Here is a 1,090,879-nt window from a genome sequence, read left to right on the forward strand (position 1 = left end):
AGGATATAAAAGTGTATAAAGTGAATTATAACAAGCATCTGAACCATTTAACAACCTGCATATCGCAATTCCTGATTTATCATGTGAATCATGTCAGTTTTTATTGTTCCTATCTTTTCAGGCATCTGGCAGGCTGAGATTCCGATTTGTGTTCACATATGTTGTGATAGAGAAGACTCAGGATGTATAGTGTTTTAGCATCAGGCTTTATGCGCTTTAATTCTCACTTCCAGTGGTAAAATATTCTGTCACATTTGTAAAGCATTGGACTTCTTATTCTAATGTACGTTACATGATTTTCTATTTCTGTACTTTTCTTTCTGCATTCTCTTCTCTACTACCTACTTTTCCAATTGTGAATACCAATATTCTACAAATATGATCATTAATTTTTATTTTTAGCATGTTCCAGATATTTAATTAAATGGATCATTATGTAAATACAGTGTTTATAGGGGTTACTTGAACCATTTATAATTCAAGTATACATTCATTTAACTCTTTTCCTAAATATAAAAATGATTATATGTAGTTTATTTAGAACTATACATTCTTATCTTTAATTGGATGTGGTTTGTTTAAGCTGTCTTAAGCTTTTCCTCAGTTTGTTAATTTGTCTTGTGAAATTGAGACTTTATTTGTTTTAAATATTTCTGATTCTCATATTTTATACTACATTATTTAGTTCTTATGGCATCATTTCTAAATTTTGTTGCATATATACATAATGGAGAAAATATTTCAAATGAAATATACAGAAAATAAAATATTATTGGTCTTAGAAAGTTGATTATTTGATTGATTTAATAAAAATAATCACAAAAATCTTTTATAAGAAGTATTTTGATTTTTATAAATTGACTAATATGGATGTATCAGAAACATCTTTGCTCCTGGTTTTCTTTCCTATAGCTTTTGCTTTTCTTTTCCATCCCTTCTTTCTTAGTAAACCTTTTGCTTCTTCCTCCTCATCAGTCTGATCCTTTTCATTGTAACTATTGGTTAGAACTTGATTCACATCTCTCCACCCACACTTTGCTGACATCATAAATTATGCAGATCCAAATGGACAATATTCATTACCTGTGCACTTTACTGAAAAAGCCTTACACAAGAGTCCTGTACTCTCCCATTCTATTAAAAGTTAAAATGTTTTGCTGTTGAGGGGTTGGGGTGAGTGAGCAACGATAGAGGACAAGGCTATAGTGCTAATAAATAAAAATAATAGCTATTAGTGTTGGTTGAGTGGCCCTGGGAAAAGAGCACTACAAAGCTATTTGTTGCTCCCTTTGACTTGTCAACAGCACTGGCTTTTTAAAAGCTTTAGATATCATTGAAGATCTAATAGAACCTTTGGAAAGATAGAAAGACAACTGAAAAAACCCCATAAAAACAGAGATTAGTTGAGTCTGTCTATAGACAGACTCTTGTCCTTGGTTGAAGCTTTTGATTTCTGGGTAATTTAAATGAAGGTGAGGCAAAACAGACATATTTGAAATAGTTTTCTTGAATTATTTTATACTGAATTGAAGGTCTAATGCTAGTTAATATTTTTAAGTATAACTGTGTGCCCTGCACTGTTTTAAGTGTTTTGCATAAATTAATTATCTTGGTAAACATGGAATAAGTGCAGTTATTATCCTCTTTTCAGGTGACTAAATTGAGGCATAGAGAGGTTAAATTACTTGCCAAACATCACAAAAAAGTAAGTGATGGAGTGAGGCTTTATGATATTAAATTATTATTTTTTATGTTTAATAGTAAAACACAAAGGAGATTTTGTACATGAGGAATAACTCCTTGCAATTACTAATGTTTAAGAGCTGCCCACAAATAGCTTGTGGTATTTTGCTGGGATCTAATATTTGAAACAAAAACAAAACAGAGTTCTGGTCTATTAAAGAAAATACAGTTATATTCTGAGAGATGGAGTGGATAAAGTCGTAATTTATCACGCATAAATTATCTTTTAATGCAGATTTCTATGAAAAAAGATAGAGCTGTCTTGTAAAAAGTATGTATAAAGTGTACTGTACTAATTATGCCATATTAATCATGTGCAAAAAATATTCTAAAACATGATACAGTGTTGGATGTAATTGAACAGGTGTTTTAATTATATCATCTGGTACAATGAGAAAGTTTAAGCTTGTGACTAATGACTTAGGTATAGCTCATTCCAAAAACTGATTGTACCTTAAACATTTCAAAACTTGAGTCAGCCAGAAATGTTTTTTTTTCTGTTAGCAATCTCTTATTAACTTTCAAGTGGAAACAAGAAGTATTTTGGCAATACTAATAGTATTTCTGGAGCTTAATTCACTTCAGGATAATTACATATAAAACTAAGGCTTACTAAAATCCTAATGGTTTGGAATCTCACATGTGTTTCTATTGTGTGTTGTGGTATGTATAATTTTTTTTAACATTTCCTGGAAAAACTTAATATTTCCAGCAACAGGCTAGCTGCAGGGCTTGGGTAGGGGGATTGTTTCAGGGCCTCCTGGTCTTTAGTGACAGATAACTTTCTAGATATGTAAAAGTCGATTATTTCCTGTGTATTCCCTGAACTCTGCGATACTGAGGGAGGAGGATCATAACTGGGGCCTAGTTTCAGCAACTTAGTGCCTTAGCAAGACCCTGTCTCAAAATTAAAAAGGGTGGAGATCCATCTTAGTGTGAAGGCCCTAGATTAACTCTCTAGTACCACAGGAAAGAAAAAGTCCCACATAATGTCTGTACCTGTAGCTGTTGTCAGCAAGAATTGATTTCTTACTGATGTGATTTCCAGACTTATCCCACTTGTCTCTTTAAAAATAAGCGTATTTTCCTTAATTCAGTAATTAAATAACAACATATTAAATTTTGAATTATAATTACCTGTCTCATGCATAATGCACTAACTTGTTTTTTGTTCGTTAGTTTCATGGGCTATCAGATGAAAGTTTTCAAGAGTAGAATATTGAGTTAATAGTACCTAATTTTAACAGGATTACTGTCATATAATTAGCAAGTAAAACTAGATGAGGTGAAGAAAATGGTGCCAAAATTTTATTTTTCAAATATTTGGCTCTTTAATGAATCAAAAGGAAAAACAAACAACAAAATTATACCACAGGCATGTGGTACTGTATTGAAGAGAACACTGAACTGCAAATTACACTCAGTCCTGCCTATATCCTTAATTAGATTTGTGATTTTAGGCAAGTTATTTAAACTAATTTATGATTTTCAGTCTGTAAAATGAAGAGGTCTACTTAGGCCAGATATTACTCAAATTGAGCAAAATAATCATCTTCAAACACTAATTTCCTGGATAAAATATTTGAAGAATATTGTATAATCCATAACTCCCTTAAAGACTGGCAATCTTTGAACAGCTAAAAAGATCTAATTCCTGAAGAAATGAAATTCAAAATTTGTTTAATGTAAATTAGATTTACATGATAATGGAATGCTATTTTGTTTTAGTTTTGTTTCAAGTAGACAAACCATTTATGTTCCATTGATGTCCAATAAATGTTTTTGGTAAATTACATTTATGAAATGCTTATCTAAATAATATCCAAGGATCTTTTTTTAGCTTTAAAAATATGATTCTATGACACTCATAATTTACATATGCTAGTATTTCCTGACTTTAGAGAAAGTATTGGTATATTTTGAAATTCAACTATATTATTGTTTCTTCCAAAAAAAAAAAAACCTCCTATTCGTAAATGTGTATACTACCCCATGTCTAGACTAACTCAACTTAGTTTCAGCTACAAAATTAAAGTATAAACAGTGGTAGATTTGGTATGACCTAACTCTTGGCACTTTGTTTTAGAAAGTCAAATATTATACATACGTTTTTTTTGCTTGTTCAATTTTTCAGTGAGCTCTGCCACAGCAGCTCAAGGGAGATTAAGAAGAAAAAAAAACACATAGAAACAAAGCAAAAAAACCTGAGTTTGTGTGTAAAGCTACTGCACTGGAGCGAATGTGGTTTAATTCTTGGCACTGGCAGCTTGTTGGAGAATTACAATATGTTGGCGTGAGTCTCTAGGTCTCATTGTTCCAGATGAGGGAGTCGATCTTAAGAGTATTTGGCACTGAAGGGAAAATGGAGTGCGAGTTATAGGGAATGAACAGGCCCTAAAGAGTCAGGATGCTGTTGTAACAATGGCTGCCACAGTTGGGGGGGCCATTCATTGGTGGGGATTGCCATAGGCACTGATGTGAAGAAGCATATGTGAGCCAAAGAAGTAGGATGGGAGGGGGGGAACAAGCAAATATATCAGAAGAGTTGAATGGCAGAAAGAAACAGAAGTAACTAATTAGATTCATCTTAATGTTAACATGTGGGCTAGTGAAGATTATCTTTCATTTTTTGCTAACTTATCTTGTTAACATCTATTTTATTTTCTCTTATAAAATATGTGATTTAAGTTTTCCATGAAGATACAGATCCTTGAATTAAGAGTACTTGGTTTTGTATTCTATCTGCTCTATGTTCTAGATAAATGACATTGTGTAAAGCATGTTTCTAAACCTTAGTTTCCTCATCCACAAAATATATGTAATAGCTATATACACTACTGACACTTGTGATGTTGAGCAACATTCCGTAAACTGAAATACTTTGCAAAAACAGTAATTAATTGACTTGTATACTTATTTTAATATCAAAAGTCCTACCTAGTTCCCATTTTGAAGGTAATCATGATATTCTGTTGCTTGAGAGAAAGACATCTCAGGAGAAAGAATGCTCAGGAGAATCTTTAGAAGTGTTTACCCTAAGAACACTGCTTAAACCAGGTGTGATGGTACACCTGAGACCCCAGCACTCTGGGAGACTGAGGAAGGAGGAGTGCAAGTTCTCCTCCAGCCTGGTCAGCTTATCCAATTAGAGAAACCCTGTCTCAAAATAAAAAGGGATTGGGATGCAGGTCAGTCCAAAAGACCTGGGATCAATTTGAATACAAACAAACAGTTAAAAAAAAAAACAAAAAAACAGAAACAAAACAGTGCAGCATATCTTAACATGAAAACAAAAGATCCAGAACTTGAACATTTGCAAATTACTATGCATGCAGTATGGTAACATATTCATAGTATAAAATACAATTATGTTTTTTAAAACATCCTTTTACAAAATTAATAGATAATTGTTATCTCTTTCACTCCGTAGTGAAGCAGCACTTACATAATTGTGATAAATTTCACACGTTAGTGAACAGGTGTATTTAAATATTGGGACTTTGCCAGTGGGTCTTTTACATTTCTAATTATAAATTTTCTTTGATACTCTACAGTTTTCAGAGAAGTTCAGTCACTGCTCATCCATTGTGATCATTATTATGAGATCATTTCTTACTATTTCTTTAGGGAACTACCAGTGTAAACAAACTGAAACTGCAGCAATTGATAGAATATGGGATGTAGACTGGTAAACACTCTTTACAGGAATTCAGATAGACAGGTCAAGTAGGTGAAATGATATACATACACCCTCCACCCTACCCCCCAGACCTTAGATATCAGTCTTAGTGATAATGCAGGTTGTTTGACTTACAACACAACATTCCATCCACATATAAGTAAAATGAAGCATTTTCTTGTGTCCCTCTGAACCTACTCATAGGTTTTCATTAAATTTTCCAGAGCTCTAAAATGCAGTGTCATTTTGTCATCTGATTGGACCACATTTTTAGGATCATGAGAACTATAAAAAATGCCTTTTGATATCATAATTGTTATATATATAACTTACCCTGGAAAATTCAAAAGTTTAGCCTTTACATATTTTCTTCATTCATCTGGTAGATTTAATAACAGTAGTTTTTCCTACTGTCCAGAATTCTTTTGCAGATGAAAATGTGTGTTTATGTGTGTGTGTGTGTGTGTGTGTGTAGAAAGACAGACTTTGAAATCCAATAAGTTGAATTTATTTCAATATTGGGCAGGTGATGATATCCCCCTAAGCATTGCTTCTTAAAATATGAATGGGTATATCAATATGTAATTTAGAATATTATTGTGAGGTGTTTGAGATACTATGTGTAAAGGACCTAGTATACTGCTTGATACTTGGCATTCAGACTGGTAGCTTTTATTATGATTTCTTTGTGTATACATGAGATGAATCTATAAGGAAAAATATTTAAGGCCTTAATTTTTCCATTTCATTTTGTGAAACATCAGACCAGTCCATTTTTCCTTATATATGTGTATATATGTGTTTTAACGTGAGGAACAGATGCAGTAACACACTCTTGAGTCTTCAGTTGGTTGCTGTGATTAAATGAGGGAAAATACAGGCAAAAAGATCCAGTATAGTTCCTGACACATAGGCTGCTCAATAAATGTATTTGAATCTGAATTTAATGTATAGCCCTCATCCAGACTTAAGTATTAGTATGTTTACTCATCCACAGATATGACAAACCTGAGTTAGACAAACCTCTGATTTTACGTTTTCCAAATAACTTGGTCTTAAAGAAGTTATTCATTTTTCTTTAACATATCCTAAAAGTCGAGTACTTGAAAAAAGTGACTCTATACAGTACTTACACTACTTAATGAAGAGGCCAGGAATGTTCTGCAGGTTTCAGATATCTAGTGGCTGTTTCTTTAACTCTGCAACTTGGACAGAAAACTTCTGTTTCTTTATAAGCACACTACAGTGAATATTTTGTCTAGCTGCAGGGGAAAAGCTCTGTCATGGACTTGGCAGACAATAGCTTTAAAAGTAAAATGGTCTGCTTTTGGTGCAGGGAGGTTCAGGGTCCTATTGTTGGTGCACAATGGATTTCTATTGCTGCATTCCTGCTTTGCAAAGGTTTGTTAGCTTTTAATGACTGACAGTACTCTATTGCAAATACCACATTGGCTGTGCTCTGTTTACGTCCTACTCAAGAATTTTTGTAGAGTGCTGTAAAGAAGAAACAGTGGTGTTTGTTTGACCTACTCTGATAAGGTTTAAGAAATGCTTTTGCTCACAGAGTGTTTACTGGAAATGTAGAAACATTGGAAATCCATGCAGTAGCATTTTAAAGTTAGCTTTAAAGCCTAGGCAAACAAATATTGGTTACAATATGAAGATACGTACTGTTTTGCAACTCAGACTTGCCATTGTCATTTTACAAACAATATGGTAAAAATGGGGATATTTTAAGAAAACGTAACAGTAAATTTTTTAGTATCTTTTTATTCCTTAAATCTGAGAAATCAGCGTATATATTTTTGTGACAAAGGAAAAATATACTTTTTACACATTCCATAGGTAAAGCTGTACATAGTAGTGACGATATGCATTTGTGTATTTGCCTCATATATGTTTCTGTGTGAGGTGTGTAAAACAGAATTAAGAGCTTTTCACCATCTTAATTTTCTCAAGTTTTTGACATCTGAAAACAAAATATTCAATGCATTGTGTCTTTGTTTTGCCGAAAACTCTACACAGGCTTTGTGACTCTGATAACTGATGAATGTAACATGGGGCCCTAAAAAAGGTCCATGGCATTAACCAAAGATGATGATGAAGACTCTTTAAAATGCATGTTACTGTGGGAAAATTAACCAGTTTCTAATAATCTTATGGTCTCTGGGACAGACGGTCCCTTTGATAAGTTAACATGTACTCCCTTTATGCTCCTAGTAGGGGGTAAACAAATGCCTGAACAAACACAAATACACATAAACACCAATGTGGAGAATGGCTGTGCATGTCTTAGATCCAGATAATAAGTGTGAGTATTGTTATTTAGATGGTGCATACTGGGACACTTATCTTTTAGTACACTCCATTTTCTAACTGAATGCAGTGCTAATAGTGGGTTTGAAAGCCATTGTAATTGTGTACCCATCTAAATGCTGACAAGAATATACAATTACATTGTTTGGAACTGAGTTTAATGTTTGGGAGTTTTATTAGTATTTATATTTACTTATACATTAAAATTTAGCACAAAAGAAGAGGTCAAAGCCATGTTGTATATAAAAAACAAATACCAGACTAAAACATAGCCTTGGTCTCTAAAATGTGTGTGTCCTGACCAAGTACGGGGCATTTGAAGAGTATGATACAAATCTGAAATAAGCAAATAATAGGTTTCCGTTATAGACATGAATCACCTCTCTAGATTTTGCAATCTTTTTAAACCTTTCTTTTATATCAACTTTTTTTTAAATGTTCACGGTACTGGCAAATCTTGCCACAATGTGCTTACCACCAGACGATGTTAAACACATATTATAAAGTGGATGTAATTGTAAACACACAGAGGGATATAATTACATGTAGCAGATTTAAGAGCTAATTCTTTGCCTTTTTTTACTCTGCATTTTATCAACATAATTATTTTTTGACTGCAGACTAACACCCTGAAATTGACAAGCATCCATTATAGCAAGAATTTGTTCTCCAAATTGAAAAACAATGAACTGCAGGTTTATATGTACCCATTGTCATAAAGAATTAGTATGGCTTTGTTCCACAAGAGGAGAAAGCTAATGATTTTGAAACAGCAGGTGACAAAACACATTCTTTTCCCCTCCCCTGTTATCAGTTTGTTGATGAAGTCATTATGAATGAGGACCAGGATAGGGATAGCCTTATTTTTAGCAGATAGACTTTTAATGAGCCCTATTGTAAAAACAGTCATGTTGATTTGCTTATATTTTTTTCTTTACTTAGAAACCCCCAGCATTGAAAAACTACTCTCAAAGGACTGGAAAGACAAGCTTCTTGCAATGGGATCAGGGAACTTTGGCGAAATAAAAGGTAATATGCATGTAATTATTTTGATCCAAATGTACAGAAATGAAGTTGATATTAGAAATATTAATGGTGATGAAGTATTTGTGCTCCCCCCTTCTGCTTCATGAATTGTCTGTATTACATCTTCCTAGCTTGAAAGGCAGTGTTACCAGTGTTCTTGTTTTCTGTTTGTGCCTTGTGAAGAGTATACTGTTTCTAGCAGAATACCCCACTATATTTTTAACATGCTTTGATTTTTCCCATTTTTAACTTAAGTGATTTACTTCATGTATAGAAATATACCCACAGGAACTTTAAAAGTTGAATCTTAAAAAAATAATTGTATATATTCTACGTATTGGAAACATAAATGTACACACTCTACAATTGAAACCAGAAATGATTAATGAGGAAGGCATAATACAAGGTTGTTTACTATCAACAAGGGCGATGTGTTTGCTTTGGTTTTATTTGAATGAGCAATTATGCACAACCAGGAGAAATTTTATAAAGACTGAAGAAAATACTGAATATTTATATCTTAACAAACTTCTACTAATAGCAAAGGGAGAAGATTTAATTTTCTTACCTAGAAATAGAGGCAAATGAACCTTTCAATTAATTTAAAAGTGAGTTTTCTCAGGGCTTGATAGACAGCATACACTTTCCTGTTTGTTGCCAATGCACCCTATGACTCTTAAGTCCTAAAGTAAGATTCATTGTGAGAAAGCCAAGATGCTTGGTCATTCATATTAAGATTTTTAGTTGTATGTTATTGTATTTCTTTTTTGGCAGATGCTAAACATATTTAAAACATTGCCAGATTTATATTAATGTACATGTAGAAATGTGTATAAATAACTTTTTGAATATGTATGTCTGTAAATGCTGTTCCAGTGAGAGAGGCAGTTGTCTCTTAAAAGTTCTTCCACATCTCAGTATCCTGGACAAAAGCAAATCATTCATCTTCTCAAAAGTTTGGTCTGTGAGACATTCACATCTTGCTATATGGAAACTTTCAGAAAATGTTACAATAATTCATCCAAATTGTTTAGAATTACATATATTCAGAATGTGATTAATGGTGAAAGAGTGGTGAATAAATGAGTTCTAAACAGTAAATTCGCTGACCAAAATCTATCATGGAATAATTTAAATGACTGATAATTAACAAGCCTTAAAGAGATTTTAGATGAAGTTTAAGGAGAACCAGAAGTTTCATTGTAGAAGGTAGCAAGTGTTTCATCTTATTTTGATGGATTTTAACCCATTTGCACCTGAGGCGAAGCCTGTATCCTGTGATGCTCTTTATTCTCTGCTCACCTAGGTAATAACTGAGAGTGGAGCAAAGGACTGCCTTTCCAGGCCTTGTGATCTCATTCCATTGGAGGACAAACATTTTTTTCCCTCCCTAGTTTTCCTTCACAAGTCAAACTTAAAAGCAGCCACAACAGCAGCGATAAGCTCAGAGGAAAGAGGCTCAGCTGTCCTTTCAGGCTTGCCTGGGGGTTAGTTTAGGAAGCTACAGTAGGATCACAAAAGATGTTTCTGTCTTTAATTTTGAGTTTTTTGAGCTTCACATTCAGAGCACAAGTTTGGTTATTGTCCTCTGGTTCTGTTCAAAAAGCTGTTTTTAGATGCATTTTAAAAGCAACCGTAGGTCCTTCTTCTGTTTGGGGCATGGTTATTAGGTGTTTGGCTCAGGGTTGGCAGTAAACTGGGAAAAAGCGCTGGGTTACTTTTCCTGCCGACTGCCCGTGACAGTTGCAATTACCGTGCATTGTTAATAGGTGGCTGGAAAGTGGAGAAGATACGATAGTGGGTTGCCCTCTGGGGGTAAATGAATTTGACTTAAAGGTTCTTGGGGGGTCAGGCACAAAGATTATGCAATGCCCAGGAATGTGGTTTTCTTGCCACCTAAGAAGAATTTAGACAAGAACAATGGCCCCATTGTTTTGACAGCTATCTTTTATGAGGCAAATAAAGGTGTAAGTCTACCTTACTAGTCACTGGTTTTGTTTGGAGAGGTAAGGATAAGTGTGTGCTTTTTTAAAATAAAAAATGTGAACTTACTGAATTATCGATGATTGAGAATGATCATTTAAAATAACGTAGAACCTTTGCTTATGTTAGGAGGTTTATACCCTTTTCAGTATTTTCTTGGTATTCTTGTGGATTGAAACTTTTTGTCTCTTTTTACTGTGGTCATTTTTCATTTTCATTTTAATTATTTCCAGGAAATATGAGAGAAGGAGTGAGGGAGACAGGCAGACAGACACCTTTCCTGGATATTTAACATGATAGCCAAAAAGACTGAGCTCAATTTTAAGTCCTGGTTTTACATTGCTACATTCAGGACATTTGAATGAATATTGGAATCACAGCATAGAAAAGGTTTAGAGAGTGTTTCTCAGTAGCATTCAAAAAGTAAAAACAATACACTTTTAAAATTGAAGGAATCAATAGTATTTGATTTGAACAGTTTAGCTATCAATAAATAGTTGTGATACACACTTAACATCAATCTCACTTTTCAAGAAACAATGTGAATCACTAGAAAGTCACTTCTTCTAAGAGCATAAAATTATTGTTTCATGTTGGATTATTTTGCCTATTAAAATATATACTCTGGTATTTTGGAAATGTGAAGTAATTAGGTTTTAAAGTTACATTAAAAATAATCTTCTAAGGAACACACAAAAAGGACACTAGATCCAGTTCTGCAAAACAAAACAATTTGAGTACAAACCTCTGCCAACAGCAGACAGTCCATATATGCTATAAACTGATTAGCTGCTTGAAGGAATTATCTGTGTTTTTCTTTTCTAATCAGCCATATTGTGTAACTGGCCGCTTTACAGAGTTTTTTGCCCTTATCTTTGGAGAAGCATCCAGTAACGGTGGCATGAAAGGTGAAGAAATTCCATTTACAGTCTAATAGTTACTGAGAAGTGGTGAATACTGTGATTGCACTCCAGTTGGCAACCGGTAGTGCCACATACTGTGTCAGCTAGCATGAGATTCCATTACACTGAAGGTCACTGCATTGGCATTTCACCTGAGGATCCTATCTGGGGATCCACAGTGGCTTTGACTAGTTTAAACATTTCATTGTTTTTCAACAGAGCAATTCCAAAATTGTGTTTTGCAGATTTAATATTTTTTGTAGTATTATAACACAAGTATCTGCATACATACTCCTCTCAGTTATTTCTATCGTGGTAAGGTTATAAAAGCAGGGCACTGTTTGGGAATTCTCCTGCCAGTTTATTCTCAAATCTCTAGATGATGTTCTCAACCTGCCTCATTTGAAGAAATTTTTTAGAGGCTGGTTTGTTTTTTCTTTATCTCTGAGTGGATCCTTGTAACTCTGGTCACAGTCCATTAATTTAGGCCTGCAAAGCGCTGTGCTTATTGTTAAGGCAAATGCCAGCTGTTTTCTATACAGTGAGAAAAGTTGCTCTTCTAGAAGGCTGTAATTTGTTCTGTCTAGAAGATGGAACATAAAGGTGAACAGAAAACACCTTTAGAACTGTTGCTAATGGATTCAAGGAAATAATCCATTCAGCAATGCTATACTGTTGTAGTACTCATGAATTAAAGATATATGTAGATGCAACATGTGGATTAAAGTAGATAATCTCTCAGATAACATGTAGAATTTTGAGATAAAAGACATGTAGATTTAGTATGCACCTTGAAAGTGATAATTCTCTTTAAATATCATTAGATGATTTACAAATAAGCAGGCTTAGGATAGCAATCACATTCCAAAGTAAATTATATATATATATATATATATATAGTAAGAAATCCTTAGAGTTTAGTAAATTTAATACAGAGAAATTAAAATTTCCCCATTTCTATGTGTGACTTTGAAAGTTATTTTAAACTCATTTTTTTAAAATGAAATAACTATTATGAAGCACAGGGGTTGCTAGTAGTAATCTGTGATTATTACATTTGTACATTAACTGAGAGCATGTATAGCTGCACAGTTTAATAGAAGGGTTAGAAATGTTGATGATTTTCTGTTAATACTGCTGGATCTGGAATTGGTTCAATACAAGAGTCAACCCTAAGGAAGGTATACAAGATGTAGTCATTTACTTCTAAATAAAGTAAATGTTTATGTTTTTATCTACTAAGCTAGTTTTATAGCTCCTCTGTAGTTACTTATGAGTAATGTTTTCACTTTTTGTGAGAACTTCATAAGAACTAAAGAAACTGCTGGCTCACAAAATATAAGTTTTTAGAATAAGTTTGGCAATGTCTATAAAAGTAAGAAGTGGCTGTATTTTTATAAACTAGTAATTTGCCCTGTTGCTGGGTCCCAGCATTCTCATGGCAGAGTATAAGCAAGCACTACTCAAGACAGGAAGAGGAGGGTTGACCCCTGAATCTTATTTGATTTGTAGTGTACTGGGGTTCCACTGTGCTAATCAGGAAGTTTTAACTACTCTGTACTTACTAAGTACATGACAAGTTTTTAATAATGTATGCTTCAAATATGTTATGATACTCTACTCATATATTGAATCTGAACTTTATATTTTAAAATGCCATCCTCAAAATTTTTCACATTTAAAACTGCATTTGTTTAAAAAGTATTCATTTGAGAGGTGTAAAGATTCTAACATTAAAATAATTACAAAAACATTATTTGTTTTCTTGTAACTGTGTACTCCAAAGCTTGTTAAAACAGGATCCAGATCATTGGATAATGCAATTAAGCTAAAGCCTCTTGCAGTTTTATATTAAAATTTAGTAAAGAAAGCATAATGTCGCCAAACAATTCAGTGTCATGTGACCCTGAATCTTCCTAGTACTGTACTTATAGAAATCATTTACTACTTTTGGTTTATTTCCTCATCTGATAGTTTAAGAAAATTCAGAGATTGCTGCTTATCACATATCACTTGCAAGCACCTTTCTTATAAAATTATTGTGACAAAGTCATTTTACTTCAATTTAACATATGAACAAATTGAAACTCAGAGCATCAACACCATAATACTTTAGCTATGGCAGAAGCATATACTGCTTTTTACTCAATGCTTGAAAGTGTGTCTTCAATAAAATTGGAATGGGTATCTCTAAAACACTTTAAAACTTGAAAACACTGTAGTCTCACCACAGCTGGATAAAGAACCTCTTTCTTTGCACCAAAAATATTCTGTGCTTAGATCCCTCTCTGGGACACACACAATGCTTTTATTGTTAGCCTATTTACATTTCAACCTTCCCTCTATATACCACTTAATTTACTGTCAGCCCAAAGTTGGGAACCCAGTAACTAATTTGCTGAATAAATGACAAATGAAAAATGTCATATTTTGAGGTAACATTTTCCAACTACATTCAAATTGCAGCAAATGTAATATGATTTTTTTAATATTTTATGTAGAGTAAATATGTGGATGGAATAGTCTTGGAAGAAGTTCCTAAAATGACACTTTGCGTTAATAGGCAAAAATTTGTAAAACTGTTACATATTTTATAGAACTATACTTTGGAAGAGTAAGAAGAATGACTTTGATTGCATTGCAGAAGTTATAATTCATATACAGCTTTCATAAGATCCCAGAAACAAAATATTCAGCTATAGGGCAACAGTGGTAAGGATGATAGCTACTTGTCAAGGGCTTCATTTCTCTGTAATGGAAGCCACCCTTAAAACTGAAAAATTCCTATAGCAGATACATTTAAATCCATACCAGGATTTACCTTTTAGGATATTGAACCAAAAACCACAACACTATTTTGAAATTATAAATATCTAAAAAATAGATGAGAGTACTTAAGGTATTAGCAGTGTACAAAATAATATCAGTTAATTTATCTCAGGCATATAATATTCCTTCTATAATTTTAATTGATTCCAACTTCTGAGAAATATCAATAATGCAGCAAAGAATGCCTAGCTGGATTTTATTAGAGTTTAATTAAATTCTTAATGAAAAAGACTAATTCATACATGTGTGCAAGTTGGATAATCTAACAAATAGTCATTTGAAGAACTGGAATATTGCCATTTCCATTCATCCTTTTAGATAAAAGGTATGCTTTCTCTCTCATTGGATGAGTCACTGAAAGGAGTTTGAGTTGTACATGCGGAATAACTTAGGTTCTTTTTTGGTACCTGGGATTGAACTCAGGACCTTGCGCTTGCAAGGCAGGCGGTGGCACCATTGAGCTAAATTCCTGGCCCAACTTAGGTTTTTCTTCTTTTTTAATACTGGGGATTTCACCTTGGACATCCCTAGTCCTTTTTTTATTTTTATATTTAGTTTTTGTTTTTGAAACAGTGTCTCACTAAGTCTCTAAGTTGCCTATGCTGTGCTTGAATTTAGGATGCTGCTGCCTCAGCCTCATAAAATGCTAGTATTACAGGCATGTTACACCATGCCCAACACTAGTTTTTATTCATTATGCTTTCAGTTCTTTCATCAAATAGATTGAGTTTTCTATCTTGTCATGTCCTAGCTCTGAAGGTAAAGTGGTAGCCAATGTAGTTACCAGATTCTATTCTCTTGGAGGTTACTTCTAGTAGTAGCTTTGTATGCAGTATATTTTTATTGTATTTTTAACTGATACCTAAAAACATAAAAATTGTACATACTTATGGGATTTTGCAACACAGAATTTTTAAAGGCAGTGTTATCAGTGAGTTCTAGGTGATTCAAGTGGAACACCAGTTGAAAGCAACATTTCCGTAAAAATTAAACCAAGTAACATTTATCCAAATTTAACACTAATAGTCTAAGAAACACCAATAATAAACTTTTTACAAACCCCAGCAATTATTATTGTTAAAAAATCAAATTTCTAATAATATTTGAAGAAAGAAAGGTTACCTGTAATTCTAGCCCCCAAAATTTTAGGGCTTTTCCCCTTCCTTAATTAGTTTACTGTATTTTTATCTTTACTTGATGAGGACTGTAGTTTTCAGTGATTTTCTTTGATTTTAATGATTTGACTTAAGCTATATATCAAACTATACATCATTTTCATTTGTGTAAAATGTAACAATATTGGGGAAATATTAGCTTCCTTGTATTTTTTTATTTCACTGTGTTTGAAATCATCCTTAATTTAAATAATTCTAAAAAGGGTTATTCTTGTGTATAGAATTGTGCAGTCTCAACTAATGAAGGACTTTCTTCTATTTTTAACTTATTTCATTAATTCGACAAGTGGTTAGCAGCTTCCAAGATATATTAGGCATTATTCTGAAGATGTTGACAATACAGTGGTAAAACCAATTAGTGTCCTACTATCATAGAGCTTATACTATACTGGGAGATACAATCAATAATTATATCAATAAGAATATAAATGTAGTGCTACTTACTATAGTAAGATATGATGGCTTCTATAACTTTAGTGTACAGGGAAGGTAGCTGGCTTTTAGGTTACTGTCTTCATAGATCTGAGAGCATGTATTTAAATATTATTTCTTCCATTTAACTTAAGCTCTTGAGGGCAGAAATTCTTTTCTGTCTTACACAGTACACACAATACATTTAAGTGTTCCCAACGCATAGACACATGAGAGCTGTTCTATGAATTTATGCTGAATGAATGAAGGGAAAAGCCAGTCATTTGAAGTCCAGTCTTAGACATATACAATGGTGATCCCGTAAGATTATATCATCTAGTGATACTGTAGCCACCTTAGTTTCTGTAAGTATACTCTCTGATGTTCGCATGACACAAACTCTTTTTTTTGCTTTTTTGGTACCAGGGATCGAACTCAGGTCCTTGCGCTTGCGCAGCAGGTGGCGAAACCACTGAGCTAAATCCTCGGCCCATGACACAAACTCTTAATGAGACATTTCTCAATTATTTGCCCATTGACAAGTGTCATATAACTGTAGGTCTCAGGTAAATATGATTTTCCCCTACTAGAAGAAATTTGGAATGTCTGGAGACATTTTTGGGTGGTATAACTCAGGGGTGGGGGCTCTACCTACATTCAATGAATAGAGTCCACTGATACCACACAAGACAGCTCCTCATAAAGTCAGTGTCTGGTGCAGAATGTTAGAAGTGCCAAAGTTGAGAAACCCTGATCTAAGTAAACAAGTTTTCCACAGGGAAAATAGTTGGTATGCAAAGGCCCTATGATGGGAGCAGTTTTGCCTTTTGGGTTAGAGGAACTCAAGCAAGCATACCTGCAAAAGAGAAAATGGGAGAAACTGATGACAAGGAAGAAGACAATGGACGCCTCATTTAAGGCTTTGCACAGGAAGGGGTTGGGGTTTTATTCCATATGCTTTGAGGGCTTTAATGAAACCGAGAGGTGTGACATGTCTTGATTTACCTGTCTGAGCACATGACACTCTGAGTATTTGCTTTGAGAGTGGGTTTTAGTAGAATAGTTAGAGAAATGTAGTATCAGTCAAGTAGTCAAACCAGAAGATTATGGTGGTCTTGATTTAGGGCCAATAGTGCAATTGAAGATACATGGGCTGATTGCTACTATGTCTCAGAGTAAATAAGTTTTCTAATGAATTAAAAATGGAAGATAAGGCAGGGAACTCCTGGATTGGGCTAAGCAGTGTATAGGTAATGGTATGTCTTACTGAGATGGGGGTCAATGAAGCTCATTCCCTTCCCTCATGATCTCTGTCATACTGTATTGAGGAAAGTTCTCCCCTGCTCTGCTTCTGTGGAACCTTCAGAACTATAAGTGATTACCATGGCTTAGTTTTTAGACAGAGGATGAAATGAAACAATATTTGGCTCTTTCCCTGTTGGGTAATTCTTCATTCTAGGTGGATTTGAAGTAGTAGCATAGATTAAAATATATAAGAACCCAAATAACTGAAACACAAAAATAAATTACTATGAACAAACACACACAGCAGACTAGCCTGAGTCACAGCATAGCCTGAGTCAGATAGAAGTGGTCCGTACATACATTACATACGTACATAATTACACAGTGTAATGCACTTACATGATTCTTTAAATGTAAACATGATAATTTAGAGAAGACATTAGGCTTATTCCTTCATCTTACCTTGGTATTATTATAAAAATGGAGATTTCTTTTGCAAACACTTAAGTCCCTGGTTCAAATCTCTTAAGCCAAAACTGAATCCCCATGTAATTCATGTATGATAAAGGATCTCTCCTTTTGTTTTAGCTACATAATATCCCTAAATATGAGAGTGGTTGAAAAGGAAAGGGTTTTTTTCATGTCATTCATTAAACAATGTTAGGCAAGTTGTTATATGCCAGACATAACACTGTAGCAGATAATGAAGATATAAAAGTTGATAATTTACAGTTGTTGCTTTCACAGCTACCATTCCTGACTTTGTGAGAGAAAACGTGAAAATAAGATAATACAATACAATGATTAAGCACAACAATAAAGGCATATACTGAGATCTTCAAAGACTAGAACAGCTATCATCACTGATATCCACTGATCACTGATTTCCACTATTATCAGTGGAAATCAAGAAAAGAGTCACAAAAAGCAAGATACATGAGCTGGAACATAAAGAATGAATATTTAGGGAGGGAATAGCCTGGGTAAGGTGCTCCAAAAGAGTGGCACTTATGGGGGCTTGTCATGTGGAGCAGTAATATCAAACTTTCAGTATGGCAAGAATTTAGAATACACAGGGAAGTAGAAAGGATGGGTGATATTTTGAGGGGCCTTATTCATTCTAAGTGTAAATTGACATTTTATCTAAAGCCAATGGTGGATAAATGGAGGTATATAAACAGGAAAAGTGACATTACTAGATTTGTTTTCTAGGAAGATAATTTTGGTACCAGTTTAGAAGCTATACTTACAAAGCAAAAAATTGACAACAGGAAATTATTAAATGTGTGCTACAATTCATGGAAAAGACAATGAAGAATGGCTGTGGAGATGGATAAGAAGCTGAAACAAGGAATCCTTCCAAGTACTGTATTGCAATATCTATGTTATTATTTGTACAAAAGAACCCATTATGTGTTGAACTGTGTGCCTTCTGCTCCCCCAAAATTCATATGCTGAAGTCCTAATGCCTAGAGGCTCAAATGTGAACATACTTTCAAACAACATCTTAATAGCAGTAATTAAAGTAATTACAGTCACAATAGTGGACCTTAATCAAATAGAACTGGTATCCTTAAAAGAAGAAATTAGACAGACATACAGACAGAGAGGATATGAAGTCATGCAGAGAGGACAGCCATTTATAAGCCGCGCAGGGTAGCCTAGAACAGACCATTGTCTCATGGTCCTCAAAAGGACCAAACCCTGCTGACAACTTAATCTTCGACTTCAAAGCCTCAACAATAGTGACACAATAAATTTCTGTTGCTTAAAACACCTGGTCCTTGTTCCTTTGTTTCAGCAACTTTATTCAACTGTTACAGAAGTATTCTGGCATATGCTAAAACCTGCATTCACAAGGGAATGATACATAAGAAAATAATAACAGTGGTTACCTTGGTCTATTCCCTTTTTTTTTTTTTTTTTTGGTACCAGGGATCAAACTTGGGACCTTGAGCTTGCAAGGCAGGCAGCAGAACCACCGAGCTAAATCCCTGGCAACAGTGGTTACCTTGGAATGGATAGTGTTTGAAGACTTTTTACTTTGTTTTGTAATTTGTTTGTAATTAGTTATTACTCTTATTGCTCATGTTATAATGTTGAGAAAATAATGTTAAGTAATTAACATTAAACAAAAAGAAAACAAAGCTATTTTGAGAAAAAACAATATGGTTTTTTGGTATAGTGGATACAGGGATGGGTATTTAAGAAGGGAACTGAGGATGATGTTCATAAAATGTTAATTGAGTGATAATGCTTTAAAAGTTGAAGGAAAGTGGTATCAACTTGATACATATTGAATTTTACAGCTGAAGTATACATGCAAAGACATTCATTCTGTAATTAGAGGATACAAGGGCTAGGCAATAATCTTTGAGTTGGCACATTTATGATTATATCACTAACTTTGAGATGATATACATTTTTTTTTTTGGTACCAGGAATCGAACTAGGGTCCTTGGGCTTGTGAGGCAGACAGCAGAGCCACTGAGCTAAATCCCCAGCAAGATGATATACATTTTAATACTCAGGGAGATTAAAATGTCCCAAGTGTGCTTCTTAGAATTGTTGAAATGCAGAGTTTAGGAGGTGAAGCCTTTTAGCTAGATTAAAGCCAGAAAAACGTTATGTGAGAAGGCTCAAGATGCATTGAAGGTTTGGGGATGTAGCTCAGTGGTAGAATGCTTGCCTCCAGCACCACAAAGCAAAAAACAAAACAAAACAAAACAAAACAAAAACTCAAAGAAGTTGGCCAAAGGTTCAGAAGGTTAAATCAAATATGGAAAATAAAATTGGAAATTTTGTTTTAAACTTAAAGTAATCTTATATCTATATCTACATGTATCTACATTGCTTTTTAATATATTTAATATCAAAATATGTGTTGATACTCATCATTAAATAATGTTTTTTTATACATTGGTATTATAACAGCTATTGAAATGGATAATGCTTTCTTAAGGTTTTAGATTATATATATACATAGGTGAGATATATTTTTCTGAATATGTAAATTGTAACAATAATATTCATTGTAGAAAGGTTGCTAATTCAATAATATGAAAAAAAGTTAAAATGACTCATAATCTTCCCGCCTGAATAGTCACTAGTAATATATAAATTTGGTGTTTTTTCCTATAAATATGTATGTACATTGAGGTGAGTGCTAATAAAAATGTTGGATTTCTATGCAACTTTTTCACCTAATTTTATATTATGAACAAGATCTCATATCATTAAATATTCTTTTCCATGGAAGCAAAATGCCCTAACTATGAATGTCTAATAATTATTTGATTATTTCCACTTGTCATTTAGATTGTTTCTAATATTATACTTAAAACACTTATTAATATATCTATATGCATTTCTTTTTTCTTTTTTTTTTTTTTTTGGTACTGGGGATTGAACTCCGGACCTTGTGCTTGCGAGGCAGGCAGCAGAACCACTGAGCTAAATCCCCGGCCCTCTATATGCATTTCTTATAGTTTTCTTCTGGTAGAGTTCTAGAAGTGAAGTTACTACTCCTTGAAGGGTAATTAATGTGTACTGCTATTTCTAGTGTGTACTGCTTAAAATGTGGTAGCAATTTCTTTCTCTAATAACAGCATCTAAGAAGATGCTGATCTTGATGACATATAAATATTTTCATTAAGAAAATATTCCCAAGGTATATTTAGATTATTTAATATTACCATGCAATAATCATATAGCTATTATTCTTAGATAACACATTGTTCAGTTCTAATAGAATCCAAATATCTGAGGTATAATAAATACTTAGCACCAGTTTACTGACCAACTGCTCTAAACAAGGATAGGTATTGAAAATAAAAAATGGTATAAGTAATAGTCCTTGCCTTATATTGACCAGAATTTCCATGTGGATATTTGTTTATTAGAAACTTTTTTAGAAACTTTATTTTCATTCCTAATGGGCACATGAAAATTATAAGGCACTAACTATAGCTACTGCTTCCTTAAAAAGCACATGCCTTTTCACCATGAGCTGATATGGAGAAATGCAATGGGGTGGGAAAGGATGGCTGAGTTATAATCGACCCTTCTAAGTACATATACAGGCTGTGAGTTCACTATTAAAATAGTGTTAGGTGTCTGATGTTTGAAGTGAAAACTGTAATTAAAAAGTATGTTCTCTTCTACTGCTAGTACTTTACCATAGGGGTCTTGTCATGTGAGTTTTAAAAGAACAATTAAAAGTGATATTGCTTCTGTTTCATTGAACAGTGCACATTTCTGGTGTATTGAATAAATGTTTTAACCTGACTTAAGAAGATTCATTGATGTGTTTTAAGCATCTTGAGCATATCATTTGTTTTAAATGAGAACCACCACTTCTCCAAATCTTAGATTCATCTGAAATCTTATTTGATCATAATATGATATAAATTTGGTAGCCTCATTTCACTATTTCAAGAATTATTATGTTCTCAAACTTAAATATTTGCTTCGTTTACCATATTCAGTTTTTGAAGATCACCTCTGAGTGGCATATGGGGAAAAATGGTCTAAATCCTGGTTAGCTAAATAGATTTTTCCCTCATGTGTGTGCGTATGTAGGGGTGCTAGTGATTGAACCTAGGGTCTTGCACATGCTAAGTACATACTCTATCACTGAGCTGTACCCCTTCCCTCAAGATTTTTCCCCTCTCTTAACATAGGCTTTCTTAGTTCTGAATCTTTAAGATTCTGTTTTTATTTGTTTATTTTGCAGTACTGGGGATTGAATCCAGGGCCTCATGTATTTTAAGCAAGTCCTTTGCTACTGAGCTATTTCTCCAGCCTTTTTTATTTTGAGACAAGATCACTCTAAGCTCCCTAGACTGACCTTGATCTTGAGGTTCTCCTTCCTCAGCCTCCCAACTGATGAGGCCTAATACTCCCCTAATAGCCAATTTTTCATCTGTCTTGATTCTTCAATTATGTGAAAAACTAAAGGCTGAAAACTATGCATTAGACATTTTTAAATTTCCTGTAGGACCCAGCATAGAGCATTAGAAATAATAGATGGTTAGCCAACATTTTTTTTCAATTTTTTATAAAAGAAAAAAAGCCCTACATTATTGTCACTTAAAAAAGATTGAAATGTTTACTCATTCTGGTATTTTGTGTAAGTAAATAGCCACCACTCTTTATTTCTTAGTGTAAATCTAAAATAAGGTAGGTTTGTGTTTTTATGTATAAGGATTAAACCTTATGCTTGGACTAGTTTCCTATTCAACAGAACCATTGTCATTGTAATGTCACTGTCTTCTCATTTTTCTTGTATGTTTTATTGCCATGTCATTTTCAGGGACTCCCGAAAGCCTAGCTGAGAAAGAGAGGCAGCTCATGGGTATGATCAACCAGCTGACCAGTCTGCGGGAGCAGCTATTGGCTGCGCACGATGAGCAGAAGAAACTGGCTGCATCTCAGATTGAGAAACAGCGCCAGCAAATGGAGCTGGCCAAGCAGCAGCAAGAGCAGGTGAGTAATAAACAGAGATGCAATCAGGTTCTTGACCAAATTCCTTATACATTGTTTTGCGTGCTATTTATAGATTACTGCGCTAGTCATTCAAAGATGAATAGGAGTTCCCAGTTCCAGCCACAATTAAGTAAATGAAAAGACAAAAAACAATGCAAATGCAGATGCAAAAACAGATCTTAAAGCTTATTAACAAATTCAGAATCATAGATATACTGGTTGAATGTCCTAACCAAAACCTACAATCTGAAATTGTTGAAAATCCAGAGCTTTCTCGGTGAAAATATGATGCCACGTGTGGAATATTCCACATGTAACTTCACATAATAGGTTACAGAATGGTTCTGCCGCCTGCCCCGCAAGCGCAAGGACCCAAGTTCGATCTCCGGTACAAAAAAAAAAAATAGGTTACAGACAAAACACAGGTGAACTAAAAATATTTTTTAAAATTACCGTCACAGTATGTGTTTAAGAATCTGAAACTGAAAATGCTTCTGGTCCTAAACATTTCAGATGAAGTGTGCTCAACTGGTATATATAATCAAGGTAAATTCAGATAGGTCATGAAAGAAGTACCAAAAAAGACCCATGGAAGATAATGTTTTCAGTCAGGAACATATTGAAACATATTCCTTAGAAAGGTGACATTTGACATACGTTTTGAAAAATAGAACCAGAGCATCTCATGTAGAGGAATGGCAGATTTGTAGGCCTTCGAGTGGTGACATCATGCAAAAGTAGAAGGGAGATAAGGGTAGGTCCTTGGTAGACGCTAGCATAGAGGTGACAAAGAGAGGAAAATAAACATATCCAGAAGCAGTTAGATACAGAACGGCCAAGAGGGCCATGTCATAGAACCAAATGAACAAGAGAAAACTGAGATTCTGAGAAGCAGTAAGCTAAAGAAAAGGTTATTTGGACATCATATTGAAACTTCTATCTTTATCATTTAGGTTCTCATTATTAACTTGTAAGAATAAAGTTTCTGTGGTCTTTTAGCAGTGGAAATCAGACCCAAAAAATTGACAAATATGTTGCAGGAATATAGAAGCAGTGCCTACCAACTGTTTCTTTAAGAATTAGCACTAAGGAAAAGATAGGCTAGAGGATCTCACAAGGCCCGCTTATGCACAAGGATGATGCCCCTTTTCCATGGCTAAAACACTTTATCCCATGTTCAGGGCACAGTCTACTCTCTTTCCCATGTAGAGGGAGGCCACCATTTAACAAGGGTGTTTGCGTATTTACACATGGCTGCAAAACCCTTTAAACAGCTTCCAAAGTGTAAACTAGCAGGGTTGAAAAGAGGTGAAGAAATACTCAGATTACTACTTTTGAATAATTTGAAGTGCCTCCCCCCGCTGTTTTATTTTTTCATTTTACTCAGTGGTTCACCTCTTCTTGAAAGATATTTTTATTTTTAATAAAATGCCTCATCACTTTCTTTAAAGATTTCTTTGGCCTTGTATCGTATATGGTCCATATTCTTCTTGCTTTAGCCCTGTGATAAAAGCATTCAGAATGTGTGCCTATGATGTTGTAGAAAAATCTTGCTCTTTGCTTGTCCTTGACTGACAGTGTGTTCAGTCATCTGAATGCTGAAGACTCCTGGGAGCCTCTGAAAATGTAGCTTGGATAGGATATTTCTTTGTAGATAATTCCTACCTACTTGGTGGCTTGGAAGGTACATTTGTCCTGAAAAACTTAAAGCAGTTACTAATAGGAGATTTCTTTTGTTTTCTCCCTTTCATGTTCTGGCTAATCCCTGAGGACCACCAGAGGATTCTAGAATGCTTTATTTTCTTAAGACCTCTGAAATTCTCCGTGGAACATTAGAAACCCTTAGGTCTTTTCAGAATTCTTCTCAGTGTTGGAGAGATGCCCTGAGATGCTGTCTCCAAAGCCTGAGAGGAAGTCAGGTTTTTACAACCCACACTGCTCCCCAAGTTACTCCAACCAAAGAGAGCTGGCATCCATAGTCACCATTGTGGGGTTACAGATCTCGTCATGGAGGGCTTTCCTACTTTTCCTTAACATTCAGGTGGGATTCCCCTCTCATGACAACTCCTTTTTTAAAAAAATTTTATTTTATTGGTACATTTTAGGTATACAATATAGTGGCATTCATCATTGGAAATTTGCACCTTTACATAATCTCTCTTGGTTCTTATTTTTCCCCCTTCCCCTGCCCTCCCTTCAACCCCTCCATCCCTCCCTATTTACACAGACTTTGTTTCCATTTTTTTCATTTTCTCATATTAATTCCATTCCCTTCTATTCTTTTCCCTACCCCTCCCACTTCCCCTTCCCCTTTGCCCCTTTTCTTCCTGTTTCACATTATCTATTATACTTTTTAGTCCTTATTTACACTTTCAGTTTCTCATACTAGAGAAACTATCTGGTATTTACACATGTGTGTCCTGTTTATTTCACTTCAGAATATTGCCTCAGTGTGAATCCATTTAGCAATAAATGTCTCTAATTTCTCATTTTTTATGGCTGAGTAGTACTCCATTTTATAAAAAAGCCACATCTTCTTTATCCAGTCTCCAGTTGATGGGCAACTGGGCTGCTTCCAAGTTTTAGCTATTACAAATTGTACTGCTATGAACATGGGTGTACATATATGACTGTGGTATGATTCTTTTAATTCTTTGGAGAAAAGACCCAGCAGGGGAATAGCTGGGTCACATGGGACTTCCAGTCCTAGTTCGTTGAGGTATCTCTGTACTGATTTCCACAGTGGTTGCACCAGTCTACACTCCCACCAGCAGTGGAGCAGAGTTCCTCTTTCCCCACAGCCCCGCAAGCATTTGTTATTGGTTGATTTCATGATAGCAGCCATTCTTTCTGGGGTGAGGTGGAACCTCAGTATTGTTTTCATTTGTATCTCTTGAATGAACAGCGATGTTGAACACTTTTTCATATGTTTATTTGCTATTTCTACTTCTTTGTGTGAGAAATGTCTGTTCATTTCAGATGTCCACTTTTGGACTGGGTCTTTAAATTTGGGAGGTCTGATTTTTTTTAAGTTCTTTATAGATTTGAGATAGTAGACCTTTGTCTGAGGAACTGCAGGTGAAAATTTCTTCCCAGATTGTGGGTTGTCTTTTCACACTGTTGGTGGTTTCTCTTGATGTGCAGAAGCTTTTTTAATAAGAAGAGATCCCACTTGTTGATTGTTTGTGCTAGTTCACAGGCAACTGAGGTTTTGTTCCATAAAATCTTTTCCTACACCAATATTTTCAAGAGTTCTACCTAACCTCTGTTCCAGGCGATTCAACGTTTCTATTTTATTTTATTTTATTTTTTGATGAGTTTTGGTGATACAGTGCTTTATTTAGAAAAAGATAAACACCACTGATTCTAAGATATTTTTTTCATTCAAATGGCACACTAAGTAGACATAAAATAGTCCAGGATAATAGATGTATTTACACACTGAATACAAAATAAATATACAATATTTGTAAAACTTAGTTATCCATTGATTCATTTTGTATTTCCACTGTTCATCATCTGTTTCAATTTTCTTTGCCTTTTGTAAATCCTTTTTTTCCTTGCTTTCAAATCGACTTTTGGCTCTGGTTTTACCCACTGTATTTCTATCGGGTTTTCCTCAGCAGGTGTAACAAAAACATCTTCAGTGGGGTCATGTGGAAGAACAGTCTTTGGCTCTTTCTCAGTTTCAGCACATCTTTTACTTGCTCTTTGTCTTTGCATTTTGCAGCCATGGTGGATCTTATAACACGCCAATGCCTGTTTGGTGACTGGTAGTGAGAATTTTCATATAAAGTTGGTCCTCCAAAACTTCCCTGAAAAATCTGTATCAGATTTAAGACAAAATGAGGTCCTATTTCTACAAGTTGAGCATCTTCATCTATGACCTGAAAGTTTAGAAACCGTATCTTATTATCCAAAATGGTGAAAGTAAAGACATGGTCCACAAATGACTGGCTTTTGGGATGATATCATGGTGTACTAAATATCTGAATTAAGAGTTCTTTTAACAAAGCGTAATGTAGCAATTCATCAAAAGCAGGGTCAAAAGGCAAAATTGGCCAAGAGCCTTTCAAACAGTTTCCTGTCATTTTCAGTTCTGCTAGGGTATGAATATTTTGGACAAGGAATTTGGTAGAGGGCCCATGAGGTGAATTCGAAAGCCACATATAAAGATCTTGTTTTTTCTTAGCTTCAAAATAGATGAATTTATTGCAGTTTTTCATTTCACAAACCTCATTAATGACAAATAATTTATCTTTACCATCCATTTTAGTATCTGCTTTAGAATGAGGCATCAGTGTTCTCAAGTCTTGCATTAAATGACTTATTCTGAAATTTATTCCTCTGGAAGAAAAGATGAGAATCTGTTCCTTATTTTTCCACTTGCTCTTATTTAAGATGCTTTCATTGGATGAAGATTAACTTCAATAACTTGTGCTCAGTTTCTTTTTAATAAAATCTATCAATTTCAAGGAATTTTAGATTCCTTCTAAACTCCAAAATTCCTTGCAAGCAGAGCCTAGGATATGGTCCTTCTCTGTTTCCTTCATCTCTTCTGGCACAACCGATGACTTAGCTGGAGGGTTGGCATCTTTTTTGTTTCTTTTTGGCTTCTTTGCCTAAACCAGCAAGTCCCCATGCCACTTTGTCTTGGTTGCCGCCATCTTGCCTCACCGCCTTCCATTTTGACTGTCTCAAGCGTTTCTATTTTAATATTTACATCCTTAATCCATTTCAATTTTAGTTTAGTGCATGGTGAGAGACATAGGTCTAGTTTTAATGTTTGGCAAGTTGAAACCCAATTTTTCCAGCACCATTTATTAAAGAGGCTGTCTTTCCTCCAGTGAGGGTGTTTGGCTCCTTTGTCAAAGATGAGGTGGCTGAGTATGTCTGGAGTTGTTTCTGCATCTTCTAATCTGTTGCACTGGTCCTTGGCTCTGTTTCTTTGCCAGTACCGTGCTGTTTTTATCATAGTAGCTTTGTAGTATAGTTTCAAGTTGGGGATTGTGATGGCCCCTGCCATGTCTCTGTTACCTAGAATTGCTTTTGTTAATCTGGGTCTCCTCTTGTTCCAAATGAATTTTTGGATTGTTTTCTCAAGGTCCATGAAGTATGCTGCTGGGATTTCAATTGGGATGGCATTGAATCTATATAGCAGTTTTGGAAGTATGGCCATTTTCACTACATTGATCCTTCCTACCCAGGAGCAGGAGATTTCTTTCCATTTTCTCATATCATCTTCAATCTCTCCTTTCAGAGTGCTATAGTTTGGTCTTTGATTTCTTTCATTAGGTTGATTCCTAGGTATTTCAGTTTTTTGGATACTATTGTGAAAGGAATTGTTTGCCCTATTTCTGTCTCAGTGAGTGTATTTTTTGTGTAGAGGAAAGCTGTTGATTTTTGTGTGTTGACCTTGTATCCAGCTACTCTACTGAATTTGGGTATTAAGTCTAGAAGACTTTTGGTGGAGTTCTTGGGGTCTTCTATATAGAGTATCATGTCATCTGCAAATAATGACCATTTGACTTCTTCATTTCCTATCTTTATTCCTTTTATTTCTTTCTCTTGTCTAATTGCCATGGCTAGAGTTTTCAAAACTATATTGACAGGAATAGTGAGAGTGGACATCCTTGTCTTGTTCCTGATTTTAGTTAGAAAACGTTCAGTTTTTGACCATTTAATATGATATTGGCTGTTGGTTTTTCATAGATAGCTTTTATCAAATTGAGGTAGAGACCATATATTCCACTTTTTTTTAGGATTTTTATCATTAATGCATGTTGGAATTTTGTCAAATTCTTTTTCTGCATCTATGGAGATAATCATGTGGGTTTTGTCCTTGGCTCTATTGATATAGTGTATTACACTGATTGATTTGCATATGTTAAAACATCCCTGAATCCCTGAGATGAATCCCACTTGGTCAGAGTGTATGATCTCCTTGATGATCTTCTGCATTCTATTTGCCAGTATCTTAGTAAGAATTTTTGCATCTATGTTCATTAGTGAGATTGGCCTATAGTTCTCTTTTTCAGTTGGGTCTTTCTCTGCTTTGGGAATCAAGGTGATGCTTGCTTCCAGGAATGCATTTGGGAGTATTGCTTCCCTTTCAATTTCATTGAAGAGTTGAAAGAGTAGTAGCAGTAGTTCCTCTCTAAATGTCTTGTAGAATTCAGCAGTGAAGCCATCAGGACCTGGGCTTTTCTTGGTTGGTAAGTTTTTAATTATGTTTTCAATTTCATTGGTTGATATTGGGTTGTTTAGAATTTTTAGGTCTTCTTCTTTGGTAATCCATATGTATCTAGGAATCTGTCCATTTCTTCTGCATTTTCCAACTTACTGACGTATAGGTCCTGGAAGTAGGTATTGATGATCCTCTGGATTTCTGCTGAGTCTGTTGTAGTTTCACCCTTTTCATTCCTAATTGCGTGGATTTGGGCCTTTTCTTTCCTTTTTCTGATAAGGTTGGCTAAGGGTTTGTCAATTTTGTTGATTCTTTTGAAGAACCAACTCTTGGCTTCATTGATTTTGTGTATTGTTCTCTTAGTCTGCATTGCATTGATTTCTCCTCTGACCTTTATAATTTCCTCCCTTGTATGAGCTTTGGGTTTGTCCTGCTCTTCTTTTTCTAGAAGCTTGAGGTTCAGCATCAGGTTATTTAATTCGCTTGCTCTGTTTTCCTAATATGTATATCCACTGCAGTGAATTTCCCTCATAAGACTGCTTTCATTGTGTCCCATAGAGTCCGATATGTTGTATTGTCCTTGTCATTTATTTGAAGGAACTGTCTGATTTCTTCTTTAATTTCCTCTGTGAGCCATTGTTTATTCAGAAGTGTGTTGTTCACTTTCCATGAGTTTATGTAATTTTTGTGGTTTCTTTTGCTATTGATCTCCAATTTCATCACACTATGGTCTGATAATATACAGGGGATAACTTCAATTCCTTTGCACTTACTTAAACACATTCTATGAGTGAGTATGTGGTCTATTTTGGGGAATGACCACTGTGTGGGTGAAAAGAATATGTATTCTGATTTTGTGGGGCGGAACATTCTATAAACATCTGTTAAGTTCATTTGTTCAAGAGTTCGATTGAGTTCTAGTATTTCATTACTAATTTTTTTGTCTAGTTGATGAATCTATTTGTGACAGTGGGGTATTGAGGTCCCCCACTACTATTGTATTAATGCATATGACTTTTCATGTCTGTTAATATTTGTTTTATATAGTTGGACAAACTAGTGTTTGGTGCACAGATGTTTATGATTGTCATCTCTTCCTGTTGGATTGTTCCCTTTACCAAGATGCAGTGTCCTTCTTTGTCTCTCTTAATCAGTGTTAGTTTGAAATACACTTGATCTGCAAAAAGGATAGGTACTCCTGCTTTTCTTTGAGTTCCCATCACATGGAGTATTGTTTTCCACCCTTTAACTTTCATTCTATGAGTTTCATTTTGAATTAAATGTGTTTCTTGTATGCAGTATATTGTTGGATTTTGCTTCTTGACATATTCTGCCATTTTATTTCCTTTGATTGGTGAATTGAGGCCATTAACATTGATTGTTATAGCTGATACGTATTGACTTATCATTGTCATAACTTTTTCTTTTTGTTATATTCTCCCCCTTTACATTTAATTTCTTGTCACACCCAATGGATTCATTCTGCTGTGCTTCCTGAGTTTGTGATCCTCATGTCTGTTCCTAGGATAGTATCTAAAATTTTTTGCAGTGCTGGTTTGGTATTCATGAAGTTCCTAAGGTGCTCTTTGTCATGAAAGTATCTCATTTCTCCATCAATTTTGAAAGATACTTTTACAGGGTACATCAGTCTGGGTTGGAGGCCGTTTTCCTTTAGGGCTTAGAATACGTCATTCCAAGCTCTTCTTGCCTTGAGGGTTTGCGTTAAGAAGTCTGCTGTGATTCTGATGGGATTTCCTTTCTATGTGATTTGTTTATTTTCTCTTAACTGCTTGTAGAACGTTATTCTTCTGTTGGGTTTCTGGAATCTTATCTATTATATGCCTATGTGTAGATTTTTTTTGATTAAGGCTATTTGTAGTCCTATATGCCTCACTTATCTGTATGTCCAGTTCTTTTCCTCTGCTTGGGAAGTTTTCTTCCATTACTTCTGTGAACAGTTGTTTTTTTTTATGTCATCTGCACTCTTTCCTGTTTCTTCATTGACTCCAATCAGCCTTATGTTATTCTTCTTTGCATCATCTAACAGCTGCTGGATTGATTTCTCATGGTCCCTTACAATTTTGAAGCAATTTTTCTTTTCCTCCTCACTAATTGCAATCTTCTCTTTTATATCTGAAATTCTGTCCTCACGTTGGCTCATTCTGCTGTGTAGACTTTCAGTGGAGTTTTCAATCTCCTGGAGATCTGTTTGTATCTGTTTTATGGATTCCATTTGTTTCCTATGTTGGGATTCCATCATGTTCCTTGGCTCCTCTATTTTTTATCTGTGACCTCTCTTGATTTATTAATCATGTCTTGCACTATGGGCACAATCTCTGCTGTTATCTGAGAAATTATTTCTGATTTCATTTTTTCCAGATCCTCCTGTTGCCAGTTCAGGGAGTCCAGGCAGTTGAGTATCAGAGTGTTCCATCTCCTTTCCCTTTGAGGTTGCTGTAGGTGATCTGGAAGTCTGGTTTTGAGACTTGTTTATGTGTCTTCTCATTTTAATGGGGGGGGTGCTGTTGGTGGCCATGTGGCTCACCTCCTCTGCACTGGGAGCAGTGGAACAGCAGCTCAGAAGCCCCTACCTCTGGGCTGGGAGTGGTGGAACAGTGGCCCAGAAGCCCCTTCCTCTGGGCTGGAAGAGGTGGAACCGACAACTCCTTTTTTGAGCCTCCTTCCAGCACTTCTTAGTCAGTGCAGAATATCCCTGCTGTATGCACAATACTCTCATGCTGGCCCATGCAAACACAGATGGACCTACTTACCCATGAGCCTCTCCCCCAGAGTCTGAGCTCCTTTCCATTTCCATCTGCATAGCAAATACCATTTGAGCCCCAAGGTGATATCAGGTTCTGTTCTGTTATTGGAAGTATAGCAGGGAATAAAATGAATAAAAATCTCACCTGTATTTAATTCCAATTGAGAAGCCAGGCATTGAGTAAACCAGTAAACTAGCTTATTGTTGTGATGAAAAATAAAGCAGGGATTTGTGAATTAGGGTGCTAGCTGGAGTTGAGCCCTTTTAAAATGGTTGCTGAAGGAAGGCCTCATTGCATGGGTAGCATTTGAACAGAGTCTTATAGGAGGTGAGGAAGTGAGCCCTGTGGCTAATGTATTCAAGTTGGATGAGATAGCTAGTGCAAATGTCAAGGCAAGGGTATCCTTGAGAAATAGGAGCATTTTTGGTATGTTCAAGAGACATTTAGGAGAGAAGTATGCAAGCAAGGAGGAATGAGGGGGCAAGAAAGAGCACAGTGGTAATAAAAGGCCCAATTATATAGGCTTGCAGGCATTATATGGTCCCCGGCTCATATATCCAGAGACCTCTCTGGGTAATGTTTGATAACAGATTACAGGGAGCAAAGACAGAAGCAAAAGGAACAATTAGGAGACTGTTGAAATAATCCAGGCAAGAGACGAAGTGGTTTAGAACAAGAGGAAGTGTGGAGGAGTATGAGGTGATCAGATTCTTGATACTCTCATGGTACTGGTAAAAAGATTCAAATATAAATTCAAATATTGATATATTGGAGAAAGAAATTAAAGGAAAGGAGCAATATTCCTTTATTTTTCTTAACCATCTTCTCTCCTTTTTTCAGAAGAACATAGGTTTTTTTTTTACCATATTCCAAACACAAAGTGAAAGTATTAAGATATCATAAATGTACCAGTATCAAAAAAGGAAATACACAATGTGCAGCTTTGTAGACACATCCTCATCATGTGGCTTTCCTTTTATTCATAATAATGTATCAGTTTTTTCTGGATTTTTAACTTTCTGATACAGAAGTTAAGGAATATTTTTTATAATGGAAAGATATTGATAAGAATCTTAATGAGAATAAGATCTAAGATTTATTTCTAAGAGAGTGATAAGTTTCATGAGGTAAGAAGTTATGTCCTTATGAGAAAGTTTTCTATCTGGTATCATATAATAAAGGATTTAAAAATTTCTTCTTACCTATTCATTCTTATGTTCTTATCTTATTCATTCATTCAGTATCACTTTTACATCACACTCTGCAAATGGTGAACAAAATATGCATACTCCCTACCCTCTCTGAATTTATGGACCTCTCTTTAGGAAGGTGTTTTAAAAAATAAAATCATAGCATGAGACATTGAATTAAGTAAATGTGGAAGGTGATAGAAGTGCAAATGACAGGGCAATGATTGTGCTGTTCCCTGAGACAGAAAACACTTAATATGATGTTATGGAGGGCTAAATTTCTATTTTAGTTTTGGACCTGACTTTGAAGTACTTTTGAGTAAGTTTCTGGATAAATGGGTCTGAAATTTAGAACAAGGGTTTAGGCCAAAGAAAGCAGTTCAGAAGTACTTGGTACACAGATGTAAATGAAAGTAGTAGAGAGGAAAACGAAGAGAGCCTACAGTTGAATCTTAGATATTGCAAAATGTAATGTGCCTAGACAGACAGGTAGGAACAAGACCAAGAAATTATTATATTGAAGAATCCAAGGGACAAAGTTTAGGATCAAGGAGAAACATTTGAAGATTGCATGCTAATGAAATGTCTAAAGGTGAGGACTAAAATGTATTATAAAATTTGAGAAATAAAATTGATCAGTGACTTTCTTCAGAAGTCATTATTGGCAGAGAAATAAATACAAATACTACAATAAGACATGTTGAAGTGTTGGTGTTTAAGGATTTGTGAAAGTCCAAAATGAGAACAGTATTTACTGAAACTCAAACAAAACAAAAAGCTAAAACTTCACTGAGGAATACACTATTGCCAGTATTTACTGTGACTTTAAACTCTTTGGTTGCAAGCCCTCCCCCCATTAATACAACATTCTTATGTAGAAAAGGGCTGAAAATGTCATAGGAGTTCCTTTTTAATGTATCACCAGGAATAGGGATTTTTTGAAACTCTGCCATATTTAGTGAGATAGATCACTGATGTAGTATCCTGACCAACTTGATCAGTGTCAAATCAAACTTTGAGAAACAGAACATTGGTAATTCTCCACATGGTACCGAAAGATACTTTAAAATTTTTCATGTTCAATTTCTCCACAGATTGCAAGACAACAGCAGCAGCTTCTGCAGCAACAACACAAAATCAATTTGCTTCAGCAACAGATCCAGGTCAGAAATCATAATTTTAATATATTTCCACTTTAAAAGTATGTTTTATTTCTTATTCCTGTGTGACCTAAATCCAGTATTGAATCTACCATTAGACCAGTAGGGAGCATTTTATATGAAATAAAATGATCCCTTAACTAAAAATTAAATTAACTAAACTAAATTAAAATAAACTAAATTAACTAAAAATGATCCCTAACTGAAATGATCCCTTAACTAAAAATTATTTTCAACCTATTTCATGACATATTGCCTCTTGTGCCAAGCAGATGGTGACTCTCTGTCACAGGCCATATTGTATCAAGGATCTTCTACCTAAGCAAACTGTCAATCATTTTCATATTACCCTGAGAAAAAATTATTGTAGAGAAATATTTTATTTTCTCTATTGTCTGTAAATGTTCCTAATGAGGCAGGTGCAAGAAACTGAACCAGAAAGGTATAGCACATTTTCTATTAAGAAAAAGTGCAGGAGAATTTTTATTACTGTATGTTCATGAGCCTGATCAACATGAAACATGGTGAAGATAATGATTTGGTATGTCAGCTCTCATCCATGGTGTGGAAACCAAGGTGAAAATTCTACAACCTCCATATTTTTCATAAAAGGAAGTTTACAGTGATAAAGCACATTAATAAAGAAGGAAGAAGATGTATTGTTAACAATTGGAAATTTTAAGTTGCCAGGGATGTCCTGTTTTCCCTGTTACTGGCTTGAACTTTGAAAGAGTTCTTTGTTTCCTTTTCTGAAAGGTCCCTTGCTGAAAAGCACTTGTTTTGTAAGAGATTCTGTGAGGATTAAATGACATCATAGATTATAAGTCAGCTTCCCTGTTGCTAGAACCAAATACCTGACACCCACAGTTAAAGGAGGAAAGCTTTAAATTGGTTCACAGTGTCAAAGATTTCAGTCTGTACTCAGCTCACTCCAAGGCTGAAACATTGTGATGGGAGAGTGCGGGGAAGCAAAGCTACTCACTTCATGGAGACCAGAAAGTAGAGCAGGGGAACAGTACCAGAGGGGAAGGAGACAGGAACCAGATGTAGTCCCCAAGGTCATGCCTCTGAGATCCACCCAGAAGTATGCTTTGCTAATCCCCTAGGGGGTTTTCAAGCAAATTAAGGTGACAGTCCAGCTCAGCTGTCCAGAGAAGAAGGGCCTTAGCAGAGTGCTAAAGCACATAGTAAGTACTCAACACACAGTTTCTAAGAATATCAAGGAACATAATTCACAGATCTGTGACTCCAACTTTATGCAACATCATCTACATGGAGGCAACTGCTAAATTTGCATTGAACCTCTCCTATTTGGGTAGAAATTCATCATTTCCTTGAAGCTGTATCTTGAGTGTCTAACATTTTATTAGGCATAGTTATCATAAAAGAAGCAAGCATGTCAAAACTATTTCATTCATGTATTAATAATGTTTTAACATTTTTGCCAACAAAGTTTGTCCCATTTTATCTACTTAGGTCAGGTACACTTCATTTCTTTACCCTCATATAGATCAGTTTTTATTCTTTCTTGATCTACCCAGGAGTTTAGTGAGCTGACAATTTAAATGACACATTGGGACATCAGTTAGATGTTCCAGCCAGGGGTGTTTGCCTTGTAATTATGGGCAATATATTTTTAATACACTACTATTTGTTCCTACCTAGAGTATAGTTATTGAATTCTGTGGTTTAAAACTTCATGTTGTTTAATCAGAACATACCAATTTTGAATATAGTTTTATTAAATAGCACCAGGTTATCACATTTAAAGTGTTTTTAATAAGTGAAAACACAAGTTATTGAAGTTTTGGCAATTTCTCACTGTAAGATATGATTCCATAATCACTAATGTGGTAAGTCATGTATTTTGACTGCAATTTGATGAGAGTACTGGTAGTTTTAAATGTTGTATAATTTCCATGAATTGGGAAAAGTCCTTTGTTAAACAGAATTGCAAAAATATATCTAAATTTATGTTACAACTATGTAAAAAAACAAAAAATGATGCGTTTTGACCAATTAAATTAGCCAACATTTTCAATTTGGGGGGATTAGCCCACAATTATGACCACTACATTTATAATGTGCATTTTAAGCCTTCTCATAGTGACAGAATATTAAAATAAATAGTTTTCTTGCTCTGTAGCATAGAATATTGTAATCTATAAGTCATAGCAGTTTTAAAATGCAAAGCACTTTAAATATTCTCTGTCTTAGAAGTGGTGTGACTGTTAAAACTGTCTTCCAAAATAGGAACAAAATCTTTGTAAATAGGGAGGAATGAAGGGGTTGAAGGGAGGGCTGGGCAAGGGTGAAAAATAAGAACCAAGAGAGACTATGTAAAGGTGCAAATTTCCAATGATGAATGTCATTATACTGTATACCTAAAATGTGCCAATGATTAGAATGAATAATCGATAATGTAAAATAGGAAGAAAAGGTCCAAAGGGGTAGGGGTAGTAGGAGGGGCAGGGGAAAGGAAAGAAGGGAAAGGACAAATGATGAGAAATGGAAAAAATGGAAATAAAGTCTTTGTAAATAGGGAAGGGTGGAGGGCGTGAAGGGAGGGCTAGGAATGGAAAAAAAATAAGAACCAAGATGCATTATGTAAAGGTACAATTCCCAATGAGAAATGTAATTGTGTTGTATACCTACAATGTACCAATAAAATAATTTAATTAAAAAAAAACAAAAAAAACCCAAAAAAACAAACTGTCTTCCAGGCAGCTGAGTCCAAGGTTAATGACTTCTCCAAGGCCACCCAGTTAGTCACTAGTAGAACTAGAGTCAGAAGGAAAGTTTGCTGACAATTAATAGACATTTTTTGATTATGAGAATATTAAAAGCTTAGAGTTTGTATTTGATCAAAATATTATGTAATTCTTTCTACCTCTACTAATTCAGAACTATTTCTTTTAAAGTCCCTAAAGGAAATAATATCACACTGGAAGTAATTCTGGGGAAACAAACATTAAGAGATCTTGGGCTGTCATATACACATATTTGTCCTCTTTCTAGGGATAGTTTAGGTAAGTGAAACTTGTAGAGTCAAAACCCATTAAGCTGTTTGGTTTTTTTTCCAAATCCTGGAAAGCAAGGAAAGATTCAGGCAACAAATCATAAGAATGGAGCAAGACCAAAATTTGTAAAGGAATTAATTTCCACAGTGTCAAGTGTATTAACTAAATGCACAGTCCTAAAATATATTTTATAAGGTGTTAATTTGGGGCAGTCTTACCAATACTTCATGATTCTGAAAATCACAATATATTAAAATTATTAATTTTGGGGAGATTGTTCCTACAATTATGGGAAGTACTGATACACCAGCATAAGTGAAAACAAAATTAAAAATAAAGAACAGACCCATTTCACCTCTATACAAATTCTTACCATATTTCTTTTTAGAGTGCTTTTGCTCCCCTTTTCATTTTTTTCCACTTCCTCCTTTTCCTTTGAAGCATAGGACAAGGAGAAAAAGAGTAAATATTTAGCCTGCTATTTTACATAAATCAAATTTATAAAAAATAATTATTATAATTTTAAAGAAAAATGCATATATAACCACATACATAAATATTTGTCATAAATTTTGTTTTCTATTTGAAAATATTTATGTAGTATTTTGATCTATTTTTACTATGTTCTTAGTCTTCGTGCCTTTTGAAAATAAACATACCAACTTATATTATTCATTGTGTTTGCTTTTTCTTAGATATTTGAACTATTGTTGTTGCTCCTGACCTTAGAAAACAATGCCTCCCAGATTCTATATTGATAAAACAGTCAACTGTACTGTTTCATAGTCCACAATTAAGCTGCCACTAAAAGTTTTGTTCCAATTGAAAATACAAAGGACATTAACTTGTTCCAAATATTAGTAAAGCCATACAGTACATTACATGTGTGAGACAGATCTGCTAAGTGGATTAGATTGATTTGTTAAGAGTTGGAGAGGGACGGTTTTCACACTCGATGGATATGTTAAATTACAAGGAAGATATTTCCTAGCATCTTCCTCATTCTTTTATTCAGATCCATCTAAAGAAAAATTAATTTAGCCATCTTTATTTCATATATATCATTTGATTAAAAATATAAATAGGCTTGCACATTTGTCTATACACCCAAACATTCACATAGTCAAATAAACCAGGTTATTTAAAATTTCTCTTACCCTATTATTTCTGTTTTTTAACCCTTGATAAATAAAGAGATGATTGGTTTTATTTTGGTTATTTATTCAGGAAAAAGGCTATAAGAATTTGCAAGTGGATCAGTTTTATTTAATTGCTTAGGATCAATTCTTTATGAACTGTCTTTACTTCATTAAAAAAGCAACTTTAGCTGTAAAATTGCATTATTGTAATTAGGTGGAAAGTTCAATCTACATTTTTCTTTTTAAAACTTTATAGGGTAACCTGCTGAACAAGTGCAAGGGCCTGAGTTCGATCTCTGGTCCAAAAAAAAAAAAAACAACTTTATAGGGTAACCATGTTCTGTGGGACTTATTCATATAATTCATTACAATTAAAATAAGAATTCAGTTTCATAAATTGGCATCATAAATCAGTCCATTCTGCAAATAAAATGTCATAATACTAGAAGCATATATTTTTCCTCAAAAACAAGTTAGTTTCTTTGTGTGATTTTAGTTTTAGAAACATTAAATTTCAGTCTCCTTTTTTAATATTCAAAATTATTTTCCTCTCCCATTTTTGTTTCCTAACCTCAAATATAAAACACTTTTATTTCATTTTTCTTTCTAATTTTAATGCACATTAATACATTAAATGGATTAGATAAAATTTGTAAATATGTCAGAAAAAAATACCTTCCTTTTTTGAAGGAAAATCACCACCCTTACTCTGCGGAATACTCTGCAGTACCTTTTAGTTAATTTCTTTTTATATTAAATCTAACTATTTCTAATAGTGATAGTTAAATGGTTTATGTTTCAAATACTGAACCAAGGCTAGTGGTTCATCTTGACCTGATTTTCTATTATGAAAACCTTTCAAGGCAAGGAAATAAGTGACCTCTACTCAACTTCCATTATGACAACAAATTGAGCATTCCTGGGGACTCATGCTCCTTTTATTCTTGAAGCTTCTTACAAGGTAGAACTTCTATAGCTTTGGACATGTACATGAGAATCACATCCCAGTTAAAAATGTCTTCCCTTTTTCAGTAGTACTTAAGAGAATTTCAGGTTCTTGTCAGAAAACAATGAAGCTAATCCAACAGTGGATTACTGAAGGTATTTTAAGGACAAATTTTAAAATATGGTACTTCTTTTTAATTGCATATTTATCATGATTCCCATATGACATATTTATCATGATTCCCATATGAGATCAGTGTTTGAACTTTCAAAAGAAATTTCCAAAGATTTATTGCATTCCCCCCTTTGATAAACTTTTTTACATTATTGTTCATTGTGTTCTCCTGAGGGAAAATAATTGATAGCTAATAACTCTTTCTTATTGTTTCTGTTCATAAGATAAGCATTAGTAAGGATTAGTCATAGTCCTGGGTCACTGATTCTGTCTGGAGCTAAATATAGAGTGAAAAAAATATTTCTGTTCCCTTGTATTCTTAGTTGGGCAGTGTGCATTCCATAGCATACTCTAGGAAGAAATTTGATTCTTAGGTAGTATGACATTATGTTTAACTTTTTGAAATACACTTTCGCTTGTAATAAATAGTCTTTTTCAAAAAAGGCTGAGAGCAGTGTCTTGGAATTATATATATACTTGACGCCAATCTTTGCATTTGGAAAATTGCTACCTCTGTCTGAGTTTCATTGTTCTCATCCATAAAATGGAAATTATAATACCTAATTCATGCCTGGTACTCGAAGGACTAAGGGGCATCATACCTGGTATGTAGTTGGTGCACAATGCAAAAAGTTTTTACCTAAGTCATTAGGAAAAAAAGTTTGTGTTTCTGTATTTCCAATGATGAACAATTTAACAATTTGTAGCCAGATAAAACACCTAGTACACATTTCATATAAAATCTACATGGTGGTAGTCACTGAAAACTGTTCACTGTTCCAAATTTGCATGCTTTTAAAACTATGAAGGGTTTTAGAAAGCCTTTATTGAGACTTACCTCTTAGTCTTACATTTATAACTCTAACCAAGTGTAATTGGAAGTGTCCCAGTGTTTCATAGTTATTACTTGTGTAACAATGGCTGGATTCTAAGTGTCCTGATTTTTGGCTCCATTCATTTTTGCCCCATTCATTTTCATTTCAGTAATATCCTACCATTTAAGGCTTAATGGGTCAAGTCTAAAAATGAGTTTTCTTTCCCTGGGAACTTATTTCTACAAAGTGGAAAAAAAAACAAACTTGACTTATGTACAAATGAATGATTAAGTTGCAGTCGTGGGCTCAACCAATTTGTGATAAAGGTTTCATTTTATTGGAGCCAAAGTTCTGTGAGTTCATTAGAGTTTTGGTAATTCTAAATAAATTATTATGCAGAAAGAAATCCATTGAAATATTACATTGAAAATATAATGACGTTAAAGGTGAAATAATAGTACCTGACTGACCTGCTGATTTATGATTTCTTTCTCTGAATGTGGTAAGTTGGAAGCATTTTACTCCCCTGAACAAGACCCCACATATATACATGAGCACAAAGAGATTACAAGGTGACCTTGTCTCTTTGGAAGACTGGAAATGCCAAGAATAAACACTATGCAATTAAGGTAGCATTCAGCCTGGGAAGGAAATGCATTAACTCCTTGAGCTCTGGCTAATATTTTGCTGAATGAAAAAAAATATAGCACAACTAGACATTTTCTTGGAATTCAAATAGATTATTAGAAGAAGGAATATGGAGATACAAAGAAGTAATTTTAAGCAGAACTTTCCCTTCTTTCTTTTACTTTCTGGAAATAGATCTTCTGCTTGAGAATACAGGCAGCCTGTCCAGAAAGCACAGTGAGGATAACTGAATGGATAACAGTTATCCATTATTTCCAGGAGAAGTGAATGGATAACTGAGTAAGGATAACTCAGTCCTTTTCCTGAGTCCTTCTCCTGAGGAGTCTCACTTTGAAATTCTTCTGTTTAGTTTATTTTTTATTTGCTTCTTTATTTGTGGGGATTGAACCCAGAGCCTTGTGTATGCTAGATAAGTGCTCCACCACTGAGTTACATTCATCCTCGGCCCACTTCACTGTATTTTATGTTGAAATGGGGTCTCCCACTAGGTTACCCAGATGGGCCTCACACTCGTGATGCTCCTTCCTCAGCTTCCTGAGTGGCTGGGATTACAGGCCTGAGCTACCCACCCTGCTGTTTTTTATTTGTTTAATAGGTCTTGGGCTGGGGAATTAGCTCAGTGGTTCTGCCACCTGCCTCACAAGCGCAAGGTCCCGAGTTCGATCCCTGGTACCCAAAAAAAAGAAAGGAAAAAAAATCATAATAGGTCTCGTGAAGAAATTCCATTCACTCATATCATTTCTTTGCCTAGCTAAACCTTTCTCTGAATAAACAGATACAAATACATCAATATTCATGAATATTTTCATTTTTATTGGTATAACACATGCTATATGACTAAAAGAGTTTAAGAAAGTAATGAAACCAACTTTCCCAAGCTTAGTCTTTTTTTACTATGCCACTTCCTAAGGACCCATTTTCAAATCCTGAAGTTTCTATTTTGTAATAAGCCTCCTAGCATTTATTTCTATATAAAAGGTATGATTACCGCACTATGTCTGACTTTTCAACTTTAAGTATCATTAACTTGAAAATATGAAGATTTATTTAGATCATTCATTGCCCCTCTGATAATTTCTCGCCATTACCTTCCCTAACCTCATGTTATAGTAAAGTCATTTCAGTTCTTTTAGTGGGTACTTTTAAGCTTATACATCCTACTTATACATACAAGTATATACATGTATGTACTTATAAATCCTTTCTTGTTCAATCAAGTATAGTGTCTCTTGACACTTTGTCAGACAAGGATGATATCTTTCTTCACTCACTTTCAACTGTCCATTTCTACGCACACACACACACTTTACCTGTTGGTTAATTCGAAAAGTTGAAAATCAGTAAATGGTGTTTATATTTCAGTATAAATATAAATATTTCTGTGTGTTTATTTTCTAGAGACTCTAGTAGGGTATTCTACATTTCTATCTAGCTTTGTGATTTAGTACGGTTTCTGATTGCCTTTTCTATTATTTTTGTGTCGTATTTTTTTCTCTAGTATGTTTGGCCTCATTATCACTTTAAATTTCTCCAAACTCTTCAAAACAAATCAAATCACTAGAATTCTTTTTTCCTTAATATCAGTGTCGTAGCACTTTGATCTCTTGTTTTTTGATGAATTTATCAAACAATAATAGTTAATATTATATAGAATTGTAACTGCTTTATCTTATAGCTTAGATTGTTAAACTTTAAATGTCATTAGTTGAGACATTAGGTGAAAGAACAAAATCCAGACTGCTCTTAAATGAATGACTATATTGAAGTGGTGTTGATAAAAGTGTTTGGAAGTTATAATTCTGTTTTTGTGATTCATCCTGACATTAGCTCCTTCCTAGAAAGATACAAAACACATTCATAAGAGGCATTTTTTCATTTTTATGTGAGATATTAAATTTTCATATTGGTTTTTTTTGTTGTTTTTTTTTTTTTGGTTTTTTTGGTACCGGGGATCGAACTTGCGACCTTGCGCTTGCGAGGCAGGTGCTGGAACCACTGAGCTAAATCCCCAGTAAACTTTCATATTGTTTTCCTTCCCTGATATTGCACTTTCGAGCCATTTCAATGTTTCTTCTTTCTCCATTTGTTCTACTATGATTCCTGAAGTGAATACGGAATTCATTTGATCCATTTAGATAATTGTTTAGTCTTAGTGTTGCTATGGTACAGAGATGAGAGGTCTGCTTGTAAACTGAAATTACAGAGCCATAGAACTAGCTCGGGGAACATTTTCTGCAAATCTGCCATGTGTCTGGAGCAGATGCTTTTTCACAAGTTGCAAATATGGCCATTCTGGAATCACTGAGACTGGCCCGGAACGCAAGCTAATAGCAGCTTTCCCATGACTTTTCAACCTCTTCCCAAGCAGATTACCTGTGGACAAAGTGGAACAGTCTTTCTCACTGAGCCTATCAGTTAACAAAGTAGAGTCCATCAGTGCTTAGATAAGACTCTGGGAACATAATTATCAAGTAGTGGGAAACAAAGCAAAACAAAGCATGTCAACAACAACAGAAAGATTTGGAGAAGTTATGACAGAAGTCATTGTTGGCCTAAAATGAACTATTGCTTATATTACCCTAATTTACACATTAATGTACTGAAATAAATTCTACAGCTGAGGATACTCACAAACTCATTAAGAGTTTCTATTTCCGGTTTCTTTTTAAGAAAGAGTTAACAAGTACATAGACAATTAACTGCCAGTGAAATTAACAGAATGTTAATGTAAAATGAGTTATTCTGTAGGGGGAACAGTTATATCATGGTTCAGGACACATAGTCCAGGCATTCCTGACAATGGCAAATTTGCTTCTTTTCCCCAGACAGAGTACTAACTTCTGCTCTTTTACTGGTAAACTTTCATGTTATGTATAAACTATGAGAAACTAAGGTATGTTTTTTTTCTGTGTATGTGTGTGCATGCTTGTGTATTTTGTTACATTTTTCTTTAGAAAAGAAAGGCAAACAGGTGAACAAAATGGGAAACAAAAGATAAATGCAGGATTAAAAATAGCCTTATGAAACTAGAGTTGTCTCTACTTTTCCCTTGCAGGAGAAGCAAAAGGAAAGGAGATTCTTCTATAATAAATATTTTCGAAGTGGTAAATTCTATTTTCTTTATACTTGAGCTCACGGCAATGTTTGATAAAACTGATCACTTCTGCTTTCTTGTAACACTCTTCAGATGACCACCAAAGAAACCTGAATCTCAAACAAAGCAAAACATTTTGCTTCTTTTTTAAACTTTCTATTCCCCTTCTCAGTTTCATCTTATGAATTGTCTTTCCATCCATAAAAAGCTGAATTGCTATAATGCTCTATCATCTGATGTCTTTACCCACACTTACTTCTAAATAGTCTCTTTTAGTCTAATGGCTTTAGATACCACTCTGAAGGTAATACTTCAACAATTGTCTCTAGCTAACTTATATTTTTCTCCTAAAGTTCAGTCTAAAATACCCATGTGCTTATCAAAATTATTTAAATAGATATCTAATGAGCACCTGAGGTTTTCCATTTCCAAAATATATCCTTTAATTAACATTCCCAAACTCATTCTTTCCTAATTTATTCATCCCTGAATCTAATATCACTTTCCATTTGCTATGGCCAAAAACCTAGGAGCTTTTTTTGAATCCTTTCATTTTCTCACATTTTACAAATATACTCATGGGTTTTATCTTCAAAATCTACCAACCTACTAAATTTTCTACTGATGTTCTAGTGGAAGTCACCATCATTTCTCATTTAAACTACTTCAGTAAACTCCTAGGGATTTCTCACCCTACTTCTTCCCTTGATCCTGAAAACAGATATTTCACATAGCTGCTAGAGTGATCTTTTCTTTTTTTGGTACGGGAATCGACCTCAGGACCTTGTGCTTACAAGGCAGGTGCAGTGCCACTAAGGTAAATCCTGGCCCCATAGAGTGATCTTTTCAATATGGTTGCTCTATAAGCATGCTTAAAAACCATTTGATTTCATAGTCTTTATCCTAATCTGTAGGGCTCTATTTGATCCAGTCACTGTCAGCCTCTTATCTTCCAGGAATATGGGAGGATGTTCTAGCATCTAGCATTTACATTTGCCGTTCTCATGACCCGAAATGCTCATTTGCCAATTCATCCTATAACTATAGAATGTACTGTAACTCAGACTCTTAATTCAAATCTCTTCAGATGTCTTCTTTTCATAGAGTCTGGCCCTAAAAACCCAATCCAAATAATCTGTAATTTTTTATCCTGACTCTTTTGCATAGTTCTTCTTACCAAATAAGCAACTATATTTACCTGTTTTTTGCCGTATCCTCACTACCACTACAACACATACTTGGCAGTAACTTCTGTGGAGTAAAAGATTTCACATGTTTTGCTCATTACTGTAACCAAGTACACATAATCTCATAACTTATCTCATAACTTAAAAATACTTAGTGAATGAATTAGTTGATGAAAAATAGAGTAGGACACATTGGCCATTATGTACTCATAAAAATACTCAGTAAGTCAGTAATTCTGTATTCCTTAAGAAACTAAAATAATAAAGATGTTTGGGCTGGGGATTTAGCTCAGTGATTTCACCGCCTGCTGTGCAAGTGCAAGGACCCGAGTTTGATCCCCAGTACCCAAAAAAAAGATGTTTGATAGACATCAAAAAAATGAAGAATCAACACTTTTAGTGCCCTGTAAGGTTTATAACCCAATCAACCTGTTGAAGATGCATCAGTTTCCTATCACAAAGACTAGTAGTTCCAATACCAATTCTCTCCTTATTCTATTTCAGAAACTTTTAAATTAATAATCTTAGTCAAGATCTCCAGACCGTGAAATAGTTATATATATGATTTACACCACCTTTTCATTGTCATTCTGTTTCTATAAATTTTCAACGTGGCATTGGAAGTATTGAAAAATATCAGTATGATCGTTTCGTACCATCATGAGAAGAAAGAGCACTTAGGAAGTGCTTAGCACTTTCAGACATCCTCTCTCATGATGATCACAAGATCCCAAGCAAGTTATGACATTTTCTCCATTTTATAGACAGTAGGACTAAGGACTTTATTGTATGTATGATTCTGAGGCCCTGGCAGTTGAGTACTTTGTGAGCTGAAAGGTATCTTCTCCCCTCCCCCCACCCCAAGTGTAGTGATCTGCAATTTAATTCAGATAATCTCTAGAAAATAAGACTAATCAGTCTTATCAAACTAAATGGAACACACCAAATTGACAAATATGGCAGAATATTTTGAGTAATTAATTAATTTTGCTTTCTCCAGTAAACAGATGAAAGTTTGTTCTTTTATAAATGAAGAAAATAAATATTTATAAAAAAGGAAAAGATGTTTTCCACATAATATACATATAACTGACTCTTCCCTTACAAATGCTAAAAAAGTAGGATGCTGTGTTTATGAAAGATATGTCTCTTTAAAAAGCTTTACATTTAATACTCTTGCTATACCTACATAAGCCATTAGAAGAGGTGAACTGCTATAGAATATACATATGTGTAACTTAAGGAAGTAAACTAATGAGCTAGTAGTTTTCAACAACAATATAAATTGAATTACAGATTTATATTGATTTACATTTGTGTATAATGTATATACACACACACACGCATATTCTGGTTTGTATATCTTTTTTTATCATTTCTGGCATCTTCTCTGTTTATTCCCTAACTATATATTTTAAATATTTTGAATCCCATAACCACTGTTTAGTTTTGAATACATTTTATATTATCTTTGAACTTCTGTGTTCCTTGTCCCGGTCAGCAGTTCCTACACTCATACGTGCTTGCTGGATCTTCTGATGTGGCCAATTGTTACTTCCTTTACCTTTTGCATTTTATTTTCTACCTCCCATAATCCCTTTCTCTGGCCAGCTTGTCTCCTCTTGTTTCTCATTCTTCTCTTGGAATTTAGTGTTGCACTGAACAAAATGTTGGTCACTAATAAGCAAAGTGGGTCTCAAAGATGTTCTAATTTTAAAAGTAACTTATTTGATTTTCTATGGGGTAATGCGAGGGAGAGAGCAAAAGAAAACATAAACAGGCTCCAACAACAGAGCCCCAGAGTGTTAGCATAATATATTATCACAGTCTTTCCAGGACAGAGGATGTGTTGTCAGGAGTAGCTATGTCATGCAGCCAGAAAGAGAAGAGGGACGGGACTGCCGGAAGGTAAATCAAGAGATAACAATAAAATTTTTCTGTTGCCTGGTGGAGGTGTTTAGGATGTGTTTTCTTTATATCTTCATCCGCCCCTAATTGAGGATGCTTTAAAATTGAATGACTAGCAGTCAAAACGTGTTTGCTTCAAGCTGAGAAGAAAAATGCTGGTGTCTCCGCTTCCAAACTGATTGCACTTTGTACACAACTGACAGCTACAGTCACTTTGAGTGACTGATAAGTGGGAAGCTATGCCACTTATCAAGGAATGCGGGCTGAAAAGAAAAGACTGGAGCCCTTTAGATACTTTGGCATGTTCAAAATAACATCTTACATCAGTCAGACTCTGAAGCACTGAGAGACATTTTAAAATGAAGTAATGTATACAAAAATGTGGTATATGTGTACGTGTATATGGAGAGCTACAAAAATTATTCCATTAATAGTTGTAAGGGGGTAAAAGAAAATGCACTATTGTTAAGGCCGCAATTTGTGAAATGCATCGATGGTGACATCATTTGCAGACATTTGTGATGAAATTGCCTGTGCTTTGAAACATCCAAAATTTCATAGATCTCCAGCGAAAGGATCTAGCTTTGACCAAACAGATGCCACGAAGCACTTGAATAATAAAAAGTGTCATCCACTTACATAGACAGTTTCACCCAGAAGGAAAAATCTCAATACACGCTCTTCCTTCTTGTATAAATATTTAATATTTAAAAGATTCTGTCACGGGTAACTAAAACAACATAGATAATAAAAATAGGTAAGGGATATGTGTTTTCTTTTATTTTAAACAAAATTTTGAGACTGTTCTAAAGAATGATCCTGTAGATTCTCTGGCCTGTAAGTTCTACAAATAGGAAATGGCTAAAAATGATCATTTTTGTAGTCAGCAGTTAGGTTTATGTGTACAGTACATACATACTCTCTCTAAATTTCTAGGACTTTCATTTTTGAAGTATCTTGCCTGTGTTATTCACACACCTTATCCTTCTGTTACATAAAGTAGATTCCTGATAGGATAGACTTGGTATACCCCAGTATACTTCAGCCTTTCTCTGCATACCATGCTATCTCTTTAAGAACTGAAGTTTGATAACCCATACACATACTGGTTTCAGCCAGACCAATTTTCTCAATTGTAAGCTTGAAGTTATGGTCGCAGTAAACATCTCCATTAGTTAGTGTGTCAAGCTGCCTGGGCTTGGGCTTGTGTCCTGGTGGGTTAAACTGAGTGTATAGTATCTTAATTGTTTAATGAACAACTAACCATTGCTTGATGGGGTATAATTCTTGAACCTACAAATTTCATCCTTTTCAGTTTCTGTAGAAGACTACTAATAGTTATATTATTGTAAAGTTGGAGGGATACTTGAAGATAAATATTTGATTGGGCAGGAAGAAGAATGTATAAAGACAATGTGCACCTCATAGCAGTCTGTGAAAGGCTACAAGTTCTCAGTGAGATTAGAAGCTTGCTAAACTCAGCTTTACTTCAACTGACATGTCTTTTCACTGCCAGATTTTTTGTGAAGGTGACAGTTTTGGCGATTTGCGTTCTATTATAAACTGCTGACCTCATACCAGGCCAATATGTTGAGTAGTACTGAATTTAAAAGTTTCAGTCAATAAAATAACTAAACTAGAAAAATAAACTTTCAAATCTGGTTCAACTTTTTCTTCCTCTGTGTGTGAAGAAGATATTGTCCAGAAATGGTGAGGGCCATGCCCAATTCTGATAAATTATTAGGCATAAGTTGGGAGTAAAATTTAGAGTTCCAAGCAGTTTCTGCACAAATATATTTTAATGAAATCAGTTTATTTTGGGAAATAGTCTATTCTGTACCTACCCATGTGGAGAACAAAATACTTGTTTTTTTTTTAAGAATGAAGACCATGTAGTCTCCATTCTGTATTTCACATGGAGCAGGAATTATCTTCTCTAGAGATTTTTATGTATTCATAAGGAGATATTTGTATTATAAAATAATAATGGAGGAACTAAAAAGGCTTTTTAAACTAAAAACATAATAATAACAATTAGTTGTAGAATCTATTCCTCTGGGACTTACCTTAGTCCTGCTTAATTTTATCAAGTATAATGTAGTTTTAAGCTGGCTTTGAACTCACTGTGTAGCCCAGACTGGTCTTGAACTTTTGGCCAGCCTCCTGCCTCAGCCTCCTGAGTGCTACTATCACAGGTGTGCACCACCATAATGGACTATTCAAAACGTTCTTTAAAATATATATTTTATAGATTCAGGAAAATTCCTGTTTTTCTTTAAAAATAATTACTTTTACAGTGAGCTAGTGTCTGTATTTGATCCTTTTGGTATATCAGTGCCTAACGTCATATCTTTGGAATCTGTAAACTCAACAGATTAAAAAAAAAGAAAACAATGCCTTTTATGTTCATCCAAAACATTTTTTTCTGATAAACAATAGTTGAGGCTCTTTCAAAGGAAAATTCAAATATTTTAAAGGACTTTTTTGATTTCCTGGCAGGTTTCAAAAACCTAAATTAAAAAAAAAAACATTATTTTGGCTAGGGAAAATATTTTTCCATTATGTGAGTGATTTAACTTTTTCTATAAAACGATGCCTATTTCCAGGCCTTCCCCTGTATAGTATTTGATATGCTTTCAATGCTATCATTTATTGGAAGCTTTATCTCTTAGTGTACTATTGTTTGAGAACATCTTTGTTTTATAAAAGATACCTCATTCATAAAAAAAGACAGGAAAATAAGACCTCTCTAAATCTCTGACACTTGAGACAATGAATGAAGATTCTTTTGTGATTAAAAAAAGAGTACTGCTCTTAAATGCATTACAAGTATGATTTTGAGATGAGATGCACAAATACTTCCATAACACATCATAACTTTAACCTGTTGTCTTTTTGACTTCCACTACGTCATCCTTTTTCCTTCCCTTTTGCACTCTTAGCCAGTTGCACTCTACCCACTTATTCCCGTGCCTGTGACACAAAATTATTCCTGGACAAAAGATTATCTAGGAAAGAATTTAAAACAAAACTAACTACTAGATTTATTTTTCTGAATAGATGCTTTCATTTGAAAAATAGTATCCTTGTAGCACAAAATGCTAACAATCAAATAATAATGTGAAAGTTTGAAATCTTTGTGACTGTCGCTTCTGACAGTACTAGTATTTTATTTATAGTTCTCTCACAGGGCTACTCTAGGATACATGTAATGAAACCCCACTTATAGTATTGAAGCAGTTAGGTACAAATTCATCAATAAATATGTGCTCATCCATGCCTTGGCATAACTCTGATATTTGATAATTTTTCTTTTTGAAAGTCACAACCTAGGAATAATGTAAGGGAGCTGAACAGGGAAAAACGGTAAATACTGAAGCCAAGAAATGGAAATTCTTGATCATTTTTACATTACAGTATATCAAATCACAATATTTATGCAACTGGCTGAAATTCTAAAACAATGTAGCCTATCACTTTGCCCACTTTGAGAGTATTAATGCTTTCTGATGTTAAGATATAATACTCTCCTCGTTGTTCCTTTTCCTAGTCTAAGAATTCCATGTTTTATCTAAAAATTGGAGAGAAGTTTCTCTTTGCTAAGTTAAATTTCAATATCATATTCAGATGCAGGTGGAATTGATATTCTTTAATTTGTGTCTTCCATATAGCTTCATTAGCAGGTATTTCTTTTAAGTCTTCCTTATCCTTTTTCCTTCTATTTTTAAACATATTGGTTCATTGTCTTTAAGACTTGATAAGAGGAAATAGAAGAGAAATATGGAAAAATAAATTAACCCTAAATTGTGTTTTATAAGGTTTTTTATACAATAAATAAAATAAATAATAAATAGTGAAATAATCTCTGAAAATAGACACAGAAAGTCTTTGAAAAATCAAAATTATCTGACTCTTCACAGGAAAAGATGAAGAATTAAACACGGATTGTGAGAACATATTTTGAAATGAACCTAGTTCGATTTAGATTAGCCAGCAGTGATCAAATTCTGCCAAGTCCCTGAAATTATATACCTTAAGATGCTCAGTATATTTGGCCAATCTCTTTTTTCTAGATGGAAAGATTAGGATAGGAAGTTTGACCCTTATCTTTAAGAGTTTTCCATCCTCAGAATGAAACTGCAATGCCTTCATAATGGAATGATTTCTGAATTTAAAAAATTTATTTTCATCAAGAATATTTTAGAAATCTTGAGCAGTGTATATTTCATAATAATTACACCATGTCATTCTTTAATTTCCTCAAAATAGTGTCTTCTAATAGCATTGAGAAGTAATAATATACTCAAAATTTGAGGGTTTTTTCTAATTGAAATCTCTACCTCCTATACTCATATTCTGTTGATTCCTTTGCAGAAAGACTATGAACCATTGTTAAGTATCGTGAACTTAGAATGTTTTAAAATTTTAGGATATTTTAAGGAGACTATCAATCTATTGAAGAAATTGTGGTATTTTTCTTTAAAAGCAATCACCCAGGCAACAAAGGAAACATTATAATTTACCTTTAAAATCATTAAAAATAATTCATCAGTGTAAATACTTTTCACCAATGCCATGGACTCTTTAGGTAACTAGAATACCGTTACAAGAGTTTTTTCTTTGTAATGCAGCTTTATCTTGAAGAAAGAAAAGGAAATAACCTCAGGATGGGCTGCACTTATTTCATTACTGCCCATCCCTGCTCTCCACCTTGACCACTATTAAGTTTTATTCCGCTCTGGCTGTGTTAAGCCGCACTGAATGTCAGTGGGATATCTGCCCACATCATCTGTCATAATGATCTGCTCCAGCTCAGAGGGACTGTAGCACTGAGGCTCTCCTTTTACAATCCTACATACCCACCTGCTTGTATAGGAAATATAATTCTTCCCTTATGTCATCCTGAGCTGCTCTTAATAAACATGAGGGTGAGAAATGCTCCAGGCCTCCTTTCTGTTCATTTTTTAATAGCTTGCTAAAGTGACAGAGCAGTAATTAAGTAGAACACAAATGTTCTGTCATTGGTGGATAAGAGCAAATCATACTAAAGGTGAAAGACTCACTAACATATGAAATTCAGACTCTATTTGTTCAGTATTTTAATTTGTTACAGTACATACCATTATCACAACTAGAGTCTTTTTGGTTTTAAACCTCAGTTTAAGCGTTATGTTAACGCAAAGTATTAAGAACCTACAATTACCATAGACGTAGAGATCAAATATCCTGGGATATTCTGCTTGACCATCATAAGATTTTGTTGAAGAAATTTTAGGCTTTTTCCTTAACAGCAGCCACCTAGGCATTAAGGGAAACATTATAATTTACCTTTAAAAGCACTTTAAAAAGACTTTCTTGTCACCTTCAAAGCAAGGCTTACACATTACTACGATTATTAGTATCTTGTGGAAAATAGTTAATAATATAGTTTCACTAATGACAGAAGAAAACTGAGGCAGTAATGGCAGCTATTTCAAATTTGAAAGGGCAAAAGTAGACAAGGGTTAAGAAGTTCAAGGACTTAGAAGAGCCTGGGGAGGAAATGGGAAGGCATTTCTCTGGGTGTGGACAGTGACATTATCTTTACGTGTACTTTGTGAGGACATCTGGGGAAAGGACAATGGGAAGAATGATGGTATATTTCTTAACGGCTATTTGGGTTGTATATAGAACACAAGATTTGGAAACAGGAGAATTTGCTATTTTTACGTGTATGGGCAAGTAATTTAACATCTCAGCCTCTTCATATGTACTCTGGAAATGTTAATATCTTTTGCACAATTGACATAATGACTCAAATACAGTAATATAAGTGAACCTTTTATAAGTTACAGCACAGAAGAATAAATGTAAATTATTGTTAGTTATATTTTTTTCCTCCTGTTTCATCTAATTACTCTGCACTTGCAATTTTAGTAATCAACATCCTTAGAAAGGCTTTTGTTTGTTTTTTGGTGTGCTTTTTTTTTTTCCTGTAGGGAAAGCAGAGCGAAAAACAGCAGAAGAATTAAGAATTTACTTCATAATTGATATAATTAGTTTTAATTTGTTGCATACGTGTTAGTGTAATATTTAAAGGCATTTCCTTGATTACAACCTCATATCCTGAATTTGTGCCTTACATTTTCTCAGTATCATACATGTGAAATAATAAATGTATCTGTAAGAACAGTGGACAAAAGTATTGTCTGACAAAACATTTAATTATCTTAAGGTCCTGGTTTTTTTCCTTCATTAATAATAATGAATGCTCCCTTTAACTATCTTTGTTGATTTAACCTTCTCAAACTGAATTTAGGTATTAGTGTACTTTATAAACATTTACAGTATTTAAATTGTATATAAACTCGCTAAATTACATGATTTACCAAAATTTTATTTTTTTCATCATACCTTTGGTATGTTGTATAACTTATATGCCTCTATAACTTTAGATTCAAAATTTTAATAAATACTAAAAATAAATACTAAAACCATCTACATGAATTTAAATAAATTTTTGAATATGTAAATTTTTTCTGGAGACCAGAAAATATGTAAGCTAAGCCCAAATCTCTTAATATCCATTATTAATGATTATTATGTGTGGATAACACAGTGAAATTAAGGTTTTTTGTAGACTATATTGTTCACTGTTCCTTGAGGATCAGTATTTCTTTGGAGAAATGAGCAGTCTTTTCAGCATTGTTCATTGTACCCTGTCCACAGTTGTTGCATACTTTTACCACTGATATTTCTGTATAGAATTCATTCTTGAGAAGGAGCATATGGAAGCTGCTGATTGCCTCACCACAACTGGCGTCTTGCCTCCAGCTGTATCCAATAACCTGGCATAGCTGTATTTAGTGGATAACTACTAAAGTTGTTATTGGTCATAAAAGTTGTTAAGGCACTTAGAGTAATAATGGGCTCTCTGCAGAGTAGAAATAAGTCTGTAATTTCTATCTCACCTTTTAAATGTTACTGATCTGTCATATCCTATAAAATTAAAATAGGTGCAAATTGTAACTATTTTATTTCATTTTAAGCATTAATTTTCTCTATTGTTAGAGTTCATTATATCCTACATCAATAATCAAGAGGAACTAAATGAAAAGACTCATTCTTAGTTGTAAATTATAGAAAAATATGTTTACCAGGGCCATCATTGGATACAATTATTATTATTATTATTATTATTATTTTTTTTTTTTTTTTTTGTACCAGGGATCGAACTTAGGTCCTTGCACCTGCAAGGCAGACACCAGAACCACTGAGCTAAATATCTGGCCCCATTGGAAACAATTTTTAAAAAATAGGAAACCCTGTGATTCACAAAGAAAGTAAATGCATTATGTGTGAAATTGCAATGCATAATAATTTTTGGCGTACTGGGGTTTTTTTTGTTGTTGTTGTTTTTGTTTTTTGGTCCCTGGGATCGAACTCGGAACCTTGTGCTTGCGAGGCTGGGGGCGGAACCACTGAGCTAAATCTCCAGCCCTGGCATACTGTTAATACAGATTTCACTGTACTAGTGTTCCTGGCTATATGTATAGATATTTAATCAAACTTTAGTTTATTAATGAGCATAACACTATATAAAATTCAACAACTATATTTAAATTTTTTTCATTGATTTCTTTTAGGCAGTAAATAATTTTAAGTATAAATAATTTCTCAGATTTTTCAGCGTTTTGAATTTTGTTAAATTAATTCAAAGAAAGGCATCTTATGTAGAAAATGCAATGCATCCATAGACATACTGTCAAAAATTACTTTAAATATTTCTAATTCAAATATAAAAATTAAGTTAAGTCATAGACTAATTTGTCTAAATCATTTAGAAGATAAATTTCAGAGAAGTAGTTAGAAAATAAATACTTTTTGTGTATTTATACCATGGGATATTGTATAGATATCAGAAAGAATAAGAGCAGATATATCAATAGCAACATGACCATTAATAACCAGTTTAGATTATTGAGTGAATGCTGCTAGCCATGGAAATTTCAAATATACATATAGTTCCAAATAATTTAAAAATACACCTTCCTACACTCATACATACAAACTGAAGAACATATTTGCTCCCCATACAATTATTGATAGAATATGAAACTTTAAAAAGAACTGATAATTCTTTAAAATGAACCTTGAGTTTCCTGACCACCATGAGGTGAGCAGCTTTTCCTCCACCATGCTCCTGTACCATACCCTCCTGCCTTGGAAGCCTGCCAACTTTGGACTGAACCATGACCCCCCAAAAAATCTCTTTTCCATTAAGCTGTGGGTGTCAGGTATTTTGAGGAAAGTGACTAACACACCTGCCAAGGTTGTGGAGCTGTGTTTCGATCAGACACCACGCTGTCAGGTGCAGGCACCACCTGGAACATCATGGATCCACCTTGGTTTCAGAGAGGCTCCAACCCAGTGAGGGGACACACTCAGATAATCACATAACTGGAGTTATGTTTAAGAAATCTGTATGATTTTTATACATGACCAGGGCTGAAAACTAGTGCATCCTGAAGCTTTGGAATGAAAACATCTTGCAAGAGAAGTACTGCCAAAGCAAAAAAATAAAATAAAATAAAATAAAAAATAAAATGAATCTTGATGATTCAGATAATTCTAGCATAATGAACATCTAAAAAATCCTCTAGAGCTAAATCAGTGATGTAAATTCCCTAAATATCCATAATTTAGTACCATATATTGGAGGGACTTTCGTTCACTGGCCTTAGAGCTGTGACTGTAGTAGTATGGTAAGTCTGCCGTAACAGATTACTGCAAACTTGGTGGCATACATCTGTGGAAATATATTCTCTCACACATCTGGAAACCAGAGTTTGAAATCAAGGGGCCGATAGGGCAGGTGCCTTCTGGAAGTCTGAGAAAGAATTAATAATACCCTGTCTCTCCACTGGCTTCTGGTGGCTGCCTGTCCATCCTTGAGATTCTTGGCTTGTAAATGTATCACTAGTCTCTGCTACTGCTTCACAATATTTTTTTCCTTGGGTCTGTGTGTCTCAGGTATCCTTCTCTGTTCTCTTACAAGGATATCACTCTTGGAATTTAGCTTCCATCCTGACCAGGATCTCATCCTTAATTATATCTACAAAAGATCCCATTTCCAAATAAAGGCATATTTACAGGTACTAAGAGTTAGAATTTGTAAATACTTTTTTGGGACACATTTCAATCTGAAAACATTTCTGCATTGTACTGTAGTTATTTTAACTGTTGGGAATTTTGTTTCCTTCACAAAATAGTACACCTAAAAAGAATGTGTAGAGAAAAGAATGAGTACTTAGCTCCCAGAAATGTCTGTATACAGTGGTGCTGTGCTATTCTAGATATATTTCCTTTCTAACTTTTAATCAGACCTCACAGTTGCTGTTTTTCTGTATAGCTATGACTTGTAAAAAGATAGAACTTCTACTGAGTAATATAATCTATTACCATTCTGAAACAAGCTTCAAAGGCCTTGTTTAAATCTTCATACATTACCTAGTAGTTGCATACATTTAGAATATTATTTAATCTAAGTTCCAGTTTTTTCATCAATAAATTCCAGGTGATAATAGTAGCATGTAAAATGTTCATAGTCCTGGTTACTGCCACCATATATTTTCTCTAGATGTACCTATCTGCTTGGTTTGTCTTGAAACTATAGTCAGTTGAAGTCCCTTATAGCTCTGTTGCTATTTGGATACAGCCTAGAGGTTACATTGCTGCCACACTAATTCAGCTGATGGAATCTGTACATATTTCCTGTATCACTAAGAAATTTTAAAATGCCAATTTTACGTAGTTTTCATGATCTTACTTCTATGTATAGTAGACTCATGACCATCTGGATGGAGAATTATGGTCATTTTGGGACTGTGTCTAATAGGGTGCCAACATAGTTGATGAATTCAATCAAATTTTTAAACAAGTAATCTTGATTGACTGAGTTTTTCTGAGTTAAGAGTGGTGGCAGAGGTATTGGCATTGCTCTGACATGGTTATATCCTATGAAAAGTGTACTCAACATAACAGAGACAGCTCATTCAGATAAAACAAGGTTTAAATGGCTGCTCTGCTTTCACTAGCAGTAACCTGAGCTTTAATCACCCTCTTCATTTCTAAAATACACACAATATATCTTTGTTTCAGGTTTCTTGTGATCATTAGAAATACATTAAAGCATCAAGGCAATGTCCAGCTAACAGAAGGTTCTAGATAGATGGTAGCTAAAAAGAAAATATTAAGAGCATCTATACAGTGATGGTGATAATTCAGAAATAGAATTTACAATGAAATGATTTATTTTACTTCATTTTGAGGCACAGACCAGGATTTGTTATAGTGTATGTATTAGGATAATTACTTTATGAATATAGCATTTTAAGGCTTTCCAGTTTTATTTTTCCGTTTGCAATTGGCTTCAGGTCTTTTGTGTTAATACTTTTCTGTTTAGCTTCATTTACATATAACAAATATCTCATTTATATTTTAAAAGCCATATCTAGCTCATCAGCCTATCTTTTCATAAGATGCATATAAGTCAGAAAAATATAATACATCAAAAGATTGAAAAATGTTCTATTAATCTCAAGTTTTATTAATAAAATAATACACTTGCCTCACAATGAGTGACAGATATGTAGCAGTATTATTGAACTAGCTAGTCTATCTCTTTCTCTTTCTCTCTCTGTCTGTCTACATATATATAGTAAGATATGTATTTTCTTTCAATATAGACCCACCCAGTTCTTTGCCTATATTTTAAATTTTAATGTCATACTATAAACAGATTGTGTTTGATAAATATTATTTTACAGTGCTAAGAAGTAAAGACTATTCAACCTTATTGTGTCATATGGATTGTCTTCTATCATTATTTCTATTTGGGTGGTAATAAAGCTTCATTAAATAAGAGGACATGATGACACATGATGATATGTCACATTGTTGACTTAAACATGCAAGAAAAGACAAATAGAAATAGACTTTCTTTGAAAGTAAAGTACTTCTTGCCTTTAAGAGAAGACTAAATTCATAAAGAGAGAACTATATACTTTCTTCATTTCTAATTTCAAAATGAATTTCAAAATACTCCCTGCACTGTTGGTTCTGTATTGAAGGTAATGTTTTTAATATCAAATAATACACTGAATATACCAAGCAAAATTGCACGCCACATATAACAAGCTACCTATTTGATCCAATGAAGAATGTTCTCTCATCTTCCATATATGAATTTTTATGACCATGTGTGTGTGTGTGTGTGTGTGTGTGTATGTAACTTTTCCTATAATGAAGCCAGGTATTTTTTGAATAAGTGTTGTTATCTATTGGAATACAATACAAATAACAATTCTCAGAAAAGTAAGTCCTATTACAAGAGGAAAATGCTAGTACATTCCATTCTTTCTCAGCTTCAAGATGTTGAAATATTGGACTAGGCAAAAGTTCCATTTAAAATTAATTAGTACTAATAACAATACCATTAATTACTATTCTGAAATAAAATTTCTAAAATTCATTTCAATTCCCATGTCAGTATTCCATCCAAACTCCTATTATATGGCTACATCAATACTACTGTGATTTAATATTTTTTAGCCCAGGGGCTGAGGATTTAGCTCAGTGGTGCTGCCGCCTGCCCTGCAAGCACAAGGTCCCAAGTTTGATCCCCAGTACCAAAAAAAAAATTTCTTAACCTGATTTAGTCATTTACCTTACTGAGTTCATACAGCTATGCACAAGACTTCACAGATGACTATTCCCAACATCTAAAGCCGTTAGGAGAAATATCCTTATGTTAGGAATGCTGTTTAAAATGGTAGCAGAAGCAATCATGTCATTATTCTCTAATTTCTATCTGTATTTGCTCTTACTGAAGTAAAATTAAAGTGACTCCATTAGGATTTTGGTTTTTCTTTGGGTACTTGTTAGTACATCTGAACTGTAGGGTACTTCCTTTTGAGTACCTGTTTTCTTTTCTTTCTTTCTTTCTTTCTTTCTTTCTTTCTTTCTTTCTTTCTTTCTTTCTTTTTTTTTGTAAAATTTGAAGGCTCTAACAATTAGGCTTTCTAAATGTGTACCCAAACCCATTTTGTTTATCCTAGCCACATACTCTGTGGAAATGGTTCTGAACCTAGTGAGGAAATGGTCCTTAGTTTTAATCAATACTACAGTTTTGCAACTCTGTGAAATTACTTCCATGATGATGGCCTACATTTAAATGGGAGTGTGAAGCATACATGTTAGACACTCCACATATTAACATTCTGCTACGGAAATATCAGCTGTGAGTCCCATGGAAAAATCCTAATCATCCGAATTTGTGGTCTCTAAGTGCCCAAATGATATTATCACCAGTCTCTCACACACCCAATGCTGTCCACCTCACATCCATTTTCTGTAACATTGTGTGGCTGTTGATTTTCCGTCCATGACAGACCTTGACTCTTTTGCTGCTTCTGCCTCCTGGCCCCACTTGAGGCTCTCATTGCCACTCCTCTTTCCAATGGCTGCCTAAGAGTTCTGTCCCTCTCTGGTAGCTTCTCTCTGTCCTCAGTTGTGTGTATGACTGTCAGATGAGTCTTCTTACAGAGAAGTTCTCTTCATGTTTACCCTCCACTCAAACATCTTCACAGTTTCTAACTACAGAATTAAATACTTTGTGTTATTACCCTGTTTTTTGAAGACTCTTGATGCTAGCTTACTTTTCTAACTTTATTTTCTATTATTTCTTTTAATGACCTTGATGATCCAGCTGATCTTACCTTTTTCTGTTCTCCACACTTGTCATACTTTGTAGCCTCTCTTTTTCACTCATGTAGATTCCTTTTGCTGGAATAATTTTCCCTAATACAGCAGTTTTCTCTGCATGTGAAATAGTCACATTCACTAAGGCTAACTTGGCATATCCCTTTATCTATTGTTCTAAAATTTTATTAAGGGAAAAAAATTATTTTGATCTATACCACTCACAATTCTACAGCTTTTACATTTTTCTGTGTTCCACTTTGCAATACACTTATTTAAGCATCTATTTATCTTTTTCAACTAAAAAGAGAACATAGGTGGTATTAATGTTTGTATGTTTGTATTTTTACAGCATGTGTTTTTGAGTCTCTTGGGAAAAGTTTATTAATTGCTTTATAAAGATATCTGTTGAAAAGAACTAAAAGTCCTCACTACCTCATGTATAAAAGGATAATATTGGGCCAGGGTTTAGCTCAGTGGTTCTGCTGCCTGCCTTGCAAGCACAAGGTCCCGAGTTCAGTCCCCGGTACCAAAAAAAAAAAAAAAAAGGATAATATTGATAAAAAATTTTGCTTCCTGAAAATTAATGATATTTTAATCAAGACAGTCATGTTTCCAGCCACCAATATTTCACATATTTTGAAAATTTATGAAAGGACAGATTATTTTTAGTTATTTCCTGAAGAAATAAGGAAGAAGTGCCTATTTTGAAACACTAGTATCATAATAATAAAAAGACAAAACAAAGAAGCAAAAATAAAAATTAAAAAACAAAATTTAATCAGTACCTGAAAGGAAATGTAATCCTAAATGAATAAATATTTTATATTTAATTTTAGGTTTAAAAAGAAGTTCGAAGCTAACTCTATGCCAGTGAAATAGTCTCACAACTTACAAGATTTTAAACAATAGCTACATTATAGCACATAATCATGTCTTTCTGTATATTCTGCCCCTCTAGGATAGAAGTTCCTGCCCTGAAGTTCCTTTCATGGGATGGTATTCTCCCTGAAACCAGGCAGAAGCCCTGAACATTTAGTCTGAATCATGCTTCTGTGATCCTGACCACTCAGGGTGGCCAGGACTAAGGGACTTCACAGACAGGAATTTCCATAGTTTGTTTTGATTTAGAAGCAGTTGTACAAGTCTAGTTCTATGCTAGGCTTTTGTTGATGTCTAGTACCTGTTAAAGATTGGATGACCTGAAGTACTAATGTAGACGCAAAATAAATCTCTGAATCAGCTGTGAATGACAGTACAGCAAGCATACATTTCACTGGGACTGAGGAGAAAGCGTAAATTACTAAGACTACATATTTAATAGGAGGAAACTGAAGTCTGGCCTTGTAACTCACACAAGATAGTTATTCAATACTTCATTTCATATCTGCATGAAGAAGAAATTTGTTTATATCACTGGTCATTTGGGCATCATAGAGAAATTTTAAGCCTTTAGATAAATTAAAATGTTTAAAGTATGTATATTTTAGGAATAGATATATACAGTCTAAAGTGTGATTTGCAATCATATTATTTTTAGATTATATATTGTTACAGGCATATCCTGTATCTCTTTCTACAACAGTTCCAAATATATTTTTAATAACATTGGGTCTAGACATATAGCATCCACAGAGAAGTTAACAGTTTATATTGACAGAGAATGCTAATATAATGTTTTATTGATGTGAAAATTCTCAATTTTACAGTATTTTAAGGTTTATAATAGAGAAATTTCAACAAATAAGATAGTTTAAAATACTATTAGAACCTCTTTTTGTTGACCTTGTGTTAAAAAGTTAAAAGTTTCGCTTCCTTGAATACATGTATTTTTCTTTAGTACTTAATATGTTTAGTGATTTGTCACTTCACGTTTTCATTTTCATCACCTAGCCAGAGATATCATAAAGTATGATATATTATGTTTCTTTTTAGTTTGAGACTCTGACTTTTAATTACTGCTAGAAGTTTTGTTTTAAACTTCATGAGGCCATACATTTAACATGTTTTCATTTGGATTAGCCCATGCTACCTAATCTCCTAAGAATTTATCTGAATAACTAGATAGAATTTATCCAGGAATTGTCAAAATTTCATATTTGTGGTAATTATATGTATTCTAATAACACTTGGCCTTATTTTCAATAGTGTAAGTACTGTGTACAAGTACATAATATTCCATACCAAGACCAGTAATTGAGGAAGATCATCAAACATCTATAATTTGTACTCCTTTATCTATTTTTATGACTGACTCATATAGTTTTTCCCTCTTTGCCTTTTATTTATTATATTCCAAATTGTTTTTAAATGGTTACACAAGGGATTATGTCCCTTGGGAATGGCCCATTACATTTTGAATATCAGTGCCATTCCAAGTTATTTCAACCATGGCATTAATCTCACTTAAAGCAATAAAAAGCAAATAGTGGTAAAAGGCAAGATGCATAAAGCATTACTTTAAACAGTTAAAAAAAAAAAAAGAAAGATGTTAAATGTTCCCTCTCTAGGAGCTCCTGCAGCTCTTGATACATTTGTGTGCAACTGAGCAAGAGAAAAGTAGCAGTGGGATTATTAGTGGAGAGAGAAGCTTACAAGAAACATGAAAAGGGAACCGCTATGCTTTTTGGCTCCTTTCTTCCAGCATGCAGTTAAAAAGAGAGAATCATTTAAACGAGCTCCTGTAGAACTGCCTTTTATTGGTTTCTTTTCTTACGTAAAGTTACCAACAGGTTCATTCATAAGGTGATCTTGAAGGTTGTTTCACTGTCACTGAGCCACAGTTAAGGTGGTTTGTAAAGGGTACCACCCAAGTATAAAGATGCCTGGTAGGAAAATAAGGCCTTTATACAAAAAGAGCAGCAGCCCATCAGATCTTTCCTTTTCAACCAGGCAGGTCCGCCCCTCAGAAAAATTAATTACAGTCAGGTTGAGAAGACAGCCTTGCTGTGCATGTGTGTATGTGTGTGTGAGTGTGTCTGTGTGTTTTCCCCCTCGACATTAGAAAGATAAAGGGTGTGATTAGTGTGCACAAAGCATCTGATCAAACCAGCTCAGAGGTTTGTGACAGGAAGTTCAAACACTTTATGGATCATTGGTGCTGACAGGTAGATCACACAGGCCTTAAACAGATGTTTAGTGAGAAGATGAATGTGTGAGATCTCAAACATGCAGGGCTCTTTTTCTTGGCCACTTTAGTCTGTGAAGTATTAAACGTTGCTAAAGAAGCCTACTCCTCTAAAAAGAGTGAAAAAGTTACTAACAAGCTTCCATTAAATTTCAGCCTTCCTTTTTTATCAAGAGTAATACAGTTGAGGTTTGAAAGTTATCAAACTTTCTACAGGAACCGATGACTATGATCACACATTATTCTTAGTGTATGAACCATTTATTGATTAGCTTATGAGTATGTTTGCCTCGCAACCTGTATTTGGGAAGTTCAGATGAAATAGGTAAACTATTCAAGGAAAATTAAATTTAACCAAATCCCAGAAGTGTACAGGCAAAATATCAGTTATGTTTGTAATACTTAAGGTAATATTATCATTATGAAAATCTACTGGGCATTCATATATATCAATAACAATTCATTACAAATATGTATAACTAATAAGTGCTATGAATTCCTTCTATTTCCTTCCTTGACCAGAAGTGAAATGTATAAATTGTGTGAATGCACATGTGTGGATATATGGATATGTACGTGTATCCGCTCCAGAGTTAAATTGATAAGTCGTCAATTATTATCTCGTTACTATCACAGGGAAATGTGAATCTAAGATTCCTGTCAGTTGGGCTAATATGTTTTGCTGGTGGTACAGTGTTGCTAGGTGTCATTATAAATTGCTTAAACTTTGTTATTTGTAGAATCCTACAAACGGGCAGAGAGGACTTTCAATGCCATCATGACTATGAAAATGTCCTTGTCAAGTCTAAGGAAAATGTTTATATATAACTGAGAGTGTAAGAGAAAAGAATTGATTTTGCATATTTTGCACATTCTAATGACCATTTTTCAATTCTTTCAATATTAAATTTAAGTCAAGCAAAATATGGCATCAGCACATATAAGAAGGCCATTAACGAACTTGTATGCATAGATAAATATTATGAAATACTGAATATGAATGCATCCTTAAAATAATAAAAGTTTTACATAAATGCAAAAATATTAGAAGAGGAAGAGGTAGTATTGGAGAAAGTGGAAGAGGTAAACAGGAAGCAAAAGATAAGGTAAATAATGATCATTTAATGGAAAAAGCCATATAGTTTTCTCTCTTGCTATCTATTGCAGTATTGTCTAATACTTCCTTTTAGAAATCACATTATATAAATCTCCTTTGACTATGCTCCCAATCTGGTTTGTGCTACCAAAATCATTGAGAATTTAAGAATCTTAAATTTTATATTAATGCTTGCTGAAAGTAGTATATACAAGCTACTGTTAACATACACAGAGAATAAGAAGATTAATGAGGTAAAGTTCTTGTTTCTAAGGAGTTTAGATTTTGGGGAAGGGCAAAGGTGCTTCTGCAAGTGTGTGTGTGCGTGTGCATGAGTGTGTGTGTGATAAGAAATGAAAGGGAAGCCTTGGGTATAGCTTAGAAATTTCATATAAACATTACTTTATGTCTAATTTAGTCTGACCAAATACATTGTGAATTTCAGTCACCTTGAAGGATCTATTCCATGGGAGTTGACTTCTTAATATCTGAGATCTCAGGCAGGAAATAATTTTACCTCAACTCATTCTCTTTCACTCCTGAATTTTTTTCCTTTTAAAAAAAAAGAGGAAAAAAATATGAGTTGTTTGTAAGCAACTTTCACAATTATTTCTTACCCAGAGTGTGGGACTGCCTGTTTGAATGTTTCCAAGAAAGTATTGTTCTTATGTGACAACAGGTCAGAAAGACTCTGCATTAATTACACTAACATATGGTTATTAACAGATTCTAGCTCAGGGAGCAATACTTTACAATGTTATCTTCCACATAGTCAGATGTTAGCCATATTGTCAGTGCTGGCAGCTATTGTTTCACTCATTTACTTCACAGAGCTAATTACTCCCTAATAATAACTTTACCTTGGAGTTTTTCACTCGCTTGTGCCAGCAAACCTGTTCACACTACATATGCTAATTATTGGCACTTATTCATTATGTTAAGATAGCTTTAAGTTCAAGCTGTGCAGCCTGGCTTTCGGTATTGAGCCAGCTGGCTGCAAAGTTCCACCTTTTTTTGCTAAAGTCATTAAAAGTTTTAATATGGGCCCATCTTGTTCTCTTTACAAGATCAGTCTTTCAGGAATTCAAATGAATGTGCAGTTACCCATGGACAATTGCAAATTATAATAAGAAGGTCTTTGCTTTCTGTGAGAAACTCTGTAAGCTTACGCTCATTGTGAACCTTTCCTGTTAGTTTAGAAAAGATGTGTAGATTCTTTTACATTTAAACTATCTGGTCCTTTTATCTATTTGATTACTCTGTACACAGGCATATATGTGTGTGCATGTGTACACCCACACACACTCATGCACACATCCACCCTCTTCCCCATCCATTTCCCTGCAGAATAGGTCTCATTTACCACTGGTATTTCATTGTTGCATGTCGAAATGATAGAGAATCTGGAATGTCACCATTTGTATAACATCCTTTCTGATAACCTCTCTGAAATTCTTTCCTTGGTATTTTGTCTTATCATTTCTCATTTCAAGAGATTTAGGATTAATGCCAGGGCCAAAGACTGTGCTTGAACTCTATTCAGGATTCCCATTGATATCAGCAGGAGTTAATATTTAAGTGTTGTTTTCAGTCAAAGTAAAATATGGTTTCTCTAGTTTTAATGAACAAATAGCTTCATTTGGTTCACATCCAAATATAATTAGTAACTACTACCACTCAATTAAATATCCAACTTTGATGAGTACCAATCAAAATGGATTTGACCTTTTTAGGTGATAGATTTTAGGCGAAATCTTCTGAGAACTAGAAAGGGATATATACTCACACACAAACTCTGACTAAAATTACTTTTTATCTTAAAACAAGGTAATTTCACAACATTCAACCTTCTGATATTCACTTTTATATAATTAGTCTTTTAATATTTCAATACAGGCATTAAACATAGGAATCATAAAATAGGGAAATAGGTACAGTATTGAATAAAAAGTGGTAGGCATGCATTATTCTACTTTTAGAAGAGAAAATTAGGAGATACATGTTTATTTCAACCATAATCAAAAACAAGATATTTGAATTCTGCTTTCAATTGTATATTTCATGAGATAAATTTTTTTCCTTATCACCTGTATTTTGTTAAATTAGTAATTTGCTATGGGTATACTCATGGTGGTGTCTGCTTTAGCCTTTGGAATGCCATAAACAAAATTTTCCAATACTTTTGAGAACTAGCATACTGTAGTGTGTTTTGGGGTGTGCAGATGTGAAAGATGTGTGTCTATACATAGAATAAAAATAGAAATGGAAAAGAATGTAAAACTCTTTTCATTTCCATCTAACCAGAAACTCCCTATGAGTGGTGATAAAGGTTACAGGGAGACAGGAAACTAGTATGTGTCAGTAGAAATCCACCTTTGCCAGTGAGCCTAAGTGTTTTAACTGCAATAAGCCTATATAAAATCCCTCTATTTACATTTTAAATAATTATATAAGAATGTAGTTGGCCAATGTGAACTAGGTAGCCAACCAATGTTGAGAGAATTAATGAATTGCTAGTTTTAAATATTGACACAAATTGGGCTGTGAAGATTTTTATTGGACTTTAATGAAACATATAGAGATTAACCATTCACACATTCACTTAATGATTCAGTGTATGAGTTCTCTATTGCTATGTGGGTGACCAAAGAGGGATAACCAGTATTAATTTAAAAATAAAATTGCATTAGGCATGGTGAAACGTGCCTGTAATCCCAGCTACTTGGGAGATTGAGGCAGGATTGCAAAGCCAGGCGAGGCAATTTAGTGAGACCCTGTCTCAAAAAATAAAGAGCTGGGGAAGTAAGTCAGGGGCAGAGTATGCAACTAGCATGATTCAGGTCCTGGGTTATGAAGCTGTGAAAACAGTACAACAAAAAAACCCCACAAAATAAGCTGCAACTTAAATACAAGACTCTTTTTATTTAAAAAAAATTTCAGTAGATCCCAAAATTCCAATTATATTTTTCCAATTTCTGTTAATAAAGGCTGTTTTCTGTGGTTTTTTTTTTTTTTTTTTATTGTAGGTCTGTTTGTGGTTTTTAAAAGAATGTGGTTGCTGTTCCACAGGGATTGACACATGCTGAGCCTTACCATGGTTTCTTTTCAGAGTAGTTGGGAAGTTAAATCAAAACAAAATAAAATCATAATTTCAGTGATTAAGAACAGTAACTCTGGGCCAGGGATTTAGCTCAGTGGTTCCGCCGCCTACCCCGCAAGCTCAAGGACCCAAGTTCGAACCCCGGTACAAAAAACAAAACAAAAAAAAAGAACTGTAACTGAGAAATCTAAATAGGCCACTTCAAGTTCCTTGATATAACTTCAAAAATCTATTTGTTCAGAATGAAATTACAGATAAAATAATTACAACTGGTTCAATCAAAGTAGTAAATTTTAATTTTTAAACCTTTAAATACTCCATGGAAAATTATAAGATTTGAATATATGTACAAATGTTTCAACTTGAGGCTTTTGAAGTTTTTATTAGGTATCAACATAATAAAACATTTGATGATTTATTAGTGGCCACAGTAGACTAAGTAAGATCTCATTTGAGCTGTTCTTTTTCTCAGTAATCAAGTTTCATCCTTTTTTATTTGGCTTGAATAACTTCTGTCACCTTCTCTATTTGTTTATACAAACTATTAAACCATTTGCTACTTCATGAAGGGAGATAACTTCTTTTCCTCTCTGTACCCAGACTGTTATATCCCAGACCAGACCTGTTCCTTAAACCTTGATCTTAGAATGATGAGAACTCACGAAAGACTTAGTAAGAATGAAACTTGTATCTTAAAGAGGTTAGCTTTTGTGGTTGTGCTAGATCCCATAGCATAATTTAGCCTGAGCTTAATGAGGGAGTCTTAGGTTAAGTTCTGCGACCTGAACAGAGATCCAAAGCTTGTGCTCTGATGCTAATGTTGATGCTGGTATTTGACCCCATGTTAAGCCCAGCTCTTGTATTAGTTTTCAGTGCAGTACTTCATGTTCGAGTTTCATCTTAAATTTTTTTCATTCTTATTTTTATTTCTTGAGATTTTTCCTTTGGTTATCATAAGAACACAGATGTATTAAAAAGTTTTGTTTGGTTGTTTTGCCATACTTGGCAACTGAACCTAAGGACTTTGCACTGAGCTATAATCACAAGCCATTTTTTATTTTCCATTTTGAGACAGGGTCTCATTACTCACTAAGCTGCCCAGGCTGGTCTTGAATTTGCTAATTCTCTTGCCTCAGACTTTCAGAATCCTGAGATTCCTGGCAAAAACTAGTTGTTTGTAGCTTGAAGAGGCTTTAAGCACTGTTCCTTCAAACTGCCATGGATTAAAGCCCCCAAATTTCTGGTGGGTAGTGATAAAGCACACAAGTTGAACATACTCTGCTAGTAAAAAAGGAACCAGTATGTCATCACTTGGTGATAGCCACTACCATTTTAAATGTTAAGACATGGAAAAAGAGTGGCATATAAAAAATGTCAGAAATTATACTCATCTTTTCCTCTCATGTTTTATAAACCATTGTACATCATATGGTATTTTAATGAGCTGTGTGTCGCTGAGAGAAAATACCTGAGGAAAAGAACCTAAGGGAAGACAAGTTTATTTTGGCTCACAGTTTCAGAGGTTGCAGGTGTAGTTGGCTGGCTTCTTTGCATTTAGGCCTCTCGCAAGGCAGAAATATCATGGCAGAAGAGCGTGGTAGAAGAAGTTTGCTCACTTTATGGCACAAGGGTGGGAGGGGAGGGAACAGAGTAAAGCATTGGGCAAGACATACTACCGAAAGACATGTCCCCGTAGCCCACTCCTTTCAATTAGATTTCATCTCAGATTTCCATCATCTCCCAGTAATTTGTCAGATTATGAATCCATCAATGGATTAATCCAGAGATGAAGTCAGAGCCCTCCTGATCCTGTTGACTTTCCAAAGCTCTACCTCTTGAGCATTGCTACCTTCACCACATTAACCTTTAGAGGACATTCCAGATCCAAACTAGACTATATGGCCATGCTTGACATCAAAGATATGTGAAGCAAAATACTCCTATGGGACACTGCAGAGTAGGATGTCAGCTATTTTAAATATAAAATCTACCACAGTGCTTAAGGCATTCAAGTTCAGTAGTACTCCTGAAACCCTTATAGAATCAAATAAACCATCTCTAATTTGGTTCCCCAAGATTACCATAAAGTAAGATTAGAGAAACATATACTCGAAACTAAAAATTGCAAAACACACAGAGATTGTTAGATTAGGTTATTAAAACATTTAAAAGCAACTCCTACCTCCCACCTACCTATCATGTTATCTCTAGAAAACCACTTTGAATATGAAGACATGGGTAGCTTAAAGCAAAAGATTAGAAAAGATACACAAGTCAGTAATAGTCAGAAGAAAAGTAAAATGGCTTTACTAGTATCAAAATAGATTTCAAAGGAAAGATATCAGAAGTCATTGCATAATGAAAATAATTAGCTCATCAAAAGGCCATAAAGGTACTAAATGTATAAAACTAGCTACAGAGCTTAATGTGAAATAAAAACCAGCAGAATTAAAAGGATTAAAAAACAAGTTCACAGTTACAGTTGAATGTTTGAATAATTATAACTGATTGAATAAAAACTTAGAAAATTAATTCATAGTTAATTGACACTATGGACTATTGAATCTTTACTGACATTTATAGAACCCTACCTTAATCCAAAGCAGAATAATTACTATTTTTAATTACTCATAGAAAATTTAGAAAGATCATATTATAGACCATAATAGTAAAATAATAAATAACTTAAATAATTTAAAGTATGTCTTCTGGTAACAATGGTATTAAATTAGAAATCTGTGGGGCCAGGGATTTAGCTCAGTGGCACCGCACCTACCTTGCAAGTGCAAGGTCCTGAGTTCAACCCCTGGTACCAAAAAAAAAGAAATTTGTAAGCAAATAATATCTGGATTGTCCCAGTTTATATGGGAATTAAAAAGCAACTTCTGAATGACTCATGGATCAAAGAAGCAGCCATGAGGAAAATAAGAGACATGCTATGAACTAAACAAAAATGAAAATATAAACTAATAAAGCAATTTATCTGATTAATAAAATACCTTATAGTGCATTATTAATGCAATGATTATCTTAGTAAATACAGGAAAAGCACTTAACAAAATTCAGCACCTCATGATGAAAACAGCTGAGCAATCTAGGAATAGAAGGAAATTTTTTCAACTTGATGGAGACACTTAAAACAATCCTTACATTTAATGTTGAAATATTGCTTATTTTCTCCTAAAATTGCTTTCTTAAAATTTTTATTTTCAGTTATACTGGAGGCCTTTTCTTGGAGTCCAGTAAGTCAATAAAAATCAAAAGGCATTCAGATTAGAAAGGAAAAAAATGAGATACATTTATTCACAACAATATGATAATCTGTTAGGAAAATCCTAGGTAGTCTGTAAAAATCTACTAGTGACTTTTGCAGGGAAACAAGATATAAATTGAACATACAAAATAAAATTTCTGTATATTAGAAACAGTTCAAATTTGAAATGTTTAAAAAGTATTTAAAACTTCATAAAAAATACAAAATACTTCAGGATAAAGTTGCTTAAACATACAGTCGCAACATAGATAGGTAGGAGAATCACAGTGAATTTTTAGGAAAGGCACATTATGGCAGGTGTGTAACACCCACATTTATTTTTTAGAAGTATTTCTATTGATGAATTATTCATTTTAATGTTATGAGTTTTATTATAGTAAATAGTGTGTACTTAACAGGAAAATAAAATACCAATAGAATAAAATATTAAATTTTTAATATGTAATGAGAGCTTAGAATAAACATCAACATTTTCAACATCAATTGTTTACTTGCTTACAAGATCTAAAAAAATAACAGCAGAAATAAATTCTATGTGAAGTACAATGAAAATACAAACAAAATTCTACCACAGAAATAATTTTTGCTTCAATTATCACACCTGAACCAGTCTTCACACATGAGAGCAGCATGTTTCATACACAAGTTTTGCTTACACTGACAATATATATACATAGTTTTTCTTTTCTGTTTGGCAGGCCACACTTGTAAGCTTCCTATTATATTAAATATATTTTTGAGTATTATTATTGATGCATGTTTTACTTGGATTTCATTATTTGTGTATTTCAAAACATCCTGTAGCATATTGTCTGTTACAAACAATTTCCAACATCGAATTGCAGTGTTGAGATTCTGTCCACCAAGTTTAACCCCTGGCAAGAACCTAATAACATTTTCTGACTAAGTTCTAATGTTGGGTCATTCAGATATACGTGATCATTTTGTAACATTTTGACTAGTCAAATATTTATTTACACTACTGTTTGCTTCCTCATCTGAATCAATGTCTTCATTCTATACTTATCTGTCATATCTTGCTAACCTCTTCTGCTTCCATGATCCCAGTCATCACTTGATGAGTCACTTTCAACCTCCTCCCAAAATTGTAAAAGGAGATTTTCATGCAGTATTGTACTGAATTGGGCCAATTCTACAAGAAAAATCAAATGGAAACATTTTTAAAAATTATAAATACACAAAAATGTAACACAGCATATAACATGGGTAAAACTCACCTGTTTACACTTTGACACACATGCAAACACCTTGCTATTGTCAAAACAAGTGGGTGAACACAAAGATTGCTTTCTGTATTCCTCCAGCCCAGCTACTGAGATGCACAGCCAGCTACCGTTATGATAAAGTACATATTTTCATTAGAAAAATATGGTATGGGAATCTGTGTTCCAGTATAAGTAAGGAACCAAGTTAAATTTGACAAAACTTTTGCTGAGAGAATTTAAACTGAAGAAAAGGAGAGATACACCACTATGCTGTCAGTTTTCTGTTGCTGCAACAGATGCCTGAGATAAAGAATTTAAAGAAGGAAAGGTTTGTTTTGGCTTGCTGTTTCAGAGGTTTCGGTCCATGCTCTTTGGTCATGTTTTTTTGTGTCATAATGATGGGAGCCATGGTGGAGGAGGCTATTTACCTCATGGCTGCCAGGAAACAAAGACAAAAAGAGGAAGGGTCGAGGGTCCCAATATCCCCTTCAAGAGCACCCGCAAAATGACCTAACTCTCTCTACCTTGACCCTACCTCTTAAAGTTTCCACCACTTCCCAACAATACCCCAGGCTGGAGGCTAGGCCTTTAAATGTATCAGCCCTTTGGTAGAGACTATAGATCCAAGCCAAACAGCCACATTCTTGAATTGGAAAACTCAGTAGTTTTTAAGGTGTTATTTCACAAATTTATTGGTAGATTCGGTATCCTCTGAATCAAAATTTTAGCATGTGAAATTAAATAAAAATTTGTATAAAAGTTTGAAGCATTTTTGTAGAAATTAAATAAAATTTGTATAAAAATTAAAGCATTTTAAATAAAATGAGCAAATTTGAAGGGATATCACTTTTGATTTTAGCTTATTTTCAAGCTATTCTACCCAATAAAATATGGGTTTGACACAAAGCATTTATAGATGAGTGGAACAGAGAGGAGGGCCCAGAAATATCCACCTATAAATTTCTGTTCATTTAATTTTTTATAAAAGTGTTCACTCAATTCATTATGAAAAGATTATCTTTTCAACAAACGGTATAAGGATAATATCTACATCCAGACAAATGAAATTCAACTATTCTTTTACACCATACCCTAAACTTGGTTCCACTATATAAAGTAACTCTATACACATAAATATAAGATAAAACATGTTATCTACAAAAATATAGGAGAAATTTTTGACTTTGTGTTAGGTCAACAATATTAAATAAATTGAGAATGGTAGTGTATGCTTGTGATCTCAACATTTGAGACACAAGATTATCATGAGTTCAGGTCCAGCCTGGGCTACATAGTAAGTTCAAGACCAGCTTGGAATTACATAGGAAGACCCTGTCTCAAAAAACAAAAACAAAAAAACCTTTAAATTACACCCTCCAAAAAAAGGCAAAAAAATAACAAATAAAAATAAAGACAATAAATTTGGCTTCACCACTGTGAGAACTGATTTTTTTAACACCATAAAGAAAATGAAAAAGCAAGCCACAGACTGACAGAAGATATTTGCCAAACATATATTTGAGCAAACACTTGTAGTCAGAAAGTTTCCAAGATCTTCTTATATTCAAAAATCAAAAGAGAAGTAACTCAGTGAAAATGGCCAAAAGAATTGAACAAACTTTTAACCAAGAAAGAGATAAGGAATGGCAAACAAACATATGAAAAATATGATTACCAGTATTAATTAGAGATTAAAACTATACTCAGGCACCAAACACACACAAGAATGACCATACTACAGATAGAAAGATTGTGAAGCAACCAAAATTCTTAAAATATTGCTAGCAGGAATCCAAAATGGCACATTGACTTTGGAAAACATTTTGACAGTTTTCTGTTAAGTTTCACATATACTTATCATATAATCAACAATCCCACTGCTGTTTTTTTCCCAAAAGAAATGAAATTCTGTGTCTACAAGAAAATATGTACAAGGGTATTTGTAGAAGTTTAATCATAATATTCCCAAATGTGAAACAATTCAAATATTCACCAAACAGATGAATGGATAAATTATAGTGTGTGTGTGTGTATATATATATATATATATATATATACATACATATATATATATATATAATTTTCTTTTTTTGGTACTGGGGATTGAACTTGGGTCCTTGTGCTTGCGCAGCAGGCGGCGAAACCACTGAGCTAAATCCCCGGCCCTATAGTATATATTTATTGATAAATAGCATTTAAAAAGCTGGGAAAGTTGAAATCACAAAGTTGGTAAAAACAAAGTTCAAAATATGTATTTGTAGCTTGAAAGAATTTTATTAAAAAGAAAATTGTCCGTGTGGTATTATTGAGATAAACATAAAATGCACGTAAGCACAATGGAATAGAAAACTTGAAGGTCAAAGAATAGAAGATATAATAGGCACACACCAATCTAAAGTAAGCTAAGGAGCTGTATTAGTACCAGAAAAAGTAAATTTTAAGCCAAAAAGCATTACTAGGGACAAAGAGAGATACTACATAAAGATAAAAGGCTTAATTTAGTGAAAAGATATCATCATTGATGCAATACTTGAATGCAATATAGTATCCTCAGGTAAAAGGAGATGTAAAGTAAACTGAGAACTGCAGGGAGGAAAAAAAACTGAAACAAACCAACCATGTGAACGTTGTTACCATGCCCCTCAGCTCTTGGAAGGAATAAGATTAAATATTATTTAAATATTTAGAAAATTTGAGAAAATATTGAAAAGCTTGATCTAATAGGAAATTTCAATTTCTGCTTCCATTATTTAAAGGAAAAATATCCTTCTCAAACACACAATATTTTTAAAAGGGGTTATATATTAGGTCATAAATCATGTCTTATCAGTTATTGTAGAGTGAGGGATTCATATATTATTGACCAATAATACAATTTACTCTGAAATCAATCAAAATATAAACAGAAATTTCAAGTATTTGGAAAGTATAAACAATCATTTAAATAATTGATAAATAAGGAAAGAATTTTAAAGACAAGGAAATTATAAAAGGAAATTAAATTTGAACTTATTGGTAATAACTATAGTAGGTAAAATTTTGGCATACACCTGAAATAGAACTGCTTGTTTAATATCAAGTTCATTATTACATAAATGAAGAAATAAAATTAATCAGTTACTGTCCACTCAAAAAGTTGGGAAAATAGTAATAGACAAAATTTAAAAAATAGAAGAAAGGCATAATAGGCACTAGAAATATTAATGAACAACAACAAAAAAACCCAATATGTAATACAGCAGCTTATTGGAGCCAAAGTGTTTTTGTAACAGACCTGTGAACTAGACAAATCTTAGTTGTGATTTATCATTTATAAAAAGGAAGATACAAATAAATAATACAAAGTATAAATTTAGCTGTACACAAGATTTAAAAGGTAATAACTGAACTTTAAATTACCTTTTGCTAATAATTTAGATAAATTCGTAGAAAAAATAGAATTTATAGAAACTGTTCAGTTAGCAGTGAAGCCAGAATACTAGTCTTAATAAACATTGAATAAATTGGTGGAGTAGTTTAACATCTTCCCACAAAGAGCCGGACAGTTTTACAGATGGTTCTACTAAATATTCAAAGAATAGATCATTCTAATAATAAACTCTTTCAGGCAACAAAAAAAGAGACTAATTTGTTCTGTGAATTAATATAATCTTCACTAAAACTAGTTGAGGTTTCAAGGAAAATTGTACTTACCAATTTGGAGTCTAGAACTGTGACAATCTAAAAACAGAAAATAATAATGTATCTTCAAATGCAGGAATCTGCTGCACTCATTGCTTCTGCCTTGTTTCATGCCCATAACCTCCCTCACTTAGTCATTTTAATACTCTTCCAACTGGTGTCTTTGTCTTTGGCTTGGCTGCCTCTCCAAATTTCCCTTCATTGTTCCTAATTTGGTCTTTCTACCATGCTTAAAACTTTTTACCACCTCTCCATTTGTTCTGCATTTTAAGCTATGCCCTCAAGATATGTGGTCTGATTAGAAGACAGAAGAAAAAGAGTAAATGCAATTAACTGCGGTGTTGTAACTGTGCGTGTGCCCCCTTCCTCACTCTGGGATGTGAGAGAGGAAGGTAAAAATCTGAGTTCAGGAGATAAAGATGTTTTACCAGTGTAAGTAAGCCCAAGCTGAATGCTAAAAGATAAGTAGAAATGAGTTAAATGAGAAAGCCACTGATAGAGCGGCAAGCTGATATAAGACCTGTGAGCCTTTAAATGTTAGTAAAGCACAAAGTGGGGAGACAGAGTAGCCAAAGGTAAGACAGGAAGGAGTTAGGACAAGACCATTTAACAGACTGAGGAGATAATGCTGCATAGTTCAGAACAGAGTACTGCTGTAAATGCGGAGGTTTGCATTTCAGTGTTCTGGATTATAATCCAAAAAGGCAGAATACCAGGTGCCTTATCTCCTCATGCCATACTCTCCAGCGATGACATCTCAAAAGAACAAGATCCCAAAACTCTAACATCCTGAAAAATCACAACCCTAAAAGATGAAAATTTCAAATGAAATTGGGAAAGCCCCTGTACTCTGTCATGTGTTTCACCTTTGCATCATTCCCAGTACTGGAGGTATAAATTGGTGTAAATATTTCTAGAGAATATTTTTTTTGTATATTTGACTCTGCAAAAGTACATTATCATAGTGTTGACATTCTGCGTAACCATTATGTATGTGCATAAAAACATTAAAACCTCTTTAGTAGATGAACATACTCTTTTCATATACTTATATTTTTGAAAGGTAAAACTTGTGAAGATTTTGGCTCTTTGTGTGACTGTATATGTAGTGGTGACTTGTCCCAGGATTTGATCTGATCGTCAAAAACATGGGTTGTCTATCACACAAGGTGCAGGTATAAAACTGGGTGCACACATTGCCATCTGTGTGTTTATACATTTTACTTCATTAGCTATTTCTTTATAAATATGTTTAATCTGATCATAACTGTGTATCTGTGTGATTCTTGGTAATATACCTAAGTGATTGTGCTTGCAAAAAATGTATATGTTATTATCAACTATTGAATTGGGTAAAGTGGCCTGTGAAGGATTTTGTTATATTTTTAAAGATTTCTCAAATCTCCATTAAAGTATAAGTAAATGTCTTTTAAAGAATAATTTAATTTAAGGCCAGGGATTTAGTTCAGTGGTTCTGCTGCCTGCCTTGCAAGCACAAGGTCCTGAGTTCAATCCCTGGTACCAAAAAAAAAAAGAACAATTTAAAGTATTTTTTCCAGAATTATATTATCAGTATTTTGAGCTTTCATAATTTGAGACTTTAGGGATTTTAATGATTTAGGATTTCAACATCAGACATTATGATATTTGGAATCATGTCTTTCCACATTATATCCCAAACTCAGTTTTATATACACCTGTAGGTAGGAAACAAATTGTAAAGTCTGTGGATAGTGGCAGGAAAAGATGAGGAAGATTTAATTTACAATATTAAAAATACATAGGAACAATGAGTAGGGAATTTAGTCAATAAGTATCATTTGGTAATTGATTAAATGATGCCGTTGTAATCTCAGTGTCTAACAGTATCTGCCATATAAGAAATCACAAAGTAAATAATTGACTTTACAAGTGAGTGATTGAATGAATTTGTTTTCATATATGTTACATGGAAACTTGAAGGAATAGAATTTGACCATCACTGAAGTCCAGTTCTGGCATATATGTCAGCAATAGCACCTTTCTTTTAACCAGATCTTTTAATTGTAATTCAATATGGTGAATGAATGAAATAAAGCATATGTGTTTCCTCCTCCAAACTAGAAAGGGACAGCAGCATGAGCCTGACCCAGAGGTCCGGGAGTCTTCCTGGAGGAGGTGACCCCTGAGCTGAGTGTTAAATGAGGAACAGCAGTTAGTGACATGACTCAGCTGATGGAATGGCTCCTTTGGGACATGGTGACACAAGTGAGAGGCAAATTTGCTGTGGAAAATGGCTCGGTTTTTCCATTTAAGTGTGAGGTCCTTGTAAAATAAATGAAATCAACAAGAACTCAGAAGAATATGTATGACTCTTAAAAGCATTTCTTCCAGGTACCTAAAGTGAAGCCTTAAGCCATAAATATATCTTTCTTAATTGAACACACTTCTCTGTGTGGCAATTATTTATTCTAGAAAAGTATATCTCTAGGATATACTTCCAAATTCTTTATTCCTTCTCATTTTGTGTGTTTTTCCCCTCTCTGAATCTCTTCTTAGCGATGTCTTTGCCCTTTTCCAGACTTTCCTCATCTTCTCAGGACAATCTCAAATAGCATATGAGGTGATTTTTTGGGGGAGGTGGGTGGGAGACTTACAATCTAAATGACATGATGGAAACTGCATCAGTCAAGTTCTTTTCTGGCAATAGATAATAATGGAAACAGATGATAAGAAGGGATCAGAATTCCAGAAATTGAATTAGAATTTAAAATGACTTAGGTGAATTGAGAAATTACAGTCAATAAAATTGAAAGTTGTTAAGCAGTATGTTTTCTGGGGAAAAAATAAACAGTGTTTGAATGAGGACAGCAGAAGCAGCCTTGAGTTGCTGAAGATGAGCTCAGCAGTGAACAAATATTAGGCGTTCCAGTTTCTTCAAAACTTGGTTTTGAAAGCCTGTGCAACAGTAAACTCATAATTAAGAATATCCAGCTTGGGCCGGGGATTTAGCTCAGTGGTTCTGGCGCCTACCTTGCAAGCTGAGGACCCGAGTTCAATCCCCAGTACCAAAAAAAAAAAAAAAAAAAAAATGCAGCTTCTAATCTGAAAGGAATGTCTCCTATCAATTTAGTTGTACCTGCAAGAAAATTCTGTAGCCATGCTGGTCTAGGAGATGATAACCCTTGCACTAGAGGGAGGATACAGAGAGAAAGAGAAAGAACAGGAAACAGAACTTAGGTCCAAATACCCTGAAGAAAATTGAAATTGACTTGGTAGCAACCATAAAATACGTGAAAGAAAAAGCACAGAAAAGTTCATAAGAGCTTTCTGTCAGATAATTTTCTGAAAGAGAAGTTTAAAATGGGGGGAAAAAATGAGGAAAGTTGTGTACACTCTCCTATTGTTTATGTCTGTGTAAGCACTCAACACATATTTGCTTAACTTTTGCTCTTTCTCATACTCCTTGGGATGGAAAAGATAAAATTTTGAACAATAAATACACAGTCCCTGCCCTCATAAATCTTATGGTCTAATACATATACAGGAAACAGGTTGTAAAATTCTGACCTGAAAGTTCAAAATGCTAAAATGCTGCCCAATTACAAAACTTTTTGAGCATATATGCCCTATCACAAGTAGAAGACTCCATACCATGAAATTTTTTTGTCATGTTTAGAATTATTTAAAGTATTGTAAAGAAATTACCTCAGGCAGTCTGTAAACAGTTTGTTTAGACCTGAGTCCCATTCCCAATGTAATCTCTGTCTGTGTATGCAAAAAATAAAATCCAAAATCTGAAAGAATTCAAAATTCAAAACATTCTAGTCCCAATCATTTCAAATAAATGATACACACCTTATCTTTACATTATTGTGGATATATTGTGACATGCTTTCTAGTTAATGATCTAATTTTTCCTACAAAACTGGCAAGGGTAAGTTCTAGGTGATGGGAATCACCTGGACATTATTTAGCAAAGGATCTCTGATAACTTGCTGAACTATTGGAAAATAAATAAAAGAAAGAGAGAGGTACAGAATATAAGTGAAGTTTAAAAAACTATTTGCATATATTAGAGTCCATTCATATAACTTTATAGCCACTGTCATTCTATAATTTAAAATTTATTGTATTATTATATGGTCATGAATCTGTTGAAATTGCTTTACATTGGAAGGATAGGTTACTGTGCTGCTCACTGAAATTGCTTGAGTAAAATGTATAACTTGCAATGTTTCCAATAGTGAGAGTGTATCAAAACCATTTGATTAACTAGATATGTTACTTTTTGATTATTTAATGACAGTAGAGTTGGAAACTTGTCATTAATGCTGTCATATGTCTAAAAATAATTTTCTAAGTGCAGCTCCATATTAAAGGTGACTTACTATCACATTATAATTGAGATGTGAACCATATTATTGTATTGTTGAATTGGTGATGTCAGTCCATACTACTTCACAGACCCAAAGAACAACATAAAAGCATTTATTGGCAAGCAAGATATATGTACAGCATCACCAGAATTGTAGCCAGAGAAATCTACAGAGTTCATGAATGAGAACCAAAGGTCCAGCTGTTCTTAAAGGATTATCATGATTTAATAGAAAACACAGATGGAAACAATATTATCGTCTACAATATTCTAGGGCAGAGGCTAATATGTGAAAAGTGATCAGTGGTATACTGATTGAAATACAAAACAAAACTCTTTTTGTTAATATAAAAAAAGTGGACTGGCACAAACCAGAGGAAACAGTCCCTAGTTGTTTCATTTTAGCCATTGTAGAGATAGTCATGTATGGTGTACAGCTGTAAGTGGTTCTTTCAGAATTATTAGAGATTAAGCCATTATTTTGTGTGGTTCAGCAGTTTTACTGGATATGAACCATTGCAATCATATAAAGCTCTCTATTGTTGTCTACTAATTTAGAGTGTTACCATAATCCAGCCATAGGACCCCTGACTTTTGTGAATGAGTGACTTATGTTAAAAAACAGGTCTAGGGACAGGGATTTAGCTCAGTGCTTCTGCCGCCTTTCTCCCAAGTGCAAGGTCCAGAGTTCCATCCCCAGTACCAAAAAACAAACAAACAAAAAAACAAAAAAACAGGGTCTGAATATGCAGGCTGTAATTTATATTGTAAAGATTTGGATATATTTAAAATTTGATGAATTCCTTGTTTATTGAAAGGTTTTTTTTTTGTTCCTATGTCATTGAAAATAATTGTTCTCCTTTAGAGATCAGTTGGTCTAAAATAGTAAAATGATGCTGTCATTTCCATGCCAAGTATAATACCGTGTCTTTCTCTGTGTGTCTCTATATATTTACTTATATTTATATTTATGTAGTACGGTACACACACATACACAAACTTCCAAATGTTTTTGCATATCAGTATGCAGGTCAGGAGCTCCAGTAATTTTGATTTTAAATAATTTTGCCTTATGTTCACAAAATTTTGCCTTGAAATGCCAGTTGTATTCTTAATGACCACACATGTAGGATCAGACAATTTTTTGAGGTTAAATGGTATTACTCTGACTAGTGCATATTTACAGTAGATATAAAAATATTTAGTTGTCATGAAACTGTCTCAGTGAATCTCAGAACAAGAGATAATCTCTTTGCTCATACCCAATAAAAAACAACAAACTAAATCTTCACTATCAAACTGATTTACAGTTGTTTCTCAGTTACTTTGTGCTAACATCATATCAGAGACCACCTCCCTGTCTACAGAAACCAATTTTTAACTGTCTCTGGAATTTCTTCTAGTGGAAAAATACCTACACACAGTGAACTATGTTTTTAGTGCTATTGTTTCCTCCAGCTTTCAATCGCAAATATACATCTATATATGCATAGATGCATGTGTATTTTCTATTGTATGTATCAATAACTTTTGAGCAGAATAATACAATCTTGATGACTATAGAAGAGAAATCTCCTTTCTGCTACTGCTCATCTCAAAAGGACAACTGACCAGGTACTTACTGCAATATTATAGGATAAGGAAAAGATATGTCATGTGTTTCTCTTAAAACAGAATTTGTATTTTTGTGAAAGCAATTGATATTTGAACCATTTCCTAGTTTTCTTTTGAATAATTAAAATCCATTTGAGAGCCCAGTATTTGCGAAGTTTGAATGGCATTAGGGAGTCGCCAATTGGCATTGCCTGGTAGTTCTACTATTTGTTTCAGTTTTGAGTTGGGGAATATTTTTGTATTCCGGGAGAAGCTGTTCTAAAATATGTCATCCACTTCACATTTTCTGTTCTTAAGCTCATATTTTATGCAGCACAAAAATAAATAAATAAAACACTTTCCGGGGCTGCAGGATGGCCATAACACTGGAAACTGGCTCTCAGCCAGATTAACCAGGAAGTGGAAAGGACATAGCCAATTTTTTCATTCTGAATTTAATATCTGGCTCACTTTTTAGCATAAAATTTGCACTAAGTTGAGTTATTTTCATTCAAAAAATCATGATACTATTTTGGCACCCTCTTTTTATAGACTATACTCTGTTCTGCAAATGTTCACTCTCTAATTATAGCTCACTTAAATACCTGGATTGAAGAATTAGAAATCATGTCAGGGACTTATACTATGTGGTAAATGAATTTCATGCTTTAAAAGAAATTGATTCTCTAAGTATTGTGCGGAGGATTATTGTGCTTCATTTTATTTAGAAGATGTAAATACCCTTAAATTTGAATAAACTTGCGAATAATTCTAACTTATTGTCTGGGCGACACTATAGTAATTGTGTATGATTGTATTATGCATATTATTTTTAGCTACATCAACTCTATCATCAAATTTTGGTATTGAATAATAAGAATGGAGTAAGTAGGAAGTCAGTAGATTGAAATGGTTCTGACAAGGTCTCATGGGGTCCAAGAGGTAGCTGGGATTGAATCACGGTACCAGGAGGGAGGATTTGATCTTTGTAGGTGAACCTGACACTCCCAAGCCATGCTTTTATAATCAGTGTTCTCTTACATTAAATTTTTGGTTTGGAAAAAGACTTTGGGAGCTTGAAAGTGATTAGAAACCAGTACATTTAAAGCTTTCCTTATTAGACTAATATACTTCAGAAATTTAGTGATCTATGCATAACAAAGCTGTAGTGAATATATCTCACTACATTATACTCATTTACTTAATACATGAATAGACACATTAAAATTTTAAGGACCAGGGATGTCACTCAGTGGCACTGTGCCTGCCTGGCAAACACAAGGTCCTAAATTCAATCCCCAGTACCAAATAAATAAATAAATAAATAAATAGATAAATAAATAAATAAATAAATGAAATTTTAAGTTTCCAGAATTCTCAGGTTCTATTTTGCCCTCACTTCTTGATTAAGGAATTGTCTTTATGTTTTGGCCCTTTCCTAGTTCCCAGGATATCTTTGAATGGATAAACTGTTTTTACTGTTTACCATGTTGAGATTTCTCTACTCTTGTCCCTGCCTACTATTTAAAAGTAGAACAGAAGGAGGAAACAGAACAGCAGAAAACAAAGAAAAAGAATGAAGAGCAGAGGGAGAGGAAAGGAAGTCTTTAAATTTTGGTTTCCTGTTTTCATCCACTACTACCCTTGACAACTCATGGCTCCTTCACTTCATAGTAACTTCTTTGTTTCTCATTAGCTTCCAAACTTATGAAATATGAAACAGTGACAGTCTAAAAGTTGTCTGCACTTATGAGATATATATATATAGTCAAGGATGATGATAATTTCACCATGCATATGTTTTTACACAGGTACATGAATTATTTGAAACTATGTATTTGAATATTTTAAAATTAATCTGCTCAGCCCTATACTTTTCTGTTGTAATAAGTTAAAATTCATATTAAACAAAAGAACAATACAAAAAGAACTTTCATAGCCATTATTACGTTAATCACCACAATTTCTATTTTAAAAATTATAAATGTATAATGAAAGTTGATATCCACTGGGTTTCACTGTTAGAAGTCATGTAGTTTAAATGATAGATGTGAGACCCACAGTTCTAAAGCCACTACCATTGCTTTCAGCACCATAGGATACTTGTAAGGAAGAGTTTCAAACTTCTGAATTTGCAGTTCTTTGTATTAACCATCATTATTTTAAATGTCTTTAAACCCAATGTATATATAGGCCTACATTTCCAGACACAGCCACAATCTCATGTTCTTTTAAAAATATGCAAATGTATAATTAAAAGAACTGGACAAATAGCAAGTCCTTAAAGAAAGACCTGCAGCTTTTCATTTTCATTAGGAAAGATAATGTGAAAGATCTTGAAGAGACAGATGAACAGGGCAATGCCAGGAAGTTCCAGCAGATCTAGTAGCTGCCTTTATATAAGACAATAGATCTTGTGAATATTCCTCTTTCTCTCCAGGCAGCTAGCTAGTCTGGTTAACCGAAATTGTTGAGTAATTGTTCTGTGGTTGAGAACAAAATGCTGAATTAAACTGTTCCCAGCACAATAATTGTGTGATTATAGCATTTATGTTGCTGGCCAAAGGAACAGTCATTAGGTTTGGAAGACTTACCAAAACCACAAGTACAAAAAAAATGCAAATCACATGTAAATTGCTGTTTAATACCTATAGTGGTTTAGAAATGGAACTAAGAGTAGAGCACATTTCTAGTTAAAAGAGATGAACCTGGAAATCTTGATAATACATTTAGTATAATACTGAAATTAGGAAGATGCTGAAATACATTTTCTTTATGTTTTTCCTTTTTTTCTACACTACTTACATTTGCAGTCATATATTTAGTTTCTCACCATCTCCCTCTTTCCTTTCTTCCGTACTCAGGCCCTTCTTTCTTATCATCCTTTGTTAATTTAAATATTTTTAACTCTATTTGCTCATTTGAAAAGTATTTTTTTTCACTACTCAAAATTATGTGGTGAAAAGAACTTACCAACCAAAGGGATGTTTGTGCCGGTGCAGAGAAAGATTTAATAAGAAAACTGTCACCAAATACATAGAAAATGTCAAGTAAAAACCAGTTGCTAATAAGATTGAAATACTATTATTTCCTTGCATTTTGAAATATTATGCTTGCTATTGCTGATAAATGCACACACTGAAATACTTATTTTTTTTCACCTGTTTTAGTGTTTAAGTGAACCTTTTATAGACTAAAATCTCCCCGTGATGAGGATCAGGTTTTGCTAACTACATGTGTGGTGTTGAAAAATACATGTGACCTTTAAAAGTAGTAGCTGTATAAGAGGAATATTAATTGTGTTTTAAACTAATACATAAAAACAGTAGTTTTGAAAGATGAATGCTCCTAGAAGAGTGAGTGACACGCAGACATTTTTCCAGATCACTTATGAACTATGATAACAGCCTTAAACCTATAAGTGGAAGTTTTTTCAAAGGTTTTTTGGGGGGGTAGGATTCTGGTAAATTTCATTCCTACTTTATTTCATTTTAAAAAAACAATGAAATTTAGGGGAGAATAATTTCATTGGCTGTGTGGACAATCAAGCATAAGACAGAATAACTGAAAGCTTGAAAAAATCTTAATTATGCATCTCCTTCTATAATTAGAAATATGTTTAACACTGAAATTTACACCAACATTATGGCTTAGTTTCCTTAATTACTTGCATATCATATTGGAAAGTTTATTTCCTTTATAAATTTGTGTAAATGTTACCACAATAATTGATGAAAGTTAGTCATTATAAACTATTTCACAGATGCAAATAATTTTGATATATCAAAATATTACAGTTTTTATGATTACTATTCATCTTTGGCCTCATCTGAAAAGTATCTTGAATACAATTAGGTAGCAAATGACATTTACTGCAAATTTTTGTGATTTTAGCTTTAGCAAAGTTTGTATTCAAGTGGATAATGACTTTTTATTTTATAAGTTTAGATAATTTTCATGTTATTTATTGTTAATACCTCAGTTTTAATTCTGAGATTTGTCTTGCAATTATCCCAAAATATCTTCATACATTCATATATATATATATCTATATATCTATATATCTGTATGTATTTCAAACATAGTAAATGGTTTAGTCTTTCTTGTTTCAGGGAAGGAGATTAGATATACAAAACATAAAATATGTGTTTGAATTTTTTGTGGAATTTCAATTTTTCACAAAACACTGTGGCTTTCAGTTTTTTCTTCAAGATTGCTTTCCTCGATAGTGTAATCTTCAAACTGTACAGGTTTTGAATTGCTAACCGCCACATAATATTAAATAACCTGTAATTCCTGCCAACCACCCACACATTAATTAGAAAAAACATAGAGATTTTAATGATCCCACTTGTCAATGGCAAAGCACATTGAAAAAATAAGGATCAGATTTCAGTACTCAAATTGTATTTTTAATAGAATTTCAACTCAATTCCCAGGTAAATATTTCATATTATTCTAAAATGTACGTCATAGATGAAGTTAAAGACAAAACCACTCATTCAAAAAGTTGAATTGTTGTTTTTGGAGTCCATTTTTTAAAGACTAACTTTTTTTTCTCCATCTAAAAACCAAATGTTTTAAAATCATATTTATGCATAATACCAAGTCTCTGAAATCTGTTCATTCTTGCTTTATGGCCTAGTGTGTAAATAATTGGTGTAAATGATCTGTGTGTTTTGAAAAGTGTATGTATCATGGAATTTTCTGATGTAGAATTCTATACATAGCCATTAGATTAAGCTTGCTAATTGTATTGGCCAAATTGCCAATATCTGGGTTTTTGTTTTGTCTATGTGAGCCATCACTAATTAAGAAAATTGCGCTAACAATAAACTTAATGAAAAAAAGAAAGAAAAAAAAAAGAAAGTTATGCTAAAATGTCCCAGAATAATGGAAGTTTGCTATGTTCTTAAATTCCCTCAATTTTTGTTTTATAAATTGTGAGGATAGTCCATTAGATGCATATAACTTCACAATTATTGTATGTTTCTGTTCAATTTAGACTTTTAGTGTTATTTCTAAAAGCTCTCTATCCACAATTACACCTTTTGTATTAGAATCTGTTTTGTCTGATACTAGCATAGTACCATAGGCTCTTTTTCTTTACCATGTCTTTGGTTAAAATTTCTGTGATACATATTTCCTATCCTTTTCAACCTTTTTTGTTTGTCATCATGATTTTATTATAGCTCTTCTTAACAAAATAGATTGTCTTAAATTTTCAATCTATTGGTCTGTGTTTCTCAATTTATGAACTTGGTGCACTTATATTTATTGTAATTAAACTTAACTCCATGTCTTATTCATTTTGTATCACATTTTATATACATCTTTTTTACATTTTAATATTACACACTTTTAATTTGTTTTAATTATAATTAAAATTCATTGTAATAAGTAAGATTATGAATATATCCTTTGTTTCTGTAGACAAAGGACAGCAGGAAGCATAATGATTACAAGGCTTGAATATAGATCAGATTCCTGGATCTGAGTTCCAGTTACTTTACACATTATCTACCCAACTTTAAGTGTGACCCAATTTCATTATTTGTAATATGGGGTAATGCAAGCGTCTATCTAATGGCTTTTTTGTATTTAAATAAATAAAATTAAACCCTAATAATCAGCATAATGCAGTAACCTGAGGAAAATAAAATGAGTTTTAACACTAACAATTATCAAAATACCTTCGGTAAAGGACAGGTGGATGGAAAGCATTTGTGTAGTCAGTCTGTGTTCCCGTTTTTCCAAAAAAAAAAATCTACGTAAGATTAAAACCATCACAATATTAATTACTTAAAATTAATTTTAATCAAGAAAGCAATCTATAGATTTAGTAAAATACCCATGGTATTAAACAATTCATCTTTATTTAAATATTACCGTTACGTGTTGGCATCTTGCAGTTTTCTGTTCCAAAAAAAAAATCAAATAAATTTAGCAAAGTAGTAAAATTAGCCATACTTCACTTACATTGTTGCAAGTCAGGTAAAATTCCTTATTACGGAACATATTTGTGAGGTATATTGCAATAAATTTTTTTGAGTAGAAAATGCTAAACTTTTGATCATATAAGTGACACTGTGTTCATTGGGCTGTCCAATTATGAAAGTATTTCACATTTTCTGTTCAGGAAAGATCTATCAGGCTCTATCTGGTAATTTCACACATTTTATTTTCAGTGACAAATGTTCTGAGTGGTTCACTGCTGGAGCATCCTCAGTGTACAGTCAGACAAGCGTCTGAGTGCTGTGTTCCATCAGAGAGTGAGAGGCAACATGAATATTACTCCAGGAGCCTGATTTTCCCTCACTTCCTAAGGAGTGGAGCTAAACACTAACTGGCCCCTAATATGACTGCATTTGGGAAAGTTGTGTGAAATGTTTTGTTCTGGTTTGCAAGAATGCCTCTTCGGTGTCTTTTACCATGATTGCAACATTTTTCATCACTGACTCAGTGTAGTTTTTGCATGGTACAAATCAGCAGATATGCGAACATGAGTCCATGTACCCCAGCATAGCACCTGGTAGTGAAAAAAATTGAAATAAAACTGGAAAATATTGAACAAAAGAAATACAAATATATAATCACATGTATTTCCTCCAACATGGCAGTACACAGAGTTTAAGGATGTAGCTAGATATTTATTTGAATTTTTACTCAAAATATTTCATTTCAGTTTTATCATGAGGTTTTCTGGGGGAGGGTGGAGCATAAATAAGGTCATCTGTGCAAATAAGGTTTGTATTTCGTGTAATTCCATCCCTTCTAGATACATTGCTTTGTAGACTGTTGGCAACTGAGACAGCAGAAAGTTAAAGTGTCTTTACTGGCACACTATGTCTCACATTTGAGCTTATTTTCTAATTATTTTTACATTTGCATTCCTTCCATATAAGTAAAAAGATTTGCATTTTTATCACAAATAACATGTAACAGAAGTTCTTGGTTGGGCCGGGGATTTAGCTCAGTGGTTCCGCCGCCTGCCTCGAAAGCGGAAGGACCTGAGTTCGGTACCCACCCCCCAAAAAAGTTCTTGGTTTATTTCAGTAAGAACACTTCAAAGTTCTTATTTTGCTCCATCCAGTGAAATGCACAAAACCTAATGGTTAGGGTCATTAACCCTAAAACTAGGATCTGGGGAAGAAAATACCTTGGGTGACGGGGAATGGTTGGGGGGGGTGGTATGTGGATGGCTTCAGTTATCTGCCATAGTTCAGGGCATTACTTGGAAGAAAAATAATGAGTTCTGAGTGAAAATGAAATAAATCCTAAGATCCATTGTATGAAAGGAATGTTTTAATATTTTAATAAAGTCTTTACTATTATAAGAAGAGGGCCAGGGATTTAGCTCAGTGGTTCCGCCGCCTTCTTCACAAGCGCAAGGTCTGAAGTTCAATCCCTGGTACCAAAAAAAAAAAAGAAACAAAGTAGACTTTTTTTAGAGTGAATGAATATACCTTTGATTAATCAGTTTACTTAACAAATATTAGCATCTACTATGTATGAGGCATTTAGCTGGGTATTGTAGGTATTGTAGGTACCAATGAGTTAGCTTTGCTTCTGCCTTTAAGGTAGCTTAGTCATGGAGACAGACACAAATAATTTCAACTTCCTGGGATACTCAACCTAATGGGATAGTTATGTAACAAACAGATGAGGGAAGGAAACATCGCTTATTAAACACAGTAATTACATGCTTACTTTGGTTTTTAGCATCTCCTCTTCCATTTTCATCGAGGACTTTTTCTGGAAAACTGAGAGATTGATTGTGTTAACTCTTCCTGGTCTTTATATGTAACTGTATCATCAATTCATTGATTCTACCTGTAAATTTGTAGTCTCTCTGTCCCAGTATTCCTGTTCCTCTGGCCTTGCTTTAATTTTTCAATAACATTTGCCTATCTTATTTATTGCAATATCTGTAGTAACTGTAACAGTGCCTAGCACAAATAGGGGCTCAGTGGATTACTGAATGAATACATTTTACTTGGAGAATTTGGGTACTCTTCTTAAGGGCAGTGACACTTAAGCTGGGCTTTGACTAAAAAATTCCTCTTGAGTCTAAATCAGATGAAGTCTTTTGTTTGGAAAGGGAGGGAACATGGGTAAATAGTCCCTTTATTTATCATTGTCTATACTTGAAGCATTTAGAAATGATGTGATAGGGCCGGGGATTTGGCTCAGTGGTTCTGCCGCCTGCCTCGCAAGCTCAAGGACCCGAGTTCGATCTCCGGTACCAAAAAAAAAAAGAATCAGAAATGATGTGATATACATGTTCATACATATAGTGAAATGATTACTACAGTCAAGCAAATTAACATACCCATCAGCTTACCCAGTTGCCTTCTTGTGTGTGTTTTTGTGGTAAGACCTTGTAAAAACTACTGCCTTAGCAAATATCTAGTATATAATAAAATATTGTTAACAAAGGTCCTCATGATACACATTAGATCTCTAGACTTATTAATTCTCCATAATTGTAACATTCCACTGTACAACCAAAACTTTTGCATTTCCAATCCTCCCTCCCTCCCTAGTCCCTCGTAACCAATGGTCTATGTTTTGTTTCTACATATTTTACTTTTATTAGACTTTTTGTGTCAATATTTTTCTTTCTGTATCTAGTTTATTTCACTTAGTATAATGCTGTCCAGTTTCATCCATGTTGTTGGGAACGGCAAGATACCCGTATTTACTTTAAAGCTGAGTAACATTCCATTGTATATACACACGTATAGCACGGTTTTATCCATTCATCCATCTATGCACACCATTGAGGTTGTTTCCATATCATGGCTATCATGAATAACGCTGGAGTGGCCATGGGTGGGAGGGTGTGCAGGAACCTCTACAAGGTTTCCTTTGTGGCACACCCTTGCCACCATTATTTACCTCACATCTTTCTGATAACAGCCATTCTTACAGGTATGAAATGATATCTCATTGTGCTTTTGATTGGCATTTCCCCAGTGAAATGTTATATTACACACCATTTCATATACTTGTTAGGCATTTCTATGTCTTCTTTGGAAAAAAAGTGTGTATTCAAGTGTTTCACCCTTTTCAAAAACTGTTTTTGTTATTTTGTTTCATTTGTGTGGTTGAGTGTTAAGTTCCTTATATATTTTAGACATCAACCCCAATATTTTCTCCCTATCTATAGGCTGTTTTTTTCATTTTGTTGATTGCTTGGCTCTGCTAAGCTTCTTAATCTGATGTAGTACCACTTATTATTTTTCCTTTTGTTCCTTGAACTTTTGGGTTGATTTTTAAGTAATCGTCACCAGAGCCAATGTCAAGAAGATTTTCCATTATGTTTTCTTCTCAGAGTTTTAGGGTGACAAGGCTTACACCTAGGCATTTAATCTATTTTCAGTTAATTTTTGTATATGCTGCAAAATGATTCCAACTTCTGTCTTTCACACGTGTGTATCTCATTTTTCCAGCACCATTTATGGAAGAAATTACCCTTTCCCCATTATGTGTTCTTTGTGCCCTTGGTGAAAATTAGTTGACCATATATGCTTGGATTTATTTTTGGGCCAAGTCAATTGTAGTTTTCAGATGTACTATATAGCCTCCAATTTGAAAACAGGTAAAACAATAAAGGACCTCTTGGCTAGAAAGAATCTTAAATTTACTAGTAAATAGTAAACCACCATTGGCAGGAAATAGAAAATGTTAAAAGATTTCATAATTCACTGCTTGTTGAATGGAATAAATACTAGTGCTATAGGAATTATCACAAGAAAGAAACAAGAAAACTCAAAATAATTGGGAATGATTTCAAGAAACTTTGAAGTAAATAAAACTTTCAAGTAATAATACATACATTTTATGAAAATTATAATCCATTAGAATAAAAAATTACATTTTTTCTCTAGTGAGCTATCAGTGATTTTCTTTCTATTATCTACTGGAGGCAATAATGACTCACAAATTAAGATTTTTAGGAGAGGGTTTAAAAAGCACTTAACACGAGATGGCAAGTCCTGTGATAAGTATCCTTCTAGGATTTGCTAGGTGCTCAATTGAACCCATGTTTTTCTGAGCAGCTTTCAGATTATTATTAAAGTGATATATGGACATATAGAAAACTTTAAAAATGTTTTGTGCAGAAAACATAAGGCAAAATAAAATATAAAGATGAAAATTCAAGTCATTGAAAATGCCACCCTCGTTATAAAAAGCTCTTTAAACATAGAATTTTATCTTGGAAAGATTGCTTAAATATGCTCCTTTTTTTATCAGTGAGAAAATATGTGGGAATTAATTTTGTCATAATGTCTTGGTATCCCTAAAAATTAGCATTTTATTTCAGAGATTTATTTTTTTGTTTTAATTTTTAAGGAAGCATTAAAGAATTTATAGCTGTGTTATTATATGTAAGTCCCCAAAACTATTTGTTTTCCATCAGCTTTCCTCATTAATAAATTGGAAATAGCAACACCTGACTAATCTCCAAGAAGCTAAAGTATAAATGAACTAACATATGTGCAAATGCTTTGTAAAGGTGCAAAACATTACTGTATTCTAATATAAGACATGTCTATTTCAAGGCGCACTGAATCCTGTTTCAGATGGTAATAAAGGTACATATTTTTGTAAGATTTTTTGCTTTATATATTTTTATTTAAGATAGAATTAATATACATGAAAATCACCCTTACATACTATACAATTTAATAGTATTCATTATATTCACAGTGTTTTGCAACCACCAACCCTAATTCCATAATGTTTTCATCACTCCCAAAATAAACCCTGTACTCCATATCAGTCACTCCAGCTTTCTCTCCCCAAATTGATAATTTTCATATGTTATTTTTTAAAAGAACTTATGTTTAACTGAGATTAATATCACATAAAATCACTAACAATCTTCTATTATAAACCATTGAGCAAAACATTATAAATCAGAAATGCATAATAGTGAATTTTATTAATTTTTCTAATTGTGGACTACTCATAAATATAATTAGAAACTGTTATATTTCACATTGACCGTATTCTTGACAAGTAACACAGTGATGTATGATATAAAATGAGATTGTACTGGTATTTGCAAAGCCTGATTCCGTTCATGTGGACAGCTGTGCATGCTTACTTAGAAACCACGCCGTTTTGTTTTAACGAACCTTAAGTAGCACAAATACTTACATTTATGGAAACAGAGTTGTTGCCTAAAGAGAGAATTGGGTTCTATCAAGCAACAACTGTGGAATATATTGCTGTAAGAAATAACAGTGATATTAGGATGATATTAGAACCCACAATAATGCAGCATTTGAGATATTTTAATTACCTTTCTGAAATCTTTCTTACAGTTTAAAACTGTCCCTTGTGAATCACATAGCTGTGTTTCTCCCTTAACTCTTTCAGAGTTGCTTTCTGATTTTGCATCATGCTTTTTTTTGCCACCCTTAAGTTTCTATGATTATCAACTTTTAATATAGAGATTTCCCTTAAAGTAAGAAAATATACTTGAAACATCTATTTTATTTAAAATAAATGTCATTATTTCGGTTGACATTTGAGATGAATTTAATGTCTATTACAATGGTGCCTTATAGGAATACAATATTTAAGTTTTGAGTGTCAGTAGACTCTTAGACAATAAGAATGTTTAAATCAAACTTATATAGCATAGTGTATGAAATTTCATTGCCTTAAAGCAACAGAGGTCTTAATTCTGCATCATTTTAAAGTGTTTGTATCCTAGTAACAATGCCAACAATAAACACATCATGGAAAAGTAAAAATGCAGTAGTGAAATGAGCCATTGAAACGAAGAGTCAGTGACCATATAATATTTCAGTTTCTATTATATCTAGTAGCAATCTGGTTAAAAAGAAATGACAGTTGCCCTGAAGGAAATAAAGTGGAGGTATTATTGTAGTAGTAGTTTGGAAAGAAAATTGCGCTGTGTTTTGACTGGATTATTTCTCTATTCTTGCAAGCTCTCTTCACCTCTCTGTGGTGCTGCTTCTTGCCTTCTTTATACAAATTGAGTTTGTATCATCTAAACTCATAGGGCCCAGGGGCCCTTTGGTGAGAGGGAGGAGGAGGAAAAGGGGAATTAGAAAAAGAAAATGTGACAGGCAGTTTTGAAAAGAAAAGCAATTTTCCTTGTGGGTCTGTTCCTAAATAGGAGTTCTTCAATGCAATATTTTGCTTCTGCGGAGCAGTCAGTCAGAATCAAGAGCATGCTTGTGCTGTTTTGTAGGGCTTGGCACTGACAGGTTTTATTTAGGAGGGGTGGGAACACAGGCGGATTGGATGTGGGGAAGTTAGTAGTTTGGCTATATCAGCCCTGGAGGCAGAGTTAGCACTTGCAGTGGGACACAAGTATTTGTAGTCATCAAATAACTTTGCAGTCAGCTTCAATAGCATCACTCTTTTTTTTCCTACTATCTTTTTTTTTTCATGTTGGCAGCCAAGCTCTTAGTAGAACCATCTGTCTTTCTATTAGTATTTTTGAGGCCTGTTTTGAGCCACTTTGCTTGGCAAAGTCACTTTCATCCTTGGAAACGATTTTTAAAAAAAGTTCTGTGGCTTTTTGCCGAAGAAGAGTACTATGTAAAAAATCCACATGGCTGTTCATTTTTGTTCTAAAAGAATATGGCTACTTTGTCTTTGTCTTGAATCAAATGAAATTAGAAGTGACAAAACTCCAATGTGACTGTTGGGATGAGAGAGGCAGGGATTGCAATTCGCAGTGTTTTTATATTCCTGTATCCCTTGGTGAGGCTTTCTTTAGTCTTCCTAGTAGATTAATTGGCAGATAAATTGACCGTTTTATTTTTAATTTTTTCTAAAGACCATTGCGTTAAGATAAACTGACAAATCAACTTTCTTTTATGTGAAGTGAAAAATCACACACTATTAGTGGTCATTGAGCATCCCATGCCTCTTCTTGGTAATGGTGGAAAGTTAGCTTTGTTATCCTGGTGACTCCAGTTTGGGTAATTATATCCTGCCTACCTAAACCCCTCTTGTAATCTCATTTGGATATTATATTCCTCATTTTCTCTGAAACTGCTGTGTAATATTGCTATGTGTTTCTAAACAGCTGCTGTGCTCCCCACTGAAGGTGACTGAATTTCAGTTGTAGGTGAACTTATCCCTAAGGATGCTATGTGCTTGAACACAATAGTACTCATTGGACTAAACTCTTGAGGAACATTTGAAAAACTTTCAGATATTACAGCTCATTTGTAATTTTGCTGATTTAAACCATAGAACTCTCTTTCATCACAATTTTTGTTTATGTAGTTTAAACAAATCTCCTGCTGTCACATTGTGCCATTTGAGCTCCCACCCACACAAGCTCACCCTCTTAAGACCTGCTCCTTGAGACATGGAACCCGCCAGCATTGTGACCCCTGTATGGTCTCCATGCTCCTAATAATCAGCTGACCTCCCTTCCTGTTAAAAGCCTAAAGCCTGTGGTTGATCAGAAACAGTCATAACCCATTCTTGCAGAAGTCATCCGATCTTCTCCTCTTTTCTAACTTGAGTTCTAGAAATCACCTTTTATGATTCCACCAGAATGACTAGGAACTTTATGAGAAATATCAGAGAAACAGGGAATATAACAGATTAGAATTCATGTGCATTACCTAAGGCCTTGGTATTTTCTAATTATCTGATTTACTTTCTCTTTCATCTTGCACAATGGACACCCACAATTTCCTTACCTTTGCCCAACTGCCTTCCTCAATACCAGTCCCATTTTCAGGGTATGATCTTAGGATATTTCTCCATCATTTAGAGTTTTCTATACATTCTTATCTTCCTACCCATGAAATATGTCTGCTGTTGTTCAGTATTACTATAAGTAGCATACTACTGTTACTATTGTTCAGTATTACTATAAGTAGCATAAACTAGATATTATCTTTCATTCTATAGCTTTCTTCACTTATGATGTTTGCAGTTTTTTCCTAAATATTTCTTCACTTTTCTCCTCACTCTAACCATGTGACTACTTCAGAATCTACTGCCTGTTTGTTTTGTGTTAGCCTCCTGCCCAATCTCTGTGCTGGGTCTCTCAGCTCTCTTCTCTGAATACCCATCAGATTATTCTACCTGCCCTACTTAATCCCCTGTGGTTCTCTAGTGCCTATATGAGAAATCTCAACTTTCTTAATGTGATATCCAGACTTATAAAACAGGCAGACTTCTCACTTCTGGTTCTGTCTTAAATGATTTGCTTTTGCAGATTGCTGAGAGTGTCCTGTTAGTGGAATTCATGTTATGTTTTTCTTGCCCCTTTGCTTATCTCTCTCCCTGCTTAGAATTTTCACACACCCCATCCCTAGTCATTAGAATTTGCCCAGAAAAAACAGTATATTGTTTTGATCTAATGTGTCCTTTTCTCCCAAAGGTAGTAAAATTTTAGCAGCAGTAAGCTGAGTATTAGTTAAGATACAGTAATAATAGTCATTGCTCATTACTTACACTAGTTATAGTTATAATATTGCAGTGGACACTAAATTAGCTAAATACTGAACATCCCTTTGTCTGGCTCAGTTGCTTATCCATTCACTCCCCATACCTGTTGCGTCCACCTACATGAGGCCCTCGTTTACTTCTGTTAGAAATCTCTTTCCAGTGCGCCCACAGTGTCTTATGCAAATCTTCATTGTTGAATTAATGGTAATGTGCTGTTGAGATTATCTACATGAATGTGCATTCATCTTTAATCCCTAGCTACACAAAGTGCATACTCTGCCTAGTGAATGTTGATTAAATGAATAAATTGATAAATAGAGCCATGAATCTGGAAGCCAGATTAGTAATCTTAAGCATAGACATAATTTATTAATTTAAAGAAGCAACTAAGTAGTTTCATCATGAAGTATTTACATTAAATAAGAAATATTTAACAGAATAATTAATAAATATTTACTTTTTCTTTTTAAATATGATGATGTGGTTAATTTGTGTTAAATTCCTAACATTTTAGAGACCAAGACTATGTAGTATCATGTCATGAAGTATAAAAAGTATTAAGACATAATATTTCAAAGTCTAAAAATATAGAAAATAGCCTTGTAAATTTATTTGATGTATTCTAATTTGTGAATAACATGCCCACATTAAAGACTAAAATTTTGTGACAAAAGTATTTTTCAAACTTAATTAAAAAGTCACACATTTAAAACATTAATTAGGAGTGTAACATGAATTTTATTCATTAAGTAAAAGAAAAGAAAGTATTTACTACTGATTATGATTTAGAGATATTTAAAAGTTACCAAAGGTACAGAATGAATTCCTAAATCTGTGACCAATTAGTTTTAGAATTTGCCCGGAAAAACATTATATTGGTTTGATCTAATGTGTCCTTTTCTCCCAAATGGTAGTTAAATTTTAGCAACAGTAAGCTGAATATTAGTTAAGATATAGAAATAATAGTCATTGCTCATTACTTATACTAGTTATAGTCATAATATTGCCATGAACACTAAATTAGCTCATACTGAACATTTGTTCCTAGGTTAAACACAGTTAAGTTCCTATGAGTCTCTCGCCACTGTATTTTCTTCAACTCATAAATATATAACCTTGTTTAATGTGCATTTCTGTTTAAAGATACCTTGCTCAAAATTAATTATGAACTCAATAATATTGAACTCATACCCAATAGCACTCTAACTCATGTCTGAATGGAGTTTATCTAACGTATCTGTTTTCTGCATAATCTACATCATAAACTTCTGGCATTTAGGAACCCTAGACACCAGATATGGAAGCATTTCAAGCAGTAAAATTACCCAACACATCTTTTAGTGCTCCTGAGCAGATCCGTGAATGGCCGCAAGAGTTCCACTAGTACTGATTTTGGAATACAAGTAAATTTTATCAAGTAGGCAAATTTGCAAATGCAGAATCTGTAAACAGTGAGAATCTACTGTGTTTGGAGATGTTTTTAGTTATGTAGATGAATTAACCACAGATTTGAGATCGTATTTATTTTCCCATTTACTTTATTCTGAGTATTAGTGGTGTAGTACTTTACAATATGTCCTATGATATTGTAAAGAAATCCCATTGTTGGGAGCATGAAATTAGGTTAATTTTCTGTTTTAGCTTTTTCTTCTTTCCCTGGTAGTTCCTCTTTTAGTCCTTCATGCCCTCTTCCTATCCCCTGCATTTCCTACTGTGTAGGGGGAGAGAGCACTAGATTATAAATCAGGAGCTATAGTTCCAACATTAACTTTGCTTTTACCTACATGTAAGATTAGGAACAATTTATTTGGCCAAGTCACATCTTATTTCCTTATCACCACAGTGCCTATGTTGTCTCCGATTACTTATTTACTTTAGAATATATTATTCTTTACATGTCATTTTTGCAAAATTTAGACACTAAAACAAATTATAATACTAAAAATATCAATAATTTAATTGATAATATGAGTATAGAATCTACATATTTAATAGAAGCCCCAGAATTCAATGCTGTTTATTCCCTAAAATAGCAAAAATCTATCTGAAAAAGTATAAAGTATTAAAGTAACTGGACAAAACTGCAATTCACAAGGATGCCAATGTACAAACAACTAAGTAAGCAATAAAACCAAGAAAAACATCCCTATACAATGGCAATAAAATTTACAAAAGAAAACCTTAGAAATCCAATTACCAAGAAAGTTGCAAGAGTTGTTATGAAACTGTGCTGGGTAATCTTACTTGTCTATTGACTGGCTTGAGAGATGCTTAGAGGATGAGTAAAGCACACTTCTGGGAGTTCTGGGTGGGTCATGGAGGCATGATTGTTTCTTCATGGCCTCTAGGGTGTCATGAAGTGAATAGCTTCGCCCCTCCACACCCTTCCACCATGAGGTTTCTGTTTTGGAGCCAGCCCACCATGGACTGAAACCTCTCAAAATGTAAACTAAAAAATAAACTTCTCCTCCTTTAATTATGTGTGTGTTAGGTATTTTGTCATAGCAACAGGAAGCCTGACCAATACAGAAGGAAATGAAGACTAGAATAAATTGAAAGACATAACCTGCTTGACCATCAAGACATCAGGCTAATATATTCAAATATCTATTCCATATTTTAAAATTAATATGGAAAATAAATAAAAAATCCAGACAATATATGAAAAAGAAAATGATAATGATAGAGTACTAGCCTTATACGTTATTCAAATTTAGTGCAAAGATGTGGTAATTAAAACATCGCGATACCGGAACATGATGGCCTATCTGTCAGTTGCAGATATACAATAAATTTCTAATAGTTCTGAATTGTTTTCTATTTCTTTATGCATACATCATTCTAAAAAACCATAGATACATCATATTATATAAACACCATGGCATGGCTTAGGGGTAAAAACAGAAAGCACCTAGTACCCTATCCTCTATACTATTCTGGTGAAAGTGAATTGCTTAATTAGGTAACCTAGTTGCCCACAAGCCTTGTTTGGACTTTGGAGTCAGTGTGGTGCATGAGGTGTAACTAAATGGCTGACTATATAACGCATCCAGGCAACCAACCCACCCCCACACCTGCATAATGGGGATTGAATTTAGGGCCTTCATGAAGAGCTACATCCCCAACCTGTTCTTTAATTACTTTTAATTTCGAGACAGCGTTTTGCTAAGTTGCCAAGACTGGGCTCAAACTTGCACTGCTCTTGCCTCAGCCTCCCACATAGCTGAGATTGCAGGCGTGGGCCCCCACATCGCATCTGCCTTCAGCTTCTTTAGGGTTGCTGCATGTGAGTTCTAAACATGTAATAAGAAATAAGTTACAGCCATTTTCCTAAATAGGGTTATAGGTCATAGGGAAGACTCAATGTTATACAAGTAATTATCATTCAAAATAGTAGGTATTAGCTTTATTAAATTAAAAGAAGTAATAGTTCTTTCTGCCTGGAAATTGGACCCATGTAAGTGCTTCAGAGGCAAAGACATTTTCATGGGTCTCAAAAGTTTTTGGCAAATTAATACAATTTTTCAGGAAGAAAAGGAAAAGAGAAATCACGAGTTAAAACAGGGGGAAATATTATTGAATATATTTAGGAATGAAAGAACAAAGGCTATGCAAGGAGCTCTTCATGATCTATCGGGAGGACAGGACATGTGAAGGAAGCAGCAGAAAGGTCTGGAAAGATGGACTGGAAAGAAATTGTGAGGAATCGTGAATATAGTGCTGAGGGATTAGTCATTTTTCTCCATATGAAAACAGGCCATCAGAAGTTTTTAAACAAGAGTGGCATATGAAACACAGATACAAGACTCATTTAGAAAGAATTTTATGAAGAATGTAACAACATCTGTAACTATCCTTGTGGGAACCACAACCTATGATAGTCATGTAGAATCTTCCTTTTTACTACTTATATACCTAAAGGTGCTTTGTGAGGGACAAAAGATTTGCTGACATTAACTGAAAGCATTCTTTAAGAAAACTACTTTTCAAGCCAGGATGCACATTGGAATTATCAAAGGAGCTTTTAAAAAGACTGATGACTGGATCTCACCCCTGAAGATGCACATTTCATTGGTCTGAGAAGGAGTCTGGGCACAGGGATTTTTCAAAGGTTGCTACATGGTTCTAGTGTACTTTGAGAACTGCCCTGAAACAGGGAATTCTTGTCCCTGCAATTCTCCACATCATTTTTCTTAACTATTAACATATCTAAAATATGGTTGCCACTTATGAGCCCCATGTGTGTTTAGTTTGAAGATCCTTCTTCTCTTTCACTCCAAAATGCTCTTACTAAATTTGTCTACTTTAATAATACATTATATGAAATATACAGCTGGGAATAACTCTTAACCAATGTAGCTTGTTTGTTGTTTGTTTTTTTACTTGTTATCCTGGTCTGATCCTCTTCTCACACTGAACTAGCCCCCATGCTGTTTTGCCTTGGGACGGTTTGCCTCATGTTTTAAGCCACTTATTCCATACTTGCTCTATATGCATTCTCTTTTTGGGGGAGGGGGGGTTACCAGAGGTTGAACTCAGGACCTTGCGCTTGTGAGGCAGGCGCGGTGCCACTGAGCTAAATCCCTGGCCCTCCATATTCATTTTTCTAATCTTTCAGACTTCAGTCAATTGGCTTCTTCATAAGGTTTTTATTTCTTCAGTTGTACTCCAAAAATATTGGCTTTAGTGGTACATAACTCAGCTCTAACCTTAAGACACTGTCTTTTTGTTTCCTTGGTTGTCATTTCCTTTGTAGCTCCACTCTGATGATAAAGAAAGGTTTAAAACCCTCTTGACAAAAGGGTTTTATGAGCTTTCCAGTTTGAAATTATTGCTGAAAACAAATCTCTCACTCCTACAGTCTCTGTCTCTGTCCTTGTTCTTCTCTCCTTCCCCTCTACTTCATTCTCCCCTTCTCTCTTAGTCTTTCCACTTCCACAAATACCCTCACCAACTAAAATCGGGAAATAACTCAGAGGTTTATTGTGAAAAAGAAATGAAAGAAAAACAGGAGGTGGACATTTAAAGTGAGAACTGATGAGAACTATTAGAATTGGTAAGAGCCCTCAGAATGTGTGACACCAGTCTGAAAACCAGTCAGAGGCAATCCTAGGATCAGTGTCTGAGTGAATTTATTATTTTTCTATGTCTGTTTTACTTATTTTTAACTAATATTCCCCAGTAATCAAAGGTTCATGGATGTGGGATCTTGATGTTCTTGTTCACTGATGCCTAGGTCAGTTTCTTGTACAAAGTGTTTATAAACATTTTTCAAACAACTAAAGCAATGTGTGGAAGTGTTAGTGAAGGAAAATAAAATATCAAATATGTGATTTTTTTAATATGATCCAACATTTTCATCCGTAGTGACAGACACTAACCAATACTCATGTTCACCAGGGAGATTTAATCGAACACTTGTTTGAAAAAAGTCTTAGATATTTTAGTTAATGATAACTTCTAGATTAGCCAATAGTATGACATGGCTGCAGAAATGACTACATTAGGTGATGTAGCTAAAATTCTTATGTAGTTCAAAGAAGATAGTGATTTCTATTCTGCTGGTTTTATTATTAATCAATGTGAAGTCAGTACTCTTAGAATGATATCAGCAAATTAGAGCATATTTCAAAGATGCAACCCAGACAGAACCCATGAAGTTCAAGCAGGGTTCAATGTTTCAAAAAGATAGAAGTGTATCCCAGGGGTCTATCGTAGGATTCAAGGCCCTGGATTTAGATCTACTTATAATTCTATGGCTGTGGGAAAGCCAGTGCTTTTTGGTACCAGTTACTTCTTTTATAAAGAAAGTGGAGAGTTTTAGGTGTTTTCTAAGTTGTCTTCCAGGTCTGGTATTCAAGCATTTTAAAATTTCATGTGTGAATATGAGATTTTTTCTTCAAATAATGAGCTATTTATATGTAAAATGATGCATATTGGGTAGAAGGAAGACAATGTTCAATGGGAAGGGGAACGAGGGAAGGGAAGGGAAGGAAGGGAAAATGGATTTTAAAAAGACAATGGAAGGAAAGAAATGGAAACAAAGCTTTTGTAAATGGGGAGAGAAAGAAGGGTTGAAGGGGGGGAAATGGGGAAAGAAGAATTAAGATATATTATGTACAAGTACAGATTCTTTATGATGAAAGTGATCCTTGTGTATGACAAACATGTACTAACTAACTAGCTAACTAGCTAACCAACTAAATAAATAAATAAAACAGCAACAAAAAAATACATAGGTTTAGTTTGTATTTTATAAGATAGGGTTAGTCCTAACAAGTGTTGCCTTAGAAGGAGATTTCAGTTCATGCTATAAGGTAATAATTTTTTAACCATTCAATTAGTAAAATAACAGAAAGGCTTATACAAAATATTGTTTCTGTTCCTGTGAAGGCTATCATGTAGGGAAAAGATTCATCAGGCTAGAGGTTGAACCCCTTCCAGCTGTAGGATATTCTGGTTCTTCTGTCAACGGTAGTCTCAAGGTATTATCTCAAGCCCAGAGCTCTGGCAAGCCTGTATGTGCCAGTATTTTGAAGTGAATGAATGATTTTCTCTTATCATGAAATAAAGGAGGGTGGGAAACATGGAGCACCAAAACTTCTTCTCTTTGATTCGCTCTATCACGTTCAGCAGGTTCAAGGTCAGCTGCCGCCATTAATGATACCCGTATTCCCTCCTGATCAACGGACGCTGGCTGCAGCTGCCCAGCAAGGATTCCTCCTTCCTCCTGGCTTCAGCTATAAGGCTGGATGTAGTAAGTACCATTAACTTTTCATTTGGAAGTGGGAGGAGGGAGTGGCTTTAATTTGGGCAGTTTCATATGACAAGCCGCACCAAGAAATGAGATCCAATGTATAGCATTTCAGCATTGTTATTTCATTTTAAAGAGAAAACACACAGACCATGTGAAAAAAAAGATTTATGTTGGTATTTATAAGCGCTTAGGTTATTTTTGTGCTCCTAAGCCAATACTTGCACTTTATAATTCACTTTCATCTCTTCTATTTCCAGTGTATTCTTAAAATATGATTGTAATTGTGGAGTTTGTTTTACTGTTGCATAAACATGATGGTAATATTTTTCTCTAGTTTTTCATTGCCCACTAACATAAACTCAAATTCCTTATGTGAATTAGTTGGCCCTGTCCTTTGTCACCTCTGTATATTCACAGCCACATTTCTCACTAGTCTTTCAGCCCTTAGCTCAAGCCATGATCTCTCTGGACTTGCATCATCAGTGTTTACTTTCTCTTGCATCCTGAACCTCTTCCAAATCACATCAGAGAGTGGTTGCCTGGCCTATCCTAGGTCCCTTTCCAGTGATTCCTTTGGATCTTGTATGTTTCTCTTTCATTTTAATTGTAAGCCTTGCGAGTCATTTGTTGACTCTATCTTGTTCATTGCTATATTTCAGCTTATACCACAACAGTCTGCAATTCTTTAAATGAATGAGTGAATATTCTCTACGAGCAATATAAAGGCCATTTTAGCACTAAGTCATGGGTTACACCAGGATATCTTGTTTATATTGCTTATCAACTTTAGAAGCCTCTGATTTTATGCCTTTTCTTCTTTTTCTATCCAAATCCAAATTGCACATTGTTAGTTTCAGAAACAAAGTCCTCATTTAAAAAATTCTAAGTAGCCAAATTTCCACTGTATTCTGTTGTAACTGATACTCCAAAGAGGGGCTAGACTTCTACGCTAAATGTCTTAAAACATCATTACTTGGGCAAGAGGGAATATAGAAGAATATTTATTTAAGTATTTTCATTGATAAAGTAGAACATTGTTGAAAAAATTAGTGAAATATTACCATCTTAGATATTTATGTAGAATATTATTTTTAAATGTCATTGAAGTCCTGTTCCACATGTATGTTAATAAATTGCCTCATTAACATTGTGCTATACTATTACATTTGAGAAACTGTCCAACATTACCAGAAATTAATTCTCTCTCATGTGGTTTCTATTTGAATTTTTATATGTGGAATTTTAATACATAGTCCTAGTCTTTAAACCTTTCATAGTGAAGAAGTGGAGTGTTTTTTTTTAAGCATACACAGTCATTTGAGATGACTAAATTATAAAACTGGTGTTCAAATAAAAGTGATCAAAACACCAGTCTATAAAAATTTGTGCTTGTATGGTACTTTGTTGTTTATAATTTTTGTACTACTTTTGCAAATCTCTCTCTTGACGTTGGTTTCCTGTGTGTTAAAATGGTATTCTCACACTGAGCCCTTAATTTATTTATTTAGTATTATATGCGGCATCATTCTAACTTTGTAGATAATCATTCATCCAGACATAGCAACATTTTTTGTTTGGTTGGTTGGATTTTTTGATACCAGGGATCGAACTCAGGTCCTTGCACTTGTGAGGCAGGCGGCGGAACCACTGAGCTAAATCCCTACCCCATAGCAACATTTTTGAATAATTAAATACTGTTCTACATTTAATCTAAGTATTTTAAATTCGAAGTATATAATTCTAAAATATATTGCTACACAAGATTCTAAGTTTTTAGTCATAAAATAGTTTTTTCATTTTGTTTCCATTTTCCTAAGGAATTACTTTTCACATTAAACACATGTTTCCAGTGTGTTTTGGGTAACCTTGGTTACTAAAATGAAAAAGAAAAGACACTTTTAAAAATTATTAGTTGCCTTAGACTGCACCTGCAATGTATACATATAGACCATTTCTCTTTTCAAAAAAAAAAAAGTTTTTTTTAAGCAACTGCAGAAATAAGTCCCATTAGCAAATATTGTGCTGAGGAGAAAACCACACTGAGTGTGAACAATAGCGTAACTGTAGGTCTGGAAGGGGTCAAGAACACTGCTACCTCATTCCCGTTTGAGAGTTGGCTTACTAAATTTGTGCAGTGTTAATGTAATATGGCATGGAGATATTTTTCCCTTTCTAAAACTGTTAGTATATTAACCATTTGATATTTATACTGTCAATGCTTAAAGTTATAAATGACACCATTTTTTGTAACCTTGCAAATAAAATAGTCCTGCTGGTAAGCTTGGAACTGGAATCATGCCGTACTCTAGAACTAAGCAGAAGCCAGCAGCAACAGAAAGTGCTGCACTATGGCACTTTGAGTCAGTTTAAATGTGGATCTGGGTAGGTGTGATAAGCAGTCCAAACAGTCCTCTTCTAATCACACTACTGAAAAGGAATAGAGGTAGGCAAAGAAATCTTGCCATCTCTTCTCTTACACAGAACTTCCAGGCTGGCCTTGAACTCGCTGTGTAGTCCAGGCTGGCCTCAAACACTTGGGGGTCCTCCTGCCTTGGCCTCCCATATGCTGAAATTAGAGGCATGTGCCACCATGCCTGGCCAGTCAACACATCTTATTTTCAGAAAAAGACAGTTTAAATCGAACATAGAGATATTTTCCCTTTATAAAATGTAATGGTAGAAAACACCACATTGTACAACATCACAATGCAGTGGCAATGTCCAAAATATAGCTGTTAGATCTTTCCTCACTGCTAGAATGTGCACAGTTAAGCAATATGAGAATAAATTGACAGCAATACAGCTAGAGACTATAGAGCTCATGACTACCTACATAGAAAGAAGGCTTTAAATAATGTAGTCCACTCTTACCCAGGACCATTTTGACCAGTTTGTAAATATTGAGATATTAATACCAGAAATTCACATTTGGTTTGGACATTTGACATTAAAAGAATAAAGCATGAAACACTGATCTTTATGGATCTATATCTAGTTACTGCTTTTCCTACTTATTTCTTAAAAAATCTTAAAATATTACAGACTTCTGAGGAAGTGAACATTATTATTAATAAATTTAATACCCTCCATGTATATGTAGAGAACTTGAAAATAATTATGTAAAAGCACTGATTTGACTAGTCAACTGCATTCTAAGACCAAGTTATTCAAGGGAAAAAATTTGGCTAAATAATATGTATTTTTAACTTGTCAGTTTCTATTAAAACTATTAACTAGGTTGCTATACAGATACACATTTTCATAACACATAATTAAAAATTACAATTATAAATTATATTTGTGGATGGCTCGCTCATTTTAGTCAGAAAACAATCTTGACTGCCCTTCAAATAAGTTTGAGGCAAGGCTTCTGAATTATAAAATAACTAGAGGTGGAAATGAATTGCTTGAAATGTACTTCAAACGGTTGAAGAGTCCAAGGACATAATCCATTTGCCTCTGCCAGAGTAGAATCCTAACCAGTTAACCAAAGATTTCTATGTGAGCTGAGGAATTAGTGTTGCATACATATTTTGGAAACAAATCTTTAGTGCCTTTGACATATTCAGAATAATTGTATATTGTAGGAAATATACCACTTTTGTGTTTGTTTATCTTAGAAAAATTCTACTTTATAAGGAGAAAAACAATTTTGAATGTGCTTATTCATGGTAGCCTAATACTTCAGGCTTCAGAGAGGCTTTTGAGATAGTATGGTTGAAGAGCTTAAACTTGGTCAGTACCACTTCGTTGCCTCCCGGTATGGCCCTCTCTACAGCACACAGCTTCCTCAGAGTCCACGCTCAGGTCAACAGCTGGTCCTTCATAACACACATTTTAGAAAAGGAAATGAGAGGCATCAGTGCTTCTCTTACTGATGACTGCAGCCGTCTGCTCCTGTCTTTTCTGTTTGGCTGTAAAATCACCACTCATATAATTGTTATAGTTACTGTAGACACTTTAGGAATTTTGACAAGGAGACATTTCATGTGGAAATAAAAAATCTTTAGGAAAGTCAAGATCCAATAAAATAGTCCATTTTCTATATGTCGTATAAAATAAACAGTTCCAAAAGAGCTAATTTGATAGTTTAGCCCAAAGTGTCAAACTGAATGTGTCACATAGCTGTAGCTATTGTCTTTCCCAATAGGTGGGCAGTGTTTGGTGCCACAGTTCCCAGACTGTGCTGGAGTTTGCAGATTGGTGGTGCTAATTCTTAGAGGCACGTGGGATATTGTAAAATGTAAAAGAAAATACTGAGGAATTTATGGTGTAATATGTACATTATCATAGTTAAGTTGTTCGAAATGACCTACATAATAAATTTGAATGCTTGGATATTTCTTTTGTCCTATGGATGCCATAAAAAAAAATCATTGAGCCTCTGATAGTACCTTAGTCCAAGAAAATTTGAGAACTTTCAACTTACTCTAGTGTATATTTATCTTAAAAAATTATTGTGACATTTTTAACCTGGAAGTTACTGTCATTCACCTGTTGTATTGCCAACCACAGAACAGAATATTATAGCAGAATTTATTTTGGACTTATAGGACTATGTACAATATTAGAACTGATTCATTTTGTCAGTACTAATTGATTCTTCCACCTATGTAATTTCAAGCTTCGAGTTTTGTTGATTTTTTTGTTTCCATGTAATCAACCCAAACTTTTGAAATAGGCAACTACAAATTGAGTGATACTTCAGCTGAGAGTCTTGGAATCAGGCTTTGCCTCATTCTACTATTTTGATTATTCTTACAAAAGTTATGAGCATCAGTTGCTGCATAAATGAAATGGATTAAAGAAAACTCATTTTACTGAATAAGTGAAATTATCAACAGTATCTCTTATACGGTTATTTATAAGTGATAAATACTGAGATAACAAAATATAATGCCAGAAAAACACTGATCCTGTTTTTTTAAAACAGCATTATAAAACCACACCCAGAATTTAATTGCATTTCATATCTAGGATCAGATTCAGTCTGCACACCTAAATGAGGCTTCCTCTGACTAAGGAGAATAATAGCTGTTTACACAAAAAGCAGTATAGAGATGATGGAAACATTTGCTTGGTTTGATGGAACCTTAACCTTAGCCATTTTCATTGTAATCCCTAAATTTGGAACTTTTTCTGTTATTTTCCACTTGTCTGTTTATCAGAGCTCATGTTGAAAACATCACACAAATTTTAGAAAATGTATTTAGTCACTCCTTGGGCTGTATGAAATGAGAAATATATTCATATACTCATTCTGCATTTTAACACATTGATTAATTTTTCAGAAATGTGCTAAATAAAATAGCCATATAAATTTACTGATTGAAATATTTAATTGCCTCATGAGATTGAAATATTTAATTGCCTCATGAGATTACCTTAAATAAATAGAAGTCGATGAGCCAAGCTTAATAAACTTAAAATATGCTGTATGTACTCTTCATCAGTTTTCTCAACAGTGCTGTATTTCCGCTTCCAATAAAAAGGAAACTCAGTTAATTAGTTCCTCATACACCACAATAAAATTAATATTTAGGAGTTAAATACCATAAACTTTCTCAGGCATATTTGCTGATGTGTCCCTGTTTCTAGTCAGTGTCACATGTTTCATTGTTTAATCCTGTATCATGTGAGTTCCATTATATCTTTCTGGTATAAAGGTGCATGTGGCTGACATATTAGAAGACTGTATGTTAATTTCTGATTTAACTGAGTCAGCTTGTCAGCTGATGCAGGTCCCTGTCAATCAGTGCTCAATCACCAAATCACAAGCTAGAAGCCCTTGACATGATATGCTATCACCAAAGTGACAAAATCGGAATCAGGTGTCCTCAAGATCACATTGTAGATAAGCAGATGTAAGAGGCTGTAATCATATCTTCAAATGTGTGTGTTGTGTAAGAATTATTGAGACCAGCTCTTCACCCTACTTCTCTCCCCTCTCCAAATCTTGTAAACCAGTGACTCAGAGAGCATGACTTCACTGTAGAATTTTGTAAATGTTTATTCTTATTAAAAAAAATTGCTTTGGCTCCTGAACAATCAGTCATATAATTTCCAAATTTAGTGAGTTAGATTAGTGACTTAAAAGTATGAAATGATTATAAAATAAAGAGAAATAGATATGGTGATAACCATCATCCATTTCTCATGGGAGAAATATTTCTAGGTCAATAAAATATTTTTTCATTAAAGATGGAGTTAATAATATTTTCTCGAGACTCATTATAAAGGAGAGATACAGCTGTCACAGTATTATAACTCAGTACAAAGATAATAGCCTATACTATGTTTTACTCTTTATAAGGCATAGTTACATAATTTATTTTAAACCTCGTAACTCTGTGAGGTGAGAAATGATCTATGTCAGTGACCAGTGTCTAATCCAACACCCTCATACATAAAAACAAGAAAACAAAAAAGCAAAAAACCCTTTCTTTGATCCATTTCTTAGATATTATTAGACCATACTTACATCTAATATTTTAATTTGTCCTGTTTCCTTTTTAATAATTGAAAATATAAGAATGTCATTTATTTTAAATCAAAAGCCCATTCAGCTTAATATTCTCTTTCTGACATGATTCTCCTCCTGCTAATGTAGATGTGTCACAAGGAAAGAGTAGCTAATGGCACTGTGTGTAATCAGCCAAGGGCCTCAAAATGTGGTATCATCATATGCACTTGCCAGTCAAACCTAACCCTTGGACTTCTAGGGTCATGTTTTAGTTGCCACAGGAGGACGCAAACTTGTCTCAGTGGTAGACTCACACTAACTAAGCTCATCAAACTGAAGTATAAGCCTATTTGTTGAATAAATGTAACTGTTAATGATACTGACAGTGACAATTTCCAGTAAGCCTGTCACTGCAGACATCTCCATTAGAAAGTGAACTTTTTGTTATATGATTCATTGGAAAGTGTGGAAGAAGAAAAATATGTAATAAAGATCTGAAGCTAGTATTTTGCTTCAAACTCCAGTAGATACATTATTTTCCACAATGACTGAAAAAGTTATGATCTTGGAATATCATATAGAATAAGATAATGCATTTATTTGGATATTAATTCCACTGCTGTAAAAGACCAAAATAATGCAAACTTAAATATGATTGATGTATTATATTTTTCACTCACATAATATATTGCTCATGTGTGTGTTAGTTCCATGGTATCTCATCCTAGACTGGTTCTCTTGTTTGTTACACTGCTGCTCATAAATTGGGGATGGCATCTCATGTTCCTAGATAGCTTATCTAGCTACTATATCCCCATTCCAGCCACTGGAAAGAGATAAAGCAGGGAAAACCATAGCAGCCTTTTAAAGGATATCATTTCCCCAATAACTTATTATGGCTCTATTTTCAAAGTGTCACGTTTAAGCTTCTTGTAATCCTTTTTATATAGTCAGCTCATAACACTCTTCACTTTTTTAAAACATATTAAAATAGCTATTATAGATTGCATATGCCTCAAATCATACAGAAGTATAGAAAAAAATTGAAAGTTACATGCCTACACTTATAAGCTCCTATAACCCCGCATTCCAGACTTGACTACTGTGAACGATTTTGTGCATATTTTCCAGAACTGGATATGAATATGAATATGCATCATATATGTGTATATATGTATATATGTGTGTGTATATACATATATATATGGAGATATATATATCTCCAAACGTGGGTATACAGCATATAGAGTGTGTTGTATATTATAATAGGGATATGATACATAAATTATATAATGTGTGCTATATATGTGAGGATAAATGCTATATAGACTATTATATATTTATAAATATAAAAAATCATGGATATATTTCTTCCTCCATACATATCTAAATTTTCTTGCATCATGTTATTAAGCTGCCTGCACTGTATTTTAATGTTTCCCACTAATTAACACATGTTTGCCTACAAAATTTATACTTTCAAACACTGCTACAATGACCAAATAAATGGCTAGTATATAATATTTAAATTAGTTTTTATGTTCATCTTTAAACTTTTTACCTGAAAGACTGCTTCTTATTTCTCATGTGCTCTGAGTTGTGAATGGAGGGTTTTTAACTTTCAAAATTTTTCTGAGTTTAGCTATGAATAAGTGTCAAGCAGGCTTATAGTGGGAAACTATTAATAGCCTGGCTTTAATAAATTTTGTCAGAAAAAAATAAAACTTGGACAAGGGGGTTGAAAAGCCTTGATAGTCACAGTGCCTTTCAAATTATTCTGTGTTTTGGGTAAGTCATTTTTCTCTGTGCTCAGCTTTTCAACTTTCAAGTAGCCATTGTAATGTCTATCCTACCTACTTCACGAGGAGATTGTACAATTAAAATTCAATAAGTGCAGACATTTCTAAAGAATTTAAATTATTATGTAAATGTAACACATTATTAAATGTATAATGCTACTTTGAAAATTTGGAATATGTCACAGTTGAAAAGGATTTAAGAATTGATGTATTCTAAGTCACAATATTTCTGACCTTTCAAGATATTAGCATTGTTTGCATCCATTTGTGGAGTGAGATTCTACAACATCTTTTAATTTCCAGAGGTCTAAAATCTATCATTTTTTTAGAAACCTCTAGCCCAAGGAATCATCCCAAATGTTTATCCCACAGGCTTACTATTGCAGTGATTTACCAGCTTCCTGTTCCCTCACCTGGACTCCAAGTGGCAAGGTATCTATCAGAAGTCCTGACAAAAAAGTGGAATGGCTATAAGGAGTGTCAAAAATAAAATGCTTAAATTGATGATAAAAGAAAAAGCATTTAATTTGGTCTAGAGTAGCTTTTAAGTATGTCCCTCTTCTAGATTCCTACTTTATAATGCTTAAATCATTTTGATGCATTTTCTTTGTATCATTCATTTTCTCATAAGACACACAGGGAAAATATAGACATAATAATCTAATACAGATCTGGATGTAGAAGTAGTTTCTTAATAAATGATTCTCTTTGAGCCATTTTAAATGAGTTATTGTGTCATAGTTTAAATGATGCCTACTAGTAATGCTCAAGTGTAGATGGAAAGAGAAGTTTCTGAGACTCATTGTCATATTTTCAGGGACACTGAGATTTCTTTGATAATTGTTCCAGGAATTGTTATTGGTACTAGAATTCTCTAAGTAATGTACTAAGAGATGAGAAAAAAAGGCTGTATCATTGATATGTAGAAAGGTCTTGCCATTCTGAGAGGTGTTTCCTAAAGAGTTCATAAATTAATCTCTTTCTAAACTAGCCATCTAGCTAACTGTTAAATAGGATAAAGTTTTCATTCTCTATGCCACATTAAAAAGTCATAATAGAATATTTTATTTAAAAAGTCCCTTATTGAAAAACTGTTAGCCTGTGACAAAGCAGTTAAGAACTAACAATTACCTCAGAGTATCTTCTTTTAAAATAGTTGTAAAGTCAAACAAGAGCTTATTAATTTTACTTCCTCCAAAAAAATTCACTTAAAACATTTATATTCCTTATCATTCCATGTGAGTTAATACAAAATATTAGAAATTCTCATAAAAAGTTTCAAATGTTAAAGTCATATTATATTTTTCTAGCAAATCTAAAAAAGCTTTACAGATTTTCTTCATTTACAAAAACCCCTTGTCTATACCTTATCTATACGTATCCAATAATATGGGTTCCACAAGACAGTTTAGGAAAATTGTCATCAGTCTGTTTATAATAAAGTAGAGAGTATAGCTGTGCTTATTGTGTTAAGGATGAAAGTTTCAAATTTCTTGGATTTTAGAAAGCCTAAAATGAAATAAAATAAAGGATATTTTCTCATTTCTTCATATGAAACATCTTTTCTAGTAGGTTCCATTATCATGCTCAGGTGGTTTAATAACTTCATGTTAACAGATCCTGTAGGTGAACAGAAATGGTATTATTTACTGCAGAAATGCATATTATCTGCTTTTAATATTTGATGGATATGGCCTGCTTTTAAAATCAAAGTTTACAAATAAGATTATTGCTGAGTAGAAAATATGTGTGTAGTAGAAGTATCAGGGAAAGGTTCTTAGGGTAGGGACCCCTAAGTTAAATCCGAATAAATAAACACATAAACAATTGAAGAAGGAGTTGAGGGTGAAAGGATAAAGAACATTCCATGCAGTAAAAAACTCCCTGGATAAAGATTAGCTAAATAGTGCGGGGTATCCACAAACCTATAACCAGTTTGGTGTGGCGAGTAACCTGTAAGACAAGGAATGACAAGTGGATAATTTGAGGACACAAGGCCAATTGAAAGAAATACTATAAACTTTCTGTACCGGAAGAACTGAAATGCCTATCCTAGGGTTAAGATCACATGGGCATCCCTCCTTCTATTTCACTCTCCTTCCCTTCCTCCAAATGAAGACATGCATTTCTTGTTCACTGGTGTATTTTTCAGCCCCAACACATAGTGTATAATCAATAAATATTTATTACATTTTAAATACAACAAAAGAATATTTATTGAGTGCCTGTAATGAATGTCACTGGAAACTCAATAGAGAGTGAATTTCTTTTCCAGAGGATTGGAGTTTGGGAGAAGATTAGGAAGATCTTGTAGAGAGAAATGAAAGTCTAAAAGTTAAAAGGAACAGATCTTAGTGATTTATTGGCCATGAAGAGTGAAAGACAGAGAGAGAGAAACCAAAGATACTTGTGACTGGGTGTAACCAAGTGAGATCGAAATACCAGGAGTAGAGGAGGTTTTGGAAGAAAGATGATGAAATAAATTTTGCACATGTGAAAACTGAGCTTCCTATGGAAGGATTGTTCAAAGAATGCTAAGAAAGGTCTAGGCTGGAGTCAACTGAATTGGAATATATAAATTTGTATTCACTTGCTGAACCACAAGATCAGATAAAATCATTCAGATAAGATGAACAGAATGAGAAAAGCTAAGATTAAATCAGAAAAAAATTAAATCAGATTAAATCAGAAGGAATATCAATATTTAAGGGATACATAAAGACAGAGCACCTTATTTCACAAATAACAGTTAACTATGAACAAGATTTGAGGAGAATCAGTCGATCATATTTTAGAAAAAGCCAAGAGAATATAGATGTAATTAGAAGAGGGAATCAGTAACAGAATCAGATGTTGCAGAAAAATATTCATTAAAATTTGACAATTCAGAGGCTATTAGTAAATATATAAATTGCTTCCCAAAAGGTGTATGGATTGAACTAAAGCATAGGAGATAGATTCATGTTTGACTCTGAAGATTAGTTTCTAAGAATTTAAATGAGGAGAAAAAAAATAAGTGGAGGTGTTAGAGAGGTCTTTAAAGTCTAGATAATTTTTCTTAGGATACGATTTAAGGAAATATGTGCAAATCTCTTACCTTGATATATCTAACATCCTCAACAGGCTTTAATCAATCTTCTACATATTTCTTGCTACTATATGAAATGGGTACAACAGCAGGCTGGTTCACAAAGATATCTTGCTCGCTCATTTACCTGGTCCTGAAGCATTCCTGACTTTTAGTTCATTCATTAATTAATTTAACAAATTTTATTGACCATCTGTGTGTTCCAGGAGTTACAGCTTTGACTTCATTCATCTTTTTATGAAGGCCTAACTCAAGCCCAGCCCCTCTTTGGATTCTTTCCCCAATGATTCTGGTTTATACTGTATAAATTCCTCCTTTCTCTGGTGTTTGCAACTGTATTAATCCATTTCTGCTGCTAATAAAACAATAATCACAGACTCCGTAAATTACAAAGAAAAGAGGTTTATTTTAATGATGATTCTAAAAGTCCAAGGTCAAGGAGCCAAATCTGGTGGTTCAAATGTTATGACAAGAGAGTGGCAGTGTTCATGTGCACATGATTTCTCTCTGTCTTATAAAACCACCAATATGCAACCATCAGTATACAACCACCAATATTCAGTCGTGAGGATTGTGAGGGTTGACCTCATCCAATCCTAGTCACATCCCAAAAACACACCCTCTAAGCCCCTACTTGGACACCATGGTCCATCTTCTTAATACATGTGCCTCAAATGGGGAAGCAACACATCAATCTTCGGGGGACATACTAAACTACATTGAAATCATAATGCTACTTTTTATCATTGGGCTGTAGTTACATATAGCTGTGATTCATTTCACTTTCCACTTGTGTATGTATGCATGTATGTATGTATGTATGCAGTCCTGGGGACTGAACCCAGTGCCTTTGCATAGAGCTACATCCTCAGTCCTTTTTTATTTAAAAAATAAAACAATTTTTGAGACAGTGTCTCACTAAGTCACTGAGTTGCCCAGGCTGAGATCAAACTTGTGACCCTCCCACCTCAGCCTCCCAAGATGTTGGAATCATAGGCACACATTGCTACAGCCAGCTCACTTTCTGTATGCTTATTTTATACCCAGAAGTGTCCTGAAGGCCAGGGCTGTGCCTTATGTTTCTTTGTGTTATTTACATTAGTAACTACATTACTTATTAAATGTGAGATATTTCTGAACATCTTAAAAAATACTGCAGAATAGACTATCCATCCTACTGAGCACTTGTGAAGAGTAAATGAGATTTTATATACCCATATATTCATATCTGTATGGACATGTGGATGTTTATATGTATACATAAAATATTTTAATAGTTCTAGAAGTCAACAAATATTGGCTTCCTGTATTTCAAATCACTGGGAAAATAATGACTTGGAACAGTTAAATAACAATTTTGGGGAAAATGATTTTTTTCATAAACCATATCCCAAAATAAAACAGAAGGTCAAACTGAGGGATTTTTTTCCTTCTCATATTTTTCCTATATCTCTTCTATCTCATCTAACTGGTTCTCAAGCTGTCTCTTGCAGCTTCTCCTGCCTCTCCTTCTGTGGTGATTAGTTCAGACTATTATCATTTCTCACCTGATTTACTGCAGGAGTTTTTAACATGTCCCTTTGTCTCAAGTGTCTCTTTCTTCCAATCGATCTGTCACTTGCCACAAAATTGATCTATCTTAAACACAAATCAGGCTGTCACTTTCCTAGTTAATGTTTTTCAGGGACTTAACTTTGCTTTTAAAATGATGCACAAGACTCTGTAAGTTATGAGTCCTAACTACTTGTTAGCTGCTTCTGCACCAGGTTCGCTAAGAGAACTGTAAGTACCTATGAATATAAAGGACTAGTGCAGGATAATGGCTACTGTTAGCACTGCCCCATGAACATCAGGGAGCTGCTTCTAAGCAGAAGGCATCCAAATCATTTTCCCCATGAGATGAAAGAAAGCAACTTGAAATGAAGGAGAGCAGTTTCTTTCCAAACTTTCATTCAGTGTCCCTGGAAAGTTCATTTTTCCCTAGACTCCTACAGAGCTCACTCTACCTGGAAATCAGTGGTAAATGTAGGGTGGTGGAAGGGCTCACCTGAGAAGATGATTAACAAGTCTCCACTAAGCAACCAGAGCTTACTGTAAAAAGACAGGAAAAAAGGTTGCAGGAAGTGGCCACCTTTTAGTGACATTAACAAATAATCTTCCTTGACTATCTAGTCTCTTTCTGAGTTGATCTTTCCTTGATGTTTCCACAATACCTTCTATGCTTTTCTACTTTGCTCTTAGTATCTTTATGTTGATTTCCTTGGTTATCTCCTACATTTGATTGGAAACTCCTTCAGGGCAGGGAGTGTGTGTGAATGTGTGTAGGTTTTAGTTTTTGTATTTCCCTACACCTAGAGAAGGCAGTCTGGTTTTGTCAAAGAAACAAAAACAAAACAAACATGAAAGGCTGATAAAGGAATAAATATATTTCAGTAAAGTTAATGCTATAAAACTTTCCAGAATTGTTTTAGTTCAGTGCATGGTAGGGTGTGAGTCTTTGACTCTGGTTAAGACCATACCTGGTTTTCACAGATTGTCTCAGGGTAAATAACCCTGTGGGAAAATTGTTTTACTTGCCCTGAGTTATACAGTATACAAAGCAATCCTTTATAACATGATTGAAGATAATATCTAAATATTCATTGCTATGATATTGATTCAATTAACATGCTTTTGGAGGGGCTGCTATTAGCTATATCATCTGTATCCACATATACTCTGTTCATTTGTGTTCTGAGAACAGTTGACATCCCTTAGTTTATTTTTTTTTAATTTTTGAAAAATTTTAGTTTTGAACTAGAATTTTCCATGCTTGCCCTTGAAGTAAGCAGCTAATTAATTTGGAAAGGCTTAGGGAAAAACTGTTCAAATGGTTAAAACCTAGGGAGAAGTAAAAAGAAATTACTTTGAATAGTTGAAAGTCAATTTGAATAACTTACAGGATTGAACTTTAAAAGTCAGAATTTTCCATTATCTGATTTTTACTAACTCAGTACCTCATGAGTTATTTACAAAGTAAACCTGTTGTAATATTTTCTTAGAACAGTTAATTGAAGGATGGCATGAATAAATGACAGGATTTATTTCAATAAAATATCTTTTTTTTCCAGAAGCTTCTGAATTTTTCCTTTGCCATCAAAAACTACTCTGACCTTCTTTATGAAGTCTTAACAGATTTTGTGTTCACTTTAGAATGAATTGTTCATGAAATATATTTCATATTTCCTTAATTAGATTGAAAATTTTCAGGATTTAAAAAAAATTTACTTCAGAACTTGGGGCAGATTTCTGAATATTTTGGGTCTGAAAGATTAGTGATGAGGTAGACAGGCTTTAGGCTATATGTGTTTGTATGTTGGATGGAGATCATGTGGCTCCTTAGACATAAGCCTTTTTATATTTGTTGACATTTTGTTTGTGACTATACATTTATATTTTGGAAAACATATATGATTAGAGATAGGTAATAGTTGCTGTAGTCTTTCTAATTCCTGGTGCCAGTCTTTTGTTGTCTCTGATTCACATAAACATCAGATACATAGATTTATAGTTGTACATGGCAACTATATGAGTTTGTTGGGGCTGCTGTAAAAAATATCACAGACTCAGTGGCTCCAACAGATATTTTTCTCACAGTTCTGGAAGCTAGAAATGTGAGATCAAGGATTGGCAGGGTGGTTTCTTATGAGTCCTCTCTCTCTGACCTGTAGAAGGTTACATTCTGGTTTTCCTAGAATCTGTGTTGCTTGTGCCCTAGTCTATTCTGCTTATATGAACAGCAGTTGTATTGGACTAAGGACCCCATATGACCTCATTTTACCTGTTTACATAGTGAAAGGCCTGTCTCCAAATATGGTCACATTTTGAGTTACTAGGGGTTGGGACTTATATGTATCCATAGCATATATATTCAAGGGAGTGGACTAGTTGAACACATAACACACCTGTAAAATTATTTACCTCATATAAACGTTCCTCATATGTACATACATGTACAGTATGACATAAGGAGGACATAATAGTTATTCCCATACAAGTATATATCCAAAGAAATGATCATTATATTGATTTATTTAATATATATTCATAAATTTAGGAAATTAAAACATTTTAATATATTTGTTCCATATTATGAAGTACCTAGGTATTCATTGATGAGCTATAAATGTATATGTAATATTATTAACAATTAGATCCTAGTAATACAAAAATGTCCAAAACCCTTTCACAAGTGTTTGTCACTGATCCAAATTTAGGAGTAAGTCCTTTGTTCCTAGCATAGACATACAAGTCATCTTTAAGACGGCCTATTATTTAGACTCTTTCTCTCTCTCTCTCTCTCTCTCTCCCTCCCTTTCCTTCTCTCCCTCTCCCTCTCTCTCTCCCTCTCTCTCTCTCTCTCTCTCTCTGTCTCTTTTTTTCTCGATGCACTGGGGATTAAACCTAGGACTGGACTCAGGCAAGTTCTCTACCATTGTGCTACAACCCCAGCCCACTCACCATTACTCATTATTGCCTTTTCACATTCAGATAGACTCAAAACGTAGAGTATGAAAACTTTCCCAACTGTCTGCCTTCCATCTCTCTTCTCTCTTTATTCTATCATCTGCTAAAATATTTCTGTCTTTATTCCTGCAGAATGATTCATACTTTGATACATTTTGTATCACCTTGAATCTCTCTTCTGGCCTCTACCTGAAAATCTTCAAGGCCAAGCCCATTCTTATTGTTACCTTTAACTATTTTCTAAAGATTAAAGCATAAAAATCTTTCTCCCTTACCTCCTGAACCCTCACTGATGGTCAGTACAACACAAATAAGCACTTAATCAACAAAAGTAGACATGCAGTGAATAAAGATGAAGAATTTCTTTGTTATATGGTTTTGGTCTCCCATAGAACCTAGCAGAGTTCTAGTCATGTGGTATATGTTATGAGTGCTTATTAACTGATTAATTTACAACTGGGAAAGTGAGTTATATAAAATGAGTTATTACTGTGAAGGGCACCACAGCCTCTACATTTTTGCTTTAATTTTTAAGATTATGTTCATTAAATGAAGAATACAAATGAATACAAATCATTTTAAGCATTTAGTCGATTCTAATAATCATATAATAATATGTAGTATTTAATCTAATTTGCATAAATACAAATTTAGCTTTTAAAGATTAAAACTTTCCTTTATACGATAGCTTTACAGATTAATTAAAAACACCAAAATAGTAAACAAAGCCCTGTTGTGTAACATAATTTCTTCCCTCTCTCTCCTGTATCATGTTTTTCTTTTCCTTTTCCTGCTTACTGTGTCTTTCTCTACAAATTTGGATGCCATGATTTTTTTCACATATATACTTTTTTAAGTTTTATTGATCACCCATCTTTCACTACCGATTGCTTTGGAGTTGTATGTTCCAGCATTGCTCAAATGCTAAGGTACATGCAAGTCATCTGAGAATCTTGTTAAAATTTAAATTCTCATTCAGAAGTTACATGCTTCCTGGCCTAATAAATACCCTGAACCTCAGTGGCATAAAAAAATAAACATTCATTGGGACATAGCCATGCTGGGTACCTCTGACACAGGCTCTTTCACATAGCTGCCACAAGGTGTTGGCCTCCATTTCAGCCATCTCCAGGCTTGGCCTGGGAGCACCCACTTCCAACCCTCCTCTCTTGGCTGTTAGCAGGCCCAGTGTCTTTCCTTGGTTGTGTTTTGTGGGCCTCTCCAGAGAGCAACTTATAACCTAGCTGCTTGGTCCAGTAGGGGAGTGAGGAACAGACAATCAGAGCCATAGTCTTTTTGTAACCTAATCTCAAAAGCAAAATCTCATCAGATCTGCTTTATTCTGTGCATTGGAAGGCAGATACTAGATCCAGCCCACATTCAAAGAGAAGTTACATGGGACATAATACCAGTAAGGAGGCATCATTGGGTTTATGTGGGAGACCAGATAGGAAGATTGAGGCCTAATTGGCCCCCTTGGTGAGCCCTAAGAAGAAAGACGGCATGCAAGCATGTTGACACGCTGCAGGGAAAAGTAAAAACAGCTGAGATCCTGTTGTTTACCCCGACAAGTACCAGGGAGGTAGGAGACAGATGAGTCCTGTGTAACTCTAATTGTGGCCGTGTCTGAGTGAATAAAGCTAAGGTGCACCACTCAGTTGGGGCTCTCCGTTAAAGGAAGACAAGAACCCGCTGTCGCTCCACATTTTAACCTGATTCTGTGTCTCTACTTTTCATCCTCGTCGCCCCGGTCAGGTTTGAGCTCATAGGCTGGTTCCTACAGGTTTATATGAAAGGCTGTCTGTTACAGTAGATTTAGAGTTGACTCTGAAATTCCACATTTCCAGCAATTCCTAGGTAAGGTAAGTGAGGCCAATATGGTTCATCAAGAATTTTGCTGGAGTCTTTGCCTCCAGTCTCTTTCTGTCTGTCATCCTCTCAGACCACACTCCAACTAGGCTTCCTCATACTCTCCTCCTTGTTGAAGTTACCAATGTCCTTCCCTTTACTAAACCCAGCATTTAAAAAAAATGATCTCTCTCTCTCTCAAATTCTTTTCCTGTGTGATCACTTGGATATAGTATTTACCTTTCTTTTCAAGCTTTTCTGCTAGGTAAATCTCTGACTGCAAATGTTAATCCACAACCCAACCCTTGGACCACATTTTTAATCTACATTTAACTCCTAAATGGCTTCATTGGCTTTATAGCTTTGAATTTCAGATATATGCTAACCACTCTCCAAAGTAGGCTTCTCCTGAAAAATCTTAACATGTTATCGGGTGTCTAATGAACACCTCAATTTGGGCATCTAAAGTACTTTCAAATTTAATGTAGCTAAAACAGATTTCTTTATTCCTTCCCCCGTGACTCCCTTCACCCTCAAGCAGAACCTGGCATCTTGCTTCTTTCTCACCCATATTTATAAATCCAAGAGAGAGTATCAGTCTTCAGTCATTTAAAGTGGTAACCCTAGAAGTCACCCTGGAATCTTTTCTTGCTCTCCTAAGAGCCACTAAGTTTTCTCAGTTCTTCCCATTCAGTGTTACTCAGATTCCCCAACACTCCCCATCCCACGTCACCACCCTAAGCCAGCCTGTTGTTAACCTTCATACAGATTTCCGAATCTGTTCACGGTTGATTAGCGTCCCAACCTCCAACTCGAGAGATCTTACTCAAGCAAGCCTTCTTCCACATTTGTGATTTCCTTTATGCTATAGGATAAGGCTTATGCTCTTTAATTTTGTTCATATAATTGCACACAGCCACGTAACTAATTCCCTTCCCACCCCAGTCCTGCTCATCTCTACTTCCCAACCTGCTCTCTGTACTTGAGCAAACTGGGAACATGGTCTGATATAAATCTTCCTTTTGACTCTGAATCTTCATGAAAATTGTTTCTCCATGTGGAGAACTCTTTCTTCCTTTCTTTGCCTATTTAGCTTTCACCTAATTCAAGTTTCAACTTACACATGACTTTTTCCTGAGGCATCATTAACCTTGTAGGCCAGATTTGGGTCTCCACATAAAGTCCGTAATAATGTATGCTTTCCGATCTAAATGGTGCCATGTTTTTGACTAAATATTTGATTATCTTCTTTCCCCATCAACTGTGAGCTAGATCAAGGTGTTTTGAAACTTAAAATATATTTTCAGAGAACCTCTTTAAATAAAATTATGAAACATATACCCACAAACACACCCAGATAGAGAAGTAAATATTCATTTATAACAAATCCCAATAAAGTATAAAATTAAGAAAACTGACAAATATAAATATATATAATCCTATGAACATACTGCTAAGAGTTGTTTTCAGAAGCCCAAAGCTTAAGCTGCATTACATGTCCAGTAAATCGGCATTTGTGTGTTAATCTTTTTCCAAAGTTCAATCCTTAGTTCCAAGATCAGTGCTTAACACATAGCAGGTACTTAGTAAAATTCTTAAATGAATCTATTAACAGACTTAATGTTACATTTTTATGCATGTAACATTCAGCAATTTTTTCATAACAGTATTTTAAAAATATTTAATGCATTATAAAAATAGTTATTACTATTAATTGCTAAGGTCATTTCAAATGAGTAATATACATATTGTTAAGTTATACCATCAGCATTAGGATCTGAGCAAAACGTGTACCTCTTTACTGAATAAAAAGGCTTGATTTGCATAAAAAATATGAAGAATAGTCTCTGTGGATCTCTATATTTTATTGATCATGTAATAAAACATAATTAAGTTTTAATTAATGATTTTTAGATAAGGAGAAAGGTACCTTCTGTTGTCTTCATAGCATACTTCGGAAACATTTATCTCAGGAATAAAAGGATACCAATATTTTATACAACCTAAAAAGCACATAAAATGTTTTCTTTACTATGAAGTTGTCCTCAAAATACTATAAAGGTTATTTGAATCAAACCAATAACGTATCATTCAAAAGATAAGCTACTTGGCAGAACTCTTTGGTGCTTAGCTTGTTAAAAGTAAGTTTAGTTAAGTTCCTTTTATAATAACACTGTACATTTGCCAAGAATTTGCTGTGCTTATATCAAGATTGTCAGGTATGCACGCGCCCATGTGTGTGTGTGTGTGTGTGTGTGTGTGTGTGTTATAAAGTATGGCCTTCTGATCAATGTGCACTTTTCCCTCCATTTTCCTAAATACATCATGAAAAAAAGGATGAGGTTTCCGCCTTAATTGCTTGTGCCTTTTATTCACATTCCTCTCTCAGCCAGAATTGTGAAAAGAGTGTTAGTAAAAGGCTGCACAATAGAGCTTTTCATTAGGCCTCAGCAAGGCACACAAAAGAAGGCTTTTGGAAGGAGTGAATGCATGAGTTTAATTTGCAGGTGGAGAGTAGATAAAAGGTGCTGACGCCTCTATTATTCTCTTACTTAGGTGACCCTTACCCTGTTCAGCTGATCCCAACTACCATGGCAGCTGCTGCTGCAGCAACACCAGGCTTAGGCCCTCTCCAACTGCAGGTAAGTCAGGAAACAATGCAGAGGAGACAAAGGTTAAGTAAATATGGACAACTGCTATAACTGCTATTACCATGTTGAAGCAAAATACAACTGACTAGTGGTATTTGTGTAACACTCTTTTGTTTTTAAATTTATTTATACTGATCCTCAACCAAAAGTTGAGATGTTGATTCTTTTCATTTTAATCCTGTTTTCGGTACTAAAGATAGCTTCTTGAGTTTTTTATTGCCTAGTATGATTTAAGGGTGTGCTGTAGTTTTTCTATGATTTTTATATGCCATAATTTTGTCACAGAATGATCCGTATCAAGGTAAAAAGAACAAGAAAAAACTGTGAAAGAAATACAAACACTTATGGGTCAAGGCAACTTAATAGAAATTATATTTAACCACTTCCCAGTCCAATTCTTTAAATACAGGATGACCAAAAATGGCATTTTAAAATTAATTTTTATAAGATAATAGGAAATATAAAAATGACAATTGTATCAAATTTATACCATACAAGAATCGACTGGTTGAAATGACACCTTCCTTCCTGACAGATGCTCGGGATAGTCGGTATATAAACTACCGTGCTGCCTGAGTGCAAATGATACCTATTACTCCAAGAGCTGCAAATGATGCCATTACTTTCCTCTTGCTTTTAAACAGCATATGAACTATTTTCTTCACAGGCCTACCCAGATATGCCAGAGAAAAGCTGACTACCATAGCTAATCGTGAAGTCTTACCTTAACCCTTCAACAAAGTATTCTCCAATCTTAACCTGTTTTTGAGAAGTTTCATCTCAGTGGACTAGACTGTAGGAGACAGTTTAAATTTTCTCCAAACTCTGCTTTTAATTATATTCTATTAGATACTCATTTTCCATCCCCTAATAATATATTGAGTAGACTCTCCATCTCTTCCTAGTCCCATTTAGATATTAAGATTCAGTCCTGCTGAAATCTTCAGTCTCCTATCCAATTTACATCTCACTGCCTTCTTTTCCCTCACTAGGCAAAAATGCCAGCTCTAAAGACCAGAAGTGAGGAAGGGTGTGGCTTACTCTTTTCCTTCTTCAACTCCAAATTAGAGCCTGTGCAGGTATGGGTTGTGGAAGGAAGCTCCACCATTAAGACCCTGTGGAGAGTGTGTATGTGTAGTTTTCTTGAATATGAGTCCACTTTTCCTGATCTTCTAATAAAGAGGCAGGCAGAGCTGTTGATTTGTGCTCCCAAACCCCCTTGCATTTGATATAACACCACAGTTGTCCAACAGCTGCTTGAGTAGCAGGATGCCTGCCTCTTCCTTCATCCTCAGTGCTACTTTGTGGAGAATCTTGAGATCCTCTGTCCAGGTCCACTTCTGGGTCCTCTGGGAGCTCTGGTGATATTACACTATAGTCTTGGTCCCAGCCTGCAGTAAACCTCCACCCTTCTTCGCCAACCTATCCCTAGTTCTAGAAAACTCCAAAGAGAACACAGACAGGACTGTGTCTGTGACTGTGTCTGTAGTTACATACTCCTCCCAACCCCAAACTTTATGCTGCCAAGTTTTCTTAAGGATTATCTCACCTAGTAGGTGAGGTCTTAGATTTTCAGCTTAGCAAACAATGAATTGTGGGAAAACATGTAAGTGTCTCCTTTCTCTGACTTCTCATTTTTATGGATTTTGCCTCCTCACTGGAGTAGAGAGGGAAGAGCACCTTTCTTCAAGAACCTGAGCCCTCCATAGAGCATTAAAACCAGTCTTTTCTCTCTTCACCTTCCTTGCCACTGTGGGGTAGGAAGGTAGACCAGGAAGGATGAGATGGAAATAATAGGTAACATGAGTACTGCTGGAGGGAGGGCCAGTTTAGCCAGCTTTTAATATGGAAAGATGGTGGTACTGATGCTGCCTGGCACCAGTTGCTGATACCTTTCTTTAGAATCATTAAAGAATTTGTTGTTGTTGGCTTGTTTACTTGTTTTTGTTTTCTGTTACACTTTAATTTCTTCTTGTTTTTCCTAAGGAGTGGTGAAACCAGAAGTGTTGCTAAGGCAACAATAAAAATGATGAGTTGGGGTAACATCAGGAAGACCATCATGGTGGGGGATAATTAATATGAACCCTGGCAAAGAAAAAGTGATGATCTGAAGGAAGACTTATTTACTGGTAGAGAGGTTATATATTTTAAACAAAAACACAATGTTGTTTCCTTCTCCTTGGGTCTAAACACAATGAGTTGAATTTGTATACAGAATAATGCTATAACAACTAATATTACTAGCTACTGCTGGCCAGGGTCTATGGAATATATTTTTATGCTAGGTTCTCTGGTAAGGGTTTTAGGAGGATGACCTCATTTAATTCTTATCATAACACTTTGCATTATGTGGTATTATCTCCCTTTGACAAAGGAAGAAGCTTGAGCGGAGAGTCCAATTTTCATGGGTTTTTTTAACAGTTATATCTGCTTTTCCTAGTACAGGAAATTTTATTTTAAACTTTGGAGACATGGTTCCTCTTTTTGACATTTGCTAACTCAGTAACTGGCTAATCAAATTATAATGATAATGCTGATTAATTGGTACTAATACAAATATTTTATGTGCTTTGCAATATTAAAAGGCACAGCAGGAATTATAAGGACAGCTGTCTACTTCAAACTCTGAATTTTCCATTTCATGCCTCTTTACTGATATATATTAAGGCAAGCATTTCTTTTTGAACACCTAGATGTAGCAAATAGCACTACAGATACATTCCCATTCAAGGTTGACTTTGTTTACATACCATTTGTATTTTGTAAATAACCATTTGCATATGATTCTTCATACTTAAATGATGCCATAAGTAAAATCAGAATTTTTATCCTGATAAAATTCTTTGATAGAATTATTTTTATTCTGAGAGAATAGAAACAAGTGCAATTATTTTAAAAAACAAACAAAATGGCATACTTTAAATAAAACTACTGTTTATTACTAAACTATTATTTTGTCCCTGAAAATCCTTACTTTATAATCAAAAATACTTCAAATAAAATTTCACCTTATTGTGCACTCTTAAGAACATTTAAAATATATTAAACAGAGACTTATTTTTACTTTTTAGAGAAAAATGGATAATATATAAATAATACAAATTTACATGTTATGTCAAACACTATTTCTTTTATAACAAATCTATTATTTTCTCTTATACCTTTAAGTCTGTCCTGAGCTTTTGATCCACATGTTTTTAGAAAAACTTTTTTTTTTTTTTGGTACCAGAGATCAAACTCAGGTCCTTGCACTTACAAGGCAGGCAGTGGAATCACTGAGCTAAATCCCCAGCCCCTTGATCCACATGTTTATGGACCATGTAAACACAGTACTCATGGTCTTCCCTACCCTCAGACCTGTTCATTGTGTGGTCTTCCTGAAGGCTTCATTCCATCTGTTTCTCAACCTAGAAACTGGGGCTCTACCCTTAACTTCCGTTCCCTGCCTCCTCCTCCATACTTATTCATTCACTGTCTGTTCATCTCACCTACTAAAATATTTGGGGGATCCATTTATTTCAAAGATAACTGTCACTCTTCCAGGCCAAGATACCCTTATTACTTTCTTAATTCACCACAGCAGTCCCTGAATGGACCTTTCTTTCTTGTTCTTGACCCCTTTAGTACATTCCCTACTATATGTTAGAATGAGCCTTTTGATTTAAAAAAAAATATGGTCATGTCTTCCTTCTGCTTAAGCACCTGACCTGACTCTAGGGTTTGCAAGTTCTTTCTCCACTCTTGAATCTTTGCAAGTAGTGTTTCCTCTCCCCAAACACCATTACCATCTTTACCAAGCCAGCTTCTGCTAATGTCTAAGGTTTCATGTAAAAATATCCCTTTTTTCAGAGATTTTAATGATCCAAGTCTGGTTTAGAGCCTGCACTCCAAGAGCACATCATATTTCCATTCTCACAGCACTTGTAGAATATGTTTTAAACCCTACTTTCTGGTTTCTCCAAGGTAGCAAAATCCATGAAATTGTGGCTTCCTATCAATTGCACTTAACCAAGTGCTTGTAATATTTTATGGATTCAATAAATATATGTTAAATGAAAGGATGAAGAATGATTCTTAGCATTACACTTTCAATAAATTATGCATCAATTTTCTTAAATAGCCTTCTGTAATGATGAAATTAAACTCATTATTAATGATTAGTTTCCTATGTAAGTTAATCTTCATCATTTTAAAAAGAAAAGAGCAGAAATTCAAAAATCAAAGGGGTTATTAGCTCATGGATAAAGAAAAACAGTAATATAAATTCAATTCAGTAAGATAATACTGAAATTTTATAATGAAGTATTCTTATTTAATAAAGGAATCTTATGGAAGCACGCTGTGCCTAATAGCATGTTTGACACTGTAGTATTTACAACAACTTATTTTTATAACTATTTTGTATCACATTACTTTACTGAGTCTGCTGTGACTACACTGGGCTCTTCTGTCTCCTGACTTACCAAGAAATGCTCTTTCCTTAGACTTTCAAACCACTTGTTCCTTTTACATGAAAGGCTCCCCCACCCTGCCCGAACAGCTAACTCATTTCATTCAAGTATTTTCCTTGATGTCATCATTCTGAGACCTACCTAACCCAGCTATTTAAATCATGAAATAACTCTCCTAGAGATACCACACTTCCTTGCCAGCCTATTTTAAATTTCTTGTACAGCAGTAGCCATCGTCAAACATACTGTATAACTTACTTTTTATATTCTGTATATATTGTCTAATTCAAATGTACTGCTCCACCAGGGCAAGGGTTGTCATTTTTGTTGTTCATTAATGCATCTCATATATTCAGAAGAAAGCCTCACAAATAGCAAGTGCTCATTACATATTTGTAAAATGAAAGAAACTGTCATGAGCTTGTGGGCATAATAATTTTTAAATTAATTATTATAATAAACCAGTATATGATTAATTCCTGGAGCAAGTTATATTAATTTAACACCCTGAAGACTTTTTTGCCTCCAATGGAATATTCTTAGTGTATGAGAGATCTGTAGCTCTCTCCTTCGTGCTCTTTCCTCCCTTTATCTTACCGTAACTACAAACTGTTGCATGAGGGATGCATTTTAGAACTTATTACAATTTATCTAATTCCTTTAAATTCATTATAATTTTCAAATAAAAGACCAAGCTTGCAATATCCAATTATTCCCATATTATGTTAATGTATGTACAGACATGTATACAAATACACACTACTGGAAATACTTTTATTTGGCTCAGTATGTTCATCTTGCCATTATACTGAAGTTAATTATTTATAAACAGCGGAGGAACATATTTATCAAAATAGTAACTAGACAGTTTGAAACTTCATATACTGGCTTTTCCTTTTCTCTTCCTCTTTTCCTTTTTTTTTTTAATTCCTTTTCCACTTCTACTTGTTTTTTCTTGCAAGAGCAAATGATGGTTTTGATATTTGTTCTTCTCATGTCATTTCTTTCTAAAGAAGGGAAATTCCTTTATATATTTAAAAAAACTAGCCTAGCTTCATTTCCATATTAAAAAAGTATCACCATTTACACAAAATAAAGTTACTACACTTTTAAATTTTAGACATTTGTGACTAGATGAAATCAGCTAAGTGAATCATCTGTTTCTAATTAATAAAATCAAATGAATGCAGCAGCCTTCCATCTAACATTTATTTCTCATATTCATTGTTAATTTGCATTTTACTTAATGAACATCATGAGTCTTTTAATAGTAATAGTTGTGCTGTACTATCCTATTTCTGTTTGTTAGCTGGGCTTCTAAGATTTGAAATGAGAGAGAAATATTTACCCACTTACTTCTCACTTTATAAATACTGTATTTGTCTTGCCCAAAAGATGGTTGCCACCTGTTCTACCTATAGGAAGCCAAAAATGTCTGCTACAACCAGTGATTAATAATGATAAGCAGAAGGAAAAAAGATTGAAATTCTTCTGGGATGGTCATATTTTACTCAAAATAAGCAAGTAGCATTCAATCATGAATTTTTATTGAATTAATTAAACTTTAAAAATAATTTTAGAACAATTTGAAAATTTCAATAATAATATTTTGGGAATAAAGGCTCAAAATTCCAAGTTGACATAAATAAAATCACATAGTCTCCAGTAACGTGCATTTTTTTTTAATGAAGAAAATGGTAGGTGACGTGATCATATTGAGAGAATGAATCATACAAGATATCAACTGAAATCATTCTGTTTTTCATAGCTGTCAAAGGTCTATAGAAATCACAGTGGAAATGGCTTAAGCTTCTGAGTGAATAACATCAAGGTAGATATATGTAGATAAAAAACTGAGTTCATCTTTGTATCAGATTCCTTCCAGTCTGAAAAAGGTCAGTAATTATGACAGGACACAGATAAATACTTCATATCCTGAGCATGTGTTTCTGACCAAAGAAACACACAGAAAAATAATTTTTAAAATAACCTTATGGAAAGATCTAGAACCAATCTAGATCTTGTTAGATGTTATGGAAGGAATTATCTATAAGGAGCAATGCTTTTAAATGTTTCTCTTTGCCAAATATGCTACTACTCAGTTTACCTTTAGATCATAGCAATTTCCATACAGGGTGAAAATGATCAACTTCTTCGCATTTCAGTCACAACCCTGGTGGGCTGTTTGCTGTCAGACTTCTGTCTGCTTGAGTGAATTTTCTTGCAGGTTAAAAGACTTGAGTTCCTTCTCTCCCTCTCCCTTTAACCCTAAGCCTGCAGGGCAAACAGACAGAAGCACACATATGATTAATATAGTACAGCTGCAAGAGTGACTGATTTGCATATGTATTAATAGAGGCAAAAACCCCAACAACAATTAAATTATATACAGAGACATTCTGCATACTAAAGAACAAATGCAAATAGGCCTGAAAAAGTGCCGTCAGCATTTTTTCTGACTTTTCCAAGCCCATATGGGCTAGAATCAGAGCCTACCAATTTTCAAGAATCCCCTTTAAGGAAGAACCTGTTAGGGGCTGCTTCCATAGTTATTACCACCCCTATGTTCCCAGGAGATGTTTAATATTTGGACAATGGAGACAGTACAAACTGTCTTTTTTTCATGCTATTTCTGTATTTTCTTGCTTTCAGCAGCTTTATGATCTCTTTTTAGATGATAACAAAAATATGAGTACAGGTATTTTTCCATTGTAATGACCAATCATGTATATGGTGTACTTTAAAATTATATTCAAGGTTCTATTGTTGCCTATACTAAAATACTTCAACTATTAGTGCTAGATTTTTCTGGTCACGACTCCATTCCTGCTCCTTGATGCCATACTGTGTTCTCTTAATCAAAACATGTTTAAGTGACTCAAATGTTTCTGGGATAATTAATATACTTAAAAGGATTGCTAGGCTCAAGGCCAATAGTAGATATAATTCTAGGAACAACACCAATTTATTGTAATTTTAAAAGTATAGTTTTTTTCATTTTATCATGAAAAACAGAACTATTTGATTTTCTAATCTTGGCTATGTATAAGAAGAGAGAGCAATTAATATTTTTCACATTCACAGATTATGTTTATCTTAGGAACTTGCTTATTAGCCAAATTGTTGGTTTAGTTTATGTTAAGAGTATTTTTTAATTGAGTTGAGGACTATTTTATGAAGACAGATTCACTTTGGGAGTAAAATTCTACAGGAGTAAAAATTATCACCTTAATAGGACCAGTAACGCAAATGATGACAGATGCCCCTTAGGGAGAACAAATATTATTTTGTTGTTGTTGTTTTTGATCTCACAAAACTGTTGAATATTATCTATGCATATTTTCATTGTTTATATGGTTAAGTCAAAGCATGTAACTGGAAAGTGTAAATTGCATTACTTAGTACTTGTAAACACAGGATGGCAGTCTTCGTTATTAATTATATACAAAAAGTTCAGTCTCTTGGAGGATAATTAGAAGGAAGATAATACAGCCTAACACAAACTTTTTATTAAGACATCATATTTGTATTAATATTTTAAGAGATGCTATTACTTTCTGAGAGGTAAAATGCCATATTAGTTATAAGTGTGATACCTGCAGCAATCGATGCCTTAAATCATGATATTGTTCCTTACTAGCCCATACATATAACTTTGGGCAAGTTACCATGGAGAGACATGCCTCAGTTTTCGTGACTGTAAAATGTGAGTATAAATGATATCGTACTAGTAGGGTTAAATGACAAAATACATGTAAAGTGCTTTGCACAAATAAAGCATTAATTATCATTTATCAAATATGTGCTAGGTAAGAATCAATGCTTGGGGTTACTAGCAGGTTCATAAGTCTTGTTAGCTGGTATTAAAACTATTTTGTAATGCAAGCACCTTGTTTTTATTCATTGCCTCTAACTAAACCAAAATAAAGACTATACAAAGTCTAAAATAGGGCCTGGGTTTTAGCTCAGTGGTTCCACCCCCTGCCTCGGAAGCACAAGGTCCCAAGTTCGATCCCAGGTACCAAAAAGTCTAAAATATTTTGACATAGGTACTTTTAGCGCAGTATACACTTTTTAGATAAATAACATAAAATGTTTTCTGGTATTACTGTTTGAAATTCATTTATTTTCTAGATATATTGGTAGAATTATACATTGTGACACTTGTTTGTTATGTGTAACACAATTATTTCTCAAATTGAAAAACTTTAGAAAGTTGTCATTATTTGAGGAAGCCATTTTATTCCAAACTTTAATGTGGAAGTAAAGTATAGACCTGAAGAATCTTGGAAATTTTATTTATTCATCAGATATTTATAGTTTGTAATTTATTGGGCTAAGAATGATGAGGAGGGCAAAACTGAGTAAGTTGAAGCTTTTTAGTGGTGCTTGAAGTTTATGAAAATAATGAAGTGTAAGAGTGGAACAGTTTGGAGAAAGGCATAAAAACCTATTATCCCAATGACAAGTATATTTGAAATGGAAAAGTCCTCAGAGACCCTTGAAAACAGTTGTTTCAAGCTGTTCACTGGAGTCTGTCTTCCAAGGAGCCCACAATAACATGCACTTGTATGTGTTTTATTCATAAAGTTCTATGGGTTAAGATAGAATTAAAGATTCTGCTGCTTAACATACTTAAGATCAGTCTTCTATATGAACTTCTTAATTTTATAGAAGAGGCAGTTTAAGCTTTAAGTAGTGACCAGGCCAAAATAGGTATTAATAGAAGTGTGCCTAAAATCCTAGCAACTCAATGTTAAATCTAGCTTCTTCCCATTTTTCCATAAAATCCTTGAAAATAAATGCATACACTTGTATATGTTATGTTTAAGTTGTTTTGGGTAAAGGTGGGGGAGATAAATAGCTAATTTTTGCACTTAGACCATTAAAGAAGGATGAATAAAACAATGGTTAGGATTTGCATATTGGTAACAATGGCAACCTTCTGAATTGCTTAATTTTGCTGAGTTCAGTAATTGTGCTCTGTGAATTAATTCTTTTGTGGAAAGCTATTGAAAGATCAAGGGATTTAGAAAACAAAACAGAAGCATGCTGTTTCATATCTATTTGTACATAGAAGGTTCAAAGTGAGATTGTTTACATCACAAGTCTCGTTGATATTTTATTTGCTTCTCAGAAGAAAGGTAGTATTCAAAGATGGTTATATAATTATGGAGATATGATTTTCCAGTCATGAATGAACTATTCTGACAGGAGGATCCAGAAGAAAAACCACATTACAATTTTGAGCTATCTTTGGTTGGCAAGTGTCTTCATAAGACTTGAAAATAGAGCCCATTGAATTCCTCTTGGGAGGAAAAAACCTAAACCTAGCACATTTCAAATTTGTTGTTTCCTGTGGAAGGTTCTCAGTATTGTTCTGCCAAAAGGGTATGAAAAGAAAGTCGGGGTGGGGGAAGGAGTGAGCCCTAATTATTCCATCTTTCTTAACCTTGATCTTTTTCTTCCCTCTTTCTTTTCCAACCATTCTTCCAGTGAAAAAGTAGTTAGGAAGAAATACAGGAACAGTTGCAAAGTATGCTTTCAAATGATTTGCTGCAATGACCATTGAAGCAGCATAAATACTGTCTCTAATATAGAAATGGTAAAGATGGTAATGCTTTCCACACTACCTGAACTTACTTAACTTACTATTAAAAATACAAGAGTGATAATGGTACCATTACTTTTTTTGGAATGAGGTAAAACTGTAGAAAGTTTAGTATCTCCAATCTATAATAGTTCCTTTAAAATAACAGAAATTTCTCTTTGAATTTTGGCCATACAACTTGAGTGGTCCTTATCTGAAATATTTGGGATCAAAACAGTTTCAAATTTTATACTTTTGATAGCTTCTGGGATATTTGCATAGACATAATGAGATATATTTGGGTATGAGACCCAGGACTAAACGTGAAATACCATTATGTTCCGTGTTCATCTTATACACATAGCTAGAAGGTAATTTTATGTAAATACTTTAAGCAATTTTCTGCATAAAGCAGTTTCATGTATGGAATTTTCCACTGTGGTGTCATGTCAGTGCCAAGAAAGTTTTGGATTTTGAAGTATTTTGGATTTCAGATTTTCAAGTTAGGGATGCCCAACCTCTTCTATTCTTTGTAGCTCCTACTACTTTACTCATAAATACATGCTCTAAGTATTTTTCGTATGATTCATTTTACATGATGTCCTTTGGTTTTAAAAGGAATTTATTAGAATTCATACAAATAAAACATTTAGTTACTATACAGAAAAGAAGTGAAGACATTTAAATGATTTAAAAAATAAAGCAAAGGCCCTTACATGTTCCTCATTTTTATTCTCATCTTGGTTTGGTTCACTGTGCCTCTGATTCCCTTCCAGAGCAATTTTGAATTTGGATGCCATACTGTCACCTGAGATGGAAGTTGGCATTTAATACAGTGTGAAACCAGGAAATATCTTTCTTTCATAGATTCAGTATTTGCATTGTAACCAGTTAGTAGTATATTGATACATCAAGGCAGTAACCAACTAGATGACTTGGAGGACGTAAGATTTTTCCTTTAAATTCTATGTAAAAGTTACTGCTACAATAAATGGTATGTATCATATAATGGGTTATGGACTTGAGCTCTAGAATAAGAACTTATTTGTCTGGTCAAGATACCAAATACCTCCTATGACATAGAAAAATCTTATTCCTATATGATAAAGATATTGTGACAATTAAATGAGTACATAAAGAGTACTCAGCATGGCATAAGCATCATTAGCTGCCATTATTTTCATCCTGGATTAAGAGCTTTAAGCTCTCTGAAAGGAGCATAACAGATTCTTCAAAGTTATCAAGTGAGTTTCTTGGATTGCAGAAATTATGTTCTGTAGTAGAAAACAGTATAGCAAATGGAGAAATCCATCATCAAGTTTGTGCTGAACACCCTTGGAACCCAAGAGTCCTCATACTTAGTGGAAGCAGAAAGTCTTTATTAAAATAAAATCTCTTCAACATAAAAACTTTCTTCTACATGTCAGATTACAAAAACCTGTTTCAATTCTTACTAAAAATATAAACAACCTATTTTTCTGTTTGTTTCCTTCCATCCAAGTTACTAAAACTTTGCTTTTATGGCATTGACAGTTATTTGTGAAAGGAACAAACTTTTCCTTTTGAAGAGAAAGCCGTTGTGTTATTGTAAAGTTTGTAGCACTTTGTTATAATGAAGTGAGTTTTACAGGATAGATAAGACATTATAAAGGCAACCAAAGCAGTTGCCTAATTATAATGATCCCTTTCTAACTTCTTGTATTGCTCAGCAGATACAGCAGGCCCTTTTCTAGTCTCAAGTTGCCTCTAATGTAATGTATAAATCTGGTTTCAACTTATTTTTAATCTGCCCAAGATTCAAGTTTTCTTATTTTTAAAATGCATGTGTCTATAGCTGTCCTATCTGTAAACCATGGAGGAATGGATAAAATGGGGTAAAAGAAGGGCCAGGGATTTAGCTCAGTGACACCGTGCCTGCCTGGCAAGTGCAGATTCCTGAGTTTGATCCCTGGTACCAAAAAAAAATTTTTTTTAATTTTTAAATGGGGTAAAAGAAGCAGTAATGAAAGTAGCTAAGAGTTCATAAATCTTCAGAAGAAGCCTTTGCACTTTACAAGTGGACTCCCCTGACTCATGGATACACATTTATTCTTGGGCTGTCAAGGAAAATGTGGGAGAAGGGCAATGGGGCAATTGCTGATAAAAGGGGTTCAAAAGAAATTCTTCAAACCCTTAAAAATAATGAGACTAGCTCTGAAGATCCAATTTTGAAAAAGGTACAACTCCAGGGAATAAACAGGAAGATGAACAATCAGACCACAGCTAGATTACCCAAGGGATAACCTAAGAATATTAGGAACATGTTTACACACATGGAAGAAAGACCATCTAGAAATAGGCACATAACAGTTTGACATGAAATGGCTTCATAGTAGTAATCAGAGTGCCCTTTTATTTTGAATGGCACTGCCAACAGGGTGGGGACTATGTAAGTTTTTTTGTCCTTAAGGCCCCTAATGATTTCAAAATAGAACTTATTTCCACAAATCTACTCACATGATCCTATTTCTTAAATATCTCTGCATCTTTCGCTAGAAATATAAACACAATGCCTGTCTTCCTTTTTTTCTCTCTTCACTTAACTTCTGTTTTTAACTAGCTTCCTCTATCAATCCCTTTCTACCTTTCTTGTCATCTTGGCTCTTCAGTTCTTTCCTCTTTTCTGTAGTTCATCAAGTTCTGGAGTTCTGGTTTGCTAACTGCGTTTTTATTCTCCCACAATAGTAAAAACATGGAGAAACTATCCACATTAGAAATATTTCTAACAATTCTAATACTGATCCAAATAAGCACACATGAGTTAGGAGTTGGGATTAGTATTACCAAATGGCAAAGAGAAACTTTATCAGAGAAGAAGATGTCTAGGACTGTTTTTTTTGTTTGTTTGTTTTGGCCTAATAACAATTGGTAACATCCTAGGTATTAGAGGATATTAGATATGAGCTTAAAATTTTGTTCATCGAAAGTCATCTTTAGTAACAAAACCAAATTCCCTGAATGTATCAAGGAGACTTCTGTTTGGTTATATAACCTTTAGGCTTGCTGGCTCACATTAAGTGAAGAGGAATCGTCTTAGACCACATATAAAAATATGTAATATAATTAATGAGTATAAGTAACAAAGCTTCCTGTATATTGTATAAGTTTTATAAAATGAGGGCAAGCAGCCTGCTGGGTGCAGATTGAACATGGCTGCAGTGGGGACTATAACCCAACACCAGCTCTTCTTCACACTCTCACTCCCATTCGAATCAAATATTTTAAAACTAAGCTTCAGAGATTGGGATGTGTGAGTTCCCTTAGCAAGGAAACACGGGTGGAAGCACAGGTCATTGTTTTTACACCAAAAAAAAAAAAAAAAAAAAAAATACTGCACTGTTGGTTTCGTAGCGGGAGCCAGCCAAAATGGGAAGAACTGCTTTTCACCTTGTTTACTTAACAGTCTCCTATCAGTATTTTACACTCCTGTTATCTCAGATGGTGGGTGGAGACCGATGGCTCCCTTCTCTTCAGCACCCTCAAGCCTTATTATTCATTCTTTAAAGGCTTGTGGGCACATCTGATACATACAGAGATCAATCTGAAAGGCTCAGGCTTTTAAAAATGTTTATAATCTGCAGTGGAAGCAAATCCCTCTTTCTCTAATTCTGTCTTGGTTAAAAATGTCTAAAACATTTAAGAATTAAAACTCAGAGTTGTTATAATTTTTTACAAATCTCTTTTATTCATTTCCAAAGTTTCCATACATCTAAAATAATTATATTTCAAATGCACACTTCAGTGAATTTTAACTATCTCCACAATCAGAAGAAAGGAAAATTCTGTCAACCTCTCCCATTTCCCCAAAATTCACTTGCTGTCTTCCACCACCTTGGAAAGGAATTCTCCTATCTCCTGTCCAGGAAGTCTAACCCTGACTGATAGGATAGTTGAATTTGAGTGGAGGGAGGGAGAGGTATCTTATGTTTCAGTCCATATTCCTTCAGTCCTTCCATTTTTTTTTTTTTTTTTTTTTTTTGCTTAAATTCTTTCGTTGGCACATTTTAGGTATACAGTATGTTCACATTTATCATTGGATGCTTGTCCTTCCATTTTAATATGACTTTCAGATCTGTTTAGTGTCCTCAAAGCCAACATTTCTGTACTCTATTCTAGAGACTAAACATTTACTGTTCTCTTTATATTACTTTCTTACCTTATTGTGCTAGACGAATTACTGAAGTACTTAATTTCTACTTTCAGTTTTATTTTTTAACTTTTGATTGAGACCTCAAAGTTTATGTGCTTTTGTAAATTTTCCGTAAGGTTTGTTTTTACCTGGTAAACGTATGTAAAATAAAACTTGCCCTTTAAGTATACAGTTCAGTGACATTGAGTAGATTTCCATTGTTGTGCGACACTATGCATCTCCAGAAATTTTCCTCATCTGAGACTGAAACTACACAGGCACTAGACATTAACTTTTCATTCTCTTACTTTTAGTCCCTGGTAACACTTCTACTTTCTGGCTCTGAATTTAACTATCCTAGGTATGTCATATATGTGAAATCATATGTTTTTTGATCTTTCATATGTCTTATTTAATCTAATTTCTTCAATTCATGCACATTGGACATGTCAGAATTTCCTTCTTCAAGGCTGAATGTTATTCCATTATATGTATGTGTGACAGTTTATTCATTCATACATTGATAGACACTTGATTTGTGATGTTTCCACTTTTTGGCTATTGTGACTAATTCTTTTTTTTTTGTATGTAGGTGTACAAATGTCTCTTTGATTTAAATCTTGCTTTCAATTTGTTTAGATACATATCCAGAAGTAAGTGCTGAATTATTTGTTAATTTTATGGGGGTTTTTTCCTTTTCTTTCCTTTTTTTTTTTGGTACCCGGGATTGAACTTGGGTCCTTGAGCTTGCAAGGCAGATGCCAGAACCACTGAGCTAAATCCCCTGCCCCATTTTCTTTTCTTTTGTATTATTCCTTTTATAGATGCTATCCTCATGGATTTAAGGTAGCATCTCATGGTGGTTTTGGTTTGTGTTTCCCTATTTGTGATGTTGAGCATCTTTTCATGTGCTTACTGATCATCTGTACATCTTTTTTTTAGAGAAATAGAAGATTTTTTACTAGAATATTTAGAAATTCCTGGATAATTTGTACTTTTTAGTTTTCTCACTTTAGGCATATTTGTAAATTTTCTCATAAATGAATAAGCAAAAGAATAAGTTTTATGTCCAATTATCCTGGGCATTAGAGTTTTAGTAGCCTTAGATTTGCTTATTAGGTCCATTTCCCTAACCTTGCTAGTTTACATCTTCATAACCTAAAAAGCAGAATAGTGAGACTACTTGCCCAGTAGAATTACTGTGCAGGTTAAAAATACGCAAAGCATTCTTAACAGCATAACACATCAACATGAATTTAAAATTTGCTAATAAAATGTTAGTACTTATAATAATCTAATCTGCTTAAGTATTACAATAATACTTTAATGCTTTGTGTTTCTGAATCTACTATTCATATTAGCAGTACTCTCCTATAACTTTATAAAAAATAGAGAACATGTTTTAAAATATCAACTTCCCGGGAACTAGCACAGTAGTTTTAAAGAAATATTTGTTGTTGACTAAATGAAGGAATGAATAAATTAATGCATACATGTGTGCATGTTTGCACACATAGGCAATTTTGTGTTTGACCTGTATGGGTTGAGTTTCAGTATGTGGCTTTTCTCATCACTCCAAGTGAACCCAAAATATGTGTTGCCTCAAACTCTATTGGATTGATATTTAAAGAACTGTTAAGTCTACGGCCAAGTATTGAGTTAGAGGAGAAGGGCAAAAGTTAGTTTTTTGTTTATTTTTTGCCTTTTTTGATGGCTAGAGAATAAACTATAGGTGATGTTATCTGAATTTTGTTTCTGAGGGGCTTTTTTCTGATTTATTCAATGACTTTAGCTGTGCCATATTTCTTATTTACTGTCAATAAGATAATAGGAAATAATATTTACTAATTAAATTGATTCAGCTCTACCATAATATTTATAGAGGACTTTGTGAACCTTTTATTAAGTTTTGAAGAGGTGGGATATTCTAGAAAAATGCAAGATGAATAGAGTAAGTTGATACAGTGTTGATACTTTAATCAGTAAAATTTCTCAATTATAGAGAAAATGCTACTGCAAAAATATGTGTTTCCTGTACTAATATATTTTCACTTTAGATCAGATTGGCTTTATCCTCATTTTTTATCACTTTTTATTTTCGAACTGGCTGAGATCTGAGGTTAGTGTGCACATGCTGATTTCAACCAAATGTCCAAGTGATCAGAAGAGGAAAAGAGATGATCCAAATAAAAAAGAGAAATGTTAGATTTTTTTAAAAAAGCTAATTTGTCACTTCACTCATTGAGCATGAACTGAATAGACTTCTAACCCTTAAAATACTTTTTCCCCCACTTTTTATTGCTCAGAATCTTAAGAGCTTTATCATTTGCAGTCATAAAATGAAAATATACACCAAACCCTCAAAGGGCAAGTATGAAATTAAATTATATTTGGGCAGCTGTAACCTTTTAAAACGATCAGATTCCAGTTAATGTATTTCTTCCTGTTCCAAGTGCTGCCATGGTGTTTGATGGTGGGAAGCAGTCCAAAGGGCATTGGGAGATAATAAATTCACTGTAAATTTCACCCCAAGGCATGTCTCCATACACCAAGGCCTCCATTTAGCAAGGCTGACCTAAAACTCTTGTCACATACAAAGGTCATTTAGGTTGGGGTTGGTGTGTCCCATCTATCTTTCCTTGATGTAAAGAGTGACAGTTGGAGCAGGATTGAGCTCATAAACAGTCATCTGAATATAAAAAAAGAAGCTGTCTTTGGAGGAGGAGGGGAACTTGAAGAGAGAACTACCCTTTACAGTGGGAAGGCAAAGGCTGTGCTTTCTGCAAAGTCAATGAATGGTCGATACTGTTCATAGCTTCTGTTTCAGAAAAACCATTGACTTGGAAGGAGCGTTGCTAGGTTTGGTTGATTTCAAATTAAGTACTCTTTACTGTTGCTTTTATGTTTATCTTTATTTCCAAAGCTTGAGGTAATGTTTAGTATTTTTGAAAGAACCTAATATGATCAACTACCTTTTTCTTTAAAATAACAATACTCTGTCACCCTTCCACATCTTTTTAAATTAATGAAACAATGCATGTGAACAAAACAGGAGAAAATTCGATTTAAAGAAATAAAGCTTAGCGTGGTCCAGGAAGGCAGTGATTTTTTTTCTATTGCCCTCTTGATCTTTTACTGAATTATGGTAAAATATCTGTAACACAAAATTTACCATTTTAACCATGTTTAAGTGTACAGTTCAGTAGCATTGAGTTTGTAGTGTTGTCTATGTGTTACTGCTATGTCTAGGACAGTTTTCTCATCTTGAACAGAAACCCTGTACCCGCCAGTCATTCCCATTCCCTCCTTCCTCTTTTCCCCAGGTCCTTTGTGACCTCTGTCTCCTTTCTGTCTCTGTGGATTTACCAATTCTAAGCACCTTACACTGTAGATGATATCATACAATATCTGTCTTTTTATGTGTGGCTTATGGCAGTTAGTATACTGTTCTCAAGTTTCTTCCATGTTTTATCATTTATTTTTTAATCATACACTCTTAAGATTAACTTAAGGTTTTTAAAATCATGACTTCTATTTACAGATGGATGAGTCATAGATAAATAAATTCCCAATGAAAATAAGCAATATAGATTTTCAGAAAAATATTAGGCAATATTAAATGTAAATAATGAAAGTTAAATTATTGTGAATTTCCAGGAGAAAGACATTTTAAATCTTTTCAGGAAGGCAGAGGTAGCTAAGTGGCTGAAATAATGCCTAGTACATAGTAGATACCTAATAAATGCAGAGTCTGCCAAAAAAATATACATCAGAAAAGAAAAACTTGTATAAATATTTTAATATTAAATTTATTGAGACATCATGAGATTAATACAAGTTACCCATGGCCTCTACAATTATAAGAAGTGCTCAAAACAGTGGCCATTAGCTTCCAGACATTTATTAGTGTGACAAACCGCTGAAGTGTGTATACATTTTTTGCCAAACTCTGTATTTATTGAATGAATAAATGAATTGATGAATTAATTTAAGGCAGAAGAGTAGAGTTAAAATAGTTATCTCTGTACTGCTTAGATGATACATGAGAAGTATGTCCTGAACAACTGAAGGAAGTGTTGTGATCAAAGAGGTTAATGAAAGTAAAAATACATGAAAGCACAAGGTGCTGTTGCAGTGTGTATTTATTTTAATTGATTTGAGAATTATATGCATTTTGGATAGTGTAAATGGCTCACTTTTGCTGTACTTATCCTTTTTAATGTACCAGAAAAGTGGTTTGGTGACAATGCATAGAAGCAAGGAATAGAATTTCATATGATTAAATCCTTAGTATAAATTATACAAGAAAGATCAAATATTTGAATAAGGATGAGACTCAGAATGTTGAAAATTATGTGTCTACATTTATTGTATAATTGGTTTTGAATCAATTTTAAATAATGTAAGACAGTGATTAGGTAAATGTTGTTCCAGTTATAAGTGGGTTGGAGGTGAACCAAGCCCTCCCAGTTAATTCTCCCTATTAAATGTAAACTAATCTCATAGAGCTATAAATCTAATTATGCCATTTCTTTTCTTAAACTACTAGTGCTCCCCATCTATAATTCCAGACACCTCTGCCACCATAATAGAGCCTCGCTGGCTTTGTTCCAATACTGTGGACTTGTCATTCTCCCTCTCACCACAAGGTTGTTCTTCCCTACTCCAGGTATATAGTTCCATCAGCTTACTTGCAACTTCCGGGTATTAATGGTTTCAGGGAAGTCCTTCCTAACCTGGATACCAATAACATGCTCTTTTGCATGCTTTCATAATATCGTATGCATACTTCTTTTATTTGGTATTTACCACCTTTGAAATTTTATGTTTCATCTGAGTACTTATTTCATTGATAACCTTCATGTTTTATGTAAGATCTGTGGGGCTAAAATCATAGAATAAAACCAGGACTTTATAAATATTTTAAATCAATAACACATGAATGATAATAAGTATAATAGCTTTCTCCATGTTCCATTATATTGTCCCCTAAAATTCTTTTAAAATATTTTTAAAATAGCAAATGGAAAAGAAAACTAAACTGAAACATATTTTTACTGGCTGTAAAGAGGAAGAAGACAGACAAAAAAATGCTAGAAAAAATTTTCGCTTGGACAGTTCTCACTTTTCTCCTGCCTTACCTCCCCAGTACTGTAGTTCCTGTCAGAGGTACCTGTCACAACTTTTATCAGAAACCCTATCCAGTTACCCTCCAGAGTTTATCTAACTCTTTATATTTGTCTTAGTTACTTTTCTCTCATTGCTGAGGCAAAATGCCTGACACCCAAAGTTAAAGGGGGAAAGGTTTATTTTGCTCACAGTCTGTAGAGGTTTTAGTTCATAGTTGATTGGACACAGGGTGGCATGGCAGATAGATATGGCAGAGGAGAAACAGCTCATGGCAGACAGAAGGTAGCAGAGCAATCAAGAGATTTTAACAGCTTCTTTCTGCTCCTTTTATACTCTGTCTAGGCTACAGGGATTAGGGAGGTGCCAAACCAATCAGTGGACTGATTTAGTAGTTACACACCCTTAATCCCAGCATCACACCCTAGATCCAGCCACCTCTGAAAAAGGCCCATCTTTGATTGCCTGAGGCTTTGCGGGGACATCTAGACACAAGCAATAACATTGTCATGGTATAGTAGTTAGGAGTCATGAGCTCTGTAAAAAATCAGAAAGACTTGCATTCTAACCTCAGCATTGCCTCTTACCTTTGTGACTTTGGACAACTGACTTTCACTTTCTCTGGGACTCAGTGTCCCCCTCCATCAAATAATGATACCTATTTCCCAAGCTTCTGAAAGATAGTGTGAGAGTGTGCTCAGTGAGTGTTCTATATACACTTCCGTTATTACGATTTTTATTGCTGTTGTTCAACATCCTATTTCAGTTTCACCCAGAATTTAGATTCATTTATCTTAAATTGTGTACTGGAAGAGCCAACACTTAATATGAATATGCAATACATTATCTTAAATATAAAGGGAAAATAGGAAGGAAAAACTAAGAGGGAATCCACAGCAGGAAGTTTTTCTCTTTTCTTTTAACCTATTATATCTGTCACATATTTATGCTAACAGTGGAACAGAACAGCAACTAGAAAGTAAAAAAGTCTTTAAGTAGTTGTGTGCATTCTTCAGGAGAGTAGAGTCCTGTTAACCAGGATTCAAAAAGCCTTAGCCCTTGAATAAGCCTTCTACTGTGATTCTGGAAACTATCATTATTTACTCAAAATGTATAGGAAATCCCACTTTTTTTTTTTTTTTTTTTTTTTTGGTACCAGGGATCAGGTCCTTGTGCTTGCGAGGCTGGCAGCAGAACCACTGAGCTAAATCCCTGGCCCTGGAAATCCCACTTTCTACTGATCTGTAGGTAGGGGAATTCCACCTCTAGCCACTGCAGCAAAGGTAGATGAATTTGCATAGTGTTGATGTTTGGAAAGTGCTTTCCCACAGGGACATTGCTTACCAGATGATAAGTTTATATGGCACATGATACAAAGGAGAACTGTAAGGTCACTCCCACTTCTGACACTACACCTTGTTAAAGCCTTGGCAAATTACTGGGCCATCATTTCCACCACTGAATCCACAGAATTGTTGTAATATTCCCTGAAATGGCATGAAAAACTTCTAGCATAGTGATTAGCACATCACAGTCACGTCAAAGTTACGGTTTTTGTACTTCCTATCCCTGAGTGTGCCAACTTTTTCCAAGTATCCAGCAAGTATGTATTGTGGAAGTATGGTATTTTTTATAATATACAATGTAATACATTGTTTTTATATAATATGAACTGGTGCACAAGTTCTCTTCATATTGAGTTAGAATGATTTTTTTAGTGATTTGATTATTTTCATCCCCCCAACACACACACACACACACACACACACACACACAAAATCTATTGGGATAAAATGAATAATGATTTTATAATCATAAGCTTAGCCAAAGAGAAGCATTTGCTTTAAAAATCTTTCTGATAATAACCAGCTTTCCTATCCTAAAAATGCGTATTTGATAAGGACAGATTGTTTCCCCTATTAAACATTTCTCTTATTGTTGCTTTGAATGGAATTTCAGCAGCATTTTCCCCTGAATTAAACTAATTAAAGATATAAGTATAGTCACTGATATATAAAGAGATTTGAAGCGTCTTCCAGCCAGTGTCCTCCTTACCTTGCCAAATGGAGATGTATTTATTGGTTGGTGACCTCAGGGATAGATGCAGAGTGTTCGTCCTCCCTTCGTAATGAACAGCAAGTCTGGAGCGGCATAAAAAGGGTCAATCGAATAGGTCATACATCATATGGGGAGGCAGATGTTGGAACATATTGTAATGGATTACTGTGCAGTACATGAAGATGGCTTGTGGAGTAGAAAACCGGGGGGGAGGGAGGGAAAGAGAGATAAACTATCAGTTGGTGTTTTTTTTTTCTTATAACTCTCATGAAATGTATCTGGTTTTTTAAAGAAAATGCTTTAATTATCGGAGTAAAAATGTTTTTCCCTTAGCTGTTCAAGATTTATTAGTGTATAATAAAATGCAGAAAGCCTTTAAAAAGCCAGTGTATTTGAAGTGCTGCTTCTCTATATGCTTCAATTTCTGAAATGTGACAGAAACAGCATGAGAGCATCTTACCTGTGGAAAAGGTCGTAAGATTTAAGCAAATTCAGATGTATCTTGAGTTTTTAGCAAGATGCCATCTTAACACCCTCACAGCACTCCCCTCCTCATTTGTAGCTACTTATTCTGTCCAAGTATCACATTTACTGAAACTGAATTTGGAATAGAATAAAAAGATTGTCAATGTGCTCCTAATATTTAGAGATAGCAGCTTTACATAAACAACATTATAGGTTCCATATGTTTTTTTTCACGTTAGCATTTTAACAATGAAACTACACTATGATCATATACAACAACTTCCTTTGGTTTCCCAGCTTTTCTGAGACATATCACCCAGGAGTGATATTTTTAAGGATAGCCAGGTCATAATAATAGTAACTTCCACCTTAGAGGCCCTTGTTTCCCCAGGCAAGCCTGCTGGAGTGGCTCACTTGTTTCTCTGAAGGAAGGACCTTTCTTTTCTGAAGTTGAAACATTTCTTTTCCACTTGTGCCATGTCCTTCTGCTGAGATCACTGAAGGTCACTTTACAAGGGCTTTGTCAACTTATATCATGTCCTTGCACGGTCTGATATTGAAATTCCTATGCTTTGGCAGCTCAAACTTACTTGATTTTTAAATTATACTCCATTGACATACTGGGCATTAGCTGTCCTTTGTATGGATAAACCTCCTATGATAAATCTGAGTTTAGTTACTCTTTCATTAAAATGTGTTTCTTACTTGCCCTCAAGTCTCCTTAAGCATTGCATCCAAATACAGTAGACCCAGGATCTCCCATATATCTCCTGAGGTTGGTTCTCTCAGTGACTCCAGTCCCTAGTGTCCCCTGACAGTCACTGTCTTCACAATGCATTTTTCTACCTTTTCTGATTCACTTTCCCTCAGGATCTGTGCCAGAGCTGGTGAGGCAGCAGAGAAATAATCCACCTCTCATAACCTCCACCCATTTCTATGGCTTCTCCCCAAGTTAGAGAGAGTTTTTCCCTTCTCCTTTCTCTCTCCGTCCACTTTACCCTCACACAGGTTAGACCAAGAGTATCATTCCTGGGGGTGAGCTGGCAGCCCCGCTGTCTAGTTGAGTGTTCTGCAGGGACCATCTTAGAGGTTAATGATAGTCTTCATTGTTCACAGGCCTACAATGTATACAAAAGACATTGTGTCCTTTATAACCCACATTGCATTCTCCATTAGGATTTTTGAAAAGTAAAAAATAAAAAAATTACTTATTGTACAAGGATATATAAAAATTGGTTTGAAAGGAAACTGTTGATTTGTATTACTTTTCTGTTGTCATTATGATTGTGAATAATGAGTGCATCCTGATATTAAACCACACCCGTACAAGTCTTTTTGATAGGATTCACCCTTTAAAGTCAAATTCAAATACATGAAGAACTCTTATAACTCAATTTGTCAGCCCAACTTTGGAACAAAGAGCAAAAGATCTGAATACATGTATTACCAAAGGAAATGGCGGAATGGCTCATAGGCACATGAAATGATGCTCAGAGTCATTACAGAAACTACAACGAGATGCCATTTCACATCTACTAGAATAAAATAGACAATATCAAGTGTTGACAAGAATGCGCAGTAACTGGAACCCTCATAGATTGCAACAGGAATGTAAAAGAGTTTAGCAACTTTGAAAAAGTTTGGCAATTTCTTTAAAAAGTAAACATGAAATTCCTTATGACTCATATGTATGACTAAGTAAATCCAGTATTAGGAATTGGATAGCCAAAAGAAATGAAAATACATGAAGACTCATACTGGAATGGTCATAGCAGGATTAGTCATAGTAGCCTAAAATTGGAAAAAATCCAGGTGTTCATCAACTAGATAAATGGATAAACATGTGCTCTATACTACACAAAGGAATATTCTATTCAGTAATACAAAAGAATGGATAGATGACTGATACGTGCTACAACAGGGGAAGACTTCAAAAACATGGTAGTAAGTGACAAAAGCCAAAGCTATCTTTAGTTTCTTCTTGCTTTGTCCTAGTACTGGTGACTGGAACGCAGATTTACCTCACAGCTGGCCTGGAATAAGTAGAAGGAACAAGTTCTTTTATTTTAAAAAGAGAGAAGGACTCTTTTTTTAAAAAAAATTTTCTGTAGACACAGAAAATTTCTTAAATATTTTGTTGGTTGATTTGAAGGTTGACACTGTAACTTTCCATGTTGTGATCCTTCTGGCTGGAATATCCTTCATGCTAACATTATTTTTCACTTTCTGAAAGACTGTCTGTCTCTATGACTTTGACTGTCCTACATACTGTATAGAAGTGGAATTGTACAGTATTTGTCCTTTTACAACTGATTTATTTGCTTAGCATGGCTTAATATCTTCAAGGTTCCCCCAAGTGATAGCATATGTCAGAATTTCCTTCCTTTCTCAGGATGAATAATATGCCACATTATCTACATACCCTATTTTGTTTACTGTTTATCCATTAAGAAATATTTGGGTTGTTTCCACCATATCATGATTGTGATTAATGCTGCTATGAGCATGGGTATATAATATTCTTTTCAAGATCCTGCTCTTAGTCCTTTCTGGTATATAAGCAGAAGTAGGATTGCTAGGTCATATACTAATTTCATGCTTAGTTTTTCAAGGAACTTAGGATTTTCCACAGTGGAGACAGCATTTTACCTTCCTACCAGCAATGCACAGATTTTAATTTCTTCTGTATCCTTACCAACATTGGCTGTGTTCTGTTTTTTCCTAGTAGCCAGACTAATGGGTATGAAATGCTATCTCATGCTTTTCATTTGCATTCAGGTCATTTTGATGGTTTGTCAGCTAGGAGATAGAACATAATTTATTAGCCAGTTTATTAGCTTGACATATAATTTATGAGTTTTTATATATTTGACACATGATTTTCTATTTGCACTTTTACCCTAAAAGTCAGCATATTTAAGGCTTATGCTGCTTTTCATACAACTTGAAGAACATAGAAAAGGAAATGCTGACAATGTTATGGAAGGTACATGGTCAACAAAAGTTGTTCTGATAATTTTCTATGAAGAAACATTGTGAAAAATAATGTGCAAACCACATTTATTCACACTGAAACATGCTAATATGTTTTGAAAGATTTTCTCCAGTACATTAGTCTCTCTTTAAACTCCACATTTAAGTTACATTAAGAGGCTGAAATTAAACTATAAAGATAACACTTATGGAGCCTTGAAATTGCTTTCTGAATTTTTTTCCTCACAAATGCTATTCCCTGTCCCTTCTTCTAAAACAACCTAAGGGGGGAAAAAAAAAAGCCATTTTTCTACATACCAGATTTAACATATAACTTTTCAGGTTTTCTTCAAGCTGTAAAAGTATACACTCAAGTATTTTAAAAACAATAATGAATTACAGCATACCCATATTTTAAATCTGTATTTCAAGTATTAACATACTGTAAATATGGTAAATGTTACTGTCAAATTTCAGACTCTGGCTAAAAGACAACCCAAATTTTCCTTTTCTGCATATATAATTGACCTAGAAAATGCAATTAATCAAGAAGATTTTAGCTCTATAACTGTCCATAAAATTTAAATCTATATATTTTTATGTGAAATTTTAGAAGTAACTAGTATTTATTTTTGGGTAAGGACTTTCTTGGTCACCAAGGAGGATAAAAGACTTCGACTTTATCCTTGTACCTACTTAAGCTCTGGAGGAGAATTAAAACAACCTCATTGTTCTCATTTGAATAAATACTAAGAGGTATATAGTTCATTTGTATTTAGTTATTATATACTTTTTATATTTGTGTGTGCATGTGTGCCTATGGATATGTGTGTATTTGATAAGAAATTTCACTTGGAGAACAAGATACTCCTTCTAAAACACAATTTATTTACCCAAAACACTATTAAGTGTTTGTATATTCTCAGCACTTTACCTTCAGATAATGGCAGTGTAGTGGTTCACAAGTTGTTTTTAGAATCAGGTATTATTATCATATAGCATTTTAAAAAGACATTTTTCAGTCATCATCTTAGCTTTCATTTTTTTCCTCGTCAAATGGTTTTTGTACTCATCTCTCATATACTGTGAGGAAGTTTGTAATTTGAGGGAAAAAAAAAACTAGGTAGGAAGAAAAAGAGGAGGTGAAGATAAGAGGATGGGGAATCCACTTTTCACTGTCTTCACCAAGAGGTGGTCCTTTCTTATCTCCTACTCCATGCCAGAGCCAGAAGAACATGGCTGGATCAAACCAGGCATTGTCATTTGCTGAGATCCCGGGTAGGTGATTGTATAGAGGCCCACCACTGTCTCCTCTGCCCTTTTCCAAATTGCCTGGGTACACAGAAGGCACATCCCAGAATAGATCCTAGTTAAAATAGAACATTAAAGAGCTAGCATTCCCATTACTGGGTATATGGCTAAAGGAAATAAAATCTACTTGTGGAAAAGATATCCCCATGTTCATGTTCATTGCACCATTATTCACATAGCCAAGATACAGAATCGGCCTGACTTACCTATTGTTTATTGCCAGAGGAGTAGATAAAGAATATTTATACCTAATGGAATGTTATCCAGGCCTAACAAGGAAGGAAGTCTTGTCATTTGAGAATACATAGATCAATGGGGAGACATCATGTTAAGTGAAATGGGCCAGACACCGAAAGACAAGTACCATATGATTTTACTTATATATGGAATCTAAAAAAGTTGAACTGATAAAAGGAAAAAGTACAATGGTGGTTACCAGGGGATGGGGGAGAGTGGGGAAGTTGTTGGGCAATGAATAAGAAAATATATTTTTAAAAAGTAGAATTAACCTTTGAACTAAAAGAATCTCAAAGCACAGTTCATATATACTAACAATCATAGTTCCTAGTGAATACCTTGTATTATCCAATAATAAATATTTTAGATTCAGTGATTAAATGCACCTTCGTTTGACAGAAAGTAAGCATTTCTCATTTCTTTAAAAATACTTAAGAATGACTGTGTGCTTTAACTCTTTGTCCTGTTGTCTCTTGAAATGTTAGCATTTTTCAGATAATCTTCATTTTTTGTACATATTTTCAAAATGAATTACACAAATACTGTTAGATGTATGATTAAAGAATATATTCAAATTTGTATTTTATTATGTTAACATTTTTAAATTCATGTTTCTTTACCCTCTTTAGTTAATGAAATGAATGAATGTGAATTTTATCAGTAACATAGATGAGCTTTTCTAATTCTCAAATAGTAGAAATGTGCCAAATCCCTTCCAGATTTTTAATTTTATACACAATCACTATCCTTTCTGACTGCCTATATATTAAATATATACTAGTAATGTATATTTGTTAATAATACATGATATTATTTTACACCGCCCATTTTTACCTTTATCCAATTCTACTGTTCCTTGCAGCTACTATTTTCTGATGAAGCATTGAAAAATGGGACATAATTCCTGCCTTCAAGGAGTTTTCTAGTCAGTCAATGGTTTGAGGCAACAAATTATGATAGATATTTTTGTCAATGCTTCATATTTTGAATCCAAATACTCCAGCTGGCTGTTAGACACTAGGCTGGTAGCCAATGGGAGAAGCTGTGTTTTTAGCAATTTGGAGAAAATGTGCTATTAGGAAGTGGCAGGAATTTACTCTCTCTATGAATTAATGCAGTTGTTCAGCTTAGAATTTAAATAGGCTGTTTTGTAGAGTTTCTCCCCTCCTAGCACCGAATAGTAGTTGCTTAACATATCCAAGTAATGTCATTGTTTTCCTAAGATTGTATTTTAACTATTATATGTAACTATGCCATAAAAGCCAGGTTGTCCAAATATATTACTCTTTTTCCCCCCAAAAAGCAACAGTTAATTGGTTCAGATTAAAATATCCATTCTTTACCATGCCATCAAAGTGTTTTTCTCTTTTTTTGACCCTATACCAGACCATAACAACTTGGTAGAAAGAATGCAAAAAGACTGATGATGTCTGGCTAGGATAGATACAATTCAAGCTTATTAGTAGAGAACAGCATAGTCTTCGTACTTTAAAAACAATGTTTGGACCTGGGGATGTAGCTCAGTGGTAGTAGAATACTTATGTAGCATGCCTAAAGGCCTAGGGATCAAAATTTCTAGCACAGTAAAAAAGAGAAAAATAGGGCTGGGGATTTAGCTCAGTGGTTTTGCTGCCTGCTGCGCAAGCGCAAGGACCTGAGTTCGATCCCCAGTACCAAAAAAAAAAAAAAAAAGAGAGAGAAAAATAAATGAACGAAGGAAATGTGCAGTGAGCTACACTTTAAGGAAGTCCATGATGACATGGTTCCAGTGTTTTCACTATCACAGTGCAGGTTTATGGGAAAACCTCTCTGGATTAATTAGTTCTTCCTTTAAAAAAAAAAAAGTGTATTTTGGCTTCTTAAAATGATATTAGGATGACTCTATCCACAAAGGAGAACATATGATAGACAAATACATACCACATTTACAAAATCAAGACATGATATGAATTATATTTTTATCCCAATCTTCTGTTTCTTTTCCTCAGTTAATTGGCGACGTTATTTTCCCCTCTTCATTTTCACAATTACCTCAACTCAAACTCATGTGGAAATTATTACTCCTAAATTTTGATCACCTCATAGGTTATATTCTTGTTGTACCTTTTGTTATAAACACCATGTATGTTGCTTTCCTTCATTTATTTTCAGTTTAACTCTTTTGCCTCTTTCTTTAAAACTTCTGTATGTCAAGTTAGCCTAAAGCCAGTGCTGCTCTGCTCCCCATTGTGTTCCAGTCAGGCCACAGTCTTTCCTCCCATGCACTGCTCCACACGTCCGTCCTCTGTACCCCCTGCAGCAACTGGCTCCTTCCTGCTCCTGTGCCCTTCTTTCAATTGTACACATGAAGTTTTCAGAACAAAAACCTATCTAAGATCTTTCTTTTGATTTGTATTTTCATTCGTATATGTTTGCAATATGGGACAAATACATTCATCGTGGGGAAGTGGTACATACACATATTGTATCTTGATCCTTTTTCCTGCTGCTTCCCTTCTCCTCCCTCTCATTAAACCCATTTCCAGCTCTCCTTCCTTTCTCCACAAAGTCTGCCTTCCTGATCCCTAACATCTCTTTTACTTGGCTCTTTAAATTATTTATACTTTCAGCTCCTCATAGAAGAAAAACCATGGGATAGCTAATCTTCTGTGTCTGAATTATTTCCGTTAGCTTTACATTCTCAAGGTGCATCTACTTTCCTATAAATGATTCAAAATTTTCCTTTTGTGATTTAGCTCTTACAACTTGTGCTGCTATAAATTTGGCGGTATATGTATCACAGTAATAGTAGGCCTATAACTCTTTGGGGAAGATACTCACAAGTATACCTGAGTCAAATGAAATTTTTATTTTTAGTTTTTTGAGGAATCTTCATACTGATTTCCATAGTGGTTGTACTAGTTTACATTCCCACCAGCAATATAAAGGTTCTTTCCTCTACCCCCTGCAACCTAGCTGGAATTTAATGTTGAGTCCTGGATGATAACCATTAATTCTGTAGTAAGATAGAATCTCAGTATTATTTTAATTTGAGTTTCTGTAATGGTCAAAAATGCTAAAAAGTTTTTCCTGTAACTATTGGCCATTTGCACTTCTTCTACATGAAGTGTTTATTCATTTCAGTTCCTCATTTTATGACTGGGTCTTTTATTTGGGAGAGTTTAATTACCTTGAATCTTTTAAATATTCTAGATTTAGTCCTGTGTCCGAGGAGGAGTACCTGACAAAACACTTTTCCCATTTTGTACATTGGCTCTTCACTCTGTTGTTTGTTTCCTTTGTTATGCAGAAGTTTTTGGTTTTTGGGTTTCTTTGGTACCGGGGATCAAACTTGGGTCCTTGCGCTTGCAAGGCAGACAGCGGAACCACTGAGCTAAATCCCGGCCCAGAAGCTTTTAATTTGACATAATCCCAGTTGTCAATTGTTGGTGTTATTTCTTTTGTTATTGGTGTTCTGTGAAGAAAGTCCTTGCCTATGCCTATGTCTTCAGGAATTTTACATATTTTATCTTCCAGCAGATTCATTGTGTCTATTTTCATATCTAGATCTTTGACCCATGTTTATTTGACTTTAATGCAGGGTGAGACATATGGATCTCCATTCATTTTTCTGCCTGTGGAAAACCAGTTTTCCCAGCACTGTTTGGTAGAGGCTTTCTTCTCCAGCATATGCTTTTGGCCCCTTTGTCAAAGATAAGATAGCTGAAGGTGCCTGAGGTTGCTTCTGCATCCTTAGTTCTGTTCCATTGGTCACTGTATCTGTTTTTGTGCCAGGATCGCGCTGTTTTTATTATAACAGGTTCATAATATAACTTGAAACCTAAGATTGTGATGCCTCTTGCTTTGCTCTTGTTCATGGTTACTTTGACTATTCTGGGTTCTCTTCTGCTTCCATATGAATTTTAGGATTGTTTTCTCTAGTTCTGTGAGGAATGCTGTTGGTATTTTGATTGGAATTGCATTATTTCTATATCATTTTTGGTAGTATGATCAATTGGTTCTAGCTATCCACCACAGGGGATATCTTTCTATTTTCTGATGTCCTTGTCAGTCTCTTTTGAGTGTACCATAGTTTTAATTATATAGGTCTTTCACTTCCTTGGTCAGGTTAATTCCTAGATAGTTTTTTCTTTTTTTAACTACCCTGAATAGGATTGTTTTCCTGATTTTTTCTTCATGGGTTCATTATTGATGTACAGAAGTGCTATTGATTTTTTGGCATTATTTTGTGTCTTACTACTTTGCTGAATTTGTTTATTCTAAGAGTCTTTTGCTGGAGTGCTTTTGGGGTCTTCTTTTTAAAATTTCATGTCATCTGCACATAAAGATAGCATGACTTCTTCCTTTCCTATGTGAAGACCTAACTAACATCTTTCTTTAAAGCATAGAACATAAAACCAACAGGTAAATATAAGATATATTAGGATAAATGTACTCTTATGAAAATAGTTGATGTGTTTTAAACATCAGAGAAAAATTGAGACACTAAAGTTTAAAGACTGAAATTTAAAAAGGACACTTACTTTGTTGAATTAATCAGATTCACTTATGCTAGCCTTGCAGAATAACATGACTCTGACCTTGAAACTAATGTTAGGAATTTGTTGTGACTTCTAAACTTCTTCAGAGCATTATATTTTCTGAATTTTATATTAAAAATATAAATCATTAAAATATTAAATTTCTCCTTTCTCCACATTTTTTAATATTTTATTTGTCCTTCCTACTGTCCTCAGAAATGATCTTTTAAAAGAAACAATCACCAAAGATTAGATTGGAATCTATTAATTATTTGTTGTCTTTCTGGTGCTCATGTGTTGATAAGAATTTTGTGTCCTTCTATATATTCCTAAAGCAGCTCTCGTGTTTTCTCAAGTTGTTCTGCAGTCTACATTTTTGTGTCTCAATATTTTTAGCTCCTTCAAGAATCATTGTTTTTTCTTCTAGAGGAACAGTTAAAAAGCCAGAGCTTTGGACAAAAGCAGACCTAAATTCCACTCCAGCCCTAAGCTCTGTGACCTTGGGCAACTTTTTCCATTTCAGTTCAAAGGCACATTTTAGGACAGTTTAACTCAGATGAACCTTAATTTCATATGTGAAAGGGTAAAAGTAATGCATTTATTTGAGTAGGGCCAGAATGTGTATGATTTTTGTACTCAAAGTTTCTGTTATCTCCAACCTTTAAATTTACTACGTATACGTTCATATTTTTAGTAGTGGTTCATATACTTCTTTGAAAGTTGTGAATCTGTCTGTAGCGGTTGATATTTAGTTATTGAATCACCATTTATGGAAAACCGGTCAAAATATTTATCTAAATAACAGACAACAATTTTTCAATATTATGAAATCTTAAAGACTCAAACTAAAGTCATGAATAACTGTTTTGTTCACGTTTATTCTCACCTACAGATGTTTACTCCGTGTCCTCTCTGCTAAATTTAGTAATTTTAGTTAGGTAAAAGTAAAGTTATCTACATATTGTTATCCTAGGAGTAATAACCAGTAGAATCATTTTCCAAGACAAGGACACAATATAAAATACAATATTATAAAGGCCAATATAAAATATAATTTATAAAACATACTCTTAGTGACTAGTATGTTAAAATAGTTACATTTTTTAAATTCAATATGAGCATATATAGTCTACTGAACACATTTTCAATTTTCAAAGTGATATCACTAGGATATTTGGATATGTTCTAAGTGAGCTCAGAATAATGACAATAAAACTATTTTTTCTAATTATGGAAAATAAAGTCTAAGTTTTTAACATCGATGCAGGTGTATACCTCACTTCTAATAGTTTAAAAAAATAATAAACTCTGAAGTCTTCATATTTGAAGTTAATTATTCTTTTACTCTTTATGTAATCTAAGAATTAGGAATTAAATCTTTTTCTTCTTGCTGATTGAGTGTGATAAGATATGACACATGTAATTATTCTAATGATTCTTTTGCAGACAATCATTGTTGACAATCAGAAAACATTTCAGTAATGTATGATGTTCAGTATTTCTCCGGAATATATCTTATATTACTTTGCATAAAAATAAACCATAACTTTATCATTAATTTTAATGTCCTGATTTCATTTAGGTTATAGTGTCTGGAAACTGTGAACAATGCTGTGTATTTTTCTGTTTGCAGTTTTCATGTTTCATTTGTGGTGAAACCCCACTTAGGTTCTATGGCTTATCCTGAGCAATTTTATCCTTTGAAATTTCTCTTTCAGAAAAAAATCAAGACATTCCAAAGAACTATTTCACAGTAGAGAAGTTTCTATCTTGTGTAGTAAAAAACTATCCATGGAGTCTCAAGCCAAATTGAAAGTGGGAAATTGGGATATGTTGTATACACACACATTATAAAATTTAATAATATATTCTCAATCAGATTGTTAAACATTTTACATAATGCTAAATGAAGATGAAATGAGTATTAATCTTAATATTTGATGTGACTATTGTAATGCAAGCTCCTTGTTTTCGGATGCTATATCATGTAGCTATCATTATAAAAATAAAATTTTCCTTTTAGTTTAATAATTTGTTAACGATCATTTTCTTGGTTTTTAAATGAAAACTATTAAGTGATAGCTTAGTGGAAGAGTATGTGTTTTGGAAAGTCTTAAAACCCTAATCCTCAAGATAATTTGAGATTTGTCTGTTTATATACTATAATAAAGTGAACTTCTGACAGGCATCCAGTTAATATTTATCAATGTAGGTAGACTGACCAGATGATGCTCTTCAAATACTCCCCTTCTGGTCTCTCACAATGCTTTTTCTGTATTTCTGTACAGCTATTGCTCAGAAAAATTGTTACAGGTACTCATTTCAATAAGTGAAGCAACAAAGGCATACAGTAATTGAACCAATAAGGATAGTAAGAAAATGACTGTGTATACAAAGTTGCCTTCTTTTTTAACACACTGTGTAAATTTAATGTAGAGCAAAAAGAGCTCTTGACCAAATAATATGATATGAATGTTTTCCATAGACATTGGAAAGAGTAAATATGGATGGCTGTTATTTGCTGTGAGTTCCTGGACATCATGCTACTGAGAGTCCTTACATGAGGTATCTCTCATATCTCCCCTGAGAAACAAGTCGTTAAGTTGAGGTGACAGCTTCTTTCTTTAAATATTCCAGGGCATAAATGAAAATGCCCATAGCAAAATATACGTCTGAGCATTTATTTTGTTATTGATAGTCTTTTTTTTCTGTCTCCTTTTCTTCTGTAGCAGTTATATGCTGCCCAGCTAGCTGCAATGCAGGTATCTCCAGGAGGGAAGCTCCCAGGCATACCCCAAGGCAACCTTGGTGCTGCTGTATCTCCTACCAGCATTCACACAGACAAGAGCACAAACAGCCCACCACCCAAAAGCAAGGTACACTTTTGAAGAAGCTCCCTGTCTTGCCACTTAGAATTTTCCTTTTCATTTAATGGTATTTATTGAAGGTCCTTTACATGCCTGCAATGGGGCAAATCCCTGGCTGTACGTAGAGGTAGGAGTCCATTAGGAGCAATAGATGTGCATATAAATTTCCATACATATATCTATAATTTAATTCAAAAACATGTATTGATAGCTATTATAAAAAATCTGAGTGACACAGTGATTCATCAGGTGATTATACTGGACTAAGGAAGCTTACAAGTTTAAAAGTAGATATTTATAAAAATAGCCACGTAACCGTTCTCTGTGATGCAAAATAATAAATTTTACAGAGAAATGCACAGATAAGAGTACATTGGAAGTTATTAGGAGGAAGAGATTAGCTTCAGTTAGAGGGGAAAGTGTTTGCCAAAGAAGGAGCAACTGAAGTAGATCTTAAAGTATGAGTAGGATTAGCACATATGGGTTTTTTTTTAAATCAATAACTGCTATAATATGGTATGGTATAGATATAATTTTAGATATAGCAGCCATTTACTGAGATTATTGTGAAAAGAAATGAAGATAATAATAGTATTAGTTATAAGACTATTTAGGAACAGTTTTGGTTTTAGAGCTAAGGGAACATATCTTGAGAAAACACGAGAAAGTATTGGGGAAATTCACATAATGTATGTACCTTAGCTTAAAAGGAGAGAGAAACAGAAAAACCATTCTGCAGTGTTTATGTATTTGTATTTTGGGTTTGTTAAGGTCTTATTTACATGGCATTGTATTAGGATGTTTGTATACAAAGTGAGAAGAGTTGCCCCTACAATAGCATTCCCTGAGATTATTCAGGAAAATGCCTCAAATTTTTTACTAAATTAGAAAATTTTATGCAGAAAACTGACAGTTCATTACTCCCAAAATATACTTTTCTGAATTATCTAGAAAACTGCTTCTGTTTGTGACTCTATGAATGTCACATGGAAATGTCTAAAGAGTAACGGGGCAAGGGTAATCACCATAGTTAAAAGAAGCACAGAGAGAAGAGGATTAGAAAATATTGGAAGAGAAAAAGTAATTTTACAAACATCTTTCTCCATACCCTGGAGGCCCCACCAGGATGTCTTTCACAGTTCTTGTTTTACTCTAGAAACTGAATTGAGGAGAAGAGGTTATTCAGCTGAGAAAGGACACTCCAGCCTTTATCTTCCCAGAGTTTCCAAGTCCTTCACACGTTCTTACGAGTGAAATACATTTGGGAGTATAACTTAACGTGGACAAAGATGGGGCCTTGATTCATCACCAATATGTATAAATACACAGGAAGAAATATTGGGCACACTACAGTGACATTAGGGAATATACAGTGCTACTTTTTAAATCTGTTTCAGCTGTTTAATGGGCCTTACTTGTTTGCTTAATGTATGTCTAAGGCCTGTTTTGCTTTTCTTTGTAATCACAGCAGCATGTAAGGTTTTAAAATTCCGTAATAATTATAACATTTATTGAATACAATTTAATTTTAAAGCAGTGATATTTTGATGTCTGCATGGCCCAGCAGTTTTAATGTATTATATGTACAGGCTAACTTTGAGTAAAATAAATAGCTGTAGCAGCATAGTTCTGGTCTCACATAGATACCTCTGTTAGGTATTGTTCTATGATTTTTCCCTTGATTTATTAGTGATTTCACATCATGTTTCACAATAGTGCTTTTCATTGTTTAGTTTTGTTTTAAGATTTGATAGTATGTAATTCACTTTTGAATGACTTATGGATTTTTTTTTTACACCTGGAACATTTTATCATTAATATTTTATTACTAAAGTACTTGTACAAATAGTCATTATGCTTTTGATGCTAGATAGGCTCTTCCATTTATGTTTCTGTTCACTTATCCATTCATTCATCCATCCATCCATCCATTCATCCATTCAAATGTTTTTTTGTTTTTGTTTTTTGGTACTGGGAATCTAACTCAGGACCTTGCACTTGAGAGGCAGGCGGTGGCACCACTGAGCTAAATCCTGGCCCCATCCATTCAAATGTTTATTGAGCAGTTGCCATAATAATAATTTTTAAGTAACCATGAAAAGTACAAAAGTGACTGAAGGTTTTCTTTGCTTTGATTAGGAAACTTCTTCACTCGGTGAAGAAGACTCTGTGTAGTGTATTAAAATTATGCCATGTCTTATGGTTTTATATACTTTCACTTATTTAATACTAGTGAAAAAGTGGATTATTTCTTTTGCCATAATTATACACAATTTAAAAATATAACTGAGTCTGTCCTTGAAATTACTTTTTGAAAATTAGCTTTCATGAATTTTTTACATATAAGAAAGTTTTAAGAAAAAAATAAACTATTTTTCCCCATTAGCCACTGTAAAAATATACATAAAGTTTTAAGCAGGAATTAATGTTCTTTTTTTTTTTTTTTGGTACCGGGGATCGAACTCAGGACCTGGCACTGTCGAGGCAGGCGGCGGAACTACTGAGCTAAATCCCCGGCCCTAATGTTCTTTTTTTAAACAATGATTAATAAAAATATGTCCTTTCCTTGCTCAGTGTCATCTAGCATACTGTCTGTAACCTGCTTTATGTCAGAAAGATTTCTGAAATCTGGTTGTGTTAATTTAACTCAGTGGTAAAGTGTACTGAGTTAAAAAGAGCCATACCAGTAAGTGTCATCACTGTCATTTAATGAAGAACCTGCCTCCCAAAAAGTACAATCAACAGTAAATAGAGAGGACCAATTATAATACTTGAATTTATTTTCTTGCACCCTGAAATTTATATTTATACATAGCATAGTACACATTTTTTACTTCACAGAGCTATTTTCTTCATATATACTAGCTAGCATTTGTTGTCATATTTAGGTTTTTAAATAATCAATTATTAGTGTCTTGGTAATTTCTGAGTGTTTTATGGGCAAGATTTCATGTCTATCTCACTATAAAATAGAATTATTTTGTCTGAGGGCTTTGTGATATCTATGTACCTACCTGGAATTAGGGAAATTGATGGTTTAAGTTAAAAGTACATTTGCTGTTTAGAGCAATGGAATTGTAGGTCACATCTAGGTGATGATGTCAAGATAATGATCTTGTTGACAGTTGTCACAAATCAACCTTTTCTCAATCTTATTGCCTGCCCTTCTTGCTGGGTGTGCCTTTGCCTTTGCCTCACAACTCCAGATAGGGACAGAAACAAAACTTATTTGCAGTTTGTAAAAAATGGAAGAGAGGAATGAGAAGGAGGGGCTCCAAAAGACTGTAAAATTGTACAGCATGAGTCCTCTGATGCATGCTGTTTTCAATCTGCTGTGTGCCAGTTGGAGGCTTGGGGAGTGTGTGTGTGAGAGAGAAAGGATAATGCTGAGAAATGATAGAGTGGCTGTGACCTCCAAGCTCAGCCTGGAAATCCAAGACATTGATTTCACTTAGCATTCCTGCTGAGAAATCTGGCGGAGTTCAGTTGTAATAAAAGAACAAGATGCTGTTCTAATGGTAATGGCGTATGACAGACATATCACTTTGTCTGTCCTCAGCACCAGAGAGAGCAGCTTTGGAGAAAAGTCAGCTGACCTGCCTGTGGCATTGTAGGAGTGCTGTACTGAGCTTTGAACTGCCGCCTAGGAACATAATTATTTATAATATTAAATGATAAAGAAACCTTTAGAGGACTCACAGTGAACCTCTAAACACTGCACACACGAACTGTGTTCTGCAAATGTGAAAACAGGAAAAAAACCTGCTCTATTCAGAATCTATATTTGAGAACATGGATAAACTTGCTTAATGACTTACACATCCTTGAACTTTATGATTTGTGAACTGTTTGGATTAATACCTGACATACTGTCATTGGTTAATGTTTTTAATATCTAGGCTTTATTAGTCACAAGCCAAAAACCTATGTATATTTATATCACCTTTTTGCCAAAAACAATATGATAGAGTATTACGGCAGTCAGCGGATTTTAAAAAATTCCTCAGCAGTTATTATCTTTCTAAATACATGCACATTTGTTTCCGTAACAATCATTTAAAAATTTCCCCTCTGGATCCTACTCCAGAAATATTTTACTTTCATTGACTAACTAAAGCATAATATATTTAGCTCTTCACTGATGCTCACCTAGCTCAGATGTATCTCATAGCTGAGCTTATAGCTAAATATTGGTAAATAATGAACATGTTATTATAAAATCTTGAGCCTCTTTGCATAAGAGGTATTGTGTCATAGAAATTTTTAAAACAATTTTACTTTCTCATATTAAAGAAAATTATTTAACTGAAGCATTTTTGAGGGCTATTTTTGAATCTCATATGCAGTCATAATTGCTTTGAATCTGCTTATGTATCTTTAAAATGTTTACATTTTTTATAGTTTAGATTCTGCTCCAGAATGGGCTCATATACAGCATACTTAGCACCTCGTATATTTTTATGATATATTTATTTATTTAAATGATTTTCTAAGTATATTGTTGCAGTCATTTAAGAGCCTATGAATAGCCTGTGCTGTGTGATACTATGTGATCTTTTGACACATTTGTTTTCTAAGAATACATTATTTTAAAAATAATAGAAGCAATTTAGTACTTAAAATTGTTAACTCAGGAGGAAGAGTATTTATACTCACTTTCATAGACAGCTCACAACTGTTATGAAAAGCAACTGCATGTTATCAAGAAATCCTATGTCCTAAGTATACCAAACATGTGAACTTCCCATTATAAGCAATTTGCCATTGTAAAAGTAGCCACCCCTTGGGAAAATTCGAAGGACAACTTATAAATATGACTAGATGTCTCTTGGTATTTGATGGAAACTTATATATTGCCAGTAGCAACCTAAACCATTTAGTTCGAAAAGCTGATGACAAGAGAGAATTCCTGGGTGCTTTTCTTTTAACCTTGCAATGACCCTCGTCACACCCCTAGTCACCGTTGTGTCTCTATCAATAGGAACACACAGATTGTCCAAATCAATTTTTCTGTTCTTTTCAAATACTTCTGGCAGTGATGTTCCCATTTGCTCAGCAGTAGCAACCTGGGAGTTATGACAAGGAAAAGAAACAAGCCAGAAATGGCTCTAACCAGCTGACCAGACACAATCACATCCTTTTCACTCCAATTTCTTTATAAATATTGCTTCAGATTCAAAAACAGGAACTGGAATTTTATTGTTATTTGGTCCATTTTCATGGGCACAGCAGTGAAAATCTTTTTCAAGTTGGTGGCTGTGTGCTTGTGTTAGTAGTCACAGTAGTGCCAGTGACTCCTACTAGGCACCTTTTTTGCTGCAAAGCTACCAGTCACATAGTTCATGACTATGAAATGAACATATCTATAGACACTGATCTGCAGGGTCAGATTTTGGAGTTTAATACTAGTAAGTGTGACATACACAAAATTACTTTGTGATATACTTGGAGAATGAGAAGTCAGGATAATCAATATTCATCTTGACTGGGGACAAGTTCTAACAGATTGGGGAAATGAAGGCATTTTTAGTAATTTCAAACAATGTTTTATAATGCCTATGGGCAAGAAAGACAAAATACAAAAACGCATACATAGTGCAGTATAATCACAGCCAATTCCAAATAGCACCATTGCAAACTATACAAACATTATTTTTACTATTATGACAAAATATACTTTAAAGATGGAACACAAACATCAAGGAAATGTCATCATTTTAAAATGGACTGGGAAGTGTTAAGGTCACAACAAGATTATTTCCATGATGAAAAGTCCAAATACACTCCTCAAAACTGCTCAACACAAGTCCAAACTGCATTGCTCAGTATGTAAGTGTAATCTCATTTAATATTTCTCATATTTCCTCTGGCCATGAAATACTTTGGGTAGTAGTAGTTTCTGGCTACTACCAATATGTAAACACCCCTAGAATTCTGTTGCTTGACTTACACTTACAGTTTTTCAGATCAAAACTCAAATAATCATTATTCACTGCACAAGGTGAGAATTGGTCTCTGAATGCAGTATCCCTAAGTAATCCACGGTGCTGAAATAGTATTCATAAAAGAAGAGCAGCCATTAATTTCTATGTGTAAGCATCCAATAAAATCACTGATCTGTACTAAAACTGTTGGGCCTGGTACTTTTGCAGATTCCAGTTTTCCTACACCTTCAGAGCAGAAAGGGATATTAGTCTCAACTAATTATGACTACATTGAAATTGACCATTTCTATTCTTATGCTTTAAAAACACTGTCAGGCAAATCAATTAAACGCTCAAATCTCCCTAATACCTTGTTCTGTATAGCTGCTTTGTGCTTTACTGAATAGCTGCTGATCACCCCCTCTCCGTTTATTTCAATGTCTGTGAAATAACTATTTTGTGAGCCTTTGAAATGTGCTATGGATGAGTCAGTCTCAAGAGGTACATTCTTTTAAGAAGAATCACCCCATAGACTTAAACTGTAAATGTGGCCATTATCATTATCATCACTTCCTGGGTGGGACATATTTACAGTGGAAATAACACAGTCACCTTGTCATTTTAAATAGTTTTCTTTTTGTAGTCTCATGTTACTAAACAGCAATATATTAAATAAAGTGTTATCAACAGAACCCCTGTGATGAACCTCCTCCTTCCTTTTTCATTTCTGCTCAGTGGAAGGGAATTTCAGACAGCCAGAGACTTAAACAGAGCTTTTTCAAGCTCAAGGGCATTAAATAACCAAATAGATCTTTTGGCAATATATTGTGACTTGAAAGGGGAGCATTGGCTACATTTGCACCACAAAACAATAAAAATTGTAAAACAAAGAGAATAGTTATAATCTCAGCATTAAATAAAAAGGCAAAGTACACAGAGGGATTGAGGTGTTGTCCTTTGAATCCTACTAGCCTGGGCACTGCTTCCTGGTGTATTGATTTTGTTTTGACAGGAACCTGTCTTGAACGCAGCGTGATGAGATATGTCAGAGCTTTTTAATAATGCAAACCATGGGGAAAGAAGAGTATGTTGGACATGTGCAGACAAGAAGATCCATAGAATCATACTTTACAAATGCAAGCTGCCCTCTAAAATAGGTTTAACCTAAAGGAGATCCACTGTCTGAAAAGCTGTATGTTCAAAGCATTTTAATATAAAAATCAGGCAGTTTGGGCCTGGGATTTAGCTCAGTGGTTTCGCCGCCTGCTGCGCAAGAGCAAGGACCCGAGTTCGATGCCCGGTACCAAAAAAAAAAAATCAGGCAGTTAGAAATCGAAATCATTTAGAGAACCAAAAACAATATGAAAGTGTATCATGATTCAGGAGGGTAGTACAACCTCAGTGAAAACCACAGCTAAAAATGCCAAGTCATTACGGTATTTTGTCAGCAACTGCAAAGGGACACTAGTCTGTAGTTATCCTTTCTTTGGGAGAATTAATTATAAATTTGGCTTTCTAAAATACTTCAAACGGATTGAGATCCTTTATTTGCTCCCTGAATTATTAATCTGCCTGTCGTGAGGTGTTGCTAGTTAACCCCTCTTCACCACTTTAGCTCTCGCCTGTACTGGAAGTGTTTGAATTGAGTCACAGAGGATGCCTCTAAAGCTCAGTCGATTACTTCTCTGTATCAATTAAACATATACTGCTTACACATTATTTTTAACAAGGTAGAAAAAATCTTTTAGTGATCTTTCTCACCAAGATTCCCCAAAGAATAAATTTCTTTATAAAATGACAGTAAATACTGCCATACTTAGATTGATGGAAAATAGAATGCATACATATTTATTCATAAGATTTTATCTGAATTTTTCTTAGAACGAAGATTTCTACTAATGTTTTAAAATGTTAAAGAGTAGCACAAGGAAATCAATAGTTTAATTAACAGAGAGATGTGTGAGAGTAACAAAATGGAGATACAGTGTTCTAAAATGAAGATAGACAAGTTCAAAACCCAAAGTATTCAAAAAATTTTGTTTATTTAACATGTATAAGACATTTTATTTGTAGAATTGTGGAATATTAAGTCTGAAAGAAGCCCAGAAACTGTTCATCCAACACACAATAACCTAACAAAGAGGTCACTTTTTCTCTGCTTACCTTCCTACAATGAAAAGGAGCCCCCATTCCATTAGTGACATCATTTTATTCAGAGTAACTCAATATCACAGTGTTCTTATTTAAATAAAACTGTAACCACCTTCCCAGGACATTACCTTGTTTCACTGAATGAGGACGACAATTTTATTTGTTAGTACTTGTTCAGTTGCACATGACAGAAAACCCAACCCAAACTGGATTAAGCAAAAAGAAAGTATATTCATTCACATTTCAAAAGCAAAGTATTCTGACTTCAAGTGTGGCTTAATCACAAGCTTAAGCAATATCACATATAGTTGGCTTGCATCTCTTATGTTCTTTCCTTATTCTTTCAAAGGACAGTTTTCAGTATCCATAGCACCCTATGCTTACATCTATCATTCAACATATATTAATCAACATATATTCAACATATATTATGGCTTATCATATACCAAGTTTAGGTTAAGCCAGTAGAACTACAGCTGTGAACAAAGATCATTCTCTTCAGATTTTGTAGTTTAATGGGAAGAGACAAACTATGCAGTTTAACAAATCAATATCCTTCTGTGGAGTAGTGAAGAAAATAAAACAGTACAGGATAGAAAGAGCTAAGAGAGGAGATCCTGAGGAATAAAAATAAGGGAAGGCCTCTCTGACAAAACACCTACAAAGTTCTGAGAAAAGGATATTCCAAGCAGAGGGACTGGGAATCTCACAGACCCTAACCTATGAATAAGGTTGATGAAGTAAAGGTTAAGTGAAAGGGCCAGGATAGCTGGAGTGAAGTTTACATGAAGAACAGAATGAGGTTGCAAAGTGAGAAAAACCAGATCACACAGGACATTGTCATATAAAATATTTTGCATTATGTTCTAAACACACTTACTTTGAAAGAGAGATGGTGTAGTTTGCATTTGTCATCACACCATCTATCAGAATGTTGCAATTATGTACACACTCTCTTCCTTTCTTAGGGTGGGCAAAGAAAAAATTTGTGGCAAAGGCAATTATTGTTTCAGCTCTGAAGCCAATTAATTAATACTTTAAGCCTCTCTACAATACTTACTGTATTTTCTTAGGAACACTCTGGAATATGAGCCTTAATGATATTTGGACAATGCCATTTGCAAGAAAAGCTGGTTTACTTTGACGGATGTTTGTTAGTTGCTTGTTTATTGACACATCGGTGTCAGAGTTCCGGACTGGAGATAGTGGTGGGCAGTGTAGAGAGATGTCTGTGGTCATGTAGCACAGTGTACACAGGGAATGATATCATGAAGGCGAGAGACAGAAAGGGACAATCACATAGATCTCAAGAAGGGCAGCAAGTAAGGCCCAGGAGTGTGGATTTAACCTAGAATATTTCTAGATTTTTTTTTTCAGATTCACTTACTTTGTAAGTGGTTTTCCATTGGTCATCTAAGAAAATAGAATTTTTCGTACCTGCCTTCCCCTATCTAAAACAAAGTACAAGGTCTAGTGTTTTGAGTCATTAAATGTTTTTTTGGCTATATATTTGTGCTTAGTACAAGTACTTTGGAGTTTGGGAATTCTTATTTTACTTAGTGTCTTATGAACCAGTTCACAAGCCAAATAAGAAAACTGAACCTACTTTCTGATTCATCTGATTTTTGCTTTGGTACTTTTTTCCCCAGAACGTTATAGCGCAGTAAGATTTCGACAGATCTGCTAGGTTCAATGGACTTTAAAATCTTTAAAGATCTTTAAGATTTTTTTTAAATGGGTTAAAAAATATGCTACAATCTTAAAACAACTGAAACGGTAGTTTTTCCATTGTGAATAACATCACTTTTATCATTAGTATAAGCTTGCCAAGTACCAAATTGAATGTTTTAGAAATCAATTTTCATTCACAATTTTCCTCTCTCTGTCACTCCCTCTGTCTCTTTTCCCTCTACTTTCTTTTTCCCTCCCTCTAGTTATAAGCTTTTAAAAAGTTACACCTCCTGTCATTCAGTCACACAGTACAACTCACTTAGAAAAGCACAAAAATTTCTGTAAAGTTTCTGAAAAACGTCTATAAATAAGTTCGTCATTTTCTTGGTAAAAAAAATTCTCATATGATTTATTCAAACATACTTTCATGATGCATTTAATACTCAATTTATATTACTGATAAAGTTGATGTGTAAACATATAATATGTTTTACATTATTGTATTCCATAAAGTGAGATTCTTTTTAGTTATACCTGTTTTCACATTCACTCATGCACATACAATGTGGAACTGACATGGATTGCATAAAATTAATTTAAGGAGCAATACAGACTGTTTTAATCCAGAGCCTGTCTAAAATGGTCTGAAACAATGAAGTTCTTTATCATCATTCATATGTCTCTCATTAAGATTAATAATCAACTGAAGAACCCAGTCATTCCACATTATGTTTTTTTAAACAAAGACTAGAAATTGCATGACTTGTTTTGTATTAAATTTGAAAAAATATCTTCAGATGCACAGTGTGCAGTATAATTCACATTAGCTGAATTTATAATATGACAAATATGATCAGAGGAATCTGTAAGCACATATACCATATCTCATATTCCTAAAGTTTGAAAATATAGGAACATAAGACCTATTTGAAATATAGATAACTCCTTTATATTTTAGAAATGAGGAATAATTTCTAAACTAGTTTTTGTATTGATTAAGTTTATTGGTACATTTTAGGTATACATCATGATCACATTCATCATTGGGAATTTGCATTTGTACATGATATATCTTGGTTCTTATTTTTTTCCCATTCCCCTTCCTTCCCTTCAACCCCCCTCCCTCCACCCCTCCCTATTTACAAAAGTTTTGTTTCTGTTTTTTCCTTCATTTCTCATTTTTTCTTTCTCTTTCCTTTCCCCCACACCCCCTCCCTAGTTCCCCTTCCCCTTTGAACATTTTCTTCCTATTTCACGTTATCTGTTATACATTTTGGTTCTTATTTACACTTTCAGTTTCTCATACCAGAGAAACAATTTGGTATTTACACATGTGTGTCCTACTTATTTCACTTAAGAGTAGTTTTTAATTGAAAATATATTTGAAAGATTGTCTATACTGAAATAAGAATTTTACTTTTTCAAAAATTCAGCCTTATAGATATTGTTTGAAAGATGCATCTTTAATGGCTCATAATATTGACTGTTTCTAAAAACCTGATTATTAGAGTGCTGCTTGAAAAGTAGCGTGGATATGCGAAAACTTTTCTAAATATCAAGAGCAGCTAGAAATTTCCCTAACCCTGAATCATGTATTTAAGCAATCCTGAGAAGAAGCTGCCCCTTCCCCACCCTGAACCATCTTGCATGTGTAACGTAATCAGGGCGCATCTTAGAATTACACACTCTGCTTTATGAGCTGCGAAAGTCAAAACTGCAATATTCCACAGCTTTTAGCAGTTGTAGCATTCCCAGCTGTGGACTAGCTCATTTCACTGGGTGACTCTTTCAAAACCGAAATGTCTTTAGAAATATTCTTTATGATTTGGGTTTTTCAGTGGGATAACTATGGGATATCTAAATGTTGGATAAAGACCAAATTTTATTTTTCTTGCTTTACACTATCAAAATGATATGAAAGAAAATGTGTATACTCAAATAGATAAAAACTATTTTTTCCATAAGTACTTGCCAATACCAGAAAAGGGTAATAATATGACATTTTCGTAAAACTGCAAGTTCTGCTTTATTAAAGATTTGTTGTAGTGCTTTGCAAAAACCATTTAAGAGCATTGGAATTCTGTAGAAGACCTTGATTTAAACCGGGCCTTTAAAGAAACAAGGAATCTTATTTTCCTAGTTTACTATATAATTTAAGCTGCTGTTTGTTGTACATTTTTGATGACTTTTGGCAGTGTAGATATTTCATAAATAGGAGAAAAAGAAATTGAGACCAGAAATAGAAAGTATGAAATGCTGCAAAAATTCTTCTCTTCTAGTATTTCCAGTAGCACTTAAAATAACATAAGAAAAAATACTGTTGTGAAGTATGTTTTAAAAAGCATTATGACAGCAACAGGAATGTCCTTAGATAGGTACAGATTTGTGTTTTCTTTACTTCTCTATCCAACTCTTTTGAGGATCAAAGTATCATTTTAAGTCAGTGGGAGCTCTATTGTCAGGCCAGTCCTATATGGATACAGGGCAAGACGAGAATTTTGGGTCAAATGATGGAATTTTTAGTGCCAATTTTCATGCAAATAGTGCTGTCATTTATCTAAAAATGATGGTTATAATCCAATTTTAAGAGAACTTCTAAGTAATTTTGTTTTGTTTTTGCTTTTTTTTTCCATTAGCATTCCTTGAGTTGCAGTAAGCTAGGCTTATCTGTTATATCTGGGACTGTAATTTGTGGACTTGCAACAAAATAAGTAAAGGTGCGATCAATTCTGTAAGATGGATCATATTATAAACACTTCCTTTATCAATTGAATTTTAAGTGGCTGGCTCCTAATATGCTCTCAATAAATGTTTACTACATTAAATATTTGTGTTATAACAACTCAATAATATAAATCGAACACTTAATTATCACTGCTTGTGATTTAGTTTTAACCATATCAGTGTTTGCAAACTTACATTTACTAATACAATATGATCAAAGAGAATGTGTCTGTATAGGGATTTTTTAATAAACCATTAATATGTTTTTTAGCTATTTCAAGGTAAACTTTTGAAACATCTGTATAGCCATATTATATTGTAGAATTTCAGACATATAAAATATGGAGAAGTTAGACATAAATACTAAAGTATGTTTTTAAAAATATTCTTTCAAAATGTGATTGAATCTCATTTCAAAAACCAGATCCATTTAAAACACATAGTTAATAACATATAGCTTGTTGTAAATGACATATCTTCCAATGGGAAAGGAGAAAAGAGAATGTCTTTTGGGAAAGAGACACTGTTGATCTGTTCCAAGCAAAAGAGTTTGCATTTTGCTTAAAACAAAGTAATATGCTCATTCACTGATTGTGTGTGTGTATATATATATATATTTAAATCACATAATTATAAATAAATGAGGTTTCTAGAGTTAACTTGTAGAAGATGTCAGCACAACATATATTGAGATTTCATTAGCCTTTTGAGTGTCTATAATATGATGGGCACTGTGGGTAAATAAAGAATAATACATTATACAGTGTAATGGGGAAGACAGCTAAGTAAACCATCCCTTATAATATGGTGGCTAAGTTCTATTCAGTAATAATAGGGATATAAAGAAGAAAGTTTCTAATGTAACTTGGGAAAAATAGGATAAAGTAATTCCTTCCAGAAGATGAGATGTTTAGAATGTTTTTGAAAGACAGTGTAAAGACCAGGCTGTTGAATTTGATCTGAGTTGTGAAGAAACAAATATGCTCTGCTACAATGCATCTCTAGGACACTTTGCAAGTGAACTTAAGAAGAAAGAAAATGTAAAGATGAAAGTGTCTAAAAGATGTAGTCTAACTTCCTTTCCATGGCATCCTGTGATCTAGTCCCCCTATTTCACTAACCTACTTTCTTTTACCTTTTTTTCTGCTCCCGGAAGTATATGCTCCAAGTGAATTACTTTCTAATGCATCATGTTTTTTCACTTCTGTTTGCCTACTTTTATACCACTTTGCATCTCTAGCATACTTTTTTTTGGTCTCAGTTCCACTTTCTCCTCTTGTCTAGCACCTGCAGAATGTCTACCTCAACCATCACTTCTGTAAGGAATTGGTTACCCCATTCTATTCGATTCCACCTCACAGCCACATTCTCCTTGAATAGTATCAGTGCACCCCTTATTACACTTTACTGCCCTTGTCTACCCGTCTGATTCTATTTTATTCATCCTTAACACCAAGGGTGATACTCGGCGTATAGTTATTGCTCTATCTCTCTATCTCTGCTACAAAAATAGTAATCAGAAAGAATGGCTTGGACCATTAAAGGTTAAATTTAGGGCAATGTGAGCAGAATATGATTGCAATTAGGAAGAATGTAACAATACTACTGTACTACATAGAAGAGAGTATGTTCACAGAAAGTTTATGGAAACTGTACAGTGGACCCTCGAGTTACAACCAGCCAGACATACGATCAACGTGGGTTATGACCGGAAGTTTAGTTTTAACTTATGACCAAAGTCTTGAGTTATTACCAGAATGCCAGGCGCTTGTCCCTCCAGATGGTCTCAGACACAGATTTAACCTTAAAGAGTTCTGGAAGGAACATTACAACATCCTTTCCTGTGCAAGGTTAATTGAGAAATCCTGGGCCAATGTCTCTCTAAGGATACCAAAATCTGCCTGTGTACAGGAGAGAGACTTTGAAGGCTCTGAGAGGAACCTGAGCCTTCAATTGACCAACTTGAATTACAGCTGCCCTCAGGAACAAATTGAGTTTGTAAGTCAAGGGTCCACTGTATAAGGTTTGTCTTTGTTCATCCTGTTAGTCCAGGTGAGATAAACTGGGTTTAGGAAATCTGAACACTGTGATCATTGGAGAAATCTTACCTGTTGTGAAGCATGCATTGTTTACCAGCCCTTACTATGGTGTGAATGAAGTACTCGTGGTTCACTTTTTTTGTCCTGATTCTGATTCTGAAACTGGCTTTTTGAGTTATCTTGAAATTAAGAAAAGCATATGTGAAAACACTCAGAAAAGCCAGAAGTCATGGGAGCACAGGCATATAATCCCAGCACTCTGGGATGCTAAGGCAGGAGGATTGTAAGTTTGAGCCCAGTTTGAGCAATATAGTGACTTAGCAAGACATTGTCTCAAAAATAAGAAATAGAGAAAGGTCTGGGGGTGTAGTTCAGAGTGAAGCCTCTGGGTTCAAAACGTCCAGTAATAAATTTTAAAATAAACTAAAATAAAAATTTTGGTCAAGTATAAATTAATTAATGGGCATTCTGACTTTTACATCAGCCTTGTGAGTTTATTTACAGTGAACACATTTTTGAGTAGCACCCTTACATATGCTGATGAGTAAGGTGGGCACTGCGAGGAAAGGCATAGGGTTCACTAATATTCACTAGTTTTATTGTATTGTTTAATAATAATATTATAATATATATAATATATATAATCCAAGTAAAGTTTTAGAAAGTTTTGTTTTCCTGTTTTGATAATCTTTATAAAATTTCCTTTCTCTGCTTCTCTTTTATTTCAAACAACCTAGCTGAAGAATAGCAGAAAAATATGCCATCTATATACATATTTATGTCATATATACACATTTATATACATAATATATGTATATGTGGGTACTTATGTAGACACGTATATACATACATACACATTTTATGTACATATATATTCCACCATGTCCTACAGTGGCAATCTGGTGGATCTCAGGAACATTCAAAATTAAATCTCTGGTAAAATTCAGTCTAAACAATATTATCAAAAACTCTTTGGTAATGATGTCATTATTATTGCTGTATAAATTCTTTCATGCTGCTCAGACTGTGAAGTATATTATTGTCATAATGTTATGGGCTTGGAAAAATTAAACATGAGGAATTTCAGCTGAGTTTCAACACATATTAACTATTCTAATTGACTTTCTTAAATGAGTATCTGATAAATCAATCTTACAATTCCTCATGTTTCATGACACGTTTAACTCAGTACAGACACTTAAGAATCATTATGCTGTGAGAGCTTTAATACAGATTCAGGATCATCATAATTAAAATCATACTCTTACCTGATGCTGAATTTTAAGCCTTTTCATTTTTGTTGTAATTTTCTTTGGTCTATACTTTGAATTTAATACTATAACATTGATAGGCAGAATATATAATCAAGTTAAACACCTTGGATATGTTGAAAAGAAATATTTTGTCTTCAGGGTAAGACATAAAATCTGGCCTTAATTGACATTCTGTATAAATACTCATCACCTCGTGGAATTCTTTAAAGATATCCGTTCCCTCCTGGTCCTTGCCATGAAGATAAAGAATGCCTTAATGACTCTATTGAGGTTATCATTAAAATAAAGGAGATTTTCAGGCATCAGCTATAAATCACTATAAAATAGCCTGTGGGTAACCTTTGACACTACTTATTTGAAATAAACCTGGGCAGATTCCTAACTTTTGTCAGTAGGTGGGCTAAAAGTCTTTTCCTTTCTCTTCTTCATTTTTTGCAATATTGGTTCCTCCCTAAGTGACTGAAAAGAATTTGTATGTGTATAAATTGGTATGTGTTTTATATTGAAATAATGTAGGTCCATTAAAAGAGTAATGTTAAGTATGTTTGTGATGTTCATTTCAAATACTTATTTAGACTTAAACAGTATATGAATCCATTTGGCATTTAATTGTAATGATTTTATAAAATAGTTTATGACTTGATTGTCATAAAAATTTGCCAGGGACCAGGCCAATAGCACTTAAATTGGGTGTGTAGGCTCTGTCATATAGTGAATAAAAACTTCTTCAGAATTAAGAAAAAAAAAAAGCATGATTTCAGTGTTCAATCTTGTCTTTCAAAGAAATTGTTGCTTGCTGGTCCTTTCTTCTCTTGGCATTAAGGTTTACTAAAGACAAGATTATTGGAATATCTTTTAATATCTTTTTTTTTTTTTATTTTTTTGTACTGAGGATCCTACCCAAGAAATGTGTGAGTGATAAAAATGTCAACATGCTAATAATACCTTAGTAATCTAAAGGGTGAGAGTACTCAGGTTGTCAGTGAAGATTCTTTTAATGGGAAAAGTTTTCTTAAACAGTTTGTAATCTGATTACTTTGCCATCAAGAATTCAAGAAAACAACTAAAACAAGAAAGTGAAATATAGTGATATGATTGTTACAATCAGAAACATTAGGGGCTTCCTTGGTTTTGCATAACCTTTTCCAGCTTTATGTCTCATTCACCACCCATCTCACACATGTCCATTTTTACCCATGATTCCACACCTTAGAAAATCTGGCTGCCACTCAAGTCTCCTAAGTAAGATTGTCATTAAGCTTTAAATAGACTACTGAGAATCCTAGGACTCATACATGCACATATATGAGCTTTGGCAATAAGGCCTTGATTCTACTAATGGAGTTGGTATTCAATGATTTTAAATATGATTATGCCTTCTATTTCCTCTCCCCATCTCCCCAGGTTGCAATCTAAACATGGTCTGTCTCCGTTTTACCAGAAAATTATAAACCCAAATATGTGATTCAAAATATGTGATTTGGTTTTAAGATCATCAATATGTCATTAACATTTTCATCAGTATTGTTTTCCTGAATGATAAGCTGTCCATGGCACCATGGAATATTTTAACTCTCTTTGATATGACTCCGGTGCATTAGTTGGCAGCTAATTTCTTTTGAGGGTGTTTATTTTATTGTGCTATTTGATAGTAATTCCTTTTGTAGATTCAGTAGAGATGTTGTGCTCCTTTTCAGATACTGTCAGAGCCGTCTGCAATAGAGAGATGATGGTAGAATTTGATCAGTATGACGTCCATTTCTTTAGAGTTTGTTTTGTAAAGCTTTATTGCTCCGGAAGCTCATGTTTACTATGCCAGTCCATCCCACCATTTGACAATTTTGTAGTCCTTGTCTAATTTCTATATGTATCTTCAAGTAGAACTAATAGTAAAGTAACAGTGACAAATGCTTTGTAATTGTGAATTTAAGGACTGATCAGATGGTAGAAAGAATGCATTACAGTTTCCTGTATATTCAGTGACCAACTTCTCAATTTCTCTAAAGAATTTGTGAAAGCTTTTGGAGATTTACATTTAGAGGTTAATAAGATCTGGTATGATTATTAACATTAATTCTTACTGCTGTATGATTTCTTTTAGCCTCTTGGTTGAAGAACTATTAATCACTTTAAAAGATAATAGCAATCACCCGGATGTAATGAACGCCATAGGACAAAATAACCATCATAATTAGGATTTTGAAGTTGTCTGGGGATGAGAGGTTAAACAAAGTTGAACTGCAACACTGTAGATTTTAAACTGGTTCATAGCTGTTCTTGTCAAATATTATTGTTGACACTTATATTCGTCTTGTTCTTTTCAAATTAACTAGAAAAATTCTATAAGTAGCTTTCCTTCTGGTACTGTGGGCTAAAGGAATATGACATTCTTTAAATATATGGAAACTGTATTTATATAATATGTTTTTAGAATATTTTGGAAATAAAGAGTAGAGGTTAGATAAAAAATAATCTAAAATTGAAGTCTCAAAAGATAAATGAGAAATTTTAAGGGGAATGAAGAAGACAAAAGTAAAAGAGAAGGAAGAAAAGTTTAAAGAAGAATTGTACCTGTACGTTCACAGTACGATAAATAAAAATGATACAGTTTTATTACAAATGCAACTGTTCAAATGTCTTTACAACAGCACAGCTGGTTTCAACTCAGGGTGGTTTTGTCCCCCAGGAAACATCTGGCAATGTCCAGAGACATTTTTGGTTGTTGCAACTGGGACAAAGTGCTGCAAGTATCTAATTCCTCTAGGTGGAGGCCAGGCATACTGACAGACGTCCTACAACACACAGGACAGCCCCACAAAATAAAGAATTATTCAGCCCAAAGTGTCAATAGTGCTGAACTTGATCAAGTCGTCCCTCAAAGTGATCGAAGTTATCAAGTGGTCCATCAAACAGGAGGGTTGAAATTACACTGTCTTTTATGACCTAGTCAAATTGTGCCGTAACTGTCTATTTTGGGAGGAGACTGCCTGTACAGGGGCATAAAAACATTAGGAAGCAAGACCTTTTGGGAGCTATCATACAAGTATTCTGTGTAAAAAGAGTGGCATTCCTTTTTTGGTTTAGGTATTTCACAGCAATTTTTTAAATTTATGAATGTAAAAGATAAGTGATATTGCAGAAGCCACAGTCTTTACCCTTTCCTCTATTGTTTTCAAATTTTTGTGTGTTTGTATAATTTATGGTATTGAGACATTAATCAAAGAAAATGAGGAAAATATTAAGATGAAGACAGAGAAGGAACACAGGGCACTTTAAACAAGTTGAATGATGGGTATTATTTGAATTTTTTTAATTAATTAAGGGCCTACAGTACAAATGTAAAAGAAATGTGTAATTACCAAATTGAAGCCAGTGTCCCCCGACCAAAGTACTGGTATTCACTTTTAAAACACACAGGTACATACATTAAGCAAAAGTGTAAGATGGCAAAATAAGAAAGCCAAAGGAGGAACTGGAGCATATTACCCTCAGCTAAATAACTTAAGGCTTGCATTTAAATAGCAATTGGGTCTAATGGTACCATTAACACAGCAAAAGCATACCTATCAAAGAATTCCTGGAGCTCTTTCTTTTTGGTTAACAAGGCATTTTGCATTTTGTAGATCAAAAAGGAAGCATCTGTTCAGGAAAGGGGGCTTCAAGCCTATGTGCTTTGTAAGATGATAGACTTAATTTTTAGAGCCCTACCTCTAGAGTTAGGATCATCCACTTGAGTAAGATTTCTAATTCTTCAGGGGCCAAGAAACTAAAAAAAATTAAGACTGGTTTACAGTTTTCTATGTGTTAGTTTGATTGAATCTTGCGCATAAATGTAGACCTTTACTCCTCCAAGTTTTTCATAAAGTAAACATCAACACCAGTCTTGTTGGAGATCGTCATACCATTTCTATTTTGTCTTGTCTCCTCTAGAAAACCTCTTTATTTGGATGGGAAAGGTGAAAGGGGGCTCCCACCATGAACAACTGGGATAGAATAAGAGAGGGAAAGGTTGAAAGTAAGCACACACTTACAGGGAGGAGTGGTGCGCCAACAATGAACATTATATAATGCAGGCTGTCATGTAGCATTCCTAGTAAGATTATTTCATCGGGGAGAATAATAGCTGCAGCATGATTAATTGTGCAACATGTTTAATGAATGTCTTCACTCTTCCCCATATGTTGTTATAGCTACTTACTTAACATGAGTATTTGTGACAAATATGAGGAAATCAGTTTTCAAGCCATACCGAAGAAGCCTGAAGTTTATATATTTACACCACACACATAGATAGGCATGCACAGACACATGTATATACACACATGCATGTGTATTCAGTCTCATTATATGACGATTGAAAATTAAGGAGCTTTTATAAATGAAACAATATAGTAAATCTATAGACAAACTGTCCTCAAGGAATTCAATTTAAAGGAAAAATGTTCCACAGACATCTATACCTAGAATTTAAATAAAAAGTAAGTGTACTTCAAACTTTTCTTATTATTGACTGCAGAAAACAAATGCTTCTAAGCCACATGTCTAGATGTCTGCCGATTTCTGATTTTCCAGTCTCCAGTAGATAAAATCCATTAATAAATAGTGGAAGTACTGTGTGATAAATAATGAATGAGTAGATGTATGAATGGATGAGTGAATAAGTTTATATATTCTTGTCTTTTGGCATTAGTGTAATATAGATTTACCTGCCAAATACATGTTTGATATTTAATAATTAATGTAGGTAAATATTTAAGTGGAATTTCAAAGCAACTGTGGTGTGGCATGGAACCACACTAATATTTGAATAATGATAATGAATAAGGATGTAAAGTTGAACATTTTATTCTGAAGGATATCATCATTCGCACATCATAGGTGGGGCATCGTATGGGCCAACAACTCAGGAATAGGTCTATTTTCATATTGTGAAGGACAAGGATTAAAAATAGAAAGAAATGAGTAGACTTCCTTAGGGCACTGATATCCCTATCTTTTTAAAGTCTCTGTTAAAAATTTTTAGCAAAGAAATGAAAGGCCGAGGGAGACAGGGAGAAGAGAAATAATCCTCCAAGACTGTGAACATGCTTTTTGTTAAATTATATTTGTTTTTTCTGAGTCATTTGGTTGTTCTACATCATAAAATGATGAATATTAATACAATTTTGTTAGAAATATCCATTTTCTATAATTTATCTAAATGAAATGGGTTGTTTTCTGTATTTATTTTACACTGTTAAGATTATCTAGAATAATCTATATGTTCATGATGACAATTGGCATTTCTTCAGTACATTTAAGGTTACAAATTTGTGTCACATTCTTTTCTCTACATACTTTATCTCTGGGCCGGGAATTTAGCTCACTGGCGCTGTGCCTGCCTGGCAAGCATAAGGTCCTGAGTTTGATTCCCAACACAAAAAAAAAGAAAAAAAAAAATTTACCTCTAGGGTGGATTGTCACAACCTGAAATACAAATTAATTAACGACTCCATAATATTTCGAATACAGTGCACACAAGATCATGTTAATTGAGATGTTTGCTTTTGAGCAAGTTATAGTAGCTATAAGTAAGCAGAAAATGCATGGACAGTGTTTATTTGGATTTTATTTGCTTTGCATTCCTTTTCAGACAATATCAGCCAGTAGTTTATTAGAAGAAATTATATTCATGAGAAATTCCTAAACCTTACATTTTTAAATAAAAAATATTTACTCCTAGATATATATTTTATGTGAATTCTTATTATTTTTCTCAAAGAATAGTCTAAACAACTTTTTAGTATTGCCAAAAGAAATTTTTGATGCTGTGCATTGTAGAGAACAGAAAAGCACACAAAGTTACTAAAAATAAATCCACAGTTTGTCCCTTAACTTTGTAACTAATGTAGAAAATACCAAGTGCATTATTTTATCTTGTTTCATGTATATTAACCTTCATGTGGTTTATTGTATGATAGAATTACATGGTTAGGTTCAAATTTCAGAAATTACATTCAATCCATGTCTTTTTAAGTTTAGGGTGAAAGTTGTCACATATATGTAAAAGAGCATTGTGTGTTGAATCCAAAAACCTGAGCCTGAGTAGAACTTTCCCATCCTTAGTTTCTTCCATGAGATTATTAATTACTTCAGAGTGCTTAAGATTAAGCAATTGATTAAAAATATTTATAGTGAAATCTACAAATGAAATAATAGCTTCCAATTAGTAAAAACATATTTAATTTAACTTACGTGTTTAAGTTTAAATTCTTTATATGTTATCATATACAAGTTGGAGCTACTCAACAAATACATAAATTATTCATAACTATCTCTGTGTGTACATGAAATATGCCTTTTCAATAGTTTTAATTAGCAACAACATTTACTAATTGGGCATGGAATTAAAGGCAAATTGCTTTCCTCAATTTATGATGATATACTTCTAGAAATGCTATATTTTACAGTGCTTTCTTGACCTTGAAAATGATTTGTATTCTCTTATTTGTAACTTGTTTATATGTATTTTTAAGTTTATACTTTATTTGTAAGAATAGTAGTTATCATGCTAAGCTCTCCAGTTGTTCCTGAAGAAAGTAGAAAAATATATCTCTTCAATATCTGTTGCTAATAGTCATAATTGTGAGAATTCGTGCCAAGAATAAATAGTTCATGTCCATTTCATAGTTAAGGTTTTTAAATTTTCATCTTGTTGAATGAAAAATAATTAATAGAAAATGGGAAACTACTGTGATTTCTGTATTTTTCATGAATAATGAGCCCTTGGTGTAGTATCTCAGAAGTAAATTACTGATGAAACCAAATTTTGAAATAATATCATACAATAGATCAAAGTTATTTATTCAATGACCACTATAAGGATCAAGCATGTGAGTTCTTCCTAAATATACTATCTGCCCTGTCACAGGGTGGAAGAGAATAAAAGGGCAATTCTGACTGACATTTATATCAACTTTGGAACTGTCAGCCTCAGTTATGTCCTTGGGGCCTTGCACTTTTTGGCTTTCAGACATCTGTGCTGCCTTGAATTAGGAATATTAAGAGTTCCAGTGGGTCTCTTGCTTTAATAAATGCTTTGAATACTCATCTTTTAGCATGCACAGGTAATAGCTCTTAGTGTTTAAAGCTAAGACGTATGACATTTCACCCTATCAGCATCCACAGCCCTCTCCTCTTCATCAACACCGTCAGTCCCCTTGTGTATACACTAACACTGTATTTCCTCTGTGCTCATAAATCTCTCCTATTCCAAGGCTGGGAATACATTGACTTCTCGATTTTTCCTGCATAGGCAAGCTAAACAGCTACTTTTAATTTCTCGAAGCATTCCCCAAAACTTTTTCAAGAGTTGTTGATACTGTGAAAAGGAAATTCTAGGGCTGTCACAGAAGCCATTGCTTTCACACAGAGGGTAGTAAACAGGTACAGCATTTGGTGGAGGGGGAGAAATGCCTGGAATTTTCATAGCTGCATAGAAAATATTTAGCAAAGTCCATACGGGGCAATCAGGATATTTAGATTTAATTGGTGGGGACAAGATCTGAATTCTAATCCTTATTGACCCATTGAACCTCAGTGGCATTTAGTGTATTATGCACATGAAAGTTTCCATTGTTTATTGTTAGAATCCACCGTGTCCCAATCAGATGTTAAAGACTGAGGTAATATTGCATAATTTGTCGTGTTGCCTGCTCATATTGAGGAATTTTTTTTAAAAAGAACTTTTAAAATATGTTCCCTTTACATTGTGTAAGGCAGTGGTCCTCAAACATTTTAGCATACATCACAATCATCTGGGAATACTTATTAAAACACAGATTTCTGGGGCAAAGCCCCAAAGGAACTGTGATAGTTTGCCTTTCCACAAGCTCCACCATGGTGCTAAGGGTGCTAGACCAGGGAGCACATGTTGACAACTACTCATCCATCCCCAAATACATATGTAAAAGGGACACAGTACTTCTGTTTGAATTGCCCAAATGAGTGTTTCAAATTGAGCAATCTGGGGATAATTTTTCCCCTATAGTGTTTTAAATGCAATAGTAAATTTCTCAAAGTTATGTCTTGAATCATTCATGAAATTACCCTATTTTACTTCCTACCAAGATTCTATGAATGAATACAAATTTGAAGTAAGGATCATTAATTTATTATGTATCTCACAAAATACAAGATTGCCAGTTTGAATTATCTCATGGATTTTCAAATAATTATTCTTTTCTCTGAAAGAAACAAAAAATGAACTAGAAAATTCGGAGAGTAGTTTTTCCTAGGCAGTTCATGAGTTTTGTTAAGTACACCTAACCACAGTATCAAATCTAATAATAAACCTCTTTAGAAAATAAACTTGAAATAGATGTCATTTTATACAGTGATTAATTTCAGTGTTTTGGGGGTGAATATGTAAGTAAAAATTTTATTTGCATTAATTAACATGTTTCCAGGCCACCTAATTATCCTATTTGATTAAAAATTTTTCTTCTTTCAAGCATTTGGTCTTCTATTGGTAAATATTTTATATTCTTAACTCATGAAATATTACCTAAGGTGAAACTAAATTTTTATTCTACCATAATGTGCATGTGAAATTGGATGTAATATAAACAATGTTGTACAAACAGGTGGCAAAGTATTCTAATTTTAGCATACAAGAAAGAAATACAGTAACTGTCTTTTTTGGCAGTGTTAAAAAAGTGACATAATATTATCTGATACTTATATGATACAATAGAAATTTTAGTTATATGGTAGGATCCATAAATTTTATGTATGAAATTTCCTAGTGGCTAATATAGGAAGATATAAAATCAAGTTTTATTGAAACATAGAACAATTGGAAATTATCAACTATGCCTAGCTGATCTCATGCAGATCTTCATGCCACATATGTCATACAGTAAGGAAAATCTAGAAAACCAATCTGGATTTTAAAAACATGATGTGTGTGAAGTGTTTAGAACAGTGTCACATATAAATAAGTAGTACATATTAGGACAATGTTAAAGATATTTGTTTTAATTTTTAAATGAAATCCAAAAATGTTTCTTGGAAACCTAGATGAAATGGTTATTTTATAAGAAAGTTAGAAAATTTTCTTCTTTTTTGTGTTTAACTCAGACAGGAGTTCTGATCAGAGCTACACAACCATTTTAAGTCCTACATCACTGAAGTTCCAAGTGCTCTGCCTAAGCAGAAGGATACAAAGATGCTTGAGATTGAACTTCTGTTCTTTAGAGGTTTTAAAAATGAATATTATAAAGGAATATTTAAAAATATCTCTTACAGGTTACATTAATTGTGTGCTTTCTGTGGATAGCTGAGGGCATTTATACTTTGTCTTTTACAACAAAAGATTGCGGTATGTAGTTGAAAGTGACATTATGTTGACAGCTAATGAAACATTGTAATGTTCAGATTAAATGTTAAGATCATGGATTAGTAGAATAATTTAATGGGAAATGACAGGCTGTACACTTGTGTTTTTCTAGACATTTTAAATCACCCTTTCCTTATCACAGCTCATGTTCTGATGATCGTTGCAGGATGAAGTGGCACAGCCACTGAACCTATCAGCTAAACCCAAGACCTCTGATGGCAAATCACCCACATCACCCACCTCTCCCCATATGCCAGCTCTGAGAATAAACAGTGGGGCAGGCCCCCTCAAAGCCTCTGTCCCAGCAACGTTAGCTAGTCCTTCGGCCAGAGTTAGCACAATAGGTAAGTTCTGTTTCTTTGTTCTCTATGATTTTCTGTTTATAGCAATTGAATGAAACCTTCTCTGATGGCATATAACACATAACCCTGTGCATGGCTTCAGCTCAGTAGAGCTCAGTAGTGGAGTTTCAATTTAAATAACTGTTTTGGTCTGCTCTAAACATACAAGTGAAACTTCTAAATGAAGTCCAGGTTATAATGTCCCCTAAAATACAATAGCATGAGTTAAGTTTATATATGTAGCTACTTGTCCATAAGTTTATTTTTACAAAGAGCCTAAATGACTAACTGTAGTGAGCTGTGGTTCCAGAATGTCAGTAGGTAACTTGCCTTTTCCATCACTGAAATTTATTTCCATTTTTTTGATGTGTACAAAGTGTACCTAATGATGAAATATATTTTGCATAGCTTAGCAAAAAAAAACAAAACAACCCACAGGTTATGAAGTTCATTTCATTCCATTTTCTTTGAAAGTTTTTGATGTCTTCACTTCTCCATAACTATAATTTCAGTAAATAAACAACCAAGCAATCTTTCTATAATCTGACCAAAAAAAATCAGTGATTTTTAATTTATACATAAACTAGAATGTCAATACTTAATTCAGTCACTCAGCCATTCAACGCACAGTCATTGAAATGTGTATTACTTGAATACAGTGATGAGGCCAGCATACAGACTGGCCCCCAAGTAACTAGCTTAGTGTACTTGGGAAAAGTTATCTATCCTGTGGTCCCAGTCAGGTACAATAAGTGCTACTTCAGAGCACAGATACAATTCTGTAGTCAAAGAGAAGATTGGATTCTGTTTGGGAAGCATCAAGGAAAACTAAGTTCGAGATAACATAATAAAAACTGAGCTTTGCAGAAGAGATACACTCTTAGGCATTACAGTTTTAAGAAAAACCAAAATTTCAGTAGTATAGTATATTCTTTTAGAAATGCACTAATTTGCCCAGAGTATGGAATGAATATGTAGTAGAAAGTTATGAACACTAAAACTATAAGATGTAGATGGGATCAGATTGATAATATCCTACCTAATTTTGACATTTTCTCCAAAAAACAATGTGATCAGAACTTTCAGAAGAATATTAACAACTGAAAGATATTAGAATAAGAAAACTTTGTTTTAGTGTAGGGCAAGAATAAAAATAAGTATGCTAAAGCAAAGGGGAGAATAGATTGAGGAGATATTATTAAAAAAGAATTGACATCTCCACAACCAAATATATCTATCTGGTAAGGGTCAAATTGGAGACAGAGACATCTGGGATTTAGAATTTATGAACTAATAAAGATTTTGTGTCCATGAACTCTGAAAGAGAAGACTAAAGTGGGATCAAATTGGGAGGTGACCAAAATATAAAAGTTCAGTATGCATTGATTTTGAAACACACAGTGTTCAGGAGGTAGCTGCGAGCCTCACCATGATGTAAAGCAGGTGCTGGAATTTTAGATGTGGAAATAATTCCTTGTCAAGGCTGGTGAAGCCAGACAGCAAATAAGTTTAGCCAGAAAGACTGTGCCTAGTAAGAAGAAAAGTGGATGATGAATCATAGAAGTGCCTATTGTACTAGTTAGCTATTGGAATATTAAAAGTTAACTTAGAACTTCGCCCCTTTAAACAGCCAACGTTTATTATCTGAGTTTCTAAGCGTCAGCACAGCTGGTTAATTCTGGCTTAGGGTCTGTCATGTAATTGAAGCCAGAGCTGCAGTCATCTGTGGGCTCTACTTGGAATGAATGACCCATTTCCATGATGACTCGCTTCTGTGGCTGTTGGTTGGAGACCTCAGCTCTTTGCCACATGGGTCTGTCCCCAGGGCTGCTCATACCATGACAGAAAATCTTTCCAAGTGAGTGAACTGAGAGAATGTGTGTGGAAATGAAAGCCACAGTGCCTTTTATGACCGGTCCTTCAAAAATCACACATCCTCAGTTCTGTTTCAATCTTCTCATTACAAGAGGATCTCTAAGTCCACCCAACTCAAGGGAAAGGAGAATTGGGCTCTGACTTTTGAAGAAAATAGTTTCAAAGTATAGTATCTATGGATAGATAGATAGATATTTAAAACCACTATACACACTGTAGGTGAAACATTAATAAAGAGTATTTTGGGATAAGAATGTCACCTTAGCCTAGGAAGATCAAAAAGCTTTCTCCAAATTAGCAGTTATTCTTAATGGTGGTGCCTTCTTTAAAAAAGTTACAGAACATAAAAAAAAACTTTAGATTTAGCTGGTGCCCATAGATGGATAGATTCTGACAAAGAAATTTCAGTAGACTGGTTTGAGTAGACTTCTAGGTACAAAGATTTGAAGAACACGAGAAAAGACAGCACAGTTGATATGGAATATCTTTCTTAAACTTGGTATTGAAAGATGATTGTAGTTTGAGAAGGCTGAACAGACAAAGATTTAAGAATAGGTATACATTCCTCCCGGTGGTGGAAAGGAAAAAGAGTTGGGGAGACATATATATGTGCAAGAGTACAGGGTGATAATATAACAAGAAATGATGAGAAAGGACTAGGCTTAGGAAGGAGAAAAGCTCCATTGTTTGCCCGAGATTGAAGAAAATGAAGAGAAAATGGCCATAGTTCAAAGAAATTTTGGGCCAGACAGAAAACTGAAGGAGTGTATTTCAAATGTTTTAATCCCACAAACTAGAATCCAAAATTATTTGTTAAGGGGAATTCAGTCTGGGGCAACAGGGCAGCAACCAGAATAGAAACAGTGAGAACTGAAGTTTTGAGAAGCTTGAAGTTTAAGTATGAAATTCAGATGTGCTCTTTCACCATTATGGGCTAATGCTCAGTTACTTTGCTCAGTGTCCTAAATGTCAGTCAGACTAGATTTACATTTATGTACTAACCATGTAAGAAAAAAAAATTTATTTGGCAAGAATGATTCACTGCCATGCTATACATGAAGGCTCATAAATATCACAGTGTTGATATATGAACTACTTTTGTAATGTTCTTAGAACTAAAATATTTAACTAATAGAATAACTAAAATATATGTGTTTTATCATATATATACTTTTTACTTCAGCATTCTCAAGGATTAAGTTTGACAAAGTATTTTATAAAGGCAAGATTGTGTGTTAAACATTTATCATATGACTTTCTCTATTACTAAAATATCTTACTTTTTTTCCTGAAAAGTCCACTCAGCACATGCACATCCCTCATATTTTCCAAGAGTTTGAGGCCACTACAATTTACTTTTCTCTTTTCAACAAATGCAGATGTTGAAAGCTGAAAATGTAATGAGTAATAATGTAGTTGGATAAAAGCTGTGAGGATTAATGGTGTTGTAAAGGTCACTCTGAAAGAAGAATTAATGTGTTATGCCATTAATAAACTATGGAAAACTGTGGACCAGAAGATAACTTAAGCTATCATTAATGGCATGGGCCTCTTTGCTATGTATCTGTTAACTACAAATATAGAAAGTGACTTTTTGAAATTGGTGGCCAGTATTACAGTGTGTTCTATAAAAATGGTTTTGATTGGTACATGGATGATCTGCAGGGCCCAAGAAGGGGGATCCTTCAGAGGAATGAGGGATGAGTAGTTCAGAAGAATGATGGATGATTTTAGAGTCTTTCATCCAGGTGTTATCTTTCCTTCCTAGGCCCTTTTCACCGATGTTGCACATATGTATAACACTTTTAGCTTTTTTCAAAGCATGTTCTATTTTCTCATTGCAGTTATTTTAAAATTATAAACTTTTAACTAGATGGAGCAGATATCCATATCATCTAGCCAAAAGTTGTCATTTTACAAATAAGGAATAGAGAGCTCTTAAGGCTCTGTGCACACTCAGGCATTAAAAGCAAGTTCCTTTCAGAGTATAGACCATCCTATGACGCTATGTTTAAATTTTTGTTGTTTTGTTCTAGCACTGGTAACCAAACCCAGGGCTTCACACATGCCAAGCGTGCACCATACCACAGAGCTACACTCCTCGCCCCTGTGTTAATTTTAACATGTGTCCTAATATGTGGTCTACAGTAGCAGCCATTGGAGGTTGATGCTTAGAACCTTAATCTTCTTTCTTTCTAGTTGCTGTCTATTGGTGGTCACTCTGCATTGAATGGTGTTCTTAATTTTTTACCCGCTCACCTATCTGTCCAAGTGAGAATTAAATACCTTCTATGTGCCGAACATTTTGTAAAGGCAGGAGGACAAGCAGATCTGGGCTGAGGCTTCAGGTGCCCACAGCCTCTGTCCTGGTACATTTGTCCTGGTACACACTTGGAATGTGTAACCCTACTATTCACTCCTCAGAGGCACACGAAAAGTCTGCCTGTGCAAATGCAGTGGAGACATATTGACCACATAAAATGAAAGAAAATATGTCCATGTTTATTGCATAGATTATTTCTATAATTTCCTGATTTAAAATATAATGACATGAAGGTGAATGTTACCATAAAATTACATTAGTGTACCTTTTTTTTTGCTTAAATTCTTTTATTGGTACATTTTAGGTATACAATACGTTTACATTTATCATTGGGTGCTTCTACCTGTACATGATGTATCTTGGTTCTTATTTTTTCCCCATTACCTGTGCGCCCTTCACCCCTCCACGAGAAAACAATCCAAAAATTCATTTGGAACCAGAAGAGACCTAGACTAGTTTACCTTTTTAAGGAGAATAACTTAGATGAGGGTTTTACTGAGAAAACCTTTCATCAGAGTTAGTGATTAAGTGAGATTACTGTAATTCCTAGATTATGAGGAAATTAAGGGTATCATTGAATCACATATGATAATTATGTAGCACTTTACAATTTATAAATTGCTTTCACTTTTATTATATGATTCTGGTGCGCTTTCACAGATTAACAAATGGTTACATATCAAGGTACCAAAATTTTAATTATGATAAGTGACCTCAGAAATAGAAAGAAAATGGCATTTGTTGAAATCACTGGAAACAGTTATGCTCTTATACTTACTTACAGCTGAAAGGTTTTATGTAAAATACGTATGTAGTAAATGAAAATTTGTGTTGCCTTCATATCATTGGTTAAATCCATGAACTTTAATAAACCTGTACCCTGAGGTATAGGTTTCCATTGCTGGGAAGACAGAGACAATCAATGAATTTGGAATTACAAGGCCAGATACTTTCAATTTAAAAATGTTTTTATTCCTTCTAACCCTAATATAGGCCAAAATAATACAAGATTGAACAAAATAAATGCCCTCAAGTAATAGGCGGAAGCAGCAGACAACTTACAAAAACCTCAAGACTGTGGCATAAAGAGCATTCACAAGGTTTCGAAGGGAGATACACGGGCAGAACTAAACTTGCAAGGAACATGTGGGGGTGTGTCAGAGAAGTCCCCAGAGAAGGGATCAATTTTAAAGGCTGGGGATTTAGCTTAGTGGTTCCACCGCCTGCCTTGCAAGCCCAAGGAAACCTTCTGAACACGTCAGAAAGAGGGAGCACTTACACCAAAGGGAAATCTTGGGAGACAGAAATGGGGACAAGAGGACAAGGCCTGTCTTTGGAGCCAGAAAAAGGTCTCTGTAGCTTAAACACAGGACTCATGAGAAACTGGCCAGAGGGGACATGGGAAGGATGAGCAGAGTTGATGACATGAAGAAACTTTTAGACCATGACAAAATGTATGGAACTCATCCCACAATCGCATTTTTAGAGGGACATTAAAGAGTTTCAAAGATTTCATTGTATTTTGACTGCTCTCATCTCTTGAAGATTCACAGTGCACATTAACATCTTCAAGATTTTGAAAATTCACACAATGCAAACATCTTTTTAACATTAATATTTCCTACCCTTACTTAAGCATGGATTTTTTAACAGACTAGGACAGATCATCTTTTATGAAATACTCCTTTAAGCAGTAGGGTCCGTCCCAAGGGTTTTGTTATTAGTTGGCTCTCCCATTGCTAGCTATAAGACCCAGCCCCGCAGTTTAAAGGAGGAGAGGTTTACCTGGCTCATGTTTTCAGTCTAAAGTTTTCTCCTTTCTCAGTGGGTCACATCTTTCTCTCCCTTTCCTACAAGGACAACTGTCACGGGATTAGGAGTTACGTTAAATCCTGGATGATCTCAACTCAGGCACCTTAATTATATCTTTACAGACCTTATTTCCAAATAAGACCACACTAACAGATACTGGGGTTTTGGACTTGTACATATCTTTTGGGGGGACAAAATTCAAGACGTTACAGGTAATTTAGTTTCTTTTTTTTTCTTTACCGTGGGCATCCACTGTTACTAATTTTGTCCCTTTAGAGGTTATCACCTCTAAAATTGCTTTCCAATTCATTCCTTCTTTTCTGCCCCCAACAGTGTATATGATGGATGCTTTTTTAAAAAACAAAGAAATGGAGAATTTTAAAATAGTGGTTAAGAAGAAACATCAAGACATAAAAAAGCAAACTTTGAATTTAACAGTTATAGAACCTCACAAGTTTCTTGTGTGAACGATTCCTAACCAGTATTTTCCAAATTTCATTTGAAATATTAAGTAGCACTCATATTGTCCTGTGCCTGCTAAGTGGTTCACCAAACTTCTACACATGTACTCTCCCTTCTAGTCCTGTTTTTAGACAAAATTCCTGCATAAATTTATGATAAAGACAAAATCAAGTGTATCAAATGACAATTTTGGGACACTTTGAACTCTGATGGACTAACTTCTAATTCATTTGAACCTCGGTGCCAACCTAGAAATGACATCCCCTCACAGATTGAACTGTCATGGTCAAAACCATGTAAGAAGAATGTTAAAGGTACATAAATAATGAAAACAAAAGAAAAGAAAGGAGTTAACCTTATTTACTGCCTCCAGATTCTAAGTTCTACCTACTCTTTCATATGTGTTATTCCATCAGCATTACATTTATTTCACAGTTGAGAGAAATGGAAAAAGATTAAATGCTCATAATTTGTCAGATACTACACTTTCCAAGGAGTGGAAATCCAGATCCATTTGAATCTAGTCCCCAACTTCTGTTTATGTCACTATGCCACTTTGTAAATAAAGTGACAGTGAATTACTTTCATGGATCATTTATTCTGTCAAGAGACTATATCTACGGCCAAGGATTTAGCTCAGTGGTGCTGCTGCCTGCCTCACAAGCACAAGGTCCTGAGTTCAATCCCTAGTACAAAAAAAAAAGAGAGAGAGAGACTATATATAGTGAGCGTTATGCCCATTTAACATACGAAATAGTTGAGATTTAGAAAAATAAACCCAATTGTATAATTTATATAAGTGGCAAAGCTAGGGTTTAATTCAGGCTTGTCCAACTTTCAAACACTCACTTTTATTGATGGTTATAAATTTGGACCAAAATCATAGAGCAGGTGAAGAAAATATCACAGGCAAGAATACAAAGATGGAAGGAGATGAGAGATGAAAGTAGAACTGTGCTGTGATGAAAAGCAAGGAAGGAAGAAATTTCCATAAGGACAGGAGAGTTAATACTGTACTATCATTCCGCAAGGATGCAAAATGCCCTAAGATTTGGCAACTGAAACACTACAGGGGACAAGACATAAAGATTGTAGTGAGGAGAGAATGGGAGAGTGTGAGATAAAGCATCTTTGAGAAGCTTGATTGGAGAGAGAGAGAGAGAGAGAGAGAGAGATGGCAAAACAAAGTTAAAGGAGGAACCTTGCATGTAATAGGGGAAAAGTGTAGCTCAGATACTTACAGGTTGTGGAGTGGACATGGTAGAGATCAGGTGGATGATATGAGAACCAGCAATGAAAAGAAAGAGAAATTGAGAACATGTGTAGGGGATTTTCCTTGACTGAAAGTAGAGGACACCATTTTCTTTGAAACGCCAAGGGGAAATGGGCATAACAGAGATCTGTGGCTAGCAGAGTGTAGGATTTGGCATGGGGGCAGGAAGGGGAGCATTCAGCCTCACTGGTCTGACACAAGGCCATTGGCTGAGAAAGAGAGTGAGCAAGGCTGGAGATTTGTTGACTATGATGAGAACAATATGTCAGGAACCAACAAATGAAGCTATGAAGATTGAATCTGTAATATATAAATGGCCTTGATTTAACATACACATACAAATGATAGAATGTCATATAACGTTATAATGGAAACTGGAGAGTCTCTAAAAGCAACAATGTTTATTTTAAAGCAAACACCCTTTACCACCTGCAATCACTTCAATGTGGAACTAGCCATTACAGAACATATTTGTCAACTAACCACCTTCATGGTAATTTGTATTCCTCTTGCATCTATATTAATCATTTTCCTGCACAGTGCTATCATCTCAATCCATAAGAAGCCTAAAGAATCCATGGTTTTATACAATACATTTGTGGTTTGGAAATGTTAAATAGACTACGCAATGCATGAAACGAGGTAAAATATAAACAGAAGTTAGAGAACAGGAAAGTCGGGAGTAATCCTCTTAAGATTTTACTAAGTAAATATATCTGGGCCATCACTGTCATTTAAGAGTGTATTTCTTTTAGAATAATGAAAGAACAGAATAAGGTCAGGAATAACATATGACAACAATTGTTCGGAAGGACCAAATCAGTATGTTAAGGATAATATAAGGCTAACTACCCTTTACAGTAAATATTAACTCTAAAGATCAGTCCTTGGTTTGTTTTCCAGTTCATATTGTATTTATAAAGAGCAGAAGTGTTTTGGTCTGTGAATAAATACCAAAGATTAGCTCTGAAAGGCTTATAATAGTTCTTAAGGCACCTCTTTATCACCTACATGGAACTTATCTTCATCCTCAAGAAGATGAGAGAAGCAGGTGTAGTCTGTGCATAGTTAGGAGGAAAGGTGTGGACTACTTAGAAACCTTCCAAAGTGAAGCACTGCACCAATCTGACATCAGTTTCTTCAAGAGAAATGTTTAAGCAGCAAGAAAATATTTTATGTTTTTTGGCAATCAGCAGATCAGATAGAAGAGTCTAGCAATACAACCGGGATGTATAATCTGACATGATTAGACAAGGCTCTTTAGTACCAGAACATTCATAATTGAGACAAAGAAAGAGTATTAATAACACTTTCCTAACACGGCAGTTAGCCATTTTATATTTCCTTTCTTTAATCTTAGTGTTTTTCAACAAATCATGGGATTTAATAGCGTGTTTTGGCAGATTAGAGGATTTATGGCCCAGATGTTTTTTGTTCTAAAAATGGATTAGGGTGTAAAGTTTGCTGGAATCCATGGGACATGTTGAGGCAAGCCGGTCATTTTGTGTGTGATTAGCGCCTGCCTTCTGTCTCACAGTCCCTCCATCTGTCGCAATTCACCAATGGATCTGGTTAGATTTAGCCTCATGTCACAAACAAGTCCCTTTTCTGGGCAATTTCATAGTACAGATTCATTTTATGCCATTTTATGCCCCAGTTAAAAGATAGGGAGAGAGAAAGATGAGATATTAGCTTTTCTTTAAATATTTGTAAGAGCCATTGATTCCCATCAGTATGCTACGCTAATATCATGAGCTCATCATAATAATGTGCAGCAGATAAATGACCAGTATTAAAACAAAGTTAAAATTAGTTTAGCTCCCGATCCCTGTTACTCTTTAAAAGAAATATTTTGGTGGTGTTCCTTACTAACTCTGGACTGTGTAGCTGCAGACAAAAGCTAGCCATTTAACCATCTTAGGAAAAGTGTGAGTTAAGTGCTACTATAGTGAATAGTTGCCACAATTTTTTCTTAATTGCAGGTGCTTGGTTACATTCTGTGTTTGAAATTCAGACTCTTAAGTATTAAAAAACAAGTTTGAATCCACAGCAAAGCACTGCCACCTGTAGTTTACTTCACCATAAATAGATGTAAGGGAAAATGCTCTTCTTTCAGTCACTTAATGATTTATTCCTCTGTATCTAAGAAACATAATAGTGCTATTCATAAACTCCTCTAAGCTTCCTCATATTATGAGACATTCAATAATCATAGTAATAATTAATAACACCTATATCTTATGATGACATCCAAATGTTCCTTGCATTAAAATAAGCAGATAGGTTTTATTTTGCACTACAGAATATTTAGGTAATAACTAAAAAGTTCATTTTAAATTATATTTTAAACTTCTTTCCAAATATTTGGAAACAGCTTTCACTTAAATATGTTTTTACTACAGATGTTTGGCCACATGTTCATGTATGAATGTGCGAATCAATCAATTACTCATTCATTGATTAATTTTAGACAAATTCCATAAAGAAATTCTTACATGCCAGGCACTAGCCGTCACCCGACACAGAAGAGATTTGTGTGGTTAAAGGCAAACCTTGCCATGCCTTTGTACATTTGCTCTGTCTCATTTTCAGGTTATTTAAATGATCACGATGCTGTCAGCAAGGCAATCCAGGAAGCTCGACAGATGAAGGAGCAACTTCGGCGGGAACAACAGGTGCTTGATGGGAAGGTGGCTGTTGTGAATAGTCTAGGTCTCAATAACTGCCGGACAGAAAAGGTTAGTTCCTGAAATAATTTACTTTCCAGGAAGAGTTCATTAACATGCCTGGATGCTTTCTTTTTTATCTTTTCAATTTACCATGCTCTGAATGATGGTTCTCCCTTTTTCATTTCCCTCCATCAATGCAGTAGTCCCCATGCCCATCCTAATCAAAACCATCTGGAAGTGGGAAACATTTATAATTCTCTTTATCCATCTCCAATCCTTATTGACGATTAATATCCCCCTTTATGATGCCAGTTTGTATGAAAATGAAGTGGCCTTCGAAATATCTGAATCTGAGTGAAAGTTCTGCTTTACAGAGATACTTAACTTGTATTGGGGGATGAGCGGGATTTGAAAATACTAAATCTTCTTTAATCACCATAAGCTTGGATGATACCCATGCTCATATTCTAAATATGTAGGATCCTGTGCTGCTGATAATGTTTCCAGTGCAGAGCACTGTCAAGTGTTAAGTGGCTGTGAAATTGGAAATTTTTACTTTATCAGAAAACTTTGCTTTTTAAAACTTTGTTAGTTATTATACCTCAGTCTGGTGAAACTTCTGAATTTGTCTGGGATATAACAATTTCAAGCTATTTTGTTTAAGTACATATTGTGTTTTAATCAGAAAATATTATGTCATTATAGATGTTCAAAATGATAAGCCTCTTTTGGTAATATTTGCTATGTTTTGAAGGGAAATTTTAAAGTATCACCAAATCTCTTGTACACAATCCTATAGATAGAACAGATAAGGGGGAAATGATTGGCTACTTAGCAATAACTTCAAAGTTCATCATAATCAAAAGCACATGAGCCAAGAAAAATTGTCCAGAATGAGCAGATTGCTGATTTGGATAGCTCTCTGGTTTCCCAGGTTTCATGTAAAATTCAGTGTATAATCACTAAAAGCTCACAATCTGCATGGTCCAGGTGAAATGTAGGGATGATCCTGTCACAGCTGTTTTTTTCCTCTGGTCCTAGAATGCATAAAAATGTAGGATGGAGAAACAGTTCAATTCTTCTCTGTCTCTAGGGGACAGAACGTGGGTCAGGATACATCCTTGGAGTCTTATAACATAAGAAGGGTGACATTGTTGCAGTGGGAAGGACACAAAATTTTTACAGCTAAGCACCAGAAGGGAAGAGGAAAAGCAAAGTGACAGCTCTAAGAAGGAATGATTGCAAGCATAAAGGAATTTATATTCAAATATTTAAACATTCTTGAAAGGATGCTTGAACAGAAATTCCTTTTCTCTGCTCCCCATGTAGAAATGAGTTTAACACTCAGCCAGATGCTAATGCAAAGTGACTCAAGCTATTCCTCGCAAGCATAGCTAAATTGCCGTTATTTGTTAAGCGCATTGAATTCAGCTGTGGATACAGCAGTTGGTTGCATTCAGCAAGCATCTGTACCCTTTTTTTTAATCCTCCAAAGCAGAGACAACTCTACCTATCTCCCCCCCTCGCCTCCCCTGTGCTGGCTGGGAATTGTCAAGTGACAACCGACCAAATCCTTTTGGACAGGAAGCCTTCATCCTGAGTTCTGTGTACTTACAAAACGGGCCTTGTGGTTGGATCAGGGAGCCCATTAAAAGCACTTTGATGGTATGGAAATTCATCTTCATGAAGCTCCTAGGCCCCCAAGAAGCATGCTGTTTAGCTGTGGTTACAGATCAGTCATTCACATCGGAGGGCAATAATTGTGCCGACGGCTTGTAAGGCAATAGAAGTACATAAAATAATCCTGGGCCCTCCACCATGGCACTGAGTTAATCTTCTCTAATACAGATCAGCTGTTGTTCTAACACATGACTTTATACTGGTTCCAGTGGCTCTGCACAGTCTTTTGATTAAGTAACAGGAGTGGAACCATCTGTATTCACTTTACTCTATACTTGTCCATGGTTGGGGACCTTATTTCCACCTCTTGTCCCACCTCCACAACTGTGCTTTATTTTATTTCTCTAACACCTCATATTTGGGTTGTAGGAGTGAAAGTTGCCTTTGTTGAAAGCTACCACTTCAGTAGAATTATAACAACTTTTGTAAAATCTATTTTACAATACCTGCCAATAACTGTTGGCCAGATAAGATGTCTCTGTTCTCGAGGTTATTTTTCCTGAATTTCTTTACTATGCACTTGCAATGTAGTTGAGCTAAGTCTTGAACTCATTTTCATTGACTTTAAATGAAATTTTAATTTGTGAAAATGAAGCAGTCTAGTAATGTAGTAATGTAGTGACAAACTCTTGTATAAGGAAACCTTCTGAACCAGTGTCTGAATTAGCTCATCCTTTACGTTATGCTGATTCCTCCCAATAAAAGTGAGACTACTGAAGCTCTTTGAAATCGCTCCTAGTGTGGCTTATGTTTGCCTTTTCCTACTGAACTAGCTTGAGTATCATTTCTACAATGATTAATCTATGTCTGTGCAATTTATGGGAATGAGATAATAATATCAAATTGATATCTTTTCATTAGTAATTATTCACATCAGTACCTATTATGTATTTGGGGCTATGTGCTTGCAGTATTGTTTCATATAAAAACTACAGTCTCAGGCTTTATGGAGCTTACAATATGGATCAAAATAATATCTTGCTTGTTAAATCATTGCATATTTATGGGTGTGTCAACTCATCTATCAAGGCTGAATACTCCATATGTCCAATCAGTCATATATCTGAGATGACACAGGTGGATATTTGTCCTTCCACGTAAAGCAACATCACCATGCACAGTGTGCTGTTACTTTCCCACACTGACTTTTTGTTACATTTTTGTAATCATTCAGGTTTATTGATGGCCAGTATGTAGGTCAGTTTTGGTTTGGAATTTTTTCTCATCATTCTTAATAAAAAGTTTTAAAGGACTATAATGGTAAATTCCTTTTATAATTTGCACTGTCATTTTTCTCTTTTCACCTGAATCCCAAACAAATGTTTTACTATCTATCGTAATACTCATAATTCTCTAAATCCATGAAGTATGTGAACGTAAAAAGTGAGGGAGATAAAGGAGAAGGAAAGATGGAAAGGATCTGGGATAAAAGAAACAGGAAAGAAAAGAAATCCAGCCTGTGTTTTACACCAGTTTAAAGGGTGGTAGAGATCATGACCTGAGAACCAGAAAATTAATATCTTCTAGTGAAGATCTGTGTTTTTGAATATACAAACCTTATCTGCATGAACTTTGCTTCACATATCTAAAAGCCAACATGGTTGTCCCGACTAGGTCTTAATTCTGAAAAGCTGTAATTGGACAGTGCAAACAATTAGAGGTGTGAAGATAGGGATGACTGTTTTCCCAGCGATATGTACCGAAACATCATGAAAGTCATTTTCACTGAAACGCATTTTAATTGAAGACTTCTTAAAGATTTTTCACTCTTTACTTTTCTTGGAAGTGTTTCAGCATACCCAAGAACTATGTGTCAGGTTTCTTGGAAACTCTGGGACACAGTGTTATTTATAATTGTCATCTCGGGTTAATTATAGACTGATTGTATATTCAAGTAATTCTCTTACCACACAGCTCTGTTGCAGACAACCAGATAATACTAATCACACTGTTATGGAGGGAAAAGTAATCTCAGGTAGGAAGAAGCAAAACAAAAAAAAAACTTTCAGACATTTATTTTTTAAAAACACTCACTTTGCTTCATTTATATCCCAATGGCACAATTTTGACCATATGGTATCAGCTGTCTAGCAGGGTCTTGGTCTTGTCCTTGAAGGCATCTGTACCTAATAGGAGAGCATGCAAACCTGTTGGTATTGTCCTGATCCCAGCAGCAGTGTTAGTCGTGCATGCAGCTGAAAAGAGAAATAGACCAGAAGTTTCTCAGCTTATTTTCCTCAGTCCAAATGTTCTCTAGGAAGAATATTTCTATGCTGTAGTACCTATTAGAAATATATTTCTCACCACACGTGAGGAAATATCAGTAGCTGGAATAAGTACTGTTTAATTTTTATCCCACGATGAAGCTAGGGAGTAGGAGGTTGGATGCATTACTTCATCAACTCAATGATATAAGGCTTGAAGTCTCTGTGACTCTTTGGTTTGTCCCTTTGGGTCGCAAAATGGTTGTTGTCCCATGACTGTCCTGTCCACCTGCAGGCAGGCAGACTCGAGAAGGAGGAGTTTTCTCTGCTGAATTCAGTCTTCATTCATGTGGGGATGTTTTAGCCTCACCAGGCTCATTGGCTAGAACTGGGTCATATGCACATCTTTAAGGAAATTTCTGGCCAAAGGCAAAAAGACTGCTTTAAAATGATCATGAATTATATTCTGCAACTCAGAGAACTTCTTCCCTGAGATCAGCGGCCATCTTGGGATCAAAGGTGATATTAGTAGGGAAGAAAAGAACCAGAATGGCTTTTGGGTGGGACAAGGCAATGCTCAGCCTTAGCTACATTATAAAAATGATATCAAAGCTCTCAAATATTGGCTTCAGGAAACTGGTTTGTTTTGTGTTGTAATTATTGTCATCTGTCTACCTTTTGCTCTGTCACCATTACATGTTTAGGGCTTTCTATTTTGTCTGTGGTTCATAAAGAAGCAAATGACACACAAGCATGCGCACAAAACACTGCTTGGTAACAGGTTAAATGTAAGAATGTGTGTTCACACACATGCTCCATACATGTTAAGAGCAACTTCTGTTTTGTTTGTTTTATGTAAAACAAATGTCACTCACAGAAATAAGCATGCAAATGTATGCATATATTTTTTAAGGTGGAGAATTTATTCACCAAACATTAATTGTCTACAGTGTATCTAGAATATAAACATGCACGTAGGCTATGAACTCATCTATAATTGTACATAGTTGCTGGGAAAATGTCTTTTGCTTTTGCATTTCAGGGAAAATTCATTGCAAATTTCTATAGAATGAAGTGAAAATATGATGAATAACATGTATATTTTAAATAATAATTTACTCGATAGTGACATCGGTTTCTCTCTTTTTGGCTGTTTATCAGTCATATTCATAAGAAGCCCAATCATATATAGGGTAATTTGTAAACAAAGGTTAATTTTACTACTTTGGCACTTAGAATCTCTTTCATTAGAGCCTCCTCTTTTCTCCCATTGTCAACTCTTTTCTTTCCCTTTAACAGAGTGCCAGACATGAAATGACAGTGACCAATGTTGACTTAATGTGGATGTTTAATAATGAAAAAAAGTGTGTCATTCCCAGCATTAGTTACAAATGGCAGTAAGTGTATCGGATGGCAGCCCTGTAATAATTTTACATCCATCATTCCGTCCCAGTGCTTCCCTGGCCATCTGATAGATGGGCCCAGCAGTGTTAACTCTTCAGAAACTGACACCGTGCCTCTAGTTCAGTGTTGTCTAACACATGCTCTTTCCCTAGATAAGAAGACCTGAGAGAAATGCTGAATTTCAGGTTTTGCTCTGAAAAAACGCAGCATGAAGGAACTCATGCCTCTCTATTCAGTGGAAGAGTCTTCAATTAATGATTTGTAGACAACTTTTATAAATATTGCTGTTACCTCGAATTAGAGAAGTCAAATTCAAACTAATTTAGAACAAAGGAGGTAAATCATTTTGGAGGAAAATGCAACTGTGGTAAAGCAAATTTTACTAGGGGTGTGTGTGTGTGTGTGTTGAAAAAGAAGTGTTCTCAATCTTTTAAATCCACTGGCTAAAATTTGCATAGGAACAAATTAAAATAACACAAGTGATTAACATTTTTCTTTTTATAAACGTGGATGTATAAATTTTAATCTTTACATTTACATACAATTATTTATTTGGTGATTTTAATTAAAAGAAACACAAGTTGAATATTTGCTATTTTATTATTGGAGTCTTGCAACTCTGAAAATTTATATCAAATGGATAGAGAACTGCTTTCTACACAACTGATTATTAGAAAATCTAGACCAGCTTTTTATACCAGCAGTTTGTCATTTGATCCTTCGCTTTTCTTTCCTTTTGTTTTTCATTCATAAAACCTTCTTAATTCTTAGTGTCTTAGCTAGGGAACACTTCTTATGGGACAGGAGAGGAGAGGAAACCCCTTGGCGAATATTATCAGCACACAGCAGCCAGTTTTCTAAAACCATGACAAAAAGGCAAATAGGTATTATGTCATCACCCATCCCTCACTCTATGTCAGCCTTTCAATAATTCCAATCGACATTCTTGACTGCCTGGTGCAAGTTAAAGGAGCTGTTTGTTTCTCGAAATTGAGCATAGGCCATCTATAGCCTTTTGTTCCAGACTGTTTTCTTCTACGTCTTTTCATTTCTTTCTTTTTCTTTCTTTCCTTTTTGGGGGTATTTAATTGAAATACATGCCGAGTCTGCAGACTGCAAAGATCAGAGCTGTTTTCGTCCAGCAGTGGTAACTATGCATTAAACATTTTGATTTGTTTGAGCTTGAAGTTTAGTCCTTTTTTGCCATTTGCTTCGTGGAGTTTGTGTATATTTACAGCCTCTGCATTTAATGGCCACATGCCTTATTTTCACAGATGGCCAGTGGAAGGCTTTTTCTTTCTCTTAGTATAGCCCGCTTTCAGTTTTGCTACATTTGTCACAGTGCCACTACTTGCAGCTAGCAAGTGCCCACGCTTGGTGGGGAGCAATTATGGTGTGAGTTTTTAAGGAGCTTTTTAAAGGTTTTTTTTTTTTTTTTTTCAGTAAACTTTTTATGGTTTAATTTTCAAGCTTAGAAAAGCTGTGCATGTTTTCAAACAGAGAGTCTTGTGTTCTTTACATCATTCTGGTAGAGGGGTTAGTGCGGGATGGGCCAATAAAATGAGACTCATAGGCCATGCCAAATTGGACTTTCAGATAGACACCCACAGGCCTCCTGAGGATTGAAACTGTCTATTCATCTGAGGATATGAGTATGTGCTAACAATAGTATTCCCCGAAAAAAAGGAAGTTTAAAAACACTATGTAGAGAATGATCTAGACATTTTTAAAGTATATTTCCACAAGGAATAGATAAAACACCAGAAGACTATACGACAAATTATAAACAGTAGTTATGCCAAAGGTGATCAGGTTATAAACTTACACATGTATGCACACATTTGTAGGTTTTCTAAATTTTCTATAAATATGACTCACTTTTGTTGTTAGATTGGAAGTGTTACTTCTAAAAACCTGGCTACCAAAAAAATGGTCTTTTTTCCTCTCTCTATTGGTAACCTTCCTCTTCTTCAGCATCAAATTGCTTTTTCAAAACAGTTAGACCATAAAACACTCACATAATTGGAGAAATGTATTTCAATTGCCCCTTTATATTTAGTATGTCATTTCTCTCATCACTTATTTCAAGCTATTTTATTAATATGAATTAAAAGTTATGAGGAAAATATCCTGAATTTTGTAGTTGTTTCAGAGGTTCTTACTGAATCTTTCCAATCCCACCTTTTTTTCCTGTTTTACAATTGAAAAAGATTAGCGTATGCCTTTGAGCATAGGAACAATAATGGCTATTGATATTTATTTTCTGTCTTAAAATTTGCAGTGATTTCACATCATATTTCAGCCTTGGGCTGTAATATAAGTAGAATAGTATTCTTTTTATCTTTAAAAAAGTTAAGCTTTGAGAAGATTAGAGGTATTCAAATGGTGGATGAATGTTTGGACCTAGGTCCTCCAGCTCCAAGTCAAATCTCTTTTCTAATAGACCATTAATTTTCTTTGCATGGAAAAATAGCTATAAAATTGTCAGTTGGGCCTCTTGAGTTTGATCCCTGGTACCAAAAAAGAAAAAGAAAAAAAAATTGTCAGTATTCTTACACATGTAGCCTCTGTAGTGGTACTTGCTTCAAATCAAAAGGGACTCCTTCTGAGGAAGAAAGCCTTCAAGAAAATAACCCAGTGCCTGTTTGATTAGGCTGTGCCATAGGATTGGGCATGTGTATACTTTAGCACATTCTTGAGACTTCATCACAAAAATCTCATTCAAACAATTACTGTCTCCCCAATTTTTACATCTTTCCTCCAACTCTTTATTTTTCCTGGTTCTGTTCCCTTCATAGCTCCCTTCTTCACCATCTACCAACCACTTCACTAGAGAATGAACAAAGAAAATAAAAATAATATACTCAGTCTTATTTACTTTGCTTCTCTTAGCAGTTCTGATAAAACATGGGATGAAGTTTTAGCTGTTCATTAAAATATCTTCTAATCTATCTTTTTCTTTCTCTCTACGTAAAACTACCATGGATAATTGAAAAGTGAACTATAGCCCTGGTGTGCCCATTTCTATTTGTCAGACCAAGCATTTCTGAATCAAGCCATGACTCTTCAAAATAGTCTAATTCAACTTATTTAACTAAAGTAAGTACTGGGTACCATAGCTACATTTGTAAAAATACTGACAACTTTATAGCTTCTATTCCATGCAAAGGAAAAATTAAACAGAAAAATTTTATGTGTTTCTGTAGCTCAGTTACTGAGCTACAGAACATGGTTTATAGAACAATTATCATCTGACAATATTCCAGTTTTGTGTTTACATTTGTGCCCTGACCCAAGCACACACCTATTGGTCATCCTATGTAGATTATGAATTCTTTTATTTGTTTTTGCTGGCCTCCTATTTTTCCTCACATTGACTTTCTGAGTTGACTCAGTATGCAAATTGTCTATGTCTGTCCTGGTGTGAAAGAACAACAAAGGCTCTTTTAGAAGTCTTTAGAATCCTAACCACACATACAGACATTTGAAATCCCAGGTCTTAGTTTATTCTCTTCTTACTTCCCTCTTCCACATGTACACACTGTAAGTACTGTTTTGACAAATAAGCAATGGCTAGTATTTTACCATGACAGTGTGCATGTTTTATCTTCTCTGTGAATTGTTTTCTACACATTCCTTTGAGTGTCTTCTACTCTGTACATTACATACTTAGGCCATAGTAATTTCTTCTTTCTGCATGACAGTGAGTGACTCCTTGTTTCAAAGACTAAGTCAGTAATGTTGAATTTGGATAAATAGCTGTCTTTTACAGAGTACCTGAATCCATAGCCTGAATTTTATTACACAGTCTCTTTACAAAATGTATCTGGATAAGCATATTTTTTCTTAATTTCAAATGCCTTTTAAGAAAATGATTATGCAAATCTCAGCTGTAAATGGAGTACTAGCTTTAAGTATCAAAACATATGAAAAACTTTGGAGGAAATTGTCATGTACAGATAGAGAAAATATCAGTTCTGTACATTGGTCAGAATATTTTAACTCCATTATAGGGAGTTCAGTCAAGTAGGATGTGAAATGATAGAATTGCAGGTTTGAAACAAAAAAAAGTGCCATCATCCAACCTGTCATCTGACTTTGAATTGCTCCTTCAGTGTCTAGCAGCCAGGTAGTCATATGGCCAATACTTGAAAACCTCCAAACTGATGTGACCTCTAACATCCAGAGGCACAACATTCAACGGATAGACTGCTTGACTATTAGATAATTCTTCCTTCAATGGTTCATTATATTTCACTTGATAATTTATACCCTTTGATCAGCATCTTGTCTGTTGACTACATATTGTCAAATTCTCTTTCTATTCTTTACATAGCTAGTCTTAGTTTTTTTAAACATTGAGGATCTTAAGATATTTAAGACAAGTATTGGTGACTTCCTCTTCCCAATGCAAAACATTTTCTCAGGATTCCATGTAATTTCTCCGTCCTGACAACAAAGCTATTGACAGAATCATTCAAACCTAAACTAAATGCAAGGAAGTATTATCATTGAGCTAGGTTAGTCTGCATTCCAATTCCTATAGAAAAAGAAAACAATACTTTTATAACATGTTTTTCAGTGAACCCTTTCTGGCTTCTTGGCACTCTATTCTCTAGCACGTGCTTTTAACTAATCTTTGTGGCAGTCATTTCTGTCGTTGCTGGAATATACATTGACCATTAAGGTCATTGTTCCTTTAATATTGCTCTTTACGAAAATAAGAATTAGTTATTGGCATGAACTTTTGAATATTCCTCCCCTTTACAATCAGTTATTTAAAATCTTTAATTTGAGCTTACCAATTTATCTATAAGTAATTTTACTATCTTATTAAATTATTCACTTGTAATAAGACTCGAGCTCACAGGAACAGTGTTTCCATCTAAACTATCCCATCTGTCTTCATTGTCATAGCATTTCTTAAGAAAACCTGATCTGCCAGTGCATTTCACTTTGATCAGATTGCCCAGTAAACTATGCTCCTAAGAAGTGTAGCTACAATTACACTTCAAGAAGCTTCATATGAAGCTAGGTGCCAAATTTCATAGAAGGAAATTAGATTGTGGAACAAAATTGTGTGTTTAATTCATAGGGGAAATCTCTGAATTTAAAAGGGGGAAAAATCAGGCTTACCTACAGCCAATTTTGCAGATGACTAGACCAGAGGACATGTATGGATCTTTCCATTCCCTTAACTCATGTATCGCTGTGATTCTTTGATGGGGAAAATGAATGCAAAGTATCTCTCAAAGATACCAAATCCCAGAATTCCAAAATACGCACATGTCTGTGGATATTCTTATGGGTAAATTCCCATTTGACCAGAGTAACTTCATGATTTTCTGGCCTGACTTGTATTTTTGTTGTGTTAGGGGAACATGTGTGTTTCTGTATGTGAATGTACATTTGTGTGTGCATATATCTGGATATGTTTCTAGATAGTTATACATAATATATGAGAACTTCTCACCCGTTTGTCCTATTATGTGGGTGGGTAATTATTTTTTAAAATACAGAGATACCAGTAAGCACAGGCAAAATCAAGCGGTTGAGGGGGATAGACACATGCATTCTTTCTTTATATTTTACTTAAACTATGAAAACTTCAGCTGATAAATAGTTATAACATTGTAAATAATCTTTCATCTTCTTTGGTGGTCTGTGAGGTTCACATAATTCCAGAGTTAAAAACCATTTTTAACTTCTTTCCCATATCATTAGTGTAGTAGGAGACCATAAAAAAGTGCAGCCAGAAGGGGTTTAACTGTTACTGAGTCAACATTTGACAGTCACACTGTATTCTGTCATTTCATGCATGTGCTTTTTATGAGTTTTATAGCTTTGTGAGCTTTATTTCAGGGATGTCCATTGTAATAGCTGATCCACAGCCCGTCTCTCTCTGTGTATGTGTGGCTGGTGGAGAGCAAAACTTATCGCTTATACAAATCCCAATTGCAGGGAGTAATAGAAGAACCATCTATGCATGCACTGTTTAATTTAGGATTAGGTAATTAAGGAAATATCTGCTTCCTCCAAGGTACACTGTGTGTGTTCTTTTGTTTTGACTACTCTATGAAATATCAACATAGGATGTCCACTATAGCCTTTATAAGCACATTGAATCTTCAGTTGCCTTATTGTATAAATTGAAATAACAGAATTGGGAACTTTCTCATTTGAAATATATAATAGACTTACAGAATTGCATCTTATCATGCCTGAGTCTGGAAAATAAAAATAGAAATAAACAAAAACATTGCAGATGCTAAAAAAGAGAAAAACCCAACAATTTTTAAAGTTGTTACTAAAATTCTAGTTTTCAGTTCATATTTGTCTACTACAGAGAACAGAAGATCCTAACTATAGTAGGGAACTCAACATTCAAGCTGAATTTATTCCTGTAATTCCCACGTTAGGAAGAATCTTTATCTTTTCAATTTAGTTTTTCCTCTATTTTGAAGAGTATATCTTTCTTAAATGTTTGCACACTAATGGGAATCTATCACATATTTTAACCCATTTTATAATTTAGGATTCTGGGATTCAGAGAGGTTAACTGATTTGTGTAAAGTGATATTGGTAATATATATGGCAGTTTATTTAAAATATGTTCTGATGCCAAAGCCCATTATTTTCTAACTTCAAATATGTCATCTTCCTATTAATCCCTGTAGCCTTGACATTCAAAATAGTTTTTAACTTAGACATAGATCCATACTGACCACTTCAAATCAACTAATTACCCACAACTCTTTAGATTTTTTGGCTCTCCTTGTTGATTTCCACTAGAGCCTGATGTTACATACAAACAATACACATGCTCTTTTCCATTATGCAAGGCACTGGATTAGCCACAGAACCAAAGACCAGCTGCCAAATTCCCCAAGTGAATATTAACACATTAATCATAGATCTTTGGATGTTGAGTTTTAGAGTTCTTCATGTGTGCCCAAGAAGCTGTATGAGCTACAACTTTGTTTTCTTCTACAGATGAAATACAGTTCACTTGGATTTTTATTCAAGTCAACATAAGATCAGAATATTTTTTCAAGGAATAGTGGATTCACTCTAATATTTCACCTTGATCTTAGCAAAACTGCAGAGTTGTATAACATTTGGTTAACCAGATAAGACTCATCTTTCCAATAGAAATCTGGTTACTTTCCAATAGTTTGTTTTGTTTTTTTTTTTAATTCAAGAAAGAAAACATATGGGTCCTTCTCTTTGGTCTTTATTTATAAATTCCCTGGACATTCATTTTGATTACTTTGTGATAATCTCTTTGTACTCTGTACTCTGGGATTACTCAGAGCAGTTCAAAAGTGTTTCTTTAAATGTGTTTGTTTCTGTGATTTTTTTTCCTTGAGGTAGAGAGGAAACGACCAGCGGATCTTGTCAGTTTCACATGAGCATTTGAATAATAATGAAAATGCAGTAGAATCTAAGTGTTACTCTGGATTTGTATTTTAGAATATTGGTCATAAAGTGGTGCTATTTTTTCTGTGCAAATTCTTGACTAATGTGATTTTTATCCAAGCCATTTGGAGTCATGATTATGAAGTTGGTAAAAAAGTGTCACTTGTGCCAATCAATATTTGTTTCCTCAAACTCAGATGCTTTGATGTGGCCTATTTTCAACATCTTCCCTACTTGATATCCACTGCTCTCGTTTTCTTTCAGGTGCCTCTCTTTAGGAAGGATTTAATTAGAAGTACTGTGAGAATAAAATTATTCCCATTTTCAGTGGCAATTGTACATAGAAAATAGCCTATAGGAAAAGGAAATATTTGTGCCAAACCACTGAGTTTTAGAGATGATAGTATATTGGTAGATTCTTTGGGGGAGGAGATGATCAGAGTTTGAGGGCAAGTGAAATTAAAAGGAATAGGGTGGAATGAATCTTTCAAGTGTCCTAGCATTTGTGCTTTCCAACATTTGATTGGTTCTTTTCCTTTCTCCTACTCCTGGGTAGACTGAATTTAACTGATTTGACTATTGAGAACCACACTGAAATCCAACTCAATCTTTTGGTGGCTCAGTATATCTATACATCTATCAATATATCTGTGTATCCTATCTGTCTATGTGGTTTCTGGTCACATATAAATGTATATCTACCTCTATTCATAAGATTTATATATAAACTTTATAGAATCAATTTTAAAATGAAATTATATGGGCTTTATTTCCCACTTGGGTGGTTATTACCACTTCCTCCTTACATCAGTTTCTCTGTCTTCTCAATTTGTTGTCCACTACTAGGTTTTCTAAAATGTAGCAGTGTTACCATTTCAATTTATACACCATGTGTTTTAATTAAAGGAACACTACACATTCTCTGATTCCTCCAATTTTCTCTTCCTTTTCTTGTTCACATATCTAAGAATCATTATACAAAGAGTTGTAAAAGAGGTATAGCTTACCATGTTGATTTCTACTGTCTCCCCTGACATTCTCTTAAAAAGAATAATAAGCCCCACTTTTGGTTAGCTAATTAAATCATGTATTATGCTATATGCTTTAAAGGTGAGTACTTAGAGGTTACTTACGGTAAAAAGTGACTACAACTTCCCTACTGTCCATTTGCTAATTTTAGTCCCTAGTTAAGATGACGCATCAATAGAGCTACACTCAGAACCTTAGGAAATACTTAACATTTCATTCCTATTCTACTCTGATTGCCTTCATTTTGCTATTTCTTCTTGAAAAACTTTGCTTCAGAATGGAACACTCTCTAGAAAGTATATGGTACTGTTTCTCTCTACACCATTAAACCCAAACCTGAAAGGTGATCCATGCCCTGTGCATTCCCCAAAGAAAGTACAGTAAAATCTTCATGGATCCTGGAATGATCAGATCATATTGATAGAATGTGTCTTTAATGCAACTTTTATTTTAACAGCAACATTTACTGTAAAGAGAGCCTGTTAAGCTAGTACTCTTGGAGCTCCTGAGCTCTGCTGAGGAATATACAGCAGTCTCTCTCAGCAAAAGAAATATAGACCACATAAAGCAGCTAAAAACACCAATTTCACAGCCAAAACAAATTGTGTCAGATTCTACATTTTAAAAATGTATAACTTTTAGAGTTTAATACTACATAAGTCTATAAAACTAAAGTTAATATAAACTGTTTTCTGTTTCATTTCCCTACTGTATTATAAACTGATTGAAATTTTAAAAAATGTTTTCCATTAAATCATGCACAGACTTTGATGAATAGACTACAGGAGTTCCAAGGCCACTGACTTAAGAGAATTTTCAATCTAGTCGGTACAATTGTAGCATTGTGAGATTTTGTGGAGATAACCCATGTACTGTGTTAATAATTTCAATATACTATTAGTTATTGGTGAGAACGTTAGTTGGGATTTTTACATCCAATACAATAGTTGATTATTTTCTGTGAACATTTTATTGTGCCAATAACAGTTCTGCAGTATTTGTAGTTCATTAGTGCAATTCAGAACTATGTTCCTTAAAAAATAGGGTGAATAATTACAAAGAAACTTGAGCAAATGTTATGAGATCCAATAGACGTTTTTCTTAAAACTGTTTTGGAACCACATCATCCTCACAGCAATGCTGGAAAGTTTGAGAGAAAGTTGTCAACTTTTCCTTATATGCTTTTTCTGGTCTTAAGATCACCCAATTTCTTAATTTGGAAGCAATTTAATATCTTATGTGGTGTAGAGTAGGCATTATATTTTCCTTGAACATAATTCAGTTTGTAAGCCATGTTCTCCATGAATGCAAATCATGCACTGCCTGCTTCTAAATGACTTGATGTCTTTGCAGATCTAATTTTGTATATTTGTATCTCAAATAATTCGCCAACTCAATATTTTGGCTTAGCAATCCAAATCAAATTGTGGTCCAAGTAGCAGGCACTCACACTGGATGTACAGAGACTTGACAAGCAATTAGCAATGAATATTTAAATGTCTTCATTACCCTTGCATGAGAAATGCAGATGGCATTTAGGGAGATGGCAACCAGAGGGCACTACTGTGAATTCTGTTTCTGTCATTTGGTCACCTGACTACTGGAAGACTTTCTCTGGGCCCCATGCCATTCCTATACTTCTACTGTCTGGCTAAAAATAAAAGAGGCATTCCAAATGTAGAACAGGTTGCTTCTGTGAAATTTCAGTGCACATTTTGTGATCTGGGAAGGTTGTCTCTAAGTATCCCAGCATATCTCCTTCAGGCACACACAACCCAAACGCCAAGTCTATAGGGGTTTATAGGAATCAGAATTCCTTCAAAAACCCTGCTGTTCATTTCCTTTAATCAGCTTGGTATAATGTGATGAACATGCAAAGGTGAGTAAATCAATATCCCATCCCTCCCAGAAGCAAATGTATTGTATATGGCCTAGAGAAAGGAATATCTTTGAATAATTATAATTTCAAAATTCAGCTCTCACTTCAGATTTCTTTATTTAAGGAGAAAACAACACTGGAAAGTCTGACTCAGCAATTGGCAGTTAAACAGAATGAAGAAGGAAAATTTAGCCATGCAATGATGGATTTCAATATGAGTGGAGATTCCGATGGTTTGTAAAAATTATTTGTATCTGTTCAAATAAAGTACAAAAGTATGTATTTATGTCAATAATAACCATTTAAAAATAGGCAAGACAGTCACATCATACCTGAGCATTACAACAAGAGCTCACATATACTGAGCAGTCCCATGTGCTGAGCACTCCACTTTCTCACTTAATAAATCTCTCAATCCCAGACACAAACTGTAAGTACTATTGCAGGTGAAGAGACTGACCCTCAGAGTTTGGAACCAATTTTTTCAAGGTTAAAGAGCTCCAAGTGTAGGTGGCATGACTTGGATTCAAGGTGGCATGATTCTAAAGCAAATCCCTTTAATCACCATCTACCCTGTCTCTCACTTGCCTGTTCCTCACACCTTAAAGTTTTCAGAAACTCCTGTCTACCTGCTCGCTTTTCAATTCCAGTCTGTCAAACCATGACCAGAATACATCATCCACAGGACCTTCTTGAATAGCTTCTTGCATTTTGGAACCCTTGTCTCCTGTCTTCTCTCCCACACAAATCCCCTGCCTTCTCTCTCTAACGTGTCTAGAGCTCCAGCTGCACAACATTTTAATAGCATAGAAAAGAGAGAAACAGATGAAAGTGCTGTTATGTGGTGCTTCTCTATAACCAGGAACCTCTCTTTAGTGTTAGTCAGTGCATTTTAAGGTGGCATAGCCTCAACTTCACTACTATTACAGAGGAAGTCCCTTGCTTATGAAAAAGGCTGCACCCAGCCAAAGCAGTGAGAAGCATACTGTAACATAGAGAGGGTCCTTGACAATCCTGTAATGTATGCAGTGTGATCAAAATACATGGTGAATATTAAGTTTTTCTAGAAATATATTACATAAAGGACACATTGCCAGTAATCCCCCTCAAGATTCTCTCCTGGCTTTCAGGGCACTTACACCATTGTTCTTATCACTTTCTGAAGCAGTTTTAGAAGTCTTCTTTTGAGTGTCTTTATGACGGGTGATCAGGAAAATGGTGAATACTGCTGCAGGCTCATTAAAACATTGCTCCGTGTCCTCATCCACCTTATTCAATGGATCTGGCACTGTGTGACTTCTGGGTCTCCTACAAAGTACAAATGACCACAAGAGGTAAACATTTTTAATCAGCGCAGTACATTGAGGCAGATACAAGCGCACAATTGAAGCATTCATAAAAGAAGACTTGCTTTCATGGCAAGAATGATGGGATAAGCGTGTTCAAAGTGAAGGGGAATATCTTGAGGGAGATTAATGGCAATGTATCTTTTGGTGTAATACTTTCCTTTAAATCTAGATATTCACCGTATGTTTTGATCACCCCTCATACATAGCTGTCTAGTCTGTGCCTCAGGACAATTCTACTTCAATTGTCAAGGTCTGTACCAGCCAAGAACTTGCCATGCTTGAACATTTACCCTCATAATTCTGTCAAAACTAAACTTTATTCAGTTGGATAGCCAAGAAATATCTGTTTTCTTTCATCTAATGTACCTGAACATTTCATTCTATTTGCTATTTCATCAGCTAGGATAAACCTGTCTTAGTAAATGCAAAATGCTTTTTTTAGATTTGATGAAGTCACACGCTTCTTTTATTGCTCATGTTGCTGTAAGGTGTAGGAGCAAGAAAAAGCAGATGTGCAAATGATCATTTGCTAGTTACAGAGCCATTTTAGAAGGATGTTACCATATATTACCACTCATTTTTGTCAATAAAAAGACAATTACTGGTAGTAACACATTTCATAAATTTTAAGCTGTATTAGCATAATAAAATATGCCCAATGGTAATCAGCATCAAAACATCGAAGTTTTCTTGATGTTATTTGTTAAATTCAGTCATGCTTGTAGGCAAAATATTTTCCACTCCTCCAATGGGTATGTTAAGAATGAGAAATAATGAGACACTACCAACAGACGTGCTATTTTTTATTTGCTGCTATAGAGGGCTTCAAGTCTGGGTAATTTTGGTTGATTATGTGCCTTTAAGAAAAGAAAGAATATGAATGCAGAAAAGCAAAGCAATGCTTGTATTGATAATACAAGTTCTAGAAATCTCCACAATATTTTAAATTTTACTCCATATTTTATAATGGAAACTTAGTGTCAAAGTACCATGGTTTCTTCCAGTTCTCCTTATTGTCATTGCCTAAACTCAAGTACCTCGGAAGCTTTCTACTCTACCAAGGCCATGAGGCTCTCAGAGGAGTGCAGCTTTTACAGATTTCAATGTGATTCATGAGATAACTTTTATTTTTTTTATTCTGATTATTCTAACTATCAGTGGGTCTCTGGAAAGCTTTAGATGCTAAGAGAAAATTCAGGGGAATATGTTATATTTTTCACCTCATCCATGTGACTGTAGACTTCCTAAGAAACTATGGTGATATTATATTTAGTTTGCTCTTTCCTCTACAATTTTCAAATATCTTTTTGGGGGCAGACTATCATTGTTACATTAGCATATTCCATGCATATATTAGCATGTAATTTCAAAGAAAACCCAAGTACATTAGAGGAAAATCTCTATATTGTATTTTGACCTCAAAATTCTATCCAGCCTGTTTTTATTTGTGTAACCTAAAGGAGATAAAAAGGTAAGCGTACTTTAAGTTCTGATACTCTTTAAGTAGCAAAGACTTATCCTCACCTTTAACAATCCATCTGCCACACAGATTACTGTTTCACAGTTTTGTCAGCCTCTTATCATTTTTAATATTTCTACAGCACCGGAATGCTTATTGATCTAGTCTATTGTCTTTCCAAGTTACATCAAAAATCATATATTCCAGCTTCTTGTGAGCTCTTAAATGTAAATAGTGAATCAGTCTGTAGCCTGTTGAAAGAAAGGGAAGATAAATTAGAAATGGATTCAAAATACAAGTACAACATTTGCCACCACAAGGCTTATCATAAAAACTTCATAAACAAGCATCTGTCTTAAGAACTGGAAGTACCATGATCAGAAGTGCGTTTTTGTTTTTAGATATTTTAATAGACCAAAAAAGAGAGTTGCCAGAAGTTTTAACACTGACATGAATGATGTTCCTGTTTTTAGGAAGTGCTGGAGTTTCCGAGTCAAGAATTTATAGGGAATCCAGGGGGCGTGGTAGCAATGAACCCCACATAAAACGTCCAATGAATGCTTTCATGGTGTGGGCTAAAGATGAACGGAGGAAAATCCTTCAAGCCTTTCCTGACATGCACAACTCCAACATCAGCAAGATACTGGGTAAGAAAACACAGAGAATTAAGTGATATATGGACAAATGTACAGTTACTTTTTTGCAGTTGTGGAAAAATACTAGATTTGAAAACCAGGCACCTCATGTCATCTGCTTCTTTAAAAAACAAGCACCATCCTTGAGGATTCTGATGATGATGAAATAGTCTGTGTTCATCAAGAAATGGGCCCATTTTTTTTTTTCCAGTACCCAAGACCTCACGCTTGTGAGGCAGGCGCAGCACCACTGAGCTACATCCCTGGCCATGCCTAATTTTTGTAGCTAATTTAAGTCCATGTCTCCATGCTAATTATTGTCGTATTTTCTCTTCGTTAAAAATCTAGAAATATTTTAACTATACCTGTAAAAGAAAGTACTTTCAGCTGAGCCACTGGAGACTGGTATTGGTCATTTTCTTCCTTTTCTTTTGTGAACTATAGACAGGTTATTGTTCATCTTAAGGCTCCTTCCTCTTTCATCGTCCTTTATAACACAGGGAGAAGACATTTGACTTTGAATTTTGTTTAGAGTTCAATGTGTTGCGGGAGTCTGAGGTGGAGATGATATTTAAGTGTTATAATTGAGAGTCAGTTTAGAGTCTCAGAACATAGTAAGAACTAGTACTCATTCTGTAACTTATATTTTTAGTACCCATAGGTACTAAAGTTACTTTTAGTCATACTTTGTAACTTTAATTTTCTATATTATTAAAAAGAGACTTTTCCTGTCATTGCAGCTTTCAGCTTATCAAAAAACAAAGCACACAGAAAGGATAGGTGGGAAGAAAGAGTTCATATTGAAAAAAAAAAACTATTATAGACCAATTTAAGCCCCAAGGAAAAACCAAACAAAGGAACATTTCTTTTACTCCTGGGCCATTTTGTTGACATCATCGCCACTGTCCTAGTCATCACCTTTGTCACCTTTTTCACCTTCAGACAGCCTGGTGGCTAGGTAGTGAACCACAGAGGCATATTTTGATTATTCATTCTCTGACATTAAAAAACAAAACAATAAAAATAGAATTAAAACCTCTCCTCAGTAGATTTTGGCTCTATCAAATAAACAAAATGTGTCTAAATTATTAAGGTTGTATTAAAATCCATAACATATTTGGAATTACGCATAGTTTATGAAGATAGCATCCCTTTTGATCCTTTGCATTAAGAAACTACTCATGGAAAAGTAGTTACTAAACATATTCCCATGATTTTGTGATCATGTTTTCTGAACAGAGGTAAGTGATGCCACCCAACCCACAGTGTGCATTTGTAATGTGTGTGATCAAACAAAGCCATTAGCCATCTAAACCTGTGTCTCAACATTTTCATCTGAAGTAATTTTGAGAATTGGTAGATGAACATTATATCAAAAGACATGAACATATAAAGTCTTAGGTATGCATAGAAAACGTGAACATCTATATTTAAAAATATATATCTATAGAAAACCAAAAACTGGAACTAAATAGAAACACATATTTTTGGCATATCCACCAATCTCTGATCCATTTTTTCCTTGTTATGATATATATTCTTTCTTCCACATAAAACTCACTCTTTTTGGAATGCAGCACACCTTTTTCATTTGAAAAAACTCTAGAAAAGTGTGAAATATTTTGTGTAAGCATATTTCATGTTTTATCAATTACTCTGAAATTAGAAATCTAAAATTGTCAAAATAAAACAAGCTAAATACTAACACTTTTTTTAAACTGTCTTCATATCACTGAATTCATGTGTTTGGATATTAAAAAAGCAATAATCATGAGTGAAAACTTTATCTTGAGAGAAATATCAGTTTTGATGATGTGAAATGATACTTTAAAAATATTCCAAAATTGTGGAAAAGACATGACTAAGACAATTCCTTTCTGATCTAAAGGAGCAAATAGCATGACTATATGATTATATCAGCACAGTGTGCATGAAAGAGGGCTGCCTGATTTCAGTCTTCCGGATAACATTGTATTAATTAAAGATAGAGCATTTACATTTGGTCAAAAATTAAACTCTAAAGTATTTTGGGCCTCAATATTTAGTCATAGTTTTAAATAAATAAGTGATCTTCAAATATCCACAAGATCATTCTGAATGGCCTATTTCATATAAAAGTACAAAGAAAGCTTGATGTTTTCCTCTTTACTGATTGTTTTGGATAACAGCCTCCGACAGCATGCTGCTAATTCATTCTGCTTAAAACAGGCGCTTGAGCTGGGTTGACATTTTACGTAGTCTCTGGGGATCCTAGTTGACATTTTAAAGGGCTTCTAAGCATTTTATAATACCCTAAAATCTGGTTTTAATAAGCCATTCTGCTGAAATTGTTAACATAAGGAATCACCTTTTACTGTTTGGCGCTGGATCAGGGAATGGGGGACATCTTTTTCTGATTAGATATACAGTAGTTGGAGTAAAATGTGCAAATTCATTACATACCCCATGGAGATGACAATGTAGCTCGGCTCAGACACTCCACTTTGAGTGTACTGCCACTTTCAGAAAGGAAAAGAACAATTTCGAGGACCTTTTTTCCCCCCTTATTTTGAGCATCAAATATTTTTAATTGAAATTTACTGTTTTGTCATCAAGAAGAATACCCAGTTGTTTTTTCCTGCTTTCATTATGAAAGACTAGCCTTTTGAGAACAGTAGGGCACGTACTTCCTGTATATGAGTCCAGGTTAAGCAGACAGCCACATCCAAATCAAATGGACAATTTTTTTTTGTGATACCTAAAATGTATTCCCAACATTCTCATCTAGTGTGTTTCAGGGATTTACATCAAAGCTGTTTTCAATAGCTATTTTAGCCACAAAGCCATTAAAATCTAATCAATTCAGAGTAATTATTAAAACAGGAAAATGAGATTTGCCATCAAAATTAAGCACTGTTCAATATGGTCATAAAATGGTATATTGGGTATTTTGCCCCAGTTAGTTCTTAGGTATCTTAATTCTCAATTTTAAAAATATTATAATTAATATATGGCCTTATTTTAAAATATATTCTAGGATTTAGTGATACTCCCAGAGACACTATATACCAATAGTTAAAATATTCTGTAACCTCAGTTCATGCCAGATTTTGAACCCCACTTGCCTGAGAATTTACATCTCGTCTGTTATGCCATTTCTTTTTTTTTTCTAGTAGAGATTTTTTTTTCATTAAGTTTATTGATACATTTTAGGTATACAAAACAGTTACATTCATCATTGGGATCTTGTACCTTTACATGATCTCTCTTGGTTCTTATTTTTTCACCATTCCCCTGCCCTCCCTTCAACTCCTCCACCCCTCCCTATTTACAAAGAGTTTGTTTCCATTTTTTCCTTTTCTCATATTTTTTCTTTTCCCTTCTTTCCTTTTCCCTACCTCTCCCACTTCCCCTGCCCCTTTAGACATTTTCTTCCTATTTCACATTATCAGTTATACAGTTTGATCCTTATTTACACTTTTAGTTTTCACACCAGAGAAACTATTTGGTATTTACACGTGTGCCCTATTTATTTCACTTAAGGGTATAGCCTCAATGTGCATCCATTTAGCTATAAATGTCTCTAGTTTCTCATTCTTTATGGCTAAGTAGTATTCCATTTTATTAAACCCCACACCTTCTTTATCCAGTCAATAGTTGATGGGCAACTGGGCTGCTTCCAAGCTTTAGCTATTACAAACTGTGCTGCTATGAACAAGGGTGCACATATTTCACTGTGGTATGATTCTTTCAATTCTTTTGGGAAGATAACCAGGGGAACAGCTGGGTCAAATGGGACCTCTGATCCTAGTTCTTTGAGGTATCTCCACACTTATTTCCACAGTGGTTGCATCAGTCTGCACTCCCACCAACAGTGAAGAAGGGTTCCCTTCTCCCAACAGCCCCGCCAGCATTTGTTATTGGTTGATTTCTTGATAGCAGCCATTCTTTCTGGGGTGAGGTGAAATCTCAGTGTTGTTTTCATCTCCATCTCTTGATTGATGAGTGATATTGCACATTGTTCCATATTTTTATTTGCTGCTTTTACTTCTTCGAGAAATGTCTGTTCATTTCATATGCCCATTTTTGAATAGGGTCTTTATATTTGGGGGGTATGATTATTTTGAGTTATTTATATATTCTGAGTGGTAGACCTTTGTCTGAGGAACAGCTAGTAAAAATTTTTTCCAGGGCTGGGGATTTAGCTCAGTGGTTTCGCCACTTGCTGCGCAAGCCCAAGAACCTGAGTTCAATCCCCGGTACCAAAAAAAAAATTTTTTTTCCCACATTGCAGGCTGTCTCTTAGCTCTGTTGGTGGTTTCTCCTGTGGTGCAGAAGCTTTTTAATAGGATGAGATCCCAGTTGTTGATTCTTTGTGCTAGTTCCCGTTCTACTGAGGTTTTGTTCATAAAGTCTTTTCCTATGCCAGTGTCTTCAAGAGTTCTACCTAACTTATCTGCCAGCTAGCTTAGTGTTTCTGTTTTAATATTTAGATCTTGAATCCACTTTGATTTTAGTTTAGTGCATAGTGAAAGATAGGGGTCTAGCTTTAATCTTTGGCAGGTTGAAATCCAGTTTTTCCAATACCATTTGTTAAAGAGGCTATCTTTCCTCCAGTTATTATGCCATTTATGTATTCATCCCTTTACTTTGCATTTTTGTCAGGCCAGCTTTAAGTTCATAGTCCCACCAACAGGCTTTGACCACTTTGTTCTTCCTCCATAGGATGCTCTTGCCTTTCTGGTCTTTATAGAAGTCATTTCCTCTTATGCTCTCTTATTTTCCTGTACTGTACACATTGATAATTAATAAAATTTGTGCCAGGCATGGCAACACACACCTATAATCCCAGCACTCTGAGAGACTGAGGCAGAAGGGCTGAAAGTTCAGCCTAGGGAACTTAATGACTTAGCAAGACTTTGTCTCAAAATAAAAAATAAAAAAGGGCTGTAATTGTAGCTCAATACATAATCCCTGTGTTCAACCCCCAGGACTGCAAATATAACAACAATAGAAAAAATATTAGTGATGATAATAAAATTTGTATCAAGATGCATAACATTTTTTGTCATTAAATATAAAGTCCAGACAGACAGGAAACATAACTCTCTTGTTCATCACTGCATATTCAGCAATTAATATAGCAGTGTGCACATAATAGAAAATATGAAAATAATTCTCATGTCCTAAGATTCTTAGGTTACTTCAAGGCATAACCATTTCCCTTCCCTAGAGAAACACAATCATTTAGAGCTTATAGAACAGATACACTTAGGGAAGAATCTTTTGTAATTCCTATTCTAATTGGGCATACTGATTTCTTTGTTCAATTTTACCACAAAGATAGCTAGTGAGTTTTAGGTCAACTATCCATATCTATATCTCAATGTATTCCTGTTGCCAGTAAGTTATTTCTGATCAGCTCAGTTTTCCACTCTCTGATCTAAGGCTCACAAAGCTAATGTACATACACATACTGGGGAGAAGCTCCATGAAAAGAATTTATTTTGTTCAATAGTATTATACCTTACCTGAGAACAATATAATATTATCAGGTAGCTCTGCAGAATAATGTTGGGAAAATAAGGACCTTGAGATTGTATTCACAAATGATACAGCCTGACCAATTGACTTGATTTTGGACACTGCTTTTGAAAAGAAGTTTGAGAGAGGAATAGAAAAAGAAACTATTTTATTTGAACTATAACCTGAGCTTCTGTTATAAAAGGAATAAAATTATGTTAGTTGACTAGATTGGGGGAAAAAGATCTATGTTTATAAATCTCTGTAACTCCTACATGGATATCCCCACCTACGTAACATCTGTTCCAATAGAAAACAATTCTAAGCAAAGAAATAATGCCCCTTTCACTGCATGCTTTAATAAATAGAATAGTCCATGTCAAAGAATTCTTTACATTTGTAGGGAAGAACTGTTCAATAGTGATCTACTTCCATTTGCAGTATGGAGTTGTGGCTGAATAATAAACCACTTCTAAAGCTTCTGAGACCTTAGATGATTTTGGAAGGCAGGTGAAGAAAGCAGTATCAGTACATATTTCATAGGTGTATTACTCCATTTTTCATTACTATAATGAAATACTTGAGGCTACATAAATCTATAAGAAAAAGGCTTATTATTTGGGCTCAGAATCTCACACTTAGGTCAAGGAGCTATGCCTGGTGATGTTCATCTTGCTGGCAGAGTCTGAAGCACTTAGGGCATCACGTGACAAGGGCCTGGGAGGTCCTATGTGCTTATCTTCTTTGTTCTCTTCCTCTTTTTTCTTATAAAGCTACCAGTATGCAACCTAGCAGGAGAGCTCCATTGGTGATTTTATCCAACCCTAACCACTTCTCAAAGGCCCCACCTTTAAGCACCATGGTGGGGTTGGTTCCACCCTACTAATTCCTCACAGTGAGGATACACCCCAACCTGAGTTTTGGAGAGGACAAATCATGTTCAAACCATAGCTGCAAAGACCTCGTAGTTCCGGTTTTTCAGTCTTACACATGGGTCAGATTGAGTTGATTATGTGCACATAAATATATTTCTTCTGCTATAAGAGTTTTAAATCTGTCTTTAATAAGTGAACATTATTAGCACTACTTCTGTTACTTCTGTACGGAGCCACACTTATTTCAGTCGCATCTACAATGAGAGCATGAATTATTTTTAGTTTAGTTTAAAACTGAATTTTCTCAATCCTAATTGAATCTACACCAAAACTATTAGTGAAAAGATGGAGAAACAATTTGGTTTATCATTACTATTACATACTGTATCATGAGAAGTGACTTTTATTTTATTGAAAATGGGTTAAGATCAAAATATTAATACATACTGTTATATTTCTGATATCTGCTGGATCATATATAGTAGGTGGAAATATGTGTATAAGAGCATACATTGTAGAGCACTTTAAATTCTATCAAGCTTGGTTTTAAGTCCCACATCTGCAACTTAACAATCATGTGGTCTTGGGTAAGTTGTTTCCTTTATTTGAACCTCAGTTTTCTCATCTATGAAAACAGAATGCTATCAAGCAGGACTGTGATGAAAAGTAGAAATGAGATGACATATGTGAACTTCTTGCCACAGTGTCTGCCCATAGAAGTTGCCCAGTCCATACCTGGTAATAATATAATTCTAATTAAATTTTTAATGAAATGAGTTCTTAACTGTAATCACACTTAAACATTTTGAGTAGAGTGATGATATTTGGTATATTTGATATAGGAACTTCTGCAGTAAAGTGCCCCACATTAAAAAACTCAATAACTATATTCTCTGGTTCAAAATATGTTGAATTATTTTATATAATGTTCAGTCCGCAGCTGAATTACAGGATGATCTAACATAAAAATTTAAAAATATATATCCATGAATGTTTAAGCTCATAACGCACAATTTTGGTTAAATTGTTCGTTCAAGCCTGACAAATAATACATTGTCCAGTGCTCCTATTTGGGGGTACACAGGTTCTTGGTTTTGGGGTACATAGTGCCACCTCTGTTCTTGTGAGATTTTGCCTTCCGAGTCAAAGCTCACTAGTCACAAACATGTTTTACGTATTTCTGGGTGTTGGCCAACATCCCCTGAGATGCTCTTGTTCTCTGTCATGTCTCGTTTTAGGACGCTCAGCAGCTGTGCAAATTGGAACCCTAACCTTGTTTTCTCCACAGGATCTCGCTGGAAAGCTATGACAAACCTAGAGAAACAGCCATATTACGAGGAGCAAGCCCGTCTCAGCAAGCAGCACCTGGAAAAGTACCCTGACTACAAGTACAAGCCCAGGCCGAAGCGCACCTGCCTCGTGGACGGCAAAAAGCTGCGCATCGGCGAATACAAGGCAATCATGCGGAACAGGCGGCAGGAAATGCGGCAGTACTTCAACGTTGGGTATGAGCCCTCAGTCGTTTATTTCATGGGGGGAACTTGCCAGTGTGCACAGTGGGATATGAAACACTGTATCTGCCTAGAGGCAAAGCAGCATTTTGAAAAAGAACCTGAAACCAGTGTATTTTCAGACTGGGCTGTCTCCCACATCGTCCTGAAAACTAAGCCCAAATGAGACCACTGTGACTTGCCACGTCTACTCTGAGCTTTAACAGGTAGTTTGAAAATAAAATATCTTCACGTAAATAAGTTTGAAGGCTGCTGTGAGAAGCTCAGAAGTATTCTTGGTTCTCTTTGGTTCTCTTCCTCACGGGTTTCATTGCTTCCATGGTTTCACCAGGATAAACGTTACGACGTGCAATTTAGATGACACAAATACAACGTAAAGGTGATTGGGAAAGAGGGAAACACTGAAACACTTGCTGCTGAGCATCAAGGGACCACTGAGCTATCAAGGCACATGGGTGACCTTGCGTGACACTGTGGATCACACAGATAGGGCTTAGAATAATAAATATGTCCTGAATATGGCCAGCGGCTAACTCAGGATAAAACTTCTCAGTTTTGACCTGTTCCCTCCATTTCCCTAGAAGAATCTCTGTGCTGTCTCCAAGAGTCTATGACTCCTGTCCAGGGACATGACTCTTCTCTCGCCTGAATAGCAAATTAAATAGCAAATTTAGGGCTGACCAAAGAAAGCGTGAATGATCATCATCTCGTAATCCTCTCCTGCCACGATCAGCTACACATTCTACACAGCCCGATTCAAAAGTGAGGGCAGGCTCCCTCATTTAAACGTTACTACTAATTTCCAAATTAGGACAGCAGGACTAAGTATGGGACCAGAGTACAGTTGCACAGGTTGTATACTCCCGAGCCGGCCCGGCCTCCCTCTGGGGGGGCGCTGAAAGTGTGTCAGGGAGCAGGTGGACAGAGTGCTGTTGTTCATTCTGGGACCTTGTGAACGAACAGTAAAGCTATTTTGATAGCTCCAATACTTTAGGCTTTTTCCATTATAACTGAATTATATTTAGGCAAATTTATAGAAAAATACTCTCATTACATGCTATCCTAAAGGCAAAGTGAACTTGGAGTTAAGGACTTGGGTTCTTTAGCTTACTTAGTCTTTGTGTGCCTCAATTTATTTCATAGAGCAGTGATGGAACAGGTTATTTGAAGAGCCCAGTGGGCAATTCAGGTAAATGCCTTGTACTCCAAAAAGCACTATACAAAAGCAAGGGATTAGACTCAAAGCAGGATACAGTTTTTAAAACATTAGGCAGTTGGGTGAAACTTGGTACCTTAGGATTGGATACCACCGAGCACGTTAATTATTTACCAATACCAGTGTCTAACTTACACGGACTCATGACCTCTCTTTGGGAATTCCTCCCTGACAGGCAACAAGCACAGATCCCCATGGCCACCGCCGGCGTTGTGTACCCCGGAGCCATCGCCATGGCTGGGATGCCCTCGCCGCACCTGCCCTCCGAGCACTCGAGCGTGTCCAGCAGCCCAGAACCCGGGATGCCTGTCATTCAGAGCACTTACGGCGTCAAAGGAGAGGAGCCACACATTAAAGAAGAGATCCAGGCGGAGGACATCAATGGAGAAATCTATGATGAGTACGATGAGGAGGAGGATGATCCAGACGTAGATTATGGGAGTGACAGTGAAAACCATATCACAGGACAAGCCAACTGATAAGGGTCAAAGATTGTCGTGACCTTAGGACTTAAAGAAGCCCTAGCTGGTTCATCCTTACCAGTGGCCAAGCACATTAACTTTCTCATACACTGACTGTTACTTTAACTGTTAGTCTTAAATAGTTGGGACATCAGCTGACTAATAGACCTCAGCCTCAAAAGGCTTGAAAAGGAAAACAAAATATAACAAGCAAACAACAATATCAACAACAAGAGATTGAAATAAGCTATGGGTAAAATAATGCCAGTAATTCAGCTGCTACATCCAAGCACTGAAGTCTTACCCGTCAACTTTTTTTTTTTAAATAAACTTTATGGCTGTTTGTTCTACAATGTTCTAGAAATTCTCACTCAGGTACACAGTGCCAACAAGTGGCTTGTGAATGTGTTTTGTTGTTTTGTGCTACAATTTTTAAAAAGAAATAAGTTTTGTTTTGTTTTGGGGGGTTTCTGGGTTTTTGTCTTTTACTTTTTCTTTCCTTTCCCTTTTTTTTTGTTTTTGTTTTTGTAATGCACCTGACAGAAAAAGAAAGATGAATTTCTCTTTACTTCTCTCCACCTTCTCCATCTCTTTACTTTAAAGATGGAAGTCTGTGCATGGGGCAAAGAGGGAAAAAGAGCCTGTTTTTAACTTCCTTGCTATCCATCACAAAATACACAACTATTTTCTTTAGAGAATTTTCTGTATCTGTTGCACACCACACTACATCTTTGAGCAAGTGCCAAATTTGTACTGAAGTGTTGACCAAGTTCATGTTTTTTCCCCTTCCTTTCTCCTGTTCCTTCTTAAGTTAGGGCAGTGTTATATCTTAGACAATCCCTTGAAAAACCTGATATACCAGCAGCTGGTGAGATTTGACTTTTTTTTTTAAACGGAAACTGTAGGTGCTGTTCTCAGGTGAAAAGAGAGAGAGACATAAGAAATTTAGAGAAAAAAATATTTTCTGATCTTGGATTTTTGTGTGTATGTATGTGTGTGAATATGGTACTAATAGAAATAAAGTTGGACCATTGTGAGTTAAACCCACATCTGGGGATGAAATCCCACATCCTCCTAAGTGACTGGTCTAGAAGTAATCTTGACCTTGACTTTGCACTTCAAATGACAACCAAGTATAGGGCTCAGAAAGTCTATTTTTCAGTTTCTAATATGCTTATTGGATGGATCAGGTGGCCCTGTGTAATAGAGGTGTGCATGTATAACATGGAAGCTACTAGCAAACTGCTCCCAGATGTCCCTTTTCCCTGGACAGTTGGTTCTACTAACTTTTGCTACTTAAGTCATTTTGGTTTTTCCTGTTGATACTTCGAGCAAAACAATCATTATTTTCACTGACTATATTTGGCCATTTCCCAGAAATACAGAATTAGCTTATTTCTCAACATTCCATCCTTTCCTGACCAGGAAAAGGAACTGATGACAACTTTGTATTTCTCATCTCTCCATGAAATGAGGTGAAGGCCCTTTGCATTTCAGAAGTGTGGGCCATGTGCATTTCATGCCATAAAAATCAGGATTTGGTTCAAAGTCACTGCGGCCCAACAAGGTGGAGCCTGGCTGAACGTAGCGACCCTTGCCACTACTTTCCTTTGCTGTGAGGTGAATCTGCCTAAGTCTAACTCTTGGTGCCAGCAGAGCATGCGCATAGAGCAACAGCTGATGGTGATGGGATTCCTTTTTAGATTTTGCCAACCAGATGCCAAGGCAATGGTAGGACCTGTACAAATAAATTCTAAATCCTTTCAAGCCAATTGCCATTGTTTGTGTTGACACATCCAGCGGTAAATGCTCCAGCCAGTCGCTTGGATGTGCCATGGGGTTCATTCACTCCAGTCGTCATTTTCCTATCTCACCCCCCAAACACCTCCCTAAAGTTTGATTTTCACTTTTAAATAAGGAAAATAAATATTTTTTATTTTTCTCTCTCTCAAAAGACTTGCTCTCGGGTTTTGCTTGGAGGAGCTGATCATATCCTGCATGTCAGAGATTTTGTTTTGTTTGTTTTTCCGTTTTTGATGACTGTATTTTCATTTGAACTGCCTCTTTTTGCTAGTGTTGTAATAATGATGATAAAATAATAATAGTGATAATAATAATAATGGTCAGCTGTTCCCAGATTAGTAAGTTATGTATAATTTATTTTATTTCGCCCTTTCTACTTTATTCTGCTCTGATTTGGAAGGCAGCCAGTAAGATATTTAAAACTAATTGTTATCACCAACTCATATAGATATATATATATAATATACATATATATACACACACACATATATATTTACCAGTATATGTGTGTATATATGTATATGTACATACGGACTCGTGTTCACTCATACAATTTTACTTCTCCTTTCATAAATTTTCTCCTTCTAAAAATTTTGGCCCCAACAATGTCAGTTCTGGTGTTTCATACAAAGGAATGAATTAATAGGAGGGTCGTGTTCAATCTTAATTATCTTATACTCTCATCACTCATTTTAGTTATTTAATTGCCACAGTCATCTAGAGCCAATTTTTTGTTTTTGTTTGTTTTGTTTTTAAGCACTCTGAATAAGGAAAAAATAGACACTTGTTTTTATATCGTTATTATGTACAATGTGAAAACAGATTTTTAAAAAATTTGTTGTCTTTGTTAACAAATTTCTTCTGACTTATGTGGGTTCACCTCTCACGTTTGCTGGATACTTTACACCATGTTATAAAGATGCTTTGTTTTCATTTCATGACTCTGGGCTACAAGAATACTTTGTTTTAGCTCCAGGTAGATGCCACTGAGGGCATTCATGGCCAAAACAAATCCTAAATACCAGTGAATTGACAAAATGTTGCGTTTGATTTACATTTTTCTTATTTGAAGGATAAAATGAAATTCTTTTTTTTTTTTTTTTTTTTTTTTTTTTTGGTACCAGAGATGGAACTCGGGTCCAAAATGAAATTCTTAATAGAGACCTTTACCTGCTGGAACCCAGAATTTATTTAGTTAAGTTGATGTCCAAGTCTAAACTGTACATGGACTGAAATGAAAAGCAAGTCCATAGCGCTGCACTGAACACTCTTGTTAAGACATTTAATTCACTGGATGTCAGAATCTCTTTCCCCTGATTTTACCCAAAAGACAAGAAAAACAAAAATAATATTAATGTTTAAAATGCTTCAAGGTCACTTGATAAAAGGTGCTGTGAATAGCAACTTGCTGTGTTAACACAGTGCCTTTTTTGGCATTTGACTGGTTTATGATTTTTGTAAAGGATCTTAAAACTTTTTATTCTTTTTCTGTGCCCCATAATGACCAAAATAGATAAGGTGGAAGAAATGAGAGTAAAATCAAACTGAAACCGCCTCCCTTTCTCCTCACTGCTTGCCTACCTACCTGTTTATATTATATCCTCTCTCTCTCCCACTCTTTCTCTGAGGAATAATCTTGCCAGAATTCTGGTTTTTAGATTTGATGTGATCTGTCCCTCGAAATTAGTCATGCCCTTGTATGAATCTAAAAGAACATCACTGGAGAAAATAGTCAAAGTTGCTCATTGGTAAACTAATAACCATTTGGCTAGTTATTACAACTGGACAAAATAAAAGCTATTCTTCAGCATACTTATAGCTAAATTACCCAAGTCAAGTTTGAAGTTTATTTGGCATCTACAGTTAAGAATTACTCATGTCATCAGATCCTTCCTGAAGTACATAGTCATTGTTGAAACCAAATCTTCCTATAAGGAACAAATATGTAAAATGTTCTTTGATGAAACTGTCTCCTAGATTTGTATTCTGGAGTAGAATTTTACTTTAATTCATTTAAAGAAAATTATCTTTATTTCATGGTCCCATTTCAGATATTTTCTTAATCCAGAAGCTGTTACTATTCTCAGAAGAAACTTCTTATATCACACTTAAAACATCAAAAATAAATATACTTTCATTCATTCTTAAGAGTAAATTATTGAATTGTAATAAACAACTGTATATTTACAAACAGGTTTATAAAATATTTCTCTATCAAGTTAATAGTAAAATAAAACTTACGGGGTCTGCAAGGAAAATTATGAAGCCCACTGAAAGTGGTTCAGATATCTTTGTCGTGTAGGGCATAGGTGTTTGTTTTGCCAGGCTTATACAGTATTTAATTTTAAAATTTCCTATAACTATCGATTTACCAGGTGGAAGATGATTTGTTGAGTTTCCTACTGATCAATTTCTGTCCTCCCCAGTGTTTCTGTCACTGGTTCACTAAAACAGTATTTATATAGCTCCACTGGCTCTAAAGCTCTCAGTCTTTCTGATGTTTTGGATTTTACAAGTAAAAATTAAAAAAAAAAAAAAACAGAAAAGAGACAATCAAATGCCTGGAGCTTAAAACAAAGTATGTGCAACCTACCATCTCACTTGAAATTTAATAAAATAAATAATTATGTAAATATAACATAGAGTTATAGATTTATATTTTGTTCATAACACATAGTGTAATATAAGTTGTATATTTTCATGTTTTTGGTTTTATGTTATCATTCATGCCACAATAAAAATAGGAGTTTATGTACTCTTAAAAAAATAAGATGTGGGTTGCCACCAACCTGTTTTTTTGTTTTTTGTTTTTGTTTTTGCATTCTTTTTTCAGTATTATTGCCATGCAAGGCACCAATAAAAACAGCAAATGTGTTCTTTATCTATTTTACTGTGTTTCTTTTCACAATTCTTATTCTGAAACTATAGTCACTTTTATTATGAAAAGAAAAAAGTATGAAAAATAATTCACTCTTGTTTTTGATATCTATAGTTCCTCACACGGAAGTTGACTTAGGACAGGGGAACTAAGGGTTTAATCTTCAGTGCAGACATTCCCAGAAGGTCAGTCGGAATTCATGACAATGCCTCTGAGACGGCGACCCGGCTTCACTCTAGTGCCAAAAAGTACATGTCCCTGTCCTGTGTAATAGGGCCTAATACATGTGGAAACCCTAAGCCTGAAGTGCCGATGGTGTTTTCCTGGAAGGATACCGTCTCTGGGTATAGAATATGAATTCTACCCTTTAGAATTATGGTTCCTCTTTTGTTCATATGGCAACACTTCACAGTTTTAGATTATAAATAAATAATTTTCACCTTTGAGTAATGGATATCTCTGAATTGTTTAACACTGTGATATGAGCCTCTGGGTTATACCTCCAACTTCTTAAATGACAGAAACAAGAAGTCTCTTTTCCTTCCAGTGACCATTTTTGCCTGTCTTACCTACCACACTATGTATTTCTTTCTTGATAGTCCTGTGAGAGTTTTGGGTTGGTTGGTTGGATAGGTGGGTGGGTGTTTGGCCAGGATTTTTTTTGATGATTATCAAGACACTGGATCTGGTAACACCAGATGTATTATAACCCTCTGATATATTAAACACTGATAACACCAGATCAATATAAAGTATATAAAGTGGGTATATTCCACTAACAGTTTGTCCATTATATCTCCTACTACAAATATTTTAAAAATATTTTTAACAAGTCTGGTCAATGGAATTCAGAATTGACTGTTTCAAGTGTAGATGGAATTCAGAATTGACTGTTTCAAATGTAGATTTCTGAGCCGGATTCTGGATACAGTGCATCAGAATCTCAAGGCTTTTGCTATTTAACAACTCCAAACAATTCCTCTGTACCCGCTAATAATGTTTCAAAACAGCTAGAAAGTAGGTCTGTTTTCCTTGCTGCCTACCTTTTTTTTTCATGTCAAATTCCGCAGCTCCTATTGCCTGCCATACTTTTGCTGGAATCCTAGGCCTCTGTGAACACCTTGGGGTCAGAAAGTGGGCAATTTTTGTGAAGCTCTCAGTCTCTTCATACCTCCTTGGGGGCATTCTGGCTACCGGAACCTCGCTCCATTCCCCCTGCTTCTCTACTGCTTTCTGTTCATCATGACAAAGCAGGAGGCTAGAAGAAACTGGAACACTGAAAATATAAAAGAAACGCAAAACTACCACCCACTTAATATTTGTAAAACAAATTGGAGTTCTTTTCAGAAGAAAATGTCCATGGTAGGAGTTGGGAAGTAAACATTCCACTTAGTGTTCATAGACCACCCAGGCCCAGTCATTCCCTGTCTCACGGATGCTTCAGGAAACAGCTTTATCAGGAGATGCACATGGGGAGAGTGTCCTTATTTAATGACACTGCACCAACGCACAAACCCCACCCTTTCTCTTCTGCCAAATAAAGCTCACTTCATTTTGTCCCACAGTGCATCAATTCAGAAACATTAATTTCTTGGTCTTTCAGATATTTAGTTCCTTACAGAATATTTAGGACTAACATATAATAATAGTTTCCCTACTGCCGATGCCTTGAGAAACCAAAAAACCACTGGCAATTTTTTTTCAAAAATCTCAATTTTGCCAACTGTATTTGTTTAAAGTCCACATGTTTTTTAAAAACCAAGACACTCATTCTCACCATCTTTAAACTTTCAGAAGTCGTCTCTCTAATTTCACATCATTACCAAAATCTCACTTAAAATAATGGAGGTAAAGTTAAGCATGAATCAGTTCAATGTCTGAATTAAAGATTATTTATGAAAAAAATCCAATTTATTTTCTTGAGTTCCCAAAGCAATCAAATAGCTAGCAAAAACCTCTTTTAAAAGTAAGCATTGTAATTAGTATGTAAAGTGTATGCAATAGTATTGCTAAAAGTTCTTTACAATAGTCATGTTTACTTGAGCAGGCTAAACATCTGTCCTACAATTTTATTCTACCAATTTGGTTAGCAAACTATTTTTACCACAAAGAATGAACTAGTTCCACTCAACCATATATCATTTTTCAATAGTCTGGTCCAGGTATATGATATTTTATTTTCCATATGGCCAGTTTTTTAAAAATGCAAGCAAATATGGAATGGAATGGTTCTCTCTTGCTATTCAAAATATAATCAAAAGGATAAAAATTATGTTATCATTGATGTCTCTACTGATTCAATTTAAAAGGAAATAGAAAAACAAATTACCAGAATAATTGTAAGGATTCAGTAGACCTAAGTAAAACACCACTATTTTGTACATTGCCTGTTCAATTTATTATTAAATTTCAGAATCTGGAAAGCAATCTTAATTATACACAAACTGTAAAATATATTTGAAATAAAGTTTTTGTTTATAAAAATCACTGTTGTTGATAACTGTCTTAAAATAAATTCATGTGTCCCTGCTAGAAAGTAGAGGGACCCGTAAAACATAACAGGTTACATAATTATTAATACCCAAGACTGATTTTAGGGACTTGCTCCAACGTTGGCCTACTGTAAGCATTCAACTTGCTTCATATGACAAACTTACCAGAGTACAAGTTTACAAACTGTGATCTGCTGAACTTGAATATCTTCAGAACTACAATCTTTAGGAATAAACCCCAAATAATTAATAAAAATTGCACCTTTTATTTGGAAATGATCCTCTATAAAACATTGTCTTCTACTGAGTTAGCATACAGGAGTAGAATTAACAATCCAGGTTATTTGGGGGCAGATCTTTTAACATCTAAAAAATGGGCTCAAATTGATGTTGGTATAGGATTTGGGCATAGATTCTAACTACAGATTTTGAAGAGAAAATTTTAGATTGTTCTGATTAAAGAATTAATAATTTCCTCCAATCTACCAATTTCATAGATATTATATTACATCACCTATATCTTAAACTCTTGCTCCTAAAATCCTCTGCTGGACATTTCCCATTCTTTCCTATTGTCATAGTAAAAACTTAAATGTACACTTAATTTTTTAGATACTTCCAGATTCCCCACAGTTTATGTGGCAAACATTGAGAAAGCTTTGTAAATTTTACTTTTCTCTTATAAAATTTATACAAAAACTGACCTTGTACCATGGAAAGATATTCAGACATTTTTATAACTCAAAAATACGAGTCAGTAAAAATGACTAGTAAGAAAAAGAGAGCCTTAGGAGGCAGCATGGTTCGCCTTTCCCTATCTTAATGTCTCAATGTGTGACAAACATTACATGAGTGATACTAACCTGGGCTGCCTGGCAAGAAGAAGATTAACTCTCGCCAAGGTTCATGAGTCACTGGCACGCTGGCCGCCATCTTAGTCTTATGCTCTCACCCATTTTCAAAATTTACAAGTACACAAGCGCAATGATGCCAGCATAGTTAGCACATAGCAAATAGAGACAAAGGATAGAGTAAGAATAAAAGCATCTCACATAACACTACATGCTCTATAAACACTCATGAACACACATGTATTTGTTTATAAATAAATATATATACATATATATTCACACATCCACACACATATGCATATTTATTGTGTATACTGACTGAGGACAACTCCAATAACTAAACAAACAAACAAAAATCCCAGCTCTTAATTTTCACAGCAGTCAGGGCAAAGAAGACGGATTCATGGATTACAGACTTCTTATTGCTTAATTGAAAGAAGCATGCAAGTTTATCATGAGAAATAAACCTTTCATTGCCTTAAATTCTCAGATGGATTTCACACTTAAAGGATAAGAAACAATGCAAAAAGCCACTTTTTTGTAAGCAGATTTACCAAAGCGGTAGATGTATTTCATGTGTGCTTACTCTATCAGTCCTTGAAGAGAATTTCATAAAGACAACTTGCAGGGGTCAGACAGAGATGGTATACATATGAATAGATAATTGGATATATGGATTAGACAAGGATTTACAAGGATAAAGCTGGAAGAATTATGATTGTGATGAATATTTATCGTGTCCCATAGACTAGCTTTTTCAACTATCAGATGTTTTAAATTGGCTTTTAATTATATATGTTCAGTATTATGATAGGTTTGTACAAGCTATAAAACAGTACTTCCAAGTTTGTAATTCTTCAGGAAATAAGACCATTAAGCAACAAAGCAATTTATACTGTTTTGAATATGATTAAAAAGCCTGATTATAAGTGATACGGGATTTAATATGAAAATGAAAATGATGTTACTATTTACTGAAACTTCTGCATCTAAATAGTATATAATAGGTCATGAGTGGCCAAGCCTCCACTGGAATTAGAGAATGCTAGAAAATCCCAAAAATATTAGCATAAGATGAGGGATAGATGAGCCACAATTCCAGAAAAAGAAGAAACTCTCCAAGCCAAAGCAATGATTGCTGCATTTGTATTTAGTGAAACCACTGTTCTGAGTATTACTATAGAAAGCTCGACAGCTTTGGGGGAAGGGAAACCAGCAAATCAGTTATATAGATCTAAAGGGACAAATGGAAGAACCTCAAGTGTAAGATTAATTTTAATAATGGCATATTTGATGAGTTGTAAGGCTCTGAGGGATGCTGGCCATTTATGGCATCACTACTGTAAGACAGAGTCAAATGTGTTGTCATTTAGGGCTTACAAATCAAAGAGGAAACAGAGATACTGGATCTGCCTTAAGTGTACAGCTAGTCTTCCTCTTTATATTTGTCGGAGTTTACCTTCAAGGGGTAGGATGCTGAAAAGTTGGGCTGGAAACATTGAAAAGGCAGACAGGAATTCCCTGTGGTCTTTCATGTCTAAGGAGAGAAAGACTCACCATGCTCACAAGTAACGCTTGGGAATATCATACCCAAGATAAAATAGAGGGACACTGAGTCTTTCTGAGATATCAGTACAACAAAAGAAAGATAACATAGGAGATTAGTCTTGCAGTGTATTGTATAGATAAACAAAGTGGCAATCAGCCTTCACACAGCCAAATCTCTGATAAGATTAAAATGACTTCTTTACTCTTACTGTATAACACATTGTTAAAATACTACATAGTGGAAAACATCATTCTATTGGAAGTTTAAATTATATGAGTTCTTTATAGTTCTTTTGTGTAAAAAGGAATAATAAAAAAAAATCGAAATATATGAAAAGGCAGCTGGACATGGTGTGCATGCCTGCAATCCCAGCACTCTGGAAGGCTGAAGCAGGAGAATCACGAGTTCAAACCCAGCCTGGGCAACTCAGCAACTCAGTGAAACCCTGTCTAAAAAAAAGAATTTAAAGTCTGGGGGTGTATATAGCTCTGCACAGAAACTTTAGGTTCAATCTCCAACATGGGGTGGGGTGGGAGGTGGACAAAGAAAAAGGAAATAAGTGGCAAAAAATGACTGCTAATCATAGAGAAAACAAACAATAGGAATAGACCCACAAATGATATTAATGGTGAAGTTAGCAAACAAAGATTATAACATAACTATTTTTAACATGATCCAAAAAAATAGATGAATAGCCAAAATAGATAAAAGAAAAAATTTATAATCACTCGGACACAGAAAAACACAAAATTATTGAAAAATGAAACAGTAATTTTAAAAATACAGATTAAAAGAAGTATGTAGAGGGGTAACTTGAGAATTGATTGAAATTGATAAAAGATACTTCACAATTTCAAAAAACAAGTAGTCTAAATGGGATCAATAAAAAGAAACCCACATATATAAACATCATAGTGAAACAACTGAAAACGAAAAACAAAGATAAATTCTGAAAAGCAGCCAGAGGAAAAAAATACATCATCATTTAAAAAGTGACAATGAGATTAACCAATGACTTCTCAATAAAACAACTGAATCCTGGAAAAAAATGAAATTGTATTTTCATCTTGCTCCAAGAAAATTCATCTGACTAGAATTGTAAACATGATAAAAACTATTCTACAGGTAAGCATAGCATCATGTTCCTGTAATCCCAGCTACTCAGGAAGCTGAAGAAGGTGGATCAATTTACTATAGAGTTCAAAGATATCCCAGGCCACATAGTAAGGCCCTGTCTCAAAACAAAAACACTCCCACCATAAGGAAGACACAACAAGGAAATTTTAAAACAAAAATTTGTAGAATTTGTAGGATTCATCAGCAAATCCGAGTACAAAAATTATGTGAGGGATTTCTTTAGGCCTCACAAACACAAAATTGAACTGCAGATATAATCAAGATCATTGTTAAGAGTGACATGTGTATTAATATCAATTAGTTGGATCTGCACACAATGCCTTGTCAAGTTTTAAATAAATATAGAAGTGAGTATTTAACAATAATAATGAAAACAGAAAAGAATATAAAAGCATTTTAAAGATTCTAAATTTCTAGGACACTAGAAAATAGCAACTTGCCAAAGGGAAAAAGAGAAGTAGATCCTAGGAATCAGGAAGGAACTGACAGAAAAAATTAGAAGCTATAATGCAGAGAAAAGAAGCAAACAATACAGTCTTTCTCCCCAACTCTTGTGGCTTCTTGGGAGGGGATCCGGGCTCTCCAGAAGGAAGATAAGCACACAGGCATGGGAGATCCAGAGAAAAACAGCAATGGAGCCCACGGCCTTTGAGATCTACAAAAATATCACAGGGTTTTGCTCAGAGGGGACTCTTTCCACACAACCGAAATCAGCCAGAGAGGGATTCAAGCACATCCATATAGCCAGAGAGTGCTTCATCAGCACCATTTTGGGAAGGGATTATTTAAATCTGGAACTCAGAACAGCTAAAAGAACCCTTTGTTTCAGGGATTCCAGCGTTACCCTCTCACAATGCTTCGGTGAGAGACAGCCATGGGAGACATCCACAGAATGGGAGTGGGCTAGATAGAGATCCCCTGAGAAGTTTAAACTTGGGCCAGAAAGGGCATGGGCCTACCCCATGTGGTAGGAAGCCAGGCTTAGCTTGAGTTTCACTCAGAAATAGCTGGGTCTGAAAGTGTCAGCCAGCATTAAGTACTTGAACCCCTGCCCTGCTGCTTACATTCAGCACACGTCTGAGGTCTGACTGCCTTCCATATCCACCAATGGGAGCAAGGACACATCTTGGCCTGGACATTGCCACAGCCTGGAATAAACAAAGGGCCTCTGGAATTGGAAGTATATCTCACAAACCCACAGGCTGTAAGGCTAGGTGGAGAAAACCAAGAATTTCTGGATTCTAAAGCTGTGGATCCTTGAAGAAAACCACTCATTCAAAAATAGAGAAATTTTTTTTCTCTGTTTTCAGACCCCTTTTCTTTTTTCTTTTTTTGCTCCTTTTTTCCTTTTCCTTCTTAACTTTTTTCTATTTTTTATTCTCCATGTTATTTTCTTTTTTCCTCCCATTTTTCTTTTATCTTCCATTTCTTATTGGTTTTTATTCTGTTATATTTATCTAATCCTATAAATATTCCTTTACTCCATAATAGGATTCTTTGTTTCACTTTTTCTCTATTCCTTCTCATTTGCTATTAATTTTTGAAATTTTTCTTTTTGCATTCTCCCATTCCCAAACTCCTATATCTTTAATAATATAAATACCAAGCTTTATTAATCTTTAGATAATTCTGTTACTACTGTTGAGTTCTTTTCTAGCATTAGTGGAGGCATAGTTATCACATTTAGTAGATTTTTCTGTGTGTCAATATTTGGTTTGTCTTAGGGTTTACACTATAACTGTAGATTTCTTTTCCAAGGCTAAGGGCAGTACATTATTGGTTCGTAAGGTATGTCCATATCTAGTTTGTTTTGGATTATATGACTGTTGCTGATTTACTTGATACTGCCAGTGTCTTGCAGTTGTTGCTATTAAGAGGTTTTCTCTGTATTACCCAGATTGTCTTTGTGACATTAACAGTACTGTGGTCCACTTTCAGAGAACTGGGAGCTGGACCAATTACATTGTATACAACCTCCTATATTAACAGAGGTGACCGGATCTTGAGAAAGAGGCCAAGCACTATTGTTAGTCAAGCCCTGAGTGGGTCACTAAATATCAGACTAACTAAAGAGATCTCCATTCTAGCAAGAAAATCTGTCTGCTATAAGCAACCACATACCTAAACAGAAAACCGACCAAACAAAAAACAATAAAAACACAAGAAGATAAGGCAAAAAACCCTGCCTTCAAACACTCAACTCCCCCAAAACTGATCCATGGGGCATTGAGGAAGAGGAAAGCAAAAGCCTCACAGTCCAATTATTCAAAAGGATAACAGAGGAGATTAAAATACAGATCAGGGAGGTGCTTAGTGGGCTCAAAGAAAACACAATCAGATAAAGGAGTTAATAAAACAATCAGGGAGCTTATAGAAGACACTAATAAAAAGTTAGCTGAGCTAAACTAAATGTTACAAACATGAATGACTAGTTTAACAAAGAGCTAGAGTCTGTGAAAATTTTCCAAATAGAAACACAAGAGATTAAAAATTATATTGAAAGTAATGGCAACATAAGTGACCAACATGAGGACAGAATGTCAGAAATAGGAAATAGGGATGCTTTCAAAGCCCAATTACTCAGAGACTGCTTAAAAACAATAAGAGAACATGAGAAATGGAGTAAACAGCTGCTAGATGACCAAAGAAGTCTAATCAAAGATTAATTGGAATAAGTGAAAAATCAGAAAACAGCAGAAAGGCATAAAAATCTGTTTACAGAAATAAGAGCAGAAAATGTTCCAAATATTGGGAATGAATCAAACATACAGACAAGTGAGACATATAGAACCTCAAATAGAAACACTCCACACAGATGATATCATAGTCAAAATACCAGAAGTCCAACCCTAGGACAGAATCTTGACAGCTGTTAGAGGAAAGTAACAAATTACTTATAAAGGTAAACCCATCAGAATTAAAGCAGAATACTCAACACAAACCTCAAAAGCCAGGGGAGCTCAGAGTAAAGAATTTCAAGTGCTAAAAGATAACAACTTCCACCCACATTTACATATCCTCCAAAGTTTTCTCTTCAAAATTAATGGAGAAATAAAGTATCTCTATGACAAAGAGCACATCAAGAAATTCATGACTCCCAAATCGACACTCTAAAAATTCCCAAAGATATTCTACAGACAATGAAGCCAATAATGCCAAAAAATCTAATAGAATGAATACCCCAGGTGGGGTGAGCAGTTGGGTGGGGGTCAACCAACAGGAAAACAATGCTATGAGAGGAGTAAGCCATTATCTTTTAGTAATAACTCAATTTGAATGTACACAATTCCCCAATTAAGAAAAGAATTGGCAGAATAAATCAAGAAACAAAGCCCAACAGTTTGCAGTATATAGGAAACACATTTAATTGAAAATGAAATACTGATTAAAAATCAAAGAATGGAAAACAATATTTCATACAACTGGAACTTGAAAAAAAGCAGGGGTAGCTATTTTAGTTTCAGTCAAGGTGGGTTTAAAGCTAAAACTGGTTATATTATAAGAGGCAAAAAACATGAGTATGTATTACTTAAGGTAACAAATCAACAGGAAGAGATAACAATTATAAACATATTTGCATTGAACACTGACATGCCCAACATTACAAAACAAACACTAGTGGACATAAAAATACCAACCCAATTATAATAGGAGATCTTTTTTTTGTTTTGTTTTGTTTTTGGTACTGGGGATTGAACTCAGGTTCTTGCGCTTGCAAGGCAGGCTTCGGAACCACTGAGCTAAATCCCCAGCCCTATAATAGGAGATCTGAATACCCCATTGTCACAGACAGACAGTTAAACTAGACAAAAAATCAACAACAACAATAACAAAAATTGAGTTGAAACAAACATTCAAAAAATACTTAATATCTATAGAGTATTCCATGCAATGACAACAGAATACACATTCTTTTCAGCAGCATATAGAACATTCTCCAAAATAGACCACTACTAACCCATAAAGCATGCTTAAGTAAACGCAAAAGAATAAAAATTATATCATACATATTATCAGACCATAGTGCAATTGAAACTAGAAATCAATGACAAAAAATGCCTGAAATTATGCATAGTGTGTGTTACTTTTCTCGTTGTTGAGAGAAAATATCCAACACCCAAAGTTAAAGGAAGAAAGGTTATTTATCTAACAGTTTGTAGAGGTTTTAGTCCATAACTGGCTGGCTCCCAGACAGGATAGCATGACAGATAGGCATCACAGAAAAGAAACAGTTCATGGTGGGCAGAAGGTAGCAAAGCAACAAGGGATCTTAGTAGTTTCTTTCTTCCCCTTTTATACTCCAGGCTACCAGGATTAGGGCAGCACCAAACCAATCAGTGGACTGATTTAGTAACCACACACCCTTAATCCCAGCATCACACACTCTAGATCCAGCCACCTCTGAGAAAGCCCCACCTATGACTGCATGAGGCTTTGGAGGGACATCTAAAGACAAGCCATAACATTCTTCCACTGGCCCCCAAAAGAGTCATACATATCTCTTTATATAAAAAACTGAGTCCATCTCTAAGAGTTGCCAAAGTCCTAACAGTTTCAGCATTGCTGAAAAGTTCAAGTCCAAAATCTCCTCTGAGATTTAAGGCAAACTCTTAGCTTCAAGCCCCTGTACAAATGAAATGAAAGTTAAACACTTCCAACATTCAATGGCACGAGGTAGACATTTCCATTCCAAAAGATACATAGAGATGGATAGAAAGGAATGGGAACCAAAAAAGCCCAAAATCCAGCAGAGCAAACATTAAGTCCTGAAGTTCCAAGTCCAGCATCTGAGACAATCTGTGGTGAGATGTGAAATACAACAACAATGCTGGTGGTTGTAGCTCCCTAGGCTTCTCTCTTGGGCCAGCCCTGCTCCTTCCTTCAGTTTTTCACAGAAAAACCACACTCCTGGCTTCTCCCAACTTCTGTGGTCTCCACTGCATCTTTAGCTCCATACTCACAACTCTACACACTGCCCTTTCACAGGCACACTGCCTGGCCTCCCAGACCTTCTTCTACAATGTGAGTGGAATCCTTCCTGACCCCAAAACTCTTGCATTCTGCATGCACCTAAAACCAGCACCAGGTGGTTGATGATGCCAAGGTCTGCCACCAGCTGGAGCAGTAGCCAGGCTTCCTTATCTCTTGATTGTAGGGTTCCAAGGCCTAGGAACCAAATCCAAGGAACAACTTCCCTAGGCTGCTGCCATTTGGAACATGGTGCTCTGGGGCTCTCTTCTCAAAGTAAAGTCTTTCACATTTGCAACTCTGAGGCTGCAAAGGCTGGAGTTCTGTTGGTTCTTGTGATGTCTTCAGGCCATTTTGTCTGTTGTCTTTTTCTGAAATACTTGGGTTTTTCTTCCTAGTCTTTTCAGCAGCTGATTTCTCCTCTTTTCCATCTCTGCAGGCCCCAACTTAACTGGAGTTTTCTTTATGGCCAAACTCACACCATTTTAAATCATTATGCTGGGCTCTTTGCTCTTGATTCTCAACATAAATCTGGCTAAAAGCCCCCAGTAGTAGCTATGCCATGGCCCCAACATTAGACTGACTTGAAATTTCATTTGCAAGATTAATTAGTCCACCACCCTTAATCTCAGTCTGAGGCAAAGTCTCTAGACATGAGCAAAATGCAAACAAACTTTTTGTCAAGCCATAACTCACATCTTCTGGAGTCCAACAGCCAATGTAGTCCTTCTTCCCAGCAGAAACCTCCTGACCCTGATCTTTATTGGCATCATTTCTATCACCATTCTGGTCTTCTGAGCAGTGACCAGAATCTCCTATCAAATACAGCCTAAGGTATTCCAGCTCTACTTTTTTATCTGGCACCTCCAAACCTTTCCTACTCTTTGTTTTCCCACAATCCAGCTCCAAAGGTTCCTAAACTACATGGACAGGTACAGTCACAGCAATAAACCCACTTCTGTTACCAAATTCTGTATTAGTTACTTTTCTCATTGCTAAGACAAAATACTAAACACTCACAATTAAATGAGGAAAGATTTATTTAGCTCACAGTTTGTAGAGGTTTCACCTCATAATTGGCTGGCTCCCAGATAGGTTAGCATGGCAGACAGGCATCACAGAAGAGAAATAGTTCATGGTGGGCAGAAGGTAGCAAAGCAACAAGGGACCTTAGCAGTTTCTTTCTTCCCCTTTTATACTCTAGACTACCAGGATTAGGGCAGCACCAAACCAATCAGTGGATTGATTTAGTAACCACACACCCTTAATTCTAGCATCACACACTCTAGATCCAGCCACCTCTGAGAAAGCCCCACCTATGACTGCATGAGGTTTGGGGTAACATTTGAGCACAAGTCATAACACATAAGGAAATTAAACAATATATTCTTGAATAATCAATGAATCACAGGAATCAAAGAAGAAATTGGTTACTAGAATCAAATGATAATGCCAGTACAAAATACTGAAACTTATGGGACACTAAGACAGTAGTCCTAAGAGGTTAGTTTATGGCTGTGAATGTCCATGTTAGAAAAACAGAGAAGGCCAAAATAAACAGCTTTAGGACTTACTTCAAGGTTTTAAAAACAAGAACAACCTAAATCCAAAGCTTGTACAAGGAAATTAAAATTCTTTCAAGTGCCTGTGGAACATTTATTAAAATTAACATGCACTATACCAAAAAAACCTCATTTATAGGGGAACAGGAGAGTGAATAAAGGAAAAGCAGCTTGGGGAAAAGCAGCCCAGAGAGTCATGGCAAAAGATGTCATTGGGAACTTGAAGGAATGCCATAGAAACATGGAATGGCCTTGTTCTCTGTTGCTGCATAGCATGAAACTGGAATGGATGGAAAAGTCAAAAAAAGCAGGTATCCAGTCAGGATAAGAGACAAATGCTTAGAGGTGTCCAGTAAGGATGTATAGAAAGAATACCACTGTCTACTGAGCAAAGTCAGAGTTACCCTTTGCCAACAAACTGTTATTAGTCTTCCTGTCTGTAGAGATTGGACCTGATTATATTCTGATGCCAAAAGAGTAAAAAAAAATTTTCTCTCTGAGAAAAAGTCCCATATCAGAAGTTATGAAAGACCCTCAATGGTAAAATAAGTAAGAAATTAATGTCCCTCTGGTCAGTAAAGAATCAATATGATAAAATGAAATAGGCCAGTGCTATCTATTTCATTATCACTGAAATCTGCCCACATCTGAAGTTATTCTCCTAATTCATAGGGACAATTGGGAAAATGAGTGAGCTTTTTATTATCCCTTACTTATTGCAACAGTTGCTATATTAGTCTTCTAGGGCTGCCACTGTAAAATATCACAGACTGGTTGGCTTAAATGACAGAAATTTATTTGCCCAGAGTTCTGGATCCCAGACGTCCAATATTAGGTGTCAGTGGTATGGTTTTTTCCTAAGGGCTCATTCTTTAGCTTGAAGATTTTCTTCCATTCCATTTTCTTTCATTTCCTTCCTTTTCCTTCTCTTCCCTTTTCTTTCCTCATAAGAAAACAAAACAATGTCAAAACTTCTCTGGCTATAGAAGAAAACAGAGAATTCTGGGTACCTGGTCTGTCTCTCTCCCCAGGTACTTTACTAGGGACTTTGGAGAATTCTAGTCACTATTTTTAGAAAATGATTATATTTTTCCAAACTGAATTGGTATTTACAGTAATAATTTTTATGACTATTTGAACTCTGTGTTTCATTATAGTGCGACTGGTGTATCTGAGCAATTGACGAAAGCACATAGTTGCAGTGAATTTCATACAATCCATCGGAAGCATCTGTCCAGCATGAGAGACAAACTTTAGCTGCTACATCAGCTTGTTTTGAGTCAATAATAGAATTTTTATCTGGTCCTGTATTCGTCAGATTTCCCTTTCCTTTGACAAAATCATTGAGATGGCCTGCCATGGCAAGGAGCATATAGAGTGTGCCTCATGGTAAAGGACAGGAGAAAGGGGTCCCAATAACCCCTTTAAATGCTCATCCCCAGTGACCAAACTTCCTTCTACTAGGCCCACCCTCCTAAGGATTCCACCATCTCCCAGTAGTGCCACAGGCTGGGGACCAAAGCTTCAACACATAGAACTTTAGGGAACAATTTTTCAAATTGCAACAGGTTTAATGAGGGTAAGTTTCATAATTGTTTAGATTTTGATAAAGAAGAAGACATTGCTTCAATCATTCAGTTTTCAAGTAACGATGTTTCTGGCATTGAGAAAACCAATGAAGAGAGAGGACAAGATGTATACACTTAGAAGTTCCTACTCTAGCAGGCAGTAAGAAACACAGTGAGCTGACAATGTGAAGTTACAATTTGCGGTCTAGATCCCTCTAAGATTTCTTTGACTGGTCAACAATGTATTGACTTTAAAGCAAATGAAAATCCCTTTAGGCTGGGTCCACACTCTACAGAGGGCACTGGTATCTACCACTCCCAGTTATCACCCTTGGCTGCTCCACATATTTATATAACTGCTCCTAAAAGGAGAACCTCTAATTTGTGATTACGGAACTATTCGTTAAATACCATTTTAGACACATGTAAAATATAGTATGCTAGCTGTGGAAAAAATTTATTTATTATGATTAGAAAGGTAAAAGGAATATTTCAAGGAAATGAAACTTGACCCCAAAAGGTAAGCTTGAGTCAGTCAGGTAGAGAATGAAACCCTAGTATTGCCCTAACAGATGAGATATAAGATGAGAAAGCTCACAGTCTACTGCAAGTATATGCTGTTTTCAGAGAAGCAGACCCCTGGTACATAGGATGGGCAAGAAACTGTCAGAAGACAAGACCCGGAGACAGAAGTCAGAACCTAACTGATCAGATCCTTGAAAAAATCTCTTTTAAAGTCTACATTGTTCAAAGTATCTTATTAGCACTCATCATCATCATCATCATCATCATCATCATCATCATTATTGCTAATATTTTTTGAGCTGGGTTCTAGATTTTTGGAACTCTATTAGTTAGCTTTCCCATTACTGGATGCAATACTTGACACAACTTAAAGGAGGAAAAGTTTTGTTTAGCTATTGTCCAAGGCCCCCTTGGACAACAGCTGCAGTTTGGGGGAATTCAGCCCATAATCAGCCAGCTCCAAGGCAGAAACATCAAGGTGGAAGGGCATAGTGGAAAAGCTTCTTAGTTCATGGTGGCCAGAGAACAGAGCAGAGAAACATTGTCAGACAGGATAGGAGAGGAATATATAATACCCAAGGCTACACCTCCATGACCTACCTAGATATACCCTGGAGCATGCTCTACTAATCTGATAGACATTTCTTAATGCAATGAAGTTAATACATCAGGATTAATGGTCACAATCACCTGCTCTTAAATTTTCTCCCAAACATATTTCCTTAAACCACACTTAATCTCCAAATATAGACAACAGCAAGTTTGTAATTCCATCTAAAGTAATCCAATTATCCCACAAAAATCTTTTTTCAAAAGTCTCAACAGTTCCAGCATTTTTCCAAGTTCAACACCAAGTCTCTTCTGAAACTCAAGGGAAGCCTTTATCTGTGTATCTCTATAAAAACTAAAACCAAGTTATACAATCCCAAGGTACAATGGCACAGGATAAGCTTTCCCTTTCCAAAAGGGAAAAATATAGTAATAGAAAAGAATTAGACCATCTGAATTGAACAAAGGAACCCTAGGCTGATTGGTAATAGCTTTTTGTAGCCTTTTTTTTAATTACTCCCTATAAAAGAAAAGCCCATCTTACCTAACTTCAAAAACTAGCAGATTTGATTGTTAGAGTCCTCCCTATTATATAGTCTTCCCTGTCCTGAAAGTTCCTACCCCTTCTTCTCTTGCCATATCCTTTCAAAACAAGGCAGAATACCAGCAGGGCAAACATTACATCCTGTAGCTCCATACCTAGTATCTGGGACACATGGTGATAAAATGTGAATTTCAAATGGCATGGGCAGCTCCACCCCTAAGGCCTTGCCAATTGCAGCCTACAATTCCTCTCTCTCTTGGGCTGGCTCTTCTAATGGCCTACAGCTTTCCTTGGCTGACATTCTATATTCCTTGCATCTGTGACTTCTTGGGGTCTCCACTGTACTTTCTTCTTCATTCTCATGGCTTTCTGCACTGCCTTCTCAGGGGCTCCTTGCCTGGCCTCCCAGGCCATCCTCTGAAATCTGGGTAAAAGCTTCACTGACCTGACAACTCTTGTATTCTGTTTGCCAGTAAAACCAGCACTATGTGGATGATGCCAAGTTCTGGTGTCAGAAAAAGCAGTATCCAGGCCCCCTTGGACAATAGCTGCAGTGGCCTCTGAGTGCCTTAATGGATAAGCATAGTGAAATGAATCCCAGGGAACCAAATCCCTAGTCGGCCCTGCTCAAGTAGGCATCCTAAGGACCCTCTTATAAATAAAAGGTTGATACTTTTGCATCCTTGAGTATTCCTGGGGATCTTACTCCTGAGATGCCCGCAAGGCATCCTTCTTCTTGGTTCTGTACAAGGTATTTGGCCTTTTTTAATGACATTAATGTCTTTAACAGCCATACATCCTTTCACCTTAACTTTGGAACAAGAAGATACTCAGAATGGCCAATGCAATACTGGGCAGCAAAGCAAGTCAGGAAGCATTATAATGCCAGATTTCAGAATATATTGAAAGCTAATATTGCAAGTCTACACTGATAAAAAACATCATGCCACCAGCAGGAAGAACAGAGATGTAGATGAATGGAACAGAATAGAGGATGGAGAAAACAACCCCAGGCACCTTCAGCCAGCTGAGTTTTGGCAAAGGGGCCAATAATATATGCTAGAGGAAAGATAGCCTGTTTGATAAATTGTCCTGGGAGAACTGGTTATCCACATGCAGAAGAATGGATCTTGACCCATATCTCTCACCCTGTACTAAAATCAAATCAAAATGGATCAAAGACATATATAAAAACAGAAACACTGAATCTTCTGAAGAAAAACTGCTAAAACTCTTGAAGACATGGGCATAGGCAAAGACATCTTGAAAAAAATCTAATTCCACAAAAAATAATTCCAGAAATCAACAAACGAGATTACATTAAATTAAAAAGCTTCTGCACAGCAAAGAAAATAACCAACAGAGTGAAGAGACAACCTACAGAATGAGAAAATATTATCAGTTACTCCTCAGATAAAGGACTAATATCTAGAATATATAAAGAACTCAAAATAAATTAACCTGCCAAAAATAAAAGACACAGAAAAAAATTAGGCAATTGAAATGAATAGACACTTCACAGAAAAAGAAATATAAATTGTTGGGCCGGGGATTTAGCTCAGTGATTCTGCCCCCTGCCTTTCAAGCTCAAGGTCCTAAGTTTGATCCCTGGTACCAAAAAAAAGAAAGAAGAAGAAGAAGGAGAAGAAGGAGGAGGAGGAGGAGGAGGAGGAGGAGGAGGAGGAGGAGGAGGAGGGAGGAGGAGGAGGAGGAGGAGGAGGAGGAGGAGGAGGAGGAGGAGGAGGAGGAGGAGGAGGAGGAGGAGGAGGAGGAGGAGGAGGAGGAGGAGGAGGAGGAGGAGGAGGAGGAGGAGGAGGAGGAGGAGGAGGAGGAGAAGAAGAAGAAGAAGAAGAAGAAGAAGAAGAAGAAGAAGAAGAAGAAGAAGAAGAAGAAGAAGAAGAAGAAGAAGAAGAAATATAAATTGTCAATAAAAATGTTTTTTTAGAAGTGTTCAGCATGTCTAGCCATTAAAGAAATGCAAATCAAAATAACACTTATGTTCCATTTTACTCCAGTAAGAATGACCATTATCAAGGACTGAACAAACAACAAAGGCTGGCAAGGTTATGGGGAAGCAGTAACACTTCTACACTCTTGGTGGAAATGCAAACTAGTACAACCACTTTTGAAATTATTATGGAGATAATAATTTAGGTTTTTTTGTACAAAAAACTAAAAATAGAAGTTCCATTTGACCCAGCTATTCCTCTCCTGGGTATCTTCCCAGAAGAACTAAAGTCATTCTACTACAGTGACAGATGCATTGCGTCTATGTTTATAAAAGCACAATTCACAATAGCTAAATCACGGAACCAGGCCATGTGCCCATCTACAGATAAATGGACAAAGAAAATATGGTACTATATACAGTAGTATGTGGAGTACTACTCAGCCAGAAAGGAGGATAAATTTGAGTCTTCAGTAGGAAAATTGATGGATCTTGAGCCATAATGCTAAGTGAAATAAGTCTGCGGCAATAGGTTAAAAATCACAGTTTAATATGAATAAAATAAAAATAAAAATAAAATAACAAAGTTATATGCCCAACCCTTTGTGTCCTAGAAAAGGAATTAATGACAGAAACCATCTCTTCCCATATGGCTAAGATTAATCTCTTTTTTTTTTTGGTGCCAGGGATCAAACTTGGGTCCTTATGCTTACACAGCAGGTGGAGAAACCACTGAGCTAAATTCCCAGCCCGGCTAAGATTAATCTCAAGGCTGCCCCCCTCATTTAACTATAACAAAGCCAAACACAGAAAATCTAAATTCCATATTTTTCCTTAAAAATGATTACCTGAACTGTTTGTGCTCCCTGATCAACCAGAACAAACTGCTCTTTAGTTCACCTTTGTCATGGTTCTCTCCTTCTCTCTCTTTGTCTGGCGCCCCTGAACACTGATGCATGATCAGTTTGAGGCAGCATATAGCTCCTTTTAAGAAGAGCTTGCCCTTGGGTTTGAGAATTCCTTATCTACTAATCCCATCAGGGTATGCGGTATTGTTGGGATCTAGAATGTTCCCTGAAAGCCCAAATGTTAGTTTGTTCTCCAGGCTGTGACACTACTGGGAGGTGGTAGGAGAAAGGTAGGTCACTGGCAGCCTTGAAGGAGATATTGGAACTCCTGACACTTCTCTGTGTTCCCAACCACCATGGGGTGGGAAGCGTTGACCCACCATGGTGTTTGCCTCAATACAGACCCAAAAGGCAATGGGCTCAGTCAATAATGAACTGAAACCTCTGAAACCATGAGCCAAAATAAATCTTTCATCCTTGTTACCTGATTTGCTCAGATACAGTATCTTGTCATAGCAATGGAAAGCTGACTAACATAGTACCCTTTCAATGTACTGTCACACACCTTGTTCTGAGTCAGACTAGAAGCACCTGACTCAATTTTCCCTTGCTGGCTGGAGAGTGGGTGTGGCTTGGCCAGTAGCTGTCCACCCCTCTCCCTTGCTTTCCTTTGCTGCCCACCCTCCATGGACTGGAACAGTTTGCTTTGGTTATCAAACCCCCATTCTCCACTCCAACATGAGAGAAGCCAGGCAGTCATCATGGTGCCCTTTCCCCATTTCCACCACCTCCGAAGATACTGCTCCTTTTTTAAAAACTGAGGGGCATCCTGGATCAGGGTGAAATGTTAAGATCAGGAAGGGAAGGATGTGGGCTCCTTATTGCATACCCACTGTTCCCAGCAAGCTTTCAGCCTCGCCCCTCACTGAAACAGCGGCAATATATGCAGCACTCCTCAGTCACTTTTGGGGTGGGTTGTAGTCTGGAAGGGATCGCTCTTGTGACCTGACTCTGCTGAGTCACAGTACAGGCTCTGCCAAAATAAAGACTTACTTTGGTATTTCTATAAATCTGCTCATGGTTCAGTTCTCAGGTAGTGTGGGCTCCAGAAGTCCTGTCAATCCACTTGGGGTTTTTATCCTGAGTAGTGTGGACCGAGTTGTTGTTTCAAAAGAAAGAGTAATAAACTCTCCAAGCTGTTAGCACTGCAGAGCTCTAGAGACCAGCAGTAGAGACCAGCACTCAGTAAAGTTGGACTGTAGTGTCCAGCTGGAACCAGAAGGTGGTGGCGCGCAGCAGCATAGACCAGCACCCAGTAGAGACCATCAACCTATGATGCCTGGTACAAACCAGCATCGAACAGTGATAGCTGGCAGCACAAGTGGCCAGCAGCTGGCTGTGTCAACTGCTGGCATCCAGCATGGACTGGTATCATCTGGTGACATTAGGACTAGCAGATCTGTGCTTTGCCGAGTCACAATTTCCATCTAAACTGAGCAAAGAAACCCTAGGCTGATTGGCAATAGCTCTTTGTAGCCTTGTTTATCACTCCCTATAAAAGAAAAGCCCATCTTACTTAAACTTAAAAAACCAGCAGATCTGTTGGTCAGAGTCCTACCTATTGTGTAGCCCTCCCTGTCCTGAAAGTCTCTACCCTTTTCTCTTTTGCCATATCCTTTCAAATAATGTCTCCTTACTAAGTCTGCCTTTGCTTATTTCACAAAGCAAGTACAGAAATGAAACTTAATTGATTTTCATTCACTTTCATACTGCAATAAATTTATGTATATGTGGTAGTTTTTTACTGGAATTTTCAAAAGACAAAGAGCCATACACTTAATTTAAAATAGCTGGTTATGGCTCTAAAAATGCCCGTAACATAGATAATTTGGGGCTCCAGCTTGAATGTTTTGCTTTCTGGGTTCTCTCATTTGCTCACACCCAAATCCCTTTGCATTTCTTTTTTTTGGTACCGGGGATCGAACTCGGGACCTTGCGCTTGCAAGGCAGGCGCCGGAACCACTGAGCTAAATCCCTGGCCCAATTTTGCATTTCTTATGTCAAATAAATATTTCTTTGTGTTACTGTTTTGTATTTTCTGTCCTCAAAGCTCCACACCCCCACATACAGCATATATTTTAGAGGGAAAAAATGCTAGTTCTTTCCTTAAAACAAAGTATTCATCAGAAATAGGCAGTGAACATTATGGCCAAAGATGGGTCAGCTCAGGCACCAGGCAAGGTGTCTGCACTAAGTGGTTCTGGAATCACTCTACCTCTAACCAGCTTCATGACCTTGTTCAAGTCACTTCTTTGGTACCATTTTGTTCGTTTTCTGTTGAAAGTTGAATGAGATGGCTTCAAACATCCCTTCCTGTTCTAAGATGTTTATGGTTCATTTCATCTAAACTGAATGAGTGCCCAAACAAGGATCAGGCTCCTTGAATGACAATGATCTCTCTTAGGAATGGAGTTCAGAGAAATCTTTACAGCAGGCCTATAGACAGGGAGGATGGGGATGAATTGTGTGTGTAGGAGAAAGAGATAGTGTTTGAATGGCTTAGATTCAAAATCTGGCACTACTGCCTGTCACTAAGGAATTTCAAGTGATTTATTTGATTTTCTTGAGCTTTACTTCTTCAATTCTTTCCTTGAGCTTTAATGGTAATGCCCAACTTGTAAGTTTTTTGGAGAGAATTCAAAATAAGAGTAATGATATCATTTTATAATAATTTTGCCATTGTTTGCTGCTTCAGTGTCTTCTGTGAAATCTTTTCTGACTTTTCTTCTTTCTTGTAGAATGCATCATTCCTATTTTTGCTTCTGTTCATAAGCTGTAAACACTTTAAAATATTATTCAAATACAATATTGTGTGTAATGTTTGTAGATATGTTTTGCTAATCAGACTGCGAACTCTTTTGAATGAATATCAGCTATTTGGTAGTATATGCTTGGTGCCTAGGACAATGCTAGACACTGGACAATAATTTTGTAGAATAAATGAAACAATTAAATGGATGGATGGGTGATAGACACGAAAGCTTCACTAATATTTCTTGAGCATACTTTCATAGCAATGAATTTTCTATTTTTATTTACAATAATAATTTCATGAAAGTTTAATTTATAATAACTAAAGCATTTTAATGGTATCAGTAATGTTATGGTTTAGATCTTAAATGTCCTTCAAAATCTTTGGGTTTTTATTGGTACTGGGGATCAAACATTTTATTGGTACTTGTGCTTGCAGGGCAGGCATGGAGCCACTGATCTAAATCCCTGGCCTTGTCCTTCAAAATCTTATGTGTTGAAAGCTTGGCTTTCATTGCAACAGAATTCTTGGGGGGTGGTAGGGGGATGACTGGATCATGAAGTCTCTAACCACATGAATGAATTCATTAGTGAGTTAATTGCTTAATTGGCTATTGGGAACCAGTAGAAACTTGAGGAGGCAGGGATTAGTTGAAGTGAGATCATTGGGCCCATGCTGCCAGCTGCTATGAGCTGAGCAGCTTTCCTCTGCCGTGTGCTTCTGCCATGATGCACTGCCTTGCCACAGACATAAAAGTAAATGGACTAAGTGACCATGGACTGAAACCTCTGAAACTATGAGCCAAAATAAAAGTTTCCTTTTTTTAAAGTTGCACATCTCAGGTGTTTGATCACAGTGATAGCAAGCTGACTAACAAAATAGGATTGTTACTAAATTTTTTTTTTTTTTTTGGCACCGGGGATCAAACTCGGGACCTCGCGCTTGCTTGGCAGGTGCTGGAACCACTGAGCTAAATCCCTGGCCTACTAAATTTTAAAGTCATTGATATTGTACTTGGTAAAGGTGTCCCCAGACCTGGGCAAACTACATCTTTGCCTTCAGGTATTGAACCTATTCCTGTCTCAACCATCATTCTGATTAAGTTCTTTAACCTAAAATAAGTGAATAATTTGTCATAGATCCTTTATATTCCTAAATACATGAGTGAGCTCCAACTATTAACTTTTTTAAAAACTAAATTAAAAAATAAGACATAATTTAAACTATTTTAGCAAAATGCACACATAAGAAAACAAAAGCATACTTCCAGAAGCTAGGCTTTTCTGCCATTCGGTAATACATGTATGAGTATGTATCTATGTTTTCTTACAGAGCCGTCATAAAAGAGGCATGTTGGAACTGCCAGGTGTCCTGAGCATCTCTGTTGAACACATTCTGTCTCTGAGGTTTCAGATATGTTTTTGGCTTTCTCCTTTCTCTTTCACCAGTGAGTGGGACAACTTCTTGATGGGTTGATTTTGAGAAGAAGATTGGAAATTTTTAGACATTAGTTAATGCTCAACCTGGGTTAGTTTCCAAATTCTTCCTGAAAGAAACACTGAGGAAATGAAGTAGAAATGATTTTAATTCTCAAAGCTTCTTTTGTCTCTTTCCTGATAGAAAGTGGAGTTATATGTAGGAGGTGGGTAGTGCCATGATAACCTACTTTATTCTGCCTGAATAAGGAAGGTCAATATACTATCCTATCAGGGAGGAGGAAATTGCAGAGATGATTCCTCAAATGACAATAAAGACATCTTTGACAGCATGTTGAAAACAGTGGTAAAACTTTTTTCCTTGAACAAAATCAGTATTTGAATGACAGATGAAGGTAGTTGATGGACAAAAATGCATTATTCTTAAAGCATCTTCCAGTTTTTCTGAAAGAACTATTAAGTTTGAAGACTGAATTCAAATGGTTTTAATAATAATATATCAGTATATCAATAAGACTGTGGAGCTGTTCTTTGAAGCCATGTCTTTAAAATTTCTTGCAGCGTTAGCTTTGTCTCCGGGGATTTAAAGCCATAAAAACAACGGAGAACAAGAAACAACTCTTTGCTTTAGTTTAATATAGTATATTTTTAACAGTCTCCAGTTCATAGACTTTAACTTCTAGAACAACAAATGATGAAGGTTTTCAAAATATTAAGGACTATTCCCTTGAAAAATTAGGTGAATAGAAACGGCCTTCATTTGAGCCAATAATCTTTTTGGCAGTGTAGGAATTCAGTTCTATAATTTGTGGTAGTTCTGCAAATTGCCAAAATGACAGTAGAGCTAGGCTCATCCTGATTTAGACAAGCATGGTTGCACCTGATAAGGCACCATTCTACTTCTATTATATCATGATGGTCTTGACCCAGGATAGATATTCAGAAAATATTGGAGCACAATGTAAGATACCATGACCTTATAACTTCATCCTAAAAAAGAACTATATGGGGGAGTACCATTTAAAACAATATTTTTTCCTGTTTTAAAAGTAATGTGCTGAGAATGGTGAAAGTACAAAATAGGAAAAATTTTAAGATAGTCACTTTGGAGTTTTTAACCTCTGGGGATTTTCTTTAACCCATGACTTTTTTAAAAATTGGAATAAATTTTTATCCTTTTGGTTTATGATTATACTAATTAGATGTGTCAATTTTCAGGTTTCACATTATAAATAATTTTGTTTTGGATATACATTGTATATAAATATTAACAAGTCAAAATGTTAAAAAAATTTACAGGTTAAATTTCTCCGTAGAAATTATACAGATTTACAGACCTCTTGCTTCTAGTCTATTTTGTGTGATCTCCACTTTATGACAATTGGATCTATCTAATCCAAGCCTCTATTCCCTTTGCCTCAGAAAATTGTTCTTTTATTTTGAAGGTAAGAAGATTAATGTCTCCATCAAATTTATGATAAAGAACTCTTCCCCACAGCCTAAGTAATTACACAAGCAAAATTCTTCACTTATGCTTGGAAATCCCTAAAGATAGAAATAACAAAGAGAAATAATAAATAAAAATTTTAGATATATATTATTCTATTTTTATATCTAATTTTAAATTTCAGTGTGTGTGTGTTGTGTGTGTGTGTAAAAAAGAAATAACATGAAAGTGTAGAGTACACTTGAGGGTTGACTCTCAGCTTTACTACCTTGGGGTATGTATGTCAGTCTTTACATCTGATGTCATTGGGCCAGATGATCTTATAGTTTTCTTCAAGTTTCAAAAAATTTGCATGACTAGAAGACCACAATAATCTCTTCAGTCAGAATAAAATCCTACATTTTCCAATGGTAATTTGTTTATTGTCCATGTGATTTGTTTAGCATAGATGCTAGGGAAAGCAATTCCTATATTACTCATTAATGGGGCTTTAAAACTATTTAATCAATATTATCATCTTACTCATAAAATAATCAAAGCACATAATGTACCAGTCAGCTTTGTGTTACTGTAATGAAATACCTAGACAACTGACTTAAAATGCAAAAAGGTTTGGTTTGCCTCGTGGTTCTTGAGGTTCCAGTCCAACATCAGGCAGCTCCAATTACTTGGAACTCTGGAAAAACAGCACATCATAGCTAGCAAGAGTGTGTGACAGAGTAAACTGCCCCCATCAGAGTCAGGAAACAGAGAAAAGACTAGGGTCCCAGAATCCCCTGGAAGGGAAAACCCCAATGTCCTAAGGCCTTCCCATAAGGAAGGCCCCACATCTCAATGTCCCACCAGCTCCCAATAGCATCACTTTGGAGATGGGAATCTAACATAAGGCTTTTTAGGGGATTCTCATTCAAACTATGGCACTTTGCTTGAAAGGAATGGAACTGTTTATTTTGAAAACAACAAATATAAGCACAAAACTTTTTTAAAAACCCCCAAATAATGAAGTAATATATAGTAATCTGTTAATTTCAGAAAACTAATTAGTTGTTTTGAATACAAAATAGCTTTAGGTAAGCTCTTACACATTTAAAAATTGTTAGAATTATTATTTTTATTTATTATTTATTATTTTATTTTCCACTGGAAAATTCAGAAAAATATCTTATTTTTATTAAAAATATGCTATTGATAAGGATATTTAGAGCTTCAATCCAAGACATCCAGCAAATGTAAATATACCATTTTTTAATGAGCAATGAATTTGAACGGGCAACAACCCTATGCTAATGTTTGTATCTTCTGTAGATAGCATGGTTGGAGTTGCTGCTTATTGGTTTATTCAATTTCCTTTTGAAAGATCCTTGTAGCAGCAAAATATTTCTCAGCAGGAAGGCAAGTGCAGCTTCCTTCATTCTAAAGACCCTGCTGTGAATAACTCCAGCCCTTGTCAACTCTGACTTGATTTCTACAACATGTTCTAGGAATTTGCAAGGTAGGAAGAAACTTCTTAAATTACACCTGGAAGAAGGAGAAACTCACTGGTAAACAATAGATCAGAGGAAGCTGGTGGAGAAGAGCTACTCAGACTGAGCCTAGGTCTTCTACTCCTTGTCATATGATGTCATTGGAATGTTTATAATTATAAATATCCTTTTAGAAATGAAATTTGAAAAAGTTCTGAGATGAGAATACTTTTCTCAAAGAACCTACTCAGTGATTTCCTTTTTAATTTCTCTTACCATGAGCTGTTCATGTATGTGGTATAATCAAAAGATACTGTGAAGATTTAAATGTAATAGTAAAAAAATCATGACTGCTATACAATAAGACACATTGCCACCAATCCCCCTCCAAATATTCCCTCTTCCCTCAAACACACTTATCCCATATTCTTGCCACTTTCTGAAGCAGTTCAGACTTCTTTTGTGAGTGACTTTAGTTGTGCTGTCGTGGCCACCTTGATGTTTTCAATGGATTCAATATGTTTACCTTTCCTGGTCATTTTGACTTTGGAGAAGAGCCAGAAGATGCATGGTCTCAGATCTATGATGATCTAGAATGACGCTACATTGTAACATTTTAATTTGACAGAAATTGCTGTAAACACCCTGAATCAAAGCAGTCATGACAGAACAACTAAAGATGCTTACAAAAGAGGACTTCCAGACTGCTTCAGAAAGTGACAAGAAGATGGAATATGTGTGTTTGAATAGAGAGAGAGTATTTTGAAGGGGAATAATGGCAATGTGTCTTTTACTGTGATAAATTCAAAAAAATTAAACATTTACCTTATTTTGTAATTACACTTTTTGTTTAGGTTTATATACCTAGTGGAACTGAAATTTAGAAGTGTAATTACATTTAGAAAGAGCTAATGAATCACTCTGTGAGAGAACAGCAGTATTTTAACAGTGAAATATTTCATAACAACAATGCCCATTAGTTATTGGCATCTATTGTTTCATGTCCTAGATAAGTAAAAAGTAGCTGAAGAAAAACACTTTCTAAAAAGAAATAAAACTGTAATAAAAAAATAATAGTTTGCTTTGAAATAGAAAAACAAGTAAAACAATATAAATTGAGGAGATATATAAATGAATAAATATGTTACAGGTCCAGTACAGTAAAATGGAAAGGTAGAATCCAGTTGGTGGGAATACAGGTATTCAAATAATATCTTTTGATTTGGTTGTATGCTGAAAATTTTTTTATGATAACAGATTGGGGAAAAGGCTTGTATGGTGGCACACATCTGAAATTCCAGCACTCTGCGAGGTTGAGGCAGGAGAACTGGAAGTTTGAGGCCAGTGTGGGACAACTCAGTGACTTAGTGAGACCATGTTTCAAAAGTAAAAAGATTTGGCTAAGTGTGAAGGCCCTGGGTTCGATATCCAGTTAAAACAAAAAAGATCGGGCAAAAGAAGTTATGAAAGATGAAAAAAGTGATAAAAATACAACAGTTGTGAGGTATCTCATTAAACCTTTAGTGATAAACCTTTAATGATAAAAGAGAACAATTATTAAATGTAAAAATGAAAGATTAGTTCAGGAAGCAATTAAGGTTAAGAATATGCTCTGGAGCTGGGCAGTGATGGTATGAATATTATTTTTGCCACTGCCCTGTATGTCACTGGGTAAATTACTTAACCTGTATGCCTCAGCTTCCTCATCTGGAAGTGGGGACCATGAAAATTCTTACCCTACAGCATGCTGTTATGCCTTGTATCTGGATGTCCCCACAAAGCTGCATGAGGTCATAGGTGGGGATTTTCAGGGGTGGCTGGATCTAGAGTGTGTAATGCTGGGATTAAGGATGTGATACTGGGATTAAAGGCGTGATGCTGAGGTTACGGGTGCCCCACCTTGGGTGTGGGAGGCACTACACGAAAGGCAGGTACACTGGATGGAATATAAGGGACAGAAAGAAGCTGCTTTGTTGCCTTCTGCCTGTCATGCTTTGCCATGGACCGTTTCTCCTCTGCGATGCCCTCTGCCATGCCACCCTCCTTTGGAGTCAGCCAACAGTTTACTGAAACCTCTGCAAACTGTGAGTTGACATAAATCTTTCCTCTTTAACTTTGGGTATCAGGTATTTTGTCTGAGCATGGAGAAAAGTAAGCAAGACACATGCTGTGAATATTAAATAAGGCTTGGAACAGTTCTCGCATGTAGCAAGCAAACTCAAAAATAATCATTATGAAAGGTCATTATTAAAAGGTGTAGCATAGAAGATACTAATGCACAAGTTTAGTAATGAATGGTTCAAGACAGATTTATTCATTCATGTATTCTTACTATTAACATTCATAAGCCCTTCTAAGTTCTTGACTCCCAGTAATAAAAGAAGGTGGTGCTTCTGGCCTGAATGAACACACACTCTCGAAAGGAGAGGACCGCCATGAAAATGCCATGGCTCATTAGTACCACAGTAGAGATTTGTTCAGTTACCAAGGGGGACCCTAAAGAGAATGGGCAATGTTACTTTCTGGGAAGAGGAAAGTCTTCATGACCAGGTGATACATCTTACAACACTAAAGAACACAGAACTAAAAGAACAAGACAGTTAAAGCAATACAAATAAGGTATTATTGGCAACTCAAGTGACAATAATATGGAGAAATAAAACCAAATATAGGAGCAATATAAATTTGAAGAGGTCACAATTCAAACTCAAACCCTTGTGTGGTATTAAGATTAGGCTTAGGGACAGGGATTTAGCTCAGTGGTTTTACCACCTTCTGTGCAAGCCCAAGGACCCAACTTCGATCCCCAGTACCAAAAAAAAAAAAAAAGAAGAAATGAGGATTAGGCTTAGCTTTAGGCAAAAGTAATCAAGAATTAGAGAGAACTTGCTCATGTCCAGGAGGCATTATTTACAGGTACGTTTCCAGATTTCATAGCTCTATTCTCAGATATGATTGGGATCCCGATTCTTAATCTCCTTCATGATACCTCACACCATTGCCTTTCCCCACAGAAGGGTCCTTTGTGCTTGTGCCTGTGGTGGTGAAATTTTCAATCAATATCACTTCTTTCAGCCATTTTCTCAGCTGAGGCACCTTGCAGACATGCAAAATATAGAACTGTTTGCCTTAACTCAAGGGGCTCTTTCAGAATTTCTTATTATACACACCCTCATCTTTCACCTTTCTTACAATTTTATAAGTTAGGTAGTGCATATATTTTTAGTCCCAGTGTTTTTTAGATGAGTGTGACAGACACGTCGTCAGATAGGCCCCGTGATCTCTTTCCTCCTTGTGTTTACACCTCTGTCTGATTCTATCCCCCTCTTCCACATGGGCAGAAACTGTTACTTGATTCCAATCACAAGACTACTGCAAAAATGACAAGAATTACATTCACTGTACACATGATTTGTTACTTAAGATTGTACACTGTCCTTGTTAGACAATTCTCTCTCCTTTGATGGCTGTAAGGAAGCCAGCTGTGATTGAGGAGCAGGCAAGGCACTGTGGGCAGGCTCTAGTCAATGCCTCAAAAGAAACTGAGAACTTCAAGGCCCACAAGGAACTGAACTTCTCAACAACTACAAGAATTTTGGAAGTGAATCCTTCCCTTTTCAAGCCTCAGATGAGACCACAGGCCAAGGCAAGACCTTAACCACATCTTTGTGAGATCTGAAAGTGAAGAGTCCAATGGAGCTGAACCCTAACTCCCATCCAGAAGAACCAAGAGATAGTGTTCGTGGCTTCAAGTGCTAAATTGGTGGAAATACTCTTGCAGGACAATAGCTTACCGAAGTGTGGAAGTTGTGATTTAGCAGGTGGTCCTAGAATGGACTTCATTGAGCTGAAGAAAAACCTCAATGAACTGCTTTCTTCGGGTTCTCAGAATTTTCTACAATTCAAACAGATACTGGCCACTGTAATATCTAATTGAGAATGATGACATTTTCTATCACTGAATCTGCATCCAATGGTATTTATTAGCCATCAAAGAGGTTACAAGTCAAACCACTCTTCAGATAAAAAATACCACAAAAAAAGGAGCAAAGTCCAGTCAAGCATGGCAGCTTTCTTCCCTAGGCAATGAGCATTCATTAAACTGGAAAATGCTTTCTTTTAATTAATTTTATTGGTACATTTAAGGTATACAATATAATGACATTCATCATTGGAAAACTGCACCTTTACATAATCTCTCTTGGTTTTTATTTTTTCCCCATTCCCCTGCCCTTCCCTAAACCCCTCCACCCCTCCCTTTATACAAAGACTTTGTTTCCATTTTTTTTATATTAATTCCATTCCCTTCTTTCTTTTTCCTTACCCCTTCCACTTCCCCTTCTCCTTTGCACCTTCTTTTCCTATTTCACATTATATATTATATATTTTAGTCCTTATTTATACTTTTAGTTTCTCATACTAGAAGAACTATTCAGTATTTAGACGTGTGTCCTATTTATTTCACTTGAGAGTATGGCCTCAATGTGCATCCATTTAGCTATAAATGTCTCCAGTTTCTCACTCTTTGTGGCTGAGTAATACTCCCTTTTATTTAAAGAAACCCATTTTCTTTATCCAGTCTCCAGCTGATGGGCAATTGTGTTGCTTCCAAGTTTTAGCTATCAGGAATTGTGCTGCTAAGAACATGGGTGCACATATATCACTGTGGTATGATTCTTTGAATTCTTTGGGGAGGATACCTAGCAGGGGAAGAGCTGGGTCAAATGGGACTTCCAGTCCTAGTTCTTTGAGGAATCTCCATACTGATTTCCACAGTGGTTGCACCAGTCTACACTCCCACTAGCAGTGGACCAGGGTTCCTCTTTCCCCACAGTCCCACCAGCATTTGTTATTGATTGATTTGTTGATAGCAGCCATTCTTTCTGGCGTTAGGTGGAATCTCAGCATTGTTTTCATCTGCATCTCTCAAATGACCAGTGATGTTGAACATTTTTTCATATGTTTATTTGCTATTTCTACTTCTTTCTCTGAGAAATGTCTGTTCATTTCAGATGCCCATTTTTGGATTGAGTCTTTAAATTTGGGAGGTCTGAGTTTTTTAAGGTCTTTATAAATTCTAGAGAGAAGATCTTTGCCTGAGGAACAGCAGGTGAAAATTTTTTCCCACACTGTAGCTTGTCTCTTCACACTGTTGGTGGTTTCTCTTGCTGTGCAGAAGCTTTTTAATAGGATGAGATCCCACTTGTTGATTGTTTGTGCTAGTTCAATGGCAACTGATGTTTTGTTCATAAAATCTTTTCCTATATCAATGTCTTCAAGAGATGTACCTAACCTCTGTCCCAGCCGGCTCAGTGTTTCTGTTTTAATATTTAGATTTTTAATCCATTTTGATTTTATTTTAGTGCATGGTGAGAGATATAGGTCCAGTTTTTAATGTTTGGCAAGTTGAAACCCAATTTTTCCAGCACCATTTATTAAAGAGGCTATCTTTCTTCCAGTGATGGTGTTTGCCTCCTTTGTAGATGAGGTGACTGTGTCTGGAGTTGTTTCTGCATCTTCTAATCTGGTCCACTCGTCCTCGGGTCTGTTTGTCAGTACTATGCTGTTTTTATCACAGAAGCTTTGTAGTATAGTTTCTAGTTAGGGGTTGTTATACCCCCGCCATGTCTCTGTTCCCTAGAATTGCTTTTGCTATTCTAGGTCTCTTCTTGTTCCAAATGAATTTTTGGATTTTTTTCTCAAGGTCTGTGAAGTATGCTACTGGAATTTTAATTGGGATTGCATTGAATCTATATAGCAGTTTTGGAAGTATGGCCATTTTCACTATGTTGATTCTTCCTACCTAGGAGCAAGGGATGTCTTTCCATTTTCTGATATCATCTTCAATCTCTCTTTTCAGAGTGCTACTGTTTTCAGAGAAGAGGTCTTTCATTTCTTTTGTTAGGTTGATTCCTAGGTATTCCAGCTTTTTGAATGCTATTTTGAAAGGAATTGTTTGTCTTATTTCTCTCTCAGTGAGTCTGTCATTCATGTACAGAAAAGCTATTGATTTTTGTGCATTGACCTTGTATCCGGCTACTTGACTGAATTTGGTTATTAAGTCTAGAAGTCTTTTGGTGGAGTTCTTGGGGTCTTCTATGTAGAGTATCATGTCATCTGCAAATAATGACAATTTGACTTCTTTGTTTCCTATCTTTGTTCCTTTTATTTCTTTCTTTTGTCTAATTGCCGAGACTAATGTTTCCAAGACTATACTGAACAGGAGTGGTGATAGTGGACATCCTTGTCTTGTTTCTGATTTTAGTGTGAAGGATTTCAGTTTTCAACCATTTATTATGATACTGGCTGTTGGTTTTTCATAGATGGCTTTTATCAGATCGTGGTAGAGATCGTCTATTCCAATTTTTTGTAGGGTTTTTGTCACAAATGCATGTTGGATTTTGTCAAATGCTTTTTCTGCACCTATTGAGATGATCATATGGTTTTTGTCCTTGGCTCTATTAATACAGTGTATTACATCACTCCACGCCCTTCTTGCCTTGTGGGTTTGTGTTGAGAAATCTGCTGTGATTCTGATGGGCTTTCTTTTGTATGTGATTTGTTTCTTTTTTCTAACTGCTGGTAGAATTGTGTTCTTCCATTGGGTTTCTGGAATCTTAACTGTCATATGCCTATAATATAGTAGTTGATCATGGCTAGTTGGAGTACTCTGTGCCTTACTTATCTCTATGTCAAGTTCTTTTCCCCTATTTGGGAAGTTTTCTGCCATTACTTCTGTGAACAGTTTTTTTTTTTTGTCATCTGCACTCTCTCCTGTTTCTTCATTGACTCTGATCAGTCTGATGTTATTCTTCTTTGAATCACCTAGAAGGTGCTGTATTGTTTTTTCGTGGTCCCTTACTATTTTTAAGAAATTTTTCTTTTCCTGGTCACTAATTGCAATCCTATCTTCTATATTTGAAGTTCTATCTTTGCATTGGCTCATTCTGCTGTGTAAACTTTCAATGGAGTTTTTCACTCCTGGTAATCTGTTTGCATCTGTTTTATGGATTCCATTTGTTTCCTATGTTGGGATTCCATCATCTTCCTCAGCTCCTACATTTTTTTATCTGTGTCCTCTCTATATTTATTAATCATGTCTTGCACTATGGGCACAATCTCTGTTGTGATCTCAGAAATTATTTCTGATTTCATTTTTTCCAGGTCCTCTTTCATTGCCAGTTCAGGGAGTCCAGGTGATTGAGTGAATATCAGATTGTTCCATCTCATTGCCCTTTGGGGTTGCCTTAGGTGATCTGGAAGTCTGGTTTTGAGGCTTATTTAAGTGTCTTCTCACTTCAACAGATGCAGCCTGCTGTGCCTTTGTTGAGGTGACTTTTTACTCACCCAGTGGTCTTGAATTCTCAGCAAGTCCCCGAGCAGCCTTTACTGTGCTGCTTGCCAGTACACCAGTTCCTGGGTTCTGAGTGGTGGCATTCTGGATCCCTGAGCTGACCTGTTGTCTGGGTGGGCTTCTGGCTGGGGCCTGTGCACACTTGGGATGGTATCTAGGCTTACTTCTCGCTTTGATCCCTGTGTAGCTGTTGTCTGGGAGGGCCTTTGGCTGTGTACCCCAGTTCCTGTTGACTGTGTAGGCTTTAGCTAGGGTCTCCACACTCTTACCAATGGTATCAGGGCAAGCCTCTGGATATTGCTTGTGTGTCTGTGCAGCTCTTTTCTTGGTAGCCCTTTGGCTTGCGTGGGTGTACAGGAGCCTCTGGGGTCAGGGTGGAGCCCTGGCTGGGATTCCCCTGCAGCTGCACTGGTCTGGGCCACACAGCTGCTCCCTGGGATCTGCACGAACTTATGGATGGAATGGCAAAGAAAATGCTTTCCATAAGATAAACAGAGTGGTTACAGGAAAGGTTCCTGTCAAATAGTTTGCTTGAATAATTACAAATTTTACAGCTAAGAAATCTGTTCCCCACCACACAAACCATTTTACTTCTTTTTCTAATGTATTTCACCCTGATACATGAATATAAGTTAAATCATTCTGAAAATCTTTTGAGTCTGCAGCTCTAGGTATTTGAAAATATTCAAAAGAAGGTTTCACAACTTTTAAAGGGCGTTATGGTCATTTTTGCTAAATAAAAATGAGCCCTCAAGAAAATACTATTTTTGGGTGACAAAGTGATAATGAAAGAAATGTGCTTAAAATGGACAACAAATATGCCTTTCAAAGTGAAATGATTAAATAAAGATATGTCTGTGGAAGTGATTGAAACTGGAAAAGTGCTGAAATTCAAGGCTGTGCTCAGAACATCTAAACTGGAATAGCTTAAGTAATGTCTGCCAGAAAAATCAAACTTCATTTAAAAATTTTTCTTAGAATTTCTTCATGTCGGTGACATTCTGTGTGTGAGGGCTACGTTAGCATACAATCTAACAGAAGCTGTGTGCAGCTGATTGGGGGAAAGAATACCATGGTTTACTCTGGTATTTTAAAATGTGCTATTCTCTCCTTGTGTTCTGAATATTTCTGTTCATGGAAATGTGTTTTTTAAAAGAAGAATATTTCTTTATGACATTTTAGATCTTAGACATTCAAGTTGCCCTGCTAAGTCCAAGCAAAGGGATTTTATAAGGATAAAGGGAAATTAAAGTATAGCTCCAGAGTCCTGTCACTGAAGTCATGGAAATGATATGACATTTATCTTTGACAATGGAGGAAAAGAATCAACTGTCACAGTTACTTTCTGAACTTAAAAGCAAAAGAAATGATGGAGGAAGAAACATGTTTATGTGTTAGACATTCACACTTGTGTCTCCTAAGAAAATAGATTTTTGGAATTACTTTTATATGGTTTTCAATCTATAGTTACTTTTTCATACATTTTTTCTATGAGGTCAAGTGATAAGTTTGCCCTTTGATCAGTTAAGTAAGGATCTCTCCTTTATAGTGTGATAGTGGGCGGTTATTTCCCTACAGAGTTTAAAGAGGCTTTTTATAGTGATCTCATTAACCTGTTTTCTCACACTCCAAGAAAACAATCAGAAAAATAACATGAACATTTTTATAACTGGTTAAAATATTTTTGAGAAACCAAAAACATAGAGGGTATACCTTTGTGATATATCTGGAAGAAAACAAAATTGAGTCCTATCTTACAAGTATAGTCTACCAAAAAGTTCCTTTGCATTAACTCAATTTTACTGTTATGGACTCACCTCTCCACTCACATCCACAGTTTTATTATCCACTGTTAACATAAATAAAATCCTGACAGATTAAAAATGTGAAACCTAGCAGTACAATAAAATTAAACATAAATATATGGGAGATTAAATACATAATCTGTGTGAGGAGAATTTTTTAGCCAAATGATATATCCAAAATCATTAGAGAAAAAGAAATATTTTAGTTAAAAGTGATATGTTTTACAGGAAACAACATCACATAATAAAGAAAAAAGTATAGATTTGGAAAAGATATTTGTCTTAGGTTAATAACTATAATAAAATTCTTATTAACTGATAAAAAGACAGCAAAAAATTTCATAAAAAGTCGGCAAAGATTATGGAGAAGCAATTCATAGAGAAGTAAATCTATGTGGCCAGCAAACATTTGAAAGATGTTCAAATTTGCTTTGTCAGTGAAACAAATGCAAATTAGACTTAAAAATGCGAGATATCACTTTCCAAACATCACTTTGCCTATGGTTAAAAAGACTTAGAACAATCATGTCCAGCCAGTGAAGAAATATGGAATTATAGGCTTTTTGGGAAGCAAACCAGCAAGGTTTATCCAGTAACCTCCTCTTCCCATTGATAGAGAATGCTTGCTGCCTTCCAAAATCTATTTTTCTCTTCTTCCCGGACAAGCAGTCTGATTACATTTTCTGGCCTCACTTGACCAAATTCCAGCTAATGTCCATAAGCAGTATTATATGTAAAACCTCCCGTTTCTCTCCCATATAAACCTCCCATTCTCTCATCTTTCCAGCTGACTTGGATGGTGACCTAGGGAGCACTGGAGATGGCAGAGCCTGAGTTACACTGCCTAGCCTGCTCTGATATGTGCTTTGACCTAGCAAGTCATCTGTTGGACATTTATTCTAAGAGGGTAGATTGAATAAATTATGGCAAATTGACACTTTACATTTCATAGTCACTAAAAAGGATAAATTAGGATCACTCCATTTTGTTTGAAAGGATTCCCAAGAACTTTTGTTGAAGGAGGTAAACGAAACATTAGAATTATACTTTCTGTCTGAATTGATCTGTTCATCCTGCCAAAGGAAAATATCATAGACTGAGCAACTTAAAAAAATAGAAATTTATTTTCTCATAGTTCTTGATGCTGGAAGTCTAATCAAGATGCCATTATCCTTCACAGGCTTACTTCCTGGCTTCTAAAGGGATGTCTTCTCACTGTGTCTTCATGTGCATGGAAAAAAGACAGAAAGATATCACCTGCTTCTGCTTCCTATAAGATCACAGTCTTCTAGGGTTGGGGCCCCATCCTATGATCTTATTTAATCTTACTTATCTCCTGAAGACCTCATCTCCAGATGTAGTCACATTGGGGTTAGGGCTGCAATATATGCATTTTTTTGATGGGGGCATAATTCAGACCATAATATGATCATCTGTGTTATAAAATCATCTAAACCCTAAATCTTACCTATTTGCCTATGCTTATATAGTCATGTGTGCATAAATTCATTTAATATAATTATAATTGTATAATTAAATGTAGCTATCTATACATTCAATCGTGAGATGCTATCTCTGGCTGATTGGGATATAAATAAAGGGGCAATATTACATATTAGAATAAGAGAGGTAGCTTTACTTAACTCACAGTAAACAAAATTTAAAACAAATTAAAAAGAGAACAAAAAGATAAATGTAGTATACATTCTTATATCATCATATGTGTGCCTGTATGTAAATTCATGATTGATGGATGTTTATATGTAAAATAAATCAATAATAAAGTTAGGTCTTACATGTGTGCATTTCAAAAGTAGTCCTGTATGCTTCCTAAGAACCCCTTGTCTTGTCTTCACTATCTCTTTAATTTTATTAAAATGAGATCTGTACAGGGAGCTACCCATTGGCATTAGAATTTTCTTTGCTTACTTAATTACTTGTAGAAGTTGCCCTTCTGCATAAATGAAAACAACCAGTAGAAGAAGAAACACAAGTATACAAGCATTAAATGTTTTTAAATCCTATAAAAATCTTAAGTTCTCACCTGAAAAAATTAAGAATATGAAGCTTCAGCTTTGCAGAGGACATTGTTTATCTTATAAGAAACCTGAATAAAAGTAAGCGAGCATTTGCCAAGAACAGATATAATTCTCCTATATCCATATTACTCACCAAGACAAAGTGTTTAGGGCAAGAAAATAGCAATTGGATTGAGATTTTTTTAATTTTAGTTTTCCACTTGGGCACATGCCCAGACAGTACAGGTCAAAGGTTTAATGGCTTCAGATACAACTTTGGTAGAACAGCTTCCTTGGGACACTAGAGTCTCCTTTATTTGAATTTGCCTGTGCTATTCCACAGCTAAATGAGATTCCTTTAACAAAGAGGAAAAAGATGACCTCCTTGACTTCATATTTCACTGACAACACCAAAGCCCCAAAGTAGTTTTATGCTAAGTCAAACCAAAGTATCAACTGAAGGTAAGGATGGGGGCGAATGTATCATCAATGGTCTACCTAATGTTTTCATTTCTATTAATATTTTCAGAATACTGCAAGATTAAAACAAAATCATAGACCTGTCCTAAGATTTTCTACCATCTACCTTGTTCTTCCCTTCTAAATCTTAGAGGGTGCTAGAAACATTGCAGGTTAATTGGGAACTTCAGGGTGAAGAAAACAAACTTTTCCTTGTTTATTTTCATCAGTAACTCTAGTGGTGACATTAACTTGATCACTGACCCCACTGAGGATGAATATATGATTATTAACCACTCTGCTATGATGAAAATAATTGCATGTTTGAGACTTACTTGTTAAAATATAGAGTTCATAGTATTTACTTCAGGGATGTTGAGAATTTGTGATTTTTGTAGTAATGTGCCTAGTACATGACATGGTGTCAAAAACTATTAGTAAAATGCCATTTGATAGCTGTACCATTTGGGCCAAATTATTTATTTTCTTTAGTTTCAATGTCCTCTTATATAAAGGGAGTCTTGATAAATCCCCCCTTGTTAGTTCATTGTAAAGAATCTATTAAGATACGTGAAAATATAAGTAATTGTGCATCTTAAGAATGAATGATAATGAAAACAACATTCTGGAGGGACTTTATCTCAGTTTTTTCTACTCTAAGTATCAGACTCTTGACTGAAATTTATTATCCACCTGTAAAGATATGTGCTACTCATTTTAGCACATTCCTGACTTAATACTCCTAACATCTTTTTTTCTCCTTCCATCATTTCACTTTTATTTTGCACTATAGTTGTGAATTATGTGTGTCCTTGTAAATCATTTTAAATTGGGTGAAGCTTTAATAAACAAACCTATATTTTCTCTATACATTCTCAAGTACCATATTAAGTCATAGACAGATTTGCATAGTCCACATAGCATCACTCCTCTACCAGTCTTGCCCAACATGTGTTTAGTAGGATGCTGACACAAAACATCTAATAAAGAGCTCCATATAAAAAATGGGAACATATCCGATGATTCAAATAATTCCTCTACTACAGTTCTTTTCAGAGCCTTAGTATGCTACTATGAAGTGTAATATGTAGTGGAGACACGGAGTACAATAGTTCTCAAACTTTGTTTCATTAAGTGAGAATCTTAATTGAAGAAAAAACACAAGGATTATTTGACAATAATTGAACCCACGTTTCCTACCAGATACTCTTATACATTATGAGGATGAGCAGCTGGACCACCGATCATCGGAGATTTGACGTAAAATAACGCACGATCTCACTGTGCTGCAGAAACGAAGCCCTGTGTGGGAAAGGACCTGCATCCAATCGTGGCCTTTTTATTCTCAAAACACTTGGTAGAGGGCTGAGGATTTAGCTTAGTGGTTCCGCTGCCTGCCTTGGAAGCTCAAGGACCCGAGTTAGATCCCCGGTACCGAAAAACAAAAAATCCCAACAAAACAACAACAACAACAACAAAACCTCTTCCCAGATTTTGAAGTTACAAAGAGAGTAATGCTAGGGAGTTTTTCTGGAAGCATTTCATACCTGATGAGACAAAGAACCATCAGACTCTAACTCAAAAGCCCAGGAAAGCCATACCCTTAAAAACAAGGGAAAAACAAAGGCAGAGTCAGTCTTACTAAAATTGAAATGCTTCTAGGTCCAACAGAATCCCTGATTGAGGTAATCAGCTGCTCAGGCTATTTGTTAAAAAGGAAAAAAAAAAAGGAAAATATCTCTGAAACAAAGCAGTTGTTTCTATGTTTCTTTTTATACACTATTCTAAAAATGAATAGAAAATTATTAAACATAAAAGGAGAAAGCAAAAATAACAACAATAGAATCTGCAAGGGAAAAAGAGACACCAAATAATTAAGTTATTAAAATTAGCATATCCAGATTTTAAATAACTATGATGATTATGTTCAAGAACGAAAAGAAAGATGAACAAAATAGATAAAAGTGTAGAGAAGTTTTATCACGTTTTAGCACCTATGAACATCATTGAATGAACAGTCTAGAACTGAACATTATATCTGAAATTTAGAATTCAAGTACACATACTTCATAATGTATCAGAATGATCCGGATCTGGGAGGCCGGGAACTAGGTACCACTCAAACTGAACGCAAGAGAAAAATGAATAATTAAAAACTCCGGAGTAACCCTTTCATTTATGGTGAATTTATTTCTGCAAGATGCCTAGACCATTACATGGAAAGGATGTTCTTATTTAAGTAAAAAGATGTTGGCACAACTGGATGGCTATATGCAAAGGAATAAAGGTGGACCCCCAACCTCATAGTATACATGAAAATCAACTGAAAAGACATAAAAAACCTAAATGTAAGATCTAAAACTATAAAACTCTTAGACGAAAAGAGGAATAATTTTTGTGACCGTGGTGGATTAGGCAATGGTTTCCTATTTATGACATCAAAAGCAAAGTGACAAAAGGCAAAAACAGATAACTAGGCCTTCATTAAAATAATAATAAAAAACTTTTGCACTTCAAAGAACTCCGTCAGAAAATTAAAAACAACCCACAAATGGGAAAAATATTTCAGATCTTATGTTTAATAAGCAATTTGTATGCAGAAAACATAAACCTTACAATTCAACAATAAAAAGAACGCCCAGTATAAAAAATAGAAAGTAGATCTCAATAGTGATTTCTCTAAAGATTTAAAAAATTGCCAACAAACTTTTAAGAAGATGCTCACCATTGTTAACAATCAGGAAAATACAAATTAAACCCATGATGAGTGAGTGAGATAAGCCTCTGTACCCCCTAGCATGGCTAAAATGAAAAAGATAGCCGATAATCATTATTGAGAGAATGTGCAAAATTTGAAGCCTTAAATGTTGGTAGAAAAATAAATAATGAAGCTACTTTGGAAAATGGGTTGATATTTTCTCAAATATTAATTATAGCATAACTATATGACCTAGAAATTCAACACTTAGGTACATAACAAAATTATTGAAAATATATGTCCCCACAGAATTTTGTATATGGATATTAATAGCAGCTTCATCCAGAATTGGCCCAACATGGAGATAACATAAATGATCACCAGTTGATGAACAGATAAACAAAGTATTAGAAATTCACACAATTGCATGTTTAATTGGCTATTAAAGAGAGTGAAATATTTATACATTGCACTAAGTGAAAGAAGTCAATCACAGGTGAGGACACATTGTATGATGATACTTACTTGAAATATACAGGATAAACAAATCTACAGGAACAAAATATAGATTAGTGAGTGTATGCCAGAGTTTAGTAGGACATAACAATGGCAAGAGATTGTGAATGGGTTTGTTCAGAGGTTCTTCTTGAGTTGGTAAAATTTTTATGAACCTAATGGTGATAGTTTTATAACTCTGAGAAGATGCTAACAAACCAATGAATTGTACCCTATTTGGTGGGGGGGAGCAGTGCTGGAAATTGAATCTAAAGTCTCATGTATGTCAGGCAAACACTCTACCACTGAGCTATATCAACATCTGAATTGTACACTGTAAAAGGGTGATTAATAGATATATAGAGCATTTCATCCAACAACAGCAGAATTCACATTCTCAGCAGCACATAGGACTTATTCCATTACTAACTCGTAGGACATGCTAACTCATAGGACATGCTTAAGTAAATACAAAGGAACTGAAATCATCCCATGCATATTTTCAGATCATGGTGCAATGAAATCAGAAATAAATAGCAAAAGAAAGCACAAAAACTACATAAATGGAATTTATATAGTACCCTCTTAACCAATGGGTCACAGAAGAAGTTAAGGAAGAAATTAGACACTTTCTACACTTAAACAATCATGCCAATAGGACATACTGGAACTTATGGGATGTGATGAAAGCAGTCCTATGAGAGAAATTTATAGCAGTGAATTCCCACATCAGAAAAGCAGAGTGAATGCAAATAAATCACCTAATGTTGAACTTCAAGGTTCCAGAAAAAGAAGAGCATGTTAAACCCAAAGTTTATATGAGGAAGGAAAAGAGCAAAAATTAATGCAATTGAGACTAATAAAAATACAAATCCATGCAATTAGGAATGAAAAGGGTGAAATCACATTGGATCCTTCAGAAATCCAGATCATTGGTATCTACTTTGAGAAACTGTATTCAAATAAGATGGAAAATTCAGAAGAAATGGCTAGATTTCTAGATGCATATGAATTACTAAAGCTGAATCAAGAAGATATAAAAGAAAACTACCAATCGAGAAAAGCTCGGGCCCTGACAGATTCACTGCTAAAATCTACAAGAACTTTAGAGAGCATCTAATCCCATTATTCCTCAAACTCTTTAATGAAATCAGAAGGGGATTAATACTCCCAAAGGCATTCCTAGAAGCAAGCATCAACCTGATACCGAAACCAGAGAAAACCCAGCCAAAAAAAGAGAACTACAGGCCAATTGCTTTAAATTCTCAGTAAGATACTGGCAAATAGAAGGCAGAAAATCATCAAAAAGCTTATACACCATGACCAAGTAGGCTTTATCCCAGGGATGCAGGGATAGTTGAACATATTCAAATCAGTAAGGGTAATACATCATATTAACAGAATGAAGGACAAAAAACACATAATTATCTCAATAGATGTGGAAAAAGCATTTTACAAGGTCCAACACCCATTCATGATAAAAATCCTAAAGAAAATTGAAATAAAAGATCTTTGTCTCAATCTGCTAAAAGCTATCTATGACAAACCAACAGCCAATGCCATACTAAATGCACAAAAACTGAAAACTTTCACTCTCAAATCAGGAACAAGACAAAAATGCCTACTATCATCACTCCTGTTCAATATAGTTTTGGTAGCAAAAACAATTAGACAAGAGAATGAAATAAAAGGAATATAGATAAGAAAGGAAAAATTTAAATTATAATTATTTGCTGATGACATGATACTCAACATAGAAGACCCCAAAAACTCCACCAAAAGGTTCCTAGAATGAGTAACCGATTTTGTAGCAGGATACAAAAATCAACACTCAAAAATCAAGTGTTCCTGTATAGGAATGACAAATTCACTGACAGAGAAATTAGGGAAACAACATCTTTCACAATAACATCCAGAAAAATTAAATACCTCTATATTGAGGTATTTTTTATCAGGAAAGGAAAGATCACCTTTTGTTGAACAGGGAAAACCAATATAGTGAAAATGGCATACTTCAAAAACATACATATTTATGCAATCCCAATCAAAATACCAATAGAATTCCTCATAGAACTAGAGAATATAATCCTAATATTCGTATGGAACCAGAAGACACTTAGAATAGCAAAAGCAATTCTGGATAACAAGGGCAAGGCAGGGAGCATCACAATCTCTGACTTAAAGTTATACTACAAAGCTACAGTGACAAAACAGCATGGTACTAGCAAAAAAACAGATGTGAGGATCAATGGAACAGAATAAAAAAATGCAGAAACAACTCCAAGCACACTCCGCTACCTTGTCTTTGACAAAGTGGTAAAACATCTTAACTGGAAAAAGCCTCTTTAATAAATGGTGCTAGGAAAATTGGCTTTCCACATGCTGAAGATTGAACATAGACTCACATTTCTCACCATGCACTAAACTAAAATCAAAATGGATCAAAGACCTAAATATTAAAACAGAAACACTTAATCTTTTGGAAGATAGAATAGGTGTAACTCTCAAAGGCATAGGCAGACTTTACGAACTAAACCCAGATTACACAGGCAATATTACAAAGAATCAACAACTGGGGATTGCAGAAAATTAAAAAGCTTTTGCGCAATAAAATAAACCACCAACAGAGTGAAGAGACAACCTACAGGATGGGAAAAATTTTTTTACAAGCTGTTCCTCAACAAAGGACTAATATCTAGAATAATAAAAAATTGAAAAAAAATCAGGCCTTCCAAATTTAAAGACCCAATCCAAAAATGGGCATCTGAAATGTATAGATACTTCAGATGAAGAAGTACAAACAGCAAATAAGCATATGAAAAAATGTTCAATATCACTGGCCATTCAAGAAATGCAAATTAAAACAACACTGTGATTACATCTCACTTCAGATAGAATGGCCACTGTCAAGGAAACAACCAATAACAAATGCTGGTGAGGCTGTGAGGAAAAAGGAATCCTTCTCCAATGCTGTTGGGAGTGTATGGAAATTAGTATGGAAATTCCTAAATAAATTAAAACTGGAGATTCCATTTGACCCAGCCATTCCTCTTCTAGGTATTTTTCCCAGGGATTTAGCTCAGCAGCACTGCACCTGCCTGGCAAATGCAAGCGCAAGGTCCTGAGTTTGATTCCTGGTACTGGAAAAAAAAAAAAGAGTTAAAAACATCATACCACAGTTTATATATGCATACCCATGTTTATTTTTATAGCACAGAATTTAAAATCATTAAATCTTGGAAATAGCCCATATGCCCACAACAGATAAATAAATAAATAAAATGTGATATTTAAATACAATGGAGTAGTAGTGTGCCATAAAGGATAGACTTGAGACATTGTTAGGTAAATGAATGCATCTTGAGATCATAATCTTAAGTGAAATAAATCAGACACACAATTTTAAATATCGCATTGTTTCACTTGTGTGAGAAATCCAAAGGGTAAAGAGCAACATGGAGGATAGATAGATATTGGGAAGTAGGAAGAACTTGTTCCAATGGGAAGGGAAACAAGGGAGAGGGAAAGGAGAAGGGACAGAAGGGAAAAGGCATTTTTAAAAAAGAAATAATGTCTTATGGCTTATGTTTAGATGTCCCCCCAAGCCTCATGTTTTTTCTGAGGTGGGTGAATTTAGAGTGTGTGATGCTCGGATTAAGGGTGTGTGATTACTAAACCACTACATGTGAGTGATTGGTTTGGCACCACCCTAATCCTGGTAGTCTGAATAAGATAATAATAGGAGCAGAAAGACACTGTTAAGGTCTCTTGCTGCTTTTGCTACCTTCTGGCCACCTTGCACTGTTTCTCTTCTGGAAGGCCTGTCTGCTATGCCACGCTGCCTTGGAGCCAGCCAGTTATGGACCTAAACCTCTATGAAGTGTGAGCTAAATAACCCTCTCCCCTTTAACTTTGGGGGTCAAGTATTTTGTCTCAGCGATGAGAGAAAAGTAATTAACACACAATGGAAAGAAAAAAATGGAAGCAGAGCTTTGTAAATGGGGAGGAGAAGAAGGGTTGAAGGGAGGGGAGGGGAATGGGAAAGAATTAAGATATATTATGAACAGGTACAAATTTCCCATGATAAATGTGGTCATTATGTATGGCAAACATCTACTAATAAAATTGTGCTAAAAATAACTTAATATTTACTATTTTAGCCATTTAATTTTACATTCCAGTGGCCTATGTTATTTACATATTTCTCAGCCACCATCATTATTTATCCCCAGAACTTTTTTCCTCTTGCAAAAGTGAAATTGTGCTCATGAAGCAATAACTCTTTATCTTCTTCACCCCTCACCTATTTTCTTACTATCCATATGAATATAACTACTCTAAGGCACCCTATAAGTGAAATCACACAATATTTGTCCTTTTGTGACTGGCTTATTTCACTTAACAGTGCTTTAAAGGGTGAATTTTATAGTATACTCATTATATTTCAATAAAGCTGTTATTACAAAACAAATAAGTATGAAAGGTACATTGGACATGGTTTAAACTTCTGGCATAAATAAAATTGATTCTGAAAGAAGACAATGAAGAAGAAACATAGTTTATGAGGATAAAAAGTACATCAACTGAGAGATTTAGAAATCTCAAAGAGCCCCATTCAACACAAAGAAAAACTTCCTTGGGTATTTTGGGGTAAAACTTCTGAAAACCAAAAACAAGGAGAAAAGCTAAACTTTTTGAAAAAATGTTTTTTTCTAACACCTTCAAAGTAGGAGTGATAAGACTGACAATTGACTTTTCAACAGAAATGATAAAATCAAAAGACAATAGGATGATACTTTTTAGAGCTGAAAGAGCTTTTCTATATCTACTTCAAAAATGAAAGTGAAAGAAAGACATTTTTAGACAAACAATTTTCAATAGCAGACCTACAACAGAACAAAACAAAACAAAATGAAAATAAAAACAAAAGCTAGACTCCTTCAGGAAGAATGAAATTGATTCCTGATAGATAAAATAAATTTCAGGAAGGAATGAAGCCCACCAATAAGGATAAATATGAGAGTAGTTAGAAGTGGACATTGACTGTTTTTAAAAAAATAATATTGCAGTGTGTTGAAATACACATTCTGCTAGTATGCAAGAGAATAATAATGCAAAAGATGGGAGAGGATAAATGGAAAAGAATTTTATAAGTATATGGAAAAGGCTCTATAAGTATGGTAAAAAAGTGGTAAAAGCAATAATTTGAGTTATTTTTATGTAAGCCATGGATATATGTTGAAATTTCTAGGACAAGACAGAAAAGAAATGCATAACTAACAATATATAGTCTAATGAATTAAAATGTATAACTCATAGGTTAATACATGGAAATAATGGATAAACATTTTTGTCGACTAATCCAGAAAAGGAATGAATAGAGAAGAAATAACACAAAATAGATCTAGGAAATGACATTCACTGTAAATAGAATGTACTGATCTGGTGACACCAGAGAGCAATGTACTCTTACCATGTCAGAGTATGGAAGGAAGTAGAAAAATTAGAGACATCCAGTCTCCAGTTGATGGGCAATTGGGCTGCTTCCAAGTTTTGGCTATTACAAGTCATGCTGCTATGAACATGGGTGCACATGTATCACTGTGGTATGATTCTTTTAATTCTTCGGGGAAGATACCCAGCAGGAGAATAGCTGGGTCAAATGGGACTTCCAGTCCTAGTTCTTTGAGGTATCTCCATACTGATTTCCACAGTGGTTGCACCAATCTACACTCCCACCAGCAGTGGAGCAGTGGATAAAGAAAATGTGGTTATTTTAATAAAATGGAGTACTACTCAGCCATAAAAAATGAGAAATTAGAGACATTTATAGCTAAATGGATGCACATTGAGGCAATACTCTTAAGTGAAATAAATAGGACAAATGTGTAAATACTGAATAGTTTCTCTGGTGTGAGAAAGTGAAAGTGTAAATAAGGACTAAAAGGTATAATAGATAATGTGAAATAGGAAGAAAAGGGGCAAAGGGGAAGGGGAAGTGTGAGAGGTAGAGAAAAGGAAAGAAAGGGAATGGAATCAGTATGAGAAAATGAAAAAATGGAAACAAAGTCTTTGTAAATAGGGAGGGATGAAGGGGTTGAAGGGAGGGCAGGAGAATGGGGAAAAAAATAAGATCCAAGAGAGATTATGTAAAGGTACGAATTTCCAATGATGAATGTAACTGTATTGTACACCTAAAATGTACCAATAAAATTAATTTTAAAAAAGAAAAATTAGAGATAGGAAGTCTGAGAGCTACTCTGAGGGACTGAGAGGTGTCAGGGCTCATAAATGATTACTTTTTTTTCAGTACTGAGGATCAAATCTAGGGTTACTCTACTACTGAGATATATCCACTGCCCTTTCTTTATTTTTTTATTTTGAGACAGTTACTCAGGCTGGCCTTGAACTTTTAATCTTCTTGCTTCAGCCTCTCAAGAAGCTGGGATTATGGGCATGAGCCAACATGGCCATCTAATTTATTTTTTAATGTGTTGCAATAAGAATATATGAATAGGCTTGTACTTATAAAATATATCAGGCCTTAATTAAAAATCAAAAAACAGTTTGCAAGGGAATTAGAGTATTTTTGGTCTCATAAATTATTGAAAATGACTTATATTTTGCATTAATTTTATATTAATGATCCTTTCTTTTAATATTTTATATACAATATGTTAATATCAGATACATGTAATTTCACAAATCATGGACATATGAATATGTTCATGTATGTTAGGTATTTATATGCATTCATTATATAATATATAATCTATAATAAGTATAAACATATAAAAATCTAGTTTAATAACAAAAATATTATCACAATAGTACATATTAATATACATAAGATACACTAGAATATATACTAGTTTACATGATGTTAGTATATAACTACATATTTACATAATACCAGAAATATTTATTGCAGCATATATTGTATGTAAACTTTTCTTATCTTTTTTCAACAGCTTGTAGATATAATTTGCAGGCCATAAAATTCAGCCTTTTAAAATGTGCAGTTTAGTGAATTTTAGTATATCCAGTCAGCAGTGTAAGTGCTTATACAACTCTTTTCCATTTTTAACATAATCAGTGTACCTAAAAAAAACATTGTAACTACCAAAATAATTTTTAAAAATCCCAAAACCCTGAAACGTTCAGTATAATCTTATCATAAAAATAATTTCCTCTTCATTGATATAATGATTCTATTATTTTATTTATTTAATTTATTTGTTTATGTTTTTAGTACCGGGGATTGAACTCGGGACCTTGCGCTTCCGAGGTAGGCGCTGGAACCACTGAGCTAAATCCCCGGCACTCTATTATTTTAATTAATATGTATGTAGAGTGTCATGAAACATAAGGAATTATTTGGGGAATTCCCATGATCATTCAGGAATTCCACGTTCTTGTTCCCAAATCCCAGACTATTGTACACTGGGAACAAGGAATTGGGACCCTACTGTAAAGAGACATGGAGCAGCGTCCAGCTGACCTGAGGGGGGCATGCAGCATGGCAGGGGGAGCTCTTTTTGAGCCATTATGATTTATGGTTCCCTCTTATCAGTAGTCATATACCATGCAAACAGAAAATAATAGTTCAATTAAAATAGGATGGAGAGAGGAAATAGGCAGATTTCAGCATCTGAGAAAGGAAGAAATAAAATCTGTTCAAAGATAAAATATTTAAAAATCTATATACTATTTAAAATACAATAATTAAAATGTCCTTAACTTTTAATAGTTTTTCATTTAAAATAATAACTATGTTAGTTCATTAAAGTAAGACAAACTGAATGGATGAAAAGGAAGAGACCAGAGTAGGTCACAAAAAAGGAGGAAGAGGAGGGGAAGGAGAGGGACTAGGTATAAGAGAAAGAGGAGGAGGAGGAGAAGGAGGAAAAAGAAAAGAAGGGTGAGTGAGAAGGAGGAAGAAGAGGAGAATCAGGCATTAGGAAAACAGAAATTGAACTATGCTAGGGGAACTAGAGATCCAGTATTGATGGAGAGTTTCTTGGGAGCACCATACTGATAATAAATCAGCTTGAACTATTTCCTGTATTAATGTTACTCTACTCAAGAGTTAAATATCTGAAAAAGCACGCTGATTTGTCTTGGGTGAATAGCATTTATCCCTTAGCTAAGATTTGTCAGAGTATCTTCACCAGCTGGTCTACCCTGAGTGCATGGAATGGGGCTAGATTGCACTCCAATTTCAACTCCAGCAAAAAGAGGAGCTAAATAATAGAAGCCCAGTACTATAACAAGAAAAAAACTTTTAAGAACCAATACTTTTCATATATAAAATTGTTCTATATAAAATATTTTTTTGGTTTCATGTCCACTAATTTCTTTGAAAAGCTTAAGTAATTTTCAGGGAAAGTTACTTGTGTGATATCATCTCATTATTAAAAAAAACACAAAACCTTGTTTACAGTGGAGTAACGCGATGAACACTGTCAGACTCATGAGCAAGGTCAAGGTCAACAGTGATATATTGGTAGTGTACACACTTGATAGGATGTAATAAAACTGGCCCTTACTTCCGTGGCCCTTTCTCCCCCAGCCTATAACTCCAGTCTAATAAGAAAAACAACAGACAAGAACGATAAAGGCACAGTCTACAATATACCTGATCAATATTTTGCAAAATTGTCAAGGCTGTCAAGAATAAAGAAAGTCTAAGAAACTTCCACGGCTAGGAGGAGCCTAAGGAGATAGAAAGTCTAAATGTGGTGTGGTGTCTTGGGTGGAATCCTGGAGCAGGAAAAGACATTAGGAAAGAAATTAAGTAGACACTAATAAAGTAATGACTTTGGTTAATAAAAACATATCAGTATTTACTGATTTTTAACACATATACAAGACATTAATAATGAAGGAAAAGGGGTACCATGACTATGACAACTCTCAGTTCTATCTTTACAATTTTTTGGTAAACCTAAAAATGTTCTAAAAATGAAAGCTATTTTAAAAAATAATTTCAATCACTCTGCCATTCTAACTATATTTGTCCATTGAGGATATCAGAAAATATCTTGACCACCTCCTTTATATTGACAACCCTCAAATCATTATTTTTAGCTCACACATACATAAATGTGTACATTATATAAGTAGTCATGTATGTTTCCAGACAATATATTTATTATTATTATTCTTTCTTTCTTTCTTTTTTTTTGGTTTCAGGATCTGGCGCTTGCAAGGCAGGTGGTGGCACCACTGAGCTAAATCCCTGGCCCCCACAATATATTTATGTAGCTATAGTTCAGTCATATAAAACTTAACATATCTTTTGGTAAGAAATAATTGACGGTGGTATGACAATGTGCTGTAGAAGCATGCTTTTAATGACTTTATTATAATCTACTTGATGAATGTTTTCAGGGTGACTACTGTCTTTCACCTACTGCGGTAGATACCGTAGACTTATAGGTGATTAAGACACAGAGAGGGATGGTGATGTCGCTCAGTGATAAAAGACTTGCCTGTATTTGCAAGGCTCTGGTTGTAAGCAAGCCCCAGCAGCGGGAGTGCACGTGTGCACACACACACACACACACACAGACACACAGACACACAGACCGTTGTCAGGAGTTTTACAATATACTAATAACACTATAAGTCTGAAATAAACTACCTTTGTCCACATCCCGTATTGTGTGCTTACCTTTACTATAGCACCAATCATGCTTTATCTTACTTAATGAAGTCACTTATTTATTCCAACTACAGTGTAGTTGGAATAAATCTTCAATAAATTTGTAGAAACATCTAGTTCATGTTTTGGTAATTTCCCTTCCTGAATGAATAAATGAAGGAGCAGACTGGAGTAATTTGCTGATTTGTGTTTATGCCACCAAGAAATATACAGTCAAATAAAAAGCATACATTTGGTTTTGGTTCTGTTCCAAGATCTCTCTACCTTTCAGCATAACTCTGATGACTATGGTCTTAGCTGCTCTTTAGAAATGACCAACTTTCCAAATCTGCCAGGAATTTCTCTTTTAGCAGTGAATACTCCACATTCTTTAGAAAACTAAACTACACCAAACCAAGTCAAACCAAAATCTAAGTCCTGGACAAACCCAGACAATTGTCTCTCTAGAAGCGTCCCTGTAAGATTTTGGAGCATATTCACCTGATTCTCATTCAAAAGACTGTGAGAATAAAGTGATTTAGTGGATGTTGATAACAGCACACGCTAAGCAAACCACCTTCCTCTCTTCGGACGGTTCACCTCCTCCAACCCTGACAGCAACTCTAAGAGGTGAGAAAAATTATTATTGCCACTTGACATATGAAGAAAGTAAGTACAGACTATGAAGCCATAGACCTGGACTTCAAACCCAGGCTGTCCAAAGCAGGAATTAAGTTCTTGGACATCAGTGAAATAAGTAACATTGTTACTCAGCTTCCTCCCAACTCTCAAAAACTTCCAGATCTACTCCAAGTTATCCATACTTTTTAATAACTACCCAACATGGTTCCCCTCTCGAAAGAAAGTTAGATCATGTGAACCCTGCAGATCTGCCTCAGCAAATTAGTTTTCTTGGAATAAATCTGTTCAAATCCTCTTCAGTTGTATTGAAAGTCAATCAGTTTGGAGAAATAATAACCACTATATCTTGCAAAGGACTATTTGTTTGTATTGTTAGGTTGCTCCTGTGTAATGATTTTGGCTATAGTTGCTTTCTCCATGCATCTGATTTAAACGTTTATAGTCCCTCAGGTTCCATAGGCTTAGGTGAGTTTTTCCAGACAGGTTAATGATTTGGAGTATGGCAAGTACTTTGGCTTTTCAGTCTTTTTTGAGTGAAAATTAATTTACACTCTTTGCAAACTTGTGACAGCATAAATCAGGCAACTGAGTCCACTCTTAAAACACAATAGGGGTCTGTTTCATTTTACTGAGGAGATGGACAAAACACTTTCTACTGGTTTCGGACATCTTCCTGTCATACCATGGCAATCTGACAGGCACACTGTTCCATCACTATTAAGTCAGTAAATGATAAAAACAGAAGAGAGAGAGGTTAGATTGTCTGTTGAGGGCAGCACACAGGACAGCAGAAATGGGGTCATATTCAGAATTCACAGGTCCTAAATTCAGATATTATTCTGAGCACTTGAATGTCAGTAGTGCCCCTGATATTTGATGTCCAGATTTGGCAGAATCCATTGTCCCAAGTTTCTTACCAAAAGTCTTTCCTTTCAGCTGTCTGTTAACTAAAGATGATCTAGAGAAAGTGGAGCCTGCAGTAAAATTCCAAAACTCATTTAACATGGAATAAAGTGCAAATATAAGAGGGGGTTACTACACCATTTAGGTTTTAAATGACCATTAATTCTAGTGGTTAAGAAACCACTGATACAACAAGGTTTTAAAATAAATAAAATAAAATCTACATACAGGAAAATGAAGTCAGATTGGAGAGGAGATAAATTCTCGCATCTGTCCTAGCAACACTAATGACTTAAAATAATATTTTGCTATAGAACATTATCACTTAAAATTAGACTTTATACTTTTAAATTTTGCTTGCAATTTCCAAGTTTATTTATGTCCCCTCTTTGTTAAATATATACATTATGAAACATTTTTCTACATACATCTTACTACCTAATTGATAAGATCACTTTTGACGGTATTTTCTCAGTTGTTTAGGAAGATTTTCTCAAAGAAGGTCTTGCAGTTTTCATGACAGTAGGCTTAGTTTCTTATAGTTTCTAATGATTTATCCTACCCCTAAATATCTGGGAAATCCTACATAAGTTTTACCTGAACTATGTGGTAGTCTGGATAAATTTCCCCCAAAGCCCTATGTGTTACCTGCTTGGTTACTCGCTTGTGGTACTATTGGGAGGCAGTGGAGCCTTTAAGACTGGAACCTAGTGGGAAGGAGTTAAGCCCCTAGGAAGTCACCCTTGAAGGGGACACTGGGACTCTCGCCCCTCTGTTTCTTTCTTTGCGTTCCAGCTGCCATGAGGGGTTCAGTTTTTCCAGTACATGTCCTTTACCATGATTATTTGCCTCACCATAGTCCCCAAAGACAGTGAGAAAAAGCAACTATGGACTGAAACCTCTGAAACTATGAGCCAAAATAATCCTTTCCTCCTTATAAGTTGATTATCCCAGGTATTTTGTTATAGTAACAGAAAGCTAACTACCACAGATTATGTTTTGGTCTATTTTATTTGTGTTTCAATCTGTCAGCACCCTCACTATGGACTAGAAAAACAATTAAATTTGAGCGAAACAAGAGGATGTCTTTGCTTAGAAGCAGGGTATTATTAGTTTAGTGTAGACACTTACTTATATTTGATACAATCACAAATCCCATGACCTTCTTCTCCAGAATAAAAGAGGGTCAATCTAATGTTCAGAATTAGACTATCTCTAGTTACTGGCTGGTACTGACTCTCCTGCCTGTCCAAATCATTTTAAGAAACTGTATCTTGAATTCATGTTACATCCTATTAGTCAATTCTGTGGCAGATACCGTGTGGTGACTCTTGGTAATTTAGTAGAAAACAAAAGAATTCTAAATTAATATTGGGGGCATGATGACCAATAAAACTTAAAAAAGTGAAAAGGCATTTAGTTTTTAGGGGAATGCTTTACTTAAGCAACCATACTGTCTTAGTTACTTTTCTCTCATTGCTGAGCGAAAATACCTGACACCAAGAGTTAAAGGGGAAAGGGTTTATTTACCTCACAGTTTGTAAAGATTTCAGTCCATAGTCAGCTGGTTCCAAGGCAGGGTTGGAAAACAGACATGGTAGAGGAGAAACAGTTCATGGTGCCCACCCACGAGGTAGCAAAAGCAACAAGAGACCTTACAGTGTCTTTCTGCTGCTATTATCTTATTCAGACTACAGAAATTAGGGTGGTGCCACACCAATCACTCACATGTAGTGGTTTAGTAATCATATGACCTTAATCCTAGAATCACACACTCGAGATTCACCTGCTTCAGAAAAACATGAGTCTTTGGAGGGACATCTAGACCCAAACCATAACACATGCAGATAACGATTCATTTGCATTCTCTTCTCTATCACCACAACCTCATTCTAAGAGGCAGAGTTACTGAAATAATAGGATAAACTCAAATGCATCCAAATGCCTTTGCAATTTAATAAAAGGATAAATTTTTAGTGGTATTGTTTTGGAAGAGTTTAAAACATTGCCATGTGTTTTCTAAATCTCATGTCCCAAAGAATATTTCCCATATGTGGAAGACATGTATAAAATTAGTGGTAGCCAAGAAATTTTGGAAAACTATCCCTATGTTTTAAGGTAACTTTCCACATTATGATTTCTTCAAGTTTCAGGTCAGGACCTCATCTTATGTCTCCCATGTAGGTGAGGCAAAGACATATGACCTAGGTTCCAATAAGCAGTTAAAGTAAAGCAATGGCTTCCCTGAAGCAGAGAGCAATATTTGCAGTGAGTCATGTTTCAGTGACAGTTTTCTGACTGTTAAGAGACATTGGCATAGGAACTTTGAGCTTTCAGATATAGCAAGGGCAAATGTCCTGGAAGTAACTTCTCATGGCTTTTTGCATATCTTACCAGGGAAGGGCTATACTATCCTCCATAAAGTGGTATCGTGCATGGAAGCAGCCCAGTGGCATTATTTGTGTTTGTTTTTTCCTGATAGAACTTAGTTTGTTGGTCCTCATGGTTAGTTAGGAAACTATAGAGTATAATTTAATATTTGTTAAAATAGATGGAATAGATGCTCTTCTTGTAATTAAGGATCCTTAAAAATTCAGAAGTTGAGATCAGAAGTGCTTCTAGGAAACACTTTCAAAGAAACAGCAATCTGTGGATGGATCAATTTTTATTGTTTTTGCAAACAAAGCATAAGTATAATCTATTATTAGTGAAGGACTCTTTGGAAGTCCATGGAAAAATATGACAAAATACTTAAAATTATCACTGTGGACACGTGGAATTAAGTGGTCATGAAGGGAAAATTACTGCGCCCTAAAGCATTATCAAGTTTATGAGGATCACTAAGGCTATAGAATGAGCAGGGTCTTTCGATTAATACTATAGAGCATGAGGAAGGAGGATGACTATCTTGATTGCTTAAATAATAACATATGAGACATTAGCAGATCAAATAAATACATGAAAAATGCATTAGTTAAAGCTCTTTGAAAATATATTAGGAAAATGTTATCTTTTCCCGATGTTGGATTCTCTTATATACAAGAAGACATCGTTCACTGATACTGCTATAAATAAACTAATTGAAGCCCAGGATTCCTTTCATCCTAACCTACAATTTTTCAGTAAGAGTTATTTTTAAGGTGTTTGTCTCAGTCTAACAAAACTGGAGATCATAAAATTAGGCTGTGGTTCAAGCTTGGGATTTTCTACTTTCCCTTTTCTTAAAATCTATTCCAATAGTCACAATGTAGATATGCAAAGTTATCTCTCCATGAACTCAAAATTTAATCTAATAAGAGATCAAATCTTTCAATTAAATAGTATTTCAATTAAATACTGCTCTGGGAAGCAGCAAAGAGTCGGATTTTTTTTTTTTTTTTTTTTGGTACCGGGGATCAAACTCGGATCCTTGCGCTTGTGAGGCAGGCAGCGGAACCACTGAGCTAAATCCCCGGCCCCTCCGTATTGCTTTTTAAGAAAATTTTAAAGTGTTCCATTATTTTCAATTGATAATATGAACTAAATATTGACTTTTCTTCCAAACATGTATGAAGTTATTTTTAAAAACTGCAAATGCTTATTTTTCGAGGCCCAAATACATTTTCTCTGTTTGTGTTTCTGCTTTATGTCTATGTCTCTGATTTTGAAGGGGAAATGCTTTACCCCAGTAAAATGGCATAGTCTCTTATTAAGGTTCAAAGGAAAAAAAATCCCAAAAAGTGGCAGTGATCTACTAATCTGAAACTGAGACCTTGTAGAGCTCTCAAGTTTCTATACTATTTATAAAAGAAATTAATCTACGTGATGCAATTTTACATTCTATTTATATCATTATTTATACAACATAAACAGAGAACTCTGTGATGTTATTACATGTCATAAATGTCATCATAATTTGTCTTTACACATCATAAATATCTTAGTTTGTGACATTATTACACCTTCGGGTGTCTCTTTCCATATTTATGGTAATTACATCAAAGTATTTACTATAATTATGTCATTTGATGAAATTACAGTAATTACTTAAAAAATGATAGCCCATGACTAATGAATTAAAATAGCATGGAAATTCACATTAAAAATGACATTAGAATAATGCTAAGGATCTGAGATAACCTACAAGAGCAAGAAGATTCATTACTGAGCTTTTAACCCCCAAACTTGGCTCCACAAATTTTCCCTTGTGGAAGAGTTTATCTTTACTGAGGATTGGGAAATGTCCTGTAATGGCTAAATAAAACATCAACACATTTTTAAAAAATGAAACCCATTTTCCGGCATTATTTTTGGTAAACTGACAAAAATCAAACTATGACTTAAATAACTTTTTAACTATAATAGAACATAATTCAAATATTCTTCAATCTGTATTCTCATTTATTTTTCTTTCTCTGTATTATTTACAGTTTTTCAAAACAGACATATAAGCTATGTTATATATATGTTAGGCAAGAGATTGGGTACACATTGGACTCATGAGGGACTTGTTTTTGAAGGTGAAATCCATTTCATATATCACATAGCATAGACCTGGAGAAGACTAAGAAAATATTTCATTCAACCTCTGCCTCCAGGCCGATTACATTTAACAATGATTCAGAACATTCTGCCTATTTTTGGCAGTTTCCACAGACTTCACAGCCTCTGCACAAAGCCAATTTTAAGGTTTACCTTTCATGATTGTCAAGAACACCTTCCTATCTAATGCTTGGCAGCATGAACACTCTTTTTCCATCAAGTATAGTTCCACTTACCTACTTTACTCCACTTTACATTTTTACCCTCACCGTGGACATTTTCTTCTCCTTCCTGATGCCACAGCTTTCAGATTTTGATATCAACATAAAGCAACTATTTATACATCAAGCAATCATCTGTATGCCTATGAGGTATCTTTCTGGAATCTACGAATACATAAATCAGTGAATAAAACAAAAATTCATCTCCTTCTGGAGCTTATATAGAAAGACAACAAATGATATTGAAGGTGAAGGGATAAAACCCCAGAAAAAAAGGTTATGCAAATCTTTATGTATGTAATATGTAATAGTCAGCTTTTCATCATTATAACAAAACACCTGAAATAGTTTACTTATGATGAAAAGAGATATTTACCCCCTAGTTCTGGAAGCTCAAAGTCCAAATGGCACAGCACTGGTTTCAGGGTATGGACCATTCCTGGGCTGCATCACCTGGATGATGAGTAAGCCTGTATGAGAGGAACCAGGCTTACTCTTTTTATCATAAATCTCTCAGAGAGGGCAAAGGATTCCATGAGAACTACCTCATGTTGCCAATGACTTAAAGACTTCGGTTATGCTCCACCTCTTAAAGGTTCTACCACTTCCTAATAGGTCCATAAAAATGGCCAAGTCTCTATTACTGTGGGTCCTTTGGGGAAACTGAGACAACATCCAAACCTAGCATAGAACATGTTATAAAAGGGGGATGTACTAAAAAATTGGGTAGAAAACTCCAGGAAAGGAAGTGTATTAGTTTTCTCATCCTTGACCTGGAGACTCAATATCCAACCTACAAAGGAGGAGAGGCTTAAAGGAGGAGGTTCATGTTTAGGGAGATTCAGTCTAAGATCAGCTGGCTCCTAGGCAGAGATACCATATTACAAGGGTGTGGTAGATCAACGCTGCTTAGTTAATGGTGGCCAGGAAGCAGAGCAGAGGAATAGTACTAGAGAGGAAGGAGTGAGGGTCCAGACAAAGACCTGAAGGCCACACCTCCATGATGCAAATTCTTAGCTGTAAACCTCTGTTAAAAATAAAAGTTACAGCAGGGGATTTAGCTCAGCAGTTCTGGTGCCTGCCTTGCAAGCGCAAGGTCCTGAGTTTGATCCCCGGTACCAACAAAAAAAAAGTTACATAATGCCACAGTACAATAGCACAAGGTAAACACTCCCATTTTAAACTGGAGGAATAGAAGGTATATAGAAAAGAATAGGATCAAGCAAAAATGAAAAATACAGCAGGGCAAACATTAAACCCTGCAGTTGGATAACTAAAATCTATGATACACAGTGGTAGAATGTAAATGCTAAAGGGATAGGATGGCCCTGTGGTTATTGTCTTATCAGTTACAGCCTACTTGGCCTCATTCCTACAGCTTCATGCACTGACCAAGTTCTTGCCTGACTTCCCAGTCTTCCTTTGACATCTGGATGGAAACCTTCCTTATCCAACAACCCTCACATTCTGCATGCCAGTAAAACAGACATCATGTGAATGATACCAAGGTCTGCTTTCAGTGGAAATAGTAGCTAAGCCCCCTGGGACGATGGGTGCAGTGGCCTTTGAGTGCCTGGATGGCTGAGCAGAGTGAAGTAAATCCCAGGGAACTGATACTCAAGGAGGCCCTTCTTGAGCAAGGGTTCCAGAGTTTGCCTTCTGCAATGAAAGTTTACACATTTACACCCTTGAGCCTGTAATGGGTGGAATCTTGTTGCTTTCTGAGATGGCTTCAAGGCATCTTCTTGTCCCTGTACAAAGTACTTGATTTCTTTTTAATGATACTAATCTCTTCAGTAGCCACACCTCTTTTGATCCCAAATTTACATGTCATTCCTTCTGCACCAAAATTTAAATTTTTCAATTTTTTTCTGTTCTGCTTTGTGTCCCCCAATTCTCACTATAAATCAGGCTAAAATCAGCCAGCAATACTCACACCATATCCTGAATATTGGGCTGCCTTGAAATTTCTTCTGCAAGATTAACAAGGCCGCCACTCTTAATCTCAGTTTCCTTCAACAACTCAGGACATGGGCAAAATGTAGATAAATTTTCTGTCAGAGTGTAACATACAGGGCCTCTAGTTGAAATGCCAATGAGGTCCTTGTTTCCACCTGAAACCTCCTGAGCCTGACATTTACTGTTTGCATTCCAATCAGCGTTGTAGTATTCTGAACTCTGGCCAAAATTATACATCAAATACTTCTCACAGCATTTTAGGGCTTCTCCAGTTTGGACTTCCAAATCTTTCCAAACTCCTCCCACAAGCCAGTTCTAAAGGCTTCTAAACCATGTGGTCAGGTATCTTCATAGTAACGACCTCACTTCTCTGGTACCAATATTTCATATTAGTCAGTTTTCATATTGCTGAGACACAGTACCCAATACCCACAACTTAAAGGATGAGAGGCTTAATTTGGCTTACATTTTAAGAGGATTCAGTACATGGTCAGCTGGCTCCAAGGCAGAAACATCATGGTGGAAAGATTTAACAAAGCAAATCTGCCTAGTTCGTGGTGGCTAGGAAGCAGAGCAGACAAACAGTGCCAGAGAGGACAGGGTAAAAGATCAGACGTGGGCCCTAAGACTATGTCTTCATGAGATATCCAGATACACTCAGGAGTGTACTCAACCCATGCCCCCTAGTCAGTCCCAAAGCCAATCATGTTTACACTCCAACCTAATTGCCTTAGGAGAAGAGTATGCATTACAAATTGTAATAAATTTGTGGCTTTTAAATAGGCCTGCCTGAGAAAGTGTCATCAGAGCAAAGACTAAATAGGTAGGGAGCCTTGGATATGTTTGCAGAAGAGCATTATAGATGAAAAGAAGCGCTATAAAATAGACTTGAGACATGAGGCTACCCAGTCTGCTGGATAGCCAAAGGAATCCTGTTCACTGGCATAGGAAAGAAGGAAGGAATAGGAGATGGAGTTAGTATGATGGAGAAAGTGTTTGCTTTTAGATTCCTACTAGATATCCAAGTAAATATGTAAAAAGGACACTTGCTTATTTGCAATTAGGGATGCATACATGAGATTTGTAATTATAGAGTTGCTATTTAAGGGCATGAGATGAGACAAGGTTGCTTAGAGAATGAGTGGACCGAATAAGAGGTCAAAGCTTGAATCCTGGGAAACTCCAATCACAACTGTTAAGAGAAAGAGCAACATCCAGCAAAGATGATTGAAGGAGTGGCCAAGTGAGAAAAATAGGAAATTGTCTAACTCATAGTTCAATAAAATATTTAAAGGAAGCATGACTGATACTTGGTGTGCAATATCCCAGTAGGGCAATGAAGACTCTGAAATAGAATACTTCCATTCTGTATGATCAAGATCTCCATATGCCAATTATCCATCTTTTGAATCCCTAGTCATGGTCCCACTAAACAAAAATAATAGTAGGTATAAAAAGCTGTATTTTTTAGGAAACCTTTGTATATATATTAGTTCATCACATATTCAAGCAACTTTGGGGAGTTCAGACAATGAAACAAAAATGCAGAAAGATTTAAATGAGTCAGGAAGTCTAAGTCTTTGAACTAGAATTTTTCCATTGTAGATGCTACAGAACACATCCTACTGAAGTTCTCCTACTGTACCAGACTCATCCCGCTTCCTCCTGTCTCTGATTTCCTGTACCACAGATTCCCGAAGTGCGATCCTGGGGGTCCCAAATCCTCTTAGAAAGATCAAAACTATTTTCAAAACCATGGTAAGAAATTATTTGCTTTTTTCCTCTCTCATCCTTTAATGAATATAGTGAGTTTTCCAGATGCTGCATAATGTATTGCAACAGAATTAACACAGAAACAAATATGGGAGTCCAACTTCTTGCAAGCTGGGCATTAAAGAGATTTTTAAAAATTTCAGGCACTATGACTCTTCATGCTTTTTTACTGTTTTGATACGTAGATTGTTCCACCTTAAAATAAAATGCTACTATTAACATGTAATTTTAAATTACCTTTAAATGAATTAATTCTCTTAAAGTTTTAATTTAGCTTTTAATATGAGAAATCATTATATATATCTACATAAAACAGCTGTACGGGATCTTCATTGATTTTAATAATACTATCTATATCTCTTGAGTCTATGACATTCTACTTTGTACTTGCTTACATAATAGTTGGAATTTATTTTAGTTTCTTTTTATACAACTTAATGCATTCCAGATTATTAGTTCTTTAGTTTTTTGGGGGTATCCTTTTTATTTTTTGACTTCCCTTATGAATATTCCTACTTGTGGGTAGTTAGGGATTTTCAACTAATACTTATGACTTTCATAGGTTGGGTTAATTTTTATAAGTCCCTTTCCTATTTTTTTTTAAAGAAAATATTTTTTGTTGCAGTGACAATGTTTTTGGAGATACCTTCTTAGATTTTCAGTTATTTAGCAAATATTTGGGTAAATGTTGCATACAAGACTCTTTGGAAAACACCACCAAGATAGCAGAGACCACAGTTCCTGCCTTCCAGGCATTTGTAACTTGGTAGGAAAGATAGGATGAGGCAGCTCATAAAATCTGGGATGTTCTTGATTCTAAAATCACACTTCTCCCTGCTCCAAATATTCTAACATCTCTCTAATCAAAATGAGTCTTAAAACTTGTGGCATTTTTCAATAATTTAAGTGGTAAAATGTTTATTTTCTTTCAGAGAATTATATAAAACAGGGTAGATCTTACAGTTGATTTTTTAGACTTGAGGAATATATAAACAGCCAAACACAAAAGTTTAATATGAGAAATATCAAAACAAAATGAATAACTAAAAAAAGTGATAAAGAAGATCTATACATCCAGATAATTGTACAAGTATTTTCTCTACACTATTTTTTCACAAATTTATTTTTTTATTTCATGTAATTTTATTTTACCTCTCTATATTGTTCCTAAAATATGAGACCTTCAAACCAACATTTCACACTGAGCTTTGACCAAAACTTCTCATAACTGAACACTGAGAAAGGATTGCTTGTCATAAGCCCTCCATGTTGGTCTGGAAATGGTCCCATCATAGCTTCACTTGGTATATGGATCTTCATGTTTTCCTATGTTAACAGAAAAGTGACTGAGAACTGGATCACTTTATAGTTTGCCTACCATATCCACTCTGTATACCTCCTACCAAGATCCCATATAATTTACCGTATGTATTTATGCCCAGAAAGTGAATTCAGAGACCAGAAACTTACTGTTACAATAACTTTCCATTCAAGAATTAGTTATGTTACCAGGATCAAATGTTCAGGTCAACTCTGGTCAAGTAAGTCCCAATAACCAGGAGATAAGTATTGGTTGGGAGGAATCAGGCTTACTCAAGGCCAAGCCTGAGGAAGATGGAGTGGTATCTCCTTCAAGGTCTGTCTTTCTGGACCAGGGGACAGAAGAGTTTTTACATGGAAGGAAGGAAGCAGTGAAGCTGCAGACTGCCCGGGGGTCCTCAAGTGTCCCCTGTGCTTATGACAATAGATGTGGACCTTCTGTGTCTAGTTACTAAGAAGGGCATTAGGAAGGCCATTTAAAACAAAAGGAAAAAAGATTGAGGCAGGAGGATTGCCTTAGGATTGCAAATTCAAGGCTAGCTTGGGCAGCTGAGGAAAACCCTGTCTCAAAATAAAATGTAAATAGTGGGCTGGGGATGTAGTTCAGTGGTAGAGTACTTGGCTAACATGTATGAGGCCCTGGGTTCAATCCACTGTTCCTAACACGTGTCAGGCCCTGGGTTCAATCCCTAGTACTCCAGAAAAATAAAATAAAAACGGTTTCAGGTGAGGCCCATCCTCAGAATTTAGATTACTCAGGTGAGACCTTCCTTTGGGATTTGGAATGCCAGGTAAATGAGAGGATGTGAAAGAACTAGGAAGGAAAGGTGAAAATAATCTTGCTAGACAATTTTCAAATGTGGCAGGCAGTTGTCAGAGTTGGAGCGAATTAGTTGCAAGGCCAATTAATCATAATTATAAGTGAAGTAATACTTTTCCTTGGTTGTTTTTGGGAGAAAGGGAAAAAAATATAGGAATTCATCTCATATTGGTGAGAGCTCATATCTGTGAACAAAACAAGGCCATAGTAAGTATAAGCCCAGCCTAATCTCTTTTACCTTCCAAACGCAGATCCATTGCTATAAACATGAAGCCTTGTAAAAAATTTGATAATCATTCTCATTTGCTATATTATCAGAATATGTAATACATTTGGAAAAATTAGTAACACTTGACACAAAAACAAAATAAACAACATTCTGCTTATTGGAAAATTAAATTTGTTGGAACAAAATATTCTATCCTTTGGCTATAATTCTGGTTTCTAAGATGTGTCACTTTTTTTCAATGCATTTCTTTGTGAATGTTGTGAGGCAATAATTGTAAAAACTTTTTTTATTTGAAGGTTAACAAAACAGGAAAACAATTGTGGCAAGTTTTCATTATTACTATTTCTGGCCCTTTCAAAAGTGGGAAAGAAATATAAAGGTTTACAAACAAAACAAAATACCCATAATATTTTGAGTTCAATATCTGCCTGAATTTTTCATTCTGTGTTATTCAGATTACTTACCTTGATGCTACTCCATGGCTTCAGCTTTGGTTCTGTATGAATGCTGCGTTTATAATCATGTCTTGGAAGGAGTGGTTAGCTTGGAAGGATCAGAAGTGAGATACAGAATCTGGCCCCTTAGGTCATTTATTTGTATCCAGCTGAAGTCAGCAGTGGCTAAAATTCATTACCATCTGGCAGTTTTTCCATGGCCTCTGTGACAGAACTTGTGGTCCTAGTCTAGTACACACTAGACAGATGTCCAGGTCATAAAAATCACAACGATACTTGGCATTGTGTCACCCCCTTGTTGACAGTACCATCAGACAGGCCAGAGATCGAAGTGGAATAAAGAATGAGCTGTCTTCATCACATCCAGTGGTCCATTGGCAAAGAGATACTCAGTCCTTATGTACATAGTGGGGGGAAAACTCCCCTTGGATGGACGCAAAGGACGTGGAAATAATGCTAATAAATGGAGCTACTCACAGCACAATCTAAACGGGCATTATTGGATGAAATGGTTACAATTTCAAATCTTTCCTTTTTGATGGGAAATAAGATTTCATACACTCATACTGTCTTAAGGCTTTCAAATTATTCTATGAAGTGTGGAAGACCAGCTCCATCCGTGACTGTGAGCACAGCTTGTAACTTTGAGTTAGGCATGAAAGGAATCCCTTCCCTTCCCTCCTTTTCTGGCCCCTCCTGTCCCCTGCTTCTCCCTTTTGCCTTCCCTCCCTCCTATTCTTCCATCCTTTTTTCAACCCAGGGCTTTCAAACTGAGCTACATATCAGCACTTTTATTTTTACTTTTTTTTTTTGAGGCAGGGTCTTGCTAAGTCACTAAGATACCCAGGCTAAGATCAAACTTACAATACTCCTGCCTCAGCCTCCCAGAATGCTGAGATCACAGGGAGGTGACATCATGCCCCATGCAAAGAACTTCTCTCAATGATCTGTTTGTACTTTTCTGATCTTACCTCCTACCTCTCCCAGGAACCCAAACATTTTCTCATGACAGACATAGGTTCTTCCATAGACTTCAAAAAAAAGTTTTATATCCTCAACCTGTCTCTTAATAATTCCCTTGTCTTCTTGCTATAAGTGAAATCTTAGTTTTTCCTTCCAGCAGCCATTTTCAGATTATTACTCTTCTTGCCTTTGTGCTTTCATTTTTCCACAAATGAGTCATTTAAGAGTCCTTGCCCGTGACTGGCTGACTCACATTCACAGATCTTGCGCCCCAATAGCCTCAGCCACCCACTTGCAAGGTTTTACCTTTGTTCCCACCATCACCAGAAATTACAGAATTTCAGCTGCTCAGTTTAAATCACTATACTCTCAGACTGTTACCAACTATAATTCTATTTTACATTCCCTTAGCTTCTTAATTTTTTTTTTATCAAAACAATACCTCTAATTCACAGACTCTACTGCTTTACCAATGTCCTTCCTAGCTAAATTCAGATTATGTGGTCCATCCTTATCCATTATTATTACATTCCTTGCATAAATTTCCACTTTCCTGTCTTTACCCTCTGTATTATATCCATGGTTAAAACTTTTGTGAAATTATAACTCCACTCCTGCTATATGTTCATACTCAAGGGGTGAATGTGAGAACCATAGTCTAATAACTATAACATCTGATCTCAAATTGAATCTAGGACCATAAACTGAAAAGGGGCCCAGGATGGTACCTGAAGATCTTGTCATTTTTTCTTAGTCATTTTCCTGTTCAGTTCACTCTTTCACTGTCCAAAAGACTATTTCACACCTACATATTCCAATAGTCCTTCTGTCCCCTCACTTCCATCTCAGAAGCGTATTCCAATGGTAAGAACAGGAAAATAAAAACAGAAGTGAAGCTCTGTATCCTCTCCTTACCTGATTTATCCACTGATCTGCTTCTCTCCTACAGTATCAGCATCTCCATCTTCACTCACTTGTTCCATTAGTGTCCACGCCATACTATTGCCTGTCTTTAAGACACAAAAAAATAACCAGACTTGATCACATATCTCTCCAACTTCTGTAGGATTTCTCTCCCTCTGTTTATGACAAATTTTAGAAGATTGGGCAATTTTAAAAATCTGTTTTCTATAACCTCCCCTCTTCTCTCATGAACCTTGTTTGACTCCTTTCCTCAATGAACTCCGGTAAGGCCAACCTTTCCAGTGGTCAATTTTCAATCCTAATTTTACTGAACTTGTCAGCATCATTTTATAGGCTTGGTCATCTCCTCATTCTCAAAACTCATTCCTCACTTGGCTATCAATCTGCTTTCTCATAGCTATTTTACTTGACTGGCTGCTTCCTTTAGATTTCTACACATTGGAATATTACTCATCCATGACAAATAATAAAGTACAGATACATGCTATGGCATTGTCGAACCCTGCAAATGTACTGAACAAAAGAACTCACATATCAGTTACTGCATGTTTGGATTATTTCCAATTTTTGGCAACATAAGTAAGGCTACTCTGAACGTCACATACAAGTTTTTGTGTGTATGCATGTTTCAATTTTTTGAGTATATACTTAGGAATTTAAATGCTAGAACATACGGTATCTCTATGTTTAACATTTTGATGAACTGCTGCTTTGTTTTCTAATGTTTACAGTCATGCCAGCAGTGCAGGAGAGTTTGAATTCTCCACATCCCCAACAACATCTGTTATCATCTCTTTTTTTGAGTATAGCCATCTCATTGAGTGTGAAGTAGAATCTCATTACAGTTTTGACTTGCATTTCTTTGTGGCTAATGATGTTGTACCGGCTGCTTATGTACTTTGAAGAAAGATCTATTCAGATTACCCGGCCCTTTAAAACATTGGGTTTAGTTATCATTTTATTATTGAGTTGTGCTAATCCTTCTTCTATTCTAGATATAAGGCTCTTATGATATATGATTAACAAATATTTTCTTACATTCTGTGCACTGTCACTTTAATTTTGTAACACTGTCTTTGGATATATAAAAGTTTGAAATTTTTAAGATGTTCAGTTTAAACATGTTTTTTTCCTGTTGGTTTTGCTTTTGGTGTCACAACGCATCATTCCTTATGAAGATTTACTGCAAAAGTATCTTCAAGGCAGACCACAGCATCACCCACAATGACCCTGCATCAGGGTAGCACCAGGGATCAAGGGCCACTCTAGCACCCCTAAAGGCAGTGGGTTGAGGTAGCAGTACAGAGATCCTGAGCTGCCCAGCAAAGGGGCAGCCTGTGAGCAGCCAGCAAGAAGGAAGGCTGCGGTAGTGCCTGAAAGACCTCATACTGGAAATTTTCATGGAGGCCAAAGGATCTTCAGGCAAAAAAAGATGATCTTAATGAAGCACAAGAAAGACAATGTGGAAGATGGAAAGCAAGACCTCCACACCGATTTACAAAGGATGAATTACAGATTCTGAAACAAGCCTTTGAACAGAATCCTTACCCTACTTTCAGGACCAAACAAGAACTTGCCAAGCAACTGCACTGCCATTTGTATGTCATTCAGAATTGGTTCCAAGACAGAAGATACAGACTACCACCTAGAGAGAAAAAGACACTCTGCCATCTGTAAACTAAATGGGTTTTGTGTCAAAAGGTCTCAGCCCCTGGGGTCCCCAAATAGCCAGGTACAATCTGACAACTCTTCCATGAATCAGACTTCCTTGCATGACCAGGAGACCCTACTATATAGAGCTGGCTACTCTTCACTGGAAACCCAGATGATTCCCAGTGGTCATGTTGGCTCAGGTGACTCTTTGGTCACAGGCATTAACAGGGAGCCAAGATGTCCCCTGGAGTATCAAGGTGCCCCAGCAAGTGGCTCTTCTTGCACCTACACACCATACTCATTTATTTATCCTAACACATCTATGCAGTGTTTTGAAAGTGCCAGGTATGAGGCAGGGCAAAGCCAGAATGCTCTACCTTTTTTCCCCCATTATGCTTTCACTGGGCAGGAAACAGATCATCAACAAGAGGAGTACAAGGCCCCTGATCAGTATTCGGTATTTGAAGGACAGCAGCCAAACCACTGGGGATACCATATGCAGCAGCTGTCACAGCCTCAGTATTACCAGGAGAATTACCAGCTGCCATTCCAGGGCCAATTTTTCCCATACCAGAATCCAAGTGATTTAGAGCAACAGGAGCACAGTCTTCCATCAGAGCAGCAAAGTAATGGAGGTGCCCTGAGCTCTCTGCTGCAGCAGGCACCTGTGCAAAGAGCAGATGAGTCTCCACAACCTCTTGGGAAAGGAAGCAGCAAGTTCATGAAGAGCATTCCAGGTTTCAGGTTTGAAATCCAGCACTTTCAGAATGGGGTTTTTCCAGATGTCCACTTCTGAGCCCCTAAGTGTGGCTCCAGGAAATGGAAGCACTGAGAAACAGTTGTACATCACCCTGTCTCCACACAGGGAAAGGAAGAGAAAGGTCTTTTCCTTTGGAGACACTCTCGTTGTTTTTTACATGAACCCTTCCAGGCTGACTAATACACAGAGCCTGTAAATATGTATGAAACAGTACTGAGTCTTGAGTCACTGAATTGCATATGTATGCCATTACCACAATGGTAAACAATGGTGCTTTTACTTCTAACAGTTGCATTTATTTTTATTTATTGCATGGGTTAGAACTGCCATAGGATATGGAATCAAAACAGTGAGAGGACACTGGAGAGTCTGCATTTCCTCACGTCAAGTTCCTCTTAGCTTGTGTATTACCCATATCTGCCAAAGGACCCCTTTGGTTCCTCTTTCAAGTTTTTAGTGCCCTCCATTTGTATAATGGGTTTTAAAATGCCTTCTAACTTGTATTGCAAGAACTGTGATTTTTGTTCCTTAAAGTTTTTGTAGTAATTTAAATAGATTTTTCTTACAATAAATAAATACTTTTTGGAAGTAGGTATTGCACTCTAGGGAATTCTACCTATGTCATATTAACAGGGCCTTTTCAAAATGAACCATTTGTGTCTGAATAATTTTCTCAGGCTGCCTGTGAACTTATCCTTTTCCCTCAGTTGCCCAAGTAGCTGGACCTATAGCCATGTACCTCCATGCCAGCCTAATGAACATTCTGTTCTGCCATAACTCAACTAATGTACTTTTGTATTGCTGGATTACTTTTCCTAATATTTTGTTTCAAAATTTTCTGTTATGTTCATAAATATGTTACACTTATTTTTTTTCTACTGAGATTATCTTAAGGTTTTTGTTAGTCTTAATATGAATTTTGTGCTTTTCTATATTCTTAAATTCTTTTACAAAATGGTATTTCTTCATTAAATTTTTAAAATTTTCAAAAAAAAAAGTTTCTTCAAAGAATTTTATAATTCATCTTTTACCTTCAGAATTTTTTTTTTTTTTTTTTTTTTTTGGTACCGGGGATTGAACTCGGGTCCTTTTTTGCAAGGCAGGCAGCGAAACCACTGAGCTAAATCTCCGGCCCTACCTTCAGAATTTTATTCTGAGTTAATTTTTATAGGTGGAGGAAGGTCTGGGGTCCAAAAATTTTCATTTTCATGTGGATAGCCAATTGTCTGACACCTTTTGGTGAGAACACTATCTTTTCTATTTAATTATCTTGATACTTTTATAAAAAAGCAATTCATACTAAAGATGACAGTTTATAGATGGACTATCAATATTATTCCATTTATTTATATGTTTATTCCCATGTCAGCCTTAATCCACGTAGCTTTGTAGTAAATTTTAAAACTGGGAATTTTGAGACTTCCATTTTTTTCTATTGATTTCAAGATTTTTGGCTACTTTAGGTCCCTTGAATATCCATATGAATTTTAAGATCAGCTTTTTTTTTTTTTTGCAAAGAATTAAGATTGAAAAACTAGAATAGCTTTCTGAGAGGAGAGAAAAATAAGGTGAGACAAATAATGGAATCTGCTTTTTCTGATTCATTTTATTCATGCTACCTGGAAAGCAATGAAGGCATCATCATTCATATACACAAATAAAAACAGGATGAACTATTTGTTACCATGCTATGGATGGTTTAAAAAAAATGGAGCATCCTAGTTGAACTGTAAGTGGATTAATTTGTTTAAGGCTCAAGATTATTAATTTTATCAAGGGATAATTTGTATAAAGGATGCAAAACCACAGTAGTACAAGAAATAAAGTATTTTAAATGAGGAAAGGCATGGCAGGAAAAGAGATGTCTTATAGATATTAGCAAGATTTTTGGGATAAGTAAAAGAGAAGATATGGAAATCCAACCTTCCCATTACCTTTGCCATCAGCCCTGTAATGAGCCCTTGCATAATCTTGTATTTCATTGCACTTAGTCACAATAATATTATTCAGAGGCCAGACAACTTGATTGAAAAGTTTTTACAAACTGTAAATAGATGCATTTTTAGCGCTAAAAGTTTGGAGAACTATTGCTGCAGTTTGTTTATGATCTTTCTCCTTGATCTCTAATGTGTTCATTTCCATCCTTGGTTAAGGTGCTGGTTGGTATGAAATCTCTCTTTCATCTTGGATCACCAGTACATAACCCAGTGCCGGGTAAGTAACCAGATAAAGTGGTCAATAAATGCTTATTGATTATTTGAATGAAACTTAAGACATTCCTATAAATAAGAGAGGCAAAGATGTAACTGGCTGGGCTTCATAAATTTTACTTTGAACTTGGTAAGGTGAAATGAACAAGTTAAATATAATTTGGGTAGCTGAAGAAAAAGATCATAGCTTCATTTTATTCTCACTGATCTTGCTGTATGTTTCAGAGTCTGAGGATGAAATGGCAAGAAATGAGAGGCTGGGGTGACATGAGCCAGTTACACCGCATTCAGTAAAATGTTTTCTATTATAGATCTTACTGATTTCACTCCTCTCACATTTCAATTTCCAAACTCTAATAAGGTTACAAATATGTAATCTTCTCATTCAGATGAAGCTGAGATTTTATTCCTGTAATCACAATACAAGTTATCATGAATGAAGTCATGTGCCATTCAAGAATGTGATGTTCACGTTTTTGAAAGAATTAACATGTGCAGCTACATTGCCTTTAACAAATTATTATTAGGCAGGGTATGAAATGCATTGGTAAGAAATACTTAACAGATGATACTATGACAATGTGCTATTAGGCACGTTACTGTAATGTCAATATTATTAAACCTGTGTACCCAGCTAATCCATGAATATAAATTACTTTTGCATCAGCCACACTTTATTATTTATTAAGATCAGTGTAATAGCTAAAACGATTCCATTGAGGCAATCTAAGGGCATCAACACTGGAGCCCAGAAAACCACTGAATTCAGCTCTTATCTAATGGAGAGTCCCTTAGGCGCTGTTTCTCCAAACCATTTTGTTGAATCAGATGTGACTAAAACATGGGATTGTTTTCCAGTGCAAATTAAGATAGCCACAATAATCTTTACCACAATTTGTTGAGGCTTAAATGCTACCTTCCACTACAGTAAAGTGCTTTCCAGACATTGTTGCAAATTACTTTCTAAATTCTGTAATATATTATCCTCAAATAAAGGAGGACGAAACTGTAGTTAGGAGAGATTAGAAAATGAATGCCAAAAGTGTCAGTGCTTTAGTGCAAATACTTGAAACCCATATCATTTGTCTTTATTACCAATATCAGATTTTTACATAGGACTGAATTGTGTGATAAACTATTAAAATTTGGAATAACTGAAGCTCTCTTATTTGAGTCCACTGTCAGTTGATGATATGTGTTTTTTTTTTTCCTCAGTTTTTCTCTTTGCAAATAGTGATGGCACTTTATTATAAAAGTAGTGGTCTACCATAAGTGTAAAATTATTCTAAAAGGTTTCCCACAAAACTACTGCTATTTCTACCATACAGTTGGGTGTTTGGTTTTATTATTTCCATTAGAAAGGATCTAGTGAAATACACAAGATTATGTCCTTACTTTCAGCCCTAGTTATACCGGTGTAATGTTTAGGTCATGTTTTGAGATTTGAGGATCATTCTTTACTTCGACTGTCTTCTATTTCCCAATATTACCTTTGCCAATAATTTATGCCCATTTTTAGGTACTTTAGCCAATTAAATAAACTTGCATATGTATACACATCAAACTTCCATTGTATTTGCACCACTGTTAAATACCGAGGGGAGGTACAATCAGTAGAGGGTGTAGCAATGCATGGGTCCAGCAGAGAGAGCATTTGCTTAGATGAGGGAGAAGTGGCCAGTCTGCAGATGGACTGGCCTTTCCTATTGTGCTGAACCAATGCTGCAGATGCTGCAGCTAAAACTGATTCCTTCTTCACAAGTGTGCTGTCTTTTTGAAAACAAGCACTGAGTGTAGACTCATTAGCAGCCACACACCACACATCCAAAATACCACCACAGTCCCGTAGTATTTGGACCATTTATACAGATATGTCAAATAGCATGCAAATGGCAGCTTTCTTAGAAAGGATGTCAACCACTGGCCATTGTTTTTCTTCCTCTTCCTACTTATTTCTCATGCAAATCTGCATGTCGTATGCACCATTCTGTTCTAAAGATACATCCGGACACTATTTTACAGATGATTAATGTCTACTCAATAGCCCCTCCCTGGTCTTCACTAATATATTTTTTAGCGTAGCTCCTTACTTATTTAAGGAGCTAAACTAAGCAGGAGTGCAGGGAATGCAATGACTGCATTGGCGTGCCATGGAGGAGGTGGCCATTGGAGCTGAAGTTTAAATTAAACAAGTGTTTTTGCTTTATTTATGTAAGGGACAGATAGCCAAATGCCTATGCTACACCTCAGGAATCATGCAAAAGGACACCCTTCTATGATAGGTGCCAAATAACTGTTGCTAGAAACCACTGGTTCAGTTTTGCAGTTTTCATTCATTATTCTCAGGTTGCCTAATTTTTTTTTTGGTTGAAAAAATATGGTTGAATGTTATAGAATATAGAATATCTCTATGACAGGGTTAAAAATTCAATCAGATTTTAATAGATACCAAATTAACCTCAATTAGGACATCATCATTGTCAAGATTTTAATATACTCAATTGCTGAGCTGAATGTTTATCACTTTTAACAGTACATAAATAATGCCTAAATGAATGGGATAAAATATTGGATATAAATTGATATTCTCCTGAGATATGCATAAGTTTGGGAATTTGAATTCTATTTTATATTGTTTAATCTCTAGTATAAAGGATAAAATATTCAGACTTCTAGAGATTCATCCAACATTTATTCATTATTAACTCAACAAACACATGTCGAACGGCAACTTCATTTTGGTTACTTCGTATACTCTCCTGGGTGCAGCCTCACTGAGACCTGCTTTGGCTATAAACTAATGATCTACAGCTTATAACTGTTCATTTTTCTTTTTCTTGGGTCTTAATTTTAAAGCCATATGCACTTGTCTTGAAATTGAAATATACTTCTAGTATCTCTTAGGAATCTTGAAATTTTAGAAGCTATCACATACAAAATGTGTAGCAGTGTCATAAAATACCTAGCAATTTAAAAATTATTATTACTATTGCTGCTACTATATTTATTACCACTCCATTATCACCAGTAGTACAATATCTAAGCCACATATATGATGCTTGAATTTCCTAGATCTGAGTCCTGAAAAATTAAAACCATATGAGAGGGGAGAGGGTGACATACAAGAAAATCCAAAAGTAGAGTTTGCAACAATTTTTTTTAAGTGCTACAAGCTTTGCTCTAAGCTCGACCAGAATCCTGGAATTACTTGGGTAATATTTAGAAAATTTCTCTCAATCTAAATACAATTTTTATTTGCATAAGACTTTGGCCAATAGGTTAGTAGGGACCTTAATTTAATTAACATGGGTATATTTGCCATCTGGAAGCATACAGCTTTATTCAAGAAAAGAGAGAAATTTGAGTTGTTTCCCCTGTCACATTCACTTTCTCTTAGTTTTAGTACTGATGAGTTTACTTAATAAACTGAATTAAATAGAGGCCAACCGAAAAGCAACTTCATCCTTACCTATTACTGGATTGCCTTAAAAATCTTTGTTCAGCTCTGTGATATTTTGGATTTCTACCAGTTTATTCCTTGACATTTTCAAAAGGAAACTAATTATTTCATTTTCTATTAATATGGAAAAGTACAGTCCCATCTAACATTAAATCTTCAATGTCTCATCCAATTCAAACATTGTTTACTCTTGAAGCTCAGTTGAGCGAAGTCTTATCCTCCCCACCTTTCCTTCCCAATCTCCACCTTCATCCACACACCCTGCAGTCTCAGGTATCTTCTAGGGGATGGAATGATGGCTCAGTCTTGGCTTCTCTAATAAAATATCACAAAATGAATGGATTATAAATGACAGAAATCTATTTCTCACAGTCCTAGGGACTGGGAAGTCCAAGATCAAGGTAGATTGGGTATCTTGTGGGGATCAACTCTCTGGCTCATAAATGGTACCTTCTTGTTACATCCTCACACGGTAAAAGGGACTAGCTAGTGCTCTGGGATCTCTTTCTATAAGGGCACTAATTCTAATGATGAGAGAAGACACCTCCCAAAGGTCACACTTACTAAAACCCTTGGGAATTAGACTTTCAACTTGAATTTTGGAGAGAAATAAACATTCAGTCCATTGCAAATGGAAAGAGGGAATAGAGACAAAGGTTACAAAAGTCCAGCTTGGCTGGGTACATATGCAATCTGGCTCAGGAGCAGCTATCCAAACATTGCCCCTTACTCCCGGGGTTTCTTGAAGATTACTCAGTTCCCAGTCTATGGCTCCTTGCGCTTTCCACCAAATCTTTGAATTCCTCAAATCTTTGCCTGTTTAAGGTTCTTCATGGTGTTGTTTTTTTCAAGACAATTCAGGGTCATATCTCTTTGTTAGAATCCACGTTTGGTCCTAGGAAAACATATCTTTGCTCCATCATTGGTCAAATTTTGGTACTTTAAAAATATTCTAAAAGAAAGACCCACCAAATTTGACATTTAGAATGTTTTCAGAGATAAGTTAGATACTAGTTACTGAATATCTCAAATTTACGAAGACATCAGAGTAGGTCCCAATACCCTTCTCTTGACATCTTCCACTTCTATCTTCATTGAGTAGAGAGACCAGAGATAGTGAAATATTGCCTGATTGTTGGGGGATCATCTCTCAGATAGTTCTGGGATGGTAGTCTGACATATCACTTCTTAGCTATGAAATATATATGCTTTGTTCTCTTAGCCAAAATAAAGAAAAAAATTGCCCCTGTTAACACCTGGACACACAAAATAATTATTATTTCACCTTTGTTTGAGAAGAATGATTGTGTTTTATGTATTTTTTTAATGATTCCACCAAGAAGTACAATGTATTGCATGTCTTATGTGCTCAGTACATCGTAACTAAATGATTATGTGGTTAGGAATAGCTTTACCATTTCTCTCTTTCGCGAAAACAGTCAGGGTCCTCCCTGGTTGAAAAGATATAGGATACTCTAAGGGTTTAACTAAAGCAAGGTGAGAGAACTAAATATACTCCTTGGGTAGAGTTAAAAAGGTAAACACATTGGCATTAACAACAGTGAGAAGCCATGGGGGAATTTTATGTTCCTAAAGCATGAAGGATCCTGGAGTAGAGGAAGACAGTGGTCTGACAACATCCAAGGTCATAGCAGAACATATTTGTTTTCAGACCAATAGCAAGACAGAAAAGAAATATGGTCATGGATCTAAGTGAAAAATATTCATTCTCTTTCTCCTCCCACTCTCCATTCTGTCAGTGCCTTCCCCTGGCTGAACGCAACTGGAAGCCAGATGCAAGAAGATCTGAGCCACACCACCCTGAAAGCTACAGAGCAGGGCAGAGAAATGCAGGTAGAATCACAGGAAGAGGTAAGTGGCAGAGAACAACAGCATGCTGCTACAATTTCTAAAAATCAAAGTAGTAAAAATAATCCATTAAGAAAAATATTATGTATAGTAGTCATATGTGGTAAAAAATACTCATTAAGTGGTATACTCCAGGTTCATTATAAATACATTGGAGGGAAATTTGGGGTGTTTAAACTTTGATTTTTGTTTTATTGCATATATATTGTCTTATAACTTTCAAGTATGTGTATAACAGGATGAGACAAAAGAAGATAATACTAAAAAAATAAAAATAAAGGCAGAAATGTTGGATGAATTGAAGTTAGTTTGTAAAATATGGGTCATATTGTGGGCCATAAACTTGGTTCTAAGATTTCTTGCAGTCAGTTCCAAAAATACTTCTCTCATATAATATTTATTGAGTCTCTAAGATGTTTTCTAGGTGTTAGAGATACTGCAGGGAGCAGGAAAAGAAGGTCACATAGAATTTCTATTTCAGTGGGAGATACAAAAGTGAAAAAGAAGACAAATATGTAAGGTAAAATTAGGTTGAAACAAACACTGTGAAGGAAATACAATATGGTAATGGGACAGTGTGAACTGGAGAGCTTAAGTTATCATGATGAGGGAACAAAACCTTCTTTAGGAATATTATTTGCACTGAATCTTCAATGATAAGAACAGTTGCCCAGGCTGGGCATGACATGGTGATACTCTTGCCTCAGCCTCCCAGAGTGCTAATATTACAGGTGTGTGACACCATGCCTGGCTTCTTTTTCTTCTTATAAGGATGCTAATATTATTGCGTTAAGGTGCAACCCTAATAATCTCATTTAACCTTACTTAGCTCACTAAAGACCTTATATCCAAACACAGTCACATTGTGGCTTCAACATATGAATTTTGGGGGTACATAATTCAGTCCAAAACAATCACAAGTCTCTTGCATGTAAGAACTTAACATAATTTTAAAAGAAACTATAAAAACATCAGGTTCCAGATGGTTTGACACAAATCAAAGCTCCTAAAGAAAGATTATAGAAGGCTCATGTTGTTAAAGAGACTTCCACAGAGAAAATGCAACATGATCTGAAAGCCTATGTGTCTCCTACTCTAGAAATTCTGAATCTGAAGATTTGAATCTGTTGACCAAGTAAAAGTAAATATCAAAACTGTTTTCTTCATTTTACTTCCATTTCTTATTATGATGAAACAAATTCTTTGGAAAGTTGCAAAGAAAGTAGGCATATGATCCTTCTACATGATAAAATGTCCAATAAATAAATATATCTAATAGAAAGAAAAATGTTACAATTTTATCATCAGATTGTTGCCAAAATCTAATCTCTTTTTACCACCTGCATGGGTTCTGAGTTGCTCAAATTATCTTCATTTTTTCCCCAGATCACTGCATAGGTCACTCACCTGGTCATTCTTGCTGTGCACTTGCCTCATTTTATAGAGAGTGGCTCTGTACAACACGAGTCAGGAAATATTATTTTTTCAAAACTTTTTAACGGCTTTCAACTTCACTCAGAAAGGGCTTTGCAAAGATTCCAAAACCCTGTGTCATCTATCCCTCATTATATGCCTGATGTCATCTTAAAGAAAAGAGTCTTAGCCCATGGGGTATCATTTCTAAATTGGCATCTTAGCTGTACTTTTAATTAGATCATGGTTTCTGGTGATGAGTTTATTTTAGGACAAGTAGACCCAAACTTGTGTTATCCATTGTTATGCCTCTTTCAATGTCAAGTGTGTCTCTTGGTCAAAGGACATGCTATGAAAAAAACTTGTAATGAAAAAATCTTGTAATGATAAACCACAATTTGTGAGTCCTTTCATAATGCTACTGGCGGTGATGGTGCTAGTGGTAGGTAGGAAGAACAAACCCACAAAAAGATCTCATTGGTATCATTATTAGTATTGGTATTGGTATCATTATGTCTTACAGAATAGAAGGTCTGATAGAATTGACTTTCTACTAAGTGACTGGTTGGTATAATCAAGTGATATCAATATGTCAGGTCAGATAGTCATAAAAAGCAGTATATTCCTCAGCTTTGATGAATGGAAAGTTTGTGCTGTTGAACACATGCTTAGCCCCTCTCCTTACCACCATGGCTTTTTGGTTCTTAGGACCTTTGCATCTGTACAGGAGTGACCAAGCACAGGCTCCTTGGATCATCTTATCTACCTGGTTATTCAATAGCTTCGATGCAACTTATGCTGCCTGGGATATCTTGAAATCTATACAGGTTGGATTCATTCCTATATGTCTACCACCATAATTTTTCAGCAGAGTTCTTTTCTTCTAGTCTTCAAATTTAGTCTCTTCTGAACTGAAAAATAAGCCAAGACATTTGACCATCTAGAAGCCTATTAATATTTTTACCGCAGGTCATTTCCATCCCCATATATAGGTGGTAACCAGATGTGTTCCTTGAATCTCTACCATTGGGAGAATTTCACCTCATCACTGCTTTTCAGGAACACCCATCACTGGGACCCTGATGAGTTAGCAGTCTAGTTTGGCTTGCAACAACATATTGAGCTGAATTATCCACGAATTAAGACTGGACTGCTTTTCTTTCCTGTCAGTTTATCACAAAGCCACAAATGTAAGCAAATGAAGAGGGAGAAGCCTAACATAGATATAAGACATGAAATCAGATCATGTAATTTATATCAATTCTAATGGACCCTTTGTTCCATACAAATGTATGATTTCTGTTTGACAATGGTCTTGATAAGGATACCTGGTTATGTAGCCATTTGATGTCCCACTGATGTCCTATTGTCATGTTCCTTGTCTTTGTCGGGACCCAGTGGCTTCCAGAAGTTATATTTTGAATTGCTACCTTGCTACATGATGGCTTCAGGAATCCACTGGTCTTAGCATGGGATAAATCTGAGCTGTAACTCCATTTATTATTTGACCTCCATAACTCCCCACTCTGGTAGGATAGTAAACCACAGCAGTATTTGGAGTTCCAAAGGTTTAATATTGTTCAGATTCATTGACAATAGTCTTTGAAAATTCAGATATTTCCCTTGTTTTGTCTAGCACATGAATGCCCTAGTAAATGACAATTGATCCCTTTGGGTAGGCTTGGAGGAATGCTTACATATACATTTCTGGCAGTAAAGCAGGGTCTTTCCTCAGGGAGATCTGGCTTCTCTTTTTATCCTATCTGTGGGTTGACTTTGGCTGGGAATAGTGTTAGGGGCTCTGACTAACTTAATTTGTTCTGAGAGATCAACTAAGGCTTCAGTAGAATGCTCACTTATAGAACTCTAGAGACACCACAATCATGCAGCAGTCTAAGCATCCAGTTTATTACTCTGGCCCAGTGCACCCACACATCCTGGAATAATTGGCAAATCTTGAAATTCTCTTTCTCTTTGTGGTACTTTTTTCTAACTATAATCCTCCTTCTTGTTGTTTGCTTAGATTTGAATCTAGAGATAATGAGAAGCAGTAAATATGGATGATGGGAAGGATTAGTAGCTCTCAAGACCACAACTGCATGGGTAAGTACTACAGGTTCTTTAGGCAAAGGTAAGTTGAATTTAGATTGCCGAGGATGGGCTGCTTTTGCAAGGAAGGGAGGCTTAGAGGAATGTGAACTTCATTGAAAACTCTCAAAATGTCACCATCCCAATTTTAAGGGCCTCTTTGTCTAGCTAAATGTTAGCTGAGATTGGTCCTCTCAGTTCACAACCCCAAAAGGAAGAGGGAAAACTGATAGGCAAAGTTCACACCTGGCTTCATACATCATATACAGTCCAGTCCTCTCCCTGACACTCAGCGATTATATCAACCTAACACTCAGTGGTAGATAACGATCTAATAATGCATCCTTGAATCTTTGACATATTCATTTGTATACACATACATATACGTGATATATATTATATACATATAATCACATGAAAACATGAAGCATCAGCTCAACATTTCATTATTTTCTCTTCCTGTTTGAGAAAGGAAAAGGAATAAAATAATCTCAATTTAAAAATTTTACTGGTAAAACAGATGCTTTTCCAAATTAAAATTTATTATTCTTGCTTTTGAAACAATGGGGCTTCTAAGAGATATTAACTGGATTATTCTTTAGTTATTTGTGCTACGACTTTACCTTACCTCTCTCTTCACCAATATACTCTATTATTTATAGGTTATTTTTTGTTTTTTTTTTGTATCAAGGATCAAACTCTGGTCCTTTTGCTTCCACAGCAGGCGGCAAAACCGCTGAGCTAAATCCCTGGCCCTGTATTATAGTTTTTGAAGTATGCCTTCCTCCCATTTGACAAATTCCATTACATCACCTATTAAATTTTTTTGTAAATCTGTAATTATCCCTTGTCATCTTTCCTGTTAACTATGATATTGTTTGATGCGAGGATGGTTCTGGTGATGAGTTGCATAAAAGGCCCTAATTAAACGCCCTTCCCATATCTACACCATTTGTCCTGTGGCTCTGATGTCATGTATCTCTCCTGTTTTATTCCGGTGGCCAATAGAATAAGGTAGCATTGAGGGTGTGCCAACTCCAGGAGAGGCCTTGGTTATTTCTACTTGCCCTCTTGTGCTTTCTGCCATTACCATGAGAAGGGTTACTCCTTGCTAGCCAGCATTCTTTCAACAGGGCTGCCCAAGAATAAATACACATGAAGTAAAACCTCCTGTGCATGTGTTAGTAGAAACCTCAACAGCTAACCAAGCCAAATTTGAAGCAGAAGCACCAGCTGAACCTAGCCTAGACCAGTGAACTTCCCATCCACCCAGAGACATATGTAAACAAATACTTTTATTAGTGTGCCACTGTTCACGTATTTATGTAATTTGTTGTAGCAATACCTAGATGACACAATGGTGAATACTTAAAGATTTTCGACCAACTCATGTCCCACCTCACCTCTTGCATTATTATACATGAAATGACTTCACCATAAATTTAGTAATACAGATATTGCAGAACATTATGTGGCATCTAACATTTAAATTTTTTTTCTTGAGACCAATTTTTGAGAGTGAAAAATCTTGCCTACAGTAGTGTTCAATAATTTTAGTCTTAGATTAAATTATACCACCAATATTGATTTAGTTTTTTATTGTTTCAACTGAAAAGTGGGTTCTTGCTTTAGAAATTTTTCTTCTTCATTTACCCCCCAATTTTTTAGATCATTGATATTTTGAATGCTTTAGTCAGTGTAACCATTGGATTGTGTTGATAGAGTTCATACAGTTTTTACTATTTAAATCAATATGAACAAATAAAACAGCTTTAGGACTCACATGTAACTATGCCCATCTATCTTTCAAATATCCTTGTTACTTATGGTAGAGTCTGAGTTATTCAATAATAAATGGGCGATTTTCTAATACAATAAAGACATCTTGGATGCAGTGCAGTTGGTGGTGAGCAGTGTGTGATACTATAAGGAACTTGTTTTGTCAACAGTGTACTAGATTCTAGGAGTGTGAAATTGTGGTTTCTACAGCATATAAACAAGTCTTGTAGCTTTAAAGTCAAGTAAACTAATTTCAGTTCTTGACTTAAAGTACTGCTGAGACATACTGCATTTCTCAAATCCTCTTCTCTAAATAGATTAAAGGTTACATGAAAGTCAGGTTTTGCTCATTTGTCCTCCCTCTGGAGATAATCACCTGACTGCTTATTTATCAGTTCCTTGCAATTGGGGTCTGAAATTTCTCTCTTTTATTTTTTTCTTTCCCAGCCTCCTTGTTGTCATCCTTCATTTTTTCCCCCTCCTGTCAGTTTTTTGATTGACCAACATTCACAACAAAGAATTTTAATAATCTTGATCCTTTATAAAATGAAATAAAATAACTCTTCAGAATAAAATAATGTAATAACTACCTCATGGAATTATTATAAAATTAAGGCATGAATCTTTCTGTGCTCCTCCAGATTCAACTCATGGTGCCTATGTTCTGCTAACCACTCAATTTGTTTTCTGCTCAAGCAGCCCTTATTGGTCAATAAATTATATGTTTTGGGATGAATCTTTGTGGAAAAGAAGCTTGGTAATGTAGAGAAGAATGACTGTCTTGGATGGTGTTTATGGAATATCTTTATGATTATGACCTTCAAATTGGCTTTACTAAATATGAAAAAATTGTCTTCAAGAATGGCTCAGATTCATTGATCAGTTCTGTTGTATCAAATTCTGAACATCTATACAAACATTATTACTCTTATTTAGTCAATGAGGAACCTTAGAGACAAAAAGTTCAGTCATCTTGTTAAAGAAATGAGAAAGATGAATTCCAAACCTCAGTCTCCATGACTCTGGAGTCTACATCTTTATATTTCCTTCCCAAACTGTTTAAATCTCTTGCACTGAAAGTAGCAAAAAAATTCCACTCAAATCAAAAGAATCTTCACTAAAACCATCTAACCAGTACCATAAGTAAGGCAGCAGAGACACATACAGGAAGACCCAGAAAGTTTAGCAGGCTGAAATACTCAAGAAGGATTATCAGAACAACTTGTTCCCAAGCCATACCAAGAATATCTGGGGGGGGGGGGATGTATAGTATTTTGTGAATAACTTGTTCTGCAAGTGTTCCACAAGGTGAGCAAACATTTCTAATAAATTTTAAGTTGATAAACAAGTGATGTCTTGAAATACAAGTAGTATGTGATGCTGAACATCATGTGATTCCCCCCACCCCCCGTGTGCACCTGCAGGATTGTGGGTGATCATCTCCCAACACCAAGAGGTTATGGAAGAGATCTCATCTGCAGAGGAGGAGGAGGAAGAGGAAAGGTATCAGAATCTCTCACTTCAAATGAGATTAGAAAAATGTGCAAAATGTGGGAAACAGTTCAAAATTTTGTAAAAAATCACCACTGGAATAACACTGTAGTAGTGTGAGTGACAAATCTGTTTAATGACAATGCAACATCACATGTCTGCAAAATCCTCAAAAGAGGCAAAATCAAGCATCATTGGATAGGTGCCTTGTTAAAGTTGCAAGAAAAGAGAAAGATTCCATGGATCCATAGATAGCAGTGATCCTGTTAGTGACAGTGAAAGTCATTCTACATGATAACCCTCCTCTCTCTTGTCTCCCTCACACTAGCCGTGAAGGCTTTCAAAGGTCAGTGCAGATTAATTTATTTTTCTTTATAGTTTGTATTTTCTTTATTATTTTGAATTATATTACATACAGTATTGCAATCATCTTTACATGAATATTTTTTGGGTTGTGGAATCCATCATCTGAGTTTTCATGATTTCTTATAGGGAAATTCCCTTTAATGTACAAGTGCTTTGGATTACAAGCATAATTCTGGAACAAATTATGTTTGCAAAGCAAGATTTTATTGTATAATATTTTTAATATTTAACTCTCCATTGAAAGAGAATGAGACTAACACAGTAGAAAGAAGTGATACCTGGTCATTTTGCAAAGGGTTAATTGAAAATATGTTCTATAATAATTGAGAAAAATAAAGACTTCTTTAGGAAGTGGTAGAGAAAAAGAAGGCTCAGAAAAGAGAGACAAAACAACTTAGCCAGGGTCAAGTAAGGCAGGCAAGCAAAGGAAAAAATAAAGTGCTCTTGAAGATATTATCTGCTGCATAATATATGTAGCATGTGGTATTCATACAGGGAAGAGCTATATTAAGCCACCATTCTCCAGTGGATGATGTAGAATAACAATAACACTTCATTTAACCCTTACTACTTGCCAGGCCCTTTTATGAAACTTGTGCTACTTTAAGTGTGATTCAGAGATCAGTACCTACAGCACTATCTAGAACTAAACAAGAAGACTTACAGCCTTCATGCCATACTTACGGAAAGCGAATTTGCATTTAAAAAAAGAATCTCAGATGATTCAAAAACTACACCAAGGTTTGAGAAGCAGAGTTTCAGAATATTTTACTTGGTTAACCCTCACCACACCAACATAGGAAGATAGTGTTATCAACTTCATTTGTGCATGAGAGAACTGAGACACAGAGATAATAATTTGCATTAACCCTTTGCTGGTAGCTAGTCAGGGGCAAAGTGGGGTTCAAACTCATGCATCCTGAGCTGCTCCCCTGACCAACCACATTATTAAGTTCCCACGATGGGCTCACAGTGGGCGCAGAAACTCAACAGCAGTTGCCAGTTGGACACCACCAGATTATCATCCTTCTGTAGCAATTAGATTTCTTAATTCAGGACTGAGGAAAAACTTCAGGGTCTTCACCCAGAAGAGAGGTAGACAGTATCTGAGATGAGAACTAAATTCTGGTTATTATGCAGGACATTAAAGGGAGGTAAATATACAGCTGCTTACAAATTACAAAGGGCATGGTTCTGCGGAACTTCCCCACCCTGGGAAAGGGTGAATATAGTTCTCAGGTGAGTGTCCCTAAAAAAAATATCTTCCCAGGAAGTAAGATTGGCATTTTCCTCTGGACTTCTTCTCTGTCTCCCATGTCAGTTTGTGTAGCAGCGATCCTTATTTCTTTTAAATTACACAGTCTTGAATTCTGATTGCAGAGAACTCTCAGTCTCTCCATCTGCAGTTGCTCAGAATTCAAACTCTGAATTGAGATTCTATATTTTTAATGACACCTAAACTTAAGTGACAGACTTCTGTGTTCAGTACACCCTATGAATCCCTGGTGCCCGTTTTTCCTGAGAACCAGCCCCTCCTTTGTATGACACCACAGCTTTCTTTGCCATCTCTTTAAGAACTCTTGCTGATTTGCCTGGTACAGTCATGTTATTTATCCCAGTTCTGAATCTTTGGGTGATGAAAAACTTCCATGTTGAAATGTAACTGGAAAAACTCCCCAATAGGGTAGAGAAACTTGGAGTAAATGATAATTTGGGGATATTTCAATTTATTGTCCATCTTGCCTTTTTGCAGCTCCCTGGAAACTTAATCATTTTGCCAGCTGTCACACATCCTGCACATGCTGGAAGGGCCTTTAGCAAACAATGAGATAAGAAATCACTTAAGCATGTATGTAGATACTATTAAGTTTGCCAAACTATTCAGGACTCTTTCACTGTCTATCCTGAAAATAATCTTGTGAAACTAAGATTTATGAGAAATCAAAATCAACCAACTTCATACTCAAAATTGGGATGGCTTAGTGTACATGTAAGCCTATGTAAATTTTTAGATAAATTAATTCAGGAAAATCAGATAAATTTTTTTTGGTAAGCACATATGTTTTGTTCAACATTGTGAAATAAAAAATTTTCAAATTAACAGAATTACCACAGTATTGTGGATATAGATGTCACTATTTTAATTATTTATAGAAGATAGCTCTTGTACTGAGTGCTCTAGTGGGAAGCTAAAGATTTTCAGTTATGTTTTTGAGTCTAAGGAATACAACATTTGCACAATGTGGGAAGAAAAGATGAGGCAACCCTGTTTATCCTGCTGCACAGTAGAAGTACATAGCTGTTGAAGGAGATAGATATAGCCAAATTATGAAAATGTGACTATGATATGTTTCTATGACGTTTGTGTTCAGAGATCAATTCCCTACTCAGCTGTACCCCAGGAGGCTAGATCTGCAAACTACAGTCCTTCTAAGATTGACTGTGGTAAAAATTGGAGAGTACCAGGGTATCTCTTTCCCTTTCTGATGGCTCATCAAAGGGGTTGTATTTTTCCCAGAATCCCAGGTCTCTGCACAATCCTTTCTAATGTGCCCATGTTGGACAGCTCCTGGGATCTACTAATGCCACCCCTTCCTTCTACATAATACCAACTTCCTTCTGTTGCTATCTTAGGGCTGTCTCACCATACCCTGTTTGACTTCTTAGCACTTCTGACACAGTATAAATTAGTTCTCTTCATCAAATTCCTTTGATTGAATTACTGGTGGTCAGTTCTGCTTTCCGCATTAGTCCCAGTTTCCTCATCTATAGAATAACTTTAACAATCCCTTTCTTTGCTGTTTGTTCTCATGGCTATAGATAATGTATGTAGCATTTAGATGGGGCCAGCAAACTATGGCTTGCAAGCCAAATGCTCGCCACTATTGGGCTGAGTTTTATAACAAAAATGTTATTGGAGCACAGCTATGCCTACTCATTTATGTGTTTTGTATGAATCCTGCTCATGTTATAATGGCAAGGTTGAGTAGTTGCTAAAGAGACCATATAGCTTGCAATGCCTAAAATAATTTGCTTTATAGAAAAAGTTTGATGACCCCTGGCAGACACCATAGTTCTTGTCTCAGAGTAGGTGTTCCATAATTGGTAGTTTTTCTTTTCCTCTTACGTTGTAAAGTCACATTTCTAGTTAAATAGTCCTAATTATAATTTTGATGGTGTATAGCGAATTATCCTGGAGGTGGCATTAAGGAATTCCTGTCTCTTAAAATTGGTAGGAAATTTTATAGATGATCTATTTCTTCCCTCTTATTTTCCATTGATTCTTGTGGTCCATTTCCACACTCAAGGTCTTTGACAATAGATCAAATCCAATAAACAGAGCAATAGCTTCACATGGGTGTTTTAGCCAGAATTGTGTTACTAATCAAACATATGTGATAATCAACTTATTAAGAAAAGAGGTTTATTTTGGCTCGCCATTTTGGAGGTTTCAGCCCCTAATTAGTTGGCCCCATTCCTTTTAGGCCTGTGATAGAGAAGAACATTTCCACAGGAGCAAATGTTAGAGAAAAAATAGCTACTCCTATGGCCAGAAAGCAAGAGAGAAAGTAGAACAGGTGGGGTTCAAACTGTCCCCTTCAAAGCTATGCTCTTGATGATCCAAAGACCTCCCACTTGGTTCTGCCTCACAGTGTTTCCACCCAATGACATCAAGCTGGGGACCACGCTTCTGACACTTGTCCTTTGGGAGACACTCAAGATCAAACCACGGCAATGGGCAATCCATGTAATGCACACAGAAAGCCTGCATTATCAAGTTAAATATCTTAATTGCATATTGAAGGGATAAAGTTACCTAAAAAAGTACTTTCCATGTTCTCACTCGTTTGTGTGACGTGGTACTCACTAGAAGGCTATGTGCACCTGCAATACAGTCAATAAAATGTCAATGACAGAAAAGGTGTTTCACCTATTGTCCTTTATAAAGCAGAAATGAACTCTAGTTTGAGAGAATTTTAGGCTAATTAAAAAGTCTGCTGATGATTATATTAAGAACATTGACTCATTTTTCCTTATGTTTGATGTTGTTTGACATAGAGATTTAAATAATGTTTGTGTGAAAAGTTGAAAATTAGGTATGTGGGAAATTTGTTATACACCTTTGAACTGACTTTTCCCCGAAAGCTGAATGTGATCTCTCATAATTGAGAGATGTTTGCATAAATTCAACTCCAAGCAAGTTCATAAGTATGTGCATTTTTAAAAAGCATGAAAAGTTGCCCCAACTCTAAAGTTTATCTTTCTTAATTAAAAATGGTAATTATATGATATTATATATGATTTGCTTGAGTAAAAATGTGTAAAATGTTTAGCTGAATATCTAGAATATTTTAGCTGCTCAAAAATGATAAGCTCCTTCCCCATTTTTCAGGACACAAATTAGAGTCTATTGATACTCATTTAAACCATATTTATCTTATTCTAATTGATTTATATCATACATAATGCTCCAAATTTGAGAGAATCACATTCATATTTTTCAGAACATTTGATTGATGAAAATAAAACATTAAAGCAAAGGACAGTGGGTTGGCATTATGACAAAACAGCAATCTAATCATGGTTTTTGCATATTTATATATGATACCACCTTTTGAATGAAGAAAGATCATTATAAGAGATATGACCTCATAAACTATTTGTATTTTAAGTCTTGTTCCATTTTTTTTTTTTTTTTTGGTACCGGGGATCGAACTCAGGCCCTTGTGCAAAATAAAAAAGTGAATATTTTGAATTCATCTTACTTTAAACTTCATTAGAGAAGCAGAATTGTTTTAATATATAAATGAGGTTATAAGGAAATTATTTTAGTAGACTTAGTTCACTTGTATTATAATTTATATAGTTAGACATTTTTCCATAAAGAAGTTTAGTGTCTGAACACAGGTTCAGGGTTATTCACACACACACACACACACACACACACACACACACACACACACACGAATATAAAATTGTTAAATGTTTTCTTGAGTCTCAGGACAAGAATACCACTTAAAAGTGATGGCAGAGAAATAATACAGTCAGTATCAGTCTAGTGGATGACTTCAGATCAGTCCAAATATTGCATGTTGAATCAAGTGGTTTTAAAGGTACCCTTGTGTGTGAAAAAGCCCTTATTATATGGACAAGCTTAGAAATCAATATCATAAACCTGTAAAACTGAGGATGCGGATTTTTAATTCAAAGTTAGCAGAAAATGCAGAGGCTAATCAGCAGCCTAGCCCATAGACCTATTACAAATACTTTCACATCTTGATACCTACATCACATTTTGATCAAAGGAATCTGTAGGTTAGGTCAAAATGAACAACTGGCCGGATGAAGAATGACTACACAATGGTTTTTATTTTAGCAGCTAAAGAGACAGTATGCTGACCCAGATGAGGTCAACCTTGTATTAGTTTGGCAATCATGTTTAGGTTACCTGGAAAACCTAATATGCTGAGTATTATGAATCTAGACAACATTAGAATAGTAATTAAAACTTATCTGAATTTGTAAAATCTGATCATCTAATAACCAGAACTTTCCAGCTAGAAGATAGCATTTAAAATTTCTCAGTTCTTACCACAATGACAGCAAATGACTATAGTAGAAAGGGAACAGGTCATATATTCACATACTGTATCTCAGTGTTGAAAATTTTTAAAAATCAAATGTTAAATGTTACTTATGCAAATATTTAATATTGTCAATTTAAAATCCATACTTGCTCTATGATAATATTTCTGAGTTCATCTGATCAAACTTCTATACTTTAATGTGTTAATATTTTATTTTTATCTTACAAGCAGGTTGAATTTGAAAGATGTTTTACAACTTCAGCTGTCTCAAAACTAGACTTGAAGTGTGAACACTGAAGAGTAATGTTCTGGAATTTTTATTCAACAAACTTGAAAAATTGCCACGATAATAATTCAATTTTGTACTTCTGCTTCATGAAAGAAAAGGAATTCTCCTTCCCAGAGAGAGGTATAGAAATGCTGTTCGTCATAATTATGACTGTGTAACTAGAAATATGAGGCATAAACATATTTAGTGAAAAATGTAAACATTGCAACAAAGTGGGTTGGGCACCTGGGTCTCATCTGGATTTCCTTAGAATTATAGTACCTAGGTAAACACAGGTGTAGATCTTTTTAAATTTGCAGTATGTTATTCTAAAATTATAAGTGAAATCATCTTGTAATGGCCACTTTAATTAACAGCTGCACAAGCTTCCAAAAATTAACTAAAATGCAGTAACTTTTGGCAGCAAACGAGGAAGTTTGTATACACACACATACAAACGTACGTGTAAAAGACAAATGTATACCTGAAGAGAAAATTTTTTTTTTAAATTATGGTAATAGAGATCTGGAAGCAACTAACCCTACATGGAATGGAAATGTTGTAGAGTATATTTGGAAGGAAAATAAGCTCTAGGTAATGATACAAAGACGTGGTGAAAATAGAAGTAGAAAGTGGCCCCTTAACTTTGTTTCCTGAGTCAGATGCCTGTCTAAAATTAAGATGTTCGTTGGAAACTAAGAGGAGAGTTGGGCATAAGTTTAAGTTTCTTATTCTATCTGTCTGCCTCTCTCTCTCTCCCCTACCCCTTATCCATCCTTTCTGCAATGAACTTAACCTGTGGCCTACTGCATAGAAGAATGCTTAACAATTTAAAAAGTCACCATGAAGTAGACCAGGGACTTTCGCCTATGAGGCTTCTAACTAACCTCTTAATATATAGTTTACCACTCAAGACATGCTATAGAAACATCACAGGTAGGATAACATTTTAATACTCATTATTGCAGATAAGGGCAATGCAAATTTGGGGATGATGTTGAAATTCCACAAGAAATACTGAAAATTTACAACAGAACTTCACACAAATTTTTGCAGGTGGATGCCTTTTTTTTTTTTTTTTTTGCTATTAAGTCCTTTTATTGGTACATTTTAGGTATACAATACATTTACATTTATCATTGGGTGCTTGTACCTGTACATGATGTATTTTGGTTCTTATTTTTTCCCCTTCCCCTGCCCTCCCTTCTCCTGCCCTCCCTTCTCCCCCTCCACCCTTTCCCATTTACAAAGGCTTTGTTTCCATTTTTTCCTTTTCTCATAATTTTTCCTTCCCCTTTCCCCTCCCACTTCCCCTGCCATTTTGGACCTTTTCTTCCTATTTCAAAAATGATTATTTTTATTTTTTGTTTGTTTTGTTCCAGGGATCAAACTCGGGACCTTGTGCTTGCGAGGCAGGTGGCAGCAGCACTGTGCTAAATCCCCGGCCCTCAGTGGATACCTTTTGAAGAAATAACTACTAATGTTCCTTATGCAAGCAGTAGAAAGGGTCTGAAAGAAAGAGGCTGAACAGAATGAAGATGGAGCTCCAAAAGGACATTTCCGTTAGGTCAGCACTCCTTAGCAACTCCACGCCTTCTCAGGCAGGCCTCTCTACAACATTGTGCACACAGCCTTATGGTTAGTAACAAAAGTTGGCCATTTTAATGGGCTGGGCTTCCTATGACCCTTGGTAGGGTGCAAAGGGTTAGGGTGATCACTGCCTTAAGAATGTTGTATATTTAAAAGACATTCCCAGAGCATCCCAGTCTATGAATTTTATAACACAGAACTCGAACTTCTGTTTTTAGTCAAAGAAAATGAGCAAGCTCTCACTCTTGAAATTCTTATTCCACAAAATAAGACAAAACTTCAAGGTATCTTAGTTATGCTCAGGAACAATCCTGTAATGTTTGCAGAATCTAGGCTTTCTCCTGATATCTTTTACTCAATCTTTAATCCAGAAGCGGGAGGACTTGCTCCCCTACACACCAAAGAAATACTGCTTGTGATACTGAGATTAATAAACATTCATTATAAAGAATGACTCCTTGGGCTTCTGCTGGTGGCCTTTCTCCTGGGGCCCAGCTAAAGCCCTGGGTAGGGCAAGGGTTAGACACCCTGAGGCCTTCTCCAGGTGTTACCTTGGTTTATCATCGGAATCCTTTGTTCCAATGCAGGTCTACTTCTGGAAATGAAATCAGTGAGTCCACCATCCCTTCATTTTATCAAACATACCCAGCTCACTGGCATCTAGCTTCCTGTATTTTAAGTAAATTGATGTTTTGTGGCAGAGCCCTTTGCTTTTTTCACTTACATTGCAATGAAATTGTCTTTCATTCCCTCCATGACTTCCTCCAGCTTCTATTTTTATTCTAGTAAGATTACTAAAATGAACTCTTCTCATGATTTAATGCTCCCTCTACCCTGATCCAAGGCTAATTACAATAGTCTTCTACTCACACACTCATCCACCACTCCTCTTACTGGAAAGGTAGTCTGTTTCTTGTTGAAACATGAAGGCATTGTTTTACTTAATAGGCTATACAATGTCTCTTAAAATACTTTCAACTGATAAATAAATATTTGTATTCTAGTCATTCCTCCATCCACGAAGGGTCCTGTGACCTTTGGAAAATTAGTCAATTATCATCTGATTTGATTCTATAATGTTCACATTGTGATAAATATTATTTCATGATATCATAGAAAGTTATAAGAATGATACTCATATATATACATATATGTGATGACATCTTACTTTTTAGATTTAGTAATTTAAATTAAATGATTACCTTTCAACTTGCAAGCCCACCAAACCACCAAAAGCTTCCTTTTTTGAAAAGAATGCCTTGATTTTAGTTGAAAATACAGATTTTATCTAACTTATCTTAAGTATGTCAAAGTTTATTTATAAATAGATAAGTCTTAGGAGCCCCAAAGACATAATAAAAGAAAAAAACCACTTGCAGTAGGTTGGTATTGAAACCTGCTGTTCTCTTTTCCAGTTTTTCATATTTAGTTCAAATGTTCAACTGTTTAGCAGGCTCAGATAACTTAATCAGTGAAGCTCTTAGTTTTGGCATTCTCACATTCCAAATTAAAATTACATTATATTTTTTTGGGAAAACCCCCCACCAGTACCATCTGTGAATTGAATGGTGTCATTACATCGAAGTACTGCAATTAGAACAATAGGGTAAAATTAATGCCAATGTTAAGTACAGATGTGCCAAATATGATGGGTAGTTGATACACAATTCAAATTGACAACCACGTGCAATGTGGAAAGTATCCAGGCATAACCCTGGATCCAGTTGGCCAATGGATGTCATGATTGCCTTACAGAGAACATATTTAAAAGAGATTTATTTGGCAGTAAGAAAAAGTTAGTTTGAAAAGACTATAGTCTATCCCAGGTTACTCATGCAAAGCTTTCATTATCTCAGGATAAAAATGGGCCCAAAGAAGATCCATATAACTTTTCATAGCCATGGAACAAAATTCCCATTTTTTTCTGTTCAGGGATAGAACATTTGGTATTTATAATATCTGGTATATTGTATGGCATTATTAGTCTAATATTGCTTTTCCCCCATTTTTAAAACTCAGACAACTATTAATGTTAGCATGCAATGGGAGTTTCTTAGTGTAAGCTGATAGAGTACTATATTTTGTTATTTAGGCTCACCATGTATAAAATGAAATTTTTGGCATTCATGATCATGGATTAGAGTTCCTTTCAGTTTAGGATATTTTAATGTTTGGTTCTAATGTTAATACTGAAGGGAGAACTTTATTTTGATAATCAAAGGCTCTTCATTTAATGCCATGTTGTGTCAAATACAGAATAAATGTGATTCAAGGTGGAACAGTATAGGCAAGTCAGCGAGGCATTAGTATCTGTATCAGCCCTTAAGCTACAAATGGTAAATAGCATGTCCATGTTAAAATAATTTTGCTAAACCCAGAAATTTTTAGCAACAAATTTAAAACAAACATTTTTTTATGAATAGGCATAATTAACCTATAAACCTCCTAGCAGCAGCTTTTATTTAAGCAAATAAGTTTCAAAAATGAGACAATATTTATTAAAGCAAGAACAGCAGTTGCTAGGTCAACAATTATATGGAGATATCAGCTGACGCATTTTTGTTCCCGAAGGCTATCTTGAACTGAGGTTATGATGATATTTTTCTATAGAACAAAAAATCGCAGCCCAAGAATAATGTCATATCCACGTTCTTTTCTAAAATGCCACATTTCCACATTCTTTCCCTTCATTATTGCTCTATTTTCTCAGAAGTGTAGAGAGGAATATAAAGTAATATGAACACAGGATGTCAAGAGAAATAGATTCTCATCATTTTTGCCACCCATCATTACAAATCCCCAAATTTAGTATAAGTAAAGAGGAATTTAGCATTACTTGATGCCTGTTAATATCCTCACTCCTATCTAAAGAATAATCTCTCTACTAGATCTCATTTTCACTCATGCTCTTGTGTACACGGCTCTAGAAGTTCTCTCTCTTCTGCTCCATCAATTTCTCCCTCACTATGGGTTCTTTCCCAACAGCATGCACACATGCTATTTTTCTACAGAGACAACCTTTTCTTCAACCCATAGGCCTCATAAGCTGTTATTTTTTTCTCAGCTTCTCCTTCAGACAAAATTTCTTGAAACAACCATCTTTATTGTGACTGCAATTTCTTTTATTTTGTTCTCTTCAGCACACTCCACTCATGTCTTAGACCTGTACCACTTCACCAGTTTCACCAGTGACGCTCACAGTGACAAACTCAGTGATCAGTTCTTAGACCTCATTTTATTTGACCTACCCACAACACTTGCTAAGAAATCCATTCCCTCTTTGCTATTTTTTTTCATCTAGCATTTTGCATTTTCTTCTCTTCCTCATAATCTTTCTTCAGTTCTCTTAGAGCATTCCTGCTTAACATTGGTGATTTTCTGTTAGGGTCAACCTTGGGCCTTCGTTTCTTTTCTACCTATATGCATTTCTCTGATGGTCATAGCGAGTCTCATGGTTCTAAAGTTCCTCTGCTGTGTACACTAAAATTTGGATCATGAGTTACTATGTCTTCCCTGAAATCTAGACCTAAGTGTCATACTGGCTACTCAAAAATCTCTACATGGATCTCCAAGATACATCAATCTAACATGTATGAAACTAAACTCCTTATTCTTCCACCCCCAAACCTACTTATCCCTTGATAAGAGCTGAACTGTACCTGGGTGTGCTGGTGCATGCTTGAAAATCTGGCACTCTGAGAGACTGATGCAGGAGGACTGCAGGTTTGAACACAGTCTGGACAACTTAGAGAGACCTTGTCTCAAACAGGACTTGTGATGTGAGAAGGCTGTGGTGTCGATCTCCAGTACTGGAAAAAAAATTTTAATTGTGCCTCCCCAGTTATATGTTTAAGGCCTAAGCCTAATACCTCAGGGTATGACCATATTTACAAATAAGAACCAACCACAGAAGAAAAATTTAAGGTAAAATGAGATTGCATGGCTGAGGCCTGATTCCATCTGGGTGGTGTCTTTACACGAGGACGTAGTCAGTAGACATTAATGCACACAGAGAAATGACCCTGAGAGGACTCAGCAGAAGACAGCAGCAGAGAGCTCTGCAAAAAAACTAAACCTACCAGCACCTTGATCTTGGACTTCTCACCCCAAGAACGCTAAGAAAACACATTTCTATTGTTTAAGGGCATGGTGTTTATTTATGGCAGCTCTAGCAGACTGATACATTCAGTCTTGCCCAAGTCAGTTCACGACAAATGTACCCTTCTTTTGCCCATGCCAAAATGTTGGCATTATCCTGAATTCTTCTTCCTCTCAGATCTTGTGTGTTGTCTGTGCAGAAATCCTGCTGTCCCTAAGTGTAGAATAGAATCTGACTACTCCTCACCACCTCTCATCGGATAGCCTTGGTCCAGATTGTCATCGTCTCTTGCCTGGTTTACTGCAGAAGCCTTTTGCCTGGCAATCCTGCAATGAGCTTTGTGCCTGCATTTTGTTCTTCACAACTCAGTTGGGTGGGTACTTTACAAAGAAAGTTTAAAATTGTCAGTTCTCTGCTTTAAAGCTCTCCATTTTACTCTAAGTAAAAGCCAAGAGCCTTACAACTTGCCTTCAGGGCTCTAGAATGACTCTTGTCACCTCCCTTGACATTTTTGGCTTCACTTTTTGCTACTTTCTCCTTCACTCACTCTGTACCAGTTAACCCATCAACATTCCATTCCAGGAATGCTCCAGCTTTAGGGCTTGGCATTGCTATTGCACCTGTTAAATTGTCTTCCCTTCCAAATGTTTTATACTTCCTATTTCCCTTAAGTTTTTGCTCAAATGCTGCCTCAGGGAGCCTTCCCAGCCTATATTATTTGAAATGAGCATGCCCTTTACTTCCTTTATTACCAATCCTCCTTACACTGCTGGAACTTCCTCAGCACCCTTATAACTAGTTAATATTCTGTTAATTTTGTTACTTGCTGATAATATTTAAAACATTCAAAATTATCCCTTTAGAACATAAGATATACAAAGGCAGCCATTCTTTATCTTTTTTTGTTCAGTGATGTACCAATTGCTTTGAATGATACCTGCCATGTAGAAGGTAGTCAACTCTTTGTAGAGTTAATAAATGAACTGAACATAAGTACCAACAAATGTTAATAAAACAACACTCAGCTTAAGAAAAAAAATACTATTAAAACTTTTAAAAGTTCAGATACTTCTCAATTTCACCTTTCCCCTCCACTTTCAGAGTAAAACACAAGGAGTTTTCTATTTATAATTCCTTAGAACATTCTCATAATTACACTATCTAGGTAGATATTTCTGTGTATTTTAAATAAAAAACATGTATCTGTATGTGCTTTTTTGCTTGTCTTTATGTTTGAGAGGTTTTTTCATGTTGATAACGATAATGCTGTTTATGTCTAATGCTGAAGAGAAGCTATTAAATTAGTTCACCACAGTTTTTAAAATATATATAAGAAATTTGGCTTATTTTCACATGTTCTTTGAACTAGATATGCTATTCAAGCATTTCTGTACTGTAAGGACTGAGATTGGCTGGCCCCAGAGAGATTGATAGTTCCCAATGAGTTCCATTTGCCAAAAGATAATTTTTCAAAATTTTACTCTTCCATTGAAGGTACATAGAATTGAGGGAGGGTGTTTTGGGGGATCGAGGTTGAGCTTCCACTGTCTTGCAAGAGCCAAGGTCTCTGGCATTTGGTTTCCTGATATTGGCAAATGTCTCCATTTCTGTTTCCTGTCTTTTTTCTCAATTCAGTCTCATTTTGGCTTCAGTGGATTTAGCTTATTTTCTTTTAAGCTTAGCAATGTATTATCAGTGCTGCTTGTTGAATCTTATCCAGAATTTCTACATGTTTTAAATTCAGTGTTTTTTTCAGAATACCTGTTTGCCATATTGCAAGAAGCAGCAGGAAGCTTAAACTTTATAGTTAATTTTAAAACTGTCACATATTGATGAGTTTGGTGTTGTTATTTGGATTAAGGTAAATGTTCTATAATAACAACTGTGTTTTTGGAATATTAATATAACAATAGCAGCAGGCATTGAGGAGTTATTGCTAGTAAAATGTGATTTAATTTATATATCTAGTACCATATTAAAAACTGTCAGGTCATCTAGGACCGATGTGGGTGTTTTAATAAAAAGAATGACAACTAGACATCAATTTGCATAAAGTTGGGTTCATGCCTCACACCATATATAAACACAAACTCTAAATGCATGAGAGATCTAAATATACAAAGTAAAACTACATAAGCTGAGTAGGTGGGTAAATCCCTTTAGAATCTGATGCAAGAAAGGCAGATTTCAAACTACATCTCAAAATCCAGTTGATCTATAAACAGTGATAAATTTAAATATCTAAAAATACAATTTGCATGAAAAAGCAAATGACAAACTAGGAGAAAACATTTGCAAGGTATGTCATAAATGACAGGTTAGTATTGATCATATCTAGAGAACTCTTTAAACATTGAGAAAGAGATGTCCTCTAAACATATGGAAAGATTTTCCATCTCATTCAACAGTTTGGCAAAAATTCAAGTTTGATCATATACTCCTGTTGTTGAGGCTGTGAGAATCTAATACAATACTAGGGAAAATATAAAGTGATATAACTATGGAGTGGAATTTGGTCATATCTAATAAAACTACACTTGCATTTACCTTTTGTCTAGAATATTCTAACTACTTACCATGAAGAAAACATGTCATTATTTAAAAAATATGCAGGTCATTGTACTATTGTATTAAATGTTATTACAAATTTTCAGAAACAGTGCAAAGGGCCAAACATGAGAAATCTCATGTTTGAAAAAATGATTGTTTAAAGAAATGATGGTACATTTATCCCAAAGCAAGCATCTGCTCAGTAGTAGAAGGAGGAAGGATGCTAGAAACTAATACAGTGATTTCCAGGATATATCTTGAAAAGCAACAAGCAAAAGAATATGTGCAATATGCTATCTTTTATATAGATAAGGAGAAAGAAGATTTTGCATGCTTGTTTGTACATATGCATGTGTGCATACACGTGCCAGTGTATGATTACAAAAAGAGACATACGGTAAGAAGGATAAACCAAGAGCTATGAAACAGGTTATCTATGGGGTTATCTACAGGTGTATCTTTTACTACAAGTTTTACATTTGAAGCCCGACTGTTTCACAGATTTAAAAAGCTTAACTCAACAAAGACCAAACCTCCTAAACATAAACACAAAAAGAAACAAAGGAGCCTAACATATAAAATAAACATAAGCACAATGAAGAAAAAATTCACTGAAGTAAGTTCAAAACTTTGAATCTTGTAAAGACTCAAAAAAGCTGTGACTTTCTTAGTAGGTTAGTGGCTATTAATGGTACTGTGTAGTAAGTCCGAAATTATTTTTTGTGTGTTGTGGGAATCGGGAAATTAGTAAATATTTTGATATTGTAAACAACCAGAGTTGTGGATGAAGGGAGATAACACTAAAGAACTGGGGAACATACGGAAGAATCCTGTGGTGTCGGATTGTAATTCTAGTTAGGAATATGAACTCATGCTATTTCCACGATACATGTTATGTATTTGTGCTTTATGATCTATATGATATATATATATATATGTACACTCATTATTATATTAGTTCACATATAATGCAACCACACACACTTTTTGTTCATTGAAAGCATCTTGGAACAAAGACATCTCAGTAGCAATGAGCATCTAAATTTCGGTTTCTAACTACCCTTCCCCACTAAAACCAATGAGGGCATCTTACAAACATGGCTCATTACAAGGCTGAGTAAAAGAAAAGGTTGAGGAAACACTTGACCCTGTCAGAAAGAAAGAAGATGCTCAGAAACTAAAGAACATATGAAATGAACAACAAAAGCCAGCTTGAGAGACAGATCTGGCCAAATATTGGTACATTTGGGTGGCAAAATGAATAAAACCAGTAATGGATTCAACACGTCGAACCTCAAACAAATGAGTAAAATCTGTTATATGTGGGAAGGAGGGAGAAAGGTGAGTGGGATCTCCTTTATCATAGAATGTCAATCAATACATGCTGGAGGAATAGAGTTAGGAAATCACGATTCACAAACTTTACAAGCATAATATAACTCATTAAGGAGGAATCATAACTGCATGCTAAAACAATGAAAGAATTTTGGGGGGAAGGGGAATATTTTTATAGTCAGAGGTGTCTATCAACTATTATTTATTAATTACAAATAGAAATAAATATATCTTTATGATGGAGGAATATGATGGATTCTTCCTTAAATCATGTAATGGAGTTTAAATCAACAGTAATGGCACAAAGGAGCATTTTTATCACCGTTATGGTCATACCTTGAGAAGGTAAAACAGTAGAGAAGGCACAAATGGAATTTATTCCCCAAATGTATAATCTAAACCTTCTCTGGAGCAACTAGATGAACCCAAATTGTTTGACAGTGTATATAATGTCACTGTAATGTCATAAAGGAAAAGGGAAGGAATGGGAGTTCGTGGAAGATTTATTCTTGAATTAAAACATACTGGGACTGGGGCTAGGGATTTAGCTCAGTGGTGCTGCTGCCTGCCTCGCAAGCGCAAGGTCCTGAGTTCGATCCCCAGTACCAAAACAAAACAAAACATTGGGACTTCATTCAAACTTCAATTCAAATGGATTCAGCTCTTCGGAGACTATAACTACGGAAATTAAGGCATGGTAATGGCATCCAGATCAGGGACTTGACTCTGGAATTCCTTGATGTTCTTCTTTCTCTTCTTTTCTCCTTTCTATTCTTATCTTTTGTTTGCTATGTTTCAGCAATCACCCTCAATGCTGCCAAAATACATAGTTGGTTAAGACTATGTTAATACATAGACAGTTAAGCCAATTTTTGCATTCAAATCTCCAGGATACAGTACTTCATTTCTATGTACATTAATATTTTATTTTAAAATAAAATAGTGATAATATCTACCTTGTAAGAGTTGTAAAGATAGAATCAGTTAATAGTACTTGAATGTAGCAATGGCACATTTTAGTATTCAATAAATAATAGCTATAATAAAAGAACCAAATAATTTATTGTTCAAACTAGGATACTTTTGGCAGTGAAACAGAGCAACAAGAACAATTATACCGGTATAACAGGTATAAATTAGAGTGCTCTAGGAAAACCAGGATGTAAGATACTTATTATGTCTATTTGATTATAATTTTTATAATGCTGAATAAAAAGATTACCATTATAATTGTATTTAATTCAGTCCAAATACATAGGAAGAAATGCTTAATATCCATATAATACAGACAGGAAAATTAAAAGAAATTTTAATTGACTTCCATGGCCACACATCTAGAAAAGACTACCTTGAGATTGAAAGAGGCTGTTTCTGATTTCAAGATCTGTGTTCTTCATAAATGTTCTGTGTTCTTTCTCTACTCTCATGAATCCATAATCTCTCATCACAGTAGTACATCAAACGGATGGAAGTCTCCAAGCTCTGGATCGTCATTTGTGTCTGACCTTAATATTTATTCTTATTGTACAGGAATATACATTGTTGTGTTTTTAAAATGTTTTTAATGTTGTTTTCTGTTTGTCTTGAAGCAACATTCCCTGCTTCCATCATTCATGTATCCCCTAAGGACTAATGACATTTAATTGGCACAGAGTGATACATTGTGGTATGTTTTTAAATGTTATGAGAAGGAAGAAGTGTAACATAGTAGCTGTGGGTGCAAATCCTCACTCCAGTACTTATTACCATAGGATCTTGGCTCAGCACCTTCTCAGTCCCTAAGTTCATGTTGTCACATCTGGGGTGATGAAGGGAAGATGGAAAATGGAGGAAGGTCAAGTTTAAGGTATAAAGTTCTCATCGCTCAAGCCACCATGACCTCTGAATGTATCTATTCAGTGGAGCAACCTGCAAGTGACCCTGGCAAGTCAAGAATCTACGTTTCACCTCCTCATATCATTTCAGTTTTCTGTAGCTGAATGTCCTGTTTGGATTACTGTGCCCTCTCTCTGTCCTTTCCTAAGTTTTAACCTATTTTACAAGCCCTGTCTTTCTTCTGCACCCTGTTTTATTCCTCACATCTCTCATACTATGCTGTGCATTCTTCCACTATGAGGAACACATCAAATACAGAAATAATGGGTGATTTAACTAATATCCTATAATGCAATACCCATTAGTGCAATACAAAATAATATTATGAGACTTTATTAGCTCATATTAGTAAACACAGATTGCATTAAAAGCTGTTCCTGTTTTATTTTTGAAATGCTTTGATATGATAGACTCATACAAAATACCCAAATTATGCTGTTTTGAAACTGTAAAGTTGAGTTTCCTGCTGAGCAGGTTATGTTAAATCTTTTTCTCTTTCTTTATTCTTACCAAGGATCAGGAAATGGTGGCTACAGGGTTTCTCTTTGTTCACCTTCCCTGCTGCATAGGGAACACTTTAAGAGCACTTCCCAGGAAACTGGCTCTGACCCCTGTCCCTTGCTTTCTACCAGATATTCGTAACTACATCAAATGCCACTTCTTAACATTAAAAATTAGATATTATCTAACATTAGACTCTATGTAGCACAAGGTAAAGGGGCTTTTTGGCAGATAGCCAGGTAATTAGCTCAATGCAGACAAAACAAGACCATTCGAAGCCTCATTGGAGAGTCCCGGCGATGCCTCTAAAGTCTCCCTCTCATCCTTGCTATAGGGTAACCTGTCAAAGGATGAATTTAATATTTCCATTTTAAGTATTTCTCTTTTGAATTTTTCCCACCCCCTACGAGTATGCCAGCTTTTTCACTTAACAAAGCCATTATCACACCAAGGTGAAGGCTAAGGAAAAAAAAAATCCCACTCAAGATAATATCACATCTATGTTTTCCTATGCTAATACTTTTGAGGATTAGAATAGAGTGACACCAAATGACCATTTTGAAGTCTATTAGTTAATATGCTTGTCTTCTATTAAGCAATGGAAAGGATCAGGTATTGGTAATAGAATCAAGTGTGGTAAACTTAGCTAGAATATTACATTTTGTCCTTTCTGTGTAATGGACTTTTAATATCTGTAAATAGGGAATAAAACGTTTTAAAGGTTTGTTTGCTCAATCATGAATATGTCAGAGACACTCATAGATTACAGATCATAGAATAACATTTTAAAACAATGGCAGACTACTTCTAGAGCATATGCATTTAGAATTATTATCAGAAGCGTTAATTGGTAAATTAAAAGGAAATTGCTGACCGATCACACACAAGCCATGCAAATTGTCTAGCAAGCATCTCTGGTTATCCTGTCTGCTTGCTATGCTAACCTATAAACCCTTCACACTGCTGCTCTCTCTCTTTAGCAATAACACTCACTTAAAAACTCATAGTTATTCTTTCTGCTGACTCACCATCCCATTTCTTCAGTCTGTTGATATCTAAATTTTACCCACAACCTTTCCAAGACTGTTCTCCTGAAGAGTGCTTATGACCACTAATACAGGCAAATACTTTGCAAGGCTTTAACGGGGGCTAAGAAGTAGAAGAATCATAGGGTGTTTTCCTGGTCAATGGCTCATCCTTGGCCAATGTGCTAGATGGGCCGGGGATTCCCCATCTATCCTCTTTTGAGAATTCCTAACCAGGTGGAAGATAGTTAGACATACCTAACCAGGTAAGAGAGCTGAGAAAGGAGATGCAACCCCTATGGACTCACAAGCAAAAAGAAAAGTTTCTATATAGTGTTCAGTAGTCCAAATTGAAAGGGGGAAACCAGACAGATTACATAGATGACTTGTGATGCTTTTTTCTTTAAATTGAAAGATTTTAATAGACTTTTTATTTATAATTCTTACATTGGTGACACTTCATGTCATGAAATAAAATGAGTAACTTGAGAAGCCAGGTAGGGGATCCAAGTAGTACTCAGAGTGGATGCTGTTTAAGCTTTTATCATTTTTCCAAAAGTTTCCCTTCCAAAAATTTGGAGGCACGGTTTATTCCCCACCATCATGATTATGATTCCTAATAACCTTTAAATGTAATTCTTTTCCCTGGCAACATCTTCATTAGCTACTTTTTATCTATTAACATTATTGACTTTTTCCCCCTTTGAATTACTTTCCTTTGTTCTACGTTTTCTGGTATAGTAAACTTATTTCTCTTCTTTCTCTTTGCATATCTTCCTCTTTTTCAAATTGTGATTTTATAGCTTCTTTTGACTCATGGGAAAATATAACTTTGAATTTGAGTACAGCATAAAAACCAATATTTATTAAATCTCAAACACATTTCATATCACGTGATTCATTCTCTCTCCTATTTGAGTAGCAATTCATTTTACTTTTAACATTTCATGTCCACACTACTTGGACTATTCAAAGTGAAAGAAGTCACAGAGAGAGGACAACACTATTAGACAACTCATTTTGCACGCTACTTTATATCCAAATAAAACATATCAGGTCATATTTCCCAGTATTTGCAGAGCTCCAGCTTTACATAAAGAGTTATCAGTGAGCAGTAAAAAATCTTCGTATTTGTAAAGATAATAAAGAGATGTATAAATAAGTACTCATTGCTATACATATGACTGATTTAATTATGTGAGAACACAGTTCTAATTTTTAAGGATGACATCATTGGTGGCAATCTTTAGGTAGCTTGTGGTGTAACGGTACTTAGAATCTTGAGCTTGCTAGAGCATGCTTTTGATCCAGCGTCATCTTTTTGTTTATTTTCTTGTAAACTTCAATATCCCTTTTAATTTGTTACCTTCTCTCAGAAATTCTATTTATGCATGAAATAATTGAGAGAAAAATCTTTAGATTTGGTAACATTTTTCATTTACTTACTTGTGTTAATCAGCTTTTTGTGGCTCTGACCAAAATACCTGACATAAACTGATTAAAGGAAGAAAGGATTTATTTTGGCTCATAGTTTCAGATGTTTCAGTCCATGGGTGGCTGGTACTAAGGCAGAATATCATGCTGAAAGGGCAGGAAGAGGAATGCTGCTAACCTTATGGTAGGCAGGAAGCAGAGAGAGCAGAAAGACAGCCAGAGAGAGGGGAAGGGGCTTTGGATAGCATACATTGTACAAAGACAATCCCCCAGTGACCTACTCCCTACAACTGGGCCCCACCTCCTAATAGGTCCATTTAGCTATGAACTAATCAATGGATCAATTTGATGAGGTTAGTTCCCCCAATACATGAGTCTTTGGGGATACTTCGTAGTTAAACCACAACATTATTTCACCATTATATTAAATGATTAAAACAAATTTTTGTAAATGCCTTTTGTTTGAAGGGGAAAAAAACCCTAAGAAATTATTATGTGTAACAAATGACCTGAGGATTCACATGACCCTAAAAAAAATCTCTGAAATATGCTGACCTTATTACTCAGCAATCATGCCTTCCTATAGAATCATATTTCAATAGCTAATAACTAACTCATTTTGGTGTGCTCATTTTACAGTGGTGTAGATGACAAGCTTTCACTTGGCTGCAGTTGATCATACTGCTTCAAACTGTGTTTCATTTTATGGGAACTTACTTGTATGAGTGGAATGCTTTTGATTCTACAGACTGTGGAATGGGATAGCCAGCATTCAGTCATGCAATTTTTTAAAACATGGTCATTCTTAATCCTGAAACCTTACATTTATAGCATCTTAACAACATAGAAGGTAATTTTTTTCTTTGCAGGAACTTCAATCACAGATAATTTTTAAAAAGTCAGTTAGTATATGGTACTTGATAAAGCCTGTGGTGTTATTAGCTGCAAAAGTAGAAGCGAAAAGCTCTCTCTCTGAAGGAACACTACAGTGTTGAATAGCAAAGCATAAATAACGGCACTGGCATTGTGCATGTCTTTCTCATTTTTTCTGTAATATTTTCCTGAACTGTTCACTTGTTATTATTTTAATTGAAGCAATTCTTTTTCAGAGCTGAGGTTGTTTCAAATGAATCAGAGCAGCTTAGCTTGTCAAAACATTTAGGGATCTGGATAAAATAATTAAAAATTGTATGGAAAACTACTACATGAGCCAATGCCAAACAATGTCACATAGAGATATTATGATCAAAAAGCAGTTAAAATAAAGGCCTAACGTGTCAACAAAATTCTGTAACTGATGTTATGATTCCAGAAGAGGGAAATGCTGTACAGACACAAAAACACAGCATTATCATGGGGATTTGTAAGAAAAAAAATTATTGTAATCCATAGAAAGCTGTAGTCAGATTATTTGCCTAAAGAGATGACTAGTCTAAGGTGTAGGGATTTCATAACCCATCCATACTTAATCTTTTCCTTGATGAATATGTCTTGTCTGTTTTTCCAACCTGAACTAGCCAATAAAAGTACAACATTAAGGATGAAAATATTTGGCATGTGTTATGGTTTGGATGTGAAATGGCTCCCAAAACTCATATGCTAAAAGCTTGGTTGCCAGCTGATGGGCTTTGGGGAAGTCATTGGATCATGGGGGCTCAAACTACATCAAGTGGATTAAATCCAGTAATTTTATGGCTTTATTGAGAGCTGATGGAGACAGGAAGTAGAGCCTAGTTTGAGGAAATGGGTAACAGAGGTGTGGCCATGGGAACAATGTCTGATGTCTCTCCCTCTCTGGGGTGGAATAAGGTCAGTCAGGTTCCTCTGCCATACCCTTCCATGATGTTTCTGCCTCCTCACAAGCAATGGAAATAGGTGACCATGGGCTGGAAGTTCTGAAGTCATAAGCCAAAATAAACTTTTCCTCCTTGAAGTTGTTAATGTTAAGTATTTTGTCACAGCAACAAAATGCTGACTGGCATAGCAGGTAAATTGGCCCTTCACGTAGGTCATAATAGAAATATTTTCACCATTGGTGTCCTTAAAAGAATTGAAGGTGGGGTCCTCACGATATCTAGAGCATTAAGGAATGAAACTAGTAAGTTTCTCCTTCAGTGGTGACTCTACTCCTTAGATTGGTCCAAATCTCATTTCATTCTGCTCAATCATGAAAATAATAATAAAAATAATTTTAAAACTTTTACTCAGACTGAAAACAAAACAAAATAAAACAAGAAAGCCCCTGAACACAATCTTCAATAACCATGGATTCCTACATCTAATTTTTGGCAGATAAATCACACAAATAGTGCAAAGTGAGTCAGAAATCATGAATCTTGAATCTCAGAAAAAAAGCAAATGAATGCATCATTTTGACCCTGAGGTTGTTTTCAGTTACACATTCAGTAACTCCCATAGTTGCAGAGTTTAGAATCGATGTCAAGATCTTGATCTTTCAACCTCTCACAATTGGCTTAATCTTACCTATCTATAAGAGATGAATAAAAATTAATTCTCTTTTATTCAAGATTTGGACAGTTTTCATTGCTACCACCTGGAGAGATGACTTTTGAAGTAGAAACAGGCAAACAGGTCTGCTTTCAGTTAAGATTAGAATGTCAACCTCTGAACTCCCTCTAAAACATGGAACAGATTCCTTGACATTTTGATCCAACTTTTTCACAAAGCCAATGCTTACAATTTGAAATATATATTCTATATCTTAATTTAACACAGTGACCCCATCTATACAAGAGACTGTAAATTTTTCAGGCAGCTAACATCTGATTTAAACATTTAGAAATATTTATGGACTATTTCATAAAATACAAGAAATAATTCATAATGTATTGAAGAATTTTGTGGACTCCAAGCTTGACACCAGGTACAGAGTTGAAGCACTTGGGTACTCTTTCCTAGTGACTTTCAGTGCTATACCCCAAGGAACCCACAGCCTTGACTTTTGTTTCATCAGTCTCATATATTTTATTCTTTTATTATATATATATATTCTTAAAGCATAAAGTTTTGCACAATTTTTCGTTTGCATGGTAAGTGGTCTCAATTTCTGTAGTCTGTCATAAATCCAGTTCTGGTTTTTCTACTGGCACAAATTTCACATTATTTGATTTCCACAATATATTCAGCTGTTTGACTCTTGGTAGATTTGAGTTGTTTCTAGGTTTTTGCTATTTCTCCCAGTGCTATAATATTCTTCTACATGACTCCTGGTGTGTCCATATTTAAGAGTTTCTTCAGGGCATGAAACCAGTAGTAAGATTGCTGTACCACCCTTAATTTGACTCACTCACTCTCCAAAATTGTGTGACTTTGTATTCCTATACTCAGTGCACTGATATTCAAGTTGCTTCATGTCTTTGACAAACCTTTCTTTATTGGAATTTTGAGTGTTTGGCCAGTTTGGTAGATGAGAAATGTTTGCTGGTTGTGATTTTAAATTGTGTTTATAAGATTAATTATAAGGTTCAGCATTTTTACATATTTTAATTTTGGTTTATTTATTGAAGTATAATATTCATATAGTGAAGTTCACCCTTTGTCTTGGAACTTTACGATTTGAATGGTGATTTGAGTAGCCTCTTTTATGATATGTGAGGCCATAGTTTTTATCCAGTTTTCTATGGAGTTGCTTTTTTCTTAGGAATTCATAAAAGTTCTTAATAAATTGAGGAATTCTTAATATATTATTATAAAGAGTTTTGCCTATAATTTCTTGTAAATGTTTACAGTTTTATCGTTTATATTTAAGCCTTTACTCCACCTGGAACTAATGATTGTATATGGTGTAAAGTACGGGCCAAGTATTCCCTTTCCAATATGGAAAACCAATGGTCAGAAGCATTTATTGAACATGCTGCTCTTTCTCCACCCATCAGCCGTGTGATCAAGATCATATTAAACATTTTCTTATTTGTGAAATTCTGATTCCAGCTTTTTATTATTTTTCTTGGTAAATTTGTTAATCCTTGCTCAAATACTCCACTTTTATGGATGTATGAAATATAGAAATGATATGCAGCAAAATTCAAAATGTTTTCCATAGAGATTACCTAGCTATCCATTTGCTAATAGACCCCAAAACAACAAAAATAATCTCATTGCCTGCTGCAGTTTCTGTAGTTAGGGTTGGGAAGGGAAGGGCTCACCTGGGGACTTCTGGCTCAAAATCTTTCCTATGTTTGCAGGGTTGCAGTGAGATGCTGACTAAAGCTGGAATGATGGGGGCATGATGGGGAAGGGGGAGTTTGAGCAGCAGGAAAAGAGAGCCCAGCATTTTCTTCATGTAGTTCCAGGGCCTCTCACTGTGGTCTTTCCACATGGGGTGGGAGGAAGGGGTTTACTAATAGCAAGATGAACTGAATTTATTCCCTGCCATACAGGAAGTGGAAGTGCCAATTTCTGAGACTTGTGCCTGGAAACTGGCACAATATGACTCCTATCAGATGTGTCAGCCGTGCAATTACAGAGGCTAGATTCCAGGTGCTATGATTTAGGTCTAACCAATGCTTCATGTGTTTGGAAGGTGATTGGATTGTGGGGTCATGCAGCTGATTTTCTTAGGTAGGGTCTGGCTGCAAGAGGCAGGTCACTGGGGTTAAGACCTAGAAGGGTCTATCTCCTTCCCTGGCTCCTCCATTCACTCTCTCTACTCTTTTCCCTAAGTTTGAAAGAAATGATTTTATTCTTTTGATATGGCTTGTGAGGAGTGTTCTATGTTATTTTTAGATATTACTTTTCAGGTTAAGACATTACTTTTAATTTCTAATTTGCTAAGATTTAAATAATAAACTACATGGATGTTGAATTTTGTCATTTGATCATTTCATTTTTCTCTTTTAATCTGGTGATCTGGTGATGTCTAATGTTAAATCAGGGTTACATCCTGAGGATATGGCTGGATGATCATGATGCATCTTTTTTTACACACTGCTATATGTATTTGATTTACTGATATTTTCTGTAGCATTTTCATCTATAATTGCATGTCAAATAGGCCCATAATTTTTCTTTTTCATGATGTCTTTGTTAAAGTTTGTTATCAAGCTTATGCTGGAATCCATAAACAAGATGAAAATTGTGCTGTTTTTCTATATTCTAGTATAGTTTATAGTATACATTGGAATCATTTTCCTCGATGTTTTAGTAGAACTCATAAAAATCCTGGGCCTGATATGTTTTTCTTTGTGTGTCAAAATATTTTAGTTTTGGCTCATTTGACTTCACGTTTGTGAAATTATTCAGGTTTTCTAGCTTTTCTTCAAATAATTTTGATGAATTATGCTCTTTTGTTCATCCATTTCCTTCAACTTAAGGCTAAAAAAAAGCAAATGATCAAAAAATTTATGGATTCCTCTTAAATAATTGTTATTCTTTTAAAATATTCCAAATCATATTGGGCTTTCTTTTGCATACTATTTTACTTCTAGAAAGAAAGTGATTTCAGGAATTCTGTTATGCATGATCACTATTAGTTCCTTTTTAATCTTAATATTATGTAAGTTTAAATTAAGGAGTAGTTTAGATGGCAGAAGATCTCTTTACTCTCAATATGAACAGTTTTGATTCATTAGAAAAGGAAATGTGAAACTGAGGGAAGGAGGTTATGCATAGGGGTGGGGGGATTGAAATGACCAAAGTGTGGTGTGCGCATGTAAGAATCTGCCAAATAAAACTCATTGAATGATATAATCAATTTAAAAAGATTTTTGAAAGGAAAGGTAAGGTCTGATGGTGAGGGAAAACCCCCAGATAATTCTAAGATTAAGAAAAGATAATTCAACCTGCCACAGATTAAATCTAGACCCATATCCTTCACCATGCACTAAACTAAAATCAAAGTGGATCAAAGATCTAAATATTAAAACAGAAACACTAAACTTGATGGAAGTTAGGTAGAACTCTTGAAGACATTGGCATAGGAAAGACTATTAACAAAACTTCAGTAGTATGGGAACTAGCACAAAGAATCAACAACGGGGATCTCAACCTATTAAAAAGATTCTGCACGACAAAAACCACCAACAGAGCTAGGAGACAACCTACAATGTGGGAAAAAATTTTTAGCAGCTCTTCCTCTACTACTATCTAGAATATATAAAGAACTTAAAAAAAATCAGACCCCCCCCCAATTAAAAGACCCAATTCAAAACTGGACGTCTGAAATGAACAGACTTCTTTTAGACAAAGAAGTAAAAGCAGCAAATAAACATATGGAAAAACTTTCAACATCACTGGTCATTTGAGAGATGCAGATGAAAACAACACTGAGATTCCACCTCACCCCTGAAAGAATGGCTGCTATCATGAAATCAACCAATAACAAATGCTGGTGGGGATGTGGGGAAAGAGGAACCCTTATCCACTGCTGGTGGGAGTGCAGACTGGTGCAACCACTATGGAAATCAGTATGGAGATCCCTCAAAAAACTAGGACTAGAGGTCCCATTTGACCCAGCTATTCCCTTACTGGGTATCTTTCTAAAAGAATTAAAAGAATCATACCACAGCAATATATGCACACCCATGTTTATAGCGGCACAGTTTGTAATAGCTAAAGCTTGGAAGCAGCCCAATTGCCCATCAACTGGAGACTGGATAAAGAAAATGTGGTTCTTAAAAACTAAAATGGAGTACTAATAACCCATTAAGAATGAGAAACTAGAGTCATTTATAGCTAAATGAATGCACATCGAGGCCATACTCTTAAGTGAAATAAATAGGACACGTGTAAAACTGGATAGTTTCTCTAGCGTGAGAAACTGAAAGTATAAATAAGGATCGAATGTATAATAGATAATGTGAAACAGGAAGAAAAGATCTAAAGGGGAAGGGGAAGTGGAAGGAGCAGGGGAAAGGAAGAAGGGAAAGGGAAAAATATGGGAAAAGGAAAAAATGGAAACAAAGTCTTTGTAAATAGGGAGGGGTGGAGGGGTTGAAGGGAGGGCAGGGGAATGGAGAAAAAATAAGAACCAAGATATATCATGTAAAGGCACAAATACCCAAAAATGAATGTCATCATATTGTATACCTAAAATGTACCAATAAATTTAACGAAAAAAGATAATTCTGATTTAAGCCCATGCATAACTGTAGAGACATTCCAGCTGTATCAAAATCATCTGAGATTTTTTGACTAACTACACATTATGCAGACTCCTCACATTGTGAGAGATGCTGATGCACTCTTTTAGACTGAAAACCTTTCTACAATGATTCTGTTTTGTTGAGTTTGTTTATTCCTCTGCTTTGTAGAAACAAAAAAAAAAGTAATGAGATAAGCAACTGTAAACCTTTAATACTATTTCATAGCTGTCTTTATTCATGAAATCAGAGGGGTGGAGTTATTCAAATGGTTCATTCCATTGCAAATTAAATGGAAGAATCCTTGGACAACTTTCAAACTTGTTACATCATGTGGATATCTCTTGCTCCATTCCTAATGATTACAGAGCCAGCCTGGTTCACAATGGAACATACTATATTGCACTCGATTTTATTGTCCTAATATCGATAGCACCTCCTTTTAGAATTTCCTTTAGAATGCATTTATTGGTTCATGTTTGCAGTACGTAATGTTTTCATTCCTCGTGCGAAGTTGGTACATGTACATAACACATCTTCATTCCTTTTTTTATTTATATATTTATTGGTATTGATTCCTTTTTTTTTAATCCCCTTTCACTCCCTTCTCTCCTCCTTCCCTCAATCTCTTGATCCCCTTCCAATTTGAGAAAGATCTCTTTACTTCCTTTATCTATCTTTCATTTTGCTCTTTATTTATTGAGACCATAATGGTAAGTGAAATTAATCAGAGACACAAGCTTAAATATCACATGGTTTCTTTTATATGAGAAACCCAAATTATAAATGAGCAAAATAAAAGGTAGAATGTACTTTTAAAAAATGTTTTTTAATTGATGTGATTGAAAACTGTAAACAAGTAATTTCATATTATGGCAAATTATAAATGCTATGGAATAAAAGCAAAGTGAAGCTGATAAGTGTTTGATATGTGCATTAGTTTCCTATAGCTGCTTAACAAGTCAAATAAACTTCACATTTTAAAACAACAGAAACAATCTTATTCATTATTTTAGTGCAGGAATTACAAATCTTAGTATTTCATGGTTTCTCAATAAATAATAGTTGAGAAATGTGTTGAACAAATGCAAACCTATAACAATATTAAAATTAATATTTCTAGAATGGGTGGTTGAATATAATGGTCTCTAAGCTGGAGGACTGTGTGAGATACAGTGCACTGAATTAGACCCCTAGTACTTGAGGATATATCAGCTCATTTTAGTCACATTATAGGGATAAAGTTGTAAACAGATGAAAAATAAGGTTACCATTTTGCAATACTTACATGAGAACTTAGAGCAAATGAAATATATTTGGGAGTAAGCCCATCTCCCAATTTCAAAGCTTAACAGGTTATAAGACAAGCTGAACTTCATATAAAATTTCCAGGATTTTTGTGTTTCACATGTCAACTTTTATATGGTTTAAAATATTTTTTTCATGCTTAATGTGCTTCTTCACTTGGATAATGCTAATGGGTTGTTATTGACTAGTGTCTCCAGTTCAGTTCATCACACACTGGGCAGTATTCATAAAATGCTCCTTATATGCCAGCTGAAATTGGTAGTGGTTCGAAGGCAGAGAGCCAAATTCATCAAAAGGATAATGGCTAAATATATTTTGTTTTGTTTTCTGAATTTTAATGACTGAATGGAAGACTTATTCATTATTTATCTATTTTTGAATTTTATCAAATAGTTCTAGTGGTAATTACCCTATCTCTATATTTATAGAAAAGTGGCACATTATCAAGATAATAGCCTGATTCCATATTTATGAAGTATCTGTTAAAATTATAAATATAGATACATGGAACTATGTGATTAATGCCAGGGAAAGCCACTTATAGGTTAAAAATGGGGGAAAAACTACAACTAGCTAGCACCTTTAGTGAAATTAGTATTCTGTATTTGAGTTCCATTTGGGGGAAAAAAGCATTACTCCCTTTTTAAAATATGCACTTTATTTTAAAGGGAAATGTGCACTTATTAATCAACAATACAAAAGTAAATACAATAAGTATTTCATTGTACTCTACCTTGCTAATTGAATTACAGAGAACAACATAATTTTCTTTTCCTTTGGTATGAAAAACTTTAAATATGGGTATAGATGTCAGTTATTTACTATGCACCACCTTTTGTTTTATTTCTGAAATTCTTATTATCTTTATCACTTTAAAGAGAAACACCAAGTGAATCATATTTTTATACAGAAGGGACTTGAAAAATAAGAAAATGAAGGTGAATCAGCTTTTAGGGGATATTTAGAAAAATGGAGAATTAAGAAACCAAACAAAAAAGAAATCTAGAATAATACATTTCTAACATCTGAACTTTTTGCACCAGAAATAAAATTATATTATGAAAAATTTGTGAATGGAAATTGGAAATTGAGATGTTTGGAAAGTGCCTATATTTTTACTTAAATTTGACATATTTGGGCAACACAAGAGTCTCTCAATTCAATTTTTCTTCAATGTCTCTATGTGTGTGTATGCGCATTTTCCACTGATTAAAAGTAGGTCTGCTGGAAATGAATTGTCTCCCCTCAAAAAAAATAAAAGAATGGAATTGCACTTTACTTAAGTTCTTTTCTCAAGTTTTTCATACAGGTTTTTGTATAAGCCAGACTGAGTTTCTATCATGTTCAAAGCCTTGAGCCTCTGACAGCAATTTTTGCTACTCATGGATTGTTCTGTGAAAGCAGATCCTCTGTTGTTCACCACAAGCACAAGAATCATTTTGACCTCTTCTAGATAGGAGACAATATAAACACAACAAAAGGACTAAGTTGAGATAGACTGAACTCTAAATAATGAACAAGCTTCGACCAGTTTACTATATTCTTACAGGATAAATACTGGTAACTATCAATCCCTAGCCACTACGGTATTAGCAGAAAGACTCTCCATTCAGGGCATCCTGGGATCCTAGTATGGACATTCTTTCTTTTTTTCTGCTTGGTTTACCTTCATTTTCTAATCTGTTTCTGGGTTCCATGGTATTCATATCCAGGGCTGCTGATAACCCCATGTCAGGACTGATGTACTCCATGAAGAGGTGCTTGTTATGAAAGCTTTGTTTTAAAACGTTTAATTTTTTTTATGGCTTATACACTTACAGAAATGTTGTAAATATAGTGTAGAGATCATTGTTTTCTCAGAACTATTGAAAAGTAAACTGTTGACCTAGGCCCCATTACTCTTGAAAAATTAGTGTACATTTCCTACAAATAAGGACTTTCTCTTACATAACCACAATACAACCATCAAAATCAGGAAATTAACATTGATGAACTATGCTCCTGTCATTTCATCTGCAGGCCTCATTCAAAATTCAGCAATTACCCTGATGTCCTTAGGATTCAATTCAGATTATGAGTTGGATTTATCTGTCATATCTCTTTGTCCCCTCTATTCTGGATAGTTCTTCACATTTGACTTTCATGGTCTTTACACTTTTGAAGAGGACATGGTGGTTACTAGGTAGAATTTCTCTCAAGGTGGATTCTTCACGATTAGAAATGGATTATGCATCTTTGCCAAGAAAATCACAAAGCTGATGTTATGCTCTTATTCTACCTAATTGCTCTTGATTTAGGTAGGCCTTCTATAAATGACATTAATTTAGATCACTGATATAAATGACATTAATTTAGGCTTAAGGTGATGCCTGCTAGATTTCTACATTTTGAATTTACTATTTTCTTTTTTTAATAAGTGTTTTGTAAGGATATTTTGAAAGTATTAAGTTTATTCCTAATTAAACTTTAAAATTGTTCATGCATGCCATTTCAATTTATTCATTTATAACTTATTTGGAATCATGGTTTCCAGTTTTCTTCAATGGGTCATAATTTGTTACAGGAGTTATTTATGTTGATGACAATTTGTCCTGAATTTATTTGATGAATGCTTGCCACTTCAAGTTGCCCTCTATGTTGTTTTGAAATAGTTCTCTCATTCTTAGAGCATTTCCTCGATTTCTAGCACAAAAAGATGATCCTGACTAATCTTGTACTTCCTCTGTCATGGTCCTGAACTACACCATTTCTCCAGATATCCTTGATCTTCTGAGTAGAGAATGCTATTTACAAGTCAAGCATTGGAAGACAAGTGTGTTAATCACTATTGAGATATGCTGCTCTCAAATCCTTTCAGTGGATAAAGCTAAAGAAATATAATGTATATGTATTTGTAGATATCAGTATAAACACAAACATACACTTACATTTGTATCACCACCAACTTCCTATCCCAATGCATCCACACAGATAACTCTAATCCTAATCCTGCTTTGAATACATATAGCACCCTTTTCCAATGGTGAGAAACTTGATCACATCATCGCACACATATTTACTACTGTCAGAGAATCCCCCTGTGTGAAACTTGTCTCCCCTCTCTGTTGTCAGTCCCACACATGCTTGCATACCTCCTCCCTGTGTACAAGTCCAGTATGTGTGGTGACTTTTTCACCCCACTTGCTCTCTGAAGCATCATGCCAGGTCACCCCCAGGCACAGATGGTATCATACTGCGTGGTGCATAACACACTGCATTACCCACTCCCCAAGACAAGGCTGGCCCTTTTATTTCATTTAGCTTCCAACACTCCATTTTGGGCTACAGTGGCCCCCCGTGTACCTATAGCCCAAGGTATCTACATTATTCTAGTATACCTAATAGCTTTAGGATTGACCTGTTTGGGAAGAGAAGGAAAGGGAAGGAGAGAGAACATAAATCTTTAAAAAGCAGAGACCTGCTTTGGAACGATGTAAAGTTCTTTAAGGTTGTTCCAAATTTTATGTGATCTGATGTGAACCTGAAGGAAGACTTGTGGATGCAGGTCACTGTGGTAAAATTCATTTTCTCTGATGTAACATGATCACAGAATGGATTCTGTAAACTATTTAACTATCAAATTAAATATTCCTCCCAAGCATGTTCCTCCTAAGAATCAAATCAAAATCACGTTAAACTTTACTCTTGGGTCTGCATGTTATATGAGGAAGTTATATATGGGCAAGTTATACGAGAAAGACATGATCCTACACTAACCCATTACTGACTGAGAGTGGCCTAAAAAGTGGCTCGCAATTATTCAAATGTTCTTCCCTTTAGTCTACTTCATTTCTTTGCCTGTAGAGCTTGGTTCAATAGCTGAGCTTACAAAGGAATTTCTGTGGCTTTATTGACATTTTTCTGCTTATCTATTTGTAGCTTTAAAGAGGTTCAGTCCTTTCTAACAGACACTTGTATCTACTACTCGTCTCCATTTCCCACAGCTCTGACACTGCTCGTGGCTCAACTTGTCCCTGGCAGGTCAGTCATGTACAGAGTGGGTATCCTAAACCAAGGAACAGGGTATATTTTTGGGTCTGCATAAGATGGAAGGATGTCCAAGGACATGGGGATTTCAGTGATGGAACCAAGATGCGCTCACACACTGGGAAAGCTGGATCAGTAGTAGAGCTATCATGAAGGACTGGTCTTACTGTGTCTCGAGTGGATGGAGGGCATTGTGTGCCATTCTATGCTTCTTTACTCCAGACTTCAGGCCTATACAATATAACCTATTGGATATTACAGAGTTTTTAATAAAAGTTCTTTTGCTGGAATGAGTAGCCAGGAAATGTCATTAAGGAAAATTTGAAAGCAACATCTACCTGACAATAGACATCATATTAATGATAAGTACTATAGTTTCTTAATATCCAACAACGATATTAATCATTCTCCAGTTACTTGAGGGTATTAGCACAGTTTGGAATCTCCAGAGCCTGAAGTGTCATCTGCAGACCGTTCCCAGCTTGTCTCTGATAGACTGGCTTTGTTTCAGAGGCATTTTCTCTCCTCTCTGGAATATACTGGCCACTTGGGTTTGCATTTTCTTTTGAAAACTGTGTGCTCTTCTCCAAACACACTTTGATACCCTTGACTTTAATAAGGTACACCTCAGAATTTATTTTTTCACCCCATCATTTGTTCATTCGTTACTTACTTAATAAATATTTATTAAGCATCTACTGTGTGTTAATCAGCATGAAGAGTATTGAGGATATAACTACAGTTTGCTGGGCAGAATCTCCACTGTCACTGAGTTTTCAGCCTAATGATGGATACAAACAATCAATGGCCTGAACATAGTGGTCCCAGGTAGCATCAGACTGTGAGGACAAATGTGATCATGGTTGCATTGCATAGCCAGATTTCCCACTGCCCCGGCAGACCCCTCTCCATCTTTGCCCTCACTGCTCTCTGTGCTAAAGTCTGACCCTCATGGAATAAGGTTGGATTCTCCATGTCCTCTGCTTTCTGCTTCCCTTATACCCACACCTTTGGGACTGCTACCTTTATAAATAAATCTTCCATGCCCTGTTCTATTTGAATATGTTGTCTCCTTCCTGTTGGGATCCTGATGATTGCACAAAGGAACCCATTTCCATTTCTGCATCTCACTCATAAGGGTCCGTTTCATAGCCTTCTAGATTATATTCGTGCCCCTGGGGTTGCCAGGCTCCCTTTGGTGTTTCTAGTGTCTCCTGAGGATTTGGAACATCTGCTTTCCCTCCTTGATGTTCAACTACTTCCACAGCCTGCACTCCACCCAGGCATCCGAGAGCTGCCAAACACACCAGGTGCCAAACCAGCATTGTAGGACCCAGGGCTGGGGTTCACTCACCCAGCAGGTGCAGTGCCTCGGGGCCTATGAAAATCCTTTTAGAGTCCTACAAATATCTTGTCATTTCTTTTAAAATTGGAACAGAAGTGAATATTTAGTTTGAAGAAAATTCTTCTTTTCCTTAAATTCTTTTATTGGAACATTTTAGGTATACAATACATTTACATTTATCACTGGGTACTTGTGCCTGCACATGATATATCTTGGTTATTATTTCCCATTCCCTATTTACAAAGATTTTGTTTAAATTTTCTCCTTTTCTCATAATTTTTCCTTTCCCTTCTTTCCTTTCCGCTACCCCTCCCACTTCCCCTACACCTTTGGACCTTTCCTGCCTATTTCAAATGAACAATTATTCATTTTAATCATTATTTACACTTTGAGTTTTTCTTTTCTTTTCTCTTTCTTTCTTTCTTTTTCTTTCTTTCTTTCTTTTTTTTTTCTTTCTTTGAGGCAGGGTCTCCTTTGTACTTCAGGCTGGCCCTGAACTCACTATATAGCCCAGGCTGGCCTCCAACTCACAGCGATCCTCCTGCCTCAGCCTCCCAAGTGCAGGGATTACAGGCGTGTGCCACCACACCGGATAACACTTTGTTTCTCACACCAGAGAAATGATTTGGTATTTACACGTGTGTCCTATTTATTTAAGAGTATAGCCTCAATATGCATCCATTTAGCTGTAAATGTCTCTAGTGTGTCATTCTTTATGGCTGAGTAGTGCTTTATTTTATTAAAAAATCACATCTTCTTTATTGAGTTTCCAGTTGATGGGCACTTGGGCTGTTTTCAAGCTTTATTATGAACTGTGCCACTATAAACATGGGTGCACATGTATCGCTGTGGTATGATTCTTTTAATTCTTTTGGGAAGATACCCACTAAGGGAATAGCTGGGTCAAATGGGACCTCTAATCCTAGTTCTTTGAGGTATCTCCATACTGATTTCCACAGTGGTTGCACCAGTCTGCACTCCCACCAACAATGGAGAAGAGTTCCTTTTTCCCCACACCCCCACCAGCATTTGTTATTGGTCGATTTTATGATAGCAACCATTCTTTCTGGGGTGAGGTGGAATCTCAGTGTCGTTTTCATTTGCATCTCTCGAATGACCAGTGATGTTGAACATTTTTTCATATGATTATTTGCTTCTTTTGCTTCTTTGTCTGAGAAATGTCTGTTCATTTCAGATGTCCATTTTTGAATTGGGTCTTTTAATGAGGGGGGTCTGATTTTTTTAAGTTCTTTATATATTCTAGATACTAGACCTTTGTCTAAGGAAGAGCTGCTAAAATTTTTTTCCCACATTGTAGGTTGTCTCTTATCTCTGTTGGTGGTTTCTCTTGCAGTGCAGAATCTTTTCAATAGGTCGAGATCCCCATTTTTGATTCTCTGTGCTAGTTCCCATACTACTGAAGTTTTGTTCATGAAGTCTTTTCCTATGGCAAAGACTTCAAGAGTTCTACCTAACCTATCTTCCAGCAAGTTTAGTGTTTCTGTTTTAATATTTAGATCTTTAATCCACTTCAATCTTAGTTTAGTGCATGGCTATAGATATGGGTCTAGTTTTAATCTTTGGCAGCTTGAAATCTAGTTTTTCTAACACTATTTATTAAAGATGCTATTTTTCCTCCAGTGAGTGTGATTGGCTCCTTTGTCAAAGATGAGGTGGTTGAGTATGTCTGGAGTTGTTTCTGCGTCTTCTATTCCATGAATCCTCAGGTCTATTTCTTTGCCAGTACCATGCAGTTTTTATTATAGTAGCTTTGTAGTATAGTTTCATGTTGGGGAGTGCAATATCCCCTGCTATGTCTATGTTGCCTAGAATTGCTTTTGCTATTCTAGATCTCTTCTTGTCCCAAATAAATTTTTGGATTATTTTCTCTAGTTCTGTGAAATATATTATTGGAATTTCAATTGGCATTGCATTAAATCTATATTGTAGTTTTGGAGGTATGGCCACTTTTACTCTATTGGTTCTTCCTATCCAGGAACAAGGGATGTCTTTCCAATTTCTCATAAGCTCTTTGATCTCTTTTTTCAGAGTGCTGTAGTTTTCAGTGTAGAGGTCTTTTGCTTCCTTTGTGAGATTGATTCCTAGATATTTCATTTTTTTGGATGCTATTGTGAAAGGAATTGTTTCCCTAATTTCTCTCTCAGTGAGTCTGTTATTTGTGTACAAGAAGGCTATTGCTTTTTGAGTGTTTACCTTGTGTCCAGGTACTCTACTGAATCTGTCAATTAAGTCTAGAAGTCTTCTGGCCGAGTTTTTTGGGTCCTCTATGTAAAGTATCATATCATCAGCAAATAATGACAGTTTAACTTCTTCCTTTCCTACCTTTATTGCTTTTATTTCTTTCTCTTTTCTAATTGCTGTGGCTAATGTTTCCAGAACTATATTGAACAGGAATGTTGATGGTGGGCATCCTTGTCTTGTTCCTGATTTCAGCATGAAAGTTTTCAGTTTTTGACCATTTAGTGTGATGTTGGCTGTTGGTTTTTCATAGATAGCCTTAATCGGGTTGAGATAAAGACCTTCTATTCCAATTTTCTGTAGCATTTTTATCATGAATGGGTGTTGGATTTTGTTGAATGCCTTTTCTTCATCTATTAAGATAATCATATGGTTTTTGTCCTTGACTCTGTTAATATAGTGTATTACATTTATTGATTTTGGAATGTTGACTCATCCTTGCATCAATGGGATAAATCCGACTTGATTAGCATGTATGATCTTCTTGATGACCCTCTGTATTCTGTTTGCCAGTATCTTGTTGAGGATTTTTGCATCTATGTTCTTTAGGGAGATTGGCTTGTAGTTTTCTTTTGGGGTTGGGTCTTTCCCTGGTTTTGGAATCAAAATAACACTTGCTTCCAGGAATGAATTTGGAAGCCTTGCTTCCCTTTCAATTTCCTTGATGAATTTAAAGAGTAATGGCAATAGTTATTCTTTAAATGTCTTGTAGAATTCAGCAGTGAAGCCATCAGGACCTGGGCTTTTCTTTGTTGGTAAATTTTTTATTACATTTTCAATTTCACTCATTGTAATTGGGGTGTTTAGAATTTCTATATCTTTGTCATTAACTTTGGCAATTCATATGTATCTAGGAATCTGTCCATTTCTTCTGTGTTTTCCATTTTATTAGAGTACAGGTTCTCAAAATAGGTATTGATGATCCTCTAGATTTCTGCTGGGTCTGTTGTGTCTTCACCTTTTTTGTTCTTAATTACATGGATTTGAGCCTTTTCTTTCCTTTTTTTGATAAAGTTGGCTAAAGGTATATCAAGTTTATTTATTCTTGAAAAATCAACTCTTTGATTCATTAATTTTTTGTATCATTCTCTTAGTTTCTATTGCATTAATTTCTGCTCTAATCTTTATAATTTCCTCTCTTGTATGAACTTTGGGTTTGTTATGCTCTTCTTTGTCTAGAAGCTTGAGGTTATTTATCTGCATTAGGTTATTTATCTGAGTTCTCTCTGTTTTCCTAATATGGGCATTCACTGCTATGAATTTGCCGTGTAGGACTGCTTTCATTGTGTCTCATAGATTCCTGTATGTTGTACTGGCACTGTCATTTACTTGTAGAAACTGTCTAATTTCTTCTACAACCCATTTGTTGTTCAGGAGGGTGTTATTCAATTTCCATGTGTTTGTGGGTGTTTTGCGGTTTCTTATGTTATTGATCTCCAATTTTGTTACACTATGGTCTGATAATATACAGTGGGTAACTTCAGTTCTTTTACATTTACTTAGACATGTCCTATGAGCTAACATGTGGTCTATTTTGGAGAATAACCCATGTGCAGCTAAAAAGAATGTGTATTCTGATTTTGTGGGGTGGAACACTCTGTAAACATCTATTAAGTCCATTTGTTCAGTGGTTTGGTTCAGTTCTAGAATTTCGTTGTTGATATTTTGTCTAGATGATCTGTCTATTTGTGATAGTGGGGTATTGAGGTCCCCCATTACAATTGCATTAGTGCTTATTTGGTTTTTCATGTCCATTAATGTTTGTTTTGTATAGTTGGGGGTATTCATATTTGGTGCATATGTATTTATGATTGTTATCTCTTCCTCTTGGATTGTTCCCTTCACAAGGATGTAGTAATCATCTTTATCTCTCTTAAATAATTTTGGTTTGAAATCTACTTTGTCTGTAAATAAGATTGCTACCCCTGCTTTTTTCCGGGTTTCTGTGGTGTGGACAACTGTTTTCTATCCTTTTACTTTGAGTCTATGAATTTTTTTTGATTAGGTGTGTTTCTTGTATACAGCATATTGCTGGATTTTGCCTCTTAATCCATTCTGCCAGTCTATTTCTTCTGAGTGGTGAATTGAGGCCATTAACATTGATGGTTATAATTGATAGATATTGGCTCATTCTTGTCATGATGTTTTACTGTTGTTGGCCCTTTTATTTTTTATTTTTCTCCCCTTCCCTCTAGTTTCTTGCCTTGCCTGGTGGCTTCACTCTGTTGAGCCTCATGGAGTTGTGACCTTCATTGTCTTTTTCTAGGATATTGCTTAGAATTGTTTGGAGTGCTGGTTTGGTGTTCATGACATTTCTCAGGTGTTCTTTGTCATGGAAGTATCTAATTTCCCTATTGATTTCAAAAGATCTTTTTCAGGATACAACGTTCTAGATTGGAAGTTATTTTCTTTCAGGGCTTGAAATACTTCACTCTAGTGTCTCCTTGACTTGAGGGTTTGTGTTGAGAAGTCTGCTGTGATTCTGATGGGCTTTCCTTTGTAGGTGATTTGTTTCTTTTCTCTAACCGCCTATAGGATTTTGTTCTTCTGTTGGGTTTCTGGGATCTTGATTATTATAAGTCTTGGTGTAGATTTTTTTTTATTATGGCTAGTTGGAGTTCTATCTGCCTCACTTATCTGTATGTCCAATTCTCTACCTCTGCCTGGGAAGTTTTCTACTAATACTTCTGTGTACAGTTCTTTAGGTCATTTGTACTTTCTCCTGTTTTTTGTAGATTCCTATCAGTCTTATGTTATTCTTCTTTGCATCATCTAGCAGCTGCTGGATTGAGTTCTCTTGATCCCTTATTATTTTGAAGAAATCTCTGTTTTCATGGTCACTAACTGCAATCCTGTCTTGTATGTCTGATATTCTATCTTCACATTTGCTCAATCTGTTGTGAATACTTTCAATGGAGTTTTTAATCTCCTGGATATCTGTTTGAATCTGTTTCATGGATTCCATTTCTTTCCTACATTGGGAGATTGTGGTTTCTATTTTGTTTCATATGCTGGACATTTATAGCTTCCAGCATGGTTCTGAGCTCATTTATTTTTTTATTTGTTTCTGTTCTAGAGCCTCTAATTATGTCTTTCACTCTGCTCACCCCCTCTGTAGTTATCTGGGAAATTATTTCTGTTTTGAATTTTTCTGGAGCCTCATTCATCTGTTTTGTTACTTCCTGTGCTATCAGTTCAGGGTGTCCATGTGGTTGATTATCAGACTTTTCCACCTTGTTTACCCCAGAATTTGCCTTTTGTGGGGTGGAAGTCTGGGTTTGTGCCTTGCTTAAATGTCTTCTCATTTTCGATTTTTGTACTGCCCTTGATTTAATTCCTGGGTTGATACTTCAAAATTGCTTATTGTAAGTATCTTTGTTGCTTGTATTTAGAACACTTATGGAATGATTACTTCTCAGAGGTGTGTTCCAATTTCTGGTAGTTATTAATCTATCACCTTTAACTGTGTGAATTAAATCAAAATTGAAGACCAGCCCAACATATGTTTATAGTGAATAGGCTCTTCAATATAGCAAATTTACCCTTTGGGATGGGGGTTAGAAGGAGATGGTGAGGTAGGGATAGATAGGTAGAACGATAGGGAAAGGTTAGTAGTGAGGTCAGGGAACACAGGAAAATCACACAAAGTCTAAGAAACTATGGAAGACAGAGGAAAAGACAGAATGAAAGAACAAAGACAAGAAGAGAACAACCTAATAGCAATAGGGAGGCTAGATACTGTATTTACTTTCCTTTAAAATTACTGACAGTTGAGAGAAGGAAAAGGAGAATAGAAGAAAAATAAAGAAGAAAATCCAAGTTAGGGCCAGAACAGGAACAAAAAGGGAGATGAAGAACAATGTGGGATAGCAAGAGAATGAGAGAGAGCGAGAGAGAGAGAGAGAGAGAGAGAGAGAGAGAGAGAGAGAGAGAGAGAGAGAGAGAGAGAGAGAGAGGAGAAAAGAAAAAAAGAAGAAAAAGAAAAATTTGAAAAGAGTAGAAAAAAATTAAAAATTAAAAATAAGAGCAAAAAAAGAATAATTTTGAAAATAACAAAAAATAAAAATGAAGGGCTTCCTTCAGGGTATGTCTCTGCTGTCACAATAGACAACTTGGGCAGCCATGTGCAGATATGTCAATGAGTCTCAGCAAGCCAGTACAGACCAGTGAGATTCAGGCAGATTTCTTGCTTCAAGTCCCACGTTGAGCTCCCTGTCCTCCTGCAGGCTTGAATTTTGCAAGGTTCTACTGCAGGTTCCAGCTGTCCTTCCCCTGAAGATAGTCCAGGTTCTGATGGGAGGTGATGATCCCTCCAACTTACCAAGTACAGTGGTCTGGTGTGCCTTTATTGCAGAGATTCTCTTCACTTTTCCAGTGGGCTACAATTTTCATCATGGAGCCTGAGAGAGGCCCTTTCTGTTGTTCACTTCTGCTATATCTTCTGGATCTCAGGACAATGGCCTTTATTACCCCCTATGCCTCTGTAGTATGGAACTACCACATGGTACCACCACAGCCAGGAGGCCAGAGGCTGGGGTGGAGGGCACCCACAACCTCACAGCAGGCTCTAGCATGGCTAAGCTGATTGCTGGGAGGTGGGGTCTGGATGGGTCGGAGCTCTGCTCCACGCAGCCAAGGTCCTCACTGTCTGCTCACTGGTTGCTGCAGGGTAGGCCATGGGCAGGACCAGAAAATTCTTCATTATATAATATTGATATATTTACATTTGTGCCACCTCAATCAAATATATATATTTCTTAATCTCTCTACCTCTTCTCTCTCTCCCTCCATAAAAAGAATCCCTGAAAACAAAAGTGCCTATAGCCACACTATATAAGTCATAATGCAGCCTGAGATTCAGTTCTCAAAATGACTGTGTGAATCTTGTACATAACTGAATGCCATAATACCCATTTCCTGAATATCCTGCTTTTATTCAGGCATCCATGCATCCTTCTTTTCTTATTCTTCAGCAGAAAATGACTCATGCTTAACTCATACATAATGATGTCTTATAGAGCACCATTGATATTACTTCACTCCATTTACCAAGCCAAGTCTGAATGATTGCAGGCTCCAGCTCAGACCACCTCTGCCACATAGGAACTGGAAGAGCATACAAAAGGAGCTGGATGATTGGAGATGTTCACAGGTTTTTTGGGATCATGTACCCAAAGTAGGGGGTGGATCAGGCAGGGCTCACAGTGGTAGCTTCTAAGTTGTGACCTGCGATATGGATACGATTGGGTCAGAGAAGGCAGCTCAGGAGGAGGACAGGAGAGAAGGGATTATTTAAATTCCCACAGTGAGCAAGGACAAGTGGATTGGGGATCTGTATAGGAGGGAGGTTTGTGGAGAGTCGGGGTTGAATAGCTGGGCCAGCTTATAAGAGTCATTAACATTAATGAGAAGCTAGGTGGTTTTGCATTATAGAAAGATGCCTGGTATTTAATAAAGATAATCATATAAATTTGTTAATGGGGCAAAAGGAAAATTAGGGAGAATGACATTTTAATTCCTCCCAGAATTAATGGCTGAAGAGTTGATGGGATAACCGACAGTACGTGCCAGAAGTGGTCCAGGGAAGAGGTGATAGTAGCTTGAACCACATGATGGTGGCAGAGGTGAAGGAATGTTGACACATCTGAGGATATCTAGGGAGTGAGTTAACCATGCCGTGGTGATGGGTTGGTGCTGGGTGGAGAGGAGAGCGGAAGAGCAGGGTCAATGCTGGAGCCATTGGTTTATGGGAGTGCCATAAATTGACATATGGGGAACTAAGAGAGGGGTTCAGATGGGCAGAGGTGGGGACAAAGGGGTGGTGAACTAGGGAAGGTGAGTTCAGTTTTTGGCAAGTCAAGTTTAGGGTGTCTTTCAGAATCCAAATGTAGATGTCTAGTGCAGTTTATTCGTGCTTGTTTATGGCACTTGTGACCTGGTCCTTAATCAGAACATTATTCCTTTGAGGGCACATTCCATGTTTTTCTCAGTCATAAGGGAGTGATTTCATAGCTTCTCAAATGGTTAAAACTATAATTCTGGGTTACAAATATAGTTGGCTTGCCACAGGAGGGACCGCCAATAATTCTACCCTGTAAGGAAGAGTGACAAACTCTTCTCTGCTCTGGGCCTCCATCCTAGCATCAGCTCAGGTAATCTCTCATTCAGGATAATGTGCCTTCTGTTTCTAGAACTTACTTTCAACATTATTAACCCTTGGCTTACAATGCACTGTTGACAAAATCCAAACTCTGTGATTCTACCCAGCCTTGCTCTCAGATCTCTTCTCAATATACTTTCCTTACTCACCAATTTTAGCTGCACTGACCTGTTTTTTATTCCCTCTACAAGCTTCTTCCTGCTTTGAGACCTTCACACAGACTTTTTCTCACTCTTTTCTTGGCTATGCTCTGCCCATCCTATAGATCCAACTTAAATGCCACATTCGCAGAAATGTCATCGCTGCTATCCCTCTTCCTCTAGTTAGCTCTTTTATCTATTTTTTCCTCTGTCTTCACTCTGTTCTTTTCTATAGAAGCAGAGATTAAAAAACAGTAATTGTCTATTCATTTGTGTATTTGTCTAGAGTCCATCTCTCCAACTTATAATCTATATGACACCTGGGCCATATCTAATAAATTCTCCAGCAATAATACCATCTTTATTCAATGAATGAATGAACGAACAAATGAATAACTAAAATGCCTTTCCTGAGCAGAAAGATGTGGGAAACCTGACCTCTATACTGAATGTCCAGCAGGAAGAGATAAACTCAATTCCAATGCAGTGTGACATCTCTTCCAGTAAATTCATTCACAAAATGGTAATGAGACGTAATGTAACTATACACCCACCTGGCCTGTTAGTGTTGGGAAAGAATCTAAACAAAGGCAACATTTAATTTTGTTCTCAATGATAAGCAAGAGTTCACTGGGAAGAGTATTGTGGGGGTCACATCTTGTGTAAAGGTGTGTGAAAGAACATGGTGCTTTCTGGGTATCAGGGAAATGCAGTTTGTCTGAACATGACACTGAAGAGAATGGATGGAGGTAAGGCTGGTAAGAGATGTTGGAACAGCCTGAAAAGCCCTTGCTGTTTTGTTTAGGTTTCATCCAACAGGGGATGGCAAGTCATCATAGATTTCTAAACCAGGGAATAATGTGGTCAGGTTATGTGTCAGTAAGATTACCCTGGCAGCCAGTGTGTGTGTGTGTGTGTGTGTGTGTGGCCTTCTGAATAATTTGAACCTGTACATGTTCAGTTCCTGTGGCTATTTAATGATTAGCCACTCATCACTCTGAAATAATTTCCAGCCCTAAATTTCTATGACTCATATATTCATTCTTATTTGGGCCTCAGGATCTGGGTAAAAAATCCTCCTAAAATGTTTCTGTTCTTCTAAAAGTAAATTCAGGCAACTTGTCTCTCTTATACTGAAACACTAATGACTATGCATTATGCAAAAGTATGGTTCATACAGTTTCCAAGAGTGGGACCTAAAGTATCATGAGAAAAGTTCTTTGACAGGTCACTTGGAATAGGATAGAAAAGTGAACAAATTATGTTTTCAGTCAAATAATCAAATAATCCTAATAATGCTGTTCCACTACTTCCTACGAGTTTGCCTTAGGTGAATGTATTGCAAAGAAAAATAAACATTCTGTACTTACTTTGTGTCAATGAATGGAATGGACAGTTTTATATCCCTTATTTTTCATTGCTACTAGTGTGTATTTTTGTCATTTAAATTTGCTTGAATTTAATAGCAACCAATAGGCAAATTTAGATGTATTTTACTTATAAATTAGTAGAAGACTAAGATGGAGTAGGAGATCATATAAACAGAGTAGTAGTTTACATTAAAATTGAATGAAATTGGGACCCATGGAAAAAGAGAGAGCATATAGCTGAGGAACATGTGAAAAAATGAACCAACCTTTGAGTGAAATGAATATATGTGAATTTGGGAACAACTTTTATGTATTTAATGGGCCTTTGTGAAGTCTTTTCCTAGTTGCCTTTAATATATAGATTTTAAGTCACTTTCTTGTCACCGAGACACAATACCTGATACCTGCAATTTAAAGGAGGAGAAGTTTACTTGTGCTCATGTCTTCATTCCATGGTCAGTTGGATCCAAGGCAAGATGTAGATGGGAGAAGGACCTGGGTGGAAGACAGCTTCTCATGTCATGACCATTGAAAGGAGAGAGAAGGGCAGAGTTGGGAAGGGAGATACTTTTCTAAATTATGGCCCTAGTGACCCACCTCTTTTAACCAGACCCCAACTCCCAACAGCAAACTGGCTACACAGCATGTCATTTTTTAAATTCATTGAGAACACCAAAGATGGAAGAAATCCCTTACTTGTTCCAAGGAACAGTCCCTCTAAAGTACTGTTAAACAGCAGCCAAGGACAGAAAAGGCTAGTGTGTAACCAGCCAAACTGTAACTCTTGAGAAGCTTCTGAAATTTCCTTCTCCTTGCCAATGTGGTATTTTTCTTTTTGCAGTGAAAATTCATGGAAAAAAAATATGTGAAGCCCTAATAAGTAATTTGAAAAAGTTGGGGAAAGGAGATTATCCACATGCTTTAAATGGTAACTTGTTTTATTTCACTCTCAGGAGAAGAAATATTTCCAAGAATAGTTTCCTTTATTTCCAGAAAAGCCTTTATATCTACTTCAAGTGTCTCAAGAACCTTATCAGTACCCCCAAAACAAACATTGCATTAAAAATAGTTTCAAAACGATTTAGTCAAAGTTTGCAGCACATGATCCTCCCTTAACGTTCCTCATTTCTCTAAAATGGATTTAACTAAAATAGATAGAAAATAACAGATTAATTGTGTTACTGAGTGTCTGACCTCAGAATCATGGCCTTCTGAATAATTTTGACCTATGCCATATGTCCAGATCCTGCACTAATTAATTATTAGCCAAATCATTGCTAGCAGCTTCTACTGTTGATTCTAATGCCAGCTCCCATGAGCTGAGTCATTTAATATGAACATTTTAGTCTTTCCTTCTATAAAACAGAATTTATTTTACAATACTCTATATAATTTATACTATAAGAGTAAACTAAAAACAAAAACAAAAAGGGTTTTCATTTTGTGTGTATGTGCATGCCTGTGATGACATAACAACAAATTATTTTTAGATAGCTATCTTATTCTTTTCCAAACATACTCCTAGACTGGACTATTAGTGAAAAATTTATAAATTATCTAATTATAATAATATATAATTATATGATAAATATTAATATACTTTTTGAAAAGCTCTGAATTTTTGCAATCATGAAATCTAACTTTTAATCTTCTACTCGTGTGAGCCAGAAGTCATTATTTTTAGTACACCACAGTGATTAATCCCTCCCTCCACATATTAGGTCTGTGACATCAGGGAGGTTATAGTCTCTTTGTGTCTTATTTTTCTCATTTTAAAAATGGAAGTAATAAAAGGATTTTCCTCACAATATTATTACTACTGATGGGTGGAGGTTGTCGACAAAAGGAGCCAAGAATGATTTTCAGATTTCTGGAAATATGGACTCCAGGATAAGAACGATATAAGGGAAAGGTCAGAATTAGGATGTGCTCATTTGAGCTGCCTGTCAACTTTATTAGGCATGAAGGATGTTCAGAGTAGATTTGAAAATAAAGCTAAAACTTTATGGGCTTGGAGTCCATTCTCTTTAGAAATACTGTATTACATGGTTTAGGTAATACTGAACTATTAAAGGTAGATTTTTAACTAGTCCAAGCTTTTACATTGACAGGTGAAGAAATAATATATTAGGTTTTACAATTGGTGATAAAGTAGCTGTTACGTTGGTGGTCCCAGATGAATCAAATGTTCTGGTAGGCCTACAACTGTATGGTTCCTTCCTCTTGGGTCTCTGATTCACTGCATTGAATAGCAATTGGCAGAAGTGACCCTATGCTACTTGCAGGCCTAAACCTTAAGATGACTCAGCAACTTCTGCTTTATGCACATGCAACTCCCTTAAGAAATCTGGCTCTGGTGCAGGAGAGACAAAGTGAAGAGGCCACGTGGTGAGGAAGATGCCTTGAGACAAGGAAAGAGGGAAAGACCAGCTGTTCTCTGTTCCAACCCCTGGTGACCAGTGCAGTGAGTATATGGGTGTTCGCCCTCAAGACTGGGCACAGTTGAGTGTCCTCAGTCCAAAGAATTATAAAAGAGATAATTTTAAAAAGAGAGAGGGAAGATTTTTTTAAGTCACTAGGTGTTAAGGTTATTTGTTACATATAAATGGGTAATCAAAACAGTGGTAGAGCCAAGACAAGAATCTAAGTCTTCTGAGTGTTAGAGTAATGTTCTTCTAGGGCAAGGGGTTCATACTGTTAGATTGTGCTCTTGCCTTTTAGAAGATTATAGAATGCAGTTAATAATCTATTTTTTCAGTTTTATTGTATAATTTGCATAAGAATGAACATATTGACTAAAACATACTGTATCTGTGATTTTAACAATAGATCTCTTTTTATTTAGCCATGAGATTGAGCTACCCAGTCATCCATCCATCCATCCATCCATCCACTAATCTATTATCTATCACTTTAGAGCTTGCTACCAAAGAACTAGACTACAATTCTATACCAAACGTCTGTTTCACTCTGTGATTTTCTAGGCCACTGAGGAAGTTCAGGGAAGATGGAATGAAAAATCAAAGTTTTACACTTGTTATGATCTTAATTTTAAGCCTTTGTAATTCTCATAAGGGGACTTTTCAATGTAATTGCTACTTTGTTGAATGTCTCAAACTTTTCTTGAGTTTGATAAACTTCAAGACAATAGTCACACTCTTCTGTAAATAAAGTAAGTGGAGTTCGGACTGTGACAACATGTCATCTCTCAAACAAGTTATATTTCTCTGACACATGTCTTCGAGGTAAATCATTTTTATTTTTCTTTCTTGGGTGTGAAATCCTATATGTTTGTGGGTTTAATTTTAGGCATCATTGTAGAACAACAGGAATCTTACTCATTTCTACATTAGAATTATATTTGTTTGGGAAGTGCTCAGAAGTCTGTCTCATGGCATCTGACAGCTTGACAAGGCTTGTTGCCATGGAAAACGTTTGTGATGTTATATAAATATATTCCTAGGTCATGAGTTACCATGTATTTTTTGGACATTGATGCTAAGAGGGAAATGACTAAACATATTTTTTAGAAAAGAAGAATAACATAGTAAACAAACAATAATAACAAATAATAAATATGTGTATTGAGTAAACTGGTGCTCTATTTTCTTAAGCATTAGACTTATGTGCTAACAAGCCTTTTAGCTATAAAAGTTCATTTATTGCAAAGGCTTCCCCTCCCTTAAAATATTATTACTAGCCATTTTGCAATATTAATGGTTCCACTATTAATAGACTGAGAGACAAGGGAGCTGTTATTCTTGCTCTCTATCTGTTATTCCATTAAGTAAGACTGCCAGCAGCTCTATAATGGACCATGTGCTCGAGCCACAGGGTATATCCTAAGCAAAAGTTGTCCTCACATGTTTTTTTTGGTGCACATTATGACTAGACAGGAAAAAGGTATAATAACAAGATGCAAAGGGGGGCACTCGATTCTGGTTAGGATCTAAAATAGTCATTTTCATTGGATATGAGGGGAGGTGAAGAAGTGTTAGGGAAATGATGTGGAAAGTCATGGGTGACTGTGTATTTTGTCCCCTTCTTATGACTGATGCCCTTTGTGAGTGTTCCAATAGTACCTACAATGAGAAATACACAAGCTTGTTATCCATCCTTGTTTTTCTCTAACACACTATCATTTATTCAACCTATAATGTGACCTGCCACCTTCTTATGCTCAGGCAAACACTCCTGACTTCAGGAGTCGGTGGGAGCTGCTGGTTGAGATGCGGTCATTGCCATGACCGCATTGAAGACCTCTGCTGTTGTCCTTCCTTGAGTCAGTAATGGATATTACAAACACCACCTTCTAATGCCAGCACAGGGAGAGTGCATAACTGTGATTTGTAAGAATGTCATCTTTCTCCAAGTGAATGCAAAGAGGCTTTCTACCACAGTCTGCATTCACTGATGGGCTGTGATCCATTGTGAGGTAAGCCACAAACGTCTTACTAGACAAAAATACATTCATCCTTACAAAAGGTACACTTTCAAAAATGAATTTGCAAATATCTACTTCATTTTCATAATATCACTCCTATTCACTTGAATTATGCTGAGCTTTCTTGAATGGGAAGAAAAGATTGGAGTTCAGCTATCTCTTACTCTGAGCCACACAAAACAACATCTTCTGGTGTGTGTATAAAAAAAAGGATTGAGGGCAGATTGGTAGAGAGGATATGGTCTCACTTGATAGCTTTGAATATTTTGATTTTTATCATTGCAAGTTGCTTTTAAAAACATCCCGTTCTTTGATTCTTATTCAGTACGGGTATAGTTAAATAACATTTTACCAATTTTCCAGAAGAGATAATGGAGACTTAAAGATATTTAATGATTGTCTCAAATCACACTTTGCATGTGACAAAGGTATGCTTTCCACTAAATAACTGTAGAGCCTTGCTAGCCACATGCACAAGCCTTAATATCCACCAAATTGGCTTTGATGTACTGTCACCACACTCTGCTGAGGACTCATTTTCACTAATATCCACAAAAAGGATGGCGCCAGAAGAAGCCAGAAGAACTGGGTAGGAAGTAACTTCTCCATGGTTTCTTTGGCTCTGGGGAGGTTGATCTGGATAAAGAGTTGGCTTCTTTGGCAACTTTGCCTGCTCCAGCTTCATCTCTTTGTGTGAGACGCCCTGTTTGTTTTTTGTTTTTTTTCTTTCTACATGCTTGTAGCTTTCTTTGTACTCAAAATTGAAGGACAGAAATAGGAGGGATTTGAGGACTTTCAAACTAAGCAAAAACAAACTCAGTTTCTTTTTTAAACATAGCACCTCTGACTAATTTTTGCTGTAATTTATCCTGGTAATTTTGACTGCGGAAAAATGAATCAAAAATAACTTTGCTTGAATTACCTCTATTTTCTAATTTACTTCACAGACACAAACATAAATCAAGAGGAGGTCATAAAGTAGGTCCTTATGTGGACAAGCAAATTTAAGGAAAATAAGGTTTGTGTTCCTTCACCTCACTTCTACATTTAACATTTATTTTTTGTGAACTTAAAAAACTTCTTATATTTAAATTATCTTAATTTTTAAAAGAAGCTGTTTCATACTTTTACACAGCCTCAAGCATCCTTTAATCTTCGTGGTTAAGAATGATGTGAAAGTATAATAAAATCTGAACTTAAAGTGTGACTAAATACGCTTTGACATTCTACTTGATATGAAGCATTCTTCTGATACTGTTTTCCTTTGCTTTAAAAATACAGACAAAATATAGTAATTTGTTAAGCATATTGTATTGCAGGCATTTTCAAACAATTCCACTTATTCCAGAAAGCTGATTGTTAGAAAGTCCATAGGACTATGTATAAAATATATATATAATCTAATTTTTCTGCACTCAGACGTATGGTATGATTGCACGCATCCTCTCTTTTAAGGTGAGAGGTAGTCATTTGACTTGCTTTAGTCATTTAAATAAGAGCAAAAGTGACATAAAATATCTGGGCAGAAATATTTAGTTGGCTAAACAAATTTTCTTCTCTCACAGGGATCATGAAGATGAGGAAATACAGCTTTCATAAGCCTGGGTCCTTCCTTGAGTGAATTCCACCGTCATTAGGTTTTGATAATTATTTGTTACCATAGCATAGCTTAACCTGACCTGACTGAAACAGCATTTTAATAAGGAAATAAAGACGAAGAGGAATTAAGTGATTCATTCAAATTGGCATGGCAAAGTTGCAAACCAAATTTTCTGGTTCTTCTGTCCTAGGTTAACAAGCTCAATTCAGGATAATATGTCCTCTAGGAACTTCAAAATTAAACAACATCCAGGATAATATATCCCTCAAGAACCTCAAAATTAAACAACATCCGATTTAGTGCACATGTAATGTATTCATTCACATACAAAATAATTGGTTATCATGATTGAATTGAAAACTTAGAGTCCATAATTATCGTCAAGTTGGATGTTAAAATAAGCAAAGAGTAAATCCACTAACACAAGCCATTTCGTGGATAAGCAAAATTGTAATGTTGCAGCTTTCTAAATATCTGGAATGGTGTAGTCTCTGAGTTAAAGCTAGCTTTTTCATCAGACAAGGAATACTTGACTACAAAGGAGTACTTCTACCTACATTCTTATGGGAGATTGAGAAGGGAAATATCAGCCAAGAAGACAGTTCCTGGAACATCCGTCGCTAGATGAGGCGTCTAACGTAATTGTAAGAAGCTTAGACACTTCACTTGCCGTTTACGTTAATACCCATGGATCCCTGACATCTGGACATGCTAATCCATGCTTGAGTGAAAATGTACTTTGCACACAGCCTTTTAGTTGCAATATATTTTTGTAAGATTTCATGACTGTGTAGCCCAGTTTCTTCTTTTGTGCTAAAGAGACTTCTAAAAAAAATGAATTTAATATTTTGGCTACTTCAAAGCCACATCCATTTCACACTCAGTCTTCATTTTGTGTTCATTCTTACTGGTGATATTTTAATATTCCCTGTTTAACTACCTTTTGTGTAATTTAATTTTTGTATTTTTGGCAGCCTGTGTCTTATTTCTCTTAAGCTTTAATCAATGCCAACTACTTTATTTCTTTACCTGATGTTTTGCTCATTTCCTCCACAGACTAATCTTTCAGGATTTATGGGATATATGTAATTTCTTATTCAAAATAGTCTTAGGAGCAATATACTTAAACTCCACAGGAAACAAGAAACACTTTTGTAATACTTGTTATACCTTTAAGTAACAAGGTGGTTACAACTCACTTAGATCTTTAATTCTTCAGTTTCCCCACCAACTAAATATAAATAATGACTATCTTCCTCATTTAAATTCAAGGATTATTTTGGAAAAAAATGAAATTATGTGTCTAAATTTCCTGTAGTCTTGTAAAAAGAGCCATACTGCATATATTTAGGCTATAATAATCACACCCATATATATTTGGGACATGGCATTTAAAACAATTATGCTATATAGCATTTGGAATGAGCTATCATGTTCAATGTTTAACAGAGTTTTCAAGTGTTAAAGTAAATTACAAGTTTATTTCACAAAGAACTCATCAGTCATGTATGGGTTTAAAGATTATGTCTGAAAAAGGATATTCTGGTTTTAAAAAATCAAAGTAAAAAAGAAATTTGATTATCTGAATTAGGTATCAGATTATTTACCATTTCTGGAAGAATCTTTGGTATTAATAAAAATAGCTAACTGTTCTTACAGTGTTTTGATTCTTATATGAATGTCTATTCCCTTATTTCATTTATTGTGATATCATTCACAGCAGCCCCATGAGCTACATATTTTACTTTATGCAGAAATAGAACAATAAGAAGTTAACCGATTGGTTCAAAGTAAGCAGAGCTCAAATTTTAACTCCAGAGTCCACATTGTTTGCCACTACCATATAATCTTTTGTGATTATTGGTCAAATTATTATAGGAAACTCATTGAAGGATTTCAGGTCAATGGTCAATATCAAAGGCAATATGGCAAATTCTTTACCATGGATATTTCATTAACAACACTCTGCCACTCTGCCAGAGTAGAGGAATATGAAAGTAGTTCAGTTGGATCAGAGAGAAAAGGGTGACTGTATTGTTCGGAAGTCTCTCAGGCACGTCAAATGATGTGTGTTTGCTTAAAACTCCATGCATTGCATCTCACAGAAGGATTAGGAGGAACATTGTAGTTGAGCTAAAACTTCTTAAAACCCATTATGAGTCTGTGTTCACCCAAAGACACAAATAAGAGCATTTTAATAAAAGTTACAGTGGGGAGACAGATTGGGATAAACTTGTTTGTCTAATATCATTCTATGAACATCCATTTCATACATAACTTTTATGAAGTGCTGTTCACAAACAGTTCACCAGATGAAAACATATATTAGAAGTCTTTCTGACTTATTTTTGATAGATAACTATTTGTCTTTGTAATGGGTTGGGAGCAACTTTAAAAAAGGTAAGAACAATCCTGGAAATGGGAGAAATCACAGCTTCTGAAATTTGTCAGGTAAACTTCCATAGAACTTGAGTCCATCTAGCATCCTTAGTATGAGTACATAGAAAAAATATTTAATGAAATTATGCTGTCTCTAATTCAAATGGCTTAGTGTGAAGGTCTCAAAATTAAAAGTGTGGGAGGCAGTTTGATTAATGGTATAAAGTAAGGAAGCACATGCCAGCCATGTCAACCCAATTTACTGACATAAAACTACATTGAAGATATCTACATCTATTCATTTATATCTATATCATCTTTTCTCCCCCAATCATCTGGATGTCCAATCATCTGGACACTGAAAGTGCATAGACTAGAAGTCACAGGCAGCCAGAAATTCTGTGTTCATGTTGAATTTCCAAAGGCTAGCACGGAACCTCACACCTAGTAGGTCTCAGAAAAGAATTGTAGGATGAATCACAGTAAATGCAATAGATAATCATTCATAAGAATTGCAAAAAAAAAAAAAAAAAAAAAAAAAAAAAAGGTGATCCAGAATGAATTGAGATTATTCAAGTTACAACACTTCTTTTCCTGTCATTTATACTTTGACTCCAAAGACTTGTTTTTACAATGTAAGAAAATGAGATAAATGGCCTAGACATTTCTGGTTAAAACAGCATGGCTACTCATCTATTCTAAGGGAAGAGCCTTTTGCAGTCAGATCTGAGCTATGTTGCATTTCTGCAGTGCCCCATTTTCATAAAAAGAGGTCTGCATTGTAACTTAAACAGAGTATGGCAACACTGGTGAACAGACTTCTGAATTTAACAGCTTTCTTAAAAATTAAGAACACAGAACCAGACGTTCTGCAGGATACCACGGAGAGAATATTCATAATATCTAAACAATTGAATGTCAAGGCTAATAACTGATTCTCTCTGGGATTCATTCTTTCTCACCAAAAAGAAACCCTTTGTTCATAATATAATGTGTCCTTCTTGTGCAACAGTCCAAGTTGTATTAATGTGGCTTGGATGACGTTGTCAAGAAAGGTTTCGGACCCTGGAATAACTACTGAACGCTTGGGAATTGGTTCCTTCACATTTATTCTATTCCTTCCCATCCCCAACGCTCTATGTGTTCCTAGCCCAGAGTAAAGTACGTAACCACGGAATCAAACCAAGTGCAGGAAAGGGAGGAGAAAGGCTGCCAGGATGGCACAACTAATAATGGTACAAGTGGCCTGTTGTCAGTAAGTTCTGTTCTCCCTACTGTCTCACCTCCATTTGACTTTTGAACATGTGAAGTTGCAGAGGAGAAAACATTACATGTCTCATTCTTGTGCAAGCAGGTTAACTGTAAATAAAATAGAATATTCTTCAATGTATAGTATCTCTGCTTTAAATGTTATAAATTAGAAAATGCTAAGGGGAAATCAAACCAAAATAAAAATTTAAAAACCCAGGACATTAGATATTAAGTGCATAACTATGTTGATTGTAAACTGACCACTAACTGGTGATATCTTTGCTGAACAAATATTCAGGACTGGGGAGCAATCCCCCAGCAATGTTTCATTAATGCAACACTGTTAAAAACATAAAGAGAAATTCGAGTAAAGCAACTTGATCAATCTAACCTCCTGTGACACACCTCCCATATTGTGAATGGGACAGAATATCCTCATGAAATCCCAAGGATCCCACTTCATTTCCTTCAGAATAAACAGATTAATCAGTCAACAACTAATTATTGAATTATCTATCAGACATATAGATACACAGCACTCTACTAACTCTAGGCAAGCCATGCCAAGATAAATGCCTTTATTTGCCCTTAAAATCAACCCCCCTTGCTCTACTAATGTAATTTTACAGAATACATAAACTCAGATCAGTGATTGATTTTCAGTCATATGAATTTGAAAGCTATGATTGAAAATGTTTTAAACATGTTTAATCCTTCTTTCTTCCTATCCATAACAGTAAAACTGAAAATAAGCACTTACACAACCTGGCCAAATATTTAGATAAAGAATGAGTTCGTAACCAGCAATATCTTAAAATGTGTTTGAGTTATTCTATATGCTATTTAAATAGTTAAACTGTCAGCCTGGGATTTTGTATATATTCCTCATTAGGTTGCCTCAAAGGCCCCAGGATAGGTATATCTGCATTTTAAGATTTTGTATTTTTCCCTGGTTTATATACCCCATAAAATACCTTGAGAACTTTATGAGGGATGTTACATTAATATGTGTTATTATAAATATGATTTAAATATCTAAAGTATTACAGAGTGATTACTGTTCAATAAGGCAGCGTGCATAAAAGGGTTATCTTCATGCTGTGCTTAGGTTTCTACAATATAATATAATGAATTGTTCAATATAGTTTGCCTGCTATTTGTCTCTGTTTCTTCCTAGGCTCGGAGGAAGCTGATGTGCAATCCTCTAACAAGGAGATCATAAATTGCAGAACAATAAACAGCCCTTGAGATTTTTAGATAGTATGTGGTTAGCATGCAATCCATCTTGGGAAACTTGATTTAATACCTCAAAGGAGCATTTCTGACAATGCTCAGCATTGTTTTAAACTGCTGTTAAATCAATTAGTGCATTGGAGAACTCGCACGTCTGTGCCTCTTTCACAGTCCATCCCAAGTATTCTGGCTGTTTTTTTTTTTTTTTTGCAAAGACAAAGATGGAAGCCCCACTGTGTGAGTGTACTTGCATTCCCTGGAAAACATTAAAAATAATCCTGCATGAAAGGAGAGAGAAGTCAGCTTCCCCAGATCATCAAGAGCTATGTGGGTGTCATCTCCAAAATTTACTTCAATTTTTCTGAATTACCCTTACTGTGACCAAGAAGGATACATTAGATTAAAGGTTAACTATTATTTTAATGTCAGAATCAAGAGGATAAATACCAAAAAAAAGAAGTTTTTTTTTTTTACTTTGTTGTGCATATTTCCTTTGGTATATATAATGTGTCTTTTAAGTACACTGATGTTATATTAGAGAAACTCAAAATATTTATAGATATTATTTTACCCTCATATATTTATACTTGAAGGGCAGAAGCAAAACTTAAAAACCAACAATATGCTCCTAATGGATATGCTCCTAATGAAGATAGCATCAAAAACTTCTTGCCAGGGATTTAGCTCAGTGGCACTGCGCTTGCCTTGCAAGCACAAGGTCCTGAGTTGGATCCCTGGTAACAAACAAAAGTTTTTCTTAGTTCGTGATCAATAATTCAGTCTTTTTTGTGATTCATAATTCAATCTTTTTTTTAACTCCACTAAATGTAACAATTAATGTAAAAATCAGTATGCAAAGAGGAGGAGCAGGACTTCTTCCCGAATCCTGTGGTCCCTCCGCATCCTTTTTTTTCCCCTCCTTAATTCAGTGAAGATAATTCTCAAGCAATTCTTTCAATGTTTTGTTATGGTTCAGTGTTTTGCTATGGTGCAGTACTCTTGCTTTTTCAGCCTCTCGCAGACCTAGTTAGTTCCTGTTCCCTGCAGAGTTAAATCACTGATTGACCTTGCTGTGGATTCAGCCTCCTGCCAGAGGCCTCAACCATTCTGCTTCTTTCCTTTTAGGGCAAATTCACTCAATTTAGGTAACCACAGCTAACTGACTGGATTAAGAAAAGAATCAAAGTGTAAGAAAGTGGTTATTAGCCCAACCCACTGAATATCTTTAGTTTTTTATAAAAACAATGTTAACTTTTTCATCTAATTAAAAAAAAAAAAAACAGTACCCTCTTTGGTGATATGTAAACACAAACCCATGCTTTCCTCTGCCCAAGGTTAGTTTCCTCTAGAAAAACAAAAACAAACACAGGAAACTCTTGGTTTTATGTCTATTATTTCCTTCAAAGATGCAGGGGGTATGATTTTTGTGGAACTAATCTGAGCCCCACATGTATTTGGAAGCCCAGCCACATTAGCTTCTATGTGTAATGGGAGCCCATAGGAAAAAGACTTTCCTCTCTACAAACAATTGAATGAGTATTTAAATAGCCTGATTCATAATTCAGAGCTGGGTTGAAGCTCATTTTTCTGACCCATAAGTGCTATGGATAATGTTATATTACACTTTATAATGTTATTTCTAGACAAAGTGAAATACAATTAAATATTTCTAAATTTTTTTCATCTCTTGCTTCATTCTATTACTTCTTTTTGGATCCTTAGTATCCTTGAATAATAAATTACAATATAATTGAAAATAATTGCCCATATATTTAAAAAGTTAAATATATATGCTTGGTCCTTACCACAATGCTAATAGTGCAACTCAGGGCATGATAGCCCAAAGTACAGCACCTCGGCATCTGAGAAAACCACAGGGTCAGGAAGGTCACTCTTAGATTCCCTTTACCCTTCTTCCTCAAACCATGACAGAAAACCTGGGAAAGTCACTCTCTGATCTTCTCTTGTCCTCTTTCTTGAAGCAGGCCATGAGACCCTCATCTGAGAGCTACACTCCCTTTCCCTGAAGGAAAGAGTATTCTTATGTCTGAAGACACAAGGACGCACACAGAGAAGAATCTAAACAAATAGGCCTTGTTAAATTCCCTAAAGTTTATTGGCATTAGGTCATACTCTCCACTCGAACTTCGTCATGACTAATGTGTTGGTCAGCTTTCCATCACTGTGACAAAATAGCCAAGATAAACAACTTAAAGGCAATTTAAAGGAGGAAAGGTTTTTATTTTGGTCCACAGTTTCAGAGGTATTAGTCCATGATCGCTTGACGCTATTGATTCTGGGCCTGTAGTGGGGCAGAACGTCATGATAGGGAGTATATAGTGAAGCAAAGCAGCTCACTTTATGGTATACAGGAAGGAGGAGGGATGGAGGAAGGAAGCGAGTAACAAAGGCATGGACAGAGGGAGGGATGGAAGGAGAGAGACAGACAGAGAGCAGGCAGACAGAGAAGGATCTCAACATACCCTTATACCCTTCAAAGGTGTATTAGTCAAGTTTTTATCACTGGAACTAAACACCTGGCAAACAGAACTTAAAAGAGGAAGGTTTTACTTTTGCTCATGGTTTTAGCAGCTTCAGTTCATGGTCATCTAGCTCCAAGATAGAAACAGCAAGGCAAAATTGGCAGAGCAAAGCTGCTCAGTTCATAGTGATAAGAAAGCAGAGCAGGGGAAGAGCTCCAGAAAGGAAGGGGCTAAGGGCCAAATATAGTACCCAAGGCCACATCTCTGTGACCCACCCAGACACACCCAGAAGCGTGATTTTACCAATCCCTGGGTGGCTTGCAAGCCAAACAGACAACCTAGTTTAACTGCTAGAAAAGGCATGCCCAAGTCATGTTCTTCCTCCAGCTAGTAAGCCCCACCTCCTAACATTTCCACTGCTTCCCAGTAACACCACTGGCTGGGGCCTAGGGCTTTAATGCAGGAGCCCTTGGGAATCATAAATATATACACACTTCCTTGTTTTTTTGGGTCTTCATTTCTTTTGACCCTTACATCACATAAAACTTGTATTAAGTAATAGCATATACTTCTTTCTTCTTTTTCAGGATTTTTAGTTTTGGGTTTTTTTAATTTTATGAAAAAAAAATTTTCATAACCAAATGATAAGAGAATAACAATAGTTATTACACTGTGTATCATTATCTTCAAAGTAGTACAAAACATAAACCAGAAAGATTGCTAATCTATCTTCTTCTGCATGTGATAGTTTGGCAGATATTATTCTCATTTTCTGTAAGTAAAAATGGAGTCACAGAGTGGAAAATTATTCAAAAGTACTGGGAAAATCCAGTGCCAATTAAATATTTTAATAACTTTTGTAGTGTTTTGATTGGAAACGGGGCATATGGTAAAATTTAAGAAAATGTTTTGGTATTAGTGATCCTTTAAAAAATATCCAAGAGTTCATTCTCACACTTTCTCTCTTTGTCCTCCTAGGTGTCAATGAAACTTTATTATATACTGGTACTTGCCAAAGGCAGCTGTAGTTTAGTTTAGTAGTTCTTAAGATAAGAAGAGATTCTGATAACAAAACTGGCTTCAGTAAACCCCATTCCCATGTTATCTTTCACAGAACCAAAATAACTCCTTCCTTGCAGCCAAACCTTTCGGTGATTTTAAAATCTTAAGAGGAGTCACACAGCAGGGTTTCAATAGTTAGTAACTGTTTCATTGATTATTATAGAAACCACTCTTGTTCAAAACATGAACTCTCAAAATATAAGGGGGAAAATGATACGGCAGAGCTTCCTTCCTGTTATTTCCTTTCTGCAATGATCTTATCCAAGTGTGTTTTCTTCAATTTTCTCCTTTCACCTCATTCAGATGTTTCTTCTATGGCCTGTCCACATTTTTAGGTAATCAGAGCTTAGGGCTCAGTTTGTAGGTTATTCTGGTCCACTATCATTATTATTATTATTTCTTAAAGCTTTTCCCAGCTTCATGACCATGTCTTTTCTTGTTAGTATCTTTGTCAGAAAGTGAAAACAAAAGGGGTTGAACTGAAGTCAGTTCAGTTTGTCATCTAGCGACCACATTGTTCCAGATATTTAGAAAGCTGCAACATTAAAATTTTGCTTATCTTGGAAATGACTTGTGTTAGTAGATTTAATCTTTGTGAGTATCTAAAGATCCCTTCCCAAAAGAAAATTTGAAAGATGTATTCTCTTCAATGGAGTAATGTCAATTTCATATTCCATTGAAACAGACAATTGAAAATACCACTCACAGCTTTAAAAATGTATCTATTCACTTCCAAATTGCTGTTATTCAAAAAACATTTCTTAGTCATTTTGTGTTAATTACTACACATAGAACTAAAAGTGGAAACAACCCGCAATTCACTAATTCTAGCAAGAGGATTATATTACTTACGTATTGCAAGAATGTATTACTCAAACAGAAGCAGCTATACCAAGGAAGACAGAGAAAAGTAACTCAGAGAAGCTAGGAAGGCTTTACAAGACAGGTGGTTTTGAGTTTGGTGTACAGTGATGATATCAGATTGTAAAGGCACTCAAGTGCTAAAGCACTGATTCTATTCTTTTTTTTAGTACCGGGGATCGAACTTGGAACCTTGCACTTGCGAGGCAGGCAGAGGAACCACTGAGCTAAATCCCCAGCCCAGCACTGATTCTATTCTATGAGAGCAAAGATTTATTAGACATTTTAAAGACCTAGAATAATGAAATCGAAAAGTTTAACTCATAATTTTGGGGTCATTCTCTAATTATTTGCTATTCAGAAACTTCTAACAATCTGATATTTTATAATCCTGTAACAGAAAATTTCTGGCTCTTTCAGCTTTCTCTCAAACAGAAAATGAAACTTAAAATCCAAAGGAACCTCATAATGCATTAAAAAACCAATGTCAGCTGGGAATGTAGCTCAGTTGTACAGATTATAGTGTTGGATCCTGGCACTGTAAAAACAAAACAAAACCAAACAAACATAGGTGTACAATTTTATCAAAAAGCATTTTAAGTTATTCTTTAATAGATGCTGTTTTAAAAAATGAACTTTAATAGCTAGGCATGGTAGTACACGTCTGTAATTCCAGCGTTTGAGAGGCTGAGGAGGGAGGATCACCATGAGTTTGAGGCCAGCCTGGGCTATACAGGGAATTCAAGACCAGCCTGGAATATATAACTATATAACTAGACCCTATATAATGGCTAGACTATATAACGAGAACTTATCTCAAAAAAAACAAAAATAAATCTTAATAAATAATTTGAAGATAGATTTAAATAAAGATGAATCCTAGCCATCATCATCTGCCTCACACCAAGACTCTTTACCACTTTACATGTCTTTCTGGGGAGCTTGACAGACGATATCAGTGTCAAAATGAGTTACTATAAAAATTATTTAATTATGAACCCCAATATTTTCTTTTTGGTACTGGTGATTGAACTTGGGACCTTGCACTTGTGAGTCAGGCAGCAGAACCACTGAGCTAAATCACCGGCCCCCAATATTTTCTTTTTTTTTTTTTTTTTTTGCTGGGGATCGAACTCGGGTCCTTGCGCTTGGGAAGCAGGCGGTGGAACCACTGAGCTAAATCCCCAGCCCTTATTATTATAAGAAATAATATTTTCTTATGAGTTTAGTGCCATGTACTGCCCTGTGTTGGAGGACAGAATACAGAATGTGCCTAAATTCTGTCTTCGATGATTGTAATATTCAACTGCATCCAAAATAAAAAATTCTTCATGAAACACCTTCTGCATCAGTATATCCCAAGTAGTTAATAGTAAGGTACATAAATTGTCTGGGTCTTATGCTGATTTCATGGAGTTATTTTGGGAATTAAATGAGTTAGACCTAAAATGTATTATAAACATTCCAGTGTTATAGTTTTGCAGGCATGCAAAACTGTTCCATAGATATTTAGTGAGTGAATGACTGATTTAATTGGATCTTTTCTTTTTTATGCTTTTCAGATTGAGAAAGAATCCCTACTTGTTAATTTTATTTAAAATAAAAGGCAGCTTGATACTCTCACCTCTTAAGAACACTGAGTGCTGACATGCTGTATCCATTGCAGAAGTTGACTTACGTTGCAATAGATTTGTAGTCTTCATGGAACCGTACTTTGTGGTTTATCTCCACATGCCACTTCTAAACTTCAGCAAGAAAATAATGACAAGTAATGCTGCTGTAAAGGTGACTGTCTCTTCTCTTCCTTGTTTGCTAGAATTCTGCTTGCAGCAGGGGAGTGATACCATATGGAGGTCTGTTTCTTTGCTGTGAGTATATGAACCTGTGGTGCTCTACAAAACTCTTTTCCTCATTAAAGGCATACCAAAAAAAAATCTAAAAATAAATCCTCTGCTCCTTCATCCTCCACTTTTTAACAAACCTCTGGGGACAATTGCCAGCCAGCCAGCTTCTCATGGTCAGGTGAAGATGGTGAAGCTAAAGTTCTCAGAGGGGAAAGCTGGGTGCAGCCACTGAAGATTAAGGACTTGCTAGTAAGGTTTTTATCTGAATGTCTTCCATTATAGGTTAGTCATGAAGGGACTCCCACCTGAAAACTTCAAGATCAGTAAGAGAGCTGGTCAAATCAACTGGGCTGATTGGAATTGTGTAAGAAACCAGGAACAGCAGCGAAAGCAATAGGCAAGAAGTAGTGAGAATGGGCAAGTCTTACTCTTCTTTGAGTCTCAGCATCCCTGTAAAAAGTTTGAGTCCTTGGAGGAATAGCCCCCTTCAAGGCACTGATTTCCTAAGCCCTGAAACTCTGATCCCTAAATACCCCCTCACCCGTCATCTGCCTAAAACCTTCATGTTACTTTTTCTACTATGAATAGGAAGTTCATCTGGGAGGAAGGGCATCAGATAAAACCATTTTGAGCTATTCTCATTTTAAAGTCAGTTAATTTATCGGTTTATTTCAATTTTCTAGTAGAAATTGAAAGGATTTAGACATAAAACTTCCAAGCTTTGATGATGGTATCTGTCACTGAGAAAGATGAGAGTAAAATCTGGGTCACTGGTCCCAGGAAGAGTAGCAGAGGACACAGAGGACCAATACCACCAGTTCACTAAAATGCCTAGAGGTGTCCTCTCCTCTACAGCTCACTGACCAACACTGGCTCAGAACACTTAGTGGTGAGTGTCTTAGTTTATTTAGGCTGCTATAACAAAATACTTTACATAGAGTAATTTATAAGTAGTAAGAATTGTTTCTCGCAGTTCTGAAGGCTGAGATGTCAAAGATGAAGGCACCAGCAGATGTGGGGTCTGGAGAAGGCTCACCCTTTCATAGATGGCACTTTTTGCTGCTTCCTCACATGGCAGAAGGGCCATTCCCATGAGTCATTTAATGAGAGAAACAATCCCATCTGTAAGGGGAATTCCTTATGATACAATTACTTCCAAAAGGCCACATTTCTTAATACCATGAACCTGGAGTTAAGTTGCAAGGCATGAATTTTGTAAGGACACTAATATTTGGGCAATATATCAGGCAGCAAATAGATTGTGGGATTCCTAAGTCATATGGCTTTGTTGTCACCCAAATAAAAAGTATATTCTAAACCAGAAATATTGAACATATTTTGTTCATATTATAATTATATGCATTTGAACATATTATGTATTATAACTAATAAAAACTTTAGTTTTTTCCTTCAGTATCCAAGTCCTGGTTATTTTTTTCACTAGAAAATAATGGGAAAATCTGGAACTGATGAGACTTCATAGAGAATCCATTTCAGTCTGTATTAGGCTGTGATAGATGGACAAAAGTCAGTGTTGTACGGGAGAAGAAATGTATGTTTAACCTTGGAAGATAGAAAACTTACCATCCATTTGAACCAAGCTTTATCAAATGAAGAGCTGACCCATAAGTTCACTTGAGAATGATATTTATGTTTTAAGCTTTTTTAAAAGAAGTGGATCAACACATACTGTTAGTTGAATCAAATAATATATTTATATCTAGTCTGAATATTCAATTCTCCAGGATTCTACAAAGTGTTTTTTCTGTATTCTCCAATTCCTTTTAAAAATCCACATGGTCATGATCTTAAAGGAAAATCCATATTTACATCTATATCATCTATATCTATATCTATATTGCCTATTGCTTGACTTGATTGAACTACTTTTGGGACAGAGGGCTGAGATCTGAGATGCCTGGACTGATGTGGGGTATTATTTTTAATATTTGGTTAATTTGAAATTTTTTGTGTGTTTTAACTCTTTCAGACTGTCAACTCTATAACATTTTGTTGGAATTAAGAATTTACAAAACACCTCCTCATTCCAGTTTTAAACTAACATGAATCCATTTAACCAAAGGACTGTTTTGAACAAAGAAGTTGAAAAGAATTCTTATAAAATAAATTATGAAATAAGAGAAAGGTGATTAAACTGTTAATTTTATTGATTGACTTTGTAAAGCATTCTAAGCTTACCAAGAGGAACACTAAAAGGTTAAGTTCATTGCAGGGCAATTAAACAGAATTGTCACGCAATGTGAACTCAGCTTTCAACACGGAATTAAGGGGCTTCAGGAATCAGACACTGCATACTCTACCAAGTACCTAAAAGACGTACATATATGCCTTTGCAATGATAAAAAAGCAATATTTTCTCATTGAACCTGATATTTTATTTAGAATTTCTTGTTCCAGGTCTCAAGAAGGAGCTAAGATATTCACAAATATAAAATATAGATAGATGTAATCATCACTGTATGAATTCCTGTTTTCAGATATATTGTCACAGGTAGTCATTATCAAAATTTATTTAAATACTTTGTTGGTAAGAAATAAGTTGCTAACAAATCTATAAAAAATGAAGTGCAGGGTCCTGAGTTCAATCCCCAGCACCAAAACAAAAACAAAAACAAAAACAAAAACTGATAAGAAACAATCGACACCCAAGTTCTTACACACTAATACCTCATTGTAGGCACAAGAGGAATCTAACAACACAACATAGAGCACATAAATATAATCAGACTGTCACCTTGATAAGAAACTTGAGATAGTGTTACAAAGACAAGAGAAATCCATGAAACATCGAGGTAACTTGTTTAAGATTTAAATTAAGTACTAAGTGCATGCATAGCATGGAAATGTGCATCCCAAAAATAATTATTCTATTTTCCTTCTTTCATTCTGCCTTTATACCATGGTGCATATCTAGCTGTTGCAGGGTTTTCTGCATTTTCTTTGCCCTGTAGCTTTTCTCATTTTACGTACTTGGGAGTTTACAGTCTCCCTCCCGCTTCCTCCCGGTTAGTTCAGTTACGTGTGGTATCTGCAGATGCAGCCCACATTGCTCTCTCTGTGAACAGCCACTGATAGACAGGCGCAGAGATTGATCACGGCTGGCTCCGTAACAGTGCTGGGAACGGCCACCAGTTGTGAAGAAGAATAACAACTGGCAGCCATTCTGATTGGTGCTGGCGCCGGATCTTTCTTCTGAGATCCAAATGCCTTGAGAACCAAATGTTCCTGGGATTCAGGCTTTCTGCAGCCAACAAAGCTTAGGTCAAAAAGCTAATTGGCTACTTGAAACTTTACTTAGATATCTTTAAGTGAAACAAAAAGGGTTATTTCTGTTAACTCACATATGCACATACCAAGGAGCTGATGGCTAAACTGATAGATGCTGAAAAGCCAAATGCTTCTTTAAAAGAGCTTTTCTCTCAGGATAGGGTGAAGAAAGGTATTTGAAATAACAATGCAAAGCACATTTTCTATAGAAACTTGTACCAAACTGTTATTTCTTACATTCACCATGTAATTATGTGTTTGGTAATATAAAGTCCCCTCCATTGTAATTGTTCAATGCTGAATAGATCTGGAGAAAGGAAAAAGACAAAAGAAAGAAAAAGAAAGAAAGAGCCCTTTAAAAGAGGAGCATTTGGTATAATTCAAATAGAATCTTAACCAACACCATGTCTGTAACCTTGCCCAATATGCAGGATTGGCCTTCTCTCTCCTTTGCCCTTTGCTCAAATGCCACAGCCACTGTAGGGCATGGCACAAAGAGGGAAATAGCACTATGGCGTTCTGATTAGACTCTAACAATTTTCTTTCCTGAATGCTTTTTCACCAGTGGACAGTTCAATAGGAGAGAGAGCTGGGAAAGCAGAACCTCCTGGACGTGTCATTAATGACCATCCCGTCAACACTGACCTCTGTGTGGTGCGGTGCTCGGTACCATATAGAGCAGCTCACACACACACTCCCTGCTGCTCTTTAAAGTTTACGATTGAAAACATGTGACAATAGGCTGACAAAACTGAGACTAAGCCACTGCAAGATTATATGCTGAAATTAAAGCATAAAGTAAAGAGAAAGGAAAAATTAAGGGTTACAATATAGAATAAATTCAGATATAACTGCTCTCTGTATTTAACTGAGAATGGAGGTAAAGCTTGAGGAAGTCTTTATGTAAAGGTATCAAATGAATGATATTGGTGACTGGGGGCTGGAGAATACACCACGTGAAGGGGTCATAGACCCACAAGGCCAGGCATTAGATGAAAGGGCAGTGGGCAAATTGACATTGGCCAGGTGCAGGCAGACATGGAAGCCCGGGCTCAGAAGAGAAACGGTCGCTAAAAACACTTCATATAAAATTAAAGCTCTGTTTGTGTTTTTGCCCTACATTTTTGTTATATGGGGCATGGATGAATATATCTGTAGCATATGCATATTTCCTATCTTGAAGCTAGAAGGTAGATGGTCTAGTGTTGGTTTGCTATCCTGCTTCAGGTAAGGGGGAAAACTAGGTATTGTGGGTGAGTTCTACACTAAATTTGACCACTTTCTTTGTTGATGCTTCAGTGGTAGTGTTACCAGATATAGGTCTGAGGAAATTCCTTCTAATTTCATTTTTTTTCTTTTAATTTCTTGAAAAAGGATTGGCCAAGACACACAGAAAGGGCAGGAAAGGTGTACATTTATTGAATGTGGGAAAGAAGGATGCTCAATAGGGCAAGAGTGGGCCACTGAACAGATTCACAGCAGCCAAGAGAATAATGGCAGAGCTCTTTTGTGTCTGGAATTCCTAGATTGCTTCTCCCTCATCCAAATAAACCATTTGGGACTGTTGTCCTATCAGAAACCCACTTGGCCTGGAGTCAGATTTAAGCTACCCTATGGAAGGCTCAGGCTCACTCAGGTTTCCACCCAACATAAATGAAAAAGTGAAAGTACCACTGTGGTTGGTTCTATGTACAATGCTCAGGAACTGCGGTCATCTTTGGTCCTGAGTTCTATGCATGTCCCTGGGTCTCCGCAACTAACGGATTTTTCACAGTTGTTTAACTGGCTTGCCCCAAACCTAATCCCCCACCTCAGTAGGCCACAGAATTTGAGGAGAGCGTTGTCTGGAGAAGGAAATGATTTGAAAACCACAAGGGGAAGAAAGGAGAACATTGAAGTGTGTTTCTTGTACTTTTATTATGACAGTTAACAATTGGTGGCTTTAATAAATGTTTTGTTTCTGCAGATAAATATAAGAAAGTATCTCATGAACTCATTACTATGCATGTTTTCAGTTTAACTTGATTTGAGCGAATGAAGATTTTTATTTTTAAAAATGATCTTCTTAACCAGGTAACCTGATCTACTAACTAATCATCATGGACATTATCAGTTCAATTTGACTAGCATGGGGGTAGGCTTCATAAGCAAACTCAAAGACATCATAGTGGGACATTATTTACCCTATTAATAATTTAACAGTGCAGTATCATAGTTTTGCAAAAGCCTAAGTCTCCTCAAATTCCAGAAGATCCTGTGAATCTGACCAAGACAAGAATAAGTAAAGAAAGGTTAAGTGAATTGTCACAATTTTGTCCGGGAAAGAGAAAATTAAAGAGCAACTTCAAAGACCAGCCCATTAATCTAAACAAGAGAACATGGCTGATTTGTGCATGTAAACACTTCACTTACAGTAAAGGGAGAACATTTAGAAGAGAAACAATGGAGATCTTTAAAATGGGGTTGAACAAAGTTGGCTAATTGCAGAATTTCACCTATCTGAGAAAACAAGGACCATTCCAAACCTGTCATTTGTGTTTATTCTTTATTTAATGCAATGAATAAGATGACATGAAATGATGTGGTGTTTTTATAAATCTTTATTAGTGAACTTGCATTCATGGTTATTAAGAATGAAGAGAATAAATAGGTTATCCCCTTCTGACTTAAACCTGATATTATCTCTTATCTTTTATTGCATATTCAAATACACTTTCTTTGTATCAGAACTTTCCTTGGGAAAATTCAAAGATAATAAAGAACTGTGTATTTGGTTCACTGCTCATATATTTTCTCATTATTGTGCGCCTTTCACTTGGTTAGTAGAGGTTTTTTTATCAATATAAACAGGACCTTTTTTCCCTAAGATTTCCATTTTCACAGTGTCATTATTGACACTGACAGCTGCCTAACAGTCATGTGAAATATATAATTGCCTAAGGAAGAACATTCCATGACCAATTCCTTCTCTTTTATATTAAAAAGAAGTTAGACAGGCTTGCTAAGCCCCAGGCTTCTGAACTTTATGTCAGTTCAGAAATTCTTTTTATTTTCCAGATATTGTATTCATATATTTTTCTACATATATGTAATGATTTTTTCCCTGGGATAAATTTAGTAGTATATTTCTTCCCTGCTTTGTCCCAAAGATTGCATTTTGTATTTATTCTAGATCTTTCTCTAGAGCACCTTTCCAGTTCCAAAGACAAATGATCCCATATAATTTAATGTCTCTAGTAATAGTAAAACACTTTCAAGTTTCAAATATTATCTAATCTGTTTTCAAAATTCTGAGTTTGAATTTAATGTAGAGTCTTAATTTTTTTAAAATAGAAGATGAATGTTAGCAAATATACTTCTTTTGGTTTTGTTATCTGTACTTTGATAATTTGTTTCACTCTTTGCTGGAAAGAGCTGCCCACGGCACACGTGTCCCCTTCTCCATTAACATCCCTCCACACTCAGGCTCTGCACCCCTTTTATCTCATCAAAAACTCTCCACCAGGACCAGAAAGGAAATGTCTGAACATATTATGAAAGCATCTTTACTTTTCTTTTCCCAAGGACACATCACTCTGATTCCTTTAACATTTTCTAATTGCTCATTTTAACAGCCTTGTTCATTTTTGTTATGCTCTTTTGGACCCTCTCCAAGTTATCTGTAAGGATGACATTCCTTTTTCTCCCGCACTGGTAGGGAAAAGATGATATTATATCATGGCAGAGCATGATTCCTTGAGGAATAAAAGCTTAAGGAGAGTTAGAGAACTGAGGACTGAGAAATTAATAGAGGATGTTCAATTTATATCAGACTTCATTTCAATTGTAGACTTCAGGCTACTGTCATTTTAAGTTACCTTCTTTATGCCTTGTACATTTTTCCTAGCCATGCAAACTTTGAGTAAAAATAAGATAGAGAAGTGCATTCTGCTGACTTAAAAAGAATCCTCCAATTATTAGAGGTCTTCAAGACCCTGCATTCTATACTCCCTCATTTATTACTTGAGGCCCTAAAAATTTATCTCACAAATACTCATGGACAGATTTATGTGGCTATTCTTCACTTTCTCCAACAAGTAGCAACATGTAAACATGCACATTGTCATTGTGTTGTTGCTGGGTCCTGTTGTCAAGAGAATGAGGTTGAGGTTGCTTCAGAGTAAGGAAGCTACTACTCTTTTCTAGCCTCAGATGGCACCGCTGTGCTGAGGGTCCTCTGATATGTTCACAATGCTGCCACCATGCGCCTTACAGTGCCTCTCTCACTGCTTCAGTGGAGCTGGAATTGCTGTATGTACTGAAGATATCTGAACACAGAAAAGGAGAAGAAAGCACCCAGAACTATGTTCTGAGACTTTTCTTGTTTCTTTAAATGTGATTGAGGGGAAGATGGAATGAATTTATGGCTGCACTCACTCCACAGTAGTGTTTTCAGGTTTTGAGATTAGCCTGCACACTAGCTCATTCTCTTCAGGGCTCCTTGGAAGCCCTGGAAACACACCCCAGGAAACTCACCACAGCCCTAGAAACTCAAAATGGTGAAAGCAGATGGGGCATAGGAGGTGTGGCAGTGGCATTCTTAGGGGCAAGTTCTCCTTGTCAGTGACACAGTTTGTCTCCCAAGGTTACCTTTTATGTTACCTTCTTTTGCCACAGAAGTTGAAGGTTGGTGGAATGGAGAGAGGGAACAAAGCAGGCTGTGGAGTTCAAGTGGAACAAAACTGTGTTCTTTCAAATATGCAAACTCTACAGCTCTCTGGTAGGTCTAGTCCTGATGAGGCTCCTGATAGAATGCTTAGCACATATAGTAAAGTGAAACACATTGGCCTTTCTCCTAAGACATTTCCTGCCAAGCAGAAAACATTACTGAGGAGATCGAGAGCAAGCGAGGACTTACTTCAAGGGACTCGAAGTGACAGGCTGAGAACAAACTTTTGCTTCTTAAAATATTATTTATGCTTTGCTTTCATTTTTAGCTTATAATTTCATTTTCCTGTTATGTTTTCAAATCAATTTTAAGTGATCATTAATGTGTGTTCCTTTATACTTATTTTTCAAAGCTTTGTAGTTTAATTTTGCTCTAGAATGAAGTTGCATATTTTTATAATTATACAAATTTTTTAGTTTATTTTATCCTTCAACTTTAAAAAATGTTCACTCTTTATTATTTTATTCCTTTAACCTACATCCTCACCTTTTATTTTCTGATGTCAATTTTGTTTTAATCACTTGCCTAGTATGTACTTTTTACATTTAGATACTATCTTCTTTTTAAAAATTATTTTTACATCTGCTTTATAGAAGTTAGGAAGGAGATGCCATCAGGAGGCAAAGAGAAAAGTCCCCCAAACAGGAAGGCCCCGAGAACAGTGGTATTTCTGTACACCCTTAATAGTCCCCAAATCCTTTTTAATGTTGAATCTGCAAAACATTTTATCTGAGAGACTCAGGAGACCAACAGGTTTCAAATTTCCTCTCAAGATAATGCTAGTATTACCTGTACCAACAGCATATTGGAACTGCTGGAATGGCATTATTTTTTCAGTTCCCTTATGATGGGAAGCATTATTTAAAATCCACAGTCTCTGCCATATATGATTGTAGATAGTGGGCAAACCTCCAGGTCAGAGCTGGGCAAAGTCACACAAAACAGAGGGAGGTAAGTTAGAGATTCCTTTCAGGCAAAGAACATCAACAGAATGTATCTTGTTTGACTTTACCAAGGTTTTCTTTCCACTTTTATAAGACACTTAGAAAGGTGACATTATGGAGCCTTCTTGAAGAGTATGTCACAAAGAATTATGAAGCATAAACGAGAAGCTGACATGCACTTTGGGGTTGTTTGGCTTCCAAGGACTATAAAGGAAGAATAAAAGCATCTTCTCCAAAACAAGAGAACTACTTTGCTTTGATTTCTGTAAAGATTTGAACATTAAAATAAATAAGTAAATAAAATCTAAACAAGCTTAAAAAATGATATCCCCAAGCAGGGAAGTGGAAAACAGGAAATATATGCATGGGACAGAAAGGTTTTACTCTACCAGCCCTTGAAAAGGGCAAAAGCTGAAGAGGTTTCCATTGGTGGCCAAATCCTTGCCTCTCATGTCCCCTACTCCCTGGAGAGCCCTGATTCATGAGTTCTTGACGTTTTGGATGAGATGGTAATGCTTAGATAAAGGAGCCCATGGGCTGTGGGCTTGAGACACCAGCCAGCTATCATTCAAGTCTCTGTTGAAAGTTCAAGAGAGACTAGAAGGTGACATTTCATAGGTATGGCAGCCATGAATAGTATTGTGTAATAAGGTGTCTGGTATTTCAAAGAATATCTTGATTTGTCTTCATAGCTTAAGTCATCAGTATGACCTACTAAATTTAATGAAGCTCATCCATACTTAATTCCCTGAAATTCCTCTTGACGGCTAAACTTATTCCTTGCGTGGTGTTGACAGCATTCTTCATCCACAGTTAATTCAGTTGTCCTAAATCTCTTTCCCACTGAAGCCCTGGATCCCCAAGTCTCCCTTGTCAGTATCTAATTCTGCTCTCTCCAAAATGGAAAAATGGGGAAAAAGCATTATCCATAAAGTTACAACAGTAACTTTAACAAAAAACAAAAAGGGACCCAAAAGGTGAATGCTAGCAATGTAATAATATAAATTATGGACCATTGACATTATGGAATATTGTACCATTAAATTATGTTTACCAATTGTTTAATAAAAGGAAACATTATTATTTGGATAAAAAAATACCATGTACAACCAATTTCCTTTTTTTTTTTTCAGAAAACCATTAACTAACCAGCAACACACCCCAACTGGATACTAAAAAACATACTTATATATAATTTGACTATTAAAAATAAAACCTAAATAGATATTGTGAACATTTCCAAATAATGGCCGAGGAAACACCACATATCAAAGTTCTTAATAAATTAACAGCTCAAAAATAAGTAAGAATTCAACTCAAGAACCTGCAAGAAGGAAAATAAGTTCAAATAAAGTGGAAGGAGGTAAATTTAAAACAGAAATAATGGACCATACTCAAGCTTAGCTGTGCGTGCGGCCAGAGCACGCGTGGGCTGAGTGTGCCCTGCTCAGTCTGGCTCATTCAGCCCACTTGTGACCAGGAGACCAAACCGGTGAGGACCCCCTGGGCACATCCATCAGCCTCCAGCTTAGCTGCCCAGGTGTCTGCAACAACAGCCCCCTACTCCCACCTCTTGGCTGTACAGCTGCTTGGATCCACACTACAGAGGCACAGGGGGGCACTACTGTCCTGAGCTGCAGAAGTGAACAAGAGAAAGGGGGCCTCTCTCAGGCTCCCCAGTGATAACTGAAGCCCACTGGAAAAGTGAAGAGAATCTCTGCAATAAAGGAACACCAGACCACTGTGCTTGGTAAGTTGGAGGGATCATCACCTCCCATCAGAACCTGGACTATCTTCAGGGGAAAGGTAGGTGAAACCTGCAGTAGAACCTTGCAGAGTTCAACCCTGCAGGAGGACAGGGAGCTCAACTTTGGACTTGCAGCTAGAAATCTGCTGGAATCTCATGGGTCTGGGACTAGCTTAATGAGACTCATTGACTTATAACTGCACACTGCTGCCCACACTGACTATTGTGACAGCAGAGACACACCCTGAAGGAGGCTGTTCATTTGTATCTTTTATTTGTTGTTTTCAAAATTACCACTATTTTTTTGCTCCTATATTAAATTTTGTTCTTATTTGCTACTCTTTTATAATTTTTATTTTTCTCTTTTTTCTTCTCTTTTCTTTCTCTCTCTCTCTCTCTGCCTCACTCCCTTTCTGTCCCACATTATTCTTCATCTCCCTTTGCATTCCTGTTCTGCCTCTAATTGGTATTTCTTCTTTATCTTTCTTTTCGTCTCTTTCCTTCCCTTGCCTGGGTCCTCTGGCATCACTGATAACCTTCCCCTATCCTCCCTATCCTTCTACTTACCTATTCCTCCCTCCTAAAGCCTTCTAACTCCCCATCCCAAAGGGTAAAGTTGCTATATTGAAGAGTTTATATACTACAAACATATGTTGGGTTGGTCCTTGATTTTGACTTAATTCACACAGTAAAAGGTGATAGATTAATAGCTACCACAAATTGTCATTTTCTAAGAGGTACTTGATGCTATTGTGTTACTGATTGTATCACTTGGGCTAAGGTGTTGTGATTGATCTAATCAGTTGTCCTTCCTGGTATAATGAAAATGAGACAGACTCAGAGCCATTAGAGACTCAAAACCTAAAGACTAGCTATATCTAGAAGACACCTCAGAGAAACAACCATTCCATAAGTGTTCTAAATACATCAGCAAAGATACTTACAATAAGTATCAACCCAGGAACTAAACCAAGGACAGTACAAAAACAAAAGACATTTAAGTAAGGTGCAAACTCAGACTTCCACAACACCAAAGACAAATTCTGGGGGAAACAAGGTGGAAAAGTCTGATAATCAACCACCTGGACACCCTGAACTGATAGCACAAGAAGTAACAAAGCAGATGAATGAGGCTCTAGAAAAATTCAAAACAGAAATAATTTCCCAGATAACTACAGAGATGGTAAGCAGAGTGAAAGACATGATTAGAGGTTCTAGAATAGAAACAGATAAAAAAAATAGATGAGATCAGAACCATGCTGGAAGCCATGAATGCCCAGCATAAGAAAGAAATGGAAACCATGATTGCCCAACATAAGAAAAAAATGGAATCCATGAAACAGATTTAAAGAGATATTCAGGAGATTAAAAACTCCATTGAAAGCATGTAGAGCAGATTAAAAGAATCTGAAGATAGAATATTGGATATAGAAGACAGGATTGTGGTTAAGGACCATGAAAACAGAGATCTCTTAAAAACAGTAAAGGACCACAAGAAATCAATCCAACAGCTGCTTGATGATACAAAGAAGAATAACATAAGGCTGATAGGAGTCCATGAAAAAACAGGAGAAAGTACAATTGAAGTAAAAAAACTGTTCACAGAAGTAATAGTAGAAAACTTCCCAGTCAGAAGTAGAGAACTGGACGTACAGATAAGTGAGGCATATAGAACACCAACTAGCCATGATGAAAAAAAATCTACACATAGACATATAATAGTCAAGATCCCAGAAACCCAACAGAAGAACAAAGTTCTGCAGGCAGTTAGAGAAAAGAAATAAATCACCTACAAAGGAAAGCCCAACAAAATCATGGCAGACTTCTCAACACAAACCCTCAAATCAAGGAGAGCCCAGAGTGAAGTATTTCAAGCCCTAAAAGAAAATAACTTCCAACCTAGACCGTTGTATCCTGCAAAATTATCTTTCAAAATCAATGGGGAAATTAGATACTTCCACGACAAAGAACACCTGAGAAATTCCATGAACACCAAACCAGTACTCCAAACAATTCTAAGAAATATCCTAGAAAAAGACAATGAAGGTCACAACTCCATGAGGCCCAGCAGAGCGAAGCCACCAAACAAGGTAAGAAACTAAAGGGAAAGGGGAAAAAATAAGAAATAAAATAGCCAACAACAGCAAAACATCATGAAAAGGATGAGGCAATATCTATCAATTATAATTCTCAATGTTAATGGCCTCAATTCATCAATCAAAAGAAATACACTGACAGAATGGATTAAGAAGCAAAATCCAGCAATATGCTGTATACAAGAAACACACCTAACTCAAAAAGAAATTCATAGACTGAAAGTAAAAGGGTGGAAAACAGTTGTCCATGCCATAGGAACATGGAAAAAAGCAGGGGTAGCAATTTTATTTGCACGCAAAGTAGATTTCAAACCAAAACTAATTAAGAGAGACAAAGATAGTCACCATATCCTTGTGAAGGGAACAATCCAAGAGGAAGAGATGACAATCCTAACTATATATGTACCAAAAAGAATGCCCCCAACTATACAAAACAAACATTAATGGACATGAAAAACCAAATAAGCACTAATACAATTGCAATGGGGGACCTCAATACCCCACTATCACAAATAGACAGATCATCTAGAGAAAATATCAACAACAAAATCCTAGAACTGAACCAAAGCACTGAACAAATGAACTTAATAGATGTTTACAGAGTGTTCCACCCCACAAAATCAGAATACACATTGTTTTCGGCTGCACACAGATCATTCTCCAAAATAGACCACATGCTAGATTATAGGACATGTCTAAGTATATGTAAAAGAATTGAAGTTATCCCCTGTATATTATCAGACCATAGTGCAATAAAATTGGAGATCAATAGCATAAGAAACTGCAAAACACCCACAAACACATGGAAATTGAATAACACCCTCCTGAACAACCAATGGGTCACACAGGAAATTAAAGAAGAAATTAAACAGGTTCTACAAGTAAATGACAATGCCAATACAACATACAGGAATCTATGGGACACAATGAAAGCAGTTCTACCTGGGAAATTCATAACAGTTAATGCTCATATTAGGAAAACAGAGAGAACTCAGATAAGTAACCTAATGTAAAACCTCAAGCTCCTAGAAAAAGAAGAGCATAACAAACCCAAAGTTCCTACAAGAGAGGAAATTATAAAGATCAGAGCAGAAATCAATGCAATGGAGACTAAGAGAACAATACAAAAAATTAATGAATCAAAGAGTTGGTTTTTTAAGAGAATAAATAAACTCAATACACCTTTGGCCAACCTTATGAAAAAAAGGAAAGAAAAGGCTCAAATCCATGCAATTAAGAATGAAAAAGGTGAAGTCACAACAGACCCAGCAGAAATCCAGAGGATCATCAATACCTACTTTGAGAACCTGTATTCTAATAAAATGGAAAACACAGAAGAAATGGACAGATTCCTAGATACATATGAATTGCCAAAGTTAAATGAAGAAGATATAGAAATTCTAAACACCCCAATTACAATGAGTGAAATTGAAAATGTAAAAAATTTACCAACAAAGAACAGCCCAAGTCCTGATGGCTTCACTGCTGAATTGTACAAGACAGTTAAAGAAGAACTATTACCATTACTCTTTAAACTCATCAAGGAAATTGAAAGGGAAGCAAGGCTTCCAAATTCATTCCTGGAAGTAAGTTTTGATTCCAAAACCAGGGAAAGACCCAACCCCAAAAGAAAACTACAAGCCAATCTCCCTAAAGAACATAGATGCAAAAATCCTCAACAAGATGCTGGCAAACAGGATACAGAGGTCATCAAGAAGATCATACACCATGACCAAGTCAGATTTATCCCAGGGATGCGAGGATGGTTCAACATACGTAAATCAATAAATGTAATACACTATATTGAGAGTCAAGGACAAAACCATATGATCATCTCAATAGATGCAGAAAAAGCATCTGACAAAATCCAGTACCCATTCATGATAAAAACCCTACAGAAAATTGGAATGGAAGGTCTTTATCTTAATCTGATTAAGGCTATCTATGAAAAATCAACCACCAACATCATACGAAATGGTCAAAAAGTGAAAACTTTTACACTAAAATCAGGAACAAGACAAGGATGCCCACTATTACAACTCCTGTTCAATACAATTCTGGAAACATTAGCCACAGCAATTAGAAAAGAAAAAGAAATAAAAGGAATAAAGATAGGAAAGGAAGAAGTTAAACTGTCATTATTTTCTGATGATATGATACTTTCCATAGAAGACCCAAAAAACTCTGCCAAAAGACTTCTAGACTTAATCGACAGATTCAGTAGAGTAGCTGGATATAAGGGCAACACTCAAAAAACAATAGTCTTCTCATACACAAATAGCAGACTCACTGAGAGAGAAATTAGGGAAACAATTCCTTTTACAATAGCATCCAAAAAAATGAAATATCTAGGAATCAATCTAACAAAGGAAGCAAAAGACCTCTGCATTGAAAAAGTACAGCGCTCTGAAAAAGGAGATTAAGGAGGATATAAGAAAATGGAAAGACATCCCTTGTTCCTGAGTAGGAAGAACCAATATAGTGAAAATGGCCATACTTTCAAAACTACAATATAGATTTAATGCAATTCCAATTGAAATTCCAACAATATACTTCACAGAACTAGAGCAAACAATCCAAAAATTCATTTGGAAGCAGAAGAAACCTAGAATACCAAAAGCAATTCTAGGCAACAGAAACTTGAAACTATACTACAAAGCTACTGTGATAAAAACAGCATGGTACTGGCAAAGAAACAGACCCGAGGATCAGTGGAATAGATTAGAAAATCCAGAAACAACTTCAGATATACTCAGCCACCTCATCTTTGACAAAGGAGCCAACCACCCTCATTGGAGGAAAGATAGCCTATTTAATAAATGGTGTTGGAAAAACTGTACTCCAACCTGCCAAAGATTAAAACTAGACCCATATCTATCACCATGCACTAAATTAAGATCAAAGCGGATTAGAGATCTAAATATTAAGGCAGAAACACTAAACTTGCTGGAAGATAAGTTAGGCAGAACTCTTGAAGACATTGGCATAGGAAAAGACTTTATGAACAAAACCTTAGAAGCATGGGAACTAGCAGAAGGAATCAACAACTGGGATCTCATCTTATTAAAAAGCTTCTGCACTGCAAGAGAAACAACCAACAGAGCTAAGAGACAACCTACAATGTGGGGAAAAATTTTTAGCAGCTGTACCTCAGACAAAGGTCTACTATCTAGAACATACAAAGAATTGAAAAAAATCAGACCCCCCAAATTCAAAGACCCAATTCAAAAATGGACATCTGAAATGAACAGACATTTCTCAGACAATGAAGAAAAAGCAGCAAATACACATGAAAAGATACTCAACGTCATTGGTCATTTGAGAGATGCAGATGAAAACAACACTGAGATTCCACCTCACTCCAGAAAGAATGGCTGCTATCAAGAAATCAACTAATAACAAAGGCTAGCAGAGGTGTGGGGAGAAAGGAACCCTTCTCCATTGTTGGTGGGAGTGCAGACTGGTGCAACCACTGTGGAAATCCATATGGAGATACCTCAAAGAACTAGGACTGGAGGTACCATTTGACCCAGCTATTCCTCTGCTGGGTATCTTCCCCAAAGAATTAAAAGAATCATACCACAGCGATACATGTGCACCCATGTTTATAGTGGTACAGTTTGTAATAGCTAAAGCTTGGAAATAGCCAGAGTGCCCCTCGACTGGAAACTGGATAAAGAAGATGTGGGTTTTTAAAAATAAAATGGAGTACTACTCAGCCATAAAGAACAAGAAACTAGAGACATTTATAGATAAATGGATGCATATTGAGGCCATACTCTTACAAGAAATAAATAGGACACATGTGTAAATACCGAATAGTTTCTCTGGTGTGAGAAACTGAAAGTGTAAACAAGGATTAAAAAGATTAAAATGAATAATTGATAATTTGAAATATTAAAAGGTACAAACATGTAGGAGTGGTGGGAGGAGAAGGGGAAAGGAAAGAAGGGAAAGGAAAAATTATGAGAAAAAAATGGAAATGAAATCTATGTAGGGAAGGGTGGAGGGGATGAAGGGTGCACAGATAATGGGGAAAAAATAAGAACTAAGATTCATCATGTACAGGTATAAGCACCCAATGATAAATGTAAATGTATTGTATACCTAAAATGTACCAATAAAAGAATTTAAAAAAATAAAATGGAAATAATGAAATTGAATGCAAAAGCTAATGGTGATAATCAAGAAATCCAAAATATTGTTAGAGAATTTAATAAAGAGCGGAAAATAATAATAACATTAGAAGTGGAAAGTGAAAATAATTACAAAAGTAGAGATATGAGATTATCCTAATTAAACGTACTTACAAAATCAATGGATATATATATATATATATAGGGTCAAGTACCACGTTGGGGTATAATTTGCCATGAAATAAGTGAACATTTCCCACAATTGTTCTAGAACAAAACCTGCAATGAACCTCTACTTTCTAGGGCCAGAAGAGAATGGCATCTGCAGTTCACAGTGGGGAGGTACCTTGGAGTCTTATTTGTGGGAGGGAGCTGACTTGTAAAGACTGCCAGTGTAACACACAAGGTCTGGATTTTGATTTCAATATGAGAGTCCTAGGAAGAGTCACTGCTTCTAACAGGTATAAGCTATTTGGTGTGTCATTCGTTTACTCAAGTCTTCACCCAGCCTTGGTTACACTGTCTCTTAGATCTGAGTTATATTATGTGAAATGTTAACACCATTTCCTTTTTTCCATAGCCAGAATGGGGCCATCACACCAATAGGGGTCCAGCTGCCATGGGATGATCATCACCTTGTGAAGGTCCGTGACAATGTGGCCATCATAGGATACTGTGACCAGTGTGGAGTGGGATAGGCTGAGGGGGACAATGTGAAAGTGATGACTATAACAAATAGAGTGGAATTGCAACATGTATAAAAGAAGAAAGATAGAGTTTTAGTATAGTTTAGAAAGTCCAGAAAATACAAATTTCTTATTTTCTCTGAAGTTTGATATTTCCCGAGTTTTTTATATTTTCTAAAATTTTTTTCCTTTTACTTATATTTTGCAGTTTCATTTAGTAGAATTATAATTTATCATTTATTGAGTGTCAGATTCAATAAATAACATTCACTATTGGATTTAATTCTTACACTATAGATAGGTATTATTTTCCACGTGTTAGAGCTGAGGACAGTGAAGTTTGGGTAAAGGGACTTACCAAGGTAAGTAGGAGACCATAATTTAACCATGTTTTCCTGGAGCTAAACAATGCCCTTGGTTACTAAGTGATATTCTTTGCTCCCTAGCTGCTTGATATTAACAATTACAACTGTTAGCTTTCACATTCACCATAATTTCTAGCTCCTTTTGTCTGTGGGAGGATCATGAAGGGGGCATTATTTTAGTTACCATTTATCTGTTGTATCAATCAATGTTCAGTGTGGGGGGTGGTATGGAGAAAGACTTCCTAGGTATATTGAGCAGGAAGAGATTCAAGACAGAAATTGGGAGCTTGAGAAAGGTTTGGAAGAGTTGAGATAGAAGCCATTCTGGAGTAAAGCCAGTATGGTAGAACTATGTTTCCAGAGGAATGACCTGTTCTACTTTTGCCGGTAAGGTCTGGTTTCCTTCTGTCATGTGTGCCTACAAGCACAGCTGACATTGCACAAGGCAAAAGAGCCTCCTCTGCTTTTTGAATCCCCCTCAGGTACATCTGACGTGGAGGTCCCAATTTGCATTTGGAGTCCTCACAGACAGAGAGTCTAAGGATCCATTTTAGCTTTCTCCCCTCTCCAAACAGGAACGAAATGATGCAGATAGAATGAGATGTTCTGCAGCACCTTTCCGCGTGGTGAATGCTCAAATTGGTTGAGCCAACCAACTCATGTTGTTTGGGCCCATGGAGTTTTTTTCTCCTGTGAATCACATGCTCAAATCTTTTGTCAAATTTTCCTTTGGCTGCCTGCTTTCTCTTTATGGCTGATAGACATTTATTCCTTTATCCTTTATCCTGAACCCTAATCTTTGTTGGTTATATGGACTATAGCTATCTTCCTTCAGTCTGTGTGTGTTTGTGTGTGTGTGTGTGTGTGTGTGTGTGTGTGATAAAGTAATTTTTTTTTCTTTTTTTGGTACTGGGGATCAAACTCAGTACCTTGTGCTTGCAGTGCAGGCTCGGCGCCACTGAGCTACATCCCTGGCCCTATAAAGTAATTTTCATAGTAATGTCATCAATTCATTAGTATTTTCTTTTTTAATGTGTATTTTATAGGTCATTTAAAAACTTACTCTTTCTTCTGAAGATATAAACTAAATTTGTACAATTTTTTCTAAATGTTTAAAACTTTACTTTTTTCATTTAGATATTCATGCATGTGGAAAACATTTTGAGAATTGGAAGAAAGAAATATTATTTTTCTACAATAACAGACAATTGACTGTATAAAATTTCACCACATACAATACTGTGCATTTCAGTCCTTTCTCTCACTGATATATAATACCCTTCCTATCATGAACTACATACCCGTTTTATGCTTAGAGCTCTTTAATTTGGTTCAATTATCTTTTTGTCTATCTCTAGTACAATAATACACAATTTAATTACCATAGTTTCATAATATATTTTATGACTCAAAGTTTGTGCCAATTTCTCATTCCTTTTCTTCTAAACTGCTGGCTTTTCTTGAACTTTTATTAACCCCTAAGAGTTTTAGAATTAGCACATTTCTATTTAAAAAGTTAGGGTTTTCTTTAACATTGCATTACATTTAGAGATTATTAGGCAATGTACACTGTTAAAATGTTGCTTATTCATATCCTCAAAATGACCATTTTATTTAGATAAAACATATATCTATTAACAAATTTTCTAAATTCCTCACTAAATTTCATATATATATATATATATATATATATCTATATATAAATATAGATATATATTTGTTGTTGTTATATTCATCCCTAGGTGCATTAAAGCTTTGGTGTGGTTCTGAATGCAAAAATTCTTTTATTATTATTATTTTGCTGTTAGTTGGTAGTGTATCGAGAACACAATCCTATTAAATTCCTAATCTCTGTATTATGGATTCACATAGACATTTGTTTCTAGCTAATCATAGCATCTGAGAACACTGACAGTTTAGGTTTTTCCTTTCCAATCCTTACACCTTCTATTTTTCGTCTAGTGTGCTAACACGTCCAGCACAATGTTGAATCGCAAATGCTCTCTGAGTGAGGGACATACTGGATTAAGGGCCAGCTGGTTCTCACCGGGGGTGCTAATCTGCAAGGGGGGTTAAAACTTCAGTTGAATAAATCAAATATATGGTTCCAAAATACTCAGGTTTCCACAAGCAATTCCTTATATTATTGGCACAGTGAATACTGGTCTTGCTCCCACCAAAGTGGTGATGCACTGAAAGGAAATTAAAAAACAAAAACTCCTTGTGAGCCAACTTTGACGCTACCTCATGCACAGTCACCTGGACTTGGCAATCTCTAACAGTTCTGAAACAAAATGATGATGGCACAGTGACGTTTACTGAGAACAAATGATTTTCCTTAGTATCCAATTTTACTCATTGTATTTTGCCATTTCCCCAAAACATACTTGGTTTAGAAAAGAAAATTGGTGGCAGGTAAAGTTCAAGAATTCGAAAGCATCTTGCCTTTTTGACATCAGTCATTGGAAGTAAATTAGTAAGCAAATCTATACAAGATACAATATTCATTACTAGACAATTGTTTCTTCACTGAATCAATGTGAATGAATATTGCTTAAAGATTATTTTGCAAGGGCAGCATGTTATTGACTAGCTTAATTTTGATCCCAATGAGGACCTAATAATTGCCCTATGAAAAAGTATTTAAGGACAACACTTCTTTGGGAATGTTTTCATTGCCTAAATTCACTATTTTTCAAATAGTACAAATTGTCAGAAAGTTCAGCATAGTTGTGTACACACATTTATACACACTGATGAACTCATATAAACTTGGAGCAGAGGTTATGGACATCGTCCATCTGTCTTCTATGGAGAGGGGACATTTTGATATATTTTGCCACATCCTTGATTTTTCCTTCCTACTTTAAATCACAGCCAAACATATATATTATTTTAGTCCTTGTTTTGAACAGTTTTTAGGATCTATGACAATATCTCATACTTCAGTCCTGCCACTCACTTGTATTTTATTTTTGTTTAAAGTTTTTCTTTTTTATCACCATGTCATACTTTCTGGTCGCTGTTAGTTTTTCTCTTCTCTTTTTGTTTTCTTTTTTCTGTCACTTACTTTGTGGCAGTTTAGAAGCATTGCAACAGAGTAAAGAGAGTAATACTAATCAAGATTGTGTATAGATGGGGAGAGGAAAGCAAAAGTTGCCACAAAAAGAGACTTTCTTGAGGGTAAACAAAGCTTGTGTAGATCAGCTACCTAGTAGTCAGGGATTTAGAGTTTTTCTTAGTAGATTGTGAAATAAGTACTTTTTTTTCAGTTATAAACACAAAGGCTTTTAAAACACACCGTGTGTTTATTGAAGATGAAAATAAAGTAATAATTAGAATAAGTATGAATATGTTAAGTAAACAAATAGCAGGTGAAATCCCAAGTTGAGCATAATGTATACAAAGAATAATTTTATTCCCTGGAGAGCAAATATTTATCATCTGACTCCAGGGAAAGCTTGTTTGAGTACCTGGCAGCCCCTGTCTACTGTGAGGTTTAGAGGGACATATTTGCTCAGAGGACCTTGCTGGAACACTCACAGCTGTTTTCCAATCTTCCCCCCAAAAATGCTCACTTTCCAGCTGCTTGGCATTTTGTCACTGCCAGAGTCCCAAGGATAGAATCAGAAGTGGGGAAAGAATTGCTCCCAGCTTTGCTCCTTTTCCACAAGAGCTGGTTCTCCAGCAGTGAGATGAGGACCCGGAAGCAACCAGTGCAATGCAGTTACAGAGCAGTGAAGAAGAGATGAGATCCGGTGATGTAGCAACAGTGGGTCCACAGTAAGCCCCTGGACAAGCAAGAGGAAGAAGCACTGCTTGTGGAGGCGTCCCCTGTGCTGGAGACCTGGGAGTCCTTAGAGACTTGAAAAGCCATGAGACAGAGTGATTCTGCAAACTGCAATGCGGGCACAACAGAAGGTGAGATGGCCCACAGAGATTCCTTAAACTTGTGGAGCAATTTGGAAACTTTCTGTGGATAAAACTGGAAGTTCTTGGGAGCTGATAGAGGGAGTTAGGAGGCCTACTTTCCAGTACTGACTTATCTCTGGGCTGGATGAACTACCTTTGTGGGGGTTCAGTTTCTCACATATCAGAAGAGAGGAGGCACAGAGAATCTATGGCATCTTTACTGATTTTGACTCACACTATTGATAAAGCTATTATGTATTGTATGTTTATGGTGTATCAGATACTTCATTTGCTTTGTCTTATTTGAACCCTTCAATGAGCCTATGAAATGGATATGATTACCCCTATTAGGACCAAGAGGTTGAGTACTACTAATACATCCAGTTAGTAAAGAACCTGGATTTGAAAACTACTACACAGTGATTTTTTCAAAGCCAATGAGATTTTTTTTTTGATTATGATTTTATTTTATTTTTATTTTTTTTGTATTAAATTCTTTTATTGGTACATTGTAGGTATACAACAATTACATTTCTCATTGGGTATTGTACCTTTACATAATGCATCTTGGTTCTTATTTTTTCCCCATTCCTAGCCCTCCCTTCACGCCCTCCACCCTTCCCTATTTACAAAGACTTTATTTCCATTTTTTCCATTTCTCATCATTTTTCCTTTCCCTTCTTTCCTTTCCCCTGCCCCTCCCACTACCCCTACCCCTTTGGACCTTTTCAAAGCCAATGAGATTTTAATGACTTTAGGGGTGGGGACATTTTCTTAAATAGAAAAATTTAAATAAAACGTGAGATGGAATACAAATACTATTTCAAAGATGGTGACTGATTAACAAAGTCTCTTTTAGGAGAGGAGAATAAAAAAGAAATGGTTTGCAAGTGCCCTATATCCACACCGATTCCATTTCAGCATAAGGAAAATTTTTAGATAGCAGAGGTTGCCAGTTACGAAGTTAAAAGTCTATTTTTTCCTAGAGTTTCTTTGCCAAGTAGAGTCTTACCTGCCCAAATGACCTCAGGGTTTGTCCTGACAGGATCTAAGCTATTTACAAACCAAACACAAATTTCTGGGTGATTCATGTTCCAGTCTGGTAATATCCCCTAGGAACCCGACATGTTTCCTCAATGAAAGGAACAGGAATTATTTGTTTAAAATGTGCTTGAATCATCATGATATCAGAGTATATACTATAACAAATAGTTTGAAAAAATGGAGAAGGCAGGTGTTTTGAATTGAAAATTCTCAGCTAAATTAAGTATATGACTAAAATGCACATACACATCTATTCAATATGTGTATGGTTGAAGGAGAACAAAAAGACCTCTGAAAATTCAAACTTACTATATTGATAACCTGAGAGGTGATTTTTTTTTTAAACTGAACTTGTTTCTGAACTTTAAAGACATTTGCCTCTTTGGATACAACAGAATTCTACACGTACCTCTGAATATTACAATCTAAGAATACTTCCTTTGCTTCAAAGTCCAAATATACTTCCTGGCAGCAAGATATTGATAAGATTCATCCTCTTCTACATTATTCCTCTAACAAATCATTCTCTTTCCCTCCTTCAATATAAAATTATGCAACGTGCTTTGAAAATTATACATTTTCAGTCTAACTTTTCTAAAACGGGTGATATGCTATCACAGTGCTATCACAGTATCACTTCTTTGTAAACTTCAGCTTTAAATATATACCGGAGTGCTTTCACATCATTTCTGCCCATTTTTGAGGCTGCTGGGAAACAGGTAAACAAAGCATTAAGCTGGAATGGGAAGGAAAACTCTCTAGTAACCAGGCATGGAGATTTATTTGGAATCGATGCAGTTCACCATAATGCAGTTGGTGAACTGCATTAAGCACTGGTGAATGCTTTAGCTGCCCTAAGTGAAATTCACCTGTCCCCAATCTTGATGATTTCCCCTTTGTGATTACTGTCTGCTCTTCTAAACATACACTGAAACAACTCTGCTAGCCTCCATTTGAATTACACTTAGACAAGGTAATTAAAACACAGTTGAGATTCTATTAGAAAGGTCTTAGCATTTGCACTTAGAGGGAAGCATCCCTACGAGGACCTTCTGCCCTGCTACTCAGCTGGCAGTTCAGATGCATCCGTTGCTCTTGAAACATGTCCTTGAGGAAACAGTATTCCGGAAATGAATGAGAAAATCAGTTCCCCCATTATTATAAAAATCAAATTTACTTAATGTCTAATTATCCTCTTAGTTACAGACACACATTTGTAAACAGTTGAAAATGAAAAAGAACAATGATAATGTTTGAAATTTACTCACTGAAGTTACTAGTGGTTTAGTTGATTCCATTTTTTCCCATGCCCCAGCATCAACTGCCAAATGTCTTACTCATTGGGTGGTTGCCAAAGCATAGAAAAATCCCAATAAAGAATGTTAGCAGAGTTATTAAGTTATTACTATTCCTATTACTCCCTCTCTTGTGTTTTTCTTTCCTCTACTCCTCAAATAGGCACATTATCTGCAAATGGGCTAATAGTTCTGCCCAGCTTTATAATCCCATTAAGACACTTTCAGAGCCAACTGAAATAGCAGAGCCCACAGAAAAGTGAGCTATTAACAATGCCCATGTAATAGCAACTCTGATTGTGATAAATACAATGAAAATGTACTCATTAAAAGGTATTGAGTAAGATATTCAAGATTTTTTTCTTAAAAAAGAAAGCTCACTTTGATGAATTTGCAAAGTGAAGGAAGTCAACTAAGCCCTTTTCCTGACCTCCTTGCTACTATCTGCTGGCTTCTGTCACTTTTATTATGTGCAAATGCCCATCAGATTAATATTTTCAGTGAGAAACTTTGCATTTGCCTTTGGATGTCAAAGAAATCTCTACTCTTTCAATATTTTTTAGCACCTTTGCTGAGATATAATTCACAAGTTATACAAAGCATCCACTTAAAGAGTACAACTCATTGTTCTTTAGTAAGTTCACAGAGTGAACTCCCTCCCTGCTAACTTTCCCAGCACTGGACAACACTAATCTACTTCCAGTCTTCATATGTATTTGTCTATTCTGGTCATTTCAGATAAGTGGAATCATACAATATATGCTCCTTCTTAAGTTGCTTCTTTCACTTAAGATAATATTTTAAAGATTTATCCATGTCATAGCATGTATCAAAATAAGCATGTAGCTTATTTATTTTTCTGGCTAAGTAATATTCCATTATATGCATACAGACCACTTTTGTTTAATCTGTTCATTAGTTGATAGACATTGAGTTATTTCTACCTTTTGGATATAATTAATAATACCGGTGTGCACAATAATGTACAAGTTTTTGTGTGGATGTTTTTATTTTTCTTAGGAAGATACATGGAAAAGGACTCATTAGATGGTATTGAGTAAGACATTCAAGTCTGTTCATATTTTTCTCCCACCAGTAATGTACAAGGGTTACAATTTCTTTACATCATTGACAAACCTTGCTATTGCTTGCATTTTTGACTATTCCAGTGATTATAAAGTAGAATCTTGCTGTTATTTTGATTTGTATTTTCCTTTCATGTGCATGTTGGCCATTTGTATATATGCTGTGGAAATACATTTATTCCAATCTTGGGCCTTTTTAAATTTTAAAATATAATGTATTAATGGGGGATTTGGGGCATAGTAATGCTCATAGATCAGGAGATGATTGCTATTGAAAAGATACTTTACTGTTCACAGTTTGAAAAGATAGTTTACTGCCCACAGTTGAGGTGCATGTCATATCACATGGGGTCACATGGGGAAGCCCAGGGTCAGATATGAGATAGGGAACAGGGACAACTGTGGTTACAGCCTCCATTATTGCTTTTGAAAGATGGTAGAGCTGAGGTAGGGCAAGCAGATTAGTTTGCCTTATTTGCAGAATGTTAAAGGGCTTTAGGGTATAAGGGCTGTCCTCACGGTCTGATCCTTCAGCTCTGGGATAATTAGGGCAGGTGTCTAGTGACCCAGATATGGATAAAGGAAGTGTTTGGGATGTGGACTCTAGACGGTTGTGTTTTAAAAGGCCAACTCGTGTGAGGAGGAGTCTTCTTGGAGGGAAGAGAGAGCAATGCAAGAGGCAAGTGATTCAGTCATAAGTTGTCCAGAATGTGTATCTACAGCCAGTCTCTAAGCATCAAATTTATTGAACCAGACACATTAAAATTAGGCTATCTTTTGATTTGGGAATTGTATGTTCAGGGTATAAGTCTCTTATCACACATATGATTTGCAAATTTTTTCCCATTCTGTAAGTCATTTTAAAACTTTTTCATTATTGTATAGTTTTCCATTTTAATTTTAATTTTGATGTACACACTTTTCATGTGAAAATATTTTCTAAAGGACTTTTAAATTTGTGCTTATAATTAAGGAGTATTGGTCTGTAGTTTTCTTGTGATATTTGTTTGGTGTTGGTTTCATGTTAATACTACTTTCAGTGAAAGAGTTGAGAAATATTCCTTGCTCTCTTTTTTGTAGAACAGTTTAGGAAGAATTCATGTTAATTTCTGTTTATGTGTTTGGGAGAATTCATCAGCAAAACATCTGGGTTGGGACTTTTGTTTGGTGGGAAGTTGTCTTTTTAAAATTACTAATTCAATCTGTTTACATGTTATAGGTATATTCAGGGTTTTTTGTTCCTTAATTTAGTATTAGTGTTTGTCTTTCTAGAAATTTATCTATTTCACCCAAGTTACTTGTTGGTTTGGCTTATAGTTGTTCATAGAATTCCCTTTAATTTATTTTTATAGGGATTATAGTGATAGCTCTGTCATTCTTGGTTTGAGTATTCTCTCTTTTTCCCTTGATCAATATACAGTGGGCCCTTGACTTATGAACTTGATCGGTTCCCAAAGGCTGGTTGTAACTCAAGTTGGTTGTAAGTCAATACAGCTGAGATCTGGATGTTTACCTGGGTACATGCTGTAGATAACAAGAGGCAGATGAATCTTCCATTAACCTAATTAAACCAAGTTGTTCATATGGCAGGCCAGTCATAACTCGAGGGTCCACTGTACCTAACCACTTTTCAGAGTTTTTTAATCTTTCCAAATAACCAGCTTTCTGCTTTTGATATTCAGTATTCATTTTCTCCTATTTACTTTAACTGTATTATGGTTATATCTTTCTTCTCTTTTCACTCTACCTGCTGGTCTAGCTGGCTTCCATGGACTTTAATATATTACATTGTCATTTTTATTCATATCCCTGTATTTACTAATTTCTTTGTCTTTGACCCATATACTATTTAGGATTGTGTTGTTTAATTTCCACATATTTGTGAATTTCCCAAATTTCCTTCTGTTACTCTGTCTAATTTTATTCTATTTTGGTTAGAGAATATCTTGTGAATGATTTTAATCCTTCTAAATTTATTGAGACTCATTCTGCTACCTAAAATAGTGTGTCATGTGCAATTAAGAAGAATGTGTGCTCTGCTCTTGTTAAGTGGAAAGTTCAGTACATGTCTGGTATATCTAGTAGGTTTATGGCTGTTCAAGTCTTCTATTTTCTAGCTTATCTTCTGCTTAGCTGTATTGAATCCCTGCTGTTGAGCTCTCTGCTTCTTCAATTCTGTTAAGCTTTTGATTTATGGATTTTGGGGCTTTGTTGTTAAATTCATGTATGTTTATATAATCACTATATCTTTCCAAGGGATTAATTCTATAATCATTATAAAATGACTATGGCTCTAGTAACATTTTTGTTGTTATTCCAAATCTAATGTTGTCTTGGTGACAACATATGTTAAAAATTGTGCCTAAGTCCCCTTTGACAGTCAGCATTTAATCTCATACTGTGAATATATATAATTCTTGGAGGATGCCAGTGAGTCAGTATTTGGTTAGAGATTATGCTTAAGCCCCTTGTGCTGGTGTGGTGTCTGCTGTGTGTTGAAGGGGCTGTGTATGCCATGGGGAAAACATACAAATCTGTCGTATGTCCTGCTTTGATCCATTCTGAGAGGAAGCAAGTGTGCATTTGCACAATCTTTCCAATGCCTAGAGTTGACTGTGACCCTCCAACACCTCTTCTTGGTTGTCTCTTTCTCTGGTTCTTGCTATTAACTTTTTGATTACTCTGTTCTTTTTCTAGTAACATGGAGGTAATGGCCTATTCTTAAAGATGTTTGTTTTTTGGCAATACAGTTCTCCTTGTTTTGTTCCAAGTAAAGTTGATTGTCTCCAGCAGCCCTCTTAATCCTATGGCCTCTTCCACTATGCAGGACCCGTGAACTATTGCTCCAGGGCTGGAAGAGGATGCATGCTCTTACTGAAGTGACATTGCCACTCTGTGAATTGGCCCCAAGGTGGCAGATGTCCCTAGTTTTCTTGGCTTCCCTTTCCTGGCATGGAACCTAAGCAAGCTAGGAGAGGAGCAAATGTGGAACCAGTATTCTTGGCCTGTCACACCTATAGGAAGACTTGTATTCTTCAAGTGGGGACTGAAAAGGCAAAGGGAGACAGTCCTCCTCTATACTTGCCTGGAATAGAGCTTCCACAGCACAGAGCCGGGGTCGGGGAGCATGACAAGTGTAGTTAAAACTGAGGGAGTACAAGGAGCCTTATATATTCATGACCGCACATTTCTGGAGAGTTCCAGGGGTAAAGCTTTCCTACTTGAGAACTCAAGGAGTGTTAAGGGAGTGGCCATGCCTGAGACACCAGAGACTTTCTTTGTTAATTGAGAGCTGTTAAGATTTTCTTGAATGATTCTTTCTCTATTTTTTGTATGCTTTTATGAAAATTCCCAGGAGGTCCTTTTTGGTAATTTTTTTTACCAGTTAAATTATTATCTAGGGGGAGAAGTTCTGGAGAGGTTTTGTGTTCTGCATTCTAAATGTCTTGCCTCCTCTCCCAATATTTCAGATCTCATTAATGACTCCCTGACTATTTAGAGGTAGACTCTAATCTCCACCACCCTCTTCCCCTACTGTAACTCATCATCAGTTCTTTCCTTAAATATTGCAACAGCCTCTTCATTAATGATACAAAAGATTAAAACCCACAACAAAGAAAGCCCCAAGATAAATAAGTAAATAGCTTAGGTGTTCCAGGTAAGTAAATAGCTCCAACTGCATGCAGTCATTAATCCAGAGGTCAAAATTGGCAGATGCTGTGCCACATTTAGCATGTGGTTTCTAAGATTGCTTTGATTATCATCATCACAGCATGGGGATAAGGGAAAGATTACAGAGGAACGTGTACATAATCACTGATAAGGTGTTTATTGGTAGTCACTTTTTCACACGCAAATGTTACCATCATATGGTGGTCATCATATTCAGGTTATGCTACCCCATATACAGTCATATAGGGGTTCACACTGAAAGCAGCTTTTCCCTCTTCAAAATAGGGTTTCCAAATTTGCTCTAATTGTCAACATTTCAGACACTGGGGAGAAGAAAGAATGTGAAGGAGTATAAAATTCAAGTTTCTCAGGACAAACTGGAAGAGACACAAGTACCATGCCTGCTGATTTTCCATTCAAAATCACTTAGTCACATAGACACACCAAGGGGCAAGATATACAGATTAAAGCAATTCATGGATGGTCAGCTAAGTCCTAGGTAAAATTCTGTTAACATGAAAGAGGAAGGCTTTACTGGATAAAAAGTAGAAACTACACTTTCTATGTTTAATCCATTCTCCAAAAAGGTTTCAGAACAATATTTTTAAAAAACAAAAGGGGTTATAAAAACATTCTACTTAAAGCCATATTTGTATATGGCTCTACATAAACATACATGTGTATATTTCTCTTTGATAAATCTAAAACCCTAAATATGGCATCATCTTGCCTACTTTCCATTCTCATTACTGATTAGCTCATTAATGTGAAAGGACAGAAGACATTTGTCAAAAGAAGACATATGGACAATGGATATATTAAAATATGCTCAACATTACTAATTATCAGAGAATTGCAAATAAAAATCACAGTAAAATATCACCTCACACTTGTTAGAATGGATATTATTGCAAAGACAAAAGAGAAGAATTGACAAGTATGTAGAGAATAGCCCCCTCTTTGCATATCATTGGTAATGTAAAATCATTGGAATGGAAAACATTACAGCAATTATGAAAAAAAGGATGGTGGTTCCTCAAAAAATTAAATTTACAACTACAACATGATCCAGCCAACCCACTTCTCAGTATATACCCAAAGGAAATGAAATCTGTATATTGAAGAGATTTCTGTACTCTCATATTCACTACAGGTATTCACAAGTGTCCACTGACAAATGAATGGATAACAAATATGGTATATACATATATTATTTATATATATATTCAATTGTGTAGATACACAATTGTTTATATCTACGCAATTAAATACTATTTAGCCTTAAAAAGGGGGAAATCCTATTATTTGCAACAACATGGATAAACTTGTAAGATAAGTAAACCAAACCAGGGAGAGAAAGACAAATATCTCATGATCTTATTTACATTTGGAATATAAGAATTCAAACCTATAGAAACACAGAATAGAATGGTGGTTACTATAGCTGGGATAACTCGAGATCGGGGAGATGTTTGTCAAAGAAAACAAAATTACAGTTAGGGGAATAAATTCAAGAGATCTATCAGATGACACAATGATTATAATTAATAAAAATGTATTGTGTGCTTGAAAATTGCTAAGAGAATGGTTTTTGAATATCATAAAAATAATACATGTGTGGGGTATTAGATATATTAATTAGCTTGATCTAACCATTCCAGTATATATATATAAAGTATGTACACATTACAACATTATGTTGTATCATATATATATATATATATATGTTTATTTGTTAGGGAAAATTTAAAATTTAAAAGTATTCATTTGTTCTTTAGGTCAATTAAAATATTTCCTTTCTATTATACACCATGTACTGTACTTCTCTTTCTTCTCCTGTGATTTCAATTTGATTTTGTTCCAAAGGTGTTATATGTCCCATATGTTTTTTTCTCCCCTCACCCTTCATTCTCTTTGTGTTTAACACTGGATTAATTCTATTAACTTATCTTTGAGGGCTCTGCTTCCTTCTTTGTGTTATCAATTTATAAACTCATTGAAAAATTCTTTATTTCTGTTGTGTTTTTCATGTATGGCATTTTCATTGGATTCTTTCTTATGCTTTCTATCTCTATGCTCAAATGATTTATCTCTTCTTGTTTTCTACCAGTTCCATTAGAGCACTTAAAATACTAATGATAGTTACTTTAAATTTCCTTTCTGAGTAGTTTCAACATCTGTCATTCTTGAGTCTGCTTCAAATGAAAAAGATTGTTTCATCTTTGGACATTGTGTTGCTTTTCCTTGAGTTTTTGTACAACTCACAGTCTTTAGCTGAAATTTGAACATCACAGTTAGAAGAGCAGAAGCTGAAACTTTATGGCTGGAACAAAGCATACTTTTCTTACAGGTTTTTAGTGTGAGATTTTGAGCGTATTTTTTTCAGAGTTGAATAGGATTAGCATTTATCGCTGCTACCAGTAATATAAGTGCACCATACCCTTCAAATTCCTCTAGCATTACTTTGTGTTTAAGATGGGAGCTCCTTGGCAGAGTTTTTCTCAATACCTGCCGTGACTTTTGTTGTGGATTTCTATTTTTCTATACCTTCAGGAGTCTCTCTTCATGTTCTTGTCCCTCTTATACTAATATACTACTGTTACTTGTTTGCTATTTATCCTAATCCCATTAATCTCCTGCAGGGCATTATTCTGTTAAACCTTGGTTTTAGAAAGCACTTCCTCCCTGGGCTTAAGTTTCATTCCTTCTCAGTGCAAATGCCCCCATGCTTCTCGGCACAGCATATATTCCTGCCATTAGGCCAGGGGTAAAAGGTTTTCTTTTCCCTTACTATCCTCCAGCTTCAGTGAGTTTACTTTTTAAGGTTATGAATAGTTAGCTTATATATTTAGATCATCATTCTACATCACAGAAATAGTGCATTTTAACTAAAAGTCCATTACTACCACATATTTGGTCTCTCACTTTCCTACCAAGAATAAAAATCCTACCTAGCCAATTCATTCTTGGAAAGAAGTTTTAATAGTTCCTTAAGGGGATTATTATGTCTTCCAATAGATTAAGATTTTTGTTCAGTAAAGATGATAGGGTGTTATTTCTTGTGCAACTGGGTTCAGTTCTGAAATTTCTGGTTGATGCCTATGTATTCAAGAGTTTTACCTATTTTATCTTCCAGAAGTTTCACTGTTTTTGTTTTTATAGCTAGGTTTTTTATTCATTGTGATTTGATTTTAGAACAAGGTGAGGGATGGGGGTCTAGATTCATTCTACTGCATATGGATAACCAGTTTCTTCAGCACCATTAGATAAGGAGGCTAAGTGAAATAAATCAGACAGAAGGTTAAATACCGCATAATTTCTCTTACATGAGAAACCCAAAGTATAAATAATTTAAAGAGCAAAATGCAAGGTAGATAATAGGAAACAAGGAGATAGACTCTGGGGAGTGGGAAGGAGACCTGGCCATGGGGAAAACGGGAGGGAGGAAAGGGGAAAGTAGAAGTAAAATGGGTCAAGACTCCACATGTATAGGTACCAATTCCCCATGATGAACGTATTTATTATGTATTGTAAACAAATAATAATATAAAAAATTAATTGAAAAAGATAGTAGGGAAGAAGGGTCCGGGCATGTCTATGTGTATGGGAATGAATGATGGTAGTGTTCGTGTCTCTTTGACTGCACAGTGCCTGCTGTTTTCCATAGTACAAGTGATGCATTCTGTGGACTCATTTTGTGAATATTCTGAGAGGACCAGCAGATGAGCCTTCCAATAAGAATGAATCCCTGCATCTGAAATGAACAGGCATTTCTCAGACAAAGAAGTAAAAGCAGCAAATAAACATATGAAAAAAAAAAGTTCAACACCACTGGTCATTCGAGAGATGCAGATGAAAACAACACTGAGATTCCACCTCACCCCAGAAAGAATGGTTGCTATCAAGAAATCAACCAATAACAAATGCTGCCGGGGCTGTGGGGAGAAAGGAACCCTGCTCCACTGCTGGTGGGAGTGCAGACTGGTGCAACCACTGTGGAAATCAGTATGGAGATACCTCAAAGAACTAGGACTGGAAGTCCCATTTGACCCAGCTATTCCCTTGCTGGGTATCTTCCCCAAAGAATTAAAAGAATCATACCACAGCGATTCATGTGCACCCATGTTTATAGTGGCACAATTTGTAATAGCTAAAGCTTGGAAACAGCCCAAGTGCCCATCAATTGGAAGCTGGATAAAGAAGATGTGTTGTTTTTTAATAAAATGGAGTACTACTCACCATAATGAATGAGAAACTAGAGACATTTATAGCTAAATGGATGCTCATTGAGGCCATACTCTTAAGTGAAATAAATAGGACACAAATGTGTAAATACCGAATAGTTTCTCTGGTGTGAGAAACCGAAAGTGTAAATAAGGATTAAAATGATTAAAATGAATAATTGATAATTTGAAATAGGAAGAAAAGGTCCAAAGGGGTAGGGGTGGTGGGAGGGGAAGGGGAAAGGAAAGAAGGGAAAGGAAAAATTATGAGAACAGGAAAAAATGGAAACAAAGTCTTTGTAAATAGGGAAGGGAGCACGGGGAAGGGGGAAAACTAAGAACCAAGATACATCATGTGCAGGTACAAGATCCCAATGATAAATGTAAACGTATTGTATACCTAAAATGTACCAATAAAAGAATTTAAGGAAAAAAAAAAAGAAAAAGAATGTATCCCTGTGTCTGTGTATCCCTCAGGCACTCTCTCCATTTGCTAGCCCACAATCAGCTTTCAGCAATCTCTTAAAATCTTAGCTGAATTACTCTTACCATTGCTTTGTGGAACCTGTGTTGGGTAAGACAGCGTTAGCATCTGATCTGTCCCTAAAAGTACTGTATTCCTTGGATTTCAATAATGTGCTTGTCCTGTTAACCCTAGAAGAGGTCAAGAAAACATGCGAATTTGCAGATTATCTTCTGGTGGTGTTGTTTTATAAGGATGGGAATGATTTTATTTCTAACATTCTCTATTTTAAACAGAAGTCTTCAGCACCATGAACCCTTTTTCTTTAATAATCACACAGTCTCGGGTGTTCTGTTCTAACAACAGGAAATAGAGTAAGACATCCTTTTTCAGTTCATAGGCTACATCATATTCTCTTTCACCTCTGGTTGTTTGCACTAGTTGCCTGGATTGTCTGATCTTTGTCAGTGTTCCTTTCCCACCGCGAACATTCTCATTAACTTCTACATCAGCTCAGTAATTAAAGATTTTTTTTTTTAACCAGGGTAATATTGTTCATTTTTGTTAATCAATGTGTCCCACTCCAAAGTAGTTTAGGTCTCCATTACTATCCTCTAGCCTATATTTTTTTCTTTATATCACACTTGAACCTTAATTTCTTGATCAGCATTTAACTCTACAGGACCATGGACTTCTTGATTGCATGGATTATATTTATATTTCTTACCAATTAATTCATAGTCCTGGATCAGGGTCTGGTTCATAACGACCATTTGATTTATTGGAATAAGCGAGTTGCTATTTGCCCAGATTTTGTTCTGCTTATTGGTTACGGGAACTAGTGTGTCAGGAGTCACTTGAAACTGCCATGATAATAAGAGTACTGTATTTCTGAGGTAATTATTGTGGAGTTTGACATGACATCCTTCAGCTATTGGTCTTAAACTTCCTGAAGTGAGGAAGAAAGAAGAAATAAAAATTGGGAGATAAGGAAGATAACAGATGATGTATGTTAATTTTATGATCTTCTAGGATGAGACTCAGAATTTGGATAGTGAGAATATTCAGTATGGAGTGAGAAAGGAAGTCTTTTTATTTGTCTGCCCTTCACATTTATCTTTTCAATTTTTTCTTATTGAAAGTATGTCTATGCTAGAAAAGCAGAAAAAAGAAATCTCAAGAGACTTGGGTATATTACCTGTATTTTTCGTTAATTTAATTATATTAATCATAATTGGTGCTTCTGATCAGAGCCTGTCAATGTTTGCTGTTGGCCCTGTGTCACATCCAGTCCTCTTTGCTAACAGAGAAGAGTATATAATACTAAAGTAATAGGGTATAAATAACATGATGTGTAGTTATTATACAATAACCTTCTCTCAAGGAGCCAAGAAAGATATTGAACAAAGGGCAGGATACTTGGAAATCCTTGCTGTGCAGTTATTATAACCTAGCTGTGCAGCAGTTATATCACTTTTGTGAAGATTAAAAAAATATAACATAAATTGTTAAAAAAATAAAGAAAAACATTGGGAGGAATTATAAAGAAAATGTCAATTTATGAAATAATTTTACTATTTTTAACTACATTCTAGTTAATGTTGCAGTAGATGATAATTTCCTTGCCTGTTGGGGATTAGTTTTATTTTTTAAATGTCTTCCAAAATTAGGTGAAATGTTTTAAGGGAACTTACTTTTCTTGAACTAATAGTTGAAATAATTGTTGATGGAAAGTGCTTATTAAACAAAATAGAAATACAAAGTTAGAAATTTCAAGCTCTTAGAGACACCACCATTTAAACTTTTCAAAGTAGAAACTGAACAACCCATAAGGCTGTCAGTAAAACACATAAAGAACCCCAAATTAAACTAAATATGACTTTCTGGCTTAATATCTGTATTTAACTGCATGTAGGTGGTTCTGTGGGGGACACAGTCTATTGGGTTAGTGTATCTTTAGGCCAATGTTGGTTTTTTTCTGCAGTAAAAAATGTTACTCCAGCTATGAGTCTTTCAGAAATTCCTTCAGACTTAAACATTTTTAAGGTATGAGAGAATTCTTTCTTGAATGAGTGATGAAGCTTCCTATAATTGCTTATGTTCTAAGAATAGGACTTGTCTTATGCATCTTCCCATTCCCTAAATCCTAAAGCAATATTGTATAAATTGTTAGAGCTTAAAAATACTTATGGAATCAATTAAGTATCCTGAGATAAAATTATTAGGGGTAGTTGGTATTTAATGTATTATGATACAACAAAAGAACAAGTTTGCTAAGGTACCTGCGTAAAACTAGGATAAGACAGACAAATATGAGACATGATCTTGAGAATTATTCTGAAGTTAAGTCTATTAGGAGCTTCTATAAAACATATAGTCTATGTTTACTTGTTGAATTGCTATTTTCATCACAAATTGGCTGTAAAAATTACCCAACTACGAAATGCAGATTCTTGAATGGTACAAAATTCAAATATATAAAGAAAATGTTATGAAAAATGGCATAATTATAGATCTAATAATGGGGAATTATAGGGATGGGATAATTTTTGATAAAATATAAACATTTCATCCTGAATATATTATAAGGCCAGGACAACCTTGGGGTGGCTTTCATGATAATAGTAGTAAGGCTCACAGGTATCAGGCATTAATTGACTTGAAGCTGCATTGTGCTGTTTATCACAATAGTGTAAAATGCTTTCAGTACACCTGTGGAAGATAGTAATAGCAGATATCTAGCAAGCAAGAATGTAAAACCAAAATCCTGAGTTTCTAATCCAATGAGTACAAGTCACTTCCTCTTTTATGATGTTCAATATAAATTGTATCTGTCATCTCGTAACTACTTGTTCCTTACAATATAGTTCCATAATTTGGGAAAAGCAAGCATTCAGGTTTTTCATGGTTAGGGAGATGTAGGCTGTGTGTCGTAGGCTGTGTGTCATAGACTCTATTTCTCTCACTGTGGCCATGATCATTAACCCATGATCAAGCATGTGGCTAACCAGATCATCATGCAGAGTGCATCATCTATCTGCCTGCTCATTAAGAATTTCTTCTGTAATAGATGTTTTTTGTTCAGTAGTCACATGAGATAGGAATATTCTCATGCTCTGCTTCTATTTCTAGAAGACTGATTTTTAGAATTTTAGACCAAAGATTCTGCCAGATTATTGTCTTTGTCCAGGAATTACTCCAGACTTTGACCTCAGTCTATTTTCCAGGAAATGTTTCAGGATCCTGATGAACAGGGTTGTAATACCATAGTTGTCTACTGCAACTTGTATCAGGATATTAAAAAAAATCAACAAACAATGCTCCAGATTTTCTGCATCCCAGCCACCTCATCACAGGAAACTCCATAGAGCCATAGGAATTAAGGAAGAGTAAGCAACACAGCATTAGAAAAGCTGAGGGTGTGAATCTTTGTCTTATGAAACTAATTTTTGCATTCCAGTCCAGTTTATGACTTTCCATAGATGTTGTTTCTCTTAAACCCTTCAACTTTATAGTCAAAAGGAATGATAATGCTTAGTTCATGAGGGCAGCTTGTCAAAAAGTAGAAAAGATCTAAGACTTTATCCTGGTTTCCAAGATCAGCAGTTAGCTTGACACGATTTCATAGATGCTAGTGGAAGACACAAGACTCCTGTACCTGAGACTAAGGACTTGTTAATCATGGCATGCCAAGTTGCCTGAGCTTCACACTGGCCTCATTTCTTTTGGCCCCAAAGTCCCATGGGAACAACGATATAGAGGTAGACTCAGATGGATAGGGCAGCCTCAGTGGGATAAGCAGATTAATGCCTGGTTTCCACAAAATAGTACAAGACACAGTATTCTCTGTACTGTTCAAGATAGACTCCTGAATTTTCAACACAAGTCTTTATAATCTGCAACTAAATATTCTCTTACACAAAAGTCCCTTAACTGGTTCTCTTCCACAGAGCCATTTCTCTGTCAGAGTCCCATCATTATCACCAAAACTGTCAAGAATGTCTAAGAATCTAAGTGTTTCCTCAGACAAGCTAAAAAGTTAGTCTGACACGATTTCATAGATGCTGGCAGAAGACAGACAATTCCTGGGGGAGAGGGAAAGGACTTTATTACTCATGGAAGAGTAGGTGGACAAAATTTTCTATGTGGTATAACAGAAAAACACAGTACTGTGAATTCTTAAATTTAAAAAATCACTACAATAAAAGACATATTGCCATTAAGCCCCCTCCAAATACTCCTCCTCACTTTACACAAACTTACCCCTTAGTTCTTGTCACTTTCTAAAGCAGTTTTGCAAGTCCTCTTTCATGTCTTTATGAAGTGTGGTCAAAAATACAGTGAATGCTGCTGCCCAGTGCCATTCAACAGAAAGGCAGCCTCATAAAAACATCATGATGTATCCTTGTCCAACTAATTCACAGATCTGACACTGTGCATCTTCTGGATCTTCCCCAAAGTCAAAATGACCATGAAAGGTAAGGGTTTTGAATTAATTTAGTGCATGGAGGCAGCCACAACAGCACAACTAAAGACACTTATGAAATAGGACTTCCAGAACCACTTCAAAAAGTGGCAAGAATGATGGGATAAGTGTGTTTGAAGCAAGGGTCAAGTATTTAGAGAGGAATTAATGGTAATATACCATGATAATTATTTTTGATTTAAACATTCACATATATATATATATATATTCACTTATATATCTTTTGATCACACCTTGTACTGTATTTGTGTTGGTTCCTTTTGTCTAAAAAGTTCCATAAGACCCAGGTAAATACTGTAAGCAGAGGGTGTGTATGTCAGCTGAGGAGTCCTGTGGTTATTAGGAAACTAATTACTTAAAAGAATTGCTAACAAACCTGCAGGGTTTTTGTATCACAGGGACAAATTATTTGTTTTCCAAGACAGTTTGCTATGCAAACATCCTTTAAAATATAGTCCAAGACATAGACCTGAAACTCACATGTACAGAAACATGAGATACTCAGGGACAGTTGTCTTCCAACACATTTTCACCTGATGTTTTGTGGTGAAGTTTTGAGGGTTTATCAGCGTTCAGTGGCAAACCAAACCATCAGCTGCTTCTCTAAAAGAAAATAAGCTCTTGACAAAGATGAAATGCATTTGTTCCATAACCTGCCTTACATCCTGAGTAGGCAGGAAAAATGTCTCCTGCCTTGCCAGTAATGTCCAAACCCTAATCCCTGAGAATATGTAACCTTACATGGCAAAGGGGGATTATAGTGGCAGATATCACTAAGCTTGCTAATTGGCTGTCCTCTCATACTTCCATTCCACAACTCCTCAGTATTCGACACTCTGATATGGGGGAAAAAAGCATGGGTTTTGATGGGTTAAACAAAGGTTTGACAAGTTTGGACAAGTTTATGTAAACTGAGTCTTAATTTATTCATGTGTGTTATGGGTGGGTAGACCTATATGATAGAAATGTGTGACTTAAATGAGGTAATTTTATCAAGATAGGTGTTCAAGAGATGTCAATTTCCAACTTCCTACCTGTATATTTAGGGAGGACTTGATGGTCTTTAACGAACTTTCTAACTTTAACCTAAGACTTGTTTTAGATTGCTAGGGCTGATGTAATAAATACCACAAACTTAAGAGGTTTGAGCAACAGATATCTATTGTCTCCGAGTTCTAGACAGCAGGAGTCTGAGGTCAAACAGAATTGGTTCCTTTTGAAGACTCTGCAGGAGAAATTTGTTCCATGCTTTTCACTTATCTTCTGGCAGTTTCCTGGAAATCTGTGATGTTCCATGGCTTATAAAAGTATTCCTGTGATTTCTGCCTTAATAGCCACATGACATTTTTCCTAGTGCATATATATGTCCAGATTTCCTTTTTCACAAATAAAGATACCAGCTATGTTGGAGTAGGGGCTCACCCTAAGCCAATATGGCTCCATATAACTAACTGCATCTTCAACAACTCTATTTCCAAATAAGTCACATTCTGAGGTGCTGCAGATTGAGACACCAATGTCTGAATTTTGAGAGAATGCAATCCAACTCATGACATTTTAAGCCATGTCCACTATGGATATCTTTTTGTAAAATGAGGGATTTACTGTTAATATTTGTTAATTTGATATCATTTTCTTCCACTACAGAGTACAGGTTTGTTGGATTGTCAGGTAATAATGTCTGGTATAATAACCTATATGAGATGTTTAATGAAAGCAATTACTGAAACATTTCTTTAGTGAAACATCATATAATTGTCTTCCCACAACAAGGCAGTATAACCAGAGAAGGTCAAGTCATTATCAGTGAAAGAAACTATAATTCAAAGTGCTTCAATACTTATTATTATTAGACTAAGTCACACTACAATGTTTGATTTTCATATTATAATACCATATTTTTGTGGGCTCTGATTAATAGTGATAAATAGTACATGTGCTGTGTATTTTCATTGAAGTGGTTCTATAGGTAGCCTTGTCTTATGGTTAACTTTGTGTGTGAAGAGGCCTCTGGTGATAACTGTGTTTTACAGATCTCTATACTAGATTTAAGATCTATTTAATTGATTCTCTCTTTGTCTTTCTCTCTGTCTCTTTCTCCTTTCCTCTTTCTCTTTTCCATTTTTCTTTTGATGTAGTCACTTGTTTAAAAAATTTAGTAGTCTATTATGTGTACAACACAACACTGCACCAGGCCTACTAGTAAGGCTCCCTGAGTTTAGTAAGGGAAGTAGAGTATGTTTTGAGCTATTTAAGATGCTGTAACAGAATGACTACTATTTTATGAACAACAGAAATTTATTTCTCACAGTTATAGAGTCTAGGAAATTCATGATCAGGGCTCTAGCAGATTCAATGACTGGTGAAGACCTGTTTTCTTGCTCATAGATGGTCATAGTTTTGCTGTGTCCTCAGCTGAGAGAAGGGACAAGAAATCTTTCTGGGGCCTCTTTTATAAGACCACTGCTCTAACTCATGAGATTACTCTATCATGACATAAAGTTCCACCTCCTACTGTTAACCAGGAGGTTAGGATTTCAACATATGAGTTTTGAAGGAACACAAACATGTAGACCATAGCACAGCTGTTAATCAATTATTATAAAGCACTTCTGCTTCACCTCAAATTGAGGCAACAGAAATTTACCCTGTGATAAAACAACTAAAATACATTACATAATAATGCTTAATATATTGGGCACATACCAACAAAGGCAATGATTTCTGAAACACAATAAATGAATGAGGCAAACTGAATGAATGACTGCCTTACCTTACTGCCTAGGGAGAGTTTCCTGGCCAAAGCCTTGTGGACTCCTTGAGTTTAGGAGTTGGAGCTAAGAGTTGTGGGAGAACAAGTTGCTAGAGCTCCTCTGGTAGACTTAGGGAAGAAAAGCACTGCACAGAGATAAGGTCCTGGGGAACCAAGAAAGTGCCCCTCCAGACTTCACTGAGAACTTATCAGCACATGTATATGACGGAACCATCCAAGATCAAAGGAAGAACTATCTGAAAAGATTACAAAAATAATGCTTGGAGCTCACATTGGGAAGATAATTATTTGTTTTCTTACCAGCCAGAGTGGGAAAATTCATAATTCACAGAGCACTAGGCAGATTTCTCAATAGTGAGTCAAAATAAAGACAAAAGACTGCTCTGGTCCAGTTTCACAGAGTTAACTCCAAGAATTGAAAGGCTCAAACTCTTTCCAAGTAATATAAATGTGTGTCAGAACAAAGCCCAAGAATATTTATACAAATACAGAAATAACCATATGCAACAAGGTTAAATTCACAATACCTGGCATCAAATATTGTCAGGCACACAAAGAAGCTGGAAAGTATGATCTACAGAGATAAAAATAATATAATGTGATTTACTGTAATATTAAGAATTGCCATGGTTTGAATATTTGTGTCTTCCCCAATCAAATTCATATATTGAAACCTAATCCCCAATAGGATGGTATTAGGAGGTATGGCCTTTGGAAGTTGATTAGTGCTCCTATAAAAGAGACTAAAGAGAGCCACCTTGCCCTTTCCACCATGTGACAACAGTTAGAAGACAGTATCTATGAGGGATATCTTTTCATCACACATCCAACTGGGCAGTGCTTCCTGCACAGGCATGAAGAATTGCAGGAGCCATGAAGACTCTGCTTAAATTTCACAGGGTGACCCAAAGAGACTTGGGGCCCAGGTAGAGAACTCTTCAGAGGTGGTACCACACCAGAGAGTCCCCTAGGGCAATTCCTAGTGGAGCCATGGGACAGGGCCAGCTGTGCTACCTTGGACTGGTAGAGGCTTCATGTAGAACTAGCAAATAACTCCAGGACACTAGTGCTGATCCCAAAAAAGCCTTGAGGGTAGGACTTCCCAGAGTTTTGGGGGACCAACCTCTCCCCCAGTATCTGAAAAGCAGGACATTTAGTTAAAGATATTAGTTTTTATGTTTTAAGGTTAAATGTTGTTTGCTTATTTGGGTTTTAGCTTTATTTGAAACCCATTATTCCTTTCTTCTTTTGTATTTCTCCATTTTGCAGTGGTAATATTTATCCTATGCCTGTTCCACCACTGAAATTTTAAAGCACATAAAATGATTTATTCCACAGGTTCACAGCTGTAGAACAATTTTATCCAGGATAAACTCTACCTTGAATCCCACTTATATCTGATTTAGATGATATTTAGGTGATACTCTGGACTTTTGGGTTGTTGCTGGAATGAATTAATATTTTGGGAGATACTGGGTTGGAAAAAATGATTTTACATGTGAGAAAGATGTGAATGGTGGGAGCAGGGTGGAATGCCATAGTCTAAATGATTATGTTCTTTAAAAATGTGTATGTTGAAGCTTGACCTCTAAAGCAATAGTGCAGTGATGTCAAACCTATGGCATGTGTGCTGCAGTGGGCTGTTTGTATCATTGAAAGCTCTATTGTGTTAAGGGATAGGACCTTTGGGGAGTGATTGGGTCATCAGGGTGGAGTCCTCATGAATAGAATCAATGCCCTTACACAAAAAGGCCCAAAGGATTTTGTTTGTCCTTCCTGCTACATGAGGACACAGATAGAAGATTCCATCTATGAGGAAGTGTTACCTTACCAGACACCAAATCTGTTGGTATCTTGATTTTAAACTTCCCAGATTCTACAATAATAGGAACTAAAATTATTGCTTATAAGCTACTAATTTTATAATACTTTGGTTTTAGTAGCCTGAAAGGATGAAAGAATTCACTACGGATTATGGGTTTGCACAAGGAAAGAATTAACTCTGTGGGTAAGACAGGTATTTAAGAAAGGATTCCTGAAACATGTGAGGCATGATGTGAAAATGGAAGAATGCGTAGGTAGGTATTGGTCAGGTGAAGATAAAAGACGTTTGTGACAGAACCCACTGGATGTACCATAACATAAAGACATGAACTTACCAATTCTGTATGGTTAAACAATATATTTGTGGTTCAGTGTGGCTGAAAGTATGGAAAAACAATGGCATGATGAGGAGACCCATGTGGGAATCTGAATTTGGAGTATGCCATGTTGGCAAATTGTTTTGGAAGGTCCAGATTAAAAAGTGAATATAGGGTACATACAATTTAGTTACATCATCTATTTTGTAGCCCTTAGATCAAAGACAGCAGATCCATACTGTAGGTGATGGGGCCTGACTGTAGGCTTTTCAAAAAGGATAGGACCATCTAGGTTTGGATTTTAGATAGACTGCTTTGCCAAATGTATTGGAGAATACTGGGATAAAATGCATGACACTGCAACTTAAAGAAGCAGAGGTTTAATTTGGCTCATGGTTTCAGAGAGTTCAGTCTATTGCCATCTGGCTCCAAGGCAGAAACATCGTGACAGAAGGGCATGGTAGAACAAAATTGTTCACCACATGCTGGCCAGAAAACAGAAAGAATGAACTGGGGACAAGAATGCACCCTTCCAGGTCATGCTCCCAGTGACTTACCTCTACAAATGAGGTCTTAACTCCTAACAGCATATTTAGCGATGAACTCATCAATGGATTAATCCACTGTTTAATACAGCACCCTCATGATCCAATTACCTTTCAAAAGTCACACCCTTGATCACATGAAACTTTTGACAAATGTTTTAGATCTAAACCATAGCAAATGGAGATGTCAGGGAGATTGTGTGAGTCCCGTTGAGAGACAAGGGGGACTGTATGAGCCTGAAATATGGCAGCGATGTCTAGGTTAGTATTATAGATTTGGTAGTTATCAGTATATATCTTAGTTTAAACCTTGAGCATGGACAAAATCATGCAAGAAAATATGCAAAGGGAGAAGTGTTTTTATTGAAAAAGTAGCACAGTATGTGCTAGATACATATACTTGTTAGCTCATTCATCCTTTCCATGGCTTTATAGGTAGATTTTATTAACTTTGTGTTATAGATGATGAACCTAAAGATCTGAGAGGCTAAGCAGCTTACCCAGCACTACCAATTACAAAGAGACAGATTTATGATGTAAAAGTAACTGATTTGGCTCTGAAGATCTTATGGGGCGCTGCACAGCTCTCGACTCTGTATCATGCAGAGGTGCCAATTTTCAGCTGCCCCTTTGGTGTGCTCTCTCCCTCATTGGATGTGTCTTCTAGAACCGTGCCTTTACTCATCTTGCAGTGGTCCAGACACAGAAGAACTGTGGCAGCTGTTAACGAAGGAGGGTGTCTCTGTGCCCCTGCTCAATGTCTATGACATTGCCATTTCCATTGCTCTTTGCAATCAATTTTGCCTCTTAGTCCTTATATTTAAACTGACCCCCCTGCCCTGCTACTAATCCTTCAAAACTTAAAAAAACATGTAGTTCATACACACAGAATTCAAATGATCCTCGACACACTATCCTGAGGTGAGGAATTTCTAAAAGTCAGTTCTCACACTGCAACTGTTCGCAAAGAGAAACTGGCCAATATTCACAATTCTTCAAACATATGGTAAGGCAGAGCATATTTTAAATATCAAGAACATTTACTCAAGACCTTCCCAAATGGTTTCCAAATTGTATTGGGGGGTTGGGCATGCATCAAAATATGTATTTACCTGACAGATCGTAGCCTGGCTAATCCTTTGCAGTGCATACATTTTACATGCTATGATATCGAATATACATTTAATTAAATTTTACATTTATGTTTGCACCAAAACTGAGAATGACTTTGATAGACATTTAGTACCTCACTAACTCTAACATGCTTCTCTTAACACAAGCTCCCCCTTTTTATTTGTTCAGCACAAAAAACAAACACTGAACATATGGAGGGATAACAGGGAGTGCTGAAAACGTTGAAAAATATTTTGTGTAGGTTTAATTTTGGTTACACAGGACTTAATGTTGTGAAGGATTTAGTGCAAATTTTTCTTCATCCCTAGGGAATTTGCCGATATGAGAAAAGTAGAATTGCGTTGGTCCTTGGGCAAACACGGTATTGGGAAAAAAGCGGCACCATACATCCGAAGCCCATTTTACTAACAGGAAGCCCCCAGACCGGAAGCTCAAGGACGGAGTTCACCATTACGCTCGGAAAACTTGAAAAGATTCCTAATCTTTAACTTTCTTAACATTTTATTCTACTTCTAGGATATCTGTTCTCTTAAGACTAAAAGTTTTAAAAGTGTTACAGAGAAATGCTTTGGGGGGGGTTATTAGAATTGAATCTCTAGATCAGAAATCTTCAGTAACATGAATCATGGGAGCAGTGAAATGGTATAAATGTGATAGGAATATGATATCAGTTTAATAACAAAATATTTTTAATGCTATAGACTGCTCTAGGAGTACTTAATTTTAATTTTCTGAATTCTTGGCTTTTTTCATCCCCATTTCACTGTCTGATACAATTTCTTTCATTCCATTCTTTTTTGTTTCCATAGAGCCACATTTCTCTGTCCAGAGTATCTAAAATTTCATTTTTTAAAAAGAAATATACTTTGATTACAGGGCAGGAGGGGGTAAATGAAAATATTATTTTTTTGCTAGCAGAATCACAAACATCTGACCACTTTTTGGTTTTAATTTCAAATAAAACAAAATTGTAAAGCATCCTTAGCAAACACCTTGTGCCTGATTATACCTCTTATACTTCTCTAGAGATGTAGCTTATTCATACATATTCCCATATTAAACACATAAGCAAATTTATTCCTTTTCATTAAAATATCTAAAAGGTGATCTTTCATATAAAATTACTTTTGTTATATGTGGATAACTACACACTTATTATCTCATTTTTAATGTTGAGTTTAAAAATTCCTTTTTTAACAGCCAACATTATAGTATATATTACCTTTAGAAAATGTTTCTGAGAAACATGAGATCTCTTATAGATTTATAAGCTCTGAGAAATATGAATATAGTAAAAGGGACCAGTGTCCCTGACATTTCATGAACACCTACTACTTATTTTTAAATAGTAAATGCAAAACACATTCTAATTAATAACTATAATCCTGTTACTTGAAAGATTTATCATGATGACTCTTTTGCAAGTGTACCACCTTATAGATCAGAAATTACCAGTGAAGTGAAGATTTGCTGTACAAATAAAAGAAGATATGGCTGCATATAAATCTGGATTTGTGCATAATTGAAAGAGCTATAGAACCCAAAATGGGGAGGGAATGAGCAATTCCTGGAATCGATGCCCATTGAATCTCTGCCCATTTCTAAAAAAGAACCTTGAAAAAAATACCCTGGCAATTGGTTTCCATTACTGTTCATTTTCTCATGCCAGAATCAGAACCAGATGTTCTGTAATATAGCAAAGTCTGTTCTATTGGCATTTTTGGTTGTATTAACTTCAAAAACTACTGGAAATTTTATGTGAGAGGATTCACAGGTGATTATCATCCAAATTTCCCAGGACTTCAAGGGTTTTGATGGGGTTGGAGAAGAGAGGGCAACAGTGAAAGTATCCAAATATCTTATTCTCTTCTTGATGTGCTTCTGTTCATAATGAAACACATATGCTCGTATAACTTATCTTATAACATATGGGACAATGTAATTGAAGAAAGTCTTTGCAATTATTTCACCCTCTTCCAGAAGAAAACAGTTCTGCATTATTAATAAAAACTAGTCAAGAGTTAGAGCTGGAGATATTTGTATTTTGAATATTGCCTATCAAAATATCCTACAAGTACAAATGTAAGTAAGGATAAAACACTGTACAATGGTGTTATTTCCTTTTTTTCCCCCTCTTAGTCTAAGAGAATGGCCATAAACTAAGACAAATCCAAAAACTGAAAGCTCAAGCATGTAGTACTTGCACTTACGTGGATACACATATGAATATACATACCTTAAGGTATCAGACAACTTATATTCAGTGGGTTTAAAGGACAGTCAGCTCAGTCGCTGCTGATTTGATGTGAACCCTGCAAAAATAAGAGGTTCTGTTTCAGAACAGTAGAAAATACTGGAAAAAAATCACGTCATCATGGCAAGTAGGTTTGGGATTCAAAGAGTTGAGCATGATTGTGTAAATGAATAGCTACTCAAGCTGACTCAAGTGAATATAATTACTTGCTCTCCCTGTAGAACCGTGGCAAGAGGCCCTGCTCAGTGGCCCAGAGGGAATTATCACCAGGTGGACTGCTATCATCTGTCGAAAGTGTCATTTAGCACATGGCAGCACAGAGCAATAGCAATGACCAATGATTGTGGCTCTGATGTTCTTCCTATTTTATACTTCATACGCTCTGAGCTTAACAGAAATTCAGGAAGGAAAAGCAGCAGATATTCTGACTAATATAATACATAGGGTATCAGAATAATTAATTGGGAAAAATTAAGTACTGACAACTATATTTACTACTTGAATTTATGACAAAGTTTATACTGATTATACTCATTAAAAAAGCCTCTTAGCACTCAGATTACAGATAGGACAGGGTAGGTTAGGAGAAACCTCATAGTCGGGGATAAAGTTGTAGATTAAACATTACACAGCAATTAAGCCTCATCCCAAAAAGAATCCAATTATGAAGTCCCTTTCAATTCTGTATTCACACCAGTCTGCATATCCCAAAGTCCAGTAGCCTTAATACTACCCTTTGATGCTGACTTTATTAATTTATCATCCATTTATTGATTTATTGAATCAACAAATATTTACTGAGCAATTATTATTTGCCAAATACTTTCCTGACTGAGAAGAATGCAGAAAGAAAAAATACAAATTTTCTGTCCTTGTACTTTTGGACTTAACAAGAATTTTTTTTCCTCTATAGACCTTCAAAAAATTTTTTCATTTGCAGATTAAGGTTCAGAGAAATTTTTTTAAAAATTTAAGAAAGAAAGCTAAAATTTTAAAAAGAAAGCTAAAATGAGCTGGGCCTGATGCTGCACACTTGCAATTCTAGCACTCTAAGAGGCTGAGGAAAGAGGATCAGAAGTTCAACCCCAGTCTGGGCAACTTAAAGAGACTCTCTTTTAATAAAAAATCCAAAAAGGCTGGGATGTAGCTCAGGGAAAAAGCCCTGGGTTCAATCCCCAGTACTGCAAACAAACAAACAAAAAACCAAACAAACAAGAAAGCTAAATGCATGTTGAAGGCTGTGACTAGTAGAACATTTAAAAATCTCAAAATTGTATTTTATAATTGGGCATGGTCACTATATTCTACTTTCCAGATATGGTTTGATCAAACCCTGTATCTCCACATTGGGCATTATTAATAGAATAATATCATGATTTATAGTGGATAAGAGATCATATAAGAAACAATGGGTATGTGCGTATATATATATGTGTTTATAGTTATGCATATAGTTATTATATATATAAAGAGAGAGAGTAAAATAGAAGAGATAAATAGGAAGTAGGGAGAAGTTCAAATACTTTCTCAAATTAAATATTTGATTGTTTTAGAAATATTTCAATATACAGTACATGCTAATTTATTCATTTTAGTAGTTTATCTTAGTTTCTTGAAAAGAAAGTTTTATATTATGATCTATTTTTTTGTAAGAATCTTTTTGGTTTATCTCTTATATGCTGAGTAACTACTTGGAAGAAATGAATAAATGTTGTTATTCTCTTATTTGGTTATGAAACTTTGTTTTACTTTTTCATAAAATAGATAATTTGGCAACTAATGTGTAGTCAAGTAAGGGTTAGCTAGGTGCAAAACTGTGATGCAGGCAAAGCTTATTTTCAGGATTTATCTTTGTCTTCCTGTTTGCTGAATTTTCTGCCTAAATAGTATCATCCTTTCATCTTGGTGGTAGAACCTCACCCCTTAATCCTTCTGCTCTTTCCCAGCTCTCAAATCTTTATTCCCCTCAGCTGAAGATATAAATGCATGGTGAGAGGTTTAAGTGTTTTAACCCGAGTTCTTTGGCAGGAATCAAAGTTTTAGAATGAAGGAATCTGTTATGGCTGTGTCTAGATGGCCCCCCGAAAGCCTCATGCAGTCATAGGTGGGACTTTTTCAGAGGTGGCTGGATTTAGAGTGTGTGATGCTGGGGTTGATTCATGGTGCAATATGAGGACCAAGGGCACTAGGATTAAAGGTGTAAGTGCTACCTTTTCTAAGTATAAGGGGTAGAAAGCCTGGATAAGATATAAGGGATAAAAAAGCTGTGGCCCTCACTTGTTGCTTTGCTACCTTCTGCACATCATGAGCTCTTTCTCCTCTGTGATGCCACCCTGCCTTAGATACATCCAATTATGGGCTGAAACTTCTATGAACAACAAAAAAATGCAACTAACACAAAATTCTAGAAAAATGTAAACCCAACTAGTACTATAGCTGGAATGTCAGAGAAGGAATATGAGCATAGGGAAGCACTGGGATGGTATTTAGGAATCTCTGAGTCTTGAACTTGTGACCCTACTTATCAGTGCCATTTTGGATGTTATGTTAGTGATTTTTATAACACTAATACTAAGTTACAAAACATAAATTTATACTAAGAAACTAGAAATATTTAAAAGTTCACTTTTGTAAGATTACTAGTAAAGTATTAGTTGATATGGCTCACAGATTTAGTAATTATCAATAGAGCCAAGTACATTTTGGGTCATGTAATTTTGCATAGCTTCAGTACGTACTTCATAGGCATGTTTTTCTAAAAATATCAAAATATAAATTTATTTAAATTAACCTCAACTTTAGAACTAGATGTAGTCTCATGAAGTCCAACTTAAGAAAACCTATAGAGACAAGTAAAAGAATAAAAACTCACTAACAAACACTGATGCCTAAGAGAAAAACACAAGCATTCTACTAGAATCTTTGAGGAATCCCACAAAATGTAAGACCAATAAAATTTGATTTGGAAAAATTTTACTTGGGCTTTGCTGTTGAGTGAATCCTCCCTATAAGAAAAAAAAGCCTGTTGTATATTTCATTAACCCAGAGACCCATAGCATATGCCAACTAAATTCTGCTCATACGGTGCTGCTTTGGGGAGGATACTGAAGGCAGTTCCTGTCTTGGTTTTTCTTTTTTAATTAATTAATTTTTTGTCAGTACACATTTGCAGTACATAATGATTACATTCCCTGTGGGGAGTTGGTACATGTATATAACACATTTTAATTCTTTTTATTTCCCCTTCCTTTCCCCACCCTTTACCCTTCTTCCATTTCTTGGTCCTCTTCCTATTTATTCATACCCACTCAGATTTAGCAAATTAAAAAGCCAAGAAAGCAGTAAATTGGAAATGTTTGCATTGCAGGATGAGAAGTGTGGTTTCTACAATTAAAGTGCATTAGGTCAAACAGACATATAAAGTAGTACCAGATTAGTAGCATTTTATATGCTCCACTAGTTAGTGAATGATATACTAATACCTGCCCAAAGTACAAATCACGTGGGTTCTATACAAGTCAACTTGAATCTCAGGTACACAAACAACAGAGCAGTGATTACTTCCAGCTTCTGATAACTCAGAATTATGTTCATTAGTAAATACTAAGTCTGGAGATGGAATCTTGCCTCATTTGAGTAAAATCATAGTTTAAGTAAATATATATTTGGCTTTTAAAAACAGTGTTTATAAACCTTGGAGTAAGAAACCCTAAAAAGAAAATTCTAAAAATGATCTATTTCAGACATTAGAAAAATTTTCCGGAACCAAAGTGGGTAAAAAGTAAGAAGATAACTGTAATATTATTAAATTATTAAGAGACTAAAACTAAAAATTAAAAAAAGAAAAATTCAGCAAGGTGAATCACAAATGATATATAAATAAAAATGCATAATTTCAGGAAGCAAATATGTAACAATTACAGACAGTAAAATACAGAAATGACAAAGCAGGAAATTTAGCTATTTGCTGTACAGAATTACACATTGCTTCAGAGCTTAGAGTGAAAAGATAAAGACATTTTAAAATGCACTGAGAAACTAAAAGATTTGGACAGAGAATAAAAATGAAAATTTAAGTATAAGAAATGCCCTGAAGAAGTAAATTCATAAGATCTTTTGGTCACAATCAAAGACTATAGCAGAAAATATTCTGGACTAAAAATGATTCATGTTAGCAAATGTATAGGTTTCTCATATTTTATACTAAATATCTGGGAGAACATACTCTTATGTATTTACAGAAGAAATAGAAATACGAAGATTATGAAAATTCCTCCAGGCATTGAGAACATATGACAATAGTATGTGAATTTCTTTCAGAGTATATTACATGTGTGAATATACATGCAGAGACCTGAGAAGAAACATGTAGTAGATGATAGAAAAATTTCCTTTAATATGTGAAGAAAGTATATTTTTCAGATATGTAAGAACATCAAAAATAGCATTCTTGCTATATAACTTGAAATTAAAGACCTATAAAATCTGGAAATAGATAAAAGAAAAACCAAAAAAGCAAGTAAATAAGCTAAACATTAATTTATTTTAAGCAATTATATTATAGATGACTTTAAAATTAAATGTTATAATGGAAAATTAATCTGAAAAAAATAAGCAAAATGTATAAATTTTAATGAATGACAATCTGATTGTAACAATGTTATACATAAGAAGAATTGTATGTCTCTAACTCAGATAAGCTAGTAATGGATCTTAAAGAGAAATTAGAAGGTATAATTCATTTTATATTTAGACAAAGAATTATTTAATTTTTAAATAAACATAAGCTATTAATAATGCACAATTTTTTAATCTTAAAACAAACTTTTAAATAAATGTAGAGAAAATTATCTATTGACACAAATAGAAATGGATTAAATAAATTAGTAAATAAAGATAAGAAATATAATGTATAAGGTAATATGACCAGAGTAAGATAACTATGTCAAGAAAAACAATAAATACAATTGGATCATATTTATTTATGAAAGGAAAAGATGATTCTTAAATGGTTGGTTTAATACATGATAATTTGAAGAGATGCACCTCTATTTAATGAAATAAAAAGATTGAAAGTTAAAAGATCAACAAGACTTACACAAATATAAATATAAAATAAAATATAGTCAAAGAATAATTCAAATGCTGAAACAAGTATTTCATATTGATTAAAGTGCACAATGAAGTCTCGGCAAAAAACTCATAGGTTGGGCCGGGGATTTAGCTCAGTGGTTTCACCACCTGTTGCGCAAGCTCAAGGACCCGAGTTCAATCCCCGGTACCAAAAAAAAAAACCTCATAGGTATATGAAAAATTATAAAATTACTAAAGGTCATGAAAAAATTACTAAATGTCATTGGAAACCTCCACTATATTCCTGGGAGGAAGACTCAGCAATGAATAAAGTGTCAAATCTTTCAATATTAATTTATATGTCATAAATCACCAATTTAAATTCTCAATTTTAAAACTTAAAATATGCAATCTTTCATCAATAAACTGAAAAGAATATTCAAAAAATATATTTAGAAAACATCAGCAATGAAGCAAGATTTACTTTCCCAAATATTAAAATGTACTACAAACAATTACTGTACATTGAAAATAGGATAAAAATAAAACAAACTATCCAGATCAGTGGAAATGAAGAGAAAGTCCATACTACATCAAAGGCCTAATATACAAATAGATAGATTGATAGGCAGATAGATAGTAAAATAGAGTAGGATTTTTAATCAGAAGATAACAAGTGGATTATTTGATGATGAATCTAATATAATTAGTATTGTTACAAACCATGTATTAGACTCATCTCATGTCACAAACAAAAACAAATCTCAGATTAATTATAGTTAAATGATAAAGTAGGTGAACATATCAGCTGTAAATGGATCTAATTATGGCAAGAGAACGCATAAAAACATAGAAATAAACAAAATTAAAGGAAATGGGGAATGAAAAGACTGTTAACATGTTGCTATGTCAAATATGAAAATGTACTAAACAAAACAATGATGTAAACTAAAAGATACAAAGAAGTATCTACTGCATGAGAAAACCAATGGGTTTCACTAATATAGAGAAAATTATAAAAATTAATACAAAAATAGTTCAACCCACACAAATGCGAGAAAGGATGTAAAAAAATTGTTCACAAATACCTCATACGAATACTAAAATTTGTCAAACTCACAGATAATTAAATAAATATTTAAAATGACCAAAAGATATAATTTTTACCCATTCAATCCATAACTTTTTAAAATTAAAATTGTTCAATTGTTCAGGGTTGGAGATAAATTCTAATAGACCACTGATGTAAGTAGATATGACTATTTGGGGCTGTTTGAAATATGTGACAAGATATATGACAATATTCATACCTATTGATTAACATTTCACTTGTAAAAATTCAATAAATCTGAAGGATATAATTAGAAATTTGTGTATACATCTATCTATAAGAAAGTTAAGGTAGTAATATTGTACAAGTTAAGCAAATTGTTATAAATCCATAAAATGAATTTAATGTAGCCATTAAAAATATTTACTAGCACATGACTTCATAGTATAAGAAAAAATGGGGATAGAAGGTAATACATTTAAATATATCATAATTTTAATTTTATAATTATGTGTATACTTAGGTAAACAAATATTTGCTGATTATCTATCATGAAGAAGACAGTGATGTAGGCACTAAATATGCAACAGTAAACAATAGTAAACCAGATAAAAATCCCTGCTGTCCTGGAACACATGCTGAATTTGCTATCATACATAAAACTAGAAGGAGTATAGGCAATTCTGTGTTCATGATGCATTCATGGATGATTTCAAAAATATGTTTATCCTTGACTTTTCTCCCATTGTTCTATAAGCATACATTACTTTTTAAATGAAGAAATACATTTAAAAATGACTTCTGCCTGGTGTGGTGGGGCATACCTATAATCCCAGCACATTAGAGGCTGAGACAGGAGGATCTCAGCTAGCTGGAGGCTGGCCTGACCTACATAGTAAGTTCAAGGTCAACCTGAACTATATAGCAAAACTCTGTCTCAAAAAATCAATCTTTTTTTAACTTAAATTTAAAAAGACTTCTCAATCAGATTTCTTATTAAAGATGCACTTCAATAGAACTTTTAAATGTTGACATACTATTCAATTTTTGATAATGTTGGAAACACATCTTGTATTCATGATTCAAAATTAAAATTAGAAGCATTATTTTAATTCTGCTTTATCTATTAAAATTCCACAAAGAGGCATTTTTCTAGTCCACTATTCCTAGAAATAATGACTTTGTGTGCCCCAGTGGAATTCATCAGCATTCTAGGTATTTCCAAGACACTCTTGATACCCTAATTCCAATTATCTATTTTAAATAACTTTATTTTGTTTGTATTGCATCCTTTTCCTTTTGCATTGAAGTTCTGTCTGACACTACAGAAACAAATTGCAAAACAACACAACAAAGGTTTTCCTCACAGCTGCTTCAGCCAGATGGTAGATTTGAGCTTCTGGAAACATATTAGAAAAGCTTATTCCCATATAAAGTCTACCTCGGGCTTAGGCATCCCTAAGTCCCTTGCAAGACACAGAACCATTAAATTGGAGGTGTTTTTCTATCCTGTTGTTTCAATATTTTTTCTATCAACTTTTATAAACTCATAGGTTATGTCCAGCTTCCTCACTAACATAAATGTACTGCATAACATCATTAACTGAATATACTTTCTAGGTTATTCTCTTTTGCCCCCTTTCACACCCAGGCTCCTTATATTTTAGGATGCCTTTTCAGAGAAGCATTATAATCTCTGATAGGACTTTTCCTCAATAAGATGATCCTTTTGAAAGAAGTATGAATATTCTATTGAAAACAGTTGAAGTCTAAATGTTGCTGTAAGCATTCTTGGGAACAATCATGAAGGACTATATACCTCTCTTCTGGACACTCATCATTTGATTTTCTTCCTTATAGACATTAAGAAAGAGAATACATCAATCCCTTGAAAATAGAGTGATATTTATCACTGTAATGTGCCAGTGGCTGATACAAACCTTTAAACATCTTTTAATTTGAACACATCTAATTTTTGTTCCTCAGTTGTCAACTGAACATACTGAATCCTGTGAGGTGAAGCACTGCTGTCTTTTTCTTAAATATTCAACAACAATTCCAGAAACTTTTACATCCTCTAGATAAGAATCTGAATTAAGTTACTGTTATGGTTTAGACTAAAAATGTCCACCCAAAGGCTCATGTGTTGGGGGGTGTTGGGAAGGTGATGGGATTAGGCTGGTACAATACCTAACAGTGGATTAACCCATTGATGAAATCAGAGTTAAATGTACTATTAGGAGGCAGGGCCTAGAAGGACTAGTTTGGGTCACTGCGGGTGTGACCAGACAGGGTGTATTCTTATCCTGGGCCCCTTTCCACCATGAAATTTCTATCTTGTAGCCACTGACTATGGACTGAAACTTCTGAAACCATGAGCCTAAGTAAACCTCTTCTCCTTTAAACTGTGTATGTTACATACTTTGTGCAATGAAAAAGTGACTAATGCAGTTACTGTCTCAATTGTCACCCTAAAGAACAACTTTAACCATGTAAAATTTCATTGCACTAAGATTTTTATGATTCTCTACTGCCTACACAGTGAGGCCAAAAGTCTTTGGTCTCACATTTAGGGAACTATAAAACACAGTCAATCTATTTACTAGTTTTATTTTCTTTTGATCTATGTACTCCTGGGGTCCCCTCAAATATGTGTGGTGTACACTTTGAGAATGACATAAGTATCTTGAATTAAAACTGAGTAGAATATGTGATTACCACTTACATTCTCAGTTTCCAAACTTTAGCTGATATTTTTCCTTTCTTCATCTTTCTTCAAGATCCAGCACTAATGCTCATTACTTATTGAAATTTTTCTAATTGAAGTTAGGAAGTATTCTTGCCCAGCTCTGATTTTTCATGGATAGACTGTGAAGGTTACTGGGTTTGGAAACTGGAAAATATTAGCATAATTTGGCCAACTTTCTTCTTTACTTTCTCTACCTGTGAAATGGCCCATTCATCCATTCAGCAAGGCTTTACTGAATATTTAAATACATTAAGCAATTTAAAAAAGAGGTGAACAGACATAAACAGCTTTCCTAGTCTGCACAATACTGTGTGCTCCAAGCTAGCATCAGCATGGTGCAAGCTTCCTCGTTTCTAGGTATTGCATCAGAATATGTCAGAGATGAACACTCATGTTTCACACCAGATCTTCTGAGTCAGAAACTCCGGAGGTGGGTGCTAACAAGCTTTCCAGGTGATTCTGATTCAGATAAAATTTGACAATTACTGTACAGTATTAGAGGAAAAAAGACTAAAATAAAATGCTCATTCATTTCTTAAAATACTATCAGAATGGCTCCCAGCACAGAGGATGCTTCCGGGTAGGCATGCTGCAGCTCCCAGCATGGAGGAGGCTTCCAGGTAGGTATGCTACAGCTTCCAGCACAGAGGAGGCTTCCAGGTCAGTGTGCCATGGCACCCAGCCCAGAGGAGGCTTCCAGGTAGGCATGTTGTAGCTCCCAGAGGGAGGAGGCTTCCTGGTAGGCATGCCACAGCTCCCAGCACAGAGCGGGTGAGCCATATGGGTGCTAGCAACACCCCCCCACACACCTCTGTTGAAATGAGAAGACATGTAAACAAGCCTCAGAACCAGACTTCCAGATCATCTACAGCAACCCTAAAGGAAAATGAGATGGAACACTCTGATACTCAACAACCTGGACTCCCTGAACTACCAACAAAAGAGGATCTGGAAAAAATGAAATCAGAAATAATTTCTCACATAACAGCAGATATTGTGCCCATAGTGCAAGACATGATTAATAAATCTAGAGAGCACACAGATAAAAAAAATAGAGGAGCTGAGGAATGTGATGGAATCCCAACATAGGAAACAAATGGAATCCATAAAACAGATGCAAATAGATTTCCAGGAGATTAAAAACTCAATTGAAAGTCTATGCAGCAGAATGAGCCAATGTGAAGACAGAATTTCAGATATAGAAGATAAGATTGCAATTAGTGACCAGGAAAAGAAAAATTGCTACAAAATTGTAAGGGACCATGAGAAATCAATCCAGCAGCTGCTAGATGATGCAAAGAAGAATAACATAAGACTGATTGGAGCCAATGAAGAAACAGGAGAGAGTGCAGATGACATAAAAAAAACTGTTCACAGAAGTAATGGCCGAAAAATTCCCAAGCAGGGGAAAAAAACTTGACATACAGATAAACGAGGAACACAGGACACCAACTAGCCTTGATAAAAAAAAAAAAAATCTACACATAAGCATATAATTGTTAAGATTCCACAAACCAAACAGAAGAACAAAATTCTACAAGCAGTTAGAGAAAAGAAACAAATCACATACAAAGAAAAGCCCATCAGAATCACAGCAGACTTCTCAGTGCAAACCCTCAAGGCAAGAAGAGCTTGGAGTGATGTATTTCAAGCCCTAAAGGAAAACAACCTCCAACCCAGATTGATGTACCCTGCAAAACTGTCTTTCAAAACTGATGGTGAAATAAGATACTTTCATGACAAAGAGCACCTTAAGAACTTCATGAATACCAAGCCAGCACTCCAAAAAATTTTAGACAAAATCCTAGGAAAAGACAATGAGGATCACAACCCCAGGAAGCCCAGCAGAATGAATCCACTGGGCACAACAGGAAATTAAAAGCAAAGAGGGAGAATCAAACAAAAAGAAAAAGTCATGACAATGATAAGTCAGTACATATCAGTTATACCCATCAATGTTAATGGTCTCAACTCACCAATCAAAAGAAATAGACTGGCAAAATGGGTCAAGAAGCAAGATCCAATAATATGCTGCATACAAGAAACACACTTAATTCCAAAAGAAACTCATAGACTGAAAGTTAAAAGGTGGAAAACAATACTCCATGCCAGAGGATCCTGAAAAAAAGCAGGAGTAGCTATCCTCCTGCAGACAAACATCAAGCAATGACATACTACAATTCAATCGAACTCTTGAACAAATGAATTTAACAGATGTTTACAGAGTGTTCCACCCCACAAAATCAGAATACACATTCTTTTCAGCTGCACACGGGTTGTTCTCCAAAATAGACCACATACTTGCTCACAGAACATATTTAGGTAAGAGCAAAGGAATTGAAGTTATCCCCTATATATTATCAGACGATAGTGTGATGAAATTGGACATCAATAGCAAAAGAAATTGCAAAAACTTCATAACCACATGGAAATTGAACAACACACTTCTGAATAACCAATGAGTCACAGAGGAATTTAAGAAGAAATTAGACAGTTCCTTCAATTAAATGACAATGACAATACAACATATTGGTATCTATGGGACACAATGAAAGCAGTCTTTCAAGGGAAATTCATAGCAGTGAATACTCATATTAGGAAAACAGAGCAAACCCAATTACACAACCTGATGCTGAACCTCAAGCTTCTAGAAAAAGAAGAGCAGGACAAACCCAAAGCTCATACAAGGGAGGAAATTATAAATGTCAGAGCAGATATCAATGCAATGGAGACAAAGACAACAATACAAAAAATTAATGAAGCCAAGAGTTGGTTCTTCAAAAGAATCAACAAAATTGATAAACCCTTAGCCAACCTTATCAGACAAAGGAAAGAAAAGGCCCAAATCCATGCAATTAGGAATGAAAAGGGTGAAATTACAACAGACTCAGCAGAAATCCAGAGGATCATCAATACCTACTTCCAGAACCTATATGCCAATAAGATGGAAAACACAGAAGAAATGGACAGATTCCTAGCTACGTATGAATTACCAAAGTTGAATGAAGAAGACCTGAAAATTCTAAATGACCCAATATCAATCAATGAAATTGAAAATGTAATTAAAAACTTACCAACCAAGAAAACCCCAGGTCCTGATGGCTTCACTGCTGAATTCTACAAGACATTTAGAGAGGAACTGCTGCCACTACTGTTTAAACTCTTCAATGAAATTGAAAGGGAAGCAATACTCCCAAATTCATTCCTGGAAGCAAGCATCACTTTGATCCCCAAAGCAGAGAGAGACCCAACTGAAAAAGAGAACTATAGGCCAATCTCACTAATGAACATAGATGCAACAATCCTTAATAAGATAATGGCAAACAGAATGCAGAAGATCATCAAGAAGATCATACACCCTGACCAACTGGGATTCATCCCAGGGATGCAGGGATGATTCAACATACGCAAATCAATCAATGCAATACACTGTATCAATAGAGCCAAGGATAAAAATCATATGATCATCTCAATAGATGGAGAAAAAGCATTTGACAAAATCCAACATGCATTTATGATAAAAATCCTGCAAAAAATCAGAATAGATGGTCTCTACCTCAATCTGATAAAAGCCATCTATGAAAAACCAACAGCAAATATTATATGAAAAACCAACAGCCAATATCATATGAAACGGTCAAAAACTGAAAGTTTTCTCACTAAAATCAGGAACAAGACAAGGATGTCCACTATCACCATTCCTGTTCAATATTTTTTTGGAAACATTAGCCATGGCAATTAGACAAGAGAAAGAAATAAAAGGAATAAAGATAGGAAATGAAGAATTCAAATTTTCATTATTTGCAGATGACATGATACTCTATATAGAAGACCCCAAGAACTCCACCAAAAGTCTTCTAGACTTAATACCCAAATTCAGTAAAGTAGCTGGATACAAGGTCAACACACAAAAATCAATAGCGTTTCTCTGCATGAACAACAGAATCACTGAGAGAGAAATAGGGCAAACAATTCCTTTCACAATAGCACCCAAAAAACTGAAATATCTAGGAATCAATCTAACAAAAGAAATCAAAGACCTCTTCTCTAAAAACTATAGCACTTTGAAAAAAGAGATTGAAGAGGATATCACAAAATGGAAATACATGGGTAGGAAGGGTCAACATATTGAAAATGGCCATACTTCCAAAATTGCTATAGAGATTCAATGCATTCCCAATTGAAATCCCAGCAGCATAATTCATGGACCTTGAGAAAACAATCCAAAAATTCATTTGGAACAAGAAGAGACCTAGAATAGCAAAAGCAATTCTAGGCAATAAAGACAAGGTAGGGGGTATCACAATCCCCAACTTGAAACTATACTACAAAGCAACTGTGATAAAACAGCATGGTACTGGCAAAGAAACCGATCTGAGGACCAGTGTAACAGATTAGAAGATGCAGAAACAACTCCAGACACACTCAGCCACCTCATCTTTGACAAAGGAGCCAAACACCCTCACTGGAGGAAAGATAGCCTCTTTAATAAATGATGCTGGAAAAATTGGGCTTCAACTTGCCAAAGACTAAATCTAGACCTATATTTCTCACCGTGCACTAAACTAAAATCAAAATGGATTAAAGACCTAAATATAAAAACAGAAACACTGAACTGGCTGGAACAGAGGTTAGGTAGAACGCTTGAAGACATTGGTGTAGGAGAAGACTTTATGAATAAAACCTCAGTTGCCCGTGAACTAGCACAAACAATCAACAAGTGGAATCTCTTATTAAAAAGCTTCTGCACTGCAAGAGAAACCACCAGCAGTGTGAAGAGAAAACTCACAATGTGGGAAAAAAATTTCACCAGCGGTCCCTCAGACAAAGGTCCACTATCTCGAATCTATAAAGAATTTAAAAAATCAGACCTCTCAAATTTAAAGACCCAATCCAAAAATGGGCATCTGAAATGAACAGGCATTTCTCAGACAAAAAAGTGGAAATGGCAAATAAACATATGAAAAAAATGTTCAACATTACTGGTCTTTTGAGAGATGCAAATGAAAACAACTCTGAGATTCCACCTCACTCCAGAAAGAATGGCTGCTAACAGGAAATCAACCAATAACAAATGCTGGCGGGGCTGTGGGGAAAGAGGAACCCTGCTCCACGGCTGGTGGGAGTGTAGACTGATGAAACCACTGTGGAAATCAGTATGGAGATACCTCAAAGAACTAGGACTGGAAGTCCCATTGGACCCAGCTATTCCCCTGCTGGGTATCTTCCCCAAAGAATTAAAAGAATCATACCACAGTGATACATGTGCACCCATGTTCATAGCAGCATGGTTTGTAATAGCTAAAACTTGGAAACAGCCCAAATGCCCATCAGCTGGAGACTGGATAAAGAAAATGTGGGTTTTTAAATAAACTGAGCCATCAAAAATGAGAAATTAGAGGCATTTATAGCTAAATGGATGCACATTGAGGTGATATTCTTAAGAGAAATAAATAGAACACATATGTATAAATACCGAATAGTTTCTCTAGTGTGAGAAACTGAAAGTGTAAATAAGGACTAAAAGGTATAATAGATAATGTGAAATAGGAAGAAAAGGGGCAAAGGGGAAGGGGAAGGGGGGGAAGGAAAGAAGGGATTGGAATTAATATGGGAAAATGAAAAAAAAGGAAACAAAGTCTCTGTAAATAGGGAGGGATGGAGGGGCTGAAGGGAGGGCAGGGGAATGGGGAAAAAATAAGAACCAAGAGAGTATGTAAAGGTGCATATCTCCAATGATGAATGTTAGTACATTGTACACCTAAAATGTGCCAATAAAAGGATATTTTTAAAAATACTGTCAGGAGCTCCACACCGCAGTCGAATTATGGCTCCATATTTACCATCATTCTGGCGCTCTCCTCCCTTGGACATCCACTGTCTCCTAAACCTTAGACTCACCACTCCATCTAAGCTTCAGCCCCTTCACTACGGTGTTATTATGGTTTAGATCAAAATTGTCCAGCAAAAAGCTGTGTGTGGAGGAGGGGCTTTTGGAAGGTGACTGGATCATGGGAGAACCATACTTATCAGCGGATTAATCAGATGATGAGTTCATAACTACAAGTGCTGTTCAGAGGTGGAGCCTGGCTGAAGGGAGCAGGTCATTGGGGTATGACACAGAGGAAGCATTTTTGTCCTGGGCCCCTTATTCCCCTTCTGGGTTCTTTCCTTGTTTTCTGTTTGACAGATCCCTTAAGGTGGGAATCTTTCCTCTCAACCAGGCCCATTCTGCCTATCCAACCATGAACAGAAACCTCTGAAACTGTGATCCAAAATAAAATTCTCCTTCTTTAAGTTGTGGATAACAGGTACTTTTCTCCAGAAACAAAAAGCTGACAATTCTCATATATTTTCTTCTAGAATTTTTGTAGTTTTAACACTTGCAATAAATTATATATATATATCATATATTATGAAATGTCATAATTACTATATTGTTATTAATTCATGGCATTAAGGAGTAAACTCAGGCCCTCTGCACTGACCTACAACCCCAATCATTTTTTATTTTTTATTTTTTATTTGGAGACAGAGTTTGACTAAGTTGCTAAATTTCCTTAGCTGAGTTTGACCTTGAATCTTCCTGCCTCAGTGTCCCCAAGTGCTGGGATTACAGATGTGGAATCCACTCTTTTGAAGTGTACAGTTCAGGAGTTGTCTATTTTCCCACAGTATTTTCATCACTCCCAAAGAAACTAAAAGCTGCATTTGGTGTCACAGCCTCTAATTCCGGCACTCTGGGGAGCTGAGGCAGAAGGATCACAAGTTTAAGCCCAGCCTGAGCAGTTTAGTGACTTAGCAAGATCTAACCCAAATGTAAAAGGGGGGAGGGGATGTAGTTCTGTGCGCGGCCCTAGGTTCACTCCTAGTATCACACACACACACACAAAACTTACCCAAGAGCAGTCATTTCTCATTCTTACTTTCTTTATGCCTCTGGCAATCTCTAATCTATTTTTTGTGTTTATAGGCTTTCTTTTAATTTATTTTTCATTTTTATTAGTATATGTTTGCGGTACATAGTTATTATATTGTTTGTGGGGAGTTGGTACATGAAGGTAACAGATCTTAGTTCTTTTTTCATCCCCTCCCTCTCCATCTCTCGATCCTCTCTCCAATTCAAAAAGATCTATCTTTCTCCTTCCTATTATCCAAGTTTTATTTTGCTTTTCATGTTTTAGGTTTCTCATATAAGAGAAACCATGTGATATTTAAGCTTATTTCAAGGTGCATACATTTTCCTGCAAATGACTCAAGTTTATCCCTCTTTATGACAGAGTCATACTCTATTATGTATACATACCACATTTTCTTTATTTACTCACCTGTTGATAGACATACAGGCCATTTCCAAGATTTAGCTATTATGAACTGTGCTGCTATAAACATGAGTATGTATGTATCACTATAGTATGAATATAGGGAAATAGAAAGGAATTTGACCAAAGCAAGATGAAAATCCAGCAGGGCAAACATTGAGTCCTGTAGCTCAATATTTAGCACCCAGTCCAAGTTGTGGTGAGATATGAGCTCCAGAGGACTTAGACAGCATTGCTGGTTGCAATCCATATGGCCTCTTTTGGGCTCATTTTGCTCTCTGACTGTAATTTTCCTCAGCAGATATTCCACATTCCTGGCATCTCCTACTTCCTGTGGTCTCTCCTGCACCTTTAGCTTTAAACATCACCCTATCCTGGCTCCTGGCAGGTACTATGACTGTATCTCAAATATTTGCCTAGGCTCCTGGGCCTTCTGAAATCTGGATAGAGGCCTCCAGGAGCTCATCATTCTTTCAGTCTGTTTGCCTGAAAAATCAGCACCCGATGGATGATGCCATTGTCTGCCAGCAGCTTAAGAAGTAGCCTGGCTTCTTTGGACCATTGCAACAGTGACCCTGATTCTCCAGATAGCTCAATTCTGGGAAACATTATCCTAGGTGGTCCTGAATTAACAGGATGTCCTGAGGCCCTCTTCTTAAAGCAAAAATGTTTCAAAGGAGTTTACCCTTTTATTCCCTTGAGTCTCTGATGTGTGAGGTCTGGCCATTTTCTGAGATGCCCTGAAGGCATCTTTCCTGTTGTAACATCAATGAAGTATTTCTTTTTAATGTCAATCAGCAAGGATGCTCTACTTGGCTGCAGCTTTACATGCACTCCTTTGTAGCCAAGCTGCACAATTTACACATCTTTAGGTCCCACATTTTGCTCCTGATTTTCATTGTAAATCTGCCTGAAAGCTGTCAGAAGTACTCATGCCACAGCTTGGACACTGGGCTGTCTTGAAATTTCCACAACCAGATTAATTAATCCACCTTCTTTAAATTCAGTCTCACAAAAAAGTAGTTTTAGAACATAAACAAAATGCACAGAAATTAATTCCACAATGAAACATGCATAGCCTCTAGTCCAGTTTGTCAGAGGTCTCATTATCAACTGAAACCTCATGAGCCTTGCCTTTACTGCCTGCATTGCTATAATTTTTCTGCTCTTCTGAACTCCAAATAGAACTGCTCATCAAGCTCTGCTTATAGCATTCTAAGGCTTCTCTAGTTGGAATCTACAAACCTTTCCCAAATTCTCCTGCAAACTGGGCTTCAAACCAAAGGCTTCTAATCCACATGGGCAGATACAGTTGCAACAATTACCTCTCTTTACCAATTTTCTGTATTTGTCATTGTCCTGTCACTGTAACACAATATTCAACACCCACAAATGAAAAGAGGTTTATTTGGTTCATGCTTTCAGAGGGTTCAAGCCATGATTGACTTGCTCCAAGGCAGAAATAGCATGGTGGAAGGGCATGGTAAAGGAAAGTTGTTTGACCTATGGCAGACAGGAAGAAGCAGAGAGGGGAAGAGAAAGGGACAAGAATACACATATCCTGGCCACATGATATCTTCCACAAATTACATGCTTTATTCTTCTTTATGGTGGAATTTCATTCCATTGTATTCATATACCATATTATACTTATCTATTTATCTGTTTATAGGCTTAGAGGCTGATTCTATATCTTGGCTATTGTGAATAGTACCACAATAAACATGGGTATATTGTCTTCATTTCTTTTTGATTTATACTGAGGCATAATATAGCTGGGTCACATGGTAGATCTATTTTTAGTTTTTGGAAAAACTTCTGTACTATTTTCCATAGTTGCTAAACTGATTTGCATTCTCACCAATCATGTCTATTTCACTTAATAGTGTTTAAGGGCTCCTTTTGCTTTTCAGTCTTACCAGTATTTGGGGTGGGGGGGTGGGGGATTGTTATAGACATTCTGAATAGGATGAGATGGAATCTCAATGTAATTTTCATTTGTGTTTCTCTAATGGCTAAATATTTTGAACATTTTTTTTCATATATTTCCTGAACTTCTTTTGAGAAGTGTCCATTTGGATCATTTGCCCATTTATTAGATTCTCCTTTGGTTGTTTATAAGTTCGTTATATACTCTGGATATTAATCCTCTGTCAGATGAATACATACCAAAATTTTCTCCCATTCAGCGGGATGTCTCTTCACTCTGTTGATTGTTTCTTAGCTATGTAGGAGCTATTTAATTGGATGTGATCCTATCTGTCAATTTTTGCTTTGGTTCCCTGAGGTATTGGATTTCTATCTAGGAAATCACTGCCTGTGCCAATATCTTGAAGTGTTTTCCCCATGATTTATTCTAGTTGTTTTCAATGTTTCAGGTCTTCTACTAAGGTCTTTGGTCCATTTTGAGTTGATTTGTGCACAGGGTGAGAAACAGTCTAGTTTGAATCTTCTATATTTGGATACTCATTTTCCTAGCACCATTTTTTGAAAAGGCTATCTTTTCTTTAGTGTATGCTTTTGGCATGTTTTTAGAGAATCAGTTGGCTGTAGATGTGTCAGTTTATTTCTAGGTCCTCTATTCTATTCCATTAGTTTACTTGTCTGATTTTATGCCAATAATCTGCTGTTTTGTTACTATGGCTCTGTAGTTTATTTTGAAATTTAGTATCATGATACCTCTGACATTTCTCTTTTTGGTTAGGATTGCTTTGGCTATTCAGTGGCTTTTGGTTTCCATATACATTTTAGGATTGATTTTTCTAATTCTGTGATGAATACATATAACTTTTGATAGTATGACCATCTCAAAATATAAATTTTCCCAATCCATGAACACAGAAGAACTTTCCATCTTCTATTGGTTTTTTTCTATTTCTTTCTTTATTAGTTTGTAATATTCATTGTGGAAGTCTCACTTCCTAGGCTAGGTTTACTGCTATATTTTTGAAACTATTGTAAATGTGATTGTTTTCCTGATTTTTCCCTCTGAAATTTTATAGAAAAACTACAAATTTTTGTTGATTTTTCTATCTTGTTGCTTTGCTGAATTTGCTTATTAGTTTTTTTACCCCCCATTAAGTTTATTGGTACATTTTCAGTATAAAATACAGTTACATTCATCATTGGGATCTTGTACCTTTTACATGAGTATCTTGGTTCTTATTTTTTCCCCTTCCTTTGCCTTCCCTTCACCCCCTCCACCCTTCCCTATTTGCAAAGACCTTGTTTCCATTTTTTTCCTCTTCTCATATTTTTTCCTTTCCCTTTTTTCCCTTCCCCTACCCCTCCCACTTCCCCTGCACCTTTAGACCTTTTCTTCCTGTTACACAATATCAATTATACATTTTTAAAATTACAGTATCAAGATCTAGGAGACAATACCACAGATTTTACAGGATTTAAAAGAATATAGAGAGCATATTTCAAAAATCTGTTTTGAAATAAATTTGACAACTTCTAAGAAGTACCTTGGAAGACAGATTAATGAAACTAACTCTGGAGGAAATATAAAATTTGAATAGCACCTAGTAAAGAATTTTCTAGCTTGAAAACCTACCTATATGACAACAGCAGGCTCATATACATTTTAACTGAAAAATTATATCAAACAATTAAAGCAGAAAAAAGAAGGAACACTTCTACCCTCATTTTAGGAACTCAACATTGTGCTAATCCTAAAACTGGATAAAGATAATAGAAGAAAAAAGTATGAACACAGATATAAAAGTCTTTTGGAAGACTTAGGATTTTCTAAGTACGTACACATACGCAGATGCATATAATCCACAAAGATAATTTGACTTCCTTTTTTCCTAGCTGCATCCCTTTAATTTTTTCACTTTCCTAAATGCTCTGGCTAAAATTTCAAGTACTATACTGCGTAAGAGTGATGAGGGTGGATACCCTTGTGTTACTCCTGATTTTAGAGGAAATGCTTTTAGTTTTTCTCCATTCAGTGTGATGTTGATGATGGGTTTGTAATATAAAGTCTTTACTATGTTGAGGTGTGATTCTTCCATACCTAATTTTTTTGGGCCATTATCATGGATATTGAATTTCGTCAATAGCTTTTTCTGCCTTTACTGAGATGATCATGCAATTTTCATCCTTGATTCTGTTTACATGTAGCATTACATTTGTTAATTTTCATATATTAAAACATCCTCCCCTTCCATAAATAAAGCTGTCTTGACCATGGTGTATGGCATTTTTAATATGCTATTGAATTTGATTTGTAAGCATTTTATTGAGGATTTTTGCATGTCTTTTCATAGAAGATATAGTTTTCTACTTAATTTGGAAAAGTTCCTTCCACTTTAAAATTCAGCAGTGATTGCATTTACTTTTCCTTGCTGAGAGATATTTTATTACTGCAAAAAAACCCACCAGAAATATATGACCTATAATCAGGACAAAAACTCCATGAGTAGAAACAGACCCAGATAAGCTAGTAGTAGTTGAAGAGATGAATACAAGTATTATTAATACATTCCATATGTTCAAGAATATATGACAAATCATAATTAGGTAAACATAAGAATAGAAAATATATAATTTTAAGTGTGTAATTGAATAAAAAGCAAAGAAGACAAAGTAGAAAAAGAAAAAAATCATTGAGCTTGAATATAAAGCAGTGGATATTAGCAAAAATAAGACACATAGAGAAAAGAAGGCTTAAAATATTATCAGTGACCTGAAGGAAAATATCAAGCAATGTCAAGAAAATTAGCATACATGCAATTGAGCTCCTAAAAAGGATGTGAAAAAAAGAAAAAATATCACTAGAATAGTGTTCATTTGATAATAACTATAACCAACAGATCCAAGAAATTCAGTGAGCCACAAATAAAATATATTAATGTACACTCATGCAAGCACACACATTCTGGTTATGGGTCATATATTACTGCTTTTTTTCTATCCATGGTAATTTTGCTATAAATTTTACAGTGCTGGTGGCTAGATACTGTGTTCTTTTAGGGTTGGTGGACTGTATTTCCAGATTAGCTATTTCCAGATTAGCTTTCAGAAACATCAATGATTCCAGCCCTATCTTGATCGTAAGTCTTATTTAGTCTATTGTTTTTGGTAGATCTTTTTCAAGTTTTGTGAAGTTCTTCCTTTTGTATGTTCAGGGGATTATTAAGGAAAGTATTTAAAGATATACTTATCTGCATCTCTAGATCTCTCTTGGTGCAGTTTTCTTCTTTCTGACCTACTGCACTCATTCAAGCAACATCAGCCTTCCTGAGTGTTGATCTCTATCTTTGCAGCACAAGGGGTCTACGAGGCTCTGACTGTGGTTTCCCTTCTTCGGTGCAGCCAGGAAACTTCCTTCAGGAAGTAACCTGTCCATCTCACTTATTTCATTCTTCTTGGTGACCACATTCCTGGACTGTTTGCTGTTTAATGTTTGAAAAATATTGTATCAAGTATGTTCCTGTTTTGTTTTCTGGGGGAGGTAAGGCAAATCTTGTACCTTTTATACCATATGATTAGAAGCAGAAATATTTTTGCTCTTTACTTTTTTCCTATTCAAGTTAGTTTTATGGACTCATTATAGTTTCTTTTAAGTTCATTTATATCTACTACAATCATCTAGCATAGTCTCAGCTTCACTCTGAGCTAGACCTACGCCATTTATTAGGGTACTTTAGCTAGAGGAACATATTTCAGTCAGTACTCATACTGTCTTTTATCATGATCTTCAGCAGTCCTCTAGTCTTTAAACAATGGCCTTCTTTCTTTATTTGGAAAAGCTCTTCTCCACTTAAGCATCTCTTTATATGCTCAATGGTCTGTCTGCACATCCTTCTCTTCTCCTCGCAGTTCACACAGTTGGCTCCTTCTCAGGGTGCTAATCATGTCAGTTCTTCCAGATGGTTCCCCTCTCTCATCTGTCCACACTGATCCCACTTACTATGGTTTGGATGTTGAATGCCCACCAAAGGCATTGTAGGAACATGTGTAGGAACGACTTGATCCCTAGGGTAATGCTATTGGGAGAAGGTGGAAGGTGCAGCCTTCCTAGAAGGCCTTGGATCATTGAAGGTAGATCCTAAAACTGATTGTGATGCCTGGCCCACCCCTTCCTCTCTCCACTTCCTAACTCAGATGTGACTACATGTGCTCTCTGCGATTGCCATTTGCCCTTCTCACCAGAGCTCAAGGAGAAGGGGTATGCTAATCTTAGACTCTGAATCATCCCAAGTGTGAGCTAAATAAACATATGGTCTTTATAAGTTAATTGCCTTGGGTGTTTCATTAAAGCAATAGAAAGCTCATGAATACATCACCTCATTGTTATTTTCAATCCGTTTTCCATTTATTTCTTTTACAGAATCTATTTCCATATACAACTTTATTTTCAGTTTTTGCTTTTCATTCCTTTCCCCTTGCCCGTATTGTATTTTCTTTGAGGGCAGGGACAGTGTTTTAGTGAAGTTCCTAGCCTATATCTATACATGAAATGTAAGTTTGATTACTGAATTGAAGACCTTGCCAGGTACCAGTCAAAAGTATTTTATAAGATTGTTGTGGAAGAGCTTCATAAGATACAAAGGGGGAAGCAAAGAGACAAAAATTTTTGAGCAGCCACTCTGTGTGAGAAAAAATATTGAACATGACCCATCTACCACCTTATTTAATTTTATCCCTGTTACTACCATTATGCATTATTATCCTATTTATCTTACATATTCTTATCCCATTTTCAGATGAATCCAAAGCTTAGATGAGTTAATTGTCTTGTCCATTTTCATAAAGTAAGTGACCAAAGATGGATTTGACTACACAGCCTATGGGTTTTAACTACTTTAGTCATCAGGAACACTTTGTAATTAGTTATTATTTCCTGTCTGATCTTAGTGTACTTTAATAGTCTATAAATTTGGGCAAATTATTATTTCTCCAAAATTATAAGCTAAATAGTGGTTTACAGTGTCTCCTCTTTAATTCTATAGTTTTAGCACATTTTGGTATACAGAAAATCGTCTATAACATTTTGTGATCTTCAGCGCACTGAGGGCTGAATTTTTCTGTTAACCTTTTTGACAAAGTGCCTACACAATTTTTTTAGTCTGGTGTTTGCCTAAGGGTAATGTTCTTGTTAAGAAACTGACCAAATATAAAGGATTGATGTATTTTACTGTTGTATTTATTACACTTCTCAGGTCTGGAGATCATCTAAGTGAAATTACTTAAACAATTCACTTCAAAAGGAATTCCACACTTAGATGTGATTCACAGGAGACCCACAAAAATAAAGTTTGGTCTCTCAAATCATGGAGAAAGTCAAGAAGTTTTTGGCTCTATGGTAAGCAGGGTCAGGTGAAAAATGAAGTGTCTATGCCCGCATTTTTGAAAAGCAGTAGGCAGATTTTTAAAAAAAACATTCTGTTTCTGTGGCTGATATGCCCAATGCAAAAGAAAATGTGAGTATCTTTTAGAACAATGAGACCTAGTTTTTAGCTGTGGCCTGTGATTTGGTGGCACAAGTTCTGATTCCACACTTTAACCTAGCAATAATTTTCTATTTTTCTTTAGGAAAACTGGAACTCAAAAGGATTAACATTCCTATAATACATTAAAATTCTCCTAATACTATATAAATTTTATTTAAACTCTTGCTAAAAGCCTTAATAATGTCAAATCTATACAACTACAAAAAAATTTCAAAAGTGAACTCCTAGTCTCCAATCTGTTTCTTGCCTGTCCAGAATGGATAGCTCCCCCACATTGTTCCCATTGTATGATTCTGTCACTGGGATTCTACATGTTCTGTTACATTACTTCATTGCAGGGATGTACCAAGTGCATTAAATGTTTGAAAAGTGTGAGAACATTAAATAAGTCTGACTGAACAATTTACATCTTTTGAGACTGGATGAAATGAATTATCTTGTGGAAATATTGCAATTTGTTTCACAATTTAAGCATTTTTACAGATCTTTTCCCCGGGATGAACTTTCTACCTCAACATTCAATATAATTTATGATCAACTTCAAAAGTATCATGACAAAAATAACATTAAATATAAACACATTATCTTTTATGTAATTTATAACTTCTGCTATGTCACCAAACCGTTTTGTTCAATTTTTTTTTTTTTTTTGGTACCGGGGATCGAACTCAGGACCTTGCACTTGCAAGGCAGGCACCAGAACCACTGAGCTAAATCCCCAGCCCCTCAATTGAATTTTTTCTTTTTGGGAGGGGAAGCCTGACTTTCTCAGTGAAGGAAGCACTACGTTGATTCACGAGGGATGCAAGTTTCTTAATATGCTAAATACCTGAAAGATACTGTTCTGTCCTTACACTTGTGCCCCAGAACGTATTTCTACACAGAAAATTAAACTCCAAACCACATTTGTTGCTAATGCAAACCTTAAAAGTATGAGGCAGCTCAAAGACTGTTGTTGATTTATAATTGACAAAATATTCATCCTTTGTCATCATATTCAAACTGCACACATACTAAAAAATTATGTTAGAAATACATGTCCATTTGTAAAGTCATGAGAAAAATACTTTTGCTTTATAGTGTAAATACTGCTTATGTTATGTGATCCTTATGATAGTCCCATTATTTCAGTAGCCCATATTCTTCTGCAAATAACACACTAGGTTTCAGAACTTTCATATCATAATGGGGTGCAAAATCAAACTCAGCCCATGACTATCTGTATTTCTAAGGGTTTTTCTTGTATTTGAAATCACTTCCATAATTATCATTGGGTTTATCACTACTAATACAATAAAAAGTATCTTTATTCTTTTACAAGAGATTTCCAGTGATGCCTATTTGCCATCTATAAATGATGATTAAAAATAAATAATATAAATTATACTTTCATAATTTTATACATGATGCTAGACTACAAATTGAAAGACTTAGCTAAAAATTAAAATAATTGCTGAAAGAGCAAGTTACAAGAATAAATGAATACTTGTTAAGCAAAAACTTGTTACATTTAATGACTACACTTGTAAAACTGACCTTAATTCCTTTGAGTTGTAATATGATGCTACTGTGTATGACCGGATATATCTTATTTCACAGGTGACTTGCTATGTGAGTCCAACAATGTACAAACAACCCATTCTATGTCCTGCACAATAAAGCAGCATGTACAACCTGTTCTATGTCTTGTACCATGAAATAAGCTCACTAATCAGTTACTTAAACATCATGAAAAAGTCACATTAATATGAAAATTCTAAACATTCTAAATTTCTGTGCTTATCAAAGACTGGTAACAAATAGTTTCCAAATCAATACCAAGGAACCTAAATAGTTTTTGCTTTGGGGCCACGAGTTTAGGGACGGCCTTTGAAGGTGCTGTCAAAGGCTGCTTCTACTGCCAACACAAATCATTAGCTTCAGACATGCCAAAGTGTTTGTAATTCTCTAATGATGTTATACAGTCATCTTCTGTATAATGACATTTTGATTAATAGAGGGACACATATATGACAGTGATCACATAACTGTAGCACCTAATGACATTGTAGTCATCTTGGTTTTTCTAAGAACATTCTATGATGACAAGTTTGCCTAACAAAGCATTTCATTTTTTAAAATTCTTTAAGTTTATTGGTACATTTTAGGTATACATTATGGTCACATTCATCATTGGGAATTCGTACCCATACATGGTATATCTTGATTCTTCTTTTTGCCCCTTGTCCCTTCCCTCCCTTTCACCCCCCCCAACCCTCCCTATTTACAACAAAACACTTTGTTTCTATTATAACAAAGCATTTCTGAGAATGCATCCCCATCATTAATGATACATTGCTGGGATTGAAAAGAATTTCATATGTTTCTTTTTTCTGTAATGTGGTTTTTGTAACTAATCACACTTCCATTTTTTGGAGTAAAATTTCCCTTTCACATCTGCTCTTCTACAATGGTTTATACCAATGGCTATCAATTGTGTGCACACATTAAAAGTAACTGGATAGTTTTCTAAAATATTGGTGGCTAGGGCTCAACCAAAGCTAATTATTTCAGATGAGAATTCAGACCAGGTGATGAGTATATTTTAAATTCCATAGATAGTTCTAATTTTAGCTGATATTGAAAACTTTACACTAACATACACTGATCTTCTTGGGGAAAATATAGGGTTACTTACCAACTGTTTTTAGAACTTATTTTTTTTTCTAATAACTTTACTTAAATTATAGAACTTAAGACGTAGGTTTGAAAAAATATTTAAAGAAAAAACAGACTATTTTAACCATAGTAAATGCCTATCAAAAATACCTAGGATACATATGTGAATATTAGAGAAAGAAGGAACCCCAAATTTTCTGGGGATAAGTAGAAGTAATGTGCCTATCGAGTATGGGGTAAATAATTAAGGAATTAGGAAAAACCAAGGGTATAAATGGGTTGCCAAACACCTTATTGTATACAATAATACTCTTCTTTTCAAAGTTTTATCTTCCTTTCAATTTGCTGTCCCTTAACGTGCTCAGAAGCTTTTGATGGAAGTATTATTAACACTGCATCCATTATCTGTTCTGTTTTAATATAACATGCACCATATTATCAAAACAAAAGCAGAACCTTCTTTGGTGGCATTTGTAGAAAGGACAAGGCATCAATCCTGGATGTTCTCTAGATCAAGGTGACAAGTTCAAAGCAGCTATGGCATGTGATTTCCATCACGCTGTCATCAGCAGCTGAGAATCAGTGAGCTGGAAGAAAGGCCCTAAACTAAGATCTACACTGAGATTGTCTCTGTTTGATTAGGTTAGTCAACCTGTTTATTACTTTTAATTAACCTAAAAAAGAACTGAAATATATGAATGCTCAGTGCTTTGTTATCCAGCGACTTGTTTCCAGAATAACGATATTTTTCTCTTAAAATAACTTCTAAAACCTAAGCTATGTTTAAAACTTTCTTTCAGTTTCTAAAAGACCACTGAATAATCAGTCAAACAGAATTTTCCTATTAGCAAATCTAGATATTGTTTCTGAAAGTTTGGCTTGGGTATGATGAGTACTTTGAGAGCACACTGTTGTGGAAAATACAGCGGTGCTAAGTGAGTGTGACTATAAATTCGGATCAATATGTGACTGTGACAGAAGATGCAGAGCATACCTAACCCAGCTAACTATGCCCCTGACAAATGCAGTGTGAGCACTGTGTCATCGGTGCCTTTCCTTTCTTTATTTGCATTATCCATCAGGACAGCCCATGAGGGAATGCCGGGGAGCCGTGGAGCTCTCTGTAATAAGCCACAACACTAATGAGGCATAACAAATTTAGCAAGTATCATGTATAATCTTGATCTCTCATTGACACTATTACCCATATAGCTTACACGTTGCCACTTGTTATCTGCCTAATGCAGATGAAACAGAAGGGTGTAGCTGAGTTACCCCTTCCATAGTTAAACATTTTTTAACAAATTGTCATCCTCCAAGACAAAAACTCCATAGTCCTGCCCTGTGTTTTTGCTGCTGCTGCCTCTCAGCAGGGTTGCCTGGCTGTTTTTGCAGAAGGTCAGCCAGATTTTGTCTTTCTCACAGTTTCGACTTCCTCTTGAGATTGAGGATCGAATACATTTCTATAACACACCAAGTGAACCCAAGATAAACAAGTGCCCAGGGGAACACGGCCCTAGTATATGCCTCTCTTCAGTCTAACAGTTTAGAAATCAGATGTCTGCAGTGATCCTTGCCTGTAGGAATTGTGGAGCCTCAGCCAAGAGAAGGAGGTTGTGGCGAGGCCATGTGTCAATGATGGGGCTTTGGAGATCAGACTGATAATTATAATTTATAAAAATCCATGCCTGTGACTATTTCACAGGAGTTTTAAAGAGGTAAATTCATTATCCTTCGGATGACCTCTTGGGAGGAGCCAAAGGTTAGTTCAATTTTACAGATGAAAGCATTTTCTAGACAGGATCATCATTACAGGAACAGAAGGGAAATTTGTACATCCTGATGTTTAGCTCTGAAATTTTCTGTAAAGGTGAGACATGCGAACAAAAGGGATTGTGAAAATGTACAAGTCCTTATTTCTCTTATTTTAATAAAGTCTTTGAAATAAATTTGACATTTACTCTACTAAATTCTTTACAAAGAAATCCGCATGGTTAAAGTGTTTCATGCAAATTCAGACTCAAGAATGACAACATTGCAACTGATGTATCCTCATTTTCTCCACATCTTAAAATTTACAATTAAAAATTAAGTATTTTAATGAATTGCAAATTAGTTCCACTTGATCATATTAAATGAAACAAACTGAGAGGAATTAAACTAGGATAGCGTACCAAAGGGAAGAAACAGAAAGTAATACTCACATTTGTTATAATTAAACATTTATGAAGTTTCCATGATGGGCACTGGCTGTATATGCATAAAAAAAGTCTGATAATGCACAACATTTGTTCCCTTTTCACTTGTTAAATCCTGCCTGAAAAATTTTACTTGAAATTACTGGGTGTTTGGAGGTAGGGTGAGAGGAAGAAAAAAAGACAGAATGTTTATATATTGTCCACTTCCCAGTTTTACCTGCTACTCGTCTCAATTTCATTGCTAAAAAATTTGTTCCTTTTATGTTACTGGTATAAACTTTGTACGTATTTTTCTCCTTCTTAACACATTTCCATTATTTTACACTTTATCTCTTTTCTATAACCTCTTTCTATGCTTGTTTTTCTTTAAAATCTACAGTATGGTATGCAGTAATATTTGGGATTACAAATCTTGTTCTCCTAGGAAAATTATGTTGAAAACTAGCATTCATACGTGTTTTTTTATCTTAGTTTATAAATTAGGAGTCTTGTCAGTTTCCTGAAACTCTGCAATGCAACTTATTAAAATAGGAACATTCAGTTGAAATAAGGCGCCTTGTCAAATGTTGCACTATGTACAGAGTCCACAAAAAAAAGTGTATGCACACTTCAGAAAAAGAAAATCTTGTATGAGTATTTTAATCCTAAATTTATGGAGAAATCATGAGATTCATACAAGTTACCTTTGGCCTCTACAATTACAAGAGGTGCTCAAAGTGGTGGCCATCAGCTTCCAGACGTTTATTTTAGTATGGTGAACTGCTGCTTGGGTAACCTAGGTCACTGAGATTGCTGCATATGCATTTTCAATTTCTTCTCTAAGGGCCAGCAGTGTAGTGAGTTTTCTGCGATATACGACATCCTTTAAGGTCCCCCATATGAGGGTAACACCATCTGTTGAAGAAACCTCACACTATTTTTCTTTTCCTGAAGTGTGTATACTTTTTTGGCAGACTCTGTCATCTAGGTAACTGGAGAATGAGTCTGAGAGCTCATCTGGAGTTTTGGTATAGAATGGTTAGAATGATTTTATTTTGAAGTCAAAATGGTTCTTAGATAATATCCAATCTATTTTATAGATTTTTTAAATAGATTTTATAGATCCAGAAGTATAAAGAAAGGAAACAAAAATTGCCTATAGTATTTTTGCAATAAGCTGGATATTGGAGTTACTTGTGTAGAAACAAAGATTCAGCGGGAGTAACTGCAGATTCTTTGAGAGGAGCAGGCTTCTTATCCTTTGATCAATAAAGTGGCCAATAACTGTTGGGGCCCTGCAAAGTTAAAAGGTGCGCAATAGTGACTCCAGGGAGTTCGGAAAGGACGATGAGAAGCATGAGCAACTTGTGACAGAGGCTGGAGTAGGTAGGAGTTTTTTAAATAAGTTTGAGAAAAAGATGTAAGTCTTAGCTGAACAAGTGAGGTCATGCTCTGTTTTTCTCCGTCCTGAAGCATTTTGTGATTCTAGTAGTTTGCTAAGTAGCACTTGTGTGCAGGTTATGTGTGTAGGCTTAGACAGAAAGCAGACTAAATTAATAAAGCCAACAAACATAAGCAGGAAATTTTTATAAACAGAAAGTGTGAAAGCCTCAAATATGTAAACCAAGTCTGACTGAAGTTCATCACTTAGGTCCTATTCGTTTTCATATGTTAATTAGCAATGTTTCTTTAATATTTTATCATTGAGACATGTTGGAATTTCTCTGCTAGCTGCAAGTGGACAAACGAAGAGCTAATTGTTTGCTTTTTGCTATTAGAAACATTATTATAACTTACTGAGAAAAATATTCACTCCATTAATTTGACTGTGTAATAGGCTTCTACATTCAAAACTGTTAGGCTTAAGTTGGTTTTTTTTTTTTCCTGTTAGGTAGGCTAACTGAAATTCAGTTAAAGTTGTTCTAGTAAGCATAAATTCTTTTAAAATTTCAAATGTTTATCAAGACCTCATTAAATCTTAATTAGAATCATAAAGCTTCTATTTTTTGAAATGGAGTATATTTTTCATGAAACAAATAACCATATCTTTCAAAATGTAGCAGCATACTATAATTGAATATATTAATTCTTTTGAAAAGAAGATACTATTTTTTTAAAAAGAAGCTGAACTATTCTCTGAAAAAGAACTATTAAAATATATAGCTAATTTATTCCTTTTTGAAGTAGACATTAACAGAAGTAATAACTATTATTTAGTAACAGGTATTTCTCAGGTTTTGGATTTAAATTCAGTAGATACCAGTTTAATGTTATTTTTTTGTGAACTAAGTACACTACTCTGAAGGACTGTCTGAAAAACTACTAGAGAATTTACTTAAAATAGATTTGAATTTTTCTAAAATCCAGAATTTAAAAGATACACAACAGTTTGAACACATTGAAACCAGTCAGCTTATAGTCTAAAAATGCAGCATGATTTATTTCAGCTCAATTCCACAAGCAACCCCTGACTATGAATAACTTTATGATATGTTACAAAAGGGCTCACTTTAGAACTTTAAAAATATTTCACATTCTTTGTATTAATTAGGGAAAAGTCTGTTTATTCATGTCTGGGAATCCAAGAACAACAGAGATATTGCTAAAAGTAATATCTCCATATATTCAATAGATTTATAATTCCCAGCTCACTTATTTCAAACAGTATCCAGTTAAATAAAAATTCTAGTATACTTATAAAATTTTTTCACTCTTTTGTGCTTTAGTGGAAGAAAGCATTTGACTTGGTATTAGAAATGCTGCAATATTGACCAGATTCTATATCTAAGCAATTCTTTAATCACAAGGAGGGCCCTTTAGCTGGTCTAAGAGCCTGTGAGGACTGAGGGGTGGGGTTATAACTCAGGTCTATATTCATGCCTGAGTGTTCTATACTCTTTGATCTCCATAAGCATACTGGATGCTGGATAATTCCACTACTGAGATACACCTACTTAGAGGAAGGGTCCCTAGCACATTTTCAGATGATGCTAAGTGAAGGAATAGTAGCACCCCATGAATATAAAGTGCAGAAGTAGTAGAGTCCCGCGAATATAAAGTTGGGCTTGGAGGGGAAATGTTCAGGTTCCAGATGCCTGATGTGACTTCCATTCATGCTGACTTAGCATCCTCAGTGTGGTCCCCTGGGAAGGATGGTTTGAAAAGAACACTAATGTTCCTCATCCCATTGTCATTGAAGACTGTCACTGAACTCTCTATCATAACCATGCTGACTTCTTTCTCTGTTCCTTAAGGAAGGAAAAATTGTTGGAGTCATCCTACTGCTGTTATGTATCTAATTTCTTTATTAGGCTGAAGTTGCTGGTATTGAAGGTTATGAAAACAATGGTTGTATATGACCATCGAATTTTTCTTTTACTTCCTATAAGGTTTTGATTTGGCCTCACCCCCTTTATAAATGAAGATAATTTGAAGTTATGACTTCTGGATTGCCTTTGGATTCTAATATTCTATTTTTCTCTAAGTAAAAAGTCATTTATCTACTTCTAGAATGCATTTTTAAATATCTTAACTAAGGTTTTATGCTATATCTCTCTTGAGATGGAAAGATCCATGATTTCTAGAAAAGTCTGAGTGTTTTGTTTTGTCCCTAAGTGTCATGCTGGGATCTGACAGCACCCTGGCCAACTATCAAACTCCCATATCTGGGCTGAACCTACAAGCTGACCTCTGTTTCCTCTCACAGTTCATGTTTCAGGTATATATTGATGCTGCAGAGAGTGATATTAGCTTCTAGGTGCCTTTCAAATTTAGGAATATCCATGTTGAAAAATGTCATTATTTTTAGCGTAGAGGGGTTTCTGACCCGGTACACAAAAGATGCCATGGCCCACATGCCCTCTGTGTTTTTCACTCTGATCACTGGCCAGGGGAATTGTTCTGAAGAACAGGAACGGTATCATTGTGAACAAAGTTGAATGAGGAGGACACACAGAATCAGTCTGGGTCTAGGAGAAAAAAGAATAGAAAGCATGCTGGTGTTTAAACTGAAGAGGTTTAGCACAGGAAATTGGTTACATAGGTGTTGTAATAATGAGAGCAAAACATGAAATATGAGGTAACCCAGAAATCAGTAACTTCTGGGTGAGCAAGGGCAAAGAAGAGGTGGTGTTACCGAAGCCAGGGGTGTGGAAAAGGGGCCACGACCCTGCTGGAAGGGCACAGGGAGCAGTGCTGGGAAATGGAGGAGAAGCCTCAGGCTCTGGAACAGTGGATGGAACTTAACCATTTCCAGGGACTGCAGAAGAAGAGAGACACAGAGGTAAGAATTCGGGAAAACAATGGCTCTCTCACAACTTCTGATTTCCCACCAGTGGCTTCTGTTCGGAAATCTCAGCAGATAGTGACTTAGCAACGGAGCCTGGACTGCGTTTTTTCAGCTCCAGCATTACGAAGTATGGAAGAGTGAATAGAAAATCAAGAGAAAAACATAAATAATGAAACCTCATGGAATATTTATAGTATCATGTGCTGTATATTATCTTATCATTTTCTTGGGGGTGTTTAAAGTGACCTTAAGTGAGATAAGAAAAAAATGAAGCAAAAGAAAAAATAAATGTGATTGTGAGAATCTTTGCAGTGTCGTATTGACAAGAAGGAGGGATTAAAGTGAAAGGCCAGGATTCTTTCCATACACTTATTGGGACTGACTCTGGAAGTCTGTGTGAAGTGATTCCATAGAGTTTTGAATTCACATTTTCTATCTGTGAATTGTTTATAAAGTAACCTCTAATGAGAGATCTAGAAGATTATACTCAACATTTATTAATCAAATTTATAAACAAAGAAGTCAGGAGTTATCCTCTACTTTGTCACTATAGTTTATGTTTAATAAATATACAATGTTTTATTTTAAAAACTCTTTTTTATAGTTATTCTTTATAATTAGTATTTTACAGTCTGAAAAGACGTTAAACTTTCATGGTGTCTTGAATCTAAACTCGTACAAATCCTTATATAATGATACAGAGTGACCTACATCATCTCAGTATAATGACAGTTGAGATATGATTTTAAAATGTTTTTGAAATAAATGTATCCTCTGAATTTAGAGAATAATAAATATAGCTATAGAAGACCTAGGCAATTTACCTATTGAAGAATGTGCCACTTCCTTCTTCTATAAAATGAGAGTAATAATGGCATCAACCTTATTAAGATGCTATGAACTTTAAATAGGTTTATATATAGAAAGTATTTGTAACAAAAATCTTAGTCCAGATTGGATATATCTCCAATTCAAAAATCAGAACTGATCTTAACTGCTTGTCTATATTTGCGTTCATAGAATTGCTTAAGCATGATCTAGATGTGCCATGAGGATTTCAGACATTTTCTGGGACTATCAGACACATTGGCCCATGTCCCTTCCCTGTTCTCAGGGAGTAAGTCTTCAATATTCTGCTTTTCATTGTCTTACATGACAGTGACTTATGATTGATCTGCTCCTTACCTGAGTCATGTGTGAAGTGGGAAACATGGTCAGTCACATTAATAAACTGACTCATTAGAACAATTCTTTCACCCCTTACCACCTTTCTTCGTCTTCCCAGCATAAATCTTTGTATGCATGTATATTCCTGTGTCCTCCTTCATTTCCACCCATCACTGACTCCTGAGCATCTCCATACAGTGTTTGGAGCATCTCTGTCCTCCTGTCACACACATTCACTAGGCATAGATTTCCAATGCCTCATTAGGCAGTGGTTTCTTAATGTCCCATGAACTCTGTCCAGGATGTTTATATTTATGTAACTTGTAATTGCAATTAACACCAGTTGTTAATACAATACAGGTCAATACAATACAATAAAATACAAACGAGTACAGGTCACCAAGCACCTGGAGATACGAGTTCCCTTGGATCACTTCATCCCTTTGCAGGAACAAGTTCAATTAATCCATTAATTCCCTCGAAAATTTGGCTCTTTCTTGTATTTTAACCAGAGGAAAAGGTCAAAAGTACCTTACTAAAGGAGAAAAACAGTTAAACACAATTACTTCCAGAAAATACTATAGGCATATGTAAGTTAATATTACGTCCTTATTCCTTTGTGGTTATTAAAGAGACTAGTATTTGTAGCACTTAGTTTCTCCATTTTGTAGTCACATTTGCGTTAGTTTTGAATAGAAAGGCAGAACCTTTCAATCCAGATACAATCATCAGATACTAGTTTTATTCATGGTAATTCATCCATGGGAGGGAAACAGCTGTGTACCCTTAAAGTAAGAACCTTTCTGGAATCTCATTTGCTTCACTGCTGCTCCTTGGGAGCTGGCACCCGGTCGGTTCCTCACTCTCGCCTGCTGAAGCCATCAGTGGACAAACACTTCCTGCCCAGGCATTAGATTCACTTGGAGTTTTTGCTCCATGGTGACTCTGACTCAATCTGACCTTCTAGATTCCTGGCCCCGATTCCCTTGACCTCAAGGACCTACTCATTCACTCCCACCTCGAGCAACTGCTTGGCTTTTAGACCCTCACCTTGCCCTGACTCACTTCTAGCTGTGAAATCCCTAGAGCTCAGCCAGGTTTCCAGGCACTGACCTTTGGCAGATCTGGGTGTTTAACCAGCAGCCTGTCTCACTCTGCCTTAAATTCCTGCTCATTCCAATTCAACAAAGCTGTTCCGATCTGGTATACAAGTTTTTAAAAATGGAATGGAACAAACACATGTGATTGACCAGTGTCAGTGTTGGCTGGCTGGTCAGGGACCAAAGAGCTGACAGGTTGGCTTTCCTGTGTGACTTCACTGAGGTCCAGGGAGTATTGCAGTTTGGAGTATGAACTAGGAAATGTGTCATTTTCCATATGAAGTTCCATTTTTATTCTTATTTATATCAGCACATCTCTCTTTCATTGATAGCTTTATTTTTTCTCTCTACTTTCCTTATTTTAATTACTCATCTCTTTTATTGGTCTTCCAATAACCTATTGTAGTATTTACTTATCTTGTTTTCTTCTATTACACTTTGTTATTGACTAATTTTACATTTTTCATTGAGTTGTTTTGTGCCTTATTTCTCCTCATAACTAGAACACAGACTTTGTAGCCAGACTGCCCAGCTAAAACAGAAGCTCCACTGGCTACTAGGCATGTAACTTTGAATAAGTTTTTAATTCCTTGTAATTAGTTTTCTCACCTATAAAATAGAAAAATGATAGACTTACCTCATGAAGTTGTTGTTTGTACTCATCACTACTTAGAAATTATGGTAATAATTAGTCCCACTGTGAAATTTATTTAATGTTCTCATACATCACTTTATCACAAATTTGTTTTACAAATGTGTTGATAATCATAATTCAATCTAATTGGTTTTATAGCCTTTTGTAATATATTTTATGCATCCAAAACCTTTAGTTTGAAATAGACTTGATTCCACAGCCCAAACACAGGGTATCAAGCACTCCTTCCCTTACAGAACAATAGAGCAGCAGGTTGGGAGAAACCTATAAGGTGTGCTTGCAAAGTACACTACGTGTTTAAATTTTAAAAATATTACAATAAAAAACACTTTGCCATTAATCCCATCCAAATAAAATACTCCCCCTCATTTGGAACACTTATCCATCACTCTTTTCACTTTCTTTCTTTTTTTTCTTTCTTTTTTTTTTTTTTTTTTTTGGTTGTTTGAGACAAAGTTTCATTATGTAGTTCAGGCTGGCCTTGAGCTCACTACGTAGCCCAGGCTGCCCTCAAACTTGTGCCATCACTCTTTCCACTTTCTAAGCAACTCTGGAAGCCCTTTCATGAATGTCTTTAATTCTTTTGGGGGGGGGGGTAGCAGGGATCGAACTCAGGTCCTTGTGCTTGTAAGGCAGGTGGCAGAACCACTGAGCTAAATCCCTAGCCCCTTTCATGAATGTCTTTAGGTATGCTGTTGTGGCTTCCTGAATTGATTCAAAACATTTAACTTTCATGGTCATTTTGACTTTGGGGAAGAGCAAGAAATCACATAGTGTCAGATCTGGTAAGTAGGATAGATAAGAATACACCACAATATTTTTATATTAAGTTTATTTATTGGTACATTTTAGGTATATAATATAGTTACACTCATCATTGAGATCTTGTACCTTTACATGATGTGTCTTGGTTCTTATTTTTCCCCCATTCCCCAGCCCTCCCTCACCACAATATTTTTATGAGCCAGCATTTCTGTTAGATGGCACTCAGCAATAGCATTTACTGTGTTTTTTATCACATTTCATAAAGATACTCATGAAAGAAGACTTTCACAACTGCTTCAGAAAGTGGAAGGAATGATGAGAGAAGGGTATTTGAAGTGAGCTTGAGTGTCGTGAGGGAGATTAATGGCAATGTGTCTTTTACTGTAATAATTTTTAAAATTTAAGCATTCACCATATATTTTGATCACATCCCATAGATAGTTGGATAAAATATCTTTAATCACTCTCTTTCCTCTGGAGTGCTACCTGAGAGAAATATATTTCCCTCTTTTGGTTACTGCATTTTATAGAACAATATCAAAACATATAATTTAACTATCACTAGTACTCTAACTCTAAAGCATTCCCTGAATAAATATATCTTACTTTACTCTGAAAGTAAATGTGGTTTAAGCTAGTGTAGTATTCTTGGGATGCATTCCTCACTGACTCTCATGCCCACAAACAGGTAATTTTCTCAACTTTGGATAGTCAGTAATTCAGATGCAAAGTATGTCAGTCTGATATTTTTTCTTTTGTAAGTAATTTTTCATTTTGTCCAGAACCTTACAACCATTTTCTCTTAGTTTTTAGATTCTTCAAATTTTTCAATTGAATGCGTTTTTATATATTCAACTTTGTATCTCTGATATTGAATTTTCTACTTCTAGAGTAGAAAGAGCCTTTTCTGCAAATGTTTTTCATCTGTTATGGATAATTCTAAAGTTATTTTTATTAATTACTGACTCTCCATTTTCAGAAATTCAATCATTTTCATGTTTAAATTTCCTTAATCTATCTTTTTGGTTTTTATATAATAAGGCTTAATGCTTTCTATTTTTTGCTATGTATTGAGATATCTGTGCACTTATTTGAGTCTAAAACTACTACAATTAATCTATAGATCTTTTTAGCTTGAACATCATATTTCTTTCCTTCTTTTCTGTACTTGCTATGTTAAAGTATATAGTAAAAAAATGGAAAATATGCTACAAGATGAGAGATTTTTGTAGAAAGATGGAAACTGTTTTTAAAAAGACAGATGGACATGCTAGGAAGAAAAATACAATATCAGAGATACAAAGCTCCATCCATCAGACCAATAGACTGACCACAACAAAGAAAAGGAGTAGGCTAAAATTAGGTTAATAGAAATTTTCCACACTGAAATACAATGAAGACAAATAAGTGAAAAGGAAAAAAAGTCCCCTCTAGACCATCCAAGATCTGTGGGAAAATATCAAATGTTTAACTCCCATGAAATGGAAGTGTCAGATATAAAGAGGGTGACTAGGGTAAGAAAAAATATGTAAAGAGATAATGGCTAAGAGTTTCCAAGATTAAATATAACAAATCATAGATCCAAGAATCACAGAGAACAAAAGCAGAAAGATATAAAGGAAAACACACATATACTTTACTAAAGCAAATTACTAAAGTTTGAACATTAAAAAAAAACTTGAAGGAAACAGGGAAAGAAAAGTTACTTGGAGAGCAGTAGCCATAAAATTACAACTAAATTGTCTTTGAAAAGTAATGATGGGCCAGGGATTTAGCTCAGTGGTTCTGCTGCCTGCCTCACAAGTGCAAGGTCCCGAGTTCAAACCCCGGTAACAAAAACAATAAAGTAATGAAAGCTAGGAGGCAATAAAAAGTGTTTTAGCTCAGTCGCGTGAAACACAGGCCGAATCAGCCTGCTGCAGACATACAGGTCCTGAGTCACACAGAACATGCTGAATCACCCCACTGCAGACAGGCAGCCACCTGATTCCACACTACAAAGACGCAGAGGACACCAGACCACCAGACCAAGGTACTGAGTCCCACTGTTCCCGGCCCAGAGGTAGGGGCTTCTGAGCTGTCATCCCACAGCTCCTGGTCCAGAGGAAGGGGCTTCCCGGTCACCATCCCTCCCGCTGTTGCCAGCCCAGAGGAAAGGGCTTTTGGGCCACCTTCTGTCCCACTGCTCCTGGCCCAGAGGAAGGGGCTTCCAGGCCACCATCCCTCTGGCTGCTCCCAGCCCACAGGAAAGGGCTTTTAGGTCACCATCCTTACTGCTGCTTCCAGCCCCTGCCCCACCTCACCCAGCTCAGAGGAGGTAATCCGTGCAGGCGCTAACAGACCCCGGCCCCAGTCGAAATGAGAAAATACATAAATAAGTCTCAAAATCAGACTTCCAGATCACCTACAGCAGCCCCAAAGGGAAATGAGATGGAATGCTCTGATACTCAACCACCTGGACCCACTGAACTGGCAACAAAAGGGGATCTGGAAAAAATGAAATCAGAAATAATTTCTCAGATAACAGGAGAAATTGTGCCCTTAGTGCAACGCATGATTATTAAGTCTAGAGAGGAGCTCAGGAACATGATGGAATCCCAACATAAGAAACAAATGGAATCCATAAAACAGATGCAAATAGATTTCCAGGACATGAAAAACTCCATTGAAAGTCTACACAGCAGAATGAGACAATGTGAGGACAGAATTTCAGATAGAGAAGATAAGATTGCAATTAGTGACCAGGAAAAGAAAAATTGCTTCAAAATTATAAGGGAACATGAGAAATCAATCCAGCAGCTGCTAGATGATGCAAAAAAGAATAACATAAGACTGATTGGGCTCAATGAAGAAACAGGAGAGAGTGCAGATGACATAAAAAAATCTCTTCACAGAAATAATGGCAGAAAACTTCCCAAGCAGGGGAAAAGAGCTTGACATACAGATAAGTGAGGCATATAGGACTCCAAATAGCCTTGATCAAAAAAAATCTACACATAGGCATAAAATTGTTAAGATTCCAGAAACACAACAGAAGAACAAAGTTCTCCAAGCAGTGAGAGAAAAGAAACAAATCACATACAAAGGAAAGCCCATCAGAATCACAGCAGACTTCTCAACACAAACCATCAAGGCAAGAAGAGCTTGGAGTGACATATTCCAAGCCCTAAAAGAAAACAGCCTCCAACCCAGATTGATGTACCCGGCAAAACTATCTTTCAAAATGGATGGAGAAATAAGATACTTTCATCACAAAGAGCACCTTAGGAACTTCGTGAATACCAAACCAGCACTCCAAAGAATTTTACACAATATCCTAGGAACAGACATTGAGGATCACAACCCCAGGAAGCAAAGCAGAATGTACCCATCTGGCATGACAAGAAATTAAATGGAAAGGGGGAGAACCCAACAAAAAGAAAAAGTCATGGCAATGACAAGTCAATACGATTCAGTTATAACCATCAATGTTAATGGTCTCAATTCACCAATCAAAAGAAATAGACTGGCAGAATGGGTCAAGAAGCAAAATCCAACAATATGCTGCATACAAGAAACACACTTAATTCAAAAGGAAACTCATACACTGAAAGTTAAAGGGTGGAAAACAATACTGCATGTGACAGGAACCTGAAAAAAAGCAGGAGTAGCTATCCTCTTTGCAGATCAAGTAGATTTCAAACCAACACTGATTAAGAGAGACAAAGAAGGACACTACATCCTTGGAAAGGAAAGAATCCAAGAGGAAGAGATGACAATCATAAATATCTATGCACCAAACACTAGTGCACCCAACTATATAAAACAAATACTAACGGACATGAAAAGTCATATATGCACTAATACAATTGTAGTGGGGGACCTCAACACCCCACTGTCACAAATAGATAGATCAACTAGACTAAAAATAAGTAATGAAATACTAGAACTCAATCGAACTCTTGAACAAATGAACTTAACAGATGTTTACAGAGTCTTCTACCCCACAAAATCAGAATACACATTCTTCTCAGTTGCACATGGCTCATTCTCAAAAATAGACCACATACTCACACATAGAACGTGTTTAAGTAAGTGCAAAGGAATTGAAGTTGTCCCCTGTATATTATCAGACCATAGTGCGGTGAAATTGGAGATCCACAGCAAAAGAAACTCAAAAAATTTCATAAACATGTGGAAATTGAACAACACACTTCTGAATAACCAGCGGATCACAGAGGAAATTAAAGAAGAAATCAGGCAGTTCCTTCAATTAAATGACAATGACAATACAACATATCGGAATCTATGGGACACAATGAAAGCAGTCTTATGAGGAAAATTCATAGCAGTGAATACGCATATTAGGAAAACAGAATGAGCCCAATTAAACAACCTGATGCTGAACCTCAAGCTTCTAGAAAAAGAAGAGCAGGACAACCCCAAAGCTCATACAAGGGAGGAAATTATAAAGATCAGAGGAGAAATCAATGCAATGGAGACTAAAAGAACGATACAAAAAAATCAATGAAACCAACAGTTGGTTCTTCAAAAGAATCAACAAAATTGATAAACCTTTAGCCAACCTGGTCAGAAAAAGGAAAGAAATGGCCCAAATCCATGCAATTAGGAATGAAAAGGGTGAAATTACAACAGATCCAGCAGAAATTCAGAGGATCATCAATACCTACTTCAAGAACCTATACGCCAATAAGATGGACAACACAGAAGAAATGGACAGATTCCTAGATACATATGAATTACCAAAGTTGAATGAAGAAGACCTAAAAATTCTGAACAATCCAATATCAACCAATGAAATTGAAAATGTAATTAAAAACTTACCAACTAAGAAAATCCCAGGCCCTGATGGCTTCACTGCTGAATTCTACAAGACATTTAGAGAGGAACTACTGCCACTACTGTTTAAACTCTTCAATGAAATTGAAAGGGAAGCAATACTCCCAAATTCATTCCTGGAAGCAAGCATCACCTTGATCCCCAAAGCAGAGAAAGACCCAACTGAAAAAGAGAACTATAGGCCAATCTCACTAATGAACATAGATGCAACAATCCTTAATAAGATACTGGCAAATAGAATGCAGAAGATCATCAAGAAGATCATACACCCTGATCAAGTGGGATTCATCCCAGGGATGCAGGGATGGTTCAATATACGAAAATCAATTAACATAATACACTATATCAATAGAGCCAAGGACAAAAACCATATGATTATCTCCATAGATGCAGAAAAAGCATTTGACAAAATCCAACACGCATTTATGATAAAAACCCTACAAAAATTGGAATAGATGGTCTCTACCTCAAACTGATAAAAGCCATCTATGAAAAACCAACAGCCAATATCATACTAAATGGTCAAAAACTGAAAGTTTTCTCACTAAAATCAGGAACAAGACAAGGATGTCCACTATCACCACTCTTGTTTAATATAGTTCTGGAAACATTAGCCATGGCAATTAGACAAGAGAAAGAAATAAAAGGAATAAAGATAGGTAATGAAGAAGTCAAATTGTCATTATTGGCAGATGACATGATACTCTATATAGAAGACCCCAAGAACTCCACCAAAAGCCTTCTAGACTTAATAACCAAATTCAGTCAAGTAGCTGGTTACAAGGTCAACACACAAAAATCAATAGCTTTCCTCTACACCAATGACAGACTCACTGAGAGAGAAATAGTGCAAATAATTCCTTTCACAATAGCATCCAAAAAACTGAAATACCTAGGAATCATCCTAACAAAAGAAATCAAAGACCTCTTCTCTGAAAACTATGGCACTCTGAAAAGAGAGATGGAAGATGATATCAGAAAATGTGCAGACATCCCCTGCTCCTGAGTAGGAAGGATTAATATAGTGAAAATGGCCATACTTCCAAAACTGCTATATAGATTTAATGCAATTCCAATTGAGATCCCAGTGGCATACTTCATAGACCTCGAGAAAACAATCCAAAAATTCATTTGGAACAAGAAGAGACCTAGAATAGCAAAAGCAATTCTAGGTAACAAAGACATGGCAGGGGGTATTACAATCCCCAACCTGCAACTATACTACAAAGCTACTGCAATAAAAACAGCATAGTACTGGCAAAGAAACAGATTTGAGGACCAGTGGAACAGATTAGAAGATGCAGAAACCACACCAGACACACTCAGCCATCTCATCTTCGATTAAGGAGCCAAACACCCTCACTGGAGGAAAGATAGCCTCTTTAATAAATGGTACTGGAAAAATTGGGCTTCAACTTGCCAAAGATTAAAACTAGACCTATATCTCTCACCATGCACTAAACTACAATCAAAATGAATTAAAGATCTAAATATTAAAATAGAAACTCTGAACCAGTTGGAACAGAGGTTAGGTAGAACCCTTGAAGACATCAGTGTAGGAAAAGATTTTATGAACAAAACCTCAGTTGTTCGTGAACTAGCACAAATAATCAACAAATGGAATCTCTTATTAAAAAGCTTCTGCACTGCAAGAGAAACCGCCAGCAGTGTGAAGAGAAAACTCACAATGTGGGAAAAAAATTTCACCAGCGGTCCTCAGACAAAGGTCTACTATCTCGAATCTATAAAGAACTAAAAAATCAGACTTCTCAAATTTAAAGACCCAATCCAAAAATGGGCATCTGAAATGAACAGGTATTTCTCAGACAAAGAAGTGGAAATAGCAAATAAATACATGAAAAAATGTTCAACGTCACTGGTCATTCAAGAGATGCAAATGAAAACAACACTGAGATTCCACTTCACTTAGTGACAGTCCTGACCATTAGTGTGTGTGTGTGTCTGCCATCAGTACGTGACAGTCGACCACTAACCCTTGTTTCTTTTCTCTTAAAATCTACATGTTAACCTCCCCCTCAACCCCCTATAAAAACAGCCCCGGACTCTGAGCCAGTTGCGTCTCTAAGCTACTTTGCTTTGGGAGTGCCGTCTGGCCAGACTAATAAAGGTCTGTTTTACTTTCCAGTTTGTCCGGTGTGTTCCCTCCCGGGTGTTCTTCGCAGCAGTCAGCTCCTCGGAGCGTTTGGTAAGGCCCACGGTCTTACATTTATAGCTAAGTGGATGCACATTGAGGCAATACTCTTAAGTGAAATAAATAGGACACACATGTGTAAATACCAAATAGTTTCTCTGGTGTGAGAAACTGAAAGTGTAAATAAGGACTAAATGTATAATAGGTAATGTGAAATAGGAAGAAAAGGGGCAAAGGGGAAGGAAGTGGGAGGGCTAGGGGAAAGGATAGAAGGGAATGGGATTAATATGAGAAAATGGAAAAATAGGAACAAAATCTTTGTAAATAGGGAGGACTGGAGGGGTTGAAGGGAGGGCTGGGCAAGGGTGAAAAATAAGAACCAAGAGAGACTATGTAAAGGTGCAAATTTCCAATGATGAGTGTCATTATATTGTATACCTAAAATGTACCAATGATTAGAATGACTAATCGATAATGTAAAATAGGAAGAAAAGGTCCAAAAGCGTAGGGGTAGTGGGAGGGGCAGGGGAAAGGAAAAAAGGGAAAGGAAAAAATGATGAGAAATGGAAATAAAGTCTTTGTAAATAGGGAAGGGTGGAGGGAGTGAAGGGAGGGCTAGGAATGGGGAAAAAATAAGAACCAAGATGCATTATATAAAGGTACAATTCCCAGTGAGAAATGTAATTGTGTTGTATACCTACAATGTACCAATAAAAGAATTTAATACAAAAAAAAGTGTTTTAAATGCCTGACACATACACATAGGAACAACAAGTAACATATTATTCAGAATTCTATCATGTAAAATATCCTTTAATAAACAGACAAAAACTAACAGAATTATTGGGGAAAAAAAGCCTGAAAAAAGGAAAAAAGGATAATGAACAATGGTATAAATAGAAAGCAAATAAGATGATATATTTATACCAATAAATATTATTAAGCAAATTATACTTTAATATTTAACCATTCTACCAAAACAGTATAGATTATCAATTTGAACACAAAAGCAAGACTCATTTATATGCTGTCCACAAGAAATTAAGAAATCAATTGTAAATTTGAAATATAAGATAGGTAAGAAGTAAAAAGGTGGAAAAATATATACTATGCTAACATTAATAAAAACGAAGTTGGAATAGTTAAATTAATACCAAAGTAAATTGAAGGACAAACAATATATTCAAGAATAAAGAGGAACATTTTGTTATGTTAAAGAAGATCTTCACAAAGAGAACAAAACTATCTTAAATACTTATTCACCAAATAACAGCTTGAACATATAATAAATAAAATTAATAGGATAAAAAGAAAAATAACAAAATCCAAGATTATAATTGGTGATCTCAAAATTTTCCTCTCAGTATGTGATTACACAGATAATATAGTAATAATAATATAGCTTGTATAACATTTTAAACTACCCAAACCAATTCATATTTATAGAATACACTCAACACTAGCAGCATGCACACTATTTTCAAGTCCATGTGCACTATTCCCTAAAATTGACAACATTAAAACATTGAAAGACACCAACATGGCATGTGGCCTGAGCCCCTACCTGAGGAGCCCACCATCACCATCTGGCAGACCAGATGGTGGTATGTGGCCTGAGCCCCTACCTGAGGAGTCCTCCATTGCTGGCCAGGAGACCAATGCAATGTGACCTGAGATCTACCCCAGGAGCCTGCCACTGCTGGGGTCCAGACCTCACATGACAAAAAGTAAAAGCCATCATTCTGAGCCCAGGAAGATGGCTCAGTGGTGAGTATCAGAGAGAGAGCCCCTCATAGACTTGTTGAGAATTGAAGCCCACAGAGAGCAGAGAATCACTCCAATAAAGAGTCAGTTGTTGGGGCAGTACTTCCTGCTGCAACCTGAACTCCCTCAGGAGGAAGGGCAGTTCTAATGTGCAAAAAAACTGTGCAGAGTTCAAACCTGAAGGTCAGGGAGCTCAATTCCAGCCTTGCAGCCAGAAATCAGCCTGAAATTCAGTATACTACTCCACACAGATGTGTACACCCCTACGTTATTCACAGGTGACACCAGAGGCTCACCTTGAGGGGAACATTTTTACTCCTTTTCTTTTTTTGTCTTCTTCTTTTGTTTTTCATTTCTCCCCTTTTCTTGTTCCTGCTTTTGCCCTGTTTTGTGTTTTCTCAATTGTTTCCATGTTTATGAGTGTGAATATGCTTTCTAGTTTCCCTGTTTTTGTTAATTTGTTCTACTCTTGTTTTTGTTCCTTCCCTCTCTCTTTTTCTTTTGCCCTCACCAGTTTCCCAAAGTTTGCATGCTCTACCTACATCCTCTAGCTTTACTCCTAACCGTTCCCTCTCCTTCTACTTCTCTATTCACCTCCTAACTCCTTCTAAGTCATCTCCCCAGGGGGCAAATTCACTATTTTGAAAAGCTAATTTACTGCAAACATTTCTGGTTGGTTCTAGATTTTGATACATAACCACAAGTCTAGTTCACGGGGCTAAAGGTAACAGATTAATAATTACTACATTTTGTTGTTTTTTAAGCTGTGCTTGATGTTATTATTGATGCTGATTAGACTACTCTGGGGAAGGTGACACGATTGTTCTAGTTAGTGATTCTTCTGGATATACCAAAACTGAGATTACCTAAGGATCACTACAGACTCAAAACCCAAAGATCAACCCAAGAATTAAACAAAAAACATCAACAACAAAAAATAAAAATGAGAAAACACCTAAACAAGACCCAAACCCAAACTGCCAGCTCACCAAAGGCAAATCTAGGGGGCAATGAGGTAGAACAACCTGAATGAGAAAGACCTAGTCTCCCTGAACCGATAACAAGGGAAATAACAAAACAAATAAATGAGGCTCTAGAAAAATTCAAAGGAGAATTAATTACCCTGATAACTACGGAGATGGAAACCAAAATGAAAGTCATGCTTACAGACTCTAGAACAGAAACAGACAAAAAAAATAGAGGAGCTCAGGAGCATGATGCAAAATATAAATGCCCAGCATAGGAAAGAAATGTAATCCATGAGACAAATTCAAACAGATATCCAGGATATTAAAAACTCTATTGAAAGTATACACAGCAGAATGAGCCAGTGTGAAGCCAATATATCAGATATAGAAGACAAGATTGCAGATAGTGACCATGAAAGGAGAAATTTCTTAAAAATAGCAAGAGATCATGAGAAATCAATACAGCAGCTGCTAGATAATGCAAAGAACAATAACCTAAGATTGATTGGAATCAATGAAAACACAGGAGATAGTGCAAATGACATAAAAAAGTTGTTCACAGAGGTAATGGCAGAAAACTTCCCAAGCAGGGGAAAAGAATTCAACATACAAATAAGTGAGATATATAGGACTCCAACTAGCCATGAGCAAAAAATCTATACCTATGCATATAATAGTCAAGATTTCAGAAATCTGACAGAATAATAAAACATTAAAAGCAATTAGAGAAAAGAAACAAATCACATACAAAGAAAGCCCATCAGAATCACAGCAGACTTCTTAACACAAACCCTCAAGTCAAGAAGACCCTAGAGTGAAGTATTTCAAGCCCTAAAACAATCTCCAACCCAGATTAATGTATCCTCAAAACTATCTTTCAAAATCAATGGACAAATAAGATACTTTCATGACATAGACCACCTAATGAATAGAACACTACATGAATACCAAACCAGTGCTCCAAAAAGCTCTAAACAATATCCTAAAAAAAGACAAGGAGGATTATAACTCCATGAACCCCAATAGAATGAAGTCAAATACTAGTGCACCCAACTATATAAAACAAATATTAACAGACATGGAAAATCAAATAAGTACTAATACAATAGTAGTAGGGAACCTCAATACCCCACTGTCACAAATAGACTGATAAACTAGACAAAAAAATCAACAACGAAATACTTGAACTGAAGCAAACTTTTGGACAAATGGACTTGATAGATATCTACAGAGTGTTCCTCCCCGCAAAATCAGAATACACATACTTTTCAACTGCACACAGGTCATTGTCCAAAATAGACCACATGCTAGCTCATATAATTTGCTTAAGTAAATGCAAAAGAATTAAAATGATACCCTGCATATTGCCAGACCACAGTGCAATGAAATTGGAGATCAATAGCAAAAGAAACCACAAGAGCTCCATAAACACATGAAAATTAAATAACACCCTCCTGAACAATAAATGGGTCACAAGAAATTAAAGAAGAAATTAGATAGTTTCTACAATCTAATGATAATGTCAGTACAACATACTGGAACCATGAGACACAATGAAAGCAGTCCTATGAGGGAAATTCATAACAGTGAGTGCTCATATTAGGAACACAGAGCAAGCTCAAATAAACAACCTAATGTTGAACCTCAAGCTTCTAGAAAAAGAAGAGTAAGAGAAACCTAAAGCTCATACAAGGGAGGAAACTACAAAGATCAGAGCAGAAATCAACGCAATGAAGACTAAGAGAATAATACAAAAAAATCAATGAAGCAAAGAGTTGGTTCTTTAAAAGAATAAATAAAATTGACAAACCCTTAGCCAACCTTAACAAGGAAAAGAAAAAGAAAAAGGCCCAAATCCATGCAATTAGGAATGAAAAGGGTGAAATTACAACAACCCAGCAGAAATCCGGAGGTAGTCAATGCCTACTTTGAGAACCTGTACTCAATAAGATAGAAAACACAAAAGAAATAGATTTCTAGATACATATGAATTACCAAAGTTGAACCAAGAAGGTACAAAAATTCTAAACAACCAAATATCAATCAATGAAATTAAAAAAGTAATTAAAAATTTACAAACAAAGAAAGTCTGGCTGTTATGGCTTCACTGCTGAATTCTATAAGACATTTAGAGAAGAGTTATTGCCATTACTGTATAAACTTGTCAATGAAATTGAAAGGGCAACAATACTCCCACATTAATTCCTGAAAGCAAGCATCACCTTAGCCTCAAAAGCAGAGAAAGACACAACCAAAACAGATAGCTATAGGCTAATCTCTCTAATGAACATAGACAAAAAAATCCTCAAAAAAATGCTGAATACAGAATAAAAAACAGAATACAGAAGATCATCAAGAAGATCATACACCCTGACCAAGTAGGGTATATTCCAGGGACACAGGGATGGTTCAACATATGCAAATCAATAAATGTAACATACTATATTAATAGAGCCAAGGACAAAAACCATATCATCATCTCAGTAGATAGAGAAAAGGCATTTGACAAAATCCAACACCCATTTTGATAAAACCCTACAGAAAATTGGAATAGATGGTCTTTAGCTCAACCTGATAAAAGCCATATATGAAAAACCAGCAGCGAACATCATACCAAATGGTCAAAAACTGAAATCTTTCACACTAAAATCAGGAACAAGACAAGGATATCCACTATCACTACTCCAGTTCAATAGAGTTCTGGAAACATTAGCCATACCAAGATAAACTGAAGAAGTTAAATTGTCACTATTTGAGGATGACATGATACTCTATGTAGAAGACCCCAAGAACTCTACCGAAAGTCTTCTAGACTTAATAGCTAAATTCAGTACAGTAGCTGGATACAAGGTCAACATTAAAAAATCAGTAGCCTTCCTGTACATGAACTAGAGACTCACTGAGAGAGAAATGGGAGAAACAACTCCTTTCACAATAGCATCCCAAAAGACAAAATACCTAGGAATCAATCTAAGGAAGGAAGTAAAAACTTCTTTTCAGAAAGCTACAGCACTCAGAAAAAAGAGATTGAAGAGGACATCAGAAAATGGAAACACATCCCTTGTTCTTGTATAGGAAGAACCAGTGTAGTGAAAATGGCCATACTTCCAAAACTGCTACATACATTCAAGGCAATCCTGATTGAAATTCCAACAGCATATTTCACAGAACTAGAGAAAACAGTCCAAACATTCATTTGAAATAAGAAGAGACCTAGAATAGCAAAAACAATTCTAGGCAACAAAGACAAGGCAGGGGGTGTCACAATCCCAAACTAGAAAATATACTACAAAGCTACTGTGATAAAAACACCATGGCACTGGCAAAGAAACAGACTTGAGGACCAGTGGAACAGATTAGAAGATGCAGAAACAACTCCAGACACACTCAGCCATTGCATCTTCAACAAAGGAACCAAATACCTTCACTAGAGGAAAGATAGCCTCTTTAATAAATGGTGCTGGAAAAACTGGATTTCCATTTGCCAAATATTAAAACTAGACCCATATCTCTCACCATGCACTAAACTAAAATCAAAATGGATCAAAGATGTAAATATTAAAACAGAAATGCTAATCCTGCTAGAAGATTGGTTAGGTAGAACTCTTGAAGACACTGGCATAGGAAAAGACTTCCTGAACAAAACTTCAGTTGAACATGAACTAACACAAAGAATCAACACCTGGGACCTCATCTTACTAAAAAGGCTTTGCAAAGCAAGGGAAACCACCAACAGAGTGAATAGATATCCCATAGTGTAGGAAAAAAATTTTCACCAGCTGTTCTTCAGACAAGCGTCTATTATCTAGAATAGATAAAGAAATTTTTAAAAATCAGACCTCCCAAATTTAAAGACCCAATCCAAAAATGGGCATCTGAAATGAACAGACATTTCTCACACAAAGAAGTAGTAACAGCAAATAACATATGAAAAAATGTTCAACATCACTGGTCATTTGTGAGATGCAGATGAAAATAACACTGAGATTCCACCTCACTCCAGAAAGAATGGCTGCTATCAAGAAATCAACCAATAACAAATGCAGGCGGGGGTGTGGGGAGAAAGGAACCCTTCTCCATTGTTGGTGGGAGTGCAGGCTGGTGCAGCCACTGTGGAAATCAGTATGGAGATTCCTCAAAGAACTAGGATTAGAGTTCCCATTTGACCCAGCTATTCCCTTACTGGGTATCCTTCCAAAAGAATTAAAAGAATCAGACCATAGCAATATATGCACAACCACATTTATAGTGGTATAGTTTGTAATAGTTAAATCTTGGATGTGGCCCAAATGCCCATCAACTGGTGACTGGATAAAGAAGATGTGTTTTTTAAATAAAATGGAGTACTACTCAGCCATAAAGAATGATAAACTAGAGACATTTATAGCTAAATGGATGCACATTGAGGTCATACTCTTAAGTGAAATAAATAGGACACATATATGTAAATATTGAATAGTTATATGTAATATATGTACACACATATGTAAATACCAAATCTCATACCAGAGAGTGTGAGAAACTGAAAGTGTAAATGAGGACCAAAATGGATAATAGATAATGTGAAGTAAGAAGTTTCAAAGGGGAAGAGGAAGTAGGGAGAGGGAGTAGGGGAAAGGAAATAAGGGTAAGAAAAAAATATGAGAAAAGAAGGAAAAAATGGAAACAAAGTTTTCTGTAAATAGGGAGGGGTGGAGGGGTGGAAGGGAAAGAAGGGGTAAGGAGAAAAAAGAAGAACCAATATACATCATGTACAGACAGACAAATTCCCAATGATGAATGTGATCATAATGTATACCTAAAATGTCCTGATAAACTTAAGAAAAAAAACATTGAAAGTTATGTACAACGGCCACAACAGAATGAAATAAGAACTCAATAAGAGAATAATTGTTAAATCTCCAAGTATTTGAAATGTTTTTAAAGCATTTTAAAACAACTCCAAGTTTAAATCATAAGAAAAACCAGCTATCATGATACTTAATTAGGAAAGATTGAATATTATCCTCTTATGATTGAAAAAATGGCAAGAAAAATTGTTTACCACCTAGAGAGCCTGGAAATGAGAAAATAGTTTTATTTTTCAATCCAGCAAGTTGTGGCTCTTTCGTATTGTATTTAACAGTAGGTATTTCTGTTTGCTTTTTCTTTTGTTTTTGTATTTGTCAACTCATCTCCTCCTCATTTTATTATAGGTAGGTAGAACAGCTAAGAGCTATCTTCAGCCTTTTTTGCCTGGAACATTTTTTTTAGTGAAATCACATACCTCATTGGGTATATTTTTATTTTTCACATCAGTGCATCAAAAGTGTTGCTGATTTTCTGCCACTGCAGAGCAAATTTCTTTCTTTTAGCTTCCTATAACCTTCTCACTTTAACTCCCCTCCCAACAACCTCCTACTCACCCTTGTAGCATCTGCCTGCAGATTAGTCCCAAAGCCAATTCTGTATGTTTAATGTTGCAATAGCACCTTACTTCCAGGTACCAAAATCCTTTTAGTTATCTACTACTATGAAATGAGTTGCCCAAACTGTTGTATACAACAACAGTTATTTATCATCATCATTTTATGGTTTGGGGATTGACTTTAGCTAGGAAGGTCTTACTAGGATATCGCATGTGACAGAAATCGGATGGTAGCAGGGTCTGGAATCATCTCACACACTTCTTGCTGATGCTAGCTGTCAGCCTGGACCATGGTGAACTACACATAACTTACTCCATGTTACCTGGCCTTAATAGATGGAGGAAAGTTTTCAAGAGGAGTCCCAGGGAAGAGCTAGAGGAGCCTATATCCCCTTTTCTTTTGTAATCCAGAGAATAACCATTTTCTTCATTCCATTCCTAAAAGGCACATCTCTAAGCCATCCATATTCATGGGAAAAGGAATTAGGCTTCCTTTCGTAGTAGAAGGAACATGAAAGTATTTGAGAATATGTTTTAAAACAACCACTCTCCAGCATGAATTAGAAAGGTAACAAATCGAAACTGTACTAGGAACCTAAACATAAAGCACACATTCCTGCAAATTCCTGAGCACCTCACTGCATCTACTGCCACGTGTCTGGGGCCCGAAAGCACTGAGAACATCTATAGAGGAGTTCCTGTGAAGACTTCTTCAGGGCTGTAGTTTCTATCCCAACTGCAGTTGAGAGTGCTCCCTACCTGCTGGGATTTCCAGCACTATGCCTGGGGTCGCTTTGAAGTTTTTTCCCATCCTATCTTCACAGCCATAAACTCATACAACCAGAAGATCCTCTGGATCCTTACATATGAGAAACCTATGCATCACCGAGGCTGAAGCTTTCCAACAAGGTTGCCTTCTTTCTGGCTCAACTCTGATCCTGAATGTGAATTTGCCTTGTCTCCTAGGGTCTAGGCCCAGTTTCAGGACTTGGCTACAGGAAGCAGGTCTTTGCCTTTCCTCTCATTTCTTGCCTGTTTGCCTGCCTGCTGGCCCCAACTGTTTTAAAGACAGAAGTCTACATCTGAGTCCTGTTCCTCATGGCTGGGGTTTGCTGCTGCCAACATCCTCATCTCGGGCTCTGCCTCCCTGCCAGGGACCTACCTATTGCTCACCTCAGGCCCTTTTATGCCAACCACCTGCCTGCCTGGACCTCCAGCTTCGACCTGTTGCCAAAGCCCCTGGACAGTCTGGATTCTGCCATCTTTTTGGATTTTCTCAGCTCCTGGGACCTTCTCCAAAAGACTGTTCATTCTCCAGGTCTGGCCCTCTCCTGCTATATCTAGTTTAGTTCTGATGTGTACTGAAGAACATTTGACTTTGTCTCTGGCTGTCGCTGTCTCCTGATGATACATGCCAGTGAGAACCATAGGCTCAATTACAAGAGGAAAAAAACGAGAGAGAGAGAGAAACATTCACTATTCTAGGATCAGTCTGGCACTGCTACTTTGATTAAAAACTTACAGGGCAGGGCTGGGGATTTAGCTCAGTGGTTCTGCCACCTGCCTCACAAGCACAAGGTCCTGAGTTCAATCCCCAGTACCAAACAAAACAAAACAAAAAAAACCTTACAGGGCAGTTTGCTTGATTTTTGCCAGAGAAGTCTATGCGTATTTCAAAATATCATGTTATACACAATGAATACATACAATTTTAATTTGTCGATTAAAATTGATTGATTTAAAAAAAAACTTATATGACCCCTAAATTCTGCCATTTTTCTGTTTCTTAACTTCTAGGAAACCACTTGCTCTACCCTTCCCTGACAGGTTCCCAGTGTTCTCTCCTTTGGCTTTCTCTTGGCTATCAAGACCTGCTAAAGCCACGAGTATGGCCTACTGCCCTGGATTTCAAACCCTAGCTTTTCTCACCATTCAGCAGTTATCTGGCCCTCAACACTCAGACTTCATCTTGCACACGTAGCTTTCTGGCCCCTTCAAACTGATCTTACAAGCTGCCACCCACATCTGGCTGTTTTTGTAACTACGTTTCAAGAAGTGGTGGCGGGGGGAGCTAAATTAATCTGCTTCTTATATTCTACTTCTTATTCTGTAATCTGCTTCCACTTCTTCCATGTTTATGCTACTTTTACATAACATAGATTTTTAAGTGGAAAGCAGACAATAAAACATTTGCTAAATTTTCTCTTGACCTCCACTCAGTGGAAGCTTGTGAATTTTATTCTAGATTTGTGATACGTTGTTTTTTATCCCTATGACTGCCCAAAATTGGCATGAATTTTTGATGGGGAGAATAACATGGTTAGCATGTTTATAAATTAACAGTCAAGGAGGTGCACAAACCCAGAATTATTCCCACAGGAAGCGAGTTACTGGCTCTGACATCCCTTCCCTTCCTTAGCTTGCCAGAAACAGATGTTGACAGTTCTCTCATTTGGAGAATATATCCAGAAGGATGAATATTACCCTTGAGAAACACAATATACTATACATGACTTCTTATAAGCAAAGAAGTAGTTTATTTAAGCTGAGAGAAAGTACATACTGACAACCTGTACAAAGAAAGGAAAGAATGCCATAAAGCAATGCAAAAGCTCAGGCAGGCCTCAGCTTCATGGAAGTCTTCTAGGCTAGTTGAAAGGGGCAATTGATACAGTGCATAGAGGGCTGCAGATGGAATCCGACCTGAGACCAAAGTCCCCTCCACACAAAGCTAGCACTTTCTGAAAAGTCAAAAATATCAGTCACCCACCTGGCTGTTTTGCCCACATTTCACAAAGGTATCCAATTTCTTTTAGCACATAAAAAACTGTAATTAATCCCTTTTCACCTAAATCAAAAGGTATTTACAAGGAACTTCTCGTAAACCGGACACTTTCTATGCTATGTTTATATGTGTACATAAAAAAATGATATCTGACAGCTTTTATTTTCAAAGTCTTCAAAATATAAATTGTCACATTCTGAAAAAATAGGAAGTAGGGTGGAAAATGACTGTAAAATAGTTTGCCGAATTTGGCTACCGGCACCTAGAAAATCTAGCATTTTAATTACAAGGCATTCTTAGAATAGATAGCCTTTTGTTTTTGTTTTTCTTTTTAATGCAGCATTCCTGATCTTTCTGGGGCTAGCATATTTGATGTGCAACTCACATAAATGTGTCTGTATTGTTGAATGAGTGGAGCCAGACATTGGGAAAGAAATGGGAACAGCTTAGAGATTCCAATAGATGGAGAAAGGGCTGGAGCCATCAGAGCCCAGTGGTATGCAGCAATCACAGCTGAGATGACTCCCTTTGAACAAAAATGTCACGCTGACCTGGTGGAGAAGATGGCAGGATGTAAACCCTGCAAGTGGGATTTGGCAGCCTCTAACAAAAGGACAGAGCTAATATATAATCAGGGTGACCTGAAACCGCCAATCACACACCACTGTCTTCAGGGACACAGGACTTCAGCATTTTTCAAGTATGCAGATATCCTCTGTTCCTCACAAAGGAGATCCTTGAGCTCCTGGGTTCAGTAGGCCCCTCACATAACCAGTTCTGGGACGCTGAGCTGCTACCCTGGGTGGCTTTGCTGACTGTGGACAGAGCCCTACCTGGCATTTGGTCTCGACGTTTGATGGTCGTTAAGACATGTGTCATATTTGTTCCAAATATATCATATATTGAAAGTTCAAGGCCTATTTTGACCAGAAGTTGTGACAACTTTATTATTTTACAAGAATTGACTAAATATGATCTGCTAATATTTTTTGCTGCCAGTGACTTAGCTCAGGGTCACCCTAGAATGAATATTGTTGATTATACTTGTCAAAATATCTGCAAAAAGGAAAGCCTTATTTTATGAAATAATGCACATAATTTAACCCAGTAATCCTATTTTTGTGAATCTCTTCTGAGGAAATAATCACAATGTAGCAACATTTTATGTAAAAAGAAGTTTGAAAAAACATAATACTGAAAAAATTGCATAAAGTATAAATGGTTATGTAAATGAGGAGAAAGGAAATTTTTAAAGAATTTTATTTTCAGTAAAGATTCTCACAATATAGTTAAATGATAAAAGCAGATCTTGAAGTCTAATTCATTCAACAAATATTTATTGTGTACCTACCACGTAAGATTGTTCTAGAATACTATGAGAGACCAAAAAAAATCACAAAATTTCTTCCCTCATACAGCTTACATTCGGGTGTATTTTATAATGTCTCTTCATTATTTAAACAAATAAACAAAAAGCAAACAAACAGGCATTGAAAAGAAAGCAGTGGGGAGCTGAGTGGACACTCAATGCCTATTCTCTGATCCTTTTCCCAGTTTTGTGCACACCAGCCCCAGGTGCTCTCCTTCTTGAAGGCAGCATCTTGGGGCTCTCTGGATGGCTGCAGATCCTGCCTGGTCAGAAGTGCCTGGAATGTAAGTGCTCCAGGGGCAGCGTCAGCCAATGACTGATGGAGGTGTGCTATAAATACTCACCTCTCCTGACCTCTCCTGTGGATTCAGAGTTACCTCCACATGACTATAATACCTTTGTTTCGGGGGAGCCAAACTAAGGCTAACATATGAATAGGAAAGACACACTACATAGTAGAGCTTACATGTTTGGAGTGCCTCTTATGTTTCAGACTTTTAAAATTTTTAGTTTTTTGCAGTACTGGGAATCTAACCCAGAACCTTGCACATGGATAAGCACTCTACCTCTGAGCCATGTCCAGTCTTATGTTTCAGATTTTAACAAGAATTGTCTCTCCTGGGAGGGGGCAGAGAGTAGGGAGAGGGAAACAGATCAAAAATGTTTGATTATATATCTATTTTCCCAAAATGAGTGTAAATATTATGTATCACAAACATATACCAATCAGAAAAAAAAGAATAATCTCCCTCTTTTTTCACAGAACCTCTTTGAGTTAAGTACTATTATCTTTATAGTATAGATGAGTATAAGGCTGTGGGATTTATGTTTCTTCCTTATAGTTCTAATGTGATCTCCAATTTTTTGCCAGGATACGTGTTACTTTGTACACACATGCATGCTCATGTAAGTACATTTTTCAAGAGTTATGCAATAGTGGTGTGCTCCTAGAAGCTGTAGATCATTCACTACTGAAGTTGAACCACTTATGTGTTAATATATACAGTTTTATTGTACTTAGATAAAAACACACTCAACCAAAAAGTAGTTTTCTTCAATATTTCACAGCAGATGTGATGAAGTTGACCAGAAGCAATTCTCTCTGTTAGTACTATCACCTGATACTCCTAAAGATCTATATTACTTGGACTTTGGTCTCATTTTTATAGAAACCTAATTTGAAACACCTTAGGCAAAAGAAAACTTAAAGACTGGTGAAATCTAAGAAAGTTTCAAATGACCAAGCCAAAAGGCTAGAAGGATGTGCCTGGGCCTCCGTATTGCACCTTGTTCCGAAGTGAAAACTACGCACTAGGATGCAGCATTTCTAATAATAGTGTTTCCTTGGTATATTGTATTTTCTTTTAACATATCTATTTTTAAATAAAATATATTTCTTATAGGTAGTTTGTAGGTTGGCCTTGCTTCATTTTTCAGGAAAATAATTTCTTTTCATTTGTAGAGCTTACAACCCTTATATTAAACCTAATATCTAATTTTGGTTTTAAATCTTCCATTCTGCTATTATTTTCTATTTTCTGAATCTGTTCTATATTGCTTTTACCTCTTTTACTGTCCATCACTTTAAAATTATTTTTAGCATTTGGTTAAATATTATCTTTATAGTCATGGTATTTTATTTTTAGCATTTTCTTCTTACAGTATGTATCTGTAACTTATCACAGTATAACTTTGAAGAATATTATACAATATCATAGATAATCTTACTGTTTTCTTTCATCTTTTATGCTATTGTAATCACATAGTTGACAACTATGAGTGTCACAGTCCCTAAAATAAATTATTTTTATATAATTATCTTCTAAAGAAATTTAAACAGAAAATTTCTTTTATATTTACCAGTATATTTATCAGTTCTAGCCCTCTTCATATCTTTCAGTTTATTTAAATTTCCATCTGGTTTCATTTTCCTTCAGCATAAAGAATTTCCTTTAACATTTCTTCTAGTGAAAATCTGCTGGCAATGGATTCTCTCAGCTTTTTTCAAGTGAAAATCTATGTATTTTACTTTCCCTTTTGAATAATATTTTTCACTGGAGATGTAATTTCAGGTTGATGGTTATTTCTCTCTAAACACCACAATTGTCATTCTATTGTACTCTGGCTTGCATTGTTTTCAAGATTATATCAATAATTCTTATCTTTGTCATCCTGTATGTAGTGTATCTCTTTTTTTTTTTTCACTTTTGTCACATATTTCCCATCATAATTGATTTATACCAGTTTGATTCTGATATGCCTTGGTATGCTTTTCTTCGTGTTTATCTTCTTTGATATGTTTGTTGAACATTCAGAATCTACTTACAGTCTTCTTTAATAGTGGAAATTTCCAGCTATTATTTCTTCAACTATTTTACAGCTTTTAACCATCCCTTTTGAGGATACAGTTCCACATACCATAGGCTATTTACTATTGTCCCACAGGTGTGTGTCTGTGTGTGTGTGTGCATGTGTTTGTGCATGGATGTGAGGATGCCTACCTTTTCTTTCTATGCTTCAGTTTCATAGTTTCTAATGCTATGTGTTTAAGTTCATTGTTCTTCTTTGTTCCGTCTGCTAAATCTATCCAGGAATCTTGAACCCCCAGTATTATATATTTCAACTTTAGAATTCCAATTCAGCAATTTTTATTGCCTTTATTTAGCCATTCATTTATGTTTTTATTTAAATCAATAAACATATTTATACTGGCTGTTTTAAAGTTCATGTTTCATGATCCCATTATTTCTGTCTCATCTCTGACATTTCTGTATCTGTTTCTGTTGATTGATTTTTTTTTGTTAACAGTCACATTTTCCTACTTCCTCATATAGCTAGAAATTTAAAATTATTGTTTAGCATCTGAACTTTTTACTGTTTAAAAAAGATATGGGAATTTACCTTGGCAAACAGTTATTTTCAATCATCTTAATCCTCTGAGGCTCATGTGTAAGGTTGGCTAGGATGCACACAAAATGGTTGTTATTGCTACTTTACAAAATAGTTCAGCCATGTGAGTGAGGAGTGATGCTCCCACGTCTCTGCAGAAGGCCTCTCAGGTTTTCCAAGGGTCTCTTGACTCTGGCTTGTCAGGTTGAGCTGCCTTTCTCTGCTTAGCTTCTTCCTCTTGTCACTGAGGTCTGCATCTGGAAAGTTCTTCCAAGTAAAAGTTGATTACCTTCTTTGTTTTACTACTCTCAAGTATCAGAATCTTCTTCTGTCTATTTTCTCTTTCTTGCTAATTGGTGTTTTTAAAATATTGTTCAGTTTTGTAGCTGTGCAGGATGGGGAGAATGTCTAGTGTTAGTTTCTCCAATGTGGACTGAAGCTAAAATCCCCCAGCAAGACTTTTAGCAAGGGAAGAATATAAATAGTACAGTAATGTTATTTAGGAAGATCATGAGAGCAGAAATTTAGGTTGCAGATTGAAATGGGTGATATGATAAAGGGAGGAACAGTAATTAAGAAATAGTATTAATCAGGGAAAAAGATGAAAATAGAAGGCATCATAACAGGAAAAAATTGAAAATCAGGAATTAAAAGTTATTGCTGTTCTCGTTCAGTGGCGAACCTATGGCATGCATGCCACAGTGGGCTGTTTTTGTCATGGAGAGCTCTGGTATTGTGTTTTTCTTTTAATGTATGAGTTGTTTAATTTTTTTTTCCTAAACTAAAACCTCAGTATTCAGGTTTATTTGCAGTGTTGGAACTTTGTGATAAATGAGTTTTGGGTTCCAGTAGTCCATCCAATTCATCTATTGAAAATGTTTACTGATTGTCTGCTATTAAAATGCATTTGTGTATCATCAAATCAACCACCACTTATTGACTACTTTTTTTTGGTACCGGGGATCAAACTTGGTACCTTGCCCTTGTGAGGCAGGCAGTGGAACCACAGAGCTAAATCCCTGGCCCAACTACTTCCTATATACTAAGCACCTTTAAGTGCATGAGACCTTCTGTCTGCCCCAGTGCTACTATTTAGAGCAGTGCTGCCCAACAGAACTTCATTCGTTTGTGCAAAGAGTAATTACTATCCATAGTAGTTAGGGTAACTGAGGAAATATATTTTTAATTCGACTTAACTTAACAAATTAAATTTTAATTTCAAATAAAAGCCTAATATGGTAACCACATTGAACACTGTGGCTCTAGAGAGATACTAACACACACACACACACACACACACACACACACACAATTACAAGTACATCTATTAGTACTAAATGTAGGGCGCTTTTTTCCCCATTTAGTTTATTGGTACATTTCAGGTATACAATACGGTTACATTCATCATTGGGATCTTGTACCTTTAGATGATGTATCTTGGTTCTTATTCTTTTCCTCATTCCCCTGCCCCCTCCACTCTTCCCTATTTACAAAGACATTGTTTACATGTTTAAATGTAGGGCTTTTTTTCTCTTAAATTCTTTTATTGGTACATTTTAGGTATACAGTATGTTTACATTTATCACTGGGTGCTTGTACCTGTCCATGATGTATCTTGGTTCTTATTTTTTCCCCATTATCTGTGTGCCCTTCACCCCCTCCACCCTTTCCTATTTACATAGATTTCGTTTCCATTTTTTTCTTTTCTCATAATTTTTCCTTTCCCTTCTTCCCTTTCCCCTTCCCCTTTGACCACCCCTACACCTCTGGACCTCTTCCTATTTCAAATTATCAATTATTCGTTTTAATCATTTTAATCCTTGTTTACAGTTTAAGTTTCTCACACCAGAGAAACTATTCGGTATTTACATGTGTGTCCCATTTATTTCACTTGAGAGTATGGCCTCAATGTGCATCCATTTAGCTATAAGTGTCTCTAATTTGTCATTCCTTATGGCTGAGTAGTACTCCATTTTATAGAAAAATCACATCTTTATCCAGTTCCCAGTTGATGGGCACTTGGGCTGTTTCCAAGCTTTAGCTATTACAAACTGTGCCACTATAAATATGGGTGCACATATGTTGCTGTGGTATGATTCTTTTAATTCTTTGGGGAAGATACCCAGCAAGGGAATAGCTGGGTCAAATGGGACTTCCAGTCCTAGTTCTTTGAGGTATCTCCATACTGATTTCCACAGTGGTGGCACCAGTCTGCACTCCCACCAACAATGGAGAAGGGTTCCTTTCTCCCCACATCCCCAGCAGCATTTGTTATTGGTTGGTTTCTTGATAGCAGCCATTCTTTCTGGGGTGAGGTGGAATCTCTGTTGTTTTCATCTACATCTCTCAAATGACCAGTGCTGTTGAATATCTTTTCATATGTTTATTTGCTGCTTTTACTTCTTTGAGAAATATCTGTTCATTTCAGATGTCCATTTTTGAATTGGGTCTTTTAATTTGGGGGTCGAGTTTTTTTCAGTTCTTTATATATTCTAGATAGTATTACTTTGAGGTACAGCTGCTAAAAATTTTTCCCATAAATGTAGGGCTTTTTATGTTCCCATCAGAATCCAACAAAGTGCACCTAACCCTTCTGACACTAAGAAGGGAGAGACACACAGAAGTTATTTACATTTTAGCTGAATTTTGTAGGAAAACAATAATACAGAACATAAATGGAGAAAGTGTTCTTGGTGTAGGGAAAGGGTTTGGAAAACTGGAAGTAGATTTTTCAGACCAAAGCATAAGGAATTTATGGTGATGTAAAAAATAGAAAATAAAGGTTTATAGGAAGGCTATACAATGTTGGTTATGATAAAATGTTTGCACTATTTGAAGGGTGCTATTAATCAGAGTGCTAAATCCATTTTTAAAATATTTTCTACTTAGCTTGTAGATAGGGATTTTCAAGTGAATATCAAAATAATTTATCTGGAGTTTAGAAAGGGGATGGGCAGAAATACTATAACTTTAAGGAGACTATAACTTTAAAGGTACAAAAATAAGAAAAAGGGCCAGGAAAATATATCTGGATTGGTTTTACTATCAAGTGCCCTCAAAAATTATTTTCTTCAACAAGAATCTTTTAAAGATCTAGACCTTTTATGCCATGGCTCAGAAACATTAAGTACAAGTTTCTGAAACCTAGAAGGCTTAACTCAACAGTAATCTCATAGGTCAAACTTCAGGTTCCCTGGCCCATGGGAAGGTGGGGAGAGCTGATGAGAATGGACCCTTGTTGGAGTTTGATTCCTTCTGTCCATGCTCCAGCTACTCTGTTAGCTGCCTGACTGGTGTATGGAGCTGTAAACATCACAGGTCCTTGGCCTAGGTTTACAGATAACGTATTTATCATGGACTATAGCAGAGGCAATATGCTGTAAGTGGGGATCCAGATTAAACGCCCTTGTCTTAATGGTGGATTCTCCTTGCCTTTGTTACTATTACTAGGTTACTTTCATTGGGATTGTAAAATAACTTTATATAGGTCATCTAGGAGAGCAGAGTTTTCAGGGTGTTGTCTTAGAAGCTAAAAATAAAATTAGATTAGCAATAATTAGTGAGGTGGGTGTAATTTCATACCTTTGGCTGTAATCATTTCCTGAAGTGGTTTTTCTCTTGATTTGACTTTCCAGTGCATTATATTGTTGAAAGAAAATATGCATTCTGTACCCCCTACAAGGGCAATTTTAAGGGAAGTACAGTAAACATAAACTAATGTAATGATGGGCTACATAGAACTCTCTGTTTTCATGAAATAAACCACTAAAAATACTCTTCACAGTAACAATGTGAAAGTAGTAATATTGTAGTTCTAAACAATCCCAAGCTATTATTTTATTTTGCAAGATGCTGTTGGCAGAATCTAGTCTCAATAATTACTTTTTTAAGAAGAAAGAGAAACAATTTAATACACTCCAATGCAGGCTCTAAAAATATCAGAGAACCAAGTATACAGGGATCAAACTATTAATAGTTTAAAACACTGTCAGTTGGTGGGATGGGACACATTTTTTTAGATTGTGAGCCAAAATCTAGATTTTTACTGCTGAGCTATATATACTTTGGATCTATTGCACATTTAAAGGTGAGAAAAGGCTGTAAGTGATTAAAACCCCTTCTTTCTCAATATCCCACAGGAGACATTAATTCTCCTGAGAGTGGTTGAAAATATTTCCAGAAATCTTCAGATGCTGATTGACTCAATTATAATTAAAGATGAGACATAACATAGCCCTTTTATATGATTGGTAAGAATCACATGCAAATTAAATTATGATTTGCTGTTACAGTGACAAAAAAACCTGTGAACCCTTGAACTAAGCATGAGAATCTGGTTTGGTGTGGTAGGAAATGGGATTCACGTTCAGCAAATATGCCTCAATTCTGAGACCCTCCCACAGCTGCTGTAGCACCTTTTATATTTACTGAGACCTAATATACATTCTGGGTAACCACTTAACAATTAGCATTTTTTGGACATTGGTTTATATTGTAATATTGAAACATTCCAAACCCTTTGCATCTGACATTATGAGTAAGGTGGTTAGAAAATGTGGATTTAGGTTTATAAAGACAAGACAGGTGTCTTAATGGAATAGGAGAGTCAGTTTTTAGCTCCAGAAAAAGAGGCCACCTTGCAGCAATTCACTTTCAAATTCTCCCTACTCATCCAGAGTAGCTGTATCCTCTCTCTTTCTCCTTCCCCATCTTCAAATACGTTGTCTTATTTTTTTAAAAAGAAGCCTACTGTCAATTCACTCATGAATGATTTGGGGAAAAGGAACTGAAATATGTACTATCTCAGTAAGTCTCTATAAAATAGTCCTGAAGCAACTGTAAATTCATATGCTCACTTTGTTTAACTGATAAGAGCATATATTTTATTTCTTTTTCTTATGATATAACTTACATATAGTATATACACCTTAATTGTACAGCTTAATAAAATTTTACATATACATATATCCATCACTTAAAGTACACAACGTATCTAGAATCTTAGGTAACTTCCATACATCTTTTGTTATTCAGATAACTCCCTATTCATATTTCTAGAATGCTGGATTTGTTTAATCTTCTTTTCAATTTTTATAAATGAAATAAAGCATATTATAGTGTTCAGTGTCCTGATTTTTTCACTCTATATAAGGCCTATTGTGATTCATCTTATTGTGGCATGTATTCATTTTCACTGTTTTATATGTATGAATATAATCTCATTTACCTTTTTAATGCACATTTTGGATTTTTTTCCAGATTTTTGATATCATTAATAACGATGCTATAAATGTTCTTCTATATATCTTTTGGTGAATGTTATGTCTTGTGTCTAGATGTCCTCCCAAAGCCTCATGCAGTCATGGGTGGGGCCTTTTCAGAGGTGGCTGGATCTAGAGTGTGTGATAGTGGGATTGACTCATAGTACAATACTAAGATCAAAGGCACTAGGATTAAGTGTGTGGGTGTTACCCACCCTAAGTAGCCTGGATAAAATATAAAGGATAAAAAGAGCTGTGGTCGTCCTCCTTGTCCCCCTTGTTGTTTTGCTATCTTCTGCCCTCCATGAACTGTTTCCCCTCTGCCATGCCCCCATGACTCAGAGCCAGCCAATTATGGACTGAAACCTCCACAAACTGTGAGCTAAATAAACCTTTCCTCCTTTAACTTTGGGTGTTGGGTATTTTGTCTCAGCAACAAGAAAAGTAACTAAGGCAGTGAAGATAAACATTTTTCAGGGGAGTACATGTCTAAGAGTGGAATTGCTGGGATAGAGGGAACCATATATCTACATTTAGTAGGTGCTCTCAGACCAGTTTTTTAAAAAGTTACCATATCATTTTGAAACATTCTACTATTTCAAAGTGGCTTAAACTCCCACCAATAACGTGCTAGGATCATAGGTACTTTACGGTCTCACCAATATTTGGTTTTATTGGTTGTCATTCTTAAATTTTAGTTGTTTTGGCTGACATATAGTGAATCTAAATATAATTTTAATTTATACTTCTACTAATGGTGGATCATCTTTATGAAGGCATAGTGCAGGTCTTGGGAGACTGGCTTAGTTCCTGGCTAATAATGCTATCCATTTTTATGGGTGTCTTTGTATAGTTAGGTATCTCCTTTCATAAAGTCCCTGTTTACAACTTTTGCCCAATTTTAAAAATAAGCAATAATTTAAAAAATCAGTGACCATAAGAGAACAGATTGATAATTTATGTTCACTAAAATTTTGAACTTCTCTCCATTAAAGATAACGCCAGGGAAATGGTATGTCAGGTAACAGAAAAAGTATATATTTAAATTCAATTTAAATTAAACACACTTTCATTTTCTATCCACGGCAGTGACAAGGGTTTTGTGTGTTACTTTCCCAGGGACACACATGACGGTGGTTGGCAAATGTGCTGAATGAGTATCTGTGAATGAATGAATAAAAGAGTAGACTGTAATTAAAGGTACATAGATTAACAGCTTCCATGCATTGTGTTTTCCCTAAGTGCTATGGTTTGGATATGATTTGAGTGTTCCCTCCAAAAGTTCATTTGCTGGAAGCTTGGGGCCCAGGAGGGGGCATTAAGAGGGTGGAGCCTTGGGCTGGGGATTTAGCTCAGTGGTTCCACCACCTGCCTTGCAAGCACAAAGACCCGAGTTCGATCCCCGGTACCAAAAAAAAAAAAAAAAAGATGGTGGAGCCTTCAAGAGGTGAGGCCTTGTGGAAGGTGACTAAACCATGGCAGATCTGTCTTTGCAAAAGGATAGTATGGGTCTGATGGGGCTGGATTAGGTCCTGTGAAAATGTGTTGGTGTGAAGTGAGTTTGGCCCAGTCTCTTGGTTCTTGTTACACCACATGATCTCCCCATCACATTAGTTCCCACCATGATGTCATCGGAGACAAATAGATGGGGGCAACTGATCTTGAACTTTCAGCCTCCAAAACTGTAAGCTGAAAAGCTTCTTTTTTTAATAAAGTACCACGCCATAGGCATTCTGTTAGAGCAACACAAAATGGACTAAGGTTCAGAGTATGTTCGATATTAACAAGAACAAGAGCTCAGAATGTAAAGCAATACCAGTAGGAGAGCTGGCTAAAATGAAAGCCAGTCCCTGCAGCTGATGTGCAAATTCCTATTCACTGATGTCTGCCTCTCCAGTTATCCTTTACTGATGTCTTGTGTCACATTAGATACCCAACAAAAGAGATACCCTCCGCATTGAAGCAGTGGGTGGAGACTGCTAGAGGACTCCCTCATCTTCTAGAAAAGGAATAATACTGAAGTCTGAATATGTGGATAGGACTACAAATGGGACGTGAACAAATAACTTTCCTTTCTAAAATTTTGTTTCAGTCTTTCCAGTTGTAAGGTAAGACAGATCATCTCTGGGCTTTCTAGATCCTGCCTGCTCTGACATTTAGTCAATGGAGAGCCCAGGGGAAACAGCTTTTATGGGAGACATAGTCTACCCATCACCAGAGGGCAACCTGACCTGTGCTATGTACTGTGCTCAGGTCTCAGAAGCTTACATCTTCTTTACACTTGATCCAAACAGCCTGTCTTTTAGTTATCCCAGCACCAAATACTCTTCTGTAGCTGAGATGAAAAATCTCCAGGCTTCTTTGGAGAGGAAGCTCAAATCTGAAACAACAATGCTCCTTGGATACAAGTAGCATTTTATTCTAGAAATAGAAAATGTCCTCTAGCTTAGTTATAATTTCTACAATCTGTTCTGCCAATTTTTTTGTTTGTAGAACTGCTATTCAGAGTTCTTTTTGCCAAAATGAAAATCTAGCTATTTCTAATAGCCTGATAATTTTCATGGGACGTCCCATTTAAGAACTGTTGAAAATGTTACCACAGAAATCTTATTATAAAGGAACTACCCTGAATTATTTACTTATTGAAAAACTATTGTACTTAACAGAAAAAATATTAAAATAGTTCATCTTTCCAAAAACCGTATTTTTTCTCAATGGAAAATAAGCCTCTATTTTCATCTTCTACTACGAAAAGATATTCTAAACACACGATGCTTAATAGAGCATATCAATTAATTTACTTCTTAAAAAATTCACTCTTTTAATATCAATCTCCAAAATTAGTAGTAGAAGAGATCCACTGGCCTATAATGTGAGCTCCCTGGAGGACAGAAAAGATATATGAATGACATGTCAGTTACCAATCAAAAGCACGATAGTAACATCCTGGCCTATGGAAGAAGCATTTCTGTAATTGACTTGAGATGTAACTGATAACAATCCAAGCAGGTCCACCCCTAGAGAGAAGTGAAGCGATTAATATTCAGTTCTTAAATTGAAAAAAAATGTAATGTGTGTCATTACACTGCTCATAGTCTTACATTAAAAAACAAAAACAACCAACAAAACCATTTTAATTGCTGTGTAAGCTACAAGGAAAAACTGCCACACATACACTTGTTTTACATTATCCCTAATCCCAGATAATAATAATGAAGGGTAGTATTTGCTAGGAACTGAACTAAGTACTCTTCAATGTACTACTCATTATTTTCAAACCATCCTATAATAAGCCAAGTACTGTATGTCAGGTCAAGCATTACTAATCTGAACATCCAGAGTGCTCCAAAATTCAGAACTTTTCAGTGCCAATATGACGCTACAAGTGAAAATTTCACCTCAGACTTTATGTGACAGGTCAGAGACAAAATGTAGGTGCACTAAAAATACCGCATAAAATTACCTCCAGTCTCTATGAACAGGGCATATAGGAAGCATAAACACATTTCATGTTTAAATTTGGGTTCTATCCACGAGACACTGCATTTTGTACATGCAAATATTCTAAAATCTGTAAAAAAAAAAGAAAAATCCAAAATTGGAAACATTTCTGGTTCCAACAATTTCAGATGTGGGATACTAACCCTTTTATAAATGAAGGTGCCAAAGCACAGAAAGGTTAAATGGCTTACTGAGGATCAGCAGGGACAAAAAGTCTGGATATGAGCTCAGACAGTCATGCCCTTGGCCACGTAACCTGTTCTAGTTCTGCAGAGGCACCTATAGCTCCACACACACTCAAAGCACTGCAGTCTTTGCTACACTTACACTTGTGAGGTGGGGTCTCATTTCCCTCCTCTAAAATTTGGTTGGGCTTTGGTGACTGTTTTGACCAAAAGAATGCAATGGAAATGACATTCAGAAACTTCTGAGGCCTGAAAATAGGAAGCTGAATGGTTTCCACCCGGGCCTCTTTCATGTCCTGCTCTCTGGCTTCTACCTGTCATAACCCAGCTGCCACACTCAGAAAGTCCAAGCCATGTTGGGCAGCCATGGGATGGTGCTTTATCACCAGCCCCAGCTCAGCCACCAGATGACAGGCAGTGCCCACTGTCAACACTGTGAGCGAGCTTTCTGCTGACTGCATTCCCGGGTGCCACCACGGAGACAGCCCCAAGCCAGAACCAGCAAACTGAGCAGCCACTCACAGAATCATGAGGCAGAAGAATGGTGCACAAAGTACTGAGGGGTGGGGCGCAAGTTACATAGCAAACATAAACAAAGAGTCCCCCATTTGCAAATAAATTGTTTTAAAAGAATGCATATAAATGGGCTATTTGAAACTCAGAACATAACTCCCTATGGTAACAGTGTTTTAAATAGTTTAAGGTTCACAGACCAGTTCACATAAGTCTATTTAACTCACAGTGCTGTTTAAATTTGCAATGAAAATAAAACAATAGTGCTACAAAACTAGTAATTAAACAAAACATACTTAAAATACGAGAAAAATGACGTTTTTACAAAATGTATTAGACATATTTTTGAGAGAAAGAGTAATTATAAAAAGAAGATGATACCCTTTGGATCTTCTGATGATGGGTCTGTTTCAAAACCTCTACAAATTGATGACCTCTTGGTGGGCACTGGAGTGCACGCTTCTAATCCCAGCAATCGGGGGCTGAGGCAGGAAGATCTCTGAGTTCTGAGCCAGCCTGTGCTACATAGTGAGTTCAAGGCCACCCTGATCTACATAGCAAGACCCTGTCTCAAAAAACCAAACCAAAACAAAAAATTGATGACCTCTCATTTCATTAAGCCCAAACTAAGTACAAAATTCATGATTTTTCTCAAACCCACATAACCCATAATTATTGGTATAAAAATGGGCTGTGTAGTAAAAATAAGATACCAGAGGATATGTTGTTGTTTAATAACAATGGTAGACAAAAAAGAAGAATGGGCATAAAAAACCTATAGTGGGTGTTTGCAGCTTTTGTCACATAGCATCAGTTACCTTTTCCCAAAAAGTGAGAACAGTATCTGGTTTTCCTTTGGGAACCATCTTATTTACACTTTCAGTTTCTCAAACTAGAGAAACTATTCGGTATTTACACATGCATGTCCAATTTATTTCACTTAAGAGTATGGCCTCAGTATGCATCCATTTAGCTGTAAATGTCTCTTGTTTCGCATCCTTTATGGCTGAGTAGTACTCCATTTTATAAAAAAACCCACATCTTCTTTATCCAGTTTCCAGTTGATGGGCACTTGAGCTGTTTCCAAGCTTTAGCTATTACAAACTGTGACACTATAAACATGGGTGCACATATGTTGCTGTGGTATGATTCTTTTAATTCTTTGGGGAAGATACCCAGCAAGGGAATAGCTGGGTCAAATGGGACCTCTAGCCCTAGTTCTTTGAGGTATCTCCATACTGATTTCCATAGAGATTTCACCAGTCTGCATTCCCACCAGCAGTGGATAAGGGTTCCTTTCTCCCCACACTCCCGCCAGCATTTGTTGTTGGTTGATTTTTTGATAGCAGCCATTCTTTCTGGGGTGAGATGGAATCTCAGTGTTGTTTTCATCTGCATCTCTCGAATGACCAGTGATGTTGAACATCTTTTCATGTGTTTATTTGTTGCTTTTACTTCTTTATCTGAGAAATGTCTGTTCATTTCAGATGTCCATTTTTGAATTGGGTCTTTGAATTTGGGGGGGTCTGATTTTTTTTCAGTTCTTTATATATTCTAGATGGTAGTCCTTTGTCTGAGATACAGCTGCTAAAATTTTTTTCCCAGATTGTAGGTTGTCTCTTAGCTCTGTTGGTGGTTTCTCTTGCAGTGCAGAAGCTTTTTAGTAAGATGAGATCCCAATTGTTGATTCTTTTTGCTAGTTCTCATGCTTCTGAGGTTTTGTTCATAAAGTCTTTCCCTATGCCAATGTCTTCAAGCGTTCTCCCTAACTTATCTTCCAGCAAGTTTAGTGTTTCTGTCTTAATATTTAGATCTTTAATCCACTTCAATCTTAGCTTAGTGCATGGTGATAGGTAGGGGTCTAGTTTTAATCTTTGGCAGGTTGAAACCCGGTTTTTCCAACACCATTTATTAAATAGGCTATCTTTCCTCCAATGAGGGTGGTTGGCTCCTTTGTCAAAGATGAAGTGACTGAATATATCTGGAGTTGTTTCTGTATCTTCTAATCTATTCCACTGATCCTCCGGTCTGTTTCTTTGCCAGTACCATACTGTTTTTAATCACAGTAGCTTTGTAGAATAGTTTCAAGTTGGGGATTGTGATGCCCCCAGCCATGTCTCTGTTGCCCAGAATTGCTTTTGCAAGTCTAGGTCTCTTCTGGTTTCAAATGAATTTTTGGATTGTTTTCTCTAGCTCTGTGAAGCACATTGTTGGAATTTCAATTGGCATTGCATTAAATCTATATCATAGTTTTGGAAGTATGGCCATTTTCACTATATTGGTTCTTTCTATCCAGGAACAAGGAATGTCTTTCCATTTTCTTATAAGCTCTTTGATCTCTTCTTTTCAGAGTGCGGTAGTTTTCAGTGTAGAGGTCTTTTGCTTCCTTTGTTAGATTGATTCTTAGATATTTCATTTTTTCGATGCTATTGTAAAAGGAATTGTTTCCCTAATTTCTCTCTCAGTCTGCTCTTTGTGTATAAGAAGGCTATTGTTTTTTGAGTGTTGACATATATCCAGCTACTCTACTGAATCTGTAAATTAAGTCTAGAAGTCTTTTGGTGGAGTTTTTTGGGTCTTCTATGTAAAGTATCATATCATCAGCAAATGACAGTTTAACTTCTTCCTTTCCTATCTTTATTCCTTTTGTTTCTTTCTCTTTTCTAATTGCTGTGGCTAATGTTTCCAGAACTATATTGAACAGGAGTTGTGATAGTGGGCATCCTTGTCTTGTTGGGAACCATCTTTTTCTGCACTCTAAGCCTGCAGCATTTGGTTGCTCTAAGATGAACATCTTATTTGCCTTCACAAGGACTTGATCAGACCAAGAAATTCAGTCTGTCCCCTGTTTGTGACCAGCAAAAGTGGTTGAGTCAAAGTCAAGCCAGTTTAGTCTAGTGAAGCCATGCCCAGCATGACCAGAAAGCACCAAGCTTGTAAACTCTGAAGCTGCTATATCTGCCATATAGGGGGGAAGGAAAATCTGTCAAGAAAGCAAACAGTACAAAAGGAGAACAGAACCTCATGAGGATGAGATGCAGAAAGAAATCATGCCTTGGTGACTGGAAGATTCTACATCAAGAAGTACATGAAAGATTGTCCTACTTTTTGGTATAGTTTGGATTGGGAATGCACCCCCCAAAGCTCATGTATTAAAGGTTGGTTACCAGCCTGTACTGCCTTTGGGAGGTAGTGGAACCTTTAGGAGGGGGCGTTTCCTAAGAGGAAGTCAGTGTGTTCTTGAAGGGGCAATTGGGACCCCAGCCGCTTCCTGTCTCTGTTCTCCGCCGCCTTGAGGTGAATAGGACCCTTTTGCCACAGGCTCCACTAGGATATGCTGTGTGGCCTTCTGTTAAAAAGCCAAAGGACCAAGTAAGCGTGGTCTCGAACCAGGAGCCAAATCAATCTTTCCTCCTTCTAAGCTGATTATCACAGGCATTTTACCATAGCAACGGTAAGCTGACTGACACACTTCCCATTAGATCAGTTCATAGATTCCATTTTGGCTTGAGCCAGTTGAGGTTGGGTTGCCTGACATTTGCACCTGAACATGTTTTAACTGATGAAATCACTTCAGGTAAATAATGCCACCTGATTTAAGAGACAATCCTGCCGAATTCTTTGGCCTAACACTAAACACTTCTCATTCATGTCTCAGGGTAGGGCCAGAGGGTGGGAGGGCTCTCCTCCATGAAGGCCTTCGGGGATTTGGTTTCTCATCTTGTGCAGAGCCTCTTCCAGGTCCTTGTAGTCTTCTCCACTCAGGGAGTAGATGAATAAAAAAGAGTAAGGTTGGACTCTGTGTGTGTGTGTGTGTGTGTGTATGTGTGTACACAAGTATGGGTCTTGATAGGCCAGGCCTAGGAGTGTTGCATCTCAGTGTTTCTCATAATCCACTGGTCAGAACTTTCCACCAAACTGCAGGAAAAGTCTAGAAGCCACAATCTAGGAGACAAATAGTCTGTGCCACAGTCTGCCCTCCTCCTCACTAAATTCCTGCTAACTTCTTTCTGCTTGTGCGCTTAACACAGGCCCCTACTGTAGAAAGCATCTCCTGTATCCACTTTGGCACCTGCTGGGGGCAGTGAGTGACTTCTGTCAAGCCTGATTATGGCTGGCTACTTTGGTCCAATCGCCTGACAGCTAGAAAGATAAGTAAACTAGATTTCTCTCCTCCATACAAACTCAGTCTACACTGGAAAGGCAGGGCAGCAGGAAAACAACAACAACTCGTTCAGAGAGTGAAACAGTGAGGGAACATCTTAAGATCTTCTCAGGCAGACATTTGAAGGTCTCAGGCCCAATCTTACAGGAAGGGAAATTTCTTTAATTAGTCCTTGATCCTGTTCTCTGTGAACAACTTAATATCCTTCCCCCACCATGGCCTCTAGATCAACCCTTTGTGAAGTAGTTTCCTGTCTACTCTCCTCCATGGTCACATCTAAAGAATATTGAGGTGTATACTCTAGGGAGCATGGACCAGTCACTACTGCTCCAGAAAACTGAAAGCATGCTCAAATTAAGATAACTTAAGCAGGATTTACTTATAAAAGGACTACGCGCAAGGGTATGGGAAGAGGAAGAGAAGCAACAATGAAAATGTAGTGACCCAGGCTACGTATAACCCTAAGCCCTATGGCATGAAAGAAGACAGTGGTTAAAAGAATTGTAGGAAAAGCATTCTGAAAGAAATGGTAGCCTTCGGACAACTTTGGACAAGCGTACAGTTGAGACAGGGGAATAAGCACCTGACCTCTCAGCCTTCCCTCTGAGACCCTGCTGGCAGGGCGTTTAGTCTCAGCTCACTGTACTCCCCTTCTGCTCTCTTCTATCTCTTGCTTTTCTCCCCCTAGATTGTTCTAAGAGGCATGGAAGAAGCAGAAAAGAAGCCCAGGGTGGTGATGCACACTGTAATCCCAGCATGCTGGGAGGCTGAAGCAGGAGGATGGCAATTTCGAGCCTGACCTGGGCTTAGTGACTTAGCAAAACCTTGTCTCAAAATTTTAAAAAAATTAAAAGAGCTAGAGATACATAGTTCAGGACTAAGGCCCTGGGTTCAATCCTGAGTGCCACCAAAAAAAATAAAAAATAAAAAATAAAAGCAGAAAAGAGGCATGTAATGTAATGTGAAGACAAAGTACATAGTGTTTTTATTTTTCATTCTAATAATATTACAGATTACTTTTAGAATAAAGAGATTGGCCCAATTTCAAATGTAAAGAAATAAGAATTAGGACCGGGGATTTAGCTCAGTGGTTCCAGTGCCTGCCTCGCCAGCACAAGGTCCCGAGTTCGATCCCCGGTACTAAAAAATAAAAAATAAAAACAGGAAATAAGAAATAAAAAGGAAAAACCCATGAAATACTCCAGAATTTACTATGTGATGAAAATAGAGTATGCACCTAGGTGTTCAAAGAGAGAAGCTGGGTATCTTTTGGAGAGTCATTGAATGGACCATCAACTTATTGTTTCAATCATGCTTTGCTCTTGTTAGCTCTGTATAGTTTAGGTCACACCTAAATGCTCACAAAAAAGACACAGATTCTGATTCATCTACTTCCAATTAGCATATTTATTCCTGCTAGCTGAAACACTTCTGACACTCTGTGAAAAGGAGATTCTTGAAAAACCTTTGCACATAGCAAGTCTGTCCACTTGGAAACACATTTGTGTACTTTTTATTTTTATGTGCTTTTCAATTTAAAGTGCTTTACACATACAATTTCAATTAATTTTCCCAACACAATAATGTTATCATTATTTTTATTTTTACTAAAATGAAAGTTGAAGCTCAGTGGATAAATTACCAATCCAAGGATTGGAGAAGAGAGTTGCAGAACCAGGCCTTCAATGCATTTATTTCATGGTGTCAGACTTCGCTTAGAAGCAGTACATGCCTCAGTCTTATCCAAAATGTGTGATACCTCATAAAGTCCAGATGTGTCTCTGGATTTAAGAAGCTATCAGCATTAGGTTTGCTCACATTTGCTTGTCTTAATTCTTACTTCTACAGATACTTGCTTCTAGGCAGCCCTGTGTGCCAGAATAGAAACAAATCACATTGTCTCTCCTTTGGTGTCTTTGCCAGGGTTTTCTGTAGTATATGCCATTAAATTGAACTGAAAAATTCATGGAAAAATTAGCATGGTGCAAAACTTTTGTGCTCTCTCTCTCTCTCCCCCCCTCCTTCCCTCCCTCCCTCCCTCCTTGTGTCTGTGTCCCTTCCTCCCTCTCTCTCCCTCTCTCTCTCTCTCTCTCCCTGGGTCTGTGTGTGTCTCTCTCTCTCTCCCTAATCACTGAACTCCTTAAAAAGCCCCTATTATATTCTTCTATTGTATAAAGTATAGTTCAAAAATTTTACCTTTATTCAATGCTCTGCAAAATACCAGTCAAACTTTTCTTCTCATTTTTAATTTTCATCACATCCAACAACATCTTCTAATCTAGCCAAATGTTCCCCAGTAGTGCCATATACACCCTTGACTCTAGGACTTTGCCCTCTGCAGAAATGTGCCCCCTTCTACCATCTCCCAAGATGTTTCAGTCTCTGCACAGAAATCATCCCAGGTACTTCTAGTAGAAATGGATTCAATCTAGGGGAATAGTTGAAAGAACTGAAAGCTTAGGAAGTTGCTACTCATCTATTGATTGCAAGATCACATGGACTTAGCAGCAATGAGGAAGTTGTGCTGTAATAGCCCCCCACGGCCATCAAGCTGATGAGGACGACACATTCAAATGCAAAGTCCAGCCATCACAGAACTCATATCTCTATAAACTTGCTTGGCAGCATGAGAAACATAATCCCCTTCCCATTTCTGGCATTCAGATCACAGAAGTGTGCCCAACTTGGCACAATCTAATTTGAATCTATGATTATACCTGCAAAGATGTCTGGTATGGCATTTAAAAAATCCTATCTTGTCAAATTAAAGAGGGTAAAATAAGAGGTAAAAATAGATCCTTGTCCCAAACATCTATTGTACTTTTTTCCTCCTGGTAATTAATATACCTTTGATCTGTTCTATGTTGTGTTCTTTCACTTATGAGAATCTAAGTTTCCTGTGACTAAATACATTTTATATATTTATTTTATCTAAAGTATACTCATATAGTATTTTATGTTCCAAGTATTTTACAAATCTTAATCAATTTAATGTTAGTAGCAGCCTCAGGGAGTAGGTAGTTGTTTTTTGGTTTTTGGTGTCTTTTGGTACCGGTGATCAAACTCGGGAGTAGGTAGTTTTATCATTCCCATAATAAATATAATAAACCTAGTTTGGAGAGGTAAAGTAACTTCCTAGGTCACACAGCTGGAAAGTGGAGGCTTTCAGCAATTTCTCAAGATTCCATCTTCTTGTCCATAATATTTTTATTCCCTAACTCAGGAGTGAACTGCATCATTGTGGGTGAATCCACTTCTACTAGAAGTACCTACAGAGATGGTAGAAGGGCTCTTTTGATTTAGTCAATGATTGAATACTATAACCTCTTATAGATCAGTTATGCACCAGCAGATTTGAGGGAACAACTTTAATTTGGTTCTTCTTATTCTAAAATATTTTAAGGACAAAAGAATGCATTCTAAATGGAGAAAATGTTCAATGTAGAATTTTATAAGTTAAGATCCTACTTCTCCAAAGCTCACACTCTAGTTAGAGATAACTACTATGCACAGCTGGTATCCAACTTTGAAGACTTTTAATGGAAACACACACACACACCCCTTACATATATAAAGTACTTTTACCTAAAATGGGATCATATTAAAATATAATATTGACAATGGCTATTTCACTTAATTCCATGACCTCTGTCTCAGTATATATCCTAAAAGCAATGTAGTCTTACATTCTATATGGTACTTTCTATTCCATTTCTCATTTCTGCATCATAATTTAGAGTTTTCAAAGCATCTTCATATTCATCACCTCATGGACAAAACAAGATCCTTGGCTAATCAGATCTATTTAATAAAAAAGGAGGTCTCAACAGTCACTTTTCACATTAGTGCTCCATATGCACATGACCTAAGAACATAGGGGGGACTTACTAGTGTGGCCTGATTTGGTTGGCATTTTAAAAACATTTTTATGAGTGACTCCACCAGCGAGCGAGCAAATGGAAACCAGGATTTAATTTGGTTTTGTTTCTGCGCTGATCCCAGTGAGGTCCTGAGCACCGCTGATGAGGGGTAGATTGAATTAGCCAGCCCAGGTTTGACCAGAGGACTAAATTTCCCCGGGTGACTTCATCTGAGTGCTGACACTTTCCCTGATTTCATAGGGAACTCCTTGGGGGATGAGGGTGAGTTGAAAAGCCAGCTCAGTGTTCGCAGAAAGTAAATCTGCTTTATGAGGCAGCCGTCTGGGGGAGGGGAATGTTATTTTAACACCTCTCCTACTCGGTGCTCCAGCGAAACACTTGAGGTCCCTGCCTATTTTTGTGCTATTTAAGCTGCAAACTTATTTCACATTAGAAGGATATATCTCCTGTAGAAAAGAATCCTCCTTGGGTTTCTGTATCCTTTACTAGAGGACTTTAAGTCTCTTTCATTATTCAGATAAAAAAGAACATTGTTGTCTGCCAAATATTATTTGACCCTGTATTAAATATCACAAAATTTAATACTAGCTTGTACCACTGGTATAGGCAAAGTAAGTTCTTTGTCAGGTTCTTAAAACCCACATAGGATTCTTACAACAGCTCTCTTTAAGGCCTCTACCTTTCTCCCATTGGTTCAATAGTAGGTTGAGTGATACAAAACTCAACAGCCAGCATGAGGATTCGACTCTCCCCAGCCCATGGCTCTCAGTGAAGTTTTAATGAGAGCAGTAATCTAAGAGCTCCATCTGGCTCCCTTGCAGGTAATACTTGCAGCCACCATGTGCATTGTAGTGAATTCCCCCACCCAAATCTTGGAGGCCCCATAGAGCCACAGGACAAATGGGCACACAAACTACTCTGCTCTCTGCAGGACCACAGACGCCCCGCAGTGCTCCCCCAGCTCCCATTGCCTTACCTGCTGTCCACTTGAAGCTACATGGTAGTGTCCTCTGCCAAAGCTATGGAGAGAGAGAACTGTCCCTGACATGAGGCTAATTCTTGATGACCCAACACTGACAAGAAGATACATAGTGTTCTCAACAACGTTGGGCCTGCCATGTTAAGGAAAATTGTGTCTACAATTACAGCAAGAATTTCAGGACAAACACCCATTACTTTTTCTGTACCTATCTCTTTCCTGTCCCCGTATTTCTTACCTTCTCTCTAAGGACTACAACCCAGTCCAAAGGGCTAAAATGGAAACACATCACATCTTCTCCTCCATCCTCTTAATCTAGTGTCTTGCTCTAGCCCTTCACCTAAAATCAGAATGAAACAACAAAGCTTCTATTTTCCATCTTAGCAACTAATGAAAGCCCCCATGCCTTTAAAATTATGCATTTGTTCCTCTATTGAACTAATAAGGCAGCAAACCAGACCAAAATCTGTCCCTTTGCCTTAGATATGGATGCATATTTAAATGGGTGAATTTCTGTTTCCCAATCCTACATATGAAAACTTTTAAGCCCAGACTATGACTCAGCCAAGACATTCTTTTTATACCAGCTTTTCAGAACACGTAATTTTCCCTAAAGAGAACAGAGCCTGACCTAATAAGATGTGCTTCCACTCAGACATTGGTTCGAGGAATTGAAAGGGAAGCAGAAAATCCAGGGTGGCCCAAAGATCATCAGAGACTGTTGCAGGCCTTCCCAGTGGCAGGAAGGGCCAGACAACTGAAATGGATGGATAACCAAAGAAGAAGGGTGGAGAAAAGAGAAAATAAACCATGGGCGGGTGGTAGCTTTGTGATGACCTTATAATCCTCAAGATTGTGTGTGTGTGTGGCGGGGGGTGATCTAAGTTGGAAATGGCAGAATCATCCATGAAACACTCTCCTTTCTAGTAATGTTGCAGAGTCTCAGGTTGACAGGGCTTGAACTGTTTCCCTTTGACTAAATGAGAAGAGGGGAAGCTGCCTGGTGAATATTGTATTACACACAGCACCGCGGATGGGCTGTGCAGGAAGGTAGCAAGTGTGATAGATGGGCTAAAGCACTGGTGGCATTTTGCCAGCTCACAATGAGTATCTGGCACATCTGCAATATCACCAAGCGGTCTCTGATTTAGCAAAAGCATCATAAAGATATTCGGTGTCATAAAAGTAACACTTTATTTAACCTTCCTGTACAAACTTAGGGGCATTAATCTGTCACAGTAGGCTCTATCTTGTACATGTAAATGGATGAAACTCTGTAATCAAATCCTAAATGTGTATTTGTAGCAATATGGCTTTTCAAGAGAATGTATGATGGAAAGCAACAGAAGGAGCAGGGGACAATTAAAGAGATAGCACCATGCTCGGGGAGACCTTTTACTCCCTGAATGGATTTTCCTAGGACTGCGTTGATTTCTGAATTTTCCTGTTTATTTACCAGACAGCACAACTTTATTGGGCCCCCACAAGGCCGCTCCTACTCTATCATCTGCAATGGAGACTCATTTAGGCAGAGAGAAACCTTGCAAAGACGTGATTCTAGGAGCATTCTAATTTCCTTTCAACACCAACTCCAATTATGGCTTGCAGCTCTATGTTCAAAATAGTTTGCGTCTGAGAACAGTCCGAAAGCGAAAACATCTTGTGATTCTGAGACTTGAAAAGGGCAGGCTGCAGCTTCAGGTCTTGGGATTTTCACTCAGTGCTGTTCCCACCCAGAATGTGCCCGAGAGGCATGTGCAGATGCTGCCAGGCCCACTGGACATTTGCCAGCCCTTTTGGAACTTCTGATTTATTGAGACTTAAATTTCAGTGACTAGAAACAAATTCCTCTCGACCCAAAACAAAAAATCTTAGATTACTTTTGTGTAAAATCGTCATCATCAAGGGTTGGGGCAGAGGAGGAAGAAAAAGATTTGGATTTGACTTCGGATCAAAGAATAAGGACACATTAAATGATACTGATGTGAATAATATCAACACATTTTCTCCTTGAAAATCTTTGCAAGATTTGCATACATGTTTATTTTGCAAAGCATATGCATCTTGCCTGGAATATATTTCATTGTGTAGCATATGGTTCCTTTCAGCGGAGGATCCTAAATGACTTTAACAGAAAGAGCCCCTCCTTTCATTCATTCCCAGAGAGTAAGGTGCTATTTAAGAGGCAATAACTCTTTCCGAAAGTTCCACTCCAACCCTTAGTAAATGCCTTGCAAGTTGCACGCCCATCAGTATTTTCTCCATCATTTTCTTTTGGCAGAGCAGGCTGGGCTTAACTGCCCTAGGCAACCCAGGCTCTGAAAACCCATAATAGAAAGCAGGAGCATCTTTTCCTCTCAGTAGATGTGGATTTCCTGCAGAGAAATCCAAAGAGTTTGTAATCTAGGGCAGCCCTGTCTAATAGAATGAGAATTCAGGCAATGAATGCAAACTACATTCATCATTTCTAGTAGTTGCATTGAAAAAAAGTAGACTAAAAACCAGGAGAAATTTAGTTTTTAATGTTTTATGTAATCCACTCAATTAAAGATAATATAATTTCAAGATATAATCAATATAAAATTATTCATGAGCGATTTTACATACTTTCTTGGGTACTAAGTCTTCTAAATCTAGCACATATTTATTTTTAGAGCACATCTCAGTTTAGACTAGCTACATTTCAAGTTCTCTTTGGCCACATGTGACAAGTGGCTACCATATTGTGTAGCACAGTTCTACGGAGGATGCTGGGAAGGAGCCAAAGGATCATATCTAAGTGAATGTGATTCTGTAGGACAAGAGGCAAATATTAGGGGCTGAGATGATTATGATGATGATGATGATGACGATGATTTCCACTTAATATTATTTTTCACTATTTACCACTTCTATTACACTTATTCTGGACAGTTTAAGTGTTTTTATGTATTCATTCAATTCTAAAAACTGATCAATCCTAAAACGTAGATACCACTATTGTTCCTACTTTTAGCTGAAGAAGCTGAGGCACAGACACAGATGCTGACAGAAGGTGAAAACTGTAATGAATGACAGCAAAGGGTAGCAGGTGACAACAGGTGAACATGGGGACAGTCCAAGTTCCAGAGAGTAGGCCCAGGATCTTTGTCTTTCTGGATCCCCATTTCTGAATTGGCTGAAGGTTAAGTTCACTGCATCACTAAATGGGTCCCACACCATATAAAATTAATTCATTTCTCTAGGCAGCTAATTGGCTATCACAAAAGGCAGGTTGGGAGAGAAACTGAAGGTAAAAAGTTTTAAGAGTAAGTTCACACAAATGGAGAGAAAATTAGGACACTATGTTCCATCCTTGCTCTACCCTTGCTATGGCCACCAGTGGGCAACATTCTCCCACAGAGTTTGATGGACATAATGACTGTTGGAGTTGTGTCCCAGGACATCTCTGGGCTGTGCCAGTCACGAAAATAAGAATTACCAAAATGAGTGAGGCATAGACCAGAAGTGGCCCCACTAAGTGGGAAGTTAGAATTTGCATGATAAAACTCTAATACAGTGTGAGAGAAGCTCTGTTGCCGCCCTCCCAGTATGCATGGGGAGTTTGATGCTAGGGTCCCAAAAGATAGCAGAGTCCATAGGTTTCAAAACTGTTATACAAAATGGCATAATATTTTCAAAGACCTACACAATTCTCCCATATACTTTAAATCATCACTAGATTAGTTGTAACACAAAGTAAATACAATGTAAATAGTTGCTATACTGAATTCTTTAGGGAATAAACACAAGAAAAGTCAGTACATTTTTAGTACAGATGCCATTCTTTTTCCTAGATATTTATCATCCAAATTGGTCCAATCCTTGGTGGTAGAACTGGAGGATTCAGAGAGTTAGTTGTATATGTAAGACCCACAAGCAGTCAAAAAAAGAAAGTCAGGGAGAATGATGAGGGGAAGAATCTGTTTGTGTGTGTGTGTGTGTGTGTGTAGGGGCAGGCAAGGCAGGAGCTAGGAAAGAAAAGGATTTCAAAGAGGGTTAAGGATTTCTCCCAGGGACAAAGTGGGAGAGGCATCCAGAGAGAGTCCTCCTCTGTATTCACCTTGCAAATGGTGCTGAGAGCATACCAGGGCTTTTTAATTGAGCAACATGAATGCACATCAGTCAAAAACTGAGTTATTTGGCATCAACAACACGTTCCGATGCCAAGACATGGCCTGACCTACATCACTCTTCATACAAAATATAATGTATGTTCACTCTGTGGCACAATGAGCAGCAGTAAAGTTGTCCACCCCTGCACACTTTTCATGGCAGCACCCTGCACACCCCCAATGTTCTGTGCAGTTTACACACGGAAAGGACTGAAAAGGTCACATGACATCAGCCCAGCCCACGTGTTGGAAGGAGAGGCTGCTGGCAAATTGCAGACTGTTGATCCTGCAAAATTAATTGAGATGGGAACCTTGACCTCCGAGAATGTGTCTTTGTTTTTACGATGCCATTCAGGGATACAATGTGAATATGTGAAAGAAAGCACACACTTAAGAATGTGAATTTCAGGTTCAATAAAGAAGGGAGAAAAAGAAGGTATTGGAGGAAAGAGAAAGACAGCATGCCATTTTAAAAGATATGATTCTGAATACCTCTACAGTATTTCTTTTTCAGGAAATACTGAGTATTGATAAAAATTGTGAAGACTTTGAGGACTTTCAGTGTTTTGGAGACTATTTCACAAAGCAAACTTTAGTCATGTAAAATGGGTAAACATGATGTGAAATGTATTAACACATTTGGTGGATTCTGCAAATATATTTTTACACAATTAGCTTAATTATTTAGATACATATTAAACCTTGCTTGCCTCAAGCAATTTAACATGGAATGTAATTGCACATATTATCACGAGAAAAAACACATTTGCAGAAAATCTGTGGCTCCCCTTTCAGAAGAACACTTCAACCCATCATCATTTGCAATATAGTTTATACTTCAAGGATGACGAACACTTTGTCTCCAGAGACAGTGTCTCCCAACCTAATGAATAAGCGGTCCCTTAAACCCTGATCCGTTTATCTGTTGTGTTGCAAGAGACCTTGGTGCAGCTCTATCCGTAACTGTATATCAATACACAAAATAGGGTCCCTCCATCTCGTGGTGAGGTGAAAAGAATGGTCTTATTTTCAAAGTGAAGCACATACAAAACTAATTCAAAACAGAGTTGTGAAGGAGACAGGGGTGATTGTGTTTCTGCAACTTCCCATGCCTGAGAGGCACCAGTGGCCAACTTCTTTGAAAATCCTGCTCCGTAGCCATTGTGTTTGGGCATTGCATTAATATTTGAAACGGACTGTGTGTAGCATTAACATCTGTGAGTGCAAATTATTTTACTTTCCAGTTTTTAGTTTTTATTAGTACATGTTTGCAGTATGTAACAGTTTTCCTCCCGGGGAGTTGGTGGATGGACAGAACACATCTTAATTCTTTCTTCATCTGTTCTTTTCCCTTCCCTCTCACCTCCCTCCATCTTCTGGCCCCCCTTTTGTAAAAGATCCATCTCCCTATTTCCTACTACCCATCTTTTATTTTGCTCCTTATTTATATTTTGCTTTCTTATATGAGAAAGCATGTGATAATTAAGCTTGTGTGCCTGATTTATTTATTTCACTTAACATTATGCTCTCAAGGTGCATTCAATTTTCCTACAAAGCAAATTATTTTTAAAAAGACTCTTGTTTCAGTCATCTTCCCAACAGTGGAAGGGGGTGCTTAATGATACTTTGTTTGATAGTGATTAAAAGATTTTATAAGAGCATCCATGTACATTATTTTATTATGAAACAACTCAGTAATGTAGGCTGTGTTTAGTATTGGCAATTTGCATTTGGGAAAAAAAATCCCCTTTACAAAGAGAGAAAATAAACCAGAGAGAAGTAACTTGCCATAGTCACTTAAGCTGTGACCACACAGACTGAAGTATTTTTATCAAATATGTTTGTGGCATTTTACTATATGACAAGCAATAGCATTTTTAAGTGGAGAGGAATACACACACTCACACATACACATCTTCCAAAAATTATCTTTTTCATCCCCAGTTATGTAGATTTGATCTCAAAAGCAATCATTTTTCTATATTATGTAACTCCGGAGCTTCTGGGGTAGTAATTTGAAGAAATCCTCTGCCTGGGGAAAGGATGGTCAAAGGTCACAGTGGAAAGGCAGGGTCCCAGACTGAGACAACTGGGAACCTAAATAGCACCCTGCTATTCTGGAAGGAGTTTCTGTTGGTGAGAAACCAGTCACACGGGAAGAAAGACCCCGTCACTCCACCAGTGTTACTTTTCATTTAGAACCAGCTAAGGAGAAAGGATGACAGTGCCCCTCCAGCTACTCTGAGTCTGCAGCCAGTAATGTCTCAAGGAAGCAAAGCTTGTAGACTCGTTCAGAAGGAGGCCCCGGGATGCCAGGATGGAGGCCTTTACCTCAGACTGTGCACTGCTCCGGTTGCTTTTCCTGTCAGCTGAATCTTTGTTTCATACTGGAGAAGGGGCTTCAGCTGCCAGGTTGACTGGCAGTGTTGTTGCCTCAGTTAGAAAAACCTCAGAGGTTGAGGAAGGAAGAAGCCACCGATCCTCATTTACCCAGAAATGGGAGAGCAGCATTCTCTGGAGGACAAGTCAGTGCAGCAGATACCTTACATCTCTCTCCCTCCATTTTTGGATCATGTTTTTTAAAAAACTGAATTATTATTATTTTATACGGATATATATATATGGGTCACAGTGTGACAGTTTGACATATGTGTACAGTGTTTAATGATCAAATTATCACAGTGAGCATTTCCAACTCTTTAAACAGATTTTAAGAGATTTTTTTATTGATACCCAACAGAGGTACATATTTATGAGGAACAATGATATTTCAATACATGTATACAGTGTGCACTGCTCTACAGCCCTGAGTGTTCATGACTGATGCTGTCTGTAATATTGTTAAAGCCCAACTTTAAGTCCTGTTTATTGGAACCCAAAACTCTCTTAACCAGTGAGGGAGCCAATTTGACAACCCAAGATTCATCTCTCAGCGTGGGCTAGTCATTCTTTCCTCCTCATCCAGGTGCATTATCTCAGAGGAAGAATTTTTTAATGTTTCTTTGAGGAATATGGCCAATGTGTGTGTGGTGAAGACTGGAATTCTTCTCCCTAGTCCAAGTACTGTCTTCCAGTTAGATGACACCATGAACTGATCCAATGACATGCGTATGGAAATGTTAGGTCATTTCTGGGATGCAGGGCGAAAAGCTGCAGGGGGACTCTCAGGTCCCTCTTCCCCTGCAGTGCCACCCGAGGAGGGCTTCTATTCCGGAAGTGTAACTAAAGGATGCTTGAGCTCCTCTCAGGCTGGTTCCCCCAGTGACCATGTGGAGCTGAGGTGTCTCTTAATAACTCACAATGAATGTGTCCCAGAGTGTGAATAAGACGGTGCAGTGATAAGTCAGTGTGATTTTATCACTATTGGTTTCCTCAACATAGCCTTGCTTTCCTAAGGGATGTGATAGGGAGGTAAAACCTTGGCAGTAGTCTAAAGCAGTTAAAGCATAGTGAAGACCCACACTGGGAGCTTATAAAAATCCATGTGTGACTGCATGTTTGAAGGTTGGGTTTCTCTTACAGCTCTTGATGTGAGGGCTTAGCAATGAAGACACACGTTGACATTAAAAAGTAGCAGCACCTTTGAGAAAATGCACAATTTCTTAATACGTTGCCATATTTGGTATTCCACCCATGAAACCCACCACAGAGCTGTCTATTCTCTTGAGTTCTATTGGCATTAGGCAGAAACAACCTTGTTCCATGTAGGCCATGGGATTCACTCTAGCTAGTCTCTAAATCTTTGACCTCATTCCAGCCCAAGTTCTTTTCACATGCCTGCTATAACTCTTTAATGAGGCCTATTACTCTTCATGTAAAGTCCATAAATACTAAGCACGGCCCCAAAGGCTTATGTAATAGGATGACAGGAATGACAGGCATGGCAGGCCATTCCATCTAACTTACCACAAGGTCTCAAATGGATTCCCAGGGCAAATTTGCCTATGGCCCTGTCAGCTCTGGATGAATAAACTGAGTTCCAAACAGAATGTCTACAAAAGTCTATGTAGTTGTGTAAATACCAAATAGTTTCTCTGGTGTGAAAAACTAAAGGTGTAAATAAGGATCAAAATGTGTAATTGATATTGTGTAATAGGAAGAAAAAGTGTAAAGGAGTAGGGGAAGTGGGATGGGTAGGGGAAAGGGAAGAAGGGAAAAAAATGTGAGAAAAGGAAAAAAATGGAAAAAAACTCTTTGTAAATAGGGAAGGGTGGAGGGGGTGAAGGGAGGGCAGAGGAATGGGGAAAAAATAAGAACTGTCATGTAAAGGTACAAGATCCCGATGATGAATGTAACTGTATTGCATACCTAAAATGTACCAATAAACTTAATCACATCAGAAGAAATAAAAAGGAAAGTCTATGCAGTGTCTGTCATTATCCATTTCCAAAACGGAGGATGGAGGAAGTGGGAGGAAATAAAGGTATGACCACAATGAAGTGGATTGGCATTCATTAGGTCTAGTGGCTCCATAAAGTTTAGTCTTTTGAGTCAAAGTTATTTTCCCAAGCCTAACTTGGATCTTGTAACCTCATAATACTCCACTGGTTCTTACATTATTCATGTCCCTGCAGAGCTGGCCCAGGCATTTCTCTGCGTCTCCCAAGTGCTCCATTCCCTTTCAAAGCTCCATGCCTTTCTTTGTGGCTTGGATGTGGGGGACCCTCAGTGCCATTTGCTCCCTTTGACTTTCTACTTTCTTCATTTTCTTCAAGGTCTAACACTCATGTCACCCTTTGAATGATTTCCTTACTTTCTGGAGAGTTAATTGAGCTCTCATAGCAATTGATGAATGACTCTGCCTTGATTATGCGGTATTGTCATTGATGTCATTATCAATCATGTCATTATTATATATTATATTCTATCATTATATGCTATTTCATGTCATTATACATATATATCATATTTTATGTTTTTTTGAGACTATAAGCTTCATGAAGATAGGAACTCTGTATCGTCTAGTTCAATGTTTCTTCCTCAGACATGTGGATCGGTTCTGACATTGAATATACATCATAAATTTTTTAAAAAGTGATTTTACATACATTCTTTTTGGATATTTTTAGGAGAGAAAATATAAAATATTTTATATATTTTTTTCTTTAAAATGATCCTGAATTATTATACCAAAAATCTTACTAATGGATATTACTTACAATTAAGAGATATAACTACTCCACTGAAAATGCTCTTTCTGAGGGGCTCCAAATCCTTGAATGCCAGGAAGAATCGGAAGACAAAGTGCTGCTGGGTACCAATCTGAGCAATGAAAATGATGCATCTGCCATCTAGTGGTCATGTTCTGTAAATGCACCTGGACTCGAGTCTCAAGGGCCATCCTACAGTGAACACAGTTAAAGTAATACCTTATGAAGATGTATTGTGCCCCTACTGTGTTGCAAGCACTGTACTAAGTGTTTTCATTGAATACCTTATTTAATGTCCAAGGCAATGATATGAAGTAGACCCTATCTTTAAACCCATTGTAGAGATGAAAAGTTTGAGGTACTGAAAATTGAAGGTTTCTAAGCTCTCATAGCAGTTGATTGATGGCTCTATCTGACATTAGAGTCTGAATCTTTAAAATATACACTGTAATAAATGCTGGGCAACTGAGCTAAGCTCAGCACAGAAATGTCAATTTCTGTGTTAATAAATTTAGTAATTATTAAAATGTTTACAATTTAGAATTGCAGGAATGCACTCACAAATTTTTATTTTTATAATTATTAGTACATGATGAAGAAACCGCATTTCAAGAGAAAGACAAGAATTACTTAAGGCACCAAAGGCAGTAGCTGATGGACTTGGATTCAAACTTGGGTTTTTGTCTAACCTCCACATTGCACCCACTGCACTGTATTTCAAGTAATAATATGACCCCAAAAGGGTTTTATGTACTTATTTTTTACAGTAAGTTTTCATCCTTCAATTGTTCAGTGGTCCCAGTTTCCTGGAAGAAGAGTTGTGTAGAGTTGGGGCTTGAAGAAGAGCTGCAGATTATCAGCACAAGCCATATCGACTCATCAGCTCTGGTCTCTTCCAGGACACATCCTGTGCTAAGTGCTCCACTTGCCAGAACATTCATTCTATCTACCCAGAAAGCAAATAGCTAGCTCCAGATTTCAGACTCGAGGTGAAAACATTCTCATTTTCTCATTTTCTAAGTATGGATGGCTTTCCAAGTTTAAAATATTTTAGCAGTCCTGATTACCAAGACACTGATTACCTCTTTTTCCCCAACATACCAAGGTTCTTAGATGATCTGATTGGACACTGTTCCACCCAATCAGTGGAGAAGCTTTAAATAGCTCCTTTGTCTGTTGGTGTTCGGCACAGATTAGAACTCTCATAATGCAAATCTCAGCTTCTAGTTATAGGATGTGTTCTTTCCCTTCATTGACATACTCTTTCTATTCATTTTGTTCATACTTCAAGCTTTCCTGGCTTTTATCCATACAGTACACCATTTTATTCCCTTTTAGAATATTTACTAAGATCTCAGTATGTCATCCCTAAAAGAGCTTGCAATTTTTACAAGGATATGTACAAATTAAGCTTTTAGACAAGATAATTATGGGTTAAGTCACAGTAGGAAAAAAGCACAGGTGTGATGGACAGTAACAGTGCAATGGAGAACCTGTATTTCTGGACAGTCAAACTGAGATCAAGGTAAGAGAGGGGAAGGAGAAAGGTAAGTTACAGTTGGTGGGACTGGTTGCCAGAGCCATTTCTAACTCAGTTCCATAGTCTATTTTCAGTGCTCCCTGTCTGTAATCTTCCTTCTGCCTTCCCCTCTTCCTAGCCTCTGACCCCTGGGCATTTGTGTCTGTCCTGACACATCCTTACAAGACTGACACTTCCCTGCCACACCTGCTCTGTGCAGCACTTACATGTATCTTCATTAAGCCCTATTTTTGATATTATGCCTTCATATCTATTCCCTTCCTGATGGTGTGGCAGGGTGAGTAAAAGAAAAAGCAACAGGCAGATTTCTGCGACAACAGAAAGAAACACAAAATGAGTGAAAAATCGAAAAGAAATGGTTCTGGACAGACAATGGGTATGAATCTAGAAGGCTCAAAGCAACTAAAAATGACACGATCACAGCACCGGCAGGTAAAATGCCATAAACAGTAACAATTGCAAATGCTACAAAACTCCCTGTTCTCTTAGCACACAGATGATTTTGAATTGCTTGCATTTTGTGACATCAGCTGAAAATTAAACTATTAAATATTTTGCTGCCCACAAAAACCATCCTTTCTCACAGCAGTGACAAGTGTGTGGGTTGTTCTTTGGTGAGGTACATAGAGCCTCAATTATCATCCCCGGATAGAGCATGGATTATGTAGAGAATGATTCAAGTGTCTCTATAAAGGTAGGATTGTCCTACTCAGTAATTTCATGCTCTGTGTGTTTTCAAGTCCTTTTCTAATACTTTACAAAATATATAAACAAACATTTCAAAAAGATTTTTTAAAAGCCCTCATTTTTCTTTCTTCTTTTTAGATCAGCAGGGTCAGAAAATCCTTCATGGAAGAGACGAGCTTGATTATATCCAACCTCACGTACCGTCAACACAGTTGTCAGCCACGTAGCGCGTCCATTACGGGGGCGGTGTAAGAAGCAAAGTGAACACAGCTGGATTTCCAGATCCCAGGTTGAGTCTGCAGAGCTGACTGTTCGAAACATCATCTTTTCACTTATACGCAGAGAAAATTTGATCTGGCAGTCATTGAGGAAGAATATGGAAGCCCCATGATGTCACTCTGATTGAGTGACTTTTCCATTTCTGAGCTTTAGTTCTACACAAACTACTAGCAACACAAGCAAAATGATCATTAAGATGGTGTTTATGGACATATAACTATGTAATTTTACAAATTTTAGAAGCAATACTGCTTTCAGATAATTCATAGTCGAATTACTCTTCAAAATAATTAATTGTGCACTTTAAAATTTTATATATTCTTTCCTCTTCATTAGCACCCCCCCCAAAAGCCAATGTTTTTCTTTTATGAAAAACCACTGTAGCTAAACAAGACTCACCATGAAGGAAATGCATTTAATAGTTATAATTAAGAATTAAAAGAATTACTCTAATTGTCTTTTATGGATCTTTGGTTAAGGATTGAATTTTATTGTGTTTGTTTTCAAATGCCATATTTAGAAGTATTTTGTTTGAGACCTTAAACAAGTGGACCATTGTTTCTATTCCAGAAGTTACTGAAATGCAAGCCAAGCTATTCCATATGCTTCCTTTTTACCTGTTTAATCAAATGATTGTGCAGAAGGAAAGAAGACAGCTTCATTCATTCTTTACTGCTCACTTACTTAATTGAGTCTCTTCATAAAGAACATGAAAGCCATGTTTGGGAGCTAGTTTCCAGGAAAAAAAATGAATATGGTACTACATACATGTGTCTTAACTGTCACTTCCACATTCTTCATTCTCTCCTGTAATTTAATAATATAAATAGTTGGCATTGACCTGGCAGCATCACAAAACACGTTTGTTATACTCTGGTCTCTCAGATCAAAGGACAGTGTCTCTGGATTGTTTCTTGGATTCTCTAAATGTTTCAAGATCCAATTTGAAGGTGTAGCCTTTTCATCTCATCCAACTCCCAGTTCTTCACAATGGAAATATTCCTAGAGAAACATATTCTAAAACATGTTTATTTCTCAGACAACAAGAGAGATAACTGAAGTTTTCACCTTGGGCTGCTATATTTAATTTGGATATTTTCCTTTTATGAAGAGGGAAATTTTCTTTAACATATTCTCAATCCCCTGACCCAGTCAATTGCATTTTTTCTTCATTGAGCTCCTGTATTTGTGCAAATCATTATAGACCTTCATTAGGACATTAAAATGCTCCACAATGACTCTCTTTTGTCACTGGAACAGAAGAGCTATCTCTTGTCACTTCCCCCACACTGTCCTTTAAGATTCTTAAAGGGAAAAAATCCCATGCTCAATTTATGCAATGTTCTTTAACTTTGCTGAATCATTATGTAAGGGGCCAAATCTTCATGTACTGTAAACTGTAAAAAAAAAGGCTACAATATCTGGTAGATTAACTTGAATCAGTTGTCTCTTTTAGAAGTTTGAAATGAAGATCTTTTAAGGTACTCTGCCATGTACTGTCAAAAAAGTAAGAAAACAGACTCAGAGAAAAAATGCATCTAGCACAAAATAAGATGGAGGGCTCTTTTGATTTTAATCGGGCCTAGCCAGTCTGCTCTGCCCATGTTGTTTTACTGCCTGGAGTCAGCCAGTCATTTACCCTGGAAGTGCTTGATTATCTTCTCTCTCTTTCCCTCTCCCTCTCCTTCACAAAGTCCATCCAATAAGCTTCACGCTCAGAGTTTCCAGCTACCCAATCAATTCTGGGTTGCATGGAGTCTGTGCACTAGATAGTCACAATGGTCCAGATGGTGGTTTGCAAGCAACAGTTTCTGCAGGACAATGCTTCACATGTAACCTATGGCCTATAAAGTTCAGAAGCTTGGTAGCTATTCTCCATCTGGGCTGTCATGCAGTCTGACCAGAGCGTCCTACCTGCTGCTGAGCAGATCACGGGCCCAGTGACCTTCTGGGTATTCGAAGCTCATCATGAAGCAGAGCTGAGCAGTAATCTACCATATCGCAATACTTCCAGTCCTTTCTGCCTCCCTACCTCTTCTCTTCCTCACTTTCTTTTCTTAGGTTTGTACCTCCTTGTTATGAAGTAGCACTTATCCTCAGGTTTTGCCTTCTAAGGAGCTTAGGCAAAAGCAAATCCAATACAAAACAATAGAAATTCTCTTTGTCAATTTGAGAGCCTGTGAAACTTATTACTAAGAAACTTTAGTTTTAATATCAGATCTCTAAAGGCATCTTGAACTTTATGAGCTTCAAAGTTCGACGTAACATGCTCACTGATCTCAGCAGGTCCTAATGTAGATTACCCAGAATTTGACTTCATTTCACATCCATATTTGGAATGGTAAAAGGTCGGTGCTTTTGCTTATCATTCCACACAAATAAATTGTTTTAAATATATATTTTTTAACTTACATCACATAAAAAATGGTAACTTCACAGCAGAGAACCCTGACAGACATCAGCTGAACTGACCAATGAAACGCCACATCATTGACATTAAAGGAACCCAGGGTCCTGTCCTTCATACTATGGATAAGAGCCACATATCACTATTTTCAGGTTCCTGACCAAAAGATATTACATGAATCCAATCACTAGGAAAAACAGACAAGCCCAGATGGATGGACATATTCTCAGAAGCAACTGGACTGCACTTTTCAAAAATACCAGCCAAGAAAAATTTGAAAGGGCTGAGAAGCTATTCCTAATTTAAGGATGCAAGAAAGAAATGACGACTAATGCAACACATGCTCTGTGATTGGGTCCTGGACCAGGAAAAAGTACTAAGAAGGATAACATTGGGATAGCTGATAAAATTTTAATGTCAACTCTGTATTCTATAATAAAATTGCATTGCATGAAGTGACATTGAAGAGGGAACTGATAGGAAGAGCAAGTCTCAGAGAGACAAAGAGTAGAAGAAAGAACAGAGCGTTTGTGTGTTTATATCCACACTAACACCAAGTATTACAACAAACCCAAAATTTTTGGTCTTCCAAAACAATGTTTTTTTGTTTTTTCTTGTTCATATAACAATCTATGTAGCTGCTGCTGGTTGATTGGCAGCTTTCCTCCATGTGGTGATTCAGGTTTGCATCCTTGTCTATTTGTGGCTACACTGTTCCCAAGCATCTCACACGTCTCCATATTCAGTAAGGGACTTGGGAGAAGGGTCTAAGGCACAATTTCTTCCAAATGCAACAACTTCCTAACGCACATAACTTCTACTCACATTGCATTGACCATATGTAGCACAAGGCCATACCTCGATACAAGTGGAACTGAGAAAAATAGTTATTGGCTGGGAAGCTACCTTCTCCCAGTAACAAAAATCTGTGGAAGGTGGAGTACAGATTTTTCGTGGATGGAGTAGGAGAGGAAAAAATTTTTTGTGTCATATAATTTGCAATAAAATAACTATTATTTATTGAGAGATTTTTATGTGCCAAATGTAATGCTAAAATTTGTATATCATTCACACAAAGTACTACAAAAAGAGAATTACTATCTCCATTCTACAAAGAAAATCTCTAAGTTTTGAAATGAAAAGCACCAAGCCCAAAGGCAAGTTGATAGTAGTTTGAGGTCCACCTTATTCCCAAGCCCCTGTAGTGACTGCACACAGGAATTTGGGACTGGTAGACTATTGTTAAAATGTTGGCTCTGATTTTTTCAATTTCATGACCTTTGTCAAGTTACTTCATCTTTGTAAGATGAAAATTTCCCATCTATAAATGGGAATAATGGGGGTCTCATAGTAGGTTTTTATAAAGAATAATACTTATAAAGTTCTTTTTTGGGTATTTCACTAAGTGAAATACAGGAGATACAAAGATTAAGCAAAACATAATATCATTAGTTCAAATAGCAATACTTATTAGCCCTGGAATTCTTAATCTCTCTCATCCTCAACTTCCTTACTTATGAAAATCAAAGAGTGTCTGTTAAAATTAAATATCTTCATGTATATAATGATTAGCTCAGTGTGTATTACAGAGTAAGAATTTAAAAGTGTATTAGTTCCCTATTTCTGCTATAACAAATTACCACTAATTTAATGATTTAAAAAATACAAATGTATTCCTTTACAGTTCTGGATGGCAGAAGCCCACCTCAGTGCCACTGAGCTAAAATCCAAATTATCAGCAAGTGGTTCCTCTTGAAGGTTTACAGGGAGAATTTGGTTCCTTTCTTTTTCCAAGTTCTAGAGGTGGCCTGCATTCCTTGGCTTGTGGTCTCTCCTTCCATCCTCAAAGTCTTCAGCACACTTCTCTCCCTGCTCCCCTTTGCTTTTATCCTTACATCTTTTCTCTGACTCTGGCTTGCCTGCCTTCTTCTTCTTATATGGACCATTGAGACTCTATTAGGCCTACCCAGATATTATCCAGCTCAATCTTCCCATTTCAGGGTCCTTAACTTGAACCATATTTGCAAAGCCTTTCTGCCATGTCAGATGTTACCATATCCACATATTCTGAGGACTGGGATATAAACATCTGAGGGCCATTATTCAATCTAACAGTGTTAGTAGTAGTTGTGTAATCAGAAGTTGTTGTAAATTACATGACATAACACATATATTTGATGAGTACAGTGTCTAGCAGTTAGTAAGAACTTGATAAGGTTTAGGTTCTTAATCTCTAAAAAAAAAATAAATCCTTAATAACCTCAGGTACTTAAAGTGGTTATTTTTTATCCCCCAGATCAAATAAGAGGAATCCAGCCATTTCAATTCAAGAGAATAAAAAAACATTAAGAAACCAGCAATACACAAAGCTGATGCCTGTGTTGGTATAAAAATTCTGGAAGAAATTGAGATTTAAAATTTTTTTGTTTGGTTATTTGTTGAGAACTCTGAGTATCAGGATAGGATTTAATCTATTTTACAGAAAAAGCCTGGCTCAAGTCTCTCTTTTTTTTCCACTCATAGGTTAGCAAGAACTATTGCTTCCATAGCTTGTCCTGTTAAGCAGTGAGTCTGGTCCAAGATGTTAGACGATCACGGACCTAATGGGTCTTAGAGAGAGTTCACCTGGAGTTTCTAACGGGAGCAGTCATTCATGGTCCTACATAGCAGGGCTGGATATTTTTAGAAACTTCCATATACGTGGGAGAGTCCTATCTTAAAGAAAAATAGTTTGCTTTTGTATTTTTTAAGAGCCAAATTGCTCAGCTGAACTTGTAAGTGATCTGATTTTCAGTTACTTTAAGGTACATTTTATGACATTAGAAACACGACAACATGTGTTATCTAGCCTGGGGGGTAAAAGCAGCACCCCTAAATTCTAATCATTTCTTTCACCAATCCAAAGGAAATCTCTTAGGGCTTTAAAAGGTTGGGTTAACAACATTGAAAATATTTTTATTTTTCACACTCCTCTGCTTTTCTTGGTTCCATCTGGGACCAGAAGCCAGCATGCTGAAATACCAGGAGAAAGGCAGTCTTCAAACATTTCCAGCATGACAAGAGGCAGGAAAGAGCAGGAAGCTCAGAAGGGCAGATTTTCTCCTCTGACTGCAAGAATTCCAGGCTAATTTCACATGTGAGCAAGTTTGCATAGGTATTACTTGATGTGACGTGGGAATGCCCTGGTTTTAAAGCCTATTAGGATTGTTCATCTATAAAATGAATATTCATGCTTATTGTTATGTCATTAATTCTTAAATTGTTACATCATTTGAATTTATGGAAAAACTTTTGTGTGGGAATCCAGACATCTTTAAATAACATAATGGTGGTAATTATTTGTTCTCAAAAGTTCCATTCAGAAATCAGGGTAGAGACGGAAAGTTTAAAAAGAAAGACAAGGATGAGGTTGGTTTCAGTTCGCTGACAAATGTGGCAAAGTTTTTATTTAGTTATATGAATAAATGCAAGACAAAGTAGGAGGAATATCAGTTGTTTTAAGAAAACCAAAATGATGTAGCAATGAATATAAAAAAAACCTCAATATTTTCTGCACATAAGTAAACTCACCAACTCTGAGTTCTCCAAATATGGCTTGGGAATGCTTTAAAGAAGCAAGAGCCAAATCTCATGAGTCAACAAAATAAAAATACCTTAAGGGAATGATTTAATAGCTACTTCCCATTTCTGGTTGTAATAGAATGGGCCTAATTTTTTATTTTTTAAAAATCCTCTATAAAACATTGTGAAATTGGGCTGTGTGACACTTGGGACCTTTTCATAAACTCCTACTGAAAAACATGAGAGACTCTAGGGGAAAGAATAATTTGCAGCAGCAGCTCTGAGTCACAAAGAATTTAGAGAACATGGTGGTCAATGGGACTAAACTTCACGCTTTTCCAAAATGGTCCAGACACAATGGATTTAATTCATACCAAGCATGCATTCATGCAAAATTTGTTTTACTGCCTTTTAAAGATCATAAACATGCTGAGGTTTGGGCTTGTGCCTCTAATGTGTCATACATAGCATCTCAGTAGGTTCTAGTCATCATTTCTAGGTACTTTTGCTGGTACCGGTCCTACTACCAGACTACTACCTACTGGGCTCTGTTAGATTAGGACAATGGCTTCCTGGCCATTTTTTTTTTTTTTTATGAAATCATGGATTTGATGTATTTCATCATCAAACATTTACTGACTTTCTGCTATAGAAAGTAGTACTACACTGGACTACACTGTTTTTTAGATATGCAGTGATCTCTATAGAGCCTACAGTGCCATGAAAATATGCAGATAATAAATGGATTAATAAATAAATGTGAAATCACAAATTTAGAAAAGTGGTGAAGAAGAAAGGAACAGGACATAAGGCATGAGAGGAGAACTCAGGAAAAGCCTATGTAAACATAATAATTAATGTGTAATTGAATTTATTCAAAGAACTAAGGGAGAACATTCCAAGGAGGCTCGTGCCACACCCACATTAAAGGGTAGGGAAGGACCTGGCCAGTTCAGCCTTTGGTCCATTGATCAAAGGAACAGTAAAAGTGTGTTACTCATTCTCACAAACGCACCTAATTGGCTTCTTCAACTTCTCCAAGAGCACTGTTTGGGATCCTTGATTCAGCCTCATGATTGTCTTGTCTACTCTCTCCCTTCTCTCCCTTCAGCACTCCTGTCCTGTGCTAAAGTCCAGCTAAGTGTGTCAGGCAGCATGAAGTGCCTTCCCCACTGTCCCAATAATATGACCTCTCAAGTCCAAACTGTTAAATCTAAATCTCCTCTAATTTCAAAAGATATAAATGCCCTTTTCCTAAAAATATAACTCTTGAAAATCTAAGGGTCATAGAATCTTCATGTTCAGCACCCCTTTGTTCACCCTAAGCCCTGTGTTCCCAACGAATTTATGGCTTAACTCTCTTCTCTTTGAAATTATGTTGGTTGAACCCAGGCAAGACAGTGGTAAAGGAGCTGACAATGGGATCTTTGGAAAGAATAGGACTACGCTCCCAAACTACAAGGTTGTGGGGTCCAGGTAGAGGATGAAGAGAAGATAAGATGGAATTGTGCTGAGAATGAGATCGTGTTTATAGTCAGATGACAAAATTAAATATGACTTTTGAGCTTCTAATTCTACTTGGAATTTATTATTCTCTGTAAAACTGCTTCAGTTATCTAGTCTAAGATTTCAAGATAAAGACTCTTCATATAACTAACTCTGGAATCAAATTTTTAATATTATTAAATCAATAATTTAAAACAACATTTGTGATCAACTTTGAATTTTCACCTTCCATACTAATTTTAAGGCAAAGTTTTACTTTTAAGGAAATAGGTTGGTTTAGAATTAATATGCAATATTAGGAAACCACCTGCCTTGTTAAGACAGGGGAAACAAGCAATTCTAACTTAATTATAATGCATCTCTAAAACGTTGGCATCAAAGAGAAAGAGTGACATATCTTGAAGAAACTGTGCCTATCCAATTATCTGATCACAATCTGGTTCCTTTTTCATTGACCCCCCCCCCAATACTAACATGTTTCTCAAAAGAGGGCAGCTGAGCTAGTTAGTGACCTCACCCATCCACCAGGGCTGGCAAAATTCTTTCCCTTGCATATAGTTCTTTTGTGAAAAACATTTACAGTTGTGCCTTTTAAGGTTTAGAACTACCCAGCTGTTTCTGCCTTTTTAGCAGGACTCTTATAAATATTTATATGCTCTGATATAATGGTTTAAGCCCTAAATTTTTGGTACAAGGGCTCTAAAAATACAGATTATGTAGTTTTAGGTGACTGATCATGATCATTCTATAACCATAAGAAAAGGATGCAGAATCTTATCCAACAAGCCAGATTTCCCTCCAAGAAATAAGTTTAATCTTATTATCTTCTAGTTCTATTGTGTGTGTGTGCGCGCGTGTGTGTGTGTGTGTGTGTGTGTGTGTGATTGAAGGTTGTTATATTTAGTTTTGTTTTGTGGGCAGAGTTACTGAGGCCACATTACTAAAGGTAAAATTTGTCTGCTCAGAGGTGGAGATACTGAGTAAATCACAGACAAGCCCTGCCCCTAACACACTCATGACTAGTGAGAAGGTGAGGAAACTCAGATGCTAGGAGTGAAATGGAGGGTGACAGAGAAAGTTTCCCAGACTACATGGTCCTTGGCCAGAGTTCCAATGGATGAATGGGGATTTAACAGGCAGAACAAAAGGGAAAGTCATTTCAAGAAGAAGAAACAGCACCATGAAAGGATGGAGGGACAAAAGAACATGGCACATTAAGAGAAATGAAAGAGCTGTATGGAAATGAAGGGTGGGGCTCCCATGGGGAAAGAGCCAGAGGGAAGTGAGCAGGCCACAGAATTTGCAGGACTGGGCTAAGGAGCTTAGATGTTTTCTTGAAGCCACTGGTGAGTCAGAAGGCCCTCAGGTGGGGAGTAATACAGCCAGATTTCTATTGCAGAACAAGCTCTCCAGGGGCAACATGGAGGAGGGCTTGGGGCAAGTAATTCGACACGGATTTTTCAGGCACATAGTACAATAATGCTGGAACAAAGTGATTCGAGCTGAAACCAAAGCCCATGCAGCTGGAACAGCAAGGAGCTGGGCTATGGATCTGCCTGACCTAGTCAGTGGGCCTGAGACATCCAGGGTAACTCTCAGAAGCTCGCGAGTGGCCTGGGATGGAGAAGAGTGTAGAACAATTTGTCAGTGGGAGCAATGTGGGTAATTAGAGCAGTGCTCAGATTCCTCTCTGCCTGTTTACAGTAAAAGCTAACAGGCAGTGTGGGCTGGCACTGTGCCAGGCACCAGGCTTGGTGCCCTGTGTGTGTGGGATAAAGATGGGGGACATGCACTCAGGATCCAGACTGTCTGAATTCTAATCTTGCTGTGCCACTTGCTGACTCAAGCAAGGTACATCCTCCATCTATACCTCAGTTTGTCATCCATGAAATGGGGATGATAGTAATATAACCAATCCCACAATGTGACGGTAAGCATTACATAATTTAATATAAATAATTCACTTAGATGGGTGAAAATTTTCCTTGAATGTGATTTTTTATTGGTGTTAATGTGTGTATTATTTAAATCTCAAGATATAGAGATAGATCCTATTAGCTCCATTTTTCAGAGAAAAAACCTGGGACACAGAGAAATAATAGTGCTAGAAGTAGTCAGACACAGCAGCTTTTCCTCTTAACTATTATAGTCTCCTGGGTAGTGACTGGGGGTGAAATTCAAAGGTATTGACCCGCAAGGACACCCGCAGGTAGAGGCAGGTAGAGGTCTGAGTTGCACAGGGACAGAGGTTCTGGCACTTGCTACTCCAGGCAAAGGCCTCCTTGAATTTGGTCCTCTAAAAGCGCTGACAGCCATCGTCATCTTATCACTGTGCTGTCTCCATGACAAGCTCTCTGTCCTTCTTAGTGGAGAGGCAAACAGCTCCGCACTTTGCTCTCAGATTCTGCCTCATTCCCTCTTCCCAACACCTTGTTCCACGCTGCTTGGACAAAAGAAATACTTGTCTGAACATTGCTAGAAACTAGCTTAATGTGTTCTACTTTTGGTGCCGTTCTCTGTCTAAATAAGTAATTACTTTTGCTAAACTTGGAGTTTTCAAACTATTTTTATGGTAAGAGGTAGTTTAGTGTAGATGTTAGGAGTTTAGTTGGGAATGAGAAAAAACTTTGGGTCTGCCAACAAAGAGCTAAATTTTGCAAATCAGAACATGAGACAATCAGTTAAATTTGAATTACGGATAAATAATGGATCAATTTTTAGCATATTAGTATATTTGATGTATTTTCTGGGATATATCTGTACCCTGCAAAAGTCTTATTAATAAAAAATTCAAATTTAATTGGGTATCTTGTAATTTATTTGGCAATTCTGTGTGGGATTTAACTTCCTGGTTCCTCTGTTTTATCTGTAATATAGGGACAAGGAAATAAAAAGCAATAGTGATCAAGACTGAAATTGCTGCAAGGTTCAATGAGATTAACATGTTTTATGTACAAAGGAAATGTTCACTATGTACTAATTGTTGTTATTGCTGTACTGGGAATGCCACATCCTGGAAAAGTCTGAGAAACTATTCTAGGCCTGACTCTTTCAATAACATTTTATAAAAAGCTTTAGAATTGGGAGTAAAATACATTTGCCCCCAGACACCTTTGTACATCTGAAAAATGGAAATATAAATCCAACTTGATTTTTCTGGTTTTCTTTTTCCAGAAGAAACTGGGTGAAGAGCTCTTATTTCCCAGCATAATTTTCATATTTTCTCCTAACTCTTCTGCTTATAAGCTACCTGCCAAGCTAACTTTATAAAGGAGAAGAGGTTCCAGACACCGAGGCCTTCATCATTAAAAATAAAGTGGAAGCAAGATAAGGTAGTGCTCATTAATTTCCCTTGGTTTCCTTGGGAAGGATTTGGCAAAAACAGATTCTACAAACCCAGCCAGCCATCTTTGAAGGCTATTTGCCCTGGGCCAATTATATATTACACACTAAGTATACTCAATAATTAACTAATGAATTGGTTTCTTTGGGAAACGATCAGAAGTCTCGGGGATTGAAGAATGTTTAGATTGCCTCTGTGAGTCTTGCTGAAGAAACATCTGGCTCTTTTTTCTTCAATCAGCATGCACCCTGAAGGGTCCCAAATTCAAAAATGATTATATTTCATGTCATTTATGTGCCTTACAGTTTGACAAATTTAACTTGTAAGAATAAGTGATTCCGTGTTCAATTTACGTTGATCCCATTTTCATCCAAACATCCAAAGAGAGAGAACCATTATAGATTGATAAAAGCTACTGATTGATCTATTGATTTCTCGACCTTAAATCTCCCAGGGAAGTCTTTGTAAAGTTCGTGTTCATGAAATTCTTGTTCTGTCACAAAAGCTCCCAGTGGATTGTGTTTCTCAACTACAAGGAAAATCATCAGGGACAAACCCAGAAAATGTTTCTTTAGTATACACTAGGCAGGAGGGCCTTCCAAATTCAGTCTCAATCTGGTTTCTTCAAAGGTTTATTTTTATTTCATTTTTGAAAACTTTTAATTTGAAGAGGGGGGAAAAAACCCTTTAAAGCATAACAACCTGCGGTGATGTAAGTGCCTTTCTGTCTCATATATAATCATGTCTGTTTGGGCGTGCTGGGTGTCATGTCCAGGGCGATGGTGCCACATGGAGAACAATATTGAACTAAATAGTTTTGACAGAACAGCCAGACCTTGTCTTGGGGCTCCTGCTATATTGCATATCTGTTTCTTTGTACACAACAGGGTGAGCGGGTGATGGAAAGCAGAGAGCTCAATTGTGGTTAGAGTCCGCAAAAGAGCTGTCAATGGAACCTCTTTATTGATTTGCACTATTGCTTGAGAACCCAGTAAAGATGAGTAGATTTTCCAGGTTATCAGCTGTAAGAAAAGGCAAAATCCTTTTTCTAAAGTATTTCCTCTAACACAAAAATGCTGTGAATTTTGTCCATGCAGATTAATGTCCGTCTACATGGATGAGGCTGAAAGCACTTTGCTATCTCAGTCCCTCTTTTCCATTGCCTCATGGAGAGTAGTTTGTGGGGATGGGGTTGTGTGAGTGACCCCTGGATGTATCTGTCTCCAAGCAGAGTGTCGTATGTATTTATTGACAAGGAGCTCATCTTTCTGATTGTGTAATTTACTGAGATAATTTAGTGAGGTTTTTAACTCAATAACATAAAATGTTAGTGCTACCATTCTTCCAGACCTTCACTCCCATCCCAGCGGGTACACAGTTTGTAGTTCTGTGTGTCCCAGAGTAGATGGCAGCTGCTTTGTTTTCCAAAGGAACTGAATTAACCAAAGGAAAAGAGAGACTCAGGGAACGGAGTAGTAAAATCTGCTCAAATGGGTGGATATTTTCCTGAAGGAAGAGAGGGAGGGAGGGAGAGAGAGATAGAGAGACACAGAGGAAGAGAGAGAGAGAGAGAGAGAGAGAGAGAGAGAGAGAGAGGGAGAGGGAGACGGAGATGGAGATGGAGACAGAGACAGAGATAGAAAGAATGGGACCTGAGATATTCTTGAGTGACAGAAGACCTGAATCAGGGTCGCAAACAGCACTGAGATAAATAACAAATGTTTAACAGGGCTGCAAGTGAAAACAAATGGGACCTCACTCGAAGAACAATGCCCTTTGAGTCTCACTGTGGGATGATGGTGGCCACTCTCGGCACAGTGGGAAGAATCTCTTTACCATGTATTGGCCATATGGACTCAGTGGCCACATGGGCTTACCCAGTTACTACTATAGAATCTCAATCCAGTGATAGTAGCAATTTTCTCCCCCTGCCACAGTTTGTAGAGGTTTCAGTCCATAGTTGGCTAGCTCAAGGCAGGGAAGCATGGCAGAGGAGCATACAGAGGAGAAACAGTCCTTAGCAGAGCCAGCAGTAAGCAGCCCTTTTTCTGTCCCTTTCATATTCCATGCAGGCTACAACCCTACTGATTGGTACCATTCACACCCAGGGTGGGGCTTTTATTATCCACACCCAGAACTATGCTAGACCAATTTAGTTACCACATACCATTTATCCCAGTATCACACACCATGGTCCAGCCAGCTCTGAAAAGGCCCACCTATGAGCACATGAAGCTTTGGGAGGAGATTTAGATACAGGCTGTAACAACCCTAAATATTATTTTTCTTCTTTTACCTTGTTGAGAAATCTTGTCCTCACTAGGAAAATTGGAATTTCCTCATTCTGGGTTTGAGGTCTTCCTGGCATGTACAGTCACTAAAATCTTTTAAATCAGAGGTTGCAAATTGGTGGTTCAAGGCTCCATTTGGCCAGTAGATATATTTTGTTTAATTAGCATGGTGTGATTTAAATTGAAGTAGCATATTGTTTTTCAAGTCAGAAGATTTCTTATACGTCTGGATTTCTGGCTTGTTTTGAAAAAAAATCAAACAATCTGGCTTTATGAGGCCCATACTACCACTGTATGCATCCTCAAGACTTAGATAATGAATATGTCTTGAGCTGTCCAACTTACCATGATTCTTTCCACTCCCTGTGCTCTCTACCTAGACTTGTGCTCATAGGCAGAGCTTGTGGAAGGTGGGACCTAGTGGGAACAGGCAGGTCACTGGGGACATGATAAGGATAGTTTATCTCCCTTACCTCCTTCTCACATGGCTCTCGGCCTCCTGACCACCATGAAGTGAGCAGTTGTCCTTCACCCAAGCCCCCGCACCACACAATTTCAGCTTGCCAAATGTGGACTGAAACTTCTAAAATATGAACCAACATAAACCTCTCTTCTTTTAACTTGCAAGTGTCAGGTATTTTATTGCAGAGATGAGGAAAGTGACTAAGACAATCTGCTTCTCTTGTACGCATTTGTTGCCTGGTCCTTGTAGCTATATTTGATTACAATCTCTTCCAAACCAACAAAAACAGATGGGTTGACTGGAATCAGGGGTAAAATTTCAAGGACAGAAATGTGAAAAATTTTTCTTGGAAGTAAAGGCTGGGACAAGAAAAGTTCGGCTTACTAACTGGTGCTAGAAACATCAAGATCAGAATCTAAGTAAAAGGAGACACAGAAATATATTAACATATTAGTTTGCTGTTACTCAACAAATTACCCCAACATTTAGTGACCAAAATCAACAATGATCATGTATTGGTCATCTTTTTGCTGCTGGGACACAATACCCAACACCTACAACTCAAAGGAGGAGAAGTTTATTTAGCTCATGGTTTCAGAAGTTTCAGTCCATTACTAGCTAAATCAAAACCAAGAACGTCATAGCAGAAGGGCATGGTGGAAGAAAGCTCTTCACTTAATGGTATCCAGGAAGTATGGTATCTCCTCAGTGACCCATTTCATGGTTTAGATCTAAAATGTTCCTGAAAATCTCATGTTAGAGTAGGGCTTTTGGAAGATCATAGAAGCACTGTACTCATTAGTGGGTTAATCCATAGAACAGTGCAGAGCTAAATGTGCTGGTTAGAAGAAGTATACCACTAGAGCCATGCCTTGGAGGGTATATCTTCTTCTCTGTCTCCTGCCTGGTCTTGGCCTCCTGCCCACCATGAGTTGAGCAGCTTTCTTACTCCATGCCCTTCTACCATTCTCTTTTTGCCTGGGAGCAAGTCAACCATTCACTGAATTCCTCTAAACCATGAACCAAAATAAACCTTTCCTCCCTTAAGTTCTGGGTGTGGGTTAGTGTGTCTCAAGGAGGAGAAAATGATGAATGTACCCATCTCCTCCAACTGGGCCCCACTCCTAACAAGGCACTCAGCCAATTCACTTATGAGTATAGCAATCCCATGATCCACCCACCTCTTCAGGAGTCTCTTGATATAGTCAGGTGGACAATTAAGAGTAAATGGCACCTGGGTCTTTTCTTTATTGCCAACAGTTTGTGTGTGGGGACAGGACAGTAGCTTGACTGGTCAGCTCTAGCTTGAGGTCTCACATAGGTTACAATCAGAAAGTAGCTGAGGATGGGGCATCTCAAAGGCTTCTTCACTCACTGGTCTGTAACATGGAATGGTTCTTTCTGCTAGGAGAGTAAGAAGGACTCCTGAGGCACAGACCTCTATCTCTATGTGATCTTTGCAAGTGGCCAACCCAGCAGCTGGTAAGAGCACTAAAGCCAAGTGTCCCAAGGGACACAGCCCGGGTAGAAGTTGCATTATTCATTTTATAGTGGGCTCAGAAATCCAGAAGCTTCACTCTGCCCTACCTTGTGAGTTGCGGCCATGGAAAAGCCTCACCCTAATTTGAGGAAAGGGAACACAGTCTTTGCCTCTTGGTGAAAGGGAGTCAATTATATTACAAATAATTCATGTAGGCTAAGAGCTACATATTGATATGTCCATCTATGGAAATCCAATTGTCCACAAACCAAAATGAGATCAGGGCCCCAGATAGTCTGAATAATAGAAAAGCGAATTAAGACCTCAGTTCTCATGAAAAGAATAGGCAATAGAAGAGAATCTCGGAGACTAAAATTCCAGCTTGCAAGTGATGGTTTGATTTTCTTCCACCTGACCCATAATCCAGAATTGACCTTGAGCATTCCCAGGGCACTTAATGTTCACTCGCTTATGTTCTAGCCTGGACAGGATCATTTGCTATTAACCAGTTTTCCACTTCAACTAAACAAATGGCCTCATGGTCATCTCCTTATGGGCCCCTCTGGCTCTGGCCATGTCCTCTGATCTGGGTTGTTCTCTCCTTTTTATTCATTCTGTGCTCCTTTCTACCCATAGAGACCAGACAGGCTCTACAGAGAAACTCAGGACCAAATTTTCCTCTGGCAACTTTTTCAGCTTCTGTCAGTGCCACCTTTCAGAAACCATTGCATATCGTACAGCTTCTCAAATGTAGTAACCGGCCCTTTACTATTATACACCTTGTAAAAACTGTGAAAAGATCTCAAAAATCATTATTCCTCCTTTCTCTCCATTTAAATAGAATCTCCGACATAGAAGCAACCTCCATTTTCTCATTTTGCTTCTCCCTAGAAACAAAAGCCCAGACAGGTAAGAAGCCTACCCAGACTCACACAGCTAGGAGCTGGCAGAGAGGCACAGCCTGCTTCTCTTGACTTCTCATTTGGACCTCTTTTTGCTACTCAGGGATCAAAATTGGTGAGCAATTCACAGGCCCAGCCAAGCCTGGCCAATAAACATAATCTTGTTTGGCTAGAACATAGTGTTTTGTTTTGAAGCCTGTAAGCAGGGCCCATACTTTGTAGTTCTCTGAAGATGGAACTAAATTCTACCAACAAATCACTTCACCTATTTCATTACCTGTCTGGTTTCTGAAGGCATTTGAGTTGTGTAATCTCATCCCCATCCCCACTACAACTTCTAAAAGGAAGGATTTTACTCAGTAATAAGAGCTGTCCCGTGTTGATTTTCAGTTTATTGATCTTCTAATTCACATGTGTTAACCCATTTAATACTCACAAAAATCTCAGTTGTTATCCCCATTTTATAGATGGGAAAACAGAGACACAGAGAAGTTAGGTAATTGTTAATATTCTAACATGTAATAAAGATAGTAAAGTCTAGTATTTGATCTTAAGGACTTTGAAAACAGAGCCCAAAAGATCTCAACCACTCTACAGAAGAAAGTCTAGAGAAAGACATAATATAGCAATAGGTTTAAATGGATCCAATTTTGTTTGTTTGTTTGTTTTTTGAGACAGGGTTTCACTGTGTAGCTCAGGTTGGCCTTGAACTCACTATATAGTCCAGGCTGGCCTTGAATTCATGGTAATACTCCTGCCTCAGCCTCTCAACTACTGTGAATCTAATTTCATAAAGCAGTCATTATGTTCTCATATTTATAAAATCTATCTACAGGTTTTATATTTGAAAGAGTAGATGCCCTAATGTCACACATCTTCAAAAGGAAATGTCATCTGGGTATCACAAATGGTAAATTTTACTACCTGTAAAGTCCTACCATCTGGGTTTGATTTTTCAGTCCAAAACTTAAAATTTTAAGTATTTTATCCAAATCACTGTCTTAATCTTTATTTTAGTCTCCAAATGCTTTTGTGGCTCGTGTAAAGATGAATGGAATTCAAAAGTGGCCATTAAGATTACTACCGCATGATGGAAACTAGAGTCTACTATATAAATCTAAATCCTTCCATAAATTTACAAAAGAATTTACTGCTGAAAAATAAAAATATAAATCATTCTCAATTTCTAAATCATTGCTTGGTGATGATCATACCCAGCATGGTGAGAGATCACTATATTATTCTAGATATAGCATAATGTTTAAATTTTCCAAGTAGTCTTAACTGCCCACGGGATTTACTACTTCATGTACTTCCCAAGATGGAAGGTATTTCTGCATGACTCCTATGGCTGAATATTATTGATGCCCTGAATGCATGAAACATTTAATATCTGTGATGAGTCCAGCAGGGTAAGTTATAGAAATGAGTTACACTTTTTTTTTTTTTTACAGCAAGCCATTGAAGGTCCAGTTAGAAAACTAACCAGTTTTGTAGAGACTGTCTCCTTAATCTCACCTACTGACATCACAGGATTCAGCAGCAAGAGCAATTCACAGCAGGGTCAGCTTGTAGTAGACCTTGAAAAGCAAGCTGAAGCATTTGAACCCTTGCAGATAACAGGGTCATTCAAGATTTTCTTTTTTTTAAACAAAGTGAATGACATGATCAAAGAAGTGATTGGGGAAGGTTAATCTAATGGTGATGGATAGAATGTCACCAACACATGGTGACAAGAAAATGGGCAGATGGACAGAAAATACTGAATTAACTCATGTCTGCACCTGAAGAACAAATCAAGTTCAACAGCTATCAATTCAGACTGACATTTAGGTCCATTACCTGGAATGCTCTGATCACTTCCAGATAATAAGCTTTAAAATTCTGGATCATTACTCACTGATGGACCTACAGACTATGTATTTCAAGATCCTGGGGAACAGAGGGGAGGAAAGAAACCTGAGAAGCTGCGGGGCAGTGCAGAACATTTTATGTGTCACTGGAACCTACACTGAAGAGGACTAGTGATCCAGACTAAGTCCAGTTTCATTGATAACATTACTCTGGGTCCTCGGGTCATTCCTTTCCCTGAACTACTCCCTTCTTTCTCCAGATTCAACATTTTGCAAGAGGAGACATTCAGCCATCCAGGCAGTTTTGATTGCTTTACATGTTGGGACAGCCTGGGGAGGCTTCTGATCCATCTAGAGCTGAGTGAGAGGCAGGCATGCCTCAATATAAGCCATCACCTGTACCCTAAGACATAAGAGTAGCCATCCTCTGTGATGCCAATGTACAACTGTTGACAAATCATATCTAAAATATACTTCTATTAGTCTGCATAATAATGCTTATCATCCTTAATGAAAATATTTATTTTAAAATTTATTTTAGTAATAATGTTTTGTTATTTCAGAAAACTCAGCATAACTGAGAACTGCTCCTATATTAAAATCCGTGCTTTGTTATTTATTTTGTGACATAGATGCAAATATGTCTTATAGAAGGAATAAAGAAGTATTTGTCATTAGGAGAGTTCCACTGGAAGATGTCTACTATACTTGAGCTTTCCCAGATCAGTCTACAGACTTGAATAAATTGGCTGGAAAATAAAGGAGCTTGGCAGTAGAGAAACTTCTCAGCAAATGCTTCTCTCAAAATATGAGTATGTCTCCTTCTCTCATTCCACATTTTCACTCTGAACTTTCCCTCTCTTGATTATTTCTTTGACAAGTAGTCATCAAGCATCCATGGAAAGTTAGACACTGTATTACACTTTTAGGGTGCGGAGGTAACAAAGACAGTAAAGTATCTGTCTCATGTGGTATATAGTCCAGAAGGGAGGCAGATACTCAACAGATAAACCCTGAATACAGAATTAGAAATTACCTCTCCAAGTGTCATAAAGGAAAAGAGTGGGAAGGGATATGAGAGAGATCTTCATGGACCACTTACTTGAGATCAACTGCTCTGAGAAAACATCTCTGAAGAAATAAATTAACATAAAACCTAAAGGATTAATAAGGATTAATAATCCTAAAGGACTAATAAAGTTAAAGGATTGGGGTGGGAGAGACATTATGAGAAGAAGAAATAGAAGGCACAAAGATCCTGAGGGGGGAAAGAGAGGAATTCAGTCTCTCTCCTGGGCCTCTATGATTTATTTTGCCAGTGTTACCTCATATTTATCACACTCTTCTCTTATTGTCTTTTTGTTACTACTATATCTCAATAATTATACTAATATAAAACAAAAATACACTTTCAAGGAAATGGCAGAATTGGCTTTTGCATTTGCCATTTAGAAATTAGGCAGTGTTTCTTGCAGGTCAGGTGTATGATTTCAGCTTTTACATATCATTGAGTGTTGCTCTCTTGATTGTAAGTATTTCAACATCATAGGAAAAGACATAAATCCATTTGCTAATGAGCACAGAGGCAGGTTGATGCATCTGCTGAGTAGAGGCTCTTAATCTAAGCTACATTGTATGGAGGAACAAGGGCGCCTCTGAGAGAACCACCAAGGGAGTGGGTGCAGTGGGCAACTAAATGTAGAATCCAGGCACTAGGGAAAATAGTGGTTTGTGTAAAGTATGAGGCCCTAGGTAGGAGAATTTTTTCTAAAGCAGGTCTCAGTGATGCTTCTCTGCCCTTGGCGACCATATGGGGTTGGCCTCAGAGACTACTTTTTTTCCATACAATATCCATTTTATCTTTCTACATTTGTATAAAAGCCCAATTTTGTTTGGAGTGGTGTCATGCGCAGATAAAGGGCTGAATTTCCCAGCCTCCTTTGCAGCCAGTAGGGCCATGTGACTAAATTCTAGCCTCACTGGAGCCTTGTATGGGCTTTCCAGAATGACTCCTTAAAGCAGTGATCCCCAATTTTTTGGTACCAGAGAATGGTTTTGTGGAAGACAATTTTTCCACAGATTTGGAGGCTGGGTGTGGGTGAGATGGGGAAGTGGTTTGGGGATAATTCAAAGGAGCAAGGAACCTAGATCCCCAGAATGCATAGTCCACAGTAGGGTTCGTGATCCTATGAGACTCTAATGTTCCTCTCTGATCTGGCAGGAGGCAGAGCTCAGGCTAGAAATACAGATAAAGCTTTCCTGGCTCACCCACTGCTTACCTCCTACTGTGTGGTCCAGTTCCTAACAGGCCACGGACTTGACCAATGCTGATCTTTGGCCTGGGGTTTGGGGGTCTCTGCTTTAAAGGGAGCTGATTCAGCTAGGCAGGATGCTTTCTTTGCCCTTTGCTCAACTTCCTTTCTGCTGGGTGGAATGTAGCTACAATAGCCGGACCTCCAGTAGCTAACTTGGGTGATAAAATGGCCTTAGAATGAAAACCTCATGTTACGAGAGTGAAGCAGAAAGAAGCAGTTTTGGAACCTGATGACATCACAACCTCTCTACAGCCTTGAGCTACTGATCTTACCATTTCTATTATGTGAATAAGAAATATACTTCTATCTTATGGAAAGTAGTATTGTTTTCTCTTCTTTTAGGGATGACAGTCAGTTTCTGAAATGCACGACCAAACTTAACCTTGATTCAGGGTTGTAGGATTGTTTCAGTTACCTATTGCAGACAACCATAATTTTATTTTTCAAGATTCTGTAGGTCAGGAACTTGGGCAGGATACAGTCAGGCAATTCTTTGGCTCCATTCTGTTATCAGCCAGAATCACTCCTGTAGCTACATTCCTTTGAGAGCTTGACATGAGCTGGGGTGTCCAAGATAGCTTTTCAATGGCCAATACCTCTCTCCAAGTGGCCTCTAACCACTCAGTGGTTTTCCTTGGACTTATTTCCAGTATGTCATGTGGGTCCTGCCCCAAAAGTAAGAGAGCCACTAGGTGTTTTAAACCTCTTCTCAGAGGTCCTGGAACATCAGTTCTACTGTATGCTATTTGTCAAAAGAGTCACAAGCTGGGCTCAGATTCAAGAGAAAGATTCAAAAGAAATTCAAATGATGTTCATCTCCATGCTAGGAATAGCATGTATGCAAGAGTGAATTTCAGCCACATCTGAGGACTGTGCACTAATTATTTAAGACAAAAGAACTCTTTATCCCCAGTCTGAACTCCTCTGCTACAAAACTTCCCATAGAGGGCTGAATTGAAAAGGTGAGACCCTGTCAAGAAGATACTGCAAGGCAGGTGATAGCAAAGCTACAATATACGACACAGAAGTTCCTAGGGAAAGATGGAAGACAGGTCACTACCCTCAACAATGAGATCCAGGTTACTGCAGGTGACATCAATATGGGACAAAAGGTGGTAGCAGGTGATGAGAACATAAGCTAGAGCAGAAAGATTGCAGTCAGAGAGACATTGGTTCAAATTATACAAGAGAGAGGGCTCTTCAGTTCCTCTCTTACCTCCATCTCTACAGCCTTACTAGAGACTTCAGGGTTTGACCCTCTATTTGGAAGATGGGAAAATTCATCAGGTTTATCCAGTGATACAAACTGTTAAAATGACCTTCCTAGGACGCGAGAGCTGGTCTATCCAAGGGATATTTAAGTTATATAAGGATACAATATTTCCACATACTTCCTTAATTTAAATGTAACTTTATTCATGTATTTTCCTATATGTAGATATTCCTACACATAGGAAGCAATCAAAAAGAGTACATACGAAATTTAATAGTTACTATCTCCAAGTCATGAAATTGCTGGGTGAATTTATTCTTTGCTCATCTATACATTCTTTGTTGTTCCACAATAAATACTTATTATTGGCATAATGTTTATTTTTGCTAAAGATATGTAATTAACTATCTCACATTTTTCTGAGGGGAAAAAAGGAAGTTATTTCTCACTTGTAAGTGGCCTTTAATTGATTGGTTTTACAGCAGATTAGCAATCATCATTGTTAGAATGGCCCCAGTCCCACCTCAGAGCTGCTCAGTGCCATGGTAACACTTTTTGCATAAAGATCCACAATTCCACCATGTACATCTTAGGTGTTCCACTGCCAAAGATTAAAGGAATTTCAAAGAAACAAGGAGAAGTTTGAATTATTGAAATGCTAATGAAGACATGCCCTGGGAGAAAATTGCAGGGAATCTTCACAGTTTTTAAGGCTTCATCTAAAAGATCTTTGCAGAATAAACATGGTGTTCAATTTATGTTTCTCAAAAGGGGTACTGGAATGTGAACTGGTGGTCCCTGGGAGTATTTTAAAAGCATGAGTTAGGATACTAATCGTCATAATTTCCACTTAGCATCCACCTGATCCCTGGGTCCAAAATAAGAATTTGTATTTAATTTTGAAATAAATTAATTCACCTGATCAATCTATAAATGTATCTGATACCAAGTAGAGTGGCTTGGCTTGAGCAAAAGGAATAATATACCACTAGGAGGTATTGCAACATATTTACATACAAAGATAACATTCCTATATTTATGATGACAGTCATTTTAAAAGATGTCTTCTCCCTAGGATGTTAAGGTTCTGTATGTCTATTATCCACCTCTTCAGTGTCTCTGTGGTAAAGGTGATTTTTATCTCCTCTTACAAAAGCCTTCAGAGAACAACCAGATGTACATATCCTCATTGACTGTAAAGTTACCTCTAGATATATTTGAACAGTGTATGTGTGCACGTGTGTGTGTGTGTGTGTACAGACAGATGGCAGGAAGGATGAATGGATGGATAGGTAGATTGTTATAAATACAGATAATCCATATGCAATAGGCATAAATATATACTAGCTTTTGAGAAACATATTTTCAGGCAAGAAAATACCGCCTTGAAGCTTAATTAAAATGTTTCCTTATAGATTAAAAATTATGCAAATTTTTATGTTCTCCTATTAGATTGACCTCTAAAATTGTTTGAATGCCATAATGTAACAATCAGAGAAAAATGCAACCTTTTGTGTGACTTTGTCACTCCTGGAACACCAGAGAAGAGAGATCAAATACTTTGACCTTCATTACTGATAGTTTTCATGTATAATTAAATGATTTTTTAAAAAGTCATCCTGATTAGAACATGAGCATGGCAGCTAAGTTCACATGCAGCATGCTTGGGCACTCATATAATTCAACTATATCCACACTGTAAGCTACAATCAATTCTATGATGGTAAATTCTTGAAATATTTGAAAAGGAGAAAAGTAAGAAATGAAGATGTGCTATCTATATGTACTATCTTCCCATTATGAATACATATAATCATTATGATTTGCAAACATGTACTAATAAAAAAGAAATGCTAGAAAAGAAAGGAGATTTCTATTAGCCACACAAGGAAAAAATGACTAGTCTGTAAATGCTCTTATGGCTTGCTATGTTTTTGTGCCATTTTAATGACCATATGTCATAAAATTGATTCCGAACCAGTCTATCACTTACTTGGTGCTGAGTCCATATTTGCTCAAACTTTCTGACTAAAGAGTATCCCCAAGGAATACTTAAATGACACTGATTTCTTTACAACATGATTTACCCAATGGAGACTAAAAATCTCATTCCTAATCTTGCTGAATGAGTACGGTAGTTCCTATTATTTTGTTCATTCTCTCATGATTAGATTATTGTGATAAATAACTATTAGAAACTGATAATAGAATATATGCAAAACTCTGTTAATAAGGATAATTGATCTAAAGTTATAAATCTAATATAAATTTCCAGAAAAAAACTAAAGTTTAATGTTACAATGGATGGACATAACAGCAAGGCTCCACTGGATTGATGTTTTATGTTTCAAGGCATTGTATTTCAGAGGATTGAAGAAAATGTTATTTCAGCATAATGAAACAATAAGATCATAAGTCCTATCCAAAGACTCACGCAGATATAATTCATAAGAAGTTTCTCCTGCTCTCTGTTCATTCATTTATTTATTCATCCACCAGAAAAGACATTCTGAGTTTTGAGCTAGGCAGGAACTACAGGAAGCTTGGTAAAGCATACAATGATACAGGGAGCACAGCCCCTACTCTATGCCCATGCAGGCAACTATGTAGTAATTACTGAGATATACATTTATATATGCTATCGCAGTCTGAGAAGACAAGAACCTAAATTTGCCTGGAAGATCTGGGAACAGCCTCAAGATAGTGATATCTGAAAAAGGCCTAACAGGATGAGTAGGAATTCGATTTAAAAAAAAGTGCAAGGAGGCCATTTGAGGGGAGACAAACAGCAAGACCATGGTTTGAAAGAGAACTGAATATGGAGAATGAATTAGCAAAAAAATACCTGGTGAGAAAGTAAAGAATATCAATTTAAGGAAAAGATACCCTAATTTCTTTGAAACAAGAAGTATGGAGTAAAGATGATGGCAATGTGTGATTTTATGCATCATTGTAAAGACTACTGAACATCACAGAGTTTTTCACTCCTCATGAAGTAGGTAGGTAGGTTACAGTTGTGCTGAGATACTGATCTTCTCAGAACTCCTTGCATTATCCAGTAGAGCCTGGTTCCTCAGAGATCCTAGGTCCACCACCTCTGGCAGGAACATTTACCTCCATTTTTCAAAATGCAATCTGTAGATATTATCATCTTCTGTATCTGTCATGACATGGGGAAGGTTGGGAATCCCTGGCACATTAAGCTAAGGAGTATGCATCCCACAGCAATAGGAACCCCCTGAAAAATGTTAAGCTGGAAAGTGGTGGCAGGAGGATTCATTAGAGATCAGATGCTAACCTCAAAGTCTATTGCATTAACCAAGAAAAGAGAGGGTGAAGACCTTGGCCATGGCTCAGTAGTTGCCTTTGAGCTGTCTTCATGTTGTACTGCTAATGGAACTCACGAGTGGCAAGGCTTAGAGACAAAAGACCCTGGAATGTCAGAGAGGACCACAGAACTAACTTTTGTAAAGAGGCCTCCAGTTTGGATAAAAATTATCTTTTAATTTATCACTATGCTTTGAATGTTTTCTCCAAAACTCACATTGATATTTAATTGCCATTGGAAGAGTATTAAGAGGTGGGACCTTTCACTTGACCCAGCTATTCCCCTGCTGGGTATCTTCCCAAAAGAATTAAAAGAATCATACCACAGTGATATATGTACACCCATGTTCACAGCAGCACAGTTTGTAATAGCTAAAGCTCGAAAACAGCCCAAGTGCCCATTAACTGGAAACTGAATAAAGAAGATGGGTTTTTTCTATAAAATGGAGTACTACTCAGCCATAAAGAACGAGAAACTAGAGACATTTATAGCTAAGTGAATGCACATTGAGGCCATACTCTTAAGTGAAATAAACAGGACACATGTGTGTAAGTACTGAATAGTTTCTCTGGTGTGAGAAACTGAAAGTATAAATAAGGATTAAAATGATTAAAATGAATAATTGATAATTTGAAATAGGCAAAGGTTCAAAGGTATAGAGGTGGTGAGAGGGGAAGGGGAAAGGGAAGAAGGGAAAGGAAAAATTATGAGAAAAGAAAAAAAATGGAAACGAAATCTATGTAAATAGGGAAGGGTGGAGGGGGTGAAGGGCGCTCAGGTAATGCGGAAAAAAATAAGAACCAAGATACATCATGTACAGGTACAAGCACCCAATGATAAATGGAAACATATTGTATACCTAAAATGTACCAATAAAAGAATTTAAGGAAAAAAAGAAGAGGTGGGATCTTAAAGGATTAGGTCATGAGGTGAGTAGGCCATGAGGGGACTGCCCTTATGGCTATTATCAGAGGTTGGGCCAATAATCATGGGAGTGGGCTCCTAACAAAAGAATGAGTTCAGCTTGATTTTTCTCTGTCTTGCACATGCACTTCCTCACCATGTGATGCCTTCTGCCTGTTATGACACAGCAACAAGGCCTTTGTCAAATGCTGACACCTTGTTCTCAGACTTCTCAGTCTCCAGAAATGTAAAAAATTAATGTCTGTTCTTCATAAATTACCCAGTCTTGGGTGATCTTTAATAGCTGCATAACATAGACTAAGACAATTTATTTAGGTCTCAACAATCAGACTGGGTGGTTGCTGACATTACTACTTTAACCAAAAATGGTGAAGTTAATTCTCTTTCCAACTTTGTAGTGCTAGAGCACATTCAGAGTCAGTGTCCTAGCTGGGCATGGTGGTACACGCCTGCAATCACAGCATTCTGGAGGCTGGAGCAAAGGGATTGTGATCCTGACCTCAACCTCAACAACTTGGTGACTTAGTGAGACCTTGTCTCAAAATAAAGATGTCTAGGAATGTGGCTCAGTGCGAAGGCCCTGGGTTCAGTTTCTAGTATTGCAAAGAAAAAAATCCGTCTCCTAAGGATTAGGAGCCCCACAGGCATATGGCTCAGCCCGTGATCCAACTGACTGCCCACATAAAGAAACAGTTTTGACAGAGACTAGAATCCCAGGATGGCAGGAAATCTGTCTGACCCACTGGTCTCCATTACTAAAACCAGTACCTGAAAATTTTAGCATTAGATAGATATATGTTGAAAGAAAGAAAGACAGACAGAATGATGTTGGAGGTTTGACGTATGACTACCCTACAGTTCCTGGAGAATTGTTCATTTTCCTACAGAAAAGATTATAAATTCAAATGATAGGGAACCTGGAATAAATTTGGACAGTTCTATTTAATATGCATTCAAAGGGAAAGAGAAAAGAGAAGACAGAGAGAGAGAGAAAGAGAGAGAGAGACAGACAGACAGACAGAGAGGGAGACAGATGCAGGAAGAAAGAGAGAAGGGAGATTCTTATTTAATTTTTACTTAACTGAAATCACCTAAAGAATGAAATGAACAACAGAACTCATTCCCCCTTCAGTCTACTTGGCACAGATGGCAGAATGGCCAAGAATGAAAGCAGCAGCAAAGGAATGACTAAGTGACAAGCAGAAATGATGAAACTCAGGAGGCATAGCACCAGAAGCATCTTTGGCAGCAGTCAACCCATACAACAAACTCTCAGAGTAGATTTTAAGCCATTGGCATCAAGTTGGGAGAAGACTTGAGGATGTGGGAGGAGGAGGTAGGATCCAGGACTAACAATGCAATAATGGGTAAGGACTCGGAAAATTGTTATCATCCTTTATACACACGGGTGTTCTCTGAGACTGCTGGCATGGTTCAGGGCCACGGAGGTTACACGTGCACTCACAGTGCTCTGAATCGGCTACTCTCCAGCTGTACCAACACAGAGCCAGTGAAATGGACCATAGTATGGAAAATATAGTGTGTGATTTACTTCTGTCAACTTGTAAAGCTGAGAACGATTTCTGCAGCTGCATTGGACAAGCTGAAACTCATTGAGCTCATTAAGATGTCAGTGACCAATTGTGTGGACTGCTTTTCTAGGTCCACAACTCTGAAATCCAGAAACTTCTACAAACCCATCAATTCTCTAACCTTTTTTTTTTAATAAAACAAACTTAATGATTGAATAGATGTAAGGCTGCTTTATCTCATTTAATATGAATAGCCATACATTTTGATGCTAAAATTTAACGGCTGGGGCTGCTGGAAATGTTGTATAACATATGATACATGTGATAAATTACCTTTCTAAAACCCTAGACTGAATTCTAAAACCCAGCTAGCCTTGGGAGCTTCGGATAAGAGAATATATGCTTTTACGCCACTTTTTTTCTTTCATAGATTCAGTCTTATTTGGGGTTTAGAAACATTTTGTAGTGATTATTCCTTTTATTGACCCTTTCCAAAAATAGATGATGTTTCTGTTTTTAAAGTTGCTCATAATTGCACATTTCCATGTCATTCTAAAATAAGAAAATAACAGCAGTAAGAGCTGACACGAAGTGCTTGCTTACTATGTACTAGACCCTGTGCTAAAAGCTTTAGCTTTGTTTACTCTTGGTGACAATATGACTTAATGACCTGGCTTTGGCTTCTCATGAGAAATACCAGTGACACAGGTCATCTTCTTGGTTCCTTCATGACCACTGAATCTTCTCCACACCTTTGCCTCAGCGTAGCTGAATATCTTTAACAGCTCCTTCAGAGGGTCAAAGCTGACTCTGTGTGATTCCTCACAGCACCTTGTCCTTTCCCTTCATAGCAGTTATCACATTTATAACTGCACTTTTGTGGCTCTATTTAATCCCACCCACTCCACCATATTAAAACCCCCATGAGGTGAGGGCCATGTCTATTTCAGTCACCATGGCGTCTGGTGCAGTTTCAATTAATTATTGCTAATAACACACTCATTCAACACTTAGTTGTTTAAAAATATATTATTTTCTCCTTTCTGTGGGTTTCTGGGCAGCACTTCTGTTGGCTTCACTTGAGCTCACTTATTCTGCCAGACGGTTGTTTGGGCTGGAAAGTCCAAGACAGTCTCACATACATGTAAGGCATTCAGTGCATTGCAGATGCTTCTGACCTTAGGGGATTGATGGCCCACAGCCTCCTTGAGCTGCAGTTCCTTTTAGATTCAAGTCAGTATAGTCCTTTTAATTTCTTTATGGGGTATCTATGGATCCGATTAAAGTCTATTCTATTGGACACCAGCCAGGCTCACTATTTTTGTCATTACAGACCTCTCTAAGTTTGATGATGAGTTAACTTTGGATAATATATGCTTGGATTTAGGTAAGGGATCAATGGGACAGTATCTTAAATAATCCAGAGGTCTTATGACAGGGTATGGAGCTGTATCTTTTATTTGATCTTGTCCCTGACATCACATTTCATGGAATGTATCCTGCAATTAATTTTTACCCATATTATAATTTTATTTGATTATCTTTTCCAACCTAGCACATCTTGACCCTCCTACACTTGCTCTAAATTCTGCTTGCAAACTGAAAAGTTGTTTCTTTAATTGCTTTCTTCTTGAACTTTATTATACACAGGTTAAAAAAAGCCAATTCATATTTATAGCATTCTTTCTGGAAACCTCCTAGCCAGATCCATGAGTTCACTAGTAAGACATTTCACCTTCCAAACTGTAAATGGCAGATGTTTTGCCTTTTATTGTTATAACAAGGGTGGGGCTTTCTCTGGCCCCCAATAGCAAATTGCTCGTTACTCTCCCAGAATCTACTGATCATCTCTCTTCACTGCCCCTCCAGCAACCATTCCCTCCCAGCACCAAAGCCAATACTGGAGGTTTCAGATTTCCCTGACATGACACCCCCACCCCCATGTACCAATCTCTGTTTTAGATAACTATCTGTGGAACAAATCACCCCAAACATACTGGCTTAGACAATAGTGGTTTCTTGTTTTATAGTTCTGTAGGTTGGCTGATATGTTCCTTTTATGGATTCATCTACTTCTCATGCTGCAGAGTTATCGGACTTGAGAGATTCAAAACACCTCACTCCCGTGTCTGACCATTGGTACTATCATCTGGGAAGTTCTTATTTTCTTCTAAGTAGTCCCTCATCCTCTTTAGGCAAGACTGGCTTTCTTTAATGATGGTCTCAGTGCATCATTCCAGGAGAGCAAGAACACAATCTCCAAGACACTTTGATGCACAGTTTCTGGAAGCTGTACACTGACACTTCTATATTCTGCCACTCAAAGAGAGTCCCAAGCCCAGTCTATATTTAGGGGAAAGGAGAAACACATATTACTCTAGATTGGAATAATACCAATGTCACAATGCAAAAGAATATGTATATAGTAATAGGAGAAATTTGTGCCAATTAAGAAACTATCAGAGTAAATATCTATGGAGTGAATTTTTTAATTTGGGTATGAACATCACTTTAGTCTACTTCTTAACTCTGACTATAACTCCATAGTATTATACAAGTGTTGAGCTCTGATATCAAAATCACAATATGAGATTTCCCAAATGGTTTATTCTCTAATATCCCCACTTTCTTAAATCTTTTTTCACATGAGTATCTCATGCCCTTCTATATCGTACCCTAGCTCAATGTGATTGGCAGATAGACCCAGTTTTGAATCTTAGCTTTATCCTTTAGTCAAGCTACAGATTTTTAAAATTATTTAAATATCTGCTTTGTTGTATTTATAAGGTTGAGTGATACGTTAAAGTTCTTTGCACGTAGTAGGGAAATTAATGTTTTTTTTCTTCATCAGTGTCACTAACTAGGAAAGAATAGATAATATGAGATTAGAACTATGGATATATGTACACTGGTTGTCTGCTGAAAGTTTATAAACTAGGGAGTTATAAAAGCAGAAGAGGTTGAAGAATTTAATTATCAATTATGTGTGACTTCAACATTATATAAATTTCTGAGTTTGTGAAGAAGTACATTAGTATAATACCCATCCAGTGATATTTGATGTTTTATATTTGACATTTTAAGGAGGCATTAATATAGTCACTAAGGGAAAACTGAAAACTTTGTCAGATTTACCCACACATATTTCTTTAAATTTTGTGTTGCTTTTTAAATACATAGTACAGAAGGTGCTATCATCTTCTCAGTGCTTTGTGCCTCTGATCCAGCCTTTCCCTCATGTACCATATAAAATCTGAGGCTCAGAGTTGCACTACTAGAAATTAAATGAAGACTAAAATTGAAATGCATTTTATAATGAGAATAAATGATTGGTTAGTGGTGGATTGTAAAGACTGATGGCAAGAGAAAAGTCAAAGATCTCACTACAACCATCATTCAACACCTACTTCATATCACCCAAATCATGTATGCTTGGTCACATAAATTAAATAGTTTGACCTATCTTTATATATTCCATCTTATGACATATTATATATTAAGTCTTTTCTTCTTTAAATATATCACATTTCAAGCACTAAGACCATTTTAAACATTGTATCCTGTCTCATCCACATTTGAAGAAAATACCAAATAATAATAATGATGATAATAATGTCAACAACTCCCATGGATGATGCAGAATTTCTTCATCAATCTGTCACATTTTTCCACCTCACTACTTGCCCTCATCACACTCTGTTCCCAGCCCTCCATGAGGGGAGAAAAGACTGAGTAGCTGGGAGCTGCTCAGGAATTGAGTTCTATATAATCAGAATCAGGAAGGACCTAAAAGGTAGTGATTGCGATAACAGAAACAAGGTGCAGTGAAGGAAAAGCCCTGGGGAAACGACAAAGTCTGAGGTGAGCATATAGAAATAATGGGTCCCAAAGGTTGCAGTAGGAATGACACTGAGATCACAGAGTTAGTAGACAGGTGGAAGCATGATGGAAGCCAAAGCAGGACTAAGAAGCAAGGTCTGCCTGGGATATTTTAGGTTAATATAAGTAGCTCCCTTTCATACCAAAGGAGTGAAGCACGGTGCTGCAGACCTTCAAAAAGCTCGGGATGAACCCAGAATAGAAATGCATTGGATACATTTTTCTTCTACCACATTTGATGTTGTGTGGTTTTGAGGACTTGCGAAAATTTTTCTGTCACCCTGTAAGACGCTTTTACATTAGTAAGACTCAGGGTCAGCACTGAGCTCAGAGCATAATTAGAAGCCTGTCCATTTACTTTTCTGATAGTTTAGATGCATGTCCATCAAGGCACTACGAAGAAGTTAGTCCTTTGGAAAGTCATGACCAAAGGATTTACTATATGGTGCAAGTAAGATTCAAGTTGTAAGATTTTGCAATGAAGCACATGAGAAAATTCTCAATTTTATCAATTCAAAATTCTCAAAAATTATCAATTATGACCTGGGTGCATCTAGAATTCTATAGATAACATATTCAGATTGAGTTTCTGTAAAGTACTTTACCAAGTGAAATATGTCAGCTTGTTCCCCCAGTTTGAGTTGAATATGTTCAGTTAAATAGTAGCCTACTCATCTAAGAGTAATATCATCAAAGTAGTATTTTTCTTTTACACATTTTTGAGGCCAGGAAACCTTTCGACAATGTTTTTAATGCCCCAGAACTCCAATACCTGAGGGAGCTGAAAGTAATGGAGCGGATACAAATGAAACATGTCCTCTGTGACCATACTTTTCTTCCAAAACCCCCCAGAGATTTGAAACACAGTTTGAAAACCAGTAGACTAAGACAATGAATTAAAACATCTTTTCTTTTCTCTTGAGATGTGGGTTTAACTCTGGTAGAGGAATCCCATGGAGACAGTGTCAACTGGTCTTTAGATGTTTCCTGCAAGTTTTCTATTTTTCCAAAGGGCAGATGAGTTTATTGAAAAGGCATGAAGTCATAGTATCTAAACTCTGTCAAGGTGCTTATTTTTTCTGGGCCTTCCTCTGATAAATGATCCACTATTGAAATAAAAAGTACGATGTGAGCTGAAGCTGTATGATATAAATGCACACATTTGTCCCAGGAATGACAAACTTTTATGTTCCCTGTCTTTTAAAATAAAAAATCTTATCATTATCTCATTCTTCAAGTAATTCATCTACAAATACATCTTTTGGGCTGCAGGTGACATTCTGAGACATATCAGAAATAATTCAAGTAACAAAGACAAATTTCTTTTCTGGCATGAAGCTCAGCCTTGGATTCCAACAGTAATTTTAGCAGTAAGAACCCAGTATAAGAGTTATTAAGTGGGCCACACAAACCTCCTCTCAGTAATTGCTACCTCTTCTTCCTCTGTGACTTGAATAGAAGTATACTTTGTCATTTCCGACCATCAATGTGTATGTTATTTATTTAACTACAAACTTAAGAAACTATTACTTATTGTTTTCTTGGGGCTTCACTTCCAGATTTATTAGCACTTTTTAATTGACCTTATGAAATTCAACAAAAGCTATTATGCTTGTTAAAAAAAAAAAAGAAAATCCTCTAGTGAACATGTAATAGTGAGTTCTAGAAAGCCAGATAATTTCTTTGCTTAATAATAGTTTTCTTTCCTCTTGGCTGCAGATTCTCATAACTAGCACCATGCCAAACATTCGAAGATTGGATTATGGCCTGTCGTACTTGATTATTTTTGTCAGCATGCTGACCCAGGGTGCCCTTTTCTTGTGTTGTTCCTTCTGTTTCCATTTTTCATGTCATCCAGCTTTTCATCTTGTCAATCAGCTTTTGACTTCCTGATTAAAGTGTCTGTCACAGGAGCAGCCTGGTCTCCAGTCAGTTGTTTAATTTGTTCCTCATGGCATCCAATTGAGTTATTCATCTGGCCCAGCTGTTCCCAAGTGCTTCCAGCATCACTTTTTCATGTGTTTGGGTTTAACCTCTAGATCTATGTACAACAGTGTGAATTGTTCCATTCATACTGTTGACTGTGGCTTGCTTTGCCTTCCTAATGCCTTGACGCTACTAGGCTGGCTGCTACACTGTGGCCAAACCAACTGAAAGAAGCAATATTTCCATCTGATGTTATGGTAACAGGCACAACTACACAGACTAGTTTTCAAGAATTATTGCAGGCCCCCCTTTTAACCATTAGGACGATGTAATGGAAACTTTGTGCTGCTCAAATTCAGATACACCCAAAAATAATGCTGATGGTGCTTGGCAGAGCAAAGGAAACATTTGTCTGCCAACATTGTGGATATCTCCATGAATACTCCAGGATCTATTTGTTGCATTAGGTGACATGAGATACTCTCTTGGCCTGAATTGATGCAGATACCCAACTGGAAAAATGAAATTAAGTAAGTGTGCTGAGTTTGCAATGCTAAAACTTGTCTTCTAGTGGTAAAATGATTTATATTGTGCAACATTCAAGAAGCCACATAATGCAACAGGAAACTGGACCAAAAGAAAACTAGGGTACATTTCCCCATTCTTCTCTTTTAGCCATTCAAACCTAATCAGTTCAAAATTTCAGTAGATTGTTTATGAGTAAGCCATTCCTTCCTGCTGCTCCTATCATGTTTCTCTTGAACCCCCTATAAATTTAAAATGGTAATTCCATTACAGCATCAATGAAAATAACCAGAGACCATGTGCCTAGGACTCAAAGGAATGTAAGACGTGTCTAAATGAGAATCAGGCAGCAAACTTAACATGATTTCACAATTTACCTCCAATTTTGGTTTGGTTCCATTAAAATATATCCAAAGAATTTGATTGTTTCTATAAGAATATGTGATTTCCTAGGTTAATAATATGAGATATAATAAAAATGATTTAGAAATCCTAAAGAGGATAAAAAGCTGTTAATATGATTTCTGGGAAAGGCTACTGATAAACAGAGGAAATACATAGGTTTTCCGACTATGAATTTCAATAAAAGATCTTGAATTTTCTCTGTGAAAATCTTACATGTACTATTTCATATTAGTAACAATACTATTGATAGTTACAGAAGATTGATATGTTTCATTTTAATTGGGAAAAATACTACGAGTAAATTTTTACTTCAACTGGAAAAATAATAAAATCTTTAAAATTTTTCAAAATAATGAAAAATAATATAGCTTGACATATTTCTAGTTTTTTATGTGTGGTCAAATGAGCCCCATACCTACTCCACCTCACTATGATGGAAGTTTTCCATGAAGTATTTCTCAGGAAAATAGTTTGTTTGATCTCTTTACTCTCATTATTTTTAAGGAGTATTCCCAACAAAAATGGGTAAGGATAGAATAGCAGGACAGGAAGGAATGGGTGCCAAAGAGTTCCTCTTAAAAATCTCCCTTACTGTCTTGAGTGAATACACTTTTCCAGTTTTCTCCAAATTCATATCTCTGGAGGAATATCTCATAAGAGTCTTTTCATTACCATCCACAGTGAGAAGACAATAAATTTTTACCAGTATTCACTGCATACTTCTTCCAGTGTGTCTTTCTGTGTTGGAGAAGCTACAAAGTTAAAAAATAATATTTGCTAGGCTCCTTTGCAGCTAGGGCTCTAGGTACGCTTCAGGTTTATCATATTAGATGGACTTGCAAAAAATTTGGAAAATGCAAATGGGAAAAAGGTTAATATTTTACCATTTTTATTGGCTATGTTAGCAAGCACAGTCCTGGAAGTACTATCTTTTGCTGTAATAGTGTTGGCAGATGCCCCTGGTGTCAAGAGGAGGAGTGATGGACAATCATTGTTTGCTGTGAGAGCATGATTATGAAACCAACAACTGTAGTTACAACTCCCCAACCTGAATCATATCAAAACATGTGCTGCTGGACCTTTAGCCCTGGTGGTGGATTCCTGGTTCCATACTTTTCTGACTGGGCAACATCGTGAGCCAGTCTGTGTTTCTGCTTTGTGAGTGGTTCTGGAGCTTTAACACAGAAATTGCATTTCTCCTTCTCCCACTGGGTGACAAACTTCTAATTCCTTGCAATAAATTCTATTCTGATTTAAAGAGTTACTCGAACTGAAAATTCATCCCGATTGATACAATTTCTTTTCCCTTCTTCAGAAGTCTATTGCTTATCACTGGCACAGTGTAAACAGTGGATGGTTTGGAGTAGTGCACATCATTATGAGTTATGTGATCTTGGACATATTTATGAACTTATCAGAGTCACAGTTCCCTGTTCTTACAAAATGACAAAGAATACCTAAATACACAGTTGAAGGATAAAATAAGATAATATATGTCTAGTGCCTAGAATACTGATGGAAGCAGTCAACAATTATCAGTTGTCTTCCTCAATGTTTAAATTTGAACAATCAGTTCCTGGCATGATATTTACCAGTAAGCTGATCAAGGAACTCATTTAGTGAGGAAAATGAAGGCTCCAGGACAACATGGTATTTTTTTTCAGAAGTGGATCCCTGTGTCAATCTGAAGCCCATGAACCAACTAGATAATAGTACTTTCATATAGGGAACGCAAACCACTGAGATTCTCTACTTATACTCTACTTTTAGGGGAGATTTTATACGTGTGTGTGTGTGTGTGTGTGTGTGTGTGTGTATTTGTAGAGAGAAAAGAGTAATGGATGCTACATATAAACATACATATCACCACCAGAAAAAAAAAGATTAGGTTAAATATGATGGTAGAATTTTTAATCTTACTTTAACTAGATATTGGGATATTTTTCAACCAGTAACATAATAAAACATTGTTCCACTATTTCAGACAAAATAACTTTGGATTTTCAGCTCCCATTTCCGTTCCGAAGGACTCCAACCTAGCTGCATGATGCATTAAGCTATTCTGGATCCTTCTCAATCCTCTCACATAAGAATAGTAAGAAAAAATATACAGTTGTACTTGCAAGGAAACAAGAAAGTCTCAGATGCTAGAAGTAAAAATGGACCTGAACTCTAGCAGAAGCATGTGTTAGAAGACAGTTTTGTTAACCCAGAATTTGGGTTTAATTCCTAGAGGATAAAGTTTAAGACTCAATAAATGTCACAAAAAGAGATGACGCTTTGGGCATATGTGATTAGGGAGATAGAAATGATGATACAACAAGTCAAATCATTAAAGGGTTTGTCCTCAGTGAAAAGAGGTCTGGAAAGGTATGCCCACTGGCCCAGGGAAATGTTTGAAGATCTGGGATAAGGAAAAATGCTACCTTGGAAAATTGATATGGTGAAAAATAGCAAATAGTGCTTGATTTTGCACATTTTGGAGAGGTACAGGAACTATTAAACCAGGAAATAACACACCAAAAAAATTGACTCCTGAAATCTTGCATAAGCAAATGCAAATTCAGAACTCCATTGGAGAAACTGTCTCTCTGTCTCTCTGTCTGTCTGTCTGTCTCTCTCTCTCTCTCTCTCTCTCACACACACACACACACACACACACACACACAAAATCCCACTCCTGATGGCCACATTAGCAGGAATAAATACATACAATCCCCAAATTTGAGACTCCCTAAAAATAAATATGCTTAAATTTATAGCAAAATGAATAGAAACCACAGAGCACAACTAAGACACTCTCACAAAAGTAAATTGAAAAGAACCAAATACATCAAGAAATAATATATACAGTTATTAAAATTAAATCTCAATAGACAGAGTAAAGAGCAGATCAGATATAAGTCAAAAAATTAGTAAGATGAAAAACAGACCTGAAGATCCATGGAGAATATACAAATAGGAATCATAAAATGTTAATTGATGTTGAGAACAGATTAAGTTAAAATTAAAAGGCATCTAGTAGATGTTCTAGAACAGATTAGAAACAATGACACAAGAATAATTTTCAAAATATAAACAGTAATTGGTTAGGACCTTTCCTAATTGACATATGTCTCAGACTCAATAATTATGATATCTAAAGTGAAGGCCAATCAGCAAGAATAACTCACCTGTGTGCAAGACACTATGTGCTCTGCTTGTATTCCCTTGATCCTTTCTTTTTCTCTCCTATGTCGACCCCATGTGTATCTCCATTTCCAATTCCAATGCCTGCATCTTTTTGGTACAGGGCTGGCCTTAAGTTATGGGAACCTAATTGCCTTTGATCATGAAGAACCAGACTACCTGAAAATTCACATCTGATCCCTTTAAGGACAGTCATTATCTCAAATCTGATGGTTGGACATGTATAAATATGACCTCCACCTTGCACTTTGATTGGAACAATACTAAGGCTTGACCCAAACTGATTGCAGTGGAAAAAATTTAGTCCTGAATGGTTGAGTCTAAATTACCCTCCCTGAATCTTTGCTAGAAGTCACATCTTTGTTCAGCATTCATTCCTTTTTGTTCTGCACTGAGTTACATCCTCAGGACAACCCCCCCACCCCCCATTTTTCTCACTTTTTATTTTGAGACAGGATCTTACTAAGTTGCCTAGGATAGGTTAGAATTTATGATCTTCCTGCCTCAGCCTCCCAGATTACTGGGATTACAAACTCCCACACCTGCAGCTGACACATGGTAATCAAACTGCAAAATTTTGAAGACAAAGAGAGCATCATAAAAAATAATGATAATTATTATCCCCAAATATCTAAATAAAGGAATGATTTGCCAATAGAAAATACTTCTCAGCCTAGGATTTAATACTTAGCTAAACTAAGAGTAGGGGTAAAATAGTTATTTTCATAAGAATGATGGAGTTGTAATCATAATTCATTATGGAAATAAATGTTAACTATATTCTTAGAAAGGGAATTAAAATGAGGAAAAGAAGGTGATAAGATACAATAAAAAGCAAAAGGAAATAGGGAGCATATAGGTAAAACTAAACAAGTTAGCTATATAAAACAAAAAATATAAGAATTATTTGAACACATAACAATATGGAGCTAAACTTCTCTAGAAGACTGTAGTTTAAGATCTCTGTGTGGGGATTAATTTGTGATGATTGTGAAGCAGTTAAAACATTCTAAAATTCTTGTAGTGATTGGAAAGATAAGGCTATTGATTAAATTTAGGCTTCCTAGGTCAACTTTGAAAATTAAAATTTGGAAACTGCTATGAGAATAGAAAATAGAATAGGTATTTAACATATAAATCAATAGAAAATCAATAAAATGCATGAAAAGAATTCAATAAATGTGCAAAAAATTGTAGGAAATCAGAAACTAAATATGATTATTAATTGTATTTAGCTGTATCAGAAATTAAATAAATTATTTCAAAAATCATAGAAAAAATTAAGTTACATGCATAGTTACATACATTCTATTTTAACATACCACTCTCATTAATAAATCAGGAAGATGAGAAATTGATAAGAAAATAAAATACATAGACAACCCAACCAAAACTCCTCATCTAAAGAACATTTATATAATTCTAACAAAAATTAGAGAGTAGCATTAAAAATATATGAACATTACATAATATTCTTTGTTTTTAAGTATACATAGGCTATAAGAAAACCAGACACAAGATACAGAAAAAATATATTTTATGAAATAACTCATCAGAAAACTGTAGACCACATTCTTTTAGTGCAATTAAGATAAGTTGAGGATGTTTTTTAAAAGACTGGAGGGAGCATTACTACTAATCTTTTAATAAAAAAGAAGTATCATGAGCAATCATATACCAACAAACTAGATGATACAAATGAAATGGACAAATTCTTAGAAAGACATAAATTATTGAAATTGATTCATACAGAAATAAAAATCTGAATAGAACTATAACAAGAGATAAAGAAAAGAAATGATAAGCAAAAATTCCCCCAAGAAAATGTTCAAAACCAGATACTTTCATTGGTGAATTCTAACAAACACTGAAAAAATTAGCACTGATACTGCCCAAATTCTTCTAAAAAAGTACAAGACTAAGGACTGATTCCCAAATCATTCTATGAGGCCAATATTTACTTGATAAGAAAATCAGAGACCCCATAAAGCCATTATTAACTTTATAATAAAATCAAAGATAATATAAGAAAACTTCAGACAAATATTAGTATTTAACATGGTACTGTAGAATCAAGCCAGAGTGATAAGGTAAGAAAAATAAATAAAAGGAATCCTACTGAAAAGGAAGAAGTAAAACTATTTCTATCCATAAATGATGTGATACTGTATTTAGAAAATCCTAATGAATCCAGTAAAAAAATTTGGGGAATAAGAATGAGTTTAGCAAGCTTTCAGGATACAGGATTGATACCATAAATCAATTTTATTTTTATATGCTAGCAATGAATAAACTAAAAATGAAAGTTTAAAAATGATTGTATTAACACCCCAAAATAGGCACTCAGGAATAAATTGAAATTCAGTGCAAACCCTTACACTGAAAACTAAAAGACAAAGGAAATTAAAGAAGAACTAGGTAAGTACCAATATGTTCCACTCTGATGGATTGTCAAGACTTAATATTTCTAAAATGGCAAAAAATAATAACCAAGATACTCAAGTAATGGTACAGGATCCCAATGGTGTATGTAACTGTATTTTATACCTAAAATGTACCAATAAACTTAATGGGAAAAATATTTCTAAAATGGCAATATTATATAAAATGACACAGATTCAAAGGAAAGCATTATAATCTCTATTGCTTTTTTAATGAAGAACAGGAAAGAGTGAAATTGAAATTTACATGAACATGCAAGAGAGTCAGAATAATAAACAAATTTTAGAGAAATACAATTAGATGATTCACACTTTCTGATTTCAAAATTTCAAAATTTGCTACAAAAATCAAGATCATGTGGTACCTGTATTAGGATAGGCATTTAGACTGATGGAAAAAGATAGAAAGTCTAGAAAAAATCTTTTACATACATAGTTTATTCTTGACAAGGGTATAAAAATTATTTTAGATGGAAAAGGATAATCTTTTAACAAAGGATACAGAACAAATTGATATCCACATACAGAAGAATAAAGTTGAAGTCCCACCTCATATCTCATACAAAAATTAACTCAAAATGGATCAAATGGCTTAGTGGAAGAGCTAAAACTCTAAGTCATAGAGGAAAACATACCTGTAAATCTTCCTGAACTAGGATTAGGTAAATAAATTTTCAGATATGACATCTATAGCACAACATCCAAAGAGGGAATATAGATGTATTGGACTTTATCAAAATTGCCAAATTTCATGCTTCAAGGATAACATTGGGAAAATAAAGAAAAGAAAAAATGGAACAAGACATTTGCAAATCAGTCTGAAAACAGACGTATCCCAATGATGCAAAGAAATACATTTTAGCAATAAAAAGAAAAATAAACTAATTTGAAAGAGAACAAAAGATCAGAGTAAATATTTGTCCAATGATGATATACAAATTGCCAATAAACATATGAAAAAGTAAAAAACATCAATGGTCACTGAAGAAGTAAATACAAATTAAAATCACAATAAAATTCCTAGCCACAACCACTAGAATGGCTGTAATAAAAAATAAATAATAAAAAGTAAGGGATGTGGAGAAGCTGGAAATCCTATATGTTGCTAGTGGTAGTACATAATGGTGAAGCCACTTTGAAAAACAATGTGACAGCTCCTCAGAAATCTAAACATGTTATGATCCTATGCTAGCAATTCCACCCATCCTAAGAAATTGGGATCATATTTTCATGAAAAATCTACACATGAATGTCTATAGTGGCATCATACATAATAGCTCTAAAGTGGATATGACACAAATATCCATCGACTGATGAATATATAAACAAATATTTAAATCTGTATGGTGAAATAATATTCAGTCATGAAAAGGAACAAAGTACAGATACATGCTAAACTATAGATGAACCTTAAAACATTATGTTAACTAGAATTTAGACAAAAAAGCCCATATAAGGTATGACCCCATTTTTATAAAATGTCCAAGATAAGGCAATTCAATAGAAACAGAGTAGATCAGTGGCTTCCTAGGGCTGAGGGAAGGGGAAAATAAGTTTTATTTTGGGAGTGATGAAAATATTTTGGAATTAAGTGTATATTTAAAGTGTACCAAATTACACATTTTAAAACAATTAATTTTATTTTAAGAAGGTAATTTTAAAAGCCAGAAAATAATAATTAAAGAAACTGTATAATGTTAGAAAATTTGAAACATTTTAAAGATAATTTATGCATCAAAGTAAAATAATTATGGAAATTAGAACTTACTTAGAACTAAACAAGAATATTTTCACTTGAAGAACAGTTTCCTGTATTTGCAGGAAAGTATAGCCTTCAAGGTAAACATGAGAAAATACTGAAACTTAATGAGCTAACCATTCAGATATGAAATCGACAAATCAGTGACACTGCAAATCAAAAGACAATAATAAGAAAGAAATAGGAAAGACAAAAAAATGAAATGGAAAATGAAACCAAACCAAAAATAAGCTAAATAAAACTACAAAATAAACTGTAAACTAAATATAAAATTCCAAAGTTGCTTGCAAGAAAAATTAATAAATCATAGAATCTTTTTTTGCGAGACTTAGTTTAAAAATAAAAATATTAGTCCTAATAAAAGAGATAGACTTAAAAGATTTGAAATTTCCCAATATTTTTTAAAACCCAAGGGCATACCATAAATGTTGTCTTAGTCACTTTCCCTGTCACTAGGGCAAAATACCCGATATTCACAATTTAAAGGAGGACAGGTTGATTTTGGCTCATGTTTTCGACATTTCTATCCATGCATGGCCAGTGGCATGGTGGAAGGGTGCGGACCCAGGAAACCTGCTCACCTCATGGCAGCCAGTAAGCAAAGAGAAAAGGAGGAGCCACTGAAGGAGATACTACACTCTTCCAGTCCACACCTCCAGGGACAGCACTTCCAAGCAGACCCCACTTCCTAACAGCAAGCCAGCTATGTGGCCCTGTGGTCCAGACTCCTTCCAAAAGCCTGGCCTTGGAGCACATGAGCTTCTGGGGGCTCAACCAGACCACAACCATAGCAAATGTCTTTATGGAATAAATTTACAAATACTTCAGTTGGCAATTTCATAGAAAATTGTAATTTCTGATAACTGATTCAAGAATAAGAAAACTTGGGTGACCCTATAATTAAGAAATAAAATGGAATCATGAGATTTTTTTGTTTATTTTTACAATCTACTTAAAGAAAAAAGACAAAATGAGATTTTATCTTAGAACCACATTGAATTGCTCCTATTAGACTTTCTAACCTAGAAAACAACTAGAAAATTTCTTTCGGACATTGAGTAATGGGCAACGCAGGGCTGTGGTTTAGAAGAGGAAGGAAGCAAAGCCTAACTTTCTACCTAAAGGTGATCTCTCTACTGCTACGTAGAAGAGAAAATTAAACAGTGTGGCAGTCATAGTGAGATATCAAGCAGATAGCAACCAGAGCTAAAGAAGGCTGAATTGGCTGGAGTCTGGAGACAAACAGCATGAGAAGACTTCTTAGGGATCTCCTTGAGACTTTGCTGAATACTAAGCTGTAAATGGATATGAGAATGAAACTCCACAAACCCAGAAAATCTACAACTATTTGAAAGCAACTATGAAAAGGAAATCTTAAGACTGGTGTTCAAATGTCCAGCCAGAGTAAAGAAACTTTAACAAAACCCTGGAACATTAGATATAGGCCACAGAAAGGTCACAGGTTAGCAGTGACTAAAGGAATCCTAAATTAAAGGTTATCATACACCTATCCTAACGAAGTTTTATAAAGCACGCCTTGAAAGAGTCAAGCTGATTTGCAAGAAACACTAAAACACACGTATACACACACACACACAAACACATATACACACACACTTTAAAGACAATAAAATCCAGATGTTCATCAATGTAACCTTGACAATATCCATCATCCAAAAATATCAGAAGCCAAAAATAGTAATTAATAACTAAGTAAAATTTGGATCAATAGAAAAGACCCCCAAAATAATACAGATGATGAAATTCAAAGACAAAATGACTCTTAAAAGTATACTCAAAAATATAAACATAGCAAGCTTAGAAATTAGAATAAAATAACCAATGCTCATTTAGGACTGAAAAAGAAAATATCCAAAATCAAAACTCATTAAGAGTGAGTTATACACTGTGAAGGACAAGATCAATGAACTTGAAGACATAACAAAGAAACAGTCAGAATGGAACTATGAGATAACTTCAAATGATTTAACATATGTGTAAATGGAGTCAGGAAAAGTGTCAAGAGCATTTTATTTTATTTATTTATTTTTTTAATTTTCCAAAAAGTATAATATTCTAAATTAAAATTAGCATAGCTTATTGTTGACACAGTGTGATCAAGACTTCTGATCTTGAGGTGTTGGATTATCCTAGTGATTTTCTCATGACTTTTGATTTGCTTTAGGTGTGTTAATGTTCACCAGATGTACACCAAATTAAACTGACAGCTTCGAGATAGTAGACCTTTGCCTGAGGAAAAGCAGGTGAAGATTTTTTCCCACATTGTGGGTTGTCTCTTCACACTGCTGGTGGTTTCTCTTGCTGTGCAGAAGCCTTTTAGTAAGAAGAGATTCCACTTGTTGATTGTTTGTGCTAGTTCACGGGCAACTGAGGTTTTGTTCATAAAATCTTTTCCTACACCAATGTCTTCCAGGGTTCTACCTAACCTCTGTTCTAACTGGTTCAGCGTTTCTATTTTAATATTTATCCATTTCGATTTTAGTTTAGTGCATGGAGAGAGATATAGGTCTAGTTTTAATCTTTGGCAAGTTGAAACCCAATTTTTCCAGCACCATTTATTAAGGAGACTATCTTTCCTCCAGTGAGGGTGTTTGGCTCCTTTATCAAAGATGAGATGGCTGAGTGTGCCTGGCGTTGTTTCTGCATCTTCTAATCTGTTCCACTGGTCCTCAGGTCTGTTTCTTTGCCAGTACCATGCTGTTTTTATCACAGTAGCTTTGTAGTATAGTTGCAGGCTGGGGATTGTGATACTCCCTGCCATGTCTCTGTTACCTAGAATTGCCATGTCTGTTACCTAGAACTGCTTTTGCTAAGTGGATGTACATTGCTTTAGCTAAGTGGATGCACATTGAGGCGATACTCTTAAGTGAAATAAATAGGACATACATGTATAAATACCGAATAGTTTCTCAGGTGTGAGAAACTGAAAGTGTAAATAAGGACTAAAATGTATAATAGGTAATGTGAAACAGGAAGAAAAGGGGCAAAGGGGAAGGAAGTGGAAGGGCTGGGGAAAGGAAAGAAAATCTAATCAATATGAGAAAATGGAAAAATAGGAACAAAATCTTTGTAAATAGGGAGGAATGGAGGGGTTGAAGGGAGGGCTGGGCAAGGGTGAAAAATAAAAACCAAGAGAGATTATGTAAAGGTGCAAATTTCCAATGATGAATGTCATTATATTGTATACCTAAAATGTACCAATGATTAGAATGAATAATTGATAATGCAAAATAGGAAGAAAAGGTCCAAAGGGGTAGGGGTAGTGGGAGGGGCAGGGGAAAGGAAAGAAGGGAAAGGAAAAATGATGAGAAATGGGAAAAATGGAAATAAAGTCTTTGTAAATAGGGAAGGGTGGAGGGGGTGAAGGGAGGGCCAGGAATGGGGAAAAAATAAGAACCAAGATGCATCATGTAAAGGTACAAGTTCCCAATGAGAAATGTAAATGTGTTGTATACCTAAAATGTACCAATAAAAGAATTTAAGAAAAAAAACCCTGATAATGCAATTTCTGGCATCACTCGCTTTTTATACAGAGCTAAACAACTTGGTTCTGTACTTAGTTCAAATCCTATTTATTTACAGAGGCAAAGATGGCTTTGCAAAATTTAATATGTATTCAAGAAGCTAACAAAATTAATTTCTTGGACTATTAGGTTGGCTCTTTTCTATTTCTGGTGCAGTCATTATGGGAGCAACTATATTCTGAGTCTTACAGGTCTCTCTGTTGCTTAGCTTGCTCTCCCCACTGGTTCTCTTCCCTGTTTCCCACTGTCTCACAGCATTTTCTTTTTTCTCTTTTGCTCAGTTCCTTGTAGTCTTTAGCTGTGCATGGGGGATTTAAATTTCAACCTGGAACCTCAAGAGCATTTTAGAAACAATGCCTAAAATAGATTTCCAATTAGATGAAAACTATAATCTACATATGCAAGATATTCAAGAAGCTCAGAAATCACAAGTAGGGTAAATCCAAAGGAAATCACCCAAAACACAACTTACCAGTGTCCTAAAAGCAGTCAGAGAGAGAGAGAGAGAGAGAGAGAGAGAGAGAGAGAGAGAGAGAGAGAGAGAGAGGTCATATTAAGTACAGTGTATGAAAAGTAAGAATTACCACTGACTTATTGTCAGAAAACAATGCAAACCAAAGGATGTCTTTAAAGTTCTGGAAAGAAAAAAAAAATTAAATCAATCAAGCCAGAATTCAATCCCCAGTGAATAAGATTTTTCAGAAAGATAGATTAATTTTTTTCCATAAAAACAAAACCTGATAAAATTCATTTTCATCAGACTTCATTAAGGTCAGAGAATGACACTACAATCGCAGAATTACACATAGCAATAAAAATCCCTCAAAATGGTTAATTTAAAGTATATTTTCAATATCCCCCCCCCCTTTTTCTACATTTCTTAACAGATAGTTTGTTAAAGCAAAAGCAATAACATTGTGGAGAATTAAAATGTATGACAATAGTGCACAGAAGGAAGAAGGGGAACAGACATTCACTGTATGTTGCTTTAATTATGTGGTACAATATCATTTGAAGATAGGTTGGGATAATTTAAAGAACAACCACTAGGGTAGGAATGAAGAGGTATAGGTAACAGTGAAGATGAAATGAAATCCTGAAACTCTACTTAATAAACCAAAAGAATGCAAAAGAGAAAAAGAAAAAGAAACAGATGAAATGAGACAAATAGAAAATAAATAGCAACTTTGAATATTTAAAGTGACTATATTCATAATCATATTAAATTTAAATGTTCTAAACTAGTTCTTAAAGAACTCCAGAGTAAATAGGTTTTGTATGCCATACAAACTCCATCAACTACTGAACTCTGCAAATGTAGTGTAAAAAGGCCTTAGACCATATGTAAGTAAATAGGCAAGATTATTTTCCAATAACTTTTTAATTACAGAGATAAGAGACTCAGTCCATGGACAATAGTTTGATGATGCCTAATGTGAATGTTGGTCAATACAGATATTTATATAAGATGTATAATATTACAATACCAACATTAGAAAGTAAAAAGAAATAGGTAGAATTAATCTTATTTAGCCAGTGTATATTAGGCAACATTATTTCAAAATGTACTCAATATGAAAGTAATTAATAAGCTAATTTGCATTCTTTATACTAAATTTTTAAAATCTGGTGTTCACTTTACACTTATGGAGGCAGCAACTATGACCAATTTGCAAGCACAGGGTCAGTGCCTGAGAGTAAGCGCTATCATTTGTCTCTGAATATCCTCCGGAGGTCCATGAGTTAAAGGCTTGGTCTTCAGCTTGGAGCTACTCAGAAGTGGTGGAAATTTTAAAGGTAGGGCCTAGGTGGAGGTCTATAAATCAATGCAGTTGTGCTATTGAAGGGCCTTATGGGACTTTGCCCCCTCCTCTCACTTTCTTTTGTTTTCTGGCCTTGAGGTGAGTGATTTGTTCTTCCATGTGCTGCCACCATGATGTGCTACCTCGCAACAATGTACTACTCACCACAGGCCTAAAAGCAATGGGCCAACCATTCATGGGCTAGAACCATAAAAACTGTGAGTCAAAATAAACCTATTCTCTTTATAAGTTGATTTTCTCAAGTATTTATCATAGTGATGGATGGAAAGCTGACTAACATGGTGAGTGCCTCCTTAATTTTTACTATCTATTTGTTTCCATGCTGCATCCTAGTGCTGATTCTTAGTCATTGTTTGAGGATTATTCCTAGGGTGGGATGGTAATTCACAAGCATTTCTGGTCTGCCATGCATATAGGTAGAGCAGGCCTTCCATAGAAATCATATAACCAAATTATGTAGATACTGACACTTAGAATTCAAAGAGAATGTGAAGCATTAATGTGTAGAAGAACATTAATCTATAGTGTGTCTCTGTCATGCACAAGATACTGGGGAAATGATCATAGCATGTATCCATAGACACATTAGACCAGTGAGAGGTGGATGTGGGCCAGAATTTCATTTATCATTTAGCCTTTCAATCTATGCTAGTATATCAGCAACATTGGTGACATTTTGGGTCCCATGTATTAGCACGAGTTCATATGTATGTGACAGTTCATAATTTTCTAATACAACAGCTGACATCAGGACTTAGCCCATCAAATTTTTATTTTATTTTAATTTTCAACTTCTGTAAATGAAGATAACCTCTCATTTTGTGGCCATCTGTTTTGCCCCTGGGATCAACTGGGTGTGTTTGCCATCAGCACGAATCCCAAGGTGTCTAAATTATAATTATATTATGCCTTTTTTAGCCCATTACCTGTTATAGTAATTATGTCCTACTGCTCAAAGTTAAATGCCACCACCTGGCCTCTACAGCTACATACTGATTGCATCCCCTTAGAAATCAGAAATGAGTTTCACAGCTGCGTCTGCTATTACTAACTCTGACCTCAAAAAACAGTCATACCTAAGCTTTTCAACAATGTCTGTATCAGCCTTACTAACAGAGCAAGGATTTTCTGGCTCCTCTCTGGGGACATGTTGCTGGAAGTTTTTTCAGAGAATTATTAACCACATCTCAGAAAAGTCCTATCAAACACTATTTTTGTCCCAACTGTCTAACAATTTCCATTTTCCATTAGTTAAAAGCAGGGTCTCCAAGAGATATTTGTACTTCCGTACTCATAGTAGCAGTATTCACCTTAGCTAAAATATGGAAGAAAACCAAGTGTCCATGGATGGATGAACAGGTAAGCAAAATGTGGTATATCAATACAGTAGAATATTATTCAGCTTTAAAAAGGCAAGAAATTCTGCAACATGCTACAACATGTACAGCAAAGGATATGAGGCTAAATGATATAACCCAGTCACCAAAAAAGACAAATACCATATGATTCCATTTATGCGAGGTATTTAGAGTAGTCAAAATCACAGAGATAGAAAATAAAGTAGTGGTTCCTAGGGTGGAGTGGAAGGGGAAACAAGACATTATTGCTTCATGAATAAGGAGTTTCAATTTTACAAGATGAGAAGTGTGCTAGAGATGGGTGGTTGCAATGGTTGCACAAAATTGAGTACATTCATTTGTTTGTTTATTTATTTATTTGTTTTTTGAGACAGGGTCTTACTGTGTATTTCAGGCTGGCTTCCAACTTGTGGCAATCCTCCTGCCTCAGCCTCCCCGAGGGCTGGGACTACAGGCATGCGCCACCATGCCTGGCAAATTTAATACATTTAATACCCCTAAACTGTGCACTTATGAAGGGTTAAGATTGCAAATTTTGTGTTGCCATCTTAAATACCACAATGAAAAATGGAAAAATATGTATGCCCAAATAAAATCCAAGGAAAATCAGCTTCAATCAATCTGGGCAAGGTCCTAGAACTTTCAAAAGTTCTATAAGTGTTTTTGATACCGACTCAGCTTTGGTAGCCACTGATTTGAGATAAATTTATTTCTCTAGGAATTATAAGTTACATTCTAATTTTTGGTTCTATGATTAGAAGTTAAACAATTTATGTGCAAACATTTTTACTAAGCTATAGCACAATGGCATGCATTTTATTTTTATTAAAATAAAGAACTCTGAAAATTCTGTAAAAATGAACATATTGTTGGTTGTATTATCATTTATAACCATATCTTTTAAGAAATTACATTTATACCTTAGTGCCAAGAAAAAAATCTGTCTTTCTTAATAACTGATGTTTTTCTTTTATCAGTTAATAATTATTATATAAGTAATTATGCATAATTTTTTTTTGGTTTGGGCTGCCAAAAAGCTCAGAATGAAATTAAATAGTTCTGTTTTTTTAAGCCCATTATTTCTATTCCAATAGCTTTAATGTAGCTGAGTATCTTAATGAAAGCCACCTTAAATATTTTGTAAGCCTAGGTTTGGTATGAATAAATGATAATGATGATTGATGAAGATGATGATAATGGCAGCTGCCATTTTGCGGGACTTTCATTCACAGACTTAATCTTTTCTTAAAATTTAATCCTCAGCTCAACCTCATGAGGTAAGAATTGGTCTCATTTTACAGAAACTAAGTTAATTAACAATATAGCTTTTCTTCACTGATGAAGAAAATCATAATTACAAAAAAGGGAACTTGCAACTGTAGACATTAAATTACTTTCCCATGAATCCACCCAGCAGCTACCATTAATCTGCAGGATACAGGTTTTTACACCTGTAATCTTGGTTCTGCCTCTAAACAAAAGAGAAAGATAATGCCTTCAGCATTCTGACCCCTTGTGTGTGGGGTCTACCTTGGGTTAACTATATTTTGATTCTATGTTGCTTTTAATCTGCAAATGTAATAATTAAATACATAGTATATTTTTATTATTATTCATAATCCATTTCTGTTTAATTTGAAAAGAATGAGATGGGCAAGAAAAAGGAGGAGGAGGTATCCTGACTGAAAATATTCACATTGTTTAAAAACTAGAGATTATATTTATTACTGTTGGAACTTCAAAGTCCCTATGACTATACTCTGTCCACTCTTTTGGCTTCTGCTGTGGGAAGCAGAGCATGTAGGAAAAGTTTCCCTCCATATCAGTCACAATGCCCCTAGCTCACCCAACACCAGCAGCGAGCCTGAAAATCTCCTGACTTAGGCTACATTAAAGTGAAGGGAATCTGTGAAGGGCTGGGTCACTCATTCATTGGGGAGGTTACGCGTCCTTTGTCACTACTTCTCATTCATCTGCCTCTATTGACACATAGTTTCTGTTTCTTACTTTTCTTGAAGAGGAATAGTTTGGTTCAACCTCTCATTACCTAGTTTGAGGTCCCCTCTTGTGATTCTCAGAACCATCATGGCCTACCAATCTTTAGTGAGCCCTGGTCCAGCATGTCCAGGTTAGATTATGGTAGAGCAGGACCTGTGCAAAGTCCTCAGAAGAAAGCTCCATGTGCCATGAATGCAGTGAGCATCATGCATGTGATGATACCTCATGTGATTTCTCCTTATACATATCTCTGTATATACTTTAAACCAAACAAAGTTCCATGACAGTATCTTCTAACTTTCCCCAAATCTACACACTTATATCCAGGAAAAGCAAGAGGGAAAATCTGCAGAGTGCACTTTGGGCCTGCAAGGCCTAGGAATTAGCAGTCAGCAGTCACCCAAAGCAAGCATACCTTCCTTTCAAAGGTGTCCAGGATCCGGGAACTGTGGGAGCACTGAAAAGCACAGGGGTAGGGCCTGGTAGAACAAGGGCAGCTATGTGTCCTTGGCCAGAGCTGTGGTTAAATGCCCATTGGTGGTTATTCTGGGAATGCAGGCACCTACCTATATGCATGACTGATTTAACTAATATAAAAAGTTCTTTCTTATTTTTGCACCTTGAGGACTGTGAAGAAAGAGGCAAAAGAAATCCAAAATAAATTAATAAAATGAGTATTTTTTGCTGGAAAATACGAGTGAACTATACAGTAAACCCTCACAATATTTCCATGTGCTGAGTAGATGAATCAAGAATAGTTTTACATTTATAATTACGGGGGAGACGTGTGAAAGACCCTTATTCCTTTTTTTCCTTTTCTCTTAAAAAATGGTGAATAGGGCCTTTAATACTCAATCTTAAATGAATGTTGTATATTTTGGCATGGTGTCAAAGTGTTAACAGAACTTGTACTATGGTCTTTTAAGGGGAAAAAACAAATAGTTTAACACTGAGGTATTTTGAAGCAGGTGCCCCGGACAATTAAAGAACTTTGTGGCTTTTGAGGGCACCCTTCCAAGAACTAGAAATCTGAAAAATGAATACCACACTGTCACTTTGATAAAATATCTGGTTTTTGCTTCTATTGAGGAAAGAAACCAGAACTCAAAGAGCACAGAGAAAAGTTATGCTTAGTAAGGTGTAATATACAAGACACTTATTAAAAACTGCCAACTTCCCAAGGAAAAAAGTAGTATTCATTCCTTAGTTATTTAGGTACAAGAAGAAAACACCAATAGTTTAACTACTCTCCACTTTCAACTTTTCATTACATAGATAGGAATGTATAAAAATTAGAATTTGGTGTAGGTGAGGATATGATTGAAGCTGAAATTTTGTAACATAAAGCAAGGATAAAACAACAGTACAAAATAAGAAATGACACAGGATCAATAGAAAATAGGCAAGAAAAGAAGGAAAGAAGGTGGGCTGGGGAAGGGGAAACCAAGGACACTGTAGGGCAAAACGTAAGTAAAACAAAATGGAAAGGGATCACTTGAAGCACCGAACAAAAGCAAGGCTGTGGGTTTGGATATTTCTAGAGCATCACACAGGCATCAAGGGGAAATTGTTGTGAAGGTTCCGCAGAGTTCTGTGACGACAGCAAAGAATAGTCTGGAACAACAACATCGTAACTCTCTTGGCCTATGACACAAGGACAGGGAAATCATAGCAGCCAAACAAATAATGCACCATTGCCTCCGGTGAAGGCTCTGAGCTTCGCCTCTTGGAATGAAAGAAACGACGACCTCAGGCTGTGCATACTTCCTTACGCCTCGAGAACACGACACAGTTGCACTAGTATTTTCCACCGTCTGAAATGCCTTGGTGGACAGATAATTGGACAAATATCTATTTCTACTGCACTGCAGAAAAGGTCTTAAAAATAGGTCATTGACTCTGTTAAACTTTTAACAATTACTACCACCAGCAGTTCTGAAATTAGATTAGGAATTTTGGTATCTATGCTCATAATTGAAAAATGAGGGTAATAGGTACAAAATTCATTGCTATAATTCATCCGAAATTCAGAAAGTAAATGCGTATTCCCTTGTCATACATTCTATTATTTTTTCAATTCCTAAGAAACTTTCTTTAGGTTTATTTCATTTTGTATTCTATTCTCTATGTTTCAATTGGCTATTTGCATATTTGTCCTCATTATCATATAACATTTAGAAGTTTAAGTTTTCTCTAGGAAACTCAAAGTACTTAATGGCTTTTGTGCAATTTATCTTTCATACCATTGAACTGAGAATTAAGAAAGTATCATATCTCCCATTTTTACTAATCGGAGATCAGCTTACCTTTTATTTTCAATTGATGGTCGAACCTGGCTTCACTTAATTGCCTGGTGAATTTGGGAAGTTACTCATAAGCCATCTATTTGCCCTATCTCAGACCAATGGATTTAGAACCTCTACTGGCTGGGTCAGAACATTAGGACTTATTTAAAATTCCTAAGTGATCCTAACACACCCATATCGTCTAACTGACGCAGTCATTGTCATTTTCTTGTTTTCAGCCTGCTTTGAAGCTATCCCAGCCAGTGTTTTAGAAGTCATCCCCAGTCCTTAAAATAACTGTGGTTCTTTTCTCTGACTCTTTATTATTAACTGTATATTTTAATTCACTGAGTAGAACTGTATTTGTAACTCCTGGGGTTCCACATCACCCCCCACTCAAGTATCATCTACAGAAACCATCATCTACTCACTTCAAAATCCTGGGTCACAGTGATTCCTTTTCCTGTTTCACTTCCACAAACATTTCTAGAGTAACTAACTCATCCCTCCCATTTTCTCACCAGGACTGCTGATACAGCGTCTGTGTGTCCATGCCTTCATGAAGGAACCCATCCAGCCTATTCTCCACAGTGCTTCCCACTGTTGTTGGACCCCCCGCCCCCAGCAGGATACCTAAGCCTGAAGCTGCTTTATGTAATAAAGTGGTTCTCAACCAGGGGTTATGTTCCACCTGACAACATTTGATTATGTTGGGGGACATTTTTGGTTATTGAAATCTGGAGGATGTAACTGATATCTAATGAATGGGGACCAAGGATGATATAATATGTCCTATAGTGCATAAAACAACCCTCATATCAAAGAATATCTGGCTCAAAATGTCAGTAATGCTGAGGTTGAGAAACTCTGATTAGAATCCTCTTTAGCATAATGAGGCACAGCCACCACACCCAGGCCAAATGCTATGATCTTCATAAATATATGCCCTCCTGGCCATTGTATATCTCCAATGCCAGTTTTTTGAGCTGCCCTCCCTTTTCACTCTCATTTATATATTTGATTCTGATGTTCAACCTACAAACTTCTCAAGCATGAAGAGTACTTCTATATTTTACTTTACTCTCTGTAAGCAGGCTTTTAATAAGTGTTGATTCCTGAGAGGATTACAGTATAGAGAACTCACCCTAATTGTGTGGTGGAATACCAGGTGAACACCAACCTAGACAAAAAAAAAAAAATTGTGTCAGTAAGAGTAGGTGTTCCCACATCAATGATTCCATATCACAAATAAGGTCCACTTTTCCTTTTGCTAAACATAAAACTCATTGAAGACAGGACTTCATCTATGTTTTTGACACATGTACCTCCTAATAGGGCACAACTCATAGAATACACATTCCATATTTATTGTATGAATAAAACAGTGAAACAATAACACTGAGATAACACAGATATAGTGAGAAGCTCCCATATGCAACATTGAGGGATTCCATTGACAAATACATAATAATTAATATGAACTCTTACACACTTGCCATACTTATATTCTAATTACTAAACCAATTGAAATTCTTGCAAAATAAGAACCTTCACTCCGTGGTGAAAATAGTTACTGAGAAGTCCATTCAAACATTTTTTTCTCTGTATCTTAGTACAGAAATATAGAACAACTCTGGCATATAACAATCAACAGAAACAAATAATTTATTGGGATTACTTACAATAATCAATTTCAAACAAAGTTGTGAATAATATCTATTAAGAACCTTTTAGAAGATGCATTTTCACCCCTCTTCTACTTCTTGTGTTCACAAGGTATACACTGGTTGGATCTTAATGATTAATGACCTTAAACCAATTCCTACAGCATATTTTGTTGATTAAAATCTAGGTGAAATATTGGAAATAATTCCAAAAAATAAGATTTTTGAAAATGTTCACTTAAAAATAATACTGTACTTTTCTCTGAGCTCCAGTGTTTTTTAACAACAGTATTTTAAATGAATTATATTGGCTTGTTATGTGGCTGTTTAACGGCTGTCACAAAATCTTCATTTCAGGCATAACTATTTTAAATGATGAGTGATGTACACAAACACCCTAAGACAGAGTGTTGATAAGTTTGAAATGAAAGGCATACATAATCATTTATGTTTTGCAATTAGAAATTCCCTATTGAATTTTCATTTCAGATCATTTTAGTAAAACTTTATTTTTTAATCATATTAAATATTTCCTCTTCAGTATTTTTGAATCTCTAATATTTCCTACCCCTTAATGTCAGTGATGAATTTAAAAATTTTTATGCAAAGGATGAAGAAAATCCTGAAAATACCTCAATATTGCTTCCACAATTAAAGCTTGGTCCACCCTGACCAAAATTATTGACCTATCTTCTGCATGATAACCAATTCTTTACCTCGATCTTCTTCTCCTGTTGGGTTTATTGAGGGGAAAATGCACAAATAGTTATAAGTTATTTTGTTTAAGAAAAATTCATTTGACTTCTATGTGCCAGGATCCTTTCTAGATCCTGGGAATGCAGCAAGTATGAAAAACAAAATGGGCAAAATTGTTGCTTACATGAATCTTTATACATTTAGGAAAAATAAGCTGATACCAAAATATAGTCTCAGGTAATAAAATTGTCAAAAGGAAATAGAGCACAATGGAAAGTAATGGTGATGAAATTGCTGAGGGAATAAAATTTGATCAGGTACCTAAATGAATTTTTAAAAAGAAGATCTGCAGATATCTTGGAAAGAGAGTTTCAGCAGAGGGAAGCAATCTACAAAGGATTAAGGCTGGAACATGTTTGAGATATTCCAGGTAGAGCAAGAAATCCAACACAGCTGGATTAGTGTGAGTTGGGGAGCATAGTAAGATCAGGTCAGGGACAGCAGAGGACCAATAATGAAGGTCCTCACAGGCCACTGTGATAAAGACTTGCAGTTTTATTCTAACTGTGAGAGGTATTCATTGGAAGGTAGAAGAGTGACACGACATGATTTTGGTTGTAATCGGATCACTTTGACTGAACTACTGGGGTGGAAAGGAAGAGGAAGCAGAGACACTAGTCGGAAGGCCACTGCTGTAGTCCAGGTGGAAACAAGTACATCTTGGGTTAGGGCAGGTTGTAACCTACAGAAAGCATGGGGGATGAGTGGACAGATAGGTAAGGGGGAATCGACTCATACACTTAGGGAGGTGAAATCCCATGAGGTGCCTTCTGAAAACTAGAGAACCAGGGAAACTAGTGTCTGAAACTGAAAGCCTGAGAATCTACAGCTCTTATTTCAACATGAGAAGATGAAGGTTCCAGCTAAAGACAAGACAGCAAATTTGTCCTTTCTCCACCTTTATTTTCCTACCTGGACCCTCAATGGATTGGTGAGGGCAGATCTTCTGTGTACTTAGTTCACTGATTTAAATGCCAAAGACCTTCAGAAACACCTTCACAGATATACCGGAAATAAGGTTACCAGCTATGTGGATATTCTTTAACACAGTCAAGTTAAAAATCTAAAATTAACCATCAGAGTAAGAGAGATGTGAAGGGTTAGAGATGCTCTGGTTCCAAGTATATTTTTTAAATAGCATTGAAAAAAATATCCAATAGAATGAATATGGTGTGTGAAAGGGAGGAGTGAAGAATACTTTCAATGTAACACATCGTGGTTCTGTTAACCAAAGCAGGGTTTGAGATGAGAACAGAGTATGGTATGATTTGAAGACTTCCTTAGTGGCTGATACAAAACTGATGAGTGACATTGTGAGACAGATTTGAGAAGCACTATAAACCTTAAGCAAGACATATGCAAAGAGAATCACTTTCAGGTCGATCAGGAGCAAGAAAAAAAATCTTAAAATTAGGTAAAAGGCATAAAAGAGAATTATCTTTAAAATAACAATATTTAAACTGACTGCTGCCTTCTCAACTCAAACAAAGCCAGAGAGGAATATAGTAGTCTACTGTAAAGGCCAGAAAAAATAATACTTCCACCCTACAATTTTATACTGATCAAAAATATTCTTTCAGAACAAAGGTAAAATAAATAAACCTAAGTGAATTTGGCACCAGATGTACCTGACTAAATGGTATCTTCAGACAAAAAGAAAATGATCCCAGAAGAAAGTCTAAAAGGACTAAAAAGCAACAATAGAGCAAAGGTAAATGAAATTGATACTAATTGTAAAATAAACAGTAATTTTCTGGGCAATTTAATGTACATAGAATTTTTAAAGAAACATCATATAAGTCAGAAAAAGACTAATGAAGTTAATCTACTTAAAATTTTATGTTGACTGAAAAGAAGTTAAAAGTATCAAATAACAATATATTTTGATTTTTTTAAAAAGATGCACTTTCCAGCAAGCAAACCATATAGAAAGTAAAAGGGCACAATATAAGATGGAGAAAGAGGAATGGAATAATAAATTTTCATAATCATTCTAAATGTAGGCAAGCGAGGAGAGTAAAAAAGAAAAATATGAATTGATGAGAAGAATAGAAAACAAGATTACATGTATTTAAATTAAATGTAAATGAACAAAATACCCCAATAAAAAGACAAAAGTTTCTAACTAAATTTTTATAAACAAGTTTGAGAGAAACAAATCTAAAATATAAATGCTGTATACAAAAGAAGCCAAAAAATCAAACATTCCTATAATTACTAAGAAGATTGAATTCATAGTGTAAAACTGATCAGAAGGAAAATTCCAGACATAATGAAATCGCCTGTGAATTCTGCCAGATGTTTTAAGTGGAGGATAATATCAAGTGTATTCAAACACCTTCACTACGTAGAAAAAGAAGAAACACTTCTAATATTTTTGAAGCCAATATAAACTTGATACCAAATTCTAAGGTGGCTAGTATAAATAAGAAAAATAGCAGTCCGGTCTTCATCAGGAACATACATTTTAAATCCTAGCAAACAAATATAACAATACATAAATAGAAAAATAAAACTTGACAAACTGTTTACTCCAGTACTGAAAATTTCATTTAACATTTGAAATTCAGTATCACACCATATTAATAAAATAAAAAGATAAAATTCCATTCATGAGGAAACTCTTATAAGAGTAAAGAAAATTTTTCTTAACCTGATTAAAAAAAATAGCTACAAAATGCTATGAGCACATGTTATACAGTGGACCCTTGACTTACAAACTCGATCAGTTCCCAAGGACTGGTTGTAACTAAGTCAGTACAGCTGAGATCTGGATGTGGTACACACTATTAATAACAAGATGTAGATGAATCTTCCATTAACCTAACTAACCCACATTGTTCATATGTCAGCCCTGTTGTAACTTGAGGGTCCACTGTACTTGGTATTTGCTGAAAACTTTGCCTCTGAGCTTGAGCAAGTTGGCTTGATTGACATTTTGAAATTTTCCCTCTGAAATTAGGAAAAATAAAAAGGACTACTCATCACCCTTCCTATTTGGCACTTTTCATAGTCATAAGCTATCAGTAAAACATAAAATGTAAATAGATAGACAGACTATAATGCAAGAAACATTGATTTCAGATAGAATTACAATATACACAAAATTTAATAAATATACAGATAATTCTTTAGAAATAATGTTATCTTAATAAGATGATTGGACTGAAGGTAATTAGAAAATGATGCTTTGTAAAAATATAACTTGTAATAAAGCTCACAAAGTAAAATACCTAAGAATGAATGTAACAAGAGATGTGTAAAATTATGTAGAATTTTGACAAAATACTGCTGAGATGAACAAAACTTGAACAGATGTTTATGAACTGGAATACCTCAATTGATCTACGGTTTGTGCAATCAATCCTACTAAAAATCACCAGGGGTGTGTGTGTGTGTGTGTGTGTGTGTGTGTGTGTGTGTGTGTGTGTGTGTGTGTGTGTGTGTGTGTGTGTAGTTTGGTAAGTTGTTATACATGTATGTAAATTGAAAGAATATAATTAGACTCTATTGAAAAAGAAAAACATAATGGGAGAACTTACTTGAATAGTTGTCATTAAAAACTATAGTAATGAAGACAATTGGGTATTACTGGTACAAGAACAGACAGATCAATGAAACGTATCAGAGACCTATGCTTATATATTAGCTTTCTTGTCACTGGGACATAATACACCCACAACTTAAAGGAGGGAAGGTTTTTAGGGAATTCACTCCACGGCCAGCTAGCACCAAGGTAGAAAGGTCATGGCGGAAGAAAATGGTGCAAAGCTGCTCTGATCAGAAGAAAATTCCAGGAAATTGAGCGGGGGAGCAGGGCCAGAGTAGAAGGGGCCAGGGACTAAAGTCACCCAAAGTTGCATCTCCATGATTAATTCACACACACCCAAAGTGTGCTGTACTAGTCCTGTATGCAGCTCCCAAGCCAATCACGTTGACAAATTAAGCTCAACAACTGCACCCCAGCATATATAAACTGCAAATGTAAATAAAAGATAAAAGGACAGAATGGTGAGAGAAAGGTTTTAAAAATGACTTAGACAATAGGAAAGACAGATGAATAAAAGTTCTGAACATCAACTCCTACCCAAGTTATATGCAAAAATCAAATTTAGGTAGATTATACAAATGAATATGAAAGGAAGTCAGTAAAATTTCTCGAAGGTAATAAAGGCAAGTATTTCTATTCCCTCATTGTGACAAAATAATTCTTAAGCATGCTACACAAAAAGACACTAACAATTAAAGAAAAGATTATTAATTGGAGTATACTGAAAGTAGAACTTTTGGTCATTAAATGGTACCGAAAAGAGTGACAAAGTAAAGCCCAGAAAGGGAGAAAGCATTTATAACACATGTAATTTACATCAGGCTCAGGCTTAAGTCTAAAAGATATGAACCATTTTCATAAATTGATAAGACATGAAATCCAATAGAAAAATGAGCGAGAGGCTTGAAAAGTTCTTCACAAAAAGGATGTCAATATGGCCATAAAGATATAAAAAGGTGTTCATGAGTTGTCAGGAAACAAAACTAGAAATTAAAATCACAGTACAATATACTAAAAATGCCTAAGATTAAACAAACTAACAGTTTTGGAAAGAATTTACAGCAGACTATAATACTGTGATGTGTCTGATTTCCAACATAGAATTTCCAAAACCCTTGTAGATAGGGCTACTAAGAGAATCTTTTGTTCGAATATTTGATCTCTGACCCTGGTTCCTGACACAGAGATCCCAAGATAAGGCCTTTATGATCTCCTGGGTGATAGGAGCAACTGGCACAAAGTTCCTAACAACCTTTGAATTTGCTGAGTGTTTAGGGTATTTTTGTTTTAATGAAGTGGCTCTTCTTGGTCTCTTGGAAAGTCTCAGGATGGTGATTGGCTGCCAGGGGAACCAATTATGCTGATTAGAGGAAGTTTCAGCCCTACTCTCTGACCTCCAGAGGGGGAAGAAGTGGTAAAGATTGTCTTGACTCCCAAGGCCCATGTTGCAATCAGTCATGTCTACAAAATGAAGCCTCCATAAAAATCCAAAGGAATGGAGTTCGGATGAGATTCCTGATGGCTGAACAGGAATATAGAGGGTAGAGAAGCTCATATCCTCTCGCCCTCATACTATATTTCTTCACCTGGCTGTTCATCTGATTCCTCTGTAGTATATTATAATAAACTGGTGAACATTAGTGTTTCCCTGAGTCCTTTGAGCAATCTGAGTAAAACAATGGAGACCAAGAAGGGAATCATGGAACCCTTGGCCAGAGGTTTAAGTGACAACCTACTACTTTGGCATCTGAAGTTAAGGCATAGTCTTGTGGGATTAAGCCCTGAGCCTATGGAACCTGGCTTTAATTCAGAATTGAAATAAATTATAGAACATGCAGTGAATGTTCCTGGAGAATTAATTAGTTCCTGGGAAAAGAAATCCCCCCATACATTTATTTTGGTGGCCAGAGTAAAGTGCTGTATTTTATGGTGAGTGGTGTGAGAATGAGGGGAAAAAAATCACTTTGATTTTTCCTATCTGTTACAAGCACATTTATATATCACTGGGCAGAATGTAAATTATAGTATTTTATCAGTTATCGTCTTAGTCATTTTCCTCATTGCTAAGACAAAATACTCGGTGTCCACAACTGAAAGGAGGAGAGGTTTGTTTTGACTCACTTTTCAGTCTATAGTTGGCTGGCTCCAAGGCAGGATGGCATGGCACAAGGGCATGGCAGAGGAATCGCTGCCCACCTCATAGGAGACAGGAAGCAGACAGGGAGAGAGAGTGAAGGGATGTGCTGGGAGGGAGACATACTCTTCTAGGCCATGCCCCCAGGGACCACCTCTTCCAACCAGGCCTCGCCTCCTAACCACAAGCCAGCTATAATTTCCCTATAATCCAATCACCTCCCAAATGTTCTGCCTGGGATCACGTGAGGCTTCAGGGGAACACCTAGATTTAAAGCATAATAGTTATGTTAGGCCATAATAACGTTATGTATCAAACAAAAAAAATCTGAACAGAACATAGCAAAATGCACTGATTTAGCTCATGCATCTATCTAGTTGCTGGCCCCTGTGGGGCTGTGAATCAGTTGGTCTAAAGCTGGGCTTAGTTAGGACAGTCCATCCGTTTGGCTGGGGTTCTCTCTCCTTTGGGGAGTATTCTCTTTCCTCTTAGAATTACCTTTGTCCAGTGAGATCTATAATAAGGGAAGATGTAAATTTGACTGTACAATAAGCAACTGGCAATTTAAACTGGCTGAATATAGTTATTTGAAAAAAGCAAAATCTTTGTTCTTTAGAGTTGTTGTACAATATTTAAGAGATTTGCGAAAAAAATTGAAGATCAATTATTCTTATTTCAAGGAAAGAACACCAAATATTTGGCCCTTTGCTTTTTCCTTCAGAAAAGGAATAAATACTCCATCCTTTGGTTCTCCCAACCCTGTTCTTCTTCCTACCCTTTACCCGCTTCCAGAACTGCTTTCTGGGTTTTAGAAGCACTTTCTTGATATTTTGCACACATTCTATCCCTTATGCTAAGCCAGTACCCTTACTTATTTCACTGTAATTACCAAAATATACAACTGCCGCTGAAGCTTCTCAGTTAATTTTCTTCGGCATCTTTTTCTCAGTCTTGGGAAAGATGAAGAAAGTGGGAGGCTGGTGAGAGCTTGTTGATAAGCCTGATTCTTATTCTGTCCTAGTGATGTGTGAGGTGTTAATCTTGTCTTTTCTTTTAATCTAGGTAATGATAATGCGTTGTTTTCCAATATTATTTCAGCTTCATTAATATGTATGTTGTCTGCTGTAATTTCTTTTTCATTCAAACAGTACTTTGAAGCTAACTTTAGAAGCTTCTCTCCTGCTTTAGGCCTCACTTTGACTTGCTTTTTAACTCCCATACATTTTCTTTCCATTTGCCCCCTGTGCTTTGTTTTATATCACTTTGCAGCTCCTGTTTCTTCAATATGCCCTTCTAGCATTATTCTTCCTAATCACCCCATATGCTGCCCTTTAGGGTTGTCTTTCACCATCTTGTTGTCAATTTCATGTCTATGAAAATTCTGTGGTGGACTTTTAATAATGGTAAATCTCAGTATTTATTTGATTAATATCTCTCAGTGCCTACCCTGTAGGGCAGGCACCATACGACCATCTTGTTCAGCATGTGGATGACCTGGCACCCTGCCTCAAGTGAATGAAGGACTCAGTGGTACTGGGCCTGACGTGTTCCTTGGGTGATCTGGGACCCAAGCTCAGACTGTTCTTCCCTCTCCACATCTGTCTGGCCCTATGAGGCTGGGCTCACACCCACACAATTCCTATTGTCACACATTCTCTAAAAGGAGGGCAGCAGGGTCTTTGGACCACTCTTAGAATCCATCTAATGGCACACCCAGTTGTAGTCTATACCCTGTATCCTCTTGATGTAAAGCTGAAAACGTGAGGATTTCACATACTGTTCAGCCAATTGCCTGCCTTTACGTTTTCTTGGTAAAACTGGCTTTGTGCTCGCTTCACACATGACAGTCGATCACTTTCACCTGCAGCTCCACAGCATCAAACATAACAAGACACCAGGACTGGTGCCTGTCTTCATGAAACCTAGTGATGTAGAGATGCTGTGCAAATAGACACTGAGCTTATTTTAGTTCCTTGGGTATCATTTTGACATTTAATTTTTGTTTGGTAAAAATCCATTGCTTTAGACATTTTTACTTTACTTTATCCTTATCCCCTTAATAACTTGACTCCAATCCACGTCCACAGATGGTGCTGCCTGCTGAGTAGCCCACCTTGAGCACCTATAGCACTGAAAGCAGGAAGTCAAAAAATAAATAGATCAGTCCCAATTCACAAAACCACTGAACAACAAAATATCTTCAGTCACTAGGGAGTCAGTACCATCATCCCTTTATAGAAGCTAGTATTTGACTCACTGTGGTTTCTTTTTTTTTTCTTACCTAATTTACAGAAATTGTAAATGACAAGAGGCAAAACTTTGACCTAAAGAAACTGATAACTTATATTTGTGAGTACAGGTTGAGTACTCCTCATCTAAAATACTTGAAGTAGGAAGAGTTTCAGATATCAGATTTTTTCAAATTTTGGCATCTTTGCACATACATAATGAGATAGTTTGGGGATGGATCCAAAGACTAAACATAAAAATTTGTTTGTGTTTTATTTATACCTTATGTACATAGCCTGAAGGTGATTTTATATAATATCTTAATTTTCTACTCACAGTATCATTTCAATGCTCAGAAATTTTGTAATTGTGTAACCGTTCAGATTTTGGATTTTTGGATATATTTGTCACGTTTGCATTACTAAGACAAAAAAAAAAAAAGCAGATATCACAACTTAAAGGAGGAGAGGTTTATATGGCTCACAGTTTCAGAGGTTTCAGTCCATGGTTTCCTGGCTCCAAGGCAGGAACATCATAGCAAAAGGGCATGGTGGAAAAAAAGCCACCCAACTCTTAGCAACCAGGAATCAGAGAGCAGAGGAAGAATGCCCAAATGGAAGGGGCCAGGGGTCATTTCCTCATGACCCACCCAGACACCCACAGAAGTGCGCTTCATTAATCTCCTAGGCATTTCTCAAACAACTAAGCTGTCAATCAAGATTAATAGCCCCATTGGATTGGAATGGTCAATCTGTATTGAGTAGCAGGCCACAGTTTTCCAATATAATTTACTAGCTAAAATAGTAAGCTTGAAATAGTTGAGATTAACTACAAGCAAAAATCTTCTCAGGAGGAAGTAAAATATCTAATCGATTATTTATTCATTGTTTCACACATTAAACCCAAATTTCAAGCTACAAGCAATAGGTTAAGGGAAAATGAAATGGTTGTTGGGGAAGAACTCAAAGATTCAGGAGACATGTTTTCTGCTGTCACGGCTTAAACTGAGGTGCAGAAAGGAATCGTGTGTTATGTGAGAAATGCTATAACAAAACATAAGTACATTTTTCCAATTCTAGAACACATTTCATAGTTTGTGGCTATTCTCAGGTAACAGGACAGGCAAGCAACAACAAACCTCAGTATAGCTTGTAAGGTTTTATGGTAAAATATTGACTGTAACGTGTTCATCCACAACATGAGCTCTGAGTGCTATGTTTTGACACATTTGAGGTAAAGCTTATCCTTGGACTATATAATCTACTCCCAGTTTGACTAGCCCTATTCACATCATGGTAATAAGCTATAATCCAGAAAATAGCACTGATTTTTCTCTAGGTATCTTGTTTATAAAACATTAAACTATCAATCCTAGAAAACTCCCTATCTGGTAGTGGTTGGTCCTGCCATCCAGGCCTAAGAGACAATATGTTAGATTCACTCATGTCCATCTAATGCTTTCTCCACCACCAGATTTAAAACATCCCAAAGATTACATTTATAAGATTACATTGGAATCATGAGGAATATGAAGAATTCCAGCTCTGATTATCTAACTATACTTCAATCAAGAAAAGTGATCAATACATAATGCAGGATTTCAAGAGTATGGGTCTAATGACTGGCAAATGACAAAGGATACAAGAAAAAATTATTACTAATAGAGGCTAGTGTCCAAAGGAACATAAGAAAAAGATAAAAGTATACCTAACAAGAATTAGAGAAGCAGAAGTACCATGAAGCTAATGAATGCTTAGGTTCATGACTTTTTCTTTGTATTAGACCCTCTGGGGCCCTAAGAAGGGTGTGTTCATTTTATCATATATACATCTACCAGGATCCTGTAGAGGAACAGATAACTTGATAGCATTACTGGGAAGTGACTGAAACAGGAGGTGGGGCCTAATTGAAGGGTGTGGATCATGGAGGTATGACCTTGGGGACTACACATTCTTCTCTCTCTTTCTCTTTCCCCCTCCCCCTCCCCCCCTCCCTCTCCCTTTCCCTCTCCCTTTCCCTCTCCCTCTCCCTCTCCTTGCTGTTCACCATGAGGTGAGCCTCTTGGTTCTACCACATACCCCCACCATGATCTTCTGTCTCATCATGGGCCCAAGTACAGCCATGAGACCTTGGACTGAAATCCCTGAAACTGAGAAACAAAATAAATCTTTCCTACTTTAGTTTGGTCTTCTTGGGTATTTTGTCACAGTGATGAAAAGCTGACTAACACACAGTCTCTTTTCTGTTCCTCCATTTCCTTTATCTTATTACCTTGCTTTTCATTATACATACAATTTTCTAATGGAATATATAATTTACTTACTTTATTTGTAATCTCTTTCTTATTAAATACCAACACAAAGCAGAGACTCTTAATTCATTGTTTAGTGGTACACCTTGCATACAAACACTGATTGCTGAATTGTTGTTGAATAAATTGTTGAATGGCTAAACAATTCTAAGTATAGGGATCAGCATTTTACCTTGGAGTATATTATAAAGCATTGTCCTTTATGAGGCTGGGAAAAAGCTCAGCATGACTAAGGCATACTGAATGCAAAGGAGAGAAGTCAGGGGCCGTATAATTGTGGAGGTATCCATGGGGAATAAATTGAGTGCTAAGAATTTGTGGATGGATCAAGAGAGTATTACTCATTCTGTTGGAAGCTAGCATGGTACATGGATGGTCAATGAGACATAAAGGTGTAGGGATTGATGAATATCATGAAGTAGAGGTAAGCGGAATAGGGTACAGGTATAGGCAGGGACAAGATCACAAATGTGGGCCAGATGTAACTCAAGTCTATTGACTGAATAACTCAAATCACCAGCCATTGGGAAGATGATTTCATCAGAATCAATACGATAGCTCTAGCCTCTAACTTCCATATTGTGAGAAACTCAGAATTCCCTCAATCACTTGGGAGTCTGCAGTTTAGTCATGGTAGCTACTCCTGCTATTTTCTTGCCTCCCATGAACAGTTAGTTTTTATCTTACATTCGTTGCCATGGTCATCTTCTCCATGTTCCCATACTTTGAACTCATTTTCCCAAAGCATCCCTAACAGAAAAGCTGGTGAGCCAGCTAGTTACTGAAAGTTTGAGTATAACAAACATGGATTGCCATACATCTCACAGAGACAATTTAAAATTAATTATAAGATGCAATTGTTTTAGTAGATTCAAATCATCTTAGTCATCGGAAGTCTCTGAGTAATTGCATATCCACCTACCCTACACACCATTTCTTTCATAGAGCTCGGCTTATTGTCTGCTCCCTCTCTCTCCATGGTAGATTACTTTTTACTATTCCTATTCACCTTTGGCACCACTCTCTTTCCTCCAAGCTGCTCAAATTTATGAAAACTGAAAGCTCTTATGCATTGGGATTCATATTTGTTCCAATCCTTGCCTGTTCAGTTGTGTTGAATCTTTTCTGGGATATGAAGAATTAGGACTTCTCATCCTTCACAGTGAGAAAAATTTTAAAGGACTTAGAGAAGATGAAGACATGATCTTTTTTCTTTTTTTGCTTTGAGTGATTGAGATCACTGTGTAGAAGTTAGGAGAATGAATTTCAGGGAAATGAGATTGAAGGGGTCTATTTATTTTAGACCCGGTTACAAATCCAAAAGTCTATGGGTGTGGGAAGGTGATGTTGATGGATGAAAGAGACTAGAGGGGACTGTTGTATAGGAGAAAATACACATGCTTCATGTAGAAGGAGCAGCCATGGAGTCAATGATAGAATGGTGAACTTCCATACTTGATCCTATACTTACTGCAATATGAAGTATGAAGTATGTCACCTGGCTTGGAGGCTGAAATCCAGTTGATTGTTATCATATGGAAATACGAGTCCAGTATTTTCAGATCTTCCAAATTTTCAGTGTTTCAAGACAACTAAACATCTGCTATTATATTGCAATCTTCTTGTTTTTAAACAAAGGAAGGAAATTCTGCTTTTGTTAGGCTTGTGAATATTAGTTCCAAAACAAAACATTCCCATAGGCTGGATCTGACCTGCTGAGTAGTTTGCCATCCATGAGCTGAGACTTGAATGTAGCTGCCTGGGTGAGATGTGATGCTCTGACGTGAGCTTTAATGGTGGAACTATAGTTCAGGGCCACACTGAACCACTGAGGAGGACACAGTGGCTCCTATAATCCAGCATGGAACTGTGATTTCCCAAGAAGGTATTTTGTATTGTAACTACTGTGAAATGAATGTTAATAATGAACACTGTTGGGAGAACCAATGTTGCTGGGGTTGAAACTTTCACTGGCTGTGAGCAATGTCATTAGGCAGGGGTGCTAGGAATGTACCCTTGGTATGTTTTGCATTATCAAAGGGACTGAGCACATTAACTCACAGTCAAAGAAATGTGGGGTTCTTCAGATTTGCCATGTAGTCTTTTGTTAGGTATCATCTAAACACTCAGCTCTAGTCTCCTGGAATTCTACATTCACTAGGCAAGTTTATTATCTGACTTTGATTTCCCAAGGAGATTTTCATATGAAGAAGTTGCACTGAGCAATTCGCAAGGGAACTTCAAGATTGCAGTCTTTGTTAAATAAATTATCTCTTTGGTTTATGTGTTATTCTTTTTGAATAATGTGAAGGTTAAGATTGTCAACTTGATTGGCTTGGGAGCTACCTCGGTGACTAGTAGAACACCTTTCTGGACATGTCTGGACATGGGAGACATGACCTTGGATACTATACTGGGTTTCTGGCCCCTTCCTGGCACAGTTCTCCTGCTCCACCTCCTGACCAGCATGAAATGAGAAGTTTTGCTCTGCCACACCCTTCCCTAAAGATGTTCCTCCCTTTCAGCCATGGAAAAGCTGCTGAAACCATGAGCCAAGTTAAACCAGGCTTATAGCCTGGATGGGATAAAAGGGAAAGGGAAGATTGCTGCTGCTGCCTCACTGCTTCACTGCTCTGTTGCCTTCTGACTGCCTTGCCATGAACAGTTTCTCCTCTGTGATGCCCCTCTGCCATGCCACCCTGCCTTGGGGCCAGCCGACTACATACTGAAATCTCTGCAAACTGTGAGCTAAAATAAACCTTTTCTCCTTTAACTTGTGGGTGTCAGATATTTTGTCTCAGTAATGAGAAAAGTAACTAAGACACCTACACAGCCATATATAGTATTACTCACCTAACTAATAGGATGAAACATTATTTATTGAGACTTTTACATAAGCTTCCGTTGATCTGTGTTTCTTTTCCTTTTGTCTACTGAGATCTTGTAATCCAAGACCTAAGTCCAATGCACCTATGTATTTGCTGCTCTATTTTTAGGAAGCTCAAATATTAAATACAGCACAATGGAAAACATTTCCAGAACATCTTTCCTTTGTGTACATTTTACAATTGTCCTCATTTTTTTCCTTTTTCTGATTTTAATAAATTATTTCATATCTGTTTCATAGTTATCCAAAAACACAAAATTTACTGTTGAACAGTTTAAATAATCTATCTGGTGAAATGAAAGGAGGTTTTTCTAGATATTTAGTATGATTTCCACAATAAGACTAAATCATTTTAATTTTTACATACTGATGGGGATATTTATTGAGCATTGTAATGCACTGTTAAATGAACATTTCTACATGATTATTATTGTTAAATGGTGAGAAAGTTTCACTTGTAGTCCACAATTATTTTTGCTTATTAAAATTTGGTTTATAACTTCATTCCACTAATTTATTGGAAGATGATATTGTCTTTCATTTTTCCACGATAAAACTTTAGACAGAAATTTTTAAAAAATACAGCGATCTGAAAATTATGTCTCTTACTTTCTTGTTGCTAAGACACCATGCCAGGCACCAACAACTTACAGGAGGAAAGGTTTATTTTGGCTTACAGTTTGTAGAAGTCTCTGTTCATACTCAGCTGGCTGGCTCAAGGACAGGACAGCAGGGAAGAGGAGAATTGCTCATGGAATGGCAGCAGGAAGCAGGAAGCAATCAATGGAAGAGAGAGGGAGATAGACCCTGCCAGGCCACGCCCTCAGTGACCTACTTCCTCCCATCAGGCTCCACTTGCCAACATCACATTAGCTATAAATTCTTCAGTGGATTAATCAACTGATCGGTATCACCTCACCTCCCCAAAAGCCCATTTAAGTACTTTTTACTAATTGAAGAACTTGAATAAAACTATAGTTGAATGAATAATACCTTCCTACACTGTATTGAACACTGTTTATTACTTCAGCAAATATTATCCCAGTTTTACATGTAAGTTATTTACAACCTGAAAATTTAAGCTTTTAGTTATTAATATCACTGTGTATAGATGAGATAGCCAGGGGTTAAAAAAGTTTAGTGATTTTCTGAAGACAGTGTGGTCAGCTCAGAGTATCTCTAGATTCAAAGGGAGGAGGAGTTATCTGTACTTTGAGGTGGGACTCTAAGATTTTAATCTCTCACTAAGCAATCATTTCCTATGCACTTGCAGCTTTTGGAATCCCTGGTATCCCTGATTTTGTTTCCAAAAGAATTTCATTTATTGAAGGATTGGCAAATCTACTTATACTATAACAAACCAATACTCAGGAAAAAAGATTCCTTTTCCTGAACACACACACACACACACACACACACACACACACACATTCCCCTTCTAAACTCTTAAATCTACAACACATAAGAAAACTCAGCTCAATCTAAGGTTTTCTAGCCAAAACAAAGTTTAAATAGCATTTCTAGACTTTTGAGGTTAGCGATGATCTATGCTCCCATATCATTCTATTACCAGAAATGAGAGATGAGGTTATGATGTTAATTGGAATGTAGATGCTGGGTGGAAAGAATGTCTGCCGATATGGATTGGTTACAGATAAAGAAAAGTCTAGCTGTCCCTCACTCTCCTAATTAGTTCAAAGACCACTGAAAGTAGTGTGGCAAAGTCTACCCTGCTATTGGCTATATAGACTAATAAGAAACTTACTTAACAGGTTAATAAGAAGGTTAATAAAGAACCTAATAAAGGTCTTGGGTAGTTCAGAATAAAATCTTTAATATTAATTTTTCTAAATTTTTTTAGACTTTCTATTCTAGGTACACTTACATATAACACAGGCAAAAAAATCACAATCTAATAGCAAAAATAATTTTTTTGAAGCTCATGCTAAGTTATCACATTATATGTGGCTGTTTTAATTGTAGTCCCATTAAATATTTAAATGCTATTGAAATAATAAATTGTCTTCTCTTTAAAATGTGGGTTTTTAATTAAAAGAAAAATGTACAAAGGCATTGGAATATTTTATTAATGGCTATCCAATTTCACTGGAAGTGTAGAGCAGTTCTTATTTCCAACTTTCCTTAGCTCAGGAAGATGTAGATTTTCTTGGCAATAGTGGCTGTGTAAAATATTCTGAGATAGAATTTTTTATCATAATTAATAATAGATGAAAATTTCTGAGTTTTGAAGTTCTAAACTATATGCTGTTTGATTTACGGTGTCTTTATACTTGTTCTTCTAGTAATTCTCAGCCTCTTCCTGTTGGTATAAGGGTTAGTCATTTTTTTCTTCCAGATGGATTTGATATATTTTTCCTTTTTCCCCCATATCCTCATGTCTTACTTGTATATATATTTTAATAACACAACCATTCTACCATAATGAGATTGGACTACAAGTCTTCTAAGTTTCAAGTGGAATTTTAACATATCACTAGACAGCTACTAGAACATTCTTACTGTATGTATCCCTGTTATATAAACACTACATGGGACAATCACGACTGAAAAGTTGAGTTCCAAAACAGGCTCCCATTCTCGTGGCAAGTATCAAAGCTAATATATAAACTTTGTTATTTATGAAGCCTTCAGCACAAATGTTTACACCATATTATCATTACATTGCCTTTTTAATTTATTTTTGGACTAGTTATTTGGGACCCTTTAAAATGAAAAATTCAGACATACTTTTAATGTATGGAATGCAGACAGGAGATGAAAACACAAAAAAATGTTTTCCAGTGAGATCTCTAAAATGTCTTCTGTCTTTTCTATGATCTCTCTTTCTTGAAATACAAGCTCTCTAGCAGGCAGCAGTAGCGATGCAGGTTTTCATTGTGTGCTCCCTGCCTTGTGTCCTCTCCTCTGCTGATGTCTGCAATATGACTGCCAATTTGCACCTTTTCAATGGGATAACTACATTGTTTTGATGTCCAATTACCAATTTGCACCTACAAAAACATGCAATTCACGTCGTATTTCTGCGGAAACGGATAACTTTTTCTGCCTAAAGCATGTGGGATTGCAGTCAAGACAGAGCTCAGGTTTGTTTCAGCCTTCTATATCTCAACTTAGAACACTGCAAATTTTGTTAAATATTTTAGTTAGAAGGATCATGAGTCATAGCAAAGTGTAGTTATTCTAAGGAAACATAGCATGCCTGGCCAGTTACATTTTTCATCATTATAACTTAATAAATAGCCCCTTATTTTCCTTCTGATAACCTCAGGCAACAACATTCTTTTATAAATTTGGCCTTGTAAAAACTATGCTTGGGTGGTCTCTGATTACTGCTATAGAGTCAGGCAAATCTCACTTAGTAATTCTTTTTTAAGAATTAGAAAAATGGTTAGTGAGAAAATAGGTTCTTTGCAAACTGCTGCATTGCTGAATGTTTACTGGGAAATAAAAAATTATGTGCACTGTAAATTGAGGCATTTCCATTCTCAAAATGTGATAATCGTTTTCCTGGAAGCCTGAATTGGTAAAAAGTATTCACTACCGTTCCTAACACACAACTGTGCTTCTTTGTAATTGTTGCTTGTCCTACAAACAGCTATTTTCACATCCATATTTCTGGTTTGAGCACCTTTCAGGGAATGCTCTGTCAGTCTTGAAAATCAAAGTTACAGAGTTACAGGCTGCAAAGTGGAAAATGCAGTGTTTTTATCCTTCTAACTAGAGTTAGACTTGAAACAGTAACTGAGGGCAGAAAAATCTGAGTAAAGAACTAAAATTAATTTTAAGAAAAGCACTGGCCCAACTCTGAACAGCAAAAGCCTTTACAAAATATATGTAGTAATATGTATGTGTGTATATAGGTGCATGCTTAAATCCACAGAAATGAAGTAAAGCACAGATAAATTACAAAATACACTTGACAGTCTGAAGAAATAATAGACAATTTGCCTAAGATTTACCAGTAAGCCATAAATTGGTCAATGTTACAATTTTAAAATATAGTCCAATATATAGACTCTTAAAAGATTGCATTCAAGATTTAATTTTTACTTATTTTACTATACATTATTTCACTTATGTTTACCCTATACTTGTACCCTATCAGAAGCTTTTAGACATCAGATGCTTTTAGAACAAATATAAAGAAAAATATTAATGTCTTCAAATTTATAATATCTAAATATGCTGTAAATGCTTACCTGGAAGACTCTAGGTATGGTTAGAGATTAGGAATAATTTGATAAAAATATTTATGGTCTGGAGCATCTAAGGGGATACTGTAATGATTAGGAACTTCATCAGACTGCAAAGGGACACAAGTTTGTTTAAGGATTGGTGTCCTGGCTGCACCACTAACAGCATAATCTTGGTAACTTTCCTTCCAGCCCTGAGCCTCTAAACTGAAGCTAAACTTGAACACTAAATACTACCCTGTTGTATCACAGTATACCTGGAATAAAGGTGAACTGGTTAATGATCAAAGGCATACTTAACATCAAAAAATCACTTCAGCAAGTTAATGAATCTCTTTCCCAGCAGAACCCTCCTTAAATTTCTCAAGTCTCATGACTTTGGATGTTCCATTGCCTTAGTCAAGATCAGAGAAGACTTGTTTATCTACTATCTTTGTGATTCTACTTACACATTCCTCCACCTCCGGGGTAAGGGCTATCCCTTTGTAAGAAATCAGCTATAACTTCACCAAACCCAGGAAATGGGTGTATCAGGCCACTGAATACAACTCTTCTGCTTCTCAGGTTTTAGCCGAGACTTCAAAAGCCTTTGTCAAAGTCTGAGTTCCCCATAAAGCAGAACCACCACGGCTTAAGGATTTTTATTTCCTTATTAGGAAGAAGGCCAGGGAAGCAGGAAGGGAGAAAGAGCCAATATAAAGATGCAGGATTGGGTGGGCCACTGCTACATGCAACTGACTGCTTCCCCTGTCAAGTTCTGAAACTGCATCTTAGGATGATGCTTTGTCCTCAAGGGGAATAATAAAGAATAGAGAAATAATTTATTCACCTACTACTGGCAAATTTTTGCCGGGTCGGGCAACACATCCCTTGCACTTGTGGGTTACACATGCATGAGAATAGATGGGGTCCCACGGTTTCTCCCACCTCTGTGAACATATAGAAGGGTCAGTAGTTGGTATGAGTCTGAGCTTAGATGGCAGACTGCTTCTGCATAAGGATTCTGAGAACACATGCAACCTGCTCGTCCCAGTGTGCAAGTATAAGAAATAGTTGAGGCTACAGGATCTGAAGTTGTGTATAAGAGCTGTTGGGTATAATTATGAATGAAACAATAGGAGCCAAACAGACTTACATTCTAAACCTTTCTTGTAGGTCATGGAAAATTGAGTATAACATACCAAATGTTACCTAAAATTTATGTTTTAAGCATATACACACGATTTGCTTGCTTCAAATATGTTTTGTCACAATATTACCAAGCTACTTTTAAAAATATATGTGTGATTGTGAGTACAAATTTTATTACCTAATGATATTGAAACCAAAAGTGAAATAATTTGATTATTATAATACTTTCTAACTATTTTTTCACATCTGAACCTGTAAACTTCCTTGTGTTGTTTCTGTTTTGCGAGAAACTGGCAGAGATTTAATATATCAGAAACATTTAAATGTGCATATCTGGTAGATGCTCATATTTGAAATTTAATATACACAGTAGTTAGGAACAGGAAAATTGATCAATTGAAAAAGTAAATACTATTTGAAGTTCTTTTGTAAAACACATGATCACCATTTCTAAAGAATTTAACCTGAAGTTACCTTCATTAAGGCCAAAGACTTTCTTCCCAACGCCTAGTAAATTCTGATTTCCTCTAACACTTCAAAAAATATCCTGGAGAAAGGAGGGATGTCAGGAGCATGGGAAAGGACAGAAAACTTGGCAGAGAAGGAGCACACAGCCCACGGGAACAGCTTTGAGGAACATGTGGGCCGCAGAGAGGGAGGTAACTTATGGAAATTGTTTCATATATAAAGACAGCATGAGAGAAAGGTGACAGAGTAGAGGTGAGACCCAGCAAGCTTCAAAGAATACTCAAAGTCTTTTCTAAAATAAGACCCCCTCCCCCAGTCATTCACTCTTTATCAGGCTGTCTGCTACAGACAGAAAGCCCATCAGAATTTGAGAAGCAGTTCAGCAAATGTAACCCCCTGAAATTGAGGCAAAGAAGAATCATTATAAAAGGGACAAGCCTTGCTTTCTGCAGAAGTCACTCATCTTAAGTACAATGCTGATGACAAAATGGGATTCCCTGTTTCCATCTGTTAAAATTCGAGTTTCATCCATAGCCCATTGAGGTGACCAAGTCGGAAGGAAGACAGACTTCTGGCAGGGCAGGTGCCAGGTCAGAGTGAGCTAGTTTCAGCTGTGGCAGTGTGATGCTCCCAGCCTTCATCGCCAAGACCTGTCTGCTTCAACAACAGAGGCAGCTGTTGATCTCTTTAGTACCTACCAAGCTGTAGTTGGCCTGTATACGCAGACAGACTACAGTGTCTCTGGGATGTCATGGGATACTAATAGGGCAGCATCAGGGAGCTTAGTGGGACACTTGCAACATGAGCAAAGCACCATCCAGGGACCCGGAGAGGAACCCACATGGCCATTACCTCATCCCTGAGCCTGAAGACACTGAGTCACCATGGGGGTCTTCTTAAGGAGATGCTTCAAGTATTTTACAGGTTATAGCATTTTCCTTGGATAATCTTAGAACTCAACGAGGGGAAAAGTAATCACTCAGATACTAAAGACACCAAGAAAATATAGATCATAAACTTATTTTAAAACTCACTGTTCCCCATTAGTAGTGTGCTACCTACTAAAACCATTCACTCTAATAAAAATCAACTTAAAAATCGACTAGGTCAGAAAAAAATATTCCCCATCACAGATCATAATATTCACTAGAAAAAGAACAACTTGTTCTATCTCCTCTGAAATTGTTTCATGGGAACCATTGCAGTGTATATTTTTAAACTGTATATTGAATTGTTTATTGAATTAACACTTACGAAAGAACAATTTTGGGTCTTTAAGCAGAAATATTTTAAAAGTCAGAAAAATAACCTCCAGTACACTTCTTTCCCCAACCTCTAGTATGATTCTCTCATTTCAGTTCTCGATGATCTCAATCTTCGCAATTCCATTATATGTCCTAACATGACATGGACCATTGGCGGCATTCAACTTCCTTCCTGTGAAGCATTTTCTTTTCTGGGGCACCATGACACCTCACCTGTTAGGTTTCTTTCCACCTCACTGGCTGTTTCATCTCATTTTGCTTTGCTGACTTTACTGCTCAATCTCTGTACATCAGGATTCCCTGATGCTTTATTCTTTGTCCCCTTTTTCTACATCTACATAGTCTTTCCGAGGGATCTCAGTCACACCTATGGTTTTCAATACATCTATATTCAAATGACACTCAAAATTCCATTTTTAATCCTGAGTTAAAGATTTATATATTCAACTGTCCATTTGACACTTCCACTTAGGCAACATGCATTGCAAAGTTAATATAACTAGTGACAAACTTTTCATGTCCCAATTAGATTCCTCTCATCAAGTGGAATTCTCATTTGTTCAGATGACTGAGTCATAATGTCAAGTATACTCTTTCATTTCCATCCCTGTGTTACACAGATATGATCTGTCACTCTAATTCCAAAGCATATCCTTAATCTGTCTCCCATCACCTCAACCAGGATGCTATTCCAGGCTACCTGGACTACTGAACTAGCCTCCTTAATTAACCTCTACTTCCTCTGCCTCCCCCAAATTCTTTTTCCGAAATCTTTCAGATGTAAACCAGAAAACATTTCCTCCCTATTTAACTCTTCACTGTCTTTCCATTGTAGTTATAATGGAAATCCAGGGCTTAACCCGGCACACATAACTCTGGTCACAGCGAAACTCCAAGACTTTTTTCTGCAGTACTTTCCCCTCCCTCATTCAATGTGACCTTTCCTACTGAAATGAGAGTATTTCATATTGACTTTTAGACTTTGCACTTGGGGGCCTTCATACACCCAAGCTCTTTACAGCATTTAGATCTCTTTGACCCACTTCCTGCAGGAAGCCTTTCCTGACCGCTTGGTCTGACGGGGTCCATCCTCTATCTGAGTCTCTCCTACTACATTTCCAAGTTTTGCTCTCTGCACAATATTTATCACAATCTGAAGTCATCTTGTTCATTCATTTATTTGCTTATTTTCCATCTCTTTCTACATCATAAGCTCAGAAAAGTTAGGAGTTAGGCCCTTTCCTGTCTCATACATAGTTATCTTTCCATCGCTTAGGATATGATCTGACAGGGTAAGAAAACTTTGTAAATATTAATTGATTACTTAACTATCTGAACTACATATGCATATGAACAAAATACATATAATATTTAAGTATAGAACAAGCATGCATTTCTATGTATTTAACATATATAAACATAATTTTCAAAAATATATAAAATTATCTTCATATGGGGGATCAGAGCAATGAAGAATTTTGATGTTTGCTGATGAATGCATGTTGAAACTTGTATTTGTGAAAAAGATTACTATTGTGCAGTGTCGCTTTAGAAAGTTAAACAAATCTAGACATTTTTATTTCAGCTTAATATTAACTCAGTAAAATTTAATTTATGTGGCTTAAGGCCTCAGAGTGTCATAATCTCTGGGTGGTCAAATAACTGCATTTCTGGATGGGCAAAGTTGACTCTAGATGCCTTGTAATCCCCTCTTCAAAATGGGTGTTCCTGGAGGCGTGATCTTAAGAGTCAGCCAGGCTATCACACGTAATGTTCTCAGAATTTCATCAACTTTACCTCTGGTTGACTTTCTGTGGTGCAGACAACATGGTAAGTCCTGGCTACGGAATGAAGATTGGTCTGAACATATGAGAGATCCTCTACAACCACAGGAAAAAGACGTCAATATGAGAAAGTTTAATCCTTGGTAACAGTGAGCAGCAATGTGTCATACTGGTGGTCCTTTAAGCAGTGGTAAAGATTCAGAGATAGATAGATAGATATTCCAGTGTTGCTTCCCATTTAGAGAGTATCTAACCCGGCTCAGAGAGCAGGAAAAGGGAAATGAAGGGATTTTCCTCATTACAATACTGGGTACAGATTCCTTGTGAGCTATAGTTTCTGAAAAAGTGCTGAGAAGGTAATATTTGTAGTTTAAAGCTCTTGAGGTAAATAATTCCTTCAAATAAGTATATCTTTAGAACCATCTAATAGAGTGCTATGTTTACATGAAATGTTTAATTTGTGCTTTAGGAAAATATGGAAGAAATGGATTGGTTGTCTTAATTATGGATTAAAATGGATTGTATAATCTCATTTTTGGCTTGAAGTATAAACCAGGCAATATTATTGCTGTCTAGGATACAGGAGCAAAGAAGAAAGCAAAATGGAGAACCTCGTAGCCAAAAAATGTGGAATATGAGGCTCGTGCAAAGAATGATAAAAGTCAGCAGTGGTTTTTTAAAAGAAAATATTATAATGATAGAAACTCAAGTGTCTGTAAAAATGAATTAATAAGTTTCGATCTGGGTTTCTCATAGTGAAAGAATGTACATATATTATTTTCCAATAATAACAATGGCCTTGTTGTGGGAAATAAAGTTTTCAATGCTTGCTTATAGATTTGCAAGAATGCTATTATTAGGCTGACAAAATACTTCTTCATAAAAATAACAAAATTATATATAGCTGGAAAAGATATTTGCTTAGGAAGAAAATCCTAATGACATAATGATGAATCTCAATAGGAATGTATTATGTACTATTAAAAATTTACATCCATATAATCTGAATTATATTAATATGCTCTAAATGTGTAAGAAATCATGTGTTTAAGAACCGTAAGTGCGGGCTGGGGATTTAGCTCAGTGGTTTCACCTCCTGCTGCGCAAGAGCAAGGACCCAAGTTCGATTCCTGGTACCAAAAACAAAAAATCATAAGTTCTTTAGAAATAAAATTTTAATACACATACAACATATTCACATAGTATAATCAACTTTTATATTAAATATTTTACCAAGGACAATTCAATGAGCTCAACCTTGACACAAAAATGGAGGGACATCCATTAGTTTTTTTACTGTATTGTTAATTTATTTTAGTAAATCATGCCTTCTTAAAAATGTTCAGCATTGAATTAGCTCTTTCAGGGCACTCAAAGATGAAATAACAACTGAGGTAGAATCTGCAAATAATACCCCATGGGTGGGGGATGATTAATTATTATTGACTGTAATTACCAAAATATGACCCTGATTCACTTGGAAAATCAGACTCAGTGAGTTCTTAAGGAAAATACAATTCATTCATATCTCAGTTTCCGAGGACATTGATGTAGGAGCCCCATCTTTAGTGTTGTATGAAACTTGAGTTGGGATTAATCTAGATATGATGTTTCGTTTTCCAGTGCTGGGGATCAAGCCCAGGACCTCCTGCATGCTAGACAAGCACTCTACCACCGAGCTACCTACTCAGCTTAAATAAAAATAGAATCTTAACACGTGAATATATAGTCAAGTCATGCACATTATAGAAGAGAACACCTCGATAAGGCTCCCTTGATGAGTGAATTTCTTCCTTTTTGGTTTTGAATATTTCTGTGAGGAATGTCAGATCCATGAGCTTAATGAGCTGGAGAAGATAAAGTAAGTCACAATCAAAACAATGTGAATATAGTAAATCGAGCTTCATTCCTCTTTAAATTCCAGGGACTAGGGAGACAGAGCAGGGAGGAGGAGAATGGCTTATCCATCAGATGATAAGACTTGTGCAGTGCCCTTCATGTAGGATGATCACAAGGCACTTAACTCTAAGGCAACTTGCTTTTCTGACTACAACAGAAGGGCAGCAGAATAAAACAAATTAGTCTAGAAGTCAAAAATGCCAAGGGCCCTATTAAGTATAAAAAGCTAATAGGGTATGTGCTTATACCCACAAGTGTGTGCATGTGTCTAAGAAAGTGAAAGTGTAAAAAGAAATTAGCAGCACATGCCGCTTTAGCAAGACCATACAGAGCTTTCTTGATTCATAAAACCTGACTTACGAGCAAATCTCATACAGAACTAAGCAGCTTTAAAAGAGGAGCTCAGATGGAAAGACAACAGGGTTACTTAGAAACAATCATTACTTTTTTACATCACCGAAGCAATTCATGTTATGTTTTGATGCTGTATGAATGGGATACTAAAAATCCAGAAGAAAAACAAGCCTTCCATGTAGAAGTCTTTTATGTATATGGCAGACAAATTAGTCAGAAGAGGACAAATTAATTTAGTGGCAATATCAAGTGAAAACTTGGTGACTCTGGGCAACTTTACATCCTCCGTTATTTTCCTTTTATTACTACTTCATTAGTCTAGTCTCTTTTCTTTAAAAGAATACGCTGTAACAAATGCATCTCATGATTTCATGGATATGTAATTGAAATTACTATTAGTGACAGTTGCTAAAACTATATCTAAAAGACTGGCTTCCAGACACCTTATGATGTATTGAAACCATGTTAGTATACTCAAATCATAACCTGTAAAGGCCCTGGGAGGAAAGGGAGGAGGCTCGGTTCTTCTGCATGTGTTCCTTTTCTGTTAAATAAAATATGAACAATAAAAACATATTACCTTTTTTCTTCCAAATCATGTTTCAGAATTCCATTTTTAAAGAGAAAGAAAGTACAACATGAGAGGTGTTTGGGAGATCTGTTTGAGTTAATAAAGGAACCAGAGGTTGTAACCTCAAAGGCTCAAGATTCTAGGCCAATGTGACAAATACTCACTAGGAATTCAGCAGTGCTGTTCATGCCTCCGCAATTATAGAACTGATCTAGCATCATTCCACTCCCACACTTCGAGCCAAAATTGGCCCAGTCAAGGAAACATCCACAGTGTGAATGACACAAGGCTGAGGGCTCCCTCAGAACTCCCAGGCAAATTTTCCTTCCTAGAAAACCCTCCCCCACCTCGTACATTACAGTCGCCCAGTGATCACAGGGGCGAAAGTGTGCTCCATCCTACCACTCGAGGAAGTACTGCACGTCTTAATAAATGTCTCGGCAGTTTGTATCATGTGCCACCAATTGTGCAGATCCATCCGTGCATTATCATAGGGTTGATGAAATACACACTTCACCCAAATTATTCTTAATAGTCATTAATGATGGCTAAAGTACCCTGGGCATTTAGAATTAAGTAGGTACCACTACCTGCTCCATTTTGTAGACAAGGAGCCCAACCCTAGGAGGTTAAATAACATTCTAAGGTCATAACTTTTATGATGGGTGACCTGAAATTTAAACCCTCATATATTTCAATGCTAAAATTCCCACATATAACTTTTCTTCCAATTTAGGGTAATTAAATTACTAAATCAAGCATGACTCTTCCACATGATGACAAAAACAAAGTAAAGACAAATTTAAGAATAGACGAAATGAAAAGGAACTCCCTCATTTATAGGGCCGAGTGGTTATCTGGTACTCCTCTGATTGAACCCATCCTGAGTTGCATCTCCAGGTCAGAAACCTCTTGGCAGCTTACTTTCAACTTTCAAAAATGGATGCCTCTTTTAGCAATAATGCAATTGCTGAAATCTTCTAAAATGATCAAGGAAAAAGTTTTGTATTTAGCCTGTTCCGTTTTTGCTTCATAGTAATAATATCCAGGCCCTTTCTTCCATCTCCCTACTTCAGGCACTCAACTTCCATGAGGAAAACAGGACAGGGTCTTGAGCCTTCCAAAACTAACTCTTCATTTGAATTCCTCCAGCACAGCTACAATCTCCTTCCATTGTATCTGCCCAGTGTGAAAGTTTATTCTCCTATTCTCTAGGAATGAAGTACAGCAATTTGCTTCTCTCTGCAATTCCTAATACACATGATTTCTTCTTATTTTGCCTTAGAGGTACCTTAGGTTCCTATTTTTAAGGCATTATAAAAAAATAAGATTAAAACTTTGAACTGCAATTTGCCATGTTCCTAACTGTTGCATAACTGTGAACTTAAACTTTCCTCCTGAAGATTCCTCAAAAAACTAAAACTAGAAATTCTGTTTGACCCAGATATTCGTCTTCTATACATCTTCCTCCCAAAAGAGTTAAAGACATACTATTACAACGATACATGCATACCCATGTTTATAGTAGCACAACGCATAATAGCTGAATCTTGAAACCAGCCTATATGTCCACCAACAGAAAAATAGATAAAGAAAATGTGGTATTTATATACGATGGAGTATGACTCTCCCATAAAGAATGATAGACTTGAGTCATTTGTAGGAAATTGGGTGCACCTTGAGACAATATTCAGTGAAATAAAATAGACACACAAACTTAGATATCACATCTTTTCTCTTATATGAGAAACCCAGAATATAATGAGCAAAATAAAAGATAATAAGAAATAGGGAGATAGAGCTTTCTCAAATAGTAAGGAGATCAGAGATAGAGGGAGGAGGGAAGAAGGTGGGGAAAGTAGACGAGCAAAGGAATTAAGATGTGTTCTGTATGCGTGCTAACTCCACACCGGAATGTAAACATTAGTATTACAAACACGTATTAGTAAAAAGAACACTTTCCTCCTGAAGATCTTTTAAGACTTTTAACAAGCACCCAAACTACACACTTTCAAATACCTGGATATTTGGCACTGGTGAAGGTGATTTATTCTGCTCAAAAGAACTGTCATGAAGGTGATCTTCCAAGATGTGCAATTTGCTTTTAGGAATCTGACACTGGAATCACACACAGTGTATGTGAAGGCAGCTGCAGCTCTTTGGGAAAAAGTTTTTGTCGACATTTCCCGAAAGTAAGAACTTTAAATGCAGAGGATCCTTTGCATGTGGAGATTTCGTGTCCATGATTCTGAGTATTCATGAGAAATCCCAAAGGTCTCATAATATGTAACCATTCGTGCTTTTGGTTGAGGCCTGCATTTCAATTAGGGTGCCCTGGTTTGCCTAACTCATAACTAGTCCTGCCAACTGTCCAGAGACAGCATCTCATCATACTTGTCATATTCTCTACTTATTCCTGGGAACCATTACTGCAATTAAAGTAAAGTCCAAAGCTCTTAAGTGGTCTGCAAGTCTCTATATGATCTGCCCCTGTTCACCCCACCCAACTTTCTGGCCTCATTTCAAACTACTCAAGTCTTTCATTTTCCCCCAGCTACCATGGCCTCTGCACCAACACAGAATGTGCATTCAGCAGCAAGACCTCTGCTCCTGCAGTGTTCTTGTTATCCCTGGTGCCTGGCTGGTGTACGTCCTTGGCTAACGCAGGAGTTTGCTCTTAGCAGTTTTTCGGGGAGGTTTTTGTTTTTTAACCAAAGACCAGTCCCAACACTATAGCTTCCCTGAAGCAGTGAAATAAACATCACTGTTCTTCATGGTGCTTGTCAATGTGTCTAAAATACCACATTGACTTGTTTATTGGCTCATTGTCTTTTTTTGAGCCCTCCCTTCTCATACAACACTGTCTCTCCTTCTTCCTGCTTCGTTAGTATCTGAAACATCCTTACTTGCAGCTATTTGTCACAAACCCTCAAGATATTCTCCTAAGTTAGTCACAGTCAACAGGACACACATGTGTAAATACCAAATAGTTTCTCTGGTGTGAGAAACTTAAAGTGTAAATGAGGGTCAAAATGTACAATAGATAATGTGAAATAGGAAGAAAAGGTCCAAAGGAGAAGGGGAAGAGGGAAGGGTAGGGGAAAACAAAGAAGGGAAAGGAAAAAGAACATAAGAAAAGGAAATAACAGAAACAAAGTCTTTGTAAATAGCGAGGGATGGAGGGGTTGAAGGGAAGGCAGGGGAGTGGGGAAATAATAAAAACAAAGATATATCATGTAAAGGTACAAGATCCCAATGATGCATGTCATCATACTGTATACCTAAAATGTGCCAATAAACTTCATGAAAAAAAAGTTAGTCACAGTCTAACAACAATCATTTTATGTGAAGTATCTTTAGCTGACAGGCTAGACTTCTGTTTTCTCACCCCCAAAATAAAAGAGGATTGTTTACATTTCAAAGATCCTTTGGCAATAAGTTAATCTTTTTTTAAAGTGGGCTCTGCAGGAAAAAACTACAATTCCTTTGGCTAGTGTATTGAAATCATGTTCTAGTTACAATTAAATCTTGCAATTTGATTAAAAAATAGTGATAACCATAACAAGTGGCAAATCAATCACCTGACAACAGAATCCTACCCAAAGGTCACTCTTGAAGGAGAGTTGAGGTACCTCCGCAATCTCATCGCACCTCAGCCAGTGTGTTTATGGCATGTCCAGTACTGCACCTCGGAACTCCAACCTGGGCTGTTAAGGCTACTTTTGATAATCCTCCCCAGCTGCCTCCAGGCAGGAACATCAAAAGGGCACATCAAAGCTCCCAGTCACTGTAGAGGGGAGCCCTGAAAACCAGGTGACGCTTTTTTCTTCAGGCTCCATAACAAATCCAAGTCTTCGGGCCTTCCTCCAAGGAGGAGAGAGTAATTTTTTAAAATTCTAGTCTGCCTGGCCTGAGGGAGAAGAGAGACACCGTCCATCCAGGTAAAAGAACAAGTCACTTCTCCTAATCATGCATTTCTGAGAATCGAAGGGCTGCACTAGGAAAACAAGGGAAAAAAAAAGAAGAACAAGCAAAGTTTGATCCATGCCTCGCTGGTGTGTTTGAAAATGCAAATAAAAAAAGCTAAAAATGATGAAGCGAGCATGGGCTGTCTCACTGACATGCAAGACAGGCAATTAATGAAACTCTGGGCCACGATATCAGCTGCCTGCTGACTTCTGCAATTGAATTAAAACTATCATAAGAATAATACAAGGACTTGCCCTTGTCTTTCTTGTCTATGTGTTTATTTAATTTTCTGTCCAACTGACTCTCAAATAAATTGGAAACAGCTGCCATTTTTTGATTCAGTAGCTCCATTACCCCCTTGTGACATCATTCTGGGCACGAACACTAACAATAGGTCATTATGTAGCAATTACTTTATTGATTTATGGAAGTTTTAAGCTCCATCAGGAATATGCACATTCAAGAGGAAAAAAGACCACTTCTGTGTTCTTGTTAAGGAGAAAAAGCTGAACTGCAGAGGCTAGCATAACGTTGCTCATATGGGACCTTCTTTAGAAAGGAAACTACAGGGATAAGTCCTGTTTTGATTTTCTTTAAGTGAAAGAGAAATGGGGAAAGTCTATAAAATTTAAACATTATAGTACCCAGAATTTAATGAAGTAACTAAGTAAACAGATGACTCAAGTGCTGCTGTTATGCAATAGGAGGACTTCAGTGGTAGAATAGAAATTGCTCGAAACAAATTAACAGTGTTCAAACTTTATGACGAATGAACTTTCTGAGCCTACACATAACATTTCAAAAATATAACTGTGTGCAAAACATGGTTTATTTCTCAGTTCCAATGGACAGACCAGAGGACTTCACTTTTAGGTTAAAAGCCTGTTCCACATCCATTAGCAAACCATACTTTAACTGCCTGTCGGTTCTTAATCAGTTGTGTACTGGGCCCCTGTATAAATGAGCAAGCTCAACCTCTCTTGTAAACAACTGGTTTCATTTCCCAGTCCTCTGGTTTGGGGAACTTGGATCTACAGACAAAAAAATAAAAAGGAATAATGTGCTTTTGGACAGGAGCCTCACAGGAGATCCTAACCTGCTGAGGTGAGCAACAATCTTGGGTTCATTTGAAAGAAAATTGCTGTTTTCCTCAAATTCTCTTTAGTTCTCCCAACTCTTACTTTCAGGAATAGTAATTTATTTATACTTGCTTGCGATCTGTATCTGAGATGTTTTAGCTTCTATTAGGGATCTCAAGGGTTCTGGCTTTCCCATCAATCCCTGGTGGGGGAAACATCCTCAAACCAACAGTGGACCTGGCTCCTGACTGAAAGGACAGCAGTGGTACATAGGGCAGCCAGGGCTGTTCCACACCACTAGACCTGGATGAACAAGGATACTGCAACTGGTGATGATGACCTTGCACTTCACCCAGTGATGTGTCTACTGCTAACCAGATTCTGGAAAGAAGAGTTTAGAAAATAAAGTAGGAAGTAATTCTGCTTGGGAAATCTGTCTTCTTAATGAATGGCTGCAACAAATTTTAGGAGCCTCTGATAATTCAGAAGTGTTAAAGCCCAAATTCTGAAGATAAATGACTAAAAGAGAAGTAGGGAAAGTCTAAAAGCTACTTTAGGGTAGCAAGTCTCCCTTCTACTCTGAATCTACAAATAGTATTGAGAGTCTCCACTGGACTTTACATTGGGAGACCTAGGATATCCTCACAATTGTGCTATTAATTAGATGTGAGACCTTGAGTTACAACTTTCCTAGGACTTTCCACGGTGGCCTCAAACTTGCAATCCTCCTGCCTCAGCCTCCCAAAATGCTGGGATTCCAGGGATGTGACACCATGCCCAGCTATGAATACGTTATCTTGTTTGCAACAACACATCTTCCAGACATATGTATGTCACAATACTTACATTCTTCACAAAATAGCCAAAATCAATAAACTCTTGAGCTGAATAATATTTGTAATCATGGTAAAAAGCATATGCTAACCTAAAGACTTTTGTGTTGAAGCATTTGTGAATTATCCAACTTGTTTTCTTAATAATCGGTCTATAGAGTAATATTTCTAAACTATGACGATGAAGAGGATACAGAGTAAAGGGAACACTTTATATGAGATGACCCAATTCTTTGACATCTTTTGCAAAAAGTAAGTCTGGAGGTCACGTCTTGAAGACAGTTTTAGATATGGCATGATGAAAATGAAAAGACAGAGGACACCTACCAGACTGTATTAGCAATAATAAAGAACTGGGTAGAGTGGGGGACAGACTGAAGTTAGTGAAGTGGAATGGATAACTACATTAGAGATAAATAAGGCAGATGCATATGATAATTAATAAGCAAGAATTGAAATAAAATTAACAGATAAAAGGAACCCACAGTACCTTGCTTCTTGGAGGAGCTGCATGATTAAAATTATGTCTAAAGAAGACTACTTTGTTAGATATATAGCAAGTAGTTTGTGGAATAGAACTAGAAACATACAAACAAAATAGTTAACGTGGTCAAGGAATGGTGAGTTACAACTCTAGAATAGGACAATGACTAAGGAAATGGAAAGAAAGGCTCAGATCCAAGAAAAAAAAAAATCCAGCAAGAAAGAATAGTTCATAGGAGCTGATTTGATATGGGATACCAAAGAAAAAAAGAAGTGGTAAAAATTAACTACCAGATGAATATTTCTGAGAATTAATTGGACAGTTGAGTCATTGGAAAAAGAAAACAGAAGGAGAAAGGAAGTTTATTTCATTGGATTCAGGGCATTAGTGTCCCACTGGAAGTACAGCCAAGTGTAAACATCTAGTTAGTAACTAAATATAGAAAGCTCATGAAAGGTCAAGGTTTAAGCATCATGCTTTCATTCAGCAAACATCAAATATTCATCAAATATTTCTTATGAACCAGTCATTGTAATTAATGCTTGGAATAAAAAGGAAACATAATCTCGAATCTCTAGAAATTTTGTCTAATTTGAAAGCCAGAAAATAATATAGTTACTTATAGAATCTTATAATCAGAACTGTAAAAATGTAAGCAACAATATTCAAAATGGGTCAGGAGGAGACTTAACAGTCCCAATGCGATGTGAGTTTGGAGAGGTGATTCAAATTACTACCTGGGGCAGAAGATTCAAGTCAGGAGGGAGAAAGTTTAGAGAGCATAATACATACACAGCCAATACTTAAATAAAATAAAAAATAGTAGGAAAGAAGCGAGTCTATTATCATCCTTCCTACTCAGCAAGATACTAGAGAGCCTATCTTGTGAAATTAGGTAGGTAAAAGAAATGAAAGACAAAATAATCATTTTTTTGTTTTGTTTTGTTGTTTGTTTTTTTGAGACAGGGTCTCATTATGTAGTGCAGGCTGGCTTTGAACTCACCATGTAGCCCAGGCTGGCCTGGAACTTGGGGCAATCCTCCTGCCTAAGTCTCCTGAGTGCTAGGATTACAGGCATGTGCCATTACATCTGACTAAGACAAAATAATTGTGAAGGAAAAGTAAATCTATCATTACTCACAAGGGATATGATTCTGAATGTAGAATAAACTAAAAGACTATATTATAAAATATTAAAATTACTAAGCTATTCATCCATTTTTATTACTATAATGAAAGTTCTGCAGCAGGATAACTTTATAAAGAAAAGAGGCTTCTATTGCTCAATTTTGGAGAGTCAATCCCATTGGCTTGGCTTTCATAGGACATCATGGTCAATTGTGTCACAAAGGTGGGGTCCCTGGGGGAGGAATAGACCACATTGATGATGGGATCTTTTCCAATGGCATGCCTCCAGCTGACCTAAGGATTTCCTACCAGGCTCTACTTCTTAAAGGTCCTGCATCATCATATATAAGGCTAAGTTTCTAATACCTTTGGGAAGGACATATGGAAACATATCTAAACCATGACACTAAGTTAGCAAGGTATGTACTTGTAGGAAAAATTGAAAAATTTTTAAAAAGATGTTTAAAGTTGCAACAAAATGTATCACATAGATAGGAATACATGCAAAGGTAGATAAGACACTTACATTGAAAGCTACAAAACAATACTGAGATAAATTGGAAGTATGTACCAAAGCTAAACATTTTCATACCCTATGACTCAGAAATTCCACTCCTAAGAATATTCCTGACTGAAATGATTGTTTATATCACCAGAAGGCAAGAATGTTCATAATAGCATTTTTCCTAAGAACAAGAAACTGGAAACAACCTACAGATTCATCAACAATAGAACAGATGAATAGATGGTGACAGACTTAAGCAATGAAATAACATAAAGGGAACAAAATAAACTACCGACACATGCAAGAAAATCAATGAATTTCAAAGACAAAACTTAAAAGATAAAGTAAGCACATGTTGCATGATTCCATGTATAGGAAACTCAAAAATAAGCAAAACTAGTCTTTTTCAACAAGTGGTGCTAAGACAATCAGGTATCCAGATGAAAAAAAATTACTTGGATCCAAACTTTACACCACATTAAAAATTACCCCAAAGTACACCATGGACCTAAATATAAAATGGAAAACAATAAAAGTTCTAGAACAGAGAAGAAACTCAATGTGGCCTCAGGTTAGGCAAAGATATCACTATAAAAAAAATATATATGAGAAAAAAAATTGGTAAATTGGATTTCATAAAAAATCTGAGCTTCTGGACTTCAAAAGATATTTTTTAGAGAATAAAAGGGAAGCCACAGGTTGGAAGAAATCATGTATATTATGAAGCATTTGTGTCCAGTGTGCACAAGAAACTCTCAAAATTCAGTAATAAGAAAGCAGCTTCAAAATGAAAGATTTGATGACATTTCACTAAAGAAGATATATGGAAAGTAAATAAGTACAACAAAAGATGCTGTTACTAGGCATAAGGAAAAGCAGTACAATTAAAATCAGAATGAGATACAGCTTCCCACCTATTAAAATGGCTAAAATTAAAGACTAGCAACACTTAGAGTTGACAGGAATGTAGAGAAATAGAAGTTTTCCAATATTACAAGTACGACAGGAATGGTACAAACAGTTTGAAAAACAATTTTGCAGTTTCTTTAAAAAGTTAACATAAACATCTCATGTGATCAAGCCATTCTATTATAAGATATTTGCTGAAGAGAAGTGAAAGCACATATAATGTTCATAACAATTTTATTTTAATATCCAAAAGCCAGAAGTAATCCAAGTATCCCTTAACAAGTAAAGGTATTTTTAAAAATCATACAATGGAAATTACTCAGGAATAAAAGGAGTGATGTATTGATATATGCCATATCACAGATAACGAAGAGACAATAAGGAAAGTGATAGATATACTTCTTATCTTGATTAGGTTATTTTTATAGGTATATACCTGTTGAAACTTGGGTAACCGTACCCTTTGAAAATGTAATAGATTGAGTATCACCGATACCTTTTAAAATCATGGAAAATATAGGCAAAATTAATTTGGAGAGTAATAGTTTTTCAAAAGACACATGAAGAAGGAAGTGTTCTTGTTCAAGGAATCCTCTATCCAGCTTCATATAAGTGCATACACATACATAACTCTCTATAATTCAGTTTTGTTCATTTTACTATATTTAAGTTGCAACTCCATCAAAGTAATATTTTAAGGAGTAGTTAAAAGATCTAAAATAGTGAGCATGACATAGAAGCCCTAGTACCATGAATAATTTTCAAGAGATATTTATAAAGAACAAAAGAAATGACAGAGAAGAATATACAAAAAGAAAAAAAAGAGGAACACACCGAGACACTAGCAAATGGGATTCCAAGATTACATGACAAAGCTGGCCCTGTGGTCCACATTTCATGATTGAATGTGTACTGCAAGACACATTTGGCCATCCTTGTCTCTCACTCACTATTACTGTGCTTTTTTATTTGCTGGAATCTCTGGCTGGATAACTAGAATAAAAGAGTAGAAGCATTTGACCATGGGCCATTAAATTTGTTTTGGGATTTAAGTAATCTGGGAGAATCCAGAATCAGAAAAGAAAACATTATAGCCTATTATGGTGAGAGAGGATAAGAAGTAGAAATACTCAACATAAATACAAAGTAACATGTCAATTTTGGAAATACATATAGGGTGTGGGGGTTTATTTTAACACATGGATGTCTTTCCTTTGAGAAGGAGTTAACAGGCCTTTTCCTCTAAATCTCCAAGTAAGGAATGAGCAAGGAAAAGGGGTTTCCGCTTCATTTTAACCCACTCACTGTAACTTCCAGCATAAAATGAAGAGAAACAACTTTTATGACATCCAGCCTTGTATTTACTGTGCAGGTCTATAGTATGCACGTGTGCGTTGAGGGGTGTCCAGATAGGCACTGTTGTCAGGGAACTTGAAAGAGAAAGGAAGTGAAAGGACTACACTAAGCCACTTTGAGAGGCAAAGATCTTATAGCAGCTGGAGAGCAAGTCAATGCTCTGAGAATCAAATGTACAAATCAAATCACAGAGATTTTGTGGTTTAAAACAACTGACCTATCAATTGTGACAGAATGAGCCGAGAGCTCAAGGTACATAGTGCTGGAATTTTTAGAAGATCACCGAGAAAAGAATATGCAAAGTGAGCAATATTATGGTACCCAGATAACTTGCACTCTGATTTCTTTTCAACTTTGTGCTGAGTGGGTCTTGCAGAACCACAGGTGCATGGTGTGAAAAAGCTGCCAAAGGAAGAGTGAAGCAACATGGAAAGTTGTTACATTATTTCACATATTTCGTTCTTGGATACCTTCCAATCTAAACTATCCACTTGCCAATGATGAACAAAATGATATAATATGATTTGAAGGTTTTAAACTATTAAGGTGAAAGAGTCATCACACAATTTTAATTCAACCAGATGTGAAGTAGCCCTTTCCAAAGGTAAAAGATCTATGTATAAACTTTGCTCACCAACAAAGTCAACAAACCAACCCCAGATTCCAATCCAAGAATTGTAATTAAACTCACGTGTATAATATATATAATTTAATGTATATTTTACATATAATTATATACAATATATAATTTATAATATATAATTTAAAATACACACATTTAAAATATGTACATTCACATATATACATGTTTATGCATGCACATTTGTCAAGCATATTGGTGAATCTAATCCTATATCATAAAATGGAGACAAAAGAATAAAGCTGTGAGAGAGGGAAGAAGGGTAAAGCTATTTATTCTAGTTCAGATAAGTAGTTTCCAAAGATACTGTCTCAGCCCACAATAAACCTGAACACCCCATATTTTCTCCATTGTGTAGTCCCTCCTCATGAGTTAACCATGTGACACACTTCGGACCAATGGAATATGGGAACAGTGAGGATCTAATGCTGTTACAGGAGGATGTGTAGCTTTGCCTTGGGTCGCTTAAATTTCTCACCGGATGAGAGTTCCTCTTAGAACCCAGCCACCAAACCACATGCATGGTTAGTACAAAAGTTCCCCAGTCAAGAGCTTCAGCTAGTATCCCAGTACCAACTGGCAGCCACTTGAAGGAGCTACTCAGATATTCCAGCCCAGTTTTTCTTCCACACAACATAAACATCCAATCTCATGGAGAGCCAGAAAAGCTGCCCAGCTAAGCCCAGTCAACCCACAGGACTGTAAGAGATAACAAAATTACTGTTGTTTAAGCTAACAAATTTTTTAAAAAATGATTTATTTTGAAAGAAAAACAAACAAAATGATTTATTAACCTCTTAAAATGATAATATAGCAGTTAGATATTTCTGTGTAACAATTTACCCCAAAACTTAGTCACTTGAAACGGTGCTTAGGCAAACTTTTGTCTTAAAGGGTCAGTAAATATTTTAGCCTTTGTGGGCTATATAGTAGTTCAACTACTCAGTGCTGCCATGGCAGCAAGAAAATAGCCATAGATAATACAGAGACAAATGGTCATGGCTGTGTTCCAATAAAACTTTATTTACAAAAACTGGCAGTCATTCATGGGCCATAGTTTATCTAACCTCTTTAGAAAAAATAAACATATATTATTGCTCATGATTCTATATGTCTGGTAGATGATTCAGCTGATATAAGCCAGGCTTAGCTGACCTCAGCTTGGCTTATTCATGCACCTGCCATCGGCTAGCAGGTTAACAAGGGATTGACTGGCCTATGTGGCCTCACTTACATCTAGTGTGTATCTGGCTGCCAGCTGGAGTGATAGCAGTGAGTGGGCGTTTTATTGTGTCTTTTGTTATCCATCAGGCTAAGCTAGAGCTGTTCATACAGCAGTGGCAGAGCTCCAAGAGAATAAGCAAAATCACTCAGACCTTTTGAAGCTCAGACCAGAATTGGTGTGTTTTCGTTTCTTTTTCATTGTATTGACCAAATTAAGTCAAAAGATCAATCCAAATTCAAGAGGTGAAGAAATGAATTCAACTTGATGGAAGAACTGAAAAGTCATAATACAAAGGACATGGATGCAGGGAAGTGTGATGGCTTATTGTCATTTGGGTGAATCATGAGCTGAATATGTGTCTACAAGCTAGGATTCTAAATGGGGGTTGTTCTACTTCTTTTATTTTTTTCTATTTTCTTTATTTTAATGTAATACAAGTAGATATTAATAAGGATTACATAAAAGCCACCCTATGAAAAAATAATTTTTCATAACTAAAATAGAGAACAACAATGGTAAATACATGGTGTATCATGATCTTAAAAGAATGTTTTTATTTGCTAATCTCTCAACTCATTTCCTAATGATACTAAACCTTTTTTGCATAAAATATTTTAATTATTAACAAAGTATCTTATACCCGGTATAATTTTGAACAACTTCTTCCTATTTCATAATATCTATTATACTTTTTGGTCCTTACTTACACTTTCAATTTCTCACACCAGAGAGACAATGTGATATTTGTACATGTGTGTTTGATTTATTTCACTTAAGAGTATGGTTTCAAGCTGCACCCGTTCATCTAGAATGGAAACCAGGAAAAAGAACAGACTTGCTCAAGCCATTCTTGTTAGAAAGGACAGCCCTGGGGATCAAAGAAGTATTCACTAGGTGTGTCTGTTAACTATCAGTTGTGGTTTTTCTGATGCTCTAGAAAGTCCATATGGGACCATTAAGGATTCTTAACAGAACTGTGAAAAGTTTCTCTTCTACATGCAACTCCTTCCAGGCACCTTTCATTCAAATTTTCAATTTCAGTAAAGGAGCAGCTAGGATGAGAAATATTTGTCAAGATACTAAAAAGTTCCCTTCTATCCAGAAATCGCCTTCTCATTATTCTCTGAGAATCTTAATTCCTAATTTAGCATATCTTAAACCTAAAATGTCTCCAGACATCTGCATCACTTGGTCAAATGCCATAAATATGGAGTGGCCTGGTGATAATAGGTCCAGTGAGAATGACTCTTACCCAAAGAGTTGAGCCAAAGACTTGCTGTAAACACTTAGAATGAGGTGGCTACAGGCTACAAATTACTCACCAGCTGCCACAGTTACAGGCAACATCCCCCTAGTTAGTTCATAATCCACAGGGACTTGTGAGAATGTTCAGGCTAAAACCTTCCTATTCTCAATTGCGGTGCTGTTGGAAAAACAGTAGAATTATCTTTCCCACCCTGATTTAATGGCTTCTCATAATGATGCAGCCCTACATTAAGTTCAATCTCCTATTCACAGTTTAATAGCTTATAAAAATAAAAATTTCTACCCTGCTTTTCCCTATGGACCAAACTGACTTCAGCCAGAGCATATGTTAGAAGATGTTCATCTCTGACTTCATGGACTTATGATACAATTTGTCTTAGAATCTGGTCTATACTCAACTTGGTTGCATTTAATTAAGCTAAGTTGTTCTAATGCTTTATGTTTTTATGGCTCAGAAACTCCAACATGACTTTGTGGCTTACTTGTAAAGAAGAATTCTAGTATTTTCTTTTTTTGTCTCTACATCAAACACCTCTTATGCAATTCAAAACTTTCAGAAGTACCACCCTAAATCTAATACTAGGCACCAAACAATCTCCTAAACATAACCTGAAACTAATTCTCATTTTATGTAAACAAACTGAGCCATGAGGCTTTGATATATGTAATTTTCTAAAAGGAAACTCCACAAACTCATCATTCCTGTTCTGTTTTCTATGGCTCCAATGATTACCCTATAGCATGACCATTGATCTTCCATGCCCACTACCCGCACCCAAGTGGCCAGAGCCTTAGCTTCTTCACATCTTTTCCATGGTTGTTGCAGTACATAAGAGTCACATTCCTTGTGAGGACCTAGTATGTGTACATAATGCATCTTAATATTTTTCATCTTCCTTTCTTCCCTCCTTTCTCAGCTCCCCCCATTTCTTGGCCTCCTTCCCTTTTGCAGAGCAATTGACTTTTTCTCATTATTTTCACCCCTACTTGCATGAACCTCTTATTTAGCCAATCCTTGCACCCTGCCCATTCTGCTCCTTACAATCAAAGGTCTTCTTTTATCATCCATGTCTATCAAAGTCTCACACTACAGCAACACCTGCTTTTCCCTCATCAAATCTGAGCTTTCCATTTTATAAAATCTGGATCTTTTTATGACTCTACACTATTATGAGTACAATTATTATGTTATGTTTGACTGTTATTTATACGTTTTATGTATCATGGCTCCTTTCTCTACAGGAAGCTAATTTTCCTTTAACTTAAGTCATACCTTTATCATTTTTGACATTAACATTTAATTTTCTAAGGCATGATCTGCAAATGCCTAACATTTTCTGTTGATATAGCAGCAGTTGTACCAAACTTGGGAATAAAAGTCTCATGAGGAAGTAGAACCCACACTTCCACAGTCATGTAAGAAGTAGAAAGGCAAAATTGTTAGTAGCTTCCCTCGGGTTTTAGCTTTTGTTGTGAATGCTTCCATGATTTCATCATGGTTTCAGAGTAGTGAGATATTTCAACTCAGGTTTAAAAGCATGAAATTAAAACTAAGGGTGCTTTAGACATCTCTTCAAAAGTCTGGTTTTATTATTGAGATCTACAAATTTCTTTCCTAGGTAGCTCTAATTGCAAGACAGCTTAAAAATTCATTTCTAAGCTTGTCGATATTTCCATAAATTCTGTTACAGTGTTTTTAAAACAACTCTTTGCACGGAAAGTATCAAGTATAGATTGTTTTAAACCTCTTTTCTTCAGTGTTAGATAAGCTTCTTTCTTTTTCTTTTATTAAATTATATTGGTACATTTTAGGTACACAATATAATGACATTCATCATTGGAAATTTGCACCTTTACATAATCTCTCTTGGTTCTTATTTTTCCCCTTCCGCTGCCCTCCCTTCAACCCCTCCACCCCTCCCTATCTACAAAGACTTTGTTTCCATTTTTTCCTTTTCTCATATTAATTCCATTTGGGGAAAAGCTTCTTTCATTTTGAACCAGTTCACAAACTTCTTTAGTAAAGACATTTCATTTTTTACTATGAATTTCTCTAAGATTCTGAAACCTTTGTGTGTGCAGAAATGAGAGGAAAGACAAATCCATTGGCCCCAAGGGATTCTGAGAACAGATAAATTAAGCAATTTACTCCTGGATCTAGAGCAGTCATATCTAAACACAACCTGAACAAAATTTGTGCACTTACTTTCAGATACATAGTCATACGCTTTATTAATGCATGCATAATTTTTTTTCAAATAGTAACAAATTCTGGTTTACAGATTGAATGCCCATATGAGTTAACTAGCTTTGTACCATTCCACAGAAGCCTCCCTTTATGGAATACTGCTGTAGTTTAGATCTGAAATGCCTACCAAAGGCCCATGTGTTAAAACCCTGGTCTCCAGCTTGGTGCTTCTGGGAAGCAGTGAGAATTTTAAGAGGTAGAGCTCAGCGGGAGGTCTCTATGTCACTGCATGGATGCCCTCAAAGGCAACTGTCGGATCCTGGTCTCACCTTCTTGCTTTCTGATATAAGATGGGAAGTTTGCTCTGTTATGTGCTCCTCCCACGCTGTGCTAGCTCATCACAGTACTAAATGCAATAAGGACCTCAGACCTTGCACCGGAATCTCGGAAACCATGAGCCTTGATAAACCTTTCTCTGCAGAAGTTGATGATCTCAAGTACTTGTTTTAGTGACAGAAAGCTGATTGACACATATGCCTACTCTGGGCCAGTCATTATGATATTGCTTTTTCTATATTCATCTCAAAAATCACCAAAACTTGTCTTCCCCTAGTATTTCCTTTCTCAGTGAGAAGGTACCACCATCTGTCCAGTTGGCAGGCAAAAAACACCACTGATTCCTCCTAACTCTTTTATCAAAGTCACACCAAGTTCTTTGTGTTTTACCTTTTAAGTACTGCATATCTATAGTCAGTGCACATCTCCCTTGTTCCACTTGTTCTCCTATTTCAAATAGATTATCTTCACCTCACACTACTGAAAGAGCCTATATCTACTTTTCTTGCATTTACTGGGCCTCCATTTATACACACTCCATGCTACAGTGTCCACTCAAATCTTTGCCTTTTTTTAAGTAGGTAGTTTCAATCTTCTTCTTATTATTAGGTTGTAGGAGTGCTTTGCAGGTTCTGGATGGAAGTTCCCTTTTCTAAATGTCCATGCAGTCCTGGAAAACAATAGAAACTCAGACTCCATGTTAATGCATGAGTAAAGATTACTCTAGTGAATGGTTGAAGAAACATTCTCAGAGAAGTTGTCACACAACTAATAACTTGTAGAAACACAATTTAAAACTGGGTCTATCTGATTTAAAAGATGGAGTCCTTTCCACTGTGCTGTTTTGATTTCCAGTTCATTGTCTTAAAAACTGCCCTTAGGTTTGTTGAAACATCGCATAAATGTGTGTCATTGTTAACTCCTGGGTAGAGAAAGGGATGATCAGAGACTCGGATGCTTTCAGTAACAGAAAAACCACACAAAACTTATGCTTTCTTGGGATTTTATCAGTGGTCCTATCCATCTGTCTGTCTATCATCAATCATCCATATAGAGAGAGAGATTCTTTATTAATAAAGTGGGTATTGTCAAAGGCATGCCCTTTTTATCTCAGTAAAAAAAAGATCATGTTTCTTAAGCATAAGTATTAGCAATGGTTATTTTCTAGTTCTTTTTTGCTGTAATTTGCCTTCAGAAAAGGTATAATTTTTAAGTGTTCCATAAGATGAATTTGAGAAATACATGAAGATATCTAACACAATTATCAAGATGAAGAATATTTCCATCAGCCAGAAATTTCCTTCATGCTCTTACCGAGTAAGCTTTCACCCCAAAAGCAACAATTTTTTTAGTTTCTTTTTATTATCATAGATTAGTTTGTTCTAGAACTTCATACCAATGGGATCATAATACATACTCATTTGTGTCTGGCATCTTTCAGCCCATTGTCTTTTAGATACATCATATTGCTATATTTATCAGTAATTTATTCTTTTCATTGATGAGTAGTAGTCTGTTACATACAATGTTTCCATTCTGCTTAATTGACATTTGAGTTATTTATGTTTTGGATATATTAGGGAAAAAGCCTGCTGTGAATCACTTTGAACAAGTACATTTGTCCACAACTTTTTCATTTCTTCTGGCATAATGCCTACGAATAAAATTCTGGGTCTTATAGTGGGGTATACTGACTTTTGTTAAGAAATGGATAGAACTTCTTCCAGGGTGTTATTTCATTTTTTATTCCCATTAACAGTGTACAAGTATTTTGGTTGCTCCACACTCTAGTCAACACTTAGTTTTGTCAGTATCTTCAGTTTTAACCATTCTAGGGTGAATAATGGTGCCCTGCTGAGTTTTTAGTGTCATTTCTTTGGTGTTTCAGGATGCTAACAATTTTTCATGTGCTTATTGACTGTTACTAAAATATTTATCCAAGTCCTTGCGCATCTTTCAATAAGGTAATTTCCTTACTAGTGAGTTGTAGAAGTTCTCTTATAGAGTATAGATATAAGTCTTTGCCAGATATGGGTATCTTGTGGCTCACCTAATCTTATTTTTTAAGGAGACTTTGATGAACAGATTTTAACTTAAATTGTTTAATTTTCAATTTTTCTTCATGATGATTGCTTTATGTCTTTTCTAAGAAATCTCTGCTCATTACCAGCTTTCAAAAATATTCTTCTATGTTTTCTTCTAGGGCTTTTTAATTTTATCATGAACATTTAGTTCTGTGAGGCTTCTTGAGTTAACTTTGGTGTACTATGAGATAGAAATCAAATTTTTTTTTTATCTATTTAAGTTTTTGATTGGTTGAAATGACTTTTCTTTCCTATTTGGTTTATTGGCCATCTTTGGAAAAAGTGAATTGGATATCTTTCTGGACTCCTTAGTCTACTTTATAAACCTATTTTAACACCTTTATACCAGTACCATGCTTTTTTTTTTTTTTCTTTAACCAGGGATCAAACTCAGGACTTCATGCTTGCCAGGCAGGCACCATGCTGCTGAGCTACATCCCCTAGCACCATACATCTTAATTGATACAGCTTTATAGATATTCTTTAAATCAAATAATACAATTATTCCAAATCTATGAGAGCTTTTAAAATATTGCTTTAACTTTTCTGGGATGCTATATTTTCAAATTTTTTATAAATATCTTGCCAATTTTATCCTTATTGCACTTAATCTACAGTTCAAGGAACAATAGACAACTTACTATCATTAAATATTTAAATTAATGAAGATGGTATATAGCTCTCCATTTATTTAGGTTTCTAAAAATTTACATAGAAATTTTAGTATACTTAATTGTAAAGGTCTTACACATTTTAAATTTATTCCTGTCTTTTTTTGAACAGTATGATACATAGAAAACTTTTTAAAGCTTGTTTTCTCATTGTTTGCTGTTAATACTTCAAAAATATAATTTAAATTGGAATATCGATCATACATTTTGTAGCACTGGGTATTTATAGTAATTGCTTTGTACATTCTTGATTTTCTATGTAGACGGTTTTGTCATCTGCAAATAGGAAAAATTTCATTTCTTCCTTTCCAACACTTGTGGTATTCTTTCTTTCCCTTGCCCTATAGGACTAGCTATAACTTTTGGTACACTGCTGAATAGAAATTATGAAAATAGAAATCCTTGCAATTTTACCCAATTTAGGTGAAAAATCCAGTCTTTTAATAATTAAATATATTAGTTGTAGATTTTACATAGTTGCTTTTTATTCTTTTAGATTGAGGAAGTTCTGACTCAAGTTTTCTGGGTATTTTATCATGAATAGATACTTAATTTTGCCAAATGCTTTTCTTCAAAAATATTGAAATGATTATTTGATTTTATCATTTATTTTGTTAACATGGTGAAGCACATTTGTTGTTTTTCAATATTAAATTTTGCATTGACGGAATATATTCCATTTGGTCTTAATGTATTGTCTCTTCTATACATTACTAAATTCCATTTGCTATATTTTGAGAAGGAATTTTGTATGTATATTCATAAATAGTAGTGGTGTGTGGTTTTCTTCTCTGTTATATTTTTTAGATTCCTTGTAAAGATTATGCTGATCTAACTAAATAAAAAATTTGTATGACATTTATATTATTTCTTCTCTTAATGCTTGATAGAATTCACCCATGAAACCATCCTGGCCTGAAATTGTTTTCTTCATAGGAAATTTTAGATAACATATTGAGTTTCTTCAATGGATAGTATGTTAATTACATTTTTCTACTTCATCTTGTGTCATTATTGGTAAGGTGTATTTTTTAAGAAATACGCCCGCTCAATCCACATTGTCAAAATGGTTGGCATAAAGTTGTTTATAATGTTTCTATGATTGTTTATCTTTAAAAGCTGGAGTGAAATCCCTTCCTTCATTACAGATATTGGTTGTATTTGTGGGGTCCCCCCTCTTTTGTCTTGATCTGTCTTCTTGGTGTTTATCAATTAGGTCAATCTTTGGAAAAAAAACAAGTATAGCTCTTCTGTTGGTTTCTGCTAGTATTATTATTTTCTTATTTTTTCACTTTGGCTTTTTATTTCCTAAAGAAGAAACCTATGTTACTGCTTTTAAAATTCTATTATTTTCCAATGTAAGTGTTTAAAACCGTAATTGTCACTTTCTATACCACTTTAGTTGTGTACCACAAATTTTGATTTGTTTTCATGATTACACCATTTGTAATGTTTTCTAGTATCCCGTGATTTCTTCTTTGACCTATAAGTTATTTAGAAGTGTGTTAATTTCTAAGTACGTGGGACTTCCCTTGATACCTAATTACTGATGTCTAATTTTAACTCTGATGTTGCTCAAAGATTTCAGTCTGTTGAAATTTAATTGAGATTCCTTCTATAACCCAGTATGTAATCTACCTATTGAATGTTTATTGTGTACCAGGAAGGGATATGAATCTACTGTTCTGGGCTCAGCATTACATAAAAGTCAATTAAGTTAAGGTGATTGATAGTGTTATTCAGATCTGCCTCACTAATTTTTATGTGTGAGCACTTGGTCTGTCTAATTGAGAATGGGATGATGAAACTTCAAACTATGATTTTAATTTTTTCTATTTTTCCTTTTAATTTACTAAGTTCTTGCTTTATATTGTTTGATATTCTATTAACAACATAAAAGTTTATGATTGCTATGCCTTCATGATTGAATTGATTTTTTAATTATCATAAAATATTTTTAATGTTATTAAGACTATTCTTTTTTGGTCTTAGTTCTCTGGGTCCTTCAGATTTGACGATTTATAAGTCTATCTTCAGATTCATTGTCCTCTGCCATTTTGAATGTACTATTAAACCCATCCAGTGATTTTTAAATCTATTTTAGTGTACGTATTTAAAATGTACAGCATGATGTTTTGGCCTATGCAGTGAAAACCTTACGATGTTCAAGTAAATTAACATATACATCATCCCATGCTGTTGCCAAATTTTGGGTGTGACAAGAGAACACACAAAATCTCCCTTAGCAATAATCTCAATTACAGCAACAATTTATTCACTACAATCTTCACATTGTAATTATTCATTGTACTTATTGTACTTATTCATTCTAAATATCTAAAACTTTGTATCCTTGACTTACCTTTCTCCATTTCCTCTCCACACACCCTCCCTTGACCCTTGATTACCACCATTTTATTCTCTATTTCTGTATAGCCTATTTTTTTTTCAGATTCCACATACAGCTGAAATTATGCAGTATTTTTCTGTCTGTATCTGGTTTATTTCATTTAGCATCATATCCTCCATTATCCATGTGTGGCAAGTGGCAGGATTTCAATTTTTTTAAGATTGAATAATATTCCATTGCATATTTATGCCACAATTTCTTTATCTATTTATCTATTAATGGACTCTTCAACTTTTTCAACATTTTCTATTGCTAATAATCTTAACAATTAACATGGAACTTCAGATAACTTTATATGGTGATGCTTTCATTTACTTCAAATATATACCCAGAAGAGGGATTGCTGCTTCCAGTGATTTTTAGAATTTTGAAATATTATATTTTCCATTCTAGAATTTTCTTTTGGTTACTTTGTATAGTTTCCAATGGCCTGCTATGATTTCATTTCTGTTAATTCACTGTGGCCACATTTTATTATTTTTAGTATTCAAACATACTTACAATAGCTGTTTGAAAGAACTTATCTATTAATTCAAAGATCTAGATCATCTTGGGGTTTATAAAGAATGACTTTTCTTCTGACTTTGGACCACTATTTTATGTTTCACTGCATGTCTAGTAATTGTTTTATCACTGTTAATGACAGTCTAGATTGTATGATCTTCCTCTAAGTGATGTTGAATTTCTTCTGGAAAGCAACTGAATTACTAGTGGATCATTTTGGACCTCTTAAACTTTGTTTTAATTTTTGGTCAGGTGATTCTATTTCAGTTTCAAGCTTAGCCCTGGCACATACTCCTTACTTTGGAGCATGGAGTCTCAACTAACACCTGCATCTCAGCAATATCTCTCTATTCTGGGTGTGATGAAACAACAAAATGTCACATTATCACACCAGGAAATTTCTACTGGGCCCTTTCATATCTTGACTTGTGTATGGCCATTTCAACTACTTTCCAACAATATGCAGTAAACCTCTACATAGGCTTATAACTATCATAATCTGGAAAGATTTTTCTTTTCAGGTTTGTTGTCCACCAAATGCCAGGGATTAGGACAGCCTAGAACTCTAATATATTCCACAGCAAAGTGAGACTGCTGGTCTACATAAGTTGCCAAGATTGCTCTAGGGTAGGAAAGTGCCTGTAAAAAAGAAGTAGGGATAACTATGAACATTTATGGGGCTTACCTCCTGTGTTTTCCTTCTTTCAAGAATCACAATCGTCACCTGTTGTTCAATCCTTTAAAAATTTGCCTTATTTATTTTATGTAGTGGTATGATTTTTGTTGGTAGGAAGGCATTGGAAAAGGAAGATTCCAATATAACCCTCTAAAATATGTACAACTGATCTTTGCTATATCTTTCTTATAAGTGTACATTCTTATTTGCTATTTGCTATATTTTAGCAAATATATAATAAATTTATGACTGAATTACAGTTAGTATATGAACGCATTCTGTTGCTAATTTAATAAAAGTGTGCTTAATCTATTCTGATTCAAAATTTATGAGCTAGAGAAAAAATATATAAATTTAGACCATGGCAAACCCTGATGGTGGCTGGTGCAGGAAGAAACTCTATTATCACAGGTAGAAAAATTTAAGCCAGATTCTAGGACATTGCTCATATATTCCTAACACCTGGGTAACACAGTGTCCTGGGATAAATGAGCTTAAGGTTAATCGCAAGAATAATAACCCTCTAAAGGAGAAGAGTATGCCTCTTTTTATGTAGGTTAATTGAGAAGAATCAGACAACTTCCTATGTTCCCTCCAGATGAAATTTCAGGTTGCTTTCTCCATGAAAAGAAAAAAAAAACCCAAAGCACCATATAACAAAAGATTTTCCCTGATATATATATATATATATATATATATATATATATATATATATATATAGTGAGAAAAACACAAATGTGATATAAAATGGTAAGTGTGCATTAGGGGTCCACCTGCGTACAAAATACAAAACAAAAGAAAATAAGGGGTAGTTTTTCAAGACAGAAAAACATCCTAAGAAAAAGATAAATGATCACAAAGAAAAATTGCTGGGCTTCAAGTAGTAATACAACAATGACAACTGCAACATCTTATGGAAATGAGAAGGAAGAGAAAAATAAGAAAGAAGACGAGAAGAAAGAGAAAGAAGGAAAGGAGGAAGGGAGAAAGGAAAGGTTTCTCTATCCCTAGTTTCTATATGGTGGCTACTGTTTTAATCTTTTTACATGGATACGCTCATTTTTTAATTTTTTTCCCTTAAATTCTTTCATTGGTCTATTTTAGGTATACAGTACGTTTGCATTCATCATTGGGATCTTGTACCTGTACATGATGGATCTTGGTTCTTTTCTTTTCCCCCATTCCCTGTCCTCCCTTCACCCCCTCCACCCTTCCCTATTTACAAAGACTTTGTTTCCATATTTTTCCCTTTCTCATAATATATCCTTTCCCCAACCCCTCCCACTTCCCCTATCCCTTTGGACCTTTTCTTCCTATTTCACATTATCCATTATTCATTTTAATCATTTTAATCCTTATTTACACTTTCAGTTTCTCACACTAGAGAAACTATTCAGTATTTACACATGTGTGTCCTATTTATTTCACTTAAGAGTATGGCCTCAATATGCATCCATTTAGCTATAAATGTCTCTAGTTTCTCGTTCCATTTGACTCAGCTATTCCTCTGCTGGGTATCTTCCCAAAATAATTAAAAGAATCATACCACAGTGATATATGTGCACCCATGTTTATAGCAGCACAGTTTGTAATAGCTAAAGCTGGGAAACAGCCCAAGTGCCCATCAACTGGAGACTGGATAAAGATGTGGTTTTTTTATAAAATGGAGTGCTACTCAGCCATAAAGAACGATATGCTCATTTTATCCTTACTACAAGCCTACTTTGACAACAAAGCAGTTGAGCAAGAGAATCCCATTTCCCTTAGTAGTGGAGTGTTACTGCTGGTGAGCAGCTGCCCAGCCGGGACAATATTCTCCAGCTCCTTTCTGTCTAGGAGTGGGACGAGTAACTTTCTAATCCATGTGCTGTGAGTAGGAGTGATGTGTGGTATTCACAGGTTGAAGCGCTGTGTGTTAGCTCTTCCTTCCTCACAGTCTCTTTGCCCTTGCTCTGCAAACTCAGAGGCTACATACAAAGATGGCTGAGTCCACAAGACAGACACAGCCTGAATTCCGAATCACAGCTTAGAGGAGATACACCAACCAGGAGCACTCATGCTGGACAGGAGATGGGTTTTATTCTGTAGCACCGCTGAGAATGTGAGGTTTATCAGTTATAGCGACCACTGTTACCTTAACAAATACATTAATAAGGTAACATGTCAAATATGCTGTCTATATTTTACACACAAGAAAACTAAGTACAGGGAGAACAATCACCATAACCAGAATAAAAATAATTTCTATGTCATTCAGTTACTGTATTAATTATAATTTTCCAAAGTATATGCTTGTAGTCAAGAAAAATAACAAGCTCTACCCAGTGGCCTGATTTTGAATGAACATAGACGTTAATGAAGCATACTGTCCTCTGTATAAATTGTTGACAAACATGTTGGTTCCTTGGAACAATAACAACAAAAATAATTAGCACCATAATTGATCAGCAAGGACAGATACCATTTCAGAAGTAACATTTAAACCTATTTTTCAATCCATGTGAGGTCTGATGTGTGGGTGAGAACAATTCAGGTTGAGACAGAAAAGCTAAACTGGAGGCACAAAACGGACCTAACTTACTAGCTTGGGCCAAGAGTACACAAAGTTTTGCCTCAATTAGCTTTGAGACCACTGATACAACTTTGTCTAAGAGCCAAAAGCTGTGATTACAACCTACTCATGAATACATCTCCGTTAAAAAAAATTTTTATATTGTTCCTGCTCATATGTTAAGTATTAAACACACAAAACTTACAAAGATAAAGCTTTTGTGAAGAATCAATAAGCCAAGGACAATGAGTTCTAGTTTTACAATGAAGTTCAGATTTCCTATTAAAACACAAATATTTCACTTCCAAAGGTTAACTAGGTTAATACTTAAGAGAAACAATCCCACTGGAAACAAGAATCCAATCCAATCCAAACTATTCTTTGGCGCTGTGGTCCTTGGGCATTCATTTGATTATGTGTAGGGTACATTTTCATGTGCTTTAATTCTTCGCCACTCTGTAGTGTGCAAGTCTCTCAAAACAGGTATTTATACATCTAAACACTCCACTAACTCAATGGCTTGCTTTCTACAATATCTGTTTTAGTTATATTTATTTGTACTTTTAAATAGGTCAATGTTTGTAGACATGCTTTATTGAATGGTTGTGCCAGGAAAATTTACTAGGAGCTTGGTCATTTATGACCCTGGTATTATCTCACTTTTCTGTGCAGAGCATCTGTTATCTTTTAAGCTGATAGCTGAACAAAAATCTTTAAAGGAATTGAAGCATTTCTCTGGTCTTTACTATTCTTTTAGCATTTTTTTTCACTGTTTTGGAACTAGCATGGTTATAAATTCTCATTTTCCACTGAAGTCACTCCAGGCAAAATTCATTTTTTTGTTGTTTTTGTGTTTTTTTTAAGAATACTAATCACATAATTTGGAAAGAAAGACCAAATGCTGTTAAAAGATATACAACAAAAGAATATACAACATATCCCATGATTAAAGGATATACCATAGGTGTGTAATATCAAGTAATTCCCAGCTGTCATTTCTAAAATTTCCTTAACTAAAAAAACCTCCCCAAGGCCTTGAAACTTGAGAGTCTGAACTGGCAGGGAGAAAAGAACAGTAGCACCTCCTTATCTGTGGTTTTCCTTTCTGTGGTTTCAGTTACCTATCATCAACCACAGCCTGAAAATATTAAATGGAAGAAATTACAGAAATAAACAGTTCATAAGTTTTAAGCTGCATGCTGTTCGAATTAGAGTGGTGAAATGTCATGCCATTCGGTTACATCCTGCCAAGGATGTGAAACACTCCTGTGTCCGGATATCGATGCTACAAAAGCTGCCCACCTGACTGTCACTTAGAAGCCATCTGGGTTATCAGATCTGTTGGCCCTGTATCACAGTGTACCAAGTCATTTTATTTCACTTAATAACGGCCCCAAAGGGCAAGCATAGTGATGCTGGAAATTCAGGTACATGAAAGAGAAACTGTCAGATAATTTTTTGAAGTGAAAAAGTGAAAGTTCTTGACTTAATAAGAAAAGAAAAAAAAAGCGCGTGTTGCAGTTGCTAAGATTTACTTTAAGAATGAATCTTCTATCCCTGAAATTGTGAAAAAGAAATTAAGAAAATCTGTGCTGGTTTTGCTGTTGCACCTAAAATTGTAAAAGTTGCAGCCACATTCTGTGGTAAGGGCTGAGTTAAGATGGGAAAGGCATTACATTTTTGTATGAATGTATAGGATAAAACAGTGTACATAGGGTTCGGTACAATCCACAGTTTCAGGTGTCCATTGGTGATCTTGGAATATATCCCCTGTGGACAAAAGGGGGCTAATGTATTACAGAAGGGAAGAAAATTATATTTTATAAGTTCTTTCAATAAATAAGTTTTTTCCCTGAGGGGCGGTCAACAAAAATTCACAAGGAAATAATTTAAGATAAAAAGAAAACCTTTATTTAAAAAAAAAAAAAAAGAAATGAAAGAAAACAGTTTGAAAACCTGGGAGATGCAGCCTTTTATACAAAATGAAAGTGTGCTCTGATGGAACAAAGAGAGGGACTGCTTCATACAGAAAAAGTCTGCATTCCCACTCTGGTCTACTATGTAAATGAGGGTGAAAGGATGTGGGAGGGAAGTATCCAGTTATGATTGGTTGATTGCAGGTCGCAACTCATTGGTCAGGACTGGGTGACAAAATGGAACTTTCTGGAGGGTGATTATTAGGGGAGTTGAAATGGGAACATGCCCAGGCAAGAGCCATTAAATTCGGTCTATGCTTCCTAGTGGAGCACATGAGTATGTACATGACCCCTAGTAAGCAAACGGCTACGAGACTCCTTTCTGAATTTAGGCCCAGCTAGCTACTTGGAACTCTCTTTGGAGATTCAGTGTTTTCACAAGTTCACTGTGTCAAGTCTTGTCCTAAAATCTGGAGAAGTAGATTTTCCCCCTAAAATACATGCTCAGTGAAAGGATATGGGCCCACTTTAACATTCTTATCAAAGTTTCTTAGTGCTAGAAGCGTGTTAAAGCAGATATGGTTCTGTCCTCCAGTAAGGTGGAGTAGAGGAGACAGACAATAAATAATAAGTAAGCAAAACAATACAAAGGTACAAATTGTGGCGAGTGCTATGAAGGAAACAGAGTGCTAAGACAGAATAATAGGGACCAAGTGAAGTTCTCATAGTGCTTCTTGTCATCTTTCTGATGAAATGAAATGTAGGCTGAGAACCAGTGGATGGAAGGGAGTGTGGGCAACCCATGCAGAGGAAATGGTTTCTACTACCTCTCAACTCGCAAAGAACTCAGTGGAAAAAACAAGCAAACAAAAATCCCCCAAAGAAAATCAAAATGACCCAGTTTGTATTGGTTAGTCCAAGTACGGGAATAAAAACACATTATTAAGGGATGTCATTTTTCCATGTTTATAACAACTCTTCCAACTTTTTACTTTCTGTTAATTCTTTCATTACAGGTCACTCTTTTCTTGCAAGCATTTGGAAGCAAAGTGTTTTGGGAATCAGGACAACAGTTCACAGATTCTGTCTTACCAAGGATGTAAACCTTGTCTTACCAGGGATGCAAATTCAAGCATAGCAGAAGCCCCAGTCTGAGACCTAACCTTGAATACTCTACAGGCTCGCAATCTGCAAACCTGTAGTTCTGATGGGGGTCTGATTTGCAAGGGACAGGCCATTAGGAATGACCTTCCCTGCTAGTGATGGAGAAGAGTTAGGGACTACAGTTTTGGTCTACAGAGATTATAAGTCAGGAGTACTGTTGAAGTATAAGAAGTCAGGTCCTACTAACATTGTGCCCTAGCTCCATTTTTTTTCACTGGACACTGTGGAGAGGCCTGGTGTGCAGAGTGATTAAAATGAAATAAGCACAGTAGAGGAAAAAATCCATTTAAGGCATAATGTGAGTCACAAGAGAGATAAAGTTCCCCAATCCTCTCCTTTAATGTTATCACTGATATCATGGGCACGCGCACACACGCACACACACACACACACACACACACACACACACTAAAAATGAGGACATATACCAGCATGTTCACTTGGTCTGAAGTCAGCTACAGGCAGAGGGGAAAGGACAGGAAACTAGTATGCACCTGTAGTGTGGTAGGACTGTTCCCAGGCTCTGAGGTAAACCTGGTGGGGGTGGGGGGGTCCCTGCTTCCACAAACTAGAAGAGAGCCATTAATCGATAATTGCACCGATACATAACGACAAACTCAGATGGCTTTGAAAGGACTGTGATCTCTAGTTTGCAAGGCTGATTAATCGAGGTCTTATTTTCAGGGAAACAGGGTTTGCCAAGTGTCAGATAATCCTAGTCCTTGTGTGGATTTGGCCATGTTACTTGATCTCTTGGGGCTGCAAATTTCCTTATTCACTTTGTTGTTCTGTTGTTGTGATAAATAAGATAATGTATGTAAACCACCTAGCATGTACTTCTCTTTCAGCAGACCAAAGATACCTATTAATAATATTTGGAAAAAAATATGAATAGTCCACCATTATTCAGGCTGTGGCTGATTCAGAATGGTCTTTTGTACATTGTTACTTTGGTCCTGTGATAATGCATCCCTGATTCTGTTTGAGGACCTGTAGATTGCACCCATATCAAAAGATAAAGTCACATCTCAAATTTCCTTTTATGTCCCTCATCATTCCTCTTCCACAGAGCACGAAGAAATGAAACCCAGATCTGTGGCCAAGTGTAGTACTCCGTAGCTTTTCAAGGTAACAAACTAAAATTTAATAATACTTAGGTTATGTTCATAAATTACCATCAAATGGTCTGTTAGTAAATCACATAGTCACTTCCTGAAAGTGTTTAGGATTGCAAAACTAAGCTTACTGGAACAAGGTTTTTAAAAATGTTCTTGAACTGAACATTGAAGAGCTTTTAAACAGATCTAGTATGAAGTTTTACCACACCATTATTTGGTAAATGGCAAATTGTCAACACTTTTTATCCTGTCTTGTGGGAATTCCTCCAGCCTTGTACCATGCCTATCACTTCTCATTAAACAAATGAAATAAACTCTATACCTTTATAAATGTGCATTATACTTTAAAAGATGTCACTTTCATAACATAGCTTTAAGCTAGCTTCAAAATATAAATCACAAAAAGACTAATGTAAGTACAATATATCAATCACAACACATTGAATCTGAGAGCACCCCAGTCTCTAGAAGCCAAATAAAAACTGAAAGCACAAATATTTCCACAAAACGTTTTAATGGAAGAATCAAGCTATCTGACAAGCTAGTTTAGAAGAAGAAGGCAGCCTTAGTCATGAGTACTATGGCAAATGCCTATAATGGTGCCTGCCATATAGGGGATGCTCTGTTCATGGATTCCATTATTCTCGATACTCTGATCACAGGTTGAAATGTGTATACTGATTTTACATCTCTATTTGGCTCTGTTAAGTAACCATCTCTGTATCCCTGGATTTTCCAGACAACTGAACATATTCTCTTCAAAATAAATATTGGAGGGTAAGTTTTTAATGTAAAATCAAATTCTGTTTTTCTTATTAACAGCAATTTGAATGTAATTTGAACCTTTCTTTATGATCATGTTGTTTTTATAAACACCATGTTCTTAGCTAAAAAGCACTTCTTGGGAACTATTGATTTTTTCATCTGTGTTCCTAACCATGAAAACTGGAAATCTCTTCTATACAAAAAATTACTATTTCCCGGTAAACCAGTGTATTTTTATACATAAGCATATCAGTTTAGTTTATATGTATTTTACTCAAATGTTGTACCTATGTGTATTCATATTTTTTCTTCTGAAGTCTCTTCGGATGCAAACCTCCATATAATATATGACTAGAAAGAAATTGAGCCCATGATGGAATGTTTGGCTAAGCTAAGCTACCACATCACTAAGTGCTCTCTAAACCAATAGGGGGAAAATGCCTATCCTATTATTGGGTATAAATCCAAAGAACAATGTCTTCCCTTTTCCTACTTTCCTGATCATTAATCTCATTTGTATTCTTATTTCCAAAGTTAGCTCATTTAGGAATGCTCATTACATGGGCAATTTATCCAGACACTATATTTGAGCCAATAAATAAATAAAATAGTGCAGCCAGCAAGTACAAACTTTGTCATACAGTTGCTTTGTTACTTTCTATTTATACAAGCAATTCTTTTAGCAACACAGAAGGAAAGACAGCAAAAACCAAACCAAATCAAAACATTAAAATTCTCCCCTACAACGCATTGGTCTCAAGTACACAAGTTAAGTAGTTTTCAACACCACCAACGGTTTTGCTTTTCATTTTATTTTCTTTCATGTGTATATCTTTAGTAGTAAATATTGCTGTGAAAATCACATGAGCTATTTTTCCTCTCTTAGGATTTTTGGTTGCCTGAGACAACTCACAAGAGGGTTTTTGGTATTCAGTCATGTTGAGTGGCAGCAGAACTTTTTGTAAAAGCTGTGTTTTGCAGAGTGGCTGCAGAAAATAATTACCAGGTCGAGCAGACCCTGTGTTCGTAGTAGCCATCCATCCAAAATCCCACTGGAAGATCTAAATATCTTTAACTTTTCTTCAGATGAATCCCTTTAGATGCAAATCTCCTTAAACATACTAAGAAGGGTCATTTCTAAAAGGCCTTCCAGTTACAAAGCAAATGAGGCAAATTACGGTTCTTCAGCTTATATTTCTCTGTTCATTATCTCATATCTTTATATAAAGCCTGATTTATACAAATTGGCTCATGTTCTGAGGATTTGCTTTTATTTTTAATACAGCTTTTCAATCAAATTTCACTTTTGATGGAAACACATTTTTGATAGCCAGGGCTGAACATAAAACTCCATTCTGGAAGTGGCACAAAGTTGGTAAGTCAAGTCCACGAGGCCTGTGGCAGTAACTTACTCTGTTTGTGGTTTCTACTTTGTTAGACTCTATGGAGCCATGAATCTATCTTGTCCTTAAAAAACTGAAAGAGGGGGCTTTTAAAATGAATGTAATGCTAAATTTATGTGCCCCAGGAGCAGCATATCAAGGCCTCTGGACTGATTAGACCCAGATGTTGGTAACAATGTTAGTGTTATGGACCAACTGCAGGTGTGGGAATAGATCCCCTTCCCTGGGACCCTCAGCAATCAGCCCAGTGGTTTCTCCTGGCTCTCGGTTTGGAGTTTTCAATCAACACTACAATGGTATTGTTGTTCTCCTGTATTAGATCATATGTCATGTAAATGAAGCCGAATATACAGTTAAACTTGACAAGGTGATTTGGGCCAAGGATACATGTGTTCAGTATTATAACTTGATTGAGGTTAAATAATAATAATAATAAAGCCCTGAAATGCTATAAAGTTTTTACTATTTGGCTTATCAGTAGATTTTCACATTATACTTTCATAACACAGAATGTCACTTACAGCAGGGCAAGATGCTTATGAAAAAGGAGACACAAGCTTGCTTATAAATGACTGAAATGATTAATTCCAGATTGGACGCTTTTGTGTAGTCAGTATGGCAACTGGAAGTTCTCTGTGTGCTTTTTTCATTTTCTTATTTCCATTTTCCAAAATTCTGTCTTAGTGTTTTACCTTCTCCCTTAACATGAGTAAGCAGTGCCCACATAATCATCCCCATTGGCCAGAACAGCTGCGTGTTTGGGATCATTTGAAATATAAGTTGGCTTAAAGCAATGAATCCTGCTCATTAATGGTCAAGACCATATTCCCTCATCCTATAGGCATCACGATGCTTGGGAGAACAGCCCGGCACACTAACACACAGCGTGATGGCTCTCAACTCTTCGAATGAGACTGTAAGCTTCTCGGAGTAGGAACTTCATCTGTTCTGTGTTTGTGTCACAGACACTGATTGTCCCATGAGTAAATACCAATAAAAACAACTTTGGAGGTTTGTTTTGCACTTCACTCATAGAACATTTATAACTCTCATTAATGTTGATAGACCGTGCACTGTACAGAACTCTCCTGTTGTACTTATGCCTTCATCTGTTGTAACAATCGCTTAGAGACCAGACCACATTATAAGTCAGCTCGGTAAAGTGTACTCTGCTCTTCCAGCACCTAGAAAAAGCTTTATGCACCATAAGTGTGTGAATTACAAATGCAAAGAAAGATAGCCACATTTTTTCTGATACCATCAATAAGCTACATTTCAGGAACCAAATTCTTCCCAACCCAATGCTGTGATAACTCATAAATGACTTATTTCAGTAAATGAGAAATAACTGGGAAAATGAAGTTAGTCATGAGAATTACGCTCAACCTCTTAGTCAAAATCAGAGAAACTGCTGCTGGTATTCTTTTATTACAGTCCATATACATGTGCACACAATATTTCCACTTTAAATTAATGAATTGTTCCCTATACCTAAAAATAATGATCCTTAGCATAATTACAAATACCTTGGCAAATTACTAGTGAGTCTCCATGTACTTATCTGTAAAATAACTACAATGTGAGGTGGAATGAATGAGCTGATAATCTCTAAGGAATAAGGCCAGGGGTCAGGGTAGATGAAATGTTGGAGATACTGCATTGTAATTTAAAATACTCAAATTCATTCAAGAATTTATGAAGCAAAGTCTGAATGCCTGCGGCATGCAAGCCACTATTCAGGGTATGCAGATACCAGGATGAAACATGCACCACTCTGCTTCCAACAGAAGACAGATGCCTAAAGCTCACTGCCATAAAACAGTTCTGTAAATGCAGCAATAGAGATGCATAGGATATCATGGAAAATACATCAGCCACAAAGTAAAGGTAGTGAATTAAACAGCTGTATGTGTATAATTCCTAAGGCCGCCCTATTTGTTGTTAATATAAAGGAGACTGTAAACTACAGCATTTACTTGTGAAAAATGAGATTTGCATAATGCTGTGTGGGCTGCTGTCAGCACTAATTAAAATGAGTGAAAATGTATAACATAAAAAGCAAAACTATTAGGCCACTAACATGAAATAAATTCTTATTCTTTACTCTTCCTAGATATCCTAGGTATCTTTGTCATTAATTTTCAAACTTAATTTTCATCTAGATATTCCTCTCTATCTAGCTTTTCCTAGAACCTTATCAAATGTTTATAATCTATGGAATACTACGTAACTGTCCCCACATGCAGTGATAAAATGCTGCCATTGATTTTTCTGCCAAATAAGTAAGAGAGTTATGAATACAGTTATTCCATATTATATGACATCCACATTACAGTAATGTACTCTTCCCCCTCCTTCCAATGGTGACCAAAAGCATGAAGAAAATGAGAAGTAATGATGTTAGTGGCTGAAATTACCATTCCCAAAATAATTCATTGTGTCACTCAATTTTCCAGGGCAGTTTCTAGAAGCTAACATGTTTTGCTATATTGAAAAGTGGAGGCATCACAAGTGAAGTTTCTGCTATGAAGAAATCAATGAGTAAACTGGCCTGTGATAATTTCCATTCTTTTCAAATCACAGTGGCCCCTCAGTATTTGTGGGGTGAATGGGGGCTTGTTTCTAGGACTACTGTGGATACCAACATTCATGTATACACAAGTCTATTACATAAGACAGTATAATGTTGTCATATAATCTATTCATAGCCTCTAAATTTACTTTAAATGATATCTAAATGACTAATAATAGCTAATGTAATGTAAGTACCATATAAATAGTTCTATATTAGTGAATAACAAGAAAAATGTCTGTACAATTCAGTATAGATATAACATTTTTGCAAATAGTTTTGATCCACAATTGGTTGAATGTGCAGATGTAAACTCTCACTCTCGGATACAGAGAGCTACTTTCAAGTCAAAAAATAGTCAAAGAGCTTGTCTCTGAGGAACAATAGAAAATGAAGGAATAACTTGTGCAGCAGGCATGTCACTGGAATCTTAGATACATTTAGCAACACTTTACACAAACTATTCCACGATTATTCATGACTAAAAGGGAAGGTGCTACTCATACTACGTCATTGATGGGAAAATGAAGGACAAGTTGGAAGTGCAACTTGTCTATCGCCACATGAGCCTTAAAATAAGAAAGCACGACATTCAATATTTAATCCACTGCGGCAAATCCCTAGTGGGTCCACCAGAGTAAGCCACGGTGCCACATATGGAGTAGTACACAAAGGTCAATATGACATCTGCTTTAGGGAGCTCAAGGAAGACATTACTCTAGTTATTGAATGATAAGTGATTTGGAGGACTCTGCTAAGATGTACAACAAGGCAACATTCTTTCCTTGCACTCTTGGTTCTTTGTAATACAAATCTCTATCAAATGCCATACCCAAGGGCTATGCATGGATTACCCGGAGTGCTTCGAGCCCTCAGCCTAAGGTGAAACTCTTCGTCCATTCACACAGATGGTTGAGACAAGAGCAAGACACGTGCTGCCCTCCCTGTGCTTAGAAGAGAGCCCTTGTCTGTGACCACAGATCATCAGGTACCTGTTTTAAAAAAGCAAGGTAGCATTTTGGCTCTTTATTTCATGAACAGAAACTTGGGACCCATGGTAGAAAGAAGCACAAATACTTTGCCTTTCACTGAAAGATGAATAACAAGATATTTCATAATCCATAAATACCAAAATTTGCAAAGAAACAAGCATGGTTTCTTTAAAAGGATTTGCAGGTGTTATTTCTTCTTCCCCAGAATAGATACAGAAAGGATTGTGACAATACGTTAAATTTTTATAAAAGAAGAAAAAAAATGATCACATCTTACTAGTTGTGTTTTTCCCACAAGAAGAAAATCACTACGTGGTGAGATCAAAAGTCTCAAGCGCTATAAAGAGCCTTCTTGAAGATCTCCCAAGAATGCAAAAAAATTCTTTCTTAAAACTAAATTAGCAATCCATTTTTCTGCTTTCTAATGAAGGTGTCAAATTTCATATTATTGGTGAAAAAGTCTCTAAACCTTTCCTGCCTGGAAAGTTGCAAGGGAGGACAGGAAGAAGAGCGAGGTATCAGAGCCTATGGTAGGTAGAGGATAAAGAATGAAAAGAATGTCTACTGAGAAGCAGGGGTCACCTATATACTCCTGGATATGCCAAAAGGGGAATTAAGTACAAATAAAACTATGGGGCTAACAGTAAGGAAGAAGTAAGCGGCCCCGAGGAAAGCAATGTTGGGCTTCTGCCAAACATGATCTTCAGAGAGGTCAGTCTGGCACCAATAGACAGTGAGAAGGAGTCTTGTATTTGGGATCAGAAAAGTGCAATAGAGTTTTTGATCACTTGGGAGAACTCAGCAGTAAGGCTGTTGAAGTATTTTGTAGATCTATGAGAATTTCTTCTCTGTACACATACGTATGTATGAATCTAAAATTAAGACAAATTTTGGGGTGAGTCTACAAGAAATAACAGCCTCAGAATGTAAGGCTAAATGGGTTGGGGAAGAATAAAATAATTCTTATAAGAAACTCTTCTGTGCTGTTTGAATGTTTTAATAAGCATATTATATTTATAAATTTTAAAAAGGTAATAATTACAAAACTTGCTTGAAATTGTGTGCCTTAAGACAACAAAAATAATACAAGTAACACAAAGAAGTAATCTACCTTTGAAGCTTACAACTAGCAATGATTTGCCTGCACAATAAAAAGAGTATGTCTCTTTAAAATTGGTGAATAATAAATGCAGGATTTTCAGTTGTTACCTTTCATCATTTTGTATATGCAAAAAATTCAAATAAATATATGCATACAGTATTGTAAGTAGTTTAGATTAAATCAAAGACAGTTTGCAACAGAAGTTTCAATCAGAAATTATCTTTAAAATGTTTTGACTTCTCCTCTTTCGGTTGAATTCTCTTCCTTTGTCCCATCCCTGCTGGCAGTTGTTTGCATCCTTATAATGCTCATTTTCTCAGTACATACCTCCTCCCTGGGAAATCTGGCTTATTAAATGTCTAACAGTAACCTCACTATGCTAATGGCCTCAAATCTACAGCTCCAAGTTCTCTCCTGAACTCAGGATGTGATTCTGTTACTTAACTCTCTCAACTTTGATCTTTTACATCATATCTAGCACATACAAAACTAAACTAACTTTCCAAACATATTCCTTTTCTTTTTCTGCCAGATCCCTTAATCATATATGTGCTGGTCAAATGCCATCAAGTCATGAATTCTTCTCCTCTCTCATGCCCTTTACATGATTTTGTCAGTCAATACAATCTCAAAAATGTCTCGCAAGAAAAATAAAACCTCACCTTTGTGTGATTGCTGTAGTCCTACCTTGTCTAGCCTATTGCAACAGATTTTTGAACTATCTCTTAACTTTTTTTCTTTAGTGCCACAAGATACTGAAACTCTGCTAAAAGCGTCTTCAAAGCATCCCTACTTTTCTAGATTATCAGCATATATCCATCCTACCTCTGCTGGTTTATCTCCACTCTTCCGCATTTCAGCCAAATAGACATGATTGCTTTTCCTTTAGACTGTGTTACTCACTTTAATGCCCGCTCATCTTTCATCTTCAGCCTTCCTAGCCAGAAATCTGTCAAATCGCATGGGGTCACATAAGGTGGTGTTTTTTCCCAGGCTTCACCTTCCTTCTCCCACCTGGTGGCAGTGCTGTGTTGGAGGTGGGAGGAAGAGCCAAGAAGGGGGGAAAACTCATCTTGCCAACTTTTTCCCAAGAATTGCTTTGTCAAACAATGCCTAAAATGTCTTAGACACCATGAGAACTGTTAGTCAAAGAAGTTGAATAAAAGTCACAGGTGTTTCTGAGGATTATGCATCATAGAGGAGGAAAAGACATAAAGTTGGAAAATAAACTGTCATCTCTTTGCATCAGCATAGATGTGAAATAATTACTGTGGTCTCTGCTAACTCTGAGATGCCATCATTCTATATCCATCTTACTCACACAGAGAATCAAATGTATTTCTCTGATGAAAAGACCAATGTTCTTTGCAGTGAATGCATTTTTTTGGGGGGTACTGGGGATCGAACTCAGGACCTTGTGCTTTTGAGGCAGGTGGTGGAACCACTCAGCTAAATCCCTGGCCCTGTAGTGAATGCATTCTTACAAGGAAACAAAACACTAACAAATGCTAAAGTAAGTGTTCAGATAGGAAAATGACAAAGCAACATAAATGAACTGTGCCTGGGTGGCGTGAAATGAATAAATAGAATATTCCCACTATAAACTAACCCCAAAGAACACTGCGAAGTCAGGCCAGGCCCAGGTAATTTATCCTAAAACACATATGGTACAAATGCATATCACTCAACAATAATACTTTGAGACACTGAGCAAGTACATTTTGCTCTTCAGCAAAACCTTCCAGGATTAATGTTCTCTGGAATGAATCATGTCTCTTTTTAAAATACTAGAAAAAGAGAAAATACCGTTTGGCACATTATCTTTTCAATTAGTAGATAACAGTAATGAAAAAGATGAAAAAGAACAGAATAAAAGAACATTTTATTTCTGTGGACAAATTGAATAGGTGTGCTTGGTAAACAAGGAGCAATCACACCTTTAAATTTAAACTTATGAAACAGCCTTTATCAGGAACACTGCCCATGCATACACATACGTTACCACCATCGCCAGATCCTACATTTTGCTCTAGAAGCCTGAACATGGGGCCCCACCTGCAGAGGTCTATGATAAGAAACTAATTTTTTAACCAATATTCCTTCCATGGTTGCATCTACCATCCAGGTGGGAGGTTTCTGGAGGAAAGCTGCCCAGAATAGTCCTTATGATTTCTTCTTGCCCTTGGATAGCATGATAAGATGGGAGCAATTGGGATGATTCAGCTGAACATGCAGGAGGCCTTGGAGTCTACTTCACCTATGCTTCAACTCCTACTTTTCTTGTGCCACTCATTTGTCCTTCCTTCCCATGACACTTTCCACATCGCTCAAGGATGCTGAATGGTGTTGGAAAAAACACCACCTTCATCTTCCTTTTTTCTGCCACTCCTACCTAAATTCAAGCTCAAGACTGCAGAGAAACACTGTCTTTAATGGTTGAAAGCCAGTGCATTCTGGAAGACTGATTGCAAAAAGCTGGCCAATTTTCTACAGTCCTTTTAATTATGACCTTGTAGCTTGAGTGAGTGTGCTTTGTGCTTCTAACAGCTTCTCTTGGTCAGCATACACTCTTAGCAAATGAGGGTTATCTGTTATCTACTCATAATAACCAACCAAGCATACGATGCAACACAAATATAAAACAGTGAGCATTCACTTAGTTCATGAATCTATGTGGACAGAGCAGTTGTGTTGTTGGTTGGCAAATCATCTGCTGAGCAGGTTTATTGATTTTATGGGGGTTTTTTTCTTATCTCTGGGGCCTAATCTTGGGCCACTGGGCTGAGTCAACCCTACTCCATTCAGTTCCCCATCTTGCAGTGGGCCATCCCAGGTATAGTTTCATGATAGTTTTGAGAAAGACAGAAAGCACAAAAAGGCATTTGAGTTCTAGGCTCTGAATTGAACAATGTTAGTTTCACCTGCCTTTTGGACCATAATAAGTCATAAGTCATAAGGGCAGCACAGAGTCAAAGATGGGGAAATAGACTCTGCCCCTCTTTTTGAGGGGGGTGGGGGGTACCGGGGATTGAACTCAGATCCTTGCGCTTGCAAGGCAGGCAGCAGAACCACTGAGCTAAATCCCCCGCCCAACCCTGCCTCTCTTGAAGAAGGTTGTAACACCGCATATTATAACAATGCATATCATATAAAATCATCTGTTGAGAGAGTATGCCAGCCTTGAGCTATCTGCAGAAACTCACTAACACTGTCATTTACCACCTAAAGTGTCTGTGAGTGCAACTGCAGAGCCCGAGTAGCAATAGCTTTATGCAAATCAGAGATAAGCCAAGAACCCCCATGGAGGTGCTGGTGCAGAGACCAATAAGAGGTAGAGAGGTACCTCAGTTCATGAACATAATCATTTCCACTATTCTGGTCACAAACCAGATTGGATGAGAAGAAAATCAAATTTCCCCATAAGGTCAACATTGACCCTAACCACTGAAATTGATTCAGTTCTTGTCCAATTCAGTTTGGCACCAGAATCATGGAAAGAATTAATTTTGTGAACCGAGGTACTGCTATATCAGAGTCTAAGGCCAGGAGTTGGAGACAGGAAACACCAACAAAAGAGTAAGTGTAGTGAATTAACTATCCCAATTGAGAAGTCTGTAACTGGAATCAATAGAAGAGTCAGAGTTAAAACCCAGGACAGGGTTGGGGATTTAGCTCAGTGGTTCTGCTGCTTGCCTCACAAGCGCAAGGACCCGAGTTTGATCCCTGGTACCAAAAAAAAAAAAACCAAAACCCAGGACATAAGTCAATGAAAGGATTAGTCTAGGAAAGGTTGTTAGCAATAGGAATGAATCCCAGAAGAAAACAGATACTATAATAAAACAGATGAATCTTTGCCTTTTCATATGTGAATGTCTGAATACCAGTTAAGAATTACGATTATATGTTAACCAATTTCCATATTACTTTATAATCTCTAAATTTTATATTCCATAAGAAGCACAGGTTAGTTTGATACTAGTGTGAGTAGTCAGCCTCAGCAATTAGGAGTGTTCCTATACATAATAAATGGTTAACAAAGGTGTTCACTGACTGAATGAATACTTGCAATAAACCTAAAGCTTAAAGCCATGTCACTCAAGCCCTGGGAAAAGGCTATTCCACAAGGACAATTAATAGCATGGAGCATTTGGGTTCTTACTCTCATGATTAGAGTTCTTATGATCATTTATTTCATAAATCTCACTTTCAATCCCTGGCTATCTCATAAAACAGGTACTTAATAGTATTTATCGAATTGCATTTTCAAAAGGCCAAAATACTTAGTTCTCAACATAATTGAAATGTGGAGTTGAACCTGTGCATTGATTGGGATTTCATGAGCTACCATTATGGACATCTTGGAAGTTTCTTTAAACAATGGCCAGTGAGGGGCTCTTGTCTTTCTGCTGTCTTGTTGTATTGAGATAATCCAACTTCAATGAGAAATAATACAAAGAGGAAGGTCAATTAGTCTTGGTGTCACCAGATGCTGAACTTATGATGCTTCATCAATTGATTGACTTCTTTCATATACACAAGATTAGGGGAAGGCTTTTCACTGAGGTTTTTTATTAGCATTGTGTCTTTTTCAGCATCATAAAGTATAATTAAGATTTTGAAATAATAGGCTTCAAGTAAAATGATCAGCATTTCAGAACACATAATCATAATGCTGATAAACACTATCATTTTGCCTTACTTTCTGCCAACACACTACAGGTAACAACAAGCCCACCGAGCAGAACATTGGCAGGGTTAAGTAGACAGGTAAACTTCCACAATCATGCATCACTTAACAGGGATACACTTGGAGAATTGTCATTAGGTGATTTAATCATTGTGTGAAGGTAATGTACTTATGAAAACCTAGATGATTATATACATATACAGCATATATACGTATACATATGTATATGTGTGTATATACAGGTGTGTATGTATAAATATGTATACCCTATTGCTCAAACATCCATGATGAACAAAACAATACCAGAATAAATCAACGCAAGAGAAAATGTTGCCGATGAGGGACAAGGTACAAATGCAATGTATGATACTACTGCTGCACAATGTGGCAGGCTTCACAGTAAACCTTTCCATAAATAGAAATACTACATCAAAATAATGATACAATGTGTAGTAAATACATAAACCAGTAACATATTCATTACCATTGCTAAGTATTATGCATTGTACCTCATTGCTTGTGCTAGATTTTTACACACCTGACAGTGCAGAAACATTGTTTATACCAGCATCACCACAAGCCCTTGGGGAATGCATTGCACTGTGACACTGATGGCTATGATGTTCCAAGGAAATAAGGAAGTTTTCAGCTCCATTATGATTTTTTTAGACCTCCAGTGCATATGCAGCCTGTCATTGACCGAAATGTTATATGGCACTTGACTGGAATTACACATGACATCCTAAACATGAATTTCTAGAATATTTGGTATATAGAAATATGGTATAGACTTCATGTTTATTGGATAACACCAAAATGATCACTTACTATGAGTTGTCATTACGCTTCTCTTTTGGTTAGTTTTAGAACCACTTTATAAATATATTTTCCCGTATAATACCATTTGTATATGTATGCATCTGTGTATTTATATATGTTAAAAACTCACACATACAACACTGTAGCACTCTAGAAGGGTCTTACATCATGAAATTACTATCTTGTAGATATTAAGAAAAATCATTTTAATATTTTCTTTGTACTTTGCTATAATTCAGCAAAGATCAAATGTGTGAGCTAACCTGTTTTAATGAGTGAAGTTATATAAGAATGTCCTAACTTTTCAGAACTGGACTCAAAATTCTCTTTGAAGACTGATTCATGGTATAATTGGTTAATCTTCTCTCCCAACTCAAATTCCAGTGTAAAATCACTCAAAACGGGGGCCGTTAACAGGAACGCAGATATATATCTGAGCATTTTTCAAATTTTTGATTCATGTTGGGAAATCTGAAAATTGCTTCATCAGATTTTCATAAAAAGCAAATAATTCTGCCACAATTGCAGCATTATGATATAAATATGGGTATTGACAATTTGAGGGGGGCTCTTTGAACATCAATCTAATTAATTACTTCTCTCCTTGTCATAGTGATCATTCAATTTTAGGTGCCCTAAGACAGAGTTGCTGGGAGAGTTGGACAGTAAAGAAAGCTAATAGTCAAAAGAACAAATGTAGTGTGAATTTATGGAGACGAACTATAGCATTTAACAGTGCCTAACTCCAAAATATGAAATATTTGGAGCTTCTGATGACATTGAGGCATGTGAAGGAAGTCTGGTATAATACAGGGCTGACTTTGAACCTGTATAGACAGTGATACAGAGACAGTGATAGAATGATGTGGCAAGAGGTCATTGTGGGAGCTGGAGGGGAAGATACATGCAAACTTAAAGGTGGAAAAACAGACATGCATCCTTTTAAACCACTTTCATCGCAAATTTATAGCAAGAAATTACATTACCTGATTTTTAAATTTTACCAGTGTATTAATAAGATTTCTCCAGAGAAACAGAAAAAAAAAAACCCAGGAGATATAGATATAGACATATAAGAAGGAATTTATTAGAGAAATTTCTCATATGATTATGGAGGTTAAGAAGCCCCATGATAAATGACCTGCAAGCTGGGGAACCAAGGGAGCCAATGGTGTGATGCACTGAGTGCACAGGCCCAAGAACCAGGAGCCAACAGTAGCTCTCAGCCTGAGGCCAAAGGTCCAGCAGGCTCTGGGCTGCCCTATAACTCCCGAGCCTGAAGGCCCAACAACCTGAAGTCCTGATGTCTGAAGAAGGAGAAGACAGATGGCTCAGTCTGACATGAGGAGAAAAATGTTGCCCTTTTTCTTTCTTTTTTATTCTATCTGAGCCCTCAGTGGCTTGGATGACCCTACCACATTAGTGAGTGTGGATTGGTTTTTTACTGATTCTAATATTAATCTCTTTAGAAACTTCTTTACAGACAAAATAATATTTTACCAGCACCTTTGGTATCCTTCAGCCCAGTCCAGCTGACACCTAAAGTTAACCATGGCCCAGTTACCCCACCTCCTCCCAGAAGGATGACCAGTATTTTGTTATGATCAGTAAGAGTACACTGAATGTGCATACCATAAAAAGACAAAGCAGGAAGCTTTCATCCTTTCCATACTAGCTAAGAACATTCTGTTGAATTCAATTCAATAAAAACTTATTAGTGTTTTTATTGTGTCTGGTGCTTTGCTTTGGTACCCTAATGACAAAGGTGAACGTAACAAGGTCCTTGAACTTGAAAATTATAGCCGAGTGAGGGAGAGAAATATTTAAACAAACAAACAAGTGCCAATGTGGTTCAAACAATATCAGAATCACAGAAGTAAAACAGACGAAGGAATGAGTCATTCTGTCCAGGACAAAAAGCAAAGGGGAAGTGCATCTCGAGCAAGGGTGTGAAAGATAAATAAAGTTCAAGGCCTCAATGTGAAAGGATCTGCAAGGAGGTGGAATGATATATGTAAAAATGCAGAGACAGTGAGCAGCAGGTCATGTGAAACAGACTAGGTGTAAATTTTGAGTTAGCTGCCTATAGATAGGTAAGGATTGAGATGTGACTGGAATCACATGCCCCAGAACTAGTTTGAATTTATCCTCCAGATGATACCCACCATAGGGTGAGATAAAACCTGGAACCAAGTGGGTCAGATTTCCCTCATAGAAACTGTGCCCATGCCAGGGATAAATTTGGATGGAAATATTGTAAAAACAGAAGCATAGAGCCCAATAGGAGCTTCTAATACAGGAAAACCTCTTTAAATTTTAGAGTACTTTCTATTTTCTGTAAAACAAAGAGTAGTTTATCAATCAATTTATTTCAAGACCAAATTTTTAGGTATATAAGCATTTAAAAAATTTGGAACCTGTCAGAAGAGAAATGGTTATTTTTACAGATAAAACTGATATGACACTTAGAAGCATCATTTATTTTCAATGTTACCTGCCATAGAGTGGGCACTGCATATTTATTAAGTGAATGAATTAATAGATCTAATTGTCCTTCAGATTGAGTCTTTTTCATACTATTTACAAATCACTCTTAGTGGTTTATTACTTTCAATAGAAAATAGAGTTAGCTTAAAATACTTAAAAGTAATCAAACTGAATTTATTTAAATTTTTCCTATGAATCAGACTTTTATTTAGTCAGACTGCCCTCTACCCCAATTAATCCAAATCAGTGGGCTTTTACTGTAATTGAAAGTTGTGCATACTTGCCATTTCCACTGACCCTCTAAGAGTCTGTAATGACAACTGGAAATTTTCCAAGGTGCTAATACCTTTAGTATTATAGACAATAAAAGTTTGCATTGTCAAGTTCAAATCCTTTCTAAAATTGTTCCCAATATCATTGACATCACCTTTAGAAGTTTTGCTATTTCATAACAATGGCTTTGCCTAACAAATCCTTACATGGAAATGAAGTAAACTTTTCTTCACAATCCTTATTAATTTGGAACATATGCCTCAGACCTACACAGCTGAGTCAGCCTCAGTCTCCTCCTTCTTCTGCCCATCAGTTCTCAAGTTTTTTAAAATCTAGTATTGAAAAGCATTTAAAATCCACTATTTCTACTCTAATTCCACTGCTACTCCCAAACTTCAAGCCTACCTTCTCTTGCCCAAATTTGATGTAACGGATACTGCTCCCAAAGGTTTCCTATGTTTACCAGCATGGTGCTCTATTCCGCCTGGAACCACTGTCCACTGTACGGTACTGTATTTCTTTTCTCAAATGGAAACCTGATTGCATCACTCATCTCAGTGGCTTTGTTTTGAGGATTAAATGAGATAAAGTCTTTCAAGTGTGCTGTACAGCGCCTGGTAGTAACTGGGCTATAAACAGTGACTACTGTTTTTTAAAGGCCATCTATTCTGTGAGATTCTCTTTCATCCTGTACTAGTCATTTTCCCATCACTGGGACAAAATACCCCACACTTGCAGCTTATGCCATGCTTAGCTGGCTCCAAGAAATGGCATAGCTGAAGGGCTTTGTAAAGGAAAGCTGTTCAACCAGTGGCAGTCAGGAAGCAGAGGGGAAAAAGCGGAGCCAGGGAGAAGAATGCACCCTTTCAGGTCATGTCCCCAGGGACCACCTCTTCAGACCAGGTCCTGCCTCTTAACAGTACTGTCATCTATGAACTCATTAATGGATTAATCTGCTGGTTGGTATAGTGCTCCCATCATTCAATTACTTTCCAAAAGCCCCGCCTCTGAATACATGGGACTTCTGGGGGATATTTTAGATCTAAGCCATAACATATCCAATAAAAATGTTCTAAATCATAATGCATAGATTTTCATACAGTACTCACAGAATGTTTTGTATACATTTCCATTGCATTTACCTTATTGTAAGAGGTTTATTTCTTTAATAATAATCATAGGTAACTGTGCCTTTATAACTCTGTGTTACTTTTGTAAGCTCCCTATAGGTATTATCTAATTTAACACTAGGAAACTTCATGAGGAAGGAATGATGATAATCCCTATATTAGTGATAAAGAAACTGAAGCCAGCATCTAAGCAACCTGTCCAATGCTACTCTCCCAGGTAGTGGCAGAACCAGGCTTTTAAACCAAGTAGTTTTAACCACTGTTTAACCCATTGGAATGCAAGATCCTTGAGTACAGGAACTGCTTCTCTTTCATCTCTCTGTCATTGGTATATGCATAATTTCTACAGACTAGGGAGGTTTGTTATGAGCCTCTGAAGATGTTCTGGAACCCAAGGTCTGGGTTGCCACTGAATCCAGGACACACTGAAAATACAGGCACAAAAGTTATTCAACTAAACTCAGTTTGTTTTCTTCCTGTAATAGTTAACTGATTGTGTCAACTTGAGTAAGAAACACTCAACTAAATGGGATCAGCATAGTTCTGGCTGTGGCTGAGGGGATTTCCTGAAGACAGAAGCCCCACCCTAGGAGGACTTGTGCCCTGAATGGTATAAAAGGGAATGCAGAAGGAAGGATCCCTTCTGTTTCTTCGGAGGAGGAGCTCCAGTCTTCACCTTCACCTTGGAGGTCCTGTCCTGGCTTCCACCGCAGACTCTTCAGCCTCCAGCTCTTGATACAGGCCCTTTGGCCGCCTGAGACAGACTTGCAAGGGACACTACAGTGAGCGCCAGACCTTTGGATGGATGAGATCCTTCAGATCTCCAGCTAACAGATGGCCCTTTCGCACTCTTCCACACTTGACGCTGTGGGCAGCCACTGTAAGCCAATCTTGTAAATTCTTAAATCTATCTCTCTTGTAAGTATTGACAGAAACACTTTCCATTTGCAAACTTCGTTAGCTTGGTCCAAGGAAAGTGCAGGCAATCTTATGCTAATTGTGACTCAATGCCCTGTCCTGCTACAAGAGAAGCAGTGAAACGAGATTTCTGTGAGTGGAGAAGTTATCTGAAGGGTATGGATTGTACACAGTGTGCTTCAAGTTTGTATATGTCTTATCATGTGGAAGATACACCACTGCAATTGGTGAGCTAGTCTCAAAGACAGTCCTTTGTAAACATGGAGACTATTTTGCTAGTTTATAATTTGCCAAATTTAAGAAAAGAAAAATCTCAAGAAAGTATACCTCTACATTGACATTCAGAGAGATGGGTATAAAGAAGTAATATATTTTTTGAATTTGTTAGTGAGAAATAGCATACTTCAAACATGGTAAGTTTTTAGCAACTATAATTGCACTGCATTTGATATGAGAGTAGGGTTGTATATAAAATGACATTTACATTTCTTCATGTATTTCAGCTAGTTGTGCTCTTCTATTTATAAAGTAGGTGAATATGAAATTACTTAGTATTGCTCTGTCTAGTTTAAAATTTTGAGTCTGTATATTTTGGGTGAAAAATGTGTCTGTGTTGTGAGCATCACTCAATAAATCTCTGATTTAAAGACACAATGGCTTCATACTTGTCTGAGCTCTTGCTAGGTCTGAGGTCGTATCATCAGCACATGCACATTCAGAGCATTTCATGAACCATAAGATGTTGGCAGGTCATTAATAAAAACTGAAAAAGCAAAAAGCCCCATAATTACCTCCTAAGGTAACTTTGAATGTAACATTTTCACCTCAAATTCAAAACCATTAAACAAAATGACTGGGGTTTATTCACTAATGTAGCCTGAGAACGATTTCACTATAGTTAAACTTTGCCAAATTGAGGGACACTCAAATAGCAATATGTTGTGATTCATTGAATCAAAGGCCAGAGACAAATCAATAGAGATAGTTGCTACATAAAAAATGATAATGAGCAGATGTAACAATATCGCCAAGGTTACCTTGAGAAGAGCAAAGAAGTGGTTTAACACCATCACTAAAAATAAGGTCAATATATCAGCCTTGAGTTGAAAGCTCCTTAAGTCTTTAGCAGATTTAGAAAAAATAGAATAAGGGAAGTAAGTAATCATTGGGAGAAAATTGTTTCATAAGGTATAATGTAAGGGTCTGTCCTTTTAATATTTTAAGCAAGTTGAGATATGATAGATACACTAGCAATGGGTCAAGAAGGACTTACTATGGCTGTTCAGAAAGTAAATTCTAAGGAGGAACAGAATCCTGCATGCCAAGTTAGTGAGTCAATACCACATGCATTTCTTTAATAATCTTGAAAGAACACTTTAGACAAATGACAGATAATGGAATAAAGGAGGTGAAATAGTCTATTTCTTTCCTTATTTTAACTGTTTGGTTATTTATCTTGAAGAAACCCAATCCCTGCAAGAGATTATATGGTTTGCTTCAATTACTCAAGCGGCTGTTTGAATACTTTTGTAGCATAAAGAATGCAATAGCAAGTTATCAATAAGCAACAGATACAAAGCATTGCACAGATTTACACTTAAATTAGTGTTTTAGTCAGTATGAAAACATAGTCATATTTCTTCTGAAAAGGATAAAATCATAAAGATAGAAGCTTTCTGTTAAGATTAAACCAGCTCACCATCAGTCACTTCTTTCATAATACTCTCACCTTAATGTTTTAATGAATTAAAAAATCATTTCTTTTTTTGTAATGATTATTTCATGGGTGAGTTTCTGCAAGTATTTTTCAACATTATTTCAATAGTGACAACACTGGCAAACTTCAGCCAATACTTAACCTTCTTCTAAACTACAAAATCACCATATGAAAAGCAACTAAATCACAAACCAAATAAACCTCCTTTAAAAATCAAGACTGAAAAAAAATCAAGACTGAATTTAAGATTGTTCCTGAGTTTGAATGTTAAATGCTTTGGAAAGGGCCACAGACAAATTGACTCATAACTTCTCAAATGTGCGATTACTCCTTTTTCATATAGAATAAGAAATTTCAACAATTTGTTTTATATTTGAGCGATATAGGATAAAAATTTATTTTCTAATACAATACTTGTAGACTGCTTTGGTTGTGAGCTGCTAAATCAATATACACTATGATAGGTTTTAGAAATCAAGACCACCTGATGCTTTCTGAATTACCAGTTATTTTCAGTAAGGCCCAATTTAGAAGGGACATCCTTTCATTAGGATTGATTGATTGATATGTTTATATATTTATTTATGTTGCAGTACTGGGGATTGAACCCAGAATCTTTGCACTGAGCTATATTGCCAGCCCTTTTGAAAAAAAATTTTTTTTAATTTTGAGAAAGAGTCTGTGAGTCACTAGGTTGCCCAGGCTAGACTCAAACTTGGGATTCTCTTGCTTTAGCCACCCAGAGTACTGGGATTACAGGTTTGCCACCATTTCGTGTTTAGGATCATTTTATTTTCACCTCCCAGTGCAAATAGGATACAAGGACAAAAAGAGAAAAGCTCAATTTGTTACAATGTGAACAACAAAGATAATGCTCTAGCACGTTTATCTGAGTAGGACCACTTGAGCACAAAATTTATTTCATTTTTTGAATTTTTCCTTGGAAACTACTCTTTAAAAAAATGGCTCCTTAACCAATATTAAGGAACTTGGCAAGCTGAATGGGTGAAATTACTTGACAACAGTGATTCTTAGCCATTTGAAGGACACAGACCCCTTTGACTATCTCATAAAAGCATGAGACCCACTCTCCTAAACATAAATGTGAAAAATAAAAAGTTTTACACACTGTTTTAGAGATTAAGAACACTAGACTAAAGCCCATGTCCTGATCCTTGTGCTGCTGTAAGTAAATTTGCAAACTTTTTTTTTCAAAATAGCACATTATTTTAACTGCTATGACACTTGAATGAAATTTTAAATGTGCACTGGTTTTCATCAACACAGTTCCTTCATTCTACTTTATTTGCAAAACATGTAATGCAATGATGCCACTAGATGTTTTGATCAAGGATTTATGTACAATGATACAAAAGCACTGTTCTATAGATGTGACCCTTCTTTATAAACTTGCCCTGGCACCATAAATGCATAAGCTCACTGAAATATGGAGAATTAAGTGCAAAAAGAAAGTCAAATTCGATAGATTTCACTTAATATATCAGCATTTTGCAGAAATGAAAAAATCTGACATAAATTTTAGAGTATAAGCTACCTACTAAAATATATTTGTCTGGCTAAGCATAAAATAATTTAAATATTTTAAAGAAAATTCCTAGCATTACCTTAATGTTACAAAAAGGAAAACCCACTTCAATGCATTTCTGACTGTGCTAAAATAAATTATGCACATCAGTAAGGTAAACTATGGGTATGTCTTACTCTAATTTCTGAATTTAAATATCCAGAGGAAATGGCCAACCAAAGAGCTTTTCATATCCACTTCCATCTGACAGCATAGCAACATAGATAACCGGAAGTAGAATCTGTCAAAATCCCTGGATTAGACATTGTTGCCGTCATCATTCTAACACTTTCCTTCTGAACGGATGCATTAATTCAAAAAATTAACCAATAATTACCCATTGAGACTTTCTGTACCAGGTATCATGCTTAAGAAGGAGCTAGTACCAGTAATATAATTGGAATGGTGGTTAATCATTGAAAGCACTCAATAAATGTTAACTATTGTTATCATTATTAATATTTTTATAGTTCTAAACATTGTTACACAAATTCAAATAGATCATAACTTCTACACCCAAAGAGCTATGGTTTAGCAAGGCATAGAATGTGTTAAGATTATGGTGAAAGTATATGTGTAAATGCCACAGAAGCCAGGAGGAGGCCTCTGGAGTCCTTCTAGGGAACCTGAGGTGGTTCTGGAGGAAAGAAAGTATAGTGGTTAGCTAAGGGAATTCGGGTGGAGGTGTGGCCTTCCAGAAAGGCAGTTACATATTCAAACAAGATGTGTTACGTATTTGGTAACTAAATAATCTACCATGGTTGCAGCAAAGATGGCATGTGCAAGTTTTTTTGTTTTTTGTTTTTTGTTTTTTTGCAGATTGGGCCAGAAAGAAGTGAAGAGCCAATTAGGATAAGTGTTGGGCAAAGATGAGAAGTTTAAATGTTATTGTGAATGCCACAAAGAGTTACTTAGAAGACTTTCACATGACAAAGTTTTCCCACTATTAGTTGTGTAACTGATTCATTCACTAAACCTTTTGGAAATTGAGTGTGCAAAAGAATGAGAATGGAATCCATGGCTTTTCATGTATCTTCCAACCTCACATTTTCTTTCTTTTTTTTTCAAATGATTCCATTGTTCTTGGTCAAGAATTATCTAAATGCATGGAAGATTTAAAAGTTTTTATTTTGCAGGAGCTGCATATTACCACAGAGACACTTATGACTGTTGAACTTTATATGTAACTTATCTCTGAATGAAGTACGTATATCACTTTCTGGTTTGGGTTTATACCCTTTATTTTACAGACATTTAGAAAACAAAAACTGGCTTTCAAGAATTCCAGATATCTCCTTCAAAACAATGATCAAAAAGTTTTTGCAGGACCATGTAAAATTTGCAGAAGATATTTTTTTCTGTTTATAATTTGAAAAAATAGACAGAAAACCCTGCAAATTATTGCTTGCTCATTAACACAGTCAGGTACCACTTCGGTGGTTTATATTCAATCAGCCGATTAAAATCATCTAGTCAGTTACCTTATGATTTTCCAATTTTGCAGTCAGATCAGTTGGAGGTGTAAGTAATTAATACATATCTAAATTATCAACAGTTTTAGTTTTGCAGTGAGCCTCATGAAAATTTTAATTTTGATTGACAAGAATAACATTTTACTTTTTTTTCCAAGACTTGAATATTTCAATTGTTTGATTAAAATTAAAAGGGTTCCTTGTAAGCTGCATGTGTGCCTTAAGCACACACACATGAAATCTGATGAAATAGTTTTAGATAAATTCAGACTTCCTTTGACCATTTTTCTTACTTGAAAAATAGGACAATCAACTCAAACCAGAAAATGGTTAGGCTTTGTCACAGCAGAAAAAAAGCAAAAGATGTGAGTGAGGACATGGTAGTGTAAAGAAAGTTTAAAAAGTAAACTAACAGGGAATGAATGGCACTTTAGTAATTCTTCTTCATCACATAGCTGAAGTAAATCTCCTTGTCCTTCAAGGCTTTACTCTGCCCCAACCTCTTTCCTTCATTTCCCATTCCCTGCATTAACAATACACACCTCAAGGATCAAGGTTGAGTAGAGTTTGAACTGTCCTGGAATGCTTTCTCCTCTTCATCTACCTTTCAGTTAAAGTCAAAAGTTTTGAGAACAAACCAAGTATGTTTAGGTCTGCCATCCTCTTTTCATCCTACTGTTCCTGAATTCTAGCACATTCTTCCATGTCATCCTCTCTCCCACAATGCTATTTTCTTCACTTGGTTTTCTGCCAAGCTTTCCCACTAGAACTTGCTTAAAATTGTCTTTCTGCGAGACCGTTAGCACAACTTGAATACAAATATAAGAGCTACTCTTTTCCTTCATCTAGTAAATACCATCAATCTTTTCTCTGTTTGACTCTCCAGAATTTTGTCTTCATTTGCACTGAAGCATAAGTGGATAAAGACCAAGTCCATCTTGGCATATTTAGAAAGGCTGAGTGCTTGTGTTCACATAGTTTTCTACAATGCTGGTGTGTGTTCTAATCCTACAAGCAGATCAAAAGAAGACTGAGAGTCACACTCACTCCCATCCCCAGGCTGTCACATAGAGAAGGCTCTTAAGCTTACATCCAGATGTTCAAGTTTGCCTGCAAGCCTGCTCAGAACATGGCATCAGTAGCTGCACCTTGAACTGTGAGATGAGCAGTAAAATGGAGTACTTCTTCTACAGCTTGTTCTAGCACAAATGATGTTGTGGTTTGGAAATATGCTTTATGCAAAAATGTCTTCATGTCTTCTATATGATTTGTTGCCAAGATGATACAAATCTGTAAATGGAGTAGCCCAAATGGGATCACCTAGAAGCAGATTCTTGCTAGCTTCTCTTGGGTTTCCCATGGGAACACTTTCAGGATTATGCAGAGATGATACAAAAACAGCAACTTATTCTCTGATAGTTTTTGTGAGTCTATTAGTCTAGGAAGTAAGGACATAGCCCATAAAACACTTGTTGCCAACTTAGAATGACTTGTTTCTTTAGAGTCGCTGCTTCCTCAGAACTTACCTGCCTGATTATAGACTTGTGTAAATGTTTTTTCTCTCCTTGAGGCCAAGAATGCTGTCTTAGGCAGCTTTCTGTTCTCCATAGTCTCTTCCAATAGTACACCATATAGTTTAGCTGCTTGTTAAATGTGGTTAAAGTGAATACATAGGAAACTGAGAACTAAAAGTCATGCATTTCCTGTTCAAAATATGGGTCATCCATGGAAATATGAACCTTAAGAGAAATTCATTATATTTGGGATGTGTCTCAGCCATGAACAAGCCAAAAGAACTATCCCATCTTCCCAATACCTGCTACTCAAAGGAAAGAAGAAAAATGGCAGTGTGATGTCAAAACCATAAGATCCAAATATATCAGGCAATGATCAAAATAAATTAAGGGCCAATAAGCGAAAGACAAAGAGCAATAAGATATAATTAATTCTCATTAAATATTTTGAAAGAGGAAAATAACTCTTGTACAATCCTGGCTCAAGTGAGATATAAACACCAGTAGCTTAATAATACAATTTATAATATACAATTTCTTTTATACAATATCTTTCAGAGCCATATTTTATCATCCCTTAAAACAAAAATGGGTGATGAAGGTAATTGTAGATACAGAGTTAGGGGTTTAAATTGTCTGCTGTTTCTTTAACTTATTCTTTTTGCTCCAGAATCCCCATTCCTGCTCAGGTCAGGGTGAAGCGGAAATAATAGGTCCCTTAAATTTGGCAACTGAAGATATTTTAGTTTCTTTCCCAGTTCTCACCTGCTGTCCTTCAGCTCTTTCCTACCATCAAAAGCTCTCACGTTCACATTCTCAGGTGTAGGTTATAGTAGCTCTTTTCTTAACATAAAATGATGCTTTGTAAAAGAGTCCTCTTCCATTGCTTTGTGATCCCTACGTATAAGTCACACTTATCTCATATAGCTCACTTTTTAGAGAGAGAGAGAGAGAGAGGGAGAGAGAGAGAGAGGAGAGAGAAAGAACCATTAGATCATACTCAATAGTTAAAAAGGAGGAGGAGGAGGAGGAGGAGGAGGAGGAGGAGGAGGAAGAGAAGAGCATTTCAGAGTCCTACATTATACCAAAGGTTTTGCCATCTCTTTTAAATGGATGAAAGAGCTTTTCAAAACTTGTTCATCATTCTCAAATAGTCTGTCCTCTGCTGCTAAGTTTCCTACTCTGACATCAGCAAGTCACCTGTCTTCTGATCTTGGAGTTATACTCAATACATTAGAGGACGTCCTGTTATGTTTTAATTTTGGATAAACAGCTAGTGTTTATTTAGTATAAGTATATACTATGCAACATTTGGGAAACATTTGTATCTTCAAAATCAATTGTTTATCTGAAATTCAGATTTAACTGAGCATCTTGTGTTTTTATTTGCTAAATCTAGCAGCCCTACTCTAGACTAGGGATTTTGGATAGCCCAGCCAAACCATAGCTCAACATTTAGATATGGTGACAAAATTCACACCAGCTTTGATGTCTTCTGATATGCAAGTCCATTCTCTATTTGGCCACTAATCAAGATTTTGGCTTTTCTATGATAAATATGGTTCACTATTGTTCGTTCCAGAGAAAGCTACTGTCTAAATTGGTCTTTGATGTCTGCTTTACACCACTGGATGCTGCTTTTAATGATCCTTAGCACAAGGGAAATTCTGGGACAAGTTCTGCAGCAGAGATACAGGAATTGATGATTCCTATTCATAGGAACTGAGATTACACCAAAAAATAAAACAAAACCTCTGGATTTCTTAGCCAAGTCTTGTGCTTCCAAATACCTACCCAGCTAACTCAAAATCCAATGAATTTTGCACTTTGCCCTAGAAATGGCACTTTTTACCAAACAACAGCCAATGAGAAAGAGGGAGGGAGGGAGGGAGGGAGGGAGGGAGGGAGGAGGGAGGAGGAGAGACTTTGGGGCAGGGAAATGACTTAGCTTTCTGATTCTCCTTCTTCGGCAGGGTGGTGTGTGAGCAGAGGACACCTGCTTAAGCAGTAGGTTCTAGGGCCAAATGAAGAGATTCCTACCAGTCTTACTTTTGCTAGAGGCATTAAAAGGATGAAGAATGGAATTAAATGACAGAACAAGGGACTCAGAGAACCAAGAGGAGTGAAAAATTGGGGGTGATATGCTCGATGAGTAATCTCCCGTCTGTCGTCTCTGGATGGTCATCTCCAGCAAGACCTTCCCCACTGTGCCTTGGTGTCTTCTCAGCAAGGCAGTGAATGGTGGAAAGAGCTGAGGATCCCAGGATGGATTCTGTCATGCTTGATGTCACCAAATGTTTGCATTGTCATAGACCAATCCCAACTTTAAAGATACAGGAAGGGGCTCACTTCCATCTTCAGAAACAACCTTGTCAGGATTTTGTAAAGGAACACCTCACATATTTGAGACTGAGCGTAAACTCTCCCCTAAATTACCAATTCTTCAACTTCCCCTCACCTCCAAATAATTGTAGGTCTTAAGCCTCAGAGATTTTCATCACTCTCCTCTAGGCTCCTTCATTTCAACATGTACAGAAGCCTTACTGTGAAGAAAGCTCCGGGTTGACCATCACATACCTGGCTACCAACTAGGGAGGAGCAGAGTTTCTGATACCCAAGCTCTGCCCTGCCAATTACTTGCTCTATTACCCATCGTTTAAGCCATTTCAGCTTCAATTTCTCAATCACCACTAGTAATCAACATAATAGCAACTATAACAGATAGCAATATTAATATAATAATAATAATAACCTTGCCTCAATTTATAAAAATTCTGCCCTTGAAGGCAAATAGCTTCTAGTAGATGAAAAGAAAATGGCCTGTGTGCATGGCTTTTATCCTCAAACTATTGACCCAGTTCCCAACAAGGAATCCCAAGGGATTCCCAGCCTCAAGAAGATCACTGAATGGGAAGTCCTTATTTGAAGGACTCTGTAAGTTGCCCTATGGAGCTATATTTGCCCTTGATCTTTGATCCAGCATCATACATTCCATGAAGCTCTTTGGTCAACACCTTCTTAAAGTAAAGAAACATTCCACTTCCTTACATTTTAATAAAACTTTTTAAATTTTTATTTTGTTAGTATTTAGGTTGTTCTGCTATATATCCTCTGTTTTTTTTTTCTAATTTCCCCTACTCTAATGGCTAAAATTTTTCTCATTAAAAACTTATTGGGCCAGGGATTTAGCTCAGTGGTTTTGCCACCTGCTGCGCAAGCGCAAGGACCCAAGTTCAATCCTCAATACCAAAAAAAGAAAAGAAACTTATTATTATTTTGATGGTATTAAGGATTAAACCCAAGTCCTTCACACTGACATCCACCTGTCTGCTTTTTTTTGAGACAGGGTTTTGCTAAGTGACCAATTTCCCAAGTTGGGCTTGAACTTATGATACTTCTACCTCAGCCTCCTAGAGAGATGGGATTACAGGTATGGGCCATCATGCTCAGCTTAAAACTAGTGTTTTTATTCCTACTTTAACAACTGTATTTAACATTACTCATTTAACTGAACATGATTCTTTTACTTTCTTACATATTCCATTTTTATTTCAATTGAAATCTTCCCAGTTTTGTTACATTTCACTTTTATCTCGCTTTTGTTTTTGCTTTTCCTGGTGCTGGAGATCAAACTCAAGACTTCATTCCATGCTTACCATTCAGTTACACTCACCCTCAGCCCATTTTTATTTCTTTATATTATCTTATCTCCTTTATTTTTAGTTCCCAGAGGATTTCCACAAAATGTAATTTTTATTTTGCATTACTTTTATTCACCTAGCTTTTTAAAAAATGATGAGAAGGACACATAGCTGAGAAAAAGATGACAACTGTGAAGATAGTTCAAGTCCTAGCTAAAATAGAATGGATTTGTTCTTTTTTCCTGTTAAACTAATGTGGTACTTTTTAAGCACTGCATTATCATTCCTTCCAGAGTTCAACTTCTGATTTTAAAACCCTCAAGCTAAATAAACTAGTGGACCCATGGGCTGAAGTCTTCTGCATAACAGATCTTCCCCCAGGGCCAGCACAGCTGACCTGCTGAAATGGTACTGTCCTCTCATATTATGTTTTTAACGGACTCCTTGGGTAAATCTCTATGCAGGGACTAAATCTGCACACTCCTGACATGCAATTTTTTCTTCCTAAGGAAACACAGATTGTAGCCATTTTTCCAACTGAAGTCACTGTGTCCATCCTCATAAAATATCTGCACTGAGGGAGAATAAATAACATGTGAAAATCACCAGCTGAAATATAAATTTCTCTAATCTGCTGAAAAGGAACTTGGCCCTTTTGTTTGAGGTCAAATGAGACTTTGTCTAAGAGTAGGATTCGAAGGAGATGTTTTATTTTTAAAAGAACAAGTGGGAAAGACTAAAATCGAGTTACCATCTTTACTGAATGGTATTCCCAAATTTCCCCCCAAGGGCTGGGCTGTAGATTGAAAGCCCCACTGGTCTTCATTCAACCCCCATTATGGCTGAGGTGGGGCAGGCAGACAGGGAGGTACCCTTTTTCAGGCAGTAGAGTTTGAGCATGTCTATGGGTATATTACAGGGTGATAAATAAAACCAAGTGTAAAAGCGCACAATCTCTTTGACTGTCTCTTTCACTCTGGGTCTGAAAATAGCTTTTGAGTATATGCTTAAACTATTCTAATTATTATCTAGCTCAGAGAAAAAAAGTTCTTTAATTTTTAAAAACTGAAATCATTTTAATTCATTTATGAGGCTACAGCTAACCTCAGCACTATACACTCTTAACATGTGAGTCCAAAACACGCCAGATGAGTGAAGGAGGCAGAGAGTGGGAGACCCCATCACAGCAGGAACACTTGATGCTCTAATTCAGCTTAGTCTTAAATCGACCAAAAGATCATGAACCTTCCAATAATACCCATTCAAAGGAGCCATTTTAGAAAGTTTACAGTGGCGCTAACAAATTACTTTATACATACTGCTTCTAGCATAGTTTTAAAAATGATTAGCTTTTTATATCTTATAGATTTTTCTCATATAGGTAAGGAAAGCGCTCCTTATCATAAGAGACAGGAAAAATGTTAGAAAGACAGAGATTATCCTTAAGAAAACTTTTAGCTAGGTGTAGTGATGTATACCTCTAACCTCAGCTACTTTGGAGGCTGAAGCAGGAGACTAGGAATGTGTATAGAGTGCATGTCTAGCATGGCACGACAGTGGATTCAATCCCCAGTACTGAAGAAAGAAAAGAGGAGAGGAGAAGGAAGAGGGGAGAGGGGAGAGGGGAGGGGGGAGAGGGGAGAGAGGAGAGAGGAAGAAAGAAAATAGACTTTAGAAAAATACGTGTAAAGTCATTAAAACCATGATTTGATAATTCAGACACTAAATCTAATCTAGGAACTAAGAAGAATGAGAGCTTCAATCATATACATCTCAGAAAGAATCATATACATCCTACAGAAAGAATCCCCTAAATCTCTGGAAAACCGGCTCTTCCCTGTAATCCTCACTCCCCTACTGCTGTGAGTTGAATTGTGTCCACCAATAAGGTGAGCTCTAATTCCCAGAACCTCTCATTGTGACTAGATTTGGAAACAGGGTGTCTGCAGATATGATCAAAGTAAGATGAAGTCATTAGGGTGTACCCTAATACAGTATGACAGAGTTTGTTTGTTTTTTTGTTTTTTGGTACCGGGGATCGAACTCGGGTCCTTGCGCTTGCGAGGCAGGCGACAGAACCACTGGGCTAAATCCCCGGCCCAGAAGTTTTAGTAGAGAGAGAGACAGAAAGAATGACTGACAGATTACACTATGTGACACCCGGGCACAGACAATAGGACTAAAGCAGGAAGTCAAGGAAGATTAAGGGCTGACTATCAGGGAAAAGCAAGGATTCTACCCAGAGTCCCAATGGGCACATGACCATGCTGACACTTTGACTTTTGGGCTTCTAGGCTTTAGAACTGTGAGACAATATGCTTTTGTTGTTTGAGACCATACAGCCTATGGTACTTTGTTAATAGCTGTCCTAGGAAATGATTTTATCTGTCTGAGAGAAAACAAAATAAGCAGGTTTTAATTCTTAGTGAATGTGTTGACTATACATGGATTAAATCTTCACAAATACAACATTATCACCAAATGAAACTCTCATCCCTTCTTCCCCAAGGCCCACCATAGCCAGAATCTGCTCACCTTTCAGCTCTGATGTTTTCATGCTTACAGTCTGCAAGTCTCCACACTGAGCAGTCTACATGTATTGTTGTTTTATCCTTCTAGTATCACTCTGAGATGTGCACTATTTTTCCTGGAAAAAAAAATGAGAGTTGGAAAGGTTAAACAAGTACAGTGTCCTGGGTCACAAAGCCAGTAAGTAGAGAACTGTGATTTAAACCAGGTCTGTTTGATATTCATTTCCAGGCTCTTAACCATAATGCTTATTGATTTTACTTTGCACTTTGTCCAACAGTGTTTGACCTCTTCAAATGTCCTTTTCTGTTCACGATATAGATCATTATTTTAAAATGGGGATGAGGAGGAAACCACAATCATCTCATGGGGCACTGTCTCAGACCTTGCAACTTCCCGAAAAAAATGTAAGCATAAAATGTGGCACATTTTCCCATTTGCTCTCCTTCTATCTCCCTCCCCCTCTCTTTTCTTTCACGCATCCCATCTAACCCCATAACTGCTCTCTTCTCTCAGGTCCATCTTACTCGCTTGTCCTTCAAATGTCCTCCATCTCACACACTTGCCTTTCTAGTGTCATTTTAAATGTTACTTAATGACTTCCTTGATATCATAGTTTATTGGGCCCCCCCAGTGCCCTAGATTTTTCCCTGGTAAACACAGTGAGACACAATTATTTGGGTAGCAGGACAGACTCGATTCCAAGGACCTGTGAGCCTGATTTGTAATAGAGTTTAGGGAGCTTCCTCTTGTACCAGATCCATTCCTGCCTGGGAGCCTTCAGTGATAAGTAAGGACTGTATTGGTGTTTGAGTGTACTTTTCAGCGCTGCCCTCTGCCATAATGGCATACATTACTAACGATGAGATGGTTCAGTTGAAGAGCACTAGTCAGGTCCAGATTAGACACTGTGTACAGCTGCTCTTGTTTTAAGGCCAGAAGGCTTAGATTGGAGAGAGGAGACTGGTTCTAGATTTGTTGTGACATTCTCTCACTCAACTGAGACACCTGTGATAGTACAGCTCTGCGATTAGAGATTATAGACACTTTCTCTCTGCCTATATGTCTATGTATGCTAATTTGCTCCTGAGTGCTGGAGAAAAGAGTCATTTAATTCTCCAGATGACATTGCCCTGTAAAGTAAATAACTGTATTTCCTAAGACCTAGTAAGCATGAGATATTTCTTTTAATAATTAAGATTGCTCTTTTATAGTGAAGGAGGATGAAGTATTAAATATAAAGACAAATCTTTGAAATTTTCTCAAGGATGGAGTGGCAAAAATAAAACTCATCTTTTAAGTTTTTTTAGGAAATCTTGAAAAGTTTTGATTGTAACAAACATGAGTGATACAAAACAATTCCCTAAGGATTAGATCTGTCTGTATAGATAAGGAAAATTTTCATTTCCCTCCATCTTCAATTAGTTATGTTTGCCCCTTAGTTTATGTGTCTCTGCTGCCAAAGAACACACAGATTACATAGATGTCCTTAAAATCATAACCTATTTGCTCTAAATATCCTTTATATCCAACATTTGGCATAACTGTTTTCCAGAGGTCTGAATGGTAGAATTGGAAAAGACATTGCCAAAGATCCACTTCACAAATCCAAGATTTGTAACCTGCACGCTGTATCTGGTCTACATCTAGGCTACAATGGTTTTTAAAAAGGGGTAAAAGGGTTTTAAGTTGTCAAGCTTTGCTGTAATATTACTGGATAATAACCCTAAATCTCAATGACTTACACACACACACGCATGTATTCCTTATCCACAGTCTCCCGTTGGCTGAGACTGTGCTGGGCTCAGCCGGAATCCAGCAGCATCTGCTGGGACTGGCTGAGCTTGGATCCAAACTGCAGGCAGATTGTAGTCTGCTCCACCTGTTTCCTTGATCTGGGGCTACAAAATGAGCCTTTCCCCAGGTAAATTCAGGAGCACAGAGGAGTGAGCAATAAAAGGTACCTTTAAAATCACAGCTCACTTTTCCCATATTTCTTTGGGCAAACCATATCACATGGCCACATACAGAGCCAATTAGGTGTGTCATGTAAACTCTGCCTGTCCCATTGGAAGCCCTAAAAAGTTACATGGCAAAGTGTGTGAATGTATAATTCTACTACGCGGAGGAATGTAGAGTTGAGAACAATGACCCAAACTAATATAGTTGTTAACATCCAAGAATTATATGGTTTCTATCAATATGAGAATTTCCAGCTTTCCTTAAAAATTTAGAAGAATAAGTTGTATCAACTCAGAGAATTCCTCTGTGTTTTTCAGAGTTCTCCAGAGAAACAGAAACAACAGGATATATGGGGAGAGAAGGAGAGAGAGAGAGAGGGAGGGAGGGAGAGAGAGAGAGCGAGAGAGAGATTGATTATTGGCTTATGCTATTATGGAGATGAAAAAGTCCCATGAGTTAGATCTATAAGGTGGAGAATCAGGAAAGTCAGTGCTGTGATTCAGTTTGAGTCCAAAGGCATGAGAATTGGGGGTCGGTTATGCAGCTCTTGTCTGAACCCAAAGTCCCAAGAAACAAGTTTCAATGTCTGAGGGTAGGAGAGGACAGATATCCTATTACAAGAAGAGAAAGGAAATTCACATTTCCTCCACCTTTTTATTCTATCCAGGCCCTCAATGGATTGCATGATGTCCATTTACATTGGTAATAGTGATATTCCTACTCAAGGTAACAATTCAAATCCTAATTTCTTCCAGAAAGATCCTCACAAACATATCCAAAAATAATGATTTACCAGCTATCTGGGCATCCCTTAGCCCAGTAAAAATGACACATAAATTTAAAAGAAGGCCAAAATCTGTCAGCTAGGCACTCATATACATCTCTTCAAACTATGTTTAATCTCCAAGTAAAAAAAATTAGCAAGGTTATCAGTGCATCTAATATGATGGAACTTTTCTGTGTAAATCTAAAATACATGAACCCTCTACCTAGAAGAAGAAGTAAAATCCTTCAGTCATGTTCTCTCTTGTGATATCCCCTAGCTTAAATACGATGATATAAAATGAACAGTACTAAATACTGATATGAAATCAAACATTTTATATTACATGACAAGGTAATACTAAATCAAACAAAAACAGGAGGATATTCACTTAACATATTTAATATTTACTTAGCATATGTACACATACACATAAATATTTGCATTTAGAAATGAGAAACTATTCATGACAATTACAGTTCTCATTTCTGTGACTAGTCATGTTGGCACAGCAGGTATTAATAACTACCTTTTCCTACAACCAATTCTATATTCCCTTTGCCTTTGGTAAATTCTCCACTGGCCACATTATTCTACTTTCAAAAAGGGACCCACAGAAATAGGACCTCTGATAGAAGACAAAGCAGCTCTTGTTCTTTGACTCAAGATCTATGAATCAATAATCACCTGCACCAGCAGTCACTCCTAGTCTAATGGAAAGCCCACTGTGTCCCTACATCTGGGTTCAAATTCCGGCTCACCACTTGCTACCCGTGTAACCTGGAGCAAGTCACCTACTCTCTCTGAACTTTCATTTCTTCATCTCTTAGGGTTTTAGTGAAGACTAATTGAGATAATATACATAAAAGTTGTTCTGTGATTTGAAACATGCTACACAGGTGTTGGTTGTCATTATTAGCAGTACTCACCTATGAAACTCAAATTACTATTTAAGGAAATGACCAATTTGCATAGCCACCTGGATTTTTACTGTCAACGACTTTGACTGGGATTCAAATGCTTTAGCAGCAGGGTTATTTCATTCACTGAAAATCCAGCTGGTGTAGCAGTTTGGGATATGCACTAAAAGATGCTTGGAAATACCTGCTGGTCTTTTAGCTATTGTGCTATAAAACCAGGTAGGGGAATCCTTTTATCATTTCCACAGCTGAATATGCTTTAAACCCCCTAACGGAGCCAAAATTGTCAGACCAAATTCCACTTGTGATGAAATCCAACCAGGTTAACATGTTCTTTCCTTGTTAACTGCCTAGGCTTTTCTGGATGAAATCCTGCAGCCCTAAAACAGGCAAAACTTGACTTAACTTCAAGGAAAGTTTTGGATTTCAATGAACCTTTGAAGTCCCTTCAAAAGAGATCAGGACTTCAATGACAGGTTTGCCTATATAGAGGACCACAGAGGCAGGCCATTTGTAGAAATTCAGTTCATCTAGGAACAGGAGTCGTCTGGTGAAAATTGGTTCAGTAAGGAGGGGCTATGTGAGGCATGTAAGTTTAAACTCAGTAGAATGAAAATGAGTCAGTGTCAGATGATCAAACTTCGTTGTTTTGTATTTTGCTTCTTGAGCTTATAAAGGCATGCCTTTCACGTTTATTGCCATAAAGGACAATCAATTTAATAATTGTAGTAGATTAGAGCTGACATACACCATACTAAAAATTAGGAAATAGCTACCCCATCATAAGATGTATATATATATTCATATTCAATTATTTAATTAGCAAACAAGTTTTTTAAATTAAATATTTCCACAAAGACTGTCAGAGTTTTACCCACGAATGAAGACCTTCAGTTTGTTAAGTGCATTCTCTGACACTAGATAAACTAAAGTGGCTATTCTTCAAATAGTTTTTATCACACAGTATTTTCCAAATCAAGCTAATAATAATTGCATATTGGGAATCTTTATCTCAAAACATTTCTAGCAGGGCACATTATGCTGCCACTAAATCATTTTTACTGTGAAAGTTATTGTTTTCTAAGCTGCAAGAAGTGTCAAACGGTGCCACAGGAAGTTAATTATATCAAAGATATTTAACCAGAGCTCACTGCAGAAGAGATTCCATCAAGTAGCTGAAGGAAAAAAAAAAAACATATATATATATATAGAGAGAGAGAGAGAGAGAGAGAGAGAGAGAAGGGGTGGGGAGAATTGGTACTCCATTATAAGAAGTTTCTTTTTGATGTACAAAAAGTTTCTTTTTTAAATACATGTTGGAATTCCTGGAGTCCTTTTAACTGGGAAGACAGTGACTCCACTGAGATATACCAAAGACTTCTCTCCCTTGCTAAGGAAGTCATTCTTACACTAAATCATCTCTGTTAGAGACTATTAGAATGTTTTCTGGTGGAAACTGTAATCATTGGTCAGTACAGAAACTCTAAATCACAGTACTTTTTTTCTAGAAAAAAATAGAACACTGTGTTCCATACCAAATTCTAATAGTTCTTAGGAATATAAGGATTTTATTTAGTCCAGAGATTAAGATCTTAGAGTAAATATAATAAAAATACTTTAAAGGTTATGTATCAACAAGATGTCAGTGTGCATAAGGATGAAGTATTCTAGTCATAATTAAATTTCAAATCTAATTATAATTTGAGGCATCCTTTTAATTACATTGCAATATTTTCTTTTCCTAGGAAGATGAGTGGTATAGCATCTTTATCTGTAATTTTCATTTAATTAAAAATGTAAATAAATCAAAACTCCTTCTTGAAAATATTTACTTTGCACATTAAAAAGAGGATTTATAGAGTTGGGTTTATCTAGTTAATCACATTTACATTGAGCCATAAACAAATTATGTATGAATATATAGGAGTAGAGGTCTAAATTTTCCTAAATACTTTGAAGCAGAAAAAAGTTACTAATAATTATCTTTCTTGCCAGTGAGAATTCTTCTGTCACTTCTCGAAAAATCCTACTAATCCTTCAAAGCCAAGTTCAAATGTCACCGCTTTTGTGGAAAGACTTTCCTAACTCCCAAAGCAAAATTCAGGCAAAGGCAACTGAGCCACAGCCAAGAACTTAAATCCATAAGAAGCACTAAAATATCTATGGGATTTTTCATAATCCTTGAAGAAAAGAGTCTTCACCAGTTTCCTCAGAAAGGGGGTTACATGTCCTTCAAGAGAAACTTGAGCCCCTTGGGTAGGCTACCCATCCTGCTCCACCTCATCTGGTAGATAGCAGCATAAGGGATCATTAAATTAGATGCTAAGGGTCTCACTCCTTGGTGAGCTTGCCTCTCCCCTGTGGGATGGTACAAGCTCATAGAATGGGATTCTTGGACAATAGACAAGAGGAGGGAAATAGACTTGAGTGTTTTTCCTCTGCCCTGACCCCTACAGTGATAAATCTCATCGCTAAGTTAATGTTAAAACAGATAATTGTAAATGTCTCCTGGTCCCATGTCCTTATATTACATCTGATAACAGATCATAGAATGTAAACTAGGAGAAGGGGACATGAGGACTTGAAAGGGTGATAAGATGAATGGACGAAAGAACCTATAGGTGGGAGGAATTTGAGAATGGAAAAAAGGCTGGCAAATTTGGAGAGGATAAAGAGAGAGTGAGAACTGGAAATTGAGATTATAGAGAGGTTGTAGTTATTGGTAATGATGAGGTTTGGGCTGTGACAAAGGAACCAATGGCTGAGGCATGGTAGCAGAAGCAGGCAAGATCACTGGAGCAGAGGAGACCACTGGGAACAAGAGATTGGGACTTCTATCATAAGAATAACGAGAGCATCAAGAACTATGACAATGTTGGAAATAGTGAGAATCTGCCAGAAACTCAAACATTCAAGAAATTAGGGAGAGTGGCTGCAGCAGGGAGAAGTTAGTAGGTAGTTTATAGTTTGATGATGAATTAGTGTTCATGTCCTTTGGATAAAAATAATTGATACTATAAATTAAAGCAAGAACAGTTTATTTGGCTCATGGTTTCAGAGGGTTCAGTTCATGCTTAACTGATTCCAGAGCAGAAATGGTATTACGGGGCTGGGGATTTAGCCCAGTGGTTCCGTCGCCTGCCTTGCAAGCGCAAGGACCTGAGTTCGATCCCCAGTACCAAAAAAAAAAAAAAAAGAAATGGTATTACGAATGGACCAGAAGGAGGAAAATTGTTCACCACATGACAGCCAGAAAGCAGAGAGCAAAGAGAGGAGCCACGGAAAATAATACGCCTTTTCAGCTCATACTCATAGTGTCCCACCTCTTCCAACTGGGCTCTACCTCCCAAAAGCACAGTCAGCAATGAACTCAACAGATGAATCCACCCAGAGTTTGGTGCCCCCTCTGAAACACCACCTCTTGGGGGGATTTAGACAAAGCCCTAATTGATGGCCTAAGACTCCAAGCTGGGATTTATAATCATGAAGAAAGGAGTCTGGAATCTGTAATGAGAAGAATAAGGGCATCTAACCTCCATCCATGTGACAAAGAAAGAATTCAGGAATCAGTTGAAAAAGAAGCAGTACCTTGAGGGGAGGACCAGGTTTTTCAACTAGTGAAGGGAAATGACAGAAATCTGATCTTAAGTAAAAAGAATTCATTCACAAAAGAGATGGAGGATATAAGGATTGTTGCTGATGCCTGAGTATGAGTTCCAGGAAGCAGAGTAGAAATGATTACAGGTATTGGATAGAGATGGGAGACAAGGTCATAAAAGGAGCTATGCAGAACTGCATGGGCAAGATGACGGAAGTTATGGGATTATTTTGCCACATTGGACTTCTAAAACAAATAGCGTTAAAGAACAAAATTGGGTTAATCCTGATGTTCTCAAGATTGATGGTAGTGTTGAAGCTGCATGTGATGGGGGAAGAGGTGATATGGGCCTACCAGAATCTGTACAGGCCCTGAGGCTCTTTCTTTAGCCCAGCAGCTTGGAGTCAGAGCAAAGCAGTTTTGAGCCTGAGCTCTATGGTCTCCAAGGCACTATCTCTTGACTTTTGGAGCACTTATGACTTCTGAGATTCCTCTTAAGGGGATGTAGAAGGCAGGCATGTGGTGCATGGCTGAATCCCAGCATTCTGAGATTTACTGTGAGGCTGAGGCAGAGAGAGGCAAGTTTAAACCCAATTGGGTCAATGAATGACTCAGCAAGAGTAAAAAATTGCGCTGGGATTGTAGCTCAGAGAGAAGGCCCTGGGTTTGATCCCCAGTACCTAGAAAAAAAAAAGACACCTAGAGATTGGGGAAGGTGGGTCTTACCCTGAACAGCTGCAGTTCTTAACTCCTGCTATATTGTGACCCTTTTATCTTTAAAAAAAAAAAAAAGAAATCCATTTAATTTTTTAATTAATTAATGAATCAATTATTTTTATGGTACTGGGGATTGAACCTAAGGCCTTCACATCGAACTATATCCCCAGCCTTTTTAATTTTGAGAAAAGTCTCTAAGGTTGCTAAATTGTCCAAGTTAGGCTGAACTTGTGATCCTCCTGCCTTACTCTTGCAAAGTGCTGGGATTACAGGCATGTGCCACCATATCTGGCTATCACTAAATACGAATGATACAATTCAAGGTGTGTTTGGGAAAATCCAGTAACTTTTCGATATTGGTCTTTAAGAGCAATGGTGACAACCCAGATTTTTCTTCCACTGTGAAAGCTTGGGGTCACCAGATTTTCTTGTATTAAGAAGCCTTTATTTTTTGAAATGAGCCCTATTAATTAACCACTAGACTCACTGATTTCTCTGTGAGAATCCTCTTCTCCCCTGAAACATTTCTCACTTCCTTCAAGACCTTGATTTTAGGTTCCTTTCTCAGCAGGCCTCCCAGGCCACCTTTTGAGAGAATGTTACCCTGGTTTTATTTTCCTCCATAACATACATGTATTGTCATCTCATTTCTATGGTCGCAGTCCTGCCACACCCACCTCCAAATTGGAAGCTAAGCTCTGTGAGGACAGGGATGTCTCCTGAGTGGAATCACTACTGATACAGTTTAATAGCTTGATTTTTTTTCTTATTCCCCAGAAAATGACTTTCTATGGCAGGAAATATTGGAGTATAAAGAGTGGTCAAATAAAAATGTTAAATAAGCCAGGTCTGGTGGTACGTGCCTGTAATCCTAGCACTTGGGAGAGCAAGGCATGACAGTCACAAGATTGAGCCCATTCTGGGCAATTTAGCAACTTACAGAGACGCTGTCTCAAAATTTTAAAAAGAGATTTTAAGAAAAGCCTGGGGATGTAGTTCAGTGCAAAGGCCCTGAGTTGAATCTTTATTACAAAAAAAAAAAAAAAAATGTTAAATCCATCTGGCTTCATCTCTCTTTTTCCAGACTCATGTTCTTCCCACATCAAATGATTCTACCACAGCGGGCTAGTCAGGGCATCCTTAGTTGCTGTGCTTTTCTGCATCTTCATGCTTTTCAGCAAGTACAATACTTCCCTCCACCTATAATGCACTTTTCCACATTCTCCATTTATGGAATTTCTTTTCATCTCTCAAAGCACAACTTAAATATAACCTCCTTTATTGGAGTAACATTTGGTATCAGATTACTCTGATGTCGATATTGAGATCTTACGTCACCAACAAAAATGTATTTTTTTTCTCCCTTGTTGCTTCCAGAACACTTGATTTATATGTCTATTTATCATATTTTTATTCTGTTGGTTGTTTTTTTGTTTGTTTGTTTTTCGTACCGGGGATCGAACTCGGGTCCTTGCACTTGCGCAGCAGGCGGCGAAACCACTGAGCTAAATCCCTGGCCCCTCTGTTGGTTGTTATAGCTAGTCACTTGTGTGTCTGTATCGCTGACTAGAATTTATAAGCCGCTTGAAATCAAGGATTATATCCTAATAATGGTTAAATTCCCAAGGATTTATCACAATGCCTGGCACACAACACCATATGTACCAGATTGGATTACTTTTTCGCCTTGTTTTGCCTATGTAATCACCTCATCCATTTTCTTCACTCTTATTCCATGGTCAAGTTTCTGGCATTAACCAAACTCATCACTGGTACAGAGACTGTATTAAAGTTAAATGAGAACAATGGCGTAAAATCTCTTTCATATGCTTCTTGGCTTTAGCGTCTCCCCACTATCTGACTCTTCTGGGTATAACAATAGCTGGGTTATGCTATTGGATTCAAAAGGGAAGCTCGGGTTTCCTTAGGCTCCTCTGAGAGTAGGAAAATGTGAGAACCAAGCTATGCTATGGTCTGTGCAAAGAACTGGGTGGGAGGGAAGAGATCGTTTTACTAAAGTGTAAAATGGTTAAAAGTCTCACCACATTCTGGTTGGCCTCACTGTGGTTTTCTTCCTTTTATGAAACAGAACAAATAAAAAAGGTAGAGGTAGGGTTTGTGCTTTGAGTTCAAGTTGCTGAAGCTAGAGCAAACAAAAGAATTCATGCCCTCAGCCCAGAAATACCTATACCTCCTGAAGTTTCCTCTTAGAAGCCAATCTTGAGTAAAAAAAATTAAAAGCTGGAGGTTCTGAAAATAACTCCTTCCCCTTCTTTCCCTCTTTTATTAAATCAACATGCTTTTATTAAAAATACTATTCTCTAACTTTACACAGGAAGGCTCTGTGAATATAAAAGCAAGTAAAACAAGATCCCTTCTTTTAAAGAATAATAACATGTTTTGGGCCATGATTCAACGTGTAACATATATTTACTGACTATCTGGGGCCACTCATGAAGAAAACAGTGGCTGTCTGCCAGGAGTTTATAATTTAGTGGGGAAAATGATTTAATGAATTTTGTGTGGAATGACAAGGATATACTCTAGGTACATACTAGTCTGTATTTGAGGCAGAAAAAAATAGGATCAGCTTTACCCAATGTGGGAACAAAGAGAGGCATATGCTTTTAAAAGTTCAAAAGTGAATTGGTATTTAAGATCAGGTTGGAAAGTTGAGGGATTCACCTGTGTATTCCAGGAAAGTAAATCAGCTAAGCATGTAACAATGAGTCTGTTGAGGCCCCTGTAGCCTATGAAGCATCATAGATACATCCTTGGGGAAGGTTGTGAAGGTTTCTTGAAAGTGAAAGTCCCTAAAGGTAGAGAATACAGGTAGGAAGTGATAGAAATAATTTCTGAATGTCCCAAGACTTTGGATTTGGGTCCATGGAAAAATTTTTTTTTATCTGAGAGCTTGAAAAAGAACTGAGAAGTTTTATCATTCTAAATAAGGGCGTTTCAAAAGGCACTACCATCAGTGATCTTATAAAATGAAAGCTATTTTAAAAACTTTGTATTCATGTATAATGTACAAAGCAGAAAGATCATGACACATATATATCTTAAGTGAGAGCTCAATGAATTTTTATAAGTGAAACAATTTTATTTAAACAAATAAATTATTTGTATATCCAGCACTCAGATCAAGAACAGGAACATTACCAACAGTCCAGAAGCCTCTGCATTTTATTGGAGTTACCTCCCACCATTCCTTATCAATTTCTAACATTGAAGATTAGTTTTCTCTAATGAAAAATATTTTAGCACCAAAAATTAAGAATGTCATAATCACATATTTTGATGTTCTATATCATTTAGTTGGATACATTTACATTCACATAGATTCATAGAAAATTCAACTTTTTAAATATTATTGGTTTTTTTCTCATTTTACTTTAAATTGGTAAAAAAATTTGTCATGGACCTGCATTGCTCCATGGAACCATCATGAGAAAAATGGTGAAGGTGTAGATTTTGTTAGTGCAAGTGGGAACAAAGAGGAAAATGGGAGACTTGTAGGTGACTGGAAGCAGAGGACACCTGGCAGACTGGAGGGTAGGGAAGAGAGTGGAATACATACCAGGCTTTGGGTTTGATTATCTGAGAGGACAGTGCTTCCATGTGTAAGAAAGAGAACAAAGGAGAAAGAGTTTGGTAGGGATAAAATAAGATTTTAATCCAAGGCATCATGAATTTGAGGTTTCTAAAGAACATGTAGGTCTAGATGTCTGAAAGATTTTGCTTTTAAGCATAAAAACGGGCCTCTACTATTGGGAGACAAAGCTCCATGGTTCTCTCATGCTTTGGCATTTCTGATAAGCAAACTGGCTTCCCTTTGTTCCACTTTGTTTAAAAAGAAAATGTTTGTACAATAAATACCTTTGAAGAGACAGAATGCCCCCCTGCAAGCAAAGAGCCAGATTTAATAAAAGGCTCATTGTCCCTAAGCTGGACCTCCCTCCCACATCACAAAACCTGTTAGTTGTTCAGATGTCACCCAGCCCTCTTTCCATCAGTCTGGGGATTGAGGCTCAGAGAACCCAGCGGAAAAGTGCTGATAATGTGGCTATGACCATTGACTGTTGCTGTTCATAATAAATTATTATTGTCTCTGGCACTGAGACCCTCATTTCTTCTACCCGCAACCAGGAAACGGTGGCAGTCTAACCTGTTCACCTGCAAGTGCAGTGTAATCTCCAAGCCTTCACAGCTGTCATTTAACTTCTTTTCTTCTTCTTTCTACACTAGGAATTAAACCAGGGCACTTGCACTGAGCTACATACATCCACAGCCCTTTTAAAATTTCTTTTTTTAAAAAAAATTTTGAGACAGGATTTTCCTAAATTGCTAAGTTGACCAGGCTAGGCCTAAACTTGCAATTCTCCTGCCTCAGGCTCCTAGTGTGCTAGAATTATAGGCATGCACCACCATGCCTGGCTGACTTTTATCTTTAAAACATTGCAACATTTTAATTTATTTAAGTCATCTCATTTTTTTTTTAAGTTTCAGATCTCCTTTTAAGGTCTTAAATTTCTCATCTCTTATGTTAGGTTCTTAACAATTAACTGACAGTCTCAAACATTTTTCAGGATTCAAGCATTAATTCTGACAGGGGGATGATTGCCAGCATTGTGTTGAAGGAAAAATCATCATACCTCCCATGTTTACACAGTTCTTTTACTATCATAATTATTAGACATCTCAGACACTGTTTTATATTTAGGTTCAGCAAAATATGTATTGAAACTGGCTAAAATATGATCAAATATGAATCAATTAATCCTCCTCAGAATTCTAGGATCTATATTATAAGATAAATTAATGGCAAATAGAAGCCCAAAGAGAAAATATCACAAAGAATCTTTTCCCCTGAACTTAAAGTGTTGTTATGGTTTAAATGTTTGTATCCCCCAGAATCCATATTTTGAAATCTAATCCCTAATATGTTGGTAATAAAGGAAAGCCCTTTAGGAGTTGACTATAACGTAAGTATTGGAGCCTTCATGAATGGGATTAGTGCCCTTATAATAAAGGCTTATTTGCACTTTGCCCTTCTGCCTCATGTGGACACAGAAGCCACTGTCTATGAAGTAAAACCCTTACCAGACACCAAATCTACTGCCACCTGGACCTTGGACATTCCAGCCTCCAGAACTGTGAGCAATAAATTTTTTTATATGTAAATTATCTAGTCGAAGGTATTTTATTATAGTAGCTTGAGCTGACAAGAAAAATTGTCTATATCCTGATCCCAAGAATTTGTAAATATGCTACTCGGCATAGTGACAGAAACTTTAAAGATGGGATTACAGAGTTAAAGATAAAGAGATTATCTTGGATTATCTTGGTGATTCTAGTATAATCATAACAGTCCTTATGATGAAAAGAGGGAGAAAGGAGAATCAGAATCATAAGGAGGAGATGGATGATAGAAGCAATATTTGAGGACAGAGAGAGATTTGCTGGCTTTGAAAAATGGAGGAAGAGACCCAAAGCTGAAGAATACAGGCAGCTGCTAGATGTGGAGGATACAAAGGAGCAAGTTCTTCCTTGTAGTCTCCATCCAGAGGAATGTGGCCCTGCTGACACTGAATTTAGGAGTTCTGATCTTTAGTAATGTAAGAAAATAAATGTGTATTGTTAAGCTGCCACATTGGCTGTAATTTGTTGTAGCATCAATAGAAATGAAAACAGACCCATTTTGTTTGTACCAAACATTTATATACTAACCTAACTTCCCTTTTGTATGCTGCTTTCTATTCCTAATGTGTGCCCTTAGGGAAATGAATTCTTCTTCTCATACTTCCTCCTGTCCATTAAGAAGTAGCATTACTTCTAGGAAAGTGGGAGGAGTTTAAAGGGAGAGAGAAAAGTTCCCCTCAGTAGTAAGAAAAGCTATCCAGTCTCCTAGTTCCCCTAAATATCTGCTTCTCTTAGTTTCCAATCTAGGCTGTGACTCCATCCAATTTTTCTGGTCACTCTTTCCTTGGAAAGGGAGATTTTGATAAAGGAAATAGAAACTGAGGTCTAGCCAGGAAACACACTGGCATGACCATAGATGTGTCATTGTATCGTTGTTCATGGGCAGGAGATGACAAAGTTCTCTGGATGGAAATTCAGCCCACTTATCGGGATCAATCCAGCTCTCAACCCCAAGGAACTGGCTTTAGAAGGAGAGAGCAGAATGACTCACTTGGCAGAACTCAGAACAGTGGCTGAGTGGGGATTTGAAGAGGACGCTGGAGGGAAATCCTGAGGTAATTTTCATGCTGACAGAGTTTTGTGAGATTTCTGTGCTGTCAGATGGGCACTTAAGTAGAGGCAGAGCTGAGGTCACCATGGCTACATCTGAGTGGCAGATAGTGCATTCCCAGTAACACGCACTTTAGCAGGTGCTGCTTAGCATTCCTGAGCTACACAGGCCACCCTTGAACTGAAGCTCCTCCCACTTAGGCTGTGTGGGCAGTGCCCCCCCTCCGGAAGCCACTGTCCCTGCTGGCCAGTATCTACCAGCTCTATCTCAGGAGTGCCCTCCAGTTATTGTCACACCAGATCCTTTCTCTTTTTGGAAATGGTCAATACTCTTTATATAGTTTCTACTCATTTTGGTCTCAGTCACAGTGTGGAGCACATTTCTATGTCTGACACTCTCGGAGCCCAGAACATTAACCCAGTTCAGTTCAAAACACCCCTTGCTATGTGCCAGACACCACACTAGACATGGGGAATGCAAACACAAGAGCTTGTCCTTTTTTCTGAAGAAAGCATCATTTAAATTATATGTCAGCTCAAAAGGCATGCATGCCCTGCCCCATAACTTGGTGGGTGGGGTGACTCCCCTTTCTGGGCTCCTGCCCACAAGACAGCTCACCCTCCTTGAGCTGTGTGTTGGGGGATCTGCTCAGCCTTCCTAGGCATGCTTATTCCATGATTCCCCATCTCCCTAGCTCCTGTGGGGGCTGCTAGGCCTCCTGCTGTGAACACTCTTTTATTATAAAGTATTTGGATCGGAGAAGGCAGGAAGTATGATAGCATATTTTCCACTCTTCCTTAATCAAATTTTGCTCTTACCCTAGCTTTCTGTGTCCCATGGAGCAGTTATGCATTCTTGATTCTTCCTAAGGACAGTGGTACAAGAGCTTGTGACAAAGTCTCTCAGAGCTTTGTTTCTTAGCTTTGAGTTGAAAATCTGTCTACCACCATTGTCTTCCACCCTAGAAGCACGCATTGCTCATATTTGTCAGTGGCAGAGCTCACAGAGATTGCAAGTGCATTAAAAGCAAAACCACAAGCCTTGCCGCACACCTGAAGCAATTTCTCACCAAACAGCCCCAGTCATAGGTAAAAGCACTTATATCTTTGCCAGAATTGTTGCAAAATAAGATTCAAAACCTTGCCACCACAAATGGAAGAGTGTTTTCTTTTTTCCTGTCCTGGTTTGGTTTGTACTCACACAGCAGTTACACCTGTGCCTAAGGAGTCTGGTAGGCTTCATTTTTTAAAACCTTTGCCGTATTCTTTCTCCACATGGCACCTTCTTCTTCCTGCATGAGGGGTTTTGGATCCAAAGCGCTGTGATGGAAGTGCTCAGTGGTTGTGTTCTTTTTCTACCTTGGCTTGCATAGCTGCCATTCCTCTTAATTCTCATGAAAACACACACGATTCCCTGATACCTCCCCCTCTCCGCATGCAGTAGCATTCTCCAGGACTGTCTGAGAGGAGCCCAGGACTTTCCTACACTAATTGTCTCCCCGCCAGTTGCTGCCTTTCCTTCAGCAGCCTGAGCCAGAGTGTGTTGCAGCCTGTGAATACTTTCAACTCCGGCATGCGATGCCAAAATCATTCCACAAGGCCCGCTCCAAGTTTTCCTGTCAAGATAAGCTCTCAGCCTGATATATAGTGGATTCGCATAGAGCATCGAGACCAGACTCACAATCTTTTAAAACTGGTAGCGCAGCTTCCTAAGTGGAACAATGGAAAGAATGTGCACTTGCAAACGGAAAGGTACATTATATTTTCGAGGAGGGTACTGATTTCCACAAGACCACGATCTTTAAGGACTTAAAGAATGCAAGAGCAATTAAGTTTTTAAAGTGGTTATCATTTTATACCCACAAAGATAGAGTCATCTTTCATGAGATGAAGGTATTGAGTAGCAGCAGCAAATGTGCCTGCCACGTCTCTTTTATTTCTTCTGCTTCTTCACAGACACGTAGAAAATAGATGTCTATATGCCAAAGTCCTTCTGTTAATAGGCACGGTTTTAGAAACAAGCAAGGAGAGGAACATTGCTAGATCAGAGCAACTCCGGAATGGAGCCTAACTTTGACCAGAGTCCTGAGTGACCGCTGTGACCAGGGATAAGTATCTTTCCTCAAGGGCAAACTACAGATCAGCAAATGCTTATTATCCACCCGCTAAACAAATGTTTCAGTTCTGAATCCTTGATCCTACATGCCTGGCAGGCACGTATTTATTTATTGGATTAAAAAAAAGACTGAATAAATAATGAACACACCCACTTTCCTCTAAACTGTTCATTTGCCCATTTATCCTTCAGCACATTGATAGCTGAAGACATTCCAATTCCGTGAATCACAAGTTCTCGATGTTGACTACTCTTATGAAACCACTTCAAATCTTTGTTTAAAAACCTGTTGAGTTTTCTTTTTGCTTAAATTATATTGTTCTGTGTTTTTTTTAAAAAAAAAAAAAATAGATACACATAAAAGCTTTTGGAAAACAATGCTGGCAGAATTCTAGATATTAGAGTCCCCAAGCTACATCAAAGGAATTTTCGAGTCACTGTGGAAACTAGGAGCGGCTCTCCTGTCCACTTTTGTACCATGTTTTTTCAGGAAGCCTCTTTGAATATCTATTCCACTTGTCCCCTCCTTCCCACCCCAGCCTCAGTTCATTAATGCTTTCCCCCTCCTCTTCCTTCTCCTCCTTTTTCTTCTTTTTTCTCTCCTTGTGATACTGGGGATCATAGCCAAGGGTGGCCTGCTCTACTACTGAGCTACGTCCCCAGCACATTTATTTTTAATTTTGAAACAAGGTCATAAACACGGAGTTTACTAGGCTGGCCTCTAACTTGAATCCTCCTGCCTCAGTCTCTGGAGTAGCTGTGATTACAGCTGTCCTTTCTTAAAGCTCCCTGAATTCTTGTATACAAAAGCAGCATTTTATAATCATCTCTCACTTTGGGCTGCAGATTCACTCCTGGCAATGAATAGAAATTTTGAATGGGACTTCAGATTCTCACGTGAATCCTGGCACTTAGTGAAGGCTTAGTTCGTATTTGAATGAGTGAAAGAAGATGTGAACCACGGTATTAAATTTACCTGAGAAGTGTGTTCATCTAGAGGCAGGAATGCTTTAAGAGCGAGATGGGAGCTTTCTTCTGTCTGGAGAAAAGATCAAAGCATTTCAAGCTGTGAAGAGGCCTCCATATGATTTTTATTGTCAGCTTTCTTTTTTTTTTCCCTACTGATTGGGGGGGGGAGGGAGGGAGGGTGAGAGAGAGAGAGAGAGAGAGAGAGAGAGAGAGAGAGAGAGAATGAATCCAGCATAAACTAGAGAGTGGCAGAACTGTGAAAAGGCTGCAGAGCCCTGTTTTTGAAGGGCCTCCTGGCAATCCTTGTCAACCCAGGCAAAGCTGGCCCGGGGCCAGGGGCCATCGGTTCTGGGCTGCTTTGCTGGACAGCTCACCCCTTGAAGGACATTTTGAGGGCTCCTCAGAGGCTGCTCTCTCGACCCAGCTCTCTTTCTGTCAGTTCTACTCATCCAGCAAACAGCAGGGCCCGCTGTGTCCCAGCTCAGGTTCGCTTTACCACTCTCTCTGCTCTTCCTTGTTCTGGATGCTACCTGAGTTCCTGCCAATCTCCTTTCTGGCCTCTTCTTATTTTATCTGTCTACCTCGACCTTTTACTCTAATCCTTAAAGAGACCTTGACACATATTCTTATTTTGAACTGGATCCATCCACTTCTGGCCCATAGATTTCTTCTACCTGAACAATGTGACAGATGTAGCTATTAAAAGTAGAGAGTAAGTCATCAGACAAAGCCCTGTGCATTAAGCAGACACTGAAAACTATGAAGGCAACAAGCCCAGAAGCTAGACTTAGATTCAAGGAAACAGAGGATGTGAAAATCAGGAAGGAAGACTATGCTAAAGAAACTAAAAGCTCAAACAAAGAATGAGTGTCATAGAAGGCCAGAAAGCCAAAGAGCATGGTAAACAGCTACAGGGTTGCAGTACCAAGACCTTGCTTTTACATTAATTCTTTGCCTCTGTCAAATGAATTTGTATTTATGTCCCATTAATGAAATATAAAGAGTCCAAAATTGGACTGTGTTTGCTTTTGAATAGAGACTCTCTACACTTCGTCTTTGTGTTGGACTGTTCATCTAACATCCTGCATCAGTTTCCTCTTCTATTAAATGGAGCGAATAATAGTAGTGACACCAGGATGTTTTTCTGAGCATTACATGAGATAATATAGGTAAAGGATCAGCATAACCCTGCTCAACAGAAAATGTTCAATGAATATTGTCATTAAAATTATGGTGAAGAGTTTTTTAATGTGACTAGCATGGGTCTTGCTGCGAGAAGTTAAGGTTTTAGGATTCCTAGAGTAAAAATTAAAACACCCAGCAGAATAACTTTTGTGGATAAGAGGGTTTAAAATGAAGATTTTAAGTTATTTTTCTTAAGAATTTTCATAGCTTCACTGAGGCATAACTGGCCTATGATAAAATGTGCGTAAAGTGTACAATTTGGTAAGTATTGACATATGCACACACCTATAGGGTCATCACTACAGTTAAGACAATGGACATGTTCCTCTCTCCCAAAGTGTTCTCCTGTCCCTCTGTCTCTCCCTTAGCCCTCCCCACTCTACTTCCCTCCTCTCTTCATCCTCAGGCAACCAATGATTTGCTTCCTGTCACTATAGTTTAATTTACATTTTCTTAGACTACAAGAGAAATTACATGGTATTACTTTTGGGGGAAGGGGAAGAATCTGTCCTCTTTTCCTTGGTGCAATTATTTTGACATTAATCTATATTGTTATTTGTTGTCCATAGCTTGTTCTTTTTAGTTGCTGAGTAGTATTCGGTGATGCAATATGATTTGTTTATCTATTCATCACCTTATGGAGGTTTGCATTGTTTCCAGTTTGGAACTATTACAAATAAAGCAGCAGTATACATTCGTGACCAAGTCTTTTTATGGACCCTAGACTTTCATTTCTCTTGGATTAATATCTAGGACTAAAATGGCTAGGCCATAGGCTAAGTTTTTTAAAATTTCTAAAAGGTTTTTCAACATGGTCATACCATTTACATATTTAATTGTTAAAGATATCGAAAATATTTTTTCAAGTTTTTTTTTGTGAAAGTATGAAATAGCCTTAGATCTTATCTCTGTTTCTGAGATTTCTGGGTAGGCCCATGGGCCCTATTGCCCACATGCCTTGGAAATGTAAATAACTTTGTTTTTGTTCCTGTAAGTGAATGAATTTGTTAAAACATGAACCCACAAAATTAAACAAATCAAATAAGAGCAAAGATCATAACAACTATTGAATAAGGGAATTTATTGGTTTAACCTTCACCTCTTTTAAGACTCAATACGAAATATCTCGATCAAACAGTCCAGTGTGTGATGAACAAGTCACCTACAAACCTGCCTTCTGCAGCTTTTGAGGCACTGTAATCCTCTCAGACAGAGGAGTCGTGATATAGTGCTGAGTCCATCAAACTTGACTACAAAGTTTAAGAACACCCCACATGCTTATTTTCAACAGGGCCCACCTCTGCGGCTACCAGAAGCAACTGCCTGAAATGCTACTCAGGTACTAGAAATGGAAACAATTTTTATGTTTCAAAAACAAAAACAACTCAGATTGTAAATACACACTACTGTTCAAAATAATTGGTTATCTCAATTCCAAAAGGTCAGAAATATCTGCTTTAAGAATCTGGTTTAAAGAGAAAGGAAAACATATACAGTGCCAAGTAGATGTCCTTATAATAGAATCATCAATACTACTGCATTTTTGGCTGACAGCTGCTAGTGTAAATCACACTCTTCCCCCTCCACATCCTCCTTCACAATGAAACTCCAATTCCAGTTGCACAAATACACATTGGTAACCTGGAACGGCAGTAACCAGGCAAAGAAAGGACTGGAATTCTGAGTGCAAAGAGTTGACTCATTGCCAGGCATGGAGACAAACATGCTGGTACCTCAAGCTTTTACACAGGGATACTTTCAGGGGCTGTTCCCTGGACATGGGCATTGTCCTCCACAGGAAGAAAGGGACTTCACCAAGAAGACAGGTAGAGGGGCCGGGGATTTAGCTCAGTGGTTCTACCACCTGCCTCGCAAGCACAAGGTCCCAAGTTCGATCCCTGATACCAAAAAAAAGAAGAAGACAGGTTGTGGCAACAGTGTACTAACAGTGCTAGAGTAATGAATATCTGTTAAGCTCTACTGTGTATTAGGTATCCTACGAGTGTCCTACAGATATTATTTCACTGTATCTTCAAAATAAGAATAGCATCTCAGATTTCATAGATGGGGAAAGGAACCCTCCAGAAGGCTAAAAAAACTACCACAGACCATACAACTGTCTGTTTTAGGGCCAGTATTAGGTGTACTCAGTCTGTATCAAAAACCCACGCTACCAGAGAAGGGCCACAGAGTGGGGAGACAAGAAGACACAAGTGGCCCTGAAACTGGCAGGCTGTCCTGTGAAGACCTGCGAGGACTTCTTTGGACACTCCCAGGAAGAAGGAGCAGAATTTTCTGAAGAAAGAGTGGGAAGTTCCATTCTTGTACAGATGTGAGCTACCCAGAACAGACCTCTGGGCACCAAAAAGAGTGGGCAAGCAACCAAACACACCCACAAAATGCCTTAACCATATGCTATGGTCAGAGGGATTCTGTCCCCGCCAAATCAACATAAAGGTGTTCAAAGGCAGGACCTCTGGAAGGTGATCAGTTCATGAAGATGAGCCCTTGTGAATAGGATTAATGCCCTTATAAAAGAGAGCTTGCTAGCCCCTTCCACCACATGAGGGCACAGTGAGAACCAGAAAGCCTCCCTTGGCTAGCTATCGAGTCTCTGGCAGCCTTGATCTTAGGTTCCCAGCCTCTACAATGGCGAGAAATGAATTTCTGTCATTTGTAGGCCACCTGGTCTAAGATCTTTTGTTCTAACATCCCAAACCAAGTGAGAAACTACAGGGCCATGCCTGTTGGGAAGACACTCGATGAAACTATCTTATGATTTTTAAAGATGGTGTTTATGGTGGGAGGTTCAATTGAGTCAGTCACCAACGTCCCAGAGAACAGACATGCAAGAGCATTAATCTCAGGTAGGCAGGCAGCAAGAAGGAGCCCCGCTGAGCACACAGGGGCCGAGACAATGGCCAGGCGCAGTTGAAAGAGGCAAGCAGCTACCTGAGCAAGTCTGAACTGAAGGCAGGATAGGAGTCATCAAAAGCTCCTTTCCTGAAAGGCATTTCTTTAACCAGTGGAGTTGCTACCTCCTAGAGAGATTTGAAGGTGTGGGTGGCTGCGGCTTACTTTGAGACCTGCAAAGATATCTGCCTCCAGCCTGGGAGTTCTTCCAGCTTCGAGCCCTGACTTCAGGCTCAAGGAGGAAGCAGGCAATTAGGCTCTTCCAAGACCCAGGACTGAGCCCAGCTCCACGCCCCCAGTGTTTGCCCTAGCTGTTCCTGCTCTCGGCTAGGAATGCCCCTGTCCCCTTGTCTACCCAGCAGGTACCAAGTCATTCTTGCAGACACAATTAAGAACCACCTCAGAAAAGCCTGGCCAACACTCTCCTCTGTGCCCCATTATTCCCCGGCCTGTGGTTTCTCCCAGTTCCTCTAAGGAGGGGGGTATGAATTTGTTCTCAGGCCTGTCTCCCTACACTAGGCAGAAAGTTTCTCACAGGCAGGCAAGAACCCTGTATTATTCATCTCTTCTTCCCTACAGGACAGTAATTTTTAGAATGAAGGATGACCATGAGGAGTTAGTAAAATACTTCAGCAAAGGAAATCAGACTTGCTAGAAATCTTAGACTCTTCTGATTTTCTCTAACTTCCCTAAGCCAGAGTTGCTCCTCCCTCTCTACTGAGGGAAATTGGTAATAATATGTGACAGATGGACACTGTCCTCAGAACATCTTCTGTGAGCCCCAGGCCTCAAAAGCACCAAATTGACAGTTCCCATGATGGATGAGATTGCTCAAAAAGGAGGGGCTGGCCCGAGCTGGCAGTGTTGATGCAGAGGGACCAGGACAAATGGGAAATTTAGGGATATCAGAATGGGGATTGTCAATGTAATTCTCATCCTTGTCTAATATTTCACAAAGCAGGCAAGAGCCATGTTCAGACATGACTTAACATTTGAGATATAGAGACAAGACTCTCCTGAAAACAAAACCTGATACCACACATTGTAACCCTCACCATCAAAAGCTTGGTTGTTCTTTTGCCAGGAAGACATATGCTTTGAGAACAACATCCTCTATCTTTTTCTTAAGAATAGGATCAGGGAAAAGGGCAGGGGGAGGATCCATTCCAGATCATTTACCCTGGCATCTTTTTAGTCTATTCTCTCTACCTTTAACCAGAGCCCATGAAAGGAAGAGTTGTATCTTCCTAATCATTTAATTTATAGGTCCATCACAGCATGGTCTATTCCTATGCAGCTTTTAGCTATTAAAATTTTTTTTTTTTGTACCCGGGATCGAACTTGGGTTCTTGTGCTTGCACAGCAGGCAGTGAAACCACTGAGCTAAATCCCCGGCAGCTATTAAAAATATTTAATAAAATGTAACATACAGTAAAAAAATAAAAAAGAAAAAGAAAAATAATGCTAATTGTATGTAAGACTAAAACAAAAGAGATAGTGGCCTTTTTGAGCCTTAATTATACCTAAAATATTTTGTCGTTGGGTTTGGGAGAATGTTAATTTACCATATTGATTCCTCTGAGACATCCCGTGAGTTATAAATTGACATTAATTATTCATGGCCCAGAGAAATCCTATATTAGGAGAAAATTTTTCCATTAAGATTTAATTAACTGCCTCAACACTTTAAAAACTTGATGGCCAGGTTACCAGAGGTACAAATGTGTCGTAGTCGTGGCAGTGTTGGGGTGAGTCTGGCATGCCTGCCACAGCAATGATAGGAAATAGAGCACAATTGAGTAGGAAGAAAAAAGCAAACCAAGAAAAATCTCTCTTTGGCCAACATTATTTACAGAGAGAATCATTATCATTATCAACCGTCCAGATTAAAAGACTCTTGGCCAAGCCCCCCATATTATCTTCCTTAATAATAAAAAGGACTCTGTTCCCTCTCCTCAGACATCTTTTGTGACCACCCTTCCTGTTTTTATTATTTCCCTGTTGGGACAAATACACACAAAAAAATATCCCTCACTCCGGCTCCTCCATGGGGAATGGGCCACAGGTCATGGACCAGGCAATGACATACTACATTACCATCCAATCAAACAAAAAATAAACAGGAGGAACTAGCTACAAGGTCTTGAAAGCAGAGACCTCATAGCAAGCTCTGCCTTTGAAGTTTCACTTCTGTATTCAATACTGACGTGGTGTTGTTCTTAGCCTCTGACCTGAGTGCCGTCCCCTGCAGATGGTAGAGATCTGAGGGCCATTGTTGTGGAGCGTGTTCATTAGGTATGAAAAAAGGGGCTGTGAATGAATGAAACAAAATGTCAGGTCCCTTCAGATTCTTTAAGAATAAAAGCAAACAAACCAGATACTGAATACTACTCGGTTTTGTGTGTTGGGAAACTGAATTAATAGTATCTATTAAACGTGTTCTGTCAAAAGATAAACAACACCAGGTACTGATCTGCAAATTAGGATTTTTATGATGTTTGCCATGTCTAGGTGATACTGTTACATCCTTTTATAAAAAAAAATAAAAATACCATTTGTAACACGTGTAGAGTATATACCAAGGCCTCCTCATGTGACTTTGAAAAGAGATGAAATTCCTCAACAGATGGAGGAAGAATGGATGCCATAGACAGAGATAATCCATATGCTAGAGAATGTTGCTAAATAGCTCACTTCATGGAATGGAAAGGTCAGTTGTTTGGACGGAAATTCAAATTCAGCAGGCCCGTCTCTGTCTCTGAGTTTGTATCTTCCTTCATTTATTCTTTCAAATGTTTACAGTGTGCCCTGCGATCTGCCAGCACCGTTCGTGGCCCTGTAGACACTCCAGACAGGAAGTACAGAGCCCTGCCTTCAAGAAGGTGTCAGTCCTGTCTAGTTGTAATTGCTAATCACAACCTCGTCACCCTAATTATCCAGTTTGTCATAGAGTAAGAAGGATATCCTACAATTGAGTGTGCACAATGAATCCTGACCCTAAAAAAATCGGTAGCTTCCATTGTTTCACTGTGCCAAAATTAAGTAATCCAAGGTAATTTTATTACATGAGTTTTGCAGTTTTATATATATATATATATATATATACACACACACACACACACACACACACATACATACATACATACAATGTGGGATTGCAAAATGGTGCAGCCACTTTGGAAAGCAGTTTGGCAGTACCTCAAAATGTTAAACATAGAGTTACTATATAATCCAGAAATTCTACTCCTGGGTATATACCCAAGAAAATATAAAACAGAATTCCAAGCAAAATACACACATGAATAGTACTGCAAAAATAGAAATGACTTCCACTGTCCATCAACTGATAAATGAAGAAATGAAATGTAGTCTATGCAACAGAAGATTATTTGGCCATTAAGAAGAAAGTACTGATACATGTTAGCGTGCAGATGAAATACAAAAACTAAACTCAGAGAAAGAAACTTGACACAAAAGGCCACATATTATGTGATTTGACTTTATGAAGTGTCAAAATTAGGCAAATCCAAAGAAATAAAAACTTTAGAGTTTGCATGAGGTGGAGAAAATGAGACAGTGGAGGTGGAATTTTCAACATGCATGAAATTCTTTCATTCTTTTTGATGCAATGACATAAAATTATATTGTTGATCATTGCACAACTCTATGAAGACATTAAAAATCACTTCACTGTGCACTTGAAAAGGATTTTTTAAAAATGTGTGTGTAGTAGAGACATTGTATCTTAATATTCTTATACAGAAATAAATGATGATTGATATTTATTTTTCAGAGTGGATGCTCTTCGTTCTATTTCTTTCATCCCCACATGACTGTTCACCTCCATACCTGCCTGTTCGTTCTGTGAATTCAGCTTCTTCCCTTCTTCCGTCTATAATAATATTCTAGTATTTGTATGAAAACGAATTGCAGAGAGTAACTTGGGGTAAGGGGAAAGGTGAAAGGAAGAGGAATCCACTGGAGTTGGAGGGCATATTCCAGACAGAGTGAATGGATGTTCTCAAACACCAGCAGCAGGACAGTAGAGGGGTGATGGGAAGCTCAAGGAGAGATTTTGAAATATTGCTCTGTTAATGACTTAGATCCCACTTGACATTATTCAAGAGACACAAGTAACAATTGAAGTCACCTTCTAATACCTGTTGGGCTTTTTCTTTAATGTTTTTGTTTCTTTTACCATGCTATACCAGAGGTTTTTAACTTAATAGTTCTTATTCTCACTTTTCAGTTGAAATAATGAAGGCACAGAGAAATGGAAGAATATATATACAGCAATTGTCCAGATATTTCGACAAAGGGTTCAGAGTGGAATCTGGATTTCCAAATTCAAGGCTTTTGAACTTTTCCACAAAGAGCACAAATTCTGAAGTCAGACAGCTTGTATTTAATCTGATTTGAATCACTTACTAATGGTGCCTCAGTTTCCTCCAGTACTACTCATTTCATTTTGAAATATTTGCGAGATTCAAATGGATTAATAAATGAGAAAATTTTAGAACAGTCGTAGCATTCAATAAATATTAGGTAGCTAAAGCAGCAGCGGTAGCAGTAGTAATAGTAACAATAACAAGACAGTAATAGCAGCAGAAATTATGGTAGTAGCAATTTAGTAGAAACCATTTTGCCACTGGTCTTGTATTTGGTTCCGAAAATTTTACAAACTTGATTCTGGATTCTCACACAGGAAAATAGTCAATCGCACTTATGCTTTACTAGAGATATATTATACTTTTTAATAGCACAGTTTCCAGAGCTGGGAGTTTGAACTAGGGCTGGGCCTTTACAAAAGTCCAAAGAACCATTATCTCCTAAGCCATTGGAGCTACACTTCATTGCTGCTTACCCTTCATTAAATCAAGTCTTCACTCTAAACTTCAGGCCTAAAACATCTCTCATAGGCCAGCAACATTTTCTTGCTCTCAGCCTATTCTCTTACAAGCTATTTGATTAACTAATTTGAGTTTTACACCCTCCTCACCCTCCCATCTGGGTAGCATATGTTCATTCAGTTACTGAACATTTATTGAACAGTATCATGTGAAAACACCCTTGCTAGGTATCGATAGAATAGAGAAAAAGGCAGATAAAGCAAGGTCTCCAACTGAAAGGCGTTTACAATCTGGTAAGAAAGAAAAGATGAACACAAACGATTGCAGCCGAAACTCCAAAGTGCTGAGTACCTAAGGAACATGACAAACAAATATAAATGCATATACACAGTGCCCTTTCTGGAAAGAAAGCTTCCCTAACATTTTAAGTCTCAGATTCAGGGACATCTCACATCTAGTGAAAAGCAAGTCAATAAAAAGTCAATAAAAAAATCTGCAATTATGCAAAAAAGCATAGGACAGGCACAGAAAATCTACTGAATGTGTGCAAGGCACATTACTATGAGAGCCGAACTCTTTTCAGAGCTTTTACAAGGGCGGGGGGAAAAAAAAAGAAAACAAACACACACAAAAAAGAGCTTGATATTGATCCAGCAACACGACCATCCAACAACGGGTGGTCATTTTGTTCCAAAAATCTATAATGCAATCAATTCCTGATTAAGAATTTTTTATTATTCTTTATAGAGATAATTTAGCATTTCTACAGCATACTAACCAACTAATTTCTACTTATTCAGTTTTTTAAAAGGGATGTCATCTATAGACGCCTAAGAACAAAGACTCACACGGATGAGGTTGTTGTGGCTTCTGAGCTGGCATTGTGCTCTTTTGTTGTGAAAGCATATTGCTCTCGGTGACTAAATCCATTTTTCTTTTTTTTAACCTACCACACTTGGAAAAAAAGTCTACAGAAATGTAAATCTATTTCTGTGACTAGGATTTGTTTTCTTTGGTTTTTTTCTGATTTTTTGGTTTTCTTATGAAAGGCCAATTAGGAGAAACTGATGAAGGACATTAGATACAATGATATCTGTGTAATCGCTCATGCATGGATCCCCTCTTCTACCTGCTAATTCATTCCTGCTGATAGTCAGGGTTCTCTAGGTCTTAACTTTTTTTCAGCTCCCAATTACTCAATGTAAACAAATGAAGAGGAAGTATGGGTAGTCAATGTGATTCATCTGAACAGAAGGTAGGAAACATTAGCATCGATGTATTCCAGGACTTGCAAGCAAAGCACAACTAAATTTAGCAGCCAGTGATATTGATTTGATTAAAAATGGTTTAAGACTTGTAAATGTCACTGGAACTTAGCAAAATGAATATTATTAAATCCTTCTGGTGATGGGGAAAACTAACAAAGGGATTTGCAGTGGTTTCTGTAATTAATTGCTCTGTCATGATTTATATTAACTTACAGTACAACTCCATTAGCTCAGACCTGTCATCTCTGCTCAAGGAACCACCAAGTAATCACTAGCACATTAAAGAATAAATTAGTTTTTGGCTCGGAGCCTAGTTGTAGAATGTTTCATTTGTGTCTGCTGTAGACATATGTACCTAATAAAGTTGGGACGAATGAGTTAAAGTACATATATATCAATGTCAGCAGGTTGTATTTTAGAGACAATGCACTCAGCATTGTTCATTGGGTCTAATGAATCATGGTATTTCAGCCGCATCACTTTGTTTACCAAATGCCTTCAGGTAAGCTGAGATGGGAAGGATTCCTTGAAAATAGGTAGGTCTCCAGGGAGTTTACCCTCTTAGCAGTCTGTGGCCTGTGGTTGCCATAATAGCTTCATGTGGTTTTTGTTAACACTTCATTACCCTAAAGTTGGATAAATTATCCTCTTGCTTCTGCCCTATGCACAAACACAGAGCCAAAGCCTTAGCTACTACTACTTACCAGAGATTATGGGGATTTGTAAGGTTCTATCAAATCATCTTTGACTTTGATAGTTGGATGAAGCCCTAAGCAGGGCTTGATAGAGGACTGTTTTACATTTCAAAGAAAGCTCCAATTGCCTTGAGGGTTTGTAAGCTAAAACTTGAACTACTTCCTTTTCATTTCTGGCCAAGGAAAGCTAAATTGGCACTCTGCTGGCCAGGATGATAACTGACACAAGAGCAGAACCTGTGGGGCACCGTCCTATGGAGGCTGCCTAGGGAAAAGTTTGTGGCCCCAAGAAGTTCACCAAATCTGCAAGGCTCCAAGGGCAAATTCATTTCAGCTCAAATCTCTGGGCACTACCCAGACGTTCATAATTTGTCCTGGATCATTTCTGCAATTTGAATCATCAGATGTCAGCGACTCCTTCACAGATGCTCTGCCTGCAGTGCAAGGAGCCTGCTACACAGGGGCTTCTCCTGCCTGGCTGAATAGAATGACAAATGTCCAAATCGCAGAAAGATTGCAGCCTTAGCCAGCTGGAAAATGCATACATTATTGAGGATAAAATATGAAGAGCGTGAGTCAATTTATGAAATATGGGGAAGCTTATTTTTGCTCTTCTAATATGCTAAGTGATTAGATTTTATATTTGCAATGATTGCTGTTGATGGTGTGGAGGAAAATCCAGAAATACCCCTAAAAGTTTATTCAATTTGTGTCCTGCATCTTATTACACACCCCTGACTTCATTTTAAGTAACTAACAAAGTGAAAAGAAATATTTTCTCCTGAAATAAAAGTTTTTTAAAAAGAGTGATACCAGGAAAGAAAAGAAAGATATGATGTGAGCAACAGGGAGGACAGCATCTGGAGATACTGTAACCACAAATATGGTTCAAGGGGAATATATAAGGCTTTTTGTAGCATGGAAATTATTTCTAAGTATTGCTTTCAGCCAACCAACAAATGAAGAAGGTAATGCTCATTAAGCTAGGCTCTCTGTAAAATTTTCCACTTATTTATAGGATATCTTTACTAAAATCATCCAAAGTATGAAAATAGGATTTAATATAATGTTTGTGAAATAATTTCTCAACTAAATAGCCTCATATTTATTTTTATGGATTTTTATTATGATTTACATTTGATCTTATATCAGTAGCTAGATATAAGAAGTCTCGAACTAGACTATAATAGCTAGCATTTAACATTTAATAGTGAAACACTTCATCAAAATAATAAAGCAGAAAAAAGGAAGGCAAAGAAGAACAAAAATCAGTTAATTATTCAGCCCAAATTATTAGTTTGGCTGATTACTTTTTATGAAATTGCTCCCTGATTTTTCATCTCTTTTATTTCTAGTTAATCTTGGAAAAAAACTGGTGAGCTCAGAGAGAATTCGCAGACTTGTGGGTAGATAGAATTAAGAGGCACTACACAGAACACAAAGAGAATCCTTTCCTTAGGCAGTGCTTTGTGATTCCTGCCCTTTGTTTATGTTTTTCCCAAAGGGTTTGGAAATATCAAATATAGATTCTAAATCTATTACAACAGCAGATTCCCTTTGGACAAGAAAAAAGCACATGTAGATCAAACATCCAGATTTCATAATCTCTCCTTAATGAGTAAGATAGAAGCAACTAGATTATCCAAACAGTTACAGAAATCTAGATGATTCAGATGGCCCTGACAATGTCCTATTTTAGAGTCTTTTGTTTGAGTCAACTAATAATCTAGAAAGAGAAATTAAAATATCATTTTTCTTGTTTCTCACATCTCTTGGTCAGTGTGTGTGTGTGTGTGTGTGTGTGTGTGTGTGTGTATGCTTGATAACTTCAAACAAATTATATAGCTTGCTCCTTTTTTCCCCTTCACTTTGAGCTCTGGCAGAAGTTTCACATGCAGGGTTGAGCCCCAAGTCCTTCAGTAAAGCAAATGTTTCATTTTCAGCAGAGCCCACATATTCCATTCAGACTCGTTTCTTTCACTTCTAGATGTAAAGAGCAGCTGTGTCCCCCTAGTTGCTAAAGAAGATCCTATGTACAAAGTTAACAAAACACAGCTCGGACAATGGATTTGATCTCTACAGCAGGGAAGCTGTACTTTTCAAATTCATCTCTTTCTGGCTCCAACAAATTACAGGTCCCTGAAAAGATCTAGTGACCCTTTTAAAGTGTGCTCGTTGAACAAGCCCAGAGGTGACCATACGATTTAGTGCAGCGCGGTGACATTTTGCTAAGCACTGTGACCACCACAGACCATCGATGGAGTACAGGCTCCCTCAGTTGGTGGCATTTAGGGGATCCATAAACTATTTATTCAACCAACTGTTTACCTCTCCGCAGACAGGGCTGGATGCTGATATGTGTGTGCATTCGCCAACCCAAGATACTCTTTCATCGCCAGAAAAGGTGTTCTTTTTTTTTGGTACCGGGGATCGAACTCGGGACCTTGCACTTGCAAGGCAGGTGGCGCACAAAAGGTGTTCTTTAAAAATTTGAATTTCATTTATTTCATGACATTGGAAAAAAACATATTATTAGTAAACCTAAGTATTCCTGTATTTGCACACTTGGGAGACTTATGCAAAGATTTTAAATATAAACAATAAATAGTCCATTCCTCTGGAAAAGCATTGCCATCTATGAAATCTATTTCAGACCTTCCACTGACTTCAGAAGATGGGAAGCTTGTGGTTTTAGAGTTGGTGATGAGGTCTGGGCACATGTCTTGCAAAAGATATTCAGCACAAAGTTGGTCAAGGTTAGAGAAAGGTGCCATGTGGATATGTAGCAAACACAGTACTGATTCCCATTTCTTGGGCCAGGGATTTAGCTCAGTGGTTTCGACGCCTGCTGCGCAAGCACAAGAACCCAAGTTCAATCCCCGGTACCAAAAAAACCCAAAAAACAAAAAAAAAACACCTGTTTCTTTCCAATTAAGGAATGTGTGGGGAAACATAAGTAAGAGGCTGCTCTGTGTCTGACTGAGTGTAATGATTTTCTTTAACTGTCTCTTAGTCATTGGTGCTTTGGCCAGCTGGTTGGGCAACTCAGTCCTTCATCTGGCTCTGCCTTTCTGTCTTCAAATTCAAAGGATGCTGCTCATCATCTCCTGTGCTGGACCTCTCCAAACTAACAGAAAAAGCACAATCCTCCCTCTTGAAGGAATAACCCCTACTGAATATTTATTATTTCATCTTAACCATCAGTAGATACTAGATGGTGATCTTTCTCTCTGTACCCAGCATAGATTCCAGATCTTTAAGTAACAAGCCTCTCTGAATGCAATAAAGATTAAATAAAGTGTTGATTTAAGGAAGACTAAATTTGAATATTTCAACAAGCAAATGTCTCTCCTGTATTTTCAACATCTCTTGTCTAAACCCATATCCCACGTGTTCTACAAATACATGTTTGCTTGCATGATAACTATATGCTAATAAAATAATTGGCCTAAAAAGACACTCAATTGGCATCAAGCATGACTCAGGTGGTGTTATACTAGAAAAAGTGTTTAATGTCTTTTGGAGTTAAAATTTAAAAAAAATCTATTCATGAAGCTTATTTATGTTCAGCACAAATGGAAAATTAGTTCACTTTGTCTAGAGTTAATAGTGATTTGGTGGCATGAGATTCAGAAAATGTCACAGGAGCTATTTCAAAATACTGATTCACAAGGGAGGGTAATAAACTTACTTATATAATGACAGAAAAAATTCAGAAAAGACTTTAAAATGTCTATCTTTAATTAATTAATCCTACAGAGAGCTTGACATGAATCAAAAAAGAAAAAGTGAACGAGTGGTATGTTTTTATTTAATAGGCACATGAAAACACTCGCTCTCATTTTCTGCTCTGTACAGAACCTATATCGAGTAAATATAAAAGACTCATTACTGGTATTCATTTAGACAAGGTGCTGAAAAAATATTCATGAGCTTAAAATTTATGCAGGTCAATCAGCTTCATCACTTCCAGTGACTCTTTAGACGCAATGGGCCCAGTGGATGGAGATGTGAACTGCTGGTCAGATGAGTATGTGAATAGAAAAATACTAGTGAATCAGTACAACATTTATACCCTCATTTTACCTTGAACACATACATTAATTCTTCTTAGGAGCTCATGACTAGAAGGAAAAAAACATGGCAAAGCCCATACATTCTAACGAGGAGAAGTCCTATTAAATACAAAGGTGACCAACATAACATAAGCAGGGATGTGTTCTATCCAGCATGGCAGGGATGCTGGAGTCCAGCAATGTGACTAGGTAAGTTACAATCTCCCAAAATTTTGTTTTGTTTTGTTTGAGGCAAAACATTTGTTGGTCCATTTTAGATATACATAATGATCACATTCATCATAGGGAATTTGTACCTGGACATGATCTATCTTGCTCCTTTTTTTCCCATTCCCCTCCCCTCCCTTCGACACTTCTTCCCTTCCTTATTTACAAAATCTTTATTTCCATTTTTCCCTTCTATTTTCTTCTTTTTCTTGTCCCTTCTTTCCTTTTCCCCTCCTGGGGGGTCTATTTTTTTTTATTTTGAGTTTTTGTATATTCTAGATATTAGTCCTCTGTCTGAGGAATAGTTGACATAATTTTTCCCATTCTTTAGGTTGTCTTTTCATGGGGTTGGTTGTTTGTTTTGCTGTGCAGATTTTAATTTGATACTGAAAGGGAATTTCTAGGCAGATGGATATATTTCTAACAAAAAATAACTAAATTGAACAACCATGAGTTAACTGTACTATTAAGCATCTATAGGTTAACTAGATAACTATGCTCTTTGTAGAATATACCTGAGAAGCCATGACAACTTCTGTAATTTGTCACCATAGGAGTGTAACGAACTCAGAAAGTCCTGCTAGAACTCTTTGCTCTGCCTCTTCCACTGCTCTGCTTTGTGTAAACTCTACTTCTGCTTCTGTACCTCCTGCTTGCAACCCTATAAAACTGCCATTCTGCTGATATTCTGGGCCTGACTTCTTTGGGAAAGATCCCAGTCAGGTCCATTGACATTGTAAAAGACAATCTCCCAAAATTAACAGAGATTATAGCACCTCCTGGTGTTCTTTTAAGAAGCTTTGTATAAGTATTACTTATAGATATAAATTTAAATTCTCATTAAAGTTTTAAAAACTACATAATAGGTGCTCCTGGTACAGATGTCTAGCTTCCTTATTTTTCATGTAGGTAGTTCTCTACATAAAGAGACATTAAGCTGATTCTTGCCAATCAGCTATTTCGTGCCTTAGTGTTTGGGAGAGTAATTTTGTTATACACAATTTCAAAGATTTAAGATATTAGTTATAGGATTATCACAGCAAGTATATACCTTCCTGCTGTGATGCATGTCTTTTATTTGTGGCTTGGGATAATGGTCTACCCAGGGTCACTTTTGGACCCTTGATTAAAAAATGGTTTCCCCCAACTTTAGAGGGTGGATTTTGAGACAGGTTCTAGCTATGGAGCTCAAGCTGGCCTTGAGCTTGCAGCCGTCCTCTTCCCTCCGCCTCCCAAGTGCCAGGATTACAGGTGTGCACCACCACACCTGGCTTCCCCAAAATTTTATTAGAGTAACTAAAGCCTTCAGAATCATGCCATTCACTTATGTAACCAAAGTTTTCTTAAGCAGCTATTATGTCCCAAGGACTAAGAATTTGATAATAAGTGACAATCCTGTTCTTAGAGTTGTACAGTCTAACAAGGAAATAGACATAAATCTCACTGCACTGGGGAGGCAGGATGAACACAGCTTATGATAGAAAAATAAACTAAGTGCTATTGAGTCAGAGATGGTAAAAATGTGAATTATAGAAGGAAGTTCCAGACAGGTTTCACAAAAAAAGGCAAAATGTGAGCTGGGCTTCAATAATGAATAGAACTTTAAAAGGCAGAGCAAGGGACTTCTACAATGAATAAAGACCTGAAGCATCAGTAACAGCAAGTATCTTGGCATGATGAGAACATAACTGAAGGTTATGCCAGGGTCAACAAGACAGGTCATTAGGGTATTAAAGGCAGGTGCTGGGTCTCAGACTAAGGAATCAGAAATTATCTAAGGAGTAGAAATAATGAAGGGTTGTGGGTGTAGAGAAGTCATAAAAACAAATCTATGTTTTAAAAAAAACCTCTTTAGTGTTGAGCTGGATTGGAAACACAAGAGTTTAGAAGAAGAGAAAATAACAGGAGTGAATCACTAGAAAAAGAGCCTAGGCAGTGAAGTAGGAAATATGACATGCATCGATAAAATTAAGAAATCTTTGCACTGGTTGACTAAGGGCAAGAGAAGCTCAGAACAGGATTGAGGCTCTGAGTCCAGCCTGGCCATGGGCACTGCCCGGGCAGACTGAAAAGGAAGTCTGGGGAAAAGGGAAAACAACGGACGCTGGTTTTGGACTCTGATGAAAAAAAGAGGAAGAAAAAAGGAAGACAATGAAAGAGAAAGGAGGAAAAAGGAAGAAAAATGTAACAAGAAAAGGAGGAAGACTCATTTCCTAAAATAGTTTTAGTCAAAGTAGTAGTTTTGAAATATACAATTTTTTGATGTCATATAAAAAACTCGTTGAATTTTTGTCTACTGTATTGCAATTTCTCACTATTTTCTTGCAATCTTATCTATCATTAAGACACCTAAATTTGAGATTATTCATTCAAACCTACAGTGAAAATGGATTAACCATTTGAAATGGATCAACTAGCATTTATTAAGTACCGACTGTATGTCCAGCGCTGCTGTCACAAGTGTCAGGCATACAACAGAGAATAAAACAGAAACCTCTGCCTTTGCTGATTCTATCAAATGAGATTTTGAGTCCTTTGAAAGGCATATTGAAGGGCAATGGAGCTGTCAAATGAAGGCCTTGTTTCTCATTTTCACATGAAAGGAAATTAGACACACTTATTCATATTGACAATGTAAGTGTGGGGACTTGAGTGAGATTTTATGGCTGCAGGAACCTTCAATTCTTTGAAAGGATATTGTCTTTTGTCAGTCCTGGCTCTGTGCCTTGCCTCCAGATCTCTGTACTCATGATAATGAGATAGTTCAGATTAAACCCAGTAATTCGAAACTGGCTGCTCATTAGGATCAACTAAGGGAGTTTAAAACCCAAACAGCTACTGGTCCCATCCCAGGCCAATTAAAGGAAAATTTCAGGAGTAGGGTTTTATTTTTAAAGCTCCCCCATGTGATGCTAGTGTACGTGTCCAATGTTGAGAACCACCAATCATATATCAATTCTTAGTTTCACAGTAAAGAAAACAGAAATCACTCCTACCTGCTACATTATACTGCATAACCCTATACTTCTCCATGACTAGATTTCAGGCTGTTGGGACTGGATACACTCTTTCTTTGAAGATACACTGCATTTTACATTTGCAAACTGTTCATCTCCAGAAAGCAAGCTATACACTACAGGCTAAAGTGGAGAGCTGGCTCCTCTCCAGGAATTTGAGATAATTATACAGCCAATCTGGATAAATCAGAAAAAAAATGTACATCACACACCTACCAACAATATTTTCCTTTGTTAACCCCTTACAAAATAGAAAATGGAGATTTTTTTCAGTCCTTCCACATCTGAAGAGTACATTTACATAAATATTTGTTCAACAGGAAGATATCCTTGAAGAAATACTATTGGTGACTTAGTACTTGTGTAATAGTTCTTAGCTGTCTATGTATGTAGTAGCATCCTGTATTTCCTTAATAATTTCTTTTCACTTAAGTTAATGCTGGATGGATCTTCCTCTTTTAGGTTTGGAAGCTTATAGAATCTAAGGTCATTCATATTACCTCACCTTTTAAAAACTATTTTAACAATTGTTCCTTAAAGGAAGGCCTTGATGATGGCCTTAGTAAATGTGGAATTCTGCAGATCCAAAGTAAAACTAAGTTTTCCTGCTCATAACTTCAAGTTGGTGTGTTACTTTGCAATTCATCTTAAAGTGTCTTCTTTTATTCTTTCAAATTGCCCTTACCATCATAGGGCCCTAAGAACTCTGTGCGTCAAACGGTTTGATTAAAATCGGTTGTTAAAAGTTGAGATCAGAGATTCCTCTTCACGAATCCACTCCCTGCTTCGGTGGCTTTCTTGGCTTTACAGGAGGCTCATTAATAGGCCAGCTTGCCCAGTTTGTCATCTGTTTCATTATGCAAAACATACACTTTTCAATTACTTTTCCTGTGTGAAAATCTCTTAACTCTAACCAGATATAATGATTTCTTTGGGTTTCTTCTCAACCTCTGAATGGCACAGCTTTCCTAAAATCTCAACTGGGGGTAGAATACTGGGAAACCCTGATGGGAATTAATTTTAATGTAATGATCTTTATGCGCCCATTAAAATAGGAGTGAAATAGCTTGCAAAGCTGACCACTGGGAAAACCTAGTATTGACCTCAAAGGAAGAAAAAAAAAACTAGTTCAAAGCTTTCTGATCATTTTGTTTAATCTATTTCACATGGAACGTAAAGAAGCTATCCCTAAAATAAAGCTTTGGTTGGCAACACTAATTTATTTCAGGTCTATGAATAAAGTGGAAAAAGTTAGAATGGGGATCCTCTTATCTTTTGATGGTCTTATCTAAAGTTAAAAGTCTTCTACAACAGTAGAAATTAGAGGTGCATACACACACACACTGAGCCATAACAGCTACTAGGATGACAAGTATTTGGTGATGAACTTTGCTCTTACATTCAAAGCATACTTTTTTTCATTTATCTTTATACTCCTAACCTGGACATAGCCTCATGATATAAACAAGAAACACAGAGGGGCTGGGGTGTATTTCAGTGCCTAGCATGCACAAGTCCCTGGCTTTGATCCCCAGGAGGGAGGGAGAGGGAGAGGGAGAGGGGGAGAGGGAGAGGGGGAGAGGGAGAGGGGGAGAGGGAGAGGGGGAGAGGGAGAGGGGGAGAGGGAGAGGGGGAGAGGGAGAGGGGGAGGGGGGAGAGACAGAGACAGAGACAGAGACAGACAGGCAGACAGGCAGACAGAGACAGACAGATCACATCCAGAGATTGACCTATCCAGGGGTGGTGAACCCAAGGCACTCATGCTGCAACAGGCTATTATCATTGAAAACTCTAAAAGGTTCACCATCACTGATCCTATATCATCTAGGTCTGCTTAAGTACATGCTATAATATTGACAAAACAAAACCATGTAACTGTGCATTTCTCAAAACATGTTTCTGTTGTTCAGTGATATCTTCATCAGGAAGAAATACTGCTTTGAGTTCCTTGGTTTGGCACTAAAGGCACAAAAAGACTTAGGTACATTTAAAGTTATTTCTTTCAAGCCAGGAGTAACCCAGAAAAAGAACCCACACTTACACTTCACCTTATCTGAACTAAAACTTGATGGAGAGAAAAACTGATTTAAAAAAAAGAAGGGCTTGAAAGGCAGGAAATAGATTCAAGGGGAAGGGAGTAAGGCTTGGAAGCCTCCTGAAGTAAGCACCTGAGAAACTCAAAGTCAGCAGTTGGTCAGGAGGTTTCTGGGGGGGGGGGGGGGGGGGTCCAGTCACACCACATGTGTTACACTAGGTGCTGGAAGTGTGATCTCCCAGACCTGGGGAACTGGGCCGGTGGTAGAGAGGCGTGAGGTAAAGAACTTTGACTCTACTCATATGTCAAATCCTGTAGCCTCCTCTTACTCACTGGGTGACTTAGAACAACTTAACTTCTCTGATCTCAGTCTCTTCTTTAAACAGGCATAAAAATACTTAATATTTCAGGGATACTCTAACTAGACAAGCAGCAACTTCCCCTGCCTTTCTGTTTTGCTATAATAATGAAATATAGCAGGCAATTAAACAGATCTAGTGTGTGTGTTTGTATATTTGGTGTCTATAATTAAGACACAAGGCAATATCATTTAAAATAAATGCTTGTCACTGAGCCAAATTCATAATTCTTATGCCTATTCTCACTTACAAAAAATTCACTTGACATGAGCTCTTTTTTGAGCACACAGAAGAGAGTATTTGATAAAACATAAAAGTATATTCACAATAGAAAATTTTCCAAGTCAGTTATCAATTATATTTAAAGTCGAATCACATCCATTTAGTTCTTTCCTGTCACCGCAGACCAGTGTGCACCGACAAATTTACTGACACAAAGTCACTGTGATCTTGCATAAAGAACCAAGGATGTCAAAAAATATCCTACAATTGCAAATGATAAAATAGGCAGTGTCTGGAAATGAGAACGCTATTACCAAAAGTGTCTCGTCAGTTACCAGAGGAGGCTGGCAGTGTGCAGGATGCAAGGACTTCACTGTGATTGACTATGACACACAGATGCTGCCAGAACCAGAACCCACCTACGGATTCACCCTTCATTTTCCCAGCAGATTCCTGATGGCATGGCCTGCCAGAAGGAAAGTTTGTCTGGCTTCCATTGGTCTAGGTTACTCCAGAAGATCCCAGCTGGGACAAATCTGGAGGAAGAGGGATAAAATAATGTCTTATCAAAACTGTGCTACATTTTTCCTGGATAATTGGCAGAGAGCAATTGTAATTCAGTTTGCCAGATCTATCTGAAATCAGCAAAATTTGTTCAAGTGAGACAGACACTTTAATACTCTGAGATAAATAACAATGTTCCTAAATGTACAGATGTGGAGAAGGATAAGTAAGTAACAAACATTAATTAAAACTCCAGTACATTACAGGCATTTTGTTAAGATTTGTTTGGGATTTAAAGAAGCATATTCAATGTGTTGCCCTCAGACACTTAAGTTTTATAGAGGGCAAATCAACCCTTAGCGTAGACCCAAGGAAAGATTACCATCAGTCACCTCAGGCTTAACTATGCAGCCTGTACTCTTCAGTTGACCTTTTATAAAATCCCCTAAAGAAACTGTTCTTTCTAACCAACAAGTAAGAAGGTAGAGTATATCCATTAGCTGTTGCTGTATAACTCCTCCAGCCTTGGTAGCTTAGAACAAGAGTTATTAATTTTTTCCTAAAGTCTATGGGTTGATCAGATGTTTTGCACAAGCATCCAGGCCAGACTTGGATTATCTTTTCTGGGTTTGCTTATATGTATGAGTTGACAGATACATCAGTCACTTTCCCTTCCCTGGGAAAAAATTCTCAATACCCAGAAAGCTTTATTTTGGTTCATGGTTTCAGACGTTTCAGTCCATGGTTGGCTGGCTCCAACACAGACACAGCATAGTAAAAGAGCATGGCAGAGGACAGCTGCACAACTCATAGCAGCCAGGAAGCAGAGAAGGAGAGAAAAGGAAGAGGGGACAAGAATATACCCTTCTAGGTCATGCTCCCAGTGACCCATGTCTTCTGACCAAGCCCCACCTTTTAACGCACATTTAGCCATGAACTCATCAATGGATGAATCCACTAATGAGTATAGTGCCTACATGATCTAATCACCTTCCAAAAGTCCCACTTCTGAACTCATGAGATATGTAGGGGACATTTTAAGTCTAAATCACAACAATAGGTCAGTTAAGGACTAAAAGGTCTAGGCCAACTCTTTTAGCCAGGATAACTCAGTTTTATCTCTTGTGGCCTATCATTACTTGGGAGGTCATTCCACATTTGTCCCCATACAGAAGCAGCACTCAACAGAAAGAGAATGTGTGCAAGGTCCTTGAAACTTATGTTGGTACTGCCATAGAGACAGAGTCACTGCATTCCTTTGCCAAAGCAAGACATAGCCAGTCTGTATTTAAAAGGAGGGGAAAGTGGCTCTACCTCTTGCTGAAAACACCTGCAAAGTCACATTGAAAGGTGGAAGGAAACAGAAGATGTTAAGAATCAGAGCCATTTTCACAATCACACCCTGCTCCCTGGACACAATTCTTCATGCTCTTCTTATATGTTAAATATACTGTCTCCCTCATATCAATGAAACACCTGCTCACTGAACTATTAACTTATGCTAAGATCACTTTTTAAGTTTACCTTTCAAGAAGCATAATAACATTTGGCACAACTAATAAGTTACTTTAGGAAGAACCCTGCATGCATATAAAACTGACTACTGGTAGCCCCTGAGATTGAGCTTTCAGTGAATAATGTTTGCCAAGAAAATATAAAGGGGAATCAACACAAACAATGGCTGATGGAGTTATAGTCCTGTTTCCACAAAGTACAAATCTTAGAAGATGATAGAAAATTTATTTATGTATTAGTTTTTAGTCTGCCTAGACCATGTTAAAATCACCAGGCTCCTGGGTAATCTGTTGGGAGTGGCTAAGGAACTAAACCATAAACAGTCTTTATAGATGTGTCCCATGTCACTTAAACACTTGGAAGATAAGAATATTATTTTATAACAGTATCTAAGCACAAATTGAAAGACCAGCTTTTGATCTGAGATGTGTATCTATGGCTAGAGTAAGCAAGTTTAATTTTCTGCCCAAGCATTTGGCCACTGAGGAGCATGTAATGAAAAGTAATTGAACTTCTTTCTGTAAGACTGTTTAGCCCCTTCAGTTTGTGGGTTTGTAAATCTATTGTTTAATAGCTCTCCTTTGGATTTCAACTCATACTTGATTGGTTGCTAAGCAAAACCATAAACAATGCCAAAAATGTAGTAGGTATTTGGACAGATTAGGTGATAAAGTACCATAATTACATAATCAACAATTAAAACGCCAAATTACAATTTTAAAAGGCTGGGAATTCCAAATTTTGTTTGTAGTTGACATCCAAGGAGATTCTTAGAAAAAAAAATGTGCACCATCTAGTGTGGCAGAGTGGGCAGATAATTAAAATCTTCAGTGTCACTACGGTATTTTCATAGTCTAGAATGCACTATAATGTAGTGAACCCAATTTAATCACATATATACACATAGAAGACAGCTGCCCCTTACTTCAGATTCACATGCAAATTGATAGCTGATAAAATTGAAGTTTCACAGTACAACTGGGAACACAGTTTGAAAGGGCTACTATGTAATGGACAATCCTTTGGGCTAGATTTTTAGCTGTTATTAATTCCAAGTCATAGCACTTCTCTGATGGGAAGTAGAAGCAGCACAACTGCTACCACACACACACAAGATAGCAGCTGTGCGATACTGGTATAGTAGTGGGCCCTAAAGAATCACGCCTCCTTTATGGAGATTCTTGGGTCATCCTCTCTTACGCTGATTCTGAGCTCAGCCATGGGACTTGCTTGGGCCAAAGGGGACATTAACCACTGATATAAAAACTTGAAAAGTAGTTGTGCACTAAGGCCTGTAGGCCTGTTCTCTTGAAATACAGGCACCATGTACAAAAGCCTGAATCAGCCCGCTAAAGACATACGGATCAGCCAAGAGGCAACAACTGCTAGACGTGGAGTGAAGCCACTTAGACCATCCAGCCCTCAAAGCTGCCAGATGACCACAGTCACATGGGTGAGCCCAGCCAGAGCTGCAAAAGTACTGTCCAGTTAAACTCAGCCAGTTATCAATCCATAAAACTATCAGCACATACAGTAGCTATTGTTTAAATTAATGCATTTTGGCATGGTTTTAAACATAGAAACAGAAAACTAACATAGCAGCAAAGCATTATCTCCTCCCTTTCTGCCCTGCTGGACTGACCGTGCCTTGCTCATATCCTGCCAGTTCTGTCAGCTCCCAGGGATGGTTTTTCCATAGTCTGCGAAGTTTGTCTTTAGCCTCTGAGATGCAACCAATACAACATGTTAAACACTAAAATTCATATTAAACACTAATTCTTTATTAAGCTTTCTATTAAGTTACAAATGATTATATCAGCTACACATTTACTAAAGGGACTCCTATTCTGGGCTAGACTCTTGTGTGACTATATATATGTTTGATGAAACATATATTGCAGTTAGGTTATATGGAAAACATAGTTGATTCTTAAGAGAAATTTATAGCCTATGAAGGGAGCTCAATGTGGAGATAAATTTGGAAATATAGAAAGTAAGGCAGGTCATGATGCATAATTATGGAGAGTGGAACCAAAGAAAGGACAGGTGGAAGGAATATGAAGAATCTGCAAAACAGCCATTGAAATCAGTATCAATAAATTTCATGCCTTTACTTTATGTTTCCAGACATCTTCTTTCCTGATTTGTTAAACTTACTGCTTCCTCTTCTAAGTCTATTCTAAATATTATCCCATTTCAATATAGATAGAAAACTTGGTAAAACACATTGATTTTTCTTCAAATCCTCACAGGGAAAAGCACATTAGTCCACTGGCATCTCCTCTACCACAGTGTTTATATCATTAGCCACAAAATCTGGTCGAGAGTGCAACAAAAATAAAGTGGTGGGTGAAGATGAACCACATGGCTGGACATGCTTTCAATAGCAGACATCTGGCCAGCCATGTCAACAAATGCGGTCCACATGGCACAGAGCTGAGGAGTAGAAACAGGCCACGCAGTATGGAGAGGGGAAGGAGCCAGCCCTCTTCTGATGTAGAAACTGCCCCAAAACACACACTACTGTGTTTGGTTTGCTCCACCACATTACCCAATTCTAGGCAGACTCAGCTGGAATCGTGTAGGATGGCAGCTCAAAAATGGAAATATAAACTTTTTTCTTATATTTTATGCCCATCTCTGTTTAACTGCCCATGCCTATCTCATAATAGTGCAGAGAGAGATGCTATTTCTAGGTAGAACCAAACTTACATTGACTCGTGGCTTCCAGTATAATAATTTAGAATGAAGTTTTATAGATGAGCAACTGAATAATTTCATGCTGCCAAATTGTATTGTCCTTTTATACGTCCACACAAGGATGGTCACAATTACCAAAGAACAATAAAGGGTATGGATGGACTGTCCCATCACATCAAAAGGAAGGACATTTAGTTTAGAAATCCTCAAGTGAGGCCACAAAGTTATGATTCAAACACACCATCTTAGTAATTATACCTCTATTTATCATGCTGATCATATATTTTCATTCTTTTTTCTTTGTAGAAAAGTATGGAAATATTTCCAGCTAGCTTATTTATGCAAGAGAAAATAAGTCATTCTACTCGAGGAAATTTATGGACTCAAACTATAAATCAAAATATGTGATGAGGTATGGTACTAGGCTGCTTCTAAAACAACAAAACTAAATGTTTATAAGTCAAATGACTTAGAAAATTACTTAAAATGTCTTATCTAATTTCATGCTTCATTTGTTTTTCTTTCCTTCATCTTCTTCTTTACTAGTAGTATTTTTCTAATAATATTTTTTATATTTTTTGTCCTTGAAAGTTATCCAAACAATTTCTACAGTATTTCTCATTACACAGACCTGATGATAGAGCATCTTCCAGAGGAGGAAACTAAGGTTTGGTCCATTTCCATAGGAAGAAGTGGTAGGCATGGGGAGCCCCGGCCAGGCTAGGTCCCTGTTGTTTCTTCTGCTCTGAGCTCTTCCTTCCTTTCTGAGGATTTCTGCCAACATGGTGGTAGAACCATTTCCTGTAACAGATCTGAGCAATGCGTGCTTGCCAGTATTTCCTGTCAAGGCTCTGTGCTCAGCTTCTACTCTTACATGTTCTTTTCTTTTCTTTATATTTTTAACTATCAATGTATATTTAGTACACTCTTTTTTTCTCTGCCCTTTTATAAATAAATTATATTTTGAATGCTCAGGTATGGGAAACTTTGTAAGAGAAAGAAATTTGTGATAAAGCAAATTTAAAATGTAAAACCATGTAAAATGTAAACCATGATAGAGTGATGTCTTGTCACTTTAGTATTTTATATAATTTTTCTGGAATCTAGGTAGGCCAGCAATTGTGGTGACTAAAAGAAATATGTGAAAAGAATGGATTCTTTATTGCTATAGCTATAAAAAACAAACAAAAAAATCCCAGAATTAAAACTTGAAAAATAACTATAAAAATGTGAGATTATATACTTTAATTGCTTTAGAAAAAAGCATTCTATTCCTAAAATTAATATGTAAAAAAGAAAAACATTTCTATAAAGTTCTCTTTATACATAATTCCCAAAACATTGTTCTTTCCATAAAATCAACAGTTTTTATAGGTCATCCTAAGACTGGGCCACAGTAAAAGTCTAAATAAGTCATCAGAAAATTAGATTAAAAGCTTGAGAAAAGCTTTCTATATTAAAAGATTTTTAAAAGTCCTTTTCTTTTGGAACATTTTTGTCTACCTATTCCTAAAATGGAATTAAAGTTTGTATTTCTTATCTAATATACTATAAGGTAGTTTGAATTATTAAATATGTTAGACCTAATATACACATCCTTAATCCTTTTATCTTTTATGGATATTGGAAATCATAGTATTATGTAGTTTAAGTTATTAAATATGTTAGATCTAACATACACATCTTCAATCTTTTTATCTTTTAGGGATATTTAAATTCCACAGTAATTTTAAATCATAAAAATTAAGCTAAACATATTATGGTTTGCTTTGTTCCATAAATAACATATTTAAAACTCACATATTTTTAAAACTCTAAATAGTAGCAAGAAGATATTTTCTTATACAAACTCAAGCTGAACTATGTTTTAAGACCTACTTAAATAATATGTGACATTCCCATAGTGATTGATCACTTGCAAAGTGCCAATATAAAATGACGTTTGTTTTTCTTCAATTTAAAATGACAGTACCTAACCCTAAATTTTTTTTTTATTCCTTTCTGACTGAAAACAACCGGGAATATTTGCTGTGATTTCAGCAGCTAAAGGGAAGCAACCAGGAAAAGAGAAATAGAAACAGAGACAGGGATCATAAAAGAGAGCAAGAAAGAATACTTTCTAAAGACAGGAATGTAAGAAAAGAGGCTTTAATGTAAATGTAATACAGTCATGATAATTTAACTACTACATAAGCATGTAGTGCAAAAAAATGGCCACATAAACGTGCTAGGTAAACTTTAAGGATACAGAAATGAGCCATTTATTGCTGTGATACCTCAGAGGTGAGCTAAAATTATTTCCTAAATAACAGATTTCTACTCTTGCTGAATTATTGTGCAGCCAAGGGGCAATAACTTCCACCTAATCTTTCCCTTGGCTATCTGTAAAATCAGAAACATGAACCAGATCCAGGTAATCTTCGGGTGCCACTTTCAGAGAGGAATCCTGGAAACTTTTCTGTGGAAAATCGAGCCACCAAACAGTTCACATACAGGTTAATTACCCAAGTGGTTAAAACCTACAGAATTGGAAAAACATAGATAATATCATGTCAACTGAAAAACGTGTGTGTGTGTGTGTGTGTGTGTGTGTGTGTGTGTGTGTGTGTATGTGTGGTACTGGGGATCAAACTCAGAACCTTGCGCTTGCCCGGCAGGGGCGGTGCCACTGAGCTACATCCCAGCCCAAAAAACTTTTGATAGTGTGCATGTTCTTTTGCTTTTTAGGCCCTAACATCATAAAAAAGTAAATCAAACTTGACCAGATATTTTTCAGAACCTCTATTGCAAGAAAAGTTTACTTAGATGTCATATAACATTTTCTCTCATAAAATACTGAGATTTCTAAGTAATACTTAAATCTCCCAACATTATTAAGTCAACTTTAAAATTTGTTTCTTTCAGTAATTTGAACAATGAGCAGAAATGACAAGTTTATATTAACTTTTATAGTATACATTCATATATCTATTTAATAATATTTCACCTGATTTAGATATGGAAGTTTGACCAATGGAGCCATTTTTTATTTTAATGCTTATTCAATTTTAAATTCAATGCAATATATCATTATGGCTTTACTGGTTGATGGTAATTTTATCAAGCATTGTAATTCTTATATGAAAATAAATTTTTTAGATACAGACTTAGGTAAGTGCAGATATATTCTAAATTAATGATACATAGGGCTGAAAATTTAATCTATGTATTTTCCTTGATAAGAATTTCAACTTATTTTATAGGTCCATAGTTATACATTGCACTTTTTAAACAATGCTTCTAAAAACTGGATAAAATATAGAGGGAAAAATAAGTTGACATTATATATTTGGTTAATAAAAGTTTAAAAATTAGTTTTTCAACCTTGGGAAAATTTTATACTTTAGGTAACTAAGTATTCATCCATCTCTTTAAAAACTGGATAAAAGTTAAAACCTTAAACTCCTAAGTCAGATGCTAGTATGAGGAGGTAAATTGGACATATACTGTAGCCAGCTGCACTCTCTCAAAAGCATTATAATCGAACATAGAAATGTAAAAAGGAATGAAATGGTAGGGGAAAACTACGGCCATAATTTATTATCTTTAGAATTGCAGAGAAGGTGGATGCAGACCTGACCATGAGAAGACCAGACAGATTGTAGGTTCAGAATTGAAAAGTCCTACGGAGCAAACAAGTTTAAAAGGAGACTCAAAACAGGCACTTAGGTGATGGTCTCTTCAAACATCAAGCATTCAGTACTTACCTCTAAGAAAAAAAGGAAAACAAATAGAAAGAAAAGGATGAAAGGAAGGAAGCGAGGAAGGGAGAAGGCAAGGAGGGAGGGAGGGAGGGAAAAAAGAAAATTAAAATAGGAAGAAAAAATAGAGTGGAAATGGGGAGTCTGTAGCGAATGGCAGAAGATGTGGGCAGAAAGGCAAGCAAGGATTCAAGAGAGGACACTAGTCCTCAGCTTACCAGGCCTTTTGGAGTTTAAAGAGCCCTTTATCTGCCCATAGGTTTTTTGGCCCCATGCTAAAGTGTTTCCTTCTAAGGACACATCTCACCTCCACTCTACTTCACACATTACTGCCTGTTATAAAGAGACCTCAAGGGAAAGGTCTCTCATATCTCATATATAGAACAGTAGAAAACACCCACACCATTCTATATATTGTCTTTCTTTTGAAAATATAAGTGTGCAAAACAAGACCTGTGAGGAGAGTCAGCATAGAAGAAAAAGACTAAGATGAACAGAACATCTCCATGAGATAATTTAGGTAATAGAAGAAAACTTTTAAAATCCAATAAATATTCAAGGATTTTGAACATTATGTCATATCCAAAAAAAAAAAAGAATTATTTGTAAGGAAAAACGCTCAGGCACAAAGCAAACCAGAGCTATTAAAAATGAAAACTAGTGGGTGAGGGATTTAGCTCAGTGGCACCACACCTGCCTTGCAAGTACAAGGTCCTGAATTCGATCCCTAGTACCCCCCCCACAAAAAAAAGGACAGAAAGAAAAGAAAACTAGTTATAAAAAATTTTTCAATTCTAAAAATCAAGAAAATATTACAGAATATGAACCAGAGACAAAGGGGGGAAATATACACATATACTCTTCAGTAATTGTAGTTCTTAGAGAGAAACAATGGAGAAAGTAGAGGGAAGTATTACCACAGAAATAATATGAGGTTTTCCTAGACTAATGATTGAGTTGCTTACTAAGTAACCACCACACTTGATGATAAAAGTTTTAGAGCTAAACACATTTTTGAGAAATATGAACACCAAATGAAGAAAGACAAAACCTTAAAAGCTTTCAGAAACAATACTAAGTGGCTGCAAAGGAAGAAAAATCACATGAATATTGGACTTTCCATCAGTGACACTGGAAGGTAGAAGATGAAAGGGGAATTCCTCAAAAGTTGCTCTGGCCTAGAATTCCACATGTAGTTAAACTATCAGTCAAGTATGATGGGAGTAAGACATAAATGTTACATAGATGCATGGGCTCAGAAAGTGTAAACCCTATCACCTTTCTTAGAAAGTTAGTTGAAGATGTATTCCAGTAAATTTAAAAAGTAAACTACAGATCCATCTCAGAAGAGTAGACAAGTCCTGAGGAATGGAAATACTGTAAAACCTAGAGAGAAACCAGGCCAGAGTAAGAGATATGTTGGGCTTAAAATGCAAAGCATAATTCTAGGACAAAAATAATAAAGAAGAGACAACAGCCTAAAATGTGGCCATTTATGGAATATAAGAAAAGAAAATCCACTTGATCTTGATGCTAGCAAAATTCTTGTTCTACTGATTTGAGACATTGGACCTGAAGAGATATAAATGTAACCTTAAGAAACTCGCCCAGAAAGGAACAATATTTACCTTGTCACAATAATATTTATAATTACTCTGCACACATGCACACATTCTAAAATTGTAATCCAACCCAGAAGATCCTAGAATTCTTGACTATTATTACAGGATAAAATGTAAATGTTATCAGCCCCAAGAATATAAAAATATTTATTTTATTTATTGATTTTGGTACCAGGGATCAAACTCAGGACCTTGCACTTGCAAGGCAGGCGGTGGAACCACTGAGCTAAATCCCAAGCCCCAAGAATATAAAAATAAAAATTGACAGAATGACAGAATGAGGAATATGGATGGTTAGAGCAAAATGACTCTCATCTTTCAGTTTAGGAATGAGGAAATATTGTCCAAAATTCATAAACCAAGAAACAGAAGCTTAGGTGTAAATTTAAATTATAAGTATCATCAATAAAAGAATATTTTATATAATATATAGTGAAAATATAATTCAATTAATTCAATATAATTCAATAAAATTACAGGAAGTGTTCAATTGATTCTATCAGAATGTTGATAAATCCAGAAATAGAGAAATGTAAAGAAATGTTATACAAAGATATGAAGATAATCAGTAAAAATTATAAAGAGAATGGATAATTTTGTCTCTGTGCATCAAGTCTGGGGAGAGCTGTGATTGTTGCTTTGAGTTATATAACCTCCAACAAATATATGCATTATTTAACAAATATGTATAGGTTACTTTGAGAAAAACTCTTCCTTCCAAAATTTAAAAAGTAATTTTAAATCATCAAGATTTTGCTTACTCACAATAAACACCTGTAAAGATAATACAATCTGGTATGGTTCATTTATGGAAGAAAATGATCACATATTCCATTTTCTGAGCACCTACTGTGTGTGAGGCCAGATGCTGAGAACTTTTGTACCCACTTTGTGAAGATCACAAAAAGGTGGGTATTATCCTGCTCATTTCACAAGCATGGAAACAGAGCTTCAAGGGATTTAAGTAACCAGTGCAAGATAACAAAGTGATTGAGTGGTGGAGGAAAATCTATTCTGAAGCCTAAAAAATGTTTAAAAACCAAATGAGAGAGGTTGCATTAAACGGCCCCTTGAGGTCTATTTCAAATCTGACACTTTCTGATTCCACCAGCAGCCGGAATATAAAGCCTACTTAATTTTCTGTGTCAATCTAAAAAACAGACATCAAAATCCATTAGGAGCTACTCAGTTTTATTTTCAGGGACTGGGGTTTGAGGACCAGAAAATTCGCTACCACAGACTGGGGAGTTGTCACTTGCAGGCCCTTTGTACATCTGGTACATCTGTGTCATATTTATAGGGACTTTATTCTATTAATGCTCTCTTGGGGCTACAATATTTCTGTATGCAAAAATATCACACTGTTATAGGATAACAGTGAATCAAACAAACAAACAAAAAAAAGGTCTTTTTATCAAAGCTTAGTTTATGTTTATTTTAAGAGTGTTCAAAAATCCACTCCATGCGGTTAGGTTTTACAGCTCATGAAAACAGGCTCCAGATTTACAGATATTTCATAACATTCCTATCAGCATACAAGAGCTTCTTTCACAGCTGGCACAGAGTGTCCTTTCTTCTGTCTCTTCTAAATTGGTGGGGAGCTCCTTAGATCTCCTTTTGCGAACATTTTCTCTCCTGGCAGTGGGGAATCACAAAGGGAACGCTATTGATCTGGTGCTGAAGTGAAAATTTCCACACGATGAGATCGCTAACATAAGTACAAGTTCAGGCAGGAAACCAAAGATTTTATTAATTATTGCTGGTCTTGTTGTTATTAAAAATATATTGAGGCTACTAGGAAAGGGGGGGGGGGAGGGAGAGAGAGAGAGAGAGAGAGAGAGAGAGAGAGAGAACACAGGGATGAGAGATGGGAATGAATGCCATTCTGCGGACACCCCACCAGCACTCACCAGAGGAAATCAGGTTGCTGCCAGTTTGGCTGGGGTTCAGCGCCATCTGCATAGTATTTAAAAGTGAGAGCCAAACTCTGAGCTATTTTATTGGAGTTAGTAAGGAAGCTCTCCAATCTATATCTGAAACTCAACTGTTCCAGCTTCTGAGCATCACTAAAAAGAGCTTATGGAGGTCAAGGAACTTAAAAACAGCATGAGAAGCCGCTTTACAGTCCATATTAAACTGGGAATCAGTAGCCTGTGCATTTGGGAAGACCACTTGGTCTCTAATCGATGGGGGGAAAATCCTGCAGTAGTTCTTGTGGAGAAAGATAAAGGGTAATAATAGTACTAATAGAATATACAGAGTACTTGCTGTTTCGTGATTTTAACATTCATTAATTCATTCAGTCCTCACATTAACCTTGTGCGGTAATATTATCCACATTTTGCAGGTGAAGAATCTCCCAGGATGAATCGCTGGATTAGGAATTCTAGCTCTAACATGATTTTTAATTTTTATTCTCTCAGAATCCAATACTTGTTTTGGCTCCCAAGTGACTCAGAAGTGTGCAAATGTGATTCTTAGTTGCTTTCAATATCCATGAAACAGTGAAGAAAAATAGATTTGAACTGGCTAATAAACTTACCCAGAAGCATAGTTAATAACAGTAACAGCTAACATTTATGGAATGCTTTCCACTGCCAAGCTCTGCTTTCCATGTAATAAATTAAATAAATTCCTGTAACAAACCTGTAAAGGAGGTGTCATGATGCCCACTGACAAATGAGGAAACTAAGTTACACAGTATTAGGTAACCTGTGGGGTGGAGATCACAAAGCTAGCAAAAGGTTGAGGCAGGATTTAATCCCAGGCAACAAGCTCTTGTTCAGGAATTTACCACTATCTCCAAAACTTAGTGGTTAAAACTAACAATTGATTACTTCTTTCAGCTCTGTGGGAAAAGAAAGCTCAGTGCGTGGTCTCACTTGGGGTCTCTAAAGCAGCTATAATGATCAGAAATGAGAGCTGAAGGCAAATTAAGATGTCTAGGTTCATATCTAAAATGGCCTCTCACTCAAATTGGGCACCTTTGATCAAAGATGGTTGGGGCCTGAGTGCCCTACCCCTCTCTCTACTGCTACTTATCTGTCCACCAACCCTATTTATCTGTCCACAGAGCTGTTACTTCCAAGCAGTATCACGATCGGAATGTAGTAGGTTTCTTATGTAGCACCTGGCCTCTCCCTTTGTGAACATCCAAGAGACCCAAGAAAAAGGTTTGAGCCTAGTTTCTATTTACCTAGCTCAAGGGGTCCTACAGCATTACTTTCAGTGCATTTTATTGGTCAAAAGCAAGTCACAGGGCCAGTACAGATCCAAAGGTGTAAATCCCAGGAAGCCTGATCCACTGGGGGCCCATCGCTGGAGACCAGTAGCATGGCTTTTAGCTCCATTTATTTGATGATTATCCTATTAACTCCAGTTTAACAAAGGCAAAACGATGCTACTGAAAATAAGTATATAGGCAATCCTTTCCAAAATAATAATCTTCTTCTACTAGAGAAATCTGTAGAGGTGGCTCTGATTCTGACTTGGGATGATGTTATCAGTGAGAGAAATTCCAAAAATGTCTGGAAAGACTCTAAGCCTCATTAGGTAAGGTAAAAGTTAACCTTTTTCTTATTGCTACACTTTGGAACAAAGTTGAAAGCCTCCCTAGAATGCAGACATTTTCCTGATTGAGTTCTTGTCCTGGGTTTAATGCTAATCAACCTTGAGACCAAGTCACTTAATTTCTCAACAACGGTTTCCTCTTCCTTTAAAAGACAATTACAGGGTTTTTTCCATTGTGGGATTGATGAGAGGATCAAATGAGATTATGCTCATGAAAGTATTTTGGAAACTAAAAGCAAAGCCCTTGTCACTATCAGATTTGGCTAAGGATGGATTATTGATTGGGTGGATGTCTCTTCCTAGGCTGTAAGCTCCATGACATCAGGGATTCTCATGTGCAAGGCAGCATTCTCATTGCCTGGAGCAGGGTTTAGCCCATGGTTAAGGAGATCACGTGCTCTGTCACCCAAGGAACACTTTTAAGTGTAAAGAGTCATCTGTAATGACTATGCTATAGAACAAAAGGTGCACAGCAGATGTGTGGAATCTTATTCTATTTGATAGTCAATAAACGTTTGTTAAATATACCTATTACTTATGTTATACATTATTTATTTTCCCTTTCTCATGAATTTCTTGTCCTTTTCTTCTCCCTCATCCTTCACCCCCTCTTATGTAATTTTATCTTTATCTCCAAAGCCCAAACTAGAATTCCATTCCTTACCTAACGATGAGTTGACCCTTTCATTAATAGATTTCCACTCCGCTATAGCATGTCCAGCTACCGCCCAGGAATTACAGTGACATTGTATCAATTCCTTGTGTTATTACTCAGTGCCTACAACACAGCAGACTCCACCTCAACTGGTGAGACAGCAGTGACCAAGACAAGCAAAACCCACACCTTCAGCAAACTTACATTCTTGGGAAGAAAGACAGACAATAAACTTACAAACGCAGCAATCTCAGATTGTAATAAGTGTTATGAAGAATACCAAACAAGAAAATCCAGTAGGCAACAGAAGGTTTTAGAACAGAGAGTCTAGAGAAAGGAGGCATTTAAGCTGAGATCTGAATGCGTGCAAGATCCAGGCTTAGGAAGGGCTAAGGAAAGTGCTCAAAGAACAAAAGGCTGAGGGAGGAGGGCCTTGGTTAGTCCATAGAGAGCGCCCATGGGCAGAGCCCAGGAATTATGCTTAGAGGGAGCTGGCTTCAAAGTCACTTCCGCCTATGTTAGGACGCTGACTCTCCTTATGCCAATCTGAGCTGACTTTTCATGGTTGATGTGAGAATTACACAAGATAAATGATTTTGAAGGGTCCTATACATAGTGCCAAAATTACTGGAGGGTCTCAAATAAATTCTCTTAATTCAGAAAGAGCTGTCTTGATAACCTAGTAGCCCAAGAATTAGACACAAAAAAAATTAAAATTAATGTCAGCTATAATGATCTTTGTTTTGCTTTATTTTACTTTGCCCTTGATGGTAACTGGAAATTCACAAATGTGGTCAATCTGAATATAGATTGGCAGGATTTAGGTTGGGATAAGCCCATTATCATTTCTGGAAACTCTGTTAGCACCCCAGGCTTGGTGCCCTTTTCCTGCGTCCTAATCTGCTGGTCTCAGAGTCACTCACACATCACTATTAATTCTCCATCGAATATAACCACTACCCAGGCACCAGGCTCCCTCTCTGCTTTTCAACCTTCACCGTATCCAACTCTGTCTCTTTCACAGAATGAAATGCTATTTCTAAAGAAAGCTCAAGCTAGTCAGTGCCTGCTGAAAGGGACTGAGCTTTCGAGTTAGACCTTGGCCTTTTTGTGCTTGTCCTGAGCTACACCTGTTGTGAGGTACCATACCAGCTGCTCTCCACGGAAATGGACAGCGTACGACGTCCTTTGTGCAGCTCTGCAGGTGCATTAATTATAGACTACCTGGATGCATCTAGAACACTTGGCAGTAGCAAGACTGCAGTTAATGTTCTGTTAAACAATGTCTCCAATGGTGTGTATTGTGAGAATTATAAGAGACATTCTGATAATGGTTGAGTATAATCCAGGAGTCATTTGATCACCTCAGTTGCATCCCCCACTCAATTTTATCACAAAATAAATCTTTTTGCTTTGATAATAATCTCTCCAAATTGATAATAAGTATCAGCTTTGGAATAAGGTAAGAGAGAATTATAGTCTTCCATGAAAATAATTTCTAGTCAGTGAAATTCATTAACATTACAGAAATGTTGGCTCTTGTGTGAATGTGCCCTAGTTCTCTCAGAAGCCGGGAATCCCAAAGGCATTTTCTTCCTTTGATTTCAAATGTGGAAAAATTCAGTTCTGCCAAAGATTGCATCTTTTAAAAAGGTGAATTTGATAAGATTTTTTTCACCAAATGCATAAGAAACCAAAGCAATTTGAAGGACCTGTGATGAAAATTAAAAAGTGCTCATGTGGAAGAATCAGCATGTGGATCTGTCATTTGAAAAATAATAAAGGTAATTAAACCATCCTTTTTGACTTAGTCCAAGGAAAACCCACTAAGATGAAACCAGTTTGCCAGCTCATTAGGTAAAGTACATAAAGACAGTGAGAATCATCTCAGTTCCCTTGAAGCTCAGAGAGCTTCAGAGAGTGAATCAACCAATAGTGAAAGATTGGCCAGAAGAGCATCTGTACCAGAGGGACAGCGCGTGCCCCTAGTCTTACTTTTGTTTAAGAAAATGTTTTCGAAGGCCATTCTTCAACTCGTACAGGGAGATGCAAGTGATGACAGGGGCTGGAAGGCTTCTTATTAGAAGGAAAGACTTAAGGAATCACACTGTTGGAACTGACCAGCTCCGGAGAAAGCAAGTTTCCAGTTACTCCAGTCCAGCCATCTTGTAATAAAAATGGAGAGATGTGAAAGAAGACTTTCCAGGGAAAGTTATTCATGGCCACTTTTTGGCAGCTCCTCCAGTTCCCTCAATGGCCCATTAGTGACTAACGAGAACAGCCATGTTGAGTACTGAAAAGGACAAAGCAGAGAAAACAGGAAAAGAATGCTTTGCCAAACAACTAGACATGTACTAGTACTTAAATTCAATGCCGGGAATTGGGCCCTCTGCTTTTGGAGACCTCTTCTGGGTGGCTAAATCAACTCCATTCATATCAATAAATACATAACGAACCCTACTAGGTGCATGAGACACAAAGCTAAATAAAAGAACAATCCTACCTTCCAGAGACTCAGTGTGTGGTGTGAAAGAGAGACACATAAGCAAGTGACTACAACACAAGTTGGACTAAGACCAGCTTGAGCGGAGACACGCAGAGTGAGATGACTGAGGAGCAGAGTTTCAACAGGCAGAATGTGAGGGAAAGCATTTGAAGCAACTGTGACAACATGAGCAGAGGCAGAGCTCGAGAGACGGGTGGAGTGAGTGTATTTAAGGAGGCGATGCGATCTGTTCCTGGTGTGCAGAGTGGAATTGGACAGAGCTGAAGCTGGAAAACTGACTTGTACCCTCTGCCCCTCACAACCGCTGAGGCTCTTTCTTTAGACTACACTCTTTAAATACATTTGTTCTTTTTGTGTTCTTCCCTCAGTTCATCTCTCCAGGTTTGATCTTCCTAATGCGATTATAAATCCTTACGGAAAGAAACCATGTTGTCTGGTCTTTTTGTGTACTCCAAACAAGAGCAAGTATTATACACAAAAAGCAGCCTCTATTTTTCAGTGATTCATATCCCTCCAGTGTCTTTGCTTTTAAGGTAATTTTCTTCACAAAGTAAGACTCCAATAGAGAAGATGAATACCTTCAGGAGCATCACTAGTTACCAAGGTGGGAACAGTGGGAGAATCCCAGTTTTTGCTAAATAGAAGGAAGCTCTGAAGTTTATAACATTTAGGATTCCCAGATTATTAGATAAGAGGAGAAATCATAAAATGCTAAGAAATTTCTACTGCCTGTTCTAACATCCATCACAAGTTAGAAACAATACATTATAAAAGTCCAATTTCAAGATTTACTAAAATCATCAGCCTGAGACATCTTGTTCTTTTTTTATCACCTATAACAATATTTCACAGTTCAAGTTTTGTCATCACTTGTCCTTTTTACAATCTTTTCCACAATTTTAAAGACTGCAACATGCATTCTGTGGAAGAAGAAAAAGAAAGACAGGATAGCACCAGATTTACTCTGACCTTTTTAAGATTCCAAATTTAGTTAGTTAGCCATTTCTATCCTCCTAGCTTTTCAGAAGCTCATGTGTTAGAACTAAAAATGGGAAACCTCTCCAAATTACCAGCATTTAAAAGGTTAAACAGTTTATTTTTATCCCACTAGCAGAGAATTAAAGCTTCAATGTTGCAGGCTTGCTGTGACAAAGATCACAGCAAGAATCTAGAAATTATCTGCTCTTAACCCTTTCCATTCACAATACTCAGTTCTCACCCTGGGGCTTTTCTCCCCAAATTTTGCGAGCTGCTAGACAGAATCAGTCAGTTAAAGTTGTGTGGCACCAGGCTACTCTCTCCCTCAGAGCTGAACATCTTGGTTCCTAGGAGCACAGAGTGCAGAATTCCAAATCCTCTAAGAATGGAACTCTTACTGGCAACAGACTGTACCCTCTTGGCTCCTTTCCGGAACATCTGATTTTTCTATGTAGAAAAATAGTTCCCTGTCAAATGCACATTTTAATTCAGGTTGATAGACTGCTTCTCTGTGGCCAGAAATAACTATTTCCAATGAGTAAAATAAGAAGTAGGCTCACATACCTTTTGTATAAAGAGGCACAATGGTATAAAAAGATAGTCAGAAACTCTGTAAATACCATTTACATTTATAAAATGTGTTTTCTCGCCTCTCTCTCTCTCTCTCTCTCTCCTCTGAAGATTAATCCTAGCAAACACTTTTCTAAATCCCCCATTTTGGAATATACATGCAAAAAGTGAGAGTCCCAACAGTAGATGGCAGAGGCCCTGTCTTAACACCCATGAATTAAGCTCCTAAACATCCCATTAAAGAGGAGTGGGGTCACCAAGAGGTATTTGGATTGGAAACATCCAAATACTTAGCAGCTCTCTTTATTCCCCTCCACCAGAATACTTTCAGTTTCCTGCCAAAATGGCCATGGCTTGTCTTTTCTTACCCATTTCAAAACCTGCTTTGAGAGCACATAAATGTCTGGCGTAATTTCTAAGCACAAGAAAACTGAACTACCCACTCTCACAAAACAATGCAAGCCTGCTGGGCTGTTAAAAAATGAAAGAATTAAAAACACAGGGTTTTTTTGTTTCTGATAGGAGAAAGCTTAGTTTGGCCTTTGGAGGCCTGGCTTGGTCTTTTGTGACCTACGCTCTGAGAGGCAACCTAGAAAGCACAGGTAGGAGGTGTGGTTAAAATACAGGTATTAGATAAAGAAATTCACTACTTATGCAAAACTGATTCTCTCTGGGGTCCTCAAACTGTACCTCTATTCTCAGAAAATGAAAATGTAAGTGATAATAAGGTGTTACATTCTTTGTATGTATCAGCTATTCAAAACTACTGCTAGCTTAGGTTTTTAAAAAAGTGTATTTACTCTCTTCAAGGAATTTTTTTGCATACTATAAAAGTTCTCCTTTTTTGTCACCTTTAAAGCACAGGGATGATGAGAACACAGGGGAGTAAGATCTTATGAGGAGTTAAGTTCTAAATTCAGCACATAAGGAGAAAATTACACAGTCGTAATTACCTTTGGAAATCTATCAAATTATCCATAGAGTATATGTATTTCTGTATATACAACATTATACAGCAATTTTTATGCTAAATTGTGGGAATTTCAACTCTGGATTAATGGAAGGAATAAAAGGAAAAAATCTATACAGCTCTCTGGGCATCCAAAATATTCTGTAGGAAAAGACAGAATTGTAAGTCTTCCTTTTACGTGCTTGGTGTGCTCTAGACCCTGCTAATATTTAACCTCTACAACCCTCATACATGTTAATCCATTTTGTGTGTTTGTGTGAACATTAAACCAAGTTAGTAGAGTAAAATAATACCCCAAATATGTGTATGCAGGTTTGATATGACTCTCCTGTGGTCAACTATGATTTTAAAATCCTAATAATTTTATAAAATACATTCAAATCTCTTATGTGATGTGATTATTAGGTAACAAGGACAGGTGTGAGCATTCACAAATGCAGATGAAGAGAAGATGACCTGGAGTTTAAATCGTTGGTTCAGAGTCACTCTGCTCACTAGGGACAGAAAGGGGGATTTAAACAGATTATCTTGTTCCTGGTTTAGTGCTTGTTTCCAAGGTTCCCACTATGCAGAAGAAAGTATTCCCACAGAAACTCCGTGTACCTTTATTTGGAGGGCAGTGGGATGTAAAAAAAACAGTGAAAAATAAAAGGAAGGAAGGAAGTCAGGCGGTGCAACCCTGTAATCCCAGCACGCTAAGGCAAGAGGATCACAAATCCAAGCCCATCCTGGAAAATTTAGCAGCTTACCAAGAACCTGTATCAAAATTAAAAAAAAAAATTAAGTGCTCAGTTCAAAGGTGAAAAAATCAGTTCAAAGGTCCTGAGTTCAATCTCCAGGACTGAGAAAGCAAGAGGAAGGGAAGAAGGAAGGAAAGAAGGGAGGAGGGCAGCCATGAAAGCAAAGCCTGTGTGCCCACTCACTGTAAGAACCACCTTGAGAAGAAAGACGTGTGAATTAACAAGGCGACAGGGTATTTGGAAATATGGACAGTTTCTGAGGATTCGAGGACCAGAAATACAATCCTTGTAACCTGGGGATAGTAGGAACTTTAGTTATCTAGATAGACATTCCCTGACAAGAATCGTCACTGAAATACTGTTTTGCACTCACCCTTAAAAACTTCACAAGACAAATCAAGGAAAACAGAATAGGAGGCGAATGAAGAAGAGGAGTAGAAGAAAAATGGAGGTACGTTCTCTGGGGTCATTTCCGGAGAACCTGTAGCCCCCTTAGAGCCCAACCGCTCTCTTGACTACCCTCTACCCCAACAGCCATGCACACATCCAAATATTCACTCACATCTATGTTTAAGAAAGTGTGGAGAAAAGGGAATTCTGCTTTTACATCAATGAATAATAAAACTGACACTATGACCTAAGGCCCAAGGATTTTGTGTGCTCTAGGATGCTTCTGTTTTAAAGCTGGAGAAGAGAAAGGGCTGCTTTTTGGGACTGACGAAATCCATTCAGATTTTATCCAGAACTTACTATTCTCCTTTATTCTACTAAGAAAATCGTCAATGTTGACAGTAACTAGAGGAAACTTTTTTCATATTGAGATTACTTTGCCGATTTTCCTAATTACCAGCATTCCCCTAGCAAAATTTATTTTCCCATACGAAAATAATTATACTCAAAAAAGCCTTGGAACAGAGATACAAAATTGTTTTAACAATTAGTAAGATAATTCTTTTATCATCTAGCAAAACAAATGAATTATACTCTGTATTAACCTGTAGTTTAGGCTATCTAGTAAACCTTTACAACTAAACGTTAACCATTTATATTTCTAAGAGGGTGGAAAATGTGTTGCTTTATCAGCTGCTAGAATTCCTGTTGATAAACAGCTTGGAAAGAAATGGATGAGAACTCTGAGGTCAGAGGGGGAAAAGTAAAGAATCAGTAAGAGGGAATTCACTCAGAGAGGAAGTAGCCAGTGAAAATTCTACTATAGTGGAGTTGATAAACAACAATTTAACTGTGGAATCATCTAATGTTCAAGTTTATTTACACTGTTTCTGTGATTTAAAGCTCTCTATTCTATCTCCCCATCCCTATATGTGTATGTCACTGTGTATGTGTGCATTACGTCACACAAAAGTTTAAATCCATTTTTTTCCTCCTTAAATTCTTTTATTGGTACATTTTAGATATACAATACATTTACATTCATCATTGGGAACTTGTACCTTTGTATGATGTATCTTGGCTCTTGTTTTTTCCCCATTCCCTGTCCTCCTTTCACCCCCTCCACCCTTCCCTATTTACAAAGACTTTGTTTCCATTTTTTTCCTTTTCTCATATTTTTCCCATTCCTTTCTTTCCTTTCCCCTTCCCCTCCTACTTCCCCTACCCCTTTGGACCTTTTCTTCCTATTTAAATCCATTATTGCTATAAATGTTTTGTGTGGAAGAGATTTGGTTGAAATCAATAATATCTGAATTTCTCATGTTTATTTTCTAAGAGTAAGAAAAAGAAAGCAAAAACTAAGAGGGCAAAACTGACACTCATTTTTTTCTTTTAATTAGGAATATTAATTAAATACCTACTATATACCTGATCTGTTCTAGGCAAGCAGGGTAGGGCATTGAACAAAATTATTGCCAGGTTGTACTAAGACAAAAAAGATACTTTGAACTAAACCAGAGGAAAAAATGACACATTATATACCATGGAACAGTAAGTATTTTCAGTGACTCATCTGAAAAAAGAAAATTCTAAAGGAAGTGGAATGATATTTCTAAAGTGCTAAAAGAAAGCAATTGTCAATTCAGAATACATAGAATAAAAATATCCTCCAAATAATGAGGGTGTAACAAACTTTTTATTTAAAGGAAAGGTGAGAAAATTTACTGCTAGGAGACCTACACTAAAGGACATTTTTCATACCTAAGGCAAAGGGCACCACTTATAAAATCAAATCTATAGAAAAGAATGAAAAGCACCAAAAATGGTAACTTAAGTACGTAAATTAAATTCTTTTTTATTTATTTTCTTCTTGAAATTTTCTTAAGGAACAATTGACTTTTTAAATAAAGCTATGGTGATAAACTGGTTGGAAAACAGTGATACCTTAAGGTTAAAGATAATGATACAAATGTTTCATATTTTGTTGTAGCAAGATTATGAAGAATACACGTAAGCTAAAATTCATAAAATGTATACAAGTTATACTTCATTTAGCATGTGTAATTCTACATTAACAAAGTGTCATTATAATAAAAACATAAAAACATGGAAAGGTTTAACCAAGGGTCAGAAATATACTAACTAGAAAACGAATGTAGATGCATTATTACTAGTCTAAATAGTCTTTAAAGAGAAATTATTTTAGCTAAGAAGCTGTTAGATAATAATTAAATGTTTAACATGCAGACATTTTAAAATGAAGCCACAAAATGTAAAGCAAAAATTTACAGAACTATAAGGAAAAATAAAAAAATCTACCTTCACATTAGAATGTTTCCACATGTCTTCCTCAGGAATTTACAGATCAAACAGGAAAAAATTCAGGATAGTTATATAAGATATGAATAGTAAAATTAATAACTTTGATCACATGGGTTTAAAAACACTTCTAACTACTCCCAGTTCAAAGAAAGACTAATAATGAAAATAAGAGAATCAGAAGTGAGAGTTTTGCTGTCAATCAAAGCACAGAAATAGTGAAGTTGTTGAAAAGAATATGGAGTTCATGGAGGCTTTGCTTATGCTTAAAATGGAGCACAAGACACTGTGTTTCTGTAATGATGGGGAAGGCCCTTGGGAGGCAGAAGAAAAGGTGTGCCTAGTAGAGGCACAGCGTGTATTAGAAGAGGCAAAGTCCATATGAAAGTGAGATGGGTTAGAATCTACTATGCAAGTGAAGAGGTCTTCCTTACTGCCCATTCCTTTTATCAGGAAGGAAGCCAGGGGCTACAGGATCACATGAGGGGAGATGGGAAAATTTGGGAGTGAAGAAATTAGAATTTATCCTCTGGCTGCTTACGTTTTCTCAGTAAAATAAGCAGCAAGGCAAGCAGCTTACAAAGAAGAGTAGTGGGTGGATGTTGGAGATTTGAGGAGAAAAGCTAATATGTGTTATGACTTGTGTCTGGATGTGCCCTCAAAGCCTCATGCAGTTATAGATGGGGCTTTTTCAGAGGTGGCTGGATCTAGACTGTGCGATGCTGGGATTGATTTATGGTGCAGGGCTAGGCTCAAGGGCACTAGGATTAAGGGTGCGAGTGCTACCTGTCCTAAGTAGCCTAGATAAGGTATAAGGGACAGAAATTGCTGTCGTGACCCTTGTTGCTTTGCAACCTTCTGCCCACCATGAACTGTTTCTCCTCTATGATGCCATTCTGCCTTGGAGCCAGCCAATTATGGACTGAAACTGCTACAAACTGGGAGCTAAATAAACCTTTCTCCCTTAACTTTGGGTGTCAGGTATTTTGTCTCAGCAAGAACAGTTCCAAAGACATGTGTGATCTTTATCTTGGAGAACCAGGTAAGAACTTGATAAGGAAAATACAGTGAGACCCTTGTCCAGCAATTTTCTACTCATAAATATAAAGGGAGCCCAGTTGGCCAGTCAATCTGTTTCTTTCTCTAGCCATCATACGTTATTCTGTTGCACTGCTAAGACTGCTACACTGCAGCAACCTGGATAATTACCCAAGGAATAGGATTTGTCAAAAGAGGAGGGAGGAGGAATAAGACAGAGGACAGAAGGGATCACAAGGATAGAAAAAAAGTACAAACAAATGAGGCAGGGGAAATGTGAAAGACTTGGGGAAGGAGATTCACTGTGCAAAGGAGCTTGGGTCAAATATGATCTGAAAATATAACAAACCCATCACTCCATTTCACACATCTAGGTGAGGGCTGTTTAATTTCCTGAGGTCATGACACTATTGGTTCTAGTTTATTTTCACTGTATCTCAAGAAGCAAGAGTATCACGCCGACATCTAAAAAATAAAAGTTTTAAGACACGTTATATATTTTACTTAATTTTATTTTCATGACAACCTCAACAAATTAGACTGAAAAATCCCTGGCAGAAGCAACCCTAGCTTTTCTTGATTGTTACCATATTCATGGCTCTTTGCAAAGTGACTGGCCCAAAGTACATGTTTTTAAGTTGGGCATGGTAGTACTTGAGTGCAATCCCAGCTCTCTGGGAAGCTGAGGAGGAGGATCGCAAATTTAAGCCTAGCCTCGGTGATGTAGGGAGACCTTGTATCAAAATAACAGAAATTTATGTATTTTTTTTTCATTAAGTTTATTGGTACATTTTAGGTATAAAATACAGTTACATTCCTCGTTGGGATCTTGTACCTTTAAAAGGGCCAGGATAAGGGTAAGTGCCGAGGCCCTTGTTCAACCTCCAGTATAAAGCCAAAAGTAAATTTTCTAAATGTTTGATATATTATTTAATCTCCAGTTTATGTAATAAGAGCTGAACATCAGAATGGTTAAGGAACTTTTTTAAGGTCCAGGAGGCAAAAATAAGTAAGGCCAATCTAGGACTCAGTGTTCTGATTCCTAGAACAGCTCCCTCTCCACTGGCCCCAGCTATTCAGGGAGTACAGGACTGACTTGTCCCAAAGAACCCAGACTACCCTCCTTGACTATCCCTACCAGATGAACAAAGGGAAAGTGTGAGGCATGTGAAGGACTGGGACAGGCTGGGAAGAGAAAGCACACAAGATAATCCAGTGCAGCCACCATAGAGCATCGGCTTTGTAAAACCTGATGATGCATTGATGAGACACATTACATCTAATATATAGGATGGGACTATTATCATTTCTAAGACACAGCCCTTTGAAATGCACATATATCACAGTGCAGCATGGCCATTTATACAAACACATAGACTCATACACACACTGCAAACAAGTTCCATGAAGCAGTACTCACCCTTACTTTCAGCTACCTATGTTTATTCACGAGAGATAAACTCTGATATTCTCTATCCTATTCAATATTTCTATTTGAATCTCTTTTCTTTTAAGAACAGCAACTAACTAGTATGATTTCATAATGCTAGCAATCATACATTTGAGAAATACTGCACAATATGACTTAAGTCATTGTTCCTTTGCCTCACTTCCTTTCCCAGTTGAAAGAGTGGCTTAAACCATGTCTTGCAGCCCATGAGATAGCTCATAAGCATCACCTACATATATCAATGTTTTGTAATCTTCCAAATTCTGACTTTTAACTTTTTTCCTATACAACATCCTTAGCGCTATAATCTAGGCACAGAAATGTATTACCTAGATTGCATAATTACAAAGTTAATGACATTAAATAACATAGTTCAAAGGCATTAAATAACTTCACTAAACTCACCATTCAACTACCAGCAGCCAGTAGCTACTAACTGGTTGGCCTCTAAGTCAATGTTCTTTAACTATGTCTCTCTTACCAAAAAACAAATGGCAAGATATGGATCATTGAATTTACTATTGTTCTGGGAGGCCCTGGATAAAATTAAAAGGTGGGCTAATAAAGAAAAACAGGATTCTGGCTAGCAGCAGCAGGAGTGGGGAGAAGAATTGGAGAAGAAAGTTAATGCTAATGGACTATGGACAAAGGGAGAATATTAATATACAGCTACATGCATACAAGCAAAGTAGAATAGCTTATAATCAAGGACATTTAAAACAATAGTGCTTATCCTTATCTGTTGCTTAATTTATGTGGGACTAGCATTCAGGCTTAAAAACTGATCTCTTTGTACTAATTGTCAAGTTAATAAAGGTTTTCAACAATAAAATATAAAGAAGAAAAAGACTATTCAAAAAATCTTGACTTTTTAAAACATCATCCCTTCATTCTCCTTGGCATCCTGAGAAATAGTCCCTCAAGAAATTAGAAGCTATCCACTATCATACGGCTATCTTGCAACCATGTTACAATAACAGAAGCACTGAAGATTAGAAGACAAAGGCTTCGCTGTTTTTAGAGACAAAGTTATTACCTGTAAGAACATAGACTATTGTCTGTATTCATGCACTCCTTTCAGATCCTAAATAAAATAGATGGTGATAACGAAATAAGCTTCAATTTAGATTGAATAATAGTAGGAAGACACCCACTGCTTCTAGATAAAGAACAAAGAGAAGTGCGTATGTTTTCCTTACACTACTTTCTGATGTTGCTGGAAAACTCATGCCCAACAGTGATACATCCTAGGAGCTTTGTGCATTGCCAAACTTGGCAAGGGAGCTTCTAAGATTTATAAAACATAAAGTTGGACCACTTCTATAAGGGATAAACAACTGTGGAAATTCAGTAATACTGATGAAAAAGTTGTTTCAAGGCAAGTTGTAAAAATGCTCATTGAAAACCAGTAAATGGGTCAGAATTTGGGAATTACATTGAAAGAATCTTGAATTAACTGTAGGAAACACTTGCAAGGTGATTTAAGGACAACCCTTTGGAACTGATTTTAAACAATGAAAAACGAGTTTTGTGTCTCCATATGGATAACCAAAGATTTAATTGGAAAAGCAGTTAACATTGTCTGCTACATTATAGGCGTTCTTTTGTTGCAGTGTTTTTATTATTTTTAACTACTCTCTTTGTATAATCTTGCCCTGTGTTTACCCTACAATTCCCTTTTGTTTCCTTGTCAACACACTGACTACAGACAAGAAGATTCTATTATTTTAGCTTATTCAGTGGCTCTTAGATTGTTCATTAAGAAGATCACATCACATCCCAACACAGATGTTGGCAACATGTCTTGCCTGAAATAAACAAACAGATTTCATCTCTTAACTATAGAGTTCAGTTCATTTATTTTACCAGTGAACACAAACATCCTTTTAAAAATCTGAAAGTTTTAAAATACAAGAGAAATGAATGTGCCAGTTTTAATGTGTTTTTTTAAAATTAGGAGTCTTTTCTAAGATTTAGGAAGGGAGCAAGAATATCCATATTATTATTTATATGTATCAGCCAGATTTTTGAAATTAGGGAATACTCTGCATTTTACTTCCTAGATTTCCACCACAGAAACTCCAAATGCAAACACAGAAGCGCTTTCTTTCTAAGCCACGTGCTTCAATTCTGCTTCCCTTCCCGTGTTTGAGGAGTGATTATAGTGTACTTCCTGCCTGATTGGTTCAAAGCTGCGTACTTGATTCAGCAAATGCCAATCTGAGAGATTATTTCTTCCAATAATTTTTGTAGGATGGTCAGGAAAAGAGCATTCTTTTGTTTCTCTGATTTGAAAGTTACCAAAGATCAGATCAAGCAATCTAGAGATGACAAGTACCATCTTTAGCAATGCTTGGAATGAGCCACATGGGAAGGAAGTCAACCTGGAAAAAAAACAAAGCCAGAGTTGACACTGCAGTGCCCAAATACAGCCTGGTGCCGTGCAGATCCAGCTATGCCTCAAGCTAGATGTGGACTCAGAATTCCCCTTTTTAGACTCTGATTCTTGACACAGAACAAAATGGTTCTGGTAAATATTATCAATTCCAAAGCAAGACTAAGTACTGCTTTTTACTTTGTGCCATCATCATAGAAAGTGACTTAAGACTAGTAAAGGGAAGTTGGTTTTTCTGCCCCACCTCCCTGTTGAGCCTGCTGCTCCCTAATCCCTGCCTCCTTGGGTCTCATGCCGACTGCCCTCCTGCAGCTCTCTGTGCTCCACTCCTCCATTCCCTAGTCCAAGCCTGCATACAAGTCCAGCTTTAGCAAATGTCATTTATATCTTAGTGTTCCAACTCTCTTAGAAGCATCTGCATGTTAGGTGCTAGAGTTCATCTCCATTTGAAAACTGGGGCCATATCAGAGTTTTGCACCTTGTTTTGTCTCATTTCTGCTGAGACAACTACCCCATGTCTAGGGTTGGAAATCTCAAGTTATACTTTACTCTATTATCTTCTTCATCTTCAACCAATTTCTTACAAAGTTGTAATTTTGACAATAATGTCTGATTACTTTTATCCTGCCATATCAACAGCATTTCATCTTTCCAGTTTTACAAGCTCCAACACTAGAATGAAGGATTCAGTCTTCTTTCTTCCTTCTTTGTATGAATCTAGACATCAAATAATCTGCCTCCATAATGACAGCTCTTAAATATCTTTATTGGGAATTAAAATATGAAGAGATAGTTTAAAATATATGCAAATGCTCCTTAGCCATACGAAATCATATGCAGACTAATTCATAATAAAACTACACATTAAAATTATGCCTCTTAAGATTTACTAAAAAGACTATATTAAAAAAAACAAAAATAAGCAGGATTGGCAAAGATACGGAGGAACTAGAACTCTCACATGTTGCTAGCAGAAATGCAAAATGATGAAGCTTCCACAGGAAACATTTTTTGACAGATCCACAGAAAGTTAAGTATAGAATCACCATATGACCTAGAAAATTTTCTTCCTTTAGATATGGTGTATACCCCCAAAATTGAAAATGGCTACCCAAATATTTATGCCAAAGTTCACTGCTGCATTAATCACAGTAGTGAAGAAATGAAAGAACCCACATGTTCATCAACAGATAAATAAGTACACAAACTGTGGTATGTGGGGGGTGTGTGTGTGTGTGTGTGTGTGAAGCATCTGTGGGAAACATTTTGGCATACATATACACATATATATATATACACATGTATATATATGGAGTGATTGAAGCATATGGTGAATTTTTAAATTTAAAAAAAATTAATTACAGTAAAGGACATATTGACATTAACCCCTCTCAAAATACTCTCTTTCTCTTTGAACTCACTGATCCCATCATCTTTCACACTTTCAGAAGCAGCTCTGGAAGGCCTCTTTCATGTCTGTGGTCACTGTTGTGGTTGCCTTGATGTCCTGAACCAATCCGAGATATTTACCTTTTGTGGTTTTCATGACTTCAGAGAAGAGCTAGAAGTTGCAAGGTGCCAGATCAAGGGAGTAAGGTAGATGAGGACACACTTTGCTCCTTTTACAAGCCTACCTTTCCATCAGATGGCACCCAGCAGGAGCATTCACTATTTTTGATCACACTTCATGAAGACACTCATGAAAGGACTTCAAGAACTGCTTCAGAAAGTGGCAAGAATGATGGGGTGGGTATGTTTGAAGCAATGGGGAGTATTCTGAGTGGGATTAATGGCAGTGTGTCTCTTACTATAATAATGTTTTAAAATTTAAGCATTCACCATATATTTTGATCATGATTTTCAATATATTATGGACAGAATGGAATATTCACTCTTAAAAGACACGACACATGCTACAATATAGATTAACCTTGAAAATATTAAGCTAAGTGAAATAAGTCACAAAAGGACAAAGGTTGCATGATTCCATTTATACGAAATATCTAGAGTAGGCAAATTCATAGAAACAGGTGGAATAGAAGCCAGATAGGTTGGCATACGGCTATAATCTAAGCACTCTGGGAGGCTGAGGCAGGAGGATCCCAAATTCAAGCCCAGTGTGGACAGTTTAGTGACTTAGCACGGCCCCATCTGAAATTTAAAAAATAAAATAAGAATGGGCTAGGGATGTAGCTCAATAAGAATCCCCTAGGTTCAATCCTCAGTACTAAAAAAAAGTGGAACAGAAATCACCAGGTGTGAGGTGTGCGGGAGAGGAGAGTGGTAAAGGCCTTGCGTAAGGATTGCAGAGCTTCTGTCGGCCGTGATGTGAGAGACTTGGAAACTGATCCTGAAAGTTGTTACCGGACACTGTGACCGTAACTAATGTTATCTAAATTGCACATTTTTCAGTGGCATGTTCTATGTAATATAGAGTTATAATAATTTTTAATTAAAAGGTGATACTTCTCTATTAGATTTGCAAAGAAAAGACAGCTTGACAATATTTCTGTTGTTGAAGCAACACAGAAATGTATAGTCTACACAAGGCTAGTAGGAATACAAAAATCCTACAACTCTTCTAGAGGAGAATTTGAGAATATCCAGCAAAATTACAAAGTGTCTTGTACCCAAAATGTTCATGTCATCGTTATTCATCAGAGCAAAAGACCGGAAACAAGCTGACTGTCCTTCGATTGGGGGCGTAGTTGACTCACAAGATCCTAGACTTTCATGGTATTCTTAATGAGTCCACAATTTTTCTTTTTCATGGCATACCAAAAGAAATATTTAAAAGTTCCAATTACTAAGTAGTTAGTTGTAAGTAGCTTAATGAATATTTATATCCTAACATTTTTGTGGCCTTCTGAAAAAATACACATAAATGGAAATAAAAGGTAATATTTCTATTTCATACTTAAATGATCACAATTACTTAGCAAGTGAATGTGTATGTCTGCTGGCCACTGCACAATCTCTCAAACCTTGAAATTAGACTGAACCCCACCTTTTACACCACAGTGATCTTCACATAGTATTTTTTTTCTATCACAACAAACACGAGACACCCAGCTTTGCAAAGATCTGAACTCCTCAAAAGGAATGTAGCAAAATCTAATGTTTTCGATAATTATATCATTGTCTTTCTCTAAAGAATTTTCAGTACCCTACAATGTCTCCTGAGAATTTGCTGTGGTTCCCTGGGGAGTGATGAGTCAGATATCCATCCAAAGGAGTCATCTACAACTTCAAACAGGTATGGGTTATATCTCTATGTCTTCCTAGGAGATGATCTTTAGTATGTTTTAGGGTAAGTAAGGTGGGAAGAAAAAGTGTATAAAGCATGTTAGAAAAAGGAGGTACAAATGTGAATATGAGTGCACCTTCCTTATATTTAAGAAATGGAAAGAGAAATGGAAATCTTCTTTATTATTTACCAAATGGCACAGGAAGGTAACAGAGGGAGGGGAGGGATTTGAAATAAAACCTAAACTTTTCTAAAATTACATTTTGCCCATTTGACTGAGAAAGGTTATATATGTTTTACGTAATTACAAAATAATTTTTGAAAGCAGCTGCTAGAAATAGAAAGTTGAATGAAATTAACTGCATCTTGATTTTGTGGAATATCCACAACAGAGTTGACTATTTCATGTGATTTTAAAATATAAGAATTGAGAACTAGTAGGAAATTCCTCAGAAATAATAAGAGCGGATAAAAACATATTAAACTGTCATTAGTAACCTTATTCTTGATGCTAGTGTTGGTATTGTTAATCTAAGATGATTTGGGGTGTACTATAGGTTAAAATAAATGTCCTATGTTGTTGTTAACAAGCGGGATTATTGACATGAAAGGAAACAGATCCAGATGTAAGCTGAGTGTAAATAAGAGGACATTTATTCTATATAATTGTAAGAATCAATGGGAAGGTGCCCTCACATCAAGGCACTACTTCACCCAGCTTTATATTTGGTTCCTCTGCTCTGGCACTTTGAAGTCCATTTCAAGACATTTTACCTTGATTTCTGCCAGGCCATATTAGCCAAGTCCTGCAGGTTTTTGAGCAACTAAGTCTTTTCCTCCCATAAAAAGGCAATAATTTCCAATTGGACCTTAGCTATTGACTTAGTATAATATGGGAATATAAGGGGAGATCCAGAGAGGCCAAGTGTACTCTCATAAGGCTGTGACCTCAAAAGAGGACTGGACATGACCTCCAGGAACAGAGCAGTGTCTTTCTTCTAGAAACAAGAAGTGGCTGAATGGGTCAGTTCTGTTGGCCCAAAGGATAGAAGTGGGTGTTCAAGCACATTCACCAGTACCACTCTATTACTTCTTAGGGTCTCACCTCTTCCCTAAGGATCCAGACCTCACTACGGAAAACTCTGTTGGGGCTGTAAATACAGCCTTCTTCCAAACTTCTTTAACTTAAGCACTAGGTCCTAGGGTTGATCTTCATACCTTTTTCCCCCCAGAACACGAGGTTCTCTTTGAATACTCTCCTAGAGACATGGCTTTCCTGCTGTGACTTTGTAAATAGGCAACTGATCTGAACCAGTCATTTTCATTTATTTATTTATTTATTTATTTATTTTTGGTACTTGGGTTACACTTAATAACAACCAGACAAACTCATAATTTTTATAGTTATTGTCCTATATTTTTACTAGTAGAAAAATTATATAAACAGTGTGTTTCTTTCCATTTATTCCAAGACAATCACAGCTAATTGTGATGCTACAATCTAGCAAGCTCTACCATTACCTCACTTCTATCAGAGATACAGGTTATTGTTGCAATCTGGTAAATAGTTATGCCTTCTAAACACCATGCTTAATATCAATTACCTTGGTTGGTATTTCCCCAGTAGTAAACTTTAAAACATAATTTTGTTTAATAAGCAATTATTAAATTTTCCCATTTAGGCATTCATTCAACAAATATTTATTTAGTGCCTTAAAAGTGCTGGCCCTAATACTTGGAATATATCCAACAGCCAGAAAGGCATGGAAACCACTCTCCTCCTTCAATTTTTTTCCTATTTACTATAGTAAGTCCAATTTTTCCACCCTCTATGATGTATATCATTTCTTTTCATTTTCATTCTTCCCTTGCCTCATTTTCTCCCACAAAATTATTGACAACAGCAGCTTGGCTGCGCGGGCAGAGCAGTTGCGCACTGACTGCGACCGGCTCGCTCCGCCCACTTGCAACCAGGACAGGGTGAGGACCCCCACCCCCACCCCCGCGCGCACACCCACCAGCCACCAGCTTGGTGCGTGGGGGCCTGCAACAACATTCCCCCTCCCCACCCCACCTTCTGGCCTCTTGGCTGTGCAGCTACTTGGTTCCACACTACAGAGGCACAGGGGGACATAAAAGCCATTGTCCTGAGCTGCAGAAGTGAACAAAAGAGAGAGGGCCTCTCTCGGGCCCCCTGATGAAAACTGAAGCCCACTGGAAAAGTGAAGAGCACCTCTGCAATAAAGACACACCAGACCACCGTGCTTGGTAAATTGGAGGGATCATCACTTCCCATCGGAACCTAGACCATCTCCAGGGGAAAGGGAGCTGGAACCTGCAATAGAACCTTGCAGAGTTCAACCCTGCAGGAGGACAGGGAGCTCAACTTGGGACTTGCAGCCAGAAATCTGCCTGAATCTCACGGGTCTGGGACGAGCTTACTGAGACTCATGGACTTATATCTGCACACTGCTGCCCACATTGTCTATTGTTACAGCAGAGACATACCCTGAAGGGGGTCCTTCATTTGTATCTTTTATTTGTTATTTTCAAGATTACCGCTAATTTTTTTTGGTCTTATTTTCAATTTTTTTCTCCTTTTCTGCTCTTTTAAAATTTTTATTTTTCTCTTTTTTCTTTCTCTTCTCTTTTCTTTCTCTTTTCTTTCTCTCTCTCCCTGCCTCACTCCCTTGCTGTCCCACATTGTTCTTCATCTCCCCTTTGTGTTCCTGTTCTGGCCCTAACTTGTATTTCATCTTTATTTGTCATTTCTTCTCTTTCCTTCTCTTGCCTGTGCCCTCTGGCCTCACTGCTAACCTTCCCCTATCCTTCTACCTATCCATTCCTCCCTCCCCAACTCCTTCTAACTCCCCATCCCGAAGGGTAAAGTTGCTATATTGAAGAGTTTATCCACTATAAACATACATTGGGTTGGTCCTCAATTTTGATTTAATTCACCCAGTTAAAGGTCATAGATTAATAACTACCACAAATTGTCATTTTCTAAGAGGTACTTGATGCTATGTGTTGTTGATTGTATCACTTGGGCTAAGGTGTTGTGATTGATCTAATCAGTTCTCCTTCCTGGTATAATGAAAATGAGCCTCAGAGCCATTAGAGACTCAAAACCTAAAGACCAGCTCTATCTGGAAGACACCTTTGAGAACCAATCATTCCATAAGGGTTCTAAATACATCAACAAAGATACTTACAATAAGCAACTTCAAAGTATCAACCCAGGAACTATACCAAGGACAGTATTAAAAAAAAAAAATGAGAAGACATTTAAGCACGGGACAAACTCAGACTTCCACCCCACAAAAGGCAAATTCTGGGAGAAATGAGGTAGAAAAGTCTGATAATCAACCACCTGTATACCCTGAACTGATAGCACAGGAAGTAACAAAACAGATGAATGAGACTCTAGAAAAAATCGAAGCAGAAATAATTTCCCAGAAAACTACAGAGATGGTGAGCAGAATGAAAGACATGATTAGAGGCTCTAGAACAGAAACAGATAAAAAAAAATAGATGAGCTCAGAAACATGCTAGAGGCCATGAGTGCTCAGCATAAGAAAGAAATGGAAACCATGATCACCCAACATAAGAAAGAAATAAAATCTATGAAACAAATTCAAACAGATATTCAGGAGACTAAAAACTCCACTGAAAACATGCACAGCAGATGAAGAGAATCTGAAGATAGAATATCAGATATAGAAGACAGGATTGCAGTTAAGGACCATGAAAACAGAGATTTCTTAAAAATAGAAGGGACCACGAGAAATCAATCCAGCAGCTGCTAGATGATTCAAAGAAAAATAGCATAAGACTGATTGGAGTCCACAAAAAAACAGGAGAAAGAACAACTGATATTAAAAAAACTGTTCACAGAAGTAATAATAGAAAACTTCCCAGACAGAGGTAGAGAATTGGACATACAGATAAGTGAGGAATATAGAACTCCAACTAGCCATGATGAAAAAACAATCTACACATAGACATATAATAGTCAAGATCCCAGAAACCCAACAGAAAAACAAATTCCTACAGGCAGTTAGAGAAAAGAAACAAATCACCTACAAAGGAAAGCCCAGCAGAATCACAGCAGACTTCTCAACACAAAGCCTCAAATCAAGGAGAGCCTGGAGTGAAGTAGTTTAAGCCCTAAAAGAAAATAACTTCCAACCTAGACTGTTGTATCCTGCAAAATTATCTTTCAAAAACAATGGGGAAATTAGATACTTCCACGACAAAGCACACCTGAGAAATTTCATGAACACCAAACCAGCATTCCAAACAATTCTAAGCAATATCCTAGAAAAAGATAATGAAGGCTACAACTCCATGAGGCCCAACAGAGGGAAGCCACCAAGCAATGTAAGAAACTAAAGGGAAAGGGTGTGTGTGTGGGGGGGGGGGGAATAAAAGAGCCAACAACAGTAAAACATCATGACAGGGATGAGTCAATATCTATCAATTATAACTATCAATGTTAATGGTCTCAATTCACCAATCAAAAAAAATAGCCTGACAGAATGGATTAAGAAGCAAAACTCAGCAATATGTTGTATACAAGAACCACACCCAACTCAAAAGAAAATCAATAGACTGAAAGTAAAAGGATGGAAAACAGTTCTCCACGCGACAGGAACCCAGAAAAAAGCAGAGGTAGCAATCTTATTTGCACACAAAGTAGATTTCAAACCAAAACTAATTAAGAGAGACAAAGATGGTCACTACATCCTTGTGAAGGGAACAATCCAAGAGGAAGAGATGACAGTCCTAAATATATATGCACCAAATATGAATGCCACCAACTATACAAAACAAACATTAATGGACATGAAAAACCAAATAAGCACTAATACAATTGTAGTGGGGTACCTCAGTACCCCACTATCACAAATAGACAGATCATCTAGACAAATAATTAACAACAAAATTCTAGAACTGAAACAAGCTATTGAACAAATGGACTTAATAGATGTTTACAGAGTGTTCCACCCCACAAAATCAGAATACACATTCTTTTCAACTGCACATGGGTCATTCTCCAAAATAGACCACATGTTAGCTTATAGAACATGTCTAAGTAAATGTAAAAGAATTGAAATTATCCCCTGTATATTATCAGACCATAGTGCAATAAAATTGGAGATCAATGGCATAAGAAACTGCAAAACTTCCACAAACACATGGAAATTAAATAACACCCTCCTGAACAACCAATGGGTCACAGAGGAAATTAAAGAAGAAATTAGACAGTTTCTACAAGTAAATGATAATACCAGTACAACATACAGGAATCTATGAGACACAATGAAGGCAGTTCTAGGTGGGAAATTCATAGCAGTGAATGCCTATATTAGGAAAACAGAGAGAACTCAGATAAATAACCTAATGAAGAACCTCAAGCTCCTAGACAAAGAAGAGCAAAACAAACCCAAAGCTTGTACAAGAGAGGAAATTATAAAGATCAGAGCAGAAATCAATGCAATGGAGACTAAGGAAATGATACAAAAAATTAATGAATCAGAGAGTTGGTTTTTTGCAAGGATACATAAAATTGATAAAGCTTTAGCCAACCTTACAAAAAAAGGAAAGAAAAGGCTCAAATCCATGCAATTAAGAATAAAAAAGGTGAAGTCACAATAGACCCAGCAGAAATCCAGAGGATCATCAATACCTACTTTAAGAATCTATACTCTAATAAAATGGAAAACACAGAAGAAATGGACAGATTCCTAGAACCATATGAATTGCCAAAGCTAAATGAAGAGGATATAGACATTCTAAACACCCCAATTACAATGAGTGAAATTGAAAATATAATAAAAAATTTACCAACAAAGAAAAGCCCAGGTCCTGATGGCTTCACTGCTGAATTCTACAAGACATTCAAAGAAGAAATATGGCCATTACTCTTTAAACTTATCAAGGAAATTGAAAGGGAAGCAAGGCTTCCAAATTCATTCCTGGAAGCAAGTGTTACTTTGATTACAAAACCAAGGAAAGACCCAACCCAAAAAGAGAACTACAAGCCAATCTCCCTAAAGAACATAGATGCAAAAATCCTCAACAAGATACTGGCAAACAGAATACAGAGGGTCATCAAGAAGATCGTACACCCTGACCAAGTGGGATTTATCCCAGGGATGCAAAGATGGTTCAATATTTGTAAATCAATAAATGTAATACACTATACTAACAGAGTCAAGGACAAAAACCATGCAATCATCTCAATAGATGCAGAAAAGGCATTCGACAAAATCCAACACCCATTCATGATAAAAACATGACAGAAAATAGGCATAGAAGGTCTTTATCTCAACCTGATTAAGGCAATCTATGAAAAACCAACAGTCAACATCATATAAGGTGGTCAAAACCTGACAACTTTCATGCTAAAATCAGGAACAAGACAAGGATGTCCATTATCACCACTCCTGTTCAATATTGTTCTGGAAACATTAGCCACAGCAATTAGACAAGAGAAAGAAATAAAAGGAATAAAAATAGGAAAGGAAGAAGTTAAACTGTCATTATTTGCTGATGATATGATACCTTACATAGAAGACCCAAAAACCTCAGCCAAAAGTGCTAGACTTAATTGACAGATTCAGTAGAGTAGCAGGACATAAAGTCAACACTCAAAAAACAATAGCTTTCTTATCCACAAAAAGCAGACTCACTGAGACAGAAATTAGGGAAACAATTCCTTTTACAATAGCATCCAAAAAAATGAAATATCTAGGAATCAATCTCACAAAGGAAGCAAAATCTACATTGAAAATTACAGCACTCTGAAAAAGGAGATCAATGAGGATATAAGAAAATGGAAAGACATCCCTTGTTCCTGGGTAGGAAGAACCAATAAAGTGAAATGGCCATACTTCCAAAACTACAATATAGATTTAATGCAAGGCCAATTGAAATTCCAACAATATACTTCACAGAACTAGACAAAACAATCCAAAAATTCATTTGGAAGCAGAAGAGACCTAGAATAGCAAAAGCAATTTTAAGCAACAGAGACATGCCTGGGGGCATCACAATACCCAACTTGAAACTATACTACAAGGCTACTGTGATAAAAACAGCATGGTACTGGCAAAGAAACAGACCTGAGGATCAATGGAATAAATTAGAAGATGCAGAAACAACTCCAGACATACTCAGCCACCTCATCTTTGACAAAGGAGCCAACCATCCCCATTGGAGGCAAGACAGCCTATTTAATAAATAGTGTTGGAAAAACTGGATTTCAACCTGCCAAAGATTAAAACTAGGCCCATACCTCTATCACCATGCACTAAGCTAAGATTGAAGTGGATTAAAGATCTAAATATTAAGACAGAAACACTAAACTTGCTGGAAGATAAGTTAGTTAGAACTCTTGAAGACATTGGCATAGGAAAAGACTTTATGAACGAAACTTCAGTAGCACAGGGAACTCGCACAAAGAATCAACAACTGGGATCTCATCTTATTAAAAAGCTTCTGCACTGCAAGAAGAACCACCAACAGAGCTAACAGACAACCTAGAATGTAGGAAAAAAATTTTAGCAGCTGTACCTCAGACAAAGGACTACTCTCTAGAATATATAAAGAACTGAAAAAAATCAGACCCCCCAAATTCAAAGACCTAATTCAAAAATGGGCATCTGAAATGAACAGACATTTCTCAGACAAAGAATTAAAAGCAGAAAATAAATATATGAAAAAATGGTGAACATCACTGGTCATTCAAGAGATGCAGATGGAAACAACACTGAGATTCCACCTCACTCCAGAAAGAATGGCTGCTATCAAGAAATCAACCAATAACAAATACTGGCGGGGGTGTGAGAAGAAAGGAACCCTTCTCCACTGCTGGTGGGAGTGTAGACTGGTGCAACCACTGTGGAAATCAGTATGGAGATACCTCAAAGAACTAGGACTGGAAGTCCCATTTGACCCAGCTATTCCCCTACTGGGTATCTTCCCCAAAGAATTAAAAGAATCATACCACAGCAATATATGTGCAACCATATTTATAGTGGCACAGTTTGTAGTAGCTAAAGCTTGGAGACAGCCCAAGTGTCCATCAACTGGAGACTGGATAAAGAAGATGTGTTTTCTTTTTTTATATAAAATGGAGTACTACTCAGCTATAAAGAACGAGAAACTATAGACATTTATAGCTAAATGGATGCATATTGAGGCCATCCTCTTAAGTGAAATAGATAGGACACACGTGTAAATACCGAATAGTTTCTCTAGTGTGAGAAACTGGGAGTGTAAACAAGGATTAAAAAGATTAATAATGAATAATTGATAATTTAAAATAGGAAAAGCTCCAAGGATTTGGGGTGGCAGGAGGGGAAGGGGAAAGGGAAGAAGGGAAAGGAAAAATTATGAGAAAGAAAAAACAAATGGAAATAAAGTCTATGTAAATAGGGAAGGGTGGAGGGGGTGAAGGGTGCACAGGTAATGGGGAAAAAATAAAAACCAAAATACATCATGTACAGGTACAAGCACCCAATGATAAATGTAAATGTATTGTATACCTAAAATGTACCAATAAAAGAATTTAAGGAAAAAAATTATTAATAACAATATACTGCATATATACTACATGCCAGATTGTGTTGCTTGTTTCAACTCCTTCAGTCTCCACAACAACCCAAAGAGGGATGAATTATTAATTCCAAATGTAATAACAGAGATTCCTGGAGGTACAGAGGAAGCAAGTGAAGTATGATGTGGACAGTCTGGATTAAAAGCATAATTTTATGTGTCCTATGTGAGCATACCTCTTAAAGTTCCTAAAATGTCCTCTCTATAAAACAAAAAAATACTCTGCTCTAATACTAACAGCTGCCCTTCTATCTCTGTCCATCTAAACCCTTTAACTATGTAATTGCTATAAATTGTATCCATCTCCAACTCTGTGCTTAGGATTTTCTATTGAGAGCCTATCAGACCTGGGCTTTTTCTGTTCTGTACTGTAGATAAGACTCTTACCAATGGTGAATTAATATATGAAGAAATTCATCCTCTTCATTATTTTTCTTTGATGTTCTTATGTCTATGCAAAAACATATAAACTTTCCTTTGAAAAATAGAAAAAGTTATTAGCAGAATCACAAGGAGTGACCACATTCTTCTTTCTCTTCAGATAAATTTGGTTTAAATTTTACTTTTTCCGTAAGTAATAGGGCCTAGGGTAGGATTATACTATTAGAGAAATAAAAATGTAAGTGTCTTCAGAAAAATAATTATTTTGACTTTAATGTAATGTAAGGGACAATGGGATAATCAAAAGGTGAAATAAATAAAAAATTTAACACTGAAGTTATTTTATTTAAAAACTTGAAATATATAGCCTAGCAAAAGTAGCTAATGATTTTAAAGCCCTTTCTAACATAATTTGTAATATTAATTTTCAAGTTTTAAATTGTCAGTTTTATGTTATACAAGTTTTAAATTATTCCACCACTATGTCATGCACGTATTGAACCTGTTTTTGAGATTCCCTTGCAATACTTAATATAGGATTGGCTGGATTCATATGATTTGGGCCAACACCTCATCATCCCCGGATATGCTTTCATTGAATCTGAAAAAAAAACGTTGGAGATGGATTCATATTGAGTGGGAAATATCCAGGAGAATGAGCTTTTGGGTGCTTTTAAGGAATGGTAATGGAACTTTCTCCTAAATCAGAAGTGAGGGGTGCAGCATATGGCATCTGCAAACACACACACAGGTTTTCGGTGGTGGGGGTGGGGGGTGGGAGGGAAGGACAGGAGGAGCAGGGGGAGGAAGAGGAGGAGGGAGGGAAGAAGAGAGGAAGAAAAGAAGGGAAGAGGGAAGGAGAGAGAGAGAGAGAGAGAGAGAGAGAGAGAGAGAGAGAGAAAGGCTTTTTATCATCTAAACTGCCAGAATGGAAATTATCCAACTGTTTCATCCATCCTCACCATAAAATTCATCTCTTCCTCTCAAGCCTCTGTGTACTATCACAAGTGCTACTGCAATATTTAGTATATCAGGTTGGAAATGTGAAGTGATGCACAGACACAGTGCTTAGTTTGAAATGATTACATAACACTGTGACTTGGGGAGGGGCCCTAGAAATAAATAAATCCATGAGTTAATGTGTGGCCTCAAAGTTAAAAAAAATGACAGTCAGTGGAATTGTCTACATTTTCTGAGGACGAGGATTTCTGGTGCAATAATACTGGAATCTGCAGGTGCTTTTATTCATGATGATGTATACTTGAACCTGACTTTAAAGATTCATTTGTAGGCTTAAAAATCTACCTGTAAGAAAAGTGGGACTGGCAGGTAACCTCGCATGGAAAGAAAGGAAAAAATATATATTTACTCTTCCAGTAGCAATTACTGGTCTAACAAGTGATATAAAAAGACAGTTTGCTTTCCTATTCTTCTTAAAATCACCATAAAGTGGTAATGACCTCAGGAGTTTGTGTGTGGCCCATTTGATGTGGTTTGGGCCTAAGGAAAAGCTAAAGGCTAAATGTATTTTAAGTGGGCTAAAACTAATATAAATACATCCCTGAGGTCATTATTTCCATTAGTTGACAGTGTGTATACAATATTAAAAGCACTGTAAAAACAATATACAGGTCTTCAGTGTTTTACTTTTGAAGCTCATTTATACACACCCAGTTTTTGAACACTGACTCCAAATAACTGTTTCATAGAAGAAGCAATGTTTAAACAAATAAACAACAAATAAGTTTAAAAAAAATGTCTTGCAGAATAATGTAGCTATAGTCTAGTAAATACCCCAAACGAGCAATGGAGACTATTTATAATGCATGTTACATGCCTCAAACATGCATAGAAGTTCTTTGGTTTTGCAGTTTTCAGCAGGTTGTATAGTTATTGATCTTTATAAAATATATCCCTCTTATTTCTAAAATTGATTTGAGAAGACAGACCCAATGTGAAGTAGGAAAAGAACCTCTAAGCTAATTTTTTTTTTTTTGGTACCAGGGATCAAACTCAGGATCCTGTGCTTGTGAGGCAGGCAGCAGAACGACTGGGCTATATCCCCGACCCTAAGCTAATTTTAATTTTACCCACATCTCAAGTTAGTTTGAGTCAAAGAGAATTTTCCATTATGATTTTAATGCAGTCTTCTAAAAATCATCAGCTATTGGTCAGTTGTGTGTAAATATAGTTGTGCAAGCTACTCTACAAGTCTAAAAGCTGTAATTCCATTGTACATATAAGATTTATTTGATATCCCTACGTCAATAATGAGAAAGAGGTCAAACATAACTATTCCTTTGCATGGATTTCCTGTGTCATGTTCATACAAAGGTTTAAATGATTCATAAGATGAACCTAATAATCTTTTCAACTTTTTTTTCTTTAGAGCATCTAGAAATCTGTTTAAACTTGTCTTTTTGGTATTTTCTGTTTGTGTTTTCTTACAAATTTATATTGATTTTTATAAATCAATATATATTGATTGTATGACATTTGTTTTATCTGTAAGACACTATACTAGTACTATTTGTGAACAAGCATGTCATTTTGCTGAAAATAAGGTGTAACTTTTTGCCTAAGTGCCTGTATGTACATCAGAGTGGCTAAAATGATAAATATTGAAGCACCAAATACTGGAGAGGATGAAGAACAACTGATATTTTTATACATTGCTAATAGGAGTAAAATGGTATCACCATTATGAACAAATACAGCAGTTTTTACTAAAGATAAGCATAAGCCTGTACTGTGATCCAGTAATTCTACTCCTGGGTTTATTTCCAAAAGAAATTAGTCCATATATCTACACAGACAAAAAGAAGAAGAGGAATAGAAAAGTTTATACCAGCACTCTACTTAATAACCTAAAGGTGGAAAACACCCAAATCACATAATATTAGAAAAGAGGTACTTAGGGCATCTGTTATCAGGCTCATTGACCTAAGTCCTACCTATAGACTCTCAATCAGCCTTCAGACTTGGTTCCAGCCTTGTTCTGTCTCGATCTTGGAGCAGTCCTGTCTGCCCAGGAAGCTAGTAAGACCTTACCCATGTACTCTGGAAGCCATACAAGTTTGTGCCTCTGGAAATAGGCCCACCGTATGCAGGCCTGACTATAGATCCATATGCAGCTTCATAACTCCGTGACTCCAGCCTTGCTCCACTATGGTTGCAGAGTCAGAGCCATTCACCTGAGAATTTGGCACATTTACTGCCAAATGTTCCTGGAGATAGTACCGTCAATCCATGGACCTGACAAGAGAAGGTCTTTACGTTCCAAAACCAGTCTGTAAAGTCTGGAGGAGAATTTTCTACCTACAAATGCACATACACCAACACAAGGCTAAATGCATCAGGAAGAAACAAGCAAATGTGACAACACTGAAGAAAACTAATAAAGGTCTAGTAACTTACACTAAAGAAAGAGACTGCTTGACAAAGTTCATGAACTGTTTGATAAAGAATTCAAAATAATCATCCTAAAGCAGGTCAATGAGCTTCAAGAAAACATTGACAAAGGAATCAGGAAAGCGATACAAGAACAAAATAGGAAATGTAGTAAGTAAATAGAAACCATAAAAACCGAACAGAAATCTTACAGGTGAAGAATACAATGACTGAAGTGAAAAATTCAGTACAGTTTCAAGAACAGACTTGATTATGTAGGAGAAAGATTTAGCAAACTCAAAGAAAGTCATTTGAAATTAGCCAGAACCAAAAGGAAAAAAAGAATGCAAGGGTAAATTTACAAAACATGAGCAAGCAAACCAATATGTGTGTTATGAAGTTCCAAGAAAAGAGAAAGAAGAAAACTTATGTTTTTTTTAAGTTGAAAAACCATTTATTTCACAGGAAAGAAAAAAGTGATCCATCTCTAGGTCTAGCCTTTGGGCCAAAAGAAACCCAAGAGCAATGACTCTCACCGAGGCCATTCCCAAATCCAACACACATTGGAGGCAGGAGGCAGGGAGGAGACAGCATGGCCCCCACCACAGCTTCTGCATATAATGAGGCCTGCTGGGAAAACAGAACATGAATGGGAAGCTACAGAAGTATTGAACAACAGCAACAACAGGATGATGGGCACGAAAGGAAAGGAAAGGAGGTCTGAACTTAGCAAAGTAAATTAAGGTCCACGGTTCCCGAGAAACTGAATGCACAGAGCTGAAAACTTCCCGGTGACAGGGTACCAAGGAAAGGTGTATTCTCATGGACAACCACTGCTTGGAATTTCAGCCCACACACAACCCACCTTGAAACTCAGTGTTATCAAGGCCCCTGATGGCCTCCACTGCATCTTCTGCCCGCTCCATGTATACAAAGGCATAGTCTTTCACGATGTCACATTCGATGACTGGACCATACTCCTCTAACTTGGCCCAAAGCTCTTCGTTGGTACACGTGGGACTGATATTACCCACATGCAACTTTGTTGAAGCTTTGCTCTTATTCTTGCTTGCTTCTACATTGATGTTTACTCCATGAAGCTTATAGTGATGTAGATTATGGATGGCATCCTCAGGTGCAGTTTTGTCTTCTATGAGCACAAATCCATAGTTCTTAATGATGTCACATTCCTGCACCTTCCCATACTGCTCAAAGAGTGAGCGGATCTCTTGCTCTGTGGCCTCCCGGGGCAGGTTTCCAATGAACAGCTTCACCATCTCGACCCAGCCGCACAGAAATCAGCAAATGGACGGGGGCTTAGCTCAGTGGTTTTGCTGCCTGCCTTGCAAGCGCAAGGACCTGAGTTTGATCCCCGGTACCAAAAATAAATAAATAAATAAATAAATAATAAAACTAATGGCTGAAATTTTCCAAATCTATTGAGAAAAATGGACATCTCAATTCAAGAAGCCGAGGGCTGGGAATTTAGCTCAGTGGTGCCGCCGCCTGGCTCGAAAGGTCCCGAGTTCAATCCCCATTACCAGAAAAAAAAAAGAAGCCTAAAAGCCCTCAGATACATTAAACTTGAATAAGTCTACAAAGAAACATAGAAGTTGTGCAAAGTCAAAGACAAAGAATATTCTGAAAGCCACAAAAGAAAAGGAAGCCTTTTCATATGCAAGAAACCTTCATAAGACTATCAATAGATTTCTCTGCAGAAACCTGACAATGAGAATGAAAAATCATATATTTAAAGTACTGAAAGAAAAAACAGCTAACAAAAATAGTTTATTTAGTAAAACCAATGTTTAAGAATGAAGAAAGTATAAAGACTTTTTCAGACCAACAAATGATAAGGGAACTTACCACCACCAAAATTGTGGTATAAGAACCAAAGGGAGTTCTTTAAGTAGAAACATAAGAGAAAATGTTCCTAACATTGTCCTGGGAAATGATCTTTTTAGACAGGACCCTAAAAGCACAGTAAGCAAAAGAAAAAAGTAGGCAAGTAGGATTTACCGAACTAAAAAGATTCTGTACAAAAAAAGGAAATATCATAGTGAAAAAGCAACCTGCAGAATAAGAGAAAATATTTGCAAACCATAACTGACAAAGTGTAAATATCCAAAACATATATGTAACTCAGACAAATAGCAAAAACATCACCAAAAATAACAACAAGAAACCTAATTTTAAAATGAGCTGAGAATCTGAATAAACTTCTCAAAAGAAGGCATACAAATGGCCAACAGGTATATGAAAAGGTTCCAATATCACTTATCTATCATCCAGGAATGCAAACACCTGTTAGAATTGCTATTATCAGAAAGATAAAGACAGCAAGTGCCGGTGAGGATGTGGATAAAAGGGAACCCTTGCCCAGTATTAGTGGGGATGTCAATTACTACAGCCATAATAACAAACAATATGGAGGATTTTCAAAAATTAAAAATAGAAGTATCATATGATCAAGCTATCTTGCTACTGGATATATAAAATTTTATATATAGACATATATATTACATATTATTATATATACTACATGGACATATATATGTCTACATATAAAATTTTCTTTGGATCATTTATCTCCAAAGGAAATTTAAACAGTATCTGGAAGAGATAGTTGTGTTTCCATGTTTAGTGCAGCATTATTCACAATAGTCAAAATATGGAAATTACTTAAAAATGTCCAATGATGAATAGAGAAAATATTGTATGTATGATATGATATGTATGCTGTAATATATAGATATAAATACATAAAAATATTATTCAGCCTTTAAAAAAGGAAATTCTGCTATTTGACAGTATGGATAAGCCTGGAAGACATAATGCTAAGAGAAATAAATAGACCAGACCAGAAAAACAAATATTACCTGATAGCCTTATATGGGGAATCCAAAGTAGTTGATTTTGAACTCATAGAAGGAAATGGGGGGGGGTTATAAGATACAATACAAAGTTAGCTGGGCATAGTGGTGTATGCCTAGAATCCCAATGCCCTGAGAGCCTGAGGCAGGGAGATTGTAAGTTTGATACCAGCCTGGGCAACTTCGTGACTCAGTGAGTCTCTATCTCAAAAATTAAAAAATGTTAAAAGGGCTGGGATTATAGCTCAGTGTGTGGGCCCTCAGGACTTGAAAAAAAGATACAAAGTTCTGCAAGATTAAGTTCTGGAGATCTAATAATGTACATTATGGCGACTATCATAATACTGAATAATATACTTAAAATTTTCTCAAAGGGTAGATTCTAAAAGTTCTCACTACAAAAACATTTTTAAAGCAACATGAGGTGATAGATATGTTAACTAGTTGGACTGTGGCAAAGACAATGTATATGAATATAAAAACATTAAGTTGTATACCTTTATATTCATACATAATTTCTGTTTGCAGATTATGGCCAATAAAGCTTAAAATTAAGTTCTAAAATTTTCAAAAAGGAGTAATGAAATGGAGAAGTTACAATGTATCAACCCAATGTCTACTACATAGCAATTAATAATGGATGAATCTCAGAGATATGTTTTGTAAAGCATTCTAGGCACAAAAGAACGTACTATATGATTTTATTCACATAAATGCTAACATACTATATGATTCAATTATATAAATTCTAAAACAAACAAAACTAAACAGTAACGATGAATGTTATAATAGTTGGAAATAGAACACAGGTTAGGTTGTATTGTGAGGCAATATTGTGTAGTGAATACAATGTGTATCTTTGTGTAGTAGTCACACAGGTACACACACAAGCAAAAAAATCACTGAGCTTTAGTAAAATTCTATTCTTGTGTATATGCTATGCTTTCACTTAAAGATTATGACAGAGTACACTTATGCATTAAACTTCTTTAGCTATGATGTCAATGAAGATGGCTGTTCATACACAGCCACTAGTTGTGCTGTGACTAGATCAAATTCCATTTAGCCTTGAGAGGATAGAAGAAGTGAGGCTAAGACAGCAAATAGTGCTATTGATAAAAAACATTTTAAGGAACTATGGAAATATAATGGGCAGTTGGAATACTTTGGACATCTGGAGTCTGCTGAGTGCTACTTTGGGATGTGAGCTTACATATCCAAGGACTCCGGCTGTTGGGATTTCCTCATAGAATGTTTGAAATGTGTTTCTCTGCAAAGTACCAAGGAAGAAGCTGGAAACCTTTGGATTTTCTTTGGATCATATATTTCCAAAGGAAATGTAAATAGTGTTTGGTAGAAATAGTTGTGCTTCCATGTTTAGTGCAGCATTATTCACAATAGTCAAGATATAGAAATAACATTAAAATGTCTAATGATGAATACAGGAAATATTGTATGTATGTTGTGATATATATGGTATAATAAATAGATATAAATGCATAAAATGGAATATTATTCAGCCTTTAAAAGGAGATCCTGCTATTTGACAGCAAGGATAAACTTGAAAGACATAATGCTAAGAGACCTCTCAGGAGAGGAAAGCAGAATTGGATATAATTGAATTCAAATTCCAGAATTAAGAAAAGAGCAAAGGCCAGAAACTAAAAAAGTTGTTTAGTTTTTCCAACAGTTTTAGAGTAATAAAAAAAATTCACTGACGTTAATACTCACATGCATAGGAAATACAGCTTCCTAATTTTCTATTTAACTCACATGGTCTTTCTCATGTTTCCCAACTAAATGAGAACACACATACACACACACACACACACACTTCTAATCCTGGTTATTTTGAAACTTAGTCTGAAATAATAATTTCAACCATATATATATATATATATATATATATATATATATATATTTTTTTTTTTTTTTTGTAACTGGGATTGAACTCCTGCCCTTGCGCTTGGGCAGCAGGCGACGAAATCACTGAGCTAAATCCCAGGCCTAGATATATATTTATATCTAAATAAAAGGATCAACATTTTATAATAATTGTATAATCTCTCTACATCTTATTTTTAATTCTTGTTTACAATATATGGTGAGAGCTGGGTGTACAGGGGAGAAAGAGTTCACATGGCCTCCTGACAGCTAGATGAGGCTCTCAGATCTTGGAGATGTCATTCTGGGCCCTTCTTGATCCCACTTATGGACAGAGTTGTAATATAACCCAGGTATTGGTTTCTACTGACCAATTCCCACTGACGGAGGTTTTGATGACAATTGTAACTCATGAATTTGCAGATATTCGTAATTGTCTTCATCAGTACTGAGTGGCTCCTCCTTAGCTCTTGTTGGTTACTTAACCTGCTCAGTCTGCCAGGCCTCCAGTCCAGGTCCTTAGTCAACTCCCAGGCTCATGGCAGGCTCCCTGGACCTTGAACAATGGCCATGTTATTGGAAAAACCAAATGAAGCTCCACTGCAAAAGCAGACTTTCTTACTGTTTCACCACGCTGCTCCACCATTCTACCTGTGTGTCCACCCCATGTCGTACAGTGATCTCTGAAACAGTCCCAGACTGGAAATGAATACAGCCTCCTCACATTCACCTAATATAGCTCTCTCTGTTTCTGTCTCTCCCCTGCTCAGAAGGCCTAGGAGATGTCAGAATTGTATGTACTTTCCATTCTGTTCCCATTTTTTCTTAAACCAGAAGCAATTGCCTTTTCATAAACTTTCTGTGCCATCCTATTTCTCCCAAATAACCACACTCTTTATGTCTTCAGCATTAAAAGTGAAAGAATATCTTCCCTCCACTTTGGTAAAAATGGTGAGATTTGGCCCACTTGACCTAGATTTTCTGATTGGGGTTAAAGGAAATTCTTTTTTTAATATCTTTTTGTTTTTCAACAAAGCATATGTTCTGAGTCTATTACCTTGGTACCACATCCTGTTTTGAATATCAGAAGACAGATTTCAAGTCTTCTCTTTTTATGCCTACAACTTAGTTCCTTACACTCCATTTGCTGTCACCTACCCTACACCCACTGTCACCCCAGGTAGATGAAGGGATGATTAGGACAAAAGTCTTATATGTACAACATTCTGATTTTTAAATAAAATATTAATTCTACTACATCTAAGACTTTTCTTGACAGGCTGTATGTCCGTGTGGTGGTTAGGAATGTGGGCTTCGAAATCAGATGGTCCTGGCTTTCAGATTTCAATCCATAATTTATTGGCTCTTTTCACTTCTAAGAACATGGGCTTTGAAATTAGATGGTCTTAGGTTTCAGGTTCTATTTTGTAACTTCTTGAGACTTTTCAGACTTTCTCAATGATTTACTTCTGCTAAAAAAAAAGACCAAAAAACTACAAGAGAAATGAAGAAAGTCCTATATTTGAATTCCTACGTGTTAGTTGCTTACTATAGAAAAACTGAAGCTCCACAATACGTAATTTGCAGAATTAACCCAGCCTGAAATTACTAAAGCCAAAATTTTAACCCAAGACCATCTAACACTAAAATCTACATTAAAGCCAATGTCCATTTCACAGACATGAAACTGGAAGATTTAAGTAACTTGTCCAGGACAACACCATCAGTAAACCTAAACTCAGCTTGTGCCCTGGGCACTGTGGAACATACACACCACAGGCATTCCTACACTGCCTATCCAACATGTGGTATTCTGAACACAGGAGAGCAACAAAGAATGTGTTCAGCTGACCAGAATGTTAGAGCTGACCGGGAATTGCAAAACTGAGTAGAAGCCTCTGGTTTCACAGATCTGCATACAAAGCAAGAGGACAGCAAGAGGCACCTGAAAAGCCTGTGTCTCCTGATTCCATGGTGTACATTCTTCCTCTTTCCTTCCTACACTCAATAGAGAGGTTTGTTTATTTCGTCCCATTGTAGAGCAGAAGAGAAACATGAGGGGAAGAACAGGTGGTGGCAGTGAGAGAGAGTGGGTGGACCAGTCCCAGTGACTTCTGAGAGAGAAGAAAGGAGCACTGGCCCAGGCCCAGGAAGTGTCCCTGGGGGCTTGTGTCGGCAGGAATCCCCGCATCTCCACATGCAGATCCGAGAGAAGTGCCTGGCAGATTCAATCACACAGTGACTCAAATGTCACAGCATGACTATAGAGAAAGAATAATAGTGGAAGCATCCCAGCCAATTTCCAACAGAAGGGCTCAGGATAAGGAAGCTTAAGGAAATTGCTGAAGAGAATGATAATGACAATAATAAAAACAAATAGCTACCCTTTATTGAGCACTTATGTGTCTGGCACTGTGCTGCACACTTTGCATATCAACCTGATGAAGTACAGTTATTATCCCCATTTTATGAGGAGGAGACTGAGGCGTGGCAGGGCCTAGGAAGTGGCCCAAGGATACGTAGCATATAAGGCTGAGTACATGTACCTATCATGTCTCCATACCAGCCCTGGGTGTAGGAAGTGCTCGGAGTATAGCATCTCCTTTCCTCCTCGTGAAAACCCTGCCAAGTACACATCAGTCTCTTCATTTTACAGCCGAAGTAAAAAAACTCATAGCAACTAATTGTTCAAGGTCTCATGGTGAGTTAGTGACAAGGACAAGATTCTAATTCCAGTTGGTTTTATTTTAAAGTCAATCATGAGCAGAGAAAAAAAAGCACAGCACACCCAGCTCCTAGAGTAACATTTTACTGGTAGTTGTCCATTTGATATATTAATCATAATTAACTCTTAGTGACTCTGATGAGCTGCCTGAAATCCAGGTCCAAAGACACTGAAACAAGAGAAACATGGTTTTATCTAGCCATTTTCCCTGTGCATGTCAAACCATTTTTCTCTACAACCCTCACCATCCAAGGTGAGAACTGCAGACACTTGTGCATTCATCAGCATGCTTGCAATTCATCCTTCACAGACTCTTGATCTAACTCAATATTCTTTCAATAAGGAATAAAAAGATAAAGTGAACTATAGAAGATACACACAGTGAGAACCCTTCTTAGCATTTATCTCTCCGGAAAATCATAGAAATTATCTCAATAAGGATCCAGGCCAATGATCCCCGAAAGACAGCTACTCTACTAGTATTTATACCTTTCATATATAAATGATTCAATAAAAAGGAAATAAACACAGCTCTACAACAGCTGAGCAAATGCTCCTTCTTGTGTGTAAAAAAGAAAAAGTCAAATTAAAAGCACATTACAGGGCTGGGGATTTAGCTCAGTGGTTCTGCTGCCTGCCTTGCAAGCGCAAGGTCCTGAGTTGGATGTCCAGTACCAAAAAAAAAAGCACATTGCAAGACCAATTTTAACCAGAATATTTGAAAACTTGATGAGGGTGGGAATTACTCTCATGCATGATGATAGGAGTATAAGTTTGTAGGAGCCCTGGGGAGAGTAATTTTATAACATCTGTCTAATTTATAATGCCCATGCCATTTGACCCACTAATCCACTCCTAAGAACTTATTCTATAGATTTACTGACATAAGTATAAAACGGCACATTTATAAAGTTATTTATTGCATTTATTTATTGTTATTTGTTTTTCATGTCTAAAAATGTTACTATGTGTCCATCATTGGGCACACACAGGGCAATGGCTCAGCATGCAGTGGAGCACCATGCACCAGAGAAAAAATGAGAAATTCTTCAGGACATGGTCCAGGTTCTGAGATCTGTTACTAAATTAAATAGTCCAGATGCAAGATCATAATTGCCGGATACTACAATGGGAATAAAAAATTAGGGAGAGAATTTTAAAAGCATATATATATATATGAATAAAATATACTTAAATATCTTTATTTTATAAAGATATATTAAAAGCATTCATTCATTAGGAAAGGAAAATGAGTATCTAGGAGATTGGAGATGTGAGGGAGGAGATTTATCTACCTTTTCATTTTTCTCCCAACTTTATCAAGGTATATCTGACGTATCAAAAATTGTATATATTTAAGAAGTACAGCTTGGTGTTTTGACATATTATATGCAAAAATATATGTGCATATATGGCATTATTTGAATTTTAGCCATGTGATTATATCTTCTACTCAAAATGTGCTTAAATAAAATATAAATGAATGATTTTTAATTACTTTCCTCACTATGGGTAAGGCAAAGAATAAACTAATGGTTGCAAAAGATAAATATAAATCTCTGATTTGTTATAAATATATATTTTTAATTTTTTAAAATTCCAACAAAGATTAAAATAAATTTTCTCTTATACTGCCTAAAATAAATTTTTGACTAATAAAAGAAAACATGGACTATTGTTCTACTGAATGTCCAAAAAAATGTAAGCTGCTTTCTGTTGTGTCCTCAAAGGATGGTGGAGTGCAAGGCTACCCTCTAGGGTCTCTTCCTTTTTTTGAAATTTATTAATTTTATTGGTACATTTTAGGTATACAATATGATGACATTCATCACTGGGGATTTGTACCTTTACATAATCTCTCCTGGTTCTTATTTTTCAGCATTCTCTTGCCTTCCCTTCAACCCTTCCACCCTTGCCTACTTGCAAAGACTTTGTTTCCATTTGTTCCTTTTCTCATATTTATTCCTTTCCCTTCTTTCCTTCTTTCCCTCTTCTGTAAAACATTAATCCCATGCATCAGGGCTCTGCCCTCATTATTTGATTACCTTCCGACGACTGCACTTCCTGACATCATCGCACTGGGAATTAGGTTTCAACAAATCAATTTTGGAGGGTTGGAGGGCCACAGACATTCTGACAAGGTACCAACAGTGAGTTAAAGATGCATCAGTTTCTATTGATGTAGAAGTTCATAAAACAGAACCAGACTTAACACGACCACAGTCTGGCCCCATACATAGACCATATAGTCTTTAAACAAAACCTTAAAGGGTAGATAATAGGACAGAAGCCCAGTTCCAAAAGCCTGTCGACAAATGGCTCTTCAACTTTTTTGTGTTGAAAGCTACTTAAAACTAAGGGTAACGAAAAGTAAAAACACTTCACAAGGGTAGTAGTAGAACTCCATCTGTTGCTAGAAGTACACCTGCTATCCTTGTGATCTTTGACACTGGTAATGTAACCCAACCCAAATTCCTAAGTGAGCTAGTAGAAACACAGATTAAAATTTTTTTAAACTAATATGCATTCTGTCAGTGTATTATACAGATTCTTGCTATCGAAAGTGTTGTCCATGGACCAGGAGTGTTAGCATTCCCAGATAGAGAGTAGAATTCTAGGCACCCAAAGAGTACTAGATTAGAATCTACATTGTAACAAGATAGGAGGCTGTGATTCACCACACATTAAAGTGTGTGGTACACTGGGACAGGGCAAGAACACAAATAGCAGTCAGATCTATGTTGAAATAATGGCTCTGGAACTTGGCACATTTTCTTTGTAAAGAAGAAAATTATGCAAACTCTTTAAGGTTCAATTTTCTTCTTTGACAAATGGAAATTAAAATAGCTGAATATAGTCAAGGGTGGCGGTGCCTGCCTATGAATCCCAGCATTCAGGAGGCTGAGGCAGAAGGATTACTATGAGTTCAAAGCCAGTTGGGCTACACCATGAGTTCAAGGCCAGCCAGAACTACATAACTACACAGTGAGGCCCCGTCTCAAAAATCCAAAAATAAAATAGCTATATATATATTTTTTTCACAGTGCTGGGTCTTGAATCCAAGACCTTGGGCATACTAGGCAAGAGCTCTACCACTGAGTTACAATCCCTGGCAATTAAATGAGCACATAATTAGAGAACATCAGGTAGAGTCCTAGACATCAAATAAGTGATCCTTGAATATTAACTTTTCCCTTTATTCCATTTCCCATTCCACTTCCCATTTTAACATGAAAAATAAATGAATAAGTAATAAAAAAGGAACCATAAACTTTAGAAAAATTTTAAACTAATAAATCAAGCTAAAGAAAATAACTGTGGCAGAGCAAAGCAATACTTTGCTCATGTTGAATTGACTGAAATATATGCATAACTTTATATCCCCAAAATAATACACATTCTTTTAAAGGACACAAGAATATTTACAAAATTAACTATGTACTAAATCACAAAAGAACTTTCGATATATTCCACAGAATCAGCAGCATGAAGACTGTTCTCCACTCACGAAGCAATAAAATTTAAAATCAATCTCAAATAGTAGCTATTTAAACCTCATATATCTAAAACACAAAATATCATTCAACTAAACAATCATCTCTATAAGGAAATTATAAGGAAAATTATGAAAGACGTTAAACTAAATAGCAATAAAGCATCAACAATTTGGTATGCAGTTAAAACAGTATTTGAAAGTTACATTTATCAGAAACCAAAAAAGCATGAAGAAATAAGCAAAGGTTTCAATCCAAAATAAAACTAGAAAAATAAAATAAATACAGATAAAAGATAAATACAGAGTCATATAGAAAGGAAATAATAAAGAGAAAGAAAAATCAATAAAATGGATAATTTTTGAAAACACAGTGAAGTTTAATAAAATCAAAATCTGGTTCTCTAATGGGATTAACAAGATAAATTTCTGATATAATTGGGAAAAAAAGGAGCAAAATTCACAATGAAAGAGGGAAATAATGCAGACATAATAGATACTTTCAAAAACACAATTACATTTATAATAACATGACAATGAATTAAGAAAAACTTAGAAAAAAGAAGTAATATCTGCGAAGCTATAAAATTTGGCAGAGCAAAAATGGCATAGCAACAGAAAATTTGAATTTAAGTTCAAAGGAGCATACTTTGGACAAAGCTTTTAAAAAGCAATAAATTAGAGAAGAAGAGAAGATATTTGCAAAGTCAAAATCAATAAGGAAATGCTGTTTAGTACACACAAAGAACTATAGCAAAGCAACAAGGTAAAGACAAGAAACCCAATAGAAAGATTGGCAGAGGGTATTGTTGATAATTCACAGGGGAAAAAACCCAACTAGCTAACAATGCTTAGTCTTACTAGAATTAAGAAAAATCAAATACATACAATATTTTATTGTTATACATTTTACACCTTTCAAATTGTTAAAAACAGAAAGTCAGAAATCATCAGATGGGAGAAGACTAGTGGGAAAAAGATTGGTACATCTTTTGGTAGATTGGTAGATTGGTGAAATTATTCTGGAAAAGAGTGGTCAGTACTTTCTGAAATGTATTACACGTACCCTAAGATCCAGAAATCCCATTGCCAAATATGGACAGGCCCAAAGACACCCAGGTACATTTCTACAAAGTAACACGGACAAAATTCACCACGCACCTCTGTAAGTGGGTGAACGTGTCCACTTCAGCACTATGAATAAGTAACCTACTGGATGCTTTACAATTGGCATCTCAATGGGGCAGTTGTGTATGACTAAGGGATCTGACACTAACTTCCAGCAGGCAGTTTCAGAATAGAATGGAGTTGTTGGACCCCCCCAGGTAGTATGGAAAAACTACATAAACAGTGTCAAAAGAATCTGGCTACATCAGTGATTGGTGACACAGGGAATGAAGGATATACCGACTTCCTATAATAGCCACAAGAAGTTCAATATTACTTTATCTTAAATGAATTAATAAAATGTTGGGCTTTAAAGATAAATATGGAAGGTGCCTGTTATGGTTTAGATCTAAAATGTCCCCTCAAATTCTCATGTGTTTGGAAGGTGATTGGATTATTGGCGTGCGTTATGTCTCAGTGGTTTCATCCATTGATTAGTTCAGTAGCTGACTTGGTGTGAAGGGGTGGGGCCAGGACAGAGGCTGGTCATTGGAGGTGTGAACTAGCAGGGTGTGTTCTTGTGCCCAGTCCCTCCCTTCGCTCTCATTTTCCCGGCTGCCGTGGGTTGAGCACCTTCTCCTCCACCACGCCTCTCTGCCATCCCGTTTCTTCCTTGAAGCCACACAAGGCTAAGGTTTCATAGACTGAAAACTTACACCAAAATAAACCTCCCTTCCTTTAAATTTGGGGTGTCAAGTGTTTTGTCCCAGTGATAGGAAAGTGACTAAGACAACTTTTATCAATCCCAAATTTGTATCACTATCAAGTATCACATCCTTAAAGTAGGATAACCCTAAAATTCTAATTCCCTTCTCTGTGTGGCAGCAACAAGTATGTGAATTATTTATTAAAATCTCTTCTCCAAACCAGTTTGTATTGTATTGGACAGGATATTCTTCTGATCAGAAAATTCACCAACACACTGTTTTGTCTGCATACTTTTCCACTGAATATAGAATTAGCAAATATTAACAGGGCTAATCCTGACAGAGTATTTTGTTTTTTCAATCAAGCTGTTTTCATAAGAGCAAAATGGCCTCTCCATATCTCTGTGTGGAAATCTACTCCAGGCCAAGATTTTTAGCATTTACTTAATGACCAGGTGGGCTGAAGCCTGCTTCTCAAACAATAAACATTTTGTGAGCTGCCATTATGCCTATAAAGAGTCTTTATCCACCTACAAGTTATGTCTTCTTGTAACTCCACGGGAATTCAGTCACGAGGAAAAGAAAATAAATATTTTATGCAAGGTATGAAATGCAGGCCACAAACACAGGTGTGCAGAATATAGTTTTATTATTCCATAATAATTTAATTTCTCATTTGGGATCCCAATTCTCCAGTGTCAACTTGGGGTTGTGTTGAAATTTTGGAGATCTGATACAAGCACTAGGCATGAAAAGAAGGTATAAGATTCTTGATGTTGCTTGACCTTAAATGCAACTTCTGAGACATTGTGGTCCTACTGGGTTGTTGGGGAGGTACCAGATCATCAGCCCATGTGGGTCAGTGCTGAGGAATCATTGTCCTGATCCATGTGGTTCCAGATCCAGCTGTGTTCACTGCCACTCCGGGACACTCTGGAAAGCATGGAATCATTCTGCTGGAGCCCAGGGGTCTCAGAGCTGCTGACTACGACATCATCTAATCTTGGGACTTTCCCTCCTCCACAGCACCCTAGGCCAGCAAATAGTCCACAGGGCTCCTATCTTTAGGACACTGCATAACTCCCTTCTGCTCACTTTCACTCATCGATCCTTTTCTTTTCGATCCCCATGATCCTAAGAAAATGCCTTTTGCATGAATGTCAAGGAACTCTGCTCTCCCTCAAGGTGCTTCTGATCAGTGCTTTATCTATGCCTGATGCTTCTGGTCTCTTCCATTGTGCTGAAAAGAAGTTAAGGAAAAACGGTTTTGCTCTGTTTGCAACTGACAAAAATTTCCCTGAGGAAATAAGCACAAAGAGGGATCTTTCTAGAAGGGAGAAGTTGAGCCAGAGAAAAGCCAAGGGGAGGGGGAAATTATGAACTTTCAGGAAAATAAACACAAGCGTCCCTCTGAAAAATTTTGTTCCACAACACTATTACCACTTCTCCATTGATAATTCATGATAGTCCAACCCTAGAATAGAACCCTGCTTAAATAAGCACTTAACAAACAGTAGTGGTCAAAAGAGGAGCAGGTATGTCACATAATATCAAATTTAAGCCACTGACAGAAAATTGCTAAGTATTAGACATAGAATTCTTTGGGTTCCAAGCCCCATCACCAGCAGATAATTCATATTAAAATGTACACTTGCTAGCACAAGAGTCAGCTTTCAGTATCCAAAATGAGACCACTGCTTTTCAAACTCTGGAAATGAAGGATTTACACAGAACCTTCTGGTTTATTTCTTATCAGTGGGATAGAAGCATGAAGGATCCTGGTGCTAAAAATGGTTGCAAGTTCACAAAGATGTATAGTCTTAAAGTGAGACGGTCGGGACTCAAGTACAACTGGCAGAACTTCACCTCAAATGGGCTTCTAGCTTGGGAAAATTTGACACTCGACGAAAACATGTTGAGATCATGCAATCCTCAGGAGAAGGTTGGTTGCTCCTCAAATCACATTATCAGCATAGCCGAGGTATTGGCTTCCCTGAGGTGTCTTGCCTCTGACCTCCTCTTGTCTCAGCTTCATCCTCCAAATTACTACCAGGGCTATATTCATTTATTCACCAATTATTTATTAACTGTCTTCTGTGGTGTGAATGTGTCTTCCCAAATGCACATGTTGAAACTTAGTCACCAGCATAATGGTATTATGAGGTAGAGCCCATAGAAAGTGATTTAAATTGTGAGGTACAGCCATCATGGGTGGGATTAGTACTTTATAAAGCTTGAGGGGGCCAGTCTGTGTCTTCTGTGCCTTCTACTATGTGAGGGCACAGTATTCGTTCCCTCTGAAACGCACAGCGACTCTGCCATCTTGAAGCTGAGAGAAGCCCTCACTGGATGCTGACTTTACCAGGGCCTTGATCTTGGACTTGTTCACAGTTCTACAGAACTGTGTGAAATAAATTTTGGTTCTTTATAAATTACTGAGTCTTGGGTATTTTTTCAAAACAGCACAAAAGAACTAAGATAATCTCTAAAGTGCTCGACATTATGCTATGTTCTGGGGATACAGAAGTGAACCGGTGAGATAAAGCAGTGTCACCCCTGTAGTAGAAGTGATATACAATATACACAGAGAAAACAGATATAAAATAAGGTGCAGTTTGATAAGCACTCGAAAAATGAAACAGAACAAAACACAGTAGTGGGAATAGTATTTTAGCCAAGCTATCCGGGAGCTCTCTCCAAAGAACAAACATTCCATGGGTGCCCTAATTAAAATTCGAGAGGCAGCTGTGATAAGAAAAATGTTCCTCAGCTTCCAATGAGGGTTCTACCCCAGAAAACTTATTGTAAGCTGAAAATACTACAAGTCAAAAATACATTTAATACACCTAACCTAATGAACATCATGGCTTAGCAATACAGTACACTGGGGGCTGCATGTGAGTCATTCTCCCTTGTGATTGCATGGCTAACTGGGAGTCATGGCTGCTGCTGCCACCCAGCATTTGAAGAGCATATCCTACTGCATATCATTAACCTGTGGCAATGATCGCAATTCAAAATGCAAAGTGTAGTCTCTATCGAATGCATATCACTCTGGCACTATCGGAAAGTTTGAAAATTCATAAGGCAAAACATCATAAGCCAGAAACTATCTGTACTTATAGGAAAAGAGCTCCCAGCTGCAGAAACATCAACTGCAAAGACTACGGGAGTCTGTGTGGCACGCTGGAGGAGCAGCAAGAGGATCCAGTGTAATTGGAGTCCTCTGAGCAAGAGATAGGTCATTGTGAGAGGAGGAAAGTGATGAAGCTGGAGCCTGACAGTGGGGAAGTGGTAGAGCATCGCAGAGATGTGGAACGTTAGTTCAGGGTGTCAGGAAGCCACTAGAGGATTTGAGCGCTGCAGTGCCTGACTTACATTTTTAAAGAACCACTACCCAGTGTGCAGAAAAGTCAGGGAGTACAAGTAGCAGGTGTGGTGCACTTGATATTGTTCCCCCAAAAAATATCTCTAGGTCTTCAATTCTGGAACCTGTAAATGTGACTTTATTTGGGAAACAAAAGGGGATCTTTAACAAATGTAATTACATTAAGGATCTCAAGACAAGACCGCCCTGGATTTAGTGTGGGCCTTAAATTCAATGAAAATGTGTCTTGTAAAGGAAAGGCAAGGGAGATTTGGCACCCAGAGACAAAGAGAAGAAGTTAGTGTGAAGATGGAAGCAGAGGTTAGGGCTACAATGCCAACAGCTAAGAAACATCTGGGCTCACTTAAAGCTGGAAGAGGCAACACAGGATTCTCTCTCAAGCTTCTGGAGAAAGCATAGCCCTGTTGACACTTGTATTTTATATTCCTGGGCTGTAGAACAGAGAAAGAATAAATTTCTGTTGTTTTAAGAAGCCAGATTCATAGTGATTTGTTACAGCAGCCCTAATTAGCACAGGAACCATGACAGAATCCAGACAAGAGAGGTCAGTAGCTCAGACCAGGATGGACATTAATGGTGCCAATGGTAAAATACAGTTGATTGGGCTTGCAGTTTGAGGATGAAGCTGAAAAAATAATAGTTTCCTAGAACTGAAGCTGAAGAAAAACTGAAATGAACCCTCTAGCTTCACTTGCTTTTAGTTACTTGCACTTGGTTGGCTTCAACCATCACTAATGTTAGAGGTCATGTAGCTGAGCAGGGTATCCTTTCCCTCCAGCTCCACTGTAGAGAACACCTCTAGCATGACAACAGTTGCCCAAGTTATTTTCCAGGGACTTGAGGACTGCTTTTGTCAAAAGCACTGACTTCACTTGGGCCTGTGCAGGTAGCCAATAGGTGACTAAAATAGGTGACTAAAACAGGGTGAAAATACTTGGTGCCTGCCTACATATTGTATTTGTCTCCTTAGCTACCCTCATCTTTGACCCGGCTGCTTCTCCTCAACTCTGCATGTAATCATTTAAGTAATGTCAGTCTGCAACTAATAGGACAAGGTGAATTTGCCCAAAATATTCCTATCTCTCTCCTCCCCATTCAAAGCTAATGCTGCCAGGATAAGAATAAAATAGTTTCAAGATTAACAGGAGCTTCACGATCTTGCAGTCACTTGCATACCAGCCACCTGTTGGTACCATTCCAACCCATGGAAGCAGCACCTAGAAGTCTCCAGTCTTGAATCCTCTCCAAAGCCAATCTCCCTGTTTGTCCCTGTACAAAGATAAAAGGAGCTTGAAAGTTATACTGGGCTAAGAGTTTGGTGAAAATAAACCATCATCTTCTCAGTTTTGCTAGCTTACTGAATAAATCATTTTCCTTGCCCCAGCACCTTATCCTCCACTCTCATTGGGCCCTTTTTGAGTGGCAAGTAAATGGATTTGGGTTCAGTAACATAAGTAACGGGATTTCTTATTCTATTGTTATCCAGAAGTAGGAGAGTCTCTTCCTGTAATCATTAAGCCACCAGCTACTCTTTTTATATTCAGTACTAGGGATTGAACCCAGGGCCTCACACGTGCTAGGCAAGTGCTCTATTGCTGAGCTAAACCTTCAGTATTATTTTTATTATTTTATTTTATTTTGAGACAGGGTTTTGATAAGTCACCCAGACTGGCCTCAAACTTGAAATCCTCCTCCCTCAGCCTTCTAAGCAGCTGAGATTAAAGGTATACACAACTGTACCCACCTATCTGCTCTTCTTACAGTCAGCTCACAATCCTGGAAAACTGACCCTTCACCAAGCCTGGGGTAGAAACAAGCCGCTCCTAGCCTAATGCTGCCATGAATGAAATGAATACCTGAAGTGCTAAGCTACTGACCTCCTCAGCCTTCATGGTAGCCAAGTGGACTCAAGTCAGTTTCAGACCTCAGGATCAGTCATAAGCCCCAGACTTTCTACCCTGTTCTTGTCCTACAGTGCTTTCGAATTTTCTCATTTTAAACATGTGACGTGATACAAAAAAGAGAATGGGATTGCTGACGATCACCCACTCTACCAATAATTGGCTTAAGAGTCCAAACCCAAGCCAGTGAGCTTAGAGCATTCCCTTGGTGACAGTCTGGTCTATGATGTGCTTGTCATGAAGAGTAAGAACTTATTTCATGGCTACAGACAGCTAATACTCTGGGGCCATTATGCATCTTCGTGACATTGGGAGACCTTTATTCTTACTGCCAGAGATCCTCCCACCTTTGCTCAATGTTGTTATGATCATAGTTATTTCATCTTTTCTCTCTTAACCTAGATGAACTGAGTGATTGCAACATGAAAGATTCTCAACTGCTACACTGAAGATTGGTCTGCTGAGCTTCTGAGAGGATCAGCATCAGAGATGAATCTGCCCCAAAATGATAAGGAAATCCATCCCTACCTCAATGGCAAGCTTGTGCCCAATCTCTCAACGTTATGCCCACAGCCTAGGATTAGGAGTATAGTTTTCTCCCTTATTCAATACAGATCCTAAGTTAGAAATTAGCATTGTTGACAAGAAGAAGCAGAGAACGAACTCAGAAGTAATAAAGTAGTTGTTCCAGTTTTCCATGACACTTTCTCTTCCCTGAAAAACAGAACTTCTCTCTGTAAGAGAACCAATCTTAAAACAGTAAATTTAATTTACCCTCTTTTCTATTGCCTATGCTATGTACTTCATAGGTACTCTTTTATTTGGTTTTGACACAAAATCCCACAAACAATGTCAGGCTGTCATTACCACTTCAAAAATTAGAACTTCGGAATGGAACAGTCGAGGCCCCATTTCAAAGCCAGGGAGGCTCTATTAGAATCCTACTCCATTGCTCTTTCCCCCTGAGTCATGCCAGGTTTACCTACTCCGGCCCCTTCCTTAAACAGTTCTGCCACTGTTGCTTTATATTGAAGCAGTTAAGGATAGAAAACATAATTTTTTGGAACAGAGTAATGAAAGCTTGCTTTTTTCCCAGAAGGTTTTTATGATGCCCATCATGGTTTATATCTGGAAGTCCTCCCAAAGCCCTCCTGTGCTCACAGGTGAAATTTTTGGGAAGGGGTTGCATCATGGGGTTGTGATAACCATCAGTGGATTAGTCCATTGTTGAGTTTATAGCTGATTTGCTGTTCAGAGGTGGGATCTGGTGTGAAGAGGTGGGTCACTGAGGGTGTGGTCTGGTAGGGTTTATCTCTTCCCTGCTCCTCTTTCACTCTCTAGCTCTCTCTTTCTCGCTCTCTCTCCTTCTGCTTTCTGCCATCCTACCATGAGCTGTTTCTCCTCTGCTGTGGCCCTCTGCCATGCTGCCCTGCTTGGAGACAATTGACTATGGACTGAAACCTCTACAAACTGTGAGCCAAAATAAACCCTTCCTCCCAAAAGTTGTGGGAGTCAGGTATTGTGCCTCAGTGATGAGAACGTAATTAAGACAATCCCGATTCTATAATAAAACACCAAAGTCAATGGACATGCCATCCTCAGTATATGAAAATACTCCTAAAACATAATTTTATGGGGATAGCTCTAAGTTACATTTTTATTCATGGTGGCAAATTTGCCTTGATATAGCCATTCTATTCATCTTATTAAGAACCAGTATCATAGCATAGTTTAAGGTGCAAACCGACAATACCAGCCCCTTTAACAGTTGAAGAGACTGAAGTGGGCACTCACCAATGTACCCTTGAGCAAAATTCTGAGCAAAGATGAGTTAGAATAAGGAGGAAAAATTAATAATATTAATGTAGGTCTAAGGCATGAAATGAGGGGGGGACACTACTCATGCCGACATGTACTCAGAGCTTTAATGCCACTAGTACCTGATCACTGGAAGAAGGTCTGCATGGACCACAGAAAGAAGAAAGGCCGCTGACAGAAGTCTGAATTGAGGTCTTAGATTTCCATTATGTCTCAGTAACACTGTCATTTTCTACCGAGTGGAGGGCATTGGCTAGAAAAGACTCCTGAGTTAAAGATTAATTCTAATTCAAAAAATTTTCCACAAAATTAACAAACGATCCAATTTTAGCTATGATTTCTAAGACAGTTTCCTTCTGTGACACCACATTCAAAGATCCATGAAGCAGCCTTTTTTGGATTTATTTCACATTCCTCTAGCAGATCCCACAGTGTTCAAAGGAGCGACAGCCAGAATTGGCACAGTGGTTTCCGGTATTTTTCCTTGTATCTGAGGAGAAACAGGTTGTGAAGAACTAATCAAATGCTGTCCTCACAAGAGCAGAGGGTAGAGGTACGGGAAGGAAGGCACTTCCTGCCAGTCTTCACTCCCCCTCTACTGGCCCTCGTCCACCTGCCGTCACCCTCAACCCCAGAGGCTGGAATCAACATGAAGAGAATCCAATTAATATTTGTGAGTAGATGAAGTAGAATCTTCATAAAATATAAGAGCAACCTGGATTCATGCTTTTTAGTGGGGAAAAAAATCATTAGGATAATTGACTAATATATGACAAGCTGCAGCTGGTTTGCCTCCTGCTGGATCCTGGGTTTGCCTCGTGCCGAGAAAACCCCAAGAACTCGTTCAAATATGTCACTCATCCCTTTTGTGACAGCTTTCACTAAATAGTCGGGGTAGAGAGGCTCTGAATAGTGCTCTTATTTTTTTCCCCCTCAAGTCATTCTCCATTTGCAAAACCAAGTTATTTTCAAATGAGTGGATTTTAACTTTTTACTAAAAGTTATATATGACTACAACCTGGAAGAAATGTAACTTCCCTGGAATTAGTCTGCTGACTCAAGGGGTGCAATTCAGTCCTTTTCACGCCTGTTTAGACACACCATGACACCCTCAGGGTGGAGGCCTGGGGAGGGGCAGGGGAGCCCAGGGTGTGCCCACGAACATGGATGAAAACCACAGAGAGGCAGAGGCCTAATGACGAACAGGAGACTATTACATCTTTGAGAGGCATAGGGTGACCACATGCATTGAGAGGATGAAGGAAAGAATAACATTGGGAATTGGGACTCAATGTGAGTGACTTCAGCTGAAATACTGAAGATTGCCTATGCTTCATTGAGGCACAAAATGTAGAAAAATAAATGCATTTATGGGGAAAGAGTAAAAATTTTTCATTGTGCACGACCAGTAGTAAAGGACTGAAGAATGAGACATAAACCCAAAGGGATTCAACGTGGTGTGTGCCTTCACATGCTGAAATGGAAAGACTGAGCTAGGAGTCTCAGTGATGAAAACTTTTTAACTCTTCCCTATCCATCACAGACTGATATTTGTGTAAAATAAATTAAAAATGAATTACAATAGTAACTCCATACTGATCATGTCTCAGCCCCATTCAAAACCAGACAAAGGTCTGTGAACCACACTGTGACTAGATTTGCCTTATGCTGTTAAGATTCTGACCACGGAATTACACACTCAAGGCATCCTTCAGTTTGGCAGGTGTGAGCGTCCACGGAATAATTGTGGAGCAGAGATTCCAGGTCTCAGTGCCCCCCCCAAAAAAGTCTGAGCACTGGCAATGGAGATAAATCTTTAAATTTGGGGGTGAGTAGTGGTGCAGAAAATATAACAGGTTAGGTCCGGGGATTTAGCTCAGTGGTTTCGCTGCCTGCTGCACAAGCGCAAGGACCCGCGTTCAATCCCCGGTACCAAAAAAAAAAGAAAATATAACAGGTTTGAAAAGGATACCATGAGAAATAGTCAAGTGACCCACAGATGCCTAGAAAGGGGCTAGAGAGAGCAAGAGAGAATGAACCAGAAGGGAATAAAGAGAAGAGTACCCACAACAGCTAGAGGCAGGAGGCAGACAGCCACTGAAACTGCCTCTGTGGTGGCTTTGGCTGGTGTCTACCCTACCCCACAGCCTGGTCCTCCCAGATTCAGAGAAGACAGTGCTTCTCAAGGCTCTGCAGAAGTAAGGAAGTCACCACCAATGCTTGGAGGCTGAAAAACAAAGGCTTTGCTCACCACATTTGCCCGAGAAGGTACCTGCTCTGAGTCTATTTATCTGGTATCTTCAGTCACATGTTGCCTCTTAATTTTACTTATGTGTTTTAGAAGCTTCACAGCTTCTCCGTTTATTAAATCTTCTTTCTGCTTCCTCCCAGAAGCTCTTTAAAAACACATAAACAGTTCAATGTGAAAATTAGCTGTGGTTGATTTATAATTCATTCTGGAAGAGCAGCTTTTAAAAAGACAGAGAGAATTAAGCTGAGAGTTAGGCTTGAGATGTAGATGCCTCCCTCTGCTTTGAATTAGATGTGTTTAATGGGAACATGGCCACTAGGCCCGTGAGGAGTGCAAAAATCTATTGGCCCTGCTGATACTAAACATTCCAGCTGTGAATGGAATTCATTTTCGAATACATAAAGTGAATGAGCCTGGACAGGCTTTGAAGCACTGTTAAAAAGACCTGGCCTCTCCCCACCTTCATCAGTCCACCAGGTAGCACTTCTATTGAAATACTGCTCTTTCTCAAAGAAAAGCTCAAATCCTAAAGCCCTTCATTGTGGCCATTGGTGGAAAGTAATTTTAAAATTTTCATCGCACTCCCTATTGAGGACCAGCACTCTCTCTAGACATGGACAGTTGGGGCTTGACACCAGCTTGGCAAGTGATGCTCCTGCAGCCCCAGGTGAGGACCCATTAGCCCCAGGTGAAGAACAAATACTCCTGCATAAAGACTCCCAGAATTCAAAGACAAGGGGGGCGGTGCTGACTGGCTCCTCCTCTGCATTGTTTTAAGTGGTATTAGCAGAACTACAAAGCAAACCAAGACATAGTTTTTGCAGAATTCTGTTAAGGGAATGGAAATTGGGCTGGAGACAAGAAGGTGAAAGGAATGTCAAAAGTATCTCTAAAGAAACTCTTCCAGCAATTCACCTTTGGTTAGAGTAAAACCACTTCCAACTGCTATGCGTGCGGCACTCTGCTACACATGCCCTCTGACAAGTTTATTTTATTTAAAAGAAATTCAATATGATTTTAGAAGACAAAATCAGTATCTAGAAGAAAAAGAACAATTTCTGTAATAGGGTCCTGCTTTCATACATTTCATTAGAAGAAATGCCCCAAAGGATGATGCCCCTGGTTCATGCAGCCCAGGATTCTATGCTTGCTAGTAGTCCCAGAAACATTCTTGGAAGAGCTTGGATTTGCTGTCTAAGGTCACACTACTGAGTAGACTCATCCTACCTTCAAGGGGTCTCAGTTATTAAGAAAAACATGCACAACCTATTAGAGTCCATGTATGTTCCTGCCCATTACTATCTCTTGTTGTTTTATATACTTAAAAAGATTGGTTTCTGCCCTGAGTAATAATTCTGGTCCTTATCTATTTACTTTTTTACTGTTTACAGATTTAGCGAACAGGCCAATTTTTCACCTCATATATCTCTTTCTGGAATCGATAGCTTTAAGTCATATCTCCTTAAAATCTTCAACTTTATTGGGAAGGGATATATATTTAATTTCTGTATGCATCTGTCTTCTCATTTTAGTTTCTGTGGAGCTTTCCTGGTAATGCTACTCAAAAATTAAATACAATAATCCTTCTGCATGCTTAAGTTCCGGGATCCCCATGGAAATTAAAATCTATGATGTTCAGATCCCTTATAGAAAATGGTAGAGTATTTGCACACAATCTATGCATATTCTCTTGAATCTTTCAAATAATGTCTGGATCACCAATACTAAATACCAGGTAAATTTTATATAATAGTTTCATACTGTATTGTTTAGGGAATAATGACAGGGAAAATGTCAATCCATGCTCAGTACAAAGGCAATTTTTTTCCCTAAATATTTTCAATCCACAGTTGGTTGAATCCATGGATATGGAACCCGCAGGTACAGAGCGCTGACACTATCATGGCCTCTTATTAGCTATACAGTATAGTCTTGGGCAGTTCTAATTTTGCAGAGTTAAAACTTCCTCACGCTACACTAAAACTCCATTTCCTGTAAGCAACCTACTCTCTTCCTGAGTATGCTACTCTGTGGCGTAGTGAGAGAAAACATACACTAGTGTCCCGTACTAGACTGTGTCACATAGAGTATCTTTTTTTATCCTGAAAACTTCACCCTGGGGCCCATTTTAACCATCTTCATTTTACAGTCAAAGAAACTGAAGTTCTAAGAGACATGGTAAATTGACCAGGACAATAGAGATATTAGGAATTATAGCCAAGGTGTTGAACTAGATCTTTTGGTCTCTTTATTTAATCTGCTTTCCTTTATTACATAAAAAAAGTACAGTTTTAGAAATAATTGTAGATGAACAAAATGACACAACTAGTCAGTGGTAAAAATAGAAAAATGCCAGAAACCCAGAAAAAGGACTCCATCTGCCTTTCCAATGATCACTATCTTTTCTTCTAAGAGGTTACCAACATCTTGAGTCTTATACTAATTGTGTTTCTTTATAGTTTTACCAGCAATGAATGCATTCATAAACAACATAGCACAAGTTTTCCTGTCTTTGAAATTTAAATGCACTGAATCTTGTAGTATGAACTTCATGTCTTAACTTTCTTTCTAAAGTTTTATATATGCTACTTATTGCTGTAGTTCATTCATTTCTATTGCTGACATTCCATTTTATGCAGGACTGATACTCAGGAACATGTCTGCCTACTGCAGCTATTCTCAATGTCATTTTGGTTGGGCCAGCTTCTAGTCTGATTGGTTAGTGGCCAAAGGCAAAGCTATTTAGATAACACTTTGACTGTATGTCTATATCACACTGCATTTATTCCATTTTTCCATTCTACAGTTGAGAGACATATATCCCTAAATTTTAAGTGAATATTCATCTTGTGTTTTATATATATATATAAAATTTATATGATCAAAAGCAGCTTAAAAGGACATTCTAATTGACCAGAGAACCTCCATTTCTACCACAAATATGGTGGATGTTTAATTACCAGTAATTCCTCCTCCTCAAAATACTCCCCCTTGGTTGAACACAGTTATACTATTAGTCTTTCCACTCTGTGAAACAGTTCTGAAAAACTTTTTTTTTTTTTTTTTTTTTTTTTTGCAGTACTGGGGATCGAACTCAGGACCTTGCGCTTGCGAGGCAGGCGAGGTGCCACTGAGCTAAATCCCTGCCCCTGAGAATCTTTTGTGTGTGTGTCTTTAGTAACACAACTAAACACAGCCCTGGCTGCCTCAATGTCCTGAATCAATTCAAAATGTTTAGCTTTCATGATCATTTTGACTTTGGGGAAGAGCCAAAAGTTGCACAGTGCCAAATCTGTGAATAAAGGGGATGAGGACACACTGTGACGATTTTATGAGCCTGCATTTCTGCTGGATGGTGCTTGACAACAGCATTTACTGTATTTTTAATTACTCTTAAATACATTCACGAAAGAGAATATCCAGAACTGCTTCTGAAAGAAGAACAATGGTATAAATGTGTTCAAAGCAAGGGGGAATATCTTGAGGGAGATTAATAGCAATGTGTTTTTTACTCTCATAGTATTTTTAAAATTTAAAAGTTCCCTATATAGTTTGATCCCACCTCATATACTTAAACTGCTTTATTGGTACATAATGTATATATCATAAAGTCTACCTGTTTGATGTGTATATTAGAGTTTTCCAAACATCACTATTATCTAATTCCAGCACATTTTTATTATCCCTCAAAAAGAAGCTCCTGCCCATCAGCATTTACTACCCAATTTTGCTTGCTCACCCTATATAACCCATGTAATTTATTTTATGTCTCTATGGATTTGCCTATCTGGACATTTTATATACATGGGAAAGTATGTGGATCTTTTTGACTAGCTTCTTTTATTTAGCATATTTTCAGTGTTATTCATGCTGTAGCTTCAATTTGTGCTTCATTCCTTTTTTCTTGACCGAATATTCCATTATATAGATACCCTACATTTTAAGCATTTAGAATTTGATAAATATTTAATGCATCAATAAACATTCATTTCTACTTTTTAACTTTGTTTTATACTTGGTGAATTCTTCTTTAGGTTGAATTTTCTCATAAACTTTTCTAGTTCCTATAGGTATATGTCATTATCTCTCCACAGATTTGAGGATTTTTCAGACATTTTTACCTCTAATATTCTTTCTGGTTCTCTTTCTCTCTTTCCCTTTCAGGAGCTCCCATTATGCAGAGATTAGTTCTTTTGATGATATCTTATAATTTGCATAGGCCTTCTTCATTCTTTTTCAATCTTGTTTTCTTTTTCTTCCTCTGGCTAAATAATTTCAAATGTCCTATCTTCAAGTAAACTAAATGTTTCTTCTACTTGAATTTTTCAGTTTAGTTAATTATATTCTTTACCCCTAAGAATTTTGGGTTTTTCTTCTATTTCTTTGTCAACCTTTTCATTTTGTTCATGAGTTGTTTCCCAAATTTAATTCTCCCTTTATACTTTCCTGTAACTCCTTGAACTTCTTGAAGAGGATTATTCTCAATCACTTTTCAGCCATCTCATTGATCTCCATTTCTTCTGGCTCCATTGTTAGAACTTCATTATTTTCTTCTGGTGAAGTAGTCTTTTCCTAATTTTTCATAATCTTTGTGTCCTTGTGTTGGTGCCAGTGCATCTGAGAAGTGGCCAAACTTCTACTCTTTGCCAGTGTTTTGGGGGAGTGGCTGACTTTCCACTATTCTAGTGCAGTTGATGGTGACCCCAAACAGGTGGATCCTGCTGTCATTTTTTTTTTTTTAGTTATGCTGGACTGTTAACTGAGATCAGGCAGAAATGTTGGCTGTGTTCTGCAATCGCATGAGCCTGCTGCAAAAAGGCAGCGCTGCTTGCTAAACTCTGCAATTGCCTGCACCCAAGCAGTGTCATGGGTTGTCTTTCCTGTCTGGCCAGTACTGCAGATAAGGATCTTCACTGACAGGGTTTCATCCTGGGACCCAGGGCTGAGTGAAGTCCCTGAGATCACTACTCAACCTCCTGGGGTAAGCACGACCACAGGATATGTTCCATAGACATGGATGGACACAGGCTCGTCTCCTCTCCTAGGGCAGTGCTAATCAGGACGTCAAGGCTTGCTGTTCTAACTCCTTGGCCATTGGCCCTGTGTGGGGCCATATGTTTCCTCTGCAGTTAATCTCTCCCCTGCCCCTGATTTCTGGCCTATGGAAGGCTTAAAGAGTGTGTGAGCTCTTGGCTGGGTCAAAGCTCAGCATCTGGGACTGCGCTGAGCCAGATGCTTCCTCTGTGGATAATCAGCAACCTGCCTCTATTTCTCAGCCCCAGAAGGTTTCAAGGTCAGTGGCTGGGCAGGAGGTCTGACAGACTCATCAGCCTTGCTTCAGACAGTGTGAGGTAGCCGGGCAGTCTCTCTGGTTGTGTGCCTCCCTGACCAGAACGCAGAGCACCCACAAGACCCCTGCACTGAGTGCTCTGAGCCTCGCTTCTGTTCTTTGTTTCTGACCTCAGGAAGTATAGCCATGTCAATACCCGCAGTGACCCCAGTGGGAGGGGACAAGACAGTGTCCTGTGAAAGATCTCAGAATGGTGGGGAAGTTAAATATTTGTGTCCAACTTTCTCTTTCCTCTGTAAAAACCACTGGTCCTGGGGATTCAGATATTCTGGTTTAAAGAAGGGAGGATCTGGTCAAAATAAGACCATTCCTCTTAAACTCTGGGTGTTCCTGTTCTCAGTCATATGGTCCAAGGTATCTCAGCCTTACTCCCAAGATCTGGGATACTCATGAGCGTATTCTTGTCTATAGGTAGTTGCTTCCTAGGTTTCTATGGAGGGAAGTGGAGCTGGAAAATTCCTGTTTATCTATCGTGCTAATATCACCGTTTTTGGGGGTTGTTGGGTTATAAGAATTCTTTAGACAGTACAGATAAATTTCCTTACTGGATACAGGATTTACAAATATTTTCCTTTTCTTTGTTTGTTTTTGTTTTTGAGGCAGGGTTTGCCATGCCGTTCAGGCTGGCCTTGAACTCACTATGTAGACCAGGTTGGCCTCAAATACGCAACCATCTTCTTGCCTCAACCTCCTGGGTGCTGGGATTATAGGATTATACCCAGCCTTTTCCATTTTATGGAATTCTGTTTCACTTTTTTGATGCTAGTCATAGGAGAAAAACTTTTTAATTTTGATGAAGTCCAAATTATCAATCTTCTCTTTTATCTCCTGGGGGTTTTATTATGATTTATTGTTTTGTGGTACTGAAATTCAAGGTCTCAATACTGCACCACATCCCAGTTCTTTTGTATTTTTTATTTTGAGACAGGGTCTTGATAAGATGCTAAATTGCCCAGGCTTGCCTCTTGTGATCTTCTCAGCCTCCGAGAGTACCGGGATGACAGTCATATACCACCACACTTTGCCTCTCCTGCTTTTGACATCATATCTAAGAAATCATTATCTAACCCAAGGTTATGAAGATTTTACTCCTGTGTTTCTATTGAGAATTTTTATCATTTTAGCTCTTTCACTTAAGTATATGACCCACATTGAATTAATTTCTATGAATGGTATAAGGTAGAGATCCAAATTCATTATTTTCCATGTAAATATCCAGTTACCCCACCATTTGTTGAAAAAATTATCTTTTTCCTCATTGAATCATATTGATCATTACCATTTACATTTTGCAATAACAAACTTAAAAATCCATAAAATAGTGCTTATGAGTGTGATGTACTGTTAGGGCAACAATAAAACATAAATTTATTTATATTAAGATATGTATGCACATATAATGTTTAAAGAGACAAGATAGATGGATGGATGGATGGACCATATGTAAGCCAAGACAATGTACGAAGAATGTTCATTGGACATGTCATTTTCTGTGGTTGGAGTAGGTGGAAGAGATACCAAGAAATCATCTGAAAAACCTAAAACAAAACTCTCTGTCACACAATGCAGTCCTATCGCAGAGAAAATGGAAGATTTACAAATTAGTAAGGGAAGACAAGATTCCTATCTTTAACGAGAATCTAACAGTGAGCCCTTTCACCTGATGAGTTAGGGTGCATCCAACTGAGAGAACACAAATCTTGAATAAGCCACACAAATAAATCAGTTTCACCTGTCTCATTACCACATTCTAACCAGTGTACACATTCACCTCTGAGCCCAGGAAAACTGCAAGTTTGTATGATTAGCTATCAGAAGCGACATCCTTCAAGCCAGGAACCAGCTAAAATATCCATAAATTCTCTCCTTTTGTACAGCATCTCTTTCTAGTTGATGTTCTGAACAAGTAGAGTTGAAAGGCAGAACGAGCAATCTCTTAAAAATTTCTTTTGTTTTTGTTCCTTAAGTAGCCTTGGTACAAAATTCTCTGTTAAAAATGAAAAAATTAAGAATTTTAATTAAGGCTTTTAAAATCCAAACACAAAACAGCCTCTGAGAGTATTATCTCACCCTTCTTTGCATTAAAACTCATCTGCCACTTGTTAGTCCACTTGAACAGCCTTTCAAGATCTCTCGGGTATCTATCTCCATCTGATTAGCTCTTCTAGTTTTAAAACTTCTGCAAACATAAAAACTTTATGACTCTGGGATCCCAGTAAAGTTTGTCATTAAATAGGATCCTAACCAATAATGAGACAAACTGATTGGTACCTGGATTGGGGGTGAGAATAGAGGCTATAAATTATTTTGGTGGGTGAAGGCAAATAGGAAAACCATTTTATATGGACTACTACGTGATTTTATTGTATCAATCTTAAATTTCTTGAGTGTAGTAATTATATTGTGCCTAAGTAATGTAGGAGAGTGTCTTTGTTTTTAGTGGATATTTGCTAAGGTCATCAAGAGTGAACTGCCTTTATGCCTATAACTTACTTTAAAATGGTTCAGGAAAAAATAGAGCTACAAAAACATGTAGCTGAAAATATTATTTAAAATTGACATTGTTGTAGATCTAAAATGGCTGATATTAACAATTTTATCTGATTTAACCAATAGGTGAAGATGATGGGAGTGAATATATATAAATATGTATTATATATCATAGATAAATATATATAAATCAAATTTCTCATCATTTTAATTCTTTCTTATGGAAAGAGGCTGCTTTGTAAATTATAGGATGTTTAGCAACATTCAAGGCCTCTGCCACCAGATGCAAGCAACACCCTCTATTGTAACCAACCCAAACCATCTCCAGACAAGACCACATGTTCCCAAGAACAAACAAGTCATCTCTAGTTAAGAACGATTGGTCTAGAAATCTAGAAAAATATACTCAAGTGTATATATGAAGGTACTTTTCTTGAAGCTTTTCTACAGAGTTATGATTTTTCAAAATAAAAGGGAAATAATATAGAATGTGATTTATATATTAATATTACAAATGGTGTTAATGATATAAAACTGTTTTCTGTCTGTCTCCTCTCTGTCTCTCTCTCCTCTCTCTCTCTCCCTCCTCCTCTTTGTCATCCTCCTTTTCTTTTTGTGGGCTGCACCCTTGAAGTGTTAACCTTCTATACTTCTATTCAAAATGTACAGCTAAAACTTAGTTGTCCTTAAGAGCCAAGCTTTTATTAGTTGCTATGATTTTTTTTTTTACTTACTACACCTGGACATTGCCTAACATCTTTTCTATCAAATCTTGTGTAACTTCAAAATTAAAAGCAAAAACATAATGCTTTGCACACAATAAGCACTTAATGAATGTTAGGTGCTACACTGTTGTTTTAGTTAACTAGAATTCTTATTAATTCTCTACCAGGAGCTTTTTTAAACATAAAGTAAGAACAAACAAACAAACAAAAACCAAAAGTAATACAGTTCTGGTAATTCTAAAATTAAATAAATATCTTTTGCTATTTGTTATGATAAATTTTCTATGCTGGCATGCCCTTTGGAAATTGGTTTATCTTTTAAAATCTGCTACCAGAAAATTAGGTGAGGGTTTTAAAAATATCTTTTCTTTGTAGCTAAAAGCCCATATTTTCAAAGATGCTTTTTTTCCTTTTTGCTATTTTTGAATCACTCATATCATCCAACCTGCCCCTTCTCCACCCCCTTTCCTTCTCACGCACTATTTTACTTACATTTACTAAGACATTAAAAAAATTGTGTTAGCTTTAAAAGCAGGCAGCAAAATGAGAAACAGAACAGAAGCTGGTTCCTTCCTTGCTTTGAACTTCAAGCAATGTGAGGCCCTCTGAAGAGGAAGAACTGAGCTCAGGAGGGAACTCTGGAGAGCTCTAACAGTAGTGCCGAGAGAAATCAGGAGTTCCATCTTTGAGTGAGAAACATATTTAACCCTGGATATCAAGTTTCTTTTCCAGGCAGTCTGAAATTTGTGCAAAATCTCATTGTTAAATTTGGATCTGACAAGGATGCACTAGAAGTCCAAAAAGGTAGTTGTTTCTAAGGATATATACACACAGATTAATGATTAGATCAGGAAAAAAAAACCCAGAAGAGTGTCTTAAAGGAAAAGATGGGGAGGGGCCAGAAAGGGAAAAGGAAGGACATTTCAAGAGAACTGAGTGCACAGGAGAAGCCAGAGAATGAAGTGAGGGGTCGGGGGTCGGGGGGGGGGGGTTGTCCAAAAGTATGATGTTATAGTTTGGGTCTAGATGTCTCCCCAGAGTCTCATCCGGTATAGGTGAGTGAATTTACAGTGTGTGATGCTAGAATTAAGGGCGTGTGATTACTGAACCACTACAGGTGAGTCATTGGTTTGGCAGGGCCCTCATCCCCCGTAGTCTGAAGAGGATAAAGAGGGTGGAAAGAAGCTGTTGGGGTTCCTTGTTGCTTCTGCTCCTTGCCACCCTGCCTCAGAGCCAACTGATTATGTACTGAAACCTATACAAACTGTAAGCCAAATAAATCTTTTCCTCTTTAACGTTGGGTGTCAGGTATTTTGTCTCACCAACAAGAGAAAAGTAACTAACGCACACGATAAAAACACATCCTACCTTAATCTTTGTCTCTGTCAGGAATGCTTTTTTAGATTTCCTTTATGTGTAAGACCCTACCTTAAACAGACCTCAAACAGACAAAAATGTTTTTAGTTTATCTATGATGTTGCACTGTGTTAGTGAGTACCAATTCCAGGTTCAAAGTGTCTTCCTACACTCTGATGAGTCAAAGCAATAACAGTTGGCATTTCTGTCAAACTGGCAGACTGGAGGGGAAATAAATTGGGGTCACGGAAATATCTTTGTTCCCTGGAAATCATTCATAGTTGAATGGAGAGAACACGGCAAACCTGGCTTCTCCCATCTTTACCATGTTCTCACTGGGTGCTCCTAGAGAATTCACTAAGCCTCAGATTCTTGGCTATCAAATGGAAATAATAACAAGAGTGTCCACACCAAGTGTTGTCATGATGCATAAATATAAGTATGCACATGCTTTGTGAGCTTTAAAATATTATATGCAGTAGATTATAGTTGAACATATATTACCCATTATGCCTTAGCACAAAGCATAATGCTCCATTTCTGCTCAGGCAAAATTCCTCTATGTCTCTGCCTGAGTGAAATTTTCATACTTCATAGTTTTTTGAATATCACCAAGAAAAAAAGTGAAAAAGAGTAAGAATAAAAACATAGCTGAATGCCAAGAACATCCCCAAAGTAAACAGCAATTTTCTTTAAATGAGAAGAAAACAGCATTTTACTGCTCAAAGCTCTAGGTAGCTTCTCTCTTTAGGGAAAGATATGAACGCTGTAAAATATCTACCCTGGCAACAAATTCATGAATCACAACAATTACCTGTTTCTTTTGGATATTGGATGTGCTAATTATCCACCAAAGTTTAGATTGGACAGCTGCTACCTGACTTCGTTTAGTATCCAATATGGAATGCTTTTGGCAGAGAATTGGTTTATCTTTTCCCACCAGGAAAATGGAAAATGAATTGGAAGACTTTACTAAGAATTAGTAAAACATTTAAAAAAAAAAAAAAAAACCTGTAGCTCTAGGTGTTTGAATCTTGGATTAGGTCTTAAAGTTTTAATCACTGGGTCAATAGGAAGTGCTGTGATTAGTGGATGATTACATGAAGGTGGATTGAAGATGGGCAAACTGATCAATGAGAATGAGACAGGCTAATAGGTTAAAAGAATAGTTGTGTGTTTTAACAAATCTGTATTGAAGTTTGGAATTATATGAGGGGAAAATATCTGGAACTTGGGTGTTGGTGTTAAAATTACCAGCAGCATCTGTTCATCCTTAATTTTAACCCTTAAGTTGGAAGAAAACTAAATCAAATTCCAGGTATCTGGGTAAAATAGGAGATTAAAATATGACATGCCACACCTAATATACAAGCTTAAAAGAATAATATAATACTTTTCTAATTTTCATTTTTTCTTCGATTTCTACCCAGTAACTAAAAGATGATTCATTAATAAATGCCTTCATTTTCTGTAGAACTTATCATTTGTGATTTATGGAAGTATCCAATATAAAAGCTAAGTTTTCTGTTTCTCTTTTCACTCAAGTAATTAACTAGAAAAAGTTATGTAACTTGGAGATTTGAGTCAGGAAATGCCCAATAGGCTTGTAGAAATTAGCCTATTTTTTTTAATCCTGAAAACACTTCTGTGTAATTGAAGTAGACAACATGATCTACAGGGAAAGTGGGGTAGGGGGAGCTTACAAAATAATTGTGAGAGAATAATTACTCTAGGGCATGTCAGTTATAAAATTTCACTCATCCTTAGTGGAAAAATAGCAACTACCCTAACTCTTAGCAGAAAAGAGGAGTCTTGTCCATGGATGCCCAAACAACCAACTGACTTGTCTCCTAAAAGTGAATCCTTACATGAAGAAAAAGAACAGAACAGAACAGAACAGAAAGAAGAAAAGAAACATGCCTTTTGTTACAATAGCTCTGTTACCTAAAGACAACTCAGCAAAAGCCAAGTAGAAGCTGCAACTGTGGTGGTGTTCCAGGGTCTCCACTGAAAGGTGGAGAACAGCGCTCGCCTGGGGTTGCCAAGCAGCCTGGCCTTCCCTCCCGCGCTGTCCTTTCTGCCTTTCTTCTTTCCTTCCTTTCCCCTTCCTGCTTCCTTTCTTCCTTCTTCCTTTCTATTATCTTCCCTCTTATTCTGCCTCCTTTCCTAACTTCTTCCTTTTTCCTTTCCTTTAACTACTTTCTTTCCTCCTTTTTTCTATGGTTGATACTTTGCGTTAATTTTATGATTTTATTAATTTCAAGGAACAATTTTCAGCAATTATAGAATTTTAGTACTTTAATGATAAAATAGAGTTCCTTCCCCATCCTTTCATAATTGAAGAAACTGAGAACCAGAGAGGTCTCCCTCTACTAGTTTGCTGCAGAGCAATAATGAGTCATATTATAATTACTACTAAGTTACTTTTCACTTTTAGAAACTTTTACATATACTCATGCATACATAACTTTCAAACTTTTATTTGACATATTCCACCAAGTTTACAATTTTTTCTAACAAGATCAACTATATGAAGCTGCTTAAAGAATATCTTTCTTTCTCCTCATCCCATACACCTCAAGTTTCCAGTACTAATAGACTAATGTGGACTCTCTGCATAACTTTCTCCTTGTTTATATATACACACACAATATAAATATACATGTATATTTGTTTATATTGTATCTGTTTGCCCCAATATTGTATCCTAATATATTCACTTTGTACTCTTGTATCTGCTGTTTGTCTTTATCATTAGACAAGATAACACATATATTTGGACTCATATACACCCATTTGACACCACAAATACACAAAAATGTGTGTATGTATCGATATGGTTTAAATATCTATGCATATGAATAAATACGCAACTTATATTAAAAGATAAAATCATTAGTCACGAAGTTTCGAAGCAGAATTTTCTTAGTTTGTTTCTGTTTCTGTCTGTTTCTTTATATTGTTGCTATTTGCCACCCATTGCTCACTCCCTCTCCAACCAGAGGTCACTGATGTTAATAAATATGCACAAGCATGTACATCTGTTTTGTTGATTCCTACATATATTCATATACATAAAATGATGTGCTCTCCTACCCTTGCAGCAACACACACACAGACACACAGACACACACACACACACACACACACACACACACACAGGTTTTCCAGAAAATCAGTGTTTTTGACTCCTCAGGGTGAAAGCACGATTTTCATAAAATTAAAAGCAGGGCTCTCATACAAATGAGCACAAATCAAAGATTAATTCATATATGACGAAAGCAGCAAGATGGTAAGGCTACTTTAAAAGCAGAATTCAGGAAATAGAGATGTACACAATCAGAAAAAGGATGCTAAATGAATTTACAAAGTGAGACAAAAGACCAGTTAGTGTCTCACCAGGTAATACCACCCTAACCTTCTCTACCTGGCAGAAATCATTTGCCTCTAATGAACCAAAATTTCCAAGTTAACAAGTAACTTCACAGTGTTTGTGTCTTAATCAATAGTAAATAGAAAGTAAACCAAGCATACATCTCCTTGCCTGGACCTATTAGGCAGTGCTCCAGGGATATTGGGAGGATGTGCAATCATCCTTTTGCCTCATTTCCTGGTTGTGGATAATTTTTCTGAACACTAGACTGACATCAGCAGACTACGGAGCTGTGCCAAGCCCGAGTCACACCCTAAGAAAACTGAAAGATTCTTAGGACGACCACTTCATTTTGTTCCCTGTTCTGTTAGCCATGATGACACCCCAGACCTGTCTTTTGAGCCACTTAATTATATAAAAACTGAAACCTTGCTGGTTCCCTTTAAGACTTCAGTCTCTTCTGTCATCTTTAGTGGACATGAAAAGTAATTGCTCGAAATCTTTCACAGAAAAAGCTTTCATATAACTGATGAATTTATTATTACTGCAAATAAATTTAATAGCTGTAATGATCTTAAAAATTAGTGTTAATTAGCACTTCTCACTGACCAACATGAAAGAACTTTCTGGTATGAGGTTTATATTTCAAAGTTACATTAACTACTTCATTTTTGTAGCAAGAAATGAATGTTCAGATTATTTTAATATGTAAATTTGATGGTTTTGCTCGTCTTTTCTTTCTTTCTTATTCTAGGGGATGAAATCGAATATTTCTTCTCCCTTCCCTGCTGGCGAAGAAAGAAAGATTTTGTTTGCTAATGATTTGGGCTTGGTGTTTAATGGACATTAGGAGATTAAAGATCTGGAGATTTAAAAATAAGGAGAGATGACATCTTAGAAAAGAGAGACCTCAGACTAGAAGGGAATGAAGAACAATAGCTCCCTTTACCTTGTCCCGTGGCTCCTCTGGGTAGAAACAACCAGCCCCACAAGTGGATAATAGCATGGTTTGTCTAGAAAGGTAAAACTCATGCACTGTGATTCCCAGCTTTGAGTTTCCCACGACTGCAAAGCTACAGAAGTAGACAGCACCCCAACTTCAAGAGACCCCTACTCATTTGAATAAAAATATCCGTACCTACTATGATAGACTAAAAATTAGAGACTCATCTCTCGGGTTCTAGGTACCGTACAAGTCTTCTGAATTCTCATGAAACTTTAGAAAGAAGAGGGAAAAGGGGTGGAAGGGCTAAGAGGAGGGAAAAGGAAAGGTAAAAAGTTGAAATAACAACCAAGATTGAATGTCCTGCCAACTTGTCAGGAAGGGGTATCAAATTCATCAATTAGGTTTAATTAAATGAAGAAAGTAATATATTTTACACTCCTGAGTTGATGAACTGAGATTCAAATCTGTCCTTTTTTTATCTGAGAGAGGATATTGGGTCTCAGTATTAAAACTCCATAGTCATCTATAACCAATCAAAACCAACCACAGCATTTGATTGTTTGGTCTCAAATCATATTTTCAAAAAATCTTTCTGTACCAAGAGAAATAAATGTTTCATTCCTCTAAGACTTATGAGGGGGCTGGGTGGGAGCTGAAACACTACCGTTCCATAATTTCCAAATACTCCAATATTAAAAGAAGATAATACTGTTTACATTCCTCAAAGCCTCTTTATTCATAATTGTAAGAGACTATAGTTAAGAAAGTTTCTGACAACTAGAAGAGAAAAAGAGATCAGAATAATATACCTGAAGATAATAACAAACATAATTTTTTAAAATTATGGAGGATTCAATAAACGCCCCTGATGTATTAAGAACCTATACCCATTGTTTTATTTGATTTTTAAAGAAACTCTATAAAGCACGTTCTTTTACCAGCTCTACTTTACAAAAGAGTAAATGAAAAGGAGGCAAATTCTCATAGATCATAGTTAGTCATTGTCAGAGCCAGCCTCAAACACAATTTCATCTTAAACCACAGCCCTTCCCACTTTCTGCTAAAGTATAGAGCTGAACAGGGTATTATTGATCTTAGAAGAGAATGTTAAAAAGGGTCTGAAAACACAGAATAGCTCAGTCAATAACTGGCAGCATAAATCACAAATGACAGGATAAAAACTGTAAATATTTATTATTTATAGAACTCTTGCCCTTAAAAGAAAATGGAGCTTTAAGAAGGCCTATTGTTTGTTTAAAACTAAGTCATTCTCTATAAAATGGTCATTACCAATACTGAAGGTAATATTCACTGATGAATATAACAAATTCATACTCGGAGAAACTAAGGCAACAAAATTACTCTGGCTAAGAAAGAAGCCATAACTTGCATGTGTAGAGAGGCAACCTTAGCTTATGCAATATGTGTAATTGACTTTACTAGCTCGATATTTTTATGGATGAGTTTTTTTATGTTATAAGAAATAACTAAATTTTGACTCAAAGGGGAAAGGAATAAAATCAGAGTTGTCTCCCACTACATTGGGATTAAAACGTAACAGGAACGCAGGAGATCAAAGATATGTTCGTACACATGAAGGCTGACACAAAACAATATCAAATACTTCTCAACAATGAGCTATCAAAGTTCACATATGATTCAAATAAATTGAGATATAACCCATGTTCATGAAATGATTTGACATAGTACACATTTCAACTCTCCTAAATAAATCTATCTAAAGTCATCCTTATGTGATGACTTTTAATAAAATTCTAACTTTTTAAAGAAGTCAACACATTTATATTGAAAATGTGAATTAAATTTTTAAGAATAGCTGGCTTAACAAAATGAAATGGTATAATAAGAAATGAAATTTTTATCTGCTGTATATTAAAACAAGTATGTCCACAGAAACAAAATCAAAGTGATAATTACAGCAATAGACAAATGCAACAATGAAAACAAATATAGAACGTAAAAATAGCCAGGGAAGTACATGAGAATTTGAAATATGATTAAGAGGATAAAACCACTTTAAGCTAGGTTGTTGACGGTATTGACAAACAGGCTCATTATGCAGAAAAAAATAAAGATAGACTACATCTTTATATCACATACAAAAGCAAGGCCAAATTAAAGATCTAAATGAGAAGTCGAAACAAGTTAAAAGAATAGTGTCAGAAGTATCTCTATGACATATTAGTTTTATCGTGCTGCTGTAATTAATTACAATAAACCCAGCGGCTTATTCAATGTAAACTTATTTTCTTATTATTGTATGGATCAGAATTTCATCGTGGGTCTTATCTTGTTAAGACCAAAGTTTTGGAAGGGTTGCATTTCTTTTTATTGGTATATGTTTGCAGTGTGTAAAGATTCCATTTATTGTGGGGAGTTGGTACATACACATAACACATCCAAATTTCTCTTCCATCCCCAATGCTTCCAGCCCCCTCCTGCTCCTTCCAACTCAGTCCCCTTTCCATTTTCAAAAGCTCTATTTCAATTCTTTTTTCAGTTCTTTTTCTTTTTTTACTAGCATTCCTTTCTGACAGTTGTATTCTCTTGCATTTTCCAGCTTCTAAAGTCTGCTCATTTCCATGGTTTGTGACACCTTTCTTCCATTTTCAAAGCCAAACGTGTAGTATTTCTCTGACTCTGCTTCTGGTTGTACAACTCTTGTTATCTGACGAATTATAGCTAAGAGAAGTTCTCCACTATGATGGATTCACATGATTAGATTAGACCCATCTGGATAAATTGTAATGTTCCCCATGTCAAGATTTAATCAAATCTGCAAAGTCTCTTTTGTCATACAAGGTAACGTATCACATATTCCATGGATTAAAATATGGACATTTTTGAAGGTCCATTATACAAAACCTACCACAATGATGTATAAGAATATTTTTATATTTAAGCAAAACTAGGAAGTGAATAAAGTAGGAAAACCTTAAAGCATAAAAATATAATGAAGATTCAATGGATTTAATGCATCAAAATTAAATATTTATTTTTAATGAAGAAGATTATAAATGAAGTTACCAGACAAATGACAAACTGAGAATGGATATTTTCAAAGTCAAAATCTATCAAAAATTTAGTAGAGAATAAAAAGGATCCTAACTTGTCAGCAGTTACTTGAAATTTAAATATAGTACATCAAGTCAGAGATTGGAAGAATGAATTTTGAAAGAATCAATTATATACTATTAACAAGGGACACATTTTAGATTCAAATATAAAGAAAAGGAAAATAAAATGAAACTCAAAAATGATGCTGTAAGAACAATAAACAAAGACAGCTATTGTGGCTATACTAAGATCAGAAAAAATAGATTTTAAGATAAAAATTGCTATTACAAAGATTCATTAAATGATAAAAATATTTATCTACCAGGAAGATGTGGAATTCATAAGCATAAATGTTCCTAACAAAAGGGCTTAACATACATGAAGTAAAATTTCAGAATTAAAGAAATAGATGTTTCAACAATAATAGTTGGAGAATTCAATGTCCATTATTCCATCCCAGATAGAACAATGAGTAAGAAGATCACCAAGGAAATATAGGACTTGAAACCACTATAGTCAACTAGGCCTAAAGAGATATTGGCAGCAGACTGAGTTAAGCAAAAGAAATAATCAGTGACCTTGGAGACAAATTATGTAAAATTTACTACTGGGAGAACTCCCCTTCCAAAAACCTGTAATGGAAAAGAGTGATGAAAGCTTATACCTACAGAATTTATGGAACACCATCAAGGCAATGCATATAAGCATTATGTTGGCTCAAGAGGAACAGAGGAAAAGGAAGGGGTAGAAAGCTTATCTAAATAAACACTGACAGAAAATTTCCTAACTATGGAGAGGAAAATGGATGTCTAGATCCACAGATCCAAAAGAACCCCTATTAGATTAAATATACCAAAAGAGACTTTGATCCACCTTCAAGGAAACATAAAGGGGGAATTTTGAAAGCAACAAGAAAAATGCAACTTGTCACATATGTGGGAATTTCCATAAGACTTGCCATATATAAAGGAGACTCTATAAGACTATTAGTGGAATTCTCAATGGAAAACTTGCAAGCTAAGAGAAAGTGGGATGGCACATTCATAGTTCTTGCCAACAAGAACACTGTAACCAATAGGACTATCTTTCTAGAATGAAGTAAAATACTTTCCCAGACAAATAAAGGCTCTGGAACATCATTACCACTAGAATTGTCATACAAGGTATAATAAAAGGAGTTCTTCAAGTTGAAATGGAAGATACTAACAAAATGAAAATATGTAAAAGTATAAAATTGTAAAAATATAGTCCAATTCATAATACTCATACTGTGACTATAGTACATAAGCCAATTTTAACTCTAGTATAAAAGTCAAATGAAAAAAGTATTTAAAATAATAATATATATAATAATTTTAATTGATACTTTATATATAAATGATATAAATTGTGACGGCAATAATACAAAATGTAGTAAAGAGAAGTCTTGGTGTTTGAGTCAAAGTTGTTATCAAGAGATGAAAAAAATATTCCATGTAATGAGAACCTGAAACAAAGCAGGTACAGCTAACCTATACTCAGACAAAGTGGGTTTCAAGCCAAAAACCAATCAAAGGAGGCAAAGAATCTCGTTGCATATTAGTTCATACAATAGTCCAACTGAACAACATAACAACATTAACATATATGCACCAAACAACAGTGCACCAAACTTCATAAAACAAACACTACTAGTCATAAAAGACCAAATAAATATAAATGCAATTACAGTGGGGAACCTCAATAACCAATGATCAAAAATAGACCAAAAAATAAAACAACATCACAGTTCAATGAAACCTTCAAATTGCCTTAATAGATATCTATAGAGTGCTCCATCTAACAGAATACACATTCTTCTCAGCAGTATGTATAAAATTCTCCAAAATAGACCACATAGTACTCAATAAAGCAAACTTAAGTAAATGTAAAAAAATTGAAATTATATCATGCATACTAAGAGACTATAGTGCAATGAAACTAGGTAGGAATCAATCACAAAAACAGAAATTAACAAATGCATGGAAACTAAACAATATACCCTGAAACAAACAGTAGGTTACAGAGAAAAACAAGGAAGAAATAAAATAATTTATAGAACTAAATGATAATGCCAGTACAACATATCAGAACTTACTGAGCACAATGAAAGCAGTCTTAAGAGGGAAGTTTATAGCTGTGAATGTGTATACACAATGGTACCTCAGTTCACAAACTTAATTTAGTCCATGATTTTGAAAAAGATGGCCAGGTTTGTGTTTGTGCGAGAAAGATGGCTGTGGTCATGTTTGTCACCTGACATAGAGTTTGCAAACAAAAACAAAATTTTGCCAAATGCTTTTGTTTGCAAACAATTATTCACAAACAAAAACATTTATGATCCAAAGTATCACTGTATTAAAACACAACAAGCCCAAATAAATAACCTAATGATTCACCTCAAGGTCTTAGAAAAACAAGAACGATCCAAACACAAAGCTAGTACAAGGAAGGAAATTATAAAGATTAGAGCAGAAATCAATGAAATTGAGATCAAAACAACCAATACAAAAATCAACGGATTGAAGAAGAAACAAAGTAGGCAAACCCTTAGCCAATCTAACCAAAAAAGGAAAGACCCAAATCAATACAATTAGAAATGAAACAGAAATCACGATGGACACTGCCAAAATCAAAAGGATACTAAAAACTACTTCACAAACATGTACACCAATACATTTGAGAATTCAGAAGAAATTGATAGACTCCTAGATATATATAAATTACCAAAAAATAGATTTCAAAACCCTTAATAATCATATAGCAGGCAATGAAATTGAAGCAGTAATAAAAAAGAATCTATCACTAAGAGAAGTCCAGATCTAGATGGGCTCACTGAGGAATTTTACAAGAACTTTGGGGAAGATCTAATACCAATACTGCTCAAGATCTTTAATGAAATTGAAAGAGAAGGAGTACTCCCAAAGTTATTACTGAAAACTACCATTATCCTGATTCCAAAACTAGACAAGGATCAACCAAAGAAGACAACTACAATGTTTCTCTGAAAATAAGCCCTAGCTAATCATCACCATGAGGATTTTCAGTGTCAGGCAGAAGATTCTACCTCGCTATTCTCTTGCTCAGTGGCTACTCTGTAAGGGCAGGTAATGCAAGGATGACTGGGGCTGGTATTTTTGATCTCTAGTTTTCAAGGCTGTTAGAAGTCCTGCCACTTTTAATAACTTAGATGAACACAGAGGACACTATGCTAAGTGAAAGAAGCCACACAAACAATCAACAAGTGGGATCTCTTTTTATTAAAAAGCTTCTGCACAGCAAGAGAAACCACCAGCAGCGTGAAGAGACAACCCACAATGTGGGAAAAAATTTTCACCAGCGGTCCTTCACACAAAGGTCTACTATTTCGAATCTATAAAGAACTTAAAAAAATTAGACTTCCCAAATTTAAAGACCCAATCCAAAAATGGGCATCTGAAATGAACACACATTTCTCACATAAAGAAGTAGATGTGGCTAATAAACATATGAAAAACTGTTCAACATCACTGGTCATTGGAGAAATCCAAATGAAAACAACTCTGAGATTCCACCCCACCCCAGAAAGAATGGCTGCTATCATGAAATCAACCAACAACAAATGCAAGCGGGTCTGTGGGGAAAGAGGAACCCTGCTCCACTGCTGGTGGGAGTGTAGACTGGTGCAACCACTGTGGAAATCAGTATGGAGATACCTCAAAGAACTGGGACTGGAAGTCCCATTTGACCCTGCTGTTCCCCTGCTGGGGATCTTCCCCAAAGAATTAAAAGAATCATACCACAGTGATATATGTGCACCCATGTTCACAGCAGCACAATTTGTAATAGCTAAAACTTGGAAACAGCCCAAATGCCCATCAACTGGAGACTGGATAAAGAAAATGTGGGGTTTTTTATAAAATGAAGTACTACTTAGCCATCAAAAATGAGAAATTAGAGACATTTATAGCTCAATGGATGCACATTGAGGTGATACTCTTAAGTGAAATAAATAGGACACACACGTGTAAATACCGAATAATTTCTCTAGTGTGAGAAACTGAAAGTGTAAATAAGGACTAAAAGGTATAATAGATAATGTGAAATAGGAAGAAAAGGGGAAAATGGGAGGGGGGAGTGGGAGGGGTAGGAGAAAGGAAAAAAGGGAATGGAATTAATATGAGAAAATGGAAAAATGGAAACAAAATCTTTGCAAATAGGGAAGGATGGAGGGGTTGAAGGGAGGGAAGGGGAAGGGGGAAAAATAAGAACCAAGAGAGTATGTAAAGGTGCATATCTCCAATGATGAATGTCAGTATATTTTACACCTAAAATGCACCAATAAAAGGATATACAAAAAATGTAAAAATAAAAAAATAAATGAAAGAAGCCAGGCACAGAGAGACTAACACTACATGATCTCCCCTACAGCTGGTGTCTTTAAAAAATTGAACTCATAGAAACAAAGCAGAGTAGTGGTTTCTAGAGGCTGGAGTGTGAGGAGGAGGAACAGGGTGATGTGAGTAATCAGGTGTAGAGATTCAGTTAGAGTGGATGAATAAGTTCTGAAGATCTATTTTAAAGCAGCATGACTGTAGTTCATAATAATGTGTTCTATATTTGAAAATTGCTACGCTAACTACTAGATCATAGTGTTCTTACTACACACTAAGAAAAAAACAATATGAGGTATTGGCTACAATATTAGCTTGATTGTGGTAATTATTTCAAATATATAAAATATTTTTACAAATACATCAGAACAAGCATTGTACTCTATAAAATATATACAAGTTTATGTGGTAATTATTTCAATATATAAAATATTTTCACAAATTCATCCAAACAAGCATTGTACTCTATAAAATATATACAAATTTATTAGTCAGTTATACTACAATAAAGCTGAAAAAGTTTTAAGAAGTTAAAAGGATTGAAAGTTTTTTCTTCTAAAATAAAAAAGGGCCGGGGATTTAGCTCAGTGGTTTCGCCACTGCGCTGTGCAAGCGCAAGGACCCAAGTTCAATCCCCAGTACCAAAAAAGAAATTATAAAATAAAATAAAAAAGTGAAAAATGCATAGAAGATACAAACTGTTTTGAAATCATATTTCTGTAGCAGGATTTATATACACAATATATAAGGAATTCTAAAACTGAATAATAAAAGACAAACCAATTTTAAACTGCAAACACAAAAAGGTTAATATCCCTCTTTCAAGAAGATATAAAAGCAACCAATAAGTACATGAAAATATGCTCAGTTTTATTATTCATTAAAGAATTCAAATCAAAATCACAGTGAGATAACACTTCACACCCACTAGGATAACTAAAATAAGATAGAGTTGACAAATATGTGGAAAAACTGTAACCCTCATACATTGCCGGTGGGAATGTAAAGTGGTGTAGCTGGTTTGGAAAGCAGTTTGGAAATTGCTCCAAAAGTTAAGCCTAGAGATTGTATTTCATGACCTAGCAATTTCATTCAAGTTTATCTGCCAGAGAATTGAAAATATATGTCCACACAAAAATTTATATATGAGGCTTCTTATTTCTTGCTCCACATGTAAGAAGCTAGGTATCTGCCACTCTATCCTAAAGATAAATAAAAAGCTGAACAAACTGAAAAACCAACAACTCTCAATCTGTAAGGGAAGGGAGCATACAAGGCAAAGTACAGACCCTATTATTGAAGAACCAGGTAGGCAAATAAAGGTAGGCAAACACAGGGTAGGCAAATACATGCTAAAAACATTAGTACTATTCAAAAGAAGCTAAGTACAGTACAATGGACATTGAGTTATGACCAGCCTGACATACGAACAACTTGGGTTATGGCCAGAATTTTAGTTTTAATTTATGAACAAAGTCTTGAGATACAATCCAAATGCTAGCCTCTTGTGCTTCCAAATGGTCTCAGACACAGATTTAACCCTTAAAGAGTTCCAGAAGGTACATTAAGACATCCTTTCCCATGTGGGGTTAATTGAGAAAGCCTGTATACAGAAGAGAGACTTTGAAGGCTGTGTAGAGGAGCTTGAGCCTTCAATTGACCAACTTGAGTTGCAGCCAGCCCTCGTGAACGAATTGAGTTTGTAAGTCAAGGGTCCACTGTACTTTATACCAGAACAATAGAAAATTTGCCTCAATGACATCTTATAAATTAGTAACACCTCATCCATCAAAGCTCAAGAGTGGAAAAGTGTAAGTCATTTAAAACACTTTGTTTGGAGCCGGGGAGAGGAGGGAGCCACAGGGTCCCCTGCTAACTCAGGATCATCTAAGGAAGTGTTTACCTGTGTCCAGCCATCCAGGGACACAGAGTCTGCTGCAGCTATAGCTCAAGAGACTCCAACTACTTTTCACACTGATGCCAGGCCCTGGCATCATCCACATAATGCTGGGCTTCAAGCATGCAAAACTCAAGAGTTAAAGGTCATAGAGGCTTCCACCCAGATTTCAAAGGAAGCCCTAGAAAACCAGGAAGTATGTGATAGTGTCAGAATCCGCACCAGGAATCCCTGAGAAGGTATTACATTAAGGCACCATTGTACAACATGCATGTGGTGGGGGAAATTGATAACAAGGGAAGCTACATATATTTAGGATCTGAGGCTATATGGAATATCTCCATACCCTCCTCTCAATTTTGTTGTGAACCTAAAACTCCTTTTAAAAAATACAGGCAAGGGAGCGAGAATATAGCTCAGCGGTAGAGTGCATATCTAGCATGTGTGAGGCCCTGGATTCAAGCCACACACCACAATCAATCAATCAATCAATCAATCGATCAATATGTGAAGTAATTCATTATAAAAATAAAAGCTTTATAGCAATTCTTCATAATAGCCAATTTTTAAACAACATAAATATCTATCAATTGATGAATGGGTAAATAAAAAGTACTTATAGCCATGCAGTGGAATATTATTTAACAATACAAATAAATTATTGGGCCAGGGATTTAGCTCAGTGGCACACCTGCCTCACAAGCACAAGGTCATGAGTTCGATCCCCAGTATCAAAAAAAGAGAGAAATGATTGAAATATGCTACAACATGAATGAATGAAACATTATGACAAGTAACACAAGTCAGAAACATTGGTCACAAACTTTGATTTTATTTATATTCAGAATAGGTCAATAAAGGAAATAAATTAGTCAATGACAGGATCTGCAAGGATGGAGGAATGGAAAGTGGCTCTTGGGGGTGCAGGATTGCTTTTTAGAGTGATAAAAGTGTTCTGAAAATTGATAGTTAATAGTTGCACAACTGTGCTAATATACTGAAAACTGGTGAATTTTATACTTTAAAATGTCGCTTTGTGGTATGTAAATTATACTTCCGTAAAGCTGCTTTTTTATAAAATCCACTAGACTAAGAATTATGGAATTTGGGTTCTAGTAAAGGCGCTGTCGTATTTTTGTATGACTTCAGACTAGGGTTTAATCTTCCCAGCTTTGGTCTCATCTGTGGAATGAAATTTCATTATTAAAGGTTCACGTACATTTCTAATAATTTAGGACTTTACACCCCATCATTTCTTTAGGAAATTGTCCCTTGTCCTACTACATAAATGTGACCTCTTCTTTCTTTGAACTGATCCCATCACCCACTTTATTTGGTAACTATTTGTGCTTTGTCTTAGCTGGCAGAAAAGTGAGCTATGAGAGAGAAAACCCAAGGCTGTCGTGTAAAGGACATTCATTTTTTATATGAGGTATTTTATATTAGGAAGACATTGTATGAAATGAAGTTGTTAGGTAAAAACAACAGTAACTCTTTTTAATTTAATGTCACCAAAATAAGGGATTCATAATTTTCTCCACATCTGATGCAGACTTGATGCTAATTTTTGGCTTAATAAATTACATACTTCACAGGGAGTTTGATACATCAAATCAAATCTTTTTTTATCACATACACATGAGCTTCTACCCTATTTTTCAATAGATTTCCCAGTATACTATGGCAGCTCCACTATTAATAGTCCACATGATGAAAATAACCCAAAATGAAAAGAAGTAAAATGTTTGAACCAGTGTTATTTAATTGTAATTAATCAAGTCTTTATTATTTCAGTAGGTGTCCTGAACTACATTTTTTTAAGCAATGAAATCTTTCAACAAGAGACCTCAGTAGTGTAAACTATTATTAAATCTGCATTGAGAGGTTAGGCCACTGTTTCCCTGCAATCATGGTTGAGTTGGCAAATTTTTAAAAACTAGAAAATTATACAGGCCTTGCTGTTGTACATAACTTTCCATAGTGTGTGTTTGACATGCTGGGATTTTTGGACAAAGACAGTTAAGTAAAAACATAACCAACTATTTTTCACTTCTTTTTTCCCATAATTACAAAAGATAATTGTTTGAAAACTAATATTTAGTTTTGAGTTCTTTCCTCTACTGATGAATTATATAATTCAACTCAAAAATATCCCTCATTAATAAATACACAAAAGGAAAAATTAGCCCTAACCTGCTAATATTTAACTATAACCTCATAATCCTACCACATTCCCTTTGTATTGTGCATAATTACCAGTTCAGAATACCTGAATTCACTCCTAAATGTAGAATTTAGAAAAATGATTTGTAATTGATAATAACAAACTAGAGCACTATCAACCATTTAAAATCTATGCGAAATTAATTTGAATAATTTGGATAATTAAAAATAAGTGATAACACTACAGAACATTCTTTATTATACACTTCATTTTGTATAAGATGAACCTGACAATTTAATTTTATATTATTAGAGGTGTCTTCAATTAAGTATCCATGTGTCTCAAATGTATTCAGCTGAAGCTTTCATATACAATTATTTTTTGCCTTGGAAATGATTTTTCTATGTTGTTTTATCATTGTAAATTTGAATTTAATGAATATTCATTGAGTACTAACTATTCTACTGGTGCTGATAATAATACTTACCTGGTTTGGTTAAAATAAGGTGTACTTTGTGCTTACTATAGTACTAAGCACTATACTAAATTTTTTGTAGCCTAGCTCACTCAACCATAAGAGCAATTCTGTGAAGTGTTAGTTTACTCTTTCTGTCCACATTTTATTATTAAGAAAATATAGGTTTAATGACATGAAGGAATATGACCAAAGTCATGTAACTAATAAGTAGTTCCACTGTATGATAGATATATTGGGATGGAAAATTTTTTTTTAAACATGCAGATGTTATCAAGAGCTCACAATCTAGTGTGGCTGTCAGAGAAAGGACCAAATAACATACATGAACTATCTTGTAAGTGATGATTCACAGTTAATATGGAACTAATGAACTTTACCATTTAAAACCAGTATTATGGTATGGAGTTTGCATTAGGTTTTGTCCAGTGAAATAGAACCGATTAAGGATAGATACATAGATAGATTTTTATAGATGTATTTACATAGATATAGATGGATGGATAGATAGATAATTATCTACATAGAGAGAGACAGAGGAGAAGTATGACAGAGATTGATTTCAAGGAGTTGGCTACAAGAATACAGCATTAGCTCTTCCCAGCGAGGAGCTGATGTTGCAGTTGAAATCAACGCTGAAGGCCTTCTGCGGGCAGAATTTGTTTCTGCGTAGGGGGAAGTAAGTTTGGTTCTATTACGGCTTTTAACTGATTGAATAAGAGCTACCACATTATGACAAAGTTTACTGGTTTAAATATTAATCTTATCCAAAAACAATCTCACAGAAACATCCAGAATAATGACCAACCAAATATCTGAGCACTATGGACTAAACAAGTTTGCACATAAACTTAGCCATTACAGGGTGTTTTTAAAAATATATAAAAACTCAAGTTCTAAACATCACGCCCTATGGTACAGAGTCATGCAGATTTCTCTTCCCTAACAGAGCTGACCTCCTTGAGTTGTAGATTATATTTATATTTATATTTATATTTTGAGGGTCTATCACAATGCAGGGGCACATAGCACATTTTTAAGAACTCTCATTAAATTGAATTAAATAAGCTTTGCTTAAGTTGAATTGAATTAAAATCTGTTTCTGGCCTTTGAAAACCTCTAAAAAGAAAAGTATGTCCAGAATAAATTAGTGCCATGGATAAGTCCAGAGTTGGGGGAACTCATAACTCCTCCAGCTTCATTGGTTGCCCAATTTATGGCAAAAATTATGTGTTTGCCATGTATTGCTACATAACAAATCACTACAAACATAGCAGCTTAAACCAACACACACTTGTCATCTCACAGTTTTTCCAAGTTAGAAATTCAAGTCATAGCCTAGCTGTGTGTTCTGCTTCAGGAACCCACATCAGGCTTCAGCAAGGGATCAGTCAGGGCTGGGCTCCTTCTAAGCTCCTGTAACTGTTGTCAGGATTTATGCAGTTAGACTGATGGTCTAAGCTCATTGCTGACTATTGGCTACAAGCCGCTCTCAGCTCCTTACCATGTGGGCTTCTTTACATGGCAACTACTTCTATCAAAACCAGCATGGGAGAGGGGCAATACTGAAAGTTCAGTAGCAATATAGATATTACAATTGTACATAATCATGGAGATGGCATTCCTCATCTTTGCTGCCTTCCATTGGTTAGTTGCAAGTCACAAGTTGTACTCGCATACAAGACAGCGGATGATACAGTAGTATGAATACAAAGAATTGGGGGTAACTGGGGGCTATTTGGGGGTTTGTTCACCACATATTCACTCTCATGATTAGAATCTGGGTTGGATTTTCAGGAAGCTCAGCCCTGCAGCTACAGACAATAAAAGTGACTTCAGGACAATCATAAAAGTTTCAGATCCTTCAGGGACACCTAACTGACTCACATGTCAGGGGGCATCAGTCCAGAGATGAGACCAGATGAGCCACCCTGCCTCAAAGAAAAAAATCCCATGAGCTGGCCACCTCCCTCCCATCTTCAGGAGAACTTCTGAACCTTCCTCTCCAGCCAGACATTATCTTAAAAGAGAGATGAGTCTCAAAAGAGAAACGGATATTCAATTTTCCAAAGATTTAACAAATGTTTAAACTGGACAAAATACGATTTTTTGTAAGTTAAAGATTTGCTAGATCAGTTGGAGTATGTGTGTGTGCACAGACACAGGTGTTGTTAGTCACTTGCTGGTTGCTGAGACACAATACCTGACCCACACAGCTTAAACGGGGAGAGCTTTATTTTGGCTCACAGTTGCAGTCCATGGTCGCTGGGCTACAAGTCAGAGACAGAATGGCAGAGTGGCAGAGCAGAGGAAAGCTGTTCATGTTATGGTGGCCTAGAAGTAGGGAGAGAAGGGAGGATTCAGGAGGGAGATATACCCTTCTGGGTCATGCCCATAGCAACCCACTCTCCTGGACCAGACCCCACTTCTAATATCAGTCAGCCATAGGACTCCTGTGGTCCAATCTTGTAAAAGCCCTATGTTTTTCTTTCTATGCTGGACAGTGAAATATTCGGGATGGAGATTAGCTTAGCTAAGGAAATGGATTATGAACATATAATGTAGTAGGAGTGAACTTTCAACTCTGTAAAATTAGAACTGCCTGTACCTATAATTAACTAACCAATCATCTATATATCTCATATGGTTTTCTAATCAGTAGACATCTACCATACAAACTCCTAATCACTTTTTACAAGAATAGGCAAAGAAGATTATGACTTTGTCTCTTGAAGGTCAGAGCCAAATGCTGGAATTGCCTAGGAGTGGGCTGTGAAGCTATTTCTCTCAGACATCAAGTGCAAGATTAATAAAAATAATAGCTAACATATATCGATCACTTATGAGGTTTTCCCCAACTTTTAGTTTAAAAATGTTCAAGTCTACATAACAGTGAAACAAATAGTACAATGAACTTACCTACACTGCTCACATCAATTCACCAGTTATGAACATCATCCTACATTTGCTTTTATCTATATATATATGTACACATATGCAAGTATATATGCATCATACAGTGTATGTGCAAATATATCTCTGTGTATGTGTACACATATAAACATATATATGCAGATGTACATATATAGATGTATATATATACGCAGATATGTCTGTACATATATCTGTATAGACATACACTTATAGATATATCTATATACACCTATATTTTAAAATACATATATGCATACACACAATGGCTGGGAATTCTGACAGCCTAACCTGGAGCCTATGGATTTAATAAATGTCTCACTCGAATTCAACGAGGGAAAAGTGAGAGCAGTGGGGATGGGATACACATGATTCCAGTCAACCAGAGTCAGGACGAAAGCACCAGAAAACAGCATAGGCTTTGGGTTGGGAAGAGGGCGGAAGAATTAAAGATCTTTCAAATGATCAGTGAGAGAGGAGAATATTTCATAAGGGGACTTGACTATCAAATGAATAGAACCACTAAGACAAAATCACCCGTATTATGTATTTTAGACTTGGTATCTCAAAACATAAGCCCCAACAGAGCGGAGAGTACAATCTGCTTTGATGTGAATCTGAAATTATATTGCATAATCAAGTTCTTAAATGCTTAGTCATTGCTTCTGATGCCAACATATTTCTGAATCAATGGGTTATCCATTCATTAGAATTATTTTTAACATTATAGGAACAATATGCCAATCCTCATAAAGGCTTTTTAAATTTATCTTTTTAACTGACATGAATATAGCCCTTGGGATCTGTAATGCAGGAACAGTTATAGAGGATCCATTTTACAACATGAATATGTATTTAAGCCTTGCTCATCATAGCTGAAAAAGGAGCCCTAATGAATTATTTTAAAAATCCTAAAATTCCCTAAAGATTATTTATACAAAATTATGTCAAAAGGTTATTATGTTTAAGATCAAGAAACCAAAGCTGTCACTGTAATCAACACTCACTGTAGTTTCATCTATATATAACATAATTGCTGAACTCAAACTACACTTGAGAAATCTTTAATAGGGGAATGAAACAAAGTAATCCTCTGAGTTTGTCTAATAAGTAATAAATTAAAAATAAATCTTGCTTCTATTCACAGCTTCCTTTCTCAAAGATGCCCATTCTTTTCACCCAATTCCCTCTAAAAGTGAGTCTCATTTCTCTCATTTGACCAGGCAGTGGCTTACAAACTTTTCTGAGTTTTCGCATGAGAAATACATTTCATATACACATGGATATATATTTATAGAAACACTTATTTTAATGCATTACATTTGTGTATATAATTTAGAAAGCTCTTTTTGTCCCCTCTCCATTATTACAGTATTTTTCAATCTGATTAGCAGCCTTTTAGAGAGTTACAGAATCAATTTAGTGAGTTTAATCAACATTAGAAAACAGAAAAGAAATAAAATGTCCAGAGTTCATTGCAGGGAATAGAAGTTAATAATTGTTTCATGAAAATTTTGTCTTGATTTTGCACATATGTAGGTGTATATGTTCTGGGCGTGAAATAAAATGTCTATGTCATTGTGGATTTTAGTCTGAAATGTTTGAAAGTACTGTTTTGTAGCAATCGTGGATTGAGAAATATTCAGTCTAAAGGGACAAAAGTAATTACCCTTATCATCAAAAATGCTTTGTGGTGGTGGTGTGGCTCATGTTTAGATGTCCCCCAGGCCTCATGCTTTCTCAGAGGTGGCTGCATCTAGAGTGTGTGATTGATTCTTGGTAGGGCTAGGCCGGAGGGCACTGGAATTAAGGCCCTAAGTAGTCTGAATGATATAAAAGGGACAGAAAGAAGATGTAAAGGTCTCTTGTTGCTTTTGCTGCCTTCCTCCACCACGAACTGTTGCCCCTCTGCCACCCTGCCTTGGAGCCAGCTGATGATGGACTGAAACCTCTACGAACTGTAAGCCAAATAAACCTTTCCCCCTTAACTTTGAGTGTTGGGTATTTTGTCTCAACTTCAAGAGGAAAGTAACTAAGACAGGTGGTATTCACACTATTGTAAATTTTCCTTATGTCACATCTTAAATTCTTGCTCTATAGCACATAGAAAATGAGTTTGAAAAATGTGACTCAGCAATGTATACTACACAACGGCCATTTTAAAATACTGAATTGTGGTTATCTGTGCAATAGCCCTGTAAGCATCATGGCGAATTTTTTGAAAGGTGCGTTATGGAGCCCCTATAATGCCCACGTTTAGTTTTTAGAAGCATTTATATTGATGAATTATTAATTGTAATTTTATGAGTTTTATTATATATACACAATGTCCACTTAGCAGAAAAATAAAATGCCAATGAGATAAAATATTAATTTTTTAATATGTAATGAGTGTTTAGAATAATCAACATTTTCAACATCAACTGTTTACCTGCTTACAAGATCTAAATCGTAACAGCAGAAATAAATTCCTAAATGAACTACAATGAAAATACAAATAAAACTCTACCACAAAAATAATATTTGCTTTAATTATCACACAGAAGGCAGCTTTCACAAATGAGAACACCATGTTCTATACACGAATATTGCTCACACTGTTAGCACATGTGTGTTGTTTTCCCGTCTTCTTTGGTAAAACACTTGACATCTTGCTGATCTTCCTGTTTTCTTAGGGTATTCTTGTGATGCTTCACCTGTCTGTTCACTGGCCTGCTCCAGAATTCTTTTGCAGAGTTCTTTGAGCAGATGCACATTGTTCTTCCTCTGTTTTAATTGATCCTTTAGCAATTCCAGAGCCAATCCTGTAAGAAAATTTCTCCGTGATATTTTGTGCTTGTTATATGCCTTGTAAACTATGAAACTATTTATGCCTAACATGTTTAGGAGCAAATAAAACACAACCATTGGCCAACGCTTTGTGTTTCGAGTGACATCATAGTTGCTGCATAACTCAACATCTACTCCACTTTTTGTTTTGTTGTAAAATGTGACCATTTCTTGCTCCATTTTTGTTGAGGATTCACTATCAATCTCGTTTTGTTTGTTAGTTTTGGGACAGGGTCTCCTTACATAGTCCAAGCTGGCCTTGAACTCACTATGTATGTAACACAGGCTGACCTTGAACTCACAGGCTCCTTTTGCCTCAGCCTCCTGAGTGCTGGCAGTACAGTTCTGTACTACCATGCCTGGATCACTATCAATCTCATCATCATGGTATAATGTTGACAGTATCAATATTATTTTGTTTTTCTTCCCCATAATGTAGTCCAGGCTAGCCTGGAATTCACTGTGCAACACAGGCTGACTTTGACCTCACAAGATCCTCCTGCCTTAGCCTCCTAAGGGCTGAGATTAAAAGCATGTACCACCATCCCAAGCTTCGTTATCAATCTTATCATCACAGTGTAATGTTGACAGTCATATAGGAGGCCAATGTTATGTCTTTCTAAAAATCCAAAGATTGTACTATACATTTCTGTACTGTGAACTTGCAACATTTTTTCAGGAATCTCAGCTTTGTTCTTGCCAACAGTTCCCACGCCGATCCTCTGGTGTTCTTTTAGCAAATGTAACATCAACAGGTAACTAGTGAATCAATTGTTGAATGTGACATTTGGGTTACTTTTTGAAATAGGTGTAACAAGTCTGTTCACAGCATCATATGGTTTATTACTTTATGAATAAAGACCTGGTGGCTGAGTTTCAGGATAAATTTCTAAATTCAAGGTGTAAAATGTCTTCACATCTACCAGGACATATAGTTTTATACCATATTTGGAAGGTTTATTTGGCATATATTGCCAAAAGCTTCAACAACCACAAAATGATGCAAGTTGTTCATCAATTGTCATGTGTAAATTGTTTGACAGTTAGAAACAAAGCTTTCAAAAAATGAGTGAATACCAGCCAAATTGTCAAATTTTTTTCTTTCTTGGCAGGTCTTCTTGTCATCAAAACACAGGCAATTTTGAAGGAAACCAAATCTCTTGAGTGTCATTATTGTTCTAAAAATCTCAACACCACATCTGTTTCTTCTCCATAAATCCTTTACATTCTGACCATTAGAATGATAAAGTCCTGCTATGAAGGCTTTTAGTTCAGATAGTGAGATATCATGATAAACATATTTTTGAGTATTACTACTGATGCATATAAATGTTTTCCTTGTATTTCATTATTAGTGTATTTCAAAACATCTTGTAGCATATTGTTCATTAAAAACAATTTCCAACATTGAATCACAGTGTTGGCATTCTGTCCAATAAGTTTCACCCTTGGCAAGAACCTAATAACATCTTCTGACTTAGTTCTAACGTTGGATCATTCGGGCATACATGACCATTTTGTAGCATTTTGACTAATCAAATATTTATTTACATTACTGTTCTCTTCCTCATTCTGTACTTCTCTCTCTCTCCCACCTTGCTAACTTCTTTGGCTTACATGATCTAAGTCATCATCAGTGGTTGAGGCACCTGTTGGCTCACTTTCAGCCCCCTCCCAAAGCTGTAATAGCAGATGGTCATGGAACATTGTACTGAATTGGGCTAATTCTACAAGAAAAATCAAAAGAAAACTTTTAATAAGAAAAATTATAAATACACAAAAATGTAATATGGCTCATAATGTGGGTAAAATTCACCTGTTTACACTTTGACATGTGTGTATACACCTTGCTGTTCATCATATCAAGTGAGTGAACACAAAGATTGCTTCCTGTATTTGCTCAGCACAGCTACTGAGTTGCACAGCTGGCTACTGTTATACTAAAGTACATATTTTCATTAGAAAAGTGTGGTATGGGCATCTGCAGCCCTGAGTGAGAAAGTGATTAAACTATGGTGCACAAAGAGACAAATCTAGAAAATATCAAAAAAGCAAAAATGGTCTATACACGTCAAAAAATGCACTTACATGAAACTACAATGTACTTATAGGTACTTAAAATTGGCGTCCTATTAAGAAAACTATAGCTAACTCTATATTTGAATGAAATTCCCTGATTAAACAATGTGAATTCTCTCAAATTTAATATCAGAAATGTACAGTTCTTTAAACAGGAAAAGCATTTCCTTTGTAGTTATAAGTTTGGCCTATGTTCACTAGCAGCATGTTTCCATGATGATAACACTTAGACAAGCAGAAAGGAAGACCTACAAATAAATGTGGGCTGAGAATATGGTCCAAGAGAGGATAGTGTGACAGTTGGAAAAACTTAACTCAAGGTAAATGAAACAGTTTAATCTTGCTACAAAAGACATTTTCATATGCCTGTTCCTTGAACAAGTCATTGCCCTGAGACAGAAGTTTAGAATAGAGGGATGAAGTGTTGAATAAAAAGAAAATTTGCATGACTCCTAAAGATCCTTGTTTATTTTTTAATAGTAAGAATTATTATGGTGGGGTAAATCACTAAAAATAAATAAACAACAGCAATTCAAATTAAAATAATTTACAGCAGCCAAACTAAAAGATGAACTAAGCAGTGACTGAACCAACCAGTTGGATTAGCTTACATAACAACTTTGTTCCTTTTCTATTAAGGATTTAAAAATAATCCTTGATAATTGACATGATACCTCTGTCAGCTGTTGCTAATAAGCAAAGCATGCATGAAAGAAGTCCCTGACTTTTGTTTTGAAAGTTACAGATTAATTCTGGCACTGAGTGGTAAACCTGCCTCCGGGTAGTACTGTAAGTCAGCTTTCTGGACAGCTTTTTCACTACCCGAATCATCGGATGGAATATGTATAAACTCTTGAAAGACATTCTCATTAGCATTCCTACCCAAAGTCACCTAACTTTGGACTATAACTCCACAGGAGAAGGGTGTAGACAAGGAAGAAAGAGGGGAAGAAGGAAGGCAAAAATTTCAAAGAACTAGCCAATGCCCTGAGACATAAGTTTCTTTGTACATGGTAAAATAAGAGATTAAACTCTCCTGGTGAGCTGTTGAGACACTATAATAAGGAGATCTATCACCTAAAATATTATTGCCAATTTTTGCTGTTTTAACTATAACTATAGAACAAGACATTGAGTTGCTAGGCCTTCTCCCTTAGTATTCATATAAAGAAACAATAAAAAAGAATAGGAATTCTAAAAATTTGTGTTCCTCATGATGAAAGCATATTCTATTTCATATTTCCCAAAATTCCACCTCTCATTAAGTTTGGTAATCAAGAAGAAAGATCCTCTTAGACTCTTCCATATACTTTCCAGTCATGCTTTAGCTATAGATGTTTTAATAATGTTTTACAGATGTTTTATAGATGTTTTAATAATTTTTAGTACAAATACGATGCTTTGTACATTAATGAGACTGAAAGTATAGCAATGGTGTGAGAATTTCTCTAAAATCTAAGGGAGGGACAAGGAGGAAAGTTATTACCAGTCCTTATTCCCTCCAAATGCCTTGTGCTTTGCAAATAGTATAATAGAAGAGGTAGAGACAGTTATACTGTAGTTGTTTTCTTTGGATGTAAATAACATATTATGCTCCTTATTAGGATTTAATTGATTAGGCATAAAGATATCAGCAAGTCACTTCTACTTTAATTAGATAGGTACTAAGCAGTTTGATAATTTTTATAGTGACAAGCTGTTACATTCACTCATCCATGAACAAAAATCATATTATAGTGCTTAACCTTCTTAAATGGGGGGGTGAGTATCATTTAAATATTCTACATGGAGAAAAAATATCTAACTACAGAATGATAATCTGCTAATAGGCTGTTTAAATTGTAAAGTAAAAACTGTAAATAAACATTAACTGTACACTTATTATCTGCCAGACAATGGGGATTTAAATATAGAGAAAAGCCACTGACCTCATATTTCATTGTGAAGCTCAGGGCCATGTAAACATATAATTTCAATAAAGTGAGGAAAATACTAATGTAAATATATACAAAGCACTGTGAGAACACAGACAAAGAATCTACTGAACACTCTCTGAGTTGTTTGCTTTAAAGGATGAGAATTTGCCTGGTAATTGTTCCTAGGGAAAGGGTATTTCTGATAGGGGTAAATTATGTACAAAAAAATCCAAAATACTCAGTATAATATGCCAGTATAATAAGTTGAAAGATATCAACTATAATATTAACAAATTTAAGCAAATCTATTGAGCCCAGAATGCACCAGGATAGGTGTCTGGTCACCAGTTTTAGGGATTCTTGGCCTATATGTCCTCTTTCCTAACTATACTAGCTCTCCCACACAGTGTGCATCTCAGTGCAGTGTTAACTCCAGGTTCTTATCCCTTACTAAGAACAGGCAAATTCTCCATATCTCTAAGACAGAAGAAGATGGGGAAAACATGACCTTTGCTTACCTAATCAGACTGCATTTCTGGGATCCTGATATGTGGTAGAACAGAAAAAGATGTTGAATCTTAATTCATCTCAAAAAGGCATCAAGCTAGACTATTCCTGAGGGTCATATGTCCTGGTACCCTTTTAGAGCCCATCACCAAGTGGAGTGTCAGGTGAGGAGAAACTGCAAGTCTACTCCACTTGCACATAGGGACATCTGGAAAGTGAAGAGAAAGAAACACCTCTATGGGAAGCCCTCAGCAATAAAGGACAGGAGCCCAAGACTCCCATCCTTCAGTGGGATAGTTACAGGATTCCTTCTGCTTGCTACTTTGAAGCCTTAGCAGAAAGAAGCCACAAATGCATACTGAAACAGCCATAGCCGTATGTTATGCCTCCTTCTTTGGTTCATTCCAACCATTATCTCACTCTTGCTTTTTGGGAGCATTTCCCAAACAAACTATCCTGTCTCAGCCTCTGCTGTGCAGGAAATATACACCAAGACACACTCATGGTTCATTTAATCATCACAACCATCTTATATTCCCCAATGAATAGGCTAACCGACAAAGGTTAATTTGTCCATCCAATTAGTGGAATAGATGGAAACTGAGCTCTAATATTTTGATTCTAAAATCTAATTATGATGCCAAACCACCCAAAAGTATTAGGCAGATGACTATAAGAGATTAACTAATACATTAGTTCATGTACTTATTAGTTTGTGTACTTTTAAAGTATGTGAATGATATTTAATGTATTTTGCTTACTACTAATACATGTCTCCTTTGGTGATGCTACAGAAAAAAAAAACTATGTTCATTAGGTTAGATAAGAGGGCAAAAGCCATGATTACACAAAATTAAGAAGGTAGTTCATTCAGATGTTCAGGTTTTTCATCTCTTCCAATTAAAATGTTTTCCAATTCACCAATAAAGACATATTCTTATACTACAAACTAAATCATTTTTATATTATATAGTACAGCAGACAATTGTTGCTTTTAATCTTTTGATCTTCGCTTCTATCTTCTTTTAGTAATATACACAACTTTTCCTTGGAAACCCCCTTCCTATTTCCCATCCGTGTGACTTAAGAGGACTTGTTTCCAACCTCAGATCCAGGATGACTGCGACTGATCCCAAGCTTGGCCAGGGAGAAAATTGAGACTCTGATTCTGATGTGTTAGTTTCCATTTTGGTTTTGTTTTCCTTTGGAAATATCAAGACACACTGGAATCCCCAAGGCTACCATGAGGGCCAGATCTAACTCCAAAGGTAGTCAAATATGAAGGAAAAGGATGGAGATGGAAGTAACTTCTCTGAATTCTAGAATGGGATAAGCAACCTCACACTTTGTTCCCCCTGACATCAGTTTAATTGAGTTTGTGGGTTTACATCACTTATTACAATTGTTTTATTCTCTGTAACCTTTATACAAAATCTGAGGCCTGTAAGTGCTTTTAAAGATCACTTAATAAGGTCATGTAGGTGAAATCTGGATGCTCATTTCTTGTTCCAGTGTCTCAACTCCAGTAATGAGGAGTTTGAAACCCACAAAGACAGATTATCTTTAAGGTACTTGAGATTTTAAAAAATCCTTAGTGAAATCTGTATTCCAGCCAAGAAAGGGCAAATAATAAATAACATAAATAATAAATCAGTTAATTATAGAGTATCTTAAATATTAGTGCTATAGAAATAAGAAAATACCAGTCCAAATAAGACACACTTAGAGAGACACAGGTTATCTTATTACCACATTGATATTATTCAGCTTTCTCATCTCTGAGGAACAATACCCAACATGAACAAATTAAAGGGGCAGAGATTTAATTTGCTTAGTTTCAGAGCTTTGTAGTTCATGGTTGGTCAGCTGGTTCCAAGACAGGAATATCATGGCAGAAGGAGGTAGTAGAGCAAACCTGCTTACCATAGTTCATGATGGCCAAGAAGCAGAGCACAGAGAAAGAGTGCTAGTGTGGAAGGAGCTAGGGCTATGGACTCCAAGGCCATGCTCCCTGGCCCACCCAGACACACCCCGAGAAGTGTACTCCACCAATCCCCAAGGTAGACCTCAACTGCAGTCAAGTTGAAACACTGCCCTAACCAACAAAGCCAGGGAGATTTAAAGAGAAACTTCAACGAGAATAAAAAACTGTCCAAGAAGATGCCTGGGAATTGAGTATTTCCGGCACAGAGCACCTAGAGCAAAGACCTGCATTGAGTGTGCACCTGGCATTTCTAGGAATTGGAAAAAAAAAAACCCTAGGGAATGAAGGTGAGTGGACCAAAGACAGTAATACATGAGGTCTGAGAGCCCAAGGAGAATATATGTAATATAAATTTATAAGTTGTACATTTATTATGCTGCTGTATAACAAACTGTCCCACACTTAGCAGCTTTAAATAGTAGTAAACATTTATCATCTCACGTAATTTCCGTGGCTTCAGGCTTTGAGAGTGGCCTATTGGCAGATGTGACTCTGGATCTCCCAGAAGGTTGCAGCTACACTTTCGAGTGGGCGTGCAGCCATCTGAAGGTCTGACTGGGACTGGATGATCCTCTTCCAAGATGGTTTATTTTCAAAGCTCCTGGCCCAAGGCCTCAGTTTCTGGCTATGTAGACACCTCACTGGGTTGCTTGAGTGTCCTCAGGAAATGTACCTGCCTTCCTCCAAACCACTGATCCATGAGAAAGAGGCCAAAGCTATAATGCCATTCATATCTAGCCTCCTCTGAAGGCACGCAGTATCCATTCTACAGCATCTGGTTACTCATATACACCAGGGATATTGGACATGAAAGGGAAGTACAACATTAAATTCCAGAAGGTTAGGATCATTTAGGGCTACCACAAGCCATAAGTAGTAATGTGGGTTTTGCCATGAAAAAAAATCAAGAGTCGTTATGAAATTTCAAATAGCACAGTATGCCAAGCACAGGAGCATATGTCTGTAATCCTAGCACTCAAGAGGCTGAGGCAGAAGGATCACCAAGAGTTTAAGGCCAGTCTGGGTTACATCGTGAGTTCAAGAATAGCTGGAACTACATACACAACAAGATCTTGACTAAAAAAAAAAGTTAAAGATATAAATAGTCAGTGATACAATTTTTATTTTAGCAGTATCTCCCTGAGTGCAGGGTTTTTTGGGGGGGAGGGTGTTTTGATTGGTTAGAGTGTTTTAAATTTCTTTTTTAAGCAATTAAATGAAGTTTATTTTCAAGGAACCAGTGGTACAAGAATTACAATGTTCTTGCTTAGGAAAGTAGTGAGTTGATACCGTCATTATTCTCACATAGGCAAGGAAGAAACAATAAAAGAGAAGAAAATAACCAAAAGGAAACTGAGAAAGAACTCTTAGTAAAGTAGGAGGAAAACCAAAAAAGTGTAATAACTATTATGGAAATGAATAAAATATATCAAGGAAGACTGGTGATTCAAAAGTTATCCATAGGCTAAAATTGAAGCAGAGATTTGATCATGAAACATGGAAATCAATGAACTTGAGGAAAGTAGTTTTGGTGGCTGTTGGTGGCAAAAGCCTGATTGAAGTGGGTTAAAAATAGAATGAGAAGAGGTCAAAGATGGAGATATGGCTATGGAAGCTTGTTTCAAGCAGTTTTGCTACAAATAGGAGCAATGAAATGGGGCAACAAGCTGTGGAAGCAAGATAGACCCAGAGAAAGTTTTCAGTTTGAGAGAAGTAACACTATTTTGTATGATGGCATAATGGGGGAGAGGAGGGAATCCTGCCAACAGTACAGTGAGAGAAGATAGGTTCAGGGCACAGCACAGGGCTGAACTGAGAGAAGAGGAGGGTGGCTCCCTGTTATCAGGACCTGCTTCCTGGCAGGGGCGGAGGTGGCAGATGAGCTGAAGTGATGACAAAAACCTCTGTGTGATCTATTACGAATGTCCCAAGTTTCTGTTTGGGGATTGAAAAGTGTGTTAGCCAGCTTTCCATCACTATAACAAACATAGAAGATAATTAACTTATAAGGAAAAAAATGTTTCTTTTGGCCCACAGTTTTTAAGATTTACAATCCATAATTTTTTGGCCCTGTGACTCTTGGGCCTGTGTTGAGGCAGCACACTAAGTGGCAGTGTGTGTAGAAGCAAAACCATTTGCCTTGTGGCAAGAAAATAAAAGAGAGAAAAAGGAAGAGGTTGGAATCAGTGGGGGGACTTGAAGACTTCCCCCTGGGTGCCACCTCTTAGAGACTCCGTCAACTTCTAGGAGTACCGTGGCCTTTAACATGCGGCCCTCTGTGTGACATCCATGGTCTAAACTACAGCAGAAAGAGAGAAAAGTATTTTAAATGTTTATTCAGAAAATGAGAGGATGAATTTTTAAGCATCTGATAGAATTTCCTCGAAGAATTAAGGGTCCACTTCTTACTTCCGGTCAGTGTGGCTGTACATTTTTCTCCAGACAATTTAGCCTCAGAGTTGCAGAAAATGTAGGCTAAGATTTAACTAGGGTTGTGGATTTATACAGCAAATAAGACAAAGAGAAGTAAGGGAATGGAGGGTGTTTGCAAGGAAGTGATAATTATTAACTATAAAATTGAAATGAGTAGGACAGGAAGTCAATATTAAAAAGGTAGGATCAAACTATCAAAGATCTCTTTGTGCTTAAAGAATTGTTGGAGCCCTAAGACTAAAGAGAATGAGGTGGAGAGGTAAACATGAAAGTCAGAGAACAGAATGTCTGAAATCTAGATTATGAAGAGATGTAGGGTATGGCCATGACAGAGTAGCTAAATAAGGTAGAAATCAGGAAGAGAGGTGGTTAAGGAACTGATAGGCCAAGATTATAAGGATCATCTATACATCTGTTGAAATCTACCATAATTAAGAGAGGGTGTTATTGGAGAGAGTGAGAGAAGAGCTTATATTCCAAGAAATTCATGGACTTAATCCATGAATTCATAAATGGCATTGACAATGAAGGGCAGAGTTCATATAGTCTGGTGGCACTAGGATTCACAGATGGTTGTTTTTAGGACAAAAATTAAGAATGAAGTCTTAAGACAGAAATGAGGATCTAAGAGAATACCTGTCTGACTTCCAGATCAATGATACTAGAATCGGGAGAGCCACCACTAGAGAGGCTGCTGGGGAAATGTGTCCTTAGGGAAGAGTCAAGTTGGCCTTAGACCAAGAAGGTGAAAGAAGACAGGGATATTATGGAATATGCCACCAACAAGACACTTAATTCAGAAAACACATTGGCTAAGTTTCAGGACTTGGGGAGGGTTTTGTGAAAGGGATAAGGTAGTGGGTTTACACTGGGGTCCCATGCACACCGTCACTTGGGAACTTCCTGAAAACTCAAGCTCTCAGGCCTGACTGCAGTGCGTACTGAATCAGAAACTAATTCATGCCCTGTCCTTTGAGTTTTAACAAAGCCTCCAGGTAAGAACCAGTGGAGGATTCTCTTTGGGCTTAAAGTTTTTGTAATGGCTGAAAAAAAACATGGAACAAGGACATGTGAAGCCTGGCATGGTGGCACATGCCTGTAATCCCAGCATTCCATGAGGCTGTGGCAGGAGGATCACAAGTTCAAGCCTAGGCTGGGCAACTCACTGACTTAGCAAGACCCTGCCTCAAAATTAAAGAGGAAAAAAATGGCTGGGAATGTAGGTCAGTGTGGATGCCCTGATTTCAATCTCTAGTACCACAAAAAGAACAACAACCAAAAAAGGACATGTGATATTATTCCTGGATTCAAAGCAAATAGCTGGGGCAAGTCCATGAATGTTGGTTTGGATAAGGAGGACAGTGGGAAGGAGTAGGTTTCTGGGGCTGTCTTCATCCATGTAGGCCTAGAGCAGCTATGGCGAGCCTTTCAGAGACAAGCGCCCAAACTGCAACCCCAAAGCCACTTATTTATTGCAAATTTCTAACACTGCCATTAAACCTGAATACTGAGGTTTTAGTTTAGAAAAAACAGCTGTTATCCAATGCTTAGATGCTAGGGTAATTTGGTTCACATGCTGACAGAGAGGGCTCTGTGGTTCACCACCACTGGCCTAGAGAGTCATAGGTACAAAATGTCCTAATGTTTTTGCTTAAAGGGTTACTGTGGGTGAATATTGTCACTATTCTTGCACTTAAAGTCACCAATATCTCTCTCGGTCTCTTTTTGTCATGCTCAAGGCTTTGAGTTGTTGTTGTTGTTGTTATGTTGTTATTGTTCGTAGCAGAAAGCCATTGTAAAAAATGTAAATGAATGAAACAGAATTTATTTTAAGGATATAAATATCCCAAAGCAGAAAGCCTAGAGCCTAGTAACAACTAGTAAGAAGGTGTGTGTGTGTGTGTGTGTGTGTGTGTGTGTGTGTGTGTGTGTGAAGGAGAGGGGGAGGGAGAGGGGAGGGGAGGACTCTGGTGGTGTGGGGGAGGGGCGGGAAGGGGAGAGAGAGAAAAGCAAAGCAGGAAGGAAAAAAGGAAAGGAGAAAGGGAGGGTCAGCTTGTAAACCTGTCTTCCAGGCTCTGACCGAGCAAAGTTAGGAAGGGGTCCTTTCTCAGAGGAGCACCCTGTGCTGGAATAGGCCTCAAAAACACCTGCTGCTGACATTTTGTTCCATATTAAGGACATAACATGATTTATGTGGATTAATACCCAGGAACTACCTTTCAAATCATAAGTGAGATAACACCCTAAGTTTCTTTCCCAATAGTCTTAAACACAGATTTTACAAGTTGAACGAAAGTTCCTTTTCCTAAGAAAAATAGTAGCATTTATCTGAAATTGTAACATATATACTGCCGCAGCATTCAGTGAACTAAAATATTTCTTCTCATTGACTTAAATGAGATAGACCGATCATTTAGTTACTTATAAGACTGGTTTGTGTACAAGTATATATTTTGTCTTGTACGTGTGTTCTTTACCAACTTTATCTGCATTGTAAGTGACTTGCATTTCACACTTACATCATTATCACACATATCTTTCCTAAGTAAACCCTTCAAAAATGGATTTTAATTGAGTAAGGCTTTCTACTTCTCAAGCTCCCAAAATATTTAATGGAATCAAATTGTTTCAGCTTCAGTAAGACTTTTCATAATTGAGCCAAGTTATTTCTATGTCTTTTATAAATATTCTTTCACAAATATTTTAAAGCAAGAATATAAAAACAGGGTCTTTATACAGCTAAAATCAAATAATGCAGACCCAAAACATGGTATGAAAACTAAGCTTCAAAAAGAATATCTACGACATCAATTGCCTACACTTCTAAGATCTTTTCCCCTCCTGTTGCCGCTCTCCACTCCCTTTTTCCTCCCTTACTTACTTTCATTACTTGTAATGATATTTTTTCTTTTATATCTCTGGCAAATATTTGAACAGCATTTGTAATGTGAGGCACATTCATGTTTTTCTGATGAAGACTCTGAAACAACTATCCAATATGTTTATGCAGAATAGATATTGAATATTCCCCAGATTTTAGAAAATACAGCTGTCATTTTTATCACAATTATCCTTTTCATGAAATAGTTAAAGAAAATTTCAAAACAGAAATAAAAACTTCAAAACATCCATCGAGTCATGGGGTTTTCTTTCTTTTATTTTATTCATTCTTGACACAAACTGATCATGGTTAATTGTCTTCATGATGCTAGGCAGAATGGAGAGTGTAGGTGTTTCTGATACTTTTATTATGTTCTAGATTTAGATAATATTTTTCATCCTATATACTGGAAAAATCACTTAGCCTTGGGCTATCTAAATTATTTTTGTAATAATTTTACCAAGTGTGTAGGAGGGAATGCCACAGGAAATATCTTAATTCATACTCATTTTCATTTGCAGTATATTTCCATTTTATTCACCATTTTATTGTACGAGAGCAGTGAGGTACAGAAGGACTGACTCTGAGTTGGGCAGAACTGAATTTTTCTAACATTTCTGCAAAAGGGGAAGAAGCTGACACTAAGCCCTTTAATCATTCTTTACAAACATTCAGAATTTTAATGCTTAAAATAAATGCTTCCTTCCTGTTTAAGTGAGTGTATTCCTTGGTAACTCTCTCTTCACATACACAATTAACACAGTAACTTTTCCTTCAAAATCCTGGCCTTATGACAATTTTATCACTTGAAGTCTCTCCATTCTGCACCTCACAGATCTGATACCACATGAGGTCAAAATCAATGAAGACTATTGTACTGCCGATTGATATTTTCTTTCTGCAAGATTTGTTTAAAACCACAGTACCAGGAATAAATGTTGAATTCAATGTATATATTTTATATAGCCACACTACTTGCTACCAACACAAGCTCTTCATCCAGAAGGAATTCATAAGATATGAGTGAGTCTCCCATACATTCAAGTGTATCTAAATTCATAAGAACAAATTTAGAAACAAACAGGAGGGGAGAGAGAGGAGCAAAAAGAGAGAAAGAGCAAAGGCAAGATGAAGAAAGAAGAAAAGAAATAGGTATCACTTTTTGGTGTAAATAACTTAGAGCAGTGCTTTAAGTAGGAGAAAGAGATTATCAATCCAGGTAGCATAATCAGAAAAGAAAGAAAGAAAGAAAGAAAGAAAAGAAAGAAAGAGAGAGAGAGGGAGAGAGAGAGAGAGAGAGGGAGAGAGGGAGGGAGGGAGGGAGGGAGGGAGGGAGGCAAAGACAGACAGACAGACAGACAAAAAGTCAGTGGATTAAAGTATTCTATTTTCCCAGGAGTTTAGAAAAAGAGGTGAAAAGAGGGAGCAAGAGGCAGTGGAATCTGGTAGAAAGAAGAGAAACAAAAAAATTATGGAGAAAAAGAAGGAAACAAGATGGTCCCTTCTCTCACTCAGCACATCCATCACCAGATCCCACCAAGTCCCTGGAGGGAAGTTGCTCATGACGGTCCCACTCACACTGCCAATTCTCCCTCAAACGGGGCAGTATCACCCCCAGCTCCTGTCCTTCGCCCTGGGCTACTGCACCCACCTCCCAGCCAGGCTCTCAGGCCCAGTCTGGCCCACTGCCCCATCTGTTCTTCCCCTAGAAGCAACAGTGGTTTTCCAAAAGCAATCATCTAGTCATCTAGACTAGTCATCTAGTCACTGCCTTTCTTCGCCTTCAAGATAAAATTCACAGATTTCAACAATCATATTCCTCATTCTAGCTTATAAAATCCTTTCCAGTGTCTTTGTTCCCTACCTCTCCAGCCTCACTTCTTGTGTTGGGTTGGGAGGAGTTCAGAAATAAATATGTCTTTGTCAGTAGTTCTGACACTACGGCCTCTCCCTGATCACAGCATGCACTCCTCACGTTTGTCTACCTCTCCACTCCCCTCTCCTATGGAGGGAATAGCTTCCAACTTTCCCTGTTCCCTACCTGCACCTGTCACATGGTTCTACAGCTCCCTAAAGTCTTCATCCCCAAATGCAATTCAACATGTCAGAGGAAGCTGAGACTCCATTGAAGGATTTCTTATGCACAGAATAAAAGTGAATAAATGAGTGGCTGAAGCCCGTTCATTTACAGAGGCATCGCCCTTGGCTGGCTTACTATTCTCCTCCTTTGCATTCATTCCATGTTCATCAGAAGGCATTTGATTAGATCCTACCCCATGGGATGCACATCTGGATGGCATTTCTGCCACGGCCACTACTAGAGCTCAGCCCATTACTCAGGTTCAGTTGTTGTTTCCCCATGAGCTGGGGCAGTTTACCTCACTGAGCCTCTTAGGTACTAAGTGCACAGGCCTCCACCCTCGGCCTGACAACTTGTCTTGGTGTTGAGAAACAGTTCAAGGCAGCACTTGAGACTAAACATGTCATTTTCCTTGTCAAAATGAAAGCTGTAAATTTTAAACCTAATGCTTAATGTATCCAGATATTGAACACAGGAACTTTTATCCTCAGCTTAATGGTCTGTCTAAAAACATCAAAAGAGATTACTTAAAAACTCTAGGCCTCAGAGGTCCTATAAAATTACATGAAGCACCCCCCCATCATCTCTTCCAAGTTTTAAAAAATTTATTGGAAAACACTTATGCAATATATGAACTCCTTTTTTCTTAGCCTTAGCTACTAAGACTATGTACTCGATTGCTGGGTTTGGGGGTGAGGCAAGAAAAGCAATAGGATAAGATGAAATTTTATTAGATTACAATCTAAAATTTTAATAGCGTTTCTGCTTCTGGGAATGGATGGCAACCCTTATTCAGCATCTTCTAGAATGGGGAAAATGTAAAAGCATGGCTTTCCCCTTTAATATAATATGACAATAAAGACTGGCAGAACTTTTTCAATATTTTTAATTCAGATATTTGTAGAGAACTGATTAAAACAAAGATGGAGAAAGTACACAAAAACAGTTAAAATGTAATTATTTTCTTCAGTAAGAGGAGTTCCAAAATAAAGGAGAATTGCTAAGATTTTAGGGATGGAGCAGCCATCCCTCTGGACCTTAGTCTTGTCAAAAACTCAACCACAGATCTAACCTGAGGCCTGTGAGGCCTGAAAAACCCACCCCACAACCACAGAGTCTGGCCAGTTACGAGACAAAGTTCACTTCCAAGCCGTTAGTGACATAACCCTAAAAATCTTCATCGACACCAACAGAAATTTCATGTTTGGTAGGCTATAAAGAAATAGATTTGTTTGTTATTTAGTCATTGTGTTGTTTTTACGTAAAATCATTATCTCATTCCCCAGAGAAAATTGTGAAACATTTAGAGGGATCAAGACTGCTTTCAACTGTTGTGCTACACTTAAGACTTGGTACTGTATGCTACTGCCTATTCCAGAGAACCAAGCTGCTAATTAGGAGGACACAATGTTTAAGAAAATGGCAAGTTTTCAAATTCTTCCTGAATTCCAAATTTCAATGTTTTTGAAGCACTATCTTGCTTCATCCACCCTAAGAGTACTCTCTTGAGTACGCTGTTTCTGACATTAAAAAATAGCTCCATTATAACCCCTCATTTAAGGGTTTTGAAGCATGGCTGGCTTACCTATGCTACAGCAGCCTCATTGCGAATTACTCTTGAACTAAAGCAGCATGCAGTGGGTTAATGAGGCTGGACAGTCTCAGCCTGTTAGCAGCTGCTTAAGCAGCAGGCCGGGGAAAGCTCTGTTGATTTTCATTCTTCACTGCTGAGTGAGGAAGGGCAACCTATATGCTAGATATCTAGTCAGGCCACAACCTGTACTATCATACAAAAAATGTAATTCAATCTATGACATCGTATCTGGTATAAGGGAAAATTTAGGAGTGGGAGTGTTAGCCATTATTTTGATTAGCCTCCACTGTGAAAAACTAAGACTGTATAGGAGCCGACCTAGAATCCAAATAGTTCTTTGATCAGTGAGTACATACGTCCTAATTACTGCTATTCATACTTTCAGCACCCAAATTGCTCTATTTCTAGTCACTTTGGATCTCTGATTTCATTTTGGGATACAGAGCACCAGCCTCTGCTATTAAACAAAGTACACTACTTTGCGACAACAACAACAAAAAATGCTACATTTTCAAAGACTGAATTACCTGAATATGAAAGATGAGTGCTTCAAATAATATGTGTTCATTTGCCATACCCAAAGCACTCCCTTTGACTTGATATTTAACTTGACACGTACTAATGCTTCTCCCCTCTTCTTTCTTCTCTCCCAAGGTAGGTTAAACAATCACTTGGAGAGCTTGTTAGACTACACATTCCTGAGGCTTACCTGCTGATTGCATTCAGCAAGGCTGGGTGGGGCCCGAGAATTTACATTTCTAAAAAGCTCCCAACCAGGCCAGGCCAAAGCAATCACTGTTTTGAGCCGGACTGTTCTAGGGTAGCACTTTCTTGATATTCTTTCTCTGTCTCCTTTGCTTGGTTTTCCTTTTCTCCATGATATTGAACTTGACATACGCCAGGGCTTTGCACTATTTCTTTCCTTCCCAGGGTGTCTCATTCAGTCCTAGGATATTCTGATGTCTCCAAGGTGATGAAACCTAATTTTGAACCACAATTCCCAATTGCAGATCCACTGGCCACTCAACATTTCCTGATTCTCCTTTTAGTCCTAAAACCTGATTCTCAGAGTTGTTCTCTAACCCATTAAGTGGCAACAACACTTACAGAGTAGAGTTGAGCCAATTTTTAAATCCAACCTTAAATATCCCTTTCCTAAATACCACTCCAACCCATTAGCAAATATTGTGTTCTCTCTTTTCAAGATGTATCCATATCTTTCTTAGCCAGGCCCTTATCATTTTTTTCCCCATGGTTTCCCACCTGATTATTTTACTCATCACTGGGTCTACCCCAATGTTTCACAGAGCAAACAGATCAGAAATTTAAAACACAAGTTTGTTTTCCTTGCTTTTCTACCATGAACTCTTTCCATGTAACTCAGAATAAAAGTCTGGGAGTTAGGCACAGTGGCTGAAATTCCAGCACTCTAGGAAACTGAGGCAGGAGGATCACAAGTTAAAGCACAGCCTGGACAACTTAGCGATTTAGCAAGATCTTGACTCAAAATTAAAGACTGGATATGTAACAAATCCCCTGATTTCAACCTTCAATACTACCAAAAACAAAATCTGGGGGACTTATACTATCCTGTAATGTTCTACATGCTATGACCATATTACCTGATATTTCTACACTTCACATGTCAGAAGTTTCTTCTTTATACACTTCTGCCACACTAGACTCTGCACTTCCTTTCATATACCGTGCCTGTTCCTGCCTGAGAGCCTTTCCTATGCTATTGCCTCTGCCCAGCAACCTCTTCCCCTAGGTATCCACAGGGCTCACAGCCTCGCTCTATCCAGGTCTCTGCTTATGCTTCTTACAAAGGACCATCTCTCTAAAATACCTCTCAACCTCGATCTGCATCATTCTCTAACCTCTTCACCTGTCTCACCTTTTCTGCCTTGGCACCTCTCACCCCTGATAACTTATTTTATATAAATATTAAGTCTATCTCCCTGCACTACAATGCAAGTTCCTTCTTCTCTCCATTGCTATTCCTAGTGCCAGAGATAGTACCTGACCTGTCATAGGAGCTTCAATGACCATGTGAATAAAAGTGAACATTTTAGTTTGTCAAGAAATGACCTATTTTTTCCTCTCTAGAACTGATGAGTTATTTTGCTTAGCATTAGTACCCTGTAAGATGCAGCAGTTTTGCAATATTTAAGAAAATTATGTGGACAAATTAAGTAAAAGTTTTTCAAATAACTAGCTACATGGTTTTTCAGTAAAATTCTGCAAAACTCTCATTCCATTCCATTCCATTTCCCTCACACCCATTTTTCTGTGAGCCCCTAGTCCCCAGAAACATTAGCCTGAGACTCGAAGCACAGAAAGAGCTGCTGAGTCTATATATCAAACTGATTGGTCACAGGTGGTCACAACGTTGGACAAAGAATGTAAATTTTTAAATACTGTGGTAACTGCATAGAGTAATGCTGCCTGTTTGAAATGCTACCACAGTTAATTAATGCAGCTCAAGGCTTCTCACAGTTGATAAATACAAGTGATGGCAAAACTCTAAGTGTTAGGTAAAGGAACCAGTATTAAAACAGCTTTGGAAAAATATACTGCAATACACAGCCACCATTCATTCCTTACACTGAAAAGTGTATTGGTGCTTAAAATGACTCTTCTCACTAACTTTCCACCCAACTCTTTAATTTAACTCAAGTCAGGTTTGAATACTTACATGCTGAACTCAACTGTCTTTGAGCTTTTTAAAGAAGAATGACACTGATAGTTGAACCTGTGGACCATGCTGCCTGTTTTCTAATATTATTTGTTGGACTGAAACTTGCAATGAAAAGCTACTATTAAAAAAATAAATGTGTGTGGAGATTAGAGTCCACATTTTGAAATGTCAGTAAATACAGTATTTATATGACAGATCACAATGACTTGTAAAAGGCAGCCATATGTGTATCAAGCTCGTAGTCTTCCTAATGTTTTTTCTTTTAAAAAAAAAAAAACCTTTCATTTGTAAATCTGAAGAAATTGGCACTAAATGAAAACTATCTTTCAAATACTTTCTGAGGAATTTGAGTAAAATCAGGGGTCCTCAGCCTGCGGATCTCTCTCTTTGAAAGAGAGATCACAGGGGCACATGTAGCTTGTGCACTAGAGTCATATCACAACATGTGGGGCAATAGAGAGATTTAAGACAAAGAAATCAAGGCGAGAACATTAGAGTCAGTTTCCCAGTATTTAATGTACTGTTTCACTACTTAACAGTGCCTCAAGGTAGTTTGCTGGTGTACTCTCACAAATAGCACCATTAACAGATTTTTACATGCCTAGGTCACCCTACTTTGATCCCGAAGAAGCCTTAAAACACTGTGCAAACAACAGACTTGAGGCGACATCCCTGAAAGACAGCCACTTCTGGAGAGCAGAGGTGGTCCTTGACATAGCAACAGAACCTGCAGGACAGTTTCACACAAAGAACAAAAGCAAATGATGGTCCTTCTGAAACGACCAAGGATGCTGAGTGTTCTGAGAGAGAAAAATCAAACACAGCCCTGCAAGGCCCGTGGAGAATTTTCCTAGGAGATAAAACCTCTGCTCTAAATGGTCATCACATTACGGGCCTCCAAATTTCGTGCTCCCCCATACATAAACTGCATCTCCAAATGCACTGAAATTATATCTCTGGCATAAGCTTTCTTTTGTTCAGATGCCAGTTTGTAAGAGATCTTTACATGAACAAAAGCTTCCGTCTTTACAATAACCATCTTTCTTCAGAAAAGGCACACGATACACTTTTGGGATGCCAAAGCACACAATAGAGAAAACCAAATAATTCCAGTGAGGTTTGAAGAGCCTTCAGCAAACCCTACAACAATTCTAGTCACCTGTCAATCAGGAAGTATCACATAAAGAATTGTGTGGCATTGCTACTGTCTATTACCTGCGATATTCCTTTTGGTTCACTTGAGATTTTTAAAAAATATATAATGAGTGCATTCAATAATTGTTTGAATTGCTGCTGTGCATTCTGTCATAAATGGTTTATGGATAACCATCAATTGGTTCCGCTCATCAGTCTAACAAGTTCAATGTACTACTCAGAGCAAAGGATGACTATTTATTTAACAGTTCTTGGCAGGAAAATTTGTTGCATGCCACAACTTTACAAAGAACATTAAAATCAATGACAATTTATAAACCAAAGGCTGGGAATTATGCTTTGGATTCCCATAATTCATCAGAATAAAGCTGTCAGATACCTTTTATTATAAATTAATAGCATGTTGTCTAAGAGCGCCCCAGTACAGATGTTTTGCTAGTTCAGTACTGACATCTAGTGGATAATCAAAAATATTCCCCCTTTTTTTTTTTTCCAAGTCTTGGATTTTTCCCTTTCCCAAATGATGTTTGTTGCTACTACATCAGTCAGATTTTTATCATGCAAAAAACCATATTTGAGTTTAAGTTTTGTGTATTTGTATTTAGCTAACAAACTTTTCACAAGTTTGAATTTTTAGTGTAAACATTGGCAATGTGTACTTACCATAATTTAAAACCTACATAGCTAACCATACCTTCTTTTGCTAAAAAATATCTTCCATATTTTAAATTTTTTAGTACATGCCATACTTAGGGACTCAATTCCTTCTAATTCTTTACTATTGAATTATACTATAGTAAAGCATCAAATTTCCAACTCTAGTGTTCTCTTAGAAATAATGTTCAAATAAGCATTTACTTACCCTGCATTTGATTAAAATTTAGGATACAAATTACTTATTGTGACCCTTTATTTCCAGTGTAATGTGATTTATGAGTGGTCAATACACTGGGGAGAAGAGGACTACTTAAATGCATTGTTTGTGGATATTGCTCCCCTAAACATTAGTTTTCGGACTGATCTACACAATAATCCATGCAATTAGTTCCATGGCCATTAACATTCAAACTGAAAAAAAATTCTAATGTGCACTGGTAACCTCTTGAGTACACAGTCTTGGCAAGGGGCCCCACCTAGAACAGGGTAGGATTTTTTTTAAGGGACAAAACTGGGCCTTTCCAAATGTTCCGGGACACCTGATCTGGCCCCGTGCTGGATGCAGTTTTTCTAGTGGGTCAAGGAGATTAAAAAGTGCATTTTCTTCAGAGCCTTTCAGAATTTAAAGTATTGGAAAGGCAAGGAAATAAATGAAACTAGCATTTACTGTGTCTCCTTTTGTGTCTGGCACTGCAATAAGACTTTTTATAACAAGCAGAGTAGGGTTAAGGATGAAAATTATTGCTCCAGTGTCATACACCTTCAAGGGGACAGTAATGGCGTGCTCTAGGGCAACAAGCTGAAGTTTCTAGGACAGAAGAAAAAGTACTTCTTCATAACTTGACCATTATTGGCAGACAATCTGTGAAACTCAAACAAAATCAGAATCTGTCTCACTCCTCTTTACAGAACTATAAAATGATAAGAATGATAAAAGAACCCACCTTATAAATTTTGTGACATTTTTAAAGTCTGTTTTAAGTTACTTTGGAGGCAATATGTTATAATTATTTCAGAAGGCCTATGGAGTTATTATGAAAGTGAATAAATTAAGCCAAACCTAGTATCTTCCCATAATAAAGAGAAATCAACAAGAGGAGTTCTTTCTATGAAAGTGGGAGGTGAACCTACTTAAAAAGTATAAACTCATAATTTTTATAAAGTAATAGATAAGAATTTTTCCTGGTTTTCTTACTTAAGGAATTCTATAGTTCAAGCCCCAACTTCCAAATCATTTGAACATCTTGCTAGATAAGCTTTTTGTAGGTCACTGAGATAAAGACAATGCATAAATAAAGGCAATTGAGTAGTATTTTCACAACTAACATGCCTTCCCCATGGAAGGTTTGGGGTTTTGGGGGGGTTTTTTGTTTTTTGTTTTGTATTAAACAGACTAGGCTGCCTACTCTATCATAGTTAACTAACTTCAGTTCTTTCAATAAAATAGTCATCACATTCACATTAGCCCTTCATACTCCCTCATTGTTTAAATATCTGAAACTCTCCAGTCCAAATCCTATAGTCCCATCTCAGCTATTGTTCTACAAAATCTCACTTCAGAGGGATATTTCAAAGATGCATGGGTGGGGAAATCCTCACCAGCTGCGATGCACCTGCTGCAGTCAGTCCTAGAAGCAGGGAAAACGCTGGGCTGTGGAAGCAAGGTCTGGGGTTCAGACAGGACAGTCCAGCACTGGGCAGGTGTCGAGTGCAGGTCGGGAAGTTTCGGGTGGGTGCTTAAAGTTAAGAAGAAAATGGTTTGAAATAAATTTTAGAAAGAGAAGAAGGAGTGGGAGAGGAGGACAAGGAAGGAGTGAGGGCCCTGTGAATGTGGCAAAGACAACAAGCAAAACAGACCCAAATGTCTCAAAGGAAACTCACAGGCATGAGCTCAAAATTGAACTCTAACCCAAGGACACACCATTGTCCTTCCATGTCCTCCCTGCTGCGCTCAGAAGAGCAGCTTCCTCCTGATTAACGCAGACAAGTTCTCGAAGTTACAATAACTCTTATTAAAGCATCCAGTACTACTTTAGACTGTGATTGAAGGAGACAAAATGATGATGCCTATTATGTTGAAGACACCTTAGAGAACACCTAATCCACCTCTTTAGTCATCAGCCAGGAAGAGCTGCAGAGGGGTTGGGGTGCTGGAGACTGTCAACGCTACTGAGTTGTGGTGCAGTGGGCCAGGAGGTCCTCAGGGTTGAGACTGAAGGGAAACATCAAGCCCAGGATGGATTTAGGGCCAGAAGATGAGTAGGATGAGGGAAAAAAATCCAAAAGAGTCAAAGAAGGCCTGCCCCAGGAGTGAGTGGTGGAGTAAAATTGAAATTCCTCAATAGGAGGAGCAACTAGGAGCAAGTACACAAATAAGGCCAAAGACCAGAATCAGGTCTTGCACCAGAATCAAGTGGGCTTGTGAGAAATCGAGGCAAGCATTAAAAAAGGACAGCAGAGCAAAGCAGATGGATGAGAGCCCAGAGACCCACAAAGGAAAAAGGACAGTCAAGCTCAAGACTTCAGCCCTGTGTGCACTACCCAAATAGACTTCAGGATCTAAGGTCATTCTGACCCCAACTTAGAGATTTTATATGGTTTTGTGAAGAAATACACCAATCCTGGCCCTGCTAAATTCACAGGCATGAGTGGTCATAGGATCACCTGGAGAAAGCAACGAGTCCATGGGCAGTAGGAACCAGGGTACCAAGAAGACAGATCTTCATAGAACCCAGGTTAATAGGACGTACACAGTGTAAACAAAAAACACAGTAATATTTAGATATTTTTAAATATTACAGTAAAAGAAACATTGCCATTAACCCTCCTCAAAGTGCACTCCCTCACTTCAAACACAATTATCCCATCATTATTGCAACTTTCTGAAACAGTTCTAGAAGTCATTTCTTGAGTGTCTTTAGTTCAGGCTGCCTAGATGTCCTGGGCATTTTGACTTTGGGGAAGAGTCAAAGTTTGCACAGTGCAGATCCATATCTGGTAAATAAGGTGGATGAGGACATACCATAATGTTTTCATGACACTGTCTTTGCTTTCGGTGACACTCAGCAGCAGCGTTTACCGGATTTGTGACCGTAGCTCATATAGACACTCATGCAGGACCTCCAGAACTGCTACAGAAAGTACAGAGAAAAATGGGATAAGTGTGTGTGAAGATGAGTGGAGGGGAATTAATGGTAACATGTCTTTTACTATAATACATTTTTAAACATTGGAAACATTCACCATGTATTTTGATTACACTTCATACTATAAATACCTGAAGGTGTAATTCATACACATAAGGTGTATTTCATAAAGTGTAATTCATACACAATGAATAAGGTGTAATTTATACACATCCACAAGATAGTATTTGGGGACAGAGATTACAAGTTGATAATCTAAGGTCATCCTATGTTTGTTTCTTCTCATTTCCTCTCCCTTCAAATATGAGTCATTTTATTATTTGCTAATAGTCTTTCCACCTCTGGCCAGCAATGTATTTTAAAATTAGTTCTCTGGGTAAATTCACATCTATTTCTTCTTCAACTTTGTTTGCAAACGTGTTATTTCCTAAATAGCCAGGGTGCGTTATCTATTTAACAAAGGTTTGTTCATGCCTCTTTCAAATCTGCCTTAGTGCCCTGTATCCAACCGAGGGCTCAAGGAGGCACGTGGTGAATTCAGAGCATCTGTTCTCCAGCTGACAATTTTGAATCTAAAAAATTTAGACTTCCCCCAGATCACATCAAATGCCATCTTTTAATTATGTACTAAAACATTAAAGCTGGACATGGTGGCACACACCTGTAATCCCAGCTCCTTGGGAGGCTGAGCCAAGAGGTTTGTTTACAACTTTCAGGCCAACCTGGGCAAGTTAGCAAGAAACTAAAACTAGAAAGGGTTGGGGATGTAGTTCGTGGTAGAGAGGTTGCCTAGAATTTATGAATCCCTGGGCTCTGTCTCCAGTACCACACACATACACACACACACCACTGTGCAGTCTAAAATTATAACTAAATGAGTTTAAATGATGAAAAATAAAATTACACCTGTAAGAATTTTCAACTGAATAATTTCAGATTAATCGATGATTAGCAGCAAAAAGGAAGCTGGGTAGTTTATAAATTAATGTCATTAATCAATGATTTATAGTTAATTTACTTCACTTAAGTCCTTCTTTGCATCTGTCACCAAGACTTTCATCTTTGAACTTCAAAATTAAAAAGCCAAACTATTATTTGGAGAAATGGATAGAGGTAGGGAGCCAACTGAAAACTCCAACAGTTTTCTGTGTATTCCTTTTGATATTTTATCAGTAAGGTTTTAATAGTTACACAAGAACCACATGTTGATGTTATGTGATAGTCCCAAGCAGAGATATCAATGACTGTAACTGATGAAATAACTAAATATCAACAGTAAAAGGACCTCCAAGATGGTAAAAAAGAACATCACAGAAGGGGGAAAATGAGTTGCTGGCCAACATGTAAACAAGAATTTGACTCTGTTTATTTCGTCCTTCCTTCAGATAGAGAGGAGAATTGCTTTGTGCCTTTTACCTCTCATGGTCCAATTTAATACCTTCCTGTTTTTCAAAAAGTGATTTATGCAACTCATTGGAATATTTCCAGGAGAAAAATGAGAAGGAGATAGAAAGGGAAGAGAGAACGCCCCAAAAAAGAGAAATTCACACAAGAATCTGAAGTTCAATACATAATAATGCTCTTGGCAAATGCTTTCCAAGACCCCCCACTCCTGTCTTAAATTCTATTTATTTTTTATGAAAAATGTCAAAATAGCTATCCTTGAGAAAGATCTCTATTTTTCCCCAAGATCAGTATATTTGAGAAAAAGGAGCACAAATTTCCCTGAAGCCCTGTGTTTATTTTCCAATCTGATCTGATGTGCTTCAGACACTACAAGGCCAAACAAGAGCATTGCCGAGGAGCCATAAAGAAAGACAGCCGTCATGTTACTAACGGTTGAGGCCACTCCCCCTGTACACCATGGCAGTGGTGCTTCTCGGGTGTGTTTTCAGGAATCAAGGTGAAATAAAGGAGAATGACTGGGAACACAGGGGTTTGAGCCCCATGTCTGGTTATCATGTGTTGCATAGAGATAAAGCCCAGGAATTAGCCAAGCCCCCTCTGTTTCAAGGGCAGACATTCTCCTGTGTCAGCCTGTACTCAGGGCCAGCTACAGACTCAGACAAGCAGCAACTCTTTGTGAATAGCCATCACCTCTCCTACCCTCCGCAGGCTGCTCAGGAGAGTTCTAAGCTCCTCTTTTTATGAAATCCAAAGGTGGAAATCACCACGCTACTCTGCTTCCCACCTCCCCCGAGTTTCCTGCCATGCTTTGGCAGTGTGGTTGGTCAATGCTTCTTTATCTGCACGGATGAGCTCGTGTGACTTATTGTGTACGCTACCTGTGGATGTCCACCTACTTCAGCCTCACCTAGGATGCCCTCAGAGAACAGGAACTGGGTCTTCATTCAGATATATGCTGCTTTTTTTAATTTTAATATATAAAAATGCCAACAAAGATAAATCGCTGCACCTGGAAAACTGCTCAGAGACCTTTGTCTTATGTCCTCATTTTACAGATTCATTTATTCATTCATCTAACATTATTTTTAATCCCAGAATCATGAAAAACTTCAAATGATTTTCCCAGAGAAATTAAATATGTTGCTCTGTGTTGCCCAAAAAATTAAAGGGTGACATTTTCTTAATCATCTTTGTTATTTTCCAATGGTATTTCCAGGCCAATCAGAATGAACACTAGAAATAAATAAATAAATACACACACACACACACACACACACACACACACATTTTTTTTTTTTTTTTTGGTGGTACCAGTGATCAAACTTAGGACCTTCCACTTGCCAGGCAGGTGCAGTGCCACTGAGCTACATCCCCAGCCCCTAGAAATATTTATCTTCACTCCCTAATATGTGGAATCTAAAAATGATTACCTGAAATGGGCCAGGTCTGGCAAGCACAAGGTCCTGAGTTCAATCCCTGGTACCAAAAAAAAAAAAAAAGTGATGATCTGCAAGTAGAGGAGAGACTATTATTAGACAAGAGGAACAAGATGAGAGAGAGGGTAAAGGGGAGTGGATATGATCAAATTATACTGTATGCATTTAAACTCAATATTTTATAAAATGAATAAGCACTAATAATAAAAGGGAAAAAAGTAAATATCCATCTTTAGTTCCCTAATGTCACTCACTGAGGAGCATATACTTTCTCCTCTTCTAAGCTAATCATAGTTGCTATTCCCAATATTTTTTTTTCTCAATGGTAAGGAAAGTATGAAATTAAGCATAAAGACCTGTAACAGCAAACTTTTTCTATAAAGAACAGATAGCTTAGGCTTGCATAACTCACAATCTCCTCCTCAATTATTTAACTCTACTGTTTTAAATCAAAAGCAGTCGTAGACAAGAAGTAAATTAATAGGCTCTAATTGTGTTCCAATAAAATTTTACCAAAACAGGTTGAGGGCCAGATTTTGCTGGTGGCCTATAGTTTGTTCAATCTTTGTCTTAGTTACTTTACGCATTGCTGACACAATATACCCAACACCCAAAGTTAAAGGAGGAAATGTTTATGTCACTCACAGTTCATAGAGGCTTCAGTCCCAAGTTGGCTGGCTCCAGGGCAGGGCAGCATGGAAGAAGGCAGTGAAGCTGCAAGCAGCAAGTGACAAGCGATGCTCTTCTTTCTGTTTCTTATATCTTCAGGCTACCCGCCGTAGAGCACCCTTAATCCCAGCACTGCACCATGAATCAATCCCAACATCACATCCTTGATCCCAGCAGCACACACCCTAGATCCAGCCACTTCCGAAAACCCCCACTGTGACCACATGAGGCTTTCCTGATGTGGACTGTTACCTAGGAGTAATTACCAGCTAGCTTACCATCTTTCCCAAAACACACATTGCCTTATCCCCAATTATAAATCCTACCTCTTGATGAAATCCCTTAAAATAGTGTTCTCCCATGGAAGTTTCTGCTGTGATTAAAATCTCCTGTATCTGTGCTTTCCAATATTATCAACACTAGCCATGTGAGGCTATTGGGAAGTTGAAATGTAGCCAGTGTACTTTAGGGACTGATTTCTAAATTCTACCTAATATTTGTCAATCTGAATGTAAGTAGCCACATGTAGCTAGTGGCTGTCATGCTAAACAGTGTAGCCTTAAGGAGCAAGAAAGTCCCTCAGGCATTACTTCAGAGCCAAAGTACTGAGGATTCTATTGTCTTCTCAAAACACAATGTGTACACATGTATTTGTACCAAAATATGTATGACCAGACCTGGATATTTCAAAAAGCTTCCTCTTATAAATGAGTGCTTTGAATCGAGTTTCTCAATGTAAAACGTATTATTTACTTTATAAATGTTGTACTTCTATATAACTTTTTGGCCAGCCATCAACTAGATGAAATGTATGACACTTTTATTTCTTTTTAGATAGCCTTGTATTAAATGTGACTTAATAAACACATCAACAATTGTTAAGAGTTGAGGATGGATGGCTACCTTCAGGGTTCTCTCTACATGTCTAAAAATAAAGAAAGGAATTGGTATAAGGTAGTGTCATAAGTTTCCTGTTAAATGCATATATTTTACTAAGAGGAACTGGGAGTGGGTAAGAGAAGACTAAAAAGAGTGTGAAACACTGAGTTGAGCATTGACCAGAAATAGGGAGACAAAGTATTTCAGGAAAAGGGACCATCATTTTAAAAACTCAAGTAAGTGGTAATAAATTCTAGTTTGGGGGAACTCACAGTAATCTGATTGATTAGAACACAAGGATGCAGGACATAAATTTCTACAGATAAATTAAGAAAGTTAGACTAGAACCAATTTGAAAAAGCCATTGCATGTTTGGAAAATCTCTGTCAAGCACTAAGGGAATCATCGAATTTTAAAATGGCAGAGGGAGGTGACATAGATAAGATCTTTGTCATTATTCTAGCAGCCATTTGGAAACACTGGAGGCAGGGTGAATGCATAAATAAAACCTTTGTATTAATGTTTAATGCTGAAGGTAAAAAGATTGAATCATACATCACTGGATTAACGACCACGAAGATTACCCAAGCCTTCGTAAAACATGTATCAGAGGTCACAATCTATTACTCATCAGACCAAATGAAGCCCACAGATGTGTTTTGTCCTAAAACTTCCTTTTGATATTCTTATTTGGCTCTGATATTTATATCTCAGGGGATTTTACATGAAAATTCAGTTTCTCTTCAGAATGTGTATTTCTTTTTAACCACTGTAAAATTGGGCAACTCTGAGACTGCATTCCATTCTGGTGAAAACCCACAGTTTCTGGGGAGCAGCTACTGCTTTCCATGCTTTCCACTACTTCCTGTTACTTGTGTTCCAGTCAATTTGACTCATTTATGATACCTGCCTGCCCTCAAAGGCAACTGAGTTTTTCTTATACCAACTTGATACAGTTGATTTGGTTGAAAGTTTACAATTTCATTGGGTTTTAGAAACTTCCTTTATGAATACTGTCTTCGACAATGCTCATCGTATTTTTAGTCTATCCACAATGGAACTTAAAAATGTTACTTCCTAATATTCAACATTCTCAAACCTTTTCTTTAACTTAGGCATATACACCCTTCTTGGCTAGCTTCATCTCAAAAATGTAGGAGAAACAATAAAAGAATTAGCAAACGGATATTGGACCCTAGCCTTAACTCGTTATGTTACTTCTGTTGGACTCTGTAGATAACCTGTAGTCACATATCTATCTGTGCCATCTTCCTTGTGGCCTCATGGCAAGTGTAGAAGGGCAGTTCTCATGATTTGGCCGATCCTGAAGCTTGGGATTAGTGCCACCTGGTTGTTTTAAATATATGATAAACTCATCCATTTCAAGATACTACTTCTACTTGGAAGCTATGAGTTTTTAATCTGTTCAGTATCAACTAAGATGCAAATAATTAGCAATATTAATAGAGGTCACACGTGAAATAATTTTAACCCAAGGAAGTCATATTATACCAAGTCCTCCACTAAATAGATGCTACTGCTTTGTTGACCTTCTGCTTGTTGAATGAGATATCCATATATAACAGTCATTGACTGGTTAACATATTTTGTTCTTCATTTGTGAAACTGTGAGCATACATGTTCTATTACTGCTGTACAAAAAGATTGAGTGAAAGTGAAATATGTTCTGAAAGTGTTGATATAAATGCTGTATGATCGTCCACAAAAAAAAATATAGAATTATGCTTGCTTTAGAAGAAGTTTCCATTCATGTGAAGGTTTATAAAGTGGGGAGCAGCTGAAGCTGTGAAAGCATGAGTAATTCTCATCATGGTTTTGTGATGACCAAGTCAGGAGGGCAAGGGTGGTTCATGAGGACCCTCCCTCCCTTTACCAAGAGTTTATAATGTCCTGACTCTTCTAGTTCTAAACATGAGGGTTGGGTAGGAGGTCAGAAATTGTTTGACTGTGGATTCCTAGACTGAAGCTATAGATAATTGTGATACATGAATTCTAGACCCTCTCCTTAGGCCAAATTTTGGAGAGCTGGAAACCTAGAACACTCAGTTTAATAAATACCCTCACCATGCACCTGGCAAACTGCATAGAACTGCTGAGCTGGAGGAGGCCAGAATCAAGGCAGTTGTCTCTACTATGGACTCAGAACTTTGATCCCCCATGACTTTCCCTGAGCTGTGGGCACAGGGCAGACAGCAGGGTGGAGAAAGTTGTCTTGTTAGCTGGTGTCAAAAATTATTCCTTCATTAGTCTGACTAGCTAAGCTAATACAGCCAATCAAGTTCCCAGGCAAAAAAAAAAAAAAAAAAACTTGTCAAGGCAAGGAGCCAAAGAAGAAAAAGAATCAGGAAGTTGGACAGCCAGGGCTGCATCCTTGAGGTGTAAACCTAATTCCATACACTGAATTATACCTAGAAGCCTTAGAAGATTTTGCAAAAGTGCACAGAACCATAGCATCCATGCTGTCCAAGATGCCTGCCTTTTATGTTGATAATTTTTTTCTCCCTAAAAGAACAAAAACAAAAAATAGACCCCACCATACCCATACATTTATACTTAAGAACCTCAGTGTTACCTAAGAAAATTCACTTTCCCTGTTCACAGAAAGCCCACACAAGACTTTGCTTGGAACTATTTTCAAGAGTTAGAACAATTTGTGGTAGCATTTTGACTCAGTGGATGTTTGGGTACAAGTATTATTACATCAAGTCAGATTGAAGGAAACTATCAAGGTGCTCCCAAGCATAGCTCTTAATGCTGAGAAATAGGCAACCTTCCTCTGTCCCCAGCCTTTCTATTATAGAAGGCTTTGTACATGTTCATTTCAGTGCTCTGCATATTTTAAGAAGACAGGTACTGTAAACTCTCTCAACCATCCCCACTCAGCCAACTCACCAAATGAGTGAGCATTTTCCATTTCCTCTCTGCTCCTTACTGGCGGATGCCCAAGTATACTGGATGCTCAGATCCACAGCCTTATTGCATCCTTATCAAGAGCCAGCTGAGTGTGTCCCCCAACCAGTTATGCCATGTGTATTTATTCTAATTAGATAAGTTAATAGTAATAAAAGACATTTTAAATATGAGCATGAAAGAGTTGTTTCCATGAAACTGAGTGGAACATTTGAAAAGACTTCATAAAAGTAAGCTGCAAAAAAAAATATTCTATGAAGTTGGCAAAAAAATAGACAACTGTGAAAGCTTATAGAATTGGGGGTGTGGTTTGTATTCAGAAGGTTTATGTACTGCTTTGTGAAAATCTTTAATTTCTCTCTCTACTTTGAATAAAACTGCATTTTTGAATTATTGAATATCCTTTAGGAAAGAAACACCAAGCAGAAGTCCAATCAGTTCATCCATGCCAAGCTTTACCTAAGTACCAAAAGATGGATGAATGAATATGCATTTGTATGTTTTAAGTTAAATTAAAATGTTTAAAAATGCATGTTATCACTTTTATGATCTTGGCTTTTACTACTACTTTCAATTATCAACCAACTATAAGTCTCAGCTACATCAGATAAGACCATGTCTAATGTGTTATATTCATAATTTTAAATAAAAGTTTTTATACCTATGTTAGATTTTCAGAAGCTATCAATCCCCTCCTCATAGTCATTGTTATGAAAGTTATTTTATGAAACATAATATGCATAATACCAGGAGTGCTAAAAAGGTTGGTACACTTAAAAATGACTTTCTTGTGTAGTTAGGAACTGACAAAAAGTTATAACACTACAGCTCAAAGAGCTGTCTTCAACATACTTAACTTTCAAAGGTTAATCCGAGAATTTAAAGTATAGACCATACAAGTCACAAGTAAAGATCTCGAAGTGGTAGACATTTGACTTATAAGGACTATTGGCTCTTTCAGAAAGTTTTTTCATCCCAAACAGAAAGTCTCCACCAAACAGAAAATAATCCTTCTTTCTCCCACCCTACCCCAGCCCCTGGTACTACCACTCAACTTTTTGTGTGCATGAATTTGTCTGTTCTAGAGATCCCACATAAAAGGGATCATATAACACTTGTCCTTTTTTTATGTCTTATTTCACTTTGACAATGTTTTTAAAATTCGTCTCTGTTAGAGTGTATATCAGAATGTCATTCTATTATATGGCTGAATAACACTCTCTTGTGTGTATGCGCCACGTTTTGTTTATCCATTCATTTGCTGACACTTGAGTTGCTACTTTGTAGCTTTTTAAGAGTTGAAAAAATTATAGTTTATTTTGTTTTGCTATGTTTTTAGGTGAAGTCAATGTTATCAAAATGTACACACACACACACACACACACACACACACACCAAGGGAAGAGTGAATAGGCCAAAATGGCCACAGTGATACATAATGTATTATGGGCTACATTGACCCCCCTCAAATTTTTGTTGAAGTCCTAACCCCAAGATAACTCAAAATGTAATTATATTCAAAAATAATGTATTTAAAGAAATAAGCAGGTTCATTAGGGTGCATCCTAACTCGATACAACTGGTGTCTTCATAAGAAGAAGAGATTATGATACAGAGCTATGCACATGGAAGAAAATGAGAAGACACAAAGAGAAAGCAAGGAGAGAAGCCTCACCTCAAAAGAACAGCAACAAGCCTTATCCCAGATTTCTACCTGCTGGAATCAGCAGAAAATGGATTTCTGTTGTTTAAGCCATTCAGTCTGGGGCAATTTGTTACAGCAGCTTTAGCAAGCTCATACCCCGTGTACCCCAAATTGAACAAGTATGACTTGCACCAGCACAACCTTGATGGCTAACTATGGTGAAATCCTTATTTCACCATGAGGCCTCCCCAGATCTCCTCCCTCAGGTAGATTTTCTCTTATTCATTCAATCTGCAGTGCCAGGCACCAATATTGGCATGTAGGATAAAGAGTGAGAAGGAACCATGTCATAAAGTTCTCTGACCTCAGAGAACTTACAGTCTAGTCAGGGCTAGGATACACCAGTTAAAAATAGATAAAAACAATAAATATAAAGACCAAGTAAATTATAACATATGTTAGAAGATAATAAATGTCATGGAAAAATTAGAAGACTATAAAGAACATTAAGGGTTGGAAGGCAGAAGAACTGTCATTTTAAAAAGGGAATCTAGTGTAGATTTCCTTTAGCAAGTGACATTGAAGCAAAAACATCAAGGAGAAGAGGAAGTGGGCAATGAAAATACTTGCAGGAAAAGAAATCCAGGTAGAAAGAATAGTCAAAGGAAAGGCCCTAATATCAGAGCATGCCTCAAATACTCAACTGAAGACATAGATGGCTTAAATTGCTGAGCTATTGGAAAAGGAAAGAGGGATAAGAATAGAGAGGGAATGGGGTGGAGCAGGTCTCTTAGAGACTGGCTTTTATTCTGAGTAAAATGGGGAGTTATTGCAAGGTTTTGAGCAAAAGAGTGACAGGATCCCATGTATAGTTTTCAAAAGATCACTCTGGATGGTGTGTAGAGCAAGTAAGAGAATAAATGGGAAGACAAGTGTTATGGCTTGTTTCTAGGTGTTTCCTCAAAGCCTCATGCACTCCTAGGAGGGGTTTTGTAGGGATGGCTTGATCTGGGGTATGTGAATGTGGATTAAAGGTGAAGGGTGTGTGAATATAGATTAAGGGTATGGTAATTGAATTTGCATATTCTTGGTGTGGGTAATGGGGTGTCCCACCCTTTGTGTGGGTGGCACCAAACAATAGCTTGGATGGAATACCAAGGGGAAGATGGAAGACAGCCTCGCTGCTTCTTGTCTACAGTCTGCTCTGCCATGGACTATTTCTCCTCTGCCATGCCCCTCTGCCTTGGAGCCAGCCAACTATGGATTGAAACCTCTACAAACTGTGAGCTAAAATAAACCTTTCCTCCTTTAACTTATGCATGTCAGGTGTTTTGTCTCACCAACGAAAAAATAACTAAGACAGCCAGCCAGGAAGCTATTGAAACAACTCAGGTAAAAGATGATGGTATGACGATGCATTGGGCAGCAGTGGTAAATAAGAGGTACAAGTCTAGGCATAACTTGAAGGGAGTCCCAATAAAATTTAATGATTTGATGTAAAATGTAGATAAATAAAAGTAGTCAAGAATGGCTCCAAAATTTGGGGGCTGAAAATATTGAAGGACATTGTGTGCGTGTGTGTGTGTGTGTGTGTGTGTGTAAAAGTACTAGACATGTTAAAACTCATGCCATTTAGCAGAATGATTAAGACTAAGAGTTGGAGGCAGATTAACATGGATTGGAACCCTTATTCTAGCACCTCACTAAAACCATAGACTATCTATTTATTGGCTCTGGAACTCACTAGTGTCCACTAGAGGACAGGAATTATAATCTCTACTTTGTAGGGTCCTCTTGACAATTGAGAGAATGGATACAGGGTGCTACACACAAGAACAAGCAGACAGCAAATATTCATAAGTGAGACCTCTCAGGATGAGTGAGCAGGGGGCTATATCAGTGCCCACCAAAGCAACCACCAATAGTAGATAGGTATACACCTCTGAAACATTTTCTCTAAGTATATACATACACATGAATGTTGTTCATTAAAAATAGAAACACATAAAACATATTTTATAACATGTTCTAGTATCTTACTGTTGTACTGTTGTACAGTATTATCTGTTCTTTTCCTTTGCCATGGGCTGAATGTCTTATTCTCAGGGACTTTCTTGAGTAGCACCCATGAGGACAGGCACATGAACCCTGGGTCAGGGGGATCTCCCTCCACAACAAGTCATTCACCAAATCCTCCCACTGCAACCTGAAATCTCTCCAAGGCCTATTTTTCACCTTCATTCTCACTGCCACTATAGTGTTCAGGTACTTACTGATGACTCTTTTCTCTGTTACCAAGAGTTTTTCTGGCCGGCTTTTCAGCTGCCTGTCACTTTCCCTTCTAGTTTCTTGTCCTCCCTAGCATCAGGGTAATTTTTCTAAAACAAATCATATCCTTCCACTTTCTCTTATGATTCTCAGCTGTTTATAAAATTGATTGCACACACCTATTAGTTGAGTGTTGATTCCTGATAACATTTACAAATTGCATCCATGTAACTCAAGTGATAGCCAACATCTCATTAAACAATATTCACTTAGAGTAAGACATTGATTGTTAATGATAGTGGATGTAAATTAATATTGTTAGCAATCTTCCACATGGTTTCAAATTTATAGCTTGACTTCTGACAAATCTGATTACAGCATTATTTTATTTTAGCTTCACATCTAAAGAACTTATACTATCAGTGGAAACGTAAATTCTAGCATTTTCTATTTGCTCATTTTTATTGGTATTATTTACTCCATCTTTAATTTTATTTTGAAAGCATGTGGCCATTTTATGAGAATTTATTGGTATAACAAAGCATATGATAGAGGTGGCACTTCAGAGTTTGCTTACAGAAAACGAACAAGAAAAGTCATACCAATCAACATTTGTGGTTGTATTTCCTCCCTTTATGTTTTTTCCTGTACCACATGTGATATGTGGCCATGTGACATGCTGTCTGAGTCAAGACACCATTGTCCACCATCTACTATATTTCACCCGTATTAATCAATTTATCCATTGCTAGACAGAATATTCAAAACCCACATGTTAAAGGAAGAGAAGTTTAATTTACTCATGATTTCTGTCTATGGTCACTGGCTCCAAGGCAAAGACAGCATGACAAAAGGGTGTGGCATAGCAAAGCTCCTTAGCTCATGGTGGCCTGCAAGTAGAGCTGAGGGAGAGTGCCACAGAAGAAAGGTGAGGGATCAGACATAGACACCAAAGGCCATGCCACCACAATCCACCTAGTCACAGCTAGAAGTGTGCTCCACCGATCACCAGGGCAGATTCCAAAGCCAATCACACTGAAATGCCATCCTAATCACCACATTACCTAATCTAAGAAGCCATATATTTACAATAGATGTGTGTGTGTGTGTGTGTGTGTGTGTAAGAAGTACAGAATGCTTGCCAATTCAACTATAGAACAATGGGTTCTTAACACTTAGAATTTCTTTTTTATGTTGACTAATTGTAAGTACACATACACACCTATAACAAGAAAAGTATAAGAAAACAAACAGATTAAGAGAATCGAAAACATTCAGAGGCTGGCCCTTTAGAATGATATATAGACCTAGAGACAACAGCATTCCAAATGTCTTCTAGTCAGTACTCTATTCCACTCCATGAGTATAGAAAGTGTAGTGCATTTTGAAAGAGTACTGGACATTCTTCCATGATGCTGCCACCATTCTGCAAGTTTTTGTATGCACAAGCATGGGTCTGTATAACTATGTCAGAAATGCTGCCTGGCCAACAATAATTGTAAGATATAGACAAATGAGCCATTCCATTGGTAAGTGCACTCAGATCGCAGGGAGCAGCTGTCGCCCAGACCAGGCTGACCGCAGGTGGATCACAGCCGGTGCTTGGCCTGACCCCAGAGGCTCCCGCACACCTGCCCAAGCCAAAGGCCTGCCCAGAAAAGAACTGCACAGGTGCACAAGCTTCAGTCAGAGGCCTGTCAAACATTCGGCCACAGCCAAGGACCCACCTGGAAAAGAGCTACACAGGCACACAGCAATACCCACAGGTTCACTCTGATTGATAAGTGCATGGAGACCCTAGCCAAGGCCTGTACAGACAACAGGAACTGGGGTGCACAGGCCCTGGCCAAAGGCAATTCCAGACAACAGCTACATAGGTACCCCAGTGAGAGGCATGCCTAGATACCATCCCAACTGTGCACAGGCCCCAGCCAGAAGCGTGCCCAGACAACAGGTCAGCTCAGATATCAAAAAGGCCACTACTCTGAACCGAGGAATTGGTGTACTGGTGAGCAACAGAGTAAAGGCTGCTGGGTGCCTTGCTGAGAATTCAAAACCACTGAGTGAGTAAAAAATCACCTCAACAAATTCACAGTGGATGGCATCTGTTGAAATGAGAACACACATAAATAAATCTCAAAACTCACATGCCCTACTGAGGTCCTGAGTCATGCGGAAGATGCCGAATCAGCCCACTGCAGACAGGCGGGTCTGTCCACACCCTACCGAGGTCCCAAGTTGCACAGAAGACACTGAATCACCCCACTGCAGACAGGCAGTCACCTGGTTCCACACTACAAAGACGCAGAGGACACCAGACCACCAGACCAAGGTACTGAGTCCCGCTGCTCCTGGCCCAGACGTAGGGGCTTCTGAGCCACCGTCCCACTGCTCCTGGTCCAGAGGAAGGGGCTTCCCAGTCACCATCCCTCCCACTGATCCCAGCCCAGAGGAAAGCGCTTTTGGGCCACCTTCTGTCCCGCTGCTCCTGGCCCAGAGGAAGGGGCTTCTGAGCTGCTCTCCCACTGCTCCTGGTCCAGAGGAAGGGGCTTCCCGGCCACCATCCCTCCTGCTGCTCCCAGCCCACAGGAAAGAGCTTTTGGGTCACCATTCCTACCACTGCTCCCAGCCCCTGTCCCACCTCTCCCAGCTCAGTGGAGGTAATCTGTGCAGGTGCTAACAGACCCCCGCCACAGACAAAATGAGAAAACATATAAATAAGTCTCAAAACCAGACTTCCAGATCACCTACAGCAACCCCAAAGGGAAATGAGATGGAACACTCTGATACTCAACCACCTGGACCCACTAAACTGGCAACAAAAGGGGATCTGGAAAAAATGAAATCAGAAATCATTTCTCAGATAACAGGAGAAATTGTGCCCCTAGTGCAAGACATGATTAATAAATCTAGAGAGGAGCTCAGGAACGTGATGGAATCCCAACATAAGAAACAAATGGAATCCATAAAACAGATGCAAATAGATTTCCAGGACATGAAAAACTCCATTGAAAGTCTACACAGCAGAATGAGCCAATGTGAGGACAGAATTTCAGATATAAAAGATAAGATTGCAATTAGCGACCAGGAAAAGAAAAATTGCTTCAAAATTATGAGGGAACATGAGAAATCAATCCAGTAGCTGCTAGATGATGCAAAGAAGAATAACATAAGACTGATTGGGCTCAATGAGGAAACAGGAGAGAGTGGAGATGACATAAAAATTCTCTTCACAGAAATAATGGCAGGAAACTTCCCAAGCAGGGGAAAAGAGCTTGACATACAGATAAGTGAGGCATATAGGACTCCAAATAGCCTTGATCAAAAAAAATCTACACATAGGCATATAATTGTTAAGATTCCAGAAACACAACAGAAGAAGAAAGTTCTCCAAGCAGTCAGAGAAAAGAAACAAATCACATACAAAGGAAAGCCCATCAGAATCACAGCAGACTTCTCAACACAAACCATCAAGGCAAGAAGAGCTTGGAGTGACATATTCCAATCCCTTAAGGAAAACAGCCTCCAAACCAGATTGATGTACCCTGCAAAACTAGCTTTCAAAATTGATGGAGAATTAAGATACTTTCATGACAAAGAGCACCTTAGGAACTTCGTGAATATCAAACCAGCACTCCAAAGAATTTTATACAATATCCTAGGAACAGATATTGAGGATCACAACCCCAGGAAGCAAAGCAGAATGAACCCATCTGGCATGACAAGAAATTAAATGTAAAGGGGGAGAACCCAACAAAAAGAAAAAGTCATGGCAATGACAAGTCAATATATTTCAGTTATAACCATCAATGTTAATGGTCTCAATTAACCAATCAAAAGAAATAGACTGGCAGAATGGGTCAAGAAGCAAAATCCAACAATATGCTGCATACAAGAAACACACTTAATTCAAAAGGAAACTCATAGACTTAAAGTTAAAGGGTGGAAAACAATACTCCATGTGACAGGAACCCAAAGAAAAGCAGGAGTAGCTATCCTCTTGGCAGATCAAGTAGATTTCAAACCAACACTGATTAAGAGAGACAAAGAAGGACACTACATCCTTGGAAAGGAAAGAATCCAAGAGGAAGAGATGACAATCATAAATATCTATGCACCAAACACTAGTGCACCCAACTATATAAAACAAATACTAACGGACATGAAAAGTCATATATGCACTAATACAATTGTAGTGGGGGACCTCAACACCCCACTGTCACGAATAGATAGATCAACTAGACTAAAAATAAGTAATGAAATACTAGAACTCAATCAAACTCTTGAACAACTGAACTTAACAGATGTTTACAGAGTCTTCCACCCCACAAAATCAGAATACACATTCTTCTCAGCTGCACATGGGTCATTCTCCAAAATAGACCACATACTCACACAGAGAACATGTTTAAGTAAGTGCAAAGGAATTGAAGTTATCCCCTGTATATTATCAGACCATAGTGCGATGAAATTGGAGATCCAAAGCAAAAGAAACTCAAAAAATTTCATAAACACATGGAAATTGAACAACACACTTCTGAATAACCAATGGGTCATAGAGGAAATTAAAGTAGAAATTAGACAGTTCCTTCAATTAAATGACAATGACAATACAACATATCAGAATCTATGGGACACAATGAAAGCAGTCTTAGGAGGGAAATTCATAGCAATGAATATGCATATTAGGAAAACAGAACGAGCCCAATTACACAACCTGATGCTGAACCTCAAGCTTCTAGAAAAAGAAGAGCAGGACAACCCCAAAGCTCATACAAGGGAGGAAATTATAAAGATCAGAGGAGAAATCAATGCAATGGAGACTAAGAGAACGATACAAAAAAATCAATGAAGCCAAGAGTTGGTTCTTCAAAAGAATCAACAAAATTGACAAACCTTTAGCCAACCTTGTCAGAAAAAGGAAAGAAAAGGCCCAAATCCATGCAATTAGGAATGAAAAGGGTGAAATTACAACAGACCCAGCAGAAATCCAGAGGATCATCAATACCTACTTCCAGAACTTATACACCAATAAGATGGACAACACAGAAGAAATGGACAGATTCCTAGATACATATGAATTACCAAAGTTGAACGAAGAAGACCTAAAAATTCTGAACAAACCAATATCAACCAATGAAATTGAAAATGTAATTAAAAACTTATCAACTAAGAAAAGCCCGGGCCCTGATGGCTTCACTGCTGAATTCTACAAGACATTTAGAGAGGAACTGCTGCCACTACTGTTTAAACTCTTCAATGAAATTGAAAGGGAAGCAATACTCCCAAATTCATTCCTGGAAGCAAGCATCACCTTGATCCCCAAAGCAGAGAAAGACCCAACCAAAAAGGAGAACTATAGGCCAATCTCACTAATGAACATAGATGCAAAAATCCTTAATAAGATAGTGGCAAACAGAATGCAGAAGATCATCAAGAAGATCATACACCCTGATCAAGTGGGATTCATCCCAGGGATGCAGGGATGGTTCAACATATGCAAATCAATCAATGTAATACACTATATCAATAGAGCCAAGGACAAAAACCATATGATTATCTCCATAGATGCAGAAAAAGCATTTGACAAAATCCAACATGCATTTATGATAAAAACCCTAGAAAAAATTGGAATAGATGGTCTCTACTGCAAACTGATAGAAGCCATCTATGAAAAACCAACAGCCAATATCATACTAAATGGTCAAAAACTGAAATCCTTCACACTCAAATCAGGAGCAAGACAAGGATGTCCACTATCACCACTCTTGTTCAATATAGTTCTGGAAACATTAGCCTTGGCAATTAGACAAGAGAAAGAAATAAAACGAATAAAGATAGGTAATGAAGAAGTCAAATTGTCATTATTTGCAGATGACATGATACTCTATATAGAAGACCCCAAGAACTCCAACAAAAGCCTTCTAGACTTAATAACCAAATTCAGTCAAGTTGCCGGTTACAAGGTCAACACACAAAAATCAGTAGCTTCCCTCTACACCAATGACAGACTCACTGAGAGAGAAATAGGGCAAAGAATTCCTTTCACAATAGCATCCAAAAAACTGAAATACCTAGGAATCATCCTAACTAAAGAAATCAAAGACCTCTTCTCTGAAAACTATGGCACTCTGAAAAGAGAGATTGAAGATGACATCAGAAAACGGACAGACATCCCCTGCTCCTGGGTAGGAAGGATTAATATAGTGAAAATGGCCATACTTCCAAAACTGCTATATAGATTTAATGCAATTCCAATTGAGATCCCAGCAGCATACTTCATAGACCTTGAGAAAACTATCCAAAAATTCATTTGGAACAAGAAGAGACCCAGAATAGCAAAAGCAATTCTAGGTAACAGAGACATGGCAGGGGGTATCACAAGCCCCAACCTGCAACTCTACTACAAAGCTACTGTGATAAAAACAGCATGGTACTGGCAAAGAAACAGACCTGAGGACCAGTGGAACAGATTAGGAGATGCGCAAACAACTCTAGACACACTCAGCCACCTCACCTTTAACAAAGGAGCCAAACACCCTCACTGGAGGAAAGATAGCCTCTTTAATAAATGGTGCTGGAAAAACTGGGCTTCAACTTGCCAAAGATTAAAACTAGACTTATATCTCTCACCTTGCACTAAACTAAAATCGAAATGGATTAAAGATCTAAACATAAAACCAGAAACCCTGAACCAGCTGGAACAGAGGTTAGGTAGAACTCTTGAAGACATTGGGGTAGGAAAAGACTTTATGAACAAAACCTCAGTTGCCCGTGAACTAGCACAAACAACCAATAAATGGGATCTCTTCTTACTAAAAAGCTTCTGCACAGCAAGAGAAACCACCAGCAGTGTGAAGAGATAACTCACAATGTGGGAAAAAATTTTCACCAGCAGTCCCTCAGACTAAGTTCTACTATCTCGAATCTTTAAGGAACTTAAAAAAATCAGACCTCCCAAATTTAAAGACCCAATCCAAAAATGGGCATCTGAAATGAACACACATTTCTCACACAAAGAATTAGAAATGGCAAATAAACATATGAAAAAATGTTCAACATCACTGGTCATTCGAGAGATGCAAATGAAAACAGTGCTGAGATTCCACCTCACACCAAAAAGAATGGCTGCTATCAAGAAATCAACCAATAACAAATGCTGGCAGGGCTGTGAGGAAAGAGGAACCCTGCTCCACTGCCGGTGGGAGTGTAGACTGGTGCAACCACTGTGGAAATCAGCATGGAGATACCTCAAAGAACTAGGACTGGAAGTCCCATTTGGCCCAGCTATTCCCCTGCTGGGTATCTTCCAAGAAGTAAAAGAATCATACCACAGTGATATATGTGCACCCATGTTCATAGCAGCACAATTTATAATAGCTAAAACTTGGAAACAGCCCAAATGCCCATCAGCTGGAGGCTGGATAAAGAAAATGTGTTTTATAAAATGGAGTACTACTCAGCCATCAAAACCAAGAAATTAGAGACATTTATTGCTAAATAGATGCACATTGAGGCCATACTCTTAAGTGGAATAAATAGGACACACATGTGTAAATACCCAATAGTTTCTCTAGTGTGAGAAACTGAAAGTGTAAATAAGGACTAAAAGGTATAATAGATAATGTGAAATAGGAAGAAAAGGGGCAAAGGGGAGGGGAAGTGGGAGGGGCAGGGGAAAGGGAAGAAGGGAATGGAATTAATATGAGAAAATGGTAAAAAAGGAAACAAAGTCATTGTAAATAGGGAGGGATGGAGGGGTTGAAGGGAGGGCAGGGGAAAGGGGAAAAGATAAGAACCAAGAGAGTATGTAAAGGTATATATCTCCAATGATGAATGTTATTATACTGTACACCTAAAATGTACTAATAAAAGTATATACAAAAAAATTAATTTTTTAAAAAGATATAGACAAATGATAAGAGATATTAGAAACTTGGGGGTTATGGTTCAACATATGAACAGGGCTGGGGGACAGAGGGGACACAAACATTCAGACCACAGCAATATCTAAATGTGTATTTATAAAAATCCAATTCTAATCTCCTTGTAGTTCATGTTCCTCAGAGCCCAAATATACTCCAACAACCCTCAGACCAGAGACTTTAACCCTGCAAATTCCCTTTCCTGGAATACTTGTTGCCCAGATTTTCATATGCTTGATTCCCTCATCTATGCAAAAACAATGTCCCCCATCACTTACACCTCTACCCTGCTTTATTTTCCTTCATAACTCTTATGATTACCAGCCATAAAATTATCTTCGGATTTGCTTGTTGTTTTCATCAACTATCTCCCCAACTAGTGTAAAGCTCAGAAACAACAAGTTTTGTTTTGTTTGCTGCCATATTCCTAGCAGCTGAAATAGTAGATACTCTACAAACAAACTTGTGTGTCTGCTTAACACTAAACAGAACAGGGATTTCACACCAGTAACTTATGAACCTAAGCTTTTCAAAAGGATTTACAGGAAATATGCCTGATCTGTCCGCTGATTGGGTGAATTTATCACCAAGATGAATATAATACAATTCTAATGCTAACTTTCAGTTAGTAGTATAATATTCGTTAAATACCAAGACGCCCAAAGATTAATAAAGCACAAGGATTTTAATGAACCAACATTTGGTATGCAGGTATTTATTTCCAGAAGGTGATTACTTCAACAGTTCTCCATATCAGCGTGTATTGGGAGAACAGATATAGGTATTTACTTCAATCTATCCATCTTAAGCAATTTTGTAGTCTTTTAAGATTGTAATCTTAAATTCAATTAATAAAACACTATGTCTATTTTAATGAGCTTCTCAAAAAATGTTGTCTCCTCCCCATATGACTTATTTGACATACCTACCTTGATTCTCAGGATGAAATCAGCTCTCTAATGTCACCACACACAGACATGAGAAATGAATTTCAAATCGAAATACCTCATCCCTTCCTTTCATTCCTAACGTACTCGTTGTTTAATCTTGGGCAAGTCACTGAATCTTCATTTCTTGGTTTTCTGGACCATGGATGTAAATAACAACAGATACTATCACAGTGTTGTAGAAATTAAATGAAACTATAGTATGTTTAAAAAAAACATACTATTTGAAATCCACAGAATGTTAACAAATATCAGAATGGTATTGGCACAATAACATAAACAATAACAGTAATAATAATGAGTTTCCTCTCAATTATTGAATGAGAATCCAAATTATAATGGTTTGTACTCTGACATGGAAGAACATTCTTTGATTTCAAAAAACAAAATAGAAAATACTTCAAAGTGTGTAGGGAATAGGGAAGGGGGACGTTACTAGAACATCTGCAGTACGTCCTAGTCTCCTGCGCGCCACGACAGCCCAAGGCAAATGAACTTATACAGGAGAGGTAGAAAAGTGAGACTTGGAGAAGAAGCTGAGCTTTGGGCCTGATCAGTGCTGCTCTGGGCAGCAAAGTCGAAAACCCCGGAGCATGCCTCACCTTTTATTCAGTACATCGGGAGAAACAAATGTGACAAATGACTCCCAGAGAGTTCAGTACATCCGGATAAACAAAGTGTAACAAATGACTGGGGAGCAGCGGAAATCCAAGAACAATGAGGAACTGAGTAGATGAAGATTTTGTTCCTGCCAGGATGTCTCCTGCTGGTGTAATCTTGTCCTGGAGCATCACAGCATCACCGGATCACTGAGGTCTCAGTTGTGACAGGAGGCCAAACTGGAATTATGTCTTGAAATGCTATAGCTGGCTGGAGAACTAGGCCTAATCAAGTGATTTTTCCCTAAAATTATGTAGCATTGCTCCAGACAAAAGTGTATTCTCAGAATGGATTGAATAAATAGCACACACAAATAAAAAAATCTCCTGTGATACCTAGAAACTACTTTCAAAACCAGCTTTTAATTTTGCCACCAGACTAATGAAATAATTAATCCAGATTAAAATATTGATTGAAAATGAAGAAATGTTCACCCTTGCAATCCTTCTGCTTTGTCAGAAAGAGAAAATTCTGTTCACACAAGTATAACATGAGGAAAAGTGTTTGGAGACTGATTCTTACCCTAGAACTCTAGTCCCTCAAGCCTTGGTACCAATTTCAAATTGGTACCCTTGGTACCGAGGTAACTCTAGCCCTTCAAGCCAAATCATCGATCCCTACTTTATCTTTTATCTCAGCATTCTACAAGGCAAAAGAATGAAAAAACATCACTAAAAGTGGCACATTTACATCCATCACAAAATGATCCTGCCACTTCTCCTACAGCACAGGGTGCGTTTCATGTAACTGAAGAGGGGAAAATGGTTTTCTCTGTATATTAAAAAGAATAAAGCTTTTTTTCCTTTTCTTTTCCAAAACATAGCTGAAGGAGTCTTCTACTTCCAAGTTGGAGGAACAAGAACCAGATTTGCCTTCCTGCTAGCAACAACTAAAAACCAGATAAAATGTAGAAAGCAGACAGTTTTTACAAGATTGTATTAACAAAATACATGAAAATGAGAAATAGGTGAGGTGAGATATATAGTTGTTTTTTAAAGAAGTCTCCTGGTCACGTCACAACACACATACACGCACGCACGCATGCAAAAAGGGAATGCAAGGAAAGCTTGGTAATTTCCTGGAGCTAAGAAGACCTCCTTGTGTGCTAAGGGAGGCCAAGACAACCAGAGTTCCCGGAGTAGAGTACTACAGACAAGAGCTGTGCACAAAAAAGACCTGGGAGTCTGCAAAGGATTCTCCTCCAAGGATCCTACAAGTCAGCAAAATACTGTGGGAACATGTGTAAGCACCCAGGCCCAGAGAAAGAAACCCTAAGAGCATTAGAGGGAGAGATCTTGGAGCTAATTCAGGACAGAAAACTGCTGTTCTCACAGAGTAGAAAGCCTTATAATGAAGAGACATCCGGTAGAGTCCTAGAAAGATCTGCTTCTTTGTTGAGATCAAATTGGGCTAGACCAGATGCTGCACCTTTTAACCCACCTAAAAAAGCTCAAAAGTAAGACCGAAGAGGATCGAACTATTTCCAAGTAGCAACAAAGCATGACAATGCAAGTATTACAGAAATACAAAAAGCACTGTGAACTTTAAAAAATGAAATTCTCAATGTCTAACATCCAAATAAAAATTAATGAGCATGTAAAGAAGCGAAGAAATATGACCCATGATAAGGGTAATAATCCATGAACTGAAACCAACTCCGAAATACTACAAATTATAGAATCAATTTTTAAAAATTAAAATAGTTTTAACTACACTTTCACTTTCACATTTAAGAAAATAGAAGACCAGGCCGGGGATTTAGCTCAGTGGTTCCGCCGCCTGCCTTGCAAGCGGAAGGATCCGAGTTCGATCCCCAGTACCAAAAAAAAAAAAAAGAAAACAGAAGACCAAATAAATTAAACACACACACACACACACACACACACACACACACACGTATCTCCTTTACATATATTTAAACGCTTAAATCAAACTTATAAAAATGAAAATGACAAATATGAGATAAAAATTACACTGGATGTGTTGAACTAATGTTTAGGCATGTCAGAAAAAAAGGACAGTGGACTTGAAGTATAGAAACCATCTAAAATGAAGCTGAACGAGAAATATAGTATTTTTTTCTTTTCTTTTTTTTTTTTTTTGGTACTGGGGATTGAACTTGGGTCCTTGCGCTTGTGCAGCAGATGGCGAAACCACTGAGCTAAATCCCCGCCCCAAAATACAGCATTTTTAACTAAGTGATAGACCAATGAATTGTGGGAAACACACAAGCCGTCTAATATATATGAAATTGGTGAAGTGAATAATTTTTAAAAATTTTTCAAGAAATAATGACAAAATATTTTTCAAATTCGATAAAATTTTAAACCACAGATCCAAGATACTCGATGAACTCAAGCACAGAGAAAACAGAGGAATGTGTACCAAGACAGTACAGTAAAATATTTGTGATTAAGATAAAAAGTAAACATTAAAAGAAGCTAATGAAAAAGACCCCTACACAGAAAAACCAAATGAAATGGGCTGATGGCAGATAATTTGTTGAAGACAATTCAACAAGAAGACAGAAGAGTGATAGCTTTAAAATACAGGAAGAAAAATTGTCACAAATTGCTGGAAAATCCTAGCGCAGCAAAACTATCTTTCAAGAAGGCAAAAATAAAGACTTCTTGGACAAAAAGGTGAAAGAATTCATCTACAGCAGATCAGCACAGCAATAAGCATTAAAAAATAATTTCTTCACAAAGAAGGAAAATGATTCCAAATGAAACACTAGATTGAGAAAAAGAAATAAATGGCTTTGGAAATGATAAATGGTTAAATAGAATCCCCATTTTAAAATTTCTATTTATTTAAAACAGAAATAAAACTATATAGTATGACATTTATGCCAAATGTAGAAGTAAATTTGTATGACAATAGTACAAAAGTACGAGAGGAGAAATGGAAGCACTTTCATGCCATTCTTAACACTATACATGAAGTGTACGTTGTCACTGAAAGTGGACAGTCGTAAATTAACAACACATTAAAGATATATACTATAAATCCTAGAGTGATCTCTAAAATATATAACAGAGTTCTAGTTAATAAAGTAATAAAGGAAATAAATGGAATAATAAAAATAATTCAAATAAAAGAACAAAGAATAATCCCAGCAAAGGATCACGCATTTTAGTCCAATGTGGGCAACTTAACAATTTAGAGAGATAAATAAAAATAAAAAATGTCTCAAAATAAAAAATGAAAAAGGGCTACAGATGGCTCAGTGGAAAGTTTCAATCCCCAGTTATTATAAAATGAATAAATTAATAATAAAAGGAAAAAAAGGAGAAAATAAAATAGCAACATTGTAGATTTAAACCTAACATTTCCACTAATCCCATTAAATGTAAATGGTCTAAATACCCCAATTAAAGACAGAGCTTGTTAGGTTAAATTTTTTAAGAAATGAGACAAAACTGTATCCTACCTATAAGAAAAAAACACTTAAACAGTGGTTTAAAAATGAAAAGATAGACTAACCAAAATAAATCTGGAGTTATTTTATTAATATCAGATAAAGTATATTTTAGAAAAATAATATTATCAACCATAAATAAGGTCATTTTATGATGATAAAGTGCTTAATTACCAAAAGGAAATAACAATCTTAAATGTATATATATATGCACATAATAACAGAGATATAAAATACATACTCAAAAATAATAGAATGCAAAAAGAAACAGCCAAATGCACATTTAAACTCATAAATTTCAACAACTTCCAAGCAGTAATTGACAGTAAATCAGAAATTGTGCAAAGCAACCCAAATTCCACTAAATATTCAATCTCCCCAAACAATACAATGATTGTGGCAGTGAAACTGGCTTGTTGGTTTGATTGGCTTAGGAGCCACTTAGTGGATTAATAAAGCACACTTCTTGGTGACTCTTGGTGGGTCACTGAAGCATGACCTTGGGTATTATACTGATCTCCACTCTCTCTCTCTCTGGTGCTGTTCCCCTGCTCTGCTTCCTGACCTCCATGAGCTGAACAACTTGCTCCACCACACTTTTCTGCCATGATGTTTCTACCTTGGAGCCAGTTCACCGTGAATTGAAACTTCGGAAACCATGAACCAAATTAAACTTCTCCTCCTTTAAATTGTAGGTGTCAAGTAATTTGTCTCAGCAATGGCAACATTGACTAATAAAGTAACCCCACCTTTATCAATTCAGAGGCATGAGGTTTCCCAAATGGCTTGGTGAAAGTTTCAAATTGCATTTCAATGGATTTATGTTTTGACCCAGTTAGAAGCAGTACTTTCTTTGGAACTAAGATCTCTAAATGAGCAGAGCCCATAGGCACAAAGAAAGCAAACATTGTATTAGTAAATCACTATTGGTAATAGTACAGAGAGTCACTCTCACTTCTACTCCTTGATTCTTGGATATTTAAATTCTAGCTAGGGATGGGAGGAACAGCACCATACAAAGGACACTGATTTAGTGTACATATCACATCCCATAAATCACTGCTTCTGGCATCATTAGATAGTGCCACCCCACTGACATTTTAACTGAGTCTTCAAAAGTTTATTCCTGGACCAGGGATTTAGCTCAGAGGCACCATGCCTGCCTTGCAAGCGGAAGGTCCTGAGTTCGATCCCCAGTACCAAAAAAAAAAACCTCTAAAGATTATTTCTCTATTCTATAGAGCTACTTCCAGATAGTTGTGAATGTGCTAAGATTAGTGAATTTCAAGAACATGGACCTATTGACACACTCTACTTACTGTAAAAATAAGTTTCATGATCTGATGATACTATATAGAATATGACAGTGGATAAGGTATTCTATAAGTCCACAAGAAAAGGAAAAGTCAATATCCAGAGTTAGTCTAGAAAGAACAGAGTACTGTCTCTTTCATGACAGATATTGTCCAGTGTCAACCTGCCACCAGATAATGCTTCCCCCAGAGTTGATGCCATATCAAGGGTTCATGGTAGATCTCTGTAATGGCAAGTTGGGAGCTTAGTAGTGGCTGTACCCAGATCAGCCTCAAAGTGTGTGTTTCTGAGTCTCATTCCTGCCACCATGGCCATTTTGTTCATTAGTCCACTGAGCAATGACAAGAATAGATGTGAAAGAGGCTGAATGGAATATACAGAACTGTTCATCCTATACATCTGATTATTAAAGTCACTCTTTGAAACATAAATATCAACATATTCTGTTCGCATTCAGAGAAATCTATCCACATATCTCTACTCAGAGTTCTTTGCCATCAATTTTAAGATCATATGCCTCTTAAACCCTGATGGTCCAATCAAACCCTTGATAATCAAACCTGATAGCCCATGAATGAGTGTACAGTTATATATCAGGTCATTTTTCTTCTCTTCTCATTCTTTTCTTCCTCATCTCTCTCTTCCTTCTACCTCATCATCACTGACTTCCTTTATTTTGCTCCTTTTTCCAAATAAAGGGTGATGAGATAGCCTATGATGTGAGGGCTTCTTCATCACTTTTTGACAGGACTCTCCTCTAAGTAGTCTGTTCTTTTAGATAGAGAATCACTTTGTTACCCTGACCAATGGGCTCACTGCAGTCAACACTTACAGTGAAGGAATACCCAGCAGTAGACCCTCACACATACTGTTCATTGTCATTGTGTTTTGTGACAACAAATACCATGCTATCAGGTAAACATAATAAAAACCAAATTGTCCAATCATGGAGATGTCATAACCAGCGTGAAACACCTCCATGAACCCTTTAGTATTGTCACTTAGAAATGGTTCCCAAATTGCTTATGAGATCAGTCTTCTATGAGTGCCTGTGTCCACCAACTCAGGATGCATTCCTAAAGGTTAGAAATAAGGTCAAATTTTCAGCCCTTTAGCACTGTCCAAACTGGAAGAGTCTATTGGGCTCTCAGAGTGACTCTTGATGTACTGATAGTGGAAGACATGAGTTGGGAAAATCCTGCCTGGAAGGCAAAAGTCTGTACCTCCTTCTCTCCATGATGCACTTCCTCGGGCATCTAAGGGAAAGGACAGCAAGTATCAGAAAGCAGATGGAGTCAAGACTGTTTCCTTCACAAGTAGCACCAAGGCTGCCTGTGGGTCACTCCAAGTACTTTTGATATTTGTCTTGTCCTTTGAACATTAGAATGGAAATCTAGGAAGAAATGTATGTATTCATATAATTGTATTTCTATATAAATTATTTGATATAAACATATATGCTAACATCGTATGTAATATAGAAACATTATATATTTTATGTTAAGAAGCTTAATGTATTTGCATCATATATTTAGAAATTCCCACAAATTTAAGATCACTCAATAAACAAAACTATCAAGTGTTTTCTTTGTGAAAAATTGCCATTTTCACTCCAGGTTAGAAGTATCTTCTCCATAAAGAAATAGGAAGTGAATTTTCCATCTAGATTTTTCTATTATATGATGACATTATTTTTTTAAATGAAAATGATTATATGGGAGAAGAAGAGAGGCCTAATTTATACATTTGTAGGGAAGGTGACATCTAGGGATGAATCAAGTAATTAAAAAACATGTAAAATACTATTGTTCAAAAACCTAAATATGAAAAACTTATGCTATATAAATGTAAATGTTTGTGTACCTTGAGGCCAAAATAGATTCATAAATTATCTTCAGAAATAATTAAATATGGAAAAAATAAATGGGAATTATGCATCTTTGGTTTCTCTAGTTATCTAGCAATTAAAGTTATTGCTTAATTTACACACTTTGTAGAAAAAACCAATCATTAGCTTACAAACACAGAGCTGGCAACATGGACATTCAATCTTCATGGTGTGGCTTCAGCATCATTATTATTTCTGAATAAATACTATCACTTTGATCCATCTTTTTAAGGCAAGCAGAAATGCTTTTCTTTGAAGAAAGGTAGTCTTGATTTACAGGTATGAAAATGATAGTAAAACCTGAAATAACACTACCCTATCTAAACCAAATTTATATTCAGCTACTTTCTACTTTAATGAGAATAAGGCAAGTAATACGAATGTCTAAAATGGCATCCATTGAGACTGTCTATGAGCTAGGTGTTGTAATAAGTGAATTTTATCCATTAACTTACCTAATGTCTCAATGCTACCATGATTTGGGTGGTGAGGAGCACTCCATTTTTTAGTTTAGAAAACCCAGACTTCGATGGGTTGCCTAAGATACTCTTCTTAAATACCCATGAATCAAATGTACCATTAAATATGCCTGACATAGCAGAGGTGCAGCATAATTGTGAATGGTACCTCTGTACTATGACTCCCGGGATCATTTCTCCCATCATGCTCTCACATTCGTGTTCTTTTATAACGCTCTCCAATCTGCTCAGTATTGAAAAGTGTTTTACTTCATAAAACCTATGTAGCTAATTTTATCATACATAATCTACTTCATTGTGTATAGAATAGTGAGATTTTTATAATATATGTCATAAAACAATGTTCATCTAATTTTACATCTTTAAATAGGAATTATTTGACACATCTCTGCATTATATTTCAATGTTAAATCTAAAGAACACTTTTAATCTCAATATCTGCAATAAGGCATCTTTTGCAATGAATATTAATATACTTGCTTCATGTAAATGTAATTTCACATATATCCCTGCCTCTTTAAAATGAAAAAAGTAGTCTTAAGAATCCCAAGACATATGTCTTAAAAGAAAATCAGGCTAGTTTCTCAGTGTTTTATTTTAACATGCTCCTTAAACCTTCCCTACCACTACTATCACCTAATCAGAAATTCTCCATTTTTAGTGTCCTCCCATATTACCCCACTTCCTGACAGTTTGCCAGATTCTCACAGACTTCCAGAATTGACAAAACACGCTGTGAAAAAATGTCTTAACAATGTGCAAAGTTTTTCATGTATTTTATTGAAATATGTGCATATTACTTACAATACTGCTTAATAAGACATAAAACTGGAAAGTGTTCAAAAGTTAAAGCCCAGGCTGCTGTCATCATCTTCAGTCTTGTGAACTTAAATTACTTTTGTTGCAGAGAAAAGAAAAAGGGAAATAAACTCACGGTTCACAAAACATCCCTCCTAGACACTTAGAAAAAGTAAGACAGACTTCAAAGTGAACCCAGTCTGCAGATTCCAACATCCTGAGATCACACCCGAGTCGAGACCCCACCTCCTCCTCTGTTGCACCTGTATCTTCACTGGAATACAGGTAGTACTACCACAAAGAGAGTAAACACACAAGCCAGCTAGTTCTGTGCAAAGGATTAGAGATTTCAAGCTAGAATGCTTGGCGGGGGTGGTGAGTCTATCCCTTTTACTTTGTAGATGTGAAAGACTTCATCAGTTTCCAGAGTAAGCCAGTGGAAGAAAGAAGAGGGACTAGTGTTTGGATCCAACCCCAGTGACTTTCTTTTATGATGCTTGACATTATTTAGATGCATTAGTCCCAAGAATAGGTCATCGCTTTCATTTTGACTAAATTATCCATACTACCCCCACTCCATTAAATTAGTAATTAGCTTAATTTAAACTAATCATTTGAAGTTTCATCAGTAAATGAAAAAAATAAGATATTTCTTAGCATCTTTCAGTTTTAAAAGTAATTCAACTTGTATCTTTCCCTGGCACCATAAAGAATTTCAGGTAGTTGATTTTGTGAATAAATACTATAAAATAAAAACATAAATAAAAACATGATACCAACAAAAAAATGTACTAGGAGGTCAAGCTTTATCACACTGGCATGGGTTGAGTAGGGCTAAAAAGCAGATACTGAATTCTATGGGGTCCCTATAATGGACTGAGTCCCTGTAATACAGGCTGAAATTCATCTCTGAGCTTTGGGTTATGGGCCCAGCACACTTCCACTGCACCACTCTGCTGCCATAAAGGGATGGTCACAATAAAAAGGAAATATAATGATTTTCATGATCCTCCAGGAAAGGAGCTGGAGCTGGAGCTGGGGATGTAGCTCAATAATAGAGAGTATGCTTAGAATGCCTGAGGCCCTGGGTTTAATCCCCAGCACCAAAAAGGAAAAAAAAAGTAATACCTTGATATGTGGATTTAAAAGTTAAGAGTATATTTATCAAACAGACTAGAACTTATTTGCAAAGAAATTTTACTGTAGTAAATTAAAGCCAATTAAAGGACATGAGACTATGATAGAATGAACCTCTTCACTAAATACCTTGGGAAAATCTGATTTATTTCCTCTTTCTACTTTTCTACTGTGTTTCTAAAATGAGAAATATCTTTTTTTGTTCTCTTTTAAAGAATACATTCACCTTTATCTTCAAAAGTCCACTTAGCGTTAGTTATATGTGCCATATTTTATATATATGTATATAATTGAATATATATTATATATAATTGAATTATTCATTTGTGAAACACAATTGAGTCCAATTCATTTTGTAGATAGGAAAATCCATGGCCAAAAGAAGGTATGATATTTTATCCATTGCCTCAAAGTGCATTCGTTTCCAAGCATCTAGAAAATGTCTTTTCTCTGTGTCACAAAACTTTGGAAACTCAGACTCACACACCATGACAAGCATTACTTTACAGTTTTCCAAACTATAATCATATACTTGCTGAAAGGTTACCCACAATGCTGCCAAAGACTTACTGCAATACTATGTTTTCAAAATACTATTCATGTATGTGTTTTTCCTGAGGGAACAAATAACATATGATGCTTTGAACGTGTGTCTGAGCTAATGTTATAATATTTTTATAACAACCATCAATAAGGTACATTTTTTAATGAAAAACTTGACCAACTATGGTATTCACTACCAGTACTAGGTTCTTACATCATGTTAACAAAGGGTCCTGGTTGAAGTTCTCAGTCACAGATACACTGTTCATGAGGATTTATTGAAAAGATCTTGAGCAGCTTGCAAAATTGCCATGAAGGAGCAATTTTGGAAAATGAAGAAAAATTAAAAGTTTCCAAAAACATGGCAAAGTGACATCACAAAACCATTTCATTTAGGACACAGATACTCCGTCCAATGGTCATCGCAACTGGCACTGTCACCACCATCACCAGAACCTGATGTTGATGTTGCAGCTCAGTCAACACTGGCCCTGGACCAGGGCAGTGCTGCTTCTCCTGCTGCCCGCCATCAGAATGAGTCCTCTGAGTAGAAGAGGGACCATCAGGGGAGAAGCATGGTAGAAGGAAATGTGGACATGATCAAAGTACACAATATGTGCATATATGGAAATTTTGATGGTGAAGCCCATTAATTTGGATAATTATCATTTAAAAACAAGTTCTCTGTGGTGCCTACTTCATTGTATCAAGTGCTCTCAATTCAAAATTCAAAGCAAGGCCATCTAATGCCAGTTTAGTTTTCCCATGTGTGATGGTTAATCTTGACTGCTACTTGATTGGCTTGAGAGTTGCCTGGGAGTTTAGCAAAGCTCACTTCTGGTTGTGCCTCTGTGGGTCACAGAGGTATGACTTTGGAGACTACATCTTGTCCTTAACCCCTTCTTCTCTGGCTTGTCTCCTGCTTTCTGCTTCCTGGATACCATGAGTCAAGCAGGTTTTGTCTGCTATGCCCTTCTGTCATGAAGGCAGCTGACCATGGACTGAAACCTCTAAAATTATGAGCCAAAATAAACTTCCTCTCCATCAAGTTATGTATTCAGGTATTCTGTCACAGCAATGGAAATGTGACTAAGGCACCATGCATTGGGAGCAAAGAAGACTAAGAAGGCAAGTAGGTGGTAATTGTGAACTCCTTAATAAGAAGTAGGAAAGTGTCTGCCAAGATTCTTACAGTGGGAATGCATAGGCATCCTGAATAAAGGAATACAGTTCAAACACGTGTGATGTGTGGTTCCCATAATCAAATAGTTTTATTCAGTGTTATATTAATAGTAGCACTGTTAACAGCATTGACAATAATATTATTTGGTAGTGATCAGCCATGAAAAAAAGGGCTAGTTGATAAATCAGTTTGTAAGTCATTTTTAACATGAAAATAACCATAGATTCATTTACTTTATCTAAATCTTGACTCTGCTGTGATACCAATTTTTTCTCCATGAAAAGAAAAAAATATATAATTCTAAATCTAAACTTTCTGGTTGGAGAAAAGGAAAAAATGGAAACAGTCTTTGTAAATAGGGAAGGGTAGAGGGGGTGAAGGGCGCACAGGTAATGGGGAAAAAATAAGAACCAAGATGCATCATGTACAGGTACAAGCACTCAATGATAAATGTAAACTTATGGTATACCTAAAATGTACCAATAAAGAATTTAAGGAAAAAAAATAAAATAAACTTTCTGCTTGGTATCTTCTAGTTGCTAAATTATGGTATTATAGTAAAGGAGAATTGCGGTAACGGAGATTTCAAAACTTTTCCCCTCATTTCAGCACAATGTTGTCCTAAAAGATGAAATTCAAACAATTGTCAAAATCTGTACTTTACTGAACACACTGAGGAACATTTTTCACTGAAGAACAATATTCTCTTTGGGCAATACAGTGGCTTCTGGTAGATTAAGGGCCCAGGTTTGGAAGGAGCTATCCTGGCCATAGGTTTGCCCATCTAATGTTTGCTGAATACCAGAAATTTCCTCAAAAATGTTATTTAATAAGGTACTATACAATTCACAAGGTTTAATTCAAAGAAGAGCATCTTCCCCACAATGCCCAAATAATACAGATAAGAGAGATTAGAAATTCCAATCAAAATTTGGTAATTATGCAGAATGAAAACTTTGCTAGCAATTACTATGACATAATTTGATTGTGCTTTTCTGAATAATTTTCAGAAAGGATTCTTTAAGGCTTTCTTATGAAACAATTATCATTTCTCATTTCTTAAAAATGCCCAAGTAAAAATAGGGCCAAGTAGCTTAATCCTTCTGATGGAAAGTTTACTGGAATGAAGAAAAGAACCAAGTAACATTTGCGAGGTATGATTTAATTTCCCAACTTCAGCAGTACATTTTGACAAGTTGATATTTTTTAATAAATGTAGTTGGCCTTTAAAGGCATTTTATGATGGCAAATTATGTGACTGGGGTTTCTGAGGAAGTGTGCTTCAATTTGGAAATAAAAACATATAAAAGAATTTAAATATCCTAAAAATGCTATTGGGTATTTATTTAGATGTCCTGTTCAAGTTACATAAAAAGGAACAGGCCTTGATCAGGGTCAGAGACTACAAATATTTATCATGTTAATCCCATCGTGACTTTTGGCTTTGTGTGTTTGTGTGGCTTTGCCTAATTTATTGAACTCAGTGGTGATTTTATAACATCCTGTGAGATCACCAAATTCCTGAGTTACTAAAGATAAGGTATCAGAGAAATTTTACTGGACTAATAGCTATAAAGTGGCTTGGGAGCTTTCATTTAAATGCTGAATTTTATTAGAGCCTTTATTTATTCATTTAGGTTATTCGATTGAGTAAACCCTTAAACACACTTACCTAGAAAAATGTACAACTCTAAGGCCTTTTGAGTTAACCAACAGCAATTTTTCCAATAATATTTAATAGTCTTCATTTCTTTTTGAGGAATTATGCTGCCATGAGCATTTTTGTGATGTTTCATCCACTAAAGTAAAAACTTATGGCAGTTTAATTCCCCAAATAAAAAGGGGCTGCTGTAAACATAACTGAGCTACCAGGAAGCAGATGGTTTTAATTATCTACATAAAAAGCTATTTATATTGGGAATTTGAAAAAAACAATCTAGAAACAATACTCATTGTAGAAACATACATTTTAATTAATTTAGGCTTTAAAAAGGAATAACGAGTAATTATTAAGTGTTACCTAAAATCAAATTGACATTAAAGGCTAGATATGGAACCCTCAAGGGCCTCAGAAGCAATCCTTTAAAGAATCATAGTTGCATATGTAATTGTATATTTACTCTCTTACAAATAAATTGAGGGGAAGAGGATTTTGAAATCAGTACAAACTCCCCTGCATGATAAAGCACAATGGGAGTCTGTGTTTGAGCCAGTAAGTGAAAAGTACATGCCACATACTATATAAATCAGTCCAAATTTTGAGTCCAGGAACATTCCTTGGAACTTCAAAACCTAGGGAAAATCTGCCTGAATAATTTTTTTCTTCCTTCCCTAAAGATTTCTTTGGGGTCTTTTTGTTGTTGTTTTTTTGTTTTCGTACCAGGGATCGAACTCCAGACCTTGTGCTCGTGAGGCAGGCAGTGGAACCACTGAGCTAAATCCCTGTCCCAAGATTTTTTTTTTAATGACAGCAAAGAGTAGTGGATAAAGAAAAAATAATCTATGGGTATAACTTAGCAGTAAAATTACAGGACATCCTCAGACTTAAAAATTGTTTCTTGTTTGTGTGCAATTCAAATTTAATAGAATGTCCTATATTTAATCTGGAAACTAGGTGCCGATTCTGTCAGTTTGAATTAGGACAGGTTATTCAGTGCCTTTGTAACTCAGTGTCCTCATCAGTACAATGGGGATGATAACAACTGGGCCAGGGATGTACCTCAGTGGCTTGATGCCTGCCTTGCAAACCCAAGGTCCTGAGTTTGATCTGCAGTACCAGAAAAAAAAAAAAAAAGTACTTAACTTACATGTTGGTAGCAATTAAAGGAGTTAGTGTTTCTAGACCTCTTAGAATTGTGCTTAGTATGCTATATGCTTTCATAAATATTTCCTGTCCTGGAAGGAAAATTAAATTAAAAAGGGACAGCCTTAGAGGCAGTGTGGAAAGGTCTCTTGCCTTACTATTTGGGAAAATATCTGAGCACTGATTACAAGTACATGTGCTTGGGACGGGGATTTAGCTCAGTGGTGCTGCATCTGCCTTGCAAGCACAAGGTCCTGAGTTCAATTCCCGGTACCAAAAAAAAAAAGAAGTACATGTGCTTCAAATCTTCCTCCATCACCTTTATTTCTTTATTCTCCTACCACCTCCCACTGCACTATACTTCCTCACATCTCCTGGCATCCACTGTTACCCTAAGTTAACTGTTGATGCACTATCTCTAGAGAAACTACTCCAAGTCCCTAGGAATTACACAGCCCTAGACTCCTCGACCAGTTTCCTATGCACAACACTTTCATCCAGAATTGGACAAGTACAAGAGCATATAAAACTCAAAAGAAGATAGGCAAAAGGCAACTTGAGGTGAGATCCTCAGCTACACCAGTCGACATGCACCATAAGATGACTTCAACACAAGGTGACTTTAACACAATAAGGAAGTTAAGGGGCTGGGGATGTAGCTCAGTGGTACAGCACTTGCCCAGCATCTGCAGGACCCTGGGTTTGATCCCCAATACCAACAAAACAACAATAAGAACCAATATTCAGTGACCATTCTCCATGAATCTGTATTTCCCTCCCCTTAGTGGTGCTTTTTATCCTCATTCTCTGAACAAAAAGCATTCTCCCTCTCAAAAAAGGATGGAAACCAGGCACGGTGGCACATGCCTGTAATCCCAGCACTCTGGGAGGCCGAGGCAAGAGGATCACAAATTTGAGCTCAGCCTGGGCCACCCTAAGAAGACCCTGTCTCAGAAGAAAGAATTACATCCTATTTTCAGACAAAAGTCGAGTTCAAGCCAAAACTGATCAGGGAAAGGCAAAGAAAGTCACTACAAATTAGTTAAGGGAACAATTCAACAGGAAGAAACAACAATTATTAGCATATATACACTGACAATGGTGTATTCATCCTCATAAAACAAGTACTACTGGACATAAAAGACCAGATAAACATGAACACAATTATAGGGGGAACCTCAATACCACACTGTCACAAATACATCAACTAGACAAAAAAAAAATCAGAATTGCACAAAACCTTTGAACAATTGGACTTATAAATATCTACAGAGTTCCCCCCCAAAAAAGGGAGAATACACATTCTCATCAACAGATGGAACTTTCTCCAAAATAGATGGTATACTAGACAATATAGCAAGCTTAAGTAAATACAAAAAGAATTGAAATTATACCATGTATACTAACAGATCATAGCACAGTGAAACTAGAAATCAATGGCAAAACACAGAAAATATTCAAATGCATGAAAATTAAACAATACACTTTAGTAATCGATGTGTTGCGGAAGAACTCAAGGAAGAAATAGGATAGTTCCTAGTACAAAAGAGCAACGCCAGGACAACATACCAGAACATATGGGTCATAACAAAAGCAGTCCTAAGAGGAAAGTTTATAGCTGTGAATGCCCACACCACAAAAACAGAGTGAACCCAAATAAATAACCTAACGATGCACCTCAAGGCCCTAGAAAAGCAAGATCAACCCAAACCCAAAGGTACTGGCTAGCCACGTGCAGAAGATAGAATCTATTTCCCAACTCTCTCACCATGTACTAAACTAAAATAAAAATAGAGCAAAGATCTAGATGTTAAAATAGGAACACTTAACCTGCTGGAAGATACAGGTAAAACTCTTGAAGTCGTAGGGATAGGCAAAGACTTTTGAACAAACCTGGGTTTCACAGGAAACAGTACCAAGAATTGACAAATAAGCTCACATCAAGTTACAAAGGTTCTGTACAGCAATAGAAACCAACAGAGTGAAGGGACAACCTACAGAGGGGGACAAAATTGTCCTCAGAGAGAGGACTAATATAGAGATATTATAAAGAACTAAAATAATAGACCCCCCCCAAAAAAAATAAAAGCCCCAATAAAAAATGGGCAACTGAAAGGAATAGCACTTCTCTGAAGAAGTATAAATGACCAATAAATATATGAAGAAATGCTCAACGTCACTGACCACTAGAGAAATGAAAATTAAAACAACACTGAGATTCCATCTCACTCCAGAAAAAATGGGTATACTCAAGAAATCAAATAATAACAAATGATGGTGAGGCTGCAGGAGAAAAGGAATTCTTTTACATCGTTGGTTGGACTGTAAACTAGTAAAGCCACTGTGGAAATCAGCATGGAGATTCCCCAGAAAACTTAAAATAGAAATTCCATTCAGCCTAGCTTTCAAGTGAGTTTAAGGCATCATATTATATTGATATATGCATACCCATGTTTATAGCAGCACAGTTCATAATAGCAACATCTTGGGAGCAGCCTATATGTCCATCAATAGATTAATGGATAAAGAAAATATGGAAACCCCTGCAATTCTGGGGACTCATTTTTCATTTGCCAACTCCAATGGTGGCCTTTTTATGATTGCAACATTGTAGCATGGTGCTGGCTACTTAGGATGCTTTGTATAGGGTGATAGTGCCTTTTTGAGCACAGAATGAAGCATCCTGCAAAAAGAGGCTGAATCCAATTCATCATATAGTACTAAGAAACTAGTTATGAACTTCTGGCAAAAGTCTGAGAAGTTCAATTTGATAGAATTATGAAATTTTCACAGTAAATACCTACAGTCTGGTCAGACAACCTTCAAGGGCTAAAACTTCTGACTCAGAAAAGTATCTTTTCCTAAAAATGCAAAGGAAGTAAAAAGAAGACAGCTGTGTTGATTTAGTTTAAGTAACAAGGCCATGCTGTTTCGAATACCATTTAAAGGTAGACCATATGAAACTCAGTATTTATACAGCCCAATGTAGATTCTGCAGTTATTAAAAAAGTACCGTGATTCTTTGAATTTAACAACTTCATCTCCACCCATCTATTACAATAATGTTTTTAACTAACACTTGATTATTCAAATATATTCCCATTTACCTAGATCTTTTGCTTCTCTTTCTCTTTTTAGTCATAATGATAACTCTGAACTTCCTGTTAAAAAATAAGAGAGATATGGAGATAGAAATAAACTAAAAAAACCACACAACTTGGATACTTAATAGCAGTTTCTATGAAAAGTTTGGAAAGAAAACAACCACCATAACCGCACAATAAAACATTGATCGAAGAGGGTTTTTTGTAATTCTCAAATGTGCTGTATCCGTGATCTGTCTCTATTCCTCAGTACTCTACCATATCATGAACTACAAGAGAATTTCATTTTTGTTCTTATTCACCAGAGTAACATTCAGGACTTCCATTGTTATATACGTCTCACATTTTTGAAACTGTAATAAAATCTAAAGAACACATTCTGTCTTGTTTTAACTCCAAAACTACAATCACGACATAACATTATTCTATAAAAGCACTGCTAAGAGTTTGGTTTCTGGTAACCTTTCATGAACCCAGTCAGATGTATTTCTAAACCAGAGATTGCTAGAATTTAGAAACGTTTTGTTCATATTTTTATTGTATCCATGTTAATGTATTTATAGTGGAGTTTTCAGGGGATTGGAAAGAGCTACCATAAGCACCAAGGAGTTCTGAAGCACAACTAAGGAGGTATTGATTCTCAAGGCCAGTAGGAGTGGCAGAAGTGGATGTGGAGCACAGTGTAATAAAAAAGCAAAGACAATCTTTGGCTACTGACTGACGGCCACAGCCCGCGCTAGCTTAAAGAGGAGGAAGGAGATGGTGCCTAGTACCAAGAATTAGCCCACGTGGCTATGAAAAATCTGTTCTTTGATACTCTTGAATTGTCAACCACACTTGAATCTGTGACAGTAGATACTAATTTGTAGACCATTGATAAGCCACAATTATTTGTGTCCAGGAGAGGTGCAAATGATTTCTGCCTGTTCGAAAAAGATAACCCCAATGGATACCATTTCATTGTTAATTGTAGGACATTAGCCAGATTTGTATCTACTTTTGCTGCTTTATTTCAGCTACTTGCTTTCACCAATTGCAGTATATTTACCCACTTTAATATCTCTTGTCTTCAATTGGCCCAACTCTATTTTCAACACTCATTTTTGAGTAACATAAATCATTGGCATGTGCTAACTGTATACATTGTGTGAGAATTATTCTTTTAATTTCTTGAAAATTACACTTTGACAGGTATAGAAAAGTAAAGTAAAAATCTGAAGAATTTCTTTAAAAAAAAAAAAAGACTAGCTTTCTTCTTGAAAGAAGTTGCATAAGCTTGCTCCTTCCCTCCAGCCTAGGGAATGGACTTAGTTAGAATCTCTTGTCGGTTTGTTTTGTTTTGTGGTGGTGCTGGGGATTGAACCCACCACTGAGCAACACCTCCAACTCTTAGTATTTTTTGATATGAGCCTCCTAACAGCGTGGTGGGTACTGTGGGCTGATGTTTGACTCATTCTTGTAAATTCTAAAGGATGAGTGAACACGGCTTGCTGGCAGTTGAAGAAGGTGTGCAGTACTGGGAGTGCTTTACACACCCAGGCTTTGTCAGAGAAAGGAATGCCAATGCCGGGGACTCTCCAGCCTCCGTTCTATGGGCCGTGCAAGGGTTGTGTGGAGTCTGCTGAAGAGCGCCTCCTGCAGGGTAAACGACAACAGCACCACATATCCAGGGGCAAAGAACGGAGTTAAGAGGAGCCACCAGTCAAGCCCTTTGGAGGGAAGGAAGTGCTCCCCCAAAAGCTCACAAAAAGCACCCTAAGAAGCCCAGAATGGCCACACCACCTAACAATGGTGTCGGTCAAGTAGAACATTTTTGTCCCTGTGATCACTCATTTTCCTCCTGCAACTGTGTCCAAAAGAGTATCCAAAAACCAACGTGGTGAGTGGGATGGAGGCTGAGGGCAGAGAAGAAATAAAAGCTCCAGGCAGAAATAGAAAAGAAGCTCCTCATCTTCTCCAATAACAAGCAGCTCTGAGATGCTATGGGGATATAGTGGGAAATTACAACGACATTGCATATCTTGATTATTATGCTGAACTGAATATATTAATTACTAAACTGAGTAGTGACTTGAGCAACTTTTACCACCAACAATGACCAGAAAGAGATTCACTTTCCCTAGGGAGTAGGTTAGGAAAAGGAATAGGAAAGCTTTTTCTGACACCCAACTCTCACCATAGTACTTTCCATATTAATCAGCCTAAGAGGGAAATGAAAAGGGACAGTGAAAAGCTGGCTTCTCCATCAAAAAAATAGAGACTCAAGACTTTCTCCTTTGAAAGGCACTTTGCTTGCCTAGAAATCAGAAAGGGAGAAGTTAGCTTATATAAATCAATAGGAAAAGGGAACAAATGGAAAGCAAAATAGGTTTTGAGTAATGCATTTAGTGTTAAATATTCTAATTTGCTTCTTTGCTAAAGTCATTTTTCTCAGCCATAATTTATCTGTTTTACCTTTCACATAGTACTTACAAATAAATTCTAAACACACGTAGTTTGATTTTTTTAAAGTAAGTACATATTCTGAGAGTCCATTTGGTAACTTTCAGATTTGCTCTATGTTCTAGTAAGTGAAGGATATAGACCAATGATTCTCGACGAGGGAGATATTACGGGTTATCACAACTGGGATAATTGTTGGAAAATAGTGGATAAAGGCCAAGGATGCTGATAAATACCCTAAAAGGGACAAGTCAGCCCTCCACAACAAAGCCTTGCCTGGCACAAATTGTCAATAGTGTATATGCTGATCTTCATGAGAAGGTTGTATTTAGTTGTTCTGAAGCCTAGAAACAAAATACAGCCATAACCTCCTGTTAGATGTGGGTTTCAATATAAGCTAAAGCAACATTTGGGAGCCTTAAACTTGTATCTAAATCTAATTTTTAAATTTTATTTTCCGGCTGGGTTTCATTTAAGGTATATGCTTATATTCCCAGTCTTTTGTTAAATAAATATGTTGCAAATGTCCTATTGTTTATCTGGATCTAATCCTTAGTTTTCTTTATCTGCCTCATTTTTATCCCCTACTGTTCTGAGAACGTACATGCTGCCAACTGCATAAATGCTTCTCACATGTTCATCACATGCTTATTTTTCAAGCAACTTCTCAGAGAGGATGTTCCTGTGCAGATACCCCCCTTTCCACTGTTTATTGCTTTTCTACATAAATAACAGATTGCACTAGTGATATCACTGGATCTGCTAGAGGGGAAAAAAAACACCAATAATAATGTTTTTCTTCTCAGTCAATCTATTAGCAGTATATGTGCCTTTCCCATGAGGCATTTTTGCTACCCATTATCAGAGTTACTAATGATTGAAATTGTCTTTGCTTTTAAAAATAACCCTTTTCACTCAAGTCTGGCTGTCATAAGGTTGGAAAACTGATTTCTTCTGTTCATATATGAATTTAGTTTTTTGTCTTCCAGTTTGTGGCGAAAGTAAAAACTTATTCTGGGCTCTGGTATAATATATTTTCCAGTTTTCGTTGAATTGAGAATGAACAATGGTAGTGACAGAGATATAGATAATATAGATACAGATACAGATATAGATATGGATCTAAGACAATCTCATAGATTTTATTTCCAGAATTTCAAATCTCTTTTATTTTAAAAACTAAATGTATATGGGAGAATACATAAATTTTTTTTCTGCTTAATTCAAGACATAAAATCATGGATAGCCAAGGAGACTGTGGAGCATGTTTTTATAAACCTATATTTATTTCTTGGAACCTAAATGTCATAGCGCTGAGTGGGCCTCTTATTTGAAAAGATTCAAGCTTCCTTCTAGAAAGAGGGCCATATGGTCCAATTCTGCTGAGCAGCATAAGTAATTTCCTCAGACAAGACTAGCCCTTAAGATCAACTAGACAATGTCTAGGTTTATGTCTCTGTCTTGAGGCTGGCCACTAGGCATCCAAGAATACCTTTCTCCTCTCCCCACACATGTGGCAACCAGGCTCCTTCCCTTTGTCCTCCCTCTGGTCCCGCCAACATTTATTGTAATCATTAATGGAGTTACTACAACTCTTGATCACATTGATCCCATATTAACTCCCATGGAGTTTGTGCTCTGTTTAATTACCTTTACCCCAAGTTCCAAGTGCACACAGCCTGCTATTGTTCACCAGGGACTGATTTTGGTCCTTCAGTAAGAGCCACAAAGCTGCAATGAATAGCAAGAAGCAGACAGAGATCACGAAGCACCCCACTCACCCAGGACTCATCAACTGCTTCTATTTCTGCTGCTGGCATATGCCTTGCTACTCACCCACTATAGATTGCAAAGCAAGACGTTGCATTTCTATACTCCAGTTTTTCTTAACATTTAGAGATTGTGAGTCTTGTGTAGAATGAATACAGTTTAATTAAATCATTTGTATCTAGTCTCATATGTTGTATGTGAAATCTCTCTTACCCTTCCAACTCCTATTTTCTGTTCAGAGTTACTTATGATTGATTAGTGCTCACTTGCCTTTTTTATTTATAGGCATTGGCTTTCCATTTAATATTTCTTAGTGCACTTATTTTTTTTAACTGCTGCTGCTCTGATTTTTTGGCATACACACCAGTGCCTTCTGGACTGCGCTAAGCTTTGACAAGACTGAAGAGGAGGGCCGACTGAATTTGTCTAGTACAGCTAGCACTCCACTCAAAATAACTTTTCCTTTAAAAAATCTATTTTTACTGGTTCAAGCCTCATCTAATCTTTCAATCATAAGGTTGAGCCTTGCATTTTATTTTAAAGCACACGGGGTAACATTTAAGACGTTAATGAACAGGGGAAAAATCATTTTAAAAATTCTGTACATTTAACATGGGTTAATTTCATAAAATTAAATCTGTTGTTTGACTCTAGTGAGCTAATCAGCTTGGTAGGCCAAAAATATCAAACACTTGGCCTTTTCAAGTAAAATATCTCATAGTAAAATCTTTTTTCCCTCTGCCAATTCTTGAACTTCGTACATGACATGGAGCACTATTTCCAATCGTAAATGAATAATCATACAAGAAACGAAGTGGCTTGTCATAGATGGTTTATCCTAGAAGTTATTCTAACACAACTGTCCATCCGGTGGGCTTTATCTGTAACGGATGCTAAATTAGCACCTTCTGAGCCGTTTGCATTTTAGGGAAATAAAATTAACAAAGGAAATTGAAATTATTAAGGGATCAGGAGCAAAATGTTTTAATTGGTCCAAGTTTGCCTGTGGCTGACCAGGCTACTTCGTCACCTCTGATGGGCTCTGGGCTCATTATGTTCCTGGAGGCTTTATGGAAAATTAATAATAAGATGAAATGGGAAGTGGTAAGCCTAAATTAACTCAAGGAAAATAACTCATTGTATGTAGCTTCCCATGATTGTGAAAGACTGTAACTACTGATTTAAGAGACAAATAAATTTCATTTTTTGGATAGGTATAAAAATGTTACCACGTAACCTCCACCTTCTGTATGACGTTTGGTCCATCTGTGCATCACGTAAAATTTCTGGTGAGGTAGAGTAGGCAGGGTGTCTTTGTGTGTGGTCTAAAAGGCCATCTTGCTAAAAGTCTGGCTTTCCTGTCTAGTCTATATTTCTCCAGGAATTTTTTTAAAGTAAACTTGTGTTTTGAACCTTAACTGTATTTTAATACGTTCCAGCTTTATGTGTTACATTATTCCAAAGATACCAACGGTTTATTTTTATTGTTATTTTTTAAACAAACTTTCACGGTTCTTTAATGTAGGCACTTTTATTTTCATTATGATATATATATATGTATATGTATAAAATGTAGGGCTATATTTGGGAGTGACTGCAAGTATTTTCCACCTGTGTGCAACTGGGTCTGATTAATAATCCCCTCTCCTACCCTTTCCCAAACAATTTAAATTGGCTAAGGTAGATTTTTTTTCATAGATTTAAAAAGGTTTTAGGTTGTTACTAACTTGGAATAGAAATCTGAGAAGTTTTATTTACATTTTAGTGTGGGATAAAAAGTCACCTTGTTAAAATTTTTTAATTTTCCAAATCAGTATTACATGAGGCTTTTATGATCTGTACTCACCTTTGGGTCTGGCTACCTTTTTTATATTTAAAACATAAAAATAATGTTCATATCAGCTGAAAGGTTGATTTGATCTTTATTTAGATGCCAAAAATGTATGTAGAATGCCATGAAATTAGTCTCACATATGTATATAATTATGTTCACGTGTATTTAGATGCATATACTGCGTTCTATGACTTTTACTCAAAAAAATGTTGCTGATTATAAATTAAAACAATGCAGTGAAAGGCTCCATTCCCACTCATACCTCCATTGCCCTGGTTGCCACCTGCCAACCTTGAAAGTGACTGATTTTATTAGTTTCTCGTCTGTTCAAAGTCTCATTATCCAATTATAATCCAGTGTCAAGTTTTAGTATTACTCTTCCTGCGGTCATAGGCAAACTGTAGATTGAATACACTTCCAGGTCTTTTTGTTTTCACTGCTCAGTACAACTGAAGAAATTTCCATTAGTTTCTCTTTCTTTGTTTAGAGCCACCTTATATTACATTGTAAGGAATAGACCATTACTTTTCGGCTGCATCCCCTACTGATGTACACTTAGGTTAGAAATAGCCTAACCTTGTGTTACCAACAAGGTTACAGCAAATAAGCTTGTATGTGACTCATTTCCTATCTGTGCAGTTTTATCTGTAGGATAGACTCTCAGAAGTGAAATTTCTGGGTGGGTACAAGGGAAAATGCATTTATAATTTTGATAGATAATGCCAAGTTGTTCTTTATAGGTATTGTATCATTCTATTATTCTTTGATAGATTAAAGACTGCTTTTTGGCATAGGTTTCATTAGCATTTATCTTGCTTTGAGTGACTTTGAACATTTTTAAAGGCTTAATTGTATTTCTTTCCTGGCAAATGTCTCTTCATGTTATTTGCCTACTTTAAAAAGCATACAGTCTTTTTCTTATCAGCTTTGAGGAACTCTCTATATCTATTAAGAGATTAATCTTTTATTCACAATTAGCTGCAGATCATTTTTTCCAATGTGTCATTCATCTTTTGATTTGATTTTGATAGTTTTTTGGTATATATACACGTCGTTTCAATGTGACCAAATTATCAGTCTCTTCTTTTATGACTTCTGGATTCCTACTCATAGAATCCTTCCCCACTACTGACTGAGCTAAAAAAGTAATTCACTTATGTTTTTTCTATTAGTTTTATGATTTCATATTTTACATTTCAGTCTTTAATACAATTGGAATTTATCACATATTTTATGGGCTATGAATTGATTCTTTTTTTCTCAACAACAATGATTGGTGAGGCCGGGGATTTAGCTCAGTGGTGCCACCACCTGCCTCGCAAGCAGAAGGACCCGAGTTCCATCCCTGGTGCCAAAAACAAAACAAAACAAAACAAAAAAACAATGATTGGTATTTATCATCCCAGTGTTAATATATTTAATGAACTATATCCATCTTCATTCTACTGGTTAGAGATGTCGCATAAATTTTTAGAGAAATAAATATATTTGTAAGATTTAATCAGTAAAACTGCTAATTTATACCTTATTAAATACAACTATACTACCATACATCATACTTTAAATTCTCTCTTCCTTGAAACAGCTTTGTAAGAAGAATTTACTTGGGCTTAATTTATAGTACATAAAGGAAATCGTTAAACTTATAGGACTACAATTTTAATATTTCTCAGAAATATCTTTATGCAGGTGATTCTAAAAGAATTATCAGAAACGAGCATTAAAAATGTGTAAGAGAATATCAAGTAATACTAATTAGTACCAATTAAGATAATTGATTAATGTTGTATCTTTTATGTAATTTTATTTCTCCAAATAACCCTACAAAGAATTCTATCTCCATTGCGTAATTAAAAAGCAACTGAGGTTCAGTAAGTATGTAGTGAAACCAAAATTTAAATTTAGGTCTTCTTTTCTCTCAAATCCTTCTTCAATAATATATTCTCTCTGTCTCTCCCTCCTTCTCCTTTTCTCTCTCTCTCTCTCTGTCATACTGACATACTTCTTATATACACATAATATATTCCTTATATACACACAATATGTATTTATGTTTATATATGTATATAAAAACATATATTTGACTCTCATATATATTATATAGGCAAACTATTTAAAACTAGCAAATATTTATTGAGTGCTTCTATGTGTGCATTGTTTTAAACATTTTGCATATTTATCTCAGTTGATTCTCATTTTTTGAAAAGCTTTCTACCAACCCCATTTTCTATATGGGGAAACTGAGGCAAAATACGTTAATTTGCCCAACAGCTACATAAGTAGTAAGAGACAGAACCAGAATCTGAACCCAGTAACATGCCTCAGTACCCCTGTTCTTACTCTACTATCTCATTATACGTTTAGCAATAAATATCACTAATGGGTTAAAGTTGATTCTAAATAGTTCTCGCTTCAGCAACACATGTACTAAAATTGGAAAGTTGATTCTAAATAAATAGATCTTCCATTAACGAGATTGCCTCAAGGCTGGGGCCAATCTTCCACTCTTCCTACAAGCTTTTTGTTTTTAGCATTTTCCTCTAGTAAAAACAATACAAAAAATTTTTTGATCTTTCCTTGTAATTAAATATCCTATAGGAAAATCCAGGCATCCTTAAAGCTGTAACAGAGCTAGCCATTCATCTCCTCCTCCCTAGGGCTTTTCTAACCAGCTCCCTCTCTCCCACTTTCTCAGTGGCTGCTGCACCAGGCTCCAGCCTAGCTCTTAGCACACCTTTGTGACAGCTTGGCACTTGACAGTAGTCCCTTCTTTTCTGCTGATCTCCCTGCTTCTCCTTGACATCATTCTCATCTCTACTCCCACCTCTCTTATGCATACTTATGTCTAAACGCAAGCCCCAAAAATAAGAGCATTTGTATGTATCTGTTTTATTAAATGACACCTAACGACCTCCCACTTTCCTTTCTACACTGTACCCTATTTCCTGGAATGAGTCACTTTCTCTTTCTCCTTCCCACCAGCTCTGAATCCCACCCTTCGCCCTGTGCCCTCACTTTCCCACCACTAAGCCCTTATCCCGGATGTGTCCCGTGATGAGACGAGATTATTCCATGCCTCAGAATTATCCCTCCCTCACTTAATAAGATCCTTAGCTCCTTAGTGCTCTGATTTCAGCCAAATGGCCCAGAGAAAAAGTAAATCAAATGAAACTGTTAGAGAATGCTAAACAGCTAAGGTGTTGGCACTCCAACGAAATGCAATGTTAAACGAGGCAAAGCTAAGCCAAAGAAATAAACTGCTAATGAAGCTTGGTAGGAGCTTTGTTAGATGAGGGAGACACCTTCCTGAGGGTCCTCAAATATGACCTGCATGACTACCTATTGTTTACACCCCCATTACCAACATAGATGTATATAAAAAAATGTAACAAAAAGAAAGATGAACTTCAGGCCATGTGTTATATATTTGGGCTTTAATTGTTTTTACTATATTCTTCATTTTCCTATTATCTTCCATTTTAAAGCCAAGTGCACAAGTTTTTTTAAGTTAATTGAGGATTTAAATTACAATCAAATTTTGGATTTAGTAAATATATCATCCAATCTCAGTGCTTCCTTTTTAGTTTGTGAAATCCCACCAAGAGTTTTACCATCCTAAATAGGCTGAGCTGGGCTAATTATGTTTTTGCTTCATTTATACCACAGGAAAGGCTGAAAAATATCATTAATTCCTGTATATAAGACTTTTAAAGGCATACCAAATTACTGTTGAAGTCTGATTGATTCACCATATTAACAAACTAAAAAATAAAAACCAGGGCTGAGGATGTAGCTCAATGGTAGAGCACTTGCCTAGAAATGCATGCAGACCTGGGTTTGATACCCAGCATCAAAAAAAGCAATATGAACAAAAAATTAAAACCATATGACCTCAACATACTCAGAAAAAATTAACAAATCCTACATATATTCTTGATTTTAAAACTCCTAGCAAATTAGGAATACAATGGAATTTCTTAGACCTGAATTCAGGCATGTACAAAACCCTATAGCTAACATCATACTTAAAGGTCACTTTAACATCATATTTAATCACTGCATTAGTCTGCTAGGATTAACATAACAAAATACCATAGATTGGTGACTTAAACAACAGAAGTTAGTTTTCTCATAGTTCTGGAGTGTAGAAATCCAAGATCAAGGTGCTGGTGGAGTTGGTTTCATTCTGAGACTTCTCTTCTTGACTTGTAAACGGCTTTGCCTTCACATGGGCTTATCTCTGTGCTGCTCACACATATCTGGGCTCTAATCTCTTCTTCTTCTTTTTTTTTTTTTTTTTTGGTACCAGGGATCAAACTCGGGACCTTGCACTTGCGAGGCAGGCAGCAGAACCACTGAGCTAAATCCCCGGCCCAAAAGAATTTCCTTGGTGAGATGGGTGTCTTGTTTTATTTTTGTATTTGTTTTTTTGGTACTGGGGATCGAACTTGGGTCTTTGAGCTTGCGCAGCAGGAGGCGAAACCACTGAGCTAAATCCCCGGCCCTCTAATCTCTTCTTACAAGGACATCTGTAATATTGGATTGTGGGCCAGCTATAACATCAATTTTACCTGAGTACTCTCTTTAAAGTTTCTATCTCCAAATAGTTACAGACTAAAGTACCAAGAGTTCATCTTCAACAAATGAATTTGAGGAGGACACAATTCATCACACAAAGGTAAAAGAAAATGTTTTTCTCTAAGATTGGGACAAGACAAGAATGTCTGCTTTTATTACTTTATTCAACGTTATACTCAAGGTTTATCTGAGAAAGGCAAGAAATAAAAATAGAAAATGTCTAGATAGAAAAGGAAGAAGAAAAAGTATCTCTATTCATATAGTCTGCTATAATGAAATCTATAAAATGGATGCTAGAACTGGTAAATGATTGGAAAAGTTGAAAAGACAAAAATGCAAAAGCCAATTGAATTTCTACACACTGCCTATAAATAATCAAAAATAAAATTCTAAAAAGTAATACTTATATCAACAAAAAGCATGACATCCTTAGCACAAATACCATTGAAAGATTTAAGATCTGTACAGTGAAAACAAAACTCTGCTGAGGAAACTTAGAGAAGGCCTATATAAATAATATATATTTTTTTGTTTTGCTTAAATGTTAATATTGGTACATTTTAGGTATACAATACGTCTACATTTATCATTGGGATCTTGTACCTTTCATGATGTATCTTGGTTCTTATTTTTTCCCCATTCCCCTGCCCTCCCTCTACCAACTCTACCCTTCCCTATTTACAAAGACTTTGTTTCCATTTTTTCCTTTTCTCATAAGTTTTCCTTTCCCTTCTTGGCTTTCCCCTTCCCCTCCCACTTCCCCTATGCCTTTGCCCCTTTTCTTCCTATTTCAAATTATCAATTATTCATTTTAATCATTTTAATCCTTATTTACACTTTCAGTTTCTCACACCAGAGAAACTATTTGGTATTTACACATGTGTGTCCTATTTATTTTACTTAAGAGTATAGCCTCAATATCCATCCATTTAGTGATAAATGTCTCTAGTTTCTCATTCTTTATGGCTGAGTAGTACTCCAATTCATGAAAAAACCACATCTTCTTTATCCAGTTTCCGGTTGATGGGCACTTGGACTGTTTCCAAGCTTTAGCTATTACAAACTGTGCCACTATAAACATGGGTGCACATATATCATTATGGTATGATTCTTTTAATTCTTTGGGGAAGATACCCAGCAGGGGAATAGTTGGCTCAAATGGGACCTCTAGTCCTAGTTCTTTGAGGTATATATACTTTTTATTGATCAGAAACTTAATATTGTTAGGATGTGAACTTGACACAAATTGATGTATATATTCAACTCAATCCCAATTAAAATCTCAACAAGCTCCTCTAAGAAATTCATTCTTTAAAAATGTGACATGACTAAAATAGCCAAAAAAAGAATAAAGTTGATCAACTATCTGCTTTTTTGGAAAAATGCAAAAATATCTTTGTTGGCTAAAGATATTCAGTTAGACCAATGAATCAGAAGAGATCATAATTACTTCTACTCATAAAAGAACAACTGATTTTCTTAGAATGATGCAAAGACAATTGAGTGGTAAAAGGATAGCCTTTCCAAAAATGGTACCATTTTGAATAGAGACCATTACAAAAGAGTAACTTCAGCCTATATCTCATACCATATACAAAATTAAATTCAGAAGGGATAATAGGCATATATGTAAAAAAAAAATTTAAAGCTTTTAAAAAGAAAAATCTTTAAAAAATAAAAATCTTTGTGGTCTTGAATTAGGTAAAGATTTCTTAGATACAAAGAAAGTACACAACCGCCCAGTCGCGCAGAACACGCCGAATCAGCCCGCTGCAGACAGGCAGGTCTGTGCACACCCTACCGAGGTCCCGAGTCGCGCAGAAGATGCCAAATCACCCCGCTGCAGACAGGCAACCTGGTTCCACACTACAAAGACGTAGAGGACACCAGACCACCAGACCACGGTATCGGCTGCTCCCGGCCCAGAGGTAGGGGCTTCTGAGCCGCCATCTCACTGCTCCTGGTCCAGAGGAAGGGGCTTCCCAGCGACCATCCCTCCGGCTGCTCCCAGCCCACAGGAAAGGGCTTTTGGGTCACCAACCCTACCACTGCTCCCAGCCCCTGTCCCACCTCTCCCAGCTCAGAGGAGGTAATCTGTGCAGGCGCTAACAGGCCCCCGCCACAGACAAAATGAGAAAACACGTAAATAAGTCTCAAAACCAGACTTCCAGATCACCTACAGCAACCCCAAAGGGAAATGAGATGGAACACTCTGATACTCAACCACCTGGACCCACTGAACTGGCAACAAAAGGGGATCTGGAAAAAATGAAATCAGAAATAATTTCTCAGATAACAGGAGAAATTGTGCCCCTAGTGCAAGACATGATTAATAAATCTAGAGAGGAGCTCAGGAACGTGATGGAATCCCAACATAAGAAACAAATGGAATCCATAAAACAGATGCAAATAGATTTCCAGGACATGAAAAACTCCACTGAAAGTCTATACAGCAGAATGAGCCAATGTGAGGACAGAATTTCAGATATAGAAGATAAGATTGCAATTAGTGACCAGGAAAAGAAAAATTGCTTCAAAATTATAAGGGAACATGAGAAATCAATCCAGCAGCTGCTAGATGATGCAAAGAAGAATAACATAAGACTGATTGGGCTCAATGAAGAAACAGGAGAGAGCACAGATGACATAAAAAATCTCTTCACAGAAATAATGGCAGAAAACTTCCCAAGCAGGGGAAAAGAGCTTGACATACAGATAAGTGAGGCATATAGGACTCCTAATAGCCTTGATCAAAAAAAATCTACACATAGGCATATAATTGTTAAGATTCCAGAAACACAACAGAAGAACAAAGTTCTCCAAGCAGTCAGAGAAAAGAAACAAATCACATACAAAGGAAAGCCCATCAGAATCACAGCAGACTTCTCAACACAAACCATCAAGGCAAGAAGAGCTTGGAGTGACATATTCCAAGCCCTAAAAAAAAACAGCCTCCAACCCAGATTGATGTACCCTGCAAAACTAGCTTTCAAAATGGATGGAGAAATAAGATACTTTCATGACAAAGAGCACCTTAGGAACTTCGTGAATACCAAACCAGCACTCCAAAGAATTTTACACAATATCCTAGGAACAGACATTGAGGATCACAACCCCAGGAAGCAAAGCAGAATGAACCCATCTGGCATGACAAGAAATTAAATGTAAAGGGGGAGAACCCAACAAAAAGAAAAAGTCATGGCAATGACAAGTCAATAGTTTCAGTTATGACCATCAATGTTAATGGTCTCAATTAACCAATCAAAAGAAATAGACTGACAGAATGGGTCAAGAAGCAAAATCCAACAATATGCTGCATATAAGAAACATGCTTAATTCAAAAGGAAACTCATAGACTGAAAGTTAAAGGGTGGAAAACAATACTCCATGTGACAGGAACCCAAAGAAAAGCAAGAGTAGCTATCCTCTTGGCAGATCAAGTAGATTTCAAACCAACACTGATTAAGAGAGACAAAGAAGGACACTACATCCTTGGAAAGGGAAGAATCCAAGAGGAAGAGATGACAATCATAAATATCTATGCACCAAACACTAGTGTGCCCAACTATATAAAACAAATACTAGCGGACATGAAAAGTCATATATGCACTAATACAATTGTAGTGGGGGACCTCAACACCCCACTGTCACAAATAGATAGATCAACTAGACTAAAAATAAGTAATGAAATACTAGAACTCAATTGAACTCTTGAACAAATGAACTTAACAGATGTTTACAGAGTCTTCCACCCCACAAAATCAGAACACACATTCTTCTCAGCTGCACATGGGTCATTCTCCAAAATAGACCACATACTCACACAGAGAACATGTTTAAGTAAGTGCAAAGGAATTGGAGTTATCCCCTGTATATTATCAGACCATAGTGTGATGAAATTGGAGATCCATAGCAAAAGAAACTCAAAAAATTTCATAAACACATGGAAATTGAACAACACACTTCTGAATAACCAATGGGTCACAGAGGAAATTAAAGAAGAAATCAGACAGTTCCTTCAATTAAATGACAATACAACATATCAGAATCTACGGGACACAATGAAAGCAGTCTTAGGAGGGAAATTCATAGCAGTGAATATGCATATTAGGAAAACAGAACGAGCCCAATTACACAACCTGATGCTGAACCTCAAGCTTCTATAAAAAGAAGAGCAGGACAACCCCAAAGCTCATACAAGGGAGGAAATTATAAAGATCAGAGGAGAAATCAATGCAATGGAGACTAAGAGAACAATACAAAAATCAATGAAGCCAAGAGTTGGTTCTTCGAAAGAATCAACAAAATTGACAAACCTTTAGCCAACCTTGTCAGAAAAAGGAAAGAAAAGGCCCAAATCCATGCAATTAGGAATGAAAAGGGTGAAATTACTACAGACCCAGCAGAAATCCAGAGGATCATCAATACCTACTTTGAGAACCTATCTGCCGATTAGATGTACAACACAGAAGAAATGGACAGATTCCTAGATATGTATGAATTACCAAAGTTGACTGAAGAAGACCTAAGCATTCTAAATGACCCAGTATCAATCAATGAAATTGAAAATGTAATTAAAAACTTACCAACTAAGAAAAGCCCAGGTCCTGATGGCTTCACTGCTGAATTCTACAAGACATTTAGAGAGGAACTACAGCAGTACTCTTTAAACTCTTCAGTGAAACTGAAAGGGAAGAAATACTCCCAAATTCATTCCCGGAAGCAAGTATCACCTTGATCCCCAAAGCAGAGAAAGACCCAACCAAAAAAGAGAACTATAGGCCAATCTCACTAAGGAACATAGATGCAAAAATCCTTAATAAGATAGTGGCAAACAGAATGCAGAAGATCATCAAGAAGATCATACACCCTGATCAAGTGGGATTCATCCCAGGGATGCAGGGATGGTTCAATATATGCAAATCAATCAATGTAATACACTATATCAATAGAGCCAAGGATAAAAGCCATGTAATCCTCTCAATAGATGCAGAAAAAGCATTTGACAAAATCCAACATGCATTTATGATAAAAACCCTACAAAAAGTTGGAATAGATGGTCTCTACTGCAAACTGATAGAAGCCATCTATGAAAAACCAACAGTCAATATCATACTAAATGGTCAAAAACTGAAATCCTTCACACTCATATCAGGAACAAGACAAGGATGTCCACTATCACCACTCTTGTTCAATATAATTCTGGAAACATTAGCCATGGCAATTAGACAAGAGAAAGAAATACAAGGAATAAAGATAGGTAATGAAGAAGTCAAATTGTCATTATTTGCAGATGACATGATACTCTATATAGAAGACCCCAAGAACTCCAACAAAACTCTTCTAGACTTAATAACCAAATTCAGTCAAGTAGCTGGTTACAAGGTCAACACACAAAAATCAATAGCTTTCCTCTACACCAATGACAGACTCACTGAGAGAGAAATAGGGCAAAGAATTCCTTTCACAATAGCATCCAAAAAACTGAAATACCTAGGAATCATCCTAACTAAAGAAATCAAAGACCTCTTCTCTGAAAACTATGGCATTCTGAAAAGAGAGATTGAAGATGATATCAGAAAATGGACAGACATCCCCTGCTCCTGGGTAGGAAGGATTAATATAGTGAAAATGGCCATACTTCCAAAACTGCTATACAGATTTAATGCAATTCCAATTGAGATCCCAGCAGCATACTTCATAGACCTCGAGAAAACTATCCAAAAATTCATTTGGAACAAGAAGAGACCCAGAATAGCAAAAGCAATTCTAGGTAACAGACACATGGCAGGGGGTATCACAATCCCCAACCTGCAACTATACTACAAAGCTACTGTGATAAAAACAGCATGGTACTGGCAAAGAAACAGACCTGAGGACCAGTGGAACAGATTAGAAGACCCAGAAACAACGCCAGACACACTCAGCCATCTCATCTTCGATAAAGGAGCCAAACACCCTCACTGGAGGAAAGATAGCCTCTTTAATAAATGGTGCTGGAAAAATTGGACTTCAACTTGCCAAAGATTAAAACTAGACCTGTATCTCTCACCATGCACTAAACTAAAATCAAAATGGATTAAAGATCTAAATATTAAAATAGAAACTCTGAACCAGTTGGAACAGAGGTTAGGTAGAACCCTTGAAGACATCGGTGTAGGAAAAGATTTTATGAACAAATCCTCAGTTGCCCGTGAACTAACACAAATAATCAACAAGTGGGATCTCTTCTTATTAAAAGGCTTCTGCACAGCAAGAGAAACCAACAGCAGTGTGAAGAGACAACCCACAATGTGAGAAAAAAATCTTCACCTGCTCTTCCTCAGACAAAGGTCTACTATCTCGAATCTATAAAGAACTTAAAAAGATCAGACCTCCCAAATTTAAAGACCCAATCCAAAAATGGGCATCTGAAATGAACAGACATTTCTCACACAAAGAAGTAGAAATAGCAAATAAATACATGAAAAAATGCTCAACATCACTGGTCATTCGAGAGATGCAAATGAAAACAATGCTGAGATTCCACTTCACTTCAGAAAGAATGGCTGCTATCATGAAATCAACCAATAACAAATGCTGGCAGGGCTGTGGGGAAAGAGGAACCCTGCTCCACTGCTGGTGGGAGTGTAGACTGGTGCAACCACTGTGGAAATCAGTATGGAGATACCTCAAAGAACTAGGACTGGAAGTCCCATTTGACCCTGCTATTCCACTGCCGGGGATCTTCCCCAAAGAATTAAAAGAATCATACCACAGTGATATATGTGTACCCACGTTCATAGCAGCACAGTTTGTGATAGCTAAAACTTGGAAACAGCCCAAATGCCCATCAACTGGAGACTGGATAAAGGTGGTTTTTTTATAAAATGGAGTACTACTCAGCCATAAAAAATGAGAAATTAGAGACATTTATAGCTAAGTGGATGCACACTGAGGCGATACTCTTAAGTGAAATAAATAGGACACACATGAATAAATACCGAATAGTTTCTCTGGTGTGAGAAACTGAAAGTGTAAATAAGGACTAAATGTATAAGAGGTAATGTGAAATAGGAAGGAAAGGGGCAAAGGGGAAGGAAGTGAGAGGGCTAGGGGAAAGGATAGAAGGGAATGGGATTAATATGAGAAAATGGAAAAATAGGAACAAAATCTTTGTAAATAGGGAAGACTGGAGGGGTTGAAGGGAGGGCTGGGCGAGGGTGAAAAATAAGAACCAAGAGAGACTATGTAAAGGTGCAAATTTCCAATGATGAATGTCATTATATTGTATACCTAAAATGTACCAATGATTAGAATGAATAATCGAAAATGTAAAATAGGAAGAAAAGGTCCAAAGGGGTAGGGGTAGTGGGAGGGGCAGGGGAAAGGAAAGAAGGGAAAGGAAAAATGCTGAGAAATGGAAAAAATAGAAATAAAGTCTTTGTAAATAGGGAAGGGTGGAGGGCGTGAAGGGAGGGCTAGGAATGGGGAAAGAATAAGAACCAAGATGCATTATGTAAAGGTACAATTCCCAATAAGAAATGTAATTGTGTTTTATACCTACAATGTACCAATAAAAGAATTTAATTTAAAAAAAAAAAGAAAAAAAGAAAGTACACAACCAAGACTATCCATAAAAAGAAAAGGTAATAAATTGAAATTTATCAAAATAATACCTGCTCATCAATAGACATTGTTAAAAGAATGAAAAGAAATACCACAAACCTGAAGAAAACATTTGTAAATCCACTAGTTAATAAGACTTGTATTCAAAGAAGTCTCAAAATTCAATAAAAAATAAAATAACCCAACTTAAAAATGGGGCAAGCCAGGCACAGTGATGCATCCAGCTACTTGGGAGGCTGAGGCAGGAGAATCGCATGAGCCAAAGAGTTTGAGGCTATCCTGGACAACTTACTGAGAACACATCTCAAAAAATAGAAAAGACAGAATGAAAAAGCCAGTAATTAATCCATGTGAATGTGGTCAATCGATTTTCCATAGGGTGCCAAGAATACAAACTAGAGAAAGGACAGTATAACAAATATGGCTAGGAATACTGAATGTCTACAGAAAAATAAAACCATCTTAAATGGACCCATCTGATACTACACACAAAAATCAACTCAGAATGGATTAACATCTTAATGGTAAGACCTGAAATTCTGAAAAGAAAACAAAGGAGCAAGCTAGGACTTTTATCAAAAGCACAGACTACAAAAACAAAAACAAGTAGGACTGCATCACCATATTTTTAAAAGCAAAGCAAACAATGAATGTAAAGACAACCTACAGAATGAGACAAATATTTGCAAATCCTCTATCTCATAAGGGGTTAATATCCAGAATATAAGAACCAGAACTCCTACAAATCAATACTAAAATATCTAATAGTCCAATTTCAAAATTCTGTTAAGGACTCCAATAGGCATTTCTCCAAAGAAGACACACAAATGGTCAACAGGTATATGAAAAATGCTCAGCATCACTAATCACCATGGATGCAAATAAGAATCAAACTCAAAATGAGATACCACCTTATACCTGAGGGAACAGCTATTATCAAAAACAAAAGGCAACAGTATGGGCAAATGTGCAGAAACTGGACTCCTTGCACACTGTGGCTATAAGGCAACGTTGTGCAGCCTCAGTCAAAAACACTATAGAGGTTCCTCAAAAAATAAGAAATGGAACCACGGTACAATCTTCAATCCTACTTCCAGGTATTTATCTAAAACAACAAAAATCATAATCTTCATGAAATATTAGGACCCCAATGTTTATTGCAGTATTATTCACAATAGCCAACATGTGGAAACAATGTAAATGATGAATAGATAATAAATACAATGGAATACTAGACAGACTTTTTAAAAAAGTAAATTCTGCAATGTGCAGTAGTGTGCATGAACCTTGAAGGCACTGTGCTAATTTAACAGTTAACCAAGATAAAATATCCATTAAGCAAGATAAATAAGCTCCAGAAATCCACTGTGCAAATTTGTACTTATAGGGCCGGGGATTTAGCTCAGTGGTTTTGCTGCCTGCTGCGCAAGCACAAGGACCCAAGTTCTATACTCAGTACCAAAAAAAAATAACAAAAAAAAAAATTGGACCTATAGTTGACGATAATGTCTTGTACACTTAAAATTTTAAGAAGGTTGGTCTCCTATAACATACTTATACCACAATAATTTTTAAATGGGCAAAACTTTAAGCAGACACAATACCAAAGGACATAAGTGGATGGAAAATGATCACATTAAAAAGTATTAAATGATTTTTATTAGTTTTCTAGAAAAATGCAAATTAAAACCACAATTAAATATCATCACATATTTATTACAATTACTAAAATTTAAAATCCTAACCATACCAAGTGTTGGCAAAGATGTGGAAGAACTGAAATTCTTATTCATTGTTAGTAGGAATGCAAAGTGTCATATTTACCCTGGAAAAAGTTTGGCAGTTCCTTTAAGCATGCAACCCAACCATTCCACTCCTGGGTATTTACCAAAGAAGAATGATAGTATATCTCCATGTAAAGATTTTTGCATGATTACAATAACCATAAATTAGAAACAACCCAAATTTTGACAAATAAGTGATGAGATAAACAAACTGTGGTATATCCATACAATGGCATACTACTTAGCAATATAACGAATTAAACTACTGATGGAGATAACAGAACTGAATCTGAAAATACCTATACTAAGTAAAAGAAGTTATGGCCAAAAAGAAAAAGCATATTGTACAGTTCCATTTAATAAAACTCTAGAAAATGGAAATTAATCTGTAGTGACAGCAAGTGGATCCATGATTGTCTAAAAGGGTCAAAGGGAGGAATAACCAAGATAAATGAGGAAACTTCTATTAAAAGTCTTCCTGCTCATCAGAGCCTGATTCAAGTTCAAGCAAAACGCCATCTCCAAAAAGCTATTTCCAATTTCTACATTAACATGACTACTCCTGTGTGCATGATCTCATCAGTTTATTTTGTTTTTATAAACTAGGTAACTTTTATGCACTCATCAGCCCTGGTGCACTGATATTTTCTTGAGAGACAATCTGATCATTACTTTTTCTCATTCTATGGCCTAACAGAGTTTTTGATTATTGAAGTACTTTGTGCTGCTTCAACGGCAGATGAGCTATGTAGAATGAAGGAGCAGAAGATCCCACACTCCTGTCCCTTAGCTCAAGTCTGCTTCTGAAAGACAGCTTCAGTTCTAGTAATCCAGTCATGTGCTGATCGGCAGGGATGTGTTTTCCACACAAGGAGCTCGTTTGAAACCTGTCTCCCTGGAGATAACCTCTTAACCCAAAGGAACAATTCTTGCGGTAGACATTTCAGGAATTCCAGAAGCCTGGTAGGAAAAATACCATGAAAAAATACGACTTTGCAGGCCCTTCCCATGATCCTGAGCTGGCAGCTGCCCTCCGAGCAGCAGAGTCCTGTTAGTTCTCTCGCCGGCTTTGTCAAGACTCCTCAACCATCTCTAGGGAGGAGCCACGGGGCTGGAAGAATCTGACCTGCTGCCTCCCGTGTTACCTGAAAATAAGAGATGCCGCTACACTATTTTCTTTACAGACAGGGAACCTGAGGGACAAAGGATCCAGAGATCACAATTATTTAGGGGCACAAAAATCTAGTAAGTATTCTGGCTCTCCTAAGCCCAAACCAGAATCCTTTAAGGTCACAGTGCTTTAAGATGTCATTAAACACTGGGAAAATGTTTGACATCCTCCTGAAATTGCTGTGCATTAGCATGTACAACTTTAGCACTGCGAACAGCGATACTAACAGTTTGGAGACACCGATTATTTATTTGACTGTAAGGGAGACTCCCATAATATTGTCATTAGTATGTTAGTTTAAGAGCTATTTCTTTTTTATAGGCTGATCTACTCTACTCCAAAAGAAATGGAATGTGTGTTTAATGTAGCAGCAACTAAACAGGCTTCAGAGGATGGGAAAGACCTTTGAGGCTGAAGTTAAAATTATTAAATACTTGACCACTCATAAGTCCTGGGAATAAAATAAATTATACACTTTGTTGGCTGGGTTGAGTATAAGAACTGTGTTTTGCATGCTGGTATATCTCCATTCATTCATTTACTTACAAAATAATATCGATGGGCTTAATATATGGAAGACTTTTGGCTTTGTTTTGTAATGTTTATAATTTTTATTAATAATTTGTAATAATTGAACATATTTATGGGATACAGAGTAATATTTCCATACATGTACAAAATATAAGATGATTAACTCAGGGTAGTTAGCATTTCCATTTCCATCTCATCAGTTCTTTCTGTCTGGAGCCTTTGAGCTCCTGCCTTTAACAATCACGTAACATATATGTGTCATAAAATATATAACAGGTTATTCTAAATTATACACACCCTATTGTGCTATAGAATATGACAGCTTATTCCTCTATCTAAATGTATTTTGGTACCTGTTACTCAACCTCTCTCTAACTTCCCTACCGCCTGCATTTCTCTACCTCTAATAATCACTATTCTACCCTCTTCTACATTTTTAGCTTCCATATGATAAAGAACATGTGGTATTTGTCTGTGTCTAGTTTATTTCACCTACAGTATCCTCCCATTCCTTCCATTTTACAACAGAATTTCCTTCTTTTTACAGCAGAATAACATCCCATTATGTACATAGACCACATTTTCATTGTCTATTCACCCATCAATGGATGCCTCAGTTGATTCCATTTCTCTATCATAAATAGTCTGGGGACATGATGAAGGCCAAAGTTGCTTCTCTCACTGAGCTTACATCCTAAGATACCAATCCATTAATAAACAATCCACATAAAAGAGGATGCTGAATGTCCTTCAGAGAATTAAAATAGACCAACATAATTGAGAGTTACCATGCTGCCACTAGACTGGGGAGTCAGGAGAGGTCCGTCTAAAGGGGCAACATCTAAGCTGAGAACTGAAAGACAAGGAGAAACCAGCCATGACAACACCATAAACAGCTTGCTAAGGCCAAAAGAGGCTGGCATTTTCCAGGAAAGGAAATAAACACAGTGTAGCTAGAATCTGGACCTGAAACAGAGGAGGGAGTGATAAGCGATAAGGAAGAAGAAGCAGACAGGCGACTACCAAGACAACTTTTTAAGAAAGAACAAAAATTCAGATTTTATTCTAACTGGAAGTAAGTGGAACACTTGGCCCTTGGAGTTGCATAGTCTGATTTGCATCTTTAAAAGCACCCTCTAGCTACTGCACGAAGAGCAGGTTATGAGGAAGGCAAGAGCAGAAGGAAGCTCATTTAAGAAAAGACACAATCATCCAGGAAAGAATAACTAGTAACTCAGATTAGGACTAGGGCAATAGTAGAAGCAATAAAGAGAAATAGGCAAAATCATGATATATTGTGTGGGTAGAATGCAAATGATTTGATGCCAAATCAGAGATGGCTGCCGGGGATTTAGCTCAGTGATTCCGGCCCCTGCCTCACAAGTGCAAGGTCCTGAGTTCAATCCCCAGTACCAAAAAAAAAAAAAAACAATGTATACCAAATCAGAGATGGCATTTGTGGGAAAGGATTTAAGGACAATACCTGGATTTTTAGCTGGACTAATTTGGTTACTGTGACTTAAAGGGTGCTAAAAAAAAAAAAAATTGTGCTAATTAAACACTACTTAACATTATTAGACCAACAGAAACTACCATAAAAACCTAAACCTGAAATTTTAGACATTTTGTAATCCAATATTTTATCAATGATAAAGCCAAATCCATGCCTAGTGGTTAAGAGAATTGTCAGATGCAGTGACAGAGTTGGTACTATAACATGGATTTCCTTGACTTTCAATCCACTGCTCTTTTAGTAACACCAGGCTAAGTACAATGAAGTCAAAGAAGTTATCATTCCCACTGCCTAAGGGTGACAGCATAATATAAGATCAGCGATGTTATATGAATATTCTCTTCCCCAGTTGTACATGGAGAACCAAACATGTGAGAAATCATCACCAACCACCTCCACCATCAGATGAAATAAATGACTAGCATTTGTTCATTTTACCTCTTATACGATCTCCCAAAACTAATCCAAACTCCCAGTTCTCTCATTATGTACTTGCTCAATACAGACTGCATACAGACTAATTTTTTATAATAAGCATTTTTATAAGTATATGTTCCTCTACAGTATGACCCAGGTATACCACTCCTTGGTATACATTTGAAGGAATTAAAGTCGGCATATTATGGAGACACTTGCATACCCAATTTTATTGTGGCACAATTCACAATGGCCAAGATAAAAAACCAGATTAGGTGCCCATCAAGATGAATGAAGAAATTGTGATTATACACACACACACACACACACACACACACACACACACACATGGAATATTATTCAGCCATCAAAAAGAACAAAATTGTGTCATTTGCAGGAAAATGAATATAACTGGAGATCATTATGTTAAGATAAATAAGTCAGACTTGGGAATACAAACATTGCATGTTTTCCCTAATATGTGTAATCCAGAAAAAAGATGAAATAAGAAGGGAGACTATTACTATAAAGAGGGAGGAAATAAGGGGGAACAAGAAGAGATATAAGGAAAAGAAGAAGGGAGATAAAAAAGTATTAATTACATCTTTGAGAGATCATAATGTTGACATGAATTTATTGAGGTGAAAAGGTGTCCACCATTCTCCATTAAGTGAAACAAGTTACAAAGTAGTATATATGCATTACCAAATTTTTTTAAATGTTTTAATGCATAGTGATAGCAACAAATCATCTAGAAATGTGTTCACTCAACCTTTTTTTTTTTTGGTACGGGGGATCAAACTCAGGATCTTGCACTTGCAAGACAGGTGGCAGAACCACCGAGCTAAATCCCTGGCCCCCACTTAACCATTTTAATCTGTCTCTGGGAGTGAGATACTGAGCACATTTTTCTTCTTTACACATATTTTTTGACTTGTGCTATTATAAAGTATTTCCAAGTGTTGGAATTTAAGAACTGCGCTAAGCATGTGAGATGGTGGATATGTTAAGTAGCTTGATTGTACTAATCATTTCACAGCATATATGTATCTCAAAACATGATGTTGTACACCTTAGATATGATCTTGTCAATTATACAAAATTTTAAGAAGAAGTCATATGTTACCCTCTCCCTAAGCCTCTCCCCTGACCCATCTCATTCCCCCTTGGTTGGGCTTAGCTAATTCACTAAGTGAGATAGTTCTGATATGTTATTTCAAGATCACTCTTAAACTTTTATAGAACTTACTGTGTTTCAGTAATTAAGTGGGAAATCAGTTTTTAATCCCTGTTTCCCTGGTAGCTGAACGTCTGTCACTCCTGCTGGTATTTAAAATTAATGACAATTGAGACCATGTCAATCATTACCTTCCTATCTGCAATTTCTATAACATGTCTGACATGCCATAGGTAATTGATAAATATTAATGAAATTAATCTATATGTTCCTTTTAACCATAGACAAGAGATGTCTTGTGTATATTTTCTCACTAAAAAGCTTTACAAGTGGAAGTTTGTCCTATAATGAACTATAACTTGACAGGAAACTAAATTATTGAAAGATAATAAGGTTGTTTAATATATACAGGAGAAAACATGATTAGGAGCAAGAACAACTTGTGTTAGTTCAAATTTATTCAATGTTCCTGAACATTTATCTAAGAACTTACTTTTACTTTTATATACATTACCTTACTGTGGCCTTCTAACATAAATTATCTCACCCTAATACCCCATCACCCAGCCACCCATGGCAATCAATCTATCCAATTACCTTGCTTGATTTTTCTTCATAGTACTTAATTCCAACCCATTATTTTATTATCTACTTTCTTGTCTGCCTTTTCCTCTATAATACAGGCCCCATGACAGTAGGAACTTCCTACTGTATAATGCTATATTCCACTAGATCCCAGCATACAATAGGGGCACAATGAACATTTGTTGAATGAGTCACTGATATCATTGAGTCATTGCAGCAACTAAACAAACTAGAAATCATTTCCATTTTTCCTATGATAGAATTAATTTCCTAAGAGCACGAATAACTACTTCCCCAAAATTGTGCAACTTATAATTGACAAAGACTTGATCCAAACTCAGGATTTGTAGTCTGTAATGGTTAAGCTTGATTGTGTCAACTTGATTGGCTTTGGGGTCCTCCCAGGGGATTGGTGGACCACATATCTGGATGTGTCTGGGTGGGTCATGGAGACGTGGCCTTGGGGGTTTGTGTCCAGTCCTATACACTTTCCTCTCTGGCACTGTTTTCCTGCTCTGTTTCCTGCTGCCATGAACTAAGCAGTTTTGCTCTGCCATACCTTACACCATGACATTTCTGCCTTGTAACCAGATGAACAGGTTGAATCCCCTAGAATGGGAAAGCTGGATAATACGGGGTCCCCCATGCAGACCTCTTCCTACAGAACAGGACCCACACTTCCTCAAAAGGCATCGCCAAGATGTGAGTGAGACACCTGAACAAAGCTTTCAGCCTTGCCTGATGGGCAGACTCTGGGCAATCTAACCTGCAATGCTTAGCTCCTTTTATAAATAGATCTGATGGTGGCACAGGGGGAATCCATTGGGAAGTTGAGTTGAAGATGGTAGAACTAAGGGTTTGGGGGAAATTGGAAGTCGTCAAGGAAAAGGCTTCATATAAATAAAGTGTTTAAAGAATATCCCACAAATACCTGACCAATGTCCTGAGATACTGCCCTAGTCATTGCTACTGTCATTTCTCACCTGAGGAATTTCCCAGAGAGTAGACCCAAAATCATCTGCATTAGTAATGGAAGTGATGAATCACACACTCTGGGGTGAAACCTATAAATATTCCTTTTTAATAAGGACCCTAGTTGCTTTTTATGCATATGAAACTTTGATCACCACTGACTTTAAAATTGAGATAATTACCATGTCAACATGATACCTAGACACATTAAACAGCATAAAAGATAGGGCTGGTATAAACACTCCCAGCCCAGGGCCAATATGATTAAGAAAACAAAATTAATGAACAGGCATATCTAGTTATGATTTTGTTCCTGCACAGCTGAGCACAATCAAGGTAATATTCCCTGAAATGTTTGCTTTGATTTTTTTCCTCTTCAGTCATCATGAAATTTCCCATGAAAATATTCTGTAGGAATAAATCTTCAAATATCTGTGAGCTGATTATCTACTGTTAATGGTAACGAATAAACCTGTTTGTTTACTAATTAGTAAGCAATTGGGAGCAAATTTTAGTTTTCATTTTTATGCTTCTTTGGGTTTTGTAAATTTGATTTTTTAGTATTCTATTACTGAGGACACTAGGTAACAGATCGCTGGGCAGGGTCTTTTCACTAAAGATAGAGCATTATAAGTGAAAATAATTGTACCTCCCTCATGGAATTATTGTGAGAACTAAATCCATTCTATTGCATTTGGGCTAAATATAACCCAATATGTTCTTACAAATATATGCTAGTCTACACTATTTGTTTACTACTCCATTCATCTCCTTTATTATTACACAAGCAATTAGGAGCTGAGCACTGTGTCTAATTAAGACAATCATAGAACCTGTTATCATATCAACTCGCCCTCAAGCTCAAATAAAGCTGTGTTTGACTCCAGGTTCTCTCTTGGCCTCTTCTTCCTAAGATAGTGCGGTCATCTCTTCAGCATGTTACTTGGCCAGGGTCTTGGCTTACCCAGGTGACAAACCTGCTTCCTTCTAGCTAGTCACTGGTCATTGGAAAATAGCTTTGGATTTACAGATTATATTCCAGAAAGTTAACTTCCAACTCTTCATCACGATTTAATTTTCAATTATATTCCAGGAAACTTACCTTAAGGATGAGTTGTCTGTCTTCTCAAAACTCTAGATTTGCATCTTTAAATTAAGCCAGGAACAGTACTCAAGGCCTTCCTATCTAGATATTTTGATCCCTTCTGGAGCTGGCTTTGGACCATATTTCTCCAGAGTCATGCACAACACAGGGCAAGGCACAGCACTCGAGTGTGTATGTTCACCCTGAGTGTAGTTGTGCCCACCACATTCTACAGTATTACTTGTACTAGGACTTATAAAAGAGAGTTTTAGTTTAGGCCCTTAGCTTCTGGGTAACTCAATAGAGACCTCTAAAACCCTAGGAATGAAATCTCCAACATGAATGCTTAATTGCCTAGACAAAACTCCTCTCTACTGAATCTCAAGAGGAATAAGCAGAAAAAGAAAAACCTACTCAATTATGCAGCTGATCATTCTAGCTCTTGCTCCATCCATATCATATGTAATAAATGATTTTTTGTCAATATTATTATACAAATAGAAATATTTGCCTTTTGCAAAGATCACCATGGTCTACAAGTGGGAGTTTACCATTAAATATTGTCTTAATTATTTTTAAATTGGGAAGTTATACTTTCTGAAGGTTATGCAATAAAATCTAATATGTGAGTTCTAATAATCTTTCCAAAAAAATTTATAAAGAAAAGTAACCCTATTTGTCAGACCTCTTGCCTTAAACTCTCAATCCTCCTGCTTTAGCCTCCCACATGCCAAGACTACAGGTGCACCATCGCAAGCTGGTCAAGCCTCTTATTTGCAAAGTAGAAAGAAACTAAGGCTGACTCATGTAAGTAGATAGATGATTATTTTAAAGGACATTGAGCTTTCATAGATAAGAAAACTGGAGAATCAAGCTCAAGAGTCTCCAAATCATGGAATTTCTGTGTACAACTCCCATGCTGTCAGCTCAACTGATGGCACAGTAAACCTTCTAGCTGCATCTATGAGGCCTGGGCTGCTGCCCATCTACTTCTCACCTTCAGTGCCACCCTGTCATCACCTCCCTCAGAGTGGCATCTGGAGACCCTTCACCAGCTTCCCACACAAATCTGGACAGAAGTATGTGTTTGGTAGAACTTTCAGGTCATGGGCTCAGTCCCTACCTGCAAAAATGATTATTTGAATGCCTAGATTTATAGTAGGAAGAAATATCTGCTTTATAAAATGGGAAAATTCTCAAAGAATGAAAGGAATTAAAGATGTCAGAGAGCCAAAAGGCACGAACAAGAGTTTACTACAATGATTGATCTCTTCTTTAGAAACTGAATTTGAAATGTTATTTGAATATGGGATATCACAGTGGACATTTGAAATCTTTTTCAATCAAGGTCCTCCAAAAGGAGTGATTTCTTTTTCCTGCCTGCTATGGCTCTACTTGGCCCTTAAGCACCAAGATTAAGACAAAACAGACTGTTTCCAATTTTTCACAAGGGAAAGGCCTGCCTCTTTGCATCTCCTGACTTAACTCATGATGCCTCCTTGACTGTCCCTTCTACTATGCATCCAGTGACGTCTTGCCAGAGCATGTGGCAAGTGATTGTGTTCTCCATAGGTTCTGGACTTTATTCTGAACACATCACAGCTAAAGAAATCTCAAGGGGATATGACAGTGCAATGAAAGAATAAATCTAAAACCTTATATCACTGTTGTGTACTATCTATGTATTTTCTATTATAGATCAAAGATTATGACAGTTTACCAGGTACCTAAACATAAATCCTAGATTGTAATTTTTTTTTCAGCAAACAGATTCTTCTACTGAGAATAAGCCTTATGTCTAAGATTTCCCTTTTGCATTATATGGACAATCAATCGACTCTGCTGGTCAGATATCAAGTGGTCTCACTTTGTTTTCCTGAGGTCAACAGACAGGTGCCATGAATAATCACTTCGTGGAAATATGCCTGTTTCTCCATTATGAGTATTTGCCCACGTTTTTCAAAAAATTTACCCAGTTACACCACATTTTATTAACAAATAGAGCAGCTATTGAATATTTATGAGTGATTTACCCAGAAATCTGAAATTAGAGGGATAATTGTATGTTAAGAAATCGTACTAATACCATGTCTGATATAGTTTTAAAACAAAATAAAGCCACAAATTTGATTTTGCTCAACATAGAATGCTAGTGCAGAAAATAAATGTGCTGAACTCTGAATGCTGCCCTTACCTCGTCCTCCTCATAGGTGGTGCAGAGTCCTTTGAGGTCCAGGAGACAACTGAAGGAGGCCAACAGGAAAAAGCCAGACTCCCACAGGTACACAGGCAAAATAGACAGGAGACACAAAGAGTCAGAATGGGTCAGACTGAAAAGGGTCAGCAAAAGTAGGATTCATATGTAAAACCAAATGAAGACCCTGAGAGCAGGAGACAGGAGATAGAACTATGCGGAGAGTATGTTCAAACACCAAGAACGCAGAAAGAGGACGAGAATCCCACGCTGAGAGCAATAGTTCCCTAACTTAGCTAAATATTGAAATCACCTGAAGGCTTAATAAGGGCCGTAGAGGCTGTCCTGGAAGAAGGAGGAGCCTGGCCTTTTGCATGTTTACCAAGCTCCCCTGGTGATTCTGACAGCAATCAAGATTTAAAAATCACTGGCCTCGGGCCTTAGCTACTGGGTGAGAAAAGTGAACTCTGAAATGTCTTTGTGGCTTGTGGAAGTGAGGAATTATATTCCTCTAAAACAATCAGTGTTGCATGTTTGACTTTTCAAAACTTGTTGTAGGGTAAGCAATTACCTCCTATGCCAAGGCCTCTAGGTGTGAAAGGCAGAAATAGCTCCCCCCCTAAAATGAAGATGGAAACACAAGTTAAATATCGTATAGGATACCTTCACTATAAGGTCATCATTGTCATCACAGGCTTCACCGTCACAGGTCCTCAGCACCATACCAATGTTCTGTGCGCCAGCCTCATGCAGAGGACCTGCTACCTCTGGCGGATCTTAGCACTGTGTGTTTAAGAACTGGACTTGTGCACATCGGCAGTTCTCCAGTGTATTTTTCAAGCATGTGCACTGCTGTCACCTGACCTGTGCCTCTAGCTCATCCCTTTACCTGATGCTAGTGCTGCCTAAGTGCTGACTGAATTAGTTAACTTAATTAAAAATAAAAATCAAACAAAACAAAGCATTAGAAAATGTATCTCAAATTCATGACGTTAAGGAAATGTACGTTATTTTATGTGCATGATTTTGATTGACACATGGCAAGGAGATCTTTCTTAGAGTTTTATGCTATTCTGCTGAGTAGAATAGCTTTGTAGAGGAAAAGGAACCACCCAATCTATGACATTTTAATAGCAATTGGATTGTACCTGTATAAATAGAGGAGTCAGGAGGATGTGTGATCAACAAGGCTATAATCGAAGAACTGGGTTAGATATCATACCCATAAATTACAAATCCTGAATCTGACATCATTTGTCACTCTAGATAAATTGGGGGTCTTGCCCATAATTGATATGATTACTGACTCTAGCAGCCAAAACTTGTTTCATTTCTTGTGAGGCAAAAATCTTAATACTTTATATGCTATTATTCTTTAATACAACTGATCTTTGAACTGGTCACCTCAAAAGTATCTATTAAAGGCTTGATGCATTCATTCAAGCCTGTTTGAATACCTGTGCCAACCTCTAGGTATCCAAACATGAAAAAGATAGGTCTTTATCTTCTAAAAGTTCACAATATAGAAGAAAAGTAGACTTGATTGAAAAATATGTCATCCTACCTCTTCCAAACACTCTTCAGAGCTGTTTCAGGAATCCCTTGATATTGTGATAGTCTTTTGAGTGTCTCTTTTCAAGTCTGTTTCACTACTTGCTTGTCTTTTCTATTTCCAAAATTCATTCTTTTGCAGTTCCATTCTAAAGAATGCCCAAAAGTGTTTTATTTATATGATCCAAATTCATAAAAGCAGCATCACTTTTCTTAAACTCCTAGATAAATCTAATTCTAAGCCCCTGAAAATCTGAAGACCTCAAAATCATCCCTGGGGATTTAAAGTGATCTATTGAAGGAACCACACCTATGTTTAACCAAAAGCCTTTTAATAGCCAGAGTTTTGCAGCTATCTGTGGTAAAGAAAGAATATTGAAGGGAAGAGAAGATGGACTCTAAAGCAAACAAAATTGAGGTTGAATTTAAACTCTAAATTTTCTGTCTGTGTGACATTAGGCAATTGTTGAAGCTTCTGAAATTTAGTTTTCTTGTGTTTAAAGTATATATAAAACCTGCCTTGCCCTGTGCCTGTAAGAATGAGAAAACTGTTCATGACAGGTTCTTTATAAATGGTAGCTATTACTGCATTATTCCTAGCTCAATTACTTCTAGAAATTAAATTATCAACTACAACTTGGATAATTACACACCCATAAAATAAATGCTTTACAAATCTGGTTAAATAATGAAAGTCTGAGGTAAAATACTCTTGTTTTTTTCAGATAAATATGTTTTCCTGCCCTGTATATATAAAAAATACACAGTTGTTGATCTCACTTGACCACTGCTGGAAGACTCCTGGTCACACCAAACCTGTTTTAGAAAAGAGATAAACAAAGGCACCCCAGTCTCCCACTGCTGACTCTGGCTTCTTCAGGCCCTTATTTTCCTTCCCCTTCCTCTTCTTACCACCTGTGTTACATATGTTTCTTTCTTCTTTAATTCTTCTACTGTGGAGAGAGCCTGTGAAAAATATACCTAAAGAAATACTAGCCAGTTTGCTAGCCAGTGTTTAATCAGTACAACAAATACCTGAGATAATCAATTTATAAAGAGAAAATGTTTATTTTGACTCACATATTTGGAGATTCGAGTCCATGATCTGTTGGTCTTGATGCGTGCAGACCTGTGGTGAGGCCACATATCATGGTGGGTATGGTGTGGTAAAGCAAAACCACTCCCCTAATGGCCGGAAAGTGAGAGAGTGGAAGAGACTTAGGACCCAACTCCCACTAGGACCTATCTCTTAATGGTTCCACCCCATGCCAAAAGCACCAAGCTAAGAACCAAGCTTCTAAAACATGATACATCTGGGGACATTCCAGATCCAATCTATAGTAGTCCCAGCCCCTTGGGAGGAGGGAGAAACTATTTGCAAAAAGAAGCTTCCTTCACTATCTATTTTCACTTTCCTAAATTTCCCTTACATTTTCCTGTGTTGACTGAAACAGTTTTTTAAAAACAAAAATCATGGAATTATGGGCATACTCTGAATCATGATGAGAATCTGAGTACCCAAAGAAAATATAATCCCTCTAGTTTAGGATCCTTGATAGCGCATGAACTAGTGCTAATAATCCATAAATTTAAATGGCTGCATGACTGACTCATGATAAAGCAAGAGGATAACTAAAATGTCAAATTTAATTGTTTCTAGGGCCAGGGATTTAGCTCAGTGGTTTCGCCACCTGCTGCGCAAGCACAAGGACCCAAGTTCTATCCCTGGTACCAAAAGAAAAATTTAATTGTTTCTGGTGAAAAATATATCAACTGAGAGACCCATTATTAATTATCTTATGCCTGGCAGAAGTTTTGACCATCAAAGTCAATATTTCAAAATAAGGGATAAGGGAAAGAAAAATAAAGTCTATTATTTAGTGATAAAATTTTGGAAGACATTAGTCTATCTTGTTTATCTGGGAGTGAGAATTTTATTAAACCATGACACTTTTTTAACAGCCCTCCCTGTGCCAACATCACATATCTTTGGCGGGAGGATCTTGTGTCCCGCGATTTCTTGTCTAAACCTATTTACCTGTTCTTGGTAACATCAGACAACTCCTGTGTTTCTCGTTGGCTAAATCATCAACCACCATTACTCACTGGATGATTGATAAGGAAAACTAAAAGAATTAATGTATTTTGCAAATTAAAACGCATTCTTGTGTTTCCCAGAACTGCATAATTTATAACAAAAAATCAATTAGTAAAACTCATTCCCTGTAATATGTTTGCTGAATACCTCAAGAGCTATAGTTAGAAATAAAGGACATTGCCCTAAAGCATTTTAAGGCCTGTTAGCTTCCAAATACCCTATTGTAAACCAAGCTATTTATCACAACAAACCATTTTAATTAATTTTATTTATTTATGTGCCTTCTTTAATAGCATTTCTCTCACAGTACTCATACTTTTCTTGCTCTGTATGGTACGATAAAATATAAGTTTGTCTGCCAAAAGCAAATTCTGGCTGGACACTTGGTGAAGAATTTAACAAACATACCACAGTGGTCATTTTTCTGTTGGTAAGATGGATTCTTCACTTTCACGGTCAATCATTTTATCTCTCTGAAGGAAGAAGTAATGAAGGAGACAGAAACAGTGAGTTGAATGGGTTTTTAAGTAGAGAAATTGGATGCAGAATGTTGTCCCTTCAGAAGAACCAATTATTTCATCTAGGGTGTGTTACAACCAACGTTGGGAAGACCAGTGCTGTAAAAAAGGAGATTACAGAAGGGTTGGTTGAGTAAGATTCCTTAGACAGAAACTCTGAGAAGGGAGACAGTTCAAGAGGAAAGGAAGCTCGCAGACATAGAATGCTGACAACACAACATCAGATACTTCCACTGAGGAAGAGAAGGAAGAGGATGTGGTAATCAACTGTTGAGGAGCCACAAACAAGTGTCATGAAACTGGATGAGCAATGTCAGACAGATTAAAGTCAAAAATGAGAACAAGCTTTCAGAAATCCCAACAATCAACAAAAAAGAGCCTTTTGGTCTGTTTGAAGCAGATGGAGAAGATAAAAAGAATAGATACGTGGCTTTGGGCCACTGAAAGTAAAGAAATGACAGAAACTCTGGAATATCAGTTCCTGTTTTTGTTTATCTTCTGTCAAAGGAAATGCCAGTAAGCCCAGAAAGGCAAGAATGGACCTCATAGTTAGAGAAAAAGACCCAGATTAGGCAGAATCATGCTGGAAAATGGCAGCCAGCTTCATTAAACAAGCTAAGTGCTTCTGACCACATGAATTCCATTTCAGGTTTCTGAAAGAAATCCAAAATGAAGTGGCTGAGCCGCATTAGAATTTACATGGAGGAAACTTACAGAAAAGAGAAGACATTAGAAGAAGGAGATGAGCTAATATTGACTTAATATACTTAAATGATGAGGAGTAGGACAGGGTGAATTTCGTTAATTAAACTCTTTTAAATTCTGTGTTGATTCTGGGCAAGGCAAGAATTGAGAAAATCAAACTGGATCAGTTTGGAGCCAGCATGGATTTGTGATGAACAATTCAAGCCAGACCTAACTCATTTTCTCTTTTGATAAAATTACTAGAGCGGGAGACAAGAAAAATGCTGGGGACATATGTGCCTGAATTTCAGCTAGGCATTTGACAGGCTCTCTCATTTTACCCTTGCGGAGAGTACAGTATTTCCCAAATTGGTATCTGTAAAGAACAGACTTCCATAGGATATTCATAGGTATGCAGGGAACATATACAAATACATTTGGGAAATATGAGTTAAACAAAATATAAATTTTTTCAGGATTTTGAAGAGTAATATATATGATAACACCCATTGCAGCTCTCCAAGATGATAATACAATGTGTGCAGCATCTCACAAACTTTTTTAAACATAGCATTCCTTTTTATTTAGACACATTTATTAATATCTTATTGAAACAAAATCTGGGAAGTGTTTTATTTAGTACAAAAAATATGTACTAAATAAAATCCACAATAGAATGTGTCTTATTACATGGATGGAACCCATAAATAGAGAGTCACAACCTGAAGAGAGACCTCCAGTTGGGTAACATAGGGTTCTGTCTTCAGTGCTGCCCTTTAAATCATTGTCATTGACTTAAAAACTATTTGAAGACTGCACGGCCTTTTGCAAAACCATGGATACCATAGAATGGGACATGGTAACCCTCATATCACCACACAGAAGCAAAATCCAGAAAGATTCCAATCAGATGCAACCATGAATTGATTCTGACAAGATGAAGTTGAATAATAAATATAAAGTTTTATTTGTGATTGGGAAGATCCAAATACAAAATGAGGGCACTTTGCAGGAGGAGGATAGTTAAAACAGTGTATATGAAAAAAACTTAGGATTTTAGCGAAAAAGATCATATAAATCAACAGAACAATGTAGCTGCAAACAAAACAACCTGAATGTACTCTTAGACATGAATAGAATTCTGGAATCCAATACAATGGAAGCAACCTCTCTGCTTCAGTAATTGTGTTATGCATTAGGGACTATGTTTCAAAGACATACTGCCAAGATAAATAAGAGAGTCACCTTAGGGTCAAAAGCATACAATAGCCACTAAGATTAGGACTGCTCTGTCAACAGAAGGACTGAGGTAGCACAATAGTGGCCTCTGAATAGGTCGAGGAATGTCCTGTGGTGATGAAATGAGCTTCTAAAAGACAGAGCTGGGCTGATGAAGGCTTCAGGAAATACGGATTTACCTGAAACTATTCTCTCAATTAGAGCTCTTAAGAGATGGGCTGCTTTTATAGCAAGTATACACAGACCTGAATTTTTATATATACCTTGTGTTTTCTAATCCTGCTAAATTTAAGTACAAGTTCTAGGGGATCCTAGAGATTTCTTAGTATTTTCTCTGTAGATGATCATTTCATCTACATATAAAGATTTTGCTTCTGCCTTGCCAATCCTATCCTAATTGTGTCATTTTATTGCCAGACTATTTTGGTTGGGCCTAGGTTTCAAAGTTTAATGGACAGATAAAGAGTAAGCATATCTGCCCTTGTTCCCCACCTTAAGGAGAAAGCGTTGTGTCTTCTCCATTCATATAAGGCATTCTCACTGGAAGTATGGAGTACATGTCTTTAATCTGTTGAGAAGTTTCTGTTCTCCTTCTAGCCTCCTGATAGCTTTTACCATGAACAGCTGTAGAATTTAGTCCAATACTTTTTCTCCAACTAGTGACAGGATCATATGGCTTTTTCCTTTCCTCTGTTAAAATGATGACTTTTGGGGGTGGATCTTCCAATGCTGAACCAACACTGCCATACCTATAACAAATCCACTTTCTACATCCTGCCAGATCTGGCTTCTAATAGTTTGTTTTGTTAAACAAATTTCTATCTATGTTCATACTTTTTTTTTCTACTATCTTTACCCAGTTTTAGGATTAGCACAATGTTGAGTTCCTAAAATGAGGGGAGAAGTGTTCCTTCTTTTTCTCCTTTAATTGTTTGATGTAATTTATCAGTTAAAATGTTTATGAGCCTGCTGTTGTCATATAGGTAGGTTTTCAAGCTAGGAATATACTTTCTTTAATAGGTGCTATTCAAATTTTATATTTCCTCCAGAGTTAGTTTCATTAATTTGTCTTCTAAGTTACTTCTTAGAAGTTGTCAAATTTATTTCAAAACAGATTTTTGTAATATGCTTTCTATATCCTTTTAAATTCTGTAAAATCTGTGGTAATGTCTCCTAGATCTTAATATTGTAATTTTAAAAATGTATAACTCATATTGTGTAACAGGAAGAAAAGGTCTAAAAGGGCAGGGGAATTGGGAGGGGTAGGGGAAGGGAAAAAAGGGAAAGGAAAAAATATGAGAAGGGGAAAAAAATGGAAACAAGGTCTTTGCAAATAGGGAAGGGTGGAGGGGGTGAAGAGAGGGCAGGGGAAGGGGAAAAAAAATAAGAACCAAGAGACTCAAGTAATGGTACAAGATCCCAATGATGAATGTAACTGTATTGTATACCTAAAATGTACCAATAAAGTTAATGGGGCGGGGGGAGATGGGCTGCTACTGATATTTCTGAATCCTTGCTGTCCATGTGTTCCACCAGAGGTTTAACAAATGTTTGATGGAAATATGATAGGGGAGACTCTTGCAGGTGAGAAATGGGACTTTAAATATGGCTTTAAGATTTTTTTTCAATCTTGAGATTCATAGCTTCAGCTACAGACACAGGCACTGTGGTCCTCACTTGATGACCCAAAGTTATAGGAGCGAAGGAAGAAGTCAGAGCCAAGATCAGAACCTGTCCACTAGGAAAAAACTAAAGGGTAGAATAGGGCCTAAGATCTTATTTCTTGGTCTAGTCTTTGACCTGAGGGCAGGCAGCCCACTCTGAAGCAAGATGGTGGCATAGACTTAAACCTTACCAGGATATGAATTTGAGGTTGTGGATCTTGATGTGTCTGTTGCCAGCACCAGAACTAGCCCCACAATGGAACCAAAACTGGCTCTTTGGGATGTATGGGTTAGGGAGCTACTGGATCATCCCAACTATGGAAAGGAAAGACAGCAGAACCTCAAGATAAGTTCATTACTTTATGATGACTCTTAGACCTTTTAGAATATTATCTCCAATGTTACAACTCCACATTGAATAAGAGGCTTTTTTATTTCAACTTTAGACTTGAGGTAGAAAATATGGTTCTCTATTTGGATACAAAAATTAATTTGCATGTAAATTTATTTTTAAGTTCACAGAACAGCTAACTATAAAAGAGAATAAGTAGATTGAAATGATGGGAGCACTAAACATGGAATTAAAATTCAAAATAACCATTAAAAAGCTGGATTCGCTAGCACGTAAAAATAATAGCAAAGTAACAATAATAACAATAATGATAGCAAACACTATGTGTTTTTCTATACAGTACATCTATAGAAAACTTTTCTTTCCACAACAGCACTGATGTAGGTACTACTATTATTATTCTCATTTTTTTACAGTAAGAAACCTGAGCCATGAGAAGGAAAAGTAGCCAAGAAAAATACAACTGAAGGGTAAAATTACCTAAGTAGAATACACAAAACGCACAAATTCAAGATGGAGAATTTATGAAAAAGAATACTTGAAACTCACAATGCTTGAGATATAGGAAAGCAGACTTCTCATATGCTGATGGTGGGAGTATAAACTGATATAACATTTCTGGACAGGATTCTGGCAATAAGAAACCTTAAAAATATCTATTCTCTTCAATCCAGTAATTCCACTTCTGAAACATTTCCTAAAGAAAAACAGAAAGTAAGTATGTGAACAAAGATTTCTCCACAAAATTATGCATCATGCCATTGCTTATAATGAGAAACAAATTGTTTCAGTAAGTTATAACTAAAAATACTAAAATGCAATGCAATCTCTAAAAGTGATGTAGTAAATATATCTACACATATGTAAAGATATTCCCAATATTTCCTGGGTGAAACAGAAAGCCAACTTGTTCTGACAAAATCATCTAGAAGAATATGCATCAAAATATAAATTCTAGTTTGTCTAAATAGTGGGATTATTAATCACCATTATTTTCTTCCTTTGGAATTTTCTGCAAACTGGTTTAACACTTTGGTTGAGTGGGCTCTGCAGCAGACACACCATGACTCAAATCTCAGCTCTCCTATTGAGAGTAAAAGTTACTCAATTTCCTCATCAGTCAAATTGGGTCAAAAAATGATATTTACCTCAGAAGGCTGATTTAAAAATTAAATAAATGTGTAAAGTGTTTGAACCAGTACTTGGCCCCTGACAAAAAACAGAAAGAATTAGTAACTATTACTATTGCTTATAATGTTAAATCTCTAACAACAAAACTAATTTGTAATCAACCATTTTCAGAATAAAACATTTTTAACTTTTAACCTATACATTTATGAATTTCCATAGATGAGAACAAAATAATATCCCATTTCAAGCAAGAAGGAAACATGCAAGTATGTATAATTTTATGTTTTTATGTATCAGTCAAAATAAATGTACTTTAAAATTTTAAGAATAAATACATTTTAAAGAGAGAAAAACAGTCCACTTTGCTACCAGGAGATGGTGTAGGCGGTCACATACACTTAGTCTCACAGAGCACCTGCTTGTTGTGTCTGTGTCTGGTTTTGAGGTATTTTATAGTTAAACAGCTATTATTAGCCCACCATTTCCAGTCCAAAAGGAATAAGTTTAAACTACAGTAATAAGAACTATAGATTATCATGGAAGTGAAAGGAGAAAAAAGAGTTTAAACAGAAAGTAGTGGAAATATAATGAAATGTCACATAGAAGAGTGAGATGAATCATTGGACAATAAGGACAATTCTTTAGGCAAAAGAGGTCATGTGACACTTGAAAAATGCCTGCTCTATTGGATCTACAGTAATTAGCAGCTGATGAGAAGAAGTTTGAATAAGGACAAAGGACAACTTTGAGGACATGACCCTTGATTTGTGTCAAAGCTGGAGCTCTAGCAACCTGCTGGAATTTATTGAGACTGGTTATTTATTCAAGAATTTAAATGTTAAGTGTGGTCAGTGTGCTGCCAATGAAATCTTTGTTACAATCCATGAATGAGTCTGCCAGTCAAGGCTTGTTTGAATCTGCCCAGTTAACTATGAAGTAGAGAGGTGGTAAGAATTTCACTAGAGGCACTAAGGTCTTCTGTAGGTGGCCTGTAGGGAGTCAGGGGAAGCAGCTGTCAATGGTCTCCATAGATTTGCAATGAGGACAAAACCAATTTAATTTAGGGGAATAAAAGGATGTCATAGGCTGCATATTCACAGGTAGAATAGCATGCTTTGTTTCCACTCTTCAAACATATTTTGGGAAATACACTGGGAAAAGGCAAGATTAACCCCTTCTTAAGAATATTGTTATGGTTTTGCTGTTAATTATAAAGCTCATTCTAAAGCCTGTATTGTACTTAGAATTCTGATTTATGTATAAATGGACATAGAAACAATTTTTTAAAAGTAGAGATAGTTCCTTATTTTTCAGTGAGTTGCCCAGAAAACATGGAAACGAGGAGAAAAAAAACAACCAATGACCTCATCATACATAGATACACAAAGTCCCTTAAAGAAGACAAATGGCTCCCAGGACAGTAATACCCAATTGTGTGTATACCAAAATGAAGAACAAATTAGGCAAAAATGAGAAGTCTGGAGATATGAGTTACTGAATCCATCCCAGCATTGTTCAGAAAAAAGGAGATAAGTTTCACAGATTCTGAGTGTTGTAGCCTTGTATTATTCCATTAATCTTCTCTTTCTGTTTACTCCATTTAGAAGCAAGCTTCAGCTCATCAGCCAGATTCCTATGTCAGTAACCCTCAAAGACATAATGACATGTTGATGAAGCCCGTAATAAACATTCTGGTCCTAACGGGTGTGGTGACACACCTCTGTAATCCCAGGGACCCAGAGGTTGAAGTGGGAGGATCACAAGTCTGACGCCAGCCTGGGGAACTTAGCAAGACTGTCTCCGAACAAAAAGAATTGTTGAAGACTGAGGATGTAGCTCAGTGGCAGAGCGTTTGCCTAGCATGCATGAAGCCCTGGGTTCAATCCACAGTATCCCAAAAGTAACGAAGCAAAAATATCCTGGTCTTTGTGAACATAATTTCATTGTATGTAATTAAATTGGCTGACTGCTACTTTGCTTTCATCTAGTTTGAAACAAACAAAAATCTATATTGATCCTGTGTTCGCACATAGGAAGCCATTTTTCATGAAATTTTGAAAATTGGCATTCTTATTTTATCCATCAGTTTCCTAAACCTGGTTAATGTAAGTCAGTCTTGAAGAGATAGTTCTTTTTTTTGTTCTTTTTTTCTTTTTAGCAGACAATGCAAGCCTGACAAGATGACACTGGGCCTGGCCAGCTCTGTGCTATCTTTGCTGACCTACTGTCTTAGTCACTTTCCTGGTTGCCTGGACAAAATGACCAACAGCCACAACTTAAAGAAGGAGAGGTTTGGGCTCACGATTACAGTTTATAGTGGCCTGGCTCCAAGACAGAAACAGCATGGCAGAGAAGAATGGAAGAGGAAAACTGCTTAGGTCCTTGTGGAGAGGAAGCAGAGAGAAGGGAGGAAGCGGCCCTGGAGGGAGATAACACTCTCCCAGGTCACAGCCCAGTAACCTGGCTCTTCATCCTCTTCCAACCAGGCCCACCTCAGAACAGCACCATCAGCTGTGGATTCATCAGTGGATTCATCCACTGAGAGTCCAGCAGCCACATGATCCAATTATCTTGCAAAAATCCAACCTCTGAACACATGAGGCTTTGGGGGCACATTCTAGTTCTAAACCATAGCACCTACCCTGACAAGTAAGCGTTCTACATTTCTACAAGCATTAATTCAAGAATTCTCTCTGTACTTGGTGCTATTTATTTTGGGAGTCACTGAAACATTTGTACATCGGAGAGGAACCGGAAGAAACAACAAATATGATGTTCCGATTAAATAAAGCCTTTAATCCTAGAAAATATTGTGCAAGGCTGAGCAGAACAGATAAGAAGTAATCAGAACAATATGACTGCAGAAAAACGTAGCCCTGGACACAGCTGAGTAAAAATAAGATAGAAGGGTGGGGATTTAGTTTAGTGGTGCCACCGCCTGCCTCGCAAGCCCAAGGTCCTGAGTTCGATCCCCGGTACCACAAAAAAAAAGAGAGAGAGAGACAGAGATTGAATTACTACCTCTGTTTAAATATAGTACACATTTCACCGCTGGTCTAGAAACGTTGTGATATGACTTAATTTATTAAGATTCCCTGCCTAAAATATAATATACAACTTGTTGTCTGTGGCTGTTATCATACGGAAGTCCCTGTGTCAGGTGATACAATGCTACCACTCATTGTGAATTCACTACTGAAACTTTGTAAGGGTCTGTCCCACAAAATTTGAAAGACTTAATCTATACATGGAGATCTTTCATCCTGTCCCCTGATTGGTTGTGATACCTTTTCTGATATGTTCACTAACAAGAACTGACCCTCTCATTAAGTCAAGAATTTTTTCACTACTGCAAGAATGCAAGTAACAACAAAAGCTCAAGAAGCTCACAGAAAGGAAGCAGTTAAATGATAAAAATGTGAAATGTTATGCAGCAAGCTGTGTACAATTAACTAGAATTCAAATATACACCTTGTTCCAATCCAAGCCATTTATCAGATAAAAATAGTCTGCTACAAGAATGTCATGATTAATGAGGTGAGACTCCAGCTAATTACTGTTTCCTCCAGAAGTAATTAGGTTGGCATTGCTAATCAAGATGAATGAACACTCTGACCCGCTTTTTTAAATGTAAAACTATGAGCCGCTACTGCAATAACATCATTTAGTTCAGGCCATGTAGTCTTTATTAGGCTTGTAGTTTGATTAAATTCTTTTGTTACACCAGGCTTTCCACACATGAACAGATGAATGCTGTGATGTTCAAAGAGTTTTTCACCCTTAATTAAAGACTGAAAAGACTTGTTCAATTCACAGGGCAATACATAGGACAGCTCTAAATTGATAGCTTTTAAGTAGAGAATAAGGGAACTAGTCTTAGGGCTTGCCCAGCTGTGGAGGTCTCCTCCTCCTACCATAATTCCACTTATTACAATGGAGAAATGAATGTGAAATACTTTTACTATATTTTATTAAACAGCCTCTTTTAAGGAACACAATGCATATATCTGAACTTACTTATTTTTTAATGCAATTAATATAAGGGAGGGAGGAATTAGATTCAATACCATTAATAGGACAAACTGCCGCATGGAATGCACATTTCTGTAAAAGCAGAATCTGTATTGCTGATTTTGGCTGCTGACATTAGAGTGACTAACATTTCATACTAATGGCTATGGTGAAGAAAAAAAAATTTTTTCAAGATGTCATTATGTTTTATTTTCTGTTCAGCAAAGGGACTAACTGGATTAGCAGCTAAATTTATACAGATAAACTCTGAAGATGATCACTTCGCAATCTTCTACCAAAAAAAGTCAGTATTTTCACCCCCAATTTTGTTAGCTAGAGGCTAAAATTGGGGTTTGGCAAGCGCATCATTTCTGCACACTTAATAGGTTCTCTTCATTTGCCCTCCCCATCTTTACTCCTTTATCAATTTCCATTTTCTGTTTCCTTATGTTTTTCTATAGTTATTCCAAAAGAGTGGGATTAACTTCTCCACCCTTCCTCTGCCAGTTGGTTTATATTTCCACTTGCCAGGTTGGGAAATCCTATTTTTGTATCTTCTACTTAATTATATTCCCAGTCTAGAATGTGCTGTCTCTTCTTTGATTGATATGCTTGGACCTCCTGCTGCTTTGTATTTCTCTGCGATTTTGTCTACAGGAGAATAAAATCATCTTAAATTTTAACACCTCATCTAGGTCTAGGAGTCAGTTTCTTTTTCGGGATTTTTTTCCTGGTGTAGGATTTCATAAATGGCTTTTAGGGTTAGTAATTTCCATTTTTAAAAATCATGTCTTGATTTAGAAAGCTAGGAATTCTCCTGACCTGCAGGTTCCTTCCCCTCATTCCTTTCACCCAACCGCAGGAGCCGTTCCCAGTCCCGCGCCTGGCAGAGACCGATATAGAAAATGGGCCACAAAGACTCATTGTTTAAACAGAAAGCCCAGACACCCAAGCCCGCAGCACCAGGATAGGAAAATGTGTCAGGACATGCCCCGCTGCTCGAGGGTAATTGTCAGGGTGTCATTATACACGACACTTCATTCTCTTTCCTAATTTTCCAGTTGGGTTTTGAATTTGTCATAGTTCCGTGTCATTTACTTTACTCCATCATTATTCTACACCAGGCTGCCTTTCTTAAATGTGGCTCCCCTCGCGTCGCCCGGGTAGCGTTAGATTTGTCCTAGGATGTTGTATTAAATAGCTCCCAAGCTTTTTTAGACTTGTCTCTCGGGTTCTCTCTTTTCCTTGGTGCCTGTCTGTTCAGCACAAGGATAGCTCCCGCTCTGCCTGATAAACCCAAGCTGGTTTCTTGTGCTCGCTGCCACGTGTTATTTAATTAAAACATGTAGTTCTTTCTTGGTCTTCTAAATACTTCTGGCACCATAGTAGTTGCTGAGACTCAGGGCAGCGATAGGATTTCTTCTAGGGCTTTTGACCTTAGTCTAGCCTTTTACAGGGTTATGCAATTTTTTGTTGTTGTTTATTATGTAATCTCAACCCCCTGGTGAGAACTAAGGATAAGCTCTTTGAGTTCAGATACAGTGCCATGGACTCCTAATATATATTCCTATGGCTACTTTCTTGGACTGAATTCTACTTCCTTAAAAAAGAAAAAAAAAGGAAATTTTATATGACAAACCATTAAAAAAAAAAAGTCTTCGAACTGGACCCCATCATTGATCTAATGGTTAAGGTTTTACAGAAAAACGAAATTACATATGAAACATTTTTTACAGAAAAATGAAAATGACATATGAAACATTTAACAGAATATATATTAGACATAATATATCAAGCAATTCACAGTGTTACCCCTCTTCCTTTATTCTTTTCCAGTAAAAGTATATTTATGAATTCTTCTGGATTTTTTTATAATTATACAGTTCACCTGGTTTGTTTAAATTGCATGGAAAATAAAAGTTAACCTAATCCTCCCAGTACCCCTCTCAGGCTCCCTGCTCATTTATTTTTCCAAATTAGAGTCCCTGTGTTTCTAACTCAGGTCTATATTTTTGTGATTCAAATTTCTACTTATAAAGCAGAATCTTTTTAAAAATTCTTTTCTTTTACTGAATTCATAAGAATTACATGAATAATAGTAGGAACTAATAGTAGCTGAGTCTATGCATCATGAACTTGAGGAGTGAACAGTGAAGAAACTATAATAAGGTAGGAGCAATAAATTTAGAAAGTCTGGATCCTTTTTACTTTAAAGATGAACTGCAGATGGACAAACAGTGGCATTTTGAGTATAACAGGACAGCAAGGAAGCCAGGACATTGCACAGCCCAGCCTACCAGGGCCAAGACACGAACCCAGCCAACAGCAGGGGTCCAACAGTCAAGCAGGGCCAATGTCCAAAAAGAGGTGAATTCTGTCTTGATTTAGGAAACTGTCAGCACGAGGGCTGCAACAGATGGCAGCAAGGTCCCAGCCCAGGGACATGGAATCCAGGGGATCATTGATATTTGGAAGTTTCACGAACAATCGTTTCTAATCTAAGGCCATCTATCCATGTAAATGGCAGCCCCTGGGAGGAAGGAAAGAAGTCAATGAACAGCCAAAACAGCAAGGGCTATTTACCTTTACGAGATGTAAGAATAGGACCCAGAGCCTCAGAAAGAGTCTATAAATCAAGAAACCAAAGAATTAACTCAGTCCTGGTCACTGGAGCAAACAGGACAAGAAAAGCTATGACTTGAAAAGCAACCCAGGGCCAGCTGGCCTAAGAGGTATAATCATTCATTCAACAATCATTTAATAAGCACCCTGATGAGTACTGCAAGAATGAACCAACCATCATAGAATATATAGATAAGTAGAAAAATCATGAAATGTCATTTGCTATAATAAATTATTAAAGTGCAGGAATCGATAACTTAGTCTGAGCTGAGAAGGCAAGGCTATCAAGAAAGGCCTCCTGGAAGGAACTAATATTTAAGCTTATGACAGATTCATGGTCTTATCTGTTGCAAAGGAGAAGCTGGTAGCAATCCAGGAGGACCATGCTCAGCTAGAGCCTCCAGAGCCACTTCTGCTAGATCCATGAAAGACTACAAAGACAAAGTTAGGAAAATATGTTATTTATTAGTAACCAAGGATTTGGTTGTAAACAAGCATGTGGACACCTTCATCCTGGTGAACTTATGTGAGAAGAGAGGAATGCTTTTTTCCTAGACGATAAGCAATCTAAGGAATCTAGACTAGGATGTACTAAAGTTTGTACTATAGATCCCTAGTCTCATTGAATAACCCATGTCAAAAGAATTTATGTTCAGGTATCTTTGGAAAACTAAGAATACCATTATCATTATCTCTTGGAGAATCATCAATCATATATACAATCATATTGTATATATTTATTCAAGTGCATTATATTCAAGTTATTAAGCATTATTTATGTCTATATATTTATATGATATATTTATAATTATTCATATAAATATATAAAGATATGTTAAATGTATAGTCTTAAAGCATTATACATTTAGAGTTAAGGAATGTGTTTGAATTTTATGGCATTTCCCAAATTTATCTAACTATAGAACACATTTTTATGTAATAATTTTGTATTAATCACTTTCCTGCCTGTGAAACCAAATATCTGACACAAACAGCTTAAAGGAGGAGTTTATTGGCCTCATGGCTTAAGCAGGTTCAGTCCATGGTCACTGGCTCCAAGGCCAAAACATCAATGTAGAAGGGCACAGTAAAGCAAAGCTGCTCAACCCATGGCAGCTGGAAAGCAAAGACAGAAAGGAGGAGTCAGAGACAAGAATACACCCTTTAAGGTCACGCTCTAAGTAACCCACCTCTCCCAACTAGACCAGTTCCTAGCAGCACAGACAGGCATGAACTCATGGAGGGATTAACCCATTGATGAGTATAGTGCCTCCTTAATTCAATACAGCCCTATCTCTAAACACATGAGAGTTTGGGGGACATTTTAGATCTAAACTATTAACAAACAACATTTCTTGAAATTATTGTCTTATTTATCATATTTCATTTTCTACAGTAGACATCAACAAACTTTTTCTACAAAGAGCCTGTCGATTTGGATAGGAAAAAAAACCAAACTGAGTGGCTTATAAACAACACACATTTGTAACTCAAAGTGAAATCAGTGCTAGCAGCTTCAGCACTTCAGTGTGTTGAAGGCTCAAGTCCTCTTAAACAGCAACTCCTTTCTCTTTGTTGGATCTCTGCTGGGCCTATATTGTAAGGGCACTAATCCCATTCACAAGGGCTCATCCCATGTGACCTAGTCACCTCCTAAAGGCTCACCTCCTCATACCAATGCCATGGGGGTTAAATTTAAACATATGAATTTTGGAGAGACAGAAATATTTAAACTGTAGCAGGATGATAGTAAATATTTTGAACTTTGTGGATTATATAATCACTGACAATTAATCAACTCTATTGTTATAGCACAAAATCAATCATAAACAATCTGTTGGCTATTTTCTAATAGAACTTTACATATAAACACAAGTATTAGGCGAGACTTGGCTCATGGGCCACAGTTCACTGACCCCTGGTCTAGACAGCGACTCACTGCCACGGGCCACACCCCAGAGTTTAACTTAGCCATCTAGCAGCCAGTGCGTCAAGGGCAGAACAGTAGCCAATCTAAGCAGAAATTATTTGAGGCCTATGTTGCCCAGAAAGGAGAATCTGAAAAGAAAAGCTCAAAGAGTGGAGAAAGGAGAAAGCCCAAGAGACTACCCCAAACAAAATATAAATGAAAAATACAAGGAGCTCCATCACTTTATACCGTGTCCTTGGCCACACCCTTTATCAGCACTTTCCTGGATTGAGTGAGTGGGCAATTTCTGAGCCCCCAGGAAGCACTGTGCATGAATACTTGGAACAAAACTGAAGAAAGCAGAGACTAAGGGTCAGCGCTGAAGATGATGATGATCACAGATGCCTTTCGCTATTCCAGCTCCCTATCTTCACATAGCCAGTCACTCCTAAATATGAGTGATACAGCAGCTTTTCACTTCCGGAGATTTCTCCAAAGCTCTCCCACTGTCTGAAGATAAGTGAGCATTGTAGTACAAAGACTGAAACCAAAGACATCCAGTGAAAATGAGTATTAACTGAAGCAAGTACAGCACTCTCCTGTTAGTTGATTGGAAGAAAAAAATTCATCCTATTATCAAGAGGATTTGGAGTTTTGATGGAATGAGGTTCAAAGCAAACAAATTTCTAAGTGGTAAAACACAAAAATGACTGGCTGTGAGGTCCAACACAATGGTGTTTGCCTCAGGATCACCTCATTGCCCTCTCTGTATCCCAGGTCTCTATGCTTCTTTACTTTTCTGCTTCAGTGGTTAATACAGTTGAGAAGGTAGATACCTCCTATACACTTTGATCCGGAGGTGTAAAATAGGGAAGAATGTGAAGGAATAGAAGTCTTTGGGGAAGGGCTAATATATTAATCAGTGCTTACAAGAGTTTGCAGGGCTGGGGCAAGGCTCTCCAAAAGACTGCACATGCTCTGAATCAGATTTAATGCAGGACACAGAAATTTACAAGATTGGCCTACAATGGCCGCCCACAGGGTCAAAGGCAGAAGAGTGCAAAAGGTCTGTCCATGCACTAGAGATCCGAAGGATCCAGCCAAAGGCCTGGAGCCCACCGCAGTGTCCCATACAAGTGCACATCAGGAGGACCTAAGGATTTGTGACAGAAAACCGAAGGGTCTGCACCAGGAGGTGGAAGGGTTGGCACTAAAAGCTAAAGAGTCTTCACCAGCAGGTGGAAAGGCTGGTGCTGGAAGCTGAAGAATCTGTGTTGAAAGCCAGGAAATGATGCCCAAGGTGAAGGTTTAGACCAGAGCTCCTCCAGACAGAAGAGCTAAAGCTCCTCTGAGGAATACCAGCCACGAGGAAGCTCTTCCAAGGAAAATCAACTGAAATCCTTCCCTCCCATTCTCCTTTTATGCTGTTCCTACAACAATTCTCCTTAAAGGGGGTCTTCCACACCCAAAAACCACACTGACTCAGTTCAGCTGGGCGTTCCCCACTCGAGCTGACAATCGGCTAGTAAGGAGAAAAACTCTGTGAAGAAAGCCTTTTCTATAAAGCTAGAGGAATAAATAGCCTATGTTCTACAACATTGATGAGTTGAGTTCTATCTTGATATTTTATCATTTAGGAGACTTTCCCTTACTTACATGTTCAGGAGGCAATATGGGAGACACCTCTCCAGGGTGAATTCTCATCATCAGAAAAGCAACAGGACCAATCTTTTTTTTTTTCATTTTCATTTTCATTTTCATTTTTATTTTATTAGTACATGTCTGCAGTACATGTCTGCAGTTCATGAAGTTTAAATTCATTTGGGAGAATAGGGGAGTGGACGTAGCACAGCTTGTTTCTTTTTTTAATGCCCTCCCCCTGAGGAACCTTGTAGGAAAGTGATTATGTCTTTTAGGATTCCGGGAAAAACACAGGAATGGATGGTAGGATAATCAGATGGGTACTGTCCATGGCCTCTCATCAAGAGAAGTAGCCAGGGATGCAAGTGCAGTTAAACAAATGCATAGTGAACATTGCGATGAAAGTGAACACACACCATGGAGAGCTGTGGGCATTTCGGGGAGAGGTGTTAGAGCAGGTTCTAGAACAGAGGCTTGTCTGAGATGTGTGTGGGGAAGAGTCAAGGAAGTGGGGTTGACCCCGAACCAGGTACTTTTAGGAACCAGAGGTAATTTTTATGATTGCTACATTCATAATTCCAATCCATAGGTGAAGAGAACAGTCTAAAGTTTTGTCGGTAAAAAAATAGCGGTCCCTCTCATTAGCCAGAATAAGCAGTGTGTAGTCATTTTTTTGGTTTGGACAATGTTTATGTTTCTGATAGTGTTTGGGCTTAACTGTGAGGTGATCTTGTTTGAGGTTTGATCCATCATGGTCCCAACCCAGCATTGTCTGATTACTATGGTTTTAATCTAGATGTACCCTAAAGCCTTATAAGGTCATAGGTAGGAATTTCAGATTATGATGACTGGACTGTGAGAGTATTACAGCTGACTTGCTGTTAGGAGGTGGGGCCTGGTTGGAAGAGGTGGGTCACCGCGGGCATCACCCAAAAGGTTTTTTCTCCCTTCCAGCCTCCTCCCTCGATCTCTGCTTCCTGGACACTGTGAGGTGAGCCCCTTTCCTTTGCTCGGGCCTTTCCACCAAGCCTCTGCCTTGGAGCCAACCTTCTATGGACTGAAACCTGTACAAACTTTGAGCCAAAATAAACTCCTCTAAAATTGTGGGTGTCAAGTATTGTGTCCCAGCAATAAGAAATTGAGTAAAGTGCTGATGTTACAGTCCTATAAAATTGTGAATGTCCAAGAGAACATCATGACCTAGCTGTGCATGTCACACCGATTCCCAGCACCCAGCAGCCTACCTGAATGTGCCAGTCAGTTGAGTTCCTTTTCCCTTTCAGAAGAAAAGCATATTTGATAAATATCAGAAGATAAATGTGATTCCACAGGCATAAGGACCAAAAGGAAAACTAGTTGAAAGAAATGAAAAGTTCCAAAACACAAAAGTGAGGCAATGCAATGTCCAGTAATTCCCAACAAGGAAGAAAGAGAGCGTCTTCAAAAAATTCAAAGTAGCATAAAGATCACTAACTGCTCCAAGTTTTGAAGGGCTTATACAAAAGAAACAAGAAACACAAAAATAGTGTTGGCAGGGAAAACCCAGCATGAACCAATGAGAAGAAACAGAATAGGCTGACACCCAACATAGTGACCTCCTCTTACAGCACAGGCTTTGCATTTGGAGGAACACTGGGTGAAATAACTTCTATATCAGAGCCCCAGCAGGTAACAGATGGTGTGCTTAAGTGGGTAAATGAGACGAGATTAATAAAGAAAGTCTTACAATCATTTAGGAAGGGATCAGGAATGGTGGAGGCCCCCAAAGTTAGCAACAGCAGCAAGCTGTTATTATTCCCAGGTCTGAAAAGGCAAGGGGAAGAAAGCAAACACCAGAAGGATGATGCCCTGGAGAAGACTGCAGGAAGGTCATGTGGCCTTTGCTAAATGGACAAGGAGCTCATAACAGCCCAGCAGTGAAGAAGCCTGGGAAATGAACACCCCAGTCTCACAGCTCTCCCTCCCTCCCATCTCCTGCTCATATCTCCCAGTGTTCACATCCAACTACAATCCAGAAAGCAAGGAAACCTGAGGATGCCACCCCTAGAACCAGTCTCCTGGGGCAGAGAAGGGTGGCAGGTAGATGTGGAGGGGGAAATGGAAGATAAGTCCCCTTGGACTCAAAAACTTCACTACTGCATAGCGCTATTATCACCGATTCCTGACCTGGCAAAATATGCTTTTACTCAGTCCATTTAAAGGTCTGATAATTGTTTACTGTATTTTACCCTTAATTTCTATCCCCCATTCACCTTCTCTTCCTCCAGATGGGAGAAATTTTTTTTGCTTCTGTTTTGTTCTGTTCTGTTTGTTTTGTTTTTGTTTTTGTTTTGGTACCAGGGATCAAACTCAGGACCTTGCACTTGGTGAGGCAGGTGTGGTGCTACTAAGCTAAATCCTCGGCCCTGCCTTGCTTTGTTTTGAGACAGGGGTCTCACTATGTAGTTCAGGCTGCCATTGTCCTGGATCTCAATATGTAGCTCAGGTTGATCTTGAACTCACAGTGATCTTTGTGCTTCACCCGCCCTGAGTACTGGGATTACAGGTGTGTGCTGCCACGCCTGGCTGAGAAATCTTAATATATACTTTAATTAAACTTTTTATCTAACAAAGTTGTAGAATCATAGGAAGTTGTAAGGATGAATACAGAGATCCTTTTACCCATTTTCCCCAGTGGTAACATCTTGCTAACCTTGTCAAAATTCAGTGTCACAATCAGGATACTGACATTGACACAGTCATGACATCACAAGTTCCCATCACCACAAGGATCCCTCTTGTTGCTCATTTATAATCCCACTCACTTCTCTCTGGCTCACACCTTCTCCTTAAGCCCTGCTAGCTACTAACCTTTTCTTTATTTTGATAATTTTGTCATTTGAAAGTTATATACGTGGAATCACACAGAACTTACATTTCAGGACTGGCTTTTTTTACTTATCATAATTCTCTGGATGAATATCTAGGTTGTCCCATGTATTAATTTGTCCTTGTCATTGCTGGGTAACATTTCATGGTGTAAATGTAATGCAGTTTCTTTCACCATTCATCTGGTGGGGGAGATTTTGCTTGCTTCTGAATGCTGCATATAAACTTGCTAGGGGCATTTAGATGGGTTTTTTATATGAACATGTCACATGGTCTAGCGCAAAGCCAAGTGAAATATATGCCCGTCTATCCTGAGCCCTGGAAAAGGGATAGCTGTGGTACATTGCACAGAAGAATGCAGGTTGAGGACCAGTCATTCGGTATTCATGGGTGGTAACCCATGGGTGAGCTGCTACAACTCTTGGCTACCACAAACAGTACAGCCAAATTTTTCTTCAATGTGCTTTCTTATAAATCTTTGCAAAATTCCTACACACCAAGAGTGGGACCCTGAGTCATGGGGTATGTGCACATTTCACCAAACAGTGCTGAACTACTGTCCACAATTTCTGTTCCCATTATATCCCCATTAGCACTAAGAGGGAGCTCCTGTCTCATCACACTTTTGCCAACACTTGATATTTATCCAACTTTTTAACTCTATTTTCTGATACATGTAAAGTACTATTTCATCATTTGTTTGTGGTGGTGGTGGTGGTGGTCATGGTAGTTACTGGGGATTGAACCCAGGGCCTTCACACTGAGATACCTCTCTTTCTCATTTTTTATTTTGAGACAGATTCTCACTAAGTTGCTAAATTGCCCAGGATGGGCTTGAACTTGCAATTCTTCCTGTCTCAGCCTCACAGAGTGCTGGGATGAATTACATGCACCACCAGGCCCAGGTTTATTGTTGTTTTAACGAACAGATCTTTGCTTATAGACAAGTTCATAAACTGCTAGCCATTTTAGACTACGCGGCCTATCAAATGCCTATTCATATAAGTTGTTTATTTTTCTTCAGTTTATTTTATTTTCAGTTCTCTCTTTATTTGTGTATTAAAATTTTGTCAGTTTAAAATGGAACCTATTTTCATTCTGTCATCTGTTAATATTGTCTGCAACAGCATTTACTGAACAGAAATCTGTAATTTTAATAGAGTGAATCTGTTAGCTTTCTGCTACTGTAACAAAATACCCAAGGTAGTCAACTTAGAAAGATCAAAGTGAGCAGGGCACAGCAGCAAGTGCCTGCAGCCGCAGCTCCCATGGTGGCTGAGGTGGTAGAATCCCCTGAGCCTAGGAATTTAAGGCTAGCATGGACATAGCAAGATTTCATTTCAAAAAAAAAAGAAAGATTACTTTTGGTTAATGGTTTCAGAGGTTTTCATCCATGTTTGTTTGACTGTTGCTTTTGGTCTATGAAAAGGCAGTATATCCTGGCTGGTGTGCACAGCAAAACCATTCACTTTGTGGCCAGGATGCAGAAGAGAAGTAGTAAGGAACTGGATTTCCATCATCCCCTTCAATTGGACACCCTCAATGACCAAAGACTTCTTTCTAGGCCCTATAAAGGCTCCACCAGCTCCGAATAGTGCCATGGCTGGGGGTCAAACTTTTAACACATGGGCCTTTGGTGGACACTTATCCAAATTATAACAGTCAATTCTATTAAATATTTTACTGTATGGTTTATACTTTTAAGTCTTCTCCATGATATCTTCTCCTGTGTCACAGGGGAGAAAAAAAAAACTCCTACACTTTATTTCATTATCTTTATAGCATCCTCTTTAAATTTCTGTCTTAGATTCATCCAGATTCTATTTGGGGTTTGGTTTGGTTTTGTGTTCTATGCTGGGGATTGAACCCTGGGACTTATACATGTTAGGCATAGACAGAATCTACTTTTACATGTAATTAACATAAGGATCCAGAAACATTTTTCTAATTTTAATGAGCTTCTTAACAGCATTTTTGTACCAAATAGTTCATATTTTATCCATTATTGTTGTTGTGTATATTATGTATCAAGTTTTCTATTTAAATAAATCTCTCTTCTGAGCTTTTTATACTCCACTGATCAATTCGATTATTTTGAGTCAAATCAAACTTTTACTTTCAATAGGTACATAATATCACTTTATATCTTATAGATCAAGAATCCTTATTTCATTCTTTCTTCAAATTGGACATAACCCTTTGTTAATGTTATTGCATATTTTAGAATAGGTTTCACAAATTCCTCAGAAATCTAGTTGGAATCCACCATTAAATTTGCAGATTAGAGAAATTTGACCGCTTTACTTTCATAAGTCCTCAAACAATATCTGTTATAGTTTGTGTCTAGATGTCCCTACAAAGCCCCATGCAGTCAGTCATAGGTGGGATTTTTCAGAGGTACCTGGATCTACAGTGTGTGAGGCTGGGATTAAGTGTGCAATGCTGGTATTAAGGGTGTGTGATTAATCCACTGATTGGTTTGGCATAGTTCTGTGGATAATGGGAAGGCTTACCCTCAATATGAGTGCTGTCTGCCCTAAGCTGGGTACCCTCACTAGAATATAAGGGACAGGAAGAGGGCTGCTGCTGCCACTTGCTGCATGCTGCTTTTGCTGCCTTCTGCCTGCCATGAACTGTTTCTCCTTTGTGATGCCCCTTACCATGTCACCCTGCCTTGGAGCCAGCTGATGGACTGAAACCTCTACAAACTGTGAGCTGAAATAAACTTCCTTTAACTTTGGGTGTCAGGTATTTTGTTTCAGGAATTAGAAAAGTAACTAAGACAATATCCATCCATCAATATCAAATAGTATTTCATGTATTACAAAATTATCTATACTGAGTCCTTTTGCATTCTTTCTTAGTTTGATTTCTAGGTATAGCATACTTTTTGTTGTAATGTAAATGTTACTTCATATGCTATGAAACTTTTAGTTGATTTTGTGATATAGAGACACACTACTCATTTTTGTTAAATCCTTTATCTAGAAAATTTGCTAAACTCTCTATTATTTGTTATTATTTAGATCTAAAATGTCCCCCAAAAGTTTGAAAAGGAATGAATCATGAAGGTCATGATTTAGAAGGGTGTGTTCTAGTCTCTGGTTCTTTCCTTCTCTGTTTCCTGGCTTCTGTATGGTGAATAGCTTTCCACCACCATGCCATTCTACCATGTTTCTGCCCTGGAGCCACTAACTGTGAGCCACAAATAAATGTTTCCTCCTTTAAGTTTTCAGTGTTGAGTATTTTTTTCCAGTGATAGGAAAGTAACTAATACAGAAAATTAGTACCAGAAGTGGATTGTTACTGTGACTATACCTGACCATGTGGTTCAGAAGCCTTTGAAACTGGTTTATCGGAGTCTGGAAAAGTTTGGAGAAGTAGGCTAGCAAAGCCCTACAATGTGATAAGCAGTGCTTAAATTGTGATACTGGTCAGAGCACAGAAGACCAGAATACTGAGAGAAATGTGGGCAGTAAAGAAAAGGCTCATGAAGTTTCTGTTGGGAATAAGGACTCTATTGGCAGATGGACTAGATGAATGTGTTTCACACTCTGGCAGAAAATTTATCTACATTTTTCCCATGTCCCAAGACTGCAGGAGACTTATATTAAGGTCAGTTGACTAATTAATCTAGTGGAGGAAATTTCAAGGCAGCCTAACATCCAGGCAGTAGCATGGGTATTGCTGGTTGCTTTCAGGCAGATTTATATTGAGAATAAGCAGCAAAAAGCAGATCCAAATCATATGAAGCTCAGCCAAAAAGGAAGCACCTGAAAAGTTGGAGCAAATGAGAGTGTGGTTGCTGAAAGGATTAGCATTAAAAAGAAGTCAAATATTTTGCATCAGAACAATAGGAAATATGGTTGAGGACTTCTCAGAATTGACCAGACCAAACCCCTCACAAGTTCAAAGATGCAGAAATATAAAGCTTTCACTTGAAAAACACAGCCTCTGGACCCCCTATTCAGGAGGAGCCACCTAGGGAATTGATTCCCCTAGATTCATTTCAGTGTGCTTTGCCATTCCAGCACTCAGAGCCTACTGCAACCATGGTCAAGCTGACAGCAGATCATGGTGCTGGTTTTTCAGGCATCCAGAATGCAAGAATTGTAGGGTAACAGAGACTTCCAGCCAGATTTCAGAAGACCAAGAAGGACAAGTACTGTGGGGATGAAAGCGCAGTGTGTGAAGTTATGAGAATGAAGCTGAATGTATAACAGAGACCCCAGGAATTTGAAGCTCCCAGGAACAATGGAATGTCTATTGAGGAAAGCACAGGCAGCAAGCAGAGCCAGCCTATAAGAGAGACAATGTGTATTGCAACTAGCAAGGCCATAGGGCCAGGGCTGCCCAAATCTTTGGTGCTCAGATCTTGCCACAACTTGTCTAGGGTGCTGAACATGGAGCTACAAGATTTAATGTTTTCCCTGTGGAGTTTCTAACTTTCTTTGCTCTAATTCTTTTCTATTCCACTATTCTTCACTTTTAGAATAGGAATGTTTACCCTGTGCCATTGTATATTGTAAGTATGTAACATACTTTTTTATTTTTATAGGGGCTCACATCTAAGAGTTTGCCTTGAGTCTCAGAGGAGACTTTGGATGTGTGCTTTACTGTTAAGACTTTGAAACTCTTAGAGATAGACTACATGCATTTTACATAGGTTTAGATATAAAATGCCTCCCCAAATCTTCATTTTATGGTGTGGGATCTGTTCCAAAGGGGTGGGTCACTGCGAGTGACTTGGAAGGGTATATTCACATCTCTGACTCCTCTCTTTTCTCTGTGCTTCCTGGTGCCATATGGTGAATGGCTTTACTCTGCCATGCTCTTCTGCCATGTCATTTCTGCCTTAGGGCCAGCTACCTGTGGACTGAATCCACTGAAACTGTGAGCCAAGATAAATCTCTTCTGAGTGAGGGATTTAGCTCAGTGGTGCTACCACCTGCCTTGCAAGCACAAGGTCCTGAGTTTGATCTCCAGTACCAAAAATAAATAAATAAATAAATAAATAAATAAATAAATAAATCTCTTCTCCTAGAAGTTGTGGGTGTCAGATATTTTGTCCAAATGGCAGGAAAATAACTAATTTATTAGCATTATTTCTTATAGCTTTTTTGTTGGTCCTATTGGGTTTTCCTTGAAGATTATCATATCATTTGCAAACTTTATATCCATTTAAACTTTGTATCTATTTTTCTTGTCTTACAGCACTGAACATAACATTCAGAAACATGATACACACATGTAACGATAGTGGAATCTCTGTGTTGGTCTTGACCATAATGGACATGTAGCTGAATTTCTCTGGTATGTATATTTTCTAAAGGTTTTCAATATATCATTTATCAAACTACAAAAAATCTTCCATTCTTAGTTTTATACAATTTTCAAATTATATATCTATATTGAACTCTTTCTGTATTTGTTGAGATACTATTATTCTTCTTTGTTCCATTTATGTAATAAATTACATATTGCTTGTTTTTCTGATATTAAATCATTCTCTGTCACTTCCAGAACAAAGTATTAGTAACATAGTTAAGGCATTATAGGCTTCAACAAGCTAGTATATTATTTAGGGTTTGTACATCTATGGTCATCTAATAAGTGGGGTGTGAATGTGTCTATGTAAATAGAGATATAACTATCATACAAAGATTGTTTTCTTTTCTTTTTTATTATTTTAGTTTATTACTACACGATTGTAGTACGTAATGTTTACATTCCTTCTGGGAAGTTAGTGCATGTGTATAATGCATCCTAAGTCTTTTTCTTTTCATCTCCTTTGCCTTCCCTCCCTCCCCCCTCTACCTATCCCTTGATCCTCCTCCTTTTTTGGTACATTTGCAATATATATTGTTTACATTCCTTGTGTGAAGTTAGTACATGTACATAACACATTCCAATTTCTTTTTTTCATTCCTTATTCCTTCCATCCCTCCCTCTCCCTGTATCTCTTGATCCCCTTCCACTTTGAGAGTGATCTATCTCCCTACTTCTTATTATATATCTTTTATTTTGCTCTTTGTTTTTACTCTGGATTTCACATATGCAAGAAACAATGTGATATTTAAGCTTATGTATCTGATTTATTTAACATGGTCCATCATACAGTTTAAAAATTACATTTACTCTAATTATATAAAATAAGTAGCTCTAGATTGGGGAAAAAATAAGAACCAAGATGCATTATATAAAGGTACAATTCCCAATGAGAAATGTAATTGTGTTGTATACCTACAATGTACCAATAAAAGAATTTAATACAAAAAAATAAAAAAATAAAAAAAAATAAAAATAAAATAAAATAAGTAGCTCTAAATTGTTTTCTATTATGGATCAATAAGATAAAATTTTGTCAGACTCTTGAACTTTTGGTGAAATTTATGCATAAAATTGTCTGGGCAAAAATATTTTGAGAGAGAAGATACAGGATTTCTGTTCCATTTTCCATACTCAGTATTTTTATTCTTGTTAAATTCTATCATTTTGTATTTTTTCAGAAATATATCTATATTACACTATCAAATTTTCTTGCACATAGTTGTTCATATTTTTTTAATTCTATATTTAGTGTTAAGGACTCATTTTTATTTCTTTGTGTATTTGCGTCTTATCTTTTACCTTCTTGATCAGTCACGCCAAAGACTTATGGCCTTTACTAATCTTTACATAGAAACAAATTTGGGTTTTGGTAATTTCTTTTTGTCATTTATTTCATTCATTTCTTCCCTTAATGAATTTATTTCCTTCCTTGTTAGTTCTCTAGGGCAACTCTATTAGTATTTTTCAAACGTCCTCAGCAGAGTGTATAGCACATTTGTTTCTGATAAAAGTTTCCTAAAATGAGTATTTCAATTCAGTTATGCACATTTTATTAAGCAAACCTTCATTATTTTTTATTCTAATTATTTTTCAATTTTTAAAATATTATATATTTACTATAAGGATTTTCACAGCAGTATCAGTTTCCAGCTATTTCAAAAAAATTTTAAATGAATTTTATTGTTACATTTCAGGTATACAATATAATAACATTCATCATTGGAAATTTGCACCTTTACATAATCTCTCTTGGTTCTTGTTTTTCCCCCATTTCCCTGCCTCCCTTCAACCCCTCCATCTCTCCCTATTTAATGAGACTTTGTTTCCATATTTTCATTTTCTCATATTAATTCCATTCCCTTCTTCCCATTCTCCTAACCCCTCCCACTTCCCCTTCCACTTTGCCCCTTTTCTTCCTATTTCACATTCTCTGTTATACCCTTTAGTCCTTATTTAAACTTTTAGTTTCTCACACTAGAGAAATTATTTGGCACTTACACATGTGTGTCCTGTTTAGTTCAATTAAGAGTATCGCCTCAGTGTGCATCCAATTAGCAATAAATGTCTCTAATTTCTCATTTTTTATGGGTGAGTAGTACTCCATTTTATAAAAAACAACAACAACACATTTTCTTTATCCAGTTTCCAGTTGATGGGCAATTGGGTTGCTTCCAAGTTTCAGCTATCACAAATTGTGCTGCTGTGAACATTGGTGCACATATATCACTGTGGTATGATTCTTTTCATTCTTTGGGAAGATACCCAGCAGGGGAATAGCTGGGTCAAATGGAACTTCCAATCCTAGTTCTTTGAGGTATCTCCATACTGATTTCCACAGTGCTTGCACCAGTCTACACTCCCACTAGCAGTGGAGCAGTATTCCTCTTTCCCCTCAGCCCTGCCAGCATTTGTTATTGGTTGATTTCATGATAGCAGTCATTCTTTCTCGGGTGAGGTGGAATCTCAGCATTGTTTTCATGTGCACTGCTCGAATGACCAGTGATGCTGAACATTTTTTCATGTTTATTTGCTATTTCTACTTCTTTGTGTGAGAAATGTCTGTTCATTTCAGATGCCCATTTTTGGATTGGGTCTTTAAATTTGGGAGGTCTGATCTTTTTAAGTTCTTTATAGATTCGAGATAGTAGACCTTTGTCTGAGGAAGAGCAGATGAAGATTTTTTCTCACATTGTGGGTTGTCTCTTCACACTGCTGGTGGTTTCTCTTGCTGTGCAGAAGCCTTTTAATAAGAAGAGATCCCACTTGTAGATTATTTGTGCTAGTTCACAGGCAACTGAGGTTTTGTTCATAAAATCTTTTCCTACACCGATGTCTTCAAGGGTTCTACCTAACCTCTGTTCCAACTGGTTCAGAGTTTCTATTTTAATATTTAGATCTTTAATCCATTTTGATTTTAGTTTAGTGCATGGTGAGAGATACAGGTCTAGTTTTAATCTTTGGCAAGTTGAAGCCCAATTTTTCCAGCACCATTTATTAAAGAGGCTATCTTTCCTCCAGTGAGGGTGTTTGGCTCCTTTATCGAAGATGAGATGGCTGAGTGTGTCTGGCGTTGTTTCTGGATCTTCTAATCTGTTCCACTGGTCCTCAGGTCTGTTTCTTTGCCAGTACCATGCTGTTTTTATCACAGTAGCTTTGTAGTAGAGTTGCAGGTTGGGGATTGTGATACTCCCTGCCATGTGTCTGTTACCTAGAATTGCTTTTGCTATTCTGGGTCTCTTCTTGCTCCAAATGAATTTTTGGATTTTTTTCTCGAGGTCTATGAAGTATGCTGCTGGGATCTCAATTGGGATTGCATTAAATCTATATAGCAGTTTTGGAAGTATAGCCATTTTCACTATATTAATCCTTTCAACCCAGGAGCAGGGGATGTCTGTCCATTTTCTGATATCATCTTCAATCTCTCTTTTCAGAATGCCATAGTTTTCAGAGAAGAGGTCTTTGATTTCTTTTGTTAGGTTGATTCCTAGGTATTTCAGGTTTTTGGATGCTGTTGTGAAAGGAATTGTTTGCCCTGTTTCTCTCTCAGTGAGTCTGTTGTTCATGTAGAGGAAAGCTATTGATTTTTGTGTGTTGACCTTGTATCCAGCTACTTTACTGAACTTGGTTATTAAGTCTAGAAGACTTTTGGTGGCATTCTTGGGGTCTCCTATATAGAGTATCATGTCATCTGTAAATAATGACAGTTTGACTTCTTCATTTCCTATCTTTATTCCTTTTCTTTCTTTCTCTTGTCTAATTGCTGTGGCTCATGTATCCAAAACAATATTGAACAGGAGTGGTGACAGTGGAGATACTTGTCTTGTTCCTGATTTTAGTGTGAAGAATTTCAGCTTTTGACCATTTAGTATGTTATTGGCTGTTGGTTTTTCATAGACGGCTTTAATCAGATTGAGGTAGAGACTGTCTATTCCAATTTTTTGTAGGGTTTTAATCATAAATGCATGTTAGATTTTGTCAAATGCTTTTTCTGCATCTATTGAGAGGATTACATGGCTTTTATCCTTGGCTCTATTGATATAGTGTATTACATATTGATTTGCATATGTTGAACCATCCCTGCATCCCTGGGATGAATCCCACTTGATCAGGGTGTATGATCTTCTTGATGATCTTATACATTCTATTTGCCAGTATCTTATTAAGGATTTTTGCATCTATGTTCCTTAGTGAGATTGGCCTATAGTTCTCCTTTTTGGTTGGGTCTTTCTCTGCTTTGGGGACCAAGGTGATGCTTGCTTCCAGGAATGAATTTGGGAGTATTTCTTCCCTTTCAGTTTCACTGAAGAGTTTAAAGAGTACTGCTGTAGTTCCTCTCTAAATGTCTTGTAGAATTCAGCAGTGAAGCCATCAGGACCTGGGCTTTTCTTAGTTGGTAAGTTTTTAATTACATTTTCAATTTCATTGATTGATACTGGGTCATTTAGAATGCTTAGGTCTTCTTCATTCAACTTTGGTAATTCATACATATCTAGGAATCTGTCCATTTCTTCTGTGTTGTACATCTAATCGGCAGATAGGTTCTCAAAGTAGGTATTGATGATCCTCTGGATTTCTGCTGGGTCTGTAGTAATTTCACCCTTTTCATTCCTAATTGCATGGATTTGGGCCTTTTCTTTCCTTTTTCTGACAAGGTTGGCTAAAGGTTTGTCAATTTTGTTGATTCTTTCGAAGAACCAACTCTTGGCTTCATTGATTTTTTGTATTGTTCTCTTAGTCTCCATTGCATTGATTTCTCCTCTGATCTTTATAATTTCCTCCCTTGTATGAGCTTTGGGGTTGTCCTGGTCTTCTCTTTCTAGAAGTTTGAGGTTCAGCATCAGGTTGTGTAAGTGGGCTCGTTCTGTTTTCCTAATATGAGTATTCACTGCTATGAATTTCCCTCGTAAGACTGCTTTCATTGTGTCCCATAGATTCCTATATGTTGTATTGTCATTGTCATTTAATTGTAGGAACTGTCTGATTTCTACTTTAATTTCCTCTGTGACCTATTGGTTATTCAGAAGTGTGTTGTTCAATTTCCATGTGTTTATGAAATTCTTGTGGTTTCTTTTGTTATTGATCTCCAATTTCATTGCACTATGGTCTGATAATATACAGGGGATAACTTCAATTCCTTTGCACTTACTTAAACATGTTCTATGAGTGAGTATGTGGTCTGTTTTGGAGAATGACCCATGTGCAGCTGAAAAGAATGTGTATTCTGATTTTGTGGGGTGGAACACTCTGTAAACATCTGTTGAGTTCATTTGTTCAAGAGTTTGATTGACTTCTAGTACTTTGTTGCTTATTTTTTGTCTAGTTGATTTATCTATTTGTGACAGTGGGGTATTGATGTCTCCCACTACTATTGTATTAGTGCTTATTTCATTTTTCATATCTGTTAGTATTTGTTTTATATAGTTGGGTGCACTAGTGTTTGGTGCATATATATTAATGATTGTCATCTCTTCCTCTTGGATTGTTCCCGTTACAAGGATGTAGTGTCCTTCTTCGTCTCTCTTAATCAGTGTTCATTTGAAATCCACTTGATCTGCAAAGAAGATAACTACTCCTGCTTTTGGGTGGGGGGTTCCTGTCACATGGAGTATTGTTTTCCACCCTTTAACTTTCAGTCTATGAGTTTCATTTTGAATTAAGTGTGTTTCTTGTATGCAGCATATTGTTGGATCTTGCTTCTTGGCCCATTCTACCAGTCAATTTCTTTTAATTGGTGAATTGAAACCATTAACATTGATGGTTATAACTGATACATATTGACTTATCATTGTCATGACTTTTGTTTTTGTTGGATTCTCCCCCTTTGCTTTAATTTCTTGTTGTGCCTGATGGATTCATGCTTTTGGGCTTCCTGGAGTTGTGATCCTCATTGTCTTTTCCTAGGGTATTGTCTAAAATTTTTTTGGAATGCTGGTTTGGCATTCATAATGTTCCTAAGGTGCTCTTTATCATGAAAGTGTCTTATTTCTCCATCCATTTTGAAAGATAGTTTTGCAGGGTACATCAATTTGGGTTGGAGGCTCTTTTCCTTTAGTGCTTGGAATACATCACTCCAGGCTCTCCTTGCCTTGATGGTTTGTGTTGAGAAGTCTGCTGTGGTTCTGATGGGCTTTCCTTTGTATGTGATTTGTTTCTTTTCTCTAACTGCTTGTAGAATTTTGTTCTTTTTGGGGGTTTCTGGAATCCTAACTACTATAAGCCTATGTGTAGATTTTTTTTGATCAAGGCTAGCTGGAGTCCTATATGCCTCACTTATCTCTATGTCAAGTTCTTTTCCCCTCTTTGGGAAGTTTTCTACCATCATTTCTGTGAACAGATTTTTTTATGTCATCTGCACTCTCTCCTATTTCTTCAGTGACTCTGATCAGTCTTATATTATTCCTCTTTGCATTGTCTAGCAGCTGCTGGATTGATTTCTCATGGTCCCTTACAATTTTAAAGGAATTTTTCTTTTCCTGGTCACTAATTGCAATCTTATCTTCTATATCTGAAATTCTACCCTCACATTTGTTCATTCTGTTGTGCAGATTTTCGATGGAGTTTTTACTCTCCTGGAAATCTGTTTGCATCTGTTTTATGGATTCCATTTGTTTTCTGTGTTGGGATTCCATCATGTTCCTCAGCTCTTCTATTTTTTTATCTGTGTCCTCTCTAGATTTATTAATCCTGTTTTGCACTATGGGCACAATCTCTGCTGTTATCTGAGAAATTATTTCTGATTTCATTTTTTCCAGATCCTCTTTTGTTGCCAGTTCAGGGAGTCCAGGTTGTTGAGTATCAGTGTTCCATCTCGTTTCCCTTTGGGGTTGCCTTAGGTGATCTGGAAGTCTGGTTTTGAGACTTGTTTACATGTCCTCTCATTTCAACAGGGGGTGAGAGCGGTTGTGTGCTGCTGGTGCCTCTGTGCCTCACCTCCTCAGTGCTGGGGGCAGTGGTACAGTGGCCCAAAGGAGCTATTTGAAAATTTTAAAGATATTGTTTGTTATAAATTTGTAGACTGAAGGTATGGTCAATGAGAACTTGATTTTTTGGAATTTATTTAACTTTCCTTCATGTCTTGCACTTTTTGTGAATGTTCTTTGTATTCTTTTTAAGAAGTTTTCCTGCTTATTGAAGAAACTTGTGTGATTTGTAGAGTTATAACATTAATACATATGACATCTATAAAATAAACATTCATTTGCAAATTTACATGATCCAATATTCAAGTTTTATACAGATATGTACATATTTTGATTACAAATAAATGCTTTAAAATATATATGTACAAATTTACATATTCAAATTTCCACACTTAAATTTTTATTTTTTCTTCAACTTATTGGTTGCTGAGAAAAGTAAACTAAAATCTTCAACCATGAATATTTAGTTGTTTGTCTGTAAGTCTGTCAGTGGGTGCTTTGTATATTTTAAATCACTATTGTTAAATATGTATGAAGTTTATCATATCTTTTGATCTGTTTCCATTTTTGCTGTGTACATCCTTTTAGCACTTTGGCCTTTTTTTGAATTTTATTCATCTGATATTAAAATTGTTTCTGGTTCATATTTACCTAGCAAATGTTTTCATTTCTTTGCTTTGAAATTTCTATTTTATACAAAATAGATTATTGTATTTTTAATATAATCTGAGATATTTTTTCATCTTATTTCATAGTTTTTATTCATTTTTTTATTTTCCCTCTACTTTTCCATCTTTTGTTTGGTAAATCAAAATTTCTTTTGAGGAAGAAAATTTTACATATTTTATTTGTGCTTTCTGGTGGATACTTGTTTCTTATTAAATCCTATATTATATTCATGATAATTTATCTCCTTCAGTTTACTAAACTTCTAATACTTAAGAATATTTTTCTATAGAAGAAAAAAGTATTTTGTCACATTCCCTGTCTTAGTCTGATTGAGCTGCTGTAATGAAGTACCACAGACTCTATCACTTGAAAAAAACACAAATTTAGTGTTATTGTGCCAGAAGGTGGGAGTGTGAGATAAGGTGACAATGGGGTTAGGATCTTGAAGAGGTCCCTCTTCCCAGCTGTAGAAAGCAACCTCTCCTTATATTTCCATGTGGCAGAAACATACATGTGTGAGTTAGCCTCTCTGGCCCCTTGTTAAAAGGACACTAACTTCATTCTGCCCCAAGTGCTGGAGATCAAACCCAGGACCTTGTGAAATGTCATGCAAGTGCTCTACCAATAAAAGACACCCCCAACCCTAATCCTTTTATTTTGTTGCTGTCCTTTGTGTTTTGTCTCCAGTACTGGAAACTGAAGCCAGGGTTTTCCAAATGAGCTACATCCCCACCCCCTTTTTTTATTTTTTATTTTAAGATAACACCTCACTGAGTTGCCCAGGCTGGGTTCAAACTTGTGATCCTCCAGCCACAGCCTCTGAGTGCACCAGGACACCTGGCAACAAGGTAGCATACATATAACTGAAGAAATATTAAATAACTTTCCTATATTTATTTAGGATTTCAAGGACTAAAGCAATATACTACAATATAATATAGCAAGTGAATGTTATTGAAGCATTTCTCTAAACCTTTGTGCTACTGAGAAATGCTGGCTAATATTATAAGAACTAAAAGGTGTTAGAACTGTTCAGAAAAAAATCAAATATGTGGAAATAAGGCAAAAGATGTCAGAATTACTTTTTAAAAATTAGTTCATACCGAGTAATGGGTTTCTTTTTGGTGCACTCAGATATGCATGTAACGTACTTTGATCATTTCCACCTCCTCATTACCCTCCTGGGCCTTCCCTCTACCCACCCACCAGAACTACTTTCCAATGTCATACTTATTGTCTCACAGGTTTCTCCAAGATTTACTTAATTTTCTAAGGAAATGTACCTTTGACTTATTTTTTACCACTCATTACAGTCCTACATTCTATGAAGATACAAATTTTTTGGTTGATTTTTTTCTTAAGAGATTATTTTTCTCTAATGGAAAAATCAGTCTTATGATTTTTTATTGTTCTTTGAGACATAACTAATTTTTCCACAATTTAGCAAGATTATTACATTATGCTTTTCATTGATGACTACACAAATCTTTGTTCCTCTAATTCTTTAAACTGCTTTTACCTTCTGCTTGGGGCTCTCATTCATGAGTTAAATAAATATTTTATTTAAGTATTTTACTATTATCTGTATGAGAGTCATGTTTTTAACTTTTGGAAAAATATGCTTTAATATTTTGTAAGGTTTTCTCACTGAGATAAACTCATTGGGTGGAATTTAGTGTACTGTGTTGTCTAAGAAGTACACTTTATGAGCTGTTTCCTCTTCAGAACATCTCTTCCTCCTCCCATCTCTTTTTATCCTGGAGTGAATTCTAAGGCAAATAAAACTTTTCCTTCATTGAGTTTTTATTTTTCATTCTTGTGATTTTAAATTTTTATTTTTGTTTCTGGTTCTTAGACAAGTTTGTTTTGCTGTTTGTATTTTTTCTAATTCATGGTTTAGGCAATAATTTCCTGCCAGAGATTAGTAAACAATAACTTTTAGGTAGGGTAGTGATCACCTTGTGTATGTGTGAGGCTGGTGTTTGTAACTTGTGATAAATTATACCCCCCTGGTACAAGCAATGAGTAGAAAATCAGTTTTAGGAAATGACCTTTGATGATTCCTGTCTATATAATGGAGACCTATTCTTTGTCAGGTAAGAGATGACAGATAGTCTAGACTGTTTGACTTTTTGGTTAGTTTTTTTTTTTTTTTTCTGAAGTCATCCATTTAGGAAAAGCTTTATGCCCTCTGGAAAGGAGAAAATCATTTTGAGATATGGACTGATGGGTTTTTGTGAATCTGTTTACTTCAGGCCTGTGTCTGTAGGTATAGAATTGAAGCTACAAGCTTTCTGTGTGTCTCTGTCAGTAATTGAAAAATGCATTTCCTTTCACTGTGAGTATGAAATAGTTTTTATACCACTGGAGGATATTAATACATTAAACTATAAAACCTCTTAAAGAGGCTTTGTTCTGCTTTCTTTAGGGAGACCAATAAGAGCTTGCATAAATTTAATATTTTCCAAGTACTTATAAAATAAATTGAACTTGTAATGCTCTGAGTGTGCTAGCTTTAAAAAAAAAAAAAAAAAAAAAAACCTTCCACAACAACTGCTAACTCAGATGCATTTTTATATAAGAATCCAAATTCATGTGGTAAATGAAAACCAAGAGATGGAAAAAGCAGAGAGGGTGAGGAGGGGACACGGATGTAAAAAGAATTGAGATGTGTTGCATCCATGTACCAACTCCCCATGACGCATGTAATCATTATGTACCACAAACATATACTAATAAAAATAAGAATTTTTAAAAAGAGAATATCATTGGGCCAATCAGAATGGATTTTCATAGCTTTCCTCAAAAGGTCCTTTGTGTCTTATTCTTACTTTTCTCAATTTGGAGTACTATAAAAGCTGTATTTGCTTCTCACTAGTAAACTAAGAATCTGATATCCCTAGAATTTTTTACTGGCTTACCAGTTTAGATAAACTACTATTATTTTCTTTCAAATTTTAAATTGGGGAAATACAAAATAATATGTTCAACTAAATGGAATTATAATTCTGATACACATTTTATATCAATGGGAATTATATGTCTGATCATGTATCAACTAAAACTTTTTCCTAAGGTCTTTTTTGAAACTTTTAGTATGAAGCTAATATTAAATTGAGTTATTTAGTGAGTAATTCTTGGACACCTATACCCTTTTTAAGTAATCATAATTTCAATATATGTATTTTTTTATACATGGGGTCTTGTCATGTTGCCCAGGCTGGTTTCCAACTCATAGATACAACTGATACTTTTATCTCAGGCTCTCAGGTAGCTGGAACTATAGGCACATGTGACTGTGATGGCTACTTGCTTTTGTTTCTTGCTTTTGTACATCATAGAGAGGCAAAGGCTCTGAAGTCTGTTAAACTTATGCTTGGTTGTGCTGCTTTAGGAGAATATAGAGGAAGAGGGTAATAGGAAAGGGCACTGAAAATTATCAAAATAAGGGGCTGGAGGGCCAGGAATTTAGCTCAGTGGTTCCACCACCTGCCTTACAAGTGCAAGGTTCTGAGTTCGATCCCCAGTACCAAAAAAATAAAAAATAAAATAAAATTATCAAAATATCATTTATATGCACCAATTCCCCAAAATGAATGTAAACGTTATGTGTTGCAAACATACACCAGTAAAAATAAATTTAAGTTTTCTTAAAAGAGAGAGAAAAAAGAGGCAAGATCTATCATGTACAGGTGCAAATTCTCTATGATGAGTGCTATCATTATATATCCCTAAAATGTTCCAATAATCATTTCGTTATTTAAAAAATAAATAAATAAAAGGGAGAACATAGAAGGGCATTTGTGACTGTACAAGTTGGATGTGCTCACTGAGTTTCATAGTCCATAAAATTCTTGTGGATGAAACAAGTTTCACAATTACCAACTGTTAGCTTCTTGTTGCTGTGACAAAATACCCAAGAAAATCAACTTAAAGGACAAAAGGTGTATTTTGGCTTACAGTTTTGGGAGTTTCAGCCCATGGTCAGCTGGCCTCATTGTTTTTCAACCTGGGGTGAGTCAGAAACAACTTGACAGCAGAGTGAGATAGAGGAAAGCTGTTCACCTCAAGGCAAGCTGGAAGTAGAGTTAGAGAGAGGAAGAGAACAGGAACAACATCCACCCTTTCAGATTGTGCCTCCAGGACCTGATTCCACAAACTAGGCCCCACCTCCTAGAGTTTCTACCACTCTCAACAGTGCCATCAGCTGTGACCAAGCTTTCACCACATGGGCTTATGGGGAACATTTCAGATCCAAAGTATAACATCTAGCTCTAGATTTTCTCTCATTAAAAGAAGGTAGTCGCTGGTTAAATACAAAGTTGTCAAAGCTGTACTAGAACAATATGACAGAGAAATACAAATGTATGTGCAAGAAAATGGGATATACATGAGGGTTTCCCCAAAGAAAAAGAGGAGCCATTTTGTTTCAAAATAAAGTGTCTTAGAGAAGCCTAGCTAGTCCCAGCAACTGGAAGGAAGCTCCCCCGCTGCCATCCCATGCTCCTAGGGCAGAGAAGCTGAGCCAGTACCAGCACCTGGAAGGAAGCTCCCCCGCTACCATCCCAAGCTCCTAGGGCAGAGAATGAGCCACGCAGGTGCCAGAAGCACCCCCCAACCCCGTAGAAATGAGAAGACATGTAAACAAGCCTCAAAAACAGACTTCTGGATCACCTACAGCAACCCCAAAGGGAAATGAGATGGAACAATCTGGTACTCAACAACCTGGACTCTCTGAACTGGCAACAAAAGAGGATATGGGAAAAATGAAATCAGAAATAATTACTCAGATAACAGCAAAGATTGTGCTCATGGTGCAAGACATGATTAATAAATCTAGAGAGGACACAGATAAAAAAATAGAAGAGCTGAGGAACATGATGGAATCCCAACATAGGAAACAAATGGAATCCATAAAACAGATGCAAACAGATGTCCAGGAGATTAAAAACTCCATCAAAAGTCTGCACAGCAGAATGAACCAATGTGAGGATAGAATTTCAGATATAGAAGATAAGATTGCAATTAGTGAGGAAGAAAAGAAAAATTCCTTTAAAATTGTAAAGGAACACGAGAAATCAATCAAGCAGCTGCTAGATGATGCAAAGAAGAATAACATAAGACTGATTGGAGTCAATGAAGAAAGAGGAGAGAGTGCAGATGACATAAAAAAACTGTTCACAGAACTGATGGCAGAAAACTTCCCAAGCAGGGGAAAAGAACTTGACATACAGATAAGTGAGGCATATAGGACTCCAGCTAGCCTTGATCAAAAAAAATCTACACATAAACATATAATAGTTAGGATTCCAGAAATCCAACAGAAGAACAAAATTCTATAAGCAGTGAGAGAAAAGAAACAAATCACATACAAGGGAAAGCCCATCAGAATCACAGCAGACTTCTCAGTGCAAACCCTCAAGGCAAGAAGAGCTTGGAGTGATGTATTCCAAGCACTAAAGGAAAAGAGCCTCCAACCCAAATTGATGTACCCTGCAAAACTATCTTTCAAAATGGATGGAGAAATAAGATACTTTCATCATAAAGAGCACCTCAGAAACTTCATGAATACCAAACTGGCACTCCAAAAAATTTTAGACAATACCCTAGGAAAAGACAATGAGGATCACAACCCCAGGAAACCCAGCAGAATGAATCCATTGGGTGTGACAAATTAAATGCAAAGGGGGAGAATCCAACAAAAAGAAAAAGTCATGACAAGGCTTTTAAAACTTTTAACTTCATCTCCCTAATGAGTGTATAATTCAATCTTGTTATTGTACTGATTAGTATTTTTCTGATTCTAGAGTTGCACACTTTTCCTTGTGCTATACTGGCTATTTATCATCTTCTTATGTCTACTTTTTAATTGGGTTGTCTATTAATGAGCTGTAAGAGTTCTTTATATATTCTGGTCATAGGTTATATGCATTGTAAATATGGTCTGCTTAAGGACTATTTTTCATTTTAATGATGTTATTTAAAGTTCTAAATTTTGATAGAATCTCATTTATCATTTTTTTCTTTTATACATCATGTTTTCTGTATCCTAGGTAGTCCTTGCCTACCCTGAATTCATTTTAGTATATATGCTGCCGAAGCGAGCACTACCCTGAATACATAAATATTTTCCCTTATAATTTCTTCTTAAAGTTTTATACTTTTTGGCTTTCATATTTAGGTTCATAGATCCCTTCAAGTTATTTTCATGTATGGAAATAAAGAGTTGAGGTTAATTTTTTATATATGGATACCAGGTGTTCTAGTGCCATTTGCTGAAAATACTATCTCTTCTTCAGCTCTTGAACTGATTTTATATTCTATAAAATGCTAATGTTAAATAATCTTTGAAAACTCAGTGGACCATATATGTGTGGTTCTATTTCTAGATTCTCTGTTTTATTCCAATGATCTATATGTCTTTCCCTACACCAACACTGCCTTGATTACTGTAGCTTTAGAAGAAGTCTTAAAATTAGGTACTAAACGTCCTCCAACACTGTTTTTGTTTTTGTTATTGTTTTTGTTTTTAACTTTTCTAGGTCCTTTGTACTCCTACATAACTTTTAAATTTCAATATCCAGTTCTTCATTTATAACAAGTATACACAGACCTGAATTTTTATATATACCTTGTGTTTTCTAATCCTGCTAAATTCAAATACAAGTTCTAGGGGCTCCTAGAGATTTCTTACTGTTTTCTCTGTAGATGATCATTTCATCTACATATAAAGATTTTACTTCTACCTTGCCAATCCTATCCTAATTGTGTCATTTTATTGCCAGACTATTTTGGTTGGGCCTAGGTTTCAAAGTTTAATGGACAGATAAAGAGTAAGCATATCTGCCCTTGTTCCCCACCTTAAGGAGAAAGCATTGTATCTTCTCCATTCATATAAGGCATTCTCGCTGGAAGTATGGAGTACATGTCTTTAATCTGTTGAGAAGGTGCTGTTCTACTTCTAGTCTCCTGATAGCTTTTACCATGAACAGCTGTAGAATTTAGTCCAGTACTTTTTCTCCAACTAGTGACAGGATTATATGGCTTTTTCCTTTCCTCTGTTCAAATGATGTCTTCTGGGGGTGGATTTTCCAATGCTGAACCAACACTGCCATTCCTATAACAAAACCACTTTCTACATCCTGCCAGATCTGACTTCTAATAGTTTGTTTTGTTAAACAAATTTCTATCTATGTTCATACTTTTTTCTTCTATTATCTTTATCCAGTTTTAGGATTAGCACAATGTTGAGTTCCTAAAATGAGGGGAGAAGTGTTCCTTCTTTTTTCTGCCTTAATTGTTTGATATAATTTATCAGTTAAAATGTTTATGAGCCTGTTGTTGTCATATAGGTAGGTTTTCAAGCTAGGAATATACTTTCTTTAATAGGTGCTATTCAAATTTTATATTTCCTCCAGAGTTAGTTTCATTAATTTGTCTTCCAAGGTACTTCTTAGAAGTTGTCAAATTTGTTTCAAAACAGATTTTTGTAATATGCTTTCTATATCCTTTTAAATTCTGTAAAATCTGTGGTAATGTCTCCTAGATCTTGATATTGTAATTTTAAAAATGTATAATTGATATTGTGTAACAGAACGAAAAGGTCTAAAGGAGCAGGGGAAGTGGGAGGGGTAGGGGAAAGGAAAAAAGGGAAAAGAAAAAATATGAGAAAAGGAAAAAAATGGAAACAAAGTCTTTGCAAATAGGGAAGGGTGGAGGGGGTGAAGGGAGGGCAAGGGAAGGGGAAAAAAAATAAGAATCAAGATACTCATGTAATGGTACAAGATCCCAATGATGAATGTAACTGTATTTTATACCTAAAATGTACCAATAAACTTAATGAAAAAATAAAATAAAATGAAGTGTCTTGTTTCAGAATTTGGAAAGGAATATGGAAAGACCAAATTTCAGTGGATATAGAATGTTGCAGAAGGCTACAGAAAGGAAATAGTATTTGCTTTGGTGTTCAATATTTGGTCTTATACATGCAAATAATGCAACAGAGAGAACAAATAACACATGTAAAAATATATGCTTAGTTTAATTCACTCATTAAAAATACAATACTTTAGTAAAAGGCTAAGAATTAGGTTTCTTTCTGTTAAAGTGAAAAATTGTTTTTTAGAGTAGTTAATCTGCTCTTAATAAAAAATACTAAAAAGATATTTTTTATATTTTCTATTATCTTCCTGTGTAACAGAAATTCTGTATCTCACTAGAGTAACTTTTTCTGCTTTACTCTGAATTTTTGTATGTGCTTATTTTGTAAAGCAAAAAGAAATGGCAAATTTCAGAGATGGACTATAGAAATTCCTAATCTAAAGAAGAGAGAATAGAAGATTGGGAAAAAAATGAAGGAAGCCACAGAAACTTGAAGAATAATGTTTAAAATATCAAACTATGTGCAATTGGAAACCCAGAAGGTGACCAGATGGAAGTTAATTCTCTGGTTCAACACGACTTGACTCTATATGTGTTGACTATATGCCAAAGAGACCTATTTATAAAAATTATCATACATCACTGCATTAATGTAAATGAACGGGGACAAAACACAATTACTAAACTTTTTATGAGATACAATGTGAGGTTTTGATTCATGTATACATTGGATAGTGAGCAAATCAAGGCAATAGGCATATCTATTGCTTTAAACTTTTATCATTTTATTATAATAAGTACATTCAAATTGCTCTCTTCTAAACTTTTTGAGATGTATAGTGCATTCTTATTAATTATATTCACCCTGCCTCATCTTAGAACACCAGAATTTATTCTTTGATTTTAGTGATCAAGAACCATCTTTGGAGATTTTTTTCTTTTTGGTACGGGGGATCAAACTCGGGACCTTGCGTTCGTGAGGCAGGCAGCAGAACCACTGAGCTAAATCGCCGGCCCATGGAGATTATTTATAATTGGAGAGAGGAGGAGATGGTTAAGAAAATTATATAAAACTTAAAAAGGAAACAAATTGACTCTTCAGTGTCATGCTGTAACATTCTTTCATACATCTACCCAAAGTCTCTAATTCTCTGAAAGAATGTACTTTTGTTTGACTTATTATCAACCATTGATTATAACCCAGACTCTGAAAATAGAGTAGACTTTATAGACTTTTATTCATCAAGTACCAATAATTTCCTAAATAGATGTTCATTATTTATATAATACAAATATTTACACAATATTTATAAAATATGAGTTATGGAACTCATATTTTAAATTTTTTGAGATATATAATTTTTGACCAAATGAAATCACTGAAATTCAATCTTTTAAAAGTTAAATGGCCACATAGGAAGCTTTGATTATAAGCAGAGATTAGCAAAGAATCTTCTCCAGTTATTTTATGTATGTGCTTTTTGAGGATGACCAGTGCAGCCTTAGACAATTTTATGTAGTAACTGATTTCAGAAGGCAAAGCCTAGATGAATAGGATTAAATGCTACTTTATAAATCATTAAAACCATGCTAAAATCAATTCAAACATTGACCAGAAGCCACTAGACTTTGCTCCAAAAAGAAATAACATGCTGAGTAAGCAACACAAATGCTGCTCACTCTTCTGCAAACTGCAGAAGCCTGCTGGGTCAGCACGGGGACAGCTAAAACTCTAGCGGACACAGGCAGTAAAAGTCAAAAACAGCAAAGCCTCCTGAACAGAAGCCAAAACAATGAAAACTCCAATTACTTTGTTAGTAACTATATTATTTTACAGATCTCGGAAAAGCATAATGACAGAATGTAGTACATAATCATGTAAAAAAATTAAAAAACCTTTCCCAGTATGTGCTAGAACACTATCTCAAAACAAAGAGAAATAACCAGAGATTCCCATAAGATAAGAAAATCAGCTTTTTTCATATTATCTGATATTGTCCAAGAGACTCAAGTTGATTCTAGCTGGAGATTTTGAGCTCCAAGCGTAGCAGCGACCCCATCAGAAAAGCTGCTGCTTTCTTTCCATGGAGGACTTGGCTCCTTTGATTCCTCTCTCCAAAGCTATTCTGGAAGTTCCCACAATTAGCCCTCAGCTTGAAGAAGCACACTAAGATCCTGCAATAATATTATCCTTGGGGCCCACATCATGTGATGTTATTGTGGATTCTATTTTCAAAAATACCTTGTTGGTATCAGCAAAAAATTAAACAGTCTTGGCTGGGTTTAATAAACACCTTCAATGATTGCTTGTCCCTTCCAAACACTCCAAAAGCTTAAATGAATCAGTGAGCCAAAATGGAAACAAGGAAAATTCCAGCATAAGACCTGTAACAATGGAAGAAGCATTGAGACCGGAAGATGAGATGCATATATTGAAAATAAAGAAAATGGAAAAGCAGAAACTCTCTTGAAGTCTGATTTTAAAGAAAAAGTATTTGCTTCTTTGTCTTTGTGTTTAGGGCTGAGAGCACCACTCCCAGTAGCTCATGCCTGCAATGCAAGAACAGCTGTGAAATGGAAAAGAAGCGGAAAAACAGTAACATTTCAAGTTCGATATTTTATTTCCTCACAAAGTGCATGGATTCTGAGAGAAAAGTGTGAAATATGTGAATATAAAAATATAGAATTAATTAGAGGGCATAGCCTTGGACAAATTTGAAATAAAATCATGTGGTTTTATCTTGATGTTTTGTTGTGTTGTCTTGTGTTTGTTTGTTTCTATAAGCCTTCTATACTGTAGTTCTGTGATACTGGCACTATTTCCAAATCACCAACTCCTAGCCTATGGAGTATCTAGAGTATAGTATCTCAATAAATACTTGTTGAAGACACAATAAATTAACTAATGAGCTATTTAAAAGTGCTGTGATGTTTACCATTATTTATACATCACATTTCAGTTAAGATGAGATAAAAGATGTATTCAAGGCCAGAGCTTCTCAAACTTTAATGTTCACACAAATCACAGACAATCTGGATATCTTGTTAAGGTGAAGATTCTGACACAATATTCCTTGGTGGGGCTACAAGGTCTTCATTTCTATCAAGTGCCTGGGCGGTCTCAGTGCTGCTGTTTCATGAAATATGTTTTGAGAAGCAAGATTCTCTGTGGCAATAGAGGAGGTTCATGATTGGGGTGTCTATGAGAAGTGGTTGGGTGGTTGATTAGTGAGGAAAGGCAAAGGCTTGGGCAATGAGTGGAAGGACAGACAGCTATCCAAGGAATATGGCCTCTCTCACTTTTCCTTCTTGCTCTGTAAAATGAAAGCCTTTGTTTTAGTTTTTTTAAAAATGTTTTCTCCTTGGTGACAAGGCTGGGGAAAGACCAAGCTACCCCACTCCTGATACCTTTTAAAGGATCCTCATTTCCAGCAGGAGAGACTATGCCCACAACTACAAGAGGGTCATTTTCCCAAGATGTTTGGAAAAACTGCTGAATGATTTCCAGCTCAGTTTTATCTAGAATATCTCTCTTTAAAACCACATGGAGCCAAATGAAGTGGCACCCGTCTATGACCTCAACACCCTGGGAGGCTGAAGCAGGAGGATTACAAGTTTGAGCCCAGCCTGGGTAACTCAATGATTTAGCAAGATCCTGTCTCAAAATAAAAAAGAAAAAAGGGCTGGAGATGTAGATCAGTTCAATCCCCATTACCGAAAAAGAGAATTATGGATGTACGTACAATTGTCAGAATGATTCAAATGTAAATATGCCTAAGAAAAATATCTGTGCATTTAACTACTAGAAACTAATGAAGCCCTCTCCCTGGCTTTGTAAAAAGTAATGCAGATTATTATTTCATATAAACTCCCAAGCATTTGTCATGCTTTGTAATAATGACTGCATAATATTAAATAAGTCAATTTACCTTGTTGGGAGTCTTATCTTATTGCAACAGTAACCCACAGAATTTGTCCTTAGTACATCTCAGCTGAAACACGTCACAGCTCTAGCACCTTGATAAGTAAGTAAACTATAACCAAAGTTAAGAAGTGAAACAAAACTTAAGTTTAACCAACTAGAAACTGCCAACTAACCTCTAACTAGGGACTTTCCACTTTAAATGATAAATATATTTCTCTGCATTGGTTTCCTCTTTTGGAGCACTGGGGTATTTGTGGTCTGGTGCTGCCTGATTCGTGAATCACTGGATGCTCAGATAACGTCACTAAAATTTTCATGTGCCTAAGTTTATTTTTCAACATCTCTGTACCTGTATTTAACAAGTCTAAAGCAAAAAAAATATTTTTATTATCAACAAGAAATACACGTTGAAGTGGATGGTCCATGTATATCATAATTATCCAAAGATAAAAACTGATACATGAGTAATTGAGCTTTGGGAAAAACAAAGACCAGTGTAATCTTTTGAAACTAAGCCGTGCTAAATGCATACTCGGTGCCATGGTGCCTAATCTCATTTAACCTTCACAAAATTATGAAATTGGTAAAATTATTTTCTCTGTTTCTCACTGAGTAAAGTATACGGGTGCTAAGTAATTTTCCCATGGCCATACAACTTAGAATGGCAGAATCTGAATGCAAGACCAAGCTGGGGCTGCCCTGCTCAATCTTTTTCCTCTTTGATATGCAGACCCCCTTGTTCCAGCAGTCAACATTTATTTCTCTGAGCACTTTTCCTACTTTATATAAGGAATTGACATAAGCCCATGGTCATGGTCAGTTTCACTGTAGCCATTCTGAAAAGAAAAAAAAAAAGACAAAGGAAGTCTGGAAAATGTGAGTCCAGAGAGGAAAACTTTCTTATGCTATATAATACATATATTATTACCTTATGCTGTATATTACATATATTCCAGAGAAGCCAGCACTCTGACCCAGCGGTATAGGAAATGTAGATCACTTGGTCTCAGACAATGATGCTTCATGTCAAAGCCATTCAAACAACCTCTATGGTCTTACCATAATGACCAAATTTCTGGTTATGATTTCATTGTTTATTTTTTCTTTTACTTTACCCCCCTCTACAAGGAGAGAAGAAAACAATTGCCTTTTCAGAATAAATTAATTATTTAGCATCAGATTTATACATTGTTGTTCTATGAGTTGAGGTAAATCAAGTCTGTCCATATAACTAAACTATCAAAGCTGAGTTGTATGATCAAAAAACATGGTGGAGACCTTGTTGGTAAGGTAACTGACCTTCTCAGCTTTCAAGGTGTCATAGCTATCATGTGCCTAACTGAATACATATGTGGTCATTTTTTCCCACATTGAATTTTCTGGCCTATAAAATGTTTAAATTATGGAAAATACATCTTGACTATGGGCTAATTGCTATTAATCCTAAAATGTATAGTTCAACAAAAAAGATGGATGAAAAAGTGGAAGAGAAAGAGAAATAATCATGGATTATTCCCAGTGGGAATGCTGTTCAGGGGGAATGATTTTGAACCCAAATTATTGATATTCATGACAGAAGAAGTTGAATAGAAATAGAAACCAAAGCTGCACAAAATCAAGATGAAATAAAAGTCTTAGAGAAAGTCAGAGTTCTGTGGTCTCTTCCTAATTTCCAGAAAACGCTTTTACAAATGGTCAGGCAGCTGAGCATCTGAGATCTAATTGTGTCACGTCTAACAAACTAGTTTGATGTTCCCCTTTTAGAAGAGCAGATGGAGAGTCTAAAGACTATGAGAAGCCCCGTAAGAATGATGTGACAGTCTGAGGGACAGACTTAATGTTTTTTTAAAAAAAAATAAATAAATTCTTTGATAAATTAGCAGGGATTTTTTTTCACTCTCATCTAAATGAGATTTTCGTCATTTCTTAAACAATGCCAAAGTAGTTTTCTGGCTTTTTAAAGAAGAAAGAAGGACAAGAATTTAAGAAGCTAAATAAAAATAAATTGACAAGAAAGAAGAGTTTGGTAGGAATACAACTTCAAGGGAAGTAGTTTAAATCATTTTCCTTTGACCGTTTATTTAAAATACAGAAAGTCCAAAGAATAATATTTTAAACACATATGCATCTATCCTACAGTTTTAATAAATGCTACTATTTTTCCATGCTTCTTAAAAGAAAAATGAAACATTACATACATAAGTAATGTTCCCTCTATTTTCCTCCCCAATCCTCCGCACTGTTTCCCCAAAAGCTAGCATTCCTTGAGTTCAGTGTGACCTACATCTACGCCTAGCAGTGAGTTTTTAAATAAAAAAGATTATTAGAATAAAAGACACATTGGCATTAATTCTGCTCAAAATCCTCCCCCTCACTTCAGACATACGTCCCATCAACCTTGGCACTTTCTGAAGTGGCTCTGGAAGTCCTCTCTCAGGAGTAACTTCAGTTGTACTGTTGTGGCTGCCTGCACGTCCTGAATTGACTCTTTCATGGTCCTTTTAACCTTGGGAAAGATTCAGAAGCTGCACAGTGCCAGATCCGGTGAATAAAGTGGATGAGGACACACTGCAATGTTTTTAGGCACCTGCCTTTCTGTTGGATGGCACTCGGCAGCAGCATTCATATTTTTTTAATCACATTTCATAAAGACACTCACCAAAGAGGATTTCCAGATCTGCTTCAGAAAGTGGCAAGACCAATGGGTTAAGTGTGTTGAAAGCGAAGGAGGATATCTTGAGCAGGATTAATGGCACTGTGTCTTATATTGTAATAATTTTTTCATTTAAACATTCACTGTATATTTTGGTCACCCCATATACCTATACATATAGATATATCTGTGTGTAATTCAAAATACATAATATTATATATATATATGTGTATGTATGTATATGAAGTATATGTAACTAACATATGGATTGAAAATATGCCAAATATATATTTCAGGTATTCATGCATATTACATATCATTTAAAATATATTCTCAAAAAGTAAATAAATAAATAAATAAAATATATTCTTAAAGTTGCTCCTAGCAATGAGAAATCCTAGAAATTTCAAAGATAGCTAATACACCCAAAATCCAGCAGCCATTTCTCCTTGGAAAGTAATTAGGACACTAACAAAATTTAGAACAAGGTGCTTTCTATAGTGAATTCTGAAAACTGTAGTATACATTCTGATAATATGGAAGATATGATAATATGGTGATGATGTGATTTAAAATGCCAGCAAGTCACCCACAGGTTACAAGTTTAAAATTAGAGGTGAAACAAGTCTAAAATAGAATTCAAAGGTGAACTGGATACTATAAAAGATTATAATGGTTCATTGAACTCTTCCACACATACTAAGCTCTCTGGGAGTGACTCACCCAGCTTCAGAAATTATATTAACTCGTCAAACCCCCAGGGTACTGTTTAGAAGTTATTATCTGGTATACTAAATGTTCCTGGCACTAAAATTATTTTCAGACCTTATTCACACCTATTCCCTGGGCTTCAGTTATGGTCTCTGTAAACCACATAGTTTCCTGATCCCTTAAGAGTTTATGTGACTCCCAAAAGGGCTCCAGTTATTCACAAAGGTAATTTAGGCCACCTGGAAATTCCAAATGACAATTGAAAGTCACTTCGACACCACTGTGTCCATGTACTTGAAGACAAGAGTGTGGAAAAGGTCAACCTGATCTATTCAGACCTATTAAGGAGAGAGTCTAGTGACTGTACATTCAGTCCAAGTGCCCATCGTGATTGGCAAGCAAAGCCAATTAAGGAAAGAATGGTCCATGCATTGGTTTTATGCAGTCAGAGTTCTGCGAAGTAATAAATGCTCCATGAATTTGGCTCTTGGTCAGACTTCCCAGGATCATTAACAGAACCTTCCTTATTTTATCAAAAAGAGAGGTATCGATCCTCATATTCCAGCCAAATTCGAATTCACAGAATTAAAGGCTACCCTTCCCAAATTCCCTCAGATTAAGTGGCATGTTCCAGAGGATCACCCCCTGGACTTTCAATATGCTTCTTCAACCAGCCTGTCGTGGGAGACCAAAACTGAACTCTCTGACCCAATTCAATGTGAAGACGTCTTAACGGGCTCACACAGCCTCTTCTCCTATGGTGCACTCAACAATATGAATGTACATATTTTAATCCTCCTCAGCAAAAGATATGGCCTTGGTCATACCACTGGCGGGATCAACTGAATAGGACACTGACAGTTGTTTACCGGCAACTTTCTAATTTCTCTACAAAACATTCCAAGAGTGATGGGGAGAGGCTGAAGTGTGAGGAGCAAAATTATGGATTTCAACTTCTGCTAGAAGATGAGAACATGAACAATTACCCTTAGTGTTCCTCCCCTTGGAGACAAACAGGAGCACTGCTGGATCCGAAATGGAGATTAAAAAACTCTGAACAATTCCATTCTTTAAGCCAATTCAGAAATATGATCATTATTTTTCCTCTAAGAAGAAATACTCTTTACAGGGATACAAGGTGACAAGGAGTCAAGTGACAGGTAAGGTAAATACAGGCAGTGGCTCCCCAGACTACAGTACAGCTGGGGATAAGAAACCGTGCATCAGCCTCAGTCTTACAGTTGGATTACTAGGAAATTAAATAAGAGTATTTGATGGAGTTCATTTGAAAAGTCAGTCAGTTCTGTGAGGAAAAAGTGAGGTAAGGCCATGGTTTGTCTTTGCAACCAGTATTGCATCGTAGGCATTAGTAGGTTGACAGTTTGGAGCTTTTTTTAGTATCATGAGTGCATAGCTCAAAACACGTACAAACTCTAAGGAGAGATTTCTCTGGGAACAAGGTTAGAGAAATTGTTATTGTGGAAAATAATAAAAATGACTAGAGCTCAGAAAGCCTTAGTGTCATTTCCAAGCATTTAAACTGCGGTGAAGTTGGCTGTGAAAAATAAGTACATCCATTTAACACATAAGCACATATTGAGGCCTAAAAAATCGTATTTGCTCTTTTTAAGCAATACGGACACTCATTAGCACCTTTGAATATAATTTCATGCAATTTAATTTTTTAATTTATAAAACTGTTTCCAGGTGTGATTATTATTCATCCATCATGTGATATACTTTTAAAAATAAAAAAATGACAGCATTCATCTCTAAAATTTATGTGTGCTGCTAGAATACTCTAATTATACAACAAAGTAATTTTGTTAATGTAATCTTTTGGTATTAGGTTACATTCTCTAAAGATGTTTGTAAGGCTTTTTTAAAAAATAAAATTCCATAGTTCAGGTATTTTTCTGTCAGCATTACTCACTATTCACTATTCCTTTGCGGACTATAACCAAGTAACCTAGGATGGTGTTCGGTAATTCTTTCTCAAGTTTCTTTTCTTAATCTATATAACCAGAATCTCCAGGGACAGGGGAAAATATCTTCCTTGGGCGCTTATTACCAGAGCACACTATGGCAGCAGAGTATGAAAGAAATAGGGTCCTGAAGTTGAGAGATCATAGGAAAATTAAAGACAGACTTCATTTATTTGGGGATCCTGGCAACAAAAGTACAGCAAATCATCTCAGTTCTAGAAAACCTCAGAAAGGTATTCCACTTTAGGAAGAGATGCAGCTGCAATCTTTCGTGTATTGAATATTTTTGAGCACCAATTAGATGACTGGTAACGTAGTATTCAAGGGGGTCTAAGAATGAAAAGGAGGGGTCTTTGCTCATCCTGGCAGTGCAGACAGACACAGGAGGGATTTGCCCATGGTGGTTAAGACTGAATGGAAAATGAGCTCCAGAGAATGATGTTACTCAGGAAAAACCAGTCAGGCCTGCACTGTAGGAAGATGGTCATGTGAACGAATGACAAAGAGCAGAAGGTCTGGGCTCGGTAGTGCTCAGCAGCAGCCTGAGTGTCAGATTCCGCCCACAGACCCCTGTGGTTTCACCCTGCATTATGCACACCCACAGACAGTGCAGCCTGTGGGACGCTCCCTGGCTATGGGGCACGGTGGGACTTTCTGCCACTGCATGGTTTATTTTCCCTTTCTTGTAATTAAACCTTTCTCTAATCCTATAAGGTAGTAATATTTGCAAATGGAGAACACCTGGCTATCGAACATGATGACTTTTCCAGGCTTCTGGGGAAAGAGTTGTTCAAGCCAAAAGAAATCTAACACTCTCCCAGGAATAACTGGAGCCCTCCATAACCTGAATACATGGGCACAGAGGTTAAATATATATTCAACACAGAAAAGCCAGAAATATTTTGTTCCTGTGTGTGTGTGTGTGCGCGCACGTGCGTGTGTGTACGTGTAATCATAGAATTCTAAGCTTGTGGGGTGTGCTTTATATCTATATCATATGTTATCCAGATACCAGTTGTATATTATAAGCTGCATATGCAATACCATATGGACACTATAAAATATCACATGTGCTGTCAGGATAATTTTACATTTAGTGCATGATTTAAATGTCCTATATTATATACCTATCTTCTCTGGGTGTGCATGTATTTGTCTAACTAATTGCCTTCATTATCAAATTCACATATAAATCAAAGTTAATGTCTCTTTACTTAAATTTAATAAAAAGCAATATGGAAACGCGCATACAGTTTGTTTTTTCTTCACTAGATTTTTCTGCCACGCAGCATGTAACACTGGTGCAGCTGTCAATACCCACTCATCTGCTATCGGGCAGCTTTTTCCTTTCACTCACTGTGACATTTTTAAAGTGGCAAAAAAAAAAACGCTTAAAACAGCATATTTGTCACTTTTTTCTTTCTGGTGACCTTTTAAGCACTAGGGAAAATTACTCTATATGTACTAAACCCTTTAATCATTATACATAGGTTTCACAATAGTGCTTTCTATAGGGGTATCATTTAATTAAATTTTAAAAATTTGCAGTGTAAATGCTGCTGTTCATTTAATTATTTAAAATTTTAAACATAAGAAAACCTCATAGCTCTTAGCTATGACAGCCACGTAATGCAACTGTGATTTATCTTAAAAATCAATTTTACAAGTGGAATTTCAGAAATAACTTGCACACACCCTCAGCTTCCAGCTTTTAAATGCTGATAAATTGCAACATAAATGAGATACATTTCTCCAATAAATAAAAAGAAAGATATGCTGATGGTGAGGCATGACAGGGAAGGTTTTGAGAAGGACGATGTGAAATTGACTTTCAACTCATTTTGGATCAACTATGTGACCCTGAGGGAGTCCTTGGGATCTATGATGTACACTGGGTATCTCCTCTTGTGCAAAATTTCTCCATACAGTGGGGTTGGGAGGAACAAACTAGCAAATATTTGTGCACGTGGTCTGAAATCCATAAAAAAGAGAAGAAGGAGGAGGAGGAGGAGGAGACGAAGACTTTTAGTGCAAAATCATGTTCCCTGTTTTCTAGAAATGGGAAAGAAGTTTTAAATTCTTATAAGACACCAGAAAGAAATCAAATGTTTAAAACAAGCTGCTGAAACATGAACATTAGCAACATTTTATTTAAGATTGCTATCCTTTTTAAGAGTAGAAACAGAAACTTTTTTAAATGACAAAGGCTAATAATTCTGAAATGCCCACTTAGGCTCATTTTTATTCTCATCATTTTTCATATAATTGAAATATCTTTTTTAAATGACCAAGCCTTTTTCCTTCTACCCGCTCTATGCCATGGGTGGCATAGTAGAAAATGAATGGGCCCTAGGTCAGAATCTGTACTTCAACCTTTACAAGTTGGTCACCAAAAGTAACTTAGCTTCTCAAAGCATCAGCTTCCTCATCTTTACAGAAAAGAACATAAAATCTACAACAAGTTGTTCTTTTATGGGTCATAAACGCTGTACATTCAGTACCTGCTATGTAATAACTCTTCGAAAGTCATCTGTATCACTGTAGTTCTGGCAAGAAATCTCTCACCACACTGTCATGATACAACTCAGTAAGCTACAGACGGCAGTTTGGCAAGAATCCAGATTTGAAGCAAGAAACAGGGTCCTCAACTTTCAGGCAGACCTCCTGGAGCCTCCTAGTCTGGCTTTGACATCCTAGTGAACCAGGGTCTGGGAAAAGTGGTCAACCCCTCACGGCCAAGGATCACGATATCTTTCTTTCCTCTCTGTCAGGCTTCTTGCGTTGATAGGATAGTGGGGAAATGGTCTTGGAGGTCGCAATGGTATAGGACTGTTCAAACAGAGTAAACTAAGCATCAAAATAAAGATGGGTTATAGAATCACTTGAAACCATTCACATTAGGGACGTTTGGAGTAAGAACTAGGGTGTGTCATAAAGATGAATAAAATCCTCTAGGCCAGCAGGAGTGAGGAGAACGATTCCTTAACAAAGCCAATGGCTTGTTCAAACTTCAGAGAAACGAAATGTCAAGGACAGCCTGGTCACTGTCACTGAGGTCCGCTTTGAAAGCAGAGGGAGACAGGCAGTGATTGTCTTATGTTACTCTCCCAAAGTCTAGGTTTTCTCCTATATGCAGTTAGGACTCATTGATGCTTCAGCAAGAAAATAATATTTCTAGATTCGTATTTTATTAGCAAGATCACTTCAGGGTTTATAGGAAGTATGGGTTTGAGTGGGGAAAAGATTGCACAAGGAGGGATTTATTGGTAGCCTTTGGAAAAGTCTGGGCAAGAAAGTGTGAGCTTTCACTAAGGCTTACTTGTGTAAGCAGGAGAAGGGGACAAGGAAGTGAAACCAACAATTTAATGAATAAATGTGAGAAGTAAAGAAGAGAGAGGCGTTGAGGATTATTGCTAATTTTTTGACTGGTTTGACTGAATGGATAGCAAACAGATTAAATATAATAAAATGATACATATTTCAATATGAAACTGCTCATATATAACTACACTAGAAAATATAATGAATAGTCACATTATACTTTGCACTTACTTGTAATGCATGTTTGTATTTAAGAGACACCTTTTGCTTATTTTTAACTTTTTGAAATAAAGGGTAAATATATTATTTTATACTTAAAATCACCTTGAATACATAACAACTATCCTTTCCATGTCATCGACTGGCAATAATATTCATTTCCAAAGTGGAGTGTAACTCTTAGTAACATTATAGCATGCTTGATAATTTCTTCAATAAATAGTTTAATTTCTCCTTAATTTATATGGCAGCTACATTTTAGAAAAATTTGTGTATATTTAAATGGTACAAATTTACTTTGCATTCCTAGGCTAAATGGTTACAACCTAGGCTCAAAAAACTTTGATTTGTTTTTACCTATATGCATGGCTGGTGGGACCATCTGAAGCTGCAGAGAATGTAGAAAAATTATTTCTGTGAGGCTATTCTGCACAATACATTGTATTTATTCAGGTTTTCCAGAGAAACAGAATCAATATAAAATATATGTGCAATTATACAAAGGGATTTATTAGGTAGGCTTACAGGATCAAAGGTGGAAGAGTCCACAATGACCATCTGTGTCCTGGAAAGTCAAAGAATCCACCTAACAGTTGAAAGTTGAAAGTCTAGAAGCTTACTATAGTGCAAGTCTTCATTTAAAAAGCTGAAGAAACTGGGGACCAATGTCCAAAGGCAATGGTGACAACTGGAGCTCTCCCCCCCCACACAAAAAAAGGGCAGGGCTAAGGAGAACACTCCCTTCTTTCGCTTTTTATTCTGTCTGAGCTACAAGCCTGATGGTTGGTGCCACCCACATCCAGGGTAGGTCTTGCCCCCTCAGTTTGCTGACCTGCATGTCAATCACCCACAGACACACCCAGAGCTTTCCTAATCTGCTAGGTGGTTCTTACTCAAATTGCCGTATCACAATTAATGATCACACACATGATGCTTAGCACCCCTGCCTCTCTGTGTGCCGCTCTAACTCCTAAGTCAATGTGACACTTAAATCGCTGGGATGACTAAAACTCTCCCCTACAGATTCCCAAACATTCCCAGGAGATAGTATCACTCTAATCTCACTGACAACTAGTGTGTATCTGAAGAATGTTCCAGAGAAAACCTCACAATTTCCTCTTAGGGATCATTTCAGCTCAGAGAAAATCAACTTCCTTCAAAGGAACTGTGCTCCTACTAATTGAAAAATCTTCTTTGGTGTTACTCAAACTGTAGAAGATACATGAATAGCCAATCAGAAAGGAAGAGAAGGGAAAAGACTGCATGAGATCTATTCTTTAACTTTCACAAATATCTCATGTGTTTCTGAATGTTTGTGTGACCTTCAGCAATTCATGAGCTGTAACAGGCATTTATTTCTTCATACCCTCAGTCTAGGGGTTGAGTTGGGGGCAAGACATGGAGAATGGCTGTATTTCTACTTCATAGGTGAGCCTCACCCACTGGCTTGTTGGATCCAGGGTTGTGCTGGAGCTGGCTCACGTTGGCTTTTGAGAGCCAATATAAATTTTCAGGAATTTTGTGAGCCAATTGACAATATGTTGGAAGCTTGAATTTGGCTATGGTGGTAATATTTAAACCATAGAAATTGGCAAACACTAAAAATCAACTCTCTCCCCAACTCCCTGGAGCCAGTTATTCAACATTTACTAGGATACCACTGGCTGAAGCTCTTCTCCATCCTGTGGCAAAGGGAGAAGCTTCCCTGGAAAGGCATTTCACAAATACCCATCATCCTCTGCATCTCGTCTTTGCCCCGTGGCTGTTCATCATACTCTTAATGCTTGGTGATAATCTTAACATTTTTTTCTGAATCACCCACGTCATTGTCTCATTGTATTAGCCCTGATGCTGGCCACTGGCCACTGATACAGACAGCTAAACTGGCTCACCTTAAACAGACAATACAAGGACATTCCAGCACCTCTATGTGTCAAGAACTGCATTTCAGTCCTTCCCTAATCTTACCATAACTAACTTTTTCTCAAAGCTTCAGCTTGGACTTAAACATGGATTCACTCATTCTTCAATCAGTCAGCTCCCCCTGCAAGACCAAGCTTGGGAAAAAGCCACCGTGGCTTCCAACACAACGTGAAACTGACAAATCCCTGAGCTGCAGTCTCTGGCAAAAAAGAGTTGAGAGTTTGTCAGAATCGAGTCACTGGAGGCTTCAGAAGTCAGTCAAATCCACCAACTCAACACGTTTTGCTTTCAATCAGAAAAATGCCAACCAAGCTGAGTGGTAAGAAATTTCCAGGGAGTGGTAAAACTAAGAAGAAGGCAGAAGAAGAGAATACATAGTTAAGATTAATCATTTCTCTCTCAAACAATCTGACAGCACTTTTACTAGTCTGTCTCTTTACTCTGGCTCACCTTCTAAGTTAAGTGTTATTTTAGTCAAATAGTAAAATCAAAATGATCAGGTAAATCATCTAGTTTCAGAACATTTGAGGAAATCAGAACTGAAATCCCAGACCTCTGATAACTTCTTCCTAATCATTTTCTCTCTAGGTACGTATTTCTCATTTGGTAATGTGAACATAACATAATTAAAGCATTCCCTTGAACCATACCTATACTTACAATTTTATACACATGAACTAGTTTTCTAAGTTGAAAACAGTCAAATAGCCATTTAATTCAATTAAATTTCTAGCATTTTTTTTAAAAAGCAGCATAATCTAACTCCATATGCTATGTGTTCCTTTCATCATTTTTCATTTCCTTTTATTACTCTTCTTGAGGTATAAAAGCCATACAATAAATATAGCAAGTGCACAACATGACTAGTTTAGTTACACCATGAAGTATAGATAAACCTATAAAATTATCACATTCAAGATAATGAACATAAGAAGTTTCCTCCTGCCCTTTGTAATGCATCTCTGCTACCCCTTTTCAACCATCCACATCCAGCTCTCAGGTAATATCTGATCTGCTTTCTGTCGATATAGATAAGTTTTTGTTTTCAAAGTTTCATGTACTCCTGTAATCTGTATGCTGTGTCTGGCCTCTTCTACTCAGCATAATAATTTTGAGATAGATCCATGTTGCTGTATATACCAGTAGGTCCTTCTATATTATTGCTTAATACCATTGTATTACATACATATGCCACAACTTGTTTATTCGTTCATGTATTGATGGGCATTCACTTTTTTCTAGTTTGGGTGTAATGTAAATAAAGCTTCTATGAACACTCATAAAATGATCTTCATTTGGATGTATGATTTATTTTCTCTTTGGTTGATAATTCAGTGTGTAATGGCAAGATCATATGACAGCTTTTGAAGAAATTGCCAAACTATAGGAAATAGCTGTATCATTTTATATCACAGCATCAGAGTTGCAGTTCTTCCACATCCTGCCAACACATAGTACGTCAGTCCTTTTGATTGAATCCATTCTATTGATATATAGTAGTATCTCATTAAGATTTTAATTTGTATTCCCCTATTAAGTAATGATATTCTACTTTTAACTGAAACACAAAAGTTGTACATATTTATGGGGTATTGTGGTGTTTCCATATATTATACGTTGTATGATGTTCTAATCAGGGTAAACATATATATCTCTGCAAAATTTATCATTTTTATGGTGAAAACATTCAAAATCCTTTCTTCTAACTGTTTGGAAATTTACGGGACGTTGTTGTTATTATCTGTGTTAACCCTACTGTACAGCTGAACACCAGAACTTCCTAGTCCTAATTACAAGGTAACACCCAGTGATCAGCTTCTCCTCATTTCCTCTTCTTTCAGCCCCTGGGAACCACCAACTTTTACTTGCAACTTCTATGAGGTCAACATTTTGAGATTCCACATACAAGTAAGATCGTAGGGTACCTGTCTTTCTGTGCCTGGTTTAATTCCTTACCCTAAAGACCTCTAGTTCTCACCATGTTTATTGCAAATGACAGGATTAGATCCCTTTCATGGACTAATAGTATTCCATTATGTACGTATATCAGATTTTCTTTATGCATCAATCAGTTGCTAGACACTTGTCATTTCCATTTCTGCTATGAATAGTGCTGCAACACAGATGGGACTGTAGATGTCTCATCAACACATTGAGTTCATTTCCTTTGTGTGTATAACCAGTAGTAGGGCTATTGGAGCTCATAATAAGTAGTTCTTTTTTTTAATATATTGAAAAAGCTTCTTACTATTTTCCAGAAGGCTGTGCTAATATGTGCAGGTGATTCTTTTCTCCACATCCTGGCCAGAACTTGTTATCTTTTGTCTTTTTGACAGTAGACACCCTAATATCTCACTGTGCCTTTAATTTGTGTTTCTCTGAGGATTAGCACCGCTGAGCATTTTTTACATACTTGTTGACCATTTGTACATCTTCTCTTAAGAAATGTCTCTTAAGAATAGAATTGCCAGCGGGCAACCCACTTTCCGGTCCCCCTTCTGTCTCTCTTAGACAGAAGCTATCTTTCTCTCAATAAATTTTTCCTACTCTTAAAATTTAAAAAAAGGATAGACTTGCCATAATTTCCAATGATGAATGTCATTATATTGTATACCTAAAATGTACCAATAAAATTAGTTAAAAATTTTTTTTAAATGGAATTCCCTATTTTTTTAATTTTTCATTTTGTTTTGAGGTACTTTTGGTTTTGTTGTTGTTTTGTTTGTTTGTTTGCTATTCAGTTGTTTGAGTTCCTTACATGTTCTGGGTTTCAACACCTGACTATATTAAGCATCTCTTCGTGTACTTATGTGCCATCAATATATCTTCTCTGGTGAAGTCTTTTTAATCTGCTACCCATTTTTTCTTGCATCATTTTCATATTATTGAGTTTTAAAAGTTCTTTTTATATTACTGATAAAGGTCCTTTAGCAGATATATGTTTTACAAATGTTTCCTCCTAGTCTGTCCCTTGTCTTTTACGCTCTTTAGTATCCTTTAGAGAGAACAACTTTTTAATTTTGATGAAGTCTAATTTATAGATATTTTAATTTATAGATCATGCTTTTGGTACCTTAGCTAAAGAAATATTTCTCTAACCAGCATCATAAAGATTTTTACTTATTTTTTCTTCCAGAAGTTTTACAGTTTTAGGTTTCACATTTGAGTTTGTGATTCAAACTGGGTGAATTTTCAATTAATTTTTCTATGTGGTTCAAGGCTTCAGCTGGTTTTTGTTTTGTTTTGTTTTGTTTTGCATGAAGATACCCAAATTGTTCTAGCACAATTGATGAAAAAGCATCCTTTCTCCACTAAGTTCTCTCGGTACCTTTATCAAAAATCAGTTGTCTATCTAACATGGATCTATTTCCAGACTATATCCTGTTTCATTGATCTGTTTGCCTTTACATTTCACTATCACTGTCAGCTTGGACTGCTGTAACAAAATACCTCCTGGCTTAAACACCAGAAAGTTATTTTCTTACTGTTCTGGAGACTGGAAGTCCAAGATCAGGTGGCCAACATGTTCAGTTTCCGAGAAAGATTCTTTTCCTCTCTTGCAGATAGCTGCCTTCTCATTGCACCTTTACGTGGCAGAGAGAGAGAAGACAAGCTCTCTGGTGTCCCTTTTCATAAGACACTAATGGCATCTTAAATTCCCCTTCTTCACGATCTCATCTAACTCTAGTAATCTCCCAAAGGCTCCATCTCCAAATACCATCCTAATGGGATTTGGGCTCAAAATATGAATGTAGGAGAGAACACAAAGATTCAGTCCTTAACAGCCATAATATTTGTAATTGTAGCTTTATAATTAATCTTGAAATCAGGTCATATTAGCCTTTCAATTTTTTTCTTCATTTTTAGTCTTTTTGGTTGTTCTAGGTTCTTTTCATTTTCATATGAATTTGTAAATCAGCTTGTCAATTTCCACCAAAAATAAAAAAGAGCCTGTGAGGTTTTCTAGGTTTATACTGGATTTGCATTACATCTATAGAACAACTTGGAGAGAATTTCCATCAAGTTGTATTTGTATGTATGTGCAAATATGCAAAAATTAAAAATAACACCACTTACGCTAATATAAAAATATAAAATACTTAAAAATAAATCTGATAAAAGATGTAAATGATCTATACCAGTGGTGGCGAACCTAAGATACCCCTGTTATTTGTTTTTCTTTTTAAGACAAAAGATGTTAATGTATGAGTTATTTTTTCTCAACTAAAACCTCAATATTCAGGTTTCATTGTGGTGCTGGCACTCTGTGATAAATAAGTGGGTTTGGGGTTGCAGTTTGGGCACTGGTCTCTAAAAGTTCGCCATCACTGATCTCTACACTGAAAACTACAAAACATTGCTGAGTCACAGAAGCCTTAAATACCTAGCGAGAACTCCATCTTAAAATGATTTCTCTCTCTTTTTAAAAAAAAAAAAAAGAAGTGACTGCAATTTTATTTCTCACACAGAGAGGTGAGGCCATTTGACTCTGCTCTGCCTAAAAGAACTTCAGGAAAGGAAATGTGTGTCTTTGGGTGATGCTTTTTTCACTTTCTGTTTTTCTCCTCCTTGGGCAGGTTAAATGAGAACAGCACCTAGGGTGGAGCATCTTTAAATTACCACCCAGGAACTTGTTAGAAATGTAAATATTGATGTCCTGCCCTGTCTATTAAATCAGAAACTCCAGAATTGGGGCCCAGAACTCCACATTTTGAAAGCCTCTCAGGTGATTCTGATGGATGCTAACATTTGAAAATCGTTGCCCTCAGTACTGTAAAGCATCAGTTAGGACCTGGTTGCTGGATACCCCCTTTTCCAGAACTCTCTGCCTGCCTCCAGCTCTTCTGTGATGGAGAAATAAATTTTCTTGCTTGAGACTTTGGAATTTTTGTCTCTTCGCTACCCCAGCTTAACCTATGTCTAACTATAACCTTCATGCAACTGGCATACTGACCTCGTGTCAAAGACTGTCTCGTAGGATATACTGCTTTCTCAAAGATAATATCAAGATCATTACTTCATCTCAAGGGTTATATTTCTTTACTTTGAAGGTACATCATAATAGGTGGTACCTTTTCTGTATATATTTTGATAAGTTGGGTAAATAATAGTTATGTATATGTTATATCCAAATAAACAAGTGTATATGTTGCTATATATATCTCTTTATATATCAGTCTTAAATATTATAGAATTTATACTTTCCTGCCATTTTTGTTTTTTGAATAATTTCTTTTTTTTATCTGCAACTTTGAAGAGAAAATATGAGACTTATCCCTTTCCAAACTCTTCACTTTTTACAATCTATTCATGATATGGGTGACTCAGTTGTTAACTGCTGTGAGAATTACTCTGAAGACTTGAATTGGAAAGGTATGAGCACCCTTTGTTGCTGAAAGTAAGAGAAACAAGCTTTTGTTTTTGGTACTGGGGATCAAACTCGGGTCCTTGTGCTTGCGAGGCAGGCAGTGGAACCACTGAGCTAAATCCCCGGCCTTGAAACAAGCTTTAAATAATATTCACAATTGATGTCCTTCATGAAGGAATACAGAGAAAGAATTATGACCTAGAAAAGTTTTATTATTTTGTGTTTTGATATATATATAAATTGATCTGTTTACCTATGTACATAATCCATATATGTGTGTGTGTGTTTACATATATATGCATTGTGTATATGTGTATATAGATAAAGATACACATATATTATAATCAAACAACTCATTGTGGGAATTTTTAAATGGCCTATTATGAAGGACTTCTTACAATGCTTGAACAAGCCTGTCAAGCTTGACCTGAATTCTTGGATGATAGGAAGATTCAATGTTCACAGCTCATTCTCCTGATTCAGTCAACATTTTCCTGATTTTTTAAGCACCTACTCAGTATCAGGTAGCCTGCTCGATTTTTGAGCAACTATGATTGTTTAAAAGTTCTAATTCCTGTTATGATGAAATCCCTCTGTAAAAAGCATCATCACGGGAACATAGTGCTCTGGTAGCTGGGAATATAAACATGACTGCCCTTGGGGAGCTCATGGGATCACATGAGTAGGGACAGGGGTCTGACACCCGAATTAAGAAGTGTCAGTGTGCAGATGTACAAAGTCCTTTGAGAAACTAGATGAATAAGCCTCTAGCCAACTGTACTAAGGAAATGGCCAGAGAAGGCTTCAGAGAAAACACAGTATTAGAGAATCTTAAAAGATGACTAGAAATCAAAAGACAAAGAACATTGTATGTACCAGCAAGTGGTTGAGTATAAGCATGAAAGAACCAAAGAGCGTGACATACTTAGGATACTTTGAGTAGCTCAGTATGTCCCAAATGAAAAGTCCTGAAGTAGAAAAAGGTGTTTCAGTCAGCTTTTCATTGCTGGAATGAAATGAGGAAAGGTTTATTTGGATACATAGTTTCAGGGGTTTCAGTCCACCTTTGGCTGGTCCCAAGGCAGAAATATTATGGCAGAAGAGCATGGTGGAGCAAAACTGCTCACTTCAGGGCAGCTAGGAAGTACAGAGAGCAAGAAAGAGCCAGAGAAAAAGAAAGAGAGAGAGGAAGAGGCTAGGGACAAGAATATGCCCTCCTGTGTTACATCCCCAGTGACCAACTTTCTCCAGCTAGTCCCACCTCCTAACATATTCAGCTATGAACTCATCAATAAATCAGTCCACTGATGAGGTTAGCCTCCCCATGATTCAATCTCCTTCCAAAAGCCCCACCTCTGAACACATGAGCCTTTGGGGGGGATGTTTTCAATCCAATCTATAATAATAAAACTGACAAAAAATCTGGAAGGAGCAGATTAGGAAGAGAGTTGCACATCAGGAAGAGGGGCTCAGATCTTGACATCTGGGCAATGGGGAGCAGTAAAGAATGTCACATGTGGAAGTACCCTGATACTCTCCTGATGTGAGAGATTTCTCCAAGTGAAATACAGTTTCAAACTTAAAACAGCTCAGTTTAATTAAGATGTCTTGACTTTATGATGGAGTGAAATCAATATGCATCTAGTAGAAATCTTCAGACTTTGAATTTTGATCTTTTCACAGGCTGGCAATATGCAACATGATGCTGCCTCATGGTGCTGGGCAGTGGCAATGGACCCTATACTGTAAGTGTACACAGTTGCTAAATTATTACATTTGGTTGACTTAGGTGTATTTTGAGCGTTTTTTGACTTATGATATTTCCAACTTACAATGGTTTTAATAGGAAGTACCCTATCATAGATCAAGGAGCATCTGAATGGACCAGTGAAAAATGGAAACATAAGAGGAGACCTGTAAACATCTGTTTTTTACTCCTTCTTTCTCTTATCCTCTCTCTATTCCTTTCTAGTGCAATAGAAAATGTGTCTGGAGGGCCAGGGATTTCGGTCAGTGGTGCTGCCATCTGCCTTGGAAGACCAAGGTCCTGAGTTCAATCCCTGGTACCCAAAAAAAGAGAGAGAGAGAGAGAGAGAGAGAGAGAGAGAGAGAGAGAGAGAGAGAGGAAGGAAGGAAGGGGAGAGAGAAAGAAAGAAGAGAGAGAGAAAGAAAGAAAGAAAGAAAGAAAGAAAGAAAGAAAGAAAGAAAGAAAGAAAGAAAGAAAGAAAGAAAGAAAGGAAGGAAGGAAGGAAGGAAGGAAGGAAGGAAGGAAGGAAGGAAGGGTGTCTGGAAAAAGACATGACTGCACACGCCTGCAATTCAAGCACTTGGGAGGCAGAAGCAGAAGGTCTGCCACAAGTGTGAGACTACCCTGGGCTAGTGAGTTCAGGGGCAGCCTCGGCCACATAGTGAGGCCCTCTCTCAAAAAACCAGAGATAAAGAAAAAAGAAAACGTGTCTAAGCTAAGGCAGTAAAGTGAGGATACAGATGATTCAACAGATTCAAGTGCTAAGAAATACAATTTTCATCTATCTTAGTGACCAGTTCAACATGGGGAGTGAAAGAATGAGCTCTAGTTCTGCCGAGGAGCATCACAAATTCTTCTCTACGATAACCCTTCAGGCATTTGAGAATAATTATCGCATTCTTTGCCTCACCACTCAAACAAACCAACTCTCTCTTTCTTCAATCTAAGCACAATAAAATCTCGTTCTCTACTCCTCTTTTCCAGGGTTTAATTAGGGATGGAAGGGGCATTATCTAAAATTTCTCAAGTCATCAGTGTACCCAAAACTCAGTAAATAGATAAATGCATTTCACGTTGGCCTTTTAGGTATTTATATCAGTTGAAAGATCTCCCTCACTGCTCAGTTGTCAAGAAAATACATTAATGCTTCTAAATCAAGAACAAAAATAAAATCACTCAGAAATAAAGTTTTAACATTTCATATTTTTGGCACTTAAAATATTCTTCTATTTGTGCTATCCTAACTTGAGCATATGACTTGCAAAGTGAAGTAGCCATAAATCAGGCTACTATAACACCCTCCTCACAGACATTTGTCAAGAAAAATAATTAGTATACTGGCTAAGAGAACACTAATAGAACAGTGCGTTTCATTTGGTACTTATTCAACAACTGCAAAGAGTTCCAAAGAAAGAGACAAAGAAAATTAGAATTATCATTATGCTACACTCAACTCTAATGATGAAGCACGTCTTGATGCTGGCGAAACGCTTGGACCTAATCCTTATTTTTTAACCTATGAATCCTTTCCCATCAGTGACAGACTTGCTCTGCTACAAGGGATGGGTTTCCAAATTGGCCTGAGGGAGGCATGTGGGTTAGAAACAATATTGTCATTGGCCAGGTTTGGCAGGATTGGTGGAAAGTCAGACAACTGTTATGTTTTGGAGTTGCAGGCTAATGGTGCCCTCTGTTTTCCATTTTTGCTCCCATCAACAGAATTACCAGATGGCCAAAAAGCCACTAGAACAGAAGTAAAGTTCCAATATAGTGGAAAAAGACCAATTCAGTAAACACTCTAACATCTATTTGGTGACTTAAAATAGCAATCTAAATGTTCTAAAGATGGAAGAAGGAAAAAAGAAAAAAAATGCAGCAGAAACTCTTTAAGCCTCATTTTTTTCACCCAAATACCTGGTCTTTTTAGAGCAATTAATTTACCACACATTCCAGCACCCTTAAAATATACCACCTAGCCTCCCACATGTAAAACTTTACAGCCCCATGGACCACAATAGCCTGGAAGATGGACAAGAGTCTTTCCAAACTCCCTAGCTTCTCAGTCAGTGGATCTAGGATGGAACATAGAAATCTATATATTTCTTAAATCTTTCCAGATGATTTGGATGATCACAGAGATGTCTGAGGTCTATCTGTGGCAGGAATTTCCAAAGGATCTGCTGGACACGGAGCTAATTAGTGGGTAGCTCTTTAATTTACATATGTAAATTGCTGCCACTCCCAATTCTCTTCTGTGCCTCCTAGTTGATAGAAGAAATATTATTGCTAGCACTTGGGTGCAGCTTATTCTCCAGGGACCCATGTGCTAGAGTTTTGGATCCCAGTGTAGTGGTGTTGAGATGGGAGAATTTCTAAGAGGTGGGGCTGGTACAAGATAATTGAGTCATAGGAGCTCTACGCTTATGAGTAGATTAATGCATGATCTGGAGTGAGTTGTGTCTCACATAAGTGGTTTAGTTCTCAAGAGGGTGAGTTGTCACAAAGTGAGGCCACCTCAGGTACTTGGCCCTTCTGCATATGGTTAGTTCTCTTTCTGTTTCTTTGCTGTGTTGTGACACAACCAGGGAAGGCCTCACCAGGATGGTAGTCCCATACTCTTTGGAGTTTCCAGCCACCCAAATCATGAGCTAAATAAACCTCTTGTCTTTATAAAGTACAGTATCCAGCCTCTGGTATTTTGTTATAGCAACACAGAGTAGGACATGTATCTGGGGTGTGAGTCCCAAAATGAGAATCAGTGCTCTTTGAAACAGCCAGGACATTGGAAAAGAAAAAGGATCTCTCTCTCTCTCTCTCTCTCTCTCTCTCTGTGTGTGTGTGTGTGTGTGTGTGTGTGTGTGTGTGTGTGTGTATTCATGCAGAGCTAGTATAGGACAAGACTTCTTCACCACCCACCTCAACCCTGATTCATTCCATGCTGTAAGTTCTTTCTCTGCTCCTGGAAGAAATTCTGGGAAAGTAAAATTGGCTTTTGCAGGCATTCTCTCATTTTGTCTGAGAATGTTTCATGCTATAATGAAAAGTCAAGTCAAACTACAGAGTTCAGAGTTAAAATTTCCCTTCACCCCACTGGAGATCTGTTCCCCCAGACTGGGTTTGCACATTCAACCTCTTCTCAGTTTCCTCTCTTCCCTTCCCCCCACCCTCCACCTCACTCAGTCAGCTTCCTCTCTCTGGTGCAAGATTGAAGGTGGGACTGGAGGCCAAGGAAGCAAAGGAGGAGTAAAGTTATAGAGAGAAACTCTGTTAAAGATTGCAACTCTGATGCAATCTGACCCAGATTTCCTCCAACTGATTGATGCACAAAACTAACCTTGGTCATGAGGTACATCAAGTTTCTTGGAGGGCACCTGCTAGCCCTGGAGACCAACAGTTGGATTCATTTACTCTAGCTGGTGACTTACAGCTCCTCCCTCAGCACTAGCTACTGTACAACTACTGTACAACTGCAGGTTTTTCTGGTAAGGTCTCCTTGCCCTCCCTACCATATGCGCTTGAGTAGGACCTAAGGCAATCAATGGCAGCTTTCTGTCTCACATGCTGCCCACATTGGATCATAGAAAAGATTCCAGATCATTCCCTGTCCCACCAAAAATAAAATAAAATAAAACAGAAGCTTTAGCCACAGGCTTTACTTGTAAGTGCTTCAAGTATATGTCAAATACCAGTCCTCTGTGGCTCAGAAACAGCAGGGAAGCATATTAGAATTTTATTCCTGTGAAGTTTATTTTGCTTGAGGTGAAGAGGAAGCCCCTCCCCATCCATCTCCATGAAGAAAAAGGTATGAGCAGGATATTAAAAATTCTCTTTAAAATTTCCTCCTTTGAATCTCCATTGAACTCTCCTCATCCATCCAACCTCTTTCACAGATCAGAGGTAGTTGGTCTGCAAAAGGAGCTTATCTACCATCTTCTCAAAATGGTACGTGGTGCAGCTATTGTCTTGAGGCCTTAGAAGAAGCAGGGCTTTAACAGGTTACAGTTTGGCGAGTACAATGCTAGCTCTGTGGACTCCCACACTGAGATCAATGGATTTCCATCAAGGATCTGAATATGCCCCGCATTCAGTTGGCTCTTTGACATTTGAAAGTCTGGGCAGACTGGCAAGCCCCATTTGCCAAGGAGCAATTACTTCTATAGTAATTAGGTCTGAGATCATGTTGCCTATTTGAATGAAAAGCAGTTATGTGCACAAAATAACATTCGACCACTACAGAAACAGAAAAGTAAATAAACAACGCATGTTGTTTCAACCAAGCATAGCACTGAATTTCATAGTAGTTAAAGAGTCTAAGAGTATTAAAGAGTACAAGACTATAATCTTAAGAACACTGAATCGATTTGGTAATGAAAGTCAACATTTAGAAACATAAATTGAAGTTATTATTTATATCATAATAGAAAGGGAACAGAAGGATAGAGGAGAAGAGAAATAATCTTACATCGCAAATTTAACTATATCATGAATTCTAAAAAACAACTGGTTTGATGTCATTTTAAATATTAATAATCAACTAAACTGAGCACTTACTATGTGGTAAGCACTTCATATTGTATTTAATCATATATGACTGGAATACATTGAATTACTCTCTTTGGGTCTTTACTCAGTCTCTATCTTTGCTTATGTAACCTACAGTGTGCAGGATTGAGGAGAATAAACTTTTTCATCCTATTGATGTTGGGCCTGACTGTGTGACTTGGTTTACTAATTAGATGTTACCACATGTAACATACATAGAGGTGCTGAGGCTGTTATGTAATTTTGATTTGGGGACTTCCTTTTTGTCCTTTGGTTTGTTTTGTAATTTTGTAGATTGTACAGTTTGACTTGTCCTATTGCATTCTTCAGACTGGTGCTGGCCCAAAGAATAAAGAAACTTATGGAGCAAACCTAAACTCAACTTGAAGTTCAGAGCCAATGTTGAGCGACCGATGACATCCTGAAGCAGATAAGTCACAACAAATTTGCAGGCCCATGAGCAGGAGAAGTTAATGCTGGTGGTAAGTCACTGGGTTCCAGAAAGTTTGGTATGTGACATTATTTTTGGAACAGTTGACTAATACAGATACCAAGACAAAAAGAATCTCTGCTCAACAATGAAACTGAAATAAATTTCAAACTATTCTTAGTTTTCCTCATACTACCTAGATGTCCCAGTTTAGATACCTTGACCCCAACCTGTTGTCACTGCTGGCAGTTAAGGATTTTGCTTAGAAAAGAGTTCTATAAAGTACTCACAAATTCTGAATTACTAAGAGAATTAAAAATATACACTGCTTCCCGATTTTGGTGTTTGTTTACTCTGAGGTATAAGGACAACCAAATGGACATCTATGGCTTGGCTCAAACAATATATCAGCTTTAGAATGAATAAGATTAAGCAGATTGGCAAGAGTTTTCATGAAGAAGAGACCACCAACTCCCAGGACTAGAAGCACATGAAAACCCTGGCATTAATCAACAGGTATTCATTGAGTGTTTATGCAATATTAGATTGAGGACAAAAGTAGCAGTTAGGATAGGGGCTTGAGGAGTGGCTAAAATCACATGCACAGAGAACCATCTGCTGAGAAATTGTGTCCCCATTCTAAAAGAAAGCTTCATAGGTTCATATTCACTGTCTGAATTCCAAAGCACTCAGAACTGCATGGAAACCTGTAATTCACTTCAAAAAATAAATGTTGATTTTTCTAATAAACAAAAATATCTACACCTTCCCCAGTATAAAACCTACAGCAGCACACCAGGCATAGTGATGAATACCTGTTTTTATGGTTTGTGTTTAGATGTCCCCCAAAAGCCTCATGCAGATGAGATGGGTGGGACTTTCTTTTTCAGAAGTAGTTGAATCTGGAATGTGTGATGCTGGGGTAAGGGTGTGTGGTTACTAAACCACTAGGAGTGAGTGATTAGTTTGGCACTGCCCTAATCCCAGTAGTCTGAATAAAACAAAAGGGGCAGAAAGATGTCATTTAACTCTCTTGTTATCTTTGCTACCTTGTGGGCACCATGTTGTTTCCTCTGCGATGCCTATTTGCCATCCCTGCTTTGGATCCAGCTGATTATGGACTGAAAAGTCTATGAACTATAAGCCAAATAAACCACTTCCCCTCCAACTCTGGGTATCAGGTATTTTATCTCAGCAATGAGAGAAAAGCAACTAATAAACCTGTAATCCCAGCACTCTAGAGGCTGAGGTAGGAGGATTGGTGTGAGTTTGAGGCCAGCCTGGGGTACATAATGAGTTCATGGCCAACTTGAACTATATACTGAGACCCTGTCTCAAACAACAGGGCCGGGGATTTAGCTCAGTGGTGCTGCCACCTGCCTCGCAAGCACAAGGTCCTGAGTTCGATCCCTGGTACCAAAAGAAACACCAAAAAAACAAACAAACAAAAAAGAACCTACAGCAGCAAGAATCAAGTGATCAGTGAAAAATTAAAAACATTAACTCTATAATTACAAATAGCATAAAAAATGTCTGATATCACTACTTATGTTCTTCTACAAGATATTCAAGCCAGTAAAATAAGAAAGGGGAAAAGGTCATAAGCATGAAGATTATAAAAGTATAAAACAATTATTGTTGTTCAAATGATATATGAGTGTATATATTTAAAAACTCAAATATATAAAATTAGAATCATGAAAATAGTTTTAACAAGGCAGTTGAATATAAGATTATTAGTGTTAGGCTGGTTATGTAGTTCACTGGTAAAGCGCTTGCCTAGAATGCAAAACCCCTAGGCGTCATCACTAGTAACACATACATACACATACAATTAGTGTTAAGCTAAATAAAAAAGTCAACTTCAATTTTATACACCACTAACAGAACTTTAGAATATCCATTCAACACCTGCTGTGCAAGCGCAAGGACCCGAGTTCAATCCCCGGTACCAAAAAAAAAACAAAAAAAGAATATCTAATGTTTTTATTGGCCTTTTGGCTGAGACCAAGTGTAGAATATCTAACTTTTTAAAAATATCATTTTGTTTTGGTACCTGGGATTGAACTCAGGACCTTCCACTTGTGAGGCAGGTGGCAGAAACACTGAGCTAAACCCCAGCACCAAAATGTCACTTTTAAAAATCAACAATACAAATGGCCATACTTCCAAAACTACTACATAGATTTAATGCAATGCCAATTGAAATTCAAACAATATACTTCATAGGACTAGAGAAAACAATCCAAAATTCATTTGGAACCAGAAGAGACCTAGAATAGCAAAAGCAATTCTAGGCAACAGAGCCATGGCTGGGGCTACCACAATCCCCAACTTGAAACTATACTACAAAGCTACTGTGATAAAAACAGCATGGTACTGGCAAAGAAACAGACCCGAGGATCAGTGGAATAGTTTGGAAGATGCAGGAACAACTCTAGACATACTGAGCCACATCATCTTTGACAAAGGAGCCCACCATCCTCATTGGAGGAAAGATAGCCTATTTAATAAATGATGTTGGAAAAACTGGATTTCAACCTGCCAACGATTAAAACTAGACCCGTACTTATCACCATGCACTAAACTAAGATTGAAGTAGATTAAAGATCTAAATATTAAAACAGAAACACTAAATTTGTTGGAAGATAAGTTAGGTAGAACTCTTGAAGACACTGGCATAGGAAAAGACTATGAACATAACCTCAGTAGCATGGGAACTAGCACAAAGAATCAACAACTGGGATCTCATCTTATTAAAAAGCTTCTGCACTGCAAGAGAAACCACCAACAGAGCTAACAGACAACCTACAATGTGGGAATAAATTTTCAGCAGCTTTACCTCAGACAAAGGTCTACTATGTAGAATATATAAAGAACTGAAAAAAATCAGATCCCCCCAAATTCAAAGACCCAATTCTAAAATGGGCATCTGAAATGAACAGACATTTCTCAGACAAAGAATTAAAAACAGCAAATAAATATATGAAAAAATGTTCAACATCACTGGTCATTCAAGAGATGCAGATGAAAACAACACTGAGATTCCACCTTACCCCAGAAAGAGTGGCTGCTAACAAGAAATCAACCAATAACAAATCCTGGTGGGGGTGTGGAGAGAAAGGAACCCTTATCCATTGTTGGTGGGAGTGCAGACTGGTGCAGCCACTGTGGAAATCAGTATAGAGATACCTCAAAGAACTAGGACTAGAGGTCCCATTTGACCCAGCTATTCCCTTGCTGGGTATTGTCCCAAAAGAATTAAAAGAATCATAGCACAGTGATATATGTGCGGCCATGTTTATTGTGACACAGTTTATAATAGCTAAAGCTTGGAAATAGCCCAAGTTGTTGGAGACTGGATAAAGAAGATGTGGGGTTTTTTATAAAATGGAGTACTACTCAGCCATAAAGAATGAGAAACTAGAGACATTTATAGCTAAAAGGATGCATATTGAGGCCATACTCTTAAATGAAATAAATAGGACACATACGTGTAAATATGGAATAGTTTCTCTAGTGTGAGAAACTGAAAGTGTAAATAAGGATTAAAATGATTAAAGTGAATAATTGATAATTTTGAAATAGGAAAAGGTTCAAAGCTGTAGGGGTGGTGGGAGGGGAAGGGGAGAGGGAAGAAGGGAAAGGAAAAATTATGAGAAAAGAAAAAAAATGGAAACAAAATCTATGTAAATAGGGAAGGGTGGAGGCAGTGAAGGGTGCACAGGTAATGGGGAAAAAAAATAAGAACTAAGGTATATCATGTACAGGTACAAGTACTCAATGATAAATGTAAACATATTGTATACCTAAAATGTGCCAATAAAAGAATTTTTTAAAAAGTCAACAATACAGATGTGTAATAAATGCTTTTAAAGCTTTGCAAGATCTCTATCAAGAAAAATATAATACTTCCCTGGAAGACATGGAAGATGACTTAGGTAAATGAGAGACATACCATGTTCATGGATTGTGTGAGCATGTATCTGTCGAAGCAACACTATGCCCCATTTAACTTCAAACACAGTCCAAAGTAGGTTGTATGTGGCATTAAAAGCTAATTTTTAAAAAATCACCAGTAGGGCTGGAGATGTAGCTCAATGGAACAGCACTTGCCTCCTGTGAATAAGGCCCTAGGTTTGATTCCTAGCAGCAAAATAAACAAAAAAAAAAAAAAGAAAGAAAGAAAGATATCCCAAGCCATTTAATGGATAGGTAGATAGCTATGTGATAGAGCAACATAATGAAATGTTAGTTACAGAATTTAAATATTGGGTTTGTGGGTATTTTTACTGTAAAATTCACTTTATTTTTGAACTATCCATAATAAAATATTGGAAGCAAATCATACTGAAAGGTCAATGGCTAAAAATAGCCCAGACAGTTCTGATAAAGAAAACTCAAGTGGCTTACCATATGAGAGAGCTCTGAATAAAAGTTACAGTGGTTAAGACCATGAGGTGTATGAGGCCCAACAAATGAAACAATGAAATAAAATTGAGAGCAGTCACTTATGAAAACCTGATTTATGTCATATCTGACATTATAGATCACTGGGGAAAGTAAAGACTATTCAATAGATTCTGTGAGAAAAACTGGTTATCCATATGAAAAAGAATAAAAATATTAATTTTAAGACTTTAAAACTTTTAGAAAATATATCTTTTAAATATCTTTATGAAATGTAAAGTTTTTAAAATATGACAAAAAAGCATAACCTATAAAATAAAAGTAACAAATTTTAAACTTTTAAAATTAAAAACTTATTCAACATAAGATGGCAGTAAGAGAGTAAAAGGTTTTCTCACAATCTGGAAGGAGTTATTTTCTATTCATATAACTGAGAAAAAAATAATACCCATATTTTATAAACTACTCTTATAAATCCTTAAAGACAATCTTACTGAAAAAAATAGGCCAAAGATACAAATAAACATCTCATAGAAGATGAAGCACAAATAAATCATATATACTAAAACATGTTCAAATCATTATTTATAGGTAAAATACAAAGTAAAATGACAAGATTCCATTTTATACAGACAAGGTAGGAAAACACTGACAATTCCAACAGCATCATATCCTGGTGAGAATGTGGAGTATATGGAGGGCTCTTACAGTGATAATTGGAAGTATAAATTGGTGTAACTACTTTGGAAACCAATATGGTATCACCTAATGAAATTAAGCATACATATGATTGTGACCCAGCAAACCCACTCCTAATCGTACATGCTAGAAAAATTCTGATTCATATGCACATGAATTTTATAGCAGCATTGTTTAAAATAATAAAAACTTTAAAACAACTCCAAAGTCAAGATAAACCCAATGTCTATTATAGTAGAATAGGTAAAATAGAGATGTCTTTATATACAGTGATGAATCATTTAGCAAGAGAGATATACTCTGAGAACTCTGAGAGCTGTTCTTTTAGGCAATTATTTGTTATTTATTACTATTATTGTTGTGTTTGTTATTGTTGTGCAAACATCACCGAGTGCAACTACACAAGCCTAGATGGTATGGTCTACTATATATCCAGGCTAAATTATGCATGTAAAAAAAAAGACACTGCACCACAGATTTATAATGAACAAAATAAACATGAGATTAGATCAAGAGAAGAGCCAATCAAAAGACACCATAAACATGATCTATTGCCCAACTTTCTTTTTTTTAAATGTATAACTTTATTATCATTCACTAAACACAAACATATACAAAAATTAAAATTATTCAAAGAAAAGCAATGCAAGGAAAAAAAACTATAATAATATTCAAATATAATAGAACTCAACCAGAGCAAAACTTAAAAGTACTTAAAACATTTTTCCATATAATTTTTTAAAAATCTCAAGCATTAACAAGACATCAGAAGATGTGATTTGTTTTAGATTTTCAAAACTAATATTGAACAAATAGTGGTCTGAAGAAAAAATACTAATTAACTAGGAGACTATACATAGGCCAAATTTTTTTTAATTTAAATTTCAATATAGTCATGTGACACGTGATGGAAATATAATCTGAGAAATATGTTATTAGGCAATTGCATCCATGTGTATTGTAAAGTACCACACAAAGTGCCAATTTCTAAGTGCAAACTGAAAAGGTATACATCAGTCATCTGTGATGGCCCCTTAATATTATCCAAATATTCAGTTAGACACGAGATACATGAGGCTACCACTGGCAAACAAAGCAACACACTGTTTTTCAATAAATTTTTATATAAGTAGGATTATGCTCTAAAGGATGAAAAGCACAGCATGTTATGATAAGTACCTGAAACAGTAACAGTCATTTATCACACTATCGGGTACTGTGTACTATGCATAGTTGTATGTGTTTCTTCTGGAAACATACCCTTCTCTCCTTTGAGCTCAGTGACTCTTCCTTCCCAACCCACTGATGAGCTCCAGCCTAGTCTCTATCTACATCTCTTCCTACAGTTTTAAACACAGTCTATATATGGATTCTTTCCAGATTCCAGCCTATAACTCTGATCTCTCCCCTTCCCCTCCTGCTACCCCTACCCCTTTGAACCTTTTCTTCATATTTCAAATTAACAATTATTCATTTTAATCATTTTAATCCTTAATTACACTTTCAGTTTCTCACACTAGAGAAACTGTCGGTATTTACACGTGTGTCCTATTTATTTCATTTAAGAGTATGGCCTCAATATGCATCCTTTTAGCTATAAATGTCTCTAGTTTCTCATTCTTTATGGCTGAGTAGTACTCCATTTTATAAAAAACCCCACATCTTCTTTATCCAGTCTCCAACAACTTGGGCTATTTCCAAGCTTTAGCTATTATAAACTGTGTCACAATAAACATGGCTGCACATATATCACTGTGCTATGATTCTTTTAATTCTTTTGGGACAATACCCAGCAAGGGAATAGCTGGGTCAAATGGGACCTCTAGTCCTAGTTCGTTGAGGTATCTCCATACTGATTTCCACAGTGGCTGCACCAGTCTGCACTCCCACCAACAATGGATAAGGGTTCCTTTCTCTCCACACCCCCACCAGGATTTGTTATTGGTTGATTTCTTGTTAGCAGCCACTCTTTCTGGGGTAAGGTGGAATCTCAGTGTTGTTTTCATCTGCATCTCTTGAATGACCAGTGATGTTGAACATTTTTTCATATATTTATTTGCTGTTTTTACTTCTTTGAGAAATGTCTATTCATTTCAGATGCCTATTTTGAATTAGGTCTTTGAATTTGGGGGGGTCTGATTTTTTTCAGTTCTTTATATATTCTAGATAGTAGTCCTTTGTCTAAGGTACAACTGCTGAAAATTTATTCCCACATTGTAGGTTGTCTGTTAGCTCTGTTGGTGGTTTCTCTTGCAGTGCAGAAGCTTTTTAATAAGATGAGATCCCAGTTGTTGATCCTTTGTGCCAGTTCCTGTGCTACTGCGGTTATGTTCATAAAGTCTTTTCCTATGCCAATGTCTTCAAGAGTTCTACCTAACTTAGCTTCCAGCAAATTTAATGTTTCTGTCTTAATATTTAGGGCCAGGGATTTAGCTCAATGGTTTCGCCGCCTGCTGCACAAGCTCAAGAACTGAATTCAGTCCCCAGTACCAAAAAATATATTTAGATATTTAATCCACTTCTAACTTAGTTTAGTGCATGGTGATAGGTATGGATCAGGTTTTAATCTTTGGCAGGTTGAAATCCAATTTTTCCAACACCATTTATTAAATAGGCTATCTTTCCTCCAATGAGGATGATTGGTTCCTTTGTCAAAGATGAGGTGGCTGAGTATATCTGGAGTTGTTTCTGCATATTCTAATCTATTCCACTGATCCTCGGGTCTGTTTCTTTGCCAGTACCATGCTGTTTTTATCACAGTAGCTTTGTAGTATAGTTTCAAGTTGGGGATTGTGATAGCCCCAGCCATGTCTCTGTCACCTAGGATTGCTTTTGCTATTCTAGGCCTCTTCTAGCTCCAAATGAATTTTTGGATTTTCTTTAATTCTGTGAAATATATTGGAATTTCAATTGGCATTGCATTATATCTATATCGTAGTTTTGGAAGTATGGCTATTTTCACTATATTGATTCTTGCTACCCAGGAACAAGGGATGTCTTTCCATTTTCTTATATCCTCCTCAATCTCCTTTTTCAGAGTGCTATAGTTTTCAGTGTAGAGGTCTTTTGCTTCCTTTGTTAGATTAATTCCTAGATATTTCATTTTTTTGGATGCTATTGTAAAAAGAATTGTTTCCCTAATTTCTCTCTCAGTGAGTATTATTTGTATATAAAAAGGTTATTGTTTTTTGAGGGTTGACTTTATATCCAGCTATTCTACTGAATCTCTCAATTTAAGTCTAGAAGTCTTTTGGCAGAGTTTTTTTGGTCTTCTATGGAAAGTATCATATCATCAGCAAATAATGACAGTTTAACTTCTTCCTTTCCTATCTTTATTGCTTTTATTTCTTTCTCTTTTCTAATTGCTGTGGCTAATGATTCAAGAACAATATTAAACAGGAGTGGCGATAGTGGGCCTCCTTGTCTTGTTCCTGATTTTAGCATGAAAGTTTTCAGTTTTTGACCATTTAGCATGATGTTGGCTGTTGGTTTTTCAAAGATAGCCTTAATCAGATTGAGATAAAGACCTTCTATTCCAATTTTCTGTAGCGTTTTTATCATGAATGGGTGTTGGATTTTGTCAAATGCCTTTTCTGCACGTATTGAGATGGTCATATGGTTTTTGACCTTGACTCTATTAATATAGTGTACTACATTTATTGACTTATGAATGGTAAACCATCCTTGCATCCCTGGGATAAATCCGACTTGATCAGCATGTATGATCTTCTTGATGACACTCTGTATTCTGTTTGCCAGTATCTTGTTGAGGATTTTTGCATCTATATTCATTAGAGAGATTGGTATGTAGTTCTCTTTTTGCATTGGGTCTTTCCCTGGTTTTGGAATCAAAGTAACACTTGCTTCCAGGAATGAATTTGGAAGCCTTGCTTCCCTTTCAATTTCTTTGATGAGTTTAAAGAGTAATGGAAATAGTTCTTCTTTAATTGTCTTGTAGAATTCAGCAGTGAAGCCATCAGGACCTGGGCTTTTCTTTGTTGGTAAATTTTTTATTACATTTTCAATTTCACTCATTGTAAATGGAGTATTTAGAATGTCTATATCTTCTTCATTTAAATTTGGCAATTCATATGTATCTAGGAATCTGTCCATTTCTTCTATGTTTTCCATTTTATTAGAGTACAGGTTCTTGAAGTAGGTATTGATGATGCTCTGGATTTCTGCTGGGTCTGTTGTGTCTTCACCTTTTTCATTCCTAATTGCATGGATTTGAGCCTTTTCTTTCCTTTTTTTGATAAGGTTGGCTAAAGGTTTATCGATTTTATTTATTCTCTCAAAAAACCAACTCTTTGATACATTAATTTTTTGTATTATTCTCTTAGTCTCCATTGCATTGATTTCTGCTCTGATCTTTATAATTTCCTCTCTTGTACAAGCTTTGGGTTTGTTATGCTCTTCTTTTTCTAAGAGCTTGAGGTTCTGCATTAGGTTATTTAACTGAGTTCTCTCTGTTTTCCTAATATGGGTGTTGAATGCTATGAATTTCCCGGGTAGAACTGCTTTCATTGTGTCCCATAGATTCCTATATGTTTTACTGGCATTATCATTTACTTGTAGAAACTGTCTAATTTCTTCTTTAATTTCCTCTGTGACCCATTGATTGTTCAGGGTTGTGTTGTTTAATTTCCATGTGTTTGTGTAAGTTTTCTGTTTTATGTCACTGAACTCCAATTTCATTGCTCTATGGTCTGATAATATACAGGGGGTAACTTCAGTTCTTTTACATTTACTTAAACATGTCCTATGAGCTAGCCTGTGGTCTATTTTGGAGAATGACCCATGAGCAGCTGAAAAGAATGTGTATTCTGATTTTGTGGGATGGAACACTCTGCAAATATCTATTAAGTCCATTTGTTCAATAGCTTGCTTCAGTTCTAGAATTTTGTTGTTAATTTTTTGTCTAGATGATCTATTTGTGATAATGGGGTATTGAGGCCCCCAACTACAATTGTATTAGTGCTTATTTGGTTTTTCATGTCCATTAATATTTGTTTTGTATAGTTGGCGGCATTCGTATTTGGTGCATATATATTTATGATTGTCATCTCTTCCTCTTGGACTGTTCCCTTCACAAGGATGTAGTGACCATCTTTGTCTCTCTTAATTAGTTTTGGTTTGAAATCTACCTTGTCTGCAAATAAAATTGCTACCTCTGCTTTTTTCTGGGTTCTTGTGTTGTGGAGAACTGTTTTCCATCCTTTTACTTTCAGTCTATGTAATTCTTTTTGAGTTAGGTGTGTTTCTTGTATACAGCATATTGTTGGATTCTGCTTCTTAATCCATTCTGTCAGTGTATTTCTTTTGATTTGTGAATTGAGACCATTAACACTGATAGTTATAATTGATAGACATCGACTCATCCTTGTCATGATATTTTACTATTGTTGGCGCTTTTATTTCTTACTTTTTTCCCCCTTTCCCTTTAGTTTCTTACGTTGCCTGGTGGCTTCCCTCTGTTGGTCCTCATGAAGTTGTGACCTTCATTGTCTTTTTCTAGGACATTGCTTAGAATTGTTTGGAGTGCTGGTGTGGTGTTCATGAAATTTCTCAGGTGTTCTTTGTCGTGGAAGTAATTTCCCCACTGATTTTGAAAGATAATTTTGCAGGATACAACAGTCTAGGTTGGAAGTTATTTTCTTTTAGGGCTTGAAATACTTCACTCCAGGCTCTCCTTGATTTGAGGCTTTGTGTTGAGAAGTCTGCTGTGATTCTGCTGGGCTTTCCTTGTAGCTGATTTGTTTCTTTTCTCTAACACCCTATAGGATTTTGTTCTTCTGCTGGGTTTCTGGGATCTTGACTATTATATATCTAGGTGTAGATTTTTTTTGATCATGGCTAGTTGAAGTTCTGTATGCCTTGCTTATCTGTATGTCCAATACTCCACCTCTGTCTGGGAAGTTTTCTACTATTACTTCTGTGAACAGATTTTTTTGTCATTTGTACTTTCTCCTGTTTTTTCGTGCACTCCTGTCAGTCTTATGTTATTCTTCTTTGTACCATCTAGCAGCTGCTGGATTGATTTCTCATGGTCTCTTACTATTTTTAAGAAATCTCTGCTTTCATGGTCCTTAACCACAATCCTGTCTTCTATATCTGATATTCTATCTTCAGATTCTCTTAATCTGCTCTGCATGCTTTCAATGGAGTTTTTAATCTCCTGAATATCTATTTGAATCTGTTTCATGGTTTCCTTTTCTTTCCTATGCTGGTCATTCATGGCTTCTAGCATGTATCTGAGCTCATCTATTTTTTTTATCTGTTTCTGTTCTAGAGCCTCTAATCATGTCTTTCACTCTGCTCACTATCTCTGTAGTTATCTGGGAGATTATTTCTGCTTTGAATTTTTCTAGAGCCTCATTCATCTGTTTTGTTACTTCCTGTGCTATCAGTTCAGGGTATCCAGGTGGTTGATTATCGAACTTTTCCACCTCATTTTCCCCAGAATTTGCCTTTTTTGGGGTGGAAGTCTGAGTTTGTACCTTGCTTAAATGTCTTCTCATTTTTGTTTTTGGTACTGTTCTTGGTTTAGTTCCTGGGTTGATACTTTGAAGTTGCTTATTGTAAGTATCTTTGTTGATGTATTTAGAACCCTTATGGAATGATAGCTTCTCAGAGGTGTCTTCCAGATAGAGCTGGTCTTTAGGTTTTGAGTTTCTAATGGCTCTGAGGCTATCTCATTTTCATTATACCCGGAAGAACAACTGATTAGCTCAATCACAACACCTTAGCCCAAGTGATACAATCAGCAACACAATAGCATCAAGTACCTTTTAGAAAATTATAATTTTTTGTGGTTATTAACCTATCACCTTCAACTGTGTGAATTAAACCAAGATCAAAGACCAATCCAACATATGTTTATAGTGAATAAACTCTTCAATATAGCAACTTTACCCTTTGGGATGGGGAGTTAGAAGAAGTTGGGAAGAGAGGAATAGGTAGATAGAGGGATAGGGGAAGGTTAGCAGTGAGGCCAGAGGGCACAGGCAAGAGAAGGAGAGAGAAGAAATGAAAAATAAAGAAGAAATATGAATTAGGGCCTGAACAGGAACACAAAGGGAGATGAAGAACAATGTGGGACAGCAAGGGAATGAGGGAAAGAGAAAGAAAAGAGAAAAAGGGTCAGGGATTTAGCTCAGTGGTTTTGCCGCCTGTTGTGCAAGTGCAAGGACCCCAGTTTGATCCCTGGTACCAAAAAAAGAAAAAAAGAAAAAAGAAAGAAAAAGAAAAGAGAAAAGGAAAAATTTTTAAAGAGTAGAAAAAAAATCAAAAATAAGAACAAAAAAGTAGTAATAATTTTGAAAGTAACAAATAAAAAATAAAAAGGAAGGGCCTCCTTCAGGGTATATCTCTGCTGTCACAATAAACAACGTGGGCAGCAGTGTGCAGTTTTGAGTCAGTGAGTCTCAGTAAGCCAGTCACAGATCTGTGAGATTCAGGCAGATTTCTGGCTGCAAGTCCCAAGCTGAGCTCCCTGTCCTCCTTGAACCCTGCAAGGTTCTATTACAGGTTCCAGCTGCCCTTTCCCCTGAAGATAGTCCAGGTTCCGATGCGAGGTGATGATCCCTCCAACTTAACAAGCACGGTGGTCTGGTGTACCTTTATTGCACAGATTCTCTTCACTTTTCCAGTGGGCTTCAGTTTTCATCAGGGAGTCCGAGAGAGGCCCTCTCTCTTTTGTTTACTTCTGCAGCTCAGGACAATGGCCTTTATGTCCCCCTGTGCCTCTGTAGTGTGGAACCAGGTAGCTGTACAGCTAAAAGGCCAGAGGTGGGAGGTGGGGGGGGGGGGCTGTTGCTCCAGGCGCCTGTGCAGCTAAGCTGGCCGCTGGTGGATGTGCGGGGGGGGGGGGGGGTCCTCACAGTCTCCTGAATGCAAGTGGGCGGGGCGAGCCGGGTGGAGCGGGGCACAGCCACCCCCGACCATGACCGTTCTGACCAAATGGCCAAGCTGGCGGCTGGTGGGCCTATTGCCCAGCTGACTGGTTGCTAAGACAAAATACCTGACACCTGCAAGCTAAAGGAGAGGTTTATTTTGGCTTCAATTCATAGCCGGCTGACTCTAGGGTAGAAACATCATGGTGGGGGATATGGTAGAGTAAAGCTATTTAGCTCATGGCAGTGGGGAAGCAGAGCAGGGAACAGCTCCAGAGAGGACAGGACCAAGTACCAGATATAATGCCCAAGGTCACACTTCAGTGACCCACCCAGACACAGCCAGGGTATGCTTTACTAATTCACTAGGCAGTTCCCAAGCCAATCAAGTTGATAGTCCAGCTTAACTACAACAGCTGAGATGTATGTAGGCCTAATGTGCCATACTATTTCTAAATTTCTTTTATAAATAGAAGTACACTGTAAAATAATTTTTAAAATTAAACCATAGTAAATATGCAAACCCAAACGAGGTCTTTTCTTATCATTATCAAGTAATATCACACAGAAGTATATTGCTATACTTTTCTATGATTGACAGTACCATAGGTTTGTCCACACAAGCAGCACCACAAGTATGTGAGTAATGGGTTGTGCTATGACAATAAGATGGTTACAGTGGTCCTAGGAGTCCCTTCAGCTCTATTATAACCTTACGGAACCACAGTCATATATGCAGGCCAGAATCGAATGAAATATTATGCCATGTGTGATTGTAATTGGATACTATGTAACTGTGGAATTATATAAACAGGGTGAGGGATGTAGCTCAGTGGCACTGCACCTGCCCAGCAAGTGCAAGGTCCTGAGTTCATTTCCCGGTACTGAAAAAGAAAGTATGCAAACCATGACCTCACATATCTCAAGAAATACACCAGCGTACCAACAATAAAGCAAGGCACAGAAAAGGACATCATAAAACTACTGCGCAAGTGCAAGGACACAGGTTTCAATCCCTGGTACCAAAAAAAAAACTACTGCAAAAATATTCACAACAAATAAGTTTAAATGATAGATTACTTAGGGATATGTAGAAATTAAAAAGATCAGCAAAATATTATTAACACAAAATTTACGGGGTCCACGGATGAGGATGCAACTTGTAATGAGCATATTGGGAGCCACAAGACTAGTGGATAATAATCTGTTTTTTAATTGAGTGATTTTCATGTAAAAGTTCATTTTATTAACATCTTTAAAACTGGAAACATATACATTATTGGATATATAATATATTTTACAAATTAAAATAAAAATTTTAAGGCAAGTGCAAAAGGATGCTCAAAAGCCTAATAAAAAAGTAAAAATATACAAAGTGTATCAAGAAGGGAAGAAACAAACTAATTTTTTTAGAAAACCTAACAATTTTAGTGCCTCTCAACTTTAAAAGAAATAAGCCAGGGCCGGGGATTTAGCTCAGTGGTTTCGCCACCTGCTGTGCAAGCGCAAGGACCCAAGTTCGATCCCCAGTACCAAAAAAAAAAAAAAAGAAAGAAGCCAAAAAATAAATAAAAGGTGATACTAGCTTATACCATACAGTGGTAAATTTGTAAAACCTTCCATAAGGTATAACATAGATTTAAAACCACACAAGACTTCATGAAGACATACTACTCTCTCAAAAATGTACAAATTGTGGCAAGAATGTCGTTCTCTCCTAGAATACAGAACAAAGGAGTAGAAACTATGACCAAATAAATGTTTATCTCCCTCCTTTCCTGTCTTTTTTCTTCTTTCCTTTTTCCTTCCACCTTTTTCCTTCCTTTTTCTTCTCTTGCATTTTCCTACTCTTTCTCCTTCCTTCCATTCTTTCTCTCCTTCTGTATTAGCTTCCTATTACCGTACAATAAATGACCAAAAACTTAGCAGTTTAAAACAAAACAGTTTATTTTCCCACAATTTTCACGGGTCAGGAGCCCAGGAACAGACTAGCCAGGCCGTTGCTCAAGGTTTCATCAGGGTAAATGCACGCTTTTGGCCAGGACTCTGACTTCCGCATGACTCAGTTCTCTTCGCTGCTCTTTCAGGTTGTTTGGCAGAATCTAACTCCTTGAAGGTGTTTTATTTCTGTCTCTGTTTTGTGGTGGTGAGGATTCAATGCAGGTCTTGAGCTATAGCCCCATCTCTATTTTAACTGAAACAGGATCTTCACAAGTTAAGTTGCCCAGACTGGGATCAACTTTCAATCCTCCTGCCTCAGCCTCCCAGAGTGCTGAGTTCACTGACACATACTACTGTGCCCTGCTGTGTTCTTTCTGAGTGTTGGCTAAGGATTGCTCTCAGCAAGTTACTGTACCTACACAGCCTTCCTACAATGTTCAGCCTCCAAAGCTGGCAGGAGAATCTCTTTCATGCTTCAAATCTCCTCTTAGTTTATGTAAGACCTTCAATTAATTCAGGCCCTTCTTGAATAATTCAACTGACTAGGGATCTTAATTACAGCTAGAAACCACAAATTACTTAAAATGCCAGATGCATACAGTGACAGGTGGCCTTGAGTGGGAGAAAGCTAGAGAAATAAAGGCCATCACATAGGACTCCGCGAACCACATATAGAATGTGGCCTTTATCCCAGCAACAGTTAGAAACCACTGAAGGGTTAAAGGTCTTTAAGAACAAAAATGTTAGACTCAAATGGTTGGATTTACAGGTTAGAAAGATGGATCTAAGGGGCAATAAGAAAGAAAAAAAGTGTGATTCACTTGAACACCTATTTGTGGGCTGAAAGAAAAGCAAGTAATAAAATAATTGAAAACTGGGCATGCCATGGTGCCATGTGCATGCCTGTAATCCAGGCTACATGAGAAGCTGAGCCAGGAGGGTGGCCAAGTTCAAGGCTAGCCTAGGCAACTTAGTGAGGCCCTGTCTCAAATTTTTTTTTTTAAGTTGGGGGATGGGAGGGCTGGGGATTTAGCTCAGTGGTACTGCCACCTGAGGTCCCGAGTTCGATTCCCATTACCAAAGAAAAGGGGGGTGGGGGATGGGAGCTGGAATGTAGTTCAGTCATACGGCACTTGTTCAAGGCCCTGAATTTGATCCCAAAGACTGCAAAAAAAAAAAAAAAACTCTACAAGTTATGCACAAAATACTATGGCATGCTCTCAGAAATTCTTTGATTTGAAAAACTATTACTGAGCACCTTTAGTATGCCCGGAAACAAAGCTTATAATCAGAAAACAAGTGACCTGTTCCTCATCCTGGAATCTGCCACATGTATACACCCATGATTTTTGATAAAATAGTTAAGACAGAGCCAAAATCAAAATGCAAAACAGAATAAAATTGGGGGGAGAAGGTTAACACAGCAAAATCCGTATCACCTCTTCATATTGTTTTCAGTTAAGGTGAAACATTATTCTTAAACTTTCTTGAAATCAAAGGGATGCAGGAATCATGGTCAGATGCAAAGTTGTTGTCTCCACAGGATAAATTGTCCAGAACAAACATTCCTGACAGTGAGACTGAACAAAACTTCCCCCTCAGAGCCTCTATGTTATTTTAAGCAGTACAGTAAGCCGGAAGAGGACACAACAGAGGAGTGACCAGGGCACATTTGGATTTGCCAAAAGAGAAAAAAAAAGTTTCTTGATGAAGGAAAAACAGAAGATCGCTCTTCAGAGAATTGGGGCAAATCTTATAAATAAATTTATCTCTGTATATGGTGCTTGATTACTGCTCATTTGCTTTGTCAAGGGCTTAGGGGTTATTTTGCAATTGAAGCATTCCACATGGATAATAAATTACTAACTTCATCCCTTGACTGACTTGTAGATCTTGGACCTTTTCAGGGATTAACGACTTACTAAATTCATTTATCAAAATTAAAACTAGGTTTTCAGAACAGTGCCCTAAGAATCCCAAGAAACTATGAAAGATTAACTTTTCACAGATCATTCCAGACTGAACACCAGTGGGTGACATCAACGCAAGTGATTAATAGTGGGTACCTAGGGGCTGGGGGAGATGCTGACAGATATTTCCCACACATGACAGCCTAAGTCAGCCACTAATCAACCTAAGAAAACACACATTCTGATCCTCTCCATTCTAATGAAACGTGTCCAATTAATCTTCAGAGCATCTATAGAATTCTCTTTTGCACTAGTACCAGAAGTTTTTACAAGTGTATCAGGTGTCCTAAATATTGTAAAACAAAATCCACTATCTCGGCTTTTTTTTATCATTTTGGGAGCATCAGTAGCAGCCACAGAATGAAAACTGAAATCCAGAGTAAATCAGCCATAGCTCCTCTGTGATGCAATTTTGATAAAAACTCTTTTTAAAAAGGATTTGAAGCTAAGATTTTTATCTCAGGGACCCCTATGCCGTTTGAGCTATGCATGGTCTAGATGCTTATCGTAGAGAAGCATACTGCTCTTCTGTCTCCTTCTCCCTTGTCTATTTACAGCCTGTGGTGCTATCTTGAGGCCTTAGAGGCATTTTATCCAAATATCCACATTCACACAAAATGTTCCAGCACCTTCCCTGTACAATCCTTGACATTTTCTCTTTCATCCCTGAGAGACACATGCTGTGAACCTGCTCCTTCTTGCATCTGAAATGGCAGCTGGGCTAGTTAATGGTCCCTTCATATCCTCTACCTCCATTATTCCTCCAAAACAAACTCTGCCTTAGTTCATAACAGGTCTGATGATGCCCCAAATAAAGTATCACCAAGACTGTGCCTCCCACCAAAGTGTATAGGTTAGACCCAGATGGAGGTGTAAAACAGCATGTGCCCTAACAAAGTATTCCCAGATTCCCTTAATTAGACTTTATGCAATTGTTCCTTTCCAAGTCTCCAAACCAGTGGTGAGCAAGATTTTCTTTTTCCTTAGGGCCAAAGCTTACAGTATAACCACTTAACTGAGGATCATAAGAATATGGGTCATACTAATCCCATTGCTTTTATCAGCATCTGGTTAAGCTAGCATTACTGAGCATTTATGGTTACCATGCTCTGTGTGAGGCAATTTATATACATTATTACCACCAATCTTTACAAGTCTGTGAGGTATGTTCAATTTCCAAAGTCACTTAAAGCTGAGCAGACTGAGGCACTGGGAGTGTAACTTACCTACAGCTAATGAGTAATAAGACCGGAAGTCTGCCTGGCACCCAGAGGAGTCTGGGCTGTATTCACCAATCACTGCCGTCTTTACCCCAGAGAAGCCACTGAGTAAATACAGGTACAAAAATGATGACAAAGAAAGGCTGCTTGAATTTAGAAATTAGAGGATCATTAGAATCCTCAGCACAAATACAGTAGAATGTAGAGGGGGAACTGAATGCAAGCTGTTGAAATTTACAGAAGCGGTGAGAAGGGAGTCACCACCAGCTGATTGCCCACTTTGTGCAAATTAGAGAAAAGTACCTCTTCCTGGCAGAGGTACAGTGGTAGAAAGAGCACCCGGCCCTTGAGCTAGTATCTCTGTGCAGGGGATGAGCTGTCTCGCGTCATGTGGTGGCCCTTGCTAGGAAGTAGGCAAAGAATTATCTTACGGTAGCAAGACCAGAATGCAAGGATCAGTGGAGAAGTCACCTGAGGATAAAGGAGAGGAGATAGTAACCAGACTATAGCACAGGAGACAGGAAAGCACCTGAGAGTTTAAGGAGCATGGAAGGTGAAACAGAGGAAAATAAAATTTATTCGAAACAGAAAAAGGCGGGCAGGGAATATAGCTTGGTGGTGGAGTGTTTGCCTGGCATGCACAGGCCTGGTTTTGATCCCTAAAACTGAAAGGGAAGAGGAGAAAAAAAAGAGGAGGAGGTAGAGGAGGAGGGGAAGGAGGAAGAGGAGGAAAAGAAGAAGCAAGAGGAAGAGAAGGCAAAATGACGATCTGATCCCTATTGATCAGTCAAGATTAGATACTGGTGCTACAAATTGTACAGGTAAGCAACATCTTTCTCCTGCAACATTTAGAAGCCTACCAACAAGAAAAAAGAAACCAAGTGGTTAGCTTCATCGTAATTTTTCAGAAAAGTGCAAAATGTTTCACTACCATTTTAAGGGTAGTCAATCAAAAAAAAAAAGTGTAGCCTGTGGGAAATTACAGAAAAATAACTTAGGGCCGGGGATTTAGCTCACTGGTTCTGCTGCCTGCCTCACAAGCGCAAGGACCCGCGTTTCGATCCCCACTACCAAAAAAAAAAAAGAAAAGAAAAATAACTTAGTTCCCTCAGCAAATAAATTGCAGGTTGAAAAAGAAAAAAGGAGAACATAGGAAATTGCAGAACGAAAACTATTAAGAGAAAAATCAACCAATCACAATTCATAGACTTTACTTGGAATCACAATTCTTGGACAATACATGGACTCATGGATTCCAAAAAGCAAATTATTTTTAAAAAATTTTTAATGGCATTAAAAGGCCACTGGAAATTTAAATGGTAACTGAGTTTTGTAATACTAAGGATCATTAATATTTTTAGGAGTATTACTAGCATTGTGATTATGTTTAAGAGTCCTAATGAATGAGAGATATATACAGACATATTTACAGATAAACTTTTTACAGAACTGGAATTTGCTTCCAAACAATATGGGAAGTAGGGGACTGGATGGGATATAGGTGAAAGTTATGGTCAAGAATAGATAACTTTGAAGCTAAATGAGAGGTACTGAGAGATTAAATTATATTGACCATTTTTATATGTTTCCATTTTTCTCTAATAAATATTGTTTGATTTAGTGAAAAGATGAAATTCTACTCAGTGACTACTGGGAAAGATTGCATTCTTTCTAGTGGACAATTAAGGAGATGGGCTGAGAAACATAGAAATGGAAAACATTCTGAAAGGAGGATACATAAATCAGAAAAAGCCAGAAAAATAAAAAAGACTAAAAATACGAGGCAGAAAGGCATAAATACAAACAGAGAAGGGAAGCAGAGTGAAAGCAACCCAGATTCAAAGAGACTTGTGAAATTACATTACCACCTTGTGGTCTTTTAGGATATTGCCCCTAAATACGCAAACCATGATGATTTTTCACACCTGTAGGCATTTGTGGGCTAGGGTGCCTACACGTGCACCAACTATAAATGACTTAAAGGCTACACCTAAGCTTCAGTCAGGTTTCTTGTTTGTGACATAAACTACTTTTACTTTCCTAATATTTTCCGACTCTGCCTCCACGTGGCATCCTACATCTCAATATTCACTAAGCTTTATTGTCCCAAATTTCCTACATTCGGGGTTAGCTTCTAATTTGGTAGTTCAGGATTTTATGGACAAGCCCTATTCACCTTGTATAAGTGACTTCTTTTTTCTCTCAGTAGTTTGTTTGTGGTATATAATAATTACATTCACCTTGGGGAATAGGTACATGTGCATAGCATTTTAATCATTTTACTTCCCCTCCCTGCCCTCCTGCCCCCCATCCCTAGATCCCCTTCTAATCTTATTTTTTACCTCCTCTTATCTCCTTGAACATTCTTTTTACCTTTCTTTTCCTCCAACTCTACGAGTTATTTTTCTTGAAGTATGTGACAAGGCAGTGCAATGGATTCATACAGCGTAGCACCACATGGCAGGAATGGAGTGCGGAGTGTAGAACTGATAGCTAAAATGGCCCTACTGTGCAGCCAGATAACCCAAGCCAGAATTTTCCACCTACTGCAGACCAAATGCTACTACTACTACACACACGTGCAAATGCACATGCACACAGCACACATTACCTTTTCAGTTCTCCCGTGTCCATGCACACTGAGCTCTTGGTGCCCTGGTCTCTTGTGGAAGCTGATGCCCTGGGCTCCTAGCAAGGCTCCCTGCTTCTGGTCAGTAAACTTCCAGGTGACCCTCTACACAGCATCCAGTTAATTCCCCTAAATGCACATTTGATCACGTGACTCTGCTCAATAAATACCACCTAGCACATCTTAACACCCACAAGAATCCTAAGTGCTTCAGCCAACCTCTTCGTAACACAATTTTCACAGCTTCTTAGTGTCATTCATAGCTTTTCTCCAATTTATACTCGCTGCTCCAGCCTCACCAGATCCTTGATGTTCCAAACAAGGCCACTGTATGCTTCGACTTCCTTCTCTTAATGAAAACTTCTCTGTCTGAAAACCACTTGCATGCCAGTGAACTCCTAATCTAAGTCTTACTTCAGACTTAACTCTCATGGCTAGCCTCACTTTTCCAGCGAGTGTTTCCTTAGTACTTTCGCACTATCACACTCCACTCCCTGTATTGTAATGATGTATTGACCTTCTTTCTCCAGTCCCCTGCCTCCAGCCCCTTAAACATAAGGTAGACTGGAATTGTGCTATGTTAATTTCAGCGTTCTAAAAAACTAGCATGTTGGCTGGCAAGATGTGGTCTGCCTTCTACTCTACAACTAGGTATGTGAATATGACCTCTAGAAGATACTGAGTGGTCAAGGCCTTAATGAAGAAAAGGAAATATCATTTGGGACAAGTGGGGGGTTTTTTTTGGTACCAGGGATCGAACACGGGACTTTGCACTTGAGAGGCAGGTGGCAGAATCACTGAGCTAAATCCTCGGCCTGGGACAAGTATTTTTAATGATAATCAACCAGTACTAGCAAGAGTTCTCTCTTCATGTAACAGTGAAAAGTTATTTGAACCTTCTTGAAATATATGAAAAATGTGCATTCCATTAGAACCAGAATTTCACTTATAGGAATTGAAACTGACTCAGAAAGAGAAAAAGGCACAAGGATTTTGATATAATAATGTTTGTCACACAGTGGTACGGTTTTTAAAAAACCTAGGAACCTAAAATTTCCAGAATAGAAGCTCTAAATTAAATTGTAGTATAATCTATAATGAAATTCTAAGCAGCCATTAAAAATGAAATTCAAGTTATTCTTCTCAAAAGCAAAAAAGGGCCAGGAATTTAGCTCAGTGGTCCCGCGGCCTGCCTTGCAAGCGCAAGGTCCAGAGTTCCATCCCCGGTACCAAAAAAAAAAATTCTGATATAAAACAACTGTGGTCTGATTTATAGTGTGTGTATTCATTTCTACCATGGATGGATGCAATGGACATGTATATACGTACAGTAATAAACATAGGTGTCATACATAATTAAAGGTTGAAATATATATAATAAAGTTAAAATAGGGCTATAATTTTTGGCTTCTCTTCTACAGTTCCTAGTTTTCCTGCAGTGGGCAGGTATTGCCTTCATAATAATGGCAGGGCTGGGGATCAAGCTTTTAGTTTTAAGAGAAGAGGAAAAGAAAGGAAGCTGAGTCCCTAAAGCCACAAAGAAAGAAGAGTGCAGAAAGCTGGCCTGAATTTAAAAGAGTACCAGAATCTGAATAACAGAAAGACCTATGGAGTTTTGCCGAAGGTTAAGCCAATCGGTCATATGTGCCTCGGTGTCAAGTACTGCGATCAGTGTGTGCTTGAGGTCAGTGTCGGTGAATGGAAATGCTTGAGAGAGGAGAGAGCAGGCAGAAGAGGTGGCGTCAGTCAGTGTCACGGGTCAGGCTATCCACATGACCCTTCTTTCCTTGGCCGCCCCGCCCTCACCTCCACACCTTAGGCAGGGACTTGGGAGAATTGTTTTTACAAAATCACATCAAATAAAAAAGTCTTCCGCTGCTTCTCGAAGGTTAGGAAAAATACCAGTGAAAGGAAAGAAAAATATCTATGTCCTCCAAATACCTGTCCATTTCTACCTGCATTTACATTACTAGACAAAGGCTTTCCTCTTCCAACCAGAACAGACTGTTTCTGCATGCTTGGACATGGATTTAAGATTACATTTCCTCAAAACATTTCTGTTGAGAGATTACAGAGAAAATCCTCAATAAAAATACTTTCTTATGTTATTAGAATGGATATAAAATGTTTTCAAAACTTTTTTGTACAAAGTGGAAAAAGCACATTAAAACCACATATAGGTGAGAGAGGACGTTGAAGGTGAACACACGGAAATATCAAGAATACACTAATTTTTCAAGAACTTCAGCTAGAGGGCTGGGGGTATAGCTCTGATGTAGCGCATGTGCCCGTCATATATAAAGTCCTACATTCAATCTGCAGCACCTAAGGTAGGTGTTAGGGAACTTTAACTATGAAAGTCAAAAAGAGGACACAGGTAAAGAAAAACATTTACTTACTGTTATTTTGTTCCTTTAAGGTGAAAAAAACACTTTAGAATCATCATATCTTATGAGGAAATCTATTAAAAGGGAAATATTGAATGCCCAAGAGAGGGCAGAGAGAGAGAGACACACTGGTAATAAATAAAATAAAGAGCATCTCTAGTTCTGAAGTTGCAGAAAAGTAGATGGTGGACCCACAGGGTTTGCAGTTTTGAGGATGGAATGAGGTGGGGTATTTTCATAGTTGTATATTAAATTAGGGGGAAGATCAGCTACTAAAGAGGAAGGTATGGGCATCAAATATTTTTGGAATGGCCATAATAGCTATGTAGTGTCTTTCTGGGAAAGATATATTGTCACAGGCAGTATCCTCTGGGAAGAAGATGGGGTGGGGTGGGGGCGGGGGTGGGCAGAGTTGAGAAAGCAAAGGTTCACCATGGGGTAATAATACCCATGAGCAAGGAACTAACTGTCTTACGAGGGGCCAAGTGCTGTTTCTTATCATTGACTTGTCAGACATTTGGAGGCAGCAGATCCAACACAGTAGGGAGGAGTCTGTGTTACTGAGCCTTTCTCACTGCTAATGTGGCCACTTTATTCTTATATCCACCATATCAGATCCAGGGCAGCAAAACTCATAAAGACTTCCTGAGAGCAAATGGATAAGTCATTTTGCCTCCTTAGTCTAGTGCCTGTTCTACGGTGGATTCTCTCTGGGGCATGTAAACTCATGCTAGAGAGACCTTTAAAGCTTAGAGCTCCCTCTTCTATATCCAACTATAGGCTTCTATCCCAGATCTATCAGTGATCTTCAAATCTTTTTTCCTTCCATCTCTGGCCAACTCACACTGCCTATGGTGATGAGCAGTGTAACCTTCCACACAAAGTGGATAGGCTACACCACCCAAAACGCTCTACTGGTAATGTTCGCTGTCACTGTTGTCTTTCAAAACCACTCTGAGTGGAGCAGTAATTCAGCTTCCATCCATAGCCAGCTGACATTTATATTCAAAGCCAACTTATTTATAAACCAAGACCCATGGGATCTACCAAACACATAATCCAAGTGGTAAGACTATTTTCCCCACAGGCTTAACTTGCTGTAAAAAACTTACCCACTCCAAGCCCCACATAAAGCTACTGGTCTTCTATGTTGTTCACTATGGGCTGGGGCAATACTCCTAGAAGTGGAGTGTGTGGCCTCTGGAACTCTGACACCTAGTAGGCCCTATGATTGATCCTTTGTAGTCAAAGATGCACAGTAAACTAGTTTGTCTTTTACTTTGAAGATGTTCTAACATATTTCTTAGCAATAGATCCCTTAAATATTTTCGTCATAGGTCACTGAATCCTTTTATGGATTAACGCATATGTTTCTCCCCTCTAAGGCCTCCAGCATGTCAGATACCTCTTTCTCATCCTGCCTGATCAGCAGGAAATATTCATATATTGAATCAATGCAATATTTTGTAGGATGTCTAGATGTTCTAGATCTATTTGGACTATATTATGCCAGAGCATGAGAAACTTACAAAGCTTTTGAATAAAGTTACAAATGTCTGTTGTCCTTCCATATGGAAAAATACAGTTTCTGATTCTTTTTCATGACTGGTCAAGAAAGAATGCATTTGTCCAAGCAGTGGCTACACACCACACATCCAAGGCCATATTAATCTGCTCCAATAAGAATACTATCCTGCTACAGCAGCAACTACTATCAAGACTACTACTTAGGCAAACTTGTGGTAGTCAACATTCCTTTTTCAAGAGCCATCCACTTTCTTAAATAGAAATTTAAGAAATTAGATGGAAATATGAAGGGTCCATCATTTCTGTAACCTTTAGATCTTTAAGAGTAGAACAAGTCAGCCATGGTGGTATGCACTGTAGTACCAACTGATATAGGGGGAAGAGATGTACCTCCCAAACCTGCTAGATATCCAAACCGTGAGTCCGTGTTCTCTAAAATCGAAGAATGAATTCTAGGAACACTGAAGGTTAAGAGTAGGAAAAATTTATTGGGAGAAAGAAAGCTTCTGCCTAAGAGAGACAGAAGGGGGACAGGAAAGTGGGTTTCCCGCCCACCCTACTCTACAAAGATGTTTTATACAGCAAAGCCATGTGGTGAGGCAGGTACAAAGTGGGAAAAAACTATAAGACCCAATGGAAACTTACAAAGTGGGCATAAGATGGGACAAAACCATGACCAACCAATAAGATTACAAGTACAGTCACCCAGGTAATATTGATTAAATGGGGATCAAATGGGAAGACAAGTCACATACAAGGAATTTCCCATTTAGAATATCAATCACTGCTATCTATCTCTAGGGGAAGTAGTGCCTCTTCTTTTTATAATGCTGACCAGTGAATGTGCCTCAATTGTTCGCCATGTTGGTTCCTTGCTCTGTTGGCTCCCTGGAGGGCTAGTCCTGTCTGACTGCACACAAGATATCTAATTAACTTACCTATCTACAATACAACTACTCAAAAGACTGAGGGAGAGGATTGCTTGAGTTAAGAAGTTCAAAACCAGCCTCAATAATATAGTAAGACTCTGTCTCTTAAAAAAAAAGAGTGAAACTAATCTCGACCATCCTCCTCAGGATGCAATTTTTTTCTTACTGGCTTGGGAAAGGGCAGTAAAAGAAGTTTCCCTGTGGCCTTACCCCTTTGGCCTAAAACCAATATGGACATTACTGCAACTTCCAAATATATCAATTCCAACTATTAATTTGTGGACTGGACAAATGACCATCAGAAAGATCTGTGGATCCAATAAACCCAGTATAGCCAGATGTGACCAGGACTTCAATGTAGCCCATTCCCAGAACATCTTCAATGTAACAAGGGAGCCATGGTGATGTTTCTGTTTCTAGTTATAATGCCAAATTGGACTCTGTCTAACAGACCTAAGTTTTCAGGTACTCCTCTTTCTTTGGTGTATAGTCTCAGTAACTATAGGTGCCTTTGGAAAAGTGTGGGGGTGTTAGTCAGAGGTATGTGTGAGGTAGATGTGCAAAGAAAAAAATCTTTCCTTGTCCATTCCCTGTCCCCTACATGAATTCCTACAGAGACGTCTTTTTGTCCTTTATCTTTGCTTCCTAGTTCTATCAATAAAAATCCATGGAAGCTTCAGTTCAGGGCTTTCTTTTCCTAAGACTCTCTCACACTAAGGGATCTTGGCTAAGGGAGCCCCTCTGGGCCCTCTTGGAGTCTAAACTGGACACTGAATCTTACTAAAGAACTCCAAACTCCTATTTTAGCTGCCTGCTTCCTTAGGCCACCTCTGTGACCAATTGCTGCAGAAGAGGTTTCTGGGAAACTAATGCCAAGAGTTTGTGAAGAAAAGGAGAGGAAGTAGCATTCATTGCTCAGGAGGAAATTCCAGACTATGAAGCAGACCTGACACAGACTGCCAGACTAAATGGGAGGTCCATGGCAAAGACTGCCAATTAGAGCAGTCCCACATTAGGCAGAAATGGCTAGGTCACTGTATCATTGCCTAGGGGCTGCACAGAAAAGTGTGTGATGTCAACTTGAATAAAGAAGATCCTGAAAAAGCTAACAGCTGGAGCCTGTCAGCCAACCACAGCTCCACACAAAGTGAGTTCTCTACTGCAAGGGGATCTGAGTAGCACACTTCCAAATCTGCCATAGGTATTGATAGATACACAAAAATTAATAAATTCAAATATTAATAAATTCAATAACTTCGTTAGAGTAAACATAAGTATGGTTTATGAGGGCAACCAACATAAAAATGCAATGTATGAATTTTAACTCAGTGATAGACAATTTTATATATATAATAGTAGTGAGTAAAAAGAAACAGAGCACAATACAAAAAACACAGAACTAAATTTTAATATAATAATTGCAATAAAAGTAAATGTTTTAATTACCAATGAAAAGTTGGAGGCTCAGATTGAAATTTTAAAATTATATGCAAAAGAGCCATCTATTTAGAGCAAAAAAAAACCCCAGAAAGGTTGAAGGTAAGCAATGGACAAAAGATATATCAGGCAAATATGAGCCAAAATAGAGTTAGGATATCTGCAATTGCAGCTTCAATATCCTTAAGAAAGGATGATAGATTTAATTAATAACATCATGCAGTGATAAAAGGAGTATTAGATCCTAGAGAACAATACTTTGTCAAAATTAATTTAAGCATAAAATAAGTGACCACAAAACTCTACATGTGCTGCAAAACTACATTCAAGTAAATACAGTAAAATGGTTGCTTATGAAAAGTAGATGAATAAAATATAGGATATAGATTAAAGGAGAATGAACTAATAAATTAATGAACAAACTAGAAGTACTTCACAGGGGCCAGTGATAACACAGCTTTAACAGAGGAGAATGTTTAACTTATCCCTCTGCCCTATGTTAATCTTGCTTCTCTCCTATATTAGCACCAAATAGCAAAACTCTGTCCCTGAGCAGGACCAGCTGCAGGGCAGGAGAGGATGAGGGACGTGGAGACAGCTAACACTAAGGACTTGCTGGATGGTGGTGAACAATGGCAGCGATCAGTAGTTACAAATGCTGACAGAAGGGCCTGAAGTGATTCTGGGGTATATGACAACAAAGAGCCAGAAGAGGGATATGTGGAAAGGAAGAGGTCCAACGTTTGGAGATCTTAAAGAGGTACAAGGTAAAGAGAAAGGAAAGGAAAGGAAAGGAAAGGAAAGGAAAGGAAAGGAAAGGAAAGGAAAGGAAAGGAAGGAAAGAAAGAAAGAAAGAAAGAAAGAAAGAAAGAAAGAAAGAAAGAAAGAAAGAAAGAAAGAAAGAAAGAAAGAAAGAAAGAAAGAAAGAGAGAGAGAGAGAGAGAGAGGGAGGGAGGGAGGGAGGGGGAGGAAGGAAGGAAGGAAGGAAGGAAGGAAGGAAGGAAGGAAGGAAGGAAGGAAAGAAAAAGAAACCTGGATGAAAAAACAAGTGTAGCCAAAAGTTGGAATAATGACATTTTTACAATTCAAAGGTGCAGGTTCAGTTATGAGTGAGGCAAACTCTGGCCTGGCAGATGGGATACTGACATGAAAATGAAAAGAAAGAACACTAAAATTTACAGAGATGAAGGACTTTGAGTTGCTAGAAGGGACATTCTTAAGCAGAGCTAAGCTGTCTGTGAGGTGGCAGTCAAGGTGAAAGGGAAGCTGTGGGATCTGAGACTCAGGTTCTGAAGCCTTCCTGGCTGAGGAGTAAGCACAGTAGGAAATGAGAGTACAAGCTGGGGATGCCATAGCCATGGGCCATGACTCTTCACAAAGCAACAGAGAAATAGCAGGGGAAGGCTAAGAAAGCAAGGAAGAAAGGGAGATATATTGTAAAACATTTATACGCCCTAAGTCCATCTTTTAAACTCCACCCTCAACGCACACATTCACTCATATACTGACAATAAAGACACAAAATTGCTTATGTTCCTATCATCCATATTAGTCTGTACAGACTGCCACCAAAAACAAAAACAAAAATCCCCCCAAAAGCCCCACAAACAGAATGGGGGGAGGGGCTAAACAGAAATGTATGTTCTCAGGCCGGGGATTTAGCTCAGTGGTTTCACCGCCTGCTGCGCAAGCGCAAGGACCTGAGTTCGATGCCTGGTACCAAAAAAAAAAAAAAGAAATGTATGTTCTCAATTTTGGTGGCTAGAAATCCATAGTTATCATGCTAGCCAATTCAGTTAGTAATGAGGGTTCTCTTCTTGACTTGTAAACAACCAACTTTATTGCTGAGTACACTTGGCCCTTCCCTGGAGGGGAAAGCACAGAGGAGGAGATTTCTGGTGGCTCTTCTTACAAAAAAGCTAATCTGATTGGGCATGGGGGTGCACACCTGTAATTCTAGCACTCAGGAGGCTGAAACGGAAGGATTACTGCAAATTCAAGGCCAGCCTGGGCTACATAGTGAGTTCAAGGCCTGCTTGTACTTCTAGTAAGACCCTGCCTTTAAAAACAAAACAGACAAAAGACACTAATCTTTACCTCATTTAATCTTAATTATCTCCTCAGAGGTCCTGTCTCCAAAGACAGCCACATGGTTGGGGGCGTGGAGAGGTTGGGACTTCAGCATATGGATTTTGGAGGGCACCAACATTCAGTCCATAACATCCCAAAGCTGAGCGAAAATGTCCTCTCATCAAGAAAAGCCTATATATACTTCAGAAAGGAGACAACAGGAAGTCAAATTGAAAGCTCAAGACCTCCAACGGTATCTCCATGGTAGGTTCACACTCAGAGGAGCCACGGGTACAGTCAGCTCATCTACATTCTGAGTAGGTTAGCAATGTTAAGTAGGGAGCCCAACAAAGGGAAAAAAGTGATATGCAAAGTGACAGAAAAATGTCAAAGGTCTCTTTTTTATATTAGATCTTCCCAAAAGTATTTTGGTTATTGTACCTTAGCATTTTAGAAATAAAAGAGACTTCAGAGGTAATCTTATTTGATTTTTCAAATGAGACAAGGCCAAAACTCCCATGCTAATTCTGGGAAGGTCTTATGCCCAAATAGGGCCTTTCCTTTATCCAACAACTTACCTCCAATTTCTGACTGTCTCTGGGTTGACAAGGAAAAAGAAGAGCGAAACTAAATTCCACTCAACCTTTACAAAAAAATTAGCAACCCCCTCACACTCCTCTCATTTTTATTGCAGAAGGTAAATGAGAGCTGGGGATTTAGCTCTGTGGTTCCGCTGCGTGCCTCGCAAGCACAAGGACCCAAGTTCGATCCCTGGTACCAAAAAAACAAAAAAACAAAAAAAAAAGAAGGTAAATAAAATGATGCTGTCAATACTGTATCAGGTAACACAGGACAAAGGAAAACAATTCTGCTCCTCTAAGCAACAAAGGAAATTCACTGGCAAATGTGGTCAAATGGTTGGTTTCTTGGGCCAAGGATTTAGCTCAGTGGTTCTGCCACCTGCCTCGAAAGCACAAGGTCCCGAGTTGGATCCCCAGTACCAAAAAAAAAAAAAAAATGGTTTCTTTTCTTTTTAATGATTTTTTTTTTTAATTAGAGTATTTCAAAGCTGACACTGACAAATCTTTTTTGGCAGGATTCTTTTAAATCCTTGTTAGGGGTATCACCTTTTACTAGGAACCTACACAGCTTTCTGTTTCTATGTGGGGGAGAAATCCGGCAAAGCAGCACAATAACATTTAAAATTCTTTCCAGGGCCGGGGATTTAGCTCAGTGGTTCTGCCACCTGCCTTGTAAGCCCAAGGACCCGAGTTCGATCCCCAGTACCAAAAAAAAAAATTCTTTCCAAGTGTTGCAAAACTAGAAAAAAAGAGAACAGTTTGAATTAGCTTCTTAAAATGTGGCAAGATTAAAATGGCAACTATTCATCAACTAATTACTAAATATACAGTCTTATAAAAGAGCCTAAATAATTTTTCAACAATTAAGATTCACAGAGTGAATAGTTGCGAAAACCAAATAGAAAAATTTGAGTAGAAACTAGAATGTTTGATTCATGATCTTTTGTTGAATGAAAATAATACAGAAAAATATGATATGTCAAAGAAGTTTTAGATTTATTCCTCTTCTGTAATGTTATAGTTGAATGAAGGCATTGGAGGAAATAATCCAATGCAATTGCCAATTTTTTAGAAAAATGTTGATTCTTGCCTGCCTAGCAACTTACTATAAACAGCCACTTTGAAAAAAAAAAAATTAAGTTCTGGTGTAAGTCAATAATGCTTGACTTGGGTTGTATTGACTTTCATGTAGTATTATAGAAAAAACAATTACAGGGTTTGACTGCAACTCATCTAGAGGGGAAAAAATCATTTACTGCTTCTTTCAATGTTATGCATGAGGACCACAAGTTCAAGTCCAGTCTGGGATACTTAACATCTTTGCAAGACCCTGTCTCAAAATCAAAAATAAAAGTCGTTTGCAGATATAGCTCACAGTGAATGCTCTGGATTCAATCTGCAACACAAAAAAATAATAATAATGAATTTATTTTAAATATACAGAGTGGGAGCTTCAAAAGTTTGCTAGGATATTAGATTTCTGGTCATCACTGAGAAATCAATAGCAGTTAAGAGTATGTACATACGACCTCAATTGGGGCTCAACTAAATAAAACCAAACCATCCCCCTTCCCCCCAAAAAAGTCTCTGGTGAAAGAGTAAAATGGATTTCTGACTTCAAAGCTGTGAAGTACAGTTCCGATGAAGTGGCTTTGCAAGTTATCAACTCAGAAAGTTATTCTGGACAACTATTTCCAAAATGTCTACCTCTCTCCAAGATCAAACCTTGGCTTCTTTTCTTTCCTTTTTTTGCTTGATTGCAAATACTCAACTACACAATTCTTTTCATCAGGAAACATACATGGAAGTTCATCATGTACCTACCACTATGTGAGGTTCTGGGACTCTAGAAACACATAAAATTCACGTGGCTAATGAGCATGAAGTCTGTGCAGGAACACACAACACCGGGAGGCAATTATATGATGAAGTTTCCCTAGAGCACTGCAGTGAGCTGAGGGCAAGGAGACAGAGGGGACAACTGACCAAGCAGAAAGATGGCTTTCTGGAATTGGTATTTCCAAAGTAGTTTGGCAGAGCTTTTTAAAGTTTTAACAGAGTAAGAACTAGTCTGGTCAAGAAAAGCATGAACAAGGGGTCGGGGATTTAGCTCAGTGGTTCAGCCACCTACCTCACAAGCGCAAGGCCCTGAGTTCAATCCCGGTACCAAAAAGAAAAAGAAAAAGAAGAGAAATGCACAAACAAAAGCATAGACTGATAAGTGCCAGAACCATGAACAGATAGGCAAGGAATTCAGAAAATTTGAAAGAAGAGAAAGGCTGAGACCAAACCACAGACATCTCTGAATCTTAAAAATCTTGATTCCATATGCCCAGTAATATGAAGGCTTTGAAGAGTTTTTAATAGGGAAGGTAATTTTTTTTTCTTTTTTCTTTTGTTTAGGAAGATTCCTGTAGGCCTGGCGAAAGATGGATTTGAGAAGCCAAACTAATATCAAAAGGAAAAAAAAAAAAAGACTAATATGGAGAATATTGAAAGAAACCCCACATATCCTGAAAATTAACCAGAAGCAACCAATGACAAAATTCTTGGTAAAATTATTACATCTGAAGGACAAAGAAAAAAGCATCAAGACCTACAGGCAGAAATAAACAATCATCAAAATCAATATTCTTAAAATGGTAAGAAAATTGGGCCAGCATTAGAAATTTTCAAATGCAAGGCACCACATGAATAACGTAAGGAATGCAAGTTATGGCCAGTCAAGAATATCATATCCAGTCAAGTCTTAACATCAAAGTTACAGAAAAAGTCCAGATTGTGTAAGTATACAACATAATACTGTATATAAATGTACTTCCTAAGGAATCTATTAGGGCAGAAGGCTGCACATTTTCCATAAAAGGCCAGATAGTAAATATTTTAGGCTTTGCAGGTTACATATGATGTCACATATTCTTCGATTTTTTCAACAACTCTTTAAAACTATAACAATACTCATACTGTAACGATACCCAGTTTGTCAAAGCCTGTACTACAGTAAAAGATGAACCTCATGCAATCAGGAGCTAATGAAGGAACTGTGTTTAAAGGACTGATGCATTAATATGATTAATTGTGGCACTAAAAATAAAACAAAGGTTGGGACACAAATTGGAAGAATATGTTCTGACATGAAAAGAATGTAACTAGATAAAATGGAGAAAAAAGGAAAAGTAGAATATTATTGACGTTCAACAAGCTGTATTCAAAGGATAGAATTTAAAATGAACAGGCAAGCAGGCCATGGTGGCACATGCCTATAATCCCATCATCACTCTGGGAGACTGATGCAGGAGGATCACAAGTTTAAGCCCTGCCTGGGTAATTTAGCAATTAAGCAAGGCCCTGTCTCAAAAAAGTAAGGAGGTGCGGGGGGGGGGGGGGCTGCTTTATAGCTCACTTCAAAGACCCTGGGTTCAATCCCTAGTACAAGAAAAAATCATAGGCAAAGCAGCTAGGCATGATGGTGCAACACCTGTAATCCCAGCACCCTGCGGGGCTGAGGCGATTACAAATACAATTAAGAGACAGATCAATACTTTGGCTAGGTAATCAAAATGAACATCAACAACTAGTTTCTTGTCTCAGGTATGAAAACCTAACAACTGTTAACATCTCTTTTGGTTGTAGTATTTTGTGTTGGGGATGTACAATCTAAAGCTTCATCAGAAAACATTAGATAAACCCAGTTTGGAAAACATTCTATAAAAATGTGTAATTACTTTTTGTTATAAAAAATTGATCTTCCTGGTAAATACCACTTGAAGGCTGTGCTCATCTTACTGATCTTTTTATATCCACCACTATAGTACCTGAACATTTAAAAACTTAATGAATAGTGAAGACCCAAAGTACAGAGGAGTGGTCAGAAGGTTACCACTGGTTTTTCTGAGACATGGTCTCTCTATGCAGTTCAGGTGTGGAACCTCCTGCAGTCCTCCTGCCTTAAGGCCCTTGGGTGCTGGGATTATAGGCACATGTGGCCACCACGCCCAGCAGGTTATCAAACTTAAACTAAATAGAATGTGTCCATAAATTATGTAGTAATTCTCATTCAAAAGTAAATTTTCAAAACTTAGTAATATATTGTAAAACCAGAAAATGAGATTTAATCACAAAATGCACATATACTTTTCTGTATTAGTGTGTGTTGGGAGCAATGCTACATAATTCTAGGGAAAAATCATTTGAGTAGGCCTAGTTCTCCTGCCTACAGGCCAGCAATAACACTCCAAGACATACTTCCATTTTGGCCTCAAGTCACAAGGAAGATCTCAATGATCCCATGATGCTGTAATGCTCCAGGACAAGACCACACCTGTGGGAGACGCCCTGGGAGGAACCAAATCTTCATCTGTGTAGCTCCTGGGAGGAACTAAATCTTCATCTGCATAGTTCCTCATTGTTCTTAGATTTCCGCCGCCCCCCACCCAGTCTTTTGTTACACCTTGTTCATCCCAATATGATACTGAAATCTACATTATTCGTTACATTTGTTTCTTTGGATGTACTAAATAAAAGGTGCTGCAAGCTAGGGGTTTTTGTCTTTGCCGCCTAGAGCAGCACTGATCAGACCCAAAGCTCAGCTTCTTCTCAGTCTCATTTTTCTCCCTTTCCTGTAATTCGCCGTGTGCTGCCGTGGCTCGCAGGAGACCAGGACTCACTGCAGAGGTTCTGGTAACGTCCCCTTCCCCTGTCCCCTACAAGTGTGTATTCACATTCTTTGTGTGAGGTTGGTACATGTACCTTTAATTCCTTTTCCCACTCTCTTCTCCTCCCCTCCTCCCACCTCTTGATCCCCTTCCCCATGAGAAAGATTTAGCTCATCTTACTGTCTATATTTTATTTTGCTCTTCGTTTATAATTTGGCTTTCTCATGAAAGAGAAACTATGTGATATTTAAGCTTGTGTGTCTGATTTATTTCACGTAACATTATGGTCTCAAAGTGCATCGATTTGCCTACAAATGACTCAGTGTATCTTTTTTATTGAGTTCATTTAAGTCTACATGATATATAACATTCATCTTAGGGAATCTGTACCTGTATATGAAATGTCTTGGTTCTTTTTTTTTCCCACTCCTCTTCCTTCCCTTCCACCCCTCCTTATTTACGGAAGCTTTGTTTCCATTATTTCCTTCTTTCCTTTCCCCCTCCCCGCCTCCTTAGTTCACATTCCCCTTTGAACATTTCCTTCCTATTCCACAATATCTATTATACATGTTAGTCTTCATTTACACTAAAACTAGAGGTTCCATTTGACCCAGATATCTCCCTTCTTGGTATCTTCCCAAAAGAATTAAAAGCATCATACCACAGTGATGCCCATCAACCGAGGATTGGATAAAGAAAACGTGGTTCTTTTATAAAATGGGAGTACTACTCAGCCTAAAGAAATATAAACCAGTCATTTATAGCTAAATGGGTGCACCATGAGACCATACTTTTATGTGAAATGAAAAGGACACACGTATAAATACTGAACTGTTTCTCTGGTGTAAGCTGATCTTTATGGCATAGTAGTACTCCAGTGTGTGTAAATACCACACTTTGTCATTTGTCTGTTGATAGACATACAGACTACTTCCAAGATTTAGCTATTAGGAATTGTGCAGTTATAAATTACCTTTTAAAGGTCTTATATTTCTTTTACAAAACAAAAATATAAAATGGCATAATAAAAATAATTATGGATACACTGTAGTTAGAACCCAACTTTATTGTTACAACCAATTTTTATTTACAGAATATAAATCTCTTCAGAAAGATACATTCCTTCATTTAATCAATGGTAAAAAGCTTTATTAATGAGAAATAAAGCCTAAACATTACTTATGTTTAAACAGAAAAACACAGCTTTGTTTAAAGTTCATGAACATATAACAAAAATGTATTTTTACTTAAGCAGTTACATGAATGAGGCTGTTTTTAAATTTTCTTCACAGGCAATGCCTTTTTATCCATAGAACTAATTTTACTTAAATTAATAGCAGTAAAAATGTAAAAATTAATTTTTAAACGTGAAAATATGCAACAAAAAACAGGAAGTATCTCCATTACCAAACAAATTCTCACTCAGATACTTTCTGAGGCATATCAAAACACCCACATCAAAGGTTGCATTCATTTGAGAGGTATCAATACATGTTCAGTGCTGAGACTATTTGTAGCACTTACAGTATATACAAAGCAGCATTATACTACTATAGTTCACATTTGATGAACACAAATTTAAGCTTTATGCCACAATTTCCCAGTTCAACATACAGCTTAATGCAATGACAATTACTCTTTTTTTTTCCCCTTGCACATGGGATATCATCTCTTCTTCCTTAGAATGACAGTATATGTTAAAATTCAAATACTTCATATCATGGAAACTTCACCTAGCTGTACAAAGGATCCTAAATACAGTATAGTCAAAAAGTTTCTTCTTTCCCAATTCCATTCATTTATAATTACTTTAGTAGATACATACAGAAAACTACCTCCTATTATTGAACAATAAAAACTTCAGTATGTCACTACCTATATTTAAGTAGTAGCACACCACAACTAAAACTATAGCAAGCAAACACTCTCATCTCCTCCACTGCTTTTGGGGGGTTCTTTTCCAAGTCACAGGAGCTAGTTTACATGGATACAATTGGGTTAATCTATCTCTGAAAGTTTATTAAAAGTTTTAAAATTTAACTAACAGCCTACAATTCCAATCAGCTAGGTTATTTCTCACTCTTCACTGGCTAGTTGAAATATAAGTATACAATGTTCTCAATTTTTATACACATCTTGAATTTTATTAAAATGATTAATTCCAAACACCCTTAGTGGGTAAAATGTTAACAAAAAAAATGATAGAGCAGTATTTTAGAGTATTTTTTTCATAATTAGAAAAGCTATAGGATTCATAGTGAATAAAGATACAATGGTATTTTAACCCTGTTGTTTCATGTCAGTAGTATACTAAGTACATAAAGCACCAAAAAGGCAAGAAAGAAAATTTCAGGAGAAAAGGGTACTAAAAGCTTGAGTCTGAGATGCCTCAAACATAAAAATTTATAGTGCTTATATTATACATCATTATTTTTCTCATGCAAATAGTTCAGATTCTTTCCATAACAAATTGTGATCCAGAAATGAAAAATTTTTAGTGTAAAAACTGCTCAAAAATTTTTAACTCTTCAACATATCTTATTAATTTGTTTTCTAATATTTAAATATAAACCTCAACTATTTTCTTTTATTGCAACATTTACTGTCTGATTTCCAAAGATGGGGGGGAAATCATTTAAATAATATATTTTTCTGTTTAAAGACATCAAACCCAAGACTTAACACTGTAATCACAGAAGTGATATATGTAGTAGAAAAAAAGGTGGCTCAATATAACAAATGTTTGCTTTTTAAAAAAGAATCAAAAACAAAAGAATGCCTTACATATAATTAAACTTCCCAGTAAAAGGGCATTCTGAAATATAATAAACCAAAGAAAAAACAGATCAAATCAATTCCAAAATAAAGATAAAGCTACTTTACCACATACTTGTAATTCTTTTTCCTTTGTGCATAATAATTACTAGCATTTGCTTTCTGTATAAATTTGTGCAAGATGCTGCCAATAACAAAACTCTCCTACCACAAAGCATGGTTAACTTTGTCTATCAACTGAATAATTAATATTAAAAGCTTAAGTCTGTATTACTTTTTTGAATAGTTATAAAATGCTTTAAAGATGCTTAAAGCGGAAAATCAAACTGACAAATACTTTCATTGTATTATGAAATAATGAACTCATAAAATGGTAGTACATAAGGCTACTGTGTACTGTAAAAAAGAAATACATGATTAATTTTATATGTGGAGGATTAAGCTTTTAATTGAGAGTGTTGGGGGGGGTTTCCTGAAGTCTGGATTAATACACATTAATGAAATTAAAATATTTTAAGCAAAAAATAGAAATAGTTGTCATTAAAAGATTACCTATGTCCTGTCTTTTACAAACATATAATGAAAAACTTCAGAAGTTGTCTGAGATATGCTTAAATTGAAGTGCTATTATTTGTCATATCTCTTATATGTATATGGGATTTAGATTCGCACTCAACTCCAAAGTTTTTTGTAGAAAACGTTAATAACCCTAACATGGGAAAAGATAATACTTCATTTTGCAATCATTAAATCATATTTAGTTTCTCCTAGCTTAGAATTGTGACTTAAAGAATAGATGTGTATTAATAACAGTATATAAATTCACTGCTTCCAGAATTCTGACCTCATAAAAATTAATAGGAACTAACAAATGGAAAAGTCTTATTAGGCACTGAGAGGCTAAATAAATATAAGTACTGACACTGACCAAAGCTGATAAACCCTATTTCCAGTTCCTGTTATCTCACTGTGCAGCCAGAACTGTTGGCTATTTCCAGTCTTAAACCAACAAGGTGGATCATTTCCTGACAGAAAAATTTCTACAAAAGGGAAGAGAATGCAAAACAACACACAGTCTCATATGCAAGATACAATTCACAATAATTTACAAATTTTTATTTACACTGTTTTATGTACATTCCAGGCAGACCTAGTTGATGAGTTTTGTGCTCATATTGATCTCAGATGATCATGTGAACAGTATGATTTACTACCACATCTCTTTGACTTCCAGAAAATGGTGGTAGCATGGGGTTAGGAGAGAAAAATAATCAAATATTACTTGTCAGATAAAATTATAAATGTATGTAAGGGGAAAGGGTGGAGAGAGGGGATGTGGAATTTTGCTTGTTAAAGCATACAGGCCACTATGGTCTATTGACTAACACTGAACAATCATGAATGCCACATCTAACAACCATTTTCCTATTTACAAAATAAGCTTACTACCAGTTGAGTGATTAGGTAAGGCATTCAAGTTCCTTAGCTTTAATAAAAAGGCAACTGATATCTCAGCAAGCCACAGGGCAAATTTCAGAAGGATGAATTCGGGTTGTTGTTGAGATTTACCCTCCTTTAGAATCCTTTAAGTGGTCGATATAAAGGGAAGTGATTTTGAACCCTACTGCTAAGTCTGTACCATGATCCCATAAACCTGTACAGGAAGTAGGAGCATCACAACACCCCAAATCCAGTCAAAGAGTGGGGGCACTATTTTACATATCTCAATTTATTCCCAAGATCCATTGCATACTTTCAGGGCTAGCCAACGGACAGCCTCCATTCCTGGTTACATTCACTTCTAAATGTATCTCTCTGAAACTGTTAAAAGAGTGGTGTCACCAGAAGCTATGCACAGTCTACCTGCAATGGCTCAAGGAAATCTCCAGTCAAAACCCATGGAAGTAAGAATACTGAGTAAGGTAGAAAAATGATGTTCTCTCCTCCCATAGTTTGACAAGATATATACTCTTGCATTTTAAAAGACAGAAAGCAAAAAATCAAAAGTATTATATATTCTTTATCATTCCATGGTAATGTTCTAAACATGGACGAAAATTTCACCAAAAACAATTTCTAAAGTTCACTTTAACATTATAAAAAGCTATTAATTTTTATTTAATTGGTTCCATTCATTTAGTCAGTTAGGCGAAATTGCATTAATTTTACAGTAATATGGTTTATAAAAACAAAAGTGAACATTTATAACATTGGGGAGGTAGAAACCAAATCTTGGTCTAACACTGTTATACATACAAACATAGTAAGGTCCTACTTATGTAACTAGAATTTACCATTTAAAATGTCCTTTAAGTGTTTCTACTTAATTACCTTTAAACAGCTTGAGATAATCCACAGATTTTAATGCACTTGTCTGAGAATATAAGTCATTTGGAATAATACATCAGACTCCCCAGAAGATTTCTCAGAGGATAAATTTGTAGTTGCATACTTGAAATATGCAGATCCATTAAGCTAACTTTGTACATGAGCACTTATGTGACCAAAGTGCAAACCTTGTCGGGCTAATTTTCTAAGCAAAGTTAACTGTGACTGCTCAACTTCACAGAGCAGTCTCTGGAAGTCTTGAAACTTGAAGCCTTCTTAACTATCCAAAGCACTAACTTTCTTCCATACAACTGCTTCCCTCTTACTCTATACAAAACAAAATATATAAACAAAAACACAATAAATCAAAGCAAAAGGAGCCCTCCTATCATGAGTATTTCTACTTAATTCACATTTTGTTATTTTTTCAGATTTTAAGTGTATAAGACCACTATTCTAAATGTTCCTTTTTTTTGTTTTGTTTTGTTTTGTTTGGTACCGGGGATCGAACTCAGGACCTTGTGCTTGCAAAGCAGGCGGAAAAACCACTGAGCTAAATCCCCGGCCCTCTAAATGATCCTTTTTGATTCTTTTAACTGCCTCAACATATTACTCTGAAATTACATGTATCAAGTCATCACTACCACACTAAAGACACAACAAAAAACTAAAACTTGAAACCAGAATGTCAAGAATGAATCTGAACAGATTTTTAAAAAACTTAATCTGAACAATATTTTCTTGTTTTCAAGTATGATAAATTTTGTGTATTTGTTTAAAAATTAGGAGTACAAGCTATTATTTAATACAAAGAAAGCATATCAAGTAAAATGAAAATTTTGGTTAGAAACAATTTGATAAGGTAAAACAAACTAGTAACTTAAATGACCACATTTAGCATTTGCACACATTTCTCAATACAGATTTTGATAACAATCATTATACTTATTCCAAGATTATATGGTAAATATGTTTATATTGCCAGACTACATAGACATGAATTTAATTCTAAACTGTATTCCCCCCAAAAGAAAGGCCTTCTAATATTCAATTTAAAAAGATGTATCACCAACAAAGACAGTGAATGCATTTCTCCCTCCTGAATACGACCATCCTAAGTTCATATGACCATCCTAAGTTATCTATACCAGTCAGTGACTGGCATTTCAAAAGCAAACGATGCATTTCATTTATGGTGAATCAAATAAAAAGGTTACACTGAACAACCAGAAGGGTTTCCTAAAATCAATCTTCTTAACATAAAACTTTAAAAACATTTCTCTAGAATGCTCTCACATTGTATACACTTAACAGAGGCAAGTGATGAAAGCAGTCACAGAATCATGTTAAATTTATAATAAATAACCCACATCACATAAATTATGAAAAAAAGCCTTAACCTGACATCTTTATATCTTTTGCAGATCTAACAAACTCTAATCCACCACATTTTGACAGCAATAGGTGTTATTTCTTGACATCATTCAGTTTATTTAAAACATAAGATTGGTTGTTTAAAGGCATAATTTGTAAAGCAAAATAACCAAATTAAGTAACAAGAATTTTAAGGTACTGGCTTTTTGGAATTTCTTATGAAAAACATTCACAACCACTGCTCAGCTACTTGAGAATTAATTAAATCTCTTCTTTACTCAGGCACTTTTAATGCAGTAACCTCAGGCTTCATTTTAAAGTACTGGTTAAAACGAACAATAGCATACCTAGTGAGAAAAGAGAATGAAAACAAAATTAGTGAAAGCTGAAAAACTCCATTTTCTTCATTTTCACTCACTTCCTAAGCTTTCTAACAGTTCTCAAAGGAAAGCTCTTTAGGGTATTGCACCACCTACTGGACAGTTTTCTAATGCTGAGAGCACCGGACAAGCGTCTACACAGCAGATTCTTATAGATCATCAATGTATGGAGTGTTTAGAATATGATCAAATACCAATGTTCCCTATGAATTCTAAATGTTAATTCAAACAAAAGTAGAGACAAATGGAATGCATGTAAACAATTAAACTTACCCAAGGAAATCAAACTCAATAGTGGAGTATTTGGCTTGAATCAAAGCCCATAATCCCCAAAAGAAATGAGAAGCCTTAAAAGGAGGGAAGAAAAACAAAGACTTATGATAATATATTTATTTGTAAAACAAACTGTTAAGTCTATCCTACCCATCAATTACATACACAATACTTTTTGGGGGGGCTGATGCTGGAAATTGAAACTAATATGAAGCCATTAAAACTATTAATTGTATTAAATTTCTATCCCAGAGTACATGTTTTCTTAAATATAAAAAACAGAAGTCATTTCAACAAAAATAACTAACAACATCTATTCCAATGATAAAACAAGTTTTCACCTAAAAACTGGAATTTGAGAAGTTATCCTGATTTTGTGAGTTTAACAGCTCACTACACACTATCAACTTCTAGTGACAGTGGTAGTGATAGCAATGTATGGAGGGTTTTTGCTATCATGTGAGATGTGTCAATATTTGGTAGACCTACACAATTAAATGAATCAATATTCCAAATAATTAATGTTCAAATTATAAAACCATGCACAAGAGCCTGTCCAAGTAAACCCATGAATTTTAACGTAACAGAGTAAAAAAAGTGTTACATTCTATCACACAGTGCAACTAACCTCAAAGAACCACTTGTCAAATTTTGCTATATCAAAAAGAATATACACAATTATGTGAAAAGATAAAATACTCCTCTTTTCAACAATGTATGTATGTGAAGTTATTTTCTCCATATACTTCAGCTGAAACACTGTACTACAACAGTGGAATGTAGAAGCAGATACAAGAATCTGTCTTCAGTTAAGGTGGACATTATAGAAATTTGTAGAAACAATGTTCTCAATAAATCTGTTTCAGAGAAGTTATTTTGTATTTTAAAAAACGATATTTATCTTACATGTAATGAGTTTATTTTAGTACATGTATTCAGTAAACACTTTGAATTTTTGTTTTAATTTCTAATTGATAAATACTGATAATTAACTTCCATAACAAAGGCTCACAATGATCTTCAGAAATTTTTTAAAGTACAAAAAAGTTCCTGAAGGGCCGGGGATTTAGCTCAGTGGTTTCACCACCTGCTGCGCAAGCGGCACGGACCCAAGTTCGATCCCCAGAACCAAAAAAAAAAAAAAAAAAAAAAAAGTTCCTGAAATTAAAATATTTGAGAAATCACTAATCAATTAACACTGGCATATTTTAAGTGACACAAAATCATCTGTGGATGGTACCTGATCTCTTATATATTACTCTTTTCTTACACAGTGTCTTCATATATTAGAATCTTAACAGAAAAAACAAAGTCAGCAGTTCAGCTCAATTTATTAGCTGCATTTCTAAAAAGCGAAATAAAATACTAATTCTGTAATTTACTTGTATTATTTCTCTCACATTCAGAAATTATGGATATGCAGGTCTCCTGCTGAAGAGGGGTGTGTGTGTGTCTGTGTGTATCACTGGGGATGGAACCCAGGGCCTTTGCACTGAACTTATACCCTCCCCATCCCTTTTTAAATTTTTAAAAATTTTGAGACAGGGTCTCGATAAGTTGCTCAGGCTATCCTCAAACTTGTGATCACATGTCCTTCACATTCTTGAAGGTACCGGAAATGCACTCCAAGTTATTATAACAGAAACATCTATCATTCACATGGCAAACTAGTTAAGCATTTGGAATCTAAACCTATATAACAAATTCATCTGTGGTTTTTCTGTTTTTGTGCCTTCCTGCTCAGCCTCCTTTCCTGGCTCCTTTATTCTTCCTCTTCCTCCAGCCCTCCCACATGTTAGTATTTCTAGTGTTCTGAATGGGGACATCCCCCCTCCCTTCACATTTTTGCTGTCTCTATTAATGATTTCAATTTGTTTCTTTGCACTACCGAGCTTCAGACTGTCTCTACCCAGGGTCTCCCACGAAACCACTGGTGAAAAAGTACACCTTAATCTTAAGACTGTACTTTCCACCAAAGCCTGTTTTCATCCAACTGAGCAACTACACTTGAATAATTTAGGAACTCATCACTATGCAGCAAATGCAGTTCATCTACTGATCAAGCTCCGTGAGAGATTTGTTCACATTGTTCTCCTCTTTAAGCACTGTGAACCTAAGGGAAAAAGAAATTCTCCTTGTATGGTAACAAACAGTGATTCATGAAAGATTGATCATCTCCTTAATTTTCACTATAGAGTGGGAATGAATCATAAAAATGAAAAAGAAAATTTTCAGAATCAATGGTAAATACTGTCAAATGTTATCCGTAGTCACATCAAGTAAGATACCATCCAATGGTATCTATGGTTATATTAGATAAGGACTAATAAGTTTAAACTGAAATTACTTTCTAGCAATTATGTCATTATTGCCCATCCTTACCACAACTTGTTTACAGTAAAGGAAAAACAAGTTAAGATTGCAGCAGTGTAAGACCTGCATGAAAGATGATAATGGAGAAAGACTGAGGCTCTGCTTGTATTTCACGCTACATTCCCAATAAAGTATTCCTTAGAACACCTGAGATGTGACATATACCTAATGATGCTCCCGGAGATGAAATTAAGACTTGATAAGAGGAGAGTAAACTTGTCGGTTAAAAACAGGCTACCCTGAGCTTTCTGCCACATTCTTTCTACCTGAAGTTTAACCATGGAGGCCCTGATGCAAGAAAAGCACACAACAAAGGAGGACGGAATTTTGATAAAATAAGAAGAGGAATTAAGACCAAAACTGCCTGAATAAATGAAATGTTTTCAATGGTTTCATAATGAGAAAGAACTGAAAGTTGATAGACCCTCACGGTATATAATAAGCTGACTATATAATGCTTATTCAAAAACTAAGCATACGTAAACTTGGAAGACATGCTATGAGGAGTATTAGTAAGAGTTTTAAAGTTTTATGTCTCTATCAATTGTCCCATATCCTTTTTCTATCAGATTTTCTACTCAATATATGACATTTTATAAACATATTTATAGTACCTTTTATATTTTTTTCTCAAATTAAAGGAGTTTTCTCCTAATTCCAATTTGCTACAAATTTTAAATAGGAATGGGTGTTAAATATTACCCTCTAAAAAGTTATTTTGTGCATCTTATTTGCCTTTCTAAATTATAAGCATTTTTGAAGGAATACTTTGTGTTGTTTCTAATCCACCTGATCTAGAGCAGTAATGTGTTCTTAATACCTAATTAATGAATATTTATAAAGAACGTCGTGATCAGACCAGATGTAATATTTTTTTTTTTTTTTGGTACTGGGGATCGAATTCGGGTCCTTGCACTTGTGCAGCAGGCAGTGAAACCACTGAGCTAAATCCCCGGCCCTGACCAGATGTAATTGTATTTTTAATAGCATGTGTAGATATAACTATAGTATCCAAAAAAAAATGTTAAACATAAATGTTTACAACTTAAGTCCAAGTTAGCTTTCTAAAGGCAAACAGTAGATTGTTAAGAATGAGTTATGCAAAAACTAATGAGATCAATGCCTTACAAATGAAAAAATTAAATGAGCACATAGAAAAATGCAAATTATAGCAGCAATAATATTCCTTTTGTTAACATAAAAATCACCTAAAAGGAAGCACTGACGCTTAAGTTCCTTAAATGACCCAAAAAGAAAGAAAACCCTGCATTTTCTACTTTAAGATTATGCTTAAGTAGAATAAACAGAAACAGTAGGCACTGTTGGACTGGCTAGAGAGTATGTCATTAATTGAACCAACAGTTCTACTAAAAATAGGTATGAGAGCAGCAGGTAAATCCACACTGCAGCACACCCTCATACGTGAGATACATTCTGAGTGGCTTCTGGGGAAATGCTTGCTGCTGTTAAGATTATGGACCACTATATTTGTGGGCCACCACAAGGGTCTATTTGTGAAGATAGCTGGGCAAATGTTCCTCATGTCATCTGTACAAAACTGTATTAAAACTTATAAAGAAGGAGCTAAAATAACTTTGCCTGGTATTCAAATGAACTGTTTAATACTTTGTTCGTGTATCACTTTATTCTCAGAAGAATTTCAATGTTTTTCAAAATATAAAAGCACATGAGTCAAGCATGGTAAGCACATGTCCGTAATGCCAGCTACTCGGGAGGCTGAGGCAGGAGTATCACAAGTTGCAGGCCAGCCTGGATAACTTACCAAGACCTTGTCTCAGAAAAGATCTGGGGATGTAGGTCAGTGGTAGAGCACTCCTAGGTTCAAACCTCAGTATCACAATTAAAAATAATTAAATGAAAGTAAGTTAAATTTAAATTAAAAACAGAGAAGTAGTTGTGAAAATAATAAAGCATTAAGGAAGAGGGGTAGCTGTTAATCAAGAAAGGTCACGGAGACAAAACAATGGATTGAGTCATACAAACATAATTTGGCTAGTTTTTCCAATGTATTTTTAGCACTGGGCTGAGATTAAATGTACTATGGAAAACCTCATTTCCCATAAATCTTCCTTTGGTTACATGTATTTCTATAATGTAAAGAAGCAAATATAACAAACAGCTTTACATATTAATCGTAACCCCAACTTCGATCCACTCATTAAACAAATTATTTCTGAGCATCTACCATACAGCCAAGCACTGGTCTAGGGACCGTGGAGATAGTAGTGAATGAAACAAAAATTTTGCTCTCAAAAGCAAGGCAATGGGGTAAATTGTAAATAATCATGTTTTTTCCTTGTTTCGAACAAAAATTCACAAAATTGAAAACAGGAAATCTATAAGCTTTTAAAATTACAATAAGAATCTTTAACTGTTTGCATTTAAACTTACCAATGCAAACTGATTGACTTGGATGAAGAGTATTTCTACCTCCTTTTCAGTAACTTCGGTCCTAAAACCCTTATATTCTTTGTAGGCTTCAAGGTAAGAACGCAGCCACTGGCTCTGTAGTTCTCTATCTGGATAAAGACTGTAGTCCACATCACTTACACCTTTAGTGAAAAAAAATACATGGACCATTTTAAAAACACATACTCTTCTACCTACCTTAATCATCATTACTATCAACATTTTTTCATAAAAACCTAACAAAATCTTTTCATTTCTGACTGCAACAATAGACGTTAAATAGCATTTATTAAAATAATAAATCATTCTGTATTCCAGCTTAAACTCTAAGGCACACAGTTGTTCATGACCATAATCAATTCTCACTGCTTCAATTTTTCCTCACAGTGTGTAGCTTGAACCATCTGCACCTAAAGCCCAGAATCTGCCATTCAGCAGGTACTCAGGAAGTCTTTAGCATACTAATGGCAGTTTGGAGCACTACCTCAAACTGTGGCTCCAAACTTTTCTGACTATGAATCAGGGTAAGAAATACATATATTACTGAGACTTTATACATGTACCCATTATTATGTTTCACAAAACAATATATACTCTATCTTCCAACTCTGACATTTCTATTCCTATTCTTTTCCATTTCTTAATTTATATTATTGCACAAATTTGATTTCATAATCTACAGTTTGAAAAATACAAATCTAGAAGATATAGCTCTATTTTTCTGGCATTCAAGGTTCTTCATAAAGTGGTCTAAACTTATCTCTAGTCTTACAACTTTTTCTTCTTCAGCAATTTTATATTGTACCTACAAAGGAAACTCAATCTTAAACTTTTCCTCCCCTTTCCTGTAGTGTCTTCCTATCTCTTATATTTGAATATTCAAATTCTACCTAATTTTCAAGTTTCAGCTCAATTTTTTTCTCTACAAAACTGGTCTAAGATCACTGTAGTTTGCTCTTTCATATCCACAACACTATGTTACTAACATGGTCGTTATCACATTATATATATGTACAGCTGGTTTCCCGTCCTATAAATGAGATAAGAAAATATGTGCAGTGGTCAGGTATGGTGCAGCAAGCCTGTTATTTACCCAGCACTCTGGGAGGTTAGGGCAAGAGGGTCTCAAGATCAAGCCCAACCTGAGCAACTTAGTGACTTCAGAAGGTCATGTCCCAAAAATATAAACAGCTCAATTCCTAGTAGGTAACATATTAAAAAAGAAAACAATGCAGCAGATTTGTGGAGTTATGATGTGTATATAATAAGCTTGGTGGAGGAAAATAACTAAAACGGTGTCAATCAAAAATTTTTTCAGGGGGTCGGGGATTTAGCTTAGTGGTTTCACCACCTGCTATGTAAGCACAAGGACCTGAGTTCGATCCCCCGTACCAAAAAAAAAAAAAAAAAATTTTTTTTCAAACTTACTTACCAGTTTGCAAACCTGAAATATATAAAAACACATGAATAAAAGAATGTGGACAAATGAAAATTCAGCAATGAAATATTTCTACTAGGTATAAACCATCCAAGGGAACTTCCTAATCCTTAGTTATAGGGCATTTCATGTTTCTAAATACAGAGTGTTAAAATGAGTTTTAAATTAATTCCACTTACATAAAAGCAACTCAACTTTTATACTTGAAGATGATTATAGATTAATACCCAAGAGTAAAAATTACCAACCTTTCAATAATCATAACCAAAATGTTTAAGAAATCTTGAGCTTTTTAAAAAGAAATTTTCAAAATACAAGTTTACAACAGTAACACCTTGCTTTATTGGCTTTCAGAGATAGGGATTGAACCTAGGCCCTCAAGATGCTAGGCAGGTATTCTACCACTGAACTATACCCTTCAACCACAGCACAGGGTTTTAAATGATAATTAGGTTCAAACTCTTAAAACCTTAAAGTTTCAACAGAAGCCACAAGCATCATCTTCCTCCTAGCCATTATTTTCTGAAGTCAATTATGGAAGAAATTTTGGTAATCTCTTTCTTCCAGAAATAAACAAAAACAAAGAAAAAGTCAGCAGAAGTACAAAGAGTTGCTGATGCTGCCAGGTGATCTTTTAAGAAGAAAAAATTCTGAAAATATTTCAAAGTTAAATAAGTTACTCCATTATTTAAGCCTTGGATTTTACCTGCAAATTCATTGAAATGATTTCCAATATCATATGCCAGGTAGTTGTATCCAGAATATTCATAATCAATGAACTGTACATCACCTATGTGAGACACAAACACAAAGATATTAAGAAACCACATATAAGATCAGACAATCCCTATGCTATTTGTAATTAAATAGCTTCCAATATTTTGTCTCAATGTATGTGCTTGGTTACATGCACTTCTGAGACAATACAGGGTAAGGCTGTGAATTTTATGGCAATGAGCTTTACAAAATTCAAATAATGTCTCTTGTTCAACAGCTTCTCATGAATACTAATGACCACTTTATTAAGGAAAAAAATTAAGTCATTCTCCAGATTCTAACAAAAGCAAAATGTTTTTCACCACATGGGGGCATCAGTAACTTAAAACTTTAAGTTTAATTAGCAATAACATCTTTGGAAATTGTTAATAATCTATGCCATTTTAACAAAAACTTAATTTATGATACCTAACAATAAATTGACAAGCTTATCCACATACAAAAATCAAATACAAATTTTGAAAGACTTGAATTCTGTAAATCTGAAGAGAAATGCTCTAACACTTGATGATGAATTTAACAGTATCACCAATTTAAGAAGTTCGTTCTTATCATAATCTTCTATTTACCTGAAAAGCTACATAACTAAGGTTTCCATAACTGAGCAGCATTAAGGTGGTAATTTCACCTTTTAAAAAGAAAGACACAGTTTTGTCTCAGTATTTATAAATTTAAGAAAGTTTTGCATAAGCTAAATTACGATTCCTATTCTAAATTTTGCTACATATATACTATATATATTTCATTATAATTCTCCAAAGATAATCTTATTCTCCCTGGACAAGTGAAATACCCCTATTTAGGAACTTTCAATTTTTGTGTAGGTCTTAATCTGACAAAATGCAGGTTCTATATAGACCAGAAAAAAAAAGAAAAAAGAAAGTAACTTTCTAAAAAAGTAATGTCACTGTCTATACCAGGGATAGATGTTTTTAAAAAAATTAACGAGTCACTGTCTACACTTAAGGATCACATGCTCAAAGACTTACAGGCATACGAAGTTAAAAATGAAAATAGAACAGAGATGACTACAAGAACAATTTCTAAGCTGCTTATATTGAGAAAACGTAATTCTGTAGTCACCCTACGTGTGAGGTAACAAAACAGACACACTGTCTGTACACACTGGCATTTCTGAAATAAAAAAACCTTTGAACTATAATGCTTTGACATAGATTTGTATATTTCAGTTAGGGAAGTACTGTATACGGATTATATTCAAGCACAGAGAAAAATATAATTATATGACAAAAAAGTCATGGCACATGTAGGGTTTTACATAAAAGCAGAAACTTTTTAAAAAATATAACTATTTAGCATAACTCTAAAGCTATGTGAATAACAGTAAAGCACTGATGATGTGCAGCTTGGTGATGGAGCACTCGCTAGCACACACAGGCCCTAGGTTCACACCCCAGCAAGGGAGAAGTAAGAAAGTCACACCTAGAGGGTAAGTGAGAAGGACCAAAGTATATTCCAGTTAGCAAAACAGAATGCATGCTGTTACAGTAAATGTAGCATTCTAAAATGTTGGTGAGAATAAATCATCACTGCAATTTAACCCCAACTATTATATTCTTGCATTCCCAGAACATTATTCTACATAAATTCTTATTGTTAACTAAATCACTTTATGGAACTGCAGAAGGGGAAATCAGAACAGAGCGTGTTTTAAAACTTCTTTTCTAGAAGTTACAAGGAATGAGAGGGTTCCACATGATAAAATACTTGCAGCTATGAAAATCAAATAAACCAAAGCCATGAAAAACATCTCATTTTCAAAAATAAAAAGGAATTAAATGCCATGTGGAAAAGATACTAAATTAGTCGACACAGTGTGATCCAAATTATTAAAACATACTGCATGGGATAAAAAAAAGATGAATGGAAATAAAAACAAAATGTTTCAGTTGGTTTTATTACAAGTGTTAGACAAGTGACTTTCTTCCTTTTATTTTTCTAGTTTTTAAATTATTTTCAGTATTACTTTTTCAGAGGAAAATGCTGTTTTTAAAAATAAGATGATCTAGGCCAGGGATTTTGCTCAATGGTTCTGCTGCCTGCCTCCCAAGCGCAAGGTCAGGAGTTCAATCCCCGGTACAAAAAAAAACCTAGTAAAATTATTGAGGGCCAGGGATTTAGCTCAGTGGTTCCACCACCTGCCTTGCAAGCGAAAAGTCCAGAGTTCGATCCCCGGTACCAAAAAAAAAAAAAGATAAATTCTCTATATAAAAAACTGTTAATAAGTAAAAGACCAAACACAATGACTCAGAAATACCTATCCACAAGCCTTCCAGCACACAAGATTTATCAAGGCACACAACTGAGCCTACTAAACAGTTTTAATACATAATTTTTAACATTGCAGCTGTTGATTGCATTAGCTCTTTAAACACAAATTCTTGTAGAGCTCATATCTACTGTTACAAGCCAATAAAAATACACAGCCCAGTCCTGAAGTTTACTTTTGCCACATAAATAAAAGCTTCAACTTTAGTTTTACTTTTCAAATTATATTTAGAATTTGGCAAATATAGTTAAAATGGCAGGTAAAAACATGCCTGCCTGTAAATACAGTTTAATTAAAACATAGATCATTTTAACAAAAGTTAAAATCTGTTTCAGCATGACAATTTTAGCAATGACTTTTTGTAGTAACGTTAATTCATTAAAACTAGCCTTTATTTTTAAATGCTATGTTGATTTTATAAATAATGAAATTTAAAAAAATAAGAAAATGAAGCTAACAAGATACAGATGAGGCTGTTACCAGGCTCCGTGCATGTGAACAAGTGATGCGATAAACCTCCAGTCAGTGCGTTTAAGAAGCACGGGGTGCGCCGCCACATGGCAGCAACAATGGCATACCTAATCTGTAGCAGACGAAGAAAATTTGGCAAACTCACATTTTACAAGACACAAAGCTTAAAAGGAAAGAAATTGTCTTTTAAAAATCCGCATTAACTATTCTTTTTCAAATTATTACAAACAAAGTGGAACTCAACCTTAAATTTAATCTTCTGCAACAAAGTAAAATTAGGCTTACTGCCTTATTTAGGGTGCCAGAAAAATCAAATTACAGTATTGGAAAATGTTTTTCTATCAAAAGAAAACATTATTTCTTTTCTCCTATAAATGTAGCTTCTGATTCTAAAATTTTTCATGCACTGAGGTTTCAAGGGTGGAGGGCAATGAGACTCCTCCCTACAATGTTATGTGTGTACTACTTCTGAAGGAGGGATTTGCAATTCGCAAGATTCTCAAGGGATCCTTGGCCTCTAAAAAGCAAAACACTAGTCTGAAGTCTAGCATTATATTATCTCTATATAATTAGCACAATGAAAAACACATAATGGGCAAAGGATATGATTAACAGATTAAACGATAATTTGAATTTTCAAAGGCTATATTTTGGAGTTTTTAAAAACTATATTTCCCTCATATCTTCACTAAAGTAATAAAAATCCACACACTGAGTTAAACTGTTCAAATCTCAGTACACTAAAAAGTCTTCAAATTTTAAAAGAATTTTAAAGCCAAAAACATAGTAACTTATTACCTTACACCTATAAAATTTTATCATATAACACATCTTTGGATTGTTTTGTTGTCAAGGGTAAAGGCAAAAAAAGGAAAAGTAAAATAGTCAATGTGTAAACCTAAAAATCTTTCCAACTCACTTGTTCTGCCGTGTGAGATGTAAAGAGAATAAAAAGAAAAGTAGCTATAGTCATACTAATGTTAGCAAAAGTTTTCTGCCTTGTGAGGGAAAGAGAGAGTATTCTGGTCTGGAAAACTTCATTCCTAGTGTGCTGTGCAATAGTATGCGGTGTGCAGCTGCAACAGAGTACTCCACATTCCGACTGACTGTCCTGTCATCTGACTGTTCTACATGACACACAGCCTCATGGTGGGGCAATAAGGTTCCTTTCACTTTTCATCATGTAAATCACAGAGCAATTAATTCCTAGCACATGGGAAGGATTCAAAAACTAGTGGAATAAATGGGGGTTTGGCAGAGAAAGCTGAGACATAGTAAGAATATATGCTTAAAGGGGGAGGGCACAAGATAAGCATAAAAAGTTGAAGAAAAAAGTGTGGTTATTTTCTGACATTCTTATCCAAAGATACGACTAAATACAATGGGCCCGATGCATGTGTTTTAAGAAAAAACAAAAACAACTCATTTTAAGTTTAGGTCATTCAGAGTTTTTATTTATTTCTTTTTTTTGGTACCAGGGATCGAACTCGGGTCCTTGCGCTTTCGAGGCAGGCAGTGGAAACCACTGAGCTAAATCCCCAGCATTCAGAGTTTTAAAATTAATTTAGGTTTCTTATTACTTAGGAGGCTAAGTTATAAACTAATACAGGGTTAAGATTAGATTATCCTTCAGGAAAGCATGGGAAACTTTCTTGGGTGATGAAAATGTTCTATACTTGTTATAGGTGTTTGAGTTATAGGATGCACACATTTGTCAAAATTCACTGACCTGTATGTTTGAGTTTTCTGTTTCATTAAAAGGAGACAGGGTTATCCAGATTGGCCTAAACTCCTGTGCTCAGCTTCCCAAGTACCTGGGACTAGAGACACACGCCAGCCACTGTGTCCAGCTTGTTATGCTTAAGACCTGAATATTACACTGTAATGAAATCCTGAACTCAATGTTATTCATGTTGAAGTGTTGAGGCATGAAGGTCACTGATGTCTGCGACTCACTTTGAAATAATTTTTTAAAAAGCAGTAAGACAAATTGATGGAGAGACAGAATGATGTGATAAAGCACAAACTTGTCAACAATTCTACAATTTAGGTGTCAGGTACATGCATGATGACACTTTATAATCCTTTTACATTTTGTTTGAAAGTTTTCATAATGTATAAGAAAAGAAAAGCATTAAGAGGTATGTATCCTCATTTATTCAAAATACTTCCTTTTGGTTTTGTATCCATTTGTATCAAATACTGCGCTTGTGACTTTTCTGCTGAGTATAGGGAGGCAGAGACAGCTACATATAAATATGAATACATTTCCGCTTTATATACAAACATATGGTCATATACATGCTTTGGTTATCCCATCAATAAATATATTTATATTTGTTTATATAGGTAAATATTTCTCAGGGCTAGTTCTGTAAAGGACCATACAGGTCTCAGCCTAGCACAAATACCTAAGTCCTCTGTAAACCTCTTAGCAAGACTAATCTTTACTTAAACAAATGAAAAGCATTTTAAATCAACAATGCCTTAAACTAATAATTACAGAGTGGATAACACAGCCAGTCAAGTGACAAAAAATGATGACTCATCCACATTCTATTTATACTGGGTAAATCTCTTTTAAAAAACCTGATTTACCCTAGAAATCCAAGAAAAAGCTTCCCTTTTCCACTCATTTGTATTTCCTTAAAGAGCTATAAATCACCTTCTTGTATTTTGCTTTTCAAAGAAAATAGATATCTCCATTACTGAAACTTGAATTTATATAGTAGCTGCTTTCTTTAATTTTGGGGGTTTTGGGGGATTTTTTGCAGTGCGGGTGATTAAACTCAGGGCCTTACACAAGGCTAGGCATGTACTCTACCAATGAGCAACAGCCACTGCTTTTTTCCCTTTGAGACAAGGTCTTGCTAAGCTGTACAACCTGGTCTCAAGCCTGTGGTCCTCCCGCCTCAGCCTCCCAAGTAGCTGCAATTATGGGTATGGAGCAGTGTGGTCAGCTACTAGATCCTCATATGAGCTTTTTAATAGAAATGGGGGGAGATAACCAACAAAGGTCATCAGAACAATAAACATACTGAAAAAAGCATCAAGATATGAGAAAGCAATCTCAAAAGCTTTAAAAATTACTGACACATCAAATAAAAGATTAAAGTTAAAATATTTGAGTTGATGAAGCAAGAACTACTGCTTTTGGTTTCTTATTTGTTCCAAATTCTATCTCATCTCATTAAGTGTTCTTTTCCTACCTTTTGGGGACAATATGTCACTGAAAACAAGGAAAGCCACTGTTTCCCAACCACTGAATTTCATGCACTCGTTTTTCATCTCTGAAAATCCTGACAGTTATCAACTGCAAACAGAAACCCATTCATCCTCCACACTCCTAAGTCCTGTAACCCAGCAGGAGTGAGAACATGCAGAGGCAGTATTCCTCCTGTGATGCCTGTCAGTCTCTGAGGTGTGCATGCTCTTTGTGTGCACTATGTAGAAACATGCATACACACATACAAATATACCCATACAGATACACTTTAAAATTTTTAATCACTGAAATTATAGTTGAGATAGAAACTAAAGCTGCTTCTAAAGACAAACCAAATTGTTATCTAACATTTGTAAGTCTACTTCTACTAGTTATTACCAGTTTTCACCTTTTCATAGTCTGAGACATTCAATAAATGCAAGCAATAAACATAATACAGGGTTGGCACACTTGATGTGTGTTCAGGCCAAATCCAGCTCACTACCTGTTTCTGGAAGTGAAGTCTTTTCTTTGGTACCGGGGATCGAACTTGGGACCTTGCGCTTGCAAGGCAGGCGCCGGAAACACTGAGCTAAATCCCCGGCCCTGGAAGTAAAGTCTTATCTGAACACAGACACGTCATTCACTTATGTAGTGTCCATGGTATATTCACACTATAACACAGAGTTGAATAGCTACAGTAGAAACTATCGTATGGCCCACAAAATCTAAAAGATGTATCATTTCAGTTTCTTACCAAAAAAAATTGTGGGTCCCTATCTTAGTATATTACAGCTACAACTGACAGCAGTTAAGTATGTGGACCAGGCTATGTATTCTAAATGCATGATCTAAAATCCTGTCAGCAATCATCTGAGATAGATATCATCTTACATTTCAAATAAACCAAACTTAAGCTCAAGAATACCAATAGTATTATTACTGCCTGAGAATCTGTTAAATATACAGATTTCTCAGTCTATCTACAGAAATTCTTGTTTAGTTGGTCTTGGTCAGGAACCAGAAATCTGCATTTTTCCAAGAACACTAACTGATTCTCAAGCAAATAGTCAGAAACTCAAAAGTTAATACTTCTAAAGAGATAAAATGATTGGTTTAATATCACTAACTTCTATTAAGTGACTAAAGTGTCCTTGGTTCCAAAATCTATATTCGGACTTGTCTTAGTCATACCTAAGTTAATACATCTATTTTTGAGAATTGCTTAGAGATTTCTAGTTAAAATATACAAAACCTAAATTATTTTGTTGGAAAATATATGCAGACTTCAAGGTGATCCTGTATAAATTTATTGAGTTTGCCTAAAATTTATACTTTTGAGAAGTGAAGAGACTGAATTACACTACAAATGTGAAGGTCAGTCCCTTGGCTTTCATTCATTATTTGTATCTCTTAGAATCTCAAAAGGTTAAAGTCCTGATCTCCAGTCATATGAATTACTTGAAGAGAGACAACAAATGAAACATGTTTGTGAACACAGTATGTAGTTTAATCAATTATTCTATATGGAAATTATTTAAATCTCAAAAGATTCAACTTGGCTCTTATATGCTGTAACAAGGTAACCAGCTAAATAACTTTGGGGTCTATATTTGAAGTTTTGAAGAACCTTTCTGAGACCACTACAGTAAGTATCAATGCAGTGCTGTAGTGTCCAACATGAAGCTTTTGTACATTAAACTTTCTAAGTTTACAGACTATGAGGGACGTTATCCTCTACTTATGACCAAAAACTCAAGCCATACAGTTCCATTACCCCAAACCCATCAGCTCCTAATATGAAACTTGACGCTAAAGAGTAGGCTAAGCTTCTTAACCTTACTTCCTTGAGTTTAGATTTTACCTGAACACTGTAACCATATTTTCTCAATGCTGATGTATCAACTATTCACATAGGAATGTAATTTTTTCAAATGGATGCTACAGGTCCAAATTAGCCTTCCTAACAGACATTATAAAACTGCTGACTGAGAGGAGAAGGAAAAAACCACAATCTTTCCGTAACTAACAAATATAACCACAAAGACAAGAAGAAACAAATGGCACAAAATGGACATCTACTGATAAAGGGCCAACTCTAAAAACTATATCAAAATAGTTACATTTGTGGAGATGAACGTATTCTTCTGTGCAGGAAATAAAAAACAAGACGCAAACGTATGCTTGAGGTAACTTTTGGCGTGTGTGTGTGTACGTGAGTGCGTGTGCACACTTTTAATATAGCTGACCAATACTTTAGAGACAGGCAACTATTTAAATGAGAAGTACATACCTAAAACAAAGTAATCTGATTTTTTTGGTCCCTTAGTGTTAAAATCAAGTTTTTCTATAAAATGAATATGCAAAAGAAACATAAAAATAAAAATATGGAAGGTTAAATTATATTACAAAAGAAATAACAGATTCTCTTTATTAACTTGCAGTTAAAAATAAAGCTGAGTGTCCACTTCAAATGTAAGATGAAGTCCCTCACTTGAAAGTCCACCATATAAAATGTGTTATTAGGACCTACACTGAACTTAAAAGCTAATACACTGTTTCACTCCATAGCTAATGTTCTTGTCTCATAAATGGTATTGAGATTTGGTTACTAACATACTGTAGAGTGCATATATACTATGACAAGTAGGTATAATAAATGGTCATTAAAGGACACTGCCAAGTACTTAAGATTTTAGGGTGTACTTGAATTTTAAAATAAAACTGATTCCACCAAAAAATTTCATGATGATTCAAACTTAAAAATGTTAGCTCAGTATGTCTAAAAATATAACTTCTAATCCACATTAAATATAAACAATACTCAAACCCTGACAGTGTTCCTTTGGCTGGTTTTCAAGTTAAAGTTGGCTATAAATATTAAAAACCTTTGTATTAGAATAGTCCCAACTACAATAATAAAGGTCATAAGTAGTAACAGAATAATTATGACCATGTTAATGAGAATTCTTTGGCTGATATTTATTTGCAACAGCATACTTCTGATTCAAAATATTATATTCTAATTACGATTATCTTCAAACATCGGTTTCCTGTGAAAAGCAATAATGTCATAGTTTCAAGCACAATTTTTAAATTAATGCTAATTCTTTAACCAAAATTATATTTTTAAATGTCAATTTAGTATTTGAAGAGCATCTACCCTTTAGCAACCAAACCTCAAACCACTTTACCCAATGATATAATACAACCAAATGTTGCTTAGATTAAAAAACCAGAAAATTTAAATACAATATATCAACATTCACAAAAAATTCCATCTAAAAGTATCAATGTCTACCTCAAAAAATATTGAAACTGTTTAATAAAAGCTTCTTGATTATTACTTTAGTACATGTAAATTTGAGCAACTACAAATACTTCCTCATCTCTGGCTCTCTCCCTAGCATCAACATATATAACAAATCAACACAATAAACAGGTGATGAAAACCCTAAAGATACATTTGTTTCTAATACAACAGCATGTTTCCTAACACTGTCCGAAAATTTCTGTGAAAACAGAAATAAAGCAGTGCAATGTCAACTTGTTGATTTTTCCATAACCCTCATTATAAGCAGATGTACTTTCAAATCATAAATAACCAAATAGGTTTCAGAGTTATACATATAAACAAAAGCATTTCATCATTTTATACTTAGATATCCAACACGAACAACTATTTCTAACAAACCAATTTTCAAAAACATTTTATACAAATATATATAGTATACTCCTAATTCATCACAGTTATCATGGCCTTATAGCCTAAAAGAAAATATTTAAAGGTTTTATGCATGTTTTTAATCCTTACATTTGAATTATATTTATTTTTATTCATATAAAGATCAAAAGACCATTAAGAAAATAGAAGAAATCAACCTTTCCTTACTGCTAAGGTCAAATACCTACCTTGTTTCTCATTGTAGATTATATTCTTACACAATAGGTCATTATGGCAAAGCACAACAGGTGAGCCCAGGTTGGAAAGAATCTCCTTCATCCAAGTCATCTCTTCCTGAAGAATCTGAGAGCTTGGGATATCACTTAGGAACCTTTTAGTTTCAAAAGAAGAGTTGTAGCTTATCTTAATGACATTTTTTCAAGTTTGATTAAGGATTAAAATCTATTTTGGGTAAGTCTTTCCCATTTAATTGCACATACTCCTGAATTAAAACATCAAACCAATGTATAAAGTAGTTGAAAATTTCAAAAAGCTGAAACAAAGAAAATCTTTAGAATGTGCCTAAATATGAATTTGAAAACTAAACAACAGTTAAAATGTTCAAGACCCTTCTGTAAAATGGCACAGTATTTACGCATAACCTATGAACATCTCCCTCTATACTTTGAATTATCTCTAGATTACTTAATACCTAATATAACATAAATGTTATGTCAGTGTTATACTGTATTGTTTAGGGAACAATGACAAGAAAAATGTAGGTGTTCAATGTAGGCATAATTTTTTTCAAATATTTTCCATCCATAGTTGGTAGAATCTATAGATGCAGAGTGTCGAAAGAGGGCTGACTTTACAGAGTACATCAAATTAAACTTTTAAATAATCAAATCCAAGAACTAGTTTTCCCTAACAAATTATAAAAAGTCAGAAGAGACAAGGGAGAAGAAAACCTATTATAGGTCCTGCCTGCCTGCCTCTGTTGTTCTTGAAAGATTTCCTAAACGCAACAATGTAGCCTTTACATACGATTCGGATATAAAGGACAAAATAAAATCTTCAGCTTTGTATAAGTAACAACCATGCTATATGATTCATATGATTTAGATTTTAAATACCAATCTGTAAGCCCTTTACATAAGAAATAATGAAACACCATAGTTTGTTTGATCCTGGGGAGTCAAGTCTCACAAAAGCCCAATGAAAATCCAGTAAGCCAATATTCAGCCTATTTGGCATGTAAATAGTATTAGTAAATTAAAATAACCCAAGTTCTTCATATTACTACCCTATCTCAATATAAATCTCTAGGCCTTTTCAAATCACCTTTAAACGAAAAGAATTTTTTTTTGAAAAAAGATCTTTATGGCCAACTCATGAAAAAATGCCCCCATTCACTGTGACCTTTATTATTATTTCCAAACAGATGTTCTGCATTTGTTTCTTGTCCCTCTACCTCCACCTTTTTGCTGTCACAGGGTTCTTTAATTTGGGGCAAGGGAGCAGAAGTAGATGGCAGTTATTTCCATTGTGCCATCTGAAAATCAATGTTTTTTTTTTTATTCTAATGCAAAGAGATAAACCAGACTTCATACATAAAAACCTTGCAGCTATCTTTGAGTTCTTATAAAACAAAGCAGTACCAAAAAAATTTCAAATGTAAAAGTAAGCTTACCTTTTATTAATGTCTTCATCTGCAAATCTTGTGGGAATGAGAGAGAAATATTTTCCCATCTTTAGCCACAGATTAGATTTGGGGATCCAGCCATTGTGTGCATGGATAGCATGGATTTTAGCAAGGTGACGAGCTATTAGCCTGTTTAAAACAAAACAGCATAAAAACAGAAAAAAAAATGCATTATAAAAAAATTGCATCTATTGACATTAAACATAACTTTCCCTGACCAAATTTTAGTCATGCTTCTCAACTGTCCTCTAGCCATTTCTATGTATTTCCTTGTAAAATCCCAGTTTAGCAAAAATGCCCTGCCTTCAATACCTAATCACTCTTGCTATGTGATTAGATTTCTTATCCTCCACCACCCCCCGGATCAGTGATGGCCAACCCAAATGCTCAAACTGCAACTCAAAACCCACTTATTATCGCAAAGTGCCAGCACTGCAATTAAACCTGAATACCGAGGTCTTAGTTTAGAAATAACAACTCACACATTAACATCTTGTCTTGAAAGAACACTCGTGCCATAGGTTTACCCCACTGCCCTAGATTATGTCTGATCACCATGGCCTATCCTCAGCAAGAACAGTGTTATGTTAGTTTAGTCAGAATCCCCTTTGCTCTTGATGTTACGTCTTACTAACTTTTATTCACTGATATCCCATTCTGCTTCTGACTTTATCATCCTACTAGCTCATCCTGTAATAGGAGTTGAGCCCAATTTCTTTTCACCAACTGCAAAATTCCACTGCTGAGGCTCCTGTAACTACTATGACTGTCCTAAATAAAGCTTGCCTTTATTATGCTTTACGAGTATCAATGATTTTCAACAGTTACAGTTGCCATGACTCAGTATCGGGTCCATCCCTGGAGTCTCAGAATAGTCACCCAGGACCCTCTGTGTGAGCCTTTGAAACATTTTTCTTCACTTTTGGCTGACTGATGGGGAAAATCCACTGGTGAATTAGACTCGTAAGCCACTGCTCTGGAAAGACATCTATTGACGCTGACAAGGACAGATTTTGATTCTTATGATTCTGGACAGATGCTCTCAAACTAGGCTTCTTTTGAAAGTTATCACCAGAGTTCTAAGTCTCTTCTTGCATCACTTCCTTGACTGGGGATTATTCCCAGACTCCCAGGACAGAAGTCTCTATGTTCTCTATGTTCTCTCTATGGATCTTGCTTCTCCAATAAGAACTTCTCTGTCATCTGATTGATACTCCTCTTTTTGAGTCCTATTTGCACAGCAACCCTCCCTACCTTCTTTTATTGGCATGGTATTGCTGAGGAACTTCAAAAAATAATCACAGAGGCTCTGTGATGTCCCTAGAAATTCTCATTAAATTGGTCTCTGATACAGGCACAGCATCAAAATATCTAAAGGCTTCCCATGTGACATTAATACAAAAAACATTTCAGAGCCATTTAACTAAGGCACACAGGGAATCTAGCATTGTAGTGATCTGCCACCACCTCTGATTAACATGGGTTTATCAGACTTTTATACCATCATGAATATGCTTGTTCTAATCAATTTAGTTTCTGGTAAAAGAATCCTAATTGTCCTTTGGAAAAATCCTATCCCCATTACTTTTAGTTCATGTGGCTCGTAAAGAGATGATCTCAATCCTAACTGTATCCCTTCCTCACCACTAAATTTAGGAGTAAATATATGGCCCAGAACTGCTCAAATTATGGCATTTTTCAGGTCACAGTGATTGGCTCAGGAAATATTACCTAAGATATGCCAAAAAAGACTTAATTCTATATTTGTTAACGCTATTTACTTTGGTTGAAGCTATTAGAAAAAGAGGCCCGGGGATTTAGCTCAGTGGTTCCGCCGACCCAAGTTCGATCCCCGGTACCAAAAAAAAAAGAAAGAAAAAGAGGACCTGGCTACAGAAGTCTTCTCGTCATTATTATGGTCATTCTTTAAGAAAGTTTGTCAGAAAATAAGGCTAACACACCATCAATCAGAAGAGAGTAGTATTCCTAATGATATTATTAGAGCCCCTGGATCTGACTCAGTATTCTCAGTTTATGCACTAGTAAATTCCTTCTCCTTTAAGACAGTTTGGATTTTCTAATTATCATCTTCAATCTCACTGTAAAAATATTAACCTCTGTAATCTTTTTATGTGCATGCGCTTTGCGTCACACCTCTCAAATAGGTATCTATCTTACCTGGCTGACCCTCCTGAAGACCAAATACTCATGTCTACAAGAACAGAAAGGAAAAGATCTACTTTTCTGCCAGTCTCTCATATATGCTTAGAAAGGTATTCACAATTAACTTAGGGTACTTGAACACTAAGTAACTTCATGACAAAGTAAGGTGGTAATAAAAATCAAAAAGCACAGGACAACTGTATACACATGCATATATACATATACATACAAACACACCCATTTTAACCTAGTAAGAACTGATTTTAAAATGTGTAGAAGGAAAACCAGGAGGCTTCAAGAAAGGTAAATCTATGTTACATAAAACTCAAGAGGCAAGCTCTGTCGGCAGAATATAATATCCTAGAAATATTCACTTAACAAGTGAGACAATTCAGAAGACTTGTCATAGATTAGAAAATGCATTTAAATACAATAAATTATATTTGCTGTGATTTTTTTTTAAAACAAATGAGTACCACTGTCCTTTTTGATGATTTATTCACAGGGTCTGCAGGAGACCCTGACTTGCAAGACATAAAATAGTATCTTGAAAGTAGTCCACCTAATCAGCTAAAGTGACTAAAATGGTAAATACTTCAAAAATATATAAAATAGTATGGCCACAATTCCAGGGAACACTTACAGGATAATGAAATCTGTTTAAGTAAAAGAGAAAATAGCACCTAATTTTTAGTGCCGTGACTTTTCTGGTAGAAAGATGGCCAACTGGGGCTGAGCCAGGATTTGAACTGATAATATGATTCAAAAGCCAAACCCATTCCATCACAGAATATCCCCATAAGACTGCACAAAATTAATTGGGGTTTCATTTGTATTCTACCACTGTATTTGCAAATGGAACTTAAGCAAATAATTTCTTATCTCTGGTTCATTGAATCCTTACAAGAGAAACAAAGTAGCCTGTTACATAGTTCCGACTTTCTTCTTCAGATCTAATATATGTCCCTAAATAACACGGGGAAAAAAAAAGATCTACATAAAAATCTAATATAGCCAGGCAAAGTTTTGTACATCTGCAATCTCAGCTACTGTGAGGACTGAGGCAAGAAAAGAATCACAAGTCGGAGGCCATCCTGGACAAGCAGCATGACTGTTTCAAAATTTAAAACTTCTGGAGGATGTCCACTGTCACCACTCTTGTTCAATACAGTTCTGAAAACACTAGCCAGAGCAATCAGACAAAAGAAAGAAAGAAAAGGAAGAAGGATAGAAAAGGAAGAAGTTAAATTATCATTATTTAAAAGTGATACCCTACATAGAAGATCCCAAAAACTCCACCAAAAGACTTGTAGACAGGGCTAGGGATTTACGCCGCCTGCCTCGCAAGCACAAGGACCCAAGTTCAATCCCTGGTACCAAAAAACAAACAAACAAACAAATTCAGTAGCACAGCTGAATACAAAGTCAACACCCAAAAATCAATAGCTTTCCTGTACACAAATAACAGACTCACGGAGAAAGAAATTATAGAATCCCTTTCACAACAGCATCCAAAAAAATGAAATGCCTAGGAATCAATCTAACAAAGGAAGTAAAAGTTCTCTGCATTGAAAACTACAGTACTCTGAAAAAGGAGATTGAAGAGGATATCAGAAAATGGAAAGATATCCCTTGTTTTTGGATAGGAAGAACCAATATAGTGAAAATGGCCATATTTCCAAAATTGTTATACAGATTTAATGTAATCTTAATCAATATTCCAACAACATATCTCACCAAATTAGAAAAAACAATCCTAAAATTTATTTGGAAGCAGAAGAGACCTAGACTAGCAAAGGCAATTCTGGGCAACAAAGGCAAGGCAAGGGGTATCATAATCTCTGACTTTAAATTATACTACAAAGCTACAATTATAAAAACAGCATGGTAATAGCAAAAGAATGGACCTTAGGATCAATGGAAGAGACTAGAAGATGCAGACACAACTCTAGACATATTCAGCCACTTAATCTTTGACAAAGGAGCCAAACAACTTCACTGGAAGAAAGATCACCTCTTTAATAAATGGTTCTGGAAAAACATGCTACGTGGAAAGCCAGATTGAAATTAGACCCATATCTTTTACCATGCACTAATCTAAAATTGAAATGGATCAAAGATCTAAATATTAAAGTGTAAACACTAAATCTGCTGCAAGAGAGATAGGTAGAACACCTGTGGACAAAGGAGGAGGCAAAGACTTCATGAACAAAGCCCAGACTGCACAAAGAATCAATAACTAGGGCTTCATTTTATTAAAAAGCTTTTGCACAGCAAGAGAAACCACCAATAGAGTGAAGAGACAAGCCTCAATATGGGAAAAAATTTTTACTAGCTATTCATCAAAGGACTATTATCTAACATATATAAAGAACTCAAAAAAATTAGAACTCCCAAATTTAAAGACCCAATCCAAAAATGGGCATCTGAAATGAAAAGACACTTCTCAGATGAAGAATTAGAAATGGCAAATAAATACATGAGAAAATGTTCAACATCACTGGTCATTCGTGAAATGCAAATTAAAACAATGCTGAGATTCCATCTCACTCCAGAAAGAATGGCTATCAAGAAATCAACCAATAACAATTGCTGGAGGGGTTGTGAGAAAAAGAAACCCTTCTCCATTGTTGGTGGGAGTGTAGACTAGTGCAACCACTTTGGAAATCAGTGTGGAGATTTCTCAAAAAACTGAAACTAGAGGTTCCATTTGACCCAGCTATTCCTCTTCTTGGTATCTTCCTGAAAGAATTAAAAGCATCATACCACAGCGATATATGCATCCCCATGTTTATAGTGGCACAGTTTGTAATAGCTAAATCCTGGAAACAGTCCAAATGCCCATCAATCAATGAGTGGATAAAGATGTGTTTTTTGGGTTTTTTTTAACAATGGAGTACTACCTCTGCCATAAAGGATGCACTTCAGACACAGCTAAATGGATGGACCTTGAGACCATACTCTTACATGAAATAAATTGGACACACATTTTAAAATACCATATTGTTTCTCTGGTGTGAGAAACTGAAAGTGGACTAAATAAGGACTTAAATGTATAACAGATATTGGGAAATGGGAAATGTGAAGAAAACGGTCAAATGGACAAGAAAAAAAGTGAAAATAGAAGGAAAAAATGGAAACAAAGCTTTTGAATATAGAAGGGGAAGGGATGTAAGGAGGGAATGGGATAAAATAAAATTTACTTTAAAAAAAAATTAAAAACTGTTGGGATATAGCTCAGTACCAGAGAGCTTACCTAGCATGCTCAAGACTCTAGGTTCAATCCTCAGTGCTGAAGAAATAATTTTTTATTGAATCCAGGCACAGCTGCACACACCTGCAATCCAAGCTCAGGAGGCAGAGGCAAGAGGATCACAAGTTTGAGACTGGCGTGGGCAACCTGGCAAGACTCTAACTCAAAGTAATAAAAAAGACTGGGGATGTAGCAGTGCTTACTGATTTCAATCCCCGGTGGAACAACAACAAAATTTTTATTGAAATTCTTAACTTAAAAATGACAATATAGGGCCGGGGATTTAGCTCAGTGGTTTCGCCGCCTGCTGCGCAAGCGCAAGGACCCGAGTTCGATCCCAGTACCACAAAAAAAAAAAAAAAGACAATATAAATTTCACATTCAAATTCACATACAAAGACCTTATAGATTAACTTCCTATTTCACATCAATTGCCTAGGAATTACAATAAAAAGATTTACAGCCCATAAACTATGGAGTGATAAGGCATAATTTTCCAAATCAACTACTCCTTCAAACAAAAAATAACATTACACATGGAATTTATAGATTATAGATGGGATTCTGAGATTTACATAAAATCTTAAAAACATTTTCTCTATCCCGGGATACACTGCTACTCTAAATGGAAGCAAACTAAAATAGCTATTAGTAGGGCCAGGGATTTAGCTCAGTGGTTCTGCCGTCTGCCTCACAAACACAAGGATCCGAGCTTGATCCCTGGTAGCAAAAAAAAAGATAAAATAGCTATTAGTGATCATCCCACTATAGCATAATACTTGTAAAATTAATTATCAAGAGCTAATGTTCAGTAGCTTCTAGAAGTAAATTAAAGATAATCTGCCCTATCAATAAATGTACTAAGATGAAGTTGAATTATATAAAAGGGAAAGTAAATATTAAATAATGTTTATATAACAGGTAGAAATATATTAATGTTATTTAAAATTCTAGGCAGCATTTTCCTGTACAATTCAAAATAGCACTAATAGCAGATATTGCATTATCAGTACAACTGATACTAAGTTATCTTTCAAAGGGCAAAGACCTTCCTTATTCTTCTATTCTAATGCTCACCACTTAGGACACACTTACTGTTAAACATACTGTTTATGTACAAATTAGAATCACTTATCGAGTACACAGAAATTTTCCATACCATCAAGGGATTCTTTATTTATCAGATAAATTCAAATCTGTTTTGGATTTACTTGAATATCATGTAATAAAAATTTCCTTAAATTTGTATATGACAATCAGTGTTTTCCTATTTTAAAAAAACACAATGAAATACTTGCCTGGGGTTTTTTTCCCACACCTTTTTATTAGTGCACATTGCTTATACAGACTAATGGGTTTCATTCTGGCAGATTCATGAAGTACTCTGACCATTTTCACCCCCACCTGCCCCTTGCTTGGCCGTCTTCCCTCACTTCACACGGTGGCAATGCATGTATTTTGACCATACTCATCCTACACCACAGCCACATCTTGTTCAAGTCTCTTCTCAAAGTCTAAAATTCAAGCCAATTTCTACAGGTCTCAGAACTACTAGTCTTTTTATCATAAGCAAAAAAAATATTTTTTAATTAAAATTTAAAAAAAAACAAGGAATGTGCCTCAAGTATTTGGGGTTTCTTCAACAAAAATCATAAACTGGGGTGCTTATAAATGATTTAGAAATTTCTTTCTCATAGTTGTGGAGGTATGGAAGCCCAAGGCACAAGCACATTTCATGCCGGTTTAAGGACAGCTCCTCATACATGGTACCCAATGGTGCACCTTTACATGGGGAAAGGGTGAGTGAGCTTCCACAGAGCTCTTTCATAAGGACTGGAAGGACATTCACGAGGGCTTCTCTGCCACGACAACCCCCAAAAGGCCCTGTCTCTTATACTGTTACACTGGGAGTTAATTTCAACAAAAGAATTTCAAAGGGACATAAGACAAGGTATTTAAAATAAATCTCCTTATAGAAATAACAAATATAGGGGCTGGAGATGTAGCTCAGTGGCAGAGCACTTGTCTAGCATGCACCAAGTCCTAGGTTCAATCTCCAGCACCACACACACACACACACACACACACACACACACACTCTATTTCAATCATACCACCTCCATATTTCAAAACTAGTTTGCTAAGAAACTTTAAAAATTGAATATATACTAAATGTAAGTTCGATACTCAGCTAAAAATTCTGATAAACTGCACTTAAACAAAACATGCACTTAAAGCTAGGAATTGTGACACATGCCTATGGTCCCAGCACTCAGGGAGGCTGAGGCAGGAGGATTCTTCTGAGATCAAGGTCAACCTGGACTACATAGTGAGAAGGAAGGGAGAGAAAGGAAGAAAGGAAGAAAATAAGAGAAAAAGAAAAAAAAAGTTTACAAATAAATTCAACAGTTACAGAATACAAAAATCAATGTGAAACCCAGATGTATTTTTATATGCATCACTGAACGAATCACTGCAAAAAGAAAATTCCACTTAAAATAGCATCAAAGAAAATGAAATATTTAGGAAAGAACTTAAAAAATTGTTTTAAAAACTAAAGTACATAAATAAATGGAAAGATCCAATGCTCATGGACTGCAAAACTCAATATTGCTATTAAGATGTCAATACAATCCCAAGTCATCTACTAACTTGATGCAGTCTTTATCAAAATCCCAAAGATGATCTTTGCAAAAACATAAAATCTATTCTAAAATTCATACAAAAATCTCAAAGGACCCTGCATAGCAAAAAACACTTTGAAAAAGAAAAGCAGAGTTTGAAGTTTTACACTTGCTATTTTCAAAGGTAGAGTAATCAAAACAGTATGGTACTGGTACAAAAACATACATTCAGACAAATGAAATAGAACAGAGAACCCAGAAATAAATTCACATATACAAAGTCAAGTGATATTCAACAAGAGTGCCAAGACCATTCAATTAGGAAAGGACACCAAATGGTTCTCAGAAAACTCAGTATCTGCAATATGCAAAAAAGACAGGACAGGACAGGACAGGACAGGACAGGACAGGACAGGACAAGACAAGAGGGAAAAGAAAAGAGGGGAGGCAGGGGAGGGGAGAGGAGGGGACAGGAGGGGAGAGAAGGGGAGAGAAGGGGAGGGGAGGGGAGGGAGGGAGGACAAGCCAGAGTTTTTCCTTACATCATACTAAAAAATTAATTCAAAATGTATTAAAGAGCTAAATGTAAGAGCTAAAAATATAAAAACTGTTAAAGAACATAAAGGAAAGTTTCATGATTTTAGTCACTTGACAGTGATGTTTTGGATAAGGCACCAAAACACAAACAACAGAAATGAAAACAGAAGAACTGGACTGTATCAAAATTTAAAACTAAAAGGACATTCATCATAGTAAGAAGCAACCCACAGAATGAGAGGAAATATTTGCAAATCATACAAAGTTCCTGACTTTCAACAGCTCAACAATACAATTTTATGGACATTCAGCATAAAACATGATTTGAATTTCAATCTTTTCCCAGGACAGCAACATGCAGGACGATACTCTCAAATACTACTGGGCTATACCAAAAACCAGCCCTCTCAGTTGCCTACATGACCACGGAGGTAAATAACTGATATTCTAGGGTGTACTACTTTGGAAAACTATGATGTTCAGTAAGGCAAGTGGATTAAACACATTTAACAGTATTTTCAGATTAATGGTGGGTTTATCAGAAAATAATGTCATTAAAAAAAAGAAAATGTCATTGTTAAGTCTAGGAACGTGTGTATTTGACAAGAGCTTAATACTCAGATATAGTAATGAAGTCCTACAATTCAACAAAAAGAAACAGATAACCTAATCAGAATTGGACAGAATAGGCATTTTTCCGAAGAAGATAAAACATACAGCCAATAAACATAAATGTAGGTTCAACATCACTAATCATTAGAGAAATGTAAATCCAAAACAAGGCAATACCCCTTGCACTAATTAGGATGGGTACTATAAAAACTAAAAAAAAAAATTTTAAACAGGAAATGATTGTTGGCAAGAATGTGGAGAAAATGAAACCCTTGCACAACATCAGTAGAAATATAAACTGCCATGAAAAACAGAAAGGTAGTTTCTTGAAAAATTAAAAATAGAATTATTTTAATTCAAGGTATTTACTTCAAAAGAATTAAAAATAGGGCTTCAGGGAGATTACCTGCACACCCATGTTCATAGCAGTATTATTCACAATAGCTAAAAAAAGCTGAAACAATACAAATGTCTACCCATGGATGAATGAATAAACAAAATGTAGTATATAAATATAAAGGACTATTATTAAGCCTTGAAAAGGAAGGAAATTCTGGGTTGGAAGTATAGCTTAGTGATATGGGTGCACACAGCATGCACAAGGCCCTGGGTTTGAGCCCTACTACCACCACCAAAAAAAAAAGGATATTCTGACACATGTTACCACATGGATAAACCTTGAGGACATCATGCTAAGTGAAATAAGACAGTCACGAAAATACAAATACTGTATGATTCCACTTACATGAGGTACCTAGAGTAGTCAAATTCATAGAGATAGTAGATGATGGTTGTCAGGGTCTAGAGGAAAGGGGGAATAGGGAGTGTTATTTAATGGATATAGAGTTTCAGTTTTGCTAGATGAAGATTCCTGGAAATCAGCTATGAAACAATATGAATGTATTTAAAGCTACTGAGCTGTACACTTTTAAAAATGGTTAAAATGGTAAATGTTATGTGTATGTACAATAAAAAAGTTCTTAAAACGATCTGATTATAGCACTTTATTTTCTATCAGTAAATTGTATAAAAAGAAAAAACTATAATTTTTATATTTCTTAAAGATTACTTATTTTAAATAATTTTTATTTACTAACAAAATATTAAGAAATAAAATCCAACAATGTATAAAAAAGAATTATACACCATGACCAAGTAGAATTATCCCAGTTATGCAAGACTGGTTCAACATTTGATAATCAATTATTGTAACCATCACATCAACAGAATAAAGAAAAAAAATCACACAAATTTATTAATAGGTAAAGAAAAAGTCTTCCACAAAATCAAACACCAATTAATCATAAAGAAAACTTCAGTATACGAGGAATGGAAGGGAAATTTCCTCACCTTGATACAGAACAACTATCAAAAAAACCTCTTTAATGCACAATGATAAAGAATATCTACATCCTACGTAATGGTAAGAAACATGATGCTTTCCTACTAAGATAAGGAATAATGTGCAAGGATACCTTCCCTTTCACAAATTGCTCTCTACATTGTACTCGAAGTCCTAGTTAATGCAATTAAACAAAAAAAGAAGAGGTACAAAAAATTCAAGAATATATATATTTCATATATATATGTACATGAAAACACAATGTTTACTAAGGCAGTTAAGACTACTAGACAAATAAATATTAGCCTTAAGCATCTTTGTTCTTAAATCTTTTGGATACTGCTTTTTTTCTGCCTGATATTGCCAGGCAAGTTACTGACAACAACAAAACCCAATGTAGCTCAGCACACTCCTGGAATCCGAGCCACGCAGAAGTTAAGGCAGGAAGATCACAAAATCAAAGTTAGCCTGGTGAGGGCCACAGATTTAGCACAATGGTGCCACCGCCTGCCTCACAACTGCAAGGTCCCGAGTTCAATCCCCAGTACCAAAATAATAATAATAATAATAATAAAAAAATTTTAAAAAGCTAGCCTGGAGTTGCCTCATAATAAGGGATGGGGATATAGCTCAGTGGCAAAGTGCTTGTCTAGCATGTGAAAGGCCCTGGGTTCAATTTCCACAACTACCAAAAAAAATGTAAAAGATACAAAATTATCTTTTTATATCTAGAGAAAGTTTCTCATATTGGTAATAGTATAGGGCCTGCCAATCTAAAAATATAACCTTTCACTCTGTAGTGAGGGTGCTTATTTCCTATAAACCCTCCTTTTGAGAACATGTACAGAAGGAGAGAGAAAGATGTATCCACAGGGAAGAGGGTTAAGGCTGGGGATCCTGCTCAGAAAGGATTCCCAGGGATCCTTGTGCTAGGGTCAGAACTTCAGAATGACCAGCTTGGTCTACTTTCTGTTACAATGCTTATCAAAGAGCAGCAGCACTGCAACCTCTGTAGCCCTGATTTTGTACAACCATTAATCTTGGCCTAGTGCTGCTCACTGAGGCTCCAACTGACTATAATACAGTAGTGGTTGGCATTCACATAATTGTCTAGACACTTCATGCCCAGCTGCTGTCATTTTTCTTTGTCCCCCTCTTAGCTTTTTCAAAGTACTGGGAGAGCTCCTACATGACTTCAACATAGTTCAGGTTGAGTTCTACCTCTAACTTTGACTTGGTTCCCACCTCCTTCTCTTTGAAAAAAGTTGTCTTTTCTTGTGGCTGCTGGATCCTACTGCTGCCGTGTGGATGCTGCCCGGACCTTCTGTAACACACGTGGACCTCACTGGGAGCCCTGGGAGGCTAGGTGAAAAAGGACTGACACTATCTGTCTCCTTATAAAAGCCTCAGGGGAGATATGCACAAAGGAAGTACCATGGAGAATCGAGGTAGTGTTCAATGGCCTTCCCATATGATTCTGGTGGTTTCACACCCAAGCCATGGCTGGACAATGTTGCCTGTATCTTGCATATACAAGAAGAGAACACCAAGACTCAGTAGATTTTGACGTTGATGCCTTTGCTGCCATCTCTGATTGTAAAAGTGCAAATGGGCACTGAGACTCCTGGACTTGTGGGCATTTTGCAGATCCTGAGCTATGGGCAAGCAGGTGTTTACTTTTCAGTGAAAAGACAGATATTAAAGTGGGGTAAAGCTTCTGGATATTGATTCTGAATACAAATATTTTTCTCTCTGCTTTTATTTCCAAGGAAATTCACGTGCCCCTTCTCTAGTAACCTTATAAAATATATTCTTTTGTATCTGAATCTAACCCTTGCTTTTCTTTGGTTCAATTTATGAATCTTTTTATTCTTAATCCCATTACATAAGCATTTCTCAACTCGGCAAAGACAAGTAATGTATAAATGAATGTATAAATAAATGAATGAATGAATGCCTAACGACTACAAAAAATTTGACACAAAAGGGCAAACAGTTGTGTACTACGGTAGCACATGTCTGCAGTCTCAATTACTTGGGAAGCTGAGGCAGGAGGCTCTTGAGTTCAATGCCAGCCTGGGCAACACAGCTAGACCCAATCTCAAAAAACAAATAAAAAAGTATTAATCAGGATCCTTCAACACAAAACATCTAACAAGTATACTCATGTAAAAGAAGACAGTACATCTGATAACTAAAATCTAGGGTTTGAATAGATTTCTATTCCTAAATGTATTAATATGTTCAGGTTTACCAAAAAGCAAATAATATTGGTCCATTTAATTTTTATCACTGGTTTAATTCAGCAACTCTTAAAAGTATAATCCAGGAACCCCTGGAGACTTGAGGCTCAGGAAGGGCATATGGTAAAAACTATGTTTTTTCATAAGCATTATTTACCATTCTCTTATTCTCTCCCAAGTGTACAGTGTACATTATGAGCCTACCAAATATATGACATCATCGGGCTGATGGTAACAGGATGTCCACTTCATATTCTCCTGTTCTCAACATTCTGTTTTAACTTGTGATATGGTAAATACTGACAAATATAAATGAAATACTAAAACAAAAGCTCTCTGGGTGCTCAGGAAGTTTTCAGAGCTACAAAGAGGCTTTGAGAGCAAAATAAAGAACAAACCTGCTGTTTTCAAATCAAGTCCATTTTCTAGAGGTTTCAAAAGCAGAAAGCAAATTTTTAAAGTTGATAATTTCTGAAATTCATGACGATATATGATATTATTCTTTATAAAAAATATAAAATACAGAATTGTAAAATGAACTTAAAGGATAACAAAAACAACAGAATCAAGAAAATTTTACTGGAAGAACTGTGAAAATATGAGCAATTAAGTAATAAGCAACTGGTTAAAAACAGTATGACACTTTGATGAAACACTACTTTAAAAACCTAAGAGGAAGTCAGGCATGGGGGCACAAGCCTTTATCCCAGCCCTGTGGGGAGCTGAGGCAGGCAGATTACAAATTTAAGCCCAGCCTGGGCAATTTAGCAACTTAGTGTATGTAACCCTGCCTCAGAACAAAAAATTTTTAAAAGGCAGTGCAAAGGACGTGGGTTCAGTCCCCAGTGCCACCCCCTTACCCCCACCAAAAAATTAAGAGGAAACGACCTTATACATCACTTAATTAAAAATCTCTTGCAGCTTTTTCTTCTGCAAAGACTCAACTATGAAAATAGCAAATATTTCTTTTAATTTGTTTTTTTTAGGAAATAAAAGCTCTAAAGAAAGTTTCCAAGTGAACGAAACAGTTGTTGGAAAAAGGGTAATTTTAAAGAATACTTCCTTTATGCATTTAATATTCTTTTTCGAAAGGGAAATATACCTGAAAATAGCTGGGTTGCAGACATGCTTTGGATCCAGTGCCTCTCCCTGTATGAACTCATAGCACAGTCCATTATTGAAGGTACAGTAGAGTTGCGGTGCACAGCCGTGAGCTTGCAACACTCTAAAACTCTTCACCTCTTCATCTCGATCGACTAACAACTCAGTCTTATTGCCATAAATTCTCACCAGGACAACGTCTTCCATGGTATTACCCACATAACAGCCAATAAGTTTATTAGTGATTCCATCTGTGAAGAGCTGTCAGGAAAAGAAAAAATGAGGAAAACAGCAATTAAATATTGTTAAAGAAAAGAAAAAGAGATAACATGAAGATAGTGAGCAAAATACTAACTCAAGCAAAACATCAGTGGTTCACTACTAGAGCAGATGCTTAGCATATGTGAGATTCTGTGTTCAATTTCCAGAACCCAGGGAGAAAAAAACAACTTTTTTTTTTTGGTACCAGGGTTCGAACTTGGGTCCCTGCACTTGCAAGGCAGGCGGTGGAACCACTGAGCTAAATCCCCAACCCAACCAACTTCTTAACATAAAAGAATCTTTGGAAGGCTGGAGATGTAGCTCAAAAGCACAGTGCTTATTTAGCATGCACAAGATCCTGCGTTGGATCCTCAGCACCATAAAAAAAGAGCCTTTGAATACAATTTTGTCTAACATATCTGTAATTTTAATTCTAGATTTAAGCAAGGAATACTAATTTTAACACATGGCCTTTAATTCCTATAACATCACATCTTCTTTGACCCAAATGTGTTGATTATTCATTTTGTCTCTAATATTTGCTCTATTCTAAGTCCACCTTGTAATGCAATTATTGTGTAATCTCTTCTTCATCCAACAGACTAAAATGTCCCTGAAGATGTGACAGTCATCTTCCTAGCATCATATATTACATATAGAAATTTTTAATTATACTCAAAGATTTAAATATAGATTTACATTATGGTACATTATGGAAAATCACCAACACAACAAAAAAAATCCCAACTTTATTAATTTTAAAGATTAAACATGCAGGGCCAGGGATTTAGCTCAGTGCTTCTGCCTCCTGCCTTGAAAGCGCAAGGTCCCGAGTTCGATCCCCAGTACCAAAAAAAAAAAATTAAATATGCATTAAACATTGTTTTAAGTACTTAAGTTCTAACAGTTTAAACTTACAGGAAGAACAGAAGTGGAGATTTCTGGGGTATTTTCTAAATGGAACTTTGGGAACTTTTTCAAAAGCTTTAAACCAAGTACATTAATCTTTTTTTTAATCTGAGCATAAAAAAGATTTAAAAAGCAATTGGGTGATTAGAAATACTAGCTTTCAAAATCTGGTCAAAAGTTGTCACTTTCATTTTCCTCTACACTAATTTGACATAACTTTTCTACTTACCCAGTTATAATTCACAACTTTTGGAAGCTCTCAAATGAAATGGGGTGGGGTGGGGGGTAGTGAAAGCGACACTGACATTTTTTCCACCACAATTAGGCAAGAATGGGGGGCGGGCCCAAAAGGTTCTAAGTACATACAGCTAGGTATTGTACCACACACCTATGATCCCAGAACTCCGGGAGGCTGAGGCAGGAAGAATTGAAGTTTAAGTCCCTCCTGAACAACTCAGTGACTTACTTAGCAAAACCCTGTTTCAAAATTAAAAGTTAAGGGCCGGGGATTTAGCTCAGCGGTTCCACCACCTGCCTCGCCAAGCACAAGGTCCTGAGTTCGATCCCCAGTACCAAAAAAAAAAGTTAAAAAGGGCTAGGGATGTAGCTCAGTGCAAAGCTCCTGTGTTCAAGCCCCAGTACCACACAAGGACACAAAAGTATCCACATTTAACTTGTGAGAAAAAGGATAAGCATTTCTTTCTCAATTAGACTTTTATGATATTAAATAGTATTTTTTTAAAAGCTTTACATCTTCAAAGGAAGTCTGCCCCCCACCCCAGCACTGGAAGTGAACCCAGAACTTTGCCAATACTAGACAAGCACTCTGCAACTGAACTGCATCCTAGCCCTTTTTATTTTATTTTGAGACATCACCTCACTCATTTTCCCAGGTTGGCATCAAACTTGAGATCCTCCTGCCTTTGCCATTGTGTCTCTATAGCATGCACCTCCAAGCCTGGCTCAGAGGAAGATTTGAAAGAAAGTATTAAAATTAATAAACATTAAATAGGTGTTTAAAGTGTTTATTATATACAGTACTTAGCTGTTATTCTTATTCACCTAATGCAGGTAAAACTGCATGAACCAATGTAAAGATACTTATTGTGAATATCTATGTTTTTTACATATACACAAACATACAAATACTGTTTTTCGCCCACATTTGCAAAAATACTGAATGGAAGCATATGTTGCCAAGAAGTATATACAAAAAAGTGAGATTCCAGGGCCGGGGATTTTAGCTCAGTGGTTTCACCGGCTGCTGCACAAGCACAAGGTCCTGAGTTAGATCCCCAGTACCAAAAAAAAAAAGTGAGATTCCCAACCTCCCCTTCAAAAAAAGCCAGGGGCAGTGGCAGGCACCTATAGTACTAGCTATTCAGGAAGCTCAGGGAGGAAGATTACTTGACCTCAAGGGTCCAAGGCATGCATGGCAAACAGCAAGACTTAGTCCAATCCATCAGTCAATAAATCTGTGTTGAAAAGCAGGTTGTTTTCATCACTATGCCATATGGATTCATACATGCTATTCTGTAACTTCTTCAGATATCAGATATAGATATTTTAATTATTATTCAAACATTGAGAGATATTTAACATTCTGAAATGTGTATTATGGATGTTTAGGATACTAAAATTCCAGAAATCATTATCTATATTTTCTGTCTTCACAGCAAATAGTAAGTACTTGATTAACAATAGAATCCAAAGTTATCAACATTAATGTCTTCATCTAATAAAAATTACATTCCCTAATTCTTGCTTATAATAACCTTTCCTTAATTGATCGTGTTTTAGGGCTGAAGGTACAGCTTAGTGATACGGTGCTTGCCTACTATGCACAAAGCCCTGAGTTCGATACTCGACATAAAATAAAACAAAGTTGAATATATTATATTGTACATTTATGTGTACATACAAAAACAGACATTTACAGACATATGGTGCTAGAGACAGTTGATGACTGAATACAGATTACTAAACATTTTATTAACATTTATAAGGATGACACAGGTACAACTCCAGTGATCCTAATTCTAACTAAGCCACGTATCTTTTTTTTTTTTGGTACTGGGGATCGAACTCAGAACCTTGCACTTGCGCAGCAGGCGGCAGAACCACTGAGCTAAATCCCCCGCCCTAAAACCACATATCTTACAATGAACTGACAATCACTTAGATTTAAAAAATAAACTATATGAATAATGCAACTCCACATTTATAAAAAATATTTTACTTAATAAGGTTAAAATATATCTACAGAGATAATCAAAAATACTACGTAGTTTAAATCTTACTTTTGTTTCTAAGTAATTTTCTTTTGGTTATGTATGTTTCCTTGCTTCTTTTTTTCTTAAATAAACTTGGTTTACACTTATAAAAAATTAAGAGGAAGAGAAAACAGCCCAAGTTAGGCATGGACCTGGCACTCCCAGCTAGGCTTTGAAGTCTAGCTGAATATGAACAATTTCACAGAAACATCATCAGATGAGGCCACTCTGTGACCATAAGGAATCAAGACAAAAAAAAAAAAAAAAACCCTATTCTTATAATAATGTTTGAATATAGAAAAAATATAAATTTTGTTATAATCACATAAAAACTACCAAACTTCCTCTACCCTGGACAAAATGAGTGACTGTAACTTCTTTCCTAGTCATAGCTTTGACCTTGCTTAATTCCTCCAGCCTTGTGGGTAAGATTAAAATACAGATAGGCCAGGGATTTAGCTCAGTGGTTTCTGCAGAGCAAGGGCAAGGACCCAAGTTCAATCCCTGATACCAAAAAAAAAAAAAAAAAAAAAAAATGGGCCAGGGATGTAGCTCAGTGGTTTCACAGCCTCCTGCGCAAGCACAAGGACCCGAGTTTGACCCCAGTACCAAAAAAAAAACACATATCCACAAGCCACAGACTTCCCACTTCCTTCTGGACAGAACCCAATTCACAGAAAAACCCTGCTACTGTGAATCCTTCCTAACTAAATCAATAGACAAACCCAATTACTACATTAGGTCCTTCCTAGCACCCATTCTCGGAGATCCCTACCATTCTCCGTGGCAGAGTTCTCAGGGACCACAATGAATAATAAACCCAGCAGAGTCAGCCACAAGCTTGTTTCTATTTTTCTTTGCCTGAAGAACAATGACTTTAAAGACATACTGATAATGTTCTTTGATCTTGTATGATTCCCACCTCATATATAAAACACAAGTAACTCTGTGTGCTGAACCATCCAAAATATATGTTTTGTTTAGGGATAGAATCCAGGGCCTCACACAAGCTAGGCAAGCACTCTAACACTGAACTACACCCCACCATCCCTAAAATACACTATTAAAATGCATGAGACATACACTAGACATACATACTACATTAGATCTACAATAGGAATATAAACTCCACTTCACTGCACTGGGGATACAGAGCTCCTTTTAATAAGATCTATCCTGCACTGTTCAGAAGATGAGTACTCGAGTCTGACTCCCAGCTCTGCTACTTACAAACTGGGTAACCCTAGGCAAGTCACATAACCTCTGTGTGCTTCAATCTCCTCATAGACAAAAGCACTCAGAATACCACCATGCAACGTGAAAGCTCTCAAATGTGTCTAGCTATATATTTAAACTTTAACACAAAACAGTAAAGTAATTCATGATGTGATCATAAAACAGTGAATAAGACAAAAATCTATGTTAAAACAGTATTTCCAATATATTTCTCTCAAGGTAGCTTAAATCTACATTTTTAAAAATGTTAAATATAATCACATTGGGAAAATTCTTTTCATACCTAAAAAAGTAAAAGGCCTATAGTTTAGTCAGAAATGCCTTTCACTGTTATTCTTTCAAGAGAGCACTACTCTATATTTGGTTTTGTATCACCAGCTCTGTTGTTAAATTCTAAAATATGTGCTGTTCCTTAGTAAAGTTAGCTCCTAATCACTTTTAATCTTTAAATATTGACAATTTACAAATTCTAGGTAAATTAATAGTGGATTCTAAGTTTGTACTATGCTTCACTTTATCGCATGGATTTTAAAAATATATACGTCCAGGGCCGGGGATTCAGCTCAGTGGTTCCAGCACCTGCCTTGCAAGCACAAGGTCCTGAGTTCGATCTCTGGAACCAAAAAAATTATAAAAAAATAAAAATAAAAATATATATGTCCAAAAGAGGATTTAAACTCACCCTTCAACAAACTCCAGCACTTCAAAGGTTTGAATTTTTTAATTGCTTAACATTAATGATAGTATTGCTTACACTGAAAACTGGCAATTAAAAATAGAATTAAGCACTCAGCCTACACTTTCTATGAACAATACTTCATAATGTCATACAGTCCTAATTAATAAAAAGTTACCTACAAAAGAATCCCAACTGACAAATGTAGAAGAAATAGCTCAACTAGGCAATCAATATTTTAAACTCCTTCACTGAAATAACTATTTTGGCAACGATCTTCAGCGAGTAAAACCACCTGATGAAAGACTGATAGGGAATTTTTATAATGATAGGTATAATCATGCCATGTCCCGAACTCACTACACGATCATACATGTTATACATCTTTTTTCTCATGTTATACCTCTCGATGTGACACAATATGAAATAACACTGTGCCACCCATGACTTAGAATCCAAGCAAACTTCTAGATCTTTTTATTTTTAGGAAAATGTAGGGATTAAAGAAACACCCTAAGAACTACAACAACAAAAATATATATGCGTCTATTTATACATATGACCTACCAACGGTCAACGGTTAGCTTGTGTATTACTTTAAAGAGGCTTAAATAAATACATCAAGCAATAAAAATATTTTCTGAAGTAACTTGAGTAATTTGATTCTAGCTATTAAAGCAGGCCTACAAATTACTGTTAATTTTTTTCCATGTAACAACACTGTGGTTATGTAAATATTTTCTTGTTGCTACTTGTTTTTGTAGTAATGGAGATTGAGCTACATTCCCAGTATTTTTTTATTTTGAGATAGAATCTTGCTTAATCACTATACTGCCCAAGCTCAGTGAGAACTTGAGATTCTCATGCCTCAGCCTTCCAGAGTGCTGGGGTTACAGATTTGTGTCACCATCAGCTCTATTTTTATTTTTATAAGAGATTGCTAAAGGCTGAGGATGCGGTTCATTAGTAGAGCACAAAGCACACTGAAATACAGGAGGACAAATAACTTGCTGAGGTTTGCTTTAAAATATTTCAAAGGGATTTTAATTTTAAAAAAAGGAAAGCAAATGTAGATTTTTAGATAATGGATATATGAATATTCAATTCATTCTCTCCACTCTAAGTATGCTAGAAAATTGTACTTTTAACTTGGATGATATAGCTAATAAGGCATCAGTGTAGAACTCTCAAGAGCTTCCACTAGAGAATTACATACAACACAGCATAAGTACGTAAGATTCATTTGTTACCAGATTCCAAAAGAAATAACTGATAAAACATGAACATAGAATAAAAAGAGATGAAGTCAGGCACAGTGACCCATGCCTATACTCCAGCTACTTGGGAGCCTGAGGCAGGAAGAGGCAAGTTCAAGGTCAACCCAGGCAATGAAGCAAGACCTTGTCTCAAAATAAAATTTAAAAAAGGAGGTGGGGGTGGGGGTGGGTCTGTAGCTTAGTGGTAGAGCTTGCCCAGCATGGCACTCCTTTTAGAAGCCAACTTCTCTCTCGTTCCCTTCTCAGTCATGTTTCTGGAAAGAGAATTTTATATTCAATGTTTCTACTTCCAAATCCACCATTTGCTATTTTTTGTAATTTTTATTAAACAATATATGTGGCACATGGTTTAAAATTTAGTACTAAAAATTTGATGACACTAGCAATACTTCAAATTACTTTTCAACTCTCATGCTCTTTCATCCTGATTTTATTTGTTTCGTTTTGTTTTCTGGGACAGGGTCTTGCTATTTAATTAGGGTAGCCTTGAATTCATTATGTAGCCCAGGCTACCTCAGCCTCTGAGTGCTGGGATTACAGGCATGTGCCACTACTCCTACCTGTTTCTAAGGGATTCTTATTAAGACCGGAGGTTATTATAGGCAGCTACGTTAGACAGAAATTAATATTCAGTCAGAGAGGGACTGGGCTCTCAAGGAAGTCAATGGAAAAATAAAGACATCAGAATTGTGGCTGGAGGCACATCTGAAGAAGGCCAGGCCCAAGATAAAGATGCAGTGGCCAGGCCTCCATGCCTATTTAAGGGATAAACAGTAACTTGAGATTCGTTATAATTAGCACCACCTGGTCCAGTAAGTCTAAACAGGCATCATTCGACCAGGTGGGTGGGTGACCAGAGCACCTGGACCCATCCCTTCCCAAAAATGCCTTTGTTCTTTTCATGTACCCTTGATATGTGACCCGTTTTTCTATTGGATCAAGATTAGCTAAGCAGCTATACTTGTAATCCTATAGGCTGATTGCAGTCTGACCCACTGTTGTACCCACATTGTGACTTTGGTGTATAAATATCCCTGACAAAGGGCCTTGGTGGCCACCCACTTTTGCGACCCCTCCTCTCGGGAGCTCTCTCAATAACCTTTCCTAGTCTTAACTTCCATTGTCCTTTGGAATTCACTCTTCAATTTCTGAAGACATGAACTCAGCACATTTGACATCTAGGAGTTACACTTCTCCTTTATCAGTATCACACAGGCACGCACACAAGTATGCATGCACGCACGCACACACACACCACTTCTGCTATCCTCATTTACTCAATATAGGTATAAGTATTTTTTTAATCAATCTTCAATTGCACTATTATATACTGTATATATCTTTTCAAACCCCAAAAAGAACTATAAATTTCCTTTCCTAGATGGTTTGTTTCCTCTCTACAGTTTCACTTTCTTGTTTTCCTTTTTATGACCCATTTGTATTCCCTATGTTAGTGACTTGCAAACTAGGCCGTAAAGCCCTGAAAGAATGAGAACAGGAATCCAAATGGGCAAAGTTTGCTATCTCCTCCAGCAAACCTAAATACAAGTGCACACATACGCTACCAACATTTAAGCTCTCATCTACTTTACATGGTGGACTCTGGTACATGAATTCATTACAACAAAGGATAAAGAAAAGGTTCAGTGTTGGAGGTACTAAAGAGCTTGCCTAGCACATGCAAGCCCTTAGGTTGTATTCCCAGTATGGGGAAGAAAAAATGAAGACAGCATTGAGGAACTGAGAGGCAACTTTTAAGAGGATGTATATATGAAAGTGCATGTGTATATGTGTTACATATGTCTCCAAAGGAAAGAAAAAGAGAACATAGTGGTTAAAAGTTTTCCAAAAATTAGATGAAAAACAATGATCCTGAAAATCCAAGAAAGAAGTTCAACCATCCCTGAGCCCAAGAAACACGAAGACAACTAGGTGAAGGCACATCTTAACAAAAATCTCAAAGACCAGAGAAAAATCATTCATTAATACCAATTCACTCCTTCATCCACACATGCAAATATCCATGAAATCCTCCTTTTTCATCTTCATATCTGAAAAATTGACTTCCTAGGAAAATGAAGGCCTCTCTGCTTTCTCTATCCCCACCACTACCACTCTAATCCAGGATCTCTTTAATCTCCTCTTTGTACTGCTGTAACAGCCCCATTGCTAGTTTAACCACTTCTCTCCTAGGGAAAAAATTTTTTCACTCTCTGTCACCACCAGATATTCTACCTAAAATACAAATACAAACATGCGATTCAAAATTTTCAAATGGCTCCACACTGCCTGCCTTTAATCTAAACTCCTTATGGCATACAAATTCCTTGACATCTCTCAATCTGTCTAGCAATCTAACTGATATTTCTTTCCTTTTCTTTATCTGATTTACTTCCTTGAAAATTCTAGCACAAAAATTATCTCCTCAGTGCTTAGTTATCGTCTCAGTGGTTTCTAGGTCTCAGTGGTTTCTAGTAAGCTACACATAACATCTACCATAATGCACTTTAATAGCTGCGTGATATTTACCACATTATACTATGAGTTCCTCAGAGATTTAGAAAAATATCCAAAGGAAAAATGATGGAAAAAAAATAGAAATATATAAAAACAGGTCAAACAGAAAGAAAAAGTTAGACAGCTGAAAGAGAAAAATCTAATTAGATTAAAAGCAAAAACTCAATAATTCAATTAAAATAACTAAGTATGGAAAAACTAACATATGCAGCTTTTCAAGAGGCAACAAGAAGGCTGATACTCTATCCTGTATCCAAAAAAAAGAGCTTAATGAAATATCACTAGAGATACAGAGAAGTATTTTCTAATGACACAGGAAACGACTTACCAGGAAGATAAAACAACTCTAAATTTGTATGTATCAACAATTGCAAAATATATATAGCAAAACTTGAACTAAACAAACTCCACAATAATTGTTGGGAACTTGAATGTATCACTAAGATTTGGTTTTGTTAAAGCAGAAAAAAAATCATTACATATGTAAGAAATCTAAGCATAGTAAAAAGTCCAACTTTGTTGTCATACACAGAACACTATCCAGCAAGAGAACACACAGCCTTTTCAAGGCTACCAACAAGGACTACAGGCTTGATTATAAAACCAGGCTCAAAATATCAAAAGATTAAAGTCAAGAGTATTTGTTCAAACTACCATGGATATGAGTTAGAAAACACATGTGCACAAACATATCCCCAAAATAAAAATGGTTAAGATAATAAATTCTGTTATTTTTATCATTTTTCTAAGAATTTTCAAAATCACAAATACATTGGAATTGAATCCAATGCACATCCAAATAAATGTGAGATGAAGAAAAATATCACAATGGGGATGAAAAAACATTTTGACCTGAATGATAATAAACGTGTCAAGCAAATGACATCTGTTGCCCATTGCCAAGACAGAAGTCTGAATATGTCAGTCCACTGTACCTTGGTATTGAAATCACCAAGGAAAATACAATGAGCAGTTAACACTACATGGAACAATGCATTACTCACAAAAGGGACAAAATAAAATCAACTTCAGTAATGGCTGCCGGCCCCCCACAGATACCTGGCTACTCCAAGGGCTGATACAGATAATTGGCCTGTACATACTCCTCCTCTTATGCTTCAGCAAAAGGACCACCTCATCAAGGACAAATTTAGTAGGGGGGTTGGCTAGGTGACATGTGACATACATGCTTAGGCAGAACAAAGGAGTACACACAGAGTGTGACACACAGAGATATTCCCACGTTGTGGGACTGCATGATTCCAAATTCAATTATTCCCCTAGCCTCTATTGTACTTGTAAATTAATGGTTAAAATGTGCTTGTTAGTTCTGGGATAATAGATAAAATCTGTAACGAAACAAAGTTCCTAAGTAAATTACTCAACCCCTTGTTTGTCCAGAGAACGAATGTTCCCGGGCCCACTACCTGCAGAACAATCCATCAGTGTGTCTGCTGACCATCAATACGTGACAGTCAACCACTAACCTTTGTTCCTTTTCTTGTAACTCTACATGTTAACCTCCCCCTCAACCCCCTATAAAACAGCCTCGGACTCTTGAGCCAGTTGCCTCTCTTAGCTACTTTGCTTTGGGAGTGCCGTCTGGCCAGACTAATAAAAGTCTGTTTTATTTTTTCAACTTGTCCGGTGTGTTCCTTCCCGGGTGTTCGTTGCTGCAGTCAGCTCCTCGGAGCGTTCGGTAAGGCCCTCGGTCTTACAACATGAGGTAAGAGGTTCAGCACCGGCTGTACTCTTATGTCTTGGTAAAGAGACCCACAGACTGGCCTCCTGCTTTCTTGTTGCCTATCTCTTGTAAAGAGGCTGTTTTCCTCAGAACATATCAAAACTTGTGTGGTGGATAAGGCTGGAGGTGTAGTTCAGGGTAGAGTGCATGCCTAGCATGGGTGTAGCACAGCATCATTAAAAAAATATATAGGAAGGAAACAATAAAGGATAAAATTATCAACAAAAGAGGAAAACTAGTCAAGAACTATTCTTTTTTAAAAAGCAATAAAATTATTATTTCTCAGCAAAATTTACCAAGGCAAAAAAAAATTAGCAATAAAATAGACCTCACTATAGATCCTACACACGTATTATTTTAAATAACTCTCTCAAAAATAGAAAAAAGAAACCCCTCCCAACTTGATACCAAAATTTGTCAAGGACATTACAAGAGAAAGTTATACACCAATCTTTCTTGTGAATAGTTATAAAAATCTTGATTAAAATGTTAGCAATTGATAACAGTGATATATCAAAAGAAAACTGTATCACAACCAAATGGGGTTTACTCCAGGAATCCAAAGGTTAACACTCAAATTTTTTAAATCAATGTAATTAACCTCAATAGAAAAAAATGGAGAAAAATCAGGCAATTATAATTAGATGAAAAAGCTATATGATAAAATTTACCACTCATTCATTATGATAATACTAATCACACTAAGAATAAAAAGAAACCTCCTTGATCTGATAAAGTATCCAAAGAACACCTACAGCAAACATTATATCTAACAACAAATTACTGAATGTTGTCCCTGAGATTGGGACCAAGACAAGGCTGCCCACTATCACCTTTGATTCAATAGTGTGCTGAAAGGTTAGAGGGAGGGTAGAACACAGGGAGAAAAGTTGTCCTTATTTGCCAAAAAAAGGAGAAGAAAGAATACAGTCAGTCAAGGTGAAGAACCACAATGATAACCAGCTGGGGTGGCACCTATCTGTAATCCCAGCACTCTGGGAACCAGAGGTAAAAGAATCAGAAGTTCAAGCCCAGCCTCAGAAACTTAGCAAGAGCCTGAGTCAAAAATAAAATCAAGGATGGGCTGGGGATTTAGCTCAGTGGTTCCGCCGCCCAACTCGCAAGCGCAAGGTCCCCAGTTTCACCCCTGGTACCAAAAAAACAAATAAAAAACTCCAAAAACAAACAAAATAAAGTAAAATAAAATGGGATGGGGATGTAATTTAGTGAGAAGGCCCTGATTCAATACCCAATACTGGAAAAAAAAAAACCTTACATGTATATACACATGAATTTATCCTTCAAAATTTGAGTAAATGCTAAACCAAAGTGGGGGGGGGGTGCATATGCCATGATTCATTTAAAAACTTCAAAAAAGAAAGCAAAAAAATTATAACAGAAGAAATCCAAACAGAAGTAATCTTTGTTAGGCAGAGAGGCGAACACTGACCCTAAGGGAGCACAAGAGGGTTCTGTGGGACTGGTTCTGATCTGTCTCAAACTGCATACTCAGCAAGCATAGTTACTCTAGGCAATTTCATCAGGATTTACATTTATCATTCGAGAACTCTTTAACATGTATCACACATCAATCAACTGGCTTTTTAAAGTATCAAAGTAAATCCACATCATAAAGAATGAGCCTCCCTGCGCAAGCGCAAGGACCCGAGAGTTCGATCCCTGGTACCAAAAAAAAAAAAAAAAAAGAATGAGCCTCCACTTAAATCTTCTCATCACTTCTCAATCATAGTAACCTCTAAGTTACCTACAGATATAAGGCTTTTAAAATAGAAAAGATTTCTAGCTTACTATTTTAAAGATGGAAAATACATGTGTGTATACATATATAAATGTAAGTACATCTACACATACAGTGTAAATGAAATGGAGAAAGAATGTGCATGAAAAGTGTGACTGTGTCAACCTTCCATATCTGTGGGTTCTGCATGCCTAAACTCAACCAACTGTAGATCAAAAGTGTTTGGGGGTACACACCTATAATCCCAGCACTCTGGGAGGCTAAGGCAGAAAACTACAAGTTCAAGCCCAGCCCGAGCAATTTAGTGAGACTCTATCTCACAATTTTTTAAAAAAGGGCTGGGGATATAGCTCATTGTGAAAGCTCTGCATTCAATCCCCGGCTACGGAAAACAGGAGAGCAAGGAATCCATCTGCACAGTGAACATCCCCTTTTTGTCACTATTCTATGCATAGTACAGTATAACGATTATTTACACTGTAGTAAGTACTAGAAGTAATCTAAAGACAATTTTAAAATGTATAGGAAGATATGCACAGGGTATATTCAAGTTCTACAATATTTTATATAAGTGACTTGAGTATCTGAGGATAAGGGTTATCTGGAACCAATCCCCCACATATTTTAAGACAATTGTAGGACCAGGGATTTAGCTCAGAGGTTCCGCCGCCTAACTCGCAAGTGCAAGGAACCGAGTTCGATCCCTGGTACCAAAAAAAAAAGACAACTGTATATATGCGCACATGCAATACACACACACACACACACAATTAAATTTTTAAAATAAGTAAAATTTCTTAGTCTATCACATGCATTCTCAACAATCTTTCCACCCGAGAAACAATACTGAGGAAAAAAACAGTAGAACAGTTCTTTCTTCCCTAAAAATTATAATTTCCAGGGTTGAGCACTGCAGACTCATAAACACTGGCATATCTAATTTTGGTTTTGTTTTTGGATAATGGACCACCATCTTCTCACTGAGCTACATCCTCAGTCTTTTTTTCCTTCTATTCAAAGTTTTAACATTGTGATGTATCTTTTTAGTAAAACTTTTGTGTTCATGCAGTTTCTTGTAAAAGGACTTTCATGCAAGTAGCAGACTGCTTTTCTTAAAGACCTTGTGAAAAAGCTCCTTCCAGCCAGCGCTGAGCGATGGGCATCCCTCGGGACAACTGGCACAAGCGCCACAAGACTGGGAGCAAAAGAAAGCCCTACCACAAGTGGAAGTATGAGTTGGGTTGCCCTGCTGCCAACACTAAGACTGGGCCCCGCCGCATACATGCAGTTCGAGTTCGAGGAGGCAACAAGAAGTACCGTGCCCTGAGGCTGGATGTGGGGAACTTCTCCTGGGGCTCTGAGTGTTGCACTCCAAAAACAAGGATCACTGATGTTGTCTACAATGCATTCAGTAATGAGCTGGTCCACACCACAACCCTGGTGAAGAACTGCACTGTGCTCACTGACAGCACGCCATACCGACAGTGGTACAAATCCCACTATGCCCTGCCCCTGGGCCGCAAGAAGGGTGCCAAGCTGACTCCTGAGGAGGAAGAGACTTTAAACAAGAAACGATCAAAGCAAATTCCAAGGAAGTATGATGAGAGGAAAAAGAATGCCAAAATCAGCAGTCTTCTGGAGGAGCAGTTCCAGCAAGACAAGCTTCTTCCCTGCATCGCATCAAGACTGGGCCAATGTGGCTGAGCAGAAGACTATGTGCTAGAGGGCAAGGAGCTGGAGTTCTATCTGAGGAAAATCAAGGCCCAGAAAGGCAAATAAGTCCTCTCTCCTGGTGTAGCTCATGTAATAAAGGTATTCATTGTTTGAAAGAAAAAAAAAAGACAAATCCAAAATGGTCTAAAGACTAATCCAAAATGCAGACAAAAAGCAAGCTGGGTACAGTAGCATTCGCCAGTAATCCCAGCTATAAGTAGGAGGACCACAGGCCTATACACAGGGAGACCCCATCTTAAAAAGGAAGGAGGAAAACAGGGAAGTGAGGAGGGAGGGAGAACACTTACTGTGGTTACCACTAGAGGGAGGGAGAGGTTAAGGCCAGAATGAGAAATGGAGGTCCTCTGAGTTGCCAGAAGTATTTCTTTCCCACAGTTAGGGCTACACAGGTGTAATTTATGTTTCATAAATTCTTCTCTAGATTTGTACCTCACAACTTTTAAAAGGATTTTAAAATTTTATTTATAGCCAATCTGGTATATCAAAAAGTAAAATAATACCTTATAAAGCAAAAATCATGAAAAGTCTATTACTTCCCTATCTTTGTCAACCACCAAAAGAAATAACAAAAATCTTCATCTTCTTTCTCAACCCATCTGCATTTAATAACACAAATTAGCATTCATTTTCTGAAATGTCAAAATATGTCCCTCATTTCCAACTACAAGGCCACTCCCTTATTTAGGACCCAGTGCCTCTTATCTAAGTTAATATAATACCCTTTCCCTAACTTAAGTCTTTCTCAAACTTTTTCTTCCTCAAGATTCTTGCTATGTGAGCTCAAGCAACCCCCCCTCCAGTCTCAGCCCAAGCAGCTGGGATTTCAGACACTTGCCACAGCATCCAGCTACAGCACCCAGCTAATCTCTGTATGTGTGTGGCACTGGGAATTGAACCCAGGGATGCTCTACAACTGAGCTACATCCCAAGACCTTTCAATTTTTTTTTTTTTCAGTACCAGGGATCGAACTCGGGTCCTTGCGCTTGCACAGCAGGCAGCAAAACCACTGAGCTAAATCCCCAGCCCTACCTTTCAATTTTTTTTATTGTAAGACTGACCTCAAAGTTGAGATCCTCCTGCCTCATTCTCCCGAGTAGCTGAGATTACAAGTATGCCCACCATAACACACCAGCCCAGAGAAACTTTAATGCAATACACAGAAATATATTTACGATCTGTTGCAATATATTATATATACGGCACCTTTATATAAAACTAAAGCTTCACAAAACAATACATAACACCTGCAAGGCTTTCTGATGTAGTCTATCACATTCTAACTCACTCGTTTAAATTCTTTTAGTGGTCTTGGCCCACCAAATTGATATGGATCCTATTAGTATGCAGTAACTAAGAATTTCAAAACCCACATCCTAGGTAATTACTCAATTCGAAACACTTATCCTTAAGCCCTGATAATCCTCCACAACTCCCCACTGGCATTTCTGCTCCCCACAGACCAGGTTTCGGTGTGGGAGGCTGGGCATAGCCCATGCATGATCATCAGTGACAAAAAGATGTGACTCAGACTCCAAAAACCAGCAGAACCTGCCACGTACAAAGGCTTTAGAGATCATACTGTTTACACCTTCTGAAATGGTACTGAAGCCTTTCAATGCAGCACAGGGGAAACGCGCCTCCAAAAACAGCAGACTAGCCGGGCACGTTGGCACATGGGAGACTGCAATAAGATACCAAGCTCAGGTCTCACCTGTGCAACTTGGCAAGACCCATCTCAAAATAAAAGTAAAAATAAATAAAGGGCTGGAGTGGCCCTGGGTTTGATCCCTAGTACCACACACACAAAAAAAAGGAAACCAGTTTTTAAGAGAAAGAAGGAAAAAAACCTAGAAACACAAAAATTATCCTAAGTGCTGGGAAGAGTAATTTTCTAGTCTTAGTGACAATATTTTCTTTCTTTCTTTTTTTTGGGGGGGGGGCAATAATGGAGATAGAACCCAGGGCCACAGTCCCAGTTGATGTTTAACTTTTTAAAATATCTTTTTTCTTCAAGACTTCCCTATAGTATAACCTGTCACTTCTCTTTAAAAAAAAAAGATATAATTCACTAGTGTAAAAGCACTCCGTGGCTTCACATTATGTCTTTAATAAAATACCAGTTCCTTAAAGAGGCACTTAACCTTGATCTATAACCATACCAATCATGTCCAGAGTTCATTGCTACTTCTTTTCCTGCCAAACAACTCACAGCCTAGCTTCACTGCCTTTGTGAAATAGTTTTTTTCTTGCCCGAAAATAACCTCCTATTCCAACTAGCTGCATCCTCCCTTCAATGCCTGGCTCTCAGGAGTAGAGCACAGCTCAGTGGAAGATGGCTTCCTTAGCATGCTCAAGCCCCTGGGTTTGATCCCCAACACACATGATCTCCTAAACACACATACACATACACACACACACACATACACACACACAATCTCAGGTCAGATAACCCCTCAATGAAGCTTTTTGCCCCAATTCTCCCATGCCTACTTTGTGCTACAATTAATGGTACAAAGGGGATTCTTGAAAATTACCACAATTTCTACTACAAAAAATGCGTCAGAATTATTGAACTGTAGGAGCTTACAATTCTTTCCGTTCAATCCTTCCTTTATAAAGGGGGGGGGGTGAAATGGAGAAAGTAACAACAAAACATGCTGTGCATTAATTTTAGGTGTTTTATTTAATTTTCATGACAGTTTTCAAATATAGATAGTAATCCCATTTTATAGAGAGCTTAAAACTTGCCAAAGGTTACAAACTGCTGGAATCAAGACTTAAAAACCATATTCCCAGGGCCAGGGATTTAGCTGGGTTCATTGCCTGCTACACAAGCACAAGGACCCGAGTTCAATCCCAGTATTAAAAAAAAAACCAAAACAAAACAAAACAAAAAACCCATCTTCCCACCATACTATGCTATGAAAAAAAGAGAAGCAATTTGTTTGGTCAAGTCTCACAGATGTTAACATCTGAGAATGAACTAGCACTTTAGGCTCCTGATTCTATTGCTTTATCTTAACAAAATACATGTGTAGTAAAAAAAAAATTACATTTACTATATGGAGTCTGTAGAATATTACTCATTTTTGAAAGGAACCTATCAAACATACATTCCTCTTAGCCATCGTCAACACGGTCTTAAGTCATACCTCCCACCTGAATATTTTATTATTTTAGGACACCAAAAACAAAAAGAAAAGGAATAGGGAATAAAAAGCCAGACACTTAACTAGTTATTAAAAGCTTTGCTGAATATAAATTGTGACTCCATTTTATATGTACAGTGGACCCTTGACTTAGGAACTCGATTCGTTCCCAAGGACTGGTTGTAACTCAAGTTGGATGTAAGTCACTACAGCTGAGTTCTGGATGTTTACCTGGGTACATACTATAGATAAGAGGTGAGGGGATCTACCATTAACCTAATTAATCCAAGCTGTTTGTATGTCAGGCCAGTCATAACTTGAGGGCCCACTGTACACATGCATGCTCCTGTGCACACATATACATATATACACAGGATTCAAGAGTCCTATAAATATATCTTTCTGGTAAATTTAACAGACTAATTAATTTACCTAATATTTTACAGAAACTTGTACTGTTCAAAGTAAGGATTAAACTCATTCTTTTAAAAATAGAAAAATTAATTATAAAATTACAACACTACGGGCCAGGGATTTAGCTCAGTGGTTTCGTCGCCTGCTGCGCAAGCACAAGGACCCAAGTTCGATCCCCAGTACCAAAAAAAAAAAAAAAAAAAAAAATTACAACACTAGGCTGAGCACTAGTCTAGAATGAACTAGCATTTCAGCCCAGCACCTAGCTTACATATTAGGCTAGCACCTAGCCTAGGGTGTTAGATCCCTAGCACCACAAAAAATAAGTAAATGAATAAATAGGTTTATAACACTAAAGAAGACACAACTCAATAGAGCAACTGTATAGGCCAGTTTTTCTTCTTCTCTTAAAACAAAGAAAAATATCAGTATCAAAATTAAATGTCAATATTAAAAGATTATGAATTTTTTAATAGAATGTTCAGGTAATTACCTCTAAAAAGGCTAGAAAACAAGGAAGGGTATGTGAGCAGTGCTCTGTAGCTACAAAAGATAATACAAACATTAGTTTCCAAGATAGTGTATATAAGCTTAACAAATAAAATTATGAAATTGCTCAGTAGTACAGCACTTGCCTAGCATGCACAAACCCTGAGTTCAAACCTAGCACTGCAAAAAAAAATTTTTTTAGCATAAAAACTCATAGTACAGGAGAAAGAACAGTACATTTTTAAAATGTTCTTGAGTAGCTTCTTCATGTGAAAAAATCTATTCATCCCCAAAACAATATATTGTATTTTCTTGTCTCCTCAAAAGACTGGGAATTTCAAAAAACAGATGTTTATTTATTACTCAGGCATCCAATATTCAGGTGCTCAGTGGCAATAATTGTTGAGATAGCATTTATTTCACCCTCACAACAACCCTTAGGTTGGATTCATTTTTCAGCTAAGGATACTGAGGGCTAGGAAGGATAAGTAACTAAACCAATGTAAAGAAGCTAGTAAAATATAATCTGGACTCAAAACCTGTATTGTTTAAACACCACACTCTTGACTAGTATTAATATATTACTCTAGGATGGTGGCCATGGAAGTCGGAATCCACTAAGGAGTGTGTGACAACTCACCTGCCGAATCAACTAGCCCTGAAAATGAAAAAAAAAAAAAAAAAAAAAAAAAAAAAAAATATATATATATATATATATATATATATATTACTGTAAAAAAAAAAATCTTAAACGAAAGCCTAGCATGGAGGCATACACCTATAAAGCCCAGAACTCTGGGAGGCTGAGGTGGGAGCATTGCAAGTTTTAGCCCACTCTAGACAACTTAGTGACTTAGTGAGACTCAGTCTGGAAAGATTTAAAAAGAGCGTGGGATGTAGCTCAAAAGGAACCCTGAGTTCAATCCTTATAAGACTTTGCCATTATGGGCTATATACAGGTTCCAAGTTACGAAAACAGTGTAAATAATGACAAGTTAATGAAAAATAATGTTCAACACTGCAGACAGAAAGACCCTAAGACAACATAATGGAATATTCAAAACACTATAATTCATCAGCACTTTTTGAAGGAAAAACAATTTTAAGAATCTCTGGAGACTGATTCTGTTGAGCCTGAGATCTGACTTGATTCTTCCTTTATGCAATGACCATCCAAAGAAATACAGATAAACCAAAAATCCAAATTCAAGTAAGTGAAGGAGAGTTGCTATGTAAAAAGAGTATCTTAAAGGAAAGCTGAAGTAATCCCTTTTCTAAAATAGTGGCACATGGAAAAAGGAATGTAAATTTATGTCCAAGAGAACTTAAAGCAAAATCTTTTTTAGGAGCCAAAGCTTCGGGCCAGGGATTTAGCTCAGTGGTTCTGGCGCCTGCCTCACAAGCGCAAGGTCCCGAGTTTGATCCCCGGTACTAAAAATAAAGAAAGAGCCAATGTTTCTTTAATTAATTGTATAAAGGCATGGCTTCCCTGCCTTCATAATATGTGAACATAACCTCTTCTTAGTCAAAGAGTAGTAATTTACAAGATGGGTTCTCATCCCAGATCAGCCATTTACAAACCACAAGTTCAGTTTCATTAACTATAAAATATACATTAACAGTACTTGTCTACAACTAGCTCACAGGACAGTCGCGAGAATACAGGTCAATGTACTTTATGAACAGTAAAGTAGCATTAAATATAAAGCACTGTGGCTGGTATTACTCTTATGCATTAGATCTACTTTGCCTATTCTCACTGCACTCCAAAAACCTCACAACCCCCTGTAAGGGCAGAAAATCTATTCAAATTAGCTATATCATTCCATGTGCTCCTAAGTTTTGAGCAAAGACTTTTATCAGTTTTAATGCATTGAAGTCTTTTCTTCACGCTTCTGAATTTTGACATTTTTGCAAAAGTAATTTCCAAATAAGGTAAGTATTACTACAGAAAGTAGTACTACTAAAGTATATTGAAAGCATAATCTAAACACACAGAAATTAAAGAAAATTTCGGGAGAGGGGGGAAAAACAAGATAGGACAAGCACATAGCTCGGTTGATCTGCAAATGCTTAGCATGTTCAAGTCCTTGAGTTCGATGGGGGCGGGGGGGGGGGACGGGGGTGACGGGACAACAGGACAGCTATCTCAGAACTCAGGAGGCCAGGGCAGACGAACTACTGTGGGTTCAAAGCCTGGGCTACATAGTGAATTCAAAGCCTGCCTGAACTATACTATCAAGACCCTGTCTCAAAACAAAACAATCTATATTACTGATACCCAACTGTCCTAAAATTACATTATAATCTGTTTACTATATGATACAAGCTTTCCCTGGCAAAATTTGAGGTATAATTTTTATCCCTGTAGTTCCAAAATAAAAGTCTCAAAACATTCCTGTTGAGATTTACTAAAGAAATCCTGAAGCATCATTAGTTTATAATGACCTATCACTTCCCAGTCTATTGGCTAAGATCAAGTGTGGAGTTTGTAATAACCCAGAATGTGTGGGAGAAGTCAGATCACTGAGTTGAGAAGTCAGATCAGTTGAGTTGAACCATCATTTCAACTTATTGATGTCTAGCTTCTGGGCCAAAAGCTTCGTATGCACATGGAAGAAACACATTTCTAAGTAATCACCATCTTTTGAAAAAATAAGTGATGGCATTTACCATCACTTACAAATTAGCAGTTCAGATTATGAGCCCAAGGGTGAAAGCGGAAAGCTACCACACAGAAGTCAATAATCAATCACATTACTTTCCAACAATCAAAACCAGCTTGTTGTTACTATCTTTTGTCCTTTTTGCCTATAACCCAGCTTAATTTCACAGAATTACACCTCCAAAAAAGGTAGTATCCACCTAATATGGTTGTTCGGACAATTAAATGTCAAAAATATATATACAGATTAGTCTAGCACATAGGGCCCCACCGTAGTTATTCTGACTGTTCTATAAACAGATATAGCAAAGGAAAGTCCAGTCTTCAAAGCTTCAAACTTTAAACTCATTGCTTAAAAAGTAACAAGATTTGTTAGCACTGGAGTTTACCAGGAAGTGGCACTGCCTTTAAGTAATAAAAGATATTTTTTATTTATGATCGACTGTCAGAAAATAAATCACTTTAATAAATTTTAAAACCTTTGAAAATAAACTGGAAGCTGGGTGTAGTAGCATATGCCTGTAATCCCAACATTTGGGAGGCTGAGGCAGGAGGATTGCTTCAAACCCAAGGTCATCCTGGACTACACAGTGAGTTCAAGGCCAGCTTGAACTACATAGGGAGACCCTGTCTCAAAAAATAAAAATAAGTTAATAAATAACAAGAAAGTATGAGGACTAGGGATGTAGCTCATAGTAATGCACTTGCTAACACATGCAAGGACCAGGGTTCAATTCCCAGCACCACAATAAGGAATAAACAAGTACAAGTTTCAATTTGGAAGACATTTTCTTAAAGGAAATATATTTTTTAATTATAAAAATACTGGATTCTGGGCCAGGGATTTAGCTCAGTGGTTTCGCCACCTGCTGCGCGAGCGCAAGGACCCCAGTTCAATCCCCGGTACCAAAAAAAAATACTGGATTCATTACTGCATCTATATGGCCAACAAATACTTTATTAAAATTTTGAACAATTTTGTCTAACAATTTTTTCCCCTAAAACATATGGTTCCTTTTAATCTGCTCAAAATTCTTCTAGGAAATAAGAACTGAAACTAACACAAGAAAGCCAAATGTCAGGGACTGGTCTGGGACCTGGGTATTTTTCATGTTTTATTCACCTTTGTATAGGTGGATAGCTACTTTAGTGAAGATTTCAGCAAAGAATTGCTGAATAAATTCGACAATTAACTGAATGAAATAATCAAAAATAAGGCAGGGCCAGGGATTTAGCTCAGTGGTTTCGCCGCCTGCTGCGCAAGCGCAAGGACCAGAGTTCGATCCCTGGTACCAAAAAATAAAAATAAAAATAAGGCAAATGATTTGACTAATTCAAATAATATAAGAATACAACCCCTAAATATCCTAGCCTTTAAAATTATTGATGGTTTTTTGTTTGCAAGGATAAAAGAGAAAAGGAGGTTCATTTACCCATATAATTCCTAAAACTACCTACTGCAAAACCTAAAAAGAAATCCAAAATTAGCATTATATATAGGAAATCATAACTTCCAAGTTATTCGAAAATTTCTAGATTCTTAAAGAGATTTTTTTCTCCCAGCTTTTTGTCTACCTATAAATACAGTGATTCAAGAAAAGCAAATATTCCCCAGTCACTGCTCATTCAAACATGATACTAATTTTACAACTTAAAAATTGAACAATACCAATTTAACCCAAAAAAGAAAAAAAGTGTATGTAGTGCTGCCTAAAAAAAAAAAATCTAGACTGCATGGCCACGATCATTACTTTGGAATAGAGTACTCGCCAATCCGAGGATTTGGGAAGATAAAATGCAGGCTAAGGCGTCAAAGAGAGTAAATCGCCAGGGTAAGGGAGGGAAAGGAAAAGATCAGATAGGATTAATTAGAGCATATTTATGGAAGGAGGAAATTACTGGGGCAGCAGACGAGGACCCCGTGCAAGGGGAGTGGAAAAGATTCGTTTTACAGTTAGAATGGACGGAGGGGTGGGAGGAGGGGCAACCATCACCGGAATCTTCCCGGAGTGGTGTGGGTGCGTCACTCACGTAACCGCTTCTAGAAAGAGAAAATCCGCCCTCGGCGGTGATCTTAATAAGCAGCTGTGAAAAAGGGGGAGTGACCTTCCTCGGGGTGATGGAGGAAACATGGGGTCGTTTCCCAAAGGACTGGGGGATGGCGGATGCTCCCGAGATCCTGGCCGGTCACTGGGCAGACAGCGGCTGTGTGGAGGCCCCGATGGCCGCCTGGGGATGTTGGGGACCCTGGGCTGAAGTGCGGGCGTTACCTGCAGGGTCACCTCCTGGGGGTCCCAGTGCGGCCGCAGGTGTCGCAGAAGGCTCAGGGCCCCCTCCCGGCAGCGCTGCTCCTCCTGATCCGGAACCGTGACGTTCAGTTTGGGCACCTCGGGCGAGCCGGACGGGACGTGGATGTAATTGGCCATGGCCCAGGCCACGGCGGAGACGACCACGACGACGACGGCGACGGCGACCACGAGAACGGCGGGCGCCGACAGGCTGGTGGTTCCTTCCGTCCCGGGGCGCCCTCGCAGGAGGGCAGGGGGCGCTCGGGTGGACGGGCGAGCGGTAGGAGGACGGCTAGAGGCGGCACCGTGGCCGAGCCGGGTCTGGACAGCAGCGGAACTGAACCGCGGCCGCTCACGGGAGAGAATCCTCTGTGCGCTCCGCCGCGGTCCGCCGCGGAGGATGCCGGGACTGGCCTGACGCTGGCGTCACGCCGGGGGCGGGGCCTCGGCTGCGTCACAAGCGGGCCGGGTTTCTAAGCTCTGGGCACAAAGGGCTAGCTTCTTCGCGCCGGCTAGGTGGGCTGCGGTAACAGCGTGCAATCCGCAGAGCCGCTAGTTAGGAAGACGCAGGGCTCCTGCTCCCGAATGAGCCCGCGCTCTGCAAAACACTGGAGCTTTAGCTCACCAGATCAAGATAGTCTTGGGGCTCTGAGCTTGAGTTAGGGCTGAGGATTATTGGGGGGGGGGGGCTGAAATCACCTCAAGATCAACCTCTGAATTTGGCATAAATCTGAGGAGGCTGAGTGAGCTTGGACATCTTGATCCCGGGACTGCTGTGTACTGAGGACCACAAAATTCAATTATGGTAGCAACTGAATTCCCACAGACAGGATATCATATATTTGAGACGAATTTAGGAAAGATATTTGGGCAAGACAAATTCAACACTTAAAGAAGTAGTTTTAAGGTCAGGTGATTGACCACACTGAGAATTATTCGAAGCGCAGAAGAACAGGCTAGAAGATGAGATGAAGACGGAAAGGGACGGAAAGAAAAGCAGTTTTTCGAAACAGTGCTAGAGACTGGATGAATGTGTCAGGGTATCCCGGAGCAGACCCTGGGAGTTAACAACTTCTACCCTTAAGCCTTTAGTATCAATGTCTAATAGCAGCTGTTTCCAACACTAAAGGAATGCTGGAAACTGGGTAATCCACGAGTAATTTATTGGGACTTCCTAATTTTCTTTTATGATGGAAGAAAATGGAGTGAGATTTGATCTCAGAATCTGTCTTCTCTGGAGCGCTAACACATGATGAATACATTTTTTATAGTAAATTAGATCTAACAACTCAGTTGACACTCAAAATCTTTAATTACCTGACTCACAAATTTATATTCTGATTGTTCAGAAAGAGTGAACGTGGTTTTGTAAATCAAAAAACAAAGATGTCAGGGACAATAGTAATATTGCTAAACTAAAAAAAGAGAGGAAATCGAGCTTTAACGCAAGGAAGCTGATTCAAACTTGCTTCCCCGCCCCCTTTTTTATTTCGGTGCTGGGGACTAAACCCAGGGCCTCAAACATGCTAGTCAAATGCTCTACCACTGAGCAACCTCCTCAGTCCCTTTTTCTGTTATTTTGAGAAAATAACTTACTAAATTGTGCGTGCTGGCCTCAAGCTTGTGGTCATTCTGCTCCAGCCTCCTAAGTAGCTAGAGTTCCAGGCATGCACTACCAGGCCCTGCTAGGCTTAGGCATATTTTTAAAATCATATACTATATGATGAGGCCCTGATTTCAATAAATACTCAGCACAAGAAAAAAAATCACATGCCACAAGAAACACTAGATTATGCATTCCTTCTAGTCTGGGGGTAAATTACCAACATAACCCAAAAGCTTATTAAGATGTATTTCCATAACTCATAAGGTAAAATAAAACGAGGAGAGACACACTGGGGGGGGAGTTTAAAAATGCAAGTGTACACTTTTTAATTTAAAAAAGAAGCTTTGGAAAAATGTTGGAATAGTAAAGACAGTTGATAGTTGATGATAGGCCTCCTTTACCACCTAGCAATTCAATATTAGGTATATTAAAAAATTCCACACAGGTACACAAAGAATTTGTACAGAAATGTTCACTGCAGAATTGTTGGTAAGAACTAAAAATAGGTAACAATCTGTCCCTCAACATAGAAATGATTAGATAAATGGGAAGATCAATAAGTAGAATGCTTAGATTTGATAGATTCTATAGCAAAATAAAGATGGTAGACTGAACATATGCATCTACTTTTGCATGCACTTAGCAGACAAGGGCTGGAATTCAGAAATTCAGCAGTGGTTTCTGGAGCCAACTTGCACTTCTTGTTAGTTTGGAAACTGTCTCTGCTTGTTCTCTCCAGTAGTTCTTATTTCTATTCTGCTTCTAATGGTTTTTGTTGCTTCATGATTCTGCCTACTGGTTTCTTTTTGGCGCCGGAACCACTGAGCTAAATCTCCAGCCCTATGTCTCCTTATCATTCAGATTTTACTCAAAAATTGTCCCCAGTAGACCTTCTCATTGCTTTTTTATCACAACAATGATATAGACAATAATATTCAGATGCATATATAGATATAGATCCATATATCTCAATCACTTATCACAATATAAGTTATTGAGATTGATGTGTCTACCTTTCCTAATGTCCATCTTTTGCACTAGAATGGTGGCCCTAGGAGAGCAAAGCCACAGTTTATCTTATCTATTGCCATATTTGCACTGCCTAGAATAGTGCCTACTATGTGAAAGTACTCAATAAATAAATACATAAGCCAACCTAGTTAGTTTCTGAAACTCTGCCAGTCTCTCATAAGAGCTCCCACCCAGAGGTTGTATTAGCTGATCACTACAGAGTACTCTATTGTGAACTGTCCTGGGCCTGGTCATTTCCTTGGCCACTGGCCATCCCATTTGTTATCTTCAGGCTTATCTTAGCTACAGGATGTTGATAAAATTGCCTAGCACTTTGGAACACATATGTAGAGGATATAAAATAGGTACGGAGATATAATAGTATTATGAAGTATCTAACACATTTTAGTCCCTTTCTGGTATTTAGCATAACGTTAGGATCCTCCAAGACCTGGAACCCTTGCCCCCTGTGTCTGTGTCTTGAAATCCCATTCATTCTTCAGTTTAACACTACAGCAATATTCGTAGAGCTTATCTGGATTTTCCTAGTGCAAATTCACTTCTTTTGGTTACCCATCTATATATCTGTCTCTCTAACTTGTAGTATTAGGGATGGAACCCAGGGCCCTGCACATGCTAGGCAGGCACTCTACCATTTAGCTGTGCCCCCACTCCTGCTTCTCTCTTTTACGCATCTGTAAAAACACTTAGGCCCTTGTGCTTGTGATCCCCACGCTGTCTATTTGTGTCATAATAATTATGTCATATGTAAATGACCAGGGAAATCCTGGTAACTTGTTTCACAACAGGCATTTTATGTAAGGTCATGGAAGGATTACTGAATATAAATCCTGGGGCTCTGATCATAAATGTGTTTATTATAATCGAGTTAGATTTAGTTACCAGAGTAACAAGATAAAGAATTTGCAGAAGAAAATAGTCTGCGATAAGATTATGTAGGCATGTCTAACAGGTAGCTCATCCACCCAGTTGAAAACATGTTTAAAATGCAATTGCTCCTATATACCTAACAGAAAAACCATGGTTAATGTCACTGCAAAGTGAACTGAAACTTCAGGAATTCAAAACATTTGTAATACCAGCCACTCAAGGACAGGAATGCTCTGCCCTTCCCCCAACAAAAAAATACAAAGGCAAAGGAAGTATCCCTATGCACTTAGATTTCAGAGGTGCTGTGTGAAAATAAGGCTGCACCTGTTCTGCACTTTACAACTTTAAGACAGCCTAAGGGAACTGGTTATAAAACTGCTGCAACAACCTCATTAAACACCTACAGCAGGCCGTACTACTTCTATGTGTGTGCTCAGTTTTAAAATTGAGTATTTAACTCTATGCAACATGTCTGTTGGTACCTGTTCTATCTTGCCTCTTTCTCATATTCAGATTATAAGTGTACTTCATACGTTAATTACCTACTCGGAGCAGACACTACCCCACCCCACACTCCCTCCTGAGCACTGAACCCAAGGTCATGCCTACGCTCTACCACTACGTAATACCCTAGCACTTTTCTGGGTATGGGGGAAGGGCAGTACTCAGGTCCTTCATACTGAGTTAAATTTTTTATTTTGAGACAGGATCACACTAAGTAGTTCAGTTGCCCAGGCTGGGCTCAAACTTGCAATCTTCCTGCCTTAGCCTCCCAGAGTCCTGGGACTACAGGCCCTGTTATTTTTTTGTTTTGAGACATTTGTCTCTCTAAATTGCCAAGGCCTCCCTTAACCCTCCCAAGTAGCTGTGATTCTAAGTGTGAGCCACTGCAGCTGGCTCTGAGAGCAGGAATTCTATCATTTTCCTCTTTATATCCTCCACAATCTTAAGTTAGTGTCTTGTATTTTGTAAATTACAATTATGGGTTTAACTGAATAAAGACACAAAAACTGTCCCTAATTTTCTTCATCTAAAATGACAGGGGAAGGGAGGAGAGGTCAGGCCTGGTGGCACATGCCTATAATTCTGGTGCTCAGAAGGCTAAGACAGGCGAACCACAAGCTGGAGGCCAGCCTGGGCAAGTTATCTGGGTCTGTCTCATGGAAAATAAATAAATGCAAATAAAATGCAAATAAAATATGCAGGGGTGGAAACTTTTTAAAAGATCATTACATGAGTAATGAAAGGACATGCACCTTACCAAAGGAACAAGAATAAACAGATCAATAAAAAAGGAAGATCCGCAAATATATGGGCTATTTGTCATGTAATGCAAGTAATTTTTGGTGTGTGTGAGATAGGGTTTGCCTAGGCTGGCCTTGAATCCTGGGGTTGAAGTGATCCTCCTGCTTTAACCTCCCCAGTAGCTATGACTACAGGCTTATACTGCTGTGCCCAGCACATTAAAGGCAATATTTTAAATTAGAGGTGAGGGGAAGTGGATTATTCAAAAATAATGTTGAGATATTATTTTTCACATAATTTGAGAGCAGTCCTCACCTAAAAGTCTTTACCTAAAAGCTGTAAGGATAAAAAGCTCACAAGTGGTGATCAATTTTCCATCATAGTTCTATGTATCAGCGACAAAAATATCACTTTAAAGGTGAAAAAAATCAGAGATTTGTCTTACTTAAATCCTGGGGATTTCAATCCATTTTTCCTAAAGTTTAGCTGATGATTAGCATTTAGTAGTCATGAATAATTATGTGTTGAATGATAAAATAAGCAACAGGATAAATATGAACAGCCCTGTAGTTTAAAACAATTTTTCCAGATTCCACATATACCAAATTGAATAATCAGTCTGTATTTTTTACTATTATTCCAACCTTTTCCCATAGTCAACTTAATCATTATAACACCAATTCCTGAGGTGAACTTTTAACATTTCTATGCCTACTTGGTCCTTTGTAATGAACATTTTAAGCCACATTTTCATATTTTGAAGACAGAATTTCAGAGCAATCTCTAATGCTATTTGTGTACCTCTAACATATGCAAAGTACACAAGCAAGGGCCACTTTCACCAGCTTCAGACTCTTATCTGCCTTGCTCCAAAGGATGCAGTGTTGCTTTCTTGCTCTTTAAGGGTAGCGAGGAGGGCCCAGAGGTGTAGATCAATGGCAGAGCATTTGCTAATGTCAATAAGACTTTGGGTTGATCCCCAGGACCACAACACACAAACCAAAAACCCTAGTGAGGTAACTAAGGAGAGTAAAAGGATTTGGTACGTGATAATTAGCTATTATTAAGTGAAAGTAAAAGACATTTTTAATTCAGGGCAACTAGTCCAATGTTTAAACCTCAGTTCAGTAAAGAAACTTCAAAGTTCAGAGCTGAGTTATATGTTAAATGTATGTCTCTGCTTTCCTTGGGATCGAAGCTTTTAACAGAGGCTAGAGGGTTAAGGTCTTGGGGAAGAGTAAAGCGAATATCAAGGACCTACTTTCTCTGATCCTTTGTGAGCTAGGAAGTCTCCTCATGTTACTTTCCTTTTCTTCCCATTGTGTGTTTTAAAGCTGTCAGTAACATGATCTGGAAAGAGCACAACAGCAAGCAACGAGAAGGGACTTAGGGACAGTTGCTTAAAACCAGAGTAGAGGACAATGTAGTAGAGGCCGTTATAGGTTTGAAGGGTTTATGGAAATGAAAACTCTGAAGGTTACTAAAGAGTTAGATGAAATCCCAGTTTTTTAATTAAGATGGGCAGAATGTAGCCCTATTAATTATAGATTGATGAGATAATCTCATGAGATAATCTCATGATGCCTAGGTAACTACTACATAGCAGATTGTCAAACAATCCAATAATAACCATTCAAAAGAGCTTAGAGTACAATGAGGAAAAATCCAATGACTTTAAGAGAGCAAAGCCTACTGTACTAATTAGTTAACTTTCGTGATGGTGTTAGGTCATTAGCCGTAATGAGGAAACATTGGATTCGATCTCTTTGAATTTACTGAGATGTGATTCTTTCGTCTTGTCAACACACTGGAACCAGATGGTCTAGAACCCAGAATTATTAATTAGAGAGAAAACTGACTGGAGATCTTCTCCAAGATGGTCACCAGTGCCCCTGCTGCTGACATGTACCAAATGGGTCTATTTAAGGATTGATCCAAAGGATTTCTAATATCCTTCTAGGTGACAAGAATGAGATGTTTTACAAAAACTAGTAGGAATTTCTCCCCACTCCCATACCTCTGAGTTAGTATTCTCAAAGTGTAGTTGCCAACCTAAAGTATGCTTTCTTGATCCAAAACCATACGTCTGAAACAAATACATAAGAGGTGGCCAATACATAGACACTCAGGGGAGAAATTTAAAAATAAAGTAGAAGAGCAAAGAGGAAGAGGAAGAGTAGCTAAAAAAAAATGCAAATAACATAAAGTGTCCTAATTAACTATAAAAGGAATAAAAATGTATGTGTCTGGGAGACATAACTTGATTTTTAAATGTTACTTATGTCTTCAGTTGGTCGCAAAATAATATATGTTAAAAACAGAACACACGTCAAATTAACTACACAAAACCAAAATTATTAACCTAAGGTTGAGAAGAAAGGCACGATATTAAGAAGTCAATGACGATTTTCCTTACTAAGAATTGAGCCCAAGGGCTGAGGATGTAGCTCAGCACTGGAGTTCTTCCCTAGCACACACCAGGCCTGAGTTCACAAAACAAAACCCTGAGTTCAAAAGGAAGTTTAAAATACATTAATAATACTCCGAAAATGACTGGTATGAAAACAATATACTCAAGATGGGCTACTGCTAAATTGAATCTTACGCTTGTACATAAATTCTTGACCTCAGGCATTTTTTATCCTCAAAATAGGAAAGGAGAAAATAAGCACTCTAATTATTTTAAAAATACCCCAGAGTGGGGCCGGGATTTAGCTCAGTGATTCTGCCAGCTGCTTCGCAAGCACAAGGTCCAGAGTTTGATCTCTGGTCCAAAAAAAAAAAAAAGATATCCCAGAGAGGGGCAGTGGGAAGAATAAAGGACCCATAAAATAGTTCTTCTTTTAGCTCAACCAAGACTATCTTAGCTATATTATGCAAATGTGAATGGGTTTTTCTTGTATCACCAGTAACTGCCATAGTTTGAGAGACAATATTTTTTATAAAAGGTTGGATTGGTACTGGAGATGTAGCTCAGTGGTGGAGTAATTGCCTGCCATGTTTGAGGCCTTGGTTGAGTGTGTGTGTGTGTGTGTGTGCGCGCGCGTGCATATGTGAAAGAGAGAGAAGGAATGTGTGCTATTAGAAACAAAGATATGCATGGTAAAAACTATTTTTTCAAAAAAAAACTTTTTTCAACCAAGCAATTTAGAAATGACAGTCATAATTTAGTTAAAAATAATTTTATCAAAATGGTGATTAGTCAAAATGACAAAGAGGTCAAAACATATTCCCAGTAGGTAACTTTATTATTATTATTATTTTTTTTTTGGTACCGGGGATCAAACTCTGGTCCTTGTGCTTGTGCAGCAGGCAGCAAAACCACTGAGCTAAATCCCCAGCCCTGCCGGTAGGTAACTTTAACACATAATGGCCTATTTAACAATTTTTCAAGCAGGGTATTTTGGCGTGCACTTTTAATCCCAGCACACATGGGAGGATGAGGCAGGAGGATCACTGTGAGTTTGAGGTCAGCCTGGGCTACACAGTGAGTTCAAGGAAAGCCTGAAGTACATAGCAAGACTGTCTCAAAAACAAAACAAACAAACAAAAGCCTCAATCTTTATATATCTTTTGTTTGTTTTCAGAATTTTTTCAGATTTTTTTTTTTTCCTGAAGTATTTTCAGCAAATTCTGCTGTCAACTATTTGAAATAGTGAAATTTGAAAGTTACCTAAATATTCAAGGGAAAACATAAGAACTCTGTGATCTTGATATAGGGGAAATATAACTCCCAATCTTCTAGATGTCAGATATGCCAAGTTCGTGTCCCCCACAATCGAAGAGTGAATTCCAAGGGACAGTGGAGGTTAAGAGTAGGAAAGGTTTATTGAGAGAGCTCCTGAGAGACAGGAGGGGTCCCAAATGAGTTGCCACCAAGGCCCTTTGTCAGGGGTATTTATATGGCAAAGTCACAGTGTGGTTACAACGTGGGTCAGACTACAATCAGCCTATAGGATTACAAGAATACTTGCTTAGCTAATATCCAATAGGGAAATGAGTCACGTAGTAAGGTTATATGGGAAAAACAAAGGCATTTTTGGGAAGGGATGGGTCCAGATGTTCTGGTCACCCACCCACCTGGGCGACTGATGCCTGTGTAGACTTACTGGACCAGGTGGTGCTAATTATAATGAATCTCAAGTTACTGTTTATCCCTTAGGTAGGCAAGGAGGCCTGGCCACTGCATCTTTATCTTGGGCCTGTCCTTGTACAGATGTACCTCCAGTCACAATTCTGTCTTTATTTATTTTTTTTCCTAACTTTTCCCTCTGGTTCGTGACATCATTCCTCATTGTTGTGGGACCATGAACTCAGCACATTTGACATCTAATAGGTTGGGAGTTATATTTCTTCTATCTCACTAACACCTGTTATCATCTTTTGACTTTTTGAAAATAGCCTCTCTGACAAGTGTGAGGTGGTATTTCATTGTGGTTTTAATTAGACTTTCCCTAATAATTAGTGTTGTTCAGTATTTTATATCTATTGGCTATTTGTACCTCTTTCTTGAGTTTTTTGCCCATTTTTCAATTGGTTGTCTTCTACCTCCTCCCAGCTCCCCTTCTTCTTTTTCTTTCTCTTTTTTTTTGGTACTGGGGATCGAACTCAGGTCCTTGGGCTTGTGCAGCAGGTGGTGAAACCACTGAGCTAAATCCCCGGCCCATTCTTTTCCTTTTTCTGAGACGAGTCTTGCCATTTGTTACCTAGGTTGGCCTCAAACTCCTGGGCTCAGGCAATCCTCATGCTTCAGGCTACTGAGTAGCTGGAACTACTAGGAACTACTGGAACTACTGGGCACATTCTAACATGCCCAGCTTTGTTTTCTTCCTGTGTAGGTATTTTGGGTTCCTTATATTTTTTGGATATTAATCCTCTATCTAATGCATGGCTGGCCAATATTTTCTTCTGTAGGGTCTTTCTTTCTTTCTTCATCTATTTTTTTCTTGAGTTTTCATATTCTTTTTATTTGAGACCCCTCTCACCTGATTTAGCTTTTATACAGAATGAACAATTATAAGTATAGGATGAATGAGAATAAAAGTATTATTGAGATACCACGGAGGTCATCAAAAATGGCATTTGAAAACAAATTTATGCTGCTCAACACTAGCAGACAGACAATTTAAGGAAAAAAGTAAACGAAAGTGAGGCTATCACAGGAAAGCCAACATATTAAACTTTGTGAAAGACTACATATCACATATTAGTGGTCTCACCAATAATGTAACCCCACCTGCCATCAACATTTTCAAAAATGAAATTATGTACCTATATATAATATATAATACAAATATTTTGCTTTTAGTCTATTTTATAATGCACATTCATTCACACAATGACAGACTAAAATGTGTAAGCATTCTTTTATGATAGGCCAGAATATCTATTATCCCAACAATACAAAAAGAAAACAGATGCAAATTAGTATTAAAGGACTTCCTTACCTAAAATTACAAAACTAAATAAGGTATAGATATTTAAATCCTTTTATTTCCATTCCATCCTTTGGCTGAACTTTATTAGTATAATATCTGCTCTTGTTAATCCTCCTTTTATGAAAGGCATCATGACCCTGTCTCTCAAGCCCAACCTCCTCTTCCTCCTTTACCAGCCCCCCACCTCTACTCATGAACTGTTAACGACACATCTTCCTGTTTTTCTCTGGAATTAATCTCTTCATAATTACAGTTCCCTTTTGCAATTCCACTTCTTCGTAAGTGTGGCATGTGAGATTTTAACTGCTCTGTCACAGTTTTTTCTTCTTCAGTCAGTGACGACAGCTCCACATCAGTATGCTTTTGTAGTTCTTGTATCATGGCCATAGTCTTATTCAAAGTAGTATAAATGCGGCTCTTGGTCTCTTTCTGCTCACTAGCAATGGGTTTAAAATGTGCATACAAAGTTTGGTATCGAGACTTTATAGCTGACAATTCCTTTAAGAGTGTAACTGGATTTTTCTCAACTGCTGAATCAGGATGATTAGTCTTGATTTCACATTCCAGCCTGTACTGAATGTAACCCAGATCAGAGTCAGCTTTCTGCAACATCAGTTCCAGCTTATTGACCCCCGCCTCCATGTTGAATAGTTTCTTCATCTGTTTTTGAGAGAGTGTCTCACTTTGCATTCCAGGCTGGTCTCAAACTTGTAATCCTCCTGCCTCATCTTCCTAAGTGCATGGATTACAGGCCTGGAATACCAGGCCTGGCTCGGTAGGTTGTCTCTTTATTATACAACCGTTCCTTTGCTAGGAAGAAACATTTTAATGTGATGTAATTCTGTTTCTCTATTTTCACTTGCATTGCTTGAGCTTTTAGGGTCAAATTCAAAAAAATCCAGGCCAGTGTTACAATAGCTTTTCTCCAGTGTTTCTTCTAGTAGTTTTATAGTTTCAGATCTTATGTTTAAGCCTTTATTCTACTTTTAGTTTGTTTTGTATATGCTATGAGATGAGTTCAATTTCATTCTTCTGTATGTGGCTATCCTATTTTCCCAACACATTTCTTTTGAGAGATTATCATTTTCTCATTCTATGTTCTTGGCAACTTTATAAAAAATCAATTGACCAGACTGAGGATATAGAGCAATTGACTTGTAAGGCTCAATCCACAGTACCACCAAAAGAAAAAAAAATTCAATGAACCATAAATGTATAGATTCATTTCTGGGTTCTGTATTCAGTTTGGTTGGTTGATGTCTTTATGTCAATGCCATGCTGTTTTAATTATTATCACTTTGTGGTATAGTATAATGCCTCCAGCTTTGTTCTTTTTGCTCAAGATTGGCTTGGTTACTTAAGGTTATTTATGGTTCTACGTGACTACTAGGATTGTATTTTTCTATGTCTGTGAAAAATGACATTGACATTTTGACATGGATTGAACTGAATCTGTAGATTACTTTGGGTAGTATGGACATTTTAATAATATTAATTCTTCCATGAACTAAGAACTATTTAATTTGTGTATTGTTCAATGTTTTTCTTCAATATGTTATGGTTTTCAGATGTAGATCTTTCTCATCTTCTTAGTTAAATTTATTCCAAAGATTTTGTCTTATTTTTTGACAGCAGGATCATTTTCTTGATTTCTTTCTCAGGTAGTTCATTTGTATGTGGAAATGTTATTGATTTTTTGTGTTAATTATGTATCTTGCAAGTTTCAATACTTGTTTATTGTAACAATTATTTGATAGACTCTTTAGGGTTTTCTATAGAGAAAATTATGTCATTAGCTAATAGTGACAGATTCATTTCTTCCTTTCCTATTTGTATGTTTTAAATTTTTTTTCCTTTTGCCTTATTGCTATATCTAGGACATCCAGTGCTCGGTCAAGAAGTAGTGAAAATGGAATTCCTTGTCTTGTTCTAGAGAGAAAAACCCTTCAATATTTTTTACAGGAAAAACCTTTAGTTGGAAAGTAAGAGAAAAATGGTAAGATACTTTAGCTTGAGAAGTTAATAAAGATCAGACCAGGCCTGAACAAAAGACACTGAGAAAAAATAGGAAAGAACTCCAGCTTCAGTACCTGGACAGGGCACATGCTGCTGTAGGGAATCAGACTGGTCCCAGAACTTTCAAATATTCACCAAGTATAACATTAGCTGCGGGCTGTCATATACAGCTTTTATTATGTTGAGGTGCATTCCATTTGTTGAGTTTCTATCAGGAAAAAATGTGGAATTTTGTTAAATGCCTTTTTTTGTATATAATGATATAATCATATGATTTTTGTCTTGCATGCTATTAATGTGATGCATCACATTTATTGATTCATGTATTTGGACTTGTTTTGCATCACACTTGGTCTTGGTGAAGGAGCCTTTTAATGTGCAGTTGAATTTGGTTTGCTAGTAGTTTGGTGAGCATTTTTGTATTTATGTTAATAAGAGACACTGCCCTGTAATTTTCCTTTCTTGTAGTGTTCTTGTCTGGTTTTGGTACTGGGGAGATGCTAGCTATGTAAGAGGAGTGAGTTTAAGATGTTTCTTCCTCTTCAATCTTTAGGAAGTTTGAGAGCAGGTGATTAGTTCTTTAATGTGTTTGGAGGAAATCACCTATAAAGCCATCAGCTCCTGGGCCTTTCTTTGATGGGAGACTGTTTATTGATTCATTTTATTAATTACTGGTCTGTTCAGATTTTCCCTTTCTTTAAGATTCAGTCATGGTGGATTATATGTGTCTAGGAATTTATCCATTTCTTCTAGGTTCTCCAGTGTGGTGGATTAACTAATGGCCAATTTGGAATGCCCAGCTGAACTGAATCAGCATGGTGGGGTATGGAAGACCCACCCAAGGATTGTTGCCAATAGCATAAAAAGAGAACTGAAGGAGAAGATTGTGGGCTGTTGATTTTCTAGGAGAAGCTTGCTGTGGCTGTTTTTCCTGATACAAACTTGGCTGTTCTCGTTAGAGGAGGAGCTCGGGGCCTCACTGTCACTGGGAATGGCTGCCATTCTTGTCAGGGGAGCTCTGATCTTCACCATGAGCATCACTTCCTGGCTCCAATGTACATCCCTCATCCTGGTGGCGCAAATCCCTCATCTCATTTGCGCAGGTTTTCTGGCTTCCACCACTGACCTTTGGGCCTTCCTGGTGCACATCCTAGATACAGACAAGCATGAGTAATTGCTCTGGGCTCCAGGCCACTGGCTGGGTTCATGGAGGACATTGCCTTGGACTCTACATTTTCAGCTGGACTTGTGTGGGACATTGCTATGGGATCCAGACCCTTGGCTGGATTCTTTGGGTCTTTAGTGTGTGGCTAGATAGCTTGCACTTCTCTGCATTTGACTTTTTGGGTGACTATTATAAAATAATCCTATAAATTATATGTCCTGTATTAAATCCATTTCCCTTGTAAACCCCTGACTACAACATCCAATATGCTGGTGTATAACTATTCAAAGTAATTTCTTCCGATCCTTTGGTATTAGGTATAATATCTCCTCTTTTATGTCTGATTTTATTTATTTGAATCTTTATTTTTTTCTTAGTCTAGCTAAAGGTGTGTCAATTTTGGTTATCTTTTCAAAGAACCAGATTTTTCTTTTGCTGAGCTTTTGTATTTTCTTATTCTCTTTCATTTATTTCTGCTCTCTCTGATCTTTGTTATTTCCTTCCTTTTGTTCATTTTGTGCTGATCACTGTTATTTCCTTCCTTTTGTTCATTTTGAGCTGATCATTGTTATTTTTTTCCTTTTGTTCATTTTGAGCTCTGCCCTTTTTTGAGTTCTTGTAAGGTGTAATACTAGGCTATTTATTTCAGATCTTTTATCTGATGTAGACATTTATTGCCATAGATTTACCTCTTAGATTTCCTTTTGCTGCATTTCCTATGATTTGGTTTGGTTTGGTTGTACTGAGAGTTGAACCCAGGGTCTTTGCACTGAGCTACAGCCCCAGTTCTTTTCTAATTTTTGTTTTTTCGTTTGTTTGTTTGTTTGTTTGTTTGTTTGTTTTTGAGATAGAGTCTCACTAAACTGCTAAGTTGCCCAGGCTGGGCTCAAACTTGCTATCCTCCTGCCTAAGCCCCCTAGACTGCATGGATTCCAGGCTTATATCACCTTGCTCAGCTTTCACACACTATTTCCATTGTCATTTCCCTTTTGGCTTCTTTGACCCATTGGCTGCTCAGGACCAGGTCACTTAATTTCCACATTTTTTTTCTAGTTTTATACCATTGTGATTTGAGAAGTTACCTAACATGATTTCAATCCTCTTAAATTTGCTGTCTTTTTTTTTTTATATAACATATGATCTATCCTGGAGAAAAAAATGATTTGTTATTGGATGGATTGCTATTAGATGTATATGTCTGCTAGTTTCTTTTGGCCTAAAGTGTTGATCAAGTCCACATTTTCTTATTAATTTTCTTTATGGATGATCTGTCTGTCATTGAAATTAGGGTACTGCAGCCTGCTACCAATATTGAATGGCAATCCATCTCTCCCTTAAGATATTTTAATATTTGATGTATATATTTTGGTGCTCCAATGTTAGCTGCATATAAATTTATAATTGTATTTTCTCTTGCTGAATTGATCACTATCCCTGTGTATTGGGTTGCTTTGTCTCTTTACAATTTTAGACTTTAAATCTGATATAAATATACCTACCCTTGCTCTGCTTTGGTTTTCATCTGTGTGAAATATCTTTTTCCATCCATTCACTTTCAGCTCTTTCCATCCAGAAAAAATGAGGTGAAACTCTTCTGGGCTTCATATAGTTGAGTCTTTCCATTTTATATTGTGTTTTGTTTTCCCATTTAGCCTTTCTGCCATTAAAGAATTTAATTCATTCATGTGTGTTCATCTGTTTTGTGCTATTATAACAAAATATCACAGACCAGGTAATATATAATGAATAGAAATGTACTGATTTATGGTTCCAGAGGATGAGAAGTCCATGATCAAGCTGCTGGCATTTGGTGAGGGCCTTCTTTTTTTTCTTTCTGGTACCGGGATCAAACTAGGCGATGGAACCACTGAGCTTTCTTGATACATCTGGAAAGGCAACACATGAGTTAAAGAGAGAAAGTAAAAAGGTACCAAACTCATCCTTTATAAGGAACCTACTACAGTATGGATGTTTTCTGTTAGCTTCCACCTTCTAACACTGAGCCATTGGGAGTTAAGTTTCTAACACGGGAACCACAGGGAAAAAATAATTGATAGGTAAGGACTTGCTACTGCCATTTTATAATTTATCTTCTGGTTATTTGGTTGTTACTTTTTGTCTTCCTCTCTTACTGTCTTCCTTTGTGGTTTGAGGCTTTCTATAGTGGTTTGCTTTGAATCATTTCTATTTACATTTACAGATTTTTGCTCTGTGGTTACCAGCAAACTTAATAAAATGATTTACCTTTATACTAAGATACTTCAAGCTGATAATAAGTTAACTTTGATCTCATACAACGACACAAGGATAAACCTCTATTTAGTCTCAGTAGGGAGCCTGAATGGGCCGTTTATAACAACCTTAGAAAGTCAGAACTTTCTGTTGGGCTCCATACTTGGATGGCGTGGCTGGCTGGGCTCAACTGGTTGGTGACATCACTGGCTGGGCACTGCCATGGCCTCTAATCGGGCCAGGTTCCTAGGTGGGTGGTTCCACTGTGTGGGTTCTCCAGTTGGGCAGGGCTGCAGGCTGAGCTCCATGATTAGTCAGGATGGATGGGACCTGAGGCTATAGAAATCCATAGTCCAGGCTTGCCTTCCTGCAGAGGGCTCTGGAGTAGGCTCTTGGGTCAGGCAGAGTTGCTGAATGGTTAGGGACCCAAGCTACAGTAAACTTCCCTTTATGCTGCTGACAGGAACCAGCTAGGCTTTGTGGGTGGGCTATGCTGTTGGCTGGTCTAACTGATCAGACACCTCTAGTGCTGGTAGGAACTTGGAGTTACCACCAACACAAACATGCTGGGGCCTGTGAGCTCCACCTTCTGTTCTTATTTCTTCTACCTGACCCCAGGTGGTCTAGTCTTGCCTTGCTGCACGGATCTCCGAGAAGCAAGACTGGAGTGGGTTTCCTGGAATGCTAGGGAAGCTATCTGGCTAATTGCTGTCATTTCCCATGGAAGATTTGTGGATCCAAGGGGAATCCTCTCTCTGTGGCATTGTTCTGACTTGGGGAGGGAAAGGGTCAATGTGGTCAAAGTAAGCCTGTTTCCTTTACCTTTACTATGGTTTTTAGCTGGCATCTCAGTCTCATTCTTAAGTTTTAGAGTTTTCACAAAGGTTTTTGGATGGGGAAGTGGCTAGTTGGGCGTTCTAGCACAGACGAGCACAGCCTGAAACTTTCTCTTACTTGTTTTGTTCCCCTTAATTATTCAGTAATTACCATAGGAAAAGTTTTTAAACACTCAAATGCAATAAAGGACAATAAAATGTTAAAATAAAATAATCTTGGACTTGAGAGGAATTATGTTTTCTTTTCAGTTTTTATTTTTTTACTTTCTAATTTAGCTATTAAAGATTTTCTCCTTTAGCAATTTCTTTTTCTCTTTTTCTCTTTATTTTTCTTTTTTTCTCTTGGTCTGGCTTTTCCCTTAGCTGATCAAAAGCAAATGATTCTAATCAACAATTCACATTTTTATCTCTTTTTCAAGACCATAAATTCAGATATATAAAAGTGTAGATGTAGAGATAAGAGAAAAAACCCAAAAATGTCTGATAATCAATATATGAAAACTAATGACTAGAAATATTAATGTTTGCACAAGTCCTATTTTTAAAAAAATTAATCTGCCAAATATAAGATACAACCATAATGTATATGTTTGTACATATACATATAGTATATAATTTTACACACATATATCTTACATAGGTTATATCACATTGTATTTTGGGTTTATATGCAAAATTTTTTTTTTTGGTACCAGGGATTGAACTTAGGACCTTGCCCTTATGAGGCAGGCAGCGGCACCACTGAGCTAAATCCCTGGTTACAAATTTTTAAATATGTCATGCATTTCTATATGTCATTAAGATTCATGATAAGTATAATTTTGATGGTTGCATACTTTTCTTTTTTTTTCTTTCTTCCTTTCTTCATTCCTATTGTGATAAAAAACCATAAGATTAAATATATGCTCTTAACCAATTTTTAAGTGTGCACTGAATAAAACTGTGAACTGCTGATTAGAATCATCTTTTAACTCTGTGTACACCATGGCACTAAGCCAATTGGACTGCTCATCTGGCTTCTGAATCAGAATTCAGGGTCTCCTTAGCAGGTACATAAAGTTAAACTAGTTTAAAGACCACTTTCATTCAGTCTTCTCATTACAAAATGAAAATAATATTACTAACTACCTCAGTATATTATTATCAGATTAAATAAAACATGTAAATTGCTGGGTGTGGTGGTGAACACCTGTAATTCTACTATTTGGGAGGCTGAGAAAGGAGGATTGAAAGTTTGATGCCAGCCTTGACTACATAGTGAGATACTGCCTCAAAAAAACCTAAAAAAAAAAAAAATGTAAATCACTCAATACAATGGCAAATAGTACCTACTCAATACACATTTGCCATTGTGGATGACATTGGTCAATTACATCGACCTAAACTATCAGTGACCTTGAAATACTTGGTAGCCATTCTAGATCACTTAGATTAACTTTGCATCAATAAAAAGAAAATATTCTCTTTATCTAAGATCATGGGGTGTATCAGCCAGATGAAGTGACAGGTATCTGCAGTCCAAGATATGCAGGAGGATGGCTTGAGCCCAGGAGTTCAAGACCACCCTGGCCAACATAATGAGACTCAGTCTCAAGAAAAAAAAAGTATAACAAAACGAAGCCCATTTCTTTCCTTCTGTATGAATTAACCTATACAGTATAACATAGTGTCTGAGATAGAGAAGGTCAAAATTTATCTTATTTTATTTTAGTGTGGGGGATTGAACCCAGGGCTTTGCATGCACTAAACACAAGCAGAGGTCCTACCACTGTGCTACACCTTCAGCCCCTAAATATTTCTTTGATGAACAAAGGGTTGTATAAACAGGCTGCCACATGCTACAAATTGTGAAATGTTAGTATCCTGAGTTCATACAAGATATATATCACTAAAAGCCTTGGCTGATAATGGTAAATAAAAATCTTAATGGGTTCATTGACCTCCCATAAACAAGTGATAGAGTCCACAGCCCATATTTCACTGTATCCTGTTGAAGATCTTATCTACTTATCTGTCTATCAGAAAGGTCTGACAAGGAGGATGTAGCAAAGTGGTAGAGTGCCTGGAGAGAGAGAGAAAAAGAAAGAGAGAGAGAGAGAGATTTTTAAACCAATTTGAAGTCCCTTGGGCCAAATTAGATCAAACTAGGCTGAATTTTAAATAACTAAATATGGGGCTGGGGATTTATCTCAGTGGTTCTGCTGCCTGCCTCACAAGTGGAACAACCTGAGTTCAATCCCTGGTACCAAAAAAAAACCACAAAAAAAACCAAATAAATAACTAAAAACGATCAGATGTTTATGAGATTTACCTGAGATAGCATTCAGAGGTTAATCAGGGGATTTGGTAAAACAGAGTTGAAGTCATTTAGAAGAAAATAAGTTTTGTGTTTATGAACTACTGAAGACTTTATTAGTTATGCATCTTTTCTGGCAGAAGAACTGAAAAGCTTTGAGAACCTTTAAAGATTTATAGACCCTTAAAACAAAGAAAGAATTAATGCTGCCTATGATGTAAGATATTAAAGTATATGTGCTGCCAAGGCAAGCACAGATATAGTTAAGAAAATACTTTACAATATATATGAATCACCTGATATTAACATTAGCAAAGAGTATAAATGGACCAAATGTATAAATGTATAATTTTCTTAATGTTATTCATGCTGGATATATCACTTATGAATTAGTAGTTTATAATAAAGACAGTAGAATACCTGCAGCTTGCTTCTGGACTAAATCTCCTACTTATATTTGAAAGCTGGTACATTTTTCCTGTCTAGGAAAGTTATGACTATTTGTGATATAGCTCTGTGTCATAATTACATAACAATTATATGTTTGTTTCTTTTTCCCTAAGTGGATGTGTAGGATTTTTATTTGCTTGTCTATGTTTTTTTACCTTTCGATGAAATAGACCCAGGTCCTGGTTGGTGCATGCTAGGCAAGTGCTCTACCACTGAACTACATCCTCAGCCCCTAGATGTGTTTTCAGGAATAAGAATTTCATCTTATTTGTTTTTGTATTTGTGAGACCAAGATGAACCTAAGAAACGCCATCTTGGCCTGAAGATGAACTTCCCTCATACCCCTCCTCTTACAGAGTGCATTTTTGTAACTGCTTGTTCTGCTTCTGTAAACTTGCTTCATTGCTTCTAGGAAAGGGATGGTGCCTGGTGCCTCCCTTTCCCATGAATTGCCCTAACCTGACAAGGCAACAAGATAGCTGAGTGATGAAAAATGTTTTGCAACTGAGTAAGAAAACATGTAGACCCCCCCCCCCCGCCCCGAACTTCTTTAAATAACCATCTATAAAAGCTGTGCTGTTATTGAAGGACCCTAGTTAGCAAGACAGACGCCATATTGCTGCTTGACCCACCTGCCGGCCCTTTAGATGAACTCAGAAGGAGGAAGCTTAGAAACCTCCTCCCCTTAGAAAGTCTCTTTAGAAACAACAATTAATCAACTATTGTTTTACAAATGTTCTAATGACAGGACGTTCCACTTCTGTACCTTTCGTTTGCTTTGCTAGTTCTATCCCATAGAGGGGCCTAGAAACTGTTGGCCTCAAAGGTGTATAAAACATGTCTGTCTCCCTGCAGTCGGGGCTCGAATCCGGTGCTCGGCTCGGGTCCCCGCTGGTAATAAACTCCTGTGTGGATTTAATATCGGTCTCTGGTTGGTTCTTTCTCACTGGGTGCAACAGTTATAACAACCTATAAAAGCTGTGCTGTTCCAGGACTCCGGGCTTCACTCTACTAGAGGGTGGAGTCCACGCCCGTGAATAAACTCCTTCCAGTTTTAACTTTGTCGTTTGTCGCAGTGTTTGGTGATCTACCGGTTCGCTTGGCACAACAGTATTCCTTATCTAGCACAATGCCTGACGCATAGTAAGAAGCACTTAAAAGGTGATTGAGTTAATTAAATAAATCATAAATATTTTTGCTCACTGTAAAGTTGGAGTTAAGTTTTGAGTAGCTAGTACATTTTAGCAAAATCAAACGTGAAATACTTAATGTGCTAGGTTAGTAAGACCTTTTTCCCTAAGGTTACAGATTTGCTAAACACAGCTGATAATTGACTTTATTGCTCATCATATTGCTGACACAAATACAGGTTATTAGAAATGTTGAAAAGCATCTTAATTGTGTTGACTTTTTAAAGTTCATTTGATTTATTTTGGGCTGTGACGAATTTGTTACTGTGAAGTCAATGAACAGTTTGGAGGGAATCTGAACATCCAAGTAACCCGATAGTGAGCTGGAAGGTGGAATATGACCTAAGGCTTGTAATTCTACCTGGGTGTTTAACTTCTGCAAGTAACTCATTAACTATTTGTATTGCTAATGTACAGTGCATGGTGATTCAGAAATGTGTTCCAAGACTAATAAATGCTTTTTGGAAATGCGAAACCTTTCCTGCTTTTAAGCTATGAGATGCTCTATTGTTTGTGAGTTGTCTTACATTCTCTGAGATATTGCCTCAAATTTTTTGCTTGGTGTGTTGCTTCTCAATTCCAAATGTGGTGCAGACAATTGTAGAGGCCTTAGGTAAACTTTGTTTTTTGGTCCACTTCTCCTAACAATGGAACTTGGAACTTGGCATATACTCAAATATGTGCATGGAAACATTCTTCAAAGAAGTAAAAATAGTGGTGTGTTGCTGAATTTTAAAAAGATTTTACCAAAAAGATAAATTTAATATTGCTTTGTTTCTTATATGTGATAGTGTACCATTTAGGTTCTAAACTACAGAAACATTTGGTATTAATATTGTTATTATCTCAGTTTTATAAGCTTGGCCACTGGCATTTTCATATCTGCTGACTTAAGGGTCTAATATAAAGATGAAAGTTTTTCAAATAAAGATGAAATATTTTCATAAGTATTACTAAGTGAAAACTCAGTTTGATAGCAATCTAGACATTTAGACATATCTGTCTTGTTTATCTTTTGTTTCCTAGCACCCAAATGAATCTGGCAAACAAAAAACCCAGAACTAATTATCTTCCAATGTAAGAATTTTTATTTTTTTTATTGGGGAGGGGTAACCGGGGATCAAATTCAGGACCTTGCGATTGTGAGGCAGGCGCAGTGCCACTGAGCTAAATCCCCACCAAATTTTTATTTTTAGTTTTTGTTTTTTTGAGATAGGGTTTTCTTATGTAATTCAGGCTGGCCTCAAACTCTGCACAGTCCTCCTGCCTCAGCCTCCCAAGTGCTGGGATTACAGGCATGTGCCACTAAACCCTGCTGTCCAATGTAAAAATTCTTAAACTAAAAAAAAAAAAATTATTAAACTGAAGTGCAATTAAAGAATTTTCTTTCCTTTTTATATGTAACTATGTTTTCCACAAAGAGATGGTAGATAAGAATAAAAGGGAATATTATTTCTCTTAATTTTTGTTTTTAATTGTAATTTAAAACAAATCCCATCTTGGGTTACATTAAAAAATAGCTTGATCAAGAAAATAGTTCTATTAAATTCAGTTCAAATTAAACCCTTCTAGGGCCAGGGATTTAGCTCAGTGGTTCTGCTGGCTGCCTCACAAGCGCAAGGACCTGAGTTCAATCCCTGGTACCAACAAAAAAAGCCCAAAAACCCAAAACAAATTAAACCCATCTAGGGTTGCTATTAATTTATAATGTCATTAAAATAAAAAATAAGACTCTTTTAATGAGGCTGTAGGAAACTATAACCAGAAAATCTACACGGATTATATCTGTGCTTCCTGGAAGCTAAAGTAATATGTTACTTATTAGTACAAGTATCATTTATTTAAAATCACTTCATGTCATCAAGTGTTTTATGTCCTTTATGAACATCATTCATTTTCACAACTAGTCTGAAAGAAAATCATGATATGGTACGTTATTTTCTTCAAGAAAAATACTTTTACTAAATCTAATTAATATAATACAGTAGTAGTTAATTGGTGTGTGAATACATTCTTAGAGAATATTTCCAATACAATGGACAGTTATTTTAATTTGTCATTGCACAAATAGTGTATAAAGGTACCCCTAGAATGCTATCACTTCTGAGTGGTCAGAAGTGAAAGTGAAGAAGAGTGTGTTAAGAGCAGATGAGTGACATATCCCTAAAAGATGTTGCTCGTGGAAAAGTTAAGTCACTGTGACTCTTATTGTAGAAAAAGACTATTTCAACAGCTATCTTCGGATAGTGAAAGGGTGTTTTGCACAGAACAGATTAGATCTATTTTTGTACAGTAACTGCGAGACACGAATAAAATATATAAAGTGGGACAGGGAGACTTTGTGAGTCAATGAGTTCACCTTGCATTAGTAAAAGTCCCCAAGATTATCATTCCCAGGGGAGAGTTTATTTTTATTCTCTTTTATTTTATTCCATAATAAATATAAAACAGCTTTATCAAAAAATGAAGGGAAAGAAAGGGGGCCAGGGATTTAGCTCAGTGGTTTCACCGCCAGCTACACAAGTGCAAGGACCTGAGTTTGATCCCTGGTACCAAAAAAAAAAAGAAGATGAAGAAAAGAAGAAGGCAGGCAGCAGGAAGGAAGAACAGAAAGGGTGGGAAAAATATAAAATGGATAATCTATTAAAAATTCATTTAAGGGGTAAATGCAATGTAATTTAACATGATAGTGTTTTACGAGGAGATAGGAAAGTTTATCCAATGTATGATCTGCCACACATACCAAAAATTATTTTGAAAAAAATCACATTACAAAAATCCTAAGAAGTAAAATACCCAGTGTAAATTAAGTATTCTCATCGATTTCTGGTGGGGGTACGTATAAGTTGATACGCTTTAAAAAATGACAATATACAACATTTATAATGTGATTTATAATGTTAGCACTATAATCCTAGCTATGTAACCTAGTGGGAAAAAAACCTTAAGCTGTGAGCACAAATATATTCATCACAGTGTTTTTTAAATATCAGAAAATTAGAAATAATATAAATCCAATTGTAGAGGAATGGTACATTAAATACAGTATGTTCATTGGACAGAACTTAAGTTGTCATCAAAAAGATGCTTTCAACGAATGGGTACCACCATTAAAAAATGTTTGTGAATAAATGGAAACACTTTCAAAGAAGTACAGAACAAAAAGTGAAAATATTTTTACAGGAATTATAATAATTAATTCTTCTAAAAGTGTTAATAAATTCCCATTCATTTATCTCAGTAACTCTTCTCACATCTTTTTCAATTTTCTACAAACCCATGTTATTTTGGAGTTTCTTAGTACAATGACACCCCAATATTCTTTCTTCCTCTTTTCTCAACTGCTTTCTTTTTCATTCTACCCTATCCCGATGAGGTTGGTTTTATTGTTTTTGTGGTGTGCTAGGGATCCAACCCTGGGCCGCCTCCCTGCACGCTAAGCATCTACCAATTATTTATTAAAATTTCCCAGATCATTTTAGCTTTTATCTTCTGCCTACTTCTTCTCAATCTTAAATTCTGCCTCTCAAAAGCCCACCACTAGTCTGACAAAAATGACCCCTACTTTGAGGGAAAAAAGGAGGGAAAAACAGGAATGCAGTAAAGTAGCATTTTCTCTAGTGGAAGAGGGAAGGCCATCTCTAATCATTTTTTATTTTGTTTACTGTAGTTATGAACAGGCAAACAATATCAAATATTGAAAAATACCAAATATTGAAGTTTGTTATCAAATTCTAAATGTTGAAACTTGATATCAAATTTCAAATATTGAAACTTGGTATTCAAGTAATACTGTCAAACTGGTTTTTGTTTAAAAGTATGAAGATACACATACTCCCACTAGAAATATTTGAGATTTTCCATCATATATGCCTTCATCAATGTTGGGAATTTATTTTTTACACTTGTTTTTTATCTGAAACTAAAGCAAATCTGGGTGTTTTCTTTTAAGAGACAGGCTCTGGCTGTGTTGGCCAGAGGAACAGCAGCTGTTCTCAGCATGATTACACTGCTGTTCATCAGCACACGCATCCTGACTGTCTCCCAATCCTCAGAGGTTGCCATCTTGTTGATGAGTTCAGTGTGGACCCTTGCTCAGCATAACACACTGCAGCTTCAAGCTCTTAGGCTCAAGTGACCCTCCTGCCTCTGCTTCCCGGTAGCTGGGATTACAGACTGCACCACCTTGCCTGGCTCTAATAATTCTTCTAAACTACTGACATACACACAGCTACAATGATGTTAGCATAAGTGGTGGCACTAACATGCACAGGGCCTGAACGGGTCTCCCAGAGAGAAGGGACAAGACTTTGCTGAAAGAGGAAAAGTTCTTTTGGAACTATGTCCCAGCCTCCAGCCAGTGCCTTGCTGAGCTAATGAGTGTGATTCCATTCATTTATCCCAGTCACACGAGGGGAGATGCTGGGAGGGAGCCAGTTGTTAATGTGGAGTCAAGAGGAAGGAAAATAGAAGTTATGGCTTTAAGAATACTTAAAATTGCTTCCTTGTTTTTGATTTTAAAAAATTTCCATTTCTAAACATAATTGGTATTACCGGAACCCTGCTGTTCTAAATGAGAAAAGATTAATTGCTGCACTTTGCACCTCACTAGGTACTTCCTGAGATATCCTGTTTTCTGTTAACTAGTAATTTGATAATTCAATTAAAAATCCGAATTATAAGTATCTAGGATAAAGTCTCAAGAGACCTGAGATTTGCTTTATAATACTTTGGCAACAAAAAGACAGAAATGAGGGCAAGATAAAGCCAGAATGGCAAAATAGGGATAATGATTTAATCTGAGTGATGCACATACAAGAGTTCATTATACTGTGCTCTCAGCCGGGCATGGTGTCACAGGCCTGTCATCCCAGCACTCTGGCAGGCTGAGGCAGGAGGAACTCAAGTTTGAGTCCAGCCTGGACAACTGAGCAACCTAGTGAGATCTTTTCTCAAAGTAAAAAATAAAAAAGGGCCAGGGATGTAGCTCAGTGAAAAGGTCCTGAGTTCAATCCCCCATACCACAAATGCATACACACACACACACGCACACACACACACACACACACACACACACACACGTCTCTCTACTTTTGCGAATGTTTGAAATTTTTCATAAGATATATCAATAGTTATGTTGAAGCCAATTTCAAACTCTTAGTTTTTAAAAATAAAGTTTCATATTCTATTGATGGAGACATTTTGTTACATATTGACTTGTCCAGAATAAATAAAAGTAGAAAAGTATCCGTGAGTTTCTGATACCTGAACATTTTTTAACTACCACAGGGTGGTGATGGTGGGGGGGAAGCACATGCATATAACAAGACTTTTGACATTTGGCCTGCTTAAAATGTAACCAAAATTTACACTTCTGGTCACGAGTGAAAAATCCATCTGTTTCTCTCTCTCCCTCTCTCCTCTCTCCTCTCTCCTCCCTCCTCCCTCTTCTCTCTCTCTCTCTCTCTCTCTCTCTCTCCTCTCTCTTTGTATACATTGCTAGGCAAATGTCTACCACAGCGCTACCTTCCCAGCCCTCCACCTGCCCTTCGGAATTCTATTTCCAAGCTTCTTCACTCACTGTTTCCCACCTTCTGCCTCGCCCTTCTTGCTCTTGTACTTGAGTCTTGGATTGAGCGCTAGGCACCCTTTTCTTTCACTTCATCACTCTTATGTTGATTCGTTAAAGTGGAAAATAACCTATATAAAATTCCAGAGGAAAAAGACTCTTAGATCAAACAGAACCTTAGGACCACTAGAACAAATACCAGGTATGGTTGTAACCAAAGAGAAGACAGAAAGGAACTAACATGTTTTGAGCCCTCTCCTATGTGCCAAAGCAGTATTATGGATATTTACATGTAGTAGGGTAAGATGTTTTTAAATATTGTTTGCAAGATATGCTTATTGCTTACTTCTTGAAAAGTCACTAGAGTGGCTCTATTCTTTGAATAAATGTAAGTCCCTGTTCGGTAATGAAGGCATAACAGTTATCTCTCATGAGTCCAGTCTGCCACTCACTGTGATTCTGGAAAATGAAAGCTGGCTTCTGGGCTAAGGTTGATCAATATGCATAAAGAGTCCAGGGTTTTCTGAGAGAGAGAGAGAAAAAATACTCCTAAATATCCTCTCTGAAGATGTCCTGCTCATTCTTTGAGACATGAAATGAGAGAAGGCTGCTAGGATGGAGTAGGCTTCATTCACCAAGGGCCAGTGGTAGGGAGGGCAGCGTGTCTCCCAGGATTAATGTAGAAGAGTTTACCTGGACTAGTAACTCTAGCTCAGGATGACCAAATAATACAAATGTAAGTAGAGTAATAAATATATTTATGCTGTTTTTCAACATAAAGAATCAATTGATTCTTACATCCTTCTGAACAAGATGAAACTTTTACCTCATGTTGGATTTTCCTCCTCTTTACCTTTAGCATTGAAATTTAGCTCTAAATGAATCTTTCTATATTATGCCTCTGTTTCTCAGGAAAATGACTTCTGCATAAAATAGTGCTGCCTGCACTTCAAGATTAAGGGAAACCAGGGATGGAGAAGTAGCTCAGTAGTTAGTGCATGCTTAGCATACGTAAGGCCCTGGGTTCAATCCTCAGCTCAGCACAGGGGGAAAAAATCCACAAAATTAAAGGACAATAATTTGGAATTATTTGAAGTGGACAAAGAGGTATTCCCCATAAAATTTGCTCCAGGGCCCCAGACTCTTTCATCCGTAATCCTCTCATCCAAGTACTAACCAGGCCTGACCCTGCTTAGCTTCCGAGATCAGACAAGATCAGGCATGTCTCATCCTTAATCCTGACTTTGTTTCCCCTTTCCCTCCCTGTCTGAATAGCACTGACCACTGATTTCCCACCTGACTCCCATTTTCCTCTTAAACTCTCTTCGAGCATCCCCCACCATGGAGATATTTTTCTGCCTCTGACCTTTCATATTTTCCTAGTCTTCTCCAATGTTGTATTTTAAGTATGTAAACAAAAATAGATCTTATTTGAAAACTGGCTGCATCCTAACTCACTCTGGACTCTTCAAAGGTGGGTTTGTTGTTTGTAGTTGTTGTTGTTGCTGGCAGTAGTAGGGATTGAACCCTACATTCCCAGGCCTTTTTTTTGTTTTATTTTGAGACAGGATCTCCCTAAATTGCTAATTTGCCAAGTCTCAGCTCGAACTTGCCTCCACCTCCCAGAGTACTGGATTACAGGCATGTGCCACCATGCCCAGTTTGATGAGGTGTTTTAAATATAGGCTGAATATTAGACTGGCATGCTAATTTGATCACAATACACGAGGTCTTGCCTTACCTCTCTTGGGCTCTTTTGGCTTAGTAACAGTCATGGAAAACTAACCACGAATCTTAGAGCTGTTATCGGTCTACCTAGCAACCAGGCCCATACAAGCTCTGAAGTCACACCCTTCTGAGTTGATAAACAATGAATGTATTTTCTTAGACTCTGAAATCATATGTCAATATTAAAACTACTGTATCACTTTGGCTTTATGATCTCAGTAGGACCTACCATCTTCTCTATAATCAAATGCTTTGCTTTAGTCACATGAAGCAATCACCTCCAACTTTTTAAAAATGAAGTAAGGAGGGCACATAGAGTAGTAAGAATAATGTATCAAACACAGGCACAAAAGCAAGATTTAACAAATATTAACATTCGGTTACTTTTCCTAAGAAATAAAACACTGTAGCATTTAACCCTTCCCACGTCATTTTCATTTCTTTTTCGACAGAAGAATCACTATGCTAAAGTTGATATATATGTATACTCTTTCTTCCCTCAGTGTTTTTATCTGTTTTTACCATATATTTCAAGTGTTTTTTGGTATCCATTTACACTAGATAGTATTATAGTGATTTTTTTTAAATTATAGTGAATTTCAAATGTTAGGTGATACACAGTATTCAGCAAACTAATTTTTCATTGAAAATTAAAATTTCCTTGGGCCGGGATTTAGCTCAGTGGTTTCACTGCCTGCCTTGCAAGCAGAAGGTTCCCGGTTCAATCCCCAGTTCCAAAAAAAAAACAAACCACTTGCTTCCAGTCGCCCCCCCCCCGCCCCTTAGTAAAAACCTGTTTCCCCAAAATGATATACCCTTCCTTTTCCCCACCATATATAAAAAAGATAAAACTCAATATAACTTTCTGACCAACCAGTGTCCTGCTTCTATATTCCCTGCTTGCTCACAAACCCCATAAAACCCCGGCACATGGGGCTCTTTAGAGCTGACTCTATAAAAACGATCCCTTAGGGCCGGGGATCTAGCTCAGCGGTTCCGTTGCCTGCTTCGCAAGAGCAAGGTCCTGAGTTCCATCCCCGGTACTAAATAAATAAATAAATAAAAAGAAATACAAACGATCCCAGTCAAGGCCACGGGCGTCAACAGAGCTACACACGTGCCTCCAATCCTTGGGTGCTGCTCAGTTCTTGGTCTCGCTCTGCTATAACACTTGCTGAAAGCTTCAAAACACTTGAGGCTACACCTTATTTTCTACTCGTTGTTATTGTGGGACTGCATAACCTTTGTTCCTTTTTCTCCAGCCCCATTGTGATTAAAATGTGAGTTAATGGATGGAGATGCTTGTTAGTCTAGGGACGCTAGATAGGGATCTGTAACAGACCTAGAGTCCCAGAGTAAACTATTCAACTCTTTGTTTATCCGGAACTGATATTCCAGGCACCACAATTGTTAGAACAAGCTGCAGATGTCTGCTGACCATCAATATGTGACAGTAGACCACAAACCTTTGTCCCCTTTTCTTTAATATGTTAAACTTCCCCCTCAACCCCCTATAAAAATAGCCTCGGATTCTGAGCCAGTTGCCTCTCTAAGCTATTTTGCTTTGGGAGTGCCTTCTGGCCAGACTAATAAAGGTCTGTTTTCCAACTTGTCTGGTGTGTTCCTTCCCAGGTGTTCTTCGCTGTAGTCAGCTCCTTGGAGTGTTTGGTAAGGCTCTTCGTCTTGCATTCTGAATACAACGCTGGGATTCCTGGGTGTGCTTCACTAGTCAGCTCCTTGGAGCATTTGGTAAGGCTCTTGGTCTTACATTCTGAAGACACCGCTGGGATTCCTGGGTGTGCTTCACTAGTCAGCTCCTCGGAGCGTTTGGTAAGGCCCTCGGTCTTACATTATGTCTTTTTACTTTCTTTGGCTTTATTTTTCCTTTTGTAAATATTCTATGTGTGCTTGAAAAAACTATACACGTTCTCTAATTGTTGTGTGTAAGTATAAAAACACCAATCAAGCTTGTTAAATTGTCTTACTCAAATGTCCCATGTCTTTGAATTATTAGTCTGATTCACCAGATTCTAACAGAGTCATTGGTGACTTGAAAATTTTTTTTTTTTTTTTTTGGTACCAGGGATCAAACTCGGGTCCTTGAGGTTGACAGGCAGACAGCGGAACCACTAAGCTAAATCCCCGGCCCTTGACAATTTTTTCTTATATTCTTGAAACTATATTGCTGTGAATATACATATTCATCATTTATTATGTGGGTTGATATTTTATTGGGATGATCCTTTCTCATTATGCAGTAGTCATTTTTAACTTTATTAACATTTTTCCTTAAATTTTTTCTCTGCTGTTAAGTTTATGTTTTTGTTTTCCTTTAGTTGTTTGTTTGTTTGTTGGTGGTGATGCTAGAAATCAAACCTAGGGCCTCACACGTGCTAGACAAGTGCTTTATCACTGGGCTACATTCTCATTCCTTTTTAAAAATTATATTTTGAGCTGAGCACACTGGCACATCCCAGCACTTGGGAGTCTGAGGCAGGAGAATCTTCACAAATTCAAGGCCACACATAGTGAGTTCAATACTAGCCTAAATTATATAGCAAGATCGTGTCTCAAAAGAATCAAAAATAAAAACTTATTTTCACACAAGGTTTCACTACATTGCCCAAGCTATTCTCAAATTTGTGGTCTTTCTCCCTCAGCCTCCCTGGGCAAATGTAGGCCATACCCTTTACTTCTTTTTTTTTTTTGGTATGGGGGATCAAACTCAGGTCCTTGCACTTGTGCAGCAGGCGGTGAAACCACTGAGCTGAATCCCCAGCCCAGCCATACCTTTCTTTTAGTTATTTGCTTCTTTATTCTTTTTTAATGTTGGCAATTTCCAGTCTTTCTTTATATTTCCTGACACTGACATTTTTGAAGACTACTGCACAGCTAGTTATTCTATGGAATGCTCTCAATATAGGTTTGTTGTAGTTTTCCTCCTGAATACATTTAGGTTAGGTGTTTCTGACAAGAATGTAACACGTTATTCTTTGCCCCTCCTGCATCAAGTCAGAGATACATAATGACCTGTAACTGGTGAAGTTAGTGATAAATATCCTACAGAGAGATACTCTGACTGTGAAAAACCCTACTTCCTAGAATATATTTGCAACTATTCTTAACATTCACAGACATGTTTGTCTGAAACAATTATTATTATGCTGTTTGCCACATAGTTATTTTCTATTTGTATCATACCTTCTATACGTGTTAATTGGGCTTCTACAGAAGGGCCTCTCTTCTCTGATTGTGGTAGAAAATATTTGGTCTTTGTCCCTAGTTCTGGGCCCACAGCTCCTGAGCCCCTCAGAATTTCCTGAGTGACAAGGGTGATAAGGGTGTCTTGTTCTCATGAGGCAATGCTTGGCAGGTCCCCTAGACAGTCAGAATGGGGCTGATCACCACAAGGTCAGTTAGCCTTAGATTAGAAGTTTGAGACTTTCAGGGCCATCTCTGACCTCTGGGACGGGAGAAAAGCTAGAGGTGGTGTTGGTCACCAGCACCCACAGTTAGGGCTCAGTAATGAAACGTCTATAAATACCCTAAAAGACAGAGTTCGGGGAGTGTCCAACTGGGCACACGTCCATGCGCTGGGAACACCGTGCGCTCTGCCTTCACGGGAAAGAGGCGTCACACACGGACCCTCCCCTCTCTGACCTCACCCTGTGCGTTCTTCATCTGGCTGTTCACATGTCCCCTTCATAATAAGGAAAAGAGAAGCGATGCTGCAGTGGGAACTACAATTTGAAGAGGTAATAGAATATTCCAGAATTAAAGTCATACTTTGAAGATCATGGTGCACAGCAAAATAAAAAAAAAAACACTACATCTACACTCAGCATCATAAATGAAAAACAGATTATCGCAAAAGAAAAAAAGAAATGCAACGCAGCTAAAAAGTCTCTCTGTGCATATTTGTATAGAACAATTTCCGGGATAATCTTTTTTTGTGAAACTCCCACAGTTGCCTATTTCTCATGCCATTTAATCATCCAGAGGTCAAACGTGCAAGTGTATTATTTTGGATGTAGCAGTAACACCTATGCCCTATTTCTTGAGGTAAGTTATTATAGAAGAGAAACCTCTATATGCAAAATGTGGTTATTTAGTGTTCTCCTATGTAAAATCCTGACGTGATCGGACCAAGTTTTCTGCTGGTTCTGTTCACACAGTCATTAAATGACCCTGATTCCTCCCACCCTGTGTCTTCACAATTGCCCAGGGCAAGAATTCTTCACCATGTTCATGCCACAGACCTCTTTGGCACTTCATTCAAGCATATCGACTCTCTGAATAACGGTGCATAAGTGAAAGGAAACCACTAAACTGGATCACGGTTACCAAAATAGTTTTCTGAATTGTGGTACTATAATGAATACACTTCAGGAAAACACCGTGGCCCATGCCTATAATCCTAGCACTCTAGGAGGCTGAGGCAGGAAGACTGCTAGTACAGTCCCAGCCTGGGCAATTTAGTGAGAACTTGTCTCAAAATAAAAGAAGTTTAAAAAGGGCTGGGAATGTAGCTCAGTGTGAAGGCCCTGGGTTCAATCCCCAGTATAGTAGAGATAAAAACAAACTTCTTAATTCATTAAACAATACCATCTAACAATGGATCTAAAAACTGTCATAATTTTGAAGAAGGATTGAGCATAAATGTTGTTTTACAAAATGATGCCATGCACATTGGCACGTGCCTGGAGTCCTACCATTCTGGGAGGCTGAGGAAGCAGGACTGCAAGTTTAAGTCCTGCCTGGGCAACTTGGCAAGACCCTGTCTCAGAATAATTTTAAAAGGGCTAGGGATGTGGTAGAATGCCCTGGGTTCAATCCCTAATATTGCAAAAAAACATTGTAATGTGATATGAAAATATTGTTTTGAGTAGCAAATTCATGTGTGTTGTTAATACTACACTGTGGTTTGTCAGTGAAGAAAGCCTTAATTTTAGCTAGAGGCTTTGAAAATAAGGATATAATACTTCCTCAGCCAAGTTCATGAGCCTGAGATTAAAGGCCTTGGCCCTAGGGTGACTCTGGTTTGAAGCTGAGTCACAGGCAGCTTCCCTGCTGATGGAAGGGGAAGAGCATGCAGTGTACACTCACTCAGTGGTCAAAATCCCAGCTCTGGAAGTGGCAAGTATTACTCCTGCTCATAAAGCCTTAGGGGCCATATCCAGCTATAACTTGTACCCAGACTTTTATAATTGTTCTTGCTTATTTAATTGTCATACTGGGGATTCAACCTAGGGTCTACATCCCCAGCACTATTTTTATTTTTTAGTTTGAGACAGGGTCTCACTCAATGGCTAAGTTACCTGGGCTGGGCTGGAATTTGCAATCCTCCTGCCTCAGCTTCCCAGAGTGCTGGATTATCCTGTGCTACCATGCCTGGATAATCCAAGTCTTTAAATATAATTATGTTACATGAATTTTGGCAAGCAACTAGCAAGTTCCTCTATGCTCTTATAAGAAAAAGCAAATTTTACAAAATGTGACTTATACAACAGAAAAATGACGGCATGAATTTCCTCAAGTGTTGTTTGATGTGTAAACCTCCTTCATGTGCATTTTAAAAATTTTGATATAGTTTAGTAACATTTTTATATAGTTTAGTAAAAGAATACATTTAACTGCAAAACTAAAGCAAATAACCAAGCTAGGGTAGAATCTGGGAATTATCTCATCATAAAGTTATAAAGTAGATAAAAATTTATTTCAGTCTTCACACCGTTCTCACTTTGTTTTTTGTTTTTGTTTTTTTTTCTGTAGTACTGGAGGTTGAAGGTAGGGAATGCTAAGCCACATCCTCAGCCCTTTTTTTTTTTTTTTTTTTTTTTGGTACCGGGGATTGAACTCAGGTCCTTGTGCTTGCGTAGCAGGTTGCGAAACCACTGAGCTAAATCCCCAGCCCCCTCAGCCCTTTTATGATTTTAGTTTGAGGTAACATCTCATTCAGTTGTCCAGCCTGCTGCCTCACCCTCTGGAGTGGCTGGAAATACAGGAAGCTCTACCATGCCTGGGAACAACATTCTCATTCTTTTTCTCTTCTTTTTTTCTTTCTGTAGCTGGGTTTGAACTCAGAGCCTTTGCACTGAGTTACATCCCCAGCCCTTTTTGCTTTGAGATAGCATCTTCCTAAATTACTAAATAGGCCAGACTAGGCTTGAACTTCAGATCCCCTGCCTCAGTCTCCAGAATCCTGGGATGCCAGGTATGTGCCACGACAGCTAACCTAACATTCAGATCCTTATTTTTTTTTAGTATCCTCTCCTCCTTTCTCCCATTTTGTAGATCCACTTTGTTCAGACTTTATCTATTTCCAATGTGTTGTTTGTTTTTGGTTCTGGATTTTTGGAGACAAGGTCTTACACTGCAGTGCAGGCTGGCCTCAAACTCACTCTGCAGCCCAAACTGACCTTGGCTTCATAATCCTCCTGCCTCAGTCTCCTGAGCATTGGGATTACAGGAATATGCCACCATGCCTGGCTTCCTATTTAAAATGGCTTATTTCAAAAATTGTCAAATTAATTACAGAAAAGTAGAGAAACCAATATAATGAATATCTATATGCCTTCCACTTAGATTCAATAATTATTGTTTATCAGAGACTCGTGTAGTAGGTTTTGATCTCTTGCTTGGTTTTACGGCACAAGGCCGAGAGAAAAACTAAAAGACAGAATTAAAGAGACAGAGAAACAGGGAGCCAAGATGGCCAATGCTGCTCAGCCAGCAAAGGCACTGGTTGGTCCAAGCCACTGATTTTTATTGGTAATCAATTGGGATAAAAGTGAACCATGTGCGAGGACATGCAGTCATGCAGTTGTTATGGATACTAATGTAGACAAGGCTTGTAAAGGAAAAAATAAAGCATTTTTAAATTAGGAACAGAATAGACAACATATAGGGTTGTAATTAGAACCTTGTCCTTCTAGTTAAGAAGGTTTTGGTCCTGGGAATGGAATTTGGGCGCGAGTCACTCTGATGTTGGCACATAGGCTTCAGCCCAACTCAAATACAATTTCTCAAAACAACCAATTGTGGGGTTAACTCTTTTCAGCTTGTTTTGGGCATAATCAGTAAGGCGATCCCTGGAATTGTTAACCTTTTCTCCCATGTGCTTCACCTCTTTAGATATAAATATATAAACATACAGACACACCCACACATAGGCTGAACATTCTCAACCTGAAATCCAAAATGCTCCAAAATTGGAAACTTTTGAACAGCAACATGATGCCACACATGGAAAATTCCACACCTGACTGATTGTGACAAGTTGTGTCAAAGCGCAGGTGCAAGGGCCGGGGATGCAACTCAGTGGTAGAGTTCTTTGTTCAACAAAACAAAACAAAAAAGGGTGCAATGGAATGACTTTCGTGTTTGGACTTGGGTCCTCTCCTCAGTATGTCTTATTGTGTATATATACCTATTCCCAATTCTGTAAAAATCTGAAATCCAAACCATTTCTGATTCCAAGCATTTCAAAAGGGCCAGGATACTCACCCTGAATATGTATAGACACACAGTCAGGCACTGTATAATGTTCCAGTCAATGGCAGACACACTTAGAACAGAAGTCTCGTGAGATTCTGTCACCTAGCTGGATGTGTGCTGCGTACATGCAATCCCAGCACTGGCAAGGCTGAGGCAGGAGGACTGAAAGTTTGAAGCCACCCTGAGCTACACAGTGAGATGCTGCCCCCCATTGTATCATCTTGTGACATTGTAGCTGTCTTAGTTTATGTATACGTTGTGATGCTTGCAGGACAAAACTGCCCAATGATTCCTTTCTCACACCAGACTCTGCCATTACGTGACTTAGGTCTCTAAGTAGGTACACGCACAAACACAATTTTTCTAAACAGTTTGAAAGCCAGTTACAGATAACATGAAACTTCACTCCTAGATACTGTAGCATGAATCTCCTAAGAATAAGGGCATTCTCCCATAATATAAAAACTATAATATATTATCACTTTTAAGAAAGTTGATGATAATTCCACAACACTGTCTAATAATCATTCCAGATTTAAAATTTCCAAATCTTTCAAAAATGTTTTCTATAAGTCAAGACTTGTGAGGAGACAACTGGAGAAGGCTGGTGAGGCAGTGAAGGGACAGTTGAAAGACTGGAAAGAGCAAAAATAATATTAGTGGAGGCTGGGCCAGGGATTTAGCTCAGTGGTTCTGCTGCCTGCCTTGCATGTGCAAGGTCCAGAGTTGGGTCCCTGGTACAAAAAAAAAAAAAATTAGTGGAGGCTGGAAAGGCAATGAAGAAATTGTTGGGGACTAGGAAAGGGGAACCCAAAGTATGTAATACCAATCAGTAATACCAGTCTATACCAACCGATTTAAGAATTGACTTAGCCAGCACCAATTTCCTGATAATATGTTAAGTTCTAGGCATTGTGCTAGGGTCTGAGAAATAACATAAGTCTTGAAAGATGCCAATTTTACCAGGTAGCAATTTTCAAAATAACTTTGTTAATATTGACAGTTTCTAGCAATTGAAGGTAGTGAGTTGTTTCTCTATACCATCCTCACCCTTCCTCACAGTCTTAGTATCAGTGATATCCCATTGAACCTACAGATCTGTTTATGAAATTTCGAGATAGAATGTTGAAAATTTCAATTGGTTTCTTTTAGCAACAACTTATGATAATGTATAACAATAGAAAAGTGAAGCTAAAGATTTCAAGCCAAGTGTAGATGACATGTTAGGACCCAGGATGGGGGGGCGGTTAGAAAGGAGAGGAGGCAAAGGGGAAGTGAAAAAGATCAAGATGCTGTATGTGTATCTCCACTTCCCCAACATGAATGTGTTTATTATGAATTGCAGACATATACTAGTTTTTAAAAAGAGGGGGAAAGAACTGAACAGTCTTTCACTAGCTAATGTGGGTCACAGCCCACTTAAGATGGAAATCAAACAAAAATAAAAGTAAAATGAAAGTTTATTATAGAAAAAAAACAAAACAAAACAGCTGGCTGCCCTGTAGGCAGCAGAACCCCAGGAAAGAGACAGCAAAGCTGGCTACTCTTCAGACAGAGCAGCCCCAGGAAAAACATAGTAAAGTTAGCTACTCAACAGCCAGCCCTGAAGAAAAAAAAAAAATTTCAGTTTTACAGGGTCTCAAAGGAATGTCATTAATTAATTAGTCTTTTTTTTTTTCTTTTCCAGGAAGGCAAAGAGAGGGTGGAGTTTGCCTGAGTTTACTCACAGCTCCAAGTGTGCTTAGAAATGTGTTATATCCTCCCTCAGAGTGGAGATCTTACAATTGAAATATTATTACAATGAAGACATAATGAAATTTAGGCTCAAATTTCAGTCAAATCCATGGCCATCTTCACTTGCATCTGACTCACCCACTTTGCCCAGGCATCCTACTTCCTTATCTTAGGGAAGGCAGTGGTTTGCTCACTTAATTATCAGCCTGATTTACTCTCTCCCTCTTATCATCAAGTGTTCCAGCTGCTACTTCAAAGTCCTGCCTAATCTCCCCTGTCTCATTTCCAAAAGGCAATACAAAACAAAACAAAAAATTATCCTGGGAAAAATTTAAATCCAGAGCGTCAAGATCAACACGTTGTCTTGATCAGAAAGATTTTAGGAGGTGACTTGTAGATACTTTGAGGTCCACAGAAGGGTTTCTTAGACTCCTAAGAGCATTGTCCTATGGCAACCTAATTCAAGGCCTGTCCTGGAAAAATTATCAACGTTGCTTTTGTGAAAAAATTTATATAGAACTCCCAAAGTTGTTAACACAATTGCCCTAAAAGCATTATCATCCTGTACTAAAAGTAAGAGATGGTTGACACTGAAGGAAGCTAAGGGGCCCTCAATGTCTACTGAACACTGACAGCAGAATGTGAGAATAATTTATGGAAAAGGAAGGATAAGTTAGCCAGATCAAAGGTCTCACAGAGGAGGCCAAAGCCAAGAATCAACAGACCAATTAATGTGGAAAAGTCCCAGAGAGCAGAACTGGGACCACTTTGGGAAATGGGCCACACACACTGGCCAGATTTCAGACTCAGTGACATCAGCAACTAATGTGTCTTTCATTCCCTGCTTTCAGAACACAAGGTTCTGTGGTATGTACCCTACCCCTTTCTCACCAGTGAATATTGGGTATGGCTGGAGGGGTGGGAACAGGGAAGAAGTAAGGACAAGGTGTTTTCTATGCTCAGTTCTCTAGATCCAGTTGAAATGAATCTGAGGATGTCATTTACATCTGTACCTAACACTGATGATGGGATCCTAGACCTTGAGCCAGCACGTAATGGGATGAGATTTGGGTAGGGAGATAAGTGTATTTTGCCTGCGAGGGGCAAGCAAATTGTTAATGCCAGAGAGTGGACTGTAATACATTATTTCTAAAGATAGCTGACAACAATTCTGCCAACCCCTGCATGTATGTGTTACTCTACCACTCAAAAGGCAGACTGCCAGGTGTGGTGGCACACACTAGTTCAAGAACAGCCTGAGCAACTTAGTGAGACCCTATCTCAAAAATTTAAAAAGAAATTTTAAAAGGGGCTGGAAACATAGGTCAGTGGTAGGACACTTGCCTAGCATGTGGAAGGCCCTGGGTTCAATCCCCAGTAGCACAAAACAAAAATGAAAAAATAGAATTTAACTCCTTTCTCCCAGAACCTGGGTAGAATTGTAACTTTCTTTGACCTATGGAATGTCTTCAAAGTGACATTCTGCTAGAATATCCAAGAACAAGCCTTAAGAAGCTTCTGTTTTTGGGGACACAAACTGGCATATAAATAAATTTGGGCTAGACTACTGAATCATTGAGAGACCAGAGGTGTCAGGAGAGAATTCCTGCCTCTACCTCTGCTTGTGAAGGTCCAAAATACATAGAGGAAGCCGTTTGGGATATTTCAGTCCCTACTTAGCTCACAGGTGTATGAATGATGACACTATGTGAAGCAGATATAAATCATTATCTCTGAGCCCTACTTAAACTGCCAAGCAGATAAACGATTGTTTCCAAAAGCCACTAAATTATTGGGTTGGTTTATTATGCAACAATAAATAATTAAAACCATGTGAATGAGAACATTTTGGGGATGGTGAAATACTACACATAAGGAAATACATAATGATTTAATAGTAATTAGGGGATTTGAATATGTTGCATTTGAGATCAGAGTGGGCAATGACTTTTGAACTGGGTGGTGGACAGAAATGTTCGGCTGTCAGAAGGTGAGCCAGTCCCAGCACCCGGAAGGAAGCTCCCCCGCTGCCATCCCATGCTCCTAGGGCAGAGAAGGTGAGCCGCGTGGGCACCAGAAGCACCCCCCACCCCATGGAAATGAGAAGACATGTAAACAAGCCTCAAAAACAGACTTCTGGATCACCTACAGCAACTGCAAAGGAAACGAGATGGAACAATCTGATACTCAATCACCTGGACTCTCTGAACTGGCAACAAAAGAGGATTTGGGAAAAATGAAATCAGAAATAATTACTCAGATAACAGCAAAGATTGTGCTTATGGTGCAAGACATGATTAATAAATCTAGAGAGAACACAGATAAAAAAAAATAGAGGATCTGAGGAACATGATGGAATCCCAACATAGGAAACAAATGGAATCCATAAAACAGATGCAAACAGATTCCCGGGAGATTAAAAACTCCATCGAAAGTCTGCACAGCAGAATGAACCAATGTGAGGGTAGAATTTCAGATATAGAACATAAGATTGCAATTAGTGACCAGGAAAAGAAAAATTGCTTCAAAATTGTAAGGGAACATGAGAAATCAATCCAGCAGCTGCTAGATGATGCAAAGAAGAATAACATAAGACTGATTGGAGTTAATGAAGAAACAGGACTGAGTGCAGATGACATAAAAAAGCTGTTCACAGAAGTGATGGCAGAAAACGTCCCAAGGAGGGGAAAAGAACTTGACATACAGATAAGTGAAGCATATAGGATTCCAACTAGCCTTGATCAAAAAAATCTACACATAGGCATATAATAGTTAGGATTCCAGAAATCTCAACAGAAGAACAAAATTCTACAAGCAGGGAGAGAAAAGAAACAAATCACATACAAAGGAAAGCCCATCAGAATCACAGCAGACTTCTCAATGCAAACCCTCAAGGCAAGAAGAGCATGGAGTGATGTATTTCAAGCCCTAAAGGAAAACAGCCTCCAACCCAGAGTGATGTATCCTGCAAAACTATCTTTCAAAATTGATGGAGAAATAAGATACTTTCATGATAAAGAGCACCTCAGGAACTTCATGAATACCAAACCAGCACTCCAAAAAAGTTTAGACAATATCCTAGGAAAAGACAATGAGGATCATAACCCCAAAAAGCCCAGCAGAAAGAATCCGTTGGGCGTGACAAATTAAATGCAAAGGGGAAGAATCCAACAAAAAGAAAAAGTCATGACAAGGCTTTTAAAACTTTTAACTTCATCTCTCTAATGAGTGTATAATTCAATCTTGTTATTGTACTGATTAGTATTTTTCTGATTCTAGTGTTGCACACCTTTCCTTGTTCTGTACTGGCTATTCATCATCTTCTTGTGTCTACTTTTTAATTGGGTTGTCTATTAATGAGCTGTAAGAGTTCTTTATATATTCTGGTCATAGGTTATATGCATTGTAAATATGGTCGGTTTAAGGACTACTTTTCATTTTAATGATGTCATTTACAGTTCTAAATTTTGATGGAATCTCATTTATCAATTTTTTTCTTTTATACATCATCTGTTTTGTATCCTAGGAAGTTCTTGCCTACCCTAAATTCATAAACATTTTCCCTTATAGTTTCTTCTTAAAGTTTTATACTTTCAGGCTTTCATATTTAGGTTCATAGATCCTTTCAAGTTATTTTTATGTATGGAAGTAAAGGGTTGAGGTTAATTTTTTATATACGGATACCAGGTGTTCTAGTGCCATTTGCTGAAAACACTATCTTTTCCTTGGCTCTGGAATTGAGTTTATATTCTATAAAATGTTAATGTTAAAGAATCTTTCAAAACTCAGTGGACCATATATGTGTGGTTCTATTTCTAGATTCTCTGTTTTATTCAAATGATCTATATGTAATTCCTTACACCAAAACTGCCTTGATTACTGTAGCTTTAAAAGAAGTCTTAAAATTAGATGCTAAACATCTTCCAACATTGTTTTTTTTTAACTTTTCTAGATCCTTTGTACTCCTACATAACTTTTAAATTTCAATATCCAATTCTTTATTTATAGCAAGTATACATAGACCTGAACTTTTATATATACCTTGTGTTTTCTAATCCTGCTAAATTCAAGTACAAGTTCTAGGGGCTCCTAGAGATTTCTTAGTATTTTCTCTGTAGATGATCATTTCATCTACATATAAAGATTTTGCTTCTACCTTGCCAATCCTATCCTAATTGTGTCATTTTATTGCCAGACTATTTTGGTGGGGCCTAGGTTTCAAAGTTTAATGGACAGATAAAGAGTAAGCATATCTGCCCTTGCTCCCCGTCTTAAGGAGAAAGCATTGTATCTTCTCCATTCATATAAGGTGTTCTCACTGGAAGTATGGAGTACATGCCTTTAATCTATTGAGAAGGTTCTGTTCTACTTCTAGTCTCCTGATAGCTTTTACCATGAACAGCTGTAGAATTTAGTCCAATACTTTGATCAAAATCAGTTACAACATTTAATCAAAACACTGGAGCATCAAAAGAATAGCGTTTGAAGCTTAGGAAATTCTGATTACTAAAAATAAAGCTTTCAAATTGGAAGGAAGGCATTAAAATTATCTCTGTGGAAGCCAGGAAGAAACAAAATACATTAAATGTTGAGAATCTGAAAGTTTAAAATAATTGGGTATTACTATAATATAATCACACTTTGAATATTTTTATTATGGAATGGAAAGAAACAGAGAAATCTAACAACTTTGCTCCTGTTAAAGTTGATAAAGTAGTCTTACAAATCCTAAAGACAAATTATCTGAAGATTTTGTCTTGAAAAAATCTTTGTTGGGACCGCAGGTGTAGCTCAGTGGTACAGCATGTATAAAAGGTCCTGAGTTCAATCCCCAGCACCAAAACAAGACAAAACAAAACAAAAAACTTTGTTAAACAAAGATATTATGAAGGCCAGCATGGTAGCACATGACTATAATCCTGACACATGGAAGGGCAAGGCAGGAAGATCATGAATTAGAAGCCAGTCTAGGGTACAGAGTGCGACCCTGTCTCAAAAACAAATAAACAAACAAAAATAAAAATAATGAATGAGGTCTAAAAATGTTATTTCTGAAAATGTTTGTGCAGAAATTAATTTTGCACATCAATGCAGAAAACAATAGAATTGAGAATATGTTCCATTTAGCTGAATTTGCTTTATACATCCTACAATTAAGACAGTATCTTCTCTATTAAAAATATTATGCCCTTGGGCTAGAAATGTAGTTCAGTGGCAAAGTGCATGCTTAGCATGTGTGAGGCCCTGAGTTCAATCCCCAGGACTATGCATACAAAATATACTGTAAGGACAACGTTGTACAATGTATATTGCCTGATTTCAAGGCTTATTATAAAGCTATAGAAACAAAGAAACTGTGTTAATTGATATATGTGTGTATACCTATACATGTATGTAAATATATGTATGTAAAGATATACCTATATATGTATGTAAATATATATAATATATTTCATATATGTGGAACATGGATGTAAAACAGAATAGCAAGGCAGAAACAGAACCACACCCATATTTGCCCAATTGATTTCTGGCAGAGATGCCAAGGTATTTCAATGGATTTTACTAAAAGAACTAGATTTTCAGAGGGGAAGAAAATGAACCTTAATCCTTAATTCACAGTACATAAAACTTGACTTGAGATGGGCCACAAAAGTAAATGTTGAAAGTTTTTAAAATCTAGGAAAGGGCTGGGGATTTAGTTCACTTGTTCTGCCACCTGCCTCGCAAGCGGAAGGACCCGAGTTTGATCCCTGGCACCAAAAAAAAAAAATCTAGGAGACATAAGAGAAAATCTTTGTGACATGGGGATACATCAAGATTTATTAGATGGGATATAAAAATCATGAACCAGAGAAGAAAAAAAGAAAAATAAATAGGATAAAACTTTTGTTCTGAAAATAAAATTAAGAAAACAAAAGGGAAAAACAATCTGAAAGAAAATATTTGTGGTACATATATCTGACGAAACCCTTATAACCAAAACACATACAACTCAATAGTACCACAGAGATTAGGGACAGGAACTTGGTTTGAAGGGAGCTCAAATTATTCATAAGTATTACAAATTTAATCTTGAAATCAACACAATGAAGTGGGGCTATTTATGTTGGCAGTAGCTATGTAAGTAACTGGAAGTTCATCTGATTAGCTACCAGAATTGCCCATTAGCTAATAGAATTATCTATTTAGCAATCATTAAATCAGAATGCTTATTTAAAAAGTAACAAAAATGTGAACACAAGAATATATCTGCATTACTAAAATTTAATAGTATCTGTAAAAATTGTTTAGAACTTAAGCCAACAAAATGATTTTTCAGGAAGGAGTAGGTTACCATTGCCATCACTTAGAATTAATGGCTCACAATGTTAATAAAAATCAAATTTTTTCTCAATGGCCAATATATCCACTTAGTGCCCACTGGCAGGGAAAAGTGCTCCCACTTTGCATACCACTGACCCTCACCCCTGGGTGGGCCCTTCCACGCTGACCCCAGGCTTGGCCCTGTGACTTGCTTTGCCCTCTGTGACAGCCTTGAGATCAGCATCTGAGGAAACCTGAGCTCATCCACTACATGTTATAGTCTTGTGACCCAACCAACTCCAGCATAAACCCCTAGAAAAGTGAATTCTTGGACGATCTAGCCTCACTCAAGCTACCACATCACTTCAGTTGCATAAAGCAGCTCCAGACTAGATCAGTGAAAGAATCTCTTGACTGAATGTAGCCCAAATTTCCCAAATGCATGGAATTCTGAGCAAATAAAAATAAATCTTGTTTTAAGGCACTTAATTTTTAATTTTATATTTATGCAGCAATAAATAATTAATATACCATGGTATGAATTTTGGCTTCCATTGTAAGTGACATGGGAAGAGATTAGAAGATTGTGAAAGAAAAGAAGAAAGAAGGTTGTGAGCCAAGAAGTGACATGCTCTGACCTTTCACAAGCATTATTCTTGTTGCCATGTTGGGAAAAATAAACAGCAAAGGGATGACATAGGGGTAATGAAATATTAGGTAGATAAGAGATGCTGGTAAAATTAGACCATTCAAACAGCAGCAGGCAGATAATGAGAAATTATCAGAATCTAGGTTCTGAATTTACCAGAAAGTTGTGTTGATACATTGAATGTGAGTATGAAAGAAAGAGGGAATTAAGAATGACTCAAAGATTTTTTTTTACCTAAGCAACTAGAAAATGAATAATATAAAGAATACACCAAAATACCAGAAAAGCAGAACCCCAAAATAAAGGACCCAATCAAAAAAATAGGCAAATGAAATGCATAGATACTTCTTGGAAGATGAAGTACAAATGGCGAATAAGTACATGGAAAAATGTTCAGTATCTTTGCTATTAGAGAAATGTCCTGCGATTCCACCTCACTCCACAAAATCTGGCTACCACCATGAACTTAAATAGCAAGAAATGCTGGCATGGTTGGAGGGAAAAAGGACCCTTCTATGTGAATGGTAAGAATGTAAAATAGTACAAAAACTACAGAAATCAGTTTTAAAAAACTAAAAAATAGAAATTTTGTTTGACAAAGGTCTACCTGTGTATGTACCTCCTCGTATGTACCCCAAATAGCTAGACATCATAATACATTGATATACGCATACCCATGTTTATAGCAGCAGAACTCACAGTAGCTAAATCTCAGAGACAGTCTATATGTTCATCAATAGATGAATGGATAAAAATGTGGTATATATACACAATGTAGTACTAATCAGCCATAAAGCAGGATAAATTTAAGCCATTTGTAGAAAAATAGGTGTACCTTGAGACCATAATGCTAAACAAAATTGATACTAGGTTCAATATTTCATGGTTTCTTTTATTTGAGGAACACAAAGTGTAAATAATTTAAAAATCAAAATAAATGATAGATAATAGGAAATAGGTAGACATTTTGCAGATGAGAAAGAAATCTGGAGACAGAGTGATGAAAAGGAAAGAGAAGGGGAATTAAAAAGGGTAAGATGTAATATGCAGGGCCGGGGATTTAGCTCAGTGGTTTCACCACCTGCTGCGCAAGCGCAAGGACCCAAGTTCAATCCCCAGTACCAAAAAACAAAAACAAAAATAAAAACAAAAAAAGATGTAATATACATATGTACCAATATCCCACATTGAATGCATTCACTATGTATCACAAACAAATGAATAAAAAGTAAATAAATAAAAAACAAAAAGAAAGAAAATAGATCAGTGGATGCAGTGGTGGTGTCGGGTGGTACTGTGTCTAGTGAGGGATTCCAGACTCTTTTTGCTCTGCCCAAAGAGCTGGCAGGGTCAACCAGTGAGCAGGTAAAGACAACTTTCATTTAGAGTAAAGGAAGAAAAGGGGGAAGTAAAGAAAAGAGAAGAAAGGAAGAAATGGAAAGAGTAAAGAAAAGAGAAGAAAGTCAGAAAGGGAAAGAGTGTAGAAAGAGCAAGAAGAGAAACATCCCACAAGCAGGACAGGCCACTGAAGAAACAGGAGGACATCAGGGCAGCAAGACTGCAGCCGCAGGGAAGGCAATGCTGTCTTTTATACCCGCTCAGATCTGGCCCATTGGAAGTTGCTCTGTTCATGAGGCTGTGATGACGGGTCACATCCTGTTGATCACCTTCATTTTTGGCTCACATTACATCCTGGATCCTGTTGTTAGCCAACCTGCCATGCCCTAATCTCCTGCCTCAGCAGGAAAGTGTAAAGATAGCAAGTTGAGAGAAAGGACAGTAACATCGGGAATTTTGTTTGTTAATGTTAACTTTGAAACACCCATAGGCATCTAGTCTACAGGAAAACAATTCAGACTAATACAAAGTCTGAAGGCTGGAGAACCCAGGAGTCTGATGTGTGAGGGCAGGAGAAGATGAATGTTTGGTGTGATAAGTGTGCGTGAACTTGTCTTGTCTCTGCCTTTATATTCTATCCTGGCCCTTGATGGATTGGAAGGTGCCTAACAATATTGGTGAGGGCAATTCCCCTTTACTCAGTCTATTGACTCAGGTACTAAATCTCTTCCAGAAACACCTCACAGACATATCCAGAAATAATATTTACCTGCTATTTGTGTTTCCCTTACCCACTGTCAAACTGACATAAAATTAACCATCACAAATAAGTACTGTAGTAAACAAAGAAGGAAGGCAACTGTAGGCAAGTCTGTAGGTACAGTTGCAAAAAATGAAGGAAGTGCCAATCTAATGGCTTCTAAATCCACTTTGATGTAGGAGGAAGGCATCTGTTGAGATGAGGGGGTGAAGTGTTTGGAGGCTGAGGAGAGTGGAAAACTCAAAAGACTGGCAGAGAGAGAAAGAGAGAAAGAGAGAGTGAGAGGGAGGGAGGGAGAGAGAGAGAATGCTGACTAGGAAAATTAGAGGGTTTACAGGCCATGTTGACTTTCCAGGTGTAGTTAGAGGCCATGAATGTTATGGCACCAATCTATATAATTGATGGATTTTCTCTAGCAAATATTTAACAGTTCAGATGTTGGTACAGTATCAAGAAGGCAGATAGATAATAGACCTGCTAGACCAGAATCGGCAACTCTTTCCTGCACTGAGCCAGATAGTTTAGAATTTGCAGCCCATATATAGTCTCTATTACAGTGATTCAACTGTCTTTGAAGTGCAATAGCAGCCATAGATAATATGTAAATAAATGAGTATTGCTGTATTACAGTAGAAGTTTATTTATGGGCATTGAAATTTGAACTTAATACCATATTCATATTTCACGAAATAGTATACCTTGTTTTGATTTTTTCCAACAGTTTAACAATATAAAAGCAACTTTTTAGCTTGTGGGCTGCAGAAAAATAGGCACCAGGTAGATTTGGTCTGTGGATCTCTGCACTGGCTTACGTGGCTTATGAGGAAAATGTGTACGTTTAGGGTAGAACCATTCCAGGACCTAAGAAAAGCTTGAGTTCATTTCCCTCTGTGCCCTTTGCAGAGTATTCTTGTGCTGTACAAAACCAGTGCCTGTGTTTGTCATAGGTGTCACAGAGTTGAGGAGGGACTGTCAGAGAATGTGACAACAGGAACCAAAGCATGGAAAGTGAAGATAGTGGCACAGATGGGACAGCAATGTGTTTCTGCAGTATAATCTGGGTGTGGGTGGAAAGGAAACTGGAAAGGAGTTGATAATCATCCTGGCAAGGAGGGTGGTCAAGGGCCATTAAATATGGCTGTGTTCAAGGAATTGTTGCAATAGGAGTGACTGAGGGAAGAGAAGAGTTGGAAGACGAAAGTCCTAAAGTGCTGTGTTCAGATTTAAGATCTCAGAGTGAAAGAATTCTGGGTAATAACAAGAAATGATGTGCAGCTTATTCACGGTCAAAGTCTTTGATGAGAAAAGGGAATGACTTTGTTGCCGATAAGTGACAGTAGCCAAAAGATTAGATATTGATGTACTGTAGCTGATGACACGAACCCTAAAAGAACAATGAAGGTGAACATACAATGATCTGGAAATGGTTCAGGGACAAAGGGAAGATCTATCAGTTGCTCTAACAGCTGCCATTTGTTGTCTTTGGGAATTTCCCTTTCAAAAATTAGCTCTCAACTTTTGATTCTACACCCCAAGGACTTAGGTCCTTTAAAACCCTTTCCCTTCTTCCCGAAGAACTGGTCTGGTGAGGAAAAAATAGTGAAAAAATTCAGCAGAAAAAGGTAAGTCTATGCATAAGGCATCAAGTGTTGCCGTATTATATTCATGTATTTCAACTGCCTACTAGAATCTCCAGAGATTCTCTTGCCCACACACAGTTTTGAGAATTGAACTCTGGGCCTTTGTACTAAGCTACATCCCAAATCTCTTTATTTTGAGAAAGTTGCTAAATTGCCCAGGGTGGGCTTGAACTTGCAACCTTCACAATCAGCTTCCCAGGGTGCTGAGATTATAGGCCTGCATCGTCCAGCCTGGCTGAGTGTATCAGAGTTTCTCAAGCTCACTATCTCCAAAATAGAACTTCATTTCCTCCCTTGACACTCTCTGCCATGTCCCCCTCTGTAAACTTCTGCTTTGTATGTGCTCTTTCTCAGTAAAGAACACCACCAGCTCACACCCTCACACCCTCTACTGTGTTCCTTTCATAGTTTTCCTTAATCCACTTGTTATGGTTTGTATCTAGATGTCCTCCAAAGGCCAAAATACAGGTAGGCCTTTGGGGAGGTGACTGGATCATGGGAATGTGATACTCACTAGTGGATTAGGCAATTGATGGATTTATAGCTAAATGGGATTTGGGATGTGAAGCCGGGTTGGAGAAGGTGGGTCACTGGGTCCATGGCCTGGAAGAATCGATCTCCTTCCCTCTTCCCTTGATCCCTCTTTCTGCTTCCATCTGCCATGCTATGCGCAACTCTTCTCTGCCTTGCTGCCCTGCCTTGGAGCCAGTCAACCACTGACTACAGACTGTGAGCCAAAATCAACCTCTCCTTTAACTTGTAGGTGTCAGGTATTGGGTCTCAGCAAAGAGAAAGTCACTAAGACGCCATCTAAATGTCTTTATGCCCAGTGCTCCTTCTCGGCTTCAGGTTCTCATCATTCATTTGGATTATTATAGCATCCTTTCAACAAACTCCCTAACAACCATATCTTCAGTTCAAAATTTCTTAAGTTATTCATCACTAGTTTCTTTGGCAGTAATTGTATTTCCTAAAACATTGCCTTAGACTGTCATTTATCTTAATTACAGAGTTTTCTCGGGCCTCTTTGTGCTTCACTTGCTTCATGCTTGCTCCACCTGCTCACTACCTCCGGTCTGGTCCCCCTCAGTCTGCTTTCCACTCTGCAAGGACAGACAGTTAACATAAACACATATGTACTTATGCCACATTCTGACTTAAAATTCATCAGTGTATCACCCTGAGATTCACTCAGGAGATTTAACCAGATCAGCCTTTTCTGGTTCCTTTTACTTTTTAGATTTCCTCTTCTATTCCTCATTGCTGTGACAAGCATTACATACTAGCACAGAATAAACACGTAATGTTATTAGAGCTTTCCCTGAATTATTTTATCCCGGGGTAACATAGATACTATTATGTTCTTTTATTTTTTAGCTTTTTTGTGTGTGTGCTACTTGAGACAGAACCCAGAGCCTTGGACATGCTAAGAAAGTGTTCTACCACTGAGCTACATTTCTATCCTGTATTACTTTATAGCCAAAACATTGAGCTATAATGCTCAACAACTTCCTTTAGGTATCATTCAGGATTTTCCTCCTTTCTGCTTCCTGGAAGACTCTGTAGACTCCTTCAGTGGTTCCTGGAGTAGGCTGAATAGTATAGCCCATCCCCTGTCTATGTCCCAGTCCCAGGATAGTGTTATCTTGCACAATACAGGGGCCTTTGCAGATGTGATTAGGTTAGGAATTTGAGATGAGGAATTTCTCCTGTATTATTTGGGTAGGCCCAGAGTAATTATAAAGACCCTTACAAGAGTGAGGCGGAAGGGGAGGATAAGAGTGAGAGAGAAATTGTGATGGTGGAAGAGAGAGGTCAGAGAAGCCACTGCTGAAAGGGACCTTGAGGAACGTAGGTTGCCTCTATAAATTGGAAATAGCAAGGAATACATTGTTTCATAAAGCATCCACAGGGCTGGGGATTTAGCTCAGTGGTTCTGCTGACTGCCTCGCAAGCACAAGGTCCCGAGTTCGATCCCCGGTACCAAACAAACAAACAAGATACCACAAAGGATGCAACCCTGTGACATCTTGATTTTGGACTTTCAATGTCCAAAATTGCAAGATAATAAATTTATGTTGTATTAAACCACTCATGTTGTGGTAATTTGTTATGGGAGCACACCAATGAGAAACTAATACCCCTTCTCTTGAACGACATTCCTGATCCTCCAAACCAGGTTAGATGCTCTTTCCACTCAAATGTTCCCATAACTTCCTGTTCCTGCCCCTCACAGCACATGACTTGCTGCATTGCATTTGCTGGTTAATAGCTTTCTCTGCCTCCTGTAAGTTCCTAAGATAGGGTTCATGTTGTTCTTTTGTATCCCTAGAGTTTAATGCAAACAGCTGGAACTCAATAGCTATTTGCTGAGTGGATGAATGAGTGTGATATCTCAGTCAAAGAGAGCCAAGATTGTGTGTTTGTTATATTTAAACTAGTGACTTTTAAATTTAAGATACAACCGAATTTGTCTTCCTGCCAAGAAACAATTGTAAAAGGGAAGAGGTGGGCTTTTAAAAAAAAAATCCCAAGAACATGGGATCGGAGGATGGGAGCAGCAATTTCCTTGACAACAATGAGAAACTTGCTCTCTTCCATGAAACAAATGAAGCCACAAAGCCAGACAGGGTAAACCACTTAAGAAATGTTTACCAGGGGCTTCTAGGTTTTTTACATAGCTGGATACATGCTTAGAAATGACTTACGTGCCAGTTACTAGAAAAAACATTTAATTCATGACAATGATGAACTGAGGACTGTGCTATGCTTGCTACTGAATATGACTCAAACATGAGTCAGAGCCATATGACTATTTATTCCTATTTTCCTTTTGTCATAAATAACTGCAAGGCCCTATGTTTCACTTTTGCTTGGCTGCTGTAGTAAAATGGCATAAACTGGGTGAGTTATAAACAACAAACACCTGTTTCTCACTGTTGTGGTGACTGAAAAGTCCAAGATCACGGTATTGGACATTTGATATAGGGGAGGGCCCACTTCTGGTTCATACAGTAGCATCTTTTTGCTGTGTTCTCAACTGGTAGGAGGGCAAGGCAGCTCTGGGGGGTCTTTTTTTATGAAGGGCCAGTCTCACCCCAAAGCCTTAATACTTTCAAATTGGGGATTAGGTTTCCACACATGAATTTAGGGGGACACAAACGTTTATGCTGGTTTCACAATATAATTTCATTGTTCTTATTAAAGGCCACTAAGTTAGATAGAAATTAATATACAGGCAGAAAGAACTGGGCCCCCAAGGAAGTCACTACAAAATATGGAGCTATCAGAATTGTGGCTGGAGGCAAATCTAAGGAGAGCTAGGCCTCAGGATGGAGATGCAATAGCCAGGCCTGCAAGATAAACAGCAATTTGGGATTACAGTGTAATTAGCACCAGCTGGTTCAGTAGACATCACACATAGGTGGGTGACCAGCAGGACTCTTTTCCCTTTCGGATCAATATTAATTAAGCGGCTACACTGGTATTCCTACAGGTTGATTGTAGTCTGACGCACATGGGACCCACATTGTAATTTTGCTGTATACATTTCTCCCAACAATAAGCCTGGGTGGCCACCCTCTCAGGACCCCTCCTGGAAATCCATGAGCTGTTCTTCTTCTCCTTATTTCCAGTAAAATCCTCAAACCTTACCCCTTTGGTTCACGTCTTCATTCCTTGATGCTGTAAGACCATCAACTCGACACCTTTGACGTCTAATAGGTTGGGAGTTATATTTTTCCTACATCATGATCATTTTCAAAGAGAGAGGGCTTTACAAAAGAAACCCGACTTTCTCTTTCGTTCTCTACCCTACTAACTGTGCAGAAGTCTGGTATGGTGTGGATGGGTTCTCTGCTCCAGCTATCACAAGGCTGAAACCAACCTGTCAGCTGGACTGAGATTTAGAGTTTGCAGGGAAAAACTCCATTTCCAAGTTTAGTGGAATAGTTAACAGAATTCAGTTCTTTGCAGTTATCGAGGTCCCAGTTTGTTGGCTATCAGTGAGGAGTGGCTCTCAGCACCTAGAGGCTGCTTTGAGGTCCTTTTCCTGTGGCCACCATTGTCACTTCAGACCCTAGATACTTGCCTTCATCCAGGCTAGCTGGAACACAGTCCTGAAACTTCCTCTTTTTGGATTGGCCAGAGAAAACTCCACTTTTCTAAAGACTAGGTCATGCCCACCCAGATAATCTCCCTACCTTAAATTCAACTCTGCCATTTAACATGACATAATCATGAGAATTAAATTCATCATGTTCACAGTCCTGGGCAACCACACTTCCAGAATGTGGTTTGAAAATCTTGGGATCCATTTGAGGATTCTGCTTACCACAATACCACTAAAGTAGTGTATTTTGAAATAGGGGAATGTATACTGAAAAAAAAAACTCTGAGTTTTTTCTTAGCACATTTGCCCACAGAACAATAGAGAACCAATCTCTTAATGGAATTAAACTTCAACTCACAATTTTGCAATCAATTCCATTGAGTGTGATTAAAATGATTAATCAAATTCTTCCAGCATGACTTGTAACTTCAAGTGGTTACACAATGTCGGCAGCAGGTAACTAGCTTCTGTAGGCCACCCCTGCTGGCTGATGGTTAGCTAATTAGTAAAACAGGAAAAGTAGAACTTTTTTTTTTCTTGTGGAGATTGAACATAGGGCCTTGCACCTCTACCACTGAGCTACATCCCCAGCCTGCAGAACATTTTTGAGAGCTAAAAATACCAAATAATAGTAGTTAGTATACTGTAGTTTTGCAAGATATTTTAGGGATATGAATAAAAAAGAAAAATTATGAAGAGAGTAATAGTGAAAAAGCCTTTAAAGATGGAGTTGGGATGTGATTAAGAAACAAGGCTGCTCCGTACCAATTCCAGCTGCTGTGCAGGATGTGATCTTTGGTCACTTTTGCACTTTGAAAGCATCTGAAAGGAACACTGTTATCTTGTGTCCAAAGGCTCCAGAAACATCTTAAGAGGTCATCTGACTCTTTTGTTATGAGCATTTCTGTTCTGTTTACATATTCTTTTTAAAAAATGTTATTTATTTTATTTATTATTTTTTGTTACTCCATGCTTGCAGTCCATACTGATTACATTTATTGTGGGGAGCTGGTACACATACATAGCACATCTCAGTTCTTTTTTCATTCCTTTCCCCTTCCATCTTTCTCTGCTCCCTTCAACTCTTGGTTCCCCTCCTATTTACAAAAGTTCTATTTCCATTTTTCTCTCTTCAATTCTTTTTTTTCTCCACCCCACTTCCCTCCTTTCTACCCCTCCTTCCATCTATCTTCCCCTTTCCATTTGAGAAAGATCTTACTTCTTATGATTCATTTTTTATTTTGTTCTTTACTTATACTTTGAGTTTCAATATAAGAGAAACCATATGATATTTAAACTGGTGTGTCTGATTTATTTCACTTAATATTATGGCCTCAAGGTGCATCCATTTACCTATGAATCTCTCAACTTTATCCTCTTTTGGGCAGAGTAGTACTCCCTTGTGTTCTGTTTACATACCCCCCCTTTTTTTTTGGTATTGGGGATCGAACTTGGGACCTTGCACTTGTGAGGCAGGTAGTGGCACCACTGAGCTAAATCCCCAGCCCAACATATCCTTTTCTTTCTCTTCTTTCATGTAGCCTTTTCTTTTTCAACACTCAATAGCCCATACAAACTTCTACTTCTGCCTTCCTTCAGCCACTGACTCAGAGCTATCTGAACATGTGTCCCCTGAATTGCAATTTCTAAGACCCCCAAAGTCTTTTTAACTTTTGAAAATCTTTTTATTTTAATAGTTATTTATTTTATTTCTTGTTTGTTTTTTAGTGCTGGGAATGGAACCCGGTGGCTCCTATGTGCTAGGCAAGTGCTCTACCACTGAGGTACATCCCTTGTATCAAAGTATATTTTTATTTCTAATTGACACATAGTAATTGTACATTATTTATGGTGTGAAATGTAACATTTCAATGGATGCAAGGGATGTGTAATGATCAGATCAGGTAATTTGCATATATATAAGAGCAGACATTTATCATTTTTTGTGTTGGCAACATTTAAAATCTTTCCTAGTAGCTGCTCTAAAATACTTTATCTCTTAGTCACAGTTATCCTATGTGCTACAAAACATTACAGTTATTCCTCCTGTCCTACTGCACCCCTGTACCCCTTAATCATCCTCTTTCCATTATGTTGTCCCACACACCCTTCCCAGGCTCTGTAACCCCTATTCTGTTCTCTAATTCTTTATGATCAACTTTTTAGCTTCCATATGTAAGTAAGAACATGTGATATTTATCGTTCTGTGCCTTATACCACTCAATAGACATGAATATTTTCTCAGTTTTTGGATTTTGGATCAATTGACATGGGAAGCTGGTTAAAGGATACATGGAAGCCAAGCATGGAAACTGGATCCTGTAGTCCCAGCCACTTAGGAGCCTGAGGCAACCTGAACCCAGGAGTTTGTTTGTTTTTTTTTTTCAGGATCCAACTCTGCTTTATTCCACTCTCCCAATGTAAATTCTCTAAAGGAAGTGACCTTGCTTGTCCTGTTCACTCCTCTACCTGCAGGACTCAGCAGCAGGGCCAACATAGAGTAGGTGCTCAATAAATGCTTGCAGAATGAAAAGTTCCTGGGAGGTGAAACAAGACACCACAAGGTGGGAAAAGAAGCCTGAAGGAAGTCCCTTCCCATTGGGGCCGGGACTGACTGGCCTCATTCTGATGGTCATGAAAGAGGCTGTGAATCAGACGGAGGACCATTCAAGGCCAGCTTGGGCAAGATAGTGAGACTCTGTCTTTAAAAAGAAAGAAAGAAAGAAAGAAAGAAAGAAAGAAAGAAAGAAAGAAAGAACATGGGCCTACAAATTTCATCTCGAAATCAAAATTTAATCTTAAAACATTAATTTGTTGGTTGCACCTTTTATTAGATGCTACTATGGGCCAGGTATCTGGAACCTAAGCAAGTTTTGCTCTTTAAAATAAAAAAGCATGTGGCTGGAGGTGTAGCTTGGTGGTAGAGGGCTTGCCTAGTGCCTAGCATATACAAGGTTGTGGCCTTGGGCCAGCACTGAAAAACAAAGGGAGGGGGGATAGGAGGAGAAGGAAGAGGAAGAAGAGGAAGGAAGGAAAGAAAGAAGAAAGGACGGAAAGGAAGGGGTAAAGAAAGAGAGAGAAAAGATGGAGGCAGGATAGAACTGAAAGCCTGAGGAGTGGGGCAATGCTTTTGAACATTCTCAGTGAGAAATCCAGTAAGAACTCCATGAAAGCTGAGCAAAAACAGAAACTCTAGATGGGTTCAGCTAACAAGGCAGTCCCCGCTCCCCCCGCCATCTCTTTTGTACCAAGGACTGAATCAGGAGCCTTGTACCATTGAGCTACACCCTCCCCTTTTTTCCTGAGAAAGGATATTGCTAAATTGCTGAGGCTGGGCATGAATTTATAATCCTCCTACCTGGGATTATAGGTGGGGACCACAAGCCTAGCCTAATAAAGCAGTTTTAGTTTTCACATAGTTGGTGAAGGAATTTGT

At 36.5% G+C, this 1,090,879-nt stretch overlaps 2 protein-coding genes, 2 long non-coding RNA genes and 5 pseudogenes across 50 annotated transcripts in view; 3 read left to right on the plus strand and 6 right to left on the minus strand.

Moving 5' to 3' along the window:
- Sox5 (SRY-box transcription factor 5) overlaps positions 1 to 225,793 on the plus strand; it is a 973,116-nt gene extending 747,323 nt beyond the window's left edge. For 40 of the 47 annotated variants that reach the window (XM_087213447.1, XM_087213465.1, XM_087213460.1 and 37 more), the window contains 12 exons: positions 8,681 to 8,767; positions 22,624 to 22,796; positions 34,033 to 34,101; positions 102,324 to 102,447; positions 122,708 to 122,793; positions 156,432 to 156,578; positions 181,898 to 182,075; positions 192,410 to 192,555; positions 208,226 to 208,334; positions 211,383 to 211,556; positions 219,210 to 219,426; positions 220,824 to 225,793. In XM_087213447.1, coding sequence (XP_087069573.1) covers positions 8,681 to 8,767; positions 22,624 to 22,796; positions 34,033 to 34,101; positions 102,324 to 102,447; positions 122,708 to 122,793; positions 156,432 to 156,578; positions 181,898 to 182,075; positions 192,410 to 192,555; positions 208,226 to 208,334; positions 211,383 to 211,556; positions 219,210 to 219,426; positions 220,824 to 221,127 — 1,814 coding nt within the window. In that variant the 3' untranslated portion in view covers positions 221,128 to 225,793. Of the gene's footprint in view, positions 1 to 8,680; positions 8,768 to 22,623; positions 22,797 to 34,032; positions 34,102 to 102,323; positions 102,448 to 119,950; positions 120,166 to 122,707; positions 122,794 to 156,431; positions 156,579 to 181,897; positions 182,076 to 192,409; positions 192,556 to 208,225; positions 208,335 to 211,382; positions 211,557 to 219,209; positions 219,427 to 220,823 lie in introns of those variants that run through there. The other 7 variants (XM_087213483.1, XM_013072572.3, XM_004845752.3 and 4 more) reach the window with 5 other exon arrangements.
- On the minus strand, positions 26,289 to 27,463 carry LOC101721338 (ribosome biogenesis protein BRX1 homolog; annotated as a pseudogene).
- A 64,745-nt stretch (positions 225,794 to 290,538) lies between the features above and the next one.
- LOC110349407 (uncharacterized) lies at positions 290,539 to 869,004 on the minus strand. The gene is made up of 5 exons (XR_002395345.2): positions 868,723 to 869,004; positions 642,921 to 643,032; positions 558,224 to 558,259; positions 415,893 to 415,968; positions 290,539 to 290,780 (listed from the first exon to the last, which is right to left on the minus strand). It is a non-coding gene; the product is annotated as an uncharacterized LOC110349407 (long non-coding RNA).
- LOC147827483 (cytoplasmic polyadenylated homeobox-like protein 2) lies at positions 291,151 to 293,143 on the plus strand (annotated as a pseudogene).
- LOC101723090 (RNA-binding protein 4B pseudogene) lies at positions 725,173 to 725,638 on the minus strand (annotated as a pseudogene).
- LOC110349408 (uncharacterized) lies at positions 801,501 to 804,522 on the minus strand. The gene is made up of 2 exons (XR_002395346.2): positions 804,463 to 804,522; positions 801,501 to 801,610 (listed from the first exon to the last, which is right to left on the minus strand). It is a non-coding gene; the product is annotated as an uncharacterized LOC110349408 (long non-coding RNA).
- Positions 869,005 to 978,502: 109,498 nt separating the features above from the next.
- On the minus strand, positions 978,503 to 1,036,137 carry Etnk1 (ethanolamine kinase 1). Its single transcript, XM_004845755.4, has 8 exons — positions 1,035,718 to 1,036,137; positions 1,012,345 to 1,012,604; positions 998,457 to 998,597; positions 997,012 to 997,154; positions 987,063 to 987,146; positions 984,901 to 985,061; positions 980,116 to 980,189; positions 978,503 to 979,809 (listed from the first exon to the last, which is right to left on the minus strand). Exons 1-8 carry the CDS (start codon positions 1,035,871 to 1,035,873, stop codon positions 979,737 to 979,739), a joined length of 1,092 nt encoding a protein of 363 aa, XP_004845812.1. The 5' UTR covers positions 1,035,874 to 1,036,137; the 3' UTR covers positions 978,503 to 979,736.
- On the plus strand, positions 1,026,151 to 1,026,803 carry LOC101723442 (small ribosomal subunit protein eS8 pseudogene; annotated as a pseudogene).
- Positions 1,036,138 to 1,044,578: 8,441 nt separating the features above from the next.
- Positions 1,044,579 to 1,050,401, minus strand: LOC101724174 (SKA complex subunit 2 pseudogene; annotated as a pseudogene).
- Between the last annotated feature and the right edge of the window lie 40,478 nt (positions 1,050,402 to 1,090,879).

This window comes from Heterocephalus glaber, unplaced genomic scaffold, assembly GCF_053883595.1.
Source record: "Heterocephalus glaber isolate CG9 unplaced genomic scaffold, H.glaber_assembly_v1.0 deba00001444, whole genome shotgun sequence".
NCBI lineage: Eukaryota > Metazoa > Chordata > Mammalia > Rodentia > Bathyergidae > Heterocephalus > Heterocephalus glaber.

Coding starts and splice junctions, on each gene's coding strand:
- Etnk1 (XM_004845755.4), bottom strand. CDS start 1,035,873: ATGGCCAATTACATCCACGTCCCGTCCGGCTCGCCCGAGGTGCCCAAA. Junction 1,012,605..1,035,717: donor CCCAGGAGGTGACCCTGCAG/GTAACGCCCGCA, acceptor TTTTCCTGACAG/CTCTTCACAGATGGAATCAC. Junction 980,190..984,900: donor AAGTCAATCAGTTTGCATTG/GTAAGTTTAAAT, acceptor CCTCCTTTTAAG/GCTTCTCATTTCTTTTGGGG.